Source organism: Podarcis tiliguerta (genome assembly GCF_965153285.1).
Source record: "Podarcis tiliguerta genome assembly, chromosome: 6".
In the NCBI taxonomy this organism is placed as follows: Eukaryota; Metazoa; Chordata; class Lepidosauria; order Squamata; family Lacertidae; genus Podarcis; species Podarcis tiliguerta.
Window position 1 is genome coordinate 73,464,705 of NC_139539.1, and position 1,046,839 is coordinate 74,511,543.

Below are 1,046,839 nucleotides of genomic sequence, written 5' to 3' on the forward strand. Positions count from 1 at the left end.
AGGCGACAATGCACAACATTTTGTTTTAGGTGCCCCTTGATTGAGAGTTCTATAATTCAGGTCAACATTATGTGAAGCGCCATTTCATCAATTTTAACTTAAACCCAGAGCCTTCCCATTTCACTGGATGGCAGACAGTTCCTATAATTTCCATTAATAAATTAATTTCCCTTCATTTACTGCCACCCTATTTCTAAAGCAGGCATGGTGGGTGAGTGCTGCATCCTTCCAGGGTTTCCCAAACTTGGGTCGCTCCAGCTGCTTTTGGACTGAACACTGGTCCTGATAGCTAGGAATGATGGGAGTTGTAGTCCAAAAACAGCTGGAGGCCCAAGTTTGGGAAACCCTGCTATAGACGATGTTGGACTATAACTCCCATTGTCCATGGCCATACTGGCTGAAGTTGATGGAAGTTGGAGTACACCAACATATGGACAGCTGAAAGTTACCCACCTCTGTTCTAAACTCTCACAGTAATACACACACACCCTTAAACTAAAAAGTTCTTCACAGCACCAAACGATCATCAAGCATGTGAGAATGAGGCAGTCCTATCAGACTGCAAAAGCGGGAGAGAAGCGGAAGGGGGCAATTCCACTGGCTGTGCTGAGAAACCAGCGACATTTGGCCCTTCCTCAGTTGTCACCTAGCAGCAGCCGGTCCACTAGGCTATCTCATCAGTATGGAACTGTAACTTTAAGAACTGGTCCTTGGGTTTGCTTCCTTCCTCCTGCCTCCCCATCCCTTTCCCCTTCAGTGCCACATCTTTTAGATTGTCAACCTGAGTAACTGATACGTAAGTCGCCCTGGGAGTTTCTGCACTGAAGGGGAAATGCTTTAAATAAACGAACAAACATGTACCTGCAAGCATCGCTGCAGCCAAAGTCTTACAACAAGGTATTGTTTTTAATACCCATGTGCAAAGGCAGAGCTAAGAGAGATGCAGTGGAATCTCGTATGCGTCTTTTCAGAAGTAAGCCCCACTAATTTCAGTACAACTCACTCCCTAGTAAGCAAATTTAGGATTGCAGCCTTGTAATACAAGCTCTTTCCACCGGAATAAAAGGAGACACATCAGAGAAGAGGGAAAGCGTTAGGTGAGATCACTGTCTCTTTTTCAAGTTCATCCCCTGAATGAGCGAATTTTTTTAAACACTGTATCGCAAGAAAAAATAAATACAATGCTTTGGGGTAGGGATCAAAAGTGGTGGGCTTTTTCCTTAACTAAATACATACAAGTATTTTTAAAATTAAAAAAAATGAACATATTTCTGTCTGGGGATTTTTGGACTATGAATCCATTCAACTGCCTCGCAGCCCTCCTGCTAAAATAGAACACGACGTGCTGTTATCAAATATATATAATTACAGGGAGAGATATGAGGGCAAGGAGACGGAAGCTTATTAACCAAGTCTCTTTCTTTGTTAAACTACCTTAGTACCATGCTTTTATTAGCTATCTCCATTATTTAAGTAGCAAGAACACCTTGAAATGTGAATTTCTTCAGTAATTGCTGTTCTGCTCCTTCCTGAATCTGTACTATTAAAGTCAGCATTTGCAGCCAGAGGTTTAGATTTACATTCCTTACTCATGTGAGCTACCCCTGTATTCATGATACACACACACACACACACACACACACACACATATCTTAACCTGATGTTCCTTGCCTTGCAATAGGGTAATACCTTGACCTACCAACTTTTATGAGTATGTTCTATTATTTTTAATGTTTTGCCAATCTCTGCTTATTTCTCTGTAATTCATGCACTTTCCAGCATGGAGTTTTCATGAAGTTAAAATTCTTTTCTGCCTGTGGGGGCGGATTACTCAATCAGGGTTTGTGCAATATATTAAAAAAAGCTGTAATACAGCAACATTCACCCCCCTGTTTCTCTGAGCACAGTGCACCAAAGTAGAACATATTTAGGCAGAGCAACCATAGCAGCCTTTTCTACAGAGAGGATAACTGTTCTGGGAAAGGGGGGGAGAGAGAGAGAGAAGAAAAGTTTTATTTATCTATGGAGTCATCAATGAACAGAGCAGTCCAGAGATATAGACACATTTGTGGTGTACATGATCATTTCTTTTGTTCCACTGCCACTAACGCCTCTAGTTAAATGGGCTTTGCCGGTTTTGAGCTATTACCAAATGCTGCAAAACCTGTTAGGATCAAGATCTGAGAGAGAGAGGAAAAAGAGCATACCATGAATAACTTGAACTGTCTGGGAAATAAAAGCTATTGTCTGCCTCTGCCCACAACACTCAAACGTTTCTTATATATACCAAGTTCATACAAGCACAAATGCAAATAAGGCACACACACAAATCTCGTGGATTACAAATCGCCCAAGGAATCATTTACTACCGTAGTGTTAATGTGCCATCCTTGGAAACCAGCTGCTGAATTTTCTTTCTTGCTGTCCTTTCGAACAACAAATATGTTGGAGAGGCAAGATTGCCATGTTATTGCCAATCCTGTAAGACATAGCCTTGTACACTGGAAATCAGTATGGAACACTGCACTCCTGTAACTTTTTACAGCCTTTAAATTGCCAGCCTTCTGACTACATTTCTTCAAACAATATTGCCATCTGAGTGATATCAATCAAACCGTACTGCCCTTTGATGTCAGGACTCACTGAGTCAGCCCACTTGACTGAATTCTGATTACCTCTGTATTCAGAGGAAAATAAATGTGATTTAAAAGAGAGATCCTAGCCAGGAGTTGTGAGTATTTAATAAAAGCAGTACTGATTGGGAGGAGAATAATGCCTAAAATATTACATTGGGAAGCTCAGGCATTTCTATAGGGAAGTTTCTTTGTCAGGTGATGTATTATGAGGCTCTTCCTGAATTTCTGCAGCTTCTAGCCATAGAGCATCAAGACGATAATAAAAATGAAGCAATTTAGCTTCTGGTTTCAGTTTTGATCTGATAGGAATTGAACCACCTTATAAATCTTCAACATGCTACTGGTTCTCCTGGGGAAGAGCTTGACTCACTATCCAGCCTTTACAATACTTTCGTCCTATACTCTGATAGCTTAGATTCAATCACCCGTATATATTTTTTCCTTCAGCTGAGCATTTGTTGGAGCATGGCTCAAAGATAGGCAGCCCAGTCCCATGATAAAACTTGAAGCCTCGAACATGTGCTTCGCAACTTAGAGTGCTGTGATAGTTTTGCAAAGTCATGTTCAGAGTTAGCATCATAAATGATCATATGAACTGCAAATATGATAGATGATAGATAGATATTAATTAATATTTATATTTATATGCCACTCTCCCTACAAAATATTAAAAACTCAGTAAAAGAACATCAACCATTAAAAACTTCCCTGAACAGGGCTGCCTTCAGATGTCTTCTAAAACTCAAATAGTTGCTTGTCTCCTTAACTTTTGATGGGAGGGCATTCCACTGGACAGGTGACACTACCACGAAGGCCCTCTGCCTGGTTCCCTGTAGCTTCACATCTTACAGTGAGGGAACCGCCAGAAGGCCCTCAAAGCTGGACACCTCAATGTTCGGGCAATGGAAGTAGAGATGCTCCTTCAGGTATACAGGGTCTCAGCCGTTTAGGGCTTTAAAGGTCAACACCAACACTTTGAAGTGGGCTCAGAAACATACTGGGAGACAATGTAGATCTTTTAAGACTGGTGTTATATGGTTCCGGGTGGCTGCTCCCAGTCTGCAGTCTGGCAGCCGCATTCTGGATTAGCTACAGTTTCCAGGTCACCTTCAAAGGTGACATACAGTGCATTGCAGTAGTCCAAGTGGGAGATAACCAGAGCATGCACCACTCTGGCGAGACAGTGCCCAGGCAGGTAGGATTTCAGCCGGCATACCAGAAGAGCTGGTAGACAGCCAACCTGGACATAGAATTAATCTTCACCTCCATGGATCTAGACAAATCTCATTTGGTCTAGTCCAGGAACTTCACCTCTCTTTAAAACCAGCCTCATATAGGAATAATTTCACCTGAAAATAATTAGGGGATAACTGGGGGCAGGTTTGTATCGTGATGATCATCTTCATCATCTTTAGTGCTATCTATATATGTGTCTCAAGGTGATGGACACAACGTAATAAAAACAGCTAAAAACATTTATTTTTTGTTTATTAAAATTATATACCACCCTTCATCCGAGAATCACGAGATGGTTTACAGTATAAAAATGCAATCGTGCATAGCATAATTAAAAATGGCACAGCAAATTAATTGAAAAACAATAAAAGGAGCCACCCATGTTTTTGGAAAGTGCAGATAGAGAGCACCTGTCATAACTCAACAGGGCAGCCACACTAAAAGGCCTTCTCTGAGCGACTGTGGATATTTCTGGAACTTTTAACATTAAATTCTCCCACAAACCACAGTGGCCTATTGGGTATATAATGGATAGGCAGCCTTTCAAGCCTTTCAAGTCTTCAGAAAAAGTTGGAGCCAGCCCAAAGTGGTGAAAGGCCCTCTTTTTCATCACCACTACCTGAGTATCCAATCAAGCATTCAAATGGGGCCTGCACTGCCAAAGGGAGGGGGGGCGAACTAATTTTAAAAATTTGTTGTGTTGCTCAGTCAACAGCAAATATGCTTAAAGTTCTTTCCTACTGATGGACTAGAGAAGAGAATAAGAAACATTTCAGCAAAGAGCTCTGAACTTATGCACAAGGCAACTTAAATCCAGCTGACTTTGGGAAGTAATCCGTTTAACAGTGTGCTGGGTTGCAGCCAAAGCCATTTTGGAAGCCAGAAGTAATATCAAGTTAAATTCATTATGCAATAGGAACGGCGAATATTTACCATCTTTGCTCAAGAGAATCAATACCTGAGCTTTTTAAAGAAAATACTGATGGTTTCATAGACTCGCCAGCAGCTGGCTATATTGAGCTTCCTCTTCAATGTATATCTGGGCTATATCATGGGGGCCATAGACACCCCCTTTGTTGGTGTGTGCAAATTCTCATTCTGAAAGTATGGCCCAGAGGAAAAAAGTTTGAGAACCACAGTCTTAGAAGATCAGTTCTTGGTTTATTTATGTACTTCCTAGTGATAAGGAAACTATTTCTAAATCTAGCTCTTTCTGCTGTATGGGCATGGAAACTCAAGCAAATACTCAACCCCCAGGACCCACAGCTAGAGAAAATGTACTATACTGGCATTCCAATGTTATGTACAGGGATGTGGTGCATAGGGGGTGGGGTGTATGATATGACCATTCAGCCATGTGGGAGTCTGAAGAGTTACAGGGTTGTCCCCTCGCCTTCTGTCGGTGAGAACTAGTCCTAAAGTGTGGTTATACTGGTTTGATTGTAAATCAAGCAACAAATGTCAAACCCTAATTGCAAGTAATCGCAAGCGAGTGGGATGTCAAAAGGGAGGACAGTCTGGCATCTATTTGACAAGACAGGAGACGAGGCAGTTGACAAAGGTTGTGCACTAGTCATTGGCTCCTTCTGGTGTTGTGGGCAGCGTGGGCGGGTGGAGAGCTGAATAAAAAGAGCAGGGAAAAGACAGTACAAAGTACAGGAGAAGGTACAAAATAGACTGCAAAGTGAGGTGGAAGGGAATTATCTGGTCCTGTTTATTCGCAATGGTTGATAGCCACCCTGCGCACAAAGGAAGAGGCAGAAATAAAATGTTCAAAATTAAGAAAATAAACCACTCGCTTGTTACTATTGATCCTGACCTGGCCGCTGAATGTTCATTTAGCTACTGTCATACAGCCAGTCTTCGAATTCTCCTTTCGTTGTGTAATTAACTTTTCTTTAAGCCAGCCCGGGTCACACAGGCTGATTAAAATGTAGCTGTCATCTCAGTACTTTTCTGATGAGTTTTCAAAAAGTTTTTTTTCTCTCGTTGCATTCTCCCTTCACCAGGGCTGGTAATAACAGGACATTTTCTGATACACCACTGCAGATTAACTCCACCCTTAGATGGCTCATTTTTCTAGGACTGACATATGTCAAAAGGTATCTTGAAATCCCCCCCAAACTCTTTTTTCTTTTTGGCAGTCAGCAAATGTATCTCTGTCCCCTTCTGAGCTACCTCCCATGCCTCCCAGCATACAGAATTAATTTCAATCGAATCCATCTTCACCATTGGTGTAACTGTGCTTCCCCCCCCCCCCCTTAAAGGACATTCCTCCCAAAACAATCAACTCATCCCTGATATGAGTTAGGAGAATGACGACTAGAATGGCATAAAGCGGGGGTGGACGGGACGACCACCAACCTGTTTTTAATTTCAGGCTTCTAAAGGTATCACTGTATCTTCAAGAACCACTTTCTCTTTTCTATCTAAATTAATCATTTGTCTGTCGCTCTTCCAGAAGGAGACAAAATTTTATGAACTTTCTGAGCTTCAGCTTCTGCCTTCGCATCTATTAATTTCCTGTCGACGCATCACCTGGCAAGTAGAGTTGCACGTAGTGGTGCCATGCTACTAATGGAAGCAAACACATGTTGTTTGTTTTTTAGCTCGGGCGTTGGCATGTGCAACCGTTGGTTTTCTGTTCCAATCTACACTTCCACATTGTGTCGTGAAAACCAGGTAATTATTAATATAGGTCATGCATACCTTTATTTTCTCGTCCCATTGTTGACCGCGGTGATGGGGAACCTGTGGCCCTGCAGATTACAGGTCTCCTCATCTCTGACTGTTGGCCATGCTGGCTGGGACTGATGGGAGATGGAGCCAAACAACACCTGGGGGGTGTCCCCAGCTTCCCCTCCCTGGTTGACCAGCTCCTTTCTGTCATCTATTAAATAAAAAATAAGGCACATGGAAGAGAAAACAGTGCAGAGGCTGTTGCAAAAATGAATTGTAGGGATGTAGAAGAGATTCCACCTATTGAATCAAGTATCCAAGGACTTGTGAAGGGCTCTGGCCACTGCATAGATAGTCATGAAGCTAACACCAATGATCCAGAGACATTCTGATACAGATTAGAAAATCTATTCATTATGTCTGTTCCTGAACTCTAGTTCTTTATGTATCTGTATTCAGATTCCCATGTGGCAAAGCCCCCAGTTCTTCCCATTTTAGCGGTAATACAGTTTATGAATAGCACCTGTTGTTATTTTAATTCACTCCTGTGATAGTGAGCTCTGAGAGAGACTTGGAAGGGGCTTCCATTTTTCACTTGTAATGGAGATTCTCTTTCATGTATTTACTTGGTTGGGCTAGTGTGTGAGAGGGAGGGGGGATGTGGATGATCTTTTTCATTATCTAGGGTGTATTTTCCCACTATATGAGATCCCAACTCTATCAAATAATAAGATCTTGGATAAAGTTCAATAAGCCCTGAAGCTCCAGGGTGAGAAACTAAAGCTGCTTTAACAAACCCCACCTAGAGAAAATTAGACTAGTGCTACCATCATATGCGCACACTCGAGGCAGTAGGTCCCAGTGAACTCATTCAGAATGAAACAGGAGTGAGACTTCATTGGATCAGACTGCATGGAGAACCTCAGATGTGGCTTACTGAGCATGTACTCAATCCCGCATTTCAACAGGGGCGTGTCACACACCTGAAAGAGGAAATTGTGTGGGCTGTATGTACAGTTAAAAACAAAACCAAACACAGAGAAGAGTTTCAGAACTATTGACAGCATTGTCTGCCTTCATATTAATTATTCCGTCCTCTCCGTAAATAGGTTTGGGGAAATTCAAGGGCTCTGTGAGAATGCTTCTGAGCAGAGATGGCAAACGAGTCTTCCTCTAGACAGACTGTGCTAAACTATAGTTCTCTTCATTGATTTCAGAGACTGGACTGAGGAGGAATGGTGGGGACTGCCTCCCTCCTCATGAACCCTCCCAAGAACAGGAGGACAGTATAGAGGCCGTAGTTTGGAGGCTGTAGAGGGGAGAAGCTGGGGAATATTGGAAGCGGAACAGCAGGAAGAAGAAACACCAGGGGAGAGACAGCTGACAGACTCAGTGTCTTTGGAAAACATACCAGACCCCCTCCTCCCAGGTCCCAGCAAGCATTGAGAGTAGTAGAAGGGAAAAGTCAGAGGCAGAAAGCACAGTTCAGCCAGTGTAGTGATGGCATATGATAGGAGAGATGGAGGGGGTGGGACCATTATCTGAGAGGCGGCATCATCCATCTATCTCTGTGAATATTGAATAAAATACCATGGCAAGAACTTCTTGTTTTCCCATTTCTGGCTGCCAGCCATGAGGGAGGGGGATCACTCCCAGGACACTGAGATCCAGCACCGAGGGCCTTCTGATGGTTCCCTCATTACGAGAAGTGAGGTTACAGGGAACCAGGCAGAGGGCCTTCTCGGTAGTGGCGCCCGCCCTGTGGAACGCCCTCCCACCAGATGTGAAGGAAATAAGCAGCTATCCTATCTTTAAAAGACGTCTAAAGGCAGCCCTGTTTAGGGAAGTTTTCAATATTTAGTGCTGTATTGTTTTTAACACTCGGTTGGGAGCCGCCCAGAGTGGCTGGGGAAACTTAGTCAGATGGGTGGGGTATAAATAAATTATTATTAGTAGTAGTAGTAGTAGTAGTAGTATCAGATTCCCTGAAGCCTGACAATTTCTGACCTAGGCCCATGCTGAATGGGACTGATAGGACTTGGCATCCAACATGTTCTGGAGGGCCATAGGTTCCCCCACCCCTGCTCTGAAGCACAAAGGAGGAAGGAGGAAGAATCAGGAACAACCTAGCATTGTTGGACCCAATACCACATCCCAGCAGGCAACCCCCTACCCTGGGCTTTCTGACCATCAGTTTCACTGTTCTGCTCTTTTTCCTTCCACACTCTTGGTCATTTTCATATGTAAAAACAGTCTCAGCTCCAGTACAGGCTACAATAACTTTCCGTTTTCATGTAGGTCAGAGCTTCCTTCTTGTCAAAGCACACTTTCTAGACCATATTTCTGTGTAGGACATGGTAGAGCCCCATGCCCCGGCCCTAGTTATACATTGGTAAACATGTCATTAAGGAAGGCTATTTAGGAGATTCTTCACGCCTCCCCAGGAGCTTCTGAAAAGCACTATATGGGAGTGGGGAGGGGCACCATTTTGAAATAACCTTGCAAAATGCCATCTGTAGCCCAGTGAAACGCTACAGTTACTCAACACTGATATGGCAGCTATCTCTTTTGCTGTCTCTTTGGAATTAGTTTGTGTTTTGTAGCTGGACATTTTAAAGATGATAAATGAATGAAGGGCATTTTTCTGTCACTGCTCAAAATGGGTTTGGGATATTTCCTGTCTACCCTTAAGTCTCTTTGATGGTCAGTCTCCAAACAGCTTATCTGTCTGGTTTTCAAACTAAACACAGGACTACTCTAGCACTCTGAGATTCTAACCTTGGTTATTACTTTTTTCCAGCCCCCTGACAGGTTTTGACTTCTGTTGCCCCCCTTGATATTTCCTTTCACCATTCCCCCCCCCCCCTCATGTTGAGTCATTTTTAAGCTTCTGAGCATTTGCTAAAGGTGAGGGGGGGAATTATTGCTGTCAATAACTGGCACCTAAAATCTGCTAAACACCAAAACTACACTTTCAAATAATATGGAATGCATATGCCATGCCACTTGGGTAAATTTTCATAAACAAAAACTTAATGTACATCCCATATTCCCAGTGTACGAACAGTGCTGGTTCCAGTGGAGTTGTGATCGCAGCAGACTTTGGCAATAAGGTTGAAATGTGCATTCAAAAACCAATTGAATCGCCAACAAAAGTTATGAATTCAAATTCTTATATGCCAGTCTAGTACAATGATATCTGCATACTAACAATACCATTAATTCATTGCAGTGTATTTCTATACATATCTATACAGCTATGGAAAATCAGATTAATTGGGTAAAACCTTTGTTACAGTCGTTGTCATGGATATTTAAACATCTAGCCAATTTTTACAAAATCCACATGCCACACGTTATCCAGTATCTTTTAAAAACATGCCAATTTTCAGTAATTTCAGGTATCACAATACGTTCTCAGAAAGTTGCAAGACCAGCAGTGTAGGTGATCATTTATTTCCTGTACACACTCTTACATTGCGTATTTCAAATATGTCATTTATCCTGAGAACAAATTGCTTCTCCTGTGGCCTCTGTTCCACAAAGTACTCCAGCGTTTTTCAGATTTTGCACCTTCAAGGAACCCATTCCACATCAAACTAGCCTACAGTGAACCCCTCTGCATGTCTGCAGCTCTGGCCAAGTCTATTGGAAAGGCTTCGTCACATACCTGATGAACTGAGTGTGCAATCAACACTCTCCTGGGCCACTAAACACAAGGTATGATTGGTACTGATGGGCAAGCTGTCTTTCAGAAAAGCTTTCTCCCATTATTGATCTTTTCATTAAGGAACTCCTGATAAGCCTCTTTGCTCCCCAGAATACAGTTTGAAAACCATTGCAGAGCAGTACTCGACACCAGTGGCTCGTAAACCTCTCCCCAACACACCCCGCCCACTACTGAAGACCATTATTCCGGTTAGTTTTTCTTTGAAAACCTCCACATTTTCTTATTTTCTAGTCACCATGTGGAAGGACACTAGGGCTTCCAGATTACCTGTTTACTGACCTGATTTGTTTGCACAAAGCAGGTTAGAACATGTCAACTATTTATTGAGCGTTCATTATGAATGGTTTGCCAGGAGGTTGTGTGATGTTCTGCCAAGCATGTGACATTCCACACTTTGCAGGAATGTTGTGTCAAGCAGGTGCTGTCCCATACTTTTCGTTTTCCTGTCACTTTCTTTACTGCAAAAAGTCTGGTTTGGGGGGAGAAACATATGTGTTGCTGAGGTTCACCACATCAACTTTAATTCCTGGGATGCTGGAACATGTCACGCCAATACTAGATTAGTTAAACTGGAGTACAGGGTTCAAATCAAAGTGCTTCTAATGATCTTCAAAGCCCTAAATAATTTAGGTGCAAGTTATCTTAAGGATGGCCTTCATCCATATCAATCTGCCCCACATCTTAAGATCTACTTTGGAGGCTCTATTGAGATACCTACCTTTAAAAACAGATTGGTAGATACACAGAACAGGGCCTTTTCAGTGGTGCCCCCTCCCCAACTGGCATTCAGTTCCAAATAAGATCAGGCACACCCCACCCCTTGTTAATTTTAAACAGCTCTTAAAACTTTAGTTTTCATCATAGCCCTTGGGGGCCAATTAAGCTCTATAAATATCAGGAGGGGTTTTCAGCCAGCTGAACTCTTCTTCTTTTTGAATGATATTCTTGTTAGATTTTATGGGTTTATATTCTACATCACCTGAGGGGTTTTTTTGCCCAAAGAGCAGTCTAAACATCTATTGAAGAAATCAAATAAGTCAAATAAATAAAATCATGGTAAAAACCAGTTCCCTGAAGCGATCAGGGGGAAATACTGTGCTTAGAAACAGAAGGTGTCTTAGACAGCTTTTGTAATGAAAGGAAGGAAGACTGCCAAGCAGAAGCAAGGCGGCTTTTAACCTTTTCCTGGCAAGGAGAGAATATGTGAAAGCTCCAAAGTTAACCATTCCCTCTCCAGCTGCAACCCTCCCAAATGTGCCTCCAAATATATATAAATGAAAGCTGAGTTGCTATGCAGCAGGAGGGGGGGGTTAGGGGAGCTCACAGTGCACAGGAAGGGAAGGGTTAATCATTCTCTCCCTTACTGTGACTCTCCCCTAAAAAATGTCATACAGCAATTAGGTTTTAAATAAAACCTAGCTTTTAAAAAGCCAGGCTCTTGCCTCGGGGAGTGGGTCAGAGATGGAAACCCACAAAGTGAAAATTCCCCGTGTCTGCTCTGAACCACACCAAGGCTCTAGCTTGCTAATCCAAAGGTTGAATTGGGATACAATCAAGAATCTATATTTGAGAAGAGAAAGTTTTCTATATGCAGAAAAGCATGCCGTTTTGAAGCAACGGGTTGCATCCAATGAAGTTGTCCCATTAACATAAGGACTTCTTTTCCTTCTCCTCTCCGCAGGTCCCCCTAAAATTTTGGGGGGTTCCTCAATCCTTCAGTGTGGATTTGGGGAAAGTGTAGGGGACACAGAGAGAGCTGAGGGAGAAGAAGTTCTATTGTGCAGGAGAAGGCCCTTGCACCAATAGGGTGACTTTGCTGGATGCAACCCTCATTGTGTCAGAAGAACACATCCTAATAGCTTATAGAATCCCAAATATTTCCCTACCCATAGCATACACCCATAGCAAGCCACCTTCCTTTCATCACATTGCATCTTTGACTAGGTTAGAGACTATTATAAAAAAAAAAACACAGTTAGAAATTCATTTAAATAAATGATGAAACTGTTGTCATTCCCCCTTGTGCAAACAGTGCTGGTTTTAAAGGGAAAGAGGGGCTGCAATTTCTTTAAAATAAAAATGAAATCACTAGTAGGCCGAATCACATCAGTAAGGCTTTGCAAATTCTTCTCCACCATGTTATTTCCATTATGACAAAAACTGATGAGTCGCTGGAAAAGACTCATCATCACAAATGTGTGCTGGTGATAGTCCCGTCAATAACACAATGTCAGGGCTTGTGTTTTCTCCCTCATGCAAGGAAAACTCTACATACCCATCACTGAGAAGTCTATGAAGAAGGAGGAGAAGAAGAAGAAGAAGAAGAAGAAGAAGAAGAAGAAGAAGAAGAAGAGGAACAACAACAACAACAACAACAACACCACACCACCTGGGGAACAAAGAGGAGGAGCTTTTGACTGGTCCATTTTCCACATTACATAACTTGCCATTTTTAAGCCAGGCTTTGTACACAAGTGGACCCTTCCAGGGACAGTCCCAGATTTACAGAAGCCATCCTGGTTTCTGATTTGATTCCAGAATGTCCTGCTGTTCCTTAGGACATCCCTATTTTCATCTGAGAAATGTTGGAGGGTATGCACATGCCACTAAAATAGTCAGAAGAATTAATAATAAGAGACCTGCAGATTCAGGAGGATGTGAAAATAATCAAGCTCTCACTGAGCAGCAGCAACGGAGAAACCTTAAAGGTTTTAGGCCTGAATCCTATATATGTATTGCAATACAATTGATGGCCTTCCTTATTCATCACGCTGTTGAGAGGATGAAAGAGTGTGCACTTTCAAATTGTTCATTTAATTGGCATAGGAGCCTTGATCTATTTAAATGTTAACGGTATGAAGGAAGGGTTTATTATTAGCTAGCATGTTGTTCCAGTTACTTTTTCAGCTTTGGGTGCTTTTAGAAAGCCTTTTGAAAACCAAGGAAATGTTTCTCATGGTAGAACAGAGACCAGCTAAGTACAAAACCTGCATGTCTCTTTCATCGTAATCATGTGTACCCTTCTGAACACTCCATTTTATTATAATTATTTGTCAGCTCCTGATTATAAGTTATTTTATTTCTTACAAGATGCTGAGCCTATGCACAAAATATTGTATAACCGTTTGGATATATCTTTGATGTTTCTGTTGTGTTTTGAAGAAAGTTCTGCAAGTAAAGTTTGGAATAATATCTAATAGGTCTGGACAATGCTTTATTCCAAAAGGAATCAGTTTTTATGCATCCAGTTGCTTCAAGCTACACAATATTAGTATCTGCACTACGTGTGTGTGTGTGTGTGTGTGTGTGTGTGTGTGTTGAACTGCCCTTAAATCTCTCTGACCATTTTGAAACCCAATGGAGCAACACCAAATATCTCATGTCACTTCCAGTGAGGGACATTTAAAGGGGCATATAGTTTCACCATACACAAGCACACAGTTTTCCCTCAGTGCAAAGCTTTGTCTTTTGTTTTCTTTTTAGTCCTGCAAAAAAAAATGGATGAAATCTTCATCCCCACCAGAGTCTATTCAAAAATATCCATTTGACTTCTGAATTCCAACCTTTGTTCCTGGCTTCCCTCATTATCCAGCTTGTCCTCACCAAATACTGTGACGAAGTTGTTCTGTGGTATAATAGGGTGCTTATTTTAAAAACAAAACATTGCATGTGGAATCTTTACAAGCTCTGTTAATAATGTTATGTTTCAGAAACTATTAATCATCCTACTTGACCCTATTTGTTCTGTACCTACGGGAAGTGATAGCCGATTACCACCACTTTGTTTTCCATCTGTGCTCTTTGATTACTTCACTAAAAGAAGAAAAAGATTAAAGTAATATAGTTTGTGCAGAACAAATATGCTGGATAAAAGCAGGCATTTAGCAGCAGGGATGGAAATGCTGCCTGATAATCACCCAATACGAGTGCAGTGTAATGAAAACGCACAAGAGAGGTACCTTATTTTGGCTTCTTTCAGATTCCAGTGTGCATAGGGCATGCTAGTCTCTGTTAGTATAGTATCAGTTATTCTAATGTATATTAGATACCTGAATATAAATGAATCATAGAATGGTAGAATTGGAAGGGACTTTTGAGGGTCATCTATCTAATCCAACCCCCTGCAATGCAAGAATCTTGCTCACATTCATCTCTGGCTGGGCTCGAACCACCAACCTTGTAGTTAACAGCCACATGCACTGACCCATTGTGCCACCAGAGTATGGTCTTAACAGAAGGCAAAGCAGTCTTAAGGCTTAAAGCATTGTGTTTGCCACAGCAGCTGGGCTCTGAAGGCCTGCTTGGGCCAAGTAAAAGCCTTGTGCTAGCATCATTTTTTTTAATCTGCTCTTTGGACAGCTGACCCCATGTGATGCAGGGGTAAGGGTAAGCAGTTGCAACATATTTCATTGAATTATTATTATTATTATTATTATTATTATTATTATTATTATTCCCCAATCCCATTGGCTGGGTTTCCCCAACCATTCTGGGCAGCTACTAACAGAATATTAAAAACACGATAAAACATCAACCATTAAAAACTTCCCTAAACAGGGCTGCCTTCAGATGTCTTCTAAAAGTCAAATAGTTGTTTATTTCCTTGACATCTGATGGGAGGGCATTCCACAGGGTGGGCACCACTGTCTGGTTACCTGAAACCTCACTTCTCGCAGTGAGGGAACTGCCAGAAGGCCCTCGGCGCTGGACCTCAGTGTCCGGGGTGAACGATGGGGGTGGAGACGCTCCTTCATGTATACTGGGCCGAGGCCGTTTAGGGCTTTAAAGCTCAGCACCAACACTTTGAATTGTGCTCAGAAATGTCCTGGGAGCCAATGTAGGTCTTTAAGGCCAGCCCAAGATATTTTGGCACCTGAGGCAAACCCCAAAATGTCCTCCCAGAAGGAGAGAAGGGATAGGTGAAGATCTACAGCAGGAACAAAGGGTTCTGCTGTTAGCAGGACTTAGCTGAATACTGTGAAAGAGCCTTTGATTTAGCAAAGCCATATTTTTTGTTTCATTGTTTCTGAGTATTTAAAAAAAGATGATACAAGTAAGGTAATGCTGTCTGAATCCATTTTCAAGGTTTCGGACACAATGTGTTACATACACATGGTATTCAAATAGATTTATGGTCATTAAAGTGTAATATCTCTATGGATAATGAAGATAATCCTGAGTTGCAACCAAGAATGCCACATTTGCAACTTAACATGTTATCTGATAACCTGTTAATTAGTAGTTGCAGCATATTGCTGATAGGTTGGGTTGTTGTTTTTTCCTTATTCTATGTGTATCAATGTATATATTAAGCATTGCATCATAAATTGGCTTTTTTCAAGATATCACAACAGACAAAAAAGTATCACAGGAGCAATCCTATGAATAGGGAAAGAAGAAACCAAGAAAACTGCCTGACTCAGTGGAAATGAAGTAAAAGGGGGGAAAGAACCAGTCAGCACTATAATAGTTTTTGTCCATTCCACAATACAGCTGAGGGGAAGAAATACTCCCTGCAAACACAAAGGGATGGCATACAAAAGAGATCCTTGCACACTAAGATGTTATCAATAGCACCATGGGGGAAAGAGGGGAAGGCAAATTAAATATATTCAGATTAATGTGAACAAGATGCTGCCTTTAAGAAAAGCTGGGTCTGTTGGAAACACTTTTCGACAGCTATCCTTGGCTCTCAAAACTCTTCCCTTCAGGAGATCCTTGGCTCCCAAAAGCATCTCAGTCTGCTCTTCACAACAGCTTACCTTCTCATTTGATATTATCTAATGTAACCTAATTAAAGTTGCTCACCAATAAGCTGAAGAACTTCTGCACATTGAATTTTAGATGGTGCATTTTCTTTGAACTGATAACTTACTGCAACACTCCACCTTTGCAGCATCTGTGCTACTGACTCTCAAACTTTGGGATTGTTGAAGTATATACTACAACAACAACATTAATCAATTTGAGCCGTGTGACTCAAATTGGGTCTACTAGACCCCAAGTTTTTAAGATAATTAGACGAAAGTCGCTTCTGGAGCCCCTCCGGGATTAGGGGCCCTCAAGCTTAAGCCTCATTAGTTTCATAGTCGATTTGCCCAGGGCTTTCTTTCAGCTGGAACTCTCCGGAATGGCATTCTGGAACTCTCCGGAACTCACAGGATCTTTCCCTCTCCAGTAAAGGTCTCTCTTGACAGGCAAACCCAACTGGTTCCTAAACAAAAGCCAAACCCTTGCAAAGCTTGCTTTAAAGGAGATCATAATGACTCTATCACACCATCTTCAAGTGTCTGAAATGTTTATTGTCAGAAGGCAGCCTCAGCAAGACAGCAGCTTGAATTGCTGCAGATGCCAGGACTCATTCCAGAGAACAAACAAACAAACAAACAGCCGCTCTTTCAGCACTGTGTTTGGGGATAGCAAGAAGACTTGAGAAGTAACATCTCAGCATTCAGACACAAACCACTGAGAAATCCATTGCAAGCCTAACGCAGGCAGGTTGCGCTGGAGGTACAACAAAGAGGCACAATGGAAATATGATATAGGAGACCATCCAGCTCCATTTAAGTGGGTTTTGTCATTGGACTTCAGTGGGCATCGAAGGCAGAGGTGGGTCTAAGGCAGCGCAACCATTTCTGTCCACACTGAGCGCTGAGCCAAAGGAGGGGTGCAACTATGACGTAGCGAATTGAGCAGAACGGAAGGCGGGAGGTGCCAAATTTTGGCCTCGCACAGGGTGCCGCTGAAATCTGAAAGGCCAAAGTCCGCCCCCTAGGCAGCCATAGTTGCTGATTTAAAAGCAAAGTCCAATGCAGTGCATTGTTGGATGGGAGCCACCAGCCTGCAGGAATGTATCCAGAGATTTAGCAGCTGATGTAATTTTCTGAGCCTCAGCATTCATCCCTGGAAGCTCATCGCTTGAAATGAGATCACACACACACACCAGACCCACCCACGCCCCCCCCAAAAAAAACCCCTTCATATAGCATTAAGGAGCTACAGTGAAAGGCAATGTTTGTTTTGAAATAAAGATTACAACCTATACAGTGCTTCATAAATATTTGCATTGTATAATTGTTTCAGCAAATGAATTGGCAAGCCAAACCACACAAGGATGTTACTCTCTTTCCCCTATCCCTGCACCACCCCCATTACAAAGCAGAGACGCTGCAGAATTTTAATTAGTTTCTTTCTAAGCATCTGCGAGGTCTGGTCACTTTTTCCTTTCTTTCTTTTTTAACCACTGTATTGCAAAGATTAACTTTTCTTTCAAGGCTGCCTCTCTGTTGAATGTGATTACCCGTTTTTATAAATCTTCCCAACCCAATGAATACCTGTTAGTTAGCCAAAAAAGGGGGGGGGATGAGGAGAAAGAAGGAAAGGGGGGGGCCTCGGTGACAGTTTTATGGCGTGAGTTGCAATTTTGTTTGTATTTATGTAATGCATTGTGCAGCCTATAATGTGCTGTAATGTGTTATTGTTTGAAAGAGGCTGAGTTCGGTGAGAGTTCTTGAGCGAGAGGGCAATAAAATTGGATCCCTTGTATCAAACTATCTGAGCTTCATTAAAGTTGTGCTTTCAATGGCCAGAGGCTGCCAGAAAGAGGGCAGGCTTCCTTTACTGTGCTATAGCTTGGCTTAGCGATACTAACATTAAAAAGAAAGAGCACACTCTAAACCAGCATTCCTCAAAGGTTATGAAATTACATTAACCATGTAGCCTTTCTAAAATTTACTAAGGGTTGAATTCCACCTAGCACTGATGAGACCATTCTTTCAACTCAAGGATCTCTCTGCGCACAATGGAATGCTCTCCCCTTCTACCCCCTCTTCTATGAGGCCCCTAAATCTGTTCTGGGATTCCCCTGACCCTCCAGAGCAGGCTCAGGGGCAGCACAGAACATGGGAGGGGGGAGATGAGAAGGGGGGTCTTGGAAGAAAGGATCGGTGATCTGGGGGAGCCTGCAACAGCCAGGAGACAAGAGTCACAAGCAGGAGAAGCTGCAAGATTGGAGAGTGAAGAACAGGTGAAGGAAAGGGTAGGTCAGGCTAGTGTAGAGTCAACGGCTTCCACAACACTACCACCTGTCCCCATCTCTCCTGCTCCACTGTCTCCCAGGTCCAGGAGAGGATTGAAGAGAGAGGAGCAGAAACAGCTACACGTAGGTGGAGTCTTCACCTGCTTCCACACAGCTCGGGTGGGGGAGATACATAAGATAAAGTTGGGGGCGGGGCCTCACTGATGCTGCAACCACCTCATTGTCAAGGAGCTGCCAACAAACCAGGTCATCCACAGGGCAGGCACACGCACGGAAGGCACAGAAAAACAACAATACAGCAATGTCCCTGGTTCATCCTAACTCAACGAAGGTGTTGCTGAAACTAAGCTCTATGCATGTCCTTCCCCTATAGCCTCTCATTCTGGAAGGCTGCATCGAGAAGTGAGCTCCTCCTCTGGGCCTGTCTGGCAAATTGCTCAGCAACATGCAGGAACCTCCTGGGGTGGGGGGTCAGAGGCGGAGCAGAGTCAGTAGGACTGGGACTGTGAATATGCTGTGACTCTCGGTTTCCAAGGCCCTCCTTCTCCTGACCCCCCTTGATCGCCCAAGTCTTCTGCTTCTATCAGCGCCCAGCTCATCCCTTCTGCTGACTGCTCCTCAGTGTCCCAACGCCAGGCTCCAGGCTCTAAGATGTCACCTTTAGAGCCTTTCCCGGGGGGCTCTTGAGAGGCAGGCTCCCACCACTCCTCTTCATCCAACTGGTCCCTGACACTCATCCGGTGCACACCTAGGAGTAGTTGAGAGACGCAGAACTGATGGATAGGTGTACTTTTAACAATAGATAATTAATTCCTCACTATGAACATTCCTTGCCTGACAACGCTATCCCCTCCAAAGGCTATCCAACACCTCCCCAAAAACTAAAGTCACCACTGGGAGCAATCATTGCTGGCCAGAATCAAGAGCTTCCTCATGGATGACTATAAATTTTGTAAACACAGCAATGTGATAACCATTCTACACAGCCCAAAAGGTACCGTAATCTGATATAAACATGGTGTTACTATGTACCAATGCCTGAAGTAGTTGCAGAATTTCATTGCCAGGCCAATGTGAAATGAACACAGTAGGAAAGGAAGAAACTGAGAGAGGGAAATCACAAAAGAAGCAAGTCTTTTGGGCTCAGCTCTTCTCTGATTTGCATAAGGAAAAGTGTGCGGAATGATGCAAGCTGAGTATTAACCCAAAAAAATGAAATAAGGACTGTCCAGCCTGGTGGAAACTATTGCCTTTTCCCCAGATTTCAGTCAGACAGCAGAAGCCAAGGAGGATAGGAACCTGTGGAGATGGACCTTCCTAGGTGCACCAGATGAGGGTGGAGATGGCATGCAAAAGGAAGCCTGGCCTTATGGTCCTCTTGACATTTCTTCCCAAGAAACAACACTGTTGTGTACGAGGGTCATTCCCCCTAGCCAATTACACTTGTACTATTCTGTTCTGGGTTCTGTTCTTGATAAGCACCAGGCTATTCTGCAGGAAATGCCTAAAAAAGAGGGGGGGGAATGCCCAACCAATTAAGGATTGGATTATTTTCTCCACATCTTTGATCAAGCACAGGCGGTGACCATTGCTGGAAAGAGCAACGAGGCTTAAATGAAGTTGAAAATTACTCGAAGTCACAACGTAGCTTGGGCACAAAGGCCTAACCTTCATGTTTTCTCCGTGACATTTCATATCACAGATAACATTTCATATTGTGTTTCTGATGTATTGTTCCCCAGGCTCCCTGCTGCTGTTCTTCAACTATGGGGATGACAGCGTGGAATGACATGCTTTGGACTCCTTCAGTAACAGTGTGCACGTATGAGTGTCCAAACAGGTTGCTTAGTGGTTAAGAAACCCCAGAAAATCCCATCTATAAATGTATTTGTACACATTAGCCAATTTTAAGCAAGAGTTTGCTACTCCAACAATGCCCACAACATTCCCAGAAGCTTCTGAGGGAAGGCATAAGATCCTTGATAGTTCACTGAGTAAAAAAAGAAATCACTATATACTTTGTAAAATTTAATGTAACATTAAATCAGCTACTTTTATTATGAAACTAATTACTTTCTCTCTTTTACACACAGAACTTCCCCCTTTCTCCTATACAATTAATCATACTCATATACTTCCTAAAATAAAAAATAAACCACCTACAATTTGGTAGTTATAATTTTCCTTTGTCCGTGTTCCGTGGTGTTTTTTTTCTGGGGAAGGCTCCCTAAAAGGTAGTACTATTTTAGGGAAGAAAGTTTAACAAAGGAGCAGGTTTTGAGATTTCCACCATCCCAGTCGATGATCATCCCTGAAATAGGGTTGCCATATTGGCAAATGTTATGTACTGAAGTTCTCACCCTGGGCCAGCAAGGGGATACTGTAGATAGTTTTCACTCAGGTCCACATATGCAAATAGGGGATTGAAAGTGACGTTCAGTGATTGGATAGTTACAGAAAATGGTTACAGTTGCGTTGTAGTGGAACTCTATATACGCAGGCTGGCTGAACCCTTCAGTTCAGTTCTGTTCTGGCCTGTGAATAAACAAGAGCTGTTTGAAGAATCACTGTGTCGTCTGATATATTCACCCACAACTTAACAGCAAAGTTGTTTAGTTTTGTCCAAAGCTTTTTTTGTGTGCAAAATCCCATTACAAAATGACGTTTTTGAGCTATTTTAATGAAAAATCGGCAAAACCATTCATCCGGATTTCCCTAGACATTTGGGCCAATTTCTGCCCAGACACTGCTGCAAACCCCAATATTCCAGCTATGTCTGGGAAATATGGCAACCCTACCTGAAACTTCAGATAAGAGCTACACTTGTTTAAACGTTCCATCCTTGCTAGTTGTTGCTGAGTAACGCTTCAATTTCGCCACAGAGCTATTGCACTTTGAAGGAAATTCAGCGTACACACTTTGCTACAGAAATTCTCCAGATTTCTTTGTAAAGAACAAAAAGGACACCGTCCATTCTGCGTAACACCTTCACTTCAAGAAAAACAACCCTTGAGCCGTGCTGAATTTACACATCGAACCTGATATTTAAATCAAGCCTGGATCAAATACCACATGAACTGCCTCTGGCTCATCTGAACTATTCCGCTTTTTGCAAATGCCCCATTTCGATGAACTGCAATCCTTTCCTCCTCCCCAACTTTTATATATATAGAGAGAGAGACAAGTTCCTCAAGATGGCCCCCAAATTCTGACTGAGATACCAACTTGAATGAGGCTGTTGCTTAGCAACACTTCTCTTTTTTTTGTTCAAATTACATTTTAAAAATCCAGTATGTTCTGGATGTGAATAGAAGCTGAAAATGAGGAGCTCTTAAAATTTTTGCTAATGCTATCAAAGCGCCCCAACAACAACAAAAAAAAAGGTTGAGAAGTACAATTGTTAAGGGTGGTTTTCCTACCCGCCACCCACCCACTTCTACGATACCTCAGATGAGAATCTCATTTGTATGGGCAATAATCTCCCTGCAATTTCAGGTCCTATATATTCCTCAGGAGTTTTGAAAAGAAAATAAATGATCGCCCAGTTTCTATGCTACTGAGACCATCCAACACAGCAATGGGCTTCCTTACTATTCATCTCCTGCCAATTCCATATTCTCTTCTACACATACTTCTCTTCGTAGTCTCCTTTTTCCCTCTCTGATTTTCTTATAGCACTGTCAAAACCAGTATATAAGGAAGAGTCTGATTCAAAGCCCCAAAGGCCACTCATACTCTTGATTCCAGTGGTCTCTGAAAAAGAATCTGTTATGTTGGATGAGTTTCAGTTAGTAAGGCTCGAGGCCAAAGAGGTGATTAATGCCTCCTTTGCCAGAGCAGGGGTCCCTGTCTGCTTGAAGGAGGCAATGGTTAAAATAAAATAAAAAACCTGCTCAAGAAATTCCCTGGATTTGGAAAACCTAAGTGATGACCGGCCAGTTGCTAATTGCAGCTTCTTGGGAAAGGTTCTTGAGCTGGTGGTTGCAGACCAGAACCAGGCACTCTTGGAAAAAACTGATTTTCTAGATCTACAGTAGAACCTCTACTTACGACCGCCCCTACTTGGGCCCGATCCAAGTTGCAACCGCGGCAAACCCAGAAGTAAATACCAGGTTTGCCATGATTTGCGCGCACACAGAAGCGGTTTCTGCCATTTGTCCATGCGCAGAAACGGCTGACGCCGTCTGCACATGCGCATAAGTGTGCAGCCGCCAAATGCGCCTGCGCACAATGGCGCTTCTACCAGCAAACCCGTATCGACTTACAGGCGGACCTCCGAAACTGATTCCGTCCATAAGGAGAGGTTCCACTATATTGGTTTGGGAGCCAGGAAATGCTCAGCATGCACATGGGTGGTATTCAACTAAGCTTTACTCAGGCGCATTGAAATTAATGGACCTGACTTCTTTATATTTCCTTGAACACGGTTCTGATTGTTTTGTGGAAGGACAGCAAAATTATTTTTTCGGATTTCGGGAAGTTGCCAATCTTTCTGAAATTTTCTACATTTAAATTTATTCACAGACAACATGCTTTTGAGTCACTGTCTCTTTTGCCACATCTGGAAACAGTTGGCAATCTCAAAGTTTTGTTTAGTTGGTTATTTGAAATACTGATTATTGTTTTTTTAAGGGCTGCGTGTTTTGAGAGAAAAGATGTGTAAAATACATGCTGAAATGTGAATTTTAATGCTGATTTTTAAAAAAAATTAAAATGCAGATTAATTTGGGAAAGGGGGAGGATAGACTTGTGGAACAACACTGTGAAAGCAACACAGATCAGAGAATTCTGTCAGAAATGGAAATGGGAGCAGAAATTGCCACAATTTGCATTTGTTTTCAGGGCCAGGAATAGAAATTACGTAAGTGAATATAAGCAGTAGTTGAAATCATGCTTCTTCTTCTTTTTTAATCCACAAACGTTACCGAAATAGTTGTTACCGAATTTTCTGCATGGCTTTAGATGCTTCCCTTTTATTGAAATGCATTGAAGTTAATGGTATTGATTTCATCCTCCATGGATAGTGAGACAAATAATATAGGTTTTATTGGAAGCAGAATGAAAATCCCACCCCACTCCCATTCCTAAATGGAGTACAAGGTTTGGTCAGAGACCCATCTAAGCTATATTGTCCCATTCTACCCACTGACATAAAATCCAAAGTTGTTGAGGTTTGGGGGCAAAATTGCAAAAAAAGCGCTATTTATATGCACTGCCGGCAACTGGAGACAGATGACATTTTCAGATAGACTTGGGGATTACCATCTGCTCTCCATTTCTAGAAATTATGCCTTTGAACTCAAAGATTTTCCCTACAGCTCTCTGAGGCACAACAATATAGGCCCCTCTCAGCATTGAAGTCTGTACTGCAGACCCTCCAAGTGTCCATAATTTCAAGGACAGTCCTGGATTTATAGAAGCCATTCTGGTTTCTGATTTGATCCCAGAATGTCCCGCTTTTCCTTAGGATATCCCCATTTTCATGGGAGGACTATTGGAGGGTATGGAGTCATGAAACCTCTGAGCCAAGGAGATAAGTAACTATACAACCTATTGATGACATCTGAAGGCAGCCCCTATAGGGAAGGTTTTTCAATGTTTTGTTGTGTTTTTATATATGTTGGGAGCCACCACGGGTGGCTGGGGAACCCAGTCAGATGGGTGGGATATAAAAAATAAAATTACTATTATTATTGTTGCTATTATTATTATTATTATTATTATTGAATAGGACGTCCCTATTTTCATCAGAAAAATGTTGTAGGGTATGGTATTGTCACACAAAATCTGGCCTTGGCTTTTAAGTTCATCATGGGGCAGGGAGATTGGTTTAGCAAAATACAAAACGAGAGAAAGCCATATGAGAGGATCAGTCTATTGTGGCAGATATTAATTTAGAGGTGAGAAGAGCTATGAAAAAAGATGATGTTACAGGTCAGAGGGAACAGAAGAGTCTTTTCTGTAGGCCAATTACAAGCATTTCCTGCTTTCTTTGTCACCCTGCTGCATGTAAAACTAGGAGACTCCATGTAAACACTTCATTATTTTCTAGAACTCCTTCTTTGACCTTTTTAATCTCTGACAAGCTCCGAGTGCCTTTTAGGACTAATCTTTAGAGTTAACACCTCAACTTCAGGCGGTAGGAATCTTTAGACGGAGAATATTAACTTTACTAGCAAACAATGGCAGAGACTCAGCCAGCATGGATTCCATGGCAAACAGAACCTGCTGGAAATTCCCTCTTTTATAAAATGGTTAAATATATGGGACACTTGTGCTCCTTTCCCTCAAGGCTAGTGGCATAACCTGATCTGGGAGGAAATTAACTAGAACCAATGAACAATAACACTGGTCAACAACAAATTTGTTGTCTGCATTTTTTCAGCTGATTTAGGATGAATCTGATGCGCTGAATCCAAAAATCACATTGGTTTTGCTCAATGAGGTCAAGTTTTTGAGCTATGGCCACATGTCTTTTTTTACGTTTTTGTTCACATGTACGCTTGTGTGGAGCATTTTAGAAGAAGTTGGTGGGGGTAAAATGCCTTGTCAAATAATTGTTTTGATTGGAAATGATTATTTTAATGACAAGAAGTATTCAGGTCCAATAGTTCTGGGTGATTATGTCGAAAAGGGATCAGTTTGAAGTCATAAAACCTCGAAATCTTCCATAAATTGGTGTGGCAAAGCATAAAGTTGGGGGATCAAAACTAAGTCTCAGCTTCAGGATCAGTCCTTCCAGTGAGCACTCAGGGCTCATTCTTTCCTTAAGAATGGATAGGTTTGCTCTTCTTGCAGTCCATGGGACTCTCAAGAGTCTCCTCCAGCACCATAATTCAAAAGCATCAATTCTTCTGTGATCAGCCTTCTTTATGGTCCAGCTCTCACTTCCATACATCACTACTGGGAAAACCATAGCTTTAACTATACGGACCTTTGTTGGCAAGGTGATGTCTCTGCTTTTTAAGATGCTGTCTAGATATGATAGCCATCTTCAAATATCTTAAGGGCTGTCACATGGAGAAGGGGGCATGCTTGTTTTCTCCTGCTCTGGAGGGTAGGACTCGAACCGATGGCTCCAAGTTGCAAGAAAGGAGATTCTGACTAAAGATTCGGAAGAACTTTCTGACAGTAAGAGCTGTTCAGCAGTGGAACAGACTCCCATGAGAGATGGTGGACTCTCCTTCCTTGGAGGTTTTTAAACAGAGGCCATTGCCATGGATGCTTTAGCTGAGATTCCTGTATTGCAGGGGCTGGACTAGATGCCCCTTGGGGTCCTTTCCAACTTCTATTCTATTATCATCATTATGCAGCAAATGCCACAAGTATTAACGAGAAAGGAACAATGATCGGTTCTCAGTCCTTTATGCAATGGCATCTGTTCCCCCAAGAGATGTGCATTTGCTGAGAACGGCCAAGCTGTTTATCCCGCCGCTTCTCCTGCCCCTTTTCAACAAGAAGTACAGGGCAGGACAGGAAGCCAGGACATAGCTGGGAATGAAAGCTTTCAATCAGATGAGAGGAGCAGAGAGGAACGGATGCTTTTCACAGGGGGAGCTCAGTCAGATTCTAGTTGCAAGAGTGCAAGGTCTTTCCAGGGCTGTCTGCATTCTTTCATCATCATTAAAGCTCTGTGATTATATGCTTTTGATTTTAAAATTACACAATACAAAATCCAAGCGATAAGAGTGTAATTTGGAACAAAGGAAGGCAGAGGAAAAGCTATAATTAAAGATACACACAAATGCTAAAAACACTGCATAGAAAAACACTGTAGCAAGGCACAAATTCATGTAATGTGAGCAGGATAGGGCATGTAACAGACGGGTGCCCTTAATATGAAGCTCTGAATTTCACAAGCATGTTCCATGTGGTCGTTGCTATGGTAACTACCTTTATTTTCTGAATCTGTACAGATGTGTACAATTCATGAACTTACGGCCTGTGAATTATTGCTTTCTGGGGGGGAGGGGAGTATCAATAACTTATGAAGCTTTTCTTTTTTTTTTTAAGGGAAATCACTTCACGATTCCTCTGAGGGGTGTGGGGAAATTGTACCTGTTTAAAGACAACAGAGATCAGAAATCTGCATGCAGGCTGCAGAGGAGAAAGTGAAATGAAGATAGTTAAGTAAAATTACCGCAGCTGCAATTCTACACACACCTGGAGTAAGTGCCAGCGAATTCAGTGCGAATTACTTCCGAGTAGACATGTATAGGATTGGGCTGCCTGCATTCTATTACATTTCATAGGACTGTTGGTCATCCTACTGGGGAAAGTAGAAAAACAAACATGAAAGAACTATACTTTAAACACGAACAAATGCATTTGTTGCAAGAAAGCTAACCATCAGAGTCATGTCACATGAAATGCTATTTGCAGCAGAAACATTAACTAGTGATTTTTGTTTTTAAAATGTGCAAAACCTGTTAGGAAAAAATATTGTTTTTTTAAATGCACACACACACACACAATTACGCAGTGATTGAGGGCAGAACTCAGCCAGGTTAAGCCTATTAAAATTCCCACAGGGAGATCTTTAAGTGTGTGCTTAACTCTTTCATTTAAAGTGTTTATATATGGCTGGATCAGGTCCTTGGTGCGTTTTGTGACATTGTTTGCAAAAAAAAAAAAAAGTAAAGCATTTTAAAGGAAATCCCTTGGTATTTCAACTACATGTTCTACCTGCGCTTAAGGGGAGGGGAGTGTAGAATTTGTTTTGGTGTGTGTGAGAGAGTGTGAGTGTGTGTGTGTGTGAGTGCGAGAGAGAGAGAGAGAGAGAGAGAGAGAGAGAGAGAGAGAGAGAGAGTCTAAAATCCACATGTGAATATTTGAATGCTCATTTCATCAAATATCCCATTAGGTTTAATGGAAATCTAGGCTTAGGAAAAGAAATTATTACAGTGTATAAATAGATGGAAATCACAGATATGCAGTAAAAATCTGTACCAAAATTAAGTTGGTGGGGGAAATGTCAAAACGTATAATTTGCTTTTGTAGGGCTTTAAAAAAAAAATCCCACGCATACAGCTTCCAAACACAATCCTGCCAAAGTTAAAAACTTTTTTTAAAGTCCCATTGGTTTTTATAGCAAATTAAACCACATGCTTTGTTCTTTCCTGTGGGAACTCATGGGATTCTAAAGTGCATAACTTGGTGGAAGTGTGCCCAAAATGTGTGTGTTTTTTAGAGAAAAGTAGCAAAATATTTTGTAGCAGAATGCATTTAAACAAAAAACCCAAAATACTCTGGGCACATTCCATCAAACATTAGTGTGCAATCTTCACTTCACTGTGTTTATGTTGGCTGTCTATGCAACTCAAAAGAAATTTGACACCAGCAGTAACTTCCCCATCATATAATGTTTTGAGGGTCAGTTCAGAGCATCAATTTCCCCTTATTCACGCAATACATTTGAGTTGCTGCAGGGTCAAATCAATATAACAACTTCTACTTGTACATGCAAGTATTCAAGGAGAAGCCTCTCACCCTGAAACGCCACAACTCTGGGTCAGGACTTCTAGAGTGGTACCCCATGAGCCACTGGATGGAAATGTTGTCCTTGCATTGTGTGGACATGGAAGTGCTTTCATGAATTGGGATAGAGACTGCTGCCAATGTACTCTCAAAGGCTAGATTTTTGGTAGCTTCCCAATCCATCATAGACTGGAGTCAAGCAGACAACCTTAATTCAAGCACCTAGATTGGGAGCTAAAGATCTTGGAAATTAGGTCCATACCCCAAAATGGTTCTGGGCTTGGTTTCTTCCCTTGCTGTGCTCAGATATGGCAGCCCTCTTTTGAAGCTGACGGGCTTTAAAAAGCAGTGTCGGCGCTCCAGACTTTTAGTATTTTGCAGAAGGGATCTAAGCACATCCCAGAATTTTAGGTTTGTGCAACTGGAGCAGATTCTAGTGGTCTGATGCCCTAGTGCAAAAAAGGAAGCCAAATGTGGAGTCTTCACCCACGCTATCCCAAAGCAAATATGAGCTTCAAAAGAGGCTTTTCCCTCCCCCCTTGAGGAGTGCAGAAGGGGAGAAAAGGGTTAAAATTCCACTCTGTGTCCACTGCAATTTTAATCGTTTTCAGCCACCCCACCCCAGATGCTATTTGCATTTTAAAAAAAGCAACTGCCCATTAAGTGCAACAACATATTGTGGTTTGGCCCTAATTTTGTCATGGATTTAGGCCCTCGTATTCGAGGGATTAAATACACACTGGCACTGTCAGGAGGTAACAGCTGGGAAAATGAGAGAGAGAGTAAGTTTTAATGGTGAAATAAGGAGACGTGGTGAAGATGGGGGGGGGGGTTCTGTCATAGTTTGACGAAGACTGTTACATTCGTCACTGATATTATTACAAATCATAACTGTGTGTTATTTATTCAAGTCATTATTAGAAAGATATAAGTTATCGCTTACTGCCAATTCCATCAAGGGCAAAGAATGCTGTTAGTAAGAAGATTTCTTCCTTTCTGCCTTGCTTTTTCTGCAAGAATTACATAAATTACATTTAAGTCATTGGATAATTATGAACTTTCTTCTCCTTTATATTTATATGGAATATTGATTGAATTGCACACTGTGCTTTTACAATAAAGTGCTCTCTCCCTTTTTTTAACGTTGGTTCCTTTGTTCCTCCAAAAGGAAACTGACAGTTATCCTTTTATAAGCTATTCTAAGAACATTTTCCCTTCTTTGAAACTGATTGATGCACTCTTTTAAATGTTCCTGCAAATATCTTTTGAATTTAAGTTTCTGCATAATGTAATAAGATAAAAAGAATTCTATACTTCAACAAGAGACATTACAAAGCAACCGGAGACATTATCAAGAGCATTAACAACCTCCTAATAGCAATAAAACCTTTTAACTGTCTGATGTTGAACATGCTCCCACCAAACCACCACATATTATGGTAATTGGCTCCAATTTCTGAATCTTTCATTGCAAAGTTACAAGTGAGGTAGGAACTGAGAAGTAAACCTAAATCCACAGCCTTGCCAGTTTATTCCCTACCCACCTAACTCATTCCTTCCCTACAAACCACACACCATTATAATGTTTATGATGTGTGGGATCAGCATACCTCTGTCTTCAGGCAGCAGCACTCCTGCCCTGTTACAGAAGCTGTTATACAACATTTCGTTCTCCGAATGAGTTCTAAAAATAATTCACGTTTTTTTCCTCGTCAAAATCTATCATAACAGTTCCAGTTGTTGCCTGCTGATCATCATTGGAAAAGGAAACTTTTACGCTATTTTTGTTATCAATTTTCTGTATTTAACCTTCCTTCTAAGCGAGCCAAAGTTTAGTTTCTAGTTTGAGGCTGTGCTAATTGCATGAAGAGAAGTAGCAAAAGAGCAGAATGGTTTTTTAAAAAATAAAATAAAAAATCTGCAAAGTTTGTTCAACCCTATGAAAGCACATGAAAAAGCAGAGATTTCTTGTTTGAAGGCAAAATGAGGTTTAATGGCAATGTCAGCACAAACACTTAACCTGGGGTTTACTTCCCATTTAATGTTGCGAATTCAGATAAATTGTCTATTGTGCAGCAAAGTTCTTTAGAGCCTGACAACTGCACACTGGTTACTTGACTCTCCTCTCAGTGTTGCTGATCTAGCAGCATCTAGCTTTCTAGATGTCTTCATTGCTTTACTATAATGGTCAGTTTCATGTGTGATACATGGTTTGATTACTGAACAGCTGCAAACTGACTCCGCTTGAAAAGCACTGAGGTTTGAGGTGCCACGAGAAGATCTGAACGTTCTCCCTGCAATGCAAAGTCTGCTTTAGGATTATAAAATTTATGTTTCACTTCTCACTTTTAAAATCCCAAAGTCATTTATTACAAAGAAGAGAAAATATTGTGATAAAATCACGGAAGCGTATGCAGAACACATTTAACAATATAATATCATATCACTTGTAGCACCCAAATGTCCAGGAAAACCAAAATGTGTTTTCCTGGCACCAAAATGATAACCTCAGTTTAGTTTCTAGTTTGAGGCTGTCCTGGGTCAGGCTGTCCTCCCTTGGGAGTGCATTCCATAATGGGGGAAGCTGCTACAGAGAAGGCCCTTTCTCTCATCGCCACCTCCAGATTTTCCTCAGAGGTGCCATGTTGGGAAAGGCTAGCCCATTTGGGGTGACTCATCCACATATGAGGAGCACAAGTTGATAAGCATGCATGTGCAAACCAGCCCTCCATCAGATTTGGGCTAAAGCATTTGAGGTGCTAAGAAAGAAAGCACAAAGGAAGACTAAGTGGAGTAATTATTTCAAAGCAAAGAATATGCATACAGTGGTACCTCAGGTTAAGAACTTAATTCGTTCTGGAGGTCCATTCTTAACCTGAAACTGTTCTTAACCTGAGGTACCACTTTAGCTAATGGTACCTCCTGCTGCCACCATGCTGCCGTCGTGCGATTTCTGTTCTCATCCTGAAGCAAAGTTCTTAACCTGAGGTACTATTTCTGAGTTAGCAGAGTCTGTAACCTGAAGCATCTGTAACCTGAAGCATCTGTAACCCGAGGTACCAGTGAACTGTTGATACAGTTTTCCTGCTTGGCAGGGGGTTGGACTCGATGACCCTTGTGGTCTCTTCCAACTCTATGATTCTATGATTCTACATCATCACTCAGATACAAATTAAAAATGGGATGCGGGTGGCACTGTGGTGTAAACCACTGAGCTTCTTGGGCTTGCCAATCGGAAGGTCAGCGGTTCAAATCCCCGCAACGGGGTGAGCTCCTGTTGTTCAGTCCCTGCTCTTGCCAACCTGGCAGTTCAAAAGAACGTCAAAGTGCAAGTAGATAAATAGGGACCACTCCGGCAGGAAGGTAAATGTTGTTTCTGTGCACTGCTCTGGTTCGCCAGAAGCGGCTTAGTCATGCTGGCCACATGACCCGGAAAAACTGTCTGCAGACAAATGTCAGCTCCCTCAGCCAGTAAAGCGAGATGAGCGCCACAACCCCAGAATCGTTCGCGACTGGACTTAACTGTCAGGGGTCCTTTACCTTTACCTTTTTAGGGCTGCACAAACAGTCCTCTTCATTCCTGCTTCTGGATTCCAGAACTGTTTCTGGGTTCCCAGATCCCATCACCCCTGACTTTTGGCCCTTCTGGTTGGGGCTGGTGGAGTCCACCAATATCCGGGGAGCCGCAGGTCCCCCCACATCTGAGGAAGTGCTGAACATATCCATATTTTACATCCACAGAGACCCCTACCCAGGGAGCAAGGCTCTTCTAGCAACAAACTGGACAAGACAATGTTCTGGGGGTTTTAAAATTGGCCACAACTTCATTGATTCCAGAGGTAGGTAGGATTTGGCTTGGCATTGCATGTAAATTCCTCTCAGCCTCCCTGGAATGAACAGGGTTGAGCCTAGGATAATTAGTCATCTGCATCACACTCGGATCGCACTCCCAAGCCACTGAAGGCAGCTATACACCTTGGCTTTTGGACAGACTTCCATCTAGACCCCTCTACTGGGGTTCCCTGTGAACACACAATCTTCTGAGGTACCATATGTTTCCTTAACTTCTTATGAGGGGATCAGGGGTGCCCTCAGCAAGGACAAAATTTGGCACCACCCTAAATCCAGCACTGAGGGGAGAACTTCTGTATTCTGAGAAGCCACAGATATGAAAAATGACAGGCAGCAGCATCTAAGTGGGTTTCTTCTTCACACCTAGATCATGCCACCATCGATGCTGCCTGAGTGGGGCCTGCTCTGCAGCGTCCTAAGCAAAACGACGAATCCCATGTGGCTACAAAGGAATTATACACATACTTCTTCCTCAAAGGGAATTCCGTATTTTGAGAGTGAAATTCCCAGATCACAACATATTTAGCAGATTTGAGGGGATTCCCACCCGGCAGATGCAATCAATAAATCAGTGGGGTGGGGAGAAAGGACCATATTATTCCGTACGTTTCCAAAATTGAGAAGGTAAACAATCCCTTCACTACAAATGGCTCCTGTAAAAATTTACATCAGGTGAATGTGGTTCACCCCCCCCCCCCAAAAAAAAAGCCACCCTTGGGAGTCTTCCGAGTCTAATGAGGCCCAGGGCCCAGAGGTTCCCCGCCAGTACTGTAAATTAAATGCTGCAGCCCATTAACACTCTCATTATTAAGATTCTTTAAAGAGAGCCTTTGCAGTGCTCCAGCAGCTTGGTATACAATTAAGAGATAGCTCTTGTCATGAGCCCAAACATTGTCAGAGCTTACAATTAACTGACCTCTTTGCAACCGCTCCTGAGGAAATAACAAAGCTTAAGAAAAGGGAAAGTCGCACAGATTGTAGAGTGCCATTACTCAGACATTCTGTGTGCATGTGTGTTGCTTGCTAGTAGCAGCTGTGGCAACAATATTAACTATTACGTGTTTGTTGTTCTTTTAAAAAAACACCTCTGTATTAAACATATCCAAGTCACACTTGGTAATGAGCGCGGCTTTATTTTCAATAAAATGAAACGTTATTTTGAGTTGCTACAGATTGATTTTCTAAAGTCATTCGAATGAAATACGCACCATGTTTTTTCCTTGCTGGCAGTTAGCCTTATCCAATGGGCTCAGATTTGTAAAATACTCTTCATACGTTATAAAGCCCAGGATGCCGAGCTGAAGGGAGAAGAAGAGGAGGAAGAAGAGGAGGAGCAGGAGGAAGAAGACGAAGAAGAAGCAGTCAAAAATAATTGGTGTCAAGTTATCTTTAATATTACTGTATTACATTGTTCACCAGTGTACAGGCACTTTCTATTCACTTCCAGTTACAAAGTGCAAGCTGTCTTCAGTAGTTTCATTATAATTAATTTCACGGTGGCGTTTTGAAAGCCCAAACTTTAAAACGCACACACACACACACACACCAGAGTCAAAGCCATTGCATGCCTTTTATAAGTAAGCAGCAGTAAAGTCACACACAAAAAAACACCTTCACAAGCCAAGTAGCAATCTTTAATATATACCCAAGATTAAATCATATTGAGGGAGGCTTTTAAAGAAATAAATAAAGAAGGGGGGAAGAATAAGGACTGGCGTTATTTTTTCTCCTGTAAACACAATAAGGTGCAGATTATAGATAAGACTGAACATGGGCTAAGCCTTTAAAAACAGCTTGTCGGCTTTATCATGCAAGTTTAAGTCACGGTATTAGTGCCTTAGACTTTTTAAAAAGACGCCATGGGAGGCACTTTGAAATTAATTAAAAGCCTGCATTCATTTGTTTGGGAAAGATAAACTTTATTCATGGGGAAATAACCCTGACACACTTCCCTGCCCGCCATAGTTTTCAAGCAAAAATTAGACACTGCCGGTAATATCTTAGTATTCCTTTTCCTTGGGGTATGACATACAGCTATACAGGGTATGAAGATTTCTGAAAGAAGTATTTATTACTGGTACATCCAAAAGATTTCATGTATTGCATCAGAAAGGCTTGATCGACACCAGAATGATCTGTCAGTTTGTTCTTCTAATTTTTTTTTTAAATATATATTATTATTATTTTTAAAGGTGCTTGCTTCGGAAGTTCAACAGCAGCCCCTAGTGGAAGCCAGGAGTACGGCTGGTCTGGTCCTTTTCAATACAAACCCACCCCACAGACCCTGGCAGCTTGCAAAAACCAATGGCAATTGTGAAACCAAGTACCCTAGAGAGACTGCATTAAAAAGGCAAATTCTGCTTGTGCGCTCGCTGTGGCCTGCATGAACCACTGCTGCTGGCATGTCACAGTCAGAATGCGACCTCCAGGACATTGAAAACGCTGGCCTTTGTCATGGTAATCATTGCAAATTTCAGCCGCTGTCACTCCGAGGGGGGAGTAGGAGAGAGACACAGCCAACAATATACATCTGTCTGGACTGTCACATTCATTTTATGCATGAAGTCTAATAATTACCCACTGAATAATACCAGGGGGTGGAGGTGGGGGGGGGGCAGGGAGGGAAGCACTTTGGAATAATGTTCAGCGTGGCTTAAGTCAAAGCAAGAAACAGCACAAGCATGAGCCTATTATGAACCTTTGCTGCACACCTATTATTAGGATGAGTTCTGCCTTACATTCCCGCAAACGGAAGACACAAAACAACCCTTGTGTGGAGGGGGAAAGTTTGTTTGAGCCTCTCACACCCCTGAACGGCAGGTCACAGCAGCGTTCAAAAGGTATGAGAGTTGTGGCAGCAGAGGTTACCCTATCTCCTTCACTACTTACATTGCAGCCATTTATTTATTTTTAAAGGTCCCGTAGATGGAGAAAAAATATCCTCGCCAGCTCTGGTTAACTGACTGGAATTCCATATTGTTCATTAAGACACCGGAGTAGCTATAGATGCTCCACAGGCAAAAACAGAGTTCTACCTTTTTGGAAGGCTAATTAGGGATGCCATGTGTCCTCTTTTCCCAGGACCCGTCCTCTTTTGCATTGGTATGTAAAATGAGAGTCGTCATAGCGATCCATAGTTAAAAGCAGAAGTCGGCAAATGTGTCCTCTTTTTTGCTCTTCAAAATATGGCAAGCCTAGAGTCCATTTTAGAGGGGGGTGAGGGGGAATTGACTTCTTTGGCAGTTACTGCTTTTTGTCTTCACAAGTCCACTTGGTTTTTCAACGTAAAAGCTGGTGGGTGGCAACAAAATAATGTCTCTATCCAGAGTTATGAAATGTGCCTATTTTCTTATGTGAATAAAGTTACACCTATTGCTTTTAGTCAAAGGTCTTTTAAAAATAAATGATAAACAGAAAGACAGAAAGACAGACAGACAGACAGACAGACAGACAGACAGACAGACAGATATACAGTGGTATCTCTAGTTACGAACTTAATTTGTTCCGGAGGTCCGTTCTTAACCTGAAACTGTTCTTAACCTGAGGTACCACTTTAGCTAATGGGGCCTCCCACTGCTGCCACCGCCGCCCGATTTCTGTTCTCATCTTGAGGTATAGTTCTTAACCTGAGGTATTACTTCCAGGTTAGCGGAGTCTGTAACCCGAAGTGTTTGTAACCCGAGGTACCACTGTAGATGATAAAGTAGTAACCGTAAACCTTGTTTAATGGCATCTGGTAGATGCAAGTCTTTGAATTTCTGCCTGCATTCTGCTTGGTTTTGAGTGCTCTCTGAACTCTTCCCGATGGAGGAAAAGGAAAGATGGTGCCACCGGTGAAGATACAAGCCTACCGCTCTTTGACAAGAACACTTATGCCTTTATTCCCACCCCCAATAAACACTTTGGCATGGAACTAAAGAATAGGAACCAATCCAGTCAGTCAAGTAATCCCTCAGCTTAAGACTGAAGTGACAAAGCCTGCAAAGGTTTAACACCTCAGTGAGAACTACTCCAGGCTGGCCCTACCATTAAGCAGAATGTGGTGACTGTCTCAGGTGGCAAATTCAGGGCTGCATCCTCCAGAGCCCTCTGTTGGATGACAGAGGTGTGAGTGCAAGCACTGAAGTAAGAATTAGTTTACAGTCCAGTCGGTTTCTGTAGATGGAACGGGGGGCGGCCATCTTGTTTGTCCTTCACTTCAGGCTGCAAAATGTATTTGTCCTGTCCTGGAACTACCTCAGTCTTCTCTGCCAAATACAATCTGTGAGTTGTCTGAGAAGCACTGCCACATTACATGTATGTTCTGTGTAGGGATGGGTGTCTATTTCGGTTTCTCTCAGTTTCTCATTTTTCCAATCTTAGGTTCAGTTCTCCACATTTCCACATCTGCTTGGATTTTTAAAAAATTATTTGTGAAAACTCATCCACATTTCTCTGTATATACACATTTCTCTGATGTACATATTTTAACAAAGCAATTTTGCCTAATGCAACAAATTTTTGTACGTTGCTTTCATAAATATATGGATTTTATGCAAACTTTACCCTAGTATATCCATTTCTGCACATATCGATTGTCCAGAGAAGCGCATTGCAAATCTCAGAGAAAATGTGGATTTCAAAGGATGGGTGTATTTCGGTTCACACATTGTTTCGGAAATTGTGAATTATGTAGGTTCGCCTTTAAATGTGAAATGAACTGAATGTTTTCCTCACCCCTGGTTCTGTGTGTAATGCTTAGGACATCACCAGTGCTCAGCTGGAGCTAAATAGTAATAGCGATGTTACAAAAGCTATGTTATTTGGGGGGGAAATGAACATTAAACATTTCCCTATATAGCTACAGCTGAAGAAGGAGGGAAACAATCTAATTTTCATATGCATTCAATATAAAAGAAATGCACAGGGGGTGAAAGCAAAGAGATATGAAAGAGAACTCAATGGGATTCAATATCTGAAGTTATAAATGTCTGGATAGTTCTGCTACATCAACACTGGGGGGAGAAAAAGTAGCTGGATTGTAGTGTTCCTAATAACACCATCTAAAGCTTGTGTTACCTGGGGATTAGATGAATGAGGGTGGAGGGGAATGGAGTTGCTGAATGTAAGCTAAACAGACAACTAAAAAGGCTAAGTTCCATAGTCAGAATTTCAAACATCATTTTTCTTCAACTGGCTAAAGTATCAAAACTGTTAAAAGTCTCACTTAGTAGCATAGCATCCATCACGGACAATTTGAAGCAAAGCAATTATTTGTGATCTCTTCGTTCATTCATGTTATTCTTCAGCCCTTCCACTATTTGAATACTTTCTTGCTCCAGCACTGATAACAGCGAAAAAGTCCCAGCAGGGAACTCCAAACCTCCAAATCTGTCTATCAATTACTGAAATTTGCCCGTTTGAGCCCAAACATAATTTCTTTTCAGGCAGGGGAAATGCTGCAGTGGTGCAGGGAGGTAGGCAAAAATGAATGAAATTTTAGCATTAAAATAGAAGTTTGGTTCACATACAAAATAATTAATGTTAATTTAACAAACTTGCCATGCACCTGTGGATTAAGGCAAGAATCTAAAGAATCTCACAACTTAGCTCTGCATGCCTGAGTCAGGTTTGGATTTGGGTTTCTTTGAATGGCAGCCCACTATGCCTAACCCTGAAGGCCAACCTAAGGAGAGTTTTGCAAGAAGTTTGTGATGTAACACTGTGTGTATGAGAGAGAGAGATGGGCATTCACAGGGAGGCATATTCCCTGGATTCCCAGCTTTCTATCTTTTCTTCTGTTTATGTAAATCTCTAGCCCTTGTGGAACCTGAATTGTGTGGCAAGAAGTGCCCACATTCTTCTCGTTATTTATTTTGTCGGCAACCAGCCTGCTCTACCTTCCTGTGGTTTTAGCCAATGAATATGTCATAGAAATGATTTGACATTTAGAGAAGCAGATCTAGCTAGGCAGACAAGGAGACAACTAGAGTGGCACACCCACAATCTAGGGAAGGCACTTCCTGATTCCTTTTCAAGCCTTATATAATAGGTCCTCTTTTTCCAGGACACATCCTCTTTTTCATGGGTAGAGTCATCATAGCGATCCATAGTTAAAAGTAGAAGTCGGCAAATATGTCCTCTTTTTTGCTCTTCAAAATATGGCAACCCTATTTGCACCCCAAAACAAAAAGAAGCAGAAATGATGTGTAGTTCATTATATTTTTTCTGGATACCCATAATGTGCATATTGGTTTGTGCATGTTGCTCAATGAAGCCAAAAATCTCATTGGCCTACCTAAAGTAACTTTGGGGTCCCAGCCTGATTGGTCCCAGACCAGAGAGATTATCACATAGCACTTCTCTTTTTCCCTGGCAAATGCCCAGAACTGTCAACTCTGACATGCTCAGGGGCATGAGGGTATCTGGATCTTCCTTGCCCACCCCTACACATCCAGAGTTATACAGAATTAGTGGGTGGCGCTGTGGTCTAAACTACTGAGCGTCTTGGGCTTGCCAATCAGAAGGTCAGCGGTTTGAATCCCTGCAACAGAGTGAGTTCCAGTTCCTCTGCCCCAGCTCCTGCCAACCTAGCAGTTCGAAAGTACGCCAATGCAAGTATATTAATAGGTACTGCTGTGGCAGTAAGGTAAATGGTGTTTCCGTGCACTTTGGTTTCTATCACAGTGCTCCATTGTGCCAGAAGTGGTTTAGTCACATGAACCAGAAAGCTGTCTGTGGACAAACACCGGCTCCCTTGGCCTGAAAGCGAGATGAGTGCCGCAACTCCATAGTCACTTTTGACTGGACTTAACCGTCCAGGGATTCTTTACCTTTACCTTTTTATACAGAATTGGTAGGAGTTTCCCCAAATACATGGTTCAGGTTTCCTTCCCCCACACAGTGGCTCATTGCTGCATGCAGAAACAAAACCAACAGAACAAAGTGTACAGACAAAGAGAGGCAGATTTTTGTGCATGGGCAAAGACTGAGCAGATCTGTACGTTACAAGGATTGCCCACTTTCTTGTATTTTCCATGGTAAAAGTGCATCATCTGAATGAATTTGATAGGTATGCTCATTTATGACATCACACTGTGACTCGTATCAGTTTTAGAAAATGTTATTGTTAAAGTCTTAATCCAAGAAATTTTCAATAGCCCAGTTATTCTCCGCTAGATAAAAATTTAGTACAGGAAAAAGCATAAAGGGATTTCAAAGAACTGCAAGTTTGGAAGTATTTCTTTAAAAATGTCACCACTAATCTCTACAAATCGACAACAGAATTTAATAAAAGTTCATCAACATTAATTGCCACACTCTTGAATAACTTTTGCATGTAATTACTACAAATCTAAAAAGACATTGCCTCGGGTTCAATATCTTTTGGGATCATCTGCTCTGTATGTTATCAAAGCTAACGGAAGATACAGCAGCATAAATTAATCTTGCTCCAAAAGTAAAGGAAATTGATGTTGTATAGTGCAATTGGAGTGGAATTTCACTCATCCTAAATCACAATGGAGATCATGGTACTCCGAAGATTTGTAAATTGCACTTGGGAAACCCTGAGGTTCCTTGGAAGCTTATTTCTCAATTAGGATGATAATAATGAACAAGACAGTTTGCCCATCACTACGGATTTTCCCATGCAATATGCAGGCATTAGAGCATCATTGTTTTTTTAAAAAAGATAAACCAGATCAACTTATGTATATGCATGTGTGAATCAATCCAAAGTGAAGGGCATGGGAACCAGGTAGCAATAAAGGGTGTGGTGAGGTGGATGCGGAGAGACAGGAAGCCCTGGACAGCAATCTAAGACTGCAGGCAATGTTGAACTTGAGGCTCAGTTGTTCAGACAGACAAGGGCATGCGTGTGGGAAGGTCATAAAATCACAGTAGCTTGTTCCAGGTCACCTGACTCCACATCAGCACTTCCTCTCAAGGTACCTATCTTTCTTTGAAGCATAGTGGCAGCACACCAGGTAATGGTGCTGACTTAAGAAACATATGAACAGCTTGGCTGGATCAGACCAATGGCCTCTCGAGTCCAGCATTCCATTTCCGACAGTGACCAACCAGATGCCTATTTGAGCCCAAAAGCATAATGTGAGGGCAATAGCCCTCTCCTACAGTTATTCCCTGGCAACTAACATTCATGCACTGGTAATCCTTGTTGTTGGCCAATGGTCAGCTCCAGTGACATTTGACACCACAGAAAATTGTGGAGAGCACTGAACATACAATAGAGCAGCTTCATGGCTGATGGATGGAATATATTTTGCTTCACAGTTTAGCTTTACAGTTCCATTGATACTTCAGGCCTATGTGTCACATGCAAGTGTGTACAGGAAGTGGACATTTCGTGTGTGTTCAACTGGCGTGTGGCCGCTGACCCACACACTATTTTGGGGCCCCAGGAGGGGTGTGTGGCATGGCGGGCTTATGTGTGCACTGCTGATGTGCACAATGACCCAGAAAGAGACCTCCATGCAAACAGAGTTGCCTGTATAATGGTAGCCCAATGGCCCATTTAAAACAGGAAGTGACACTTCCAAACAAAGACATGTTGCTGCCTGAGACAAAGGACAAGATGGCGGCCCCGTTGCCTCATTCCGTGTGCAGAAACTGGTTGGACTGGCAGCTGAACACTGTTCACTGCACTTGTGGGCAGACAAGTAGCCGAAAGAGCAAAAGGAAGGCCACATGACGCACACACAGGAGGAACAGCCAGGGACATGCTGGTGTTGCCCCCAACATCTTCTCTCTATGGTGATTACCTCACATCATCTAACGGTAGAACCGGCTCTGCTTCCAGTGGAGCAGAGAAGCCATGAGGTGATGGTAAGCATAGAACCTTCCCTACCCACTATTTTCACATTCCAAATTGGCCATCCCCAAGGCTGCTCTCTGTATCATAGGGCTTTAAATACATATACATTAGGCAGAGAGCCGATCAAGTATCTCTTCCTCCGGGTGATTCTCTGCTTCCAGTGATCTAAATGAGCCTTGGGGCTACTGTTACATGCATTTTTCTGTAACATGTACTTTGGACCTTATTCTACATGAAAGACTGACGTTCATTTGCAGATTCAGCCAGGGTGTCTGGGTTGTAGCTCAGCCCTTTGGCTCCAAGGAAGGCAAATGTGTCTGTCTGTATGTTCCCTCAGCCCTCTTGCTCACAGTGCTTTCTCCCCGGAGTTTATTTGCATGAATAACGGCAAGCACTGATATAGGCTTTCAGGGTATTAGACCAAACCTGTAAATGAATGCATTGGTTCATCACAATTCATTAATCAAGACTGTGCTGGATTTAACAGACAGCAGATTATTAGACACCAAATTATACAGACTGGGAGTGGCGGGGGGAGAGTTCCCAGAAGGTCATATGTAATGTGAATGGTTTTGCATAAAACTATAAACCCCTATTAAATTAAAGACACACAAAAATTATGTTCACTGCTTATCTAAAGTAATTTTTTTTAAAGGGATGTTACACTAATTTACTTCTTAACTGGTCCTGGTTACACTGCAAAGGGCTAAAGGTTAAATGCAATGTTTCCTTTGATGCTTGGCTAAGCAACTCATACTAACATACCCTTATAGAGGTGAAAAAATTAATGAAATTACTACTGTAATTCATTGCTAATGGAAAATCGTCAATGCATTAAGCCAAGAGTTCAAACAAATTCTCTGTAGACCCCAAGACCTAACCCTATGACTCAGACTATTAGACTCACAACTCTTGTTTCGAGTTCTCTCAACTGGGGATCATGAGAGGAAATTGTCACGTAATTCCACAAAGTTTGCAAATTGTTGACCTTGGTAGCTGAGGTCTCCCCGCGAGCAAGCACAGGGGAGGGGATCGAACTTTTAATTTCCACCTCCATTCAGAATCCTCCCCCAAATTACCAGACGGGAAGAAGAAAGCAGTCAACCCAGAAAGTAGTCAACACTCTGAATATTGCAATTGGTGGGTTAATATCATGACAACCAAGTAGAGATAAACTACTGGGCAAAAACTACATATTCGTATCAAATTGTAGAACACGAAGCATACTGACCTTTCAACATTTTTTCTAAGTACCTTGCAACCATGCTTGGGGACCGAAAGAGCTATGTGTTTGGCACTTATAAACGCCAAGGAAAGTGAAGCAAGTCTGCAAGCTATTTGCCGAGGTTCTCAGTGCATCCATTGGGTAGACGTTCTAAATATTAATGGGTGTGAATGCATTTCGGATGACTTGAAGGAGGACATATGCCCAATCCAGGAGTCTTAGACCCACCAAACAGAAATGCGGGATGGGGAACTCCTGTGGTCTATTTTAATGGGGGACAGCCAGGAAAGTATGGTTGCTGCTTTCTTCCCATTGGAGACAAAGCCTCACGTCAGTGTACCCTTCCCAAGCAGAATGGAGATTTTGGAGCCAAGATGCTTAGAGAAAAATTAAAATTGTGGCAGCACCAAGTTGTGGGGAAGCATTTTCCCCTCCTCCTCCTCCTCCTCCTGCCTGGTTCTTTCAGGGAAGCACCCAGAGTCTGCAATCATTATAATTCTCAAAGACTGGAGAATTGGTTCTGATTGAAGTGAGGACCACTTTAACATCAAAACCCAGCTCCCTTGCACCATTAAAAATTATTAATGTTAAGGCTTATCGTGTCCCTTAATTATATAAAACTCTACAAGGAATAACAACCTGTAAATTTACTATGCAAATGCTCTTAATTTATGACAGATTGCTACTTCAAATACAAGTATTAAGTCACTATTAGATTTGTTTAGGTAATGCACTAATATGCATCACTGAGGTCTTAGATTTCTAAGTAGCAATAGTGTTTGTTAGATGCAAATAAGGATTACTTTAATTAAAACACCATCCCCAGCATCTCAGAAGATTTATTCCAAATCTTTATATAGGGCAGATTCATTATCTTTCTGCAGTTAATAAAAAATACAGCCTTCTTTGGTTACATTTTAGAATTTAGCATTGATTACTATTTTGTTACTAGAAATAAGATACTAATGTCTTTTAATGCAAGCCAAAAGCAATTTTGTCAGCCCAATTAAAATACTATTGAACAGTGGCTAAAGAAACTTTAATTTCTGCATAATTATATAGTGGGTAAATGTTTTTGATATATATATATATACACACACACACACACACACACATATATATATATATATATATATATGAAGCACATTAAGCAGCAGAAAGCATACACACCTATTATATTTAGCTAGATCGGCCACTTCCAAAAGAGATAACTAAAGGACTGGAGAGAACAGGTTGATGAGGTGAGATAGAGAGAGACACAGACAGACAGACAGACAGACACAAACAGACAGAGAGATGGATTGGTTAGACGCAGAGAAATGGTGGGAGGAACCAGCTGGGGAACCACAACCAAGGAACATAGGCTCAGAGCCCAGGGAGTAGTGGTGGGACAATGATGAGTGGTCAGGGAGAAGAGGGAGAAGCAGGAGAAGACTAGGAGGAGGAGGTGTCAGAAGCTGAAGAGGAAACAGGGCTTAGTGAGCTGGGAGAGTTGGTGGCAGAGAGAAGTTCAAAATCAGAGGCCGGAGCAGAAGAGTGGGAGGAGGGAGGCCAAGAGGCAGAGATGAGTCAGGCTAGTGAAGAATCACAGGTGTTTCCCCTTCTGCTGAGACAAGCTCCCCTCCCCTCCTTGTCACTCAGAACCGGGAGAGGCATGAAGGAGAGGTTGACGGATGCAAGCGCAGTCTCCAATCGCTTGGGAAAGTTCACCATTCGTCTTTGAACATCTATGTTCCCATCCTGCTTTTCTGAACACATTCACACGAATATACAAGAATTATTGCTATCTCCGCTATTAATTATCTTTGGGATATTTTCCCAGACCTCTTGCTCACAGCCAGATATCCCCTTCTAAAACTCAGTGATGTTTGCAGCCACACTCATCTGTATTGTGATATCTTGTAAGCATCGGCAGAGAATCAGAATAGCAATATAACTTCATATAATGAATAGTAGTGGGTCCCACTCTCTCACAATGACTGAGCCAGGGCTGATGAGAGTTGCAATCCAACATCTAGTGGGACACAGGCTCCCTACCCATGATCTATAGAATCTGAATTTTCCCAGCAAGCCAAAAGACTTAACAAAGGTAAAATACAAGATAGTAAGGCTACAGAAGTCCAGCCTGATCATAATGATTGTTTTCTGCATTATGAAATGCTTAGCGTTGAGTTGGCTCTGTAGGAACTGTTGTCATTTGTGATTAGGGACACACACAAGCAGATACTTAAAACGCGCCCGACAGATAAAAACCATGTTAGAATGCACCCCTTGGTAATGTTGGCAAATAGATTTGTGCTCCTTAAGTACACAGTAGACATTTCAATTAATAATTCACCTTGCCAATAGTTTTGTAATATTCTGTAAACAAGCTAATGAAACCAAAGCATCACATTTTGTGTGCACTAATAATGCTTGTTTAGAAAATGATCATTAGTGGATTTAATTCAGATCTGCCAACTCTAGTTAAAAATTATTGCTGTTTTCATTCCTCTGAAAGGAGGCAGGGAAAGGGAGCATCCCGCTGTTTTGAAACACACTGTTTATGGCAACCCACTAAAAGTTATTTATCCATTTCTCTGTTGTAAATTTGAAAGCGTTGAGGGGAAATAATGCCACAAATATATATATCACCAGAGTACTCGCAGCAAGCGGAAATTCCCAGTTTAATTAAAGACAATGAATATCATCTTCCTATAGATCTTTTTGTACCATAAAAGATGTCTTCCCAAACAGCGGGGGATTCGGGCCTTATCAGAGCAACAGCAAAATTAATGAAGGTTCACTTGGGAGGCTGGGAACAGGTCCTAGCAACAGATAAAAGAGAAGAAAGGAACAGGAGAGAACAAGGCTTGTCATCCCGAGGCTATCTGATACCGCGGTTGTCTCACGTGCATTGCTTTCGTACATCACAAAACTGTCCCCGGCATTCTCCATGCCGGTTTTGTGATGTGTGAATGTTCGTTTCTCCTTGATCTCCTTTGCTCCTTTCAGGGTGCAAGCTTCCAATCTGTCCATTCCGCCGCTTTTGTCAAGACAAACGTCTACCCTCCTGTGTCCCTCGTCACCCATCAGTTTTCAGTGTTTGCACACCACTTGCGGACAATATAAAAGAAGCAAACAGGGTAACCGCTGTGAGTCACTTCAGCTCCAGAAAGCCCTGAAAACCGTGTCTCAGACCCGACGGTTTTGTCAATGTAGATCAAGAGTAGGGAACCTCAGGCTTTCAGTGCTCCCCCCTCTCCAAGTCACACCCCACACTGTTGAGGCCACACCACCCCTGCACCAGCTCTGCTTTGCATCCTCCTTGGGTGTTTTCCCCTGGCTGCAATGTGTCCTTGATCTCAGATAATGCCCCTTTGCTTGGAGAATAAAGAAGTATGAAGACACACCTCCTACAAAAAGTTAAAACTTCATTACTTTGCCCAATTTTGCTTTTGCTTCTGCCCACTACTGGAATACGGCCCCTGAAAGGTTGCCTAGTTGTGAATGTGGCTATCAGGTTCCTTCCCACAAGATGTAGACATATGCACATTACATCAGATGGCTTTAGAGTGGTCCTTAGTTGAGTCATCTTCAGCCTAGATCCATCTAATTTCACCCATTGCCATACAAAGTACCTACACTGGCACATCTGTCCAATTGGTGCATCTAACCCAGTGTCTCCCAAACTTGGGTCTCCAGCTGCTTTTGGACTACAAATCCCATCATCCCTGATTACTGGTCCTGCTAGCTAGGGATGATGGGAGTTGTAGTCCAAAAACAGCTGGAGTCCCAAGTTTGGGAAACTCTTAACATTTTCTCCAGCAGTCGTGAACCAGGTGGCCCTGAACAGCTCACAAGCTTGCCTGAGCTTCTGGTAACTATATATTTGAGCAATGGCATAACACTGCCAAAACTAGTGATGGAGACTTCCCCATGCCTAAGCATTTATCTGCTGATACCACTGGCATGCGGTCTTCCTGAATCTGAATGGCATGTTTCTTATTACTTTATCCTCCCCAATACATCCTTCCTGGATGCACAGCTTTGCACCACCAAGGGATTCTTCTACCTTGAAGAAGGCCTTGCAAATCGCCTCGGTTTTGCCTCTACAAAGGCTGCTCCTGTCTTCACACCCCTTAAGCCGCCGCCACCACTGAAATGTGTCAGCTCACTCGCAGAAAAGGCAGACTCACTAGCCAAAAAGGGGAATTGAGAGCCGCAATTACTTGCAGGCATGATATGCACAACTCTGGGTCGATCAGTTGTCCCTAGGATCCTGAGAACTAAGGAGGATTTTTAGTTTTTTTTTAATTTTACTATGTCAGAATTACAGAAAGCAGGAGACTTCTGAAATTCTCTTCTCCATATAGTTTATGGAGAGGCTGTGGCCCTCCAGCTGTTGTCGGACTACGACTCTCATCCTTGACCATCGGCCATACTGGCTAATGGGAGTTGCAATCCAAAAACATCTAGTACCCTACTCCTGACTCGGCCAGTGGTTGTTTGTATTATCACCACGGCAATTTTGAAATACGCTGCCCTTTTAACAACAAAAAGGGATACCAAATACGTGTCAAGTGAGTGTTATTAAAATATTGAGAAATTCTGTTTTTTAATAAAAACCTCAAAAGAATGAAAATGTTGACATTATTAAGCATGTTGTGAATTTTACATTACAAGGGGTGGGTGGTGAAAGAGAGAAAGAGAAAGAAAGAGAGAGAGAAATTGCAATATACATAAATATCACCCACTGAAAGACTGCTGGCACTGATGTCTCTTATAGGTGCTGGATCTGTCTGTAACGGAGAACATGAGATGCTTGTTCCTAGCCAACGTGCACTTTCCAATAATGACTCATCCTTCAAACATTTATTGAAAATAGGCTTTTATAGCTGTGATGTCAACCTTTCTGAAAGACTGCAGATGTACAGATCACAAGCGCTAAAGCAAGCTAAATTCACACTAGGTTTCCCTGGCAACTGAAGTTAAACACAACTAATGGAGAGATCCTGTCCTCATGTTTTGCTTATTGGGCAGGGCAGGATCGCTCCTAGACACAAACACACACCTATATGCCGATGGAACACAAGGTATATTTCGACTTGAATTGGGGATACAGCTGTTGCACATTAGCAGAGAAGGTGCCATTTCCCACTCTAAATCAACCAGATTTTGCCAGATAATTCAATTGCCAGAACAGAAGAGCGTCACGCTATTAAAAAGATATTTGTCTTTGTAGGATCAAACTTAGCTATTCTAAAATTCTAGACCTTCCTGAGGCTTGGGCTGTTTTAATGGTATCACATCTTTCTAACAGCACCCAGTAAGTGCCCTTGTGCAGTTATACTAATATCACCCATTTATTTGCCTTAAATCTGCAAGTAATAGCATAAGTATCTGTCATTAGTGGTGATATGCTTTTAGATCTATTATTACCCCTTTTAAGGTTTTTTAATGTTTTATAAAGCAGACAGAAGACTAATGTTGGCTGGGTGATGTATTAATAAAAATACATTCTGATTTTTCAAAAAAAAAATGCACATCCCACGCCCCAAGGTCTGTTTCATTTAAAACCACTGCTTTCTATCCTGTCCTGATAGCACAGGACACAATGGACACTTCTGACATTCTTCTGTCTTTCTCCTGATGCTTGTAAAGATATTTGAAAGGTGTCTCCATATTAACCCAGGATGAACATATTTAACACCTTCAAGCCTTTCATCACAAAACTTGCCTTCCAACTTTTATCATCTTGGTTGATAAGGATATTTTAACCATCCTTTCAGCTTTTTCTTTCTCTTTTGCCACTGATGGTGTTCTCATCTGAATGCTGATCTAAGGAAAGCCATCATACTTACAATGGTATAGTCTATAGCGCTATTATTTCCTGCCTCAGAACAATGGCACAAATTTCCATAAACAGGGCTTCTCATAGCAAGATTTTCTCCACCTCCGTTTCCTCTAAAAATCTGCTCCTGTGGAAAGTGGATGAGGAGAGGTGAGGCTAGATGGCTCATAATACCCACTCCAAGACTACAGTATATCTGTAACAGGGATTAAATGAGATGCCTCGGGCTTTTAGCCTAACCCTTCAGTCTTGCAAACAAAATTCATGTACAGAAACAAAATTCTTCAGTGGATCAACAGATCTGATACAGAAATGTCTCCTCTATCAGAGAGAGAGAGAAAGAGAAAACAACTGCATTCACCAGCAGTACAAGCCTAACTCCTTGCCTAGTCCCATATGTTTTTAATTTTTGGATTTGAAGAAGAAGAGTTTGGATTTGATATCCCGCTTTATCACTGCCCTAAGGAGTCTCAAAGAGGCTAACACTCTCCTTTCCCTTCCTCCCCCACAACACTCTGTGAGGGCAGTGGGGCTGAGAGACTTCAGAGAAGTGTGACTAGCCCAAGGTCACCCAGCAGCTGCATGTGGAGGAGTGGGGAATCGAACCCGGTTCACCCGATTACGAGTCTACCACTCTTAACCACTACACCACACTGGCTCTCTTTTGAATATTTAACTCCTATGCTGCTTAATATATTAAAGATATCTCTAAGCAGTGAACAGAAATCTGAAGCAACAGACGACTTAAATTATTGCAGAAATACACACTTATTAATTAATGTTACTAATATAAACAAATCAATATCAATTCATTTTCCTCCTGGTTCTCACCCAGGGTCCAAACAAATGTTCAGCTCACCCACAGAAGTCTTACAATGAGAAGAGTTGCTGGAAACAGCAGACATCACCCTTGTCTCTCACTCTAGACTTCTTTTCGATGGGCAGGCCCAAGGAAGATGGCACTTCCTCAAGGTGCCCACAGCTGTGTCCCATTCACTCTCCACACCCAGTTCAAGGTGCAGCAGGTTTGTTGAGTTTCCCAGGGGGTCCAGAGGATGGGGAAAGCCTCCCCCCTCTACTCACAGCTCTTTCTCATCCTTGGTCCTCCTCTTCCAGCTGCTCAGATGAACTCTCCATACTGTTTTGTTTCCATGAAATAACAGACTGCTATAATCGTTGTGGATTTTTCCCATGCTCCTGGCAGGTGCCAACTTCTCAAATGGCATCTGCAGCTATGTTTTAAGCACCAGATTGATCTGAATACATTAGCAGGTGAGAACGTTTATCCAAAAGGTTTACCTTCTGACTTCTTCCCTTGTGACCTCAGAAGAGTTGTGATATTTGCCTCTTCTGGTTCAGACTAAATTCACTTTAATAAGAACCCCAATTTCTTCAGCGTGCTTCCAAGTTTTCTGCTTTGCTCTGTTCGGCAAATGAATTGACAAGCATACTTTCTTTACTGCACTTTCAGAAAAGCAGATAAACATGTTGGATAATGGGTAGATACAAGTTTTATGCAAAGGAAACGCAGAAAGCCACCCTATATGAGGTCACACTATTCATCCATCTAGTCTTGTCTACCCTAACAGACATAGGTCATCTGCCCCCTGAACCTTTTTTTTAACTGGAGATGCGAGGGGTCTTCTGCATGTGCTCTACTGCTGAGCTATAGCCTGGCACAAGAATAGCACAGTTTACAGGGCAATCCTAAGCAACTTCATTCAGAAGTGAGTTAAATGGGACCTAACTACCTATGAAATGTGCTTCAGATTCCAAACTTGGCCACCTTAATGAAGGGCAAAAAAGCCAACGTCTCACTACGGCTCCATCTGAAATTCTTTTTTTTTCATCACAAAGGCTGGATGCTGAAGAAACCTAGCAAATTACCGTAGGTACCTGCTACCACAGATGACTTTCTGCCTCTAGCCTGTAAAATAAACTACAGTGGTACCTTGGTTCTCAAACGCCTTGGTACTCAAACAACTTGGAACCCAAACACTGCAAACTGAAAATAATTGTCCTGGTTTGCTAACATTTTTCAGAAGCCGAACGCGCTCCGTTTTGAGTGTTATGCTTCCAATTTGAGTGCCACACTTCCGTTGTGTAACGCTGAAGTCTGTCTGTTTTTGCTATTTATTTTGCGTTTTTGCTGCTCTTTTTTTTTATTTTTTGTGACTGTGTGGAACCCAGTTCAGTTCCTGATTGATTGATTGATTGAATGTGTGACTGCAGCACATTGTTTATTGCTTTCATTTTATGGATCAATGGTCCCGTTAGATAGTAAAATTCATGTTAAATTGCTGTTTATGGGGTTGTTTTTAAAAGTCTGAAACGGATTAATCCATTTTGCATTACTTTCTATGGGAAAGCATGCCTTTGGTTTTGGAACGGACTTCCAGAACGGATTAAGTTTGAGAACCAAGGTACCACTGTACCTTTGCTATCCTCCCCGCCAAACCTGTAATGCATTATTTCCTATGCACGGTAGGAAACACTTTGATTTCCCATTCAGCTGAATGGACAATTAGCACACATTCAAATGAATGGAAAGGTCTACAAATCAAATTCTGGATTTGTGCAAACCGTGGTTTTCCCACCATAAACACAGTATCTATTAAGAGGGGGAAGTGGGCAAAGAAGGAGCCATTCACACACCTTCAAGGTATGTTTAATCAGGTCCCACAATTCATTTTCGTCCTCTGAATTATAAACCATAGATAATCAAGGTTTGCAACAGAAATGCTTACAAACCATGATCAGTGGAACTGATCACCAGAACACTAATGCCATGTATGAACTGATTGTTTGCATTAAATTATGCACAAGAAATACAAATAAGAAAAAGGAAAGAAATTAAAGCTTTGTTCCCTTATTAGCATAAGGTTAAAGCCAATGAATACATAATTGTTCCACACCCAAAGTATTAAAGGATTTTATTCTTAAAGTACAAAGAAATTAATATGCAATGCTGCCTTATTTTACAGGCAAATTGTTTAGTTCCCCCCTCCCTCTCCTTTCCTTCTCTCTCTGAAAAAAAACACCACATTTTCTTGCTGGAGGATATTGCCATGAACGAGGCTAGACAGCCAAACTAATATTGATTCAAGAGCACATATCTGAGAACAGCTCAGAACAATAACTCTAAAATGCTATTAGCATATTTTCATTTCAAGTTCCATTTACATCTATAAATCCCATAATTAAGTTGCACAATACATATTTCCCGAATAAGATAACACAAAATTAAGCATAAATATACGGACTGCAAATTGGCAACAATGCAACTAATGTGAAACATTAAAAAGATATAAAATACATCCCAATACTACAAAATGTATGAGATTATTCCAATAATTACAGTTTATTGTCATAAAGACAATTACCGGCTTAAGTTCAAAGACAAACATAGAACTTACAACGATCTATCAATCTCACGAACATCAGCATTGTTGTGTTATTTTATTTACCCAACAGTCCCAAGAAACGGCTTCTTATAAATAACATTCCTCACCACAACGGTAGTGATTTTTTGCTTTTATGTCGTTTTGAGTTTTCTGCTCTTCAGAAAACTTTACTCTTCAAATTTACAAACGATTAGTTTCAAAATCTGACTTATCTCAGTATTAGGGCGCCCTGTAGCCTCTTTTATAATATTGACCAGTTCAAATATAGAGAATAATGTTAAAGCAGCAATGTTTCTCCATTATTTAGCTTATTGGGGGTATAATCTATGACCAAGCACATCACTGGCATATTCTCTATCAGCATATCCATTTTAAAAAAACAACACAAAGCTTCCATTGCACTTTCACCATCCCACTGAATCCTAGCCCTACAAACTGATGACACTGTTACCCAAGCACCATTCAGGACTAAATTGGGGAGCCCTTTAAACACTCATGTGCAGTTTACCTCATACATCTGGAATCCACACAACTTTTTCCTGTCTTCCAAACCATCACCTTGTTTTCTCCCACACAGGTTTCACTGGGGCATTGATAATAAGCTGCACCTCACACCAACTGCTTCCTCCTACCTTTCGAAACGAAAAGTAGCCTACAGCAGCCTTCCTGGAATTGGTGCCCTCCAAACGTTTTGGACTATAACTCTCATAACCTCAGGCAACTTGGCTAATGGTGACGGAAGATGGGAAACTGACCCTTTCCATCTGCTCAATTTGGGTAAGAAATGCTTGATACCTTGGTACATTGTTTCTCAGTTCTTCTGCCCCATGATGTCAATGGACCTTACCCATTTCTCCAGTGTGGTGTAGTGGTTAAGAGCAGTGGACTCGTAATCTGGTGAACCGGGTTCGCGTCCCCGCTCCTCCACATGCAGCTGCTGGGTGACCTTGGGCTAGTCACACAGAGTGTATGTTGTGGGGGAGGAAGGGAAAAGGAGATTGCTAGACCCTTTGAGACTCCTTAGGGTAGTGATAAAGCGGGATAACAAATCCAAACTCTTCTTTTAGGAAGATGCCTGTATCACATGCAAATTAGCCTTCAACAGGGGACCACCACCCCCTTAAAGATGCCAGTTACTTGCCCGAACGCAAGATACCTGCATGCTCTTTACTGTCAATGGCTGATAGATGAGGAAGCAAGAGTATTTGCTTTGATGGAATCAGGTTGACGTCTACTTTGATGTTCTCCAGGTGCCTGAGCAGCAGCATGTTCTTTTAAAGTATGTCAAATTAAGCAGAAAAACTCAAGTCATTTCTTATGCTGAATTGATATGTCGATTTAGACAATTTAAGAACAGTGAGTAACAAATTAAGCAGGTGATAGAAGATCGATGCACAAAGCATCTGTTATTATCTCTGGACCTGACAGATAATCAAGCTCTGTTGAACAGGTAATCAACCCTTCTTGCCTGGTGAACGAGGAGATGTTTTAAGGTGGCTGCAACAGGATCCCAGGATCATTGCGTTGTGGCTCATTTCTGAATGTACAAATGCTGCGCCAAATGTGCTGAAGAGTTTAAGCTGCATTTCCATCTCCAGCCTTAATAATAGAGCAAGTCAGCAAGGATCACCATCAAGAACACCATTTATAGTGATAGAGTTTGAATATGAATGAGGCTTCAGAGCTGCCTGGGTAACTTACCATACCATCAGCTTTGGCAACAGAGTTTATATTTTTCTGTTAACTACCATATGCAATTGCTGCTTTTAATGCAAAGCATTTGAATGACCGGACTTGGGTCATTGTCAGCTTTTCGCAGAGGCTAAAGCTTTCCTGAAATGTCACAGCAAAGTTTTCGGAGCAAGGATCTGAGCAATCCATTCTGCCATGGGATATTTCCCGACAGGAGTGGCCATGGACGTCACTCAATGCTAGCTTCTTTGGGTTCTTTTCGTAATCCCACAAACTTTGCAATAACATCCGCACGTATGGAACAAACATAAGTGAGAGGTGAGAACCTCTGTCTGGTAAGGAGCAAACTGTGCAGCGTCTGTGGACCCACATGCATGTATGCGCAAAAGCTTTATGACCATAAGGATGCTTATTAAAATAGGCAGAATGTGGACACTGCAAAGCTAAATAGGTTTAATCATCATGACTTCCACTCAATAAGCCTGAAATAACAATGCAGGAACCTGCCACTTAGTCAAGAGCTTCGTCAAAGAATTGCAAGGACACATTTCCTTAGATACACCAAATGGTTGCATGTGTTGTCCCTGCATTTGTAGCATGTGCATAACTGTGTGAGAGAGAATGAACTCACATGCACACCGTGTTTGTAGCAAAACAGGGCGGGGAGGAACGGCTTGTGATGATAAGTGATTAAAGCATTGACTATGTTCCCTAGCCACCACCAAGTGCTGAATTCACTAGGTTGGAGAGATGGCGCTGACAGATATTGCTTCTTCCTACTAGCGATGTAGTGGAACAAATGATAACAGTGTTTAGGCATCACCCATGTTAAAGCTCACTATCACCATGGAGCAAACAAATTGTACGCTGGTTAAACAGTATGGTTAGAAGAGTTTGCCATGAAAAGTGGTAGATCACATAGGTGTACGTATATAAAAGGGCTTGATTCACGTGGAGCACAGAAGCAGCTCGTTTGGCAACATTTAATTTCATTTCACTTTGAATTTGCATACCGCCTTTCTATATTACTATACGCAAGGCAGGTGACAAGCTGAAGGAACAACCAAATTGGCAGGAAATATTGCACACCTAATAACAATCTAATCCCATACAAAAAAAGTCGTAACGAAAAGATCTTTAGAATAATCAACTTATATAAAATAAAGCAATATTCAATAATCCATTAGAATAGTAAACAGTATAATAAAATATCAGCAAATAATTATTAAACAGTTTACATTTAGCCATTTACAATAAAGAATTCCTAAACTGTAGTCAATAAAAATAACAGCAAGTCACAACCAAAAAAAACATACGAAACCATGTAAAAGGGTCAAGTTGAGAAACAAGGATGCACAATTTATATATTTTTAAAAATTGAATATCCCTGAACTCCTTTCCTCTCTTCCCAGCTGCTTCTGCTGATCTCAAAGTCATGGTCTGGGAAGGGTTCCTAGGGCTAGAGGGTGGGGCAAGGTGGGTGGAAAAAGCCATTGCCCGATGGCCAGCACAAAGTCTCTCTCCCCTCACAGTTCTTCATCTGGAAACATTGGGGAAGAAAAGTAGTTCCTTGGACCAGGTATGGGGAACCCGCAGCCCTCCAATGTTGCCGAACCTCAAATCCTATCAGCCCCATCATGCCTGGCCAAGGATGATGCAAGTTGTCATTCAACAATACCTGGAGGGTCAAAGATTCCATCGCACATCTTCAACTGGTGTCATGTACCAGACATCTCACCTGCAATTACAGTGGCACCTTCATGGTATCTCTTGAAAGGGCATCTTTAACTTGTACTGGCTGATAATGGGTTTTAGATGAGACCAGAGAGATGGAGGGATGAAAGTATTAGGATAGCATCTGAAGTGTGAAGGCGAAGCATACCACATAGTCATCAAAGGTTTTAGAAACACTGCCTTAGTCTGATCCAGCCAAGGTTGTGCTATGTTCAACCCCTCCTTTCTTTTAAACATCCATGTTTTATGGTTCTTTCCTAAATGTCACAAAGGCAGGTGCTGCCATCTGAAACACACGAGCTATAAATCTGATGTCGAAGAGCCATTTCAAACCCATTTCATCTGTAGATGAAATGCTTAAGTATCTGCCACAGAAAACTGAAAGATGTTCCCCCCTCCCACTCTTTTCCCCCCTCTCTTTTTTACTATTGTCGCAGTAAATAAGCAAGTGTGGATTGAAATGACATCAACCATATGCTTTGAAATGAAGAAAAAAATCACAAAGCTCATTACAGCTTGATGAACTCCAAAGAAGGTCAACCACCTTCTGTATGTGTTTGAGCACCGTTCTGTATCACGAATGCAGAGGGTGGGGGAGAGATGCACCACAATTTGTTAAGAGCTACCCACAACCAGATGCAGGTTTCTAGAGAAAGGAAGTCAATGTGTAGCTTTCCAGATGTTGTGGGAGGTGGTGATACAACTGACATAGGAATGCTACAGTCATCTATAAGGAAGTGACTAGCTATAAAATGGCCCTCCAGAGAATGCAAGACTACAACTCCCAGCATCCATGTCTGCTGTCAGAGGGCTCATGGGAGTTGGAGACCAACAACATTCAGAGGGCTACATGTTCCCCACCTCTGAGCTAATAAGTTGTTGGGGAAATACAGGCTTTTTTAAAAAAATAAATAATCATAATTAGAATGGTGGTAAATGAAAACCTGAGCGTGAAAGGGTTTGACCAAGAAGTCATCTCTGCGAAGTTATTTCCCCTCATTTCCCCAAATCTAAACAAGAGCAAATAAAACTTAAAATGGCTGCAGTCTTGGATATGTAACATCTTGTTCACAAATTAACAGTGCCATCCTACACATGTCTATTCGGAAAAATCGTCCTGTTGAGTTCGGTCGGACTTATTTCCAGGAGTTGGTGCACGGGGCTGCAGCCTAAGCTGCTTTGGGAACTCCTAGAGCAGAAAAGCAGGCTAGAGATGAGGTATAAGCAATTGCCATTTTTCTTTATTCCCAACAGAGTTCATTTAAAATATGGTGCAAAGAAGGGGGGGAGGGTTCTTGTACGGCTTTCCAAGTAACATAGACATACCCAAAAAATATCACACTGGAAACAAATTATTCTAAAAGATCATTTAATTATAGGAGAAAGGAGGAACAATCCACCCTGATCCCAAAGAATAGGGTGATTTCTGTGCTGCCCATGCTTCCCATCTGACCTACGGTTCTTAAATATCTTTAATACGCAAAGTGTTCCAGCAAAGAGTTGTCACAATCAAAAACATCACCCGTTCTGAGCGTGAGGAGAACTTACCAAGGAGACAGCTTTTTCCTGACATTTTGCAAAAGACACTTCAGAGCTGTCCTCCACCAAAACCTTTCATTTTACCTTCTCTCGGCATCCATTTGATACGTTCAGTGACAGTTTTAGTCTCAGCCACATGTGCCTGCTTCAGAATTACTTCAAGCGAGCCAGCACAAACTCGCTGAACAGTTCTGCCAGGCCCGCAGCCTTGAATTCATTTTGCAGCTCATCCAGCGTTGAATACTCTTTGACTTCAAATGCCTGAAACCTATGTTGTACAAGAAAGACTTCATGAATATGCCTGCTTCCGTGTCAGAATGTAATTATCAATTCAAAGCTGCTTTTCTAGCCGAAACAGTGCTAAATTATACCTTCTGTGTGCTGCCTGGGCTTTTGTTTCTGAAAGAACGCTAATCATTTTCTCTTTACACTTCTTTCCGCTTGAATCCACATCCACCTTGCTGGTTTTCTGAAGAAGAAGATATTCCTAAATCACACACACACACAAAAACCCACACAACATCAGAACATGAAACATCAACTGTAAGAGCCTGTTGAATAAACTTTATTGCTAAAAAATAAAAAGGGGAAGGAGGCCTGTCCTTAGCATTGCGCTGGTCAAAATCTCAAGGTTCTTAAGACTAAAGGTGAAAGACCAGGTGAAGCCTGAAGTCGCAAGACCAGCGTTACACTTGTGTTTCCATGTAAAGCATGGAAAATATGCACCCATGATGGGATACATTAGGGAACGCTGGTGACATGCTTCAGTTGTGCTGGCCTATTATTATTATTATTATTATTATTATTATTATTATTTGATGCACCAAGTCTTCCGGTGTTCTTAACTAGAGCTACCCACAAACTTCTTAAAACCATCAGGGATGTAATTAGCGCTACTTTGGATAACAACCCGTTGTTGCTATTATTTTAGTTTGCTGTTTTAGTGTTCTGCACTTACGAACTTCATAACTTACAAACCAACCTGTGACCATTTGGTAAACGGTGGTATAGAAATCCCTAAATGAGTAAGACATATAGGAAGTTACATTTTGTAAGAACAAACATTTATGAGTAGTCTACAGGGTCATTCGACCTTCCTACCTCTATGGTTATGTTACATGTACTTATCCCTTTTTTAATATTGCTGGCTCTTCTTCAATTCAGAAATAAGCTCCCTGTTGAAGTTAGCGGCTGACCAGACCCTCTTAACCCAATGCTAAATTTTGTTATAAATCAGGATTCCCCAAACTTGGGTTTCCAGATAGTTGTGGACTACAATCCCCATTATCCCTGACCACTGGTCCTGCTAGCTAAGGATGATGGTAATTGTAGTCCAAAAACAGCGGGAGACACAAGTTCGGGAAACCCTGCTCTAAATACAAAGGGCACGTGGGGCGGCGGGGGGGGGGCGGACGGGACACAGAGCTTAAACTTTAAAAAGACATTGCTGTTAATAAAACAACCAGTTTCACAAAACGCCTAACAAACATACAAAAAAACACCTGAATGTATTTGAACTGACATAGTTCTCTGAGCTATCAGCAACCGAACCGGCAAATCAGAGCAATGTCTGCACCTTAATGCTCCTTCTGTCTCCTTGAAGAAGAATCAGAATCATCTTGCCCATGAACATCAGTCTTCCAGTCAGCTTTAGATCTGCACACCATTTTTCTACTGTTTTGACATATTTTCCCTTCGCTCTCATATGATCTAAACGCAGAAGGGCAATCCAGACACCATCCTCTTCAGGTCCGTCTGTTGATAGAGTACTTTCTCCGCTGCAGACTGAAGCTTCAGCTCGCTCGACAGCATGCTTAAGATTCTGCTGTATCCAGAGAATCAGCTCGTGTACCATGGGCTGTGAAAAATGCCTCTCTGCTTCCTCAAGTAATCTCCCTTTCACGGCCGCACACTGCGTCCTTGTAAGCTGCTCAGAGCTAACAGAGATATTCGGCAGGCTTGACGGGTAACCAATCGGCAAATGAAACAACAGCTTCAACAATATATCTGCGCCCAAAGGTCCTTTTGCGCTGGTCTGAATCCTAAACGAGATTCCTTCTGTCTCTGAAAAAGCATCCAAAAGCAATGATCAACTGAGACATATTTGCAACAGTTGTTTGTTTGTTTGTTCTTACCCTCAGAAAAAAGCTTTACTCACTCTCGGGGGGGGGGACGACACGTGAATGATCTATTAATATTTCATTTAACTATAAAATGTTATTTTTGTACTGCAGAGGGATAAAGGTAAAGGGACCCCTGACCATTAGGTCCAGTCGTGACCGACTCTGGGGTTGCAGCGCTCATCTCGCTTTATTGGCCGAGGGAGCCGGCATACAGCTTCCGGGTCATGTGGCCGACATGACTAAGCCGCTTCTAGCGAACCAGAGCAGCACACGGAAACGCCGTTTACCTTCCCGCCAGAGCGGTACCTATTTATCTACTTGCACTTTGACGTGCTTTCGAACTGCTAGGTTAGTAGGAGCAGGGACCGAACAACGGGAGCTCACCCCATAGCGGTGATTCAAACCGCTGAGCTTCTGATCGGCAAGTCCTAGGCTCTGTGGTTTAACCCACAGCGCCACCAAGTACAAAACACACATCAAATGTGAAGTGTACCATGCAGCGCAGAGGTGGATAACCTGCTTCTGCCTGAGGGTCACATTTATTTGTGGGCAACCTTGTACAGCTAAAGTAGATGTGGTCAGATACCACTCAAATAATCCCAGTTCATGAACATATCATCCCAGTTCATGAACATAGGCCAACCAGGAAATATCACCAGCGGAAATATCAGGGCCAGTTAATGGTGCAGCCTGAGAGGATTTGGGTAGAAGCCTGAGGGCCAGGTAAAATGGCCTGGAGGGCCACATTTAGATCCTGGGCCTGAGGTTTACCACCCTTGATGCAGTGGCTAAAATACTAAGATTGTAATCCAGTATCTACTTACCTGGGAGCAATCCATTTTAAATCAATAGGATTTACTTCTTCGTTTCCATTACTTATTTTATTTATTAGACTGACAATACTGCCCTTCATCATAAGATCTTAGGGTTCACAGGATAAAAATACAAGGTAAAGGCACAAATAGATAGTTAAAACAAAAACAACAAAACAAGTATGAGATTGCACACTGTTTTTGAGAAACTAAGATATTGCTTCCACCATGAATTTGTTGGGTGGTGTAACCTGGGAGAGCCGGGTTCAAACCCCCACTTGCTATAAAGTTCACTGAGTGACCTTGGGCCAATCACTGTCTCCAAAATGAGGAAGGGAGAACCATGAGTACAGTGGTGCTTCGGGTTAAGTACTTAATTCATTCCGGAGGTCCGTTCTTAACCTGAAACTGATCTTAACCTGAAGCACCACTTTAGTTAATGGGGCCTCCCGCTGCTGCTGCCGCGCCGCCGGAGCATGATTTCTCTTCCCATCCTGAAACAAAGTTCTTTATCCGAGGTCGTATTTCTGGGTTAGCGGAGTCTGTAACCTGAAGCGTATGTAACCTGAAGCGTTTGTAGCCCGAGGTACCACTGTATCGCCTTCAGCTCCTTGCAGGAAAAGATGATATATAAATGTAACAAATAAAACAAATATTTCTTAGCATGGTTTCCCAACCTGAAATATGCTGAAGGTACAAGTTATAAGTTATGTAAATAAAACATTAAGTGAAGCATTTTGGACATTCAAAAACCAATATATAAATGGCAAAGTATTGTGGCACGTTGTTATGTAAATTATATGAACTGGATAAGCTACTTCCCAAAAGAGGCGAAGGAAAATCAGTAATCACGCCAAGCATATCATTTTCAAGTCACACTGGAGAGTGCTCAAAACAACTTTAAGAAAGGAAAGGAAAAATAGTGTCTAAATGATATTACGCTTACTAAGGTTCCTGAGTTCTGCCTTTGGTACTTCTCTGTCCTTTGTGCCTAACAGGGAAGTCATACAGCCAATTGTTACCCTAAGCATTTTAGTTTAGGGATTAAAGAAGAGATTAGTGCTTTAACACACGTGTAAGAATTTAATCCAGGACCTGAATTCATAGCAATAGATCTTGAATGGAAAGCAACGTGGAAGGGCCTGTTTAAGTGTTGGTGAAATTCAATATAAGTCTTGGGAATACAAATATGGATTCCATCTAATCAAGAACTATTAGTTAAGATCAACCAGGACTCTTTGAGGGTGAATTAGCAATACTTTGATTTTTTTTTCCTCATGCGAGGAAAGTCATGTTGCTTAAGTGTCAAACTACCGTATTTTTTGCTCTATAAGACTCACTTTTTTCCTCCTAAAAAGTAAGGGGAAATGTGCGTGCGTCTTATGGAGTGAATGCAGGCTGCGCAGCTATCCCAGAACCCAGAACAGCAAGAGGGATTGCTGCTTTCACTGCGCAGCGATCCCTCTTGCTGTTCTGGCTTCTGAGATTCAGAATATTTTTTTTCTTGTTTTCCTCCTCCAAAAACTAGGTGCGTCTTGTGGTCTGGTGTGTCTTATAGAGCGAAAAATACGGTATTTACAGCAAATAGACCCTCAGACACAGATAGGGCAGGACGATTATTCAAGAGAAAACAGTGCAAAGAAAGAAGGATTAATATCCCTAACTTCCTATGTTGGGGGTATTAATCCCCCTATATCTAGATCACAGTTGCCTGAAGCTGCTTTCTGCAAAACAAAAAAAGAATGGTAAGAGGGCAATTTGAAGGGCATGCTTAACATTAACTTGCAGTTTGAGCAAAAAATGATGGCTTTACAGTAACGTTTAATTTTTGCTTTAAACGTTGTCAAATGCTGCACAATTCTTGTTAATGCTTCAGAAAGGGGGAAAGTTCACAAGTCTTTGGCAAGATAAAACCCAGTCCCACAGAAGAAGAAAAACTTACAGCTAATGTTCAGACAGTACAAGAAGACAGATTTTCAGGAGACAATGAAAAATCAATTAAGATGACTCTCACTTAGAAGATTGTAAGGTTTGGTTTGATGGAGAATTATCTGATATTATATTTATATAAGAGCCAGTTTCCAGCCATTGAAACAGAACCAAGGGAAGGCAAATGGCAAAAACTGGCTGACTGTTTATGGAACTGGCTACTACCAAATGGGAATGGCTTAGATGGTTTTAAGCCTAGCCCCACAAATTTGTCTTTCAATGGCTATTAGAAGATTGTGAGGGGTTTTAAAAAAATATGATAATGATATTGATGGTGTAAATTATTTTGCATTGGTGGTTTTTATTATATTGTGCATCACTCTGGTTTCCCAACTGGGAAGTAGAGCAGCATATTTTTTACAAATAAAATAAAATAAATGAATAATACTGTTGAGAGAAAGGGTACCCCTAATTGAATACCAGTTGCTATGGGTACAAATATACTACAAGGAAGCACCGTTGACTTCATGACTTATTTGTGGACCTTTCTGAACCATCTGACTGGCCTAGATGGACTCTGGATATGGTCTAGCACAGTTCTTCTTAGAGAATCATAGAATCATAGAGTTGGAGGGGACCGCAAGGGTCATCTAGTCCAACCCCTGCAATGCAGGAATCTTTTGCCCAACGGGGGACTCGAACCCCATGACTCTGAGATTCAGAGTCTCATGCTCCACTGACTGAGCTATCCCAGCTAAGTTATGTCTTTAGAGTTCACAGTACCCTTTATAGGAGACCCCGGCAATTTATGAACCTTTGCTTTACACATACCATACTTGTCATAACAACAGGCATTTTGGCAGTACACAATAAAGTCGGAGAGATCCCAGACCACAAGATCCCAGACTATCCACTGAAACCCTAGTTATGCACAAAACTTGCTCGAAAATACGTAACTTCCAAGCCAACAGAAACGACCGACCTGCAAGCGGTTCTTCAAAGTACCATAATTTTTTCTTCTATTTTAAGTGTATATGGTACTGTATGACTAAAACTGCGAACCAGGAAGCTCCCGGTTGAAATCTTCCCTCAGTCATAGCCACTAAACTGGCAACGCTGCCATTACAGCCCTATTTTCTAGACAGCTGCTGAAAGAATTACTGCAACACGAAAGGCTTTGAACACTTGGAACGTGCTATAAAAATGCTGAGTTTCATTATTGTCATCAGACTAATCGCCTGAATCAAAGGCAATGGGAAAAAGGAGTAGAACGGCACGTGGTTTTTTTGTACTGTGCTGTTTTCCAACAGCAATGCAGCCAGCGTGAAACAATAGCGGCGCTTTTGCTAAATTAAGAGGGGACAAGGATCTCATCTGCTTCTACTAAAACAGAAAAAAGTTAGGGTGTAAGATGAAAGGTGCTCTTTTTTCAGATCTTCACTACATCGTTTCTTTGATGTGTTCCAACCACTTCACCCCATTCCTTCAAAAAGTTGCTAAAATGTCAACTTGATTCATTTTGAAGGGGTTGGGAGAGACAGATCTGAAAGACTCAGCGAAGCAGTCCCAAGTTTCAGATCAGTTCTTTTGAAGTGGCTTGTCTCTTCCCTACCTCCCAAGATCTACCTCGGCTTCATGGGATGGGCAATGGAGCTATGTCTGATTCCTGCCTCCCGCCCCTTCCTCACAGCTGACACGGCTTCGCAAGCTTCAGTGCCCTCTGCCAAACAACAGACGAAGACGGTTTAGTGAGTGACATGAGCTGAAATGGTTCCGACAACCCTGGGCACTATGAACAGCGTGCCGAGAAATTGAGTCTCCTTCTCAGTAGAGTGTGTTGCCCTAAGAGGAAGTCATTGCACCTCTCTTCCATGGGCACTTTCAAGGAAACAAGAGGGGCACAGAGGCACTGACTGATAGGCAAATACAGAAAAGCCAACCACAGAGCAGCATCAGGAAGGGGAAACAGCTTGGAGAGACTTTTGTTGTTGTTGTTTAGTCGTGTCCGACTCTTCGTGACCCCATGGACCAGAGCACGCCAGGCACTCCTGTCTTCCACTGCCTCCTGCAGTTTGGTCAAACTCATGCTGGTAGCTTCGAGAACACTGTCCAACCATCTCGTCCTCTGTCGTCCTCTTCTCCTTGTGCCCTCCATCTTTCCCAGCATCAGGGTCTTTTCCAGGGAGTCTTCTCTTCTCATGAGGTGGCCAAAGTATTGGAGCCTCAGCTTCAGGATCTGTCCTTCCAGTGAGCACTCAGGGCTGATTTCCTTCAGAATGGATCGGTTTGATCTTGGAGAGACTACCATTGTCTAAATCATGAGGCCTCAAGGTCTCATGATCTGGACTGCTGTCAAGAGATTTCCCAACCCTGGCCTACAGCATATCAAACTGCAACCCTAGTCTCCTGTTTCACTTGCTGACACCATTTTCCCACCCCATGCAGCCACTGAGAGATGTCAGCGCCTCCTCCCATGGCCGCACAGAGTGCCAGGCACATCATGTGAGGAGGAAAAAACTTAAACACATTGCAGAGTTCCCAAAAAATAGCCCAGAGGCAATTGTACTTCACCTAGCAGAGCTTTACTGCTACTGAAGGCAAATGAGCATAGTGGTCACAAATCCAATACATTCCGGATAGGCACAGTCCATAAGAAATCTAGTTGCAGCAGACTTGACTTAAACTTACTTATAACTTATAATAAGACTGAACCTTAACTCTATAGCATACAGAACAGAACACCACACCAGAACAAAGTGACAGAAAGAGAAAGTGTGAAACCCAGGCTCCTCCTGGCCTGACTATTATAGTCAGCGTGACCTTGACAGAAAGGATAGCAGAACCAGTTTAAACCAGCTGTACTCAGCTTTCCAGAAGGAATAACCCAAACATCAGAAACCTTCTGCCTGTTTCTTTCACCTAGAAAGAAACCTTCCAGAACACTCTTGAACTAAGTAGAATAGGAAAGATCTCCACACATCAGATCAATACTTTCTGTACTAAGAAATGCAAACTGACAGGGCATCCCCCATTTGAACAGACCACTTTCAAGTAGGCTGGGGGAAGGCATGGCAGCAGCAGCAGCAGACCTGACTGACCCAGGTTCCAGGTAAGGTCCACCTATTTCTTATATAAAGAGGCCACGCCTGAGCCATCCATTTGGGTTTGGCACTGGATCCTTCACCCTGAGCATCATATTTGGTCCTGCCCAAAGGTGAGTGGGTCGGTCCACGTGGAATACTCAATGACGCACAGAATTGTAGAGCTGCTGTATTGGAATCCAGGGAAGGATATTTTTTCCTGCAGACAAATTGGGCCAGTTGGGAAGTTTTTGCCAGCAATCATAACTTGATGGTGGATAAGGCATTGGGCTGGATTCTTAGCCTTTTGGGTACCCCGCTAAAGGGGTCCGCGAGGGGGTGTCTCTGTCCAGGAGCCCACACAGGGGCTGTTAGGCTACAGCAACCTTCTAATATGACACTCCTGGTAGGACTGATTCAATGTACGCCGAAATCCAGGGTCAACCCGGCCAATTAATCCATTAGGAGGAGATGACTTTGTTTTTGTTTTTTCTCTTTGTTCTTTTTTTTCTTCATTTTCTTTCTAGGTATATAAAATTTGCATATAATTTTTGTATACATGTTAGAAATTATAGTAAGTCCTGTAATGTAATATGACAACATTTACTGATGTAATATAAGAATGTTAACAAATAAATAAAATGCAAATTTAAAAAAAAGGAAGGAGATACATACCCAATGCCTTCGCCAAAGCCTACTTACACCTGCAATCAATAAAGCGGAGGCCTATTTTAACCCAAAACCAATGTCCTTTATCTTATTATCTTCCTTGTCCGGCCTCGTGCGCCCCGGCCTGCAATGCAAAACCGGCCGGCCACCTTTGTACCTCGAGTTTGCTTTCGGGTTATTTTTCTTGCACATTTCAAAATAATACTGACATATCAGGCTGAACATGATAACAGCCCTGACTCAGAAGGGCCGCTGGCAGCTGAAGTTGGCGGATTACAAGAAATCTCCCTACCTACCTGTAATAGCACCTTCTATTTGCCTGACTCTTTCACAAGAGGTGCTATCTGAAATAGAGAGCAGTAAATTACCATTCTGTTGACATTTATTGTGCTAATAAGTTGGAAACCCAGCACATTCTCACTCATTTCCCCCAGCTGCATGCTTATCATCAGTAAATTTAGTGCTGGCATACTTCAAATTGTTTTCTGTGTTTGGTGTCAGCTAGAAAGGGCTCCCTCTCTACCCCTCCTTTTTTTTTCTTTTTGCCGGCTTTCTGTGTCACCCACTCATTGTGCATTTCTGAGCGTTACCTGCAGAAATCCAAATTTTGATGAACAAATATATGTTTTATGGCAAGATAGCTGAGCAAACCGTAGAGGAGGGCGAGAGAGTGGATTAACAAGTAAATTATGTCGGTCTATCGGCAACACTAATCTTTGAGGCCAGACAAGAAAAAGTAAAGCAGACCTTTGTTAATTAGCTGATTTAAATTCATTCACACATCATTTTCAATAAAACGCCTGGTGCATGTTGAGCGGGTCACTCCTAAGCTTCAGAAAACTCAGACTGAGTGGAGGGAGAACATCCCATACCCAGCAAACCTCCAGAAATCTCTACTCTGACCCATTCACGTCCCTTTATTTTAACACAACCCTCTCTAATAACGGGCATAATTTGTTGATTAGCATTTCCAAACTGCTGAATATATTTGAAACATCTAGGCAGTGTGCAAAATAAAAAATGGAGATAAAAGCAACAATCGAGCAATAGCAGGGTCCAGTCTTAAGAGTCAGAGAAAAGATATGCCTGTTAGCAAACAATTATTAGACGCTCGTGCAGCACTCACTATAGAAAGTCACTAGCAGCAGGACTCAGGAGCGGTGGCGGGTTCACCAGCAATATACTGCTGAGTGAAGCCGACATCGCGGTCCGCTCCTCATACTGGTCCTGGGAGATATATTGATATATCGCCCAGTCCTAGTGCCTCGGTGATCAGGCGTATGGGATTTTTTCCAACCCTAAACATGGGTAAGCAACATTTCAGCCGATTTGTATTTTAACAGCAAGCATTTTCATAAATTATTCAATCTAATTTGGATGCTACAAAGACACTCCTGGGATCCACAGCAGCAAAACTAGTTATGTTTTGCAAAACTGATACATATCTCATACTGGAACATTTGCAGGAATAGGAGGCACAAAAAAATTCTAGCTTGATGCTAGAAATAAAAGGTCTTGCCTGCATTCCCAAAGCATATTCTCGTCTAATTTTTATAATCCTCTTCTGACAGTTATTTATAGAGTTTTTAAAATATATATTCGAAACCAGACCAAAGATAGGGTTTGACACCTGATTAACAAAACCTTCGCTGATTAATGCGTTAATAAATCAAATGTGCATTTGTTTGCAGCCTATGACAATCGGTTTGAGAAAGACAGCAAGCTTCTCCTGTTCATTGAGCAGAGATGGCTACACTGGGACCCAGATCACCTGTCAAAATGGCTGACAATGAGAGATAAGGAGATAAGGAGAGATAAGGATCTAGCCCACCAGACAAAGCAGCTCCCCATCCCCTCTTTAAACCTGGAGAACTTACTCTTGGAAAACAGAACACAAATCTCCAGTTTCTTCTATTGCCTTTAGCAAGTCAAGCAAATTCTACCTAGTGTCATTCATTTACTCATCACAATTTGTTATATATATACGGTATATATAAAAAATTGTGACAGAAAATTGACACCCATTAGACTCTCTGCTATGTCAAAAGTTAGAAACAGTAAAGATGTGTAACTTTTTTATAGCAAAAATCTGACAAAGGGGAAAAAAGAAGCCAAGCTGGATTTGCTACCATTAATTATAAGAGAGTCTGGGATTAATTATTTAGGGTAACTTTTAGGTATGCATGTAATGCAGAAGCAAGGAAAAATAAACTGTCACAATGGGCCACATTCAGATGGTGATATAGTGGCTTATTAAGTCAAAATATGAACAAGTTCTTTAGAGGGCATGTGCAGCCACTTCTTGGTGTAAGTAAACAAACCAGGAAGTCTCTAGTTAACCATAGTTTCTCAAACTGGATGTAATGGGAAACTATGGTTAATTAGGAGATTGCTGGCTTAACCACAGTTTGAGTGAAGGGAGAGGTGAAAGTGTTCTGTGTGGATCGATCCAATGGCCGTTTGAGGCATGATCATCCAATCTGGCTAAGTATCTGAGAGCAATGGTTTTCAAATTTTCGATCTCCGGGGATCCCTTCCTTCACATGCGCTTTTCTCCCAAGGAACACTCTGTCTGTTGCAGAGGTTTCTAAGCTCAGTTCATGCAAAGCACAGACCAGCACAGAATGCACCCACCACGCTATGGCTGCACACTGGAGACAGAGGTGGCAAAGATGTGCCAGCTCTTTTTTAAAGGAAAAGTCTGCCTACCATTACTGATCTCATTCAAAAATGCCTCGTAGGTTTCAGAAGAAATCAACGTCCCCCCGGAAGGCTGTTTGAAAAGCTTACAATTCTGGGGGGGGTCGGGCGGGGGATGCTGAGTTTTAGCAGAGAAATTGCCACACATTTGTAGCACACCGCAGTGGGGGAAACAGCTGAACTGTTTTTGGAACATACTCAGATGCATATTTAATGTGCATTTGTGATGTTTAGCAGTCCGACAGTAAACTCGTGCAAAGCAGCCTTGGGGTCTTCGGAGGCGACTGGCAGCAGCGGAGAACGTTGGTTCAGCTTGCCAGCAGGTGTTGACAGAAAAGCAGGGTACAAGGGCAATGCTTACAAGAGAGATGGGAACAGAATGGGAACACTTTGCATGTTTACAGACATTTGAGCTGGGAGGAGAAAAATAAAATAAATAAAACTTACATCATTTTATTTTTTTCCCCCCGTGCTAAGATTCAAAAAACGCATATCCAGTAGGAAATTGGGATTTCCTTCCCCCGCTTGACATAAAAGGAAGAAGGTATCAGTTGATGGAGAGCGGGGAAAAGATGACAGAGAGGGAAGGGACTCTCAAATAGCATCAACAGAGCTGTGTATCCACCATACATATAAAGCACATTCCCCGCCTCCTGGCAAAAAAACCAACAACAATCCTGGGAGTTGTAGTTTAAAGGTGCTGGGAACTACAGCTCTCAGGATTTTGGGGGGAGGTGTTTTAAATGTATGGTGTGTACACAGCTCAGGTTAGTTAGCTGCTCAGGGCCATTTTTTAATGGGCTCACTCAGAAAGCGCTTGATCTTTCCTGAACACCTGACTGATCCCGGACAATCGCCCTTTTGTACAAGAAAGTACAGATAAAGGAATGCAAGAGAAGTCTCAGGGGTATTTTATTTTGGATGTGGGCATCAGCTTACATCTCACTGCACACATCTAAGCCAAAATATATCGCCATCAAGCCACTCTCTCGTCAATAAAACGCACAGGAAGGCAACATCCGCTTGGCTCTGAAAACTGGAGTTCTGGGATCATGAATGTTGCCTACGTGAGCAGTCAGACCACTTGCTGCTCCTCTGCAGCTGCTGTCTGTTATTTAAAGGGGTATCTCTGGGAAGGAATAGGAACTTATATGGAGGGAGAGATAGGCAAGGGAATGTCTCAGCACGTTGCTTAAAATGTTTTTAGAAACACTGCATAACTTGAAGAAAAAGGACAGCGCCTGCACACACATAACACACACAACAAACAACAAACTTAGTTTTTGAACCTCTGTTTCGCACTACATCTTGTTTGTGGGCCTATTCAGGAAAGTAGCAGTGAATCAGGAAAAAAAAGTTCTTGTAATAATAATAATTTTTATTTATACCCCGCCCTTCCCAGCCAAGGCTAACAAGCAATAATAAAAACAAGTTGAATGAATACAACTTAAAAACAAGATTAAAATACAACATTAAAATGTTGAAACATTAAAATGCAGCCTCATCACAGGAGGAGAAAGGAAAAAGAAAGGGGGGGGGAATCAAATTGGCTCCAAGCCAAAGGCCAGGTGGAACAACTCTGTCTTACAGGCCCTGCGGAAAGAAATCAGATCCTGCAGGGCCCTGGTCTCATGAGGCAGAGCGTTCCACCAGGCTGGAGCCAGTGTTGAAAAGGCCCTGGCTCTGGTTGAAGCCAATCTAACTTCCTTAGGGCCCGGGACCACTAGGGTGTTGTTATTTATGGACCTTAAGGTCCTCCGTGGGGCATACCAGGACAGGCGGTCCCGTAGGTATGAGGGTCCTAGGCCGTGAATGTCTCAGGTGCCCTAGCTGAAATCAAACCACTGATTTTATTCTTTCTTTAAAAAAGAAGAACGGTAAGCAAGCAGGAACAAGAGTTACCTAGTGTATCTACCCCTGGATTTATTTATTTTTTGCATTGGTGCTTATTTATGCCATTAAAAACCACCATGCACTCAAGAACTTAGGCCCCATAATGCAGTAGCTTGACTTATCGAATTTGGACCTGGGAGATTAGGGCTCAAACCCCAACTCAGCCATGAAACTCACAGGATGACCATGGGCCAGAAAGTCTCAAGCTAGCCTGCGTCTCCAGCTTGTTGGAACATAGGAAGCTACAATATACTAAGTACCACCAATGGATCTATTAAGCTCGGTACTGTCTACACTGTCAGGCAGTGCTCTCCAGGGCTTCAGCCAGGGTTTTCTCTGAATTATGCTCACACCCTTCTCAAATGCAACCCGTTCCCCCTTGATCCATGGCTGCGTACAAAACAGCAGGAAAAATCAGCAACCAGACAATGGCACTCTGCACATGCTTAAGGATACAGTGGTACCTCGGGTTACATATGCTTCAGTTTACATACGCTTCAGGTTACAGACTCTGCTAACCCAGCCATAGTGCTTCAGGTTAAGCACTTTGCTTCAGGATGAGAACAGAAATCGTGCTCTGGTGGCGCGGCAGCAGCAGGAGGCCCCATTAGCTAAAGTGGTGCTTCAGGTTAAGAACACTTTCAGGTTAAGAACGGACCTCCGGAACGAATTAAGTACGTAACCAGGGGTACCACTGTACTCTTAAAGGGAAAGAGTAGGGATAAAAACTGATGCAGCAGCCACCACGGGCACCTGGACAACAGATTAAGCATTCCTATTATTATTATTTTTAAACTGTGCAACGATTTCAAAGGGGAGGGGAAACTAGGGGGTTGGTGAAAGGGGGAAGTTCATCTTCGCTAACGAGAATCAAAAGTAATTCTGATTTTGATGGGCTGATAAGGCTGCATTCATCTACCGCTTGCTGCTTTTGTGGCCTTCATAGCTTCTTCTCTGCCCTCCAGGAGCCGCACAGAATTTCCCCCTCCTCATTTTTATGGGAACCCCTGCTTTTCAAACGGGTCTTTTTCCCTCCCCGAGTTGTTGTTGTTGAAAGCAGGTGTGCTAAAAGCTGCTCCCATCTGTCGTGATTAGGAGGTTCTCAGCAAAAACTCGCGGTTATGGGTCACTAAGCCAGCGGTACTAGGATTGAGAAACAGTCACCTGACACCTCCAGCACTTCGCATTCATTTTCCCCGCAGTAAATCGCGGCAATCGCAGAGAGCTCCTCTAAAGCCAGGTCCGACATGGCAGAGAGACGCGCCGCCCCTTCCGCCCGGATTGAAAACGGGGACGGGCTTGAAAAGGAGTCCCGTGTCCACAAGGGGGCGCTCCGCCTCCTTCGCTCATTAAGGCAAAGGCAAAGGATGCGGCTTCTGCCGCTGACAGCTGATTCCTGGTTACCTCCGGTTGTCTCAATAACTAAGGTTGTGTACTTTGTGATGAAAAGAAGCCCGTTCCTTCGGGACAAAGCACTGTAAATTTAACAATAAGAACAGCCAGAGGCTCTGCATTCCTAAAGTGTGAAGCTTTCAGAATTATTATTTTTAACAAAGGACCTTTAAACAAAACTTGTGCATAGGAAACAACATAAACTGAAAGTGCGCAAATTGGAAAATTATGGTTATATGGTACTTTGTCATTCTTCTCAGGTATCTGAAACCTTCCTGGCCCACTGTCGGCACTGAATTCTGTTGGATAGGCAATCTTTAATTCACAGATAAATAATCTTGAACAATTCCAAGAAGTGCTAAAAGTAGTTCAGTCCTAAACATGGCATCGTGGTTAGAGCACTGCACGTAAAACAGGGTGAGACCCGAGTTCGAATCTTGCCCCCACCTCCATCACAGAGTTCAAATGGTGTGGTGTTTGGGCCCGGTCATCTTGTATCAGCCTACGCTACCTCACAAGGTTGTTGTGAAAAGAGCTGTTTGAGCTCCTTTGACAAAAGGCTGGATAAAAAGAGAAATAAAAGGTGGCAACTATATATAAAAAAAAGCAATCCATGGCAAAAATAGACAGGGCAACCCAACCCAAGTAGTAACATCATGTGAGGTGGCTTGAAACCATTACCTACAAAAGAAAAGGCCTTATATGGAACGTATCTCGAAAGTCTCCACCAAAAGCCTCTGTCAGCTAAATAGAGACAAGGCTTCCTGTGAAGTTATTCATAGCTAGGAGAGTTCATGGGGAATTAGGTGCTCCAAGATATGCTGCGCCCATGATTTATATGTGGGCAGGGCAGGGCCCAGGATTGTGCCTTATTGGCAAGAGTGTGGGCAGCGGGAAATCAAGGACACACTTTCTGTTCGTATGGCAGTCCGGTTGAAGGCAGCGCAAAATCCTCACAACCACCGCTGCTTTCAGCTAGTGTCATCCTGGAGCATTGTGGGAAAATAAATGGGTGGTTATACACAGCCACCTGCCAGAAATAGCTCACGGCCAGGGTCCACTGGCAGAGGAGGGAACCATCAGCAGCACCTTCTCCCAAGGCTCCCTCAAATCGTATTTGTATTTTATTGTGGGTGCTTAAAAGTACACAGGCCCACATGCTGCCTTCATAGTTGCTGTGGTGGGCCATGTGGCCTTAGGGTCAGGTGGGAACAAGCATTTTCCAAGGTACCATGGTCGCAGCTGCCCAAGTGAAAGGGTGCTTAACAAAACCACAGCTTCCTTGCTGCTGCAGCTGTGCAAAGATAATTGCACGTAAAGCAGCAGGCCCACAAAAAATTCACTTACAAATACTAAGGCAAAAAAACACAAACTATTAAAAACAGCAGTGTGGCCATGTTTCAGCAGTCTACATATTTCATACCTGTAAGTATGAAATATTTACAAACTAATAGGGGAATGAGCGGCAGGTGCCAGAAACAGTTGAAGAGAGGCTGTCAAAAGTGCAGCAAAGTATTGCTTGCTCCTGTCAGAAAGGCCTCTATGAAAATTAGCTGAAACTTACCACCTTCTTCTTTTATGACAATCCTTTCCTCCCGTCGCACTCCCCCAGCAACCATCTTCCTTTCTTAACAATGCTTTGTTTAATACATTTTATACATTTAAATAATTTTTAAAAAATAATAAGTCAATGTAAATGTCTTTTAAACTGACACTATCTAAAGTCACTGAGGTCCCCACACACAAGTTCTTGCACTCTGACATTTGGAAGTCATCAAATGAGACAGCATAATGTCAGTTTGATATTTGTCACACTATGCAAATATCCGCTTCATGTCAAAGATCTAAATCCCATCTAAACGTAATACATTCTCTTGTAGTCACAGGCTTGTGAAAATGCTAAATATTTAAATTCAAGATGAATGTCTATTCTTGGCCTTCTGTTGCATTATTACTGTGTAGGAACTATTTTCTATTTAAAAAAAAAAATCCAGTTGTGTGGCTCACCAAAAACTAATATTATTAGCTGTTCTTATTATTAGCATACCAGCTAATTAGTGTGGCCTACCAATTCCTGGTATGCGAACACTTGTAACTTAGCCCTTTGCAGATTTAATTCACATATAAAAGATATGTGTGGATAAATGGAGCTTGTTGTAGCCATACGGTTGGGATGTACTGATGCTTAATTGAAAGAGTGCAGTAAACACGCATGTCCCACAGCTAGGGAGGAGAGTATATTTGCACATCCACAGTTGCACTATTCAAGCATAGATTTATATTATATTATATTATATTATATTATCTTTTCCGCTTTCTTCTACAGAAATTTTATCACTTTAAAACTCACCAATGTTGGCAAGGTCTCAGGACCCAAACAGAAACAATATTAATCCCCAGTAGTCAGAATGACTGATTAAAGACGTATTAGTGAATAATACAAGGTTAAGAAATTAATATTACAGCAATGGGGGGGGGGGAGGAAAAGGTCTTCGCTACTGAAGTATGCAGCGTGTGCTTTTACACCTCATTTATAATAATTGTAACCATTTCATTCACTCCTGATTTTTTATACTTTATTACAAAGCTCATTGTGTTGAACCTATATTATTATGTTGTATGATAATTGTTCTCTTTATGTACATTGTCTGCTTTGGTTGTTCAATCATTATATATATGTGATGGAGAAAAATCCATCCTTTTCAAAGTATTTAACTGGTATCCAATTCAGCTGAAGATGCCATACTTCTGAGAGGATTGAACAAAGTCATTTAATACACTGCACTCATAGCGTATAAAAATGCAGCCAAAAAATGCATCTGCAGACTGAGAGAATAACACTTTCTGCCAAACATGGCTGTGTTTTAGAACAGGGCTTCCTAAACTGGTCTGCGAACCGAGCTTCATTCAGGTGGTCTGTGGTGTGTGTATAGATTTGTGGATGAAGACGGGCAACGGCCCATCCATCACATTAAATGTTCTTAATTTTTAATTGCATTTGAATTGCTTCTTTTATTTCTTATATTGTATTTTGTTGTCTTGCAATTTGAATTCTACGGATTATTTGAATTCTTACCATAAAATACAATATAATTTGAGTTCTATACAATAAATTCAGTAAGAAGTAAAAGAAGCAATAACAGCACAATTAAAAAGCAGAGAGTGCATCTAGCACCAGTGCATCACATTTGCTACAGCAGGCAGGGGGGAAAATTAAGTAGTCTGGTAAGACCCTCAAGTTGTCTTGCAGTTGGGTGGAATTGGGGAACCACTGTTTTATAATACTGTTTATAGCTGTATCATAGGCAGCAATTTTAGCAGAAGGGTACTTAATACATTCACTTTTTACCACCATGTAATGTAAAATGCTAATGTGGGTCTGCAGGGGCAATGTCAGGGGCCATATGGTAAAGATATAATGTGTTCGTAACTTTAGCTGCAAGGATAACACACTTGTTACTTAATCCTTCCCACCTGGGGAATGTATCACTGACTTTCCACACGCAGAAACTTTCACACCTCCAGAATTTCAGTTCGTTTCGAACAGTTTGAGTGACTTTTTTTCTTTTTAAATGACCTTTATCTAACTGCTCAAACAATCCAAACTGCTTGTGAAATCAAAAGGATCAGAGGGGTAGGTTTATTTGCAACAAGAACAGATGAGCAGTAGTGCTGAGATGATAGTAAGAGCTCAATATTGTATGCCCAGAAGTCATGACCTACATGGTGTTTTTGAAATATGTATACCCTAACCTGCATGCTGTACAATAAATGAGACAGGCATTTTTAAAACCACAAAATTCTGCATTTCACAGAAACTTGAAACTGTGAGGGTTTTGTCTGAGGAATTTAAAAACTATGCAAAAATATGTTAGATAAACCGTTAAAGAAAAAGTTTTGTTTGAATGTTTAATTGCTATTATACAGACAGGCAGCATATTTCTTTGGAAAGTAAACTGTACTTTATAAAGGTCAGAGCAGATTTAAATGTTGTAAACAGAGTTTTAATCTTTTTCTTATGACTCCTCAACTTTGCAAGTATCTGATGGCCTACCATGACATTTGTGGTGTTAATGCAGTCACAATAGCATCATCCTGTGCAATTAATTCATACCTACAATTTGAGAAAGGTCAGATTAAGTGGAGACCATCTGCATCTTCATTAATTCTTAACTACAGGTTTTATTTCATCACAAAAGGAAACATAGCTGTCATTTTCAGAGGGGGGAAATCAAGTCCCTTATTTTTGCAAGGTAGAGTTAATCATTTAGATCTGAGCAAATGGCTCACAGGTGCTAACATATTCATGAATGAACTTAAAAGTGTTAAAAAAAAACCTGACTAGAGGCCCAAAACAAGAACACTGCATTTTTTTTGTTCCAATACAAGCAAGCAAAATATGATCCATGTGTCTCCTTTTAAAGGAACAGAAAAGGCACAGAAAATTCTGAGTAAAATGATGAATTAAAAACAAAACAAAATGCAATTTAAGAAACTTATTTTCATTTGAAAGAATGTCTTTCCTGGTAATATTCATGCCATGAAACAGCTTCTCCTCACAAAATGCAAAGGAGGCAAATACAAAAGTTTGGCATAATGCATTTTTTATGAACTCTGCCAAATGGGTACTCAGTAAATACATATTCTGTATAGAGCAAGCATTCCTGGAAATTTTGATGTTACATTTCTGTGCTTAAATGGCCCATACTGATGAATTCAGATGCATGTATTTTCAGTTTCAAAGTGTCTGTGCATTTGGCGCAATATATTTCATACTGGAACCTATATAGGTTGTTGTCCTCAAAGACATCCACGCCTACCATACAGATGATGGGGGAAGCCACATAACCTTGAGGGCAGTTTGGTTTTGTACCCTGGCAATCCTGGAGGGGACTTTTCAGGCTGCACAAAATCTCCCCAACCCAGCAAGAGCAATGTGCAATTAAAGCAGGCTTCTGCACACATGTATCATGCTTTGTTCCAGCCTTACTGACTTAGTAAAAAAGCCCACAGGGATGGAAACATTTAAGGAACTCCAAGGCTTTGAATGCTTTGTGCATTGCTAAGGTATCACCAAATCACTGAAGTGTTTACCCCAAGAAAATAAAATCTGACAAGCAATAAAGTAAAAAATAGTTTATTAAAACCAAAGACACACCTATGAAGCAGTTGACATGTAACTGAATTCATCTATATACAACGAAGATAAATGTACACACACTAGAACAATGGATAATTGGACAGCAAGTGCATCTTGTAGACATGCCAAGATTCCTTGAACAACATCAATTAAGATGCAACATTCAGCATGTCAAGAGGTAGAATTATTGCATCTACATATCTATATAGATACTCCTTGCTGTTTTATACCTACCCTGTATGCATTTTCAAACACAATTCCAAGATGATTTAATTTAGCAAATCAATTATGAATAATGTTGAGTATATAGATCCTTCAACAAAAACATTATTTGATATCCTAATAATATTTCTTTTGTGTGTGTGTGTGTGTTTGTGTGTTTTGTGGTTTTATATCTTTATTTTATTCTGTGAACCACCCTGAGACCCCCATGTATAGGGCAGTATATAAATTCAAATAATAATAATAATAATAATAATCTATCAATGGTTTTCTCCCTAGCAGCATCCCCCCAAAAAATCCTCTTTGCAAATGTTCTTATTATTATATCTTTATTTTTTGTGCGAATAATTCCTTCTTTATTCAAAGGCTCTTGAAGAATATTCTTCCAAGGGATGTGTACAACAGCCTTGCAAACAATTATACAAGAGTGAATTACCCACTCTGTCTTCACTCACCTTGCTTGTCCTTGTGCTCTGTCCTTTTAAAGCCAAAAGGAGTGGGGGTGAGAAGGACAAACTGAGTGTGCAATCCTCATAACTTTTATTGTGTTTTCCTAGATACAACCAGCAGCACTGGTATAGAACGGTTATCAACTCAACTGCACCTACGATTGGCCAAGTGACTTGTCTGCATCCATCTGAACAGGGAAATGGTACACTCAGGTTTTAACTTGGGAGCAGTTGTTACATTTCCAACACAAGCTGAAAGTCTTATTTATGTGTAAGTTTGGATTTAGTGGCAAATGCTGTCATCTCTGGAGAGCAATATTTTTGCCTACATTCATCAAGCTAAATGAAATGTTTTAAAGGCGGTTCCATTAACAATACATTTTTGCACTGCATAACTAACTTTGGCATTGATATGTTTTAAGACACCTTTCTTCTTAAAAGGGCAAATACAGGACCACACTCTGACGTAAGTGCATATTTTTTTTCAGAAGAGCAACTTAATTAGCCAAGCATCACCTTAATTTCAGCTTAACATAAAAGGCAGGATATAAATGCTGTTGATTCAGATGACTTCTGACTGCTTTTAAACTAAGTCAGTTACACATATGGTTGTGCATGAATCATGGTTACCTTGAGAACATATACACTCAGTGTAATATAAAATCTATGGACATTTTAGTATGTAAGTCACTCAAAAAGGATTTTGTGGATTTTTAAAGACTAAATGTCATTTTATTTTTTACAGCAGAAGGTGTAATTTCAAAACAGTTTATGCACTCATCTTTCAGGTTTTATGGTATCACTGTTAAAAGGTTGTAACTGCTCGTCCACTAAGATTACAGCTACTCCCATTGCATAGTACTGATATACTACATTCACTAGTTGAGTGCCTTCCGTATTCCTTATTGAGCATGTTTCCATAGAGTTTTTCTGAAAGGTCAACACTGTTGGGCAACACACACACTGTATTATTTAATGAGAGGCTTGTGTTGACTTAAGTCACCATAAACTTTTATTAAAGTCCAAAGTTAGGGCACCACTCTGCCCAAATAGTGTTCATACCGTGCAAATTTAGTTATGAAGTCCAGCGCCACCAAGCCACTTTCATCCTGTCCCATACTGCAGTTAGGGAATCAAAAGCCGGACGGACATCCAAAATGGTGAACTGATAGTTCTTATCTACTTCTCCTCCATCATAATAGTCAATTACATATCGAACTTCCTTTCCACAGCGATCAACAATCCAATCGTGTCTATCGAAAGGTAGTTCATAGCTAGAAAGAAATAGAAAGTCTTAATGTTGTTGAATTTTAAAAAGTAGTCCAACTGTATATCAATCATTACATATGTCACATGTAGCAAACATGTTAAGGTATCTTAACAAAGACCTGCCTCGTTCAAGTCCCATTCTGTTAAACACAAAGATTCCAAATTTTAAGACTTTTTGTTTTTAAAATAGACAGCAATCTGCTCTATACAGCTTACCCCATCCAAGACCTTATTCTGGCTCTTGGCGAGTACTCCTTCGCTTTACCACCAAACCGAATAAGTGCTGGTCCACATGGACACTCCCTAAAGGCAATTTAGAAACACATAATCAGCAATCAAGGCTAAACAATTACAGTCAAAAGGACTAAGAAGTATTTGTTTGTGACTTAAATATGTCCACTATACAACTATAGATATATTTCTTAACTTCAATTTCACAACAGCAAAATAAAATATCATAAAATGATATTTATTCTGTGGAGATCACACCTTCCTGTGTCAGAGGCAGCAGATCCCCCCCCTTTTTTTTACTTCATATATATACACACACACACACACACACACACCTCTCCCTTTAATTGTAAACAGCTTCAGAGAAGCAATTTTTGTCAGGGCTGTGGCAGGCTTTGCATGGCTACTATTTATGTAACAAACAAAATTGTCACGTTAATTGAACTCACAAAACTACCTCATCTAGTGTGACCTTTAGATGCTAACTGCAGAACCCCAAAGCATCTTTCAACAGTCTCTGTGAGTTATTTGACCTCTATGGTTCAGAAAGTTAAAGAGGAACAAATTAGTTCTGAAAGTAAAAAAAAGCCTAATCATGTTAGTGAAAGACCTGCAACAACTTCTCATTTCCATATGTATTTCCTTTCAACACGAAAATGCATAAAACCTAGAATTACTATGAGAAAACAAAAACTCACCTGTATATCTTTTATTACAAGATACTGTATCAAAATGTGAATATAAATTGTAGCTGTACTTGCCTTGCATGAAGTGCTTCCCATTTTAAAATTTCCTTCCACGCCTGTTCATTATTCTGATTATGAATCTTGATTATATTATTCATATCTTCAGGTTTTATGTCATCATCTTTCCATCTCCATCTACAGAAAGAATATTGAAAAATGAGGTATCAGAGGGGAACTGTGGAGTTCCAAGTCTTTATTTTATCGTGCGAGGGGGAACTACTTGACTGAAATCAAGTTCCCCATCTCTCCGCCCTTCCTCCACTGAACAAAGAAATAACTAAGTAGAGATGTTATTTACCAAGCTGGCACAAAACTCAAATATGCCAACAGCGCTAAGTTTCAGTAATATACTACTTGCCTGTTTTTTGCTGTGATGGTAAATCTTTGTAGGCTTCTGCATTTTTCAGCTAAACTGGGTGTTTGCATAACAGATTGTGGGCCTTTTCTTCAAAGCACAGTCAAAAAGCGTAAGTTTAATGGGTTGGTTCCATCAACTCCTTCTGTTTGCAGACTCTAATCCAGAGGAACCTCCTGCTCTGCTAAATGGACATCATCCCCACAGGCAGAAGGTGTGATTTCCCCTACAGCCCCAACTCACACTGCTCCCAAGGGTACCCAAAACCCTCCAGAGCAGATTTTCAGGGGGCTAAAAGATACATGCCATACCACCTGCACATTTTAGTCTTTTACCATAGTTGCCTAACTTCTAAAAAGCTTGAAGACATTTTTGCTCAATCACGCAACTGCCAGTATTTTAGAAAGTCTGCATTATAGTCATGTCTAGAATCAAATGCTCATACACTATGGTTAAAAAAAGGAAAGTTGAGAGCTTAAGCATAGCTTCCAAGCAGACTGATTGAGAGCATAATCCTATGTATATTTACTCAGACTTATGTCCCTGTGTTCAACAGGGTTACTCACAGATAAGTGTACACAGGACTTTGTAAACTTAACTAGGCCCTGTTCACACCTGTATGTTAATATTTAATGAAAACAACATCAAGTGGTTACTCAAATAAATAAATGAGCCAGCATAGGCACAGCCTCAAATATATTTCAGGGGGTGGGGGGTGAATAAAATGAAGAGAGCAATGGGAGAGGCAATGGATGAACACCTGGATGTTTATAAATCCACCTTGAATCCCAGGTGTGCTGAGACAGGTTACAGTTAATCTGAGAGGATGAGAAGCATGAGCAGGGTGATTTCAATGCACTTTTTGTTGTACCTGCATCAGCAGGCTAGTCAGCAAACTGATGCTGTACTTAATTTATAATTCACTTACCCTTTTCTAAGCATTGCATTCCAAAACATCTGCTCTGAGGGATAAACCCATTTTTGTTCAGAAGACGCTCTAGGAATAGTAGACTCTTCTCTCACTGTAGACAATGGAAATGGTTGATCGGGGGCTGGTAGCTGATTAGGTGCTGGCATCTAAATAAGGAGCAGGAAATAAGAACAGTGGATATTCTGCGATAAAGAACCGTATCTTCAGTGATAACTTCCCTCACTCCAGGTATGCTTCTCACCTACTCTACTTAAGACACCCTTTAACAAGAGCAAGTTTCATTTAGTCAAACATTTCAAAGAAGAGTGTTTTGTCCAGTGTACTCTGAATGACCCAACACATTGGTTACTTGCTGTTCAACTCAGGAGTTACTTAACATTTGGAAGCAAGAATTCTGCACTGTTTAAAAATAGACTTCATGGGAAAGATTCGGTAAACCAGCCATGGCAGCAGAAGCCCTGTGCAAGGACTTCCATTGCACAACAGGCTTCCTTCCTCTTCCCAACCTGCTATCCAAAAAGGAGAGAAGGGGAAGGAGCAGGTTGTGCTGTCTGGAACAGTTGTGCAGACAGAGCAATTGGAAGAGAGGATTGTTGAATTCCACCCTATACATTTATTTATAAATAAATTATTTTATTCATGCTTTATACGTCTGAGGTTGGCTTTTCACACTACCTTCTTTTTTGAGCCTTAGGATGCAGAGATTCAAAGGCTCTGAAACCAGGAGGGTGGATGCCATTTACTAATTAAAAAAAATTCTTTTAAGAAGAAGAAGAAGAAGAGTTTGGATTTGATATCCCGCCTTTCACTCCCCTTCAGGAGTCTCAAAGCGGCTAACATTCTCCTTTCCTTTTCTCCCCCACAACAAACACTCTGTGAGGTGAGCGGGGCTGAGAGACTTCAGAGAAGTGTGACTGCCCCAAGGTCACCCAGCAGCTGCATGTGGAGGAGCAGAGACGCGAACCCGGTTCCCCAGATTAAACATTTCTATACCACCCTGCATTCAATTCTTATGTTTCAAGTTAAAAAGGAACTAAGTTAATGCAAGTAAGTAAACTGAGCAGATGATTAGCATTTTAAAAACAACTCATCAAATCTCCCAGGATATTGACAGACATGTCCCTGGTAGGAAAGGAAAGGGTGTCCAAAGGTGAATGATAACAGAAGAGATGATATTAGTTTTAATAAATATTACTGGAAGAAGAACAAAGGAAGGCAGGATCTGAAAGGCTGAAGCGTTCACTTTCTACAGGTGTTAGTCAAGATTACTATATTTACAGTCAGAATGGCCTTAAATTAATACAGAGACAATACTATGCCTGTCACAAATGTTCTAACTTGCTTGCAAAAATGATAAACTGAACAGAAGTAACGATATCAGCCTGACAATTTCAGAAACAACAGATATAGAGAAAATTATATTTTGATGGCTACTGTCTATTGTTGAAAGCAGCCAAATGCAATACTGCAATATTAAAAAGCAATATTCAGGGTGACTGCCTTTTCAATCTGAAGACAGGGTGATACTCTGCACTATAGAATAAACAGCTCAAAGTAATCTCAGTTCAGTTACGTTAACAGATGTCTGCAACATGAAATACCAAGTTTTTAGGCATTACTCTTAAAGGTTGCAGCAGAAACATATCAGAATTCTTGTTGGCCTCATAATAATGTTAAAATATCACTTTTATATTTGATAGCAGCACACTAGGGGGAAAAAACTTTGAGGCTACCATATTGCTAGGATCAATCTTCTCATGCATTTGAGATTTCACAGGGCACTCCACATATTCATATGCTCTTTCTTGATGCGCAGGAACAGGATAGCTCTGGTTCTCACTAAGACTGCCAGCTGACTGCATATTCATTGGACAACCTGAAACAAAACAAACCATAATTTTGTGCAGCAGAATATGAACTTAATGGCAAATGATCTCGTTCACTGTGCCCTTAATTTGAACTTTATTCATGCTTCTATTTATACAGTTTGATGTAGTGTGACTGGAAATGTATTTTGTGAGTCAATATTTATACTGCAGCACAATATACCCTGAGGCACAGGGACAGGTGAATGAAGCAAGCATGTCTCTCTGCACAGCTTTGCCTTGCTATGCCAGGCTTCACTGGCAGGAAGGCTGTTCTGCTAGAGATCCCAACCTACTGAAAGCATGAATAGGTGGAAGTTGCCACTGGCAGCAGCCAATGTAATGTCCTGTAACAGGGTGTTCCAGAGCTAGGGAACCCATGGAAGACAATCTTACTCGGCTACGAGTGATCACCAAAGAAGAAGAAGAAGGATCAAAATAGATCCTAAGCGAGTTCAACAAGCTGTAAGATCCAGCCCTCGTTTCTGCACATCCCCTGCCACTGATATACCAAAACAACCTTCTTTTCCTATCAAGCACAAGTGGTAGGGTTGTGTTGGTTGTTTCACTATTCTGTTAAGCCCTGCTGAAGCCCAGCCAGTGTTAGGATTGGGACCTTGGTTCACATTTTGATTTATGAAAATAAATGTCCTGTATTTCTCTTCTGTAGCTGCAATGGAAAAGTCATTCATGAAGATTGTTTTTTCTTATTAGATTACTAGCTAGGGTTCCATTTAAAATTCATATAACTTCTGTTTTACAACAGCTGCACTAGTTGCCAGGAAACGTTTAATGTCCTAATGATTGGGCCCAAAATATCTGAAGGATCATCTCCATCACTATTATTCTTGGGTGTTAGGAGTGGGCTCTCTTGGTAATTGCCTCACCCTCCAAATTGTGAGGAATGGCAGTCCAAGAGAGAACTTTCTCCCCTAAATTGTGGAACTCCCTCCCCACAAAGTGTGTCTAGCATCTTCATTATGCAGCTTTCAAGGCATGCTGAAGAGGATTCTCTTTACTTTGGATATTAGGACCTTTGTTTTATGGGACCCGCCTCTTTTGTTGAATTTATATCATTCTCTTCATCTGAAACGGTATTACATGTTTTATAATTGCATATTGTAATGCTGTAAACTTAAGATGAAGAGAGGGTAGGCAACCTTATAAATAAATAAGTTATCATAATGAGAAGATCGAATAAGAATTCTAATGCTGGCTAATAAGAGTGTCTAGCCTGAATTCAGAAGCTTCTTAATGAGGAAAAAAAATCCCAACGGCAAAAAACTCTCTTGCTTTAACATCCACACATTTAGGGCTTAAAGAACCAGCCATATTTGCTCTGGGTCCACAAATACTGGCTGGCCTTGGAAGCCAAGCCAAACGGTTGTGATTGCCGGGACCCCATTTCCCTTTGTCGCAAACCTCATACAAGGTAAGAGATACCCCACTGCTTCCCTTTCCAGCTCCAAGCTTGTTGGTTTCGTCCTACACTTCTAGCATGGTCCAGACACCTTGACTCCAAAGACACTACCCTTGTCCACCCCACCTTTTCTTACTCAAGCTGAAAAGACTGGCAGAGCCTTGCTGATTTGGCCTGGTATAGCTGAGGCATTTCAGCCACCTCAGAGGCTGAACAATCACCACCCTTCACTCTATGAACCTTTGTGTAGGAGAAAGGGAGAACTACATAGAAACTTTACGAACTTCACCCACCTCTGTAGCAGCAAGGCTGCTGGGAGTTCTCATATTTACCAGGCCAACAAAAATGTGGAAACCTATGCTTATTGTTAAATAAGCCTCTTTGAAGCGATTTTAGAATCATTTTTCACATGCTTAGCTTGTTTAGTTGAGTGAGCAATTACCTTCCATGTTCTTCTGGTGCATTGGACATTGTGAAGGCACAGCCTGAGGCTGTTCTGATACATTTGCTTGGAGTGCAATTGATGGAGAAGATGCAGATGAACCCATGACAACCTCGTCCTTAAAACCAGATCTGACAGGGCATCTGAAATGCAAAGTCAAGCATATTAATACAGTGTATTATTTACTAGAAAAATGAAAAAATAAAACCAGAAAGGTGACTTGCTAAGAAAAATTATTTCAGAGACTGAAAGTGAATAGTTATGGTCAGATATGAAGCATGGCCATAACGGTTATTAAATACTGGAGGGAAGGCTCGGGACAGTGGCCCCAAGTGAGAGAATGCTCAGAATAGGACAGACAGAGACCCTGAGTGACTTCCAGGCAGTAGCTCCGAGCAAGGGAAGGTGCATTGGGCAGCAGCCTTGGCAGCACACTTAAATCTCTCTCCTCCACACCACAGGCCCCCCTATTAAAGTGGGGTGCTCCCCATTTTACGTGATTTCAGTTATGCACATGGGGGGCTGGAACATAACCCCTGCATAAATGTGGGGATGCTTGTAAATATAAACCAGGAACTATAAACTGCACTTCTACCTACTTTCCACATGCATCTTTGAAATTTACCGGGGGGGGGGGATGTCTGGGGTACTTCAAGTCTTATTCCTACTCGGAGCGAGGCTTCGCCAAAGGATTCAATGGCAAGACACTCTCAGAGCATTTCATGCAGTGACTACACAGATTTGATTTTCCACATCAGAAAGGAATTTGGTAACATGCACACCTGTCCATGTCCAAGCGCTTTCAGGTAGTCACAGCCACCATTCACCTGGATGGTGAGAATTTTCTGTGCGTCAAACGTACAGAAACAGAGAAAGTTACCTGAAGTACATGAACAGTTCTTGAAGCAGTGGAGACTGGTCGATTAGGGGGAAAGGGGCACTGTTCCACCAGCCTCAGCCTGCCCCCACCTGCCTGCCTTCTTACAACCAGTCTTATGGGTGACAGCGGCTGTCAGTTTCCTCCGCCTTAGTCTGTATTGCCCTTGAACTTATCAAGGAGGATGGGAACAAAACTAGAACTGGTTGGTTCCGCTTGTCATTGGCTCTAGCTCCACTTACCATTGTTCTCCCTGCCTTTCAAGCTTCTATCTCCCGTGGGCGCTAGCCACCACACAGACCTGAAGGCCTCAAAAAGGAGGGGAGAAACAGGACAACTCTTAGGGGATTCTTTTTCTCACCCTAAATAGAGAACGGGAGCTAAAAAGGTAACAAGTTTCTTTATCCAGTCCAGCACCTAGCAGTTTAAAAGGTCAAAACCAGAATACAACTACTGCACACCTGGGATACCTGAGTCAGTGGAGCATGAGACTCTGAATCTCAGGGCCATGGGTTCGAGCCCCACGTTCGGCAAAAGATCCCTGAACTGCAGGGGGTTGGACTAGATGGTCCTCGTGGTCCCTTCCGACTCTACAATTGTGTGATTCTGTGACTTTTTTTCCATCCTGCTGCTTCCAAGATGAGGCAGCCCGACAGCATTTGGAGATGCCATGTGAAGGCAGGCAAAGGATCAATGATTTAGCTAATTTTAGTACAGTGGTACCTCAGGTTAAGTACTTAATTCGTTCTGTTCTTAACCTGAAACTGTTCTTAACCTGAAGCACCACTTTAGCTGATGGGGCCTCCTGCTTACATAAACCTGAAGTTTATGTAACCGGAGGTGCCACTGTATTTTAGTAGGAAAGGAGATGGGAGGGGGGAAAGCGCAGAATGAGAACCTGGATTTCCGGCTTTTAGGAGGATCTGCCCAGGGTCACCTTGCAGGGGTCCTTGACGGTTATAAGACCAATGCAATGCATTAGGGGGAGCTGTATGCGCAGGCACGTGGGGCACCACACACATCACCAGCCACATCCGAGCCTTCACACAACAACACGGGCAGATCAGGGCGGCCTGAGCAGGCCGAGGCCATGAGATGGGGAGCTGGACTTGTGTAAGGTGGGGGGGGGGGGGGGAGGTGTCTTCTTGGTCACCAAAACCAGCTCATGCGTTCAGTGGGGAAAGCCTGAAGGGCGCTTCTCCCTCAGAGGGAAGGCCTCGCCGCCCACAACGCGAAGCGGAGCCCGGAGGCCTGTCACGCAAGGCGCGTGACACGCCACTACACACCCACCCACCCGAATTTCACCGATGGCGGGGGGAGGACAACCGCCGCTTACCTCTGTTTCCTCGACCACTTCGGGGGCCCTAGTCACGAGATGCGTCCCACTTCTCGCGAGAGCCGACGCTGCGAGATCAGGGCGGAGCTCAAAGGGCCAACGGGACTGAACTAAGAAGCGGGTGGGGAGAATGGTTTGTGCGCGCGTGCGGGAGGTGGGGGGCGGGGCCTGGAACCCAGCGCTCCGCGAATTCAAAAAGGAGAGGGCGCGAGGTAAAAAAAAAAGCGAGAGACGTTAGGTTCCTCGTTTCCACGGTAACCGCAGAGGCCGCTTCTCTCCCGTCGCGAGCTCCGGGCGTGAGGAGAAGAGTTTCTCTCTTCCCGCCTTTCCTCCCCCCGAACCTTCAGGCTTCGTTTTGAAAGGGGGGGGAGGGAGTGTAAATAATAGCACTGAGCATGCTACGAGTGCCTTTCCTTCTCCATGGAGTGACTATAAACCTCACAGCTTAGCCAATGGCGCTTAGTTTCCCATGTCAGAGGTTTCAAGGCGAGTAAGCTCGATCATTGTCCCTTTTCACGTGAGGAAATTAAGCCTTGGTGGTGACCAATGGGGCAAAATGTGCTTTATCGTGTCAGTCATTTAATCCATAGGGTCCTCTTCATTTACTAGTCGATGCTGACTGTGGATAGATAACCACGCCGTCCCCTATTTGCGTGTGTGTAAAGACCAGAGTCGGCCACGACTGGACCTAATGGTCAGGGGTCCCTTTACCTTTAAAGATCACACATCTTGGATTTATTGGATCCCCACACACGACCCCCCCCCCTTCTTTCTTCAGATTTCCCCAGACCTGGCTGAAATCTAAACACCGCCCCCAAACAGCAGCTCGTCCCTGGTGCGACAAATTGCGCCTTAGCTCTGCTGAATCCTAAGAAATGCAAAACCGAAAAGAGTGGTTATTTTATTTGTTCCAGTGTGACACCTGTTGGTGCTGAAGCGGCCAGGATTTGAAAACTTTCGACCACAGCGTTCCCCGTGATGGCTAAGGACAGAACAGAGAGTAGGTAAGGTCACCCTTCTCCCTCTAAAACCTCCTTTCTTCCTTTTGCTCTCTTTCTGTTGCCACCCCCTTTCTTTCTCGCTCCCTGCCCAGCGGAAGGCAGGAAGAACAGATCCCCCTTGCAACAACTGGTCGTTTGCAGGTGCCCACAGGTTGCCCACCTATGAGGTTTTTCCACCAGTAATGGAAAGGCTGTGAAATTCTAAAGCAGGCTTCCTCAACCTCCACCCTCCAGATGTTTTTGAGACTACAATTCCCATCATCCCTGAATACTGGTCCTGCTAGCTAGGGATCATGGGAGTTGTAGGCTAGAAACATCTGGAGAGAGGAGGTTGAGGAAGCCTTTCCTAAAGTATGCAAAACCTTGCACCAAAGTAATTAACTTTTTTTTTAAAAAAAAAGGAAAGCAAAACTGGACAAAAATACATATTGATGTCAAATATTATTCCACTAGCAGTTCAGCACCAGTGCTGTGGACAGATCAATTAAAACTATGATCCGTTCTGGAAGAACCACCATTCTGGCAGGTAAAGAAAAAAACACCACCTCAGGTCTTTAATCGGAACTTAGCTTTACAAGTGGCACTGAATGAATTGGGGAACAGATAGGGTACACAACACATTATTTTTCCAACTGTTAAAAAATGAAACTATCTGACAACCCTGAAAAATTCAGCTACTTAATTCAGAGTATTACTAGCATTTTATTTATTATTGTGTGTGTGTCCTTTATTCATTGTAAAATAGTGCTCTGTTAGTTTGCAGCAGCAACAAGTTTAATACTATGGCAGGTAATAAAACTGCCATTAGCTTGTGTAGACTGCAGTGAATTTCATTAAGCGCACAGAATTAGTCTGTATATGTATAATCAATAATATTGTTTACAAAAGCACTTACAATGTTGCTTTCTACAGTAAAGCAATATTTAATTGTATCACATCTCTTATTGCTTTGGCATGTTAAGTTCTCGAATTCACAAAATAATTAAGCTTTATAGTCCAGTAGCTTTAAACATCTGTAGAAATCGTTTATCCATTACTCCTAATGTTTCTACAATTGGAGACTATGAAAAAGAATTATAAGTTTATTCAATGCTGCTATACAGATCTAAATTCTAGAATAGCAAGTGAGAACAGAAAAAGAATGAACTAAGTGGCTCATAGAAAAACAAACGCCAGTAGTTACACAGTCATATTATTGTATTGCTTTATTATGTCCACATGGAACTATAGTGCTGCTATTAAGACTGTTCAAATGAGTAGACAAAATGACAAGATTGCCTACCACTACTAACTTTGCAAGTAGAAGCAGCTGCAGAGGGAATAATGGCTCTGCCTACTGAATTACATCCTCAGTTCATGCAAGGTATGTTAATGATACTCAACAAGCTTGACTAGCATCCCACATGAACAATGTATGTGGCTCAAACATTCCCAGGAACTGATTGCAAGAGGCGCAGGGGTTGTGTGGAAGTCACACAACAATTCATCAACAAACAAGTAAATGTGGAAGAAGGTTCTGCAAATATTTGAAATCTACAGATGTAGAATAATGGAGTGGCACAACAACCAGAAATGATATAAAAATTATGAACACTGCACACTGAGGGAACAACCACTTAGGTAAGGCCTGCACAAGGTGTCCGCAGATACAAGTTTCTTAGTTGTGAAATTAGTTCCTAAAGGACACTTGGATGACTCTGCTTCGTTTTTTGCAAGCACTTTTAATGAATGAAGTTTTAACCTGGATTTCTGCTTATAACTTCAAAGCCCTTACTGAAGTTCTCTGCTTTCAGTGTTGCTGTTTTGTTGTAATTATTTTAGTTCCATGAATGGATTTTAATTTGTTGTTGCTGTTATATTCTTTATTGTTAGATAAAGAATTCACATACAATAATATATATATATATATATATATATGCTTTCGTAGATTTTCACGGGTACAGGAATGCAGGTTTTGGTGTCCTCGGGTGTCTTCCCGTGTAAAAGTTGGGGTGTCTAGGCGACGTTTCGACGAGGTCTCACTCGTCATCTTCAGGCTGGTGCTTTCGGCTTCTTGTTACTGGAACAGAGCAGGATCTCAGTGTTTGAGTTCCTATAAATACTGTTGAGGAGGTGTGGTGTATAGCCTCCAATGTTCTGGGCAGAGAGGAGGTTCCCAGGCTAGTGTGCCTTTTCTTCTTTTGTTCCTTAATTACTTGAGGGATATCTTGAGTGATTTCTTGAGTGATTTCCTGAATCCCACTTAGGTGGGTCATTAGGTGTGGATTAGTTGCTAAAGCCTTCGTGTCTTGAACTCTTGAACTTTGTGAAGAGTTTTTCTGAGAAGATGGTTGTACTGCACTTGGCTGTGCTCTGGCTTGGCTTCGTGTATAGGGGCGAGCTGTGGTTTTGTGGCCTGTGCCAGCCAGATCTGTGTAGGGATTGCAGGGGGGTGCAGCATCCGGAGGTGCCACCCTGGTTTGGCTACTGGATGGTGTCTGTAATTTATCTGTGGAGAGGGTCTGGGTTTGGGTCTGGTGTGGTTGATTGGTGATGGCGTTCTGTGTGCCTCTGGATCTGGTGTCAGATTTTGTGGGGAGGGCTAATTTCCAGATGTCTGGCAAGCGGGATGTGTCGTCACGCTTGTTCATGTTGTGAGGGTGTTTCTCTATCTCGATGGCTTCCATGATTATTCTCTTGTGGTGATGTTCCATGTTAAAGAGCAATTTGGAATCTGCAAAATTAATTTCGTGTCCTGTTTCTTTCATGTGTTGGAAAAGAGAGGAAGTTTTTTCTTCTTTTTTGACGGCATTCTTGTGTTCTGCGATCCGTGCATTTATTCGTCTGTTTGTTTGTCCAATGTACGTGGCTGGGCAGACTTTGCAGGGTATTTCATAGACCCCTTGGTTTTCCAACTGAATTTTATCCTTGGGGTTTCTGAGGATATTGGCTATTTTTTGGTTGGTGCAAAAGGCTGTTTTGATATTGTGTTTATGGAGGATTTTGCTAATTTTATCTGTAGTGCCCTTGATATAAGGAAGGAGGGCTATGCCATTGTTTTCTTCTGTGTCTTGGTTTTTGGGGGGTGTTTCTTTTTGGATTAGCTTCGTAACCCTGTTTTGCTGGTATCCATTGGCAATTAACACATTTGAGAGATTCTGTAACTCAGTTGTCAAGTGGTCTTCGTCAGCCAGGCGTTTGGTTCTGGAGATGAGAGTCTTGGCTACGGAGTTTATTTGTGCAGGGTGGTGGTGTGATTGTGCATGTAAGTAGCGGTTGGTGTGTGTTTTTTTCCGGTAGATAGTGTGTCCTAGGGAGCCATCAGGTTTTTTGTAGATTAGGACGTCAAGGAAGGGAAGTTGGTTGTTGGCTTCTATTTCCATAGTGAATTGTATTTTGGGGTGTAGGCTGTTGAGATGTGTGAGGAAGCTATCCAGTTTTTCCTTCCCGTGTGGCCAAATTACAAAGGTGTCGTCAACATATCTGAGCCAAAGTTTGGGTTTGTGTTCTGACTTGTCTAAAGCATTGGTTTCAAAGTGTTCCATGTACAGGTTAGCGATGACCGGTGAGAGGGGTGATCCCATAGGTGCTCCTTCTATCTGTTTGTATCTTTGTCCATTGTGGATGAAGTACGTGTTGGTTAGGCAGTGGTTGGTCAGGTCCAAGATGTATTCGGGGGGATTGTATTTGTTTTGGACAAAGATACAAACAGATAGAAGGAGCACCTATGGGATCACCCCTCTCACCGGTCATCGCTAACCTGTACATGGAACACTTTGAAACCAATGCTTTAGACAAGTCAGAACACAAACCCAAACTTTGGCTCAGATATGTTGACGACACCTTTGTAATTTGGCCACACGGGAAGGAAAAACTGGATAGCTTCCTCACACATCTCAACAGCCTACACCCCAAAATACAATTCACTATGGAAATAGAAGCCAACAACCAACTTCCCTTCCTTGACGTCCTAATCTACAAAAAACCTGATGGCTCCCTAGGACACACTATCTACCGGAAAAAAACACACACCAACCGCTACTTACATGCACAATCACACCACCACCCTGCACAAATAAACTCCGTAGCCAAGACTCTCATCTCCAGAACCAAACGCCTGGCTGACGAAGACCACTTGACAACTGAGTTACAGAATCTCTCAAATGTGTTAATTGCCAATGGATACCAGCAAAACAGGGTTACGAAGCTAATCCAAAAAGAAACACCCCCCAAAAACCAAGACACAGAAGAAAACAATGGCATAGCCCTCCTTCCTTATATCAAGGGCACTACAGATAAAATTAGCAAAATCCTCCATAAACACAATATCAAAACAGCCTTTTGCACCAACCAAAAAATAGCCAATATCCTCAGAAACCCCAAGGATAAAATTCAGTTGGAAAACCAAGGGGTCTATGAAATACCCTGCAAAGTCTGCCCAGCCACGTACATTGGACAAACAAACAGACGAATAAATGCACGGATCGCAGAACACAAGAATGCCGTCAAAAAAGAAGAAAAAACTTCCTCTCTTTTCCAACACATGAAAGAAACAGGACACGAAATTAATTTTGCAGATTCCAAATTGCTCTTTAACATGGAACATCACCACAAGAGAATAATCATGGAAGCCATCGAGATAGAGAAACACCCTCACAACATGAACAAGCGTGACGACACATCCCGCTTGCCAGACATCTGGAAATTAGCCCTCCCCACAAAATCTGACACCAGATCCAGAGGCACACAGAACGCCATCACCAATCAACCACACCAGACCCAAACCCAGACCCTCTCCACAGATAAATTACAGACACCATCCAGTAGCCAAACCAGGGTGGCACCTCCGGATGCTGCACCCCCCTGCAATCCCTACACAGATCTGGCTGGCACAGGCCACAAAACCACAGCTCGCCCCTATACACGAAGCCAAGCCAGAGCACAGCCAAGTGCAGTACAACCATCTTCTCAGAAAAACTCTTCACAAAGTTCAAGAGTTCAAGACACGAAGGCTTTAGCAACTAATCCACACCTAATGACCCACCTAAGTGGGATTCAGGAAATCACTCAAGAAATCACTCAAGATATCCCTCAAGTAATTAAGGAACAAAAGAAGAAAAGGCACACTAGCCTGGGAACCTCCTCTCTGCCCAGAACATTGGAGGCTATACACCACACCTCCTCAACAGTATTTATAGGAACTCAAACACTGAGATCCTGCTCTGTTCCAGTAACAAGAAGCCGAAAGCACCAGCCTGAAGATGACGAGTGAGACCTCGTCGAAACGTCGCCTAGACACCCCAACTTTTACACGGGAAGACACCCGAGGACACCAAAACCTGCATATATATATATATATATATATATATGCCCATCTTAATAGATGGATGGAAACAACTGTTGAGTAATCAGTGTATTATGACTTTGAACTCAAAATGGCACACACACAAAATCAAATTGGCAGACTAATTAAGACAAAAAAGTACCATACATGTGCAATTCTGAGGTTGTGTACACTATGGGCATAACATCACATTAACAAACAAGCAAACCCCAAAACAACTTGTTTGATATTAAAGATCTTCTTTCCAGAGCCTTTGGACACACATCCCAGACCTCTCATTTTTCACAAAATCAGCAAGAAGAAAGGATATCTGATGACACACTTAATCACTGCTATAAGGAAAAAGGTCTCACACAGTATAGTGAGGTCTCACAGGAGAGGAATGGGAACGGAAATCATTTTCACTTTTCAGAAATCTTCTCATTACCACTATACAGCAAACCCGACCACTTTAGTGCTATAGCACAGCAGAAAAACATTTCAGAAGAAATATACAGAAAATGACCCATTTCACCCTTTCCTCACCCCTCACCCCACCCTATGTTCCAAGCAGCACTACAAGATTCCTGTTCCAGATTTGTTGGAGGGGTATTGATACACAGCAACTCCTGTTGTGGGTCCACAATGATCATGTTTATGTAACCAAATGTATTATATTTGGTTGTAAGAGCTTATCACAATATAGAAGATAACTTTTCACACTTCACTATAAAAAATCTACTTAGCTGGTCGCTATTACTTTTTTATAGTGTCTTAATTCTGCCACACGAGGCAGCCATCTCATTCTACCTCACAGTGTGTTAGGCTTGTATATACAATAATTGAAAAAGTTGTTCGCAGAAGAAAATTCTGGCTACTCCTTTCCCACAGGAAATAAGCCTTTTTATAAAGTAGCCATATTCAGAAGCTGGCAATGAGTGCCAAGTCATTCCTGTTCGTCATAACAGGAGTAGAGTGTTTTACTTAACATAGTACACACAATTTGAATGAAGAAATTCCAAGAAATACTGCATTCTCTTCCTTTATTCTTATTTACCAGTGCCTTGAATACACATGCAACTTATTGCTTAGACATTATTGCATATACCTCAAACATGAGCAGCCTACACAAATTTACACAAACAGCAAGGCTTTCAAATACCACTGAAGAGCAAACCCATTTATACGCCTATCACAAGCAACATTTAAAAATATTCAAGCAAATGTTAAAGTTCACAAATTGTTTGACCATCCTATAAAGTCAATAGTGCTATCTCACTCTTTTGTGCCATTATCATTATGGGGCTATCAAATCAAGAATATTGCAGGCTTTCAATGTAGTGCAATAGGATTCATAGCCCATCATCTTTATTCCATCCCTGTAAGAGACTTTTCAGTGCTGCCTTTATCAAACATTGTGCTATGATTTAATAAGGCCCCATATCATAGATTCTATTGCACCCCTTTTCCAGCATGGATTTACAACTCAGCAATGCATCTCATTATACTTATTTCAGTAGTGTGATTGGGAAAAACATCTGTGAAAACTAATACAGAAATTTGGTTCTTGTAATGTGACCTATTTATTTGAACCAGATTTCTGAACACTTTCCTTAAGAATTTGGGCACCAGTAGCAACTGCTTTAAAAAATATATATTCTGCAGTACACACTACATTAACTATACATCTGCTTCAGTTTGTAGTAAATATTTACAGATTGTATCAGATTGTGTCCCTCCGCTGCAAGAAGGCTCTTTGATGCAGAGGATGCTTCTAGGATCAGAAAAGGGGTTGGGCAATTTCCCCATTTCCTCTTGGAGTTCCCTGTTGCAGTCCCTAAAGCTGAGCCGCAGGAGAATGTCGTAATTTGCAAAAATCACCTCTCCTCCACCACTTTTTGTTCTCAAAGAAACTTTGCTGGATCAAAGTGTTCCAAGACACAATTTGATACAACTCTTAAGATTTCATAACTGACAGACATAATCCCACAAACATGTTCCTGTCAGGAAGAGGGTCAAACTAGGTGAGATGCTGGAGTTCTATGGCTAGAACTTCAAAAATCTGTTTCTTTAAAAAATCAGCTGTGGCCGGGGGGGCGATCCGAAATAGACAGTGGTGGTGGTGGTGTTATAACCTGCCTTCATGGTATTTCCCTGCTGGAAATCACTGGCTTTGAACATATTTGCTGCAACTTAAAAATAAAGAACTTTCAGAAACATCACCCCATGTGTTTTTTCCCATATGCTGGAGCAAACAGTTGTGGGCCGTGTGTGAGATCATATTCAGCAGAAATTTGGACAGGAAAAACAGGTTAACTCCCCTGCCTTGCTCAATCCTGATCAGTGTTTCTGCTTCTGCCTTTTTTAAAAAAAGAAAATGTCAGGAATTAAAGTCATGGAGCTTTCATATTATGCCTAATTTGACCCAGTTTGATTACTCAGAGATATGTCTAATGAAAGGGGGGACCACAATATTAGGCAGTCAAAAGCATAGGTACACATTACATATATTCTCACTTTCTGTATTTTGGAATTCACTAGCATAAGGGTCTACTTCATAATGCCAGTGTTACCCCAGGCATGATTTGTAGGCTATTACTGGATTAGTAGTATGAATATAAAATGATCTCTGTTTTCCCATCAGGCTCATTTGCCTTGCAGGGTTAAAGAAGATGGTGCTGCTAGCATACATGATTTTAATTATAGTACAAAATAACAAAACTCACCTTCAACCAGGTATGAGAGAATATATTTATTATTCCATCTTGGGGTTTAAAATTGTTCAAGCAGGACATCAAAAGGGCATATTTTAAGTAAGTATTTCAAAGGATTTTCAAAGCAGTTAGCAGCACAACCCTATAAATGCCTGCTCAAAGGCAAGTCCCATTGATTTCAATGGAACTTATGGCAAAGTAAGTGAGTATAGGATTGCAGCCTAATTCACCAAGATCCAAACAATTTACTTTAGGATTTGCACACATGTATGAAGTTTCATTTTTCTTTTTTCAAAATGGCAAGCAAAATGTTCACAAATAACTTTTTAAAAACTCATCTGAGTTTTAAAAGCAGCAATGTGGCATGGGGTCCCCAGTCCCAGAAACAAATGCAAAGCCCCTACCCCACATGCTCTTCAGATGTTTAATCAACTGGCCTTGATTAACAGTTTCTGCTGTGTAGCAAAAAAATCTTCCCTTGCTTCTAGAACATTACCTTTCATTATTTCTGCATACTGAACTACTATTTTCATTACACAGTGCATTAACTCTCACAGTATTATTTCTCCAAATATTTTGGGGGACAGTATCAGAACGCATTAATAGTAAAGCTCAAAAGAATCTGTAGTAGATAAAAAGGGCTTGAATCCAAAGCTTATTTAATAGGAGGACCCTCACATAAGAGGGTGCTGTGATCTTGGCTTCCTGCTAGTAATTCTTCTCTCAGAGCAGCTATAGGGTGTATAAATGCCCTTTTCTACTCATATGTCTCCCAAGATAAATGGAGATGATAACCTTAAAGAAATTGTGTTTAACTTCTAACCCATATTTTAAACAAGGAAATAATGACTTAAAAAAACAACAACCTTTAAGTTACAACACATTAGGCCACATCAATGTTTGAGTAAGTTACTTGCTAGACTTTAAAATGTGATTTATAAATGCTAGCATATTTTAAAAGAGGCAATAGGGTATTTTTTACCTTTACCCACAGCAGGGAAAGTCAGCTTTCTAAGTTTGGAAAGCCGTACCCCCACTCTCACCATCCATCAAGCAACACATACGGAGTTGCTGGAATATTCCTGGCTGTTATCTCAGAGGATAAAGGAATGTCCTAAGTACACAGATGCAAGCCACCAGGCTTAGAGTAGATGGAAAAGTAATAAAGGAGGCACTTGCTTCCACTGAACCTGGCTTCACCATCCTCTTTTGTCCTCATGCCATCTTTCTCTTTTGCAGACATCAAATATATGTGCAGTTAGGAAAACCAACTTTCTCCATAAGAATTATCATAATGTTGGAGAAAAATAAATAATGTTGAAGGACAAATACAACTCAATAATCATTATTTGGCCCTGATGTACGGTATTACTCCCCCACTGCTCCCCACTCCTTTTCTGAGAGTGTAAAAGTTTCCCAGCTGTACATGACAGTGTTGTAAAACACAATCGAGTTGAATCCAGGTTAAGTGAGTTAAACTTCAGTCTCAATTAAATCAGTAGCAACTGATTTATTCTGGATCCAACCCATTTGATCCAAGATACATATTGTAGCATTAGGAAAGGAAGATGGCATTATAGAGTGATCTATATACAATAATGGATAATGACAGAAGCTGCTCAATGCCTCAGTTTTCCAACTCCTTCATATTATAGCATATACTTTATAAGGAAACTTAAATCCAAACAAAGAAATAAGACTACACAATGACTGCATATCTGGATCAAAAAACAGCTTAAAAGATTTATGTATAACTGCAATAAATAAGTAGTGAAATTAAGAGGACTCTCCAATTATGCATCTTGTACTTTCTGATAAGATACCACAATACCACATCTGCCCAGAAAAATTAAGTTATTTTAAATTCCAAAATATGTAAAGCACAACACAGCCAAAATATATTAAAGTGCAATTCTATGTATGTCTACTTAGAAGCAAGGGCCACTTAGTTCAGTGGAACCTACTGTATATGTAAATACAGGGTTGCAACTTTAATGGAAAAGAAACTATGCATAAGCACAATTGTGATTCACTATTACAGAGTAATTGCAAACAATATTGATAAAATATTTTGAAGGGTACTTTTCCAGCCCAAAGCAAGTGTTCTTTGAAGTGATTTGCAACATATATAAATAGTGGTCTTCTGCAAGCACAATCTGCTACATGACACTGTTTGGGCAACTATTGAAGTTCCTTCCCCTACCCCCAGAAAAATCTGAAGAAGTGTGCATGCACATGAAAGCTCATACCAATAACAAACTTAGTTGGTCTCTAAGGTGCTACTTGAAGGATTTTTTAAAATTTTGTTTCGACTACGGCAGACCAACACGACTACCTACCTGTATCTATAACCCAGAAAAATCAACAGCAAATTAGGGCTGGCCTACTCATTGGGCAAGAATAGATATATTTAAAAATCCTGAGTCTGGTTAAGGGACAGTGGTCAGCCAGCTGCCAAGTTCACGGACATGGATCTTTGCAGTTCAGTAGGATCCTGCTACTTCCCTATAAGCAACTGTGCTTCAATTTGTAACTGGGCTATTTTCGCAATCCCAGAGAAATGTGGGATAAGGACATGAAGACGAGCACCTTCACTATTTCCAGGTGATTGTAGCACTGTGGAGATACCACTCTGCTATGGCTGCTGGGTGGGGGATGGAAAGCATACCAAACTGGCTTAAGAAGTTGCTGGGTCCTGCTTAATAGCTACATTTGAAATGAGTAAGAAGAGTATGTGTAGTTCCTTGAAAAGCTTAGTGGGTAACACTTCATTGAACCAGCAATCTGAGGATAAGTTTGTCTACAAGCAAGAAGCGCTTTCAAAGCTACTTCCATTATTCTGCATAAGTGGATGATTTCTTCTAACACATAATATTGGATTGCTATTTCAAAAGTTTTTAATTTAGAAAGTTAAAATGTGTTCAATTTTGTTTCAGGGATAACCCAAAGTAGCTAAGTAATGGTTAACAAATGTGTTAAAAGAAGGCAGTTTACAATCAAAAGAGGCAAATCAAATTAGAAGGATTAAACAGCACGCAATATTGTTACTGCTTGCACCTAACAGCTGTCTTTTCATAAAAGATGAGTCTAAACTATAAAAATATGTTTGTTAGCAACTTTCTGTTTCTACCAGGAAAAATTGAATATATTTATGATTTGAATTTCTAGGCTTCTTATCCAGACACTCAAAAAAGCCTCCAGGAAAGAGAATGACACATGCATGGATATCACTTGATCTCTCAAAATTTGGAGCCTAGGCTGAATGTGTAAAGTGCCACCATGGACAAACATTACATTTGAGGTGACAGGAAATTTCTATCCCTCTTATTTATGGGGTCTACAATGATCTTTCACAAATGCAAGTCAACACTTAAGTTACAGTTATCAAGGGATGAACATGAGTATCTGATCAGGGCCTCTGTGTTTATATTAAATATACAAAAGATTATAACACTAATATGAAGAACAGATCCAAATTGTCTTGATTGTCATGACACTTAAAATGCAATTTAAAAGACCTTTGAGAGCAGTCATAATCTTATGAATCCAACAACATTTAGCAAGCTATAAGGAGTTAGAAGCACTCTAAGAAAAGGGGGATTTGCATGTTGTAATAACTCACTTTTAAAAACCTATACTAACTAGTAACCACAGGCTATTATTTGTTATGTAAGACAAATAACCTTTTGCACCAGGCTTTGTTAACAAATAAATATTGGAACTAACACTTTAGGGACCATGAAAGGGACAAACAAAGGTACAGGAAAACAGCTTGTTCTCTACAATACTCCTGCATATTTGCATCACAAACATGAAAACATGAACACAACCTTATTAGCAAATTATGACACATGGTATTCATAACAATCAGACAAAGACCTGTCAACTGACTAGTTGATCAACACAAGAATAGAATACACCATAAAAGTGGAGGCCACTATAGCAGAGAACATTTGTAAAATTAATGCAAACAAGTAGATTACCATTATCTGTTCTTGTGTTTCCTTTTTACATAGTATTCATCAGCAACATGCTCTTGCAAATATGTTGAGAGCTAAGCCACTTGAAGAAAGAAGTTTCTATCATTAGAGAGAAACTATCAACCTATCAGTTTTGTAGAGCTGCTCCGAAGTTGAAAATAATAAAATGCATTTACTGTATATATATTTTTAAATAGGGTTTTCCAACTTAGTAAAGCAATGTTTTTTTAACTTGCTTTAAAGAAAAAAGAGAGCGATAAGAATGTCAGTGAAAATGAATGCATTAGCTACAATTTAAACTTAACAAGCACAGTAGTTCTTGTGACAGATTCACATGTTCTAGACTCGTTAGTTTTTTCCTGCTTCAGTGCTGTAGTTCACACCCCACAAAAATCCTTTTGTTATATGACACTACACTAAAAACATAGATAGGTTCAAATAGCCATGATAGATAAGGAACACTGGTGCAAGAATTTGCTTATGTCCATACTGTTTACCATGCAAGCATGTGCTAGAATTCACATATATTTTAAAAAAACAAAAACCGGGGGGGGGGGGGACACCTGCAGTTTTCCTTTATGTACAGAAAGAATCAATACAAGTAATTGATTTAAAAGAAAAAGAACCCCTAAACTCTATGGTATGTGTTTATGTAAAACTGTTCTATAAATTAGAAAAGATCATGTGCATGCATACAAGGCAGCAGAAAACGTAGTAAAAGATTATAGATTCAAAGCAAAATTCTCGCAAAAATGTAAAAAAGTTGTCAAAAGATGAAACCTCAGTTATGAACACCATACATTAAGAAAGCAGAGAAACATGCCAGGAAAGTTGCCATATTAGCAGAATGTAAACCAAAGATCCTGACATTCACAGGCATTAAAAACACATTAGTCTAAGAAACCTGAGTGAGAATTCATAGGAACATACTGCTAAAAACGTTTGTTCCTTTACAGGTTCGTTTGTCTATTAAGTGCTTAGAACACACTACCAAGGTTGTATATGCAGCATGTTACTGTTTCCCATTCCATGTAATACAAGTCTTCAAATGAAGTGGCCCTGGGTGCCCAGGCAGTGCGCCAAGAGGAAGGCTACATTGAACAGAGGTAATACCTTTTTTCCCTTAACAGGAGTTTTTTATGGCAAAAGTGTGCATTGTTCTTTCGAAGAACCCAAAGTTCCTGTTATAGATGGTTGTTGCATTAAAAATCTTCTAGTTATATTTGCCATTCTTATTAGCTTTGGCTTCTCCATGTCCAATAAGACAAATAACTTTGTAACATCCCTTTGTGATTTTGACCATCCACTTTAAGTTCATGATGTCCAAGATAATGCTGGAGATAAACCAGGCGCTTTGAGCTGCAAGTCCTAATCTGTCGAAAGCTTCTGTTCCTACCTCAGCAGCAACCTTGGCATAATAAATTGGGATGACTATGATCCTCCCCAGGAAAAATGTGATTGTCATTAGTAGTCCATTGATGATGTTAGATTTTGATGCCTTGGAATACCCCAGTACTTCATAGAACCATCTGCAAGAGAAAAAATATTAACAGAAATTAAATACAATTTTGTGAGTTCAACCTCTGAATACAGACTCAGATTTGGATATAAAGATTCCATCAGCTCTACAAGCATTCTGAATTTCTGACTTTTATCATAGTTTCATTTCTCATCACTTTCATGCAGCTAGAAAGCTGCAAAGATATCTGTAAAGATATTCAGAATTGCTAATATTATGAATTTTTTTTATATATCTATATATACCAAATTGTAAATGTTAGTGTACTTTGATATTTTTTCCCACAGTGCTGCATTTTGTGAAATACTCTGTTCCAGATCTAAGTGGTTCCTTCATTATTGTAACATAATGTCCTTTATCTTCCTGGCAGATCCAAATGAATGGAACCTTGGTACTGAAATGAAATCCATGAAAACTCTAGAAGCAGGGTACAAAGAGTTCAGCACTACTCCATTTTGGCCTGCAAGAAAGGGCATGTGCTGGAAAAGTGAAAGTCACATCTTGCCAAATCCTAGACAATATCAAAGCTTTGCCTCTCCCTCTCCACATGTGAGCAGACAAAACATATTTAGGGCAGATGCTTATGTTACAGCAGTTAGCATTGTTACTATACTCCACTGGCTGATTTCCACATCACTCTGTTAAAGTAGGATTATATTTCTCTGCCAATAAAAGGTAAAGGTAAAGGTACCCCTGCCCGTACGGGCCAGTCTTGACAGACTCTAGGGTTGTGCGCTCATCTCACTCTATAGGCCGGGAGCCAGCGCTGTCCGGGTCACGTGGCCAGCGTGACAAGCTGCATCTGGCGAGCCAGCGCAGCACACGGAACGCCGTTTACCTTCCCGCTGGTAAGCGGTCCCTATTTATCTACTTGCACCCAGGGGTGCTTTCGAACTGCTAGGTTGGCAGGCGCTGGGACCGAACAACGGGAGCGCACCCCACCACGGGGATTCGAACCGCCGACCTTTCGATTGGCAAGTCCTAGGTGCTGAGGCTTTAACCCACAGCGCCATACCTCTCCCCAATTTAGTTTTCTTACAATGGCATACTTTTCCCTACACTATCCCATGCTCCCAAATAGTTTTTGCATTTTTCCTTAACGAGAGCTACATGACATGGGAGTACAAGAGATGCGACTCCACAGTGTACACAGAATCATAGAATTGTTGAGTTGGAAGGGACCACGAGGGTCATCAACTCCAACCCCCTGCAATGCAGGAATCTTTGGCTCAACATGGGGCTTGAACCCACAACCCTGAAATTAAGAGTCTCATGCTCTATTGACTGAGCTATCCCACAGGGTTACATATTGGCCCAAACATAAGCAGGATGGTACCAGGGTTTCTAGCAGGCTCTTGATCTTTGCCACAAGTTTATTTAAACAAAGCCTGACTTCCAGATGGTCAGGGTTCGCAAAGTGCAAGTGGAAAAGACCTATGATTCTATTTTTTATGCACATAAGCATGTCATTTGTTCAAACCACAAAGGCTCCTGCAAAATGATCCACAAGCTAGAACTACCAAATAGAAAGGAAGGAAGGAAGCTTGGATTTGGTTTGGCTGAGAAATATTCTCCAACACATTAATCAAATATGTTGCTTCCAATTTCAGAACAGTATCTGGTTAATACTGTGCACACTAGCTTGACATATCAGGCTTTTAAAACTTTTTGTTGACAATTTTAGAAGGATACTTGGGTTGTTTGCAAAGGTCACTGAGTTCAAAAGTTAAAAATATGACAGAGTAGCATTACTTGACTGCTTCATTTTTGTTAATGATACAAACATGTATATCTGAGCTAGTGTCAACAGTTTACATTATTTACCATCTGGTTCTTCTCAAATTTAATAAATCTATTTATGAATGCCGATGGGATAGCAAATGCTTCACTCTCTCTCGCCACCTTCTGCAAACATTTATCAAATAAAGTAGCAAGTTAGTTTTATTTTTAGAACACTGCTTCAAAAAGAGGAATATGTCCTTTTTCACTGATAAGGTTTCACAATCTCCAAAGTCTCAGTATGAATCTCTCAGGCAGATAGGCATTTTGTATTCAGTACATTAGCAAGATCACAGCTGAACTTTCCTTTCAAGATCTTTTCGCACAAAAGGCTGTGCATTCGTTGACTGTTCTTGTACTTAAGTGGAAGTCCTGGAGGTTCTTTTATTTTGATAAATATAGCAATTCCTCATTTCAAAGAAGCAACTGCCAACAGGGTGCAGTATTTATCCGGTTAGCTGTTGCATTAAATTTTAAGTTTAGCCTATAATAAGGCCCCCTTCTGACATTAAGTTCTCTGCATGGGAGCTTTCACTTCTTCAAGCACTGTATTAGTTACAAAACGCCACCATCAGCACCACATGAGAAATGTCAGCTCCACAGCTTCTTCCCACACCAGTGTTGCCCCCACATCTGGGAGCAGCATGGGAAGTAGCCATGGTGATAGTTCATCAAGTACAGTTTGAGGATTCAGACGTTACATTGTGGCATGGGAGTAACTGTCACATGATTCCTCCTTACAGTGCAATGGTAATGACAGAAGGGGCCCTCAATTGTCTGCAGAGAGCCTCAGCAGCCTTCTAATAGAAACAATTAAATTATTTGAGCCCATTATCTCTTAAGGACATGGCAGAGAAAGCCAGAAAAAATGTGTTGGCACAGTTCTAACATAGCAGAAAGGGGAAGCCTATTTGCCCTTCATTCCAGAGGATGAAAAGACACTGCACAGTTTGCTGCCTAAGCCACAGACTGTGGGAAGACAATAACATCAGGGAATACTACAAGAACCAGGTTTTAAAAGACTTAGAAAGAAACACAAGGGCTGCTGTACTGTATCTAAAAATACCCAGAGAAGCAAATGAGGGTGACGGTATGACCAATACAATATAATGAATTGGCACCCACAAATTCTAAGCAGTAAGGCTGAACCTTGATTTTTTTTTTTTTAATGTATAAAGCTGCCTGTTTAAGTACAGGAACAGTATTAAACAGAACACTAGTTAGTTAATTAATGCTGTGACAGCAAAGTATGGTAGTGTGGAATACACTCTTTACATCGACACAGTAAGCCAAACTACAGCTGACCAGGAATGAGTCAATGCAGCCATGTTAATGCTCAGGCTGCTCATGTTTTGTGATAGATTTTGACTGAAACCTTTGATGTATGCCAAAATTTATCAAAGTGACAGTTTAACAAAAAGCACCACCAGGAGAGAAAAAATTAGGCTATACCTTGCAAAAGATTAGGATGCACATACACAATACCTGACAATGAATACAAGTGCCAAAATTGCATCAGTTTACTGAGTAGATTTCAAGTATCCTTGTATAAGGGAATTCCAATCTTGTATGTAACGATTCCTCGGTTTATGTGACTAAAAGTAGTCTTGCTTAGAAATGAAGACTGGCTGAAAATTGGTAATTGCTAACATTATTTTGTGTTGCAGCTTTGAGAGGATTTATGCCAGTTACAAAAAGGAGAAAATATAATGATACAAAGCAAAATTTTATTAAGAAAGTTAATACTCCAGTATTTAAAAATGTTCCTCATTGCTCTGATAGGCTAACAAAAATAATTTATCTGTATGGAAAAGAGTGTCTCTCCCACTATCAACCCTACAAACAGCTGCAGAGGCCCTGTTGGTGGTGCCATGACAGGGCCTTATTGGAAGTAGTTCCCATTTATGAAATGCTCGTCCTTGTGGCTGGCTCTCTTTATTATCAACATTCAGGAAGAATTTAAAAACATACCTGTTCAGCCCAGCATTTGATGGCTGAAATATACTATACCTTGAAATTATTAACTGTGAGGATATGGGACTGTTTTAAAATGTTTTCACATGTTTTTAAAACATTGTGGGTGTAGTTTTGCTGTTTTGTTGTTTTCCTCCCTGTGCAACTTTGGGAGGAAAGGTGGAATAAATATAAAATAAACTTAGGAATGCTAGAATTATATAAAATGGCTCCTACCATTAACATTTGTGTTTGGAAACTAGTAAGACAAGATTGAATAAAACCAATAGCCTAAATAATTATATTTATTTCAATGGACATACTCTGAGTATAACTTACTTGGATACCTTCCCCAAAGTTTGTTTTCTTTTACAGTCTTTAACATGCCTGCCTTCACAACAACCCTTTGAAGTGGACTACTGCCATTTCTAATATACTTTGATATGGACTGGAATACTACCTACTGAATGAACCGCATCGGAGCAAAGACCTGACAACAGGTCTTGCTGTATAGTCCCTGAAATACATACTCTTGGCAACAGGCAAGTTAAGAACAGCTTATTAATGTAAGAAAATGTCACCTACCGCTGATTCACAAAAGGGGTAGATATTTCTGCAAGCAGACGAAAATTAGCAAAGTATGCCAACAGTCCTCTTTCCTAGATAAAATAAGCATTATCACAATCAGATATATATATAGAGAGAGAGAGAGAAAGAAAGTCTCAGAAAAGCAGTAAAAAGATTTATTATACAAGATGAAATATACAAATTGAAATATACGGTATATATTTCTACAAAATGCCAAATTAAATGTACATAATTAAACAGAATACACTTCAGAAAAATGCTTAAACTCCCTCAGTTTGGTTCCCACACCACCTATGTACATCAAGTACTTAATGCACCTTACATTCTGTTGTTAAAATTGTATAATGTTCAAAACTGAATTATATCTTCTAGCAAGGTCAAACCCAGGTTGGTGACCTTTTAGGGTACTTGAAATGGTTCAAGAAAGATCAGATGAGATATGAAATTAAGATCTGCTGACAAAATTTTAGTTTTACCTATTAACCCACAAAACCACATACTCAACAGAAACAAGTTGCATTATCAGAGACCTCTGTAGCCTTGTTTGCAAGAGCTCTGGCTTCAGCTAATGGAGATGAGCCTTCCTTTGCCATTGGCTCTGCTGCTAAGCTCTTATGTAATGCTTACAAACATTCCGGTTGCTCATAATTTTTTTTAAACTGTCAGCACATCGTCCCAAATAAGACTGTGCTCTGTAGAAGATAAGTTTTGAATCCTGAGGGAAATTAGTTAAGTTAGTTACAAACAAGTCAAAAAAACAAAAAAAAGTACACAAGTGACAGAGTAGAACTACCAAATCTGAACCTCATCAATGCCTCTTCTAAAGGCTCTCTGGACTGGCATTTGAACCAAAGAGGAGCCAATCCAAGTAAGTGGGTCCCTGGTGCCACCTGAAAAATAGGAAGCTGCAACACAACTGCTGACAGGAGTGAGGTTCCATCAGCATATTACAACTCTGCTCAAATATTTGCACTGGCTGCTGGAACAGTCATACGCTATGTAATGTGCAAGTTTTAAATTAGTTTAAAATTATGTTTCTGTGAAGACATTGCTATGATCCCCTAGACCCCAAACTTTCCTATAACTAAGTATGTGAAGCCCAAATATCTTAATATCCCTCACCTTTTTACTCCACCCCCATTGCCATCCCTTTCTTCTGTCATTAGGGCAAGGACCTCTCCTTTCATTCTTTAGAAAGCACTATGCACATGGATGGCACTCTGTAAATGACTAATAACGTTCAAATTATGAATCCCACATGGCTCTTTGCTCTGCTATTACAAAAACAATACAGCACTCACCAGTACAAAGTAGTAAGCATACAGGGCTACTAAATGGTGAATTACAAAATATATATCCCCAATCGCATTCCAGTAGAAAATAATAAGCAACAAATCTAAAAGAGAGAGAGAAAAATGAAAGGCTCAGTAATTTTCTGCAATCATTGTATTTCATCTTAAAGCATTTAATAGACAATCATTTGGGGGCAAGGAAGAAGAATTAAAATAGGTATCAAATCATGCAAATACTCAGCAAGTGGCAATGCTTCTCCTAATCTATGCTGCAAACAATCTGTAATAATTCCTGAAGTGAAAGCTGAGAGCAGAAATATAAATACAGTGTTTGGTGTATCTGTCTGCAATACACACCAGCCAGTGCCAGGCTATAGCATGGTGACACAGCAATGCGGCACCTCATCCTAAGCAACTACACACTGGCACAGCAACGCTATATAAAACCCTTTCTGCATGAGTAGCCATTATACAATACTTAGCATGTCAAAGCTTTCCCATGACTCCCTTGTTGCTGCTATGTGTTGACTTGAATGCAGGTGTCCACTGTTTCAGGTAGATTTTGTGTATGTGTGGATAGGACCAGCCTTGGAAGGCATTAATGTTGGTCACCATTTTGTCTCAAAACACACACATGCCAATTATCGGGTAGGCTGTTCAAGTTTAGCTCTTCTGCACCAGAGAGTTGAATAATTTTGTTGCAGAAATTGAATACAATAGTAGTTTCCATTAAGAAATCTTAGGAGGTCATAGCACCGAAACTGAGGACTTGCAATATAAAGTGTACAGGGGATTTCAATCTTATGCTGAGGGAAATGCTTCATGTACTGCTGACATTTTTAGCGAACGTGCTAAGCTTTCCTCCTTTCACAGAATAAAACTGAAAGCACCCATGAACAGAGCCACTAGATGGATACTGGTATAAATCAATTAAAATGATAAAATAATAATAGTCTACTTACCAGTTCCATTGGGGATATCTTTAATACAATCTATTAAAAAAAAAACCAAGTCCAAACATCCCACTGCAGTGGCACCTCCAGAGAGAGGGCACACCAGTCAAACTACTGACAATGAGAAAAGTGAAGGATTGGCAAAGGGCAACTATAAAATAGACAGAAACCCTTTTTCATGGTATCAGGGTTATAGTTTCCAGCATACCATCAGGAAATAGAGCCCCAAGCCTGGATTGTGGCGCCTAATCATATGACAGTGCTGCTTCCCACTAATATGAACCTCAGGTATAAATAATCAAGCCAATTTTAAAGTTGTTTCAAATTCCACATGGTTGTTTGGATGTTGCTATCCATTACCCCTGCACAGCATCCACAGTTAGTAATAAATTCCACCCCACAATGCCAAAAGCACTTTTGAAAATTATTTTTGGTTTTGCCATATGTTTTAGGGCCCAAAAGAAAAGATGCATATTCACGTATGCATTTTTTGTGGCCCTTTAAGATGGGGGGGGGAGAGGTTCAACTTTCACAGGAACAAAACTGAACCGACCAGAAGATGCTTGCCATCTGGTTTAGTTAGCTTCTCTTCCCCTTGGTTGCATTGCTACAGTTATCAAATTACTGGTGCCAGATCAGGGTTACTGCAGTAGGGCAGGGGGGAGGGGAGGGTAATTCCTGTTGCTTCAGAGGAATGACTGGCTGTATTCAACCTTGGAGTATTAGAAGCTGGCAGAGGAACTATAAGCTTACAACATTACAATATTGTCGGTAAGCATATAATCATATTTCCCACCAGCATGTTCCCCCCACTCCCAACACAAAAGGCAAGGAAGGTAAATTCTGCTTTCTAAGAAACAGGGTTTCCTAAAGGCTAATACCTTGGTAAATATTATTATTGTAAAAAGTTAAGTTGTGCATGGTGCAAATTACAACAAACTTTACAAATAACATTGTATACTTTACCAGAAATGAGGTAGCCTGAAGTAATAGCAAGGTTTAGTTGCACAGTAGAAGGCTCACCCCTATAAACAGTGACACAAAGGATGCAAAAGTTATAACACGTGCATGACAACTACATATATGTATATTGGTTAACACATATGGAAATATTTGCCTCCTTGCCCCAGAAAAACACCCTGCCTGCCCTCATGCCTCCTTTTCTACCCTCCCACACAATTTGGGATGGTGTAGGGAATAAGAAATGTTTAACTAACCGTGACATATGACAAAAAGGTAAAGTAGCAGCTCTTCAACAAATAGATTATTAAGAGTATGGACTATGGAAGATGGAGAAACTCCTCACTCTTCACTGAAAAAGTAAAACTACTTTGGCCTCTCTAGTCTTGTTCATTATACCAATGGTTTTCAGAGCCATTCTGTGACATTTTTTCTCTTCCTTTCTGCTGCTTTGCTAGTTTTTATGGGGCTGACAAGCAACATGCTAATCTATTACTAACTGATGGCCAAACCAGTTTGTTAATCTTTCTGCCATCACCTTCACCCTTTATGCGGGTGGGATGGGTTGTGACTCTGTGCGCAGGAAATGGTAGATTGTCCTCTGTCTTCTGCTTCCTAACCTTCACTGATTAGGCTAGATGTATACATGAAAATGGAGATGGAGAAGCTTTTTCAGCCCAAGAGTCATTTATCTGCACGGGCAAACATTTGGATTTTGTTGTTGTTTTTTCAAATTTTGAAACATTTTTTATTACGTTTGATAGTACAAAACAATCCCCTGCTTGTCTCATAGAAGAGACACAGGGAGTCAAAAGCTATTTTATCCTGTCTTTGTAGTTCATCTTTAGTTGCATAAACAATAAAACACAAATCTGCAACAAATGGGCTACCATTCTAGGGGCTACATGCCAGGAATAGGTGGGGCCAGAGGTAAAAGTGGGTGGAGCAACAGATGTAGAAAGAGTCACATTCCAGCCGCACAAAAGTCTGAGGCTGGACATACCTCTCCATCCTCCATCCTGGCAAGCAAAAGGCATTATCACACTTCAAGGACACATTCTAGTCAGGCAAAAGCAATTGAGAATGATGAGGAGTTTATGAGGAGAGACACACTGCAGATATATCTCACATGTACACAATGATCCCCAATGAAGCAGCATATGAACTTGATAGACAAGACAGAGGATTAGGCTTCAAATTAATGTAAGACCTATATTTGAGCCTTAAATAAATCTAAGTTTTGTGAATCTTCATTGCAACCTTTTACCTGAAGAATGTAGCCAACATAAAAGGAAGAAAAGTGGCTGTGGCATGCTTGTCATTCCCCTATAATTTTCACCTACATTTAAATTGCAATTTCCCAGACTTAATTATATTTGCCTCTAATTGTTCCAATTCTCAAATGGCAAGAAAGAGTTCCTAATTAAAAAAGAAAATCTTTCATAAACTGACTTTGGAGCTTAAGTCTGCCTTCTCTAGGGACAAGGCAAATTTTAAACCATGATCATACAATATCGTTTCAATTTCATCAGTGTTTCTTTCAGTGTTTATCATCAGTCATAAAGTCAACTAAAATCAAACCATGGCAGACTAATCAAAAAATGGAAAGCAAACTCTTGCTGTACTAAACATCAACAGGAGTGTGCAAAGGGAATTCCAATCGTAGAAAGACCACGTGTCCAGGTTCTATACAGTGTATAAACGTTGCATTAATGTAAATTGTATAAAACTATTTAGGCCTAATAAGTAGAAGCAAGTTTGTTTCCACTTAAAACAATGTGCTCATTTAAAATAAAGTGATCCTAGGTTTCAGTTGCAATCCAATACCCACAGCAGGGATGTACAGAGCTGTGCACAACCGAGAGCAATGAATAGGCCTGGATTGGGAACCAAAATATACAGGATGGTTCATTCCCTCATCACTTTCACAACACCTCATTTTCTACAGGCTGCTGCCAGCATAGATCCTACAGGCAGTTTTCCCCAACACACACACACATTGTGGAGAAGGGGGAAGTGAGCACAAAGTGACGCTAGTGTTACTCCAGCAGTAACCAGCTTACCTGGGAAAGCTGGATAGAGGGATACCTCCATTCATTTCAACTCTCTCCCCCAAGCCCGGTATAAGGAGGGAGGGCTTAGATTGCTCTGCCCATCATGAATTACATTTCACCTTGATTCTCATGATAGCGAGCCAACAGCAAGTTGTAGCTGAATTTTCTCGTGAAGATGTTTGCACAGATTTCTGGCAATTGTTGCTTGATTATTTTTTTAAAAAAGGAAAGTATGAGAACAAATTGAAACCCAGCAGACATATGCAGATAAGGCATACAAACTGCAGTGCCAAGAACTACTGTCCCACTCCACAAATTAGCTGAAAATATGTACGCCTCAAAACCAGCAACAAAAACTTGAAACTTCAAAATTAATGAGAATCTCCAATTTGATCTTCAGCAACTGAAGTGGAATCCTACATTTTATTTGCTATTAAAAACTTAGTAGCGGTGGTAGGAAAGAATCAGGCACTTTTTACTGCATTAGACAAGTAGATGCTGCTGAAAGAAGAACTTAATATAGCCTTTAAACATTCTTCTTATTCCCTAACATGCTAGCTAAATCACAGCCAACTGAAGATTGAAACTATTTCAAAGCTCATCCAAAGAACTCCTAGTCTAACAAAGGAAACTAGTTCTCTCCCTGAATAATCAGGCATTTTAAAAAGTTTATGTCAGTAGATTTATGTCAGTTTCTTACTCAATAGATTTAAAATCTGGTAAGTCCTCCCCCCATCCCCTGTACAGAAATCTAACCCATCATTATTGTAATGCTCCCCAGGTGGAATTAAGAGCAGGTAAAGGGAACACAAAGCACACAATCCAATGAGTTGCTTCCAATAGCAAGTAACCACATTTCTCTTGTGCTGCTTTTCAGTGAAAATGCAAGATCAATACCAACATTAATTTTCTAGAAAGACCACCCTGGTTTTGCAATGCTTTGTGTCATCTTTACAAAACGTTTTAGGAAGCAAAGTGACCTCAAACAGAGATTCTGAAAAAGGGATCTATAATTTCATGGGAGTTTATACCAGCAAACCATGCTGAACCTCAGCTACCTGCATCAGCACCTTATTAAGAAAAAGTATGCACAGTATAGGCTGTCTAATTCTTAATGCTGCCACAGAGTTCTCATCCACACGTTTTATTTGTAGTATCTCATATTATTATTATTTACTTATTAAATTTATATCCCGTTCTTCCTCTCGAAGGATAGCAAACACATCCACAAGCAAAACACACAAAAAAGGCATTGTAACATTCTCTTATCCAGTGGTCTCATGGTTGCCAGGAGGAGCAGCATCCTTCAGCCATGAAATACCTGGGTAAACAATGGTCATAGCGGTAAACAGTATTTATTCGTTCAGAAGGTGGTGATGATGGTATCAGTGAGGAAGCTTACAGGAATTTCATCACTGTAAAGGCAACTTCAATAAGCAACTCTGATAATCCAGAGCCTCAGAATTCTTCTCCACATTATAGCCAACACAAATAAGAAACAACACTTTAGAACTTTTGTACAATTGGTAGAGGTAAATGTCTTATGCTTTAAATTAGGCTTGGAAATAATTTGACTAGCAGAGTGAAGAGCAATGGAACAGTCGAGTGGGGCAAGGAAAAGGGGAGAGGAGATTTACAAGCAAGAATGTGCCTTACCAAACATGGTCAGCATTTACAGCTTCATCGTACAATAAAATATACAAACAAAATACTCCAACCAACAAGGCATGGAATGATGATACCGTCCTAAAAAGAAAAGAAAAAACACAACCCAATTAGGAATGAACTGGATTTAAAATTGGGGGAGCTGGGTGCAACAATTATATGCTTCTAGAAATTCTCAAAATATTTAAACCTCAGTCAGAAAAGCCTGCCATTAATACAGATTGCAAAATAGTATCAAAGGAAAATAGTTTTGAGTTGGGAGTCACCTACACTAGAATGTTTCAAAGTGCTTGTTCTGCATGTAGGAAACTGTATTATTATTATACGGCAATGCCATCCAAAAGCTGGGCAGATACGAGTTTCAAAGAACTCATCCATTGGAGGCCATTATCTAATTTACTTCATAGTGAGAGAGGGAGACCTCAGCTACCAGGCTCCCTACAAACAAAGTAGGATAACACCAAAAAGGGGGTTCCCCGTTTATTATATACAGTGGTACCTCAGGTTAAGAACTTAATTCGGGTTAAGAACTTAATTCCGTTCTGTTCTTAATCTGAAACTGTTCTAAACCTGAAGCACCACTTTAGCTAATGGGGCCTCCCGCTGCTGCTGTGCCGCCGCTGCACGATTTCTGTTCTCGTCCTGAAGCAAAGTTCTTAACCCGAGGTAATATTTCTGGGTTAGCGGAGTCTGTAACCTGAAGCGTCTGTAACCTGAAGCATCTGTAACCCGAGGTGCCACTGTACTATTCATTTTCAAAAGGCCATTGCAGAAGCAGATTTAGGGCAGAGCTATAGTTCTACCATACTGGGCACCAAGTCTAGGGAGTACCACAGGGCGTCACAACTATGACCGTAGACAATTGAGCAGAACGGAAGACCCGAGGTGGGAAGCACAAAATTTTGGCCTCACAGGGTGCTGCTGAAATTTGAAAGACTGAAGTCCATCTCTGGCCATTGTCATTTGTGTCCCAAGGTTCAAAGTGCTTCATACACTCTGCAGATAACTGTGCCAGCTTAACTCATCAGGTATATGAAACCTGAATTGATGTTGTTTAAGCTTCACTTAAGAATGACAGCTAGCACATTCAGGAACTCCAACACCATGACACATAACTCTAATACATAAACTATGTGTGCTTTTTCATTCAGGCCATTGGTGGCACCGACAGCAGCTCTGTGACCACATCCCCAAAACTAAAGCGAAGGAGAAGCCTTGAAAATACAGAGGTTCATCAAATCTTTGGAATGGAGTCATAGATTTCAGTGCATTGAACCGTCATCTCTAAGAACTCTGGTCAGAGAGAGAAATTTACAGAAAGAAAATTAAACTTTTGTTGGTTCACCACATATCTGTTTGCTAGTGTTTTCAGAGATAAAACACTGAACAAACATTATCTTCCACTCACTTTGGGGCTTCTGTTAAGAAATGCCTAACACAAACTTTGCCTGTCATAATGCCACTCCTTTAATGGCAACTGGTAAACAGTCTTCCAATATCCATTCATTTGGCACCACTCCAACAGAGAAAGATGCGCACCACTAAGTATATTCTCTGAGAAATATGGAGTAGTATTTTTCCTTACACCACAAGTAGATCTCACATTCAACTGCAATACTTTCAATGTGAAAGATGCATTTAGAGCACTAACTATTTTATAAATTGCTAAGTAGTTCGTTTTCCCCGTGTCAAATTTTAAAACGGAAATTCCTCAGAGCAGGGACCTGTCCTCTTGAACTCTGTAAAGTGCCGTGCGAATATTTTTGTATGAGATTAATGGTTTCTCCCACAAGAGTACTGCAAAATATCACTTAGGCAACAAAATGCAAAGGATATCTGCGGGGGGGGGGGCAGGAGGTTCGCAGGCAAGATGTGCATATCACAAATCAGTTGGTGTGTATATTTTCATAATTAAGAACAAAAGTATACTGCATCTCAGTGGTCAATTCATGGAAGGCAAGAAATCAGCAAACAGGATACCATCCAATATTTCCTTATAAGTCTCCTACTAAATTCCATAAAAAGTGCTCTTATCAGTTTATTTAGGACAAGACAACACTGCTTCAGCTTTGCCCATTTTTGCACATTTAACAGTAAACACTCAGTAGATGAAGTTTTCTAGTACGGAACTGAAGTAACAGAGAAAGCTTACATTAGTTTATATGCAACCTGACTGCTCTTAAAAGCATAGAAGCAGGGCCAGTAAATAAGATGGCACCCCTAAGTAACCACATATATCTTTCTGCAACTTAGTAATATGCACACTATTTAACAAAGTTAAAGACACCGTCAAAATAGCAACCAAGGTTCATTAATATTTTTAAATTTTAACTCAAGTCACTTTAATTTCAAATTTATTCATCAGTGCTTATTTATTATTTCAATTTATATCTCACTTTTCAACATATAACATCTAAAGCAGCTTTTGTGTAAAGAAAACAAATATTTTTACGGTACCAAAAAAATGGAACTAAGATCAATTGAGTTTTGGAAGTATGTTCTTTTGGTAAGTGTGCTAGGAAGCACAACTGAATTGTTACAAGTTTTTGAAAATCTATTGTTGTATCCCATTGTTTATAAACATTACCTTGAATTCCATTCGATCTTCTTCTTTTGGTCAAGACTGCTAAAACCAGAAGTTACACGTGCAGAAATCCAAGAACTTAGCACGTGGAAGAGAAGTTGAGATATAGCAAAACTGCTAACAGTAACACCCAAATTGAGTTTACTGAAGGCAGACATCATTCTTCAGCCTGTTAAGGGAAGAGGGGGGGGGGAGTTCCTTAATTCAGGTATGGATTGTCAATGGAGTATAAGCAAAGCAACAATCATGTCAATTTAAATAACAAGAAACACAGAAGCTACAACTCTCTCAATAGCCATGGGTAGAAGAGAAGCAAGCATGCATAAACCTGGAGGTGTCCAGCAGGGTGATTGGGTTCTAGCTAAAGAAAAACACCTTTTGCTGCATACACATTTGTCCCCTGCTCACAGTCCAGCTTTCTTGAATTGCAACTATAGTTTTAAAACTTTTGTAATACCAACATACACACTAAATAGATTGGCCCTGACCTCTCAAGTTATGCCAGCTGAGCAAGGGATATCATTTTCACTACATCCTCTACACCAGGATAACTCAAAAGTAATAGTTATGACAGTGCAGTGTCATCATTGTGCCATCATAACTTCAAGTCAGCCAGCTACACGGTTGTAACTGTGACAACATAAGGGAGGGAAAGGAAGGGAGTTGAAGAGGAGTGCCCAGGTAAGTCTGAACTAGGGTTGCCATGCGTCCTCTTTTTCCCAGAACACACCCTCTTTTCCGGGGGTAAAATTTGGGACAAATTGCATTTATTTGCTTTGAATGGCCGCCATAGCATCCTCTCTTTTGCTTTTCAAAATATGGCAACCCTAGTTGGAAACTTATCCTTCTCCAGGGCTAAGTCCAGTTTCCCCACAACACCAATGTGAATTAACGGCAGCAAAATACTCACACAAATAGAAGAATTCAAGGCAGTGATGGCCAAACCTGGCCCTCCAGCTGTTTGGGAACTACAACTCCCATCATTCCTAGCTAACAGGACCAGTGGTCAGGGATGATGGGAATTGTAGTCCCAAAACAGCCGGAGGGCCAAGTTTGGCCATCACTGATTCAAGGCAACAAACCCCAAAGCCACAGAAGACAAAATTCTAGCTTAGTAGCCAATCACAAGACTTTCCCAGGAACATAAACTAGGAGAGAAGCAGAGCTCACAAACCAAGACCTACAGCCTACAGTCCCCATGTAGTTTGAACAAGGAAAATACAAGTGGAGTTCCCCAAATGCCGTTGGTGACCACCTCACACTCGTAACTCATTTTTCCTTGCAGAATATGAAACAAGGCACACTGAGTAAAACAAAGAGAAGTGAGACACATTGTTCAACTCAGTGTTCGAAATTCCCCAAGTGCCAGGCACGTTTTACTACTGGCACAGGTCCAATTGCGACTACGTGGCGATTACTGGATACCAGGTTGGCGACCATGGTTTAAAAAACCTCTGCCTTAGTCCATTGTTAATACCATTTTCCATTTCCACTGTGTGTTTTTCCTCCTCCTTGCATGCTAGGACAAGTGAATTGCTGTAAGAGCAAGCGATGTTGTTGAGATCATAGAATCATAGAACTGTAGTGTTGGAAGGGACCCCAAGGGTCAGCGAGTCAAACTCCCTGGTGAGTACATTCCGTTGTGGCGACCGTAACCTAGGTTTAAGGTGCCATTTGGTGTCTAACTTATATATCCGAGTTTCTAAGCCTATTTGTTCTAGAGGTACAGAGTGTTAACTGCATTTCATGAAGCTAAATGTTGTCCTGCATGAACCGAAAGTTCATCCTAGGATACACCCAACACTCTCAAGTGGTTGTAAATTACAGGGTAGGATCAATAGTGATGTGAAGGAACCTCCATTACTGATCTTATTGGTGAAGCTTAATAAACCTCCAGAAAAGCCCAAGGTTCCCTATAATACTCTGAAAATCACTGGTGCAGATTAAAAGCACTTCATAAGAACTAGGCTTAGACCTATAAAAAACAGAGTCTATAACTTGGAAGAGTATCTATGCTTTACATTAAATATGTTTAACAGACGTGATTTGTGCAGCCTACCAAAACAGTGTTGTATCAATTAGCCATAACCCCGAGAGACTAGATCACAACCCTGTAAGACAATTTCTAATTTCAGCAGGAAATCAAATGAGGTTCTTTGGGGGGCAATTTACAAGACCTTATTAAGAAACAATTTCCAAAGAGTGTTGACAAATGAGATAATGTTTTTTCAAGGTGCACTGATTTAATCTGCTAGGCAAAGCAAACAAAATCTGGAACACACATGATTGTGTTTAGCTTGTGTTCAAAGTATATGATTCAAAACCATAAAACAAAGTTTGGAGCACAGATCCTTATATGGGACGTATGCTTATCAATTCTGTGCTAAGAGCACCACTTTTTAGCTAACTCTGTTTTTACCATTTTGCCAATTCCCCATGCAATCCTGATGTCAAGATTGAACTGAAAATAATTAATAGATCTAGCATGAATTGTCACTGAGGGGATCCAGTCTGCTTTTTAAAACTAAGGGCTGATTTAGTAACTATAAAGTCATGGTCTATCCAACTATAATCAACAAAATTCTTAATGCCACCAATATTCTCCCTAAGCTAATGGCTTCCTGTTGATCCATAAAACCCAAAGCTGAAATATATGTGCAGAAGCAGCCTTCTGTACAATTTTTCCCTTCTGAATTGTTTCTCCCAAATGCAAAATGATGCTGTACAGGCAGTTTATTTTGTTAGTGCCCTGTGCACCTTTACTGTGCACCAGTTCTGTTTGTTTGAACAAATGCTTATTTCCAATCCTATCGAGCAACACTACACCAATAACATTAGACATGTACCATTTTTAAACTATAGAATTCAGTAATACATTTAAACATTATTAACACTTAGAATCTCTAGTAAGCACAGATTTTTAACTAGCTACCAAAAGCAGCCTTTTTTTTTTTTTTTGTTCCAGAGTGCTTATGAATGAACTGTTACACTGTAACCCTATGAATAATTAGGCTGCAGTCCTGTACAGTATATACATACTTACCTGAGTGCATGTCCTATTGAATTTACTGAGGCTTACTTCTGAGTAGATATGTATAGGATTGCACTTAAGTTTCAAAAAGAGTCTAGTAGCGGTGGACAAATTTACTTCCAAATAAATATGAGTAGGATTAGGCTGTAAAAGTTACACAAAAATCAAAGGCAATGTTAAACCTTTACCTAATATTCCAACTCCATATCATCAGACAATTATTTTGAGCTACTTTCATGCAACCCAAACAGCTAACAATTGGCAAAGCCTTGCTAATAAGTTTTTACAAAACAACCATCTAGCTGAACATTTGTGCATGCATTTCAACACCATAATGTAACTCAAGAAATGGGTCTTGGCAACAATGAACCACATCACATATCTTCTAAGACTGAAACAGCTCAATACAGAGATACAAATCTGATTCTGGACAGTACATTTTCACAAACTGGCAAGGCCTCATAATTGTCATTAAGTATTAGGTGGGTAAAGGTTGTCACTCCTGACTTATGTACTGAAATAGTCCATGGCCATTCTCCTCTAAATGACTTCTGGACCTCTCAACATGCACTTCCTCTGGGGCAACAAAACACAAAGATAATAGGAAATTGTCAAACTCAGCCATTTCAAGTTTTGCCACTGCTTTTTGTAGTTATAGATATAACATCTCTCATACACACATCTTCTATACTGACCCTAATTCAGTGATAATCAATAATCAGGTGTTTCCATCCCAAGGTCCTTGCATAGATTATATATACCGTATTTTTCGCCCTATAGGACGCACCGTCCCATAAGGCGCACCTAGTTTTTTGGGGGGGAAATAAAGGAAAAAAATTATTTCCCCCCCAGGCGCAGGGTTGGGGAAGCCCGAGCTTCCCCCGACCCCAGCCCCCAAACAGGCAGCTCTCTGCAAGCCGTGGGAGCCCAGTGCTGGCTCCCGCTGCTAGCGGAGAGGTCCGCGAAGCCTGGGCGCGCTGAGCTCAGCGCGCGCAGGCTTCCGCATGCAGGCACCTCTCCGCCAGCAGCGGGAGCGCTCCTGCTGTTTGCGGAGAGGTCCGCGAAGCCTGCATTCGCCCCATAGGACGCACCCAGATTTCCCCTTCATTTTTGGAGGGGAAAAAGTGCGTCCTATAGGGCGAAAAATACGGTACATAAACTGTTAAGTGTATACATAAACTGAGAATGAATCTTGGTAAGGCAGAACTATGCTATGAGTAGGTGGTAAACAACCTGTTTTAGGCAGGGCTGCACTACCTGTGAAAGAGCAGGTTCATAGTCTGGGATACTCCTAGAAACAGGATTGCCACTTGATGCCCAGAAAGCATGAGTGGCATTAAGTTATTTCCTGCCCAGCTACTGCTGGTTCACCAGCTGTGGCCATTTCTTGACTGACACAGCTTCACCAAAGTAACTTACCCTCTGATCATCTCCAGTTTCGTTTATTATCCTGTGATCTACATGGGGCTACTCTTGAAGACTGTTCAGAAGCTACAACTAGTACAGAATGTGGCAGCCCAAGAGCCAAGTGGGGAGGCTTATTGTAACCATACAACAGTAGTTTTATGAGAGTAGCACTGGTTGCTGCTGCTGCTATGCCCAACTCAAGGTGTTGCTGTTGACATATCAAAACCCTGAACAAAATACCGTATTTTTCACTCTATAAGACGCACCAGACCACAAGACGCGCCTAGTTTTTGGAGGAGGAAAACAAGAAAAAAAATGTTCTGAATCTCAGAAGCCAGAACTGCAAGAGGGATCGCAGCACAGTGAAAGCAGCAATCCCTCTTGCTGTTCTGGCTTCTGGGATAGCTGCGCAGCCTGCATTCTCTCCATAAGACGCACACACATTTCCCCTTACTTTTTAGGAGGGAAAAAGTGAGTCTTATAGAGCAAAAAATATGGTACTTGAAGGAACACCTGTCCCAGCATCAACCTGCCTGGGCCCAGAGATCTGTAGGAACGATAATTCCGGGTGCCCATCATAGTTGATATATCATGACTCCTTCCCTGTGGTGGCACCCCAGTGATGGAACTCCCCTCCAATTCAAAATGCTACTATACACTTTTTAATGGCAATTAAAAAAAGCTGTATCACTTCATCAAAGTTTCTGGTGCAGTCAATCAGTGTTGCCCTTTAATAAGGGGAGGCGGGGGGGCTGCTTTCTACTATTTTTTGTGGAAATCGCCCTGAAGTACTGCCCAGCTACTGCAATATAGAAATTTGTTGAAATAAAAAAAAAATTAACAAGTCTTACTCATGGACCTTAGAACTTGAATTCCAAATCTCCCTTAGAACGCAACTGGCTGGTCCAAAACTGCTAAGGCCCTCCGAGATACCACAGTTTTAAAGAAAAAGGCAACCAAATAAGCTATGACCAAACTAAAGACATCAATACAGACTGATAATGTGATCAAGAGAAGCAATGTCCTGTGGATAAAATTACAAGAGCGAAAAGTTCAAAGGACAAGAAAAAATTCCATGACACGCTGCCCAGTCAAATGGAAGTACCCTACCAAACAGGTTTCAAAGAAAATAGGAAACTACCCAAATATCATTTCTTTGCACCATCATATCCTCTCCAAACATAATTATGCCTCATGCAAAGGAATTTTAATTTTAAAGGCATTCATCCCAACAGCTCCAATCCAAAACTGTCCATATTCAAAAGACATTTTACCTTACAACCATTGCATCCATTTTGCTTACATGATCTCCTAGCACCTGCTTATTGCCAGCATTTCAGGTTCCCAAAGATGCCTTCATTATGGGGAACTACATATGCACTGCGGATTAGAAGCAATATAATTCCTGAAGAAATTCACATATATTTTAAACCTTAAAGCAGCCTATGCGCATACTTACCTGAGAGTAAGCACCAGTAGGAATTATTCCTAAATAACCATATATAGACATAGATAGCTGTACTGGACTTTTACATATGAAGAGCAAAGGAGAATGATATTAACAAAGAAACAGAAATAGAAGGGTCCCCCCCCACGCGCATTGATTCAAACAAATATAAAACTTGTAAGAGATTAGCATCAAAAGACCCATGTGGAATTAGTATATAGAAAGCAGCAAGGCAATACTCAGTTATGGCAGCAGTGATAGAAAGTATTTTCTCACTTGGAAAACTGAAACTTGAAGGCAGCACTTAAGTAACAGGCTTGACACAGAAAAGTAAATAGGCTACAATAATACTAGTGTGGCTTGACTGACCAGACACTAAGTATTCTACAGCGCCACTAAATTATACCACATAATAGATAAAGATTTAAATACTGCCTTTGAGAACTATGGCATTCTCTCGAGGCAGTTCAAAATAACACTCATAAAACAGATTCAAAAATAAAATGCATAGTAATAACCACATGAAAACCAGAAATCAAATGACAGCAAAGATTAAAATTACAATGGCATTATGAATCAGTAAAAAGTTGGTGTAAACAACCAGATTATTAAAGTGTACAGTGGTACCTCGGGTTAAGAACGTAATTCGTTCTGGAGGTTCGTTCTTAACCTGAAACTGTTCTTAACCTGAGGTACCACTTTAGCTAATGGGGCATCCCGCTGCTGCCAGGCCACCACCTCATGATTTCTGTTCTCACCCTGAAGCAAAGTTCTTAACCTGGGGTACTATTTCTGGGTTAGCGGAGTCTGTAACCTGAAGCGTCTGTAACCCAAGGTACCACTGTACTTAAAAGCAGGTAATGAGGGAAACAGAAACAGTTCCTGTGGAGCCACACGGCTTGACAGCCTGACAAACCTTACGGGTAAATCCAAGAGCAGGGCCTCCACAGCCAATCTTAAAGGCTGCTGCAGATAGTCCTTTAAATAACCTGACCCCAAGCTGTTTAGGCTTTTAAAAAGGTAACATCTAGCATTCGAAATTGAGCTTGGAAGAGCATTAGGAGCCAGTGCAGCTGGTGCAGAATTGGTGTTGCAGGCTCTTATCACATGGCCTTCACACCTCTTGTCACACTCTCAAGGTATGCACCTGGCCCTTCAAAAGAAGTGCAACCCAATACAGCACCAGTGACACACACCTTCACCCAGATCACATTTCTCCACCCACATTACACCTGTCTTATCTGATCTAAATGCCAGCTTGTTTGCCCTCAGCCATCTCATGCTACCTCCAGACACTGTTCAAGACTTCCGCAGCTTCCCTGGGACAAGCAGGTGATGACACAGCAGCCTTTGGCACAAACTTGGGAAGCAGTAAATAGTACTTTGAGCAACTCCAGCAGGAAGTGGGAGGATGTGCCTTCTCTCATTTTTAATGTGTAGCGTAGTAGTCTTAGTGCTGGATGAATACTAGTGAGGGCTGAGGTTCAAATCCCCATTCAGTGAGGAACAGGTGAATGACCTCAGGCCAACCATCAACTCTCAGCCCAAACTACTTTACACTGTAAGTACAAAATGTGAATGGGGAGAACCATGAGCTCCTCAGAGGAAAGGCATGATATAAACAAGTTCAAACCTCTGGGTCAGTTCAGTCAACAGCTTCATTTAGACGCTGAAAAGCATGGGAAATAAGATGGAATCCTGAAGCACCCAAAAGGCCACAGGGTGGAGCAGGTGTCTCTCAGCCCTACTTTCTGGGCTTGCCCCTCTAGAAATGGCTCCCAATTCCAGAAGGAAACCATAGACAATGGAATCCAAGGCTACTGAGCAATCCAGGAGAACTAACAGCATTGAGTGCAAACCTGGTCGGTTCCTAGCATCATCCACCAGTGTGACGAGGCTGTTTCTGTCCCCGTATCAGGTCAGAAATCCGGCTGGAATGGATCCAAGTAATCAGCATTATCCACTACTACTTGGAATGCCCAGGAAGCGGTCTCCCCCTGCTGTAAATAAATTTGTGCGGTACTTAAAAGCATTGAAGTCCAAAAGTGTAAGAAGTCCGGGCCGAATCTTTGGTGCATTGTTTCAAAGCGGACAGGCCACTTTCAAAGCAGGGAAACAGCAGCACAGCCTAAGCTACAGTTAACACTCAATTTTTGGTTGCTACCTGGGCCCTCTCTCCTTGTTTACAGGGGTGCCAACTTAAAATATGGGGGAGGGGCAAGTAAGCCCCACCACACACAATTGATCACATGACATGGCACCCACCCACCATTTGAATGGCAATGTTCATCACCTTTTTTGAGGGGGGCAGCCCCCTCAAATATTTTATTGGGGCTGCAGAAGGGGCCTTGTCCCCTAAGCGCTGGATCCTATGCGTCAGTTATCTTTGTCCTTAGTAATTCAACCAGACTCCTGGTCCTGCCCTTTTCTCGTTTCTTCTCCAGCAGCGCCCCATTTTCAGTCCCCAGAAGAGAGGGAGGAAACCAAAGTCAGGCATGGTGCTGGGAATAGGAAAGAAAAGAGAGGCCTGAAGAAGAGGGATCTCCTTGCAAAAACAGTTCCTCCCACCCACCCCGAGACTCCCTCACCTTTTCACCCGCGCGCGCCCGATCCAGCAATTGCAGGTGCTGCTCCTTCCCTTAGCCACACAACGCATTGGGGAGCGAGGCGGTGTGTGTGTGTGTGTCGTGCGCGGAAAGGTTGCTACGGCATTTCGCCTCCCTCTCCGGCGGCGCTGCGCGCATCCTCACCTGCGCCCCGCTGGCTCCCCTTTGCCTTTAATAAGCCCTATAGCACTCGCCCAGAAGCGCGCGCCGCGCACCAGTGTCTGCAGCCGCGCCGAGAGAAAGGCGGCATCCCCGGACACGCCGCGCAAGGGGCCTACGCGCCCGACACACGACCCGGTGCCCAGACACGTCTTCTCCCCTTTGTAGATGGGAGAAGCATTCCCCCTCCCCCGCTGCTCACCTGAAGTCTCACCGCGGCCGGCCGGGCGGCCCTGCCATCCCTCCTGGCGGGTCCCTGCGGCGGGGGAAAAGCCCCTCACACGCCCACGCGGCGCGGCTTCTCCGGCGGAAACGGCCTCCTCCACTGCTGCTGCTGCTACTGCGGCAGCCGCGACAGGCGCCCACTGCGGGATCGCGTTACGCCGGCCTCAGCCTTAAAGGGGCCGCCGAACCGCCGCCGCCGCCTCGACGTTCCCAGTTGCCGCAGGGCGGGAAGGGGGAAGCCGGCCAGCCAGCCGCTCTCACCGCCGCCTCCTGGCCGCCCGCCGAGCGCCCGCGGCGAGAAGCAAGAAGCAAGCCCGCCTCGCCGGCCGGCCGGCCGGCTCCAAGATGCAAGCAGGCAGGCGGCAGAGGCGGCCACCTGCCTCCCACCGAAGGGCACTTGCTTGCGGGTTGTTGATGTGGGAAGCGCCCCCCCCCCTTTGGAGACGGGGCAGGAGGCGGGAGTTGGAGACGGACCCAGAAAAATCCACACACACCCCCGTCGCCGCCCAAATATTTCACCTTATGGATTGACCCGGAGGGCCTGGAGATTTCTCACATGTATTATGAAGAAGGTGACACTTTTGCTTCCCTCTCCTCATACTGTCGAGGATGCGTGCGCCCCAACCCCAAATTTCACTGCTTGTTTCCCACCCTTACAAAAAACCTTATCGCCCCTGTTGTTTGAGAGCCAGCTGGGATTCATAGGCGGGGTTTTATGCCCATTTGGCAAAGCCAATTTGTCACCACATTTTAGATTCCCATATTTCCTCCACAAGGCTGTGTGCATCAGGGGTGGCTAATGTGGTGCCCTTCAGATTTTGCTGGACTACAACTCCCATCATCCCGACCATCTGGAGCTGATGGGAGTTGTATTCCAGCACTGGCGAAAGGGCATCACATCACCCACCCCTGAAGTATATGGTATTCCCTTCAACCACCTGCCATTTTATCTTCACAACAATCTGGTGAGGTAGTTTAGGCTGAGAACTCTCAGCCTCACCAGTCCTAGTCTGATAGAATTAATAATAATAATAATAATAATAATAATTAATGTTTGTACCCTGCCCATCTAACTGGTTTGACTCAGCCACTCTGGGCGGCTTCCAACATATAATAAAACATTACACATTAAAAGGCTTCCCCATACAGAGCTGCCTTCAGATGTCATCTAAAGGTTATATACCGTATTGGCCAGAATATAAGCCTCACTTTTTTTCCAAATTCCGACCGTGAAAAGTTAAAGTGTGGCTTAAATTCGCATCCTTACAAAAATTGGCTTTTATGATATCGCTGCTGAAACAATACATTCGGTAAAATGGACGGGGATGGTGATAGTTGTAGTCAAACAACATCTGGAAGGCCACAAGTTCCCATACCTAAACTAAAGTCACTTCCACACCACACATTTAAAGCACACTTATTCCATTTTTAAGAGTCATGGCTTCCCTACCATCACCAAGAATCCTGGGAATTATAGACTGTTAAGGGAACTAAGTTGTTCGGAGACCCTGAAGCTACATTTCCCAGGATGCTTTAGTGAGGAGGGGAGTCATGAATAAGAGTGGTTTTAATGTATGGTGTGGATTTGGCCAAAAGAACTGGTTGCCAACTGGTAGGTTGGAAGCCTTACCTGCAGTACATCTCATACAAATATATGGTCAAAATTAATTGGCTCCGGAATCGGGCACATTTAGAAATCTGAGAAACTGTCATAGGCACCACCAATAAATGGCTGTTGGGGGGGGGTTGCCTAGTCACAAAATGGCTGCCAAGGAAACCTGCCTTGTCACAAATAACTTCCCAAGAAACTAAGTGCAAGACAAAATTATGAATTGAATCCCAATCCCAAGCCACATATTTGCTACGCAAAAGACAACAAAACAAAAGGAAAAGTGATGATGCTCAGAGAAAGAGATCCAGTCCAAAAACCATACAAACTCCATCACAAAAGAAATGTACAGGAATAACTGAACCACACACTCCCTCAAAACCACACCAGAAACACAAAATCCAGCCACCAACAATGCCCCCCTTGCAAAAGAGAGGCAAATTCCACCACAGAAAATTACAAATAACAGGCAAAATCCACCCCAGAATGCTAGCCACACAGAAAGAAAGAAGCAAAACACCCCCAAGGCATTACACAAACAAGTATGTGTGTGCATGCACATATCAAAAAGCAAGCAGACACCTCCCACCAAAGAGACAAAACACTCCTTCCATTGCTTACCAAGCAGCAATAGAGTCTCCTTTCCTTTTAAATAAATAAATTGGCAAGCAGGTGGATAGTTAGGCATTAGCATCCACCTACCCTGCTCTCTTTGCCTTTGCTGAGAAAAGGCACTCTGAAGAAAGGAAGTGGGTGAGGTGGCTGGAGGCCCGTACTTAGTTTTCCAGCCAATGCAGCAGCACCACCAAGAAGAAAAACTTGTAAAATTCCAAAACGAATTAAACATTGGGAGAAGAAGGAACTTCAACAGGAACCAAGTAGGGTGTCTGGAATGCCACTGTGCCTGTGGGCACCATGTTGGGAACTCCAGATCTGTGAAATATGTAAAGAATGTTGCTTAGGGCAACAATTTTGGCAATTTTAAAGCTCACTATCTGCTATTTTGTAAGTTTGCTGAGAGGGGAAGATCTGTCTCTTTTATTAACATTGATTTGTAGCACAACCCTAGGCATCCCTTGCTTGGAATAAATTTCCATTAAGTTCATTTATCTGGATGTGTCTACAGGATTACAGCCTTAATGGCTAGATTCACACACTGAGCTTAACTGCAACTTCTGGTTTAGGGGCTGAAGTGTGTGCTGCGTGTAGCAAATAGCGGAGAAACCAAGATTTTAGCAGAACTGTAATTTGGAGGGTGTATTTGTCTATATTGGCAGGAGCAGGGACCAAGCAAAGGGAGTTCACCCCGTAGCTGGGATTTGAACCGCCGACCTTCTGATTGGCAAGCCCTAGGCTCTGTGGTTTAGACCACAGTGCACATCAAAGTGCAAGTAGATAAATAGGTGGTACCGCTCCGGCAGGAAGTTAAACGGCATTTCCGTGCACTACTCTGGTTCGCCAGAAGCAGCTTACTCATGCTGGCCACGACCCAGAAACTGTATGCTGGCTCCCTCGGCCAGTAAAGCGAGATGAGCGCCGCAACCCCAGAGTCGTCCGCGACTGGACCTAACAGTCAGGCATCCCTTTACCTTTTGTCTATATTATTGCCCAAATACAAACAATAGTAACGAAGATCTGAGATCTTGCAGTTTAGGTCTTTTTTTTGTTTTATTAAGTAATTTTAATTCAAAATAAATGCAACATGTCTGCATGAAAATAAATGGAGCATAATACCTGTTTATACATCTCTGTCTGTCTATCTATCTACATATATAGGTGTATGTCCATTCCTATCTATCTACATATATAGGTGTATGTCCATTCCTATCTATCTACATATATAGGTGTATGTCCATTCCTGTAACATATGGAAAATGAACTGTATTGGAATTAGCAGGGCAAGTTTTAAATGTTTATACACTCAAATAACTTAATTCCAAATGAAAACATGGCCTGATCTAGATTTGCTGCTTCCTGCCCTGCCCTGCCCCCGGGAGATACACTACTTTGCACAATCATAGTTGAATACTGTACTGTTAACTATGAGTTACCTTTGTTGACCTGGAGTGACTTTTCATTCCATGCACAACTGCTCTCTACCCATTCTCTTTTAGAAATAATGCAGCATACAAGATGTTTGCCTTTTGATTCAGACAGGGGCATCTGCCTGCCTTGAATATTCTCAGATTCGAAATGTGTCACTATAGTGAATGAATTTTAATTTGCTTCTAGGTGCTTACACATGCACACACACAGGCACACATCACAAATCAAATTAATTTTTAAAGAAACAAATAACCTATACTGCCAGCATTACTTTTTCGGTAATGAAAATTGTATAAAATTATTAAATGGAAAGGGTAACCTTGCACAAGAAACTTTGGTAAAACTTCACTGAAACTATGTTTATTCAAGCCTACATCCCGTAGCCTTAAGGAGAGTTCAACTCCCTCCCAGGTTTCTGGACACCATGCTAAGATGGCCATCTTCTGGAGAGCTTTTGAGTTGCCCTTAATATCTAATTTTTATGTTTCTGATTAATGTAGCAATGTTTCTACTGATTAGTTCTTAGGAGGTATTTTGGGTTTTTTAAATGTAACTTTTATATGATTTTATGTTTAATACATCTTATCATCTACCTTGAAGAGTTTGTCGGAATAAAAAAATGGTAGAAGGAAGACAATGCAAACCAAAGCTTTATTAATCTGGACTCAATACACCAATTATCTGTATTCTGGCACTCTACACATTCATGAGGTTTGGAATTACATCAATTAGAAAATACTTGTGTTGGTAAACACAAAAAACACCCAACATACCAATAAAGAAAACATTTTATCAAGTTAACCTGCTTACATCATCATATACGGTAATTCTTATCAATAACACAGCTCATGGTCTGTACCTATATATATTATATTTACAGTGGAACCTCGGTTGTCGAATGCAATCCATTCCGAAAGACTGTTTAACTTCCGACAACCGAGGTGCAATGGGCTGTCAGCAAGTTCTATGGGGGAAATTGAGAAACACACCTCAAAAGCTGTTCAACTTCAGAGGCGCATTTGAAAACGGAAGCAATTTTGGGTTTTTGGCATTTGGCTTCCGAATTGTTCAGTTTCCGAGATGCTCGAAAACCGAGGTTCCACTGTGTGTGTGTGTATAAAATAAAATTTATACACCATGATGTACACCACGATTTACAAAAAGATGGAGAATAAAGTCAAGAAAAATTAAAAACTTAAAACATACAAAAGTATAAATAAGTATTTTTGTACATTTATAAGCACTGTTGTATCTTTATATTTGCTGGTTACTTTGGGGAACCTGGGGTGTATCATACACATATAGTATTATATGTATATTAATGCTGATAATATGCTAGAATTGTTTGCATTTTTACTGGAAGCAGGGTGGCTGGGTTTCTGCTTGTTCTTTTGTAAACCATTTTTGGTATAGACTAGCCTAGATAAATAAATTATTCTTGAAGGCTATGGTCAGGAAGGGGATTGATGAGTGAAGCCTTTGTGCATTTTTTATAAGCCTCAGCACCCTCTGCATATTCAAGTGGCATCAGATACAAATAGGTTAGAGAAATAGGTTAGGGAAATTGAGATATATTTGCAATGGTTTAAAACAAACAAACAAAAAAAGCAGGGAAGAAACACAATAAGGCACTAAACTGAAAAGAAATCTCAACATTTTCCTCATTTCCCTCATTCCCACGCTCCTGGGTAATTCCACAACCGATACATTTATAAACAGCTTTGTACAAGAGCATGCAATAATGGGCAGGTGCTCAGACACACACCCCAGCAGACAGAGAAGTGGATAAATATCAAGGCAGCCAATGATATAAAGAGATGTCAAAGAATTCCAGCAGGAATGGCAGTGGAAATTGCCAATGCCCACATATTCATCTTATGTCTGGAAAGAAAATCAATCCAGTGAATTCAACTGGTATTCACTGTGTTGTTTTCAGTCTGCAAATAATAGGGATAGGTAATTGATGACATTTGCATTGTCTTTTCTTTTGCATTATGTTTCTCCATAAAGGCTCAGAGAAGTCAGAAAATCCTACAGATACTATAGATACCAAAAGCGATCTCTGCCCAAGCATTTTATGGTCTAGCTTTACATTGCGCTTCCCAAGTACACAGGTTTTTGCAGACTTCAGCTTAAAACCATGTAATTGAACATCAAGAGCCCAAGTTATGACTACTCACCTCAATCATGGGCTGATTTTCCAGTCTGAAGAGTATCCAAAATCTCCCAGAAGCCTTGCTGTGAATATGTGGTTATTCTGTACTTCTCAGAATGCAACACTGCCACTTCTGCTTGCTTCCCAATAAAAATAAGGTCAGGTTGCTTTTCTCAAGAGAGAACGTGCCAGGCCCAGAAACCTAGCAATTACATCACACTGTAATATATAATCACATAGCCATAATCTGAGGATTTAACAAACCCTTACATGTTTTGTTTGTATTTTGTTCAACTGCCACACCCAACCTGCTTCCAGGCTATCATAACATCCTGTGCTTTACTCTCACCGTCCCAGACACGGTGCAAGAAATCCATACCACTTTTTAAACTCCGCAAGCAAACAGATATTAAAATTCATGCCACATCAAATAGCAATTTATAATTGCTTCTCAGCCTTCTGGCTAATATCAAAGTATCTGTTCTTATCAGTTGAATATGTAATACAGTATGTTGTCTATGTAAGGACACAGTGTGAATCCAATTTTGGAACCAGGAGTTGGATATGAGGCTTGGTCCACCCACGACATGCATTGACCTGATATTGCAGGGCCCAGTGCAATTTCTTTTTTGGTTTAGGAACAGGTGAGTGAGTTCTTTAACTGTTTTCCATTCTCGTCAATGACCGAAATAAATCGATTCATTCATTAACTTGTTTTCACAAGTATGTTACGAAAAGTTGGTGTTTTTTTAAAAAAAAAAAGTTGGTGTAAACATAGAGATTAGATTGGCAACTGACACGTTTTCCTTTTTCTCCCATGTTGGAGTTTTGTAGTAATTGTTCCTCCATTTCTTTGTTCTTTATGACAGCCATCTTCAAAGGGCCGCCACATGCAAGATGGATCAAGCTTGTTTTCTCCTGTTTTGGGGGCTGGGACCGGACCCATGAAGGTAAATGGCATTTCCGTGCCCTCTGGCGCTCATCACGGTGTCCTGTTGTGACAGAAGCAGTTTAGTCATGCCAACGACATGACCTAGAAAGCTGTCTGTGTACAAACACCGGCTCCCTCGGCCTGGAAGCGAGATGAGTGCCACACCCCATAGTCACCCTTGACTGGATTTAACTGTCCAGGGTTCCTTTACCTTTACCTATTTTACCTAAGGGCTTATTCACATCTCCATTTCCCCTGCTGATTTCCCTCCGGGAAACCCAATCTGTAGAGCTGAATTGGATCAAACAGCAATTGGGCTTTCTGTGGATTGCCATTTGTTCTGATTTAGCATTAAAGAGCAGATTTTCAAGGGGAAAGTAGTGGGGTAAATGCAAAACTGCTCAGACTTGTGCCTAGAATGCACTGGACCAGTGGAAAATTGCTTGGACCCATGCTTTCTAGACACTGGACAAGCAGAAGTGTGATCAAGCCCTAAATTGTTGTTCTTCACATGGTTATAATGAAGATTCATTAGAAATGGCCTAGCGTTGATGTAACTTTGACTTCTTAATTCTGAGGCTGTACAGTGCTCAATATTAGCAGCAGGGTAAGAGCTCTGGGACTTTCTTGTGATAAGCTATCCTGTCTGGCCTGCACATGGAGTCTTCACTTAACTACCATGGCTAAAAGATGTTAATTAGCTATCCATCAATTTATCAAATTTTCCATCAAAAGTCATTTAAGCTAGTAGTCCCCCACATATTGTGCTACAGAATTCCCACCTTGAGAAGATGCACTTCCTTTTCTCTACTCTGAACCTACTACTAACTAACTTAAAGCAGTGTTACCAAATAGTATTATAAGATAGAGAAAAATATTGTCTCTATCCATTGGCCCAGTTTGCACATAAAGTTAAAAAAATGATTTAATGTAATGAGGACAAGCTGTGCCTCTCCTCCTGGGAGAGTTTCTGCATTAACCACAGTTTAACATTACATTAACCCTAAACTATGATTAACCTTAACTACAGTATGTTGAAACAAGCCAGCTTCTTAAACTATACCTTGAAGTAAGTGTCTTTCTGCTAGAGTTTGTTCTGATACAGATGACACAGCAAGCTGCAGTTAATGAACAAAAGCAAAAGCTTCCAACCTCCTAATGGCTGAACCAGAGGAGGAGCGAGGCACAAGCCCAAGGCTTATCTAGGATCATCCTCATCCTATTAAATCAGGAGTGAGAAACATGTGGCCCACCAAATGCTGTTGAACTCCTAACCCCCTGCAACCCCAGCCTGAATGGCTGATGGTCAGTGAGGATCAATGTCACCTGGGGACCACAGAATACACACACTCCATCATGTCTACACAAACTGCTTACTAAATTAAAATACCATTACATTTTAAAATAGTTAACTGTTATCTGCAATTAATTTTGTATATTAAATCAATTGGCCTTTGCTTTCTAGTAGGTGAGGTAAGGGAAACAAAAGTATTCCCTTCTCAGGTCACTACCCAATGCATGCTGCACAGGTAGCAACATAATGAACTCCGAGCCAAGTCAGACACTCAGCGGTAGTTTTCTAGACCCTGTTTTTCAGGAATATCCAGTGGAGAAAAGAACAGGACCCCTCCCATCACTTCAGGCAAGGTTAAAACAAATGCAAATATTTTGAACTAGGTAGCATGGATTATGGGACGCGGGTGGCGCTGTGGGTAAAAGCCTCAGCGCCTAGGGCTTGCTGATTGAAAGGTCGGCGGTTCGAATCCCCGCGGCAGGGTGCGCTCCCGTTGTTCGGTCCCAGCGCCTGCCAACCTAGCAGTTCGAAAGCACTCCCGGGTGCAAGTAGATAAATAGGGACCGCTTACTAGCGGGAAGGTAAACGGCGTTTCCGTGTGCGGCTCTGGCTCGCCAGAGCAGCGATGTCACGCTGGCCACGTGACCCGGAAGTGTCTCCGGACAGCGCTGGCCCCCGGCCTCTTGAGTGAGATGGGCGCACAACCCTAGAGTCTGTCAAGACTGGCCCGTACAGGCAGCATGGATTATAGATTTAGCTCTATTGAAGTAAATCAGTACCCCCACCTTCTCCGATGTGGTGCTTTTCATGTTTTCAACAACTCCCGTAATATCTGACCACTGGCCATAATGGCTGGGGTGGATGGTAATCGGAATCTAACAACATATGGAGGGCACTAAGTTGGTTCCCATTTATTGCAAGCTTTCTCTCCCCCCCCCCCCCGCCCCATAAAGATTATTATCTATTATATTGCAAGCTTTCAAAATTGTGAGTTAAGACAGAAACTTTCCGTATTTTATTTATGAAAAGGTGCTTTTTAAAAAAAAAACTGGGGGCTTTTTGTTGTTGTTGTTAAGAAATGGCATTTGTAAAATTTGTGAGGGAAGTCCTTAGAAAAGAACTTTCAATTAAAAAAATTAAGGTACTACTAGATTCTCCCCTTCTCTTGGCTGCTTTAAAAAGCAACTGAGAATTGTTTTTCCATGGAATTTTGCAAACTCTACAGATTGCTAACAAAAGAATTTTTTCATGAGCAAATCCTCTCAATTACTACATATGCAGCATTTTCTTCTATAGACAGTGCCACTCAGCTTGTCTGTTATGGAAAGCTCTTTCAGCACATTCTATTTCTAGTTTTTCTCAGTCAGATCCATAGGCATTTGGCAATGAAACAGCTGAACTGATCTCACTTGATGCCAGCTTCCAAAAGGCTATTAGTAAGTGCGTACTAGAATCATTATCCCAAGGAGTTTCTTCCATTTCCCCCACTCCAAAACCATGGCCTCCAAAGGGTATTAATTTAATCCTGAGTTGGGAAACATGCGGCCTTCTACCTTGTTTCATAAGATCCTCTGGATGCTATGATTCCATCCCTGGTCTTTGGACCACCCCAATGGGCACTTCCATGTGGGTGGCACTGTGGTCTAAACCACAGAGCCTAGGGCTTGCCGATCAGAAGGTTGGCGTCCCCGTGATGGGGTGAGCTCCCATTGCTCGGTCCCTGCTCCTGCCAACCTAGCAGTTCAAAAGCATGTCAAAGTGCAAGTAAATAAATAGGTACTGCTCCGGTGGGAAGGTAAACGGCGTTTCCGTGTGCTGCTCTGGTTCGCCAGAAGCGGCTTAGTCATGCTGACCACATGACTGAAAGCTGTACACCGGCTCCCTTGGCCAGTAAAGCAAGATGAGTGCCGAACCCCAGAGTCGTCAGCGACTGGACCTAATGCTCAGGGGTCCCTTTACCTTTACCATTCTTCTAAGTACTGCAAGGTGGCATACATAGCTCAACATCTTTTTATCCTGCGACATAGGTTAGAGTGAAATAATGACAGGCCCAAGGTCATTCAGCAAGCTTCACGGCTGAATCAGGATTTGAATTCTGGATTCCAAAGTCTTAGTTGAGGGGTAGGGAATCTTTTTCAGTCATTCCCTTTTGGGTAAGGCTTCTGAGCAGCACATGGCAGGCAGGCAGGGCCAGAAGCAAAAGCAGGCTGAGCAATAGATGCGAAAGGTATCTTTGTATGTTGGGCTAGTTTCCAAACACATTCAGACACTTTTCTTTGTTCTCCATCCAGGAAGCAGGAGGCATTTTCAGACTTCAATGGTATGTTCCTGGAATACAAAAACACTCAAAGAGTACTAGGAAAAAGCAGTACTAGGACAGGGTATGGCCTGAGGAGAGTCTCCAGAGCCAGATAGAAAGACCGCATCCCTATCCTAGTTATGCAATATAACCACTTTACCCAACAGTAGTGAGCCAGCTATAAATCACACTGAGCAAGTTGGATTCTTTATGAGAAAAAACAGGATCTGCAACTCATCTCCAAAAGGTCTTGTCCCCATGAAGTGGTTGCTGAGACTGAAGGTCCCTGTCTCCCCACAGCTACCTAAGTCCCCTCTTCTCCAGGGTTTCCCCCAAGCACTCTGAGACTGTGTCTATGTAAAGCTAACTTATCCTCCGCACTCTCCATGCCTCTTGTGGTTCTGGAAGACCAGCGGGCAGGGGAGCTTGTCGCAGCTGGAGGGGGAGACACCCATGACTCTTCACCAGCCTGACTCATCTCTGCCTCTTGGCCCCCCTCCTCCTACTCTCCTGCTCCAGCCTCTGCCTCTGATTCTGAACTTCTCTCTGCCACCGACTCTCCCAGCTCACTAATCCCTGTTTCCTCTTCAGTGGTCCTTCGTAGGAAAAAGGTTCTCCACCTGATTTAATGCACTCTAGGCAGGGCTAGACTTAGGTTTGATGAGGCCCTAATCTACTGAAGGTAATGGGGCCCTTTATATGTCCAGCTGTCCTTTGTCAACAACAAATTGTCACTTGAATTGAATATATCCTATATGGTAATTTGTGGACCTAATAGATATCTAAAGTCAGTTGCCACTGTTGCTGTATGTAGATTTTATTTTATTTGTTTTTTATCTTATATTTTAGAAATGTACATCCAGGTTTTTTCCTTTAAATTTTTTGGGGGGCCCCAAGAGAGTGGGGCCCTAAGCTATAGCTTGTTTAGCTTATACGTAAATCCAGCACTGACTCTAGGAGAGCTTTTCCTCCAATCTTGGTGCTACAGCTAAAATGAACTTAATATATAAAGTTTTGCTTTCTTTTGAAAAGTTCCATAATGCAAAAATGTGGTTTCTTTTGCCATGAAAAAGTACTTCAAAGGCAACTTCCTGCTGCTGCTTTGGCAGTGTATGATTTTTGTCAGGTGGTGACAAGGGAGAGTTTCAGGTTCAAACCAAATTGTTAGGGCCCTTGCCCAAAACAAATTAATATACAAAAAATAGTCTTGAGAGTCCACATTAAGGTGAAAAGGTAATTTCTGGAGTCATGACCAGACTAACTATATGCTTTGGTTTCATCAAGGTACAGCACACTGACATAATTATTAATAAGTACAGCTTGCATTCTGCAACATGATACCTCCTGGCTTTTGTAATACCATGACTGTGAAAATCACATCACATGTCACCTGGCCGGTTTTCAGACTTGCATTCCTGGCAGGCAATAGAGCTTCTTCTCCCACAATCTGAAGGCCTAGACTCACTACTTAGAAAGGTGAGCAATATGGAAACATAAATTCCTGAAAACAGCTGTGATCACCTGATATCACAAAAACAGTGAATTTTGTGGCATCTTAAGAGACTGTGCAGCCCAATGTTTACATTTACATGGAGTAAGATCCCCTGTACTGTAGTACTTTGTTCCCTTTACTCCCTTCCTGCATAGTATGTTTAGGACTGAAGCTTTATTGTGGCATGAAATTTGGGAGACAGGAGCTTATTAATTCACCAGATGCATGAAACCAACTCTAGGGAAGGAAACTCCTAGGGCAGAAGATCATGTTGCAATAAGGCTGTTGTCTTTGGACAGAAGCAGGGTGGGAAATTATTGTTATTCAAGGTGAACAAGGCTATAGCAAAAAAACACATTAGGGATGTAGGACAGCAAAGGGGCACAGGTTAAACTTTAACCAGTAAAGACGTGTATTGATAGGCAGCAGTGTTTGTCAATTGTGGGGAACCTATGATGAACCACACTCCCATCATTCCCAATAATTTGCCATGTTAGCTGGGGCTGATGGGAGTTGGAGTCCAACAGTGGTTAGAGTGTCAGACTAGGACTGGAGGACCACAGTTCAAATCCCCACTTGGCCATGAAGCTCACTGGGTGGCCTTGGGCCAGTCATTGCCTCTCAGCCTCACAGGATTTTTTGTGAGGATTACCGTAAATGAGGAGGAAGAGAACCATGCACAGCATCTTGAGAGCCTTGGAGGGAAAAAAGTAGGACAAAAAGTGAGAAAGAGGTGAGACAGAAAATAAAATAAATAAACAGCTGGAGGGCCACAGGTTCTCTAGTCCTCCTTACTGAATTTCCTTCCAAAAAGGTAAGGATATCTTTTGCTGAACTCAGAACTTCCTCTCCAGATTTAAGGATTTAGGAAGTTTTAAAACCAGTGCTTTTTTCCTTTAAAAATGTTTAGGGGTACTCTCATTTTGACTCAAGAAAACCACCATTTTATAGTTACAGGTAGGTAGCCGTGTTGGTCTGCCGTAGTCCAAACGAAATAAAATAAAATAAAATAAATTCTTAAAAATTCCTTCCAGTAGCACCTTAGAGACCAACTAAGTTAGTTATTGATATGAGCTTTCGTGTGCATGAAGAAGTGTGCATGCACACGAAAGCTCATACCAATAACTAACTTAGATGGTCTCTAAGGTGCTACTGGAAGGAATTTTTAAATTTAATTTAATTTATTTTATTTTGTTTCCACCATTTTATAGTTCAAATCGGGACAAAAGAACAAAGATTCACAAAAAGTTTAGGTGTATGCGTCCCCCTAGGAAAAAAAGCAGTGATTAAAACACATACTATCAGCATAACTATGGACAGTACAATTCTCACCCTACACATTCCTAAACATTCCTGTTTCGAAAATGGAAAAGTTTGCTAGTTTCAGGAAACGTTCCCCTTTTGAAATAAACACCACCTGCATCTACCTACAGGCGCTGCCTGGGGAAAAAAACCAAAAGAAAACAGGCGATGGGTGGCAAGGCGACGATTAAATATTTTTGAGCTGCTTCGGCTCCCGTAGTCCGCCGCCCTAGCTACTGTCTTCCTCATGGAATCCTCCTGGGCGACTCTGGGCATCGCAGCTTTCCTTTTGCTCTTGCCGTTTCTCTTCGCCGCGCGGTTCTTCCGAACGAGGCGAGCGCACGTCCCGCGTAATGCTGCCGTCAGCCTCCTGGTGGTGGCCGGTTCTGGTAAGAAAAAGACGGCGGAGTTTTCCCGCTCCGCGCTTTGTATAGCAAAGCGTGGCCTAGTCCACCCGGACTACAATACCCAGCAAGCACAGCGGCAAGCTTTCCCCCTCACAGCGTCCTTTGGCGCGAGGCATCCTGGGATCTGTAGTTCATACAGCGGGCAGAGGTTTGCATGGATCTGAGGTTCATTTGGTTTCGGGGAACCACCGTGTGGAGCCTCGAATCAATTTATAAGTCGCCCAGCTAAAATGACTAGTTTTAGCTGAGGGGGATGCAAAGCCGGAAAGCATCTTACAGAACCGTTCTCGCTGCTGTTGAGAACAAATGCTGGCGCCACGTGCATTGGCGCTATATTATTATTATTATTATTATTATTATTATTATTATTATTATTATTATTATTATTATTATTATTATTATTATTATTTCTTCATTAATTTATTCAGCATTTTCCCCAGACAGAGACTCAGGGCAGCTTACAGCGGAAATAAACATTAAAAACAACAACCAAGCATTATAATATAATATAATTTACTAAGAACATACAGATAATTACCGTGAAAACAGCAAGGCCCCAGCCCTTTAATTCGAAACACACTATCCCCAAAAATCTGTTGGGATAAAGAAAGTCTTCAGCTGCTGGAGGAAGGATAGAGGGAGCTAGACTAGTTTCTCTAGGCAAGAAGTTCCAAAGTTGTCCTGGAGCAGGCACAAAGAAGGCCTTATACCACACCGCTACCAAGCATGCCTGTGAGAGTGGCAGGACTGAGAGAAAGGCCTCCCCGGAATATCTCAGAACTCAGGCAGGTTTGTAGGAGGGGATGCAATCTCAGTTAAGTAGGACCTAAGCCATATAGGAGGGACCCGGGTGGCGCTGTGAGTAAAAGCCTCAGCGCCTAGGACTTGCCGATCGAAAGGTCGGCGGTTCGAATCCCTGCGGCGGGGTGCGCTCCTGTTGCTCGGTCCCAGCGCCTGCCAACCTAGCAGTTTGAAAGCACCCCCGGGTGCAAGTAGATAAATAGGGACCCGTTACTAGCGGGAAGGTAAACGGCGTTCCGTGTGCTGCGCTGGCTCGCCAGATGCAGCTTGTCACGCTGGCCACGTGACCCGGAAGTGTCTGCGGACAGCGCTGGCTCCCGGCCTATAGAGTGAGATGAGCGCACAGCCCTAGAGTCTGTCAAGACTGGCCCGTACGGGCAGGGGTACCTTTACCTTTTTAAGCCATATAGGACTTTGTAAGTCATAACCAGCACATTGAACAGTGCACAGAAACAGACCATTAGCCAGCTTAGCTGTTGTAACACGGGAATTGTATGCGGCATTTGTAATGTGCAGCATTCGTGACAGCTGCATGTTTATGAATGCAGATGTCCCACCACCTTGAAGTCCTTTGCCCTGTAGCGTAAGCCTCGTGGCGGATGGCTGACACCAAGCTGCATTTGATGCACGGGTGAACACTTGCAGGGGAAGCGCAGGCTCACCTCAGTCAATACGATAATAATATCTGCTCTGAAATAGGGATGTTTCTTTATGTCCCGTGGAGCTGTCATAATATGCTTTTAAAGTATGTGCTGTTCCTTATATAAAGAGTAGGTGCTACAGAGATGGTCCAAAGCACATAGTTGCCCATGACAGAAAATTAAAATGCTAATTAATTTACAAATCAAAATGTCATGTGAGATGACCACATCAGGAAGCAGCTTTTTATTTTAAAAAATCACTTTCAGGTTTGTTTGTGGGTTTTGAAAACGAAAAACAAGCAGTGTATATATTTTATGAAATAAATGAATGAATTGTGCGTGTGCAGCAGCAAGGTGTGAGAGGATAGCTTTTGGGAAGGGCCACAGCTTGATGGTAGAGCATCTGCTTTACATGAAGAAGGTCCTAGATCAGGGGCCAGCAAACTTTTTCAGCAGTCCACTGTTCCTCAGACCTTGTGGGGGGCCGGACTATATTTTTTAAAAAATAAATGAGCAAATTCCTATGCCCCACAAATAACCCAGAGATGCATTTTAAATAAAAGCACACATTCTACTCATGTAAAAACACTAGGCAGGCCCCACAAATAACCCAGAGATGCATTTTAAATAAAAGGACACATTCTACTCATGTAAAAACATGCTGATTCCTGGACCGTCCGCAGGCTGGCTTTAGAAGGCGATTGGGCTGGATCCGGCCCCCGGGCCTTAGTTTGCCTACCCATGTCCTAGGTTCTATCCCTGGAATCTCCCCCTGTAGGGCTGGTAGAGACCCAGTCTAAAATCCTGGAGTCTGGCTGCCAGTAAGTGTATGAGGCAGCTTCTTATTTGTGTATTCCATAGAGTTTGCCCTGTGCTCCCCAAATTAGCCTGGTGTGGAGGATACTGTGGAACAGCCAACTGAATGGCTTCTGTGGGGGTGGGGAGGTGTCACCTTGTCCATCATCTCAGGCAGCAAAATCTCATGGGCCAAGCCTACACCAAGGTGGGTGAACTCATGGCATGGCTTACTCTGTGCCAGAGGATGAAGGGGCCGTGTGACTACAGAGTCTTGAGTTTAAAGGATGTAAATTGGGTAGCCAGACCCATGCACAGCGGTTCATCTAATTGCTATATAGGTGAATATTTTTCCGCTTGCGTCTCCTGCTGTCGTAGGGCTTTGATGGGAAAGCTGCACCTTGCTGAAGTTCTCCCTTCAAGATAACTACGAATAGCATGAGAATCCTGCTTCATTTATCTATTCACAGAATATTTATTCATTTATTGCTTTTACACCCACCTTTTTCTCATAAAGAGCTCAAGACAGCACACAAGGGTTCTCCTCAGTTAATCCCCACAAGAACCCTGTGAGGTAGGTTAGGCTGAGAAGCATTGACTGGCCCTAGGTCACCCAGGCTGAGGGAGGATTTGAACCCTGGTCTTCCAGGTCCTAGTCTGACACCTAACCACCACCACCCAGCGCTGGCTCTGTGGAGGGAGTCAGCGTAGCAGCAGGGTAAGCTACTGGTTAGTCTCAATAGTGTCGCACAGTATGACTATACTGTTAAATGCAGCAGCCTCTGGGTAAAGGGTATTTCTCAATGTTCTACAGAAGGTCCCACATTTAATCCTCAGTGTCCTCCAGACACAACCGGGAGACACCTTTCTGAAACCCTCCAAGAGCAGCTGTCAATCAGCATAGAGAATACTGAGTGGGATCGATCATAAGAGCATAAGGAAAGCCCTGCTGGATCACACGAAAGGCTCATTTAGTACCGAATCCTGTACTCACAGTGGCCATAACCACATGGCTATGAAAGCCCAGATGTTGGACATGAGTGCAAGAGGACTCTCCCCACTCTGAACTAATGTTCAGAGGCAAAACACCTCTGATACTGGAGAAAGTACACAGCCATCATAACTAGTAGGCATGGACAGCCTCTTCCTTCATTAATTTGTCCAACCCCCTTTAAAGGCGTCCAAGTTTCTCTGACTTGGTATGAAGGAGTTTCTTAGGTTCCTAATACAGTGGTACCTCGCAAGACGAATGCCTCGCAAGACGAAAAACTCGCAAGACGAAAGAGTTTTTCGTTTTTTGAGTTGCTTCGCAAGACGAATTTCCCTATGGGCTTGCTTCTCAAGACGAAAACGTCTTGCGCCTTTTTCTTAAAACCGTCAATGCATTCCTATGGGAAACCGTCAATGCATTTCCTATGGGAAACCGTGCTTCACATGATGAAAAATTCACAAGACGAAAAAACGCACAGAACGAATTAATTTCGTCTTGCGAGGCACCACTGTATATTCCCAATAATTGGTTCCCTTCTAAAACAAACAACAGCATCACATTAGTAGAATGCTTCTTGCAAATATAGACAAAGAATGTAAATTTGCCACAGGAAACCCAGTCAGTTGGGTGGGGTACAAATAATAAAATTATTATTATTAGTAGTAGTAGTAGTAGTAGGAAAACGAAGTTCGCAAACCTCAAAACGAAGTCTCGTACCTACGGGACCGCCTCTCCTGGTATGCCCCACAGAGAAACCTACAGTCTGCAAATAAAAACATCCTGAAGGTCCCAGGCCTCAGAGAGGTTAGGCTGGCCTCAACTAGAGCCAGGGCTTTCTCGGCTGTGGCACCAATCTGGTGGAACGCTCTGTCACAAGAGACTAGGGCCCTGCGGGACTTGACATCTTTCCGCAGGGCCTGTAAGACAGAGCTGTTCCACCAGGCCTTTGGTCAGGGCGCAGCCTGACCCCCTCCTCTAGCAATCTGCACAGGGTTTTGCTTGCTGGTTGCCATCAATTTGTTTTTGATTGATTTTATGGTGAAAAGTTTTTAGAATGTTGGATTGTTTTGACTGTTGTTAGCCGCCCTGAGCCCAGCTTTGGCTGGGGAGGGCGGGGTATAAATAAAATTTATTATTATTATTATTATTTCCCACGGCTTGCGTATAGCTGCGCAAAGCCCGAAGCCTGGGGCATGCTGAGCTCAGCGTGCCCCAAGCTTCTGGGTGCCGGCAAGCTCTCCGCTAGCCGTGGGAGAGCTGTGTGACTTCGCGCAGCTCTCCCACAGCTAGCAGAGGGCTGCGCGAAGCCCAAAGCTCAGGGTGTGCGACTTCACGCAGCTCTCCCACGGCTAGTGGATAGCTTCCTGAAGCCTGGAGAGCGAGAGGGGTCAGTGCGCACCGACCCCCCTCGCTCTCCAGGCTTCAGCGAAAGCCTGCATTCGCCCCATAGGACGCGCACACATTTCCTCTTCATTTTTGGAGGGGAAAAAGTGCGTCCTATAGGGCGAAAAATACAGTATATGATTTTTCTTTTAGGAAGGCCCAAGCCCACTGGCCATGTAAGTGTAACTTTTAACAAAACAGAAATGAACTAGAGTTGGAGTACATACATATGGAAAACATTTGGCAGTTCAGACATTAGTTGACTGAGAGGGGGAAATGTGAAATGTCTGAAATGAAAAGCATGGTGCTTTGATATGACATGAAAGTTATCTCTATGGGGTTTGATCTATACTGGCTCAGTCATCAACACACATCAGTCTCCAGTTGATGCTGCAGTCATCAGAGTCTTGCAGTTCGCTGATCTCTCACAAGCCACCTTCGCTTTTGTGTTTTTCAGGCGGGCACACTACAGAAATCTTGAGGTTACTTAGTAGCCTGTCCCAGACATACTCTCCTAGACATTATGTTTTGGCTGATTCAGACAAAATGAGTGAAGAAAAAATCCGTTCTTTTGAACAACAAAGAGCTGAAACCGCCTCCAATTCCTTGGTAAGTTGTGGCATCTTTATTGATAACTGTTTGTTTATATTTCACGTGCCGAAATGGTGACTTAAATCGCTTATCAGCATGATTTTCATTGGGCTCCATATCTGTAGCTCTGAGCACTTTGCTTCTCAATTTATCCTGCTGAATTGCCTCTTTATGCTTTTATCTTTATTGAATCTTACCTTTTACTCACAAACCCAAAAGTTAGCCAAGGGTGAATGTGGCTTTCACTCAGGCCAAAAAAGATTAGCCACCCCTGCTTTTAAGATAAGCCCTCGCTGAAACCAGCAAGGCATTTCCAAATAACCATGTATAGTATTGGGGATTATAATCAATGACTGTTTGTTCTCATTAATAATAATAATAATTCTGTACACAAGGGAGAAATGTGCACACAGTCAGAGGTTTCGTTTTAAAATGTCTGCTTGAAAAGACAAGTTGCTTTTCATTTTTCACTTTGTACGTTTCCCAGAAAAAAGGGCTTGCCTATCTTCAGGATGTGGCAGAAAGAGACCTCCAGCCTTTCTTTCTCTTTCCATTGACAGTTTAGGAGCCGCCTGAAAATGCATGAGGGATCATTGGTCATCAGTGGACTGCAGGTTTAAGAACCAGTGGCAAAAGTGATCTAAACGTATGAGCTCTGTTTCCCTGTACCTGAGAAGGATTTCATATCAATAAGGGTCTTCTGTCCATTGAGTAGAGTGAAAAATGTGGCACATCTGCCAATGCCATTTGCACAAGCACATCTGCCTGCAGTTCCACTACAATGCAGCTGCAGCACCAGACAAGGCCATGCTTTGTGCTGGCATAGCTGCTGGTAGCCGCATCCTAAACCCTTGGTGTGCTTGCCTAACAAGCCCTAGTAGGCTCGGGATGTTTGTTGTTGTTTAGTCGTGTCCAACTCTTTGTGACCCATGGACCAGAGCACGCCAGTCACTACTGTCTTCCACTGCCTCCTGCAGCATGGTCAAACTCATGCTGGTAGCTTCGAGAACACTGTCCAACCATCTCGTCCTCTGTCGTCCCCTTCTCCTTGTGCCCTCCATCTTTCCCAACATCAGGGTCTTTTCCAGGGAGTCATCTCTTCTCATGAGGTGGCCAAAGTATTGGAGCCTCAGCTTCAGGATCTGTCCTTCCAGTGAGCACTCAGGGCTGATTTCCTTAAGAATGGAGAGGTTTGATCTTCTTGCAGTCCATGGGACTCTCAAGAGTCTCCTCCAGCACTATAATTCAAAAGCATCAATTCTTCGGCGACCAGCCTTTTTCATGGTCCAGCTCTCACTTCCATACATCACTACTGGGAAAACCATAGCTTTAACTATACGGACCTTTGTTGGCAAGGCGATGTCTCTGCTTTTTAAGATGCTCGGGATGTTACATGCCCTTTCCTAGCTCTGTATGTGACTTCAGCACATGTATGAAACATGGTCAAGCTTTTCCTCACTACAGCTTAGCCAGCAACTCTGTTATAATCAGTTCAGCATGGGAAATAGCCAATTCCAAGCACATCTTGCACAATGAAGACAAACTGTGAGCGGGGGAGGGGCAGGGAAAACAACACAAAGAAATATTTCTCTTTAATCTCTTGCTACATGCAATTATTAACAAAAGTACCAGAAAGAAAGGTGGCATCTGATAGGATCTTTTATAAATGCATGTCAACATACATCTGTTTCCTTTTAAGTATCTTAACAAGTTCTGTGTAACCCAAACTCAGGAAAACGAAAACTTTGTTTCAGTTGGACCTGCTTCTGAAGCTTTTAAATTTTGTTATTGTTAACATGCTTCTATGCCGTGTTTTATTTTGTTTTGGGTTGAGGTTTCAGGGTTGGGCTTATCCCCACTAAAGTGTCTTTTACTTTGTAACATTTATTACAATATGAGATTGCTTTTTTTGCAGGGGGGGTGTGTTGTCGTCTGATCTAGTACCTATCAAGTTCTAAGGATTACGACTCCGCTGAGAACTCAAGTCGTTGAACCACATCACTGTTCTGCCTCAGATCTCCTAGGCGGAATTTTTGTTCCTACTCGGAGGGCATACATTTCTTTCTTTCTTTCTTTCTTTCTTTCTTTTTCGTTTGAGTGCTTGTACTCTCCTCCGTGAAACTGGAAGAAGGAATTTAGCCCCCATCCCTGTAGAACAAGCAATATTATCAGGAGAAAAGATGAAATGGAATAAAAAGTAGATTTCAAAATGTTGTTCATCTGAATTTATATAAGGTCTGCCACTTGATTAAAGAAATCATAGTGGTTATACATATCTGCCCTGGTAGCTCAGTTGGTAGAGCAGAAGACTCTCGATCTCAGGGCCGTGGGATTAAGTTCCACATTGGGCAAAAGATTCTTGCATTGCAGGGGGTTGGGCTAGATGACCCTTGTGGTCCCTTCTGTGAGGTTTATGGTGCACTTCTGTGCACATCTACACTGAAGTTAAGTCCCATTGAGTTCAGTGGGTTTTGTTCCCAGGGAAGCAGGTACAGGACTGCACCACCAACCAGTTAAGGATGCAATCCTATTACACTCATGTGGGAGTAAGTCTTATTGAACTCAATAGGACTTTCATCTGAGTAGACATATATAGGCTTGCCCTGTAAGACTGCAACCCTACACATGTGTGGTGTAGTGGTTAAGAGCACTGGACTCGTAATCTGGTGAACCGGATTCGCCTCTCTGCTCCTCCACATGCAGCTGCTGGGTGACCTTGGGCTAGTCACACTTCTCTGAAGTCTCTCAGCCCCACTCACCTCACAGTGTGTTTGTTGTGGGGGAGGAAGGGAAAGGAGGTTGTTAGCCGCTTTGAAACTCCTTAGGGTAATGATAAAGTAGGATATCAAATCCAAACTCTTCTTCTTCTTCTTCTTCTTCATCTTATTATTATTATTAAGAATGAACTCCACGGAATACAGTGGGACTTCCTCAGTTTAGTTTCTTCAGCTTGATTTACACATTGCTTCACACAACCAAAAAGAAGTTCCAAACAAACAGCCAGACCATTAGTTCTGTCCATAGCCTGGGAGAATAGAAACATTCAGCCTGGTGCTGAAAAGCTGACAAAGTCTACTTAGAGGTTTTTAAGATTAAGCTGCATAAAAATTCAGTTCAAATAAAGTTATTTATTTAAGTCGGCACCAGGAGAGGTTCTCTGAGGAATCCAAGAATACAGGAAGGCATTGGAGCCTAGGCAAGCCTTGTTGCTTGAACAAGGCTTAAGTGGAACAAGATGCCTACCTATACCCTTTCCAGGGGAATCCTGTAGTCAGCAGGAGTGGCAGGATCCCCCAGGCTGAGAAGCTGCCTCCTGGAGAGGTTCACAACGAGGGGGAGCTACACACAAATCCAGCCATTGCTGGCACAAAGCTATAGAGCTGGTAATTCGTTCAGGGCAGGAAGTGGATCCTTGCATGTGGTCTGCTGCTTCTCTTAAGGAACTGTTGTGGGCAACAGATTAAAAAATTATATTTTAAAAAATGAGCTAAAATAAACCCACTGGGGTAAATCGCACCACCACATCTCACCCACATAAAACAGGTTGGGATGGCCTCCTTATGGCTGTGGGCTTCACAGCATTTTTCTCACCAACGTCACTAAAAATTCCTGCTCGTGTTTTCTGTTTGGACAAGACAGTCCAAAGACGAAGGATTCAACATTCTTAGCACATGCAGGAGGAAAACAACAAAACAGCTTTGGGTGCGAATGAGCACTAGCAGCCAAGGCATCTTTCATTTTTTGATGACTTTAAAAAAAAGGCAGTTTCTTTGAAGATGGAACCTACCTGTGAGGTAGCTTAGGCCACGAGGCAGTGACCGGCCCAAGGTCACCCTGAGAACTTCATGGCCAAGTGGGGATTTGAACCCTGGCCTCCCAGGTCCTAGTTCAGCACCCTAACCAGTGTGCCACACTACCTTCTGCCAGATCAACTGGTGTGACAGCTGCAGCCATTCCTGGATCAAAATACCTTAGCTATAGTAGTCTAGGCCAGCATTTTTCAACCTTGGGCCTCCAGCTGCTTTTGGACTACAACTCCCATAATCCTCAGCTAGCAAGACCAGTGGTCAGGGATGATGGGAATTGTAGTTCGAAAACAGCTGGAGGCCCAAGGTTGGGAAACACTGGTCTAGGCATTAGTAACCCCCTGATTGGATTACGGCAGTGCGCTCTATGTAGGACTCCCCTTAAGGTTGGTCCGGGAAGCTACAGGTAGTGCAGAATGCTACAGCCTGGCTGTTGGAGGATGCGCCCTATCAACAGCACATAAATCCTGTGCTGAAATAGTTGCCCTGGGTGCCAGTATGCTACAAGACTTAATTCTAAAGTTTTGCTATTCGCATGTCAAGCCCTGAATGACTTGGGACCTTTGGGAACACCTGCTTGTTACAGTCCTGCTTGGTCACTTTGAAGCTCAAGAGAGATACCCCCAAGTAGTGCCATATGTTTCCAGGGTTGGTCTTACGTCCGCTAAGACCACAGCCTTTAGTGTGGCAGGACCTGCCCTTTGCAGGCTTCCTCCGGTGAACATCAGGCCAGCACCTACAGTATTGGCATTTAAGAGGCAGCTGAAATCTCACCTGTTTGTCCAGGCCTTCCTTGACAGGGTCACACAGCTACATGCCTGTATTAATTTAATCTATCCATTTGCGATGTATTTTTTTATGGTTGCAGTTTTGTTATTACTTTTTTCTGTGCCCTATGTTTTTCTTCATTTGGTATAGAAATTTTTAAGCCTGGACAAACTGGTTAATCTTAGCTGTGGTTAGCTGAAGCAAGCCAGCTCAGACCATAGTTTAGGCTGGCTTTTTTCAACCAACCGTAGAAAAGAGTAACTATAGGTTAGAGTTTGATAGACACACTAAGCAAAAGCAAAAGCTTCTAAAGACTTCCTTCTTGGGTGTAAGAAGGAGTGTGCAAGCATGAGGGTTCCTGAGGCTCATTTCTGCAACACTAAATTATGGTTAGCATAACGTCTGAGCTGCAACTTCCGTTGCTGTTTCACCTTAGTAATCATTGTGAAGTCAAGCATAGCTTGGGGATTAGTTTTGTACTAACTTTGCCAAAAAGGTGTATGAACCAGTGTCCTAACTTATGACACAAAGTGATGTGGAAATTGGGAGGATGCTTTGCAAGGTAAGATTAGAGCAGAACACTTTTAATAGGAAGCTCAGAAGATTTCAGTTCAACAGCATCTGTTGCTAGCAATTCATCTTACTGTCCACTAGGTGGAGCAATAAGCCAATTGTTGTGCTGCCTAAGCTGCACATTTTGAGCACTGTTTGAAAAGTAAGGAGAGAGACATTTGCTTGCATTTTCCAAGTGATTTTATGCATCTGTGCTGCCATGTCCGGGTCTTGCACTCATATTCATCATGTGTTTAAAAGCATGTGCCGGATGCTGCTTGCAGGGGAGGGGTGAAAATCCTGTGAAAGGTCAGGGCATCTTTTGCAAATGGAGAACTCGCTCCTTTGGAACAGGGAAATAGGTTGCAATCTAGAGGCCACAGCCACAAGCCCAACCCAAGAGCCCCATCACTGGTATCTGTTCCTTTTTTTGTGAATGGGAGGTGTGCAGCAAGCAAAGATAGCAGCCGCCTTATGGAACTATGTGCAAACGGTCACGAGTCATCTGGTGTAAATCTGTCCATTTATTCCCTTGTTTTCCAAGTTCACCCTCCACCGCATTCCCAGAAGCCGGGAGGTCCGTCAGTTGTGGAGCTCCTCTGTGCTGACGACTCTGCGTTCCATGTTTTACTCTCTCCCTTTGACCTTCAGACTCAAGCCGGATTTGGTATGTAAAACAACTGTTGCAGACAAATAGTGAAGAAATGCCTTGTCTGTTCCAAAAGGAAATAACTATCTGGAGATAACAAACCTCTAAATATGCATACAAATTTAGGACTGGTTCCTTCAGGGTTTACTTCCCTCGATTGAGTCCTCCAACCTTTAAGCAGCTCTCTTGTGCAATGCAGCATTTTCAGGCAAATTTCAATGTGGCAGTGGGTACTCATAAAACAGGGTATTATCGGTCTGTCTAGCTGATTTATATCAAAGGTGGCTGAAGTTAGATCAGGATCTAGTGGAAGATATTGCAATGATTTGCGGCCAGATAACAAGGATTTCCGGCTCCAAATTGTTTAACAACAGCAACAACAAAGTGACTTTTTATTAGGCTGCTGCAATAAGAAGGCTAACCAGGAGTGAAGTTTTTGAAAGGACTGTGAACTCACCTCAGTTTTTCTACTAAAAACAAATTCCTTCGGCCCATGTGCTCAGAGGTACCCCTTCTTTCATTCTAAATAGGTGTCTTTTGTGCCTTGCTTGGTAGGATCACGGGGTTCCAGTGAACAACAAAGTAGACTCAACATTCCTGTTTATACAGTATGAAAACTCTTATTGTCTTCTATTCATCTGTAATAAAGAGAAAGAAGTGTTTCTGATGGTACCTTGAGACTAAAAGGGAAATCCAACAATGCCCACCTGCCAGCAGAGCAGGCACCCTATTTAGAATGGATTATCTCTCTTCAAGGTACCCCACAAATCCGCTCTGGGCAGCTGGGGGACCAGGCAGCGCAGATTTGGAGGGCCACAGGACCTGTAAGGGAAAGAAGATGAAGGGAAACTCCTCTCACACAAGCAGAAGTCTGCTTCCTTGGCGTTGGGATTGTTGCCCTAAATCTTTAGAAGCTTTTTTTTGGGGGGGGGGCACATGGCAAAGCTTCCTTATAGGTAAAAGGACACCTGACCATTAGGTCCAGTCGTGACCGACTCTGGGGTTGCGGCGCTCATCTCACTTTATTGGCCGAGGGAGCCGGCGTACATCTTCCGGGTCATGTGGCCAGCATGACTAAGTCGCTTCTGGCGAACCAGAGCAGCGCACGGAAACGCCATTTACCTTCCCGCCAGAGCGGTACCTATTTATCTACTTGCACTTTGATGTGCTTTCGAACTGCTAGGTTGGCAGGAGCAGGGACCGAGCAACGGGAGCTCACCCCAGGTTGGGGATTCGAACTGCCGACCTTCTGATCGGTTTAACCCACAGCGCTACACGTGTCCCACGCTTCCTTATAGACACTGCTAAATTGGACCTCTGATGAGGTTCAATAGTCTGCTAGGAGAAGCTTGTACCATGTTGTAATAACAAGGTTCTAAAAAGTTAGTTTCAAGGTAACTTTTCTTTCTGTCTAACTTTTCTTTCTATCTGGCGCCACCCCCACCCCCAGAAGAGCAATGCGGGAACAGAGTGGGGCTTGTTGACTGTCGATTGCAAAGTCATAGGGGGTGGAACACTCTCCTGACTTCAAAGTGATTCTCCCGTAAAGCTAGTTGCTAACCAGAGTATGAAAGAAAACAAAGGAGAGACCTTAGTGAGCCCATCCCTGTTCCCCGTTTCTTCCCCATACATTGATTTTTTGCTTTTCATTAAAGAGGAAGCAAAATGCCTTAATTCAAATGAAACAGACCGTCTTTATGCGACGAGTACATTAGGACATTGCCTTGTTACAGCGATGGCTCCGTTTAATTAGCATCAATTGTATTGAGTTTCCATCATAAGGGAAATTGTCTGGAAAATCAAACAGACCATTACATTGCTGGAGGAGATGATGTGGAAAAAGTCAAAGGAGAAAGGGTATCGGCGGGTAACTTAGCGATAGTTTAACTTCTGTAGAGCTTTTTCGCTTGAAATAGCAGTGCCAAAAAATACAGAGCTGGTGCCAGAGGGCCTCCTGGACTTTGCACTGAAATCTCCTCTGAGGGTGTGTGTGTGTTTAAAAAAAAGGGACTCTCGCTGCAAGAGAATGGAGTTTTGCCAGTGCATAGTGAAACTGAATACACTCTGTACTCAGCCACAGCAGCATCACTCAGGTGCTTTGATTTAGAGCGACTTGTAGACTGGCTTGTGAAGTGCTGTGCATTGTGGCTAAGGGTGTGGCCACAAGTCCCCAGTTCAAATCTCTCCTCATCCGTGATTTTCTATAGGTGGCTGTAAGCAATCGGCTCTTTCTCTCCTCCCACTCCTGTCTTAATGCCTGTGGTATAGGGCTTGCAAGACTGTTTTGGTTAGGATTGCTGAAATAATGTATACGAGATGCTTTTGAGTGCTCATCTGAACACATGCAGCTGCCTTATGCAGAGTCAAATCATCTCGTTTAGTGGTGGGGAATCTGCAGTTGTAGCTGCTGAACTACAAACCCCATTGTCCCTGACCATTGGTCCTACTGAGTGATGGGAACTGGTGTTCAACAACACTCCGAGGGTCACGGGTTCACTACCACTACCACCACTGTAGTTCAGCTAGAAGGGGTACCAATAGAAAAGCACCAAAGGATGCATCGTCCACCCAAAACAAATACATATTCAAAGTGCTTCTGAAGGTCTGGAGTATGGTAGCTTTCCAGAGGTCAGCTGGCAACAAATTTCAGAGTCGTGAGGCTACCACAGAGAAGGCCCTGTGTCGTATTTCACCGACTGCAGTGGTAGGCAAACCAAGAGGACCTCCATTCTTAACCTTTACGTGTGGGCAGGTGGATACAGGTGTAAGTTGTCCTTCAGATAACTCTGACTCTGATCACCCAAGGCTTTGAAGGTGAAAACCAGCTAATGTAAATAGCTGGAGAAAAATTAATCCATTCGTCAGGGAGGCGGTGCCAACGGCTTTCTTTCGTAAAACCGACGTTAGAGGTGTTAACTGCCGCCTCTTTTAAAGTGTCTTGGGAAAGAGGATCTGATAACAATTGAAAGGGAGAGCTGTGTATTGTTTGATAAGGTTCTCCCTGAACACTTTGAGATATTGCATCTTTTTTTAAGAGCAACAGCGCACAATCCCTTTATCGTACAGCGTGGCTTAATATATTATTACACGGACATTTATCAGGCAGAGTATCTAGCTTTGAGCTTGAAAGCCGCCTCAACAGCAACATATATTTAACTCTGCTTGGGTGAGACTGCGTTTACTGAGCCGCAGAGCACCACATCCTTGGCAGACTACCAGGTCCCAAAGGTTAAAAAAGTCTTCGGAGGGGGTGGAACAAAAAGTTGGCGTTCCGAGTTGACAGCATCTGTCAAAGGCATCTGCCACGGAGCTCAACTTCAAAAGTGTTAAAAATAGGAAACACCAAGAAAAGCACCAAATGAGGCCCAAATGACACGGTTGCCGTGCTGGAATCTGTGGACACACTAGGCGTTAATCAGCGTAGGCAGGTTGTTGTTGCTGTCGTTCTTCTGTTTCTACTGTACTTCTAATGGGGAAGCAGTGGGATTTCGGAATGCTTTCAAAAAGTCACTTGCGCCTAGCAAGACCTGATTGTGCAGATTCTTGTGCCCTCCCAAACTCCTCTCGACCGGCAAGAAGAAATCCGAGGAGCTCAAGGAATGCGAGATTAAGCAAATACAGCAAGCGCTGCCCTCAACATTACTTTGTGGGAATAAGTGGCAGTCAAGCCGCCTTGCCCGCAAGTAGGGCTTTGGCACAAGGTGCTATGGCACAAGGTTGTAGGCACAGCACAGCACAGCAGGCTCTGGAAGACAGCATTCCGAATAGATCACACGCAGAGGTTTGTTTATTACATTTAAAGCTTGTTTTTTCCTCCAAGGAGGTCAAAGTAGTATACATGCCTCTTGCGTTCTTTCCCCTTCACAACAATCCTGTGAGGTAGGTTAGGCACAGAGATAGTAACTGGCCCAAGGTTATCCAGTGAGCTTCAGGGTTGAGTGGGGATCAGTCTGACATGACTCTACCATTCTGTTGTTTGCCTGTGCATAGCAGTTTGTTGTTGGGCCGGCAAAGCACCTGGCCAAATAAGTCTACCCAAGTTTCTAGTCCACAGGAAGATTTTTACCAACCTGCGCTCTTCCAGTATAACCACATTTAGCCATGAGGGTGTAAAAGAGAGAGGTGCTACCTCAGTGCTTCATTTATTTCCTTTTTAATGGGCCCCTCCATCCAATCACTGCTTTTGTGTATTCTCCCAGTGACAAACTTCCAATCCCTTTTCAGAGCAAGGTATTTTCCTCAGGTGTTATCCTCCCCTCTCTTTTAAAGGGTTTTCGTCACATTTTCTAACCTAGGCGTCGGGTGGCATATTGGGAAAGTGAATTTATCCCCACTCAGCACACATTCAATACAACATTCGGGGTGGACAAGGAGGGGGTGGAGTTGGGCCAGAGAGAAGGGGCGGGGCCTGGGGAGGAGGTGTGGCTTAGGCCGAGTCCCAAGGGGTCAGGTAGAAATGTCTGGAGCATCATATTGTGCTCCTGGGTCTAAAGTCCTTCATCTCCATCCCTCCCCCCCAGAAAGGTTATGTGCTTAAAAGTTTTGTTCTGCAGCAATCCCATGGTAACCTCTCGTGTTTATGTTAAATTTATAAGCAAAGCGTCCTGTTATTCCCTTCCCTTCTCTCCAGTACTTCCCAACTCCATGCCTCACACAAGGAGGAGGTAGACATAAACGTCTGGGAAAACTGCACAACGGTGATATTTATATCCGGCACTTAGCACCATTTGAGTTTCATATATATTGACTAAATTACCTGGATGGGAGCCCTGAAACCTACCTAGGGTTGTAATCCCTAAATTGCAGTAGGGAGGTGTAAAGGGAGTGTTAATGCCTCAGGTAAGATACCTTGCTTAAGGCTGCTTGGCATAGTTGAGATCTGAAGAAGGGGGGACACTCTTCCTATGCTTAAATGTTTATAAATTCAAAGAAAAAAAGCAATATTCCAGGGCTTTTTTTTATTTTTAGGCGGAACTCACTTCCGGCACCTCTCAGGTGGGTGCCATTGCCATTATAAGAGAACAAGGGAGGTGTTCATAGTGAGTTCCGGCACCTCTTTTTCTATAAAAAAATAGCACTGCAAGAATCTATCCATTTAGATAAAGCCTTCTCTATGACAGGTTGTTTTTCTGTATGCACAGAGTGCTTTCTCCACGAAAACAGCATTCTTGTACTTTCACAAACCCTGCATCCTATTGCCTGAAGTGACAAAGCCCGGGAAAAAGCTTTGACTCTTGATTCTGCCAACTGACTTAAGGCACTCCAATGTTTTCCTTCCTGCTCTGTGTGAGAGAGTGACGAAGCAAGGATTCCGTCTGGCTTCCTTAACCTTAATGGATTCCATGCTTCTTTACAGCTGGATAGGCTGGAGGCAGCTGTCTCGCTTAAGGCTGACTACAACACCACTTGGTTACCGTATCTCCCAAAGGTGCCAAGCTAGGCACCCTAAGGTGGGATTGGGTAGGGAGTACCCTCAGTCCATACATATAGCATTATGGAAATGAGGAAGCAGGGTAAGGTGCCGGATTCACAGTCTCGCTAAGTTCCACCATAGCAAACAGATACTATTGTTATAGAAACGCTCACACAGTGATGAAAGGCGATCTTTATTTCACTTAGCTAAGACTTTCCATTCTCTCCGCAGCTCTCAAAATGTCTTAAGTTCATTGCGCTTCTGTAGCATTCTAGAATGGATAATAAGGTATTGTTCCTTTGTAGCATGATTTGCATTAGGGCTTTCCCCCCACTTTTTATTAGAGGAGACAGTACAAACCTAGATTACTTTCCAGTATATTATTGGTTTCTTCTATCCTGATCTCTGGAGTTTACAGAGCACATAGAAAAATGGGTTGTTGTTGTTGTTGTTGTTGTTGTTGTTGTTGTTATTAAAAAGTGGATTTCTTATGTTAGAGAGAATTTGCTAAGTTGCCTTGTGGGGGTTTTCCATCCATAACTTGTCTGACAAAATACTGTTCTGTGTGTGTGTGCGGGTGTGTATTGTCTCATGTCCTTTTTTTAAATTGGAGAACAAACATAAACATAAAGTAGTGCTAGGTGAATGTTGCAAAAGGATTTCTGCTTGCACAACGGAATGTTCTTTCCCTGCTGTTCCCTCCATGCACCTCCTAAATTTGTAGGGTTTTCCCCAACCCTCTGGAACAGATGTGGGGTGTGCAAGGGAGGGGGGAAAGGATACCATAAATCCATGTGCTAACACAACAAGGGCATTGGATACCACCATTGATGTGTAAAGTTCTACTGTGGGCAGGTCAGTATTTTTCATAGAGTTGGCCACTGTGGGAACAGAATGCTGGGCTAGATGTCTTGCTCCTCTTGTGTTCTCAACCTCTGTTCCTTGAAGACCTACCTAAAGATGGGTATAGCTGGATACGGTGTGCTCAGCAGGCAAGAAGGCCAACTTGGAGCTCGTATCCATGACCCTGAAATTAAGAGCCTCGTCCTGTACTGACTGAGCTATCCCAGACAGGCCTGCCAGAAAGACAATAACGACGACACTTTGTCCGATTTGTAAAGATAGGTTCTTTACAAGACATTGTAAAGACACTGTCTTTACAAGACAGTGATTCTGACATTGGATGGATTAGACCTCCTGAGAAGACCATACCTGCCATTCTCAAGGGCAGCCCCACATAGAGCACAATGCAGCAATCCAATCTGGAAGTTACAACGCATGGGCAACAGCAGTCAGGCTGTCTCGGTTAAGAAACAGCTGCTGCTCTCATATCAACCAAAGCCGGAGCACCCCGCAGACTATGAACCAGCTTTTTCAGGGAGAGTGCAACCCCGTCCAAAACAGGCAATGATGAATTATCCAGACTTGGGAACCACTCACCCAGAGTGCCTCCGGCTTACCAGGATTCAGAGTCAGTTTGTTGGTCCTCATCCAGCCCACCAGCAAGTTCAGGCACTGCTCCAGGGCTTGCATAGCCTCTCCAATTCGGATATTACAGAGAAATAGAGTTGGTCATCCATCAGTTTGCCCCAGATCTCTTAATGACTAGGAGCTCTCCTTGGTCCTGCAACAACTGACCTTCCCTTGCCACGTCACCCCAGGGCTCCTTTGCAAGGCCAGAGCAGAACACCCAGTGTGAAAAGTTTGGTCTCTTGCCCTTCACATATAATTTCAAGGGGGAGAAATGCCTTCAAGTCGACTAGAAATATATTTGTGCCAATAATAAGAATTGCAAATTGCTAACATGAGACATTCCTATAAGCTGCAGTGGATGCATCTGTGTAATGTTCATTTTGTTAATATTGAGCATGACAGAACTTAAGCTGAGCGCACTTTTAATCCCATTGGTTTCCGTATGAGAGAGTTAAGAACATGTTCAATTCGCCTGCTGAAATCAATTAAACTTAAACATATCTAAAGTTGGCAGGATCATAACAATTGTTCTGAAAAACAACCAAAAAGCAACAGTTTGAATTCTTTATACAGCCCATATTAATTTCAGTCAATATCAGGGCTGGCTAAGATGTGACCCTCCAGATGTTTCTGAACTATAGTCCTCATCCTCCCTGACCACTGGCCATAGTTGGAGTTGGTGGAAAGTGCCATTCAATAACATCTGGAAGGCCACAGGTTAGCAACCCGCGGCCTAGATATACAATCCAGCGCTGCAAAGCAACCAGGTCAGAAACTTAATTGGAAAATATAATGGCCAACTAAGATCCTGGCCACTGGTCCCATCACCTCCTGGCAAATAGAAGGGGAAGAAATGGAGGCAGTGAGAGATTTTACTTTCTTGGGCTCCGTGATCACTGCAGATGGTGACAGCAGCCACAAAATTAAAAGACACCTGCTTCTTGGGAGAAAAGCAATGGCAAACCTAGACAGCATCTTAAAAAGCAGAGACATCACCTTGCCGACAAAGGTCCGTATAGTTAAAGCTATGGTTTTCCCAGTAGTGATGTATGGAAGTGAAAGCTGGACCATAAAGAAGGCTGGTCGCTGAAGAATTGATGTTTTTGATTTATGGTGCTGGAGGAGACTCTTGAGAGTCCCATGGACTGCAAGAAGATCAAACCTCTCCATTCTGAAGGAAATCAGCCCTGAGTGCTCACTGGAAGGACAGATCCTGAAGCTGAGACCCCAATACTTTGGCCACCTCATGAGAAGAGAAGACTCCCTGGAAAAGACCCTGATGTTGGGAAAGATGGAGGGCACAAGGAGAAGGGGACGACAGAGGACAAGATGGTTGGACAGTGTTCTCGAAGCTAAAAACATGAGTCTGACCAAACTGCGGGAGGCAGTGGAAGACAGGAGTGCCTGGCGTGCTCTGGTCCATGGGGTACCGAAGAGTCGGACACGACTAAATGACTAAACAACAACAACAATGGCCAATGTAGGAAAATATAAACAGAATTCATCCATACCTACAAGGCAAAGCTCCTACATTAGAGGCAAAAAAAGGAAACCCCAATTCAGAGGCGGTCATGCTTAAATCCCATCCATTTCAAGGGAACTTAAAAGTTCAGCACAACTTTAGTTGTCCCGCTGATTTAAATGGGACTTGGACTAACTTGCTTGGGACCACCATTCCCTATTATTTTTTGTGCAGCTTTAGTATTTTAGGAAGGAGGCCTGCAGCCAGGGTTGCTTTTGTTACTGTTAACGGGGAAGCTCTCCTGAAACCAGTTAACACACCTCCAGCACTAAGGACATCAGAAATAAATGTGGCGTACAGCAGTTCTGTGTATGGTTTCAGACCATTACCTTCTAATAGCGTTGAATATGCAGTTTCAACTGGTTCTATTCAGTGCCCTCCTGAGTACCGGAGGGGGAGAGGAGAGGAAGCTGCGATACGATCTCCAGTATTTAGAAAGAACACAGTGTGGCTGATAATTACCTAAGCAATAATATCTGATAGCATGAGAGAGGTCTGAGTGTTCTTTGTTTCATCAATAACGGAGGTTGCATTCCTTTGGATATCTGCTTTGGAAATATCCAAGCTGTCAGGCCTCCTTTTTGGCTACAGAAATTGGAGGTGGGGGCGGGGAGAGAGAGAGTTGAGTTTAAACTGCCTAAGCATGGCGTTAAGTGCACACATTAGTCACAGTCCTGCAATCTGCCTCCCCACCCGCAATGCACATGGAGGGCAGGATGCAGAGCAGCTGTAGATAATAGGATGGGGACCCTCTCAGCCAGCCCCTAACTCCCTGCCCTCTTAACTTGCATCCAGTCTAGGAGGTGGCCCTGTCTGTCAATTTCCTCCACCTTAGTTGAAGGAGGAGCCTTTGCAGAATTCGGCAGGGAGGGAGATGGGGGGCTGACTCCTGCCTGTCATTGGTTCTGGCTCCACCTGCCATTCTCATCTCTGCCTTCCACCCTGTCAGTCCCAATGGACATCACCAAGCCAAAGTACATGTGGGACTCCATGATGTGATGCGCAGGGGGACCTTGGCTTCAAAAAGCTGCATTGCCACATGCATGACCAAGAAGGAACAGTCTGGCTACTCACTTGCAGTATTTCTATACCACCCAGTAGCAAAGGTTCTCTAGGTGGTTTAGAAGTAAATAATAATAATAATTAAAACCATAAGATACAAAAAAATTTAACATGTAAACATGAAATCTAAAACAGAATTAAACCAGTCACAGAATTAAAAACAAACAAACAGAGAATGACATCAGTACAAAGCAATTGAAAAACACTGAAAGGTTGTTGTTTTTTTACGATGGAAAGGTCTGGGGAAATGAAATGTTCTTCACCTCGTGCTGGAAAAAAAGTACTGGAGGAGCAACCACAGACAGCTTATTTGCTAGGAGTTCTCAGAGGCAAAAATCCTCTGAGGAGACACTCTGGATCCCTCTTTCCATATGTGTAATGTGAATTCTGACCTCAGAGTTAAGTGACCCTTGCTGCATATTTGCCTGGATTGCAAATGGGCATTCAGATGCCCCCATTTTAAAGTTCTTAAACCCCATGAATTCCTGTATCTCTCTGGTTCCTCTCTACTACCCATGCCCTTGTTCCTTCGTTCTCCTGACAATGGGGATGACATGAATGGCTAAACGTAGCATTCTGAGTGTGGTTTTGCTGGTGCCAGACCAATGTTCTTTGGCCTGTATTCAATATCTGTATTTATGCAATGGGGAAGTCCAATTATTTGCAACCTACTTCTGCTAAAAAGTTCACAGTTGGGGCATGAACACTCCGGAAGAAAAATTAACACTGGTTTCTGTTAGCACTGCATATTGTAGCTTTAGCAATGGATGTGCCCACCCTGCCCCTTCTTTTATGTGTATAAGCATTCATGTGAAGTTCCTAGTGGCATAGGGTTAGGGCATTGTTTTTTTGAGCAATAGTGAAAACAAGCAATACAATCCACTTAGGAAAGGCAACACCCCCCCCCCATAGCTGTCAACTTTCCCCTTTTTAAAGGGAAATTCCCTTATTCCGAATAGGATTCCTCGCAAGAAAAGGGGAAAGTTGACAGCTATGACACTGACACACACACACACACACACACACACACACACACAATATTATTTGCCTCTTCTCCTGCCCTTTAAAACATTGTTCCAGAATTTGGTACCTAGATAAGCCTTCTTTGAAGACTGAAGGATTCCAGATTGCAATTTCAGATATGTGCTTGAGGAACCTGAAGACTGTTCCTGGGAAAGTGTGTGTTTAATTGAGCTCCTTCAGTCTTTCCATCATTGTGTTTTGATTTTTGGATCTGGCATCCTCCAGTTATTTATTTTCCACACCATCTTTTAACAAACAAACAAACAAACTTTGTTTTGCAGGGCTATAACTCAGTGGTTCAGCTGATAAGGCCCTAGGTTCAATCAGTCACCAGTCAGAAAAGCCCATGTTGGGTTTGATGGACCAGTGGTCTTACTCACTATAAAGCAGCTGCTTGCATTCATATTTATGCTTGGAAAATATTTAATAGGGTCAGTTCTGGAGTTGCTTCTAATACATGTTTGGTTATGTGCATTTTTCAGACAGAAGCTCCCCTTTCTGTTGGCGAATTATCATATTTTAGAATTAACTTTTTTACAGAGCTCTTTTCATGGCTTAGGACCCTCGTACCTACGGGGCTGCCTCTCCCGGTATGCCCCATGGAGGACCTTAAGGTCCATAAATAGCAACACCCTAGTGGTCCTGGGCCCTAAGGAAGTTAGATTAGCCTCAACCAGAGCCAGGGCCTTTTCAACACTGGCGCCGGCCTGGTGGAACGCTCTGTCTCATGAGACCAGGGCCCTGCGGGATCTGATTTCTTTCCGCGGGGCCTGTAAGACAGAGTTGTTCCGCCTGGCCTTTGGCTTGGAGCCAATTTGATTTCCTCCCCCTCTTTCTTTTTCCTTTCTCCTCCTGTGATGAGGCTGCATTTTAATGTTTCAATATTTTAATGTTGTATTTTAATCTTGTTTTTAAGTTGTATTCACTCGATTTGTTTTTATTATTTCTTGTTAGCCGCCCTGAGCCTGGCCTTGGCTGGGGAGGGCGAGGTATAAATAAAAATTATTATTATTATTATTATTATTTTGTCTTATCGTTAAGACATGCTGTTCTTTCCCAAAGGCAGGTCTCCTTGGCTTTTCTTGCATCTTAACATAAAGAAAATATAGGGTCTTGTGGCACAGCCTCCCACCATGCTGGTGCAAATATTTGGGGCAACCACCCTACCGAAACAGCACAGTCAAAGAGGGCCAGTACCAAACACTTGAATCAACTGTTGATCTGAACAGTCTACTTGCACATAATTTATGTGATTCTGACAACTCTCACCCACCTGAGGTTTCTAGCAAACAGGAGGTACCAGGCCTAAAATGGGAAACCACAAGCCTCAGGAAGTGCTTAAAACAGACCTGCAAATAGGCACTTACCTGTGCCAGGTATGAATTTCTCCTTAGGCAACCAAATGTTAATCCAGAGTCTTTTCTTTAAAACATCCATGCAGCTTTTCTACAGCATAAACCTTTTAAAAATACAAGAAATCCATTTCACATTTTCAGTTCTCCAGTTCTCTTATGATCATTTAGTATTTCACCATGAATCAGTCTGTTAATACTTTTACCTTCATACTTGCAGAAGCTGCCATTGAATTATTTTCCACAGCTGAAATACTTCCCCCATAATCACGAAAAGCAGCTTTCTGGTTTTAACTCCTCTTCTTGGAATTTGGAAGGTTGAAGGAGCTATAGGAGGAAGCAGACTGAAAAATGCTGGAGGGAGAAGTTTATTCCCAGGCTCCCTGTTCCAAGACGTGTTGTGGTTACTCTGGTTTGGCCCCATTAATTGAAAGTGGCTTCCGGATCTGAGCTTAGCAAGCATTGCCAAATTAAGAAGGCATGGAGAACAGAGAAGACCACCTTCCACCGCAAAGCCCAGCTGCGAACAGTCCTTTGGAGTAGAATGTGAATTGCCGCCCAAACCTAAGCATGTTTACATGGAAGTAAGTCTCACTGAGTTCGGTGGAGCCCATTTCTGAGTAAGCGTGATTAGAATTGCAGTGTTATCTCTATGCATGTTTATTCTGAAATAAGCCCCGCTGTGTTGAACAGGGCTTATTCCACTGTAAACCAAAGGCCTGGGACAAGCCTCGCTGAGCACAGCTGGACCTGTCTTTCAAGTCAGCATATTTAGGATTGAGCCGCCTATGTCAGTTTGGGTAAAAAGGGGTGTGTGCTTCACATTCAGGCTGTAAAGGAAAGAAGGGAGAGAATTTCTTATTTGAAGTTACCTCAAAGCAGAGGTGCTAGACGTCTCTTTCCTCACCAGTCCCAGAGCAACTGTTCTTTTGCCAACAACTTGTAAGGGTATGAAATTAAAGGATTTGTTTTAATTTGTAAGGGGCTGTATTTAATTTTAAAAACCTATATGAGCAGGCAGACAGGCTGTTTGAAATTGTGGGTTGGTAACTGTCGCGGGCTTGCTTGCAAGGCTGGACCAGAAATAATTGCTGTGCAATCTTCTTGGGAAGCCAGATGGATGTAACAGCCAGCCGTTCCACCTGAGGCTGCGGAAGAAAACGCAGCTGATCCTGGAATCTGTAGCTTGTTAAGGGTGCTTACGTCACAGAGTTACAGTTCCCGGCACCCTTTACAAGCTATATTTCTTAAGATTCTCCGTGAATGTTAAAATGGTGTAGCAACACTTTAATGGTATGCTGTACATGTGACCTAAGTCACATTGGGAGCTGCCTTAGCTGAAAAGTAACTTGCAAATGCAAAGAATGCATTATTGTGGCTAGACCCCAAAACCTTGTGACTGTTTTGACAGTGAAGGCACAGCTCCAGGAGGTCAAATTGTCTCTGTGCATTTCAGGTATAAGTGGAAAGCTGAAACAAAAGAGTAAGCAAAAGAAAACAGAACAGTGAAAGTTGAGGAAATTAAGAAAACACTGAGCAGAGTAGAGGGAAGAAAGGGGGAGTCACTGTCATATGGTGAGTCAAGGACAGGAAAGTTTGGTTCACAGAACAGGAAGCACCTATGATCAGAAGGGTCCCTAACTCCGTAGAGACTTAGGGACCCATAACATGGGCCATGAAGCTAGTAAGGGAATGTGCTTCAGTCCTGATAGGATAATTTCGGCACCCCTTGTAAATGCCTCTGAGGAGGAAAAGTGGCAGCTCAAACAAAAGGAGTCTGATCCGTCTGACAGCTTCCCAATGCTCTCTTCTGTCCTCAAAGTTCCCTGCCTAAGAAGAAAAGTAAAATAACAGTTCAGAGTCATCCAGTGGTGAACCCACAGTTCCAAGGCAGAACATTTCTTCTTTAAATCCTTTCTTGCTTGTTCAGTAACTAAATCAGGCAGCTCCATTTATCCTGCCAGGCTGTTTTGTCCATGCATGCCCACGTGCCCTACACCTGATGTCAGATGAGGGGCAGGTAAAGGTGGGGCTTGGTTGAAAGGGGCTTTGCAGGCACAATCGGCTGGCTGAAGTGCTGTGCTCAGCAAACCCAAAACCTCTGGGGCAGTGCTTCCCAAGCACCCAACAATCAGCTGGTTGTCAGGAACTTGGGAAGCACAGCACAAGGGGCTCTGCAAGCTTCATTTGGAAAGAAAAAAAAGTTCTGTGTTTTATGTGGCGCACTCCTCTCTCAGAAGGAAGCAGGTTGTATTCAGAGTGCTTCCCCAAGCACTTTGAATACAAGCTGCTTTCTCTGCAGAGGGACAAATGCTCCAGTTTTAGAAACATCTTCAGCTGATGGTCCATTAAAAGGGAGCCTCTTTGAAGGCACACTAAATCCTTATCTTTTCAGTTTGGTTGCTCTAGCAGACAAATCAGCATCTGCAGCAACCTCCTTTGAACTTTGCCTCTTGTCAGTCACCTGATGTCATGACACCCTGTGACCAACAAGTGGTTGGCTCTTCCCAATCGTCACTTGGTCTGCAGTGGGTGAGGGAGATAAGAATCCAGCTGCCCATTCCTAGTGTAGTTGGTCCTGAGCTAGATGGACCAATGATCTGACTCAGTGTAAGACAGCTTCTTAGGTTCTTGTGCTCCACCTTGGTTAGGGGAATACATCTACTAATGGTCCATTCCTTAATTGTAACCGGCTCAGGGAGACGCTGCACTGGTGTTTGCATGGCCCGTCAAGTAGCTTAAGAGGAGAACAAAAGTTGGGAAGCAGGCACACGGAATTGTGAACCGTCAAAAAGCATGAAAGACTCCATGTAGCACTAAGCAGTGGTCCTGTGGTGGTCTCCTGGTCTCCAGCGTGCAAATACTCTTTCAAATCGTTAGGATTTCATGTAGCAGTGGATCGCTTCCTCAGTTTTGCCACATCTATCCCCACAACACAACACCTGCCCCAAAACTTCGGAGTAATATGGGGCCATTGGATATCCGCGAGGCTATAAAGGACCCCACAGAAGAGCACAAAATGGGTGGCTGTGTAACATAGGGCAGCTCTCCTGTGATTCTGGCAAAACCAGTAAGTAAGGCTCTGCCTGCCTGCCTGCCTGCACCATTTCCTTGTAAGTGTAAAGGTAGAATGTTGTGTATCAAGAAGTAATTGCTCATGCAATCACTTTATATAGCCCAGGTTAATAGTAGTAGTAGTAATAGTAGTAAAACAACACTTTTATTATTTATATGCTGCCCATCTGACTGGGTTGCCCCAGCCACTCTGGGTGGCTTCCAGCAATTCTAAAACCACAGTAAAACATCAAACAATAAAAACTTGCCTTCACTTCTTTATTTGTCTCCAGTGTAAGGATGTCACAGTATAAGCCTTTTTATCAGTCTGGGCAGTCAATCATTTTGCCTTCATGAATCTTAAAAGTGTGTGTGGGGGGGTGTCCCTCTATTTTTGTGATTCCAAAGCATCCTTGCATCACGCATCTGGAAAAACCAGTTAATTCTGCAGTCTAAACCTACTCCACCTCCATGCCCCACCTAGCAAAGGGTGTATGGAGAATAGAAGTGGCGAATGAGGTGAGACTTCCTTATCTCTACAGTCACCCCTTGTCATTATAAATCAATTGCAACCACCTCTGTGCTGCTTGCATTCCAACTAGGCAGTGGAAGCAACATATCTTCTCTCTCACCCTGTTCTACAAAGCTGCCAAAGCTCTCAAAAGCTTCTCCGTGGCTGCAGCAGAGGCAGTTTAGGCAGAGGTCTGGCTAGCTGGAGCTAACCCTCTTTTACTTGGTCACATCAAAAGTTCAGTATAAGCAAGTTGCAGGAATTGAGTGCAAGAGCACTCTTCCCCTGCTGTTAATTAATTAAACAGGCGCACACACATGTATAGTGGGTTGCCTAAGGCTTCCTAGAAACACTTGGCTGGAACTCTGTAAAGGGGCCACTCATGTATAAGCCCCATTAAAACTGTGTGTGAATAACATGGCAGGATTACACCTTAAGTGTCCAAGCAGGGATTTCAAGCACATACTAATTTAACATCATAGCTGTTCTGCCATGCCAACTGTTCCATGTGGGAAAGGCCCTTATAATTGCTCTTTGTTTTGCAAGGCACTGGCAAATAAGGGAGGACAAAGATGTTGTTAGGTGCCTTCGCGAATCACTGCCAAAGTTCAGGCGGTTATTTGGCCACAAAGCGGGCTTTGGCAAGGAACATGGAAATACAGTGTGTGACACTACCACTGCTGGACTTACAAAGGCCAGTGTCTACAGCAGCTTTCCGCTCTGATAAGGTCCTTAAGCCTTTCTTCAGCAGAACGGCTGCATGCTCAAAATGTGTGGGTTTGCACCAAGAGTCTGGAATCACTGTCCTATTTCGTTTCTTTTAGCTTGGGAACATCCCGAGATCTCCAAAGTGGAATTAAAATACACAGAGGAGTTCATTTGTTTCAACAAGTGGCCCAAAAGTGGCTTTCTCCCTTCTATGGCTGACATTTAATCCATGCAAGGCTGGGAGCTTGGTTTCTGCATTGGAAACTAGTAAATGTCATTCGCACAGATTTACACATTCAGTAGACTGAGGCAGCTTTCATCTGCAAAGTGTCAAAGTTCAATGGATGCCAAGTCTGGGGGGGAGGGGGACGAGGAATGGTTTCTGCTGTCTTCATACATTTTGCCTACATCAACTGGATCTGTTTTTTCCTTTGCTCACAGGAAAGGGGTGCGCGTGTTTATGTGTTGCTATATACAGTTGTACATTTCGGTCCTGTTTGTGGGTTGCTACTTGCAGTTAATCTGGGAGTGTTTATACAGTGCAGTCCCTATGCATATTAATTCTGAAGGAAATCCCACTCTGTTGCATAGTGCATGCTCTTAGGTATTTAGGACTTTCAGTGTTATGTTCTGTGGTTAGCTCTGCAGATTGCAAAGAACATAAGTATCGCAGAAAACAGGAGTCCTGTGTCAGGCTCTTTCCATTGGTAGGGTCTAGTTCAACTTGCTCTGTACCCTGATGCTATTTCAATCATTTCACCAGCAGCAGCCAATTAAAAGCACATTGAAATGATGGAAGCGCTCAGGGTAGGTTAAGCTAGTTGTGGGAGTGAGGGAGGGTAGAAAAGCTCAATGCAGACCTGCAGATTTTGTTACAACAGCCTGTTACTCTTTGTAATGTGAAGGGGAAGGCAAGTGAAATCCCTGCAATGGAACAGAGAAAGAAAATAATATAGACGAAGCCCAGAGGAAATGTCTTCAGCACAGGGAAACCTTCTGCTACGCGAACACTGGATCGTAACGGTTCTATGAAAGTACAATTAATGCCCAATTAAAGAAAACTTAATCAATTGATTCGACAAATTGAATAATGTATAAATTTGCTCAGGCAATTTGTTTTAAAGATTTAAACTTTTTTATCACCTTGTTTTATGGGGGGGATACATGCTTGGTTTTGGAGGCACCATCTTAGGCTATATTCCCTTCTCTGTGAAAGTGAAGGGAGAGTACCTCTTCCAATGTGGACCTAGCCAATTTTAGGGAAGTAGACTCAGGTTTCGCTATCTGAACACAATGCGTTATCAGGAAATCGTTTGTTAGGTCAGCGTTCGCAGAATGAGTCAATGATTTCCATTAATTTCTATGGTAAAAATTCTACTGTGTTCCCGGCCATGGAATTTTGACCCCAAAGTGATGAAGAAACTCAATAAAACCCTCTGAAACCTTGCAGAAGGGAAACAAGGAATGTCCAGTGTCTCACTCCCTCTCCCCCCAATGATTTCTGGTGAAACGGCTGCACACACTGGCAAAACACAAAAAAGTGAGACTTGTTTAAGGTTGCTTATTTGTTTACAGTACTACAGGCAGGTCTGGCTATTTGGATATCTGAATCTGCAGCGTGTATAGCGAGGTTTGGGTACTAACTGCTCTTGTTTGGATAAGTGAATTTTCATATAATGAACATTTGGATAGTGGGGCCTGTGTGTACAGTGGTACCTTGGGTTAAGTACTTAATTCGTTCCGGAGGTCCGTTCTTAACCTGAAACTGTTCTTAACCTGAAGCATCACTTTAGCCAATGGAGCCTCCTGGTGCCGCCGCGCCGCCAGAGCCCGATTTCTGTTCTTATCCTGAAGCAACGTTCTTAACCTGAAGCACTATTTCTGGGTTAGTGGAGTGTGTAACCTGAAGCATGCTGTAATGGTTCTAGGGGTTGCTCGTGCGTAAGTTGCCTTTACTCCTGGCTAGGATGCATGATTGAACCCTTTCTGTCAGGACAGCCTCCAGATCCGTGGCTGCCTCAGTCACTGGCAGAATCCGTCAGTGGGCGTTTCTTAAACTGCTTCCAACATAGAAGCTGTTTGATGCCCAGTCTCCTCCCCCGTTGCCTGCGCGAAAGTTTCCTGCGCAAGGTGGGTGTGGGCAATGGAGCACTTGTACCCTCTCCGCTGGTCTACTGCGAAGAGTCCTGGAGCCACCTCTCCAATTCCTCTATCTCCTCCCCTTTCCCACTGGTGTTGCGCTGATTGCCTTCCCCAGCGGATGGGCTATCCCTCCTTCTGCTAGGACCCTCTCCACCATCGTCCGGGAGCCTCCTCTCCGCCTCCCGCTCCGATGGCAGTTCCCCGACATGTATGTAACCTGAAGCGTATGTAACCCGAGGTACCACTGTATATTAAAATGTGTTGGGGAGGTCTTTTCAGTTGATTTAAAACTGGGGCAGGGAACTTGTAGCCCCCCAGATGTTGCTGACCTATAATTTCTAGCATCCCTGTCTGTTCACCATGCTAGCTCAGTCTCATGGGAGTTAGATACCAACAATATCTAGAAGGCCATGTGTTCTCCGCAATGAGTCAAAAGTTTTTTTGAACCAGCTGATTAATTAATTAAAGGTTACAGTCCTGATTAAAAGAACAGAGCTCTGGTCAACACATTCTCTTATTGGAGGCGAAAAAGGGGAGCAGGCCGGTCCCACACACCATAGTGGATTTCTGGCAAAACAATTGGCTACGGCCTCTGCTTCTTCCATATTTTCTTTCCCTTGTGAGCTGGCAGTTGGAAGTGTGTGGATAATTAGTACTCGGGGGGGGGGCTGGATGTGGACAATGGTTGACACCTCAAGAATACCTCAAACAGAGGTGGTCAAAATGCTGTGAACTAATCTCATGGAAAGTTGTATCTGGGTGAAAATGGAACATGGTAAGGGACACATTACAGTTCCGTCAACACAGAATTTGTGAGGTGATTCTCTCTTGAATTAAAACTGTTGAACAGTTAATAAGAACTGTAGAACAACTATGCCCAAATTGCTATTGCAGATTTTAAGATGCCTTTCTACCCTAATGGGGGAACCAGTTACTATTTATTTCAATGGGAGAATAAGCCAAGGGGGAGGGGAGGAAATTCTTAAAGCAGACTCCTGCAGTTTATTTTTTCTCTTATTAGCTGTTCATCTCCACAATAGCCTACGAAAAGAGTTCTCCGAAGCCTAATTATAATAAATTCGTGGATGACTCATGCTGACCACATTTGCAATTCTTCTTCTCCCCACAGAAATCTTGGATAGTCCCACAGCACATTATTATTTTCCCTGATAATTTTCTCAGAACTGCAAGCTTCCTTGGCGCACGTTAAGGCACACATTTTGATTTAATATTTCTGTAGAACCCCATCTGATTTAGAAGTTTTAGGCAGCTAGCAGTAAAAGCAGGACGAAAAAACCAAAACCCATCAAATATCCAACATGTCGAACAGGACTACATGTGAGGGGAGACAGGGTACTAGCAGAAACGGCATTCCCATGTTTAGCTCTTTCTCCTCAATCTAGTATGTGGTAGCACACTTGCCATTTGTAATTATGCCATGGTGCTGTTAACAGATTGTAGGCCTCAAGGCAGGGGGGCCCCAGTTGCTCTTAGCACTTTTGAAGTAGTTGATTCTTATGTACCTTCCCACAGACATGCTCACATCATTCCTGTCCCCTCCAACAATTCCCTCCCCCTAAGCTACTTTTCCATTGTAGGGGAATTTTTCAGCACTTTCCCACCCAGATCTGTAGCCAAGCTGGGGCAAATGGGTACCCAGCCACCCGTAAGCTGTGCTTTACCTCTGCTGTCTCCACCACCCCTTTTTTTGGGGGGGGGGGAATTGTCTTTTTAATTTGTGACATGACAGACAATGACAGCCTCCATCTAAAGCAGTGTTTCCCAAGTTTGGGTTCTCCAGCTGTTTTGGGACTACAACTCCCATCATCTCTACCTAGAAAGACCAGTGGTTACGGATGATGGGAATTGTAGTCTTGAAACAGCTGGAGGCCCAAGTTTGGAAAAACCCTGATCCAAAGCATGACAGCTTGTTTTAAAAACAGGAGCAATTTAAGAACCGGGCCGTCTGAAAAAAATCAGTGAACAAGGCAGGGTATATGTATAACAGAACCTCAGCTGGAAGAGCGCCCCCAAAGTCAGCCCAGCAGCCATGAAGGGGGGAAAAATCAAATTAATTTCCACAGTTGGATTCCAATCACCTAGCTCTAGAAAGGACAGTAGGACAACAAGAATGGGTGCCCCCCCCCTGAGCATTTCAGCGCCAGATTGGTTTGCCCCTTTGTTACTGAAAGGATCATCACAAGGATAGGAGTGGAATTGGGATTGTTGCCTGAGTGAAGTAAGAGCAGGGTAGTAACAAAGGAAGGAATGGTCCAGTGACACCCGTGCCCTGGGAATTTATTTGAGAATTTCTACATACCTGTGTGCAACATGCATTCTTTCAGGCTGCATCTACACCATATTTTTACAGCGCTGTTGAATCCCTTTAGCAATCATGACTCCCCCCCCCCCCAAAGAATCCTGGGAATTCTTTAGTTAGTTAAGGGTGTGGAGAGTTTTTAGGAGACCCCTATTCCCCTCACATAACTACAATTCCCAAGTTCCGTGGGAGGAGAGATGGATTGTTAAACTACTCTGGAAATTGTGAGACTCGGGGTCTCCCAACAACTCTTGGGCCCCTTAACAAACTACAGTTCCCCAGGATTTTTTTGGGGGGGGGAACCACAACAGTTAAAAGAGGTTTAGTAGTGCTTTAATTGTATGGTGCAGATGTGGACTCACTCTCAAAGGCCATAAGTGTGGAGTTACACTTTGGGGTGAAGATTCGGTCCTCAGTATCTGTAGAAAAGTTTTGTGTTCATTTGTTCAATTTGTATCCTGCCCCTTTCCCTCTGAAGGGTACCCAGGGCAGTCAGCAGCACAAAACCCGAAATAAAACAACATCCAGTTTGCAATAATTAAAATGCCCTAAAACTCCTAAACGCACCTATCCGCTGCCGAAAGCCTGGACAAATAGCAAAACATAACCATTTCCAGAAGGGTAGCTGTGTTAGCCTGTTGCAGCAAAAACAACATCAGCTGCATCTGATGAAGCAGGACTCTGGTTCATGAAAACTAAGCCATAATAAATGTGTTAGCCTTTAAGGTGCCACAAGGCATTTTGTTGTTATATAAAAATGGATGTCAGATGGCTGGGATCAGAAAGCCCTCTTCCCAGAGAACTGCTGCGAATTGATATCTAAGCCCTGTTTTGACTCAGTGGAAGCCATCTTCATTTATTCGTCACCATAGATTGCAGTTTACAGAATAATACAAGCAAATAATAGATTCTCTGCACTTTAAAACCCCAAATTTTGACAGTGGAGAAGGCAATGATTTTGTTTTTTCCAATAATCATTTTTTATTTTGTCTTGAACTGAAATTACATTAGCCTTTCACTTTTGTTTTTATTGTCCTGTATGACTGATGAGATTTATCCTTGCACTCTCCATTAATGGTGGGGTTTTGAAATTTAACTTTCTGTCTGACATTTCTTCTTCTTCTTCTTCTTAGGTTTTGTGCAATGGCCCAGGAACTTGCGTTCCCATATGCGCATCTGCCCTCCTGCTCAGGATGCTGGGGATAAAAAGCGTAACCATTGTATACGTCGAGAGCATCTGCCGCGTGGAAAACCTGTCATTGTCCGGGAAGATCCTTTACCACTTTTCAGATTATTTCATCGTCCAGTGGCCTGGGCTGAAAGAAAAGTATCCCAAGTCTCTCTATCTTGGGCGAATTGTGTGACAAGAAAGGACAAGCTCAATGTGTTTTAGTACCAACACTGATTTTTTTTTTTCCAACCGGTCCTTCATAAGTTTACACAAGTCGAGCAAGACTCATTAGTGTATTTCTAAAAACCAAAGTGGACCATATGTGCGTACCACCCAGTATCGCATAGCTGGAAGCCACAAGATTATGCTTCTCTTTCCAGTTGCCGTCAGGAACTCAACTCTACCTCTATTGCGTCACTTTGGCTTCCAGGACTGCCGCCCTTCATCCTCATCTCTTAAAAAAGCCCCTTTCTGATGAGTCAGGGAATAAGGTAAATGGAGTAATATGGCAGGGGGGAAAGAATATTAGTTTGTGATGAAATTGCACAGTGGAGTGGATTATTTATGCAGTGTCCATCAAGGTGCATGGCACTGTAAAGAAACAGTAAGAAACAAAAGCCTCCCCCCATCCCAGCTTTCATTGGATATAAGTATTTATTTCAATTTTCTTTGTGTTGATTTTCCTTTTTTCCTTTATGTTTTGTATGCATGCACACACACGCTTCATATACGTATAAAACATGAAACTGACGTTTGATGTTGACTTATCCCTAAGGTACCACCTAGGAATCGTGGAAGTAGGGCTGGTCCCCTGCCATCATCTCATTCCCGATCACAAAATAATGTTTTATTCACCTACTGTGACAAGTTTTTCCCCAGTCACTAAAGGCGAGGATGTTGGCTGGCGCTCTAGTCTATTGCAATGAGATCCTGTTGAGATTTTATATGGAGAATTCCAACTGATAAAATACTGGCCTTGGTCAGATGTTGACATTCCACATTTCCTTCTGCCCTCTTTTCCATGTAAAACAAGTCAGAACTGGAATGGGCTGTATTTATTTGCACGCAGTTTCTCCCTGACCTGTTCACTCTACCCATTACTTGCCTTCTGGTGTAAGACTATGTGGTGTGTTGGGATCCTGCGGTCTCTCCTCAAAGGCCATTCAGGGGCAGTGGCTTTAGAGCCATAGCTGCACTGAGCGGTTGCTTAAACATGCCCCTTAAATTATAAGAAACAGAATCTTGTTCTGGTACCACAGCCCTTGTTTCCTGTATGCAAGCAGCAAAATCCCTAGTGAATATTTTGAGCATAAAGGAAACGGTCGTATTAACTTGGCCTGAGGACAGTTTTCGTTCTGCAGCCTTTCCAAAAAAGAAACCCCATAGCATTAAATCCAGTATCATTTTTCCTTTTGGCCTCTCAAAAGTTGGCCCTGTGTTCTAAAGTAAGCTTTCTAAAGCATTGTGTTTAATTGTTAAGATAAATAAAGAGGTAGCGGATGTCACAAGCAGATGAACCGCATGTGCACGAGGGAGACAGATTTTTTCCAAGCCGAGCTTTAAATCTTTTAACAGTGTTGAATTACAGGGAGGAAACTGTCATTAGGAAGCAGTGAGACTCTTTAGCCCACTTTGCAGCCCCATGTGTGGATAATGAGCGTTAATGATGCCAAAAAAAAGGTAAAATGTCACTTTCTCAGTGAACTTAAGTATATGTAGGCTTTGTATGTTTAAAAGTTCAAGACATGTTTAGTTAGCGCATGAAGCCATTCCCTCCCTTAAATGGGAAATGGCATTTGATATCAAACACTGTTAGAAAATAGATATTGTGGGAGACTAGATTTTGCTTTCTGTTGCAGCCTTTTTCACCCATCTGGCAAATCATAACTATATATGTTGTTCTGTATATAGAGCAATGTAAACACATCTGTCATCTGCATATACTGAGTCACATCGATGAACAAATTTTGGCTGGAGAAACATATACATTGAATAGAGTAACAGAAAAGTGGGAAAGGTCCACATGATGCACAAACGAAACACGAGGAGGCCAAACAATAATCCTATACATCACTGCAAGAGAGTGATAGTTTTTACTTTCTATAGTAACTGTGACTTTTGATCATTTTTTCTAGAGGGATGTTAAAATATGGAGAGGGGTAGCTTTGATACGAAGAAGTGAAGGTGCCTGTGGTTTGCAAGCTGTTCAGATGAGTAGGGTTTTTTTTAAAAAAAATTAAAAGCCTGCTTCTCTATTCATCTTGATGCTGCCATGTTGATACATGGGTTGATAAGGGAAATAACCTTTATCAGAAAGTGGTCTTCAGTTTGGCCAAAAGCTATGCTTCAGTTAATATCCCATGAAGCCTGGTTCACATTTTGGGAACACTCTGTTTGCATTCCGGTAGAGGAACTGGCATCCACATTGGAAGACATCATCTGGTGATTTGGAGCATGGCACCACCAATATGCTGCTTCCACCCAGCTCCTTATCTCCATTCCATCGGAAAGGCTGTGCAGGTGCTGGACCTGTGTCTGGAGTCTGATGGACTAGATGAGGACCAGTAAACTGATGTTGAATTCTGAGAAGATTGAGATGTTATGGGTCAGCCATTCCCAAGTTCAGGAGTTAGGAATATGGCCTGCCCTGGGTTGGGTAAAACTCCCACTGAAAGAGTAGCTATGTAACTTGGCAATTATCATCAATTCCAAGCTGTCACTGGGGCCCAAAGTGACTACGGTGATAAGGAGTGCTGATGCCCAGCTCTGGATGTTTCACCAGCTACCACTGTTCCTGGACCAAGATAGTCTAGCCTTGATTATCTATGTTCCAATAACCTGTATAGGCTACTACAGGTATCCTTGAAAATAGTCCAGAAGCTGCAGCTGATGCAAAATCCCACTGAAAGAGCAGTGAGAAGGAATCTTATTGCCTGATCTTCACTGCATTGGCTGCCAGTGAACTACCACACACAGTTCAAAGTGCTAGTGTACGAAACCATGAACAACTTGCCACCCAAGTAATCGAAGGAGCGCCTTCCTCAGTACAGTGGTACCTTGGGTTACAGACGCTTCAGGTTACAGACGCTTCAGGTTACAGACTCTGCTAACCCAGAAATAGTACCTCGGGTTAAGAACTTTGCTTCAGGATGAGAACAGAAATTGTGCAGTGGCAGCAGGAGGCCCCATTAACTAAAGTGGTACCTCAGGTTAAGAACAGTTTCAGGTTAAGAACGGACCTCCAGAATGAATTAAGTTCTGAAACCGAGGTACCACTGTACTTTCTAACCTGGACTTTATGATTAATGGGAGACGCCCTGCTCATGGTTCCATCACTGTTGGCAGCAAGGAAGATGGTCACACAAGACAGCATTCTCAGGGGCAGCACCTTGCCTATGGAACAAGCTGGTTTTCTCCTGCTCTGGAGGGTAGGACTCCAACCAATGGCTTCAAGTTACAAGAAAGGAGATTCTCAGTAAACATAAAGAAGAACTTTCTGACAGTAAGAGCCGTTTGACAGTGGAGCGGTCTCCCTTGGAAGGTTGTGGACTTTCCTTCCTTGGAGGAGGTTTTTAAACAGAGGTTGGATGGCCATCAGTCATGGATGCTTTAGCTGAGATTCCTGCATTGCAGGGGGTTGGACTAGATGACCCTTGGGATCCCTCCCAACTCTACAATTCCATGATTCGATGAACCTCATCTTGGGTGAAATCAGGTTGTCCTCCACTCTAGGCAGAATTTGGAAGCTCACCTATTTGTCTAGGCCTTGGAGGTTTAACTGGTGTTATGGAGCTCTTAGCTGCTGCTGTTTTTATTTATGAGAACCTGTTAGTTCATTTAATGGTTTTGTGAAGAATGCGTTGTTTTATGCTGTTAGCCACTCTGTGCTCCACTGTAGGATGAAAGGCAGGATATAAAAATGTGAAATATATTTTTTAAAAGAAATTAACAAATATTCCCATCAAGTGTGAATACATAGACCTCAGCTTTCCTTACTGTGGAAAACAGTGTTTGGTTTTTAGTTCATTTTTATCCTTTGGCTTAGGTGAAATAAATAAAATACCCAAAAGTAACCTTGTGTACCGGTTTAGCTGCTGCAGAGCCATTAATGTGTTTAATGGCTTCTACATGGAACCTAAAGGGATAAAATGCTTTCTTGGGAAGAATTCTGTGCAAAATGTATGGCTCAGCACTTAATATCCTTGGGAATGACCTGACCCTGGCTTCGACTTATGTGTGCTAGCTTTTGGCCTAGTAACTCAAATGGGGGTTATATTATCAGGACTTCCTGCAGCCTTGCAAATTGTTTCGGTAAATAAAGGAAGATGTACTTACTGCCTGTTATGGCTAAAACTCTTTTCGTTCCCTGGGAATATTTATTGCACGGTCCTTATAGATTTTTGTGTCACTCAATTTGTTCTGTAGCCTAAAAGATGCTGCTGCACTGCATTTGCTTACATGTGGAACAACTCCCATAGCTCAGTGTTAATAGAAAACATAGGTGGTTGGAGGACTCTGGTTTGGTCGCCCACATTTCCAGTTGAAGCAAGGATGGGGAAGCTGTGGTCCTCCAGATGTTGTTGGACTCTTAATTCCCATCAGCCCCAACCAGCTGATGATGAGAGTTGTAGGCTGACAACATCTGGAGGGCCAAAGATTCTCTATCCCTGAGTTGAAGGATTTCAGCAAGACAGTGGCGAGACACCCTTGCTCTAACAGTAAAGACCTATATACTAAACCAGACCATTAGGTCCATTAATGCTAGATACAACTAAAGCAGATTATCATCATCATCATATAATCTATATGCTCACCTTTTAAGGGGAAAAATCAGTTAACTGATTTTCAAAAATCCTAGCTAACTAACTAACTAACTAACTAACTTGATTTTAAAAAATCCATCATTTAAGAACAATCTCAGCTGCTAAACAGGATAAGCCTTTTAAACATCAGTAAAGGCCTAAATAAGCAAGCCTAGGTTTTTAACAAGCATCTAAAACATCCAAGCAATGAAGTTTCCTGAATCTCTTGAGGGTTTCCAGAGGGTTGGTGCAAAAACTAAAAAAGCCCATTTCCACAATGTTTCCAGAGGACAATTCATGGGGCTATAGTATGGCCAGCGGGGATCTTCTCTTAAAAATGCAAGAAATGGCTGTGGTACAGAAGCATTTGTGGGCAAGAAAATAGGAGCTGGGTAGTTAACCCTTTCCTTGCCTGCTGCTTTTCCTCTTCAACTCCACCCTTCTCCAGCCCTCTATTTTCTCTCTATTTGCAGGGCAGGAAAGGGAGGCAGCCAGGTGGAGAGGTTGCAGAGGAGAAGCTGGGACCGATGAAAGCTTTCCCCCTGCAAATGCCACTACCCTGCTTCCCACCCTGCTTTGCACATTGGTGCCTCATTGTCAGCAAACAATCAGCTGGGAATCCCTATCAGTTTTCAATGCATAACATAGTTGTTGTTTTTCCAAAGTGGGGAGGGACATGACATTAAAAACTCACGTAGGCCATCCTTAGCAACTTTGAGGCAGGGTGGTAGAGAGATAAAGCTGATATAGGTGTCAGATGCCTTAGTTAGGGTAGGGCAGCAACAAAGAATGCTGCAGCATCATGTTTTGCAATTTCTTTAATGGTGTTCTGACAGTCTGGGTATATTAAAAGGCAACCCTAGTAGGGCTGCCCAGGGCAAGATGCATGTTTCTGTTGAGTTTTTTAATTTGCAAAGTCAAAGTCTTTACTTTGATCTGTACTGCAGTTTCATAGGCAGGTGTCATCCCTGCTGCCCTGCCTGCAACCTTTTTGCAGGGTTTTTTGGAAGCCACTCCTGGCTTGTTTAGACTTGTTTAGCTTGTTTTCAAAAGTTATCTGGTGTCAACACATTAACAGACTCTGGAACAGATGGATCTCGCCTAAAGTTGGGAAAACATCTCATCACCAGTGGAACAAGGAAGATCCATTAGTGGAACAGGCTGTTTCGTACAGCAACCAAAAGCCAAGGCCAAAGCACATTTTGAAGGCAAATCTGGTTCAAATGCCTCGATCGACCATAACCTTGAGTGAGGAAAGATCTTAACCTAATACTAAATTGTTAACAATGGACGAGACAGCCCAGTTACTGCCTGCATAACAAAGCACAGGTCGGCTTCAGGCCTTGGCACAATAGAAGAAATATATTGATTTTAAATTTCTTTTATTGCTTCTTTCATCTCTTGCATTGCGTTTCACTGTATTACAATGAGTGCAAATGGAATGCAAATTGTAATACAATAAAATGCAATCTAAGTGCGGGGGGAGCAATGAAAATGCAATTTTAAAAAAACATACAGTGTCTATCACAGCGCAAGACAATTGCTACAAAAAAATGGGAGCCATAGGTCTACCAAACAGACCAGCTGGGTGTTACAGTGCTTTGTCCTTCTGCCAGGACGTTTGGAATGTAAATGTGCAGCGTTTTCCCACCTAGTTCTCTGTATGGCTCTCACTTTGTCTCCCACAACAGTCAACACACCTTGGGAGTACAGATCAAGTCAGGAAATGCCACCTGGCCTGACTGTGGAGTTTTCTTCTCTGCCATGCTCATCAAAGAGGATATGTAGCGTCAGCAACAACTTGCAAGAGAAAAAAGCATTCCCAGCAGGATGCTCACTCCCGTGAACCTGCTGCTCAGTTCTTCTCTTGTTTGCAGCTGCACTCAGGAAGTGATACCGCCAGGAGACCTCACTTTCAGGCATTGAAAGAAGCTTTGATAATGCAGCAGACATAGGTTGCCTATTCTGGGCCTCTTCTTCTTTTCCTTAATGGAAACTTCACATGTGCAAAGATCTCTCATCTTCCATAATAGCTCCTTCAGAGCCCCATAGAGAAAAGATGCTTCAAAGTAACGGATCATGAAATGTCATCTCAAACCAATTCTTCTGTCTTCAGGATATTCCTGTTGTGTTTGTAGCTAAGTAATAGAGCAGGCAGTGGCGTAGCGTGGGGGGTGCAGGGGGGGCCGGCCGCACCGGGCTCAACATCGGGGGGGGGGCACGCTCGCACTCGCAGCTCTCTGCCCCTACCTGGCTCACTCACTCTCACTGCAGTGCTGGCTGTGCGAATCCGATCCGAGCCACCGGGTCGCCGCCCACTGTGGAGGGGAGGGTGCCAGGCGTGTGGTGCGGTGCAGAGAGAGAGCGAGGGACTATCTGGGGGAGGGACAGTGCAGCGGGGGGGGGCGCAAATTACTTGCCTTGCCCCGGGTTAGGGGGCGCAAATTACTTGCCTTGCCCCGGGTGCTGACAACCCACGCTACGCCATTGAGAGCAGGTTCCAGCAAAAAGTGCCAACAAGATTGGATTCCCCCAACCCAATCCTCTGCTAACTTGAAAAGTTGTTTCAGAGAGTATGGTTTGGTAAAGGCATCTTAACACAACAAATGCCAGAAATTTTGGATATTGTGTTTTAGTCTGTTCATTCAGGACTAGCCACGAGTCTTTGCACATTCTTTCTTTTACATTTCTCCTTTATTCAAGATTAATTCTTCCATATCCCCGCTTTGAAGCTTCCAAAAAATATGAAGAAACAAATTAGCTGCTGGATTTAATGAAATAAAAAACTGAAGACATGTCAATGAGGAATATAAATGCAAAGAATATTTGCATCCAAGGACTGAATTTAGTTCTTCACAAATATGACTCTTACTTGCAAGTATCTGAAGAAGTGTGCATACACACAAAAGCTTATATTCAGAACAAACTTAGTTGGTCTCTAAGGTGCTATTGGACAATTTTTAAATTTTTTTATTTCGACTGCGTCAGACCAACACGGCTACCTACCTGAATTGCAAGTATCTGTGTAACATGCCAAGACTCTTCGCATTATGAAAACAATGTACACAATTATGAGTTTACAGATCTGACAATGCCTGAAATTTCTGTTAAAACTAACAATTTACACTGGCTGAAACCTGATTTCAGAAGGTGTTTTAAAAAAAGTATTGAAATGGTAATCTGGAGGCTATTAGGTGGAGAAATAGCTTATTGAACAAAGCAAAGAATTACAGAAAGTGAGTCAAGCAAAACTATTTTCATCAACAGGTGAAAGCAGAATCGAAGATGCTGCTTGACCCCTATAAAAACCTATAGGTTAGACTGGTTCATTGATCATAACCATTAGAAAGATCTACCGTTCTTAAATACAGACCATCTTGGTCAGCACAGAAGAAGCTGGCCTGAAAAGTTTAAGGCAGTGAATATAGAATTTTCGCATTTTACTCTGCAATGACCCCACGGGGTAGGTTAGGCTGAGAAATAGTGACTGCCCCAAGATAACCCAGTGATCTTAAAGTAAGAATTTGAACCCAGGTCTCTTTATCTAACTTCTTCATGCCAGCTGCTGCATCTACATGGCATAAAATGGAGTCTTAAATGATGGGCGTGTGATAAACAAGCGCCTGGAGTCATTCTGTAGACAGTGGGACTGCAAGTGAAGCAAAACTAGGGCTAGGGCAGGAAAAGCTTGAGAATTGTAGCATATTGGACCCACTTGCCTCTCACACTGCCTTTGACACATTCTGAGTGAACTCCCACCCCTCCCTGCTCTGCTCTAAATGTCCTAATAAAATTGTGAAGGGAGTGCATGCCTTTTAGGTGATAGATGCATTCCTGTGGCAGTATCATAGGCACCCATTGCTAGCTTTGTGCTTCTGACACTTAAGAGAATCAATTGATTAAATGACGGCTGGAAGGGGCATTTTTAAAGAAACATTTCAGCAGCTTGATTTAGTTCAATCATTAACCCATTTAATCAATTTCAGGCGCTTATTCCTTTCCCCAGCAGAGCCATTTCTCTATACCCATAAGCTGCAACCTAATTTAATTTATCCCCCATGGGGGATAGTGGGGGAAAAGACTCCGCTTTGACAGTTCTTTAATTGGAATAGAGTTCACATTCTACTTTGTACATAACCATATTTTGTTTCTATATGCATTAAAGAATAAGCAAAGATGTGTGGTTAAAAGCTCATAGGCCAGAGCAATAGCCTGAAGTTGTTCCAAAACCAATGTTGTTCCATATAAGTTGCCAGTGGTGTGAAAAAAATAATCTTAGCTGTTACCATTTGAGACAGATGCTTTCCGTATTTTGTCGAGTCTAAAGCAGCTGTTCATCATAAGCAGGTATGGCAAGTCTGAGAAGAGATTGTGCTCCTTTTGGGGTTTTTAAGGGGAAACCAAAGTCCCTTCTGTAGTGCCTCTTTTGTTGTCGCCTACCCACAAACATTCTGTTCAGGAGTCGTCCTTGTCAACCATCTTCCCTTTCATCCTAGAGAACTGGTAACGATAAATTGCCGGATTCTATTTTAGTTAATGGATTTTTTTTTAGAGAAGCCAACACAGCAGAATTTGCATTCTGCTATAAATTAAGAGGGAATGATGATATACACTTAGTGGCTGACGCTGGTATGTGAGATAAATCAAAGTTAATCACTGGATTATCCGGTTTTGGCAAGGACCAACCTTTAAAATGAAAACAACAGAAACAAACACGATAGCTGAACTATAGCAACATACATTCTACCAACTTGTGAAACACCGTCAGTCTCTAATTAAACTGTCAAGTAAACTGAAGGACAGGAATTTCAGCAAAGATGCTTTGTGTATTGTTCGGGTGGTGTGTATATATAGATAGATATTTCTCATACTAAATTAAAGTTCATAAACATTATGATGGGGGGAAATAGACCAAGGACTGAGAGTGGAAGCTTCATACATAACACTTGAAATTTTAGCTAAAGGGGTATATGGGGGGGGGGGAATCCAAAGGAATCCAGCTTTGCCATTATTATTTTTGTTTGTTTGTTTGTTTGTTGCCTTATACCACAAAGGTCTCAAAGCAAATTTAGAAGTGCATGCAAGATAAAGCCAAAAGTGGTCCTCTACTAATTTGAATCCCACAATTGAAACTCCCTTTTTTCCAGCTGCATTAATCTGATCACCATTAAAACAGTGAATTTACAAAAGCCAAACAGAAGAAGAAAAGGTTAACTATCAAATGCCTGCAAATGACAGAAAGTTTTGGCCTAGCATCAAAAAGATGGCAATGTTGGTGCCCGGTGGGCTTCCCAGAGGGTGTGAAGCATCATAGGTGTCCTCAGGTGTTTTTCTAGGCGAAGCAAAGTAAATACTACAAACAAACATGACCATCATCTCTGGTAGATTTTATAACTAAGCACTGCCAAGGCCTCTGAGAAACTTGTCTTCCTGGTCTACCCTTCAGTTGTTTCACAGTTCGTAGATCTGCTCTCTTATCTAAAGGCAAACCTAGAATCCAGACATTGTCTTCCCACTGGAACCCAAATCCTTTCCCTAGCTTCCTTCGTCCCTTCTCACCTTTAACTAATTGCACAGTTGCTACAGTCAACTTCACAATATGCCTAGCCCAACATAACAACCTAACAGCAGTGGGCTGTATTTCATGGTTGTAATGTGCTACTCTTAACTCCTCAGTTCCACATCCAAAATGGGGATAACAACACTGGCTTCCTTTGCAGAGTTGATGTAACCCAAGCTGTCTCAGCCACAGCCACAGCCCCACCCCTGCAATGTGGGTATAATAATGATGGCCTTTAGCTGAATTAGCATTAGCCCAGTAATTTTCTTAAATGTTTATGGACATTTTTTGTATGGAATAAGGCTTGAATAAGAAGAATCCTGAGGTCCTCCCTTCTTGGCTCCTACCTTCTGTTTTTGAATTGACACAATACTCCCCAATCACAGGTACTCTATAATTCTGGATCCTTGAGTTGTTTTATTTCTTTTTCAAAAACTGTTTTAAATTAACCTTTATTAAATTTTAAGAAACATAAAAGGAAAAAATATTATAGCTGTCAAAACAATATCCTACACTCTGAAGCCATAAAGCTCACTGAATGTCATTGGACCAACCTTCTCTCGCAGCCTAACTGACCCCTCATAAGGTTGTTGTGAAAGTTAAAAGAGGAATTGGGTACTGACATTATGAGCTCCTTGGAAGAAGTATAGGTTAAAAATTGAATTAAAAATTGTGATGCTTTGCTGCATGGAACACGGTAATATTTTACCTTATTCTGGGTTTTACCCATGAACACCAAATGTGTTGTAGATTTAGATTAAAATTAAACTAGGAAGATAAAAGATTAGTGTAGGGATAAGTGATTGCAGTTGTGATCATTTGCACATTTACTTGGGGGCAAACGCCACTGAATTCAGTAGGACTTAGTTCAGAATAACCATGCTTAGTACTGTGCTGATTACATAATTCGACTGCAGTCACCGATATTCCCAATGGTGACCAGAGGAGTTGCTTCCTTCTCCCGGGGAACTGAGGATAGATGCCAAGGCAAAGGGGAAGAAGCAAAAGTGATCTGCTGACAGCAAGAGCAGGTCTCCTGGCAGTTTCCTTCTTTGGCCCAGATTGTGTGCTGGCACAAAGGCTGACTCCATGCAGGACTCCCTTGTCCTGAGCCATGGAAGTGACCACCTTGACAGTTGGTTGATGGCCCAAGCAAGGGAAAGGTCAGTTGTCCCAGGGTTTCAGGCAGAGAAGAAAGTGAGGCAGGGCACCTCAGTAAAGGGTATGAGTTTCAGGACCACGGTCAGTGATCCAGCAGCTGGGGTACGAGATGCAAGTTGTCTCAGCAGCGTCCTGGCTCAGCTGTCAGATCTTTCTAGCCTGGACTTAGCTGCTCATTGACTAGAGGCTCCACCCCCTGAACTCTGAATGTAGCCAGGGGCAGTGCCTTCATCTGCAGCTGCTAGCTTATTCTAGACCTTAGCATTTGAAACTGCAGGGATAGCTCCTCCACAGATCTATAGTGTCTCCTTGGAGCTTAGGAGATAAGATGCTGGTTCCAGTGACAGCATTTCCACATGGGATGGGTGAGGGGATGGATGCATCTCCCCACCACCACCCAGGGCTGCTGTCATCAGAGGGCTCAATCTCTGATGATTCTTGGTGTCATGACAATCCTTGGGCCACCAGCTCAAACAAGACGCACAATGGGCTCAAACCTGATAGTGGGATTCAGAATAGGAAGCTACTGCTTCTCGTGGCCCATTAGATTGCAACCAAAATTTTGTGCAGATATTCCCCAACTCCTCATTCTCTTCCAGAGGTGCAGGGGAAAGAACTGGAACAGGGTTGCAGTTCTGTTGTCCTAAGAGATCTGTCTCTGACTTTCTTCTTCCCTTAGCAATGCACAAAGAAGGTATGTTAAATGTTAAGAAAAGCCACCACACCGTTTTGGTTTTCACAGCCAATCAGCTGCTGCGACAAGGGGAACAAAGGACATAGGTGATTTTTACTGTAGGGGGTGGTGGTGGAGGGCATCAGTATAGTGAGGTTATTGTGGTGTACCACAAAGAGTTTCACATTTCCTCTTGTAGCAAACCAGTTGCATGCTGAAGGAAAGCGGATGAAAACAAAATAATTTAATTAAGGATGTAATCCTTCCGTGTCAGTCACTAATGTCTGCTGTCTGCGGCCACCTCCTAGCTATGCCTCACCTGACAGTACAGCTGAATATACCTTTTCTTTAAACAAAAAAAATAAGGAAAGGGGCAATCCCTGCAAACAGGATTAATGAGTATTGCTTTAAACTGTAATTTTCTGCTGGCTACGGTGATTAATGTTTCCTGCTCTGTCATAACACTGTCCAACTAAAGTCTGGCACTGTGAATTGTGACCTTGCTTGCAAATCGAGCTGGCAATTAAACTGGGCGAATGTCCTAATCTTGCCTGCATTCTGTGCTGCAGAATTAAATTATCTGTTGGGATATGGGAAAAGGAAATGATTCACTACAGCTGGAGTGTAAAAGAGGGTGTGTGGCAGCTATTCAGGTGTTTTGGATCACATTCATCACTAGCTGTTGAAGCCCCTGACTTCAAGAGAATCTCATTTGAAGACAAATCAGTCTCTCCTTTTGGAATGCGTTAGCTATAGTGGTTGATGATCAGAACTTCACTGTGACACACGGTGAGGACACAGAGGTTAGAACAAGCCATATAATAAAAAGTGGCCATTTTTCACGTTTAATATACTTGGGGTTTATATAGTGCCTTTTAGAGTTTTCAGAGCATTTCATGTATGCATTATCTCATTACAACCCTGCAAGGTATGTCAGAATTATTGCAAATGGGGGGAAGCTAAGAGAGAGGCCCAGTTGAAACCGTACCGCCCTTTTGTTACCTTACTGTCATTAAGGTAACAAAGGAAGTGACTCTGTGCCAGAGGACAAATGGGTGGACCCCCTCCCTCAACTGTCTGTTAGATAGAAAGACAAAGGTGAGAGTTGAGGTGCGTGAGCCAGAAGCTGGAAGCTGCCTGCAGACTGAGCAGTTGAGAGACAGAGCCATGCCTGATTTCTGCTTGAACCAAAGGCTGTGACTATGAGAGAAGCAAGACTCAGGTTGTATATAGGTATAAATAAACCATACATCGTAAAGACACCACAGTCTCTGCCGTTCCTCATTCTGAGGAAACCAAACCCTGGATAAGAGCATGGTAACCCCGGAGTCTCACACTGCTTGGAGATTTGGGTGACGTGGTTTCCAGCTGCCTGGGCTAAATGTGAATTGGCAAAGGAGAGGTGAGCATCCATTATATTTTGTTATAAATCCTCCCTAAAATGAAATGCCCCAAATCTGTTCCATTACCAGGTAATTTAATATCAGGGATACAATGTTCACAATAGATGTCCCCCCCACCCCAATGAACCGTAAGTAAATAAATTCAGCTGGTATCAATGTTGTTGTGTCATGAGGGATGGATTTCTAAGGTCTTTGTACAAGCTGAATATCAAATGTTGACTAATTCTCTGGAGAAACACAATTCCCCAAGGCTTGAAATTTCTTTATGGAGCCCTACATGGTTGAAAGATTCCCCAAGAACCTGGCTATCGCAGGTTCACAAACAAAAAAAAACCACATAACCATTATATATTTAAAATGATTAGTTTGATTACACAGGACTCTAGATTGCATAGAATAACAGGAAACAGAGCTATTTACAGTTTAGGATCCAAATTTGCAGAGCTCAGAAAGCAACAAAACTGATTTAAGGGTTGGATCCAGACGTCATCATGCTTAGAGTAGACCCACTGAACTCGGTCCATGAGATTTCAGTTAGAATCATAGAACTGCAGAGTTGGAAGGGACCCTGAGTCATCTAGTCCAACCCTCTGCAATGCAGGAATCTAGTTATAGTTTACTTAAGTTCCATAGATTTCAAAGTGTGACTCGCAGAGCAATCCAAAATACAGTAAGCTAGTGTCATTATGCCAGGGTAAATCATACCCTTCCATTCTGGAGGAAGTTTTTTGGTTCCTGGTCAGTGGTGCAGCCAGGAATGGGCCTTAAGGCTACAGTGCGGGACCCTCAACCCAGCCCCCATCCCATGACCACCCAAAGAGTGGCAGCTATGGAAAGCAGTCCCCGCATCATCACCTGGGCCAGTATGGGCAAGCCAGGGCCCCTGAAGGAAGCATGCTTCTTCCTTAAAAACATTATAGACCTGGGGTGGCCAGACAGGCATGTATGTTGTTACAGAGGCTTATCATATTGTTTTGTTTTAAATATATGATTACATGCCATCCCAATCTCTGAGCGTTGAGCGATTCCAGGGGTGCCAGATGCGTTTTCCAGAGTCTGTGGTTTCTTTTGGACAATGGGGCACAGCGGAGACTGTGGTGTCTTTAGGATATATGGTTTATTTACACATATATACAACCAGAGCCTAGATGGAGAGAGTGCAGACAATTCACATCCCAAGAGGGTCCTGTTCCTTCCATTGCTGCAGCCTCAGATTCCAAGAGACCCCAAACATTGTGTCTGGCCCTCTCCACAACATAAAACAGACAGCGCACTTTGTGCTGTACCCCCTTCCACCTTGCAAAACTGACACTTTCCTGTTTATTTACCTCATTGCCCACTGCAGTTCTGTCCCTCCCTCCTAAAACTCTGGCCTTTTGTCTCTGCTAACTATCTCTCTCCTTAGAGAAGGGCTTTTGCCATTTGCTGTCCATTTGCTGTCTCTGTTACTGGCCTTTTTAATGGGACATCACCCATTTCTTTGTGCTCTATTAATCCATCTCTCCAGAAAATGGTCCCCCCCCCATAAGCCAAAGTCTGTTTTATTCTCAAAGTTATGATGGTGCTAAGATTTAAGTGAGTTTAAAATCTGAAAGTGCACATTCTCAAAGTATTGATTTTGGTTATACCGTAATCGGGTTTTTAACTTTATCCACCTCACCACACCCCCATGCTTCAGTAATGCAGACACACAGTTGTAGAGCATGGAATCACAGCTCTGGGTGGGTGGGTGCATAATGTCAACCGGGTGCATCGTAACTAAAGCAATACACATGGATTTTCTTAAGGGGATCCCCATAAGGCCATTAAGTTCTGTGTCCAAAATCACCTAGCTGCATCACATTTCCCGGCCACAAATAATTTCTGCAAACGGCTCCCCTGCCTTGTGACTTTTAGATAGGAAACTATCTCTTCTGTCTAGGTTGTAGAAAATGTCATACAGCTCACATTTGACCTTCATTCTCTTAACGTATTGTTTCATTCATTAGTAAAAACCAGCAGGAGCAGATTAGATCTAATGAAGAAAATGTGTTCCGTTCGCATTTATTACCAGTGACAAAACATCACCAGTGGGATGCCTGCTTTTCTTACTGGTGCCAATTCTCTTGATATTATCACTAGCTTTGTAACATTCAGTACTTTTTTTCTTTTTGGTCAGGGCCTCAGCACAGAAAATATACTAATCTCAGATTTCATTGCCTATAAAAGGAAATGTCTTGGTCTCATGGTTAATGGGGGAAAGCATTGAAATATGACTTGAACCTTAAACATACAAAGCTTTTTTTAAAAAATGCATTTTTCTCCACATATCCTGTTACAGAGTATAGTAAGAAAAACCACTGGATTAGAAAGGAGGAAATATTGTAATTTTGGGGGTTAGATATGGGAAGGTTAATGGGGAAATAGAACTGCTTAAAGTTTTTTACGATATACGATATCTTTATTGTCATTGTCCCATGCAGAACAATGAAATTTTTTGGAACACTCTGGCCAGGCACATCCTTTTGGTGGATGCAAACTGAAGGTGATACACAGAGCTATGGGAACGAAATAGTTACACGTTTGCTTTTTGATGCAGGACGATTCTGGGAATGTTCTGAGTATGGAAAACTGATTATAGAAGGGGACAAACCTCCCCCCCCCCACCAGCTAAGGATGAGGTAATCCAAATCTTTGTGTGTAAAGGACAGAATGTAGTTTTAAGTCATAGACAGGCGGGGCGGGGGACACACACAGAAAGCTGAATTTGGGCTCCATATGCATCATGGGGCTCTGGCTATCTCCCTGGAGATATGATATGGGAGCAGTGGGCTTTGGTATCAGTTTTAATGTTTAAGCTGCGTCTCCCTCTATGTTCAAGCTGAGGGAGGGAGGGAGAATTTAAAACCAGGTATTAAAAAAATAATAATCAAATCAACATCACCTCCTTTCAAAAGGAGCCAACCCCAAGTGAGTGTTGTGTCCTTGAAATTCTCATCGCTCAGAGAAGTGGGATGAGCATCGACTATGTATGTGTCACTATGTATGTGCCATGAAGTATGTGCCACTAAAACGGATTATTCAGTGATGGCAGCTCTTCAGTAGTCGGTGGCAGATAGGAGCATTGCTAGGTGATTAAAGAACCCATGACACAGATTTGCAGACAATTTGTGTATGCCTCAGTTTAAAATTAAAATGGTGGGTGGCTGGGACCTCATCAGCACTTGTGTTTTTCAGTGTGCCCAATCATCCTAAAAGCAAAGTAAAATAAATAAATTTAAGTTTGGGGAAAAGGGAGGAAAGTCAAGGTATCACTGGCATTCCACCATAGCCCCAGGTTAAAAGAAAAGCTTCTGGCTTTTTAACAAAAGTTGTTTCCAATGTTTTTTTCCAGTTCATTACAAATCATTTCCCAGAACACTTTTGCTATCTTACATGTCCACCACATATGAAAAAAGGTACCAGACCTTCCTTTTCAGGTCATTTTCTCCGAGGCATGCCGACCTGCCCAGGTGTGGAGCAGTTAAGTCTGAGGCCACAGTTGGGGCCCTAAAAGTCCACTGCTGACTGTCCCTTGGCAAGTGGAACTTGAATTTCTCACCTTTAAAATTTGGCAAGCCCTGCTGAGACTGGCATTAGTCATAAGTGTTTGTTCAGCTTCCCAGCAAGGCACAAAGCCACACGAAACTTTGGTACAGGTCTGGAAGATAGCAGACAATGTTATTTTGCGGAGGGGGGCGTTAACTACAAACCCTGATGAGCTGTAAATAAACACTTACGGGTTGTATCACAAAACCCATACTTTGTGGCACAAAATGAGTACAACACTTAAGTACAGTATATTTTCGAGCTGGACTAGATTTGGAAGTTTTCAGTTACTGGATCTCAGTACAGATACAGTATTTGGGTGGGGCGATGTTCGATTAAGTTTTTCAGTATAATGTTGAAGAGAGCTTCCTGAAAGTGAAATGAGAATGACCAGAGCAAAGAAGAAGTGAGAGAAAAGGAGTATTCTGGAGGAAGGGGAAGAAAGTGAAGGGTAAATGACCTTTTAGCAGCTTGCATGTGCAAAAGAATACTGCTCTTGTAGCAGCAATGATATCCAAAACCTACCTGGCTGTAATAGAATAAAGCGGAATAGGAAACATATGTTTGGCAATTATGTGATTGGTGCTTGATATTTTACAAAGCGTTTCAGTGTTAAAGAAGATACAAAAATGCAAAGCACATGCATTTGAATTTTGTACCGTCCATTGCACTCATGGTGACCTTCCCACTCTAATGGAACACTGTAATTGTAAAAAGAGTCCAGTATTTTACCAAATTAAAAGATGGTACTCATCTGTGTGCAGAAGGCACACAGGGAGGAGACATCCTTTAGTGCTGGAACGTTTTGTTTTAAATGAAGACTAGTGTTCATAATTATAGAGAACCACTACTAGACTGTGCTAATTTCTAGTTCTTTTCTGTAAGTCACCCACAGCCCGAATTCATTTTAAACATTGGGAATTTGTGATCAGATGCTATCAATACAGAAAGCAACTGATCCTTAATATGAAATTTCATTTTAGCCATTATCAGCCACTATAATTCTTATCTATATTAAAACCTATATTTTTTGTTTTGCTTCTTTCCAGCTTCACATTTATATTCTGGGGTTTGTGAGCATAGCTTTTTTAGAAGAAGAAGAAGAAGAAGAAGAAGAAGAAGAAGAAGAAGAAGAAGAAGAAGAAGTCTGTCCAGACATTGATTTTGAAATATCTATAAGCGTAATTTAGGATCCAATGATGACTGCCAAGAAAATCTGTCATCATCTATTATTTGCTACAAAGCAAGCATGAGAGAAACACAGGTGCCTCGCAGCATCCAGAGTCATTCAAAAAGCAGATGAAACCCTTTGGGGACAAAATGATGAAAAGAGAAATCTGTCAACATAGTTTGCAGAATGAGAGCTGGGAAAGTCTGTACCTAGTAGAACAAATGTAACAAAAACCAAAAAGGAAAGAAATAAGAGAGTAGCTATTGCTAGACACTGTGTCCAGTACAGTACTTAAAGTGAAATTACATGAGTATAGAAACATTTATCTCCAAGGATTTGTACCAGCATGCTGCCATTAAGTATATGAAAGACAGGGCTGTGGTTCTCTATTTTAAAAAGAAAAGAAAGTCTTAGCCATACAATGACATGGCTGTTCTCTCAATTCTGGGAATATGTGTCTTTCCAGTGAGATTAATAATAATTGACACCTCAGTACAACAGCCCTCCATGTGTGGTAGAGACGTGGTAACTCCTCACCAGATTTTTAACTCTCTTCCAGATTTCAGATTTCGGGTGGGGGTGGGTGGGCAGGGGGAAACACCCGTTGCTCTGCTTTCTGCATGTATAACATCCAGCAGTGTGTTAATCACAAATGAAGGAAATCCAGTTCAGATTGAAAGAATAGATCTGCAGATCCTCTTCTGCAGGTACAAAGCTTTGTGCATGCCAGAGGAGTTACAGTGGCAATCCAGTGTTGATAACTGGTCTCTGTTATTGAGTAGCTCTTAGGGGGCTGCCTGTGATCTAAAATGATGCTGATGGATATGCACATCTGAGCCTTCATCAGCTGAGCAGCCTTCACATAGCACCTTTTATTTTGTTGCTGTTATTGATCACTTTGGCATCTCGTCTTTCCTCCTTCCAGGGGGTTCAAGGTGGTGTACATGACTCCACCCCCATCCCATTTTATTGTGAAGTTGAGACTATGATGCAGTTAGGAAATTTTAGGCCATGGTGGGGAACATGATGCCCTCCAGATGTTGTTGGACTGCAATACCCATCAGCCTCAGCCGGCATGGGCAATGGCCAGAGATGATGTGAGATGTAGGCCAGCAACATCTGGAGAGTCACAGGTTTCCTGCAGTTGTTTTAGAATTTGGAGTGATGGTTTTATGGGACTCCTTCTTTAGATGCTAACAGTATTAATGTGGTAATTCAGCCCTGCTGTGTTTGGAGCTCCTCTTGCTTTTTCTGTTCAATTCTACCCCAAATATTGCCCATTTGGAACCAGTGGGTTGAAATTACCTATGTTGCCATGCACAGGAGGTTCTTCAAACCATTTTCTTGCAGGAATACATCTAGATTAGGGCCAGGGCATTATGAGTTCTATGCCAATTTGTTTTTGTTTTTTTAATGAATTCTAATATCTATATCCACAGAACCAAAAAACCTGTTAAAATTAAAACTTTTTGGTGCATGCTCTTGTTGTCAGTTACTCTTCTACCACAAATTTACAGTGCTGTTCCCATGTTTTAAACAAGTAAATAGTTCTTTTTTCCCTCTTTTCATGTTTAACTGAAAAATACAGCTAAAAGCAACTCAATTAGCAAGCCGGAGCCTAATGTCTTTTGTAGTGTTATGGCACTATTTGTTGCACCTACATAAGGAGGAAAGAGCAGACTTTAGACTGTACATATTACCAATTGCACCCATTTTCAGTGCCCTCCCACCTCTGGTATTTGAAGCTGAGTACACATGACATTAGCCACAACTCATATGCATCCTACACTTTCTTTAAAAGTGCAGCTTTTAAAGAAATACCACTGTTTGATGCATTTCTCCTCAAACCAACATCCATCCGATTTGAAAACATATTGTTGTTAAGCCGAAGTATGTACATTTCAGACAGAAGACAATGCATGTGCAAATGACAGTTTCATTGAATTGGAGTTTGAGGGGTGGGTTGCAGGCATGGGAAAAGGAACCTGGTAATGCACATTGGGTGAAAACATCTCCATCCTCTGGTGTGTACAGCAATGTAAAAACGCAAAAATGCAACAGCCACAAACCCCTTACAGTCTCTCATCTCTTCCCCCCTCCCCCAAATGTTCTAAAATACAGTGCTTTCTTGTGACCAGTCTCTGTTTCAGGGTGTCCTTTCAATATTCATACAATGTGTTTCGCACTGTCCATAGTGGCTGTTGCACCGGCCAGAGGTGGGAGGAGACACTCTAGCAATGGAGCACATTTGTCCTAGTAATTGGATAGGCTAATGTTTCAGTCCGCTGCCTCTAAGTTCCACTCATCTACAAAACATTTGGAGGAGTTGTCATATGTTATGTGTGCACATGCGCATTCTGCCTCTTCTGCCTATGACAGGCAGCAGTTCAGCAGGTAATGTATTTATTGTATCAAAGATATGCAATAATAGGCAATGACATTGTGAATCTCTCTCACTCTCGCTCTCTCTTTCTCAAAAGCACATAAACCCTGCCAGGGCAAATGTAACTACTCCTCTTATGAAGTCATCCCACATATCCACAATTCCCTGTGATGGAGCCAAGGGATAAAATAATTGAAGACTAAATTACAGGAAGTGTGTGTGTGTGTGTGTGTGTGTGTGTGTGTGTAGTTAGATTCAAGTGATGTTTAGACAGGGAGAGAATCAGCACAGCCACTGATCTAGTCCAGCAATGGCTTCTTTTCTTTTTTAACAAGCATCTGTATCTCTCGTGCACCATGTGTTAGAAATTAGTGGCTATTTCAGATTCCTAAGGCAAAGTTTCCTGCATGTTATTTTTCCATAACGTTGCTACAAAGCTCTGAATGGCAAGGGATTCTTTACTGATCTTGATGTTTCTCCACTTTTTGGCAAAAAATGATGAGCAGTTTACGCTCCAGTAGTTAATAACTGCCAATTCTCCCTTTGGCTATCCCCTGGTTCCGTGATCTTAGTACACAGTTCCCAATATGTTTTCATAATAACTTTTTCCACATATTCTCCTTCACTTGAGCCTTCCTTCTCATAGCACCTTCCCTAAATCCCAGAACTTCCAATAGCCTCTTATCCACCAGATGCCCTCTGCTAAATGTATATTGGTTAAGAGTGTTTATTAAATTATATGAAGAAAAAGAAAGAATGCTGCTTTTGTAGGAATTTATTGGTGGGTGCACTGTTGTTATTCAATAGGGGGGAGAAGCACCCTGCACACGCTCAGATGCTCATAAAGCTATTTTACCAACTGATGTGTAGTAAAATTCTTTTTACCTGGCAGGATGATGCACACAGACAACCATTTTATCACATGTGCCTACTATGTGGTAAAATCCTCATTACCACCTGAAAGGAATTATAAGCATGGTCTCACTGCAGGTAGCTGAAATGACTATATTACCTTGAGAAGAGTTTATCCCAGAGTAGTTGTCATTTTGAGTGGACTCAGATGTGATCAACTATCACCATGATTAGGCCAGAGTTTTACCCTGGGGTATTTATTTATTTATTTAAAATGTTTATATCCCACTCTTTTGATGCAAAAGCACCACTCAGGGTGGCTTACATCATTTCAAATGACGATTTCATAAAAAACAACAACCAAGTGAGGAGAGAACACCTTATCCTCTCTCAATCTGGGGGTTCCCTATGCAACTGATGTAGCTCTCCTGTCCTAGGGAGGTCCCCCAGCAGGTGCTTCCCACCCCCTGCATCCAGCCAGTTCATGACACGGGTGCGGCTGCTGCGGGATCCTGGGCCCACCAACATCCTCACAGCTGCATTCTGGGCCAGCTGAAGCATCCCAGTTAACTTTTCAAAGATAGCTGCCCAAAGTGGAGGGCGTCGCAGCAATCAAGTGTTTCCCAAATTTAGAGGTCTCCAGCTGTTTGAGGACTACAACTCCCATCATCCCTCGCTAGTGGGACCAGCAGTCAGGGATGGTGGGAATTGTAGTCCTCCAAAGAACAGCTTTAAGGACCAAAGTTTGGGGGAAACAATCCATTTTGGTTGTATCTAAGGTCGTGTGCCTGTGTTTTTTATTTTATTTTATGGGTTTAGCTGCATGGAGTTTATTCCGTGTATAAACCAGAGTAGTTTATATTGGAGTCTGATCTACCAGGGGATAAGAGTTTGCCCTCATCTGTGGTACGAGGGGAGTTATAATTCCCCCCCCCCCAGGCCGTTTCGCCGCCTCAGCTCCTGTGAAGGGAAATGGATGTTTCGGCGGAGGCCGCCCTTTCGGACAAGGGAGGGACTAGAACTTTCTGCAGCCGGCAGCTCCGCGTCGGGGCTCCCCTGTCAGGCAGCCTGGCCCACGTCCCTCCCTTCCTCCTTCCCTCTCCCCCTACGAGCCCGGCCCGCCCTCGCTCTCTCGGAGCTCAGGCAGCACCCAGAAAGCCGCCCAGTCGAGCGCAGGAAGGCAGGCAGCAGCAGCAGCAGCGGCGGCAGCAGCATAGGCAAGCCAGAGCGCTACCACCTCTGGCGCCACAAGGCGTAAGGCACACGGACACCGACCCGCCGCCATGACCCACTTCAACAAGGGCCCCTCGTACGGGCTCTCGGCCGAGGTCAAGAACAAGGTAGGGCTCGCGGGGAAGAAGATGGTGGTTATCCCAGCGCCTCCTTCGGCTTTTGTTCGTGGACCGGGAGGGACGCGCGGGCGGCAAGCCCCCTTTTTTCCCTGAGGGGAGAGAATGGTTTCGCTCTCCTCAGGGTCAGGGGAACAGACGCCCCCCCCCAAACGCACAACTTTTCGGGCGAAGGCGGGGGGGAGGGAGAAAAACCAAACTCCCAACTGCCTATTTCGGACGTTTTTCGTTTCCCTTGCCTGCTCCATCATCACCTCACGGGATTAGGTGGGATGGGGGGGGGGCGTGAAAGGCGAAGGTTACCTCAGCCTTGTGGTTTTAAAACCGTGTGTGTAATAGGGGGGAGTTCGTTTACTGTGGGGCACGAGCGAAACGAAGCCCCCACCTCACCCCAAACTCCGGCTGTGTAGGACGAGTGAGCCCCCTCCCCCTTGCTTCTCGGACGGGAAGGAGCCCCCACTTTCCCCCTCACGGAGTCCACACCCCCCCTCCCCTCAGAAGACGACGTGTGACCCCCTTGTCCTCGGATGTACGTGTGAGGTAAATCACAGGCTGGCACTCCGGGCACCGCACCCCATTTACCCCATTTTATTTTATTTATTTTTAATGGGTTAGAAACAAAGCCCTTCGCTTCCAACCGCGCATTTATCGCGAAAAAAATCGCCAGAGAGACAAAAGCGGCGGGGGGGGGGCGGGGAAGCCGAAGCCCCCGTGGACCCTGAGCTCCCTTCCTTGACGGGAGAGTCCCACACGCCCCGTCCCCATTTTATTTTCCTGAGACGAGAGGGAGGCTTCGCACTCCCCTCCTGCCTGCGGAGACACCTACTGTGAGGCGCCGCCGCTTCCCTTCATCCCTCGCTCCTTTCGGTCGCGGGGAGAAGTGTCTGGCTTCGCCTCCCTGTTGGACGGGGAATGACGATGGCCCGCTCTCCCTCCCTTTAACTTCGCGCGCAGGCGGGGAGGGTATATATTTCTTTTCGCGTGTGGGAAAGCTTCGGGTATAATTTTTATTTCTTTCTTCCTCGCGCTTAAGAGGGAAGAAGGCCCAAGGGGTGTGTGCGCGGGAGAGAGACTTGAGAGGGAGAGAGAGACTTTGTTTCTTTCTCTCCCAGCTGCAGAGGCTGAGGCGAAAGCCAGCCAGCCCAGCCGCTCCTCCTTGGCAAATCACTGCGGCGGGACAAGCTCGGGTCTAATGAAGAGAAAAGCGGAGGGAGGCGGAGGGGTTGAGGGAGCGGGGGGGGGGCGCTGGATGGCGAAACAAACAAAGAAGAACGCTGGTTTGTGGCTTCGGGACGCGCAGTTCTGCGCTCGTGACTGCGCCTTCTGACGTGCGGTGGGGGGGGGGGACGGGACACACGAGTGTGCAACTGCTGCTGCTGCTGCTGCTGCCTTAAAAGATTTCTACCTCCTCGTTTCCCTAGGAGCCCGCACGCCCCGGCTTGCGGGACCCACCCAGGCTCGGGAGATGGCGGCAGCAGCAGCAGGGGGAGCGCGAGGTGATTCCAGCCTACGTGGCTCCAGTCTAGAGCTAGCGAGCGCCAGGCAGGATGGTGTGCTAAGGGGATGGCTGGTGCACGCACTCTCCCGGTCTCCCTGCCTCCCTCCCTGGGTTACTTCTTCTGATTGCCCCTTAACAAGTGTGTGGACGCAGAGCTCTCCTCTCAAAACAGGACTGGGCGGCGAGGGCGAGGAAGTTTGTACTTTTAGGTTGTTGTTTTTGTTAACCAATCCCTATAACAGCATTTAAAAGACCAGTACCAAAGACAGAGGGCAGATTGATTTCTGAAATGGAGGTCCCTTTTAAAACACTGGCAGTTGTCAGATTAAAATGCCACCAAGGATGACGTTTGCTGTGAAGGTATGGACTTGTTGTTTGTGGAGAAAGGATGATTAAAACAAATTGGGAATGGGAAACAGTTGCAGCTTTCTCTGAATTCTGCCTTTTTTGCCCCCCGAAATATAGTGTTCCCATCCACACCTCTGTTAGGCTAGTCTTTTAGCACCCCTCAGCACTTATATTTGATACTATCTCCTCACCTACACATTTCCTGTACACTCTTGTATGCAGTCATATTTTCCCAAACACAGTGATGTACTGAGATGGGAATGGCGTTGGTTCTCAGGCTTAAAAAAAATTCCATTCCATGCTAAACAGAAGTATGAGAAAGGTAGTGAGATTCGGCAAATGCACACCATGTCCATCATGTTAATTTACTGAACCCATTTGGTCTGGGAAACAGATGAGAAATGCCACCCCTGTCCCCCACCCCTTCCAGCTCAAAGTCCCGGCACATTCCAAACACATTACATCATGGGGTATTGGGGGGAGCCCAGCCAATCCGTGTGGGCGTTGTGCACAGAATGCTCATTGTCTCCACACTGCTGCACTCAAGTCCAAAGTGGTGGGGAGGAATGGGGGAAGATACACACAAAGGAAGCTACTGCAGCTTGGGGTTTAGTTTCCATTAACTCCCCTGGGAAATAAAATATTCCAAGACTCCTCTTCATCTTGAAAATGTGTTAGTGGCACCTCATCTGTACATTAAAACAGCACTGTAATAAGGGAACATTTCATACATGGAAATAATTGAATGTAGCAGTAGCTGAATATTTCAGCTTTGAATGACTCCTATGCACTTATTTTTGTGCTCTAAGACGGTTTCACATACTTTAGCTGAATGTTTGCTCTGGTATGCATCCCAGTCCCATGTATCTTAATCTGATGCATGTTTTTTTGTAAGTAACAGCCAAGTTCTATATTTTTTTTCTCATAAGTAAGTCCTATTGAGTTCAGTAACTATTACTCCTAGGTAAGTGGGTATAGGACTACAGCCTAAGTCACATTTATTTAATAGGGTTTATTAAATAGGGTTTAGAATGCAGTTTAGGATTGCATTCTAAATGTGGTGCTACAGGTTTGTGCTGAATTTTGTGATGTCATTTGGAACAGACATCAAACTTTGCAATATTGATAGATGTGAGCAGGATATATTTGAGCAATAATTTCTTGCACACTGCACTCCTTGACAGCATAAGTGGAGAAAGCAGTTCATTTTTAATATAGCCATTCAAATGCCTGATTTATGCAGCCATAACCAGAATAGTTGTACTAAACAATTAGTGCAACTATTTCAGATTTTATTACAGTCTGAGTTACTGACTTACTGTTGTGGAATAATTTGGCTGTGTTTTATTTATTTACTTATTGGCAACCACTGGAAAGAAAACCAGGAGTTTTGTAGGGCATTTGTTACCAATGAAAGACACCTGATTCCTGATATCCAAGAAGGTGTGCTATTTTAGGTTTTTGTTAGAGTTTTAAAGGTTTTGAACTACAGAAATATAGCAAGTATTAGTCTATTATAAGTAAACTTATAGAAGTGTTTTCTAGAGAGGCACATAATTATTTTTCAACAGAAAAAGGCAGGGTAACTTAACAAAATAAATATAAAACTTTTATGGCATACGTCTCTCCCTCATCTCTTCCAGAGTGACTGGCTAAGGTGATGAAGGTTAAGAGGGCATGGACTAGGCAGGCCAGAGTCCCTTTCCTTTTCATTCTGCATATTCTGTGCTATTCTGTTACTAACTTAGTTTCTTCAGCAGGCTATTTAATTAAAACAATTCTATACAATTTCAACTACAATGCTGTTATAATTAATATCTTTTAGAATCCTGGAGCACAAGCTAGGCTCAGTAGAATTTTGGACTTCTCCCCCCTTTGTACACCTCACCTCCAAACCTCTTCATATTAAAAAGCAGTTTGCTATATGCTATGAGGAACTGCTGTTGAAGAAACATGTCCAAAGCCCCTTTGTACACACCAAACTAGTTATGGCACTCTATAAATCTATCACTAAAGTAACTTGTCAGATGCTTTGTAAAAAGAAGCTATTCCTCTTGATAGGTGGCTTTTAATAGGGATCTTAATGGGCAGTGTGAGTACAACATTTCTATATATTCTTTTACAAGAAAGTAACTCATGACTTAGATTTAGGAAGTCCTGACAGTATGAGCTGTTCTAAACTGGAGCAGCCTGCTTAGGAAGGTGGTGAACTTTCTACAGTATTGGAATTTTTAAGGCAGATGATCATCTAACAGGGATATTGTAGCAGTTAATTTCCTGCATTAGAAGGGGTTGGACTAGATGAACTTTGAGTGCCTTTCCAACTTTGTAGTTCTTATTTTAAAATGGAACTTATTTTTATGAAGGAGTCTTATAGTCTATGTGACATTTGCCTTTCTTTTAACTCAAACCTTCCAATGTCCAGTCTACATTTATAGTTAGTTATAACAAAGTTGCAATGACTTAACACAAACTGTTCCTAAAAGAGCTTGTAGCTACTGGTATTTGCACAGCATTTTTAAGCTACTGCAGAACTTGATCCTGTTTCACAACTTCATGGATCCCATTTTTACAGATAAGAGACTGAGGCTGTAATCCTGTGCACACTTAACCTGGAAAGCTGTTAAAACGAAGATATTGGGATTTACTTTGGACTAAACAAACACAGCTGAGAGGCAACACATGCTTCAATTTATTTCTTATTTCTGTTTTATTTACTTCTATTTTTGGGACCTTGCAGAGCTGATGTTGGTTAAGTAATATGTCTGATCACATCACAAAGTTGTGATTCATTTAAAATATTTTTCTAATATCAAGAAACATTGATGTAGTCAAGATTAATGTGGGGTAGGGGGAGAACCAAGCTATCTGTGATGCAGTTGGTCAGTTAAGTATTTTTATTTATTTACTTGATTGGGAGGGACAGTGCCCCCACCCCCTCTGGCTATGACTATGCCAATAAACTTGTTTCTTCTCCCAAATGAGGAATAAGGAAAAAGACAGAAAACAGTAAGACAGAAGAGAAGATGACAAAGTATTAAACAAGTTTTCTTGCTTACTAGCTATAGTGGATGTGGGTGCATTTAAAGTTATAAAAGTTCTGTTTCTTTCTACTGATCATTTATTACTCCCAGAGTAAGAATTAGCTTCCTTTTTTCCATCTTACTTCAATGAGGCAAGTATTCACACTTCCTTTTTTAGGCAATGTTTAATAAAAATAAGAATAATTTATACACAGCCCTATTCCTGCAGGTCTCAGGGTGGTGCATGGGATAAAATCAGAATATAAAACCACAAAATGAAAAGAACAATGCCACACTGTTTCTTCCCTAGGGGTTGTCGCATTTGGTTATTCTTTATTATTTAAATATGCCTAAATTTCCCACCACCTAGCTCCAAAATTTGTCTTAAAATCTGGTAGTAATCCTGTTCCTGAGAAATAAGGGCAATGAAGGTTTGTAGTTCGTATGATAATACTAATCTGGGATAAGAAGAAGGTGAGAAAAGTCAAAATAAGTTCCCCTTCCCCATCCCTTGAAACAGTACAAGATTAGAATATTCTTTGCTGCTGCCTCCCTGGGTGACAGAACCAATCATACCGACACATGCTATTTAAAAATAGACAAAAGGATTTCCTCCATAGTAGGGTTCTTGAGAAAACAGGAAAATACAGTGAAGATAAGTGGGAGTAAGGAAGGTTTTCCTTTCCAATTCTCCTTAGTAGAGAATGAAGTTCAGATATAATCAATCCCAGCCCTTCTTCAATGATTGTTGAGCAAGCCTGTATCAGAATACTAACTTTTCCTAGCCCTTGTCTTAAACTGGTGGGTTGAGACCCACTAGTGGGTCACAGCCTGATCCAAGTTTTGTTGTAACAGGAGCACTACCATCATACAAATATATGGTAAAAGATTCAGAAATGCTTCCCCAAATGCATATTTGAGTTAAACATGGGCCCTGGGTCTGAAAAGGTTGATGATAACTGGCCCTAGCATTCACACAGATTGAGTAGGGCCACAGCATATATAGGATTTACTCATCTGAACTAGCTGACACAAAAGAAAAGCTCAACAGATATTGGTAATTTATGGCATAGCAACAATTTAGATAATATTAGGCAATTTACATGTTAAAGTATAGTCAGGGCAGTGTGTAGAACTCAAAGCCAAAAATTATTTTGAAAGACCCTTGTTAACAATACAATCCTGTGTTGTTTTAGGCTTGCCTAAAGCAGACCCTCCCAAGTGTCACTATTTTCCAGGGATGTCCCTGATTTAGAGAAGATGTCCCGGTTTCTGATTTGATCCCAGAATGTCCCGCTTTTCCTTAGGATGTCCCTATTTTCATTGGAGAAATGTTGGAGGATATGCTAAAGCCATTAATTTCAGTGAGATTAGGCACCCCTAGTTCTGCATAGAGTCAGGCTGTTAAGCTACTGCAAATGTTTTGTTAAAGAAACTGGGAGCACAAGTTAGGATTACCAGGTGTTTGACTGGCATCGGCCATTCTAGTACTGAGTAGGTTATTTACTACCTGGGATAACTGCTCCTTCTATATTATGGCTATATTTGGAGAACCATAATATATGCTCTCTAAGCCCAGCAAAGGTTGGAGGTGCTCGATTTACAAAACCACACTACTACATGGCAAACTGCTCTTAAAATTAAGGGAATATTGTAAGAACAATTCAGCAAAAAGGTATGTACTAAAACAAAAACAAAATGAGAATCTCCTTTGGGCAGTGCCCAGCGCATTGTATCTGACAAGCTTTAGGCACTGGCTAGTTTTTTCTCTCTCCCACTGTTAGAGTTAAAACCTAGTCAAAAGTGTTTTGGTGTGGCCCAAAGAATAATGACCCATCACTAATCAGGAACCTTCTTGGACAATAAACATCTGGGTTGCAGTCTCTTAAATTCTGTGTGATATTAATACAATGCTGTTATTAGTTCATTGAGATAGTCCTGATATTTTATTTGGTCTTTTCCACTCTGCCTAGTCTTCTAAGATCTGTTTAGTCATCTGCATTTATCATCATAATTTCCTCTATTTCCGATCTTCAAGCTCTGTGTCAGGTCTTCTGTAGCTAAAATTACATCACCCATATATAAGAAGGAGGAATCCACAGGCTCAGCTGAGCCCCAAAGTTTGCTGAAATACAAAATATCTGATAAACCAAACAATAAATGATAAATAGGTTTAAAGAAGTTAAAAATAAAAAAATTGAAAACAAACATCAATAGACCATTGTCGGCGATGTACTCTTCATTGCCTGCTTAGGCCTGGCGGAATAGGAAAGTGTTCAACTGATGTTTAAAACTTGTCAAAGAAGGTGCCTGCTGATGATAGGGGTGACAGATAAAAGCAGTTAAACATTTGCTAACTGCCTGCTGAAGTTTCTACCTCTGTTTTCTTCAATTACTTTTTATCCCAAGAGAGTGCAAAATTCCACTGGACACATATGTTTAAGTACCCTGGAAGTCAACGATGAGTAATAGAGAATCAGCTCAAATTGTTATGTAGATACTTTCACAGATCTGTCTGCTAATAACTAAAGTTTTCTGCTTTGTTATAAATGGGACCAAATGCCAAATGTCAGTAAGTCAATTTATTTGTATACTACTTTTCTGTGTACACTACTCTGAAAAGCAGTTCACAACAAAAAGTGTTCTTATGAAAACAAACAAAAATGCAAATACATTATTACTCATACAACACATAAATATGTAATTATCCATCATTTTCCTTATAAAAGATTGCAGAACAATTTCACAATTAATACTGAATAAAAATCCCTAAAAAAACCTTGTATTTCCTTACTAACATGAAGAGAGTAAAGAAACCAGACATCAAAATGCACAAAACATGAGATGTAAAGCCACTTCTTAGTTAAAATGCTACTTACAAAGTCATAGTCTTGCTTGTCTACAAGAACTGAAATAAACATTGCTATTAGTGATAGTAATAGCAATTAAGTGGAGGTGTTACAATGATTAACAAATAAATGATATCCTACCTTTTCCCTAGCAGTTCATTTCCTCTCTTTTATCACAGAAACATATTAATGAACAATTCCTGTCTTTGTCTCGTGTCTGTGCATCATGCTCTGTCCAAGAGGCTGTCCTGTTTTATTTATTTGTAAAATGTTTATCCTGCCCTTCATTATGGGCCACAGCATAATTAAACCAACATCAGCAGTTTACAATATAAAATTCAATGTACACATCACCCCAGCTATAGGCAGATACAGTGAAAGGCATAGTGAAAATAAAATGTTTTCAACTAGCACCAAAAACTAGTTTATGCTAGTCTCAGTCTAACCTCAGGAGGAAGATTGTTCCACCACCAAGGGGGCTTTAGTACGTGCTTCAGAAGCTTGGTCCTTATTTGATGATGGTGTGGACAGGACAGTGGGAGGTGCTCCTTCAGATAGCTGGGTTCTAAGCTATTTAGGGCTTTGTACATCAAAACTTAGGATGCAAGTGGCGCTGTGGGTTAAACCACAGAGCCTAGGGCTTGCCGCTCAGAAGGTCAGCGGTTCAAATCCCCGTGACAGGGTGAGCTCCCATTGCTCGGTCCCTGCTCCTGCCAACCTAGCAGTTTGAAAGCACGAAGTGCAAGTAGATAAATAGGTACCACTCTGGTGGGAAGGTAAATGGTGTTTTCATGTGCTGCTCTAGTTCGCCAGAAGTGGCTTAGTCATGCTGGCCACATGACCCGGAAGCTGTACGCCGGCTCCCTTGGCCAATAAAGTGAGATGAGCGCCGCAACCCCAGAGTCCACGACTGGACCTAATGGTCAGGGGTCCCTTTACCTTTACCTTTACATCAAAACTATCACCTTGAATTGCACTCAGTAGCAAACAGGCCCCAGTGCAGTTCTTCAAGGACTGGTGTTACATAGTATCTCAAAGGTACACTAGCCAACACCCTCATGGCTGTATTTTTTCCTAGCTGTGGTGTACAATCCACCTGCAAGGGCAATCCCATATAGAGTACATTAAAGTAGTCTAAGGTTCTCGAAGCTACCAGCATGAGTTTGACCAAACTGCAGGAGGCAGTGGAAGACAGGAGTTCCTGGCATGCTCTGCTCCATGGGGTCACGAAGAGTCGGACACGACTAAATGACTAAACAACAACAAGGTTCGAGAGTATGAATTACTGTAGTCAAGCTATGTCTCTTCCCTGCCCCTGCCCTGTGACTGTACCTGATCCTTCAAGGAGAGTCCAACCTCATCCAGAAGACACTGTTCATTCCCAGACCCAGGAAGCACTAATCTGTGGCACTTCCATTTAAGGTAATCCAACCCCTTACTGCCTCCAAACACTGATTAAGCACTTGCACAGCTCCAATTGATTCCAGTGCAGAGGAGAAATAGAGCTGGGTGTGATCAGAGTACTTGTGGCACCTTGCACCAAATCCCCCAATGACCACTTCTAAAGGTCTAATATATGCATTAAATGATGAATTAATAATGGGGTCCCTTTGAGGGCCGGTGGTATCACAAGTCTTGAAGGCAACTTGCAACAGTTTTCCTTCTCTCATTATTCAGACAGGTAGAATTAAGAGGTCAATCAGAGGAATGTTGCTAAATTGGAGAAGTATCACGCCAGTTTTTATTTAATTTGTTCAAGGTTTCAGAATGTGTAGATGATTTCTGATTAAGTGTAATGAACATCACCAGTCGTCTTTGCTATAAAATAACGTTACTTTTCATTAATAACATTACTCTATAATAGACACTGAGATTTATCTTGAGTGGGTGGTTTCAAGAATGTAGCCAAAATTACACTGCACATTTAAAAACATCAGTAAATTGCAAGTATGAAGCTATTATCTGCTGGGACTTTTCATGTTTGCTACAAAAAATTACGTATTGTTTATGTGTTACTTCACCTGAATATTACTGAAACATTTGTTATTAAAGAGAGTATACAAAGCTTGCTCAAGTGGAACTTTGATTGTGCTACTATCAATTTGTTGTACTTGGTTTTGTCCATCATCTCATTGTTTTTGAACTGCTCTTTGTCTATGTGCAATACATATATGTCACGGCAGCAAAAAACAGAAACAATTGACAATAACATCAAAGCACAGTACAATGTTACTTCTGAATAAATTTATGGAAAGAGCAGGAACCCAACATTGCATGAATGTTTTCCCCTCTCGGGTATCAGCCTCATGACGTCTGTTAAACAATTTATGTGTTCTGTTGTTTGATGTATGTGGGGGTAATTGCACATAGATATAGAGGCCTATATAGATTTTGCAGGATACTTGCTACCTTTGTAACAAGACTTTCATTTTCCCTGGAGCAAAACTTGGCACAGAGACAAAGACTTGACCAGGGTATGGTGCAGACCCTCCCTACTATTCATGATGTGATCTGGGATATATTACTAATTCAGATGGTATAGATATTTGGGTTTAGTGTACAGGCATTTAAATAGGGACTATAAAGTATGGAAAAGAAAAACATGAGTATAATCACTTCTTAGCATTTGTTATTTATATAAGGGCAGACCAACTTCTTAAGAATAAGCAGCTAGAGTAGAATGTAGAATACAGCAATTAATGAGTAATGAGATCTGAAACAGATCAGGTAATTTATGATACCTGTTAATACACTAATTACCTATCACTAGACACTTAATTGCAACTGTGTGTACAACACAGTAGTTAATCTGACCTGTTTCTCCATTTTTTCGGCTTTTGGTCTAGCAGAAACAGGGTTTAATTACAGCACTATGTTCCAACAATTTTTTGAGAAGGTCCCTGTGTACCTTACTGGGGAATAGTTTTAAGTAATGTAGTATGATGGCTAAGAAATTGAAAGGTAGATGACAAAACCAGTACAGTAATTTACACTTATTTACCTGAAAAACGAACGCCGCAAACCCGAAAGTGAGTCTTCCAGTTTGCGAATGTTTTTTGGAAGCCGAACATCCAACGCTGCTTCCGCAGCTTCCGATTGAGCACAGGAAGCTCCTGCAGCCAATTGGAAGCCACAGCTTGGTTTTCAAACAGTTTCAGGAGTTGAGCAGACTCCCAGAATGGATCAAGTTCAAGAACCAAGGTTCCACTGTACTGCCAGAATGTTCACATAGCACTTATTTGGATACAGCCCAATGTCTGACTTGGTATAAGGCAGCTTCCTATATTCCTGTGTTGCTGGCACAGTACATGGTACATGTCCTACTTGCTACATGTTAATTTTCAAATAGTACTTCACTGTTACTTCATTTAAGACATTTATAGACAGTGGTACCTCGGTTTACGAACTTAATCCGTTCCAGAAGTCCGTTCTTAAACCGAAAATGTTCTTAAACCGAGGCGCACTTTCCCTAATGAGGCCTCCCACTGTCAGTGCCCTTCCAGCATTCGTATTCCGTTCTTAGACCGAGGCAAAGTTCGCAAACCAGAACACTACTTCTGGCTTTGTTGAGTTCATAAACAGAATAGTTTGTAAACAGGGCTGTTCTTAAACTGAGGTACCCATGTACTGCTTAATTATTTGTGTTTCTAACTGATGCTCTTTGCAGACTAGTAAGGTTAGTTTATGTGCAGTGTGCAAGATCATAACATTGTACCACAGCATATTTCTACAAAAAGCAATGATCCCTCTCTGTCTTTGAAAATATAAGATTCAGTAGCTTTTTAAAGAATCTGTAGCACTAATCAGAATAAATGTGGCTCCTATAAGGCTGAGAGCAGAAAAGGGAAAGGATTATGATCAATTCATTGCCAAAGCAGAGATTAATTTTACATGATGTACTAGGTAATGAATTACTAGAAGCCTGAGGAATATTACCTGTCTATTTTATTTATTCAGTTGAAAATTTCTATTTGTCCTTCTATCTGGTTGGTCCCAGCATAAAACAATTAAAAAGAAAAAAATCAAATAATAATAGTCTGGTGCAGAAGCACCTCACCTGTGAGTGTGAAGCCTTTAATCTAACTTCCTGGCAGGCTGGTTGCTTGCTGCTTATGAATGGGGGGAGAGGGGTGAGGAGGTCAGTGTGGTGCAGACCACCAGCAGGAGCACCAGCTTGGCTCCACCATTAAGTTTGCACCATGCCAACCTAATTGTTGGCTTACAAACTGTGGCTTATCTTAACTGGTTTGGCATTTTGTCTGAACCAAACATCCTTTCCTAACCAAGGTCTGGGATGTACTGCTGGCTGAAAAACCTATGAAGTCAAAACAGAGTGGATCAGGGAGCCAGATATTAACATTCATGTGTAAATACATGGCATTCCCTTATCTATGTTTCTAGATCATGTGAAACCTTCAGAGACAAAAAAATAACTTTGGTATTATTTGTATTTTCAAAACATTTGTGGTCTTAACCTTATTCCTAATGAACACTGGACATTGTAATAACTGCTTCTGTACATCCTCTTCATGAGTCAGTTTGAGTTTCCTCTGGATATGTAGCAGGATACAGTTAATATTGTTTTTTGTTTTGTTGTTTTGTCTTACTATAGTGATTCTGTACAATACCTCATAGCTGTCCCTGAATTTATTAAGTCTGTACCTATACTTCTTGAAAACTTTATAAAAAGTGAATGGTTAATAAACAGCAACACCCCTTAAAATAAATTTAAATATTAATATATATAAATGTAATTATAACTGTTTTAATTGTTATGTCAGTTATTACCCTTATCACCTACCTATTTTTCCTATTAATTTAAGAGCTGGCAAGTTTAGAAAAACAAAAGGCTTGTCTTTATATGTATAACATTAATAGGAAGTGACTTCAATTACATTTCAGCTGTAGTTATATGTCCCATGTGCCATAGGATATATTTTATTCCCCCTCCCTGACACTGCAAACTTATGAGACCCTGGCCCAATTGGCATAGGAGGTCCAACTTTAGTTGGGCCAAAAAAGGAGAATATTTGGTGCATGCTGGGGAGGTCTGGGAAATTTCTTTGATCTAAATTGCCCAAATTGGGCATTTAAAAAAAAAAACCCCAATGGGAAAACATTTTTCCAAATGGGAGGGAAATAATGTTTAAAAGAAAGAAAAAAGAAATGCAGAATGCATGGAAACATACCAGAGCATTTCTCCCATGCTAGCAAGAAACCCACAGGACCTTGGCTAAATAGTAGTTCATCTGACTTCAGTTCCCTACCACCACTTTAGGATTACAGCTTCGGGCACTTTTAATTATTCTTTATTCTTGTTTATTAAATCTCATTTTCCCACATATGATTAGTTCCTATGCCCAGTGCTTTTTTTCTGGGGGGACGCAGGGGTACGCATACTCCTAAACATTTTGTGAATCTAAGTTTGGCCTCATTGAGGGACAGTATTTTAATATAAGTAGGAAAATGAGAGTACCCCTAAACATTTTTTTAGAAAAAATAAAAGCACTGTCTATGACAGTTCCAGCTCTGCAACTTGCAGACCTGTTTTGTGGCTCCATTTCCAGTCTTGCAACTTCTAAGCTTCTATACCTGAGCCATAGCTGTCAACTTTTCCCTTTTCTTGCGAGGAATACTATTCGGAATAAGGGAATTTTCCTTTAAAAAAGGGAAAAGTTAACAGCTATGACCTGAGCACCTGCTCATTTTTAGAGTGAATGAATGTGAGTGCAAAGTACAATGGTACCTCGGGTTACAGACGCTTCAGGTTACAGACTCTGCTAACCCAGAAACAGTACCTTGGGTTAAGAACTTTGCTCCAGGATGAAAACAGAAGAGAGTCCTCCAACTCTGCTTTCTCTTGAAGCCCAGTCCTATAAACAGGGCTGCATGTAATAATAATTTTTATTTATATCCCGCCCTCCCCAGCCAATGCTAACAAGCGATAATAAAAACGAATGAATACAACTGAAAAACAAAATTAAAATACAACATTAAAATATTGAAACCTCATAGCAGGAGGAGAAAGGAAAAGAAAAAAAGAAAAAGGAAGCCTGAGCTTTGTAGCCTGAGCTAAAAATAAATTCTGCACAATTTCCATGTGAAGAATAGCTAGACTGTACAGATTGAACAAATATTGTACTTCTTATATGCATAACTTATTTTGCCCTTTTTACTTATTTTTTCTGGCTTTAGTGGTAATGGAGATCTATGCAGGTCATTGAATTCTTGCTCCCAGTTACTGGCAGGCCAGTGGATTCTTGAGATTCCAGTAGAATTGCCTATATTCTTTAGTCCTATTCAGACTCTCCCAGCGTACAGTGAATACATGGAAGAGGAGTGAGTGGGACTGTTCCTTCTGGCCTCGCCTGCAGTGTTGGTCACCCTACTGGCCCAGCCACTGAATTTAACCCATAAAGGGGAAGACATCCTCCAGTGATACAGTGGGTCAGTGTGTCTGGCTGTTAACTAGATGGTTCGAGTCCACCCTGGAGGTTCGAGTCCACCCAGGAATGGCTGTGGGCAGAATTCTTGCATTGAAGGGTGTTGGATTAGATGACCCTTGGGGTCCCTTATAGTGCTACAATCTATGATTCTAAGATCTGAAAAGCAATATCTGGGCACATACAGCTGAATGTCCTTTGGTGATCCATGTTATGGGAAACTTAAACTGTGCAGGAGTAGAAACTGCTTTTAGCTCCTACATGTGTCTAGCTTTATGTACATAGTTGTTCCTTTTCAGACCTTTGGTCCAAAGTACAAAGGTCATAGATTGGTGTATGTAGAATGTGGCAATGACAGGCCAAGGAAAGTGACTCTCAATCCCTACTTCTTTAGGTCTTAATGTGTGAAGAAAGTCTGAAACTGGCTTGTCAATCACATCTGTGCAGCCATGAGGTTTAGAAACTGTAATATTATGAGTGGAAGATTATTTTATTTTATTTTTAGGATAGGTACATAGTTTGTGAACACTTTCTATATTTTTAATAATGTAATATGCTGTAATCTTTCAGAGAATAGCAATTATGTGTTCTTTCAGAATCATACAAGTAGCTTTTGTCATGTGAACAACACAGCTTATAGCACAGAAGCAATTACTACACAAGTACTGGACATGATAGAATATTAAAATCTGATGAAATTATTATTAGAGCTACAAATGACTTACTTGCCTTTACAGATGAGTACTGCAGGTCTGCCCAAAAACTACCTAGTTCAGTGATATTGTGAAGGAAATGGTGGGGCGGGGGAATACAAATACAGCATTGTCTGCATGTGTGTAGTAAACTTTTTTGGAGTTCTTGGTAACGTGTCATGTGGCTAGTCCAGGGCTATTGGAGCATAGTGAGGAAAGAAGCATTTCAAGGTACTGAGTATTTTACTCCTTGTCTCACTATGGAAATATCATGTTTCAAATGTTCAGGAAGGTTGAGAAATGAAGATTGAAAAATGATGACTTGGCAGAAACAACAAAATTGATGACATTCCTTGGTAATAAATGGTCTGGATAGAAACATTACTCACCCTTTGTGCTCTCCAGCTCAACAGCTGAATGCCTTTCTCTGAAAGCCTCTTGTGATAACATGCTCTTTTAACAATCTCTAAATTATTAAAAAGGGTCTCAACTCAAACACAGAAGCAACAAACTGTATATTATACACACATATTGTATTATTTATTGATTGGGCAGACGAGGCTCATCAACCTGGGAAGGTAGCCCATGTAGGAAGGAAAGCTCTGATCCTAAACCTCCACTACTTTGTGAGATATCTTTGGAAGAAGAAAAGGCTAAGGAGTAAACCCTATACAAATCCAGAGTGGAGTCCCTAAGATGGTTGGATGGCGTCTTGTATGCCTCCTTCCAGCAACTCCTGCAGGCAGGCTGGTGCCAAACATATTGCTCTGCTTTCCTTTGGACCACATCAGCAAGTCCAAGGGTTGGGCTGGGGTCTTGTCATCTGAGCAGCCCAGGACCGCCATACACACTGCCCAGGCTTGCACCCCAGGGGAGGTCACTTTGGTGCTGCTAACACAGCAGTTTGGCTTCACCCCTGGAGGCTCACCCCATTGTCTCTTGAGACAAATGGATGATTAACAACATTGATTTAAACCATTAGAATTAAAATTAAAGAACAATATGTGTCCTTCTGATTGTATGCTGTGTCAATTGTGAATATTACTGCATTTGATGATGGGCATTACTGTGTCTGGGATTTAATTAAAGATGCCATAGATAGAACAGTGGTGTCCCCCATATCTGTGCATGTGTAGAGAGCAGGTTGTGGAAAGTTCCTAATAGGTGCCAAACGGATATTGAGTTCTGTATGTGCAGGTTGTTCTCGGCAGAAGCAGTGAATCTATGCTTCCATGTAGAAGAACCACCACATCCATAGCTCTGTTGGTTTGCTCCACCTAAGACATGAACCCTCCATTAATAAATAAATAAGTAAATAAATCATTAATTAAAATATTTATTGGCCCTCTTTCTCAGCAAAGCTCCCCCAAGATTGTTTTTCCTGCCCATGGACCTCAGTGAGGGGAAATTACTATACCAGTCTTAGTGCTGTTGTAGCTTCAGACCTTTGTAGGAGGTACGTCAGGGGAAGGAGGCTTAGCATCCTGTGAATCCATAGCTGCTCCCAGAATGCCCCATTTTGACCCTCTGCACCAGTGGAACATTGCTGGTGGGGCATCCACACCCAGATTTTTTTCCCCTGGCGCTCCAAGGTGTTTCCAATAGTGTAAGTGTCATCGTGCTAGTAGAGTGATGCTTCAGTGGCCTTTGGAAGACTGTAGGGATTGTACTGTAATATTGTTACTTTATTAAGGTGATATTGAAACAAGAGCCACATCTGTTTTTATTGATGTCTCAAAACTGAATGCAAAAAGTAAACACGTTTCTTACATGCTGTACCCATCATTTCACACGTTGCTGTGTTTCGTAGCAACACCATACAAGCAGAGAGTACACTGTGTATTACTGTGAAACATTGGCTCGGCACACGGCCTACAGATTCTGAGAGACTTGGAGAACATACATATCTTACTCCTTGTTAAGCAGGAATATCAGTAAAAGAGTAAAATATTACCTCTCCTAATCCAATTTAGAATAATCAGTGAGAGGACTAGACAGGGCAATTTTCTTTTACTATTCATCAGCAAGCAACTCTGCTTATTAACTGCCCAAAAGTATGTTAAAGAGTAACAAATCTGTGATTTGAGTTTGGTATGTTAGGTTTTTCTTTAATTTGAGGTGTATCTACATATACAACTAGAAGTGGAAAGAACAGTGGTTTTTTTACCCTTATGCTGCAATCCTGTGCACACATAATTGGGAGCAAGCCCTGCTGAACTTAATGGAATTTATTTCCAAATATACATACATTGGATTGCATTGCTAACTGCTTTCTCTGACTCAGATTTACTCCAGATTTTCTTTCCTTGTGTCCAACATTGTACTTTTCCAAATGATAAATGAATGGGAATGGGGTAATATAATGCAAAATTTGGTATTGGAATGTATTTTTTTCTTTTTACTGTTTACTGTTGCTATAGTGCTGAACTGTTAATTTATATGTTATGAATCAGCTGTGATGCAAGTGGTCTACTAAGAGAACAGAATGACATACAAGGAAGGTTATGTAGAATTTCAGTGAATACTTGCATCAGCAGAGTTTGCTTATGAACAGAATAGACATTAGACAAGAGATTTCCAAATAAAAAACCCTTTGGTTTATTTGAATTTGAACAGCTGAAAATTATCATGAGGATTTAGAATGATTTAGAATGATAAATACTGTAATACTTTATGCTAATTAGTGACGCTGATTTCTGGGATAGCACTGGATCCATTTTGAGATGCTTTTATAAAATATCCTTGTCTAATCAAATATGAATTTTGCATTATTAAAATCAGAGAAAGTGTTGAATTGATCATTATTTTGTATTGCAGATTGCTTTGAAATATGATCCACAGGTAGAGGAAGATCTCCGCAACTGGATTGAAGAAGTTACTGGCATGAGCATTGGAGCCAATTTTCAATTGGGTTTAAAGGATGGCATCATACTGTGCGAGTAAGTCACATCATGTTTTATTTCAGGCAGAGCTCTTTAGTTTCTAGGCCAGTAGCCAACTTTTTCAGAAATAAGATCCACATTTAATTCTAGGACACAGTGTGATTTCCCCCCATTATTATTTTACCAGATATACCCAAAGACATACTAGGGTCCCTTGCACCCTTTGTAGAGAACTGTATCAGCACCACCCACCCCCATCACTTTACTTCAGTAGCCACCAGCTGAGCTCTCCATCTCAACTGGCAAACTGGGAGGCAGGCAGGTAGGGTCTAGATGGGTCCCCTGGGGAGAGGGGGCTTTGAGGGCTCCACGCAAAAGTTGGGAGAAGTTGAAAAAATATTTTCTACATGACTTTTAAAAATAAAAGAACACTGTTGTCCATTATATCTGGAAACTCTTTCTCTCTGCCTTTTCTCTTCCTCTTAAAAAACAAAACACAAACAATAAATAGTACTGGTATCACTAGTGTGTCTTCTAAGCAACACTGAAAAGGGAATAGGATAATACACCAGAACCTTCCCTGCCAAAGAGCAATTAAAATCAGCATAAGAGCCTGCTAGATCAGGCCAACTGTCCATTTAGTGGAGCATTCTGTTCTTATGGTGGCCAACCAGAGATGTCTGTGGAAACCTGCAAGTAGGATCCAAGCAGAATAACGCTCCCATCCTGTGGTTTCCAGTAAAATTACTAAGTGTTGCTAGGGTTGCCATATTTCAAAAAGTAAAATTCTTGACACCCACAAACTTGTTGATACTTTTTATGGAAACCAAAGTTGTTGAGCCTATGTAATCGTGTTTCTAAGGGCCTGTTCACATGTTAAGAAAGAGATCTGCCCTTGATACAAAAAGCAGCACATGAAGCGAGAAACAACATTCTTTGTCTTCTTCCCTTACTTCATTGTGCTCAGCTGCTTCAAGCAATTTTCCACCAGCCTAGCTCAAACTCCAGAAGTGAGCCAAGGGAAAAGCTGCTTAAAGCAACAGATTGCAATGAGATAGGGCAGAAAGGGTGAATGGGTTTGCTCATTCACACTCCCCCCCCCCCATGAATCACTCATTTCCATTTATGAGTGTATTTAAAATTTATAGGTATTTAAAATGTAACAAATTCATCACACAGGATGGCATGTTTTTCCTGACATTCTCATTTTCTTCCTCCCCACCCCCCAAGGAGGACATTCAGATATGTGGCTCAAGTCCCTTCTAAAGTGGCTTTACCAACATGCCTATTATGCAAACTGCCTTCCAAATAAGCTGTATGTGCAAATAAAATATGCAGTCGTATCTTGGATCTCAAATGCCCTGGAACTCGTATGTTTTGGCTCCCAAACCCAGAAGTGAATGTTCCTGTATATGAATGCTCTTTTGGAAGCCCAATGTCTGACGGGGCTTCCGCGGCTTCTAATTGGCTGCAGGAGCTTCGTGCAGCCAATCAGAAGCCGCAATTTGGTTTTTGAACGTTTTGGAAGTCGAACAGACTTCCGGAATGGATTCCGTTCAACTTCCAAGGTACAACTATATATTGGTTTTTATCTCTGCATTAGTAGTGCTGTAATATGGAGATTAAAATTGGTGGTGGCTCTGCGAAAAAAAGGCAGTTTATTTACTTTATTGGTTTTTACAGGCTTATCAACAAACTTCACCCGGGATCAGTAAAGAAAATCAATCAATCCAAACTAAACTGGCATCAGGTAAAGAAACTAATTTAAATACTGTATTCAAATAATAGTGTCTCTCTCTGAAGGAGAGAGAAAATACATGAATGAAAGCTTAATGACAGTTATTGTCACAGTGAGGCTAACTAGGAAAACTAGAATAAAACTAGACCTGCCAGTTTGGCAGATCTGAACAAAGTAAAACAAAATTAAGGAGTTAAGAATGTGTGTGCTAACCATCAGATCTTTATCGGCCTATATTCTTTGCTGATTTCATTTATAGCTCAAAGGCAGGAAGCTTCTTCTTCAAGTGCTTAAAACAATCTTGAACCTATGAGTCCATCTCCGCATTGTGTGCATAATGGCACTTGGTACCTGGGCACCTTAGGAACCGCCTCCTTCCACGTTTCTCTCTGCACACTCCCTATCATCATCTGGGCTCTGCTCCAAATCCTTCAGCCTCAGGAAGCAGGGCTGGTGACTGTCACCTAGGGACAGGGTATTTTATGTTGTGGCACCTACTATATTGAATGCCTTGCTGAATGATGAATGTAAGGCCCTATCACTATACTGCTTCTGGTAGCTGTTGAAGCTCTGACTCTTTAAAAAAACTTTTGGTTAATTTTGTAATTTATGCTGGCCGAGTTCCATTTCACTTTCGTGCTGCTGAAATTTGTTAAAACAGACTGGGTATTATTAATGTTTGAATGTGCAATGGCATTTTTAAAAGAGATTGTTTTATTCAGTTGCTATTATTGTTTAAGCCATCTTGAGTCTCCTTTGAGAAACAGGGGGAATAGAATTAAAACAAAAAACAAAAACATGCAAGCAGATAAAGGTTTAAGCAACCCCAGTGCCCCCCCCCAAATTGCTTGAAACCAATTACAAAGTGGCTTTCTTTATTTTAAAAAATCTTCCAAGTTTATTACATACTTTCCCATACAGTATTTAGTTCTGCCTTATGCAATGATATCATCAAGCACTAAGACCATCATGCATTTATTTAATTTCAGCTGGAGAACATTGGGAATTTTATAAAGGCCATACAACAATATGGCATGAAACCACATGATATATTTGAAGCAAATGATCTCTTTGAAAACGGAAATATGACCCAGGTTCAGACATCACTGGTGGCACTAGCAGGTCTGGTATGTACATAATGACATATGCAGTCCAGTGAGTTCCATGCATTTTCATAGCTTAACTGTAATTAACCATTTTATAGCACGGTACCTTCTCATAAAGCATAGAAAGTGTTTTAGGATTCTTACAACATTTACTATCTAAAAGGATCAATACTTCAACTATGGGATGTATGTAATAGGTATGCCATGAAATTCCATGGATTGAGGCTTTACTTGTCTAGCAGCTATATTGTATTACTCTTGGTAATATGAAGCTTGGCCTGCAGAAGTTGTGGGATGTTATCCATGCCTTCACCTCTGTTGCCAAGTAGCTCTTGAAACTGTACAATCAATGATCCATTAATTCATGGATAGGCAAACTAAGGCCCGGGGGCTGGATCCGGCTCAGTTGCCTTCTAAATCCAGCCCACGGAAGGTCCGGGAATCAGCGTGTTTTTACATGAGTAGAATGTGTCCTTTTTAAAAAAATGCATCTCTGGGTTATTTGTGGGGCACAGGAAATTGTTCATATTTTTTTTCAAAATATAGTCTGGCTCACCACAAGGCTTGAGGGACAGTAAACTGGCCCCCTGCTGAAAAAGTTTACTGACCCCTGCATTAATTGGTTTAAAATTGAACGCAGAATTATTAAATCAAGGACAACCAAAAGCAAGTGATATGAATGGTATTCCTGTATAAAATGTATATTAGAAATGCTGTTATTCTATTCTCCTCCTAGGCAAAAACCAAAGGCTTTCATACTACAATCGATATTGGTGTCAAATATGCAGAAAAGCAAGCAAGAAGTTTTGATGCAGGAAAACTGAAGGCTGGACAAAGTGTGATTGGTTTGCAGGTAAGCAGAAAAGTTGAAAGTTCACTAAGGCCGCAATCCTGTACACATACCTGGGAGCAAGCCCCACTGAACTCAATGGGGCTGCTTTCTGAATCCATGGGATTGTGCTGTAAATCAGTATACACAGGAAAACCTTTTAAGGTGTAATGGACAATTATTTATGCTTGGTAAACAGCAGGAGTGGCTTTGAGCCACAGCAATAGCCTGCTGGAAGAGGCACTTGCTGCTGCTTACTTGGAGGGGCAAAGCCCTGGCAGAGCCAATCTGGCATTTCCTCTGGTGCATCTGCATAGCTCCAACCTCGCCATCACTTTGTCCCTCCAGGTAAGCAGCAACAACATGAGGAAGCATACATGAGGAAGAATAAGGTAGGCCACAGTAGAATCACTCTATTCTGGTCCATCATAGATCTGGTTTACCTGTTAACATGAAAAGCGTTATTAACACTGCCTCTGTTATTCCTGTGCTACTCAGTAACATGTGAATCTTCTGTTCATGTAATCAGGTGGATTGCCACTGTAATTACACAGCTGAAGTTACACATGTTACTGGTATGGTGTAGGCATGGACATGGAGGCAATTTGTACCACACCACTCAATGTAATTTGTAGAGTAGAAGACAGCCGTGAAGATTTCAGGTTGGCTCTCTGTAACTAATCTTTGAATAACCCTCTCTGCAGTCACACATCATCTTAGTACTTTTTGTATTAGATATTTCTTTTTAGTTGAAATCTTAAGAACATAAGATGAGGGTAACAAAGTTTTATATAATGCAACATTCTGCTTCCCACAGGGACCAAATAGATACACCTCCAAGGAGCCCAAACCAGGGCATAAAGGCACCCATTCTGTTGTTCCTTTGAAGTTAATGTAGTTGAGTTGACTCTATGTCTGCTTTGACACATAGATTAACACTACTCTAATAAACCCTTTGTTTTCCTTTCCTCAGAGATCTTGGATTACAACATGCCTAACAAACATTTCCCAAGGTTGTTGGTGTCAATGTGTACCATGACTGCTCTCCCATACTATTTAGACAATATGTGATGTCTGCAACCTTCAGACAAGTTAGGGAAGTCACTAAGTAACATGTCCCCTCTTAAAGGATCATTTCCCACGCCCTGCCCTAAGAACTTCATTCTGCAGAAGAGCTGTTAGCTCTAGGAGCAGGATGCTCCTACTGTGTATTTGAAGGTCTCCTCTCTGTTTCTCTCACCTTCTAAGGTCTGCTATCTGAAGGAAACGGACATTTCCTGGGAACCAGGAACTCCCTGCACTGAACACACCACCACAACTTATATATGTTACATTCTTCAATACACTGGCCTAGTATAGTACATTTACTTATGGTAGTTCTCAATCAGAACTCCTTTTTTCAAGTGATCCTCATTCTCTTTATAGATGGGAACCAATAAATGTGCCAGCCAGGCAGGCATGACTGCCTATGGGACAAGGAGACATCTCTATGATCCAAAGATGCAAACTGATAAACCATTTGACCAGACAACAATAAGCCTGCAGATGGGTACTAACAAAGGGGCTAGTCAGGTAAGCAAAAGTTACTTTCATATTTAAGATATTTGTTTCTGCAGTCCTAAACTTTATCTTTCATTGTTTGGTATTTTATTTATTTTAAAATATTTCTAGACCAGCATTTTGCACTAGCTGCAGCTTCCACACCATTTTTGTGTGTATTAGAATAATGTAATCTGTAGCATTGGGCGGGGGGGGGGGGGGAGAATAACCTTTTTTGATCCGTGGGCCAGATTCTTAGCAGGATCTTCCTAAAGGGCCAATTATGATTGGTGGGTATAACTTTGAAAGTTGAGACTTCAGAGCATCTATGGCAGCAAGGTGCTGCTAAAAGGAAGCTTTTCTTCATTGTGGCAGCTGGTCCAATGTAATCCTCTCTGAAGCTTGGCAGGTTCAGGTACATGAGTTTCTTCTAGTGAGCTCTCTCACACCTAGATCAAACTGGATGGACCCCACATATCAGCTGATGTACAAGGTCAGCCCTGTTTAGCGCTGGGTTCCAGTGCATGAGAGTTCCCTGAAACCAGCTTTCTTACACAGAGGTAAATCCTGGTTTGTCAAGATGTGCATCAGCTAATGTGTGGGAGCACAGTCTGCTTTACACATAGCACAGAAGCTGTGCAAGGGGACTTTGCAGTTGCTGACAAACACAATTCAATGAGTACCGTATTTTTCGCCCCATAGGACGCTCCGTCCCATAGGATGCACCTAGTTTTTTGGGGGGGAAATAAAGGAATTCCCCCCCCCTTTATTTCCCCCCCAAAAGCAGGTCGGGGAAACCGAACCAGGTCGAGGAACAGCGGGATGGCGGCACTGCGCCTCCCTGCTGTCCCCCGAGCTTGTGGGGCTGGCCGATGTCTGCCCGGCGCGAGGGGCGCTCTGCTTCAGGGCGCCCCGCCTGCCAGGCGGCAGGCTGCTATCCGCAGCATGGGGAGCCCTGCGGGGAACTCCTGCAGGACTGCCTAGGCTGCGGATGTGTTCCCGAAGCGCCGGGCGCTCTGCTTTCAGGGCGCCCAACGCTCCGGGAAGCAGGCTGCTATCCGCAGCCTAGACATCCCTGCGGGACCTCCTGCAGGGCTGCTTAGGCTGCGGATGTGTTCCCGAAGCCTGGAGAGCGAGAGGGGTCGGTGCGCACCGACCCCTCTCGCTCTCCAAGCTTCAGCGAAAGCCTGCATTCGCCCCATGGGACGCACCCAGATTTCCCCTTCATTTTTGGAGGGGGAAAATTGCGTCCTATAGGGCGAAAAATACGGTACTTCCTAACTACAAACTTGCTCCTTCAAGGGGAGTACAACCCTATTCAGAAAAGGCAATATGACCCAGTTTCTGAACTTGAGACCTGCTAACCCACAATAGATATCAACATACTGGTGACATTGTGCTTCAAATTCCTAATGATTGCTCCTAACAGCTTCATATAGACGTTAAATAGCTTTGGGGTAAGATGTAGCCTGCAGCTCAGAATAATCAAAGAGGCTGTGAAATTCCTTACCCAGTTTAAAAATCACTTAGGATGCTCTTCATCCTTGCAATACACATACAAAATTGTGAAGATCCTCAGCATGCACCCATAGCTTCTTCCTCGTAGTATAATGTGCTTTATTCTGATTTCTGTGATGGGATGAGAAGTCTGTTGCTTGCTGAATCTCACTTAGGAGACTTCCATGCTGAGTAGCTTAGTATCTGGAAAATGTTATGCACATGTGCATTCCTTGTCAGCACTCATTATTATTTTAAAAGTCCCAATGCTGTTCAAACTGCTTTAAACCCTTTGTTTTTAGGCAGGGATGCTTGCACCAGGTACAAGACGAGACATTTATGACCAGAAGCTCACATTACAACCCATGGACAACACCACTATTTCACTACAAATGGGCACCAACAAAGTGGCTTCCCAGAAAGGGATGAGCGTTTATGGGCTTGGACGGCAAGTATATGATCCAAAGTATTGTGCTGCACCAACAGAACCTGTCATTCATAATGGAAGTCAAGGAACAGGAACTAATGGGTCAGAAATCAGCGATAGCGATTATCAGGCAGAATATCCAGATGACTATCACGGCGAATACCAAGATGAATATCAGAGAGATTACCACGGTCAGTACAGTGACCAGGGCATTGATTATTAGATTTGCCTCAAAAGCTCAGTATTAGTTTATTATTTTATTCAGTAAAGAACGAAACTAGCCTTGTGGAATTGTTACCCGTCTTCTTTACACATTATGCTTCATGTACCTAAGGAAATAATTGCCTTACATAACATTCCTTTTTCCTTTCTCTGCCCTTTCCTTCTCTAGTTGCCTTTAGTGCTGTAACAGTTGCAGTCTACAGCATAACAATAACTGCATATGAAGTAAAAAGGAATACTGTGAAAGGGGGAGTTCTCTTATACAGCCAAGTCTTTTAATAATAAAAACTATGCATTTTTTTACAACCTTGTTCTGAAATGAGCATTTTACATACTATATCAGCCCTTTCCTTTTTTAAAAATGTTTTTATTTACAGTTCCATTATGTGGAAAACTGTAAGACTTAATTGTGGACCATGCCACAAAAACTGAGGTTGTGGCTTATTACCTGCAAGATTTCTGTCTGTTCATAAGTACTTGCTTGCTAACCTCTAAACTCACAGTAGACATAATAAATGTGCATTTGTGATTGTGTGTGTCCCATTCCAATATCTAAATTGACCAAGCTTATAGAAAAAGAGCTGTCTTGCTTAAAAAGGGAGCTTGTATAAATTCTGAGCCCACAGAAGTCTCCATGTTTTGATGGTGCGTTGACTTTTATTTCCTGTGCCATAATGTATCCATGTAGAATTGCCTTTTCTTTGAATTGTATTTATTGCCACATTTCTCATCATAAACCGATCTTGTTGTATTTTTTATAAATAAATGTTGTTTTCTTGGAGGCATGTGATAACTTGTGTTATTAAATACAAAATTCAAATTACAGAAAACATTTACAACTGTCCCTTTGTTTATAACTTATCTAAAACATATTCTTTCCTTTTCAACAAAACAATTCACTGGAGATTGGAAATAATGCACTCATGTTGATTCTACCTTGCTGCTTATAATTTTTACTTGTAAAAGAGAGTTCATTGCCAAAAGTTTAGAATCCAGAGAGATTCAAGGCAAAATTTACTTGCAGCCAGCAGTATGCTTTTGAGACTTTAAAGAGGTGGTTTTGCTCAGAAAGGGGGAAAAGGCCTGTTATGCAGATGTTCTTTGGGAAATAAGGGCTTGTCTGAGTTGTGTGCCACATAACTTAATATGCAAACCAGTAGAGGGTCAGGCTGCATCTTGCCCTCTGCACACAAAGAAAATGACTACTCTTTTAGCAAACAGACTACTAGTAGTTGGGGATCATCATTTGATGTAATGGAACACAAGTTTATCATAAAATACTCTTGTATGTAAAAAGGAACAGTATAGAAGTAGTACAGTATAGAAATAGTACAATTACTTACCCAGATAGCGCCTATAGATATGCCTAATTTAATGAGGCTTTGTCCCTTGAAGGATGCCAAAATAAAAGGAAGGCACACAGCACATATTCCCAACCTCTTGGTCTTTGTTGTTAAGGACTTGCCTTCTTGACTGATCACCGATTCTCCTTTGCAGGATACAATTGTTCTTCAGGACATCAATGGTTTTGTTAATTTAGGACATGCACAATGTTCTCCATAAAGGACTGCAATGGAAGCAACCTAATCATATGAACATTACCAAAAAATCCTAGATAACATGATTCCACAACGTACTCCTTACCATAGGGGACCCTCTAACTAGCACTGCTTCTTAATCTATGACATGATTATTCACAGTTTAGATGTTATCCAGGCTGCATTGTATACAGGTGACTCCCAACTTACGCTGTGCCTACATTCCAGGGATAGGATGCAAAGCCAAAATCAAGTGCAATAAAAACACATTGGGTTCAATGGCAGGTGGGATTGCCAAAGTCTTTTCCTCAGACACCAACCCCATTTTATTTTTTTCTACAGTTTTTTTGCCAAGTGCATAAGACTGAATGCACACAAATTAAATGCATGTAAATTGTGAGTTACTTTTGTATAAAAGTTGCTGAATCAATTTCATTTAGCTTTCTTAAGGGGCTTTATGCCAAAAAGACGGTTTTATCATGTCGAAGTGCAAAAAACTTACAGCAGATTTGATAATTAGTATAAAACATCTTTAAATACTATTTAAATAAAACCATACATAATGATTTTTTTTAGTTCTTCACAGAGTTAGAGCGAGTTGATCATCTCTTCCAGTGCAAGAGGTACAAACTGATTTAGGAGATAATTTATCTCAAAATATTGGTAACCTTCACTTTTATCTGAATTTTGCTGTTTTTGCTGTGTACTTTTAGAACCATCTCAAGTTCTGGCCTATAGTTAGGAAAAATGAAAAATGCATTGGATTAGTCATAATGGTAAGACAAAGTCTGTAAAGCAACACAAAGCATATGAACAGATAAAAAGAGAAAGATTGGCGTAGAAATAATACTTCAGATTATTCTGCTGGCGTACATGTGTCTTTTGTTTTGGCAAAAATACTCAAAGACCCACATACAATGAGAAAGCCAAGTACAGCCATTCATAAACACAATAAACTTAAAACCACACTTCCAGACTGCCTGACTGGCTTATTTCCATGCACCAGAAAGTTCTGAAAAGAAAAAATATGCAGAGCCTAAGCTCTGTCAGGGCTTACAACATGAGCACTACGTGCAGTTTTTCTTTCCTGGCAAAAACTATTTTGGCAGAAAAAAGATGGCTGCTACTGTAAAAACCATGCACAGAAAAAACCCCAATTTTTAAAAAACTTAAGTCAATTATGCTACAGATACACTAGTTTGTTTCAAAATTCTATTTTTTTAAGTGGACACTAGAGTGAAATTATGTCAGAAACATTTTAAAGATGCTACTGTTTTTAGGAGAAAATACATATTATATACTTTATCTGTGCACTACCTTAAAGATGCCCATGTAAAAGAGGGGGCACAGGGAAAACAGCAATTGGTTAGTGCTGTTTTTGTTGCTGATTTTAAAACTTGATCTCATTAACACACAAGCAGACAGTATCCCTCCTTTTTTATGGTAAATATGTAGAATACAGCTTAAGGAAAATTACATTATTCAATGGAAGAATGTAGTGACATTGAAGAAACAGGTCATGGCAACCTAATCCTCCGGTATATACCTAATATGGTCTGGGAAGATTACATATCAGAACGTAGCGCTATGCTCATGTACCCACTATGCTTGGCTTTCAAACAGAAAGATGATGCTAAAGCATGTTCTGCTTACACAAGCAAAATATCCCATCCTGAAATTAGGAATAATTCTTCCAAAAGTATCCTCCTCCCCTCTCTAGAAGTACTGTACTGGAAACACAAAGTATAAAATACATTTGTACTGCAAAGAAAATACACCTTGTTATTTGATGTCCATATATTATGGCATTTACTTGTTTCTTACCATAGGCTGAAGTTCTGTGCCATATTCCTTGTTATGAAGGATATTTTTATTTCCGTGTGTGTTCTCTGCAAACTTGCTGCTCTGATCCAAAAAGTTCTACAAAGAACAAAACAACCAGTTGATTGACAGCCTACTTCTGATTCTTTTTTGCCAAAGCTGATGTTTTCTGCGGTAATACAGATATTTGCAAAAGGAAAATATCTGCCCTTAAGAACATAAGAATCACCTGCTGGATGAGGCTAACGGCCCAACTATTTTAGAATCCTGTTGTCACAGTGGCCAACCAGATGCCTATGGGAAGTCTGAAAGTAGGACTTCAGCACAATAGCACTTTCCTCACTAGTGATTCCCAGCAACTGGCATTCAGAGGCATGCTATCTCCAACAGTGGAGGCAGACTATAGCTTTACTGTCCATGCATTTGTCTAATCTTTTAAAGCCACCCAGGGGGCCTTTCACATTCTCAAAGTGAATTCCATGGTTTAAATATGCAGTGTGTGTAGTAGTACTTTTCCCCCCACCCTAAATTTTCCAATATTCAACTTCATTGGATATTTCTGAGTTTTAATGTTATGAGGGAGGAAAGATGTTTTTTCATTCACTTTCTACATAAATTTATATACCTCGATTGCGTCTCCTCTTAACTCACCTTTTTTCTACACTAGAAAGCCCCAAATGTTACGATCAAGGAGTTTCTCCACCTCCTTGATCAATTTGGTTGTCCTTTTCTAGACCTCTTGATCGAAGAACAGTTGAGGAAAATATCAGTGCTGTTCTGTTGGCCTTGCATTTCATGTTCTACTGGACCCATTTTATACTCAAACACTTGCATACTCTCACACCAAGAAATGTTGGTATATATTTAAAATATATAATTAAAACTATACTCCTAAGCACAATTATCAGGAACTCCTATTAAAATGAGTGTGATTTTATCTGTATAAACATATAGAATTGGTACTTAAGGCTGAAATGCTAAGGATATTAGCAGGAGGACCCACTGAAAATAAGTGGGACTGGTTTCCTGTTAAATCTGTTTAGGATTATGTTGTTAGCTTTTATACCTTAAGATGTGTTGTAGAAAAACGGGGGGGGGGGGGGGAATTGACTTGTTGCTGCCCAACTCCCCAAGGGACTGAGTCCCCCAGGTCCATGTTCGGTCATAGATGAATGGGTGGAGGCAGGATGAAGTGAAAGCAAGGCAGATCTTTATTTTTCTGTTGCAACAGAGTTCTCTCCTCCCCTTGCACAGAGGTTAGAGAGACCAAGAACCAAGTATGCAGGAACCTTTAAAGACTTTTGAAACTGCCCAACCCCTTAGCCAAAGACCACCCTAAAAGAATCATACATACATCACAGGATGCGGTCAACAATAGAAGGAATTGTTTAAGGCTTTAATCCTACAAACACCTGGGAGTAAAACCCACTGAGCATAATAGGGATTATCTGAGTAAACGTGCACCAGATTGTACTGCACATCATATTAAGACAGTAATCCTACACACACTTATCTGGATGTAAACCCAATCTGATTCTGTCATAAGCCCTGTAGAGACTTCTTGGCAGGGCTGCTCTCACTCCAAAGGACTGGAGTGAGAATGTGTGGAGTTGAACCCTGTCTAGAAGGAGCTGATCTGGATGCTGGGGAGGGACCTAATGGGTTGCCTGAAGAGAGTCCCACCTCACTGTTATTGCATAGCCTTAAGGCAGAGGCAGAACCACTGATGCAACTTCAATTCCATCTCCTCTAAGTGAAGCTCTCCCCAACCCCAGGAAGGTGACTGAGACCAGGCTCATCTTCACCTCTGTGGCCAAAGACATGGCAAAGATTATCCCGGTGTGAACAGACCTACAGAAGTGCCTGCTTACTTGCCCAAGCTAAAGTTTTGTCTAACTGCTTACCATTAATTCTTGGTCCATGAAGTAAGGCTTCTCTGCAGATCCATCATTTGTTTCTCTGTCAACAGCAAAGCAAAGCAATAGGGCATCCACTATTGTCTGAAATACTGATAAGAAGTTGTGGGCGATGAGATAAGCCAAAAAAGCAACCAGCAGCAGTGGAACTACCCAAACGTGTAATTCACGGTTGTAGTTAAATGCCATCAAACCTCCAAAAACTGTGAAACATATCACAAACACCTGTATGAAAATAAATGTAGAGACTATATTTCAGAAGAAGCTATTGAAGACTTCACTCACCAAAGATGACCAAAACATTTAAGTGTATTTAGCATTTAGAGATTATTGCATTCAAAAGATTACAGGGAATGTCTTATTTCAAACCTTCCCTCTGCTTGCAAAATGGTTTGCTTTGTTCTTTTTAATTCTTATCTGTATATTATATTAAATTAAGACTATTAACTGCTTGAGGAAAGCAGCACCATTTTCCAATGCTTGCTTCAGATGTAATGGCAAATTATGGTTTGGCATTACATGAACAAGCCTCATGCTTGTGCGATTATCTCCTTCCTCGTGCAGCCTGGTTCCCTCTGAGTTATAACATCACAACAATTCGCCAGCTTGCTACTACAACAGGACTGGAGAAACTACAGTGTGCACAAAGGGACCACTGGTCTTATCTGTAAGGTATTCTCAAGATGTCCTCAGGTGGGGTATTAGTTTTCTCCTAGTGCTTGCCCTTCTGACTCGCACAAAATAGGAAGTCAGGGAGGGCGCAAAGGAAAGGCACTGCAACTCAAACTCATATAATGCCAAGTCACAATATTGCAGAATGCCCAACCCAACTCAAACAGGACTTCCCTGTTTACTTAAAAATTTCAAACTTTGTTATTTCTCTATAAACATCACTCATGAATCCTAATTAATTTCTATATATTATACTGTACTGATTAGGGGAGATTTCAAGTAAGGAGCAATATTAATTGCCATGAGAGGAGAACTGAGCTTTGAGATTTTTGAATTCCATTGTTACACAAAATATTAACAAGACAGTATTTTCAGTTAATAATCAATGGCACAGTGATAATAAGGTTTTACCTTTCCTAGAAATATAACAAAGTCACTGAAGCAGCTGATTGCTGTGGCATTAGCTGAACTTTTTGATAAAATATCAGCAGCATCTTCTGCTGAGGTCCAAAAGTATGTCCCATTTATGGCTGTTGCTGTGTATGCATTCTGTAATTAGAATGTAAATTGGTTTAGTTTTTTTTTAAAAAAGGAAGGAAGGAGAATGAAAAGTAGAAGGTAGAAATCTTAACCCAGCCAAAGTTACTTCAAAATCAGATTTGACAAAAGTATTCCATAATTCTATGAAAAATATCTTGAATAATCTTTGAACCTAATTTTCAAAAACCATAGAACTTCTTCTTAACTGAAATGGTTAACAAAGTTAAAAAAAATACAGCTAAACCTCTTACAACAAATTAAACAGTTTTCTTTAAATCTCCGAAGATCAATGCCCAGCATTCCTCAAGGATTTAGTTACTGAAGTACAAAGTGGGTATATAAATGAAAAAGGAATGTGTGAAACTGTGTACAATTATTCTTTTCAGCCGTCTGAAAGCAGTCGTATTTTGTTTAGAAAGAAAAAGAATTACATCATTCTTGAACTATTTTTTAAAAAGCCATCTCATATTGGCATTCTTAACAGAGATTAGCAGAAAGCAAAGTGATTCTGCCAAAAGAATTTATAGTTTTCCATATTTATTTGGGATTTGAATACATTACAGTTAGTTTGATTTTTTGAAACTAAAAAATTCCTCAGCATCTGCTGAAAAGTGTCGCTCAGACTAAGATTTATGCCCCAAATTTGAATTTTCTTTTCATAATTAGGAAAGTTTTGGGCTTTGATTTAATGAATGTACATCATTGCACTTAATATAGCAGTGGAGGTGGAAGAAAAATCAAACGAAACGTAACTTGCAAGCATGAATTCTATTGGTAGCTGACTACTTTAGCAATTTCTAAAGGGGTGACAGAGTTCATTGGTTGCAGCAAAAAAAACCTAAGATCCTTGTGGCACTTTAAAGATCGACCATTTATTTTGAAATATGTTTCTGTGGACTTATATCAGGTGAAATGAAATCCATGAAAACTCATGCCTTTACACTTGCAGCCCCCATCTGCGGAACATTCTCCCTATTGAGATCTGCCTGGTACCTTCACTGACATCTTTGTGGTGCCTGGTAAAAACATAACTCACTCCTCCCCCACCAAGCTGTTGATGGACTATTATGATGACGTATTTGCTTTTACTGTGCTGCCACAGCTTCCTGCAGCTGATATGGAGGGATGTTGTTGTAGGTTTTCTATAAGTTGCATGCATTTTAGTACGAATGTGTCAATATTACAATGTTTTTAAACATGTTTTAAGTCTCTTGGACACCTCTGTGTAACAAGCAACTAACAAGCATAGCAAATAAAACAATTTGTTAGTCCTTAACATAACACAAGATTCTTTACAGGTAGGTAGCCGTGTTGGGCTGCCGTAGTCGAAACAAACTAACAAGATTCTTTGACGTTTTGACAATTTCAACATGTTTTGTTAAAGACTTAAATCCTTTGCTAGTTCATATGTTCACCGCAAGTCCATAGACTAAGATATCCAAAATTGCAACGGCAGTACAAACTAGCAAGTCTGGAACACAGACAATTCAGTTACACTTACACCCAAAGCATTTGAGAGACTACTTAATCCTTTATATACCCAGTAAGCCACTGTGGTCTACAATATAGCTTTTCCTTCATGTTCTAAAGATACCAGAAACCCACTCCACCGAGACTCAGAGCAGGGCCTTGTTCTGCAGAGCAGCACTCCTGTCGAGACACAACAGGCGCCCACTATCTGAACTTTCTGGAAACAACTGAAGACAGTTTTGTTCTAAGAAGCTTTCCTAGCTGGATGAATAGGTCTCTGATATATCTGCTGTTATTTCCTGTGTTGGGGTGTTATTGGTGTGTGTGTGTGTGTGTGTGTGTGTGTGTGTGTGTGTGTTATTCAGCTGTTTTTATTGCATTTTGCACAACACATTGAGATCTGTGTGGAAGGTGATCAATAAATAAGTTACTATCCTACAACTCCCTTTTAGAAGAAATTCAGCCCCTATGTTCTAGTGCCTGGGAACCAAAGACTATATTTCTCACAGATAAATAAGGAATGGGATTGTTTACATATTTTGAAATAGCACAGTAGACAAAAAAAAAAGTACTTAGGGGGAAAAAACATCCCTCTGTACTTCACAACACAGAATGAATGTCAAGGGTCTTGGAAAAACTGACCTGTTAGCTTCATGAGAAAAGCCCTGTGGCACAGGTCCAAGCCCTAAAGTTTCCTGCTTCTGAAGAATAATTGCAACTTTGTGTAACAGCTGAATTCAGTCTTCCATTCTAGGACTCTATTAAAAATGAGCTCAGTGAAAAGAGGAGAGCCATAGCAACAAAATCTTCTTTTAAAAGAAGCCAAAAACAAGCTGGTGAGACGTGATTGTATTTAGCTTCTTTGGTTTGCTCATACAAGCTGGTTGGTCTCAATCCATGCCGCATACAGAATTGTCCCAACCCAGGTACAGAATAGTTCAGCTCATTCAGACACCCTTTTGTACCTATTCGTAGTCTGCCTACCTGTTGTAAGTAGTCTACCTATATCCAGGGAGAATACACCACAGCTCCAGCATGGTACATCATTTATAATCTGTGTGCCATCTTACTGAACTTTAATCAATAGCACAGTGAGGATTAGGAAGACCTAGGCTGAAAACTCCAGAGCTCAAAGGGTGGCATTTAGCTAGCCACTCTCTCTTAGCCTAACTAACCTATCTCACAGAGTTGTGTGTAGCTACCATGAGACCAGTTTTGCTGAAGGCGAGAGAGAATAAAAATTGCTTAATTGCTTAATTAATTATTCAATGAGACACATAACCACGTGCAGCTTTCACCAGCATGCTGCCTCCAGATCCTCCAGACTACAATTCCCAACAACCTCAATTTATCACTACTGCAAAATAAATAAATAAATAAATAAAATCCACAACAGTAAGGTATGAAAAAATGAGATGGTAATTAGAGGAAAACTAGGAGACTGACTATAAGGGAAAATGCATCTTCCTACAGAAGTTTCTGATTAGACTTAATTGTTCTTTCTTAAAACCATCAAAAATAGGATGATACTAAATATTTTGTATGACTAGCAGACTGAATTCATGAAATTAAAATTTTGCATTTACACAGATTATTTATTACACAATATTTCACATTTCTTTTTTTTAAAAAAAGCCCAAAATAGATAAGAGAAGTTATGTAACTCCATAAAATAATTGTGTAAAGGAAACATTAAGAAAACATTCTATATAATAATTTCAAGCATAATTTTAAGTAGCAAAACCACCCAGCTATCCTATAAACACCCATTTAAAAATGCATTTTCATAACTTATATCATCAAAGTTGTAACATAGTAAAAAACAAGAAGGATATATGAAGATAGAGATTGCTGATAAGTATAAACTAATTGTCATCTCTCTAACTTGGGACTAATCTGTCTTGAAGCTGCTTTGAGAGCCAACAGACTCTAAGGATAGCGAAGCAAGCACAAAAATCTCATGTGGTAGCATCAACCAAGCACACAATTGTTTACTCCTCAAAGACCATAGTACTAGATAATGCTTATTTTTGTGACAAACATGCCAGTCACAGTATACAGCTGTGATAGTGACCAACAGAATTAGCATTTCTGAACCAATGCTAAACTGAGCAAGTAAAAATTAAATAACTTTTGAAGTATTTTCCTTAAAAACCTCCATTTTCATTCTGATTTTTTGCAGTAAAAAAATCAAGTATCTATACAAAACTTCACCTGATATAACATACCTGGTTTAAGCATCTTAGGCCTCTTTCTAGGCACCAGAAACAGCAACAGCAGCATTTGAATATGCATCTTGCACATGTATTCTTCTGTGGTGGGAAACAGCACTAATTAGTTGTCAAAGCAAGAAACATATTTGCAAATTAAGTTTTCCTTTTTCCAGGACACCCATTGTCAGAAAGCAGTGTGAAGTACTTCTGCATCAGCTATGCAGTTACCACCTCTGCTGTGTTATGTTCTTGATTTAGTCTTGGTGTATTTCTTGTGTTTTGTCTGAAACAGACATACCATGGTTTGGGTTCAGACAACATGACAAGTTATATTATGGCTTCCTCGAGACAATGCAGGCACCATGTATGAGGGGGAGGCACATTCACAATTAAACTATGGTTTAAGACAAACTGTCCCTTAACAAGACATGTAGATCAGGCCTGTGGATAATTTGGGTTAAGCTTCCATCTGCTTAGAAAATAGAGAAACAGAAAGGCTTAATGCTGTATGTTTAGCAAATATAGTTTGCAGCTTGACACCCAGACAGCTGCATATTGTCTTATTTCTTGGGGGGGGGGGGTAGAAGGGGAATTCCTTCCAACAGAAAGCTGTTGCAACTGCAAAACCTGTAGGACAGTTGTACAATACATGGAGCTCTATGGACCATAAGAAACATAATTTTGGATGTGATCTTCAAACAGGCAGTAAATAAATATTTATACTGGCAGCAGCAGCGTATTAGATAGCCTGTTATGTTCTTGGGATTGATACCCGAAAACAGGGTCTCAGTGCAAAGTAGGACATTCTGTATAGGAAAGATCACTAGAACTTTTACTGAAACATTGGTATGATCCAGACGTTTTAGCAGCATCCTGTCTCTTTCATTTGTAGATCAAATTCCCATAACACAGACTTTCTGGGAAACTTAGTCTTACAATTATGCAGTGATCTCCAATGTTTTGCTATACATTATTACAACATTCTGCACAGATCACAAAAGCCACTGCCATTCAATACTATTTATTCTCCTTTAGAAGAGGAAAATAAAAGCTAGAAAAGCTCTTTTAATAACTACATTATGTGACAGAGATGAGCAGAACACAAAATATTTTTTATTACTTTAATGTAAATAAAATGTTTAAAGGATTCAGGATATTTTAAAAATAAAAATGCTGGGAATTAGAAATTAGATCCAAAATTAATTCCTGTAATAAGCATTGCATTTTCTTGATTTGTGCCATCAGCCTTTTCCTGAACAGTCCCCAACATTCAAAATGGTCTTGTGCTTGTAAACTATTCAGAAGCTTTAGCTTCTTCAGAATGTGGCAGCTTAGTGCCTAAGGAGGGTGTGTGAGGAAAATGAATTACTTTAGTGTTCATAATTCCACTAGCTCCATACTATATTCACAGTCATAATTTAAAGTTCCAGTTCTAATCCATGAAACCCTAAATACTTCTTTTGTCAAAATCTGTCTGTTTAGGTTGGTTTCCAGAGGTGAAGGCAGGGGTGGGGAACTAATTAGGCACACAAGTCAGAGGTTCCTCACCCCTAGGTTATAGGTAAGCCATCAAGGGGTGGAGACTTTTAAGACTGCACAATGGAAATGTTGTCTCTTGAACTTTGTAACCTGCCGTGAACATTTGGAATAGGGATGATATTGAGCTATAAAGCTCAATAAATAAGTAAGTAAAAAATAAATACAACAGTGGGAAATGATGCTCAGATATCATTACTTTCTGCTCCTTGATGCATTAACTGCTATATGATGGCATTACAAAACTAAAGTACAAGCCTACCTTTTTTTCCAGGATGCTATAAATTGACAATAGAATAATCCTTGGGACTCTCACTATTGTGATTAAAAAGGACCCTTTCACAACTGTTCCCAGATGATAACAAAAAAGAATTGATATGGAAGACAGGACTGGATGACTTGGTGGTTTACTTTTATTTCTAGAACAAAAAACAAACATGTAAAACTACACAGGTGATAAAATGAAACACAATATAGCTATTAGGATCGGCATCTCATAGTTTGTTAACCGATTATGACGGAAGTCCTGTATCTACTGACCTTTGAAAAACTGAATTGAGCCCACGTGCCATCAAATTGGATGCATATATATTTAAGGCCATTATAATTTACATGCTCTCAACCCTGCCATTCCAGAAGCTCCACTATGTATGTGACAGTGCTGGGTGCTACAAACCACTCAAAACAACTGTGCTATCCAATCCTATTCTCTGAATAATACACTGTGGAATACTCTATGGAAATTAATCTTCACAAGCATTTAGGAAATTCCCTGAATGAAAATGCAGTTTTACATGCTTAGTAGAGCCCTGGGGAAATTTGCATGGTCACCACTTTCCCTGATCTGATGGGCACAGGAGAACCCATCTTTTGAGTAAACAGATCTGCTGCAAAAAGAGTGGTGTGGCCCCCAGTGAGACCAAAAACCCACATATGTACAGTGGTACCTCAGGTTAAGTACTTAATTCGTTCGGGAGGTCCCATTGTGCTACAATAATGTAGCATAATTTGTTCTGAGCTTAAAATCTGTCAAAGTACAGTGGTACCTCGGGTTAACAACTTAATTCGTTCTGGTGATCTGTTCTTAACCTGACGCACCACTTTAGCTAATGGGGCCTCCTGCTGCTGCCATGCCGCCGGAGCACGATTTCTGTTCTCATCCTGAAGCAAAGTTCTTAACCCAAGGTACTATTTCTGGGTTGGTGGAGTCTGTAACCTGAAGTGTATGTATCCTGAAGTGTATGTAACTCGAGGTACCACTGTATAGATAAGGACACATGCTTTCCAAGGTTTGTTTGAAAAATATTCAGAAGAGGGCATCCAGTGTTATGGCACACACTATCTCCTGATATGCTACAACTGCCTATGGCATATTAAAAACGCTTTTACTCAGGCAAACATTCAGGGAATAGTGCTTCTGCTTTTGATTCTGTTCTATAGGACCTTAAGATTAGTGAATTTTATCCTGTTTTTAATATGCTGTGTCCCACTTGGAAACATTTTTTATTAGGAGTCTAATTATTGTAAGTAAACAAATAATTAAAAACTGGAGAAGATTTTAATAGAGCTCTAAACAGGGAAAGCCAATATGAAATTTGTAGTATACAGTTTTTAGCTAATCTCTCCCCCCCCCCCCCACTAATCTGATTAGTCCCTATTTGCCATTTCATTATAAACTCTAATTCTTCTTCTCTTCAGTTATTAAATATAAGATTAGGCCTCCTTTCCAAAAAACTATAAAACTGGTATGCAGTACTGCTGATGGTGAAATGAGGACTTTACTGCTTAGGATTGACTATAGCATTATAATGGATGGGGGGGGGGAGGGAGAAAGATCAAACCATATATTTCTGTGAGCTGGCTTTTGAAGGTGAGCTTAATGGGAATCGCAGGACACAATTGTAACAGAACTTCTCAAGTATTATTTGATTTCAAGCTTGCATTAATATGAATCCAAAACAAGCCTCAAGAATGAATGAAATGAGAATCACACTTTAAAATGTTCACTCTTTCAAGTGTTTTCTGCCATGACCTTTACAAAATAGGAGCAGTGTTCGCAAAAGAACAAGAGCCAATGGGTGAAGTATGAAACTGAAGTTCTGTAAATATATTTTTATTAAATCTTCACCTAAGCAGGAATTTAAATAGACATAGCCACGTCAGCCTAGGTAGGTATCATAGTAATACAATCCCTACAGCCTTTCCACAGTAATAGCTACACTACAGCTATAAGGCTATATTTATATATGCATGCACCACATTATTTTCAATAGGAAATACCAGGAAAATGGTATGCATTCATTTCAGTTATTCAGGCCAGGGGAACAGTTTGGGGGTAAGTGCTGGATTTCTATGTAAAATAAGTACATTGACATACTTTCTAAAAGTCATCATTCTTATGTTTCTGAAATAGATCTTTATCTCGGTTTGAATTTAGCTTAATCAAATGTCTCTTCATAAATGCTTACATGTGAAACACCTAGAGAAAATATAACTGCAGAATATATTAAAAAATATATTAACCAAGCATATTACATGCAAAAAAGGCAAGGATTATGCATTTATTAATAATTAATTTTCTTACTGAAAGCACAAGAAGGAATTGTATTCGTATGATTACCTTTTACTTGTAAGATTACCTAAAGTGTGTTCATTAATGTAGTCAAATGGTAAATTTTGAAGTGTGTTTGGATAAGTCTATAACAAATTCTTCAACTGCCTGGTTCCAGCCAAGGAAAACTGAAGAGAACAGGCTCTGATAATGTTTCGCGGCTTTATGGGCTCTAAGCAGGTCAAAAAACAGAACAAAGACTTTCCTTTTATCTAAGATCGAACCAAAAATGCAAAAGATGCAAGATAAGAGACAGCTGGTAGAGCTAATATAGCTCAGGAAATGTCATCAACTGGTATATCAACCCAAACAACGTCACTCAACTGCAGAGAAAAAATCAAAGTCATCTAATAAGAATACTGAGTTAGTACTGGGCAGTGGAGATACATGGTTACTGCATTGGGCTAAGTTCAACTGGGCAGTACCACACGGCTGTTAAGAGGACTCTTAAGAGAAGAAGATACCCCTGATGCTGTTGCAGACACTTTTACAACATGAATTTTCTGAGCTGAATTCCTGCTTGCTGAGATTGTTTCATGGTGGCATGTGTGTTGTTATAAAGTAAATAAAATAATCTACACTCACAAAATTGACTGTGGATTTGTCTACATAATAAAAATATATTAAAACATTTGTGAAATGAAGCTCCCTTTCCTCTGTGAAATACAAGTATGAGGTATCTCATTCCATAGCATCAGAGAACTTTACAATCTTATGATATGGTCAAGCACTTTTCAGGCACTGTATTTTTTTTAGTGGAAAGAGAAGCAAGCAATGCATCTCTTCCCCACTACTATCACTCCAACAATCCTTTGCTGCCTTCTATATATTTCTGATTTGAAATAAAGGTGAAATAACAGTAAGAGTATTATTACCATTTTTACAGACTTCCCCAGTGTCAACCACTGAAATTAGGCCTGAGTTGGGATTTCAGCTCATACCCACTTATTAGTCACTCAGCTGCGCTGCCACTCATTTAAAGGTACCAAATTTGCATCCTTACTCACCATAAACTGAAAGCTTAAAATGCAACCTCACAATATGAAGTTCTTTTTAAAGGCAGATTTCAAAATACTGAATTCTGCTTTCACAAATCATGAAAGAGTAGATGGTAGAGGAAGTTATTAAATTATGAACAGCTCTAAAGAATGCATCTTCTATCTAAAATAAAAGAAAGCAAAGTACAGTACAGTTTCAGGTCAAACAGACGACCCCTGTGAAGCTAATCCAGCTGAAACAACTCTCCACCCTCCCCACTTTTAATTCCGCTTATGGAGAGACTGCAAAGTGCCTAATAGATTGCTTTGTGTAGTGAGGAAGCAGGTTTGCTGAGGTAAAGGCTGCTCTATTTCCTGTAAATGCTTACTAGCTAAAGGGAAAGGCTCTGCGTGCAATGTGATAAACAAAGCTCTTGTGACATACCGTACTACTGCCCAAAAGCGTGTGATAGCATTCTTGCTTCATCTTTCTACACGCATTAGTCAGCTGCATTGGTTTAAATACCTCTATGTGCTGGCAAAGCAAATCATAGGAAGAGGGACCGACACTGTAGGGTGGCTCGTTCTCCTTGGCAAATACACGAATTTCAATGCTAACATACATCATCTAGCATTATAAAAGAGAAAACAGTGTAGAGCAGACAAACACCCACTCTCATCTGATGGCTCTTGCTTTGAGAGATGTGCCAAAGGAACAAAGCCATTCTGAAGGTCACAGTGGTGCACTTTATCAGAAGGGGAGAGTGCGAGGAGAGAAGGCATGCTTGTTACCCTTGGGAAAGGACTGGTGAGATCAATATCTCTAGCTTGCATGAATTAAGTCAACCCTGACCTGTACTATTAACTGGGGTCAAATTGGATGGATGGATGAATGGAATAATATAACAACAGTGTTAGAAATGACTATTTTTATAGTAATTTCTATATGACCTAGTTTGCTAAATCATGGTTTACAAGTGAAAGTGCCGTGTGCTGGTGCACATGGACTACAAAATCTTCCCTCTCACTGGCTCAGTTTCTCTCCCAAAATACCACAGTGTGTTCTTTCTTCCTTGGCTTCTAAAACCCTCAAAAGGATCATAATAATTCACACTCTGTCCTTTTGGAAAAACCATGGGTAGGAGAATTTTATTTGTTTATTTTCTCTCTCTTCCTCTGTCTCAACTGCAATAAAAATCTTCCCTTAGTCCTAGGGAGGGAGGGAGAGTCCTCCTGGCAAGTCCCCGGAGGCAGTGTTTCTCAAACTTGGATCACCAGCTGCTGTTAGACTACAACTCCTATCATCCCTAGCTAGGAGGACCAGTGGTCAGGGATGATGGGAGTTGTAGTCCAAGAACAGCCAGAGACCAAAGTTTGAGAAATATTGTGAAGTGACCCATATGGGCTCTGAGGTGGATTCAGAGCCTTGGCTCAGTCTATGTGCCTCTTGTGCCCCCTAGTGGCCCAGTCTGCCATCAACAGGATGATGTAAGACCAGTACATATGTTGTAGAGAAACAAATGTGATATTTTGAAACAAATTCTTACTGAAATCAGCACACAGTGATTTTCCTAAGGAGAAAAACGTGCTGGAAGAACTACTATGAATACGAATACCTCCAAGAACATTCTAAAAACACCTACCATTCTCAACCTTACTTCACAACTGACAATGCCAGTAGCATTCTTTCTTCCCAAAGGCAACATTCCTCAAATAACCACTCATTCCATTATATGAGTGGGCATTTAAAAAAGCAGCAATTACATCACTAACATTTGGGAACATTCAAAATTTAAACAATGAATCATATGTAAAGTGAAACTGACAATGGGCATAACCCAACAAATCAGCCTCACACATAGAGACAAGCTTGCACAAGCCAGACAGGTTTTTCAAGTATGAAAAATTGCTTGCACAAGCTACCCTCATATGGGATCTAAATTACTTCAGACAGCTGAGAACATATCACTTTGCAAGAAGAACAGTATTATGTATGGCATGTAGAAAATGAAAGTTTATGAATGTAATAGAGGATGAGTTGCTAATTTCATGAAAATGAAAAAGGGTTTAAATAAACTATTTGTCAAAATGTAGGAGAGTTCTTGTTAAGAGGTCATTAAAGATAATATTTGTATAGAATGACACAAATTGCAAAAATTTTGAAGGTTTTGAAGGTTGATTAACACCTTCACAAAAGGAGAGAGAAGTGGAAAATCAGCTTACAAATGATTGCCAATACATGAATTATTCTGGAATGACTGAATTTCGGCTATTAGACAGTCCATTCTGAGATAAAACAGAACAAATACTGCTTGAATTGCAGCTTTATTGGTGCCAGAGGCATGGGGTATCCAGTTATGGCAGCCTGCTCACACAGCAGCTAATAGAAGCTTCGTTCAGCTGATTCCAATAGGTGTCTTGCACTTATGAAATATATATAATAATAATAAGGGTTGTGCAACATGACAGCTAAGCTTGTGAGCTTCTGCTTGCACAACATCAGCTTTCTGACTCCTTGTGTGAATGTTATGTTAGATCTCATCCACTGGCTAAAGCTGCCTTGGTACTTCTAGAATGTACAGCAATGGCCCTATCCCTCAGTTACTCTCATACATACGCGATTAAGAGACCCGTGGTGCACAGTTCGCTTACAAAGCATTTATGTATCACTTTAGAGAGTTCAACATGTTTCACACACATTATGTCAGTAATCATTACAACAAGCCAGCAAAGTAGTTCAGTTTCATTATTCCACACCAAGGCTGAGAGATAGTAGCCTGCCTAAAATAAAATACTACTCTGGTTTGGACAGAACACTAAACAGTAGCTTAAACAATCTGCTTCAGTTTCCCACTAACTGTTATTTGTCAAGCCACCCAAATCAGGAACTAAAGTTAGTTTGAATTATGATTTTACCTAATCAATTCAAGATCATGAACAATAGCTTGAAGCTGGTTTGTTAAGACAAATAACAGATAAAACTAACCATACAGTGAAAGATTACAATTAAATGAAAACTGAAGCAAATACTTATGATTTCCTCCACAGACACACTGGAGAAGATGAGTGGAGAGTGCATGAGCCCGAATATCACTCACATAGCACTAAGCTATGGTTGTGTATTATGTTCAAATGCAGCCACTAAGTTCATACCGTAGTGACATTCGAAGTAAGAACTGCTTAGTTCACAGTTCTTTCTAGTTCACATTTGAAATAAAAAGTGCGTAGTTTACAGTCTGTTAACTAAGCTACAGTGGCTCTTGTTGCAGTTCATCTCTAACAATGTCAGAATAACCAACTTTGCATTCCAATACATATCTACTCAAAGTAATTTCTGAGTTTACTACCAGGCAAATAAATGAGTGCAGGACTGTAGCCTTAGCTTTCAAAGTCCAACCATCCGTGGCTTTTTAAGAAAACAATTTCTTTCACAACAGATTGAAAATAAAGACTAAGAAATAAAACTCCTGGCAAAAAGATAAATGCCGCACATACCGGTTGAAGAAGTAAGAAACCACTGCCCCAGCCACAGTCATCTGCTGACATGCTAGAATGAATTCACTTGTCCAGATAAGCCCAACTAAGTGGTACCACCACATGTATCGAATGCCAAACCGAATATTGTATTCCACTTGACCTCTTGAAACAACTTGGGCATTGCCTGCAAATTCAAGACACACACAAAAATGAAATGACTCGACAAACAATTTTTTTGAAATGGTGACATTAATCTAATGTACTTTTCCTTAGTTCAATTATTCTAACAATGATTGATTTTTTAAAAATATATACTATTCAGCCGATTTGTTGTTAAATGGGTTTTTAAGAATTATAAATATATAAACCCCGTTGGACTGACCCAACTGAGGGCAGTGGGAAGATGGATGACTTCGGGCTGTTGTTGCCACATTGGAGCACCTGAAGATGGCTAATGAATCAGTTATGCATTATTCTCCAGAACGTTTTCTTATTAGCACATATTTGCAAACAATAGTTACAAACCACAATGTGCAGAGGGTGGGATTCACCCAGCAACCCCCATCAGAAGAAACCCTGTACAAAGACTTTTGCTTATGCAACAGGGCTCCCCTCTTCCTCCCCACATCCCGTTTGTTCCCTGAAATTGGCTTGGGAGAGTGGTCAGGAGAATCCCCAGAACAGTATGCAGGAGAGAACTGTGGGATCATTCCTTCTGGCAAGGTGAAATGCTTGCGCAGATGGAATGTTTGTCACAGCACGACTTGCATTCCACTTAGAATGTTGTACTTTTGATAGCCTTCTGTAAATATTTGCTAATGGTTTAGTTTATTGCATGGAAATGATAGGCCTGGAATTCAACGTTACAATGCTGTTCAAACCTGTCAGGACTCTTTATAAGTAGAAGGTTGTGCCAACATTTATTTTATTTAAGGCCTTCCACTCTTCAAGGAAGCCTGAAAGTGGTCATCTGGACTAGAAAAGCAGGGTGAAGAAATCTTCTGGTAAAGGGCAGACAGTACTAGGCAGGAAGGTGGACTCATTTTGGAATGTGACACAATTGCAACACTTAACATTAATGGGCAGGGATATACCAGCAATTTAACACTATCTCATGCCAACGCATGTTTGCAGATGGAGTAGGGGAATTTATTGACACATGATACAGCACAATGAGTACTTAATGGAAATATTTGCTGAGTGAGGAGCAATTCTGAGACTTGACTCTGTGACCTTGTCCAGGAATGCTGTTCTATGTGCAGACTTTTAAAATACATAGATGTCAACTGAATTAGTTTTGCAGCAATTACATCAAGCTAATGTTTTGCACTGCAACAGCTTGAACAGGGCCGGATTAAATCTGATAACTGCTCGCTTGTCACTTAAAGGTGAAGGAAAACAAAAGTTGATCTTTTGGCAACAACTTGTACATACTTTCCAGAGTGGCAGCCATGTTAGTCTTTTGCAGCAGACACAATAAGGTGGCATAATAAATTGGTCAGTCTTGAAGGTGCCACAAGACTCTTTCTTGTTTTTACTTCTACAAAGCAGATTGTAGCTTGCGTGTTAAAACTGTACAGATATTAACAGATACAAACTGACAGCTAGAACAGCGGGCACCCTTTTCGACGCTCCACAGAAAGGGAAATGATGCCTCTAGCATCTTGCCTATCTGATTTGACGCTTATATTGGCCTCATTTGCAGGTCCCAGTAAGTCAACCTTACTCCCACAACTGTGGGCAGACCTCAGGGATAGCGAGGAGAGAACTGACACAGAAGCCCAGGTTCGGATGACATGCTAAACCAAACCTCGAGTTTAGCTCAGCATGGCCAGCGAACAATAAATATATGGAAGGAATGAAGTGGCTGCAAGCTCCCCTTCTAGAAGCCTTCATGTTTGTGTGGTCCCAGTAAGCCATAGCTTGACTTGCTGCAAGACGCAAATCAGGCTACTGTGTTGTAATCTTCCTCATTACTTTACGTGCCATCTGCACACATTTTATTCTCTCCACATTTTTTCTACAGCAGAAGCAAAATATTTCTTTAGCAGGTGTGGTGCATTTAAATCAAACCACTGCACATTTATTGGACTGTGCTGCTTCAACAATAAGCTACAACATGGATTTATCAACTTTGCCTTTCTAACTCAAGGTCACAACCAGCCAAGCCTCCTTAAAATGTGTCTAAGAGAAACTAAAGACAGTTTTGCCAGGAAATGCTGACCTTTATAATGGTGCCAAGAGCAGCAAATCAAAACAGGAAATAAAACCACATGGCCCAGAACATGCTTTAAGAAGAGTTGGATAAATTCTAGTTGATACCTAAAATGGTTGTATGATACACATCAGCACCTTTGTGGCAACTATATCCAACATACATTCTTAAAACAGAGCCAAGCAGGTACAGCATTTGTGGCAGAAAACAAGGCTGTTTTACAAAGTCAACACAAACCAAATATTATTTTTAGGATCTAACGTGATTGGATTCTATATCCTCAGTAATGTGCCAGACGACTTACCTTTTACTTATCAGGAACTATGATTAAAATACAAAAAAATTAAAAACACACTTATACATTCACATTCATGTGTATATTTCACCATCAAAAAGTGTATATTTAACAGAAAACACTTGATATAGCCTAGTATCACAGGAAAAGAAAGTCTACTAACCTGCAGTTCCTAAGCTAAGTAACACAGCCACCCAGTACACCCAGAAGAAAAGAAGTATTGTAAACGTCCAAAGAGGCTGGCAGAACAAAGAAGGGACGTTGCCAATAATTTTATTGGCAACATGAAAGAGCTGTATAGTTTGGTGAATTCTCTTCCTTAATATCAGTATCAGGAGAATGAGAATAACCTACAAAAAAGGAAAAATAATACGTTAAAATTCTCCAGTTAACAAATTAACAACATTTGGGATGGAGAAATATTAAGATTTTAAGGTCATTCAATCTTGGTTCAGGAACTTTTTTCTAGTTCCTACAGAACAACCCTAGCAGAAGCAGAGATATAAAAGAGGCCTGTCAGATCTATGGGTAAAAAATTAATACTACTGGAACACAAAATTGCACCTTGTTGCAGAACCGTTTCTTGTGCAGCAAAAGGTTCAGCTTTTAACAGTGTACCGCAAAAAAAAAAAAAAAAAGTTTTGCAAAGGTACACTCAAAACTACAGTACAAGCTTCTTCTCCTAGCATGCCACCTTGTGCCAGCAACAGGGTATGCCAGCGTGTGAGATTCTCACATGTTTTTAGAGGCTCTTGAGACCCCCAAATCCACACTGATCTAATTTGAATATGTCTCACAGATGCCTAATACACAGTGCTACAATTCATCTATGCAGCAGCTCTATACTTTTTCCTCTCTACTACAACAAAACATGAATATTAGAATAGCAAATGGTGATCTTTAATTCTACTGTAACACTATCAACAATATATAAACATACCAAACTACTGAATTCTGAAAATCATAAACTAGAATTTGCAAATGGCTCCATTAATTGTGGCATGGGTCATTTCACATTCAACACTAGGCCATATAATATGGCTGAGTTGAGGCTCGAACAAGTTGCGTGCAGGTCCCATTGAAATAATTACCTATTTCTGCCAAGCATTTTTTTCTGGCCCCATTGACTGACCAGCAGCAAAAAGTGGAAAAAAATAAAGTAGTCCTAGCACTGGGGTAGGCAGCCAAGCACCCTCATGGGGATCCTCATGGGGATGCAAATCACACCTTCTCCAGTCATCAGATGGATCATTTGGTGTGTGGAGAGAAAGTGATAACCACAATCCTTGCCTGATCTGCACAGATCAGCTGGGGCAGGGGGCTGTGTGCCTCCATATGTCTGCAGGTGTGAAATGCAAGAATGCGTACATAAGCATGTGCGGCCCACTACTCCCAGCCTTCACTGTTTGAGTGGCAGTTGGAGAAGAAAGTTTTTCAGGGGTCTCTAGTGCACACATAGGCAAACTCAGCCCTCCAGCTCCCATCATCCCTAGCTAACAGGACCAGTGGTCAGGGATGATGGGAGTTGTAGTCCCAAAACATCTGGAGGGCCGGGTTTGCCTATGCCTGGTCTAGTGGCTTGTGCAGGCCAATGAAGTTGTTGATTTCTGCCTACTAGAGACCCGCAACAGTGCAGATGGAGACATGAGGTGCTTTTTGCAAACAAAAATGTCAAATTATCTGTAGCGTTCCAGTTTATCATATACATCTGAGGTAGCCTCACCTTACCCCATGCTAACAAATTTCCCACAAAATGCTAATGACTATGTGATAAGTGTCTTACCGTAATGATTGCAGATAAAATAGCAAATCCAAACAATAATTTCATGTTTTCCTTTTCTGTTTCCAATTCTATGCTGGGCTCATTGGTGTAATTATAATACAGCCACCACATGATTCCTGAAACAACTGGAACAAATACAGCAATACGGGCATTATTTATTTCATCTGAAAGACACGAACTACCTAGGTATACTTGCCTTATCTGCAGCGCCCATGAAACTGAAAAATCAAACTGGCATCAAATGGTGGGCTTAAAAATATATAATTATACTCGCAAGCTTGAAATAAAGTAGTGTTGATGTATGGGCCTTTGATTTTAAACTCTTGCTGATTCAAAGTTATGTAACAGAATGTCCTGGATAGTTAACGAGTATGTACCATGGAAGCACGTCAAAGTGCAAGTAGATAAATAGATACCGCTCTGGCGGGAAGGTAAACGGCATTTCCGTGTGCTGCTCTGGTTTCGCCAGAAGCGGCTTAGTCATGCTGGCCACATGACCCGGAAGCTGTACGATGGCTCCCTCGGCCAATAAAGCGAGATGAGCGCCGCAACCCCAGAGTCATTCGTGACTGGATTTAACTGTCAGGGGTCCTTTACCTTTTACCACAGACAACCAATTGGGAAACACTGTTCTCGAGGGTCCCTGAAATTTGAGGGCACTTTTGAAGAGGAGGCATTTAAGGAGGGAAATTAAGAGCCCTCCCCATACATGTGAAACTGCACACAGTAATTTGAATCCTAGCAGATAGATATAGATGCACACAAAAATATGAAAATATATACTCAAAGGATCAAATACTCACATAATAATCCAAATATAAGTAGTGTAAGAAAAATATGGATCACAAGCACGCTGATGAATCTGAAGGCTAACATGATTATTATAGAGAATGCTGCAAGTGGGGGAAAAAAGGTAATATAGTTGACTTGTTAATAATCAAGCTGACTACTAACGCAATCCTATGCATTTATACTCAGAAGTAAGCCCCACTGGGTTTAACCAGCCTTAATCCAGTTAAGTATGTATAGGCAGTGACCATTTTGCGCATGCCCAAATTGACGCATGACCGCCAGCACGCATGCTGTTTTGGGCCCTGGAATGGGGCAGGAAGGGGAAGTGGAACAGGCGTACACACGGAATGACCAAGAACACAACCCAAGTGCAAACGGGGAGTTGCTTATACAGGATTGCTGCCTAAATGGTTTACATGGGAATTTTAGATGTGACTAGAGATTTTCACAGTGCTCCTGCCGATATCACTGCCAAACTACCAATAAACCCATATGAATTTAAGCAGCCTTACTGTGTGCATGATTGCAGCCTTTGATTTTAATAATTTTGACAGCTCTTGTAACTCTGCTTTCTATGTTTGTTGATGCCATACAGAACTGGCATTCTGGCTGCTTCAATGCCCCATCCAAATCAGTGCCACATTACTATGTGCAACATTCATTCTTGGTTGATCGTGCTAGAAATCCACAATCAACCTTCTGTTCTTCACAAGCTGCTCATTCATATTGAGGCAGTCTGCTTAATGCTTTTTAGATATTAAGCAAAATACTGTCCTATATAATTCCCACATCTTCTTTATTAATCGCTCTCAATAGTACTAAGGGGTTATAAGCATGAAGGATTAATAATGTATATTGAATTTATTGACATTAGCAAAATAGCAACTGCCAAATTCTTAAAGAGCAATAAAGAGTAAATTCTGAAAGGACTGCTTTAGGAGAGCAACTCTATGTCTTTTCTGTATTTCAATAATCATTTAAAATAAAAACTCAAATGCCTCCTGTAATCCACTGAGTCATAGTAATTCAACACAAGACAGAGGGTAGAATCCATGTTGTTCACGCAGATTTCTAGGTGTGCAAGGGCACAACTCCTTCCTTCTACATCCCCAACATCTGCTCCAGAAGGTTGGGGAACAGCTAGATTAGATTTGGTGGACATGCAAGAGCCTAGTGTGTAGGATAGGAAGGGGAAGTCCTAGTGCACAAGTGGAGATCTGTTGCTTAATCAGGCAAACATCACTGGATTCTATAACTAAACCCAATATTAGAGAATATTCTTCCACAGAGGTCTTCAAGAAATTGCACCTCTTATTGCAATTAACTTTTACCTGAACAACAATGGCATACAACATAGTGCAATATACTAAATAAGACTCAGTAACTTCAACTACAATTATAATAAATGCAGTTCACTTCTTTAATGAAAAGCTGCAGTGTTGTTATATATATATATATAATAAATCTATTAGCTTACCTAGTGCAAGGAAGCACAATCCTATGACTGTATCTCTTCCTGCCATAATCCCACCCAGAATCCGATGAAAAATATCCACTTCATTAACCACATTTATCAGTACAGAAGCAAACTGGGAATAGCACTTAGCATTTCGTGGAACACATCGATTAAACAATGGGAAAGACACACTAGAAGGTTAAAACAGACAGACAAGACATTGGGCTTAGCATTTCAAACACAGTGTTAAATTTAGGGAGGAAAGGGAACCATGCTCTCACTGAACCTACAATATACCCTGTGGCAATGCATTGCCAAAGATAAGTCTTTTAACTTCTGCCATTATAGAGGTTTCTGCATGCATGGATTGGACTACTTGGGGACATTTAGATCTGGTGTATCTTCTAAATTTCATATTTCTTTATTAAATTGATTAATGAGATATAATTATCTATATGGGGAGAGAATAGGAAAAACCCTTCCCCACGAAAGACTAAGGTGACTGGGGCTGGAGGCCTATGCTGTCTCTGAGTGCACCTCTTTACTTTGAGTGAATTACTGAGTAAAGAAGCAGGCAGAAATTAGAAACAATATTCAAATTGCAGTATCTTCCCCCCAAGATTTGAAACTCAAAAATTAATAAACAAGTAGTTGATTGCTTTGAATGAAAAACTAGCATTTAGGCAAAATATTATTCATGTTATTCCTTACCTTGGCGGAACTGGTAAGGCAGGACAAAGCTCAGCAGTTTTGAAACTATATGTACAACTGGTAACATTCAAATTGTAAACACAGAGGCAAGAACCTACAGAGAACAAACCCAAATAAAAAGACATTCTGGTTATCATTTAAAGAAACTAGAAAGGATGTGAATGCAACTTAGCTTTATTTATTTAGAAAATTTATAGCCCACCTTCCACTCCAACACACAGTATAACAAAGCAAGAACTTTACAATGAAACTAAGATACAATAAAAAGTAAAGAAACAATTAGTAGAAGAAGACAACAGCAACCACTAAAGCAAAATAGGCATGTTACTAAAAGTTTGTCCAATTAAATAGGTCTTTAAAGCCTACTTACAAAAGCAGAGGATCTGAATATCATAAATTTCAGTAAGCAATTGGTTGTATAATGCAGGGCCACTACCAAAAAAACTTTCTCCACTAACCTAAATGTGTTGGATTGTTAATCACAATCAAATAAATATGGTAGGGGATGCTATGTTAAGCATCTTGGACCCAAACTCTAAAGGATTTTAAAGGTGGGCTGTAGTACTTTGAATTTAGCCTTGAAACAAGCTGTGAACTGATGGATCTCACAGGCAATTAGTGTTATATGCTTCTTATGGCTAACACCCAAAATCAATTTAGCAGCTGAGTTTTGCATCAGCTGCAGCTTTTGAGCAATCTTCAACAGTAGTCCCAGATAGAGCACACAACGGCAGTCTGATCAGGAGATTCTTGGGCTAAACACCAGTTAAATACGTATTTGCTATATGTAAGTCACCTCTGGAATGTTTTGTGGGACCTAACAGACAATCTAAATCTCATTATTTCATCATTCTAAATGTATTCTGTTAATATAATGGATTTATTTCTAAGAGTTACTTCTACTATCACATTCTAAAACATGTATCTAGTCAACCACACATTTAAAGGTTGCAGGATGGATATGCTCAGATCCATGAAAGTAATCAGGACATTATGAAGCCATATAGGCACCTTTCCCCTCTCAATTTCTTATTCAAAACTTTAAGATCCATACTAAGGTACTTTGAGAATCATGCTGGGTTGTATTCAGCATAGCGCTTAGGTGAACATTCCATCAGTGCAATGATTTCTCCTTGCACAATGAAACATTTACCCCACTCCTCCCTCCACGCACCCCTAAATCTATTCTGGGAGTTTCCCCAACCCTCTGGAGCAGAGGAGAGGTGATTCCATTGTGCTAAAATAATGTAGCATAATTTGTTTTGAGCTTAAAATCTGTCAAAGTACTGATAGACACAGACAATGTAAACATGAGAATTTAAATATGGGAAATGCTTTGCAGCCAGGTTTTAAAAATCATTAATGTCCTGTATATGATCACACCATTACCACTTCTATCTGTCCATCGGATATGAACCTCAGCAGGGAATGCTGCAGCATGTCTTAGGTAAATTGGAACATTTTAAAATTGGAACTGCTGTAAATTGCTACTAATGCAATATATTCATCACAAAAATGTGAGTGCTAACATTATTTTAGCTTACTAAGACACTGTTTTTTTAAAGAAATGGACTAAAATTATTAGGAGACCAAAAACACTAGTTGTTTAACTTCATAACCCCCCCCCCAAAAAAAAAACAAAAAAGGGGGAAGAATTGAGTTATCTTCAATCCCTTTGCTGGCAAAAATGCTGCGTTATAACAAAACTGTCATGCCTGGATTCTATCTTATCAGTATTCAGAATTGTCAAAATACTAAAATCAGGCTTCCTGACAATTTGAACCAATGTAGGATGGCAGAAAAAGTGCAGAAGGGAAAATATTGAAAATGGTTTTGCACCCCTTCTTTCTTTGCATTTGCTTTAATATAAACTAATCAGGCATACTAAGATCAATTTAGCCAACTACACTGGATGTTGGTCAAATTCTGGGCAAAATTCAAAGTGCTGGTGCTTATCTTTAAATTCCTAAGTAACCTGGGACTCGGGTGTCTAAAGAACCACCTACTCCAATCACACAATGACCTTCCCAAACAAGAGTAGCATCTTCAAAGTCTCTCCTTCAAATCCCTCTACCTTTCGAAGTTACGGGTGCAATGGTTAAGAGGGGTCCTTTTCAGTTGTGGCACCCTCAAAGTGAAGAGTTTTCCTCATAGAGATGGCGCGTTCTGCCCATCACCTGACAAGAAACCTGATGCATTTTCAGCACCAGGTGAAGTCCTTTGTACTTGCCCAGGATTTCTAGCATATTATTTCAGTAGTTTTAGCTGATGGTTTCAATGGCTGTTAACGCTTCTGGTGCTTTGACTGTTTTTGTTTAATGTTTATGTATTATATTTTGTATCTGGTTAACTTTTTTTTTTTTGTTAGCAGCCCTCGGAGTATTTTTAAACTGTTTATATAAGTCTATAAATAAATATCACTATATAGTTCTTAAGGTACATACAAAACATGGGAGGAATATGATCTAAAAACTGAAGGTTTCCACTGCTGTTGGTGCTACTACTATTACAACAAGTGCTATTATTCAACATTTATTCAGGGAAATAGTGTAGGGGCTGGGGAATATCATAGGCACAAAGATACAAGTCATATAAGTGGGATAAAGTAGTACAAACAAACGGGGAATTGCTGCTCTTTAAAGAGGACAAAGGAGAAATAACCACAGCACAACCAAAGGACATTTGGAGAGGGATGCATTAGAGATAAAGGGCAGACTATAGTTCAGTGCTGGAGCAAATGCTTTGCATGCAGAAGGTTCCCTGTTCAAATTCCTGGTATTTCTAGTTAACAGAATAACGATGCAATTAAAAAAACAACCCTTCAGCCAGGTTCAGGGGCCTTCCTGATAGTTCCACCACCCTCATAAGTGTGATGAGGGGGTGGCCTGGGAGAGAGCATTCTCTGTGACAGCTCTGCACTGTGGAATTTCCTCCCCAAAGAGGTGTGTCCAACATCTTTATTGCATTGTTTTCATCAAATGCTAAAGATTCACCTCTTTCCCTTGGCCTCTGGAAGTTGATATATATATATATTTAAGACCTACCCTATTCTTGTGCCTGTAATTTGTTTTTAAATGTTTTTAATGCACCTTTTTTAATTGCTGTGACTAGTCTTGAGACCTTATGGTAAAGGGTGCGTAATAATAATAATAATAATAATAATAATAATGGTGTGACAAAATACAACCCCCCCCCCAAAACCTAAGCATGTAGTTCTGCATGCCAAAGAGACCTTTGCACATGTTTCTTCTCCAAATTGCTTTTGAAACTAAGAGGAGTTTTGAAAGCAGACAGTGCAATTGCATACAGGGGGCTGTTGTTCCAGGGAAATGAGTAAGAAAATTCCATTTGACAACCTTAAGCCTTTGGTGCGTCTAAAGTAGCTTCTTGGAGCTTGGCCATTGTACTTTTTATGTTATTTTAAATATGTGTTTGCCTTTTTGAATCTGTAGTGTACTATTGTTTTTAGCATTTATATAGAAGTGGAATGCTCTTTTTTCCAGTGGTATATACATTGGGAAAGGGGAGAAGTTAGTTAGCAAAAAATAAGTGTGCACTAGTCTAAAGTGGTTGAACAAATTAACAGTGCAATTCTACACATATCTACTTTAAAGTAAACCCCATTCAGTTAAATAGGACTTTCTCCTATGTAAGCATGTATATGATTGCAACTTTAAAACATGACTACACAACTATAATCAAACTGATGGCAAACATGCATTTCAACCACATGTCTATTTAATATTGTCCCTTTCATATGTATGTCAAGTCAAGTCAAATCTTTATTTTTTAACTGATTAGGTTATTACGAAAGAAAGAAAGACTATAAAGAACTTTACCACATACCGTTATTCTTTGCAAAAAATTGAATTTCTTCCAAGGAAGAAAGCTGCTCCTGCGGACAACTCGATACACACAATGCAGTTGAATTAATTTTGAGATTTTTTATTTCCAAATCACATGAATTCAAAAAGAAAACAAATCTAGGAGAGAACAAGAAAACTTCGCATTAACAAACAACTAAATTTTCACCTTGCCTCTCCAACAACCTGTTTTTACTATACAAAACAATTCTTAAATTTAGAAACACATAAAAGTGATTTTTTTGTAAACTATTTTGAGGGGTTTTTAAAACAATCAAACGGCATATAAATTTTACGAAATATAAATAAATATTTTTTCCCTGATTACAATACAGTTTTATTGCAGTAAAAATATAAGGTCAAGTCTACTGCTGATCCAGTAGGGAGTAATATTTACACCCTAGAACAGCCTTTTTGAGCCCAAGGAACATGTTCGCTCTCATCTGGGAGCGACATGTCAGTCATGGGCATGGCCAGAGGCAACTGTGGGCACAGCCACACAAAAGCCAAAAACATCCCTCCATCCAGGCAAGCAATAGGTGTTATCATAGTTCAATGACATATTTCAACAAGACAAAAGCACTCTGGTAACTCTGGAGCAGTGTGGATGAGTGTTGTGTCCTGCTGAGGGCGGATGTGGCTTGAATAAGGGCATGTCTTACTTAGAGAGGCCAAAGGCCAAGACAGAAGTACTTGGAAGGCCACATTCAGTCTCTAGGCTTCAGGTTCCCAATATTTGTCCTAGGGGATTTCAGTGATTTGGGAGCGAGGAATCCTTTTTAAAAAATATAATTTGAGATTTTAAAATTATTGAGGTTCTACATTTCGGAGGTTTCATTTTTGTTTTAAATGTCATATATTGCATCTTTTATTGCTGTAAGCCATTCTTGAGACCTACATGGCGAAAAGCAGGATGTAAATAATTAATAAATTTGTAAACAGCTAAAATATATAGGATATCTCAACCTTATTGAAGTCATAATATTGGCATTTACAATTATTACTTTAGGCATCGTTTATGTATTCCTGACTGAGTACATTTTACTATTATCATTATTACTACTACTATTTATTCAGTTTTTATACTGCCCTTCATCCAAAGATCACAAGGCATAAGATCACAACATAAAAATACGAAACCAGAACACAAAATACATAATAAAAAACAAGAACGAAAACAAACACATTTAAAAGGAAATAGAATGTTAATCAGCTAAACGCCTGATTTTATTTGCTATAGCTTTTGATAACACTGCAGCCTTTTGAAATAAGAACATGCTCACTTTTTATCTGTCATATCTTGTCCAGACAATGGTGCACCGACCACAGGAGTGTTCTTCCGACCACATATGTTTCCATAGCTGTCATATCCAAACACAAGTCTTTCTGCAGCTCCAGCTGTTATAGCGTAGCCAGTTATAAACATCTATGAGAATACATATGAAATCTGTCACTGTTATGGAATCCAAAGCAGGCCTCTTTTCTCCATAAGAGTTGCTGTTATCTGCCAAGAACTCCTTCTTTCCACAACAGCAAGGAGGTTAACTCACACAGAACTGAGCCTGAGCTTTGCATAAACAATAACAGTGGTTCCCTGGGGAAATGCTCTAGGACACATCTTAGCACTTATTCCCATGAGCTCAACAACACTCAATATCTATGCATATGTGTGAAAACTGAAAAGCACAGGATACTATCTGATTGGTTTCCCATTGTCTTTCAACAACCCACTCCCTGCCTCCTCACAACAGAAAAACAAGTTGTTTGGATAGGTCTTTTTCTTTCATAGAATCAGAATCATACAACTGTAGTTGGAAGGGACCCTGAGGATCATCTAGTCCAACACCCTGCAATGGCAGAATATGCAGCTGACCCATTTTTGTTCTGCCTTTGCTGGCATATTCAAGTTACTGAATATGGGGGTGAACAGGGAGAGGAGAGGGAGGGGAAGTTCCATTGTGTAGCCAAAAGTTGTGCTAGCAGAACTGTTTCACTGGATACCACCCATTTCATCAGGAATACTATGGTACTTACCAAACCTGACCAAAAGAGAAAGAATATCATCAACCAAATGGGGTCTGTGCATTTCCTATACATCAAAGGTCTCCACTTTCTTGGTTCAGGTAACCCATCTTCAGAAACCTGGTATTTTAAATATATATAATGATGCAATTATATAATGGATATACAGTATGACTGTGTCTTACATGGGGGGTCAGGTTCCGGGGATGGCACATATATGCAAAAATGTATATATTTGACCCACCCCTTTGGAAAATGGCCCCTGTGTGAGTGTTCTTACCTTTTTGGAGCCATATGCCAAGTTGGCATTGCCCAAGCAAGGCAGAGCGCTTTTAAGCGAGATCTTGTGAGAGCATTCCATGCTGGGAAAGCCCTGCACAAAAAGAGCTTTTAAGCTCTCCACCTTCTGTACATTTAGTGAAACCACACAATGCATGTTATGATGTGATTATGCTGCATTAAAAATTAGAGAACATAAGAAGAGCCTGCTGGATCAGTCCAACGGCCCAACTAGTTCAGCATCCTGTTCTCACAGTGGCCAGCCAAATGCCCATGGGAAACCGGCAATCTGGATTCAAACACAAGAGTACTCTCCCGTCCTGTAGTTTCAAGTAACTGGCATTCCACCAGCTGTGGAGGCAGAGCACAGAGACGTTTATGTAGCCAACATGTCTTCTTGTGTGGTAATCTCTGCCACTGACTTTAATTTAGTCTCTGTATAATGTGCCAATCACCACTCTATTAAAAGCATGCATTGTCTCTAAGTAATGAAATACCTGGGGAAATTCTGATAGGTGTAGTAGTTAGCTGGTATAAATACCCAGAGACAAAAGGTGTGTCTATAAGGGCCCTTCACTTCACAAATCCACAATTCTCACAATTCATCCAGTGCCTGCCTTCAATCCATGGTAGTATCCTACCTTTCTGAAGATGTGGGGAAATATTACAGGTCACAAGGCCTGACAGGAGTAATGGCAGCACAAATTTTCTCTTTCAGTTTTCTCACTCTTGTATACTGTATAAAGGTAAAGGTAAAGGGACCCCTGACCATTAGGTCCAGTCATGGCCGACTCTGGGGTTGTGGTGCTCATCTTGCTTTATTGGCCAAGGGAGCTGGCGTACAGCTTCCGGTCATGTGTATACTGTATAGACATACCTAAATGGGAAACTGAACTTGTGTTGGTGCAACAACTATTTCCACACTCTGGTTCTGAGCTCCTGTTCACTGGGCAATACCCAACAATGTAAACTACTATATGGATATCATCTTTCTCTGAAACTTTATCTCACAGTACAGTTTAATGAACTTTATTTTCCCATTCTAGGCAAATACAAACACATTTACATTCACTTTAGTATGAAAACCCATCGTATTTCTCAGATGGGTGTGTTTACACTATGATCTGATTACATGTCATGAAAACTTCGCTACCTGCATCAACATCATTTGCAGGCGGCACCTATCTTCCCCCCATGTTTCCCGAATATATGATGCCGAACAAAAAAACAAAACAAACCACTCCAAAGATAGCTTCCTCTGGGACAGATAAAACTGGGCTGACTTTGCTGGCACAGTATTAAAAAACACAGCCAGCAGCTACATGACATTTATTTATTTTGATTTACTTCCTTTCATTAGAGAATGCTTTCAGGGCAGATTTGCCATTTTTCTGCACTGCCAGATTCCAGAGAGGAATTACTATTGTGGAACCATCCCTGAGGGAGAACCGTCACAGAAGTTTGCCCAGATCAGAAATGCTCTGAACCTTTACCCCCTCGCGCTTTATTTCCTGCGGCGGCCCCTTAATATGTGCCGTTTGTGGTGACAAAAAGATAAGCGTGGAAGGAGGCCTCTTCACTCCGGGAGAGATAAAAGCAATGCACCTGTCGGCCTAGGAGGCGGCAGAGCCCACGAGAAACGCGCCGCCATGGGAGTCTTGAGGAAGAAAAGTGAATTTCAAGTGGAAAGTTTTGGCGGGGTATCTCGACCGCCTCGTCGGGGGCCGTTCGGAGCAGGCGGAGGTCGCCTGTGGAAACAGCAAGAGGAGGAGCAGCGGCAGCCGAAAGCGCCTTTTTCTCCCCTCAGGAGACTTCCCGCCACTGAGGTTGTCAGCGCCGCCGCCTTCCCGCCCCCCCGACTCCCCTCAGGCTGAGCGCCCTGCCGGCTGCGAGTGGTGGCCCCCTTACCACGTATTCCCCGCTGTAGCACGCCATGCTGCTCTCCTTCCCGCCTCCGCCTTTTCCCCTCTAGGGCAGCAGCCGCGCTGGGCGGCTCCTCCGTCCTGCTCTGCCAGCCCCGGGAAGCCAGGCTCGCGAAGGCAGGGCCGCGACGAAGCTGGGCGCGGATTGCTCGCTCTTAGCGACGACGAATCAGCCACCCACCTTCTTACCTTCCCCGCCGTCGCCTCACCACCCGCCCTCCCGCAGCCCAGAGGGCAAGCGCCGCCTTGTTTTAACTCCCCGACCCTCTTTTTTTTTTTTTTAATTTGGCCGTGCCCAAGGCAGCTGGCGCTCCTTCGCCGTCCCCTAACCCTGCAGCCAACTCTCTTTTGAGGAGCTCCAGGTGGACTTAAAAGGCAATGTGAAACCGCCCGCGCGGGCGCACGGATGACCAGAACCACCCCAAGTTTCTAGGATTCTAAAGTTAAGGCGCTAAAAGACTTCACTTTAGAATACATTTTGGAGTCCATTTCTTCATGGGAACACGAAACGAAGCTGCCACCTTGCATCTTCAGAAAATGTTTTCTTTTTACAAGAACCGCCAGGGCGCAGCCTCCGACTCTCCGTAGCACTTTTTTATTTTCCCATTCACACACCCCTTTTGGCTCCCGTCCCCAACAACTCTCAGAAGGCTCCGTTGCCTTCTAATTGTTACAGCATCAACTTGGCAAGCAGTTGCACAGGTTGGTAACCATCGTTCCCGTAGGGTTGCCGCCTTTGAACCTGGTCATTTATGGATGCTCAAAGCACTCACGGGCAGAGTGTGTTGAGGAGTGTCTTGTAGCTGTTATTATTATTATTATTATTATTATTATTATTATTATTCCTCAGGTGGGCACAGACCCTTCATGCAATCAATTTCTGGGTTTAGACCAGGAGAAAACAATGCACAAGAGTTCCGAATAAACTTTAATTGTGCAACCTGAACCTGGCAGTATGTGATTGAATCCCAGCCGATAGGGACATTCTGAAAGAATATGAGGAACAATGTCCAAAACAGCATGCTGGGTAGCAGTTGCATTGAACAGAACACCACTGGCTGCTTTGTAATATATGCAATGTGTGCAAATTGTTACTTAACTACACGGAGAATTGTAGTGTAGTGCTATAAAGAGAACAAGATAAGCAGAACAAATAAAATGCCAGTGAACAAAGGAGGGGGGGGGCGTTCCTACTTCCACAAGTTCACCAGGAACCTTTAGTCGAATATGTCAGCTGCTGCTGTCACTGAAGGTAATGATGGTGGCACTGGGGACCCTTTTCTTGCTAGCAGCACCTGGTGAACTCACATCTCTGGACCAAGGTGATGAATAAGGAAATGGAGGCTCTAGCCACCTGTGACTGTACAAGCTGCTTCTTACAGAAGCTAAAAAGCAGAGGAGCCACAGAATGGTAGCCAAATATTGTAGTTGCTTTAATTGTGTGCAGTACTTTATTCAGTTTGGCCTCCCTACACTGCCAAGTAATTGGATTCTATTCCAGTTTAAGTATCTACAAGTTGTAAATATCTTGCAGTCTGGGCTACATTAGAATAAAAATATTTACGTAGATCCGTCTCCTAGAAATTACCTCAGTTAGCCAAACATTAAGAATTATCCCCCCCCCCCCGATTTCTCTCCACATTTGTACTAATATACCAAAATTAGTCACTGCCACTGAGCTAGCATGAGCCACCATTTCCAGATGTGGCATAGCATCACAACATAATGCAGTTCCACAGAAGGGAGCAGAGCAGAGGCAGTACTCAAAAGTCCAGCTAGTATTTCACTTAAGGAGCAGCACAAACTTGTACATCTCGTTGATAGCAGTAACTTTCCATAACCAGATTGCAAATAACAGGCATCATAGCAAAACAGACTTCATACATTTGCCTCACACAAGTTGCTTCTGCACATACAATTGCACAAACCAGTCTACAGACTTTAACACCCAAGTGATAATCTGTAAAATTTAAGCTGAAACTAAAAGTTTGAAAATACAAAAGATTGTAAGATAAAATATGTAAGACACTTAGCCACAAACTGCTTTATTTGGTATGAATTACATTTTAGCAGCTGGGCATATCATGTAACATAAGATGCTAATCTGTGCAATTTAAGCAGAAACCAAACCTTTGTAAATTAATACACTTTGCAAAGAAATATTTGGGGGAGCATTAAAATTAACCTTAGATTTCATGACTGAGGGTACATCCAGAAAAACATGCCTAAATTCTGTTGAAATGAACTTTCACCCACAGTTAAGCATTCTAAGCATTCAAGTCACATTTATTTCAGCCTTCTCTAGTTTGAGCCTAGAGAATATTTTCTGTGGCTGCAGATTTTGAATTAATAATAAACCAAGTGAAATGAAGATGCAAAGGAACAGATCTTTCAAGCCAGGACATGGTCATATTATGATTTAACTCTCCTAAAAGATTGAAGGTTTCTAGATTATTTACTTTTCTGTATTCACAACCACAAAGTTGTGATTCATGATAGTATGTCAAGGACTTTTATTTGTAGCTCCCAATTAAGCAAAATATTGCCTGATACTGTATTTTAAAAGAAATGTTTTAATATTTTAGCATGTTTTAGTAACACACATATGATACCTTCTTCCACCTGGTGGTGGTGCTCTAAGATGTTAAAGATAGACTACGGTGGTTTCATTATCTGGACAAAGAAAGATACAAGCTTTTTTATGTTGATGCTTTATGTTGATGCTTAATACAGTGCCGAAGCTCCAGCACAAAGATGGACATCCTTAATCTCATTGATTTTGATTTTTCTTGGATTGTGGCCATTTCCTTGAAACTGGATGCAATCCTATACACACTTACCTAAAGTTAAAATTTAATGTTAGGTGGCAGGAGAATCATTATTCAATGTGTTTCACATTAGGAGATGTTTTATGCTGTAATATAGTACTTGTGTGCTATAATAAAATTAGCTTCAAAGGTAGCACTTGACTGTAAATAAATGCCAGGGGAAAGAGAAATTTAACAACAACAACAATGTATGAAACACTGATTTAGTCCAACAGGAGACTTAACTTGTTCTGTGAGATATGATAAGCTCCAGGAAAACACTTCTGAAGACTCTCTGATTCCAAACAATGCTTGTGTTAATTTTGTTTGTTTGTGGCTGTAAAAATGTATACATCACACCATCAACCAAAAGTGAATTTCAAAGCAATAACCATAAGGACTGAAATTCCATAATGCAACATTAGAGTAACATACATCAATAGAACAGAAATACAACAAAATTGAAAGGAATAAACTATTCAACCAGCTAAAAATACAGGATGTTAATATTAATGTAGTTTAGAGTTTAATTTATTGGAACAGGGTTAGACATGTCAGACATACATGGAGGCTGTGACAAATGGTAACTTCAGATCCTGTACTTGGTTTGTTGTTTTGTTTTTCCTTACAATTATTTATAATTGTATTGGTTGTATTTCATTTATGATTTTGTGTTCAGCCTGGAGTTTTAATATATCAAGATGATGATGATGATGATGATGATGATGATAAGAAGAAGAAGAAGAAGAAGAAGAAGAAGAAGAAGAAAGAAGAAGAAGAAGAAGAACAACAACAACAACAACAACAACCTATTGTCTGTGAAGCTTGGAAGACTTGTGTTTTGCAGCACCTTCACATTTATGACCATGCATACGCTTCATCAAGTTATATGTAGATTCCTCACATTATTGAGGGGAAAGTTGACAGAAACTGAAGGGGAAGTCCCAGAAGCTGGGAAAGTGAATATCCACTGACAGATTTTATGATTGAAAAAGAATGAACAACTCTGCAGGAGCTGCCTGTACAAACACGGAATGTCAGTGTTAAAAGATTTGTCCATTGTCTCAAGCTGTATGTCTAGGTGTGGCTAATACTAACTCAAAAGGTTTATGTAGAAGATTTGTGTTTGAACAAGTAAGCAATCATACCTGTTAACATCAGTTATCAGGTGGCTTATTGAAAGATGCAGGAGATAAAGTAGGCGGCTACTTTAAAAAAAAAAATCACTTTATTAGCATGTCCATTTTTCAAAAAGACCTTACAGCAGCATATCTGGGGCTGACCCTGTTTTAGCCTGCAAAGTAAATTAGTCTGACCATGGTGAGCCCTGCCATGCTGCAGGATGAGACAAGCTGCTCCGGGCATCACTATGAGTCTGTGTAAATAAATGAAAGGATGAAGAGGTGTCTGAATGGTATAGTAAAACCAAGCATCAGCCTAAGGCAGCAGAACATATTGCTAACTTACACTTATGCATTGCCAGAAATTAGGAAACGTATGGCCAAAAAAGGAAGCAAAAGAAGATATGATTTTGCATAATATTTGCATATGCTAATTTGTATGTAGAGATGCAAATTTAGAAGTAATTACTAAAATTTAAATAGAAATACATCTCCCTATGGTGGGGACAACTGTCACTAGGTGACCTACTGTATGTGCTGCTCAGTCTACTGTCTAAATGCTAATAGTTGGTGGGCTCTCCTTTCTTAGGGTTCTTTATCTCTACATCAGACTTGGACTGCACAGTCTTGGATTCCTTCAAACAGAGGGTTGTTCTCTGAAAGTGCTGCAAATAGAGAACTGTCTTCTGTAGAGTAGGGCACATCAGCACCCTTGTCCAAGATCACCCAGTAAGTTTTCTAGCTGAGTAAGAACTAGAATTCAAGTCTTTCTGATCCCAGGACAACTCTAGAACTACTGCAAAACACTGGCTGTCAAATTAACAACAGAATGATAAACAGGAATATCAGTAGGAACAGATTTACCCATTACTGCATCTCTGTGGTGGGCTAAGCAGGGATTTGAACACAGTTCTTCTGGATACAAGACTATACAGGACAATGCAGTAATAAAGATTGCGTTCACATTAGCGACTTAGAGTGCACTGAAGTCCCCCACCCTTGTGACTTTCACAATTCTTTTCTCCTGAGCTGTTCACATCAGCACAGTTTCATCAGTGTCATATTTGTTTCTCTATGTGTACACACGGGAACCTTGAAAGGCCGGGGATGTCTTTACCCTATGCCAACGTTTTCACACCTTAGTTAGAGAACAGTTTCAGGACTCCAGTCAGCATGAAGCTGGTTTGAGAAATGATACATCAAACATCAGTATCTTACTACAAAATACAGGATACATATACATTTTGGATAATGTCATGTGAACACAGATTAAAAACCAGCACTGGAAATGCAGCGAGTGCCCAGTAAACAGGAGTGTGAACACAGCCTCAGTGAAGCCTCAAAAAATGTCCAGGATCTGAGTTTTAGTAGAGCACCTGTAAACAGTGGTAGCACCAGAAACAAATATTGAGAGGACAAGAAGGCACAACGGTCTTTCTGAGGGTGAGAGTAGATGTGAAAAGTGCCTTTCTTTCCAAGGGTCCAACAGTGGTGCGGAGCATGTAGGGAGAAAGCTGCTTGGTGGGCAGATGTGACCCTCTTGCTTCCTTCTACTGCCATATACCGTAAGCAGATACAAACCCCCTTCACGTGTCACTGATATGAAGGGGGCTGTATGTGTTGAAGAGGTAGCAGGGCTGTGCTGTCCAACACCAATGCCATGTGGCTCCCTTGCTCTATCCCCAGAGTCTATACATTCAGCAAAGACCCTGTGTGATCAGCTGAATGGAAATCTATGTGCGTAGATGCCTAAACCTGGTGCAGTTGCTCATCACCTGTATGTTGAGGGATGGGGCCAGTGGTGTCACCATCACTGCCCCTTTAACACGTGGAGACCATTATTGTGTGAGTAACACATGAAGGAGGCTTCATTGTTTTGCAGGGTGATTTGTTATTGTTGTTTAGTCATTTAGTCGTGTCTGACTCTTCATGACCCCATGGACCAGAGCACGCCAGGCACTCCTGTCTTCCACTGCCTCCTGCAGTTTGGTCAAGTCACAGGCAAACAACATATGCAGTGTATGTTAACCTTGATGCTGTTTTGCTTCTACACATAGGGTTACCAGGATCACAGCACAGGTGGCACAGCACAAAGCCCTGTCTTATTTGAGGTATTTATTCTGTTAGTAGATTCTGTAGACCCTTGGCTAGTGGATACCACTGTTTGACATGATGATGAAGTAGGCTTCATGAAAGCTTATGCCAGAATAAATCTATTAGGGTGATATCCAATTAAATCATAGAGGAGGCACACTGAAATTAATGGACTTTGAATGCAAGGGATTTGATGTTTTAAACTGAGGAGTTTGAGTGGGAAAACAAAAGTAATCAGCACATATAATGATGATGTTTTTTTAAAAAAAATCCTACTGCTTTAAAAAAGTTTTAACTGCTACTGTTTTAAAGATGTTTTAAGTGAATGTTTTGACTGTTTTTGAATATTTTGGTTTGTTTTAATTTGTGAGGAAGAGTGGGGTAGAAATTCAACAAATTAAAAAAATAGAAGATTGCTGTCAAGTTTACCTTCTGTGCCTCGGATGCTAAGAGAAGAGGAGTGTGCCTTGTTTCATGGCTTGTAAAAACTGGCCAACAAACTCCCCTGGGGCTGCAAATTTCAGCATTGGCATTGAAGGCTGCTTTGTCTTTTAATAAGCCTGGAAGGCAGGAAAAGAGAGCAATCCTTAATACGCAAAAGGTGCCATGAGAAAGTGACCAGGGAAAGAAGCCAAAACTGCAGCTAGCCACCCAGCAAGAACCAAGCACCAGCGGGCTCTCTGACCACAGCTAAAATATATTTGGACATAAACTTATCCCTGTTCAGTTGTGAATAGAAAGGGGACAAAGTGTTCTTGCCTGATAATGGAACAGAAATTCCAACAGCCAGCACCTATACTTGTCATGTGTTCATTTCAAAGGAATGCAGCTGAACTGGACAAGCTTCAGCTACTGGTGGCTATTTATTAAGTAAGAAAGCAAACATAGTTAAGAAGCAGAGAGCATAGCCCTTTATGTAAACATTGTTTCCCCTTCTTTCAGAAGCAACTGTTTTTTCTTCCAAACGCATTTAGCAAATATGAGTTCATGGATGAAATTAAACTATGTGCTATTTAAAGCGATTGCTTTTACTTATAAACGGGTGTTAACAGACACCCCAAATGTTATATCGGTCCTGAATTAAAGAAACAGCTGCTGTGGTGAAAGACTCTCCCCAGCAGGTGACAGCAAAAGACAGTATTTTCTATACTTCCCCATGCCATAGTTTGAAGCCCAGTCCTGGTGAGTGGGAGGTATTGCTTAAGATTGGTAGTTAAGAAAGTTTACTCATGTCTGAGGGTGGAAAAATAGGCTAAGTCACAACAATCTCACATTTGCTGGAAGAACAGGGAATGAAGGGGCACTGAGGGAAATGTTCCCACTTCAGAGATAACTGGCCTGTTTCCAAATACATGACAAGGCAGGTCCAAAATCATCAAAGGTGAAGCAGGCTGGTCTCAAGGCTTCAGGCCTACCTTAGTGGGGTGTTTTAAAATTTTTGTTTTGGCCAAGTTTGATAAATTTCTGAAGCTCTGTCAAGCTCTCCATGAAAAGAAAACACTAGCCTAGGGGGAAGGGGAAAGAGATGAGTGGGTTTCATCTTGTGACCAACAGCTGTGTAGTTCGCAATCAGGGAGTGACTTTACCAGGGACCTCTGATCACAGTGTGGAAGGAATGTTAAAGAAAATAATCAGGAACTGTTCCAGTGAATTTTCTTCTCTGTGGAAGTTGTCTCACTCTTTCTCTTAGGAGCAGTGTCAGGTGGCTTCTGTTCCAAAGAGTTTATTGGGTTGGTGGTTGTGTTGAGTGATCTTTCCTTTTTCTACTCCAGACCAAGCCTTTCCTAAAATCCCATCCCTTCATCCTTTAAAAAAAAAATTATTTGCTGCTGTGTTAGAGTTTAGACAAGTCACTTCCATGGGAATCTTGAAAGCACCCAGAATATGATGCAAAAGGATTTTTGTACTTTAAGTCAGTTCTAGATTACTCATTCCAAATAGATTGTTTTCAGCATGAAAACTATTATTGCATTTTGATACATCTTTGTGGTATTTTGAACTAACTGAGCTTTATGTTTTACCTATATAAAGGCTATGTACACACCTTATCACATATGCACATTCTTTCCCTCAAAGGATATTAGGCACTGTAACTCATAGAGTTACAATTCCCAGCAACTCTTAATGAACTACAGTGTCCAGAATTATTTGAGGGAAATAATGCACTTTGAATGTGCTTTGAAAGTACAGCAGCTGTGCAAGCAGCCAAGGATGTAAAAAGGCAGAAAATGAGATTTCTGCTTACGAGAAATAGTTACCAATTATTTAATGTTGCATAGCCAAGAAGAACACACGGGTGATATGCAGAGAAGAGCTGTATCAGTTCTCAATGACTTCCATGGAGTTCGATGGGATAAAGTAAATAGGCAGCAGTAGCAACATGGGCCAGAGTTAGGAGTTTGTCAAAGCAAAACAACATGCTCCAGACACTGGGATCACCAGGGGCAAGTTTAACACTCACAATAACAAAGGGTTAATTACCCAGTATAGAAAAGAGACACCAAACACTGAGACAGCAGTGCAGGTTGGTATGATCCGCTACATGTTTCTAAGAAGTCTTTATGAAAGGGAACATTTCTGTATTGCTTAAGAAGAGAAACTACTTTGGTTTGCTGCAGCACGAAAGCTCAAGCTTCCCATAGAATGTGTTCCCCTTTGCAAGAATTGCAAAACAAATCTAACCCTATTTCTGCTTCTTCTTAGAGCTGTGGTGTATGCAACCACGGAATGACACTTTTGCACAATCCCTGTCACAGGAAGTCTATCCGGAGGCTAAGAACCTCGGAAGGGGAAGCTCTTATTTTCAGCAGTCAGGGTAGCATGCTTTTATATAGAAAAAAATGTATTTTTGGTAACAGGATGTTGTGCTTCTTCATAATGAGCAAACCCCCAATCACTGACCTATAGCAGGGCCCTATGGCGATTATTACAGCACAAGCGAGCTGCTCACATCATGGGAAAATTACATCATCCATAAACTGCTGGGGAAAACTCAGGAAAACAACACCACAGACAACTCATGAACTCACTGAACTCTATATTCACTTACTCACATTAATATGTATTTTAGTGGAATACCCTCAATTGCTTCTGGAGTTCATAGGAAAGGGATGGCTGGTACCCATAAACTGATTCAACCCCTTAAGACATTAATCGTGTGATTTCCACCACTGAACACAACACACGCGAAAGGTTAAGCTACTGCAACATCCTGTTTCCTGTGGTCCGCAGCGAGATACTTTGGGGCAGCCCATTAGCAGGTGATTAATGTGATGGTGTTTGACATGTACTCTATCCCTTGTGTTTATTATTAATATTATATGAACACACTCAGCAAAAACAGTTTTGATTTGGGATACCTGTTTTGATTCTGCTGTCCTTCCACTAGCAATTGGTACTGAAGTTCAATCCAGGTGAAACTGATGTGCTATTCGTGGGTGGTTCCTCTAAGTTCACCTTGTCCCAAAATGAGATCGTACTCCCACTGAAGGAAGAGGTTTGGGGGTTGTGCTGGAACTCTTCGGTCACTTGAGACACAGGTGGCCTTGGTGGCAGCAAAGTACCTTCGACCAGCTTTGGCTGGAAGCCCAGCTACACCCTTATCTGGACAGGGACAGACTGCTGCAGTGATTTATGCTCTGGTAGCCTATATATTGGATCACTGTAGTGTGCTACGTATTGGACTGCCCTTGAAGATAGTTCAGAAACTGCTGCTGGTGCAGAATGCAGTGGCCAGACTGCTGCTGGGGACTAGGTGAGCTAACCTAATAATACCAGTATTAGCACATCTACGCTGGTTGCCTATATGTTTCTGGGACCAATTCAAGGTGCTGGTTTTAAACCATGAAGGAGATGTGAGCAACCTTTGGCCCTTTAGATGTTGCTGAACTACAACTCCCATCATCCCTCACTATTGGTCCTGCTTGCTGAACCGCCCTGAGATCTTTTGATGAAGGGCAGTATATAAATAAAATAAAGAAAAATAAAGAAACGTTTGGAGGGCTAAAAGTTCCCCACACCTGCTATATGCCTTATTGACCACATCTCCTGACAAGAATAATCCCAGACCTCAACATGTGTCATCTGAGGCCCTTCTTAATTGCCACCCGCCTGCCCGAGAATTGTTCGGAAGGTGGCAACATGCCAGAAAACCATTTTGGCTCCTTATGTATGGAATGCTCTCCTAAGTAAGGCCTGCCTGGTACCAACACTGACCTCTTTTCAGCACCAGGTTAAGACTTTCCTCTTCACCCAGGTATTGGATGGAATTTTATAAATTATAAAATTTGACTGTAACCTCTGTGTTAGGCAATTAATGATACAATAATATACAGTGGAACACTGTCCCATAATGCAGAAAGTTTCCTTAGATATCCTGGCCTCCTGTTTAGTCCTTAAAATAATAATTTTAAAAATCCCTTACGGCAAACCAGAGGTGACACTAAACGTAGTATATGAACTGCTGAAGATAGTGGGAGAGATTTTCATTTGCAACATAGTGCATAGGGAACAACAGTTTCTTCCATCAGCTGGGTCCTAATAAAAATCCATCACCAATATGTAGTAGCTATCAGCCCCAAAATTCAATATTTTATGGGAGCTTACCCTGTGAGGCTAATAGCTGCTGTGGGAGATGATTTTAATTGGAACTTGGGTGTGGGAGGAAAGGATCAGTCGCCCATTCCCCACATACCATAGTCCTGATGAAAATCAGGTTCGCCTACAGCAGCTATAACACTAAAAGCCACGACACTTGGAAGAGATGCTTTTGTAGCTTCCTTGGAGTTTCCTACTGAGTGGGGCAGTGAGCAGCCACACATGCAGAATACTGTATGCTCTCATTCCTGTTCCTGTCATTCCTCGTGTTGTCCTTCATGTAATTACTCCAGACTCTGGCAGCAGGCAGGACTCAAGCAACATGGAGGGGGAGAGACTCAGCATCATTCATTCAATTTGTGCAGGAAATGCATACACTGGCGTCAGCAGGTATGCGTCACTATGAATCAAGTGTTTATACTGAATAATGACCAGGGAAAATAATGTACACTTAAATTCTGCTGGCCTCTCTAAGAGATGAATGAGCTGGATGTCTGGTACAATGTGACCATCATCTAAGACAGACACAACGAAAGACCCAGTGGTTCTCACTGGTGACAAGAGAAGCAGAAAGCAGCGTTACAGAATAAAAATCAGAATTAGATCCCTTCTTCTAAGGTTTGGACTAAGGGCATGTCCAGAGGCTGAAAAGGTGAAAGGGTACAGATTCAGATGAATCTGGAGGTGTCATGAGTGATGAGATATGATGAGTATTCTTTCCTCCATTTCCTTTCCTCTAAAAGCACAGAGAAACCCAGTCTGCTTTGCCCCAAAGTTTCCCCCTCTACTGTGATCATGCCTTAGCGGAATACATTTGGTGTGCTCTGTAGTTTACACAGCTGCAATCCCCAAAGGAGCACTAGACCCAAACACTTTCAGTCAACACTGCTTATCACAATCATTATTCAATAATTGTGCATGAGCAACAACAAAGACACCGTCCAAGCTAAATATTACTTTAGCATCTCTTCAGCAACATATATTCAGCATGTAGAAAGTTAGCTGGCAGCAATTCAGGCTTGTGGTATGTGGTTACAATCCTTTAATTTGACATTGAATTATACTGTACTTTTATGGCAACCTCCGCTTGAAATGACCAAATGCCGAACTCTCAAGTGTTATTCCCCCAAAAGAACTCAAGCTATAGTTTATACAAAGGTTTAGTTACCATAATGTTCACTCCAACAAACTGTAGCTTGTTTAATTCATTTTATATGCTTTCTGAAAAGCCCAGATGCATTTGATTCAATATTTCAATAAGTTTTATCAGATTGCTTTGGTGGAAGCATTCATTCTGCCATCCCTTGGCAGCAGCAATAGTGATATTTGGCACAGGGGTTTGCACGGAAGGGGTTTGTGTTGTTAACTTAACAAATTATAATGTAAGCAGAGCAATATATGTCAGACTCTTGTTACCCCCAATGCAGCCTAAATATGTGTAAAAATGTGTAAAACACCACTTTATGATAATAACCAAGTCCTTAGGTTCCAGGAAAAGGCACAAATGTTTTTCAGAATTGTTTTCTTTATAATTTGATTAAGATAAATAATAAAATATGATACAAAACAAAACAAAAAAACAGTCATGCCATACATGGTGTCTGTGAACAAAGCAAAGGAATTATGTTCAGAAACCAAGTGACAGAATGGCAGAAGTACATTTTCTTTTGAAAAAAGAGAAGTGTAATATATACTGCTACCCAAAAAGTGACCTGGAAGTGAACTGATTTGTTTCCAGAATAAATCAGAAACAAACTGGTTAATCTCTTGAGCTAGTCCAAAGGCCATTCCCTTACTTATTTTCCAGTGGTGACAGCAGGAACAAGATTAGCAGCAAAGAGCAAGTTGAAGAAAAGGGTTTTCCTTATTTTCTCATCTTACTCTGTCATCCCAACATGCTCCATAATATATTAGAGCTGCAGACTAGAAACTCTTGGCAACTGAAGTCTTTTCAAGAACTACTGCCATTGTAGGGGTGTCATGTGAAAATGGTCTAAGACATAAGAATCAAGGAGCAAATATGAAATGGATGAGAGCAATTGCCTGGTATTCTGAACCAGTCAGTTTAATTTTAAGTGATGCAAGAAAAAGTTCAGGTTCTCTTTCAAATAATAGGGTGTCTTGTTGCACACTCCTGTTCTCTTTATCTCAGATGCTAACCACAAACCATGTCTCTACATGTGCACTATCAAAACTTCCAGATTAATTGCAGAAAGCTCTGGAACTGTAATCTCTGCTTTCATGTCTTTCACCTCACATTCCGAGGTACTTCTCAGTGAACTCTTTGAAATCTCAATTGTACTAAAATGAACAGAGTTCTGTCAAGGCAATCTACATAATATAAAGCAAGGCAAAGCAGCATTGCAGAAATGAATTCTCTCAAATCTTCTCTTTCCCAACTTATTCTTACCATCCTTGCTTAAAACAATTTCTTCAGCAAAATATATTTAAACCTCCCTACACTGCCATAATTGCTCATTTCCCCCCAGCAACCTTTGACTTGGTCAACCCTTTTCCGAGAATCCAGGTTTGAAACTTTGTCACTGTTACATCCCATAAAGGAATGTTACACAGCTGTAGTCGCAGATAAGAATGTAGTTTCTCTCTTAAACTCTATGGAGCAGGGCTGTGCACTGGATTCCGCTGAATCCCAGACCCACAACTGGATTGGGCTGAAGTAGTAACAAATCACTACAGGGCAGCCCAGTTTGTCCTAAATCAATTTGGAGATATTTGTGCAGATTTGTAGCTCCAAACAGTCTCTCTGAAAGTCAGATAGTGTCTCTGAAATGTTGCAATTTTGAAACACCATGTAATGAGCATGCCAAGATGGGAAGAGTGGGAGGAAGGGATCTGGAGGAAGACTAGAGTGATTTCACTCCACCCAGCACTCTCTATTTGCTTAATAAGCTCTGCAGGGCTAACCTAGAATGCTCTCACTTCATCTAACATTCTCCAGTCTTCAGTGGTGTGTGTGTGTGTGTGTGTGTGTGTGTGTGAAGTCTTAAAAGGCAGAACTATCTTATAAGCTCTTAGAAAGTAAAATGCTTTGTGTGGTTGTTCAGCTTCAGCTTCTTTTCTAACCAATCAATTCTTTTCCTAATCAACCCCTGTCCTGTCCTTGCTGTTAGGAACACCACGGAGCTACCTTATACTGAGTCAGACCTTTGATTCATCTAGCTTGGTGACTAGCAGGGTTTCAGTGACTCTCCAGGGTTTCAAAGAGGAGTCTCTCCCAGCCCTACTTGGAGAAGCCAGGGATTAAACCCTACCATTGAGCCCCAGTCTGTGCTTGTTTTTCTCCATAGAATAATGAGGTAGAGAAACTTACTTTAAAAAAACCACAAATATCCACTTTACCTACAAGATCGTCTTATCCAATATGGTCCCACTCAACTGCTCTGATCTGTGGAAACTGGCACTTTTACAGGTGTCACATACTTACCTGCAATGCATTTGTAAGAAATTGATCCTTTAGTGTGACAGCACCGACATTCTGGAACTCCTTGACTATAGATATCAGGCAGGCACATTCACTGTATTCTTTTCAGCTCCTGCTGAAGTCATTCTTATTTAGACAAGGTACCCAGATGCTTAGAAAGGTAGTGCAAGTTTTCATTTGTTTTTTGTCTACTTTCTGTATGTTTAAAATTATGGTTGTAAAATTTTTAGTGATGGTTTTCTTGTTTCATCTTTTTGTAAACTACTTCTACAATCAAGTGGTATAGAAATTTTATGCAATAAATGAATAAATACTGAATTTTAATCTTCCAAGTTCTGAAGTTTTACTATCTCAAGCTTGATGGTGAAGCTATGCACATTCCTACCCCCTTCCCCCACTGTTAGGACCTAGCTTAGAAATTATTTAATGCATGTCATCACAAAGAAGCAAGATCTGGAGACAAATCTAGAGACTGAGCACAGAGTTGCCGACAATTATACGAATGCGCAAAGAGAGATTCCCCCGTTGCCACCCTTTGAGTCACGCAGTTCATTCTCCTGAGGGACAACAGCATAATAAGGAGAGAGAATAGAGTAGACGAGCGAGGGGGCCCTCAATTTCCTCTAACCTTTCAGTTACATTCTTCCTCTGCTTTGCCTTTTGGATCTTTCTACCCAAAGAGAAGAGGATAGTTCAAACGGAAACATAAGAGGACAATTGAGGTGGAGAGGTGAATGTGTGGAAGGATTTGAGTCATCTCCACTTTCATCAAATCGAGGCTCGTCCTTACCCGCTAGTATTTTCCAAAGGACCTTTTAAAAATAAATCCCTAAAACATTAAAATATTTCAAACAATGCTGGTGCCGTGAACCCCCCCCCCCACTCTCACGGAATATTCAGTTTTCTAAAAATTAGCTATGTCTCTAGTTTTTTGTTTTTTTTTACTTTACTTTGCTTTGCTTTGCTTTGCTTTTGGAGATATAAAGAGAAGCAAACAGCATTCATTTAGCCTAACTGTTAAATTAAGGGCCAAAACAGACAGTATGTAAATATGCACAATTATATTCAACTTATCTGGGTTCCCCCCTTTTATGGTGGTGAACAGGACTGGGACCATGATGCACTGTTTGTGTGCATGTGCGCATGCGCCACAGTCCAAAAAATCCTCTTCCCTAAAGCTCTTAATATCTGTTTCTCTCTTGTCACTGGCTATTCTCTAAAAGGGAAGCTGCTAATAGCATCAATGACATTTTTCAGTGGGTACACAGAGCAGGCAGTAGGGTAGCCCACCCTTCAGGATTCTCTTGAGGCTAACCATGGAGTTCTGACAAACCATCACTGCTATTTCACACCAGCAAGCGTCAGTGAGGTCCATGAGAAAGGTGCTCCTGCTCAGCCATCACTAGTTAGCTGAGCCCTTAAGAAAATGATAGCACCACAGGGGCTTGTTAATTGCCTTAGCTCTGGGCCAGGGCAGTGGAGAAACAAAGTGGCAGTCAAGTGGTCTGAGCAGGAAGGTGTAGGAGATACAAGGGGAATGATGGAAATCAGTTGTGGGAAAATGCTGCCAAATGCAATTAGGAAACTGGAAGAGGTGCTGAGGCTACCTAAAGAGGGACAAAGATGAGGAGCTGGGCCTTCATTCAAACTCCTAGCTTTTGAGATTTGTTCATTCCACCAATAAATCGGTTTTTCTAGTAATTCCCTTACAAACTAAGGGGATTACTCTAAACTGGTGGAAGGAGGAATGATGGAGAAGTCTAATAGAATGATCTCAAGCCCAAAGCCCTCTCTCTGTGGCAAAGTGTAGCAGCTGCTGAACCAGAAGAAAGCCCCTCTCTACACTATACTGGACACATGATTTCTCTTTTTTAAAAAAAATAAACAAAAATAATTCAATTAGTGCAGACAGTGGTGATGATGGTAGTGAAAGACATTCAGTGCCACAGTAATAATAATAATAAAGATTAGGCATTTGTGTGGTTTTAGCGATGGATGGTTCAAGGAAGATGTATTCAAAACTTGATTTCACAAAGTCAACACAGTTACAGCTGAATAATAATAATAATAATAATAATAATAAATTTTATTTATATCCCGCCCTCCCCAGCCGAAGCCGGGCTCAGGGCGGCTAACAACAATTAAATAATCAAACAATCAAATAATCAAACATTCTAAAAACATTCCATTATAAAAATTAATTAAAGTCAAATTAATGGCAACCGTTGAGCAAAATTCTGTGCAGGTTGCCAGAGGAGGGAGTCAGGCTGGGACCTGACCAAAGGCCTGGTGGAACAACTCTGTCTTGCAGGCTCTGCGGAAAGATGTCAGGTCCCGCAGGGCCCTAGTCTCTTGTGACAGAGCGTTCCACCAGATTGGAGCCGCAGCCGAGAAAGCCCTTGCTCTAGTTGAGGCCAGCCTAACCTCTCTGAGGCCTGGGACCTTCAGGATGTTTTTATTTGACGAGCGTAGGTTTCTCTGTGGGGCATACCAGGAGAGGCGGTCCCGTAGGTACGAGGGTCCTAGGCCGTATAGGGCTTTAAAGGTTAAAACCAGCACCTTAAACCTGATCCTGTACTCCACCGGGAGCCAGTGCAGCTGGTATAGCACCGGATGAATGTGATCTCGCAGTGAAGACCCTGTAAGGAGTCTCGCTGCGGCATTCTGCACCCTCTGGAGTTTCTGGGTCAGTCTCAAGGGCAGCCCCACGTAGAGCGAGTTACAATAATCCAGTCTGGAGGTGACCGTCGCATGGATCACAGTGGCTAGGTCAGGGCGAGAGAGGTAAGGAGCCAACTGCTTAGCTTGGCGGAGATGAAAAAATGCCGCCTTTGTTATAGCTGCAATCTGCGCCTCCATGGAGAGGGAGGTGTCGAAGATTACACCCAAACTCTTAACGGACGGTGCTGGCACTAATTGCACCCCCGCTAGAGATGGGAGTTGCCCCCTCAATCCCATATCGTCCCGTCCCAGCCAGAGGACCTCTGTCTTCGAAGGATTTAACTTCAACCGGCTCCCACGTAACCATCCAGCCACAGCTTCCAAGCATCTGGTCAGTGTGTCTGGGGCCGAGTCAGGGTGGCCATCCATCAACAGATAGAGTTGGGTGTCATCAGCATACTGATGGCAGCCCAGCCCAAAACTCCGGACAAGCTGGGCGAGGGGGCGCATAAAGAATACACTCTATGCTGCAAAAGGCAATTCAACATGAAAGAAGAAAAGTGGTGAGAAAGCCACGCAGAAAACATAAAGCAAAATGAATCAGAGAAGCATAAGAAAATAATGCCACACATCTCATATTTTTTTAAAAATACCCAAAGGAGACTCATCCCAGGAAAATCTGGTGACAATAACCACAGCAGGGCATGTTTACCACAGTATTTCCCATGATTTAATTCTGTAAGGCAAGATCATGCAAAGAAAATGCTCCCAAGAATATTGCCTGATTTGGAAATTGCAAATGATGATGGTGATAAACAAATTATGGTGGATGGATAAAAGCAATCAAGTATAACGAAATATATTGATAGCAAAATCTAGAACTTCTGCTTAAGGACTTGGATGGTGCACAGTCCCCCACCCCACATACCACAAAGAGCAGAATAAATTCCTCCCAGTAATGGGTAGACTCTCCTCCTGCAAGAGAGGGGGGTGGTTGTGGTCGGGAGCCGGGCTCCACCTCAAGCAGGGGGCGTTAGCCCCCTGCCTCCCACTCACCTGGCTGGCGCCCATGCCCATGAGCAGGCACCCAACCAGATGCCTGCGAGGGGGTGTGTTTAGCAGCCTAAATTGATGCAGCGCCAGCCTTCCCGGCCTCACTTTTCGTTGTCCCGTCGCGAGTAATGGGTGTTACGGTTCTGCGACAGAGGGAATTAACTATGGCTTGCTTGATTTTTACAATGACAATGACAAGACAAGTTTAAACTAACCTCAGCTGGTCATTTTTGAGGTGAGTCTCACCTGATGATCTCAATACACAGCTAGGGTGATGGGCGGGGGGGACGGGACGACAGCTGTATTTGGAAATAGACTAACAATAAGTGACATTCTTTAAGCACTGGTATAATATGAACTCAACACCAAGCTTCATTTGTAGTCTGGTCTTATACATGAAAACTCCCCCTGATGTAACAAACTGTCATTTCCCTCCTTCTGGTGTACTCCACTACACAGAATCTGGTCCGAGCAACCTGTGCAAGTTTATCTGCAGTGGTATTATTTGCACCATGGAATAATTTAATTAGCAGTAAGAATTAGCAGTCTTTCTCAATAGCTTCAAAACAGCTCCAAAACTATGACAGCAATTTACTGTTGAGGTCATCTGGGAGTGACACTCCTGCAAATCACACACATAGCCAAGAAGTCTTAGCTGAATGCAACTGAAAATAATCTTAGTTAAACAGATATGAGCATACTCCCTACTCTGTACTTGCAATGAAAACAACAGTTGCATAACATTTGGGCCTTGCATTCCGCCATTTGAGAAGTGCCTGGCGTGCTCTGGTCCATGGGGTCACGAAGAGTCGGACACTAAACGACTAAACAACAACAACAATACAGTGAGAAGAAATTGGATGAAAGCAGACAACTGAGAATCATATAGAGTTGCACTCACTTGCAGCTGAAACTTCATGGGGAGTTGATCCTCTTACTGGTGGAGGAAGAGGGGTGCGGGGTGGGGGTGACACCGCCACCACCCCCCTGGGACGCTTGCCGTGGGTGGTGCCCCCTGGGACGCTCGCTGCTCATGGCGGGTGCACTAGCTCCACCTCTGGACCCTCTGCCTGTAGCTTTCACCCACAGAGTAAGATTGATATTCTCATGCATCCTGTTTATGAGGTTGCTATGCAACTACCTGGTGGTGGTAGTGGTAATCCTGGAATTTGCCAATGCTGGCTGAATTCCTACCAATTTTAAGAGTTTATCAAAAACAGAGTTGATCAGGAAAGCAGAAGATAAAAGTGCATCAACACTCCTATCATAGAATGAGGCCTATTTTATGCCCAGTCTCAAATTAGGTTAGTACATTTCCATCAAAGTTGAAGTTGATATTCATTGGTAGAAGTTTCCTGTCACATTATATCATCTCACATAGTGAAAGTCAAGTTTGCAAACTCTGCATAAAGTGTTAAGTAATCACCAGATAAAAAAAATCAATATAGGAACATATGATATGTTCAATATAATATAAGTCCAGCATCCAATTTGCTACAGTGGTCTCTGGGAAGCCTGAAAGCAGGGCATGAACGCAATAGTCCCCTCTGACTGTGGTTCCAGCAATCGGTATTCAAAGGTATGCTGCCTCTGATCCTGGAGACAACAGCACAGAGCCATAGAATCATAGATTTGTAGAGTCGGGAGGGACTCTGAGGGTCATCTGGAAATTTTCTCCAGACTGTGGCCAGTGTGAAGTTTTTTCATGGCCACAAGAGCTCCAGTGGGCACAGAGAGCTCCCATGCCCCACAAGGGTCAACAGCAGAAAGAGGTTGGGTTCACATCACTCTCTTAGAGTGACAGCATGGGCATAGCAGGGGGAGGCAGGGGGCAGCTGCCTCCCCATCAGTAAATATCAACAAAACTCAATACAAATATGAGGTTCTGGCTCCCCACAACCAAAATCCTGGCTATACCCATGAGTGGCATGAGTTGTGTTTCTCTCTCTCCCTCCCCAGCACATTATACAGTGGACGCTTGGGTTGCGAACGTGAGCCATGCGGGAAGTATGTTCGCAACCCGCAGTGTCCGCAACCCGCAGCACCGCGTCTGCGCATGTGCAGGTCGCGATTTGGCGCTTCTGCGCATGCGCCGAAACCCGGAATTAACCCGTTCCTGTACTTCTGGGTTCGGCGCAGTGCGCAACCTGAAATCAAGCAGCCCGAAGCGTCTGTAACCCAAGGTATGACAGTATAGGACTTCTCCCCTAACTGTTAACCCCTTGGTTAGAGGAGAAATAGAAAAGGCGCAAGAACTCTAATCAGTGTGAAGCTGGTTTGAGAAACAATGCATCAAACCGTAGGATCTTATAACAAAATACAGGACACATGGGCGCTTTGGATTATGTCATGTGAAGACGAATTAAAAACCCAGCCCTGGAAACAGGAGCGTGAACCCAGCCAGAGAAACCTGATCTCCCAGCCCATCAACCCCAGTTACAAAGCAGAAGTGAGCCAGGGGAAAAGTGCCTGGGGTGATGAACGGTAGTTGGGTAAGGCAGTGGGAGGGGGAGAATTCAGATCCCCTCACTCAGGCACCCCCCTTTGACATTAAAAATCGCCCCATCCCCCACTTCACATATGATTGAGATAAACACATAATTAAACAAAATGTGGCTTCCCCTGTCTTCTCTAGTTTTACTAGAAAGGTTGCTTACTGAGCATGGTTCCCAAGAAGATTATGCAAGATGATTATGCAGCGTAAAGGATGTGGGCTGAATTACGAAAAAGCAGAACCCAAAGATAATGTGGTATTGCTGCATGTTACTTGGGAGCAATACAGTTCTGCAAAATCTGTTCTTAATCCCACAGTTTGGTTTTCTGATTCATTTTCCCTTCTTTTAGAAGCAATTGTCTTGGGAGCAATCAAGAACCACAAAGAAGAAAACCCATATCTTCCAAGATTAATTTCAGCAGAGAGCTACATTACTTTCAAGACTGTCTATGCCTACATAATATTCAGAATGATGTATACATCCAATAGCTGGGGAACAATTCTTCCCCCTAATTAAAACTGGTGACACCTATTCAATGGCTCACTTTTAGAATTATCTACCCAATACAGAGCCTGATTGGAAGGAGGCTAGCTCAGAGAATAACTCATGTAGAGATGCAGTGGGCAGCCTCCTCTGAGGGTAATTCTGGTGCAGACCTCTATAGGAGATGACTGAGTGATTCAACTGCATCCACTTGGCTTAGTAGATGGGCATTCTATCCTGGAATGGTACACTGAGCAAACAGGGGCCTTAAATCAATCAACCAGTTTCTCATGGGACACCAACAGTTCCTTTGCAGCACATTAGTGTGCTCTGGCAAACCATTTAGGAATTACTGACTTAGATGATTATATAAATCTGGTTTGATCACAACAAATTAATTGTCCAGTTGATAACAACAAATTAAGTGTCCACTGCAATGCAGTGACATTAAATCTGTGGGGCATATACCAACCCAGCTGGAGAAAGAGGAGAGAACAGAAGATGGAATTGTAAGTGGAGGGGGGCCCTTTCCCCATCCTTTGAACCCCCTGGGAAACTTACCAAATCTGTTGTAACTGGAACTGGGAAGGTGTGTCAGAAGCAAAATGAATTGATATGGATTTCTATATATTCATAAATTTGTACCAATGGAACACTTTATATGTAGTTATTTATTTTTGCAACATTTTATTTAAGTTGTCTACTGTAGCTTCAGTTTTTTGGTCACTGCTTAGAGATCTTTTAAATATATTAAGCAGGATAGAAATTAAATAATCAAATCAAATCTTTATTTTGAGGAAACCAAACCCAATGGACTGGGTCCCCTGATATCTCTCACTACTTGGAGATTAGGGTGTACATAACAATATTTTAGCCTTACTGCACTGGTGCTGATATACAAAATGTTCTTTCACAATGCAATCCTAAGCATGTTTATTTGGAAGTAAGTTCCACAGAGGTAGGTGTGCATATACAGTGGTATCTCGGGTTACAGACGCTTCAGGTTACAGACTCAGCTAACCCAGAAATAGTAACTCGGGTTAAGAACTTTGCTTCAGGATGAGAACAGAAATCGCGTGGCTGCAGTGCGGCGGCAGCAGGAGGCCCCGTTAGTTAAAGCGGTCTTCAGGTTAAGAACAGTTTCAGGTTAAGAACGGACCTCCGGAACGAATTAAGTTCTTAACCAGAGGTACCACAGTACAGTATTTGAAGCCTTAGCATGCAGCTAAGAAACTTCTACACTTTCCACTTTATTAGCTGCATCATGCTCAGAAAACTTATGGATGTGTTTGAACAACAGGGTTTTTTTGAAAAAAAAAAACACCTGTTAAGTCCATGAAGTTTCTCATGCTGCAAAATCTGGAAAAGATTACACAACTGGGGAAATTCTGAAGAAAAAATGGGATTCCTGAGTCAGTTAATGGACATTGTGGACTACAAGCAACTATTGAAATGATTCTGTGGAACTACAGTAATAATTATAGTAAATTGCTAGGGTGAAAAGGTCAGATGAAGATTTGACATATACTGGGTGGGACGATTTATGCTGCCTTTGCTTCCACAGTAGACCTTTTGTTCCAGAATATGCCTTTGTTAGTGGAAGAAAAGAGAAGGTGTTTTTTGCCAATTCCTCCTCACCGCTGCAGCTCAGTGTCCCCACACCCTTAAAACTAGTCCCAGGGAGTTGACGGAGAGGCTCCGCCACAGAGTGGAAAGTGGTGTGGGAGGTTGAGCACCAATTGGATGCCACCCAATGTCAGTCTCATTCATTCTCATGGGCATACAGATTTCCCACAACTTGCAAGTTGTATCTGCTACAGCTCCGAAATGTGTTGCCGGTGCTCCTGGCACCATGTTCCCTTCTCAGCATTCTTGGGTTGGTTCTGCTGCAATGTGCTTTAAATGTATGGGGTGCATGCTGCCCAGGTTGTTTGCTTTGTGGCACTGCAACACTTTACTTTTGTGCTCTGTAGGCACATCCAAAAGACCAGAATAGAACAATTGCAAAAAGTCACTGCTTGGTGTTATCAGTGGTAAAAAGGATTGGGTGTTCATTCATCCACCATAGATTAAATTGCTGCTATTTAATGCAACATAAAATTATTTTTATTATTATGTTCCATTGTTTTTTATATATTCTGTAAGCTGCCCAGATTGGCTGTGGAAACCCAGTCAGATGGGTGGGGTATAAATAATAAAATTTAAATTTTTATTATTATAACATAGCCATCTCCATAAAATTCAGTATATTCACTTTACAAGATGACAGGCTAAACTTAGTAAGAAAAGATTTGCTGTAGTCTGTATCCTGGTGGTTTGCGGGAAACCCCAGTGCTGGAAAGAATTTGAGTGAATAGCTTCCAGTCTGTGACTGACTTGCTCATATACTATTTCTCCTGTAGTGTGGTCACTCCAAAAGATGTATGATCTTTTGGGGTAGTTTCTTGACATCTCATCAATGGAATTAGAACATGCAGTGGGATCCTCATTGCCTGTGGGCAATAAGGATGGCGCGGGAAGCAAGCACAGCACCTGGAGACTAAGAGAACCACAGATAAGTCAGACTTAGTAAAAGTGAAAGCTGAGTCATAAGGAATTTGTGTTTGAAGATCAAGGAAAAGTCCAAACTCATGTGTACAACCACATCATTCACTTGATTAGTTCGCCGTCTCTGAACTCTGGGATAAAGAACTAATGGCCACCAAAAGTTCAAATAGGGTCTTTTGTCCCACCAACCCTCCCAACCATTGCTGTACATTCCCATGTGCCAACTTTGATTCCCACTGTAGTCCTGTAATTTCTTTTTCCAGGATGGCAGTTTTCTCAATGCTGCTGCAATTTGCAAGGCAGGGCAGGGCAGGGCAGGACAGGGGATGAGCACAGACAAGAGTGCTGGACTAGACACAAACCCTATTGCTACACCTCCAAAGTGAAACTTTATGCTTCTACCCAAGGTGTGGTCTCGTTCTTATTCTTGTGCAATGGAACTTCTTCTCTGACTTTGCCTTCTATTCTTACACACAGCCAGACAAGATAAACCACCCTCATTCTCCTCAAAGATCTTCAGTTCTTAAAGGGGTTTAACAATCGATGTCTCTTCACAGGGAACTCCAGGGATTGTAGCTCTGTGAGGGGAATTGGGTCTCCTAACAACTCTCAGTTCCGTTAGCAAATTACAGTTTCCAGGATTCTTTGGGGAAAAGCCATAAGTGTTTAAAGTGGTATGATACTGCTTTAAACATATAGTATAGATGCAGCCATACTGAAATAGGATGAGATTGCACTTCAAATAAGTGATTGCCATTTTGTATTAATGAGGAAGTACATTGGCACTATAGAGTTGTATCAATACATTTTGAATTGTATGCTAGGACAACTTCTCAAGAGGATAGCAAATTCCTTCTTATACATAAACCCACTTAAAAATATATCATACCTATTATACACTGACAAAATCAAAATGTGGGTAGTATTCAGCTACCAGGCTGATGACATTACTTGTTTCTTTTTAGGTTGTGGAAGGAGGTTCTAGACAATTCATTATGTAGCAGAGGACTATGTTTTATGAAATAACTTGGTTACGGAAAACCTTGCATGCTAAATTGAGTGAGTAAGCAAACAAACACAGACATGGTTCCTGATGTTTAGAAGTGGGAAGGCTGCAGCACTGCCAGAGGCTTAAGAACAACTTTTTCCCACCAGTTCAGGCAAAATCTTAAAACTACAAACTTTTAGTATGAGCTTCGCTCTAAACAGTGAAATACTTACCACCCACTCATTTTCTGAATGGAAACGTTCCTCTAGTATCACTTCCCTGATTGATTTTCTGTGGAAGCATGTCACTGGGAGCTATTGGCATTTGTAATATTTGAGCTTATTTACAAACGTACAGCTTGAACATAGTTGGATCACAGTTTAAGCAAAGATTGTATTTTTTTCTGTTAAGGTGATGCAACGGTGGGATAACACTTGCTTTGATGCAATGCCATCTAGCCTCCCCACAAATAAATCAGGATGAATGCTCATTAAATAGCCAACATAATCTCTCTGCAAACAAATGAGGCTGAAATCTCATTAAACAAGTAGTCCAGAAGTGACCTCCTGTCTTAATCGCACTTGAAAACTGCAGCTTTTGACTTCTGTTTCCTTAATAACACCTATTACAACATCTTTTGGGAAATGGGGTTGTATCTGTTTTTGACCCATTCGTAGGAGTTAAGAAAGATCATCCCACATTTAGTTTCCATGGAAATGGAATAGCCTGATGACTAACATTCATTTTTTCAAGCCCATGAGTCTGGCCAACTTATTGTCTCACAGCAAATCAGAGAATGCAGATATTCAAAGAAATCTGACAGAACAGATGACTGTTGTGGTTTCTTGGTGTGATAAAATAAAAATGGATAGGGCTGAGTTTTGTCAAGGTGGGCTGTGTAGAAATTGTTGATAGCAACAAATAGTAAAATGGCAGTTATGTGATGTTTCACAAGCCCTTATTAGTTAAAAAAGAATTTGGTCACTACCATGTGCAAGTGATCTGAGGATGCCCTTAAAAGCTGACAAAAATAAAGAGCATAATCATCAGTTCCAGCAATTGCAACATGTCAACACGTAGCATGCTCAGCCAAGTAGTCATGGAGATGCCACAAGTCTAAAGCAAGCAGCAACCAAAGCATAAAGCAACCTTTAGTTCTGTGTACATTCCTAAAGAATCAAGCTGACAGCATAATCCAATCATCCATCGTGCGCATGAGCGAGTTATACTGCCCATAAGTCTGTTTGTATTAGCACAACACAGCTAGGACTGGCTTATAGAACTTGCAGAATCAAGTGTTGAAGCTTTTCCTGGATCTGATTCCTCAATAAACGATCATGGCAGGCGTACCTTCAGACTCATAACTGTTTCCTTACACATTAAACAGATGATGCACATCTCCATCTATTTTGTGGCCACTTCCCAAGAAACATGGAACAGTAATATGGGAAGCAGCTCTCATGATTGCAACTTCAGCTTGGAACCAAACGTTCAATGATTTTGAACTTGCAGCCAAACCTTAAAAGGAGCCAAACCTCTAATGACAGATTCCACAGTTGCCAGTGACTGCTTTTAAACCATTCCAAAATGACTGTCTAACACTCAGTCACTCACTCTCACTCACACACTCTGAGTTATTAAGGAAGGAAGCCAGCCAGCCTACCCCAATTATCAAACAAGCACACAAATTAGATTTGTACTTTTAGGCACTCCAGAACACACAGAATCTAGGAAGCAGAACACAGATTATATCCTTTCACCTCACTAACACATGCAATAGCAAAGGAACATTAAAGCAGCCACAGTAAGGTAAAGGTAAAGGTACCCCTGCCCTTATGGGCCAGTCTTGACAGACTCTAGGGTTGTGCGCCCATCTCACTCAAAGAGGCCGGGGGCCAGCGCTGTCCGAAGACACTTCTGGGTCACGTGGCCAGCGTGACATCGCTGCTCTGGCGAGCCAGAGCTGCACACGGAAACGCCGTTTACCTTCCCGCTAGTAAGCAGTCCCTATTTATCTACTTGCACCCGAGAGTGCTTTCGAACTGCTAGGTTGGCCGGCGCTGGGACCGAACAACGGGAGCGCACCCCGCCGCGGGGATTTGAACTGCCAACCTTTTGATCGGCAAGCCCTAGGCGCTGAGGCTTTAACCCACAGCGCCACCCGCGTCCCAAAAGCAGCCACAGAAGAATGTCCAAAATTTTGATGGGATCATATACAGGACAAACGTGCCATGGAGTAGGTACATACATGTCTCACTGTAGGCATCACCTTGGTGAACAAAGTCAGGCCCTGTTCATGTGAACTGACACCTCTCACAAGTCTGTATTCATGTCTCTGCCACAGGGCTGGGGAATCTGTGACCCTATAGTTGTTGTGGACTCTGGCTCCCAACATCCCTGACTATTGGCCATTATGGCTGGGGTGGATGGAAGTTGGAATCCAACAACATTTAGAAGGCAACAGATTTTCCTGCCCTGCTCTAGTGGCGGACCTAGAAGCAATGAAAGGAGGTAGGTTATTCCAGGTCCACATATATCATTACTTATTGGTGCTATCTGTCACTATTACGTAGGCTAGCAGGTAGCAATTAAGGTAGTAGCACAAGCCAAGAAGCTGAGTGGGGAAGACAGGACAGGAGCAGTCTTGCTCTGTTGGAATGAAGGGGCCTGGTGTGCATCCAATTTAATAACTTCCCCTAGCCTCACCCAGCTTCTACCAGTGCAGAGGTGAGCATGAGGGCAAACACTATTACTTCTGAAAGATTCGTTCTGTGGCAGCCAATGGTCCACCCTGTCACTGTCTCCTGCAACATATTTCTGCTGTCCATAGGGCTGCCGACTCTTAACACACCATGGAAGACACAGGCATTTTGTGAAGATGACTGCAGTCTTGCAAAGCATGAAATCACACCTGCTGACCTCGTCCCTGACTTCTGCATGCTGATCAGGTCCTTTGAACAGAGCATATGTGCATACAAGCCAGCTTGTGGGGGGCAAGAACCAAGGGCCATCTTACATCATACAGTATTATAATGTAAAGTTATCATTGTGGAACAAATCAGCATCTGTGTATTGTTTTACAAATGAATTACATAAAAACATGTCAAATGATATCAAAATGTCATTTTCTTTGCTGAAACCTTTTATTAAGAATTAATAAATTAAATATTGGATTTTCTGTGAAAAAAATACAAAGTGAAGTGCGTGAGGAATTGAATGGGTGGAGGGGAGAGTTGGAGGAGAGGCAGAAAGAAGAGTTAATTTGTCCATGGCTAGGGGGCGCAATCTGGACGGTTCTGCGAGGGGCACAAGATCTCCCACCTCCTTCCCATGGCCCAGCGCCTCGCTTACTGGGCTTTGAGATGGTGCCCCCTAAACTCAGTGCATGTGCACTGCTCACACAGGCCTAAATCTGCCCCTGTACAAGTGGTCTAAATAACTAAAGAATAAAATTAAACAGAATTAAAGCTTGTGAGATCTGCTTGTTTGTTGGTTTGTTTCTCCTTCTTATCAATTTGTTATATTGCCCTTCAATATAAAATCACCAGGGTGATTTACAGACAAGAATTACCTCATGGATAACTCTGGAATAAAAGGTTCATGGATAGTGTTTTAGTAAGCCAGCCTGGTCTGGTTACTTTTGCATTGCAAGGGAGTGATTCACAAGCTTCCTACTCCACTGCAGTCCTGCTGTTGTGAGTGAATCGCCCCCTCAGACTTCTATCCAGCAGTGACAGAGAGGACTATCCTCTGTAGAGAAAAATTCTCAGGACAATGTGTTCCATTCAGCATGTGGTTTGAGGAGGTGTGGTTTGGATAGCATAGAGTATGATGACCTCCAGATGTGCAAATTTCCATCAGCCAGCTTTCCCCCTTTAATACAAGGTAGACTCATACTCCAAGACACTATCATTCTCCGCTCAGCCAGAGTTATAAATAAACTCTTTAGTTCTAAAAATATTTCTGATTAAAAACTATTAAGGTGTTTTTTTTAACCTCCCAAGAATATTGCTGCCTCATACAGAAATCTTTAAACACACCATCGAAAGATTCTGGAGTCAATAGTGTGATGGGTTTCAACTGCAGACTGCAAGTTTCAGGTCTCTGCTCAGCAGGGAGAGTGACTTGGACAAGTCAATATCTCTCAGGCTAATCCGAATGATTAAGAGGATTAACATGAAATAATGCATATCGATAAATCAACATGTGAGGTACTGGTCATGTGTTGTACAGTCAAACCTCGGTTGTCGAACATAATCTGTTCCGGAAGCCCGTTCAGCTTCTGAAATGCTCAGCTTCCAAGGCATGGCTTCTGATTGGTTGCAAAAGCTTCTTGCACTCAAGTGGAAGCCGCGTGGGACATTCGGCTTCTGAAAAATGTTTGAAAACCAGAGCATTTACTTCTGGGTTTTCGGCGTTCGGGAACCAAAACGTTTGAAAACGGAGCAGTTCGACAACCGAGGTTTGACTGTAGTACATTTTTGCACAAGAGAAAAGTCTGGAAGACAGTATGTTTTGAGTGTTCTACAAGTACTCATGATATTGTGGGTTTGTGACCATTTCCAGCAATAATAATAATAATAATAATAATAATAATAATAATAATAATAATAATAATTTATTTGTATCCCGCCCATCTGACTGTGTTGCCCATCTGGAGTTAAAACTCATTGCTGAGTTAAAACGCAACAAGCTGAGTTAAAACTGCTGCATTTTAAAACACATTTGTATGCCTTTGTACATATCAGTACAGCTGAATACATATCCAAGTTCCCTGCTGTCTGTCCACACCAGTCGGTGAGGGGGAGGGTGGGTGTGGTATGTCTTCATGTAGTTTACTTTTGTTTGTTTTTTAATCAGATGGAGCTGTTATGAAGCAAATGCATCAAAATGCAGTATTTCTCAAGAAACTATTTGATAAATATGGACAAACCAGCAGCAGGAGTGCTCTGGATGGAGAGTAAACAGGAGTGTGTACACAGCTAGCCCTTTGCTGTCAGTCTCTGGGGTGAAGAGTGGGAAGAAAGAGTTAGAAGGAAGTAACAAGCAGAGCCTAGAAATTTTCTGGCAGTCATTGCTATCATCTCCTTATGGCTCTCTCAGGAGACAAGCAGTCTTATTTTGCAATGACTGTAATTTTTAAACTGTCTTCATGCAAACCACATTGCTTTAGTCAGTCCAAGAGCTTAGAAAAGTACAGATGACAGTCTGTTGGTCCCTCTGTCCAGGAAGGGGAATAGCAAGCAGAAAATTAGATGTATATGTTAAACTCTGGCTATTGCTGACCCCTGGGCATCCCATCCAAAAACACTCCCATGCTATGATCCTAAAACAAAGTCCAACCAAATACAGCAAGCAATCTCATTTTCTCTCAGCTGATGGATCATCTGTCTTTTATGGACTCCAGGACTGAAACTGCTGGTCCTTTCTAGATTTGACTAAAAAGGATTACAGAGAGAATAACGAAGGGGGAAGAAATTAACATTCCTAATGCCATGTTTTTTGTGTAGAACAGTGATGGCCAAACTTGGCCCTCCCATCATCCCTAGCTAACAGGACCAGTGGGAACTGTAGTCCAAGTCTGGCCATCACTGGTGTAGAACATGTACTACACCGTGTCTTCAGTAACCTGCCTATTAGTCCTGTTCCATAGCTGAGCCAGGAAAGGAATCACAGTCCTGGGATATGAAACAGTTTGAAATGGACCCCAAGCTATCTAAACATAGTTGCACCAAGTCTGATGCCCTACAGGTCTACTCAAAAGTAATCTCCATTGAGTTTCATGTGACTTACTGTCAGAAAAATAATGTATAAAATTGCAGCCTTACAGAGCAATCCTAAACTGGTGAAATTTACACTGGCTTAAGTTACCCCTGTTCCAAACTCTGTTCAGGAGTGGGGCTACTCCTGGCTGAGCCTGCCTGAGCCTGGCGGACAAAACAAGCCTTTAAAAAAGAGTTTGAGTTATACTACCTTTCTTGCTGGCTTAAGTTCCACCAGGCCACCAGGTCATGTGACTGAGCAGGAAGAGGTTTAGAATAATTCTATCTTTGCCCCACCACACACCTAGAACATCCCTTTTCTGGTGTAAATCCCCTTGGCTTAAGTTCCACTGACTAAAACAGCATAGCCCAGGCTCAGATGGGTTAAAGGAGTTGAATTAGTGTATCTCTGGCTGAGTCATGATAGAGTTATGCTAGCGCAGCCCTCGTAGAGCCCCAGATCATCTTGGATAGCCCAACATCCACCTATTCCAAACTTGCTCATCATGGCAGATATTGGGTCCAGATTGCTATGACAGCTAATGTTTGTTAGATTTAGTGGGATTAAACTAATCAAAAGCCAAGTATTTCATCTTTACTAGGTTCAAGAATAGTTTGCATGCATATTTAAACGTTTCTTTCTTCAGATTATGTTTGGCATCTTTTTCACCGGAAAAAAGAGCTGTTACTTAAATCAACACTAGCAGCACTGGAAGACACCCAGGACAATGCCTTCTAATAACAAACTTCCAGTTTATGATAAATCAACATATTGTACTACTTTAAGAATGGAAAATTCATGTGGGTGATCCTGTGGAGAACAAACATAGCAATTATGTAATTTTCATGAGCTTTCTGCTGGGAAAATTTATGGCAACCAAATGTATCTTGTTATTAAATTTCTTACCTCTTGTGACTTCATTGTAATGGCATGTCATTTCCATATAAGCGTATATATTATAATATTTGGGGTTTTCCTTTTGCTTTCCGGCAAAGCCCAAAATCTTTGGCAATTTTTGCTTTGATTACCTAATCTGGATTTGTATTGGAGGGAATGGACTGAGTGGGGTGGGCTTTGGATCAGAAATAGAGGAAATTACGTCAGGGTTTTTTTTCCAACTGAAATTTATTATATGCTTGCCTAAAAAAAAGTTCAAGGGAGATAATGATGCCCAAACCCCCATTTGCTCTGACAGACTGTGTTGCTTCATCCAACATTTAATACAAATAAGCAACAGTACTTATTTCCCTAGATGTTTGACTCATGCACCACTTCAGTTCCAAAGGTGATTTGGTTTTAGTTCCAGACACATATTATGAAATTCCTTAAAAGGCAATAATAGAAATATCACTTTGAATGAATTAACTAAAGCGAAACTGGTGTTACATTGCAAAAAAATTAAAACCTGAGCATTGTTGGGAAGGTGGGAAAACCCTTCCAGAATTATTGGCAGTCAAGGGATTTTGATTGATAAAAGGAAGGTTGACTAAGATTGTTTGCTTTTCATTGCTGAAAATATTGAAATGAGACACTGATCCTTTGTACTGATTCTAAGGTTTTATTATTATTGTCATAAATTTGATGGTTCCAGCTGCTTTGGTGTAGTGACTCATAATATTCAGTTATGATTAACAATCAAATAAAAGATTTAAAGACTGGCGTGAAAATAGGGCTTTGTGGATGATGATTATTTAACTGCTGTGATGTGTTATTTGGACACCCGTTGAACCATTTCACAAGATAACGGTGCACAATAATATCTCTGACACAAGACAGCTGTGGAAGTCCTTGAGTCCTTGTTGCTAGTTATCTGTCTTCAGGGCCAAATAAGACAATAAAGGTAAGGCAAAAGAAAAGAAGCCCTGGACGGTTAAGTCCAGTCAAAAGTGACTGTGGGATGCGGCACTCATCTCGCTTTAGGCTGAGGGAGCTGGTGTTTGTCTGCAGACAGCTTTCCGGGTCATGTGGCCAACATGACTAAACCACTTCTGGTGCAACGGAACACTGTGACGGAAGCAAGAGCGCACAGAAATGCCGTTTGCCTTCCTACCACAGCGGTACCTGATTGACTACTTGCACTGGTATGCTTTTGAACTGCTAGGTTGGCCAAAGCTGGGACAGAGCAATGGGAGCTCACCCCGTCATGCAGATTCAAACTGCCAACCTTCTGATCGGCAAGCCCAAGAAGCTTGGCAGTTTAGACCACAGTGCCGCCTGCATCCCTAAGACAATACATAGCATGCAGCTATGTATCTTGCTATTCCTTAACTAATTACAGGCATGGGGAACCTAATAGTTACAGGGAAGGCAGCATATAGGCAGTGGAGACTTGTCTTTTCACTCCTTCACCATGACCAGAATAGAGATCGCTGTCACCGCCAAGTGTGGCAAAGAGCCGAAAGACCCCCTTTGGCACCATTGGAAACTCCCCCCCACCCTGCCCGATTCCCAGCTGTGTGGGCGTTGCTCTTGGACCTGGGGAATTTTTAATTACACTTGGATGAAGTTGCTCACTTTCTGACACCTGGGTATGCCCATTTATGACATAATTCTCAAACGGCCTCATCACCCCTTGTTGGCAATAGACGTCAATATGAGAAATTGAACTTGAACAGGAAACAGACAAGTACAAAATAAACTTGGCTGGAGACATAATTTCATGAAATGTGATTAAGCTTTCCTGTAGCTGGGATTAATACTTCTGTACCTGCAAAGTTAGTAACATGGAACATAATAAGAGAGGGAGAGAGGGAGAGAGAATAAACCTAGAGTCCAAATATGACACATTTCTCTGCAGATGAGATATATGAACTCTCAAAACTAAGTATGAGCTTGGGGATTCACATGTATTTACTGAGATTTTTTATAGCAATTATAAAGACAAATAATGATTGAGAAAAAGAAAGGGAACTAAAAGAAACACTTATAAAATGTCCCTATCTATGGAGCCAGAAGGATTTAAGTCAACAAGATATTATAAAATAGTCCGAGTTTACAGTCAGTCATCACTGATTTAAAGCTTTGAATAATGCGTCTTTATCTATGTTTCTCTTGGCTTTATCAACAAGCCTTCCCGTGATGTTGCTACATCTTTCCAGTGAAAGGATGCAAAGAAATGGACACTTGGTTTTATCCATGGTGGGTTTGGCCCAAAGTTCAGATTTTTTGTTGAATGGTCTTCATTTCATACATCATATCCAGCACTGACTCTTCTTTCCACCACATTTATGAAAAAGGGGTCAGTGCTGCAAGAAGAGCTGGTTACTTACCTCTTGCTGTGTAGCTAGAATGGAGGTTGCATGAGACTGGAACACACAACCCCCTAAAGATGGGTGGCAAGGAGAGTTCAGCAATTAGCTGTAGACTCAGTAAAGGACTGACAGCACATAGATACTTGGATGCCACTCAAATGGATGTCAGTAAGGGGTCCCTCAAAAATGTTCTATCAACCACTCACAAGACATTTTGAGTAGGGATATGTAGTCTGATTCTTGGTACCAGTTCTAATAATGTTATTACAAAAATATATATGCATCAGACTCACATGTTAACACTCACAAAATACAAGCCCATTTTTGTTACATTAATAAATATCATAGATCCGCATTAAGACATAAGACAATGACTGCGCTTCTGTGTGCATTTGGCTAAGTCACAGGGGCAAAAAAAGTGAGAGAAAGATTAACAATAAAACAATGAATGTTAACCAGGGCGGTTTTTTCAGCCAGAGCTCAGCTCCAGCACCTCTCAAGTGGGTGCCATTGCTATTCTAATAGGACAAGGGAGAAGTTCACGGTGGCCTCCAGCACCTCTTTTTCTAGAAAAATAGCACTGATGTTAACAATGTTTAATAGCTAAGATAATCACCACAACAGTGAATCAATAAGACAGGAGTTAAAGTAAGTACACATTTCAGGAGTATCCAGTTAGCAGACAATTAAGATCAAACGTTGATGATGACAGTGGTTGACTAAATTGTCATTGCATTAAAAAATAAAACAAAAATAGCATTGGGGAAATCTGCGGAAAGTTACTGAAAGTGAGACCACTTCACGAAGAGAGGGAACACCAGGGCAATGTGTTTGTGCAGTGTATGTTTAATTAATTAAGCATGAATCCTTTTTCAAACGGGACCCAATGGGTCTAATAAACTACTGCTGCTAATAAAAAAAAAAAAATGTCCTGACTGAAAATAGCATGAGTCTCACTTCCCAGAAAAGCAATGACAATGGCATGCGTATGAAGGCGGGCTGGACTCATTCTTTTGGTCCACTGGTTACAGGATATTGTTTAAGGCTAAGCTTTATTCTGGAAATACAGATACACTGTGGTTTTTACACGTACAGCGGCTTACACATAGTATTACAGTTATTTATGATGTCACTCTGCAAGTTAGCAATTCTGATTCTACTATTTTCCAGGACACATGCTCAACTGGTTTTCAGAAACCAGCAAAATGTCGTATTTCTGGGGAAGTCTCTGTAAATTTCTTCCTGCACAACTCCTTGGATGAGGTTGCATGTGGCTTATTTATGATTATGATGATGATGATTATAAGTTGTTAGTTGCTTTATCTTGCCCAGGGCAACCCAAAGTGATTGATAACCAATCAAATAAACAGACAATAAACTCAACATAGATACATTACAACCAAGAGGAAAGAGAACAACATTAAAAACATTCTACCCATTTTTTAAAGGCCACAGATAGTTAAAACCAAAGGCCTAGTTATAGGAAAAAGTTTTTGCCTGGTGCCTAAAGATATTTAACAATTGCACCAGGCAAGCCTCTCAGGAGAGAGCATTCCACAAATAGGGAGCCACTGCAGAAACGGCCCATTCTTGTGTTGCCACCCTCCAGACCTCTTATTGAGGGGCACACAAAGAGGGGCCTCATGTGTCATCAAGAAAAGGGTAGCAAAGACTAGAGAGCATTTCTGAACATTTGTCACACTTTTTCATGGGTGTTTTGTATCATGGGTGCTGTGGTGACATTAGCACTACCGAGCTTCGCCCTCCACCAGTAGAGCAGCACTTAAATCGTTCCCTATAGTCCCATAGCTGGCCCAATGCCTAATGCAGCATTGCACCCTCAGTCCAAGCTGCAGTCCTATACACATTTCTTTAGAAGATTGCCCTGTTGAACTCAATAGAACTTACTTCTGTGTGGACGTTCATAAGATTGTATTCTAAGTGAAGAAGCTGCCAATAGAGAATCAGTTGTTGTTGTTGTTTTAAAAAAACACACACTATAAAAACAAAAGAGAGTTAGAAATTATGCCCTTTTCCTTTCTGTATTGAACTAGTATCAACAAACTTATTTACATAGACTGTTGGCTTGATCTGATAAGCCTGCCAACAAAAACCACCATGGTATACAAAAATCTCAAGCAGAATTTTTGGCTTTGGAATACAAGCTTCTGTTTATTCAAAACCACGCAATGCTTGCTTTAAATTGTATTAAAGAAACTGGAGATGCAGAATCAAAGCAGCCTTGCTAGCAAATCCACAAAAACATGTTAAACCATGTTGGTCATTTATGGGCCCATCAACAACCTGAAAATAAGAAACAAAACTTCCTATTTTGTGCTTGTAAAAGTTTTCCCATGTGGTTGCTTGGAGGCAATTCTTGCTGACCACAGCTTGAGTGGCTATTATAAGCCTGGGCTTAAATATTTCTTAAGGCAGGCATCCCCAAACTCGGCGCTCCAGATGTTTTTTGCACTACAACTCCCATCATCCCTAGCTAACAGGATCAGTGGTCAGGGATGGTGGGAATTGTAGTCCCAAAACATCTGGAGGGCTGAGTTTGGGGATGCCTGTCTTAAGGCATATTTGTGTATGCACTGCATGTAGGTTTGCCTTTTCACAAATCCTACTGAAAAAAAGAGGCGACATTTTATCAGATACTGTAACCACCACAGGAAGGTCAGGGCTGTCATTTAGTTTGGAAATTTGCATAGTAAGAAACGGAAAGAGGAAATGCTTTCAGCACCCATGGTGTCATCACTGCTTCAGCTTTTTTTTCTTTTTGTTTTTTTTTGCGATAAGTCAGGTTTACCAGATGTGTTTAATGTACCAGGAAGAGACAAGGCAAGGCAATCCCATTGTACACAATTCCACAACTATGCAGAAATGGTATCTAGTCAAACCTTGGCTCCTGAATGCCTCCGTTTTGGAACATTTCGGCTCCCGAACAATGAAAACCCGGAAGCAAATGCTCTAGTCCTTGAACCTTTTGGAAGCCGAACTGGCTTCTGGAATGGATTATGTTTGACAACCAAGGTTTGACTGTGAATGAATTTAACATCATGATGAAAATATATATTGGATTATCATAATGTGGAAAAAACCTGCAAAGATAAGGCTGCTTCTAAATTTCACTGCTAATTGTGAGGGGAGTGGGAATCTAACCTTACAAACAACAATTGTCTCATATAGGCACATGCTTTCAGCTAACAACCAACAGTTGGTGTCTGAATGGAATCTTTCCCCTTCTTGGGATATCTGGAAGCTTTTAGGACAAAACTAATTTATACTAATTTTGGAAAGCAAATGTGTGGAGCCCCACAACAAAATGTTGCAGGAAATTAATTTAGTGACTGCAAATATGTGGAAATATAAGCATGTCAAAAATGGAACCATTGATAAATCAATAAAATGCCACATTAGCACCAGCAGTCCTAAATGCATTGACTATTGGATGCTGCTATTTACCAAGGCAGACACGTGATACCTCTAACTCAGCACTATGTACACTGCACTGATTAACAGTAATTATCCAGGGTTTCATTTCCCCCCAATACATTTTATTAAAGCGTGAAATAAAATATACAAAGGTTAATATCAAATTTTTAAAATTAAAAAATAAAATAAACTAATCAAAATAAAAACACAAACCTAGAGGAGGCATAGAAAAAGGGGATGTGAGAAAGAAGAAAGAGGGAAGAAGGAAAGGAAGAGAAAAAAAGATTCTTGGTTTGTCAGCTTTTTGTTGTTTAGTCGTTCAGTCGTGTCCGACTCTTCGTGACCCCATGGACCAGAGCACGCCAGGCACTCCTGTCTTCCACTGCCACCCGCAGTTTGGTCAGGTTCATGTTCGTAGCTTCGAGAACACTGTCTAACCATCTCATCCTCTGTCGTCCCCTTCTCCTTGTGCCCTCCATCTTTCCCAACATCAGGGTCTTTTCCAGTGAGTCTTCTCTTCTCATGAGATGGCCAAAGTATTGGAGCCTCAGCTTCACGATCTGTCCTTCCAGTGAGTACTCAGGGCTGATTTCCTGAAGAATGGAGAGGTTTGATCTTCTTGCAGTCCATGGGACTCTCAAGAGTCTTCTCCAGCACCATAATTCAAAAGCATCAATTCTTCGGCGATCAGCCTTCTTTATGGTCCAGCTCTCACTTCCATACATCACTACTGGGAAAACCATAGCTTTTACTATACGGACCTTTGTTGGCAAGGTGATGTCTCTACTTTTTAAAATGTTGTCTAGGTTTGTCATTGCTTTCCTCCCAAGAAGCAGGCGTCTCTTAATTTCGTGGCTGCTGTCACCATCTGCAGTGATCATGGAGCCCAAGAAAGTAAAATCTCTCACTGCCTCCATTTCCTCCCCTTCTATTTGCCAGGAGGTGATGGGACCAGTGGCCATGATCTTCGTTTTTTTGATGTTGAGCTTCAGACCATATTTTGCGCTCTCCTCTTTCACCCTCAATAAAAGGTTCTTTAATTCCTCCTCACTTTCTGCCATCAAGGTTGTGTCATCTGCATATCTGAGGTTGTTGATATTTCTTCCAGCAATCTTAATTCCGGCTAGGGATTCATCCAGCCCAGCCTTTCGCATGATGAATTCTGCATATAAGTTAAATATGCAGGGAGGCAAAATACAGCTTTGTCGTACTCCTTTCCCAATTTTGAACCAATCAGTTGTTCCATATCCAGTTCTAACTGTAGCTTCTTGTCCCACATAGAGATTTCTCAGGAGACAGATGAGGTGATCAGGCACTCCCATTTCTTTAAGAACTTGCCATAGTTTGCTGTGGTCGACACAGTCAAAGGCTTTTGCATAGTCAATGAAGCAGTTTGTCAGCTATATATAGCAAATTATTCAAAACATCCACTCCAAGAAAGCACTGAACAATTCCACTTTCTATAAACCAATACCTTCTTCAGTCCTCAAACCCAGATATCGTAAGTTCATACAGATGCATAGGTGCATACAGATGCAAGAGTCTCTCCCATATCAGCACTTGTGGAAGCAGATTGTTACTATTTAACTCAGTGTTTTAGCTAGAAGTCCTGCTACTGTGGAGATTAGTTGTTCAGGCTAGTTTTTTAATATGAGACAAGGTAGGACAGCAGCACCTCAGCTAATGAATATTCACCACAACAGCTCTTTGCCAGAAAGAAGAGTGTGCTGGTGAACCAGGTGCTTTCTTACCTTTGCTGTCTCTCAGGTGCACAGGCATGTGTAGGAGGAATGCTGGGTGTGCCAAGGCACACCCTAATCTCTTTTTTTAAAAAAGACTTTGCAAGTCCCTGAACTTGCTCAGCTGTAGAAGGACACTTGCTCCACCATGGCATTCCCTGCCTGATCAGGTGCGCCAATATTTCTAACATGCTCCTCTCAACTACTAGAGAAGATTAGCTTCATCCACAGATAAGAAAAGATTTCATCACTTATTAAAAAATAGCACATGAACTGGGTCTGGCAATATGAGTCTATTAAACCTAAATATTATCTGAAGAGCTTCTTTTGAACTATTGAACAAGAACTATATCTGAAACTGAAGCCTGTTACAATCTTTGGCTAATGGCAGAGCCATTTTTCCAGTGAAACTGTGGGCACGTGTTTAATGTGTCATTAAGCAACAATCATTTTCCTGGTAGTGTTTGATGTTACTAACGCCAAAAGCTTGCAGACTTTTTCTAGTGACGTGCGTACTCCTCAAAGAGTCTCAGAGTTCATGTATCATTGTGATACAAGCAAATAAAATCTCTCTTATCTAGCACATAATTGAGGTGCTATCTGATTCATCAATCTGAGATTAGTTTTGATACAGCTGGTTTCAGCATTGTTCTGTCACTGATACTTCCCACACTACAAATGCCATTACTAAGCAACAGTAAACACTAATATTTGTACAGTGGTGCCCCGCAAGACGAATGCCTCGCAAGACGGAAAACCCGCTAGACGAAAGGGTTTTCCGTTTTGGAGGTGCTTCGCAAAACGAATTTGCTATGGGCTTGCTTCGCAAGACGAAAATGTCATGCGAGTTCCTGCAATTTTTTTCCGCTCCCCACCCCCTTTTTCTAAGGCACTAAGCTGCTAATAGCCCTTTAGCAGCTAATCCGCTAATCCCTTAAGCCTTTAATAGCCGCTAATAGCCGCTAATAGCCGCTAATAGCGCTAATCCGCTAATGGGGTTGCTTCGCAAGACGAAAAAACCACTAGACGAAGAGACTCGCAGAACGGATTCTTTTCGTCTTGCGAGGCACCACTGTATTTTATGAAAATCTCCATTAACTGCAGAGTGCTTTAATATCAGGTATAGATATATAATTCCTAGAGAAGACTCAGGATGCCACTTGAAATATAGTGTGCTTTCAGACGATTCCTTAATATTATAAATGGGCTGTTCAGATATTGCAAATGGGACACTGGCAACATTTTTTATTTATTTATTGGATTTCCTCCAGAAAGACTAAATCAGAATTAAATAAAGGAGAAATTAAAATACAAGTTGGCATCTTCTATACATGAAGAACACTCATCCTACAATGAATACCTGCCTGACTCTGGAAGCATCTCTGTAAGGAAAACATCCTCTGCTAAATACGTTATCTTGTTAATGCCCAAGGAAGTAACAGGTATATAATAAATATGTATTTCTAGACCAACCTCTGTTTAAGAGGAAACTTCCAGGCTTTCATGTTACAGAGAACCTTTTCTGAGACTAGCTTGTTTTAACTCTTAGAAAAGATGGCACAACTAAATTTCTGTTGGGCTACATCAAGAGCTCTGTGTAGCTTACGCCTTGCACTTGCTACTTGCTACTCGGTGACAGATTTTCTATGCTTAAAAATTGTAGCAATTGCTACAGAACTTAAAAACAGAAAGTAGTGCTGTATATTTTACACACACACCCACACACACACCACCACCACCACCAAGTACCTAACGGACATACACTCATTTATGGGCAGGAAAGACATGAACAACAGTAGTGTCAAAATAGGTGTGGAAATTGAATTATACCAATCCACAGTTAGCATGTAGTGGGAGCAGAAGTACAGGTGTGGACAGATTACTATGACTATAAATCAATGCATATACTGTACAGTTCAGCTGAACTGCTGCATTTTTTGTTCAAGGTCATTGCTTATTTTACTATAACTTTTTAAAACTCTAATTACATATATACACTATTTATTCATTATGCTCAGGAAGAGTAATTTAGAACATATGAGAGCCACAGTGATGTAGTGAATGGAGTGGTTTAAAGTCACATCCCTTTCCCTTTTCTAAGTCAAAATAGGATGTCTACTGTTACAGGAAAAAAGAGGTCTCATTCATAAAAACTACGACAGCTACCACTGCAGAATTGCTATCAGATTGGTAAATATTTCTACAGAGGAATTCTACTCATCATGACTTTTATGCCCCATGTTTCTTGGAAGAAGACATGTTTTGCTGACTTCTTTGAAATAATCCAGTGGTCCAGCAAAACAGGGTTTGTTTCTTTACTGTTTTGTGATTCCATGCATCATTTTTTAATGCATGCATACTCTATGATATAGATTTTTTAATTGTTCCTCTGAACCAATACACATTCTAACACCTTCAAAAATCCATAAAACAGCACCCTAATTAGCTTCTTTGGTTGCCTAGAACTATACAGGTTCTCTGAACACAGCATAATTATACTGGAAAACTGCAAAAAAATTGACGTTCCAGCTGTACTACAGAAAGAAACATGGGCTAATACCCTTAAGTATGACTAGTATTTCTAACAAGTACTGTAGTAAACACTGTAAGGTAAAGCTTGAGAGGCTGCCGGGTGTGAGGCAGTGATCTAGGAAAGAGCTATAACACCAGTTTGTTAAAGCATTAAACTGTCATGCTGAATGGAATAGGGTAAGGAGGTATAAGCTACTTATCTCAATATCAGAAATGGTATAATCTACCTATCTCAATACCCGAAAAGAAAGGGGGGCTCACAGTAGCCTCTTTCTCTCTTTGTACACTTGATTGGATCCATTCTTTGAAAGCCGTATGCGCAAAAAGTTATATGCAAAGAAGTGCATAGTACACCTGTGCGCGCTCTGTGTGTGTGTGCGTGTGAGAGAGAGTGTGTGTGTACAGGGAGCCATTGCTCAGTGCTGGAGCAAAAGGTCAAAAGTCCTTGAGAGCCCTATGCCCAAGACTTTGTGCAGGAAATGCAGCAGATCATACGACTGGACTTTAAAGGGAGTTTTAAAATTGTGCAGGGGAAATGTTTTTCTCACTGGCCGCCATTTGTTTTCATTTTCTTGCTCACATCAAACAGAGCTACCTCTGCAAAGAAGCCCCCCCACCCCAAATGTGAAAGGACTCCAGACTTCCAAAAGAACATTTGATCACGTTGAAACTAGTGAAGAGGACAAATTCTGTTTGCTTTTCATCTGTGAAAAATGAAGGTTTGAAGTGCATCTGCAGGGAGCAGCAGGAACAAACAAACTTGACATTTTTACTCTGTTTATCTTTCAAATGGAGAGCTCTTGAAGATACATTCTCACTTGCATGATTCATTATGTTGACACAACTGTGCAATCGTAAGCACACTGATTCAAAATTAAGTGTCCCAATGGAACTTATTTTTCTAATAAGTGTTATGGTCACTGGGGCTAATCCTAAACACTATGGCAATCCTAGGCTTTTTTACTATGCTGTAAGTATGTCCCATTGAACTCCATGCAATTTACTTCTGAGTAGTGACGTGAGAAAATTGTTCTCACTTTAAGGCAAACCTACCTAATTTTCTAAGCTTGTGAACTGAAGCACAGCTGTTATTTAAAATCTGCACTTTTCCAAATTTTGTGGCAGTTTACCAGTCAAAAATACAATTTTGATTTTATATTGGTTTTATGTATTATATTGAAAGATGCTTTGAGTGAAAGTACTAAGTGCAATAAATAATAATAATAATTGATGATACAGTCTTAAATCATATTCATTCACCCAATAGTTCATAAAACAAAACCAAAGGCTAAACCCTTTACAATAGCAGTGAATTTGTTGTTTGGTCATCTTATTATTATGTGATTGTATCCTACAGTTTGTGAGTCCCCTTATCTAAGGACGCTGGCCCAAGAATTATCCTGCAAGGTTTCTGCTGCAATTTGGTTTGCTGTGAGTGTGCATTGCAGTGAGATGCAAAGGCGCACCCATTGAGCTTCCATGTATGCACCAAAGCACCTCAAACTGAAGCTCCCTGGCCTCCCTGAAAATCTGGAGCACTGCAATAACATTGCTGTACAGTAATTGCATGGCAATCACTTATTTGATGGATGAGCAAAACTACAGTCTCCATGTTGTTCAATAGCTGCTGAACTACACCAGCTCACGCACCATGCCAAATTCCTAAGAAGGACACAGCTCTGTTTTATGTCAAGGCAACTTCAACAGGGTGCCTCAAGGCACATCAGCACTACTGATGACTGACCGATAAGACTGTCCTTTCTGGAATTCTCCCCTCCCTTTTTCTCCAGCAGCTTTCCGTCCAGCTGCATTCAACTTCTTATATTTGCTCAAGAAGAGTAATTTCTGCTTACAAGACTGCAAAAGAACAAACTAAACTTTTAACCTAACAAAACAGGACACAACAAAACCAGTATGTGTTCTAAGCACAGGCCAAACATACAGACTGTTTTGTTTTTCTTCCCAATTTGGGGAGGGAGGGTTGTCTTCCAAAGCAGAGACCTGCCTTGTCCTCATAAGACAGAATCTCTATTAAAAAAAAAAGTTTATCACGTTACTTAAGGCTAGATTGGGGATGTGGGGAACCTCAACCCTATGCCACACCCTCTTTCCCCAGGCCACGCCCTCTTTGAAGTGTTTTTGCCGGACAAGAATGTGTCCTTGAGCTCTAATATTGCAGATTGTGCAATCACATTATGTGCTGTAATGAAGGCATTATATGAAGATGGAAACACCGAGTTCCTGAAGATATAAACCATAGCATGACTGTGGAAAACATATTGAGTATATGCAACATATGGGAAGTGACAATGCATTTATCACACTAAAGATGGATGGCCTTATTTCTGACTCACTGGAATAAGCACCCCATTTGGTACACGAGAAGGTAATAAGTTAAGTTCCATAAAAAAGGCAAATATGTCCCAATTTATATCAGAACCTTAAGTTAAAGACAAAGAACCCAAAGAGGAGCACAGTATGAATCAACAATGTAACTGAAAACTAATGTAGACATTGCAGAACTCAATGCAATTATTATGTAGCTAGGTGAGAACAGATGTGTTTATTGCATCTGGAATAATTGTGGATTGTACTTTATCACCAGAAGGCAAAAGGGAATGAAGTTGTAATGGCTTAGTCATTTAATATCTGGTCATCATGACTCCCAGCTCCACCATCCTCAGCCTTGGTAAGTGGCTAAAAAAACCATCTCAGGATTCATGTTATGTGCAACCCTAAAAACTATGTGTGCACCAACACGTTTAGTTAACCATATTACAGAACATTCTGATAAAATAAAACTCATTATACCACATGCTGTAGCACAATGTACGCAAGATAAATGCTAATAGCTTTCAAAAGAAGCAGTAAAATACATAAAGGCTACCCCATAATTCTCCATCTCCTGTTGTAAATTCTTTTGGAAGAGTAGCTGATAAGTGGTGATAACGGCCATTCTCATGTAATAGTTAGAGCAGAGCCTGGAAATCTCCCTGCCATGGGTCTAATTACTGGTCAGCACCAATCACAATACTGGTGCTAGAGTGCATCTTCAAAGGAGGTCCTCTTAGAGCCTATCAGCTGAGAGGTGCTGAGAGGTAGCCTCATTGAAGTCCATTTTGTAGGAAGGCATGTTGTGTTTTGAACTAGGATGCCAAGAGAACCAGCTTCAGATTTCCAGCTCATCCATGAAACGTTCTGGCTGACTTGGGCCAGTTGCTTTCTCACAGGGTGTCTCTAATGATAAAATGGGAGAAGAGTGCCATACTGCACTGAGTTTCTTAAATGTAAATAAGTACATACATTTTTTAAAATGCAGATTGACCCATGGTTTCTTGCCACACAAGATTTATCCTTTTCTCTTTCTCTTTTTTTAAAGGATCCAATATTATGTGCTGGGAAAGACCTTTGTATGATGAGACCCTGGAGAATTGCCAGATACAACAGACAACACTGGAGGGTAAGGAATTTTCTTTCTTTCCCCAGGTCATGTTTGCTTCTAGGCCACTTTCCAGTGGTGGGCAGGGTCAGAGAAAAAAGTTGGTGGATTAATGAACGCAATGTTCTATTTGGCAACCCAAATGAAATTGTGCAGGCATAATAGCATAATGTTGAATTCCAGTTATTAAATGGGGCTTGAGCTAGGAGAGACTGGCCGGGTAGTTACATTTTAAAATAGATATGTTAATTAATATTTTAAACTTGGAAAACTGGGATAGAAGAAGAATTAGGAATTTCCTTAGACTAATGGATGGGAGAGAAATTTGATTCCGTTTACATTTAAAGGTGGACCTATCTAACTTGTACTTTCTGAAACAAGATGTTAACTGAAATGCAGCCATTCTTTGACATTTGTACATTTCTGAATTTTGCTGTACAGAACTCTCCAGCCAAGCAATGTGTAAGAATAATATATATTAGTGAAAATAACAAACAAAAATGCATTATATTAGTGAAATCCCAACCTTAGACCAAGAGAAGTAGTGTGTGTTCTGCAACATTTTTACTCAATGTTTTCCCATTAAAGTCAACAGAAATGATCCTGAATAACTAGGCTTCAGGGTTACAACTGAAAGGATTAGGTCATAAAGGGTAAGCTATTACAAGATTTAGAGCTGCAATTAGCATTAACCCAGGTGCAGCCATGGTTCAGGCCATGGGAAAAAAGGCAACTCTAATTTATCATAGAAGTGCTCATCACTCACATATTCAGTTTCCATTCATCAACTCCTGGGCTGAATGATATTCCATGTGTGGGTGACAACATATTTGGAATTACCCCAGCCATATGTTTTTTAGATATACTGAGTTCAATTCTGCTTTTGGATATAGTCAGAGAATTTGAAATACAACCATCAGTTTAAAGGAAGGGGACATGTATTATTATTCAGATTTTTTTTTTTTTTTTACAGGTAAACCTCTGAAAAAGAGGACTGTTTATCTATAATCCATTATTTCACTAGTTATTGGAATACAGCTGCAACCAGGGAAACAAAGTCAAGGCAAGATTTCTATATTGTATCTTAGACACAAGGAGTCTTATGACATGTAATCCTAGACATATCTACTCAGAAGTAAGTCCACTGAGTTCAGTGTAGCTCACTCCCAGGATAGACTAGAATGGCATAAGCTTTCATTGTCTAGCATCTACTTAATCAGATGAAATAAGTTATTTTCAGCTGGCAAGTTTATATAGCTCATGAAAAGATTAAAACAAATTTAGTTGTTTATTTATAAAGTTTTCATCCCACCTATTGTCCTAAGTCCCCATGGCCCAACAGGACACAACAATGAAAGACATGAAAACATTCAACAAGACATGAAAACATAATAGGAGCTTTTCTTATACTGTGAGTCACCATCCAAGCCTGCATTGTCTACACTGGCTGGCAGCAGCTCTCCAGGATTTCAGACAGCAACCTCTCCTAGCCTTAACTGGAGATGTCAGGGATCTGACTCATCTGACCTCCCTCTGGCTCAGATCCTGAGGTCTACCAGGACAGAGAACAGGAGGGGCAAGATAGTGGTGAGTTCGGCACAGTGCAAACACACCAGTGGAGCCAATCTGGTGCCCCTGCCTGTGTATTTGCACTGCACTGACCTACCCCACTTCTATCCCAGAATGCAGCAGCAACTCAGCCAAAGGGAGAACGTATTCCCAGGTAAGTATGTCTATGATTGAAGTCGTACTGCATCTTACACAGAGATGGACCAATTTCTCCTTTCACTCAAAAACATTTTTGCATCAAAATTCTGCTCTGGCTGTCTGTAGGTAACTTTATATTTAAAGATGCAGCAATGCATGGAATTCATTAAATATCCTGTTTAAACAAATGTGAAACTTGAGAATGTCAGTGTCAGCAAAAGACGCCCTGAAATCCGGTTAGAGAAACACTCCCAAGAGAAACAAAGAATGGCTCAACAAATATGTTGTTATGAAATACAGCAAGGGTGGCAGGGACACAAGCACAATGCAAAGGGGTTAGCAAGTATATAGACAAATACAGTGGTATCTTGGTTTAAGAACAGCTTAGTTTATGAACAACTTGGATTAAGAATGCTGCAAACCCAGAAGTAGGTGTTTTGGTTTGTGAACTTTGCCGTGGAAGCAGAACATGTTCCGCTTCCTGTTGAATGTGTTCCATTTGTAAAATGAGTCCCCCACTGCTATGGGAAAGCATGCCTTGGTTTAATAATGCTTTGGTTTAAGAACGGACTTCTGGAACGGATTAAGTTCGTAAACCAAGGTGCCACTGTATATCTGTTTCCAAAATGGGAACAAACAACACATCATTCCTTAAGTCTCTAGTCCTTGATTTAAACTGAATGGTTTTTAATAGGAGTGATTAAAAGGTAGAATAGACATTTTTAGAATTTGATCAGCTCCTTATGCAGACAAAGTTCATTCTTTTCAAAATACCTTGCTAGTGCAAAACCCATTCAATGAAGCAGCACATGTCCAAGAATGTCCAGAAATGTTTCATATCCTTCAGAATGAAGGCGCAGAATTTTTCCTCAAATGAAACTAACATACGACATGATAAATAAGTATTAAAGCTAGGACCTTGACTCTCATTTCTTCTACAGTGATTCCTTTTTAGCTCCCCCCCCCCAATCTTTATTCATTCCTGCTACTTAGACAAATTTGCTTTCTTTAGATGGGGAGGTGGGGAATCTCAGGGCTGGGGGCTGAATGTGGCCTTCCAGGGCTGTCAGAACTCCCTGAATCACAAGTGTTTTTGCTTGGCTATAATGTATTTGGAATGCCTGGCCAGAATTCTGATAATGCCTCTTGCTTTTCTGGTTGGAGAACAAATAGGTGTGTGCAGACACTAGATAAGGGTAAAATTTACATTTGTTGTTTCACTCACTCTTGCCTTTCCCTCCACTGGCATGTAACCCTCAAAAGGCTTCCGAGACATTAACGTGGCCTTTAGGTTGAAAAAGATTTCCCCTCCTTTGCTTTAGATCATGCATTTCTCCAGATTTTGTAACCTAATCGTTGACAACGGCCATACAGTCCTTCCCCCAAACACTTTGAATTTTAACAAGTTTTCCTATCTTATTTTTACATGTCTTAATTTGTAAGAGTGCTTTTCCACAGAAAACAGGAAAACGAAACAGAACCTCTATATTCTGAAGAATTTGGAACAGTTTAGCAGAAAGATGCAGACTCTAAGTAGGAGGCTAAACTATTGAAACTTCAGACCAAACCCAGAGACCTTGCAGTTGTAACAGTAAGATTAATAGGCGTATTAAGCAATGTTTCTTAAAATGATATTCCCTTTGTGGGGTACTAATGCCACTTGCTTCTGAAGCCACTGCAAGACAGACTATAATGAGTTGAAAGAATGCAGTGGATAGCAGGCAAAGAGAGGTCTTCAGCCAACAGTGATGAGGGATGCAGCTACCATGTGAATGTTGTAACCATGTGGTGGTTACAAAAAGACACAAATGCCCCTATTTTCATCTGTGAAATGTTGGAGGATATATTGAAATTAAGGATCAGTATCTAGGAAGGCAGATTTTGCAGCTAGCAAATGGGGATGAAAAAGCTAAGCAAGTCTGAACTAGTAGCAATGGTATCAGCAGCAGAACATCACATGGCACATGACCTCTTTGTTGAGCATTGTTTTAATTTGTTTGCAGATGGATTAGTAAACACTGGCTATTTAAGAAGCATTCTGATCTGTTTGCGGGGAGGTTAGATGATCCCACACTTTCCAGTGTACTGTCCTCTCACTTTCCTGATAACAAAAAGTCCAATCTTTAGGGAGGAATGAATTTGCTATACAAGACCTCCTAATCAACTATAACTGCAATTTGCTGCTCTCCAACTGAGTCCCAGACTCAGAATAGTAACAATCTGAAAGAGCACCAGGACAAGGGCTGTTCATACAGCCCAAGACGTTTATACAGGATTTTCTTTGCATATAGTGCCAAACTAGAAGTAGATACTACAGTTGCATAACATGAGAGTCTTTGAGTTGCAAAACTATAATCATAAATCTAAATACAATAGCGATTATGCTAACAGAGAAACTTCTAAATCAGCAACAGAGAAACTGAGATCAATATGAGATCAAGTCCTGAGAAACAAGAATATTAATGCATGCATTCAGTACACACCGAAATCATGTTCGGCTCCTGCAAAAGATCAAATGAATTATTATAACACACCTAGGTTGCTTCACTGATAATCTGCAATAGGTTGCACAACTATACTTTCATTTTATGACTGCTCACAGCATCTGTTTTTAACAACGCCATAGCACACAGCAATAAACTGTGTCATTTCCTTAATAAACCCTAGGTGTTTACACAGTCTGCAAGTTCACCAAGTAAACAGACAGCATAAGGAGGAACTTTAAACATAATTATTTTAGCTTTCAAGGAAACATGAGCTTCAAAATGCATTATTTAAAAATAAAATTAAATACCTAAAATTGCATTTAACATTCTACATACAAGTGATTTGTCGAAGACATATGTATAAAAAGGAAAACCCCACATTTTGCACTCCAGGTTTCATTAGATACTGGATTAAGAAACAGAAGGCAATATAGCTTCACCCCCCATCCCTTAAGTTTGATTGGCCTTCATCAGAGACAAGCCTTTTGTGTGGCAGGCCCTATGCTGTAGAACTCCCAATCTGTACAGGTTCAGCAGTATCTATCCCTGCCTTATTTTAGACATCTTCTGAAAACTACATTGTTGAAACAGGTCTTTTCTTTAAACAAACCAGTACATAAGAACACAATAATCACCTGCTGGATGAGGCCAATGGCCCATCTAGTCCAGCATTCTGTTCTCACAGTGGCCAACCAGATGCCTGTGGGAAACCAGGGAGCAGAACATGAGCATGAAAGATTCCTCTCCAGCCATTGGTATTTGGGAGCATGGCTGCCTCCAGCTGTGGCAGCAGAGAGAAGCTATTATGGCTAGTAGCCATTAAGAGTTCTCTCTGTGAATTTGTCTAATCCTCTTTTAAAGGCATCCAAGGTGGAATCTACACACATATTAAAAACGTTCTGAAAATGCTTTTTTCAAAGCATTTTTTTTTTAATATATTGAATTTTCCATCGTCATCCAGTGTCACATTGTATATTGAACTTAAAACACACTGAAAACATTTTATTTGCTGCTGTATAGCTGAGTCTCAAGTTGATGGCCATCACTGCATCCTGGAGGACCGAGCTCCATAGTTTGATCCTGTGTTTGGAGGCTGGGAAGAAGGTAAATTCCATGCTATGGATCATTAGGAAATAAAACTGCCAATATCATAATGCCATTATGCAAATCTATAGTGCAACCACATAGGGACAAGTATCATTGCCCTTCCATAGGTTCTCAAAACCTATTGCTGTATTAAGCTTGCTTTGTTGCCAGCTCAATTTTTCATTTATTTAAGCCTGAGCTGTTTTGCCTAAGGCTGCAAACCAATTCACACTTCAAGTACTTCCCTAAGCAGCTGTTAATTGCAGACCCAAAGCTGCTCAAGTGCACATTTAATCCAGATTTCCCATTTAATCCAGATTTACAATTTCTGCAGAAAATCCAGCAATTAAACAAAACCCATGGAAAGAGTGGATCTGAATTTAAATGGGGAGGGATATGGGAAAGCATTTTGATGATGATGATGATGATGATGACAATGATGTTGTGTAGAATATGCAGAAAACTTGCAGGCACAAGCAGCACTGAGTGCACAGTAAACTGTACTGTGGAAGTGTTCTTACTTGCAAAGGAATGTGCATAAGACTGGGTTCTACGGGGACAAATTTAATTCAGTTCACATTTAAAGGTGAGCCTACATAATTCACACTTTCTGAAACAGTATGCGAACTGAAATGCAGCTGTCCCTTTGAAATTCATACTTCTTTAAATTTTGAATAGCAGTTCTCCAGTTCTCTTGTGGGCAAGAATGATATACTGGGGTGAAGTGCCCATAAAAACTCATATAAATGAAAATAACACAGAAAAATGCATTATTTTAGGTGAAACTGCTTTGCAAAAGTGTGTGCATTTGGTAAAATTGCATATCAAAATGTGTATGCTAGGAGACTAAACTGCTGGTAAATGTTCATGAAGACTTGAAAAAAACGCATGTTGATGATGTAATGCAGAAAAATTAGAAACAGTGATAAATGAAATAGACAAATCTGCCCATCCCTAGCTGTAAGTGGTTTCATTTCTTTAAAACATTGTCCCTCTGCCCTCTGCCCAGTGTACAGCTAAACAATTTCCCGGAATAGTACCCTGAAAAGAGGAAAATCAGACAAGAGGAGCCTAGGCATACTGACTCCACAGTGGGAGTGCGTATTAATCAAAAGGAACAATGTAATAAGGAGAGAGAGGAGAAACAAGAAAAACACAGCAGCCACTGTTTTATTCTTGGCATTGAGCCCACATGGACACAATTTCACAAGACAACATTTTTACTAATGCTGGGCTCCAGCTATTGCCGTGTCCACAAAAAAGTGATGCCAATTCACATCTGAAAAGCAAATTACCTAGGATGTCACAGGTTTTCAAGCATTTAAGAATCCTGTAACTGGATTAAAACAAGCAATGTTCTATCTATGTATGTTATATCTATGTTCTATCTATGTATCATTCACAAGACCACATTCCGCCTCTTGGGCACCATAGTCAAACCAAACAACAAGCAGCATTATAAAATGGTGACTATAAAGCCTTTGCAGCTAAATAAATTAAATTTTCACTCCTGTACTGGAAAAGGTTGATAATTCTAGAAGGAGGGTTATTGTTTTTGTTGTTACTATGTTATGTAACAACCAAATTACTCAAACAAGGCAAAGTGCTCCTTGCATGAATATTTTCAATACACTGTAATTTACAGGAAGTCTTTTCAAAAAGGGTAGCTAAGCAAAGAAGAAATGAACTTGTATGCAGAATACATTGTGAAAAGAAAAAGAAAAAAAGCTTCAAACCACAAAGTATTCAGTGACATGAAAAAATGCTGAGGAAAAGGGCCAAGGGATTAGAATAAAGAGAAGTGGCTTTCAAGCACTAGGACATAGTTTTGCACATATTAGAGATAACTAGTCTAGACAGGAGTAGGGTGGTGTGGATTCCAAGTGCTCCTTCAAAACCAGACCCTGAGTGGTAGTGACATTTTCTGGTCAATATTAAAGGGGAAATGCATATTTCCAAGTTTGTTCGTGTTTAAGGGAATTCCTTCTTTTTTTTTTTCTTTTTAGTATTTTAAAGATCCAAAGGAACAGCAATCTGAACTGAAAGACACATTAGAGTATGCATTCCCTATTGTCAAGCACCTTCTTTCAGTTTATCAGTGACCAAGCCTGAGGAGCTGTATTCTGTTAGCATTCAGATGTTCAGATGCTACTCAAACACTACAAATGGGAAGGCTTTTCTCAGAGCAGCTTGGTAACTAACTGTAGGTCTGTGAAAGGTGGCAACAATTTTTCAACATCTACAGCAAAACAATTTTTCAACATCTACAGCAAATGTCAGTTCCCATAATTATTTGGGGGAACCCATGACAGTTACTCTAGTATGATTAAAAAAACCCAAAAGTGTGTATTTATTTTGTTTTAAATGTTTATAAACTGGACCAGCAGTATAACAATGAAACATAAATCACATTGCATATCATTATGCTACTAATAAGAAAGCCCCTGCAAAATCCTATAATACATTACATAATACTATGAGAAAAAATGCAATTAGTAGTTTCTAATTAAAAACAAAGGTGGTTGTGTTGGTCCATAAGAAAAAGCTGCAGTCCATAGTTGGGTAATGCCATTATTATAGGTAGGGATGGAGGAGGAAGTTGTACTTTTTAAATGACAGGCAAAACACAATCATCCTTCAAAATTCACATTCCTCTGAATTTTGTGATGGAGTCCTCCAACCAAACAATATTTTTTTAAAAATGCATATATTAGGGGAAAGTGTGGACAAAAATCTATTTATGAAAATAACATAGAAGATGCATTATATCAGTGAACATTAGTTGTAAAAATATGTAAATTAGTCAAATTGCATATGAAAGTGCTGATGTATTTTTGTGATGATTTTTTAAAAGCGAATTGCTGCAGAAATGTGATTTAGAACTGAATTTCAGATTGGAAAAATGAGAAACTGAGAGAAACAAAATTGGCAAACCATTCAACTCTTATTATGACCAACCAAAAAGTCACAAAAATAGGACTTGAAAATAGAAAACTTGAGTTTTCTAGAACACTTCATCGGTCAGGATGTTACTCAAAGCAAGGAGTGACAGAATGAGAAAAGACAACAAAATTACAAAGGTACAAAAATAAAGCTAGATGTTGTAGCAATGAGATTGGTTTGTTCTCAGGCCTATGATATCTAGCCTAACTGTTGTATTTCCTTTCTTCTTCTTTTCTCATTCCATCACCTCCTGCTTCACATAACATCTTGCCCGATTAGGACTTCTGTCACATTTTTGTGACTTTTGGTTGGTCCTAATAAATGTATCTTCATCTAACTGTGGACTTCATAGTAGATTCTACCCAGAAACCACATGAAATCTTGTTCTGAATGTCTCTTTATATTCCTGTCCTTTTATTGCTGAGGCTAGATAGGAAACAATATTGGAACATAGTGCCAGGAGAAACTTGATCAAATAGCTGCTATTCTCTTTCAGTAGGTACCTAAGTAGCTAGGAAAGAGTTAGAAGAATGGCTAACTGTATACAGATTAATGTGGATGTGTTTGGGTAATTTATGGGCTATCACATCTATTTTTATTTTTGTAAAACTGAAAGAGCAATTAGAAATAATCACAAGTAAGATTACAGCTGTTGGAGAAACCACAATGTGGGCTGATTATTTCCTTCATGACTGCATATCTTTAAACTCCCATTCTGTGTGTAAACCTTTGAAATGGTCTTCATGAAAGCAGCATTTTACAGGATTCTTTTAGAAGAAAGAAAATGCTTCTTTCATCAATTTATTTTCCTGAATCTTTATTTGTGTGCACCAGATTATTTTGTATTAGTCATAAGGTTGAAGAGAGAAAACTACAGGTTGTAACAGTGGAATAAATATTTTGTTTGGTGCCATGAGCATTTGGGTAGCATGTTACTTTGGGAAGCACACTATGAGTGAAATATTTTTAAAACAGTGATAAGGCTATCACTTTAGGTAGCTGTCCTATTTTCTCTCTGCATCATTCCTTCAACATTTCCAGTTTATCTACACCTATAAACATTTCGGAAAAACCTAAAAGCACAAACTTTCCACATCCCAGCCTGGTTTATAGGTGAAGGACAATATATGAACTAGAATAATAGAAAAGGCATTGCTCCATTTCTTCCAGTGTCCCTACTATCACTGTTGCTCTCCAACTTTGAATACAGACACATTGCCATCAATAGCCCTACTTTGCACATTTAGCATAATGGAACAGGTACGGTATGTTGGACTGGATGAAGGGGACGAATTCAATTTTGTTCCATTTTAGTGAGAAAATCCCTAATCCACACTTTCAGAACCAATGTGTGAACCAAAACACAATAATTATTCAGAACTTGCACTTCTCTGAATGCATGATGCAGTGCCCATCTACATAATGACTACAAAATGCATATATTAGGGAAAAGTGTACAGAAAAATGCATGTATTAGTGAAAATTACATACAAACCACATTGGATTAAGGGGATTTGCTTGCAAAAATGAGATAACATTCAAAACGGCAAAAGTACAAAAATGCGATTTTTAGTAGAAATTTACACTTAAATGCTGGTGAATTTTCATGAGGATTTTTTTAAAAAAAACAACAACACACGGATTATTGCAGAAATATGAAGAACTGGATTCAAGATTGGAAATATTAGAAACTGAGAGAAGCCAAAATGGACAGATTCATCCACCCCTAGCAAGTTTACAGTACCACAATTCCTTCTTGGTATCACATATACAAGTGTGCAGTCACACAGAGAAAGGCTAGCATGTACTAAGCCATATCATTTCTGGCATTTTATGTACACATTCTCCATGAAGCCTGATGAATGTGCACAATGGCTGGTTATGCACAGAGACCACTCAACTCACATTACCCCTAACATATGCACACATTTTGCTGGACATGTTCACACTTGTCACTTTTCCAGAATGGCTGTAAAAAGCAGGTTATAAAGAACAACATTCAGAGAGAGAGAGAGAGAGAGAGAAAGAAAGAGAGAGACGGACGATTTCCTCTTTCATATCTGTGAGTTACGTCAGCAATTTCCGAGTCACAACAAAAGAATGCTTTACTATTACGGTATATGGTCAAACCTGGAATGTTTATGAGAATGTAGTTTATCATGCCAGCAATCCATACTCATGATTACTATATCATTAGAGAAACAAGTGCAAGTCTAGGCCTGAACAGTTTCTACCTGTGGGGCTGCCTGGATTTCGATAGCTAACTATTACAGTATAACTTGTATGTGGAAAGAATCAGAAATCAACATAGTAGTAGGAATTTGGCTAAGGGTGACTGCATCACATGTTCATAACATTGCATTTAAAAATAATTAACACAGAATATTTGCCACATTATCCTAACTCAATCACCAATCGTTTTGTGTTAATCAGTATGTATTTTCTGCTGGTGCACACACAGCACTCAAAGACTATGATATAGGTAAGGGATCAGACAATAGGAATAAGCTGTCCCTCCACTGTTGTTCAGAAAGGCCCCCCCTTAAAACTGCTTTATCCTCTGTGTTTTTAGCCACATTTTGACATTAAGTCTAAAGGTAAAGGTAAAGGTAAAGGTACCCCTGCCCGTACGGGCCAGTCTTGCCAGACTCTAGGGTTGTGCGCTCATCTCACTCTAGAGGCCGGGAGCCAGCGCTGTCCGCAGACACTTCCAGGTCACGTGGCCAGCATGACAAGCTGCATCTGGCGAGCCAGCGCAGCACACGGAACACCGTTTACCTTCCCGCTGGTAAGCGGTCCCTATTTATCTACTTGCACCCAGGGGTGCTTTCAAACTACTAGGTTGGCAGGCGCTGGGACCGAACGACGGGAGCGCAGCCCGCCGCGGGGATTCGAACTGCCGACCATGCAATTGGCAAGTCCTAGGCGCTGAGGTTTTACCCACAGTGCCACCCGCGTCCCAACATTAAGTCTACACTGACATTAAAACTGGTAAATCCTAGCTCAGTTGGGCTTCAGGCATAGTTGCTGACTCGGATCTGTACTGGTACATGATAGGCTATGGACTGCAGCCTTAACTACATTATCTAAAATAAAAGAGTAGTCCAGACCCTTGATCCACTGTACTGGACTGCTGGAGGGAGTCTGGATGCTATAATAATAAGAAACAGAACTCATCAATCATTAACAGCACATAGAAGTCACCATCCCTGTTAAAGGTAGACTTGCTCTCATAAGACTACTGTGGGCAGGGGCAGAAGTCTCAGCTTTAAAAAAACAAAACCATTCCTAGTTAGCTATGAGTGTAGGAAAGAGGGGGATGAGCATCAGGTTTTAAAATTCAAACTAAGTGTCAAGGTCTGCTCCAGACAGTGGGTAAAGAATGCTCCAGATCTTATTTTTTGTACTACAGTAACATGGGTCTGGTAGTGCAGTAGTACCAACACTCCCATACACAGCTAAAGTGGCACAGGCATGTGAAAGAGGACATTACTGGCAATGTCAAAGACTACCCTGTAGGAGTCCATAAAACCTGATACAACTATATTACATTAAGTAATGTGGGTGCACTAGCTGGAGGGTTCTCAAGGTGGGGCTGGTGGACTTTCTCACTGTTTGGATTCTGAGAACTACTTTGAATCAAGATGGCAGATCAAAACATGGTTATGTTGTGACTTCACATTTTTTGGGCATATATTTTGCCGCCTTTCAGAACATTGGTACCAAACTGGGCACAAGGTTATTGAAGTGAGGTGGCAAAGTTTGTTGATGTTTGGTCAACAGCCACTATTCTGAATTAAGATTGTGCACTGAAAAATCACTTTGGCGTGGCTTTGCCCATTTTTCATTATAGGTTCAATTTGCCTCATTGCCAAACTCAACACAAAGGTCACTAAGGCAGGGGCAGTGAATTCTGATACAATTTAGATTCCACATGCCATTTTGAATCAAGATGGCAGACTGAAGTGGAGACTTTGCCTGGTTTTTTGCCATAGGTTCAGATGCCTCTCAAGATACTAGGCATGAGTTGGGGTGTGCGTGCTGGACTTCACGGACATTTGGATGCCAATTTGATTCAAGATGGTAAACTGAAATGTGACTTTGGCATGACTTTGCCCATTTTTAGGCATATGTTTGATCACCTCTCAATATATTGTTGCCAAACCCAACACAGGTTTTCCTGCCTGTAGCAGGAGTAAACATAGTAAGCTACCTTATAAAGAGTTGGGCCATTGGGTCATCTAACTCAATATTGTCTACACTGATTGGCAGCAGCTCCCCAGGGTTTCAGTCAAGAGTCTTTACCAGCCCTACCTAGTTATGCTAGGAATTAAACATGAGACTGTTTGCATGGAAAGCAGATGCTCTACCACTGACTTACAGCCTAAAGTAAACTAAAGTAAAGACTGACATCTCACAACAACTGACAATTTTGCATTCATAGTGTATTAAAAATATTTCTCTGAATAAGCAATGCAGTGCAAAGTACAGACAGTGTTTAGCTAGCATACTGAAATTTAATCTCAAATTTACATTAATTGGGATTTTTTAGAATTTTATGCACAACTGAATTTATAAAGCAGTAAAATAAGAGCACATACCAAGACTGACTGGGCATGATCCATTAATGTTTTCTTTCCCATAAAATGATGCTGAAGTGACTATAAATAATTTTACATTAAAGAATGTGCTGAGCCTTCAAAGGAATGTACCAAACACTTGGAAGAATATATACCAAGAATGCAGATCTTTTCCCTACCTCTGTCTCCCTTTCTTCTCCCACACATACCAATACTGTAATTAAACTTTACTTAACAATACTTAACTCACTTTTTATTAGATTGGAATCTAAAGAAGCTTCCTATAATTACCGTATTTTGATTTTCCCTTTCCTTCAGCATAGATTCTATGGTAAAGTGTTGCATTTATTTTAACTTTAACTTTTAACGAACATATAAAGCTGCCTTATGGTGGCACTTTATCTTCCACGCATGTACATCTTTAAACACCCATATATCTTTTTAGCAGCACCTGAGCTAAAATGATTATCCCATTATTTTAAAGGCATTATTTTAATGAGGCAATATATAAGTATTCTATATAAATAAATAAATCCACAGACCTAATTCTTTGAATGAACATTCACCTGGAAATCTTCACATTCTCTCTACTTCTTTCTCAGAGGTCTTTTATTTCTGGAATGGCACCATATGAAATGAATTCAGCGAAGTTCAATAGGATTTCAGAAGCCACCTGTGTACTGGACTGAAACAGAAAATATTTGCATCATAATTAGCCTGTTTAACGGATACTTATCTTCTATTACATCTCATAGTTTTGTGCAGCTAAAAAAAATTGCAGTTTTTCTATATTCACAGACATTGATATTTAAAGATAACACCTTACATGTTTGCATTTTTTATTTTATTCAAATCAAATTTAGCACAAAATCACAAACAAATGTATGTCCCTTCCAACAATACTGCCAGATTTTCCTCCCCCAAATCCATGAAATAAATGCTCTCTTTACAAAGCCCTATAGGGAAGTCATGCCCTTACTGGCATGAAGTTTCAAGGGTTTGCCCAACAGGTACTGCAGCCCATGGCCTGACCATTAGGTCCAGTCGCGGATGACTCTGGGGTTGCGGCGCTCATCTTGCTTTATTGGCCGAGGGAGCCGGCGTACAACTTCCGGGTCATGTGGCCAGCATGACTAAGCCGCTTCTGGCGAACCAGAGCAGCGCAGGGAACGCCGTTTACCTTCCCGCCGGAGCGGTACCTATTTATCTATTTGCACTTTGATGTGCTTTCAAACTGCTGGAGCAGGGACCGAGCAATGGGAGCTCACCCCATCGTGGGGATTCAAGCTGCCAACCTTCTGATCAGCAAGCCCTAGGCTCTGTGGTTATTTAACCCACAGCACCACCCGCGTCCCAACTGGCTGCATAGTAGCGAGAAATTCCTCAGTTACTGCTTTTTGCAGCTTGGAGATACTGCAAGAAATGAAAAAGCACCTATGTACATACAGCCAAATTACCATTTGAGCAAGTCCTGAGAAAGTACAGGTACTTCCAGTTGACTGTTATTGTGGGGTTGGTGCTCTTCATGCGTACAAGCTTGTCGCAGTGTCCACATGACATCATGGGTCTCAAAATGCCAAACTCTTTCCCCTTTCCTTGTACCACTTTTGATACTTTTTGTGATATAGCAGTACAGTGGTACCTCAGGTTAAGAACTTAATTCGTTCTGGAGGTCTGTTCTTAACCTGAAACTGTTATTAACCTGAAGCACTGTAGCCTTATGAGGCTTTGCCCTCGGGTGGGAAAAAGTATTGCACCCGGAAGAGGGAGTGGGAGTCAACAGACACTCAAGGAATAGTTTCGGAGAAAAAGCTTTATTTCTACCATCCATGAACTGGTAGAAGGAGCAAGTGTGATAGATTCACAAAACAAGCACGGGTTCACAGTCATTTGCACAGAGCATATATTCCCCTTCCAGTTCCCTCCCCTTTCTCCTCCTCTTCAGGAGTCCTGCCCCATGAGTTCCTCTGAGCATGAACAGAAAGCTCCTGTTTTGGACTCTTCCCAGGAAAGAGGGTGAGAAGCCAAAGGGGGGGGGGGTCGAGGAGCCTTGTGGTTCAGCATGTCCAAGATGTTGCAACTGAATGAGATAAGACTCAGTTCTCAGGCTTGCTTTGAACAGAGCCTATTCGTTAGCCTTTTCGAAGCTCTCTTGTACTGATAAAAGTAACGGTTTGCCCTTGCACAGCATCTTGTGAGAAAACAGAGGAAAACTTTAGCTGTGGATTTTTAGAAGAGAGAAAAGGAATTTTGGACAGTTTTGAGGCCTGTTTGGGGGGGGTGTGACTTTGGGCCTAGGTGGGGTCACCTGTCCTCACCTCCTTCAGCACCACTTTAGCTAATGGGGGCCTCCTGCTGCTGCCCCGCCGCTGCACGATTTCTGTTCTTATCCTGAAGCAAAGTTCTTAACCCGAGATAATATTTCTGGGTTAGTGGTGTCTGTAACCTGAAGCGTCTGTAACCTGAAGCGTATGTAACCCGAGGTACCACTGTATATAAATACTTTTATGTTTTCCCCCTCCCTTCTGTATTCTCATTTTATTATTCCATTTGGGGTTTTTCCCTATTCATTAGTATTTCTGTATTTTGTATGTGCTTATGTCAATAATCTTTCTGTATGAAAAATGACCATAATAATACAATTTCTTATTGAATTTAAAAAGAAATAAAAAGTAATAAAATAATCGAATCCAGATTTGCCCACCATAGAAAAATCCACATATCCACAGAATTGTAGAGCTGGAAGAAACTCCCAAAAGTCATCTAGCACAACCTCATCATCTCAACACACCGTCCCCGCTCCGATTTGAAACCATTTTGGGCCCCTGCTTAGCTTGCAAGTTGCACTAGTAAGTTTTATCGCTGCGCCCCTGGATGAACAAAATACCTGCTGCCAACGACTCAGTTGCGCTTTATCTGGTCAACAGGTTTCATTCATAATTCTCTCTAGGGAGGAAAAAAATATCATATGGAAACGAAATGCTCCCTGGGTGCTGGACCCACGCGAGGGGAAGAAATCAGCGAGGGGAGGGTTGGACTAGATGTCTCCTCCCCGGTTGCAGTTAATTTTAGGACTGCCTAAACCGAAGATGTCGAGTGGCCGCGCCCGTTTCTATAGCGCCGCCGAGGTCGTGTCCTTCGCAGCTTGTTCAAGGGGAACTACAGGGGGCGGGTTGCTCCAGGCTAGGCAAAGCGCCCGGCCTCAGTCGGAAGTTCTCCTTCTCTTCCCTCAAAAAAAAAGGCGCCGCTTTGCTTCGCTCATCCCCACCCCCCATCTCCCTCAGCGCTTTCTTTCCCTTTTCGCCCGTCCTTGCCAAGGCACCTGGGCAGGGGAAAAAGGCGGGAAGCCTCGCTCGCGGCCTCTCCCTCACCTGGCCTACGCGCGGGGCAGGGAAGGAAGGAGCGGCCCTCTCGTCTGCGCCGCGGGGGTGTGGGAGCTGAATCACAGCCAGCCAGCCACCGGGTGACTCACGGAGAACGCACTCCAGCCAACCCTCGCCGTCTAACCCCGGACTTTCCCGGGGGGGGGGGCGGTACTATAAGAGAGTGAGGAGAAACTCGCTTCCGCGCCTGATTGTGTTTTGCTCGCGCGCGACACCGACACCACGCGCGTTTCGGTCGCGCAACGGTTTTTTGTTTTTTCCCTCCCCTCTCGCCGGACGTTCGAAGGGATGGCGGGCGCCGCCAATAGCAGCCGGGCGCTGCTGCTTCTCCTCTGCGCGCTGCTCTACCTGGCGCGCCTCAGCTCAGGTGAGTCGAGGAAGGCGCGAGACCGTCGCAGCCTTCTCGCTCTTGCTCTCTCGCTCGCTCGCTCTCCTTTTTCTGGAACGCTTCGCCTCACCGGGTTGCGCGGGCGCGCAGTCTTGCGCCGCCGAGGGAGCCAGCCAGGACGCCGCTGGATTTTTGCGTGCGTGGACTTGCATAAGCATGGGGAATAATTTTTTTCGCCGTTTTTCCAGCCGAGCTTTTCCCCGCTTTGTTTATAGTACCTCGGACAGAGGGGGTTGTGCATTAAAGGGGTGCGCACTGTTGTTCTGGTTTGGGCAGACTGAAGCCACAATCCTATATACAGATCGTAGAATTGGAAGGGTCCGCCAGGGTCATCTAGTCCACCCCCCCTGCAATGGAGGAATTCAGGGGTGCCAACTTGAATAAAATAGTTGGGGGCCCAGGTAAGCTGTGCCCCGCATAATCGATCACATGATGGGGCACACACACACACACACACCTATTTGAATGGCAGTGCCCATCAACTTGAAGGGGGGTCTCTAATATTTTATAGGAGCAGAAGGCACCTCAGCCCCTAGGAGATGGACCCTGTGCACAAATTTCAACCGAAGCATCCGTGACATGATGGCCGCCCAATCTCTTGCTTAAAAATCTCCAAGGAAGGAGAGTCTGTTCTTGTGGGAGTGCATTCCACCCTCAAACAGATCTTACTGTCAAAAAGTTGTTCTTGGTGTTTAGTCCAAATCTCCTTTCTTGCAACTTGAATCCATTGGTTTGGGTCCTAGCCTCCCAAGCTGGAGTTACCTGGGTACTAAGCTTAGGTTTCGGCTAAAAGATTACTCTTCCCAAAGTGGGAGGATAAAATAGTGTGAAAGGTATGGAGTGTGTTGGCTGTGTTTGGAAATATAGTCGCTTTAAGTTATTACGAGGGATGTTCATGATGCTCAAGGACAACGTTTGTAGATATGCAAGCCTTTCAGTATTAATGTTTCCCCGGTAGAACCTTTAAAAGGAAAATAACAAAGAGGCACAGGTTTTCAGGCATTACTGATGGAGGCTCAAAACAGATATTCATAAATTGTAAATGGGTCGCTGGCAACAGGTGTTTTTTATGTCATTAGATTTTGTGGAAAAGGTAAATCCAGTTGGAGTGGGGGAATAAGGGCTAGCATTTTGATGCTAATGTCACGTATAAAATATGTTAGCATTAGTAGCACTGATCCCACAATAAGCACCTGTGCTAGACATCTTCCTCCACCCCGTTTCCCAACTTTTTTCTACAAGACCATTTTCTACCTGAAATCATTTGGCGATTCTGTGGCTTAATGGCACTGTATTTGTCTAGTTCTATGTGATGTGTGAATTTGGTTCTTGTGGATATCACGGGAGCGGATATACTGGGGTACTGTCCTATAAAATAAATGTATTGTTCAGAACAGACAATGGAATGTGGAATTTTTGGAAATTTCATGGAATTATTAATTGTATACATCGTACATCACAGACTGGAATTATGAACTGGTTGTTGGATGCCTCAGAAGTGGACATTTTGAGCTGTTTTTGTTATAATGGGTTTGTCTGGAAATGATTAGTGAAATCTTAATATTGTAAGTCTTGAAATAAATATTCAAGATCAATATTTTAAACAATTTGCACTGTTAGTTGCAACAATTTTATTGACAAAATATCTGTGCTGTCTTGCCTCACTTTCTAAAGCTAATTAGGTCACAGTGTTGTCGTCTTTAGCTGGATCTAATAAGGGTATTAGGAAACCATTCCTGCCAGTTCTCTAAACCTGAGGTTTTTTGTTCTTAATTACATAGCAATTTACTACATTAAAAAACCCCAGTACAAAACACTTAAACTTGATCATTACCTCCTAATACCTTCCTCTTCATTTTCTGAATAGTGTATATGTTTGTTTGTTTTTATTTAATTTTCTAATTTGGGTATTGATACATCTATTCTATAAAGAATTATTGTTAAGTGGATATACTAAGGAGTACATGCTCATTGTAAACAGAATTCAGTTTATGTATAGTTTTAGTTTGTAGAATTACTTTTCTTACAATTTGTTTTTCAACAAGAATAGAAGCATGCATAACAAAAAAAGATTGATGGCCCATATAGCTGAATGTAATCTGCCAGTTTTTAATGACCAAAATCTAAATTATTGCTTCTGAAGCTTGGGAACCCTCTTAATAAAACATTTTTGTCGAGCATTAGAATGGGTTTAAAGCTTGAGGAAAATTACAGACTGTTCCCAGAATAATAAACAATGTTGTGAAGCTGAGGCTGTGAGGAGCATATAAATGTCCCTGAATAGAAAAGAAATCTGTCTGGAAGTGGAGCATAAGTAAATGAACCTTCTCTGCATATTCAGCATTGAAACGGGGTTATTTTGCTAAGGTCCTTTGAGACTACCATCCTGTTCCCCATAGTGGCCAATCCGATACTACAGAGAAGCTCACAAGCTGGGCATGAAGTCAGTACCCCTCTCCCATTGTTTCTCCCCAACAGCTGGAGGCTCCATACATCCAGCCACTTATAAGACTAACTCTCCATGAATAAATACAATGAAAGTGTGAGTCCACATTTTCCTCTGCCAAAATCTCAGGTCAGAAATGAGAAACCTGTGGCCTTCCTGGTGTTGACTCCCAGTTCCCATCAGCCCAGCTAGAATGGCCAGTGGCGGGCGACTATGGGTTCTTCTGGCACAACATCGCACCCTTTTTCTCTTCTTCTCCCACACACTCTCCAAAATCTTCTCCAGAGCTGATTTTGAGGGGATGCCAGGGTTGGGGCTTGGAGAGGAGGGGAGGTTCTCTTCTGCCAGTACAAATCTCTGTGCCCTGTGGAAGTTGTCGTCCAGCAAAAGGACTACGGCAATACTTATATATTTTGGGCATATTGACCATGCAGATTTGGACTGACTTAACAGTCACTCCTGTCCAACCCTGGAAACTAGTTTTGTGATAGGAATTGGGGGTCTTGGTACCATCTATAAGCTTTGTGAATGGCCATAAAACTGATAAACTGATACATTTTGTAGTTAAACCCTTAGCCATTTGTTGCACACAAAGAACTGTGGGCCATGGAGTAAGCCATATATTGCCTGACTAATCCTTGTTCTATTTCTACTTTTAAAGGCAACTCTGAAGTAATGAAAGCAGTCAACATTACCTGGTCATCCATCAATTTTAAGACAATACTACAATGGGAGCCCAAGCCAGTCAACTATTTTTATACAGTTGAAATAGATGGGTAAGTTGAACATAAACATGGAGATTGCTACCACACGTCTTGCCTGGTCTTAGTGTAGTTATTTGAAAGTAAGAACAATTGGTTTCACTGATTTTGCATGAGGCTGCAGTTTAATGCATACTCTTACCATCCTTCACCCCTCCAACAGCAAAGCCACAGTTGAATGCAGATTTGAGGATGAAGACTTGAGATCTGAAGCTTTCTACTCCCTCATTTAAAAAATATATATTCAGCTACATAGGCTTGAATTGTGTCCCTCTTCTTCTGATTACCACGAGGCCTAATTAGTCTGTTTGCATATTAAGTAGAATTTGTTCCTAAGTAGACTGTTAATTTCTTTTTCTCTCCACATCCTTCTGTTGCCTACAAGGCAAAAAAAGCAGTTTACATGGGATTAGCTTTAACAAGAGTGCTTCCACATGGAGGAAAGTCTACCATTTGGTAATTGTAGTATCTTTGTGCCAGTCTATCGCTGATCTGTGTAATATGCACTGTGCTGTGAGTAAGTTGTGCATGCTCTAACGTAACTGAACTATGGAATCCCAGCAGCAGAACTGGGTACAACTGCTAATATTAGACCAGGAGTGGGAAACCTGTGGCCTGCCAGATGTTGCTGGACTACAGTTGCCATCATCCCTGACTATTGGCCATGCTGGCTGCGGCTGATGGGGAGTTGGAGTCAAGCACCACCTGGAAGGCCACAGGTTGCCCAACCTTGTTCTAGACTCTGCATGAGTTTCAAAGTGCCTTGGGGGACACTGTTTTTCTTCTCCACTAGATCAGCTAAGCAAAGGGAGATGATGAAGATCGATAAGTTTTAAAATGATTACTTGGTTGCTGCTTTTGTTTTGTTTTTAAGCAAAGAGAGCTGGTCAGACAATACTGATGTAAATAGCATTGTACTTTGCATCTGACAAGGACTGTATGGTGGTGCTTTCTGCTAACTTTTGGCAGTGATGAGGTGTACATTCTGATATTACTGCAGTTAGCCAGGTATCGCCACTTAACACACTGGTATATTCCCCACTGAAATAAAAAAAAAGGTTGCCCAGAATTGTGCCTTATGTAAAATAACTGTTTCATGATCAACATGGTATTTCTGGGGGGAAATGATCTAATTTTGATAAATACTGTGCTGCACTTACTTCAGACCTTTGTAGTTAGCTACCTGTCACTGCTAATATGAAATTTCATACTTAGTTATGTGTAATAGCTAGGAATTACACTAAGGTTGTTAATGATTAACAATTCAGGAAGGGATGATAGCTCAGTGGAGAGTACACGGTTTGCATTTGAAAGTCAGATCCTGGTATTTCCAGGTAGAACTGAGAATATCACCTCTGCCACCCTGGAAAGCTGCTACCCATCATTGTCAACAAATACTGAGCTAGATGGACTGTTAGCCGGACTTGGTATAAGGCAGCTCCCTATGTTCCAGTATCAACAAAGATATCAAAGCTATGCATTTTCCTGCTACCTACTGTGTTTTAATTAACAAAGTTGCCTTATAAGTAAAGTTATTGGAAGTGGCTATTTCCTATTAATTCACAGGCATGAAACTTTTATCTCCCTAATTATACTCTTCATTGCATATTAACATACACAGACAAGCTCACAGCTGGTTTTGTTAATTTGATTGGACCTGTTTACAAAACAGACAAACTTCATTATAGTGAAATACATTCATTCTATGAAATATTAGCTAATGCAGCATGCTCTTGATCTTTACAGGGACCGATTAGTTCGGAAGAAAATATGCATTCACACTTCAGCAACTGAATGCGACGTTACAAATGCACTGAAGGATGTAAAAGATGTCTACGTTGCTCGCATATATTCCGAAGTGCCAAGCAGGGACCCTGATGATTTTGATATCCCACCTTATGAAGTGTCTTCAGAGTTCATACCTTACGCCCAAAGTAAGTAAAAATATATTAGCTCTTCTTTGTTTTTTCCCCACAGCATGGGGCTCTGTACACAGATTCTAAGTCTTACAAAGTGTTGATATACTTGTCCGTGCACCAGACCTGTATAAAAGTTTATATAGAGAAGGCATCCTATCTGTCTGCTATGCAGCCCTGAAATTCACGGTTAAGGAACAAAACATTAGTTGTGCAGGAAATCCATGCATTAAATGCAGCTGTAGGAAGGCAAGGCTAATTTGACTGGGAGCAGCAATGGTGAGAATATTTCCTCTGCACCATTGCCCCAGTCAAAATTGCCTTTTCCTTTGCTGCGGTTGCTGCTTGCACCATGGTGAGAAAAACTGAGGACAACCCTGTACCTCTTTCCTCCGTGTGTAGCACTATTGGTAGGGAAAATGGCGCAGCAAAGATTAAACATCTTCCCCCTCCTCTGCTTCAATTAAACTGGCAATGCCCTCACAGCACACACATATTGTTTAAATAATGCTGAGATACTAACTCACGCAAGTGGCTGTATAACGTCTGCTTTCTCACTAGACCATCCTACCTGGGATACCATTTTGGTCCTGCGTTTTGTACCATAGCTTGCAGAGTTTGTATCGTAGGATTCTTGTTGATGTACATTGGTTCTTACGCAGACAGGCATGCCAACCAACATGCTGGGCCCATGGAGCAAGGAGCCATAGCCAAGATCTCCCTCCCATACAAAAGACGCAAAACAGTGTCGCCTTTCATTTCTCTCTTTCTGTTGTTACTAGTAACATTATGATTTATGGCACACTGTGGTGCACCACATTGTAAGTGCTTGTACGGCAAGCAAATCAGTCTTCAAGTCAAGTTTTGTGACAGGAGTGGGGAACCTCAGGCCCAGCGACCAAATGTCACCCTTTAGACCTAACTGCAGATTCTCCCAGGCCCCACACCAGCTCTGCTATGTACCCTCAAGTGCTTTTGCCTGGTGAAAATGTGTCCTTCAATTGTGATAATGAATGGGAGAGGTGGACATGTAGAAACCTTTTATTTTTGTGTAGCTGAAATGTGGCCTACTGTGAAAAGTGAACACTGTTTAAATTGCTCTGCCTGCTCCACTGGCATGCGGCCCCTGGAAGGCTGCCTATGATAAAGGGTGGCCCTCAAGCTGAAAAAAGTTTTCCGACTTGCCCTTCTCTATAATGCCCTAAGTCAGGGCTGTCTAACTACCAAGAGACTGCGATCTACTCCCACTATAAAAAAACTGGCAGTGATCTACCCATTGGATGACCAGAGTTGTTGAACTTTTTTTAGGAAGCAAAAGTTGAGATTTTTTTGGGAAGCCAGAGTTGTTGAGCTTAGGCCTCCCCTAAGACATTTCCTTAATTATGCCATGAGAATATAGCACAGCAAAGCTTTACAGCACAGTCCTGAAAGCTTACTGTGGATCTTTGGTAATAAAATCCGCTAGGATAAGGTTACCAGATTTTTTTCAATGAATCTGGGGACACTTTTCAACTTCCTACTAAATAGATGGATTTTGTCAGGGGACTGATTTGCAAATCCGGGGACTGTCCCTGGGAAATGGGGACGTCTGGTAACTTTACGCTAGGAAGTCCTTTCTGCTGGGGATAACCCGGACTGAAATTCCCAGGTGCCAGAAAAGGTTATTTATGTATGTAACAATTGAGGCCCATGTTTTCTTAGCCCCAAAATGGAAAGTGAGCGAGGTAACTAAAGAGGACTGGCAACTTAAGTTGACAGAAAATGCACAACTTGCAGATCTAACATACATAAAAAGAGAGCAAGAAGAATACATGTTTAAAGAAGATTGAAAAACATTTTTTGAGTATATGGAAAGTAACTGTGTACAGTTGAAAACGCTGGCAGCATTAAAATAAATTCAACAGAGTAAATAATCCTTGATGGATGTAAAAGTGGAAAATTGATTTGAATGGTTGCAGTAAAATATGCAGGGATGTATAATATGTAAAATGAACCATGGAAAGAGAAGAAGGGAAGCCATTGGATACTTTAAAGTTTGTAAAATGTTTATTTGAAATTGTAAAACAGAAAAATTAATTTAAAAAATTAATTTTTTTTAAAAAGAACCCTGCTCGGAGTTTTTAATCAGTACAAAAACCACTTCTCTTCTAGCCGAGATTGGCGTGCCAACAATCAAAAGTTTTGAACAAAAAGAGAATACTTTGAAAGTGGAGATAGCAGATTCTCTAACGCCTTACAGATTTGAAGGAAATGGAAGCTTTCGAAGTATTAGGGACATATTCAAAGATGATCTAGAATACACACTGTACTATTGGAAAGATCAAAGTACAGGAAAGGTGAGCATCTGTTTTCAATCTCCCACGTCTTTAATTTCCTTAATGTTTATAATAAGTACAAAGGACAAGCTGGCAATCTAAACTAAATTTCTACTTAAAAGAAATGAACTATAGCCTTAAAAAGAGTTCAGTACTTTAATATTTTGGTCGGAGGCTGTTCTCCAGGTCCCCCAGCTATCTGAAGTGTGGTGCTATTGAAGAAAGGGGCTTTCAACGGCAAAACCCTAATTTTTGGAATGCTGTCCCAAAAGAAGTTTTCCCGGTGCCTCTTCTGGTGGAATTTGCTCCCACAAGTGGTAGTGATGACCCTTGACTTGGATGGCTTTAAAATATGGCCAGATAAATTCCTGGAGGATAAGGCTATGTTCTTCCTCTGCAGTTGGAGGCAGTATGCCTTTGAATGCCTTTTGCTGGAAATCTCAAAGTGGGGGAGAGGTTCTGCTTTTGCGTTTCTCATAGATATAAGCTTAGAAAAGAATGCAGGACTAAATGGGTGCCAGCAGGAATCTTTTTAGGTTCTTATTATGCCTTTCTAGCCCTAAGTAAATATCTTCTTATCTTTACAGACTTTCAGATTCGTATTGGTCTGTTTTTATTTGGACGCTACTTTTGCAGAGCTGCTGCTTTTAGCTTATTTCATATTTTATCGTGCCCTGATATTGTATTTGAATGGCATAACCCTGCAAACTCTATTATTTAATCCATAAAGTTTATGCCTCTGCATAAAAAGTTAAAGGAGACCAAAGTTAACATATATTTATCTTCTTTTGTTTTTGATGTTAAAATTTTAATCCGTATTAAGTATTAACCTTTTTCATATTGCAAAAAGGTTAATGTTAGGTACTTAAAAGTAGAGACTGATGCTAATACTCTTCCTTAAATTTGTTATACATTTACAAACAGATCTATCTTTATCTTAACCTAGTTTATTTAAGTATTTGAAATATGTCGAAAGCTTATTTCAAGAAAATTGTGTTTTCTTCCTTAGTAACAAATGCACAATTTTATGAACGTTAAATATTAAACATACAGTTCAATTTGCAATGAAACAATCAGTTTAAACAAACCCAGTACAACAAAATTCAACAGTCACCAACCACCACCAGCATGCAACTATTAACTTCCTGTTCCTACAACCACTTTTTTAAATTTAATGATATGACTATTAAGATGAAAGTACCTTTTCTCCTTTGAGCCTACTATGTACTTTGGACTTGCTTAATCTGTATTCAGAGTGAAGAACTACATTACTTGCAAATACATCTTCAAATGCTTTTTTCTGATTGTAGAAACAGGAAAACACAAAAAGCAACCTCTTTGAAATCCGTATCGACAAAGAGAAGAACTACTGCTTCTATGTTCAAGCTACTGTTCCATCACGCTCAACAGACCGTAGCAGTCAGAAAAGCAGTGTAAAATGTACTAGTGTTAGAAGAGACGAGCTGGATGGTATGTATCATGACACCACAAACTTAGCCTTTGGTATATAAATCATTCCTATCAAATAACTTTAAGCCCTTGCTGATGGATTTCAGTTTAGACTGCTTTCTGTGAAAGCTGTTGCCCAGTGATCTCTAGGTGCATTCAGTGTTTTACCTATTTCTTGCTGCTGCAAAGTTGGCACTGCAGATAGTCAGAAGTAGTTTCCTTTCCCAAAATTGTGTTTTCATCTGGTCACTTTCTTTCTTTCACAAGGACTGTCCACTTTTCCCCTAAGAGCCAAATTCATATCCGGAAGTATCGCCATCCCAGTATGGAATTTTGTGGCATATATATTTCCCAATGCGAAACATCTAAGGCATACATATGTTAACTATGTAGCACGATTCTTTGTAAGCTTTAATCAGAAGCAAATCACAATCAAACTTGGCTGCCATGTCAATGTGCATATGGTTGAAGCCTTAAATGTGGAGGACCTGAAAGTCCTAGAAGGGCTGTATCACATCATTGTTCTGAATGCGTAGGTGGGTTCTAACCAACTTTTGAGTCCTGCATTGGAGCAAATCTGTGTTGTTTGTTTGTTTAAGTATGAAGTGGTTTCATAAAAAATACATCATGCTTGGCAGAAGGACTGATTCCACATTAAAGGGATGTGGGCTTTTTTTGAGGACTACAGACCAATTAGATGTCACAAGAATGATGCGGGCTGCTTGGTTTAAGCAACAAACATAGGGAGCTATGTTAGAGAAGGGTTCAGACCACATTGTGTGTCCCATGTTTAAACACCAGCCCTGCTTTATATACGATTGTTACAGACACATAATTAAACTAATGTGATGCCCTGCTTAGGACTCTAAGATTTTAGCCTTCAAGAGAAACAGCTCAACATATTTCAGGTTTGGAATCCAGATTAGTTTTATTCTGAAAACATATCCAATAGCTGTTGGGTGAAAAGCATGTCCTTGAACTGACTTTGTGTCTTTTTTCCCTTCTTCTTCAGGTCTTGAATTAGAAGTAATTCTTATAATAGCAGCTGTTGCAGTTGGAATCATCGCTCTAATTATTATTTTATCTGTGGTTGCATATAAATGCACAAGATCAAAGCCTGCAGCAACAAAAAAAGAGAGTGTGCCCCTAAATGCATAAGGGGGAGAAACACTAAAGACAAATCGGCGTTATTGCTGGAAAGGTGACAGCTCAGTCAGTAGAGCATAAGACTCTTAATCTCAGGATTGTGGGTTCAAGCCCCATGTTGGGCAAAAGATTTCTGCATTGCAAGGGGTTGGACTAGATAACCCTTGTGGTTCCTTCCAATTCTACAATTCTACGATTTTATAACTCCATAAGAAATTCTCCTACCTGTGGAAGCAATGACCACAGACCCTTCAATCAAGGGGCGTTTGTTGTTTCTGTGAAACATTTATAGTTAAAACACTATTTTAAAAACCTGTTTTATTCGGCAGCAACTGTGATAACTTGTTTTAAAATGTGTTAACTGACAGATATGGTGAAAATACTACTGTTTCTTTTGCACTTTGGGTGTATATTTAGATCTGTGGTTCTGGGTACATTAGCTGGTACGGGTTATAAGATGCTGTAAGTGTAAGGAAAGGGTTTTACACTCTTGCCAGACTTTATATAATGCGTTATGGTGTGAATCAGTATAAAACATTAGAATGTGCCAGATCCAGGTACGTGCTGTAAAGTTTGAAAGTTCTGAAACTGACTTTGAAGTTCCCCAAAGTTGATGGCCAACATTATCAGCATCCACCTTGAAATACCTGAATACGTACAGGATATCATACCTGTTATGTATCAGGATTTAGCACTTTAAATTTATACTGCTTATTAACTGCTGGACAGAGACAAAATTAACTATTTAAAGTGGCGTATGTTTATAAACAAAGTTGATGTAATTTGACATTCTTTGTGTTACTACATACAATCAATGTTATATTTATGATTTTTATGAATGGGTGTTTATTTTTGTATATATTGCACTAACTTATTATATCTAATTTTTACAGAAATAAAGGTAAATGGGAATAATGGAAAATTCTTGTTTCTTGAATGGAGGGAGGGTTTGTCATCGCTAGATGCTAAATGATTATGGCTTAGCGGCATGCCAATAAACTACCGTACTCATTACTGTCAATTAATCTCAACAATGGCTCCACTTGCAGGCTTACTGTGGAAATGCATGGGTTGTATACAAGTCTATTTCTACTCTGGGTAGACCTACTGAAATTAATGATTTGAAGTTAATCATGTCCATTAACTTCCAAGAGTAGGACTAGCATTGGATAGAAGCACATATAATTAAAATAGAAAATAGAACAGAACCAGAATAACAAACTTGGCTGTGATATGATTAACAGATGGATTTTAGGTACATGCTCCCTTTCTTAGTGGTGCAACAATAAAACTGCTGGCACATTTGTAAAGCTAAGCAGGGTCCAGTAAGGTTTCCTGTGTTGAGATTCCTACATTGCAGGTGGTTGGACTAGAGAACCCTTGTGATCCTTTCCAGCTCTAGGATTCTATATCCTTGCACTATGAAGCAGCACCAACCTGAGGTGCAGCAGGGGACGCCACAGAGATCGGGATAAATCATGCACAGGCAAACAGATGTGTATATTTACAAATTATTTCTAGAGCAAAAAAAGAGAGTGCAAAGTGGAACAGCTCTTCCCCAGTTCCTCCCACTGACAATCCCTCCCCTTTTAAGCCTAGTACATCTGACCCAAAGGAGCAGTTCCCCAAACCTTAACTACCCTGCAATAAAAATTTATAGAGCACCAACAATAAAATGCCAAAGGAAGCTGCCTTAAACAAGATCAGGCCAAAGTCAAAGTTCATCCAGCCGCAGATCTCTCCTTGACAAGGGACACATCCAGTCCTACCCAGATTTTTTAAAAGCAGATTTTCCAGCTGCACAAATAACCTGGCAGTCACCCCACACTAAAAACAAGTGGACACAAGCTTTGCTCCCTGCTTACACCCTGCATCAGTAGTGGTTTCTCCGTAGGAGACAGTAGTTTTTCTCTACTGACTATACTGTCACCAACAGGACAATCCAATGGCCACTGCAGTTCACAGCACTGCTGTAAATATTGGGCATTGAGTGTGTGTGCTCCGTGGCCTTGAGGAACAATGTCAAATTCTTTGCAGGGTTGCCAAATTACAAGAACACTGCTATGATTCTTGCTACCATAGTGCCACTGACTGAATGGGACATCAGACCAACTGAGGCTTTGCACTAGTTGTAGAAGGAACACAGGGTGCAAGATGGGCCTAAGTTGCAAAACCAGGAGTAGTTTAAGATGTGACAAAGCATTATGTGCCTGAAGATGAAGTAGAGCATATTCTTGCACCTGTTGATACAAAACACCCTAAACAAGCTATTTTATACCTATGTTTTACAATGCTGAACTTTCTGTTTCCTTGGGTATGTTAAATAACTAATTGTTGCTGCCATGTTGGCATTCATATAAATCTAAAACCTTGTTTAGGGGCAGCAGAGTTTAATTAGTGTGTCACTAGCACAGTAGATGACAAACAGGCTGCTGCCAAAATGCATATAATGAAAAGAATGTGATTATGAGCTTAAGTTGGAACATGGCTCATGTGACCATTTAGGACAAAGAGCTTATAGCGTTGCACAAACCTCTCTCACACAGAAACATTTCAAGATTACCAAGCTATTGCATTTCTGTTGCTTAAATCCCTCACCTACCTCATAATCCTGATGCTGAAGTGATGACCAGTTCAGCCGGCGCATGGTACAAAAAGTGCTATTAGACCAAATAGTTTTGATTTGGTTGGGGGGATTCAAATTTCACAGATCCCTCATGACTTGGTACAACTGAACTGTTCCCTTGCATCAGTTGAATTGGCTTTGCAGACAGCTCTTTGCTAAGTTGAAGCTCTCAAGCTGCACACATAGTCTTCCTAATAAAATGAAAAAATCAAGGCACTCTCACCCACCTGGAGATTCAAGCTCTCTTCCTGCCACCTGAAGGGGGTCAGCCAAAACTGGAGACTTCAGGTCAGACCTGGAGGTATAGCAACCCTGTTTCTTGTACTGTAACTTTTATAGGCATATTGGATCCCATTTTATTTCCTCAGTACTTTCTCTATATTTGCGGTACTCAGATGAATGTTACGCCTCATTTTTAAGGGCAGATTCCAACTCTAGGATGACAGAAAATATAGCTAGGGTCCTTGTTGCAGCCATCAGAATAGGTCACAATTATTAAAGGGAAGATTTCTAAATTTCAAAGTCCATCTAAAAACAGAGAGTGTTCGACAGATTTTCCAATGAGAGTTAAGTCATGGCACCACCACTAAGAAGACATTTTTTGGAGTGGGAAGTAGTTGAGGGATTGGGAGGCTACCTTCTTCTGTTCCCTCCCTCTCCCAATTAAGCTGTCTCCAGGGCTGAGAGGTGAGGAGCACAGAATGGGGAAATTACCAGGACCAGCCCTGTGACCTCACTAGGGGTTGTCCCTAGGTCTTCTTAGGTGCAAGGCAACACAGTCAACTGACCTTCCGTAACTGCTCATGTTGAAGCATTGAACATTAATATTTGTGGTTCCCCCCCTTTAAAAAAAGTCATCAAGCTACTTTACAATAATGTGTAGCTGTAGCCATATTATGGGTATATATCAGTTGAAAAACATTTGGTCCTCGGATACTGTTGGGACTATAGCTCATACTCTTCCTCACCATTGTCCATGCTGTCTGCGGTGGGTGGGAGTTGGCTTCTCACAACACCTAGGAAGAGCTGGGTTGGTAAGGAGAAGATGCCATGAGTTTCAGCCGCTTCTATTCCAATATGGCAACATACTGAGGTCTACCCATTGCTCTAAGACCAGGCATTCTCACAGCAATGGTAGAGGGCAGATGCCGTGGTTGTGTTTTGTGACTGGGCAGGAACCCTTTGGGAGCCTCATGGAAGCTACTCTGAATGCTCTAAAGGGTGAGATACACGTGGTAACAAAGAAAGAAAAAAAGAAAGAAAGGGAAAGAGAAAGAAAGAAAATAGCAGTATCTGAAGCAACATCTCCTTGCTGCAAGAAGTGGAATAGATGTTTAGGTGCCATCTCTGCTGCTGCTTCCAGGAAAAATTATTTGCTGAGTGGGAAGTCTTGTATGCAGTTGTGTCAGAGCAAGATCCAGATCCAGAATTCTCCAGTGTTGAGATGGATGGTGTGTGCTCACTGCAGTTACCCTTTGCTATCTTTTATCTGTAGCTAGATGTGTGTTCAGCAATCATATTATCCTTTGACTGCAGCCATTGCATGCCTGAATCCTTGCTCCAGTAAAGTTTGAGTATACAAAGCATTGCCCCCTTTCCCTTCCTGGCCCCCTCTCTAGAATTTAGATTCTGGGAATGTAGGCTTCACTTTACAAGCCGGATGAACTTTGGCGGGAGACAACAAAGAGTATATTAACATTCCTGTGGTCATTAGCAAAGATAATCTTGCCTTCATTTGCATGCCGAGGCTGATATCTGGAGAGAGAAAAGCCTTATTAAATTCCCTTTATAAACAAGGTATCTGGTTCCCGTCAATGCTTTAAACAAGGCAACCTTGTTGAAAAGGCAAATAATTGTGTCATGACGCTGGTAGTTCTTAAACAGAACTTGTTGGCCTACGACTCCACAGCACATCAAAGCACACTCCACCTTGGGGGTTTTAAAATATCAGGCTATTTTATCACTAGCTCTTGGAAATCAAAATAGCAACTGCAATTGAAAAAAGTACTACTAAGCTGTGCTTTTGTGCAAGTATGATTGAACTGAACCAATAACATCATCATCATCATTATTATTAACCTGCCCATCTGGCTGGGTTTCCCCAGCCACCCTAGCACACGTCCAGCAACAGGACAGGACAGGATGAGATGAGATGGCAATGGGAGAGGTCCAATTTGGAGACAGCACCTGTGAAAAAATGATGCTGGCTGCTGCCTCACCCCACCACATCCCTGTCCTGGTGAGTGGGGATGCAGCTGTCATTCTGCCCATATCTAAACCAAACCATGGTTAAGTGAGAAAGACTGGGTGTGTGGATAACTCACTATAAAAATCACATCACTCTGCTCCTCATCCCCCTCCCCATATCCTGCTGCTGCACTACTTGGAAGCAAGCTATGGTTTGGCTTAGCGCTACATCTGAACCAAGGTTCCTGGTTTGCCCTGTTCCAAACAAACCATAAGCTGTTGCCAGTGTTTGTTCCTGGCTTGCAGCTCACTGTTCATCAGGAGTGAGACAAGCAACAAGCCCTGGTTTGTGCATAATGCTAAACCAAACCATGGTTTGGCTCCAGAGAGCACAGTAGCAGGACGATCATGTGAACAGAAAAGCAGTTGCAATTTTTACTGCAAGGACTTGCATGTTCAGTTAGCTGCTAAGCCAACCATAGCTAACTGGGCCATTGTCTGATGCATTGGTGGCATTCTTTTAAAAAAATGCTTGCATGAGTATATTGGTTTGGAAGAAATTAGTATATCCTTATAATGACCATTTGAAAAAATGTACTCTAAGGAAGTTAGAACCTCTGCTGGAGATGGAAAGGGTACCAAGTTGGGAGAGCAGGCCAAACTTGTGCGCAGCCTGTAGCACCACAGAGCTGGCCTACAAATTGATGAGGTAGCAAGGAGAACATTACTAGAATACTCTTCATCATCCAGCACCAATAGGGTCTATCTTAAAAGAGGTATCTCTCCCCTTTCTTCTCGCTCACACTAATGAATAAATGTCATCATGCTTAATCAGATTTTTGAAAATCTGCTGCTCATAAATCACTTAAACATTGCAATCTCTCTTCAAAGCAGGAGAAACCAAATTTGTCCTTGAAAAACCATGACTTTACAAACCAACTGGTTAGCCTTTGAGCCAACTTGTGAAATGGGAGCTACCATCTTAATCACTGCCACAGTAAAATGGCTGCACATTTCATCTGGTGGAACAACAACTCTCAGAGATGACAAAAGGCAGCAAACATTTCTGTATAACACTTTCGTTATAGGATGTCTGTCGTTTACAAATTACCTATTAAATGGAGATCCTTTGTCCAATCTGTCTAAAATTTGGCAGATTCAATGCCTTGGAGCAGAATACTTGGATCAGACATTTCAATGACAGCCAGACAACCCTACCTCCATTAAATTACCAGCATCTGAAAACTGAAATCAACTGAAAAACTAGAAAATATAACTGAAAAGACAAACATAAAAATGATTTGTTTAATTATTTATTTGCTCTAGTCTAGTACATCCCTACACAAGATGTTGAGGATCAACCATGGCTTTACCAAATTTACGCTAGACTTCAACAAATCTACTAGGATGTTTCCCAGCACAAGCCCCCTTTGAATGAACGGGGAACCCATTTGATGAGAAAACTACCATGTCATCCAATGTATTATGAGGATCTTTGAACAGCTGCAGCCCAAAGGAGGTGACATGACTGGGAGAGTGTTCTACAAAGCTCAATTTTTACATACATTGTGGCTTCTGGAAAGAACACCTCCTGGGCTAACAGCTGACACGTGCAGGGAAGAAGCCCCCCTGCCTTAGTTCTGCAAGCTGCCATTTCTCCGGCTTGTGCAAGCAAGCAGAAAGCACGGGTCAGCTTGCAGAGCTGACACGCAAGGAATAAGTTTCTCTGCGGGTTGGATCTACCCTGTCCCTCCTGCTTGTGCAACAGAAGCAGGAAGGACAGGGCAGCGATCCTGCACTGTTTTTTCTAGAAAAAAAGCACTGATTCTCAGTACTCTGATGGCTTCATTGGGTGTAGATAAGATACACAAGCACCCCTTTCATGTATAAAATTTCTTTACACACACACACACACAAACAAACGGGGGGGGGGGGTGTTTAACTCTGTGGTAGATGGAAGACATGCTTGCCATAGTAACATGGTAGCAATTCAGACTTACGAGTAATAGTTTGATTTAAAAGTATGATTGTTTGTCATTGTACCGGGCACCAGCCTCTTAAAATATGAGCTACTGATCCCAAATTTGTTGGGATATGGACACATATCTGTAAAGCTTGGGTAGAGGAAATGGTGTCCTCTAGAAGCTGTAGATTACAACTCCCAACAGTCCCAGCCAGCATGGCCAACGGTAAGGAATAATGTTGCAGTTCGTGACATCTGAAGAGCGGCACCGCTGGCTGGCCTTGCTATGAGCTTTAAAAATGTTCAGAATGAGACCAGTTTTTTCAAAAAGCCAAGGATCTTTGTCTCAGATTTATTATTCCAGAGGCACTTATATAGAAAAATCTTACATTTAGATAGTGTCTTTCCTCTCAAAGGGCTTTACAAGCTACAATATATTAAAGTACAGCAATTATGTCCCATTAAAATGGGAGCCATCTATGATCACCAGAGTACCAAATACCACCAGAATGAAGACATGGACCTGCTTCATTTGTGCTGACCTTCCCATCACCCCAAGAATTCCAGTTCAAGCAATCATAAAAGCAGCGATCAACATACAAGACTATAGCACAAATTCATAGCTGAACCATGTTTCTGAATGATTACTCACCACATCTCCAAAAAATTCTTCAACTAAAAAGCAAAATCTCAAACACTGCTTCCTTTGAGCACTGCTCTGGTTCATTTTGCATTCATATACTTACTATCTCATGAGGTCAGACTATTTTTGATGACTTGATAAAAGTAGGGATATTGCAACTTGAGATGTCGCAAAAGCCAAGACCATTTCTGAATACGGAGTTCCCCTGGACTTTGCATCTGGTGTTTAATTCAAAGAATCAGTTTTATTGGTTAATGGTTACTGAAGTTAATTTTGTCTATCAAATAGAGCAGATAAACAACGGTTGTGCTCAGTGTTAAGTCTCAAACTGCAACGCCTTTTGGCTATCTGCAAAAGATGTTCTATAAATAATGGGTACTTTCTGCTAGTTAGTGACAAAAAAATACAACATTCTTTAAAAAACCTCATCTACTACTACTCAATTTTAGTGCAGATGTCTCTGAAAAAAGAATACAAATATTGAAAAAGCTGCATTTTCCATTCTAAAAAAATTATAGCAGTTCTTTAAAAAACAGATGCATTCAAGAAAACCACTCCCTCAAGAACAGCCACTACATAATATCAACTTGAAAGGCAGGTGTTATTTAGGAAAAGGAAGTTTCATTAGCAGCAGAGCTACCTGATTCTCATAGATTATATGTACCTCTGAATCAGATCACCACTAAGCTGAAACTGCTGGGCTAGACGATCAATCTGTGGAATCAGTTTAACATCAGCCTTTGCAATATGATCACCCTGCAGTAACCACATGTTGGCTATCACAACGAGTATCAGAAGCAGTCTGCCCAAGTTGTTCAAACAAACAAAAGTGGGAGTACAGAAGGGCAACTCCTTGCCATACAAAATAGTCGTACCTCGGTTTTCAAACAGCTTAGTTCTTGAATGTTTGGGCTCCCGAATGCCGCAAACCTGGAAGTGACTGTTCCAGTTTGCAAACTATTTTTGGAAACCAAACATCCGATGGGGCTTCCACGGCTTCTGATTGGCTGCAGGAGCTTCCTGCAGCCAATAAGAAGCTGCGCTTTGGTTTCCGAACATTTTGGAAGTCAAAAGGACTTCTGGAACAGATTCCATTCGACTTCCAAGGTACGACTGTATGGAGAAAAAAATTGAAATGATGACAGATAAAGTTAGATCAGTTTTTAAGCTGCTTCCAAGCTCGATCCTTCTGTAGCTCTCCACCGATTATACATATAAAATACATGAAGAAAAATGGCATTTATAAACAGTGGACTCAAGCACCGTATTGGGAGCAGGACGAGGAGAACAAAAATTTGGCAGGTGATATCTTACTGTGAAAGGGGGATATTCAAGACTGATGTGTGGTCACTAACAATATATGTTGATTTTACAGCAAAGGGGGTGGGGAGAAAGACAGCGATCACATTTATTTGCATATGTAGTGCATGCCTTCATGTAGTGCATTTCTATGTTACATCACATGAACAAAGACACATACCTAGACCTGTGTCATACTCCATGGGTTTTCAGAAATTCCTATGGGCTAAATGGCATATTATTGATCAGCCTGACTAGTTAGGCACTGTCTTCCCAGCCCCATATACGGGGCCACCTCTAAGGAATGATCCCATAACATCATATAGTAACAATAATCGCTTCACTTGGAAAACTGATACTCCTTAAAGCCTCAGTCATATGTGGTCTTGCCAGCATCTATAAGTTTGCAATTGGCTTATTATCCGTTTGGGAACTGCTCATGTAACATTAAGCATTAGGTAGTTGGCATGGAAGTTATTCCTAAGAGGCAAACACACACAAAAATGATCACATAACAGGACACAGTTCTGAAAGGCTTTGAACTGCTGTGTCTCAGGCAATGAATGCGGAAAATACATACACACACGCCCCAGAAAGAAAAGCATGTCACCCTGTAAAAGAAAATAAATCTGAATTCATGGGGCAGGTGCCCTTGGCGTTTTATTAAGAACCTGTGCACAGCTTCCCAAAGCTATCAAATGGATCAGACCCACTTCTAAATGTGAACATCGGTGATCTCTGTTTTGAAATACAGAATGTGAGTTCCTATGTTTAACTTTTTATTTCTCTTTGTTCTCCAACTTTCCCAGCTTCCTCATTCCTCTTCATTTCCCCCCACTTCCCTTCCCAGAAGTGCATGAAGCACAGGCAACAGCAGAATAGAATTTTATTTTATTTTTTGAGCCGGATAGAAGACTGGGACCAAAAGAGCAGTGGGAAGCTGTGGACAGTGTCTGAGAATGAGATCTTCACTGGAATAAGCTCAGATCTAGAGCAGTTAGAAATGTAGGTCCAAGGTTCACTTCTCTCCCAATGTTCCTGCAAAGCAGAGCCTCACCCACCCTTGGCCAAAGGAAAAGCTTGCTGCCCTGTGTAATGATGCAATAGAACAGGCTAGTACTGCCCTGAAAAAAGGTATGATATTCAGTACAATGAAATGATGCATCTGGATATGACACAGAAATTCACGTCTCTTTGCACTGGGAGCAGAGGAGGTAGCGACCCTAACTTTAATAAGGGTTCTTCCCCAGAGGAAGCAAAGGTCAAACAGAAGTCGAATTAGTTGACTTCAGAATGTTTACATCCCAGGATGAATCAAAGTTACAGTGATTTAAGCCCAATTTAATTTAGGCAGGTTTTAAAAACCACAAGAATAAGGACATTCTTAGTACATAGTAATATTTAAACCAACATATACACAAATTAGTAATATCCTACATTATAATAAATGCCTCGACAGCTTGTTTTGGACACTTTGTTATCCTACACTTAGTAATTGGTTTAAAGAATGAGCCATCTGTTAAATTACATTGTACTTTGTGCCTTTCTATGCCCCGTGCTGTTTTCAGTCACTGAAGTAGGTTGTAGATTTATGCATTATTGTTGTTTTTAAGAACCAAATTCAATTGTATCTTCAGTAATCCTCTTGAACTCATAGTTTCCTCTTCCATCCATGTGAAGGTAGAACTGAGGAGAAGGAAAAATACATATTAGCTAACTTGATTTTAATATATACTCTCTGTTTAAATAAGGGTTGTCTACAGAAACTCCTATCACCACATTGCTGCTTGGAAAGAACACTGTAAAATGTTGCATGTCTTATACCTCCACCTGGTGGCATTGACAGGAGCTCCAACTATTTATTTTGTGATGATAAAGTCATCCGGTTGCTGAAGTTTGGTCTCATAACTACGTGTTCAACTCTTTACTACTGAAATATGCAGAAAAATGGCTAAAAAGAATGCTGAATTCTTTGCATATTTAAAATTGGTTATGAAATCCTGGAGGAATCTGCTTTGGGAAATTAGGTACGGGATGGCTGCGCTTATTGCCTTTTAAACTATGGTTTCATTTTAGCTATGTGCAACCGCCAACTATCACAGGAAAGTCATATAACAGTTCCTCAGAGCAGCTGCTTACCTGATCACCCTCACTGTGTCTCAGCTTCCTGATCTGTGAGTGGGTTTATATAGCATACATGTATGTAGTGAAGGCGAAAAAATTATCTGAAACACTTCAAGCACTTAGGAGACCCAGCATTTTATCAGCCTTGTAACTAAGCCAGGGAAATTACTAGCCTGATTTGCCTTTTGAACTACCCTGCTGAAAGTTATCTTTTACCAGGCAGATTTGCACAACCTCTCTGTTCAGCTTGGTTTTACCAGCTGAGTGCCGTCTTTTGCTGTCAGCATGGAAATGCAGCAGGCTTGCAAAGGATAAACAGAACCATTTTCCCCTCATCCACCTGTCTACACATGCACCTGCATAGAATTTCAAGTAAGTTATAGTGAGCGAGACAAGTAGCTGGAGATAAGGGCTGTGTTATATAAAGATTACTGTCAGGTGTGATTTTTTTTTATCTTAATCATCAGGGTAGCCACAATGGAATGGGGACTCACTTTTCATTTGCAAGAAAGCTCTCTGATTGGGATAGCGACAGCTCATCATTTGTTATGGCTGTTTTATGGTGTTTTTAAAAAATTCTCTCTTTCCTCTTTTCATTTTTTAATGGCTTCCTTCATGTTTTTAAAATGGCTAATTACTATTTTTATTTACACTATTAACCACCTTGTGCTCACTGAGGAAAAGTGAGCTATAAATGTTTTAAACAATATTACACTTCAGCAGGCACAATTATTCTGTAATTTTGCAAAAGTGCAGTGAAACTGTTTGTTTTATTATCGAAAACACTTGAGCTGGTAGGAACTCGAGGTATATCTTAATGAGCGAGGTATGAATTTCAGACATCAAAACACATAACTTATGTTTAAACAAGATAAATCTTACCTCATGGTGTTTCCAAAGTGATTTTCTGTGAGATACGGTGAAGAGGGTGATACCAACCTAGAGTGACAGAATATAAGATAAAGTAAGCTTTAAGCTTCATACAAAGAAGCCAAACTCTCAAAAGCTCCACATTACATGGTACAGGGAAGCTGTGATTTGATACCCCAAAGTCTATTTCTGAAAGCAACTGCTGGGGCAGAGGGAGCGCAATTTGGAAGAGGGTTACGGTGTTGGAGGTTGGGGTGTGGACCCTTTTGGTTCCATACCAGCTCCCCACTGCAGAGTGTCCCAGCCTAGGTTATAACACATTTATTTATGTAAATTTTCAGATCCACAGCTAGTAGCTGCTCTAGGAAGGGGTTTGGGGTGCCAAATGGTTAAGCTCCCCTTCCTGTGACCCTAATGCAAAATGCATCCCCCTCCCCAGCTGCTTTCAGAAAATGACTCTCTGTTCTAATCATGGCTCTCATGCGGTTTGGTATCACTATTAGACATATCACATCTCATATATGGACTCAATTTTTAAGTACCATTCATTACAACTTGGGCGGGGGGGGGGGGAGAGAATTAAAAATGCACACTATCTTTCTCACTGACAATCAGCAGAATTTGATTTTAAGAGAGTTAAACTTTGACCTGCCTTCTAAGGAATTGTTTGCAACTCTACGTTGGCAAACTGACTTTTACTTATCACAAAGTAGAATGTATACCATCGTGAATTTTGGTGCATCCAATGCACCAAAAATGTGCAGAAAATTCCAAGTAATAAACTTGCTAATTTGGATTCCCTCTTGCTCCGGGCATGTTTTGAGTATCCTGTGCTTTAGTCTAGGAGATGGTTGACCCAATCTAGGTATATGAACATAGGGCCACTATAGCAATAAAATTTTATTGATACTTCTTGTTAGAACAGTTCAAAGTTAGAGTTTAACTGACAATGCAAACAGCCAATGGAATCTGAACAACAGAAAGTATGAATGCATACATACTTTCCGACAATGGCTGTAGATGTAGCCTTCCACGTCGACGCTAACAGCGCTGGTACATTCGTCCAGAATTGCAAACTGGGGCTTATGGTAAAACAATCTGGCCATCTGCAATGCAAAACCAAATGCAAAAGATCTAACACACGATATTGTGATATATTTCTCATTTACGTTTTTATAAAGCATAGTATACCCAAACTAACTTTTTGCATACAAGAGAACTTTTTAACTAGCCAAATAAATATGTCATGTTATATGGAAGAGATACCGTATATACTCAAGTACAAGCCGACTTTTTCAGCACATTTTTAATGCTGAAAAAGCCCCCCTCCGCTTATACTCGAGTGAGGGTCCCACCCGAGCGCATTTCCAGCGGCAGAGGCTGTTGTCGGAGGAGGAGGAGGAATGAGCAGCCCAAAAGCAGCCCTTTTGGGCTGCTCCTTCTCCTCCTCCGCCACTGCTGTCGGTGGTGGAGAAGGAGGAATGAGCAGCCCGAAAGCAGCCCTTTTGGGCTGCTTGTTCTTCCTCCACCTTTGCCACCACCAGCCTCTGCCTCTCAGCAGCACCCTAGGTAGGCAGGAGGACAGGAGGGGCTGGGGGGGAAGAGAGAAGCCCCCTTTGCCGTGTGTGTGCATGCACACACACACACACACACACACTCCGGCCCACCAGGAGGTTTGTGGTGTGCTGAATCGGCTTATACTCGAGGCAATAAATTTTCCCAGTTTTTTGTGGTAAAATTAGGTGCCTCGGCTTATATTCGGGTCGGCTTATATATCGAGTATATACTGTAATTCAAACTATAGCACTGACATAGAATTACAAATTCATCCCACAATCCTCAAGACGGCATCAGCATCCTTATGATCTTTGCATGTGGCACTCCAGTAAACACATTTTGCATGTAGAGCCACGGTGGGCAACATATGACCCTCAATATGTCGCTGGACTACAGCTCCCATAATCCCTGACTACTGTGGCTGACGGGTACTGGAGTCCAACACCCTCTGGAGAGCCGCAGGTTTTAGGTTTCTCCTGCCGTTAAAAAGGTGAGAAAACAGGTGATGGAGAGAACCTTGGTTGAGATCCTGGAGAGCCACTATCAGTCAGAGTAAATATTGGGCAAGATGCTCAATGAGTCTCAGCTGGAGAAACAAACCTTCCTAAGCCACCGTTCTTTCAGATATGCCAAAAGAACATGAGCACAAGAACACTCTCCTTTCCTGTGGTTTCCAGCAACTGGTATTCAGAAGCACCGCTGCCTCCAACTGTACTCATATTTAATACTGGACAATTTTGCTCATGTTTAATATCGGATAACAGCTTTGCTGCTGCCAGGCCTGATGAATTCCCCCGCTCCCCTCCCGATGATTTCAAGGAGCCAGGAGGAAACAAGATAGCTTTAATTATTATTTATTCAGTCTCTATGATAACAGACAAGAATTCACGTCTTGCCACCATAATGACGTTGCTCACTCTGACTCCTCCTCCTTCCCTCTTTCCCAGCAACACGTGCGCTCATAGCTTGGCTGTAAATCAACACTCTCTCCCTCTTCCCTGTCAGTGGCCGGAGAAGGGGGAGGTGATCTCACCCACTTTTCAGTCTCTGCATTCCAGTCCCTGACAGCTGTTCTTAAAACAATAAATGCCTAGTCCTCAGTGTGGTGCTGGAAAATATAAACATTTTATAAAACGACAGTGTAAAGACCACATACGGCCATCCTCTGTTTCTCTCCTCCACTGAGAACATCCATCCAGTCCTGAACACTATCCCAGCCTCCTTCACGGTCCAGGATCTGACCCAACTGGACGTTGTCCAAGTATTCCTTTAACACCTGGAAGCAAAACAGCATAGGTCAACAGGCTTGAAAATGTACTTGTTGTATGACTTATTTCAGTTTTCTTCACCATCTCCACCTCCAAAGGAGGCTGAGATGGTCAGGATCACATGTTTGATCACATACTCAACAACACCAAGCCCTGCCAGCAAACTGGAGTGACTACTTTTCACTGCTGTCCATCCCATGCACTGAAGCTGAATGGAAGTTCATGCTGCTCATTATGTCAAAAAACAGAAACCAACCTCATAGTAGTTCTAAAAAATTTTCGGCCTTTAACACTACTGCCAAGAGGAAGGCTGGCCACCACTTTCTCCCGAACCTCCCCCCCCCCCCCCGAGATGGGCAAAGCCATTCGCACTGTGAATCGCTCACCTTTTGGCCTTGAGATAGGACAGGAAGCAATCAGAACTTCTGCTTCACATGCATTTGGGCTCCCCAATTAGGGACGAAGCAGTGGGGAATCGGCCCTTTTGTGCACCTTGACTCCCATCTCGAGTGGAAAGCAGAGCACAGGGACCACAAGAATAAAGGATGTAGCCATTATGCCGCTACTAGGTTGGTCCGCATGTGGAGCTATCTTGCTTCATCTGCCTTAAAGGCCCAATAGCACTAAAGGAGATGTATTACACACACCAACTACTATAATGGAACTTGCCTATCCAACTTTCCCCCTTTCTCATGTACCCTGTGTTTAACGCCAGTGTTGCACAAGCCAGATGCTATAATATTCACCACACTGCAACTACAACAAAATTGGTTGCATGAACTGGCCATGGCTTCAATCAAATGAAGTTTACTTACGAAAAAGAAGCAGCATAGCTATACTGTCAAACACTGTATGAAAGTTATGGTTTTGCTGCTGTTTTTAATGTTTACCTAAGTTTACAGTGAACTTCAGCTTTTACAGCAGAATAATAATAATAACTGGGACATTGTTTTACCTGGTCAGAGATTCCTTTCCTTCTCTGGTCATCTACGGTATCTGGGTAGATGACTTGGTCTCTGAGTGTTCCAAGAGTCATATATGGTCTCTGAAAGTAAATTGCCAGGAATCAGGACAACTGGATACACATTTTTAAAAACAACAAGAAATGCCAAAGGCTATGGCAGTTTGCTTTACCTGAGGAACATAAAACAGCTTTCCTCTCTCAGGCTTAGTCAGACAGCCACCAAACAGGGGCCACAACTGCAAAGATAAAACAAATAATAAAATTCAATGAATTGTGATTTTGCACCTTTTGATGTTAAAGGTATACTTACTCGTGCATTTACTTACCTCACCAAGGACACGGAAGAGAGAACTCTTTCCACACCCATTTGGCCCACAAATCAGAACATTTGCACCGGATCGGACCTGGAATGAAAATCATGTATTTAAATATTTTGGGGGGAAAAGACTATGAGCAATATGGGTAACTGCTTAGGTTTTATTTGTATGTCAGCTCAACCTACTTTATTAACCAGGTCTCCTTATACTGTATTAACCACTGAACAAAATGGTTGCTCCACGATGTTCTTTCAAGCATGAGCACTCAAAATGGAAAATTTCAAATGAGTTGCCAAAAAAAATAAATAAATTAATTAAACAAATTCCAAACCCACTGTGTTCCTTTAAGCTAAAAAGTCAAATTCCTCAGTGTAACCTTTGCTCGGTTTCAACAATTGGAAGTCTTTAGTTAAACTTTAAAAGCTAGCAACTACTTAACTAGGAATCTGAGGATGCAGGAAATTACAATCAAACGAAGACCGCTTCCCTAAGTGAACTTACTAAAAAGAAAATACCACTAAATTCAGAGGACTACTGAGTAAACACGTTTTGGGTTGATTTGTAAGAAGAGGAAGCATATATGAAATAATAAATTTGCTTACTTTCCCATTTTATAATTAGTACAGCATCTCCTTATATCCAGGACTATTCTAGATGTTTAAGAAAATGCTTGAACTCCCATGTGATTATAATAAGGTTTCACTTTAGAGTCGCCCAACAGTGACACCTAGTGGTTTATTATTTGTTAAAATGCAATATAATGCACATATAATCCCTGTGATTTGGCTGGTGCAGCAGATTTGCGCACGGAGCTGCCAATAATACTTACAGTCAACAACAAAAAACTTGTTAACTGTACAGAAACACTGTTAAAAACCATATGGATTGGACTATAAGGCTAAAACTAAGGAAACCATGAGTTGACCACATGGGTTCCTGATCAATATTGTTCTATTCTCACATGTTCTGATGAGAAAGTTTAGATTTTTCTACCCACCTACTGAATGCTTGGAGTTAAAACCAAACTCTATGTGAACAGATGGCTGATAGTATATGGATCATTACCATTCCTTCGTGGCCTTGCACAGCCCCGGAAAAGCTTCTCTGGTGGGACGGGGAGGAGTCACCCCAAATCAGGCAGAGCTCAGCTAGTGCAAAGTGCCTCCACCCAATTTTGGGTAACACAGGCCCTCTGACACTGTTTTATTAGGGTCCCCTGACCTTCCAGAGAAGTTTTTCAGGAATAGGGGATGGGAAAGAAATTTGCTTCCCTTATGCAGACAAGGGATGTATCCCATTCTTTCAAGATGAAATCGCTCACGTCATGACATACCTCGAAGTTGAGGTCTCTAATCAACATATCGCCATTGGGTGTTGCCAATGGAACATGATCAAACCTGCAAGGGAAAAAATATATACTTTGCTGTTAATACTAAGAGACCATACTTCCTGAAGATGAACAGACACAGCCCTACCATGAAACAAACAAAGTAGCAGGTGATGTAAAGTCGAACTACTATGCTTTCAATCAGATGATCAATGTGGGCAAGCATGAACCTAGTCCAAAACAGCCTTACACAAATAATAATAAATTATTATTATTATTATTATTATTATTATTATTATTATTAATTTATTGAATTTATTGAATTTATATACCGACCTATACCCGGGGGTCTCAGGGCAGTTCACAGAATAAAATCAAGATATAAAACCACTAAATACATAATAAAAATAAAAACAACCCAATAGCACCCCCCCAAAAAACCCCCACATTTTAAAAGGACATAGGATGTCAAAAAGATCAAACGAATGCCTAGTTAAAAAGGATATAATGAAGGCACCAGGTGAACCTCCCTGGGGAGAGCACAGATGGGGAGCCACCGCAGTAAAGGCCCATTCTCATGTTGCCACCCTCTGGATCTCTTGAGGAAGAGGCACACAAAGGAGGGCCTCAGACGATGTTCCCAGGTAGGTACATATGGAAAGAGGCAGTCCTTGAGGTATTGCGGTCCAGAGCCATTTAAGGCTTTATAGGTCAAAACCAGCACTCTGAATTAGGCCCGGAAACTAATTGGTAGCCAGTGCAGTCAGACCTTGAGGTTACCAGAGCCTAGACAGCAGTAGTTGGGCTATTCCTGTCCATAGGGGCATAGCTGAGCCACCAGCAAAAGCTGATGGAAGGCACTCTGGGCCACTGAGGCCACCTGAGCCTCAAGAGACAGCAAAGGATCCAGGAGAACCCCCAAGCTATGAACCTGCTCCTTCAGAGGAAGTGTAATCCCATAAAGAGCAGGTGACTTCCCACTCATCTGGTCTAGGGAACCACCCACTAACAGTGCCTCAGTCTTATCTGGATTGAGCTTCAGTTTGTGGGCTCTCATTCAGTCCAAGGCACGGGTCCAGAACTTCCATTGACTCACTTGCAGATCATTGACTGGTAATTGCCTGTGCCAACTGGCTGCAGCTCTCCCAAGATCTCAGGCTATACAAATTATGTAAGTTATCTGCAAGCATGTACAATTTGCATTCAAGTTCTCCTTTGGTATAATCTTACATGGTTAACGTTTCTTTCTCTCTCTCTCTCTTTTTTGCCACAGCATGCCTGGTAATGACTGCCGAAATCTCTCCTTGCGGTTCTTTTTGCTCCCATGCCACACTGAAGTAGGACAAGGTTAGCTCAGCACAAACCTCGGCTGCACAGGGAGTGCTCAACCCCATGTCTGGGATTAGATAACGCTCTAAATCAAATATTGGTTTAGGTAACCATGGTCCGGAAATAAAAAAAGATAAAAAACAAGGGAAGAGCAAAGTGGTTGGTGGAGCTGCACATTCGCAGAGTCCTGCATAGTGGAAACAGACTGGTGAGCACTGAATTAAAAACAAAATTGTAAAAGTGTGGCGTGTGTAGTGGAGTGGAGTGGAGTGGAGTGGAAGTGTGTAGAACTAAAGAAGCCCAATGAGAGAAAATCTAACAAGAGAATAGATACTTTACATACTTGATAATATTATCTGCGATGACTATTCGTCCGGAGCCAGGTATCAGTGGCACAGCTTTTTCCAATTCTGAATCTTAAGTGAAAAAGAAAAGCATGCATTAGAATCATAGAATCATAGAATTGGAAGAGACCACAAGGGCCATCGAGTCCAACCCCCTGCCAAGCATTAGAAAGTGCACAAGTCTGACTATGAGTTTAAAGACACATCAAATCCGCCATTTACCCTTTTCTTGGGCTAACATAGTCCGCTGATATTTGCCACTGTTCAGCTCCTTCAGAACTTGCATTAATTCTGTAATTCGAGCGGTGAACCTAGAAGTTAAAAAAAGGACACCTTATTAAACTGAAAAGGCATTACTAAATATTATTCAAAAAACAAAGTGTTTCCGAAAGCTAATTAAATAACCAAAACAGCTTAAAATGAAGGTGCAATAATGCAAGCAAGTCATAATTACAAATTAGACTAGTTCACAAATTACATTAAACTATTTTTTTCCATTAACTATGATTTACACGCTGAACAAGGAATATGCTAATGCATGCTGTTAAAAAGTTCTCTCTCCACTCCTCCCCAGATCCTGGCTTCTCACGATGTCTGAACCTCGGTTCATGATTTGTTTCCTCCAAATAAACCACAAGTGCTAAGCCAAAAAGAAACCTTGGTTACCATTCATGGCTTGCATAGAAACAAACCACGAGTCCAGGTTCATATGTCACAACAAGCCATACCCTGACAGCTATACATTATTGGGAAGATAATGGCAATAGTACATATTAATGGTCTTACCCAGCCAACCGTGTCATTTCACGTCCTGCGAGAACTATCCTGCCAAGCGCTTGAGACATTCTCAGTAACATTCTTCCACTTTGGTAGTAATCCTTAAAGTGACAAAATGCGGGGTTGATCATAAGTAAGTGAGCAAATTGCACGCTGTCCACTATAACTCAGCTCAGAAGCTTATTGCTTACCTCCAAAAGTTCCGCATGGGTACTATTCTGATGGCGAGGATGAGACAGGTTCAAAAACGGACGGCTAACAACCAGATAGCCAACGACAGTCGCAAGGTCTGAAATATTTTTTAGAAGTTTATTTCAAAGACAGCTATGAATACAAGGTTACAATGATTCTGAGGAAGATACATGAACCCAACACTAAGCAACAGCATGCAACTCTATTTTTTACTTCTCGTCAAACCCACCTGTTACACTCATTTCAGTTGGGTTTGCAGTTGTTTGGATCCAAGAAAGTGTGAGAGGAACTATGCTTGTGCAAGGCTACTTTTCCACACACCCACTCCTGACTAAAGAACCCTGAACGTTTGTTCTGAGGGTTGGAGAGGACCGCCTTTGATGTGACGTGATAGAAGTGCTACAAAGGAGTGGGTTATCTGCGGAAATGGGGTAGCAGAGAAGTGCCCTTTGGCTTCTACAAGGCGCTTTTGGATCTAAGCTAACCAGTAGTGTTGTCAGGGCAGGACTTTGGGGCAGAAGTTAAGGGGATCTACCCCACAAAATGAGGAGGGTGCCCAAACACAGCAGAGTTGGCTGATGAAGAAAGTGAATTAATACATTACCATCTAATTGAGTACAGAGTCTAAAATTACCTAAGTGCGCCACTGAAGTCAACAAATTGAGAGTGAGGTTATTATACATCATATTATAATTATTAATATTTAATAAATTCTTTAGTCGCTCTATCTTGCCCAGGACAACCTAAAATGACTTCCAGCCAACTCCCCCCACCCCAACCACCAATGCAATTTATTTTTACTCCGATGCGATTATCACACAAAAGAGCCGGGGGTGTTATGCACACTTACATTTGGCAACAATGGTATCTATGAAGCCCATAGTAAACCGGAACAAGATAAAATTGTGCAAGTGCTCTACCTATTGAAATGGGAAAAAGGGGGAGAATTATTTCAAGAGATTCTATATATTTAAAGCACTGAATCAATAGCTTCTAAAACAGTCTAGTTCTCTGCCAAGCCAGCATTAAAATATATGTACATTTGTAGGAGCAATAAGAAAACAAATGTTGAAACACACTACAGTGCACAAGAGGGAATTGTTCCACCAAGGTTGGGCACTCCATATCCAATATCCCCCTTTTGGCAAGCTTGAAAATCCCAACTTCCATTTAAAAAGGATGACTAGTCTTCTCACAAGTAATGCTAAGAAAAGACATGGGAAAGGGAAATATGTATTTGCACGCACAATATTACAATAGGATTGTGCAGTGGATTAAAAACAAACAAACCCAAATCCTTGGCCAAAGATAGGGTGCTTCAGAGGGATGTGTGAGCTGTATGAGGTGCCTTAAAGTGAATGGGTAAACACCTCCTGAAGCACTTTCTGGTGCCTCAGCAACTTGGATGCAAAAAACAAAAAACTGCTGCAGGCAACTTGTCTGCTAAAAAGTAAAACTAATGAATCTAAGCATACCATCTCAGAAAAAGGTCAGGGTGGAGTAGGCAGTGCAGACACCGAGGTGGGGAGAGAGCACTGAATAGCAGTGCGGCAGTGGGATGGCTGTGAGGAGCATAATTTCCCATGGAGTTATGGTGGGTGGGTGCTCAGCACTTCCTTAGCCTGCTTTCTTTCCAGCTAGGCTCACTTCCACTCTTAAAGCCCAGCTGGGAGAAAAGCAGCTGGGGGAGAGGGAAGCAGCAAGCAGAAGGGCACAGCACCTTCACTGGAAATCACACCTTCATTGGAAATCTCACCCCTATCACTTACTGCTGTTGGGTGGTAATACATGTTTGAAAGCACAGGTCTGCCACTGTCTTCTTCAGTTCTGCCCATATTCCAATATAACCCCCAAATTCCTGCAGCTTTTCTTTAAATCAAACATGTTTACAGCAAGTCGAAGGCCATACCATCCAAATGACAAAGCTACGCTATTCCTTCCCCCCCCCCCCATTTATTCTTTTGTGGAAAACTTAATCCTCTTTCAAACCTTGCTAAATCCTTTGGGTGCAAAGTCACTAAGCAACTTCTGCTTCACAACATTCATTCAATTATGTAAGCAACCTTGGGGTGGGTCACTAAATCGAACAGGATGATACAAAATGAATGCTTGGGAGATTGCATCCTTTTTAATGGTTACAGTCTTGGGTTAGGGATTGAGGTATCAGGAATCAACCCCTCACTTAACCATGAAGATCAGACACTGGGTAACCTTGGGCAGGTCACCATCTCTCAACCTAGCCTATCTCACAAGGCTGTTGCAAGGACAGAATGGGCAGGGGGACAACCATATATGCCAAAGTGAATTCTATGGAAGAAAGGTGGGCAATACAATATATAATAATATAGCCTGCGGAAACATATGCCACAAAGTAATTTATGCACTGTGTCTGGGGAAAATATATATTTTTAAATGACATAATTTCATTAGATGATCATCTCATTAAGATATCCCTCTAGCTCTTCTGCAAAGAGCCATACACACACCGTTCTGCTTCATGCTAACTTACCAGTTTGTGGAAAGCTTTGTGAATGGTTTGCTTTTCTCTTTGATTCCCATTATAGAAAGCAATTTCTTCACTGCAAAAGGGGAAATGAAAAGAAGAATGATGATAAAATGCAAGGACTACATGCAACAAGAGCGACTAGAAATCAAACGTGGGCTACCTGTCCAGCGGAATGAGGCAGAACTCTGGTGAAAGAGTCAAGGGGCGACAGAAGGGACCACCCCCACCACTTCTGTCTGCAGGTAGGTGGTCACAATTTTGAATCCCCCCCCCACATACACCAGTAAAAACACACACAAAAACACTCACAAAAAACCTTCTTGCAAGTCAAACATTAGAATAGAAAAGGGTGAACCTCACTTCTTGCTAGGCTAAGTTTCTATGTGCAAGATTTACAAAAAACAAATGGCACATGGGAGAATTCAAAAACATAATCCCCGCCATTTGCAGAGTAAAGCACTACTCTACCCTAACACACACACTCTACTCTACTCTATGTGGACTATGCCATCTGTAAGTCACATTTCAGAGCTGCTACAATATCAATCCAGGAAAACTGTCTCTTCTTTGAAATGGCCCAATAATAAGCGTTAAATAGTTCAGAATTTTTTAGTTGTTTTAACTACAAGGAATTCAGGAGAACAGCTGATCTTGGGATTGTGATAAGTGCAAGTTAACAAATTTTTGAAAATAAAGAAACACAGAAAGGATCTTATTTCTTAGTTGGTCTTTATGACCCCCCAGTTTGCCTTGAAACAAATGCATACCTATTGGTAATGAGCCGGGAATTGACAAATCTGTACTCTCCTTCATATTTTTGTTCCGTGATAGTCATTTTACCAATGGGCCTTCTTAAACGTGTAAGGAAAAAGCCTGAAATAATCAAGTAGGCCATCATGGAAGCAGGGCCCTATAAATATGTAGGAAATACGACAAGAATTCCAGAACAAACTGGTTAGCGACCACAATTTTTTTAATTAAAATTTGCACATGTATGTGTGATAAAGACATGTATAAGCCCCCCCCCATGGGCAACTATCTATAGAAGGATAAAACACACACTGTTCAAATTTAAGACATATTTACATAGAAATTACTTAAGAATATTGCCTGCAATTGAAATCTCCAATGACACACAAGTTTCATGCAAGCAGACCTGCCCCATTCAATACTGGTGAATTAGCTGCATGCAAAGAGCAGTTTGCAACCTTAACTGATGAAGTAACATTTATTTACATAGAACCTCTCGATGAACTGCTGGAAAATCATAATAAAGGATTAAATGTGACATTTAGTACAATTTCCTAAGGAACATAAAGAACTCAGGTGTGCACACCTCATATTATGATTTATTAGATTAGAATCAATTAATAGCATAAAATAGTTTATTTACTTTATTTACTTCAATTATTATAATTAATGTCTAACAAATGAGTGCACCCAAAGAGATCCAGTTCTATTTTTATGATTTACTAATGCCTGTAAGAGATTTATTTCATGTCATCTTGTAAACTTTTACTTTGTAAAAATCACATTGCCCTGGTTTGAGCATCGTGCTAAATCAGTTTAAAACAAGCTATGGTTTAATGTGAACAAATAGTATGCACTAGCATGCTGCTCATTTTCACCAAACAGTAGGTCATTTTAATCTACGGTTTAATGTGATGAGCAAACTGGGCTACTACTGATCTCCAAACAGAGTTTTCCAAAGCTAAGCTATGCATAAGTCTTCCCTTTGAAGTCAATAACTAGGAAAGTAGGTTTTTAAATCCTTATTCAAAGCTCAGCCAGACTAGTGTTCTCATTCAATTTATTGAGTTCTCCCCTACTTAAAATACTTAGAGGGAGCCATATGCACAGATTCTTTCAAAACCCTCATTCAATTTTATTGAGTGCTCCCCTACTTAAGATACTTGATTTTCCCTCAAGTATCTTAAGTAGGGGAGAACACAAGAAAACTGAATAAGAGTTCTGAAAGTTTCAAAAGTATCTGTATGTATGGCTCCCTACAATAAAGAAGACTTTAGGAATGTGTGTACAGTGTTATTTTATATTGACAACAATATATTCAAATCCTTTCTAACCTAAAGCTGGAATCCTATCCATGCTTAACTGGGAATAAGTCCCACAGAACAATGTGAGATTTACTTCTGAGTAAACACAAATGGGATTGCTCAACACAGTTATTCAAGGAAAAAGTTACCTTTTGGGGGGTAAATGAACACTGCAGAAAACATTTCTCAAAGAAATATACTGATGAGACCAATAGATACAGGACGGGCTGCAGGAGGCACTGGGAAAATTGGTAATATAATCCTATACAAATCTCTTCAGAAGTTCCACTGAGCCCAGTGGGAGTTACCTCAAGGTAAATCTGCATAAAATCGCAGCCTTAGTGAAATTTTACTGAGGGATTCACTGCAGTTGAGCATCCAGGTATACAACCAAGAAAGACTGTTACAATCCTCAGCTGCATGTATCGGGGGGAAACATTAGTATGGACAGCCCTGGCTTCTCTTTTACGGTACCAATGAATCCATTAAGATGCAGAACCTTAGCCTGAGCCAATGGTATTTCTGTTGTGCTGAATTATGGGAAAGATGCAGTGGAGTTTTATTACCAGAAAGGGATAACAATAGGTTATTTAAATCTACCAGCTGAAATGTGGAAAAATACACTCTTAGCATACAGCAAGCTGAACTGGAAAGAATGCAGACATGTGATAATTTCTTTTTTCACATGTTTGAATCTACCTCAGCCGGGATAAGGGGTTTTCAGGACAAACGCTTCCACAAAAAGTGACGTCGAACTATTGGCAAACCATTAGATCTTCTCAGAAATGGAAGCCAATGAAAATTCAACAGCTTGGCTATGATGCAATCACCTTCCAAGAGAGCATGGACTGTATACGCTGGTAACTTGTTTGTCTGTATGTTATGAAATTAGCCTATAAAGTTTCAACTGCGGCTTCCCCTCATCTTTCAACATATTTCCAGTGACATCAGCATTGACTTGAGAAATTTTCAAGAGCAGTTGCATAATAAAATGGCCTGGAGTGTTTGTGTATTTTTTTAAATGCTTTGGTTCCAAATGCTTCTGAATACTAGATCTAGAGAAAGTTCCCTGATAATACATTGCTTGTGCTGTAGAACAAATGGGTCATTTGCAGAACAATTACTGTACATGATGAAAAATGTGATCTTACCTGAGCTCCTATTGCACTTGTTAGCTTGAAGATATACAAAACGATATCCAAAAATGGCTGTTAAGAGAAGGTTTAATAATAGTTGTCATGAGGCCAAAAAAAAGACACACAACTTTCAAAAAGGCCAAAAAGTACACAACTTCTAAACAAACTATCACGTTCTGAAACAAACACAGCCAAATTAGCCCACACAACACTGAAATATAAGATTTATATTCATTCTCCAAGAAATCAGACATTCCATTTATTAAGCAGTGGTTGGACATAGTTCAGTACATAACACCATTCGATTTACCATAGATTCCGGTGTATTAGGCGACTGGGCGTATTAGACGACCCCCCAAATTGGCAGCTGCAATTTGGGGGTTCGTCTTCTAAGCCCAGTCGCCTAATACGCTGGGCAGCTCTGCACCAGGAGAAAGCCGCCCAGCGCAGAGCAGAGCCCACCACCCCTGCTGCTGCTTCTGAAGCAGTGCGGGGGGCGGGCTCTGGACTGGGCGGCTTTCTCCTGGCGCAGAGCTGAGCCAGCCTCCCGCTGCTTCCGAAGCAGCAGCAGGGAGGGGCGGACTCCGTGCCGGGAGAAAGCCACCTGGAGTGCAGTGGAGCCCGCCGCCACTGCTTTGCAGCCGCCACAGCAGCAGGGGGGTGGGCTCAGCTCCGCGCCGCCCATACCCGGCGTATAAGGCGACCCCTGACTTTTTAACCTCTTTTCTGGGGTTAAAAAGTCGTCTTATATGCCGGAATCTATGGTAAAAAACAAAGAGTTCAAAACTTAAGACAATAATATGCATCATCCTATCTATTCAGCCTATCTATTCAGTTTGTGTTGTCTGCTCTGCTCAACAGCTGTCTATAAACTGTCTCCGAGAAAGTCTTTCAAGTTTATGAGAGGACTGAAACAAGAGAGACAACCTTCTGGGCCTTGATGTGGCTTGGCAGAAAAGAAGCTATAGATTGCAAACATGGTGTTGTAAGCTGCTTAACAGAATGTGTGGAAAGAAGCAGCAGCTCAACTGAAACTACTTCAGTTGCATGTGACATGCCCTAAATGAAAGACATTGAAGACATTTGCAGTGTAGTACCTAATAATTTGTGGACTATATCTTTGATGTGGCTGACTCAATCAAGTAATGCGCTGGACTTAATGCAAATGATATGCTGGACTTAATACAAATGATTATGCTAAACAGTTACACACTGATACTGTATTAATATACTTCTATCCAACAAATATTAAAATGATGTTTAATTATGCAGATTATGGAATTACAAAAGAATGGCTCCTCTTTAATCTTACCTTGCTAAGGTTTGAATACAGGTCTACTACACTGTTACAAAACTTTTCTACATCTTGTGTCAGCAGCTGATCTGGATTGGCTATTCTGTTGTCCAGATTCCCCATTTTGTAATAGGTATAAGTCCTAAAATGTGTGGAAAACAGCGAGTTAGATTAATGTGGCATTTTCTACTGAATTATGCGTTTTATAAATAACTGATAGCATTTTTAACAATTAAGCACATGATTTAAGACTGGTTTAAATTTAAATTTATATTAAATCATTAAAAATATTGGAGGGAGGGAAATTAGTCACTTACTGAAGATATTGCTCATATAGGTACTTGGTGAGTCGAACACGGAAACACAACTTAAGCTCATTTAGCCCATACTTCAAGAAGTTGTTCACCAGGGAGATCTATGAACAGCAGCAGTACAATGTTACACAAACTCAAATAAGTTAAATAAGGATTGCTTCTTCGCATCAGTAAGAGGGCAAAGTCTAAGCTGCATGAAACCCTCCACCTTAGGTTAGCTCAGATGGCATATTAAAAACCAGGATCATCGCCCAATTGAATAAATCTTGGGCTGCAATCCCATATAAGATTACTCAGAAGTATGCTTCAATAAACTCAGTAGGAATTACTTCTGAGCATCATGCATGGGATCGTGTTGTCAACCTATATAAATTTGTATTCAAAATAGTTATAAACAACAACACCGGCTTGGATCCAGAGAACTGAGTGGAAGGTGTATTAGTGCCATTTCCACGAAATATCATGTAAGGAAATAGAAAACTTTCCACTGACTATGTCTACTAGGGCTGATAGGAGTTGCAGTTCAGCAAAATCTGGAGGGCCAAAGATTATCCACTCCTGGATTCAAATGGTGTTGTTTTGTTACCAGTGTGCTGCCAAAGCTTCCTGTGTCTGTTATGGGGTTTGTTTTGTTTTTATGATTGATTTATTTATGGTTGGTTGTGCAAGAGTTTCCAGAAATGGAAGAGGTTATATTGGATTTGGGGCTACATTTCTCATACAGCACTTTCCCTTAAGGTCAGAAACAGCTCTTTGGTGAGCAGTGAAGCTTTCCACTAGTAGAACACAACCTTGGTATACAAGCCATGTTCTTTTCTTTTAGATGATGCACACAAGTGCCATTGAATCATGCCCTCTTCTCTCACATATCGGAGAGAACGGCTGTTTTAAGATGGCACTTGTCATCTGCAAATGGCGAATCTGCTCATCTGTGAATTAGGGACACCATTTCAAGTCCAAGTACTCTTAAATATATTATTAAATTGATTAGTAATCTGATCCATCAACTACATGTGGCATCCCTAGTCTAAATCCTGCAGCCGAAAAGTGATATCACTGTTCAAAGGCTGAAAAGTGCATGTACTTCATCAGAAGGAAGGACTATTCAGTTATTTTTATGTTGGAACATATTACTTTAATGTTTTATCACAATATTCATATTATAATAATGTAGACGTCTTAAACAAGTAGATCAAACAATAGAAAAGGTATATGGGTATTATCTTGGTTTACAAATAAACTCAATTTCTTGATAAGGGCTTATTGGATGTCATTCAGCTGTTTAATGGGGGGAGCTACACACAGTATGCTATTTATGAATTTTAGAAGGGTGGAAAGGTTGTTGAGGCTTTCCACCAAGTTTGAGTTATTAATCTAACTGCTCTGTATCCACTAATGCCTGTCTATAATTTTCCCAGTCACAACACTCTAGAACAAGAATGCATTTTTCTACAAAACGTTCTAACACTTGTAAAAAGCACTTTCTCATCTGACCTTGAGGCCAAAAATGCCAACAGAGTCGTATGTTAGGAAAAAGATGAAAGACACTTAAGAAGGTTTCTACTTCTATTTCTTAAAAAAGAAAATTTATAAAGTTGTTTTTCTTTCCTCCCCGCCCTCCTTGGATCTCTAATGACTACTTCTCACCAGTTGCCAATACCATATTTATGTACATTTTTCTTCAACTAAAAATCTTGCAGAGGGATGAATATAAGCTAACATGAATAGCTAACATTTCTCATCTTAGCTGCCTTCTGCATTTAAAAAAAAATTACTTATACCCCTAAATACTCTGTATGTGGAGTATTTCACACACACCCTCAAACTTTAAACTGGAGTCAAATTTATCTCACTGCCTTTAAGTTAAAGCATTATATATTTCTTACAGCCCTTTGGGATTAATTATGACCCTAGATGCATGTGCAAGTTTTTTTTTAGTTTTTTTTAAAAAGAAAATAACATGCCATTTCAATTTTTAAAACACAACAGCTAACTTTGGAGCTCATCTGAGAAGTTGGAATTGGTCACGTTTACAAAAGCGATGTCAACACTTACAGCAGGCATAGCAGCGATGAAGTTGAACAAGTACCTCTTGAAATCTTTTCTGCTGCGGCCAATGATAGCACTGCAAACCACCACATGCAAAATGTTAGGCGTAAGGGAAGCAAAGCCCATCCCACAATGGTTCCATGAAGGCAAAGTAGAAAGCCATTTAAGGTGAACACAGGACAAGAAGTTCAACAAAGAAAGCAGCAGGACTCTAGTTCCACCATACAGGCATACAGATGCGTTTCCACATCTGCCAACAAAGCAACAGCTGGTCTACCAAAACCCTTCTCCGCGTTTCCACTGCAGCTCTAAAACAACTAACTATAGAGGCTGTTAACATGGGGAGGGCTGCGGGTCTTCCAGGAAGCTTTCTCTCTCCATGGAAGGAAACAATAGGGCTGTCACCAAACAAGCTCAGTGTTGAATTCCACCCCTCCACGATGTACAGTTGCCCAACTTATCACTATGTCCTCATGTCCTCTCCTCATTCTCTATCGTTCAGCTTCTGTTCACAAAGAAATATGCATCCCAATGACCTCAGGACACTGGGATGGGGGGAGGAAGGAGCTATAATGGGCTACCACTTGAAGAGGCAGTTTCGTTTCCTTTGGAAATAAATAAATAGCTTTTGGCCCACTGAGCCCAAATGTTTTGATTAGCAGGATTAGAAATGAAGAAAGGTATGTTCCCCTCCCCCCCCAAAAAAATGTGAGGAGAAACCAAAAACAGTGGAGGGTGGGGAGAGGGCAAAGTCAGGAATGGGTAGGTGAATGGTGACAAGGGTTTAAAAATCTAGTGAGGACAGAGAAGTTCTGACCATTTGGTAATGCCTTGATCTAGAATGAGAACTGAAGAGAGCCTGGGGAATTGTTTACTTTGTTCTCTCTTCTACCTAGGCAAAGGGGTTTACTTTGGAAGAGGTAGAAAGCAACAGTGAAGATAACCAACACCATTCAGTACAACTTGTAAGACCATACATTCTGAAGCAATTAAAATAAAAAAAATGGAAAAGCCACAGGAGCACCATAAACTGTACAATTTAGTTGACGTTATTCAAACTAAATTTCGGAAGACATAAACTGGAAGGAAAAAGCTAATTGCTTCAGTTATGCGTCAGTTATCACAGCATAAATGTATAGGTGCATGCTAATATTAACAATATCTGTTTACCAGTGGAATGGAAACTACAAATTTAAAAAAGGATTTCTTGAATAGCGACAGATCCCTGCTTACGATTGCACTGCAAGAAAAAATGTACATAATTTAACAGCTCTTCTAATGACTGAAGAGTTACCACCATTATATATTTTTACAGTGTACAGTGGTACCTTGGTTTTCGAACGTAATCTGTTCTAGAAGACAGTTCGAGTTCTGAAACATTCAAAAACTGAAAACTCAATACAGAAGCCTCAATATGGAAGTTGCGTGGCATGACTTCCAAGGCGCATTCAAAAATGGAAGCATTTACTTCTGGGTTACGGCGTTCAAAAACTGAAACATTCATCAACGGAGGCGTTCGAAAATCGAGGTACCACTATATCAACAATCATTACTGCTGACATGACAGACATACAACCGATTTAGCAGAGAACTAAATGTGCAAGATAAAAATAATAAAGTCAAATGGTATTTTGTGTACAATTGGTTCATTTTTTGTATTATGAAACCCAAACAAGAAACCAAAACTCAAGCACATTCCTCTTCTTTTAAAACACAGAAAGTCTCTGAATATCACTTCTGCCTACAAGACTGCATTTTATTTGCAGATTATACCCCACAGAAATAAATTACCCTGGATTATATTTTGTACAACAAATAGGAAATTTGCCACAAATTGATCTCTCCCTGCTACCAGTATCCTATCAACTGTCAGAGAAAACTAATTGTTTGCTTGGATTGAGCTTTCACTCGTGACAATTATAACTACATTGGCCTGGTTCACACATCACATTAAATCAGTAGCTAACATTCCACCCCACCCCCCTTGAGATGTCATGAACCAGAACTTCCATCGACTCCAACCAGGCATAGTTAATAGCCAAGGGTGATGGGAGTTGTAGTCCTACATATCTGGGGAGGATGGACCATATTGGATATTGTTACATTAAACTATAGTTAAACTATGCTGTAATGCGAATGTGCAGCATGATGCTGAACAGTCTCTTGCTCATGCCATGTTTATGGGAAACAAGATGGTCTGGCTTGTCATGACGTCCAAACTCAGTGTCATCGTTTGTTCATGCTTTATTGCTCACACTTTGTATTTGGAGAAAGACAATCTAAGAAACCAGATTCGGACATCACAACAACCCTGACTCTCTTCGCAGTGATGTGGTGGCAGCACAAGTCGATGAACGAAGATGAACGAGGATGAACTGTTCAGCAGACACACACAGCATGCTACTCATTCCCATTAAGCATACTTAAGTTTTTAACTATGGTTTAATGAGACGTATGAGCTAAGCCACTGACTGCATAATGGATGTATCGGTCCCCTTTGCGCAACACACTAAACCATGGTTTAGTGAGAGATGCATAATCTAGAACAAGCCTGAGCAAAGACTTGTGCTCGCCCAGCATCTGAAACAAGTACTTCTGCAGCGTTTAATTTCCCTGTCATGTAATCTCAGCTTGTGGTGTAGGAACTGGCTGTTGTGGTTTAAAACAAACTCTGTTTTGTATTCTTCAAAACAAGCCAGCTTCAAGTCACAGGGGATAAATCTGGAATGTTTAAGTAACATGTTTTAAACCACAGTCTCTGATTCATATGCAAAACCAGGTGTCTGAAAAAGTGAAACAAAACACACGAGAGCAGGGGATTATGCAAGCGAAAGTTTCATTCAGGTTCACGTGGGAGGGTGATGAAGCTGTGCTTAGTCTTGTTCCAGCTTGGATAAATAGCACCAAACAACGATAAGCTATTATATGCAAACAGGGCCAGAGGGAAGGCATGGTTTCCTGCTACCAGAATGAGCTGTGACAAGCCTCGAGCCCAGGCATTCCCATCCTCAATGTGAGAAGAACCTGAAAACATCTGCATTTGAATTTAAACTAGTCACAGTTCCCCATGACCTCTGAACTCTGTAAATTGAGATTTCTTTTAACTATCGATAGTACGAACAAGTCATGATCAAACTGTGGTTAATTTAGAATTCACAGCTTCTCTCCCACACAGCTACAAGAGAGAATGAGAAGAGAAATAAGAGCCAGACACTCTTTTTGGTTCATTCTCACAGCAGGAACAATAATTTACCTCCCCATCCCATTATCTTTTTAAATCTAAGTCAACTGCCAATCCATTTTATGCAACCTCTGTCCCTAGTTATTGCAATCTTATACGTCACATGAGTATATCATGCAGGGATCAAATATGGAATGCTTACCTCTCAATAACAGTTCCGTTCTGAATCATCCAAATATCACAGTATGTGCGAAGTATTAGCATCATGGCAATGAGTACCAAATAACCTGTCTAGTAAAAGTAAAGTGAGTTGTCAGTGTTCACAGATGATCATTCCTTAATGAGTTTTCTACAAACAGCCTAGAGTCTTTCTTCACTTACAAAGGGCAGGGCACAAATTTTAGTCATTTAGTTCAAGGTACTTGTGTTAAATCCACAAAGCCCTAAATAACTTTCATCCAAAATACCTTAAGGACTGCCTGGTTCCTTATGCTCCACCTTGATCACTAAGATCCTCTGATTGGACACTTCTGGTGGTTCCTATGCCCCTGAGTTTCAGTTGGCCTTCACCGGAGACTCAGGAAAAGTTTCTTTTAAGAAAAAGGCCAGTAAATGTCTATGTGTTGGATCCAGACTGCCTCTAGGTAAATCTCTACCCATGAGATGCTATGTGAAACAATATTAGCGGACTCCCTTTCTCCCTGTGCGCTGGAAAAAGCTGTTCCGCCCCCTACCTGAACTATGCTGCTCTAAAGGGTTGGGAGACCCTTCAGAAAAGTCTTAGAGGCAGTGTTGGGGGCTGCAGATAGAAGGGGTATTGGCACAAATTGTCTCCCCCTCCCCTCACTGGATTTCCCCACTGGAATAGAAGGACCCTCTCATTCTTGGAAGGGCAAATCTGGACGCAATGATGTGAAATTAAATAAAAAGCCGAAAAACATTTTAACCTGGATTAAACAGAAGGCCAGGCTAAAGAAAAATCGTAGAAACCATCTTATGCAAATCTCATCTATAGCCACTGATGTGTCCCATATTTATGAGGCTCAGTGCTCACAGCAGGTCTGTAATTCCCAATTTTCTTGATGTTCTCAATAGATATTCAATGACATATGAATAAGGTGTCATAAACATTATGCAGTTGGGGGGAAAGAGAAAGGAAAGAGAAAATGGGGAGAGAGATTGTGGGGAGGGGATAATGATATTTAGTTCTATTGCACAGTGTTCGTGCAGGGTTTTTGTGTCAGCATCACGTCAGTAGGTTGTTTACATATATATATTTATTTTTGTTGGCATTGTGGGAGATTGGAGGTCCAGAGCTTCGTTGGTTATATTCAGTTGGTTGCAGTCAGGTTTGTTTGTATGTGTGCGGGTCGGGGGGGGGGGGCGGATTGTATAGCCATATCAATTCATATGGTGTTGAGTGGGATAAGTCATTGTCTTGTTGTGCTGAATGCAAACAAACTGTGAAAAAGACTATGATTTGAAAGTGGAGACACTATATGTACTTTTTCTTTTTTCTTTTTGTTTATTTGCTAGTAACACAAAAAAATCTTCAATAAAAACTATTTTTAAAAAGTTTTTTAAAAAGTTTTTGTGTCCTCAATTTTTAAGTCATCAGATACATGAGAAATAATGTATATTGAAACCCATCAATTTGAGGCTAAAATGCATATTGTAAGCTATTACTCTGAGCCCAACTTAATTCTGGTAACTGAAAAGGCTGAATGGAAAATAGTTTGATATAAATGATATCAGAAAGTGATCAGATTATTAGAATCATGGTGACAGGTAAAAGCAACATAATTAGACAGGCTGATTGTTTTTCATTTGCAGCTTACCTCTTTACAAAATGTTCTAGGGACCATAACTCTCAGGATTTGTCGTATTCTCGCAAAAAATACTCTGTCTACTACAGCTCGTTCTTTCTTGACTTCTTTCTGCACATGAAAAGATAACACAATACAATTATCTTGCTGTTTTCTTTTTGCATTCCATATTGGTGACAGCACAGTATTAGATGCCATGCACACAACTGTATTTTAATCACTCTGAAACAGTCAACCCATTCTACATGAATTGCTGTTGGAACACTAAATCTGCCAAATGCTTCATAAGCTTCCATTTTTCAAAGAGGAAAATGTTTGCCTGCAGTCACCAGTGCTTACTCATGAATGGATCCAATAGGTTGGACGCTCCAGTTTGCCGCATAAGATTCTTGCTGGCCAATGCACACCCAATAAAATGCTGAAGAGGACGTAGCTGGAGAAGGTTCTACTTCAAGAAGCAGGCCTGCAGCACTTCCAATCAGATCAACTCATGAGTAAGCAAGCAGTCTATCCCAGGCATCCCCAAACTCAGCCTGCCAACTGTTTTGGGACTACAACTCCCAACATCCCTAGTTAACAGGACCAGTGGTCAGGGATGATGGGAATTGTAGTCCCAAAATAGCTAGAGGGCCGAGTTTGGGGATGCCTGGTCTATCCTGATATCTCACACAGGAAGTCTGGGTGCTTTCTTCCAAACAATTATTCTGCTGCTCATTACAGGTGTAAACTGCATGGAGAGGAGGAAGGATTAATGACCTCTCCTTATCCTGGCATCGAAACCCACAGGTGCATGGCCCTTCTATACATCAGAAGCAGAATTGAACAACACACATAAGCATCACATTTTGCAATATTTCCAAACTAAAGCTAGATGGGGAAAAGTCACCCAGTGGTAAACAAACTAAGCAAAAAAGCATCAATAATGTTTGCTTTATGAAACATGGACAAGAAAGAAAAACCAGTATTATTTAATATATTTCAGAGTGCTAGGAAAAGACAGGTATGGTGCTCAAGCATTAGCACCATTTAAACATACTTTCTTTTGTCCGTACAAAATGCTCTAGAATGCCTTCTTGATTTTATTAATGTTAACTGATACAAATTTATCCAAAGTATTTTCATTTGCAAACACTACAGAAAAGCCACATTGATATTTTAGATGATTTACTCCAATTGTGCTGAGATCTTATATTCACATACCTGATAAGAAGCCCCATTGAACTTAATGAAGCTTACTTCCAAGCAGACATGTATAGAATTGCACTGTCACTCTACTGTCACCACTCAAAGACAACAGGGAAATCTAGATAAATAACCCCTTTTCTAATCTACTGTTTTCTGAACTGAACAAAGACTATACTTCAAAGCAATTTATTGAGCTGTTCAGTGGAATTACTAGATTTTATCAACCACCTAATCTGCATTAACATTGCTAAATTTAGTCAGACTCACCTCATTGCCAGGTAATGTTTTTCCACTTTTCTTTCTGCAAACAGAAGAGTTATTTTAGTTATTTTCTTGGTTCAGAGGAAGAGTTATTCAAAAGACATCATATAAAAATATCAAAAACCTTAAATTGTTTCTTTACTAGGTAGAGCAAGAGTAGTAATATACAGCAGTTTTTTGGAAATGAAAGCAGTTTAGCACAAGGCATACAGAAGCTGATTTTCAACCACAGGAGAAATGCATCTTTTATGCATTCCCCCTTGCCACCCTGGTTTTGTTGTTGTTTTGTCATGGTATGTAATTCTAGTAAAAGGTAAAGGTAAAGGTACCCCTGCCCGTACGGGCCAGTCTTGCCAGACTCTAGGGTTGTGCGCTCATCTCACTCTATAGGCCGGGAGCCAGCGCTGTCTGCAGACACTTCCGGGTCACGTGGCCAGCGTGACAAGCTGCATCTGGCGAGCCAGAGCCGCACACGGAACGCCGTTTACCTTCCCGCTAGTAAGCGGTCCCTATTTATCTACTTGCCCCCGGGGGTGCTTTCGAACCGCTAGGTTGGCAGGCGCTGGGACCGAACGACGGGAGCGCACCCCGCCGCGGGGATTCGAACCGCGACCTTTCGATCGGCAAGTCCTAGGTGCTGAGGCTTTAACCCACAGCGCCACCTGCGTCCCTTTGTAATTCTAGAATAAAATTCAATTATTCAGCATAAAAGCTAGCAACATTAAAGCGGCCAAATATTCTACTGGAAACCTTTTCATACCAATGACATTATTTCTACTGTCATCATGTACTGCAGACACCCTGCTCTAATTTGCTCCTGGGCTGGACTGGGGGAAAAAAGGTATAAATCCTTACAACTCCCATTACTACCAGGAAAGAGTCTATTCTTACAAAAGGTATTGAAACCTGAAAACTGAACCCATACTTTCAGGTGGACAGTTATCAGAAGGGAACACAGGGTTCAAATGGGCTTCAGTGTCTAATTTTACAAAATTGGCATAAATAGCTGCAAGAATATTTCAGGATTTTAATGGTTTTACATTGTAAGTCTTGAGATAAGCACTATCAGCCTAAATAGGTGAGATTTGAGGGCAAAAAAGGACACAAAATACATTGTGGCTGGTAAGTTGGTCTCCTGATTGTGCTCAAGGTAGTGGCGGCAGAAAGCATAAATTAGCACTGTCGGGTTGTGGTTTCTTTGTTTGCCGAAAGGTAATTTTCATTGACATATTCTCCCCTGCCCTGGATATATATTATCCAAGAGCTATGATCCAAAAGAAACCGTTACCATAGAATGCTCAAAGATTTTGATGAATACCTAAGGGAAGTTTATAAATTACTTAAGAAAATCAACGTTATTAATGAGAAAAATAATTTGGACAACTGAGCATTGAAAGTTCCTTTGATGTCTCAGCCCTTGCTCACATGTTATAATCATTTATGTGTTCCATATAAACATTATAGAGTTGGGGTGGGACATTTACTATCTCTGTAAATTACACCCTGCTGGTATTGCCCCCATCCCAGCATCCACACATGTGTGTATGAGCATGATGCGCAGGAACAGACAGGTTAGGCTAGAACAGCACAAGTTGTAACTTAAAATTCCTGCCTGGGGGAATTATGGCAGTACTCTTCTAAAGGATTAAAAGTACAAGACGCACAGTTAATCATTCTAGTACAACCTGATTCACTAGGTGTGGCACCAGTTCACAGGTTATTTCTGACAAAGTCGCCTACAATGTGCAACTCAGTTACGAACACAATGAGATCCGTTACTCCCGTTTAGGCAGCAATCCTATACTCCCTTAAGTGGGAGAAATCCCCATTGGACTTGGTAGTACAGTACTGCACATATAAGGTTACACTGCTAATCAAGATATAGCTGTTGAAAGGCCTTTTTCCATTAAAGGGTCTTTAGTCTAAGTTTCCAAAGAGAGTCAGAAGTTATAATTCTACCAAAGGCCACAATACTTGGAAGTTTGGTACCAATTTTAAAAAACGCGAGGAGAGCCTGTTGAATCAGACCAATTTCCCATCTAGTCGAGCAAGAGTCTCGCAGCGGCCAACCAGATGCCTGTGGGAAGCCCCCCAAGTGCAACAACACACTGTCTTCCTGGGATTTCCATCATTACTGCCTCTAACCATGGAGGCAGAGAATAACCATCATGGCTAGTAGCCTTGAGCATTGTTTTAACTATGGAAAGGCGGCATACAAATAAAATGATGATGATGGACAGCCTTATTGTCCGTGAATTAGCCTAATCCTCTTTTAAAGCCATCCAATCTTTGAAAGCCATCCTATCACTGCTTCCCATGGGAGTGAATGCCATTGGTTTCGTGAAGTTTTGATCAGTGGTTCAAATTATTCAGGTTTTCCAGCCCCATTAAAATATATGAAAAAAGTTCTGGAAAAATGTGTTGCACATGGCTGAAAGCAAAAGTAAAGCTAAAACCCTGCAAGGACTGGAGTGTTTGCAGAGAGAGTAACCTAGTAGATGCTATGTCCAATGACTATGTACATACAGTGGTACCTCGGTTTACAAACTTAATCTGTTCCGGAAGTCCATTCTTAAACTGAAACCGTTCTTAAACCGAGGCGTGCTTTCCCTAATGAGGCCTCTCGCCGCCGGTGCCCTTCCACCATTCAGATTCCGTTCTTAGACCGAGGTAAAGTTCGCAAACTGGGACACTACTTCTGGTTTTGCAGAATTCATAAACCGAATCGTTCGTAAACAGGACTGTTCTTAAATCAAGGTACCACTGTATCATGAAAAACTTTATCACAGCGTAGTACACTGGTTACAAAAGGGTTCAACCACCTTTCTGAGTCCATGGAAACATTTAGAAACTTAACAAATTGTCATGGGAGAACCACATCTACAATACACATGCATGCAACCCACTCATACTGCAACTATATACATACGCCCACATCCCATAGTGAACACCACACTCAGAAGTTCCCCTCCCCAAGGAAAGTCTGCCAAGAGAAAATTGCCATTCTCTTCCAGTATTTAATTTCACAACATGTGGGGAGAGAGAATGACTGCGGCAATGCATACATGTGAGATAGAATCATAGACCTAGAAGGGACACAGAGGGGATCTCTGTGCAATGGAGGAATCTCAACTAAAGCATACATGACAGATGGCCATCCATCCTCTTTTTGGATGCCATGTGTTTAGTTGCTCAAGAAATCAAATCACTAAAGGTGCCCACACCCCACAACTAGTGCCGGATTTATGTATAAACTAAACAAGCTATAGTGGGGCCCCCCAAAAATTTAAAGAGGGGAAAAACTGGATGTACATTTCCAAAATATAAGATAAAAAACAAATAAAATAAAACCTACATACAGTAACAGTGTTATGCATTGTGTATGGACCTATTAGGTCCATAAATTACCATATAGCATATATTCAACACAGAAAACAGTGACAATTTGTTGTTGACAAAGGACAGCTTGATATATAAAGGGCCCTATTACCTTCAGTACTTTAGGGCCTCATCAAAGCTAAATCTGGCCCTGCCCACAATCTACGCTCCCAAACTCTGACCTACATTAAACACCAACTCAGCCCTACACTGAGATCCCCAACAGCACCCCTAAAACACTGCTCCACACTGAAACTCATATACATCCTGCAACACACTGAAGCCCACCACATACCACCCTAGCAACACAGGGCTCAGTTGCTTCATAAAGTAATACAGGACCAGTACTATGTAGGACCATCTCTGCTGGTCCCAGGCACTCCATCCTCTCCATCTAAATTTGGGCATGGGTGCATGCAGCGCAAGCTATAAGCATTTGTGACACTGCGCAACATCACTGCTGATCAGCGGCTATGTCTGTTAAGACAGGTGACCCAAAGTGGTGAGGGTTCCCAAAGTCCCAAGGGTCTCCTTCAACTAATCCTTCCCAGAGATTGGAAGCAAAGTGGCAAGATGTTCCCAAAGCCCTTTCCCAGGACTGTTTGTGCAGGTGGTATCGGGTCACTCTCTCTGTTACCATAGTTCTCCCCTCCCTTCTCTTCTTAGAAAGTTCCTGGGAGAGGAAGAAGGATTAAAAAAGTGGAGGCATTTCCTCTCCTTTTCCTACAAATTCCACCCTAGTTGCTATAGCCAGGTAGAAAGTAGAACCCTGAGTGCCAGTGGCTGGACGTAGGGGGACAAGGAGACACTGCATTTGATACCAGTGTTGATACAGGAAGCTGCCTATGTATGATTCCAGGTTTCCACAAAATGAAGCATGTTCATTTTTTAAAAAAACAAGAACCCCAAAACATTTCATTTCTGTTTCTGGCACTGGCCGTTGCAATTTGTTATACAGTTCTTTTTAGCAATTTTTTATATTAAGGAAACACAATTTTCGTTCTAAAATAGCCAATGTACACCTTTGGCTGCTCCACCACATTTCCTTTTCCATCTGTGTAGCATGCCAAGTACAGGAATCAAAGTGCAAAGGTAATGTAATAAGGTAATACATTACCTTTTACCTAGAAGAGCTTTCTTCTGCCAGCAGGCAAATGAGTGTACAGATTTATGCATCAGAACAGTACACACAAGACACTTGCCCACAACTGCAAATTCCTTCAACACTTTCTTCTGGGAATATTTTGTCCTTGTTGGGTACTTACTACTCTCCAAAAACCTCTTTTGTGATGCTTCTAAAACACTTTAAAAAGCTAGGAAAACAATGTGCTAAAATACACAAACCACTGTAACAAGGACTATGAGCCAGCTAAAGAAAAACCTTAAGTCAATTGACTGAATTTAGTCAAAGGATAAAATCTCAATAAATTTACGTACAACAAAAATAGTTCTAAATAAAAGCAAAGCTTTCTTTTTCAGTGATCTGCGCATGTCCACAACAAACTCATTTTTTCTCATACATGAAGGAATGGCTCTTTCAAGACAGCACTTGGCACCTGCAGTTCTTATAAGTACTTGAATTAAGAATTGACTGGGAGAGCATTTTTAGTTGATCAAACTGTTCTGAATCATTGATTCTAACTGATTAATGAAAAAGCTGCAGTCTTGACTATAATAACTTGACTCTCACCCCAATTGTATTATCTTCCCCTTTTTCCTGTTCTCTCTTTGTATTCCACAGCACAATACAACCTTTGGGCTACAGAGCCGCACATTTATGCAACATTAAGCCACAGGAGCAAACAGTAGGCCTTTGTGCAAGTTATGTTCTAAGACCTCTGTGCTAGTCAAGTCTCATGATATTCTTTTGGGAGAGACTGAAAGGAAGAAAATGCAGGAGTGCTTTTCAGCACTACAAAGAATCTAGCTACTAGCCCAGAAAAAATGGTGACAGAGAGTGGATGCTGAGGCCAAACAGGGGAGACCACAGTCGCCTTCATGGCCTGCAGGTATACTTCCCCAAAGAACCTGAGTGCAAGAAAGAGAATGCTGGACTAGATGGACCTTGGGACTGCGTCCGCACACAACACTAAGCCAAACCATAACTAGTGCAAATGTACGGGGTTTGTAGGGAGGCGATTGCAGCCACTTTGCTTCTCTCCAGTCCTCTTAGCTTACATTGACTGAGTGCATCATATAAAATAAATAAATCCCTGGATCATGGTTAAGCTCTCTCCTCCTTAACCATGAGCAGTAGTTGAGGTTTGCTTTTAGTAGTAGGTAGTGATGGAGGAGAGAGCTTAACCACAGTCCCAGGTTTGCACAACATGCAAAGCCAAACCTTGGCTTAGCAATCAAGGTGTTGCTATTAGTTTATAAAGTTTACCTTTTTTACTATTAGTTTATAAAGCCCTTAACAACTTGGGACCATTTTACCTACGAGATTGCCCCACCCTACATCTGATCACACAACCGCTTTGATTGGCGGAAAGGGCACTGTTGCAGGTGCTACACAGCACGTTCTGCATTTGTAAGAACCCAATTGTTTAGTGCAGTGCTGTGGCACCCTGGGGTGCCTTGAATGATGGTCAGGGGTGCCACAGGCAACCCTAGCCTCTGTCTCTCTTTCCTTCCCTCCCTTCCTCAGATGCCCTCTCACGTCTCTGCCTCCAAAAGGCTTGCACAGCTGTTTGTTGCAGCAGCCCTGGCTACAAGCTCCCCAGGCGAATGGTGCCGCTGGGCTGGCCAGGGGGTGCTGGTTGCCAGGAGCTGAAGCAGCCTTGGAGTAAGCAAGCAAACGGGCAAGGGACCCCAGCCAGCCAGTCCACCAGCCCTTGCTGTTGGGAATGGACAGACAAGCCCCAGGCCCTATGGGGCAGTGTGAGGAGGCACCTGTCTTTAGGGCAGGGGGGGCAGCTCAGAGACTAGGGGCGGCAGCAGAAGCTGCCCAGAAGACTTCCAAGGAGAGGTGAGGGGAGAGGAGGCTGAGGGAGCACTCCACAAAGAATGGTATTCAATAAAGGGTGAGAGGCTGCCAGTTGTGCAATAAAGGGGTGACATAACTGGGCTCCCGAGCCCCAAAGGGGTGTCACAGAAAGAATTTAGTTGTCAAGGGAGCCGTGGACTCAGAAAGGTTGAAAACCTCTGATTTAGTGTGACAGCACCTGCACTTTGTAACTCCCTGCCTATTGACACCAATAAATGACAATCACTGCACTCTTTTCAGTGTCTGCCTACCCAGATGCTGAGAACATTGATGTCATTTTAATATATTTTAGTATTTAACTTTTGTATGTTTTAAAGTAGGGTTGCAATTTCCCCCCAATTTTCCTGTTTTACCTTTCATAAAGCACTTTAAGGGTTTTCTTACAATCAAACGGTACGTAAATTTTATGAAATAAATAAAATGAACTGAGCTGAACTAAAAGGACTAGGATGCAAGTTCTGCTCCAGAAGCCAGCACACACATGCAGTCCCAGTCAGCCATGGTTTGTATTACCACATTGTGCAAGCCATGCCATAGTCTGGCCTAGTTGGACACTTTTTATGTTCTTATGAGAGAAGTGGAATGCGACCGTCACCTAAAAAAAGAAAAAAGTCAGATTCTTCAAAGTGTCAGCTAAGGCCTAAGCTTACTGATAGCAGACAAGAAGTGAACTCTCCCTTTCACTGGCTCAGTTTTCATACGCCTTAAGGAAGAAGAAAGTCTCACGCCATTCCACAAATCATCTGAAGTATTTGCCAAATTCCTTTGTCACAGGTACCCAGTTAGAACGGTTCTAGGGTTACCATACAGCTGGTAAGCTCAACAACTCCCCCCCCCCCAGCCGCCAACTTTTGTGTCTGGATTATTTTCACTTTTTGAAATATGACAACCCTAAACAGTTCAATCTTTACATGGAACATCTAGCACTAATGGAGGCATGGGAAAACTTTTTCAGCTGAAGGGCCAAATTCCCTCATAAAACCCTTCCTGGGGGAATGGCTTTGACTCTTAGCTTTGTACGATAGGTTACATTCCAAACACACAAAAGTCAGGTTTACACGCACAGACACGCTCCATTCAGGCAAGCAATGGATAGTATGGATAGTTCAAGGACATATTCCAGTTCAAGGACCATCACTCAAGGAGGGTGTGAAGGCAGTGAGGGGGTTATGGCCATAGAAAAGGGTGAATGTCCCAGGGAGAGATCATGGCCTAGGGAGGGTCCTGAGGGCCAGACACAAAACCCTGAGACTCCCCACCCCTTTTCTAGTGAAATGAAATACCCAATGGCTTCAGAAACATGTAACCTGCAAACATTCAAGGACATATACAATGCAATGCTACTATTTACAGGCCGGTCACAACAGTATTTCTCAGGTTGTCTGTCCTCAACTTTCACCTTGTTCCCCCAACGTCACTAGGGCAAAGTGTAAAGTTTATTGAATGACTCATGTTCACCAATATCAAACTTCCTACACTGTAATAACCAAGCAAAATTCCTTTCAGTAGGGGAAAGGTCAATATGCTTGCTTGAGTTTGCATCACCATTTTAACACCCACGGAACTCGGTAATCATGATCAAACTCTTGTCAGGAGAGTTGGTAATAAAGACTATAAAGCCCTTAACAATAAATTGCACAACATTCTAATCAAAGTCAACATCAAATCGGGATGAAACATTGTAAACAAATGTATAAATTAGAACAGGTGTCCTAATGTAGGCACCTACAAATCTTTTCACCAGTAACAAGTGCCTCTTTCCTCCAGCCAGAAGGACAACAAAAAAACACACATCCTTTCCTCCCAAGCTGTTTCTTATCTTCTTCAAGGGAGAGAAGATCCCACATGTCTCTTTAAACCTTTGTGTCAAGTAAACAAAAGTTTAGTGTTATGGGCAGCCATTGTATGATAACCCTTCTGCTGCAGAAAAGGTGTTTGCTTTCTAACCCTGAATCCAGATCAATAATTTCTAGGTAGTGTGGTAGGGGTACTAAAGGCTATGGTAGAGATCCCTAGCCTTAGATTTGACAACTTGGGTCCATTATTACTTTGACTGGAAATAGCCATTTTCTATATAAGAACTGCCACTCAGCAGTTCGTTTTCACTATTTATGGCTCACAATATGCTGGTTCTTATTTCTTTAAGATGGACACACGCACAAACACACTCGACTTGGGCTGCCTCCTTTAATTCTAAATTATATACTACACAATCCACAAATAAAAATTGATATCCATAATTTCTTACAAAACTTACCCATTATCTTCACTAACTCATGTTAAGAAAACCTTTTTAGTTAGTCCCTTATCCCTTGAAGAAATTGACTGTTATTAAAAAATTAAAACCATATAAAGGCTCAGGACCTTATGGCTTCACTTCCAAGTTTTATAAGCAATTCAAAGAAACATTATTACATTATGGGCTGCCTATTTAACAACCTAATGAGAAGGGAACCCCTCCCTAAAACATGGTACCACTCCAAGATTGCAGCTATCCTAAAACCATCAGGTAGAATCTTTTTGGCCAATCTCTGATTAACCAGGATTACAAAATCTTTACATCAGTGCTAGTCAACAGGATTAATATATTTTTGCACCAATAGCCCCAGACCAAGCTGGTTTTGTCCCCCATTGAAACATCAGTGAACCAATCAGAAAACTTTTAAACATAATAAAATGTGGTATGGACAACTTCCCCACTGGTAGTCATGGCCTTGGACATTCTCAAGGCCTTTGACTGCCTAGAATGGGACTACTTGCTGGCAGTTCTATCTAAATTGCAATTGACCCGAAATTTATACACATTTTGAAACAAATACACTCTGCATCTTCTGCCACAGTAAGAATAAACACACACACAGCTTTACTGCAGTCCATAGACACAAAACACACAGTACAACAATAGTATATATCAATAGTATAAACAATATAAATTCATCCCTGGTAAGGATTTGACAGGTAACAAAGAAAGGCTGTTTATCCTCTACCTTTTTGTTCATCCTAGCTTTAGAACCATTAGCTATATGCCTCTGAATACCACCAGACATTAAGAGAGTCCAAACTGAAAAACTAAACTGCATGATCGGGCTATTTGCTGATTATTTAATTATTATGACCCACCTGACCTCTTGAACACGGGAGCAGCCATACTTCAAGATCTTAACAACTTTGCAACACTAACAGGCCTGCAGGTTAACTTCTCAAAATTGGAAGCTTTATGCTTCAATGTATCACCTAAGATGCAAAAAGCATTCACAGAACACACAGGCATTAGACCAGGGGTAGGCAACCTAAGGCCCATGGGCCGGATGCGGCCAAATCGTCTTCTCAATCAGGCCCACGGACAGTCCGGGAATCAGCATGTTTTTACACGAATAGAATGTGTCCTTTTATTTAAAATGCATCTCTGGGTTATTTGTGGGGCATAGGAATTTGTTCATTTCCCCCCCCAAAATATAGTCCAGCCCACCACATGATCTGAGGGACAGTGGACCGGCCCACGGCTGAAAAAGGTTGCTGACCCCTGCATTAGACTCTGTCACACAACGCTTAGCTATTTAGGAAAAATTGCAACAAGAAACCTTAGTAGACTGTATTAACAAAACAACCCCGCGTATGGCAGACAATTCTTCAAAATTTGAAAAAAATAGAGAAACACCCATTTTACCCTCAGAAACAGTTTAACAATGGTAAAAATGATGATCCTACCAAAACTGTGATTTCTATTCCAATGACTCCCACTTTGGATCCCACTCAACCAGATATGAAGGTGGCAGAAAAAAAATTAATTCATTTATTTTTTCCTGCAAAGGACTCAAAATAAATGCCAAACTCCTGTACCACCCCACAGTGGAAGAAGGCTGTGGTATCCCAAACCTGAAACTATATTTTATTGCTAACCAAGACATGCCATCCACTTTATTTTAGATGATACCTCAAACCAATGGGTCCAACTGGAAACTGAACTAATCGAGGGAATTCCAACCTCCACTTTCCCCTCCTTTGTTTTTGTTTAAACCAATTCACAAACCAAGAACTTATACACTGACCACTAATAATGAACCATATGTTGCAGATATTACTGCAAATTTATTATGCTATTTTTGTGATATAAATGGCATGAGAATATTTGGTCTATTTATTCTTCCTGTGTTTATTATTATTGCTCCTATGTTCCTTGTTTATGAAACCCAATTAAATGCTATTTAATAATAATAGTAATAATAGTTTCTTAGCTTCTAAAAGCAGAAGAGTCTCAGTTACCGAAGAGAGGATGTAAACAAGTATATGACAACCTACTTTGGACTTTGTATTACAACATCTGATTGCATGTTATTTCAGTTTGGCACTTAAATCAGCTTGGCAAACTAGCTCTAGTGTAGAAATAAGGTTATTTTATTCAAGCAAATGTTCATATAAGTAAACACTACTTGCAAATGGGAGGTAATGGGACTATTTTTATACTATACCAGGACATACAAGGTTACCATATGGCATTTACAAAGAATATAGATATGTTTCTGCTTCTACAGGTGAGACAAGAAAGTTTAAACGTATGAGTTCAAAAGTTAACTTTTTCATGGACTTGCAGAGTGCTTCATCAAGCTTACTACATCTGCCACAGTTTTCAATATTCTTATTTATTTCATAAAATCTATACGCTGCTTGATTATGAAAAAAACCCCTCAAAGATAAATAAATAAAATACCGTACTTAAAAACATATGGAAGTTAAAATACTAAAACAGATTAAAATCACCACAACTTCCTAGGCATCTAGGTAGGCTTATCTAAACAAGAATGTTTTTAGCAGGTGCTGACAGTGGCGTAGCGTGGGTTGTCAGCACCCGGGGCAAGGCAAGTAATTTGTACCCCCTAACCCGTGGATTTGCGCCCCCTAACCCTAACCCCCAGATGTTGCGCCCGGTGCGGCCGGCCCCCCCTGCACCCCCCACGCTACGCCACTGGGTGCTGAAAAGAGTACAGTGAAGACACCTGCTTGATCTAAATAGGCAGGGAGTTCCAAAGTGTTAAGTGCTGCGTTCTTACAAATGTGGAACAGGTAGTATGTGGCACCTGTAGTTGTGCCAATTCTGCCAATCAAAGCAGTTGATTGGGCCCATGTTGGGTAAGACAATCTCATAAGCTGCTCCCAAGTTTCAAAGGGCTTTACATGCTAATAGGAACACAATGAAATTGGCCCAGTAGCAAATTGGCCACCAGTGCAGATCTCTGAGTACAGATGTTATATGCTGATAAGGCCTCACTCCTGTCAGCAGTTGTGCAGCAGCATTCTGCACTAACTGCAGCCTTCTGATCAAGTGCAAGGGGAGCCCCACACAGAACACATTGCAGTAATCCAGTCTTGAAGTAACCAACTACAGTGGTACCTTGGGTTAAGTACTTAATTCATTCCAGAGGTCCGTTCTTAACCTGAAACTGTTCTTAACCTGAAGCACCACTTTAGCTAATGGGGCCTCCTGCTGTTGCCGCACCGCTGGAGCACGATTTCTGTTCTCATCCTGAAGCAAAGTTCTTAACCCGAGGTACTATTTCTGGGTTAGTGGAGTCTGTAACCTGAAGCGTATGTAACCCGAGGTACCATTGTACTGTGTAAATTTCTGGGCAGAAATTATGTCACTTCATTGATATATATTAACACTTATTACGTTCCAGGCACTCAAATATTAAATAGTAATACTATCTTCATAACAAGTCCACAATTCATTGTTTTGCATCCCACACTTGTCTGTTTAATCATACATGCACATACACAGTAAGGCATCTTACATTAATCATTCCCAGAGTAGACCCATTAAAGTCAATGGACAAGTCAATAATAATGATAATATTAATTTTATTAATAATTATTTATACCCCACCCATTCATTTCAGTGGGTCTACTCTGAGTATGATGAACATTGGATATCACTCATAAGTTTATTTTTTATCATTTGAAATACTTATAATCAATAATGAAGCAAACATGATAAGCATTGGGCAGTGAGCAAAACACATCCCTGCTGCAACACTGTGCCAGTAATTTTGCCACTCCTGGCATATGTTGTATCTCAGTTGTAACAATGCACACCAGCATCCAAAAAGGCGTTATCATCTTCTAAAATAATTTACTGTGACAATGCTATCCTCTTCTTAGGAGCACTGTCTACAGGAAATTTGTTCCTAAAGGAACAAGACACATGGACATCAGTTTTTTTGCACATCACGGTGATACACCAGGGGCCAGGGATGGGGATTGCTTAAGGTCTTAAGTGTTTCACTTTCAAAAGATGGCTACAATTGTATTTTAACATTGGATAAAATATTGTTCATAGCATATCAATATATAATACTTCTCTTCAAACATTGCCTTATAGACTGTACCTCAAGGCAACATAGTATTATGCAGAATATAAAATGTATAATGACATAAAAGCATTTCGAAATATAATAAAACTGATCATTGCCCAATAGTTATGAAACTTTTGCATCAATTGCATCCAACCTTTGACAGTCTACAATAACGTTTGTTATTATTTTGTTGTCAAAACTTTCTGTGTCTATAGGGGCTGTCTTCTGTTTTGTTTTGTGGTATAATATATTTATTTGTGTCTTTAACAATGTTGTAGGTTACTTGGAGATCGTTGGATAACAAGTGACAAGAAAGAAAGAAAGGAGTGACACATACATGATCTAGATACGAGTGAGTCTATCTTTTAGATCTCTCACTCTGATTATACACACGTGCAACTTTGAAACCAAATGAAAAGTATTTTATAAATATCACTGCCCAAACTATTATCTTATTATCCCTGCTATGACAGCTGCCAACCTGCATACCATATATAAATATTAGTCTTTCTTTATCCTAAGCTGCATTTTTTTCAAGCATTTAGGATATCTCCTAAGCTGAATACATCTGCCAAGTCATTCTTCAGAATATTCATAAGGGAATTAAAATCCAGAATCACAGGTCCCTGTCCCCTTTTGAACTCATGCATGCTTACACATGGTCTTTACATTCTGCACACACACTCCTTGTGCTTCTGCAACTTTCTCTTTGGGAAATCTTGCCCTGGGCAATTTAGATAAATGAAATTACAGGGAATAATCCAGAGCTATCTGTGCTTTATGAAGGCTAAGTAACAAGTGCCCATAAGGCAATGCACATGCCTCTTTAAAGAACCCAGGTGACAGTGCTTCCCATATCCAAAGAAAAGTATAGTTGTCTTTGTTTTCTGAATAAAAGGGAGTCTTTGGAGCAAACTTCAGTAGCATCCAGGGGGGAGAAATGGGGTGTCCATCTGAACGCTAACAGCACTGCAAAGTTTAATTCCTTTCTCAGCTGAACCTTAGTGTTTCCATCTCTTTAAGTATGACTTATTTAAATACTGTGTGACAGGCAGAAGTTCAGCAATTAGTACTATCTTACTGTCACATTTTGTGCAGTGCAATTCAAAGCTTCAACCCCCAGATTGACCCAGCTTGCCAGTTGCTGTCACAGTAACCAAAGCAGTGCATGTGAAGATATTCTGGCACTCTAAAATGCTATGTAAACACCAATTATTAATATTACGTTCTCCTATAAGCTAATCTCTCAGATGTTTGAACGCAGCCAAGGGTCTGGTGTGCCACTAGATATCATGAGCTACAACTTTCAGCACCCACGACCCTTGTCTGCGCCGGCTGGGACTGATGGGTGTCGGAAGCCCAACATAATATAGTACCTATCCCAGATAAGAGACACAGCATCGTTAAGATAACACAAGCTGGGGGGGGGGGGCTGTTGCACAGCACCTATTTTGCAGGTCTACCTGCCGCAACAGGTGTGCCACCGGACCCTCGATACCTGTGCAACAGGTGCAATGTGCGTAAGGTGTGCCATTTCTAACCATCCCCGGGAAAGGAAGAGCCACATGCTTTCCCGGGTTGAAACCCTCCAGGTAAAAGGATGTCCAGGTAACAAAGAGGGCATAGAAAGACTTCGGAGCCCCTGGGCAAAGCAACAGGGATCAAGGCACAATGCGGCTTTGACTCGGTCGATACGGAATAGTTTCTGAATGTTCCCTTAAATGCCACGCCTACGGAGTCCCTGCAAGGCTCCCTCTGGAGTCTCCCTTTGTTTCCCACCCCCCTCGACCTTAAATCACCCCCTCGACTACCGGGGGCCACTTTATTCACCCCAACCCCTTCTTTTATCCTGTCGGCGGAGGAGGCAGCCGGGAACTTACTCTCTCGGCTGCCCCCTACACACACCCCACACCCAAAGCCCCCGGCCCCCCATGACTCGCCCCCGACTGACCCGTGCAGGGCGGCCGCCTTCCTCCGCTTGCTGAGCAGGCAGAGCACCGCGCAAGCGGCGGCGGTGGCGCCGGCCATGGTGGAGTAGCGCGCGGTGAGGAACTTGCTGTAAGCGGCCATGGCGGCGGCGGAGGCGACGGCGAGCGCAGCCCGAGAAGCAGCAGCGGCAGCGGCCGACCGGGGAAGAGGCTCGCCGCAGCGCGGAGGATGCCGGGGGGAAAGAAAGAGGCGGCGCCTGTCAGCTGAGGGGTAAGGCCGCGGCGGCTGAGGCCCTGCCCTCGCTCTCACTCCTCTCCAGGCCCGCCTCAGGACCGACTCCTCCTCACACCACCTTGGTTGGTTGGAGGCGAGCGAGAGGCGCCCGGCCTGGTTAAGCGCAATAACGGCAAGCGGCCTCTGAGGGAATAAGAGCGCTTGCGCTCGGTCGCCTCTCCTCAGGCCGTTATAGACGCGTCGTGTGTTGTACGAAGGGTGTTAGTTCTTTATCCCCCCCAAATATTTTAGTGAAGTGGGTTCTTTTTTTTTTAGTGAAGCGGATTCTCCGCAACGGCGGAGAACCCCATTGTTTTGTGTGTGTGTGTGTGTGTGTGTGTGTGTGTTTTTACTACAACTCCCGGCAGCCCCAGCGAGAATGGCCAGTGGTGGGGCATGACGGGAGTTGTAGTCGCAACAGCTGGAAGACTTGCAAGTTTCCACCTTCCCAGGGTTTATGGTGCGAGGTTCGAACTTCAGAGCGGGCGCCCGCCGTTATGGGCGAGCAAAATGCCAATTGTTGTGTGACAGGTGGGTTTGTGTGTATGGATGTCTTTTATATTGCGCAGGCACATACATCTTTACCATGTGTCTTTACGCTTGCACCTTCCTGTGGCATCCCTATGAACACAAATACTGAACAGTACTGTAGTTGTTATCTCCCATTTGGAAAGCTGTATATGTATCCTGTTTCCCCCCTCCCACCCGAGACACATTATACCTACAGCTTACAGTTGCACAACAAGACAGGCTCATTTAAGGTTAAATAAGAGATTCAACTTGTTCTACAGGTTTCTCCTCTTTCTTCATGTTTGCAGTCTTGCAAAATGAATAACTGGGCTAGTTAGTCTTTCTTGTTTAGCAGGAAAGGCAGTTCCAAGGCTCCCAAGAATTTGAAGGGTAACTGTAGTTGCTTAAGCCCCCACTCATTTCATTTTATTTCACTTTTAATTTGTACACCACCTTTCTATATTGCGATAAACAAGGCAGTTGAGAAGCTGAAAAAACAACAAAATATACAACAAAGATCACACATCTTATAACAGTCTGATCCAATACAAATAGGTCAAAATTGAAAATGCGACTTTAAAATAAGCAATTTATATCAAATTAGGTAATATGCAATAATCCATTAGAATATAATAGCACACAATAATATTAACTCTAAGAATATCAGCGAATAATAATTAAACAGAAAATCACTCCCAACAGTTTCAATGAATCATTACTAAACTCTGAGCAATAAAAATAACAGCAAAGTCACAATACGTAAAATATCACAATACATTTAAAAATCATGTTAAAATACCATACTGAGTAACAAGATAACTTACAAAATAATTTTAATTTTTTATAAAATCTGAACTCCCCAGCCACTTCTGCTGCTCTTAAACATGGCTTGGGAGAGGCTGTTGCTCAGTTAGTCTCAGTTAAGGGTGTGGGATGCTCTTTTTCCCTTCTTCACACTAACTGAGGGAGCTGGCAAGATGCTAGGACGGTTGTAACCGTTAAAGTGAGACAGTAGCAAGCTGTTATGACTAGTCACATCTCCCAGCCTCTCTTGGATTGTTGTGCTTTTTGGTTTTTGTTGTTGGTTTTAATGCAAGTCGCTATGAGTTGTCATGTAAGAAAAGGAACTAACAAATGCAATAAAATAATGCCTCCTTTTTTAGAACTGTAGTCCTCAAAGGGCCAGCTCTCTAGCTGCAGACAGGGCCTTCTGCCTGTGTGGTGTAGTGGTTAAGAGCGGTAGTCTTGTAATCTGGTGAACTGGGTTCGGGGCCCGCTCCTCCACATGCAGCTGCTGGGTGACCTTGGGCTAGTCACACTTCTCTGAAGTCTTTCAGCCTCACTCACCTCACAGAGTGCTTGTTGTAGGGGAGGAAGGGAAAGGAGATTGTTAGAGGTAGGCCTGGAGGCACTCAGTTCCTTGGGTCAAGGGGAAAGTGGACTCAATGAAATCTGATTCAGGGGGCTAATGCCTGCTAGCTTCCCTAAACAGATGTCTTCTAAAAGTCTGGTAGTTGTTTTTCTCTTTGACATCCGGTGGGAGGGCGTTCCACAGGGCGGGTACCACTACCGAGAAGGCCCTCTGCCTGGTTCCCTGTAACTTGGCTTCTCGCAGCAGGGGAACCGCCAGAAGGCCCTTAGCACTGGACCTCAGTGTCCGGGCGGAACAATAAGGGTGGAGACGCTCCTTCAGGTATACTGGACCGAGGCTGTTTAGGGCTTTAAAGGTCATGAGTTCATGAGCAAAAAAGACGGCTGAGTTTTTCAACTACCTAAAACAGCTCTTCAGGATGATAACATGGATGCAGTGCTGGAAGAGAAGCAAATGTATTCAGTGCCAGCAATGCCAATGAAAGGAATTAACTATTTAGTCCCAGCTCCTGCCAACCTAGCAGTTTGGAAGCATGTCAAAGTGCAAGTAGATAAATAGGGACTGCTCCGGCGGGAAGGTAAACCGCATTTCCATGTGCTGCTCTGGTTTCGCCAGAAACCTCTTCGTCATTCTGGCCACATGACCTGGAAAAACTGTCTGTGGAAGCGGACAAACACTTGGCCTGTAAAGCGAGATGAGTGCCGCAACCCCAGAGTTGTCTGCGACTGGACTTAATTGTCAGGAGTGTTTTATCTTTACCTATCATTAGTTTTCGATCACAACCTCTTCATCAATAAAAGTCCCTCCCCTTAAAAACCAGAGATCTGCCTTTATTTTAGTCAGTGAAAGATGGAAAAGTAATTAAGTATTGTACACCCAAGAATCCAAGACTTGGTAGTGTGAAAGTTGATTAACATTTCCTGTATGAATCAAACATTTCTGTTTACAGCGTATTTTCTTCATACGTAGGTTGCTCAAGACTTTCTTCCATAGACATAATTGTTAGGAGTTGTCCATCTTTCGTGTTTTGACTTGCCGCTTAAATATTCTTTTTATTACAGAAACTTCAGAGTGCTAATTGAACTATAGATTTGTGTCTATTGTTTAGAGTGTATTCAAGCCCCAAGGCAAGATTTAAGCACCATTTTTGCAATGTCACCATTTTAGAAAACAGGTATTGTCGCATTCACTATTCTAGCTACTGCAAGTTGAGTAAAGTTATGGGAAATGTCCTTGGTGGCAAAAAAAATGAAGTTACACACTCCTGCTTTTCAGGGCCACACACAACCAACTTCACATTTCCTCACCCTGTGTTTTTTTTTAATAGAAAAATAAGATGAAACTATGGCTTGAGACCTTCCGAACTAGGAAGGGAAGCTTCTTAATCACATTCCCTTGCAAGTGATAAGGAAGCATGATTTGCCATTGCATCTGAATGAAACTGTGCTTTTGCAATACTGTCTATGATTTAATCACACACATGCTATCAGATTATAGCCGAGGTTGGGCGTTCCATTTACCTGTGTGTAAAGAAATGTGCAAATGAGTGTGAGCGCATGCTGCCAAGTTTTGCTCCCTCTGGGGCATTGCCCTTCATCTTGTAATATTGAGGATGTAGTTATGAAGAAGGGCAAGTTCTCTACTCATGGAGGCTTCTCACATCATTTAGAGCTTTGCACAGGATTTGCCCTGAAACGGGTAGAGGGCTGTAAACATAACCAAAGCCAATGTGCCAGAGGAGGCAGGATATTATTATTATATTACTTTATACTGTGTTTTTTCTATATTTATGTGATAAATAAATAAAAGAGATGCAGGACTAGTAAAGGAATCATAGCAGAATCATAGCACTGTAGAGTTGGAAGGGATCCTGAGGATCATCTAGTCCAACCCCCTGCAATCGAACCTGCAACCTTGGCATTATCAGCACCATGGTCTAACCAACTGAGCTATCCAGGCTCATCAGTAAAGGAGTAAAGGAGACTGAAGCAGAAAAGGTGGCGGGGGGGGGGCAATCAAGGAAAGTGAGAACCAGGATTATCATAACTACTAGAGAAGTGTTGACTTCCTGCAAGGGTCCCTAAGCTCTGTGGGCCTGGGGGTGCATTTTGAAATCTGTCATGGGCACCACAAAATACCCATTTAGCAGAAGAAAAACTGAACACCCCCTGAACAACAAAGCAATGGAAAAATTCAAGCAAATTCCCAAAATAAATGAGCTTTAAAAAAACCACATTTACAAATAAAAATTGGGTGGGATAGGAGGTCTTGGTGGGTATCATGAGAAAGTCTTTGTGCCATGCTTGGGATCCCAGGATTTCCACATGAAGCCTCCAGAAAGGGTAGGTAATGCTCATTTGGAACCCAGTAATGCTAGAGTGAGCCATAACCTGCTGAGGAAGGAGACACTCCCAGCAAATTAAGGTCAAGCCATCTGTAGGCGGTCTGCTATTGCAAAAAAGAAAATGCCTTTGTGTGGGCAGAGCTTGAGACAGAAAATGTGCAGCACATCATGTGGGGACTTGTAGTACAACTTTATAACATCTAAGTTGAAATGCTGCTGATACCGTATTGGGGGACATGGTAATAAATGAATGTTGTTGTTGTTTTAAAAAAAATATTTTTTATTGAATGATTTTATGTTACAAAAAACAATACAACCATACTACCACTAAATATAATTAAGAAATAAAAATTACATACATCAATATTTAGTTTGTTATTTGCTATTTACCGTCTTATTTCCTCCCAAAGATATCATACAAAAACACACATATATGCAGACACCCACACCCCCACGCACAAAATGATAATAATGAAAGTAATTTCCCCCCTTTTATCTTCCAAAATCTTTTCTTCAACTTTGACTTCCTGTCAAGTCCCTTAGCATATATTTTATCTTACAATCGAATGTACACAAAACAATAAACCTTTCTATATAAATTTTCCCATACATTTTGAAAATATAATAAATCCTTAATTGTTGTCCACCTCCTTTTAGTTCCTTTATCACTCGAATGCTAGCATGGAGTCAAAACTATTATTGTATTTTTGAACATATCTTCTATAACCATCCCATTTTCCCACAAATTTTTGCTTTGAGTTTCCTCTGAGTTCGCTAGTCAATTGAGCCATCTCCACCAATTCCTGTAATTTGATTTGCCAATGTTATTTTTGGAGCCTAGTGAACTTTCCATCCCTTGGCCACAAGTATATGAGCTGCTGCGGTTGCCTACAAGAATACCTCTCTTAGTTTTTTGGGGATCTCTTTATCTAAAATACTTAATAGAAATGCCTCCGTTTTTTTAGTAAAAGTTATCCCCATCATCTTTTTTAATTCATCGTATATTTACCCCCCCCAAAAAAAAATCTTAATCTTTTCACACGTCCACCACATGTGGATCATGTCACCGTTATTTCCTCCACATCTCCAACAAGCATTCGCCAAATTTTTATACATTCTTGATAATCTGGAAGGAGTGAGGTACCACCTATGAGCCATTTTCATCATGTTCTCTCTTATTTTATAGCTGGCTGTAAATTTCAAATTTACATTCCATAGGTTTTCCCAATCTCTTAGCCTAATTGGACGGCCCACATCTTGGGCCTGCAACAAATTAATGTTAATGATCTTAAATTTACTTCCCTTTTCTGATAATTGCCATTCCCATTTACATATGCATGTTTAACCTGGTCTGTGCAGTATTGCTGCCTCCCAGTGAAACTTGCATTTCTGCTAAACTGACATGGCATTCTGCAGTTAGCCTGAGGTCCTGCTCCTCTTTCATGTGAACAAGCCTTCTGACAGGTTTCCCACATGAGCGTATTAATTTTGTCTTCTGATTCATCCCTGGAGCCGGTTCAAGATGTTGGTAGTGCTTTGTAAGAGTTACATCTTAATTGCTGTATCTCTTGGTCTTTGAGTAATAACACTCGTGGGAGAATCTGTATATAATTTTTAGTGAGTAGAAAGGGTTTAAAAGCCAGGCAAATAGAAGTGGAGTAGAGAACATTAGAATCATCCATGAAGTACAATAAGAAAATATAGAAAATTCAAGAGGAGGGGCATGCTATGAGCATCAGGGAAGGCACAAAGTTTTAGCTGCCAGCTTCATTCTGGAAGTTGAGGCAAGGGTGAGTCAAGCTCCATAAGATAATTATGGCAGGCAAGTATTTTGCTGCAGGAGGCACCTCTTCATTCCTAATTCTTAAGCACATGGAGAAAATGACCTTCATGCACACAATTTTCAGAAGCCTTCTATATCTTCCCCTTGTAGGGCATCCTTTAGGAAAGGAAGATGAGCACTATGCAAACCCATGTTTTACATCACATAATTTTTTTCCTATTACCAACCAGCTCAATGGGTTGTTGTTTTTTACACACTGACCTGGTGTGCACTGAGAGATTGGTGTAAATAAATAATCCATTTTAACCATGCTAAACAATTTGGATTCCCTTCTCTCTCCTATTCCAACACGCCCATCTGGAAATGACTGTTTAATTGCACCAAGGCAACATGGAAGGGATAGAAACAGGTCACATTGCAGAAGGCTGACATTCAGCAAGGGTCGAAATGAGGAAGACAAGATAAGAGCGACTGTGGTCCTTGGACCAACAGTGGTCCACGGGTGTCATTCAGGTGGTCCACAGTATGCTTGTAAAAAGACAATTAAAAACCATACAGCATCTAGCACAGTGCATTACAATTGCTACAATGGGCAGAAAAAATCCACCAAGACCCTTAGCATTTTTCAAGTGGTCCATGGAGTAACAAGTTTGGGAACCACTGTGTTAGTACTTCATAATGTATTATGAAGTTTAAATGTTGGGTGTAAGGGGTTTTAGAAGAGCGGTAGTACCTCTGATGTGGGACACGTTGTGCTTCTTTGGGGTAGTTTGTCCACCTTTGGTACCCGTGCTGTAATCACCTCTCACCTGTGCATCTTAGAAGCTGTCAGCATGAGACAGTGGCCATAACTTGGGAAATGGCTTTGACTGGCTGACTAAACCAGTTGAGGGTAGCAGATGGGTCTCAAATCCTCGGTGAGCCATGAATTTCCCCTGCAGACAAAGATTGGCTCTGGCGGATTGAGCGAATGAGACCAATAGTGGGTCCAACAGTCAAGAAGGCGGTTAGTGCAAGTGCTATAGAGGGAAGTGAGGGGCAGATGGGACTCATCAACCTGGAGAAGGAAAACTCTGATCCTAAACCTCTGTTGCCTTGTGGGATATCTTTGGGAAAGGGCTAAGGAGTAAACCCTACACAAATCTGGAGTAGATTCCCTAAGATGGTTGGATGGCACCTTGTATGCCTCCTTCTGGCAACTCCTGCAGCCAAGCTGGTGCCAAACGTATTGCTCTGCTTTGGGACCACTTTAGTGAGGCCGAAGGGGGAGGGTCTTGTCATCTGGGCAGCCCAGGACCACCATACACACTGCATAGCAGTGGTGTGCAGTCAGTGGGCTAGGGGGACTGGACTAGTCTCTTAAATGTTTCCAGTAAATTAGAGTATTAAAGACTCGTGCCTCCTTCCCAAAGCCTGGGAAGCTTCTGCCCAGCTTAAGGAGGGAGGCGCGATGCTCCGACAGGATCCAAGAGCCCTTCCGCCACATTCCCAAAGCCAATCCAACTTTGGGAAGAAAGTAGCAAGGCTCCAGCATCCTGTCAGAAGTCCTGTGCCTCCTTCCCAAAGCCCAGGATGCTTCTGCCCAGATTAGGGAGGGAGGCACAATGCTCACACGTGGGACGCTGGGCCCCTCCCAAGCTGGCGCCTCTGGCCCTAACTGTTTCCCTACAAAAGAATTCACCACACACCACTGCTGCACAGGCTTGTGCCCCAGGGAGGTCACTATGGTGCTGCGAACACAGCAGTTCAACTTCACCCCCCAAAGAGCACTCCATTGTCTTTCAAGACAGACAGAAGCCAACAGCCAAATATTGGACAGCCAGATTCAATGAAAGTATTTCATCTCTTCTTGTTGATACTACATTCCCTCCTTAAACAGAGAAAGGAAGGGATAATGGGTTGTATTTAGTCTCACACCACACGGTATGTATGTAATAGCAAAATAAAGCAATTAAAGAAACCTAGCATTCAAATACATACTGTTCACTAGGGGAAAGTGCTATCTTCATGCCTTTGCTTCAAGGCATACGGTATTGTGTCATTCCAGTCAGCGTAGGAGGAATTTTTCCAGCTTTTTTCCCACAGCATAATGAGTCCCAAAGGCACGCCGTTCACACCCCCACATCTGCACCTAATTTAGTTTCCTTCTATGCCTAAAAGCCGGTGTGGAATTTGGAGCAGGGCAGAATTTCTTCATGTATGCAAAGGTGTTTTGAACCCAGTAGCTGCTTGGTTTGAACATTGCTAACATGCCTTACAAGAATTGAGAGTGGTATTGGGAGAGGTTTCACTTTCCATGGTGTGCTGTGGGCTATGTCTTTCATCCCACTGTTACCTCTGATCAAAATTGTGACTATTTTAAACAACCCAAATCCTCTTTATAAGAGGCAGCATTGGACTGTGTACACACAATGAGCAGGGTTTTCAAAGTGCCTCTGGCACTGAAAAACTTGTCTTCTCTCCAGCCCATGTTATCTTGATTCACTGAAGGATACCACAGTATTAGCAGATTTTTCTCACCTATTAATACATTAGCAAAGTCTATCTATAAAGCCTGAGTTCTTTTGCCTACTTTTCCCCCTAAATGCATCTCTTACCCTTTATTTACCCGTCCTCTTGTATTTGGGGAATGATGCTGGCGGTTCAGATAAGAACAGTAGAAACAGTGGCCCATGCTTCCTATTCCTATAAATGTCAGACTTTTTATTACTGTATATCAATTAGACAGCACCAGCATGGTGTTTTACAGAATTTCACAAACCAAAACACAGACAGCTCCCAAGGAGCTTAACTTCTAAAACATGACATTTATTTTTTAAAAGGATGCCCCAAACAGGGAGGATTCCAAGCCTATAGAGGAGGTGGGAAGACAAGCTGGCAGAAAAAACATTATGCTAAAAGAAAAGTGAGGAATTAATAAAATCCCACAGCAGGGGCGGCGGGGGCGGGGGGAGAGAGAATAAAATACTATGTTGTGCTGGTGGAGACTCGTTTCACAACATATTTTTCTAATTTTGTATCTGAGATAGCTGCGCTGCTGGCACACTTGCAAAGACATTCCATTGAACTTAGCAGGCCTGGTATCAAGGCAAATTTATTTGTGATTAATGCCCTAAGAAGGGACACTCATACACTGTTCCGGTCTTGTACACTTCCTGTAGACTTCAGTTAAGACAAGGTAGTCCCTCAGAGAAGATGGGATTTACAGTGGTACCTTGGGTTACATACGCTTCAGGTTACAAACTCCGCTAATGCTGAAATAGTGCTTCAGGTTCAGAACTTTGCTTCAGGATGAGAACAGAAATCGTGCTCCAGCGGCGCGGCAGCAGCAGGAGGCACCATTAGCTAAAGTGGTTCGCAGGTTAATAACAGTTTCAGGTTAAGTACGGACCTCCAGAACGAATTAAGTACTTAACCTGAGGTACCACTATATAGTCCTGGAGGGCAAGACTACAAATCCCATCTTCCCTGACCATTGACCATTAATGGCTGGGCCTGATTGGGGTTAGTGTCATGGGCTGGCCAAGTCAGGGCAGTGCAGATGGAGGACTGGCCGAGCACCCAGGGCAAATCTCCAGTGGGATGTGGGGCAGTCTGTTAGTGAGGGTCCTGCAGGGCGGGTAGCTCCTGCAGCCTGCTGTCTTGCCTTAGCCACCCCTATGAAGAAAGCTGCAAGCCCCACCTCGCTTTCCATCCCCACCTACCTCTCCAGGGCTGTTGGAGCATCTTTCGGACACTCCTGAGATGCAATCAGATACTGGGAGTAGCTCTGCTTACCCAGGATGGATGTTTCGCCAGTCTCAACCACCCCTCAGGAAGCAGAAGCACTAGGAGAAGCCAAAAGGGAAGGGAACAGAGGGTTCTACCTACTGTTAGTTATGTACTGAAGTTCTCACCCTGGGCCAGCAGGGGGATACTGTAGATAGTTATGCAAATAAGGGATCAAAAGTGATGTTCAGTGATTGGATAGTTTTAGAAAATTGTTACAGTTACGTTGTACTGGAGCTCTATATAAGCAGGCTGACAGAACCCTTCAGTTCAGTTCTTTTCTGGCCTGTGAATAAACAAGAGCTGTTTGAAGAATCGCTGTGTCACAACTTAACACCTACTAAGCATGCTGAGAGGTTGTGGAGACGCTTGCTGAACCACGATGAGCCTGTCTAATTCCTATAAAGAGGATAGCAAAGGGGTGTGAAGGTCTCAAGCTTTGGCAGTTACAACACCTGCCTTTTTGATAGCTGTATTTAGGACTGAGCTAAGGATCTTCAGCAAGTGGGAGCCAGGACAGTCAGAGCCTGACAACATCTAGTTGGCTATCCATGCCAGTTATGCCATCTAATCTTAAAAAGCTATTGTGAAATTGTTTTGATAGAGAGGCAGGCCAAGGCTAGTGCTTAAAATGCAGATTTGGAGAAGAAAAATACAAGGGACCAGCAGATCCAAGCGTGAAAGACTTGCAAAGTGGTACACTGCAAAATGTGTGCTGCACTTTAAGAACGGAAAAGCTTATATTTGCATCAGCAGAAAATGATCCGTGGAGGAAACTTCACCCACCCACCGCCAAAAACAACAAATGTCTGGTTTAGAAGTGGCCCCATTTTCCAGGGAAGTCCCTGATTTAGAGAAGCCATCCCAGTTTCTGATTTGATCCCAGAATGTCCCGCTTTCCCTTAAGATGTCCCTATTTTCATTGGAGAAATGTTGAAGGGTATGGAGTTGTCCAATCGCTGAGCCGCCTGAAGGGAAGGTTTTTAAAAAATGTTTTCTTGTGTTTTTATATATGTTGGAAGCTGCCCAGAGTAGCTGGGGCAACCCTGTAAGATGTGTGGGGTATAAATAGTAAAATTATCATTATGGAATGGGCATCATCCCTATTTTCATTGGAGAAATGCTGGAGTGTATGGAAGAGAGATAGATATTCCTTAGCACTGCAGCAGGGAAACAACAATGCAACTACTGGACTACTGCAACACGCTCTACGTGGGGCTACCTTTGAAGGTGACCCGGAAACTGCAATTAATCCAGAATGCGACAGCTAGACTGGTGACTGGGAGTGGCCGCCGGGACCACATAACACTGGTTCTGAGAGATCTGCATTGGCTCCCAGTACATTTCCGAGCACAATTCAAAGTGTTGGTGCTGACCTTTAAAGCCCTAAACGGCCTCGGTCCTGTATACCTGAAGGAGTGTCTCCACCCCCATCGTTCAGCCCGGACACTGAGATCCAGCGCTGAGGGCCTTCTGGCAGTTCCCTCATTGAGAGAAGTGAGGTTACAGGGAACCAGACAGAGGGCCTTCTCGGTAGTGGCGCCCACCCTGTGGAACACCCTCCCTTCAGATGTGAAGGAAATAAGTAGCTATCCTATCTTCAAAAGACATCTGAAGGCAGGCCTGTTCAGGGAAGCTTTTAACATTTAACGCTGTATTGTTTTTAATACTTGATTGGGAGCCGCCCAGAGTGGCTGGGGAAACTCAGCCAGATAGGCGGGGTATAAATAATAAATTATTATTATAATTTATATTCCCCATCTGCTACAATCCAAATGGTCAGCCTCCCTGACTGATGCTACTTGTATTAACTGTGGTTTGGCCCTCATTCATCCGGTGCTGAGTATACAACAGTCTGCCATGTGTCCTGGCTCACAGCCTATGTGGAAGTGTTTCCCCAGAAGTGGCAATGGGTGGCACGTGCCAGTTTACTAACAAATGGTGACAGGGCTCCTCCCAGCCATTCACACTGCATGTCTGAAGCAGCACAGTGCTACTTGAGGCTACACTGTGCTTTCTTAACCTATGTCCCTCCAAACTGTTGAGTAAATGGGAAACATTTCTCGCCACATTTCATTCTCACCATCCTTCCTGGGGTCATGGGCCAGTGGTGGGTGGGGCCAGGGGCAAAAGTGGGTGGAGCAACAAGTGTTGATATTATTATTTATTTAATATATCACGCCTTTCTCAAGGGGGCTTGCAACATTTAAAACTTCTCCCCATAGGAACTTAGGTGGACCCAGTGATCATCATCTGCGGCCCTTCTTTATATGTCTCCCCAATGAGAGGTCCATAGGGTGACAACACGAGAATGGGTCTTTTCTGTGGTGGCTCCCCATTTGCGAGAATGCTCTCCACAGAGATGCTTGCTGATGCCTTCATTGCATATATTTAGACATTAATCTTCAACCAGGCCATTGACTGATTAACATTCTACGTCCTCTTAAATGTCTTTGTGGGAGAATGCTTTTTCTTTTTAATGTATTTTGTGTTCTCATTTTGTATTTTTATATTGGGAACTACCCTGTAATCTTCAGATGAAGGGCAGTACAGTGGTACATCGGGTTACATATGCGTCAGGTTACATACGCTTCAGGATGAGAACAAAAATTGTACTCTGGCAGCGCAGCGGCAGCAGGAGGCCCCATTAGTTAAAGTGGTGCTTCAGGTTAAGAACAGTTTCAGGTTAAGAACGGACCTCCAGAACGAATTAAGTACTTAACCCGAGGTACCACTGAATAATAATGATGATGATGATGATGCAAGGCTGTAAGGAGAAATAGCCACCATCTATTACCCAATGATCTCACTGCCCTTTCTACATTTGAGTGCATGGCTTAGAACTGTCTGTTTTGTTTAGGTACCTGTTTAGACTGCTTAAGGGACGCAGGTGGTGCTGTGGTCTAAACCACTGAGCCTTGGGCTTGCTGATCAAAAGGTCGGCAGTTCAAATCCGCGATGGGGTGAGCTCCCTTTGCTCGGTCCCAGCTCCTGCCAACCTAGCAGTTCAAAAGCACTCCAAAAAGTGCAAATAGATTAATAGGTACCACTCTGGTGGGAAGGTAAACTGTGTTTCCGTGCGCTGCTCTGGTGTTGGTGTTCTGTTGCACCAGAAGCGGCTTAGTCATGCTGGCCACATGACCCGGAAAAACTGTCTGCGGAGCGGACAAACGCTGGCTCCCTAGGCCTGTAAAGCCAGATGAGAGCCACAACACCAGCGTCGTTCGCGACTGGACTTAACTGCCAGGGGTCCTTTACTTTTACCTTTAGACTGCTTATATTAATTGATACCTTCACTTCAGGATTGATGGAACATTCTTCCTGTTAACATCAGCTAGTACTGTGGAAGTTGGAAGAGGAGGAGCAGACAGAGGGTGAAGAAAAAGCTGTGAGTGTAGGAGGACCTTTCCCCCATCCTCTGGACCCCCTGGGAAACTCAGCTGCACTTTGAAATGGGTATGGAGAATGCAGCTGAATGGAATGCAGCTGAGGGCAGTACCATCCATCCTGGGCCTGCCAGGACACTGGGTAAGAACCCAGAGGCTGAGAGGATGTGTCAGAAGGAAAATGAATTGATATTGGTTTATAGATGTTAGTAACTTTGTAACTTTGACGCGGGTGGTGCTGTGGGTAAAAGCCTCAGCGCCTAGGACTTGCCGATCGAAAGGTCGGCGGTTCGAATCCCCGCAGCGGGGTGCGCTCCCGTTGTTCGGTCCCAGCGCCTGCCAACCTAGCAGTTCGAAAGCACTCCCGGGTGCAAGTAGATAAATAGGGACCGCTTACCAGCGGGAAGGTAAATGGCGTTTCCGTCTGCGGCTCTGGCTCGCCAGAGCAGCGATGTCACGCTGGCCACGTGACCCGGAAGTGTCTCCGGACAGCGCTGGCCCCTGGCCTCTTGAGTGAGATGGGCGCACAACCCTAGAGTCTGTCAAGACTGGCCCGTACGGGCAGGGGTACCTTTGCCTTTACTTTAACTTTGTATTATTGTAACATTTTTATATGCAGATGTGTATTTTTGTAATATTTTGTTTAAGTTGTCTGTTGTTGCTTCTGTTTTTTGTACACCACTTAGAAATGTTTTTAATAAAGTAGGTAGCATAGAAATTAATGGTACTTTGTTTTACTTTCTTTTTGTTATATTTGCAAATATAAAATGCAGGTGGTATGCAATGAATTTTTACTCATATTAAGTTCATTGAATTTAATTAACATGACAAAGTTGGATCCAGAAATTTAAATGGGTCTACTCTGAATATCTGGGAGTAAGTCTACTGACTTCAATGGGTCATGTATATATAGTCAACTAAATTTTGTTCGGCGTATAAATGTAACAGCAATGACCTATGCATGTCTACTCAGAAGTAAGACCCATTAAGTAAGTTCCTAACAGCAATCTTTTAGCTGGGAGCAAACAGCAAACATTCCTAATAGCAAACATTTAGCTGGGAGTATGCCCTATTAGTTAAATTTTCAGTACTTATTTGCTGTCTCTCAGAACTAACCCTCCTAAATAGCTCAAAACATATTGAAAACACATCCATTAAAATTAGTGGGGTACATCTCCAAATAAATATGCATAGGATGCTCAGCAACAACCATCATAGAGCTACAGGAAATCATGGCTGATGGCAATTATTTCAAAAACCATTTAATTCCCACTTAGTGTCACTAGATGGCACCAGAAGACTTGATATTTAAATAGTTCACCAGAGCTGTTTTTTAGAATGGGAACGTATAAGAAGGCCTTACCCTCTGTGTTTCGTGTGCGTGTTGAGCATGTCTCCTGCCTGAAGGAGAAGCATTCAGAGAGGCAACAGACAGCCTCTTCTGTGCCAAGCCAAATCTCATTATTTTGCTAGAGAGCAGGGCTGGCCCAAAACATTTTGCTGTCTGAGTAAGAGGACAAGATGGTGCCCCCTTCCACAGTACGCACAGAAGCTGATTAAACCTTCAGCACCAGCGAAGGGACAGCATCTTCCACAGCACCTGGGGGCAGCAGGCTAGCTATAAGGGAGCACCTGCAGCTCTGTCCATCAGCAAAATGCTATGGTCATCATCTGCCTCACTGTCTAATGGTAGGGCCAGCCCTGCTAGAGATGACCTGGGCTTTCAGAATGCAAACTTTCAGGGTTTCCATTCACATCCAAACAAGACATTACAGCTATAGGCATATGTCTTAGACGCAGAGCGTGGGTTGTGCCAAACAGTGGCACATAGTGGGGGCTTGGATTTCATGGGGAAACGCAGTGGATTTTAGGGCAAGGAAGGAACCTCCCTCCTCAAGCTGCCTAGAGGGGATATGTGGGCTGTGTAGAAACCAGACAATGAAAGCCCAATACTTCTTCCAAAGGAATTATGGGAACTGTAGTTTACCCATCACAGGCCTACAATTCCCAGCATTCTCTGGGGGAAGTGATGTGTTTTAAATGTATGCTGTGCACGCAGCCTTAAATAAATGGATACAAAAGTAGGCCGCTGCTCCCCTTTCCCATAGGCCTTTACCCAGCACTGCCCTACCAAGCTGGGCTTGCTTTTGGTCTTGGAGCCCTGCTAGGAAAAACGTGACTATGTGAGAGAGCTGCCTGGGAAAAGCAGTGAGCAAGGCTCCCTCCTCCCTCCTCCACTTCAACTTTTAAAACTACATACATTGGTTTGGCTTCTACGTGACAACAACCCAGAGCTCAAGGCCGTTTACTCTGCATCCAGCCCACTCCCACCGCTGATTGGGAAAGCGATGTACACACTTTAGCCACAATCCATATCTGTCCTGTATCTGTCCAGCCATTTCTTATGAAATTCTGCGTTTGGATGGGTTTTCCTGAATTGAGGGGGGCGGGGGGACAACCTAGCTGCCTGTAATGTTTACAGAGCCATATCATGCGTACGCCACCCTAAGGTTTGGACTTTTATTCGAGGCTGAACTTTAGCACCTATATTTCTCATTTAAATACCTTTGTGTGAAATACTTTTTCTTATTTGCGTGGCTTTACATAGCTTAACAGGAACCTTACATTTCAGCACAATGTCGTCATGCTATCCATTCAGTGTGTTTTCCTTCCTGTCCGTCCCAGAAGTGTTTACCAGAACAATCTGTTGTTAGCTAAGTGCAAAACCATTTCCTTTTTGTAGTAATGTGTGCACTGGTTTGGAGGTGCTGTGCCTTTCTTTGAATTCCATCTCTCTCTCTCTCTCTCTCTCTCTCTCTCTCTGTTGGGGGGGGGGTTCTTTTCCTATATGCCTTTTATAATCCTTAATACCTTTTTGTAATCCTTTAGAGTATTTTTCTTTTTACTCTTTTGCCCATTTGTATTATATGTAAATGACTATAAGTTAGAGGAGACATTTCTATGATGGGTTTGCTTTGACCATTTTATTCTGCATTACCCAGATTTGTTTCTGGGTATTCCAAGAAACCTATGCATTACTGTGTCAGTGTTTTAGGAACCTTATTTCCTGGTCCCACCCTACTGAAGTTCCTTCCTAAGGGAATGGCATGTATATTTTGCCTTTTACCCCTCTCCGCCTCCCCACTAAGTAGCCATCAAAAGGTTTCATTAGGGCACTGCTAATCTCTGTAACCATCTCTTTCAGGATTTAGTGGGTGTAACTCATTTAGTCTGGAGTTTGAGGCTATCAAGCTGTGTTCAAATGGAATTGCAAATATCCTTAATTTCTTTCTACACACCCTAGAAATGTGATTCGGTGTTGGACTAACTCTGTTCTTTTTGTATGGAACTGACGTATTACACTTGGTTTAATTTTTCTGCCCCAGTTAGGAACTGGCCATTTCTCTAGAGTCGACTCAAGGCAATAATCTCATCCACTTCTCTTTTAGGTAAATGTATTATAGAGCAATGCAGCAGTTCTCTGCCTTCACATTTACGGTACAACCCCTGTTTGCTCAAAAGTGAGACCCACCAACTTCCTTTCCTGCAGGTGCACTTAGGACTTCAGCCTCTGTTATCTAAACCTTAGTGGTGAATACAAAACAAAAACCTTACCAGAATTTATATTTCTCTTAAGGTAAAAGTACCCCTGACCATTAAGTCCAGTTGTGGCCGACTCTGGGGTTGCGGCGCTCATCTCGCTTTATTGGCCAAGGGAGCCAGCGTACAGCTTCCAGGTCATGTGGCCAGCATGACTAAGCCACTTCTGGCGAACCAGAGCAGCTCACGGAAACACCGTTTACCTTCCCGCCAGAGCGGTACCTATTTATCTACTTGCACTTTGGCGTGCTTTCGAACTGCTAGGTTGGCAGGAGCAGGGACCAAGCAATGGGAGCTCACCCTGTCACGGGGATTCGAACCGCCGACCTTCTGATCGGCAAGCCCTAGGCTCTGTGGTTTAACCCACAGCGCCACCCACGTCCCATATTTCTCTTAGATGGGGTGAAATATGAACCCAGAGTTCTTTCCCCCTCCCATCCTGTCAGTAACTTTGGGCTGTTTTGCTTTGCATCATGTTATTTAAAGATGCCCTGCAGGGCTGCTCTCATAACACCGTTGTGTAATGCTTGTGGGCATCTCTATTCTTTCGCTCTCTTAGAAAAGCTAGTAGACTAGAACATTTCTTACAGTGTAGGGGGAGGGAGGCAGATTTTCTATTTCTAGTACAAAAAAGTGGCATATCTGGCCTCCTAAAGAGGGGTCTCACACTTCCTGCTAGGGCTGTGCACAGGTTCCAGCTGAATCCCAGGTTTCGAATCAAATTGGGCCAATTTGGGCCAACTGCAGATTTGGTTGAGGCAGCTCTGGATCACCCAAGGTTGGACTGGGCCCACCCAGAACAATTTGGGGTTGTCAAAATGGTTGGTGGTGGTCTGGCAGCAAGGGATGGAAGGAAATGTGCAGGTAGCTCCCCCATCCTGACCATGAGGCTCAGGTCTCCTTTCACCACTCCTGACTGCATGCTTAGTTAGGGTTTAAAACCCTAATTAAACATATGGGAAGGAAGGGGAAAAGAAGGGGACACATGTCTCAATCTCCTCACTCTCTACTTTATAACTGAGCAAAGCTCTGAATCAGTTTAGGTTCTGGATCTGGGTCAGGTTTGCCGCAGACCATCCTGGATTGGATCAGGGCCACTCACAAGTGTTGGCTTGAGCCCTAAACCTTACATTGTGGGTTAGTATGCACAGCCTGCTGTTCCTGCACCCACACCCCAGGCTGCCAAACAAAAGTTCAATGGCATAGTTTAACAGCAAACTTGCATTTCTGCACAATATTGTCATGCTAGACTTGGTAGTCTTGTCTATGGTGACAAATGATGTGTACAGATGTACACATTCTGAGTAGTGAAGCTGCTCTGGAAGTGCACTTACTGCATTCTTGTCAAATGGTTTTTCTGTCCAGGACTGAGAACAATTAACCAGATCTGGAACTTTGTTGCAGAAGCCAATAATGCACAGCACTGATTGGCTCACCTCTGTAACGTCCCAAAAGACGTCCTCATCTCCTAAGAAGTTCAAAAACCATTTTTAAATGTGTATGCTACTCATGTGGATGAAGTTAATGAGCTTGAGACTGTAGACTGTAGATAATCTTCTATTGAAATCTTTATCTGCCTTCAAATGGGAGGTCTTTGGCCCCGTAGGTAGGCCCACCTATCTTCTCAATTCAGGGCCAGCAAATAATATTTAAAATATTATTTTCCACATTCTCAAGGCTCAAACGCATTCTGAGTCTTTCTTTCTTTCTTTCTTTCTTTCTTTCTTTCTTTCTTTCTTTCTTTCCAGCGGCTGTGTTTGGGTTTCCAGTTCTTCACAAGACTCAAATTTATGCTGCTGGTCTTGGTTTTCTTGAATTTCTGTTCCCTTCACTTATGCTAGCTGACAAAGTATTTTTGACCTAATTAGCCAAGTGCTCATGTAATAGGCATTACATTCATCGGTGTTGTCTCACTGTGCACCACGAAGCTACACATTATCAAAAATATGTGTCATTTTACAGCTGCTTATTCTAATGTTTAATTACTCCTTACAATAAGGTCACCAGTAGTTACATAATTTTAAAGAACAAGAAGTATTTTAAGAAAGTGACCTAGAAATATGGCAAAATAATTATGTTGGCAATCAGATATTATTGCCCGTCTGAAAGATAGTTTGTTTGACAGTGTCTGGGAACCCCGAGCTAAATTTTGCTAGTTGCCGTGTTCAATCCACCAGGCCCAAGCGCTGTGGCACCTTTCATTGAGGAATGTCCTCCACCTGGAATGTCCTCCCCAGGGAGGTTCACCTGAATGAATCATTGCTTGCCTTTCATTGGTCGGTGAAAACCTAATGCATAAATGTCTTAGGAGAACCTTGGTATTAAATGGCAAGCATGTGTCCTATTTACAGAAGACAGCCCTATATCTGCAGGCCTGTGAATTCAAGGACAGCCCTCTTATTTGAAGGCAGCTTCTATTCAAAGTCTACATTGAAAATAAAGACCCAAAAGAAGTAACAGCAGGGCAAGGCCAACCTTTAACACCTGAACAGCAGACAGATTGCCTGGTCACTTGGATGAAATGTATTATAGTTCTATTTAAATCACAGTAATTATTTGTATCTATACATAAAAATCAGCATGTGCAAATGTGATGCAAATCCGAGTCCTCTTTAGTCCCCTTTTTTGACAATCCATAAATGGCCACACTATGTTATAGAATCGTAGAGTTGGAAGGGACCATGAGGGTCATCTAGTCCAACCCCTGCAATGCGGGAACCTTTTGCTCAACTTGGGGCATGAAGCCCTGAGATTAAGAGTCTCATGCTCTACGGACGGAGCTATCCCAGCATAATACGCTGCTGGAGGGTTGTTTTCAGTGTCATGTTTTCATTCTTCTTTTCTCTGGTGGTTTTACCATTTGTGTTTTGATACTGCTGTTTTAATTGTTTAAATGTTAAATTGTCTTAAGATTTCTGTTGTTGTTGTTGTCCAGGGGTCCTAAGGGCAGGAAGATGGCACATGAAATGGCACAGATAAATAAAATTGATTCATTGTAATCTATGGAGGGCTCGCAAGGGCAGCAGTTGGTGGACAGTCTTCCACTCATTGTTGAAGAGGGCACATGACTGTCATAGGAACTGCCTTTATATTCATTGTGTCACTTTCTCCTCTTAGGCTGCAATCCTATGCAGCCACCTGAAGGTAATTCTCTGTTGCACCATGTGAACATTCCACCAGCACGAGGATTTCTGCTTCTGCAACAAAACATTCTTCCCACTGTGCACCCTATAAATTGGTTCTAGGAGCTCTCCCTTTCTTCTAGAGCAGATTTGGGAGAGTTGTAGAACACACACGGGGGAAGGGGGGGAGTCCCATTGCAAAAACGGAAATCCTTGGGCTGATGGGATGTGCTAGTTAATCATCATCATCATCATCATCATCATCTGACCATTGAACTCAGTGGGACTTAGTTCTGAGTCGACATTAATGAAAAAATGTTATAAAAGCTGTTGCAATCTCTAAAAAGAGAACACTGCTTGAATATATATCAGCATTTTTTCCTTAATGATTTCAAAACATCTATAAATGCATTCCTGCCTGTGCCTACTCAGAGGTAAGCCTCACTGAGTTCAATGGACCTTATTCCCCATTAAGCATGTAAAAGACACGAGTGTTTCCTGTTTGTGACCCAGCTGTTCTATTTATAAGTGTGGTTATTCTGTGTGGTTTTTCATGATCATATTCTGAAAAATGAACTTGAGACTGTCTATGGAACTATGGTTTGGAACAGATTCTCCTTTCCCAGGAGCTATGGTAGTGTGACCTCTGGAGAGGTTTCTAACTCTGCTTTCTTTGTCTTCTTCACTGGTGCCTTCTGCCTTTGGTTATCATAATTACACAATCAAACTCAGTGGTGGGGAAATTGTTCCAGGCATTCCAACATAATTTGTGTTGGGGAAGAAAGCCCTGAAAAAACGGCATAGCCTTCCCCAAAAAAGTTGCCCAACCTTTTCCCCAAGGTTAGGGTCCTTTAAATCGCTTCGTTCATTTTTCCACACTAATTTGAATTAAATGTTTTGAAGACTGAAGCCACGGAAATTAAAAACTGTCATTGATTCTTGTTCTGGACAAACCTGTGTGGAATAGCTATAATTAATTACCAAAAAAACCACTGCTAAAAACAATACACAATACCTAGCGTCGTATTGCAACAAGTCGCATATTTCACCTCTTTCCCTGTTATCAGTTCTGATCTCTCATTATGGGTTGTCCTGAAACTATTACTGTGAGCATTCACTAAAGGGAGCGCTTTCACGAAGGCACCTTGTACATCATTAGCAGATAAGGGAATTAGCAAAATTGTACGTAAACGTAGGCGTGTATCACTCCCACTGAGACTTGGCAGTAGAAGATTTGGAAAAACAAGGAAAGCATGCTCCACTCCATAGGAGTTGTAATAGCTCACAGGAATGTTGGCAAGCTCATCCAGGTGAAGACAATTAAGGTATCCTAGCAGATCTGGAATGTGCTTGGAGCAACCACTGGCTGGCTATAAGGGAAGGAAGGAATGTGTCCTGGTTTGTCTTTACTGGAGCTTGCATAGAGTCAATGCAAGCCATCTATTTTCCAGTGCAAAAAAAAAAAGGGGGGGGGAGGATTTTGTGTTCTGTCCCACCTGAACAGTAACCATTTCACCTTCTTCCGACAGAGCTGATAATAGCCACAAACCCCCCTCTTAATCCTAGCTTAGTTACATTGTTTTCTGTGGCTATGAAGTGAGAAAATTATCTCCACCAAAATGCCTGCCTGCAAATTCTGTAATTGTTTTTCATTAAACCCAGCAGAGGCCCCCAGGCATCCATATTTCCTCATGGAAAACACTCTTTGAGTGTTACCTGCTCTGCACGCCTCGCTGCCTAATCACAATCCAGGCCCTTGATTTCTAAGCGGTTAGCAACTCAGCCACAGCGCATTTCCTGTTATTGGTTACTCTACAAGACTTTACCACCTAGGAACTGTGTTTTTCACCTCTTTTCACTGTAACTATCTCTCTCTATATAAGATAATCAACCAAGTGTTATTAAGGGCAGAGTTTTCCCATCCTGTCACAATGCAACACCCACCCACCCTGGGGATTTGCTAGTGGGTGGGTAGGAAACAGGTGCTTAACCCTTCCCCTGACCTCTGATTGTCCCTTGCAAAATTGGTGGGCTGAAACTGAGATGTAGTACTTCACCACAAAGGTGAGATTTAAACTGTGTGCTGTCTGACCCATATCTGTTTCCCTTGCTCACTACATTATCTGTATTTTTGGTTTCAGATCCCAGCTGGGGGAATAGGTTTAAAAACAACCTGTGGGTACTTTCTGAAGGAAATAATGGATGGATGGACAAAAGGGTTAAGCACCACTTCACCCTATGTTAGCACTTGATTGGAAATGTTGGGGACAGTATTCCATGCTTGCTTCACAATGAGTTGCTCAGCCTTTAGTCCCCTAATGAATAAAATGGTAATAAATCATCTAGATAATAACCAGCCTCGATTCTGAAGTGCTTTATAAGAATCTATTCAAAAATAATACTTTGATTCCCTCAGGTGGTGGTCAAGATTCCTGTATAAGAGATGCTGCAAGGCTCAAGATCAGCTCAGCACGTGTCTTGAAAGTGACAAATTGGAATGCCATGCTTTCTAGTCATGGCCAGTTTTTAGAAGAATCTATTTATCACAGGATAATGAACAGGAGGGAGAGAGACAGGGAAATGGAGTTGTGGTTAAGATGGTGTGAGAAAGGATGCGGACGTTTGCTGAAAGAGACTGCATGGAGGCAGGGGATTCTCCCCCGGCCTGCTGCGTGTGTGTGTGCAGATGGACACTAGGCATATTTCCCAGCTGAAACTTGGGTTGCAGGCCTCTAGTCAAAGTGTGAGCTCCACCACACACCTACCAGCTGTAGCTGAACAACAACATAAATTAAATGCAATTTGTTAATTATTTGTAAGTATCATATGCACATTGCTGTGTCTTTCTGGCTCATTAAATGTTTTCCATTTTGTTGTTAGGTGTTGAACTTAGTTGTTCTGCCTTGGGCTGTGGAAGTCCCCGTATCTGTCTCTCTTTCTCTCTCTTTCAGTGAACTTTACCATTGGCTAGACTTCCTAAATTATATACAGGGCTTGACATACTTAACTTCCTAAATTATATGCAGGGCTCAGCAACAATCATATTTCGTTACCAACACATTTTCCCCCTCATCCAAATCAGCTTCATAGATACTGGGACAGCCATATTTAAGTTGATCTCCTTATTAAGGGAAACACATGGGATGAGCAACAAAATGTTTCAGGGCGGAGTGCTTCTCTTCAGGGTGTCCCCCAGCCTGCCATGTCCTCTTCCAGGATATTCAATATCACTCTTCTTGCTCTCAAATTTCCATTCCCCTCACCCCAACTGCTGTCAGTGTTCCAAGTCCATTGGTTTCATCTTTTCAGTTGATTATTAGCCATAATGCACTTATCCAGTTGGAGTGAATCAAGCTGAAACCTCCATGAGATAGCCCGACTTCTGTAACAGAAAGAGGAAAAAATGTTTTAGAATAATGAAAGTGCACCTACAGGTTTTTCTGTCTCTCCGGAAGCCAGAAATAAAAGCTGAGGTTTGCAGTGCCTAGTGCATATAGGAATAATGGCTTTCCTGTCTTTTTCTTGAGGACCTCTCTCTTAAGGCAGATGTGTCCTCTGTTATTTGCTTTGACAGGTTCTAGTTCTGTAGCAGAAAGTTTGGGACATAGAAAATTTATAGCTTTCCATGGTTCCTCTACACTGGAATGTTGTTCACACTAAAACAATAACTACAACTCATATAATACTAAGTCATATAGTCAAACCAGTAACTGAAGTTAGAGCAACTCTCCTCTGAGGAAAGATTTGGGACCTTTTAATTTAGAAAAAAGGTGGGGAGAAGATATAAAAAATCATGTATGGTATGGAGAAAATAGATATGAAGAAGTTTTCCCCCTCACAATAATACTAGAACTTGGGTTCTAGCATTGGACAAGCAATGGACCCATCACCCAAATATGAGCCATGCACCTATAAGCTCTCCATCTTTCCAGGATTCAATCTCAGTTTATGCAGCCTACTGCTGCATCAAGGTACCAGTTCAGGATTTTCCCCCTGACTCAGATGTAATGGAGAAGTAGTGTTGGCTATCATCTCTGCTCTAAAACTCCCAACGACCACTCCTAATGGCTTAGTATGGCTTCATAGCACTGGGGAGAAAGTAGTCATCTTCTTCTTTGGCGATCACTCATAGCCAAGTAAGATTGTCTTCCATGAACACGGTCTTAACAGTGAGTCCGTAAGTGACTGTGGAAGCCAATTCTGGATCCACATGTCCTTCCACAGGGGGGACATAGGATTCCAGACAGGAGTTGATCATGATGAGGGTTTGCCAAACGTGCCTTCCTCTTAACATGTTTCTCCCTTTCATCCTGAGTTTGAGTGTCTTCAAAGTCCAAGACACCTTTGGTAAAGGCTGTTCTTCAATTGGAACGCTCACATGCCAGTGTTTCCCAATTGTTGGTGTTTATACTACATTTTATTAGATTTGCCTTGAGAGAGTCTTTAAACCTCTTTTGTTAACCACTTTCCATTTTTAAGTTTGGAATAGAGTAGTTGCTTTGGGGAGAAAGTAGTGCCCTGTGGCAGCCCACAGCATAAACACTAGGGGGCTGAAGAGCACTCTCCCAATATTACTTTATTTACCTGACCCTGCAGGTAGGACATTGGTCCAGAAAGATACCATAGTCAATGGTACCAAAAGCTGCTGAGATATAGAGAAGAAAGAGCAGCCTGAACCTACACTGACATGGATCCAGATAATCAGTCTTATCCAGGAATGTCTGCAGCTGTTCCTCCAATCACCTTCTTCAGAAAATAATTCTTTATTACCAGACGAGAGTTCTTACAATCCATTGTTACTACCATCACCAGGTTACAGAACTGGGGACTGCTAGGTAAGGAGGGCAAAGAGGGAGTGGGAAAGATATTGAACTTTTTTTTCCTAAGCAGCCTGCTCTTTGGCTTCAGGCTTCTAGTACACTTGCAATGGTGATAGCCTACGTCATCCATAGTCAAACATAATTAAAAAGATGCTAAGAAATAAAGATAATTGACTGATAGATGTAGGAATGGCTGTGATGAAATGGGAGCTCCCAAACCTTCAGCGATGACTGATTAATAGACCTATCATAAACCTGAGGTGGAAACTGTTGTATTAGAAGGAATTATATACATTTCCAAAGTTTTCATGATAAGATGTTGAAAGACTGGGGAACTTTGCACAATCAAATGCTTGGAGTTTTGCAAAGCAATTTTAGAGCAGCTGTACCAATAGCTAAATTGGAATCATTAGAACGATGCACTCAAGTCTTTAGTGGGTAGGTTTTGCTAGAGGAAAGGTAAGGATCACAAAAAAGGTTTGTTTGGATGACTGAGCTTTGTGGTGAATTGTGGATTAGGGGCCTCACATTCTTGAAATCGTGCAACATCCACTACCATCCGAGGAAATGTTGTTGATAAAAAGGAATGCAGATTTGGGGAATTAGTTTATGCCTCTAAAATGTAAGCAGAAAATCTAATGAAAATAGTTGACGTGTTCTGGAATCAGTAGAGCCATCCTTGAGATTTTAGTGGAGGGGGTGGGGAAAATGATTCCTGCCTTCATTAGCAACAAAGCACACTTAACAAAAGGGAGTGTAGTGCCATTGAACACCACTCCACTCCACCCTAAACAAAAAAACAAGCAGCCCATTGCTAGGGGGCCTCCAAGAGAAAGGGGATAACAGCCAGCTATATTCATCTCTCGATACTCTAGCCAATGTTAATAGGCCTGGCACTAGGTTTGAGAACGGGCACTGGGCATGGTGCCTCTGATGGCTCTTTGGTGCCCCTCTGCCTTCCCCAAGCTCACCAAGGAGCGATAGGGGTAGCAGTGGAAGGCAACAGTGGAAGTCCAGCAGTGGTGCTGAAAGCATCACAACTCCTTCTGCCAACACTCTTTCAGCCCAGTGCTATGAAGAACAAGGCAGCTGCTGCCAGCACCTTCATTATGCCCAACGCCTCTCTGCCTCCCATCCTTGATATAGCGTATTCCAAGGTTTGGGGACCAGAGGCATTGGGGATAATCAGAGCATTTTTTCAGCTGGAACTCATCAGAACTCAGTTCCAGCCCATCTCAGGTGGGCGCCATTGTCATTACAAGAGAACAAGGTGAGTTCTGGCACCTCTTTTTCTAGAAAAAAGCACTGAGGATAATGAAGCTGGTAACAGCGGCAACCACATGCTCCAGCACTTCTCTTTACAGTGCTGTACTTCCTGGGTCATGATGTCACCAGCACTCCATGTATCAGCACACGCTTGAAGTGGTAGACATTTTTGCCTACCTGGGTTCCACCATAACCAAGAACCTCTTGTCGACACTGAGCTGGACAAGCTTATTAGCAAGGCAGCTATGGCAGTGGCTCACTTCTTCAAAAGGGTATGGGAAAATGTGGTGCTAACGTTTGGACCAATACCAAAATGAAGGTCTACCAAGTTTGCGTGTTGAGCATGGGGCTTCATGGAAGTGAGTTGTGGGCAGCTTACAACCACCAGGAGCGACGCCTCAACGCCTTCCACCTGCGCTACATCAGGAAGATTTGGGGCATCACATGGCAGGACAGTGTCTCAAACAAAGATACGCTCTTCTCCTAAGCCCCCATTCCCAGCATGTTTGCACTCCTGTCTCAGCGACATCTACACTGGCTTGGTCATGTACACAGAATGGAAGATGTCAGGATCCCCAGGGACGTGCTCTACTGTGATAGCCTGGGAATCTGATTCAGAGGCTGAACCGGAGGAATCCCAGCCTGCACAGGAGTCCCCGCCTCCAGGGCCGGCTGAACTGGGGCAGGGCCTTGATTCTGAAGCGCCTGCACCTGTGCCGGATCCTCAGGAGCAGGCACCAGGTGAATCCACTCTGGCTCCGGAAGTGGTTGAGGACTCCGTGCCTACAGGTGAGTCTCCCCCTGGGTCCAGTAACCCTTCAGCCTCTCCTGAACTGCAGAGGCTCAGGGCAGAGAGGCAAAGGGAACTGGTTTCTCCCAGGAGGAGTGCTCGCCTTAAGGCCAGGAGAGGCGGGTCTCCTGGGGGCCGGGACCGCCCCTGGCCTCAGAGAAGATAAAGGCCAGTCAGCCCAGTCCCAGGTTGCGGGAGCAACGTCGTTGATGAGCTGTTTCGGCCAGCATCCAGTCCTGTTCCCCCAGAGTTCCTGTCCTTGCCCGGCTTCTCACTGTGGACCCCGCTTTGCCCGAGGAGGACTGTCTGCCGACCCCCAACTCAGGTCCTGGACCTCACCCCACAGTAACCTCCCCCCTAGACCAGCACATCTACAGGGAGCTGGCTTCAGTCACAGGCAAACCAACTCTGTGTTACAAAGATGTCTGCAAAAGTGACATGAAGGCTGGCAACATCAACCCCCACCGTCTGGGAATCACTTGCTGACAACTGCAGTGCCTGGAGACAGACAGACAGACAGACAGGTTGTGCATTCATACCATGACTGCTGGGAGGAATGCAAAGAGAAGGAACAGCATGGTGCAGCTGCAGCTGCACAACCAGCCGCCTTCATCTGTCCTAGCTTCAACAAAACATGTCTCTCCTGCATCAGTCCCTACAGCCACAGCAGGTGCTGTAACCTTCCAACAGTTTGACTTCACCCCCAAAGGCACACTCCTCCATTGTCAACTGAGACAGATAGATGCCCAACAACAACAACAACATGGTTAAAAATAAAGGAGGCTGGTGTTAGCCAGAGTGGAGCATTTGCCCACCAAGCTTACAATGGGCCTATTAGCCCCAGTCATGGCTACATGTGCTGATTTATGCACAGTGCTGATTATGCATATTTGCATACCAAGCAAGGTTTTTCAAAAAGAAAGGAAGCAGTGAGACAGTCAGGGGGCAGAAGGGACAAAGCAATGCTGCCTTTTGAGATACTCCCAGTATCACTTCCAGGACATTACAAGAGAGAAAGAAGATTAAAAATAAAATTGCTCATGCGTTAGTGAACAGAAGGGTGCTGCTTTTCCCCATTGGCAAAACATCACAGAAAGCAAAACATCCCAATAGCTACTTCAAGGTAGCTGGATCCAACTCAACAAGTGTTGCAATTTTTGTGCTATAAAATTATCACCTGGAAAGGCTTGTACATTAGAAGATCTCAGAAAGCTCCACACATAGTCTGTGTCTCTTATCCCAAGAAAATATATGTTGTGTGATTACATCCTCAGTGCCACTAATGCAGGGGTGGAGCACCCTTGGCCCTCTAGATGTTACTGAACTACAAATCTTATCAGTCCCAGCAAGCATGGCTAACGGCCAGGGAGGATGGAAATTGTAGTTCAGCAGCACCTGGAGGGACAAATGTTCCCCACCCCGCACGAAGATCTTGTGCCAACTTCACATGCTGTTGGTTATATATGGGCTCACTCACTTCATCTCTTTTCTTGCCTTACTATTACTATTTCAATCTTATGTCTGCGCCAACTGTGGTTCCTTCTCCCTTTTAGCTAATACATTTTGCTTATCCTGGTTTGTGTTCCTCAGGATTGTTGCAGCTGAATGCACATGCACACAGTGGCTTATCATTGCATATTTATTTATATAATTTATATACAAATCTGTGCTCTCTCCGCAAACTGCTCAAAGGAACATAGGATGTTCCCTTATACTAAATCAGACCATTGGTCCATCTAGTTCAGGATTAACTGGTAGAAGCTCTCCAGGTTTCCAGTAGCCCCCATTTTTTTGTTGGAACCTCCATCACAAATATTGTGCGCATAAGACCATTCAGCAGTCACAGAAAACGTATAATTATTGTGGAGATAAACCAAGTTAAGTAACTGAGGGTCAGAAGTCCCACAGGCTGGGTAGAAGGACTATTGCAGAGAGAGAAGAATGAGCATTTTGCAAAACAGCTACAATTTCTGCTGAGAGCTTTCGGTAAAAAAAAAAAAAGCGATTTCTCTTCTTTTGACCACAACAAGCCTTCACAATCAATGCTGCTGCAATGATACCCTTTCAACTCTACTTGGCTGAACATTCTCTCCAAGTAAAAAAAAAATTATTAAAAAGCTGATTGGTGCCCTGATGTGCGGGTGCGACACAAATTAATGATAGCATTGTAATGCCTCCTGGCAAAAGTAATCTAGATTCCTGTTTGCTAATGGAAACTCGCAGGAAGCAAATTGAGTCATTGATGTCTCAACAAAATTGTTAGCCCATTGTTTGACAGCAGAAGCAAATGCACATTTTTGTTGTGTACGGCTTTCTGTTGTTGTTGTTACTGCTGCTGCTGTTAATTTTAAAACTCATTCTGTTCATCTTGATGTAGGATATACATAGAAGGTGAACACTGCAGTCAAATATAAAGCAAATACCCATAAAACCAGCGGCAGATAGAAAAATGTTTTGGGGGAACACTGGACAAATCCTGAAATGCAGCATATTCTGCCACTTGCTTGAAGGATAAAGAATACCACCAGGGTGGAATGGAAGCAATGAAGCCTTGGCATTTTAGAAGTTGTCAAGTACTTAAGCACCAGAGAACAGAAGCATCACATTATGTCAGCTGTTACTCTTTCCCTAATCAGTGAATATTAATGCAATGTTATCTTGAAGAAAACGGATCACCGAGAAACAGAGTGTATTAAAAGCAGGATGTGTTTTCTGGCATTATATAATTTTCCCTGGGATTTTTATTTTTACCCTGTTGACAGACAGTGTAACAACTTTTTGAATCAAGTAAAAAAATAAAAGACAATCAGCCCACAGCTTCTACAGTGCAAAGAGTGGTGATGCAAGCTGTGGGGATATAATGACTCCTTGTGATAACATTCCACAATAATCTTAAGACCAACACAAATATTTCTCAGTTACGCTGTGCTCTGCTGAATTCCTGCCCTCTGTTCAACAGGAAGAGGAGCGAGGATACACAGCGAAGGGTTCCCAAACCCCACTACTTTTGGGAGGATCTGCTGCCAAAGACGATTTTCTGTAGAACTACTGTATAATAAATCTCAAATCCTACCCAGAAGCTAAGATTTCTATATGTCTGAGGCTGCAATCCATGTATTTATTCTTAAAATGTCTTAAGCAGAAGTTTCCAGGGTGGTGTATGAAACTATTCACATATGAATACTACATGCCGACAACAAGCAGCACGATAAAAACATAACTCTAAGTAGCAGAGGAGGCAGTTTTAATTAAGATACCATCTCAAATGCCTGAACAAGTAGGAAGATATTTGCCTGGTGATGTTAAAAAGCACCAGACAGGTCGTCTTCGGGAGGGCATTCCGAAGTTGGGACACAGAAAAGGCTCTCTCTCTTTTGTGCAAAATGTATCTCTGTTAAGAGCCTTTGGTGCATGGCGGTTAGAGTGTTGGACTAGGACATGGGAGACCAGAGTTCAAATCAGCCTTGAAGCGCAGTATGTGGCTGCAGATCATTCACTGTATCTCAGCCCAGTTCACAGGACTGTTGTGAAGAGGGGGTGGGGAGAGCCATATACATTACCTTCAACTACTTGGAAGAAAGGTGGGATATAAACGGAAGAAGAAGAAAATTGGAGAAGGGCCTCTGCAGAAGACCTTAAGACACGGTGATATAAGGAGAGGCATTTCTTCAGGTACCCGAGTCCCAAGCACCTAAAATTGGGCTCAGAAGCAAATGGAATTCAAACAGGTATAATATGAGCAATGCTGGATATACCAGTCAAGATTCTGACAGCTAAGCAAGCGCTGTACGAACTGAAGCTTCCAGGGCATCTTACAGGCAGTCCCAGGTATATAACACATCGCAGAAATCCAGCTGGGAATTTACCAGAGTATGAATCACCATAGCAAGGCTATCTCTGTCCAGGAATAATTGCAGCTGGCAAACCAGCTGAAGCTCCTTCAAAGGCACTCTGAGCCACCCAAGACATTTGGCGCTTGAGTGACAATGCTGGATCTTCCAAAACTATGTACCTGTGCTCTTTTGGGGGAAGTACAACCCCATGGGGAACTGGTTGAACACCCGTTTCAGTCCCACATGAGAACTACCAGCTCACGGTGCCTCTGACTTGTCAGGATTTCACTTCAGTGCCCTGGCAGTCATCCAAGCGGGCAGTTGTTCTGCGAAGAAAAATTATGAGGGTTTTTGTTTGGTTTCAGAGATCAAAATGTAGGCAGGCTGACATGGAAGCTAATCACTCATTTAGTTTACATTCCTTAGTGGGGCAAGTGTTAGGGAGGGGGACATGGAATGAAATGCTTTATCAAGGGAAATACTTCGCCCAGCATGCCATCCATTTTATGGAATTCAGTACATCAAGGGGAATAATAAAAAACTCTGGACATTTTGGGTTATAAGCTGAAGTCGGGTGACTTTATGACTAATTACCACATTTTTAGATATATAAAAATCGGGGTTCCTTTACTTACTTTAGGGCATGTACAGAACACCTTGTAATAAGGAAGGTTTGAATGTTGCACTAAGTGAACCAGGCATAGGCAAACTTGGCCCTCCAGATGTTTTCAGACTACAACTCCCATCATCCCTAGCTAACAGGACCAGTGTTCAGGGATGATGGGAGTTGTAGTCCCAAAACATATGAAGGGCCGAGTTTGCCTGTGCCTGAAGTGAACCAAGTCCTTCCTTGTAGCCCTCCTTTCCAATTTATTCCTAAAGGGAAATCGATTTCTTCCCCACTCAAAGGCAGTGCATTTCCCCTCTACTGGGTTTTCCGGAGTCTTTAATAGTGGCAACACGGGTAGAAATTCAACTGGTAAAGATTTTGGTCACAACACCTCTTTATTCATGGGAAAGCATCATGCGCTGAAATTCTGCCTGTCATGCAACTGCTAAAGGACAAGTGTTCTGTCAGAAAATTAAGTGAAAGTTTCAAGCTACTGTGGTCTATTGTCAGCTTTCAGCTTTGAAGCCATAAGACATCATTTTAGAATCTCTGTATGTCACCAGTTTCCTCAAAGGTGCAACCATTTGGTTCGAAGTGATGTCCATGCTCCTTCTTTGAATCTAGGACAGCAGCTGTCATGAGTCTCCAGTTTTTGCACCCCCTATGGACCTGGGATAGCTCAGCCGGTAGAGCATGGGGTGCTTAATCTCAGGGTCCTGGGTTCAAGCCCCACATTGGGCAAAAGATTCCTGCATTGCAGGGGGTTGGACCAGATGACCCTTGCGGTCCCTTCCAACTCTATGAAATGCTGGACTCCAGTTCCCATAAGCCTCAGCACATGGGGCCAATAGTCAGGGGTGAAAGAAACTAGTCCAGCAACATCTGGAGGGATGCTGGTTCCCCAACCCTGCCCTAAGTCCCTGCAAGAGGCCTGTGTGATATTTCAATCGTGGCTGCAGTCCTGTACTCAGGCACCCTAAATGTCACTGAAGGTTAATGGTTAAATGGTCTTTCTGTGTGTAGAATTCTATTCTTATTGTTATTATATTATTTACACTGATATCTCACAATTTTCTCCAAGGAACTCAATATGGTGTGCATTGTTCTCCCCCTCTTCATTTCATCTCCACAAAAAACACTGTGTTAGGTTAGGCTGAGAGGCAGTGGCTTCACCAAAGATCACCCAGTGAGCTTCATGGCTGAGTGGCAATTTGAACTCTAGTCTCCCAGGTCCAACACTCTAACCACTACACAGCACTGGCGTGTAGACCAGATCTCTACTGAAACATTCGATTAAAAAAAAAACAACTATTGGTACATATGCTTATGTGTGACTGGACCTAAAAGCTCTTCTGCCTTCATAGCAATGCTTGGATGGATATCAGGTTCCCCTCCCCCCAAGGAACTAATGTCCCTTCTGAAACTTAGGTAACTAACTTTCTGCGTGACAAAAGTGCTATACTGTATAGGAGACCCACAAGTACATAGACATACTCTTGAGTACATCACAGAGCTTCCTACATTTGATCAAAGATGGGCTTTCCCCCCTGATGTCTGAAATATTAACATGCTAGTCTGCTCCTTAGTTACTGTTCTATTTGTGCCTGTTGCAGCATAATATTGAGCGCTGGCAAAGAATGTGCAGCTGAACGCCAAACAAAATAGTTGAGATTGGCATAAAAAACAAGACTTCTTACTGCATGTTTTGTCCTGACCTCCCCCACCCTTCTCCTGAGAACCAGTTTTTTTCCTTTTGTGTAAAAGTGGGGGGGGGGGGCAACAGAGTGAGCAGAGAGGGGAGGATTTGCCTTTCGGCTTGTCCCATGTTTGTAGATTGATGTTCACTCCAGCATAGTGCAGGTGCAGGGAAAGTACACAGCCTCCAAACAATTTTGTTTTGTTTTTAATGTGCAAAATAGAGGGGCAGTGTTGTGGCTTGCTTTCTGTATTTTGTTTTTGCTTAAATGGGACAGGCTGGTTGCTTCGGTGATAATTACGTGGAAAAATAAAAGAACATCCTTTTAAAAGCGGCATAATTCACTGGGAGGTTCTCCTGCACATGCCCCATTGAAATCAATAACAGCTGTGCAGGAACCTTCTCCTGCCCATGTCAGTAGGGAAGCCGTTTCTCTCTGGTTAGAATTTTGCTTGCACTAATGCTACAAGAGCAGATGAAGCTCCCGTTCAATGCCCTGTGCTAATATGCATCGTTAACATTTTCTACTAACAGAGCTCCATTGCTTAGATGGACTTGGAATCCCTTATCTGCTTTTGTGGAATGCAAAAACATATGAAAACCTAAGCACACACAACAGAGCACGATGCCTGTTCGGATCCGTTCCTGCGCAGAGATTTATGGACCTCTCATTTTTTTAAAAAAAGCTTTTTGGAACAAACTGGCTGGATGTGTTGAAAACACATGTGGATGGGGGCAAATTCAACTGGATGCAATTTCATTATCCAGAAATAAATATTAAGAATGTAAGAGGAGGCCTGCTGAATGAATCAGACCGCAAGACTATCTAGTCCAGCTTGCTGCCTCCACAATAGCCAAGTAGAAGGCTTTGTGGAGGCCACAAGCAGGACATGAGTGTAACAACAGTACTCTCTTCACCTGTGATTATCAGTATGCTGCCTCTGAATCTGGAGAGTCCGTATAACTGTAGGAGGTGTCTGGACTAGGTACCATAAGTTATGAAATAAAGGTGATTTTCCTTGAACTTTATTTGTCTGTTGTTTATCAGAATACCCCTGCTTGCTTCATAGCTAGTGCCTGATTCTATGCATCTACAATTCTACATAGTGGGAGTGGTTAAGTTAAGAAGAAAGAAGGGTTGGTTTAGTTAGTTGGTTTGCTTGCCTCTCTCCCTTCTCATGGGGCTGGCTGCATGCCTTCAGGCCATGCCATCACAGAGAGCATTGACTTATTTTACACAGTTTGTGGATGAACTGTTATTAGCAGAACCAGTAGAGTGGGCTGCAGGATAGCTGAATATGAAAAAGGACTAGATAAATTCAAATAGAAGGATGAATAGCTATTAGAAAGTTATAAAGATCCATCCTAGTGCATGAACGTTATGAGATATTCATAGCTGCTGCTGCTGCACTCTTTTCTATCTCTTCTTCTAAACCTCTGTTATAGGCATGGCCAAACTTGGCCCTCCCGCTGGTTTGGGACTACAATTCCCATCATCCCTGAGCACTGGTCCTGTTAGCTAGGGATGATGGGAGTTGTAGTCTCAAAACAGCTGTGGGCCAGGTTTGGCCAGGCCTGCTCTATTACAACATACCTGCACTGTACAGCTCCCATCCTTCCACCTCATATCATTGGCTGGGAGGGCAGGCACAGGGTGATGATGTCATATCACGAATTGTATAGTTGTTAGCTTTGCAGACTGAGAACCTGCCTTTAGCTCAGATATGCATCTGGGGACCCACTTCCTATTTTCTTGCTGTGTATTTGTATGGTTGTCGTGCTGCTGCCGTCACCCACCTTAGGTCATTCTGTCATCCAGTAGCAGATCCCAACCCACCTGCTGTTATAGTGGACTTATAAGGGCAGAGGACAAATAAAGGCAGAAAATCAGGAAGCATTTCTGTAGTGATTTGGTGAATTCCTTTTAGCTCCACCTTGAAATTTCTCAAATACCATGTGCAGCTTTTAGCTACATTTCTGCTTCCCTTCTTAGCCTCTTGTTTACTTAAGTGCCCCAACTGAAAGCTTTGCATAAAGTTCCTCATGTATCCAGATACATTCGTGGTCAAAAAGTCAGATCCAAATGGAATATTTATGAAATCCAGTAGGGCTGTTAGCACATGTCTGAAAAACTGGCAGAAATTCATAGTATTGTATGATGAAAGTTTTGCTGGATAAAGGGCGACGAGGAATGTTTTTCTGTCATTCATGTGGTGGACAGATGAGCAGTGGATTCACTAGGGCAATTATACTAACCAAAACACAGTTGGTAAGGGCTTAGCTCTTGTTTCATGCCATTCCCTTACTGCTGAAACATTGATCTTAAAAAGTAAACTTTGCAACAGGGACAAAACATCCTGGAACATGGAGGAATCTGGAGATCAGATACTGCAATTGCTGCTGAAGCCATTAGTTGTGCAAGCTCAGTTTCACAAGGATAGGGAATCAGAGGATCCCAAAGCAGTACATAGCAACATAGGAAGCTGCCTTATATTGAGTCAGACCAGGGTTTCCCAAACTTGGGCCTTGAGCTGTTGTTGGACTACAATTCCCATCAGTCCTTAGCTAGAAGGACCAGTGGTCAGGAATGATGGGAATTGTAGTCCAAAAACAGCTGGAGACCCAAGTTTGGGAAACTCTGAATCAGACCATCTACCTCAGTATTGTCTATATCACTGGCAGATGCTCTCCAAGGTTACAGGCAGGAGACTATTCTTTCTCTGCCTGGAGATGGCAGATATTGAACCTGGGACCCTCTGCAATGCAAACCATGTGCTCTACCACTAACCATGGACCACACATGGAATTATTTCACATTTGTTTACTCTCACTTCATTTTGGCATTTATAGCACCAATCCATCAAAGGAACCAATTTCTTTTTAATCTTTCTGCATTCGGTGCCTTTATTTGTTCTTCCTCTAGATTTACTATTGGCAGAACTGATAGCTTGCAACTCTGTAATGGATTTATATATTTACAAAAGCTTTATTTTTAATTTAATGTTGTTGTTGTTTTTTGAGAATACAAATACCAAACAACATTTGGTTTAAGAAATAACGCACAACGAAGTGGTGCACAAAGAGCATTCTCAATACAAACACAGTGTCACATACCAAAACTCAAATGTAACACGGTTGCAGGTACCGGCATCCCTGGGAAGCCAGCCGAGCTGTTGGGAAAGGGGCAGGCTTTTATAATGAAAAGAAACAAAGTCAAAGCGAAGTTACTACCTTTTGATATGCCTCCCACAACCCTTCAATGTTGAGTCAGTCGTTCTGACAGTCCCAATTTTATTCATCCAACTATTTCAACAGGGCAGGACTGGGACTTTCCAATGGTTTGCTATTTCTGTGCATAGAGCTGCTAACAACAAGCCAATCACTTTTTTTATGTATTACCCCCCAAATTCCTTTGGGGAAAGAAAAAATGATGGATTAACTACTAAATGTTAACCTGTTGACCCTAGACCTTATTCTAGGGTCAAATATGGTTAAAATCAGCTTATACTCATTGGTTACTATGGGTTGTGAAATACAGTAAATTTTTTGTATTTTTTTTTGCTGCTAGTAAGACAGTAACCATATTACTAAGTCAAACTCAAGGAAGACCCATTGAAACCAATGATCATTACTACGGTAATTTAAGTCCATTGGTTTTAATGAGTATGATTTAATGAGTATGATTATAGAAATACAGTAATCCACATTCTAACCTGCATTAGTTTTGTTCATTAACTACTAATAAATGTGCAAGGCCCATACAGGAGTGTGGCGCTAGGTTTCAAGACCAATGAGCATAGCCTTACGGAATAACGGCACATTTTGAAACTTGTGCTTTGCCTTGATTCTGAAGGCTGCAAAAGACTGCATTTTTTTCTGGAAGCTGTATGCAGCCCTCTTTGCAACAGTACTCCACTGTTGTTTGTTAAGGAGGACAAAGTCTAGGGATGTTCTTGGCCTTATGGGTTAAATGAGTAACAGTTCAATGCCTTGTTTTTGCAATGTTCTACTTTACCCAGCAACTATACATATTTCTTGAAATTATGAGTAAAGCAGATCATTGCAGAAGGAGGGGGGAGAGGGGGCTTATAATGTCCGGCATATACTCAAGGGTAGCAAACACAAGTATCTTACTGCCTTTTAGGCAGTCAGCCCCACTGGCTTTAGTGCTGCTTATTCCCAGGGTAGGTGTGTGCTTCGGATTGCAAACCAAAGCAACTTGCTTGAAAGCATTTCCCACTAAAATCCATTGGAGGTTACTTCCACTTAATTGGCTGGGCCCAGACTTAGTCATGTTTAGAGTAAAACCATTGAAATCAGTAGAAATTCAGGTAGTTGTGGCTAACCCAATTCCCATGGATTTCAGTGGGTCTGCTCAAAGCATGATATGTCTAAAACTTTAAAATTTCAGAATTCCGGAAGATGCACGGGGAGTTGCTGACCAAATACAAACCCACCCACAATCTCACGCTCACTATGGCTCCAATAGCAGAAACACTTACTGCTATTTTAAGTATTTTAAAGCATCATGTATAATAATTAATAGTAATATATGATATTTCATAGGTCCACAAATGTTTTAGACTTTAGAGTACCTTAACCCTGATGCTCAGCTCCTTAATGCATTTCCTGTTTTTTTTTTTTTTTAAGGTACCGTTGCTCAGTCCCTGCTCCTGCCAACCTAGCAGTTTGAAAGCATGTCAAAGTGCAAGTAGATAAATAGGTACCATTACCTCTCCGGCGGGAAGGTAAACGGCGTTTCCGTGCTCTGCTCTGGTTCGCCAGAAGCGGCTTAGTCATGCTGGCCACATGAACTGGAAGCTGTATGCCAGCTCCCTCGACCAATAAAGCGAGATGAGCGCCGCAACCCGAGTCGGCCACAACTGGACCTAATGATCAGGGGTCCCTTTACCTTTACTGTATTTTAAAGCACATGCCATTTGATAGATCCTGCAGTGCCATAGAATGTCTTTACTTTTTCAGCTGGAAAGAACCTACTGTTCAGCCCTCAGATGCCTTTCTGACTCTTCTAAAGCTTATGAGAGCATGTGTTTCCAGTAGCTCTTGGCTAAAGAGAAGCAAGTTTTCAAAAAGGCTTGTTTCAAGCAAGACTAACTGTGGAGCAATCCTCACCCATCCATCCTCCAGCGATGCGTGACCAGCATAGCCAACAAATGCTGATGTAATAGCCCCCAAAGTACAAACACTCTCTTTTATTGTTGTTAAACAGGCCCACTATTCACTGCTTAGGTGGTCAGCTTGTTCCAACCTTTGACCTTTTACCAAAGACCCATTCCATTCAACTCACACTTTCCCCCTGCATGCCTTTGCCCTCTGTCACTGACTTCTGCATTTTGGATTGCTGTATGGGGCTAGTATTTCATGGGCATCTCAGATAAACTGGGCTTACAGATGAACTACTGTGTGCTTAAGATATGGCTGGATGCAAGCAATCATCTGGCTGACAAGAGGGCCCAGCTGCAGCTGAACTCTTGAGAAGGGAAACGAGTGCCTTTAATTAAAGCTCACCTAGTGGAGCATATTGCTTAGCCACAGCATGAAAAGAAAATGAACGAGTGAGAAATACGTTAGAAGCAGACTGAAAGCAATAGGAAAAAGGTTTGAGCAAATGGTGGGTTTTGTCTTCGTCCGCAAGTTGGTTTTAAATTCTGCTGAGAAGTTAAACCAAATTGTTGTCTGATGCAGCAAAGCTGAAGGGTGTAAAGATTCCCCTCATGTCTCTAGCAATGCTCAGGGTGAAGAATTGCAGATTGTTGAGAAAAGACCAGGATCTTAAAAGGTATGGGTTGGTCATGGTTCAGCTTTAAGTGGAGGGAGCAAAGGCCAAAGAAGACCCACCAAAGCAACCTTACACGCTTTAAAATTAGGTGTTACGTACCATAGTCATTGGTGCACCCACAGCAGGGTTAGCCAATCATACCCTAAGTAATCCATATGTTATTGAACCCCAACTCCCACTTTCCCATATTTTTACTGGCTGCCAGTTGCTACCTTTGGTCAGGCAAAATAGGGGACTGGCGGGGGGGGGGCCTAAAAATTACTTTACCTAGTGCAAAAATGACTTCAGAGCAACCCATTGCAATGGCACACGGGGTTTACAGTGGTTTCTTCAATAAAAAAGAACAAAAGCACTATGATTTACAACTGTAAGAAAAATATTGCACATTGCATATATAGCTGGGACTCGCTCTCCAAGTCCGACCAACCCCTACCCCCTCTGCCCACGCAAAAGCTCTCTCTACCACACCGCACCCTGACAAGAGGCCCCTGCAAGCCACCTCTTGCTCTCCGACCTATCGGCCAACCCCCTGCCTGCGGAAAACCTGAGACCCCACTATAGCAGGCCCATGCACTGCAAACTCTCTCACTCTCCATGACCCACCCTCTGCCTGCACAGTTTTGAGGAGGAAAAGGAGCTTGAATATGTGAAAAAAGGCATCCCATTTGAAGTCCAAACAGGGCATGGGACAGTTTTCTCCAAAAAAGGACGTTCACGTTTTTCTAGGGACGGGTAGCAACCCTAGCTGGGACTGATGAGAGTTGGAGTCGAACATATCTGGAGAATACCCAGTCCTAGGGAAACATTATAGATGCTTTGCTGGTCTGTCAGCTGTGAATCAAAATATGGCACAATGGGTTGTTCAAAGTGTGTCATGTCATAAGGAATAGACATACCATACTTTAATGCTATATAATGTGGTGGTGCTTTGTTTCTGTAGATAACATACATTCAAATGCACATACAGTATTGTACTGTATTTGCTGTTTTGCTTGAACAGATGTCCAGGCTAGCTAGCTTCCCATGTGCCAGCATTACTATGAAGCCTGGCAACCCATGAAGGGTTCAGCTACTGTGTCGAAGTACATTTCTGGCAGCACCCATATCATTTCCTGGATTATCTTCCTACCCCAACCCATGCCACCCCTGCAAATACACATGTTGAGTCACCTCTGGCATGGCAGCAGTAGGAAAACAGAAGCCATCAGACTTGAGGGGAGGGCTATAGCTCTGTGGCAGAGCATCTACCTTGCATGCAGAACGCCCCACATTCAATCTCTGGCATCTCCGAGTAGGGCTGGTTGGGACTTGCTGCCTGAAACACCCAGAGAGCTGCTGCCAATCAATGTAAGGTAAAGGACGGTTAAGTCCAGTCAAAGGCGACTATGGGATTGTGGCACTCATCTCGCTTCCAGGCCGAGGGAGCCGGTGTTTGTCCGCAGACAGCTTTCTGGGTCATGTGGCTATGACTAAACTGCTTCTGGCGCAACGGGACACCATGATGAGTGCCAGGAAACGCTGTTTACAGTAGACAATACAGAACTAAGGTAAAGGTAAAGGGACCCCTGACCTTTAGGTCCAGTTGTGACAGACTCTGGGGTTGCGGCGCTCATCTCGCTTTATTGGCCGAGGGAGCCGGCGTACAGCTTCCGGGTCATGTGGCCAGCATGACTAGGCCGCTTCTGGCAAACCAGAGCAGCGCATGAAAACACCGTTTACCTTCCTGTCGGAGAGGTACCTATTTATCTACTTGCACTTTGACATGCTTTCGAACTGCTAGGTTGGCAGGAGCAGGGACCGAGCAACAGGAGCTCACCCCGTCACGGGGAATTCGAACCGCCGACCTTCTGATCGGCAAGTCCTAGGCTCTGTGGTTTAATCCACAGCGCCACCCACGTCCCATAATACTGAACTAGGCAGTCCTAATGGTGAGACTCAGTACAGTATAGGGCAGGCAGCTTCATTCTTACGTACATCAGGCCCTCCTATTAGGCAGTGAAGCAAGCCACCTCAGGCAGCCAATTTTGTGTGTCCTGTCCTGCAGAGGCAGGAAAGTCAACCCTTATCAACCCTTCCAGGATAGTTATCGACATGTATGTATGTATGTGCCAGAAAATGGGGACCCTCCCTGGTCAAATGGAGCGCGGGGTGGCTTTTTTTCCTTTTCTTCCTCCCTCCACCTCCTAACAAGAAGGGGAAATTTGAACACAGGACCAGCCGGGCGTTCGCGCTCACACGTGGCTGGGGCCGAGCGAGGCCCCCTCTCCCTCCCCTCCCGAAAAAGCCCCTCACGCCTTCTTCGCCGGTACCTGCTGCCTGATTAGCATAAGCCACGCCCCCGGGCGCGCTTAGCCGCCCAATGGGAGGCGGCGCTTGGAGAGCGGGGCGGAGGAGGAGGGCACATGCGAGAGCTACGGCGTGGGGCGGGGCCTTGGGAGCTGTTGTGTTGTGCGGGTGGCGGCGTTGGCCAGTCTAGCAGCGAGCAGCGTGTGTGAGCGAGCGAGCAGAAGAGACAGAGCTCAGCAGGCGGAGGGGATGCGGCGGCCGCTGCTGATGCCGCCGCTCCTCCTCCTCCTCCTCGCGCCCGGGGATTCGGAGCCGCCGGCAGCGACCAGGCGACGCCTCTGAGAGCTGCCTTCGCGTCTCCCCCCGCCCGACAACCCCCCCCACCTCAGCTTTTCCTCTCAAGTTTGCCGGGTAAGGAGGACGGGCGGTTTCGGCTGAGGGGGAGCGCGCGACGGGGATTGGGTCGGCTGCCAGCGTCTGTCAGTTCTCCCTCCCTCCCCTTCCCCTGAGGGGTGTGTGTGTGTGTTTTATTTTTCTCCTCAGGGCGCTCCGTCCCCACATGCAGTGAGGCAGGAGAGAGAGAGAGAGGGAGACTCGTATGAGGGGGTGAGGAGAGGAGGTTTCTCACGCCGCCGCTTCTTTTCTCCCCCTTCCCAAACTCTCCAGTCAGGTTCCGAGTTCGCTTTTCTGGGGGTTTGTGTTACACACACACACAGACACCCCGCCACACCACACCCCGCTCTTGACAATTTCCTTTTTCTCTCCCCGCCCTCGTTTCGGGTGCGTGTTTCCACACCAGCCAGTACCTCACCCCTCAAATCTCTGCCCTTCCCCTCTCCCCCAATCCGCCCTATTTTACACCACGTAGTTTTCTCAGTTACTATTTAATTACAGCCAGCCCCGCTCACTCTCTTTTTCACTCTCCACCCACCCCCCTCGCGCCCCGTGTGTGTTTTGTAGCCGGAGCGTCTCCTCCTTTCGATTGTATTTAAATCCTGGGCATGGACAGCAGGAGGAGGAGGTGGACGTGCGATTTGGCAGCTGTGGCTGCTCAGGCATGGGCCGGTGAAAGGGGGCCCTGGACTGCCTTTTGCAGCTGGGAGGAGCGGTGCGCAAGGGGGGGGGAGTGAGAGTGAGAGGTTGCGGTCGCGCGCGCGCGCGCGCACCCCCGTCCGCGCCTGGCCAGGAATGCCAGATATTCCTTTGAAAGGGGTGGGGGAGCTCGGGCGCCTCCCTTGCTAAAAACGGGTGGGTTTATATATATGCTAATACAATATGCTTGTCAACAATTATTCAGTTTAGTTTTCCTCCCCCTTTCTATTGGCTGTAACTTGCCTTGCCCTGATGAGGGAAACTTTTGCTGCTGCTTCCCGTCCTCTTCCCACTCACCCCCCCCCCATCTGTCCACTAGTAACTCTGGGCATGGTTATGGGAACTGGGCAGCCGTATTGTATGCATTTGGTTTGGAGTCAGACCACTGTAGCCTGCAGGGCTGATTTATGCATGAACATGCATAGAGGGTTGACCCCAATAATAATTTAGGGACGTTATAGGTTGTTGGGGGAATGTAGGGACTTGCTTTCCTTCTTTCGGTGCAATTAAATATATATTGTCAAGAGTGAAGCTGTGCTCTTCTCTGATAAAGTATAAGGGAGTAATTCAAGAGTATATGTATTTAATCTTAAAACATCTAGATGAAAGTTTTACGGAAAATCCATATCTCAAAATAATATATGATGTAATAGTTGCAAGTAAGTCCTGAAAGCCTAGCTGTTCATGGAAATGTTATTTAATATGCAGTGTGCAGTTGACACCATAAGATTCTAAAACAAGTGCATATATTCAAAACTAAATAGTTGAATAGTTTTCATCTTTTTAAGTGTTTGGGGTGAGAGTGAGCTCCAGATAACGAGCCTGTGATGAAGCATTTTAAACGCTTTAAGATGAGAATGATCCTTAATGCAGCTTGTCAGGGCTCCAAAATACAAAACCACAAGAGTTCTCTGTGTATAGCAAGTTCTGCTTGTCACACTACTAGTCATTATGTTTTAAGAGAAGGAAATGGTTAAGTGGAAGGGTAAGATTGCAGAACAACTCTGCATATGGCAACTTTGGAAGGTTGCACAAAGCTTTTGCATAACAGTTTAAAGGGAACTTCTCCTAGTATGATCTTCTTTCCATAGGGTTCAGTGAACCAGGTTACATTGTTGACATGGTTGGTTTTCATAATTTGTGACCGCTTCTCAGTGTGTATTATCATGTAGTATCATGCATGTTGCTTTAAAACGAAGACTAAGGAGTTGCAGGTATGTTTATATGAAATGCTTAGTGGAAGTGGTCAGTTATCTGGCTTGGTCCTGCTTAAAACTATTGACTGTAAAAGGTCTGGAATTCAGATTTAATCCTAATTTCTTGTTTAATTATTTATCCAGTAAATTAATGAAAGTCATTTGTGAACCCAAACTGATAGGTGTTTTTCAGCCAAATCACAGTTTCAAGTATTGCTTGCTTTGTAAAGCTGTGGGAGAGGCATAGATTACAGCAAAAGAGTTTGATCAAGTTAATGTGTTTTATAATCGGCTATTGACAAACCAAATCATCTCTTCAAAAAGCAACTACGATTTATAAATCACTTTATATTTCAAAAATAGAAAGTTGCTTTTAAAAGCAGTAGTATTTTATCTTGCATTTTAAAAAGTATCTATTTAGGTGTTCTGGGGAGAAAATTGGACTTAATTGATTGTCACATAGAAATTGATTAATTGAAACTTGTGTAAATGAAGTCCTCAGAGGTTTGGTTTAAAGATTCAAATATTACAATTTTCTATGTGAAATACACAATTTCTTATTACTATAACTCCTTCACATTATTACCATTTTAATATTGACATTGTAATGAGAATACGTTCCCCATATCGTGTACCTGCTAAAACTTCCACTTTGGCCAGTGCTCATGCTTCCATGAAACATGCAATCATTGCTCTCTGCAGTTTTTCTATAGCATATATAGGGTGTGGAAACAGAGGATTTGCCTTATATATGAACTTTTTTCACAGATGCAAAATGTGAATCTGTAGTGCATACATCTTAGAATTGTAGCAGGTGAAGTAACCTAACTTGTTTTGGTGGTGAAATGCATTGAAATGTGTATTTCAGTACTAAAGATGCAGGATTAAAAAAATAATAATACACACACACCTTTAATTCTAGTGATACTGTGCTCCCTATATCTTTGAAAAGTTTTGAAATCAAGTTCCTTTGTGCTTTGGTATACAGCTTCTGGAAATGGCTTGATAAGAGTAGCACATTTTAAGATAATGCAGTGTGGAATATATTTTCAAATACATACTACTGCTACTACTAATATACTTTAGTAATTTTAAGAGTTTGCATGTGGGCTGTGTATGTTGAGTATGTGGGATTGTCTTAATAGAATAACATTTTTAATATGAAAAAGGTATATTCAACAACTTAGCATTTAAATAATGTTGTATTCCTGTTCTCTTTTCAACTGACTCATATTTGTTTCTGTTTTTTCTTCCCTCAGGACACTATTTTGCTTGGCAGATGGACCATAAGCAACACTGAATGTTAACTCTGGAAATTTCATAAGCATTGCAGTGGCTGGGATGTTGCGACAGAACGGTGGTGGCAACAAGCGTGGTTTAGGATTAACCAAACTGCCTACCTCCAATTTCTTCACCATCTCTAATTCAGGAACCTGGGGGATGGGGCGCAGCACCAAGAGCAGTTCTTTGAGCAGCATTAGCTCCAACTCGGACTGCTATGACAGCACTGTTGTGGACCCAGAGTACATCATGCAACTGGTGAATGATGTCAGGAAATTTGCAGATGTTCTACTTTATTTGAAAGAAGCCATTCTTTCAGAAGGTGTGTCAGCTGCTTCTCAATAACTCCCAATAGTTTGAAATGTATTTTTGTAGCTAATTTCTTACTTGCTAGCATATGAGCAAAGAAATGTTTAGAAGGAACAGTGGCTGTCTTCTCTTGAGTATATTTTGCGGTATACAGGAAGTTGTGGTTTTTACTTTGCTAACTTCCTCTGTGAAACATTGAGCAAGTTGTTTTGTAAATGGGCACGTCATAAACAAAATTAAACTTCCCTTTTTGTTAAAAAAACCTTTAAAAATTGGCATCTGGTAAAAATGGAAAAATGTTTAGACTCACTGACTTCTTTTGAGATAGATTTTTTTTTTCTTGAGGGGGTAGTGGCACCACGTTAAGCAGTGGCGAAAAGACTGGTGGCAGTGTTGTAGCTTTGGATTTCCTGATTAAGCAGCAGAGGTTTGGACTAGATGGCTTGCAAAGCCCCATTGAATTCTTAGGATTCTGTTTCATACCTCTGAGCTAAATTATGCCAATCTTCCCATTGTTTTGGTGGATAGAGAAAGATACTTCCATTCTTCTTTGAATTCTGATGTAAATGGGTAAGAAGCAAGCTGATTATACTTGCTCTACTGGTGATGTACAGTAGTATAATTAAGACTAGGGAAGGGGAAACCTTTTCATCCTTAGATTCACATTTCCTTTTGGTCAGCTTTCTTGGGCCCATTTCTATTGATAGGTGGAGCAAGAGGCAAAAATGAGTGAAGCAATACCGTTGAACAATTTGCTAGTTTCTTCGCACCCACACATCCCCCTCCATCTAGGCAAGCAAGAAACATTATTGGAGTTCCATGAACACATTCCAGCTCTGTAAAAACACCAAATGAGGGTGCAAAACAGGGCTGGGGAGGGGTGTGTGACCTGGTGAAAGTTCTGAGGGCTCGACAGAGGGGCCTGGAAGGCTGTGTTTGGTTGCTGGGCCTGAAGTTTCCCATCCCTGATTTAGAAGGTCTGATTTTATACTGATTTAGCTTGTGGGTAACTAGCTAAACATCTCTTACGTTCCTGTTTGAGCTGAAATTGAATATCAGTTTTTCTTACAAAAGACATTTAAAATAAATTCATAGCCTATTTCAGGAGAATGCTTAAACAGTTGCTCTGTAAAATGAGTGAAGTAGGTCAGAGTAGCGCTTACTTGAAATAAGGAAAAAAATCCAACAGAAATAAATGTAACTTATAATATTGCAGATGTTGAAACTTTCAAGTGGGGATACTGTTTCTTCATTGTATCCTCTGCGGAGTAAGAACTGAATCCTTCAGACAAGTAGTTTTCAGTACTTAATGGAACATAATATTCATAATATAGGTAAATAAGAAGCTGGTACCAGCTAACCTGGCATGAATTCCTTTCTAGGAATATTTTCTTTCTTTCTTTGTAGTAGATTCAAAGCGAGCATTGTGCTTTATAGACCTGTACCTTAGCAGAATAAATTTCTGAGAAGATCTGCCAAATGCCCAGTGAGATTGCTTTTGAGCAACAATGATACATTTTCCTGACTTCTTATGCTGCTGTCAACAAATCAACAAGAAGTGTGCCCTTATTCTTTTGTTTGAATTCAAAAGTCCCACTTTCTTGCCAATGTATTATAGCAGCTTTGCCTCGTCCAACTGAATTAAGTGTATTTATCCTTCTGCTTTTAAAATCAGAACTTTTCTAAGCTTTACATCTTAAAGGAACACAAGGCCATCATACCTATACATGTGCTTTGTTGCAGAATCAGCAAACAACACTATCCCATTGTGTCGAGAGCAAGATCTAGATTGTTAGGCATCAGTGAGATCTAAACAATACACTATGAGTATGAAACTTGTTTCTGTGCATTAAGACTTATTTCCTAACAGTTTCCCCCCGCTTTTTTAGGATGTCTGAGATTCTGTTAATCAGCATACAGTTCTCCATTTAGGAGACTTCTGTGCTTTAGGGGAAATAGTGCTGTCAAAAGGAATTCTCTGTGTTGTATCCTAAAGCAGCATTAGTCCCCTAACCAAGTCATGACATACGAGTCATGGTACTAAAATGTAAACACAGAAGATTTGTAGCCTCCTAGAAAATTTAAGTGAGAAAATGCATGCTCCTGTGCTTGTAGGTTTTTAACTGCAAGTTTGTGTCTCTTTGCCTTTATTTATGTGAAGGGCAGCTTTGGTTGTGAGCCCTACTTGTACATGTCTGTGCAGTGCCAACGGATAAATATTCCAAAACAGATTGAATTTCCTGCTTGGTTCAGTAATGGTGTGAATTTGGTTGTAGAATAAGGTGTGAAATTATTTGGATTGGAGATACTGAAATGGGGGGGGGGGGCTGCAAGAATTCAAAGTGAGCGTTGCTGAATGTCTTGCTTACTTCATCTTTTTGCCCCACTCCTTTGCATAACTTCCATAGACAGAAGAAGAAGGTGATGTGGAAGTAGTGTTAAATTCTGCTGGCCATTGCCTCTGAACTCATAATGTTGATGTTTGGCCTCAAATAAAGAATGCAGCCTGCGCATGCCCTCTTGAGTTTGGCTCTGGCAGATCAGTAGAAATGATAGCAAGGCATTACTTAGTGAACATGGACCAAATTTTCCTAGTCGCCCAAACCTTTTAGCTGTATGCCTTTTGATTTTGATGAAGTTTGAGGATTTGGTGGGAGTTCCATTCTTTCAGTAAGTGCAAGTTGTCACTACTACTGCCTGATTGCCATCCTTGGTTGTATATGTTCACACAGGCTATAGATAGGCAGAATAGGATTCCGACTCAGTTGCTTTGATACGGGCGTGTTGTGGATCATGTTGTGGATAGTGAAAGTGAAGAATACTTTGGAAGGTGGTATGTGTTGCCATAGACTTTACAGCCTTGCTGTTTTGTGATGTAAAATTGAGCATATGTGGTGGTCATATTTAACACATACTCCATAAGATAGGATTTTGAATAATGTTGTTTGGCTTGGTGATCTATATTGTAGAGGCATGGAATTGTTTGAAACCCCAATCACTGCTTTTTCCACCATACTGATTAATATCCAAATAGCTCAAAACCAGTTACTAATGTTGAAGTTGAAAAATTAATAGGTGGGCTTAATAATACAAACAAGGAAACAATTTATGAATGGAAATGCCACTTTATGAATGTGGATTCATAAATGACAGTATTCCCTGAAACTTGGAATAAAATACTCCTAAATTTGTTTTAGTTACATTTGTATCCCACCCTTCTGCCAGGAAGCTCAGAACAAGTTGTAGTTGGGTCAGGTAAATTTGGAGCAGGATATAGTTACTCTACTTGATTAAAACCACCTTATGAACTTTATAGCTAAGCAGAGCTTTGTCCATATCCATGGCTAATATTCTAGTCAATTCATGTCACTGCTGCTAAATGTGAGGGCTCTTGAATAGATTGAGCCGTTTGAGAAAGGAAAGAATTGAGTAGTAGTGCAAGAACAGGGAGTTATTGTGCTTTTAACCATTAACCTTTAAAGATTTAATGGTTTTTAATTAAGCTTTTAATCTAGTGACATTTTCAGCTAAAACTTATATGCTGTTAGCATTTTAGTATGGAGCAGGTTAAAACTCTTAAAGTAATTACATTGAAAGTTCCTAAAATTTTAGCATCATCTTCAGAGCATGGGGTATGCAAGTAGATTCAATTAATTTATATGCTAATCAATATGTTTCTATCATGGTCATTTTGGCAGCATTGTGCATTTATTTGGTTAACTTAATATGCATCACTAAAAAAGATAAAATCACTGATCACTCTGCTTCAATGTGAACTGGTACACAGCACTAAACCAGGGTTTATTAAACTATGGTTTATCAAACCCTTATTTGTTTCTTAGTAAACAAACCAGAGTTAAGCTATCAAAAAAGCACAAACTGAAACAGTAGTTTGTTGGCTTATGAATCTTGGTTTGTTTTAATTATGGTTTTGCATAACATGAACATATAACCCTTCCTTAATAACCATGGTTTGTTTCACCACCTGACACCCAGACACTCACCAAGGCTACAAAGGCACGTGGTAAGAGCTGCTTGGAAATAATTCAAATTTAAGAGAAACAAGCCATGGGGTTTTTTTCATTTGCTGGAAATCTTATTGGATAAACTTGTGGTTTGTTCATGAAACCTTGGTTTGTGTTATGTGTGAATCAGGCCATTTCCGTTTAAAAAAGTACTCCTATTCTCCAGTGACTCTGTAGCCATGGCATTGGTGATATGAGCTGAAACAACCGTGGCTCAGTGACAGAGCATCTGCTTTGCATGCAGAAGGACCTAGGTTCAATCTGCTGCATCACTAGGTAAAGCTTGGAATGTCCCTAGTCTGAAACTATGGAGATCTGCTGGCAGTCAGCATAAACAAATCTGAACTCAGTGGATCAATAGCCTGATTCAGTATAAGACAGCTTCTAAGGATGAGGGGAAACCCCAGATTATCAAAATCTTTGAAGCTGTGTGGAACCTGACCTCAGGTTTTTTTTGGGGGGGGGGTTGGCATAATTGGGCCACAATGAAGAATTAAAGCAAGGGAAAAGAAAGTCCTGATCTGTAGGTCTATATGATCATTGTTGGAGGATTCCTGTTCCCATCCCTTCTCACTATGTGCTTTTAAACTATGTGCTTTTTAAGAGTTGTTTCCTCTAGGGTGTAGTGTATGCCTGTGAATTTCCTCCACAGAAGTACCAAGCATAGTATTGCCTCTCCAAGAGAATGTAATTACAAATAAATCAGCAAATTAACACTTTTCTCACAACCAATAATTATAAAACAATGAGGTAAAACTACGGCTTATCAAATCATATTTTATGTAATAGTCACAGACGTCTAGGTTATCAGTAAACCAGACACCCTCCAGTATCATCAGGACTTTTACATGGTATGGATTGGCTGCATATCATTATAGGTGCTTCAGATATTATAATATCTGGAAAGCTCTCTTTAGGGTTTGATTATGCTGAGTAGGACACAGACACCGAATGACAGCTACTTAAAATTCCAATTTGAAAAACAGAGTGTTGTGCAATCTAGAGTTTAGTGAACATATAAAGCTCTGAACGATAGAATTGTAGAGTTGGAAAGGACCCTGAGAGTCATTTAGTCCAGCCCCCTGCAATTCAGAAATCTAATCAAATCATTGCTGGGTATGAAATTAATTCTGTGGCTCTTCTGATACATTGGGTGATTTTTATTGAGTAAGGACATGGTACCACTCCAAGATTAAAATGCACCTGACCATTGGACTGCTTGGTATTGTTGCATGTGCTTTCTGTATGTGTGGCTGGCTCTGTACAGCTACCATTATGTGCTTTATTAAATTTATTGAATGCTGCTAGGAGTGGATAAACCACAGAGCCTAGGACTTGCCGATCAGAAGGTTGGCGGTTCGAATCCCCGGGACGGGGTGAGCTCCTGTTGTTCGGTCCCTGCTCCTGCCCACCTAGCAGTTCGAAAGCATGTCAAAGTGCAAGTAGATAAATAGGTACCGCTCTGGCGGGAAGGTAAACGGCGTTTCTGTGCGCTGCTCTGGTTCGCCAGAAGCAGCTTAGTCGTGCCGGCCACATGACCCGGAAGCTGTATGCCGGCTCCCTCGACCAATAAAGCGAGAAGAGCGTGCAACCCCAGAGTCGGTCACGACTGGACCTAATGGTCAGGGGTCCCTTTACCTTTACTAGGAGTGGATAAAGTCATTTCTGCATGTGACTGAATTGCAAGAGGCAACCACAAGTTCCAATGACTCAGTGAAAATTGCTCCATTATGTATCCCATGAGTTCTGTTCTTCAGACCTTTTGATAACTAGTAAGTGAAGACTTCTGAATTTTTCTTCAATTCCTGTAGCTCTCTTATGGTGCTTGAAGCTTTATTTCTGCCTGTCTGTGTCTTTAAGGTAACATGGGGCATCCCACACATGCTTCCTTGACAGAGGGAAACTCCAGGCCAAAGGAATTTGATTGATATATCCAGCACCTGCAAATATGGTTACAGTGGTAACCATAAACCTACGTTTGGTGACCAGTGGAGAGAACATCTAAATATACTTTCTTATTGGATTAACATGTTGGAAAATAACTGTGAACAGTTCTGAGAGATTGATTATGCCTCTTTCCAAAAATACTATCAGGCTAGACTGAGATTCTGCAATAGTGTGGTGCGTACAAGGCTTGGCACAAATACCTGCACATCCTTCCCAGCAAGCCTTTGTAAAAACCCAGGCAAAATTACCTGGCAAAAGAACCTCACTGCAAGTGGAAAAAGAAACATGAGTGTCAAGCCATTGTGGCTACTAGAAAAAATGTTTGCCAGTAAACGTTTGGGGATCTCTGGTAGGGGATTATTTGGGAATACATTTTAAGTTGATGTAGATTTAGGTAAAAATATCAGTGTTAGCCTCAAGTGTTGAAGGCCCACATTCTCCGTATTCAGATAATTTCAAGAGTATATTGAATAATATAGCTATGTTTAAATGGTTCAGATTAAATCTATGTACTATCAAAATTACCTGTGAAATCCATGCAATAAATGATAGCTTAGAGTTCCAATTAACTTTTAAGTCTAACGATCTAGCTGACTTAAATTGTGACCACCTCCCCTTCCCCCAATCGCATACTCTGCATTCCTTCTGAACAAATGTTCACTTGTTGCTATAGTGTCAAAGATCAACAGTTGGTAGGGGTATGTTTCATGAGCAAGTGTAGTTAAGCATTTAAACTCAACTCCTGTGGAACTTTTAATACATTTTTAACTTAAAATGTATTCTAGAATAGTATTATTAATGCAAGAAACTTTGTTAGCAGTGTTTTGACTCATTCCTATTTTCAGTTTTAAAATACAGTAAATTTTACACCATTCCCTTTACTTTTTTCAAAAGATGCATGCAAAAGCATTGAAAATTACTCTTATTCAAAATGCCATATTTTTAGCTTTCAGAATTTGTCAGAATTTTTTAAAAAATCTGAAACTGGTACACTCTGAGGCTTTTTAACAAAATGTGGCACTTGGGAGACTTCTGTAATTTAGTAAAACAATTTCCTTAGGAATATTACATTCCTGTATGTATAATATATTAAAGCCTGTATTAATTTTAAAATGGTGTTCACCACCATTCATGCAAACAGATCCCAGGGACCTGTGTAGAACTTAGCAGGTGGGCAAATACAATGGCACCCCACCGGGATCGCACTGCTGGGGGCAGTGCGCTCCCCCCGCACTCTTCTTCCTCTGCCAGTGTATAGGAACATCCACTTAGCTTGGGTAAACCCCCATTAAACTCAGTGAGAGGTACTTGAGTAGACTCACAGGATTTTGCTATTAGGGAAGAAGAAGGGTGAAGCAAAATGCTTTCAGGAAGAACTTTTAAGTACATGCTTATCTTGCCCATTGAAACCGGTTTGATTTGGAAGTGCTTCATTTTACTTAGATTATACCTACGAGTTTTGAATACTGGAAATTGGGTGAAATCTTCTTTGACTCTCACTCATTTTTATTACTGTCTAACATTAATTCAAAGGACGTGTAATAACTTGGAACACTTCCATCTTGGTGCTCCTTCATTAAAACTATAAGTAGGTAGATCTAGTATGTGGTGTTACTGTGTACTCAACCTGACACTCACCATGCAGCTGTTTCCTCAAATTAGGAAACATTACTTGGATAAATATTTGGGCTGGCATTTCATGTCAACAGTAAGCTTAGTAGGAGATAATTTACTATATATATTTTTTGTGGCATTACATGCCTTCAAAATAGGATAAGATACAACTCATCTAGAGCACCAGTGATGACTATTCCATGCCACTAGTTAACTGTCCCTGGGAAGACTTGCAGTGGTATGCAAAACTTAAATATATGCCGTCAGTAAGAGACCAGCCATATGTAGATACTATAAAACACTTCTTGAGTTTACTGAGTATCACAATGTAAAACTGCATTTTGTTCAGGAAGATTAATTATACCAAATATAGCAGCTAAATGTTTTTTTAGTAACCTGTAGTTGCACCTGTTTATGTTTTATATGAGAAATATTATCATATAATATTGTGTTAACTTTACACCAGCCTAGGTGTGTGATACCGAAAGCAGTTTCTAAATAAATGAGTAAAGAATTAAATGGTGGTTTTCAGCCATATGCTGTACTATTACTGAAAGTCCACCTGAATGTTCTACATTTAGACACTTTCATCCAAGAGGTTCTTTACATTAGAACCTCCATTATGGATGTTATTTAGCTGTTAAATATTACAATGAATCTGGAAAACTCTTTGCAGATGGAAAGCTGTTATGAAGAGGATTCATTTAAAAAAATTAAGTGCTAAAGGAGGCACTTTCCTGTGGGTTTATCCCATGGTGCATCTGTAAAGCCTGTAGCCACCCGGTCAGGACCAATCAAGCGAGTCTTTCCCACAGAACTGGCATCCTGCCACAGCTTTGTTTTTAAATATTGCAGGAGTGCTGTGTGATAAGCCTAGAGAAAAACTTGTCTTGCAGGACTCCACAGTTTTTTTTTAAACGGTGCTTTGTGAGTGTAAAGTTCGGGAAAGAACTGGACCTCATCTCTTGCCTTTCAATAAAATTTGATGGTTCTTTACATAGCATTTTGAGATGCCTCTCACCACTTGGTCTAACACTTAGCTTACTTAAAAGCATACTGTGTGTTATCTTGCTGCTGGAAAGATTGTTACAATTTGGGGGAACTGGTACACTATCAAACAGGAGCAGTGTTATGTTTTTGCAATTAAAATTGTAAAATAAAGACTCTTACAAGTTCTTGGGATTTGGTGGGATACACGTTTTTTAAGACAGCCTTAAATTTGAGTCCTCAAAGTTGAGATACTTCAAGTTAGCATACAGCTATCAAGTTAGAATAGTGTTATTTTAGAATTTTGCTGCTTGAAGTCTCAAGAAGTTCTTCCCTACTTGTCCTTCCGCTGGCAGATGAAGGATCTTCTTATTTCTGAAGGCTTTTAGGAACTATCTATTTCCAAGGAAAGGGCTAGTGCTGTGATTTTATTATAGTTGCTATTATCTGTATTTTAGTAGATCTTTTTATATATATTGTTTAATTTTATTAGTGTTTAATTAGTTTTAAATGATTTTTTAAATGTTTTTAGCTGTTTGTTTTATCTGTAAGCTGCCTTGAGTTCCAGTCTGGAGAAAAAGGTGAGAGATAGATAAGATAGATACCTCACAATGTGATTTGCTTAGTGATATCTTTGGAGCAAACTACATGTTACAAATGTGGGTGACTAGCCCGAGGCTGCTGCTTCAAAAAAGAGAAACAAACCAGGAAGGCACAGTTCACCATTGTTTCCTGTTTTGTGAAAATTGTAGATTATAATTAATTGATTCCAGACAAGCTGAGATCTGGAGGCCACCTTTAAGCCATGTTTTCCCACTTGTGTGAAAGAAAGTTCAAAGTGGTTGTGCACAAATGTGTGAAGCTCTGGTTTATAAAGCCACAAAATGTACAGAGCAGGTCAAGAACACAGCATTGTTTTACCTGAAATGGGATTGTTAGCCAATTGTCAGCCAATCCAATCATGCTTTGAATATGAAAATAGTAATAGGTCAATTAGTTTGAAACTTCTTAATGAAACTTCAGATACCATAGTTATTATGCCTTTGGACCATTTGCTGCATATAAAAAGTCAGAAGTGTTGTTAAAAATAAAGCATTATGCATAGACCCTGAAAGTTTTTGCTGCAAAGTAGTAAATAGAAAAAGCCTTTTAGGCAGGTTAAGGCAACCCCCTCAGGTAGCAAATGTTGGCATATTCACAAGTGGCCTCAAATTTTTATTTATTTGGTTTGTTCTTATCAGCGTTATATTTTCTGCTGCAGGCAGCAAAATATATTGGGCTACCTCTGTAGTAAGATACTACTTAAGGTTGACAAAGCAAAGTCCACCTCTTTATTAACACTCTGTAATCCCATAATCCTTGCTTTGTGTGGTCTTTGCTTAGGTAGACTGGAAGAGAATAGCCTTTTCATTTATTCAGTTGCTTAGAAAATGGGAAAGTACAGGACAAATGACAGGTTAGAATGCTAAAAAATTCAAATATTAATTTCAAACATTAATTTTGACACACACACACACACACACACACACACGTGTGTGTGTTGTGACTTGATTCTTTTTCTACTTTACCTTGTATTTTACTTTTGAATACTATGTTGAGTTTGAAAGTAGATTTTTTTTAAAAAAATATTTAATAACAATTATAGCTCCTCATTAACAATTTATGTAGTAATGTTGTTGGGCATATACATACGTTTTTGTTGAGGGTGTGTGTGTGTGTGTCAAAATTAATGTTTGAAATTAATATTTAATATTAATACACACACACACACACACAATAACTTTGGCCATGATCCAGATTATAATGCAGTACTGTATATACAATGTCCTGCCTTTCCCATGGGAGCCCTTAAAAAGGTATTTCTGAAGACTGAATTTACTCCAGATGGCTTCCCAATGTGGCACAAAGGGCTGTGTTTGGGGAGGAAAATCAACAACCTCCTCTCCAGCAAGAAGAAGTTTTTTTCTGCTGGCATCTACTGTTCTTTAGATCCCATTCTCAATTTTTTAAAGGATTCAATCTAGCTGAAGACCCGAATTTCTGGCAATAAGTTCTGTGGGTGAAAAGTGAACATATGGTTAGCTGTACCATTTTGAAAGCAATGGAGCTTTGTACTTACTTTTAAAAAGAGCACCACCTATCTAAATCTGGCACTGGGAGTCAGATTTTTGTGACTCTGAAGTTTAATGTTGGCCATGAGACCAACTAGTGTTTCTGGATTTTGGCAGCCTTTTGATAAAACAGGTTAATACTTGAAAACCTTAACTTCAGTAGAGCTTTTTTTTTTTTTTTTTTTACTTGAAAGCAAGTAGCAGTTCAAAGTCTAAATAAGCTGTTCAAAAATAGTAAGAGTACAAGCCTGCCCACAGAGGACACCCTACAGCAGTTGGGGCTATTGTGGTCAGTGGGAGGGAGATCTGTAAACTTCTGTGTCCCCATACAGCCCTTCTCTGCTTGCTGCATGGTCTGGTGGATCAATTACTTATATCAAGGTGAGAGAGAGAGGATTGGATGAAGATACTGAAGACATGCACAGACCTCTCATTCACCCTGATGGATTGCTGTGCTTCATGTGCTTCCTTAGGGAGAGAAAAACAGGACTCTGAAATCTTGGAAATGCTGTATGCATAACTGACTGAATTGTTCTATAAGTTGTTGGCTAAAAAATATATATAAAATGGAATGGTGTTATACTATATGACAGTTGATGACTGACTACCGTTGTGTGGTGCCGATAATACTATAAAAATGTGAGTGAAGAACTGTGAGGAAATGCAAACTGCTTACAGTTTGAACGTAGATAGCTACTTAAATAAGCTTTGTTCCTTCATGAAGCTTCAAAATGGCTTTCTGTTTCTTTTGCATAAGAATTTCTGAACACTCCACATCAGGTAAACAAAATTCCAGAAATCACTCCTTGGTAATAGCACTCATTTTTAAAGGCCTAATTTTAGAGAGAAGTTGCTAAATCGGATATTATATTGCTTAGCTTGCCTAAATGCATCTGGGTTGGATGAGACTGGAATATTAAGGCATATAAAATTCAAGAAGTTAAAGGAATGAGGCATAGAACATTTTGAAATAGATTGTGATGGCCTGGGATTCCGATTCGGAGGATGAAACAGAGGAATCCCGGCCTGCACAGGAGTCCCCGCCTCCAGGGCCGGCTGAACTGGGGCCAGGCCTAGATGCTGAAGAGCCTGCACCTGTGGCAGTGCATCAGGAGCTGGCCCCAGGTGAAGCCCTTCTGGCCCCAGAGAGGCTTGACGACTCAGTGGCCACAGGTGAGCCTCCTCCAGGGCCCAGTAACCCTTCGGCCTCTCCTGATCTGCAGAGGTTTAGAGCAGAGAGGCGAAGGGAACTGGTTGCCCCCAGGAGGAGTGCTCGCCTTAAGGCCAGAGGAGGCGGGGCTCCTGGGGGCCGGGACCGCCCCTGGCCTTAGAAGAGGATAAAAGCCCAGTCAGCCCGGCCCCAGGTTGCGGGAGCAACGTCGTTGCTGGCTTCGGACCTTCCTGCGTTCTTGATCCCTGCTCGGCCTCCTGTTCCTGACTATCCGGTACTCCTGTTCCCTGCTCGGCCTCCTGTTCCCGACCATCCGGTGTTCCTGTTCCCTGCACAGCCTCCTGTTCCAGCGTTCCTGTTCACCGCCCGGCACTCTGCCTCGGACCTTGCCCCTCTTCGTGTGGACTTTGCTACACCCAAGGTACCTTACCCCCGGGACCAGCACAGTTTGCTCCCGCCCCCTCCCGCACTCCCCCTTCGTCGGGGTGCGTTCGGGAAGAGCCAGAGGCCATGGCTGAACAGGCGGCTGCACTGGTGGCTTTGGCCCAGGAGAACCAGGCCTTGTCTCACACCGTGCAGCAGCTCAGTGACGCGGTTGAGGCACTTCAGCAACGCTTGGAAGCCCTACCGGCTTCTGGGGCCGACGCCCCGGCTCCGGGCAAGTACCCAGTGGCTTTGCCTGAGAAATTTGATGGAGCCCCGGCCAGCTTTCCCATGTTCCTGGCCCAGGCCAAACTGTATATTCAGGGGCGAGCCCGGAACTTTCCTGACGACCGTACCAAGGTGCACTTTTTGATTAGCTTGTTAAAGGACCAGGCGGCCAAGTGGGCGTTGCCGCTACTCAGGCAAGACTCCCCCTTGCTGGCAGACTATACGGGGTTTTGCAATCGTTTGGAGGCCGCGTTCGGCAACCCCCAGAAAGAGAGTCAAGCCAACCGGGCGATTCGGCATTTGAAACAGGGCAAGTCCACGGTGGCCACATATACCACGGAGTTCCGGCTGTTGGCACAGGACTTGACCTGGAATGACTCGGCACTGCGGGACCAGTATCTCGAAGGGCTTTCGGACGAGGTACTGGACCAGTTGGCCACAATGGAACGCCCCACCACGCTGGACACTCTCATTCAACGGAGTCTACAAATAGGCGACCGGTTGGAGGATCGTCGTCAGGCCCGGGGTCGCCGACACTTCCAGTTCACGGCACCAGCTTTTTCCGGCAGCCCCACGGTCACAACTGATTTAACGGAGGAGCCTATGCAGCTCGGGGCAGTGCGGCCACGCCTTTCCCCCGCAGAGAAGGCGCGGCGTCGGGATGGAAATCTCTGTCTTTACTGTGGCGGAAGTGGACACTTCGCTCGGTCCTGCCCTGAGAAACGCCAGCCGCAGGGAAACCGCCAACCCCAGTAGCTGATGGCCCTAGCTACCGGGGGTCCCAAACCGTACAGAATGGGCCCGCACCAATGGACTTGCAACATCTTATGGTTTCGGTACGTTTATACCCTCCAGGTGGGCCCTGGATCCTCACCCATGCTTTGGTAGATTCAGGGGCAACCCGCTCCTATATGGACGCTGCTTTTGCCGCCCATCATCAGGTGCCACTTCGGAACAAGCCAGTACCGGTCCAGGTGGAAGCGATTGACGGACGACTTCTGCGTTCAGGTGCCGTTACTCAGGAGACCCAGCCTCTGGTCCTGTGTCTCCAGCAGCACCGGGAGTTGCGAACTTTGGACATTGCCTCTATGCCCCGCTTCCCCCTGGTGCTCGGGATGGACTGGCTGGAGGCCCACAACGTTCAGATTGACTGGGTCAAACGGACCGTGCACTTCCCAGACCCATGTTCCCATGCTCAATCCGGAACGCTGGCGGCCGCGCCCTCAGAGGAGGCAGCACCCACGCTCCCAGCCGTGTACCAGGACTACCAGGACGTGTTCGAGGAACGGGGGGCAGACCAGCTGCCGCCGCATCGGCCTTTTGACTGCGGCATAGACCTCCAACCCGGAGCGCCTTTACCAGTGAGTCGCTTATATTCCCTAACAGAGCCAGAGCGCGAGGCTTTGCAGGACTTCTTGCGCAAGAACCTGGAGCGTGGGTTCATTAGGCCTTCCACCTCGCCCACCGCGGCGCCGGTGCTTTTTGTTAAGAAGAAATGTGGGGAACTCCGCCCTTGCCATGATTACCGAGCCCTGAACAAAATTACCGTCCCAGACCGGTACCCCTTGCCCCTTATCTCGGAGCTGCTGGAGCGGGTGCAAGGGGCACAGGTGTTCACCAAGCTGGACCTCCGGGGGGCCTACAACTTGATTCGGATCCGAGCCGGGGATGAGTGGAAGACAGCGTTTGGGACCCGGTACGGGCAGTTCGAATATTTGGTTATGCCTTTCGGTTTGTGCAACGCGCCTGCTGTGTTTCAACGCTACATCAACCACGTGTTTCAGGACCTGTTAGACAAGTACGTGGTGGTGTATTTGGATGACATACTGATTTACTCCCGTGACCCGGCTCGCCATGAGGGACATGTCCGGACCGTGCTGCAGCGCTTGCGTGAGCACCGTTTGTACGCAAAGCTCAGCAAGTGCGAGTTCCATCAGCGGACTGTGGACTTCCTTGGTCACCGGCTCTCTCCAGATGGGGTGCAAATGGACCCGGGGAAGGTGACAGCGGTTCAAGAATGGGCGGCACCCCGGAACCGCAAGGACCTACAGCGTTTCCTGGGGTTCGCCAATTACTACCGGACCTTCATCGCTGATTATGCTCATCGCACCACCCCGTTGACCCGGCTACTGCGCCCAAAGACGCCGTTTTCCTGGGACAAGGAGGCAGAGGAGGCGTTTCAGGGGTTGAAGGCCTGTTTCCAGAGGGCACCAATCTTACAACATCCTGACCCCTCTCGACCCTTTGTGGTGGAGACCGACGCTTCCAGTACGGCTCTCGGTGCCGTCTTGTCTCAACAGATTGGTCCTGAAGCGCCACTCTTACCCTGTGCCTTCTATTCCCGCCAGCTCCTACCAGCGGAGCGTAACTATACTGTGTGGGAGCGGGAACTACTGGCCATCAAGGTAGCCTTTGAGGTCTGGCGCCACCATCTTGAGGGGGCACGACATCCGGTGGAGGTGAGAACCGACCACCGGAACCTGGAGTACCTCCAGACCACCCGCAAGCTGAACCAAAGACAGATCCGGTGGGCGTTGTTCTTTTCCCGGTTCCAGTTCCGGATCCGCTACATCCCTAGCTCTCAGAATCAGAAGGCGGATGCCCTGTCCCGGAAACCTGACGACAACGCAGACACGGTACAGCAAGCAGAACCCACCACGATCCTACCTCCGGCTGCATTCCTGGCCACCCAGGAGGCGCAGCCACTGCAGGTTCGGGTGCGGGAACAGCAGCGGGTCGACGCTTGGGCCCAGGAACGACTCCGGGAGCTGGCTGAAGGGTCCAGCCCACAGTATCCGGGGCTGGTCCTGCATCAGGGCCTTCTGCTGCACCACGGTCGTTTGTACATCCCGCCAGGGCCACTACGGCTGGAGGTTCTCCGGATGGCCCATGATGCCCCAGCAGCGGGGCACTTTGGACGGTATCGGACCACCCATCTGGTCAGTCGAGAGTTTTGGTGGCCCCGCCTGAAGGCTGACGTGGCTCGCTACGTTGCTGGTTGTGATGTCTGCCGGCGCGCCAAGGGACCTACCGGGCGACCCCCCGGCCTACTTCAGCCATTGCCAGTTCCACCGCACCCTTGGCACACAGTTTCGTTGGACTTTGTAGTGGACTTACCCTCGTCTCGTGGCTGTACCTGCCTTCTGGTTTTCTCCGACCATTTCACCAAGATGGTGCACTGCGCTCCCTGTCCATCTGTACCCACAGCCAAGGAAACTGCTCAGCTGTACCTTCAGCATGTCTTCCGCCTGCATGGCCTACCTGAGCGCGTGGTGTCCGACCGGGGCGTTCAGTTCACATCCCGGTTCTGGCAAGCACTACACCGGACCCTCGGGACGGAGGTCTGCCTCTCGTCAGCCTACCACCCACAGACCGATGGCCAGACGGAACGGGCGAACGCGGTGCTGGAGCAGTACCTCCGGTGTTACTGCAGCTACCAGCAGGATGACTGGGTCGACCACCTGGCATTGGCGGAGTTCGCCTACAATAACGCGGTGAATGCGTCCACCCAGCAGACCCCGTTCCAGGCCAGTTATGGTTATCATCCACGGCTGTTTCCAGAGGTGCTGCCGACATCCGCAGTCCCGGCGGTGACGGAGTGGCTTCAAGAGCTCCAGTCCCAGCAACAGCTTTTGGTGGAGCAACTGCACCAGGCCAAGGAAGCGTACAAGGCCCAGGCCGACCGCCACCGCCAGGTGGGGCCGGAACTTCGCGTCGGTGACCTGGTTTGGCTCTCCACTCGCCACCTCCACCCCTCTCGACCTTCGCGGAAGTTGGACGCCCGCTTCACCGGCCCGTTCCCTATCGTAGACCAAGTCTCTCCTGTGGCATTTCGTCTCCGGTTACCCGCAACCCTGAAGGTTCACCCGGTCTTCCACAGGTCCCTTTTGAGTCCGGTGGCCCCACCCGACGAGTTCCACCCGAACCGTCCCCGACCGCAGCCAGTGTTGGTTCGGGGAGAGCCTGAGTACGAGGTGGAACGCATCCTGGACTCCCGATACCGCAGGGGGAAGCTGCAGTATCTCATTGACTGGAAGGGGTACGGACCGGAGGACCGTTCCTGGGAACCAGCGGCCAACGTCCACGCACCTGCCTGCCTCCGAGAGTTCCATGCGACGTACCCCGGCAAGCCGGGTCCGGACCCTCGGTTGAGGGGGGGGCCTGGGAGGGGGGATGGTGTGATGGCCTGGGATTCCGATTCGGAGGATGAAACAGAGGAATCCCGGCCTGCACAGGAGTCCCCGCCTCCAGGGCCGGCTGAACTGGGGCCAGGCCTAGATGCTGAAGAGCCTGCACCTGTGGCAGTGCATCAGGAGCTGGCCCCAGGTGAAGCCCTTCTGGCCCCAGAGAGGCTTGACGACTCAGTGGCCACAGGTGAGCCTCCTCCAGGGCCCAGTAACCCTTCGGCCTCTCCTGATCTGCAGAGGTTTAGAGCAGAGAGGCGAAGGGAACTGGTTGCCCCCAGGAGGAGTGCTCGCCTTAAGGCCAGAGGAGGCGGGGCTCCTGGGGGCCGGGACCGCCCCTGGCCTTAGAAGAGGATAAAAGCCCAGTCAGCCCGGCCCCAGGTTGCGGGAGCAACGTCGTTGCTGGCTTCGGACCTTCCTGCGTTCTTGATCCCTGCTCGGCCTCCTGTTCCTGACTATCCGGTACTCCTGTTCCCTGCTCGGCCTCCTGTTCCCGACCATCCGGTGTTCCTGTTCCCTGCACAGCCTCCTGTTCCAGCGTTCCTGTTCACCGCCCGGCACTCTGCCTCGGACCTTGCCCCTCTTCGTGTGGACTTTGCTACACCCAAGGTACCTTACCCCCGGGACCAGCACATAGATTGATGAAAAGCAGCATTGTGGCAGTGCTTCCTCCCCAGTGGAGAGTTGCTCTTTAAATGTGAATGTGGAAGAACTGGCTTGCTAGTGTTTGACAAGTTGCCTTACTGAAATATTGAATGGCTTGAGGAAAACTAAGAATAAGGCATTTTTCAAGGATGAACCATAGTTGACAGCACATTTAACTGTAAAAGGTTATCTCTTGCTGTATCTTAAAAAACCTTAATTATTGCTGTTACATTTTGGTTGAAGTAATGGTCGCATAGTACTCAAGACTGAATTCCACACTGTGAGAAAAGGAGACACCTGTTGATCCAATGTACTCAAATCATTGCAAATTTCCATATTCGGAAGATGCTTGCAACAATAAGTTCCTAAACCTGCAGCTACAAATCTGCAGTATCTGCTGTGGTGTTTATAAACCTGTAGCTGTCCCACATAAATATTGTAATGAGTTTTTCACTCAGTGAGAGAAGTAAGCATGACAGGTCTGAACAGCTTCAGGTACATTTTAAGAGATGGAATGGCAGACCTTCCTAGGATCACATTTATGCCACCTTGGGTTCCATGTAGGAAGAAAGGTGGAATTTATATGTAAGAAATAAATTGTATTGCATAAAAAAATAAATTCCCAGAGATAATTGGTCAGTTACAGATTGCTTTTTTATAAGGTCTTCTTTTGATATGTGAGTCAAGATAATATAATGGGATCTTATTTTGCAGTAATCAGTGTTACATGTTAATCATCTCCTCTATGCATTGACAACACATAACTTTGGTTCTCAAAAGGTTGCACAGGCTGCCCATACACTTTTGGGCCAGATTCGGAGTTCTTGCATTAATTTACAAGGCCCTAACAACTTGGGTCCAGGATACCTCAAGGACTGTCTAAACCAGGCTTCCTCAAACTTGGCCCTCCAGATGTTTTGAGACTACAGTTCCCATCATCCCTGACCACTAGCTAGGGATCATGGGAGTTGCAGGCCAAAAACATCTGGAGGGCCAAGTTTGAGGAAACCTGGCCTAAACCCTTACATCCCTGCCCAATCACTAAGGTCGAAGAGCAGGCTGGTCCAACTTTTCATACCAAGTAGACTGTAAGTGTACTTTGACACTGTTGTGCTGCACACCAGGGGCGGAGAGGCCAAAATTTGACACCCTGTCCACATGCTGACTTTTCAAAGCCAGGAAAGTGAGGCACCGAGATTGGAAGGATAACTAGGCCTGACTTACTGAAAGGCAGCACAAGTGTTGCTGGGGCCTGGGGGAATACCAAATGTTGTGAAGGGCTGCCCTCAGGCCACGTGTTGTACCAGCCAAACTTCAAGGGAGCCACTATTAGTGGTCTCCCGGGGCTCAGAAACATTGTACTCATGAGAATCTCTGTGTTCAGCATTGTGGCCCAGTTTTGTGGAACTCCCTTCCAATTGAGTTCAGTTGAATTTCCAGTCCCTACCAATACTTTTCAAAAAAATTCAATAGGAGTTTCAATTAAAGTTTGGTTTTAATATTTTAACTGTTTAAAAATCTTTTTTTCCTATTTTATGTGCATCCCTTTTAAATGTTTGTAGTTAAACAGTATATAAATTGTGTAAATAGGGACGCGGGTGGCGCTGTGGGTAAAAGCCTCAGCGCCTAGGACTTGCTGATCGAAAGGTCGGCGGTTCGAATCCCCGCGGCGGGGTGCGCTCCCGTCGCTCGGTCCCAGCGCCTGCCAACCTAGCAGTTCGAAAGCACCTCCGGGTGCAAGTAGATAAATAGGGACCGCTTACTAGCGGGAAGGTAAACGGCGTTCCGTGTGCTGCGCTGGCTCGCCAGATGCAGCTTGTCACGCTGGCCACGAGACCCGGAAGTGTCTGCAGACAGCGCTGGCTCCCGGCCTCTAGAGTGAGATGAGCGCACAACCCTAGAGTCTGTCAAGACTGGCCCGTACGGGCAGGGGTACCTTTACCTTTACCTTAAATTGTGTAAAGAAATAATTCATAAATGTTCAGAAGCAGCTTTTGAGCACCAGCTGTGTGGAAAAGGCAGTTACAATGCCTGTGAATATTTAGAGGCATCTATCTGGCTGCTGTAGAAGCATATTGCTGGACTAAATGGTCCTTTTATCTGATCCATCAATGCATTGGTCTTTGATTGAGTGGATATTTTCCCTCTTATTGCATTGCAGTTATCTGTACTGCTGTTTTGCTAGTTTCGTTATTGATGGATTTTGTAGTTTTACTTTATGATTTTAATATACTGGTAATTTGTACTTGTTATAATTGGGATAGTTTTGTAGTGTGCCTTTGGACCATTTGCTGGACAAATAAACATTAAATTTTTTCATGATCAGCAGACTTTCTTGCACTTAGGCTGAACTTCATTGGCTAATTATAATCTTGTACAGAACTCCCTGATGTCTACTAATAAGTGGGCAACTGAGTAACTCCAAGTTACCCAAACTTAAAACTGCTTAGGCTTCTAAATAAATTTTGGGTAGGTGTATACAGCTTTGTGTTTTCCCTTGTGAAATAAACTCACTTGTGTGTTGGCTGGAAATAAAAATTTGAAAATGTGTATTAAAAGTTTGTTAACCTCATTTATACAAACAAATCTTCCACTTGTTAATGCAATTAAATGTGTTGGAAGTGATTCTCATTTCATATAATACTTGAAAGCTTCCTATCATTTGTTACGCAATTGATTGTTAGGTATATTTAATTCATGTGGAAAGGTAGGCTATTTCCAAAATGATCCACTCAGTACTCAAGTAAAATATGTTCCAGTAACTGAAAGTTCAAGTAAATAAAAGGATTAGAGCTTCCTGAAGTTTTCTTCCTGACAATAGGGCGCTTATTGTTTGAGACTTAGGATGTTTTGATCTGGTAATGTTATTACAAGGCAGCTTTTGACTTAGTGATAGTATGCTAGAGCTAAAGGGAAGAATGTATTTAGTACAGAAGACTTAAGTTTTCATTACTTTAGGAAGCCCTTGCCCCTCATGTCTTCTGTCATATGTGTCTGATATTGCCCATCTTTTGCCCTTGAGGGAATCATCCTAGGGCTAACCCACACTTACCTTTCCTCTCCTCTTTCCAGGCATGGTCTGTGCTTTAAAGCTCTGTTTCCAAATGCCCCCTTTTTTCTGCTCTGTGGCTTTCCCTGTGAAAACCTATTCTTTATAGCTCAGTCAGAGCCTTTGCAAACCTTACTATCTTAGGCAATTTAAACATTTATCAGAATTGGGTGGTAAAACTTTTCGTGGATAGTTATTTTGCAGTTGACGGCAACACATGTTTGAATGCCTTCCATATAAAGTACATACATCCACTCACCCATCCACAAAAAACCTAGCATTCTAAGGAAAGGTGTTCAACCCCAGCTATCTCTATGCTAACTTGCTTTGTGCAGGTAGGAGAACATTAAAATATGCAGCCTGAAGTAATAAAGTATTAAGAAAAGCAGTGCCTCCAAGTTTTGATCCCAGCTGGTCCTGGGGTCTCTTAGCTACAGATGCCAGTGATATAACCTGGGATATTGCTTATACATGCAAAGCATTAACTGTGTACTATAAACTGCTAAGTTGTGGCTGTGCTACTTCAACCAAATAGGTGACTCTATAGAAGCTCCATACATTACTAGTACTATAAGTTTCCAAATTATTGCTCAAATTTAATTGTTTCAGTGTTTGCAACAAAAAGACAAATCTTTTGGTATTGCCAAGATTATTTTGTGTTATAACAGCAAAACTTCAAAGTCAGTCAATACCTTCGAAGCAAGGCAGAAGTACATCAAAGAGGCAACCTACAACACAGCTATGTCCTCCTTTTGCAAAAGAGAGCAACAGATCCCTGGCTGGTTTGAGCCCACCATTTAAAGGACATTGAGCCTGTTATTGCTGCAAAGCACCAGGCTCTTGTGAGCTACAAGGGTGTGTCCTGCAAAAAGAGGCAAGGAGCGATGTCCAGCAGATTGCCAGACAATATGCCAGCAACTGTTGGCCAAAGCCCCTGGATAGGACAGGATCCCAACAGAAGTGCTGAAAGCCGGCTTCACTTGCTTCCTCATGATACACCTCCACAGCCACCTCTTGCAGTGTTGAGAACAAGGATCCGTGCCACAAGACATGTGCGACTCCAGCATTGTGACCCTCTAAAAGAACAAATGTTACTTCCATGACTATAAGGACTACCATGGAATCTCCCTGTTGAGTACTGTGGGGAAAGCCTTTGCTTGTGTAGATCTCAACATATTACAGTCAGTCATTGGCAGGGTCTTTCCCAAGTCAATGTGTCTTTAGAGCTCAGAGGTCAACATGATTTTCTCATTGCATCAGCTACAGCAGAAATGCTAAGAGTAGAGATGTCCCTTGTATGTTGCCTTCATAGACCTGATGACCTCTTCAGCCACTGCTCAGCAAGACATTCCTAGTATGTTTACACTCCTGTCTCAGCGACATCTAGGCTGGCTTGGTCATGTCAACAGAATAAAAGATGGTAGGATCCCCAGGGATGTGCTCTACAGGCTTCAGGCAACAAGGCCTGTTACAAAAATATCTGCACATAAGACATGAAGGCACATGGCAACATCAACCCTGCCATGTGGGAATCCCTTGCAGATGACTACAGTGCCTGGAGACAATCAGATTGTGTATCCACAGCAGTGACTAGAGGAGGAATGACCATTGGGAGGAGCATAGGAAGAATAAACACCATAGTGAATCTGCAGCAGCACAACTGGACACCTTCATCTGCCCCCGCTGCAACAAAACATGTCTCTCCCATATCAGTCTCTGCAGCCACAGCAGATGCTGTAACTCTCAAATGGTTTTACTTCACCCTCAAAGGTGCACTCCTCCATTGTCTCTGAGAAACAATGGTGAGAAGCGTGAAAGGGTTACTGAAAGGAAATTTGCACATTTCATACACATTGCATTTTGCACACGTAATCGTGCAGGTACATACTTCAACTTAATATTCCTCATGGCTTCTACCTCATGTACACATGATGTGAGACTTCCAGTTTGAAACTTCTCAAAGTTATTTCGAAGCATTTTTTGAAATAGAACATCTTGATGCCAGCAACTATTTGGGGGTTTTCAGTCACTTTTATTCCAAAATCTAGATACAACTAGTATTTATACATAACACATTAGTCAAAATAGTCAGCTATTCAGTTTGATATTGTGGTATTACAAAATAATTAAATGTTTTTAACTATAAGTAGATTTTTATACAGAAGGCCAGTTATAATAAAGCACCAATTTCCAGATCCAGGTAGACTTTCTAAAACAAATTCATTATTAATTGATGGTTTTCTGCGTAGTGTAGCTTTTATGCATGTGAGACAGAAATATGTACGTACATCTTCAGATTTGTTTCTCCCCCTCCAGTGAGGAATAAAATAAACACTCTTTTCCTTGCTTAGGATTCCTTTCCATTTTAGTTCCATCAGTATTCAGTTATGTGCAGCTGATAGTGTTTTCATGACTCTCCATTAATCTAAAAGTATTTATAGCATTATTTGTATCATTTGTACAGGAAAGGAATGCAGGTGGCTTTCTGGTCAATTTTGTTGTGAGTGTATGTTCCCTAATTTTCTAGAGAACATTCAGTATAGTGTAGTGTGTTCTTTCCCTTGGGGAAATTGTGTGATGAGTTAAACTTGGATTTTTTCCAATAGTTGCAGATCTGTGTGTCAGACAGCAGCAACACAATTCATTGTTTGATCATTTTTGCTAAGTCTGCAATGTTCATTGGGGAGTTTCAAATGCAGAATCAACCTGGATCGTTTTATGTATTTTGTACTTTAAAGGATCTGCTAATTACTTTATTTGTCCCAGTGCTATTTTAGTTATTAGAAAAATTATATTTCATTGTATTAATATTTTCAAGGCTCTAGTTTCAGTGTTTGTTCTTCCTTTTAAATATTGATTTATAATGTCAAACTTTATCTCCACCCCCCCATATCTAGGTTGGGGTTGGGGAGAGAAAATTGAGGTGCTGTGACTTGGACTATATTGAACATTTCAACTTTGTAATAAGCAAATTAGAATTAAATTTTGAAGGTTTACATTAAAAATCTCAAATGTTCAGAGAGGATGTGCATTTATGGTAGAGATTTTCATCTATACATATGCCTATCTCTTCCTATACCTGGCTCCCTGTGATACAAGTTTGTCAATGTGCTCTTAAATTTGAAAATAGGTTGCAATGCAGCATGGCTGACTGATCAGGTGCAGAGAGTAAGAAAGGTTCTCTGAATCAGGACATACCATATTTTCCCATGTATAACCCCTACCCCCGTGTATAAGACTCCCCCCTATCTCTGTCCCTCTGGGGGGAGATTGCTCATCCCCGCCTGACCAATGCTGCTAAACGAACATGGTGCAGAAGCCGCCAATCGTCTGCCCAATCGCCGCTACAGCAACCAATCGACAGCAACACTTGCCGCAGCCACCAATCAGCTACCCTATCATCGCTGACAATCTCCTGCTCATGGCACAAACCAGTCCCCTGTCCCCACTCTGCACTATCCATGTATAAGACGAGTCCCAATTTTAAGAGGTATATTATCATAAAAAAACCCTTGTCTTATATACAGAAAAGTATGGTAGATCTGAAAGTAACAGACGTGGCTGTGAAGTAAGTAGCTTTGAGTTCAATTTCACCCACACATCCAACACTGGCTTAGAGGGGATAACTCTATAATCTTGCTTATGTATACTTGCTATTCCCACAATATGACAAGGGAGAGAGATTTTGGGTTTACAGATAAAAATCAATTCAATGTGAACCAATAGTTTTGGGCTGGGGGTCAAAAATCCTATTTATTTTTAGATTACATTAATGAGAACATGATTTCTGACACCCGAAAAGTGTTATTGCACCCTAGTCTGGTAAGATCATATTGAGAGTAGAGCTCTTACGTAGGCACCAGAAATGAGAAAAGTTTGAGAAAAGTCAGAGATGCAACAGCAGTGGCTATTTGTTTTCCGGTCAGGGGACACATTGACCCATGGCCAACCCTGGGGTGTGTGTGTGTGTGTGTGTGTGTGTGTGCTGAAGTGCAAAATTAGGTGAGGCAAAAGTGTAAAAGTGGGTATGGTGAAAACTGCAGTTCTCAAGTCTACCTTCTCAGAGGCTTTTCCAGCAACGATTCTACATTATATTTGAATCATTTTTATTATTCATTATTAATTTGGTAAAAATATTTTTAAAGAACTCATTTACAGGGGGTCTTGGACTCACACCCTTTTGACATCATCCATGGGTGATAGATTGTTGGATTGTTTGAGTCTCATAAACTGTGTCTAGCAAAAGAAGACCTGGCTTATACAACAGTGCTTTTCTCAACTGCATGTAATGTAATTGAAACTGACTTGGCAGGAAGTTGTGTTGAAGCTGACAAGCTTGATTATGGAACTTTATTTTGTGTTTAGATGGGTGGAATCTATTAACTGTGAGGCCATTATTGTAAGTTAATATTTGTTAGACAAAGGTATTCCAATTGGAAAGCAGGTAAATTGTGTGTTTAACACCAACTTGGGGCTTCTGTGTCTGAAACTGGAAAATAATTGCAGCATCTCAACAAGTTTTTAAGATTATCAACTGACATTTGATTCTTGCTGTCTGATGTGTAAAACCTTACTAAAATTTCATGATATTTTAACTGAAAAGGTCAAAGCCTTTCTAGTACACTACTTGTGTGGTAAAGCATTTATTGTTTTCTACATGATAATATTTCCATAAAGGCAGTATTTGTGGGAAATGTTTTATATCGTAATGTTTCAGCTTCAAACATTGGAAGGCTGAATTGTTGTTCTAGGACCTGAATATGCGGAAATTTATTCAGAGTTGGAATTTTCATCATCCTGTTCCTCCCTGGCTTACTCTAATAAAGTAGTTTTGTCTTTTTTGCTTGTGATTTTTCTGTTGAAGTTTCATTCAGGAAGGCCATCGTTTTGCCTTGCTAAATCTAGACTTGTGAATAAAAGAAAGGGTTATGGTGGCAAAGCAAATTGGAATGCAGGTAAAGTTTCAAAACTAGAATTTCTGTATTGCAGATATTTCCTCAAATTCCCATTTGTTTTAGCTATGCCCATAATTTGTTTCATTCAGGAAGATATTTTATCTTGCTGTGTTTAAGTTTTGTCTGGCTGAACAGGTTAAAGTTGTTGGTTGTAATGCAGGTCTAGTTTTTTCCATACTAGTTATTACATATAAATTATTATTTACACTGTTCTTCAATGCATGGTATTATAAGCCAATAACAATAAAACAGTCTGATTCTAAAACAGTAAGTTCCTCAATATGCATAATTATATTTCTTATCCCATGTCAAGACATGGCAGGAGTCAGTATGGTTGCACCTGCAGAGACACATGGCCTCAGAGAAGCCCTACCGCTGACCAAAGACAGTAGGTCAATATCACAATTCTTGATGAGTAAAATGACAGGTGAAAGCAGAGCTAATAATAATAATGATAAATGATTTATTATTATTATTATTACCCCATCCCAGCCACTCTGGGTGGCTTCCAACCAAATATTAATACAGCATCAAACATTAAAAACTTCTCTAAACAGGGCCGCCTTCAGTTGTCTTTTAAAAGTAAAATAGTTGCTTATTGCAACTATTTTGCAATATACTATTGCAATAGTTGCTTATTATCCAGAGATTCATGATTTGATACTAATACTAGGCCTCTTTCCAATGAGAAATGGAGGCAAAGCAACTATGGAATTATGAGTGGCAGAGCTTTAGGAAAACTGGGAGTTGGGTCAAATGTCTACCCTCCCTGGAAGTGACCTTTGGGGAAAGAGGTTCTCCTGTTGGATATGGGGTACCCCCAATCCAGGTTTGCCAAGGGCATCCCTTCCAAACAAATAGGCCAAACAATTAGAGAATCACTATCTTACCTAAATTGAGTATGTCAATTTTTGCCTGCCCCCTCAGTTTGACCTGTGGCATCCTTTGAAAGCAGCCCGAAGCATTGCAATAGGTGTTTCAAGAACACAGTAAGATTCTTCAGTATCAAACCAGTGGCCCATTTAGTCCAATATCCTCTTCTCATAGTGGACAACCAGATGCCCATGGGAAGCTCAAAACCAGGACCTGAGTGCAACGGCATCCTCCCAACTTGCAATTTCTATAGGGGGCTGGTTTGAGGAAGTCTGCTTGACTGGGAATTCTCCCTTCCTCCAAATACAAGCAGGGTACTCTAGGGCAAAAGGGTACTTGCAGGGGTTGGGCTGAAGTGGTTGTTCAAAGCAGGGCTTAGCCAGGGTTCTTGCTCTGGTTTTAATCAGAACTGCAGAGAATTATTGAGCTTCTGATACTTGCATTTCCCTTTGAGGTGAGCAAAATGAGCTCAAGAAGCTCATTTTTGGGCCTTAGCCCGGTGGACCTTGCCAGTATCTGTTTACAAAAACTTGTATGTGGATAGGCAGTTTTCAACATTATTTTTTCCATTCAGCCGACACTGAGTAACTCTTGTTCTCTGTGTGATGTACAGAAACTGTTGAAAACAATTTAAAGTTAGGAAATCCATATAAAACAAACATAATTCAGTAAAGCATTCATGTTCTTTTTAACGATAACACTTTGGCTGGTACTGCTTTTTAAGTCCCCTTTAGTAGGGCAACATGACTATCTGTGCCTTCCAAAATCCCTACTTCTACATATCTGCTGTACAAGAACCCTATTATTGAATATATCCCCTTGAATATATAAATATATATATATAGAGAGAGAGAGAGAGTGTTACACCTTTGATTTTACTTTTTCAGTGTCTTTGTGTAGTGAGGAGTTGATCCATTGTTCTGGCTAACAGCTTAAGCAATTAATAAAATACTGCTACCTCTTTAAATGACCTCAAGCCTGATTGATGCAAAGTTTTATGCTGGAATAGTGCCAGACCCACAAGTACATGCTTCTGGTTCCATTGCTTTCACTGGAGGCCCAAGTGTCCTCAGTGGTGAGGACTGCTCATCACAAGCTTCAACTAGTACACCAGTGATGCCTGTTTCTGGATAGGATTAGCTTAGCCAACTAGAACCAATACATTAGTAACCTCAAGACTGCGCCAGTTTGTGTCGCTACCCTTAAGGCTGGTTTGGAAGTTGCAGCTGACCCAGAATGAAGTGGCTTGGTTGCTGAGTGAGGGGCCTTTCCCAGCATGTATAACACATGTGCTGAAAGAGCTGCACTGCTTGCTGGTTTGTTAGCAAGCTGGGTTAAAGGTTATTTTATTAACATATAAGGCCCCAAATAGCTCAATATAAGATTACCTGAAAGAGCATCTCTCCCCGCTTCCGCCACCCTATAGACTCATTATATCACTACTGTGGCTGAAGGAGACCCTGTTGGTTGTGTTGCAACCTGCAGAGTTCTGTTTTGAGGCAACATGGATATGGGCCTTTATCTGTGGTTGCACCTGTGCTGTGGAATGAACTTCTCTCTGCAGTATGGCAGGCAGAAACAATGATCTATGTCCATTGCTTATTTTTCCTCTTCGCCCAATGCTTTCGCTCACCATTGATGCCAGTTTTACTGTAATGATAGTCTTCTATTTTTTTATGGATATGTTTTTTTTCTTTGTTGCATTCTTTTACTGTTGAATGCTGTTCTGGGATTCTTAAAAATGATAGAAATGTTTTTATTAAATAATACATCTGATATCTCCAATTACTCCTGCGCTGCCTTTCCAAAGAACTGTTGAATTGTACCCCAAATGATTCTTTACGCTCTGTTTGAAATGCAACACTTGTTCTTACACATTTCAAGCAGGAACTAGTTTATGAAGGCAAAATAGATCTGGTCCACATGACTAAACTTTCATGATATCAGAGGTAAAACATATTTGCAGTGCTTCATGTAGATTTTTATAGTTAAATACTTTTTTCTTTCCTTTTCAGAAAAACAAGATTGTCTGCATCATGTTGTTCATGAACGTTTGGGCGAACTCCTGCGTGTGCTAAAGGCAATCATTAGCAAGCACCAATGTCTTAATTCAGTTGATATTCTAAGTGCTGCAGGAACAGTCATCGCAAAAGTGAAAGGTAAGGAAAAGGAGAACTTTTGCAACTTGATATAGTAAGTAAAGTTGCCTTGTGATGTAATACAGATGTTGCTGTTAGCACTTCTCCTGTATTTACTTCCAGAGACACTCAACCATATAATTTGCCAGAGGAGGGAAATCCCAAACCAATCCCTCAGACATGTGGGGGACTGCTAAATGAGGAACAGAGCTATTCCTCTCTTGCTAGCACACAGCAGGTGCATGCTAGACTGCAAACTTTGTAGGCTTACAAAGTTAAATTAACACTGTTTTAAACAGCTCTGTACTACAACAGAACTGCGGGACTTAGCTTGTTCATAGTGATTCTGGAGGGATCTTTGTTTAATGTTTCAGCTTATCCAAGTCTTTACTCAGACCAATACACTCAAATTGCCCAGTGAGAAAAAGGTCATTTACTGCTATAAATTAAAAGTACCAGTCTATTTGTGTTGCATGTTTTCATTTAAGGCAGTGAGATTTATGTCTGTACAGGTAGCGACCATTGAAGACGCGTCCAGTTGGCACGTGATTGCTAACATGTGGGTTATTTTGTACTCAGAAGAGGGCAGAATGGGGGCAGGGCAAGGTGTAATGGGCTGGGGAACACTCCGCTGAAGCATGCAGTAGCTGGGAACAGAATGCCTGTGCAGAATGGTCGCCACCTGTATTTGAAATATGTGATATGCTGGTAACTTGTATGTATATTGTTGTGTAGGATTGAAGCTAGATGTACAGGGAGCCAGTGTGGTGTAGTGGTTAAGAGTGGTAGATTCATAATCTGGGGATCCGGGTTCGCGTCTCCGCTCCTCCACATGCAGCTGCTGGGTGACCTTGGGCCAGTCACACTTCTGTGAAGTCTCTCAGCCCCACTCACCTTACAGAGTGTTTGTTGTGGGGGAGGAAGGGAAAGGAGAATGTTAGCCGCTTTGAGACTCCTGAAGGGGAGTGAAAGGCGGGATATCAAATCCAAACTCCTCCTCCTCCTCCTCCTCCTCTTCTTCTTCTTCTTCTTCTTCTTCTTCTTCTTCTTCTTATCAACTTATTTGGAGGAACAGTTGTTGCATAACTTTGGGTTCAAGACGGGAAAGAGAAACCACAAGTGTAAGAACAAGTATGTTGTGAAACTGTTGTGAAACTGTGAGACTACTATTATTAACAAATAGCAGTTCTCAGGAGCTTTGCTGATCATCAGCCAGTTCTCGAGAGTGCCATTTAATAAGCATGTTCAACCTAGCGTCTGCAAGATACTCAGACTTGGTTTTCCCCTTTAGCTGATCCTGGAGAAATTGAGACAGCTCTTTCCTTTTCTTGGGTCTAGACCAGGGTTTCCCAAACTTCGATCTCCAGCTGTTGTTGGACTACAACTCTGATCAAGCCTAGTTAGCAGGGCCACTGGTCAGGGAAGATAGGAATTGTTGTCCAAAAATAGCTGGGGACCCAACCCAACCCTAGACTAAGAGTAGGGAACCTTACAGTTTCAAAGCCACATATCTAATGGCTAATCTTCAAGCTAGAGGCACATGCCAACAGTGGGTACGGCAAAACAAAAGTGGTAGAACCTATGTAGACAGGGCAGACTTGACAGAGTACATATGTCGTCATATGTACATGGGGCACATAGAATCACAGTTGAAAAGGACCCCAAGGGTCATCCTGTCCAATCCCCTGCAATGCACATCCATGCACATGCATGCAATATGTTGCTTCCCCTCCCATAGCAATTAGATTTCATTTTTTAAACACATTATTCAAATCCAGTTGTCAGTGGGGGATTTTTTAAAAATGAAGATTGCAGCTGGGAAGGGTTCTGTTGTTGGGTTCTGTTGGCTTTTTTCAAGCCAAATTGCTTGGGAGCAAGGGAATACTATGGGCCATATCGGGAGCCTTCATGGGCTCCATCTACCCCATGGGCCACTGGCTCTTAGCTCCTGGTCTAGAGGCTTACTATCATTGCAGCCAAAATAGCATGCCTGCCTCAGAATATCCAGGGAGCTCCATCAGTATTGGGTCTCCATCATGCCATCAGAACTACGAAACAACACAAGATTCGTGTAGATCAGCAGTGGTCAGTCTGTGGTCCTTGGACCCACATATAGCACTGTGCCAAAATCATGTCATTGGAGGAAGCCCAACAGGAGGAGAAAAATAGGAATGGAAGCTGGAATGGAGTGATAGAATGAGGATGGGGGAAGCTTTCTTCAAGTTCAGTTGAAGACCACTGGCAAGAGCAATCTTCCCTTCCTCCAGCTGTATCAGATGGAGAGGAAGAAGGTGGAGAGAAGAGATGACATCATCTGCCACTGACTTAACATAAGTAGAACTTACATACATTTTGAAGTCATGAAAGTACTTTTTTTGGGGGGGGGATGGAAACTTAGGGGAAAATTTAAATATATGCAATAGGTAAAGGTAAAGGGACCCCTGACCATTAGGTCCAGTTGTGGGCGACTCTGGGGTTGCGGCGCTCATCTTGCTTTATTGGCCAAGGGAGCCAACGTACAGCTTCCGGGTTACGTGGCCAGCATGACTAAGCCGCTTCTGGTGAACCAGAGCAGCGCACGGAAACGCCATTTACCTTCCCGCCGGAGCGGTAGCTATTTATCTACATGCACTTTGACGTGCTTTTGAACTGCTAGGTTGGCAGGAGCAGGATCCGAGCAACAGGAGCTCACCCCGTCAGGGGGATTCGAACCGCTGAACTTCTGAGTCCTAGGCTCTGTGCTTGAACCCACAGTGCCACCCGCGTCCCTCAATATATGCAATAGTGACTTCTTCTTTTTTACAAGCCAAAACTTATTTTACTGCTTTAAAACATAAAATTTATAACTTAACATAAAATCATACTTTCTGGCATAGCAGTTTTATTGCTGCGCCATCTAAATCACTCAGCCAAATAATTTACTCAGAAATAAGAGGTAAGTACACAAAGGATTGCAACCTCAATATTGTAAATGCCTGAGTTGCCAACATTGAACCCAATGGGATTTCCTTTTGAGTAGACAGGCATATAGGATTGTGATATTTTGTAGCAGGCTGTCCATGTCACAGATATTGGGAGAGAGGTGGAAAGATTGATCACAAGAGAGGGGCCAGCCAAAGGGACAGGAGATGTTAAAGGTCACCAGAACAAAGCAAGCAGCAATTCATAAGCAAAAAAGGTCCTGCATTCTCCTCTCGTGAACATAGTATCACCCCATAAGTCATGGGCAGCCAATATGGTGCCCTTCGGATATTGTTAGATTGCAATTTTCATCAGCTCCATACAACAGAACCAATGATTGTAGGTGATAAAAGTTGCAATCCAACCATGTCTTTGAGGGCACCATGTGTTCTAGGTTCAGAAATGCATCTTGCATTTTAATATTTGAGACTCAAAGCATAGGTCTATAACACAAAGAAATAATTGTTTTCTAATGCTGTTTTTTACATAAAAATAGTATTTTTGGGGTGAGTAAAAAGTGTCTTAAAGCATTTCACACATTCCAAAAGATAAATTATTTAATAGCTTTTTTTTTACTGTTCCTCCAGATTTTTGAGTGTGTCTGTCAGGCTTTCACATCTTATCTTTGGGTCCCTCAAAAGTTTCCTCATCTCTGCTTAAAAAATAGTCTTAATTCATTAGCCCTAGCACTGTGAATCTTATTTTCATCAGGGATGGAAATGCTTGTCATGATGCTACCACTGAAGCATATCTCCTTTTTCAGGGTAGAGAGAGCCTTGCTGGCACTACCCAGTGACAATAATGGTTTTGAAACCACCTCACGCCATACTATCCACCACAGCCAAGAAAGCAGCTCCTACCACCATTATAGCCTTGTTGCTGCAAGGTGCAATCCCTTTTGACCTCAAACCGTGACTACCTCATTGCTGTCTTCTGCACCATCTTCAGTACAGTCTACATCAATGCCAAGGCTACTATTGTGCCATATGTAGTCCTGCACAGAGAATTTAAAAAAAGCAGTTCATCTGTACAGTGACATAACATGCCCTCCTTTCCTGCTGCAGATGTCATTTGACCAGCTCTCAAGCTTGTGTTTCGTTGTGTAGGTGCTGAGCAACAGAGTAAGATGTCAGGAGTTACATATCTTTAAGCATAAAGATCTTTAATCTTTATGAGGGTTGGGGGTGGACTTTCTGCCAAAACTTTTGCCTCGCTCTAGAAAGTTCAGATGTTACTCTATTTAGGAATAGAACCATAGAAGGGTTAGCTGGTAGAGCACCTGCTTTGCATGTAGAAAGGTCCATGTTCAATCCCTGATATCTCCAGGTAAGTCTGGAGACATCCCTTGTTTGAAACTACAGAGAGCTGCTGCCAGTCAGTGTGGACAGTATTGAGTTAGTTAGGGTGGCTGCATGTCCTCTTTTTCCAGGACACGTCCTTTTTTTCAGGATTAAAATTTCTGTCTGGGCAGATTTTTAAAATTTGGCAAAATGTCCAGGTTTTGGGGGGGGGGTTGTTGTTTATTTTTGTTTATAGTAACCTGATTTTAAAAAATAAAAATAAAAACAATTTTAAAAGCCCCACGTCTCATGCTCCCACTCTGCCGTTTTTCATGAATGGAATGGGGGCACTCTGCAGCGTGCCTGTGTCCTCTTCCCCGGGGCAATGAAGAGCGGCGGCTGTAGGCCAGTGTTATGGTCACATGGGTATTTGTAGTTGTGGTGCCTGCTTCTCTAGTCCGGTGGGCTATTTAGAGTTAAAAACATTGCTACTAGCAGTATATCACAGCTTCTATAGCCTACATATAGTAGGGGTATTTAAAATGAGAGTTGTCTTAGAGATCCATAGTTAAAAGTAGAAGTCAGCAAATGTCTCCTCTTTTTTGCTCTTCAAAAAATGGCAACCCTAGTTAGGTTGACCAATGGTCTGATTCAGTAAAAGGCAGCATCCTTTGTTGTTTAGCTGACCAAATGAAGAGCCATAACAGTTGTTATTTATTAAATTTTTATACCACCCTTCATCTGAGGATCATAGAGCTGTTTACAATATAAAAACACAAAGTTACACATAATCAACCGGTTCTGTTCATTTGTAGCAGATTTGTTGAAGGATACAGTCTACATTCTGGATCTATATTCCTAAAGGATGCAAGGTAGACTTCTTTTGTGTTAGCTACGTGTGATAAAACTCGTATTGCTACTACTTAAATTATCCATATAAAATTTATCTTTTGTTGGGGCCCAGCATTAACACTTTTGAAATGCCATTTGCATTTATAAATTGTTCTCGTAAAATAATAAGCATAATGTAACTATAAAAAACTGATACATCTCCTGTAAGTGTGTTTGTACTTTCATTTGGTTACCTAAGTGAGTGTTGTGGTTACTGTGTTAAAACAGAGAGGCCTGGGAGAGTTAGGATAGTGATTGTTAACTAAATTGCAATTCCCGAGAGCATTTATTTTGCAATACCATGAGGAGATAAATTTTTCAGGAGACTGGCATGAGATCCAAAGCTTAAAATCACAAGGCAAAACTTAAGTGAAAAGTCCTGTACGAGGCCTTGGAGACATGATATGAAGCTTGTGGTTTGTTCCAAAATTAGCAATTCCACTGCCCTGCCACACCCTTTCATTACTCTCCACTTGTATCTGTTTTTTCTTCGAACATCCTGTTACTTTTAAAAAAACAAAAACCCCCAATCATATGTAATTAGGGGAAATGTAAAGACTTTTAACATCTTGGATTCCAAAATTTTGAAGCTTTTAAGAAACTTCAAACATGTCAGCTAAAGAAATGTGAATTTGCTTTACTAACAAACACTTGTTAAATAACAATTGCAAAGTGCAGTAATCTCAAGTTTCTGGTGTCTTTGCCCTGGAAAAAAAGGGCAACCTGGTAGTATTCTATAGCGCATACATTTAAATCAGTGAATATTTAGAAAAATATACAGTTAGAAAATTTATTACGTAGTTGACAAGTATCCCTTTAGATTGATATGCCAAGTTGCTATATAAGTCTTTGAATAGTGGTTTTGTTTTCTTTAAATGGTGGTTGGTGCCATATGTTTACATTAATCCTTCCCATTTCTGTAAAGTTGTGTGCTCACTTGAAAATGTAGAGGCAAAGATAGTTGCCATTTCCAGACATAGAAACAGTACTACTACTCATTGTTGTCCGTGCTATTGTGTGCAGCCAGGATGTCCTGGGGAAAGACTCTGTTCAAAGCTGATGTTAAGTAATATCAGTGTGCCAGTAATGGCCGAAAGGAAGGCTATAGGAATCTTTGGAGGGAAGTGTTTCAGGAAGAAGGTAGGAATCTTGCACTTTATATCTTACATTTGTCTGCTTGCCTGTTTGTAGAAAACATAAATGTACAATCTTTATCTTGTTTGGAATTTCAGATTATGAACATAGGGCTGCAATCCTAAATAAACATAATGGAACTAAGTTACTACTGAATTCACTGCTACTGACTTCCAAAAATGTTTTGTGTCGTAAATGGAGCAATGAAGAATTGCTTCCAGAACAGGAAAGTGTGTGCATTTCTTCTGGCAACATATATTTGGAGAAAAATAGTTAAACAACTTGCATTGTATATTATACTTTGCATTTTCTTGCTTTATTTCCTGGCCTTCTAATTTTCATAGTTAACCATTTGTCTGGAAGTTTGGAAATTGATTTCCTGACAGAATTTTTCTCCGATTGCCTAATGTAAATTTAAATCTTGATTTATTTTTGTGTTAGGAGTATTGTAATGTGCAGTTATATATACGTTTTTCTCAAGGAGAAGGCTTATTGCTTGAATATTAGCATGCGATTTTAACAAAACTGAAAGTAGTTGATGATACCTGGCATGTTGAAAGTTTTACATTTTTCTTACTGAAAATAATGATCAGTGCAATAGAGGATTGCTTAGTTTAAGACTCATTTGTTAAAATGCTTATGATGAATTCAAACATACATTCTAAAGTTTAGCGGAAGTGATTTTGGCGCATATTCAATGAATGCCGAGGCATTGTTTTCAGGACTTAGAATGTATGATGAAACCTCTTCCACCACACCTAAAATATCTGTCTGTCTAACTGTTAAAATCCATGTAGTCTAAGTAGCTCATTAGCTTATCATAGTATTGTATAATTACTAGAGAGTTAATTTGTATCAATTTACTGGAAAAACTCTTCCTTTCACAGAGGAAGTCTAATGGAATATCCGGCTTAGTATATTTGTTATCTTTTTGTGTTTACACACCTGGCAGGAAACTTTAGGTTTTTTGCACAATTCATGATGTAAGCTACATGATCTTGTTCCAAATAAATTTCTTTCTAACAAGTTTACTATTTCTAACTTCTAATTATACTTCCAATGATTTTTCTTCTATACTTCATGTTTAAAATTCAACTGAAGATTAGGATTTGATTCCAATTGGTTCATTTTACTGTGATCGGTAAGAGCTTCTGCAAAGCAGAAGTGGGAGAAAGTACATGGAGATCGGCTGGTAGATCACTCAATGGTTTGAGATAGATCAGTAAGGATTCCAATTCCCATTCAGCACTAGCATAAAAATAACATTCTGCCTTCTAAATTAGGCTTCTGAAATGAAGAAATATTGCTGGGGGAGAATCAGGAGCGAATTCTTGTGTAAAAGGATTGTGAACTTTGTTATGGTATTGAAATAAAATTCCTGAGCAGAGCATGTCCTTAGAGCAACCCTGTTCCTTAATTCTAAGTGTATGCTGCCCACCCCCAGCCCCCACTGTTTTGCAAACAAACTGTTTTCAAGCAACTATTTGTGAAAAATGGAAACTGTTTTGAGGAGTGCCATATGTGCCAATCTTCCTAGGTATCAACATTTTAGTAGTAATGAATCTCAGGGCTAAACTAGATGAGGTGATGGGACTGGGACTGCATCTCTAGTATCCTTAAAATTTTGGTCAATAGCAAATGATTGGGATGTAAACTGAACACACCAAAGCTGCTGTTTACCCTGCTTTGAGTGACACTGACTGTGCCTCTACATTTTCCACAATAGAGCAAATAGCAGCTTGAGAAAGAGATTACAGATGGAAAAAATGAATTTGGTCCACATTTTTAATGAGCCACCCTAATTGCCAGTCCCAGACTTTTTTTTGTAGATCAGAATGTGGTTATCAGTCAGATTATGCACCTCTCCGAATTTTCCCATGCAGTTTTGCTTCAAAACATATGCACAAAAGCATATTTTTGGGGAAATGTGTACAAAAAATGTGTATTTTAGGGGTATGTGAATTGAAAACATGCAAAACTACGTATTTTAGGGAAATAATGTAGACAAAATGCATAGTTTAGGGGAAATGATACAGTTTAAATGCATTTAATGCATTAAAGATCTGCAAGAATTGATTAAGTGCATAGGAAAGAAGGAATAGAAGGAATAGGATGAATAGAAATTTATGCCTAGGAGAGAGGTTGTATGATTTCTATTGGGTAAATAGCACAAGGGGAAGGGATTGATCCTGCTCCCTCTGTGATGCAGTACCAATCCAAATGAGCCATTCTTCCCATCCTACTCTGTAATTCCTGCAAAGAAAAATATTTCCATAATCTTGTCTGGTGTAGCCCTAACTAGTCTGATCTATTATGGGGTATTATTCCTTTACGGAGATTATATTTTGTTTTCCTATCTCTGAAAAACAGTTACCACATCTAAGTCTTTTGCTAAGGGAACTTGTTATACTTCCCTTCTTGTCATGAGATGTAGAGAATTCTCGGGTCCTTAAGCAGCTTTTGTAAGCACAGAAACTTAACATTGTTTTACATTGTCAGTTTTCACACATAGTCATTTTAACATGGCATTCCTGAAGAGGGTCTCATGGTAGGTAAATGTAGTTTAAAATTGTAGAAAACAGGCTTCAGAGATACTGAGATAGAATTTATAAGATCAGTATACTGCATTTAATGAATATTTGGGTACCTAGATGCTACTGTCAAATTTATAGATGTTCTATGTTCCCCATAATTATTACTTCAACAGGTTATATAGATAGCCCTGTGGTTTGACTTGGAAGCAGTTTCATGGCCTGTGAAAGTACAATCTGATTAATGTACTCTTCTTTGTTTTCTTCCTTAGCTGTAAACTTCAAGGAAGTTAATGAAGAAAACAAGCGAGAAGTCCTAAGTGAGATATTCTCTTCTATTGACACACTGGCATTCACATTTGGAAACATGTGAGTAAAAAATAATTAACTTTCGGTTTGTTTCCTGAAGCACCTTAGTCTCACCTTCTTTGAACTCTGCTGCAATGTGACACTTTTGTCTATTTGTTGGTCTATACTTTATTTGTCCCCCTGCCAATACTGTTTTGGACTACGTAGATGCTGCTCTTACAATACGAGAAAGAATGGGTATTTGTAAAGTACTCTAGCTGAGAAACTTAATTTCATTGTGTTCTGGTCCATTCCTTTCTTGTGACTGCTTCTTCATAATCATTTCCCACAGTAGCTCTGCCTATTTGCTCCAGTAATTACGAAGGTACCTTAAGGGGAAATTAAGAAACTATGGTTGTGTTTGGACATCTTACTGAACAATGATTTAAAATGAATTTGTTGTTGTTGTAGAAACATGCTAATGCAAGATATTGAAGAGCATAGTCTCCCACGCACACTTGCGTGCTTCTTCTGCCCTCCTCTTGTTCAAGAGGTTTACTTGGAAGAGGTTTACTTGGATTACTTTCAAGCAGACCAATTTCAAACTGTGACCTCTGAACCTGGTTTATTCAACCATAGTTAATCACAGTTCTGGGTTCTGATTGCGCTAGACAGTGTCATAAAGCAGATGCTTCCAGACTCCTCCCAGCTGCCCAGCATGAGGAGAGGGGGAAGCATATGAGCCTGGGAGGTAGCCAGGCTCGCTCATATCTCACTGAGCCATAGTTTAACATGACAGCTGAATGCTTTCCATGTCTACCCAATGGCTGGAAAATATACTCTTGCCTTCTCAGTTTGGTTGACTCTAATTTCAGTGAACCAAATCTTGAACTACCAGTGTTCAAAATAATTTGTAGTAAAATAGTTCCACATCTAGGTTTTGTATCTATTTTTTACTTACCTTTTACAGGCAGAGGACGCCTTAAATAAACACTGAACATTCCCATGTGGTTGTCTGTTCTGAGTATTAGGTAGACATTTTGTTCTTATATAGCAGGGCAAAGCATGAGTGAATTTTCTTCTGGTTCTCATGGCAGAGTTTCAGATTTCCTTATGGGAGATGTGGATAATAGCTCAACGTTGGGTCTTCCCGTATCTCGACAAAGTCAGGTAGGGTGAATTTTTTTTTAAGTTGTTAAAATACATTTTGCCTTTAGTAATATTATAGAAGAGAGCATTATTTTTTTTACTATCAAGCAGGATCAGTTTAAAATGGTTTTGTTGTTGTTGTTGTAGAAATACGCTAATGAACATCTAAAACTGATGTTTTCTAAGAACTAATAAGTAGTTCCTAGATGTAAATATATATATAAGGCCTAATTTATAGTAGCTTCTCTTTGGAGTTTCTTTACACAAAAGTACAGTAGTTAAGGTGCTTGGGCCAAGCTGCAAATTAATTACTGTGTCAAATTGTATTAGATGAAAAAGTAACTTTCAAGCCCTGCTTGTGCTTCAGCTGCTTTAATGATACTTGGTAAATTAAGTCAATGCTTAATCCAGGTAAGATGAAGATATTGTGGTTGGGGAAACAGATTCCTCCAGATAGAGATATGCAACTAGTCCTAAGTGGGGTTGAGGACCCCTGAAGAGCTGGCAGTTTGGTAGTGAACATGGATGATGCTAACTGGGGATGCTCAGGTGCTAGCAGTGGCCAGGAGTGCTTTTTACCAGCTTTGCCTGGCTCGCTAGCTGAGGCCCTGTCTGGAGAGAATGGATCTTACTTCAGTTATCCATGCACACTAGTGACATCCAGGCTAGACTATTATAATGGACTCTATGTGGGACTGCCTTTAACAATAGTTCTGAAGCTTTGACTGGTACAAAATATGGCTACCCAACTGATGGGTGGCCAGGTAGCTAAAGCATATTACACCTGTGTTGTACCACTTGCACTAGTTACCAGAGTTAACTAGGCTTAATTTAAAATGTTGCTCATTTATTGCATTGTCCTATTGATATCGCTTGAAAACCTTGGTTGCAGCAAGCCAACTGACTTTTTTTTGGGGGGGGGGGGGACAAAACAAAACTGGAAGTCTCAAGGAACATTAGAGGAATGGTATAAGCAATGTGGTCTCTGTCATTGGCAGAAAATCTTACTAAACAAGTGCTAATAGGGTGGTGCAGGCAGTTCTGCCACACAGGGTGCTGAGCCGAGGGAGTGCAAAATTGAGAAGATCCATTTGGGGGTTCTAATTTTTGGCCTTGCACAGGGCACCATATTACGAAAGATTACTGAAGTCTACCCTTGATGGCTACCCTTATGTGCTTATGAGGCAGCCATCTTTTTTCTTTATCATGTTCCTAATAGGCTACTTTTTTAAGAGTTGAAGGTAATATTGGAGGCATTGCCTCTCATTCATTTCTTTTGTCCCACTGCAATCTTGCATCAAACAAATTTTGCAATTTTATGTTGCCTCTTTTTGAAGCACCCCAAAAAGAATGTGCTAAAAATACAGCGTGCAGCGATGCTTCCATCATATCACCTTCAGCTCTCTGAAAATATCACCTGTCGCCAGCCAGTTTTCCAGTGTGTTGGTAGAGGAGAAGCTAATCTTTTTACCTTCTGTCACATTGAGAGCTTCCTTGATTGACTGAAAGGGGTGTGTAATTGAAGTTAAGCATTTCTAATATGCTTAACTTGCAAGCAATTGGCACATTGTATGTAAACCGGATTTTGTTTCCACTGAGGCATGTTCATGCTTCATTTGTTGCACCCAGTCCACATACCATTTTGCCAAAATTGGTATCTGTTGTGCAAGCATAGAAATTGCAGTATATTTTTTCCTGGGAAAATAGAATACTTTTACTTGTACCTATATTTATTGCTCTTGGGATGCTTTGTAAAATGTGTTTGTACATGTGCAACAAACACGTGTTGATTTTTTGTGACAATGACGCTGTTAACACCATTCCCAGTGCCCGCCTTATATTCTGAACATTTTTAAAGCTTTTTCTTATGCCTAATAGACTTTGCCTGTTATCATTGTCCAGATTCATATGAGCTAGAAAGTCTAATTTTAAATTGTAGTGCATGTTGCTAAGGTTACCTATGGGCATTTTATAACCTTTTTTGTCCAATTTTGTATTTTCCTTTCCAATTTTTTTTATTTATTATTTTTGGATGGGGGGGGGGTTCTGTTCGCTTTTACACCATAATGGACATTTGGGCATTTTTCTTTCTGATGGAGAAAAATGGCAACAATGCTTCCTTTCCATCCACTTTGAATGGACAGGGTACTGTGATATTGAAAATATCATATGAAAATATGTTTTCAGGAATATTGTGCAAAGTTTAAAATACACTTGGGGTCATGCTTTGACTATGCATCAAGTTCATTCATAAATTAGCCATTTTTTTCAGGGGCAATAGTTTAGGGGGAATAGTTAACTTAATTTGGTTAAGTAACCAGCTCCATCAAAGCTTTAAAAGGCAAATGTTTGACACATTGAAAGGCTTTCTATACTACAGTACCTAAATTGCCTTGCCTTTTTCAACCATTGTAGATTTAAAAGGGAACGGAGTTACTGGGCAGGAGTGCATTCTACTCCATTCTCTTGCTATGTTAGTATTGAAAAACGCCACATAGTTAGTATATGTTGAGTGTTTAATCGTCTGTTTGCTTAGCTGATGCTAACAGGCTGCATTTTATTGAATGCTAGTCTTTTGAAAATCTTTCTGTGGATTCCGGGGGATCACTGCACGAAAAAGATGACGTACAAGGTACAGGTAAGCATTACATACAGTGTTTTTGGTCTCTGTTATGTTTTTAGACATGTAGAAATAATGTAGAAATAATCAAATTTTAAAATTTTCTTTCTTTTCTTTTTTTACTATGGGGGAAACTATTGGTATTTAACAGAAGTATGTTTAGAACTGAAGTTAGCCCCATTGAAATCACAAAACCTCTGTGTTATTGGAAGTTGTAGCATGAACTTCAGCTATTTGTACATTTTTTTTCCTGTTTAGTTCATTACAGAAGAAAGTTTTATGTTGGCCATATGATTTGTTAAGATTTAATTCTGTGACCCTTTAATTTGTTCTAAAAGCCCTGTCAGTTCAATTTAGTGTCAACTAGCATTTAAAGAGAATCTCAAGATCAGAGCTGCTTTAGTCTCCACAGTTGGCTGATACAAGCTGTGCTGTTGCTGTGTGGTCATGTCTAAAATTCACTTTTTTGCATTTGACATTTTATTTTCAGGGCACCTTAGAGCTGAAGAGATTGATAGTGTTCTCCTAAGGAACGATAATGGAATTGAATCAGCTCTGTCCTATGCTAAGGCATGGTCAAAATACACGAAGGATATAGTTGCATGGGTAGAGAAAAAGCTTAACTTGGGTGAGTGGTTCTTTCTGGCACCTAATGAGCTTTGTCATGATGGAATTAAATCTGTTGTCAGGATTGTGCTACAGACTGTCAGTAATGTGATTTCTAAATTAGTAGCTGTTCACTGAAATGAATGGAACTGTTGCCTGTTTCCTGTGACTGAAATATTTGTAGCAAAATAGTGTCTGTGTACTGTTAAATGAAGACTACAGGGAAGTTTATGCTTGCTCTTACTGCTCTCACTCACTACGTGAAACTGGTCTTCCTTCCCTACAGAAATGGAATGTGCTAAAAGCCTGGCAAAAATGGCAGAAACAACTAAAGCTATTGTTGGCCCTCAGGTGAGTGTTCACTTAATAAAAATGCACTGTTAATAACACATACTTCTGTTGATTATGGAAGTTCCACTGAATTCTTCTTTGCTGTTTCCTTTATTTGTAGTTTTTTTCTATTTAAATTCTGATGAATATTCTTTTGGCTTACTTTTTGCTACTTGAAAGTAAGAAAAATTAAGCAAACTTTTTTCTTTTGTTTTACAATATTTTATGCATTGTTACAAGTGCAACTCTGGAACTAGGTTTTTTTTAACTGAACATTTTGTCTTAATAGACGTAAAGGTATTGATGTAATATAACAACTTAATTTTGTCACGGATCTGTATAAAGCACTTTTTCCACTTAAATCAGTGGGAGAATTTGACCTAGAAGGATAGTCTACTAATTTACATGTTTTGGCTTACAGGATTACATGCCATTCCAATCAATATTCATAAATGCATTCCAAAATGATGTAGAGAACAGTCAGCTCTGGCAACAAACGGCATCAGCTCTCCAAACTAATAAATTTGTTCAGGTAAAACCAATTCTATTTAAAAGCGTTTTTACATGCATAGCTCACAGGCATATATATTTTAGTCACTGAAATTTCCTTACACAGTCATTGGATTTCTCTCATGTAGCCACTCCTTGGAAGGAAAAGCGAACTGGATAAACAAAGGAAGGAGATCAAGGAGCTTTGGCAACGAGAACAAAAGAAAATGGTTGGTATATTTGAACATAATATATTGCGGGGGGGAGGCATTCAGGGATGTCCATCTGCTTGCACAATGGAAATCTTCTTCCCCCAACATCCCCCTGTGTTCCCCCAAATCTGCTTTGTAGGTTTGGGGAACTTGTGGAGCTGATTTAGGGAGGTGCAGGAGGAGAAGTCCCATTGCATGAGAAGACTTCACTCATACTATGTGGGGCATCACCCTTTGTTTCAGATAGAAATTCTAAACTTCCAAACCTGCCTGCAGAGCATACAATATAGGCATTCAGCATACATTACTTACTGTAATTCATTGAAAAAGTTTACATATTTTTTAAAAAGAAAGAAAAACCCACTAGTTACAATTTTCTTCACATTTATGGCATAAAGGCCACCAGTTCCTATGCTTTCCCATACTACCATTCCCACAGCTCAATGTCTGGAAGGTGATGATGATGATGATGATTAACAAGCTTTGAGTTAGAATATAATGTGTCGCATTTCACTATTCTACAACATGGAAACTGCTAATATTGAGATTCTTTCTTTTGGAATGAGCAGCAGGAACTGGAATCCACCGTTAAAAAAGCAAAGCTATTATATCTCCAGCGGCAAGATGAATATGAAAAGGCAAAATCATCAGCTGTTCGTGCTGAAGAGGAGCATCTGACCTCCAATGGGGGTATTATTAAAGATGTTAGTAAACTTGAGAAAAAACGAAAACTTGAAGAGGAGGCTCTCCTAAAGGTAAGAAAACTTCTTTAGATATGTTAGCAATGAAATGCAGTGTTACACTAGTTCTTGGAAATATGTGATTCATAGGACATGTTGGCTGGTACTTATGAAATTATAAAGTGCTTTTATTGTGGACTGCTAAAGGTAGGGTTTCTTCAGGTATTTTAATAGGAAGTTTCTTCACCATCACTCATTCTTTACATGTTTAATTTATTGTAGGCTGAAGAAGCCAATGAACATTTCAAAGCCAGCATGGCTGAAGTTGAAGAAAAACGAAATGATCTAGAAAATTTCAAAAGTGATGTCTTAACCCAGCTACGGGAACTTGTTTATCAGTGTGACCTCACACTTAAAGCTGTAAGAATGTGCTCCTTGTCTTCTAGACTAGAAGAAAATCATTACTGTTGGAATATCATGTGTGAAAATGATTTGATATATATCTCTGAAGCATTATGGCCAACACTGCTGGTATATTGACTAAAGCAATCATATTGGTTTTATTTGGGCCAGCCTATAAGCTGTGGTGTAATCATGAACAACCCATGCTTCTTCTACATTTATTGTTTTAGCACAAACCATAGTTTGCCAAGCTGCTTGAATTAGAACGCTGTGCTTACTGTTCAGTCTCCAACCCAAGATTGGAAACCCACTTCAAACCATGGTTTCATATTCTGGTTTGGAAGACTCGGCAATTATAGCATGCCAGTTCAGATGCCCTGACAAAATCATGGTTAATGCTAAACAGGAAACTGATAGGAAAGCCATGCAGAGGGGGGAAACAGGCAAGTCCATGACTCATTGCTCATCCTCCATACCCGTGGTTTGCAGAACTGTCTTAATGGTGTCTCTATGATTGTTTCATTCAGTATATTAGTAATTTTTAAAAGTAGTCTGGAGAACTATCTAAACAGAGCCACTTGCCTAGTTCAGAGGTAATGGGGAACAATGGTTTTCCACAGTGCTGAAAGAGCTGCAGCAACCCTTTGTCCTGTGCACCCCCTGCTCTCTGCTTTTCCCACTGTGAGTCGGAGATCAGAAATGCCAGATTCATTGGTTTTTCTTTATGTGCATTGGTACTAAGTAGAGAATCTCTTCATGTTCCTTTATCTTGAAACAACAGTGAGCCAACATTCAGAGCCTTACCTCATAAAGTGGCAAGTGGGGGGGAATACAGCTGCAGCTTTGGCCTGCCTTACCTTTGACTTAAAGCTTCTGTGAATTGATTGAAAATAGTTTGTAGTAGATTAAATAGAATGCTATTGTTCCTAGCACCCCATTTTTGAAGTCTATCCAGAACTGAGTGGTTTCCTGGTACTATGATGTCAAGCACTCTGAATTGCTAAATAGTGCTGCAAAACATCTCATGAAACTAGACAAGCTTCACACAACATGTGGCAAAAGATGTTTGTGAATGGTTTGTCCATGAAGTTATTTATTTCATAAATTGAGATATCTATCTAGATAACATAAGTTTCCACAGCTTAATTATAGCAAGCCATTCATGGAAGGCAGACAAAAGGAAGACAAGCAGAAGAGTTCATGAGGTTGTGTATTAGTATAAAGTGTCCATTTGTCTTTGGGAAGAAAGGCCTAGAATCTTAGATGATAAATCTGTTTTGTATACATACTTGCTATTTAACTTTAGTGGATGAACTGTACTATGGTGCATTCTGTCTGTTAAGACATGCACCAACTTATGTTGAATTGAAGGACACAACTTTTTTGTAAATGTGGATGATACCGAAATGGAAGGGCATTAAATTTTAGCATTAAATTTGTTCTGCAGCTATGCCTTGCATATTTATCCTTAACTTTATAATAAATGGGGGGGCAACCTAAGCAGCATCTTGGATGAGAGGCTGGTCCATATCACATTTCTAAATATGGAAGCTTGAGGCTTCTAGTCAGGCTGCTGTGTACCAACTACAAACACTGCAATTTGTTTATATTCTCTCTTCAGATTTCTGAATACCGAGAGACTTAGTTTTTCAACATTTTATAGTTTTCTTTCTTTTTTTGGTCTTGCTGATTAAGTAAAGTTTCCAAAAAACATTGGTTTCTATCTAAACCAATTCTTTCATGAGTGAAATGCCATTTCACTTGTGCAAAATGGCTTCTATGAGTTCTACCAGTTCTTCTTCGCATTACAGCTCCCTGTGCCTACATCCCATGCTATGCTAGAGGGTCTCCCAAACCCTAGGAAGGGTTTTTTCAGGCATTTAGGGGGCTTAAGCAAGCTTTGGTGGGAACAACCTGTTGTGTAAGCAGAATTACACTCATGCTTCTTTGGATCCAAACCCAGTACCACTACAGGCAAGCAAAATTCACACTTTCACTGACTTCTATCCATCAGTCTCACAAAACAGAGATTGGTTTAACTATAAATACATCTTGCATCCTTGCTTTCTTGAAACCTAAGTATACTGACAGAAAGGAAATGGAGAAGTTTAAGAAAAGTTGAGCAAACTATGACAGAAAGCTGTAATTGTGATAGGTGACATACAGACTAGTTGTAGTTTTTTAATACCTGAAAAAAAATCATTTGTGACCTATTTTTGTAAGTTTTAAGAGATGCGGGGAATATTTCAAACCTTTGTTTCTTGAAATAACTCTATTTCAAATATCTTTTTGTTCCACCCAGGCAACAGTTAACCTGTTCCAGATGCAGCATGCCCAGGTTGTGTCTCTACCAGTTAACTGTCAGTCCCTCTGTGAGAGTGCCAAGCTTTATGACCCAGGACAGAAGTTCTCAGAGTTTGTGAAGAATTTGCCAAAAGATGATGTTCCCATTGAATCGGGTTCCTTTGAAACTCAGAGCTCCCAGGTTGGAGGGTGAGAGCTCAGATACCATCTTCGCTTACTTGGCAGCAAATGTGAACAAAATGCTAGAGGAATGTAGATAGAAAATAAAAGAGAGAAAGAACTTGTTACTTTAATAAGTCAGGCATTGTTGAAAAATGAATGGAAATGGGTCCTAAAAGACAGGTGACTTTTCATAGTGTAGAGCAGAGTTTAGTATTTGTTGTTGTTGTTTTTTGCTGAGGATTTTTTTTTTCCATTTAGCCAAAAAAAGAAAGATATGGAGAAGGTACCTCAGCTTGCACAAGTTCTTGGCTCTCACTTAAGTTCGTTGTCCAGCCATTTGTGGCAACAGTTGATGCTTATCACTATGTCTATTCTTGTTGCTGAGCACGAGAATTTGGGACAAGTGGGACTTGCAACAAAAAATACTGCAGCATGAAAAATTCCTGGTCAGGATACTGCATTCTGTTACATCCTCTCTCCCCATTTTCCAGTCGTCCTCCTCCCACCAGAAAGTCAGCATTCTATGGCTGTTGAAGATGCTCAGTCCTCATTGAGATGTTTTGGTGATTCGCCCCTAAAGGCTACTTTGTCTTAAAAAATATTGTACATTAAACCTCGGGGTTTCCAGAAGTCTGCTGATAACCTCCTCTTTTGAGCATGGGTGGTGCCATTTAGATTACATAAGCAACGTTCCCTGTCTGAGTATTGGAAATAAGAGGGTAGAATGATGGAAGCAGTATTCAAAGTTAGGCCTCTGGGCTCTTATACTGCTTAACCTCTGCAAGACATTCATTAAAAGCCTGGAAATGTTTTATTTATAAAAACTTTTTTTTGCAACATTTAATATCAGTATTAAGTCAGCTTTGGAACTTGATTTAATTCTCATTTTATGTTTTCCGTTTCAAAAAAGCTGAATATAAGAAAATGTAACTCTTTCAAAAGTTCTTAACTTAAAGCTCGAGGTAATAATAGCCAAGAAATTAAGTCTTGGGATACTTGTCTGTAGACTTCCTGCCTGTCATTAATTTGTTTTAAATCTATGCTCCAACATTTCCAGAGATAAAAGGGGCTTTCACATGCACTTCAACTAAGTCATCCAAAGAGAGCACCTATTTTAGTCTTTTGTTTTGAGCTCTCTCGTGATAAATTACTATTATGATAGATAACTAAGTTGTTAAGGCTATTACTTAGGGAGACATGGGCAGCTTCTGTTGTGCTGAGAGGAGAAAAGCTGATTAAGCATAGACTTCCTGCTGCTGAACATGACTAATAAGCTCTTTCTGTATTTGGATGTTGTGGATTTTTTTATTATTATCTAAAATTAGGGTGCAAATATAAGAAGGCAGTGGAAGTTGCATTTGACAACTTAATTACAAAAGTCCCGTGCAGTATTGGTTTGCCTTACACCTCAACTGCAAACTGAATCAATCTACTCTGCTGATGGATAAATGCTGTAAGCACCAAAAGCTTACATTTGAAAATAAAATACTGGATGAAACAAATTTCATCCTACCACAGAGAGTCCCACAACTAACTAATAAATATTATATGCCCTTGTTCTTTGTTTAAATACATACAAACACTCACTTCATTTCAAAACAAGGCAAAAAAGCACAAAATCCAACTCAGGACCTGCTCTAGTTGGACTAACCTGTCCCCTCCATCTACTATCTACTGTCCTGTGGGAACGATTCAGGAGATGGGGGCAGGCAAAGAGCCTTGGAGCCTGCTAGGGGGTGGATATTTCAAAAAATAAAAATGTGTTTTCCTCTCCCCAGGGTTTTCGGTAAACGATCAAACAATGTCCATGCATCACAAGGAAATTTATCCCAGTGCTCAGGAGATTTCTCCGCTCAGTTACTAGAAGACATCACAAGTCCAAGCTGTCATCGATCTCAAAAGATTGGAGAAAAAAGATCATCAAGCACCACAGATGTCTCTGGTAATATTTTAGTAGGTTTCTAAATCTTCATGGTAAAGTAGTCTTCCTTTAAAGGTCACTACAGTAACCCATTGCCAGTACTCAGATGGTTATTGTAATAAACAAAAGATCATAATTAAATTAAAACTTTTTAGGTTATTGGGGTTTTGCTTTCTGTTTTGTTTTATTTTTCACTGGTTTTTTTATTTTAACAGTACTTATTTTGGCAAACCGGATAAAATATGACTAGAAGCTGAATAAGTTTGTTCTGCTTCCAGCACAAACCAATCAGCAAAAGTAGAAAATTGTTGAAATGCTTGTAATTTAATAGTACAAGGTTGACTTAAATATTTTATTTTACCATTTGAGTTCATTCTTTTTCTTTTCTTACAGCTGTGCGTGGTCCCCCACCATTCAGATCCTGGTCAGTTGGTAACCAGAGTGGAGGAATGTGCAGTGATTCTGAAAGTGCGGGAGGAAGCAGTGAATCACGGTCTGTAGACTCTCCATCTGCAAGCCCAGGTACAGAGAATACTAATTTTCAAACACTAATAAATAGTATCTATTAGATGAAATTTCCAGTTTCAGCGGCAGTGGGCAGGGGAAGGCGTAACTGGAGTGGACTGACAGACTACCATCTGGGGCAGAGGCTAGATGTTTGGCCCCTGTCCTCCATTTTAGTTGCCCCACTCTCTGATCTAGTAGTGCTGTTGTTGAAGGCCAGGCCAGTCCACGCTGATCATGTGTAGCCACAATTTTATCATGAATGAAGGGGCTGACCTAGTGTGCATGACCAAAACTGGGATGGGTAAGCTGGGTGGCCCTGACCTGACTTAGCTGTGCCTATCTTGGTAGTCAATACAGCACCAGGCTTGACTGTGGGGGTCAATTGGGGGTCTATTATCCATAGAAGCACCATCTCTTTTCCCAGAAAGCTTCATTTTCTTGGGATGGACTTAGAGAGTCTGCATTGGTTTGGGGTTAGAGAAATGGACTGGGGGTGCTTCTAATTTATTAATTACCCTGTTACCCAGCAGCATCTCTGAGTTGTCTGTGATGGTCCCTGGTGTGGCGTTGGAGGACCCAAGGACAATAGACTTGGGTGACATCAATATCCACAGAGACTGCAGTTGGGCCAGCTTGGGACTTCATGGTCTTGGTGACAGCCATGGGGCTGTGTCAACTGGTCATCAGTCCAGCACATTACGCAGGGCACAACCTTGAAGTTGTTTTTACCGCCAAGTGATATAAGGGTGGTATGTGTGTGTGTAACCTTGTCATAGTTGAACCATTATCTGGTAAAGTTCGAACTAGTGGTGACAGTTTCCCTCCCTGTAAGGGTGGTGGGCTCGTTCGGATGGCCCACCCTCAGAGGCTGATGTAATCTGAGGAGTTCCTGAATGCTCTGGAAGAATCTTTGGTATTCTGGGGAGCTTTGGGCTATGGAAAATCACGTGAAGACTAAAGTGCAAGTGGGGCAAGTCTCATTCTGAATCCAACTGAACACTGGCTAGTGCTCATAATCATGCCTACTATGTGGCAATGCAGATTGCAAAGAATGCTAATTTTGTAGCTTGCGTTACCTCCTCTAGTAGCTGGTTGACAGTTTTATTGTGAACTGTCTGAAAGTTACTGACTCCCATTGTGGGTCTGCTGTGACCAACTGACTACACCCTTTGAGGATAAAGTCACATGACTTTCGAGTGAACTTGACTCTTCATTTGTCGCAGTTCCGGATGAAGTACCCAATGCCAAGATCAGTGATATGTTGTGGGATAAGTTTCAGGTTATGCAGGCAGCTGATGTGGACAAGGTGCTGATGGTCACACACCCAACCACATGCCCTCTTGACCCCTGTCCCGCCTGGCTTATTAAATATAGGAGATGGAGTTGCAGGAGGTCATACTTTCTGCCTTGAATGAATTGCAGATGTGCACTCTCCTATAGAAACCAGCCCTGGACCTCTTGGACTAGAATAACTATCAACCAGCTGCAAATACCCCCTTTGGGGATGGGGAATAGTGGAGAGAGTTGTGGTAGGGTATCACCTAGCATTGTTGGATGACAGATAGTTTAGATTTGTTTCAATCTGGGTTCAGACCTGGTCATAGGACTGAATTTCCCTAACAGATGACCTTACAGAGAGCTGGACAAGGAGAGTTTGCCCTTTCTCTTGCTTCTTGATATTTCTGTGGCTTTTGATACCACTTACCATAGGAATAGGGGGCACTGTGATACAGTGGTTTCTGTCCTGCCTATGAGACAGAGTCCAGAGAGCAGCACTGAGATAGTGGGATTTTTTAGCCCCCTGGCATTTATGGCCTAGTAGAATTATAATAATCTTTTGAATGCCTTTATATACTTGTTTTTAACTGCTTTTGTAAAGAATTTCAATGTTTTATTTCATATATTTTGTAAACTACTTAGAGGTTTTCTGACATTCAAGCAGTACATAGTTTTAAAATAAATAGATAGAATTAAATAGGTGGCTTCTTTTAAAGTCTGAAAAAAGCCTTGCCTCTTTCATAGGGGATTTTAAAAGAAGGCTTCCCCGGACACCATCTACTGGTACCATGTCATCTGCGGATGATCTCGATGAACGAGAACCACCTTCACCTTCAGACTCTGGTAATGTATCTTCATAATTGAATTAATAATTTGCTGCAAGTAGGCTTCATGGTATTAATCATATTTGGATGCCCTTCCCTGAGTTTTGTTAGAAGAGAGTAGGGAACCAGAGATAATTCGAATGTTTGCCTCGTCGGATCAAAGAAGTAGATTAGCGAATCCTCTCAGCTTAACATACACTAAGAACTGGAACTCTTTTCTCCAGTTTAGAAAAATTTAGGCTTAACTGCTTAGTTTTAATGCCAATGTTTCTGCTAAATGCCTGCTTGATAGCAGAGTGGAAAGTAGTAAGCAGCTTCTCTTCTGGCTTGCATGATGCATTGGCAGGAAACTTCAAAGCCCACCATATGTTTGAGCTTGTAGAAATGCATGACTGGACAAAGGTTATTTTTTTCTCAAAAACAGAAGTACAAGATTGGGAGCTATTCCATATAATTATTAAATGATTCAAATTGTTCCTCAGCCCTTCTAAGGCTGCAATCTTCTACATGCTTGCTCAGGATTATGGTCTCATGTTAAGGCCTCATTTCAGAGTATCTGAATGGAAACATGCAAATATATTAGGAGGTAGAAAAGTGTGTGTGTGTGTGTGTGTACCCACACAAAGATGTCTTTTTTATTTCCCTTGGTACAATTTTTTAAATATACAATTCAGAGCTAGTGCTGTACAGTCAATGACCATTACACTTGCAAAGGAGTGACAGATGGAGGCCCCACTCACCTGTCAAAATGGCTCACAGGCAAGCCATTACAGTATTGTATATTCTTACAGTAGTGACCCCTGGGTGTCGTTTTATGTAACCAATAAACATATTTCAGTGTATAAAGAACTTGTTTTTCTATTACGCCATCCCCCACCCCTTTAGTACATTAAAGAGCTAATAACAGAATTTGTGTTCTAAGGTTTGAATGATCTAGCATCTGAAATGACCAGTTCACCTGGACCTTTTCGAAACACGATTCTATCTAAGGCAGCACAAACCCACAAACTGCGGAAGCTGAGGGCTCCATCTAAATGCAGAGAATGTGATAGTCTGGTGGTATTTCATGGAGCAGAGTGTGAAGAGGTAAGAAGTTCAAGCATTGTTCGGCTTCCTTGGGGGAGGCTGTTTTGCTGCAGTCAGATCATGTGAAAATTTTGCTCTCTATAGGTTAAAGGGCTTCTTTCACTATGAGGTGCTCTGGAGATGTGAGGTAACTGATTTGAAGCAGCCAGTGCTGGTGTCAGGGCATTTTGCGCCTTATATGAACTCCCAAGTTGCTGCTCCCCTCTTCACTCATGACCAATTGAATGGCTCAAAGCCCACCCACCCACCCCAAAAAAACTCTGCTAGGTTATCCAGCTTCAACCTGGAGCTCATTGAGACTAAGACCCAAACTACATGTTAAATGGGAAGTCCATTATAGGTTCTTGTGATTTTTAAAAAATGCAGCTTTGGGGGTTGCCAAGTGGATTGAAGTAGTGACATGTTTTCCTGTGTAGAGATAAGCACTATGTGGAGAAAAAATGTCAAATACAACACAAATGCCTGTTAAGTTTATACATAAGTCAACTGGAAACTTGTTCACCATTTGGCCCTTGCCCATCTTGGCTGATTAAGGCTGCATGAGCAAAACTGAGCCCTCTCCTTATTGTCGTGATTAACAATGCTTTGGCAGAGAGGTCAATGCTTGTATTTTGGATCTGCCCCTTTTAAGAGCCTATTGGACTCAGCCGATCTAAAAATTATCTGCCCTTTTAAGTTTTATGACAAGATGCTGTTGCTCTGCTATCATTTTGAACTGGGTTTGAAAGGACCTTCATTTCTGTTACATTTCCTCTAGTGTTCACTTGCCTGTCACAAGAAGTGCTTGGAGACTTTAGCTATACAGTGTGGACACAAGAAACTCCATGGAAGACTTCATCTATTTGGAGTTGAGTTTACGCAAGCTGCTAAAAATTCCCCAGATGGCATCCCCTTCATCATAAAAAAGTGCACCTCTGAAATTGAAAGCCGAGCCCTAAATGTAAAGGTAAATATTCAGTGAATAGATGAATCAACACCCCTGTCTTTAAAATAGCTTACATTTTGGTTTTGCAAGTACTTACATCTTTTCCTTATATAAAAGGGTATATATCGTGTGAATGGAGCCAAATCAAGAGTTGAAAAGCTTTGTCAAGCTTTTGAAAATGGAAAGGACTTGGTGGAATTATCTGAACTCTATGCACATGATATAAGTAATGTTCTTAAATTATATCTACGCCAGGTAAATATGCATAATTCTCTTGTTTCATCTGACTAGCAAATTAAGTATAAATGGGAGGCTTGCTGTTTTTTAGTCTTTCATATGTCTGAATTTTGAAACGCTTGGTGGGAGGATTCATCTTTGAAGCTGCTGCTTACTTGTTACTTACACCCAGTGGATAGGGAAAAGGGGCAAGTAATACTCCTAAAATGGTTAAACTTTTTTTGTCTCTGAGCCAATGAAATTGCTCCCTACTAGCTTATGGGGAGACATAGTGCTGGGTCCTGATTCCGATGTATTAACCATATAAATGTTAGATTTTTAATACTTTGTATTAATGCTAGGTTGCAAATTAGCTTCAGTTTTTTAAAAAACTAAGCTGTATTTTAGTAGCTTCTTTTTAAGTAAAACCTGAAAGTTCCACTGATGATGTCAGGTGCTGCACACCATTTGTTTTAATGGGAGACTTCCAGAACTCCCACCTAGAAGCAGAATACAAATAATATTTGAAAACAAAATAAATGAGAACCTTGAACGCCAGAATAAATGTGGATACTTCCTCTTTTTCCTGTATTACTAAAAATATAGTGGAAATTTGTTGAGGTCTGCTTGCGAAGCTGATTTTTGTGTGACTTGATCCTAGACATCTGTTGGAAACTTGTAATTAAGGTATTTTGGGCCACTATGAGAAAACACTTGTGTTAAATTGAATTTGTTGTGCCACTAAAGCCAACATCACTAAAATCAGGCAACAAATTTGACTGGCTGTGGATTTGGGGGAGATTATTTAACAAGCTGAGATGTTGAAGCAGGTTGATTCCGCCACCCAAGAAGCATTCTAATCCTTCAGAAAATGTTCCTTCAGAAGCAAGTTGTAATAGGCTGAAAGCACTTGCCTTTTTGCCAGTGAAGCTGTTTTGACATTTTGCATGGGCCACAGGCGATACCTAACTTTGCTGAAGGTCAAGTGAGAATGCTGTTTGCCCATACTCAATATGAAAAGGGTATTTTATATTCTTGAATCAATTACAAGGGTTTGGTTTGATGGGGTAGTTTAAATTTAGCAGCAAGTGTACTGAAAAAGACTGGTTTCTCTCTGTTCTCTATACCCTATCTGTGGATGTCTGGTAGGTATACAGAAGAGGAGACTTGCCAGTCTCTTTGATGTTGTAAAAGGACAGACTAGTGTCACTACCTATGGGACTCTTGTTGCTGTATTCGTCTTTTTAAAATATATACTATTAGTGAACAATTTAAAAAACTAACATTTCTGTTAATAATTTGGATTTCTTAATCAATAAATACCACCTCATTTGCTTGCAGTATCTTACTTACACAGAGACTAAGTGACATCAGTAAAACTAAAGCTCAGAAGCCTCTCAAAAAAGAAAAGGAACTAGACTAGACATCAGGAAGTAATAGGAAGGAAACAGTTGACTTGAGCTAAAATTGAAGTCTGAAATTTCTGACGTTCTTTCCCTCAGCTCCCTGAACCTTTGATTTTGTTTCGGCTTTATAATGAATTCATTGGCCTTGCAAAGGAGAGCCAAAGTATTAATGAAGAACTGGATATGAAACGGATGAGCCCCAGGTCCCAAAAAAGGCAGTCAGTGTGTATTGAACTGAATAGGATAATTCTTAAAATCAAAGATCTACTGAAACAGCTGCCTGCACCAAACTATAACACACTCCAGTTTCTTTTAGGTCATCTGTACAGGTAAGGGAACTTCAACTCAGCCTGTACATATACATTCAGAAATATGCGTTAAGCATGGGTTTATTTGTTAACAATAAAGATCTGTGTATTTCTTGTAGCAAGCAGTATTTTTGTTGTGTTCCTAGCTGCTGGTATGAACATATTAATATTAATGAGGCTTAATATTTCCTTCTCTCTTTTTCAACTTGTTAACACTAATTGGATGATGATTATAGTGAAATTAATGTGGAGATTTGGGTAGTGTTGGTTTTGTGGTGAATGTACCATGTTGGGTTCGTACCAATGTTCAAAAAGCCTCTCTGGATTTTGTTCTTTTATGCAGGGTTACTGAGCAATCCGATGAAAACAAAATGTCTGCCAGCAACCTTGGTATTATATTTGGCCCAACTCTGATCAGGCCACGTCAGACAGATGCTACCCTTTCTCTCTCTTCACTTGTGGACTATCCATATCAGGCCCGGGTAGTTGAGCTCCTCATTACCTATTATGAGAAGATCTTTGACATTTCACCGCAGCCTTTATCACCTGCACCTCGGTTAGAAGACAGTGCTGCTTGCGCTAAAAGTATTTTAACAGATAGAGATCCATATCAGCAACGAAAAACGTCGCCCTGTGCTGCTGTGAAAGAAGTGAGTGTCTGTTGTGAAACAATAACTTTCATTTACTGCATTGAACTTGTGCTAGTGTATTCAGCCAATTTTTAATATTGCTGTTATTGACAGAGCATCCAGTTGGTCCAAAATGAGAGGAAGGATTCAGAGGCTAGTATATCATTTGAAGAACCAGATGGCAGCAAAGACGCCCACCAGAATTCTGATGCATTAGTGACAGGTTAGTGTTTTGCATTTCTACAGTACAATAGACGGATAGAAAAATGAAGCAGAACTTTTATTCATGTGTTCACTGCATGTCATTCTTCATTAAAGGGACAAGTACAGTGGTACCTCAGGTTACATATGCTTCAGGTTACAGACTCCGCTAACCCAGAAATATTACCTCGGGTTAAGAATTTTGCTTCAGGATGAGAACAGAAATCATGCTCTGGCAGCGCAGCGGCAGTGGGAGGCCCCATTAGCTAAAGTGGTGCTTCAGGTTAAGAACAGTTTCAGGTTAAGAACAGACCCCCGGAACGAATTAAGTATTTAACTCGAGGTACCACTGTATTGACATTTGCTATGGAATCCATAGAGCAGATTGAAAATGCATCGGGCTTATCACATTAGGCTTTCCTGTTGAGATTTAACTGTTTATGTTGCTGGCTGTGTTCATATTTCCTAGAATGGAACTCCAAACTTGGAACTAAACAGAGTCTTGGCAGAAGGAATTCTCCTTCAGAACCCTCTCCTGTCTCAGTTTTAGAAAACCACATTGCACCAGCAAAAGATCCAGGTCAGTTTCCTGAATTGCAAGTATTCATACAGCTATCTTGCTATCCTTCAGGTTCCTGTATGTTCAGGTACAAAATAAACCTTTCGTTATTATGACTTCTGTTGGTGCAATGAAAAGAAGCCTATTCTTAGTTGACAGCTTACTGTCTCAGCACATCGCGTGTGTTTAAAAAGCACATTGTTATGAAGCCTTTTCAAAGGGTGGTTATGCTCTTTTGAGTTATTGGCCATGTTTGGACAGTCAGGTCTCAGTTCAATAAGTGGAGATGTGAACGAGTTTCATCTGGCTACATGCAGCTGTTTTACTCAACCCTTTACAAGAAAAGGGAAACAAGACAGGAAACTGCTGTTAGCCATAGCTTCCCATTACATCCTAACAGCAAGCAAGCCTGAAAATGAAGCCATGGGTTAAAGTTGGCTTCCATATCCTGATTCGTTTATACAACATTAATCATAATTGACAGTTCAAACATAACAGGAAACTGTTTTTCAGTGAAAAAATGCCTTGAGTTCCCTCAAGTAACAGAAACCTAAAGCTAATTTGCTTTGTTTAAGTAGATAAAATGTATGTAATTAAGAACTGTGCAAGACAAAGGCATATATAGGCCTATGAATAAGAGCATGGGTAGGCAAACTAAGGCCCGGGGGCCAGATGTGGCCCAACTGCCTTCTAAATCCGGCCCGCGGATGGTCCGGGAATCAGCGTGTTTTTACATGAGTAGAATGTGTGCTTTTATTTAAAACACATCTCTGGGTTATTTGTGGGGCATAGGAATTCGTTCATATTTCCCCCCGAAATATAGTCCGCCCGCCCCAGGTCTGAGGGACAGTGGACCGGCCCCCCGCTGAAAACGTTTGCTAATCCCTGAGTAAGAGTATAGTAAGAGACCTGTTGGTTCAGACCAGAGACCCATCTAATCTAGCATTCTTTTCTCAAAGTGGTTGACCAGATGTTGATGGGAAGCCTGCAAGCAGGCCATGAGTGCAATAGCACTCCTTCTTCTTGTGATTCCCAGCAACTGGTGTTCATAAGCATACCACAAATGGTGTTTAGAAACACACTGGTGGTCGCGGTTAGCTATGACATACATGCCTAGTAGCCATTGTCAGACTTACCCCCCCCCCCCATGAATTTGTCTAAAGCCCTTTTTGAAACAATTCAAGTTCGTAGCCTACTTGTGGTAGAAAATTCCATTCTTTAAGTATGCACTGTGTGAAGAAGTACTTCCTTTTTTGTCTCATTAATCTTCTAACATTCAGCTTCATTGGATGTCCCTGGGTTCTAATATCGGGAGAGAAGGAGGAAAACTCCCCACCCACTTCATAACTTTACATAAATAGACGTTTATCAAATCCTAATTTTCTTTCATTATACTAATGATACCCCTAATGTAAATAATCTTGTCAGTGAGGGATAACAACCATTTTTTCACTCTGTTTGAAAGAGAATAATATGGAGAGGGATAAAAATCCAAAGCAGCTGTTTAAAGCAGTATATTTATACTTGTTGGCCCGATATATTAGCTTTTTCCTGAGGTCTGTAAAAAGGCTTCCTTCCTTCCTTTCCCAGAAGAGACCTTTCATTCCTCCCAGGCTGATTTATCCTAACTATTGGGTTGTTCTTGTGAAAAAGTTGATAGAAATAGGACTAAGGTCTCTCTTTGATTCATATCCAGAACTCTTTAAATGGAAGCTTCCTCCATGGCTTATATAGTACTATAATCCTAAATTGTAGGTATGGATACAGGTACAAATCAGGGTGATTGGGTGCTGCAGTCTTTAATGCAAACTGTTCTACTTAAACTGACTCTGCAAGTCCTTAGTCTGCCTTATGGAGTAGGAAGATGAAAAGTCTCTTTGTGGCTTGCAGGTGTCAAATCCTTTGAAACAGTATGTCTGGCACTTTTTATTTTATTTATAAAAATATTTAAATACCGCTGTATCATAAAAATATATAACAGCCATTTGCAACAATATTAAAACATAAAATCAAACAATAAAATCATAAAAAGTTAAAAACAAAAAAAAAATAAAGGAAACTTTAAAAATAGCCTGGAATTAATATGGTCTTGAATATAATGGCAATATTGGTGTTCTCTGCTTGTTCTCTGAGAGGTGTGATCTTCTAAAATATACTTAGTTGTATTTAGAGACCAGTTTGATTTCTGGCTAATGTTATTCAAAGTTAATGCTGATGGCAAACTGACAGTCAAAATAAATGTTTTTCTTCCTTAGGCAATGCTGTGGCTGCAGTTTCAGATCCAGATAATGAGCAATCTCACCCTCAAGTTGAAGATGGTGTTAAAGCCAGTCACCTTTTAAGACCGAATCGTCAAATAACCAAAGTTCAGTTACGCACTCATAGGACAAAGCCAGTTGTTCGTCCTGTGAGTTTACCTCTAGGTCAAATGCTTCCTCCCTGTGTTTTGAATGAGAGAAACTCACGAAATGCAGGTCTAAGTACAGAAAATATTGGCAGAAGTCCTGTAATTGAAGAAGTTTCCGAGACACAGCCACTTCCAGCTGTAAATGCCGGCTGTAGGTTTTCTTGCTTTGACCCACAGACTCTGAAGAAAACTTGGGACAAGCAATATAAGCAGTATGATATGACTGCAAGGACAGCAATGATTGTGACTAATATACCCCAGGAGAACCGAACACATGACTCTGTAAACTCAAGTGCCTTAACTACACATAGCAACCTTGCTAGCAACTCAGTAAATGCCATACTTCCCAATAAGCCATATACGGTACCTGTCAGGGCTGCAAGGGCAACAGCAGAAGGGCATTCCTCAGACTCTAATACGCTTGCTGCTTTCAGAGCACCGAGAACTTTGCAACCACCACCAGGGACATTCTATAAGCCACCACCCATCAGTAAGGCCAAACAGAGCGATGAGAGCTTGGCACCCAAACCATGTGCAGCAGTCGTCAGAGATGAGACTCCACAGCTAGTTGTGAACCCTGGGCTTGTCCAAGGCTCCTTGGGCTCCTCTGGCCAACATGCAAAGCAACAAAAATCCACTTCTGAAGCTCTTTCCCCTACAGACTTGAAGCCCACCTACCAGAGATTAAGGCCAAAGAGGATGCAAGAACTAGAACACAGGGAAGCTCACTTTGTATAGGGTAACAACTGCTATACAACCTTTCAGTGGGGAACTTTTTTTTTTTTACTTTTTTTTTTTTTTGGTAGAGGATTTCATCTTCGTGCCATATATTGGAATTATTTTTATATATGCCTGTATAGATTTTTAAAAATATGGGATGTGTTTAAAAAAGAAAAGAAAAAAAGCTGTGAAGAACCATGAAGTTATTTTTTTCATTCATTAGATTTTTCTCGGAGAGTATTTAAATGCATTCCAAATACAGAAAAAGTTAATAAGGAGGCACATCAAAAGCCCTATAATCAAATTTCATGTGTGGAATTGTACTATTGCTTGTGAAAGGCAATTTATTATGCATGGGTGCAGCAATGAAAGTAGCCACTTTCTCAGAGTAAATGATTTGTCAAGACTGCAGGGTATATGAAATACAGCTACTTTAATTTAAGAATAAACCAAAGCTTGAAGCAGTGCTCTAAGTGTCTGTAATCAGTTCCCTCCCCCTGACTCTGTGCAATGAAATGCGCCTGAATAGATTATGTACTGGCCAGCATGGCCTTTGTATATTGTGTGTGAATATACATATATAGTTTTATATACCAATTGATTTTCTTTTTTTTACTATCTATGTTGTTGCTTAAAAGTTGTTTGTACAGGAAAGATGCATTATTAAGCTTTACTATAAAGATATTTAAAAAGTGTTCTCATCCAGTTACCAAGTGGTTTAAATGCACAAAACCTAGCTGGCTTATTGCCTTTCAGTTGAAAATAATGTGGAAGTTCCTTGTTACTAATAAGCTATCATTTCCCCCTTACTGTAGAAAGCTCCTTTTATTGCTTGGTATAGATGAAGAATATAGGTCTGAGATTTAGTGAAATAGATAAAAATAACCAAAAAGCCAGCATTTAGTAAGTGCATTGAATGGTTTTTCACTCTGTATTAAAAATTGTTTTTATATGTACACTGTTGCTTTAAAAAATATACATTAACATGTTAATGTTTCACTGACTCCATGTATTCTATTATGCTTCATCTTACTGTATATAGAGCCATTTACATGTTAATATAATATACCATGTATCAATATATACACTCAAGTTTCTTTAAAGTTATTCTGTACAGATGGGTTTGTATTTCTGTTGCACATTAAAATGCTGGTAATGTTATGAGTAAATCTTAAAAGACAACAGTAAATGGTGGGGGTAACTTTCTTTTAACAAATCTGCTTTTAGACAGATATTTCAAAATGAAAAGGGGTGGATGTCAGTACTAAATTAATGGTGTATAAAACCTTTATTTCAGGGGCGGGGAACCCCCAACCCATAGGCTGGACAGAATCTCAGCGAGATTTTATCCAGCCTCTGGGGGCCCTCCCAACCATCAAGTCTTCAGTACGGCCAGAGGGAGAGCATCATTTATGATGCTGGTAAACAGCCTGTCTGTGGTAGGCTGCAGGTTTTCCTGACATACTGATGAAAAACAGTATTCTTCTGGAGGAAAGGGGTTATTGATATGATTATGCTTGTGGAGGTTGCTGCAGTAGTTCATTGTAGCATGTATGTTGTTTCCTTCTGTGCTGATACATTTGGTATAATTTGTTTCTGCATACCTGCGTGTAAGAAGTCGGTACTCTCAAGACAGATGTGGCCATACATATTGTCCCGCTTTAGTCCTAAACTGCTTATCACTTCTGAAGTAGGCAGAAGGTAGTGGCCAAGCAGGATGTGGCTTCCATGAGTTATTTTATTGGAGTTATTTTTGTTCCGCCATTTGCAAAATAGTTCCAACGTGGCTTGGAACATAAAAATACAAAACAATAAAAAGCAGGAGATAAAATGCAAATGCCTTCTAGAAGCCATCTGAAAACAGAAGGACTGCCTGAATGATAAGGATATTGGGTGGTAATGTCTGTGAAGTGTCAATAATTTGGGTGTTGCTGTTGAAAAACTCTTTCTTTGGTAGCCACCTACTACCATTTACTATGTGCCACTTTTCACATGGGTTGAAGCTTGTGGATCCTTTACAAATAAATAATCACGCATCTCAACATAGTCTAGCCTAGACTATGTTAAGAATACGCATAACTAGCCAGACCATATTGGTCAAGGAAGGGGTATAGGTGGAACACCAAGGTAAGTTGATGAAATGCATCCTGAACTACTGATACCACCTGAACACATCCAAAATTAATTATAGATGTAAAAGCATTCTCAAGCTGTGCATTTGCAACTTAATTTACCCTGTGGTAATAGCCCTCTCCCAGGAGCTTTTTTAGTAAAAGGGTGGCACCACGGCTTCGCAGAGGAATTACACTGAATATTTGCCATCTGTTTTCACAAACTAAGATTTAAAAAGGCCCTCTGAATATGCAAAACACTTGAAACAGCAGAGAATGTGAATACCATAAGGCACACAGGACCTGATAGAGATTGAGGCAATTCTTTAAGCATCAGTTCAATTGAAGCAATATGACAACCACTCAATCACACACATCAAGTCAGCTTTCTGATGCTATTGCGTATCTGCAGTAGTTCAATCAGATAATGCATGTCAATGTGATTGTCGTGAGTTCCTTTATTTGCAAAGCAATATAGATTTCTTCATGAACCATGCAGCCTGCGGTATCTATCCCCAACCAAAAGGCCTTGTTGAAAATGGAGTATGACTAGTTAAGAAACTACTCCCCACTCCGGAAAAAAAAAATAGTGACTGACTCAAATTTATTTGGCCTTTCTTAATTACAGGGTTAGTTCCATGCAACATTGCATTTCCTCAACAAGCAGCTTTGAACAGAAAGCTCAAAGCACTACTGATTGGACACCAATCACAATCGGGACTGACATTCTGTGACTTGCCAGTTGTTGCAAACTCTTCTGCACTAAGATTAAGTTATTAAAATGTGTGTGGTTGGTTAATGTGCAAGATTCATACAAACCAACTGTTACTTTTAGTGAGTTTGGTGTACTTTTTCACAGCTGGAAAACATTACCTTTATTATGACTTGAAATCATCTTGCTGTGCAGTGTACTATATAATATCCATATAGTGTGAATGTATGGGCTGCACTTTCAGATAATTGTAGTTACAGCTAAGTTACACCCTTCACTGAAATTTATTTCAAAAATACTATTTCCCATATAAAGATTGATCTCTGTGTAGGGAAAAACATGAACTAACTGCAGGGAACTGAAATAAAGTATGTTGCATCAGTGTAAATATCAGCACTAGACAGGGCTTGTGTGTTAATAAACGGGCTGTGTCACAAAAGAGCCAGCAGTTTTGCCAAAATTTATTGAAAAACAATATTCTACAGTGTAACCTTTATTAAGCACGGTAGCTAGAAGAGGAAAACGCTGAAACCCTTGGTACATTCAGAGTAATCTGCCCTGTAACTATATTTAAATCAAAATCACATAAAGTAACAGAATTTAGACTAAAATTTAAAAGCTATATTGTAGGAAACACACATTGAAGCATGTATTCTCCTAGATATGCACCCATTAGGTGGCAAAACACATATCTCTCCTGCATCTGATGGGAAAAGCAAATTCTAGCAACCAACTGTAAACTTCAGACTGTCCTTGCCCCTTGCTTGGCGAATATGCTGGTATAAAAAGCTGTCTGTGTACATGATAAGAAGGTAAATACTGTATAAGCTTCCGGAAAGGTCTGAGACAAGGCTAGAATCCTATTCTCCTGCACCCATAGTCCAATTTTCCAGCCAGTAACCTATAGTCTAGCCACATTAATGTCAGAAGGAAGTCTGCAAATAATATTAAAGAAAATACATGAAAAAGGGGGCCTTGTCCAAAAGGAAGAGCTCTGATTTTCAGTCCAGTCCATTGGGAGAAAGGGTCACTGGTGAAGTTTCTGAAACCTGTTGTTTGCCATCTACTTAGTTCTTGAGTTTTCTGCCTTGTTACTGAACATAATATTCCCTTTTCCTTTGCTCAATTTTTTCCATCCCATCTTTCCAACTTTGGTGTGTTCTAGGATTGACTCCCCAGCCTCAGAGCTCCTCTTTGTTTATTTGATGTATTCATATCTCGTATTTTCCTCCAAGGACCTCAAGGTGCTCCTCATTAAATCCCACAACAACCCTGTGAGGTAGGTTAGGCTGAGAAGCAAATGACTGGCAGAAGGTCAAGTCTTAACACTGTTGTAATAGGGTCTCAGGCTCCTTTAGCTCTGCTAAATCTGGACAACTCTCAACACAGAGATGTTATCATAGTTCGCTTGCCATTTTAACATTGCCATTACGTCAGCTGTGCAGGAACATGAGTGCCAATGTGTGTTTAGAACTTGTGTGCTGTAGAGCTGGCACAACAAGCCACCGCTGTCAGATTTGCATGGTAATTACATTCTATATACTTAACACTGAACTCACCAAGTGCCTCTGAGACTTTGACAGGGTACTGGCTTCTATAACTTCCTGACCTAATTAGTCATGACAAATGTGTGTGCGTGCTTGGTTTCGGGTTTTTCTTTTCTTTCCCTCCAGGGTTTAGAGAGCTCCTGAAGCCATAGCCTCAAATAATATTTGTTAAAACACAACATTAGTTTAGATCTACAAATAAATATTATGAGAAGTCCGAACTTTTTCCAACATATGCGCTATGCAGTGTTTGTGTCTAATGCAATGGTGCTTAAACTCTGAAAACAGAGCTGCCCCACATGAAGCTGAGGATTAAAGCAATCTCCTTACAACTGAGCTGTATTATTTTGTAAGTGCTCACTGTTCCTGAGATGCATTCCTCTGCAGTCATGCTGGACTTCCTTTCAAAACCTCTTTCAGTTCTCACAGCAATGCAATGCCTTTGATGGAGATCTCATCACAAATGAGGTAAGCTTGAAGACAGCTTCTTGTCGTATTCCTAATTAGTGCTCTCTTGTTTTTTTAAGACCCCCTCATTTCTATAATACGATGAGTGTCAAAACTGGATATGTTTGGATTTTAACATATAAGGTACCATAAGCTGCTCTTAAATCTGATAACGAATAAAAATATATTTATAAAAGCAAAATCGCAGTATAAAACAAAGATAAGAGCACTGTAGGCTTTTAAATCAGCCATCATGCAAATGGTAAACATTAAAAACAAATCTGTACGCTTCGTTTTGATGTGACCAGGAAAAGTCATATTTATGTATTTATATCTATAGGCCACCTTTCTTTCTTACCCCTCTGAGTAAGTTGTTAAATAGACAAAACAGCTAACAAGTTTGATCTGAAATACAAAGAATGGATTCTGATTACCTACATATTTATTAGATGCTATTTATGGTGACGTCATCTAACAGCAGCAATTCCTCTATAACAGATTTGGTGAAAGAAATTTTCTTGGTCCTGGGAATGTAATTTGGGCATAGGACTAAAATACCTTGGTGATTGCTCTACCATAATTTGACTTTTGTATACGTCCTCCAAAAAAGAGCCTTACCTAGCTAGATGGAACGCTCAGAAATCCATAGATGAATGCTTTTCAATACTGTACCAATGTTATTCAATACCAAGAGCACATCCAGAGAGTGCACCCGCTAGGACTTTTCTCTCTCTTTTCAGTCCTTGGAACAATAGATCTACAAGCTGTATCACAAACATCTTTTGGATGGGGCCAATTGTATAGTTCCCTGGGATGAATCCTAAAAGTGCTGTAGCACTTTTTGTTATATGAGTTCCACATTGAGAAAGACACAATTCTCTCTAAACTTCAAATGGTCTTCACCTATGATTTATTAATAGCATTTAATGAATTTAATTTAGCATCTGAGTGTACAGCATACCTGAGAAGGTAAGGTTAGCGGCTGCCAAAAGCTGCCCAGTGCATCCTGGACCCAAGTCATGGCATGAATCCAGGTAGTTTTGGCAACCTTTCCACACTAGTTTCTGAACCTTTAGAATAAAAGATGTTAGTAGTTACAGGTCACCATGTCACTGTGTTACAGTTGTTTGAAAAGTTTCCTATGCCAGTATTCCTTCATCTGAAAAGGATGCATGAAGTTGGAAGATGGTCTGTTCTTGCCTCTGGTACTGGAGAAGTTCACCCCATTGTTCCTAAAACCATGTGTGACCTAGAGCACTACAGATTACCTGCTGAACCACATTTAGCCTTATATGTCAATCATTTAAAAATGTGTGATAGTTTCCCTATGCCAAAATGGGATGCAGACATGGCTGAATGAAGACATGCCCTCAGGCCCATTTGGCTATCTACGGTAGCTACATGTCAGTGATAACATTAACCTAGCAAAATGCTACCCATAGGTCAAGGTGAGGAAAGTTGTGGGTGTTGTTGGACTGCAACTCCCATCATCCTTGTCCATTGGCCATTCTGGCTGGGACTGATGGGAACTGGAGTCCAACAACATCTGGAGGGCCACAAGTGTCCCACCCCTGCCTTCAGTTGTGAAAACAAGAGGCATCTTTGTTCCAATTCATGAATGTCACAAACCTTTCAGGTGCTGCTTCTGCTGCCCAAATCTGATATAACAAAAAACTCTCCTCAGTTCTAGCCATTAAAGACAAGCTCTCAATGGTTACTCTCCTTTTACATGCATACATATAGATAAATAATTTTATTTGTGTGGCGCCTTTCCACACCATACTCACGGTGGCCTACAACATGAAAAAATACATAACTACAGCATAACAAAAGTAGTCATAAAATAAAACATAAAAAATGCACAACCAAATCAAACAATTTACATCAGCGCAATGTTGCATTTGACCCCATGTTTCCGCACCTCCAAACTATGTTTAGATATTGGGAGCTGGAGAAGGTAGGTAAATAAATGAATGTAGAAGCCCCCATACTCTGCTTCCTCACAATTTTAGCCGAATCATGCCTACATAGACTTCCAAAAACAAACTAAGGGGTCGTCACAAAGTTGGGAAGAAAGGCCACATCTATCCCGCCCCTAATTAAGGCACAGGTTCAGATGATTATTTACTGATTTCTCACCCTTTGCCTTAAGGTCCCACAATGGGTTCCAACATCAAAGCAATGTTAAAAATGGTCTAAAGCAACTTACAATAATTAAAAAAATAAGGTGGGATCTAAAAATATATACACCTGAAGTGTCAAAAGGCAGGATAAAGAGGTGCATCTTTGGAATCTTCCGGAAGCTGTATTATGAAGAAGCCACCACAAAGAATGCCCTCTCCCAGGCCACCCCTACCCTGAGCCTCTGAGGGCAGAGGAACTAGCAAGAGGTCCCAAGAGGATCTGTGAGGAAGGGGGGACTTTAGCATGCAGCCCACTAGCTGGAATTGATCCCTTTACAGAAGACAGCCTTCTATTTGAAAGCAGTGGTTTTTTTTCTGGGGGGCAATGCATACCCCTAAACAGTTAGTGAATCTATGTACTTTTGTCCATTAACTGTATTTATTTCCCCCTATCTGAACTATAAAATGGTGAGTCAAAATGAGAGTACCTCTAAACATTTTTTTAGGAGGGGAGGAAAGCACTGAAAAGGAGTGTTCTGTTTGAAGGGCTATCAGGCCCAAGTGAGGAGTAAAGATAAAAAGAACCCTAAGGAGGGATAAGCTGCGGTCTTGAAGCCACCATTTTGGCAGTGAAGTGAGGCTCACAGGTGACTTGGTTACAATATTATGGCCTCCATTGTTGAAGGAGCTATGCCTTTAAATATCACTCGCTTGAGAGTCACAGGTGAGAGAATTAGTACTGTACTTAGTTTCCACACAAGCTCTGCTTGCAGGTTTCCCCAAAGGCGTCTGGTTGGCCACTGTGATAAAAGGCTGCTAGGCTTGCTAGGCCTTTGGCCTGGTTCAGCAGAGCTCTTTTTCTGTTCTTCCACAGTATGGTGAGCTATCTTGTATTTATCTTTAAATTTTGGCAATTGTTTCAGAATGTTCATCTTTACAGATAAATGAGCAGTTGTACATTTTATGAAAACCTGTGTGGGCTTTTGTTTTTTGTTTTTTTGGGTGGTCTAACTCGCCCTCCAAACAGGAAATGTGTAAATGGCCACTCTGCCTCACACAAAGCTTTTGAGCCAAGAATGACTTGGCTCAAATCTCATTTCTAAAAAATGGCTTTCTAAATGCTTAATTGCTACTATATACTAGTAAAATGCCACTTGTGCTCTGGAGGAGGGTCTTCAAATATTGCAGGAACTCTATGGCATGCAGTTTGTGCAAAATGTCAACGCTGAGTGTCTAGCCCAGGGATATCCCTATTTTTCAGTGACAGTTCCGGATTTACAGAAGCCGTCTATTTTCATCTGAGAAATGTTGGAGGATATGGAGTTACCTGACCCCTGAAGGCAGCCCTTTAAATGTTTTATTATGTTTGATATTGGAAGGTGCCTAGAGTGGCTGGGGGCAAAATAATAATAATAATAATAATAATAATAATAATAATAATAATAGGACATCCCTATTTTCATTGGGAAAATGTTGGAGGGTATGGAGGACCTATTCTTGGACTTCAGCTCTCTCAGTTGTCATTGGTCATGCTGGCTGGGGCTGATGGAAGTTGAAGTCCAGTGACATCTGGAGGGCTGCAAAGTCCCCACCCCGGACCTGGAATTATTTTGCCCCATGAAACTCGGTCAGAAATATCCTAGGTTTAGCAGTTAGTCACAGCAAATTATGACACATACTTACAGTAGACATCTTGGGAAGTGGGATATAATATATATCTGTGTATGAGGGAGAGACACCTCCAAAGACAAAGTAGATATAAAAACTATCTACTGAAGTGAAATCAGCATCTTGTGTAAGTTGCTGGGCTACCTGCCCAGTATAATTAGGAAGTAGTGAATTCAAATACTTGGTGCCTCGTTGGATGTTTTTATTTACATCTTCATTTAAAAACAAACAAACCCAGGCACTGCTGAGCTCAGAAATCCCACTTGTTTTATCCAAAGCAGAAATAGGTCACAGACACCGCCTAGGTGTGTGGTAACACCAACAAGCCAGCCCCCACTTCTCCAAATCAGATTTACAATTTAATTAAGGAAGATCTTTGTCCCGTCTAATCCCATATGTCAGATGCGGCCACAGTCTGTTGAAGGAGGAGACACACTTTCTAAACTTACCTTTACATTTGATTTACTGAAGACACAGTTACCGCATTTAGATTGCCATGCCTCAAATCTGAACGCTGTTCTCTCAGGAGCCCAGCAGTTTCACAAGAGCAGACAGGAGGAAAATATGTTTTCCCATGGCCCAATTTAAGATTTGTCGTCTAGGATGTCCAGAAAAGGTGTCTGTGGTGATAAAGATGACATATAGATGGATGGAGACCACCCAGCCCTTGCGACTTGAATGGCACTATAATGGTGAAAAAGTGAGGGGGTTGTGAGCTAGCAGTTTAAGGGTTGTGAACAGGGATTTACTCTGCAAATCTAGAACAAGCAATTGGAGGAATGATTATTGATCAACATAAATCATTGATCAACATATGATGAGCATAAAAAAGTTAAGCAGGTTTTCTGTAGTCATTAATAGAGAGAAGAAATGTCTGGTGGGTATTATAGCACTTTTAAGAGCCAGCACAGAGTCCTATACCCAGCTGAAAGACTATTCTAAGTCATAGGAGCCAATTTTTGGTCAGCCAGATGCCTGGGACTTTCCTAGATCAGCAGTTTAGCAAATTCCTTCCTGACCAGCCACAAAAACAAGTACTCTCAATAGATTTCTGTAGCTATTTTAGGTCAACTGTGTATTGCAGCTTTAGGCCGGAGGGACGGGACCTTTAGCCCTCCAGATATTGCTGGACTACAACTCCCATCATCCCTTCAGAGGTATCCATGGGACACCATTCCTTTTCATTGAAAAATATTCGCCTAGATTTATGGTCAGACTAGACTCTGAGAGCACGCTGCTTGTGAGCATCCACAGGCATTTGGTTGGCTTCAGAAGAGGGAACAGTATGTAGGATTAGATAGACTTCAGCTGATCCAACAAGGCAATTCTTATAGTCTCTAACCCTAGAAGCGGTATGGCATACAGTAATTCTGAAACTTGGGTCTCAAGTTGTTGCTGGGCCACAACTCCCGTCATGGCTGACCATTGATCCTGCTAGCTAGGGATGATGGAAGTTGTAGTCCAACAACAGCTGGAGACCCAAGTTTGAGAGCAATTTGGTAGTAATCCTACTCCTGACACCACACAGATACAAGCTCAGAGTTGGCCATTCCAGATCGCACATTTTCGCTGCATTGTGATCTTCAGCTAAAGCACTATCAGCTTCCAACTTCTGGCTCAGCTGGAGTTTGGTTCATAGCTGAGTTTGACAAAACAAAATGAAATCCAGCCTGCAGTTCTGCAGCCATTCAGGAACATCTGCTTATAAGCTCACTTCTTTTTCAGGATTCAGCTGTCTGCAAGAAGATAACAGCAAAGGATTTCTATTCTCCAAGTCTGGGATGCTGCCAATGCATAAGAAGAATGAGTTTCCTCAGACAGGTCAGGCTTTTGCTGTGGAAAAACTGGATACTGAGAAAAAGGCAGAAGGTAAGCCAGAGGGAAGGAGAGAGAGACTGCGTTTAGTTTGAGAAAATGCAGTTAATTTGCTCAAGAGAAATTAAAATCACTTTGGGAAAATCAGTTCATTTGCTCAGGGCTTTTGCTGAGATGTGCTGAGTTAGTTAATCCATTCTGTTCCTAGAATATTTTTACAAAGTACATTTTAGAATCAGGTTCATGGTGTTGAGTTTTCTGACAACAACAAACTCGACATACTGGGCTGTTTTGTCACTAAAAGTTTCAGTGAGGAAGAATACCAGCCCCCACCAAAACAGGAAGTGGTGACTAGGATTCACTTCCCCTTGAGGTCCAGCTATGCTTACCCGAGAATCTAGTGACACACAGTACCGTGAAGACAAAAATAAATGGACTTTTGCTACAGGAAGCAAATGTCCAAAATACTTGAAATCTTTTCTTGTGCTTTGGTTCTTCAAAGATCAGGAACTTGCTACAAAAGCACCTCAACTCGAAAGCAGGCATCCCATGAGACTGTGGGCTAAATTACAGAACCCTCAACTGCAAATGTAGACAAATGTGCCCTGTTCCAGAAAGGGAAATTCACACACAGAGGGACAGCATGTGCATGCACCATCTCTGTCCACATCACAATGTTCACCTGAGCCTCATGAAGCTAGCTAGATCAGGGGTTCCCAGACTGGTGTATGTGGACCACCAGTGGTCCACGATTTTAATTTAGAGGGCCTGCAGTGTGTTTGTGATTTGTAACTGAAGACAGGGTGTGGATATTCAATCCCTCACATTGAAGATCCATATTGATTTTAATTGCGTGGGATTCAAATGGTAATACAATAAAGCACAACACATAAGAAAAGAAGCAATTGAAAAGCATGGAGCATCTAGCAATAGCACATTACAATGGCTACAACAGGCAGCAAAATCATCCCAAGGTCTGCCAAGACTCTCAGCAACTTCCAAGCGGTCCACCGGGAGAAATGTTTGGGAGTCACTGAGCTATAGGCATTCTTTTATGTGCATCAGGTCCCCACTGAGAGCAATCAGTTACTAATGAGCTTCCCACAGCTGGTGTTGTCAGGAAACTAGGAAGGCCAGGGTTAAAAGGAGGGTCGCTTTATAGCAAACACATGCCCTACGTCAGAGATGGGGGACCTGTGCCACCCCTCTCTCAGATGCTGTTAGATTTCAGCTCCCATTACTTTTGCCTTTTGGCCATGTTGGTTGGGGCTGATGGGAGCTGGGAGTCCAACAACATCCCTAGGGCCATAGGTTTCCCATCTCTCATATATATATATATATATATATATATATATATATATATATATATGAATGATTCCGGATTGAGTCATTCCTTGGCACCACCAATTTCAACAGCTCTTAAACAGCAGGGCTTGGAAAGACCTCTGTTTGAGACCTTGGAGCAGCAATCAGTGCCAGAGCAGAGCAGTCCTGGACTAGGCGATGCAGGTTCTGGCTCAGTATGTCAGCTCCACGTGTCCAATAAACTTGGCTATTTTGAAGAAGGCCTGCAATTAAGTTAGCAGAACAGATGTTCAGGAATTTGATTTCAGTACCAGAACTGATCCTTTCCTAGTCACCCCCTGCCCCCCAAAACAGTCCTTCGTTTCAGAAGCCTAATTGGAAAGATAGAAAGAAAAGGATGTTGCTGTCATTTAAAAAAACAGCACATTGGAAATCCTTGGTGCTTCAGCTGAGATGGCTCAGCCAGTAGAGCATGAAACTGTTAATCTTAGGGTCCTGAGTTTGAGCCCCACATTGGACAAGAGATTCCTGCATTGCTGGGGGTTGGACTCATGGCCCCTTCCAACTCTTACGATTCTGGGATCTCTTACAAATCACGCAGGGAGCTGATCTTGCCTACTTTCTGCCCATCTCTGCAATAATGGATCTGCCATGCAAAATTTCATTTAGCCTCAACACACATTTAATAGTGGTGTCCAATGGCAGCTTAGAATACTGCAAAATGATTGTTTCTAGTACTGTTTAGTCTCAAGCTCAGTAAGATCTTAAACCAAAGATTTCTCATTTTGTGGAGTGGCATTTTGCGGGCTGGGGTGTGGGCTTGGAAGGCATGGACAAACATATCTATATATATAAAACAAAGTTGAAACTTTAAAAGTGGAGAAGGAAGGGAGCCATCTTTCTTTTCTTTTCTTTTTTGTAAAGTCTGCTCAGTATTTCTGATCATGCTTCCTGGTGATACAGTGTGGAAAGCATTGACAAGCAGCATTTCTAAGAAGCCTCAAGCTGTTAACCTCCCTCCTTTCCCCTCTTCCAAAAGAACATTTCAAATTCCTGGCCTTGACCTTATTTTTTCATCAAGATGACCTTTTTTGTGTGTCTTGAGATGTTTTAAGATACTGGATCTGATCCAGAAAAGTCACTGGGTTCTGGCATTTTGCTGAATCAGGCGGGAAAGCTCAGAGCACCTTTCACAGCGCCAGAGCCTCCAAGGTTTATATTATATGAGGGCATTCCAATTACTGTACGTGAGAAACACAGCGAAGAGGAAGTGATTCTGAATGGGGCAATTTGAAACACTGCTCTTTTGTTTTTTTCATCCTGAGGCATCGGGAAGAAGGATTTCTGTCTCCAGTTAGAACATCTGGGTCCTTTCATTCAAAGCCCCCAAACTCAAAACACTTGCTGAGGCATTTCCAGGGGGTGGAGTGGAGGAGATTAGAAAGCCTCGGGCAAACATTGCTGCAATTAAAAAAAAAAAAATCTGATTTATGTGTGAGACTTGATGGGCCCATCTCATCATAGTTTGAAGTGAAGTGATGATAATAATAATAATGATAATGATAATAATGATAATAATAATAATAATAAGGCGGGAGGGATTGTTGAGCATGACAGCAGGCATTGACTAGTTCTTAAAACAGTGGCTAACAGCACAATCTTTTGCCATGATAGCTAATGAGTAAGTCCCACATTCTTAAATGGGACCTACTCCTTAATAAGTGTGTTTTGAATTAAAGAGAACCCTAATGCATACTTATGCTATTGATATGATGGACACTTGGAAATAATTGCTACTAAATTCTATTGGGCTGAACATGTAAGTATGCATAGGATTTAAACCTACGTAGGAGATACTTTTGTGTAAGAATGCCTTGGATGAGGCTGCATCTTAGACCTTAGGTCAACCCACCAGATTTCCACCCACAGCAAAAGGGCCATAGCTCAGTGGTGGAGTTTACTTTGCATCCAGAAGATCCCAGATTTGCTCTCTAGTAATGTGGACAGGTGGCCATGATTCTAGGACATCTCACCTCACCACCCACCACCCATGTATGGCAGCATATCAGTGGCATTGTAACCTTATTGTACACTGGTTTGTTTGCCAAGGCCTGGTCTACCTTTTCAGTGTTGTGGTTAAGGAATTCATAGGATGGTAATTAGTGGGTATTCAGTGTAGCAAGATAACGTCAGCATGAGTAATTAACATTTATGTGTCGGTGGGGAGGCAAAGATCTGAATATGGTTTGCCAAATGTTGCTGCAGCTTTGTGTATTAATTCCCTCAAACTACTTTGTGGCTTCTTTTAATTTAAGAAATAATGTGAACTGCTTAAAATAATAGAATACATAATGATGTATGAAATATACTCGGAGTCGAGAGTGGATTTCATGTTCTTTATTCAGCTCATAGTGGTGAGGAGGAATTGAAGTTCCCCCAGACTGTCTGCTTTATATACATTATTTACACAATGGGCCCCACGTGATTGGCTAATTCTGGGATTCTCTTGTAGGCCAATCAGGTTGCGGATTCCCTTCCACCTGGAGCTGGATTGGGTGGCTCCTGTAGACCAAACAGACTGCTGCATTCCGGATCCTATTGTTCTAGGACCAGTCAGGCTGCTGCATTCTGAATCTTATTGTTATAGGACCAATCAGACTGCTGCATTCTGGATCCTATTGTTCTAGGACCAATCAGACTGCTGCATTTTGGATCCTATTCAACTCAGTACATAACAATGTATAAAGCAAAAGCACACCAATATCGCATTGGAGAAGTCTTAATGAAACAGCACTTGACCCAACAGCCTCAATAAGACAAAATAAATAGTCAGCTAAAAGCTTTCTTTTAGAAAGAGATCTTAAACAGACACTTAAAATCATTCAGCGTCAGGGCTTGGTGACTCTCTCCTGGAATGCCATTTGACAAGATGGAAGCCACCAGAGAAGGCCCTGATCCTTGCGACTGCTTTCCACATAGGTTAGATGCATAGCTGTCAACGTTTCCCTTTTTCTAAGGGAAATTCCCTTATTCTGAACAGGATTCCTTGCAAGAAAAGGGAAAAGTTGACCGCTATGGTCAGATGGTAGACAGATCTGGAGCAAGGCTGGATGTGGGGACGAACATAAGGTGCTCCGTAAGATATCCAAGTCAGTTAGGGTTTGAAAGGTTAAAGCCAGCACTAGAAACAAACCATGTTGGCAATCAACATAGATCAGACAAAAAATGGGCATACTGTGTTCTGAATTCCTTATTCCAGTTAAGAACCTTGTGGCAGCATTTTGCAGTTTCTGGATACTTCAAGGGCAATCCCATGTAGAGCAGATTTCAGTAGTCTAACCAGGAGTTGACTGGAGCAAAAATAACTGTAGTGAGATCCAGTTGCATCCACACAGCCAGTGTCATGTCTAGTATTATTCAAAGACAGACACTGAACTATTTTTCTTTTTGTGGAATATTCATTTGTTTTCTAACCCTTAACGGACTAGTGTTAATATAATAACCTTTTTAATATTCAAGAATGAGGAGGTGAAATGATTATGTAAGGCCAGCATAGCTCTAAAAGCTTATATACCTGCATCCTTATCAACTTTTGAGCAAAGATAATATTTGTATACAGAAGTGAACTTGCTTAACTCAACATATATAAAGCTGGTGAGAAAGATATCTGTACTTTTGACAAGCTAGTGCTTGGAATGCAGAGCACTTCCTTTTCCGGTGTGTCATAAGGCTTGCTCTGTTCATTTAATATACATGGGGAAGAGAATCACTTCCTTAAGATCATGTCTTCCAGTAATTTAATAGTGGTGTGAAGTCATTGCACACACCCTCCACAGGCAGTAACCAGTGATGTAGAGATGGTCTGGGAAAACCATAACCATGAGGATGACAAATCGTTCATCTGTTTTAACTATCTATTACCTAGTGACTTGGAGCAGAAGGGTAGGGTGGCAGTAGCTACACATTTTAAGTAATGTGCAGTTTGCATATGAGCAATTGAAAATAGTAAATTCCATACTAAGTTTTCAAATGCAGGCACAATTCTCATATTTATATTACAGTTGGAAGCTAGGAAACGTATACCAATAATACCTATAGTCAAATCACTGTCAGTAGCTTTCCAATGTTTCAAACTACGAGTTTGTTTAGTTTACCTAAAGATGACAGGGATTGAACCCGAAACCTTCATGCAAAGCGGATGCTCTAAGCTAAAGTCCTTTTCAAAGCCATTTCTGCTTTTTTGTGATGATGTATTGAGGGCCATCTTGTGCATTATACAGTGACAAACACAGGTTTAGTGCTAGGCATGCTCTAAACAAGGAGTGCACCCAAGTATGGCTTTCTGATAATGATGATGATGATGATGATGATAATAAATATTAATATTTATACCCCGCCCATCTGGCTGAGTTTCCCCAGCCACTCTGGACGGCTTCCAACTGAATATTAAAAACAATACAGCATTAGGCATTAAAAACTTCCCTAAAGAGGGCTGCCTTCAGTTGTCTTTTAAAAGTAAAATAGTTGTTTATTGCCTTGACATCTTCTGGGAGGGCGTTCCACCATGCAGGCGCCACTACCGAGAAGGCCCTCTGCCTGGTTCCCTGTAACCTTCTCGCAATGAGGGAACCGCCAGAAGGCCCTCGGCACTGGATCTCAGTGTCCGGGCTGAACGATGGGGGTGGAGACGCTCCTTCAGGTATACAGGACCGAGGCTGTTTAGGACTTTAAAGGTCAGCACCAACACTTTGAATTGTGCTCGGAAACATACTGGGAGCCAATGCAGATCTCTCAGAACCCATGTTATGTGGTCCTGGTGGCCACTCCCAGTTACCAGTCTAGCTGCCGCATTCTGGATTAATTGCAGTTTCCAGGTCACCTTCAAAGGTAGCCCCACGTAGAGCGCATTGCAGTAGTCCAAGTGGGAGATAACCAGAGCATGCACCACTCTGATGAGACAGTCCGCGGGCAGGTAGGGTCTTAGTCTGCATACCAGGTGGAGCTGGTAGACAGCTGCCCTGGACACAGAATTAACCTGTGCCTCCATGGACAACTGTGAGTCCAAAATGACTCCCAGGCTGCGCACCTGGTCCTTCAGTGACCCTGTAGAGATATACATGTTTTCAGCAGCCAGTTTCTCCCTTTCATGTTTTATATTTTAGGTGTACACTTAAAATTTATTATGAAGTTTGTGAAGAGCCATCATAATGAAGCTACCTGCATTTTTCACAATGGTTTTATAATTCCATGGGTTAATGTTGCTAATTGATGGAGCAGAAGGCAGTCCAACAGTAGGTTGAGCCAGAGCCAGTGAGAAGTGGAGCCGGAACCCGTGACAGGCATGGCCAAGCCATTCTACCTTTTGTCCCCATCCTCCTTTCTTTTGACATCTACAATGGCAAAACCAAGACAAAGGAGAGGCACTGGTTATATGTAAGAAGGCAGATGGGCTTGAAGGAATCAAGACTGAGTTTCATGGAGCATTGTCCCATCTGTCCTAATGGAGCAGCCTCCAGTGTCATGGGTTGGTCTGTCACTCAAGACTGAGCTATTGAACAGCCTTTCCAACTGTCTCATAGACTTTGTTCTCCCATCAAGCTAAGCCAAACCATCACTTAGTGCAAGTGTACAGTCTTCCAGTGTGGATCTTGCAGCTGCTTTGTTCTTTCCCAGACCTTTTTGCTGTTGCACCATTCTGATCTGAGCCAAGTTTAGCATGTCATCTAAACCCTGGTTTGTGGTTAAGCTCTCTCCACAATAAATATAAGCTATAACCAAAAACAAACCTTGGTTACAGCTTATGGTTAGTCTGCAGAGTCTGGGTTCAAACAACATGCTAAGCCCAAACCTTGGCTTAACCTAGCTCAGTGTACCAGCAAAAAGACCCAGGGAGGAGCCAAGGAGCTGCAAGCAGCCACATATTAATACTTTATTGTATACTGGGATGGCTGAGTCATGTTTTATCAGACTCTTCTGTGATTGGTGAAAGTCACAATGTCTTCAGATTGCATCATTAACTTATCCATCTTTTTTCCAGCTTCGTCTTCTGGTTGAACTTGTGTGGCCTATGTCCTTGTTTCTTATCCTTGTCTGGCTGAGGAGCGCCAACCCACTCTATCGCCAACATGAATGTAAGAGCATCATCAGTAATGGAAACAACTTTTGGCATGCAAGGCTCCTTGCTTAGGCTTTGAGTACAATGGTACCTCTGGTTAAGTACTTAATTCGTTCTGGAGGTCCGTTCTTAACCTGAAACTGTACTTAACCTGAAGCACCACTTTAGCTAATGGGGCCTCCTGCTGCCGCCGCATCGCCAAAGCACGATTTCTGTTCTCATCCTGAAGCAAAGTTCTTAACCTGAAGCACTATTTCTGGGTTAGCGGAGTCTGTAACCTGAAGCGTATGTAACCTGAAGTGTATGTAACCCTAGGTATCGCTGTAAATCAAAGCGGCCTAGGTTTCTGTTACATGCTTACAAGTTAGGTCTTGTTTTACCTGCTGGTAAGCAAGGAAGCAGATACAGCAACGTTTATCTTGAGCCAGTCCTGCATGTTGTGGGGACAGGGTTGAGTGCCACCAACCTATAGCTCCCCAGAACTGTGCATGTTGAAAGAACATGTTAGGTGGCACCATTAGGATGGCATTTGATTTGCCCCGTGTCTGCTCTGATTCCCTACCATCGCCTATCTGTTACTGGGGAAACAGAGGTTGATGGAACCTATCAGTCTTCCCATGGCCTGTAGCTTGGGCCTTGATAGCAAATGTTTACTAGAAAGGTACAATGGGCATGATATAATGTTTTTGAGCTTTGCTGATGGAAGTAATTACATACTTTGCTAGAGCTCCTATAATATTGCACCAGTACACTAGGTCTAGGGGATTAATGTGGATGAATCATCTTGCCCTTGACTCCTAGGCTTGTCCCTTTCTGCCCATTTAATCTACTGTTGTGGTTTTACCCTCGTCACTGCATCTCTTTGCGCCTGAAAGAGTTCCCTTCCACATAATTGGCGCAAAGTACATGCCAGCTGAGCTCACTAACCAGCCTATTGTCTTTGACCATGGTCAGAATGCAGTCTGGTTTGTTATCAAAGGGAAGGAGATGTCAATCTGATTTTTTTAACCATGTACTATTCGTGGACGTGAACCATAATAATAATAATTTATTATTTATACCCCGCCCATCTGGCTGGGTTTCCCCAGCCACTCTGGGCGGCTTCCAACAAAATATTAAAAATACAATAAAACATTAGACATTAAAAACCTCCCTATTCTAGAGAAAGCACTCTTCCCCCTAAGTATTGTATTCTTCTTATTTGTCTTGCCTGTATCTTTAGTCACTTCAAAAGCTAAGATTTTCCAAACCACTGGAGCTGAAACAAAGTTTTGCACACATTTCTAGCTTGCACCTACAGTATGTGTTTGAAATGTTTTCAAATTTCACTTTGCAGAATACTTTTTAGTAACTTAAATCTTGCCTTGCTGTTAAGGTAGCAATGTTAAATGCCAACTTACCAAATTTTATGCCTCCCCCCACCCCAAAGTTCCTAAATCAAACAGAATTCATATGGTAAGCAAAAACATTCAGACTTAAGAGAATATAAATCTGAACTTTTGCAATCAAATACAATGTAGAAAAACACTGGAATATTTCCCCTTCCACCAAAATCCATTTTGGCTCTAAGAACCATACAGCATTGACTTTACTATGCTCCTGCTGAAATGAAAGGGGCACTCACTATAATTTTATTGAAGTCGGAGTTAAAATAAATTCATATGTGTAGGGAAAGCATGCCACAGAATGGTGCCTGATCTGTCCTGCTTCAGAGTGCAAGTGTGGAGCTCCATATTTTGAGAAATCCCCTCCTTCAGAAATAAATTGACACCAAGCTTATAGAGACAGCACCTATCAGCTCTGGCATGCTAGCTTAACATGTGCAGGAATTAAGTGGTGGTGTTGATCACAGAATGAGCTCCTTTGAGAGGAGGGGCAGGGTATATATTAAATAAAAAAATGCTAGGTCAGCCTTCCCCAACTTGGTGCCTTCCAGATGTGTTGGACTACAATTCCCATCAGCCCCAGCAAACACAGCTGAGTCAATGGGAATTGTCCAAAACAGGCATAGGCAAACTCGGCCCTCCAGATGTTTTGGGACTACAACTCCCATCATCCCTAGTTAACAGGACCAGTGGTCAGGGATGATGGGAGTTGTAGTCCCAAAACATCTGGAGGGCTGAGTTTGCCTATGCCTGGTCCGAAACATCTGGAGGGGCCATGTTGGGGAAGGTTGTGCTCTTCCAATTAACCTTTTAATAAAACTGATATGCCTTAATCTAATATGCCACCGGATAGCTCAGTTGGTTAGTATCTATGTAAGCAGTTTTAGCTATGTTTATTTCCTCCTTTTTTGTTTCTCATATCAAGGTCACTTCCCAAACAAGGCGATGCCCTCTGCAGGAACTCTGCCATGGCTACAGGGCATCTTCTGTAACATGAACAATCCTTGCTTCAAAAGCCCGACCCGTGGAGAGTCTCCAGGTGTCGTATCAAACTACAATAATTCTATGTAAGCTGACAGCGTCTCTTGCATCTTGGGGAGGGGGAGAAATCTGCCCATGTTATAGGCTTCCATGTGCTACTGTGAAATTGTAGCTGAGAGCCGTAACTCCGTGGTAGGGCGTTTGCAGAAAGTCCCTGGTGCTTCTGTCTTCAGCATCTCCAGGGGAATGGACCAATTAACTATGAACCTCAAAATTAGACAGAGAATGTCCCCTGTATAAAACCCTGGAGAACCCACAGTCAGTCAGTGTGGACAGTACTTAGCTAGATGAGCCAATGCTCTGATTCTGTATAAGGCACCTACCTGTGTTTCTGTGCTCCCTAACGTTGCCTCTGATATATGACTGCATGAAAAACAGCCCCCTGATGAGCTCACAAAGTGTGACCCAATTTTGTGTTGTGGAAAAACTGGTAAATAGGAGGCTAGGTAGAACTCATGTGACACAGGCTTATTTCTCTTATTGTTTTTTTATCAGTGACTTTAAATATTGTTGCTGCCCACTGTGATTTAGACGAAGGGCAGGTTATAAATATATGTACAACTGCATACACAGCACACATTTAAATCGCGTGGTCTCCCCCAAAGGATCCTGGGAACTGTAGTTTGTTAAGGGTGTTGGGACTGTACTCTGTCCCCAGGATTCTTTGGGGCTGGTGGAGAATGTGGTTTTAATCTCTTTTGATTTATGGTGCTGATGGGACCATCCTGGTAATGGGGTCAGGTGAAGGACACAGCCCCATCACCAGGATTGAAGTTAAGAGTCAACTGCTTGTCCAGTCACTCTGCTTGTAAATGTAAGGAGGGGGTACTATCTTGTCTTCAGCGTTATATGTCATATTTTTTTCCATAGCCCTGTTGGTGGGCATAAGTAGAAAGGTGTAGCACAGCCCACCCGCAGGTTGGAGGGCTCCAGTCTGGTGGGAAAGGCAACTGGCTGCTGTGTTTACTTTCTCCACACATGTTCCCAGCAATGCTGCCTGCCGCCATGATATGGGGACCTCCTTTGGGAAATGTAGCAATCCATGCTAAGCAGCCTTTCTCCTCCTCCTGCTCCCCCACCAGTTTAGCAAGAGTTTACAAAGATGCTCAAGAACTTTTGCTGAATGCACACGCAACAGAACTGGGCCAGCTCTGGGAAGAACTACGCTCCATGACCCAGTTTATGGAAACCATGAGGACAAATCCTGAAAGGATTGCAGGTAATAATAGTTCCCTGTCATTTGGAGAAAAGCTGTTAATTATTTCCTTGCTCAGAAGATAAGCAGCGGTCACACATTTTCAACTTGATTAACCTGCAGTTTTTGCCAGTGACACAGCAATGAGACTCCCAGTCCCTCACTCCATGTGCCTCTGGTCTCTGCTGCTTCCCTTCCCATCTGCTATCATATCCACCTGCCTGTCTCAGCTCCCAGCTTCCACAATTCACATGGGCTCAGATTCTCACTTGGGCTTGACTTTGCCTCTCGGTCAGTGGTGAAAGTCTGGTCCCCCCGGTGTTTTTGAGGCACACTTCCTACACTTCCTGGCCCTTTGTGCTCTTAACCTGAGACCCTTCCACTCCGCTTCATCTGTGCCAACAGCTTGTGCAAATACAGCAGTAATCCATTCACTCATTTGGTCAATAGACACAGTAATTTCTTTTCGGTTCAGTTCTATTGGGCTTAGGTTGGTGTGTGTGTATGTAGCAGGGATGGGGAAATCGAGGCTCTCCAGCTGTGGTAGAACTACAACTCCCATGATATCTGACTTTGACTATGCTGGCTGGGGTTGAGTCTGGAGGGCTGCAGGCTTCCCATTCCCGTTGCCCATGATTGCAGCCTTCATCCACAAGTTAGATTTTTTGGGTCAGTGACACATCAAATCCAGACAACTCTACAGTGCGCTGTCACAATGCAGGTTACAGGAGACCCCATTGTAACTCATCAAGCCAAAGAGCACTTGGCAAGCCTCACCTTTATGCTGCCTGCAGGGACTGCAAAAAAAGGGTAGGTGGTTCAGTGTCGTAGCTACCGGAGGGTGGGGAGCTAGCTGGGTGAAGCCTCCAGAGGGGAGCCACTGAGGCTCCCAGCCCCTCTCTCTCTCTCTCTCTCTCTCTCTCTGTGTGTGTGTGTGTGCGCGCGCGCTTGTGTGTGTAAGCAAATGTGCATGCAGAGAGTGCCAAACTGGGTCTTTGACCCAGGTGAAATAAAGTCTAGTTTCGCCCCCGGGTAGATAAAACTGGTGAGTTGCATTCTGCTTGGTGGGTCACAAATTGCATAGGCCTTCATGAGTTGGTTGAGCACCAGCACAAAGTCCATGTCTGGTCAACCGTTCCCTAAGGACATGCTTTTCTTGTTAAAGAGGTTGTTGGCCCGCTTGCAGGCTTATGATCAATGGTGAAAATGAATGTGCAAATGGATTCTTACTAATCTTTCAGTTCTGTCAGAGATTGTGGCTGCTTACCTCTGTCCACTCTGATGAGAGAGCAGATGCAGATATTCCGAGCATTATTATTTTTTTGCAGGTTTTTGAAGAATTGCAAGGAATAGGCTCCTAGGAAAGGTCCTAGAAAATTAAGCCACAGCAGGTTCTCCTGCTTGATTGGGAGAAGTCTACTCTGTAGTTTACTTAGCATAATGATTAATCCAGCCCTGGTCATGAGAAACTAATTGGAGGAATTTGGGACTCCCTACAAGGAAGCAGGTCTTTGGGAGGTGAACTGAAGAAAGAGATTACAAAACCATTTCTCCTTGAGTAAGTGACTGAAAACACACACACACAGAGACAGAGACACACACACCAAACTACAAAACACTCAAGAGCTTTGAAGCTCACAGTTCCAGGGCCACACTCCAGGCCTTTTTTTGGAACTTTCTTCCATTCTTTGAAATCCCAGGTCTGCATTTTATGAGCACGCCAACCCCATTCAACATTCAGAAAAATAAACAAGCGTGGTCCAAATGCCAAGTCTCTTGTGTAATGTGCAATACAACTGTCATTTCACATTCAGGCACCTTTTTAAAAATAAAATAAAGAGTCTTAAACGCTGTTTGTTTTTAAATGAATGCATTTCTTTTAGGCCAGTATTTCCCAAACTTCTAAAGTTCACCCCCTGCCCTCCATTTCAAACTTATTCTACCTCCTGCCTCTCTCCCAATCCAGCACTGCCTAGTACGAGTGTGGAGCAATTCTCACATGGTTCCTGCTGTGCAGTGATTTCGATGTGGATAGGGCCTGCCTTGGCATTAGGCAGCGGAATAGAGCAAAATGTTTCTGGCGCTTCCTAAAACGGCGTATCAGGAAGCACCGTTGGAACAAAGCGGACGTTTCTTCCAAATTTGGCTGAGAATGATGGGGCAATTGAGGGAGCTGTCAGCCCCACAAGCCCCACATGATTCAGTGTTGATTCTCTGCTAGAGGGCATGTGTCACCCATGCCTTGGCTGATGGGGAGAAGAAAGCCTGTCTCAGCATCTTATCTCCCTTTTCAGGTGTCCCACTTTCTCCCAAGGGGACCCAACCCCACTAGTTCGAGTACTAGTGTTTTTAGACAAAGCTGATGTTTAATGCAGGCAAATGAATAGTTGTTTGTTTGTTTGTTTACTGTAGGCCCAATTGCAGTGCCACACACACACACACACACACACACACACAGGCAGTGGCTAAATGTAAGATGTGATTAATAATCTCAATCAGACAATGATTTGGATTAGAAACGGCCACAACTTTATTGATTACAGATTTTTTTGGCTCAGACATTGGGTGTATATCAGGCACAGGCAAATTTGGCCCTCCAGATGTTTTAGGACTACAACTCCCATCATCCCTGACCACTGGTCCTGTTAGCTAAGGATGATGGGAGTTGTAGTCCCCAAACATCTGGAGGGCCGAATTTGCCTATGCCTGGTGTATATCTATTCCAGCCCCCGCCCCAAACATAAAATTAATTAATTTTTAAAGGGTAAGGGAACTCAGTGCCTTCTGAGTTCCTTGCCTTTAAAGCACATTTCCCCCTCAAAGAATTCTGGGCACTGTAGTTTTACCCTTTCCAGAGTTACAATTCCCAGCAACCCTTAACAAACTACTGTTCCCAGAATTCTTTGAGGGTGTGCTTTGATTGTGCTTTAAAGGTATAGTGTCTACGCAGCCTTCAAAGCCCTTGGCATGCATTATCTCACAATTTTTTACCACAGTCTTGTGAGGTAGGCCAGTGGAGTTGGGTGCGCACCCAAGAGTCAGAAACAGTGGTTTCCTTAAAGCCATGAAATGGATTTGTGGTCCTAGCTCAAGCACAACCACTGTACTGGCTTTCTTAAAGCCACCATGGTGCACCAACTCTTAATAGGCCTCTTGTCCTTTTTGTCTTCTTCACCCAGGAAGAGGAATACGAATCCAGGACATCCTGAAAAATGGGGAGAACCTAACTAAGTTTCTGCATGAAGATGTGCGTCTTCCTGACATGGTGGTTCACCACCTGATGAATGCTCAAGTGAGACCTGAACAGGTGAGTCTTGTAAATATTGCAGCAACACACTCATGTAAATATTCTTACAGTCTTTTTCTGCTGTCAGTACCCATAGGTTCTTAAGGCAATGCATAGGCAATAAAATAACACAATTTTAAAAGCAATTAAAATTGATTAAAAACTAGCCACCTTGAATGAAAAAACTAGAAACAAAAGCTCTGAAGGGAAAGGCTGTAGCTCTGTGGTTGAGCATCTTCCTTGCATGCAGAAATTTCCAGGTTCAATCCTCGGCATCTCCGGGCAGGGCTGCAAAGGACGCCCACTTGAAACCCATTTAGCACTGCTGCTAGTCAGGATAGAAAATACTGCGCTAGATGGACCAGTGGTCTGACTGTATAAGGCACCTTCCTATGCTCCCATGATCCTGACAGCCAGCAACGGTTTCTGCAGCTATACTGTGGAATAAGTTATAAATTTAAAAGAACAGCTACCGATCATTAATGAATTGCCTTCTGGAGTAAGAACACCTTCACCAGTCCTCAAAAATGGAGGAACAGGGACCCTGGGTGGGCCTTCGTTGGAAGTGAATTATACAGAGCAGATGCCATAATGGAAAAGACTCGGCTCCTGACCATCACTCCTGTCATCTGGGGAAAAGGTGGTACATGGAGCAGCATCTCTCCTATAGGCTTCAGGCAGCCTCCCCCCCAAAAGGCATGCAGGATAATGTTTTTAATAAGATATGTAGGACTGTGTAGCCTCAAGAATAAAAGAGCCCATATCTGACAACCCAATAAATCAGTTGACTCTAAGGTTTGACCATGGTTAGTGCTAACCAATTGCTGTTCTCTTAACCCTGGTTAAGATCCCAGGTGTATAGTAGAAGCCCATAAAGTTTAGCTTATCTTGCCTATTTTTGTTCTCCGCCCCCCAAAAGGTGTGTGTAGGAGACCTGCTTTTCACTATGCAAGCTGAGTGGATGGGAAAAAAATGTTTTAGCCATGCCTCAGTCATGTGTCTGGTCAGAGCAGATGTTTACACAGCCACAGGGAACGCAAGCTATGGTTTGCAAACACTGTTTAAACAATAGTTTCTAGGCGATCACTTAAGAGGAAATGCATTGCCACAAAAGAGGAACTGTGTCCCCCCACAAGAGAGGGTAAAAGCTTGTATAAAATTTGCACATGCTAATTTATATGCGTGGATGCAAATGCAGAAATAATTGCTGTAATTTAAACAAAGTAAAATACATCTTAGCAGTGGGAAAGACTTTGACCAGCAGGTGACATGTATGCCTGCTCAGTCTACAGTTCAAATGGCAGCTGCTGCTGAGCAACTGAAAAGCTATAGACTTAGCTTGAATATAGTCATGGCCACCTTAAACTACCCTATTGGTTTCACATCCTGGTTTGCAGCAAATCTTTAACCATTGGTTTGGTAATGAGACATAATACTTGGCCATTCTTAAAAGCAATCCATGACTAAGGCACAAGTATTACCAGAAGTTGCCTTTATTGCTTTTGAGGCCTGCAGAGGCTGATGCTCAGTCATGGATACATGCCCAGTAAGGAAATTTTCATCCATGACTAGACCTGGCTTGGGCTCCCTCTGTGGTTGTCTATGCATCACTTTATCTCAATAGAAGTGTGAATGGGACCCCAATGCCCATGTTGGAGGAATGCTGAAAATCCACCACTCCTGATGTCAGCGAGGGCAGAGGTGGAAGGGCATTGTCAGGGCATTGTTCCAGGTGAATAGACTGGACCCTGGGATGACAGATCTCTTGTCTTGAATGCTCACCAAAATAATAGCACTTCGGCCAAAAAAATCCTTTGGTGGAAAATTGCAATCCCAGGTTATCTCCCAGCATTTCCTCCTCACAGATAGTTTGTATGTGATTCAGTCCAGGCTGTCATTGCCCCCTTCTGTCCTTGTGGCTTGGGAGCTGTGAGAAGAATGTTGCGCTTTTGAATGAGGCCGGCTGAATCAGATCTCTGGAACGAAAGCCTTTCTGACCGTGTGAGAGTGCAGGGAGAAGGAGGGAAGGACTCCAGCTGTCTGGGCACAATCCCTTTTTCTTTATTTCCCCCCTTTTTCCATTTTTGCTGTACAATGCCCAAATCTGGGAAATGTGTGTGGCTGTTTGTGGCCAGCAGGAGATAGAATTAATGAGCTTGCTTTTCACTTTTCACTCCTTTGGGGTTTTGAAAATTGTAGGTGGCTTGCATGATCATTCGCTGGATTGTTCAGCTGATTGGGTTCTGACCAGAGCTGTAGGAAGCTCCCTGGCAGCTCTCTGAATTGCACAGAAGAAAGCATTTTTATTTATTTTTACCCCTGACAGCCTGCAAAAAAAAAAGTTAGGTTCTATGTGATGTGAAAGCCAGCAGTCTTTACCAGCACAAGTGGTTTCAGTGAAATAAAATCCTATCTCTCCCGCTCTTTTATTTTAACAAATAACAAATCCTGCAGGGCCCAGTGTTGGTGACTTTGGGCACTCACCTGTCTTCTTTTGATGGGTGTTGAAAATCACCAAGACACCAGTGTGTTCAATGGCAAGACAGTCTTAACACCCCACTAAAGAAACCACAGTTGAGTTCTAAGAATAGCATGTTGGCCATCTCATCATGTATTCTTGTAAGGGTGCTTACTTGGCTAAAAATCAAACGGATTTCAGCACCTGAATAGTGAAGCAGAGTTCTTGATCGTAATTTATCAGAGTGTGAACCCTCATTAATACAGAGTATACATTAACCTACATCTCATTCCCTTGTCAAAGTGGCCCTTGGGTTGCTGACCCAGGTCTGCAGATCTCCATTGTGATTCTTAGGGCTCATCTACATGCAGTCAGCCATCCGAGTAATAAACATTTTCACGGACTGCAGCATAGTCTAAAGATGGGGTGAGGAGGTGGCATGTTTTAAAAGTCTCACATGAAAATCCCCAAAGATAGAAAATTAGTATGCCAGGGGTGCGGGTAGGCTAGAACCCTTCTCCCTGATGCCTAGCTTTCTTTGTGCAGTGTTTTTCACATAAGAGGGAGCATGCCGTCATTCAGTCCTGTATTCCCGCCCCCACCCCCATTCTGTAGCAGCAAAGCCATGCCATCTGCAATTCAATTTTTAAGACTGTCCGGTGTTCAACTGGAAATGCATCTGAACGTACAGTGCATATTTCTAGTTGCAAAGCAACTTCCTGTTTCCAGTTGACCAGAAGCTGCTCTTGGAGCTACGCTTTGTGAACGGATGTCATTACCATGGGATGCTTTGATGCTGCTTTGCCCACTGTTAATCATATATCCTGTTCACCTCCTCCTGTTTAAATGCCATTCTGGAGAATGAAAAGAGGATAGTGGTCAAACTAAGGCCTGTTTACGAGCATCTGAACCTCTTTTTTCTGCAAAGGGTTGAGCACAGCTGAAGCGCTGACCTCACAGCACCCTGGGAGTGCAGGAAATGACACACACTTGCTCATGAAAGCTAAACCTAATCTAGAGGCCACCTAACTGAGAAAATATTTTGTTCCTCATCTCGAAAGTGCTCAGTGAACAATGGCACGCTGATAAAATTACTGGAATGTATTTCTCAACTGCTGCTTTGAGGCTGCAGGGCAGATAACAGGCAGCTTTTGACTCCCAGAAGAAAAATGGGGGGGGGGCGGCGGGGCGGGGAAGGTTGGCTGTAGTCAGAACTACCAGGAAAACTGTATGGAGAGGTGTAATATTTTTCTAACTCTGCTCTTCTGGGACATTTTCTGAATTGGGCCTCTGTTTGATGAAGCTTCTGCACATAAAGGACATCTTATGGGCTTGTGGTTAATTTCAGTAAGCCGATGTATAATCTTATTTTCATTTCTGTGTCCTAACACAGGGTTGTTTTCTGATGTCCTTGGCCCATCCATCATGGGGAACACAGATGTTATTTATTATTGATCTCAGTGCTTTTTATCCTGCTGTTCTACACCAAAGTGTATTTGTGACAATCACAGCAGCTGCACATTATTTCAGAAAACAAAAACATCATAGCGAAAAACCAACAGTAAAACAATAATTGTTAGTGCCATTCCGCCCGCCCCCCCAGCAATCTAAAAGATAGCTGCTCGGGTTTCATCCAAATTACGCATTAAAAATAATAATAAATCTTAGCCAAAAATAATACAAATTCTGCAGCAATAGTCTATGACCTGCACAGACACTGAAAATTATGCATGCTTGCATCATTTATTTCATTATGCACCATTTATCCTGCAGTGTTTGCTATTCTACATAATTTATACTGGCTGCAGTAATCATTTGGGCGGGGGACCAGGTGCCAGACCCTTTTATTTTCCCAAGCTTCTTAATCTGAAATATATTTTTAGTACCTTTAAGTTCCATTGTACAGACTTTAACAACAGATAGGTCATTCTCAGACTGCGTGCTCGTTATTGGCTTAAATAGTAGCTACATTGTTTTTTTCTCTTTTTGGTTTAAAAGCTTTTTTGGGAGGGGTAAACGTATCAAAACATTGCATTTCCTAAAAAACTACAGGATAGATATGGATTGCAGCTAATGTGTGTGTACACAGCCCTCTGCTGCTTTTTTAATTCTGTTTTAGGCTTATTTTCATATTGTACTTATGGTTTTGTTTTATTTTTACTTGTAAACTTACATAAGAAGAGCCTGCCGCATAAAGCCAGTGGCCCATCTACTCCAGCCTCCTGTTACCACAGTGGCCAACCAGATATCTGTGGGAAACCCACAAGCAGAATTCAAGCACAAGAATGTTCTCCCCTCTGTGGTTCCTAGCAATTGGTATTAAGAAGCATTCCTGACTCCAACTGTGGAGGCAGAGCACAGCCATCATGGCTAGTAGCTTTCGACAGTCCTCTTCTCCATGAATTTGCCTAATTCTCTTTTAAAGCTATCTAGGTTGATGGCCATTACTGACTCCCGTGTGAGTGAGTTCCATAGTTTAACTAGGCACTGCATTAAGAACATTGTTTTATCTGTCTTGAATATTCAAACATTCAGTTTCATGAAAAGTTACCCATGCACTTCGCATGTCGAGACCCCGAGGCCACCCCCTCGTTGATGAATGAGACACAAGGACACAGATATTAGGTTAATGTTATTGGGCAAATTTAGGCCACAGCTTTATTGGTTACAGAATGTGGAATTGACTTGACTATATCTGACTCCTGCCTGTCATTCAGGGAGTCCTGTAAGGGTCAACCAACAGTAGGGAGAGCCCCATCAGTGCAAATCAACTCGAGCTCCCCCTGGGTCCAAAGCCCAGGACGGGGTCATGGCATGGCCCTAGCCCCACCCTGGCCTTCGGACAAGATCCACACACCCGGATTCCTTTAACGGAATACCCTTAAGCTTGGAGGGGCAGGGGATGGCCACACCTCCCCTCCCCATCATAAGATCAAAGTTGTGACGATTGCTACGAGGTAGGCGAAAACCAAATGGCCCAAGCCAATTTGCCAAGTGGAAAAATTCCTACCAGGCCCCTCAATGGCGACCAACCAAGGTCCATAGCAAGGCCAGTTTCGAGAACCTGAAAATAGGGAGGGTGGGCGGGAGATCAAGGAAGCACACCAGAAGGAATTTATCTGGATCAAGCCTTGGTTTAAATGGGTCCCGGCCATGCCCCCTCACCAGCTGATTGGCTTGGTGGTTCTATGACGAGGCTGGGACCTCTGGGTGATAAGGGACTCTGCCCCCGCCCCCAGAGGGGAGTGGGTGGCCACGTGGTCCACCGCAAGTCCTCCCCACTGGGAAGTGGACCAGATGTCTCAACGCCATGAATTTTATAAATTCTATCACATTGACTCCTACCTGCCTTTTGTCTATAAACTACAAAGTTCCAACCTTTCTTTATAGGGGAGTTGCTGCATCCCCTCAATCATTTTGTTCAAAGGGCTGTTCTGAGCCCTTTCCAACACTGCAATATCCTTTTTGAGGTGAGGGGTGGCCAGAACTGCACACAGTATTCCAAATAAGGTCACACCACAGATTTGTATAATGCCGTTATGAGATGGGCAGTTTTATTTTCAGTTCTTCTCCTAATGATTCCAGGCATGGAATTTGCCTTTTTCACTACTGCCACACACTGGGTCCTCATCAAGCTATCCACTACAACCCCAAGGCCTCATTCCTGGTCTGTCAATGCCAGTTCAAACCCCATGAGCTTATATGTGAAATTTTATTTTATTTTTGCCTCAACTTGCAACACATGCTTACATTGAATTGCATCTGCCATTTCCCCACCCATTTGCTCAGTTTGAAGAGGTTCTTTCGGAGCTCTTCACAATCTCATTTTGTTTTGATGGCCCTGAACAATTTAGTACAGTCAGCAAACCTGGCCACTTCACCGTTCACTTCTAAATCCATAAGAGCAGGGCTTCCCCCCCCCCCAGCCGGAACTCTCTGGAACTCAGTTCTGGCACCTCTCAGGTGGGCGCCATTGCCATTCTAAGAGAATGAGGGAGGTGTTCATGCTGAGTTCCGGCAACTTTTTATCTAGAAAAATGGCACTAGTTTAAAGACAAGTTTAAAAAAACAACACCACAGGTCCCAATACAGAACCTCCTGGAGAACTTTTGTTGTTGGGCAGTATATAAGTATTGAAAACAAACACAAATAAATAAAGGTCTGAGCTGGGCACCGAAGCGAAATGACAGCGATTCTCCACATTGATAAAGAATACGTATGGTTTGTCTTTTTTTAAAAATAATAATATTTATTGTTTTCTGTTTTAACAATCCAATAAGACCACATTAAACATTCCAAATTATACAAATTATATGATGATCAAGCAGTCCAAATATTGTGCCAGATTATAAATTTTTGGCGGACTTCTCATGCTCCAAGGTCGGGGGGTTCTAATCTTGTATGGTTTGTCTTTTGCCTACAGTTTGCCTTTGGCGTCCCAGAGTTGACTCTGAAAGATATTGCCTGCAGCCGGGCCCTGCTGAATCGCTTCATTATCTTCAGCAGTCCAGGGGGCTTCCAAGCTGTGCACCAGGCAATGTGTGCCCTTTCCCAGGAGGACCTGCAGAAGGTCGAGGACTCTTTGTACGCCAACACAGACCTCTTCAAGCTTTTCCATTTGGTGAGTACTGGCTGCCAAAGGCTGATCTTTTTAGATATGGTTATGTTTGTCTTGTTTTTCAAAATTCTTGTTGCTTGGATAGTAGTGCTGCTGCTGTATTTGTCCCAGAGGAAGAGGTAAAATGATTGTTATGTTGCTGGTCTCTGAGAAAAAGGAACCTTAGGTATGCTATACCTGTGGCCCAGCGCCATGGCGGGGGTCCTGTGGAATCCTGGTTAAGGGTTCCTGTGGAAAGGAATGGCTATCTTGGAAGCGGGCATGGCTGATTGGCTGGAGTCCTGAACAGGTGCATGCCATCCTGCAGCATTTCCCTGCAGGGCAGGCAATCAATAGCTCAGCTGGTTTGAACCCCACATTGGGGAAAGGAGTCCTGCATTGCAGGGGGTTGGACTTGAAGACCCTTGTGGTCCCTTCCAACTCTACCATTCTGGGATTCCATAAGAACTGCTTGGTTTGCTATCATTTCATTTTAATTGCTCAAACTTTTGCATAACTCTAGACTACTTAATTGTAGGTTGTTGCCATTTTGAATTCATTTATGACATCTCTTACACTTAGTCCCTTTCCGTGACACATCTTTGTTTGTTTGGCCTTCATTTCACACTTGAGATTCTGCCAGAATTTTATCTTCGGTGTCCTTCAGCATGCCTTGCCCTCATGAGCTGTCAAGGTGCGGTTTAGCAGCGGTGGGACAATAAATAAATAAATAAATCTGCTTGGACATGGACCTAGAAATCCCAGAGCTGTACCTAGAACATGTGACACAAAATGAAGTATGGATGAGCCTTGGGGTTGTGCAGGCACCCACACCATACTGTTAATGCACATGGCTGCCTCCAAAGGATCCTGGGAGCTGTGATTTGTTCAGATTGCTGGGAACTGAGTGCCACACATGTAACAAACTGCTCACTAAATATGCACTAACAAACTTCCAAACCTGCAGTGTCTGTGGGTTATTTTTACTCATTAGACTGTGGGGAGGTAAAGAACGGAAGGGGGAAGGGTTCAGTGCCTCCCTTCCTATTACAGTTAACATAAGACACTCTGCTTCCCCCTTCTTCATATGTGAATGGGATGGCCTGCTGAAAAATACACATGCGCACACTGCCATTATATCTTAATTGCCCCTTCATGCATATCTGCCGATGTAATGTGGTTGGTGTGGGTTGTCGTCTCCACCCACCCACCGCAGCCTGCTGCCAGCCTTTCCTTCATACCCTGAATTCAAGGAGGTTTGGTGTGCGACGTATCTGAAAGATGATATGTGATTAAACCCTTAAGGGTTTTCTTAAGGAGGGGAAATTAAACATTAAAAGAGAGAGAGAGAGCGCGAGCAGGGTAGGGCAAGAGCTGCAAAACTACAGGTGGGAGAAGGAATGAGAGTTGGGCTGATGGAATGAATAGTTGGGGTGGGTTTGCGGATTGAGGAAGAGCCAGGGTGTGTCCAGATGGGACTATTGTGGAACTGGTGTTGCTTACACACACAAGTTTTGTTGTTGTTGTTTTTTTGAGTTTTTGTGTGATGTTGTTGTAATCATCAATACAATACCTCATACCTTCAGAAAACTTTTAATCTGGATTTCCTCTTTCTGTGGAAAATCCAATGAGTAAAAATAACCTGTTATATTTTGGCAGCCACTTCTGGCATGGAAGCTTGTTAGAGCTTTTTCTTTTTAAGCAAGTGGTTTGTCATGTATGTGATGAATGATGTTTTAGTCGGTGGCCTCTAATGATAACAGCCCCTACTTCTGTTTTCTCCTCACCTGTGTGCAACCTAGTCTTCCCATGTTCAACACTCTAACCATTTTGCAGAGGGACAAAACAATGACAATGCAGCAGAGGCATTCTGTTAACTTTCGCCCACTTGGGCATGGGCTTTTGTGGACAGCAAATAGCAGACAGCAGTGAATATCCATGACTGTAAAAACAGAAATGAATGGAAGTGAATGCATGAAATGCACACACAGAAAAATTGGCCCCAGATTGTGATATGAAGCCCCTGTCAGTAAGGAGTCAGAAGGGGGATGGAGGGGGATTTCTACTAGATCTTTTTCCTTGGGAAAAGTTTGCAAGATCTTGTCGGCAGATTGATGTGGGGGTGAAGGGGAAGATTTGGGGAGAAGGTTATATGACTGGAGTGTTCACTACACATTCACACAGAGAGAATAGTACAGTTGTGTGTGTGTGTTTTCTTTCTGGCAAAGCAAAGGGTAGAGCTGAAGGAGGAAAGGCTGTGTTTACAATTGTCAGAGTCAGCACATTCTTCAGATTTCCTCCAGAAGTGTTCAGCAGACTAGTACCAGGGACGGAAAATGTGGGCAGTGGGAATCAGCCAAGGCTGCTATGTGGAGGCCCAGGGAGAATGTGAGGAGGGCAGAGCAAAACATATCCACAGGACCGCTTTCATGTTTATGTTGGATGTCATTGTGAGTTGCAAAACTTTTCAGGTGAGCAAAAGGCATAGCAGAGTCTTAATGATCTCTCCATCGTTCTGCCTTCAGAGGCTACAGAGAAAACATCAACAGTGGCTCGGGGCTGTTTGGGTTACAGGCGTTCCTGTTCACTGTACACGACAGGTTATAAATACCAGCATGTGTGCACCGTAAAACTGTCAATTTGTCAGGTCCCTGACAGCCTGAGAGTGATCTGTGCTTTTCTCCCATTCTGTGTTAGTCTGCTGCCTGGAAGGAATGATGCCTTCAGCAGAATAGCTAGTCCCCGCACAAACCTTTTCAACTTTCAATCTGATTTAGGGCTTTTTACAACTGTGCCCCAAGGATATGAAATCTGAACTTTGCCTGCAAAGCAAATACTCTGGTGTCAGAGTTTACCTCAGCCTACACTCGGGTGAACAATTGTTGCCCCCTGGAAGGGAATTCATTGTTATGGTTTGAAGGTAATTCTGGCATTGATTTCCTATCTTTAACCTCTGAGGTAAGATAGGCAGGGCATCGACAGAGAAACTGTGAAGAAATTGACCACAGATACTGGTGGGCCTCAGAATAAGCTCACAATTTGGTCATCTCCTCAACTCTTCAGTCATTTTGGAAGCTGCCTTATACCAAGCCTTAACCATATACCTCATTATATGAACATAAAAAGAGTCTGCTGGATCAGACCAATGGCCCAACTAATCCTGCATCCTGTTTTCACAGTGTCCAGTAAGCAGAATACGAGCACAAGAGAACTCTCCCCTCCTGTGTTTTCCAGTAACTGACATTCAGGAGTGTTGCTGCCTCTAGCTGTGGTCACATGAAAAATCAAATTCTTCCGAGACGTTCTAAAGGATGGTTGAATATTTTAACTAATCCAAGTCACTGGTGGGAGTGTGGGAGTGTGTGACAGAGCAAGGAAATGAACAGAGAGCAATATGGATTAGGCAAATTCTTAAAATTCCTTGTTCGCCCTGCAAAATCACTCACCGCAAAATTTCCTGGTCTGACTGGACTTTCTCATTAGGTGACAGGCCATGAATACTAGAGAGGCCTCCCTTGTAATCTATGGTATGCGTGATGCCACAGAATGATGCATTCTGAAATAATTTCAGCAAGCCAGAAAGACGATACCCGCAGGGTAAAAAGGGAGTGGATCATGTTTGGAATATGTGATTCCCCACAGCCTGCAGGGTGGGAACAAAAGCAACACCGCTCATTCTTTCTTCTTGCACATCCAGGAAAAGAAGTGGAAGTCTTTCAGATGTCGCAAGATCTTGGCCAGCACCACAGGGTCCAATCCACTTTGCCACATCTAGAAATGCTTGTCCCATAATAGGATAGCTATGTCGTTGGGTGGCAAGCATGGCATCGGGTCTGTTTCCATTGCTTTCCATAACAAACTCAATCATCTGATCATGGTCCTGCTGCTGTTATCCTGGGTTCATCACATATTGCTTGCTGGCTTAATGGTCAGTAAACAGAAGCAGTAGTGGTGCATGTTTTGGGACAGTGGCAAAATCAGGGCTATGCTGAAAGCAGCCCTTGTAGAAATCAGTAACCTGCTTGTAAACCATGAGATTTGATGAATATGCATGTGCTACAAAGTACAAACTTTAGATACTCTGCAGAATGTTGTCCATTCGTGGATGGTATTACATAATGTACTGAACGAAGTCAAATGAAAACTGATCAGTCTAGGCATTGTATGCAAATCCTAGGAATTCTATAGATTTCCAAGTAAAATCTAAAATGTTTCCAAGTTACGAAACATGAGGACACATGGAAAGGCATTGTGCTTTCCATAGGCATTGCGTCGTTCATAGAATCATAGAACTGTGGAGTTGGAAGGGACCCTGAGGATAATCTCTGTCAGTTCAGAAATCACAACTAAAGTATTCCTGACAGATGGACATACCAACTTCTGCTTTAAAACCTCCAGCGAAGGAGAGTCCACCACCTTCCCAGGCAGTCTGTTCCACTGTTGAACAGCTCTTATAGTCAGAAAGTTCTTCCTGATGATGATCCTAGGAATTCTGTGGTTGAGATTAAAAAACAAGAAGTCATGATTATTTGAGCCTGTATGAATTTTGTGTTCAGGGTGTGTTAGGGTGTTCATGACTAACCCAAACCATTTTGCTGCCTGAGATGAAGGACAAGGTGGAGCCACCCCCCATTCCATGTACACAACCTGACGGGACGGACAATTGCCTCTTACCTTGAAACTCCTCCACTCGGGCCAAGTATAGCAGGTTAGCTTAGGAAGTATAGGGCAGGCCATACAGATCTGTCTGTTTCTTGCTCTTCATCATTTTTTGCCTGAGGATGTTTCCTTGTAGTAGGTCTGGCCCTAAGGGGGTCTTTTCCCTGATTAGAGAAATGGCATTGTCTTCTTGTAGAGAGTTGGAAAAGGGCAACTTGGATGACCGAGGCATTGAAGGTTTGGAAACACAGCCTAGGAGGCTAGCACAAGCTAGCTCCTGACTCTGAAAGCATTTAGGTAGATACTGGTCATGTCTCACCAGCATTCACTTTTCTTCTTTTACAGCTTCCCACCGTGTTAGACGGCAATGCTCAAGGTGCTGATCTACAAATGTGGGGACGAGTGCTTTCTAATGTGTCCCAAGCTGTGCAAGAGGTAACACTTTAGCATTGTGGGGTAGGGAAATGAGTGCAACTGGCATAAATATTGAGTAAGGAACTTGTAAGGAATTTGTGTTGGACACAGGCGGGCATCCTTATGCAGTGAATTTAAACATGCCAACTGCTTGGGCAGTTTAATAATTTCACCCACTGGTTTTCCTTAATGATTGTTCCTACTGCCTGTGATTTATTAAGAAGCCATGCATTATACAGATCTGCACCTTCAGTGCCCTGGTAACTGATTGCATATTCCTCTATGTTAAACAAACCTGCAACTAAAAAGCTAAATCAGCAGGAAGAAGGCGAGGCTAGAATCTTACCCCTGATGTGCACTAGCTTTTCATTTGAGCACATTATTTTCACATGAGGTAGAATTCCAAAATGGGTTTCACCATCTGAAGTTTGAAGTGGTGTACAACCTACATTTCTGAATTCAGCTTCAGACTGACTAACAGTGATTTCTAATCCGATATATCCAGAACCTATATAGAGCATCTGATAATATGCTGCTCTTTGTCTTCCATGTATAAGGATGCTGTTGCAGCTCATTCTCTGCTGTTATATACCTTGCCTGACTTCCAAACCTCCTTTTGGGTTTGGTCTACAGATTCCTTTGCTTATCTCTGCATGCCCACTTGATGATGATTAACAATCAGCCCTTAGTAATGCACTCAGATGTGACTATCTTTAGTCTTCACGTTCCTGATCAAACCTGCATCTTGCTTCAGTGCAGCTTGATACTTCTTTCAAACACCATAATACCAGTTCAACACCTTTTTTTTTGTATTTAAGAGGGGCATAGCCAAAGATGTCCTTAATTAGAGTAGAAGAGAGCAGGAGCAGTGTTTGTTACTTTTAAAAAAGCAAAATCCTAGAAGAGGGCAAGTTTGCTGTAGTGGGCATATTGTTCAGCTTTATTATTCCTTTCTGTTCTTAGTATAACCATTCATTTAAAAAATGCTTTGTTTCACTGCAGCTGGCACGTAGGCCGAGTGTTCAGGACCTTTTATCAACCCTACAGCCGCTTCTGCGAGATGGGGAGCCTGTGTCCTTATGGCAGCTGATGAGTTCTTTATCCGATCTTCTCTGTGGCTACCCAGAGGGAGGTGGTTCCAGAATAATCTCTCTCAACTGGTACGAAGACAATAATTACAAGGCCTTCCTTGGGGTTGACTCCACCAAGAAGGAATCCATTTATGTTTATGACAACACAACCAGTAAGTCCTCCACCCCCACCCCATTGGCTGTGCTTCATGTGGGCTTGTATTATAAGATTAAGATTGATAATGCCACTGTTACACCATTAGTTGTTTCAGGAATTTCGCCTAACAACTTAATCCATGCAAAGGCATAAAGCAGCTGGAATCATTAGGGCAGGAACCTGTGTGTGTATTTGCTAGCAATGCAAGGTTGCTGTCATTTTAAGATTTGCCTACATTACCTGAAAGAGACAGGCGCTTCAGTGAGAGAGACTCCAAAATTGGCATTACGGCCAGGGGTGGGGAACACCAATTCGGCCTTCCCGATCTATCTAGCCCCATTTCCCCCCAAACTTGGGTCTCCAGCTGCTTTTGTACTACAGTTCCCTTCATCCCTGAACACTGGTATTGCTAGCTAGGGATGATGAGAGTTGTAGTCCAAAAACTGACCTGGTTCTTAGGAATCTTCTGAGGCCATAGCCACAGTCTCCTCATTAGCCTTGCATCAGGCTGGAATGTGTCCTTGACCTCTGATTATGCCTCTTGCTTGTCTGAATGGACAATACAGAGGTCCTCGTGGTTTGGAAGAAAGGAGGCGTGTGTGTGTGTAGAAACTCAGCTACTATAAAATTGACCTTTCTTGCTCCGTCCACTTTCACCTTGTTGTGAGGCTCTCAGAACGCTGACCAGAAAGGAGTGCTTCCCTAAGGTGGAAGAAGGTTCTCCACCCCTGCTATGTTAGACAAGGGTGGGAAACCTTTTCCAACATACCACATTCCCTTGTGAATAGCCCTCATCATCTGGAGTAGCTTTTCTCAACTGTTGGGTTCACAGATGTTGTTGGGCTACAACTCCCATCATCCATAGCCAGCAAGGACAGCAGCCAGGGATGATGGGAGTGGTACTCCAATAAAATCTGGGAACCCACGGTTGATAAAGGCTGACCTGGAGGCCACCACCACCGCCTGGATGGCACCAGTTTTGGAAAAGGCTGCTTAGTTCTGCTGCTGCCGTTGTACTGCTGCTGTAAAATGAGCTCAATAAACCCTGGAATTTCCGTCCTTTAGATTTCAGTCAAGCAGTATTACACTGCTCTTTTAACTAAAGGCATGGCGGTTGCATAGATGCAACCTGAACCTTTTTTGCTCTGTTTGCTGAGTTCCTAGAAACTGGTGTAGCTGCAATTTTCTGTTGGTAAGATGGAAAGGCTAGCCTGCAGAATGTCGTGAACAATTAAAAACTGGGCCAGTGTTATATAACGTATCTCCTTTCCCCTCCCTCTCCTCCAACAGCTCCCTTTTGTAACACATTGATCCAGACTATGGAATCAAATCCTTTAACCAAAATAGCCTGGAGGGCTATGAAACCATTATTGATGGGGAAAATCCTCTTTGCTCCAGATTCACCTGCTGTTCACGAGATACTGAAGAATGTAAGTTATTTTCTCTCTGCTACACCTATGCACCTGCAGTGTTTATAACTTGAGCACTTTGCAAGAGAGGTCCAACAAGTGGCAACCAAGCTGTTGCTGCAGGCAACAACAGACCTTTTCCCCCCTCAAGAAAATGTAATGTGGCCTTAAAACTCAGGACTGGGGAGGAAAGTGGGAAGTCCAGCCTCTTTTTAGTTCTCTAATACTTATCATTCGGGGTTTTTTTAAAAAAGAAATATGTAGCTACTATAGCAGATCTTTTTCTGTTTGCTGATGCAAACCCAGGACTGCAAAAATTGGAATGAAGCAGAATTGGTATAAATAATACACAATGCCACTTTCTAATTTATTCTACTGCACTGATATCCCATGTTTTTTGGCCCACCCAGAAACCATTTGCAGTAATTAAATAACAAAGTACCAATCTATATCACAATAACTGTTCAGGTTCTTAAGTTTCACATGAATTCACTATCCCTGTTCAGGCATTCTTCAAAAGTATGGGGGTGGGGAAAATAATGTGCAGAATGTGGGTGCAGAATGCATGCCTCTCCCTCTGTCCCAAAAACTTGTCCTCACCACCACCAGCCCCAACTCTTGCAGATTGGGCAGGGCGGTCTGAAAGGGGGGTTATTTGTGCATTCCCCTGAATGTGCTTAGGCTCCTCCCTGCTGTCTGAGTTCCTGGCTGCAGAAGGGCTTCAAGTGCCTTCAGCCAAACACATGAAAAAGATCTCCCTTCAGATATTCCCACTCAATATGTGAATGTTCAAGTGAAGCCACTGGTGATATTAGGGGCCAGGGTCTCATTCCCAAGGCACATTACTGCCACATGAACATTGCCACGTTATCAATAGGCATTTGTATTCTGAAGGCAGCAGAAATACGGATTTAGTGTTCGACTGTTCAGTAATTGCTTAGGGATGCTGTAGCTCTGGGATGAGGGGTTTGGAGTAGCTGGCATCTAAGACTATCCCCAAATCTTCTGTTTTTCCTATGATTCTTTCTTCCTCTCCCTTCTGCAACTTCGTAACAGGCAAATTCCACATTTGAGGAACTTGTGCGCCTCAGACTCTTGACTAAAGCCTGGAAGGAAGTGGGACCCCAAGTGTGGAACTTCTTTCAAGACAGTGTGCAAATGAACATGATCCGGGTATGTGCAGGATGCCTTACTTGGTATGGGAAGGGAACTGGAATGAGCTTGTTGCACATGGGAAGTCAGTAGTTAAAAGTATGGTTAAAAATGGAATATGTGAATGAGTGTGAATTATAGCGAACACAAGGATTGCCTGCCCAGCTCAGTCCTGCAATCTGTTTCCAATAGCAGCTGATCTCATACCTCTGGCAACTCACAGGAGGGCATTATTAGTCCCCAGGCTCAGGTACTCTACAGGTAGTCTGATAAATAGGCAGATGTTTAGTCACCGGCAGGATCAGCCCTACCATTAGGCAGAGTGATGTGATTGCTTCAGACAGCAGATGCTGGGATGGCAGCAATCTCGCCTATCCCCCATTCCTAATGGGACGCCCAAGCTATCCTGCTGCTCTCAGGTACAGTGGAGGATGCTGTCTTACCTGAAGGGTCAACTGTTAGTCCAGTCAGAGTCTGTACTTCAAATGGGAGGAAGTATTTTGTCCCTTTGCCTCAGACAGCACAATGTCTTGAGCTAACCCCAGCTACAAGGGCTAATATAGTGTTGCCAAAGTTGTTGAGCTTCTCTGGGGGCCAAAGTTGTTGAGCTCAAAAATATATATGAAGTTTTTGAGCTAATTCGCCAAAACCTAAACTTCCAACATGGGTTGCCATACACTCATTTTTCCCTTGGGCATTTCAGTGATTTCTACCTGGACACGGTTTCCGACTGCTGTATTCCGGATATGTCCAGGAAATTCCAGATATATGGCAGCCCATGTTGGGTATCTTTGGTTATGACTGGTCTGGAGAAGGGGCTATGCTGCCACACCCATGTGTTCTATCTACCTCAAAGCCAGTGAACACAAGGGCAATTAAGGTTTAGCCTCTAAGTAGCTGGTTAGGGCAAAGGGGTCAGACCTAGGCAGGGTTACGGTTTGGGTTCCTCTACACCTGTGTGGATGGTTGGTGTCTGATTCTGACCTTTCCCCAGATTGAATTATCCCTGTAGGCTTAGTGGCAGGTAATTCTTCCCTTGGAGTTACCAAGGTTGCAGTTTCCCAGGTGATAGAATACAAATGCATGTACAAATATAATATGTTAAATTAGACCTAATGTTTCTTCCCTAGGACACTTTGCAAAACCCTACGGTGAAAGGCTTCTTAAATGAGCAGCTGGGTTCTGAAGGATTCACTGCAGAAGATGTGATCAATTTTCTCTACAATGGGCCACCAGAGAGAAGAAGGGAAGGCATGATGAACTTTGATTGGAGGAATGTCTTCAGTGTTGCCAACCAGGCTCTGCATATGGTCCATGAGTACCTGCAGGTAAAACTGGTATCTTTTTCAATATGAGGATGGATGGTCATGACAGTATTAGAACATCAATGCTCAAACATTTAGAAAATAAGAATTCATAGAAAGCATATAGGAAAGACTGCCTATGTTTGGAAGATCTCTTTCCTATAGTAAAGCAGCAACTTTCAATCCTTCCAGCCAGATGGATGATCTGCAGAGTTTTTAGGCTGTGTGTGTGCTGTTTAGGGTCATAACTTTCACAATCTAGGGAGCTGGCATTGGGGCTGATTTGGGCAAACAATGTATTTGCAGTTTCACTTGAAGTTTACAGTCCACAATGCAAATTCTAAAAGACAAAGAAGGAATAAGCATGCAGCCATAAGTAAAAAAAACAAACAAACCCTGGAATACCAGTGTGGTGATTTTCGATCAAGAGACATGGGGGAATGATAAATAAATTAATTCAGTAATTAAGGGCTTCTGTGAAGCCAAGGAAAGGAGGCTGCCCAATCCCTCTTGGCATGATTCACTGCTCTGGTCTTGCTTCCTTGCAATCAGGGTTTGTAGTTCTGCCACAGATCCATATTGAGTGTGATTGGATCATTTCTGACACAATGCCGCTGCAAAATTACCTGACCTCAGAGGGAAATAACTATTGTGTCTGCATGAATTACCTGCCTAGGCTTGCTCCTTCGAGCCCAGAGGTGCACCCAACAGTGATGCACACAGAAGCATGGGGGGTTGACTCCACTGCAGTGGGAAGGGTAATTCTTACGGGTGGCGCTGTGGTCTAAACCATCTCTGTGACAGGGTGAGCTCTCGTTGCTTTGTTCCAGCTCCTGCCAACCTAGCAGTTCGAAAGCACACCAGTACAAGTAGATGAATAGGTACCGCTGCAGTGGGAAGGTAAAGGCTGTTTCTGTGCACTCTGGCACTCGTCACAGTGTCCCGTTGTGCCAGAAGTGGTTTAGTCATGCTGGCCACATGACCCAGAAAGCTGTCTGCGGACAAACGCCGGTTACCTCGGCCTGAAGCGAGATGAGTGCCGCAACCCCATAGTCACCTTTGACTGGACTTAACCATCCAGGGTTCCTTTACCTTTTACTTTTTCTTACTGTAATACACTTGAGACCAAACATTGGGTATAAGCATATAATATGCCTCCATTTTTAATTCAGATGAGGACTTACTTGATGGAAACCTCCCCCATGAGAAGAGCTCACAAACAAACAAAACCAAGCATGTCTAAGGGAAGGCTAGACAGAATTTGTCTCACTGGGTCTAGTTTTCTGTGTCTTCCAACTTCCAGGTCCTATTACTCCCTGGCCAATTCCATCTCCTTGGTTCCATTGGGAAAAAGAAACAGAAACATACATTTTCTCCCATGGGGTCCAAAGAAGCAATTTGGAGGTTGAAAACCAACTAAGAGGGAAGAGTTAAGACTTGGATCCCAGTTTTACTGCTTGGGAGGCTGGTTTAGATTTGAAAAGGAAAGGGGGTGGCAAGGAGAATTGCATGTGATGTATGAAGGAAAAGTTGGCTTAAAAGCAAGTACAGTGGTACCTTGGTTCTCAGACTTAATCTGTTCTGGAAGTCGGTTCCAAAACCAAAGCGTTCCAAAACCAAGGTGTGTTTTCCCATAGAAAGTAATGCAAAACGGATTAATCCTTTCCAGACTTTTAAAAACTACCCTAAAACAGCAATTTAACATGAATTTTTCTATCTCACGATACCATTGATCCATAAAATGAAAGCAGTAATCAATGTAATGTAGTATAAAATGAATAAAACAGTATGGAAGATGAGAAAAATTAAGATTAACTTTTTTTCTTACCTGCACTGATGGTAGTCATTGTTTGGATGGGGGACTTTTATCCATTTCCGCAGTCACACAATCAATCAGTAGCTGAACTGGGTTCCACATGGTCACAAAAACAAATTAACCGAGAAAGCCTCAAAAACAAAAACACAAAATAAATAGCAAAAAAAAAAGTGCCAAACAATCTGTTCCGGAAGTCCTTTTGACTTCTGAAATGTTCAAAAACCAAGGTGCAGCTTCTGATTGGTGCAGGTGCCCTGGGAACAATAGCTGACAGCCACATTGGATGTTCGACTTCCGAAAAACATTCAAAAACCGGAAAACTTACTTCCGGGTTTTCGGCATTTGAGAACCAAGGCGTTTGAGAACCAAGGTACCACTGTATATGAATAGTCTGCTGATAGTGTCCTCTTATTTTGGAATTGTGTAGCTTCTCACTTCTTATGTGTAAAATTGTGGTACTCTTTTTTGTGGGGGAAGGTCCGCAGTTATTGGGCATTGATCTTGCTTGGGTTTGGGAGGAGGGAGGTCTTGCTAACGAAGCAAAAAGTATGCTACAAAGGTGAACTTTTGGCATGGAGCAGGATGAGAGTTGAGTAGAACAATGGCTTGATTGCTTCCCCAGGGGTTTTAAAGAGAGGTCTTGGCAGGCATTAATTATGGGCCCCATATCTTTCTGACTTATGACTTTGGGCGAGGCAGACTTCACTTGGATAATGGGGGAAAGCAACTTGATGCAAACAATCATTTGTAAGCATTTGTTGCTAGCTCTTACGTTTAGTTTAAAAAACTGATTTTATTGGATTTCTGTGTTGCCACTCTGAATAGCTCAGGGCAGCATACAAAAAAATGATCCAGAGCCTTGAAGCTTATAATAGAAAGAGATTTAGAAAACACCCTGTATGTGTCTATGTTGTTGAAGAAGGTAGAACCTAAGCTGTTTAACTAAGCAGTTTTAAATCAATCTCTGTTTGGTCATTCATTTATTTGCATTCCAAAACTGAGCATGCAATGGTATCCTGCTAGGGTCCAGAGCCTACTGACCGTCTAATTTGATGGCTTTTCCTTACCAAATTATAAACGCTAAGTGCTATAAAAAACACTAAGTATTTTTGTGGGTGTTTTAGTTAACTTCTAATTAAAACTGAAAAATATACAGTGGTACCTCAGGTTAAGTACTTAATTCGTTCCGGAGGTCCCTTCTTAACCTGAAGCACCACTTTAGCTAACGGGGCCTCCTGCTTCCGCGCCGTCGGAGCACGATTTCTGTTCTTATGCTGAAGCAAAGTTCTTAACCCGAGGTACTATTTCTGGGTTAGCGGAGTCTGTAACCTGAAGCGTATGTAACCTGAATCGTATGTAACCCGAGGTACCACTGTACAGGGAAGAGTTCATCCATAAGTTTCCTTTACGTTCAGTAAAGAAAACCCTGTAGTGTAGTAGTGTTGTACAATTTTATTTGCGAAGAAGGATGCTTTTGTGAAATAATAAGTTGCCTACAGTTACTTCACATTGTTGCTGCTGTTATCCTTGAACTAAACCACCAATACTGTATGCTCAAGGGGATTTTGGGCTTCTGGTTTTTGAGCAGCAGCCTCTCCACACAATGAAGCAAGCTATTTTTTGAATCTGAGAATACTTAAAAAAAAAAAAAAAACCCAGCCTGCGGCTTAGTAAGGGTTTTTGTTGTTGTTGTTTAAAGTCAAAAATTTACTGGGCATGCCAGCCCTAATGGTGTGCCTATAGCAGGGGGGTCTGATCTGAGGCCTTCTGGATGTCGTTGGACTCCAACTCCCATCAGCCCTAGCCATCATGGCCCATTGTCAGGAATTATGGGTATTATAGTCCTCTGGAGGGCCACAGGTTCCCCAACTCTGGCCTAAAGCAGCCTTCCCCTCCATCATCCCTGACCATGGCACATGTTGACTGGGGCTGATGTGAGTTGGAGTCTAAAACATTTGGAAGCACCAGGATGGGGAAGGCTGGCTTTAAATAACTCTTTGGATCCTGGTTGTTGCTACTATTGCACCCTATATCCAAGTTTGACTCCAATATCCAACCATCTAGTGTCCTTTATCTTTACCTTTTTACTACTGTTATGCATGGGGTCTTCTGTTCAGGACAGTGTTGTTTCCTTCTGGGCCAGAAAGCCGGTTTTCCTCCCTCAGGGCCAAAGATAAGCAACCTTTCCCCTAAACGTTGTGGCCTAGATTGCATCTTCTCTCATCCATTTTGGATTTTAATAAAGGCTTTAGGAAAACATAGTTGCATTTGGTAAGACTGCATAGAAGACTGTCCTTTATTTGAAAGGCTGTGTCCTGCCCAAGTCTAGTGTAAAGATAACAATATAAAAGAAAGGGATATGAATTTGCTCATCAACAGTTAGCAGCCGGACAGTATACTGAGCAGGACCACAGGTGTCTATGACCAGTACCTACTGATGCAGCTGGAGCAAAAACTGCAGCCAGGGAGCAAGTGGGCTGGACCCTAAGAAGCAAAACAAGGAGCTATTAACCCATCAAGCATCCAGAGGAGGATATATAAGGCATATATCTTTACTGCCAGCTACTCCGCTTCTTGGTGATGTGCTGTATTATTGTTTACAGCGAAGTCTTCTCCATCCTTCATAGTGGAACCCTCTACTTGAAAAGACCTCTGGTGGCATAACTTTCTGGAGGCTCTGGGCTCCCACTGAATCTGCTGCTGCCTTTCCTCTTGAAGTGCAGGTGACAAAGGTTGAGCATTTAGGGCCAGGCCAGGCCTAGGCCTTGCTCAGATGGGTTATCAGTGGGGCTCAGGTGAGACATCCGTGAACCAAAGCACTTTGGTCAGCCTTAGGACTTTTAATGGGTCCTTCCATGTCCTCATGAGGTCCTGTGCCTCTTCCTCAAAGGAGCCCTTCTGACTGTGCAGGATCCTGACAACTGTCACTTGGTCAGTCTTCCCCACTATGGTGAGACGTGTTTCTGTTTATATTATAATTATTACTTTCTTGATTTGCATCAGTACAGATCAATTTTGGGCAATTTTTTTGTTATCTTTTTTGTTATCAGTGTCCACTTTTCAGTGATAGAACTGTACAATGTTCCTTTTTACATACGAGCACAATTATAATACAGGTGGTTTAAATACATTGCTTTTTCTTGATCATCCACTAAAAAGCCTTGACATATACTTTAAGTAAGGCGTATTTTGGAACATCATCAGTTTAGTTAAAACAGGATCCTTTCTATTCAGTGGTGCTTCCCCCACCCTCCCCCACCATTTAAAACAACATAAGAAAAGTTTCTTTAGATGACAAGGCCAAACAAAGGAGACTTTACATTTCAGAGAAGTCTGCCTGTTAAATCACAAGTTTTCTGCAAGCACTTTGATGTACAGTAATTGTTGGTTGTTGGCTTGCCGAAAAGACCATCTAGATAGAAGATAAGATCAAACAAGTTGGCTTTGTGTGGCATTCTATGAGGTGAGGTAATTAAACACATTTCTTCCTAGTCCGTTTAGGAACTGAATGCTGCCTACTTACTTGCCAAGATGAGACAATGATAATAACTCGCTGGTTTCGGAGTTAGGAAGCTCAATAAAAATACAAATATATGGTTATGTGTGTTTTTTTAATTACTTGCCATGCCACGTTTGCAGTTCCCAATTGCTTTTTCTGTAACAGTGCACAGGAGTGTGGTCAAATGTCAATATATTAGCAGATATAAAGATACATTTAAAGCACACCCCCCCAAAGGAATCCTGGGAACTGTACAGGCAATGACCAATCAATGTGTCTCTGAATGATGTGTGCTTGTGCATGTGCGCATGGCACTGAACCCAGAAGCAGTGGTGTAGCGTGGGGGGTGCAGGGGGGGCCGGCCGCACCGGGCGCAACATCTGGGGGTTAGGGTTAGGGGGCGCAAATCCACGGGTTAGGGGGCGCAAATTACTTGCCTTGCCCCGGGTGCTGACAACCCACGCTACGCCACTGCCCAGAAGTGACAGAAAGCATCACTAAACATGTCCCTTAAAAGGTATTTCGGGGCAGGGCACATTTATGTGTGCTCTGCCTACATGCGTTGCATCTAGGAATGGAAGCTCCAGGCGAAATGGTTGTTGACTGTAGTTGAAGGGTGTTTGGAATTATAGCTCTGTTGGGGTGGTGGACTACAGTTCCCAGAATTCTTTTAGCAGGGGAAATGTGTTTTATGTATATCCCATGTACACATAGTGTCTTCTGCAGGGATGGACTATATAGGAAGTGTGGAATGGGACCCCTTCATCACCCCTAACACTTTTAAATAGACTCTGCTGGTCGTTACATAATAATAAAAGTTTGTGACAATTTTCCAGTCCAATAACTGTGTCTACCTCTGGATTGCTGCCATGGTTACATTCATATTCATTATTTCTATGTATTCATTGTGAAACACACATATTCAGATGCATCCTCAGCCCTCCTGCTCATTCTTATATGCTAAGAATGCCTCCTGTTTTCACCCACAGCCGGCATGATTTCAACCCCTACACTTTTCCAAGCATGCAGAGTAAAGTGGAGGCTGAGTAAAGTGTTTACCCATAGAGAATTGTGTCTTGGTGCCTCCTCAGTGCAGTGTGTTCTTTCTGCTGGATGTGCTGATGAGACACTTTCCTCTTGTCTCTACCTGGTGATTTTGTTTGCTCTCCCAGTCTTATTTTCCAGGTGGTGGGCTGACATTATCTTTTCCCTCTGTTTGTTTGCTGAGATGAAGGTTTCGCTTTGGTGTTCTTCCTGGCTAGACATTTCTTTAATGACCAGGCTCCCAACTCTCACCCTACAATTACTCCATTCAGGCTGCAATCCTACACCCATTGTAATCCACATTGAACTTGGGGGGGGGGGAACTCTCTTTTGAATAAACGTATGTAGGATTGCATTGTCAGTCTCCACACGTTACAGGATGGTAGGACAAAAGTTAGATGTGGAATATTCTTAAGTTGGCCTTTTTGGTCTTTCCTTTTATCTTTTAATCACCAGTTTTTACATATCACTTTAGCATGAGAATAGGCATAGAAGTCTTAAGGTGTGTCTACATTAAAAATTTAAATTGGTTTCAAGTCCCATGCATTTCCCAACTAAGAAACTACGAGCAATCCAATTTCAAACTGGCTTCGATGTGTTGTGTTGATGTTGTTTTAGAGCAGGGATAACCAATATGGTGACTTTGAGATACTGGTTTTATTCAATTATTTCAATTATTAGTCACTTTTCAGGACCCAAACCCACAGAAAAATAAAAACAAAAAACCATCAGGCAGAATACAAATCCCATGGTCAGGGGTGATGGGGAGTCCAGCAACACCTAGAGGGCGCCATGTTGGCTATCCCTGCCTTGGAGTAAGAAGCAAAAAAGTTATAGTGAACCCATTTGTGCTTATGTAATGTGTATGTTCTTCTGTCCTACTTCAATGTGTCTTCTACCTTTTTACTCTCTGCAGTGCTTGGCTCTTGATAAATTTGAAGGCCATGCGGATGAAACCCACGTGACTGACCGTGCTCTTTCTCTTCTGGAGGAGAATAAATTCTGGGCTGCTCTCATCTTTCCTGATCTGGACCCAAAAACCAGACTGCTGCCGCCTCATGTCAAATTCAAGATTCGCATGGATATAGATTCAGTGGAGAAAACGAACAAAATCAAAGACAGGTGATGGCAGTCTCGCATCTCACAATGTGCTGAAGGCTTGGCCCAAGCTTTGCCTAGGCTATGGCTCTAGGCCCAGGTTGGCTGGAGTCGGAATATAAATCAGAGCAGCCAAGACATTTCAGTGACTAGGACAGAATATCCCAGTGGTGAAAATATTATAATAAAAAGCTAGATAAATGATATTTTGCTACTCTTTGGGGGTTTGCCACCCCAAATTCTGCCTAATGGTAATCCCTAAATCAGAGGGTGTTATGAAGCAGATGAGCAGATGCTTGATAATATACAGCCATCCTTTATATGATGGTACAGTGTGGAATGCACATCCAGAATTGGACCCCACATTGTGTAGGCTGGTAACAGAAGAGAAGCCTTGAAAGCCTGATTTACTCGGTGTAACGTAATTTATGGTAACATAAAAAGCAAAGATAGCTGTGTTAGTTCATAGGAAGAGCTGGAAAAAAACAAGATATTGGGAAATAACTTGAACAGGACCAACTTAAAAAGTTACAAAATAGTGAGCAAGCTTTCTCCAGAATTCTTCGTCAGGTTGGATGCTGTACAAAGCTGGGGGGAGGAGATAGGAGAAGAAAACACAAAGAGTACATTAAAAATTGACTGGGTATTGTAGCCATAAGGTTTGCATTTAGGCTCAGTCTCAAAATGGAGGCTGCAGACTGGCTGAATTCATCTCTGCTAGGTGTTGCGGGTTTCAGGTTACACTTAGGATTCTGAGACAAAGAAGCAATGGCTGAAACCCAATTTGGAAAGTATAAAACACCAACAGTGACCTAGATCTATCTCCAGCCTTAAGCTAAACACACAAGTTCCTAGCTGGGCGGGGTCTGTAGTTCTCATCAAGGTAGAGCTGCCTCTTTTTCAACCTTGAATAGTGTAAGTCCGAGGCTCTGGCAATTGTAATGTCAACCCTAGTCAGCTTTCCACCACCCTCAGCTTTCTAGGTTGAGTATAATGTTTTTATGTCTTCACAGGTACTGGGATCCTGGCCCAAGAGCTGACCCAGTGGATGATCTGCGTTACATCTGGGGAGGGTTTGCCTATCTGCAAGACATGGTTGAGCATGGAATTATCAAGACGCAGACTGGAGTTGAAGTGCCTTCGGGGATCTACCTGCAACAAATGCCCTATCCATGCTTTGTAGATGATGTGTGAGTAAGAGCAGCCACAGTGATCTGTTTCTGATAACTAATTGGGTGGCTGGGTGGGTGGCAGATTGGATTTTACAGGGGGCTTGGCTGCTTTTTGCCTTTGATCTTGCTGAAAAGCTGGAGAAATCCAGGATGAAGGTATTAGGCAAATCTCCTCCCCACCCCCAAGGAGTCCGGGATGGGCTGCTGCCCTGGTTAAGTCTGAGATAAGGAGGCTGGAACAAAAAGCAACAACACCAAAGCACTGGAGCGTTTTAAAACTTTAAAATAGAGAACAGCAAGGAGACCTTAGGTCTGGGATAACTTCCATTGGGAAAACAACAATCCATGGATTCATTAGCAGGAATGTACAGGAGAAGTTAGAGTTTATAGCTGTCTGAATCTTCCCATCAAACAAAAGGAGAGGGGAAAGAGCTTTTGTTTTTTTAAAAACTCCTCTGGTTTTTAACAAGAACTTGAAGGAAGGTTTGGTGAAATGGTACAGTGTTCCAAAACAATCAGTGGCTTTCCCTATCTCTGGAAAACATTTTACACTGACTGACCTAGCAGGATTTTGTTCTCTTTTTCTCTCATGGCACAGATATTGTGTGGGCAGTTGTGCCCCAGAAATGCCCTTGCAAATCAGGGAGCCAGAGACTCTCCTAGCTCTGGAGATTCCAGTGCGGTGAAATCGACAGTGTGTCTGACTAGAATCAGGGAGACCCATGTTAGGAACACAAGAAGAGCTTGCTAGATCAGGTCGATGGCGCATCTGGTCTGTCGTCCTGCTCCCACGGTGGCCAACCAGATGCCTGCGGGAAGCCCAAAAGCAGGGCCTGAGTGTACTCTCCTCACCTGTGATTCCCAGCAACTGGCACTCAGAGCCACACTATCAGAAGCATAACCATTGTGGTTGATAGCCTCGCCTTCCATGCGTTTGTCTAATCCTCTTTTAAGACCTCCCAAGTTGGATGCTATAACTGTTCCTTATGGGACCGAACTGCAGCATTTATCTGGGCTGTGTGAAGAAGTACAGTCATACCTCGGGTTACAGCCGCTTCAGGTTGCATTTTTTCGTGTTGCAGACCACCGAAACCCGGAAGTACCGGAACAGGTTACTTCCGGCTTTCGGCGGTCGCGCTTTGCGCATGCGCAGAAGCACCAAATCGCAACTCGCATGTGCGCAGACGCGGGTTGCGAACATGCATCCCGCATGGATCACATTTGCAACCCGAGCGTCCACTGTACTTTCTTTTGTCTGCCCCAAATATTCCAACATTCAGCTTCACAGGATCCCCAAGTTTTAGTGGTATGAGAGAGAGAGAGGGTCAAAAACTTCCTTGTCCGAATCACGTTCAAACACCTGATCAGCTATTAAGCTCGCAGTCTTTTCCTTTCAGACTTACATACCCCACAGGCCTGTTTTGAAGTTTTGTGTGCAAGTGGGGAGTGATAATGTGCCATCCTGAGCTCCTTCGTAAAAGTAAAAAAATATAATAAATGATAAACGAACTTTGAATAACTTATCAGCACCCTGCCCCTGTAACAAACAGTCTATGAGCAGATAAACATAAAGATAATAATGTTGCAGTAAAAATACAATACAAGCAACAAATCAAGCACAAGAATAAAACTGAAACAGGCAATTTAAAATAGGAAGCAAAGAAAACCCCATACCAGAAAGATATAAGAGTAGGCACCATGCCAGGCCTCTTTAGGCAGGACATTCCACAATGGGTGGGTCTGCAGTTGGGGCTTGTCAACCTGGGAAGGTAGCCCATTGAGGAGAAGGAAAACTGATCCTAAACCTCTGCTGCCTTGCAGCATATTTTGAGAGAAGAAAAGGCTAAGGAGTAAACCCTACACAAATTTGGAGCGGAGTCCCTAAGATGGTTGGATGGTGCCTCGCATGCCTCCTTCTGGCAACTCTTACAGCCAAGCTGTTACCAAACGTGTTGCTCTGCTTCCTTTGGATCGCATCAGTGAGGCCAAGAGGGGGGTCCTGTTGTCTGGGCAGCCCAGACCCTCCATGCACACTGTCCAGGCTTGTGCCCTGGGGTGGTCACTTAGGTGCAGTTAACACAGTGGTTTGACTTCACCCTTGGAGGCCCACTCCATTGACAGACAGATGCCAACAAAAAACAAGGCCTCTAAAAAGGCCTTTTCTCTCATAGCCACCCACGGTCCCTCGCTAGGCAGGGACACTTGGAGAAGGGCCTCAGATGATGGCTTGGGTAGGGACATGTGGGAAGAGGTCATTCCTCAGATACCAAAGCCTCCAAACAATGAAGAGCTTTAAATGTCACACCTCTGAAAGATCAGCATTGTGAATAGTTCTGCAGCTACAGTATCTGAGCATCTTCCTTTGTAGGGTTTTGTGGCGGTTCAGCTGCCTGTGCTGCTATGCGCAGGAACGGGGTAGGGGGTGGTAGGGTCATAGTCATGCATACAGCATTGGAGTTTTGTGTATCGCCCCCTAACAAAAACCTAACAATATCAAATTCTTCACCCTCTTACTTCAACTTCAGCTATCCATTAAGTTCAGCAATCCTGAGGTTAGAAGCTGAATGAACTTTCTTTTTCAGATTACAGAGGGTAAGAGACCAGGCCCAGGGTCTAGCTTTTTCTAAAGGTTTCGCATTCCTTTGATTTATCATCAATCATCATTAACCCCCAGGTCTCTTCTTTACATACAGGGAAGGGCTCTTAATGCCGTTTTTAAACTGGTTTCACAATGGGGAAATGCTCGTGTAAAACGAGAGCTAGATTAATAGCATAGGCCCAACACATAATGAGACGAGATCCCACTTACGTCGTCTTTTATAATTCCGCTTTCAAAGTTGCTTCAAGGCTGTCTCTTCTTCTAAATCATACTATGCTGGGTATGTGCTGCCATAGCTGCTTGTCTGTGAATGAAGTGCCTGCCTCTGATGAAAGACAGCCCTCTGGTGGTTAGACCCAATAGCATAATTCTTGAATGTAAACACTATTCTTTTAGATTCATGAATTTTTTTAAAATTAAATTAATTAATTTAATTAAGCGTTGATAATACTGCACTGAACATACAACCTTCCACCAGGTAAGAGATATATTTAATATGTGGCATTTTTCCTACCTAGAAGGCACCTCAGTTTGGGGAAAATACCACATAGGCTCATTTTACATCATGTGTGAAAAATCACTCTCGTGTATCTGTTGTCCTGACGGATTATGGAAATACAGTCTCACATGGCTCCGTCCCCAGTGAATATACTGGCTCCATGTAGGAAAAACATGGCACTTCCTTAGGTTGCGGTCCTAACTTGGGAGTTGAACTCAGTGGGAGTTACTTATGAGCAGACATGTGTAGGATTGCATTGTCAGGATAGCAATGGGTTGAAGCTAACTAAATTCTACTCAGAGTAGACCCACTGAAATTAATGGACCTAAGTTAGTCATATTTATTGATTTCAGTGGGTTTACTCAGAGTATACTAATGCTGAGTACAACTCGGTGTGTGCACTGTATAGAAGCATCTCCCTGCAAATATAACAATATTTCTTACTTTCCTTCTAAGGTTGAAGTATGTGAAAGTAAAGTCACAAGTATTGTTCTAGTTGGGTGCCATTTGTATGTTGTTTATATACTTCTCATATTGATATCCCATGTTTTATCCCCGGAACTCATGATCCACCCTCATTTTCTCTCTCTCTAGACAACATAGGCTGAAAGTCAGTGAATAGCACAAGACGGGCTTCATGGCTAAATGAGAATTTGAACCCACCTCTCCCCATTCCTTGCCCAAAACACTAGCTGCAACATGCTGGCTCTTTGACAAGATATTGGTAGGGGGACAGGGGAAATACACAGCGGTTTGGCACTTTGAAAATGAAGTTTGGCAGGGAAGCCTTATCATGCAACAATAACAGCAGAATCCTCGAGGGCATCATTTTGTGGTCTCTAGTTTCTATTTCTGTTTCCTTTTTAAACACAAGGGTCTGTCTGGGAGGCACCAGCTTGCAAAATATATCCCTTCTCTGCCACAAATAGCATGGCCTAGATTAATTCTCAAAAACACTCTTTTTCTCCATTTGTCCAGTAGCGACCTCACTTAGCAGCCAAGGTGAGAAATAGTCTGCCTCTGCATTCCTTTTGTTTCTGACTTGATCTGTCTTGCCATGATCTTATCTTTGGCTCCAGATGCTACCCCCTCTCCTAGCAGCACAGACAAAACAGACGCAGATAATCCCATAAACATATGATACAGGTTTATTCCCCCCCCCTTTAATTGCTACATATCCATGTGCTGACTTGATCATATCCTCAAGGAGGAGGCATGGCTGTGCAAAAGGGCAGGATCTACCTCTAGATCAGGTATTTGAGAAGGATAATTGATCGCGGGGCTTTGGAGCAGTCAGTGTGGGTTCAGCCACAGCACAAGATTGCTACCTATGCATGGCAGGGAAAGAATATTCCAGCAGAAGTTGATACACCTGTGAACAATTTAGACCTGCTTCCCCCTCCCATTTTTAATTTGATTTGTTCCATTGAATTGAGATTGCCATTAACACAGGGCTCACACAATCAGAAGGTGTTTTCTGTTCCCATAATGAAAAACCTTAGACAAAGATAAATCAACCACCAAGTGGAAATAGCAGTGAGCAGACTGGGGAAAGGCGCTGTTGCCAGCTCTACCAAATCTTAAATATATTGGGGGTTTATATGGGTTATTAATTGTCTGCAATAACAGAGGAGGGCGATTTTCAAAAAGGCAGAACCCATAAATCCTTATGGGGCAACATTTCCTGTTCAAGCAAAATCCATTTTTTAAATCCACTTTCCTAATAATGAAACTGTGCTGTCTTAGGGATGCCATGACGCTGTGCACCCACACCAGTTTTATGCCAACCTACGGTAACTTTCACGACTTCCCCTGAAGAAAACTGGGAAGCATAGTTTGAGCATGTTCTGAATTCTCATGGAAAACATCGGGAGTTTCCCTAGAGAGAAGGAACGGCTGTTAGACCAGTTTCAATCCATGCGTCCCTTTCGCACTGCCTCTTGGAGACTGTTTGATTTTAACCTTTGTTTTATTTCTTTCCTGGGCAGCTTCATGGTTACTCTGAACCGTGCCTTCCCCATCTTCATGGTGCTTGCTTGGATCTACTCTGTCTCCATGATGGTAAAGAGTATTGTGCTGGAAAAAGAAATGAGGCTGAAAGAGACCATGAAGAACAGGGGGGTCACTAACGGGGCTGTCTGGTTCACCTGGTTCCTAGACAGCTTCATTATGATGGCTGTGAGCACGTTTCTCCTGACGACTCTCATTACGGTAAGAGCATCACCTCCAGGCGAGGAGCATTTTTCTTTTTCAAGGCCCAGACGTGCCATTTTGCACTCATGCTGCCGGTACTATCAAGGAATAATGGGAGCTATACGAAAAAGAGACAGACAGACAGACAGACTTATGCTGGAAGGATCAGCCTCCCGAGCACGTAGCAGCAGGCACATTCCTTTAGGTAGCCCCCAAAGGCAGCATCAGCACTTGACAGAGATAGATATGTTTACTCCTGAGAGACTCGCAAGATTGCCTTCATGACAGTGCCTCAGGTTGGATTAGGTTTGACAGGTCACGTTCTAAACATTGCTGCTCACTTCAAGGAGGCCTCAGAAAGCAGGAATTTCTCTCTCTCTCTTTCTCTCACTAAGTCTCTCTCTCACTTCTTTTTAAACCTTACTGTCAGGCATCTACCCTCTAACTCATTTGTCACAACCACCAGCTGTTCGCTTGGTTCAAAAAAATCCGTTGCTTCTGGGAGGGGGCACACAGAGTCATACCACTCAAGTGTGTCCCTCGGCGTTTGCTTTGATCTTTTCAATAAGCTTCTCCTCATTCCTCTATTTGGTCTGCAAAGTCTTACATAGGAAGCTGCCAGGTCAGACCACTGGCGCATCTCACTCAGTGTCGTCTACAGTGACCGGTGGTGGTTTCAGACAGGGGTTTTGCTCAGGAAAATTAACCACAACCCCCCCAAATTTTGGATAACCCTCAAAGCTGTGCCAAACTTTTGCAGTTGTTTTGCCAGACCTATTTAGAGCTGCTCTGGTTTTAATCTGGGGGACCTGTTGCATGCTCCACCGCTGAGCTGCAGCCCATCCCTTAACCTCTCTCTTTCCTTGTCTCTGGCTTACTCGGCCTTCTAACGTCCGCCAGACATGATAACTGGGCATTGCTTTGCAAAATGTAGAATGGCCCTCTTAGTGACTGCAAATATGCGCAACGCAGAGGGTGACATAAAAGGCCAGAATCCACCTTTCAGCTTAATTGCTCACACAAAATTATCCAGACTGTTGATTCTCTCAGGAAATAATAATATTGATCTGCCTTGTTGAGTTGCACAACAAGAAAATTTTTGAATTCTCCAAAAGCTTTATATAAATGCTGAATGTTATCTAATGAGCATTCTAGGATAGTTCCCAATGGATTCTCCCTTGCTCAAAACACTCATGGAAGTGAAGTGGAATGTTGGAAGATTCAGGACAGAAAAAGGACATCCCATAATTAAACAATGGAACTCACTCCTGCAGGCCACCAACTTGGGGGGCTTTAAAAGAGGATTAGACAAATTCATGGAGGATAAAGTTATCAGTGGTTACAAGCCATGATGGCTGCATCCCGCCTTCATGCTTGGAGGCAGCACACAAGAAGGGAGAGTGCTGTTGTGCTCAGGTTCTCTTTGTGGGTTTCCCATAGGCATCAGGTTGGCCACAGTGAGAACAGGATACTGGACTAGATGGGCCAATGCCTGATCCAACAGAGCTATTCTTAAGTTCATTAGAAGATGGAACTCTTGCTTTTAAGTCACGGGTCATCTTGGCAGCTGGTGGGTGGAGTGCACCTTTCATGCCTCTGAGTAAATAGTGCCTGGGAAATTTCTCCTGACAAAGGCGAAGCTGAAAATGCAGTGGGAACTATTCTGTCATATTGGGAACTACTTAACAGCATGAAAACATACCTCTGTATACCCATTGGCTTGGCTTTTTTGTTCTGTTTCTTCTTGTTGGGTGTGGCGCTCTTGTTTTTTCCTGGTGACCCTAAGGATTTCTTTCTTTATTTAATTTTCTGCTTCCTCTTGCTGTTTGTTTATTATAAGGGTTCTATGTTATTTTGATTGCTTTGTGATCTGCTGCATTCTAAAACAAAAGACAAAGCCTTCCTGATAAAGATAACTCTGGATGCCAGAATCTTAGCGCTTACTAAAGAACAAATATTTGTAAATAACTACTGCTAAAGCAGTTTACTTTTATGAGAAAAGCCTGCTCCTGTTCAATTATTCCTTTGCCAGGCCTACCTGAACTGATATGGTGTGTCAGCTTTGACATTGTAGCTTGGCTTAGGTATGCAGTCCTATACTGTAGTTAGCACTTAACTTTGAACCACATTAATTTGGTGCTTATTGTTTGTTTGAGTTCACCAGCAGGGCTGATGTTATTTATATCTGGTGTTTCCCCCCTGGACTGAGGTTGTTTCCCACTTCAAGTTCAGATCAGTGTATCCAATATATCTTTTTCTTTTTCTCTAGAATAGTTAATGCCTTACGTGACACATGTACGTTGCCAAATACTGCTGTTAAGAGAATGGCTTTGGCAGTATCTTTTGAAGAGTACATTAGGGGATCTGACATCTGACATATTGGCAAACTATGAGCTGGTTGTTGGCAATAGACCCCTGGTGATATAATCAGATACGCTAAAGGCCGACGCATTCCTCTATAGGAGTTTATGCCAGCAGTGATATCATACTAGTAGTAATTCATACTCTATATTGTGCTATTCCATTACTGCCACTTTTCGTGTGTCATTCTTCCTTGCACAAGCATAATTATACCTAATGCTAATAATTACTGCTGCACATGAACAAGCACACTTCCTGTGTGGGATAAAACAACAATGATGGTCAACTGCCATTTGTAACTTTTGTCAAAAAATAGCTGTAGATATGCGACACCTAAACGTACAGAACAATTGTCTGTCCCACTTGATTAGATAAGGTTAACTTCCAGTTGAGGTCCAACTGTTCACTGTAATGGGGTCCTTAAAGATTCATAAAGGTCATCCTTGGTTTACTTGGCAGTGCAAAGGATCCTGGTAGATCTTAGCCACCCTCATGAGATCTCCCTGGTTCTGGGTATTTGAATGTCATTTAGCAGAAAAATACTATTTCAGCTTTTTAAAAGGCAGCAACTTTTAAAAAGACAGTTGATTCCCCTCTTCATGGACCCTATTTTTCAGAGGACTGTAATCTGGGGAGAAGAGATGACATGCATAATCAGAATATGCTCTGAAAATTCAGTATTTTGGCTTTTTGGTTTACTTATTTTTAAGCATCTGCTTTCAGGCAAAGGTGCAGTGTGTGAATTTGTATAAAAAACACTTCAAGCAAACTAGGGAGGTGGAGGAACATGTTTTTAGCCCCATTCCAAATCTCTTACTTTTCACGTTTTGTAAAATTTTAGTCTGGTTGAACTATCTGTTTGACTGCTATAGGATGCAATGCTGTACATGCTTATCTGAGAAACAGTCGTATTGAACTCAATAGGATGTCTGAGTAGACATGCATAGAGTTGCAGTCATAGCAAAGTGATTGTCCCTTGACCAACAGAGGGCAGCTGCACAATTTATGCTGGGAGGAGCAATGATAACCTGATATTTTTTCAATAGCAACAATCCATGCAATGGCCTAATGATTACTGAAAGGCAGCTGCTTTTGTAATTCATGATTCAGTCCACAAGACACCCACATGCTAGACTAGACCTGTGCCTTTGAACTGCACTTAGAACAAGTGAGGGTGCTGCCTTAATGATGAGCCAGAAATCTGGACAAGAAGTCTTCTGAACTGCTGTGTTTGAACTCTGTGGTGGTGGTGGTGGTCCTCCTGCCTTGTTATCACCCAGTGCTTGGTACAGGGATGAGGAACCTGTGGTGCTTTTAATGATGTTGAACTACAACTCCCATCATCCCTGAGCATTGGTCCTGCTGGCTGGGGCTGATGGGAGTTGGAATCCAAAAACATCTGGAGAGAAATTCACCCAGTGCCTCTCTAGGAGTGTACAGGGTCATCCTGTCGTCTTTTAATCCATGGCAGGCTACCTTCCCTGCAAGATAGCTCCTGGTAACCATGCCTTGATCTTAAAGGAGGCTGCATTACCCAAAATGCCTGATCTTGAAGCTAAGGTTTTACTAGCAACTCTATGACATTGAGCAACCTGCTGCAGCAATATTGCAACACCTTGCATGAAAGGAGAAGTATGATGAAGCCACACTGATGACATGCACAGCACAGAACAAACAGCACAGCTTAAGCTGCCTGTCGCTATGATGTGGCATTTTACAAGGATTGGATATGTTGCATGACCACATAAGATACTTAAAGAAATTCTCATACAGGTTCATCCTTCCACAAAACACACACACAGTTGTTGAACAGAGCTAGGTACATCCTTCATGTATCTTATTGTCTGGAAGAAGGTAGAATATCAGACCTACTGACTTGAGTTTCACCCCAGCCCTTCTTTTTCCAATAGACTCTGACATAAATGCCTAGGCAGAGAGGGTGGATAGCAATGAATGAGCAGCGATGAGTTCTAGTCTAAGCCATGCCGTCAATGGAGACTGTGATTAACTGGATCTTTCACTTTCTTTCTCTTTCTTTCTTTTTCTTTTTCTTTCTTTCAATACAGTATGGCAGAGTGCTTCATTACAGCAACCCCCACCTCCTGTTCCTGTTCCTGTTGACCTTCACCACGGCCAGCATCATGCAGTGCTTCTTGCTCAGCACCTTCTTCTCCAAGGCTAATCTGGCAGCTGCCTGCAGTGGCGTCATCTACTTCACCCTATACTTGCCTCACATTGTTTGCTTTGCCTGGCAGGACAGGCTGACTTTTAAGCTAAAGATTATGGCGGTAAGAAATCCTTTTCACCCACTACCTGCACCCAACTCAATAGAAACCACAGTGCCCTCTAAACTGTGTCATTTATAACTTTTATAATTTCATCTTGTTTTTTCAACATCTTGGAAGCCTCATAGGTGGGAGATCAGTGGAAACCCATTGGAAGAGATTGAAAACTTTAAATACTTAGGCATCCACTTCCAGTATAATGCTTCCTGTAAATACCATTGTAAGCTTGCACTTAATGGAGTGGATACTCTAACTCTAGCTCTGGCTATCACCTGTATCTTCTTTAACAGAGGGAACCAGTTCGTCCCAGCTGCACTAAAGGTTTTCAATGCCAAAGTAGCCCCAAAACTCCTGTATGGCATTCCATTATGGACTGGTGCAGTTAAGCAATTGTTGGAATGCTTCCAATCCAAATTTATGTGCAAAATCCTGGCGCTGCCAAATTGTGTGCCATATACAGCCATTTGTCTGAAAACTGGACAAAGGCTGCTGGAAACCAAAGTGTGGCTCACCACTATAAAATTCTGGTTCAACCTACATTTCATATCCGATCTATCTTCTTTAACTTTCCACATGCTGGCAGAAGCCCATCACTCCAAATTGCTAGGTTGCATTGAGAGCAAAATCAGAACCTGTGGCCTATCACTCGAGTCACAGCTTACGCTGCTACAATTGGAAGCATACCAGACAATCAAGTGCAGAATACTAGAGTTTGAATTCCAAACCCTTTGCAGTGCAGCCAACAAAACCTGTTCCCCACTGGGGTTGGGAATTACACCCTCGTTTGGCCAGGACACTCCATATTTACACCAGCTTTACGATCCCCACCTACGCAGAGCTCTTTCCCTCACAAGATTTAATGTCACCGTCTGCAGTTTTGCAAGGTAAAGTAAAGGTAAATGGAGAGGAGGGATTTCACCAAATAATCTTTGTAGGGGGTTGAGAGGCAAAATTCTCCAACAATTTAGGGGTGCTTGAAAATGTCTTGGAAAATTGCTGTGATTTCCATTAGCTTAAAAACAACAACAGTGTTTTAATGTACACAGTTGTTAATGTTTATCTGTAAAGGGGGGAGGGGATAATGCAAATACAGACACTCTGAAATTTAAAAAATTGGAAGATGAGTGGAGTGGAACATTCAGGAAAAACTAATCAAGGAAATCTACCCATCCCCTTTTCATTCCTTTGTCTGCCATATGTTCATTGCTAAGAGTTTCCCCCAACCCCATCAAGGTAACTTGACACACCCCCTTCCTCTTCCTCTTCCAGAGCTTCCTTTCACCTGTGGCATTTGGGTTTGGTACAGAATACTTGTCACGCTATGAAGAGCAAGGCCTTGGGCTACAGTGGGATAACATCCGAACCAGCCCACTAGAAGGAGATCAATACAGTTTCTTGTTCTCTATGGAGATGATGGTTTTGGATGGTTTTATCTATGGATTGCTTGCTTGGTACTTGGATAATGTCTTCCCAGGTATGGCCATGTCTCTTCCCTACCCATTTTAAATAGAGGTAGCCTTATGGACTCTGTTGCTGCTAAAGAGTGATTTTAATAGAACTGGATTTTAAAGTTAGAGCTTGCCTAACTAAACATTAAAAAAAAATCAAGTAAATAGCATCTCAGAATGTTCAACGCCAACCAGTTGAAACCTAGTGCAAACACTAGGTCCTGTGGCTCTGTGTAGCTACCACTGCAAAAAGGCAGTTAATAAACATGATTATAGCCTTGAATATAAAATTTTGGCCCCTGTTCCTTACATTATGGTGTCTTGTCCCTGCTGTCAGCATTTTGGCAAATTATGCACAAGGACAAAGGGGCAAAGTAAGTCTCAGGCCACTATTTGCAACTTGCCAGGAAAACATATCATATGATCTTATATTCTTTTGCTTTTGTTCAGAAGTGTACAGTATATGGCATTTTAAGAAACTTGTCCTGCCGCATATTATATGTGTTCAAAAGCTAAAACAAAGCACCACAAAAGATCTTATCTGAACAAGGTAATCTCACACCTTACCATTGATTTCCCTCTTATACGGGTTTCTGAAAATGATGCTGGTTACCACCGGATTGTTTCAGAGCCTTTCCCCTTCTGTAAAAGACTTGTAATCTACTCCATTTTAAGGAACTTAAAAATAGCATTTTCATATCTTATCCATGGTGGAAGCAGATATAAGCTGCTCATTTCCTCATTTACCAAACACTCCCTATTTGTCCCACAAGGTAAATTTTTTTTTTGGGGGGGGAAACACCCACAGACAAATCTGTAAGTTGACAGCTATGCCTTAGTACAGACGCAGATCCAGCTTGCTATGTCTTGGTTTGGGTATGAGCTTCAGGAGCTTTAAGAGCTTCAGGAGCTCTTAAAGATAGACCGAAAGAAGAGGCGAGTTTTATGAGCCTAGGGATTAAAATCTGAGCTGGAGAAGAATTCCCACCTGATCCACAAAACATCATCCCTCCCTTCCCGTTAAAAATGTACTGACTGGAAGCAGGAGCAGCACAAAAGGGAAGGAGGTCTGTTCCTCCTTCTCTGGTGCCCTGCTACACAGCACACCAGGAGGATAGTTCTCTTAAGAGCCACCAACACTGCAGAAAGAGAGATAGAATGAAATCTTTTAAGGCAGCTGGACAGTTTCATCTGCAGTGGCCCCTTAATCTTTGGAATTTGGAAATTAACTTTGAGGGTAGGATTTGCCCACAGGAATCAAGTCACTTCATAGTGTAATGGAATGCAGAGTAATAGTTAGTGTAACTGATGATGTAGTGGCTAAGAAAGTGAGCTAGGAAATCCCTGTTTCAAACCTTGCCTTAGGCAGAACACATACTGTACAGGCTTTCACTGCCTGCTTATTAAAGATTCAACCAATCCCTGGTCTGGGGAATAGCTTAATTCCTTAATTAAATTGAGTTTCAGTTTTGAAAACAAAAGCAATCGGGAATGTGGTTATTCTCCCTCTGTCTCTTTCCCTCTGTAAAAAAACTTTATAGCCAAGACGGTGGTGGGTGGCTGTGCTTTGTTTGAACTTCTAGTGCACAGCAATGTTTGCTGCTAATGAAACACCAAGTAATTATTGCAGCATAAGATTTGCATAGATGGGTTCTTCCCCATGGCAAAACACAAAGAGGTTTATGCACCCTACCAACTTGTTTTTGTTTCAGGAGACTATGGGATACCACGGCCTTGGTATTTCCCTTTCCAGCAGTCTTACTGGCTAGGGTCAGGGCACCCAAAGGCTGAGAAAACAACAACTGTGGATGGTGAGTTATGTGGAAAAACTGGTGTTCAGAAATAACTTGAGAACCGCTGATCCGTTTAGAGGCGAATGCTCTCTTGCATTCATTATGGGAGCCATTGTAAAGATTAGACACAGGCTTACAGTGGGAATCTTAGCAGGTGGCTTTGAACTCTGAGTGGCCCACTGTTATTAAAAGTGTTGCCGGAGAGCGAGTCGGGGTTCTGTCTGAAATCTTTCTAAATTATGCTGAGATTAACTGGCGGCCTGCAAATCATGTCTCTCTTACTGATCTGTCTGGAGATAGTTGACAAGGACTATTATGACAACTGCTGAAGGAAGTAGCATGATTCTGATGTTAACTGAGCTGGCACTGGAGTGACTCTGAACATCAGGTATAGCATTTCACTGTTCCTGGAAATATTCTATAATCTCCCTTCCCTCTTGCCCACCACCCCAAGTGAAACCATACTTCTGACATGTCCCCAAATAAGGGCTAAAACTGGTCCAACACACGGATGTGACCAACGCTTTTGCAAGTGGTCTGAACTAAGCCTGATACTCAAAGACGACCCATGTTCCCTTTAGTCTTACGATATCTGTTTTCTCAATGCAAATATGTTGGAAGATCCAGGTCCTCTCTTTCTGATGCTGCCTTTTTTCATCAGCAACCTGAGACTGGAGCAGACTTCTACAGACATGGAGAAGGATGCTCTCGCTTCTACCAAGAGATGCATAATAGAAAGGCAATATGCTTCAGCCCATTTGAGATAGGCGTGTTCTTGCATCCTGACCATTTGGGAACTGGTCCACACATCCAAGATACATAGAGGCAGACTTGTTCCCTGCATTTTTAGCAAAAGCCTTCAAGAGACTTAACAGCATCTTAAAAGCAAACCATTTGTTATGACATAAGCTTTCATGGACTACAGCTCAACTTCGTCAGATGTATGAAGTGTGAACCTGAGTATTTGTACATGTAGTTTCAAATGTATCATTGGTGATCTACGTAGCGCCCATGCTGGAGAACTGCACTTCCTTCAATTGGAGGTGGGCATGTACTTGGTTAAAGAGAACCTCCCTCCTTAAAACAGCAACAACAGGTCACAAAATGGAGCTGCAGACACAGGGATCAGACCCAACTCTGCCCAGTGTCTACTCTGGCAACAATACTGAGATCATTCACATGATCATCTTCCATTGTGATATATGCCATCATCTGCCAGAAAGCTCTTCTGCAACAGGCCAGCCTCTTTGCAAAAGAATAAATGGGCAGAAGTCTGACATTAGAAATTGTGATATTCAAAGCCAGTGTGAAAATTTCAAGCCTTAGCATGACCAGCAATGGAGTGAAGAAACTTCAAATGAAGACAGCAATGTGAAACCACTGAATTACAACACACCAAGAGGTTCAATGCTATCACTTATGGACTGAACCGAGACAAAGGATTTTGAGCACATTATATGTGTTAATTGACATATCAATGCCAGGATGTCTTTGTCCCCCCCTCCCGCCCCAGAATTACCACTGTTAATAACATAATTATAATCGCTTGTGCTTTTCTATATTTCATTTCTCTTTGACCTCATGGTTTACAATTCCCCCCCCCCCAAAAAAGAGAAATGATGCTTATATATATACCTATAACTCTGGATGATACTGCATTCCATTTAGCAAAGTCCACAAAGAATATGCCATGCTAAATTTGATAACCTTTAAGGTGCTGATGCATCTGCATTCCTGGCTTGGGTTTAACTTCCTAGCAACATCTCATTGACACAGCACCTCTTCAGATTTCTGATACATCCAAGGAAGAACCTGGTCAGATGTTATGTCCTCTGTTGGGTCCCTGGGAATGGTCATATGAAGGATACTCTGGATTGTATGAACTGTCTCGATCTGCGTGCATGTTAAGGATGCTAAACTAGTTTCCATTAAGAAAAACCTCCAATCATCCAGCTCCATTGAATTATCAATGATGTTGAAATCACTACTGTGAGTCCAAGTGCCTGAAATAGGTGCATAAACAACTCATTCCAGAATCCACAAAACCACAGTGACAAACAGTTGCTATACTACAGAGAAGGGAGGAGAAAATCTGTTATTTGCATGGCTGTTCTGTTTCTCGCTGCCATAGTACTTCACAGGCTATGAGAGGCTGTTTGAATCTGGTTCTCAGCAGAGGAAGGTACTTCTGGGCCAGCAGGAGGCTACTCCCCTCTGCAAACAACCTGAAACCTCTCCCACCAGCACCATCCCAGTCATGGCACATGTCAGGTTCAGAGTGGGGGGAAAGGGCAGCAGCATTGCCCCCCTTGGAAGTGGATTTGCTTTTGTTGCATTCTCAGCTGAAAGTACAGCTTTCCCACTGGATGTCCTGTGAGAGGAATTCAGAAGAACAGAGGATGCATCTGTTTGTTACTATTGACATTGCTTCTGTTTTCCAGCTTCCAGGATGCCACATATCAAAGCAGCCTTGCAAAGCTATATACTACGAGGAAGATTTAGGCAAAGCTTTTTAAGGCATTGATAGGTTGCAAGGGTAAGGTGGGCAGAACAATTAATGCAAATGCTACCTTTGTGCTGTAGGCTACATGCAGTCACACAACAAACTCTCCTCCATCCAGGCAACGAAGAGCCATTATCAGAGTTAAAGGACATAATCCAGTAAAGCAAAAACACTCCAGGAGGGTGCGAGACAGGCCTAATAAGGAGTGAGGCTTGGGGAGAGTTCCAAGGGCCAGGTAGAGAGGCCTGGAGGGCCACATCCAGCCCACAGTCCTGACTTAGAAATTAGCGCACAACCGTTTGATCCTTCTCTTTTGTCCTTTCAGCATTTCTCTTGTTTGTTTTTCCATATATGTCATTGCTTTTATATATGCAATTGCTCATATGTTTTTCCTGTAAATTGCTCTGGGATTTCTTTTAGGAAGCAGTTCCTAAATGAAATAAGTAATCAGCAATAGCAGCATGGATCTTCATGTTGAGAGCATCAGCAAAGCCCACTGAAAGACATTATTTTAAAAATGTTGCCAGCTTCAGTTCAGCCTTTCTCCACCTTCAGTCCCCGAATAATGATGGACTACAACTCCCTTCATGCTTGACCACTGCTCCTGCTAGCTGGGGGTGATGAGAGTTGTAGTGCAACGACATTGGGGGACCCGAGGCAGAGAAAGGCTGCTTTAAATCTTTTAACAACAGAGTAGTGCATCCAGGTCATGTCCTTAGAATCAGCATCTGCCTGGTGTTTTATGGCCTCACCTGGTTATTCGACACATGTGCTGGCAGCCAATAAAACACCTGGGTTAAACCTGTATCAGTGCAGGTGCCCCCTCCTACCATGGGACAGTGGCCACAAATACACTGATAGGGAAAATGCAATAAGTGCTGTGACACTGGCTCAGACACTGGGAGATGAGGCAAGGGATTAGCTCACCTTGCCACTTGCGTGTAACAAGCTAACAGAGCAAGGACTTGAACATCACAGGAATGCAAAGCATACCCTGATCACTGAGGCAGTAAGTACTCTGTGAACACAACACATAGTGAAATAGGAAACACTCACTCTATAGTAGTAAGAATCACATCTAGTTTAATATTGTTTTCTGAGTCTCACTTGCAGTCATTGTGATTTAGGAACAAAACTTCCTATTGGGAAATTTTAAAATTTAAGGTCCTAGTCCTCTAGAAGAGCTGTAAAAAAAGAGATTTAAATCACATAGAATGCTTCTCCTTAAGCTTTGTTGGACAAGGGGCAAGAAGTTCCTGGCGTTTTGTAGTTTAATTAACAATTCTATGTATTTTAAAAGACCTATACCCAACCAGATGTGGCCTTCACTATTTAGGCATGTGCCTTCTGGTGGTCGTGATACACACACACACACACACACACACACAGAGAGAGAGAGAGAGAGAGAGAGAGAGTCTTCTGTTAAATGTTGCTGTTTAAATGAAACTTACAATCACATCCACACCATGCATTGAAAGCACATCTAAATCACAGTACTTTCACCAAAGAATCCTGGGAACTGTAGTTTATCCCTCACAAAGCTACCTTTCCACCCCCTCTCAAAGAATTATGGGTATGGTAGTTTACCCCTCAAAAAGTTACACTGCCCAGCAACCCTTAACAAAGTACAATGCCCAGAATTCTTTGAGGGGGGGAATATGTTTACAATGTGCTATAAAGGTGTAGCGTGTACTCGAGACTGACAGCAATGGTTGCCTTTTAAAAATTACTTGATTTCTGATTAACCTAGACAAAGGTTCAGAGAAGGAAGGCAGCGTCAACATGAAGGCTGAAGAAGAAGAGATGAGAAAGAGCATGGCTGATGAACCCGACAGGGGGAAAACCCAGACAGACAGCCCGTTGAAGAAGGATGGTAAAGAAAACAAATGTAAACACAAAAGGAAACCAGAGTACATCAAGCAGGGGAAGCCTGAGGCAGAGGCAAAAGGCAAAGATGAAATGACTAGTAAGGAGAGAGAGAAGCGGAGTAATCGCAACTCTTTTTGTGTTATACATTTGAACTTTGATGTGCTCCTTTGTCGCCAGTTCGTTTGTCTGCCTATGTGGTGGTGTGTGAATAGCTCCAGGTGGGTGTAGCAGAGTAGCGGCATCTCACTTTATTGTCCCACGAGGGCCAATTCCAACAAAACAGTCTGAAGAACTCTTCGTTGGAGGTTGGCATACAAAGCTAGCATAATCAGGGTGAACAGTTTGGTCTAGCTTCCTCTCAGACATCTATAAACCTTTTTAAATGGGTCAGCATTCAAACATGGTATGCACACTGATGTGATACAGGCCAGGGGAAAAAACACTTCTGCCTGATTCTCTTTGCTGTGCAAACTGACCCTCTGAAGTAATATTTGGGCACAGGGAGTCACCTTCTGCAGAACTGGAGTTTTTGCACTTGGTGAAAAGTTGGTGATTCAAGCACTGAGCATGAGCACACATTCTTTCAAACTTATTGAATGAAACCCCAGGCCATTTGGGTTCATCCTGTGTGATGATGGGTGAATGAAAGCAGGGATCTTCCTTCAAAAAGATCTAGCCTGTCAAGAAGCAAAGATCTCTTCACCATATCTCTTCCTAGCACCTTGTTGGCTTATTCCCCAGATTGCTGCAAGTCCCAAAACTCTGCAGATGTTGGCCTGCCTTAGAATAAATAACTGACATTCCCTTTTCTAGCCTGTGACCTTTAGGTAGCTTGTGTGATGAATGTGTTTTTGAAAAAAACACAGATTTGAAAAGAACATAATTCAGGATCCATTGAATTGAATTTCTTCTCAGCTTCCTTTATTGTATTTGGGATGGGGAAAGCTAAATCCATGTCCTAGAAACTTTCATATATCTTTGTAGTATTAAATCCAAGGACTTTATGCATCAGTAGTATCAGGAAACTTAAAAAATATCCTGGACAGATGACTGATGACTAAAACTAGCTATCCATGTTGCAGTGCTCCATGTTTTCTTGCTAAAAAAAAGTAATTAATTTTAAATTAAAAATATACTTCTGTCCCACCAACACAAATACCTGCATTGAAAATGTACACACAAAACACATCTTGTGTTCTCATGTCTCCAGCCCATCATACGTGATTGAAAAGGCACTCTGGTGCCTTGCTGTCAGCCTGAGTCTGGAAGCATAGGATGGATCCAAGCCTCTCTTCTTCCAAGTTTTGCCCACCAAACCTGAATGCTGAATATGCCATCAGAAGCCATCATGAAGGCATGGTTGTAAACCTGTGCCCTGTTAGGTCACTTCAGACTGCAAGTGGAAGGAAGGTGTTTTTTTTAAAAAAAAAAAAATAGGGTAGGAGAGTCACATACATTTCTCGACAATACCTTATTAGTAGAAAGGGACATGCCTGGACTGAGTTGACTGCACCCTAACATAACTCTTCTGATCCTGAAAAGTTAAGTAAGCAAACCCTTATGGAAACTCCCCTTGCAAATCTTAAGGTAACTTGGATAAACACAAGTCAAAAGGCTCTTGATTTACATCATCTCAAATGCCCAAGGGGGTCGTTTACTTCAAAGGCTGTTTCTTTGGCCCAGAATTAAGCAAAATAAAACAGTCCCCATGGTGGCATTTAAAATGGCAGTCTTATGAACTCAGTCTTCTGGATGGTCTGTATTCAGTGGGAAACCCAGGCCTTGATCTTTCCTCCTGCACAAGGGTGAGTTTCTCCCACCAAGACAAAAAGAAAACAATGTTATTCTAAACTCTGGTGATCTCATTCTGTTCCCTTTTTTGTGTGTGGGGGGAGGAGTGGAATAAGAAAAAAATAAAGTTGTTCAAGTGGACAGATGGATTGTTTACATGCCAGATTTTGTTGTCACTGCTGATAAAGGCATCCTGCTGCTTTCTCCTGTGCACCATAAGAGGCCACTTTAAATTGCTCTGTGCCATGGCTGTGACTCTGTAGTGAACTGTTGTTCACAGTTGCTGGTCAGTTTGCAGATTGGGCTTCCCCGCACCCTCTGGGAGGTTGGGGGTTCAATTGTTGGCTGGAAAAAAATGCCCTTTGTATGTTTGGGAGGGGAAATTCTCAGAAATTACCTTCTCATAAGTCTCTTATCAGAAATTTTGACTTGGTTCTCCACATAGTTGGCTATACCGGCAAGTGGAGCAATTTAAAGTAGTCCTAATATGAATATTCGTAATGGCCAAGGGCGATCCTCAGTGTGGTAGAAGGTCCACGAAAGCTTTGTCAGCAACAAATGTCCATGACCATTATTGTTAGCTCTGACCTGACAGTTTCTACAAAAATCACTGCAGGTCCGATTCTTTGTGGGCTAACCATGATGCAACCCGGGGGGGGGAAATGTGTACTGTTAAGGGGACGGTGAACCAGAATGTGTTGCAATGCAACTGCTTCTTCTAATAATTATAATATGCTGTGTTTCTTAGAGCTGTAGTCACACACCTCTACAGCTCACCTCTGCAGTTGTTTCATTATTATTTTTTTAATATAAAAAAAATCTTTGTTTCAAGCAAACTTGCACTTTGAAGAGGAGCCTTCTGGTCTGGTCCCAGGCGTGTGTATTCAGAACCTGGTGAAGATCTTCCCCGGTTGCTCTAAGCCAGCTGTTGACGGAATGACTATTACGTTCTATGAGGGTCAGATCACTGCTTTTCTTGGCCACAATGGAGCTGGGAAGACAACCACTATGTGAGTCAGCCTGAGATAAGATTATCATGCTGCTAATTCCATTTTTTTTTCTTGCACTTGATATTCTGCCTTCCTTCCATCATGTAACCCAAGGTAGCAGACATGGTTTCCAGGTGGCTACCCATCCAGGCACTTAGCAGATCCAGACCTGCTTAGTTTCATCAAGATGCTAGCCTCTTATGCTATATACTAACATTACACGCATACACACACTATACTTGCACAGGTACAGGTTTTATACATAGCCACCTTTGTTATTGTTCCTAAGTTATATTCATAATTTTAGTTCACTGACAATAAGACAAAACTGGGTGTAATGCCCTTTTTTAAAAGGGAGGGAGGGAAAAGAAGGTGTGGCTTGAAAAACTCCAGTTACGGATAAGATTTGAAGAGTGAAGATACCGTATTTTTCGCTCCATAGGGCGCACCGGCCCATAGGACGCACCAAGTTTTTTGGGGGGGAAATAAAGAAAAAAAAATTTATTTCCCCCCCAGGCGCTTGTGGGGCCAGCAGCGGGGAGAAGCGTTCTTCTCCCCACCGCCTGCCTTCAGACCAGGTCCGGGGACAGCAGGAAGACGCGCTGCGCCTCCCCGCTGTCCCCGGAGCTTGTGGGGCAGGCAGCAGGGAGAAGCGCTTTTCTCCCCGCCGCCAGCCTTCACATCAGGTCCGGGGACAGGGGGAAGACGCGCTGCACTTCCCCGCTGTCCCCGGAGCTTGCGGGGCAGGCAGCGGGGAGAAGCGCTCTTCTCCCCGCCGCCAGCCTTCAGATCAGGTCCGGGGACAGCGGGAAGACGCGCTGCGCCTCCCCGCTGTCCCTGGTGCTTAAGGGGCTGGCACCGGGGAGAAGCACGCGTCTCCCCGCCGTCAGCCTCCAAACCACATCGGGAGACAGCGGGATGGCGGCGTTCCGCCTCCCCGCTGTACCCCGACCTTGTGGGGCTGGCGCTGGGGTTCTCCTGAAGTCTGGAGAACGAGAGGGGTCGGTGCGCACCAACCCCTCTCACTCTCCAGGCTTCAGCGAAAGCCTGCATTCGCTCCATAGGACGCACACACATTTCCCCTTCATTTTTGGAGGGGAAAAAGTGTGTCCTATGGAGCGAAAAATACGGTTCATTTCACACCTGTAACCTCAGCAAACACTTTCTGAAATGAAGTGCTGTAGGTAGTATGTGTGGGATGAAGGGGGGGGGGGTAAACCTGCTGATAAGTGAGCTCCCAGCGGTTCAGAGTGGTCTCTGTATTCAGAAAATATTTGTGTATTTTTTTTAGCGTTCTCTCCAGAGTTGTCATGTTGGCATTGGTGTGGATGCAGGTGCGATCATTTTGGCCTTGAGACTGTAATTTAGTTTCCTGTGCCCCAGTGGAGAATCAGCCATGATGGAAAGTTCAACCACTGCCACTCTCATCACCAACAAACACGCCTGAGAACAAGAGAGGGGTTTCAATCTAGATATGGGACACTAACCACAACCAAATGCATGTAAAGAACAATCAAGGGAAGTGATTGACCCTCATAGAGTCTCACTAAACAAACTGCTCTTTGTTTATCAGATGATCTGGTAGTTTGCAGTGATCATCACATGATTAGTGAAGAGTAAGCAATGAACATAAATATTTTTTTTAATGTGCAGTAGGTTTGGGGTGCTTCGTCAGCAGAATCTCATTTAACGTTCTGAGCCAGAGAAGAACTTCTCAGGAAAATGGTATTCAATTCATAATAAAGCTGAGCATTCTAAAATGGACAAGCTCATGTGCTGAGCCAAGTAGTTACAAAATTCACTAACATCGCTAGAGATGACAGGAGGCTGAGCTTGCATTTATCTCTCTGCTCTGATGCTAGTTCCTGTTAATTTCACTGAATGGTTCTTCATTTCACAAACAAAACTGAAATTCTCTAATCTGTGTGGCTCAAAAGATAGGCACAACAACCTTAAATGCTTATTGCTGCTGACAATTATACTTGGGTATGCATAGCTAAGAACAATATGGAGGGTGTGCATATGTGCGTGTGTTCCCCTCTAAATTGCATGCCAATTGTTGTTGTCATAGTGATTTGGTCCATTTAATCAACTCTCCTAATAACCTGTTCTGCTTTGCAGCCCAGGCACATAGTTAGGTATTGGGGTTTATTTTAATTTCTGCATGTATTGTAAATTTACATAGCCATATATTTTGTTTCCTGGGGCAGTTCTGGTTTTAGATACAGCACTAAATATTGTTTAAAATGAAGGTAATCGTCTTGTTTCCTACAGAGGATTGCTCTTACTCTCTCGTCTTAACTAGTGTGAATTATAAACATGGATCACCCTTATCAGTGATCACATTGGCTTGTGCGGGGGTGGGGGGATAATTCCAAGACCTCGGGAGAAGGAAATGCCTATCTTATAAAAGTGGAAGTAATAGGAGAAACAAAAGCAGATGTCTCTCTGGAAGAGCAGCATTTTTTTCCTGGGGTCAGGTCTTCTTAAATATGCTCAGAGAGACGGGGAGTCTTTAGTCTGAAAGAATTGAAAAAGCAATGAAGTCAGCAAAGTTGATATGCCCCTCAGGCCTAGGAGAGTTCCAGGTGCATTGTTTCTCAGGGGTCTGGACAAACATTTCCTTGGCTTTCGGTTTCTACTGCCCCCAGGTTTCTTCCTGAGTAGCTATTATATGCTGTGGCTAGGTCAGTTTTTCAAAAACTGTGGACACTGCAGATCTGCTCCATCTTTCCTTTCTTGTCACTTGGCTTGTACTTTGGGGGTTTTCTGCAATATGAGCTGCACATTATGTTCTCTGGGGTTCTGTTCTTGAGCTAGAACAGACATTATCTTTGCAAATGTGTGTGCCCCATCCCATGTTTGACAAGATCAATGGGGAATTCAGGGGTGGGAAGCGCTGAAAGGGGGGAGGATCAGCAAGAAAAAGCCTACTTCCCCTATCCTGTGCCTGCTTGTTGTCCCCCCACCCCCGGGTGCCGCCACTCCAAGGGTAGAGATGGGGGAGAAATTAGATGTGGTTCACATTTTAAGGTGAAACAACCCGATTTGCCCTTTCCAAAACAATGCAGGAACTGAAACACAGCCATCCTTCAAAATTCACACTTCTCTGAATTTTGCAATGTAGTTATTCATCCAAGCAATGTGTGCCAAATATATATATAATACTTATTCTAGATCAAAGAGCGCATAAAATGTGCATGTTGGCAACATGTTAACATTCAGTTTTATGTGTGTGGCAAAAAATAATAATAATTCAAAAGGGGACAGGGTTCCAGGAAAAGTGACTTTGGAAATCCAATGTGTTTTGACTATATGCGATTTTGGCTTTAGGTGCAATACCCAAAAATATAACAACCGTGTAAATTGTGGGTTTCTGTAGTAGGCAAAATTGCACACAAATGTGTGTATATTAGAAGATATTCACTGATGACTTTTCATTAAAAAAATGCAGACTGGTGCAAAAAACTGAAAGATGAGTGCCGCAACCCCAGAGTCATTCACGACTGGACTTAACTGTCAGGGGTCCTTTACTTTTTTTATTCCTTTCCTAGGCCCAGTCAGTCTTACTTCCAGTTGCAGAGCCAGGATGAAATGTTTTTGTTTTAATGTTCCAAGGGTTGCATTTGCAAGGAACAGATAAACTTCCATTTGAAAATGCAAGTTATTTAATTTTTGACTAAAACTGTCTCAGTATTACAAGTGTTTCAGGTTCTGCCTACAGCCTCCTCAGATCTCATGTAAAGTCTTCTGTGAAAGAAAAAACAGAGAGGTCTGTTCTGATAGTTTTCATCAAAAATAAAACTTAAACCGTTTTTCTTTCAGTATCCCTTTAATGATATAGCTCAGCAGAACTAATAATAATGACTTAATGCTGTTCTCCCCCTATAAATGTGTGCATGTGCGTATGACTTGTTCTTGTTCATTCTTAAGTTTAGATCCAGCAAGCAGATCTGTAAAGCTGCCTTTAGATTTGCATTTTTTCCAAAACGTGTCTATAGACAAAAGCGCCACCTAGTGGTGCCCCAGGACATTATCTCAACTTATCTGATACTGCTTTGTTTTTTTTATTTTGTAAATAACAGCTGTATAATTATTGATAAACATTACCTGTTTCTCATGTTGTTTGGCCAGGTCTATCCTCACAGGTCTGTTTCCACCTACATCTGGAACAATACTGGTTGGTGGGAAAGACATCCAGACAGACTTGGACTCCATACAGCAGAGTCTAGGCATGTGCCCGCAGTACAACATCTTGTTCAATCAGTAAGTGCTGCCAGGGATTTGCTTCAAACTTGCTTCCAAGTAATGTGTTTCCCAACTGAAAGGCTGCAATTGTTCTGACTACCTGATGCAAGTCTTCTGTTCGCCTAGCAGACACACATTGATACAAGCAACCCCAACATGAAAGCGTGCTTGTGTTAGTTTTACTCTGTGATGATTATTTACGCTTTAGTTAGGACCATAATTCACACTCGTGGGAATGAACTTAGGCAAAATGTCGACACTGACACTCAAAAGGATTATATCATTCTGCAACTCAGAGGCGAGTTTGTGGGTGTTTGTTACCATTTTGAGAGAAGAAGACAGCCAATCCCTTTTGAACCTGCAAAACTTTTTCTATGATGATGTTGCATTTCCAGCAGACTGTTACTTCTCCCCTTCACAAAATCTTCTAGGTTGTAGACAGAAGTGGTTAGAGAAAAGCTTAGCTCTGACATTGTAGTACTGTATTCCATTTTCCCTGATGTCACCTCTGGATAAACAAGGTTTGCAGGCTTCTGAAGCGTTTCAGAAACCTTGCACCAGATGAGCTTACAGCAGAGGCCTCTCTGTCAAACTGGCTTCAGCTCTCTGTGGGTGGAAGCTTTTGCGTCTTGTTTCTACAGTATAATAGTGCAACATGCTTTGTCTCTTTTGGCCAACTTAAAACAGCACTGTTTCTTTTCTATAGCCTTACTGTTGCAGAACACATCCTGTTTTATGCCCAGCTAAAAGGGAGAACCAGAGAGGAGGCAGAATTGGAAATGGAAATGATGCTGGAAGACATAGGCCTTCCACATAAAAGGAATGAAGAGGCTCAAAACTTATCAGGTATCCAAAGGTTTGAACCCTCAAAGTCCTGTGTGCCTTTTTAGCTCTTGAATATTAACCATTCACTGCTGCCCCTGAGGGTAGAGTTAGATGCTCTGTTTAACCTCACCCATGTTCATCCCAGCACATATTGGCAAAATTGTAGTAAAAGTACAGTAAAAAGTAGAGTGCATGATTAAATAGCTGATATTTTTTCACCTCTTAGTGGCATGAGAAGCCCACTACCTGATGAAGCTACATCACTTTATTTTATAACAGGGTCTTCCCCACATGTGGTTTTGTTCACTGATACGTAATAGAAGAGTATTCTCCCTCTGTGACTGCATGTTGTTTGCTTATCCTAAGGCTGAAAAGGATGTGATGTTCAGACAGTCCGAGCCATTCCTGAGACTGGGATATTCTATACTCGGATATCTAATTTCTCTGAAGGATTGAAGAAATGTGCTTTTGCTTTTAACCTATTTTGCATGTTGATGTTCTTTGTCGTTTTCTTTGTGAGCTGCTTTGAGTTATTTTATATGGTAAAGCAGAATATAGCTTTTTAATAAATCCCAAAGCAACAGCAGTGTTTTGCCAGTTGTATCAGAATCAGGCGTCTTGTGGCGCCTTGCAGTCTTAACGCATTTATTGCGGCATAAGCTTTTAAGTGGTCTCTGGTCTACAAAAAGCTTATCCTACATTTAACATGTTAGCCTTTAAGTGCTAAATCGTCTGTTACATTAAATATTTGATTATTGCTTGTTGAGGAGCAGTCTCTTTTTTCTAGCTGACTCTAGCTGCGCTCTCTTGTTTTCCTTAGGTGGCATGCAGCGAAAGCTGTCCGTCGCCATTGCGTTTGTAGGCGAAGCAAAGGTGGTTGTCCTAGATGAACCCACTTCAGGAGTTGATCCGTATTCCAGACGATCCATTTGGGACCTCCTGCTGAAGTATCGTTCAGGTAATCTGTCCTCAGAATGAAAACTTGGTTTGTTTGTTTTCTTTAAAATCTTTTAATAGCATTCCCTTGTTTCAAAGCTTCTTGATGATGTAAAGATAGCAGTCTCTCTGTGTGTGTATACACAGAAAAGGACCATGGATTTCAGACAAAGCAGACTGTGCTTGATCTCTCACTGTCTAAGGCTGCAATTTGTGCTCCATCTACCCGTTAATAATTATACATTCTTTCTGAAGAACTATGAAGGAATCTTCCTATTCAAATGAAAAGGCAGCAAAGATTGACAGATTATAGGCTCTGCATATGGGGTGCACTGAGTATCTGTTTTGGCTAAATTCAGCAAATTACGTAGTTGTTGATTGTTAGTAGCTGTGACAATGCTTAGATATTTTTTCCCCCTTGGGTGGGTGGAATATCTGCCCCAGCCTCTCAGCTTTACATAATTGTCCCATGTTATTGACTGTCAAGCTTTTGTATGCTAAACTCCCTAAGGTTATTAAGTAATGTCTGATTATATAATAGACAAGAGGCCTGCAGCCAGTGTTTTCACAGGTGATTTACTATTATTTGATCCCACTTAGGGAGAACCATCATTCTGTCTACTCACCACATGGATGAGGCAGACATCCTTGGCGACCGGGTTGCTATCATTTCCCAGGGAAGGCTGCACTGCTCAGGATCCCCTGTTTTCCTTAAGAATTCCTTTGGCACAGGCTTCTATCTCACCTTAGTCCGCAAGATGAAAAACATCCAAGACAGTGGAGGAAAGGAGGCTGTAAGTGTTTGGCACCATTTTGCACAAGTAACCTGTAAGCATTATTCATCCCCCAATATTCAAACACAAATAACAATACACTGCGAGTGACATTTTATTTGTATACATTCTGCTTTAGGGTGGGAAGGAACAAGCAGCACCTTGATTAATTAGGGACAGGCAACTGACCTTTCCTGTCCGCAATTGTTCATAATTCTCTCCAGCTCCGCACCCTTGAAGGTTTGCCAGTGAGGTTCTATAATTCCTACTCCATTGACACCATGGAACGCAGGGCAGTTGAGTGGAAGGGTTTCTAATGTTGGGACAGAAAAAGTGGGTGACAATTGGGTGGAGAGGGGAAGCTGAAAATAAGGAGATAGTATGCTGAAAAAAGACCATGCAGCTCTAACTCAGTGTTTTCAAAACCTAAAAGTCTAAAATAAAGAACAAGAAATGTTATGATGAAACAAGTCCACGGTCTGAAAGTTCCTATGTGTAAACCAGAAGCTGTTTCTGAGCAATAAAACAACTTACCTTTCTTTGCAATGTATTGGTTGTTAACAGTGATTAATTAATCGGCTGTGTTAGCTGGTTTAATATATCATCATATAAAGAAAGCTCATTCACGTTAGTTAGACCAGTGAATTCTAGTCTGCATCTCCTCAAATCATTTTAATGCCCAAAATGATAGGGAGGGTCGTCTATGAGGAAAAGTTGCAGCATTTGAGATTTTTTTAGTTTATAGAAGGGCAAGTACAGTGGTACCTCGATTTATGAACAGCCCTGTTTATGAACTATTCGGTTTACGGACTCTGCAAAACCGGAAGTAGTGTTTCGGTTTGTGAACCTTACCTTGGTCTACGAACGGAAGCCGAATGGTGGAAGGGCACCAGCGGTGGGAGGCCTCATTATGGAAAGCACGCTTTGGTTTAAGAACGGATTTGGTTTAAGAATGGACTTCAGGAACGGATTAAGTTTGTAAACCGAGGTACCACTGTAAGAGATATTTATAAAATTATGTATGGTGTTGATGAATTGGATAGAGAAAAGTTTTTCTCCGTCACTTATGGCACTAGAAGTCGTGGACATACAGTGTAGAGGAAGGGTGGAAGATTCAGGATAGAAATAAGGAGAGCTTAGTTAAAGAGTGGAACTTGCTGCCACAGGGGTGGCCACAAATTTGGATGGCTTAAAAAAAATGATAAGATGAATTCATGGAGGATAAAGCTATCAATGGCTGGACAACATGGGCCATTGGCCTGATTCAGCCGGCTTGTCTTATGTTCTCATGTCCTCACTCATAATCAAGAACAGTGTACATTGCAGTACCACTTGAATGCAAAGGTTACACAAGCCCTTATTCTCCGTATTTATTTGTTTTTCCCTCTTAAGGTTTACAGCTCACCTTTCCACCATTGTCCGCAAGGTAATTTTAACGATTGCATGTGACTTACGATAGGACAGCCTTGAACTGCAAAATACAAGGAACACTATAAAAGGCATGCCTACAAAATTGCCAACTCCCAACCGAAGTATCAAGCAGTTCCCAAGAATAGTTGGTTCAACAAAGGTTGAAAACAATTATTTGGAAAGCCTGATCAGCAATCATTCCTGATAAACACTATACTTAGCGCGTATTATGATCACATTGAAGCTGATAATGTGACTTGTTCCTCGTTCACCTTCCTCTTGCTTATCTGATTTTAGACCTCTTGCAGCCTGGGATCAAAATGCTCGTGTTCCTGCTCCAGCTGTGTGCCCACAAACAAAGCCGAAACTGTGGAACAGGAACTGGATGGTGAGAACAGGGTTTGGCCGACTTGTTCATTGCACAACATTATGAAAATGTTTATTGAGTTACTTATACCTTCATGGGCCGTAACTATGATAACTAAATGGAGTGTCCATGTTCAGAGGCAGCTGGGACAAACAAACTGGGAAGGGCATTCATGCCTTGCTTGTGCCCCTCTTAAAAGGCCTCTTTGAGTGTCATCCTCGGAAACAGGATGCTAGGTGGATCCACCTACTTCTGACCCAGGGGAGATCTTCCTGTTTTGTTTTGTTTTATACTCTGCAGGGGTGCCAACGAATAAAATATTGGGGGGCAGGTAAGTCCTGCCCCACATAATAGATCACAAGAAGCAGCACACACACACCATTCAAATGGCAATGCCCATCAACTTAGGGGGCCCCTGGCTCCCTCAAATATTTTATTGAGGGGGGCAAAGGGACCTTGGCTCCAAGGAGTTGGCACCTATGGTGATTACAGTCTCTAGTAAGCCTCTACATGTACTGTGTATCTTGGGAGGACAGCTCTTCCTAACTGGCTTGTTGAAATTCAAACAACTGTCGATTCAGTATGGCATAGTGATCAGTGTCAGACTAGGATGTGGGAGACCAGGGCTCAAATCTTCACTCATTTATGAAGCTTACTGGATGACCTTATTCCAGTCATAACCTTCAAGGCCTAGCCTGTATCACATGGTTGTTACAAGGATAAAATGGGGAGGGGGAGAAGAACAATGGAAGGCACCTTCAACTCCTTTGGGGAAACATGGGATATAAACGTCGGAAGCAAGTAAATACTTAAACAAACAAGCAAGTTGCCATTCATTTTTTCCAAACTCTGTTCTGCCTCTTTGCAGGTGATGTGAATGAACTAAATGAACTGATCCACCACCATGTTCCAGAAGCCAAGTTAATAGAAAGTATTGGTCAGGAACTTATCTATCTTCTACCCAGTAAGAATTTCAAACAGCGAGCATATGCAAGTCTCTTCAGGGAATTGGAGGAAACCCTGGCAGATGTGGGACTCAGCAGTTTTGGGATCTCCGACACGCCCCTTGAAGAGGTTGTTAACTTTGTGGAGTGTTCTCGCTCTCTGTCCCGCCCGTCTTTTCTTTCATAATTTTGGGTGGACGTTTATACCCCATCAGTAATAAGATTTTTGTAAATATTAAGTGTGTGTCTGAGTTCTTAAAAGAACAATAATCCTATCTGGATTTATGGGGAGCTAATGGTACAGTAGGTTCTACTGTTTTCCAGTAAATTCAGGCTCTTCGCCTACATTACTGTGGGGCAGAGGGAAGAGGATGCTCCAAGACCCTCATGTCCCCACAGAACATATTTATGCATCTCTCTTGCAGGTTTTCTTGAAGGTTACAGCAGAGGCTGACCCTGGAATACAGAATGCAGGTAAACTCTCTTGTCATCTAGTACCATGCTAAAAAGTTGATTTAAATATCTGCCATATCTTAATAGACTACTGATTTGAAAACAAGAGCCACTAGTGTGTGGGAAGGGCTGTAGCTCAGTGGCAGAACTGTAGAAAGTCCCAGCTCAATTCCCTGGAAGGGTGCCTTCTTACATCCCTAGCCATTGGTAGGGTGGGGATAGGGAACTCCAGACCATTATGATCTTAAGCTATGGGTGTTTTTCTAGAGGTTCCCAGGTGAGGGCATTCTTCAACAATGAAAGGGTTAGGGAACCTATTTGAGAATCGGTTCTAGGTTCATTGGGGCCATGCTTTTATGTTAGCCATAGCGATGCAAATCCAGAATGAAATAGATGTAGCTCATCAGCTCACAAACTGATGGAAAATGGGGAAGACCTGGACCAGTACAGTAGGCATTTGCTGAGTTTATTTTCTGTTAGATCTGTAAACGTTTCCTGCTGTAAGTGTAGCTGCGCTATTATCGTGCCACTTTGGAAGTGGTGTTTTCTAAAAGATCAAACCCTGGAGAAACTCAACAGTTTCATGAATGGCAAGGCAAAAAATGTAAATGTAAATGAAGTAATTGGCATGGCAACTTTGATCTGCAAACTTTAGGAGCTGCGCAGGAGAACGGTGCTGCTGGACAAGAAGAGGGAGCCCACCGGACTGCTCCAGCAGCCAATGGCACTTCTCGGATGCCTGTGGCACAGGAAGGGGATGGGAGCGGTGGGAAAGGATCAAGGCAAAACAAAGGTTGCCAACTTACCTTTCAGCAGATCAAAGCACTTTTCATCAAACGATTCCACCACAGTACACGTAGCTTTAAAGACTTCCTTGCTCAGGTATGTGCTCCTCCATTACAGTCACAAGGGCTTCTTCCAGCCCATGTGGGGTGGGGGGCAGCCCGGTATACTGCCCCCAATTTTCAGAGGGCTAAGCTGGCCATGGGCCCCACCCCCCGATTTTTTGTTTTGTTCTAACAAGACTCCACCTCCAGGCCTCAGACAAGCTCTGTGCATGCCTGGTTTCTTCCATATGGCATTCACAATGATACACACCTGCATTTATAACAGGCTTAAGGGGAGAAAGAAGTACAATCTTATTGTAAAAGCATCTCACTACATTATAAGCCTATCACTGGGCTGTACTTAAAAATGAAGCCCAATAAACCAGATCCTAAAACGTTCTATCCAGATACAAATCAAGCTAAGGCCGGTTCCTGTCAATTAATTTTATTGGGTGTATACAGTCTACAACAAATTATACCAGGTCTTCAGAATTACCCAGAGAAGCATACATACGTACTTTCAATAATTTGCTATTGACATCAGGGTGATGATATAAATTCTGCTTTCAACTTGCTGCACATTTTAATAACAGTAGCCAAGAATGTAGTTGTTTTTGTTTTTTTAAATGATGAGATCTTAGAACAAAGCCATCCCCCTGAGTAGGTGGCCTATTGTCCTTTCTTGTCAATGATGCATCCCATACACTGAAGAAAACAATACGCTTCTGTAAGAGAAACCCAATTCTGCAAGTTCGATTTGGGTGGAGAACAAGGTATCCAAATACAGAGAACAAAAAAGTCCTATTCTATAGATACTGAAAACTCCACATAATTCATATATGTGGAGAGGCCGTAGCTCTGATTTGTAGAGCATTGATTTGTGTGCAGAAGGTCCCATTGTAAACCGTACTGAGCTTAATGGAGCAATGGTCTGACTCGTGAAGAGGGGTCTTCCTATGTTCCTACATTCTTATAATCTATGTTCCTACATTCTTCTAATCTTCCTGTGTTCCTACATTCTTATAATCTCTAGTTATATGCTAATATGCTATTAGCATAATATGCTATAGCATAATACAGTGGTACCTCGGGTTAAGAACTTAATTCGTTCCAGAGGTCCGTTCTTAACCTGAGGCGCACTTTCACTAATGGGGCCTCCTGCTGCTGCTGGCACGTGATTTTCGTTCTTATTCTGGGCCAAAGTTCTTAACCTGAAGCAACCACTTTCTGGTTAGCGGAGTTTGTAACCCGAAGCGTCTGTAACCTGAGGTATCGCTGTGTGCTATTAGTATATGCTGCCATTCTCTTTAAATTTGGAAGGATTAAAGAAAAACCTGAGTTATAAAATGCAGCAAATTTGACTCTTATTCTTTGATGTATGACATGGAGTGTTATCAGACCTATGTGGACTTCCAGCACAAGTGTCCACTGTCAGTGCGCTTGTGTGTTATCTGAGTGGTACTTAGATACCAGTGGTGTGCTGTAAACCCTGCCGGTGGCTGACATTTTCCATATTGCCTGCAGATTGTTCTACCTGCCAGCTTTGTGCTGCTGGCTCTGATACTTACAGTAATCATTCCTCCATTTGGTGAATACCCCAGTTTAACTCTCCACCCTTGGATCTATGGGCACCAGTTCACTTTCTTCAGGTCAGAGAAGACCTTCCTCACTCGTTCCTAGATAGCACTTGTGGTGCCTTGTTGCTGAGTGGATTCTAGTTCCCTGCTGCTTCATTCCGGTTTAAATCATGCAAATGTAGTCCGTAGTTAGTTGCTGAAGTCATTCTCAGACTTCTTCAGATCACGACTGATCTTTTCTCCCAGCCTAGATTTTGCATCTTCCTCCTGGCTAGCTAGTGTCATGTTTATGGCGTAACAACAGCACTGCACTACCTTCTAGGATTGTTGCTAGCTAATTCAGTAGACCCATTAAAATGCCGTGTGTACAATTTCTGCTTTGTTTGAGATACTTTGGCTTCTGTGTAATGAAAACAAGACACTGGGTTTGCTGTTCAATATTTTTCTTTTTCTGTCCATCCACACTGCTCTAAATAGCTAAGTGGTACAGTGTCAAAAATATGCAGTTAGGTGCTGTCTGGGTGAATGTGAACACTTGTCACTTATGGCCAGTTTGTTTAACCTCAAACATGGAGAAACCTGTGGGCACACACACCATATTGATGTCACTTGTATACATGTGGTGTGCTCCATTTCCATAATTTTTCCACCTAGAAAGCAGGATGGAAAGATTGTATGAAACCAGTACAAAATACATACAGACTCTGTGAACCAGCCCAAAGCATTAGACTATATGGAAAATGTGTGGATAACCAGGAGATATGGATGGACAAGGTACAGCATAGGGAATTATCTCTCTGACACAAAAACTATTGTCGTCTTGTTAGCAAGGAATGTGTGTGTGTGGTTTTCACCTTACATTTAGAAATCAGTGCCTTGGTCATGGGTCGAAAATACCCTTGTCCTTCCTATAATCCTTTTACACTTAGTATGCCTTATCCTACAATGGGCAGTTGATCATTAACATATCCTGTGGCTTGACCCTACCTGTGTGATCAGCCGATTTTTATTCGCCACTGTCTTGCTTCTGCAGTCAGCATCTTTTTATAACCTTAAATCTCATCCAATCTCATTAGCAATGAGCGGCCTGGCAGTGAGCAGATGGTTTCTCTTATTGACGCCTTCTTAAATAAACCGGGATTTGGAAATCGCTGCTTGAAGAAAGAGACCCTTCAGTAAGTCACTTTGTTCTCTCTACTAATCTAATCTATTCAATTGCAGGGTGGCATCAGTAGTGCTTGAAACAGTAGGGAGCTGGCCTCGGAGGTTTCCCAGCCAGTGAAAATCTCGGAGAATGTTGTTGTCACCAGTGACAAAACTGGGGATTTTATCTGTTGGTTTAATTATTTTATTTCTGAATTTGTAAACTGCTTTTCACCGTAGAAGGTCAGAGTGGTTTACTGAACAATGATGAAATAAATTCATCAATCAAATGACATGGTGAGGTTACAGGGAACCAGGCAGAGGGCCTTCTTGGTAGTGGTGCCTGCCCTGTGGAAAACCCTCCCATCAAATGTCAAAGATACAACCTTCCATAGACATCTGAAGGCAGCCCTGTTTTGGGAAGCTTTTTGTGTGTGATGTTCTGCTGTGTTTTTGTATATTCTGTTGGAAGCAGCCCAGAGTGGCAGGGGAAACCGAGTAAGATGGGCAGTGTGTATATATATAATAGTGCAAACCTAAAATAAGCATAATGCAATTTACTTAAAATACCTCCTGTAATAAAAAGTGCCTTAAGTTCAGCAGGGCAAGGGGCCTTTCTGATCTCAGCTGTGAGGGAGTTCCACAAAGTCAGACCCACAATTGAATTCAAGTCCCCTGTGCTGTGTAGAGAAACACAGCAAAGCACCCCAAATTTAAGAGAATAAAAATATGAAATACAAAGAAAGGAATGGTTCTGTGTAAGGACCTTAGGGGTTACTCCACACATGGGTTGCCTCCACAATATCTATTGGCGTCCACAATAGCTCCATCAATGTTAAAATGTGCCCCTTGGCTCAAAAAGCTTGAGAATCCCTGGCCTAGATGTGCCCCAAACAGGTTTACTGGTGACAAGTATGGGCTTGTAGTATAAATAGCCCTTTAGTTACAGGATAGGTGATTAGGACTGGGCGATGTATTGATACACCGTCCAAAATTGGTGTGAAGTCCACATTGTGGTAACGGTTTTGTAACATTGGACATGACGATATATCACAAATCACAATGTGTCCCTGTGCTATGTAAAAAATCATGATATGGGAAAAATCATGAAACCAGTCATCACTTCTCTCATGATTCTTGTTGTGCCCTCTGTACTATACAATACCAATTGCAACAATATTTTAAAAATAAAAATGGATCCATTTTAGACTCCTAAGTAGTAGCAGTTGCCAGAACATCACCCCCATTCACCTCTACATAATTCCATCCTTGTTTCAGACATTGTGATATATTGCAATGTTTAGTTGGTAATACTGTATATCATGAAGTTGAAAACCTGACATCGCTCAGCCCTATACCTGATACATGGGATTTGTAATGGTGTTTAAGGAAACTGCTCCTTCTTAATGGTTGGTACTGTAAAGGCGAGATATATAATTGCAAATTTTCTGAGATCTAGCATGGCCCGTTTGATATTAACATTGCTAATGAGATCATCTGTGCTCTTGTCTCCTTGTGTAGGAACTACCCTTGCATTAATGCATCAACTGCCTGGAGGACACCGGCTGTCCCTTATAACATAGCTGCTCTTTTCCAAACTAATACATGGCATCCCCAGAACCCCTCACCATCCTGCAAATGCAGTACTCGGAAGAAACTCACCATGCTACCTGAGTGCCCTTTGGGAGCTGGAGGACTTCCTCCCCCACAGGTAAGAAAGACTGCTTGGTTGCCATTTGCCTGTTTGAAGCACTGTGGTTGCCACTGAATTGGTTTCAGGTGGATTGAAAGTGTGCTAAAACACACCCACCCACACCCCAAATTTGGCCATCTTGGAAGGATTGCTATAGTGGAAATAAGCATGTGGGGATATGGGGAGCCACAGTAGAAGGGCAGCAGCTATGATATTTTTTAAAGTTTGAGACACTCCTTTGGAAACATGCAGGTTTCTTTCGGCCACTTTTCTATAACCAAACGCTCCCAAAAGAACCCAGTTTTGCACCAAATTCTACATAGCATATATTGAAAACATATAGAGAAAATCCTTTTAATGGATTTGCAAAGGAGCAATTCACAAGAAAAATGTAAATGGATGTTAAGGGAGTCCTGTTGAGTATCCTTATATACCGTATTTTTTGCTCTATAAGACTCACTTTTTCCCTCCTAAAAAGTAAGGGGAAATGTGTGTGCGTCTTATGGAGCGAATGCAGGCTGTGCAGGTATCCCAGAAGCCAGAACAGCAAGAGGGATTGCTGTTTTCACTGCACAGCGATCCCTCTTGCTGTTCTGGCTTCTGAGATTCAGAATATATTTTTTTTCTTGTTTTCCTCCTCCAAAAACTAGGTGCGTCTTGTGGTCTGGTGCGTCTTATAGAGTGAAAAATACGGTAATTCTGGTTCAAATGTAACATTAAACCATGGTTATGACAACAAGCCATTGTGAGCATCAGGTCTGTATCCAGCTGGCTCTTCTTATTCACTTACACCTTGTGTAACAAGCTTATTGTGGATTTGCTTTTTGTGGAGTTGATCCAATGTGCTTGTGAAATGCAGCTTGGATCTGGGAGACCCGAGTTCAAATCCTATTCAGCTTTTGTGGGCTCACTTTTGGAGTATGTCCCAAGCTTTCTACCTCAATGCCCTGATCTGTTAAAATAGAATAGAGATTTGCCTCTCACGATGGTTGTAAAGATAATTTAGAAAAGTAATATCACTTTTAATAGTTAAGCTGCAAGAGAGAGATTCATTTGTTAATAATCTTGTTGGGCAACTGCCAAACTGAACATTGAGGTTTCATTATCTGCTTTTTTCCCAGAAAACAGGGCTGTGCAGAAAAACAATTTCACAACGCTCTTCCTGAAATAGCTTGTTGGTCATATTTTGTTAACTTTGAAAAAACCCTCATGCAGTCTCATTTGTCTTCTAATGAGGGGTAGTGCTGCCACTCTGTGGTTAAATTCATATACTACTTGAATGGGTGGTTGTTTTTGCTAGCTGCCAAGTTGTTTCTTGTCTTTTAATTCCCAAAGCTGTAATGAGACTAGTTTGTGATCAAGAAGATTCATTGCTAGGGTTTTGAGTGTCATTTGCATACATTTTTAGGGTGAGGTTTATCAAAGCTTACAAATATTTTGGCAGTCTTCAGTGAAACCTGCCTGGCTTTTGATTGCAAATCACTGGTATTTTATGTGATCTGAATTCAAAATAGAGAAAAAGACCAGAAGTTCCTCTTGAAATTTCAAGTAGAGTCAGGGCAGTTCTATGGTTTCAGCAGAGGAGCCATTTCTTACTGTAAATCAAAATTAGCAATCACTGCTGTGTGACCTCTTTCTGTGCCTGCCTCTCTGAACTGCCAAATTCGAACCATGAGGGGTTTAACAGTTGTTTTCTTAATCCATTTGTCCTTTTCTTTGCCTTTTAGAGAGCTCAGCGTAGCACAGAAATTCTTCAGGATCTCACTCATCGAAATATTTCTGATTTCCTGGTGAAAACCTATCCCACCCTCATAAGAAGCAGGTTGGAAACTTCTTTATTTACAAAACTACGGCAGCTTGTATAGCCTGAGGCTCTGAACAATTACCTTGAAATGGTTTGAAGAGTTTTGAATACCCAGCCCACTGTTCAGTTCTCCATTCGTTAGGACACTGAATAAAATAACTGTGGTTTATAATATCAGCCCCAACTATCAATCAGTGGTCAGGGTTGATGGGAGTTGTAGTCCGACAATATTTGGAATGCCACAGCTTAACCACCCCTGGTTTTGTGCAGAGCCAGGTGTGCAAGCAGCAAACCCATTGCTTCCAATTAACTTTGCTGTTCCAAACTCTGCACAAGATTGGGTTGTGAGGGCAAACTATGTTATACACAAATATGTTTAATGAAGCCTCAACAGCTTTGTTTTTGCTTTTTATTAAAAGCAGCTTTAGTGTTGCGATGCTCTTGCCACTGTTCCTGTTCAGCATCACAGCTTTTCAAGCTTTGTTATGCACAGTTAGGAGTTGGAAGGGATCTGAGGGTCATCTAGTCCAACCCCCTGCAATGCAGGAATCTCAGCTAAGTCATACTTGACAGATGGCCATCCAACATCTGCACAGAAAAAGCATAGAACAGGTGTACATGCATAGGCTATCTCTGGGCAATCCATCTGTACCTGTACAAGAAGGTCAGATTAATGAGTGGTAGTCAGGAACAATGATAGAGGGTAAGATCACTCGCCATCCGAGTAAGGATTAGACATTCTTGTGAAGTCACACTCAGCAGCACCCAATGAAGTACTTCCACTCGCGCAATGGAACTTTCCCTCCCTCTCCTCCCTGCCCGTGTCCTCCCCAAATCTGTGGGGAGATGAGGAGGGGAAATTCCATTTCAAAGCCAAATGTCCTTGCGCTTTGAAAATAATCTTATTGAAAACACTCTTATACAGCCCATTGTCCCCAGATATTTTATTCAGCAGTTCCCTGAATCTGAAAGAACCCGACTTTGTGTGGAATATAATATTTTCATTTTCTTTTGCAGCTTGAAGAGCAAATACTGGGTCAATGAGAAAAGGTAGGAAGGCACTGTAGGTTTTCTGTTGAATTTTGAAGCCTAAAGACTTTGCTAAAGCATAACAGATAGCATGATATGACTAACCTAGTCGTTATCTGGTTTATAATTATATTCCACGCTCAACATGGAGTAATGTACTTCTTTTCTGTAAGAAAGACACATTTATTCTTAAGGGAATGTTCAGTATATCAGTCTATTCATAGAAAGATGGGGTTCTCCATGACCAATTGCACGTCATGTCCTCTTGGTGTTTTAGATATGGAGGAATCTCCATTGGCGGAAAACTCCCAATACTGCATGTCACTGGAGAGCAGATTGTTGGTTTCCTGAGAGACCTTGGTCAGATGATGAACATAACAGGGGTAAGCAAGGATTGTTCTGATTTTATGTAATTGTAAGCTCCCCCCACCCCATGTCTGTAGGCATTAAAGTATGTTTACACTGCAGAAAAATTTAGCCCTTGCTTTCTGCTATTTAGGGTGAAGCAACAATGGCTGCCTCGAAAGAAATGGCAAATTTTCTTAAGTACATGGAAACTGAATACAATATTAAGGTATTTATTATATTTAAGACTAAACCTTTCAATGTTTAGAAGCACTATATCAGGGATAGGGAACCTGTGTCCCTACCAATGATGTTGCATTTCAACTCCCATCTTCCTTGACCACCAGCCCTGTTGCCTGTGGCCGATGTATCTGGAGGGCCACAGGTTTCCCATCCATGCACTATGGGATCCTGCAAAACCTACGGCTTATCAACACTTCCTCTTCTCCCACTGCTTTCCCCCAGGGGGAAACCGCTCTTTAATGCTCAGACGGAGCAAATGGCAATTCGGGCTTCCTCCAGGTAGACATTTGCTCCAGTTGAGCACTAAAGAGTGAGGTTTCCATGGGAAAGGAGTGGGGCAAGTGGAAAACCACTCGAATCCATTGCTTTCTAGGCATGGGACAAGAGGAACCCCTAGTCAAAAATAGACAAGTTTTCCCTTTCCTGGCATTTAACATTCACACCTAAGGTATTACATTAACTGAAAAGGAAGGAAGGAAGGAAGGAAGGAAGGAGGGAACCCTATTTAAGATATGAAAAGGGGTTTTTATTTGCTTTTTCGAGGGAAAGGCAAGCATTAAATTTTGGGACGAATGCCACCTGTTTCAAGACATATGAAGTACCACCCCAGCAAAGTTACGAGATCTTGACCCATTTCCACTTATATAGCCAGGTGGTGAAATAAAGAAGAGGCAGAACATGCCTTGCTCAAGTTGCTAATGAGCTAACTTCCTCTGCCAGGTGTGGTTTAACAACAAAGGCTGGCATGCCATGGTCAGTTTTCTCAACATAGCCAACAATGCAATCCTGAGAGCCAATCTGCAGACTGGCAAAGACCCCGAGGAATATGGCATAACTGCTATCAATCATCCACTGAACCTCACGAAGGAGCAGCTCTCTGAAGTCACTGTGTAAGCAAGAAAAGTTTGCTGTTATGTTTCCCTCCCTTCTTGCTAGCATGGACACTGTGACTTGGAATATGCCTGTATGAAAGATAAAAATATTTATGATACTTTTACTAAGTATAGTGCAGAAATCAAGCTACTCTTTAATTTAGTTAGAACCTGTCCTTTCATTTAGCAACAGGTTTAGGGTGAACAGAAGACAGAGGGTGCTTTCAGGTAGTAGTTTATTGTGGAATTGGTGCTGCTCATGTATGCAGGGGGGTTCCCCCGGTGTCATCAAATGCCAGTCCATACTTTCTTTCTTTTTTTACATTTAATCTATATTTCCTCTTATTTAAAAATAATATGTTTTTCACCTAGATTCACTGCTGGTGTGGCAACCCAATGGCACATTTTTCAAGTTATTTCTGGGTTTGTCACATATGTAGTGACATTTGATAGGTGCTTGTGAACGCTACACCACTACTTCTGTTTTTTCAATGGCGTGCATCCTAGCCATGTTGTTTCTGGCTGCTCAGATGATGTGAAAGGGGCTTATATTCACCAATTGCCACATACTTGGAGATGTAATCTTGTGAGATCTTGAGAGAACCTCAGTTCTGTGGTGACAGTACACATACATCGAGGTGTTGTTGTTGGTTTTTTAAATAATAATAATACAACTCTTGATCATTAGCTGTCCCCGCCTACTTTTCTCCCTGCAGGCTGACCACTTCGGTAGATGCTGTTGTTGCCATCTGTGTGATCTTTGCCATGTCTTTCATCCCAGCAAGCTTTGTCTTATACCTTATCCAAGAACGGATGACCAAAGCCAAGCACCTCCAATTCGTCAGCGGTGTGAGGCCTTTTGTTTACTGGTTTACCAATTTCCTTTGGGACATTGTAAGTAGCCGATGGACATGATGTAAGAAAGTACAGAGGAGGCCCACAGCTCAGTAGTAGTGCATGCAAAAAGTTGTAGGTTCAATCCCTGGCATCTCTAGGTAGGACTAAGATACACCTCTACTTGAAATCCTGGAGAGCTGCTGCCAACCAGTGTAGACAGTACTAAGCTAGAGACTTGTTATAAGGCAACTCCTTATATATATATGTCACATATGTTGTTGAATGGGCTTCAATGAGCCCAGTAAAATACTATCATGCAGCCTTTCCACAAAACCTTGTTGCAGCAGACACCCAGCTCTTTCTAATCAGATAAAATGAGCCCAATCCATGTCATATTATTTACCTTGAAGTGATGAATTTAAATTTTCATCGTGATTTATGCAGTTTTCTGATGTTGAATCGTATCACTGATTGCCCCAGCAATGCCACAAGATCCTTTACTGTAGGTGCCAGAGCCCATTCTAGCACTTATCCATATAAAAATGTTTTGCCCATTATGGACAGTGCAGCTAACCCCCGGCCTGAGAGCCTTAAGCAATTTTTTTTCTTGGTCCCTAAGATGCTGCCAAGTTTGGTGGTGGTAGCAAAAAGGAGAAGAAATAAAAGCAGGCACAGTGATGAAACAAATCGCCCTCTTCCTCATTCCTAAAGTCAGACATTTGATAAGGAGGTGATAGCTCAGTTAGCTGATCTGCACTGATCAGCTGGGAAGGGGGCCTGTGTGCATGTGAGAAGGGGTGTGGGGTTGCCACACCTCAAGGTTGGTCAAGGGTGAATGCAGCCCATCAGAGCAACAATGGTTAGCCAACCCTGATATGCACATACGTCTCTTCCTTCCACCTTCTTTTTAAAGAAGACCCAACAAAAATATTCCAAACTCAAGTATATAATATAATATAATATAATATAATATAATATAATATAATATAATATAATATAATACGCTGATTGATGATGATTTTCCAGCTAAGGTCTATATTTCTGGGCAGCTTTCCTGTTTCACCAGGAGAATCATATACACAGTAGAAAGCATCCTGGAAAATATTGGAAAAGCTGGTGCAAAATTTGGGGATATGGCTCCAAACAATTTCCAGGTGTTTTGTTTGTTTGTAATGAGTTTTCATTTTCTTCCCCCCGTGCCAGGTTAATTATGCAGTGAGTGCTGGCTTGGTAGTGGGAATATTCATTGGTTTCAAAAAGAAAGCATACACGTCCCCAAGCAACCTTCCTGCACTTATCGCATTGCTGCTTCTATATGGGTAAGTAATTTCATTAATTCTTAACAAAGCCACACACGTTCAAAATATGGGTGTCTGTTTTATTGAGGGGGTGCTTGTTTCATTTATTTAAATACCAGTTTATACTTTTCAAAAACAAAGTCTCAAAGCGGTTTACAACCTATATTAAAAGCAAGGTCAAATATAAAATACAGATTCAAAGTGGCATAATTTTTAAAAAAGTATTCTCTTAAAGTTGACATTAAGGATAAAAATCACCTGAAAAAATGCAATAAATTTCCACAAAACAGCATTGCTGGTAACTAGAAATAACCATGATAATAACACAATATGTTATGTGGAAATTCTTTATTAGGCGAGTGTCTGCATAAAAAGTCCATGATTTCCAATGGGATAAGGAGTATTTTCCTATGTGTGAATAAGTGAATTTTTGCATATCAAGTGGGCAGATAGTGGGGCATCTGCATGTATATCCTTAGCTATCTTACACATCCAAGCCTCACTCTCAACCATACAGATAACTAATGCCAAGCCAACAAGTTATTAAACGAGCAAATGTTGGATCTACAAAAATGCATAGCAGCATCTAGCATAATTTATAACTCTTTCGCCCGCTCTTGGACGTGACAACACAGACTCTCACTCAGGCAACCAAAACACAATTCCGATTACCACCCAATAATACATCACTCACCAGGTGTGCAGTACAGAATTAAAGGGGAAGTGCCTTCATAGGGATCCCAAAAGGTCTACACTGCACCAGCCTTCTTCTCTGAAGGCAAATCAGTTAGCTATTGGTGTTAACACACTTGTTCTCTGCAATCAACTGCCTGGCAGGGCACCCAGGAAGAGGGTGGCCAAGAAATGACCTCTTCCCTATCCCAGGACCTCTCACCACCAGCAAAATAAAAAAGCAGAGAAGGTCAGACATAGTTTGTTCACCAAGCAGATAATTTATTACCCCACTTTTTGCTGTTTTTGCATGCAGATGGGCCATAATTCCTATGATGTACCCATTGTCCTGCTTCTTCAGCATCCCAAGCACTGCCTACGTTGCCTTGTCTTGCATTAACCTCTTCATTGGTATCAACAGTAGTGCCATAACATTTGTCCTGGAGCTCTTTGAGAACAACCCAGTGAGTGACTTTTCGTCATAGACATTATTGTGACAAGAGTACTGTACTTTTTAACCTATGATCCAGCAAGGGTATTTATGTGCGGATGTGTGCCAAGTCAGATATTGTTAGAAACAGTTGCTGAAATTGCCATGAACTTTTGCTATCTATGAGCCTCTCTGCTGTGGCCAGCGTAAGACGATTAGAAATTCTAAAGGGGGGTTGGCCAAAAACAGCATCCACTTTTATAGGTCCACTTTTCCTTTAATCCAGTAGCACTAGATAAAGGGGTGGGGGCATTCATCTGCCACCTAAATTTCCTGTTTGGTACATCCCAATTGCACATCCTCATTTACACGGCAATTACTGCATCCTATTTCACTTGCCAATAAAAGCTGGTAAGGTAAAGAATTGTGTAGCCTTTCATCCTAAGTCCCAACGTTTTCTTAAATTATAAAGGAACTCTTGAGTAAATCAGGATAGCACTAGCTTATTGTGTATTTCTGTTTCTTGCAGGTTCTGCTGCAGTTCAATAAAACATTGAAAAATATCCTGTTAGTATTTCCTCATTTCTGCCTGGGTCGTGGACTCATTGACTTAGCCATGAACCAAGCTGTGACTGATGTATATGCTCGGTTTGGTAAGTACAGATGGAATGTGGAATTGTTCTGTTTTGCCCCATGCCCAAGTAAGCTTTTGAACACGGAGCTGGCCCTTTCAAAACTTAATATTCTGAAGGGGTAGGGAGGGTGCAGAACTTTGATCCAGTTCACATTTAAAGGGCATATCTAATTTTCACTTTCCGGAAGAAAATGCCAATTAAAACACAGCCATACTTTGAAATTCCGAATTTAGTGAAAATAAAACAATATATTAGCAAACTGCATAAAAAATTGTGTGCATTTGGCCCTTCTAAAAATGATAGATTATTTTATTTCTCTATTTGAGGCAGCATAACTGAGGTGGGTTGGGGTTTTTTGGAAGGTACCAGCATAGCATATTCATGAGGAGGAAACACCTAGAGAAATTGCAAAATAGTTCATTGATAATGGTAAAATAAAGTCCGTCTTTGTATTTGAAAACAATTACTTCAGTGGCTGCCGATGAAGCACATTGTCTATTTTGGTAGTAATTCAGGTTGGTTTTGGTTGGTTTCATCTCTAAGGGGAAGAACATGTCTTGAACCCGTTTCACTGGGATTTTGCTGGAAAAAACATGGTTGCCCTGGCGGTGCAGGGCGTCGTCTATTTTGTTCTGAATCTTCTGTCGCAACATAGTTTCTTCTCTACAGGATGGTATGTTGGAAAACTCTTGGCCTGTAAAGGTCTCGTATGTATGAAATTAGTTAGTTTTAATGCATCTGCCTTCTAAAGTACTGTTCTGAGTGTGGGATGTGTGTTTCAATATGTATATGAAGGCTGCTCTTCACACCTGGAACTTGTTCTGTCTGGCGTCTTCAGGTTTGCCCAAAACACGATGGTGCCCGTTATGGATGAAGATGAGGATGTTGCAGAGGAAAGGCAACGAATCTTGAATGGAGGCAGCAGAATGGATATTTTGAAATTACAAGAACTGACCAAGGTAATCTTCTTCCAGGCAGCGTTTCAAAAAGTGTGTTTGCTTTACTTTTATCTTGGAAATGGAAGACAGTATGCCCAGCATGAAACCTCTGTTTGGGGCTGGGGCATCCTGGACCCTTATTTCCTTGACTTTTGATCATCAGTCTGAAGCTGCTTGCATCCCTTGGAGCATCTGGAATGTATTATTTTCCTTCCTGTTACTCCATTGTTGAAGATCTAACACATAACTGTAAAGCATCATTTTACTGGCTTTCTGTTGACACTACCTCTGAATCACTCCTTGCAACTTCCATTTACTGTACTTCATTATGAAATATATGAAGAATATTCTAAATGTGCAAACAAAAAGTCGATGTTTGCATAAAAAAAAATTCTTGATAACTTACCTTGACATACTCATCTATAAGATTGTTAAATTGTTAGAGACCATACGTATGCTTTTAGCAGTTTTTACCTAGACCTCTCTTATTTAACTTTGCTGATGGTATGCTAATTTCCATTATGTTGTACCCTCTTGTCCCGTAAACAGTAGATGCCAAGTTCCAATATATTCCTTCAGCTGTAGATTTCATAGAAGAGATTATTATTTTAAAAAGTTCCTCCTCTTATTCTAGATTTATGCAGGTAGACACACACCGGCAGTGGACAGACTCTGTGTTGGCATTCGTCCCGGAGAGGTGGGTTGTGAATCAACTTTGTAAAGCTTTGAAGTGATTCACTTTTACAACTTTCTGGAATTAACAAAGTGTGTGATTACTTTAAAATTCAGTGCTTTGGTCTCTTGGGTGTGAATGGAGCTGGCAAGACGACAACATTCAAAATGCTGACTGGAGACACTCAAGTAACATCTGGAGATGCTGTAGTTGCCGGTCACAGGTATGTCGTGAAAAATGCCAGAAGGCGTCAGCCCAGTCCAGTGAACAATGAAATTATTTATTTAGGAAAATTTAATGCCGCTTGATTGTAGAAATAAAAACACCCTGTAACTTGAGTAACTGTCACTGCACTGCCAGTTAACAATATTTCCCCGTTTTGTTGCTGAGGGCAGGAGAAAAAGTCATACACACACACACACACACACACATATTATGTTTTTGGTGGCTGGAGAGGGAAGTAGGCTCACCCAATACCTCCGGCTCCTGCAACTTGCATGTGGCCTGAGGTGAGCTTGTTTTGGTTTCTTTCCCCTATCCTACATGGCAGGAATGGAATAAAATTGGAGATATTGTGAATAGCTCACTGTATGTTAGCATGCATTTCTTCTTAACTACATGGTAACTCCTGTTCTGTGCAATTTATCTTATAACGGTGGGGTTTTTTCCTTCAGCATATTGACTCACATATTTGATGTTCATCAAAACATGGGCTACTGCCCCCAGTTTGATGCGATTGATGACCTGCTCACGGGGAGAGAGCACTTGCGTCTTTATGCCAATCTGCGTGGTGTCCCAGCAGCAGAAGTTGAGAGGGTAAGGACAAATTCTTCCTCAACGTTTATTATTTTTAAAAAGTATGATGCTTTAAAAAACAACAACCATGATTTCTGATCAGTCAAGAGTTGTTTATATATTCTTTGAACTTCATCCCAAGATATCCAGGCCCAAAAGCCAGTTACGTTATGTTGTTAGATCCCTGGGCGGCTCTTTGATTTCCATGCATATTCTTATCTATGTTGCGGTACAGATATGCATTCACCCCTGTGAAAATTGCAGTTAGCCAGTCTGGCTAGTCACGCCACCTTGCTGCTGTTGTTTCCACGTGCCAACCTTGCACCTGGTAAAATAATTCTGCAAATCTATCCTGCCAATCTGCAGAGTTTTCTTGCGTTACCAATGCATAATAAGAGTTCTGTGTGGATTCTGGAGAATTTACACAATAACTGCATTCCTTAATAGACTCTGCTCCCATCATGGACTGGATTGAGCCCATTGTGTTTTAAGTAACTACCAGTCCTTTGACCTCCTTTATCCCTTCTTCATAGGTTGCAGAGTGGGGAATTCAGAAGCTTGGTCTCCTGATGTATGCAGATCAGTTGGCAGGCACATACAGCGGTGGGAACAAGCGCAAGCTCTCCACTGCCATTGCGCTGATAGGCTGCCCTCCTTTAGTCCTGCTGGTAAGTCATTTTGCGGCAAGTGGGCCAGGTAAAAAGTAGCCTCTTTAGGTGAACGCAATTCTGTACGGTTGTGGAAAACTCCAGTTGGACACCGTGTGGTGTGCAAATTATTTTACTCCTAAAAGTAATTTCTATGTCACCATGACGTAAAGTATCAGGACGGTACACAACACACTATTAAAAACACCAATTTCTCTGAGAAACGCCCCAAACAGTGCCAAACTCCAGTTGTGTCTTCTTGCCTGGGGTGGTACTTTGCAAAAGTTAGTGCCCTGCTTTTCTTGCTGTCCTCTGCTGAACCACCGGTAGTATACCCTCTTCAAATGGTGTTTCTGATATTTTTGGAAGGTTAAGTCGCACTTTCCCCCCAAATTAAATTTGGCGGCATGTTTCATCGTAACACCTGAAAAAGTGTATTTTTTAGAATGTGTGAAAGTAAGAATACTAAAATGCAAACCTGAGCCTTGCAGGAGTATGAAAAATAAAATAAAAAGGTGTATCTGTCCTTCCCTCACTGAGCTCCAAATAGCACTAACAAAGCTCCTGTTCCAGGCTGGCTGGAGCCCTTAGCAGGAAATGCTGTTGGGTTACGTATAGGGCATACGCTGCAATATTTTGCTGAGGGTACCCACATCATTATTATCATCCACATCTCACAGGATGAGCCAACTACAGGAATGGACCCTCAGTCCCGACGCTTCTTATGGAACTCAATTGTCAGTGTGATCAGAGACGGAAGAGCTGTGGTCCTTACGTCACACAGGTAATACAAACCCCCCCATGTAAAATCAGTATGGGAATCTAACACCCTTTTTAAAAAAATACTTTCCACTGTTGTAAACCTTCAGAGAAAGCATGTGATACAGTACTCCTAGCAATGTACTACTTCAGTTTGCAGGTGGCAATCTACCATTTCCCCTATCATAGAAAAAGACCACACATTTGAAAAGTTAAAAATGGTTTACTTACAAACTTTCTGAAGGTCAGATTCATGTGCTTTTCCATACAGCAGTCAGAAAATGCAGGTAGCAAAACTTAGGTTAGTTCCAAAGTGGCGAAAGTTCCTAAATTGTATAGGAAATTGTATACATTCCTTGTATAGGAATACAAGGATGGCTTTTTTTAAAAAAAAAAGGCCATGTGGTCTAAGCTTGGAGCAACCTCTTTTCAGACCTCTTTACATACTGGAGTTCATGTGGCAGACTGAGGGAAGCAAGACTTTCCTCCCAAGTGGACAGAGCAACTTAGCTAAGACTGGCAGGACAGCTTACTATGGCATTAACCTCTTCGTGCATTAATTAGACTTAATCGTGTTGGTTATACAGGCACTCCCCATTAGCATGGGGGTTGCATTCCAAGGCACCGTGCATGTCAGTCGGCCCCCTTGCGGTGCTGAACAGCACATGTGCCATGAACGCGCACAAATGGGGAGTTGCCTGTATGAGGCTGGTTATCCCACAAATGTTAGGGGCTCTCTCTAGACCCCTATCGGAAGCAAGCCTGCAATAACGTCTGAGCATCCTGACAAAGTTACAATGCAATGGAGCATTTACTGGCTGGGGTCAATATGAGTAAGTGGGACTACAGACCTTTTTTACATCAAGCTTTCTCTCTTTACAAGCATGGAAGAATGTGAAGCGCTCTGCACACGTCTAGCCATCATGGTTAAGGGAACCTTCAAATGCTTGGGCACCATCCAGCATCTCAAGTACAAGTAAGCTGATGATTCATTTCTCATGTTCATTGATTGATTTAGTGTAATTTAGTGTAGTTGATGGATGAATCTTATTTATTGGGGTAGTAAATCCGTCACTTCATATACCATGGGTATTTCACAGATACGGAGATGGCTACATTATCAGCATGAAAATAAAGGCCTCTAAACCCGGACTGCCTCCAGACCTGAGCCTAGCTGAACACTTCGTAGAAGTGAACTTCCCTGGCAGCATACAAAGGGAAAAGCACCATAACATGCTCCAGTACCAGATATGCGCCTACTCACTGGCCAAGATCTTCCGGCTGATTCTCTCTAACAAGGACAACCTGAATATTGAAGAATACTCTGTCACACAAACCACCCTAGATCAGGTAAAAAAATATATGCTAAAAATGGGGAGGGGGACCTAACTCAACCAATGCAAGCCCTCCGCCACTTAGGAAGCCCCCCCCCCCAATGCCTAGTATGTTTTAGTAACAGGCAATTCTTTTTAAAAGGCTGTGTGCTTCCAGATTCCATTCATCTGAAAACAGAGAGTGGCAATAAGTGAGGAAAGTGTTGATTTAAAGAGGAGATAATGGCGGTCAGTCATTTTCAGTAGAACCAAGCTTTGCAGACCAATTATACTAATTAAGGTGATGCACTTGTCATAAGAATGGCCTTCGCTTCACAAGAAATGGCTCTTCCTTTGCAGAACAAAAAGATCCATTTCTTTCTCACAAAAAAAACCTTACATGTGTGCTTTTTGAAAATTCTTGTTAGTAAGAAGCAGGCTTATTTCTGCACACATTGTATGAGAATTGCCTTGTCAATCACACCACATCTCATGACTTCTGCCAGGTCAACCTGTGCATGTGTCTAATCGGAGGAGGAGAGCTTATTTCCCCTATGTTTCACTCCAGCTCTAAAGCAACATCTGGTTGGCCACAGGTTATTTGTTTTCCAATGGAAAGGCCAATTCTTGTGTTGCCATCTTCCTAACTTTGTTTGGGGATGCGCCCAAAGAAGGGCCTCAGATGGAGATTGCAGTTCATGTGGGATAGACAGGTCCTTGGGTCCTGACCTTAGAGGTACTGGGCTTAGCCACCAGTCCTGATCTAGAAAACTGCGTGCATGAGATTAACATTGGGGGGGGGGGGCGGGACGTGGAGAGATCTTTCCAAGGTCAACACTGGAGTCATGAATCACCTCTGTTCCTGATATTGTCATGGACATTCTGGATTTCCCTCCTTCCTTCTAGCAAATGCAGTTCTGATTATGCATTTCCCGGTTTCTTTCCACAGGTTTTTGTCAACTTTGCTAAACAACAGATGGAGGATGAGGAAATTCATCTCCACCCTCGTGCAGCGGGAGCTAGTAGAGAGGTGAAGGTGACCCCCGCTTTCTATCGGAAGACAACTGCATAGAGAAGTTCTGCAACAGGTGAAGCAAACTCCCCAAGAGCTGAGCCCCAGGCCAGAGCAGAGTGCTACAAATCTTTAAAATAAGCTTCTCACCAGCACAGGTTTTAGCCCCCTTTCAGTGGTTTCCCTGCATCTTTGGAACTCGCCCACAAAGGAAGTATGTATGAATGGATCCATCTTCGTTAAGCTTTTACAGAACCAAAAAACCCAGCTTTGCTTTTCAGTCTTTTTTTACTAAAATTGTTTCGCTGGGCTTTTAAAGCAGTTTTTAGTATTATAAATGGGTTGTTTGGAATGTATTTTAAGCATTTTTTAAATATTGCGTTAACATTTGACAGCTGCCTGTGGAGGGCTCTACCCTGTGAAGCTGCAGGTGCATTTCTTAAATATATTTTTTTAGCAAAGTAGAATGTAATATTAGGAACTTTAGCTTGGCACAGTGATGGGATCAAATGAGTAGATACTAAGTTTAGTCAAAATCACTTGTGTGTTCGTAAATTTTTTTTTTAAGGATGCATGTGCTTTGCTTCCTAGTTTCATTCTGAACCAAAAAGCGAAACAAGCACACATGTTTATTTAAAGTCTCTATTGTTCTGTGGCATTAATGCTCTGGGTCAAATCTAGACTTGACAGCAGTCAAGCACAAGATGGGCTGTCACTGCCAGCAACAGAATCAAAAATTTTTACAGATGAACAGGAAATATTTGTTTTCTCACAGCCTTCTTTACATTAGTGGCTCACTTTTACTAGATTCGTTTTAAGTTGGAATATTCCCCTCAGCTGTTGACAGTTCATTTTCAACTCTTGATACTGCTTAACTCCCACTTAAAACCTAATTAAAAGGTACAATGGGGGAGTTCACAGTTGTGCCATTTTTCCCACCATGAAAATCTTAACAGGTGGTGATTTGGATTTAGCCCAACCATAGCTTGTAGTTGTATGCAGCTCTTAGTGAAGTCAACAGGAAACCACCTAGAAGAGATTCCCCCAAGGTGCTATTGATTTTGACATCTTTTTTTAAAAGGATTTATGTCGTACGAGTATTGCATTAGCTGAGTTTTGATTCAAGCTGCTCTAATCTCAAGATCAATAACCTTTTAGTATTGTTTTGTATGTTTCAGTGCTATAACCACTGTGGGGCTCTGTTGAAGGTAAAACTTTTTTAAAAAAAAAATAGCTTTCTTTTTAATTCAGTTATGGTATTAGAGAGTAGCTGCCAGAAAGTGGCTCCTTGTGTGGATTTTGGGTGGTTTTTGGTGGTGGAGCTCCTTCAACCACACAGGCATCACTCTTTTTTGAGTGACTACACTGGGTGTTTAAAAACCTAACCATCCACACACACCCAATGAGAAGTAACTTACACAACTAGGGCTGGGCGATTTTAGATTTTCAGCATCACAATGTATCACCACCCAAACATCATGATTGGCGATGCACTGCGATGCTGAAACAAGCTGCATTGGCCCCAGTCCATGAGGTGCCGGGTAAACTTTCACACCGGTGCCTTGCCGAGATGGGGCCAATGCAACTAACTGGCTGCTGCCTGCTGCTTAGCTGGGGGTGTGTGGAAAGGCTCCCTCCCCCCAGCTGAGAAAGCTCAATGTATCTGTTGTGGGACAGGCAGCTGTGTGCCCCTGAACAGAGAAGTTTTAAAGGAGTTCCCCTTCCCACCTCTGGCTCATGCAAGCCAGAGGCAAGGACTCCAATACACTTGAGGGAGCTGCCTTTGCAGGCAAGGGTGAGCTACTTCTTCCTCCTGTAAAGGAGGCAGCTCGCCCACCCCCCATAGATGGAGCAAGCACTGCCAACCTGACAGGCTCAGTTTGTAGCGTTTCCTCCATCTTTGAAGATCTCTCAGCTGGGGAAGTGGGAGCACTTTAAAAGAGAGCGCCCAAACCATCGCCGGCTCCGTAAAACTGCTTGGCTGAGGCAAGGGCAACTGCATGCTCCTCAGCCGAGGAGTTTCAAGAAGTGGAGGGAGGAACAAGCTGTATTGGTGCCTTGCTGACGGCGCTTGTTTCTCCCTCTGCAGCAGTATCACTGGTGAAACCACCGCTGCTCCAGAGTCCCTCGGCCTCCATCATGTTTCTCCCTTGGCACACTGGGTGTTGGTAGCAGAGGGACTCTGGAGCGGAGGCAATTTCACCAGTGATACACCGCTGAGTGAAACCGCCATCCCACTCTGCCCCTCATACCAGTCCTGGGCGATATATTTATATATACATGACTGCCACTCCCAGCAATAACTACACCACAGATGGGTGTCTCAAGAGGCAAAGACCTAAAAGCGCTCTCCAAATACTGGAAGGGCTAGCATGAAGAGGAGACTGAAGAGCTGCTCTGATGGCAGGACTAGGGAATATGTTTCAGTTGAATATTAGGCAATACATAAAATTAAGTGCAGTTCAACCATGGAATTAGTTGCAGAGGATCAGGACGGACAATGCTATAATTCCAACATAGCTTTGAATAAAGAAACTTGAAGCAGATCCTGAAAGTCATTAAATGTGATTTGCATTTCTCGGATGTAATTTGCTGTATAACAAACATTTACATATTGTCTGTGTGAAAAGAAACAAGGTTTTTTTATCTTATCATGGATGCATTTTTTAAACTTGATTGGGTATTAAATAAATATTAAAACTTCACTCACCAGTCGCAATGTGTCTTCTATTGCTATAATTAATTGGACAGAATTCAAAATATAAGTTTGAATTTATTGCATATTCTCTTTACAAATTGTTGCAAAAATTTATGTACATTTCTAGAGGAATAAACTTCATCAAGAAACAGTCAGAGTCCCTATGCTGAAAGTCTTAAAATTAAGTTCTTAAAACTTTGTAACATAGTGTCTTATTCATTTACTGATTTAATTTGCACAGAGCCTTCTTAAAATGCATTGAACACAAAATAAGGAAAATTATTTTCCACATTTCCTTGTATTTTGGTATATATGAAGAGTAACTCGAGGACCACACCTCCATATTTCCTTTTGGCAATATGGGACCACTGGTTAGGCTATGACCCTTTGACAAAGGCAGGGATGGAGATTTAGCAAGTTTTCGTTCCTACCTTTGATGAAGATAGTCACAGTTTCCTTGGGCTGCCGTGATTTTACTCCTTTTTTCCCCTCTTGACACTTTATTCCTTTTCTCTTCTGATATACTTTATTCTTCATCTGCTTACCTTCATTTTCAAATTAAAAACAACTTTTTAAAAATAGCTTTTCCCTTTCCTGCTACCTTTTGTACCCCCACTGACTTTCTCTGGAGCCACCAGTAAAGAGCTACCACTCTGCACGCTATCATTCAAGGTCTTATTCCTTGTGGCCGTCACATCTGCCTGCAGAGTATCTGAACTTAACACCCTATTGGTGGTCCAACGCCCCTGCATATTCCACAAAGACAAAGACATCCTCCATACTGATCCTGCCTAATGTCCTTTCCAAACTCCACCTACAGCAGGAACTGATACTATGTAGATTTCCCCCCAATCCATACCACCCTCTTGAAAAGGCCTGGCATTCCTTAGACCAGAGCTTTCCAAACTTTTCACGTTGGTGACACACTTTTTAGACATGCATCATTTTGACACAGTAATTCAGTTTTACTAGCAACACACAGTTTGGAAAGCTCTGCCTTAAGATGTAGGCAGGGTACTTAAGGTCTATATAGCCCATACCAAAGTGCTTTGGCAATCATTCCACCATTCTATGTTAGGTAGAAAAGTCACCCCAAACACACGATCCTGATGGATTTGCACCTGTATTACCACAGCATATGAGGCACAAAGGCGACCTGTCCCTGCCAAACCGACAGCACATTCTACTGGGGCAGTAGACGTCTCAGTGGCGTCCTTCACAAATGCCTCCCTACTGGAAATCTGCAGTGCAGCCACCTGAGCATCTCCCAGTACCTTTACCATACACTAAAACAAGACACCTGGGTGTCAGCTGACACCGCCATTGGCCAGAGGGTCCTCCAACAGGCCTCCTCACAGTGTTTTCTTTGCAGTGGTACCCACCCTAGTTGGGAGAGCTTTGGTATGTCCCAACCAGTGGTGTCATGCTGGCAAAAGAAAATAGTACGATTGGTACATACCTGAATAGTAGATTTGTGTTGCCAGCGTGAGACCACTGGGGGCCCACCTTATAATGGCCTGCAACACTGTTGAATAGTTCAGACAGTTAGGAAAAGTTCTTGTTCCATAGGAATTTGGCTTTATTACTGTATGTTAATTGCTTATTAACTGATGAGACTCCATGGACTACTTGTGCTTAGTGAGTCTGCAATGCTGAGGACAAAGGAGCCATCTATTTCCTAAATTTTCACTCCTTCCTTCATCAAAGGGGCAAAGCCATAGCCCAACCAGTGGTCCTGTGCTGGCAACACAAATCTACTGTTCAGGTTAAGTACCAATTGTTCTACTTACATTTGCAAGTACATGGGCAACCCACTCCTCCTATGCATGTCTACTTGAAAGGAAGCATCCCGGAGCCTACTCTGATGTAACGATGGGGGCAAATTCAATTCACTTTGCATTTGAAGCCAAATTTACGCTTTCCAAAACTATGAGAACCAGAACATAGCCACCCTTAGAAATTCACACTTATCCAAATTTTGTGATGCAATTCTCCAACCAACCAATGTTTACAAAAATGCATATAGTAGTTAAAAGTGTACATAAAAATGAATATTAGTGAAAATAACATTAAAAATGCATTATATTAAGGAGACATTGCTTGCAAAAATGTGTGCATTAGTCAAAACGGCATACAAAAATGTGTTTTCTAGCAGAAATTCATATTAAAATGCTGAAGAACTTTCAGGAGGATATTTTCTAACAGAAAATTCACAAAATGCTGCATAAATGTGGAGGACCAAATTTAAGACTACAATCATGAGAAACAGAGAACCAAGACTAATTGATTTGCTATCCCTACTCTCAAGTAAGCATGCACCAGGGTATAGCATGAAGTGTTTCCCAAGAATGAGAAATGCAAGTAGAATAATCACGATAGCCTTGTTGGTATTGCATCACTTCAGACTGCAGGGTGGTGAATGTTTGAATGCTTCTTCCATTTAACAGAACACCCTGAATGTAATAATTTAAAATATTTCTGGACCACTTTTAAGGTTAAAACCCTGTCAAGTCAACTTACTAAATAAAAACCAATACAAAAATAACCACAATTAATAAATAAAAAACAGCTGATCCAAAACATAGCATCAAGTCCCAAAATATTAAAATCTATTACAAAATACAACTATCAGCCATCCATTAAGACAACAAGAGCATGCTAAATAGGGCAAGAGACACACAAGAACCCTTTTTCCTTCATGTTCAAGTTTTATATAAATCTGGGAGTTTCTTGCAATGGAAACATTCAAATAGTTAACTCTCACCTTGCAGTCTGAAATGGTTCATTCCCAACAGGTCTGTTTCAAATGATTATTCTGAACATTTAAACAATGTTGTTCTCATTCCCGGTGCTCTCTCTCTCTGTGTGTGTACCACTTTCATTCACAATGTAAAAGTATTTCCCACAGCAAATGCTTGATTTGAAGCCGCCCACAGCGTTTTCTATGCCTCAGCTTTGAAGCACAATTCGTCCAGAGATTGGGCAGTTCCAGGCTGTTGCTATTTCAGGTTGGATTCAATCACATACTGGGGAAATCAGGTTGCACAATTAGAGCCGATTTGGAGCTCTTTCACAACAACCCCACTTTCTCCCAAAGTCAGACTTTTTTTGCAATAAGGAAAATGAAGGGAAACACACCAGAAAGAGTGGGAAAACAATAAGAATTGCTTTGATGCAACGTCATCTAACCTCCCTGGAAACAAATCAGGATGAACGCTCAATAAACATATCATCCACAACTGCCCTCCCTCAAAACATATCTGTTTGTGGAATTCCAGACTGTTTCACACCCAATTCTCATGCTTCCTTTTTGCCACAGGGCATAGCCCAGACTTTTACAGAAAGTGTATTCTTTCAGCAACAGTGGATAATACCTTTGCCAAACAGTTAGCTCTGAACACCCTTCATGGCTAAAGATAACAACATGAGGATTGGGGGAGAAGATAAAACCAATACTGAATCCCACAAATTTTAAAAATACATGAAGATGTTAGCGGCGTAGGAATGCTGAAAATAATGCCAATGTATTTCACATTTGGCAACCAATGTGCCCCTTTGGTTCCATATAGTACATGAGTAGACGAATCAAAAAAGCCCGGAACACAATGAGCTATGGTGGCTCATTTACCAGAAGTAATTTATTTAGTACGGTGAACGATGAAGCCACTGGATTGGGTAATTGCCTCACCACGTTACCAAGGAGCTAAGAATTGTGGGAGGTAGGTGAAACATCTCTGCATCTTCCATAAGTAGTGCTGGGCACAGATTGTACCTTCATGCCGAAAGTACTTTCAAGATTCCATGTCCAACAGGAATCGATTCTTCCAACTTTCTGTCCTAATCCAAAGCACCCTAGAGGAAAGGCCTGGCATTCCTTAGGCGTTCATCAGGCACTAAAGCTGTACATTCATTGAACACAAGAAATTAGAACAACAGACTCCTTGTTTGTGTCCTTCCACCCTTCATCTCTGTGGAGGAGGGTTTCAAGTTCCACCCTTGCCAGATGGATACGGGCTTGCATTTCCCTAGCTTACGAATCCCTCAAGCTGCTCCAGCCAACACGTCTATTTGCTCATTCAACCAGGTCAGCATCCACTTCGCCGCTAATGCTCCGCTGCTTGATATTTGTAAGGAAGCTACTTGGTCTTCCTCACGTAACTTTGCCAGGTATTACAAGCTGGACCAATTATCGTCAGCTGATGCAGCATTTGGTTGCATAGTTCTTCATCGGGTACTTTGATCAGCTCAACTGCAGTTGGGGATAGCTGTGGTACATCCCAATCCAGCAACTTTATTGTCCACCGTAGTAAATAGTGACTGGTCTTACCTGAAGAGCAGATGTACTATCTGAAACCAAAGGGCACATTGGTTGCCAGATGTGAAATCCCCCCCCCCCAAGCTCTCCAACCCCACTATGTAGATTTTGAGCCCATGGAATTCCACACTAGCTAGTAATGCTCCTGGGAAACCTTGCCTAAATTATCTTCATACCCTAACTTATTTTCTTTGCCTGTGGTTGTGTCTATACAGCCTCATCCACTTTGTTTCTGATAATTTAATTTTAAAAAACCCAACAACCCTGTTCTTACAGTAAGAAAGGAATGATAGACATTCTAAGACTAGGATAATCCTTAAACTCTCGTATATAGGTGGAGTGTTTATCTTTTGCCCAGACTGACATCTGAATGAAACAAAGAAAGGTGAAGAGTCCCACTGCAAGAGAGAGAAAGAGAAAGAGAGAAAGAGAAAAGAGAGAGAGAGGTCAACGTTTATGAAATATTGTAGCTGGAATATTAGCCCAAAATTTTCAAACCAAGAATCTTATTCACCTGGAACGCATTGAGTCATGATAGTAAAACCAATCCATGTCCCCAGCTGTAATGGTGAAGAAAATGCAAAACTATTTCACACAATAAAAACTGCTAAAACAACCTAGTCCCCTTTTTAAAAAATACATACAAAACACATTTCTTTTTAATATCAGCTTGTAAAAACCTTAGTAATAAAACAACTGAAATACAATCAGGCACACAACCAGAGAAGTAACTGGAGCCATTTGGATATATGGACCAGAATCCACAAAAGCACAGCCCCCTTGTAGAGTTGTTTTTGCAACCCACACACATACACACTTCAATTTTGAGAAAAATTAAAATTATGAGTCTAGAATTCTAGAACACTGCATTTAGTTTCTGTTGAGACAGAATGGAGGCAGTGAGTGCAAGTGTCAGTCTCACACACCTGTAAACCTGGTCAGTCAAAATTTATGCAACCAGTTAGCTAGTCACTCACCTCCAAGACCTATGGCCTATACAGCTGTACTCCTATCCTAACCAAGTCTTTGTGTTCATATTTTTCTTCCTAAGAATTTTCCCAGTTTGGGGCATTTTCCAGGGAGTCACTATTTTGCGGGTGGGATTCAATCGCACACGGGTAAATTCAGGTTGTACATTTTAAGTTGATTTGACACTCATGTACAAAAAAGAGTTTTTTTTAAAAAAAATAAGACTTTGTGTTAAGGAAGCTGAGGGATAACAGTGGTTTGATATGATGTCATACACTCTCCCCACAAACAATGAGAATGAATGCTTAATAATTTGGAAGTGGCCTCAGAAGCTGCCCCCAACACTTCTTTACACTCTTCTCAAGTTTAAAAAAAAAAAAAGGTTTGGGAATTTGGTATGAGAGCTTTTACACAAACGTCCTCCCGACATCCTTTAAAAATCTCTCTCTCTAAATTTTAGGTGGTTGCTTCTGAAAGGAGTTCTCCATGGAAAACTCATATATGTGCACACATGCATTCGCTATCTGCATAGTAACTGCATCTGTTTTCGTGGTACATACTACATTTCCCCACTCTTGCTCGCTCCATAAAGTCTATATTCCTACGAAAGTGACACTCTGCTGCAACATCTCTTTGCAGCAAATGACACTGAAAGTCTCAAGTAAGACAATGAAGGCGAACAATAAATTCCTATGCTCCAAACGCAAAAGTCATTATGATGTAGAGACAGAGCTCAGAATATTTTGATGTCCAACACAAAATCCAAAGAACACGGACACACAAAAATGCAAGCAGCTAAATAACTGGTACACTTTTTCTACCCTTTGCTAGTACTGCAAAGGTGGGCTGTGTCACACGGCCTAATTCAGGCATAGGCAAACTCAGCCCTCCAGCTGTTTTGGGACTACAACTCCCATCATCCCTAGTTAACAGGACCAGTGGTCAGGAATGATGGGAGTTGTAGTCCCAAAAACATCTGGAGGGCCGAGTTTGCCTACGCTTGGCCTAATTCATGGTAGAGTCAGCTCTGCCATAATGTGAAAATGTAATAGGGCCTGGATAGTTGCATAATCCTCCAAACCACCTCCTACAATACTCCTGTTTACACACTCCAATTCATTATCTGACTAATTTAGCTCTTTCACTGGGCAATTTTTAAAAATCAATCTTTATCTTACCCCTTCTTCGTCAGTTTCACTGAGAGGTGCAGCTTAAACACTGTCTCAAAGTAAAGGATGTGTTTGAGATGCAACTCAGTTGTGCTTTTGTACCCAAGGTGGGGTAATAAAATACATGCATTTTACTGTTTCTCATCCCAGAAGGTGCCCCCATGGAATCCTGAACATTTCTTTACACTCCCCTACGAAAGCAAAATCTTACACCAAGCTTTAAGCGTAAGCTAAGCATTACCGGTCCGTTCAGTTGTCAAACATACATACCTCATAAGTATAGTTAGGGCAGGACACAAAATAAAACAGCCATGTGAAAGGATTCTTCGTTGGATAAGGGATCTTACTGGTCTTGGATCCTATTGATTTAAAAGGTCCACAGAAATGTAAAACTAGTGGTACTTTCTGTATACAGACACATTTTGCCTATAGTATATGGTTTGACAGCATGGCTCTAGTTGGTAAATATAGGGGTTCTGGTAAAACTCAAAGTAGCTCCCGCAAGTCTGAAGTCTGCTCTTCTCTGGCTTATAGAATGATCAGCTGTGGGATGGGATGAAAAGGACCATTCTATCATGAGCTAAGCTAGGAATCATTTTTCGCTCTCCATAAGACTAGACAGTTTAGAGTAGAAGTCCTGTTTCCTCCTCCCTTGCCTTGCGTATTTGAAAACCTTTTTTAAAAATGGCAATGTCATTAGCCAATAACCTATGCTGACTGACTACCTTCAGGCCGTTCCTGCAGTGGACTATCTGCCTAAAATAATTGTAGCTTTAATCCGGTATACTAATATGAACTAATTCTCTGATGCAAATCCTTTTGTAACCAAAATAGCACCGACTAGTAGGTATCAGCAGGCTTGGAGGAACCTCAAGGATTGCAGAAGTATTAATGATCTTTACCAAAATAAATAAATGCTGAGGGGGAGGTCAGTTTACACCTTTGAAAGCCCACCCTAACTCAAGCCAATTAATGATGATGATGATGATGATAATGATGATAATAATAATAATAATAATAATAATAGAAACTAAGCACTCAACTTTTACCATCTCTTCTCAAATTACTAAGTGCAACATGGATAGAAAAGTTTCCAGCTTCACATGTCTGCAATGAGACAGAAATAAAGACAATTAAAACAAAGACTGCTTTAAATAAAGAGCCCTCTGAACAAATACAATTATGAGGATTAGTAGAACAACAATGTTCTCATTAGCCCACTCTACACTAAGCACCAGGATCAGAGCTGGGGAGGGAAGGGATAAAGCTCCCCTCCCCGCACAACGTGTCCCTTATAAAAATCCCCCTTAAAGTGGCATCAGTGGTTTAATTCATTGGAAGATTTCAGCACCATTTCAATCAGTTTATTTAATTTTGCATTTATAACCTATTATTTATTATACGAAAAGGGGGGGGGGGGAAATGCAACATTTCTTTTAAAAATCATTTTTCAAACCAAAAGAAATTGTGCACATGGTATTATTTAAATTACCAAATCAAAATTATAATTATTAAATTGTTTAAATTTGTCAATCCAAAAAGAAGCAAGTCACCCATATCTCTATAAATCTATTTTCCTACAATCCTTTGCCCCTTGCTTGCACATATTAAATGAGTTTATATGTAATTGCCACATCCCAGATTCCCTTCCTCTCTACTGAAACTGGCATTTTAAGCTGCAGTCAGGAATATAATCGCCATTTGTACATCTGCATTTGCCCATTCCATATACTATCTAAAGTACAGCAAAGGACATTTCTTACAATATAGTATTTATATTTGCAACTTACTCACCAGGAACATGATCAAAGCGAGATTGACCTGCTTTTGTCCATAAGCTGCAAGACAAAAACAAGGGAAGGTTCCATTTAGCTCTCGGTTAGCACCGTTAATGAAATGCTAAAACAAAATAAAAAGTAAAATGTTTGTTATGCTGCTACTTACAGGGCGGTGTGTAAAGAGGATGGTTGATATAATAAGCAAGCCAGGCAGCAAATCCCCAGTAATAGAAACAATTCTGTAAAAACAAAAACAAAAAAAGGAAAAGGGGGGAAGCCATTTATATTTGTGTTAATGCTTTACATTATGTGGGGCTATCGCTACGATTCAATCCATGTACGTTTGTGATGCATATCCATACCAATTCCCAGGTTTCATTTCTTTGTGACACCTTTATGTGGCTAAGAAGCAAATCCTAGGTAGGGGCTATGCAAGAAATGTCTCTGTTCTCAATGGTTGTTATTAAATTCTATGGAACAAGCCAACAGAGCATTCCTAAAGTGATTGCGTGGTTTGCGCCATCCAGAAATGGAGGAGGGGAGCACTTTCAATTCTCTCCTGTTGATGTTAATAGGTGAGGAACTGGTATATCAGTTCCAGGGCTGGGCTTTTTTTTTTTACCCTTTCTGGGAAACAGCAGCTTTGGCAAATCCAAGGCCTTTCCCTGACCTGTCTCTGGAAGAATTCAGTTTCTGGCTCTACCATTTAACTTTCCACCATTGGTCCAGGTGGATCTCCCACAGAGAGGGAGGTCATCATAATCCTACAGCCCCTCAGTCCAGGGGACACAAAATTGCTCCCTAAATTAGCAAGACAGTTGAGAGGAGAGACAAAGCTTTCTCTCTGCTCTTACCCTGAGGGAAAGACACCCACAAAAATGTATGCCTAAGAACAGAGCCTACGGAAACGCCTCATGTTTCTCCTGCCTTTACTGAGACAAGCCCACTTTCTGCCAGCTATTTCACTACTAAACAGAAGACCAATTCCAATTATTATTGCCCAGTGCTATTTTTCAAGAAAAATTGTTCTCTTAGAACGGCAATGGCGCCCACTTGAGAGGTGCCAGAACTCAGTTCTGGCGAGTTCTGACTGAAAAAAAGATCTGGACCTGCCTATTATTTGACAACATTGAGCCAAAAACCCCAACGTTTATAAATTTCAGAACAGAAATAGCTCTTAAAATGAAAACATTTTCCTCACAGTTATTTGTTAAGCCTGGATTTGATTTTCATTTGCTTGTAGCACAGAGGAAAGTTCATAACTGTTAAACATTTCTGACCCCAGAGTTAAGCTCTCTACTAGCGTTTATAATGCACTTAACGAGAGAACACGAGCCCCAATTTGTTATGTCTTTTACTCTAGAACTTTCTCTGTGCAAAAGGCACCCATGGGCTTTCCCAGCTAATGCTGAGAATTGTGGAAATCCCATTAAATGTGAATGAGCCACTGTTCTTAAGTGTCTTCAACAGAACAGACAGTTGCTCAAACGTTAATTTAACTTAGACCAAGGTAGGCTTCTTGTGATAATGTTCAACTACACATAGCAGAAAGAAACTTGGTGCCCAAATACACCAAATACACTTTTTTCTTTTCTTTTCCAATGCTAACATAGCCTAATGCACTGAGGCAGCAGCTAATAAAAGTGAATGGTCCCCAATACTGGTGTGAAACTTGGCAATGCAGGGCCTTGATCCCAGGCCAACTTCTTAAATGCAGCCACAGCCAAAAGCCTCTTATTCCTATCCAACAAAGCTCCACAGAGTATCATTGCTATCACTTATGTTTTCATTAATTTTTTTCAATAGTTAATGCAGCTGCGGCAGGTGATTTTTGTATTAATGTGTTTTTGTATCATTGGGAGAAGAATGCTCATTCACTTCAGAGACCTCCAAATGCTGCTGGAACGCAACTTGCATCAGCCACATGGCCAACGTTCAGTGATGGTGGGAGTTGTCCAACAATGGCGCCTGCAATGCACGGGGTTGGACTAGATGACCCTCAGGTTCCCTTCCAGCTCTATGATTCTAACATCTGAAAGGCCAGGTCAAGAAGGCCTGAGGCCCTATCTGCACTTTATAGGTAAATCAGCATCAAACCACTTTAAACACCCAAAGAATCCTGGGAAGTGTAATTTGTTAAGGGTGCCGAGACTGGTTAACAATACCCCCTCACAGAACTACAGTTGTACCTTAGATCCCAAACACCTTGGTACTCGGACGATTTGGCTCCCGAACGCCGCAAACCTGGAAGTGAGCGTTCCGGTTTGCGAATGTTCTTTGGAACCCAAACGTCCAACGGGGCCTCTGTGGCTTCCCATTGGCTGCAGGAGCTTCCTGCAGCCAATCAGAAGCAGCGCTTTGGTTTCCAAACATTTTGGAAGTCAAACAGACTTCCAGAACGGATTCCGTTTGACTTCCAAGGTACAGCTGTATAATTACCAGAGTAGTTTAACAATCAATCCCTTTTCCTAGGGACCTCTACTGGTTTAAAAATATTATGCGTGTCCTAATTTTGCATTGTGTAACTGTAGACAGTTCCACACTGTGGAATCTCTCAGGTGAGTATGCTAGAAGAAGATACAGAGAGATTTTTTTGACTAGGTCCTGACGATAACCAAAGCAACTACTGTATAGGAAAGCCATCAGTGGCTATGATTGTTCTCACCCAATCTTGATGTTCTTCCAAGACAGAATAAAAATACTTTTTAAGGATAAGTATCTGCATTGGACCAGATCGAACGGTAAATGCTGTAATTAATGTGAACTACACAATAACATAAACCAGTCTGAATAACAGACTGTAGAATAAGTGATCTCCACTTCACCCAAAATTGATAGCAGTAATAAAATAACTGGCCAGTTGCCACTAGCCAACTTATTCTTCAGATGCATTGTCATTCAGCATAGGGCTTACTAGAAGCACTTAAAGCACAACCAAAAGGACCTCTACAACCATCCCAGAGAGCTGTACTCTTAAGAGTTGTATCCTAACCAAGGAGGTCTACAGCCTTAAGCGGAAACTAAGAAAAAGTGCATGGAAAGATCACAGAAATCTTGGGTACCATATAGGTGAACATTTTCATGTGCAACATGAATAATCCTTGCTACTTTTTGTCTTTAAAATATTAAGTGGGGTTACAGGCAGGATGCAGCAGATCTAAGAAGAAAGAAACCAAAAATATTCATTTCATCACTGCCGTAGCAAGCACATTTGGGTCCATTTCATTAGTTAAAAATCACTAACTTTTCTCTTCATATAGCCATATTAACAGGAACTGCTAATGGTTCTATGCGATTCCATCAGCCATTCTACACAAAATATATCATAGCATTTCCTAAATAGAATTTTTACATGCCCAGGCCAAATAAAGTATTTTATTCAAGCTGTTTAATACAAGCTGTCATAAAACTTAATTATAAGCACGGGTAGATTTGCTGGAACAAGGCACTATGCGTTGCTGATTCTATGGCCGAGTTCAGATGTTGACACCAGTCTACAACAAAAGTGCCTTGGGAATTGGGCTGCCACCAGAGACACATCAACGTCCATGCAATATGCACTCTGGGAATACCAGCATCTCCAAACATGGCCTTCCTACATGACCCACACCATCAAACAAAACGTAGTGACAAGACAAAAAACTCCCAAGTGTAGGCACTGTTTGTCAACCAACAGCGCTCCCATGTGAGTGGTTTCAGATCGTGAGCCCAGAGGTGGTCCCACATTTCCTGAAATCACCAAGGTCCTGTGGGTGCTATAAGCTGGCTCTCTACAAGTTATTTCCGAAACAGGAGCACTGCAAGAAAGAGTAGTCAAACTGAATTCATGCGAAGGATACAGGCCTAGAAACACCAACAAGGCAGGCATTCACGCAAAGCAAGTTTTTTCCAATTGCCACCTGACAGAACAACTTAACCAACTGTATTTCAAATGCACAGTCTAACCATTCTTATTTGCTATCTAGGTGGAATTATTTAATAATACTCTGCTTCCAGCGTATGTTTAAGATAGCTAAAGGCAGATTTTCTGTGAAGCGCTCTGCACCTACCATTCAAAGATTTCAGCCAAGGAGGGTCTTTAAGACTCATAAAGACACAAGGAACATCCGTTTTGATATAGTGTCACTTCACACTGTAGGTGAAATATAATATATATTCTCCACTAAATAATAATTTAAAAAGCACCACACTAGATGAGGAAAGGTAGTACACTTTCTCCAAGGTGTATTTTATTTCCACCTTGAATAAGTTTTTGGCATGGGAGAGCATTCAAATAATTCAATCCCCCATAAGCACTCTGAATGGTTCAGTTCCCCAAGGGCTACACCACATGATTTTATTTTATTTTTAATGCGAGGACTGGCCCTAGCATGCTATATGGATCAGAGCTTAAACCCAGAGTGTGTTCACAGAGAAAAGCAGAAAATGCAGAACATGTCTATGGGCTGGAAAACACCAGATGTTTCCTTCACAGGGTGGTACCTCAGAGCACATCAGTGGAAGCCACAGATCATGTCATGATGACATCACAATTCCTACTAACGTTATCAGGATTGAAGGGACCAATTGGGGAATGGGAACTGTAAGATGGTAATAGCTTCTATCCCTGTTGCTTCTCGCTTGTCAGTCTGGGCAAGGACCACATACATGGGTCATGTCTCAGGAGGAAAGTGTGTGGGAGATAACCAACATAAAAAGAAAATAAAACAACTTTCCAAACTGTACAGCGTTCACCGACAATTATTGCTGCAGTTCAAATTTCTCATTCTCAAAAACAGTCCTGTCTCCTCTTTCAGGTGGAGAAGACCAACAAGGAAGCAACTGAGAAGACAAGACTATTGGGGAAACAAGTTGTGAAGGAAAACAGCAGCCCTAGAGAGTGGGGTGTAGGGAGCCTGAACACGGGCAAGGGAAAGGCACAAGGACTCAGGCCATGTGGCAACACTGAGGGTGTAGGGACAGAGAGGAGTGAAAGCTGGAAGGAATGTGGCAGAGTGGCTGAGAGAGGCTGCTTTATGTGTGGCAATCGCTATGGGTTATTGAAGGTGACCTGGAAGTAAGTGGGGCTGAACTAGGAGACGCAACAGGACAGCGCAGGAGTCCCATGGCAATTTTTCAAATAGGTTTTACTGTGCAATGACATCAGCATGCAGTGTGTTTTTCTGCTCTCATCAATGGCTGCAGAGACGCCAACTTGCAAGGGAGATGGAGGACCTTGATTTGCACGCATGCGCACGTCAGAACGGAGGACCCAGAGGGCGGAGCTGAACTTGGCAGTAGCGCAGCTTCAATGGCTGGTGGCTCCTCCTCTCTAACTCCTCTCCTCCTGCCACTGGCCTGGGGCTGCTTCCCGTCTTTCCCTTACACAACAGGAAGAGGAGCCACTGGCCATTGTGCACTGGGCTCCACGATTGGCCTCCTCTTCCCCTCATGGCGGGTGGCAGTGGCAGGAGGAGGAGTCAACTACTGTTGCCACGCTCAGCTCCATGTTTGCCCTCATTTTTTTAACATTGGGGGTCCCAGTTCCCCCCCCCCAAAAAAATTATTGGCCCCCCACAAAGAGCTGGGCCCCTAGGAATCCAACAGGGGGGCTGTCATTTTCAACAACAGGCCTACATCAAGTGTCAAGCCCAGTTCCAGCTTGTTTGCTGCAATAAGCCCACTAGCTCCCTAGATGGAGCCGAAAGTACGTTCCAGAGCATAGGAAGCTGCCTTATATGGCACCAGGCCACTGGTCCATCTAATTCAGAACTGTAAACAAGGACTGGCAGAGGCTTCCCCTGATTTCCCAGCCCTAGCTGGAGACGCTGGGGATTGAACCCGGGACCTCTGCTATGCAAAGCACTGAGCTGAGGAAACTCACACTGTCAAGGAGGACCTTTGCGCTTGGCTAGAAGGGATTAAGTGGTTATAGAGCAACAGTCGGAGAAAAAACTATGGAAGAAATAAAAATGGTAATGTGGAAAAAACAAGCTTCAGTAGTGAGGTGTTAATGTTAACAGGTCACATCGATGTTAACATTGTGAGTGGCAGGAGGCAGCACCGTACCCCGAAAGCCGTGCCAGGGATTTGGTGACTGCCGTGCTGGAGGTGGCGGCCAGATCTGAATTTTACAGAAGGGCTGTGAGTAGATTGTGTGGCAAATTTACCTTAACAATATTCCTCAGTGGCATAGTCCCATGGGAGAACCGATGAACAAATATTGTTTCAATCAACCTTTTGATGTAGTGGAAAGAATGGCAGATACATGCCAAGCTAGAAACAGCAAGATAAAAGCGTTTCAGAAAGCTAGAGAGACAAATACGGCAAGACATTTCGGAATAAAGTTGCGGCAAACCCAAGAATTAAATCCTCCAGCCTTAGAAGTGCGACTTACTTAACTACGGGGTGCCGGCTCAAGGGAAACCTGTCATCCAGGCCATAGATAAAAGGCATACGGAAATAAAACGCAAAATAGATGAACAATGGGCCCGTATATTCTATCAAGAATACCTGCAAAAAAGAGAGAGGTGGTTAGGTGGTTACCATGGCAATTCTCAGCAGCACTGGATGCCAGGGAAGGGGAAACTGAGGTCCCCAATATGGCAGACACGGCACCTGTCAAGGCCCCTTTAGGTGTGTATCGGTGGGCAGGTTGCTTGTTTTGAGGGAGTTTGTTGTCTTGCTTTCTTGTGTGTTGTTTTTCATGGGTGGGCATAAAGCTGGTCTTGTCTGTTTTGGGGGGAGGCAGGCATTTTGTCTGGGTTTATTGGGGGGGGAAGGGTCCTGAGCATCAAAAGATTTTCAAGTGGGCCCCTGGGGCAAACAATTAAAAAATGGGGAGGGGGCTGCTTTAGTCAAGACGTTGGCCATGGTTTGGTTCCTTATGCCAACACTGTATGCTGTTATTCCAATCAGTACGGATGTCAATGAAGCATTTGCTATTTCGTACACACAGTTTGTGCCAGCATTTTATCCATGCAAAGCCACATTGAAATGGGCATATAGCATGGATTGGATGAATGCCCCCAAAGGTCAGGCAGCTTTTCAAGGTCCTGCATGATTTTTTGTGGGGTGGGGTGGGGTGGGGACTGAGGACACAATTTGGCATGTCAGTATTCTAAGCTGCTGCTTAAGGAATTCTGCAGCCTTTGTGTCTCTGAAGACGTGAATTGCAAGTTCTGGTGAAAACTCAGAAACCAACCAGAGCAGAATATTTGGTTCTGAATATCAGGCCTTTGGGTGCCTTATCCTTCCTCTAAAAAGTGCAAGTAGAATAAGACAACTAACGATGCAAAAATGTTCAAACTGCACAATTCACAGAGACTGTATAACTTGGGTTATCCTGGCAGGATGAAAGGCAGAAGACACCTAGTCCTAAATTTGGCTCCGCATGAGCCACTTACTTCCTCTTAATGCCACGGATTCCAACACATTGCTAGTTCCTTCGCTTCCCCTCCTTCCCCTCTCCCCATGTCCCCTTTCACAGCATGTGCTTATGTTGGAACTCAGCCAAGGACGCCTCCATCTGTGCAGGAATGTCCAAATGAGAAGAAGCTTGGAGGATGAAAAACAGTTATGCCCAGCAGTAGAGAACTTAGGTGTGAATTATACTATTTATATATGTATATATAATATTCACATTTCAAACTACTGCTTTCAGCTTTGTAGGTTACTAGCAATATAACAGGGTATATTAAAGGGGAAACAGGAAGGAATTGGGGCAGGGGCAGGGGGGGAGCTTTGAATAGCAAATTCCTTATCTCCTGTTCCCACAGATTCCGGCTTTGCCTTTGTAAAAGCTCCCATGCTATCTTTTCCAATCAGGCAAATGTGTGTCTTGAACAGGTGTGACAGACAGAAGTCAACTGGGGAAATATCTATGTCCTTACGTCTCGGAAACACTTCACCTGTTGAATTTTTGCAGGCACCGGGGCTCAGTCAGGAAAAAAGGAAGAAGGGACCAGGGTCACTATTCTGTCGCTGACGGTCCTGTTCAATAGCACTGGGACAGGCAGCTGGCCTGCCTCTGGGTCTCTTGCCCTAATTTAGGAAAACCTGATCCCTGTGTTGTTGTTTCTTGCAACACCCCCTAATTGCCATTGCCTTCCACAAGCTGTGTTTTGTCGTGTTGCCAAGCAACTGCTACTGCTTTGCGATGTGTTTGCCTGCCAAGTATTTGTGGCAATTCTATTTCCCCCCACCCCCGCCGCCGCCCTTGGATTCTTCACCCCACCATCTTATAAATCAGACACACACAAAAAGGAGGGGAGAGCAAACGAGAGAGAAGGACAAAGATGGCAGGGGTGAGGAGAGACTCCTACCAATTGTGCTAGTTGGCAAACCAAAGCACAATTGGGGACCTGACCACCAGCACAAGGAGAAAGTGATGCAAGGATTAATTAAGGCAAACATTAAAACATTCGAGGCTTTGAAGCTCACCATTGTCCATCCTATTTGGGGCCCTAGATCTTTAAAATAGAGCGTAGCGGTTGTGCCAACAGGGAGCAGCTGAAGGGCTTCTTCATCCCTCAGTGATTTTCCTTCTGAGAAGAAGAGAGGAAAAATTTAAGGTGCTTGACAGCTGAAGAGGAACGCTGAAGCATATGACTCCTCATCAAAAAGCCTGCATTTCCCGTTGACCTAGTAACACTTTTGCATTTACGGCAATCAGCCTTGGCTGAAAAGCAGCTTATTGCTCCAATTAAGTTCCATGTTCACTCGGGGGCCAGGGAGTGTGAGAACTATATACAGCCTTACTGACTAGGGTTAGGTGATATCCGGTTTTCAACATTGTGGTTTATCCCCAGCTAAACATTGTGATACATCTGAAATAAGGATGGAGCTATGTAGAGGCATAGGCTGGCTCCATGGTTTGTCCCATATTGTGATTTTTGCATAGCACACAGACACACACATCATGATTTGTGATATATTGCCAGGTCAAAAATTATGGAACCAGTATCATGATTTGGACTTCAAACCGGTTTGGGAAGATACAAGGATATACTGATCAGCCCTACCACTGACCTGTCTAGTGTAGAACTGACTACTCCCCAATGTAGCAGCTCTCCACTGGCTCAGGCAAGGGTATTTCCCAGTCCCAATACCCAAAAAAACCTTAAACACAAGATGTCAAGAGTTGACTAATGATCCTGAGAAAGGCAAAGCTATAGAAGTATGGCCTCTCCCATAAGCACATTGTCTGGAGTAGCTTGAATAGCCAAAGAGATAAAAAGTGTAGCAGTAAGTGTTGAATGACTGCTGTTTTATATATGCACGCATGGTTTTGTCCTGCCCAAGACCAGCTGCAGATGGTAGTAAAGTTGGGCGTCGCCCAAGACCAGAAAAGGACCCGCTGGCCTGACAGCATCGCCATTCTCATTTTGCACAGAGGACCGAACAAGGACATAAGACAGCAAGAGACATTCTCAGCTTGCATGGCCTGCCTCTTCCAGGTTAAGTCCTCGGTCCATCCCTTGGGCTCTGTTTTACCCAAGCATACATGTGATAAACATGGAGGCAGCCATTGGTCTATCTACAACTGCAGGATTATAGACTTGTTGTTGTTGTTGTTGTTTAGTCATGTCCGACTCTTCATGATCCCACGGACAAGAGTACGCCAGGCACTCCTGTCTCCCACTGCCTCCCACAGTTTGGTCAAACTCATGCTGGTAGCTTCGAGAACACTGTCCAACTATCTCGTCCTCTGTCGTCCCCTTCTCCTTGTGCCCTCCTTCTTTCCCAACATCAGGGTCTTTTCCAGGGAGTCTTCTCTTCTCATGAGGTGGCCAAAGTATTGGAGCCTCAGCTTCACGATCTGTCCTTCTAGTGAGCACTCAGGGCTGATTTCCTTAAGAATGGATAGGTTTGATCTTCTTGCAGTCCATGGGACTCTCAAGAGTCTCCAGCACCATAATTCAAAAGCATCAATTCTTCGGTGATCAGCCTTCTTTACAGTCCAGCTCTCACTTCCATACATCACCAGTACAGCTTTCGCCACTCTTTTGTTGACTATGAGGGCCACTCCATTTCTTTTACAGTATTCTTGCCCACAGTAGTAGATATGAAGGTCATCTGAACTGAATTCGCCCATTCCCATCTATTTTAGTTCACTGATGCCCAAGATGTCAATATTTTTTCTTGCCATCTCATTTTTGACCACATCCAACTTACCTAGGTTCATGGTTCTTACATTCCAGGTTCCTATGCAATATTTTTCTTTACAGCATTGGACTTTCCTTTTGTTTCCAGGCATATCCGCAACTGAGCGACCTTTTGGTTTTGGCCCAGCCACTTCATCAGCTCTGAATCTACTTGTACTTGTCCTCCACTCTTCCTCAGTAGCATGTTGGACGCCTTCTGACCTGAGGGGCTCATCTTCCAGCGTCATAACTTTTATATGCCTGTTGTCTTTGTCCATGGAGTTTTCTTGGCAGGGATATTGGAGTGGCTTGCCAGTTCCTGCTCCAGGTGGATCACGTTTGGTCAAAACTCTCCACTATGACCTGTCCATCTTGGGTGGCCTTGCACGGCATAGCTCATAGCTTCTCTGAGTTATTCAAGCCCCTTCGCTACGGCAAGGCAGTGATCCATGAAGGGGTCTCTTGATTGACAGATCCTTTAATGTTATTGGAGTTTCATAGTTTCTGTGGCTACCAATTAACATTAATACATCTTTTGGATAATACAGCAATATTGTAATGGGGTTTTACATTTCACTATAAACTGTTCCAAGATAAGAAAAGTGGTATTTAAATGAAATAATAAGAATAATACTTCACTATATAATACTTACTGGGATCAAGCCTTATAGACTGCCTTGAGGGATACCACTGAGGATCTGTAGGGACAAAAAAAATTGCACAACTTAATAATAATAATAATAATAATAATAAAGTCCACTCAGTTTCCTAGCACTGGGGCAGGGATGTCTGTGCCACAAACAGAGAACTTTTGAATTTACAAATATGAGCAAATTACCAAATTGGTGGAAGGGCAACCAAGGAAGGGGGATATAACTACTTTTTTGTACAGGTTTACTAGAATTGTTTCAAAGTACATAGAAGAAGTTACATGGCTTGTATGGCATCAGTGGCGCTCAGGCTCCATGCAATGACATATAATTCAAGCATTTCTGGAAAGCTTCCCTCACTTTTTAAACAGATTCTTTTGAAAAATACACATACTTACATAATTTATGGAACATTAGCCTGATATCACTTATTGTAGCATTTGGCTCAACCTAGGTAACAAAAAATATATATCTATAAGCATGCAGGCATTCAAAAAAAGGCTTTTCAAGCTAATCGGTTCCTTTTTACATTTTAGGAAACAGGAAATTAAGGGTGAGCTTCCCTATTTGTGATATGGAGGGAGATGATACTGATCCATCTCAAACAGGATGCTTTAAACAATTACTAAGAAAATATAACTAAAGCACACGGATCACTCAAAATTCAGTTAAATTGCAGTAATAACATTAATGATTACTTACCTTTTCCAAAAAGCATAATTGTTGCTTTGTCTTCCAATCAAGGATTTCAACCTAAGAGAAAATACCAAGTGAATAAATCAGCTGGAACAATCTCGCCGTGACGGCTTCTTGTATCTGTGTGAACAGGAAACAGTGATCAGACCAACAGTTGTTAAGCTGGTTGCTAAGCCATATTCTGCAAACAGGGGGTGTACATAAGCTTTTTAGCTTCACAGAATGTTAACTGTGATCCACAGAGTCACTGTAGGATAACAACAGAGTGGCACCTAACTGGCAAGTGGAAATTATTAGGTCTTAGAGAAACCAGGTTTTCAACACCATGATGTATCACCAGACAAAAAATCCGAAATGCTGATATATCACAGTGTCTGAAATAAGGATGGAGCTATGTAGAGGCATTGGCTGTCTTTGTGCCCCCCCCCCATTGTGATTTTTGAATAGCGCACACACCATGATTTGTGATATATTGCCAGGTCAAAAATTATGAAACCAGTGTCATGACATGGACTTGAAACCAGTTTTGGGCAATTTATCGCCCTGCTCTAACACACATTATGATTTGCAGTACAGTGGTGCCTCGCAAGACGAAATTAATTCGTTCTGCGAGTCTCTTCATCTAGCGGTTTTTTCGTCTTGCGAAGCAACCCTATTAGCGGTTTAGCGGATTAGCGCTATTAGAGGTTTAGCGGCTATTAGCAGCTATTAAAGGCTTAAGGGATTAGCGGATTAGCTGCTAAAGGGCTATTAGCAGTTTAGCGGCTTAGAAAAAGGGGGTGGGGAGTAGAAAAAAATCTCAAGACTCGCAAGACATTTATGTCTTGCGAAGCAAGCCCACAGGGAAATTCGTCCTGCGAAGCGCATTGAAAAACGGAAAACCCTTTCGTCTAGCGGGTTTTCCGTCTTGCGAGGCATTCGTCTTGCGGGGCACCACTGTATATTGCCAGGCCAAAAACTATGAAACTGGTATCACAATATGGACTTGAAACCGGTTTCTCATGATATATGAAAATTATCCATGAAATTATCCATGCTGTGCTAAGGATCCTGCAGCGCTGAAGAAGTAAGCACATGCTGTTGTGTCAATGTAGTGTCTGGAATGGTGTAAGAAAGTTCATCCATCCATTCTATGCACTGTTTCCAGCCGTATTTGCATTGTATATGGACTTGGTGTAACAGTGCCCTTGCTAGTGCTAAGTATTATAGAATCATAGAATTGTAGAGTTGGAAGGGACTCTGTAGTCCAGGCATGTCTAAAGTCAGCTTCGAGGGTTTAATCCGGCCCCTGTGGCAGTTTATTTCCTGGGGTAAAATCCTTCAATCTTTTTTTAAAAAAAAAAAAGCTCAACAACTCTGGGGTAAAATCCTAAAAAAAAGGTTAACTTCAATCCTTAAAAAAGGTTAACTTTGACTTCATCAAATCTGGCCCTCTTTGAAAAAAGTTTGTACACCACTGCATCTAGTCCAACCCCCTGCAATGCCAGCACAGAGGTGCTATCGTGCCCTATCTTGTCACCACCATGTTCCAGGTGGTTCCTTGACTTGACAGTGAACTTTTACATCAGCTTGATATGTCATTGCATCCCACCCTGATATTTTATTTGCTGAGGAAGCAAATTCAACGGAGCTTATTTCTGGGAAGACATGTATATGTCTTCTGGGAAGACATAGGATTGCACTGCATATATAATATACTATTGTTACAGAGTGATATTCCACCCCCCATGAATTAGACCACATTTCTTTAGTACAGTGGTACCTTGGGTACATATGCTTCAGGTTACATACACTTCAGGTTACAGACTCCGCTAACCCAGAAATAGTACCTCGGGTTAAGAACTCTGCTTCAGGATAAGAACAGAAATTGTGCTCCAGCGGCGCGGCAGCAGCAGGAGGCCCCATTAGCTAAAGTGGTGCTTCAGGTTAAGAACAGTTTCAGGTTAAGAACAGACCTCCGGAATGATTTAAGTTCTTAACTTAATTCGACTTCCGAAACCATTCAAAAACCAAGACACTTACTTCTGAGTTTGCAGCATTCAGGAGCCGATCTGTTCAACAACTAAGCCTTTCGAGAATCAAGGTACCACTGTACAACGTATTTTCCCAATGAACTGCTAAGTCAAATTATGCTTCTTTGAGTATGCAATGTTGTAAGTGGGACATAAACCTTGAAATAATTAAATTTATCAAATGCTCATAGACAGGCCTTTCTTTCTTTTTTTTATGTCAGAACTTGCCAGAACTCAGGCACCTCTCAGGTTGACGCTATTGCCATTCTAAGAGAACAAGGGAGGTTTTCATGGTGAGTTCTGGAACTTCTTTTTTCTAGAAAATGACATTTGTTTAAAAGTTGTAAGAGCAATTGCAGGATTAGGTAAAGGTAAAGGTAAAGGGACCCCTGACCATTAGGTCCAGTCGTGACCGACTCTGGGGCTGCAGCGCTCATCTCGCTTTATTGGCCGAGGGAGCCAGCGTATAGCTTCCGGGTCATGTGGCCAGCATGACTAAGCTGCTTCTGGCGAACCGGAGCAGCGCACGGAAACACAGTTTACCTTCCCGCCGGAGCAGTACCTATTTATCTACTTGCACTTTGACGTGCTTTCGAAGTGCTAGGTTGGCAGGAGCAGGGACCGAGCAATGGGAGCTCACCCCGTCGCGGGGATTTGAACCGCCGACCTTCTGATCGGCAAGTCCTAGGCTCTGTGGTGTAACCCACAGCGCCACCCACGTGTGGGCCTAATTACCACCTCTTCCCATTTATGGTTAGCCACTTAGATCCCAGCCCTTTCCTGTTGCTAGATTGTCCTACTTGGTACTTACAAACAAATACCATATTGATTCCCCACCCCCCCAATCACTCATGAGAAAAATGCTTACTTTGCAATATATGAACAAGCAGGCTGGGATAAGAGCAGTGCAAAATGAATTAATCCTTCCTGTGCTGTTATAAAGTGCTTGTGTAAGTGAGCCTCCTTTTGATTTAATTAGAGCAAGAGCATTAATTTCTCCTTATACCCCAAGCACCTGATTACTTCTTAGTAGTCAAATTAATCTTTCCAAGCATTTCTCCATGTAAGTCTATTTTCAGATCAAAATTCCTCTGCCAGAGTTGGCAATAAACCATGCCAGGGAACTATTTCTTTGCAATTGCCTGTTGCCAAGCAGCAGCACTGGAGGAAATACAAACAGATGCTTGACTGGAACAGTTAGATGAGCATCCACTCAAGAAAAGTTTATCGAGTAGAACAACATCTGCAAAAGACCATCTGACTGTGCAGGGACCACTACTCACACAATGCACATGCACGCACACAACTGTATATGCAAAGATGCAGCTTTGTAGACTGTCTAGATCACACAATTGGCGCTGTGGGTTAAACCACAGAGCCTAGGACTTGCCGATCAGAAGGTCGGCGGTTCGAATCCCCGCAACGGGGTGAGCTCCCATTGCTCGGTCCCTGCTCCTGCCAACCTAGCAGTTCGAAAGCACGTCAAAGTGCAAGTAGATAAATAGGTACCACTCCGGCGGAAAGGCAAACGGCATTTCTGTGTGCTGCTCTGGTTCACCAGAAGTGGCTTAGTCCTGCTGGCCACATGACCCGGAAGCTGTACGCCGGCTTCCTCGGCCAGTAAAGCAAGATGAGCGCTGCAACCCCAGAGTCGGCCACGACTGGACCTAATGGTCAGGGGTCCCTTTACCTTTACTTTACAGTAGTGGGTTTTTCCTGTTCTATACTACACTGCAATATCTGCTGCTTGCAAACTTTATAAAACAATGCCACAGTGTGGAACAAGCATCTTAACATTCACCCACACACCCAGACTCTTTGCCTTGGGTTCCCAAGTGCCCTCTCTGCATTGTGCCATGTGTAGCAATGGAACCAAAACCCGAGAAAGCATACGATTCCAACCAACCCTTACATGCTCCCAGATCTGCCTATAAATTCCCGCCTCATGCGCCAGCAATGTCCTGATGGAATACGGGTTACCTGGTACCAGCATCCCGCCAGCCTAGTTTTTTACCTCATTGGCACAGGGGGAAACCAGTTAGAAGCCATTCGCGTTGGCACAGTTCAGGGGAACAGCCCTTTCTTACACAGGACAGGAGTGTAAGAAATTTGGCTGTGTCTTCATTTTTTAAAACTGCTGTTTTGGAAAACACAATTTAAGCCACCTATCTCTAAAAAAAAAAATCCAAGTTGCTATTGGTCCCAGAAGCTACGTGACTCAGCATAGCTGTCACCGCTTAAAACTGCTATTTCTCCAATAACTCGAGCCCACCAATAATAGCAAACAGCTTTCCAAATAACTCAGCAAAACAACAACAACAACCCACTAATATCAGTTAGGGTGGCAGGGGGGATAAATTATTGAGGAAGAGCTTGCTTTTTATTCGTCAAGTACAAATGCTTTTCTTTCGGAAAGAAATGCATGCACTGGAATGACCTATTTCCAAGCCTAGGGTGGATGCAAAAGCCCTCTAAGGAAGCCAACACAGTGAATTCCTGCTCATTTAATATTAGTACTTCTCATAATTTGCCTTTGGACTCTGTAAAGCAGACCTACCCATGCCAAAATGCAGCCCGAATATGGCAAGTCACCAGGCCTCTAGAAGACTCCTATTTTTCCTGGTTGTCTGGACTCCAGGGCAGTTGTCAAGGGCCTGGCAACTCACAATACATGACTGATGGGTTGTGTTCAACTGGGTTGGTTGGAGGTTATGCCAGGTCTCCTGCAGAGAGGCTTTCTTTGCAAGATACATGCTTATTAATTTTTATATTGTGCTATCCAGAATACAGTGGTACCTCTGGTTGCGAACGGGATCCGTTCCGGAGGCCCGTTCGCAACATGAAAAGAGCGCAACCCGCAACAGCGCGTCTCCACACGCATGAGTCGTGATTTGCTGCTTCTGTGCGTGCGCGTGACGTCATTTTGCGCGTCTGTGCATGCGCGAGCGGCGAAACCCAGAAGTAACCCTTTCTGGTACTTCTGGGTCACCGTGGGACATAACCTGAAAGAACGTAACATGAAGCGGACGTAACCAGAGGTATGACTGTATAAGATTTCAGAGTCCTGATCTAGACAGCTCCAAACACTACAGATGACTCAAGTTAAGTGCTGCTGCTCATGATGTTTTTGACAAAAAACTATTCAATGTATTATTGATGGGTTTGATTCCACACATTATGGGATTGGTCTGCATTATTTAGTTGAGAGGAAAGGCTCATCCCTTTTATGGGTAATTCAGGACTGTGTATCTTATTTGCAGATCACAGGGGCTTGTTAAATATCCTGGTAACTTATCTTTCTCTAGTAAAAGAATCTAAACTTTCTGAGCTGCAGAAAGGTAAACAAACAAACAAACAAACCCGAAGCAAGGAACATGCCCAAATGTTGGTCATAAAGGGTGCTTACAGACTGTCACTATTTTGTAGGTGGGATTCAGTGGTGTGCAAACAACCTTTGGTTGTGCAATTAATCTGGTGCTCTTGCACAACAAACCCACTCCCAAGAAAAAATAAGGAGCAAAGGGTTGGGGAAATTGTAATGGAAAGTGTGGGATTAACAATTGTTTGAGACAGGAGTGCCTGGCGTACTCTGGTCCATGGGGTCACGAAGAGTCGGACACGACTAAACGACTAAACAACAACAACAACATTCATCACCATCTAAACAACTGTCTCAAGGCAATTTACTAAAGGTAATTAAAAATCATAACACATTTGAAACAAAACTAAAATCATACAAAGCATGGTTCATTGTTGATTCATTATTGTGCATTCTCGTGTCTAGTTTTTTCTTCACAGGTACTGACTATGCCTATCTGTAGAACACCTATGGACACAGCGTTGGTCCAAAATATGAAATATCTCATGTGCAAGTGCACACTGAAATGAACCACTGCCCTGTGAATTTTTCTTGTTCTCCAGTGTTTTTGCCAACTGTTATTATTTCTGAGTACAAATGTGTAGTATGCACTTCTCTTTGGATCAAGGCCTGAAATAGATTGTTTTTATAAGTGGGGTAAAGGTAAAGGCAAAGGCAAAGGGACCCCTGACGATTAGGTCCAGTCGTGGCCGACTCTGGGGTTGTGGCGCTCATCTCGCTTTACTGGCCAAGGGAGCCGGCGTACAGCTTCCAGGTCATGTGGCCAGCATAACTAAGCTGCTTCTGGCAAACCAGAGCAGCACACGGAAACGCCGTTTACCTTCCCGCCTGAGTGGTACCTATTTATCTACTTGCACTTTGACGTGCTTTCGAACTGCTAGGTTGGCAGGGGTAGGGCAGGCAATTAATTTCCAATATTGTTTAGGTGCTTTGAAAAATATTCTATACAAGTATTTCAAGATTAGAAGATGAGAACAAACTCACTGTTTTAAGATTGGCCACAGGATGTTATTGCTGTTTTTCTGAAACACCTTAAGTTGTTAAATCACCATGTTCAATTAAGATTACATATGTTCAAATGCAGCTCAGATTGCACAACACAAAACCTGACAAGGCAGGTGGCGGTTTAGTCTTCCAGGAAGTTGCTATTGTTGTGACCAGTGCAATTTCACCTTCACCTATTAGTCTGAAACAAAATCTATGTTCTATTTTCAGTCATAATATACCCAACCCTTTTATAAGCACAAAAGACACCATTGTAGCACACTTAGCATGCTAATGAAGGCATGTATAAGATGACAAAGCACAAAATTGGGAGATTTGCTGAAAAGCAGTAGTTTCGCCAATTTCCAAAACAAGCAACCAGAGATTGCTTCAGCACCGCATTAAACAAAACCATGTTTGGGATTAGTGTGTGGTTTGAACCCAGACAAAACACAAGCCATAAACCATAGGAGAAACTTTAGTAACCGACAGCCTGAGAGTTCTCCCTACCTCCTGGCAAAGGAGCTGGGATGCCAAGGAATGTTAACAAAAATCCCAATTTGTCAAACGTAAAACAGTTGGCACGAACCAACTTCCTTTTGGAGTGCTCCGCACGGGCACAGCTTCTCCTTCGATAGCGGAAGACAGGGCTAAGTGGAGAGACTCCTCTGAGACACCCATATTCTCTCCAGAATAGTTGATCAGTTGAATTGTTTTGCCTGGCTGCAGCAGCAAAGGAGAGCGTCTGATTGGGTCCAATTGGATCTACCCCTTTCAGCCTGCGAGGCCCTTTCTGCCAAGCTACACCTACCCGCCCCTACATCTGATGTCAGGCAAGCAAAGAGGCATGCTCACAGCACAAGGAAACCTGTCAGGCAGAGGCACTCAATGGGTTTGGGTTAGGCAAGGAGCATGGCCTGCAGAGAGTCTGAAAGGCCAGTTAGAGGGGTGTGTTTGGCCTCCAAACCCAAGGTTCCCATCTCTTGTCAATAAAAGCCCTTTGTTGTTCTTAGAAAACTAGGTTGTCAAAGGTGGCAACCATCTCTTCTTCAATCACAGGCAAAAGTTAGTGCAGCAGCTATTACTAGTAGGAAGATGTGACAGCCATGTAGGTAGGTAATCAAGAAAGGGATGCCTGGAGATAGTTATTACACAAATCTGGATAGACAAAGAAGGCTCCCTAATATCAAGTCAGGTCCATCTAGCTCAGTATTGTCAACACTGGCTGGCAGCAGCTCTCCAGCGTTCTGAGAAGTCTTTCACAGCCCTACCTAGAGATGCTGGGAGTTGAACCAGGACTTTCTGAAAGCAAAGCAGTTCCTTTACCACTGTGCTATGGCCCTTCCCTGGAATCTGTAGTCCATGAATACAGTCGCATGCCTGCCAACATGCATGTGTTGGCTCACTCTTTTAGTGTAAAGGGTTTTTAAGCCTTTTGCAGAGCAGAAAAAGGTATGTTTCCTGTGGCATGCAAAGTGTATACTCCTTTGTGCCATGGCAGTGACTGCCCATGACCCAGGAGGTACCGGAATGCCAAGAAAAGTCATTCTCTTCCCAAAGAGACATAGAACTCTTGGGCTTCCCTATAGCTATGGGAGGCACCAGCACCTACAAAACCCCAAAACATCAGACAAGGTTCCTGCTCAGGAAAATCTGCTGGTAAGACACAACCCACCCACCCTGTACCTCCCCCATCCAAAGCCTGATGGGTCAGGAGGACACAGGACCAACCAAAGGCAAACACTAGATATCAGGTGGGTCTAAAAGTGGGTCCTCCTAGGTCTTCAGACTTTAGGAGGGGTTTAAAGGCCATGCCTCCCTAAGCAAGCTGGAGAGGAAACAAGCCCTAGTGGTTGCAGCAAGACAACGTGTTTAAGGATCCAGCGGCAAGTGCCGGGTTCCCGCTGGCTCCAATGCAGAGGGAGCAGTTGCTGCGCCTTCCCCCCGCCCATCATCATCATTAAGGCACCCGCCGGCGAGGGACCCTTTGCGAGCCAGCCCAAGGATGGAGGGCGCAGGCGCAGCCTTTTTCCATGCATCTCCGGAACCCTGGGTTCCCTTGGGGGTTTCTCCCCAGCCCCACTGGCGCGTCGTCCTCCTCCTCCTCCCTAGCGCAGGCTCGCGGGGGACACCTACCTCGAAGAAAGTAATCCTGCTGCCCATTTTGCAGGCGGCCGCCCGGCCCCGACTCCAGCTGCCGGCGTAGGGGATGCAATCGGCACCGCCGCCGGCGGCGCCACCTCCTCCTCCACCACCTCCTCCTCCCGTCTGCGCCGCGGATGCACTTTAATTGGGGGGCCCCCGGCCGGTCTTCCGGCCGGTCAGGTGATTCCTTAGCCCCAGGAGGAGGAAGCCCTGCAGGGAAGAAGGTGGAGGGCGCGTCCAGACCGGGGCGGGCAGAGGTGCTCGGCCAGCTTACGCCTTCATCCATCACTCCCGCCCCATCCCCTAGAGGGGGAAGGATGGAGGAGGAGGTGGTGCCGCCGCCGCCGCCGCTGCTGCATGCAGCCAGGGTGCGCTCAGCTCCTCAGCAGCTCCGCAGCAAAAAGGGGGGAAAGCAGAGACCCGGAGGGGCGGCGAGGGTTTGCTGCTGCTGGGCGCGGCTTTGCGCCACGCCAAGGCGCACAGAAAAGCGCGGGAACGTCCACCTGGCCTCTCCATGTGCCTTAGGTTTCCTCACGTGACTACTCACGTCTGGTCGAGTGTTTGCTGGCTTAATACGTATTAATACTTCGCTTTTCCTCAGAAAAGTTCGAAGCAGCTCACAAACAAGAACTAGAAAATAAAATAAACACAACAACACTTTTTTATCCTCCCTTAGTCCTCCTGGGTTGCTTGCCACCTGGGTAATAAATTCGGGGGCGGAGGCGAATTTTACACAACAACCCAATGAAGGAAATGGATATATTGGCTGACCCCAGATCACCCAATGAGCCTCCTAGCCGAGAAGAATAAAAGGCCTCCCCTCTACAAATTTACCCCCAACTCTGCTTCTCTCGTATTGAGAATCAGTCCTCAGTTCAAACATTTACCGAGGTAGCTGTGGTGGTGAATACGAATTCCTGTGACCCGCGTGTGGGGGCTAAATAACAAAAGAAGTGGCAGGCCATCTGGATTCAAAATGTGGGACCTTGCACACTCTCCAGCAGGAGAGAGCCCCCAATAGCCCAGTTTAAACACGCAAAAATCAAGCAGTGGTATAGTTAGGAATACAGGTTTTTCGACCCTTTTATCCTGCCAGCTTGCAAATACAGCACTCCACCCTTTTGCAACCAACAGACCACACCCTATTAAGTAAATTTAAAACGCTTTCCTTACAAAATGTTCCAAAGGTCAGATTCACGCATTTATCCAAGAAGCAGCAGGATACTGGCAGAATACTCTTGGGTAGAAAATACAGAAAGATGGCTTCAAACACACGCTTTAAGCTTACAACAAAGCTTCCTTGGTCAATTAAAATGCCACAGAGAGAAGAAACAGGAATTCCTCCTCATGGAAAAGAGGGGGAGTGACTTAGCTGAGACTAGGAATCCAGCTCTGTCGTTTTAACCCCTTCATTAGCATTCATGCATAGTTATGTACTATTTGACTGCAGTTTCCCATACAGTACACTGGTACCTCTGGTTACGTACTTAATTCGTTCCGGAAGTCCGTTCTTAACCTGAAACTGTTCTTAACCTGAAGCACCACTTTAGCGAATGAGGCCTCCCACTGCTGCCGCGCAATTTCTGTTCTCATCCTGAAGCAAAGTTCTTAACCCGAGGTATTATTTCTGGGTTAGTGGAGTCTATAACCTGCAGCGTATGTAACCTGAGGTACCACTGTTGTGGTAAGCAACATGCCTTTGGGTACTAGTGGAGATGCTGTAACTACTCATAGCCCAAGAGTGGGGATCCTGTGTCCCTCCAGATGTTATTGAACTACAGCTCACATCAGCTCTAGCAACTATGGCCAGTGGCCAGGGATGAGGGGAGTTGTAGTTCAGCAACATCTGGAGCGTGAAAGTTTCCCCACACAACTGACATAGATTCTATGTTGTCTATGTCATATCATCATCACATGTATTTTGTCCCTGATAGGACTCAAGGCAGCCAAGGTGGCTGGCTGTAGCTCTCTGGAGTTTCCGACAGAGCTCTTTCCCAGCCTTACCTAGAGAAGCTGAGGACTGAACCTTCTTCTGCAGGCAATCCTGTATGCAATAGTACTGAGCTGTCTGCTTTTGCCCCAAATGCAGACTCAGCACCTGCATGATTGGAATCCATGTCAGGTGCTCTTGACTGAGGCCTGTCTGCTCCTCCATCCCATTAAGACCACTGCAGACTAGGTAAGTGTCCAAATTGGGCCTTGAATACTTGCAGCTGAATATGCAACTCCATGCCCAGATGCAAATCATCACTCGATGTAACAGGCATAACAATGAACATGCATGGGTGCAGAAGCCTAGAAACAACTGTCATCAGTCTAACCAGATATTTATCTCCTTTTTTATTTTATGAATATTTTACAGAGTTTTATCAGTTACAAAAACATTAAACAAGGCACAGTAAACATATGGTACAGGTTGGGATGTTAAGTAGTTCCAGTTAGTGGAGAGCAATTTAAATAAATAGGCCTAAGTTTGTCATGTTCATGAATTTCAATAGGTTTACTCTGAGTAGGCCTAGCATTAGATACAGCCCAGTATTTTGCAGGTGGAATTTGAATGTCTACAGTACTAGGAAATTCAGATTTGTGCAATTAAGGTGGATTTAAATGCTCTGTTGCCCTTGCACAATAAATCCTTTTTTAAAAAAGAAGCCATCTTTTTGCAGTTAGGTGAAATGCATTGACACGTGTGTAATTAACAAAAGATTAATGGGAAGACATATAAAAAGTCCCTCAAAGAAATCAGAACAAATGCTTGATAAAGACCAAATAAAATATAACCCCTGCTTCTGACCAGTTCTGCCAGCATACATTTTGTGCCAGCAGCATATTTCCAGTTCTGCCAACATGAAGCTGCCAGCACATCCTATAGCCCCCTCAAGTCAAGGGAAATCAAGTACAGAATTGGGTCCCTAATTGTGCCTCATGCCTACCAGAAAACAACTATCTAGTACTGATGTAACCAGATTTGGTGTATGATCAGAATAGTGTTTGAGCTCTGCTTTTTAACATCCCTTCCATGCAGCCTTCTGGGATGTTGCCAAGGTTTAGTTAAGCATTATTGGAGTCCAATGGACAGCGATAAATAGAAGCTTGCAGCAGCAAATTCCAAATACTGGAAGGCATTATTTGCCTAGAATACAAACAAAAGGGGGATTACTTATTCCAAAAGGGGAATATAAATAAATTAGGCATGATTTACAAGTCAGTTTTTGGATTTCATACAAAATGTTATAGAACTCCTCGCATTCATAAGTTATGCCTTCTCTATTACAGTATTCATATGCTACTGTTCAGCATCTAAAAGCATGCAATTTTGTAAGGATCAGCTACAAAGGAAAAGGGAAATTTAAATAATATTTCAAATCTTGATATTGGAACTTAGTCATTTTCATGGAGGATACAACTGAGTGCCAGTGATTAGGCACTTTGGACTGATTCGCGCTAAGTTATGGAATGAACACAGAACTGATCGGGACGTTTGAGATTTTATTTTTGCATGGGAAAGGGATAGATGTTTCTGTGCTGTTTTAATTGCTTATCCCATAATATGTAGACCTTTGTTCATGTAAAGTGGGGCACCTATAGACTTGAACACATTAAAACAGTATTGTCCCTGAAGCGTTTTTTTAAATGAACAGGATACAATTCTGTGACAGTTGGAAGGAAGTTGATCAATGCTACTTGGGAGTGATCCAAATGGTAATCATACACCCGCTTATCTGGAGTAAGACCCACTAGGTTCAGTGGGACTTATGTCCAAGCAGATATGTAGATTGCAACTTGAAAGTTCCAGTCCCACCACCACTCTGGGAAAGAAGCAAATCCAGGGCATCGACTCACACAATGATACATTAGCAAACCTGCTCCTCAGACAGGTGCTTTGGATTCATGGAATACTTTCATAATTCAGTAATTTTATTTCTTGTTGAATGCAGTTAATTTCGCAGCACATAATTTAAAGAATCACAGCCTTCAAAACCAGCCACGCTGATGAGTTCCAAGTTAACACAATGCTACACTTCTACCCTCCCTGACAAAGCAGTCTGTGGAAATCAAATTGTGCTCAGCTTGCGACACCCTTTCGAAAATAAACACATAGCTGTCAACCGTCCCTTATTTGGCGGGAAACTCCCTTATCCCAATGCCGTGTCCTGCTACTGTCCCTTAGTGATGATGTCCCTTAAATTTCCCGGGTTTCATGCTCGCCTGGCTCGGGAGGGAAGCAGCGGCTCGGGGTCCTCCGCCGTGAGAGCGCACGCACGAGCTGCCGTGTCTCCGTCTCTCCCTTTTCCCCCTCAGGGGCACGTCGTGAGGAGACGGGTGGCAGTGGGTGGGCAGGCAGCCTCTCTCTTGCGAGACTTCCCCCGCGCTGCCAGGGGAAGCTAGAGGCGGTGGCAGCTGAGGAGGCAGCCTGAGGGAGGAGGGGATGGGTAGGGATGCAGAAGGGCGGCGCTTCAGCGGCCGCCGCAGCGCCGCAACCACCTCATGCCGGGCTCGTGGGCGGCATGGGTGAGAGTCTCTCTCCCTCCTCCTCCCCAGGCGGAGAAGGGCCAATGGAACTCCTTGCGCCAGGACGACGGCAGCCCCGACGTGCTGCTTAGCATACCCTCCAACCAGTGCAGCATCTTAATGTACTGATTTCCCCCTCTGCATCCCCTTCATAACTCTATTTTTATAAATCATTTGTCCATCCATAGTTCAAATTTTTACTACAAGTTTTCTGTCAATCCTACCAATGTATGTAACTCTTTACAATAGCTTTTCAACTAAATTATAAACTTTCCCCATTCTTTATTAAAGAGGTCCTCTTCCTGGTTTCTAATTCTGCCTGTTAGCTTTGCCATCTCGACGTCGTTCGTCAGTTTTGTCTGCCCCTCTTCTTTGGTCGGAGTTGTAGACCCTTAGGATCGTCTAGTCCAACCCCCTGCAAAACATAGTCAGTGGCAGCAAAAGCAGCATGGCTCCATCAGTGGCGGATTTCTGTATAAACTAAGTAAAATCCCTTATTTTGGCTGCTGATCCCTTATTTTCGAGGCTGCTGGTCCCTTATTTTCAAATCTGTAAATTGACAGCTATGTAAACGGGTCTGTCCAGGATCGTGTCGTGAGCATCCTTCTGGCGCCAAGGCGCACGAGTTTCCGTAGCCAAGCAGCCCCCCTACCTCACTCAACACAAGTTGCCGTTACACGGGCGGTGGGGGTGGAGAGAGAGATTAGAGAGGAGAGAGAGAGAGAGAGAGAGAGAAAGCGACTTCGTTATACACGGCTGCCGTAGGGCGTATGTTGGCGCGAAAGGAGTGTCTGAGACGGGCTGAGATCCTAAGTTAACCGGCAGGGGGCGCTGTTCCAAAACACGCTCCCGGCGGAGAGACCGGGCGAGAGCAGAACGCATCGCAGCTGTCACGGCACATGCTCCTGACTGCTGGGCATGCGCACTGGCAGCAAGAACTCCCCTCTATATGTGTGTGTGTAGCTTGGGGTTCAGCTGGGATCAAAGCAGTTGGCGGCCGCCGCCGTTGGGAGGGCCCTTTGCGCGCGCTCCCCGCTCCCTTGTGGCTCTGTGTGTGTGTCGGTACTGAGCCACGTGACCGGGGACGGTGACAAGGCACTTTTCCCCTCCTGCTGAGTCACCGTCCCTTGTCTGAAGGGAAAGGAAGGAGAGCGGCGCCGCAGACTCTGCCCGGCTCGAGTCCCTTCCTCTTCTCCTTCCTCAGGACCCGGCGGTCAGTGGCTTCCAGCGGGCGGAGAGAGCAGGCGACCAGCGCACATGGGGACGGAGAGCGGCAGCGCCGGGGTGCTGCTGGGGCAAGCGGGCACCCTCAACCTGCAGACGGGCAACCTGCTCAACTGGGGGCGCCTGAGGAAGAAGTGCCCGGCCACCCCCAGCGAGGAGGTGAGCCTGCGGGAAGCGGGGAGGAGGAGACGACGCGTGGACGGGCCATTCTGACGACCCGCTCATGTTGGTCGTGAGAACGCGGGCGCGCGGATCCCGATTCTTGCTCTCCGCGCGGGATTAGCAACACCCCCCCCCCAAAAAAAAAATACCCCACCAAAGCCAGGCCGCTGCGATCGACCGCTCCCTCATAAATAATACATACGGGGGCTGGCAGGGGTTTTTTTGTTCCTCGTCGCGGTGCCTTGAAAGGGGTTATTTATTGTCTCCTTTCTGTGGCAAAAGCAGCGGGAGGCAGCGCTGGGTGTGTGTGTTCCCAAAGCACGTTGGTTTTATTGACTGGGGTTTTAGTTGTTGTTATACGTCTCTCGCGCGTTGAAAATAAGAAGAGGAAGAGCCCAAACAGCACGATGATTTGAAAACAATGAATTGGTATTAAAATCCAGATCTCTGTCTGAATCGGGGTGGAGGGGAATTAAAGCTTTATTGATTTCCTGGTTCTCTGTTCCGCTTTAGCTGGGGAGTTTGTGGGTTCAGAGCAATGTTGGAATCCCACCACGGAGAGTTATCTTTTTTAGAAGCGTCATTGTTAAGTAGATATTTGTTTATGTTGCTGTGTATTTTCCTCAGTGCAAAAAAAAATTGCTTCTTCCACTGTATTGTGTTTTTGTCCAGTGCCTTACAGGTTGCTTCCAGGCAAACAACTTGTTTGTAGACCATTCACCTGATTTGTTTGCACAAAGTTTGTAGGCTGGCTATATGACGTTGCACCAAGCAATTGTTATCACTTTCCTTGCTGCAAAAAGTCTGATTTTGTTTGGAAAGCGGTTTGTTGCCCAGTAATGTGCGCTGCCGTAACTTCCTGGTTTGTCACTGATTCCCCATCTGAAAAATTGTGATAGCCTCAAAGCACCCTTAGTCTCTCTTAATAGCCTTAAGAGTAGGGGTTTTTTTGAAAACATTTAAGCCCATCACAATTTGTTAACAAGTGCTTTTCTGCTAAATTTTGGACATGATTTTAAAAAACCCTCTTAACAAGCACTTAGGCGAAAAGACTCCCCAAACATTTCTACATAATGTTTGGTATACTGTCAGGGCATACACTTCCACTTTCATTTATTCTGCTATGTTTCCCCTAAACGTTTCTGAATCATAAGCAAGCAACTTTTTCCAAATCTCTTGCTAGCATTTTAGCAGTTTGATGAGCTGTTGCACGTTTGATCAGGCAACTTACTGGAAATTTGATAGGCAGTTATGCCTTTGACGTCAGCCTAACTTAACTACTCAACACCTTGTAGTGCTAAAGGTTTTTACATTAAATCTGTTTAGGCTTTTTACGGCCCCAAACTTGCTAGCTAAATATATGTCTAGCTTAGCAGTTAAATGTGAGCACCTTGAACTGTGTTGCAGCATGTAGCTGCAAAAACTTCCTTGCCTCACCCTGGTTGTAATTGACGTATGGAATCCTGTTGTAATTAGTTTGGCATCATATTGCCTCTTCAGGGTATACTGACAGGCAGCGCTGTATTGGTCTTATGCCTGGGGGGTCAGTCCTTTTTAAACAGCCTAAAAATGGTCCTGTGAAACTGCATTTCATTCTAATCATTTTCTTTTTGTTTTATTACTTATTTATTAAATTTGTATACCGCCCTTCATCCGAAGATCACAGGGCGGTTCACAACACAAAAATACAAAATGAGGACACAAAATCCATAATAAAAGCAAGAACAAAAACAAACCAATAACGCCCCCTCCCACAAATACATTTAAAAGGACATAGAATTTTAATCAGCCTGATTAAAGAGAAACATCCACCCCCGGCACCTAAATATTTGTAATAAATATAAATAAATTTTATTATGGCTAATGCAATCTATTCAAAGACAAGATATCTTCTGGACTAAAGTGTTCATGTATCATATTGACCTAGTTATTTTCTTATAATTGTCAATTTCCTTCACCCCCAGTGTGCCATAAGGTGATATATTATAGTATTTTGTAACCCAAAGTAGTCATCCTCAGCTTGAGGAAAGTTTTCCCCAAGCTTACTTTTATTCTCAGCTATCCCACAATAACAATTTATACTCAAAACGATATTTAGAGGACTTTTGCTTTCAGATCATATTTCCACCTTGATATGAGAAGAAAAGTTTATCACAGCCACAGATCACAATAACCTTGTTTCACCCTTTCAAATGTACGCATAGTGAGTGTGTAGCAATAATTAAAATTTGCTTTGTGGCTTCTTGGGAAAGTACATTGCTAATCTATTGGATAACTGGCTTGCCGAACTGTTGTTTTTAATTATTATTCTAAAGATGAGGTTCAGTTCTTAGCACTGAGCATCTATAAAGCCAGCAGCTTAGTTTCAGAACATGGATTACGAGGCTTGGGAGTCATTGTTCTGCAAACTATAGGCCCCCATACCATTCTGAGGTAGTAATGAAGTTATGTTTGGCAGCTATCCCGTAGCCTGCTTGAATATAATGAAAGCCTCAGTTCAAATCAAAATAGAAGTGAGTACTACTTTTACAATAGGCAGGGTGGGAGCAATACTAGTAATAATAGTAAACTACAACACAGCTTGTGTAGTTTATTGTTCTTCTTTGTATGCTGCTATTAGGGAAGTTGTGCAATTTTTATGAATTTCATGTGCTCTTGTGTGAATGTGCTGATATTATAATGTATTTGTATTATGCTTATGTTTTTAAATATGTTGCATGTTGCTTGGGAAACCCTTTTGCAACAAGCTACTAACAAGTCTAATTAATAATAATACAGTACTTCCCTGAAGGGAACTGCTCTGACACGTGTAAAACATATGTACCAGAAGCATGGGTTCCTATTTTATTATCTTTTTTCCTCTGCATACAACTACAGTATTGTTTCTAACCCAGTGGCTTTCAAACTGAAAGCCAGAAAACGGGAGTTCCTCAGTGAGAATATCAGTAGCGATGGACAGGTTTTCTGAAAAGACTGTTTGTGCACTACAACTCGTCTGGCCCTGTAATGTGTAGCTGCAGGGAAGGGTTGGGTGTGTTACAGGGCGTAGTCTCAGTTCATGTTAGGTGATGGTAAATGGCATTCACTGGTTGCCAAAAGATTTGGCCGGCAGCCTACAAAAGCCGAGTGTGGCTCATAGAATACACCCCAGAATCCTTTGGAAGATGTAGACCACTCAGAGATTCCTCAGCACAGACCACTCAGTGGGGAAGGGGTTCCCCAAAGCTAGAAACTTTGAAAACCACTGTTTTGGTTTTACACCTGGGGAATCGAGTCAGATAATAAATTTTACACTTTACAAACTGTCCAAAGCCATCACAGCAGGGAACGCTAAATATGAGGGCTGTTAACTGGTTAAAGAATTATTAGTTGATGATTGGCCTCTTAACCAATGAGTTAATTGACGAGTTATGTTTAAATACTGTAACATGGTATCAGAATCTCAGTTAATAAGGTGCCTTTCTGAAATTCTAAAGAGTGTGAGGTAGCTTCCAATTCAATAGACAAATGCTACTCTATTCTAATAGAAAAAGTCACATTTAGTTTTCTCATTCCGAAAGTTTGGCAAAATTAAACATGCCCACAACATGCTTAATATTTGCTTTTCATTGAATTGTTTCACAACAATTAAATCAGTCAAACCATTTTAAAGCTTTACTTAGGATGAATTTGTAGCTTTTGCAAATGATCTTTGCATGAGAAATACACTACTACAAGACCAGGTGCTAGATTTTGCTTCTCTTCCCTTTTTAAAAATAAAAATGGAAGTTGTTGTTCATTCAGACCTGGACTCAAACTTCCCTATGCCTTGTTAACTGAAAAAGTTAATTGATCATTCCATTCAGTATCAGCAACCCTCAATTCAGATCACAGTGATGTTGAACAGGAAGTTGAAACTTGTCCAAAGAGGCAGAAAGAAGACAGTGGTCTATTGGTGAACCACGGGCCAATTTTTAGATGAAGGCTTATTGCCGACTGTTGGGTTTGCTGGATTCTGGTACAGAGGAAGACACTTAGTTTCTTAAGCAAGAGTTCATATCTCTGGTTCTAGCTTAAATGTTTTTTTGTGACAGGAACAAGCCACAGCAAGCCTTACATTTTTGTACCCCTCCCCTGCCCTCCTCTAGCACAATTTTCCAGTTCTTTAGGTTTTGGTGACTTGTTCCTCCTTTCCTTTGCCCCCAAAAGTCATGAATCTGCTGCATTATTTGAGGGTTCCTCTCATTTCCCATCTAGGCCCCTAAAGTGACCTTATGCAGGCCACCCGCTTTGCCTAATGGGAGAAGGGAGCAATACTTTAAAACCAGCATGGTGAATTGCAGAAAAAAATAGGATTCCTTTCCTTTTTACTGTTTCCTGTTTACATCTGCCCTCACATTTTTGTTCTATCACAGTACCCAGATATAACTTGCTTAGTTTGTGTGCATAAGAGAGAAAATATAGGGATCAGCAGAGGCAAGTTTAATTTCCTTTTCTCACTGTATTGCAAAATTGAAACAAAGCAGTGCTGAATAGTGAATATGTTGCTTTGCAGCTGCGGGATTGCATTCAGAAAACCTTAAATGAGTGGAGTTCAAAGATCAGCCCAGATCTATTGCAGGTAAGTGACCTTTCCTGTTTTGTGTTTCCTTGCTAGTATGCTTGTCAAATAATTAGAATTTTCTCTGGCCCAATCTCAGTCTGTCCTTGTTAAATGAAATTTATTGCTGGGGAGAGAAACAATATAATGAAAGTTATCATAGAAGAATTAAAGTGTCTTTACCTGGAACCAAAATGATAATAAAGTCAGAGGCAGGCATTCCTTCCCATTCCAAAGAGTAGGGATGGGCAGGTGGAGAGCTTCCACATGTCTGGTCACTGCCCTCCATATGCTTCTTTGTGACACAGAGAAGGATCTTGAAGGCAAATGGAGTGTCCAGACAGGTTCCTGTTGGAAGAGGTGATCCTTTAGGTAATTGGAATCCCAAGCCATTTAGGGCTTTAAATGTCCAAAGCAGCACTTTATCATGGACTGAATGGACACAGAGGAATGGTGGGACGCAGCAGCTAAGGAACCCCCAAGGAAGAAGGCTCAGAGCCCAGGGATTGGTGGTGGGACGACAACAAGTCGCCAAAGGGAAAAGAGGAAGAAGATTGGGAAGAGGTGTTGGAAGCTGAAGAGGTAACAGGGTTTAGTGAGCAGGGAGAGTGAAGTTCCCCTCCCTTCTGGTCTCCCAGAACCAGAAGAGACATGAAGAGGGAAGAGCAGAAACAGGCATGCTGGGTGTCTCAGATTGCTTAGGAAGGACCTGGGAGAGGAGGAGACTTAGGCAGCTGATAAGGTGCTTGTCAGACTTGCCCTCTGTGGCCTCCAGCTGTGCAGTGTGGACCAGGCCTTTTGCAACTGGGTGCCTCGGACAGGGGGATTCCAGGACTTCTGTCTCAAGCATCTGTTGCAGAGTTGTTTGCTCTCCCTCCCCATATGAAAACAGAATTCTGGTGAAGCTCAAGGCTGCTTTTTATATGTCTTCTCTAATGGCACAATATGTGCTTAGCTGCCAATACTGGTAAGCTACTTCTGACTGTCAACATATTTATTTGCAGGAGCTGCCCGAAACCCTTGAATGTACTCTAGCCCAAGCAATAGAAAAGATCAATCCTGAAGAAAGGGAAGAACTGAAAGTTTCAGGTATAATTTGGTTGTTGACTTCATCGGGAGAGATGGGATGGAGCAGGGCCCAGTGTTAGCCAACCAGCTTCTTAGCTACAGAGAGTCACTTTCCTCTGGGGACCTATGGGATATTAAATTGAATAGGTTGGGGAATTGAGTAAGAGGTCCAGCATAGCACAGCTTAACATTGTTATGAATGAATGGGGCAACAGAGCTGAAAGGCAGCAGAGTCTGCCATTGGCCAGGAGACCAAAGCTTGTTTCTCTGCATATTATATGCTGCTTTTGTTCAGTTACCTTCAGTAAAGTATCATCACTTACTTTCTCTTGGGACTCTTATCTGCATTATTCTAGTCACTCTGCTGACAAGGATTGCAGTCAAGGATCTGCTAACTAAACAACCTGATGACTAATTCATAGGAGGATCTGCTAACTAAACAACCTGATGACTAATTCATAGGAGGATCTGCTAACTAAACAACCTGATGACTAATTCATAGGACAAAGCAATATTATTTATTCCCTTTTAATATTTTTATCCTGCTTTTCAGACAATTGTCCTCTCCCAAAGGAGATCACAGAAATAAAAAAGGATCGTTAAACCCTGCTTACCTGGGTGTATTTGCATTTAATATGCTTACTTCTGAGAAAACATGGTTAGCATTGCACAGTTAATAGTTCATCTACATTTAGGCTGTGTTTGCATCATGATTTAGCATTATGAGGCCAAGCCTTTGCAAGTCTCTGGCTTGCACACACGCGCACACCGCAGGTTTATTTATCTGGCTTGCTCTGGAGAACTATAGTTAAGAGTGACCCCAGTTAAGGATACTGTGGTTAATAAAAAATAGAAGCATAAATGCTTGATCGCCTCACAGCCACACCAGCGGGAGGGGAGAGTGTATGAGCCCTGGGCTTGCAAATGTATCCAAAGTGCGCACCACCAGAACTTTGGTACTGCTTTGCTTATATATCATTGCATCCATATTGCTCTTTCCAAAGTCTGTACTCAACAAAAATCTTCAGGATCATCTCATGGCCTCAGGCAATGCATATCTGTCAGGGGTTCAGGAGCAGAGTCACAGGAGAGGGAGGAAACGGAGAGCGAGGGGGAGGAGTCTGAAGGAAATGTCAGCGACGACAGTAGTCCGAGGTCTCTGAGTCTCTCCAGTGACTCGGAGGATTCACAGAAAGGGGCCCCCATGGTCAGGGCAAGGGGGACACCTCGGGAAGAAGGGGCCAGAGGGGACTCAGAGAGTAGCAGCTGGAAATCCGGACCAGCGTCCCCCCCAGAGTGCAGTAGGGGGGAGGAGTCCAAGGCATCGGGATCAGGGAGCGCGCAGGCAGAGGGAGAACGTGAGGCAGGAGTGACCACACCCTCGTCAGGGAGCGAGGAAACGGTCATCCGGAAAGTTAAACGCGCGCGCGCGCCAAGTTCAAATGTACAGGAGGGCGGCAAAGTGGGCAGCCCGGGTAGGGAGCCAGGTCCTAAAGCCCGCCGAAGAGAGGGGGAGGAGTCAGAGGGGTCAAGCTCTGCGTCAGAAGAGTCCAGGAGGAATGAGACCCCGGGGGGTAGTAAGACCCAGAGGAAGAGAGAGAGAAGGAAGAGGTGGAGTAAGATCAGAGTCTTAACCTGGTGCACAGGGGGCGGGGACCCAGACAGAGCTTCGCCGGTCTAAAGTCCAGACGTAGAGCTGGGACGCTGAGACTTGTAAATGGAGACTATTCTTCAATAAAGACTTTGATACTGTACTACCGGCTAGCGTTGGTCCTTGGTGAGCTGGGACCCGGAGCCAGCTCTGACAGTAAGCTCTGTCTCCTTTTTAAAGTTTTGGCACCAAGAACCTCGCCACGTGAGTCGACGCAGCGAGGGCAGAGGAGGGGTGCTTACAGAGCTCACAAAACTCAGGCAAGATGACGACGGAAGAGCAGATAAAAGCCCTGCAAGAAGCGGTGACACAACTCAGCACGGAGGTAATTGCATCCAGGAAGAGAGAGGAGGAAATGGTTACCTCCTGCCGGGATCTCCAGGTCAGGTTGGACGTGCTTTCTAAACAGGGGCAAACGGGATCCAAGGCAGAAGGCATTGGCTTGGGGAGAAGGGGAGGCAGCCTTGTATCGCATTTCGATGGGAGTTTGCAGCAGTACCCCAACTTCAGAGCAGACCTGCTGTTTGCGCTGGATCTACTTGACAAAGACTTTAGAGATGAGAGAGAGAAAGTGGGGTTTATCTTGTCCCATTTGCATGGGGAAGCCAAAACGTGGCTGAGGAATCTATGGAGGGACGATGATCCAGCGCTCCAAGATGCGAATGCTTTTATTAAAGCAATGGACTCATGTTTTTTATCAAAGGTAGACGTCGATATTGCCAGGAGGGACATACATGGACTTAAACAAGGCAAAGCCAGCGTGAGGCAGTACCATACACGCTTTTTCGGATTGGTTCATGCCCTGGGGTGGGAAAAAGATTCTGCGCCAGTCAGAGACCTCTTTTGGGAGGGGTTGAATGCAGATGTAAAAGCAGAGATCGGAAGGGGGGAGAGACCAAGGAGCACCCAGCAAGTAGTCCAGAGGGCTCTGGAAATCGGGGTGCATCTGGAGGAACGTCCTTGGAACAGGGAAGAAGGGCGTTGGGGAAGGGCACCAGCCAGAGCACCTCCCTTCTTTCCCAGAGAAGCAGCGCGTGCGCACTCCACACCCTCGCAGGGAGGGGGAGAAGAGCCGATGGAGATCGGAGGTGCCAGGGCTCAGTCAGCTAACAGAGCCCTAACACCGGGAGCAGCCAAAACGAAGCCTCCTAGAGGGAACAGGAAGTGCTACATCTGCGACAGTGCTCAACACATGGCGAAAGAGTGTCCCCAGAGGCTCCACAAGCACACTGCAGCCTCGGCAACAGTCGCAGAAGCAGCTCAATTGAAAACGCAGCAACAGTTAAACGACGGAGTCTGGCTGGAGGAAGAGGCACTGGGGTCCAGCCAGACAAGTCAATGAAACAATCCCCGGCACTTTTGCAACCCGCAGACCCCCTCCCACCCAAACCAGTGGTGCAGCTTACAGCGTCTCTCCAACTGCCCAATGGACGCACTCTGGAGGTGCCGATCACCATTGACTCCGGCAGTAACGCTGACTTTATAGGACTGGAATTCATTCAGCAGCACAATATACCACTGCTACCAGCCACACTGCCACTGAACGTTGTCACGGTGGATGGCAGAGACTTGTTAGGGGGGCAGGTGGTGCAACAAACGCAACCAATGGTGATGCGGATTGGAAATCACCGAGAAGTCATCAGCTTTAATGTCACCCACCTGTCGGACACGCCTGTAGTCCTGGGCATGAGTTGGCTGCACAGGCACAGCCCAGCATTGGCGTGGTACCAGCGCCAACTGACCTTCGGCTCCTCCTATTGCGCGGAACATTGCATCCTTCCTAGCCCGGAAGAAGGAGGGGACGACCCGCAGCTACAATTAGGCACGCTGCAAGCAGTGCCGCGCAAGTACGCAGCGTTTTTGGAGGTTTTCTGCGAGAAGGAAGCGGACAAGCTGCCTCCCCACAGGCCCTATGACTGCAAGATTGACCTCCTGCCAGGAGCGACGCTGCCAGCCGGGAAACTGTATTCCATGTCTGAGGACGAGCTGCAGGAGCTCAAGGAGTTCATAGACCTCAACTTGAAGCGCGGTTTCATCCGGGAGTCGAAGGCAGCGGGGGGCAGTCCTGTATTCTTTGTGAAGAAAAGGGACACGCCCCAAAAGAGGCTTGTAGTTGATTTCAGGCTCTTAAATGCCAAGACCAAGCCCACGGCCTTTCCCATGCCCAAGATAGATGACCTGCTGGCAACGGTGAGGAAAGGACGCGTTTTTACAAAATTGGATCTGCGAGGGGCGTACAACCTGATTCGCATACGGGAAGGAGACGAGTGGAAGACTGCCATGTTCACGCCCCTGGGCACATATGAATACAGAGTTATGCCCTTCGGTTTACAAAATGGCGCCCACTGTTTTCAAGCCTTCATGCATCACGTCCTGGCGGGTCTCCTCTACAAGACATGCGTCTGCTTCTTGGACGACATCCTGATATTCTCAGAATCTGAGGAGACCCACGAAGGTGACGTCAAGGAAGTTCTGCAGAGACTGCAGGAGCATCGGCTGTATGCCAAGCTGGAGAAGTGCCAGTTCGACAGGAAGGAGGTGGATTTCCTGGGCTACAAGCTGTCGGACAAGGGGCTTGCCATGGACAGCGCCAAGGTTCGCGCAGTGTTGGACTGGAAGAGCCCGCGCAATCGGAAGGAGGTCCAGCGGTTTGTGGGGTTCGCCAACTTTTACCGCAAGTTCATCAAGGGGTTCGCGATGCAGACGGCGGCCATTACCGACACGCTCAGCTCTAAGAAGAAGAAGTTCATCTGGACGGAGCAAGCGGAGCAGTCCTTTCAGAACCTTAAGCGTCTCTTCTCGTCCGAAGGGCAGCTACTGCATGTGAATCCCAGCAAACCGATGAGGGTTGAAACAGACGCCTCAGACAGAGCCGTGGGCGCCGTACTGTTGCAGGAGGACCCGCATGGGGACTGGAGACCGTGTGCCTTCTACTCTAGGAAGCTCAGCAAGTCGGAGCAGAACTACACCATCTGGGACAGGGAGTTGCTGGCCATTCATGCAGCATTCAAGGCGTGGCGGCACTTCCTCGTCGGGGCCAAACACACAGTGCAGGTTCGCACGGATCATAAGAACCTGGAGTACTGGCGCACGGCAAGGTTCCTGAACCAGCGGCACATCAGATGGGCGGAATTTTTCGCGGATTTCGACTTCAGGATAGAATACATCCCAGGCGACAACAACATCATGGCGGATGCACTGTCCAGAAAGCCGCAATACCTCGAAGAGGCGGCACCAGCAGCGGCCAAGCACATTTTCGCTCCGAAAGCGTGGGCGTGCGCTTCAGCAACCGTGGACTTGGAGGCGGTCCGTCGAGCACTGCAGGAGGACCCCTTCGCACAAGCCAAGATGGAGGAGGTGCACAAGGGCACGGTGAAGGACGACGAGTTCCAAGTACGAGACGGATTGCTCATCCGCAGAGGAGCACTCTATGTACCGGGAGACGACCTCCGGGCGAAAGTACTGCAGCAGTTACACGACGCACCCACCGCCGGGCACTTTGGCAAGGAGAAGACGGCAGAACTAGTTGCCAGAGATTTTTGGTGGCCCAAGATGCGGGGGGAAGTCGCGGAGTACGTCTCGAGGTGCGACACCTGCCAAAGGGCCAAGTCAGTGCACAAACCTCCGGCGGGACTGCTCGAACCGCTGCAGACCCCGAGCGAGCCGTGGGAGAGGGTGGCCCTGGACTTTGTCACGGATTTACCCAGCTCAAGGGGTAAAACGGCAGTGCTAGTGGTGGTGGACATGTTCACTAAAATGGCCCACTTCATTCCGTGCGCGAAGGTGGCCACGGCAGAACAGACCGCCAAACTGTTCATAGACCACGTCTTCAGGGTACACGGACTGCCACGGTCTATCTTGTCCGACAGGGGGCGCCAGTTCATTTCGAGCTTCTGGCAGAAGCTGATGGGTTTCCTGAACGTCAAGATCAACCTAGCGTCGGCGAGACACCCGCAGACCAACGGACAAGCGGAGCGCGTCAACGCCATCATGCAGCAGTACCTGAGATGCTATGCAAATCAACAGCCGACGACATGGGTGGACTACCTGCCGCTCGCTGAGTTCGCTTACAACAACACGAAGCACGTGTCCACAGGGGTGACGCCGTTCTTCGCCAACAACGGGAGGCATCCCAGAACCTTCCCGGGATTAGAGAGACTGGGGGAGGGGGAGCCACAGGCAGCGGAAGTCTTGGCGGCGGAATTGCAGGAAGTCCACGAGCAGCTTAGGAGGCAGTTAGAGCTTGCAAAGCACGCATACAAACTGCAGGCTGACAAGCACAGGAGGGTTGGTGAAGACATACAGGTGGGAGACTGGGTGTGGTTAGCGGCCCACGCAGTGCCGACCAGATCCTTAGCTAAGAAGAAACTCGGACATAAGCAGCTAGGACCTTACCTAGTGGAGGCACAGATCAATCCGGTGGCCTTCCGGTTGACACTTCCGGAAGGATCCAGAATGCACCCAGTATTCCATAGGTCGGTGCTCACGCCCTACAAAGCACCTCACCGATTTCAGGCGCAGGGCACGGCACCAGACCAGTATAGGGAGATCCCCCCAAGGAGGGAGTCGCCAAGAAGGGAACCCATCAACCAGGTCACAGAGATTTTGGACTCGAGATGGGGGGAAGAGGGAGTAGAATATTTTCTCGCAAGGGAAGGTACCCCGGCCAGCGCCAACAGTTGGGTGCCGGACTATGCCCTGGACGAGCCTCTCCTCAAAGAGGAGTTTCATGCCTTGTTCCCACACAGGCCCATGCCAGCCGAGTATTTCGACGACTGGCTTTTCACACCCACGCTTTCTACCAGCACGTTCCAGGGATTCACCTCGGACGAAGAACCAGCATTAGAAACACGTTCACCGGAGGGCTCGCCCTCGGGGTTTGCCTCAGACCGCTCGTTTTGGTGGGACAATCGAGGAGAGGAGAGGTGGCTGAGGGGCCCTTGGCAGGCAACGGACCCAGAGGGGAACGAGGGTGAGAGGGACATGGACGTGATGGGGGAGGACGTTGGGTTCGAGCATGGCGGCACGGAGATGGAAGCAGAGGAGAACGAGGTCGGCGAAGACACGGAGGACGAGCCGGATTTCTCTAACTGGCTGCACGCCACGGGGGACGAACTGTATCCACCATTCACCCCCACAACGACGGAGCACCCAGCACCCCCGCCGGAGGAAGGGGAGGGGGGAAGGGGGGGCTTCGAGGGGGGGATGGATGTCAGGGGTTCAGGAGCAGAGTCACAGGAGAGGGAGGAAACGGAGAGCGAGGGGGAGGAGTCTGAAGGAAATGTCAGCGACGACAGTAGTCCGAGGTCTCTGAGTCTCTCCAGTGACTCGGAGGATTCACAGAAAGGGGCCCCCATGGTCAGGGCAAGGGGGACACCTCGGGAAGAAGGGGCCAGAGGGGACTCAGAGAGTAGCAGCTGGAAATCCGGACCAGCGTCCCCCCCAGAGTGCAGTAGGGGGGAGGAGTCCAAGGCATCGGGATCAGGGAGCGCGCAGGCAGAGGGAGAACGTGAGGCAGGAGTGACCACACCCTCGTCAGGGAGCGAGGAAACGGTCATCCGGAAATTTAAACGCGCGCGCGCGCCAAGTTCAAATGTACAGGAGGGCGGCAAAGTGGGCAGCCCGGGTAGGGAGCCAGGTCCTAAAGCCCGCCGAAGAGAGGGGGAGGAGTCAGAGGGGTCAAGCTCTGCGTCAGAAGAGTCCAGGAGGAATGAGACCCCGGGGGGTAGTAAGACCCAGAGGAAGAGAGAGAGAAGGAAGAGGTGGAGTAAGATCAGAGTCTTAACCTGGTGCACAGGGGGCGGGGACCCAGACAGAGCTTCGCCGGTCTAAAGTCCAGACGTAGAGCTGGGACGCTGAGACTTGTAAATGGAGACTATTCTTCAATAAAGACTTTGATACTGTACTACCGGCTAGCGTTGGTCCTTGGTGAGCTGGGACCCGGAGCCAGCTCTGACAATATCTTTTTCTTTCTTTTCTTCCTTAAAGTAGCTGATGCCACTGTTGCAATGCTGGAAGTAAAATGAAAACAGAACTGGGACAAATGTGAGGGAATAGCCAATTGCATAATGCATCAGCCTGTGAGCTTCCAGAGGCCTCCGGCTGTTGGATACAGAATGGTGTGTTAGGTGGTCTCCTTCAGTAAGGGGCAATTCTGAAGTTTCTCAAAGAGAGGGCAGACATTTCTAGGTTAAAGCACCGTTGCAGAAGGGTTGTGGAACCATCCTAGTGCTCTGTATAGATCGCGGCTATCCTTGCACCCTGAAAATGAAAACAGTTGTTAGTTCAAAAATAGCTACATAAATATTAGTAAATCTTGCTGAGAGGTGTGTGCCAACCTGGGTCTCTCTTGGGCCTGGTATTGAAAGCGCAGCCAATAATCTTTCATATATGCTTCCTGAACAACAAGTTAATGAACTACTTTGAACCAAGGTTTTTATCTGAGTTGATAAGGCAATCTCAGTTCCATCAATGATTCTGAGAGTACCTACCATAAAAAGCAACAACCGGGCATCTATTGTAAGTGAAATCAAGAAGCAGGTTTTTCATCACCACGTTCTAGGCTAAGGCGAAGTGTGAGGAACCTTTGTCCCTCCAGATGTTGTCCCTCCAGAACTACGACTCCCATCATCCCTGGCCATCAGCGATGCTTGCTGGGGCTGATGGGATTTGGCTGAAGGACCAAAGGTTCTCCAACCCCTGGACCAACAACAGAAAACAACATTTCTGCCATTCTTTAACTCATCCAGTGCGTCAGGAGCTCATTGGCAAAAATTCCTTGTCTTCACATGTAGAGAAATAATCTGTGGGCCACTGTTCACCAAAAGGACCTGAGCAAACATGTCTTAAGTCAAATTGCTTTGAAATCTAACCTTTCTGTAAGCTTGTTTTGAATTTCATCTTAGTAGGAGACTTGCCTAGAAATCTGTAAACCCAGAAATAACCTAGAGCAGCAAATAACCCTTAACTCAGTCTCTGAAAGGCGGACATTGTGTAATATATGTCAGACTTTTTAACTGGAACAATTGGTGTTCTTGGGAATTAATTGCTTTTGGGAGGGGAACTTCTTGCATTTGTTGTTCTTGTTGCTTTATAGCTAAGTTGTATTTGTGCAAGACATCAACATAAAGAAAGGAGGAGGCTGCATAATTCTTCCAAGCCTTTCTAGGAGACTCTAGAATTTGAACCCAGGACCTTCTGCATTCAAATTATGTCCTCTGCCGCAGTGTTTTGGTCATTAATCTGTGCAGATTTGATGTGCTATTAAATGGTCAGAAACACACGGTTGGGAATTTGCATTATTTGCTGATGTTGCTTTCCCTTATTAACTCGTCTTTTATTTTCAGCAAAATTGTTTATCGCGGGATCAAACACTTCATCAATCAGAGAAGCAGTCAGTATGAGTAAGTTGGCAACTTACATTTGAACACATCCAAAGTTTGCAGAGTCTTTTCTTTTTCTTTATAAAGCCTGTTCTGGCTCTGAAACAGAAAAGCTTTCCCTAGTCATGAATGTTTTAAAAATCTATTGGCCTTTGTACCTTTTCCCTACTGTCTTTGAACTAAGTTGGCAGACAGTGAAATGGAGGCGGGTTTGGGAATCACTTTCAGTCGAGTGGCTGCATTTCTCGTGGTTTCCTTTTCAGGGTCCATCTTTCAAACAATAGATGCAGCTAAATGGAAGGTGAGCAGGGCTGACCAGCGCATGCATACATACCTGAACATATCATATGTAAGCTTACATATACAGCACACAACACACACATAATTAGGTTTGGGGGGAAAGTTTGCATTGGAGACCGTAAGACTTCTAACCTAAGTCCAGTTGGGCGAGGGTGCATTTCCAGCAAGGGGGTATGGCGGCTGTGACCCTCCTCACAATTGACCATGCCACATTTCGGCTTTGGAGGAGTGGGGCTACTATTGGCTTTCATATTATGCTTTTTTCAAACCTAATTTTAGTAGGCCAGAAGTGCACACCGACTTACTAAGAACTGGAAGAAATCCAGATTTTGCATTGCAGAGCTAGCCTCAATTCAAGCAAAAATTAGTCTTTTGTTTTTCTGATAGCTGAACTCTCAAAATAACCCTTTTGTGTGGTTTCCTTGGTGTACTATTGTTTGTTCAGAACTATTAAGAACTCTGCTTTCCTTCCTCTCTTTTCAGCATATTTTGCTGCAAAGTAATACCTATTGTATAGGTTCTTCCTTGTAATTCAAAAATTTTGTGGATTCAGGGAATTGAACATTTATACAAGGAGATAGAATAAGTGATCAGAAGACAAGTAGATTTGTGTTTCTTAAAGCCTCCTCTAATTCATTTTTATTCTATTTAAGCATGAAAGTTTTTTTCTCTCTTTTTTAGCATGTTCTGCCCTTGGTGTCGACCAGTTAGATTCCGTGATAATTGCTCCTCCTCCAACCGAAGACGGAAATAATCTTTCCTTAGAATATTTACAACCTTACTGGGCAGAGCTTGAAAACTTAGTTCAAAACAAAAAGATTGTTGCCATAGGGACTTCTGATCTAGATAAAGTACTGTTGGAGCAACTGTTCTTGTGGGCGCAGGTAAGAGGCAGTCTGTTCAACTGAAATAACCTGGGTCTGCTGCTTTTTCTGTTAATATGTTCTGCTGAATATATTATGGAATCAGATCCAGTTTTAAACCTGAGTACAGTATAGACACTGTATAGCCAGCTGGGCAAGTGAGTAGTTGCACAGCAACTTTCCATTGTCATAAAGAATGTGCAGTCACTTAATTAATTATAATGTAAGGCAAACACCATAGCACTATCTTATATCTGAAGGAAAGCTGAAATTTTAAACTTTTTTCTAGGTGAAACCAAGCAGTAACCAGGTGAATCTTGCATCCTGTTGTGTGATGCCACCAGATCTGACTGCATTTGCTAAAGAGTTTGATATCCAGCTTTTGACTCATAATGATCCAAAAGGTAAGGTCCTGTTAATTGCCTTGATAGAGTAGACCAAAGGTCCATTTATGTTTTGCCATCTTATGATCATTAAGAATTAGCTTTATTATCACTGAGTTAGTTCCATATTCTGTGTAGGGCACAATGTATAGAAAAAGAACCTTTTCTGGATGCCAGCTTAAATCAAAGCCAGAATAGCTCAGCCCAATGTTTGAGGACAACATGTGCATAGGGTGCACTGCTTGTTACCATTTGAGCAAAGATTTCATTATTCCCACCTTTTTAACAATGAATTTCTGGCTTATATCACTTGTATGTTTGGGGATTTTAAAAACTGGTATTGATTTGGACTTAATGCAGTCAAGGAACTCATTCAGCAGGCAAAACATAAAGTCATTTGTAGAGATAACACCGCAGCAAAGATGGATAAATCCTGCAGTGCTGGTTTAGTTTGAACAAACCTGGACTTTTAAAATAATGTCCAAAATAATGTATTATAAAAAGTCAAGTAATGAACAACTGTAGAAGGTTCTGGAGTGTTGGTCTTGGTGATGTTCTGGCATGTCAAATATCAGGACTGTGTTCAACCATATAGTGTGTTTGCTTTATTGTAATTGCATATGTACATATTTCAAATATGATTGGCATTCAGAATGCTGGTAGCTCAATTTCCTAAAAGCTTTGCTAATCACCACCTTCTCCTGTCCCTGTTCTAACCTTAGAACTCCTTTCCGAAGCAAGCTTCCAAGAAACACTTCAGGAAAGTATCCCAGATTGCCAAGTGCATGAATGGACTCCACTGTGGCTTCTGCGATATTCAGTCATTGTTAAGAGTAGAGGAGTCATCAAATCCAAAGGCTACATCTTGCAAGCTAAAAGAATCCCAGCATCTTAAGATGGACCTTTGGATTATCCTGTATCTGAAAGGCCCTGTCTTCTAGATAATTGCACCAAGATGCAAACTGGAATTTGTAAAGACCAAAATGTTTTATTATCAAGTAGTCAGTGAAGCCCAAATTACATATTGGAGTAAGAGTCTGATACCATATTGCTCTATCGATTGCCTTTTATTTCATACATTTTTCATACATGTGTGTTTTGTGTTGAGTTCAGCTTGCTCACTTGTGAAATATTATTTTTCATTAACTGTTCGGGTGATTTAGAGATGATATATAAATAAAAATATTTGAAATATTTTAATGACTAATATAAACAGAATTTGACTAGGTATATTTTGATTGAAATATTTCTGTTTGCAAGGAGTAATGTAACTTGTTAAACCTTATTGCTGCTAAGCGGACAGCAGAGTAAATTTGGGAACACTGGTGGAATGAGCACTCTGATTTTAAACCAGAGATGTAAAATTCAGGGTATGCAAGTAAATGGTTTAATATATTCATGAATGTACTTCCCCACTACTCCTGTCATAATACAGTGTAATACTTGTATTATGTAACTTTTTTCTTCTATCATGTCTATACTACATTTCTCTTCATATATGCCCAAGGAGATGGTGTTTCTGTATTGGAGAGCACTGGTCAAAAATATAATTAACTTTGTCAAAGTTTACCTAGTTTCATTTTACCAGTGCTAAAGCATGATTTACATTTTGAGACCCATAGAAAGATGATTGGCTTTATATATAACCTTGACATCACATACAGTATAGCGCAGGGGTTCCCAAATTTGAGCCTCTAGCTTCTTTTTGGACTACAATTCCCATCATCTCTGACCACTGGTCCTGCTAGCTAGGGATGATGGGAGTTGTAGTCCCCAAAAAAGCAGGAGACCCAATTCTGTCTGAAAATCAGAGCTGTCATAGTTAAACGAAAATTAGTTTGGGTTGGTTCCAGACTGAATAAGCGTATAGCCACTGAAATAATTGGAATTTGTTACTCATGACTGACTTAAATCCTGATGATTTACAGCAGGTCCACTCAAAGCATAACTAAGGGCTCATCCACACTTTTGCTTTTCCCACCACTTTATCCTGGGAAGACCTATTCACTGCTGAATCAGAGCAGACATCATTTGGGTTTTCAATGGATTGAAGTTTCCTCCGATTCAGTGGTAAAGAGGTTTTCCTGGGGAAAGTGGCTTGGCAAATGGAAAACTACTTGGACCCGTGCAAAGCATAGGCAAGCCCTTAGTGTAGCATCAACCCTTTGTTTTTGTCAACTAGTTTGGTGCATTCAGTGTTCTGGACTGCTTTTAACCTATGGAAACTTCTATAACTGAAGCAGCTTTCTAGTTTTTCATTTAGTGTATAGCCAAATACATTTTGGGGGTTTTACGCCATTTGAGGAAGGTTAACTTTTGTATTTGTATATGCATACCTGTTTAATGCACTAATGACAGGTTTCATGAGGGGTGGTGAACTTTTATCTGAAGTCCAGAGTTTTACATTCTAATTAAAAATAGCATCATAATGGGTAGCTAGAAAGAGCAAATGCTTTTGTACTGTCTATCATATCCTGGTTACGTACTTTAATCCATTCCAGTGGGCAAACTTCGCAAGTTTTTATAAAGTTTTTGAATAAGGGGGTTTAAGCATGTGGTGATGTTTGGGTCCTAAAATGTTTTAAGTAAAGCTGCTCAGACAGGATTCTGGCGTAAACTTTGATTTGCAGCATAAATATCCAAATAATTCTGGTGATGTTGCTAAAAATAGTATGTACTGAATTTGCAGGAAGTCTGTTTATGGAAATTTGGGGTTGCAAAACAAAAGATGTAGACAGCTGCAGTTGTATGTAGAATTAACTGGTTTTATTTAAACTTCTGTACCTAATGAGCTTTTACTAGTTTGAAAATCATTGTTGATTAAAAAAAACCTTGCTTTACAGAAATTCGCTGGTAACTGTTTCTCCTCTTTGTGTGTATCTCTATGCAAATTTTCAAATAATATTTCAGGTTATGTTGTCCTTTTTTAGAGTTAGGGAGTGAGGAACTGCAGATTTTGGTTTGGATTTTCTCCAGCCAGCATGAAGAACACTAGATGGAATGCTTCCTATAAAATGATACGATGAAATAAAACTTTAAAACAGATTTTAAACTATGCATGTTATCTGGAAAACACACATATCCCAAATATGGAAGCAGAACACATTTTTTGGTGATACTATGCCAAGAGAAAGATTTCCTTTCAGCCAGGCCTCACTTTGAGTCAAGGCTCTACCCCATCCAGCGCTTCTTTTTAGTACTTCTTTCTAGTTCATTGTAATACTGTATTTCAGATTCAGTGCGGGAATAGGTGAAATAACCAAATCCTTCCCCAACACAACTTGTACTCTAATCTTAAGCTGACATATTTCAAAAAGTAAAAACCAAGACACTCTGGGGTTTTTTTATTGATTTGGCTAAGATCCAGGACAAAGCACCGCCTTTCAGAAATCCCCCCCGGACGTCAATGCCACCTTTGAAATCCCAGGAAAAGCCGGGTGTATGGCAGCCCTGTCTTAAGTGTTTGCAGATATACTTGAGTCTAGTCAAAACGAATAAGTTATCTGAAACTAGACCAACCTTAGTTTCTGCGTGTAACTACCAATCCACACTAAGAGTAGCAACACTAGCAATGTTGCTAAATTTCCTTCATGCAAATTCCTTCTAAGTGCAGAAAAGACTTTTCCTTTCTGGAACATTATTTTTCTCTGTTCTTCTGCTTCCATAAACCATAAACTATGAACAGCTGTTCATCCTTGTCTAAAAGAAGCACCTCTGTAATGCAAGTCTACCACCTTAATGAGAACTACAAAGGAGTAAAATCCTAGCTAGGTCTTTTATGGCAGTGGTTCACAATTGGTGTCCACGGATCCCAGGGTGTCCACATAACCCACCCAGAGGATCTGTGGGAGCAGTGCTTTTTTCTTTTAAAAATATGTTTAGGGGTACTCTCATTTTCCTACTCCTATTGAAATACTGCCCCTCAATGAGGCAAAACTCAGATTCACCAAATGCTGCATCCCCCTAGAAAAAAGCACAGTGTGGGAGCATTCACATAACAAAAACTACCATAGAGATGTCAAAATTTCCAAAAGTAGAAGCTCCATGGCTTAGCTTTTGAAAAACAGAGTCCTCAATAATTAGCTAATTGGAAACCACTGTTATATGGCATTGTTGGTTTAATGTTGAACTCTTAACTTGTGTGTGTGTGTGTGTCTGTGTGTGTCACACACCAGAGGCTTCCCAACAAAAATACACAAGACAAGAAAACGTATCAAAAAAGCAAATACATTAAAAAGTTACCAGGGATGAGAATCTGTAGCTCTCCAGATATTATTTATGCTACAGCTGCCATCCCTGGCAATAGTTGTGCTGGCTGGAGGAGATGGGGGTCCAGCAGCAGCTGTAGGGTCAGTAGGACATAGGTTATGGGGAAGAGAGTTGTGCCCCTCTTTGTATCCAGTTATCTCAAAAATTACCAGTCCCAGATTTTATTGTGCTTAGGCAGGTGGGATAGGCAGAGCACTATATAATTGATCCCAGGAGCAATCCCAGAGCTGCTTATAGGATTTGCAGCCCCTCCTACGTCATGGAATTAAGTGCTGTGATCTTCCATGTGTCAGATCCATTTGGTAATGTGCTTGCACAGTACAATTTTTTAAAGCAGTGACTGCACTGGCTGAGAGGGAGCAGGTGTTTTCTTAATCTTCTCTGTAGGCTGTTCCATAACAATGTTCTTTTTATAGCTTGGAATACGTCAAACATTGCAATTATAAAATATTTAAAACCCATAAAGTCAAAAAGTACATAAATATAGCAAACAAAATTCACTAAACCTCCAAAGATGAACACAGGTTTTGGGTTTAAAAGAGGTCCATGCTACAACAGTCTGGGTCTTTACCTATCAATAGAAAGGTGTAAATTGGTGCAAACTAAGCTTCCCTGCAGGGATGCGGGTGGTGCTGTGGGTTAAACCAGAGCCTAGGGCTTGCCGATCGGAAGGTCGGCGGTTCGAATCTCCGCGACGGGGACCCGTCGCTCGGTCCCTGCTCCTGCCAGCCTAGCAGTTCAAAAGCACACCAGTGCAAGTAGATAAATAGGTACCGCTCCGGCGGGAAGGTAAACAGCGTTTCTGTGCGCTGCTCTGGTTCACCAGAAGCGGCTTAGTCATGCTGGCCACATGACCCGGAAGCTGTACGCCAATAAAGCGAGATGAGCGCTGCAACCCCAGAGTCGGCCACAACTGGACCTAATGGTCAGGGGTCCCTTTACCTTTTAAGCTTCCCTGCAAGGGCTGCTCCCTTAGTGGGGTGCCACTAAAAGTTCCAGGGGGTGGGGGTTACCTTCCTCTCTTCATGTGACAGAGGCAAGGCTTCTGAAATGAATCTTATGGTTAAGATAGGCACTTACAGTCCTACAGGTATCCCAGTCCCAAGCCATTTGGGCTTTAAAGGCCAAAAGCAGCGCGTCTGGAAACGCATAAAGGTGTGGCGGTGATTAATCAGCAGCCCTCGCTCAGAAAACATTTTGAAGTTGTGCTACAGATAAAAAACAGAAAACTGTCAGTCCCGCTCTCAGGAAACGGACAAACCAGGGCGCCTGTTCCTAAAAGCTGTTCCCCTTCCTTTATCAGAATTTCCCTTTCCCTGATGAAGGAAATTTGCTCTAATTCCCCCCCCCCACACACCTTCAACAGGCCTCCTGCCTGCAGACTAAGAGAGCATTATTGTCATAATCGATTGTTTTATTTATTTTTATTTGATTCCTGTATTGCAGGGGGTGAGACTAGATGACCCTCGGGGGTCCCTTACACTCTACAATTCTATGATTCTATATACAGCCCAATGCCAAAGAAGGCTTCTGAGCAGAATATAAAGACCATCAAGATACACAAAAGCGTTGAGACATAAATATCCCATAGCTAAAATGTACGCTAAAACAAGAACACACAAGACAGCAACTAAGAAAACGGAAGAGTCGGGCAGGGGAAGCCCACGTGTGCGGCGATCTAGGCGAGCCGTTCCGGTCCGGTGCCGCTGACGGGAACTGTTCGGGAGTAGAAAGTTTTCACCCGGAGAACTTAGGAGAGCACACCAACCCGGAAGCGAGCTGAAAGTGGCTTCCTTCCCATGCGTATTAAAGAAGAGAGAAGATGGTGGCCACGCGGCGGGGAGCGCGGCGGAGTGAGCCGGAGAGCAGGGACCACCCTGGAGAAGCGAAGGTGAGAAGGGAGCGGAGCGATATCTAGGGAGGGGGGGGGGGGGACAAAGGGGCAGCCGGCCCGAGCGATTCTGTTTCCGGCCCGCGCATCTCCCGCGCTGGAGTTTGAATGCGCAGACCCCTCAGTCCGCCCGGGAGCGCGCGTAGCCTCCGTGCGCGTGACCGGAGACCGTTGCGCCGCGAGCACTGCCGTGGATCCACTGCGGAGGATCACTGCAGCTCTGATGGCGGCGGCCGCGGGGCTCCTGCTAAAGTGCCCTTCCCAGAGGTGCGTGCCTTGAAGCGCCCCCCCCACTCTTCTTCACTGGGGGGGGGGAGCAGGGCGGCGCATATGTGTTTTGCATGATGGATATTAAGATGGGCTCGGGGTTGGAGAGATGCGGTGCAATCTGAGGCACCGTTCTGGCTGCTGCCTTTCTGAAGGAGAACATTGCAGAGAAGATACGGATATCTCAGCTGCACGCCTATGGCTTATTCTTAGTGGGGCTCATTCACCCCATAGGGAAAGCCCTCGAGGCAGGACCACCCTCTGCCTTTAGGAGGGGCAGGTTACAGAGGTGAGAGATTGAGCGGCAGAGCTACCACCTCAAGATACGCCCGCTGTGGTACTGGCTGCCCTCACATACAGCGGAGGATGCTGCCCCATTGCTAGCGCTGAGGTAAGATTCAATTGCTGGCATGGTTTCCATACATAGAAGTAGGGATTGTCATTTTGTTGTTTCCCTCAAGCAGCAAAATGTCTTGGGCTGGCAGTGCTTGCTAGCAGATTGTACCTTGTTGGTTTTATGGGTACGTTTGTGAGGTAAGTGTAGCAGTATTTTTTAGAATTGCCTATAGCTAGATAGTTGCCATACAGTGTGGATGTGTTGATGATCTAGTTTCTGCAAACTGCATGGTGCATGATGCTCCCATAACATTTACAGCCATGGGGACTTAAATAGCACAGCCATTGTCAAAATGGGACCACAGGAGTCCTTCAAACATAATGATGCTTTCTGGTGTTTTAGTAAAACCCTAAACTGCTGCTGAATTATGCTCCTAAGCAGATGCGTAAGTGTCCTCTTCTCCAAGTGAGAGTTACGGTACATTAAAGCAAACAGTTTGGGGGTCTTATCTTTTGAATTGTCTATCAAAAAACTTATAAATGGTTTTTGTTGGCAAGGTAAAACTAAGAAGATGACTTGCTGTGACAATTCGTGTAATATTGTTTCATTCTAACAATAGCTAATGGATTAAAAAGCCACAATGCACTGGAATCTGAGAGTGGAGTTTCTCATGTGGCTTTTGCCTGTGGAAATAGCTTTTACATATTATTTAACATTATTCTCTTTCTTACAGCTGGACTCAACGGAAGGCAGCACATCTGTCAGGACAACTAGGAGAAGTAAAGTGAATTTCCCTGCAGAAGTTGTTCCTGAGCCTCCTCTTGAGAAAACAAAGGAGTCTGAAACAAAAATGGATGCGGAGGAGCCTCCGCAAGCGCAGGCATCTCTGAATAGGAGAAAGGCTGTAAATTTGGCAGACTCAGTTGCTGAACTGCAGGCTGATGGGGATATTTCTGAAGCAGAATCAAATTGCTCCTCTGTGTCTGGTCTTCAGACACCTTTATTTATAAGAGTAACAAGAAGGCGGAAAATTGTAGTTCCTTGTCCACCAGAGACGCCCACTAAAAGCAGGCAGAGCAAGAAAGCTCCTCTTAGTGAAGGAAGCAGATGTCAAGAAGATGATGACATATCTGAAGCAGAATCATGTTCTTCCACTGTTTCAGGAGTACGGACTCCAAGTGTTGCAAGAATGACTAGAATTCGGCAAGTCAAGACTACTGTTTCACCAGTGTGTGAGGCCCAAGCTGAAGAGGTTTCTGATACAGAATCATGGTGCTCCGGTATTTCTGCAGAGCAATCTGCCCAGTCTAAACGAATAACCAGGAGCATGGGGCTGAGATTGTCCAAAGAAGCAATGTCTCAGCCTGAAAGAAAAAGTGAAGCTGTGGTGGAAGAAGCAAAACTGACTGACTGTGTAACAAAATCTGAGACTATTGTAATCTCTGATTCAGAGCAACCTACAAATTCTGATTTAGATGTAGACCAAGCCTCATCCCTCTCAACTCTTTTGATAAACGAGAAACCTAGCCCCTGTAAAACAAAGGGCCATTCTGAATCTGTTCTCAACAATGATCCAAAACAGATTGTGTCAAGCAGCCCCCCACGAAAGGCAAGAGAATGCACAAAAAAATCACCTAAAAAAGGCAAGACAAATGAGAGGAACTGTGAATCTGTGGGCAGTGTGGAGGTAAAGATAAGACAGGAGAAAGATATCAAGGAATTGGTCACAAAACAAATGTTAGCTGATGTATATGAAATTGCGGAGAGCACAGAGGAAGTGTGTGATCTAACTTTAGAAAAATCCATAAAGGTAACTAAGAACCAGTCACCTATAAAAAATAATTCGGACATTTCTCCATATGATGACATAAAACTTGATCAGTCTAGTATGCTCCTGAAACAGACAGCTGCTAATAAAAACAAAAGCAATGTGGAACCTCAAAAAATGGATACTGGAAATGTTACACAGTATCAAGTAGAAGAGGCAATAGAAGTAGGCAAGCCATCAAAAATAGATAGCCCACAAAAAAATATTATCCAATCACGAAATATAGAAAGCAACAGTGATGACTGCAGAATTTCTGTTGCAAGTTCAGACAGTGATGGAAGGCAAGATGAACCAGTTGCTGAATCATCTTCACATACAACCAAAACAGGCCATGAATCACATTTGACTGTGTCACTTCTTACAAGTGATGAGGGTGAAGAATCTGAAAACAGTGATTTAGAAGAAATTAATGAAGTAGAAACAATTGCCAGTTCGGCAGATACTAGTAAAAAAACCACTACCACCTTACATGAATCACATAGTGAAGAACTATTTGTAATTGATAAAACTCCTGGCTTGGACTCCACCAGATCATGGTATTTAGAAGAGAAGGACACAGAAGGTAATAAACAAAGTGAGGAATCCTCTGAATTGGAAGAGAGTGAAGAAGAATTTATAGATGAGGAGGAAGATTTAATAAATGAAAATAATAAAATGTAAGTTATCTCAATGAACTTAGTTATAGTTTATGTTAAGCAGTATTATTAGATGCATGTATCTGGGGCAGAATTGTTTATTGTTTTACAAGGTCTGAGAAAATGGAAGCAGTGGCAGACATGAATTGTCTGATACATGATTTCTAGTTTTCCAGGGAATAGTCACCATGGAGTAGGGGCAAAAAAGCTGCTTTAAAGTTACTGTAAACTAGGCTGTTGACAGTCTGTGGATTTGCCATATGCATTTCAGCTGCTTTTTAAGAGCTTTCTGATGGGAGTGTACAACCTTGGTACTCTGTTGAAAGCCTCTGTTGCAGCTCACATGCCTTAGGGAAAAGTTAAAACTTCAGTTAAAGGGTTGTCTGCATGTCTTGGTTCCTATGGGAAGGAGTTAATAGGTGTGTGTCAGTGCTTTCGAGACTGATTTGGTTTGCTCATTTAAATATTTTTCTGTAATAAGCTTTAGAAGGTGGTGTCAAAATGCATGTAAATTTAACATTTCTTTCTCTTCTAGTTTATCATTTTCAAGCAGCATTGATCCTGGTCTAAATGTTAAAAACCTTGGAGGCTCATATATTAGTTTTGATGCAGGAAAGCAGAAATCTGGCTTTCAGGGAGTTGTGCCACTAAAGGAGAAAAAGAAAGATGAGGTAAAGTACCCAATGTTCACTGTTGTGCTAAAAGGTGGGTTAGAAGGAAGCCCTCAGTAAAACATTGAAGGAATCTACTCCTTGTTTTTGCCAGAAAAACTGCATTTTCCAGATTTTCTTTTCTTTGATACTCCTTTCTCAGCTTAACTTCTCAACTGTTCTGTGATTTCTACAAGTCCTATTGAGCCACTCGTCAGTAACCTTCCTGTGACTCAGGTTTTTTGTCCTGACCTAGTCCTTAGGGAGCTTAACTTTTATTGTAACGGCAGTTTTCAAGTTTCCTAAAAATTCTTTTGTGTTCTGTCTGCTTAGCACTGTGTAGTAATTATGCTACTTTAATATACCTTTATAGCTTTTGAAAAAGAGTATTATAACTCCAGATTTTGAAAAAAAGGAATCTGTTCCACCTTTGAAAGAATCGGTCCACCAGTTGAAGAAACAACGTAGGGTAAGTAGAGCGTTACTGAGAAATGCTCAATGCTACAAGAATTGGGCTGACTTTATAGCTCTCTGAGGGCATGTAAGCACCCGTCACTTCACTTCTCAGCTTAGTCTGCTTTACAATGATTAGATAATGGGATTATTATTATTATTTAATTTGTAAAGCGCCCTTCATCCGAAGATCACAGGGCGGTTCACAACATAAAAATACGAAACAGGAACACAAAAAGCAAAGCAATAACCCCTCTTCCACAGTCATATTTAAAAGATCATAGAATGTTTAATCAGCCAAAGGGTGGTGACATATAAGCTGTTCTGAACTTCTTGGAAGAAGAACAGAAAATATGACAAATGAAAGATGAAGAAGGTTGACAATAACAGGCTCTTCCTTTTTAAAAGCACTCTTCAGCCCTTGAGCAAAATGCCAGAGAAATCAGATTCAGTCAAGTGCTCCTTAATGTTCATGTGGTTGCATGTGACAGCTGCAACACTGACTCAGTAGGTCTTTTTTACAGCTTAGCCTGTGAAGTCAGACAGCAGCATGTGAAGAAGACTTAAGAGCACATGGGTGCCAGAAGAAAGGGGCTTGCCAAGAGATTATGATTCCTGAAGAGACAAGAGGACTTGGAGGCTTTAGGATGGGTGTGGGAAACCATGCAAGAGTGAGAGGCAATAGCTTAGAGGAGGACAAAAAGGTGAAAGCTTAAGATTGGATGTTTGTGGATATTTGGGGGAACAGAGGAGGAAGTAAGCTTCATGTGGAAGATATGGCTACAATGAATGAGGAAAGAGTGATACTGTGCATATGGTGATGTCAGCTTGTAAGTGTGGGTTACTTAATATTACAGGAGCTTCTTGGGTATTTGAGTTTAATTTGGCACTAAAGTGTCATATTGAAACTGAGATGTATTCACTTGAAACATTAGTTAAAATTTAAAGGCTAATAACAGAGTCTGACTTCAGCCCATAGATGCTGTATTTCCATGCCCACTGCTGGATGGTGGTGGGAAGCTGTATTATCAAAACATTGTCAGAGGAAATCCAAAGCTTTATCTATAGGGATAACACACATGCACACTCATTCACATTCACACACTACTTAAACACCTTACCCACTTCTTACCTGTATAATTTCTAAAGTACTTCTTTACTTTAAAAATAACACATAAAGACCTTGGTAAACTAATAATGTTGGTTTTGATAGTTACAGTTGCATTTTTAAAAATTCATTGAAGCCTGTTTAAATACAAGGAAAATGATTGAATATTGTGAAAACTGCCTTAATGTAAAGCTCTAAACGTTAGAATAACCTTTTGTTATATGTCCAGCTTCTAACACTTTTAATCATAAAGCTTGCTTGCAGTTCTTAACTAGCTGATTTAATTGCATGAAAATGCAGTTGTTTATTAGCAAGTGGACAAATACTGAACTGCTGTTTCTTGGTGTGTTGAATACAGGCAGAGCGAGAGAAAACAACAGGCAATGGTTGGTTTGGTATGAAAGCCCCAGAAATGACTGATGAATTGAAAAATGACCTTAAGGCTCTGAAGATGAGGGCAGCCATAGATCCTAAGAGATTTTATAAAAAGAATGACAGAGAAGGTCTCCCCAAATACTTTCAGGTAAGAAAATGAAGATATTTTCAACTGGTTTTGGGTTTCTGCTACACCACACTGAAGTTAAGCATACTTTGGAACATACTGACCATTATCTACTTTCCTTAGGTGACAAATTTTGTATGTGCATGTCACCTTAAGAATTAAACACTGCATTAAAATATGCTCCAAAATCTGGGCTTATTGTATTCCAGCATATATCTTCCTTCCGTCATTCAGTTGCATTTCATTTGCTCAGCATAATGCTTTTTGCCTCCTGACTTTCAAATGCAGTATGCACAAAACATTTCTGTGTTCATTTTTTTTCATTGCTACTGCTTGAAAAAGAAAGTGCATGGCTCCCTGCTACATCCAAAGCTTCACTCCTTGTATATATTTTTATTGTAGCCAGTTACTAGAGTCCAGAGCACATATAAGCAGTAGTAAATAGATGGTATGGTGGGGCTGCATTGCTCACCAGACCTCCTGATGGCTGAGTCCCTGCAGCACATGAGGGGAATTGGTGGCTCTCTATTGCGCTGACATCACCCCCTCCACTCCACTATGCAGCAGCAACTTGACCACTGGGATATTACAGCTCCACAATGCTGACCATCACAACAGATAAGCATACTGAAGAGTCAAATGGATTCAGCTGAACTTGCACCATTATTTGAACTTAAATTCAGTAAACATGTTTAACTGTGTGCTAGATTTATGAATCTCCCCCTAAGATGAGCTCAATAAAAGTGTCTTAGCATGCTGCTTTTCTTTCTTTTATATCAAAACCTTTTCTGGATATTGCAAGTTCTTCACTGTATTTAGCAATTGTGTTTGAGATTGTAGTATGTACTGGGCATCACTGCTCTTTGTTTGTCCAGTGACACCTCTTTTGTAAAAATAGCCCTTCAAGTGTATGTAGCAATAAAATATCTTCTATTTTCTTTTCTCAGGTTGGAACTGTTGTGGATTCTCCAATAGACTTCTATCATGCCCGAATTCCCAAGAAAGAGAGGAAGAAGAACATAGTGGAAGAACTTCTGGCAGATTCTGAGTTTAGAAGGTATTTGGAATGAATTTCAATTGAAAACTTTATACAAGCAATGTGGTGATGTCAAAGATTCTGTGCCTGATTGGGACATGCATGATGGTTCAGTGCTGCCCGTTCAATCTCTTGTTAGGGTGTATGAAAAACAGTACTTCTGTTTAATTTAAATCAACTAATGAGTGTAATTTCAGTTGTGACTAGTAGAATTGGCATCATAGCATAGCTGTTTTTATACTAATATAAAACAAAGCTGTTAGCTATAAAAATGTTCCTTTTTTAAGTTTCTTGGAACTAGTTTTATTCTAAAAAACCATCTAAAATCTTTTCTGAGTTTTATTGTAGCTAGTAGGATCATACCAGGGGTCCTTCTAGTCCTGAATTCTGTTTGTAACAGTGGTTAGTCACATGTCTTCAGGACGTTCACAAGGAGGGTATGAGGCAACAGCTCTCTTCTGGTGTTTGTTCTGGTACTCAAATGCACCAGCATTGTATACCATGGTTCATTTTCTCTATCATGGCCAACAATAATTGCTATTATTAAATTAAATCTATTTTTTGGTTTGGTCTATGACTGATGAGAGTCACTACACTGCTTAAAGTTACTTTGCACCTGCATATTTTTAATGTACGTTATTCATACTTTATAACATCATTTCTCTTGTTCAGATATAATAAAAGGAAGTATCAAGACATCCTTGCTGAAAAATCAGCCCTTGCAGCAGGCAAGAAGTATCGGAAGAAGAAAAAATTCCGCACATAGCTTAAAAAAAAAAGGGAGGGGGGCTGAACTTAAATTCCCCATTAAAGATTATATATATAAGATTTTGCAACTACTGGACTCAATTATCTTCTCAGGAAGAAGAGGACAAGGCCGGTCCTGGTTTTCCAACAATATCTTGGAAGTGGAATTGAAATATGTAAACCGCTTTGTGGTTTTCTTTACAAACAAGCAGTGCATAAATTTTGTGAAATAAAAGATAAGATGATGGAACTAACCTTCAGAAATAAAAAAAAAAATTATGCAAGATTAAGCATTCTGAATATATATGGGTCAATTAAATTAAAAAATGACAATTCTAATATAAACTTAAGAACCTTAAAATGAAAATTTGTGATGTTGGCATAGAAAAGTGTAAAACCTGTGTGTGCTTCCCCATTAAAATATTTCTAGGAATTCACGATCAGGTGACGTTAATGCATTATATTCACCAATGAATTTAAGAAAATTTATTTTGTTATGGAAATATTGTAAAGGTATGCTCTGGAAAAGGTAGGAATTCAATATCACAGTCTTCTGATCATTCTGGCAGCACATTTCAGCTTGCCAGACAAAATGATCTGCCCTTTCCTTCCTGCTCCCGAAGTGCTGTTTTGGGTGTTCTCCAAACCCACCCAGCCCAACCAATTGGGGAGAGGGCATGGGGTAGAAGAAGGGGAAGACCTCATTGCGGAAGCTGTTGCACAGGGCTTCAGTTGAAGGGACTCAGATGAATCCTGACCTGAGTTCTATAACAGGTAGGTCTCGTACCTACGGGACCGCCTCTCCTGGTATGCCCCACGGAGAGCCTCAAGGTCCATAAATAACAACACCCTAGTGGTCCCAGGCCCTAAGGAAGTTAGATTGGCTTCAACCAGAGCCAGGGCCTTTTCAACTCTGGCTCCGGCCTGGTGGAACGCTCTGCCTCATGAGACCAGGGCCCTGCAGGGTCTGATTTCTTTCCGCAGGGCCTGTAAGACAGAGTTGTTCCGCCTGGCCTTTGGCTTGGAGCCAACTTGATTCCCTCCCTCCCTCTCTTTCTTTTTTCTTTTCCTCCTCCTGCGATGAGGCTACATTTTAATGTTTCATTATTTTAATGTTGTATTTTACTTTTGTTTTTAAGTTGTAATCATTCATCTTGTTTTTATTATTGCTTGTAAGCCGCTCTGAGCCCGGCCTTGGCTGGGGAGGGCGGGGTATAAATAAAAAAATATTATTATTATTATAAATGAATGTGAATATGAAGGTCAAAGATAGTACCCTCTTTCAAGGTAAGACTTCATATTTAAAAGGGATAATGATCGAAACATTTTAAATGGGCTGTTCACATAACTCATTTCAGCTCAAGACAAAATGACATTACACTAGGAATTATTATGGTGTTAACAGAAATTTTAAAGATTTTTCATGTCACCAGTAAGAGTGGTATCTAGCACTTTGGGCCCCCCTAATCCACTGCACCACACTGACTCTGTGCTAGTCTTTCACATCAAAAGCAGTAAGCAATGTGATCCCGGTACCTTCTTGGCAGCCTTCAACTTGCTGCAAAACTTTTTGAGTCATTTGTTTTTCCATTGTTTTCGGTGGGTAAATGATTTTCGTAGGGTCAAATCCTGTTGATGAAACAACAAGAAAGGTCAGAAGGAAAGCAAAATAATTACCATTTCTCTTCCAAAGAAATACCTGCCTCCTCCTTACCCAATTAGTGAGATTCTCACTGGCCACATAATAATTTCCACTCAGAAGAAATTTCCTCACCTGAAGTATCTGGATCAGTCATGTCCGTCCCCTGGTCATTGGGCCTGATAGATTACTCTTATTTCTGGTTCCTTCTTGGAGATCATGGGATGGACTTTGCACCACCTGCAGCACATCTTGAAGAGGCTGTGTAGCCGTTTCAACCTAAGACAGAAGGGACAGAATGTGATAAACTGGTTTGTAGCACCTGCACTGAAACTACTGTGGAAGGAGTGCAATCCATCTGCGAATGTTAGCTTCTGCTTACCGTTGTATTCTATTTGTATTTAGTTCAACTGTAAGCCTGATTGTTTTGTGACTTACAGGGCTTCGCTCGTGCACTATTCCCAGCTCCTGAACTCTAGTGGTCAGACTTCACAAGTATTTTTAACGCATTTGCAGTAACCCTTCTAGAGAAAACTGCAAAACGACTTGTTTTATTATCTTACAATCATTCTCCCAGATGGGTTGAGAATGTACTTCTCAGTGATGACTCCATTTTGCTCTAAAATGCTTAACATCGCCAAATTATCCCTCCACAGAGGCAGTGATGCAACACTGTTCATTGAACCTCATGAATATTTGGGACATTACATAAGCTGTCTGATCAGCAGAAAGTTGTTCATACAAAGAGATTCTTTTAAAAGATCTATAAATAAAAAGTGTGCCAGCTTCAGTTCTCCTTTCCCATTGAAAATATCCACAGCTTTGGCTTGTCTGCCCAAATAGCCTGCTGAAAGAGCTTTTATTCTCTCCCTTGGGTCTGGGAAGGTCAATTGGTTGCTGCTAAATAAGGATTTCAATCCGTTTCTCATAATTTCCGTGGCCCCTAGCAAGGCAAGCTAACCTTGATGTCCTCAGCACTAATTCGGCACTCTAGCACTGATGATGTTGGCATCTGTCTGGAAGAATATGGAAGAGTGCGCCTTCAGGAGAAGTCAAACCGTTGGAGTTACAGCGCCTGCTGTAGCTGCAGATACCGACACGTGTTTTGTCGCAGCCAAGGCAGATGAAGGCATCCAGTTGTGCTGCTGCAGGTGCGCCATGGCGTTTCTTCTTTCTGCACTCCTCCCAGCAGTCATCCCTCGCCTGGTCACTGCTGTGGATATATGACCTGACATAGCCGTCTCCATGCAATGGGCTTATTCCCACACCGGTGGGGTTGATGTTGCTAGCCTTCGTGTCCTGCCAGTGCCTGAAGCCAGACACCCTTGGGGATCTTGCCATCTTCCGTTCTGTGCACAAGACCAAGCCAGCGTAGACATCGCTGAGACAGAAATGGGAATGTGCACACAGGCCTTGCCAAAAAGTTTTAGCTGAGAGAAATGAACAAAAGCAGTCGTTAAATAGGATAAAAAAAACACACCAGCATCTTGCTGCCCTATTTCTGTAACCCGTCTTTGTTCACATGCATGCTTTCGTTCCATTGCTTAGGCTGTGCCCATTTTACCTGAGAGCAAGCCTTGGCAGGTCTTACTTCTGAGATGGCATGAGGGCCACTTGCTCACATACAAAAAAAAAAGATCCCAGGTGGGAGGCCAGGGTTCATATCCCCCCACTCAGCCCACCTTGAGTCAATCACGTCCGTCCCGCCACGCTTTCTCTGCCTAACCTACCTCACAGGGTCGTTGTGAGGTACTAGGAAGAGGAATGCACTTTTAAAAAATGTGTGTCTCTTTTGGGGGGGCTGTAATTGGGTTGTTATTTTTAGTTTGAGTTTTGGTTTTTATGTTGATCCTTTTATGTGAACCGCCCTGTGAGACCTCCGGGTATAAGGGCGGTATATACAGTAAATTCAATAAATAATAAAGAACCACCTGCTGCGCCACTTCACTCCTTGGAGCTGCGGGGGCGAATATTTTTATTTTTCTTAAATAATGTAAGCAAAAGAAATGAATAGCTGCTTCTAGCCTTTTGGGGGAGATGCTGTCGAAACAGTAAACTCCTGCTTCACTTTGCCCTGGCCGCGCGGGTAAAGCAGTGGCAGTTGCCTCAGGCCAGCCTTGCTGAGGCGGCCATGAGGCGGCTCTTCCTTCCCCCTTCAGCCTTGCAATGGCGGAGCAGGCAGGCGAGGAAGCGGACAGCCAGGGGCGAGTTCTGCGAGGACTCGTAAGGGTTTCCCTCCTCATGCCGGCAGTCGGAGAAACCGAGTGTAGCCGGGCGCAGCGAGGCATCCGCCCCATTTTGGCTCTGGGGAAGGCGGGCTTTTGGCGCTCTGAGGTAACTCGGCCTCCCTCGCCCCTCTGGCCGCGGCCTTTTCTCCCCTCAGACTCGGCCGGCTCGCTAAGGCAACGCCTCCCTCCTGAGGGGAAGTCCGGAGTCGGCGCTGTGTAAGCTAAAGGAAAGGGTTGGCGCTGCTGGCCTTCACGGCAAGCTTTCGCCGCCTCAGCAAATATTTATCCGATTTTAAGACGCGGAACTGCTTTCTGTAAAAAAAAAAAAAAGTAGGCGAGAAAAGCGGAGCAAAACGAAACAAAAATTCTCCCTGCGACTCCGCCGGGACTCGAACCCGGAACCTTTGAATCCCTTCAACCCTCTAGAAGTCCAATGCGCTATCCATTGCGCCACGGAGCCACCTGTTGGATTCTTTGTACATTCGCTATACAACCCACAGAAAGACTTCGTCCCGTCCTTCACAGCAGGAAAGGGTGTGTTCCGTTGCTCTTTTAAAACTGAATTATGCCGTGGCGCCACAAAGAAAAGTTGCTATTATTTTTTCCTTGCGAGTTTTAAACAGCTCATGGAACTAATTTCCATATTAAGTGTGAACTTCAGTTGAAATCAATACTGCTCATTATTTCAGGGCAGAGCTGCCAAGGATACCCTTAAAACAAATATTTATTGTATACCAGAGCAGCATGTGGCTATACTTTACTTTTTTAAACTATGTTACTAGAGTTGACTAAATTCATTGTGGATTAAATAAAAAGAGGGTTATATCTACTCATTGTGGGAATTGAACCATGTAGTGCTTCTAGTAAATAATTTTGCTGATCGGATCATTTCAAGCCTATTGAATCTTATAATATCCCTTTTTCATTATGGTTGTGTCTTTAAATATCATTTGAAAATATGTAGCAATTGTTCGCCTGTATTTTCCAGCTTTTATAAAAATGTTGAAATGGTGAGAGAGAATAATAAAGTAGTGCCTTTCACTGGACTAATTTATTGCAGCATAAGAATATGCAAGCTCTTTGATTACAGTACACAGAACTCTTCACCAATGGAAAGATGAATAATTCTCAATAAATTTTATATCAGAAGTCTTTGGCTTTTTAAGATTAAATGCAGATTATTTTTAAACACTTCCTAAAACTGTCGGTCATTTAAGGAAGCAATTCAATCATTTCATGCTTCAATTCCATGTAAAATTATGTACTAATTTAGGAGTTATTTTTCTGTGTGTGTCAGATCCTTTCTTAAAAGGCCACTATTTTCCAAAGTGCACGAAATAACTTTCACTCATCACCAGTAACTTTCATCTCTTTACAGTGAATCATTGGCAGTGCATTTTGCCCACACCTTTTGCCAAGAGACATCAATTCAGTAAGTCATAATTTTATCTACCTTTTCTGTGGGGGTGGGGGTGGGGTGGAATTGATTGATCAGTTTTCTTGAAACAAACATATGAACCTGCTTGGGTTTTGAGATTATATTTCTACCAAGTTTCCATGCAGCCTCGAGAGATGCTTCACTGAAGATGAACATCCTTGATCTAGCCCAAGATACCTATACCTTACTTCCAGAATAATTTTTACAGGCACCCTCTGCATCAGTTACCAGCCTCTGAGGACTCTTTAAGTGTAACACTGCCAGTAAAGTTGGGGATTTTTATTTGATTACCTTTAAACAAAAAACAAAAAAACATTAATGTGAATTCAGATTTTCGTGCTAAAGCATACCTCTTATTTCTCACTCACCAGTAGATGGCACTGCTGGAAGTAAAATAAAATGGAATGCACAATAAACATTATTTCCCAAAAATCATTTCTCCCCACCCCTTTGCATGACTGTCATGGTCAGTACCAGCTATATGAATGAAACAATTTCTCTTCTGCACCCCTAGATAAAAGGAGAGAAGGAAGTTCTGGCAAAGGGCTAAAGATGAGCATGAAAGTGTGCCCATATTAAGTCAATTAAAGGGTCTCTGCTAACAACGATAGGCAATATCAGTGCCTGAAACTTTGGAGAGCAGCTCCTACTCAGCCCCTAGCTTCACTGAAAACATGAGTCAATTTTATCTACTTTAATTATCATAGAGTCTTCCCAACACGATGGAAAAAGCAGCGGAAACAGCTCAAAAAAACTTAAAATCACTATGGGGGGGTAAGTTTGCCCCCCAAAGCTCAACAATTTGTGTTTGTTCCCCAAAAAAGGCTCATTGATTTCTTTTAAAAATGCTCAACAATTTTGCAGGTGTCAGGAATTTTACTTTTGGAAATATGGCAACCCTAGACAGATCAGGTATGGGGAATCTTGGGTCTGCCATATGTTTGCTGAACTACAACTCCCATCATCCCTGGCCATTGACCACAATTGCTGGAGCTGATGGGAGTTGTAGTTCAGCAATATCAGGAGAGCCGAAGTTTCCCCACATTTTGATAGAGCAAAGTGTATTCAGGTGCTCAAGAGGAGAATAGCCTTGCTTTGGTTGGACAGCCATGCAGCTCTGTGCTTCCTATCTACTTGTTAAAAGGGATATATCATAGATAGGAAACCTGTGGCCCTCAAAGATCTTAGATTGCAACTCCCATCAGCCTCAGTCAGATGACAGGAGTTGTAGTATGTTCTTATTGAACTCCCAAGTTTTTCTAGAACAGGGTTTGAAAATGTGTAGAGCAGGGATGGGAAACCTATGGCTTTTGCCATTGTTGTTGGACCAATTCCCATCTTTCTTGACCATTGACCATACTAGCTGGGGCTGATGGGAAGCAGAGTCCAACACTGTCTTCAGAGCCTTCTTCAGAAGTTCCTTGATCAAGAGGTTAAATGGAGCAAGGTCATTAATCTCTGTTATCACCTTACCCTCACTTGTGCTGTGTGGCATGCACAGACATAAATAAACTTTAAACTATTTGTGGGTTGGGAGCAGAAAAGTAAACATTGCAAGACAATCTGTCTGTGTGCTTAGAAGAATAAAGACTCCTGGTTGTTGTTTTTTTATAAAGGCAAACAGAATTTTCATTTCTACTGTGAAGTGTGAGGCTTCCCACCTTTTTCCAGTCAGTCAGTCCCAAGCCCATTTCCATCCATGTGAGAAATATGTATCTCTTTTGGAGACACTAACAAGACTCTTCACAGGGATTTTTAAGAGCTAGCTCTGGGAATTGCTGAGGGTGTGTGAGAATAGGCATCATATTATCTCTGACTTATCACCTCATCCTTAGAGGCAGCTGCTACATGGAAAAATCTAGCCTACAGGGATGGGTACCTTGGTTTTTAAAGATTTCCTAATAAAACTGGCAAAAAACAACACAAAAAACAACAACAGCCTAGCAAGATGCCACAGAACAGAGACAGAATTTTATAATTAGTGAATAGGAGATTGTGTCATCTGTGTATAACAGTGTGTCGGTGAACATGTGAGCCCACTGTAATTTTGGCTAAATACTTTGGATGTATTTTGGATTGTAGGGACGCGGGTGGCGCTGTGGGTAAAACCTCAGCGCCTAGGGCTTGCCGATCGCATGGTCGGCGGTTCGAATCCCCGCGGTGGGGTGAGCTCCTGTCTTCGGTCCCAGGTCCTGCCCACCTAGCAGTTCGAAAGCACCCCTAAGTGCAAGTAGATAAATAGGTACTGCTTTATAGCGGGAAGGTAAACGGCGTTTCCGTGTGCTGCGCTGGTGCTGGCTTGCCAGAACAGCTTTGTCATGCTGGCCACGTGACCCGGAAGTGTCTCCGGACACGCTGGCCCCCGGCCTCTTAAGTGAGATGGGCGCACAACCCTAGAGTCGGACACGACTGGCCCGTATGGGCAGGGATCCCTTTACCTTTTTACTTTGGATGTTTACTATGTCTAGCCAGACATACTATATGTGGAAAGGAGAGGTCTGTGGAGTGGGGGAGACAGGAGAAGACAGGATCAAGCCTTTGCATGAAAATGAGTGGATAGTAGCAACCTCTGCTTCTAATAAACTATTTGTGCCTAAGACTATGACCCTACAATTTCTTACAGAAGTGAATAAGGCCCATTTAATAAAGTGGTGCTTATTTCCCAGTGAACATGCAGGATCAGTTTGCTTTAGGAGTTAATGCTGAAGATCAGGTGGTAGAATCTTATTCTAGGAGCTTGTATCCCTCTCTTTTGCCACAAAGGGGCAAACCCCCAGATGCTACACAGAAGACCAGTTGTTTAAAAATTAACAGCTGTTGTCAGGGTGTGTGTGCACTGGGACCATGGTGTATGTAGGAGCGAGGCATGACTTTTCCCATGTACCCTAGACCAGGCATCCCCAACCTTCGACCCTCCAGATGTTTTGGACTACAACTCCCATCATCCCTGGCCACTGGTTCTGTTAGCTAGGGATCATGGGAGTTGTAGGCCAAAACATCTGGAAGGCCACAGGTTGGGGATGCCTGCCCTAGACAGCCCAACTAAAATCTTTCCCTGAAGCTGTTATTTGCTCCTTTGTATGCTCCCTGTAGAGGAAAACTAACTGATATCTTACTGGTAGCTATCAATTTCTTCTACCGGTCAAGAAGCAGATTCAGGGATTAGTTTTTAATCAGGGGGAATGGCATGAGGCAAGTGATTAAATCATTCCATGGTTGCAGTTGGACAGGTCAGATAGCTTTTTAAAAGATTCTTGCAGGCCTTAATTAATTGTTTCTTCTGTTTAATTTTGTTTGCTTGTTTTTATTTTATTGATTTATGCTTTCAACATAGATTACACTACGTTAGTATAATACAAATCAAGAAAGAAAAAAATAGAACCTCAAAATCTGAACAAGCTGATAAGCTAATTGAGACAGTAGCGGAATCCCAATGGAATCAAGATTCTTAAAAGGCCCACTTAAATAATATTTTCACTGTCCACCACATTTGAGAATCCTCCTTCTCGGTCACTTACCTCAGATAGCAGTGGGATCTTTAGGAGACCTAAACGTAAATGAAAGTAGCAGGCAGGCGCCTACGGAATGGGGGAATGGAGGCATCTGAGATATTTTGCTCCCAAACTTTCCAGGGGAAAAGGTGGGAAATGATAGATGATAGATAGATAGATAGATAGATAGATAGATAGATAGACAGTCAAAGCCAGCATCTTAAATTCAGATTGGAAGCACAATGAGAGCCAGTGAATTAGATTCTTCTTTTTAAAAAAAAAAGTGAATGAAATTGTTTCCAGTAAATCCTACCATCCCCATGGGGTTTCCTCCTTCTCTTATTGTGAAAGATTTGCCCCAAACTATAAAACTGCACAAGCAAAACACATTTTTAAAAATCTACAACAGCAATCTGAAAAGTGAGTGATTATCTCATTCATATATCCAGAAAACTGCAAATGTGTGCTGAACCTTTATGACTGCCTGACTGTGTGCTTTTGTGTACCTCCTTTGCAGGAATTTTTTTTTTTTAAGGTATGCACACAGTTGTCTTCATTCAGCTACCTAATTGGCATAATAAAATCAACAACTTAAAAGGTAGGGGCGAACAGCAACAGTAACACTGTCTGTGGTGTGAACAGGAAAGATTGCGGTTGCTCCTTATATAGAAATTCAAATACATATTGGTGTGGACTATTTCAATCTTATTCAATTGCGGAAAAAGTGGATTAACACCCAAATGATGCTCAAATGTGGTCAAGCCCATAATGCATAGTGTGGGCCTCAGAATATTAGTCCACCTAGCCCAGATCTGGCCAGGGTGAGTGTTCCCCAAGGTCACAGCAAGCATCCTGTTCCTTGAGATCCTTTTAAATTGCAGAACCTTTTAAATTGCATTGAAGCCTGGGACCTTTGGCATGCAATGCAAGTGGTCTTTGCCATTAAACTTCAGTACATTCGTGGCTGGTGTCCATTGGGATGCAAGGCAGGAGCCCAACAGTAGGGGGAGCATGAGCCAATAAGAAGCAGAGCCCAACCAATTCTGGCCTTGTCTCAATCTTCCTCCTGGCCAGTTTTCACAAATGTAGCACTGAGACTAGGGAGGAGGTAGCTCATTGCCAATGTCACCCTCTGCATGGGACGGAAGTAAGAAAGTAAGCAGGTGGGGGCTAGCTGAAGGCAGACAGAGGTTGGTGGGGCAGTTCCCTATTAATCCTAATGGACTATCCTCCACTACAAAAGGAGGTGTCAAAAAAGACCAGTGCCTGTTCCCCGGGTCTGGGGGAAGTCTGCTGTGCATTCTACACCCACACAAGGGCTATACAGACATCCTTGTTGGGGCTGAGGACCAGTCTGAAAACCCCTGATATTTGTAGAATGTAGGGATCTGGTAGGAACACACCTGATTCCTGCATTCCTCTATATTGCCTTGTAGCTGAGCCTCATATCATAATTCAGTCACTGGGTTCAGATCCCCTGCAAGCCTTTCTGCGAATTGTACCGTCTATCTGCTTTGTCACACCTTTCCCTTTAACCTGCTGCTTTTGATCAGTATTTTACATCTTGTCCCGGAAAGATGGGCAGAAACAAAAGTGAAGATGATAAGACCACCGCTGAAGGGCAAGGGGGAGAGGAAGTAGAAAATAGTTTCTGGTGTCCTTTAAAATGCACCCGCACAAAATGTGCTAGACTAAAGTTCACCCTGCCGTTACATTAAAAAAAAAAAACTTCGCACAAAAAGGTACGAGAACCAAGCTCCAAAAATAGCAGCAAAGGCTACTGCAGCTGAAAGCAAATTGGGAAAACTCTTACCTTTTTTTCTCCAGTGCCTTCCTAATGCGGCGTTCTCCCTTCCCCTCCTTCATCCATGCACTCTGTGAACGGTTTGCACATACTAAACAAGGACTGTGGTGGAGACAGTGGTGCACTGCGGCGAGCATAAGGAAGTCATTTGGATCAGCGATGTGAAAAAGGGAACAAGGGAACAATCTGTGATCAAACAATCTGGGCGACTTTCTCCAGTCGATTGCATCTTCGCAGGGCACAGCATAAATCTGACAGGGAATCCAGCCCAGTATTTATTTCAGGAGAGCAAATGGAGTTGGCAAGACATGTCTACATTGTGTGTGTGTGTGTGTGTGTAAGGCATCGATTTGATACTTTATTTTGCATTTATTTGTTTGTTCATGGATCTATTTCTCTATATAAGTGCTTCCAATGTCAGCGTCCGTGGGGCATTACAGCATAACATAAACAAAAAGAAAAACGGCCCCTCTCCTGATGAGCATGCAATCTAAATTTAGACACGAGGGGAGATAGCAGAGGAAGGAGGGAGAGCCATACCATAGGAAATGAGCAGGTACTGTTCACAGACTGAGGCTGTGTACATGTTATCACTTAACCTGGCTCCAGCAGGCTCCCACCACCCATGTCTGAAGCTGAGAAGGCATGACCTTAGCGACAGACCATTTGGGTCCTGCATCGTCTTGGGAAATGCTGCTTTGTGATGTGCTTTCCCTTAAGCTTCCACCCAGTTCAAAAACGTAAGCCATGGTCCAGCTGGGTTGTTTACCTGTTAGACGTCCGTTGCACATGTGCAAATTACGCATGCGCAGATGACAGTTTAGCCAAATAGGGGTTGGCCGGGCTGCGAGCATGGGGAAATAGATCAGGTCATGGTACGCACAACAGCCTAAAACACAACTTGAAACATGGCAGGGGAGATGGAAACAGCCTTGTTGTATTTCAAAGCCACTTATCTGTACATGCCCTAAGGCATTAATGGAGAAGGAGGCTTTGGAAAAGGGATTTTAGGGAAGAGATGGCAAGGAGCATTGCATGTTGTTCTGAAAGGGAGTTCTAGATGTTAGGGGCAGCAGCCAGAGACAATGGCTGAAATCTTTGGGGGCTTGAAGGAAATGCTACAACAGGAAATCAACCACCCAAAATGTTAGGGTTGGGCATTGCCAAAATTCTTAACCTGCAGTGACGGTTTGACAATACAGTGGTACCTCCAGTTACATACGCTTCAGGTTACATACGCTTCAGGTTACAGACTCCGCTAACCCAGAAATATTACCTCTGGTTAAGAACTTTGCTTCAGGATGAGAATAGAAATTATGCAGCGGTGGTGCAGTGGCAGCAGGAGGCCCCATTAGCTAAAGTGGTACCTCAGGTTAAGAAATTTCAGGTTAAGAACAGACCTCCAGAACGAATTAAGTTCTTAACCCGAGGTACCACTGTACATAAAAGGCTGCCATTCTTTACACACCTACTTAGTAATAAGCCCCACCAAATTCAGGGAGCTTTCTTTGGAGTTTCCCCCCTGTAGCATTGTGCTGCAAAGAACAATGTGATTATTGTGGTAAATATTAAAAAGCTAGGGGCTAGGAAGAACTGCCTCAGGAATTCTGAGAAAGAAGCTTTCCCCTGCCAGCTTAAAAGGTGGCCAGAAAGCAAAGACATGGGCAGCAAGGGGGGATTCTAGAAAATAGCCACAAGTCAGGTTGTCACAAACTTGGAGGTAAATGGGAAAGTCTGTCCCGTGTTCTTTGTGCAAGGCTCATGAGGAGTTGCCCATGAAAAGCCATCCCTTAGGGTCCTCCCAGCCCTCAGGAGTGACCTGGGGGTAGGCGGTTTGAGGGGTTGCAGCTAATGAGAGATTCCCCACGGGGCATGGGGTGGAAGTGGCTTCTGCTCATACACTGATGTGATTGCTCATACGGCACACCACCTCAGTCTCTGAGCAGTGCCAGATTCCAGGGTTTCCAGGCGCTAACTCAGAGTTCCTGTTTCCTTTTGGAAAGACTGTGGTGCCTTTAGGGTATGTGATTTGTTTACGCATATATACAACATGAGCCTACTATGGAGGGGTTCACAGCATTAGCACGCCAAGAGGGTCTTGTTTCTCCCATAGCCATGGCTTTGGATTCAAACATTGTGCTCTGCCTCTCTGGTTTTCCAGCCTGCAGCTTTACTTCTAGATCACACACACAACACTTTCAAAAGTCTGGCTTTTGTCCTTTTTGCTGTCTGTGAGCAGAGGCTGCACCCATTTGCCGTCTCACACAGAGCCCCCTCGCTTTGCTTTCTTAAGGGCTCATCACCTTGTCTTTCCTTAATGGCCCATCACCCAAGTGATTGTTGTTGTTTAGTCATTTAGTTGTGTCCGACTCTTCGTGACCCCATGGACCAGAGTGCGCCAGGCACTCCTGTCTTCCACTGCCTCCTGCAGTTCGGTCAAACCCAAACGATTACCTGAACACAATAAGCTAGCCTGCCTTGATTAGCTTCTAACACTTGCTGACTCCAGGGATTAGGTGTCGGGCACCCAGTTTAACACCCCAAGCCTTGATTAGATTCCAACACTTTACTGGGTGCAGGAATTTATATTGGTTTGGCACCCGCAAACTCATAACAACACAGCATTTAAATTGCACTTTTTATGTGAACTTGTCACCAAATGTATTCCTCTTTGCTGTCTTTGTTTGCCAACATGTATTTCAATGCCTCCTTTGTGTGGCTCTCCCACTCTGTCCTTGTGATTTCTTCCAGCCCGCCCACCTCACATGAAATGAATTCTAAGCTTTGCTCTTCCTGCCTCCACCTCCCTGAAAAACACCACTTGTATAAGACTCAGTGCCATAGCGCAGTCTTTTTTGTTGACGAGGGATTATTAGTGACAGAGCATCAGCTTTGCATGCAGAAGGTCCCAGGCTAAAAACCCTGGGGAGTAATTGCCACCTCCAGGGGTGTAGCATGGGTTGCCAGTGCCCAGGGCAGGGCAAGTGTGGTGCCTCTCTGGTGGACTGGGCAGCGTTCAGTCCCTTTGCCAGCTAGTGTCTAATCAAGGGAGTCTATCCTTGCAAACTTGCCCTGACGTGGGAGTAGAGATAAGGCAGAGAAACGTGAAGCTTAGAGCACCGCTGTGTTGCCTCGCCCTCCTGTCCTTGCAGCGAGGTGCTCTAGACTATGCACATGGCTCCGGCAGTGCTTTCCTGCCTTCCTCTTCCTCTTTCCCTCTTGACTGGCCCACTGGTGGGATGCACACAGATGTTCCTTCGCAGGCCAATAGGAGGAGGCACTTTTGCCCCAGCCCCGAATGGCCCTGTGCAATTCACCACTGCCTTGCAGAAATTCAACAGATGTCACCATTTCTTGCCACATGCATATAGCAATGCGAATGGGTTCACATTTGAATTCTGTCTATCATACAGCCTAGCACTTCTGTTTTCACTTTCCCTTGAACCCGCTCAGTCCCTGCTTTGTGTAACATCATCCATACATCCTAGGCAGCTTCAATTGCAATCATCCCTGTGATCGTAAAAGCCAGACGTAACCCCATAGGCTGTTGATGCAAATACAACTTGGTATGAATAAAAACAAATATTCAAGCCGCATTCAGTTCTGCTAGAAGGTTAAGTGTGATGAAATTGATTTCCCAGCTGACAACAACACAATGCCTCTCTTTGCAAAATGAGCATATGAAACACACACACAGCACCTGGAATTACCCAGTAGGGATTTCTGTTATTAGAACTGCCTAGTTGCTAATGTAAACAGGATGCTCAGGCCAGGCAGATGTCTGAGCAATGTGACCAAACCTAAGAAAACACAGCCATAACAATGAGATAAGAATTGTGTTGTTTTCTATAAATTAAAGTATCAGTTGCTTGCATTCCCTCTTCTCAAAACAAAAGTTTGTAGATGGGTGCTTTACTACAAGTAGCAAGATAGCAGCAGCAGCAAAAGCAATCATTTGAAACAATAACAGATCCAAGGCATTCATTGCTCAAAGTGTGCTGGGCCTGTGATTGCTGGAAAAAAGAGGTGCCAGCCAGTTGCCCATTGCCAGGGCAGTGCACTTGTTGCTTCCTCATTGTTGGATCCCACAGCAATGTTTGCATAATGCAGAGGTTTTCAACCTTTTTGGGTCCACAGCTCCCTTGACCAACTACATTATTTCTGCGGCACTCCTGTGGGGCTCAGGAGTTATGCCACCCCTTGGCTGCAGAGCTGGCAGCCAAGTGTGGTGTAGTGGTTAAGAATGGTAGATTCATAATCTGGGGAACTGGGTTCGAGTCTCCGCTCCTCTACATGCAGCTGCTGGGTGACATTGGGCTAGTCACACTTCTCTGAAGTCTCTCAGCCCCACTCACCTCACAGAGTGTTTGCTGTGGGGGAGGAAGGGAAAGGAGAATGTTAGCCGCTTTGAGACTCCTTTGGGTAGTGATAAAGCGGGATATCAAATCCAAACTCCTCTTCTTCTTCTTCTTCTTCTTCTTCTTCTTCTTCTTCTTCTTCTTCTTCTTCTCTCAACCCTTTTCAAATACCCTTCCTTGTGGAGTGTTTCCCCAGCCTCCTCTCCTTGGGAGTTCTCTGGGCAGCCACAGTTGCTACCCCCGGTCTCTGAGCTGCCCCCCCCCCCGCTCCAAAGAGAGGTGCCTCCTCCCACTGCCCCACAGGGGCCTGGGAAGCACCCCCTGGCCAGCCTCAGAGGCACCATTCGCCTGGGGAGCTTGTAGCCAGGGCAACTGCAACAAACAGCTGTGCAAGCCTTTGGGAGGCAGAGACATGAGAGGGCATCAGAGGAGGGAGGGAAGGAAAGAGGGAAGAGGCAAGTCTTGCCCACGGCACTCCTGGCCATCATTCAAGGCATCCTCAGGGGCCATGGCACACTGGTTGAAACCCACTGGCATAATGGAATCACGTGGAAGAGGTGTGAAGTTCAGGGTGGTGCGGTGATGGTGTGGAATGTGCACACCATCGGTGCATCCCTTGTCAATCTGTTCAGTCAGGGTCATACAAATCATCCCAGAGATCTCTCTGCACCTATTCTACTGCCTGTTTCTACTTCCTCCGGTTAACACTACTACTGTATTAGAATAACTGTGGTTTGGATGCTTGCCAATGTTTACGTTTCCAAATAATCCAGGTCCCAAGAAGGATTGCTTTTAAAATGAGCAACTTTTATGCAAGAATGTTTCCTCCAATTAAGAAGAAATGTCTTTTCTATGCTTAAACTGGCACAATTGATCAAAGACCAAGAAGGACAGGTGAGACTCTATAAATGCAGAAGATAGTATGAAAAGTTAAAACTTTTTTTTTAAAGGAATGTATAGTATGTTGCAGTTAAAACATTCTCTTGATGGTAGTGCTGAATCATTAATACAATTTAGGATGCAATACTATTCCTATAGTCTCTAGTGCAGGCTTCCTCAAACTCGGCCCTCCAGGTGTTTTTAGACTACAATTCCCATCATCCCTGACTACTGGTCCTGCTAGCTAGGGATCATGGGAGTTGTAGGCCAAAAACATCTGGAGGGCCGAGTTTGAGGAAGCCTGCTCTAGTGTAATACATAGAATTTGGTATTTGTAAGAAGTGCAGTTACAGTTAATTTCACTAGTTGGTGCTAGTGATAATAGAGTTGTATATGAAGAACCAAATAGTTGCTCAAATAATGTGGTAGGAGAGCTGGGGGTGGGAGGTGGGAATCACAACTAGCAACCAATGCATCCCTTTTGGTTTCAGATAGTACAGGGGTAAACAAGTCCAAAAAGCCAGGGACACAAATTTTTACAGCCCTCTAGCGGCTATGGTGGCTCCCACTAAAAAAGGTAAAGGGACCCCTGACAGTTAAGTCCAGTCGCGAATGACTCTGGGGTTGCGGCACTCATCTCACTTTACTGGCCGAGGGAGCTGGCGTTTGTCCGCAGACAGCTTCCACTACACACACCCAGAATCTGCTCTGGAGTATCTCTACCTTCCAAAGCTGATTTTGAGAGGGAGCAGGGGGCCTGGAGGCAACAGGAGAGGGAGAGGAAGTTCTGTTGTTCACAAGAAGTCCTTTGTAGCAGCAGAACTGCACTGTTGCATATGGACCTTAGTTTAGAATATACAGTGGTACCTCAGGTTACAGACGCTTCAGGTTACAGACTCCGCTAACCCAGAAATAGTACCTAGGGTTAAGAACTTTGCTTCAGGATGAGAACAGAAATTGTGTGGCGGTAGTGCAGCAGCAGCGGGAGGCCCCATTAGCTAAAGTAGTACCTCAGGTTAAGAGCAGTTTCAGGTTAAGAACGGACCTCCAGAATGAATTAAGTTCTTAACCTGAGGTACCACTGTAAATGTCCCTTTTACAGTCTGCTTTCAGATTAAGAAAAAGCTACGTCTCTCACCTACTGGGGCATTCATTCCAACCTCCATTACACAACAATTGTGTTTGTGACTGATTACCCTTGAGCAGTATAAACCTCTCGGTTACATTCTCCCTAATAGGATGACATATATCAGAATTTGCCTCAAACTCATCACTCTGAGGAAGCAACAATGTGGGGAAGCTCAAAAACAGAACTTCAAAGGCTCTCTCTGCAGATGGCACCCAAACAAAGGCCTCTTTCTGTGAAGTGAATTGGCCACTTTCGTTCTTATGCTCTAAAAGCATGGCATAGTCCTACATTCTAACATTACACTGAAATAATGTCTCACATTGTTCCTTTGGACTTTTTAGAAAAAGAAATATTAGCGAGCAATGGATGTTGATTAAATAACCAAAAGTATTTTGTGAAGGGCAGAGTTCGTTGCAGAATATATCAGTGCCTAAAATTTGGTGAATGTCAGCAGTCCCAGACATTGTTGTGAATGTCCCAAAACTCAGAGACATATTGGTGATCCTAAATGGGAAGAATAGAGTCTTGCACTACCTGAAGATCAAACTTTGTTCTCCTTAGGGAGCAATCCCTCAAACTGCTAAGTAAAGCTACCCAATTTCATTCTAATTACTTAAAAAATAAAATAAAACACACTATCTAAAATCAATCTCCATACCTTCTAATATAAAGCTTCTGTTTAATTTTGTTTTTCACCCAATGAGGTACCAGTGTGTTTCACCTAAGTATGGAAATGGACTGTGTAAGAGTTAGGTTTTGTATTTCCGGAGATGGGGGAACTGCCATTGTTAGTTTGTTTTTCTTCCCACAATTGTTGCTTCCAGATTATCAGCAATTCTAAATTTGCTTGAGGGGTGATTAGATGACTGTTGCATCAAGCAAATGTTATCCCACACTTTGCAATGCATTTTCCTATCAATTCCTGCATCACAAAAAGTTTGTTGCTAAAAAGCAGGAAATCAGCTTTAATTGTGGGATCTTCATTTGCCAGTATAGTGACAGTCTGAAAGCATCTCCAGGCTTCGTGCATTCTGAAACCTGTGTAGTGTCTAACAAAACCTTATTTGAAGGTCCCCTATCTCCTCCAGCGGGTGGCGGGACGCGGGTGGCGCTGTGGGTTAAACCACAGAGCCTAGGACTTGCTGATCAGAAGGTCAGCGGTTTGAATCCCTGCGACGGGGTGAGCTCCCGTTGCTTGGTCCCTGCTCCTGCCAACCTAGCAGTTTGAAAGCATGTCAAAGTGCAAGTAGATAAATAGGTACCGCTCTGGCGGGAAGGTAAATGGCGTTTCCGTGCGCTGCTCTGGTTCGCCAGAAGCAGCTTAGTCATGCTGGCCACATGACCCGGAAGCTGTCCGCTGGCTCCCTCGGCCAATAAAGCGAGATGAGCGCCGCAACCCCAGAGTCGGTCACAACTGGACCTAATGGTCCCTTTACCTTTATCTCCTCCAGCACTCTGTCATAAGATGAATGCAGGCAAATATGGTTACACTACTGGTGATTTTTTCTGTCTCTCCACCCCCTGCTTTGTTTACATCTAGCCAGATGAAGAACTAAGGAGAACTTGTACAGTACAATAATTTGTGACATTTTGGTTGTGCTAATAAAGGTATAGCCCTAATATGAATGTTGATCCTAGCCTGAAGGTGATTGTCACTATTCACTGGAGTATGTCCAACAGATGAGAAAAATGTGAATTTCAAAACATTAACCAATTTTGACTTGGAATGTCAACATGAATGATTGAAGGACTTTTCAGTATATGTCTTTCAACAAGAGGATATTTCAGTTTCAAGGGTATAGGAACAGGAATGTGAGTGGCAGGAATTACTTGCTTATCTGCTGTTGACATTCATTGTTGTAACATATTAATTAACCATATTATGAAAGCATGTCTGCAAATATAGACTACTTCATCAGGTCCATCCATTTATTTTTGAGGAGGTTTTAGCTATCTAGGATTCTCCAGTGGTTATAAAATGTCTTCTGAGAAGACATGCATAGGAGAGAGGTTGCATATGTTCCTTGACTTTCTGATTTGTTAAAAGTTACAGATGAATCTGTAAACCAAGAGGAGACATTTGGCCATGGAGACAGTTCTTTAATTTTTTTAAAGACCTTCCCACTGAAGCGGGACAAGCTTTTCTCTCTTAAATCTCCCACTGCAGTGAAGTTTCTTGCACCAGGGTCTGTGTCTAGAAGAATGTTCTGCAATGTAGATGTAGCATGAAAGGAGTATAGGAATATGCTCCTCCCCTGTGTTGCCCTATCTGAACCCCCATCTCTGCCTTATTTTGGCTGCTGCAGAGGCAGAATGGTTCTGTCAGCATAACAGGCAGGAGAGTTCTGCCGGCACATCTGTCAGCATCATATCTGGCGTTGAACCAGGGAGCACAGCAGCAGCAGAAGAAGAAGAGTTTGGATTTGATATCCCGCCTTTCACTCCCCTTCAGGAGTCTCAAAGCGACTAACAATCTCCTTTCCCTTCCTCCCCCACAACAAACACTCTGTGAGGTGAGTAGGGCTGAGAGACTTCAGAGAAGTGTGACTGGCCCAAGGTCACCCAGCAGCTGCATGTGGAGGAGCGGAGACGCGAACCCGGTTCCCCAGATAATGAGACTACCGCTCTTAACCACTACACCACACTGGCTCTCAGCAGGGCTTCTGACATTTGGTAATAAGTTACATTGGGACTTAGAGTCATAGAATTGTTGGAAGGGACCCTGTGGATCATCTAGTCCTGCAATGCAGGAATATGCAGCTATCCCATATGGGGATTGAACCTGTGACCTTGGCATGATTAGCACTATGCTCTAACCAACTGAGCTATCCAGAAGACCTTATTTCCAAGTATACAATAAGATAAGGACACATCGCTGTCAGCCTATGCACATTTACTTGGGAGTAAGTCCCAATGAATTCAGTGGGACTTATTTCTAAGTAAACATGTATAGCAGATTGCGGAAGCTGTGGCCCTACAGATATTGTGGGAGTCCAACCCATGATCTTTGGCTGTGTAGCTAGGGCTGATGCGAGTTGTAGTTCAGCAATATCTGGAGGCCTACAGGTTCCCCATCACCGGCATATAGGATCAGGCTCTTATTGGCACTTACTCATGTCTGCATTAAATATTATATGAATTTTTATGCATTTAGGTTTCTCCCTCCACTGCTGGCAGGAATTATTAGTTCAACATGACCCAACTGATACACAATCAAGGCTGTATTAGATGTACTACGGCATAACAAAAAGACAGCAATGGTGTTTTAAATTATGCATTGAAGTATTTCTTAAGATGTAAATAAATCTCTAAATTTGCTTGGAATGGGGAATATTTTTCAGAATTCAGCCCTCACAGTATGATTCACAAGTTGTTGGCATCTGAGTAGGTCTGATCTTTTATTGGTTGGGAAGGACTTTTCAAGGTATGTCTTTCAACAAGAGGACATTTCGGTTACAAGGATATATCAGTGGGAAATGAGAGCCGATTGAGCAGGAAGAACGGTTGTGTGTTCTTTTCTGTTGATACTTAATGCAATAGTCTCTGGGTTATAAAATTTAATGAATGGGCTAATTATTGTTTGGTGCATATTAAGAGGATCTTTTGTTCAGCTACATTGTCCGTGAGAGATTTAAAATGCAAGAGACAGATTTAAAATGCTGCTTTAAGGAGTCTCAGCTAAGACATTTATTCTGCATTTGAAAATAGAATAAGCTATTTCACGCCTGTTAAAATAGCAAGTCCTAAATTTGTGCTTTATTGTCTTATGAGCCTGGCCTTGGCTGGGGAGGGCAGGGTATAAATAAAAAATTATTATTATTATTATTATTATTTACACTATGTTCTTTGGGAGGTTCTCTAGACGTGCTGCTTTTGGCCTTTAGAGCCCAAATGGCTTGGGACTGGGTTACCTGTAGGACTGTAAGTGCCTATCTTAACCATAAGATCCACTTCAGAAGCCTTGCCTCTGTCACATGAAGAGAGGCAGGTAACCCCCACCCCCTGGAACTTTTACTGGCACCCCACTAAGGGAGCAGCCCTTGCAGGGAAGCTTAAAAGGTAAAGGAACCCTGACCGTTAAGTCCAGTCGTGGATGACTCTGGGGTTGCGGTGCTCATCTCACTTTTGTCCGCAGACAGCTTCCGGGTCATGTGGCCAGCATGACTAAGCTGCTTCTGGCGAACCAGAGCAGCACACGGAAACGCCGTTTACCTTCCCACCTATTTATCTACTTGCACTTTGACATGCTTTCGAACTGCTAATTGGGCAGCAGCAGGGACCGAGCAACGGGAGCTCACCCTGTCGCGGGGATTCGAACCGCCGACCTTCTGATCAGCAAGCCCTAGAAATGTATGGATTAGTTGACTTCATTTACTTACATTTGGATGTATATATTTAAACTTTCTCACAATAGAGTTGCAATGAAAAGAGTACAGAATGGGAGAACTGTACATACTAAAGTCCATAATTTGATATGGTTGGAAGATGATAGGAACTGTTAATATGGACACTGGCATTATGACGTGGTGCAGTGTCTTTCCCCCCACTATTTTGACAGCATTATGGCTTAGATAAGTACCTCACATGATTCTGCTAACTAGAATCCCTTCTTGCCTTCGGCATCAGAAAGGAAGAAAACGTTGACGCAACATATAAATTATTGCATTCATGAATTACTTCCTTGTCATCTGGATTACTGTGTAGGCAAAATTGAGATACGGTTAGTAAATATGTATTACTAAAGGAAACAAAGTACAGGAACAGGAATGTGCATGTAAGTTATATCTTGCTGGTGTTGCATGATAAATGTAAGACCCAAAGAGCAGCTGAAACTGCTCTCCAAAGTCTTAAGCAAAGCTCTTTCCCGTCATCTACTGAATTCGGTGCAACTCTTGCACATACTTGCTTTCTTCCATGGAGTTAGGTCTGTTCCCCAGTGAAGAGGGATGATGATGATTATCACCAGTGGAAAGATTTTAATATTGAATCTGTGAGCTTGGATGATCTCTCTTAAAGGTATTTCTCTGCCCTTGCGCACATCATTGTTCTCTGAAAAATCAGTCCTTCACCACAGCACTAACCTTACTCCTCAAAGCACAGAGAATGGCAATGAATGCTAGGTGCCACAAGAGGGGGCTGAAGTGCAGCATAGGCTTGAAGGAAGTGGATTTATTAAGCGTATTCCCAGCAGAAACCTCACCTTTTGTCCTAGGTCTAGGATTGGCAAATATGGTCAGTGCTGGAGTACAGTTTAGAAAGAGAAGCTGCTTCTAAATTGCATGGTTGTCTTATATTCAGAAAACATCGTTTGCATTCCATTTTTCTGAAGCTGGTAGATCATCTGGTGGCTATTTTGCACATTAATATACAACAAATCATATGTAAACAGACCTACACCTTCTGTGGTAAGCGGTTCATGGGAAGTAAGGAAGTGGCTGAGTCAGAGTTAGTCTGCCATGCTCACTTTCCTGGGAAAAAGACCAAACAATAGTTTAGGTTAGCTGTGGGGAACTTTGAAAGGTAGGGTTTAAAATGTGTGTGGGGAAAACAGTAGTAAGCTTTTTATATATATAAAAAAATGATCATTAGTTTCCAAGCTATTTTTATTACTAGAAGACTAATCTCGGCACTGGCAAACCACCAGCTTTCAAAATCACCTTATTGTTCATAACAAGATTTTGCTGATTGCACTTCAGCTGTGTCACTCAGTTTCTGTTAAGCTAGGAAAATCCTCATCAGCTCCAATCATCTGGTGAGGGAAAGTCTGAACAAAGAGGTATCTAAAATGGTCAAGGGCATGAAGTGATCTTGTCCTATACATCCACCTTCTTTGCACCATATTTTAGTTATTTTTTAAAAATGAAAATGCTTGGATCACTTTTCTGTAGAAAGCATTTTAAAGCGGGGGTTTAAACAAGAGGTGTGAAAGACATTGAGTTGTGTCCAATGTTAGTTTTACTCAGAGTAGGTACATTAAAATTAATGGATCAAAATTAGTTGGCAGTTTTTAAGCAGAGGTTAAGAAGAACTAACATTGGACACAGCCCCTTAATTATTGTTATAGTGTAACGCTGAAGTCTAATGCAAGAACGAAAGCAAAAAATCCAACTATTTTTCCTTAAAATAGTTATTATTGTTGTTATTATTTGTTTATTATTTATTATTTGTTGTTGTTGTTATTTGTTATATTATTATTATTATTATTATTAGTTTCATTTCTATACAGCTTTATGTTTTTAAGGGAAAAAATAGTTGGATCTTTACAGAAGCAGATTTTAAATTTGTTTGTGTGTTTCCTGCCTGGGGTTCATTTGGTAACACGGGTGTAATATAAATTAAACAAACAAACAAACATTTTGTTTCCTACAAATTGGGGCCTTCAGGGCAGCATTGCCTTACTGTTAATTTTAACCTACAAAGGTTTACTTGTTATTGTGAACACAAAATTATAGACACCAGAAGAAGTTGGAATGTAAACAATGTATGATTTGACCCTCTATAAGAAGTCCTTAAAAAGAAGTTGTGAGCAGACAAGATAACTATGTTATTGGGTGGCCAATATAAATACTGCAAATGAATAAATTTTTAAAGGAAATAAAATTGTACAGCAAATTGTACAACACCCTAACCATCTGCTTTTGCTGAAGGCTGGTTGCTCTTTATGCCGAAATAGTTATCAGATTAGTGCTGCTTTCCTAAATATGTCTAATCTCATTTGATTCAAGCAACCAGGAGTGAAAGACCAATCTAGCAAATGTACATTTCCTGGACAAAGCTGATTTAGCAATTTATCATGATAGCTTCACCATTTAATTAGCTAAGAGGAGTGAGTGGGAACTGTGAAGAATGGGTCTGAACTGGGTGACAGAATCAGAAGTTCTTAAGTTTTGATCTGAAAAGCACCCACTATGTTTCTATCCGCAATACTGTCTATCTGCACAAACAGTAGGGATAGTTTGTGCACAGGGCTGATGTAAGACAGTTTGGCACCTGAGACGAACCACAAAATGCCCCCTGCCAGGGAAGAAGGAGTGAGTGAAGATCTACATCTGGAACAAGGGTGGGAGGAGACGAGCAGTGTCTTCTATTATCCGAGAGACGGTTTTAGAGGTAGCATTGGGAGGGCAGCTGCTGAGGCAGCGTCAGATCTGGAGATTTGCATTCCTTGGCAGATCTGCATTTCTTGGACGCCAGATCTGCTGCTCCTGTGGATCCTGCCACCTGAGGTGGTCACCTTGCCTTGCCTCATGGGTGGGCTGGCCCTGTTTGTGCATAACTATGCATGTCAACCATGGAAGAACAAGGGAATTTAGGGGCATTGCAAACATTATACAGAGACAAGTGTGAGTTTGCCACCAAGTTACCCAGTGCTCCTTGACAAGTGCACTTGTACGACACATGTATTTGCAAACACATGTTGTCACATTACCACTTAACAACTTTGTTGTTGTTGTTTAGTCATTTAGTCGTTTAGTCGTGTCCGACTCTTCATGACCCCATGGACCAGAGCACGCCAAGCACTCCTGTCTTCCACTGCCTCACGCAGTTTGGTCAGACTCATGTTTTTAGCTTCGAGAACACTGTCCAACCATCTCGTCCTCTGTCGTCCCCTTCTCCTTGTGCCCTCCATCTTTCCCAACATCAGGGTCTTTTCCAGGGAGTCTTCTCTTCTCATGAGGTGGCCAAAGTATTGGAGCCTCAGCTTCCCGATCTGTCCTTCCAGTGAGCACTCAGGGCTGATTTCCTTAAGAATGGATGCGTTTGATCTTCTTGCATCCATGGGACTCTCAAGAGTCCCCTCCAGCACCATAATTCAAAAGCATCAATTCTTCGGCGATCAGCCTTTATGGTTCAGCTCTCACTTCCATACATCACTACTGGGAAAACCATGGCTTTTACTATACGGACCTTTGTTTTTAACAACTTTAGGTGTATCTTTAAGACGCTTTCCCAGTATGTGCCTAAGAAATCTACAATGCAATCTGATACATGCTTCCTCAGAAGCAAGCCCCGTTGAGTTCAATGGGACTCACTGCCAGGGATAGAAAAGCTGTGGTATTCTAGATGTTATAGGACTACAGCTCCTATAACCCCTGCCCATTTTCCATTCTGGCTGGGTCTGATGGGAGTCAGGGTCCAACAACATCTGGTGAGCCACTGGTTCCCCATCCTGACTGCGCACGATTGCAACCTTCATGCTCGAACTATGTGTACTTCTTACAGTGTTGCTTCATCAAGAGATGGGCATTCCTTTTGTTCGGTCTTTCTCCTTGCTATGAAGTTACAAGAGCCACTGTGTACTTTTTTATGTATTTAGGAAAATTCCAGGAAGCATGAGATCATGGGTAGCTTCTGAGATCTTTTCATAGTTCAGAGAAAACTAGCACTAGCAAGAACACTCCATGGAAAACATACTACCAGCTTGTAAGATGCAAGCCATTTGAAACAAAGCAGTTAGTTTGTCAAGATGACACCTTGCTTAGATTCAAGAGACAAGGTTAGTCCCTAGGCTCCTGGAATTTTGCATGGACCTTTCATACTGTATGGTGGTATTCAGGTTCTCTGACATATTTATATTTTGGGGGAATTTGATCTTTACTGAACATGGTGAGGCAGAGTTATATTGTACCATAACAGTAATTTGTAACTTTACAAATACAGCAGTACCTTAGGTTAAGAACTTTATTCATTCTGGAGGTACGTTCTTAACCTGAAACTCTTCTTAACCTGAGATACCACTTTAGCTAATGGGGCCTCTCGCTGCTGCTGCGCCGCTGCTCGATTTCTGTTCTCATCCTGAAGCAAAGTTCTTAACCCGAGGTACTACTTCTGGAATAGTGGAGTCTGTAACCTGAAGCGTCTGTAACCCGAGGTACCACTGTACTCAAAGCGATGTAGCAGCTGAGACTTCGAGACATCTGCTTTGCTGACTCAGTGTGGGGATCCTTGAAGGCTTTGCTTTTATTATGGCATCTTCAAGGATAATACAAATGCAAAATTCTAAGACCTTATGCATAGAGAGGTGGTATCACCACCCCAGTTCTTTCCTTAACAATAGCAATTCATCTTAGGACAAGAAAAGTTTTACAGCCTGCCTCCTAATTTGGAAATATTTTAGTCAGTATTTTATGAGGACCTATCCTTGGTACCAGGGGACACGGGCGGTGCTGTGGGTTAAACCACAGAGCCTAGGACTTGCCAGTCAGAAGGTCGGTGGTTCGAATCCCTGCGACGGAGTGAGCTCCCGTTGCTTGGTCCCTGCTCCTGCCAACCTAGCAGTTTGAAAGCACGTCAAAGTGCAAGTAGATAAATAGGTACTGCTCCTCCGGGAAGGTAAACGGCGTTTCCGTACGCTGCTCTGGTTCACCAGAAGCGGCTTAGTCATGCTGGCCACATGACCCGGAAGCTGTCTGCGGACAAATGCCGGCTCCCTCGGCCAGTAAAGCGAGATGAGCGTCGCAACCCCAGAGTCGGTCACGACTGGACCTAATGGTCAGGGGTCCCTTTACCCTTTACCTTTATCCTTGGTACCATCTTCTTATGCTTTGGAAACTTCATTTCTTTCTGCTTTTGCACTGGTCCTGGGCAGCTAAGTCCAGTTTCTGCTCAGTTGTTTCATTTCTAAGGAGGGAGAAAATGGAGCCTTTTCTGGTTTGAGCCTCTGAAGACGGCATGACAATAGACAACACTTCACTGCTATCGTGAGTTAATAAAAACATTTTTGCTAGTTCTTTCTGCATTTTGTATATTACAAAACAACATGCTTTTTCCTTCATTGCTTTGGAAGCTGAATGTGCAAAGGATATGAGCTCAGATTTGACTCTAAGGCAACAGAGGACAGCACAGTCTTGGCAATTATACCAGAAGGGTCTGAAAAGCAGTAGGTCTCATACATGGCATTTGTATGTTCTGGCATATAAGTGGGTTGCATCCTGTCATGGAAGGCTTGGAGGACATTTCCTCAAGATGACAACCAAGGACTCTTTTATCACATAATAGAAACAGGAAGGCATACCTTCGCCAGTAAGTTAGTGGATTTTCAACGCTGTGCTCCTGGGGCTCCTCAAGAGCATATTGCGGTTCGTCTAGGAGCAGATACATAACAGCAGACAACTCTTCCAGAAAGACAACTTGCACACCACTTCTGATCATCCACAAAAGAGTGGAACCACAAGGGAGTGTTGGTTGTTCTTGGGTAGACTCCCATGAAGGGGTGTAACGAAGCTCCGATGCCCCCTCCAAACTGAGTGGACCCTTTAGGACATTCTACAGGATTCTCTGTGCTGTGTGGGTGGTTCCACGGCAAGGTGCACGGGGGGGGGGGAAGTCTCAGGAGAAATAACCTAGTTCGGTGGTAGAGCGGATGCTTGCTTGTATGCAGAAGATGCCAGTTTCAATCCCTGCTGTCTCCAGTTAGAGGCAGCAGGTAACGTTGAATATTTTTCTCTGCTCGCGATTCTGGGAGAGCCAGTAACAAAGAAGACCCTTTGGGAGAAGCGGTCTCAGCAGGTGGAAGTCTGTTTCCTCAGCAGACAAACTGGTGTGGCATGTGGAAAGGGGGTGATTTTGTTGCGCATGTAATGTTACTTGAATGTCCTGTACCTGCCTTGCTTTCCTGCCTTCTGGCTACCGCACTTGGTTCATCTGAAATGAGGAGACAATTGTTTGCAGTGCTTTAGTCATCTATAATCCTCTCCAAAGCTCCCTAAAGGCAAAGGGAGGTTTTCCTCTTAAGCTTCAGTAGCCTTTGAAATACATTCCTGGGTGTTAAAATAATTTATTCTAAGGGAACTTTAGACTGCAGATGTTGCTGAATGGTTTTGTGGTGTGCAAAGAACGGATGAGGGAGGGATGCGGTCATTTGTGAATCTACCCTGTATGATTGGTATGGGAAGAGGAGGAGGAGGAGGAGGAGGAGGTGGAGGAGGAGAAGAAGAAGAAGAAGAAGAAGGGGGGGGGAGAGTTTGATTTGATATCCCGTTTTATCACTAGCCTAAGGAGTCTCAAAGCAGCTAACATTCTCCTTTCCCTTCCTCCCCCACAACAAACACTCTGTGAGGTGAGTGGGGCTGAGAGACTTCAAAGAAGTGTGACTAGCCCAAGGTCACCCAGCAGCTGCATGTGGACACCAGATTACGAGTTTACCGCTCTTAACCACTACACCACACTGGCTGGGAGACCCCCAAAGGTTACCCAAGAAATCTTCTAAGCTCTTTGACCTTTGTCCTGATCTTTTCTTTAGATACTGATTTTTAAAATGTAAGGGCTTAGGTTGTCCTCTTCTTGAGAACAGACGGAGGGCAAAAATATGAATCATTACACCAGCTTTCAGGCTCCTTCACAAAGGTAGTCGCTGAGCTAAAAACCATCAGTTAGCACAGGGACGTGTCCAGGCAAAGTTCTTGCCAAACCGATTCCTGCACTCTTCCTAACCCTGAACCTCTTATGCTCAAAATCTCTGGCTTACAAGACATCCTGAAAGGCCACTCAGACCCACCCTCATACCCAGAGCAATAGTTTGAATCCAAACCAGAATTGCAAATTCACTTCAAACAGCAGCTTGGATGTAAGCTGTAGCATGTGGAAACTATAGTTTGCCCAATCTGGGTGTCACAGCAAACTATGGTTAGCACAAACTAGGCAGTGAGAGGGGGAATTGGAGCAGGGAAGAGAAAGGGGGTGGAAGGAAGAAGCAGGCAAGTCCAAAGCAGATTCATAACAGCAGGTTGAAATCCCCCTCCACCATGCATAATATAACCTATGGCTTTTATTCCATAAGTGGAACTGAATTACACAATATTTCCATTTTTTTGGGGGGGGGCATAATTTGAGTCTTGAAGTGTGATGAAAGGATGCACACAATTAGGCAGAGTGAGGTGGCCACTTCAGACAGATTTTTGGTATCATGAAAAGGTAGCTAATAAGAATATTTATTCATTTCAAAAAATTCACACTACTTGATTGTTAAAAGAAAACCTCAACGTGGTTTACAAAAATGATACCAACAACAACTGTCAGTAAGGAGGAAAGGTGCTTGTGGCAATATCTGCCTCAGATGTGAAAACAACTTGATTAGTCTTGAGTGCTGTGCATATTGGTTCATTTTCAACTAAGTTTTCCTCAGAGTAGATCCATTAAAATGAATGGACCCAACTTAGGCTTTGTACACATTACCATTTACATACTACTGATGTCTGAAGTACACATGATGTTAGCCAGAATTCATCTGTATCCTTTGGCTTCTTGAGTAGCACTCCTGCTGGATGCACTTTCCCTCAAACCAGCTTCAATCCATCTGATTAGAAAACAGAAGCTGCAGTATTCAGCACAAGGATAAAACAGTGCGCATCAGGCGAAGACAGCCCTGCACCCTGGTTTGCATAGGAACATAAGAAAGCAACTTGAAATGCAGTTGGGGGAAACGACCTCACTGTATTTCAAGCCACTGACGTGTACATAGTCTTAGTTTTCTTTCACATAACTCTCCGTTCCAGTTCAGAGAAGGTTCCACAACGAACCCAAAGAGGCAACATATCTGCAGCATCTCCTTCTCTCAGCACCTCACCTTTCTCCTATTTTTGCTTGCCACAAGGATCCCCAGCCAGGCTCCTGAGTCTGAGTATTACCTCATCCCTAGTATATGTCTGCTTAGTCTGCTTAGGTAGGATAACTCTTTCTCTACAAATTCCAATTTCCCTTTTTCAAGGGTAGTTTTCCATTAGGGAGAGGAAGCCCTAGCTGTGCAAAACTGGTTAGGAAACAGAGCTTTTGAACCTCTATTTTGCTTGATTATTTGTCCTTACACCCCCTTTTCAAAGGAAAATCCCGGGCTATGTGTGTTTTAGGCCTGGTTACCTTGACACACACAGCAAGGTTGTTGTTTTAAAGTTAACAATCCCAGTTCCAATCCAGCAGCACAACTGATTTCCAAAACAGGAAAATGGCTCGGGTTTTGGGATGGGGGGGCTTTCACCACCAGCATCTGCCACTTGAAGCAGTTGCCTCACTCTGCCTGACAGGCCCTGACACAAACCGCTAGCAGGCCATTTCCAGCATGCTACAAATACTCATCTGAGCATGAAGAACAATGGTGAGTCTTCTAGCAGATTTCCTGCCCAACAGGAGACACCAGAGTTCCAGCTGGGGGTGAGATGAGATGACTTAACTGTGTTGTTTTAATGATAGAGCTTTGAGAATATCACCAGGAAACCAAAATGTGGAGCAGCGAAGAGTCATGTTCGTACATGACTGAGGGGGGAGTTCGCCCGGTGGAGGGGCGAACAGGCAACTTCTAACACAATACCTTCGCAAGAAGCACCTCTTTATAATAATTGCAGCCTTAATTTTAATTCTGAAGCGGACTTGCTGATCCAAAGGGTGTTTGAAATGCTGAGGCAGTTGCTTGTGAGAGGGTATCATTACCAAAACATGGTCCTGAGTTGTGTTTCACCCTTAAGCTTCTCCGCAGTATATGATCTAGCGAAACCGTGGGCATGAGCTGCATATTCAAGTCTGAGAGCAGAGTCTGCTCACCACAGACCATGTGAATAGTATCTTTTCAAGTGGCCAGAGTTTTTGTGTGGCAAACAATTTGTCAGGATCGTGGCTAATGGCCCCTGGTTATGGCAGCTCCGCACAATGATTTGAACAAAGTAAGTTTGGGGATTATAAAGTATGAATGGGGTTATTGATGGGCTGTTCGGTGAGTTATTTGATATGGCCTCTGCCTACTTGTAAGCAGAAGCTAAAGTACTCGTTCAGGCTGATCTGGGCTATTGTTGAGGAGGAGCGGGGAACCTCTTGTCTCATTTCAGACTGAAGAGTATGCGTAATGTCTGTGACAGTTTGAGCCCTCAGAGAAGCAACTGGTTAAACAGAGTAGTCTATTCAGATAAAGCGGAGAGATTCATTCAGATGGAAATAGCTTCTGCAAGCTGAATGGTTATGAAGTATAAGTGGAAAGAGCAAACAAAAGGGGAAGCTGCCTCAGATGGATGCAAATTTTCAGCGCCTCAGCTAATGCAGACAGGCAAGTCTCTTTCGCTTTGAGCAGCACTTTGCTGGTTTGTACCTGCCGAGATCTGACCCAGAGGTGTGTTTTTTCCCTTCCTCATGACACTACAATTCCACTGGGGGAAGGCTCCAGGAAGGCATTTTTAAAGGAGGCAATTAAACAATTGCAGGCCCTGTTGTGGAGAAAATGAAACTGCCTGCAGTTGAAATTAAGGTGTGCTACTGCTACGAAGTTTGCTCGCCACCCCCAATCTCTGTTGAGTTGTAGCAAAATTCCAGGGAGTTCCAGGCCGTGTATCCGTTGGGAATCAAAACGCAGGGGGGACTTTAAGTAATGTGGTTTATTTTACACTGGAAGCTTTCAATGGAGGGAGTGCAGAGTTGATAGCATTCACATCCCAAGAGGGGTTTGTTCCTTACAGCAGGGCAGCATCTAATTCCAAGGCATCTCTGTGTCTCTGTCCCAGCCTGCCTTCAGCCAGCCTGTGAAGATGGTTCGGACCTTCAGCTGTTGCATGAAATTCTCTCTGCTTCCTTCTTCTTGTTCCCAGAACACCTTGCCTTTCTGACTGTTTGCCTCCCTTTCTGTCTGCTTGCCCTGCCCCTTTGCTATTCCAAGTCTAGATTTAAAAGGTGACCATTTCCCTCTAACCGTATGTTATCACTCTGCATAACCTTGGCAACCTCCATTGCCACAGACTCAAGGATTTTCCTGTGATGGGATATCAACACTGTTTGTTATGTTTAACAGCTACTATCCCCAAGCGAGACCTTGGACTGAAAAGGGAGTTTAGCCTGTATTTTTCCACTGGCCTGCATCTTCCTTTCAATACACCAAATATTATCTAAATTCTACCATTTTAATAAGTTTTAACACTCACTAACTTTAGCAATTATGGGTGCCCTTGCATCCCCAAACTCTGTTACCCCAAATCTGTCACAATATTGTTAAACTCCACCCCCAGTCTCCACAGCAGTGCAAGATTCCAGACAGTTTCAGGTGCTTACCAAGTGCCTGTGTTTCCTTTTGGAAAATAATGAGGCGCAAAGGAGACTCTGATGTCTTTATAATATATGGTTTATTTACACATATATACAATCTGAGCCTACAATGGAGGGGTTCAGAGCATCAGCCTTCCAAGAGGATCTCGAAAGTATGAGATCTTCAGACTTTCTACTGCCAGGGTCCACCTGAGATAGCTGAAGATTACCAACTCCCACCAGTTACAAAATGGTGGTGCTGGGGCAAATCTGTCACAAAATGGTGGCACATGGAGGTAGAGTTTGGTATAATCAGCAGGCAATTACTGACATCACTTTCTGCTGATGTCTAATTCATCTTTGAAAACTTTGAAATTATTTGCCATGGCATGTTCCTTGTGGCAAGGAGTTCCATACCTCGGCTTTACTCAAGCCAAATACAGATATTTGCATTCCAAGTATTATGATTCAGCCTCCTAGTTTTAGGCAGAATTTGCTGATCCAAAGGTTCTTAGTAGAGAAGACTTTTTCATTTATATATTTCCCCCCTTCCTTCCCCCACATGCTTCTTAAACTATTTTCACCCATCCCCTGTAATTTCTTCTCCCATTCTCCTTTCACATTCAGTTTCTACCTTAATCTCAGTTTGACTGTGATTGCGGATGGCCCTGCACTCTCCTCTGAGGGAGGCCAAGAAGTGTCTAAACTGGTCTTAGGGTAGGATAGTGAATGTACCAAATAGGGCACAATCTGCACCTACACGTTGCACTGGAACTTGAAATACAGATCCAGATTCAGTGCAGTTATTGCATCCAGCACATCTGCAGTATGGACAAAGGCATTTTCACAGTTCACCAGACACAAGGAAAGGTCTCGATAATGAACCAAACCCTCCGAGTGCCTTTCACTTCTCTTTGTGGATATAACAACCTGAATGACTAACTCTGCTCCAGGGGCCTTGATTATTCCATTGAAGTTCAAGTTTCAGAAGCCAATTTTTCTCCTTCCATTTTTGGAAGTGCTTCTAATTTAGGGATTTGGCTTTATTACAGCTCTTTCCCCCATTTATAATTATTGTTCCTGCCTAATCAAATCTCCTGTGGGGGGAAGCGGTGCTTTATTTAGAATCTAAAACGTTTCTCACACTGCAGCCTAAAATCTGCTGTCTTTTGCCAAATGTTTCCAAGGCAATTTCTGTAGTGCATTTCGAACAAATTTATAGTCTGGTGTGACGTGTAGGAAGAAAATGCATTGCATGCCTTTGGGTTTATCCATTTGGCAGCAAATGCTGAGCTCTGATGAGTATGATGCTGTCTCAGCTTCAGGGCGTACAGAAACACTTGAAAAATGTCTGTCTAAATCCACTTTGCATGGTTTGCTACATTATGACCAGCTTTTTTTAAAAAAAAACTTTTTGGTATGCATGTCCAGCACTAGGGGCATGAAGATATTTTATCCATTTTTCAAATACTTTTCGTATAGAAGAGATATTGAATCTTATTGAATTACGGTATATCATGGGCAATATTCTACTCCAGTGATTCTGAAATGTTTTATATTCAGGCACGATTTTATTTTTTTTACACTAAAAATGTGTACATTCTTTCAAGCAGGGTTGTGTCACCACATTTTGAAGAAGTACATTTTGGAAAGCACATTGCCATCTAAATAATCCCCCCTATTACCTAACTGCATCACTGATCTCAGTCAGCTCTTAGAACTACCATTGCAACTGTGTGATAAACAAGTTATAATTGGGCCAGTTCAGATACAGGGATACTGGTTGCATATGGAGCTGGGAATGACTATTAGCCTTTCGAGTTCATTTCTCATGCCTTCCCTCTCTCCTTCCTCATATGCTAGTTTTAGCACTTTGATCTCAGTTAAAGCAAATCCATTTCCTAATAAATCCAACACTGGAAACTCTGTCCAGTGGTGGATCTTGGGGTCTCAAATTTCAGCGGTGTCCTGTACAACGCTAAAACCCGGCGCCCCTCCACCTCTTGCAAAACTATTGTAAATCATATTTGTGGGGTCCCTGGCGTTGCCCCCAAGACTCAGTGCCCAGTGTGACTGCACCAGTCGTGCTCCCCCAAATCCTCTTCTGCTGTGACTAACCAGGATCTGAAACCAGGATTAAAATGTGGTTAGTAAACTGACAGTAGAGCTACAGTTTCTCATTTCAGGCATAACAGGGAAACTGTGGTTTGTTTTAACCAGCGTTGAAGCCCTGGAGCCAGTGCATGATGGGTAAAAGTGCATCGGCTCAGTGTCTCTTAGTGTTCCACCTTCCCCTTTGCCCAGTGACTTAAAGCACAGGTATTGGTATTGTGCTTTCTCCCCAAGGCTGAGGCTTCTGCAGCTCCTCTTATGTGAGCCTGCTGTTGTACAGGTAGCACTAGGGAGTCTGGTGCATTCCTATTCGCTTTCCTTGGATAATATCACTGTCCATACTGGCAGGGGGAGTAGGGGCATCCATGGTACCAAGGGCTTAATGGCATGCTTCAGTCCCTCTTCTGGAATGCTGGAGTCTACTGACTGCCAGCAGCTCTTCATGGTCTCCATTAGCAGATCCATCCCTGCATGGCAGGGACTGAGCCTCAGGCCATGAATGGCAACATATTATTCTGTTAGTTAACTGCCTCCCTGCTGGTTATTGGTGCTTAAATGATGCTCATCAATTATAGTGAAAATAACAATCCTTGTGGCAGTTTCTCCCATGAGTTCCCATTAAAAAATTGCCTTATCCTATCAGCTGTTGCTCTAAGGCAGAAGCTACAGTATAGCACAGAGGTCAGCAAACTTTTTCAGCAGGGGGCCAGTCCACTGTCTCTCAGACCCTGTGGGGGGCCAGACTATATTGGGGGGGGGGAATGAACAAATTTCTATGCCCCACAAATATCCCAGAGATGCATTTTAAATAAAAGCACACATTCTACTCATGTAAAAACAACAGGCAGGCCCCACAAATAACCCAGAGTTGCATTTTAAATAAAAGGACACATTCTACTTATGTAAAAACAGGCTGATTCCCAGACCATCCATGGGCCAGATTTAGAAGGCGACTGGGCTGGATCCGGCCCCTGGGCCTTAGTTTGCCTACCCATGGTATAGCACAACCAGTTGCTGCTGGAGGTTATCAGTGGAAGAAGGAAAGAGGAATAGGATTGGCTGGATGCTGTAAAAACAAAGGAATAAAGTGATCTGTTGTTTATAGTTCACTTAACCAGTATCTTCTCTGCCTTTGGTCCTGAAGATTTTCGGCAATTTGCGTTCTGTCCACACAACAAATTTAGTGTGACTTAATTGTCACACATGTCAAAGCCTAATGTGGACAGTGTGAATTCTTTTTGGGTGTTTGGGAGAATCAACTGCATAACCTACTTCGTGTTTCTTTTCTTTTAAAGAAATGCCCATGCCGTCTTCACAGCTGAAGCGTACGTATGCAAAACTGCATATACTGAACTGTGGGCCAAAACGGATGTGATGCGGGTGCTCATGTGAACAGGGTCTACCACATTAAAACATACAAACAAACAAACAAACAAACAAACATAGCAGCAGTGGGCATGGCTGATTCAGACTGAGAGTGTGGCAGTGTGAAAGAGGTTGACCCTATTGGGGTGTCATGAACCCCTCCACATCATAGCAACAGCAACGACACCCTAATAGGGTATTGTTTCTCCCATAGCCACAGCTTAGGATTCAACCAGACATCAGACATCATGTTCTGACCCTCTCTCCAGCTTATTGCCTTTACCAGACTGCAACCTTTTACCCCTCCAACTCAAACTCTAAACCCTGGCTTTTGTTCTTCTAACCATCTCTCTCACCTGAAGGAGGGGCCCTACCCAACTGCCTTCTGGCACAAAGCCCCCACTCATTCTGCCTTCCTAATGGCTCATTGCCTTCTTTTTGTCTTCCTAATGGCCTCTCACCCAAGGCAAGTTCCTGGTCAGGAAACTGGCCTGGCTTATATTTAAACATTTGTTTTGATTAGATTCTAACACCTACTGGAGCCAGGGAATTTAGGGTGTATAGCACCCACAAACTCATAACAGTTAAATGTGGTTACCCATGTGCTTTGCTTAGCTGAGCTAATAGCAACTCAGAAAATAGTGTGCAGGTGAAGGGGTTAACACATTACCCCATGCTGGTGGGGTCGCATGGTTGCTATTATTTATTTATTCCCCAGGCCACACGTCCTTCTAAGCCACACCCACTCTCTCTAGGCCACATGTGTCCCCAACCTTGAAGTATGATGACATCCTTGAAAATCTGGTAACGCCTCTTGCTTGACTGCATGGAGGATAGAGAGGAGTACATGAAAGAGTGTGTAGAAACTATCCTACTGTACAAATATAAAATTTATATTCATTTCTCTATCCACAGTTGTCTCTGGTTCACCTCAGAATGAAAAACATTTCCCATTCCCAAAACAGAGGATGCCTTCAATTAGAGGTTTGTTCTCTTACTGCTCTTGAAGTGGAGGATTGTTGTCTGTGATGTACAACAAACATGGCCATCCAAATGCATGGAACAGACTGCAAAATGTGAACAGCTAGATCCGCTTGTTTAGTTATAGATAGAAAGAGCCTTTATCTGCTCTGGATATGGAAAGCTGCAAGTGTGGGAAGAAATGCTCCACAGAGCATTGACACGAAACAGTTAAGTATACATAGAAAGCAGAGTTTTGAGGGGCCTAGCCATAGAGCTCTTGTATTTATTAGATTTGCCTTTGGGTTTTCTTTAGCACATTAATAGCAGAGCAAATGCAGCTGGCCCTGGGAGATTAGATAGCTATTGTTTATTATTTCATTCATTGTTCAGTATGTGCTCTTTTCTGTAAATCCTCCAATTCCTTTGGCATTTCTCTTTGTCCCGAGGTTAAAAGTGCAGCAAATCTTTATACAAACTGCAGCAGATCTGCATTGCAAGTGTTGGTCAAGCATGAGGGTTGCAATCCTCAACACACTAAGAAGGGCAGGTCTCATACTGAATGCCACATACTTAAAAAAAAAAAAGCTTTACATTAATAAACCTAAAATACAGTAAAATTCGTTGAATCCAATTGATCTGTACAGGACATTAACATCTTTGGATAAAACAGGAGTGTGTGGGTGGCGGGTAAAATAGTCAGGAGAGGAGGCACAAAACATGTTAATAATTAGGAGCTTTGCAAAACCAAGGTTTTTGGATCAGACACCCACATAAGCATTGCAACTGCCTTGCTGGAAGAAGCCAAAGTCCACCTAGCCTGGCTTTGCAATTCCAACCAGCAAAATGCTTCTGGAACCTCACAAAGCTTCAAGGCATGAGGTCAGGAGAGGGAGGGAGAGGGAGAGGGGGAGAGAGAGAGAGAGAGAGAGAGAGAAAGCGCTGTGGGATATACAGTGCTCAAACAAAATTCATCTGGGCCTGGAGCAACTTTGTAAATACAAGACCCCGTCCCAAAATCCTTTGTCTGCCCTTGAGCTTCTTTGGGTCCTTATTTTTTGTTAAAGCTTCTTACATCTTTGGCAAATAAGGTCAAATGACATTTAGCTGCTCTTCCCTTGCCCCTGGATCAAGGGTCGATTCTCCTATAAACTCAGGAAACTACAGGCCCCAACTCACACATATTCTGGGGAGCTGTAAATGTTATCTCAGTGCCCCTAAATTACTGATGGTGCTGCCTACTGCTGTGTTCTGATGTGGCCTCTACCTGCCCATGCACAGAAAAGACCAGCAGGAACCAAGGAAGTCTGGGACTTGTAGTTCTTGGAGAGCATGTTGCACATAGAGAGGCACAATAACTCTGTGTAGAGCTTCATGAGTTAATTGCTCACTCTTCAGAATATTGCTTTATTTTGTTCTGAGAATGGGCAAAATGTGATGGGGGTGCTGAGGATCATTTGGATGGACTTGAACTGCGAATTGAACTTGGACTGAACTAGTTTGTTTTGTAAAGGGACAGATCTGAACTGGAATTAGTTCATTTTTGGACACCTTGAACTTGAACTAGAGCTTGTTCCTTTTTGAAATGAGCTCTGCAAGCTCTGGTGATGCCTATCTGTTGGTGCTACCCTTAGATTCATGCATCTACTACCTTCTTCATTTCATTTTACTTGCCTCTTTGCGAACAACTGAGTCAGCAGTACCCCATATATGCACTTGATGAACTTCAAGCATGTCTATAAATGTCTCGCTGGATCAAGGCCCAAATGCTTTAATGATTGAGGTAAAGGTAGACTTTGCAACATGCCTGGAAGGTTTAACTTTTCTGAACTTGGATGAAGCAAAAGGGTAAGAGAATTGCAGGGCTTAGTGTGGGGTTTCACTGCATAGTAATTTATTTTCAAAATTTGTTTTAATTAAGAGGCTTAAGGGAAGTGATATTTAAAGGCTGTGATTTTGACATCATCGTACACCCCTGGCGGGGCAGGCGAGATATATAGATTTGGTTAGGAAGCGTTGGTTAGGAGTTCCTTAAGTCCTCCCAGTGAGAAAGATGAATGTGAACTGCTAGAAATTGTTAAATGCAAATGGAAGGGGAGATGAGAAAACAGGGGGAATCAATTGTGCTTGCTTCCTAGGACTTCCCAGCTCAATTTTCTTTATGTTATAGGTATATCAGAAGTTGCCTTATTTCAAGTCAGACCAGTGGTCTATTGTAGGTCTAGTTGTAATCCTTGATGGCTTCCAAAATATTGCTAACAGAGCGGTCATTTTTCTTGCTTGAATGCTTGTTCAACATTTCCAGTAATAAAGGAACCATGTACTTGGAGTAATCTTGAAACTACTTTATGTCATGCCTTCCTTGAGCTTCCTCCAGCCCTCAAGTCTGTTTAAAAATTGTGATCTCAGCAGTGTGGGCTGTAACGATGTTTTTGACACGTTGCTGACCATATGACATCAGCCTGTGGGCAAATGTGTGTGTAACATATTTAGCATGTAAGCAGGCTAGAACAAGTGGTTTTGATGCCAAGAAGCCATAATTTCCTTAGTTTTCTCTTTTTGCATAACAGGCAGAAAGATTTTTGCTTGGGTAATGGACAAAAGAGGCAAATCTCGAGGCATGCAGCAGAGCAGAATACATTTTCTGTAAGTGGAAGCATGTTTCTTAAAGCCCAGCAGCTCAAGCAACCAGGTTGTGTAAGGAAAATCAAACATTATTCACATGTAAATAGTGGTCAATTCCAGGGTAGGCATTTAAATCAGGATCAGTACATACTGTTATTTCCCCCCAACGCCAGATATAATGTAATTCAAATCCTGTAACCTTCCCGTTTGTTTCCCATAAGAAAATCTCTAAACTTTATTAGTGAGTAAACCCAGCCACTGTAGTGTGATGTCTGCCAATGTGGTTGTCCTAGCCATGACACTATTTTTGTGTTTTAGGGCTTGATGTTTTTGGTGTTTGCAGGGAGGGTGTGCTCTCATGCCGCTTTCCCTGAGTTCTGGTGGCCCTGCAGCTGATTCAGATGCAATTTGCCGTCTTTAAAATCACAGGAAAGAAGGATTGATTTGAGCAAGAGAGATTTTATCTGCTTTAATCTGTTAAATGGAGTTGATTTATTAACAGCGCTATCTGGCCTGCCCTGTAGAACAGGGTCAAGGAGCTTCTGGTTCTCCAGATGTTGCTGAACTCAGCTAGCATAGTCAGTGGTCAGGAATGATGAGACAACATCTGTAGGGACACAGGTTCCCCACCCCAGCTGTAGAACCTTCCCAGACAGAGAGACAATGGACAGTGCCCATCTGGTGCTGTACATAAACTGGGGCTATTTTTATTTGCTTATTTATATAGCATCATGTATGTACATGAACCTTAGAAAATAATGAGAGGAAGAAGACAGATCCTAACCCCAAGGAGTTTACAATCTAAGAATAGACACAAGGGAAGCAACAGTTGGAGGGGAATGGAAGTAGGTGTAAACAGACGAAGAATATGTGATTGCAAAGAAAATAATCACACATTCTTCCCCTGTTTACACCTACTTCCATTCCCCTCTGACTGCTGCTTCCCTTGTGTCGCTGTTCAGATTGCCAACAACTTCTTGGGGAAATGTAGTGTGATAATCTAGACTGATGATTAAAAACAAAATGATTTCAGAGGTAGCCTTGAGTCAGTGCTAGCTTCTGAAGGGTGGGACACACACACACTTCTTCTTCTTCTTCTTCTTCTTCTTCTTCTTCTTCTTCTTCTTCTTCTTCTTCTGCGATTACTCGTAGGCGAGTAAGATTGTCTTCCATAAACATGGTTTTAACAATGACTCCATAAGTGACTGTGGAGGCCAATTCTGGAACCACATGTCCTTCCGTGTGCCTTCCTCTTAGCACATTTCTCCCTTGCGTCCTGGGTGTCTTCAAAGCCCATGACACCTTTGGTAAAGGCTGTTCTCCAGTTGGAGCGCTCGCAGGCCAGTGTTTCTCAGTTGTTGGTGTTTATACTACATTTTTAAATATTTATCTTGAGACAGTCTTTAAACCTCTTTTGTTGACCACCAGCATTACGCTTTCCATTTTTAAGTTCGGAATAGAGTAGTTGCTTTGGAAGACGGTAATCAGGCATCCGCACAACATGACCAGTCCAAAGAAGTTTATGTTGAAGAATCATTGCTTCGACACTGGTGATCTTTGCTTCTTCCAGTACACTGATATTAGTTTGCCTGTCTTCCCAAGTGATCCCTCCTCACCAGAGAGTTCAATTCTTCAATAGGTAGGCAGTCAACATTGTGCAGCATTGGACTGGAGAATGTTTCTTTCTTTGAGATGCATACAAAAGGCTGCACTATACAACTGAAGAAGAGAAAGATTGAGTTCACACAGACAGCAAACTGGAAGATAATACAGTATGCACAACAGAAGTGCTTTCATAGTTAAATAGACCAGAACCTTTGCCTGAGGGGGTAGGAAGGTAGGAATTAACTGTTCCTCCTTGGTTGACTAGTGTGGCATCCTGGATACAATGGATTTGTTCAGTGCTTGAGGTCATTCTTCTATCTATGAACTATCTTACAGTTTTAGAAGCTGTTTCCTTACTGAGATTGCTCCCAACCCTGTGCCACACGAAGGTTTTATGGTAAAATATAATACTAAATGATTAGACATTTTCAAATGTGCAAGTCTACCATCATGTTCCAGCTTTTTACAGGTCATCGAGGTTAAGAAAATTAAGTGGAGGATGTTTCCTAAATGAATTGGCAGCTCCTTTGTCTAGTCCACCAACTTCTGGGTGGCTGGGTGGGAACAATTAGGTTTTTCAGATCATGGCACAATTTAAAATAGAAATTGCTTGCAGGTGGTTCTTTGCCATACACTGACAGTAATTAAATGGTGTGGTCTGTGTTTTATGGCCCTAGAGCTTAGATGCCAGTTCTTGTAAACAAACAAACAAAAATTCCCCCCAATAGACCTGGACGTTAAGAACTCCTTCCTCAAAGTAAATTCCAAAGAATGTGTCTTTTAATGATCCTCAGAGACAAGGCACAGAGAGAGAGAGAAAAGTGAAAAGTGATGATGAATTAAAAGAATTTCTCACAGTGATTTCAAATGGCTAGGAGGGTGGTACAAATAAGTAACAAGAATTAGCTATTGAAAAACAACCTTTTGATAGCATTGTATTTTGGCAATACATTCATTTGTTAGGTGTTAATTCTTAGCAGTAACTATGGAAAAATGAGCAGTGTTTGTTATGTTCTGGGATTATGTTCTGGATGCTTTTAATTTATTGTCATAAAATGTTGGATCATTTTTTAAAAAGAATATCATTTCTTAAAAAATGAACAAAGTCAATATTTTCTCATCCATCTTCTTTTTTGTTGGGCTGGTTCCAGGATTTGCTCCACCTGACAAAAGCTGAACTGAAGAAAATGGGAGCTGAGGATCAAATCCTTTCTAACATCTTGCTCCTTAAGGAAACAGAAAGAAAAGATGGTAAGAAGTAGGGTCTATCTAAAATTAATTTGTCAGTCTTATTGGTGAATTTAAAATGAACAGTTCGTTACTGTCTGCCAGTTCATTTCCGTGATCAGTTTAAGGTGCTCACATTTGAACACTAAATGACTCAGGCCCCAAATGTCTGAAAGATCATCTCTTTCCTTACAGCCACTCTGGAAAGTTAAGATTGGCAGATTGGGGCCTTCTTGGTAGTTCGTCCACCTTCAGAGGTTCAGAGAGTCGTGTTGGTCTGACGCAGTTGAAATAAAAAAAAATTAAAAAATTATCTAATAGCACCTTAGAGACCAACAAAGTATCTGAAAAGTGTGCATGCACACAAAAGCTTATATCCAGAACAAATTTAGTTGGTCTCTAAGGTGCTACTGGACAATTTTTAAATTTATTTCACCTTCAGAGATGTGTTTTAATGTTGCAACCTTCCCTGAAGAAGAACCAGGATAGATTCCGCAAGGGTAAATCCAGTTTCTCAGATAATCCAGTCATTTTATGGTATATTAACTGTACAATTGTTTATCTTTATTGCTTGTAGTTTACTTAGTCCACAATCTGAAATTCCAACGATCAGCCCATCAGGGAGCATTTCAGAAGTGCTGCACACCTGCCTTCTGAAGCGCCAATGATCAGCTGATCGTTGGGAGTTTAAAGCACAGAACAATGCTCTTATGTTCTTAAGGTAAACAGTTAGGATTAAATCACTTTTAATCCTCTCTTGTGCTTTTAAAGTAAGTGTCTGACAGCCGATAGTGGGGAAGAGAAGCATTTGTAATGCACATGAACATTCTGATGCATAGGTTTCATATACGAGTTACACAGTTTATTTTGCATCCTTTTTGGAAAGATGATTGTGATTCTGAAAGACACAGCAAATTCATCTCCTAATAGCGTTTTGATTGTGCAAACTGTGGATTAACAGTCCCTACCAGCAAATCAGCCTTCTTTTTGCATTACTTCGTCCCTGCCTCTATTTTACTGAAAGGGGCGATTGAAGCTGAGCAGAGGAAAGCACAGAAAAGAGACTTATCATGCAAGAACTGTCCTGAACAAATGTGAATGTTGACATCCTCTGCAGATTCAGTGCCAGCTTAGGATCAACAAACTCAAGAGCTTTCCTCAGGAATGCAGAGGAGAACTTTTAAAAAACAAAACACATAATCATAGAGGAGTCCTGGGCGATAAGAGAAATATGAGAAAATGAATGCCTCTCTGCAATTAAAGCCATTATCAAAAGGGATAGTTTGTGCTTTGTAGGCACTATTTATCCATTAAATTCTTTTTCCATCGATCTGTGGTTTCTTATAATTTTTTTTCTTGAAAACTTTGCATATATATATATATATATATATATATATATATGCAGGTTTTGGTGTCTTCGGGTGTCTTCCCGTGTAAAAGTTGGGGTGTCTAGGCGACGTTTCGACGAGGTCTCACTCGTCATCTTCAGGCTGGTGCTTTCGGCTTCTTGTTACTGGAACAGAGCAGGATCTCAGTGTTTGAGTTCCTATAAATACTGTTGAGGAGGTGTGGTGTATAGCCTCCAATGTTCTGGGCAGAGAGGAGGTTCCCAGGCTAGTGTGCCTTTTCTTCTTTTGTTCCTTAATTACTTGAGGGATATCTTGAGTGATTTCTTGAGTGATTTCCTGAATCCCACTTAGGTGGGTCATTAGGTGTGGATTAGTTGCTAAAGCCTTCGTGTCTTGAACTCTTGAACTTTGTGAAGAGTTTTTCTGAGAAGATGGCTGTACTGCACTTGGTTGTGCTCTGGCTTGGCTTCGTGTATAGGGGCGAGCTGTGGTTTTGTGGCCTGTGCCAGCCAGATCTGTGTAGGGATTGCAGGGGGGTGCAGCATCCGGAGGTGCCACCCTGGTTTGGCTACTGGATGGTGTCTGTAATTTATCTGTGGAGAGGGTCTGGGTTTGGGTCTGGTGTGGTTGATTGGTGATGGCGTTCTGTGTGCCTCTGGATCTGGTGTCAGATTTTGTGGGGAGGGCTAATTTCCAGATGTCTGGCAAGCGGGATGTGTCGTCACGCTTGTTCATGTTGTGAGGGTGTTTCTCTATCTCGATGGCTTCCATGATTATTCTCTTGTGGTGATGTTCCATGTTAAAGAGCAATTTGGAATCTGCAAAATTAATTTCGTGTCCTGTTTCTTTCATGTGTTGGAAAAGAGAGGAAGTTTTTTCTTCTTTTTTGACGGCATTCTTGTGTTCTGCGATCCGTGCATTTATTCGTCTGTTTGTTTGTCCAATGTACGTGGCTGGGCAGACTTTGCAGGGTATTTCATAGACCCCTTGGTTTTCCAACTGAATTTTATCCTTGGGGTTTCTGAGGATATTGGCTATTTTTTGGTTGGTGCAAAAGGCTGTTTTGATATTGTGTTTATGGAGGATTTTGCTAATTTTATCTGTAGTGCCCTTGATATAAGGAAGGAGGGCTATGCCATTGTTTTCTTCTGTGTCTTGGTTTTTGGGGGGTGTTTCTTTTTGGATTAGCTTCGTAACCCTGTTTTGCTGGTATCCATTGGCAATTAACACATTTGAGAGATTCTGTAACTCAGTTGTCAAGTGGTCTTCGTCAGCCAGGCGTTTGGTTCTGGAGATGAGAGTCTTGGCTACGGAGTTTATTTGTGCAGGGTGGTGGTGTGATTGTGCATGTAAGTAGCGGTTGGTGTGTGTTTTTTTCCGGTAGATAGTGTGTCCTAGGGAGCCATCAGGTTTTTTGTAGATTAGGACGTCAAGGAAGGGAAGTTGGTTGTTGGCTTCTATTTCCATAGTGAATTGTATTTTGGGGTGTAGGCTGTTGAGATGTGTGAGGAAGCTATCCAGTTTTTCCTTCCCGTGTGGCCAAATTACAAAGGTGTCGTCAACATATCTGAGCCAAAGTTTGGGTTTGTGTTCTGACTTGTCTAAAGCATTGGTTTCAAAGTGTTCCATGTACAGGTTAGCGATGACCGGTGAGAGGGGTGATCCCATAGGTGCTCCTTCTATCTGTTTGTATCTTTGTCCATTGTGGATGAAGTACGTGTTGGTTAGGCAGTGGTTGGTCAGGTCCAAGATGTATTCGGGGGGATTGTATTTGTTTTGAATGGCTGTCAAGGCTTCATTAATGGGCACTTGTGTGAAGAGAGATACAACATCGAAGCTCACAAGTAGGTCATTGGGTTGTAGGTTTTGCTTCTTTATTGTTTCTATGAACTGGAAGGAGTTTGGAACGTGTGAAGAGATGGATTCTGCATAGGGCTGAAGTTGCTTGGCGAGAAATTTAGCGAGATTTTGTAGAGGTGAGCCTATGGAGCTGACTATTGGTCTGAGTGGTGTTCCTTCTTTGTGTATCTTGGGGAGGCCGTAGAGTTTGGGGCATCTGGATGATTTTTCTCTGGGGATGATTCTTAGCTGGATTTCTTCACTGATAGGAGAGGCTTTTATTTTGGATTTGGTGGTTTTTTCCAGATAGGTGGTGGGATCTGTTTTTATAGGTTGGTAGGTAGGGTCTTGGAGTAGATTTGATAGTTTTGCTTGGTAGTCCGATGTGTTCATCACAACAGTGGCATTACCTTTGTCTGCTGGGAGAATGATTATGTTGTTGTCTTTCCTCAGGTTGGTGAGTGCTTTCTGTTCTTCTTTGTGTAAATTGCTTCTGGGTGGTTTGCTGGAGCAGAGGATGTTGGTGACTTCAAGTCTGATTTTATATATATATTTTCAAGTCTGATATATATATATATATATATGAATGGGCCTCCCTGGTGAATTTTTTAATCCCCCTCCAACTTTCAGTAATGTGCTGCCATGCTGCTTTTGAAACCCTTCTTCAGAAGCAATTTGCCTTGTATTTTAGTCTTACTAAAACTTTGCTTTGATCGAGTGGTGAGGGTTGGCAGTGTGTGTGGCCTAGATGGCACTAGTGGGCAGTTGCAGGAAGTGTGGCAGTGTGAATTATGTTGGCTTGTGACAGGATAAGGGGGTTAGACATCTGAGAGCTCTACCTCCTTCCAATCAGCTTTGGCCTTGTATACCTGAAGGAGTGTCTCCACCCCCATCATCCAGCCCGGACATTGAGATCCAGCTCTGAGGGCCTTCTGGTGGTTTCCTCATTGCGAGAAGTGAGGTTACAGGGAACCAGGCAGAGGGCCTTTTCAGTAGTCATGCCCACCCTGTGGAAGGCACTTTAGCTGATGTCAAACAGATAAACAGCCATGTGATTTTTTAAAAGACACCTGAAGACAGCCCTGTTCAACCTGAAGGCACCCCTGTTTAGAGGAGTTTTTAGTGTGTGGTATTTTATTTTTTTAAAGGGATGCGGGTGGTGCTGTGGGTTAAACCACAAAGCCTAAGACTTGCCAATCAGAAGGTCGGCAGTTCGAATCCCCGCAATGGGGTGAGCTCCTCTTGTTTGATCCCTGCTCCTGCCAACCTAGCAGTTCAAAAGCACGTCAAAGTGCAAGTAGATAAATAGGTACCACTCCGGCGGGAAGGTAAACGGCGTTTCCGTGCGCTGCTCTGGTTCGCTAGAAGCGGCTTAGTCATGCTGGCCACATGACCCAGAAGCTGTCTGCGGACAAACGCCGGCTCCCTTGGCCAATAAAGCGAGATGAGCGCTGCAACCCCAGAGTTGGTCACGACTGGACCTAATGGTCAGGGGTCCCTTTACCTTTACTATTGTGTTTTTACTATTTTTTGTTGCGAGCTGCCCAGAGTGGCTGGGGCAACCCAGTCAGATGGGCATATAAATTAGTTATCATCATCGTCATCATCATCATTTTCCCAACAACTTGTCAGTGGGTGCCAAGTGGGCTCCTTTGCAGGACCAGAATGGGAACAGCAACTTCAAGTATCCTTGCTGAGGCCCTCTCGTCTGTTGCAGATCAGGATTTCATGGTCTCCATGACAACAATATCTGTTTCGATTGATATCCAGCCTCTTTCATTTGGCTGGTCATACACTTGATTTGGTGTTATATTCTGAACAGGATGGTGATCATGGGTGGAGAAGTTTGACATGGTTCCCTTGGCATGGATAGAGCTCTGCCTGGCAGGGTTTAGGCTTACTGAGTGGAGGGCTTATTAGAACAGTCTGCCCCTAGAGAAAAATAGATCCAGTCCAGATTAAGTCCTGCTGGCTCTGGGGCAATGTAATGCTGGCAGTCCCATCAAAGCACTTGCTAACGTCTGGAATGGGGAAACTACATGAGTAGTTCCTATGTTCACTCCAGAGTGATCTCGCTGTTTGGTGAGCCCATGTGGCTCCCTAGTTTTCTGAGCAATGAAACTTTTCCCTTCCAGCAAAGGAAAATGCATGATGAATTTGACTGAAGTTGGGCTAAAGCTCATTTCAGAGCTCATCTCATGGCAGCGATGGTGGAAAATAAATCTTGGTTTTCTGGCACCATTTTGTCCGTACAGAGTCGTCTGGCAGAATTGTTCCAAGTGGCTCCTGAGAGGAGATGGTTACCTGGTGTGCCCTATTTGCGAAGCACTTTGTAGTCAACATCTCTGATAGACATTTCTGCATTGACTCTAAATTGAGGGCAGCACCAGATGCAGCTGCTTCTCCTGTTTCTATGGATACTTCTTAGTTTGCATAGCCTGTGGATGTAGACAGAATTCTTGAAGTTGGGAGCTTCATCACTTGGCATGCTCAATCCTTGCCCTTCCTGGTTGATTAAGGAAGCCAGCGCTGGGTAGGCTGATTTGGTTGGGGACCAAAGGACATCATTCCAACAGTATTGAAGGAAGTGGTGGTAAAACCAGTATGGAAAAAGATCTTCCTGCCCTTTATAATGTTCATCCAGCAGCATCAAACATCTCGGGCAAGGCACTCAAGAATATGGTGAGAAATATGTGTGTGAAAACGGAGGGGCTGGGGAGTTCACAATTCCACATCCTACTCCTCATCTCTTGATCACAGCTAGAGAATAGGATATTATGTCGTTGCTGTGCATGCTGAGTCCCTTGTTTGTTGATAAATGTGTGGGAGTTTCCTTAATTGAACATCCTATGTAGCGAGAGTGCCTAGTGTTGACTGAGGAGGGAACACAGAAGCTGGAAGGGTTTCCACCTTGACGAAAAGCAGTAGAATCAATGGCAGGAACAATTTCTGCTCCTGTTTTTTAGACACAAACTGAACTACAAGTTGTAGAACTAAGATCCTGAACTACATCTTTGCCTTGTTTCACAGCATTGCTGGTGATAGAATAGGTTCATCCTATTCAAAGGGCCTGGGAATCTTGCTTTTAAATAGATCTGTTGTGTCAGTTAGCTGTGACTACAGACTATTGTTTTCATAGTGGGGACGAGAAGCTGTTATCTGGTCTCCAGCCCATTGTGAAGAGTTTTTGTTTTGTGTCTGCTTTGGATAAAGTGCTGTGTCTAGGAGCAAGAGTGCATGATCAGTTACTCTGGGAATGCTTGCTTTTAGCACTTGAACTACACTTGAGCATCAAATTATTGTTGCTTTTTATCCTACTGTTTGCAAAATATATACCGTATTTTTCGCTCTATAACATACACCCGACCATAACACGCACATAGTTTTTAGAGGAGGAAAATCCGTAGGCATGCCACCCGTAGGCATTCCCTCCATAACACGCACAGACATTTCCCCTTACTTTTTAGGAGGAAAAAAGTGAATGTTATGGTGCAAAAAATACGGTATAGATATTTTTCTACGTAAAGTTTTCCCAACACTGCAGGATAAAATGAATAGATTTTTTAAAATCATACTGATTCTGAACCCAGTTATTTCAGCAAATCTGTACTGAACTGGAATGTAAAATCTCTCAAAAAAATTCAGGTAGCTACAAGAGCAACAGCAACATGCTGCTACAACTTCAGCATTTCAAAAACAATCAAGTAAACATTCGTAGCAAAGTAGTGATCATTGCCTGTTCTTCTGATAATGTTTAAAATCCTCACTATCACAGCAAGAGTCTGATTGGCTCTGATTTGCAGATTGCAGACTGGAGCCAAGCCCTCTAGTAGCTTTGCCAGCCGACAGAACATTCCACTTCAAACTCTTCCATATTATTATTCATCCAAATATTCTATCAGTACCTGTGTGGTCTTCTGGCTACCCTTCATAGCTATCAGAACTGGAGGCTACTAGACCATCTTGTTACCTTTTTTAAAGAAGAGCTGAATGCGTAGACCTAGTTGCCAATAATGTAAACAAACAGCTCTGGCTTTTGTATGTCGTTAAGGAAGTTCTATTTGGGGTGGGGTGAGGAGACAAATGACTCTATTACCCTATCCTTTGAAGATTCCAGCTGTATCCTTATTTTTTTCTGTTTAGAACCCTACTGAGCCACATCTTTGTGGACATCACAAACTGAGTCAAAAATATCACTGACATCTTCACACACAAAGAAAAGCTATTGCTCATTTTGTATTACAGTGGTACCTCGGGTTACATACGCTTCAGGTTACAGACTCTGCTAACCCAGAAATAGTACCTTGGGTTAAGAACTTTGCTTCAGGATGAGAACAGAAATTGTGCAGCGGCAGCGCAGCGGCAGCAGGGGGCCCCATTAGCTAAAGTGGTGCTTCAGGTTAAGAACAGTTTCAGGTTAAGAAGGGACCTCCAGAAGGAATTAAGTACGTAACCAGAGGTACCACTATTGCTGGAAGAAACTGAAGCAGTTTCTATCCTTACAATATATCATGTTTCTCATTTGAAGTTCCATACAGTGAGTGAGTGAGTGAGAGAGAGAGAGAGAGAGAGAGAGATCCAGCCATCCTTCAAATAGTGGAAATATCTATAAGGTTGCTATTATGATACTCAGAGCTTCAATCCTGAGTTGCCCTTTTGTGAATTGAAAGGAACCGTGGCCCAGAGTCCAATTCCTTTTTTGGGGGACGGTAGCCCTGAGTTGAAAGCAATAGTTCCATTCTTAACTCTGGAAATGGTGCAAAGTCCTCCTGCATTTCATTATTTTCATTTGCAAGTACTAATCTGAAGAAATGGAAAACTAATAGGAAGTAATGCTGCATGATTTGAAGAATGATATGAGTGATACATGATCACATGACCCGAGTAATTGTCATCATTATGTTGCACTTGGTTGTTTCATGAGGAAGTGTGGTGTTTCTTTTGCTGTACTCATAGTAATGTGACCGCTGAAAAATCATATGATATACCAATGTGTGCATTCAATGAACTGGTGTTTTGTACCATTTATTAACTGCTTTTAACTAGTGTAGTTTTAGACTGTGTTGATGTATTACATTTTCTGAGCCACAGTTTTATGATCCCCAGACCACAATTCAGAAACACAGGAAGGTGCCTTATATCAGGTCAGATTGTTTGTCCAACTAGCACAGTATTGTCTATTGTGGCTGGGAGTGGCTCCTGGAGTCTCAGGTGAGATCTTTTGGGCAAAAGATTCCTGCACTGCAGGGGGTTGGACTAGATGACCCTCGGGATACCTTCTAACTCTACAATTCTCTGTTTCTTTCTTGAGAAAGTTTGTTTTGCTCAGTAAGTAAGTTAACCATGACTAATTTGTTAACTAATGTTAATGGATTGTGGCCTCTGTCTTTTTATCATGTTTGCACTGCATATTAATATAGTTTATTGAATTAATAGAAATTTTCTGCTTAATGTATGTGTTCCACTACAGTTCTGAATTATACCAGCAACTTTCAAAAATGAACTTCTGTATAACAGCTACTGAGTGCCAGATGTCAGAATCTTACTCTTCTATAAGTGTGCCAAAAACTGTTTTGAATTGAGACATAGGCTCCTGAATTCTTACACAACTCCAAATGTTATTTAAAGCAATTTATCCTAAATAATCTCCTTTTGCTATGTTGGAACTTTGGAAAGGAGCCATTTTGCTGAGACAACATGAGATCTTTCATTATATTAACTTGAATTAACTTCCAGAGTGAGTTTATAAATTGAGCCAGGCACAATTTATGCAAGAGAGGTTTTGTTTTGTTTTTTAATAAATGGTTGTTTTTCAGACATTTAAAAAATGAGAACCATTCCATCTTCTTTCTGGGTATCTTCAGATATGCTTCTAATGAACTCTACCCTGCATGAAATCCACCCACTAGGCATTTCCTTTATATTTGGGGGCTTCTTTTAAGTGCAAATAGGAAAAATCTAGAGCAGTAGTTCTCAAACATTTTTCCTTTGGGTCACCCTTTCAGAATAAAAATTTGCTCACGCCCCTCCGGATTTCTTATTGATGAGAAATACATTGCAAAACAAAAAGAAAGAATTCCTAGCATAGAACACAACTACTTTATAATATGATCATGGGACATGCAGAAACTATAAAACCATGCAGCTACATAAGAACATGAATCATTCCTCAAATATAATGTTGATTGTCCTCAAATCTTCTTGCCACCCTCTCCTGCCACACCAGTGTGGCACACCACACCCCTTGAGACCACCGTGCTAGAGACAGCATGCTGACTACTGCTTGATGGAGATTTGGAGGTTGGGGCGGGGATCTCTTTTTTGTGATGTGTGGAAGAGACAGATCCTCCCCTTGAGATGTCTGGCATATGCAGCAGACTTTGGGATTGGTAGGAATGCAGTCTCACAAATGGCTCCAGGATTTGCAGAACTAGGGATTATTGCTTTTGTTGAGCGCCTCCAAATCCAGGCATGAGGTGAGTGGTTATTCCGTCGCCCTTCCTCTGGAACTTGGAAAAAGGGGCAATTAAAAAAAAATCATTTTTAAAAAACAAAAAGCAAACAAACACCCTACTATATGTCATCCTTTTAAGGTGATTCAAAGCAACAAGATGTGGGTTTTTTTGCTACTTCCGAACACTTGTAAATATCACTACAAAATTAATAGCTGGCCCTTCCATTCCCTTGAATACTCTCAGTATGCAAGAGGACTCAGGTAGGGTAGGGTTGGGAGAACCACAAATAATGGCTAGCTACCAAGGCCAGCTAAGATTTGGAGAATCCCCAAAAAACATAACAGAAATGTGTTGCATGGTGGGTTCAAAAGCTCAGCTTACACACTGACATAACTAGGGACTGGCATTCTGCAGTGGAAGGAGCAGGTACAGTCACTTCTCCCCATGGTGCATATAAGACATTACATAAACCGGGCACAGCAGCCATCGTCTTGTACTTATGGAGGTCCAATGCATATGGTTCTTCCTGCTCCCTAAGGGTGGGAGGAAATTGTGCCATTCAAGTCTATGTATGCTTGGGCCTGTGTATGGCACACCTGTGGGAATTACACTCTAGTTCCCATTTAGACTCTAGTTCCCCGGGTCTTTTGACCCTTTAATTAGTTCCTTTTTCCTTGTACAAAAACTATGCAAGGCGCTCTCTTTTAAAGTTTAAAGAACAAATACATTTTACTTAGCATACTTCCACTTGCAGAGTAAAATATACAACGCAGATAGGCGTTGCTTATGTTGCCAAGACATCTTACATAGATGTGCATCCAAGATAAATACAGACTAACTCTGAGGCAGGCAGCAGCACAACAGAACATACCTGCTGCTCAAACTGTTAAAAGACTTTCCGTAACTGCCGTTAACTGTACCAACTGAAATAACTGCCTCAGGCATATGACATCACACAGTTCTATAGCCCTTGTGAGCATTGGCCCTTTTTAACTCGGCATTTGGGATGCTTTCATCCCACAGCACCCAGTTTGCAAAGTGCCTTATTTATGCCTACACTATCGACCATGGTAATCCTCAAGCCAGTTGAATCTGTGAAGTGGCCCAGTATAGTTCCCATAAAAAAATTTAAAAAAGTGTTGAGTTAACTTCCTAGTTGAACCTGAACACTGGAAGATTCAGGACAGGCAAAAGAATGACCTTCTTCATGCACAGCTAAACTTTGGATTGTGACCCCACTAGTGGTGGGATGACTGTGTTCTGTCTCTGCTGCCGGAGGCACCAGGTTTCCGAAGAGCAGTTGCTAGAGATGGCAGGGTTTGGCAGATTGCTGGTGTGGTCTTGCTTGCGTGCTTCCCATAGGCATTGGGTTGGCCACTGAGAACAGGATGGTGGGCCTTTGGTCTGATCCAGCAGGCTCTTCTTATGTTCTTAGTTTTATTTGCCCTCCTTTCATCCCTTTGTTTCCAAATCCACTGGAGCTTCCTCTTTCCTTTGCAGATGAATGTTTTGAAGGTAATTTCTGTCTACGTTCCATATTTAGTTCAATACTTCTTCTTTAAAATTTACAGTTTATAATCTTCAGATACTTTGATTTTTTTTTTAGACATTGTCTGATGGAAATATTAAAACAGAGTGTTTGATCTAATTCTAGATCATTCGGGTAAAAAAAAAAAAAGACTTAAGGAAAGACAATAAATATTTTAGGCTAAGGTGCAAAGAAGATGAAAGAATAGTGGAAAGGTGACACCTGAGGTGAATTAAATCTACTCTCCAGTGGTTTCATCTGTTTTACTGCCCTTGTGAGTGACTGTATTTATAACATTCTTACAGCAGGAATCAGCTGTCAGGATCTTGTTATCTTGAAATAATTGTCCTTGCCTCTCAGCTGCTCTCACTTCTGTGACAAGTTTGATGATGAGGCAGGAGCCTGTTAAAGTGAAAACAATCTACTGTTCAATGACCCTGATAGTCTGAAAGAAAAGACAGCAAAAAGAGGAGTTATAAAATAAGCAAAAAATGCTTTCTTCCTCAGCACACTGATATTAACCCAGGAAGTCTTCCATTAGCCATGGGTTTCCTGTTATGTCCAAACTGGGAAATCATGGCTACTAGTTTCAGAACAAAGCAGGATCTTAAGTCAAGTTCAAACTGTAGCTTCAGATTCTGACTGCTTGTGAACCTGGTAACCATGGCTTTCTGGTTCAGATGTAACAGGAAACTGCAGTTAATAGAAGCCATCTGCATTCTGGATGAGTGTGTCTATGAAGAAAACAACCTTTTCAGTTGTGCCCTGGTTGTGGAATTTTCTTCCCAAAGAAGCTTGCTTTGTGTCAATATTGTGCTACTTTCAGCACCAGGTGAAGAGCGGTGCAGCGATGAAACTGCTAGCACATTTGCAAAGCTAAGCAGGGTCTGGTGTGGTTTCAAATTGGATGGGGAACCACATGTCGAGATTCCTGCATTGCAGGGGGTTGGATTAGATCAGGCATGGCCAAACTTGGCCTTCCAGCTGTTTTGGGACTACAACTCCCATCATCCCTAGCTAACAAGATCACTGGTCAGGGATGATGGGAATTGTAGTCTTAAAACAGCTGGAGGGCCAAGTTTGGCCATGCCTGAGATTAGATAGATGACCCTTGGGCTTCCTTCCAACTCTACAACTATGAGATTTCCAGGCTTTACAGCTGTTGTTGTTTTTTAAGCATTTCAGTGCTTTGCATATCTTTGGTACTACTCCTTTCCCTTTGCTGGTTTGGTTTTGGTGTTATTTTGATGCTATTTAAAAATGTTTCTGATTTTATGTCTATGCTGTATCCTATATTTTACGGTTTAAATAAATATAATCTGAGCAGGCTGAGGAGGGAAGAGGCAACATGAGGATAGAGCACACAGGCACAAAGCCAAGATTTGTATGTCTCAGCCAGTTTCATGTGTGCCTTTCACATACCCTTGACTCTTAAGATTTCTGGTTGACACAATTATTATGTTCACCCACAGTTTGTTTTAAAATAATCATTGTGATCATGGTACCCTTAAGATAGAGTCAACAGATCTACACAGTTTGAATTTGATTGTAGTCATTTAGCTATAGCCTGAGAAGAAAACATTTGTTGGAATAGCTTTCTGTGATGAAGAGAAAAATGAAAACACAACAGGTTCTGGAATAGAAGTTGTTAAAAAATATTGTTATCTAAAAAGCAGTCAAGACTCCTGACAAAAGTTATGGAACAGTATTTGTTTTAAAACCATTGTTTTATTTAGAAATATAAATTGCTGGCTAAGGCATAATTATTACCAATGTAGTAGCAGGAAAGCCTTTGAGCTGCTGGCTTATGAACTCAGACAAAGGAAAGAAAGTAATAGAACAATGTTAAGAAAAACTTTTGGGGATTACAGAAGACAACACAGCTGCAGAATGTCAACATTCAAGGAAAGAGAGAGGCAACTCTCAGGCAGTGCGGGAGTTTTGAGGAACTGGTAGCAAGAGGACATAACCTTGAATAAGATGAAGCAAATCTGAAAATACAAACTCTTTTAGATTATGAGGTGTATAGAAATGTCCAAAACATATAAAAGAATGGATTATTGATAGGCATTTAGCTTAATCCCAGAAACCAAACACAGAGATTATATCATAGGACTGATTCATATACTCAACACGGTGAAAGGAACTGATTCATATATTCACATGGTGAACTCCAGTCCATGGATCTAATTCATGCAGTGTTTTCCTCCCTTTAATGAGGAGGAAGGATCATGCAAATTGGACTTCTGTGCTTAGGGCTAGGCTAGAATAAGGTGCACATGCCTGCCTGCTCCCTCCACCACAGAACAATGATAATTAGCTGGGTAAGTGTGTGAATCATTAGAAATAAAGTCTACAGCTATTTGAATGGAAAATAAGGTCCATGCGGTTGCGGGCTGTACCTAAGTAAGAAGGTGAAGTCCTGTGGGCTAGGTGATGGCAAACCTTTGGTTACTGCAATACATTCATCAAGTAACCTTCCAGTTCATTGGGAGAAGCCATGTTGACTCACAGGACAATATGAACTGGAGTTCCTTGTAATTCTGGGCTGTAGAAGACTGATAGGACACTGCCAAAGCCTCTAGTGAACAACTCAGACACTTTTATTTTGCTTTCTTTCATTCTTTTGTTCCCCTTCCCCGTAATACTTTATTGATTGTCCTCACAATACCCTGCGAGGTAGGTGATAGTCACTATTATGCTCTTTTCAAACAAAGCTGAAAGATACTTACGGTAATTTGCCCAAAGCCACATACTTGAGGTCATGGCAGATGTGTAATTTCAACCCAGAACCAAATTCAGTTCTTTTCCTGAAAGACCACATAGATGAGTGCTATTCCAGGAACTATTTGCAAAAAAGAGTAACACATGAGAAGACAGTAGAACTTTTCTTATCAGAAAGGGCTATTAAAATTTTTAATTTTATCTTATTTTGCATTATATATTACTAGTACATTCCCCATGTAATGTATACTTTACCCTCTGCTTTATCAGAAAGCATGACTATCTGAAAGACTCTTATATCTCTTCTATGCCTTATGAATAAACAAGGCTGTACAGTAATTCCTAGAATTAAAAAGAAAGAAAGTCCTTTTTCTATTTCTGGGTGAGGCTGCCTGTGGCTGTCTTATCTCAAAATTAATGGTTTCTTCTTAGGAAGGTTTTTTAAAAAAGTGTACTCACATAGTTTTGCAAAATAACAAAATATACATATATGGAAAATTATATACTGTATTTAGATACAACACTAAGCCATAGTTTAGTGTTACATACACAAACCTCAGGCCTATATACCCCCTCCTTCTCCAGTATGGCTTAGAGGAAATTGGAAGCATTTTCTGCTGTTTTTAGCTAACTACAACTTCTCATGCCTAACAAATGATCTGGTTAAGACAAAACACTAAACTACCTCAGTTTCAGGTACTCTCCCTCCACCAGCACATGTATGACAGGGAGTGTGGAAGCAGTTGCTTCCATTGTAAATTAACCATGATTTATCCAAACCACAAACAATGGTTTAGGGAAAGAAGATTGTGAACTGTCGTTTGAAGTTGGCATGTTTCCCTAAATCAAAGTTAAGACTAGCCACAGTTTACCTGGGTTTCAACATAGTGAGTAACTATGGTTAGGTAAACAGACAAGCCAAAGATTCAGATTTCCTCCTCACGTCCATGTGAGGGAAGCTTCTAAGCCTAAAGCCCGCTTACTAAGCACTAAAACATTATTTAGCATTCTGTCCAAACAAGCTCAGACTGTGGCTAGTGTTAACTGTGACTTATTGAACTAAGCCAATTTCGAACCGTGGCTAAGTATTATGGTTTGTTCTTCAGGTGGCAGACACTGGACATTGTGTATGGATGGTGCTGTCTGGCAGTTGCCGCCCTCCTGACCTGGTGCTGGTTAGATGCTTGTTTGTTGCTTGTTTGTTTGTCTTGCCCCAGCTGTATTCTCCCAACAAGTCACAGTTGGTGCTATTGGAAAAGGCACCTGACCAAGCAATCAGGCAGAGGGGCAGCCCGCCCAAGCCCCCAGAGAGCAATGGCCATTGACTTAAGTGGGGCTTATTTCTGGCATCTAGTCAGAAGTGAGAAGGCAAGTGAGGTATTGTCTGAAGTTCCTACCTCTGGCTTGCTAGATTTAGACTGCAGTCCTACGCACCTAGCTTCTTGGGAGTAAACCCCAATGAACTTGATGAATAGACATTTATAGGATTGCGTTGTTAAATGCTCAGCTTAAGGGTCATTTGTGATTGTGAATTACGCCATGTTTTTAAATGGAGGTGGGTTTGCACTCGTGCCGATACATCGCCTTGCTAAAGGTGCAAGCAAGCCCAGGTATGACTCTAGTCCCAGCTCAGTCCGAATGGCAACTAATGATGAGAGTCCCTCTTGGCTAAGCCATATAATCACATTTTCCCCATGATTACCAAAACATGCCTTGGGCCTGGATCCAAGCAACTAGATTTATAAGCAATTGAATTTCGGAACAGGCAGTTTTTCATGCTGCAAGGCAAACCCCTATTGAAAATGAGGAGACTTTCAAAAGCAGTTTGTGATATGATAGGGGCTCGGGAAGGGATGAGCTGACCAGCTTCTCTACGTAAAAAATCCTCCTGGGTGTGCCAAAGTCCTTGTGCGCTCATAAAGTAGTTATTTAGATCAGAGTCATGAAGAAAATTCAAACGGTGTTTCCGCCATGTTGATACACCTGGGACTCTAAAGGGGGGAGAGGGGACCACAGCCCCCCCCAAATGGACTAGGGGGATTGAGGCCCCCACAACAATGCCTGCTTTTGTGGTCAGGAGGCTAGTTGGTAAAGGAGAGGGAGAGATTTAACTCTAGGACTCAGAAACAGACTGTGATGCCTTGCTTGCTGTGCCGTGGAGCAGAAGTTAGTTGTGAAGGGAATGCATTGAGAGGGAGGGAGAACTGATGTTGACAGTAAAGAGGACAAGCTCCAAACAGCGATCTTCTAGTTCTTCTACAGATCTCTAGTATTCCTAAACTGTATTTTCAGTATAGTTGGGATCTCTTTTCAATTAACCTTGGGCCTCCTTGAACCACCTACACCTTGCCTTAAATATATTTCTGTGGTTCCTGTGATAAATATTTTAATTAATGATGATGATGATGAATAAATATATAATAATAATAAATACTGCCCTAAATCTAATAATAATAATTTATTATTTATACCCCACCCATCTGGCTGTGTTTCCCCAGCCACTCTGGGCGGCTTCCAACAAAAGATTAAAAATACATTAAAACATCAGTTATTAAAAACTTCCCTAAACAGCACTGCCTTCAGATGCCTTCTAAAAGTCAGATAGTTGTTTATTTCCTTGACATCTGATGGGAGGGTGTTCCACAGGGCGGGCACCACTACCAAGAAGACCCTCTGTCTGGTTCCCTGTAACTTCGCTTCTCGCAGTGAGGGAACCGCCAGAAGACCCTCGGAGCTGGACCTCAGTGTCCGGGCTGAACAATGGGGGTGGAGATGCTCCTTCAGGTATACTGGGTTGAAGCCATTGAGGGCTTTAAAGGTCAGCACCAACACTTTGAATTGTGCTTGGAAATGTACTGGGAGAAATGGAAACAAGAGGAAATACCGAGGATAGAAGAATGGAGACTGAAGCTGACAGACTATGCAGAACTGGACAGACTAACTGGGAAAATCAGATATCTTCGAGACCAAAAGTTCATTGAGGACTGGGGGAAAATTTGTTGAATATCTGAAAAGAATCTGTGATATGCGAACAACGCTAGTGGGGTTTCAGGTATATGTGCTGTTATAGATGGACCACTTGAATTCTGCCCAATGTTAGGGCCGGCTTTGCTTTGAACCGTGGCAATAATATGACCGTTCGGAGGCAGCCAGTATTGCGGCTCAGTTTGACCCGTTGGATATCCACATTTGGTGGGCGGTGGTATAAATTTCTCTTCTCCTTAAGCCTGGCAAAGGATGAAATCGCACAGGGGCGAGAGGGCTGTCTTGTTTATTGCTTTCCTCACCTGCTGTTTTAATTAAGCGTGCTTATTTGCTGGTATGCGGGCCCCTTTGGCTGACACGGTGAATAGTTTTTGACAAGAAGACCAAAAAGAAGAAAGAAAAAAAACCACCCACCACAAACCATGGCTGGGAAGATTGGATGCCAGTCAAGGGAGGGGCTCAAGCTAATGAAATCAGCTGCGCTTAACAGCCTGGCCTGACCTAGCGGCAAAAAAAAATAAAAAAAGGTTGCCTTTAGGAAGTAGTAAATCATGACTTTTTCAGGGAGCTGATTTTAAAGGGAAGAATTATGGGGAGGACTAAAGGAAAAGTTCTCGGCGCGGCAAAGGGCAACGGGAGGTCACCGTATGTAAATAGCTCCTCTGGAGGGGGCTCCGGCGGCGCAGGGGTGTGGCTGCGGAGCGGCTCTCAATCACTCCCGGAGCGCCGGCGCTGCCTCGTGTGGGGCTTGGCCGCCGTGCCTGCAGCTGCCTGAGTTTGCGGCGCGCGCCGCCCGGGGTTGGTTGGCGGCTTGCTTGCTTGCCTGCCCGAGCTGCGAAACTCTCGCCTCGCAGCAGCACTACCGCCGGCTCAGCGGTCGGGGAACCATGCAGCGCTTCTGTCCCGGCCAAGCCGCTTGAAGGTGAACGACGGAGCCCGAAGAGACCCTGCGGAGGATCCGCGCCCGATGAGCGGGGCGGCGTTCTAAGTCTCCCCGGCTGCCCAAATTGGGGCGAGGAGTGCGCGGCTGCCGAGTTTTCCCCTTCCAGCGCCGCGAACCAGCATCCCCTGAGGTAAGAGTGGCGCCTTTTTGGTTTTGTAGAGCGACGAAAGAAAACTTGAGCAGGGTGGTTGGTTTCCAAAATAATAATTAAAAAAAACACACACCCCGGTGTATTTTTTTGAGGAAACTTCTGTTCGATGCAACAGCAAAAAGAACGCCGGGTTGATTTAAGGTTTGCGGAGCTCGACCGTGCTGCTGGAGTTTTTATTACATTATTATTATTATATTTACCGTATTTTTGACGGTAGTAAATTGTGGTGGGAGGGGAAAGAGGACTGTGTAGTCCGGGCCCATCTTGCATGTTTACTCAGAAGTAAGCCCTACCGGATCCGACAGACTTGCCTATTCGCCATGAAGTGCTCACAAGATTTCTGGCTACTACAGGGGTCAGCAACCTTTTTCAGCCGTGGGCCGGTCCATTGTCCCTCAGACCAAGTGGGGGGGGGCAGACTATATTTTTTTTGGGGGGTGAACGAATTCCTGTGCCCCACAAATAACCCAGAGATGCATTTTAAATAAAAGCACACAATCTACTCATGTAAAAACACACTGATTCCCGGACCGTCCGCGGGCCAGATTGAGAAGGTGATTGGGCCGCATTTGGCCGCCGGGCCTTAGGTTGCCTACCTCTGGGCTACTACATCAAGAGGAACGCTGGTTGGTTTGTAGTTAGGAGGAATAGCTTCCATTCTGAAATTGCCTACCTAGGATTTAGAAGAGAATGCTTTTGGGGAACGAAATTGATTTCTATGGAAAGGCTACACAAAATTGTTGAATGCAGATTACTTAACAGTTCCCTTCATAACCTCAGTAGGGAGAGCGAAAGGGTGGGTTTTTCATCACATGTTAGAGTCATGTTGATGGGGCATTAAAGTGGAGAGCATAATCAGTAGTTTAGTTCTTGTGAAAACAGGCTGATACATGTATATAGATATGGCATGTTTATTTCTCCCCCCCCCAAAAAAAAATATAAAGACCCTTGAATGGAGCTAACTTAAATGTACAAAGTCAAATAACTGGTAAATCCTAAAACGTCTAAGATTATTGACTTACATTTGGCAAATAGCACACATGATGTGGTTTACAAAGTGTGTTAGAGTTAGAGTCTGAAGATGTAAAAAAGGTGTGTGTGTGTCTGGAATGATTGTATAATATGTCTTTAAAAAATCAGTTGTCAAAGATTATCCTGGATAATATGGTAAAATATTCATAACTGTTTCCCCCTTTCCTTAATCCACTTGTCTTATTATTGTAACATTCTGCATTGTTGGAACTACCAGTGAGAGTCAAAGTTGGTGGGTTATCTTCCCTTAGCATAGGAGGTTGGAGATGGTCTTTTAAGAGCTTTTAAATTTCTTTCTGTGATTCATCAGTGTATAGGTATATAATACTGTACTTCCTGTGTCTTATGGGACTGCCTATGTACAGTTCCTATGTCCCAAAGAATCCTGGAAACTGTAGTTTAGCCCCACACAGAGCTACAATGCTGATCACGCATAACAAACTACAGTTCCCAAGCTGTGTTTTGTTCTAGGGGTGTGTGAATGTGCTTTAAAAGTATGGTGTGTTTGCAGCCTAAGCCTATATATGTGTAACAGCAGCAAGCACATCTCCCTCACCTCCACTTCACTCTCCTTTCTCTGTCTTCATGTGTTGAAGTTTTGATTGTAAACTCATTGTGGGCGAGGAGGACCTGCCCTTCTGTATTTTGCAAAGTACCGTGAACTGCTTCAGAAAACAATAATCATAATTATCACCAGCTTTGTTGTAGTTTTCAGTGCCAACCTGTCTCACTTATCTCTCCAGTATACAAGATTCTAGTGTTTCCAGTGTATACGGTATTCTGCAAGGGTTAAGCTGCTTATTCAGATGCCTTTAAGATGTTTACTAACGCTTGTGCTCTCCACTATGTTGGCTTTGCTTAATTTGAGCAGGGATTCCTTTGGACTAGAAAGATGTTAATAATAGAGAGCTTTTATTAAAGAGTTGCCAGCAATTGCGTATTTTGAGTTGTGAAAGGCAAGTGTGTCTGTTTAAAAAACAGGTTACTATGGTAGTAAGAATGTGATGGAATTTGCCCATTATACATCCCAGCTGATTTTCTCTCAGCAGACACAACTGGCATTGATGTACAAAACATTCCTCTTAAAGTAAGTTTATAAAATGTGCTGGCCTTTTAAAAAAAATTTACCTCTTTAGTTAGGAGTCCTATCAAATAGAATTTTATTCTTATAGTTGGGAATTAACTAAATTTATGTTGCTTTTCTCCCCCTAACCTAACCCCTTTCACTCGTTTTACTGATTTGCACCAAAATTACCTTACTGTTGAAGGGCTCAGGAAGCCTTGACGGTGTTATATGGGCAAGGCTTAAGAGAAGGCAGGACTTTAGGATGGGGCTGGCTTCCTAACTAATTTGTTTTGGAAAGTTAGTAAAGAGTGAGAAGTGGGCTGCCTGTGTAACTCTGCTGACAACATTGTTCTCCTGCTTTGTTTGGCCAAAGAATGAATAGCTGGTTGTGTTTGTCCCTGAGAGGAGGAAGGGAGACAAGAAAAGCCCACTTCTCTGGATATGACTCACCCTGAACTCTCTCTTTGTGAAGAACTGATGTGAATCTTAAGCTACTAAGAGACAGAGAGGCTGTGGAGGTGTGAGCTGTTGGGTTAGATAGGCAAGGAAATGGCTTGAGATTGGTAAAGAGGGAGAGAGAGAAAAGATTCCACCCAATTTTAAATATTTTTTCAAAGCAAAAACTGAAACTGCATTTGATGCAGTAATCAAGAGGATCTCTTGATCTCGCAGCCTAGCCTACATTGCAAGAATGGTGTGAGAAGGTATAATAGAGGATTAGGGGATGGGGCAGGGAATGAGAAAAATGACAACCGTGTGTCCAATCTAGTCAGAATTAAGTGTTTTAAAGTTCTTGTATTCCATTGGGAGACATTTAAGGATGTCCATAACTCTGGATTGTACCTGAAATACATTCCACTTTTGCTAACTACATAGTTAGGCTGTTTTAATTGGATGAGCAAATAAAAACATACTTTGATTACATCAATAAACCACTTTGGGCTGGATTCATTCTCTCTCATTTTCTTTATTTCCCTAGAAGTCCATTATTTTAAAAGGTGTTTAGGTTTACTCTTAGGAAAGTTATTTGTCTGGGAAAGTTCACATGCATATCCATGACAACTCTCAGAAATCATGGTAACGGAATGGTGGGAGGACAATGGATGGACTCGACATGCAGAAGAAAAGAAAAAAGTCTGCTTAGTTGCAAAAGAGAGGCAGAGGACTTTTTTTCCCTTTTTTTAGTTGGTCACTAGGTTTAATTTTTTTTAGGTCCAATTTGAGTCCTTACTAAGGTTGCAATCTTAACTATGCATACTTGGATGTAAAAACGGCAAAGTCTTGTGGGACCTTAAAGACTTAGCACATTTTGCCATAGTCTTTAATGGACTAGAGCAGTGTTTCTCATATTTGTGTCCCCAGCTGTTGTTGGACTACAACTACCATCACCCCTATCTGTCAGGACCAGTGGTCAGGGATGATGGGAGTTGTAGTCCAACAACAGCTGGGGACCCAAGTTTGAGAAACATTGGGGTAGAAGGTCACTAACACGTGCCCCTCCAGACAGCTGATGTTCAGGGATGGTGGGAACTGTATTCCAATAACATCCTGATGCCTATAAATTAGCCACCTCTGGACTAGAGCTTGCTTGTCCTCATGGAGGTGGTTAGACTGTGTCTGGGCAGCATCTTGCCATATTTCCTGCTGGGGACTCACATGGCAGATTTTTCCCTTTGACCACCTTAGTGAGAATGAAGCTAGTGAAGATTGTTGATGTATGACTGATTGGCCTGGTTAGCACATAACTGTAAACTTTGTTTTTTCAGCTATACATTATTAAATTATGGGTTAGTGTTACGTGAGAATCCTGCCCAGAAGCTTACCACAATTGCCACCAGCAAACCACAGTGTGAAGCCATGGTTTGTTTGCTTATGAAACTGTGTTTGCCTTATTGCTTGGCATCATGCAGGAACCCAGCACCGTTAACTATGGTTTGTTGGCCACTCAACACCAGAGGCTCAACAAGTAATAAAAGGCAAAATGTGAGAACGGCTGGAAAACAAAAGAAACCTTGGAGAAACAAGCTAGAATATAATCATGTGAGGAAATTTGTGGTTTGTTAAACAAGCCACGACTTAAATCAAGAGTGAGGAACCTGTGGCCCTCCATATTTTGTTGAGTGCCAGCTCCCATCAGCCCTAGTCAACTTGGTGAATGGTCAAGGGTTATGGGAACTGCAGTCCAGCAACATCTAGAAAACTACACTTAAGCAATCTCTGGCTTAAACAAACCATGACGTAGTGTTATGTGCAAACCAGGCCTCTGTTTTGTCTGCTTAGTATTTTCATGATCTCTCTCATGCATCTGACAAGGCAGATAATAGCTTATGTCACAGTAAATTAGTTAAGTCTTTCAAGGTGCCACTGGGCTGTTCTGTCTGATTTTATTGCAAGAGACTAACATAGCGGTCCTTTTAGAATCTGCCCTTACCTTTAAGTAAATCTGATAATAAACAGCTGAGTAAGCATGCACTGGACTGGGGAGTTTGCTGCTTGTTAACTGGTAAGAATTACAGAGCTCTCACTGTAAACCAGAGATGGCCAACCTTTCAGCAATAGGGATCCTGTACTTTCATAGTTGTATAAAAGAGGATATTTTGGAAGGTGCAGCTTTTTAAGCTGTTCAGCCCTGTGGCGTGACTGAAGTTCATCTGTCCAAAATTCATTTTTCTCTACATGGGAATTAAGGGTTTTGGAGCTCTGATGTTGAAAGGTTGATCATCCCTTCTGTAAAATATCTTGACATGTTACTGAGTGACATGCTATTTGAGAAGGTTAAATGTAGTTCCCTTCCTTCAATATGGAGGGAACCTTTCACAAAGAGTCATATAATATGATCAAAAGAGGTAAATCATGAATTGCATTCCTCTCTGAAATCTGCTTATTAGCTCTTATTTGAGCTGTCAGCAGAACGTATTAAGTTAAGGGCCTGTTTTTAAGCAATCAATGGATTAAAAATAAATGATAGTATTTCAGTAAAAGTGGCAGGAAGCTTCTTAAGTAGTATTAGTTGCTTTTTGACTGTATAATGTTGTTTGGAAGTGTATTTTAAATTCACTCTCAAAAGAGATGCATATGGTTTAATGTGACAGTCATATAGAACCCAATTGACAGGAATAATTCATATTAAGAATATGTAGGTCCAGTAATTTGCCTAGGAGCTCCAATTGCTCCAGTGTTGATGGACCACGTAATTTGATCAGCAACCTGCATGGTAGCCTCACATCAAAGTAGTATAATAGTAAAAACAGTTATATAAAACAGTTAAGATATGGCAGTAAATAGATTTAGGGATCTTAACACTCATATGAATGAGCAAAAGGTGCTTAGGCTTGTAGGGAGAGGGGTTGCTGATTTTGTGTTCTGACAGAAGCTTCTGCATGTTGAATCCCACTCTGGATGGTCTCCTGACTTTAGAAGCAACTGCAGGAGGCATATGGAGATACCAGTGGAAAAGGCCTTTGCGCCATGCTGTGTTAAGAACTGTGATTCTAAAACTTGATCTTATCAAGTTCTCTCCAAGGCAAGAAAAGGTTTCACTTCAGGGTGCAGAATTGGTCAAAGCAGTTTTTGGCATACCCTCATTACCTGGGAGGGCTGTGGTGTGATTTCATCAGGTATTTTGTTCTGCCTCACTTAAGGTCTGTTCTTCAAGAGGAATATTTCCCCAGGATGCTTTAATCGGTGGATGGGAAAAGCTGAAATGCCAATTGAGCAATTGTAGCCAATAACAGCACAAAACAGGAGAACCTGTCATTGATCTATTAGAGGTTCCCCAGAGATCTATTGTATAGTTTCCAATAAAAGAGCTACCCCAAAATAAAAGTGGGATTAAAAGTGTATTCTTTGTTGATTCTCAGTACTGTTGGTCAGTGCAACACCAGAGAAGATACACAAATTTATTAGCGCCAGAGCTCAATGACAAGGTGTCCTGGAGATACTGGCGTTGGAGGAGAATGAGGGGTAGAGGTAGCACAGACAAAAATGTGACTGCGTACGAATGGGAGAGAAGTCTGCTCCTGCCCTAACCTGCCTAGGAAGCCTCACCAAATACATTCATAACCATTACAATAAAAGTGTTCACACAGGGTGACTCAATTATTTGTATCGTGCTGCTGCTCTGGCTTTTCCTTTTGTAAGATAGATTGCTTTGGGGCTATGCATTGGCTCTAAAATTACTTGGAAAATAAATCATTAATTCTTACGATTTTGGCTGGCTCGGCATGAGTAATGAGTAAAAAAGGACAGAAAGAAAAAGAGTTTGCTCAGGCAACTTGAGAGCTACCCCCACAAATGTGTTCACTTTTGGCTTGGGGTAGAAATGAAGCTGCCATGCTCACCCCGCTGATTCAGCACAATGCTGTCGTCATGGGAAGCTGCTCCAATGCGCATTCAGATGTTCATAATGTATGTTAAAGATGAGTCAGCGTTTTTAATTATAAAAATGGTGTAGTGCCATAGACTAGTTCTGGGGGGAACTATTGTACTCATGTTATTCTTGTGGGCTTCCCATAGGCATCTGTTGGTCACAGTAATAACAGAATGCTGGACTAGATCTGGGCTGGAAGGGTCCAGGGTTCTTCTTGTGTTCTTTACACAAAGGTGGAACCCTTTGATATCTGAAGTTTTGACAATTAGCAGACACACTTGTTGGTGATGGAATTAAGCAGACTTTTTGCTTTTGGTGTGTTTATTCCCTCCAGATAATCTTTTATCTTTATCAGGCTGTGTGTTCCACGGTCCCTTTGTATTCTTTTTCAAAGGTTCATTTGTCAAAAAAAGGAAAAAGCAAGCCCTGGATTTCTTCATTGCAGTGCCTATGTATATTGGAAGACTCTGCCTGTGAAAACAGAAATGCAAACCAACTTAGGTTGGATCAGGCTGTTCAGCCTTTTTTGTTGATAGAAATATTAACTGATATTCTTGCACAGGCACCTTCATTAGACCAAAATATGGAAGAGAAGTTGATCTCTAGAGACTGGGTGTATATAGACCAGAATATGGTTAGTAAAGTTTAGACCGTTAATTTGTCCTCACAGATTATCCAAAAGAGTAATGGCTCAAAAATTTAATGTCATTTATCTGTAGGGAGCTCATGATTTTCAGAATCTATATTTTCATTAAAATTCTGTGATCCTAAACTTTTCACTTGGAGGCTCAGTTGAAATAAATACGTTTAGGATCAGTATAGAAAGCCATTTGGCTTTACCCTAATAATGGCACAACTGAAGCAGGTCATAGTAGGGAATAGGAGCCAGAGACACCTTAGGCATCATAGAACAGCTAGATCATGGGTAGGCAGACTAAGGCCTGTGGGCCGGATTAGGCCCAATTGCCTTCTAGACCCGGCCCGTGGATGGTCTTGGAATTGCCGTGTGGATCGTCAGCATGCGTGCGTTCTTTCCCTCTCCCTCACACGGCGCCAGCGCTCCTCCCTCCCTCCTGGGTTCTTCCCGCCCTGCCTAGAGGAGGAAGGGGGCTGGGCTTTGTTGGTGCCAGCAGCAGCAGTGCTTGAGTGGCTGCCATTTTAAGCAGCCCTTCTCCAGAGCCCTTTCGTGTGCTGTTCATTGTCCCGTTGCCAGCCCCTGCCGCTGGCAAAACACAGGTAAGCAGCCACCAGGGCTCATGGTGCTCTTGCATCACCCCTCCCAAATATAGTCTCCCCCCCCCCAAGGTCTGAGGGACAGTGGACTGGCCCCTAGTTGAAAAAGTTTGCTGACCCCTGAGTTAGATTGTGTAAACTTGGCTGATCTTAGCTTAGTCCATATATGGATGGAAAACTACCTGTGAATTTCATGTAAGCTGCTCTGAACTTTCCAAAGGATGGATGAGGCATATGTTGTAAGTGGTATCCCTAGACTCAAACTGTGTGTGAAAGGAGTTCATCTGGTACCTGAATGTCTTTTAAAATAATTTTAGTCATTCTTCCTCCTATTGATGACAAATTTAATTGCAAATGAGTTACTTTTATTGTGTTTGGCTCCACAACATCATTTCCTTTAATATAGTTATTCCCATATTGCAGGCAGTGGCTCCTCCAATCTACATCTTCAGAAATATCAAGTAGCCCTTAGCATTGTGCCATTTCACAATTCAGGTGTGTGGGATTTGATGTTTTTGGTGATTCCATGTATAAAAACTCTCGGCACAGATTAAAAACAAGCACATCTGGGAGAAGGTTAGGCCAAAACCATGCTCCCTGATGTGGTAGCTTTGTGGGCAAGAAGTTTTAGATGTTTGGAGACAGTGATAATGTGATGTCTACCACAACCCCCAATCTGCATTCTCAAGTTGCAGGGTCCCAGCAGTGCCAGACTATGTTTAGTTTGAATAAGTGGATTGGCTGGCAAATGTATCTGTGGTGGAGATAGATTTCAACCCATGTCTTCCAGATCTAAGTGTAACTTTCTACCCACAGACTGTAAACTTAACTGCTGGTGTAACAACCTGTTTCTCTGTGAGTTTTGAGGTTTTAACTTCTTTTATCTCTTCCTTGTAGCTTTCTGTCAACAAAACTAGCCTTAGGGTTAATGACCATGCTGCAGATATAATTCTACTGTGACATGTTGAAAAGAAAAGATACAAAAGAAGCAAACTAAAATAATACTTTGTTGTTTTTGGAATCTGTTTTTGTTATGGTTTTAGGCATTCCCCCAGCTAATAAGAGAACATGTTTCTAGAGATGCAATTTAAGTCGTTTCAAGGTTTTGTTTATTTGTTTGTCCCAGAGCCCAATCCCATTTTTATTTGATCTGGATCCCAGTATTATCCAATTTCATGACCCAGCAGTGTCTGCAAGATGCAAGGCTGAAATAATAAAGATTCACTCTTCCAAACTTTGATCAGGTCAGCTCTGTGTACACTTGTTCAATGATCCTGCACCATTGGACTAGCTACTTGGTTCACACATGTTCTCGGTGGTGCAATTAAGTAATTTTAGATTCTTTACTTCCCTGATGTTGGGAAAGATGGAGGGCACAAGGAGAAGGGGACAACAGAGGACGAGATGGTTGGATAGTGTTCTCGAGGCTACCAGCATGAATTTGACCAAACTGCGGGAGGCAGTGGAAGACAGAAGTGCCTGGCGTGCTCTGGTCCATGGGGTCACGAAGAGTCGGACACGACTAAACGACTAAACAATAACAACAACAAGATTCTTTACTTAATGTTCTTTCTGCGGGGGCGCTCTTTTGATGGTAAGGTAAAGGTACCCCTGCCCGTACGGGCCAGTCTTGACAGACTCTAGGGTTGTGCGCCCATCTCACTCAAAGAGGCCGGGGGCCAGCGCTGTCCGAAGACACTTCCGGGTCACGTGGCCAGCGTGACAAGCTGCATCTGGCGAGCCAGAGCCGCACACGGAAACGCCGTTTACCTTCCCGCTAGTAAGCGGTCCCTATTTATCTACGTGCACCCGAGAGTGCTTTCGAACTGCTAGGTTGGCAGGCGCTGGGACCGAACAACGGGAGCGCACCCCGCCACGGGGATTCGAACTGCCGACCTTTCGATCGGCAAGTCCTAGGCGCTGAGGCTTTAACCCACAGCGCCATCCACGTCCCTTTCTTTTGATGGTAGCATGTATTAATTTGCTTCAAAATGTGATAAACTAGCTCTTGTACATTTTGGGAGCACCTCTTTCTTCTGTTTGGTGAGGCACTGGCCTTCTGCCCCAAAGTCCTGCCCTGATCACTGTGTGATCAGTAAGTGGGAAGCTCTCATTGGAAGTCTTGCTGTTCATGAGGAAGTAGCACCCCACCCCCAAGATGTTGGCCATCCCTGCCTTGGAATGTTTGAATGTGGAACAGGAAATAAGGTGTATGTAGAATTATTATTTTTTTGCTCCTGAACTGAGGACAAGAGTGAACAAAAAGATAGCCCTAGATACTGGTGTAAAACTTTCAAAAGAGTGTGATGGCATGTTTAACTTCATTTCAAACAACCTTGCCAAGAAGCAGTCAAATCAAAGAAGATAAGTAGGGCAAGGACACTAATGATCTCACTTGAATGTTTGGGACTGTGCTTTGCAAACTTTTAATGAGCGTAGATTGAACCACAGTACTGGCATTCAAGAAGATTTAACAGTCTGCTTCATAACTTTTCTTGTGGTTTGTAGTACCTAAGGAGTGATGTCACTCCAGTCTATCCCTGTGGGTGTGCCCAACAACCAGAGTTTTGATGATTGACATGAGTCTGTAGTACTTCATACCTGCTGGTTTCCTGAATGGACTCGAAACTGATTAACAATGACACACATTAATCATTATCCAACAGGCTCCTTACATTGCATTTATTCTGTTTAACATTCTAAGGAAAACAGAAAAAAAAAACGGTTTCCTAGGGTTATTTTTGTAGTCATTTTCTTGATGAAAATAATAATGTGAAAAGAATGTATAAGCATGTCTACTCAACCAACATTGGTGGGTTTCCCAGTCCACACCTTGATTCATCACCAGGTTGCCAACTCATCAGGAAAAAACCCCTGTGATATCACTTGTGCCTTTTAAATAGCAGCTTAACATGGAGAAATCAGTGTGAACAGTTGTAAAGCTTGGAGATAAATGGTCTTATTTTGGAGGCTGGCTCAAAAGTTGGTAGCTTTAACTGGAGACATCATGGAACTCCTAGATAAAAATTGTACCAAGTGACCTTAGTTCTCAGAGTTTGAAGCTTTGTAGTTGATCGCACTTCAGCAAAGACATGCAAAACTTGTTTCCATATCTTTTTGTAATAAACCCCTCCAGCATCTTGATCCAACCTTTGAAGCTGGTTGACTGAGCTGACACTGGCAGAGAAAGAAGAAAAGAATATTTCGTAGCAAATCTGCTTTTTCAGCAATACTCAGCTCTGAATTTAATACTATATCCTTTAAGGCATTTTGAGATCTCCCAGCTGTGTAGTGAACAACTTCTACAACTGCTTAGGCTCAGCAAAAAGCCATATCTCTGAACATTTTATGCTGGTTGCCTGTATTAGTAAGCATGTCTTGGATGTTTTCGTGCTGGGATATTGGTTTGCATGGGGAATTCCCTCCGGGGGAGGAAGATTCCTTCTTGAGCCTCCTGTAAGGGTTACATAAAACCATAGGGCAGGATTCACCTAACAAACCCTGTTGGTAGAAGCCCCATGCAAGGGTTTGGGCTTGCTCAAAGGGGCTCCACTCCACACACCCCTGAAATTGGCTTGTTGGGAGGGGGACTCAGGAAAACCCCCAGAAAACCAGGGGAAGGGGCATAATTTCACCTGGCAAACTAATATGCTTCCACAGGTGGGGTGTTCAACATAGTGTGACATTGAATTCCACCCATGGTGTTTTTAGGATAAAGTGTTGCAGGAGTGTGTACCTTAAGGGGAGTAGCACAGAATATGAATAACCCTCTTACAATGTAATTCTGTACATGTGTACTCAGCAGTATGTTCCATTTAGTTCAATGGGGTTTACTCCTAGGTAAGTGCAAATAGAGCGCAGCAGCTACAAATAGTAGAGATAAGGAGACATGTATGAGAAAAGTATACGAGAAGGTAATTTTGTGGCCTATTTGTACAATTTACACTGAGAACACTTAACTTTACCGTGGGATAAATGCTACAGGTTTTCCCACCAGCCCAAAACTCAGATTTTAACAGTTTCATAAAGTGGATATTATTTCTTTAGGTGTGGTCCACAACTATCCCTGCCCTCCATTCATTTCACTCAGATGTTTTGATTTGTGTTGGGATTTGGATGCTTGCAACTGACACCTCTGTTATGTCCTTGCTTACTTGTGGACCCTATTTATATCTATTGTAAGACTGCAATTCCTTGGCTGCAGGTTTTTGAGAAAGTCTCATTCCATTTGTCAAAGGTCTTTTGATCCAGCATAGACTCCTACAGGTAGACGACAGGGACACTCTTTTTGCCAGTTCCTCCTTTCCTTGCATTCCCACTTCATTGTTCTGGAAGGGCCCCTACAGATTTTCAAGGGGATAGAGAATCTGAAAATTGCCTCCCCCGCTTACGCTGGAGGGAACGTCCCATGAGCAGAGTTTTGCTCACAGGAACTCACGATCCAAGCATGTGTGTGCATTTTTTGTTGGCAGGCATTTAGATACATGAGCATACCTTTGCTTCTCAAGCCGCTAAAGATATTTTTTTCAAATGGCACCCCTTGCTGAGCTTAGATTTGTAATCTCTTAAATTGAGGATAGTCTGTACAATATCAGTCTTTTCTGACAGCTTAGCTGTAGTTAATGATTCTTGGCTGATGTTTGACCTGCTTAAAAACTTGGGGGTTAAAAAACAATTAGAAAGATAAATGTTGTCGGTAATAACAGCCTAACCTCCAGAAATCCTTCCGAACAATCACGTGTATGTTTTGAGTCTCCAGCCGTGGGTCTTGCCATGCATATTGAGCCAACCCTATGAACCACTGTACTGGCAAAGCAGTGTGTGAGATATTGTGCCAGTGGATGAGACCAGTATACAATTGCAATTTGGTGAGCTGAGCTGCTCTTGCATTGGATATCAGAGCAATAGTAGCCATTGATACTACTATTGCAGATTTTCCTCTTGTTTTACAGAATTTTCAGTTACCTTTATAAATAGCTATCAGGGATGACTGAGCAGTTATCAGCAGCTACCCATGCTGTTCCTATTCCAACTACACTCTTCCATCTAAATTTTTTCAAAGCCTTGCCAGTGCAATGTTGACTTGGAAGTCACAGTAGCTACTGTGGTGAAAGCCAGGACACTAGAATCTAAAACTGGGTATATTTGTGGCAGCCTTTCTTGCTTTCAGAGCTCTCAGTTGCCAACCCTTAATTGTAGGGATATACGCTTTCTTTTTCCCTTTATGCATCTAATATACATGAGCAACTTGAATAGAAACAAGTGATCCATGATTTAGCCTACCCTTGATCCAAGAAGTTAGCTTTGGTGTTTCTTTAACTTCCATCATGCACAACTTTTGTTTTCTAGAATTAAGAATGATAGCAGCTGGGAAATTTGCAAGTCTCCCAAGAAATATGCAGATGAGCCATGAGTTCTCGCTGGCATCTTCTATGGACCTTTTGAGCAGCAAACCATCTCTGGCAGACCATCGCTCCCATACCTGTCAAGATGTTTCCATTCATGGCACCCTTCCGAGGAAGAAAAAAGGGACCATTCCTGTTGGACCCTGTGATGTTTTTAGCCACATGGGGACTTCGCCTTACTCCAAAGCACATCGACCCCAAGAACCTTTGATGCAAGGTGTTATAGGGGAGTATTTCCAGAAAAACCACAAGAGTGAGAACTTCCACCACAGGTAAATCATGTTACATTTTAAACCTGCTGTGGGTGCTACCTAAGTTTATTGGTATTTCTAATGATGCTTAAAATATTGCAATGCATAAGGTAAAGGTAAAGGTACCCCTGCCTGTACGGGCCAGTCTTGACAGACTCTAGGGTTGTGCGCCCATCTCACTCAAGAGGCCGGGGGCCAGCGCTGTCCGGAGACACTTCCGGGTCACGTGGCCAGCGTGACATCGCTGCTCTGGCGAGCCAGAGCCGCACACGGAAACGCCGTTTACCTTCCCGCTAGTAAGCGGTCCCTATTTATCTACTTGCACCCGGGAGTGCTTTCGAACTGCTAGGTTGGCAGGCGCTGGGACCGAACAACGGGAGCGCACCCCGCCGCGGGGATTCGAACCGCCGACCTTTCGATCGGCAAGCCCTAGGTGCTGAGGCTTTTACCCACAGCGCCACCCACGTCCCTATTGCAATGCATAGGTGAACACATATTTGTTTATGCTCATCATAAGTAAATATGCTGTGCTTTTACAGATGTTGCTTTATTTGCTTGCTTATAGCAGCCATTCATATGTAAATAACTTGAACTTTTTTTTTTTTTAAGTGAGTAGCAGGCACAGTGGAGGAATAAAAGTAAACCATCTTGCTTATCCTGCCCATGCCTAAAACGACCATATCTATTGGCTCTCTTTTTTCCCTCTATGCATAGCCCTGAGAGGAACCGATATTACATTTGATGCTCATCCTTTTTAGCAGTAACTGTAGCAATGTGCTCCTTTTGCAGTGCCCAGTTGTTCTTTCTTATGCATTGCGGTTAACAAGGGAAATGATTTTTAGCCTTAAAAAAAAAAAGACTAGCAGATGTGTCCGTCTTTCATCTCTCAAACAAAAGCAGCAGGCATCTGTCACATAAATTGCTTCTTTGTCTGTTTTGGCCTCCGTTTGCAACAGCATGTCTTGTTTGGTTAAACATCTTTAGTTTTGATTTGACACATTGGGAGCTCTGTCTCATTAGAGATACTGCTAGGTCTCTGCGTTGGGGGACAGGAAAGTGAAGTTGGCATAAAAAGACTGGGTTGTGTGCAATGTTAGTTATACTCTGAGTAAAAAAAGGAAAGGTAAAGGACCTCTGACAGTTAAGTCCAGTCATGAACGACTCTGGGGTTGTGGCGTTCATCTTGCTTTACTGGCCGAGGGAGCCGATGTTTGCCCACAGTTTTTCCAGGTCATGTGGCCAGCATGACTAAGCTGCTTCTGGCAAAACCAGAGCAGCGCATGGAAAGTCTGTTTACCTTCCCGTCAGAGCGGTACCTATTAATCTACTTGCACTTGACGTTCTTTCGAACTGCTAGGTTTGCAGGAGCTGGGACCGAACAACGGGAGCTCACCCCATCACAGGGATTCGAACCACCAACCTTCCGATTGGCAAGCCCTAAGCTCAGTGGTTTAGACCACAGCGCCACCTGCGCCCTGAGTAGACCTATTGAGTAGACCCATACTCTGAGTAGACCCATTGAAATGAATGGATGCGGCCAGTTTTGACCCATTAATTTCTGTGGATCTATTCTGACTAAAGCATAGTTAGACGAATTCATTGACATCACCATGTTGCAAATATTTATTCCAAAACTTAGCAGCAAAAGGCACAATCCACAAAACTTTCTCCCTTGCCATGCACCAATGGAGGCAGTTGAGTCCTGGCAAACCGCTGGCGTACCTGGCATTGGAAGCACATGGGGTGCAGCTGCTGTGCAGCAGCTGCTCCTATTGCTGTGACTGGCTACAGCAGCTGCTCTTGGACTGTCCAGGAGCTAAGATGCTACAGGCTGAAGACTGCCGCCTGAGAGCTTTTGTAACTGAGTTGTACAGTCTCTGAATACCTGAAGTCTGACTAGGTTGGGTGTGTCATCACTTCACCCTACAGCAAGGTCTAGGCAAGGTCGGAAAAGATGGGTACATTCCACAAGGGTTTGGGCCCAGCCCAGGCTGCAACCCGTCACTGTGAGGAAAAACTCTAAGGCTGTGCTTTATCATGCTTGAGGATATTTATGCAGATGTGTGTATCATTGTGGGATAATGTATAGAGCATAATCTTGTGGGGTTTGCAGAAAGCAGCATTCAGACAGAACAAACAACTTTATGAATGGTTTGCTGCTCATCTAGGCCCTTCTCTAGAACAGAGAGTGAACCATGGAAACTCTAGGGGTAGTAATCTGATATACAGAGGGATGTGTGCCTCCCTACGTTATACTTTGAACTCTACTGGACAGGAAACAGGCTGATGACCAATCTTTTTTAAAAAAAAAGAAAAGGGAGAATTCAGCAGATTACAGGCTGGTCAATCTGACTTCATTACCAAGGAAGATGCTAGAACAGTGGTGCCCAATTAGGGGTTCAGGGAGCCCTGGGGATCTGCGGAACGCACCCACGGGGTCCGGGGCCCCATCCCTTGCCTCTCCCCCAACTAATTTTTTCTCATTTTTGCATGGTAATATCATGAATTTTATGGTCTGGTTTTTTTTTTTTTAGTATACCTAAAATCCTTTGCTACCCCACATTTTGTTTAAAAAAATGCTTTGCAGAGCTGACTACTACCATAGAGTTATCAAAATTTTCAAAAGTAGGGGGGCTGTGGCTTGGCTTTTGAAAAATAGGGGGTCCTCAGCAATTATCTAATTGGGAACCACTGTGCTAGAACATGAAGTCCCAATAAGCATTTTGTTGTAAGCATCTTCATAACAATGCAGTGATTAGCAGAAAGCCTAGCATGGATTTGTTGAGTGTAACTTCTGCCTGATACCCCTGCCTCTCTTTGGGTTAGTAGTGTAGTTGATTATGGAAATGTGGTGGATGTAATTTACCTTGATTTCAGCAAAGTTGGTTGGAAAACTATACTTGGGGATCACCAATGGTTCCCCATCAAACTGAAGGGTGGTTTCAAACTGAGTACTGCAGAGCTCTGTTCTAGACCTGGTTCCCTTCGACATTTTTACCAGCTACTCAGATGAAAGCGATGGAGGGGATCTTTATTCAATTTTGCAAATGACGCAAAACTTCGAGGTATCTTTTCTTAGTCTAAAATGTTTTAGTTTGCTCAACTTGGTTTGTTAATGCCAAGTATCTGTTCACCATGGAACTCATTATTCAACTTTTCCTTAAAAGCCACAAAGTACTATAATGTGGGACAGTGGTGGGTGATGTGTTCCTCAGTAATATTGCTTACCACAGTCCAACAGCTATTGAGTCACCAAGGGAAGGTCGTGGAATCCTTAGCTCTGGAAGCTTTTATAAAGTAGCTGTGTATAATCATCTCTTGAGTGGTTTGTGTTAATCCTATTTTCCATGCAGGTGGATAGACTTCAGATGATGAATGTTGGAGAGAGAGAAGGGTGTGGGAATTGGATGACTTCTAGAGACCTATTTGGACAATAGTTCTATAGATCTGTGATAATACATCTTTTAAAATATGGTGTTACATTTAAAGAAGAAAGAATGGCTTGCTATTATAAGTGAGGTACTATTTCTCCCTGAACTTTATAATTTGGCTTTGAAAAGGGCTTGAAGAACAGGCAGTCCAGATACTAGAATTCACAATGTTAACAGTAAATATAAGGAAGTTTTTTGTTGTTGAATGTCAACTTACGTACATGAACTTTGATTGAGTTCAGACACATTTTGTAAACATCCAAGTGTGACTAAAATTGGGTCTACCAGACCCCAAATTTTTAAGCAATGTAGACTAAAGTCGCTTCTGGGGCTCCTCCTGGATTAGGGCCCCTGAAGCTTAAGCTTCATTATTTCATAGTAGACCCGCCCCTGTGTTTCCCTCCATGTGATCTCAGTTGCGTAGGGACAGCAGATTAGCACATGCTCACCCTGTGTGTGCTATTGTCTGTGCCCCCACCCTCACACTTGTCAACCTGTCAGGGGAAGATCTGAAAGGGGGAAATCCAGCTGAATGGATTGTAAGCTGTCTCCATGAGCTGTATGTGTAAGATAGAGCCTACACATGTCATTAGATATATTCTCTTCAGACCGTCCTCTACCATGTCAATGGTTTTTGGGAGGAGCTGTCATGAAGTACAGTTGTGTGGTGCAGGGTGCATGGCCCTGCTGCGCGAGTCTTCTTGATTGAGATCACATGGAAAGAAATGCCCTAAGGAGGGGGTTTATTGTTGTTGTAGAGCAACCTTATCAGAAGGTTGCTGCTTGTTTGAGCTGGTTTATGAACTTATTGCCTTGTCTAACTTTTGCTATTTTACTGGATGGTACAAATAGGCAGAGATACTATCAGAAGAAGAATGCTCTGCTGCTGGATTTCACAGGCCTTCTTTCACGTAAGCAATCTAGTGTGTTGATATGGTGGGGTAAAGATTGCACTTATGTCCCCAAGCAAGCAAGAATATAGCTGTTTAAGCATATTATTTATTTTAAATGCAGGTGACTGTTTAGCTTGTACATAAACAGTGGTGTTTTATGCAGCCTTGGCAGTTGGAAATTGGGAAGAGCGCAGGCATAGGTTTTGCTTAACCCAGTATAATAATTCGAAACTCTTCCTGGGCACAATAGTGTGCCCTAAGTTTAGTGTGTCTTAAAATTTAATTCACAAACGCCTAGGATGCCCCCCCCCCAAAAAAAAACCTTGCCTGCCAACACAAAAGACTGTTTGAGTCACTGTTTTAGCCATGTCTCCTCTTTAAAGAAAGAAATATATGAAGTAATAAAGAACAGTCCCAAGTATCTGGCATTTGCAAGCTTATATGGTGAACATTATGCTGGTGCTACATGCTTTTCCACTTTCACCCATCAGCATAAGCAAAGCAATCTTGTAGTTTTAGAAAGTTTGAGATGCAGAGAAACAAAAAAAATCCTTCCGGTAGCACCTTAGAGACCAAGGTGCTACTGGAAGGAATTTGTTTGTTTGTTTGTTTAGACTACGGCAGACCAACACGGCTTCCTACCTGTAATGAGATGTAGAGGTTTGCCTTGAGTTCTCTTTATTGACACATTGGGCCAAATCTCCCTTTTGCTGCCAGTGCTCAGATACATGCCTTTTATATATTTTTGTATTACCAGTCTGAGGCCTTTATGGAAAAGGGTGGTATATAAAATTATTTTACATAGTAAATGTAAAATGCCTTATCGGTAGTAGCACCCTCCCTGTGGAACACCCTCCCTTCAGATGTCAAGGAGATAAAGAACTATACAACTTTTAGAAGACACCTGAAGGCAGCCCTGTATTGGGAAGTTTTTAATGTTTGATGCTTTATTAAGTTTTATATATTCTGTAAGCCGCCTGGAGTGAATGGGGAAACCCAGCCAAATGGGCAGGGTATAAACAATAAAATTATAAATAAATAAATAAATAAATAAGACACACACAAAAGAAATAATACATGAATCATCAAAATGCATCAACAGTTTAGTATGACGTTTATATTTTGACACTTGTCCGTTCCAAAATATATTTGAAATGGGGACATGATAGCTTCCTCATTGTTGCTCTCATATGTTTTCCTTTTTGATGCTCTGTAAAATACATATCCAAGCACATGAAGCAGACATGCACGTTCTGTTCAGGGATGTGTCCCGGGCTGCAGAATGTAAAATCAGTCCTGAGAGAAGCTTTTGTTACTGGCATATCTGAGAGCACATATGGTTTGTGAGCTATGGCAGAGTATTATAACTTGTGTACATTACAGTTTTATTGAAATCTACCTCTGAGCACGTTCCTGAGGAGGCTTGACCAAACCAAGTGTCCTGATTTCAACTGTTGTTGTTTGGCTCTGTAACTCTCACAGGAAACCTGTAGAGTTGATTGTGTAGTGCAAAAATTCAATTTGGCTATAATGCAGGAATGCTCTGGTTGCAAAATCATGATACATATTTTTAAATGCAAATATACACTGGCACTCTAGAGCGAAAGTAATGCATAACAGAACTTAACTCGCATTACAAAGACATTAAAAATGAGAGAGAAGCAGGGAAGAAAAATGCAAGTAGGTCTCTGGAATGCGCAGTGCTCTTCAGGCAACTTATGCATACGGATTTCAATTTTTTTTTTTTACCTTATTTAAAAATTCCTTTCTTATCTCATGATGCTCAGTCAAGTCATCATTCAGTATCAGCTACTCAAGTATTTAAAAGTATTTCAAAAGTGCATAGCGAAGAACGGCTGCTGTGAGAATGCAGAAACATAAACTTGTTGATAATTTTGTCCTGGAAAGATTTATGGCTATTTAAAAGGAGCAGGCATGCTTGTTAAAGGAGGGGGTATAAGCATTTGAAACACACAGGGCTTGTTTAATTCTGAGAGCACTGATGTGCACATTGCTTGGCAAATGTCCATCAGCTACATGGATAATTGAAGCACCAGCTATATTGCTGTTAATGGCTTAGGAAGCTCTGTCGCAGCTGCAAGTGAATGGTAGAAATTATTTTGAGATCAGCTGGGAGTTCTACTGCTTTGGACCTCAACAAAATAGAAGGCAGGCTCATTAGGTGACTCAAGACTGCTTGGTAGGCTTTGTCTCCTGGCTCTTTGACTTCATGCCAAGCTTCCCTAAGCCTCATCTGACTTGGAATCTTGGAGTTGGAAGGTAACTCAAAGGTCATTTATTCCCACTTCCTGCCAATACAGGAAATTACTGTTGCAGCACCATTTGGTAATGCTACGTCCATTGCTGATGTAAAAGAGGAGCAAAATGGGGAGCGGTTGAGAGAGAGCATGACTTGGATCCTGCAGGCACGAATAACTTCCATTCTGACCTCTTGGCATTTGAGATCACTTCTTTGCATTTGAGCTAAAAAGAAAAGAAAAGTGAATTTTCAGAGAACTGGAAGCCACAAACAGTTTCCTATGAGCACAGTGTGGTCTGTTGCAATGTTGGTATATAGAGTTCACATACCAGCATTCTTCTTTGGTAGATGGATAAGATACCCTGTTGACCTTGTTGGGATTTGCTTTGGCGTTTGAATCCTAATGTATTCCTGAAGTCTTGGTTGCACATACAGGTATAGTTTGGCAAATGCTCAAGTTGGGCCATGTACCGGTAAGTCCAGTCAAGGTCCTTCTGCACCTTAACTGCAAACATCCTAACACCGGCTGTTCCCCACACCACCCCTGACATGCAGATTGTGTACAGGGGGAGTAGAGCTGCATGCTGGGAGCTTGGGAAAAATAAGCACAGTGACACCAAGGAACGATTTGTAATGGCCTGCCCCAGAACTGCAGTAAGCTCAGAAGCTGCTGGCAGCGAGTGCTGTACTGAAGCTCTATAGGAGTTCTGTTTGCACAGTTCAGGTTTGAATGGTATTTTAAGGAACTTAATGAACAATATAGTTGTCCCCCAACCACTTGGTTCTTCTGTTTTAAAAAGGCTTCCGAGATCCAGCTTCACTGCAATGCTCTGTGTCTTAGCTTTCACATTTTGCTCTGGTGATTCTAAGTTTGGGTAGGGGAAGCCTTTCAAATTTGTTTTACACTTACATGCTTACTCAGTTTCAAATCTCCTGAACTAGTGACTGACACACACACACGGACAACTCTTATTTGTGAAATGAGCACATGCCATGTACTCGAGGAGTGGTACGTGTTGGTTAACTTAATTGACAAATACCAAAATGCCAAAGAATGCATTCTCATCTCAAGAGATTTATGCATCATAAGAGCCATCAGAATGAGCATTGATAATGAATTGGAGTCCAGCTGTGAAGTGCTTGGTAGATGACAGAAGTGGAGCTATTTGAAACTGCTTTTTAGCTTTTATTTTTGGTGTGAAAATGCTGTTCAAAGACTGTATTCAAATATCATGTGCAAAATGCAGTGCTAAAATGCTATTGATTATTGTAACCAGTAGAAATGTGAACTCAATTTACTTGATGCAAAGTTTTAGAGGACAATTTTTTTTTCTTAGATCAGTCTTGTGATGAGCCACTTGCACATGTAATGTTATGTAACTCTTTATGCATGATACTGATGAAGTTAAGGAGTTCTGAAATTCCACTGACACATGGTGGTTATGTGCCCTAGTTGTTTACAGTTCTCTGTTTGAATGGTTGTGTGGTTCAAGTTGATAAAGAACCGTAAGAAGGGAGAGCAGGGTTCTTGGAGCTGTGCATTGACATTCTGCACCTTGACAGCAGACCGAACAGTTGTACAGGTCACCAGTCATCTCCAATTGGTCCTGAGAAGGACGTAAAAATAATACATTTAACCAGTACTTTTTTCTGGGGGGACGTGCAGGGGGACGCATACCCCTAAACATTTTGTGAATCTAAGTTTGACCTCATTGAGGAGCAGTATTTCAATATGAGTAGGAAAACGAGAGTACACTTAAACATTTTTTTAAAGAAAAAAGCACTGCATTTAACCAAGATCAGTTTTCCATAGGTTACCATGCATTTAAGGTGGTGCAAAATGGTTTTCCCTTTTAACATGCAAATTCAATAAAAGGATATTGTAGTTTTCCAAATTTGTTTCATTAATTTCATTTTATTAATGCACAATATAAATTATGAACACAAATAAACTGGGCTGCCATCTATGGGACATATGTCTCAAGAAAGGCTCATTTTAGTGTGTGTGTATTTTTCATTTTTGCAGTCGCATCAAAACTTTGTCAACTCAGATGGGGACATGGAGTGAAAATTGTTAATCATTTTTTGTATGTATGGAAGGCGAATATCTCTTCTTCCAGCACTGAAGCACCACACCAAGACTTCACCCTAAAAAGGGCTTAAAACTGAGTTGTTCTCTGGATCCAGCACAACTGCAGTATGCTATCATACTAACAGTAATGTCTTTGCTGCTTTAAATAGAAATATCTCATTTAGTAGCAGGATTTGCAAGTCAGAGGTATGTGTGTGTGAGAGAGATGCTTAAAACTGGAGGGAAATGTTGATGCCTCCAAAAGGTTAGCACTCTAAAGCATGGGTAGGCAAACTAAGGGGTCTATATCCGACCCGCGGACAGTCCTGGAATCAGTGTGTTTTTACATGAGTCCGTTTATTTAAAATGCATCTCTGGGTTATTTGTGGGGCATAGGAATTCAGTCCCCCCCCCCCAAAAAAAATATAGTCCAGCCCACCCCCCACAAGATCTGAGGGACAGTGGACTGGCCCCCTGCTGAAAGTTTGCTGACCCCTGCTCTAAAGGCAAGCAGCATTGGGTTGTTTTGTCTCTAGTGTGCAGTTTCTGAGTGTCTGTGATGTCACCCCAAATAGTTCCTAAATTGATGCTATTCTTCAATTGAGAAGCTGCTTTTTGTTATAATTGTTCTCTTATCTTCTAAAGAACAAAACATCTTTTCCTTTCCAATGCTAATGAGCTACTCTCTACATCAAATGCTCTTTTGTTGACATGGAAATAAGACTTATCTGATGACTGGGAAGCCAAACATACAGTGCAAACTCTACACTTGTGTGAGCCCCACGGCTTACTTGATTTCATCATATATGCAAGTAGAAAGCAGCCTGTAAGCAAACAGCTAAAGAAACCCCAGGGAGGTAGTGATGTAGGTGGGTTCTTACAGAAAGTTAAGATCCCTTTTAACTAGGAACTTTTTATAATGGCAGATGAAAGATGGCTTATTAAGGCAGCGAAACAAGCTTTCAACTGCAACTGATACTCAAGGTCTCAATGAGCAGCTGTGTTTGAGCACAGTTGTAATCCTGTTGATTTATCTCCGGTGACCCCATAAACATGGCTAATTAGAATTGGTGGTAAGAGACTGTAACAGTGGCGGTTTGTTTTCTTTATTGGTCTCTTTAATATGTTGCTTGCAGAGAAATAAATTGGGGGGGATTGTAGCTGATAACCTTAAGAGGCACTGCTCTGGGAATGTTTTCACATACATATGCAAGCCTGTAGCCAGCTGTGTTTGGTTTGTGGGGTGGGGAGATAGATGGCAAGTCAATATGAAAAAGCTTATTATCAGGCTTCCTAAACTTGGCCTTCCAGATGTTTGGAGACTACAATTCCCATCATCCCTGACCACTGGTCCTGCTACCTAGGGATAATGGGAGTTGTCGGCCAAAAACATCTGGAGGGTCGAGTTTGAGGAAGCCTGGCTTATATAGGTAGGCATCTATCTGTCCTCTGTCTGTCCTGAGAGACAGTGGAGGAGTGTGCCTTTGTGAGGTCAAACCGTTGGAAGATTACAGCGTCTTCTGAGGCTGTAGAGACCGATATGGGAGAGACATGTTTCTTTGCAGCTGGGGCTGATGAAGGCATTCAGTTGTGCAGATGCAGATGCACCATGGCATTTCTTCTCTCTGCGCTCCTCCCAGTGGTCATTCCTCCTCTGGTCACTGCTGTGGATACGCAACCTGACCGATCATCTCCAGGCACTGTGGTCATCTTCAAGGGCTTCCTGCATGGCAGGGTTGACGTTGCCAGCCCTCATGTCACATTCGCAGACATCTTTGTAACGCAGAGTTGGTCTGCCAAAGGGTCTGGTGCCTGAAGCCATCCCCCCGTAGAGCACGTCCTTGTGGATTCGGCCATCTTCAATTCTGATACACACACACATGCATGAATTCCTCTCAATGGGAAAAATGTCAGGGGACAGCTCAAAATAGAGCTTCGTTACAAGAAATCATTTCATTAAAACATTGCAACAATAAATGGTACTGTAAATTAGTAACTTAAAGGAGTTTATTGGAGGATAGCCTTATCCTCCATGAAACCATCAATGGCTACTCATCATGATGGTCATGCTCTGCCTCCAAAGTTTGAGGTAGCAATGCTTCAGAATACAGTGGTACCTCGGTTTAAGAACAGTCTGGTTTAAGAACAATTTGGTTTACAAACTCCGCAAAACCGGAAATAGTGTCCCGGTTTGAGAACTGTACCTCGGTCTAAGAACGGAATTCGAACTGTGGAAGGGCACCGGCTGTGGGAGGTCTCATTAGGGAAAATGCGCCTCGCTTTAAGAACAGTTTCGGTTTAAGAACGGACTTCCGGAACGGATTAAGTTCGTAAACTGAGATACCACTGTACCAGTTCTGCAGGAGGAGAGAACTCTCCGGTGCTCAAGTTTTGCTTGTGGGTTTCCCACAGGTATCCAGCTGGCCATTGCGAGGGCAGGATGCTGGACAAGATGGGCAATTGGGCTGATCCAGTAGGTTCTCTTTATTTTCTTGAATAAGACTTTCATACAATCCAGTGACATCCAGGAACAACAAAGATGGGTCAGGTGCACTGGGTGGACAGCAGTGGTGGAGGAACCCTCTCCGGCTCCCGGGGCGGTGCAGCCTGTATGCACTGCGCATGTTTGGCATCCCTTACGGTTGCCGTGCGAGAGGCACTCCTACGGACTGTGGGCGTCCTTGGTCGCTCTACAGCTGGGGGGAGGCAGGCACCATCTTGTCACCCCTCCCAGAGTGGCACCTGGGGCGGATCGCCCCCTCCACCCCCCCTACGTCACTGGTGGACAGGGAGCTAAAACATGCTCTTGCTCCCCAGTATGGGCCCACACATGGGGCAAATGGGAGACATCTGTATTTAATCTGGTCCAGTCTTCGATTCTGCTCTGAACTGGTACCTTACTCTACTCTGCTGCTACCTTAGTTTGTATCCTAGCCAGGACAGAAGCTGTGCACATGTCATTTAACTCAGATGAGCATGAATATTGGACCTCAGTTTATAGACTTCTGGATTTTGGAGAGCTTAAAATAATCTTTTCTGAAACAATGCAGAGACTTGAAAACAGAATTCCTTATCAAATTGGCTCCAGAGAAAGTAAATTGCAGCCCATTAAATTTTTTTGAACTTGGATATCAAGTTACAAGCAGAAGATCAACTTAACAGACGCCTTCTAAGAAGATGCTTGTCATACAGCACAATCTGTCCTAAATGTGTTTACCACAAAGTAAGGCCCTCAGATTTCAGTGGGATTTACTTTCATTGCCGCCTTAGACAAACAAACACATTCACAGCTGGCCCTCTTCGTTTTTACTCCAGAATAGATTAATTTGAACATCCAAATGAAACTTTCACAACACAAGATGTTGTGGTGTGGCGCACTGAGTTGCCATTGGAAGGGTACTTTTGTTACTGTTTGGCAGGATGACTGTAGTAAGCCAAGCTTCCTTTGGACAACCTATCCTTGAAGTAGCTTGATCATCTGTATCTCAATGCCAAGAGTTAAGAATGATTTTATTGCTCTTCCAAGTGCAGATATGTGATAAAATGTGTGGTAGAAAATGCAGTAAAATGATAGCCTGTGTATACAATTAATTTCTAGTTCTTGTGGTTCTGAAGAATTAAGACCATGGGTACAGTCCACATCTCATTTGTAACTTTTGGCATAGCTCACTGTTTGTTTGAATAGAACTAATACCATCCCATGCTTTGTATAAAACCCATAGTCAACACAGTAAGTTGAAAGCAAATATAGAATTCGTTCTATATTTCTGAAGAAGTGTGCATGCACATGAAAGCTCATATGAATAACAAACTTAGTTGGTCTCTAAGGTGCTTCTGGAAGGAATTTTTTTTTATTTTGTTTCGACTACAGCAGACCAACATGGCTACCAACCTGTAAATAGAATTCGTTATTGCATCGTTTCCAGGCCTACCTCATGTGTATCTCAGGAGTTTCTTATTTCGAGTTAAGAAATCCATAGAAAGGGCTTCAGTTACTTTTGTGTGTTTATTTTCAATATGTGTTGACATTTTGACAATACAAACTGAATGTGTGCCAAAACTGTGATCTCTATTTCACTTGGGGAAGAGCTTGATCATCAGACACATTTAAAGGCCCTCTTGGATATATTCAACTTAAATGGCCCTTTCCCCAAAGTGAGAGAGACTACTTCTGTGATGGTTTCCCTTTATTATTACAACACACTACAGTCCTGTATTTTTCTGATGTGTGCCTTTGATACATATGCGTTCATTTACTTGAGTAGTTTCACACCTCCTTGCATCTGGTTTTTAAAGAGATATAAATGAGAGACATGCAGTCTTCAGTATTTTTTTTTTCTATTTGGCCATGGCATGCTCATATAATCATCTCTCTAAAAGGTGAGCATGAATTGTAAACAATCATATAAAGTGGTTGTGCAAACTGGTTCTAATTCTGCCTTTGAATACGATAAGATGAACATGATCATGATGTATGTGAATTATAACAATGGCAGATAAATAAACAGATGCTCTACGGTTCCTAAGCTTTCAACTTGTGGGTGTAGTGTGTTGCATTATTCATGCCACTTGATCCAAAAAGCAAATAAAATGTTGATTTTGTTCTAAATCAGACAAAACTTTTGTACTCATTGCTGTACTTCTTCTTTGCAGAGATCAGAATGCTATGGACCCAGCTATGGAGTATGTAAAGGTATGAAATATTACTTAATTACTTCCAAGTCCCTGTAAAAAAAAAGAAAGGCTAAAATTCATTATCTTATTAGTAAATGCCAATAATTGCAAGTGTATCTCTTCTCTGGTTCATTGTTCCACAGTATTATGGTGATTTGATTCCTAAAGAAAAAAGGGGTAGCTAATTAGAGCGCTTGTATCAAACAAGTAGAAAGTAGGTAAGGTCACTTTGTGACCTTGGTAATTAATCAGCGCTGTCACTAAGGGCTTTTTCATTTTCTTTTGATTATATTCCAGTATTCATGGCCTTGCATCTGCAATTTGATCCCTGGTGCCACAAACTGCATTGGGAACAGGGCACTTTGAGTAGAGTCGAATACGGACCTATGTAGGAAAAGGGAACATTTTATTTCTATGTTTATACTTTTTTAAAATACATTTTGTTTATATGTTTATATAAACAAGCTTTATGTGCCATTTGATGGCTTTACAAAAATTTAAAATACAACATTAAAATTATTGATAAAAACAGTTTATTTGAAAGCAGTCAAAAGATGATTAAAAACAACAGTAGCTAAAAACACACCTAAGCTTCTACATGTCTGGGATGGCTTGCTTGAAACAAAACATTTTAAGCAGGCACCAAAAAGAATACAGGAAGGACACCTGCCTGATGTCAGTAGGCAAGGGGTTCTAAAGTTGCAGATGCTGCCACACTAAAAGATTGACTTACAGGTGTGGAACAGGTGTTATGAGGCATCTGTAATAGTGCCAGTTCCACAGATAGATAGCACTGGGGATTGAATAGTTCACAGCCACACCACATAACATTTCAACCGGGGGTCAAAAAGCACTCTCCTGTTAACTCTTTCTGGACTTGGTCCTGTAGACAGGACTGGAGCCACTGTAACACAGCGCTCTAATTCCCTTCCTGCAGAGCCAGTCCAGGAAGATACCATGGTCAATGGCAGCAGTTTTCAACCAGTGAGCCGTAGCACCCTGGGGTGCCTTGAATGACGGTCAGGGGTGCCACAGGCAACACTGACCTGTCCCTCTTTCCTTCTCCGATGCCCTATTGCGTCTCTGCCTCCCAAAGGCGTGCACAGCTGTTCGTTGCAGCAGCCCTGGCTACAAGCTCCCCAGGCAAATGAAGCCTCTGGTGCTAGCCAGGGAGGAGGCACCTCTCTTTGGGGTGGGGGCAGCTCAGAGACTGGGTTGGTAGCCGCCCGGGGGATTCCAAAGGAGAGAGGAGAGGAGGCGAAGGGAACACTCCGCAAGGGAGGGTGTTCAAAAAGGGGTGAGGGGCTGCTGGCTCTACAGGCAAGGGCTTCTGGGGCTCAGAGCATGTTTCCGCACAGAAAGAATGTAGTTGGTCAAGGGAGCCATGGACTCAAAAAGGTTGAAAACCTCTGCTCAATGATATTGAAAGCTGCAGAAAGATTGAGAAGCAGGAGCAAGATTGCACTCATTCCCCTTGGCCCCTACTCTCTGTAAAGGTCATCCATCAGAGTGACCATGGCCAGAACTGAACTCATATTGAAATTGATATAAATACTGATTTAATTCTGCTGAACATTAATAGTGTATAGTTTTGATATTTTATAGGGTTTCAAATTGCTTGTCTATGTTTTAAGCCACTGTGGGATATATTTTATTTCTATAAATAAAATTCTAGAAGGTGCAATTCTAGAAGGGAGTCATTTTTCGTATGTTGTGAGGCCATCATGTAAAAGGCCTTTAAAAAATGTCCTAGGCCTTACAGGCTGATAAGTTACTGCATCACACTTGGAACCTGCTGCAACAACATTATTACCGTATTTTTCGTCCCATAGGACACTCTATCCCATAGGACGCACCTAATTTTTTTTGGGGGGGGGAAATAAAGGAAATTTCCCCCCCTTTATTTCCCCCTGAAAAACCAGGTCGGGGAACAGCGGGATGGCGGCGCTGTGCCTCCCCGCTGTCCCCCGAGCTTGTGGGGCTGGCCGATGTCTGCCCGGCGCGCGCGGCGCTCTGCTTCAGGGCACTCTGCGCGCCAGGCGGCAGGCTGCTATCCGCAGCGTGGGGAGCCCCGCGGGAACTCCCGCAGGGCTCCCCACACTGCGGATGTCTGCATGGCGCGCGGGGCGCTCTGCTTCAGGGCACCCTGCGCGCCAGGCGGCAGGCTGCTATCTGCAGCGTGGGGAGCCCCGCGGGCTCCCAGGCTTGCTGATAGCTTCCTAAAGCCTGGAGAGCGAGAGGGGTCGGTGCGCACCGACCCCTCTCGCTCTCCAAGCTTCAGCGAAAGCCTGTATTCACCCCATAGGACGCACACAGATTTCCCCTTCATTTTTGGAGGGGAAAAAGTGCGTCCTATAGGGCGAAAAATACGGTAAATGTTTCTCCAATTGAAACATCTGGCATGGGGTATGTGTTTAAATGACTGCAGATAGCTGCTTTTTTCCACTCATAGCAAACATCTCCATTATGTGCTAGTTTTCTAACTGCAGGGAGAGTTTGCATATTTTCATATAATGGAAAGTATTCAAATGTTCAACATTCCCAGTTTGGAGGCAGCGACGGACAGTCCAGGCAGTGGAGCGTGAAGCACTCTGTCATTCTCGTGATTTGTGTATTTGAGATACAGAGCATCAACTTACTTCAACTCTGAATTAGTTTTGCATACACTCAGTCATAGGCTTGTGTGCGCGCGCGCTCTCATATATATATATATATATATATATATATATATATATATATGCTTTCGTAGATTTTCACGGGTACAGGAATGCAGGTTTTGGTGTCCTCGGGTGTCTTCCCGTGTAAAAGTTGGGGTGTCTAGGCGACGTTTCGACGAGGTCTCACTCGTCATCTTCAGGCTGGTGCTTTCGGCTTCTTGTTACTGGAACAGAGCAGGATCTCAGTGTTTGAGTTCCTATAAATACTGTTGAGGAGGTGTGGTGTATAGCCTCCAATGTTCTGGGCAGAGAGGAGGTTCCCAGGCTAGTGTGCCTTTTCTTCTGAAAATCTACGAAAGCAAATATCTCACCTCTACGGGGAGGAAACCTTCCAGCTGACAAGAACCTACGAGAAACTAGAAATCCGAAGAGCCACCATCTTATGTGATCTCTTGTTCCTACGCAACTGCCGAGACAACAACTTAATTCCCACATGCTTCCAACTTAAATTCCACTCTAAAACCCCAGCTACCGAAAGGATCCTGAAACGAACTGAACTATCTCTAATCAGAAACGAACTACACAAGAAAAGATACCTACTAAACCAAACCAACAAAGATCTACTCACTCTTCACCTCAAACTCTGTAACAAAATCCACCCTGCACTCTGGGACAAATGCAAACAACTAGCCGTCTGGAGAGCTGAAACGGAGACCTCACACAAGACAGACACACACACCAACAAACTCCACAAACTAGAGAAACGCCAGAAGCCCAGCCACCCTCCACAACAACCCATGAAACAAACAGTACATAACATATCAGACAGGATCCTCACCTCAACTGAAACCAAAGTACTCTCCAAAGGTTTCAACTTTGCAGTCGCCCCGAGACGCATCCCCACGGAAAACATCATATGCGGAGTCGAAGCTAGCCTAACCAAAATCAATCCAGATGAAGCCAATAAAATCAGACTTGAAGTCACCAACATCCTCTGCTCCAGCAAACCACCCAGAAGCAATTTACACAAAGAAGAACAGAAAGCACTCACCAACCTGAGGAAAGACAACAACATAATCATTCTCCCAGCAGACAAAGGTAATGCCACTGTTGTGATGAACACATCGGACTACCAAGCAAAACTATCAAATCTACTCCAAGACCCTACCTACCAACCTATAAAAACAGATCCCACCACCTATCTGGAAAAAACCACCAAATCCAAAATAAAAGCCTCTCCTATCAGTGAAGAAATCCAGCTAAGAATCATCCCCAGAGAAAAATCATCCAGATGCCCCAAACTCTACGGCCTCCCCAAGATACACAAAGAAGGAACACCACTCAGACCAATAGTCAGCTCCATAGGCTCACCTCTACAAAATCTCGCTAAATTTCTCGCCAAGCAACTTCAGCCCTATGCAGAATCCATCTCTTCACACGTTCCAAACTCCTTCCAGTTCATAGAAACAATAAAGAAGCAAAACCTACAACCCAATGACCTACTTGTGAGCTTCGATGTTGTATCTCTCTTCACACAAGTGCCCATTAATGAAGCCTTGACAGCCATTCAAAACAAATACAATCCCCCCGAATACATCTTGGACCTGACCAACCACTGCCTAACCAACACGTACTTCATCCACAATGGACAAAGATACAAACAGATAGAAGGAGCACCTATGGGATCACCCCTCTCACCGGTCATCGCTAACCTGTACATGGAACACTTTGAAACCAATGCTTTAGACAAGTCAGAACACAAACCCAAACTTTGGCTCAGATATGTTGACGACACCTTTGTAATTTGGCCACACGGGAAGGAAAAACTGGATAGCTTCCTCACACATCTCAACAGCCTACACCCCAAAATACAATTCACTATGGAAATAGAAGCCAACAACCAACTTCCCTTCCTTGACGTCCTAATCTACAAAAAACCTGATGGCTCCCTAGGACACACTATCTACCGGAAAAAAACACACACCAACCGCTACTTACATGCACAATCACACCACCACCCTGCACAAATAAACTCCGTAGCCAAAACTCTCATCTCCAGAACCAAACGCCTGGCTGACGAAGACCACTTGACAACTGAGTTACAGAATCTCTCAAATGTGTTAATTGCCAATGGATACCAGCAAAACAGGGTTACGAAGCTAATCCAAAAAGAAACAACCCCCAAAAACCAAGACACAGAAGAAAACAATGGCATAGCCCTCCTTCCTTATATCAAGGGCACTACAGATAAAATTAGCAAAATCCTCCATAAACACAATATCAAAACAGCCTTTTGCACCAACCAAAAAATAGCCAATATCCTCAGAAACCCCAAGGATAAAATTCAGTTGGAAAACCAAGGGGTCTATGAAATACCCTGCAAAGTCTGCCCAGCCACGTACATTGGACAAACAAACAGACGAATAAATGCACGAATCGCAGAACACAAGAATGCCGTCAAAAAAGAAGAAAAAACTTCCTCTCTTTTCCAACACATGAAAGAAACAGGACACGAAATTAATTTTGCAGATTCCAAATTGCTCTTTAACATGGAACATCACCACAAGAGAATAATCATGGAAGCCATCGAGATAGAGAAACACCCTCACAACATGAACAAGCGTGACGACACATCCCGCTTGCCAGACATCTGGAAATTAGCCCTCCCCACAAAATCTGACACCAGATCCAGAGACACACAGAACGCCATCACCAATCAACCACACCAGACCCAAACCCAGACCCTCTCCACAGATAAATTACAGACACCATCCAGTAGCCAAACCAGGGTGGCACCTCCGGATGCTGCACCCCCCTGCAATCCCTACACAGATCTGGCTGGCACAGGCCACAAAACCACAGCTCGCCCCTATACACGAAGCCAAGCCAGAGCACAACCAAGTGCAGTACAGCCATCTTCTCAGAAAAACTCTTCACAAAGTTCAAGAGTTCAAGACACGAAGGCTTTAGCAACTAATCCACACCTAATGACCCACCTAAGTGGGATTCAGGAAATCACTCAAGAAATCACTCAAGATATCCCTCAAGTAATTAAGGAACAAAAGAAGAAAAGGCACACTAGCCTGGGAACCTCCTCTCTGCCCAGAACATTGGAGGCTATACACCACACCTCCTCAACAGTATTTATAGGAACTCAAACACTGAGATCCTGCTCTGTTCCAGTAACAAGAAGCCGAAAGCACCAGCCTGAAGATGACGAGTGAGACCTCGTCGAAACGTCGCCTAGACACCCCAACTTTTACACGGGAAGACACCCGAGGACACCAAAACCTGCATATATATATATATATATACACACACACATACTATATCTATCTATCTATCTATCTATCTATATATATATATATGTTGTCATTAACAGAGTTCTGAAAGCAGACAAACATTGGCTTAGGGAATGTTGCTGAAACATGGGATGGAGAAAATTATTTCAGTCAGTATTTTAAATTATTCAGTTCCACTTTTATATGTACATAGCTATTAAGCCAGAGCACAAACTTCTTCAGATTTTGCAATGCACTTTCGATTACCCCAAAAAAGTGTGTGAGAATGAATATTCTCCAGGAAAAAAGATTAAAAACCATGCATTTTAGGGGAATGTTCACCATTTACATATAAATTTCATAGTAGTGTGTGTGTGTGTGTGTGTGTGTGTGTGTGTAATTCATAGATAGATAGATAGATAGATAGCCCAATAATGATAAAAAGGTTCCATATGTTATTTGAACTCCCTTTCTGAATTAGTGTTGACAGTCAAACAATAGCACGGTCAGATCCTGAGGGTGCTCAGGTTTTTTTTAAAGTAACTTTAATTCTCCCTTCGTTTTGTGTTAAAGTTGCACAAGAAGTGCAGTTGCAACTGAAGCACAAAGTCTGCTTGTTTTCCATGAGCTCAGAGTTAAATCGCATTCTGGGCTGTCTGTTGGTTATCTCACCTCTTCCTTTCCGGTAATCTTTTTATAGAAATAAACAACTTCGATAAGAAGCTAGTCATAAAAATAGGCCTTCAGCTGTAGCTCTGTGTACTTACTTGGGAGTAAGCACCACTCATTCCAAGTAATCATGAACAGATCAGACTGTTAGACAACAGTCCTGCTTGGTTGCAGAAAAGTATCACTGCAGCAATTTGTGTCTTTTACACAAGGCAGATTACGTTCATGGGTGTTGAAGGATGTGGTTTGGACCGATTCCAAATACATTAAGATGGGATGGGTTCCCTTCCAGCCCGCTGGTGTCCCAAAAATGTTCTGTAGAGCTTCCCTCGGCAGGAACCATAGCATGGATGAATGATGTCTTCATGACACATCAAGGGCGTGAGAGGATGTGCACGGGCTTATAGTCGCATATGTGCAATCAATGGATTTCACAGACGTCTGGGTAAATTATTCATTTGCTTAAAGCTATAGGTCAGAGGGTCTCAGACTTTGACCCACCAGGCCAAACCCAAGTTTGGAAGTTAGCTATTGAAGCCTTCTCAAGTGTAACTAATGGGATATCTATGCAATAGTTCCTCCTAGTTTGACCCACTTTGGGACTAATTCTCTGCATGTGACGGGAAGAGTAAAAGCTCTTGCAGTGATAAACCTTGGGACAGGCACTTGGCAAGCTTTGCAGCATCTGCTATGGTGTGGATCCTATAGCTGTATCATACGTGTGCAAAAATTAGGAGTAGGTACAGCGCTGTCACTTGTATCTCAACTTACTTTTTAATTTATTTTTTTTAAATTAAAAGCAAGGTTTCCCTGCTCTTAGATCTGTTCAGAAGTTTGAAGGCAATAGCTAGAGGAATGGGGAGAACTTCCCTGAGTAGGATTCCTAGTGTTTGTAAGTGCTTTCCTCTTTCCCATAACTAGCAGAGTGAGAATAAAGAATGCAAAGCAAAGGAATATTTGCAAATTTCTACTGCAAGCTTAAGAACCCAACTTCGTCATTTTCAATGTTTTTTACTTATAAAAATTAAATTTCTCATCAGTTCAACTCTTGCATTGGCCAGTCTCAGTCTTCTTTATATTTCAAAACATAGGAAGATGTCTTGTAGTGCCGATTCTCTAGGTCTCAGCTCATTGCAACCCAGTCAGATGAGTGGGGTATAAACAATAATATTCTGTGTCTCAGTTTTCTCTGACTATGGTTCCTGTTTCCATAAATGAGGAAATTCAGTATTTTTTGTTAGTGGTGGAACAATGGCAGAAGAGTCGAAACAACTAGTACCAAGCAACTTTTTCACCACCGATCTGATATAGGATCACATAGTAGCATTTAATAGGATTAAGCCGCTTTAGAAGCTAGTGTTGTCCTGCCAAATTCCTAGGAATTTTGCCACCACTACTGGCCCACTTCCAGGTTGCTTATCGGCAGCAGAAATATGGGTAAGATTCACTTCCACATCTTGGCGGGACAATGCAACGACTTGCTGGTCCGATGTTACTACTAAGCAAATGGTCATGGCATCTGCCCTCAGTGGATAAAGTGTGATCTTGCCAGACTTATTTGAGTGAAGATAAAAGTTTCTCCAGTTTTTAAGAAAATAATTACAGCCTGCATGTGTCTATGCAATAAACAGTACTGAGCTATGATGGCCATTTAAACTCTATTTATAGTCTCTATTTATAGTCTCATTTTGAACAATACCTTTCATCATCTGTGCTTTCCTCTAGTTTGACAAACGCTTCTCTGTGTCTCTGAAGCAAATTATTAGTCTTGCTTTTTGGATGTAAATTAAGAGCTCTGCCTTGGATACAGCAGTGGAGAGTGAAAGCAGAAGGAATTAATGTTGCTCAGGGACATGTGGGGAGGGATATTTTTAGCCTACTCATTTTTTCCTGTTGTTGCATAGATTCTTAGGGAGGAGGCATTCTTAATGGTTCTTTAGGTCGTATGTGTTAGCGTTAATAGCTGAATGCAAATGAATGCATTTTATAACCTCTAAAGTATTGATGCATTAGGTCATTCTGTGGATTAAAAAAGGAGGCTGCTAATTATACAAAAACCAGTCTCGGGAACAAGCGAATGTACTGATCTGCTGGAGTCTCAGTACTGAGAAGTGGCCATATGACGGGGGCTTTTCCTTTGTTCTGTGAGCTCTGATGAAACTGGTCACAGTTAAATGGCTCTTTTAGAGTTGGGCTTTTATTCCCCAAGTGAAAACAGGCCAATCTTCTTTGGGATGGCTGCTTGCAAGGAGCTGTGAAAGGAATTCTGTATTTCCTCATGAAAGAGAAATGCTTTTTAATAAGGCAGAATAATAGCAATAGTCAGATGCACCTTAGAGGTTTTGTTTTTTATAATATGGAAAGACAAACTGGCTTCTAGAGGATTTCCTCACCCGTCTGCCCTTGCCTGAGACTGCACATGAGCAGCTTAAATGCCTTCTCTCTGTGGGGGAGAGTAGCTAAGACAGTGCCAGCTGTGAGTGCAGAAGAGAACAGTACTGGAGCATTTGCAATAAAATTTGCAGAAGCGCTCTGGCATGGCCTTCCTCCTCGCCCACTGTCAGCACTGAAAATCTGTTTTGCATAGAAGAAGGTTTGTTTCTGCTGTGCATGGATCTGGAGAAAGGAAGGTGGAAGAATGAATCCCATCACTGCCTTAAAAGGAAATATTGCTGTTGAATACTGATGTTGGGCGCAAGCTTTGAAGAATAGTTCTTTATAGATGACTTGGCGGAGGATTGTCTGATGGGATAGAACTGTGGAATTTATTACAGTTTCCCCAGTGATTACAGTCAGAAGGCATGTTCTTAGTTTTCCCACTGGCATCGCTGAGAGCACCTGTAGGGATGTAACTCTTCGAATTGCCAGTTGTTGTGGAATCACAAGCAGGGGAATGCTGTTGCCCTTGTTTCCTGTGTGCAGGATTCCCAGAAGCACCTGGTTAACCACTCTGGGAAACAGAAGATCATGGACTAGATAGGCCTTTGGCTTTGTCTAGCATCTGCTCCCAGTAAAGTGATCATAACAGGTTTCTTTTTCTGAAATCTAAAGATCTCTAGTGCACATGCAAGGAACATTTTAAAAAGTCACTCCCACAAAATGTCCCCCCAACAGCAAAACAGGGACAATGATACTACTAAGGAAAGACTTAAGTGAGGACTGCAAATTTACTGTCCACAGCTTGGAAAAGTTGTGTTAAGCCCTTGCAACATGATACAGTTCTGAATTCACTTTCAACTGTATGCAGAGAGGAACCAATCATGAAGTTCATATGGTCCCTTGTGATAATACCCAAGACACCCACTGGTAGAATTCTGTATCTTGTTGAAGAAGAACCGCATACTAGTCTTGCCCTCTTTCTCAGATGGAACCTTCCGTTCTAAGCTTTTCTTTTACACATTGATTCTGGACAGAGATAGCTGGGCCCCTGTGATTTTGGTATTGGTGCTCTCAAGACTGGATTATGCAGTTGCTCTGTGTGGGACTTCTCTGCAGTTTAACTTGGAAGCTGCAGCTGGTTCAGAATGCAGCAAGCTAGGTTGTGTTGACTGTGGTGCTCCATTGACACCATATTTACTCATTCCTCTGCTAAAGGAGCTGCACTGGCTGCAAACATGCTACGGGGAACAGTTCAAGTTTCTGCTTTTAGCATTTGAAACCCTAAACAACTTGGGACCATGATATGTAAGGGGCCACCTTGCCTACTCTGTCTCTGGCCAGCGACTGCACTCCTCATATGGACCGCTGCTGAGAGTACCGTATTCTCCATAGGTGCACTTGGCCTATACTAGAAACTGAGCTTTTAGGTTTGCAGCTCCAGCTCTCTGGAATCGGTTACCAGCTGTAATCAGACAGTGATGTTTAGGTGCCTGCTGAAGTCAAACCCATTCATTATGGAAGATCAGTTTAATATCTAATGAAATTGTTCAGCTGGGCAGCATTCACCTAAGGAGCCCCACCATGGAGGCCTTCTACAAGACCTTCTGCTTGAACAGGGGGCTTCCTTTCTCCACCCTGTGCCCCCAAACCCAAAATGGCTTGGAGGGGGGAGTTCACAAGACAAAACAGCATATGTGTATGTGTGGGGATTGTTCAGTATGTCACATTCTGTTTCGCTGAAACACTTGGGCAGATGGAATAATCACAGTAGCGTGACATTGTATTCCACCCATTATTATTTTTTTGAGTTTGTATGGAAAGTTTTATTGTTTCGAAGTTTGCTGAACTGATTTTATTGTTCTTAGAGCTTGTGTACTCTTGTTTTTACCGTGGACATCACTTTGATGGCTTTATGCTGTGAAGCGGTCTCTAAATTTGTATAAGAATAATAAAAATAAGAATTGTCCCTGATGCCCATTGACCACCCACCCTCAGCCTCGTAACCCACCCACCCAGTCCCCGCCACTCATTGTTGGTTCTGCCCTTGCATTTCCTTTGGGAAACATTGATCCGCATGGCTTTGCAGCCCAGGCTGGTGTTTTATAGAGCCGACCTCCCCTGTAGGAAACATTGGTACTCATCTAGTGACATTTATTGGGTGGTAAATCAAGAGAGAACTGAGAGCAATTGCTTTTATTACTTTTGCCAAATTAAAGCTAAGCACATTTTTGCAACTCATTGGTTCTTTGGACAAAGATTGCACTCGTGACCGGTTACCGGCACTAATCTTCTTGCCATTGTGGGTCACACACCCACATGTCAGATTAATGTTTGTGCCAAAAAAGATAAACTGAAACAGTTTCTCTGTTGGACACAGAAGGTTGGCTTTTTCTGAAGCTCGTCTCTTTGGCATTACTAGATTTTAAAAGAGGGTCATATGAAATCTATTAAGAATGGTACTTCGTGTGAATCACGAATAGCTTTGAAAACTAAGTAGAGAACATCTTGTTTACTGTTTCAAATTATTTGTAGTTTATATTTTGCTCTTCTAGAGTAAGTACTCAGAGCAGTTTGGGAATTGTACCTCTGTAAAGGTTCTCACACCCTTTACAAACTTCAGTTCCCATGAATTTTTGGAGAAAGCCATGGCTGTTAAAGTGTTATAAGAGTGCTTTGAATGTGTGATATGGATGTGACCTTAGAAAATAAAGAAATAACCAATTCCATAAATACATGAACATGACCAAGCACTGTTTTATTTTTAAAACCAAATATAGGAACATCACATTCTTGTAATAAGGATAGCCTATCCAAATTTCATTTTATCAAACTTTAGAGTAATGCATGCCTGTTCTGGAATCTGCACATCATCCACAGTTGCACCATTTAGATTCCCTACACATATTTAAAGTGCATGAAGGTAACCGATGATGGAAACTAGGAGGCAACAACTTTAAACAAGCATGGGTATATAAAATGAGAGTTGTCATGGTGATCCATAGTTAAAACTAGAAGTCTACAAATGTGCCCTCTTTTTTTGGTCTTCAGGCTGGCATGACAATGCTTCTGCTTCTGTCTGCCCTTTCCTTGTGATGCTGGTAGTCTTAAGCACTGCTATGGTTGTCCATCCCACTTGTCCAGGGTGCAAGCCTGGACAGTGTGTATGAAGGTCCTGGGCTGCCCAGATGACAAGACCCCCTGTCTGTCTCGGTGTGGTCCAAAGAAAAACAGAGCAAAATGTTTGGCACCAGCTTGGCTGCAGAAGTTGCTAGGAGGCAGCATACAAGGCACCATCCAACTGCCTTAGGGACATCACTCCAGGTTTGTGTAGGGTTTACTCCTTAGCCTTTTCTTCTCCCAAAGATGTCCCACAAGGCAGTGGGTTCAGGTTTTTCCTCGGCCTTTACTCCCGAAGCCTTTCTCACAAATAAGTATAGCCACAAGGCAGTACAGGTTTAGAACCAGAATTTTCCTTCTCCTAGATGGGGCTACCTTCCCAAGTTGATGAGCTCCATCTGCCCCTCAGTCCCTCGTTAATCTGACAAGGGATATGTATATGCCCACAAACGTTCAAGTGTGTGTGTGTGTGTTTTAATTTTCAGTTTAACTGCTCAGTCTTATTTAAACTTCTGAAAATGGCAGACCAAGGCAGTAATTGACAGGTGACTTATATTGAAATGGTTGAACATAAATCACTGTGGTTTAGCTGTTGCTAGATCCACTTATGCAATGTTCCTTGTGGTAATACACTGCCCTCTAGTGTGATAAGTAGAATGATGTTCCCCACACCATCACCGTTGATACAAAAGAGAAAACAGTTATCTGGTGTTAAAATGTGAGATACTCTGTTTGAACTTCACTTTGACTTGGACAGATTCTCTGGAAAAGGATAATTATAAAATAACTGCTTTAACAATAATTGTTATCCAGCCCATAATGGTAATACTAATACTGAAATGTTTAAATATTTCTTTGATGGTCATTGAATCCTCCCGTTTCACTTTCTATCTTCTCCTACCACACCCTTGAGAAACGCAACTCTTGGGCCTCAGTAATTGATTGCCCTTACTAGTTCACAGGGTTATTTAAACTGTACATCTGATATGGGTTAGAACTCCAAAATTTAGTATGTGTACGGTTCATTGGTTCAAGACTGTCACATTATATTTAGTCAGTTCTCTCTCAATACAGGTTGATTGGTTGGTTGGTTTTTAAATAGACACAGGTTCACAGATCTGCATATCTTTCTGTTAGGGCAGATGCCCAAGAAGTAGTGGATAAGAAACCTAGGAAAGGAACAGGGATAAGAACTGCACTCCTAAGTGGCAAAGGTATTTCTAGGCAATTCGGAAAGCTAACATTTGGGGCACCGTGGTTACTAAAAAGTTCTGAAAATAGAATGGGACATTTTTGCACCTCACTCAAAACCATTTTGCTGGAGATTCAACCTTGGCAAGTTTCTGAGCTGCTGCTCAAAAGAAGGAAAATAAAGGAGCTGCGCTGCAGTGTTTCGTTTTTAAAACAAACTCTCCCAACATATTATTGTTATCCATAGGGGGGTGCCAGAGTGTAATTTCTTGCCATGTGGATACTAGATTCAGACTCTTAACACAAAAGAGGTGCATTGTGTTCCTCCATGCAGCAGGGCCATTTAGTTAGCAGTAGCATGCATAAAATAAGCTTTGTCAATACATTTTTACATGTATTGTCCAGATTATATGCACCCTATTTCGTAGAAGAACAATTGCTTCCTAGAGCATGGGCAACACACATTTGTTTCTTGTCCTTTAATAGAAAACAATAGCTGTAGTTGCAGTTGCCTTTGGGGAGGACAATATTGCTTCTTGGGAATGAAAACTTCCTTTGCGACCTTATGACACAAAGATATATATAGCTTAGAATTTTGGGATTGTCCTTGTACCATTTATTCATCTAGCCCAGTGTTGCTTATTGGAGATGGAAATGGTTCTGCAGCAATTGTGGGGAACCTGCAGCCCATGTGCCTAACCATGCCTTCCAGGTCTCTCAATTTGATCCATATGGCCATTTGGGGCAGAGACAAATCTGTGCTGCTGCCTTTTACTCTCAAAGAGCATGAAGAGGCTGATCTCCATCTTAGCAGAGATAAGGCTTTGCCTGCACCCAGGGTATGACTCCGCTGGTGTCATACAATGTCAGGTAAGCGGCCCTGCCCACCTGTCAGAATGGCCTGTGAAGGGTCAGCCAGTTCTAGATTTGGCCTCCTGGCCCTGTTTCTGAAGGTATTTCCCACAACGTACTACCGTATCCTTTTAACTGGAGATGCCATTGATTTAATTTAGGACCTTCTGCATGCAAAGGATGTTTCTTACAGCTGAGCTGTGGTCTCTAACTAAAAATATTTTTCTGGGCTGTCACTATTTTGGAAATGGCTGAGGCACAGAGATGAAACTCATGCTTTGCATCTTCAAGGTTCCTAGTTAAATCCTTGGCATCTCTATTTAAATGATCCAATGAACACAGGTGGGAGATACTGCTAGTCAGAGCAAACAGGATTGAGCTAGAGAAAATGATGATTTGACCCTGTGAAAGGCTGCAGATAGACATCAGTTGATCAATTTGTGATGCAAGTCCTTACAAAGTCAGAGGACACTGATTGAGCAGTATGTTGCAGAGTGTGTGTGGTGTTGTGTTGTTCCACAAGGTGGGGAGAGTTGGGAGGGCAACCAGTGGCAACCCGACATGTCGCGAGCTGGAAGCGGCATCCATTTGCACCAGGAACCTTCTATTTGGTAGCAGTGGGACAAAAGAATATTCATGTACAGTGCACCATGAGCAGAAAAGCTTCTCATACCAGCAATAAGTCACTTAAAAACTGCTGTCTGTGTTGAGCTTCACTGTGGAAAGCTTTGTTTTCTGCTGACCTATAAACAGTGGCAGCAGTTCTTTAGAGGAGGGGTGCAAGACTTCAGTGGTGAAGTCATATCTTTTATGTAATGTGCAGAAATGCCATGTGAATGCTACAAAAACAGGGCACATGCAAAAGACTATATGTTAGTGCATGCATACATTGCTGCCTTCCAACCTGCCAAGATGCAATTTAGATTTTGCTGAAGTAGATCTCAGTGGAAGCATGTTTGTAAATTTGAAAGCAGTGGGATTTAGAAGTCCTTTGTGTTCATCTTCTGACTTACTTTACACATGCCAGTCACTTGGCTTTGACTGTACAGTCATACCTCGGGTTACAGCCGCTTCAGGTTGCGTTTTTTTGGGTTACGGACCGCCGAAACCTGGAAGTACCGGAATGGGTTACTTCCGGGTTTCGTCGGCCGCGCATGTGCAGAAGCACTAAATCGTGCTTTGTGCGTGCGCAGAAGCGCTGAATTGCAACCCACGCGTGCGCAGACGCGCATTGCGAAAACTGCGGGTTGCGAACGTGCATCCTGCACGGATCACGTTCGCAACCCGAGTGTCCACTGTATTTAAAATAACAGTAGCTTGATTTTTGCAGATATGTAAGTGCTGTTTTAATTCTGAATGGTCACATTAATATGAGGTGTGTCATTAGAATAGTTTCTAGTGTTCACCCACTTTGAGCTTGAATCTACGAACAGATGCTTTCCTCTGACTGTTACATCTGTATTCTGGCAGATTATAACTGAGTGCTAACTAGAGCTTTTCTGTTGGTTAGATCTGATGCTGTACTTTCATGCAATACAGTTTCAGTTTATTTTTATGTGAAGAGACAACAAACCTCCTACACCAACTGCTTGCCAGACGAATCTCAGTAACCAGCTATATCATCGCAATTAGTAGGCTTAGGGAATATATGACAACTGCTGCTTTGTTATTTTGCTCATGACCTTAAAATTGACCTTTGAACCTCCCTGGCAGTTTGTTCCCATCTGTGTATATCGTTCCCATGGGATAAAAAGCAGGAGAGCTACTTTTAAATCGAATACAAAGTGACTTATCCTAGGTTGGTTCTACATTCACATTAAAGGGACAGGAAATGCAGAGATACACTTTCAGTGTTGTGCGCAAAATGCCCTCAGTGGATTTCGTCTGATGCAGAAGCCCAATCCATTTTGTGTGAAATTGGATCAATAAAGTAGGCACCAAGTGGAAACAGTTGACATGTAGGATGGTCATGTGTTCAGCTTTGCAGAGGACAGTCCTATTTGAAAGGCTGTCCTGGTCCAAGTCAGTTTTAAAGATGAAAAACCATAAAAATGGGCCCGTATTTGGAGAGCAAACTGAGTAGAATAGAATTGATCGATTTTATTTGCGTTTGTCACAATGACAATTACAAAACAGAGGAATAGTACAGATACCAACCATGACAAATTAGTAGCAGATTAGGACTCCAGCTAAGAGAGACACCAGAGAAACAGGGACAGAAAATAGCACTCATAACATATGACACTAATAATTATCAATACAAACTGAGATTAACAAGAACATCAAGCATACTATTGTGAGTGGTCCTGTTTGCTGTTCACAGCAGAAGTCTTTAGGAAATTATAGTGATTTTTTTTGAGCTGCTATTGAAAAAAATGGCCACCTTGTTTGTAATGGCTTTATTGTGGCCTGCCAAAAGATCACAATTGGGATGAGTGAGGGTCCAACCAGCTCTTGCTCACAAAAGGTTTCCCAAAAAACAAGCTCTGAGATCTCTATATAAGGTCATAGTCTTTTCCACATGGTCTTTTCCACAATGGTGAGATGCATTGTATTTCTGTTTAAATTAAAACAGTTATTTTTTAATTTTGCATCTGTCCATATAACTTAAGAGGTGTACATTTATGCAAATCTGTGACCTCTTTCTTTTTTTTACAATGCATAAGTGACCATCCTATTGAATTATTGTCATTTTTAGCAGTTCTGAAAAACACTTTTTGTTTTGTAAGCTATTGCAGGACTCTTTTGAGCTGAGCGTTGATGGAATATGAAAATACCAAAAAAATGTGTGATTCCTATACTTGCAAAGAAATGTCCCTGCAAGCATCAGCAAAACATTTATCACATCACCAGTAGGCCTATAATCAAAATCTGCTTTCCTGAGCATCTGTTTGCTGACACAGCAGGTTTAAGGATTATAATAAATCACTATCCAGCTAGATCGTCTCAGTTTTGTTGCAGTGTTTCTTATTTTGGATTAGTTCAGGCTTCCCCAAACTCTGCCCTCCAGATGTTTTGAGACTACAGTTCCCATCATCCCTGACCACTGGTCCTGCTAGCTAGGGATCATGGGAGTTGTAGGCAAAAACATCTGGAGGGCTGAGTTTGAGGAAGCCTGGATTAGTTAATCCAGCATAGCTCTTCTACCCTGTCTGCACTTAGAATTTCCATCAGATACAGTCAGAACAACAGGAAAAAAATATTCTTTACCGAAACTGTAGAACAAGGCTGTTAGGAAGAGAGCTGTTCCCATAAACCATCCCCTGTCTGCCTGCTCTGTGAACACATTACGGTCAAGTTATGCATCTGTTTGGCAAGGGATTTCTGGTTCCATCTAAAATTAAACACCTAAAATTAAACATTTGGATGTTTTCAAAACTATATATGGCTGGTCATGTACTTGAAACTATTTAAATGCTTGCCTCATAATAAACATATTGTGGTGGAGAATTCCAGTAACTTTTTATAATGTCAAGTGGGAGGGGGAGATGACTTCTTTCATATTGCATGCATTGTGGAACTTTCATGTTCAAAAAAATATTTTCTGGCCCGTACTCTGTTTCAGATGTTTGGTTAGAAATCACAAGTTGGAATGTTCCCACCACATTTAAAAACAACCCTGTCACATGTATCTAAGCACAGAAAACTGGAATTGATACAGGACGCTATGCAAGAACTCTTTTATTTACAGCATGCTAACTTTTTACAGGCAAAGGTTTTTGACATGGGAGTGTATTCAAACATGCAAATCCTTGCTCCACTCTGAAATGGTAAGAGTCCAGAAAGGACTGAACCACATGTTGTTTTTTTAATGCATAGATAGCTCCGTTACCTTTTAGGCTGCAGTCTTGTAGCCACTTAACCTGAGGGCGGGATTTGCTTCTGAATAGAAATGTATGAGGTTACGATGTTAATGTTTCTTAGTTATATTGGAGGATTCCTATCTACTACAGTGGTACCTCGGGTTAAGAACTTAATTCGTTCTGGAGGTCCCTTCTTAACCTGAAACTATTCTTACCCTGAAGCACCACTTTAGCTAATGGGGCCTCCTGCTGCCGCTGCGCCGCTGCTGCATGATTTTTGTTCTCATCCTGAAGCAAAGTTCTTAACCCGAGGTACTATTTCTGGGTTAGCAGAGTCTGTAACCTGAAGCATCTGTAACCTGAAGCGTCTGTAACCTGAGGTACACTGTAGTTCTATATTAACTGCCTCAGCATTGGGACAGGATTTTAGATTGTGTGAAATTGCACCAAAATGTCATTTGACATGACTTGGTAGGTGAGTTCTGCTTAGAGGTCTGACCATTGTATTGCAGATTTGGATTGGCTTTTCTTCCAGCTGAGAATCCACCGTGTGCTTGTTTTTATATGTACCGGTATGTTGTTTGTTCTTTGCAGTATATGGCTTGGATCACTAACTTGACACATTTGGAACCCTTTACTCTGCAAGTTCCTTTCTATAGGCCTTCCACTTCCTGCTCACGGCGCATTGTGGTCTGGATTCTGCAATGCAACCTATAATTAAAGGAAAGCATTGAAAGGGATATGTTTTAAAAGTGCATAGTGCCTTGCATAATCCTTATTTGTGCTGAGCTTTTTATGTCCAGAACCATAGGGTATAGACTGACCTTTATTTCTGGTCTGCCAGCGACAAAGTTTGGCTTAACTTGTCTTTTCAAAGGAACTTGCCCCCACCCACCCCAGAAGCTGAAATCTCCTGTTTCAATTGAAATCAATGGCAACAATCCCATGGTTTTTCAGTTGCCTCCTACCCAAAGGCTGCCCAGAGAGCTGTAGTAAGTCCTGCTTTCCAGAAGGCTGCATAATTGTGTTCACCAGCTCTGGCAATTGACCGACTTATCTTCTAATTAAATAGAGGAAGGCTGCGTTTGCTTCTATGACGCTAGCAGCGGCTGTGATGATGCTACTGGCTGCGCTCTGTTGTTGCTGCATGACAGGTTGTCAGCAGCTTCCTATTTCAAGACAAACAGTCTTGACTTTTTTCCCTTGGTTACCTGTGCGCTAGGATGAAACAGTGTAGATGATGAGTAACAGAGACATGCAACCCCCTAGGCAACCAACTGTTCTCCCCCCACCCCTGAACCCTGCTTATCAGCCGTGTACGTAGCAATGTTACTGATGCAAGCATGGGCATTGCTTTTTGTGTGTGTGTGTGGCTGCAGAGGTATAACTGGACTTGGAAACCTTTCTGGGCCCATTGACTCAATATATTACGTGCTGAAGAACAAGGTGATGATTTTTTTGCTGGATTGGGGATTTGTGGTTTGTAATCTGGGGGATTCCCAAACAGAGATTCGCTCCCTCCTCTCCCTCTCTTTGAGGGTTAGGATTTCATTGGCAAGCTGAATGAAGTCCCATGATGATTCTGATCCATTGCTGGAAGCAAGCGGGAGATGACCTTCTTAGATGACAGGATCAGCTTTCACTGAGGAAACGGCCTGGGATTAAAATATGAGGTTGGGGAGGGCGGGGGGGGGGGAGTGTAGAAGACCCAGCAAAGCAGGAGCTAAACTCAGTGGGAGCTCTTGGAAGTAGCTGGGAGGGACCATTCCTCTTGTGTGCCAAGGGAGGTTGCTGGTCTACGGGACAAAAGATCTGAAAATGCCGAAAGATTCCAATGTTCTTCAAACGCTCATAGCATCTCTCTGCTGTTTTTATCACCGCAAGGCCATTATTGGTGTCAAGGTAGGTGGTCTGTAACGTTAAGGAAGTGTGTGTGACTGATATCACTATTGTACTTACACGGATAGTCTATCTACAGATCAAGAAAAGGTCACATTTTTATGTTGTTACACACTGTTGTCCAGGCATAGTTGTGGTGTAGTGGATAAAATGTTGGAGTCTGCCACAGAGACCTGTGTTCAAAATCCTGCTCAGCCGCATAGCTCGCTGAGTGATCTTAGCCAAGTCTCTCCCTCCTTACCTCACAAGATTTTGTGCAGATAAAATGTGGAAAATCCCCAGGTATGCCACTTTGAACTGCTTGTGGATAGAAATGGTATAAGGACTACTAGTAGCTGAAAAGATAAATAAGAAAAAATAGTCTTATTTTCAGTCTGGGTAATTTTTGCATTCTTTTACCCACAAGTCATTTCCATGCCATTTCCACAATTAATCTGCAATTTTGTTTTAAAATCTGCATGAAAACTCATGCGTATAACATTTATATGCATCCTTTTTTTCCTGATATACTCTTCTAAACATACTTCCTTTTAAAAGATGCCTTTAAAAACATATTTTGATATGTGGTCTTGATCTTTGAAACATTTGGGAAGGGTGAATAAATATTTTCTGATCCATGCTTTTTTCTTTGTGCTGCTTTTATTGTAATTATTGGTATGTTTTCAACTAATTTTCTGTACCTACATAGTTTTAATTCTATTAATGTTTAATTGTATTTTAATGATTTTTTTGTTTTTATCTGTAATCCACCTTGAGTTCCATCAGGGAAAAAGATGAGGTATGAATGAATGAATGAATAAGTAGTATTAATAATAATAATACCAATAGTCTAGATTAGAAGATGCATGCAGATCAGGTCACCTTGCATTGAAATTTACTAAGACTGAATTATTCAATAATCCCTGTTTTAAACTTTAGGCTGCCTGCTAACCTGAAGTTGTAAACAGACAGAGGGTTGCATCATAAAGAAAATGTGAAGTCAGTAGTTGCAAGAAGGATTTATTTACAAATTGGATATCAGATTACATAAAGCATTCAAAACATCTCTGCTTTTCTTTACGGGAAACTGAAAGTGATATGCTATATGACTAAAAATAATACACAGGCACTTAATATAGAAATTGATAACACAATGTACTTTCTTTTATCAGATACCTTTTACTGAGTTTCATGAAAAGGGTCTAGCAAAATATATTTATATACGTTTTTTTAAAAGCACTGTATTACCAAAATCTCAGATCTTGTTAAGTGTGCAGCTCTAAGGATAATTTTATTATTAATAATAATCACTGTCAAAAGATGACGCTCATAAGCAACAGTGACTCCATCCCTCAGTTAGAAGGTCAGAAACATGCCATAGATTCATATATTCCCTTTGTGAATTTTGCCCTCCTATTGTGGTTTTAATTGTTTGTGATCTATTCATTATGTGATTGATTCATTATGACCAGGGTTTACATAACTATCTTCAAATCCTGGTTTCAAACTCTGGTTATGAGGGAAATCCTGGTTATGATTCAGCATCGTTTAGTCTGGGTACAGACTTGCATTGGGGGATATAGGAGCCAACTCCTAGGGAATCAAGGGCCCTTTGCCCGTGCCCCATAAAATATTTTGAGGGAGCCAAGCCTCCACAAAGTTGATGGCCATTGCCATTCAAATGGTGTGTGTACACTGCGTTTTGTGATATGGGTCGGGGTTTACCTGGGCCCCTGACTGGGGAATGGTGATAGGGCAAGCAGGGTGGCAGGGAGTATTTCATGACCCAATACATTTTGCTGCCTGAGGCAAAAGGCAAGATAGTGTCCCTCTTCTGTTCCAAGGTACAGAAGGTGACCAGAGCGGAAACAGAATTTTACTTCAACACTGGTAATGGGGCAGAATCTTAGACCACACCTCAGTGCAGCTGGCTAGTTTAGGGGGTGCGGGGCAAACCACCCAGCATATTATTATCTCACCACTGTTTGCTGCCCCTGCTATCAGCTGCCCCCCCCAAATCAATCATAATCAATCCAAATACATAGCTAACTGAGGTTCTGCCCCCCGAAAGGCCTGCCCTTCCCAACAAAAATCCTGGCTATGCCCATGCAAGCTACTATATTTTGATGTTGAGTTTTTGCTGTGCATGCAGCTGTTAAAGCCAGTATGTCAACATGTCTTGGAAGGCATGTTACTCACAAGGAGTCCCCTATGCTTCTCTTTGTGGAGTAGGCTGCAATTCGCAGAAGAGCAACTTAGGAATTTACTGCGGGGTGATGTAAGAACAAATGGAAAGAAAGCTGCTGGTTCAAACACGCCGCTTAAGAAGGGGTTTTAAGGTCATGATTAAGGTTGTAAAAGCCATTATTTTAGTCTGGCTGGTATGAAAACTTCCATGTGAATTTTGAGGCTTAGTGTTCATTATCAAAGTAGAATTAGAGCTACAGTTCTTGACTACGTTGTTTATCTTGGCACAATGGCCTAATACCTAAAATCATGCAGCGTGTTGTCATGGTAACATTCCATTGACCCAATCCACATGTCCTCTGGGGAAACAGGATGGGGGGGGGGATTATTTTTATATAGAAATCCATCTGGCCCTGTTCAGAAATAAGATTCTATTTGAGAGGCTCCCAGCTCTTCAAAATAGGCTGGTTATGCACTGCAGAACTTTTGAGATCTCTGCTGCTTCATGTTCAGTAAAGTTCTATTTTAAAGCATTTGTAAGCATAGAAAAAGAGGGCCAGAGATGACAACTTAACTTTTGCTCTCTGGGCTACTGTTAATGAGGATATAAGTTGAAATGGATAATAGAATCATAGAGTTGGAAGGGACCCAAGGGTCATCTAGTCCAACCCCCTGCAATGCAGGAATCTCAGCTAGATCTGTGCTGACAAGATTGTAAGGCAGGATCTTAGCTCTGACCAGAGCCAGTACATTAGTTTAAATAGAATATAGTTGTGAAGCTTGATGGATGCTATGGAGCTTAAATAGTTTTGTATATTGTTATTGGTTGTGAGCCCTAGAAGACCCGATCCCTGCCCTGCAGGCCTTTTCTGCCTTGGAAGTATAAACTTTGATGCTAAGGAAATAAGATTGCAAGGGATAGCTTTTTATTTTTTACAGGCCCAATCAATATTGCTAGGCCCTATTGCATGGTAGCAGGAGATTTTGAAAGCATATGGAATAGCCATGCACCTCAGATGAGTGATACCCAACATGCCTTTCAGGTGTTGTGGCCTACAACTCTCATCAGCCCACCCCTGTTCGCTAGTGGTCAGGGATGTTTGGAGCTATAATCCCGTAACTCCTAGAAGGTGCCACATTGGCTGCCCTCTGCTTTAGATGAGCATCATGTTTGTACCGTGAGCTCCACCCCTTTACCCTCCCAAAGCTTTGTCTTTAATCCTCTAAGGTCTTGCACTTGATCTCATGAGCCTCTACCACAAATTCTTTCCCATCTCTCTTAGAAATTGGCAGCACAACAGTCAGGGTGGAGCCAAATGAATATTCATAATTGTGTGACATCATTTTATATTCTTGTCTGTGCAGAGACAGTGCAGCAGTTATGGTACAAAGGGGAATGACCTGTAGTAAGCAGGTTGCTGTTTTTGTCTCTTGTGGGCATAAGCTCTCATTTGGGGTTGGTTGGGTTTTTTTGCTGCTTATTTATGAAAACATTTCTGTACCGCCTCACACATTAATCATGAGATAGTGTACATCAATTGTAAAATACATATCTAACACTAAAATAACAACAGCTAAAAAACCCTTGGAACTCAGGGAAGAGTTTAAAAGTGTGGTGACTTGCTAGAGTGAAGCAACAACAAATGCTTGGGAGGACAGGTGTGTGTTTCGAAGGTGCATAAACATCATCATTGTGGGCAGTTGCTTAAGCTCTAAGGGGAGATGTTTCCTCAACAAGGGAAACACCACAGAAAAGGCCCTTCTGCTTGGTTGATGTCAATCACACTTCCACAGACAGCAGTACAGGAGAGCCTTATCAGCTGATTATAGCAATCATGGGAGGCAGTAAGGGAGAAGATACTCTTTCAGATATTCTGGTCTCAGGTTGTTTAGGACTTTATAGGACAAGACTGAAACCATGTGTGTTAGTTTACTAACAGCCAATACAACTGCTTTAAGAGCACGATAAGATGAGCACAATAGGCTCATGCTTCAGCTTCTGGAGCAGCTTTTAGGGCAGCCCCCACAACCTTATAGTATGCTCAGTTTCTTCTTGTATTTTGCTATTTAAACTATAATAGGCTCCTTGGCCTACTTGCCTTGTGCATTTTGCTACTTTTTACTGCAAGCCGTTCCTAACTGGGCATCTGTAGGATCTGTAGTTTAGGAAGATTCAGAGTATTCTAAATATGCTGCATTCTGTCTCATCATAAATGTGAAATCTGCTCACGGAGGTCTTTCCTGTCATAAGTGAGAAGCCCTTGACTGGCAGCTCCTGGGGTTAATTTCAGTGTATCCTGGCAGGGCTCTATGCATAGCAGCAGGAAAGGCTGACAGCCTACTAGGAAGGCAGAGGACATCAAAATGTTGCACAAACAGCTTACTCAAAATCTCATCAGGGTTTCAAGTTTCCTTTTTTTTTTTTAATTATAGAGAGCAGGAAGCCACACTAATTTTTTAGGTACGCTAGATGTAAATAATACTTTACGAAAGAGATGGAGAAGATTGCTAATGCATTCCCCTAATGAGGAGAGAGAGACTAGAGATTATGTACAAAAAAATTGAAGTCACTGTCTTGTTTTCTTTTATTTCACCAGGGGCTTTGTTGTTGTTGTTGTGAGAAAAAACAAACCCAAAATAAAATGAGATTATTTTCAATGAAGGGTTCCTCCAGATGACCTGTTTATTCCTAATTTGCTTGCACAAAGCTTACACACTGGTTGTACAATGGCTGGTCTTTATTGAGCATTTGTTCTGTTTTGTTTACAGAGTGATCATACATCCGTGGCAGTTCATTCTGCATTTGTCCTGATTTGCTTACAGGGCATTTACACAGGTTCTGATTACTCATCCACCCACCCTACAGTGCATTTCCTTGTCACTTTCATAACACTTTCACCACCACCATCATTTATACCCTGCACATCTGGTTGGGTTGCTTGTTTTGTTGTTGTTTTAAGTGGATTTGTTGGGGTAGGCTACTGGAGTGCTTTAATGCACTTAAATTGTGCAACCTTTTGTTCATGTTTTGGTATCTGTGTGAATCCCTCCTGAAAAATAATGGCAATCTGGAGACTTTCTAAATCTGGGAGGCGCAATTCATAATTTGGGGGTGGGGTGAAGAAACTTGTTGTGAGATTGGAGTATTTGTTATGTGATTGGAGTGTTATGAGATTGGAGTGTTTAATTTAAAAAGCGAGAGGTGCCTGGGTTTAAGCTGCCTTGGGGGCTACAGCCTCTGGCATGGGAACCTGCCATACTTGACACATGTACAGGAGCACTTTCCCATCATTTCAGATGTTCCAAGGCTGAGCTCTGACATTTAGAGCAGGTTCAGTTGCTGGTTCAAGGCTGATTCAATTGCTTACCTGGCTGCTTCCTTTCTTGAGGGTAAAACTTGTACACACAATGTAATGTGAATGCATGTAATGTACAGTAATGTGTAATATGGGCATGATTTACACAAGACTGAAAAGGGAGGGGAGAGAGGAAAAGAAGGGAAACTGTTGAGAAATGTACCTTCAGCTTTATTGTCTCTGCACCACAGATTATAATGTGAATGTTGGAGAGGAAACAACATTATCAGCTCGATATGATGTGAACTTTCAGCTTTACTCAACCTCTGCTGTTTTTTACAGCTGCCACTTTCCTCTCAGTGCCTCTCCACCCCTGCTTTACTCAAACTTCTGCCTTGTTCAAAACAGCCACTTTTCTCCCTTTCAGTGTCTTTCCCTTCTCACTTTACCCAAGCTTCTCCTTCTTCCGTTCCTTAGCTGCCTTATGTGTGAGAGAAGGATGCAAAGCACTCAAATATTCCATAGCACTTATCCACCATTTTCCTCTGTCCTTTTTTTTTTTACTGATAATTTTTATTTGGTTTTACAAGTATAAAATTATAATAATACAAAATGCATATCCATATTTAGAGATTCATCCAAATCTCTGGATTTCCCACATTCCCCTCCATGGGTCCTATTGTCAACCCTTTCAACTGCATATTATTCAGTAATCCATATTTTATGTCACTCCATTTTGTCCATAATATTTGCAACATTACAAGTGTTGTTGTAATCCTGCTAATGTTTTCATCTGCTTACAGTGGTCTTCCAGATAATTTTTCCCATTCTTTATAAAAGTTTTGGTATTTTTGGTTCCTGAGCTTTCCAGTCAGTTTTGCCATTTTGGCATAGTATAATAACAATAACAATAACAATTATTATTATTATTATTATTATTATTATTATTATTTACTTATACACCACCCATCGGGCCAGGCCTCCCCAGTTTGCCATTCTTCTCTGGTAAGGACTTTGTTTTCTTTCTATTTCTGGGCTAGTAACATCCGTGTGGCCGTTGTCTCCATTTTCCTCTCAGTTCTTTCCATCTCTGCTTTACTCAAACTTCTGCTGTTGTTTTAACCATCACTTCCCCCATTTCAGTGTCCCTTCCCTCTTGTTCCTATACCATGGCAACTGCTCTTGTGGAACCAGCCTTCTCTTGTGCTCCTTTTTACTGTCCTGACTTCATGCAAATTATTACTATGTAGAGAGAAATACTAATCCTTTTTTTACAACAAAATGGTGCAAATAAATGTGTTTACCATCAGGTCAGTAAAAGGAAGACCCATTTTATTCCTGCAGCCATGATGGCACTATGACTTAAGTCAGGGACGGCCAACTTCCAAGAGACTGCAATCTACTCACACAATTAAAAACTGGCAGTGATCTACCCCTTTTGAGGGAGTTCAGGTCAAAGTTAACTTGGTAGAAATAAATATCCAGTGATGTGAAATAGTATTTCTAAATTCTGGTGGGCTCCTAACCTGCATCATACATGTATATAAACTGCTATCATTTGGTGATGCTCTCCCTGACTTTAAAGCATTGCTCTTTGAAAGTGAAACAAAAGAGGAAAATCAACAATAGAGCCAGCCTTGACTCCCATCGCATTAAAAAGGTCAGCTAAGAACAACAGTCTTTCTTCTTGGCAATGTTCCACTTAGAACAATGCTCTCTTAACGGTATGGCCAATTACCAGTAGTTTAATAGACTAGCTGCACAAGGGAGCAGCACAACAAGGAAGTCTGTAGCAAATGCCTCCTACAGTGCATACAATGGAGGATGAGCTCTCAAGATCAGAGCATTCATAGTAAAACCTAGATTGAAGGATGAGCACTTGCATCCTTTGGTCTTTCTCAAGTACTGCAGAGATGCAGTCACATCACTTTGAGGCCTTGGGGCTCATCCAAGTTACTAAGAAATGCACAGCCATTTGTGAGGGGAATGTTTCTGCTGTTGTTGTTGCATGGTAACGCTCTACAGTCAATGGGGTCTCCAACTCTGCATCGCTTTATTTGTGCTGCTGTTTTCGGAAGGAGCAAGCAAGGATTTATTTAGCAACCAGCAAGCTGCTGCAGATACCCAGATTTATAGATACAGATATAGGTGTGTGTGTATAGACAAGTGATAGACACTGTGAAAGTACCTTTTAAGGCTAGAGACAGGCAATATTTTCTTTTTAGAAAAGAGGACCAGGCTGGGGGAGGGGAGTGAGTGCACATGGCCTTTTTGTTAAATTGATGGCCATTAAAAAAATTATTTTTAAATGTTGCTTGTGCAAATGGCTTTAGGGATCAGACCATGTGATAATAATGCTGTAGCGTGCCCAGGAATTTACTATTATTTACTGTGTGTGACTAGCAGAGTCTTGGGAAACACAGGACCAGTTTCTTGCATCAGTCACTGATTTGATGAGAGAGTTTCTTCAGTTTTTGGCTGTGTTGTGGGACCAGGTCACAGCATACAAAGCAAAATGTAAACAGTCCAGATTGAAAAGAAAGCAAATATGTCTGGGTAGGGGACGAATCATTGTAACGGATACCTTATTTTTGAAACAAAATCTGCAATAATAGCAGCAAGAGAGCCAGCTGGGCTTAATTAAAATGCCGCTTGAAGCCTTGTGAGCTGTCTGTTTGAACTAAGGGAGCCGGCATAGACTGGAGGGGAGAGAACAAAGATGAGGGATTAAGCTCAGCTCCCACATCTTTTAATTTAACCCTGCATCTCCTAATTCAGTGTTCGTGAAGAACAAAGCAGCTGATCCTTAATCAGAGTGCCAGAGATGAGAATCTCTCATTGGACAGGTCACTGACATCATGCCAAGAAGAATTGTGGGGATATTTCAGCCAGAGCCCTGTCAAAAGGGAAGATGATGACGAGAGAGAGAGAGAGAGAGAGAGAGAGAGAGAGAGAAAGTGTTCGCTACTTGACACAGTGAGGGTGGTGTGTTGAGAATGTGAATGAGAACAGTCTCATCTAAGTTGTGTACTGAATGAACTGGCATTGTGTGATTGCTCCACTTTCAGCACATCTCCCAGTGTTGTTCCAACAACTGTGGCTCAGGGACATATTTTCTTTGTGGCAACAAATTTTGTGAGTGAATTATGGGTTGTCTGTGTGTTCTTGACTCCATTCTGAATATTCTGCCAATCATTTTCATTGGATGACCCACCCAGAGAGGGGGAGAAACATCTTTGTGCCCACACCACAAATAGTTTTATATATCTGTACAGACGTACCTCCGTTTACGTAACCCTCTGGTTACATAAACTTCAGGATGTGTGCGCGGCAAACCCGGAAGTATTTTACCGGGTTTTGCTGCGCATGCATGCACAGAAGCAGTCCTCAGGTTGCGGAAACCTTGGGATCCGACCAGACCTCTGGAATGGATCCTGTTCACAACTGGAGGTACCACTGTATCTTGTATCTCTGTAGTGTTTTTTTTTATATATATATATTAAAAATAAAATAAAATCCCTAAACATGGTAGCATTTGGTTGCCATTTGCTCTGCACTGTTTTTATAAAAAAATATGTTGTGACTAGAAACGTATACAATAAGCGAAATGTGTTTTCTTTCCTAATAATCCCTAATATTGAACACTGCTACACTTAGGACAGAATATAGGTGATAGGAGGCTGCATTATTGTGGAGGGGAGAGAGAGAGAACGGTAACCCCCTCTGGCTTTTATTTGTTCCCCCCTTTCTTTTAAAAAGGGGGCACTTTGGAGTGAGTTCTAGGGATGGACCATAGCTCAGTAGTGTAGGTAAAGGACAAGGTAAAGGACCACTGGACAGTTAAGTCCAGTCAAAGTTGGCTATGGGGTGTGGCACTCATCTTGCTTTTCAGGTTGAGGGTGCCAGCATTTGTCCACAGACAGCTTTCTGGGTCGTATGGCCAGCATGACTAAACCTCTTCTAGCGCAATGGAACACCGTGAAGGAAGCCAGAGCACATGGAAACACTTTTACCTTCCCGCCTCAGTGGTACCTATTTAGCTTCAGTAATGTAGAGTGTGTTATTTGTACAATTCCCAGATTCAGTCTCTGGAATTGCCAGATAAAGAAGCCCAAGACTCTAGAGTCAAGGTAGACAGTTCTGGGGTAGACACACACGTAGTATGACTGGGTATAAGGCAGTTTCCTTTGCTGGAAAATTGAGCTTTATCCGTTTGGCTTCTGCAATCCAAAGTGGGAAAGTAAAATTGACAAGGCTCAGTTTCACAGGAAGAAGTAAAACTGATAAGGATCATCCACAAATAAGCCAAAACACAAATACCTTGTGCTATACATGACTTTAAGCTTTGTAACAGAAATATACCCAAGCCCATTTATTATTTTATATGCAGATGGGGTCCAAACCAGCCCTATGTGATTAGGAGAGATAGCTAAATGGTTGCTGAAGGAATTGTAGGAAGTGTCACAAAGGAAAACAATGGTGTACTTTGCAGGGTCATATGAATCAATTTTTGATGTACCTTATTCTACTTTTTTGGCAATAATCAAGGTGTAATGTGTAACTTGTGTAAAACATGGAATTTTGTGCTGGAGCTGCCTTTTACTGTTCAGTGACAGACATCAGCTCTCCAGTGGTTTCAGACAAGAACTCTTTTCCAGCCCTCCTGTAGAGATGCCAGGGATTGAACCTGGGGGACCTCTTGCATGCAAAGCACATAGCTGATGACTGAGCAATTATGGCTCTCCCAAATTGGGATCTTCTTTTTATTCCTTTCTCCATAAAGCGTTATTATTGCAAAGGTACAGAAATGACTCAGCAGGCACGCCAGTTATTATCACAAGCATCCAGGTGGGACATTTTACAATATCACCTTGCAGCATGTAATCATTACCTAGCTTCTCACCTGGCAGGAGCTTCCACAAATACTGCTTAGGGATCAAAGGCTCGTAAAAGGTGGCGTGCAGATTTCATTGGCTTGTTGCGAGTCTCATGGCACATGGGGCAGAATGAAAGTTTTGAGCAAGATAAGGCGTTCTGTCAGGCCTGGGGTGATCAAGTCTCCTTTCTCTTTCCCTCTTGCAGTTTTCCAAGGAAAAGCATGTTATGGACAGGCTGGGTATGGAGAGTTCCCCAGAAAAACTCAAGAAAGAGCTGGAAGAGGAGCTCCAGTTGAGCAGTGAAGATCTGCGCAGCCATGCCTGGTATCATGGACGTATTCCACGACAGGTGTGTCCCTTTTTGGTCTCTCCGTTGGGCAATTCTGCCAGCTTGTTTTCTTTTCCTGTTCTTTCTTCCTTGCTTGCTAAATCCAGGTACTTCACAATTCTATCTCAAGTCTTTCACCACCACCACTGGTTTTCTTCTTCTCCTGCAAATCGGTTCAAATTTATAATGAACGCGCTTGTGCTCAATAGTTCAAATCCAGTATTTATGGAGCATGGAAAAGAAAAGCGAAAACCTGAGGATGTTATTATGGGAGGAGGAACTGCATATATAGAGGGAAGTGCAGAAATCTATCCCTGTCCTGACTCTGAGCCTAGACCCAGTTCAGTCACGCCTGCTACCCACTTAGAGCGGTCGCAAATGATACGGAGGAAACCTGCAAGGCCCCAATTTGACTCTCCCTGTAATTATCCCTCAGCTTGTTTATTTAATATAAAGATTATCTTAAAGAGACTCGCAGGAACTGTCATTTAGTTAGTTTTTGAACCCAATTATATCACCAGAGGTTCAGTGCTAAAATACACTCCCAGGTGACGCCTTAAGCATAGCTGGGAATATAGCTATGAGAGTTGGTCACACAACCGCTAAATCTCCTTTCTGGCACAGGAATTGACACTCCAATCTGTTCTGAGAATCTTTACTATAAAAAACAACAAGCAAGGTGATAGCTTTCACAGCTTTGATAATTTTGCTGTTCTTTTCTTGCTCCCTGTCAGTCCTATCCTGGAGAAAAGGGATCCATGTTACTGGAAAATGTGACTAAATTTATGTAAAAATCAGCTAGATATATCTAATCTATTTCATTTATCCCTGATTGCAGGAATCGGGTTTTCTGGTTAGCAAGATTTTGAGCACATAATATATGCTCTAGCTACAGAAATCGCTTGATCCTTACTGGAAACTGAATAATGTTATAATGATGATAATTTGGGAATCAGGACATGTGAGGCCATTTTAAAGCATTAAGCAACACGTTGCTTTTTCTTGCTTTAAACCATATTTACATGCATCTCCACATCTGTCTGAAAGCAGACATTATTATTTTAATCTAATGCAACTGAAACAGCATGAGCTAGTCATCAAAGTGCAGACCTCTGGAGTTATGAGCCTCCCTGTGGATATCAGCCCTGGAAACCATTCAGAGGTAGCAGAATCTGGTGGCCACGTGAAGTACATGCTTATTGGCTAAAGCTTGTCTGATGAAAAAGACGAGAGCCCTAAAAAAATTAGAGTTATGAGTAATTGTGCCAGATAATGGTAAAGAAAGCCAGTATATTGAACCCACTGAAGAAAGGCATTGATGAGGTCACTTTTAGGGCCAATTTAAATAAAAAGTTCTATCTTGATGGTAGCTGAGCCCAGCTACGGTTTTGGTTGTGTGGAGGATACTTTATGACAATGGGCACAATCTAGAGAAAACAGAGTGAATCGGATTGTATTTGCGAGTTTTCTAAAGTTGTGCTTACCAGAAAAATTTCCCACCATAGTAAAATACATACAAAATGCCATCATTTGCACATTTTTTCATGGGGTGAAAACCTGGTCATTACTGTAGTTGCCATTCTAACTATCTCTTACTTTTTATTTTTCATTTTTGTATTTGGAAAAAGAGGGAGTGTCAGAATTAATTTGTGGGTGCGGAGGAAGCTGCATTTATGTGATTGTAAGATTAGGAATAATTAATAATTTTATTATTTGTATACCACACATCTGACTGGACAGCTTCCAACAAAATACAGAAACACAGTGAGACATCAAACATTTAAAAACTTCTTCAGATGTCTTCTAAAAGTTGTATATCTCCTTGACATCTGATGAGAGGATGTTCCACAGGGCGGGCACCACTACCGAGAAGGCCCTGTTCCAGCAAGCCATTTTGAGAAGGTGGTGAAATGCAGCCTGCCACAGTTGGTGCTTTTGGCCATTATGTCTAGTTTCGCCCTCTGCTGGGGACAAGCAACAGCCGGACTCACTCAGCTTCAGAATGCATTTATTCTAACACAGCCACTTGCTGTTGCTCTGGTTTGGCTATACCAGGGCTAGTCAACCTTTTTATATCTACCGCCCACTAATGCATCTTTTTTGATGGTAGAATTTCCTTACCGCCCACCAGTGCTCGAGGGAAGGAGGATTCAGCTTGTGCTGTAGAACCCCCTACCACCCACCTAGAATCCTGAAACGGCCACTAGTGGGCGGTAGGGACCATGTTGACAACCCCTGGGCTATACAGTCATACCCTGGTTATCGAACGCCCTGTAACTTGTACGTTTTGGGTCACGAACGCCACAAACCCGGAAGTGATTGTTCTGGTTTGCAAATGTTCTTTTGGAAACCGAACGTCCAACGTGGCTTCTGCGGCTTCCTGCAGCCAATCAGAAGCCGTGATTTGGTTTTTGAGCATTTTGGAAGTCAAACGGACTTCCGGAACGGATTCCGTTTGACTTCCAAGTTATGACTGTATAGCAAAGAAACAAATCTTGCACGTACAATTAAGATTTCAGAAATTGTTTCAAGGGGGGAAAACATTTCAAATATCAAATATTGATGCCACAAGGAAGTCAAGCATCTCTGTTGTAATCAATAGCATTTCCATTAATATTTTAGTATTAATGCACTTAAGCAGTATGCAAGCAGGAAACCTCACTGTCCTGGATGCAGAATACTTATCCATGTCTTTTAGTAGGAACAGGAATTTATCCCAGAAAGATAATCCCATCTTTGAAGCTAGGAACAGATAGATGTATTTAGTGCAAAGTTCTTCACACACCAGTAGCAGTTTTGGAGTGGACACCACCGCAAAGGGGAAAAGGATTAAACTTTCCTTCACTATACCAGTGTTCCTTCTGCTGCTTGAGTTCTTTTAAATAATTGTATATTAATTTATATTCACACAATTAACGTCACACCTATTTTGTCCCTGACATGCAGTATGTTGGGAATATAGGAGACTAGCTGGAAAGAGAGAGCCACTGTAAGCTCTATTGGCCTTGACTGCATTGTGTAGTCACACAGCTCTGCATCTTTTTAGCTTTGGGATACTGAAAGTTCTTTGTGTTCTGATCACGTCATGATTTTTATTATTATTTTGCCTTTGCAAATTACAGTTTGGTGTGCCCGTAAAAATCCCAGAAGCGTATTTTATGTTTGTTTTGCAGCAGCTTTAAAAAAGGCTTTGTTTTGTTGTGTGGAATCTTAAACTCCTTTTGGTTTATTGTGGTTTGGGCTCCTGGCAAGCTACGGCCTTCATAATTAGCTGTGTTAGGTGGATTGAAAACACAGCAGGTATCCTCATCTGAGCTGAAAACAAAGTGAATCAGTGGGATGCTAAGGCTAATGAGACACTCTCTGACTACTTAAGCAGTACACAGTTGAGTACAGTACATGACCACATGGCACTCAACTGTTCTTGTTGAGAGAGCCATGCACAGTCCTTATTCAGGCTGCATGCACACTTATGTTTACTCTGCGTCCAGTGTGCTCCCACCACTGGTATAGGAAGCAGTGTGCACATGATGCTACCCACAACCCACGTCTATCCTGTCTTTCCTTATGGAATACCGCAGTTTTATGCATTTCTCCATTTCTTCCATCCTAATTGAGAAAAGGAAAAACCTAGCTGTGTTTTAAGCCTGTAATGTGTCCATAGCCTCAGTGTTAGCAAGAAGGAATGGAGGTGTCTTGGCTTGCAGTCCAGATCTCAGCCTGCCCAGTAATTCAGAGTTGTGAATGAGGAACCCCTTTCCTAATGTTGGGGTGCCAGGTGCCTACCAGAGCTTCCTTTTGCTACAAAGGATTCCATGGCCTTGTTTCCAGATGTAAACAAGAGTAGGAATTTAACTTCACTGTGACAAGGTATCCTATGGATTCTACTTATATTCCTAGGCTAATCAGAATTTGGGCTGCGAAGCTGATCTTAGTCTTTTGCAAGGTCCAAATTTAAAAGTAGCAGTTTGAACTATCTTTGTCAGGTGCTGGAGCCTAAGCACAATACCAGAAGACAAGAGTGCTAGGTTGAAGTCTTCCGTATCACTGAGATGGAAAACCTGTATGGGAAGCTCAGAAAAGGGGAAGGGCCTGTGGCTTAGCTGACTATGTTGAATAGTGGTATAGTCCTATTCCAGAACTATAGCTGGACTACAACTCACACCAGCCTCAGAGTGAATTGTCAGGGATGATGAACATCTGGAAACACCTGGATGACACCAGGTTGTGGAAATGGTTTCTCTAGGACAGTGTTTCCCAAGCTTGGGTATCCAGATGTTTTTGGACTACAACTCCCATTATCCCTAGCTGGCAAGAACATTGGTCAGGGATGATGGGAATTGTAGTCCAAAAACAGCTGGAGACCCACGTTTGGGAAACACTGCTCCAGGATATATCTTTAATGTTTTGCCATTTTATTTAAATGCAACAACTTTTGTGATAGATTACAACGAAGCATTGTAACTTTTTTTTTAAAAAATGAAAAGACGCCGAGGCTTTCAGTAAAAGAAAGGAAGGGTACACTTGTCCAATAGTGGCTAATCTCATTCTGATTTTCTCTTAAAGGTGTCTGAAAGCCTTGTTCAGAGAGATGGAGATTTCTTGATCAGGGACTCTCTCTCTAGCCCTGGGAATTTTGTCCTTACCTGTCAATGGAAAAACACCTCTCAGCACTTCAAGATCAACAAAACCATCTTGAGGCTCAACGAAGCCTACTGCCGTGTTCAGTACCAATTTGAGGACGAAAGTTTCGACAGCATCCCTGGACTGGTCCGGTGCTATGTGGGGAACCGCCGGCCAATCTCAAAGCAGAGTGGAGCAATTATATTTCAGCCCATCAACAGGACTGTCCCATTGAGGTGTCTGGAAGAAAAATATGGCACTTCCCCAGCCCTGCAAAGGGAGGGCAGCATTCCGGAAGGAAAAGTGGAAACTCCAAAGAGATTGAGCCTTAATATGTGCACTCGCCAGACCAGAGAGCAGAATTCAGTCCGAGGAAACCTTCTAAGGTACGACTATCATGCACCATCTGTGATAGTTTTGAGATGGACACCCCACACAGGAGATCAGAATGTGGCTCTAATTATACAAGGGAGGAGAGGAGAGTATACATGATCAAGGAAGCTCTATCCCTTCCCATCACACTCCATGTTGAAGAGCAACTGTCTGCCAAGGGAAACCCATCTGCACTCATGGATCTGTGTGGAAGATCCATGATTGGGTTTCTTGACTTTTTTTTAAAAAAAAAAGCCTAAAAAACAGCTTTGGTTTGTCTGAAATGGCTGGGGGAAGCCATACTTTTTAATACTGTAATTTTATGTTGTGAACTGCCCTGAGATCTACAGGTATAGGCCGGTATGCAAATTTAATAAATGCTACTACTACTTGGGAAAGGCTCTTTAGCCTTTTCTCCCTGCCTGGTTCTCTTTTAAAAACTATCAACCCTTTGCTCTTAAAACATCTATTAGCCCTGCTTTGGGGAAAAGGCTGGTGCCTGTGTTTTTATCTCTTCCCCCCCACCCGAATGAGCCTATTAGTAGCTTTGTGGCAGTGATTTCTGTTGCTGGGAGAAAGGTTAGGCACCCCCACGCCCAGTGCTGCTGCTACAAGTCCATCTCCCTGTTTCCCCCCATCCTCCAGCTGTTTAAGGTTCTAGAGATCCGGACATCCTTGTTCCTAGCACTGCTTTAAGTAGCATTTCAAATCAACTAAATCCACATTCATTAATATCACTCCTTTTGCTCACAAAGGTCACCCCATTTTATCCTCATAACAATCCTGTGAGGGTGGCTTGGGTTCAGAGTGAGAATGTCTATAGACATATACCATGTCCATAGACATGGCGGTGGGGACAAAATTTGTCATGGTTTTGTGCTTTGGGATCATCAGTCAAGAGAGTCAGATGCCTGGCGGCCTGGCAATGAACAGATCAAGCAGGGATGTGCAGCCTACGGCTCAAAGAGTATGGTCTGTGTGCAGAAGCATAAAGGAGAACTTAAAAAATAATAATTAACATTAATTAACATTGTGACGTTCCTCCCCTTTACAGAAACAAGGAAAAAAGCGGTAGCCATCCAGCCTGCTTGGACCATGTTCAGGAGAAGAGATTCCCTCTGAAGGCTCACCAGTCAGAAAGTTACCTGCCCATCAGTATGTGTCACCTGAGCTATGCGTTTGGAGCAAAACGGAGGGTGTTGCGGCGGTGGGCTGCTGTTCATTGAGCTTCTGTTTTAAACATATCCTTGGGGGTACACTTTTTATTGTCTGGGCGCAAGAAAACAACAAACACATTGTGTGTGCGTAAAGTACATGCCGCCCATTCATTGCACAATCCCTGCCTTTCTCTTCTATCCCCCAATTTTGAAGAACCAAACAAGAGGTGGAAGTGTTGGCTGGACTTGCCTCACAAGACTCTGGAGAGTGTGGGACATTGCCCCCCTCTTGCCCCCCTGCTTTTTCCATCTAGCAAAAGTTGCCCTCAGCAAAATCTCACATGCCACTTGGAGCTTTGTATCTACAATGACGGGATTTGCATGTGCCTTAAAGGTCTTTGTAGGTATTTTCCTGCATTCTGGAAACAATTAGCTTTACATGAGCTATGCTCTGAAATCCATTCCTGTCATAACTCCTTGTGCACTCAGGTTCCCTTTTCGGAAAATGTTCTTTCCGTGCAAAATGTGGGGCTATTTCTTGTGAGTCACAAGCTCTCATTTCTGCTCTTACCCATCAGATTCAGTTACAAATCAGTTCCTATTCCAAGCCCTGGAGATTTTCCACTTCTGACTGTACAGCCCGGAACATTATCATACTCACTGCAGAATAATGTGACAGTGCAGCTGCTCTGTATATCTCTGATTTTTTGGGGGGAGGAGGACCTGTATATTGGTGGAGCTTTACGCTTCACTGTCTCTAAACTATGCATCTTAAGTATGTGGCATTCGGAAGAATGCAAGGCATCCAAAATATATTGTTTGGTTTGTAACTATGGTATGTGTATTTGTGTTAACTGCCCTGAAATCCTCAGATGAAGGGTAGGATAGAAAAACAAACAAATACCAAGGAAATAATGAGTTGACAAAATTAGCTCCAGGGGTGACATATTCATTATGTTCAGATATGAAAAGTCCAGCATGGAAATGATGCCTCTGTGCAAGAGTGCAACACTTGCCTGAAGAGCAAGGCCTGCTTGGCTTGACAGAACCCTGTTTCTTTCTCTCTGAACCCTCCTGCCTCTCCAGACAAGGGTGTACTTAGGGGTTGGCCAGGTTGCCAAGGGCACAGGCCCAGAGGGGTGCAAAAATCATGCCTCTCCACTCTGGCGCAGCTCCTCTAGCAAGGGCACAAGGGAGCCTAGTATGCCTCTCTGGACATTACAGAGCTCCAGGGCATTACAGAGAATGACTGGTTTGTGCATCCCTCCCTCCTCTGTGCTCTTCAGGGGACTCCAGATCTTGAATGTGAGTACGTTGCAGAGCACAGAAGAGGAGGCAGTATGGGCCTGGAGGCTGCATGTAGCCTGCATGCCCCACCCTTCAAAACCAGCCAGTAATTTGTTGAGTGAACACTTTCACAAGGCCACTTCAGTATGAGAAAGCCTGATAGGGGTAGATTGCTTTGTGATACCCTTTTGTGTGAGTGAATCCTGAGGTCAGCCACACTTGTGGCCTTTTAACACCTCGCTCACCCATTGCCTGTGCAATGACTGGAATGGGAAGGAAAGCCTGCCATTTCTTGCCAGGGCATGTGACTCTAGATTTTGGAAGTCTTCTTCCTTCTCTGTCTCCCTGACAAGCGCTGCTCCCTTGCCGTTTGATACCTCCTAACCTGCCTCCTCCTTTTAACTTGCAGGTTCAAGGTACCCATCTCAGGGAACTGAAGTTGAAACCAGCCCTTGTCCAAAGTCGCCAGCGTTCAGGACAGGCAGTGAGCCCGCACTGAGCCCTCAGTTGTTCCGGAGAGCTGCCTCTGAGTTGCAGCTCATCGATGCTCTCAGGGGTTCTGACAGCCAGCTGTACCCCAGGCCTCCGCCCAAGCCCAGCAAAGTCCCCTTTCTGAGGCCACCGCACGGTTCGGAGGCCCTGTATTGTGAATTGAACGCAGCGTTTCCCACAGACTGCGGGGTGACAAAGCAACCTTTATGCCAGAAGGACAGCTTTGTAGAGCATCTGGCAACGAGGGAGAATGGGACACATTCATCCAGGCATTCCAAAAGGAGCTACTTGATCCTGGGCGACAATGATTCTTTGCTGAGCGCTGCGGACCCACTCGTGGCCCAGACGGAGATGTGCAAAGAGAGCAGCGTCTTTGTCGCGCCTGTTCTTGAGATGTTCTCCAGTTTCAGGCCTAACGATTTCGAGTCCAAGCTCCTTCCCTTGGAAAACAAACCCTTGGAGACAGCCATGCTGAAAAGGGTGAAGGAGCTGTTCACAAACAACAGTGCAAAGAGAATCGCTCTGCATATGCTTAAAATGGACTGCAAGGTAAACTGTCTGTTTCTTTTTAAAAAAGTAGTAGTAGTGTATTGGCCCAAATATAAGCCACCACCCCCCCCCCCAATTTGGGCTGTAAAAAGTTGAAGTTCAGCTTTTATTTGTGACCTTAATGCACAGCTCCCCCCCCCCCCCAGGAAGCAGCACACCACCTGCCCGCTGCTCCCAAGCCTCCCCCGCCACCTAAAGAAGGGGGAAGGCCACTGGCAAAGCTGCACGGCTACCCCCCCCCCCAGAGCAGCCCAGGAGTGCAGGGCAGTGGCTTGCAGCCTACCCACCACTCCCAAGCCTCCCCCCAGCACCGACTTGGGAAGGTAGTGCCAGGAGGTGGGCTGCACCCACAAATAAGTCTTGAATTTTAAATGTGCGGCTTATTTGCGGGTGCGTCTTATATTCGGGCCAATACGGTAAATAAGGCTAAAGGGAAGTGTCCTTTCAAGAGTAATAGCCATTTTAGATCAGACCAGGAGTTTGTCTAAACTAGTAACCTAGGAAAAGGGCATTTCATTGTGGTGGATCCTTCTTAAAGACAAGGAGCCAATCCGCACCATACATCCAGTGCACATGACCCCCCCCCCCAAAAAAAAAGAATCATGGGAACTGTAGTTTGTTAAGGGTGCTAGGAAGTAATAGCTCTATGAGGGGAAACTACAGTTCCCAGGGTTCTCTTGTGCTTTACATGTGTACAGTATGTTCTTTAAAATTATTATGTTGGTGGTTCCACCGCTTGCTGATGCATTTTGGAGCAGTGGCAAGTTTTCAAATGCTGTTCAAAAGCAGCCTTGCATAACCCGTGCATTGCAGTAATCCAACGCGGACCCTAACACAAGCAGGACAGGGTTCATGCAGCCTGTGCACCAACTCATCTCTGGTGAAAGGCATTTTTTGAGCCACAAAAGACATGGTGCTTGATTTCTGCTTCTGCACGCTCAATGCAGAACAGCATAATGCAGCACATTTGACTCCAGGTCCGACTTAGCAGCCAGAACAGCATAGCCTCAATCAAATCATAGCAATTAGAGAGGCAGAAGGGAGCTGAATTTAGACCTGCCTCCTCTGAGCTCAGCTGGTTGGTGCCGTTGATGATTTGACTGTGGCTGCATTCATATATGGACAGATCAAGGCTAGTGCTTTCTGGCACGTTACTTGCCCAGAAGGAATTGTGACTGTCGGGAAATGGATGCACTATATAAAAACTCTTCCTTCTGGGCAAGTAACTGACTGCAAGTCTGCACAAGAGGAGCGCTACCATATTGTTTGCTTGGGGTGAGGTGGTGGGAATCTCAATATTGTCTGATGAAACTTAAAGGATTTCTGGTCTTGAGAGAAGGAGCTGGGCTAGGTGGCTGTGTTTCTGTGAAAGACATAATGGCTCAGGAGACAGCAGTCGTGCTAATCAGCAGAGCTCCAGGAAATAGTTTTGTGCATTGTATCGGCAGAAGAGGCTGCAAGAGCTAGAGAGGAATGCTCATTTATTGTAGGAGTATTGATCTCACCTGAATTTTGGTAAAAGCCCAAATCACTTTCAATTCCCCATTTGGCTGTCCCAGGATGCAGTCAGCCAGCAAGGTAGCTAATAACTACATAGACTACACAGCAGCTGGATCCAAGATTCATGGCATGCCAACTCTGCCCTCTAGCGGAGCTGTCTTTGAAATAAGTGAAGCTATCTGTGTTTGTAGCAACAAAGAATTTAGACCCTCCTGGCAGTTGTTGGGGTATACTTGGGAGTAGGCTCTCTCGTTTGCCAATTTAAGCAGCAGGTTTTTGCAAAGGACAGGATTCCTTGTGATAGATACCACTAGGAATGCCACAGGGAGTCTAGAAGATTTTTTTAAAAAATGAGATGATATGATAGCCATCTTCAAATATCTAAAGGGCTGTTACATGGAGGATGGACCAGGCTTGCTTTCTCCTGCTCTGGAGGGTACGGCCTGAGCCAATGGATTCAAGTTACAAGAAAGGAGATTCTAACAGGAGATGGTGGACTTCCCTTCCTTGGAGGAGGTTTTTAGGCAGAGGTTGGATGGCCATCTGTCATGGGTGCTTTAGTTGATATCCCTGCATTGCAGGGGGTTGGACTAGATGATCCTTGGGATCTCTCTCAACTCTACAATTCTGTGATTCTGTGGGCTGGTCACGTTACATACTGCAAGAGCCATGCTGACGTGCTTATCCAAATGTACTGGCAGGGTGGGAAGACATGGCAACAGCTGTATACAAACCCGCAGTGGTCACTTCAAGCTATTGTGATCACAAGTACCTCTTCTAGGTTTTGTTTCATGTTTTGAGGCAACAGTTGGCTAGTGAGCTTGCTATATGGAAACACCCTAAGTTAATGGGATAAGCTTTGTTTTTATTTGGGAGATGGAGATTAAAAGCAGTCTTTTGTGCTGCAGCACATCTTCTCCACTCACTTTCTGTGAGAATGACCCAGTACTTCCAGTCCCTGCTTGATACCACCCAGGTGCCAAATGGCATTATCTACACACAGCTTCACAGCATTGTCTCCCCTCTTTCTGTCATCGGTTCAGTGACACTCCTTTGAATGCTTCCCCCTAAAGCTATTACAGGCTTGTTAGAATCAACAGCTTCTTTGAGGATTCTGTAAATCAAGTTGGCATCAGCTGCAGTCCATTGCACCAAGAGGGACGGTGAGGACCTTTCCGGCACTCTCCTCATTACTTAGAGCACTCCACTCTGAGAGCTTAATCTATATTTATGTTCAGTTTAAACCGGGCACTAGAGGAATTGCCTGTCTCCTGACATTGCATTTGCCCCGGTCACAGGAGGGTCTCCAGATGAGATTGGTTAAAGCAAGTAGCATTTGGGGCCCGTTATTAGAGTGAGGATAATATTACTAATGACACTTAGTGCCACCTGCCTGCAGCCCAGAGGGGCTTAGAGGTCCCTAATGATGATGCTGCTGGATACTTCGATGATGCTGTAAAATATGACGGCCATTATGACTCATCAGAGATTTCTGGCGGATGTTGTAAAATGTGCCAGATGCTTCTCTTGTCTGTTGGTGATAAAGCTGGGAATGCTGTCACAGGCCTGCTGCTGTAACACATCTCCTAGTGATGATCTTGGGAAGGGGGTGAACGGCTAACCCAGATGATCTCACACAGGGCCTCCCGTATGCACAAGGGACTTAAGTGTTTGGGCAAATCACAGCAACATGGTGGTCACCAAGGAAGAGACAATTGTGCATACACCTCTTTACAGCCGTACCTTGGGTTAAGAACTTCATTCGTTCTGGTCCTTTCTTAACCTGAAACTGTTCTTAACCTGAGGCACCACTTTAGCTAATGGGGCCTCCTGCTGCCACTGCCGCGCGATTTCTGTTCTCATCCTGAAGCAAAGTTCTTATTTCTGGGTTAGCGGAGTCTGTAACCTGAAGCATCTTTTGTAACCCAAGGTACCACTGTATTTCACCCGCATGCCCCTTTTGTTAGCAGCGAGGGTCATGTCACATCCAACTGATGCGGGTTGAATGGGTGGGGTTGCATTTGTGTATAATATGGCTACTATTAGCAGAAACCCTCTGCCTTGCAGGACATCTTTGTGAGAAGAAAAGGCTAAGGAGTAAACCCTAAACAAATCCAGAGTGGAGTCCCTCAAGTGGTTGGGTGGCACCTTGTACACCTCCTTCTGGCAACTCCTGCAGTCAAGCTGGTGCCAAACATATTGCTCTGCTTTCCTTTGGACCACATCAGCGAGGCTGAGAGGGAGGACTTGTTTGGGAAGCCCAGGACTTCCATATGCATTGCCCAGGGTCAGGCCCTGGAGAGGTCATTTTGATGCTGGTAACGCAGCAGTTATGAGTTAGAGGTCTCTGCAGCCACAACAGGCACTGTGATTCTCTAGTGGTTTGACTTTACCCTTGGAGGTGCACTCCATTGTCTCATGGGACCAGTGGATGGCAACAATTAGCAGAAGGGTTACAAAAATGCAGGAAGAGGTGAATTTGAAGCAGTTTGTTGAAAGGCTCAAGTGCTTTTCCAAAGCGGTTGACTTGTGGGCAACAGTTTAATCAAGACAGCTGCCAGCAGCCAAACCCAATTCCTTAGTGGTTTGTTTAGCCCTGAAGAAGAGCTGTCTGACTTAAAACACGTCAGGCCTTAATAAACTGCTTTAAATTCACCTTTTGAGGTGCATTTGCTTTGCTTCATGTCATTTAGTGCAACAAATGTGCTGTGTTCCTTTGCGGGAGGTTAAACAAATCCTAACAAACGTAGATTGATCTCTTGATTGGTTCACCTTTCCACTGGCAAGTCTAGAGGTTGCTGCCTTTATGTTTTGGCTCTTTCTCTGCCTCCCTCTCCACCTGCAGTTAGGGTAAATGAGAAGGCCATGCCACTGTTTCTTATGCTTGTAACCTACCTTCCATGATGAAACTTAGGATCTCACACAGAGGGCTCTGTGGTAGTACCTCTGTAGCTTCAACAAGGCCAGCCCTTGGGATGTTTGACAACACCCCATTTTGTGTGCCTTTTCTATACCATGTCCTGGGACTGCCTGCTAGGATTAAGCTGTGCTCAAATGGACAATTTTTGTTGATTCCTTTTTCCCAACACAGCTGAAACAAACCTATAGCTTAAACTGTATGCAGCAGAAATCTAAAAACTTGATTATATTTGCTTGGCTTTTTAAAAAGTTTCTAATTCAACTAGAGAAACCATCTATTGACCTTTGTAAAAAATTCATTGCAAAAAGAATTAAGTGTTAAGATGTGAAAGGAACCATGAGCTCGGTAACCGTTCCACCCAAGCGAGGACCATGGAAGGAAACCTCAGTGGAATTTTGTCTATGGGGAACAACTCTTGAGGTTCATGGTGGGTATGAGGAACAGCAAGGAAAGGGGAGCTTGGGGGTTTGCCAGCTGACTGGGGGTGGGGAGGTTTTGCCGCTTTAAAAGTACCCATGTGTAGAAATCAACAGGTGAACCCTTTTACAGTGTGGAGGCAAGCGCCACCATCTGATAAAAGCAGCTATTAAAAGCACAGCTGCAGTTGCAGGCTGAAAAGTTGGCAACCCTAGCAGGAGCTCTGTATAACCAACACTGGATCCCCATGAAGCGTTTGAACGGAACAACCGTGTGTCCCTTGGAGAGAGAAGCTGCTTTACGTTTTATGAATTGCTTGAGCAAGCTGGCAGCCTTTTTATGGTAGCTGCTCTGGCATGTAAAGCAGCAAGGAGCAATTGGGGCTGCTGAGGGTTTTCAGCATAAATGTTGGTTAATGCTCAGGCTGCCTTGTCTCTACCCTGACTCATTCCGTACGCACTCTTGCTGCACTTGACAGGTTGCTAGGATACTGGAGGTCTCCGAAGAGATGAGGAGAATCATGGGAGTGAATTCAGGCCTGGAACTTATTACGTTGCCGTATGGACACCAACTGCGCCTCGACATAATTGAAAGGTAAACGCTGTTATTGCTACCTTACAAGTTTCCTTCCCCGTGTAGGCTCTGCGGAAAATATCAGGCTGCCGAGGAAAATTGTCAGGGGTTCATTGTTGTTCTCTGTAAAAAAGTATTTGTCAGTTCTTCCTTCCTAACGGATGACATACTAATTGATTCCCAGTGATAGGGTGTGATTTTGGTGGGCTACTGAGAGGCTAAGCACCTTTTACAAAATGACTATTCAAGGAAAAATTTGAACCTATTATTATTATTATTATTATTAGCTTCTGAGCATGTTTACATGGACACCAACATTGCAGGGGTGGGTTGGGAAGCATTTAATCATGAACTGTGAGCAGGTTTTTGTAAATAAACTATGATATCGAGGGAAGTATTATTATTTTTTTAATGGAAGATATTCTTAAGCAGGAAATAAGTCCAAAAAGATCTGTAGCACGACCTGAAAAACTAAATGCCTTATGTTCCCACATGTCGCCAGCACAGATAATCCCAGGAATCTTAAGTGCAAAGCATCTCTGAAAGCCTCCTTTGAGGCCTACAAAATAATACCTTGTCTGCATTCAAAGCCACCAGGCCGCCCCCCTCTTCAAAAAGTTGCATGCAGTGGTTTAGAGCTTTTAGCCAACCATGTGGTTGCCATGGTTTCCTGCTGCAGATCAGAGAGAGACCCATTGCACGGAATGGTCTGACTGGCAAATAGCTGCTCCTGCTCCTCTTGCCAAGCAACGAGATGACCCACTCCTGTGCTTTTGTCACAGACATCTTCAAATTGCTTTGCCAGTCTTGGCACCTCTGCTGCCAGCATGGGGGCTGGCAAGTTCTTTCCTCCCAGGCCCTTCCAACTGGGCTGGCATTCTTTTGTTGGCCTGTCATGCCTGGTCACAGGCATTACTGTCTCTCCATCCCCTTTCTTCTTCCTTGAAAGGGTGGGTAGCTACGATGAGAGTATTGTCAAAATGATCGTTAGGCGTTGAGAGAATTCACTCTGAATGTTCTCAAACTCACTGCTGGAGCTTGCTTAAATAGCCCCAAAGATTTTGAAAAGCTGCCAATTAGGTTGATGATTGGCTAGTTTTCATACTGAAACAATGGCCATGTTCCCACATCATGGTTAACCATAGATAATGGCTTATTGTAAACATGGAAAGGGCTCCCACTGCACTCCTTTCCTAGTGCAAGCAAGAGTTAACAAACCATGAGTCCTGGATTGGCATGCTTCAAACAAACCATAGAGTAAAGCCAATCTTGCTTTGATTGAGCGGAACAGATGACAATTCCGATTTTGGAAGTAAATCTAAGCCCAGGGATCATGGTTTGCTGCATGCACAAAGAAATGAGCTAAGAGGGAGCCATCTCCATATTGATAATAAACCATTAATTAAGCCAATGAAAGCTGGCAGATTGATTATTCTTGTGTGATCCTTCTAAATGAATATTTTCCTCTTACATAGAGATTTGTCACACTGCGGCAGATTGATAGAAATGTATTGTAACAATACTTGCAATTTTTATTCACTTAATTGACTTAAATATTTTGATCGGCTAAATGATTAATTGGACAATTTATTTTGGGGACCAGTAAGAAGAAAAGCATTTTTAAAGCCATAAAAACAATTTTAAAAATTCATCCTATATCCATACACACACTTTCAGAAACGTTCCTCCAGGAAGGAAGGAAGTGCCTGCTTGCGAGTGTGCTGTGCAACCTCTAAGGACAGATAGCACTTGTTTTCTTCAGATCTCCTGCTTTATTATAAATAAATGCATGCTACATGATGTCACCACAGTACTTTAAGGCCATATTCGTGCTTGGATTCAGTTCTACGGGCAGCTTGAAATCTCATGGCTCTCCTGATATCTTAAGACTGTTTCTGATTTCTTTCCCCCTTTAGACACAACACCATGGCAATAGGGATAGCGGTTGATATTCTCGGCTGCACAGGAAACTTGGAAGAACGAGTTGCAACGTTAAACAGGATCATCCAGGTCGCTGTGGAACTCAAAGACTCCATGGGGGATCTCTATGCATTTTCAGCTATAATGAAAGCTCTGGAAATGCCTCAGGTAAAAGGAATTCCCCACGTTAAACTATTTAACATGCAATCTTAAGGTGTGGGGAAAGAGGAACTGCCTTTTGTGCTGAGCAAGGCATTGGATAGGCTCTGGCATTCTTCTGTTCATTTCCTGTTCTGGAATACCCAACTCTCCTCCTCCCAACACCCTGGCTTGACCAAAGAGGTGTCTCCGACATTGGCTCTCCCTCTCTGATATTGGATGGGTGGATCCAATCTATCCTATGACTCCTGGGACACCTTGCAGATAGTAAGATTGCACCCACGTGAGGGGTTCACACACAAAACTAAGCCATTGTTTATTAAATCACAGCTTAGCGTTATGTCTGAACCCATCGCAGCAACTTAACTATCGTCTACTAACTGTGGTTTAAGTTCACCCATTAACCAAGGTTAACCAAGGTTCATAGTTGGCTTACTAACTTTAATAAATAGCATGCAAGCCTGGATTTCCTATAATTAAGAAGCCTTCTGTAGTATAAGGAATTAACTGTAGGCAAAGAGCTACAGACCTGTGAGTGAAGAGCAGCCAAGAATCCAAACTGATTTCAATGCTACTCTCACTGGTAGGTAAAAATGATCCACAGGGCTAGTAAAAAAACACACCACCTTACTGTCAGGAATGGTTCTCCAGATTTAGTCCCATCTTCCCTGATCATTGAGTGGGGTTGGCCAGTGTTTGCAGTCCTGCGGCATTACTGTATTTGTGGTTGTCCTCCTTACCGCTCACGTTTGTATCTTTACTAAAATATGGTGAGTAAACCTAGTGCTAGAGATTGAGCCAGTGTCGAGTAGATGTCTTTCCCATCCTTGTGCACAGTGCTTCTTATTCCGGCACCGCAGAATAGCATTTACAATTGTAGTTCAAGATGCACACGGATTCCTAACAGGCACTAAGAAATATGCAGGGTGATCAGCGATCTGCTTCCAGGTTTTCAAATTCATCATTTATACAGGAATTAGCTTTAGTGTAGCCAAGCTCATTAGATCTTATGGGTAATGCCCATCCACAAGTAAAATGGCAGGCTGGAGGGTTTGTTGAGTTGAACTGCTGACTTGGGAGGGCACAAGCCTACTGCTAAGAAACGAGTCCTTCCAAAGTGTGGCAGATTTGCTACACCCCTTTGTTGGGATCAGATTGGATACTTTGGGAAGAACTGTTTTTACATGGTTTTCCAAACTTGGCTCCCCAGCTGTTTTTGGACTACAATTCCCATCATCCCTGACCATTGGCCCTGCTGACTAGGGAAGATGGGAGTTACAGTTCAAAAACAGACGGAGACCAAAATTTGGGAAACCCTGATGATCTGGTGAGTAGAACAGGTTGGAGGGCCCAACCAAGCTTACTGCTAAAAGGGAGTCCTTTCAAGGAAGCAGATTTGCTGCAGCCCTTTGCTGGGATGAGCTGTTTATAAACACCTAGCAGGGCTGGTGGTTGGGACGGCTTCAGCTAACAAGCAAATGTTCTAGTCTGCCATTTCATACAGCATGTTAGCGCAGTTTCGCACAGGCAGCTTCTGCTCTCTGTGGATGCAAACTGCACACTTGATGGAACAGCAGCAAAATGTTGCTGATTTGTATGAAATACCCCTTCTTTTAAGTTGCACCGTGTTCATTTTGTGTTGTTCAGGGACTGCTTGACAGTTTAGCTATTCTTCCTCTACAGGTCACAAGGTTAGAGCAAACGTGGACTGCTCTGAGGCACTGCTACACACAAACAGCCATTATATATGAGAAGCAGCTAAAGCCGTTCAGCAAAGCCTTGCATGAAGGAAGAGGTAAGTTAGGGCAGCTGCATCACATTTATCATTGTCATCATCAATGGAGTCTAATGAAGTCCATAGGCCACATCTGTTATTGCATTAATGGAGAGTGCGGGAGAAAGCCCAAGTCCTAAAAGTGATGGTAACGGACAAAATGCATTAGATGTAACCACATCCTGCCTTACTCATGGTTCATTCCTGTTGTGTGGGAAAAATAACTCAGGAAGGAGGGGTATTCTATCATTCCCTGTCACTGAAATGCTTTGAACAAAATAATCCATGTGACATGCATGAATTAGATCTTCAGGAACAGTGAATAATTTCCACTGAACATCTAATTTGCTTTTCTGGTGATGCAGCAAGAAGAAACCTATAGCCAGGTCAACTTTTTTATCCACTTGCCAAACAAAGAGCACAAGTCATGGTTAGGGAGAGAAGGAGGAATTTTGCTTGGGGTGAATTGGTGGTCATTACAGTACTGCATAGCCAGCACTTTAATGAAATCCTGCTTGTGTATGACATGAGATAGGCTGGTTCCTCTAGCTAGCAAGGGGGCAAAATGTAAATGTTTGTTTTTTACCTCCTTTTCAGAGGCAACCTGCGTTCCACAAAATGTGGTCACTGTCCCCCTGCTGATGCCTCTTGTGATGCTTCTGGAGCGCCAGGCTGTCGTGTTTGATGGAATGGACGTGTGGGAGAACACGGACCAAAGCTGCGAAATAATGCTGAAACACTTGGCGACTGCTCGCTTGATAGCGCAGAATGCTGACCTGTACAGCGCAAATGCGGAAAGGATGTTAGCAGGTAGGAGGGGAATGTACTGCTGCACACTGTTTAATTCCACAGAAACGAGGGGGGAGGGAATCACATCGGTCTTGTTTCTTAGATCTTCCCTTGCAGAATGATGTTGCGGGATCAGTGGCGTAGCGTGGGGGGTGCAGGGGGGGTCGGCCGCACCGGGCGCAACATCTGGGGGTTAGGAGGCGCAAATTGCTTGCCTTGCCCCGGGTGCTGACAACCCACGCTACGCCACTGTGCAGGATGGATGTGCATCAAATGCACCTCCTGGTATTTGCAGTCTGCATAAAGTAGCAGCTTTGGTGTCTGTGATTGTTGCCCACGTCTGTACAGTGTTTGTAAGCTGGAACCAGCTACGTCTTGCAAGTAGATTCAACTGAGGAACAAAGTATCTGCCCTTTTTAGGCACTTGCCATGGCTATGCACAACAGCTTCCAATTGGGCCTAAGAAGCTGATGTTTTAGGCTTTGTTGTAGGTGATACATCTATGAGAAACATTTCTCCTTACCAGGTTTAAAGTATGGTTGGATGAATAGGTTTTTAAGATGGCAAAAGCATTATGGGATGAGATTGGCAGGTCCAGAACTAGTTTCCTTGTTTATCCAGTTTGGTCACTGGCGGGTGGGGGATGGGAGGCAGCCGTCCACTTTGAGTACCCTCCCCAAAGTGGCTAGTTTTTTATATGAAGAGCATCCCCTAGGGATGCAGTCATGTGGAAGAATGATAATCTGACCCAGTGGCGTAGCAGTGGCGGCTCCTTTGCCTTATGGGAAGACTGCAACAGCAGCTTCACTCAGGTGGTATATCGTGGGTGAAACTGCCACTGCTCCTGAGTCCAGGTCCACCCGTGATATACCACTGAGTGAAACTGCCCTCACACCAGTAAAGACAGAGGAACAAGCTGCTTTGGCTAGGCGTCAATACCGCTTGTTCTTCCACCTCTTTAAACTGCTCTGCTGAGGAGCATGGCTGTCCTTGCCTTAGCCAAGCAGTTTTACGGAGCCACCAGCTTGCACAAGGTGGCAGCTCCGTGAAACTGCTCTGCTGAAAGGTGTGTGGTTGCTGCTTCCCTTAGCTAAGCAGTTAACGGAGCCCTGTGCAAGCCAGTGGAGAAGCAGGAGAAGGATTGGGTTGCGAAGCTGCTTCCTCACTGGGGCGAAACTGCCTCAGCGATGTCACTCTGACACCTTGCAGCGCTGTGGGTGGAAAGCAGGGTAAACAATGTAGTTTATCACCAGATCACGAAGTTTGCTTCTACAGATGCTCCTGCATAGCAGAAGCATTGACAGACTTCTGAGCTGGCCTTTTCAGTCTGTTGCAGTAAAAGGTGCTTGTCTTGGATGCCTTCATGGTGAGAAGGCTATTTTACAGTAATTTATTTTCCATTTCCTCCCATCAGGTTTTCAGCCAGATGACGAGATGAATGAGATCTTCAAAACAGAATTTCAGATGAGATTGCTCTGGGGCAGCAAAGGAGCACAAGTTAACCAAAGTGAAAGATACGAGAAATTCAACCAGATCTTAACTGCACTCTCCCGAAAATTAGAACCCCCTTTAGCAAAGCAGATTGAGCAGTGAAATGCTCAATGGACACTCAACTATGTAGTTGGTTCAGTTACTTAACTTAAAGAAAATACACTGTAAAACAGGCCTGCATCAAATGTTTGCCTTTCCCTATACCCTCAGAGTAAGAAGAGGGTGCCTTTTTGGGGTGGGGGGGAGGAAGTACTTCCTGAAAAGTATTTTCCAGGAATATTTGCATTCCCTGACCGACTTTTTGTTTGGCAAAACTGTTTCTCCTTACTGGCAGTAGTGATTCCAGCCAAAACAGGGATCACAATGTGAATTCACATGCATGGCCCATTGAGAAAAAGGGTAGCGCTTTCTGGGTCATAATCGAAGAATTGCTGAAGGGGGTGTGAGAGTACTTGTTGCCACTGCCAATCCTTTTTGCATACTTTTGCTGTATGCAGCTTCATTTGCAGCACCTTCGGGATTTGTAAATTGCACCATGTGCATTTTTTTTTATTTCGTTGCCTAATAAGATTTGACTACTGATTTACAAAGGAATCATTATTTATTTATTATGGATATCTTTAATTATCTCTCGCTCAACAAAGACACTGTCCTGTTACGTGAAGTATTGCTGACACAGTGGTTTTATTAGAGTCTTTTTAGTCTTGCATCAAATAATGTTATTAATAAACTGTAATGTAAGTAAGACTAGAAGTTACAGGAATGGCTTTGCAGAAGGTATCAGTTGTATGATATCCCTTAAAATGGATAGGGAAACTTGTATATGCGCTTGTGAATTAAAGCATCTCATTGTGGAAGTATTTTGTGGTTTTTTTGCCTCAGTGAAATGGGAGTGGATAAACCGAGGGGCCCAAGCTGTCCAGAACTGACCTGCTCATCTTTCCTCCTGAACTTTCTTTTCTTTCCAACTTCCAATCAGCCCCACGCAGCAAGGGTAGTGATAAAGGATGATGGAATTGCTCTCAGCAGCCAGAAACATAACTAGACACTGCAAGGACCTATCAGGAATGAACATAGACCACTGGTACCAAAATGTATGGCAAACTGCCCTATTAGAAAAGTTGAGCAACAAACTTAAAACTAGCACAGGGGAGGATGCCTTCACCCCAGTATGGTTCCCCTTAATCACATACACAGAACAATGACCTATCCCCCCCCCAATCATACAAAGCAATATGGCTAACCTGACCCCCCACATATACACTAGCAACACTGCAACCAAGCAAGCTCAGGACTCCCCTAATCTCTCACAATATCAATGAAAAATTAATACGTAAACAAAGGACCTACCCATGTGATGCTGACACAAAACCCTACACTAGGCAACAGAACAAATGAACAGTACCCCCCACACTTTTTTTTTTCCTCCCAGCCACAAGATGTCTACAACAAAATTATTACTAAATGTAAATGAAGTGGTAATGATAAATGTACTCCTGTCTGTTTTGTAACACAAAATCCGTCAAAACTAATTCCAAAATAAAGGATGCTGGAAGTTGCATCCAGCAGCATCTGGAAGTTCACCACGTCATACAACATTGTAATTCTGGCTCCCTTCCTTGGCTAAAACTGCTTTTATGTTCTGCTCTCCTGCCTTGAGAGCCCTCAGTGCCCTTTGTCCACAATCGTTACCACAAATGTATTTCATTACTTATATCATGTAACATTTCTCAGATCCCCTGATGCCTGAATCAAGCCGTCTGCAGAGTATATGGAGAAAGAGCAGACAAAGGCTTGGGAGGGAAGGTGACTACTTTGGATTGTGGTACTTCATAAAGCACCAGCCACACTATTGTTTATTTAAAGTATATACGTTTCCCCCTTGTAAAGTATCAGGGAAACTATACAGGCAAAAACATTCTCTCCCTGCAACCAGTTTCTCCAACAATGGCTCAAAGAAAAAACATCCATCTATCTTTCTGCCTGTATGCTGGAAGGCATGGTGGTGACCATGACAGGAATCCCAAGACAGACCAAACAACCAGGCTTAATTAAAAAAGGCACTCGCTTCTACCATGGCCTGCTGCCCACAGCTTTTTATCAAACTAGCGAAGCTGGGAAATGTGACACTTAAAAAAGAAAGAAGTAAAGCAAAATAATGGCAAGGGTTTTTTTTGGCTAGCTTTCACACTCTGGTGCATTCCTCATTGCTTTCAAGCACATGCCCTGCAATAATCACAAGGCATGTCTTAATCTGCAGCTTCCCAGTCAAGAGTCACAAAATTCTGACACAAGTTTCCACTTCTTTGGCATTAGAAAGCTAAGGAGTGAGCACACAAAAGGCCCGCTCTGGATTTTGAAGCCAGCAGAGGACGAAGGAGGCAGCTGCCCAAAGGTCTACCAAGGAAAGCAGGGCTCAAATGGAGAATGTAACTGATCTGCAAGCATGCTGGCTGCTACTCCTTGGCATACATACAGACAGCACTGGTTAAGGGAGAGGGGACTGGGTAGAGACTTGCTCCAAAAAACTTAGGAAAGCTCCAAAGCTCTTGTCTGCATATGTGGAACTGCACAGAAGCTACAATGACAATGTCCCAGGCTATTCAATCCTCCCGAATTCCCCAACCACTAGCTGCTCCCCCCCCCCCGAATTCTGTACTCCACCCACCTCTGCATACCAGATAAAACAATGCTGCTTATTTGTTATATGGTCACTTACCCAGGCATGCTGAAAGGCTCTGATGTTACTAGAGGTTCTTTGCCCCTCAGCTTGCTCCATCCTCTAACTCCTTCCTAAAGCATGTGAAGAAATTCAAGTGGAACTAAGTTAAGGGTTATAGAACTGCAAGCTAACCGATCATGTAAAGGAATTGTTCAGGTAACTTGGGGGCTTAGTTTTTGCACCAGGGATTAAACCTGCTTGTCTGAACTGGGCCCGCTAACAGGAAAACGGGGGGCTTTGTCCTTCTAACCAAATGAATGCTCTTGCCTTCTTCCAAGAACGAGCATGTTAACATTGAAAAGGGGAGGCACCTAAAGCCACCTATTCCTTCGCCTGCAACAGAAGACAAGGAAATTGTCAGGGCCATGAAAAGGTTGCTTTTAATTCCATGAAAATATTTTCAAGAGAACCACTATTTTTTAACAAAGCATTTAAACATTTAAAAATCAACACGTGCACAAAAGATTAAAAATTACTGGAAAGTTGTAAGACTCAAGACAATTCATCATGTTCAAAATTTCAGCATGATTTTAGCTAACTGTGCAAGTACAAATATTCCCCCCCTCCCTTTAAATGTAATAACCCTCATAAATTCACTGTGCCTTATACCACAGAAAGAATATCTCCTGAGGAAACAAATCCTGTTCCTAGAAAAAACAGTAGCATGAAAGAACGGTTATTAGTCCTTTGCTATGAGTTATTTAGTAGAAGCCCATGAGTTCATTAGGCAAAATCTACAGGGCTCTTGGCTGCAAGTTATATTGAGAACATTTTCTCATTATATTTAACTTTGAAATAATAATATTCTTTTTTTAAAAAACAAACAAACCACTAGGTTGGTCTTTTAAAAACCCAAAAGCTGAATGACTAATACAATGTAGTTTTGTCAGTAATGAGTAAAGAGGTCACATCATATAAATAACCCTGTTTACAATATCCGAAAAAATCTAACCTTTAGTGTTTAATTCCCCCCCCCCCCGCCGCCGCCCCTGCAAATACACTATGTCATTTGCGTAATAGTGGCACACTTAATAATAAAAAGAAGAGACCACAATAGTCACACAGATTTAGTTTTACTGGTAGTACAATTCCTAATAACACTGAAAAAAGTTCTAAAGGAATCCAGCACTGCTGTGTCCAAATATTGCTTCACACCCCCCACCCCACCCCTAGAAAACCGGTTGGTTTGTTTTTAACATTACCACAAACAGCAAAAAAAGCTGGATCAATGAAGCTTTTAACTTAAATGGTTCCTCCCTCCCTCCCAACTCCCCATATTCTAAGATTCCCCTATTTATTTTATATGTAGGGATGATTTCATTAACAGAACTCACAAATGGCAGACAAAACAACGTGGGCAATATGGGGTGTGTGCTGCAGACAACTATATTTACATGTATAAACATTTCTCAAATCTCAAATGTTTACAAGTAAAAGTGCACATAGATCATTACAAAGTATCACTCCAATTTTTCAAATGGTCCTTACAATGAAGCGTCACTTGGAAACAGACTAGCACTGCAGTTAATTAGAAACTGGAGTCTTTCCCCAACCCAACCCTGCCCCGCCAACTCAAGAAATAAGAGACAATCAAGGAAAGAAAAAGAAAAAAGGCTCCATAAAAATCCTATTAAAAACATTCATTAGACATAAAATGAAAACGATACATGTGTTTTGCTTCCAATGCATAAAGTTTACAATGCACCATGTATCATGTTGAGGCAGAGGCCCAGAAAGCATCTGCCAAGGCTACCAGCAGCTGTAGTACTGTAGAAAGATGCAGGAGGTCATTCGGAGCAGAGGCTCAGAGCCCTTTGTGGGATACTGAAGTGGTAAGCGTTGGCAATCAACAGATTTAGGCACTCGAGAGTTTTAAGGCAGCATCTGAATGGCAAGCACTTCTGAAAACAGTCGTTTTGTCTTGTGGTGGAAAAAAAATCTGTGCTGTTAAATCTCAGGCTTTTCAGTGCTCACAGGTTATTGAGGTGCTGAGGATGGGCTTCTGGGACACGTTCCTTTCCCCCCAAATCAAAATGAATGTTAGGTTTTTGCACATCAGTCGCAACACAAAAGAAGAACTGGAATGTAATGATGATGGTCATAATGAGAAAAAAAAGGTAACAATAGCAGCATTAAGTGGAAACTGAAATGAAAAGGAAAACAAACTTTAGTGCTGGAGATAACAGAACTACAGTAAAGTGGGGTTTTGCTACGAATGCAGAAGAAGAGGAAGAGCTATGGAAATACAAAACATTAGGCAGGCAGTCCTGATACGTATCTAGACATGCAGGAGGAGGTTAGGGCGAGAATGGAGGTGGCACAGGCAGAGACTGTGAAGGATGACATGGCTTCAATTCAATGCCAGCTCAACATGGGCATGGAAAATGAGGCAGCCGAAACAGCCAATAGGCAGTGCAATGGGCAGACAGCAAAAGGAGGGCTTTTTCAGAACCACGAAAGGAATGCGTTTTCAGGTGGTTTGGTTCTGCTGAAATGGAGCTGTGGCTTTACTGTAACGATTTTGAATACACAGAGGGATGCTAACATGGTTAGTGAGTCATGTTTGCCTGCATGCCTTCATGCAACTGGCTTTTGCCCATCTTGCTGGGCCTAACTCCCTACCCCCTTCCTTCCCTCGCCCACCCCCCTAAAAATAAAAAAAAGCAGCTGCATGTAACCTCCTTCAACATCTCGCCCATTTTCTCAGAAACCCGCTTCAGGAACCTGCAGTCCAAGAGGGAAAAAGAGAAGAACAGAATTACCAGAGGCCTTCAGAGAGAGAAGTGTGCTCATAGAATGAAGTAAAAAATAAAATAAAATAACCCCTCTAAACGGTTAGAAAATAAATCCTATGCACAGGTAATGGCACCAAGCCTTTTCAAGCATTCCTAGCTTCCAGACAGCAGTTCATCCAGTAGCAAATTAGTGCAACTTTGCTACCAGAATAACTCCCCAGCCCAAGTGAAAATGTACAGGTTATCTAGGAGCACTTAGAAAATTCTACTTATAGAGGTGCATCAGCAACTATCATCAGAGTCCAGCGATCTGTTCCAGGCCTGGGCGCTCCAATGTGCACACAGGGATTTTCATTTGAGCAAAGGGGAGCTCATCAGCATCCACCTTCCTTCACATATGAGATATGCTCCTTCTGGTGGACTGAATGGGGTGGTCCACACCGAATTTGTGCACATGAAATTGAGATGCAGCGTTGCCTGGACTCCTGGAACAGATATTTCCCAGGAGAGATGTTTTTTCAGTGTCAGTGCAAGAGAAGAGGAAGTTGCCTTTTACCGACAGAATAACCTTGTCAGGAATCCCAAGGAGAAGGAAGTCATTTCAGCAACCCACGTTACATTCAAAGTTCTTAACAGGTGGGAACGAAGTAAAGAGGGGCACATCAGAATGCTGTCCCCAGTTACTAGCAATGCACTTCCCCAGCTACCTTCCACATTCATCCTTCGTAGGATGGGAAAGTGCCGCTCGTTGATTTTTGCAAAGTAAAAACTGCAATAATGCGTACGCGACAGGCATGTTTGTAAACGTTGGCAGCAACCTCTTACACCTAAGCAACGGCTTGTACATTCGCAGCAGAAACGGTTTCTTTGTTTTATGAACTGCACCTCATTGCACCGGATTGTCAGCTGTTTTCCATGCACAATGCAGAACAGGGCAAGAGAACAAGGAAGAAAGGCTTGCATTCAGAAAAGCAAAAGCAGATCTGCTTGCCCACTTTATTTGCAGCAGGGCCATTTTCACTGCACTGGGCTTATAGTTATTTTTTTGGGGTGGGGGTGGATTTGGGAAGGGGGCAGGGGTTGGCTAATGGACTGTATACACTGATGCGATGGAAATAATAGTAATAGCGATCAATTTTTTTAAAAAAACATATTTAAGCCAGTAAAAAGTTTTCCTCCCCCAAAAATAAAAATAAAGAAAACCATCAAAATCATAACAGATTAACCATTGATTGTAGGATAACGCTTAGAAGCCCTGAAGCAGACAGAGGCAGAGAAAGAAGACTTATGGACATGGCACTGGCCAAAGCTGTGTCAAGAGACTCATTGAAAGGCAGACGTTCTTCCAGCTTCAGTACAGACATCCCCGGACGAGCTCACATGGTGAACAACAGATTGAAAGGCTTCCCGAATGCTCTTAACACTTTCCATCCATCTGTGTGCTTCAGGATTCTTTAAGGAATGTTCATTGTTAAGCCGACGGGCTGGAGGTTAGATATAGGTTACTGCACCTTTACTGTTCTTCTCTAGAGTTACATCGATGTAGGATGTTGGCACGTATCCTTCTTCTCCGTTCTGCCTCCGGGCTCTAGTCCACCCATCCCCTTTATCTTCCTCTATGATGTACAGAATCTCTCCTTCTTTCATCGCCAGAGTGCCTTCATTGTGACCTGGAAGGAAACGGGGATACACACATACGCACACAATAAGAAAACCTTCGCCACAGCTCTCGCAGGGTTTAAACGCAAGCTCCCTCGGCTCTCGTTTTCCACCCATGGGAGGATACATCAAATCTGTGAAGCGGAGCATATGTTCCCATTGTAGGCCAGGAGACAAACATGGTCTCTTGTTGCAAAGCTGAACGCGCGCCAATGGCTGTTTTTCTAATCTAACATATTTGTTTTGTTACCACGCTGCCGCATTTTTCTGCCGTTAAACAAAAATGATTTATGGCATGATTTCCCAGAACCAAAACCAGCTGCTAGAATCGTTTATATGCAGACAATTATTATCTAGGTAAGGCAAAAGGTAATTGCCATATATAGGATTCACACACATTTTTGAGTGCGTGTAAATACATTTCCCTTAAGCTCATCTTACCATCGAAAGGATAGATAGCTTTGCAGTGTCCTATGGCTGGTAAGGGATCGTCATCTTCAAACTCGTCGTCAAATTCGTTATGGGGGCCGTGCTGCTGGGGTGGGCTTCGAACTTCTTGGTTGGCATCATCGGTGTAGCTCCCTTCAGGGCTGCAATGCAATGGTTGAGACAAGGGAACCTTCACACTTTGCAAACCAAGAACACCAACATTTCCCATACGCTTATCATAACATTTGCTGACTCTTGTTTCAGCTCACAGTAACTATGCATGGCAAACCCTGACATAAATACTTATTGCTACGGATGAATACAGGCATAGGCAGGGAGTATAGATAAGAATCCAAGGACAGTCCTTAGATGAAGAAGGAGCTCTGATTTCAGAACAGAGCCTATTAGATCAAAATAGGCAGAATACAGAAACACTCTTTTAAAGCTCTGTCTATGGGAACAGAATTATGCAACTGCTATCATTTTCTCCTCAGAACCATGCATGGTTGTGAGAGTAGAGAAGACAACTGCATGCATGCTAATACAGTGGTACCTCGGTTCATGAACTTAATCTGTTCCGGAAGTCCGTTCTTAAACCAAAATCGTTCTTAAACCAAGGCGCGCTTTCCCCAATGAGGCCTCCTGCTGCCGGGGCCCTTCCACTGTTTGGATTCCGTTCTTAGACCAGGGTAAAAGTTCTCAAACCGGGACACTATTTCCGGTTTTGCAGAGTTTGTAAACCAAATGATTCTTAAACAGGACTGTTCTTAGACCGAGGTACCACTGTACTCATGAAGCAAGAACATTCACAGTCCTTGAAGTTTGCTTTGTTGGCAAAAGATAAGGTACGGGCTCTGTTCCTCATCGGCTACCCAAAATACAAATTGTACGTGTGTGGTTTTCATCTTTTTGATACAGCTTTCTAAATCAGAGGCCACATTCCTTGGGTCATTGCTGGGACTGTCTAAGCCTCAGTTTCACCTTGCTAGTTACAAAAAGGTGAAGAGAGTTGTTCCTTACTTGCAGCTAAGGAGAGCTAAATACCTCACTGGCCCTTTTAAGGAGAAGGGGGGAATAGGAAACTATCTGAAGTTGGGTGCAATTCTTTAAGCAAATAATTCATTTTAAAAATGGATACTGCTCATCTTAAAGTGTTGCAATCAATGAAAAGATACAATAATTAAAAAAGCATTCCAAGGGAAAGCCTATAAATTTAAACACTCATCACTCAAATTTCAAGCATTCAAACGGTCATAATTCAAAAGGTGTACAAGACGAACACTAAAATGTGCTGGACACACACACATCTGTGCTGGACACACAGAGAGAGAGAGAGAGAGAGAAAGAGAAAGAGAAAGAGAGAGAGAGAGTTACATGAGAGGTGAAGACAAGATTTGAAGAGGAAGTCGTAATTTATCTGCAATTCCACCTTCTCTTTTCAGCTCCAGCAACAAAAACATTGTTTTTGTGTAACACAGCAATTACAACTGCAGTGCCTAGATGAGAGGTGGGCAACCCATCAACCTCTAGCTATTGCTGGACTCTTATTCACTCGCCGTGCTGTCTGGGACTGATGTGAGCCCAGCAATACGCAGCAGGCCACAGGTTCCCCACCCCTGGGCTAGATCTCTGGGAAGTAAGGAAAGAGAGGGAAGAGGGCAGAAAACCAAGTGGAAAAGGGTTTGGGGAGGTTCTGGGGGCAAAGGCAATACTTTTTGTTTAATCAAATTCTAGATGGATGCAGTGACTGCTGTTTTAGAAAACGACAGCAGCAAAGACAGTGGACTTAGTTTAAAAGATAAATATAGTGACCTCTCTCGTCCTTGGGTTACGAGGTGGTTGATATCACTGCTGTGTCTACGGTCTCCTCTTGCTGCTACTTTACCTTCAACTTCAGTAAGCCAGGCCTTGAGACAGAGACAGACAGACATCATTTGGCATCAGTAGCAAAAGAAATGCTTAAGAGACCAAACACACATCTTAACTGTTCTCAAAACAGATTTGTATTCTAAAGCAATATTCTGGAACTGTGAGTTACCAAATTCACCACAAGCAATATGAAGGGGCACAAAAACTGGGATACCATCTTCCTGGGCTGCACTCCTGCACAAGTCACATGACCCATACAAGTTCGTGGCTCCTCCCAAAAGGGCTTTTTGGGGCACAGCACCCAAAAAATGTGCGTTTTGCGGTGCCCTGCCCGAAAAAAGTGCAGCCGGAGATTGTGGCGGCCATTTTGGTTGCTGTCCTCTTGCAAGAAAAAAATGGGATGTCCCTTGGGGGGGGGGGGGAGTTGATGGGTATATACAAGTGCCACACGCCGCCAGTACTATATTAAAAATTCTTCAGTTTCTCTTAACTCACTCATCTGTTCAGGGAGTCTCCCAATCCATACCCATAAGTGCACGATTTGTCAGCTCTGGTACCACAGATACAGAAAAACTGAATCTGCAAAAATATTTTCAAACCAGTGCTCTTCCGGCTATTTGGTTCTGTAGAGAATAGCTACAAGCTTCTTGTGTCAGGGCTCGAACATCTCTAAAGGTACAGGCAAGGACTGCCATAGGATTTTTACAAATCTCTCCTTGTTAACTAAATTGGAAACATTAAAGCCAGGTGGCTTTAAAGTGGCAGTTGTTGTAAATGGGTGGAGTGCAAAAGCAAACAGGATTTCCCCCACATTATGAATACCCTTTCAGAATTTTTGGGAGGATTCCTTATCTAGAGGCATCTGAAATCTTATACCAGCCTTCTTTCGAAATGTCTTAATAGATTTTAACCTCATTCTTGTGAATTTCCATTCGAAGGCGGTCCATGTTGCTCATAGTTTCGGCCAGCTTTGGCTGAAGACTGCTCGGATCACCCATTTGCGGGTTTTTCTCGTATACATCTTTCATTTTGATGAGCGCATCTCTGTAGAAAGAAAAAAAAAAGTATATCGAATTAGAAATTTTTTTTCCTTGCAACAATGAAACTGAGGAGGGAGGAAGAGAAAGCAGTACAATTTCTTAACACTCAGGACACCCCCAAAACTATGGGGTTTGGGAGGACTCATGAACAACACAGAGAAAATTAAAGACAAATTGATGTTTGCAGAAGAGACATCTTGATGCCTAGGAAAAGAGCAGTAAAGATAAGGTCAAGATACAATAGCAGAAAAGCAAAATTACTTCTGATCTGTCTCTTTTTGTAGTTCTCTGTTAAGTTCATCAATTCGCTGCTGCAGTTTTTTCCGCCTTTGTTCTGGAGGCAGGTGGCTGAAATCTTCTTGAGCAGGGCCCTGAAACCAAGTGAAAATACAACCCTCAGAAAGTGCAGCTACTTACATTTCTGCTGGTACCTCACACATAACCAACAGGACTTCCTCACTGGAGAATGAACTGTTTTTTAAAACACCACAATGCTGCAAAGCATAGCTCCAGGGCGGGGGGGGGGGGGGGGGAGGAATGCACACATCAGGCTGAATTATTTTCTTGATGGCCTGTGATTCCTCCCCCCCCCCCCATCAATCTGAGATTTTCAAGATGTTACAGATTATAAACAGTTCTTCCATGCGTTAAATAATCTTGAAGGGAAAGCAAATCCATTTCAGAGGCAATAGACTCAGGAGGGGGGTGTGTGGAAATATACTAGTGAACCAGAATGAAAAAAGGATCTTTAATTTTTTTTTGGGGGGGGGGGAACCCTGCAAAATATTTCAAATGCCTGAATGAGGGGAGTGTAGGCTCAATCAGTGACACTGCTGGAAAACCTCTGGTCGTTATGGAACAAGCAGTTGCAAGACTAGGCAGGTTTAGGGTAAATTATGATAAAAGTAGCCATGTTTAGCCTCTTGTAACAAACATTACTGCTTCTGATAAGACATCTACCCCTCAAAATCACAAGCCACAATGAATCTGAAGTGCGGCAAGACTCTCAGTCTTGACATGATTTTTGACAGACACATTTCCAAATTATTAAGATTTTAACAGAGCAACATTTTCATTGCCAAGTTCCATAGATCGCCTTGGGATTTTCTATTGTTAATAAAAAGGGCAGTCAGAACCAAACTGGGAATTACAGGGAATTTGGGCAGTTTTTAAAAAACCAAATCATGAAGAAGCTGCATTAGGAGATGTAAAACGTGGCTGATAACCACGTAAAAAGTAACTTAAATCGGCCCAGGCTCCCCTAGAACCTCAAACCCTGATAAAGCTTACTCACACTGCTCCTCCCCACCACTGAAGACGATCCCCACAGATTATTCACCAATTTTTCCAATAGGAAGGGAGGAACTTCTGGAACACGGAAACCCCTTTCCCAACAAGTAATGTGACGTAATCAATGTCATAAGGAGCAGCGATGCCAGAAATATCCAACATGGTATTCTCAACAGGGAGCTTACTGGGACAACATGAAACTATTTGTGCCCGAAAGTACTAGCAGAGCACAAAATTATTGGATCTGAACATTATTAGAGCTGCCAAATTCCCAGTTCAGGAGATTTTCTACTGATCTATATGGGCTTCTAAATGTCAAACCAGCCTCATCACAGAGAGAAGGCAAAATTTCATTAAGAGAACCCGTAAGGAACTTGGGGGTGGAAAACAATGGGTGGGGGTGGGGAGGAAACAGGCTGTGAATATCCAAAGAGGTATTAAAAGCTGGCATAATAATGTTCTTCCGTCTCATCACCTCCTGGCAAATAGAAGGGGAAGAAATGGAGGCAGTGAGAGATTTTACTCTCTTGGGCTCCATGATCACTGCAGATGGTGACAGCAGTCATGAAATTAAATGATGCCTGCTTCTTGGGAGAAAAGCGATGACAAACGTAGACAGCATCTTAAAAAGCAGAGACATCAACCTGCCGACAAAGGTCTGTATAGTTGAAGCTATGGTTTCCCCAGTACAGTGGTACCTCGGGTTAAGAACTTAATTTATTCTGGAGGTCCGTTCTTAAGCTGAAACTGTTCTTAACCTGAGGTACCACTTTAGCTAATGGGGTCTCCCGCCGCCCCGTTGTTGTTGTGTGATTTCTGTTCTCATCCTGAAGCAAAGTTCTTAACCTGAGGTACCACTGTATTGATGTATGGAAGTGAGAGCTGGACCCTAAAGAAGGCTGATCGCTGAAGAATTGATGCTTTTGAATTATGGTGCTGGAGGAGACTCTTGAGAGTCCCATGGATGCAAGAAGATCAAACCTATCCATTCTTAAGGAAATCAGCCCTGAGTGCTCACTGGAAGGACAGATCCTGAAGCTGAGGCTCCAATACTTTGGCCACCTCATGAGAAGAGAAGACTCCCTGGAAAAGACCCTGATGTTGGGAAAGATGGAGGGCACAAGGAGAAGGGGACGACAGAGGACGAGATGGTTGGACAGTGTTCTCAAAGCTACTAACATGAGTTTGACCAAACTGCGGGAGGCAGTGGAAGACAGGAGTGCCTGGCATGCTCTGGTCCATGGGGTCACGAAGAGTCGGACACAACTAAACGACTAAACAACAACAACAACAAAGCACTAGCAACAGGGATGTTATTAAGTGGCTTAATTGCATACCCGCAGGTTTAAGCACAATCTTATTAAACACATCTGAAAACATCCCTGACCTGTGCACATTAAGTGCAGGGATGGCTGTCTCAGGGTAGTTATCCCATAGATCTATTCAAATTCTGAAAATTCTTTGGGAGGAGACATCATTCCTAGAAGTGGCTTGGATTCATTAAACCTTTTGCCACAACATACATTTTTTAAAAAATGCATTTCCTTTGCACAGATGGAAGTGCTGGCTCCCTGCTAACTGAAAGCCATCCTGAGGCAAGTTCCCTTTCACCTGAATAGCGGCTAAAAAGTTAACTGGCACCCAAGTTAAAACTTTTCAGCACTGCTTAACCCAGGGATCTGAAATGTCAGTTTTAAAATGGGCACCTGATTTAAGGGAAATCCTGGTTAGGAGTAATGATTGTTAATCTCTTTGCCAGGGAATTGTGATGATAAGGGAGGGGAAATCAGCACCGGGGAGAGGCTGCAAGGAGGGAAGCAGGCCTTGTAGCAGAACCAAACCTATAATACTCCATTTCTTAAGTCCGTTTTGCCAAACTGTGGTTTTAACTCATTTTCAATGGCGTTGAAATAGGCAAACATGGTGACAACAAAGTGCTCTGCAATTTAGAAACAGCAGAATACATTATTAGGTTTCCCAGTTGCGCGCAACTCTTTATCCTGTTGAGAACGCTCCACAATTCCATTTTCCAAGCTTGCTGTGGCGAGAGGCCAACCTCCCAGAGTTCTCTTCCATCACGCTGAAATCTGGAGGAGAGAGAAGCTGCTTTGCCACTTTGAGCTTCCTTTGAAGACTCTCCCCAATAACTGGCATCCCATCTCCAAGATGAGAGGCAGTGCTCAGCCATCCACTGTCAGTTTGCCATCCACAGATTTCTCTAATCCTTTTAAAGCCATCTAAGTTGGTACCCATTGCTGCATCTTGTGGTAGCCATCACAGCATCTTCATACTATATCTAAGTTTATTCCCTCTATCCTCTAACCACAGGATATATCAAAAGCAGCATGAAGTCTACATGAAAGTCTGATGGATCAGAAGTTAACTTATTCCCTTTACCACTTGGTTCAGAATACAGCTAAGAATTATTACTGATATTCACTAGAAATAGGTCCATTGTGTTTGTTTTTTCCAGGATTCGCAGTACTGGCACCTCTTTTTGTTGTTAAAAAGTGTGGAACTTACTGTAACAATTTCAGAGTGCGTACCAGCACCTATTTTTCTAGAAGAAGAAGAAGAAGAAGAAGAAAGCACTGAATAGGCCAACTAAGATTTCTCTTGCCAAAATCTGCCAAATATCAATACAGACATGCTCAGAAGCAAATGTGACGATTTACCTCCAATTTACCGAAGTCTTGTAAAGTTGCTTCCACCAAAGTCAATGCAAAAAGTTCCTACTACATCCAACATTAGTTGGCTTGGACTATAATTAACAAGTTCTGAGCTACAAACAGGGTGTTTCAATGAAAAGGCTCACAAATCCACCTACTTGAGCACATTTAATAAGTTAACTATAGCACCAACCAGTAATTACAAGCTAAACAAGAATTCAAAAGTCTGTTTGTGTTTACGGTTTGCCATCTGCTCAGAGAATCTGTTTCAAAGGGCTGTAAAACAATAAGGCCCATTAAGTTAATTTCCCTCCAAAATCTCATACTAATCTCCTTTTTAGCAGAGTTGTAAGCCTTCCTTTTAAAAGCATTGCTCTGTGTGTTGAACTTGTGCTAAACAGCTCCTACATAAATCATGATTTTAAATGCAAAACTATAAAATTATCATGCATTGTGTATTATATTAAGTTGTTCTAATTAAGAACAATGAGCTGCATTAGGGATTTTAGGTTTGTGTCATTCAAGGTAGTTTACAAGAGGTAACTTTTGCTCACACATAATTGTCTTTTATTTTTAAGCATAATAAAGGCCTCACTCAATATACACAAAGGAGAAACTATGGAAACAATCTCGCAAAAAATAGGCATTTCTAATTTCCATGAGAATCAATGGAACTGAACCCCTTAACTGTTCATTTCCATTGTACTTTTGCCATAATTCTACCTTCAAACCTTATTTGAAATAAAATGGAACTGTCTGCAATAAAGGAGCAAAATTTGCCACCAGCTTCCTGCCACAGAAATTATTTTGTACTGAACACAATTAAAAATATGAATCTATATGTAAATATTAAGTACTGGGATAAATATAGGCATCTTATTTATGTTTCATGCCTCCTTTACCAAAGGAAACAGATTATCTCGAATCCTCCTCTCCAGATTCTGTCTGCCACACCTATTGTGAACACTTAACTAAGTTGTAGAATTGCTGATTTTACAAATAAGCATACAGAAGTTATGTAAAAGTATGATCAATGAACAATGCTATACGCATCAGAGAAACTAGGAAAGCTTTGAGGCATATTTCTCCTGTGATCAATACAACTTAAGCTCAGATGAAAAGTTTGCCTTTTTACGCTAATCAGAATAATTTTAATCTATTGAATTACTTTATTTTCATTTATTGTTAAATAGCAGTGATTGTTGTAAACAGCCAGGCGACTTCATTTTAAACAAACCACCATCATTGGCTAAAAGTTTTCAACAGCAGTTTTGACCAAGTCCTAATAATAGTGAGTGATATCTGGCTAAGCCACAATAAAGTATGGCTGTTGAAATCCATGGATTTAAGTTAAGTCAGTGGGTCTACTCAGAAGATGACCGCCTAGTACATTCATTTGTTATTACCTGGCCATGAAAATCCATCTACTTTGCATGTGTAAGAGAATGTGTTAAGTTGGGGGGGGTGTCATGTTCAGCTGTCTTCAACAAAGACTTTCAGAAACAGTATCATGGTTATCAGTTATGGACTAAATGAAATGTTTTTAAAATATAAGACTCAGATAGTATAGCTCCAGGCATGCACAGGACTGACTCCCTTGTAGGCCTCGTTCACAAGCACCTTGTAGGAAAAGGAAGCTCTGGATTGAGTAGGTATCGCTCTCATTTTATGGAGGCAAAACAGGAGCACATCCTTGCCTATTGGTTGAATTCCTTTCCTCTGTGCAATGTCAGGAGTCTATTTTGTTCACACCAAGCACAAATGGATAATGAGACAAAGAGTGACTAAGAATACGCATCTGAATACCAATTCACTCAAAGCAACTATGAGATGGACACGATTTCAATAAGCTACTTTCATGCTGTTGTTACGAAGTTTACAGCACACAGGCCTTACCGTCTTCACAGACCACTGACCGGTACAGTTGAAAACAGAAAGAAACAGGGTATTATTTTCATGCTACCAAGCATTATTTAGGAAGATTTATATATATATATCTGCATCTTTTACAGCCCAATCCTTTGCATATTTATTTGGGAATAATCCCCAGTGGGGCTTGATGCCAAGTAAGATTTTGTGTGTGATATTTTAACCTTAATTAATAGAACCCCATAAAGTTCCCAACATTTTAACTTTTGTCTAAGGCACTGCAGAATGGAAAGGCAGCCACAATTCAAGTCATGGGATGGCAGCCTATGGCTTGAAAAGGTGCAATACAGTATAATCTTGTTGAACTATTATTTCTTTAACGTATTTCTACATTGAAGGAAACGACAACAAAGCACACAGGAACACTACACAAAGCAGAAGCGTTTGACAATGGCAATGACCTGGTTTACTGTAAACAGAGTCTTGTTCAGCGAAGCTCCGGGAGCAAAACAGCAAAGCTTTATGATGTTCTGAAACCCGGTTTTTCCTAGTTTCCACAGTTAGGTTTCATCTTTTTGGGCAAGTAGCTGGCTGGCCAACACAACTGTCACTAAGGTGGATATGGCTGATGTAAAGAAATGTCGTGGCCAAAGAAGTCCATCCTCTTAGGCAATCAGAGGACTTCCATCATCCTTGCTCAAAAACAGATTCAAGTTACCGGTAAGGCTCAAATGAATAGTTAGAGGAAACAACACTTTTGCAACTGAATAACTGGAAGACTATTTCCCAAAAGCCCATGTGAAAAATCTTCAACACTTTCTAATCAATGTGATTCTAGATCAAAATATTTATTACTGGAGGCTATTATAGAGTAATACAGTGGTACCTCGGGTTAAGTACTTAATTCCTTCCGGAGGTCCATTCTTAACCTGAAACTGTTCTTAACCTGAAGCACCACTTTAGCTAATGGGTCCTCCTGCTGCCGCCGCACCGCCGGAGCCCGATTTCTGTTCTTATCCTGAAGCAAAGTTCTTAATCTGAAGCACTATTTCTGGGTTAGCGGAGTGTGTAACCTGAAGCGTATGTAACCCGAGGTACCACTGTAGTCTATAATTCTACATATGACTGTGTATACTTTATTATATACTCAAGCGTTACGAAACATATCATTTCTAAATCACCAATAAAAATGGGGAAAGGGTAAAAAGACATACACAGATTGATTCTGGGGCACGATATCTTTTTAAAAAAAGACACAGATGGCTTCTTATCTTATTCTGGCAGTATCCTATTTTTGCTGAAAAGCACTGGGAAAAGCCTTCCTATTAAGGTTCTTAATTAGCAACCTTGTATTATGATGTGATAACAGAAAATGCCAATGATTTGTTTTATAAATGACTCCATTTAAGGAAGCTTGAAATATGGGTTAGAACAAGGAACTGTGAAACAATCAATTGTGAAAACTGCTTTGGACCATACCGAGCGATGAAAAGCCAAGGCTCAAAATTCTGGGCAATATGTTCTATCTATCCAAGCAGCATTTGGAGGTTTCCCCCCAAAACAGCACCCTTTTGTGCCGCGATGAAAGAAAGCCACAACCGAGGCATAAGCTTTTGGGCACACCCAAAATATACATTGGAACCCAGAATTTGGAGCAACAACATGCTTGTGACTAAGAGGGTGTACGACATAATATGACCATATGGCAGAGCTGTAGAGCCACTGCACTAAACATTGTAGGGCAATCTTTGCCAATCTAGTGCCTCCCAGATGTTTCAGACTATAACTATAATCAGCCCCAGACAGCATGGCCTTAGTGGCTGGTGCTGATGAGAAGTGCACTCCAAAACATCTGGAGGTTATCAGTTTTGCAAATGCTGCTGTAGGTGACAGACCAGTACAAATCCTTAGACTTGGGATCCCAGGACTCAGTAGAAAACATGGCTGAGATTGCTCTCTATCCTAGCAATTATCATTGGAGGTTATTGCTTGGCAAAACTGGATGAAATGTTAAGTCACTGTGATTAGGAAATCACACCATGATTACAATTGAGTCTTGTGGTATAGGTTGGCTGTGTGGTATACAGGATTGCTCATTTAAAAAGTCATCATGTCTGCACACTTAAACTGGTTTTCTAAATCTGGTGATTATCTTATGAGGATGAGGGAAGAAAAAGAGTAGCTTTGTGCATAGAAACGTGTGATCTGCCCAATTTCTAGTCCCCCCCCCTCCCCCAAAGGGTAGAAAGATAACAGAAATCAAGCACACTATTTGTTCATTTGGCTACAACTTGGGTCAGTTATGGGATCCTGTGTGTGTGTGTGAGAGAGAGAGAGAGAGAGAGGGAAGGAGGGAGAGAGAGAATTATTAAGTTCCAAACAAAAGTAGCTCACAACTGGGGCCAATATCCAAACCAACACTTGCAGTATTTTTTTGTCTCACTGGCAAACTGAAGCACTAAAAGTTCCCATGTGTAAACATTTGGAAATTTTCTTTTAAAAAAAGAAGTAATAAACAAACAATAAAAATATTTATCCATCATATCTAGCTTTGTGTGTCATGTCGTGATTTCTACCAAATGACATCTGCTACATTTCCCTCTGCTCTTTTGTATTAAATAAAAAACAAGGCCTACAGCTGTATTTATTATTACATTTGCGTGGACAATGTCAACAATTCAGACTTAAATGCCCATGAAGATTTCATTAGTTTTCATTTCTTTTCTGTATGCCCAGCTGCTGCTGGATGGGACTCCTGATGGATGAAGCAGAGAGCAGTTTAAGAGTTTATGATGTTCCAGTGTCTAGAGTAATATTTTATGCAGGCAGAAGAAGTTGAAATACTTTGCTTCTCAGGTTATCCATAAACCATCTCACTTGCGACTTCTACTAATATTTTCCTTTTTCCTTTTAAAAGCCTTTTAAAAAGCCCGTTAAAACACTAATGTACTAGAAAGTGGGGAGGCTCTGCTGTCTGGTCTCTGACCGTAATAAAGATTGATTGATTGATTGATTGATTGATTGATTGGGAGGCTTTGACAAATTTAGCCCCTACCAGCAAAACTATGGATTGGATCCTAAGATAACTTAAGAAAGGTCCTAGAACGAAAGTATCCCACCCTCTTCTTCCTCCAGCAGTAAGGTCTCACTGGAAGTTTGGAAGACCATCCATCTTAAATATTGTAGGCAAGGCATGGAGTTGGGGGGCGAGGAAGAAGTGACAGGAAAGCAAGACCAAATTGCAGCAATTATCCTCCCCACTTCCCCTTGTAGAAGCCTGATGCCTGATCCCCTAAGAGAGGCTCTTTGGAGGGCACATATGGTACCAAGAGCAAGGAATGAACAGAAGCTTTCCATCCATTATTTTGCTTATATAGCATGAATAGTAAATTACACCAAGAGAAATAGCTGGAACACAGTACACACCTTGCATGATAGTAACACCTTCTGTTTAACATGCAGTGCCTATTTATGCTCTTCTGTATCAAGGAACCTCTTTTATACCTGCTCAGATATTACAAGTCACCGGAAGGTAGCAGAGCTCCAGCCCTCACAAACTGGTGCTCTACGTGTGAGGTGGGGACATTGGTTGAAGACAATAGCCCGACTGCTTACATGAAGAACTAATCTAATCCCATTTTAATTATCGCCAAACAGCAGGCTTGTTTATGGGAATTTTAAAGACTAGTGAGCATGACGTAGCAGGCACCTATCGAGAATAGAAGCAATCCCCTGAAATGCAGGACTCTCATCTGTGATAGATGGCTACTGAACCTCTGCTTAAAAACCTCAAAGGAAGGAGAGTCCACCACTTTCTGATGGGAGTCCATTCGACTGTCAAGCAGCTCTCATTGTCAGAAAATCCTTCCTAATGTTTAGTTGGAATCTCCTTTCTTTTAATTCGAATCCACTGGAGCTGTAGAAAAAAAGTTCTTAGCTAGAAATCCCTAAGGATTGAACCTTGGGTTTTATATATGTGCTCAGTCACACCCCTAAATTCCAGGGATTTTGCAAGAGGGTAGCTAAATTACAAATGGTCTCCAGGTCTACTTGTTTTTCCCTATAAGATTTTCCAGCCAATAGCATTCACACCAAAATCTCTATTTGCAGATTCTGGCAGGGAACTAGTGAGAGATAATACATGTGCACTTCACAAGGCACCTCTGGCCTGAACTTGTTCCTTTAAACCAAAGGGAAAAAAGATTTGGTTGCGTATTTCAAGGGATGCAACGTGACAGGCTAGCAACTGCTGATAGTAATTTGATCAAATTTACAACGCGATGAGAAAATGTTGAAATAAAATTTACCGTATTTTTCGCTCTATAAGACGCACCAGACCACAAGACACGGAAAACAAGAAAAAAAAAATATTCTGAATCCCAGAAGCCAGAACAGCAAGAGGGATCGCTGCACAACGAAAGCAGCAATCCCTCTTGCTGTTCTGGCTTCTGGGATAGCTGCACAGCCTGCATTCGTTCCATAAGACGCACACACATTTCTCCTTACTTTTTAGGAGGGAAAAAGTGAGTCTTATCCAGCAAAAAAAATACGGTAATTTCAATCCCATCACCTTTTGATTTTCCATGACTATGCTAAAAAGAATTGGTAGCCACTTCCTCGTCTATAATGAAGAAATAGTAACACATAATTGCAAATATATCCAGCAGGATCAATCGATAGGAGAAAGGAAGAACAAGTGTAAAAGGAGCATTTTCAGCCAACTTCCAAAGCAGCTCATTGAGGATCAGATTCTGCTGCTGTGCTAACAAGTTATTATGCTAAGAACGGTCCTGATCATGAACACATGTTCTGTGTCCTGAGCATGGCTTGGCCTGTGTGCATCTGCATGTCTATGGATGTGCAATTTGAGCATAAGATCTAATATTACTGCAGAATCTGGCTAAATATCCATTTCCATGCATTGTGAGGACACCCTGAAAACATATTAACTCCAGCTGTCTCCACTTCTTCCTTACCAACAAAAATAACCCTTGCCAAAATTACTTTCTCCCTTACCAAAAACGTATCCAAAACTCTGAATTTTGAGCACATAACAAGGTATGGAAATGTAATAAAATATAAGCAACTCTCAATTTTTGCAATAATAATAATATTGTAATATTAATTTTTTAATACCCCGTCCATCTGGCTGGGTTTCCCCAGCCACTCTGGCCGGCTTGCAGAATACAGTGGTGCCTCGCAAGACGAAAAGAATCCGTTCCGCAAGTCTTTTCGTCTTGCGGTTTTTTCGTCTTGCGAAGCAAGCCCATTAGTGGAGTAGCGCTATTAGCGCTATTAGCGATTTAAGGGCTAAAAACGGCTATTTAAGGCTTAAGGGATTAGCGGTTTTGCTGCTAAAATGCTTTTAGCAGCTTAGCGATTCAGAAAAAGGGGTTTTGGAGCGGGGAAAAACCCCCGAAAATTTTCGTCAATTTTCGTCTGGCAAAGCAAGCCCATAGGGAAATTTGTCTTGCGAAGCGCCTCTGCAAACGGAAAACCCTTTCGTCTTGCGGGTTTTCCGTCTTGCGAGGCATTCGTCTTGCGGGGCACCACTGTATATAAAACATCATAAAGCATCAAACGGTTAAAACTTCCTGATAAAGGGAATATATTGCAAATGCAGAATTAAGAATTCTGGGGTGTAGAGTTAAAATCTTTAGGAGCACAGATCAAACTGCTGAAAAGAGAAGTTACCATGCTGTGGTGCTCCAACTTAAAATCCACAAGTTAAGGAACTGCCTTCCCATAACAGAGAGAACTCCTCTAATCATTAACCGGCATTGCTTAGGATATCTATGGACTATGATCTGCTTCTCTAGAACAACATGCCCCAGCTAAGACTGGTATAAAGTATTAAACTGCAATCAAATTGGTGTGATTTTTCCTAATTATAATTTATATTGGCATATTTGTATATTGGCAAATGCATTCAGCTTCTGGTTATCAACAGCCAAAAAAAACCCCCCAATTTCTCATATACAAAAGACTGTATTTTATAGACCTAAGGAGTTACTGCTGGTTCATTTATCATGACATAATCATCAATGTTTGGCAGTCACTTGATCCCTAGAACAAATGCTACTTTGCAGAATATGCCAGTATAAATTAGTTAAGTATACTTCCTTGATTCTTCTCAAAAAGTGGCATTTAGCAGTTATCCAGGAATGGAATGCAGTTTAACCAAAAACAAAACCAACGAAAACCACCCAAAGCCCCCAAGAAAACAAATCTAAATTAAATGTTTTGAGTCAAAGTACATTGCATGAAAAATCATACTACATTGAAATAATTTTTTTTAAAAAACATTTTAGGTATATGTTAAACTGGCTTACTTTTCTGAAATACTTTCCCCAATAAACTGTGTTTTAAGTCGGCCGATGCAATCTGTCATCTACGAGACGAAACGGCCTGCAGAGACTCGCAGAAGATGCCTTAACATACTGGTTAAATTAACAACTTGAGCCATTTACTAACATCCTTTTTTAAAAAAAACCCAACCCATATGCTCTGATAATGGGGCATTGTCAGTGGGTGCATGTGCACAATGTCGACTAGGAAAGAACTGAACTCAAATGCCCACTAGGGGGCCAGTTCATAAAAGATAAGGAAAAATAACCCTGTGGTTCTGCCTTGCGCCTGAGCTCTGCTGCACGCACTACAAGAAAGAACAAATATTCTAGAAATTTCAAAAGGTCCGAGCTACCTTTTAGTGGATTTAGCAGTTAATGGCTGTGGCATTTAGGAACAGAATGAAACTTTTCAAAGTTCATCTGGCCCCTTACTGGTTTTGCTGAGAGAGGAATAACGCTGTTACATTTGTGGTCTGTATATGCTTTTTGTTATTTTTTTTTTTATTATTATTATTTCTGGTTTAAAAAAAGATTAAAACTGACACCGATATATTTGCTAGGTAGTGTTAATTATCACTATCATTATGAAACTGTGACAGCGAATGCTGATTTTGTGATACGCTGTTGCTCTTCATTCCAATTGTAAGCTGCTCTTACAGTGTGTGCTTTTTCTGGAATTGGCAGCTTGCAAATAAATTGACAATGTGTTGATGAAATCCACGTACCGATGTTAGAAGGCAGCCCTATATCAGGAGGCTTTTAACACTTGATGTTTTTAGACAAGCTGTAAGCCACCCAGAGTGGCTGGGGAAACCCTGACAGATGGGAGGGGTGTAAATAATAAAATTATTATTATTATCATTAGAAAAAAGAGCAAACTAATTATTGTTCTGTTCTTTAAAATGGCCTGGCTTCTCCTTCCCCCGAACATATTATGCATTAAACCCACTCATGGCTGCGAATGAGAAAATTGTGAGAACACAGACCCAGCACCCTTCGAAGAGCCAGCTATTCTGAACAAGGAGCTACAAAGCACAATGACCTCTGATAGGATCTTCAGCCTTATGATGAGGGTGGAGAAGACTGGGAAAAGCCACACACCACAAGCACACTGCTCATAGCACTATCATGCACCTAAAACCCGTCATAAAACTTACCCCTCTTTTGAGGCTTCTGAAAGAAGAAATTCTGGGCTTCCCTGTTTTTATCTCACTCATGCAATAATGGACTTGTTCAATCGAGCATAAGGGATACTGGGAACCATTAGAAGTACTGGACGTGTATAAACTAGTAGGGGTAAGGGGAGGGGACTGCGGCTGATGCGGAAATAAAGAAAGGAACAGATAAGGCAAACATTGAACTGAAAATTCTGTCTCCCCCCCACCCTTTTCAATACAGAAGCAGACCATCGGTCCCAGCCACCCTCCCCCCACCCCATAACAACCACCATCAGATATTATAATCAGAAAGCTGATGACATAACAAATGTGTTGGGTCTTTAAGGTGTCACAAGGCTCTCTGCTGTTTTCACCATCAGAAACATACAACACAGTAAGAAAATTAAAAAGTAAGAGAGGGAGAATATTTAGTTACGATGTTAAAATGGTTTAAAATGTCCTTTTACATGCGAGTTTCGAAACAACACCAAGAACCACCCTTCAGATAACACACATTGCTGAAAGAGAACAGGCTTTAGATTTATTTGTTTTACATCTAGGAACTTTTTGAAAGAATAAAAACATATCCCCTACAAAAAAAAAAAAAAGCACCCTAGTAAAATTTATTCTAAGTGTTCTAATGTTAAAATTCTTATATCCTCAAATCGTATGGGCAGAAAGGAAGACTTAAGGAATGTCATTCATAAGGTAATGGAGATGTACTGCACAGCTGGAAAAGGAAGGTTATTCCGTTCTCATGTGTTCTACACAATTTTTTCACACACTGCATGAAATTTTAATTAGTGTTGTTTTTAAAAAAGAATATTGCTTATGTTATTTGTTGCTCTCTATACTAAAAATTTCTGCAAAGGTAAGGTGCAATTTGCCTTCACATCATTATTCTTTCATTATGTCCAAAGCAATATATCACCTGCTTTGCTTTAACCTTCAAGTGCCTTTGAATATCTTTAAACTGACCTGCCAAAGCCATGCACTTTGAACGGAAACATCAGTTTCTAAAATTGCACATTACAGGCAGGATGCAAGTTCCTCCAGTACCTAAAACAATTAAATGGACCACAGCCAGAAGGCGGCTGAATCTCTGATATTAAAGAGATGATTGACACACCCATCAGAATCAACTGATCTGATCTCCCTCCAGTTTCAACACAATAGCAAAACTCCAACATATACAGAGGATACACAAGCCACAGAGGATGCTATTACTGGTCAAAATAGTTGCAGCAGGCTCCTTCGCAAGACCTGCGCTTGAGTATTGGTGGAACATGTTACCAGGAGTTTGCAGTTCCTGCAAACTCCTGGTAACAAACTACTGCTGTAATTGCTCCAGCAAAGCCAGCAGCTAAGTTACTGTGCGGCATTTTGCTACCCCAGTTGTACTGGTTTCCTGTGCTGCTAGAATACTATAGCTGAGGTGGAGCAAAACAGACATATAATACCAAAACCAAGTTCCTAAATGGACAGTTGGGGCAATGCAAACTGTCTTTCAAAATTATATAAAGGTCAAAACGACATTATTTTGATCCAAAGGTCTACATTTGATCCCTTAACCACAAATCCTGAGTGCGTTCTCATGTGAAATATATTTTTAAAGTTGTACCTTTGGTTTCTTTCCAAAAAGCCACAGCTTGCCCTTCGCCTTGCCCACGGTGGTTTTTGCATCGATTTTCACCACTTCTTGCTTTGGTGTACTGATTGTTCCGTCAGAAACAGTCCTGTAAATGTGCTGACTGTAATCTTCAAATGGAAAGTCTCCAGGAGGTTCAAAACCAGACTTGAAGGAGTCTATTACTATTTGAGAGTCCTTGATGGGAGAGAAGCAATGTTTATTTTAAAAAAATGATTACTCAAGAGAGCGGATGGCTTAACTGAAATGATATTATTACCAATGCAGCAAATGAAAAGTGAGTAACTTAAAACAGCAGGAGAAATTACTGATCTTCCAGAAAGAATTAAGTCCGTTTACAGAGGGGAAATTGCAGACTACCATCTACAGGGCATTTACAGGGCATTTGCAGAGAGAACAAACAAGGCTTGTGCCCTGAGCATCCCGCTCCTCCACATCCCATCAGTGGTACCCCTGGTTACGAACTTAATTCATTCCGGAGGTCCATTCTTAACCTGAGGTACCACTTTAGCTAACGGGGCCTCCCGCTGCCGCCGTGCTGCCAGCATGTGATTTCTGTTCTCATCCTGAGGTAAAGTTCTTAACCCGAGGTACTATTTCTGGGTTAGCGGAGTCTGTAAACCGAAGTGTTTGTAACCTGAGGTGTTTGAAACCCGAGGCACCACTGTACCTCCATCCAGGAAATGCATAAGCTGCCAAAGTGAAGTCCCAAACCCTGGGATTACTCAGACCGCTGAAGAAATTTCATCTCAAGATTAACAACAAAGTCTGCAAGAACAGACTTGTATAATCAACAGTAATCTATAATCTATAATCAATAAAGTAATCTATTATTCGGGCATCATAAATTAATAAGAGGAAGAGGGAGAGAGGTTAAAGAGAGAATGGGTAAAAAAAAAAAAAAAGTCTGAATAAAACACAGACTCCTTTCCACAATTACTTGCACTAGGTCTCATGACCCAACAAAGCTGTCTGCCAGAGAGTTATGGCACGCAAGAGACTTGATAAACCCTCTGTTGGTTTGGCTTCATGGAACACAAGTTCCATAGGCTTGATCAGCCTAATTCCTTGCCTAGTTGTGGTAGGACATGAGCAGACCCACAATTAGTTAGATTTACTTCCAAAGCAATGAGTTCTACACTGATAATCTGAATCCTACAAAATAAAGTCAACTTACCCTGCGTTCATCAACCGATTTTGCCGCAGCAGTCATTCCTTCTAAACATTTCGAGACTATTGGGATAACTCTGCGCTCAGAATCTGCAAACCCCTTATAACATTCGCTAAGTTTGATGGTTCTTCGTTCATCCATTTCCTGAAGATGCTACAATTATAAAGAAAAAGCCTGAGTATTCTTATGACAACACAGTACTATACAGATACTTGTATATTTGGGCTACATTTCCTCCCAATTTTGTTTAAAGCATCACCAATTTGCTGAGTTTGCTTTCCTGTACCAGATCATTTAATAAAGAACCTTTACCTAGGCTTGGTGTGACATAGGAGTGTACCAAAGTTCATTTTAACTGAACCCATGGTTAGGTTAACCTAACCACGGTTTCCTGTTAGGAAAATAAGACCAGGGCTCCCTTCCCTCTTTAGCATCTGCAAGGCAATGAAAAGATTCCACTTTCAGTTTCATAGTGAGTTAGTAATAGATTCATTCATTTACTTATTTCGTTTTATGCTTGAGAAAAACTATTGTTTATAAATGTTTTATGTTGTTTTAACTACCTGTCATCTATAGAAGATTCATTTTACATCATAAATAAAAGACTCGTTTTTACATGTACGGAATGCAGACTTTACTGCTGCAGCTTCTATATTATCTTGTAACAAATATTTTGTTGAAAATTTGCTCATGTTTATGAAGCAAACATGATTTTCCTTCAGAGTATTTCCTTGTAAATGTTACGATAGCCTTCCAGTGGAATTTTGTTCATTTGCAATGGCTTGTCGGTATTGTATTAAACAAGATGAAGAAAAAACCCAAAATAATTGGGGGATGTGGTTAAGAACCTCAGAAAGAAACCAGAGGCTGCAATCCTATGCACACTTTCCCCTGACAGCTACCTCATCTGCTCCATTGCAAAAACCAGACTGAGGGGATGACTTATATGTGTTGGCCCCACAATATATTGAGACAGCTCCATGTTTGTCACGGTGACCATGAAGTGCTGAGCTAGAGCAGTTGAGGCGGACCAAGTATGGTCCCTGAAGTCTTGCAAGACCACCACAAGCAGTCCTGTCTCTCTTGCCCAACATGAGGAGTTGTAGCTCACATCTGGCTGCCAGACAAATAGGTTTCTTGGCAAGGAATATCGTTCTCTAACCTGGCATTTAACAACAGAACCACCAGGTGTGAGAGCACATTGACGTAGCTACTCAGAGCTGTTGTTTTTTTTTTTGGGGGGGGGGGAGCTCAGAAGAGGTAACTTCTTTCAGCCACTTGATGCCCCATCTTGATGCCCTTGTGCAAATTAATTGAAACAAAGGATGTTTTCTATCTTACTTGTAATCCTGTACTTATACTTAAAACAAACACGAAAAATCAGTTGATCATTATGGTGTCGGAAGCCTGCAGCCAATAGAAGGAATGACGCGCTCGCCACAATATATTGAGGTTCTACGAAAGAGAGTTATTCCAGAGCTGGAGAAGAGGTATCCTGACGATACTGGGATACTGCAGCAGGACCTAGCCCCCTGTCACACATCGAAAGTGGTGAAGAAATTCATGACAGAGCAGCAAATACAGGTATTTGATTGGCCAGGGAATTCCCCAGATGTAAATCCAATTGAGAAATTTGTGGGCTATATGCAAAAGTCGCCTCCGTGCTGCAGACTGTATGACTATGGAGAAGCTCATTCAGGCTCTGATTCAAGTGTGGTACAGAGATCTGAAAATCAACAGTGACTGTTCGAAACTAGTAGACTCCATGCCAAACCTGTTAGGATATTTCCGTTCCACCTTAAAAGGGAGCAGGACGTTTGTGTCACAGCCTGCGTATTTCCTGTTTCACAGGATGTTTATGTTGTGTCTTTGCTTTCATTTCTCACCCTCTCTGCCGGAACACTGAAGCAGGCAGTCATGTTTTTGTTTGTTCTGATCAACGCAAAAATAAACTTGTAAATAATGCTCTCCTGAGTGCATCTTTCGCTGTGCATTATCTGCTGATAGAGCGTGCATGGCTCTGGAATGTGGCAAGCTATTTCTGGAGCTCGTGTCGCTAATTGCTGATACTGTGTGTCTACGGGAGATCGATGGACGTCCGGAGACGACGTGGAGTCATGATGGACTTTGTCTCCCTGGCAGTATCCCAACAAAACCATGTTCAAATGCTGCTTAAAAATAGCGGAGGTCATATCCGTTACTAATGTATGTATATGTGAGTTTTGTACAGTAAACTACATTGTTTGTTTCAATTAATTTGCACAAGGGTGTAGGTGCCCCTCAGCAAACATTATACTTCCCTTGCCAATAACCCAATGCTAAAGAAAACATCTAGAGGATCTGTGTGAACTTAATTACATAATGCTAATGAAACAGATATGAAGATGGGGAAAACCTGAAACTGTCTTTATTGGGGAGAACCAACACAATAAAAGTCTGCGCACTGCCAAAATTTCCTGCTCCAAAATCTCAGGCCAAATTATTCAAGAATGGCAGAAACAATGTATTTATATGGAATGTTAAAAAGAGCTAAGGAACCTAAAAATGTAAGCTGTAAGGCATAGAAAGAGGGGGATTTAATGGAGCTATTGTAGAGCTGGAGTCCTTTTGTTTAGGAACAAAAACTCTTATTATATAGACCAATGGAAGAAACAGCAATGAATACCACAGTAAAGAATTTATTATGAATGGAAGTACTAGGAAAAAACCCAGATACAATTATGTTATTGGCACATGTTTAAAAACCTGGGATAGATTTAAAAAGAAGTGCTAGCATCAGAAATTTCCCCTTTAGCATAATATTAGTGAAGGAATGTATAATATGGGACACAACTAGGGGAGTTCAATGTTTGGGTAAGTGGCATATATCAGGCTGGGTGCAGATTAATACAAACAGTTTTTCTATTGGTTCATCAAATGAGAACAACCTCGAACAGATTGCAACGTAAGCGAAGGATAAACAGAGGGAAACCGAGTTAAAAAATTAATATAAGGAATGAGAAACTTTGGCTTGCAAAAAGGTAGCTGTGAAGGCTTTTTTGCTTTTAAAAGGAACACAAGTTCCACAAAACATACGAGCTCATTTTAAAAAACAATGATACATGCTTAGAGATGTATGGGCCAGATGATGTATGCATTGTTTTTTGTTTGCTTACTTGTTTTGGGTAACATTCTCCATAGCTGCAATCTATGCCACTATTATTTACTCAACTTATACACCACCGTATGGATGTGAGAGCTGGACCATAAAGAAGGCTGATCGCCGAAGAATTGATGCTTTTGAATTATGGTGCTGGAGGAGACTCTTGAGAGTCCCATGGACTGCAAGAAGATCAAACCTATCCATTCTTAAGGAAATCAGCCCTGAGTGCTCACTGGAAGGACAGATCCAGAAGCTGAGGCTCCAATACTTTGGTCACCTCATGAGAAGAGAAGACCCCCTGGAAAAGACCCTGATGTTGGGAAAGATGGAGGGCACAAGGAGAAGGGGACGACAGAGGACGAGATGGTTGGTTAGTGTTCTCAAAGCTACCAGCATGAGTTTGACTAAACTGTGGGAGGCAGTGGAAGACAGGAGTGCCTGGTTTGCTCTGGTCCATGGGGTCACGAAGAGTCGGACACAATTAAACGACTAAACAACAACAACATACCCAGAGGTTTCAGGGCAGTTCACCACAAGACCACAACATATAAAATCAAACCAAAAGCAATAACCCAATAACCCCCACCTCCAAAAGCCACATTCTAAAAGGGTGTTGGATGTCAATAAGATCAACCAAAGGCCGGGTTAAAAAGGAACGTTTTTGCCTGGCGTCTAAAGGTGTATAATGATAATATGGCCACAGTCACCATGGAAGTGCAAAATGATGAAGAAAACCAGAGAAAGTAATTGCTAGTTTTATGTAGAAAGAAAAGGCGATATTCATCATTTGCAGTGGAAGTACCAGAAGGTGAATGATTTTGGGACTATAGTAACTTAAAGGATTTATTTTCTTTTTTCTTTCCCCTCACCATCTCAACCCTTATCTGCATGGTTGCTTTGTTCCACAAATATACTGAACAAAAGTACTACGTATTTTAGCAATGGCAAGAATTTTAAGTGCCAAGGAAATTAGAACCAGGGAGTTGTGGGAGCAACTGAATACTGCAAAGTTAAAAATAAGTATACAGGAGCAGAAAATGAATGGAAATCAATAATCTACTTCATTTTAAAACAACAGGGAATGTCAGGAAGCAAGACAGATGATATGCTACTGTAAATATCTTTTCAAATATTGTATAACCATAGTTTAATGTAAATTAACAGTGGAGGATTAAAGCAGAACTATGTAAGGTGCTGATAAAACATTTATAATTTTTATGTTTACAGAAGTGTTCTCAAACCATCTCAAATCTAAGCATGGGTCCAAAAGGTTTTTCCTGCCACTTTCCCCAGGAAAAGTGGCTGTTTAGCACTGAATGGGAACAAACGTCAATTGAGTTTTCTTCAGACTGATGTTTGTTTTGATTCAGCACTAAACAGTGGGTTTTCCTGGGGAAAGCGAAGGAACAAAAGGAAAACATTTCTGACCTGCGCCTAGAAATCATGTGATGAGCAGCAGTGGGAATGAGCTTAGAAGTCACTGTCACACTTTTAGCAGTTTAAATAATGTTTTCCCCTCCATATATTTAAAATTGTAAAGTACTTTGGGCACCCAGTAGAATGCAATAAATAAAGATTGAAACAAAATTTAGATCTAAAGCTCACCTTATAGATTTGAGGAATGACAATGTAGAAATGCTTGTGCTGTTCACCATTGAAATTTTGCAGCTGGGCAGCATATTCATTTTTGTTCTCATCAGCCATGTGTGTACGGAGATTTAATTGCTGCTTTGCCTAATAAGAGACAGTTCAATGACAGCGTTTTCTAGAAGTCTTCTGCTTAAACAAAATCTTACTTAGCAACATGGTCATTGTAAGTGAAATGCCATCACCTTTCATGAGCCCTGGAGATGCCCTTGTGTCCTTTACCTTACATTAGCATTTGCAGGGTCAGTAGACAGTATTCAACTAAATAAATGCATGAGCGGAATGACTTTTCCACCTTTTGTTCCCCTGTGTATGCCCCGTGTTGTACCCAAATCTGCTTCAGTGGATTGGAAGAACCACAGGACTTTGAATACAACCTAAGGTGTATAAACTTCTCTTTATAAACATTCATAACCACTCCAAAACATTTGTAGTAGCTTGTTCTTATTTAGAGAAAAGCATCTGAATTTTTAAGCTAGGCATGTACATGTCTCCATGCTATTCTCAAACAAAACATTTTAAAATGACCAAAAATAAGGAGCTGCCATTTACACATATAGAAAGAGAGACAATATGTGACTGTCTCACCAACATTACCTTGTACAATTCCATTCATTTCAAGTGACAACAAACATAGCACACAACCCCATATTGCTGAAAGTTCCTATTTCAGCCACTAAAGTTTTCTTTTCACCAGTGGTAACCAAGATGATACCATCCAGAAAACTGCAACTTCCACTGGACAAAACGTCCTGGTCGATCAAGCCACAGTTCTCTGCTACTTCTGAATCGGCAAACTATGGCTTTGGCAAACCCTCCGAAACAGAACGGCAACCAAGAGCAAACTGTGGCTTGCGATTCTGGTTTGAAGAGATTGCACAAACCACACTCTGGCAATTCAGATGTAACAGCAAACCGTGACTTGATCAAATGAGAAACCGTTCTAATAAACTAGGCCCTATGAAGGTGGTGGTGTTGGGACACGTACACACAGAATTTGTTCCTGATCCTCCGAACCTTTGGAGAATAACAAAACATGATATCTGAATGCAGCCATTGATTCACTGTCCCCTTGGGTTGGCACATTAAGTTTTAAAAATATAGTATTATTTGAAAAAATGCAAATACTGTTATAGGAATAATAATAAATAATAATAATAATAATAATAATATTTACCTTTTCAACATCTGCTTTAGTGGCATTAGTATCATTGTCCAGTCTCTCAAAACATTGCTGTGCTTTTTCTGCTTCTCTGCACTCTCTCTCAAACTTCTTTTTACTCTGCAATGGTAACATCATCATGTTATTATTATTTTTTACAAAATACTATAAAAAGACATGCTAAAGTTCACATGTGTATACCCACATAAACACTCATATACTTGCTCTTACTCAACTATTTAATATGGTGCAATCCCACTAATTTGTATTAGTATACTATGACTGACAACTTTTAAACGAAAGCGAGGTTTTGTCTTGCGTAGTTCATTTTGATTTTTATGCAAAGCCAAACAAAAAAAGTAAACAAAAACTGAAGCTATAATTCAAGCCTAATAAAAGGCGCTTGCAAAATCCTCACTTGTTTTTAAAAGATCCCGATAGCAACATATATTTAGATCTGCCATTCTACTGTGCTGGGGGCTGAGTTCAGCAACCGTGTTAAGAATCATAGAGCTGGGAGGCATTTTCAACAAATTCTGACATAGCTGAAGTCTGTAAATCCTTCAAGGCAGAATTCCTGTTGAACTGCACACTGAATTGCGCAATAGGTTGCACACTGAGAAGTTATGAGCTGTTATGATCCCTGCAAACACAGCAATCTATCTGGTCTATTTAACAAAGATAACAAAGCTAATCTTCAGTTAATTTCTTTAACAATTGCCCACCAAACTTTGTAATCCTAAAAGTAATCAGGAAAAGATAGGGGCGAGAAGAGAGAAGAAAACTTACATTATCCATCTGCTTCCAACACATGTCCAGATACTGCTGAGCCTTTCTACCCTCTTGAAGGTGCTGCGAAATTACGAACAAGAGGGTTTTAATTTCTTTTTCTTTCAAAAACTGATATGGCATTTACAGTCTTTTACTTGCGTGTACTAAAGAAACCCGAACAACAACAGTGGCCTAGTTTGCACCTCAAAGTAAAGCTACTTGGGTCTGTTCATTTCCTCCTCACTACTGCATGGAGGAAACAAATCTGTTTCAGCAAATGCACATTGCTTCCTCCAACAGAAAAACGTTCCACACTTTCCACAGCTCTCCAATCTACTTAAATACAGCAGAAGGAACTGGATTTCCACCCATTTTGTTAAAGTGAAACAATTGGACAGACATCAGTTCTACTTGAAAATATTACCCTATTTCTATGGTGACATCATAAATGTGCACAAGGAAACTGCACCATGAGTGCAGTCGGGGTTTTGTCTTTTAGTTTTTGATACCGCATCTCCTGTGCCTGATGGAGTCAAGCTATTAAAACTCAACAGCACCTTCATAACAGTATCATTAGTTAGCGTTTTATTCTAAAAGCACCTAAAATTTTCTAAGCACCAGACAGCAACATTCAAATCTACAAGGGCCCAGGCTCATGACTTTATAATCTGAATAAAAATAACTTGGTGTACAGTGGCAAAGACCAGCGAATGCGTGCGGCTCCCTTAAATGCATGGCTCTGGGCTGTGACACGCATGTTTTAATGCTCAGACCAATGTGTGAGAATTAAAAGATACAGTCGTAGCTTGGTTCTCAACCGGAATCCGTTCTGGAAGTCCGTTCAACTTCCAGAAAGGTTCAAAAACCAAGGCGCAGCTTCTGATTGGCTGCAGGAGCTTCCTGCACTCAATCGGAAGCCGCGGAAGCTGCGTCGGATGTTCGGCTTCCAAAAAAGGTTTGCAAACCGCAATATTCACTTCCGGGTTTGCGGCATTCGGGAGCCAAAACGTTCAAGTCGCAAGGCGTTCCAGAACCAAGGTACGACTGTACTTTAAATGCCTTTACAACAGACAACAAATGTCCACAGAATCAAAACCACAAAGTTATTTATTTCAGTCGTTTGTATTCCGACTCTCCATAACACCTGAGGAGGCATACAATCGAAGTATAAAAAAAGGCTGCAATCCTAAAACACACCCGAGTAAGAGACAAGCCATTATTCCTTAATGCGCTGCAGTGTGACTGGCTTCTAAGCAGGCACCTGGAGGAATGCACTGCACAAACACTAACATTCTAAAAGATAACATAGCAAGCAATGCTTTATTAAATTGGGGGGCCTTTCATTCTGTTCAGAAGCATGCGTGCTTTTGTGGTACACTCTTCTCTTGTCACAGAAGTATGGAAAAAACCATGCAACTCAAATTTGTGCGCCACTACTACACCGAAGAAGAGCTGGTCCAACAGACGAGACCTTGATAACAGTGAAAAGAATAATCGCATAAATTCTACAATCGCGAACCCCTCGTGATTTACCATTTTCCTTTCTGTTTTGAGTTCATGGGAATATCTCATCAGTTCTCCATATACCCTATGTCCCAGTTCTTCTGCTACCACTTCTCTCTGTCCCGCGTAGTCGTTTAACTCGTTAAGGATATTATAAAAGGCTATACATGAGGTAAACCTGGCAATACACAGTGAAGAAGAAGGAGGGAAACAAATGTCACGTTTCTATTTATCCGGAAGTTACAGCTTTTGTTCCATAAATGGACCATAAAACATGTCACAGTTAGCATGGGGTACAACCTTGATAAAACGAGTTGCAGAAAGATGTACAGTGGAGATGCCCCAAATAAACTTCTCTTCACGCACATTGGTTGTTTTTTTAAATGAAAACAGATTTCAAAAGGTAGAAAAGAATAAAGAACACTACCTGGAAAGCCCTGCAGTATAGTGGTATCTCCTAAGATGCGAAATGGAAGGAGGACTGAGCCTAGGAAAGGACTTAACTTCCTAGGCTTGGGAAGCTGAACTTGTTGCAGAGATGATTTTGCTTGATCTTGAGGGTGGAACATGCCAACCATGCCACTCCTATGCACCCCGATGGATGGATCTACTGAACAAGTTTGCTACCAGCTCTGAAGACAGCTGCCTGTTTGCCTGCTCACCTCTTTGGTTGGAGGGGAAGGGTGCCACACTATTGCTGGCACTAAAACAAAGGGGGGAGCAGGGTGGGAAGGAGGAGGAAAAAATAAGGGGAGAAAATGTGTATGGAAGGGAGAAACAAACAAACATGTCACTGTATTTTTTTTAATTTTTGTATAAGACCTCATAAGCCTGTGGAATGTTTGCCATCTCTTTTAAACGTTCAGGTCTTGAGCTCCATATCAGCTTCTGGAAGTCCTGTCATCTAGGTTTGTGTTTTGTTTTGTTCTTCTAAAAAAAGGATAAAATGAAGCAGAGGGGCTCAAAATGATCTTCCATGAGAAATAGTGTTTGGCTGATGAAACTTAAATCTCATCAATAATTGGATTTTGGGCTAGATGACCAAATTTGGTCTCTTGTAAGCCAGTGAATACCATATTCCTTCAATGATGGACTTCAATTGTAAAATCAGCCTTGAACAATCTCTGACCAGGGCATCTGAAAAAAAATTGATGCATCCTGTGCTGTCCACACTGGTAATAATGGAATAGCCTAAATTTCACCCCCCCCCCCCCGTGTTAAGGATGGCCAAGCAATCAATGTTAGTAGGTTGGTGGTGGTGAGTGTTTGCTATTTTCTCCCTTATACTATGCTGAAAGACGGTTAACTATATAAAGTACAGAATAGAGAGAAAGTTACCCCACCCAACAAGCCAAGACTGACAAGGACATACAGCTTTGCAGCGTTCCTCTATAGAAGTTTTCAATGTACAGCTTCACAAAGGAACCTTTTCCAAAAATAAAACAACACTTTGTAGCACTCAACTCACCGCCTTTTAATCAGGGAGCGCTGACACTGCAAAGTGTCACCATACTTAAGTTTGGCTTTGAGCTAAAGAAAATTAATGTGCCATGGCTGGTGTCTAGAAATGCAACAAAAAGAACATTGCTAAAATAATGAATTCAGGTCTAGTTGGCAAAACAGCAAAAATGAGGAGATAAAACGACTTCTGGGCTTTACCTATTTCAGATACCGGATGGGAGATTGTGTGGTGTGGCGATTCTCCCTATGAAACACTTGGTGATATTGAACTAAGTCCTACTTAGACCAGATCCGCTGAAATTTCTCAACCTAAGTTAGCCATGTCCATTAACTTCAATGGGGCTACTCATGAAGAATAGTAATGCGGAATACTACTGATTAACTCCATAAAGAAAACTAGATGCCAAGGGAGAAGAATTCTAGCATTCTTCCCAATATGCCAGTTTTCTGCACATGTAATTTCTTTTGTATGGTAGAGCATTCAACCATTACTTCCTACCTAAAATATGTGGTACAGCCCAGAGTCTAATTTACTTCCTCATCTGCTGGTGTGTGAGAACCAAGTCTTAGAATTCACAGCAAAGCTACATGGGTATAATGTTAGGGATTCTCAGAAGAGTTAAACACAATCTCAAAACTTAAATATTCAACATCCTTTGGAAAGCAGTGCAGAAAGTATTAATAATGCCTTCGCTTTCTGATTTCTGAATACAGAGACAACCCTTATATTTGGTCATTAAAAACCAAACTCTAATGTAAGCTGGTATGAAATTAATGGAACAATCCTAACTAGGTCTACTTCCAAGCAAGTCCTATTGAATTAAATTGAGCTTACTACCACACAAGTGGAGGTAAAAAAAACACACCAGCCTATCACAAAGGTACACAGATGTGTAAAAATATTTAGGGCGGAGGCCCTCGTTCAAAGTATTTCCAGAGAATAAGAGTCATTGAACACTGTGATATTTCTTTTCCTGACAGATAATAGAAAACTAATGTTCATTTTACCTGGGTTCTTCATCTTTGGATGAACGTTTAGGACAGTACTTCTTCACCAGATTTCTGTTAAGGGAAGAAAACATAGTGTTCTACTAAATAAGGACATTAATAAATTTCTGTTAGTATTTGTCTAAGGATCAGTCTCAAACTAGGTGAATAAGAAAACAGCCCTTTGTCCTCAGTTTACAGTTCACATATCTCCTGTGAAGAGGATCTACTTCAATAAACACCTTGTGATGTAATCATTTCTGAATGCCAGCACCTCCGTCAGAATATACCTCGATTCCTCACAACATTAAGATGTTTTTCTTGACAATAAATAATTTATCAGAAACAAGGATCCAGGAGCACACGCTAAAGATGTAGTTTATGATAATGAAACAGTCACAATTTGTTCTTCTCAGAAACCAAAACAGAAAAGAAGCTTATTTTCCTGCTTACAATATTATAAGTTGAGGAGCTGTCGTACAAGAGAATGAAGTGACTGACGAAAAGCATCAAAGTGAGGTGCATGTTTTAATATCTATCTGTTTCTGGACAAAATAAATGTACAATGCCCTTGGTACTAATAAACATGGGTGCCTGAATTCTCGCAAATGTTGCAAGCAGGAAGGAGTGAAAATTGTTCCACCGCTGAACAACTAGGAACAAAGCCAACCTATTGTTTTTATCTTATGCTTATCCAGAGTAGAACGACTAAAACAAAGACGGGGGGCCAAAAACTGGGGGGGGGGGGGAGAGAGGAGAGAGAGAGAGAGAGAAAGAGAATGAGAATTGTCCTATAGACACTGCAAATTAATTTCTAATGAATAATTATAATATACTTCTTAGCAGCCTCTTTCCAGTATGGTAAAAAGATGCCTTGTTTCAGCCAGACAGAATAGGCTATTCTCCAGATGATGTTAAAGAGCAGCAGCAGTAACAGAATGCCTAGTTTAATACATTTTAAAGAGTTCAGCAGGAATTCCAAGGATTCCAGAGGCCTCAAGTTACTTCACTGCCCACAAATATTCCCACAAAGGAATAATGTATATATTTCATGTTCTTCAGCAGGAAATCTATTTTCTTTCCCCAAGCGATGCATTAAAGAAATGGAACTAAACTTCTGTACAACTTTCCCCTTGGGCTATTAGTCCCACTACGGATCCTGGTTTTATTATCAAACCTTAAAGTCAAACTCTCTTGCTATACTCATTGGGTATATAAAAGTTATATTGCGTCTAAACACTACAACATTCACATAATCCCAGGGAAAGAAAAGTCACAGAAGTTAGCAATGAAGAAATAAAGAGGTTTTTGAGTTATTTAAAAATAGAAAGAGCTGATGACAATAGGAAACTTTCCCCACAAAGGGAAACTATGGAAGATGGTTTGATTTAAACGTTAACATATGGTTAACACATTCAGTTTAAGAGGCCATGATAGAATGTTGATGAACATGTATTCTGTTATGTCAGAGATCTGGGTTCTCAACCCATCTCTTCAAAAAGCACTTGGGTCTACTAGTAATAATAGTACAGTTGGAAGTTGAACAGAATCCGTTCCGGAAGTCCGTTCAACTTCCAATACTTTCACAAACCAATGCATGGCTTCTGCAGCCAATTGGAAGCTCCTGCAGCCAATTGGAAGCCGCGGAAGCCCTGCTGGATGTTCAGCTTCCAAAAGAACGTTTGAAAACTGGAACACTCACTTCCGGGTTTGTAGGGTTCAGGAGCCAAAATGTTCGAGAACTAAGCTGTTTGAAAACCAAGGTATGACTGTATATGAAATGTAAAGCTCACAGCTTTGTTTAGGTTATACTAAAGAAAGAACTGTATACATCACAGCAAACAGTAATGTTTAGTTCCCCTTTTCCTTATGGGAGTAAATTAGTTTTCTTTCCAAAGGGGAAGTCAGTTGGCTATGACAAATTTAGGAAACCCTACTATTGCAGTATGGAAGGCCCACTCCAAAGCTAAGACTCCCACAAATCACACTTTTGTTTAGTGGCATTACGTAAGTGCCAAATAGTTTCTAGGGCAATATAGATCATGGAAACACAACCACGTAATGCAAAGAAGGTGCAGCTACACAAGCAAGACTTTCTGGAATTTATCAGAATGGAATGGATGTCAAGAACGGATGCAAGCAGAATTATAAGATCCGGAAACACAACAACACACACAAACATGCCAAAGTAAATTTCATCCTCGGGGAAAATAGCTGCAAACTTGACAGTACTTTCCCAGGAAAATTCTGAATTTCTGACAAATCGCTTTGTTTGTGCAGCTGCTTTTTTCCCGTGACCAAGAAGTAGCACAGCCAAGCCAGAAGCATGAGAACCTAGTTGGTCCACAGTCAATGTAAGGTGCCACAAACCCAATCCTACTGGGCTCAGGAGGAATGTCAAATATAAGATAAGGGCAGGGGTTCCAAATATATTACACAAGGAACAGACAATAAGGTTATCTGGATGCTCACACTTACATACTAAGGGGAAGGTAGGGCAATGCTCCAATTTAATGCTATTTGGGGGGAAACAGGCACCAACCCTGCTGTAACAACAACAATAATGGCTTGGAAATAATAGGCTAGTTTTAACGTTCAACAAACCAAGTACGTGCTTGCCAGGGATAGAAGGTAAACTATATTGTTTTGTTCACTTGAAGAAAGAACTGAGTGAATGAAACACTCCATCTTCCACATGTGTGGAAGAAAACCATGCACTTGTAACATATCAAATTAAACGTCTTATGCATAAGCGCTAGGGATGCAGGACACCCGGGCCCCAGGCTCTCAGGGGCGCCAGGCCAAGAGTCCGGGGCCGGAGAGCTGAGTCTGGAGAAGGGCCCACCCGTTGGTCGGAGCGCCGCTTTGCACCGGGAGTTCAGGGGCGACCGAGCCAGTGAGATGCTGAGGCGGACGGGCGGCTCCGCCCTCCTGCGCGCCTAGGACTGGGCAACCTGGGGGGGGCGACGGCGCTGTGCCGCATATGTGTAAGACAGCCCTGTTAAACAGGACCAATGTAACCTAACAACACTGAATGTGCACCACTGAATAAAATGTAAACGATTCTCAGCTGGTATTCCAAATTCTCAGCTGGTATTCCAGCATCCCAAAGGTTTGAGTCATCGCTGAATGCACATAGTAGAGTTCACTATTATGCAGCAATTTGAGTGGGCTATAGTTTTGTGCATTTAAAAATTCAGATTATACTCTCATGCTTCAGTAATATACAACAGGGAAGTTACCTTACACAAATAATGCACTGAGCCGTAACAGCCTGTGCATTTTGCAGCCGTGATTTTACTTGCAAAAACAAGTTATTTTTAGAAGGAGCTTGTTAGGTTTTTTCACCTTCCTTAATGGTGTAACTCGGAATGCAAGTTTTAATCAGCTTAGTCTGTTGATAAATCAAGGTTGGAGGGGGTGAGACAATTTTAATCAGCAAGTCTGAATGCTAAGGACACTTATGTTATTCTTCAAGGCTCCTTGGGTTCTGATATGTTACTGTAAGGGGAACAATTTTTCAGCTATTAAAAGACCTTTCTTAAGTAGTATCTCTTGTTCATTAGGTCATACATTATATTAACACGTCCTTTAGTATCTCAAAAGGCACCTTTGTGGAGGCTTTGTTGATAGAAAGCAACCGGCAACAAAATGTTGCAGTGTAGCCTTATCTCTGAACAGGAGTGCTCCTGTTCAGCTAGGCAGCCACCCTCCTTTGGGATACTCTATTCCATTTCCCCACCCCATGCCACCTTCCCATCCCACCTGCCAAATTTCTAGGTACCATATTTTTCGCCCTATAGGACGCACTTTTTCCCCTCCAAAAATGAAGGGGAAATGTGTGTGCGTCCTATGGGGCGAATGCAGGCTTTCGCGGAAGCCTGGAGAGCGAGAGGCGTCGGTGTGCACCGACACCTCTTGCTCTCCAGGCTCCAGGAAGCTATCCGCAAGCCTTGAGCACCCGGGGGGAGTTCCCCTGGGCGCGCAAGGCTTGTGGGCGGCAGCCTGCAGCGCGGAACACGGGGCGCCCTTCGGAGGATGCCCTGTGCTTTGCGCAAGTGTTGGCAAGCCTTGCGCACCGGGGGAGAACTCCCCCCCGGCGCGCAAGGCTTGCGGGCGGCAGCCTGCAGCGCGGAACACGGGGCGCCCTTCGGAGGACGCCCCGTGCTTCACGCAAGTGTTGGCAAGCCTTGCGCACCGGGGGGGAACTCCCCCCGGCGTGCAAGGCTTGCGGGCAGCAGCCTGCAGCGCGGAACACAGGGCGCCCTTCGGAGGACGCCCTGTGCTTCACGCAAGTGTCGGCAAGCCTTGCGCACCGGGGGATAACTCCCCCCGGCGCGCAAGGCTTGCGGGCAGCAGCCTGCAGCGCGGAACACGGGGCGCCCTTCGGAGAACGCCCCGTGCTTTGCGCAGGTGTCCGCAGCCTGCCGCCCGGCGCATGTGGCGCCCTGAAGCAGAGCGCCCCTCGCGCCCGGCAGACATCGGCCAGCCCCACAAGCTCGGGGGACAGCGGGGAGGCGCAGCGCCGCCATCCCACTGTTCCCTGACCTGGTTTTGGGGGGGAAATAAAGGAAAAATTTTTTTCCCTTTATTTCCCCCCCAAAAAAGTAGGTGCGTCCTATGGGGCGGAGCGTCCTATGGGACGAAAAATACGGTAATTGACAAACTGGCAAAGATGAAAATGATAAATCAGTTTTAACAAACCTTCAGGTGGCTGACAACCCCAGCTGAAAGCATTCCCATGGTGAAAAAGGTTTTGGGGAGGTAGGCACAACCCTTTACAGCAGAGTTTGGTGACCTTATCCGAGGATGGGTGGGTAGACACTCTGGCCGTTGGAGGATGGGCCGGAGCGTGTGTGCATGCGCACTCTTCCGGGTCAGAGGAGCGCCTGTGCACATAAGCTATTTCTGGCACTCCTCCAATCCGGAAATTCACTGGGAAATAGTGTGTGCACATGCGCACGGGCGCTTCTCCGTCCCGCAAATGTGCGCACGCTATTTCTGGTGTACATCCGGGTCGGAGGAGCACCCGTGCGCATGCGCACAGGAGCCATCAACCCAGAAGACTGTTGCCACGCTGCGCCAGTAAAAGCAGGCAACGAAGGTCGCCATGGGCTGGTTAGACAAGCCTCGTGGGCTGCTACCGGCCCATGGGCCTTAGGTTGCCAACCCCTGCTTTACAGCCTGCTATGAAATGTGTCCCTGTAGAATTTGTTGGGTATTTATTATCTCACCAGTTTCCCCACCTACTAGATACACTGTTATGACAAAGCACATGATTCTGATGCTTCCCTCCATATTTCAGGAAGCCTCAGTATTGAGATTTTGATAATAAAAATCATATTGCCAAATATAAATATTAGATTTATTATGACATGGTGCAGCACTCTGAATATATTAATAATAATAATAATAATAATAATAATAATAATAATAATAATAATAATAAATTTTATTTATATCCCGCCCTCCCCAGCCGAAGCCGGGCTCAGGGCGGCTAACAACAATTAAATAATCAAACAATCAAATAATCAAACATTCTAAAACATTCCATTATAAAAATTAATTAAAATCAAATTAATGGCAACCGTTAAGCAAAATTCTGTGCAGGTTGCCAGAGGAGGGAGTCAGGCTGGGCCCTGACCAAAGGCCTGGTGGAACAACTCTGTCTTGCGGGCCCTGAGGAAAGATGTCAAGTCCTGCAGGGCCCTAGTCTCTTGTGACAGAGAGTTCCACCAGATTGGAGCCGCAGCCGAGAAAGCCCTGGCTCTAGTTGAGGCCAGCCTAACCTCTCTGAGGCCTGGGACCTTCAGGATGTTTTTATTTGCAGACCGTAGGTTTCTCTGTGCAGCATACCAGGAGAGGCAGTCCCGTAGGTACGAGGGTCCTAAAAATTAAAGAATTTTTAGATACTGGACTACATTGCTTGTTTTGGGAAAACATACTAAAGGTAGACAATGATAGATCTGGCCAAAAAGAGGAAAATGTCATTCTTAAGCTACCTAAAGCCATACCTTTCTACGTTACGTTATCCATCTTTAATCTCTATGTCTGCTGCACAGAGCTGAGCAAAGTGGGAAGGCTTAAAATCTAACTCATTATTATTCAGGAGACGAAACAATAATGCTGTAACCAGGCAACTGCACAAGAGAGCCTTTTGAAGAGATTTTCTGGTGTGTTGCAGATAAGAATGGAAAATACTTACCAGGAAAGCACACGCATGCATACTCCCTGACAGACTGGACTGACAGTGGGGGAGGGTCACAACTGCAGATTACTAATTGCCATGCAGACAGCTAATCCAGGTTCTGCCATTTGCAATACGGTAGTATTGGCACTAAATCCCTAAAAAGGCTGCAATGCATAAAAATGCACCAGGGCAACTAGCAATCCAGGCCCGGCTGCACTGGCCGCCAATTAGTTTCAATGTGCTGGTGTTGACCTATAAAGGTAAAGGGGGCAAAGGCGAAAAGGACCCCTGGATGGTTAAGTCCAGTCAACTATGGGGTGTGGCGCTCATCTCACTTCAGGCCGAGGGAGCTGGCGTTTGTCCACAGACAGCTTTCTGGGTCATGTAACCAGTAGGACTAAACCACTTCTGGTGCAATGGGGCACCGTGAGGAGTGCCACAGCGCACAGAAACACTGTTTACCTTCCCGCCACAACGGTACCTATTTATCTACTTGCACTGGTGTGCTTTTGAGTTGCTAGGTTGGCAGGAGCTGGGACAGAGCAACAGGAACTCACCTCGCCACGTGGATTTGAACCGCCAACCTTCCGGTCGGCAAGCCCAAGAGGCTCAGTAGTTTAGACCACAATGCCACCCACTCCCCTATAAAGCCTTACACAGCTCAGGACCTCAGTACTTTATAAAGACTGCCTCTCCCCATATGAGCCGACCTGGACCCTGGGTTTGTCACCCAAGGCCCTTCTCTAAGTCCTCAGGAGATTCAGAGGGTGGCAGCATTATAATGGGCCTTTTCTGTGGTGGCTCCCTGTCTGCGGAATGCTTTCCCTAGAGAGGCTCACCTGACACCATCATTACATATCTTTAAGTGCCAGGCAAAACATTCCTCTTTACCCAGGATGTTGGCCATTAAATAATCTATGGCCTGTTAAAGCTGGGGGGGCGGGGGCAGGGGGCAGAGACTGTTATGGTTATTTTATTATTATTGTTGTATTATGCTTTAGTATTATGCTCTGTAAAACGTCTTCTTAATGTTGTACATTGCCCTGGAATCTTTGGATTTAAACACTTAAAACAAAAAAATTCGGATAGAAGCTGTACTATTTTTGCTTGTTCAGATTCAACTTCATATGGAACTCTCACCCGAGATTTCTAGTTTGTGATGGTCACAAATCTAATTTAAATGGTTATGGTCAGAGTTCTAGTACTATTGTTATCTACTGCATTCACGAAAGAAAAGGAACGCTAACTAGTGGGTTTCACTTTGTACTGTTACATAGTAATGAATCAGACGCACCATTTCATAGCTGAATGGTGACTAAAAATAGGGCCTTTTTCACAGTGGTGTCCTGCCTTATCTCCAGAATCCTCCATGGAAAAAAGAATTTGCCACCGCCACTGTATTTAATTAGGTTTCACTGGAAGAAATTTAAACACTTGCTTAACTTTCTCAGTGAAATCAATAGGTCTTCAGAACCAGCTTTGGCTGGATTGCGCACTGCATGTAATAATGATGATAATAATAGTAATAATTTTATTATTTATACCCGGCCCATTTCTGAAGGAAATCAGCCCTGAGTGCTCACTGGATCCTGAACCTGAGGCTCCAATACTTTGGCCACCTCATGAGAAGAGAAGACTCCCTGGAAAAGACCCTGATGTTGGGAAAGATGGAGGGCACAAGGAGAAGGGGACGACAGAGGACGAGATGGTTGGAGAATGTTCTCGAAGCCACCAGCATGAGTTTGACCAAACTGCGGGAGGCAGTGGGAGACAGGAGTGCCTGGCGTGCTCTGGTCCATGGGGTCACGAAGAGTCAATCACGACTAAACAACAACACCCGGCCCATCTGGCTGGGTTTCCCCAGCCCTCTGGGTGACTTACAGAACATATAAAAGCATAGTAAAACGTCAAACATTAAGAACTTCCTGATACAGGGCTGCCTTCAGACGTCTTCTAAGAGTTGTGTAGTTCTTTATCTCCTTGACACCTGAAAGGAGGGTGTTCTGCAGGGAGGGCGCCACTTGCCGAGAAGGCCCTCTGCCTGGTTCCCTGTAACTTCACCTCTTGCAGTGAGGAAACCACCAGAAGACCCTTGGAAGAGGACTTCACCTCAGTGAACGATGAGGATGGAGACACTCCTTCAGGTACACTTGGCCAAGGCCCTTTGGGCTTTAAAGGTCAGCACCAGCAGTTTGAATTGTGCTTGGAAATGTACTGGGAGCCAGTGAAGAGCCTTTAGGACCAGTTATATGGTCCTGGGAGCTGCTTCCAGTCACCAGGCTAGCTGCAGCATTCTGTTCATGAAACAAAGGCATTCTACCTCCGATAAAAACTTTTGTAAATAATAATGGGGAGGAATAACTTTCAGCACAGAAACTCCTTTGAATAAGAGTCCATTTGCACAGTTGTTCAAGGAAAGTCTGCCACATCTACATTTGGATAATAATCAACATCTTATGTTTTCAATTTCAATTAAAGAAGAACAGCCTTCAGAAACAAGGGCCCACATCGTGACCATTTGTTTCCAATTTAGAATTCAAACTAGTAGAGCATCCAGACAGCTTGCCAAGTTTCTAAATATAGTCATTTAGGTAACTAAATCTTCATTTGGCTGTGCACAATTACATAGTTTCCCACTGCAGAAGATAATCAAGCCATTTAAGCAACTTTTTTCAGCTTCCAAATCAAGGAATTCCCTCTAGATACCTTGCTGTATCGTGTTACAACGGAATTGCCCTTGACTGGAAATCTAGAATATGGAATACACATTACTCATTTCTTCAGAGAAAAGAAGTCAGGCAAATTCGCAAAACTTTTGTCTTCTAGCCACTCGGTTATTATGAAGATGAGCATTTATATATACAGCTCAACGAAGCTGCACTCAGGACATGAGTATTAATGTGAAAAGAACAACAACAGTTGCTTATAAGAAGAAAGTAAGTTAGCCTTTAGAACACTTAGCTGTAGTCAAGAGAGGAAGTAAACAGAACAAACTGTTTCCCCTTTTAAATCAACATTGGCTACTTTAATCATAAACAACAGCTGATAACTTGATGCATCCTTATGTATCTAGGATTAGAATGGATAATTGCAAAACAAAAACAAAACCCCCACGATGGAGTCAGGTCCTGATTGCAGACAGAGAAGGTAAGAGCAACTGAGGCTCAGATCCAGAACTTTCTGAGATTCAAGACTGTTCCCCATTATTTATCTTGGAATTCCCGATTTTTCTTTACAGTACTAGCTTCTCAGACAAGATTGAAGTAAAAATAGAGCACATCGGCCTACATCCCAAATTACTACCATTTCAGAAGAAACTACAAGCCCAGGTTACTTGAAAGCTGACAGGTGAAGTCTTTTAAAAAATGCATATATTGTAGACCAGTTAACACTGAAGATTAAGATACGCATGCACTTAAAACAGTTGTCGCTTTTTACCTATGGACCCCAGCACAGAAAATAATACATGTAAGCGGATTACTTGTTTACACTGTTCATGGAAAAGAGGCTTAAAATATATTGGTTAAGTTCCATGTGGAAAAGTTCACAGCCAAAAGGCTGCTCAATAAACTGGTAGAGAAAAGCAGTTTGTGCAGCCCTACATTTATTTTTCCTGCAATTCTGATAATACAGAGATACAGACTCTGCGTGTGTCAAAACAAGAAAAAAATATTGAAGCTTTGCTTAGAGATGATAGGTGGTAGTCAGCTCATTCTTTTCCGTGGAGACCAGCTGAAATTAATCAATATTACTATGTTGTTCATTCATTTCAATGGGTCAAATAATTCGATTCTATGCCAGGGGTCGGCAACCTAAGGCCCATGGGCCACAAGCAGCCCACAGGGGTCGTTTAACCAGCCCACGAGCCACCCCTGAACCGAGCCATCCGCTTGGCGAGTCCCTGCACACTGCGCTAAACTGGAGCAGCGCATTGCAGGGACTCGCTTTCGCGGTGCAGGAAATCACAGCTGCGCAGACGCCGGAAATCACGTCTACGCAGACAATCGCAGGCGCACGCACAGAGGGATCTCCGCTGGAGTGAACCGGCCCAGGCAAGGTAAACCCTGCCGAACCCTGTTCTATGCTTTGCTGTGCATATTAAAGGACTGGGTCTCCAGAATCTATCACAAGATTCCCTGCCGATCTTCTATGCTTCTACATAAAACTAACAGAAGTCTTCAGCACTACTGTTTTGACTCAGGGGGAGGCTGTCTCCATGCAGTACTGGAGAAGGGTTTCTTCCAGGGTAGGGTCGCTGCTCAGTGCCTCTTACAACTCACCCAAAACCCCCAGGAGAAACATGTCTACAGTTCCCAGTACATGCAAGGGGAACTGGCTAGAAAAACTACAGCAACAGGATTTCCCCTTGCTTTCCAAAGGTGGCCAGTGGTGCCTACCCACAAATGAAAATGAAGATAGTAGAGGAAAATGCTGAGGTTTCTTTGATGTTTGCACCACATGCTGACGGAAGGACAAAAGACAACACAGCTTGCCTCTTCAGCAATACAAAGCAGCTGCAGTGGATGCAGCAAAGCAATTCTGGATGCGAGTATATTTACGCCTTTACACACAGATAAGCTTTACAGCCTTAAAAGAAAATAAGGGAGCACTCGAATTTTAATTCAGAGGTTTTTCGAGCACCCTTCCCCATAGCAACCATAATGGAAGAAACGTGAGCCACAGCACCAGTCCTCAGTGTAACACAGTTAAGGGGCTCCTCCATTCAATGCATATTGATCAAGACAGTCCATCTCTGCCTTGCTTGCTTTGCAAAGCATGCTATGCTACTTGCAAGCTTGTGCTGAATGACAAACATGTCTCTACTTTTGTCGCAACAGGGGGATAAAAAATCATGTTGCCCGTGAATCTGTAGTAAGGAGTAACCAATTCAGATGGAAAAGAAAAAGTGATTTTAGCTACATGGAACAAGTATGGCTATTCTTCCAGGACAACAATATTTGCATATTCGATTTCTCCTACAGTACGGGAACTACTTTTAACTAAAAATATAATTAGGAAATGAAAAACAAAAAACACCAAAACAGCTTAAAAGGTAATAGAAGTTTGAAGGGTAATGGAACTTGTAAAATAAAGCTTACCTCAATTGCTTTGCATAATTCTGTTCAATCTCTATCCTTTCTTTAACGAATTTTGCATATTTTTCCAGGAAGTCAATGCCCCACTGTGTGTGCTTGTCTAAATTGTCGAACTGATCCTGTAAAACACAAGCCAGGGAAAAAATCAAAACTGAACAAGATGACACCCACCCACATTGTTTTCAGATGCTACGTTCTGTCTTCTACACATTTAGTGAATTGAAAATATAAACATAATCACACAAAGAAAACAGATACTAGGATACGGTACTTCAATACAGAAGGTGCTTTTTTGTTTTTAGAAAGACACAATCATAAGAGCAGTCCTGCTGAATGAAATTGACAGTCTATCTAGATCAGCATCTTTTGAAAACGAGGTCCAGCTGGGGGTCAGGGGTCAAGATTGAAGGAGCTGAACTGTGGAGCTTGCAGTATATATTTTAATACCAGGCTCTGTTACTCTTTTGCTGCTGACTTAGCTCCCCTGTTCCCTGGAAGAGCCATATTCTTCCCACCCCCTTGCTAGGGACCAAATTCTCATCTCTAGTTCAGCAACCCAATGTCCATCCTACATAGTGAATCACTGGAGGTTTCTGTACCAAGTGTATCTATTTATTTTATTCTATTTATTGATCAATTTTCTATACTGCCCTTCATCCAAGGATCATAGGGCAGTTTACAAAATAAAAGCACAAAAATATGTAACATACTTAGAAACAAAAACATGCCCCCCAACACAGTTTGAAAGGCCATAGATTGTTTAATTAGCCAAAGGGCTGGGAGAAGAGGAGTGTTTTTGCCTAGCACCTAAAGATACATAACAAAGGCACCAGGCGGGCCTCTCTGGGGTGAGCATTCCACAGGTGAGGAGCCACCACAGAAAAGGCCTCTTCTCATGTTGCTACCCTCTGGGCCTCTCATGAAGGAGGCACATGAAGAAGGGCCTCAGATGATGATTGCAGGGTCCAGCTCTGTTTATATGGGGAGAGGTGGTTCTTGAGGTATTGTGGTCCCGAGCCGTTGTGGCTTTATAGGGGAGCAGGTGGCATTTTAACCAGGCCTGGAAACTAATTGGCAGCCAGGCCAGGATGGGCATTATATGCTCAAACCTTCTCACCCAAGTGAGCAACCTGGTTGCTGGATTCTCTCACACAGCACTTACATATACAGTGTAATATACAGTGGTACCTCAGGTTACATACGCTTCAGGTTACATACGCTTCAGGTTACAGACTCCGCTAACCCAGAAATATTACCTCAGGTTAAGTACTTTGCTTCAGGATGAGAACAGAAATCGTGCTCCAGTGGCGCAGCAACAGCAGGAGGCCCCATTAGCTAAAGTGGTGCTTCAGGTTAAGAACAGTTTCAGGTTAAGTAAGGACCTCCGGAACGAATTAAGTACTTAACCTGAGGTACCACTGTATATTACATAGAATTACTACAGATTATAGTACATATTTGAAATATGCTCTAGGATTCAGATAGCTGAGCATGAAGGAACCTTCTACTGTGGTGTTCCCCAAACCTGGGTTTCCAGCTGTTTTTGGACTACAATTCCCATCACCCCTAACCACTGGTCTTGCTAGCTAGGGATGATGGGAGTTGTAGTCCAAAAAACAGCTGGAGACCCAAGTTTGGGAAACACCGTTGTAGTGCTTTCTGAGCTCAGACGAAGTCCCTACTGGATTCTCTCCTTAGTAATGGTGGTGGAGTTCACTTTGGCAGATAGCTCCTTCTTACCCATGTCCCCCCACTTTAGAAAAAACACCCAGGCCCTACAGTTGTGGCAGAGTTGTGGCTGTCGCCTCCCTCAAACTCTACTTATCCTTATCTCCTGGCTTCAACGTGCCCCAATATATACGCCACAGTGTGGTGAAGCTGAGTGGGCTCAACAGAGAGGAGCAAACGTTACACATGAAGTAAATAAACCAAAGCTCTGCAGCTACTGTTTAGGCCACAGAGAAGAGGAAGATGAGACAAAGGGAAACCTCAACGCTTCAGTGCACAAAGACTACACTTGAACTGTTCATGATCGCCAAGAGGATTAGTTCTAAAAGCATGCCCATAATTGAAACTTGCGCTTCAGGCTGATTTCATTTTTATTAGTTTGCCTTGTTTAAGACGATTGCTTCAACTGCAACTTTAGCTTTAATGTTCAGCAAACCTAGTAATTAACTGTTTGATATTCAAAACATGTGCATGGTCTCAGACTGCCATTAAAGCCATTTTACATTACATGCAATATATATAACACCTGAAGATTAGACGATACATAAAAATTAATGGCAATGGTAGATGGTAAAGCGATATGAGGCAGCAAATGGAAGCCAAAACTCAGCCTTAAAAAGAATGAAGGCTATCAGGTTTCTATTATTATCCTCTCAGTCATATCCAGCATACTGGGTAAATATGGCCATATATTGCATCCCAACCACATTATAATTCATCTACTTCTTCATTGCAACCCAATTATGTAGACAGACACTGCATCAATGAGAAGGAATGTGAAGATGTGCTGCTGACAAACTCAAAACACTGGATCCTTAAAGACCAGCTTGGCCACTGGAGTGCTCTACTCTTCATTAATATTAAGCATTTCTAGTTTGAAGAGGTTAATAATCCAGGAACCTTGTTCTTTGCAAACGATTAAGCATTTGGGGGGGGGGGGGGGAGAAGAAGAACAGAGCATCTCCGTAAATCCATGGCCTCAACCACACAGAGATGTGATACATCTGCATCACACAATGTAAGTGAAAACCTAGCTTGAAATATGGCCATATTTTTGCTAGAGCACCATCCATTCTTGGACAACAGCCTTGTCTGTGCTGTGTGATACGGTACTAGCACATCACTCTGGATCTTAAATAATGAGTCCAAGTATGCGCAGGGAAGTAGGCAAGGCAACGTTTGGGTGGGGGAAGGTGTAACGTCGCATGTACAGCTTTGAAATAACTATCTCATCCATTCATTATAATGCATTTCATTAAGTGAATAATTAATAGAATCTGGCTATTCTGCATTTTGCTCTGCTTTATCCATTTGCTTTGACTATTTCACCCTTGCACTGAAACTCCAATAAGGTGCTCTGGAACTGAACCAACAGTCAGAGACAGTAGAACAAGCTTCCTGCCGTGAACACAAGAACAATGCTTTTGCTGTCCTAGTTTGGACTTCTTAGTTCACTGTTCTGAAAAGCTGCCAGGTCTGTGGAAAACTAGTCAAGTGCCATTTTTAAAAACATTGCTAGATCTCCTCACAAACAGAACTCAAGCAAATTGGGGGAAGGCAATGTAAGCAATTACCGTATTTTTCGCTCTATAAGACGCACCAGATCACAAGACGCACCTAGTTTTTGGAGGAGGAAAACAAGAAAAAAAAAATTCTGAATCTCAGAAGCCAGAACAGCAAGAGGGATCGCTGCGCAGTGAAAGCAGCAATCCCTCTTGCTGTTCTGGCTTCTGGGATAGCTGCGCAGCCTGCATTCACTCCATAAGACACACACACGTTTCCCCATACTTTTTAGGAGGGAAAAGGTGAGTCTTATAGAGCAAAAAATACGGTAATTTCCTGCCACTGGATCCCAAAGCACAACTTGATGAAGACAAATTTGATTAACGGAGTAAAATCTCATATCTTGTCACTCTCAGAATCCAGGAGAATTCTCAACTCATGACTTTGCCTCTGAATACCAGTTGTTGGGGGACAACAGGAGAGGGCTATTGCCCTCAAGTCCTGTTTTGGGGGTCTCCAGAGGCAACTTGTTAGCCACTGTGAGAAAGAGGATGCTGGCCCAGATAGCTGTTTGGTCTGATCCAGCACTGCTCCTCTTACATTCTTTTTGTTAGAAGCTGAAGTCACCAGGCTCACATGGCAGCAAAAGCAAAGATCAATCTACACCGCACCATGCCCAAGGTAACTATTGAGATAATATCACAAGATGAAATATGTGTACAGTAGTGGCTTTGTCATTTGTTAGGGTTCACTTCCTACTCTCTGAACTGGTGTTCAGTTTTATCCTCAAACAGATTCCATGTTCCCCTGTGATTAGAAATATTAGACCAGGAGCATCTCACCTGTGGTCTTCTAGATGCTGCCTCACTACAGCTCCCATTAACCTTGACCGTTGGCCATGCAGCTGGGGCTGATGGGAGTTGAAGTCCAGCAGCAGCTTGAGGACCACAGGTTGGCCACCCCCAGATTAGATTGAAGGAGGACTGGGTATACACATGTTAGAGTTGAGACACTGGCAATAGAAAACATGTCTCAGAATTCCTACAGCTAAACACGGCATTCATTACCATTGAGCAGAAGAAGGTGGTATCTTATCACACAAGTTTTCTACTGTGTAGGAAATAAGCATGGCAAAGTAGAAGTAGAATATACCCATTATCAATATTACAACCACAAACTGAAATAGAATATAAAAGCAAAGTCAACAGGGATTGGCATATTTTGCAACTGCAAGTGCAGAGTATTGCTTTAATGCATGTAGGAAGACTAGAGGTTCTCAAACTATCAGAAGGAACCACAGGGCCATCCTATATGAAAATTGAATATTAAGAGCTTCCCTGTAGGTTTCAAAAGGAAGTACTATAAGTGCAAGGCTTTTTGTTTTTGTTTTTCTTAACCAGGACGTAGGAGTTCAGCCTGTGCTGAACAATGCTGCATTTTCCCTTTATGGTGGGTGGTGATCAATCTTTGTCTGTAGCTACGCAAGTGGTATCTGCGGTACAAAGCAGCTTCCACCAACATCATCTGGTGCACCAACTGCACCCTATTATGGATAAGGATGATCTTGCTGCAACGATTCATGTTCTTGTCAATGTAAGGTTGCTATGATGTATAATATGTAGTGCTGCCTTCAAAAAGGATCTCAACCTTCACTTGATACCAAAAAAATAATAATGCAGCAAGGTAATGAACAGGGACCAAGTATAACCATCGAATAATAATAATAATAATAATAATAATAATAATAATAATAATTTATTATTTATACCCCACCCATCTGGCTGGGTTTCCCCAGCCACTCTGGGCGGCTTCCAACAAAACGCTAAAATACAATAACCCATTAAACATTAAAAGCTTCCCTGTTATTACAATAATATAAAAATATAAGCAGTGGTAACCTGTTTGTACACATCCCTAAGATGGCAGTTAGGCCAAAGTGCACACAATATATGTATTTACCACTCTCCATAGAACCTAATAATGAAGCTGAACCCAAGACAGTTAGGAACTCAAGCTTGGATATTTTATTTCTGGAAGAATTTCTCACTGGGTTTATCTAACTCTAACTCTTATCCAGCTAGGTTTATCTAACCCACTAGGCCTGATCCTTTTAATCTTTTCCATTATGTACCTCAGTTGTCACAGGTAAAAGAAAGGACTTCTAAAGAATGACAGGGATATGTACACCTGCAGAGTATTTATGATCCTGGATGGCTGATAACCTTTGCAGGTGTGGCTTTGGGCCCCCTTTTTTAGGTAGTCCCCAACATTAATCCTCAAGGAATTTAAGACTTAAAAGACAATCATGTTCCTTTGGGAACTAAGTTAAATAAGCACAGAAGAAGTGGTCTATTCACCTGCAATACATTCTGAGTGCTGGAGCAAACAGCAATGGGCAATTCACTAACTGATAACACATAGTGACTGAAGTATCTGTTTTCCAAGAATCTTAAATCAGCATGAGGCATGTGAAGGGTGCCTTCGATGAGCACCAAAGACAGGATTTGCGGGGGGGAGGGGGGAATTGTGGAAAATATTGCTATGGTTAATTATTATTGTCTGCTATTGTCAGAGTTAGAGCATAGCACCTCCCCAGCTAATACAACACTTATTCTTAACAATAAAACTATAAATTGTATGACTTGTTAATTAATGTTGCATTTGTTATTATTAAGTCTCTTGGGCTATGATGATGAGCCCTAGCAGATATTTAACTTCAGCTTTCAAGCAGAATGAAGCTCAACGCTTCCATACCAGAAGAGACAGTCATAGTCTACTAAGACCTATAATGAATCGCAGAGGAGAATTCAAAAGGAAGTACTTTAACTGAGAATTTACATTTCTGCAGCTGTTTAATGGTTTTTGGAAAGGACACGCTTAAGAGTCACTGTTCCACAATTTAGACTATTTGAAAATGTACACATGGAAATAATATGCACAGTCCCTTTATGGCTCACTTGTTGTCATAGGAAGTAACTATGTTGAAAGCGTTCCAAAATACCAACATCTGCCCATCCAAAAAGACTCTCCTTTCAGGAGAGACTAAGAACAGAATACAGTGTCACCACCAAAAATGGTATTCCTATTATCTTAAGTTAGTACACGTGGTTATGTGTCCCACTACATGTCATTGGCAGAAAGATGTCCACCTTAATGACACCAAATATAACCAGTAAGTTATATCAGCACTCCACACAGGGCTGCCACTCTTGCCTTATATAGCTCCATCTTCATTCAAAAACATCTATACGAAATACCCCATGCTTAAGTTTTCCAGAAAAGAAAAACATTTTAGTTTTGCAAATCACTTTTTGATAAATGTGTTTTTCTTGAAGCTTGGATCTGCGTAGGTCACATGGATACTTCAGAAAACGTTTTATGGGTGCTCCTGTTCAAGATGACCAATCCAGAAACAGTGTGCAGTAGCCCAAGTACTGACTTCTTAAATATCTAAGATAGGTTTCTAGATCTATCATGTTCCTTGACTTCAATAAAACATTCAAAGTGTGGCAATTAAAAGCCCTGGCACCTTCTTCCCTAGTGGCCTTTAAATTCGCATCTAACTAAATATAATGTATGTTGGGAAATGGTTTGTCTGTTTGTGCTCTATGTGTTTGGGTGACTGTCAGGTTATCATAACCAAACTCAGCATAGGGATTTCCGAGGCATGGGTGGTGGACTTCAATGTCATATGGACGCCAGGCACCATGCTGAATCAATATTTTGGAGTGAAATGTCACTTTGGCGTGACTTCACCTGTTTTCTGGCATAGGTTCAGCTGCCGAATTTGGCATGAACTGATATGGGGAGTGCCAGGTGCCATTCTGAATCAAGATGGTAGACCAAACATTACCTGTGTGTAACTTGACCTGATTTTTGACATTATCGCTACTATTATTATTTATTGAATTTATACTCTGCCCTTCATCACGAAATCTCAGGGTGGTTCACAGAATAAAATACAAGATAATAACACATTACCTGACAGGTCAAAATCCACAAATTATATTATCCCTTTAAAAATCACAACTCTGAGGCTTCTAAGAATACCCTGGCAGCACTGGGCACTAAGTCCCTGCTAGCATTCAATACAGTGGTACCTCGGGTTACATACGCTTCAGGTTACAGACTCCGCTAACCCAGAAATAGTGCTTCAGATTAAGAACTTTGCTTCAGGATGAGAACAGAAATTGTGCTCTGGCGGTGCGGCGGCAGCAGGAGGCCCCATTGGCTAAAGTGGTGCTTCAGGTTAAGAACAGTTTCAGGTTAAGAACGGACCTCCGGAATGAATTAAGTACTTAACCCAAGGTACCACTGTATTTGTCAAAACTTTTCTAATTGTACAATCGTTCTGTACCGTACCAGCTCTCATGAGTCAAATCCTACTTTTCTAGATCTAAGACACAACAAATGAAACCTCGCTGCCAGATTCTCTCTCTTTCCTTGTACACTAAGTGCTTGAAATATCCAGAAGTCACTAGTGTAAACAACTGTATTATGTAGGCTTCTCAAAGGTCAGATAGTTATATGTTTAAGAGGACTCCCTCCAGGTCTGCCTGTTTAAACTTGCACTCTCTAAAAAGCCCAATGGTAAGTCATTGTCAAGCACTTATGTAAAACCTTCTATTATGGAAAGCCAGCTGAATTCACATTTTGTTTTCTTCTGAAATCTGCTGACTGACCCCCAATGACACCACCTCTGTTACAGAATATCTGAACCACACCCTTGCCAGCTGAAAACCAGGTCAGCTACACAGAGTTCTGGTCCTAAAGTTGTCTGGTAGGAAAAAAATATTTTTTCTGAGAGACTGTGATGATCATTGTGTTGTAATTTTACACATTACGTTGAAGTGAGTAAGATCTGTAAACTCCTTCCAAAATGTCATCTTTGGAAAGAAGTCCTAAACCAGGAATGGCTTCTTATGCTGTTTGCTCATAGTTTCTCAGTTCATTATTCACAATTTTCCTTCACGTTGTTCAGAGGATAGCTATCGCTACGGAAAATTACGCAAGTTATATTGTTTAGTGGTAAAACTCCTGGAGTCAGCTTTCCCCCCCTGCCACGCTGAACAATATAACTTACTCTGAGAAATCATATCTCAATAAAAAAGGTGCCACAATACAACAATTACTCGGTCAGAAACTTGTTAAATGATCCATATCAGCGCTGCAACTGCTGACAACTGAGGTCTACATCTCGCATAACAGAGTTTGTTTTGAGACAAAGTTAATGCTGGCTTGGATTTATTCTCAAAAGTGATTAGTTCTTAGCGCTTGTTCAGATATTACCTGGCTCTCCAAGATGAGAAGTGTGCAATCTTGTTTTATGCTTCCTCCATGGGGGTGGGTGAGAAGAAAGTAACACATTCAAACAAACACAGGATGCCTGTATTTAAACAAAACACAGAACCTTCCAGCTGACCTGTAACTTTCTTTCCAGAATGAGTCAGAGAAGGGATTATAAAGGACCACTGAACTCCACTCTCAATTTTACCTCCAGGCAGAATATTGGGGGTCGGTATTTTGAACATGCCTTTAACATCTTAGCCACAATATGGTGAAAACTGAAAATCATCATTGCCCTTAATGCTGACTGAGAAATTCATAACCTATTTACACATGCTAATCTTCTTAATACCAATGTCAAGAGTGAAGAGAAAACACCCTTTGAATCACCTGTGGGAATTACAGCGCTTACAATAGAGTTTAAGAATCTGTTATGTCAATTTTAATGTTGTTTTTCCTCCCTAAGCGGCAAAGAAGCTTTACTAGCTGGGAATAAGAGCAAATGCACCAATTCCTGAGCGGTCTGAAAGTTAAAATAAAAAGTGAGCAACAAAATCATTTTTAAAAAATAAACTGCAAAAATGTTGATGTAAACTCTGCTAAAAGGGGCTGCAAATGGTCAAAATATCACATTCATCAACCCATTGTACTAATAAAAGCTGGTATGTTTGTAAATCCCAGTCAAGCATTTAATACAATCTTTGGTTCAAGGAATTAGAAGTGCCGCTTTCACACTTGCAGAGCTCCACTTCTTCTCTTTCCTCCAGCAAAAAATAAAAATAAAAAATTGGCAGAGTTATTTCAGTGTTTCTTTTCTCCTCCCGAAGTAGCCTTGAGTTCTGCTTTACTGGGCTGAGGTGTTGTTCTCTGTGCCACAGTTAGCACTGCTGCACTTACAGCATATAAAAGAGAAAGAAGAAAATTGGCAGAGGCATATTGGATAATCTTTCGTAATATAGTGACCTATGCAAGGACAAAATTTGGCGCCCCCCAAATGCATCTTCTTAATTACAGTGGTACCTTGGGTTACATACGCTTCAGGTTACATACGCTTCAGGTTACAGACTCCGCTAACCCAGAAATAGTGCTTCAGGTTAAGAACTTTGCTTCAGGATGAGAACAGAAATCATGCTCCGGCGGCACGGCAGCAGCAGGAGGCCCCATTAGCTAAAGTGGTGCTTCAGGTTAAGAACAGTTTCAGGTTAAGAACGGATCTCCAGAACGAATTAAGTTCTTAACCTGAGGTACCACTGTATGGATCTTCTCAATTTTGCACCCCCCTCGGCTCAGCACCCTGAGTGGGAGAACTACTACCCTCCTGGCCCTAAATCAGCTGTTTCTGTACCAGCTGCTAAGCAGTTTGAGGTGGGGAGATTTAACCCCTGCAGCTCAGTTAGTTGGGAAGAAGCTGAGCAATGGCGAAGTGGGAATGCACACACACAGCCTGACCAAGGAGTGAGTTTCAGTGGGTGTGGAAGGCCTTTGCCAAGCTTGCATGCTTTTCTGTTCCTCCCTCTCTCTCACCCCACTGCTTGGTTGGGGAAGCTAGAAGAGATTCTGATTTGCATTTCCAGCAAGCTAAGGGGAATCTGTCAGAGCAGTTCTGGACATGTTAATTCTTCTGTCTGCACCACTAGCCCTAGTAATGCAAAGGTATTTCCCCAAGTATGACTCTGCTTATGCTGAGTCATTTGAAATGCTGCAGTCCTTCTCACCTCCCCTGCCCACACACCCCAACGACATCCCTCCATCTCACCCACAAAATTTTGCACAGCCCTAACCAGCATTCCTATGTTTAGCAGTTTCCTTTCCAACAGCTGGTGCCTTCCCTCGTTGCTCGGCTTTGCTTGCAAACTTACTAGGGATATTTCTGGCATTTCTACTTTTTGAACAATTACGTTTCCAAAATATCTTGCAGACTTCCTTGTCTGCAGCAACAGAAGTTGCAGGAAACTAGCAAGGAAAATAGAAGTTGAAGCACCCAAGTTTAGCAACAGGGGCAAGGAAGCCAGGGCAGTAATCGCACCACCTCTTACAAACCCCAGCTTTCCAACAGGAACAAGCTCAGCAACATACCGTACTTTTCGCTCTATAAGACGCACCAGACCACAAGACGCACCTAGTTTTCGGAGGAGGAAAACAAGAAAAAAAATATATTCTGAATCTCAGAAGCCAGAACAGCAAGAGGGATCGCTGCACAGTGAAAGCAGCAATCCCTCTTGCTGTTCTGGCTTCTGGGATAGCTGCGCAGCCTGCATTCGCTCCATAAGACGCACACACATTTTCCCTTACTTTTTAGGAGGGAAAAAGTGAGTCTTATAGAGCAAAAAATACGGTAAATTAAAACCAAAAGCAGAAAGCAAATTGTGACCAAAATGATTGGGGAAGTTGACGCAACCAAGGAAAATAAAAATGTTTGGGGGCTTTTTTGCCGAGAGAAAAAAAAGGATGAGTAAGGAAAGGCGTAACAGATTTATTTATAACATTATGCATGTTGTGAAGAAAGCTGATAAAAAATACCACTCATTGTAACTGAATGGTAGGATATTCAAGACAGATTAAAAAGAAGCGCTTTCTTTACACACAGCACGTAGTTAAAGTGTAGAATTTGTTTCCGATAAGATGAAGAGACGGCTGCAAGTTTAGATGGCTTTAAAAGGGAACCAATATAAATTCATGGAGAATAAGGCTATTGAAGTGCTACATTCAGGATCAGAGGTAATATTTCACTGAACACAAGTTGCTGGGAGACCACAAAGGGACAGGGCCATGGCTCTAATGTGCTGCTTGAGGTCTTCCCATAGCCAACTGATTGTGAGCTCTGAGAGCAGGATGAGGAACTACGGGAGTCCATGAGTAGGCAAACTAAGGCCCGGGGGCCGGGGCCGGCCCAATCGCCTTCTAAATCCAGCCTGCGGATGGTCTCGGAATCAGCGTGTTTTTACATGAGTAGAATGTGCCCTTTTATTTAAAATGCATCTCTGGGCTATTTGTGGAGCCTGCCTGGTGTTTTTACATAAGTAGAATGTGTGCTTTTATTTAAAATGCATCTCTGGGTTATTTGTGGGGCATAGGAATTTGTTCATTCCCCCCCCCCCATATAGTCCGGCCCCCCACAAGGTCTGAAGGACAGTGGACTGGCCCCCTGCTGAAAAAGTCTGCTGACCCCTGATAGTCCAATACAGCAGCTTTTCTTACATCCTCTTTTTTTTAAAAGAACCCTATCTGCACTTTTATTCCCAACATCAAAGTAGCTGACAGCAGCATTTCTTAATTAGAACTGCATCACTGAGGGTGAAGCCCCGTTAAGCAAAGAAAAGTAAATAACAACTGAAAGAAAAGTAAATGACAATCTATACTGTATGATGTAACATTCTCTTCAGCTACTGTCATACTACTCAGAAGCAAAGTTCTGTACTTTATACAGCCTTGTATGATCACCTTGTATTGTTTTCATAACACTAGTTGTTATGAAAAAGGCTTTATATGCTTTATATGCATCTAAAGACATGCCCAGATAGGGCAGTCAAGCAAGCGTACTGATTTACTAACTTTTTCACAGCAAGGACAGTCTGTTGTAGAAATCGGAACAATATGTTAAGCATATTTAGTAGACAATGAAAAGACTAACCCACGTTGGCAGCTGTCAAATTCTGAATTGTTTGTTGAACAAGATTTTCCAGGGTTTAGCTGAAACTGAAATAAATTACTAAAGCTAGTCATCTATTTGTCAGCTATATTTCATATAGCTTCCGTTCATGAAACTATCCATTAGTAGGTATCACGGAGCACAGAATTATATAAGACAGTCTGGAAGATGTGTCCAAAACTTTACCAGCCTACTGGTCTATTATATATCTGGACAGAAAAGGGATGTTTGAGGGGTGGATCTTAGCAAGTGGCTCACTTGAAGGAACTATTATTTGGTCCATCTGGGTTCCATTCAGATTACAGTGGTACCTCAGGTTAAGTAATTAATTCGTTCTGGAGGTCCGTTCTTAACCTGAAACTCTTCTTAACCTGAAGCACCACTTTAGCTAATGGGGCCTCCCGCTGCCGCCACACAATATCTGTCCTCATCCTTAGGCAAAGTTCTTAACCCGAGGTACTATTTCTGGGTTAGCAGAGTATGTAACCTGAAGCGTCTGTAACCTGAGGTACCACTGTATATACAATCCTACTTTGGAGCAAACATAACTGAAAAATTTAGCGTCACTCACTATTCCATGACACTTTCCAAGAGAGATAAACTCACAGCACCATCTTAGGTATGTCTACTCAGACGTCAGTTCCACTGAGTTAAGCAGGACTTACAGTGTAAGCCGAACCATGTCTACTCAGAAGTAAGACCTACAGAATTCAATGGGGCCTACTCATGAGTAAATGGATTAGTATTGCAGCCTTAAAAGTACCCCTGACCATTAGGTCTAGTCACGGACAACTCTGGCGTTGTGGCGCTCATCTCGCTCTATAGGCCAAGGGAGCCGGCGTTTGTCCACAGACAGCTTCTGGGTCATGTGACCAGCAAGACTAAGCCGCTTCTGGCGAACCAGAGCAGCGCACGGAAACACCGTTTACTTTCCCGCCAGAGCGGTACCTGTTTATCTACTTGCACTTTGACGTGCTTTCGAAATGCTAGGTGGGCAGGAGCAATGGGAGCTCACCCCGTCGTGGGGATTCGAACCGCCGACCTTCTGATCAATTTGACATCATGACTGCAAGTGCCTACATAAATATTAGAGGCGTCCCCACGTTATTGTAAATTAATGACCCCCCTCAAAAAAGAGACTTACAAAGCAATCCAGAAGTGTTAAACTCATTTTTATCCCAGTGGTTAGGGACAGGGTGGGTCACTTTAACAGCTGCAATGGTATTAGTCACGTTAATGGTGTTCTATCCTCCCTGGGCCACAAAGTTAAGTAAGTGCCTTGTATTTCTTTGTCTCTGGGACTAAATACAGCAATACATCTTCCACATTCCTTAGACTGCTGATTTTAAAGCATTTAGTAAGCCTTAAGAAAAGAAAAATTCAGTAAGTTTGCTCTCCCAACTCCACTTGAGCATGGTCTCTTAACTTGAAAAAATAAAACTCTTTAGAATGGATTTGGGTGGGAACCTCATTTTTCCATCCTAAAAAAGCAATGGCTTTATATGCAATGCATATAACAGTGTGGTGTGTTGTGAGTTGTGTGTGTGAGAGTTTGAATTCACTTAGTTTCACATCCCACTGGGTGGCCTTATCTGAGCCTTACCCAGATAGATGTTGCAAACCATTTCATGCCTGAAGTTCTAGGCACACAAGCAGAATATTACTACATTATACTGGCCTGCCTGGAGATACTCCCATCATAATCTATAGGTGGAGTGAGGAGTACAATAGGCAGGACGTGTGTGTGTGTGTGTGTGTGTGTGTGTGTGTACACACACTAACGAAGCTACCATGTGGTGCAACCAGGCAATACCATTTCTCCATATTGGCCTAAATGACTCCAGCTGCTGCTATTTTCACCCCAGAGCTGCAGTGCTGTTGAAGTTGCTTAATATATCAAGAGTAGAGCAGAGCAGACATGTAGCCCAACTCCTCCTGTGTCTTACATCAGGCTTTGAAACTTGTAACCCACCAAGCTAGTGAATCACTGCAGTCAATGTAAGCCAGCCTCCTAAGGTCACAAAAGCATTATTATTATTATTATGGCTGCTCATGTAATATTGCAAAAAGTTATACCAATCAAGCATGTATTTTATAGCCAGATGTCTTAGCTGGCTTCTTTAACTGTAGTCCTACCCATCTCTTTCCCAACCAGTCTCACCCACAAGCACATGGTAGGCTAGCAGGCTTCTGACCCACCGGGCCAAATGATTACCCATCTTAGATCCCCCACTCCACCCCAGTTTGGACATCAATAGCTATGTCTAACATGGGTGACATGTGGTTTCGTTAATAGTCCCAAGGATCTCTTTCTTTCTTCATTCTTCAAAAAAGCAAAGTGGGGAAATACTGTTACCAAAATCAACATCCACCCAGAGACTATAAACAGCTCCTTAAAATATAAGTTAAGATTATGCTTTGGACTAGAAACAGAAACATGACATTAACTTCCTTACCTGTCCCGTATCCAACTGGAGTGCTAAAGTGTAATCATTCACTCCTATCCATAATTTAAGGAGATTCAAGCACCTTTCCTTAAACTACAACAAATTAATAATAATCACATTAATATATAAAGTGATGTGATTAAAACGGATACCAGGTACAGAACTAAAAACTGGCCAACTGTTGAACAGGGTACCTGACCAGGAGTACGTGGAGACCAGGGCTATGCTTCCTCAAATTTAACTTGGTGCTATATCTTGAAACCTGGTGGACACAATTGATACAGGGTTAATTTCCCATCCAACAGATTTCAGTAATATGTGGGAGACTTCTAATGCTCAGGGTTAACTATCAGTTTTTCCATTTTATCTAAATGTGTTAAGACTTTCCTGGTTCACAGTGGGAGCTCTCATCTGCCTCTCTTTGGCAGCCCATCTTAACATTGTTTTGGAAGATGTCTGCAAGTTTGACAGAGAAGGAAGTGGTACGTTAATCCACGCTGAGCAAATTTGTATCGATCATGTATTTTGAACAGTAGATCTATTTCTTAATGGGGAGCTAAGTCAGCATACATAACGCTTGAACCAGAAGTTCCGTTTAATATTTAATCAACTGCTGTGATATTAACTATGCTGCCACCAATTAAACCCAACAACAACAACTGTAGGATGAGTTGCTTACATTTAACGTATTTGTACAATTGATTAAAACAGGCTTAAGCTTGTTGAACACAGACGGTGTTCTAGTCAAAGATTTATTAATAGCACAACGTAAAACTCTGTAGACTCAAACAGACGAGCTACATACACACACACACAAATACAAATACATGTGTGCTTCCCATTTTCATACATTTGTCCCCAAGGCACAGAGAGGATTTCCCTGGCTCATAGAACAGACTAAAGGAGCCTACAAGCACAGAGGCTGTGTGTGCTCATGCAGCCAATATGTCCATTTTTGAATGTGGTCTTTAAGCGCACAGTGACAAATAAACTCAAACCCAGGAAATGCATGCCCTGAAATTACCGGTGCCGGCAGGACCATCTCAGGATAGGCTTTGCTTTGCCGGAGACACATTTACACCTCCATTAAAAGGACTCCCAAGACCAATATTCTCTTCCTCTTACATTGCCCTCTCCCACTGAGCAGCAGACAGCTGTATATTGTAGCTGTAGCTGCTGATCTCTTTGCCTTTTCTGCTCAGTAATGTGGGCGCAATCAGCATGCAGCACTGTGCTCAACTACTGGTGATAGAACTTCCCAGGATTGTGGACCTAGCTGTCAGTGTAAATTGCGGTTTCTGCAGCTATTGCAATGATGTAGACTCCGCTGCTGGCTGAACAGCCCTGTTACTACATTATGCCAGCATCAAAACAGGGTAGCAGCTGCCAAGAGTACAAAGACCGTAGAGTTAGTCTTATTACTTATGTAATAGTTAATGCTATAAATATGTTCGAGAGTGCTTTATATATCTATAATTTAGTTATCAATGGCCTCCTCTATTAGCAGTTGGCAATTTGCCTCACAATGGTGGAAACATGCAAATCCATTAGAGTTTGAATGGCGCATTCACGAAGCATTATTTGTTGCGCCCAAACCTCTGCCACATTCCCTCTCTCTTCAGCAAATATCAGATAAGCATAAGTGTTAAAGAGCAAATACTATGTACCAGAAAATAAACCAGTTTATTGAAACAGACAATATTTTCAATGGCTGATGTTTTACAATGTGTCTTTTACGAGAGTATCATACAAAGGAAGTGTTTGATTCATGGAACAATAATACCCAGTGTGATTTCACAGCATACAAAACAAGAGCAATGTTTGAGAACAGAGATCCAAGGGTCTGAAGAAGAAGAAGAGTTTGGATTTGATATCCCGCCTTTCACTCCCCTTCAGGAGTCTCAAAGCAGCTAACATTCTCCTTTCCCTTCCTCCCCCACAACAAACACTCTGTGAGGTGAGTGGGGCTGAGAGACTTCAGAGAAGTGTGACTGGCCCAAGGTCACCCAGCAGCTGCATGTGGAGGAGCGGGGAATCGAACCCAGTTCCCCAGATTACGAGACTACCGCTCTTAACCACTACACCACACTGGCTTTCATATGTCTTTCATATGTTGGACTCGAACTCCCATCAGTCCCAATCAGCATAGCCAACAGTCAGAGAGATGGATTTGCAATCCAATAGCATCTGGAGGACTGCAGATTCCACACCCGTTTCAGAGTTATGGAAAATCTATGCATTTGACAAAACGTCTTTCATTTACCAAACTTATTTTTATTGAGGTACCATTTTGGTGATTGGAAATGTGAGGAGCCCTGTGCCTAATACTGCTGTTTGACAGCCTTCATTTCATCAAGGATCACCCAGCTGCTGCTGAGCAACACTTATTATAGACGGAACTACAGCCAAGATCAGCCAAGATTCTGTACTTTGGGGAACCAATTGCACTGGGCAACAAAAGTCAGTACGGAGGGTGCGCATTTAATTATACCCTTCTGTTTCCCCCACCCCCCCACCCCTCCTTTTCAAGATTTTATAGAGCTGGAAAAAATGACAATTGCCCGAAAGGATGAGTACACAAACTTTCTGCCAAGGCACCAAACAGAGCTCACTAATAAACAGCATGTGACGCTGTAAAAATCTGGTGCCATTCAAATGTTTTGGACTATAATTCCCATTAGCCCCAGCCAGTGTGAACAGCATGGGCTATATATGCCTGCAGCTTACTGCAGAGCTCAGAAGGCGGAAACTTTGGTGACTGAAACTGGATAAAGGGTAGGTAAAGGTAAAGGGACCCCTGACCATTAGGTCCAGTCATGGCCGACTCTGGGGTTGCGGCGCTCATCTCGCTTTATTGGCCGAGGGAGCCAGCGTACAGCTTCCGAGTCATGTGGCCAACATGACTAAGCCGCTTCTGGCGAACCAGAGCAGCACATGGAAATGGCGTTTACCTTCCCGCCGGAGCGGTACCTATTTATCTACTTGCACTTTGACGTGCTTTCGAACTGCTAGGTTGGCAGGAGCAGGGACCGAGCAACGGGAGCTCACCCCATCGCGGGGATTCGAACGGCTGACCTTCTGATAGGCAAGCCCTAGGCTCTGTGGTTTAACCCACAGCGCCACCCGCGTCCCTATGCACTAAAAGACAGCATTCTGTACAAACATTAAGAGAACACTGCAAACTCAAGTAACCAGGGTATCTCCCATGTCTCACTCTCTCTGAAGTGTATGCCGTCTTCACTAAACTGCAGTGGCGGAACAATCCTTTCTCACTGGGATGGATAGCTCTGCTGAGATTGAGACTCAGAGAGTCATGGGTTCGAGCCCCACACTGGGCAAAAGATTCCTCTGTTGCAGGGGGTTGGACTTGATGATCCTTGTGGTCCCTTCCACCTCTATAATTCTATGATTCTAACAGCTAGTACCAATGTCTCCCACAGAGATGGTGCAAGGGTAAACATGCACGGTGCAGAAGAAGGGGAGGGGAGGGGAAGGGAAGGGAAGCTGATGGACACGGAACCTTATAAGCAGGTAATGTGCACACACTCTATTCCCAGCACTGCTACTGCTGGCCACATACTCACAACTGCAGAATCAAAGCCTGGAATAATAATAATAATAATAATAATAATAATAATAATTTATTTATATCCCGCCCTCCCCAGCCGGAGCTGGGCTCAGAGCGGCTAACAACAATAAAATAATACAGCATTCTAAAATCAATTCATTATAAAATCAGTTCAAATCAAATTAATGGCAACCATTGGGCTAGAGTTCTGTGAGGATTACCAAAGGAGGGGGTCAGGCTGTGCCTTGGCCAAAGGCCTGGTAGAACAGCTGTCTTGCAGGCCCTGCGGAAAGATGTCCGCAGGGCTCTAGTCTCTTGTGGCAGAGCCAGATCGGAGCCACAGCCGAAAAAGCCCTGGGTCTGGTTGAGGCCAGCCTAACCTCCATGTGGCCCGGGACCTCCAAGGTGTTTTTGTTTGAAGACCGTAAGGTCCTCCATGGGACATTCTAGGAGAGGCGGTCCCATAGGTACGAGGGTCCTAAGCCATAGAGGGCTTTAAAGGTTAAAACCAGCACCTTAAACCTGATCCTGTACTCCACCTGGAGCCAGTGCAGCTGGTATAGCACTGGGTGAATGCAATATCGCAGCGAAGACCCTGTAAGAAGTCTTGCCGTGGCATTCTGCACCCGTTGGAGTTTCTGGGTCTGTCTCAAGGGCAGCCCCACATAGAGTGAGTTACAATAATCCAGTCTGGAGGTGACTGTCGCATGGATCACAGTGGCTAGGTCAGGGCGAGAGAGGTAAGGAGCCAACTGATTAGCTTGAAGGAGATGAAAAAAATGCCGCCTTTGTTATAGCTGCAATCTGCGCCTCCATGGAAAGGGAGGTGTCGAATATTACACCCAAACTTCACGGACAGTGCTGGCACTAATTGCACCCCCGCAAGAGATGAGAGTTGCCCCCCCAATCCCATATCCTCCCGACCCAGCCAAAAGACCTCTGTCTTCAAAGGATTTAACTTCAACCGGCACCCACGTCTCTCCCATCCAGCCACAGCTTCCAAACATCTGATCAGTGTGTCTGGGGCCGAGTCAGGATGGCCATCCATCAACAGATAGAGTTCGGTGTCATCAGCATACTGATGGCAGCCCAACCCAAAACTCCGGACAAGCCGGGCGAGGGGGCGCATAAAGATGTTGAAAAGCATTGGGGAGAGAATCATACCCTGCGGCACTCCACACACCAAGGAGTGGCGCGACGACAGTCCCCGCCCCCAAGCACCACCCTCTGTCCCCAACCAGAGAGAAACGAGCGCAGCCATTGAAGGACTGTGCCCTGGATCCCCATGTCGGCGAGGTGGTGGTCCAGGAGTTCGTGATCGACCATGTCGAAGGCTGCTGACAGGTCTAAAAGAATCAGCAGCCCCGGCCCACCTCGATCCAGCTGCCTACGGAGATCATCTGTTAGGGCAACCAGAGCCATCTCGGTCCCATGACCAGAACGGAAGCCGGATTGGAATGGATCCAGGGCCGATGTTTCATCCAGAAACCCACCAAGCTGTTCAGCAACTGCTCTCTCAATCACCTTACCCAGGAATGGAAGATTCGAAACTGGGCGGTAATTGGATAGATCTAAAGGATCTAATGATGTTTTCTTTAAGAGCGGGCGCACAACTGGCTCCTTCATTTCCCCTGGGAATGTCCTGGTGCCAAGGGACAAATTGATGATATCCCCTAGGAGGGGCCACACCTCGTCTGGACACACTCTAATCAGCCACGACAGGCACGTGTCAAGAGGACAGGGGGTGGGCTTTCCAGCTCGGAGGAGTCTGTCCACATCGGCTGGGGATATCCGGTCAAAGTGGTCCAATACTGGCCCTGAGGACAGTCGAGGGGCCTCCAGTTCCGTTATTGTATCCAAATTGGCAAGGAACTGAACAGACATGGTGTTTCACTGCACACTAAAACAGGAGGGATAAAGTCTCTCCACAGCCACCAATGGCCCCATTCTCCCAGGGGAAAGTGGTTGGAGGCTGCTTACCTCAAAGTGGGTGAAGCTGAAGCTCGCATCCCATTCTCACACACAGAAACCTGGTTCGCCTTTAGTTGACACAAAGCTCAGAAATACTAAGCAGACCGTGGAGGAAGAGAACCGTGTCCTTGTCCCCAGTCAAGGGCTAGTGCTGCGCAGCATGGAAATGCAACAAGGTCCCTCTGTCTAACCCACTGTTTTCATCTCCAGTTAGCTGATCCATGCCAGGACAAAGTTCTAAAAGGGATCTGCATAACCTGCATAGCTCAGCTGGCTAGAGCATGGTGCTGATGACACCAAGGTTGCAGGTTCAACCCCAGTATGGGACAACTGCATATTCCCACATTGCAGGGGACAGAGGGGGACGGGACTAGATGATCCTCAGGGTCTTTTTCCAACATTACAATTCTATGATCCCATGGACCAGAACAGCCACCTGGGTGCTCAACCTCCATCAAGCTGCTTTATGCTCTAAGAAATACTCTGTTGCTGTTGCCAGTTTAATCATTTATTATTTTACTTGATGAACTAGCTTTAATCCCGTAAACCATTCTGCGATTTTAATGGTGCATAAATAAACTGAGTAGTAAGCCATTACAACCACCACCTAGGCTCCTCCTTAGACATGAAGCGATTGCTAATTTCCTTCCGGATGCAACTTCTTGCAATGCAATGAAAACCGCTCAGGTGAGTTGCCTGGCATTCAGAACTGGCTCTTCAGAGCATACAAAGAGCTTGGGTGATCATGGTGGGGGAAGAGTTTGAAAAGCTTCAGTGCACATCCAGAACACTTTGTGTGGCCCTTTGGATCCCAGCCAACACTCACAAATCCCGCTGTCAGAATGTATTATTTGTGTTTCCGCTATGCCATGGTTTCAAGCTTAATTTGATATTAGCCTCCCTCATTCTTTCACCTCCAGCTGTGATGGAATAATTGCACTTCAGTGGTCTCAAATATGCCTGATATTTTGACAGGTAGCTTCTTATCAGAAATCTTTTTAATTCTTAAGAAGCAGGGGGTTGTTAAGTGTAGACAATCTAACTTTAAAAAAAGAAGCAAAAAATGAAGCTACGTGGTTTTAGTAAAGTAAAAATGGGGACAGATGGTATTATTTTGAAAAATAATACCATGTCCACTTTGCAAATAGTTCTGGGAACTACTGAGCTAGATAAACTATAATTGAAGAGAAGAGTTTTTACTTCAGCAGATAAGTTAGAACAATTTGGTTGAAAACCACTGGAATATCCCTGTCAATCTGGAAGATTTAACTAACGGAGAAAAACAAAAACCCTCAGGATCAGTGATTCACGTTCCCTGGAAACACATGTCCATGGACTCAGACAACTGCTGGAAAAATATTGACTAACAGGGTGAAGTAAAACAAAATTCAGTTGGAACAGCAATTGGCCTAGTAAGTTGCTTCCCCCCCCCCATTACATTTTCATGCCTCAACAAACTTTGCCATTCTAGAGTAAGGTAGCATTACAGTTAGCCAACTCACCTGTGGGCAATAACAATTCCTTCCAGGCAAGTAACTCACCTAACCTGTCACTCAAGCTGCCTCTACGGTATGAGCAGGAAAACTGGTAACATTTCTGTGGGCTTTCTGTTATCTACCCACAGCACTGAAGCTAAGGGAGTCGGTTCCATTACGGAACTTGCAGAGGAAAAAGGCTCTTATCTAAGAATCAGCTCAAGTCTGAAAGCATCCACATGAAATAAATAAACAAGAAACACGGTTGAAAAGGTAAAGGCACTCACTCAGGAGCACACACACACACATACACACACACACACACAAACTTGCATCATAGTCCAGAGTCATAACGTTTTGCAATACGTGGCTGAGAAATCTATCTGCCACAACCACATTCCATTACAGCTTCCTACTCTTAAGCGCAAGAGAGCATTCCAAAAGAAATTAATAGATAGAGTTACAGTTGCTGCATTTTTCTTTTCCAAATACACTGTCACGGGGGGGCGGGGGGCGGGGAGGGGGGGCGACGACTAGTAAAATGTAAGTTAAGCTACAAGTCAAAGATGGATTCCTTAGGGTCTCTTCAGGACCCTTTCAGATGCCCCAACATGGAGGCAATTTACAAAGGATTTACAAAGGATGCTGTGTCACCTTAAGCATAGGTTAAGGTCCCTGTCTAGGTGCCTTTTTTGCAATGGCATTAATTATTATTTTTCATTTCATTCATACACCGCTTTATATTCTAAAGGAAAAAAATCTCAAAGCGGTTTGCAACACATTGGAACATCAAATAGAACAATACATAATAAAACCAATTCAGGCTTCAAGGAAAATATTTCAGATCCTTCTTTAAGTGGCATTTTGCTTTCACCCTATTTATTTACCTGCTTGATTTATACAGTGGTACCTCGGGTTAAGTACTTAATTCATTCTGAAGGTCCGTTCTTAACCTGAAACTGTTATTAACTTTGGCTAATGGGGCCTCCCGCTGCCGCCACAGCACGATTTCTGTTCTCATCCTGAAACAAAGTTCTTAACCTGAGGTACTATTTCTGGGTTAGCAGAGTCTGTAACCTGAAGCGTATGTAACCTGAAGCGTATGTAACCCGAGGTACCACTGTATAGCTGCCTCATAGCAGAATAACTCTAGGAAGGCAGTGCGGTGCAATGGTTAGTGTTGGACGAGGTCAGGGTTCAAATCCCCACTCAGTCGTGAAGCTTACAGGTTGACCCTGGTCCAGTCACAGCTTCTGAACCTACCTCACAGGGGTGTTGTAGGGATTAACTGGGGGGTGGGGTGGGGTTGAACCATGTACTCCTTGGAGAAAAAGGTAGGAATCTACATGCAGTAAATAAGCTGTTCAGCAGATCTGCTTAAGAAAGATGGAGGAACCAGCCAGATGAAGATGTCAGTCTCCAACCTCGCATCCAGAGATCTCCATCTCTCATCACAATTGGACCCGTGCCAGTTGCAAAACGCACCTGGCGCCTGGCTAATTTCTAACACTGCTTGAGAAATCAGTGGGGTTTACTTTTGAGCAGGCGTGCATTTTAATACACTGTAAATGTGTTAAGCCCCTGAGCTAATTCTCAATCATTTGTTTAATTACAAAGCACAGGATCCATGTAACAAGTCCGGTTACCAGGAGCCCTGTGCAAGAAATTTTGCCCCCTCTCCTCCCCACACTTGCCCCCCCTCATTGGTTGGGGGAGCCAGGAGAGGAGGTGGGATCATTGTGTCTAGCAAGCTGAAATGCTTGCACTGGTGGAAAGTTGAATTCCTCCCAAAATAAGGTAGTCAAATCGAGGTAATGAATATACATCATTTGTTGGTACATAAAAAGCAAAAATAAAAACATGGTCATGGGGGGGAGGGGAAGCAAGTGTGTACAACACACCAGAGATTAAGCCATTTCAGGGAGTGCCTATAATCTGTGGGGACACACATCTCAAAAGAAGCCTTGAAGCCATTTTCTTGAACTATAAAGCAAAAAAACCCAGATTTATAGCTTTCTAAAGGTCAGCTCATAAGTGTGTTATTATCAGTTTTGGAACTTGCCAGACTCCAATTCTGTAGCAAAAGATACAAAAATATCCAAGTATTATGAGCACACAGTGTAAATCCTTACACATGAAGCACTTGTTTTATAAGTAATGTTATGAGGCACAAAGTCTAGCCAGAAGAACAAATTCATAAAGTGCTTTTAAATCAAAAAACCCACACTAATCTACAACAGATATACAATAGCATATACTATTAGAAATACAGGTACAAATTGAAATTTGTCAGTTCTCATTGCAATCACACCCTAGACAGTTATTTAAAGACAAGCCAGGTTGAAAGCTTGTCTGCCACCACAATTCATGACATGTCTTCCTTTGCCATCAATGTTATCAAAATCTGCAATCCTTCAAATGTCTAATTCATCATTATTTGTGCAAACAGGAGCTGATCCTAATTCTCAGGTGCACAGTGGATTTTTTCTTGTTCATCTCCCACAGAGTGTTGGAGCCGCGGAAGAGCCCCACGTTGGGCAAAAGAGAGCCCCATGTTTCAGGGGGTTGGACCAGATGACACCCTGTGGTCCCTCCCAACTCCACAATTCTACGATTTTCATAGCAGGACTTGAGAAAAGCTATTACTTGTACATACTGGTTCTCTTCTTTACTCTGCTTTAGAGCTCCAATGCTGTCCCAGATACACATGCTGATCCCCATCATAAATTAATGAGACACACCTGCTAATGCAACTGTCTTCAGGGCTAAAGACTAAATATTACCATGATATACCGTATTTTTCGCCCTATAGGACGCACCGTCCCATAGGACGCACCTAGATTGGGGGGGGGGAAATAATGGGGGGGGATTTTGTCCCCCCCCCCGGCAGGGGGCTGGGGCGGGGGAAGCCCGAGCCCGCCGCCAGCCTCCAAACCAGGTTGGGAGACAACGGGATGGCGCGCTGCGCCTCCCCGCTGTCCCCCGAGCTTGCAGGGCTGGGGGTGGGGATCTCCTGAAGCCTGGAGAGCGAGAGGGGTCAGTGCGCACCGACCCCTCTCGCTCTCTAGGCTTCAGAGAAAGCCTGCATTCGCCCCTTAGGACGCACACACATTTCCCCTTCATTTTTGAAGGGGAAAAGGTGCGTCCTACAGGGCGAAAAATACGGTAAATTAGATCAAAGATGACATGTTTTGCCAGAAACCTCAATCTTTGGCCAGCACACAAGGGTTCAGTGGTTAATATGGGTGGAAAGTTTTTACTATAACTCCATTGTGCTGGAACGTGGAAGAAGCAGGCTAGTAACCCAGGTGGTTCAAAAACTGTCACATGAGGCACAAGTATTTCCAGCTATGGTTGCTTCCAGCTAAGGCCAGTACTCCATATTCTAGTACGCTCGGGTTGCAAACGTGATCCATGCAGGAAGCACATTCGCAACCCGCAGCGTTCGCAACTTCCTGCGGCCAATCGGAAGCCATGCCTTGGTTTCCGAACGTTTGGAAGTCGAACGGACTTCCAGAATGGATTCCGTTCGACTTCCAAGGTACCACTGTACACAAAAGCAGCAGTGGCACTGGCAGCAGGAGAAATCTGCATTCGGCAGGTGATATGACAGATGGTAAACTCACCTAGCAGATTCGATACTGCTTTCTATTATAAAGGCTTCATTTACCCTGGCCTCTGGTACTTGAGGTATATATTTTCAGGACCCACCCTATTTTTTGTGATTGCTTAAGTTTTAAAACTGTTTCTAATGATGCGTTTTAAATTGTTGTGACCTAGCCTGGGACCATAACAGGTGAAGAATAGGTGATAAATAAAAATAATACAAGTGTAAATAAACGCCCATTTCTACTGGCTGTGCAGAAGAATGCTTTGTTGCATTTGCATAAATATTTTTTATCTGGTTCCAATTAATACTGCTAATAGTAGTGCTACTTATGATCGTCTTTCAAAGCAACTACAGTGGTACCTCGGGTTAAGTACTTCATTCATTCCAGAGGTCTGTACTTAACCTGAAACTGTTCTTAACCTGAAGCACCACTTTAGCCAATGGGGCCTCCTGCTGCTGCCGCGCTGCTGGAGCACAATTTCTGTTCTCATCCTGAAGCAAAGTTCTTAACCTGAAGCAATATTTCTGGGTTAACAGAGTCTGTAACCTGAAGTGTATGTAACCTGAAGTGTATGTAACCCGAGGTACCACTGTACTCTATTCCGAACTTAAAAATGGAAAGCGTAATGCTGGTGGTCAGCAAAAGAGGTTTAAAGACTGTCTCAAGGCAAATCTTTAAAAAATGTAGTATAAACACTGGCAACTGGGAAACACTGGCCTGCGAGCGCTCCAGTTGGAGAACAGCCTTTATCAAAGGTGTCATGGGCTTTGAAGACACTCGAACTCAGGACACAAGGGAGAAACGTACTAAGAGGAAGGCACACTTGGCAAACCCTCACCGTGATCAACTCCTGCCCGGAAATCAATGTCCCCACTGTGGAAGAACGTGCGGATCCAGAACTGGCCTCCACAGTCACTCACAGACTCATTGTTAAATCCGTGTTTATGGAAGACAATCTTACACGGCTACGAATGATTGCCAAAGAAGAAGCAGCTGCTGCTACTTGCACTACTACCCAATAGCAATATATATTGACAGAGAAATGGCACACTTTTCCCTTCAGAAACTGTTACGACCCAGGAGGCATAGAACAAGACAGGACAGGGTTTTAGAAAGGAACATATCAGCGGATCATCTACACAGGTCAAAAGGGTCTGACAACCTGAAACAAATGGCACCAAGTCAACAGGAGGAACGGTAAGCATGGTTTTTTTTGGCAATTTAAAAGACATAGGCTTAGGTTTATTTCATACAGAAAGAAAGAGAAGGAATAAATGTAGGCCCAACTTTAAGACTAAACCAAGTGTTTTAGAATGCACTGAAAGTTCAGGTTTTTTATTTGTGTCTTCAAAGGGTTTTCCAGGTCAGCTTTAAATCCAGAAAAACAAGAAAATGAGAAAACAATAAGAAAACCTGAAAAATCTGGTAAATGGCCTATTAAAGAACAAAAGTGTACATGTTTTGCACTGTTTCTTCTGAATAAAGCCTGCCACTATGTACTATACTGCAGTCAGGTACACACAAAGACACACATACGCATATTATGGCAGAATCCAATCAATCAGACTAATCAACCAGAAGCAACTCCTATTGAGTTCATTGCAGATTTGCTTGCCATATTCTAAATGCTTAAAGGTAAAGGGACCCCTGACCATTAGGTCCAGTCGTGACCGACTCTGGGGTTGCGGCGCTCATCTTGCTTTATTGGCAGAGAGAGCCGGCATACAGCTTCCGGGTCATGTGGCCAGCATGACTAAGCCGCTTCTGGCGAAGCAGCGCACAAAAACGGCGTTTACCTTCCTGCCAGAGCGGTACCTATTTATCTACTTGCACTTTGGCATGCTTTCAAACTGCTAGGTTGGCAGGAGCAGGGACCAAGCAACGGGAGCTCACCCTATTGCGGGGATTCGAACCGCCGACCTTCTGATTGGCAAGTCCTAGGCTCTGTGGTTTAACCCACAGCGCCACACACGTCCCTCTAAATGCTTAGCCTGATTCCTTTACCTATCCCTCAAAAAGAGGGGTTATGAACAGACACATTTAAAGCTTTATTGATGCTGCTCGCATACACATAAAATATGTATTTTATTTTCAAACCAACAGGTTCGAAAACACTATAACCTGACATGACACCAACAGGCTATAAAATGTTAAGAAGCTTACTCTTCGGAAACATGAATTCCTTCTGTAGCTAATGTAGTTTCGTGAACAAATCCATGTACAGTCATCTCTTGGATCCCAAACGCCTTGCGACTCGAATGTTTTCGCTCCCGAACGCCGCAAACCCGGAAGTGAGTGTTCTGGTTTGTGAACGTTCTTTGGAACCCAAACATCTGACGTGGCTTCCGATTGGCTGCAGGAGTTTCCTGGAGCCAATCGGAAGCCGCACTTTGGTTTCTGAACATTTTGGAAGTCAAATGGACTTCTGGAACGGATTCTGTTCAACTTCCAAGGTACAACTATACAGTATTTCTGTGTTCTTATTTTGCTAATGGTGTGTATAAACACTTGATATAATACTAAATTTTGTAAAAATGCTTATTGGAATATAATGCAGATGGTGACGGGAAAATCTCTGTAGTCTACTGAAGCCAACATCAAAGTACCCCTTAAGCTAGAGCCAAGCATAACCACTGAATGACAGGGCTTGCTGATAGCCCATACACACAACAAAAACCTATTTTTAATAGTCCTACGTCATTTTTATTAGTCAAAGACTGTCATGCACCAGCCACTATATGGTTCAGAATTGGGCTTCAAAGTTATTTCCCCAACCTCAAATGTTCACCATGAGCCTCCCTCCATTTATTGAACCAACAGAGGGAGTGCTCATCTGTACAACGGACCAGTGGCAGCTGGTGCCTTAGGCACTATGTCATGTTGTTGGCTCCATCGAGCTATTTTTACCTTGGCTTTCCTACCCTTGTCACAAACAGCAAGCTCTAAGTAACGAGATCTTCAAGAAAGGAAACTGCGTGCTCCTGAACAGCAAAACGAACCGCTTGCCTGCTTCTCGACCCACCCAAGGATTTGTCAGAAAGCACTGTAGTACTATGCACAAAATTTTCTGCACCAAGGAGCAGCGTCTTAGAATGTTAATATATGGGTTTCCCAGTGACTCAGACCTGCCTGCCTGACCTGCATCAACAATAAGACTGCAATTCCTCTGACTTTAGCCCTAGAGTTCGAATGAACGCAAATAAAGACTAGATCTGCAACTTGTCTTCCAAACGGAGCTTGCAGCGCCCTCAGCAAAAGCCCCTCGCCTCGTCTTTTTTCGACTCCCCTCCCCCCCAGCACATCGCTTTCTCGTCCTAACCCTTCCCTAGTGGCCCAGTATTGTCTGAAACTCTTCAAGCAGGATCCAAGGCGCAGCTGACTCACACCAAAGGGAAGCAATCAAACCTGAAAGTCATTTTCACCTTTATTTTCTTAAGCGGTGGGGGGGGGGGAGAGAAGGGAGGGGAGGGGTTCGCTACATACACAAACTGCGCGCAGAGCCACCGGCTTATCTCACCAAGCCGTGCATTCAATGTGCCACTGCTGGCTTGTGTCCGAACACCTTTCCTTTGTTTAAGAAAGAAGACAGAGAAAGGGAGGGGGGGGGGGGGAGACCCTGCATGGCAAGTAAACCAGAGCAACCCACGCACCGCCCATAGAGGAGGAGGAGGAGGGGGGCGCCGATGCGGGGGTCTCACCCGCCTTTCACCGCTCCCAGGGTCCTGAAATGAGCGGCACCCCGCTTTACACGCCAGCAGGGGAGATTGGGGTGGAAGAGGAATAAGGGGGTCGCCTCCACCAAGAAAATCACAAATGAGGATTTCTGTGGTGTGTGTCCCCCTTGCCCAGCCCTCTGCTCGCCTATCCGGGGGAAATTCCCCGACCCCCCCCCCAAAAAAACCCCACTCGCCTCCCCTCAGACACATTACCCCCCTCGGGCGCTTCCCCACACCACTTGCTCCAACAAAGGCGCCCCGACCACCCGCGCGCATCCCCGGGCACGGCGCCTCCCCAAAGGAGCGGTCCCCCCCCCCCCAACGAAGCCGTCCTCCCTCTTTTTTCTTCCCTCCGAGCGTGGACCCGACCCCCCCCCCACCAGACACAATGAAAGGGCGGACTACTCACCCACAGCTCCGTGCCCCAGCTCATGGCGACTCCGCAGGCGGCGCAAAGCTCCGCCGCCGCTGGCGCTCCTTTGTGGCGCTTTTCGTCAGGGCGCTGCTGCGGCTTCGGCTGCTGCTGCTGCTGCCGCCGGAGAAGGCGCGACCCCCGCCGCCCCTCGTTTGTTGCCCCCGCGTCGCCCCCTCGAAAGAAGCACCGGGAGGGAAGGGGGTGGCAGTCTCGCTTCGGGCGCCTGGGAGACGGGCGGAGAGGTGGCGGCGGTAGCGGCAGCCGAAGGTTCAATCTCCAGCTCCGCCTTGCTTGGGGATGGGAATTGGGAGAGGAGGAGGAAGGAGGAGGAGGAAGGCGGGCAGCCGCGATGGAGGCTGGGAGAGGGGCGGGCTCGGCCACCGCCACCGCCGCTCCTCAGGGAGGCCCTGGGACAAGACGCGAGCCGAGGCTGCGGCTCCGTCGGGGGTGGCGAGGGCGGCACGCTTCCTGTTCCCGCCCGAGGGACGCGCCCTCCGCGCGCAAAGCAGCGCCGGGAGGAGGCGCGGCAGTCGGAGGTAAGAGGAGGCGGCTGCTGGGTCGCTTCAGGTGGCAGGTGAGCGCAGGCGAGGCGCGGATTGCGCTCCTCCTGCGAGCAAACCGCTCTTTGCGCCTAGGAACTTCGCGCGCCAAGCAGCGCAGGTGGCAGGCTCTTCTGCAGCGAGGCCGACTGCTTGCACCCCTCCAAAATAATAAAAAAGATCAGCTTCGATTTTCAAAAGGAACGTCTTTGTATGAATTCCTTTAAAAGTGATAAAAGTATTCGAAATATAAAATGGACTATTGTCAGAAATTTGTAAGAGGCAACAAAAAATAATCCGTATAATGCACACTCTCCAACATTGCTCCGTTGAAAATAGGGAGGTTCTATCCCGTAATAATAATATTTATACCCCGCCCATCCGACTGGGTTGCCCCAACCACTCTGGGCGGCTTCCAACATACTAATAAAACATTTAACATTAAGAAAATTTCATTATAAAGGGCTGCCTCCAGATGTCTTCTAAAGGTTGTATAGTTACTTATCTCCTTGGCTCAGGAGTTGCATAACACTATACCGGCCAACATTTCTCCAATGAAAATAGGGGTGTCCTACCATACCCTCCAACATTTATCCAATAAAAATAGGGACGTCCTAAGGAAAAGCAGGACATTCCAGGATCAAATTAGAAACTGGGACGGCTTCTGTAAATCCAGGACTGTCCCTGGAAAATAGGGCCACTTGGAGGATCTGCATAACTGTGCCCCTCAAAAGTTAGTACTGAGCCCTTCTGAGGTCTGTGCCCAAGGCTGATGCCTAGTTAGCCTTAATGATGGTACTGGCTGTGACATCCAGGTTATAGCACACAGACTGTTCCCTGCCCTGCTGCTTCCCTAGTTAGGTGCTTTGGGGTTCTTGTTTTTAATTAGAGGGGGCATTCCAAACGTTGAGTGGTAAAATCCACGCTACGACCACCTTAAACTCGGCCGCCTCGTTTTATCTGAGCACAGTCAGGGACTGCGATAATGCCTCAAGGTGAAGGCAGGCAGCCTTTTTCAACCAAGCCCTTGGCCAAATTTCAGAACAGGAAGTACAGGTTCTAGCCATTTTTGAAGGGTAATGCATCCGTTGGTCTTTTTTTAAAGACAGAAGCTAGTAATCTTCCATTTCAGAAAGAAAGGTCACTCTACACATGCTTAGAAACACTCGGTCTGGAATAGGTTCCAGTAAAAGTTGCGAAGCTCAAGGAGGAAGGAGATGGCCAGGAATTTTTTGTAGCTGCTGGAGCAAAGTGAAGAAACAAAAATGTTGGCTGCTAATTGTTGTTTTGAGTGTGGAAGTCACACTACCTTAAGTGAAATCTAAAATTCAGTGCACTGAGTGCATTGCTTAAGATAAGCAGGGTCCCTGTTCAAAGTGGCTTCTCATCTAATAGCCTTAATAACAGGGATGAAGTCCCACTTTGAAAAAAGCTCCATCATTGTATACCTTATAAAAGTAAAAGTAAAGGGGACCCCTGACTTTTAGGTCCAGCCGTGGACGACTCTGGGGTTGCGGCGCTCATCTCGCTTTACTGGCCAAGGGAGCCGGCGTACAGCTTCAGGGTCATGTGGCCAGAATGACTAAGCTGCATCTGGCAAACCAGAGCAGCGCACAGAGCAACACCATTTACCTTCCTACCTGTTTATCTACTTGCACTTTGACGTGCTTTCGAACTGCTAGGTTGGCAGGAGCAGGGACTGAGCAACAGCAGCTCACCCCGTTGCTGGGATTCGAACCGCCGACCTTCTGATCAGCAAGCCCTAGGCTCTGTGGTTTAGACCACAGCGCCACCCACGTCCCACCCATACCTTATAAACCACCACCCAAATTACTATAGTTTGCTTTTGATTGCAGTGAAACATTGTTATTCCAGGAATAACTGTTTGAGAGAAAGTAGACCCTCCTGCCTTCCCCTGTTTAACATTTGTACTTGTGAATGAGGATTGTAGGAGTGCACACTTTTTGGTTTGCACTCATTATACTTCCAGGTCTGGCCAGTTCTTCTGTTCAAGGAATGAACAGAATAGGAAGTGGTTTCTTTATGCTACTCCCTACACATCTGCACCATTTTAGTAATGTCGAATGCAGCCCATCTTCCTTTTGTCCAGTGGGGGGAACATGAGTAGGACCACTGATTGAATGCATGGAATGACTTGGTGGCTCATGAGAACAGCATAACTGTTCGTGTGAATGTAACCTCATTCTGTAAACCTCAAAACATTCAGTTCCACAGAAGTCAGATTCAAGGTGCTCCAGGGCGAGATACTGTATAGTAATGAGTGAATAAAAGGCCTCTCCAGATGTGATGCGTTCTTGATACAATAATAGCACATTAGTGGTGGGTTTATTCTGCTTTATTAGTTGTTCTGTGATGCTTCCCCAATTTTATGTTTTCACTGTCTGAAAAGACTGTTGTGCAATGAAAGCGGGACAACACACCCACAGCACATTTGTAGTATGAAAAATTACAGGATTTCAGCATTAAAAGTTACAGGATATCAACTGATTGGAAGTGAAGCAGTTTGATAACTTGAAAACTTTGCATTTGCACAACCATCCTGTGCAATGGTTAGTCTAAGAAATAGCAACTGATGCTAGGTCTCTAATGAACTTCATGGTTGCATGGGGATTTGAATCTTTTGTCTGCACACGCCCAGTTTTAAAGATTGGTCTTGAGGGTGGTATTGGTCATTCATTTTTATGGCCTGTGTTCTCAATTTTATTTCTGGTTTAGGCAACTTATCTGAAATAATTTATTGTGGATTTATAAGGATTTTTATACCCTTCATGGACACTCTTAAATCTTGTCACAAACCCTTATCCCCAAATGCTCAGTTTATCTACATGTGGTACACGCTAGGGGAACTGTAACATCTAATACAAAAGTAAGTAAAAACAAATCAAAACTGGCATTGTATGAGCTACACAGGCACAGTTAGCACCCCTATGGTTTTTTTGCTTTTAACCACAGGAAACACAAAGCGTGAAGATCAGAAATAATGCTTTTAACTGTTAGTGGGAATTCTTTGCATTACACTTCTTCGGGGGAGGGGGGCGTGTTATCAAAATACTAAGTAGTATGGATTGTCTCATACAGGTGAGTTGATGGGCACTTCCATTTTCTTAAAACAAAAAAGGAACAGTGTAGTAGTGAGATTCTTTAATGAGCAAATTAGAAAATACCGTAATTAGGAGCCATGTGAACAGACTGGTAATTAAGTAGAACGTGCTTAGGTGCTGTATCTTAAAACAGCCATATTAAAACAGCCCATTAGGAATGACCATGCCTTGAATTAACCTCGTTTGTTACGATACTGCCCTGGCATTGACTTAAATGTAGAGGAATGTATCCTGGGCCTATTGTGACCTTCTGAAGAGAAGTGGGACACTTGTAGCTCCAGAAATCTGAGATACCAGAGGGCAATATGAACACTGGAAAGGGTTGGCAAACCATAGGACAAATCATTCATATATATATATATATATATATATATATATATATATATATATATATAACGAAACTTTGGGTTGTGCCCAATGTTGGTCCTACTTAGAGTAGACCCATTGAAAATAGCAGACATGACTACCTTAGGTCCATTAAATTCTAAACTGCAGAGGTAGCACCAGAAATATATATTGGAGGGGGTGGGGCTGCGGAAAAGGTAAAGCGCATTTATGGGGAAGCAAGTTTTGTTTCCCTTGTTGGATTTCTGAAAGAAAAATAGCGAGATTTGTCTGAAGAAAGTTCTGTTGGCTTTTGTGCAGTTGACTTTCAAGCAGCAGCGTAGAGGTAAATCCTGGAACACCGACTCTTCTTGAGAACCCCTGTAGCTATTCAAAAGGGAAGGGAAGGGAAGGGAAGGTGTAGCCAATGTAGACTGCAGTTGGCAAGGGGAAAGCAAAAGCAACTTGTCTGCCCAGCACCACCTCTGGCAAACTGGTAGAAAATAAAGTGGTGCCTTGCAAGACGAAATTAATTCGTTCTGCGACTTTTTTCGTTCTGCGAGTTTTTTCGTCTTGCGAAGCACGGTTTCCCATAGGAAATGCATTGACGGTTTCCCATAGGAATGCATTGACAGTTTTAAGAAAAAGGCACAAGACGTTTTCGTCTTGCAAAGCAAGCCCATAGGGAAATTCGTCTTGCGAAGCAACTCAAAAAACAAAAAACTCTTTCGTCTTGCGAGTTTTTCGTCTTGCGAGGCATTCGTCTTGCAAGGTACCACTGTCTATTGAAAGGGAAATCCTCTCAAACGACATTTTTACAAGAAAAACATCTTCAGCCTTATCAGTGACATCTTTTCATTGCTAGACGTCCATAAGTGAAAACATAGTTCTCAGATAATTTTCTCCAAACTGTTGCTAGTCTGAGGAAAGATGCCACCTCGCTTACTTTGTGCAGTTAAACGAGGGGTAGATTGCAACATAGGAAAACAAATGATAGGTAGGTTGAGTCATAACAGAAACTTATGAACTACTCAAGCATGAGTAGATAATTAGATGATGATGAGTCAATAGCTAAAATTAAGTTGTGTGATTTGCTCCAGTGGGGCATATCTGGGTCATTTGGCTTAATGGTTCAAGTAAATATGCCCATCCCCCATCCTGAACTCTTATGACTGGCTGTCCTCTCTTCAAGGCAACTCACATATTTCCAACAAGCTCAATGTGTGCCACAATTTGGCCTAGTTGTAGCTGTGCCGCAAAATTCAAACCAATCCATCACCCAACCACTTTCCAAGTCCCTTGTTTTGCCTTGCTGGATATCTTAGGACAGGGGTCAGCAAACTTTTTCAGCAGGGCTGGTCCACTGTCCCTCAGACCTTGTGGGGGCCCGGACTATATTTTGGAGGGGGGGGGGATGAATGAATTCTTATGCCCTACAAATAACCCAGAGATGCATTTTAAATAAAAGGACACATTCTACTCAGAATTCATTCTACACATATTCCTGGACCGTCCACGGGCCAGATTTAGAAGGCGATTGGGCCGGATCAGGCCCCCGGGCTTGAGTTTGCCTACCCGTCTCTTAGGAGAAGAAAAGGCTAAGAAGCAAACCCTACACAAATCCAGAGTGGAGTCCCCAAGACAGCTGGATGGCGCCCTGTTCACCTCCTTCTAGCAAATGCTGCAACCCAGGACCCTCTGATATCCTTTGAATGACATTAGCGAGGCCAAGATGTGGGTATTGTTTTCTGGGCAGCCCAGGACCTCATACACACTGCCCAGGCTTGTGCCTAGGAGAGATCACGATGTGCTGCTAACACAGCAGTTTGACTTCACTCCCGGAAGAGCACTCCATTGTATCTTGAGGCAAACGGATGCCAACAAATGTTCTTATAGGCTTTCTTCTTGAAACCAAACCCACTTCTTCTGTGGTCATTGGTTCATTCCCTTAATCCACATTCTGAAGAGCTACTATATTTGCTTATTTCCATTCATCCTTACCAGTGTCATTACTTTTCTTCCTTTCCCCCCTCCCAATCATCTATTAGATGTTAAGCTCCTTGGGGGACAGGAACCAGGGGCATTGTTGGGGGTTGCCCAATGGGGCCCAAGCCCAAAGTCTTTTGTTCTGGACCCCAGATCTTAAGTCTTTTCCTCCCCCTTTTCAGCCACTGCTTACAAGGTGGCTGGGCACACTACAAAGCACCATGCCAAAGAGATGCCAGCCACCTGAATCTTCCCAGAGGCAAAACTTTGTCCCGTGCCATCCCAGATCTTTTAAATACCTAGCAGCACCCCGGTAGAAACCCATGTAACTGTACGGTGCCACTATATAGGCTTGTACGGATAAACCATAATCATAAAACAAAGCAAGACAAATCATGTTTTTAAAGAGAATAAATAAAAGATGCAGCGAGAGAGAGAGAGAGAGAAGTGAATGGTAAAAAAGAATCATGAGTCTTGTGTGTAATTTACCACCCTTTAAAAAAGAAAGTTGCATTTTTGTACAGCATCTCCATGGAGGACTGGATCAAATCTCATAAAGTAAGGAATGTGAAAACAAGGACGTTGTTAACTTGGGAGGAAGACCTCTAAGAAAAACAACACATTGTGCAGACTAATTAAAGGAAATATGCATGGGGAAGCTAATCCCTTGGAAACATGCCACAGATACAAGCACACCTACACTGGAAGAATATTTTGTTAAAATAAGAAAAGATCAGAAAAATCAGTACCACAACAATACTTCTGTAAAATAGGAAAAAAGGAGAATAACTGAAGCCCCTGATGTGACATTGTAGAAGTGCATTAAAAAAAAATGTGTTAGCTGTGTCAATTCTAAAGAGGGGCGGTCTCCCTTTGGTCTTCAAAGGGTTCTTAAACAAGGGGTCTTTGCTCACACAACCTCTCTCTTGCTACTAGACGGAGGGAGCAAGAGTGTTTTCCTCCTCCCTGCTGCTGAGGCTGGCGGGTTGTGCTCCATCTTCATTTCTTGTCCCTCACCTTTCTGCTTGAACCGTTTTCTTCTGGGACCGAACAAACTGGCTGCTCTAGCCCCTTGCAAACGAAAACTCTGGAAAGTTCTGGCACATCTGAACGTTGGCAGCTTTTCAGGGGCAAGTTATCACCAGGATACACGCTGATTATTCATTCTGTGAGGCTGCCATTATTTGGCAACCTTTTGTTTACAGTGGAACATTGCTCAGGAGCGCAGGCGATGCGGACAGCGCCTGTTGTTTGCAGAGAAAAGGAAGCAGGCCACCTCAAGCCTTCCCCATGCTAGGAGGAAAAATGAGGGGTGTGGGGTCCCATGCTTCTTTTCAGTCCTTCTTCACAACCCATATAGCACACCATTAAAACAGATAAAAGTGGCATACAGTAGAAAGGTACCATTTTACGCGGAGAGGGGAGCTGAAAATGAACCTCATCTACCCATAACAATCGGATGATTCATAACAAGGGAATCTCAAAATCCTGATGATACAATTTAAGTATGCTTCCTGCTGATAAGATATAATTCTCTGAGAATCAAGGAACTGGAAGTACCTTGTTTATGTGCCTGGATATTGCTGTCATTACTGGATTAGAAGCCTGCTCTGATGAAATTATACTGTTTTTGCTGCTTTATTTCTTTGTTTCATGTTGGCGTTTGAAGGATTTAATAGTGTAACCCGCTCTGCAATGCCATTTTGGTCGTGAATAATGGCCTGCAAATATTTTAAATAAATAAAATGTACAGAACAACCGCTGAAAGTGGAAAAAATATATAGCTTCTTCCTCCTTTCCTTAGATCTAGCAGTACTCCCAGGTTTCTCAAGCAAAAGCGCACACACAACACTCGCTTTGAAATGCACAATCCCTTTTTAAACTGTTCTTTTAACAGTGGTTCGCATATGGAGCATGACATCAGCTGTCATGCTTTGTAATTGCCATGTTTGATGTAGATGTATGGATGAGGAGTTCAGAGGCCAAAATGTCAATCGCAACATTGGATTAGCATAATCGGCGCACATTTCTTGCTATGATTTGCTTATAGCTTTGTGCCAGAAAGCAGGGATTTGCATGTGGTATGGTTAGAAGAAATCTCCCCAGGAGATGATGGAAATCCCCAGTTGCCGAGGCAAAGTTCAGGAAAATGCATTAATGAGGAGCAGGCAATTATAGATCAGTAAGTAAATAGATCACAGTGGTTTGGCTGGCAAACGACGTCCAGTATAAGCCATGCATGTTTTTGCAGTGCTGCCAAAGACACAGAATGTGTCCAGTGCTGTTGACACCCTTAGAATCTGTTCTGGGGGTTTGGTGGACCCTCCAGAAAAGATTTTGGGAGTGCATGGGGGGGTGCAGGGGAGAGGAGAGGAAGGTGAAGTTCTATTGTGCTAAGCGGAAGCGTACTCTTGCAATACTGTATCCTGTCCCATAAGCTATGGTACCCATATATCTGATTCTTCATTATTAGGAAATTTTTATCTGATAATCAAAATGTATATAAAATACATAGGCTAGGGGCCAAAGATGTCTGTGCATAAGTGCAAAGATATTATGCAAATGTATGGGGAGACAGCTAATCTAACTGACTGTCAGTAACCACTAATCCTTTGTTGAATTTTTGATTTAATTTTTATACCCCGTCCTGTATTGTAGATCTCAGATCAAGAAACCAAATAAAGTGAGTGCCACTCTGGGGTAAGAATAGCCAGATCAGTCAAATTATAGTCTGCGTCACTTTCATATGGACTCACCCATAAGTCTGTTCCACTGCACTTTCATATTAATTTGCAAAATAATAATAGAATCATAGAATTGTAGAGTTGGAAGGGGTCCTTCAGGGGTCATCTAGTCCAACCCCCTGCAATGCAGGAAAAGGAGTAGTGTGCCTGAAGATTCATATGTAGATGCATATTTGTAAACATGTTTCCTCTACCAAATATATATACAGTGGTGCCTCGCAAGACGAAAAGAATCCGTTCCGTGAGTCTCTTCGTCTAGCGGTTTTTTCGTCTTGCGAAGCAAGCCCATTAGCGGATTAGCGCTATTAGCGGTTTAGCGGCTATTAAAGGCTTAAGGGATTAGCGGATTAGCTGCTAAAAGGCTATTAGCAGCTTAGTGCCTTAGAAAAAGGGGGTGAGGAGCGAAAAAAAACCCACAGGAATCGCAAGACATTTTCGTCTTGCGAAGCAAGCCCATAGATAAATTTGTCCTGCGAAGCGCATTGAAAAACGGAAAACCCTTTCGTCTAGCGGGTTTTCCATCTTGCGAGGCATTCGTCTTGCGGGGCACCACTGTATTTCATTTATGTTTCCTCTGTGACTGTTCTTCCTTTTTACCCTCTCTGCCTAAACTAAGGGGCACAGGATTGGCAAGCCATTCCACCAACATAGCAGTGCTATCTCTCTGAACTGGTGAACGCTAAGTATAAGATTGCTCAACCCACAATCCCCTGGACTTTGTTCAGTGTTTCTGATGCAGATTTCAGCTTTAAAGAAGTATCAAAATGCATTCAGAAACGTTGGGTGGCAGTGACGTAGTTCCAAACCTCTAATGAACAATAAATATAGAATTGCTTGTTTCATTATTGCATAGAATGTGGACGTGTGTTTCAACCTGGACATCAGCTTATCACTGATCTTAATTATTGTTCAGTTGTTTTTAGCTTTTTTTATTACTGCCTTGACATTTTATTACCATCAAGCTGTATATAAATCTTGTGAAATACAGATAAATTTCAATTTCTTACCCATCATTCAATGTGCAAAAAAGCTCATAATGAAGGGGACAGACTCACTTCTGTGGGGAACAAATTTAATAACTATAGGGCTTCCACCTCCATTCACAACTAATTTAGTGGTGGAACTACCAATTGGGCCCACTCACCCAAGAAGGCTTGTAGCAAATGAGTTGATCTTTCGGATATCTGGGCCCTACATTGTTAAAATCAATGCTGAGATTAACGCACATAACATTTTAAAATACTCATGATGAAAAAATATCCCTGTTTTTCTTTAAAGTTAATAATCAAACCTTTGTAATAATTAAAGGAAAGTTTCCTTAAGATAGAAAGTTTCACTATAAAATGTCATTTCTCAGGCAGCCGCAATAAATTATTGTGTTAAGCATGAGCGCCACCTAGTGGTACCTAGTGGGGCAACATTCTTACAGCTGTCCACCCACCCACACTCCCAAACATAACTAATTTTTCTTGCATGAGTAGATGACAGTAGTTATGAGTTAGTCTCTGGGGAGATTGGAGGCTCAGTTGTAACAACCAGTCACCATTGCTGTGCAGCAGATCCTGTAACTTAAACCTTTGCAGCAACAACACTGGGCCACTAGCTTTCCAGTGTTCGGCGGGAACTAATTGCACCCAAGACATCCACAAAACGACCCCAAACAATTTCGTCCTCCAGGAAGCTTGCGTGAGTCAAGATACTTCATGAAAGCATTTGCTCTTTTCAACAGACATACTTGAGCATTTCCCTCCAGAAAACTGCTAATCAAGTACTTGCAGCTCACTGAGTAGCACAGTGTTATTTGTACATTAATTATAGCAATGAACCTACAGCATGACGTTGTGGAATTAAATTTATGTATAGCAGTTGTTGCAGGCAATTGCTCAAAGCAGGAAAGAAACGTACGGCCCTAGTTTTACACTTACTTTCTAGTTCATTGCTTTTGAAAACACAGGCTGATCACTAGGTGGAGCTTCTTCGCTGATTACTTTTAAAAGAAACAAGACGGGGGAGGAGACACAGAAGAAGTCAGTTAATAACATGTACCATATATCGAAGAACTACCGGTAAATAAATTTAAATTTTATTTATGTTTAAATGCATGGATTTGAGTGTGATTTTCCTTGAGCCACTCTTGAGAAGCTGAAAGCAGGGCAGGGGCTGCTTAACTCTTCCCCACCCCTCTTGCTGTTTCTGTGCTGAAAATTATATACCCACCCTTACGCATAAAACAGCTGCTTTCTGCAAAGGAGATAAAGGAAGTCCACAACATGTCTCTCTTGGTTCTTTGTGGTGAAATTTGCGCTGCAGAACACACAGCATTCCTTTGGTACAAATTTCTGGTCTTGCTAAGATTACTACAGTGGTACCTCGGGTTACATACGCTTCAGGTTACATACGCTTCAGGTTACACACTCTGCTAACCCAGAAATAGTGCTTCAAGATAAGAACAGAAATTGGGCTCCGGCGGCACGGCAGCAGCGGGAGGCCCCATTAGCTAAAGTGGTGCTTCAGGTTAAGAACAGTTTCAGGTTAAGAACAGACCTCTGGAACGAATTAAGTACTTAACTCGAGGTATCACTGTATTCTACTTCAGGAGAAATGGGGTCCACCACTGCAGGAGACAGAAAGCTAGATTGACCCAGCAAGGAATTTTTTATATTAAGTAAAAAAAATTCTGATCCTTGCTTCTGCCTGTCTGTCTCTCTACAAACTACCCCTGGCTCAAGGCTTGGGGAGGGAACAGAAGGAAAACAAAGCAAATTAAATTGAGAAGTCATCTCATCTGATTTGGGGATAAAGCTTTTTGTGGTTGTTAAAAGGCTGCTTGCTTGGTAATGCACATATTCCTACATTAAGCAGAGAAAATGCCCTCCTGTGTGAAAACAGGACAAGGGCTGGAATCCAAAGAGCGACTTCAGGCACACCCAAGGATTTCGGCACACCCAGTGGGATTGTTGCTGAGTTGTTTTTATTGCTTTCTTTGAACAGGAGCCTCCCATTGAAGACAAAAAGGAAACCGCTTCTGAAAGTCCTGAGTTTGCCATGTGGCAGGGAGAGGTTCTGTTTGCGGATGGTGAGTCCAAAGGCCTCTCTGAGCACAGAGGAAGTACTTGCGCAGCATTTTGGAACCCAGCCAAGGTCTTCTCCTATGCAAGGCAGCATCATGCTTCCACACCTTCCCAGGCCCCAAGTTCTCATTTCAAAGCATGCTTGGGAACATTTAATTATGCCATCACCACCCTGGGACTGATCTTGCATTAACCTTTGCCTAGTGCACTGCAGCCAGAAAAGCTGTTATACATGCCAAGCAGCAAATATTAAATGCACACCCAACTCAATTTATTAATAAACTGCTTTGGAGATGGATGTGGAAACAGCTACTAACCTGAGCCCAAACCACACAATAGCATTACTGCAATTATCACTAACATTACTTAAGATGAAGGTTGGGAGTACTGTAGGAAAATAACTTCAGGATATTTTATAATTTCTTACTTTGCGATTTCTGGGCCGTGCAGGTCTTTCTGTGCTCTTAGCATACTTCTAGTTCTTTTTCCAGTCGCAAGCATTGGAATTTCGCAACCAAAAATGCCCGTTTCCATACGTTCAACTCCAGAAGCTGAGAAATTTTTTAAAGCAGCGCAAATTAATACCAGAAAGGAAATTTTAAATAGGGGATCCAAAGAGAACATTTGCACACAAAACTTAAGGAGCTGATTACTTTGGCGGAAACTGGAGATTTTCCAACTCTTGACATTGTCTTGCTTCTATTGAAATTTTCTTTTAATGCAAGACTATACAAAAGCTGATATACTTGTTGAATTATTCACAAATCCGGTATTTATTTGACATAATGTTGTATTTAAGAGAAAACCATTGAAACTGACATGAAAAAAGTGATCTATCTTGCATTCTATACGCAATGAATTTAATCCTGCTTGAGATGAAAATACAGCACGTACATATTTCTGCATACCAGAAATTTATTGTGGAGAAAACTGGAAGCTCCCATCGGGGAAGTCTCCATATATGTACTGGATTTTTGGATCATAGCCAGTAAGTCACATCAATAACACTTTCTCAAAATATCTAAATAGTCATCTCAAAATATAGAAGTAAATTAATGTGGTTCCTTAAACAAATTAAAAAGTACTTACTTGGACAGATTTGTTTTGGAAAAAACAGCACTCTCCTAACCATGTCTTCTTGGAAGTCCTGTTGGGGCTGACACCCAGGTAAGTGGTAGTCCAAAACATGCTGAAATGGTACAGGATCTACGAGCAAACTGTACGTGATGCGACTAGACAGAATACGTTCTGTCCCTGGAAGAAAATCATGCAAATTGAAAAGAACCAGCCCTAACACGAAGGACGATTATAGGCATCTCTTTGGTGAGAACATCTTGATCCCGTGAAGTTTGCAAAGTTGGTTCATGGCAGAAGAAAATTAAGTTTCTCTATTATATGACAAACCGTGAAAGTTTGATATTGAAACATGGAATATAAAAACACATTTGAATTTTATTGCTTGAGGAATACAGCATATGAAAAAGCACAAGAATGTCCAAAGGAAAGGTCACAGGGATTCAAACATATTATGATACATACCAGATGCAGTAAAATATTAACCTGAATTCTGCATCAGAAAAGAAGTGTGAAAATGTATATCTTTCTTTAAAAAAAGAAGACGACTTATTTCAAATAGGAAGGACAAGGGTGTTACAGTACAAATTAGGAAAGCCAACACTGCACATTAACATGGTTTTACTAGCCTAGTGTTTCTACCTTTGGTACTTCAACCTTAATGAAGACAATCTTTCACCAGATTTTGCCCCAATACTTCTCCTGCTGAACCCACAAATGTGTTTCAGCTTAACATTCAAACTAATTTATCTCTCAGCTACCAGTGTATAAATAAGGGTGCAAGTTATTTCAGGTGAAGCTCCATAAAACTCAACTAACTGCAATTCAAGATCGTAATTTGACTCTCAGTTTGGCTCCCTGCTTCAGAGACAAGACTTTCTCCATTCATTCTCAGCTCTTGCATAATTTTCTATAGCCATCAAGGCTGTGCTAGAAAGTTTTTTTAAAAATGCAGTCTTGGTAATGTTGCATGATGCATTAATATGCAATGCATGAGATTCTACCTCCCTGCAAGCAAGGACCAGAAAAATATGCTGATGTATCTTCAAGTATATTTTCAGATTCTAAAAAGGACTCTATTGTTCCTTATTATCAACACAAATAACAATCTAAGCATTGTTATATATATAAAATCCACACCTATAATGCCCCAGAATAATTAGGTCTTGTTGGTCAGTCTTGGGGCTCAGTCACCAAACTGAACTTGGAATTGCAACACTTAGAACTAGTACCCTACTAGTTTCTAATGTAGAAGCAGCCAGTTTCACAGATAAAACTTCTCTATTGGTACACTAGTCTTGAAAACGTCGTGTTAATATTGTGCTGACAAAAAAAGGTAATTTTGAGTTAAATGAAGATTCCTCTCATTGCAAGCATGCTTATTAGTTCCAATATTTGCTTTCATAGACCTGACTATTTCAGCATTCTGAGTCAAAACAGAATTAAAACAACTCTGTTCCACCAAACTCCATTTGAATACTTGGAACATGCACGATGCATGTTAATACCACCTAAAGTTAAAATTAAATGGCTGTGAAACAGGAACAGATTTAATTCTTCAAAGCGGACAATATTTGAAATGAAATATTAATGTTGCTCATGACACTGAATTGATGACATAATAAAGTATTGGGTTTGTTTTCACCTCTATACAAAAGAAATTCAATCTGTACAACTATTAAACATACATTTTCCTAGTTTGGCAAAAACGTATCATTTCTCAAGATTGGTGGTATATGAGCACAGAGTATATATTGCCATATATATATCGTTTTTGAAGATAAAGAATTCAATTATGCTGAACCCTTTGCTTGGCTGCTCCGTTCCAATAAACCAAAACAAAACCCAAATTAAAAATTTCTACATAAGATTCTATGGTTAAAAGGGAAGAGAAATGCAAATGTGAATTTAGAGCCTCTGTATAAATTTTGCTATATTTTATAAACTTTATTGTAACACTGTTTGTTGATCAAATAAGTGACACACTGCTATCTAAAATTTCCATAAACACCATTAAAAATCCAAAGTTGATATGATACTGAACCTTAAGTCTTCAAGAGTTCAAAGAGACAGTTTCGACATGTACAGCACACAACAGCAGACATCCCTAAAATACCAACGGCCGGTCCAAGATGCAGACAAAAGTTACGGGTAAGCATTCATGTCCTGCACAGCAAAACCAGCGAAAACTATTTCCTTGCGGGGACTGAAACTCAGCCCAAAAGATATCAGATGTCGTCCTCATCATCTTCATCTTGAGAAGAGCCTGCCTGGTTGGATGCACTGGCCGAGGCAGCAGCAAGCTGTGCTTGTTGGGCCGCTTGCTGCATTTGTAGCCATTCCTGCTGGGCTAGCTCTGCCTGCTGCTGTCTAGCCTAGGGACACAAAACCGTAAGTTCAGTGTCTATAGCATGACCTAACACAGTTGCGCACAGACACACACATGCACACGGGGAGATCAGTGCAAGAGGTAAGCCAAGAACATTATGGCATCCTCTCGTGATCTGTTTCGAGAGAAGAAATTAAGAGCACTACTTTACAAGTGAAACAACAACAGCCTCCGTGGGTCCACAGGTTGCCTAACCTTGCTGCACACTTGAGAACTTCCCGTCGTGTTTGAAAAAAGATATTGCTGGGTTTGACACAAACTCCAAATGAAGGATGCTCATGAGAAAAAGTCTTTCCAAAGGTACAGAACTTTAGGAAGAATTCCCTAGAGCAGAGTTTCCCACACTTGGGTCCCCAGCTGTTGTTGGACTACAATTCCCATCATCCCTGACCACTGGTCCTGCTAGCTAGGGATGATGGGAGCTGTAGTACAAAAATAGCTGGAGACCAAAGTTTGGGAAGCCCTGCCCTAGAGGGAAGAGTGACTTTCTCAGGCAGTGCAGGGAGAATGGGAAAGAGATCATTTCCCCTGTCCCACTGCACTTTTCAGGTTGGTTGGAGGAAGGGGTTTGTACTAGTCAGATGTGGTTTCCAACTTCTCTTTTGCTGTGGGGAGAAGAGGGAATGCGTTCCTCTCCCTCTCGACTCCTGCATCTTTCCCATTTCAACTTCCTTTCTCAGTACAAGAAGGGCTTAAAAGCAGGAACAGTTCTGTCAACTAAGGCTTCAGGCAGGCTCAACAAATGGACTTGGAATGGACCTGATGCCATCACATGACACACAGTGTCTTGGAATCCAGTGGATTTTCAGCCGACTCAGCCCCTCCCTCAGAACACTCAATTTTAGAGATTTCCACTGGCAGGGATACAACTAGCAGGGGCCATACCTGCCCACTCGTGCAGCCAGCAAGAGGCCAGCTGAGAAAGGAGAGCAGGACATAGGGACACCTTCACCTAATCCAACCTTTACTCCCAGCCATTTGGATTGCTGTCAGGTATGCTTAATGTATAACTCCAGATAGATTCTGCAATCTGTAATTAATCAGAGAGAACCCAAAACCTACACCATTTCAATTACATTAACCCTTGTCAGAAATGGATTTTGGGAGACAGGCTTTTAGTGATATCCTGATTTTGAAGCGGAAATGACACCAAGGAAGTCTGACTGAATCAAATGGTGTTTACTCCAAAATAAGTGTGCACAAGATTACAGCCCAAATTACTTCCCAAAAATTATATCTGTACTTAGAAGAGACCCAATGAAATCAATGAGAATTAAGTTAGTCATAACTAACTGAAGTCCCATTGATTTAACCTGAGTATACTCTAAATGACTAAGTCCAGATGCAACCCTATATTTTTGCATTGACACATTATTTGATGTAGCTATTTCAAGCAAGTACTAATACATACTGAAACAGTCGCATCCATTTATACCCAAGCTGAATGAATCAAGTTTTGCATATTCAAAGAATGAAAACTTAAGTCATTTCCAAAATTTAGATTTGTATGCAATCTCCAAGTCTAGGATGCTTAGCTGATCCCATCTTCACAAACTGTGTATATTTCCACAATTAAATGTGGAAAGATAAGCAATGCATATATTGTTTCCTCACTTACTTTTGCAAATAACTCTTGTTGCTGCCTTAGGAGCTCTTCTTCAGGAATGCCAAGATTTTCCAAACGATTATTAGCCCTTCTTCGCTTTAGTGCTACGGTTTTGCATTCTTGTAAAACTTCCTTTACCTCACTGATGTAGGAGCCAAAACCTAAGCTTTCAAGTGCTAGGGTAAAAAAAGGTTTCTAGTTAATAAAATTCAAGCATTTTAGGCAACAAGACACCAAATTAACCTATCAGACACAATTGCCACTACCACAAAAAAACATACAATGATTGCTATATAGTGTTACCTTCTGAGGGAGGGAGTAATTTTGGACTACAGAAATCCACAGGTTGACATATCTAAGTCAGGCCACTTCTTTTAAAAGGACAAAGAACATATGATCTGAAGTTACAGGTAGGTAGTCATGTTGGCTATCTGAAGAAGATATCAGGTATCTGAAGAAGTGTGCATGCACACAAAAGCTCATACCAACAACAAACTTAGTTGGTCTCTAAGGTGCTACTGGAACGAATATGTTTATATGATCTGAAGCTTCACTTAAGCAAGCTTTACCTTTTATCAAAAACAATTCCTTATACTGGGCAGCACTCGCAAGTAAGTGACATATTATTGACTTCTATCCCTCTACTAGCTGAGTAACAATCTGTTATAGACTATGTATGGTGTGGATATATGCAAGCTGACAGGGAAGCCTTTTCTACTTTACCAGCAATTTGGTACATGAGATGGCACTGTTTAGCGGCGGCTGCTGCACAAAGGCCGGCAAATCAGACTACCCAGCCTGCGGTGTTTTTCAAGATGGGGAGAGAGAAGGTGGGCATTCTGCAGGCAGTAGGCTGTCCAATGACAGGCTGTTGCTAGTGGGGACCACCCTGAGGGGGAAAGTCCACAGGAAATTACCCCTCTGGTGCCTCCCCTTCATGGGGCGCAACAGGAGGCAAGTACCCAATGAAAATGGCAGACTGATGGTGGAACAGTTCTGAGTGAGAAGCAAGGAAGTGAAGATTTCCCAAAGTGAGAAACTGAGAGCTGCGTTTCTCATTTTCTGAGATTGGGCAAAGGGATTAACAGCTAGTTTTGTGCAGATAAGTATACGTACTTGTATACTGTTTCTGCACTTTAGATATTCTGCTGCTGATTTCTCCGTGTTTTTTCAGAAGGCTGTTGTTACTAGATATGCATTATGTTTCATAATTGCACCCGAGAAAAGTAGATAATAACTTATGCCATGAAACACTGCATTTTACAGGCGTTGTGGAGTTCAGTGCTGGGATGAGTAATAATAACTAATAATTATGTATTATTTATTAGTATGAACTGTTTTTATATAACTGTTCTGGTTTTCTTGTATTGTACAGATATTAGGTTATGTACTGACATATATTGCTTATCATGTTGTATGTTATAAACTGCCCTTTGGTCTTTTCATGAAGGGACTATCAATATTAAAAAATAAAATAAATGCTGACAAATGGGGGGCTGATATTCACCAGATCTCCCTTCCCTATGCAGCCCCCTAAAAATCTGCTCTGGAGGATTGCGGAAACCCTCCAAAACAGTGGGATACGAGGCTGAGGGTTTGCAAGGGAAGTGGAAATGAGTGACAGCAGCGAATTGTCTTCCTCCAGTTGCAGCATCCACTGGATCTAAGTCCCTTCCATGAAAGTCTGGATTCAACTTACACACAAGATGTTTAACACTGGGAAACATGAAAATGGCCTGAGAATGCCTGATGTGTTGAAGCTAAGCATGTGTGGATCCAAGAGAATTATTGGGAACTGCAGGATATAATAAATATTTATTTCTAAACCATGTAGTAGCAAACCTAAAGGAATGCACTGCTGAATGAGTGGATCACTCCATAGAAACACATTCACAAAACTGTAGAGCTGGAAGGGATCACAGGCTCATCTAGTCAAATGCAGAAATCTTTCATCCAGCGTGGGGCTCGAACCCACAAACCTGATATTAAGAGACTGTTAAAAGTCTCAAACTCTACCAACTGAGGCTTTCCCTCCTTATTTTCATGGTGTGCAAATTATATCCAACATATAAAGAGTTAAAAAATCTAATTTAAAGAGAAGAAAAATTAACAGCAGTGACTACATTGAGCATTGTCAGACTTAAGTTTACCAAAGATGTGTTGATAAATGCAAACAAAAATGACTAAGCTAGATACAAAGAACTTTCCCCAAAGATAGTATAGAATTCGACATGTGGTAGCAAGCAGTTGAAAGGGAGGAAACATAAGCTCCAAACCTGCAGAGAGATAGTGCACAGCTTGTCTTGGTGTTTTAAGCCAGGCACAGTGAATATAAAAAGTCAAAACCAAAACTGAAAGTGCAGTGGCCCAATTTGCCCAAGTTTGTGGTTTAGTGGTAACACCATTGGAAAGAGTGAAAAACAGTTTACGGGACAGACATGTGCAGACACCCTAGTGCCAGCCGTTCTCAGTTGATTGTCTGGGATTTGGCTGTGAATGGTTCTCATCAAGCCCCAACAAGCTCAGTGGCTGCAGAAAGCCCTGCACTGCACTTTGAGGCCCAACCAGCTGTTAATCAGGATTTCAAATAACCCTGCAAAGGGCTTTGCAGATGCCTCCAATCAGCTGCACCCATAAATCCTTTTCTTGGTCCAGACACTTTACCTCTCCCACACCTGATGTCAGGTGTGCAGCTGATGGGCATGGCTTGGTCGAAAAGCCCTGGTGGGCTAAATGGGGAGGCCTGGGATGGCTAATTAGGCTTCCTTGCTGAAAGTTCCCCAACCCCTGTAGCTCAGTCAGTAGAGCGTGAGAATCTTAATCTCAGCGTCATGGGTTTGAGCCCAATGTTGAGCAAAATATTCCAGCAGTGCAGGGGGTTAGACTAGATGACCTTCGTGGTCCCTTCCAACTCTACAATTCTATGATTATTAGTTCTGTAAGTGGTCAAATACCAATGCTTCTGTGGTCAGAAGTTAGAAAGAACCCTATGTTCTTTCTAATGGCATCAGTTATCCACTGGGGTGCTCTCTTAGGAGGTAGTGATTGTTATTTGCAAGATGATGGAAGATCTTAAAGGTGAATTAAATAAGTCAGCAATTTTTAACCTTTTCAGACCTGGGAGTCTCCTTTAACCGAACCATCAATTTGGAAGCCCTTAATATTTTTACCATGTATCTGTATGATGGCAGTGCTGTTGTTGCAACCCATTTTAGATCAGGCAATGATCCAGTAGCGGGTGCTGAAACCTATAGTGTATATTGCACCTATATATGGAAACCTTGATTCTACTCATCGATCATCCAACCCAGCACAAAATGATGAGTTGGAGACTTTACTTACTGAATGTGTGTGGGCCCTGTGTAGTTTTCTACAAGCCCGTTAACTTTGTACTCAGAAGAATCCAGAGCTTTCTGTGTGTTCTACCAGAAAAAAAATGCAGAATTTGATATCGGGTTCATATTTCAACATCCTGACTTTAGTTTTCATTTTTGGATATGTGTTTTCAGTTGCAAAGATAAGCATTCAAAAACAGATGGAACTCTATAGAGCAGCTTTCCCCAGCTGGCTGCCCTTCATCCCTCGCCACAGACCTTGCTGGCTGGGGGTGATGTTGGAATCCAACAACATCTGGTACAGCATCAGTTGGGAAAGGTTGCTCTAGAACAGCCAGATGAAACTAAGCAGCCTAACCAGTCGTCATTGTTTCAGTGCCCATAATTTCTCATTGTTTCTCCTATAACAACAGTTTGCAATTATGCAAAAGAACCTTAGAAATCAGCATAATTTACATATGTCAGGGACACAAGTGGCACACAACTCTCAATACAGGGTGATATCCAAATATTTCTAAGCCCACTATTTCAGTGGGTCTGCTTAGAATGACTTAACATTGTATATCATCCAAAGTATCTTCCTGTACTGTATTAGGGTCTTCCTATTACAATAAAAAAAGTTTAAGAGCTATTTCCTGTGCTACAGCTCTGTGCATGCAACAGACTTCTGTTCATGTAGCAGAACTTCCTCTCTCTCTCCTGTCCCCTTCAACCCTCCCTGTGATCTCAAAATCAGTTCCAGCGAATTGAGGGGAGCTCCAGAGCCGATTTTGTGGGGGCACAGCTGATACGAATGTGCCATTATGAAAGCAGAACTTCTCTGGTGCAGCATTGCACAAAAGTCAAGATGAAGCAGTAATACCCTGAAAGGCTATAGCTATCAACAGCTACTAGCCTTGGCAACCATACATTACTTCCAGGCCCAGAGGCAGTATATCACTGAATACCAGTTGCTGGGAAATGATGATTATCTTCATATTCTGCTTCCCAAAGACACTGGGAAACAGGATACTGAACTTGACAGGCCCTTGATCAAATCCAGCTGTACTGCTCTTACACTCTAAAAACAGGGTTTTCATTTCAGGCATCTTACATTTCTTAATGCTGAAAGTAGTATCATTAAGCAACAGCTGAATGAAACCAAGACTCTGGTTACTTTCACTTTTGCTGTTCTGAATGCTGAACTGAACATGAGTAACATGAATTTTAAAGGGAAAGTAACATAAAACAAAGTAATAGCCTAATGAAATTTGCCCTCCTTTTTTGTAGGAAAGAGCAACTATATATATTTGACTAAAATCCTCTTGTTTTATAAAATGGAAACAATTAGATAAGGAAATAAAGAGAGGAAAAAGTTGTTTCTAACAAACTGCAAGGAATCTATAGTAATGTTGGCTATAATAGATGTCATTGACATCCTATGCCTTTTAAAATGTGTTTTAAGGGGGTTATTGGGTTGTAGTTGTTTTTATTTTGATTATGTATTTTGCGGTTTTGTATTCTGATTTTATCCTGTGAACTGCCCTGAGACCTGCGGGTATAGGGCAGTAAATAAATTCAATAATTAATTTTTTTTTAAATTTAATATTGTCTGGAATTTTAACGTATTGTATTTTATTGTTTTGATGTAATTGTTGTAAACTACCCTGGGATCTTACAGGTCAATCCTAACCACATCTACAAAGAATTAAGTCCTATTGATGTAAGTGGAGTTAAGATTGCAGCCTTAATTGATGAACAGTGGTTTAGAAATCTAGCTAAATGAAAAGTAGTGGGGAAAATGAACACGTGTGAGAACAATTGCATAATGGTGAACTCTCCTCTCATAATACTCTTTAAAGTCTTACATCCTGTTTCTAAAAAAAACCCAAAAAAACAAGAGGCTTTTACTTCAACTATGTAGCTAAACACAAAATGCTCACTTTACTAAACCTATAGTTATAATTTGCAAGGAGTTTTAAATAACTTGGAAGTTCAACTGACATCAGCAAGTTTCTCAGATGTGCCTGGGAGTTTATGACACAAACAAAGAGCTTCTGCGTTTCTAGCCCTTAATGAAGCTGTAGCTCTCAGCAAATGCTAGGCAGTTGCCTGAAGGGGTGAAATGTTTATCTAGTCTACAGCTCACCAGAGTCCTCCAGGCAATCCACCCTCTTGTAATTCTCTGCTACACAGCACACAGTAAGCGGTGGTTGGATGCACCGCTTAACCAATTCTGAAGTTGTAGGAACAGGCGGCCTACGGAGAATCACAGAATCGTGGAGTCGGAAGGGACCCAAAGGTCACCCAGCACAACCCCCTGCAATGCAGGAACCTTTTGCCCAAATGCGGGGCTCGAACCCACAACCCTGAGATCGAGATGCTCTACCGATTGAGCTACCCCACAGTAGGAGACCAGAGGGTGGCAAGTGAAGGGCTTTCCTCCGGTTGGGCACTAAAGGGGTAAGAGCACCGGGAATAGGGCTGCCCCTTGCCTTGGATGACGTGCTCCGGGGAGATGGTTTTCTTCTCCGACTTGTTGCAGATCTCGTTGGCCTCGGAGGAGATGAGGTGGATGAACTCGGTGCAGCAGTTGACCACCAGCTCCCGGGCGTCGTTGGCCACCCGCACGTTGGGCAGCGTCTCCTTGATCATCTTGTTGATGGCGGCGCGGGGGATGGTCAGGTCGTCGTCGTTCCCGGAGGAAGAAGCCATCGCGGGGAAGCCCCGTCAAAGGCCGCCCAGGCAGCGCCTCCTCGAAGGGGAACGGCTCCGGGCCGGAGACGGCAGGGGCGGCCCAACTGCCGCCCCGCGCCGAGGTTGCCAGGAACGGGACCGAGAGCGACGCGGGAGCCTCGGCGGGAAGCGGCCACCCCTTCGTCGTCCCGCCCCGGGCGGCTCCTCCACAGCCGCCGGCGTCACTACAGCAACGGCGACCACCGGCGCCGCCTCCGCCACAACATCCCTTCAGGCGCCCGGAGGCGTCCCGTCAGCGCTGCCGCCTCAGAGAGAAATGGTCGGGGGGGGGGAGGGGAGCCGGGGTGACAGACAACCCGCCGCCGGCGAAGAAGGAGGCGCGAGCTTCTCCGCGTAGCGCCGGCAGCGGTTCCCTCCCTCCCTCCTCCTCACGCGCCGCGCGACGGTTGCGGCAGGGAACGAGGCTGCCGAAAGGCTCGCGAGGGGCAGCCGACACACAAGGCTGCGGCGCGCGGCACTTCCGCCGGAAGCGCTTTCCTTGCGCTTTCCTCACCCACTCTTCTCCTCACTCACGCCGCCAGTTCCGCTTCCGGTCTGGCCCGGAAGCGGCTTTGTGGTACTCGAACGGGGTGGGGGTCTGGGCGCGGTCTGTCCCCTCAGTGGCGCTTTAGGCTGCTCCCACCCCCCCCACATCACAACTTGGGTCCCCAGGCCTTTTTTTTTTTTTTTGGACTACAACTCCTATCAGGCCTAGCTAGAGGACCAAGTGGTCAGAGCTGATGGGAATTGTAGTCCAGTAACGGCCCTGGGGAAACACTGGCAGAGACAGCAGGAGTTGTAGCCGAAGCCCTTCCGGATCGCCGCCTCGGCGGTGCTGGAAGTCACGGACGACGGTTTGTTGTCGGAATTTCGCAGGCGCAGAAGCTTAGATCCGGGACTACCTTGGAAAGAACCGTTAAGGCCACAATGCTGCTGTCTGCGATTACGTCGCCTGGGAGTAAACTCCATTAAAACTATAATATTGCGCTGTATAGTGTATCCTTTTAGTTGTGTGATTTATTTTGAAGTCAGTATTTCTACTCAGTCGGCGGAACGTGAGACTCTTAATCCTCAGGGTCCTAGTTTCGAGCCCCAAGTTGGGCGAAAGAGTAAAGCTTTGCACAGGTTTGGACCAGATGACCCTCCTGGTCGCTTCCACCTCTAGAGTTCTATGATTTCTCTTGTCTTCTGTTGTGGAAATCTAAATGGGAAAAGAAGGTGGACCTAGACTAGTGAAGCCTAAAACAACCCTGCATGTGCCCATGAAGAATTACGTATGGCTGTTACCAAGATTTAAAGCCATGAACTTTTTACTAAGATAACTATGGGCTGGGCATCTTCTCAGCCTAATCTACCCCACAATGTTGTTGTTAGGAGAAAATGAGCAGGCAGAAAACTACCTTGCATTTGTTGGAGAAAGTAGCATTTAGTGGTGGGTTAAAGTGGCATTTAATAATGGTACAATAGAATATGTCATATTCTCTGTTGGCTGTGTGTGTTTGTTCCTTACCCAAGTATGCATTTAGGCACACACATCTGATATAATAATAATAAGGGTATAAAAGGTGTACCAGGAAATCTGGTATCTTTTATAGAAGCAATGCATGTGAATATTATCACCATTAAAAGTAGAGTCAAGTCATTAGGCAAACTGTAGTTTTTAATTTTTTAGAGCTAGCAGTGCCAACAGTTCTCGTCCTTGAATGATAACCCCATTCACTGCACCGTGCAACACAGTTTACTTATTTGGTACATACACTGCCAGCTCATCAGCTGTTTTTCCTTCTGAATGCTGATTTATTCAGGATTAATAATCTAATAACTATTAACAATTAGAAATATTTGAAAAGCATAAAATGTCTTCAGTACAAGAATGATTACATTTGACATTTACTAACTTGGTGGATAAGATTATTCTAAATCCAGTTTAAGGAAAGCCATATGAAAAAACACTGCATCAAGAACCACAGGTGAAACCTAGACATTCAAGAGTGCACTACATCACTTTCAACTGAATGTACATTTCTAGCCACATTCTGAACCCACATGTAACATGTAAAAGTTTTTAAAATGTGTGAATACAGCTGGATTAGGTTACAAACCACAACATTTCTTGCAATCCCTGCTAAAGCACTTTGTCTTCTACCCATTTTCTGTACACACAGTAAATTATATACAGTTAGCTATTTTGGAATTGGTATGTACCCAGGATCCTAAGAAGTTTGTTATGTGAACTGACCTTTATTGTAAGTGCCACCAGCAAACAGTTGTACTTTCTGTAGAGGCAGCATCTAGAAATCCTCACAAAGATATGAGAATATGGTATGTTGTGTGGAAGGTATATTCATAGCTGTCAACTTTTCCCTTTTTTTAAGGGAAATTCCCTTATTCCGAATAGGATTCCTTGCAAGAAAAGGGGAAAGTTGACAGCTATGGGTATATTTAAGATAGAGTAGGAGAGAAGCTTGAACAAAGAAACTGAAAATCGGTTGGAGCAAAGCATATGAGACATAGAGCAGCATAGTTTGCTGTGCATGAGAGGGTTATATGCAGTAAGCAGGTAAAAGATATGTTAGGATCCAAAAGGCTTCATTTAAAGACACTATGTGTGCTTGGGGGCTTTTAACCTTTTTATTTTTTATTTTTGTAGCTTTATTCTTCCTCTGGATAAGCTGCCCTGACAGCTCTGGAACAGCATGTTGAAACTTGGTCTGATCCAGCTGGGCTCTTCTTATGCATAAAGTGTAAAGCTTTTAGGCTGCTGGTGAGAAGAATTGCATCTTTGAATACTTCTCTAATTAAAAACAGAAACCATTTCACATAGAAACATAGTCTGTTAGGGAGACTGAGGCATGATAAACCCTTTCCCCTGACATGCTACATTTCCATGTAAACGATTCCCCCCACATGGGGAAACATTAAAAGTGCAACATGTACACACCCATTGATAGCCTAAAGTGGTATATGTTGCCCTTAAGCAGATAATTTACACAAAAGCGCTATTTGATCTTTCAATAGATTTCACATTACGCCTACCCAATTTTGCAGGTAAATGAAAGTATGTGTTGGAAAAATATTGAGGTGGTCAGAATAGTATATGGACAGACTTAAAACGAAGAGATTTGGACACACGCCTGGTAAAATTGGCAGAAAGCCAGATTTCCTCCATTTTGGGACATGTAGCTTATAATTTCAGTCATGAAGAAATGAAAGCGAAAGATATGGAAGAAGATAAACACCCACACAGGAACATATTGTTTGATTTAACTTGCTTGCTAGATGAACTCGGAGGCTGTGAAAAATGAACGAAGGATTAACATCGGATTGATTTATGGGAATCACCTGGACTAACTTAGAAGCAGAACAAATGTGATATGATCGCCACCCCCCGACCTCAGAGCATGGGAAGTCAAACAAAGATTTATAATTTGGCATAATGTTTGGACTGTTTGGTTATTTTATAATTTGGAATGTTTTTAATGTGGCTTTTATTGGATTGTTAAATTGGAAAACTTAATAAATATTATTTTAAAAAAGAAGTAAGCCCCACCAACTTCAGTTGGACTTGCCCCCAAGTAAGGATTGTGTATAGGACTGTAGCTTCAGTCAGGGCTATTTCATATGTCTCCCATCCCACACAAGCACACATAAGGAAACATGGAAGTGTGTGAAATAGCCCACATGGCAGCTGAAATCACCCATTTGCTCATTGGGAGGATCTTCCTCCTCCCAAGTCAAAGCTTTTTCTGCTTTTCCAACGCAGCATTTTAATGAAGTTAAGACTCGCACTGAAAACCTTATCATGCTGAAAAACCATTTTGTAGAAGGTATCGATAGGCAGGTCTCCATTTGGATCAGCATATTTCAGTGTTGTAATTGGAGTGTATAATGTGTTAGTCTGGTGGCGAAAAGGAGGATTTTCAGCCAGAATTATCTTCACTGTATGCTGTAAGGATGAGAAAAGAAGGCATGATAACATTCTGGAATTGCACCAGACAGAGAGTGTGTGTATGTGTGTGCAAATATATTTGGAAGTGAGGGTGGAGAACGCAAAGAGAAAAAAACTCTGGGGAATAAAATCAGCACTTTAACTCAATATTGCTGTTTGGGTTGCTTACATTGTTCTAGCAATGATGTTTTGAAAGTGAAAGAACAGGAACAGTTTAAACACACACACACACACTTCTGACTATTTTTAATCTGAAACTGCTATATCAATGACACTCTCAGAACATTCCTTCAAGATAAGTGTCCCCTTCCAGTAATAGAGTACTCCTAGTTTCAAACGTGTTATTTGTTTCTGGAAAAATTGAGACTGAAGAAATTGAATGAAGCGTCCACTATCACCCGCTCACTCACCACCAGTCGTGTGCTTGCCACAGCCGTTGCTGACAATCGCCTAAGTTATTGGCCACTACCAATTTCGCGTCCGCTCACCACAACCACCAACCCCCCACATGCTCACTTGCCGCCAATCGTGCTTTCGCCGCAGCCATCGTCAACAATCGCTAAAGTTATTGAGCTTTTTTGGGAGGTCACAACTGATCCCCTGCCCGCCCACTTGCTGCAGAAAATCGCCACCATGCCCCACTCTGCGTTCAGTATCCATGTATAAGACGACCTCCAATTTTTGCCTAACATTTTAAGGCAAAAAACATCATCTTAGACACAGAAAAATATGGTACATAGTAACACACACACACACCACTGTTTAAAAAAGCCATAGACTGTTAATTAGTCAAAAACCTGGGAGAAGAGGAATGTTTTTGCCTGGCGCCTCAAGATATGCAATGAAGGTATTATCCACTTGAGCTCATCCTGAACATGCAAGTGATTTCGGAAAGATGCTCAGACAAAGGTTGGCCCATTGCCTAGTTACATTTGGGCGTTGGCTAGACTCTTCCTGCCTAAAATGTTATTACTCACATTAACAGAGCCTTGTGAGTACAGATATTTTTAGACTTGGCTGTCACTTCCCCCCACATTCATTGGATTGTAATTTCGTCAGAAGCTGATGTCTGAGCAATTGCCAGTCGCATAATATCTCAAGGCTGGCGAACCATAATTATGTAACCCAGTCTTAAATTCCACAAAAATCTTCTAATGCATTACCTCTGCTATGTCTTCAGCAGTTTGTCCCAGGGTCTGGAAAATTTGCTTGTAATTTTTCAGGTAAATATTTACAAACATGTCTGCTGTTTCTTTATCTGCAGCTGAAAGATCCATGTTCATCCCATCTTCAAACACTTTTCTTTCAAACTCTGTAACCACGGGCCCTGGTTCTATTAAACTTAGACTGTTTGGGAAAATAAAGAAACAGGATATATTGTGTAAGTCATCTACCATATGCATAGTACCTACAGGACCGCCTCTCCCGGTATGCCCCACGGAGAGCCTCAAGGTCCATAAATAGCAATACCCTAGTGGTCCCGGGCCCTAAGGAAGTTAGATTAGCTTCAACCAGAGCCAGGGCCTTTTCAACACTGGCTCTGGCCTGGTGGAACGCTCTGTCTCATGAGACCAGGGCCCTGCAGGGTCTGATTTCTTTCCGCAGGGCCTGTAAGACAGAGTTGTTCTGCCTGGCCTTTGGCTTAAAGCCAATTTGATTCCCTCCCCCTCTTTCTTTTTTCTTTTTCCTTTCTCCTGTGATGAGGCTGCATTTTAATATTTTAATGTTTCAATATTTTAATTGTTGTATTTTAATCCTGTTTTTAAGCTGTATTCATTCAGCTTGTTTTTATTATTGCTTGTTAGCCGCCCTGAGCCCGGCCTTGGCTGGGAAGGGCGGGGTATAAATTATTATTATTTATTATTATTATTATTAGATGGTAGATGCAAACCCTTAGTTACTGGGCATAAATTAGCAAAGAGTAAAGCCATGCAACACGGTGCTTGATTTTAGCATTAATTTTAATCCATATCCAGAAGTGAACATTCAAAACGGCGAGTTTGTTTTCTTGCATTTGCATCTTGCATTTCACCCTCGGATATCCTTAGTAAAAGGAGATAGATTTATACGACCTAAAGATTGTATAAGAGTGGCATAACATGTGGTTTCCAGACCAGGGGTCAGCAACCTAAGGGGTTCATTTAACTGGCCCATGAGCCACCCCGAAACTGAGCCGCCTGCTCGGTAAGTCCCCACGTGCTGCGCTAAACCGACGCAGCGTGGCACGGGGACTCGCTTCCGTGGCACCAGAAATCGCGTCTGCACAAACGCCAGAAATCTCGCGCACGATCCAGCCCACAGAGGAATCTCCATTGGAGTGAACCGGCCCAGGTGGGGTAAACCTTGCTGACCCTGTCCTAGACACTCTGCCAGTCAACATCCGTCTGTCTCAAGAGACAATGGAGTGAACCTCCTGGGGTGACGTTAAACAGCTGCTGTAGCAGCACTGAAGTAAATTTAAGTTAAAGTACCGTATTTTTCGCTCTATAAGACACACTTTTCCCCTTCCAAAAGGTAAGGGGAAATGTTTGTGCGTCTTATGGAGCGAATGCAGGCTGCGCAGCTATCGCTGAAGCCAGGAGAGCAAGAGGGATCGGTGTGCACCGATCTCTCTTGCTCTCCTGGCTTCAGCGATAGCCACACAAAGCCTCTTGAGCGCAGCGGTAGTGTTCCTCCAGTGAAGCGGGAGGAGAAACAGAGCCCCTTTCATTTCTCCTCCCGCTTTGCTGGAAAGGTGCTGCGCAGAGAGGGAGAGAATTTTTTCCCCTTGTTCTCCTCCTCTAAAACTAGGTGCGTCTTATGGTCGGGTGAGTCTTATAGAGCAAAAAACACAGTAATAATTGAGCCAGGCTGATACTTACTTAAGTTTAAACTTGAGCGCTTGTATGGCTAAACTTTCACAGAATCCTTCCACCGCAAATTTAGATGCAGCATAAACATCATTGAACAAAATCCCTATAGATTCAAAAATTAAAAAAAATAGTGAGTTGCTAATCTTAATATACCCTGGGCTGATGATGAAACCATCGTGTAAGAGTCTCCTGTGTACCATACACAACAGCAGATCAACATCAATTTAGGCTGTCAGCATTACAAATGCTTTTTTATTTAAGGAAAATTAGAGTGAATCACTGTCAAGGCCAAGAAGAAGGAACAACAGACGTATATTTATTTTGCCCCTCTTTCACCTCTTGCCCGAAAGATTTTGCAACAAAGCTCATTTACTAAATGGGATGAATGCACATGCCATCCTTCTTTCAAATCACCTCCAGTTTTCAGGAAAGGGGATGGAAAGGACACCAGATGGTTCCCATCCCTTAGGTTAGGCAAATGTTTCTAAGTCCATGCAAACCGGAAGCGTTTCAGATAACATTTTGGATAACACGCAGGCAAGTAAACTTCAGTTTTGCCGTTGCTTCACCATAAATCTCCAGCCCAGTCCTTTCCCCCAGAAGGGCTTGACACAACACTTCTGTACAGTCTTTGCTGTTGCTACACACTGTGGCACAACTCCATTGACACAATGTTCTGGGTTACAATGCCACAAATAAGGGCATTGTGTTGCAAGAGCAGACTTTGCTCTTTAGCTGCAGATTGCAGCGCAGTTGCCTATAGGACGAAAATCATTGTCGTCATTGATCTTGTTTCTTGCCCCAAAACCACAAGCCAGCTATCTGGCATTCCTTTACTTGAATGAGGGAGGGAGGAAAAGCCACAAAAATCACTTTCTGCTGAATCAGGAGCAGAAGTAACCAGGGCTGAGATGTTTCAGCGTTAGCAAAACTTCAGCTGATGCCAGTGTTAAAAACTGAGGTATGAAAGCTAGGAGCTAAATGACATCTTAAATCTAGGTTATGGGCGCAACAATGGAATGTCTAGGCACATTTTTGTAACAAGAACATAAAGCTGAAAATGAATGAAGTGCAGCTAAAGCATTATGTTCATTTTTCACATGATCTAGTCTTCCGTGAGTAGCTGGAAGTGGGGAGACAGAAAAAGGTCCTCCTTCACTTCCACTCTGCAATTTTAATCTGAAATCTTAGGTGCAGTACTGCGCCCAGAGCTCAGAAACTGCTCGTGCTAATGAAATTCCCTGATGCAAAATGCGAAACAATGGGAGTTTCGAACACCGGCTGGTGCAGAATTAATTCTGGGGAAGCACAAAGGGCAAATCTAAAGGTAGTGTTGCCACTTAAAATGGGATAAAAATGTAGGATGAGATGGCTCTTGAATATGGGAACATAAGAGCCTTCTGGATCATTGAGTCCAGCATCCTGTTCTCACTGTGGCTAACCAGATGCCTATGTTAGATGCCCATAACCAGGAGCCTAGTCCTCTCCTGCAGTTTCCAACAACTGACATTCAGAAGCATAACTACCTCCAGCTGTGGGATCAGAGCATAGCCATCATTAAACTGCAATATACGCTGCAGTAACTAATTTGATGCAATATTACTTTGCCTTGTACTCCCATGACACTGCTAATAATCACGATATGGCCGCTTTTTCTCTTCTTCATGTCAGGTAAAATCTCCTTCAGCAGGCGGACCAACCCAAAGAAGTTTGTATCCATCACGTTTTGCATCTCTTTGATGGTCTGGCATTCAATAGGTCCAATGAGTCCCATGCCGGCATTGCTCACTGTATAAATGCAAAACAACAACAACAAGAACCAGCCATCACTTGCCACTCAAGTTGCTCTTATTTTTTTTCATGTGCAACAAACATTTGGGACCACCCATTAACTCAGGTCTCTGGCCAGTTTACAACACTAAAACACAACCTACAATAAAAAATGTAAAACAATAAGCACCATTGCAAATCAGCATCTAAAAGCTAGTATGAACCCAGCAGCATAAAATCAATTTAAAACAAGCAAGGGGTGGAAATTAAAAGCACAAAATGTGTAACTTGAAAGGGGAATAAAAATCTTTTCCTTGGCTGCCTAAAAGACTATAATGTAGGTACCATTAAGCCTTTATGGGGAGGGGATTCCATAAACTAGGCACCACCACCAAAGAGGCCTTCCTCCTTGTCACCACCCACCTCAGTCCATTAAGCAGAGGAACCATGACAAAGGCTCTTCTGGTGACCATTTCAAGGACTAGGCAGGTGACTATGGGAGACCAGATCCCAACATACCAGTGCTTTGCCATTTGCACTGGCTTTCAGCCTGTTCCCAGGCCTGATTCAAAATACTTGTTCTAAAGTTTGAAGCCTTAAATGCCCGGGGACCAGATGACCTGAAGGGTCTCCAGCCCCCATCCATCACCTGGTGGCCCTGTTTTGGACCAACTGAAATTTCCAGATCATTTGCATCAACCTAGGGCAGTAATACAATGAGGAGTTACCAGAACAGGGCAGTTATTGTGAGGATGGAATGAATAGGAGGACTACCTTGAGCTCCTTGGAGGATTGGTGGGATATACCGTAAATGTAACAAATAAATAAATATAATTTTTTACATTAAAATACATACATAAAATGAATGTTCCATTGGTATTTATTACTTGCCTAGGACATCAATACGCCTTCCTGGGATGCTACTGACACACATTTTAATAGATTCATCACTGCACACATCCAGCTGTTTAATCTCTAAGATGTTTCCAACAGTATTGCCTGCAGCTTCTATCAGTTTATCCTGTTTGGCCAGATCCCGCATTGTAGCATAAACTGCAAAAAAAAAAAAAAAAAAAAAAAAAGGAAAATAAATATCACAAACACCAGTATTTAGCCTTTCCTTTCAGAAGGGTTATGAAAATTAGAACACCGATTACATAAACCTTCAGCTCCAGACTCTAAGGTCAGAGAAACCCGAATATACTTCCATTTGATAAGAGGCTCCAGATTAGAAGAAAATCAAACAGAATGGTCAGAACCCAAGACATAATTAACCCATTGAAACCAACTGGTTGCAGCGTTCAGGGCTTCTTTTTGAACAGACATGTATAGAATTCCACTTCCTGAACACGGTAACCAGTTGGTTTTTCTCTCTTTTTAACAAATGGCATACTTCCAAAGAAGTGGATAGAGGATTGTTGCTTTTTTTTTAAAAAAAAAAAAGAAAAATAATCAGCTGACATTAAAAATAGAAATATTCCATCAATTCTAATTTAAACATCTAGATCAAAATAAACAGCTCCTGTGCAGCTTTGTTTTAAGAGCAAAGAACTGAGTGGGACTTACTTCTTAATAAGCATAGGACCAGGCTGTAAAATAATAGAGGCTAGTGATATTTGCTTCTCCAAAAAAGAAAAAAACCCCTTACACTTTTGTTTCTAAAATTAAATTGCAGAGACTGCAAGGATGCAAAGTTGCATCAAGTCATGCTATGTAAAGCTTTTCTACTCAACATAGCTCACACTAGGTAATGTTCAGCAACACAGGTGAGCAAAATTAAAGAGAGGTGTTACCTTTGAATCTTTTCTGTTCATCAGTGGCCATTTTTACAGCCAACGCCAACCCAATTCCTGAGGAACAACCTGTGATGAGCACAGTTTTCTGAGCCATTGTGGATGGTAGCAGAAGCGCTGGAAGGTTTCCCTTAGACAGTCTGTGGATAGTCTGGTAGCTTTGCAGGACAAAAGCTTAATACTCCCCTGGATGCTTTTATCCACAGGACTTTAGGTGTCAGCAAATCTAAAGGTGCATACCTATGCATTACAGAGCTAAGAAGATAATCTCTGTATGGACAGCAATAAACAAAAATAGATGTTTGGGCATGGTTATATATAAAGGTTGCATAATCTGGCTTGATAATGCATTGTAGGGAAGTTAGGCTTCAAGGTTTCAGCAGTTTTTAAACTGAAAATCTGAACAACAAAATATGAAGGGTGAGTTATCATAATTTAAACAGGTAACAGGACTGGAGATCAATTATACCAAAACCTAGAGGACAATACTTTGCCCAAGTTGTATTTGCAAATGCCATGCATCCTTCAAATAGGTGCTTTAATTTCAAAAGATCTGAGGCAACTCAAAGTCAGTTGCCTCCTTAAAAGAAAGTCAATTGGAGCCTTCAGTTTTGGCAATCCCCATTGTAGGGCACAAGTATTGTGGCCGAATTACATTCTTGCTGAAGCTATCCTTTGTTTCAGGCAGTACTGGTGTTGATGGCTGCTTGGACACTGAAGGTCTAGCAGAAACATATCAAGGGGTTCCACAGCAGGGAGACACCGTCAAGGCTATCAAAGAATGTATGGTGGAGGCAGGCCGGGCTGGGGGTTTCTTGGTCTTCCCAATTTAAACATGCACTATGTAACACTTCACATTCAGCATCTAGAAGAGGGAACAACTTGCCTTCTGTTATGTGCTGCAATATCTGTTTTCTGTTAGATATTCCTGTTGACATTTTTTTAAATGCCGTGTACTTAAAAAAGAGATTCATCATGAGTAAAGGGGGCTTGTTAGGAGCAAAAGGACATATGTAATAGCTCTTGATCTGAATGTTATTGCTAATGGAGAGGCAGACATGAGAGGCTTATAGAATTATGAATAGCATGGCTTGCCCAGGGACACAGTACATTCCTCTGATCTCTTTCTCATAACTGTGGGTCACCCAATAATATTAATTTGCATTGGGTTCAGAAAAACAAAAGGAAGGACTTGTTCACACAACACAATCCCAAAATTCAATACCACAAGTTAAGCTGGTGCCTTTCAGTTTAAAAAATAAATAAAAATTGGACAAATTTATGGATTCCCCCCCTCACATGGTAACTACAGTAGTGGATATGTAACAGAAAAAACAAGTAACACAATGTGTATTGTTTGTTTATTAATTCAATAATAATACATTTAGATTAAATATTCAAGTATCAGGAAAATAGTTTTAAAAAAACCAGATCCTTCAGATTTCTCTTTAAGAGAAAAAACAACACCACACCTTTATTACTGTACAAATTACTTCAAAGCAGTAATAAAAAAATAGAATTGGGATAAATAGGAAGGGATTATGAGTCACTATGTTTCTCAAATATATACAGGGTTTGTATAAAATGGCACATCATTATACTCATGAAGACAACAAATCCATCTGTGGTTGACTGCTTGCCAGCACACTGTTACTTCACAATCTTTGTTCCTGAAACAGATATAAACATAGGCATTTACAAATGTGAAATTCATGCAGACCTCAAGTTCTAGTTAAAATGAATTACTGGTCTCACACTAAGGACTTGAACAAGCATAATAATCACCCAACTGCCCTCCCCTTACTTGATACATAGAAAGCCTTTGATAGGATCCTATGGTCTTCCTGGTTAATTTACAAATAGGATATTTCTCCCTGCCCCCCTCATTCCTGGTAAGGAATGGAATAAGCCTTAATTTTTTATTTGTTTTTGGAACCTCTGACCTGTGCAACCCATGGATATACAGTAGTGAGATCGGCAGTATCCATGCAGCTGTTAGGGAACAAGAGATTGTCTTATTTGTGGATGACAGACAAAGTGTACTGTGTCCTATTTGCCTAAGAAATACTATGGTACAGAAATACATACTTGAATTGTCCTTTACATCAGGTGAAAATTATGGTGAATTTTCAGAACTCATCTCTTTGTTGATATATTTTAGCATGCCACTAAGAGTTTGGAAGTCACTGCTATCACAAGTCTCATCCTCTTCCACAATGTGTGTCAAAGGATCAAAGGACGATTCATCTGGACTTTTTGGTGAGCCGTGAATTGTGTCTTTTGGCTTCCTACAAATGACCAAAGAATTGGATGTAAAAATGTTTTTCGGTTTTAATAAATTTCCATCATCTTTAAAACTTGGATCATTAGCGCTTGCAGATTTTCTCTGAGAATGCCTCTCAAAGTCTGGCTCTTGATCTAACCATTGATGAGCGGATATGCTTTGTGGGGCTGATAGTTGCTTGATGCTTTCTGTTCTTTCATGACCTGCAATTCTAGCTTGTAGTCTTGTTACTTCAGATTCCTAAAAATGTAATAAAAACAAATAACTCAACACTTTTATTAAGAAAATATTATGCCTTTCACATTAGCTTAGCACTGCATTCGGTGACAATGTTTTCAGCATTTCCCTTCATTGGCTGCCATCTACAGAGGGCAGGAAGACACTGAACATGATTGGGCTTCCTATTTCTTATTCTAGACATTATCCAGGAAATGGGAAGACATAGGTCAACAACAGCCACCCCCTAAAAATGTCTAGTCAGGCTCCAAACCAGGGGTGGGGAATTTTTTAAGTCCCATAGTTGCATTCCCTGGGGTTGAACACCCATCACGAGTGCAGCTAGAGGCAAAAGTGGGTGTGGTCCAAGATAGAACTAAGCACAGCAATGGATGGGACTCTTAGCTTTGGATTCCATCATGCAAAAGCCAGAGGTTTCCACACACCCCTACCTATCCATCTAGCCAAGCAAGAGGCATCATCGACAGATTCCAGCCAAGCAAAGGCACTCTAGGATGATACAGAGTACAGCCAGTGAGAGGCAGGTTCTGGGGAGACGGGATGTGGTCTGGGGAGAGTCTCAGTAGTCAAATAGGCTTGGAGGACCATCTTTGCCCCCCAAGTCTCACAAAAGCCTAATTGCTAATAATCTTAATAAGTATCAGTGAAGTTGGATTATTTTATTAATTTCTCCTTGTACAGGAGATTTTTGCCATGCTGTCAAGAAAACACATTCTTGTGCTTACTCACTTTGAGAAGAAGAGCTTCGTTTGCTGCGTCAATCATGTCATTTCTGGACTGAAGCTGTTCTTGTAGATTACAGACAGTGCCTTGTGCATCTTCCAGGTCTAGTTTCAGCTGCTGCAACTGCCCATAAAGGTGATGAGATTTAGATATCGACTCCTTCCGTTTTGTTTCCTCTGTTTCATGTAAGAGTTTCTGAAGGGATAAAGACAACAAAATATATTCAAAACTTTATGATCCGTTTATTTAAACTTATAATAGAAGCATGGAACAAATAGCCTTATTAAGCTAATGTCCCAATTGATACATAATTACGGAATTCCTTGTTCAAATGACAGTCCCCAAAATCAAATATTCTGCTGTTAAAGTCACGTCTATCAGTGTTGATTTAGTAATTTGATGAAGGTAGCTGAACTTACGTTTGGGAAGGGATGAGAAAGATGAATGGTCCTGAAGCATTTGGGGAAGGCCTATTGCTGAGTAGTACAGCATCTGCTTTGCATGCAAAAGGTTACAGGTTTAACCCCCAGCATCTCTAGGTAGGGCTGGGAGAGAACGCTGCCTAAAACCTTGGAAAGCCACTGCCAATCACTGTAGGTTGGCCAATGGACCTTCCTACGTTCTCCCTTATTTGCAATGCCAGAATCAAAAGTTTTCCCTTTAAACCAAGGTGCCAAGCAAAACCTATGGCCAGTCTCTAAAATTCCAATATAAAAAATTAACTGTTCTAATACATCTAAAAATACAACACATGTTGGTAAGAGCAATTTTGTTTTTACCTCTGACGTATAAGACTGCTTTAGTGAGTGTATTTCTGCTGAGAGCCTCCTAATCTCCGTTTGCATTCTTGCTTCTAACTGGGCTTCCCGTGCCTGAGCTGCCCCTAGTTGTTCTGCCAAATGATTTGTACGACTTTCCTAAAAGGAAATTATGAAATGAATAAAACCAGCATATTTTTATGCATATAAAACCAGCATATTTTTATGCATTTTGTATATAGTCCTCCTTCCTCCTTTCCCTTTCTGCTTGAAGGAAAGAATGAACCCCCATTAAAGCGAGGGAGCCATTGTTGCCCAATACACATTAAATTGGGTACAGGAACACTCCTGTATTGGGCCAATTCTGTTGACAGGAAGAACTATGAAAGACGGTTACTTTTTCACGCGAGAGGTGGTTCACTTCTTCCAGTTCAAGAGAGAGCCTATCCACATCTCTCTGAGCTTGAGCCTGTTGACGGCGACTTTCCAGCAGCTCCAAATGGACCTTTTTCATCTGTTCACGTTCTAGCCTCAGCTGCTGACCCAAATCAAGTATTTCTTTGTGCTGTTCTGCCATGAACCTTTCCTGTTCCTCCACCTTCTAAAAGGGGTAAACAATGTGCATTAACAAAACTTAAGCATTTTTACATCCTTTTTTTTTTTTCATTTTTAACATACCATTCTGCTGCCATGCCTTATCAGATCCATTATCTGTGTAGCCTTCTGTCCTCGCTATGATAAATAATCAGTAGCATATTATGAGACTCAAAAGACCACCATGAGATGAAGGGAAACAAACAATGAGGCCACAATCCTATATAGACACTTACTGTCAAATTGATGGATTAAGAGTACAAAAAGCTGCTTGCAAGGGAAGTAATATTTGCTAATTACTTCTTCCCCACCCCATCACAGCCCTTGCACTTATAAAAGTCTGCTGTGAAGAGGTGTGAGTGTGTGTATATTCAGCAATAATTAAATAAATGAAAATTCAGACACCCCTTGCTTCCTCCAGCAGGATCCTTCTGTTTACAGAAGAGCAAATCTGGATTCAACCCCTTATGAACAGGATGCATTTCTCTCTATCCTTTATGGTTTAGGCTGATGAAAAATCAGATAGTGACTATAGTCACAGACAAAAACCATTATGCAAATAAAAAACTTACTTTCTCAATATCTGTTACTTTTTCCTGTTTTCTTCCAGTTTCCTTTTTAAGACGATTTATCTCTTGATCTTGTTGGAGGATGTTCAACTCTTTCTCCTGAAGTTCACCTTTGGAATGCTGTAGCTTGCTCTCTAAATTCTCAATCTGGCAACAGGGTGTAGGACGGAATTACTTATTAAGAGAATTATCTATTTTAGGAATTGTAACAAAAGCCCCACAGCACATCTTATATACACTATGGGAATTAAACTCTACAACTTCTGTTTAAAATCTACAGTTGGTCAGTTGCGCAGAGTCTGTGACACTATTTAACTCTTCCACTTTAGTTAATGCAATGGTATATTTCATTAATTGTGGTTCAAGTTGGCTCCTTCCCTTCCATTTTAATCCTCATACATATGTAGTTTCAGAAAAGGCATCCTCAGAATGAGCAGGGCCTGCAACTGCTGACACCAATAAAAGGAGAAGGGGGTCACCTATGTGGTTGGTACAAAAGAATGTTGCAGCACCAATGTGTTTCAGGTAACTGTTTTGTCTGTCCCACTAATGCAGTGGTAAAATGTACTGATTGTATATAGGCTGCCCAGGTAACATGTGTTGTGAGACTTCTTGTAATTCACTTGTGATTATGGCACTGCTCTACTTGTGCAACTGTTATAATTTTATGTACATTAATGGCACAACATGTATTGCTATATTTAAAAAACTATATTGTTAGTTAAGATACACACAGCCCATATACTGTTTCATGCTTCAAAACTTCCACAAGCTATTGTATTAGTAAGGGTTACATTTGACTTCAATACAATAATTTTTTTCCAATAACAGATAATCAAAGCACCTGTCTGTTGCATTCCTTGATCTGCAACTCTGCTTTTTCCAAATTTCCTTCTAATTTAATTATTTTTTGTTCCAATTCTCCCCTGTGCTCACGAATTGACATATCCAACTGTGTAACCTAAAAAGGGAGAGAGAGAGAAGGCAGAAACATGAAACAAGAATTAGAAGTTGCTTACCATGTATGAAATTATGCACCACAGAGTTGTGGTTATCACTTAGGCACCCAAAACATGTATGAGGCTTCTCCAAATTCATAAATTATACTGATAAAGTTCTAACCTGAGCTGCTCTTTGTTTCAAATCCCAATTCCTTTCTTTTAGTATCTTTTCCATCTCAAGGAGTTCTTGCCTTTTGTTCTCAAGTTCATCCTTGCAGTCTCTGCAATTTCAATTTAAAAATAAAGCATAAGGTTTCCAAAGTACTAGTTCGCAATGGTGATGCAGCTCAGTAACAAGGGTTCAGCCTACCTTAGTTCTTCTGTTAAATTCTCGATAGCAGCATACTTCTCCTCCAGAGCCAACTGTGTTTCCTGTAGCATATTCCGTAGTTCTTGCAGTTGTCTCAAACTAGTTTTTAGCTTCCCAGTGGCATTCTGCAGGTCAGTCTCCAGCGTTCCTATTTTCTGCTCAGAATCCTTTTGCTGTGTCTCAGCTTGAAGCAGTTTATCTTCTAACTGTTTCACTGTAGTGCATATGGAAAGCAGAAAAGGATGTTAAGTGTGTGTGTGTGTGTGTGTGTGTAGACTGAGGACTACATACTGAATTCACGGCTGTGTTCTAGCAGTGAAGAAGCTAGCAGCTGTGCTAGTCATACATATTAGACAGCTCTGCAAAGATTCTACAGCCCTGTTCCCTGTCAGTTTCGTTCATGTAGGCTTATACCATTCCAATGTATATTATCCATGAGAAACACATCACATTCATTTCAAAGTGACCTTTGTATTGAAAAAGCACAGTAAAGAGCCTACCTTGCTGCGTCTTTTTCTGCAGTTCTTCATGTTTCTCCTCCAAAGTCATTTCCAAGTGGCCCAGCTCCGATGCTTTAGCGTGACCATCTCGTCTTAAGTGAACTAACTCTTTCTCCATGTCTATTAGCTCATCTTTACATTGATCCATCTCTATCTTAATTTGCCTAAACAAGCAGAATTAGAAAATCTCAATCAGTAACTGAAATAAGCGTGTTCTTAATGCTATTCTGAGCAAAATATATATCTACGGCACACTGAGTTTGAACTTGAGTATTTAAGAAGTTGGAACTATGTATCCGTCTCCAAATAAGATAGGTATGTAACAGCACAATAGCTTATACCAGCCTTCCCCAAACTGTTGCCCTCTATATGTTTTGGACCATAACTCCCATCAGCCCCAGCCTGCACAACTAATGGGAGTTGTAGTCCTTGATGTCTGGAGGGCAGCAAGTTGAGGAAGGTGGGCTTAAGCTAGGTAAAGGTAAAGGGACCCCTGACCATTAGGTCCAGTCGTGGCCGACTCTGGGGTTGCGGCGCTCATCTCGCTTTATTGGCTGAGGGAGCCAGCGTACAGCTTCTGGGTCATGTGGCCAGCATGACTAAGCCACTTCTGGCGAACCAGAGCAGCGCACGGAAACGCCGTTTAGCTTCCCGGCGGAGCCGTACCTATTTATCTACTTGCACTTTGGCCTACTTTTGAACTGCTAGGTTGGCAGGAGCAGGGACCGAGCAATGGGAGCTCACCCCGTCGCAGGGATTCAAACCACCAACCTTCTGATCGGCAAGTCCTAGGCTCTGTGGTTTAACCCACAGCGCCACTCGCGTCCCTTGGGCTTAAGCTACCAGGCCCTTAATGCTTGAACTAACTTGCTTAAAAAGTTCTGTTCTGGAAACCTCTTCTTTCAAAAGATGATACATTCAGAAAAAGAATTTAAAAGTAATGATATATGCAGTATAGAGATTTAAAAGGACAGAGCCACGGAAGAGTATTCTGAACCTACCTGATTGTGCCCGTGAGTTCTGCTATTTTTTGTCTTTTCAAATCAGCTTCTTCAGAGACTAAATGGAGATTCTCGGTAGTTTTTCTCAACTCTTCCTCCATAATTTCCTTCTGTTTTTGAAGTTCTTGCTCTAATTTTAATACCTATTTTTAAAAGGATTTAATAGAGGTAAGTGTGTGGACATACACAGAACAGCACTGTTAGGCTATTCAATATTTATTTACTTATCCAAAGTTTAGAGAGAAAGCCAAGAAAGAGCATTTGCAGGTATATACCGTATTTTTCGCCCCATAGGACGCACCGGCCCATAGGACGCACCCTGTTTTTTGGGGGGGAAATAAAGAAAAAAAAAATTATTTCCCCCTCAGGCGCTTGTGGGGCCAGGAGCGGGGAGAAGCGCTTTTCTCCCCACCGCCAGCCTTCACATCAGGTCCAGGGACAGGGGGAAGACTCGCTGCGCCTCCCCACTGTCCCGGGAGCTTGTGGGGCAGGCAGCGGGGAGAAGCGCTTTTCTCCCCGCCGCCAGCCTTCACGTCAGGTCCGGGGACAGGGGGAAGATGCGCCGCGCCTCCCAGCTGTCCCCGGAGCTTGTGGGGCAGGCAGCGGGGAGAAGCGCTCTTCTCCCCACCGCCTGCATGCAGAACAGGTCCGGGGACAGCGGGAAGACGCGCTGCGCCTCCCAGCTGTCCCCGGAGCTTGCGGGCAGGCAGCGGGGAGAAGCGCTCTTCTCCCCACCGCCTGCATGCAGAACAGGTCCGGGGACAGCGGGAAGACGCGCCGCGCCTCCCAGCTGTCCCCGGAGCTTGCGGCCAGGCAGCGGGGAGAAGCGCTCTTCTCCCCACCGCCTGCATGCAGAACAGGTCCGGGGACAGCGGGAAGCCGCGCCGCGCCTCCCAGCTGTCCCCGGAGCTTGCGGGCAGGCAGCGGGGAGAAGCGCTCTTCTCCCCACCGCCTGCATGCAGAACAGGTCCGGGGACAGCGGGAAGACGCGCCGCGCCTCCCAGCTGTCCCCGGAGCTTGCGGGCAGGCAGCGGGGAGAAGCGCTCTTCTCCCCACCGCCTGCATGCAGAACAGGTCCGGGGACAGCGGGAGGACGCGCTGCGCCTCCCAGCTGTCCCCGGAGCTTGCGGGCAGGCAGCGGGGAGAAGCGCTCTTCTCCCCGCCGCCAGCCTTCACGTCAGGTCCGGGGACAGGGGGAAGACGCGCCGCGCCTCCCCACTGTCCTCGGAGCTTGCGGGGCAGGCAGCGGGGAGAAGCGCTCTTCTCCCCGCCGCCAGCCTTCACATCAGGTCCGGGGACAGGGGGAAGACGCGCCGCGCCTCCTCGCTGTCCCCGGAGCTTGCGGGGCTGGCGGCGGGGAGAAGCACGCATCTCCCCGCCGTCAGCCTCTAAACCACATAGGGAGACAGCGGGATGGCGGCGTTCCGCCTCCCTGCTGTCCCCCGACCTTGTGGGGCTGGCGCTGCGGCTCTCCTGAAGCCTGGAGAGCGAGAGGGGTTGGTGCGCACCGACCCCTCTCGCTCTCCAGGCTTCAGCGAAAGCCTGCATTCGCCCCATAGGACGCACACACATTTCCCCTTCATTTTTGGAGGGGAAAAAGTGCGTCCTATAGGGCGAAAAATACGGTATGCCCTGAAACCACAAACAAATATACACGTGTGCAAGTTTGTGTATCTAGCTTTATCTTAAAGGCCTTTGATTACTGTTTGCCCAATGGATATAGTTCCTCTCCTTTGGAAACAATTGTTTTCAAGATACGTGTCCAATAACAAAAAATAAATGTCCGTTCACCTTCTGATTCACAGGTATAGAGCATAATTCTCCAGTAAAAAGGCAACTAAGGCATAAAACTAATGAATAATAATAATATAATTTTTTTTCATATCCCGCCCTCCCCAACCAAAGCCGGGCTCAGAGCGGCTAACAACAGTAAAATATTACAGAATTTAAAAATCAATTCATTATAAAATCAGTTCAAATCAAATTGATGGCAACCATTGGGCTAGAATTCTTTGAAGAATTACCAAAGGCTGAGCCTCGGCCAAAGGCCTGGTGGAACAGCTCTGTCTTGCAGGCCCTGTGGAAAGATGTCAAGTCCCGCAGGGCCCTAGTCTCTTGTGATAGGGCGTTCCACCAGACTGGAGCCACCAGAAACCACTTGCAACAGAGAAGTTAATTTTAATGTAACAAGACTGCTGTGGAACTGATGGCTTGGAGACTGCTCAAGTGGTAAAGGTAAAGGGACCCCTGACCATGAGGTCCAGTCGTGGCCGACTCTGGGGTTGTGGCACTCATCCCACTTTATTGGCCGAGGGAACCAGCGTACAGCTTCTGGGTCATGTGGCCAGCATGACTAAGCCACTTCTGGCGAACCAGAGCAGCGCACGGAAACACGGTTTACCTTCCCGCCAGAGCGGTACCTATTTATCTACTTGCACTTTGACGTGCTTTTGAACTGCTAGGTTGGCAGGAGCAGGAACCAAGCAACGGGAGCTCACCCCGTCGCGGGGATTCGAACCGCTGACCTTCTGATCGGCAAGTCCTAGGCTCTGTGGTTTAACCCACAGTGCCACCCGCATCCCTGCTCAAGTGGTACCACTACCCTAAAGTCAATTTTTATTGGTATGAATGAAAAGTATAAAGCTTCCATATAATGGACACAATGCATTATATGGATTATAAAACATCACTCAAACAAAATGAAAGTAAAGCAGGGAAGTGCATATTTGCACATTCCTAAAAACCCTTAACCAAGGAATAAGCTCTAACGAACACAGTGGGAGTTCTAAATAATCATGCGTAAGATTGTACTGTAACTATAGCAACAGGCTATTAGTATGCAAATAAGCTCTTACAAACTTCAGAAATAAAAAGTTGTGCCATTTGCCTAATCCTGTATACGTGAATTTTGCAAATCTGACTGCAGGATATAATGCGTACAGACCTATGCTGCACTTGTGCCTTTATAGACCACATCCAGTGGCAAATATCCAAATAAACAAACTAATTCTATATGGCCAACAGGGCTTTAGGCACGTGTTCCTCAAACAGTAGCCCCTCACACTTCATAGGAAACTATTTTGATAGAGAAAGCACTTTCAAGAGCAGCATATGTCATAACATAATTTTGTTTCCCAAATATACATGATACATGAAAGTGTTTCAAATAGTAACATGGACAATATAAATCCTTTACTGATCATGATGTACCTGCTGCTGGAGCTTAATTTGGCTGTCTTCTAATTCACAATTCCTAATGGTTTCCTGGTTTAACATTTGCTGCTGCTGCTGCAGTGTTTGCTGCAGAATGAAGTTTTGTTCACTAGTTGACTGAAGATTGTTATTTTTCAACTTTATTTCTTTGTGCAACCGCTGTATCTGGAAACAAATAAAAACGATGAAGTATTAACTTTGGGATACATTCTCAGCTTGCTCCCATTTCATCATTCATAGGAGAGCAGCCTGACAACATACATAAGTTACTACTAAAACACGTATCATCACATAATTTCATTATAATATAAAATCAAATTCACATAGTATAGTCTATATTTAAAAATATGCTTCTATCTAAAAAAAAAGGAGTAACTTTGGGGAAAACCTACTTATATTTTAAAATAAACCATCCTAAATTATTATATCTGCATACTGCTGGCACATTTTCTATCCTAAGCCACACTGAAGATTTTAATGCTTCTGTATTTCCTTACATGTCCTACGAGTAAAATATTTACCGCAATTAAGGCAATTCTCAAGTTAAGCTTTTTTCTGAACAAAGATTCAAATGCCACCACATGGAGCTACCATGATTATGGCCAACTACATGTCTGCCACCTTTAGGCGGGATATAAATATAATGTGTGTGTGTGTGTGTGTGTGTGTGTGTGTAAATTTATTATACACTTACAACTAAAATAGTTTTGAGAGGACTTACGATATATAAAAACACAATATATAAAACACAACAATTAAAACTAAACAAATTGTAATGTACAATTCTAAGAAGCAAAGCACCCCCACCTCCTCTGCAAAACATTAACATAATCAGAACCATCTGAAAGGGGAGTCGCAGTTAAAATGTCCAGAAGAACACTAAGTTGTTAACAATCTAAGAGCAATGTCTTTGTCTTGTGCATAAACAAATACCCATGTGCACACTCATAATGGACCTCTGGTTTCCTGAACTCGCAGAGGGTGGGAAAGTACTGAGCGAGGGGAAGAAACAGCAGATAGCATGAATACAACCCAGCAAGCACCTCTCACTAATTTGAATGAGAAACATTATGACAGATTTTGGAAACCTAAAATTGAAAGCACCCACAGGTGGATAAACCTGCACAAATGTGCTCACATAAAAATGGCCCATGCACACATTAATGCTCTAATGTAGGCATTAATGACGTAGGCATCAAAAAAGTTTACCTCGTCATTTTTCTTCGCCAGCTGTTTTTCAAATAACACTTTACTTTCTTCAAGATTACTTAAATATACCGCGAGATCTTCCTTGCAGTCATCTAGCGCTGCTTGTAGCTGTCTGACCTAATGAGAATCAAAGGGAGATAAAATTTGGGAAAGAACACCCTCAGAACCTAAAATTGCAATAAAATATGCTACTTTTTGTTATGGGTACAAAGCCAATGTAGTTTTAGTTAATAAACTGGCAGAAATGTAAACCAGTTTACAATATCTGAGCATATCTTTGAACAGCACAACATTTTAAAATGAAGCCGTAAGAGAGTATTTGCCACAAATGTTTTTCACCAAATTAAAGTTGAATGTGGTGCAGTACTTATTAATTTATTATACCTCGGAGATAGAGAAACATTTCAGCTGTAGCTCACCTGCACCTCTAATAGCTTTGCAGCAGAAGGAATTCATCAGGAGTAGCTTTTCACAGTGCAGTATTCCAGGGACTCAAAAATAACCCTGGCATAATCTCATCAATGCAATAAATTAAAATTACAAGAACCCTAATGTTGTGATTCTTGTCTGTAGGTTATACAGACAGAATGTTATAGGATGTCTCATTCTCTCCTTCAAACATACTTTTCTCTTGGTTGTGGGGAATGGGGCAAACTTCATTTTAAAGTATCATGTGATTATGTTTGGAACTCTCTCCCTGATCGACATGGTGCTACCTCTGTCTCTTCTTTCAAATTCATCCTTAAATCCATCTTTCCTCAAGAACCCTATTGGCTATTTAGCCCTCACCAATAAAGAAAATAAGTGTATGTGTAGATTTGTTCATATTGATTCTTAATCACCCTTGCCTTTCTTCCCTCCCCATTTTTTGTTGCCAGCTCCATGACTCAAAATCTAGATTGTAAGCTCTTCGGGGCAGAGGCCTGTCTGTGATGATTGTTAGCATGTAAAGTGTTTTGTACTGTGATCATGCTATATAAATAATAAAATTAAGGATTAGTTTAATAAACCATAACAGATATAAGTATAAACATAGAATCACAAAGGGTTTTTCTTTACAAATTTAAATAGCTCAAACGTTACTTTGGTGCCTAAGAAAAAATCATTTTAAGGTACTCACTCTTAAATTCTTCGCTTTCATAATGAAATAAGGAGAATAAATGATGGGAAAGAGAGCCTTCAGTATAAATATTCTAATGTTTTGATCAAAGAAAGGAACAGAAAGCCTACCAAGATGCTTAAGAAGCTAATTAAATTAATAAGTCAATTTTAATCTGTTTGTATGTTAACTTTTGCTGGTTTCAAAATGCAGTAGCAAACTTTTCTTGATTTTATTGCTTAAACTTCTTGTAAATCATTTTGAGGGTTTTTTTAGGATCAGAGGTGTATAAATTTTATGAAATAAAATATTGCAAGACATGAGAAGTCACAAGAAGTCAAAAAAGAAAAGGAAGTGTACATACCTTGATTGTTTCCTCAGTAAATTGGCTCTGTAATATCCTTATTGCTTCCTCTTTCTTGCTTTTCTGATTTTCCATTTCCTGTTTGAATACAGCATCAAAAGAAGAAAACATACCACCTTAAAACATGATTTTACCGTTCACTTTTAAAAAATACTAGTCCACTAAGAAAAATAAACTCAACAGGAGTGATGGAACTAATAAATCCTGACAGAAGCAGCCCTGTGCAAGGACTGTGTAAACTTATCTCCCCTCCCTGAGGAAATGTTAAGATTTTGCTGCTGTCACAGAGCATGCCAGCAGCACTTTCTGAAGCAACAACACACAGCACCGGGAATGACCATATGAAAAAAAAAAAACCCCGGGTATTTTGCAAGCAACCTGCACAATAAAAATAAAAAATACCTCTTTGCTTTCTATTAGCAGTAGATCTAGTGATTCAATCTGACGTTGTTTACATAAGATATCTTGCTGTAAAAGTGACATTGTGTTCTCCTGCTCATGGAATTGCTGGCATCTCGTTTCTAGTCGAGACTCAAGCTATTAAAAAGAAGAATTAGTTACTGACCCATAAAGTATTTGTTAAAGGTAAAGGGACCCCTGACCATTAGGTCCAGTCGTGGCCGACTCTGGGGTTGCGGAGCTCATCTCACTTTATTGGCCGAGGAAGCCGGCGTACAGCTTCCGGGTCATGTGGCCAGCATGACTAAGCCAATTCTGGTGAACCAGAGCAGCGCACGGAAACGCCGTTTACCCTCCCGCCGGAGCGGTACCTATTTATCTACTTGAACTTTGACATGCTTTCGAACTGCTAGGTTGGCAGGAGCTGGGACCGAGCAACGGGAGCTCACCCCGTCACGGGGATTCGAACCGCTGACCTTCTGATCAGCAAGTCCTAGGCTCTGTGGTTTAACCCACAGTTCCACCCGCGTCCCTATAAAGTATTTGTTAGAGAATGACAAATAATATAGCTGCAACAACTGGTTACATTTATTGGCTACATTGACATGATACTCATTATAACAGGGTCGCCAACAATATATTTATGGGTGGCATTCAAGTAAGTTTTATTTTGAGTAGACCTGTTGAAACTAATGGGCCTAACCAAGCCATGTTCATTAATTTCAATAAGTCTACTCTGAGTAAAACTATATGTCTGGAGGTACTTACTAAAGAATGTTCTGCAGCTATAAGTTCTGTGGTATGCTGAATTTAGGGAGAGAGCTGAAAGTCCTCCCTGACATTTTCATTTTTTGATGGAGTTGCTTCTTGAAAGTGCAGGGGAGATAACAAATTATCCATCAATGGAAGTAGGTTTGTGACTTTATGAACATTTTTGGGAAGGCTTTCCCTTCACCCAGCTCAATGTCCGCAGCCTATTGCTGCTTCAGAATTATTTTTGTAGCTGGAAAGAACACCAGGGCAAAATCTGAGCTAACTCTCAGAAGCAACTTGCCACCTGAAGCAACTTCCTTACACTTAAATTTCAAGTGGCCTCTTACATGTGACTGATCTTATATTTATGCATCGAGCACAAAGGCAGCATGGGAGAGACACTGAATCTTTTATTAAGAGATCACCAAAATATTTAGGAACTGGGGGGGGAAATACTATATAAATTAGAAGCTTACCAATTCAATCTGCTTTTCCAATTCTTTCTGATGCTCGTGATGAATCATCTTTGTTTTTTTAAGCACTGTGGCTAAGTGCCCATGTTCCTCATTGAAGTTTCTTTCTAAGCTGTGAAGCTGAGCATTCACTTCCTAGGAAAAACAACCTCATTATTGAGCTGCATAAATTAATGCTTCAGTGGAAAATTATATGGATCTTTCAGTGCCACGTTATGTCATATTACAAACCAAAGTGCAGCTAAAAAACAGTATAAACAGAAATCGCATTGTACTGAACTGTTTGAAAGCATTTAAGGAAAAACAATTTGCTTGTTAAAAATCACATTAGAGGTAAACTCTGAAAACACTAATGCCTGTTGGCGTATTTAATATAACATTACATATGTAAATACATCTCCTTCCATCCCAAGAAGCTGTGAATAGGTAATAGGAGTTTTACCACTAATTCCCGTTCCAGCTCAGTATTTTTTTCAGCAGCCGTTGTGTAAGCAAGAGTCTTTTCTTCCAACTGTTTTTCAAGGGCTGAGAGCCTAGATGATTTCCTTGCTGCCTACAAAGAAATATATAAACTGAGAATACACAGTCTAAAAAAAAGATTTTCAGCATAAACAATGGTGAAATTATTGAAAGTGTTTCCATGAATGTCACATGCGCTTCATAAAATGTCAATGATAATACAACTTTTTCTGCCCACACCTTAAAGAAAAAACTTTGTGCAACGCACATTCACAAGTCACCTCATCACCCAGTAATGCTCTATTGTTTCACGGGACATTTTCCATTTCCCACAATCAAGTAACCATGGATGAAATGATTGCACCCCGCTCCCTGGCATGACATGCGAACCAAATATATTGCTACTGTACTGCATTGGGTCTTGTGGGACTATGCCACAAACACTACAATGTACTTTGGGCATTCTTTGTCTAATCATCTAGTTAGCTGCTAAGCTGGATTGCAGGTGCCAACCTCAGCAATCCAATTCCAAGAGGAACTATCACTGTGAAAGAAGGAATGTTCCAAGGATAGGATCTCTAGATGAATTACTGATGAAAAAGATATTTATAGAAGGCATGTTTCTGTAACAATGGAGCCTTTGGGGTGTTGCAGAGGTGCTTTTCCTGTAACAATCAGAGAGGTGCCACAATATGATTAGGGCCTTAAAAAATGTTTTTATTAAAAGATTTTCATGGATAACAAAGGTACGTATATCATATCTGTTTCAATTCAGAGTCCTTTCTACGGGTCGTTTACATTGGGTGTGGAACACTGCTATCATAGGCATTGTGAGGTTGGGGAGGGAAGTGGGGAGAGAGAGGTGGGAGAAAGAAGGGAGCTAGTGATTTTTCATTCCATTGCATAGTGTATGTGCAGAGGTTTTGTCTCAGCATCACATAAATAGGTTGATTGGTTGGTTGTTTTTGTTGGCGGTGCAAGAGATTGGAGAGCCCAGATCATGGCTGGTTGCATACAGTTGATTGCAGTGACTTGGGGGGGGGGATGTTGGGTCAAATTAGCCATATTGATTTGTATGCTGTCATTTCCTGCAAAAACAGCATAGCCTTTCACAGTAGGAACTATATGAAATTAAAAACGGTGGGTTGTACCTAAGGCTTTGTACGTGTACATGCAGAGGGCCTTTTCGATAGTGGCACCCACCCTGTGGAACCCCCTTCCATCAGTTGCCAAGGAAAAGAGTAACTTTCTAACCATTAGAAGACATCCCTGTATAGGGAAGCTTTTTAATGTGTCATGTTTTATTTTTTTATATATGTTGGAAGCCACCCAAAGCAGCTGGGACAACCCAGTCAGATGGGTGGAGTACAAATAAAAAAAATGTTATTACAGTATTATAGTTCCAGTAGCAAAATCGTTGTTGTTGTCATAATCATCATCATCATCTATTAAATTTGTATACTGCCCTCCATCTGTAGATCTCAGGGCAGTTCACAACATAAAAAGAACTTGTTTTCCAACATGCACCTCCAGAATCTCTAGAAGGTCTCCGCACCCTCCAAAGCTGATTTTAAGGGTGTATAGTGGGCTGGAGGGGACAGGAGAGGAAGAGGAAACACATGGCTGCAGCACTGGATAAGGCTCTAGGGAGCTCCTAAGAATACAGACTTCTTCATTTCTACTTACTTCTCGTTCCAAGCTACTAGATTTTGCAGCTTTCTCCAACAGTTCATCCTGTATTGTTTGAAACTGACTAGTTCGCTGGGCCATGGTCTCCTTTAAAAATGAATTTTCAGCTTCACATTTTTCCAGTTTAGTACGTAGTTCTTCTAACTGTCCATGTAATCTTTGCTTGACCTTTTCAAACTGCTTAGCGACAAGTTCCAGTTGTTGGTGTTTTCTCTCTTCACAAAAGAAACACAAGTGTCTAAGGGTACTGATTTATAAAATCTTTAAATTACAGGAGCAGGTTTGCATGCTCTTATTGCTCAGCGGATTGTTATGAAGCAACAATCCATACCAGAAGAAACTGTACAGTTTCAACTATTGTATATTATAGTATGCATACCTGTTTGGTTTCCTGTCAATTTTACTGGTTCAGTTTCTAAGCCATTCAATTCTTGTCTCTCACTTTCATCAAAGAGATCTTGACATGGATTACTGGTCATAGTTTCTGCCTGAAATTGCTGAATCAATGCTTCTTTCATTGTCAGCTTTAATCTAGGAAAAAGAAAGGAGATCAGTTGTATTCTTCCTTTCTTTTTTGCCGCTCATTACGAATGCACGCAATTACTTCAGCTTAAAATATAATACCTTAGCTCTTCTATCAGGGATCTACTTAAATCACAGCAATTGGGACATGATGCTTCTTTAGAATGATGCATGGAATGACTAGCCTGCAAGTTTAGGGGGGAAAGACACACAAAAAGGTTGTTTATGGCACAATTGGTCATTATTTGAGGAACTTTAATCTCTACCACCCAACCCAAACTAAAAATGTTTAAATTCTCCTTATCTCAACAGAGTTAGGGTTAAGCACGTGCTCTTTCATGGAACCTGGCAGTAATTAAAAGTGCTTAACTCTAGTGAAGACCCAAGGTTACGCAACAGGCCATCAAATTGCAAGCCACTTTTCAGTACTAAAAACTTGGGCGATGTTTAAAAATTAACATAAAATGTGACATAGATGGGAAAAGAAAATTGCTTAGCTTTCTCCACCATTGTCATTTCTTATCTACTTCCCCCATTATTAGCTTTCGCACTTATGCCAAGATTATAAATCAATATCTGTGTGACCAAGGGACTGGGATTGTGGTTGATATTCCATCATCTCTGCCTCTTGATTAGCAGATTGGCTTTTCAGACAGTTGCATCGGTTGCAACCACTGATGTAATGCATCCTAAGAACTTGTTCAGGGTGCACTGCTCTATTTGAGAGTTATAGAAGCCTTATTCAAATAAGGGAAGGATGTGTAGCACACAAAGCTAGGTAAAAATGAGAAACGTGGGGATTTTTCCTTTGAGGCAAACCTTTCAGGGGACAATGAGAAGAGTTACTCAACATGAGTATGGGAAGTATCAGCAGCAGCCCTCCCTCAAGGAAGAAATTGTGGTCTATTCTGGAGATAAGTCATTGCTTAATTATCGCTTCCTATATAACCAAAATCCAAACTAACAAACCAATTCTGACATCAATGTGTTTACTATGTGGATAGATTGCAGTGCTTGAAACAACCTTTAATAAGAGTAGAATTCAATGAACACTGTTCCAGTGCAAGATCCAATAAAACAGGTTACTCTATATTCTTTTAACACAGCAATAGTCAGTTCAGTGCTTGGAATTTAGATGAATGTTCTGTTCAAGCAGTGGTCCCTTTAAAATGTATTCTTCTTCTTCAATAATGAACTGTAAAAACTTTAACAAACACTGGACTGCTGATGTTCTTGTATGCAGAGGTGCTTATAAAGCTTCCCCTTTAAGAAGCTGCCCTCTGCATCCTCCCACAGTTCACTTCCAAGTTTGAGGTCCCTGTGAAATGTCTTGCATAAATTACAGGCAGGTTACCATTAGGATACATTTTTGCCCCTTCCTCTGCGCATAAACAGAAGTGCTCCTCCCTTGCACACACAGGCTTTGCATTTCATCCAGTGTATATTTAGTCTGCTGACAGTAACAAGAAACAAAAAGGTTACTGTACCTCTCTTGGTGAACTTTGAGACAACTGGGAAATAATATTTTCTAAGGTTTTCAGTTCAGTTCTTGAATTCTCAATTTCTTGATGATACAACTTGAGGTGATCATTTTGCTGTGCGACAAGAGCTTTTAAGCTAGCAATTTCATGCAACAGGGTATTCTTTTCTTCAAGCACTGTGTCTTGGACCTGAAGTTTGTTTTCGAGCTTCAGGATGTTCTGCTGAGAGTGCTTCAGTTGCACTTCCAATTCAGCACATTTGGCTTCCACACCTCTGAGATTTTCTTTTCCAATACTATTCTCTTCAGTTAATTGTCTAAACAAATACAAAAGGAGAAAGGTTCACGGGGGGAGAAAAACCAAGAAAATCTACTGCACCAGAAATACTTTACTTTTTTAAAAAAGCTAGCATGTTTCTGGATTTAATTCTGCATATTTTCTAACTGCAAACACCATGGATTTAAATACTAAAATTTAAAACAAAAATATAGGGTGATGAAAATCACAGGGAAAATTTGAGTATAAATAAAAAAGTGAAGTGGATAACGAGCTGGAGCATTTCAGCAGTATTGAGTTCAGCTTCCACAAGCCATTTTAAGCTAGAAAAACTGTGTCTCAGTTTCTTGTTTCAAATGTTGACATCTATGGGGTTTCAATTATTTTTGCATTTGTTGTCTTACAGAATGGATTAAAAAAAAAGCTTTTGAGAAATAGGCCAGACTTTTGCATTCTTTAGGACAATATGAAGATGGGGTGCCTTGTGCTGCACTGGTGGAAGCATCAAGCCGCCATTGGATACAATCCGTGATTTCTTATTAAAATTCCGAAACCTATAATTTCTATCGGAAGATAAAGGAAGCATCAAGCTGGGGGGGGGGGAGGTGTCACTGTAGGGAAGGGTCAATCAGAGGTTCCATGGCTTGATTATGTTTCCTGCCTCAAGCAACAGGACAAACTTATTATGCACTTGAGAGTGGCCTCGTGGCTGCTGCCTAGCGGCAGAACAGACAAGAACTGAGAAAACAAATCACTTCTATAAAAATACATGCCGACTGTTGGACTAAACAGTCATCCAGTTGTTCCACTGTGCAGTCAAACTGATCCCTCCCAATGTGAGATGGGTTGAGAAAACTTTGTTTGGAAAAATCAATCACATTACAGCTTTGCTGCTTTGTCATCTGTCACATGGATTGAGCTGGTCACATAGTGTTGTGCCATTAGCTCAAGGTCAGAGTACTTCATGATCCAAATACCCATTAAAAAAATGATCATGTATCAATGTTTTCCATGTGGAGGTGTCAAAGGTGAAACGTTTTACCTCACTTGTTCCTTTGTGCTTTCAAGCTCACTTCTATAGCTATTGCATTTTGCGTGCAATTTTTCTTTCTCTTTCACACAATTCATTAAATTTCTTTCTAAAGTTTCCTCTTCTTCCTGAACCTGAGTAAAAAGAAGACAGCTATCAGCAATACTTAATCTGTTACTAGAGGGGGAAAGTTAAGGCTACAGTCCTGTTTTCAGAATCTTCTTCAGTGAAAATCTGCACCGGTGTGGGAGGGAATAGAAATGTTCTGTCCCAATGTTCCCACTACCCAAATTATATAACTACAACTGGAACCTAAGATGTGCAAAGATCAGATAATTGGTCTCTGTGTTTGTCCAGGTCAGGAAACAGCAACCAGATAATTTACCTTTTGCCACTTTGCTATTGATTGCATCAGAATGGCATCTTGGCAACGCATTTGAATTAGTATAATCCAAAGCCTGGACAAAAAGGTTTTCAGGTGCTGCATGATGCTATTTTGCTATTTGATGTAAATGAAGGGTTTGCCCCACCCCCAACCTCCAAGATATCACTGGAGCAGGCACAGGATTGCCTTTGCCTATAAATATAATTTTGCATTTGTAGCTATGACATAGTATTGATTCAAATTTTATTGGTACTAAGACTCAAAAAGTTGTGTCAGCACTGAATTTGCTCAGCAATAATTAAAGTTACAAGCTATCTAAAACTACAACTTCATAATATGTGTAAAGAAAACCATTTCTTCCTATGCAACTGAATGGGCTGTTTTAGCTAGAGTTGCTTCCCTCCAGGACTAGGTTGTGCTCCTGTGCCCTTAACAGTGAACCTGGTGGTTAAATTAAGGGAATTATGCTCTTCTTGGCACAAAGATGATTTCTGCTGGTCAGGCTATAGTTAAAGACATAGGAGCATGCTAGAAGAACATGAATAATCATAGCACTGAGATATGATCTTGACACTGAGACAAATACACATAAAACACTATTAAAATGATTGACATTTTCTAGTCAAATCTTACCTTTTCCAGTTTCTCACTTATTTTCTCTTTGTATTTTTTAAAAGTTTTTGTCAGCTCCTCAGCATTAAACAAAGCTTCATTTCTTTGACATTCAGTTCTTTAAATGAAAAAGGTATGTCAGTTTTAAACAAACCAAGTGAAGTAATGGTATAATATTATACTCACGATATCAAAGCTTTGGAACATAAAACATTGTAAACAAACAACACACGGTAACAGACATTTGCTTTTAGCCTTTAGTTTTATTCAACTGCACCTTAATAAATGGCATTATAGTTTTTTTACACGACAAGGTTTACAGATGTAAATATTTCATCGGAGCATTAACAGTCAAAATTAGTATTTGCTGAACATTTCCTTCATAGGAACAGTTAAGCATTTGGATGTCATGAAGCACAACAGCGTTCTCCAGTTTGAACGCTGAGAAAAACATGTATGCCTTTCACTGAATGACAGCAATGCATTAAGCAGACTGGGTGCATTTTATTTCTTCACCATTTTCCAAGCAATAAATGATTCAACCACTAAAGTTAAAGGTGAAATACATCACATCTAAAATATGAGAATACTCCCTGTAATACAGTGGTGCCCCGCAAGACGAATGCCTCGCAAGACGGAAAACCCGCAAGACGAAAGGGTTTTCCGTTTGCAGAGACGCTTCGCAGGACGAATTTCCCTATGGGCTTGCTTTGCAAGACGAAAAATGACGAAAAAATTTGAATTTTTTTTTTGCTCCAAAACCCCTTATTTTGAATCGCTAAGCTGCTAAAAGCATTTTAGCAGCAAAACCGCTAATCCCCCACCCCTTAAAAAGCCGTTTTTAGCCCTTAAATCGCCAATAGCGCTAATAGCGCTACTCCGTCAATGGGCTTGCTTCGCAAGACGAAAAACCCGCAAGACGAAAAGACCCACGGAACGGATTCTTTTCGTCTTGCGAGGCACCATTGTACTGAAAAAATAAAACTCTAATTATGATAATTATGCACTGCTAATTTATTTCCACAGCACTGACAGATATATAGAGGTAATGGGGATATGCAAACATAGTTAAAGCTAACAAGGAGCGCTGCAAGAACCCTGATCTACTCTGTCTAAGGCTGGGGAACTCACAGCCTATGGGTCACATTCACCCTGCTGATCAATTTCATCCAGCATGATTTTTCCTTCATTAAAAGGGACACTCTGGCTACAACAACATCTGATCCACTCTGGGTTCTGCATGTGGTAAACATTGGGCCACAGCCGGACACTCATCTCCGTAACTCCTTCAGGGCTCCTCCACTCAGCCTGTCCATTGGCACAACTTGTCCCTCAGCCTATAGCATCTGGGAAGCCAAGAGTGGGCTGAAAGCCAAGCAACAATTTGGCTGGCATGCTTCACTTGGCACACAGGAGGGCACAAAAGGCAAAGCAGCAAGCGGAACTCAAATTGCACCTTGACTGCCATCTCCTGTGCACACACAGAGCACGAATTAAGTATTCTTGTAAACCACCCACTTTTGGCTCTGTCTCTGTCTACCACTGGCTCCAACCCAACTGACTTTTCCCATGGCTCAATGGCCATTCACATAAAAAAGGCTCCCCACCTCTGTTCTAAGGTTTTGTTCTGACATGATTTATTTCCTGGAAATTGGGACTGGGCTTCATGAACATGCTTTTATGCAGTCCCTTCCTTGCTCCTGACACAAGAAGAAACCAGGAGAAGAGCGCTTTAACTTGATATCTCCCTGATCCATTCATGTTGCACTGTAAGGGAGACTCAATGGTCAAATTAATATGGAATCTATTGGTTCAGTCATTCCCTTCTCCCCATAGGGAGCAGAATAGGGCAGAGGTAGAAACACACAGGGGTGTGCTCAAAAGTAGTGCTAAGTAACTTCTTGCACCAGTGAAATGACCTCGGCTTGTGCAAGGAGTCTTTCCCCCTCTCCCCCCCTACCTCTTAAATTTGTTCTGGGGAGGGGTCTACCAAGCCTCCAGAATAGGTTTTGGGATAGCATGCAGTGCCTGTGAGAGGAAGGGGGGAGAGTCCCATTGTGCAAGTGAAGTAGTTCCAGTTGTGCAATTATTTATTTGAATACCACTCATCTACCACAGACAACTTCCGGTATCTCTCCAGGAGGAAATGACCTCTTAACAGCCTTGATGTATCTATGCATAGGCAACTATATTTCAGTTCATGCCTTTTTTGGATCAAGGTTTGAAATGCTTAAACTAGGATTTACTAAATGTAATATAAATGAGAAAGAATTCTTGCAAATACTTATTTCTATTCAATTTGAGAAGTTGTTTTAATCTGTTCCAAAAGCAAGGTAAAGGTAAAGGTACCCCTGCCCGTACGGGCCAGTCTTGACAGGCTCTAGGGTTGTGCGCTCATCTCACTCTAGAGGCCGGGAGCCAGCGCTGTCCGCAGATACTTCCAGGTCACGTGGCCAGCGTGACGAAGCTGCTCTGGCAAGCCAGAGCCGCACACGGAAACGCCGTTTACCTTCCCGCTAGTAAGCGGTCCCTATTTATCTACTTGCACCCGGGGGTGCTTTCGAACTGCTAGGTTGGCAGGCACTGGGACCGAAAGACAGGAGCTCACCCCGCCGCGGGGATTCGAACCGCCGACCATGCTATCGGCAAGTCCTAGGCGCTGAGGTTTTACCCAAAGCGCCACCCGCGTCCCTCCAAAAGCAAACAACCTGAAAATTTGTTTAACGGTAAAAAAAAGTCATATACATCTACATGACATGGTACCAGTACAGTGGTACCTCGGGTTAAGTACTTAATTCGTTCTGGAGGTCTGTACTTAACCTGAAACTGTTCTTAACCTGAAGCACCACTTTAGCTAATGGGGCCTCCTGCTGCCGCCACGCCGCTGGAGCACGATTTCTGTTCTCATCCTGAAGCAAAGTTCTTAACCTGAAGCACTATTTCTGGGTTAGCGGAGTCTGTAACCTGAAGCGTATGTAACCTGAAGCGTATGTAACCCGAGGTACCACTGTACTGCCAGTCATTCCATTTTTTTCTTATTTAATTAGAATTAATTCTGAAAGAATGTTGTGGGTTTTGTTCAACATCAGACAAAGCATCTTAAAACAAAAAATTTGGAGCAAGGAGATATGTCATCAAGCTATCAGAATAAAAATCAAGCTCTTGTGTAATTTGTCACCTCTTTCCTTGTTTGCATTGTTCAATTAAATCAAATCTAATTTCTTTATATTCCTCCTTCAGCTTCTGGAAAGAATATTCTTTTTCCATTAGCCTTTTCTGGCTTTCCTCTAATTTATCTTCTGCTTCTCTAAAAACAAATCAGAAAACAGCATTTTAAACAACACATAATACTCATAGATGCGAATGCGTAATTGTGTGCATGTGTACACACACACAAATAACATGAACGTATCTGGTTAAGATAATCAGGTAATGGAGAGCATTTCCCCCTTCCTCTAGCACACAAATTTGAAAGAAGTGGCCAATCAGGTATCCTACAGATCAGGTTTTTTAAATTCAAACCAGTATTTTGGTGGGTATATATGGAGATAGATGGTTTGGATCTTGTTAGCTATACCAAGTGCTTGCCTGAATGAACAAACAAGTTTTACTAAGCATTTTGCCCAAAGCAAGCAAGCCAAGATCTTTCTCCTTTATTCCTCCTAACAAGAGATTTTAAAAATTGAAAAACCTGATCAAAACTAATAAATATAGAACTTAACTTCTATTGGAACAACAGTAAGTTCAAGATGCAATCAATCTGCATAAGTTATTGGGGGAAATAAAAATACAACAAATATCAATTTAGTTGTTTGGTGGGATAGAGTAGAATGATAGAATAGTTAAATTCAATGGGTTTAAGGAAATATCATTGTATTATTTATTAAATATCAAGGAGCTTTGTGAGTAGTTATTACAATTTAGACTTTTGTTATGTTAATTTAACCAACTAGCCAACTAAAATTATCATGCTATGTCAAATGCTTTTAAGCCATTATGGTGTTTTATGTCCTACTATGGAAAGTATGGGGGGAAACCTTTTCGAATAACAACAACAAGAAAAAAGTATGATCAGAGCAACACAGATGTTTCTGATCTCCTCCTCTGGACTGTGAAAGAGGTGAAGAATAGAGTACACAAGCCTGCAGCTCATCATGGCTTTGGTGAGCTGCAAACCATGTGTAGCCAAAAACCATGGTTTACTATTGTGTCTTAACTGGACCTATTTGTCTGCCTAACACTATGACCCTGTTTGCAATGAGTTAATTTCACTGAGGTCAATAGAATTATAAGTCAGAGGTAGGAGATAAGTGTACAAGTAATTCTGATTTTGCTGTGAGTTTTCCGAATTTGAAAAAATAATAGCATAAACACTCCTGTTTTTAGGAGATAAATCAAATGAAATCCAAGACTCTTTACTCACCCTCACTATGAGGTGCAATAAGTGAGCCAAGCTATCTATTTGAGGATGAGGGTACCACATTCAAACAAGCATTATATAGCCCTATTCTCTCATTACTTCCCGTGGCAAGGAAAAGGATCATGTGTACATCTGAGACCCATGCCAAAAAAATGGATGAACCAAACCTGAAGATTTGAAAAAAACAAATAAAAAACAAAGGGTTCACTACTTTAGAGCTTTGTCTTGTGCTTGAACTTCTGCTTCCAAACTTGCTATCTGTTCTTCTAACATTGGAATGCTGACAGAGTGTGTACTCAAAGTAGATTCAAGGAAAGATATCTAAAATATAAATACAATAAGGAGAATCCATTAATGAGTTGCCTCTTGACTTCTGAACATCATCGTCACACACACAGCCACTTGAATAGGAGTTTCTTTTGAAGAAGGCTATTCCTTCATTAGTTCCCAAAAAGCTCTCTTTGCTATACTGTGGGGGTTTTTTAATTAAAGAAAACTACAAATAGTCCAATCATTTAAATTAATACTGTTCAATTATATGTAATTGACCAGAATGCAAATATTTTCTGTATTTTATTCTCACTTCATTGTATCTACCCAGTATTGTTAGTAATTAGTAATCACTCACTAACATTCATTATCAAAACCATGAGCCAGAGATCTGAAATTTGTTTATCTACATAGTCCAAGGCACACATAACTACTAGGAAGGGGTTGGGAAGTAATTTGAGAACAGGATATTTATGCATTTCTTCCCCAAAACTGAGGATTCCAACTGTCCCCCAAAATGATAGTGTTACTCTAATGTTAGCTAGAAATCTGGTATTTGATAAGCCTGAGGGAAGGGGGGTTATCTAAGAATTTGGATATCTGAAGCTCTTTCCCTCAAACAGTAGGGCTCAAAGTATGCCTTCACATGCTTAAAATATTTCTAGGGTGGTGGATGATGCTTGAGCAACATTATTTATCATTTCTTAACATATGCAGTCCTTTCTGCTATGCAGGGAAAGCAACACTTAACTGCCATACTATAAAACAAACTGTAAAAATTCACAAGTTATTATTGCTTCACAGATTTCTTAGGCACATACCTAAGATTTAAATGTAAGCCTAAAATAAAAGCTGTGAATGAGATGAACATGTAACATACAATTCCCAATCATGTATACATAATGCTGCAAATCCACATACGCATAATTGCCTTCTAACTTTGTGCAATACAACTTTTGGGTAACACCCCTGAAGTAATAATTTCATGATCTCAGCATATGGCTCACAGGTTTACTTTCATAACATGTTTTAATGATTGTCACCCCATACCCCTGACCCTGTAAGCAAGTGTACAAATATAGAACTAGCTCCTTAACTCAAGTTAAATTAGAACAGTATCTTTAGCAAATCAGAATGCCTCAAAATTTTATCTTATTCAAATACCTACCCGTGCTCTTGACTGATTCAGTTCATAGTTTATTGTTTCAATTTTATTCATTAGATGATGGTTCTGAGAAGTCAAGGATGCATTTTTTTCGCGGACTATATTCAATTTATCCCTTAGTATTTCATTTTCTTCTTCCAGGGATTTATCCAAAGACAGCGAGTAACACTAGAAGGCAGAGAACAATATTTGCAACAAATACCAACCAAAGTGATTCATTCATCTTATTTTGTTTATGATTAACATTATGAACTGACCTATAAAACTAACTCCATAAGAATATTATATACAAACTGTCAGAAAGAACAAACAAACGTCCATCAAATTCTGAATAATTACTTTGTTCCTGTGTTTCCTTGAAGAATCCCTGTTATGCCAAGGCATTCTGCTCAGAGAAGATTGAGTTGAACAATTATGTAATTCACAAGGATCAGTGAGATCTTCCATTGTTAAAATCTCAAGCGTGTCATCAGAATTATATGAATTCGTACTAGAGGAAAACAAAACAAATATCAACACCTTCCCTTGATTTTTGCAGCAATTTTTCCAACAGACTATCAAAATTAGGACAATTTGCAGCAAATATATTTGTAAACAAACACAGTAAGTTTTACCTTTGGACAGATACATAAAGCTCTTCTCCTAAGTCTTGTAAATTTCTTTCCGTTTTCTTTAGCTGACTCCTTAATGACACAACATTTGCAAACAAGTCTTCCTCATCCGTATCGTGATCATGAGAAGTCCATAAGTTACGTTCCATTGATATTATACATTTGTCTAATGTAAAAGATAACTACGAAAAACATATCAATAAAAGCACCTTCCACCTTTTGAAGAAGAAACCCTTTAAAATGACAGAGAAAATAGCCCTCTGTTTCAGATTTTGGCTTTATAGTATGACAGAATCGTGATATAATGCTTCCTGCAACCAGTTTGCAAATTTGGAGTTGGCCTCTTGAACATGTACTTCCCTAACACTCTTCCCTTCTTGGCATTCACAATGGCCAGAGCAAATTAGGCTTCCTCCAATACTGCTTTGTCTACTGTCATTTTGGCTATTTTACTTTCACGTAATTACCACTGCCCTTTTTACATTTCATTTCAGACCTCAGACCTCTCCGTTTGCACCACAGTGTGTCTATATACACCAATTTAAGATTACACTTTTGACATCTGATGAAGAGGGCGGTCTGCAAACACTTTTCCCACAATAAAAATTGTCAGTCTTGCAGGTGCCACAAGTCACTGTTGTATTGTCACAACAGACAAACACAGCTAACCCTCAGGGGAGAAAATCCCCCTCATAAACACTATTTGGAAACAAGCTTCAGACAAGATTATAATGTTTCATTTGTAAAGGAACTGTAGTTTGTGCCTCTGCATTCCAAACACAAACATTGGAAATTGAACTGTTCTGGGAGAAGGCAAAGGGTGAGAATTAAATTCACCAAGCAAATTTGCAAACTGTATTTTGCAGAAAGCCACAGCAGCACTCAAGTAAGATTTTGTTTGTTTGTTTTTTGCTTGCTGATCTGTATGCCAATGCAGCATGGCTTAGCTGCTCCTTGCTCCTCTGAAAAAAGCATTTTAAATCCAAATTTTAAAATGACATTTTTGAGGGTGCATTTCCATAAACAAAGGTGTTGGGAGACCAAGAACACCAGGGTGACAACAGGCTCCCCGCAACCCTACTACCCAACGGCGACCCAATCTTTTGTCGACTGCAATGCTGCCTTTTGCAGCAATCCAGCTCTTCCCATCTGGAACAGCTCATTTCTTATACCCAGCTCTTCTGCGGTCTGCTGTGACCCTTACAAAGTATTTTCCGGCATCTCCAAGGCAAAGCATTGCCATGTGTGATGTGCTATTCCAGTACTCCCCTTTGCCTAGGTTTAGGCTGACCCGTTACTAGCAGCGTTTTCTCAAGCATGGATCCCCAGCTGCTGTTAGGACTACAATAATAATAATAATAATAATAATAATAATAATTTATTATTTATATCCCGCCCATCTGGCTGGGCTTCCCCAGCCACCCTAGGCGGCTTCCAACCAAATATTAAAATACAATAATACATCAACATTAAAAGCTTCCCTAAACAGGGCTGCGTTCAGATGACTTCTAATCCCAAATCCCATCATCGCTAGCGAGCAGGGACAAGGGACCAGGCATGATAGGAGCTGTAGTCCAACAGCAGCTGGGGGACCCAAGTTTGAGACGCACTAAAGCTGTGCCTCTCCCTCCTGATGTTTTACTGGACTGCAACTCCCATCACCCCTGACTCAACGTTGGTCGGAGCTCATGGGAGCTGGAGTCCAGAATCACTACCAACCAGCCTCAGGCTGCCCTCACCTACTTATTACAGTCATTCAATCTGGTTCCCCGGCCCCCACCTGCTGCTGCTGCTGCTCTCCACCCTGCCAGTCCCAGAGAGCAACAACCCCGCACAGCTTCTGCCCCGGGAGGCAGGCTGACTTTCTCGCCTCAGGGGCCACCCTTCTCTCTAGCAGGCGGCGGCATTTTTCCAAGGAACCGCCTCAGCCGCGCGGGTTCCAGGCCAGAGCGCTTCGCGTTGCTTAGCAACGCTGCCTCCACGCCTCTCCCCCTCAAGCATAGAGGCCTCACGCCGTCCCACAAAGCGAAGGCGCGTCCCCTTGGTTTCCCCATTTTAACCAGCCCTAACCGTTTCGCTACTGCACTCCGCTCCGGACTCAATCCCTTCAGCCAGAGCGGCAGCCCTTGCTTACCAGGCCCTCTCTGAGGAAACGCCTCTTTCAATCAGTGCGGCCCTGTTGCTTCGCGCGTTCCGAATCGCGGCCCTCAGGGCGACCCGTCTCTCCTGCGTTCGAACTGCGCGGGCCGCAACCTGACAGGTGGGGGGGAGGAGACGGTTGCCGGCGAAGCGGCTGCTTAAATCCTTCCGCGCTAAAGCTCTCGGGAGCCGTAGTCTCTCCTCCCCGCCCTCCCCGCTTCGCCCCTTCCGCTTCCTTCCCTGCCCTCAACTACATTTCCCGCAGTGCCTTGCAGTGTCGAGGAGCCTCCTGTCGGCGGCAGCGGGCACGCGTTTTTTTTCAAAACGAGGGGAAGTCGCTCCCCTCGCGCTCTTTCCTCTCCTAGGCGGAGCTGCGGCGCGCCGTGCATTGTGGGTACCCAGCCTCGTTCTTCGCCTCAGAAGACCTGAGTCGAGCGAGGGAGCGAGAGTGGACGGCGGGGAGGTATCGTCTCCTCCGGAATTTCTCGCTCCCTGGGTGTCGAGGGCTCGGCGGCGATGGAGGCGGAGATGCGGCGGTGCCTGCTGGCCTCCCTCCTGCCGCTGCTCTTGCTGCTGCTTCCGCCGGGCGCCTCGGCTTTCGCCACCGCTTTGGACAGCGACTTCACTTTCACCCTGCCCGCCGGCCGCAAGGAGTGCTTCTTTCAGAGCATGCAGAAGGAGGCCTCTCTGGAGATCGAGTATCAGGTGAGGGAGGGAACCGTCGCCCTTCCGAGTTTCCTCAACTGCTTGGGGTAGGAGCGCACGTGTGAACGCGGGCACCCGCGCCCAGCGTGCAATCTCGTGTCCGGGCGAGGACCAGCTCGCGTGTTCGAGTCGTAGGGAAATCCATTCCCTCGGCTGCAGTCGGGGTTGCCTCCTGCAAAGCGAGGGGAAACGCACACAAACGCCCTGCATGTCAGAAAAGTGTGTGTGCCTTTTCTGAACCTCCCTTACTTGCTGCACAGCCACATAGAATCATAGAGTTGGAAAGGGTACCCCAAGGGTCATCAAGTCCACCCCCACCCCGGAAGGCGAGAATCTCATACGTGACAGATGGCGAGCCAACCACTGCTTTAAAACCACCGAGGCAGGATACCCGTCCACCATCATTCCTGGGAGGTATTGTTTGGGGCTCCAATATGCAGACCTGTGTTTGTTAACACTATGCAAAGAGGCTTATGTCCAGGGAAGCGTGCTTCGGATTGTAATTTGCATTTTGTTTTTCGATAGCCGGGTAGAGGTAGTAATGCTGGGTCCGTAAGAGGAAAGCCATATGCTGTGTTTTCTGTTGTCATGAAGTAAAACGGGACCTTAACTATAAAAGATGGGGTGGGATGGCATGAAAGTCACTTTTAGCCTCAAAGTACCAACCTGAATATTTGGATATACCTGCAGGATCAGAACATTAGGGTATAGTTCTGAAGTGCTAGAAAGCAAGCCATGTGAGTATTACTTCCCTCTAGCTTCAGAATGACAGTTCTCTTTTTTCTTTTCTTTTTTTACATGGAGGAAACAGGCTAGATAAATGTCATGAAAGGCTGGGTCAAACTGGTTTGGGAGCTTGATCTGATGACCTTAGCCAAACAGAGGATTTCTGAAATTTATTTAGAGCCACGTAAGCCAAATATGTTGAAATAGTGCTGAATGAAGGTTTGAGACAAGGTGGAAATGAGCAGCATTTCTGCTCTAGTTGCATGGAATGCAACTGGTAAATGTTCCTGTGGTGGTATTTAAAGGCGCATGATGTATGGATGTAGAAATTAGGGGTGTGAGGATGGGGCATGCCATGGAGAGAGGCCCAAGGATCAGATAGAAAAGGATGGAGGGCTGCATTCAGAACGGGTTACTTCCAGGTTTCAGTGGTCGCGCATGCGCTAAATCGCGCTTTGCACATGCCCAGAAGCGCCAAATCGTAACCCGCGCGTGCGCAGACGCTGGTTGCGAACGTGCATCCCGCACAGATCACGTTTGCAACCCGAGCGTCCACTGTAATAATAATGAGTGCATTTATTTTTACTTGCTTTTCATCCTTTTTGTCAGCATATCTTCCAAAGGCAAGTTATGTTTATTAAAAAAAATTAAGAGGTCTTCAAACCATAATCTAGAAACTGTGTTAAATGTTCCTGGAGATCACAGTTGCTACTCAAAGGTGTAAGGTCTTATGTACACTGACACTCTTTCTTAAAACATCTTGTCTATGAATGCAGCCATTTGTTCTTTAGTGGTGTGGTTGAAAGTGAGTACTGAAGTACCAAGCACTATCTGAATGCATTGAATAAAATTACAATATAGAGAAATGGGAAGCAGCTCTCAGTCAGCTCTGCTGAAAGATCACCCACCTCCTTTTGACTTATGTTCCCAAAATGTTTCTATTCCAGCTGGTTTGCTATTTTGTTCCTCCCCATCCTTTTTCCTTTTGTGTCACAGCTTTTTAAATTGTAAGCTTGAGGGCAGGGATAGTCCTGATTTTTATTGATCTCTAAGCTGCTGTGGGATACTTTTCGGCCAAAGAGCAGGGTAAAAAAATCTTTAAACAAACTGCTTTTGCCAACTGTATCTATAGTTTCCTAAAAAGTTAAAATACATAGTAGTAATCTTAGATAACATCTCAGTGTTCATATAGATTCATGTGGATTTGTCTTCAAGTAAGATTTGAATATTAAACATGATTCATTTTAGGTTTGCCTTTTTCAACAGATACTACACTTTGCTCATATATGCTGTTGACTTTACAGGTTCTCGATGGGGCAGGTTTAGATATTGATTTCCATCTATTATCACCAAAAGGTGAAGCACTGGTTTTTGAACAGAGGAAATCGGATGGAGTCCATACGTAAGTTTTTAAATGATTTCATTAAACGTTAGTTAAACCATTTTTAGTGGCATTCTAAGAGCTTAGTAATTAAGACTTCATTCCTGAAATGTACGAATGGGACTTCACCGGAGGGGATTTTTCTGTTCCCTCTTCCCTTCCTGCACTCATTAAAGTGTAATGTCTTTTGTGTTTACAGTGTGGAGACAGAGGATGGTGACTATATGTTCTGCTTTGACAACACATTCAGCACTCTGTCAGATAAGGTGATTTTCTTTGAACTGATATTGGATAACATGGGAGATGAAGAGGAAGATTGGAAGAAGTATATCACTGGCACAGATCTTCTGGATATGAAGCTAGAAGATATTCTGGTATGTATCTACAATCCTTTTTAAAAAAGCTATGGAATGGCTCTGTACGCTTGGAATTTACTTGCTCTCCCTTCTGCTACTACTATCTGGTAATGATCACCCTATTGAAAGCTGCACAACCATCTCTAGTGGCCTTAAATTGTGATAAGTGTATTATTGATTAAATATATAGCCTAAATTCTGTAGCGTGTGAAAAGAAAGGGAAGTGTACATACCTCAGCTTTGGAAGTAACAGATGCAAGTTCTCATTTTGAGGCTTTGGAACTAAGCACGGTGTCAAGGAGTTGGGGCTCACAAGGTCATTGCTATATTTTGTAGATGAGTCTGCTGTGTTGAATTGTGTGCTTCTTTTATTTTTCTAAAACTAGTGTTTTGATCTTTATTAGGAATCGGTCAACAGTGTGAAGTCCAGGCTAAGCAAAAGTATCCATATTCAGACCCTGCTCAAAGCATTTGAAGCTCGTGATAGAAACATACAAGAAAGCAACTTTGACAGGGTAAACTTCTGGTCCATGGTCAACCTTGCAATAATGGTGGTGGTGTCAGCTGTTCAAGTTTACATGCTGAAGAGTCTTTTTGAAGATAAAAGGAAAACTAGAACGTAACACCAGTGTCTTAACAGCATTAAACAGGGGGAACTGCAATACACTGCTAAAGAAAAAAGGAGATTGATGTTTCTTCCCAGCTTGTTTTGAATGAACAGTTTTTAACATTTGTATGTGACTTTTTAATATGAGCAGAATGCTTTTCTTTGCTCCAATAAATTGCAATAACTTGGTTTATTAAGATGGTGGATAACTTAAAACTTGCCTGAATCTCCTCAGCCATCTATACTGCGCAATTTTTTTTCTGCAACAAATTCAGATTTTATATTTACCAATACTTGATACTATGTCTTAATGACTGCTAGCCTAAAGGTAATATTTTAAAAAGAAAAAAGATTCATGAAGTTATGAATTGAATTGTGTATTTAGTATTTGAGTCCTGCCTTGGATATGTCAGTTAAATGGAATATTTGCTACGGCAAACTATGCTGTTATTTAGACAATATTTTAAAATGAGTGTAAGTGAAGACTCATGTGCCTTATTTGTACTAATTAACAAATTTATTCAACAAAAATTAACTGGCATCTAAAATGTATATTGCATCCAAATTCTTTAATTTTCCTCACTTTGTGAATTAATTTTAAGTTCAGATCAGGGTTTGTTTGTTTGTTGTAGCTAACCTTCATAATTCAAAACTGCAAAAACACAAACTCAAGAGTGCTGAAAGGCACCAGCTTTCCCCTCTGGATTATTTACATAACACGAACCCTGCAAGTGCCTAGGCATATTAGCAACCAGTTTTGAGGCCATGTAGCCACTTACATGCATGTATGTTTGTAAAAGGACTCATTATATCCAATTTGGGGGACTTTGCGAATCGCTTTTATTCTACCACACAAATTAATAACATTTGAGTTTTTTATACACAGGCACATCTAATGTGTTTCAAACCAGGTTTACTATAATAGCACATTCCCCTCATACACCCGAGGGGTGGTCAACCTGTTGCTTTGCCAATGTCTCGCTCCCATTAGCTACAGCCGGTATACTCCATTGTTAGAGCTAACAGGAGTTGTCATACAGCAACATTTAGAAGGCTAGAATTCATAGCTGTCAACATTTCCCTTTTTTTTAAAGGGAAATTCCCTTATTCCGAATAGGATTCCTCGGAGGAAAAGGGAAAAGTTGACAGCTATGCCCTAGATACTGTAGTTCTGAATATGTGAGAGAGGATGGAGATAGAATGCTCCAGTTTTCATGGTTACTGGATAGGGTAGCTGAAATTGATTTACAGCTAAAAGCCCAGTTTCCCTTATTGTGATTTTTAAAAAACAGCAAGTTTTCACTTTTAAATTTTAACTTGAAAATTTAAATTTACAACTTAAAAATAGCTGGAAAACTTGCACTGTGATTTATGAATACATACTCAGAAGCAAATCCTATTATGCAGTGGAACTTGGTTCCTAGTTAATGGGCTAAGGGTTACAGTGTGAGTTTCCAAACTTTGATTAAAGCAGTTAACAGTTGCTCATCAAAATGCCATGCATGTTTGCATGCTGAGATGGCTCCTATGGCTGTAATCCAGCAAACCTGGATGCCCCAAACTGATTTCTGAACATGCATATGTGTATATATTCCATACTTAGCATGGTTAACGTGTTTTGGGTTTGTTTTTTTTTTTTTGCTTGAAACTACACAAACAACATGTCAGCTGCTGAAGTTGATATGCAGATATTAATTCAATTCCCATTATGCTAAGCAGCTTATGTGGGGATAAGTGTAGAAATGCACCTCAAACATAGTGCAAGGTTTTGAACCACCAGGTAATAATTCTTGTGAACTTGAACCTATTTTTCAACAGTATTAGATGTCACATACGGTACTTTTGCCATAAAGTTAATACTGGTGTGGCTAATGATACATGAATTGTTACCAGTTTATAAATGTAAAAATTATTATGTGAACATATAAGCATATTAAGTTACAGGTAGCAGACCAAGTAGTTATTTACAGCTGCTACAGTGGTAGCATCTATGCTTATCCTCTTCTGCCCATATTCATATTTTTTACATACCAATGGGTCAAATAATTGGGCTGATTTAAATGAGTCTTAGTATTAGTGACCCATTGCTATACATTTTGAGGCTGCAGCAATGGGATCTCTAGCTGGCTGTAGTTATCTACTAAATATCAGCAGAAACAAAGTCTTAAAGCCAATTAGATGAGAATTATTCCCAATTTGAGGCAACATAGTATTAAATATGTCATGCAAATGTGGATGCCAAGGTTTCAAAATCTTTTAGCACTGTAATGTTAAAAAGTATCTTCACCAAAAAGCTGTGACGAAGCCTTCTACCTCTCAGTTTATGCTAATGCCAATTGATCTGTCCTTTGCAGTTCTGGTTTCCAACAAAACTTTACATGTATATAAAATAGGGTGATAGCCAACTGCATCATACCCATTCTCAGTCATCCTCAGTAGACCCAGTGAACTTAAGTTAGTTGGATACCATCCACATTGCTGGGGACTTAACAAAGTTGCCTACTATGGCACTCATGGTTGTGCTGTACATTTTCATAATGCTACAGAATAGTGTGTGCAATTCCACAGGTAAGAATGAACAGAGCAGTAAAAATGAACACAACGGTAAATGGATAAATTTCTGGCTGTGAAATGGATTTAATAAAGGAATTCTAAACTTAATGTGTATTCACTGTTTATTATTTGATTTCTTACCCATTTCACCTAAAGTCCCAGGGCAGGTCATAACAACTTGGTGGTAAGACATGCAACATTCAAATGCAAATGCCTACAGGACAGTGATATCTCTGCCACTGCCGCAGACACTAAAGCAAGCACTCCATTCATTTGTATGCGTTGGGCATGGTGTATAGAAGTGGGAAACCTTCCTTATCAGAATCTGCCTCAAGGGCAAATTTATCTCCCTCACCAAATAAGACTACAGCAAGATTGCTCATCTCCTTTTAAATCCTGCTGCCTGGGGTGCACAATCCTGTTTCTGCAGGATTAAGCCATGTCCTGCCACCCCATTTACTGTTGTAAGCAGGTGGGCATGGTTTAGTTGAAATTGCCTGGCAAGCCAAATTGGGGACACAATATTGGCTCTTGGGCCATAGATTCCACATCCCTGTTGTGTATATTATCAATTCATCCCAGTTACTCAGACTGCAAAATTTAGAAAATTCAAATATGCACAATCATTATATACTCATGAAGCAACCAGACTTATTTTAACTACTGACAAGTAAGCAAGCATAGCAGTACTTGGCAACAGAATCTGATTAATAATCCCCCCCTTTTTTTTACAAGTGGAATAACTGATTTATAGCAAGAAGGTAAGCAGCAAGCAGAAATGCTATATAGATAAATAATTTTTCCATTTAGTCTTTGAAGTTAGGGCAAATAATACAAAACAGGCTGCTACAAAATCAAGTATTATACAAGCATGGCTTAGTTTTCAAACAGTGATTGTGGGCTGTGCCATCTCCAATTTCAGGTTGGGACTCATGACAATATTTTCTACCCTCAAAAATCTGCAGTAAATGGGATATTCTCTTAATTCTGAAGCACTATAGTCCAGCAACTGCATGGTGTAGTAAGCTAAAAACAGCACAGTTTAATTTGTTAGTAGACAAAACAAACTGGGAGCAATGACTATCTCATATGAGGAGTTCCATCTGAAATAGGAGAAATGTTGAACAGCCATAACAGCCAGGCAAGATTAGTACTAACTAATGTCTGCATTATTAACAAAGCTGTTCTTGTGATCCCTGGCAATATAAAATTCCTGTGCCATTTTCCCTCTCACCTCAATTTGTTCATATGGCCTCTGCCGGTGGAGCGGGCAAACACTGGTTACATTTATTTCACGGAAAGACGGGCAATTCCCTTGCTCCAATGCTATGACCTCAAAACAAAGTATAGCAGCTGCCTCCATAAAAACTGATACTGGGTGATTTAGTTCCGTCTGCTTGCTAAATGCGGGGTCACTATTTTTAGCACTGCAACTTATGCAGACCATTGAAAATTACAGTAGTTATCTGGAAGCTACTGAGAATACCTAATTAATGAAGCAAAACTATGCAAGGATAACATCTTTAAGAATACAACTCTATAAAAACGCAAACAAGCATTCAAATTTTGTACAGCAGAATATAATTCACTAGTTTGTTTTAAAAGCGTCTCACTAGAGATTCTGAACTAATAACAGAAATGGATCAAATTAATGTGGTCTCAACTATGGCATACAGGTGCTAAAACCAATACTGAATTGTGGACTACTCAATCTAAAGATTAAATAATAACAACAATCATCATCATTATCCACCTATCTGACTCGGTGGCTTAGAATGGGTTATTATTTAGCGGTCTAAATAGTTTTCTCACATTTGTCACCTACACTGCCAAATTTTATGTCCTGCAGTTTATAAAAGCTGAAGGAGGTTATATAGTAGTCAACATGCTCTTTCAGGCACTAGAAAGGGAGGAGCAATTTTAATATAATTAGCCTCGTTCCCATATTTATGCCAAAATCAATCCCACTGAGTTAAAGGAGACTGCATTGCCAAGCTGCTGTGTTCTTGCATTTGCACTTGTCTGAACATGCCTAGGATTGTGCTGTTGCCTAAATCACTTGGAAGAAAGCTGCACTGAAGAATGGAGTAGGAAACCTTGGGACTGGGCTACAATCCACATTGCTTAAATCCAGAACATATTTATCAAGTCCCATTGAATTTACTTAAGGAAACATACTTAAATCAGGCTTTAAGATATAACTACAGTTCACACCTGTATAACAAAAATAGGGACAACTTCTTAAAAATACACACATTTAATGTTGATTTTAAAAACGTGAAAACAGTTTCAGAAATACAAACATGTCAACCACTGTGACAAAATGAGAACAAAAACAGCTAAAAATATGTTGATAGTTTGTCAATTTCTCTCCCCAACTAAATTCCAACTGCTGTCTTTGTATGGAAGCCCTACTGCAAATACTGCTGGTGTTTGATGTGAATTACAAAGATTGTGAAAAAGAAAATGAATTAAAATCTGGTTGTTAACATCACAACTACAATTTGCATTGTCCCAAGTGATCAACATTCAAAAAGTAACCTGGGTCTTATCAAAATATTGCAGCTATAGGCAAGGCAACTTTAACTTAATAGCCAAGACTGTGTGAGGGGAAAAGAGATTCATGTTTCTAGTGAAGGCAAAGAAAAGTATACTTTGTAAAGCTTGTAAGTTTACTGGCCAGCCACAAGCACAGAACAACATATTTTGTCTATGCTTCCTATGGCTATATAAGGTGGTGACAAAAGATTTATTTCCCTTAACAATCATAACAGCATTTTGTTTTTAAGTCAATTTTAGTACAATTAGGTTTAGCCATATAGCCTCTCACTATTTAAAGTCATATTTTTTGTTTTGTTGGCAAGCTCGTGTCTGACAGTAAACCATTAGGCAGTAAAATGAGAAACCATCAGAAAAAGTAGTTGTTTACACTCTTTGGCAAAACAAAAAACAAAGAACAACTCAAAACCAATAAAGAAAATACATCTAGCCCCGACAAAAACACTTGTTATTTTACAAGTAAAATAAAGTTACTCATTTAAAACTTGATTCATATTTATAAGAACAAAAGAGGTAATATTGTAATAAAAGCAGTATTGTTACTTCAAGTGGCAACATACTGTTTGTTGACCCTGTGCAATTAAACACTTTGCTCCAACTATGTTTATCAAACATGACTACAAAACATTACATACAAAAGGAATATTGTGATTCCTGCAGACTTTTTAATTAACTGGGAGACAAAATTTACAATCAATGTGTCACAAATCCTTTTTTCTCCTAGCCAGAGTTTATGTTCAAATTTTCAAGTTCAGATTTGTGTCAGACAGCTAACTTTCTCCAACATTAACTGAGGCTGCAATACTGTGCAGCCAGGCTGCTTAGATCAAGAAGATTTACACCACAATCTTCAACGTGTCTGCTCAGCAGTATGTCCCATGGAGCTCACTAGGGCTTACTCCCCGGTAAGTGAGTATAGGATTGCAGCCTCAAAGCAACCTGGTCCACAATAGATGAAATTATTCCCATATTTCTCAACCTTAGCTAAGATATAGCAAAAGTACTCCCTCCTGCTAATCCCTTCTCTTTCTAGTGGTGTACATTACATCTGCATCAAGATAAACACTAACCACTGTTCGCTGTAACTAGTTTGCCAACTCTGGTTTGAGGCAACTATACATAGATCTCTAGCACTATATAGATGTAGTGCTGAAACATATCTTAATGCTAAAAGGAAGGGGAATCTGCACAGGAGAGACAGAGAGGGAGCATGTGAACCTGAAAGGTATACCAAATCTTTTCATCGCTGGGCCTCTATGTGGAGGATTGCAGCCTGAATTATTTTCTGAAGGCATATGACATTAACGACTGCACTCACTGCCAAAACACACAGCACTCATTTGACACATATTCTGTAGTATGTGGCAAACAACAGCACCCATTAAAGCCTGAGAAGAAATGCTGCTGTGTAAATACTGCAACTATTCCTGATAAAAGAATTATGGGATATATAGTCAAAAGCTGCCCAATCCCATAATTTATATTGCATAGGTCACAATCACACACATATATACACATGCACACGTATGTGTATATATACACACATGCAAAGAATATATTAAAAAGACAACAAAGTCTAGTCACAGAGCAATTTACAAGCTCAATATATTTTTTTTACACTTTGCTTGAAAGATTTCAATATTTTACAGTCCTCAGTAGGAATTATATACACTGCACCTTATGAAAATCTAGGGTTGTCAAAGTAGAAATACACTTTTGCAAACATTTGGGTAAGAAAAGATTACGAAATCTTACTAAAAATTTGCTCTAGCTACAGAAAATATTCTCTACCCACATGGAATGTTCTCTAGACAAGTCTCTTCTGAAGTCGTGCACATTTAAAAGCAAATGAAATCCCAGATTCCCGCCCTAAACAATCTAAATCCATATCTTAAAAAAATCCAGCCTCATTTAAAAAATGGTAGAATTTTCAGCACAATGTTTTGTACTGTTAAGAAAGAAATGTTAAGGCTAACTTGGTTTCTATTTTTAGAAATGTCAAAAGAAGTTTCCTTCTGCACTCCTGATTTATATAAACAGTGCCTATAAATAAACAGTGCAGCAAACATGCTCAGTACTACAGTCAGGAGGCAGTTGCTCCTTCCCACTCCACAAGATACTGCACTTTTCCATCGAGTGTCACTCGACGTGCCAAAACACGGTATTTTTCACCACAAGCTATCCTACCTGCTGCACCAAAGTAACTGGTAATGGAGTTTTTAAGATGGTTAAGTTGTAACTCCTGATCTGCCAAGTTATTAAGTATTTCTGTATTAAGTTCATCATACTGGTAGTCATCTTTGCCTTCGTCATCTTTCACAATTTCGGAATTCTGAATCTGGAGTGCTTTACGTGGAAGGCGCCCTCTTCTCCTTAAGTGTGGGATTGCAGCTGGCCAAGTTCTTCCTGTTCGTGTCCTTTTCCTGGATTCAGACAAACTACGGAAGATAAGAAACAATAATTGAAGGTTGAGGGTTGTATTCAACATAGCGTTTAAGTGAACTTTCCGTCAGAGCAACTATTTCTCCTTATAATGTTCTTCCCCTGTGCGCCCCAAAAATCTGTTCCAGGGGTTTCCCCAAACCTATGACAGGGTGGAATTGTGGGGAAATGTCCTGTTGCACCAGTGGAAATCCTTGGAGAATCGCAATAGTTGAGGTCCACCCTCAATTTGCATCCATGGCCTAGTAATTTTCAAGTCGGATTACAGCAATACATCTGTTGTATTACTACCCTCCAAGGGGCAATCCTTTAAAGTGATCAAAGCTTCAGTTTGTGCAAAATAAAGCGTTGATTTACACATATCGCTGTTTGCTTGTTTGCTTCCAGGCCCAATGCAAGATGCTGGTAATTACCAATAAAACCCTGAACAATGGGAGTCTACCCTTTGTATATCCCTTTCTTTCTTCTTGTTTGTATTTTTCTACTTTCTCTTGTTTTCTGTATATGTGTGGGTATATATCTATATCCTGCACAACTTGAGACCCAAATACAAAGCAATCTGTATGTGTTTTAAGATCTTTTCCCCTCCATGTGCCTGCCTTATCAGAGATACGATACTCAAAAAACAACACAGGACTTGCACTGCTGACACCCCCAAACTTTGAGACAGTCCCTAGAACACTCCACCTGATGGCAACGGTTGCAATTCTTCTAGTATCAGATAGTTTGCTACTCTGTTTCAAGCCAATTTGATTGACTACATTGGTTGTTCTATTACTGTATTTGTATTACGACTGTATACTACCTTGAAACCCTGAAAAGAATGAAGGGTGGTAAAAGAATTTTAACAAAATGACAAATGGTGGGTGTGGAACAGGAGACTGCTGAAAGGAAGGGATGGTGAACTTTTCTGTGACCTTTCTAATTTGTCAGGGCCCTATTTTGTGCAATTACCTCCTCTTCCTCCAGCAGCGCCCCATGTTTGGGACTTGCCAACATTCCAGAGAGAAGTTATATTAGAATCCGAGCCAAGGTGTTTCATATAGTTGGGTCACCTTTCCAGTAACAGCTGCAACCCATCATTTCATTCACACATATACGGCATAAAGCAAATGGCAGTGTACCTGTAATGCTTGGAAATACTGTTTGAGGTAGTTTCTTTTGTACTGGCAGCACCTGTGGATTCCACATCTGAGGTATTGGATGAATGTGCAGTTCCATCAGATCTGAGCCATTTCATGTTGCCATGTGATAAAAGTAATCAAATATTAAAATCTGATCTGATCAAACATTAGCCAAGCAAGAACACTACAAATTTAAGAGTACATTTCCCCTACTCACCCAGTAGTGCTAGGTAAATCCAAAGGAGGAGATTCTTGCACTACAACAGGTTCCTTTTCCCAAGGGGAAGAGAAAAAAAAAGAACAGAACTTTTCAGGCTGTGCAAATACTTGCCTTTTCAAGGAGATATAGCTTTTTATTTTTGTTTTTAAATACAGTTTAACAAAGTGGCCATTTTTAAGTCAATAAAGTAATCAGCGAGTAAATGAAAATGCCACTTACTAAAAGAGATGGCTCAGACATCTTCTGGATCATTTTTCTGGTATATGGGCCCGGTGGACGGCCTACAGATTTTTTCTTCCCCTTTCGTTCTACGCCATTAGTAACTTCCCTAGAAGGAAGCCCACAGTCGTTTTTAAAAGATACCCCAAAAGAATGTATGTTTGAGTATTATTTATGATTTCATTTTTTTACCATCATCATTTATTAAACATGATTACTACCCTGAATATATATTCACTGAACCTATACAGTTCTTTCTCTATAAGAAACTCACGTTGTGACTTTTTCTTACACACTAATAGGACCCAGAAGATAACCACTGCAGGAATGCATGCATGTCTTTGAATAATAGGAGAACTGGGAGTGTATTAGTCTTGAGGCTTTGCTTGGCTGCCCAGAGACTTGTTCATGTAGTCTTAAACTATGTTCTTTCTTTATGTATGAATATGGCTATTGCCAAAGAGAAGCATCCCCATTAGCAGTGCTACCACTTATCCAAGCAAAGGAAGAAGAGCCTTTCTTCATGGTCTTGCCTATGTAAGCAGCAGAAATGCAGAGACTGCTGTTCTTGTTAGTTGTGAACTATGGGGAAAGAATTTTAGCGTGGGGACCAGGAGGATGTTGTTGGAGCCCTTCATCCTCATCATACTGATATACTTTTAGGCTAGCACAATGCGATAAAGGCCATAACTCACATGGGGAAACATTCTAGAAATATATGATGTAGTACCCAATCTGGGTCAGACTTTAAGCTTTATTTATATGGTACTTTTATATCCTGCCCTTCTTCCAATCTGAAGTTCAGAGTGGCTGAGAAAGAATAAAATTACACATCAATAAATCATCATTAAAACCACAAAGTCATAGTAAAACAGAAAAATAGCAGCAGTGGCACCATAATTTACCCAATGATTAATAAGCCTGGACAAATAAAATTGTCTTTCACCTTCTAGAGTGGAGGAAGACGGAATCTCACTTGGGAAGGAGGTTCATAGGCAGGTTGCCACCACTAAAAATGCTATGTCACTTTGCTCAAGAAACAGAAATTTAAGACTGGGCAACTGTTGTGTAATACTACAGATTCCACGGAGGACATCTTCAGGAGGGACATTTTGTTCTCTGAACAGATATGAACCCAACCAATTGATTTAATTTGCTTATTATATAAGGATTATTACTAGAAAGCACCATTTTACAGTATTAGCTTATGCACAACAGTAATATTCTAGGCCTAAACTAATTCTATTAAGCAAAACTTCAATTTCAAAGAGAAAGCATTACATATTAACCAGTGCCATTTGAAGATATCCTACAGAAACAACCCTCCCCCCTCCCACATAATTCCTGCAAACTGCCACTGAAATCAGTGGTAATTAATCTGGCATTAATAAATTCGTATATCTAGATACTTAAAGTATCAGGAAATGCATTTACCAGTTATTTGTCAAATAATTTATTTACTCCAAGAGAGAACAAATCATGATTTACCTCTGATCAGGCACAGGTTTAGATGACTTTCTGCCTTTAATTTTGAACTCGTGTGAAGTTCCCTCAGGCTCTTTCTCAGCCTTAAAAGCAGCATTTGGTGGGCAAGGGGGAACACGAATTCTCAAACCAAACAAATGTTTTTTCTTCTTTATTTCCTTTCCAGACATAAACCTAAATTGTTAAACACAGAACATGAAGCTACAAAAGTGGATAAACACATAAACCCCAATTTAACTTACTAGTACCAAAATTATGTCCCTTCTTTAATTCCCTTTAAATGCAGGGAAAGGACAGCTACACACCTAACTTGTATCTCAATAACTACAAGTTTGACTTTAAACAATTTTGCAGTGCCTCTTCCTGCTGCTACCATGGACATGTTTTTAGGGAATCATTCAAAGAAACCTCAGGACAAAATCAAAAAGAGAAAAGTGTATAAAAACCCCTATCAACTTACATAGTCTTGTAATCATTTAATGCCTCCAGAACATGCTCATATCTTTCAGATTTTGGTGTGTCTGCCAGCTGCAAAGTATTAAGAAGTGATTTAACCTACTAAAAGTTACAGTAAAACTTCTAATCACAATTATTACCTTCAACCATTCGAAGAGACAAAGTGTATTTGTATTCTAGAATTCCTACATGCATTAGAAATTCTAGAGTAATATTCTAGAATACCTACTGCATTTGACTATTAAGACAATGAAATTCGAAAAAGTAGTATGCTGAATAACTTCAACATCCTAACAAGATAGTACGGAAATTGTAGCGGGGGGGTTTCCTAACTTCCACATCTGTTCAAACAGCTAAGCATAGCATTCATGTTTAAGAGTGTTTTATTAATAAAATAAAGCAATAAACGTTAATAAAATAACATGCTTTATTTTATTTACATATTACCAACAGGCTACTTCTGTATCAGGTACAATGAATAGCTTTGACAGAACTAGACTTAGAATTCCTTGCATTTTAATGAAATGCTGGAACTGAACATGACAGGCGTATGAAAGGAATACATTTAGAATATGATTGCTTTTTAAAAATCAGCTATAAACTTTTGTTGACTATCAAACAAAGCAGCTAAATAATAGAATAGTTATATTGGAGTGTGATGGGCTACAGAGGGAGGAGAGGAGAATGAAATTGTATGCACAGTGCATTATTCCATCTCAGTGTTTTTTTAATGGTGCATTTGTGAATTTTTAAAACATTGTTATTAAAAATAATTTTGAAATCCTCAATCTTTTCTAGATTAGGTGCAATCAGAGAAAAGTAATCACCTACCAGCCTATTATTTTTGGTACTGAATTTACTTCAACTATCATTATAATGACAGGAAAACAAGCATTTTACAAATAGAGTTAACAATTAATAATAATAATAATAATAATAATAAATTATTTATATCCCGCCCTCCCCAGCCGAAGCCGGGCTCAGAGCGGCTAACAACAGTAAAATAATACAACATTCTAAAATCATTGCATTATAAAATTAATTCAAATCAGATTAATGGCAACCATTGGGCTAGAGTTCTGTGAGGATTGCCAAAGGAGGGAGTCAGGCTGTGCCCTGGCCAAAGGCTTGGTGGAACAGCTCTGTCTTGCAGGCCCTGCGGAAAGATGTCAAGTCCCACAGGGCCCTAGTCTCTTGTGACAGAGCGTTCCACCAGATCGGAGCCACAGCCGAAAAAGCCCTGGCTCTGGTTGAGGCCAGCCTATTAGAGGTAAGTGCACAGAAAATGATGCCAGATTTGTGTGGCGCACTTTTTACACAAATAAATGCAATAAAGGGGTTTGGGTTTTTTCTAATAGTGCAGTGGGATTTCTATCATCTTGTACAATAGAGCTAACCACTTTGCATGGGGGGGTTTTCCCAGCCCCCACACATGTTGGCAAAGTGGAGGGGGGCCCTTTTAATGGTAAGTTTAGGAAATTTTCAGGTCACTTCTGTGTTTGGTGCTGTCAATCAGGTGCACATTTATCGGTCGTTGCCTGTACATAAAATTATGTTTCAGGCCACTGTCATGGTTTCCATTCAATTTTGTGCATAAAACCCTATGATTCTATGGGGCTGCCACCAACTCATGCACTGACTTTCTTGAATTCTCTTCACTCTTTTCTGTAACCGGTATTACAACTTTTTCCATGACTTGATCACGTTCATAAACCTCCCTCTCCCTATTATACCCCACCCTTCCTTTCATGAGAGCTAACAGAAATGTAACATTAAAAACAAAACTAGAACCACAATGCAAAAAAAAAATCAACATTACACAATACATCAAGAGCAGCCAGTGATGTGGCGCAATGATAGAAAAACACATTGGGCAACAATGCTTGATCAACTGGTAAATTACAGTAGAGGGAAAGGTGGGGGTGGAATTAGGCCACGATGCAGTCCACAAGTTGCACTAAGAGCTTCTTACTGGCCTGGATCACAGTTTAAACCAACTGTTTAAAACTGTGGCTTACTATGAATGAGCAGTGCAAAGTTCCTGCAGTGTTTGGCTTGTAATGTTGTCTAAACACACTTGTTTCTTTCCAAACAAACAATGAATGGTAAGCCAAGGACAATCCGTGGTCACCATTCTTGATTTGTTGAAGAGAAACAAATCACACACTGTGGTTTGCTTTGTCTGTGGTGCAGCAACCACAATGGAGGAGCACCACAGGAACTCTCAGGCAGTGTGCACCAACACAGTGCTCATTTACATGAAACCATTGTTTGTTTTAAACTATGGCTTAATGTGCTAAATGACAGCCTTTTGTAGCTACTGGTGTGCATGTTCAAGTCCCTCGCTTACAACCCTAACGTAATCCTCTGAAAACCAGCTATCATTTCATCAGGACAGGAATTTTATACACTTGATATATTCTGTAAATGGACTAACCCATTTTTAAAAAGTCTACTGACCACAATAGTTTGACCTGATGACCATTAGCATTTCAACAACTTACCTCACCAGGGTGGAGTCGATCCCAGTTTTCATTAATGTACGTCATGAGTTCAAGCTCCGAATCAAAGTATTTCTTTTTGTGAATAACACTTAGGTTGTAAAGGCATAGGTGTGCTATATCTACCCTAGAATTCAAAAGGTTTTAATAAAAACAATTAGGAAATTTAAAAATTTCATAGGTATGAACCCCACCTGGCTAAAGTAGTGATGTGGCTCTTCATAAATCAGCCAGCTTACTGTGCTACATTAAGGAACTTTACAACTTTATGAACTACTGGGGCCGTGCCCCAGCTTGCTTTGCCTGCCAGCCAGGCCTACCCCCCGCTCCCTTGACAACCCCCCTTCTCCAATCCCTGCTCTCCCCTCCCCTGCTCATACTGCCTGCTTCACACCAATGACACTGTTTGAGATTCAGCAGAAGAGGTGGGAAGTGAGGCCAAGAGAAGAACAGGACTACAGCTGGAGAGCCTTCCTCTCACTCCACCACATCCCTTCTCCTCACCCTCCCACACTGATATGATGGCCTAGCAGCTTGCAGAAGTCTGTTGTCATGCCATATTTCACAGAACAGCACTACCTGTTAGTGACCAAGAAAACTGACAACAGCCTTACCTTTTTATTATATGTTAAGAATGACCACTAGACATTTTATTTCTGTTTCTCAATATCAAGCCAGAGAGGAAGAATATACTAATAACAGTAATTGTTCACAAACTTACTAGAGGACTACTTGCGCTTTGTTTACAGCAAGGGTAGCTAATCTGTGCCCTGCTGTGATACCCAGTTTTTTGTCATTCTTCAATGTGACCTCCCTTAACCCATTTTTAAAAAAAGTATTTTAACTGACCACTCTCATGTGCCCCCTACTGCAATTTTGTGCTGCCAAAACGTTTTTGTGACCTTACAAAATCCCCAAATATGTCCCTTAGAAAAACCTTTAAAACTGTTGCACCTTCCCCGGCCATGCCAACTTTGACATGTGACCCCTAGAAGCCTGATCTTGAGTCAATGGAGCCCTTGCCCCAGAAACATTAGCAAAAGGCACGTTATGAGAACCAACTAAAAACAACTTACTGAATTATTAGGTTACTGAATGATTTCCTCCAGTGCAACATTGTACTTACCATTGCAAGGGTAAACGTTTGAGGTATTCTGGTCCAGAACTACAAACTGAACAAATGAATGTATAAAACCTAAAAATAAAAATAAATAACCAAAAAAGTAACTGCTGGGAAGGTACTTACTTGTAGCAACATATTCACTTTGCACGATGTCTATGACTTCAAAGCCCAAAGGAGCCAATACATGCTACTTAGTAGCATATCAAATAATTAATAGTTATCTAGATTTGTGAACTTAAAATGCTTCCTTTGTTTTATATACATGCAAGTCCCAGTTACCAAACACAATGCATTCCCTGAAAATTGTTCGTTAAGTGAGCGTTCACAAAACAAGTCCATGATTCATATTGATTCTTATGGGAACATTTCCAATCTGGATTTGTCTGACCTCTTCACCTACCCTCTATGGTTTCTTCCCGAAATGCCTGTAGCCAACCAGCAAAAGAGAGACAAAGGAAAAACTGATTTGTCTGATCTCTCCTGCTCTCTCATTTGTCTCATTCCCCACTCCCTCCATAGTTTCTGCCCAAAAATGGCTGCAGTCAACCAACAAAGCACGGAAAAGGTTGTTCGGATATCTGAATCTGTGGCGTTTATAGTGAGGGCATAATTCTTTATGTTTGGATAACTGAATTTTTGCATAACAAGCGGTTATTATAAATATAATTGTTAAGATAACTGAATCTTTATCTAGGTAACTTTATTTATACAAGCTAACTAAATACATAGCTAGGTAAATGGGGACAGTTATATTCTGTCTTTCTGTAACAAATTACAAATAAAAATATAGACTAATACAATCGTAATAAAGAACAGCAATAAGAACGTCACCACATGTCATAACTGCAAGTGTGCAGAAAATAATAGTATTATGATGCTATAGGTATAAATGCATTCTTTCCTTGTGTCTCCCCCTGCCCCCCAGAATAAAACCCTGACAAACACAAGTAGGATCAAGAAAATACACCTTACCTGTCACCAAACAGCATTGGCTTTTGGAGGCACTGCACACAAGCCTCATGAAACCACTGTTTGCATTTGCAGCACTGTAGCATCTTTAAATACCAGCTTCATTAACAGAAAGGGAGAAAGGAAAGAATTGAATTGGAATGTGTTGCGTGTTCCCTACTGAAGTGCAAACACATGGGGCAGAATCCAAATTTGTGCAAACAGACTTCTGTTCATGGGACATGATTTCACCTTTCTCTCCTTCTCACTGCAGCCGTTCCCCCAAAAAACTTGCTCTGGAGAATCCCCCAACCTCCCGTAGGAGATTTTGAGGGCCCAGAGGAGGCTGTAGGTGAGAAGAAAGAAAGGTGATGAGTGGAAGCCTGTTCTGCACGGCAGATCTAAATGCAATCCATTCCATTCCAGTAAATGGAAAAGTGACACTTAGCGGGGGGAAAGCTGAAGGAAATTTTATCATAATTTTACTCCAACTGAAAATGTGTGGCTTAATATTATGCATGTTTACTTGAAAGTAACTCTCACTGGGTGCTATTCAATGCTAGTCCTATTCAGAGTAGACTCACTTAAGGTAATGAACATAACCCTAGGTTCATTAATTTCTGTGGGTCTGCTCTACTCTCCAAGTAGGACTTAGTTGACTACAACCCAATGTGTTTAATGAAGCTTGCTCCCAAGTTAAACGTGTAGAAATGTGAGCTTAACAATCCTATTTTTATGAATGCAGACTTTAAAACTGAACAGAAAGTGTAATGAAAGCCTAGGGTCGCTGATACAATGGCCATTACTGTACTAAAATTGCCTTATAAATATATACATAATATTTCTGGAAAAGAACATAGCATCTCATACAGATTACTGGTATTTAACAGAATATACAGCAATAAATCTGAGAGAAAATCTTTTCATAAGAGTTTCAACATGCTTACTCTCCAGGACCTCCACAGTAGCAATAACACTGTTGGGCATTTGTTTTATGGCCTGCATCCCATTCAAGGTCGGATACATTGTAAGGCAATGTCTGCTTCATGACTTGCAGTGCTTTGGCATTTGGTCCTTTCTTAAGTGCGCCACCTCTCTGGAATAAAACAGATTGAAGCAGCGACCACTACTATACAAAATCAAGTTCAAATTTAAACTGTAGTCACTTCACAAAGTGAATAACTTACCTTTGTTGTTGTTGCAAAGACACACTGCCGGCAAAGCCATTTATCATCTGAATCTATCACGCTGGAATCAATATTTGGTGTGTGACACAGCTGGTGATAACCTGAATTTAAAAATATTTTTTTATTTTTTATTACTCTAAGGTTACTAGACACCCTTGCCATCTTAACCTTTACTAAAGAAAACCCAACCCATCTTCTGATTTACATTATAATTCAAATGTATTTTATGTCAAGAGGTACAATACATATCCCATATGTACACAACCGTATCAACGGGACAATATGTAACAGTGCCAGCCTGCTTATGTAACAGACCTACAAGAGAACTTCCAATTCCTCTCCTACACACCACACACACACCTCTGCCATCCAAATCTGCTCTGAAGGGCTAGAGGACCTTCTAGCTGGAGAAGGGAAGGACGAGGAAGACCTGTCAGGTCCGCTGGCACAACACTCGATCTCACCCCGTGTACATACAGTGGACGCAGCACTAACTTAACTGTGTCACTCGGCTGATGGTAAGGTTTCCATCAGCAAAATAGGAAGGGGAGCAATTTTCTGCAAGCCCCTGCCTCCAGCAATCTGCTCCAGAATTTTAAGGGAACCTGTGGAGTAGCTTCAAGAGCATATGAAAGGCTGTAGAGGGAATAGTGACTTGGCTAAATAAATAAACAGATACATAGATAAATAGATAAAATCCCCTTCCTCTTTTGCTGATGGAACCCTTGCCATCAGCTGAGTGACACTGTGTAATACAATCCTGAATTTTGAAAAAATTCTGCACATTAAGAAGTTCACTTTACCTTGACCACACTTATCACAAATAACCATTTCATTGGGTGCTTCTGAATATTCTTCCTGGCATATTGTACAGACCATTTCCCCACTTTCAGTAGCTCCTAAAAAGATAAAATGTTATGGTTTACATTAAATAAATAAAATACATAGACTAAATGGATACCAGTTGTATTACCGTATTTTTCCGTGTATTGGACGAGGTTTTTTGACTCAAAAATCACATCAAAAAACTGGGGTCATCCAATACACCGATAATGGCACGGGGGGGGGGGGGGGAGAGCAGGGCGACGCCAGTCATCCGGTTGGCGAAAGTGTGGTTTCCCTCAATGCTGTAGCAAGTGGGGAGCTATCTGGGAGGTGTTTCCTGCCCGCAGCTGGGGTGGGGGAGAGAGAGGCTACGCACCGCCAGCCAGCTCGCGGAATAAAACTACATGTTATTATTAAATTCATTTTTATATCACCCTCTTCACCTCTTTCCTATAAAAGCTCAGGATGATGACCAGTGTAAAAATGATTGCAATAGCTAATCATGTTTTGGGGGCCAGCTGTTTACATCTAAACAGCAACAGATGCACTTCCCTGGGGAAGTTCCTCAAACAGGACACTGCCATACAGATGGCTCAGCCAGGTCTTGCTTCCAGCATAGACATAAGAAATTGAAGGAGATAAGACTTTAAGGCAGGCATTGGCAAATTCTGGCCCTCCAGGTGTTTGGGACTACAATTCCCATCATCCCTAGCTAACAGGACCAGTGGTCAGGGATCATGGGAATTGTAGTCCCAAACATCTGGAGGGCCGGAGTTTGCCTATGCCTGCTTTAAGGACCATGCTGATAAATGTTGCCCATCCAAGATCAATGCAGAGTTGTCAAAAAGGGACCTAAAGTGTCTATTAACGCAAACTCCCTGACCAAGCCTTTAACTTTATTCTGTTCCCTCCCATGGGGTCTCTCACTGGGACAAGACTGGAAATAGATGAGGTCTGAAATTTCATAGTGTCAATAAAAATAAAGTAAGGTTCTTGCCTGTTTGTATGTCCTTCCAGAGAACCCAGGATTTGGAACTGTCTTCAAATATAATGAAGCAGCTCTGCTTAAGTTTGTTTATCTGAAAAGGAGAATAAATGTTACTGTTTAGGTGGCACAGCCTCAGAGGTATGATCATTTTACAAGGCTGATGGACACAAATTACCTTTTTGATAGTTCCAAGATAAAACAAGCCATCTGACCATCTAGCTAGGACATCTTGACCTTCTTCGAATTTGCACACTGGCTTTTTGGTTTTCTGTCCATCCCGCGAGGACAGTTTGGTCAAGGACGTTGGTGGTTTTTGGTTTCGGCGTAAAGGAGACCGCTTGTGGACCACTGAATTACCCACCCCCGTAGAGTCTCTAAAGAACAAAAATAAATGTAGAATTAATATGAATAATTTGTCACTTGCACTTTTTCTTGTAGTAAAAATATAAAGCCCTCTTTGCATCTTGGAACCCTCCAGCTAAAAGCCATCAGAAAACTACAAGCCATGTGACACCAAAATGCAAATAAATACAATCTAATTAAGTTAATATACTGAAAAAAGAGAGTACAGTGGTGCCCCGCAAGACGAATGCCTCGCAAGACGGAAAACCCGCTAGACAAAAGGGTTTTCCGTTTTGGAGGTGCTTCGCAAAACGAATTTGCTATGGGCTTGCTTCGCAAGACGAAAATGTCTTGCGATTCCTGGGGGTTTTTCCCCCCTCCCAGCCTTTTTCCCAAGCCCCTAAGCCGCTTAACAGCTGTTTGCTAAGCCGCTTAACAGCTGATCTAAGCCGCTTATCAGCTGATCTAAGGCGCTAATAGCCTTTTAGCAGCTAATCCGCTAATCCCATAAGCCTTTAATAGCCGCTAATAGCCGCTAAACCGCTAATAGCGCTAGTCCGCTAATGGGCTTGCTTCGCAAGACGAAAAAAAACACAAGATGAAGAGACTCGCGGAACGGATTCTTTTCGTCTTGCGAGGCACCACTGTACTCAAAATAGGAGTGGGACTGAAAGCAGAACTTATTTGAAGAAAAATCTGAGATATGAATATGAAAGGTGAAGTTAGCCTTCCTCCTGGGGAATTGTAGCTACTGCAATATCAAAATACAGGGCTGGGGAAGTAGGTCATATTCCTGGATGTCAAGATTGAGTGGTAAACATCAGAGTTCTGCCATTTCTACTGTCAATATAATCCTCTGAATTACTTGCACAACTAACAAGTAAAATGGTCATTTGGTGCCATTTGTAATGATAAAAATCAGTGTCATTTTAAATTTTCTATTTACAGTACAGCAACAAATGCAAAATGCTTCCTTTCACTCTGCAAGTGCAATGTTGTACTTGTTCAGTGAGTATTTGCATAACACATCGGAACACAAAACCATAACCAAGGCACTTACAAAAAGTTGTAAGGAAATAGAGCAAACACTGCTCTTGGCTTCTAAATCTTGGGATGGATGCAGTGCCAGGTAAATCATGAATTCCAACTTTCAGCACACAGTGAAAAGGAGAATGTGGTATTAATGAAAGAGTGTTCCCCTGCACCCAATAATTTATCTACCAAATTTTAACAAGTGAATTAGGCTAGCCTCATCTTCCCTTTAACCACTGGGGAACCCTGGGATAGAGGGATGGAACTCATCCATTGAAAATGTCTACTGATACAAGAGCCCCCAAAACCAGCTGTACACAACACAACAACTTAATTTTGACAAGTACATAATTGTGTTAAAAGAGAACATAATGTTCTGTTATGTTCTTATATATGCTGGAAGCCACCCATAGTGCCTGGGGCAACCCAGTCAGGTGGGTATGCTACAAATAATAAAATTAGCATTATTATAATCCTACTCATGTTCACTAGTGGTACCTCGGGATGCGAATGGGATCAGTTCCGGAGGCCAGTTTGCATCCTGAATAGAACGTAAGATGCAACTGCGCATCGCGTTTCACCGCTTCCGCGCATGTCATTTTGATCGTCTGCGCATGCGCGAGCGGCGAAACCTGGAAGTAGCGCACTCTGTTATTTCCAGGTCACTGCAGAGCGCAACCCGAAAATACTTATCCTGAAGCATATTTATCCCAAGGTATGACTGTACGAAGTCCCACTGTGTTCAATGGGGCTTGCTCCACAGTAAATAAGCTTATGTTTGCAGTCTTACAGATAACCCATTTCCCAGAAACACTGATTTGGAATCCCACTGATTCCAATGAGACTTACTCCAAAGCACAAACAAGATGACAACCTTAAAATCTGTTGCAACATTAGCAGTAGACTGGTAAAGTAGAAGGCAACGTACTTCTGTTTTGGTTGGTTACAGTTACTTCGAAGAACTATTAGATCTGGGTTATGATAGTCTACTCAACACTTATAATTTCAACATTTAAAACAAAAATATGCTGATCAATGAACCTGGTGATACCCAACATTAGTCAAACTCTGAGCAGACACACTGAAATAAGTCTGTATCATGACTAACATTGGAAACAATTCTTAGGCCACTTAATGTAGAAAAAATATTTTAAGCAGTCCACATAAAAACACAAAATTCAATTTAAAAAATCCTAAAAACTAGATAAAAAAGCAAAACATGTATCACAAATAAAACTGAGCAGTGTAGAAAACCCCTTTAAAAAAGAGGTGGTATTCAGCTAAGTTTTATTCAGAACACTGAAATTAATGGGTCTACTTTTGAGTAAAGGTTTGCTGAATATGTTTTAGAGATCATTGCTGCTTCCATCCCAATTACCTGGGAGACAGCGTTCTGAAGAGTGGGTGCCATCACCAAGAAGGTCCATTTTACGTTTTCTACCAAGTGACAATCCACTGGTCATGGCTACTTAGGATATTCAAACTGCAATTCTAAATTTATGCTAATACTACAAACTTGCATTTGGTTGCCAATACCCAAATATACCCCAATAATTCAAAAAGGCAATGTCATCATTAAGAAAAGTAATCATAACACTAACACTTGTATAACCATTTTCTAAAATAAGCAAATTATGATGTTTTTGTGTTTGTCAAGTGTGACAACACTTATGAAAACAGTAGTAAAAAAGGTAATCTTCCGTCATACCATCGATGACATGAGAGAATAATATTTTCCTTTTAATACGCAATTACTTTCTTAGTGATGGAAGGAGAAACTATAGGAAATCCACATAAGGAAGTGGGCTTCTGCTCCCACAGTTGATATATATCTGCATTCATCTAGACCTCAAATAATTGGCTGAATTACAAAAAAATTATATATATACCCAACTTTCTCCAAACAAAAACACAAAGCTGGTTACATTGGTTTCTAAATACATACAATTTCTAAATGTACATGGAACTAGAAGTGCACCAGGATGAGGTTGGTAGCTTGGAAGAACTGCATAAGGAGTAGATGTTCACAGCTGATCAGTGGCACTGCTATCTAGCTCTCAGCTCAGGGCAAACAAAACAGGAGAGCAATAGTGCAACACTGAAGCGAAATGGTAAAATACTGCAGAGGTAGATGGACAAGACTAAACTGGGGGCAGAAACAGAGCTGGCAAAGTCTAGAGCAGATCATGGCAATAGAAGCTGTCCCCCCCCCCCCCCCCAGCCCCCATTTCCTCCTAACTCTGCCACCAACTGATGCTGGTAATCCAGAAGGTAGTACTTCCCCTTTCTGTACACCACAACTATCAGAAAACACGACACACAGACGCAGCAGACTGAGACTTACACATGTTCACACCGTGCACACAAGATGAAGAAGCGCCACTGCACAAAGCAAGTTGAGCTTGCTCCCACACGTATTCTTCTGCTAGAGCAAGTTGGTAAGCAGGAAAAGGTTAGAATTCTGTGAACTGCCGCTGCTCTGAGAAGGGCTTGCTGCAACTGACTCTAATGGACTCCAAGTAGACCTACAGGATGCCACAGCCCTGCTTCCAGAGTAGGGCTAGCTCAGAGTCCCATTTCAACTGCTTAAAAATGAGGACCCAGCAATGAAGCCGCTCTACATGCTGTATGATATAGAAGTGATAAGGACTCAACTTGTCTGCCATGCAAATGGTCGCTGGCTACTGAAGGTAGATGAGATGTTAACTGGCCACCAATGACCACTTCACATGCTCCAGGGAATGTGAACAGCAGCCAGGAAGCAGCTGTGAGGTAATGAGGAATGGAACATGGCAATCACCTATCCTTCTGTTCTGCAGAAGGAAGTCAATGCCTCAATGAAGAGGTAAGGCTTAGGTAAGAGCTGGAGACCCTTCTCTTGTTTCAATAAGAAGCATAAGGGATTTTGAGGATTGGAACAACCTGCCCACTAGTCTTCAAGTTAAAATAAAGAAAACATACAGATAACAGAGTATAGTTTTTCTTTTTTCCTTTTCCAAAGTTTGGACTGAAAAGTGAGGTGCATTCATATGTCATTGTGCTTGTTAGCAGAAGAAGAAGAAGAAGAAGAAGAAGAAGAAGAAAAGGAGGAGGAGGAGTTTGGATTTGATATCCCGTTTTATCACTACCCGAAGGAGTCTCAAAGCGGCTAACATTCTCCTTTCCCTTCCTCCCCCACAACAAACACTCTGTGAGGTGAGTGGGGCTGAGAGACTCCAGAGAAGTGTGACTAGCCCAAGGTCACCCAGCAGCTGCATGTGGAGGAGCGGAGACACGAACCCGGTTCCCCAGATTACGAATCTACCACTCTTAACCACTACACCACCACTACACTCACCACAGTGAGCATAAGCCTGCCGTGCCTGTTTTGCCCTCTTCTGGGTCTGAAAGTGGCCCACATTCTTTGAATGTGCACAAAAAGGCTGTATTACATTTCATGTTTTTGGATGTAAGATAACATGTTCAGTCCCAGGCAGTTCTAGTTCTAACAATTGTGTGTATTCTAGCTAGGAAGACCCCCACCTAGAACCCTTCAGTGGAAAACAAGGACAGTGTGGGTGTAAACTACTTAGAGGTTACTGTAGTTAAAGTGATATAATAAGTGTGTAAATAAACAACTAAATAGAGTGGGTAAGGAACTGTGCGCTGTGCAATGAACTTTGTAGGAAGTGACTACCTTACTTTTTTACACAGAAGTCTGAAGCTGCTATGCTACCCCTGGTTTGTGGACTTCACAAGCAACCAAGCTCCCATGTGTTGATTTTATTAATATCACTGAATCCACAATTTCTTTCATTTGTTGTAGACAATGCAGGGGTGCACTTACCTTGACTATACCAATTAATATATCAGAAAAAAATATGCTTCCCCAATACCCAGTCCCATGCTAATGTGCCCTCAGTAAGACTGCAGTCCCCACAACCTCTTGTTAAATCAAGTGAGATTACCAAAATATTCCAGTAGATAAATAACACCTATCTGGAATATATTTTTAAATCAATTAATTATATACTATATTTCTTGAAAGGAGCTCAAGGCACCCTACATGGCTGGTTCGATTCCCCGCTCCTCCACATGCAGCTGCTGGGTGACCTTGGGCTAGTCACATTTCTCTGAAGTCTCTCAGCCCCACTCATCTCACAGTGTGTTTGTTGTGGGGGAGGATGGGAAAGGAGATTGTTAGCCGCTTTGAGGCTCCTTAGGGTAGTGAGAAAGCAGGATATCAAATCCAAACTCTTCTTCTTCTCAACAATCTTGTGAAGAAATTAGGCGAAGACTAAGTGACTAGCTAGTCCAGGGGTAGGAAACCTAAGGCCCATGGGCCACAAGCGGTCCATGGGGGTTGTTTAACTGGCCCATGAGCTGCCCTCGAACCGAGCCACCCGCTTGGCGAGCCCCCACGCTGTGCTAAACCAGTGCAACACGGTGTGGGGACTCATTTTCGCGGTGCCGGAAATCGCATGCACGCTCACACACGTGCACAATCCGGCCCACGGTGGGATCTCCACTGGAGTGAACTGGCCCAGGCAAGGTAAACCTTGCTGACCCTGAGCTAGCTCATGGGAACCCAGTAATCTTCACAGCTGAAGAAGCACTTGAACCCAACTCTCCAAAGTCCTCCTACTCTTAACCTCTAACCAGTCTTTCTCAACCTTAGGTCCCCAGATGTTGTTGGGACTACAACTCCCATCATCCCTGACCACTGGTCCTGCTAGCTAGGGATGATGGGAGTTGTCGTCCAACATCTGGGGCCCCAAGGTTGAGATATGTTGCTCTTTCACAATACTGGCTCTTTTTTTCTTCACCAAAGAATAACTGACATTTTTCATTGTATAGTGTTAGTGGAGGCTTGGTTATTGGGCTGTCACAATGACTGCCTGTACAGGTAACCTGCAACTTACACACATTTAACACATGCAATTTCAGCTTTATGCAGTTGAAGGCCAGCTGGTTGAAATAACACAATTTAAATGCATGGAAGCTGAAGAGCTTAAAAGCTCTTCTTGCACAGGGTTTTCCTAGGGTGGGAAGTTTTTAAGCTCTTGGTCTTGCTTATCAGGCTATGGGTGCCTCTCATGAGATCTTCTGAGAGCCTCCCAGAGTCTGGTAAGCAAGACTGACAACTTAAAAGCTCTCTGCCTTGCTTGTTGGACCGATTTGGTGCATCAGGTCCAGAAGGTAAGATTGCTTGCATCGAAGCGGTTCAAAGTACAGTGGTACCTTGGGTTACATACGCTTCAGGTTACAGACTCCGCTAACCCAGAAATAGTGCTTCAGGTTAAGAACTTTGCTTCAGGATGAGAACAGAAATCGTGCTCCAGCAGCAGGAGGCCCCATTAGCTAAAGTGGTGCTTCAGGTTAAGAACAGTTTCAGTTTAAGAACGGACCTCCAGAACGAATTAAGTACTTAACCCGAGGTACCACTGTATATGTATTTTTGTGTATGCGCACCATCCCCAAAACGTACCCACTGTGCAAGATGCGATTGCACTGTACTTACTCAGTCTAACCATCTTCAGGGTTACTGCAAGGATAAAAGGGTGTGGAGAGACCTATGTATGCTGCCTTGAGCTCCTCAGAGAAAGGGTGGGATATATATACACCTATTACCTTTGTTCACCAGGAGGGTTGCCATGCCCCACTAATCTGGACTTTCTCAAGATAGTTTTCTTACATACTGCTGCTCCAATTCCACCATACTGCCACAGAGCACCTGGAGTTCAGGAATTCTAAAGAGAGGCTGGCAGTCATAGTGGAGAATTTAGCATCCCAGAAATGAGTTAAAAGCTTGTGAAACTGATTTTCCCCCAAAGGACACCCTCAATTTAATTCATGAACTGAACCTGCTTTTCACATAAGGAACAAACCACCAAAACACTGAGATGAGTGGCACAGTAACATTTGAAAATCAGAATAGTGTAATCTGTGCTATCCACATCAAAGGAAAAAATAACATAAAATGCATTGCAATAGCGGTTAAGTGACAGCGGAAGGACATCAACCAAGACCACTAAGCAAACAGCAGCTGGACAGAAATTGCAATTAATCACAAGTAGGAAGGGACCACAAGGAATTATCTAGTCCTACCCCCTGCAATGCAGGAATCTTTTGCCCATCATGAGGACCGAGCCTATGACCCTGAGATTAAAAGTCTCATGCTCTACCAACCTACATAGCTATCAACCTATATGGCCACAGTTAATTATTTAAGGCATGGAATTCTGTGCATGATCAGAAGCATGTGTGTATGTGTACACACAAACACACACACACAGGGTGAGTCCTTTAAAAGAGGCCCCACGGATACAGAGTACACATATTCCACGGGACCTCTTTAGAAGACTCACTGTGTGTGTGGCCATTTATCTATCTCAGGGCTGCTAAACTTCTTTTGCTCTAACATACCAGGAATGTGTTAAAACTATAAAGATGAGATAAAGAGAAGGAGGAGAATAACGAGCACCCTTTGAAATAATACGCAATACCATCTTTATTGGGGGTTGTTGGGTTTTGGTTTTTTGCAAATCCAGAGTCTAAAATTACCGGACCCCCTCATTTTCTAAACACCACATAAACATCTATACAGGCAAAGAGCGACGATCATAACAAAAAACAACAACAAAACGCCGCGGCTCGTTGATAGGTACGGATCAACAAAGCCAGGAAACTTCTCCGTTCCCTGGGAGTCGAGGTCGCCACGAGCTATCAAAGTGCCACCCTCTTCCCCACCCCCACCCGGGAGGCCCTCGCCTTTGTTTTGGTCTCCAGGTTGGGAGGTGGGGAGGGAGAATACAACCAGAAGCCTCTTCAAACCCACAAATGCAGCTTTTCTGTCGCCAGTAATATTACCCAAACATACCCCTCCCCGCCTTCTTTTAACAAAGCACAATTAAAAATAAGGTCGGAGTGGAGGGTGGGGGTGGAAGAGAGAGAGAGAGGCCTTCGTGATGTCGGTTCCCTCCACCCAACAAAACCGGATTTGGGGAGAACAGAGAAAGGAAATCCAGCCAGCGGAGGAAACGGAGGGCGCGGAGGGGAGGGGAGACGGAGCCGAGCTCTTCTCCCCCTCCCTGCGCCAGCCGGGGGGGTGGCTTCCCTTCCCCTTCCCGGGACCCCCCCTCCCCCTCCCCGGCTACCCTCCCCGCTCCCTTCACCCACCTCATTCGGTCTCTCCGGTGGGGCCACCCGCTTCATACAGGGAAATCAAGTGAGCTCAACGCGCTCCTCCCGAGAGAAGCCTCCCGCCGGCCGGGCTCCTCGCGAACCAACTGCCTCACGGGGGTGCTCTATAAGGCCGTTGGACCGGGGAGGGGGGCTAGGCTGGACGAGGACGAAGCTCAAGGCAGCCTCACGGGCAGCCCTTCGCCTCCACCGCAGCCCTTCGCCATTTTGCTTTCCCGCGGAGGCGGAGGAGGCGCTGGTGCATTGTGGGGGAAAACACAAAAGGAGCCGCTTTCCAACGGCAACAACGGCGGCGGCGGCGGCCCCTCCCACGCGCCGGCCCCGGCCTCGCGCCGAATCACCTTCGGCGAGGGGCGGGGCGAGGGAGCGCGAGAGCAGGAGGCAGCCAGGCAGCCAACCAACCCGCCCGCTTCTAGCTGCGTGCGGAAGGACACGGGGCCGCGAGAGTGCCTTGTCTGCGGGTGAACAAAGAGGGATTATTTTAAGAGAGAGAGACGGCTCCCTCCTCATCCGCGTCTTTTTTAGCGAACTCTTCAGCGCGGGTAGAGAGTGTTGGAAGGAAATCGAGAATGTGTTTTTAGGAAACAAGGCGTAGGCAGAGCGTTTAGCTTCAAGACCGAAGTGGACAGCTTCTGCTCTTGCCTAACAGCGATAATACTCGGTGCTCTTTTTTTCCTTTTTAAAAAAAGTTTAGACTCAAGAAAATCACCATTTTATAGTTCGAATCAGGAAAAATAAATACAGTAAATGGGCAAAAGTACAAAAAAATCACAAAATGATTAAGGGTATGCGTACCCCCAGAAAAAAACACTGGATATACTCTATACTGGATATTTCTCTGAAATATAAAAATGCCTTCCTAGCGAAGGTGCTTTTGCAGTCGCCTCCCTGCTTCTCTTCCATGTCCCTGCCTCAGCTCAGAGAGGCATAATAATAATAATAATAATAATAATACCCTGCCCATCTGGCTGGGTTTCCCCAGCCACTCTGGGCAGCTTTCACACAGGCTTCCTCAACCTCCGCCCTCCAGATGTTTTGAGACTACAATTCCCATCATCCCTGACCACCGGTCTTGCTAGCTAGGAATCATGGGAGTTGTAGGCCAAAAACATCTGAAGGGCCAAGGTTGAGGAAGCCTGTTCCAGCACATATAAGAAAACCATATGTTTCTGCTCCCCTGCCCTAGTGGATCAGGCCCAACAAGGCACATTTGGTGGTTCCTGACACTGGCTGACTAGATGCCTCTGGGAAGCCTACAAAAGGAGGCACAGGGCAACAGCCCTCTCTCCACTTCTACTACCAATAGGCCAAATTCAGCTATTATGGAAACCCAAATAAAGATGGGGCAAGGAGGGCTGGGTGAGTGTCAGTGTGTTACCATGAACCAGACTCAGTCTGCATTAGGGGGAGCTTTTGAGTGTGTCGCTTTCTATCTAGGGAAGGTTGCAATGTTGTTATCTTCCTTCATTGATGGAAGGAGATGAGAGAGTCCGATAGGGAGATTATGTTTGTGTGATGATTCTGCAATGTATTCAAATAAGGAAGAGACGAGTGGAAATGCTACCACGCTACCTCCAGCAGGGTGGTCCAGTCAGGGAGCGTCTTCATTTCAGCTTGACAACAAAGCCAATTTTCCTGTGGGGAGAATCTGGTCACAAAGGAGTAGAATTGAGCTCCTAGACCAGTTCTGGCAAGGAGACACAAACAGTCAGAGCTCAGGTGGTCCAATATATGCCCACGTTATTATTGGTAAAATCTCGTCAAAGAACACAGTGGCTTCAGTCCACTGATGATATATAAGCAGTGTTTGTTCTATGCACTTAGAATATGGTTTGGTCTCATATCCAACTGTGCCACTATCTCAGTGCAATAAATCACTCAAAAGTGAGATTAGCCAGTTACACCTTCAGCACTGCAGGAGAATATGCTGATTTGCCTGATTAAAAATATGATGTGTTTGTACTGCAGATCTGATTGGCTATTTTTACTTTGGAGCCATACTATAGCTAGCACAAAGGTTAATTATTTCAGCAGTGTTGCTAATGCTTATCTGCAGAGCAAAATCATATTGTGTGGAGTTTAGCTGAGGTTATACTGGCCACAGTTCAATACAGCGGTAGATGCATTTAAGCCAGTTGAAGTAAATGCACGTATCCCTGCACCTAACCTTGAGTAGGACTGTGGCCATTGGCTATAGCAGAGCTTTCCAAACCGTGCGTTGTGACATGTTTAGTGTGTTGGCTGCAGTATGTAGGTGTGTCACCTGAATGCTCCCTGCGATCTGCCCGGGGTGGGAAAAGGATTAGTTTAACCTCCGGTTTGCTAGGAAAACTGAATTACATTGTCGCAAAATGATGCGTGTCTAAAAAGTTGGTCACCAACTTCAAAAGTTTGGAAAGTTCTGGGTTATAGAAGCATGCAGGCAGGTCAGGAATAAATTCCATTACATCTGTATTAAGGGATATTTAATCTTTCACGAGTTGATTATTTCATTTGTTCATGTTGGTGCTTTGATAAGATGAAAACTCTAGGTGACCATAATAGCTGAAATGTTATCTCACCATGTGCAAGCACACTTGAATACTGTGTACAGTTCTAATTGCCACATCTCAAACAAGGTTGTGCAATATACAGTTCTGAATAAGGGAACCACAGTGATCATGAGGCTTGAACAACTGCCCTATGAAGAAAGATCCTAACATTTCCTGGCTTTTGGGGGGGGGGTGAGTAATGGGGGGTGGACATGATAGATGTGTCTGAAACCAAGCATGTTGTGGATAAACTGAATAGGAAGGCCTTTTTCTCTCTTTCTCAAAATACTAGAAGAAGCTGGGGTCATCCAGCGAAGCTGAACACTGGAAGATGCAGAACAGACGAAAGGAAGTACCACTTCACACAGCACATAGTCACAACTATGGAATTTGCAACCACAAGCCAACTTGGATGGCTTTAAAAAGGGGATTAGACAAATGTTGTTTATCCTTGATGATTATGATCTCCCGCACTGGAGGCACCATGCATCTGAATACCGCTTGCCATGGAGTCCAGGTTGCGGAGAGAGCTAATGCATTCATGTTCTGCTTGCAGGTGTCGCATGGACATGTGGTGCCCACAATGGGAACAGAATGCTGGACTGGACAGGCTGTTCTTATACTCTTCCCTAATCCCTGTTGTTGCTCTATTGTTATTCATTTAAAAACAACAACAACCACCAAGTATATTGCAGCACTTTGTCAAAAGTTGTCTGTTTTTGAGATTCCTAATTATGGGTAGTATCCAGTGACGTCTCCCCACTTGTGAAATGGAATTCCACTTGTGTAATACAACATCTGGTTTCTCTTCCCCACACACCTTTACCCCACCCCCACAGGCCCAAAAGCCAATCTAGCAGGTTTCTCAATCCTCTGGAGCAGATTGTGGGGGTTGCAGGAGGAAGGGGAAGCCTGCTCATGCTAGCCTGGATCTCACTCACTCATGTATCAGATTTTCTTTAGGTTGAGCAATATACAGTTCTTTTTTATAAAAAACAAAAACTTATCATTTATAGCTGGGGGGAAAAGAATCTGTTGATTCCCCCCCCCCAAATCCTACACTCATAACATATATAGAAATATTTTCATAACTAAATAAATACATTTATATACATGTATTTATATACATCTCTATACATCTACACACACACACACACACACACACACATTTACAGTAATACCTCAGGTTACAGACACTTCTGGTTACAGCTGCTTCAGGTTACAGACTCTGCTAACCAAGAAATAGTACTTTGGGTTAAGAACTTTGCTTCAGGATGAGACCAGAAATTGTGTGGCGGCGGCAGCGGGAGGCCCCATTAGCTAAAGTGGTACCTCAGGTTAAGAACAGTTTCAGGTTAGGAACGGACCTCCAGAACAAATTAAGTACTTAACCCGAGGTACCACTGTACTTGAATGTTAGGGCCAATTTGCAAGAGCAAACTTCTTCCTGACCAGGGCTTGCCTACTTTGGGGGGCCCATTGGAAACATCTGCAAACTGTGATGCTCCACAACTGTGCACACATTGTAACCATAAGCACATGCAAGCATGCACAACCGAAGGCTTCTTTGGGCACATGGGAAGGCATCTGGGTTGCTCACAGGAGCTGTGGTGGCCATCCATGCTTGTATTGAACCTCTTCAGGGAGCTATCATGGGAGAAGCAAACTAGCTGAGCAAATAAGCATGCAGCTGATTCTGCGCCTCCCGAACGGACATCTCCCACACCAGAGAACAATTGAGAATGCTCACCTCGGAGCATGTGTTCTCAGAGACTATGTTTGCAGTCCTATTTTACTATGCACTCATTGCGTTTCCAGTGCTAGGTTTTTACTCCACGTTCATGTGACGTTATCCATGTGTCCTTCAAAGCCCCATCCTTTAAACTGCAGAAAGAAATCTCATCCCACATTTAGAAGGACTGAGAGGAGCTTCCAAACGCACAGCTGAGTGTAATTGTGGGCTATTTGTACTGCATTCATGGGCGTCCACAGGAATTTTTGGTGGGTGGATGAGGGTGGGGAGCAAAGTGAAACACTGCAAAGGGGGCTAGCTTCTGAAACAAAACAAAACAAACATGAGACTTGTAGTGCCTGTGCATTGCGCCTCACCTTGAATTCTACAGATGCTGAAAACTTACTTTTTCAAAAGAAATGAAAGCCGTGAACCTGGGGCTATGGTTCCGGGGCGGGGAGCAACCCCCCCCCCTTGCCCACCACCCATGCCCATTCTAGTAGGATTTAGACAAACATCCTGATCTTGGAAGTAATTAGGCATATGGAAGGCTATATTACCTCACGTTGGGTCAGGCAAGGAAGCCTGAGGGTTGGGTAGAGAGCATAAAAGGAATGGAATATTTCCCAACCCCACAGCAGTGGGACGAAACAAGCATATTAAAAGGGTAGGAGCAAATTGCACGAACCACAAAAGTCTTTGTGGAACTATTTGCCATTCACATATCGGTGGAGCGTGTACAACACAAGCCTAACAAACGTCCCCCCCCACCCTCGTTTATATTTTTCATAACTTGGACAAGGTAACAGTGAACTTCATTGGGAATAGCAGTGGAAGTGCCCTACCCTGAAAATCTCTGTTTTGAGGCTCCCCACTGGCTACCACTAAAGGGGGAACTGCTGTGGCATTGGGACCTTCCTTCACCGTGGTGAAGCCCCCTCCCCAACTGGTAGCATTCTTTGGTGGAGATTGGCGTGGGGAGAAACCATGCTGAGACACCTCAAGGACCATCTCTTTCCATATGAACCTACCTGGACCCTGAGATCATCTTCTGAGGCTTTTCCTCATGTGCCGCCTCCTCCTCGAGAGGTGTGGAGAGTGGTAACATGAGAACGGGCCTTCTCTGCAGTGGCTCCCCATCTGTGGAATGCTCTCCCCAGGGAAGTCCGCCTGGTGCCTTCATTATACACCTTTAGGCGCCAGGCAAAAATGTTCCTTTTTAACCAGGCCTTTGGTTGATCTGGGACGCGGGTGGCACTGTGGGTTAAACCACAGAGCTTAGGACTTGCTGATCAGAAGGTTGGCGGTTTGAATCCCCGCAACGGGGTGAGCTCCCGTTGTTCAGTCCCAGCTCCTGCCAACCTAGCAGTTCGAAAGCACATCAAAGTGCAAGTAGATGAATAGGTACTGCTCCAGCGGGAAGGTAAATGGCGTTTCCATGTGCTGCTCTGGTTTGGCAGAAGCGGCTTAGTCATGCTGGCCACATGACCCAGAAGCTGTACGCTGGCTCCCTGGCCAATAAAGCAAGATGAGCGCCACAACCTCAGAACCGGTCACGACTGGACCAAATGGTCAGGGGTCCCTTTACCCTTTACCTTTTTGGTTGATCTGTTTACATCCTATGCCCTTTTAAAATGTGGGTTGGGGGGGGCTATTGGGTTGTTGTTTTTATTTTATTTTTATAGTATATATTTTGTGGTTTTATATCTTGATTTTATTCTGTGAACCCCCCTGAGACCCCTGCATATAGGGCAGTTTATACATCCAATAAACAACAACAACAACAACAACAACAACAACAACACACACACACACACACACACACACACACACACGATATGGGGGCTTAGGATTGCACCGTTAGCCTAGATGCGACTTGATGTCTCCGGGACCATTCAATGTGGGTCTAAGCAACATCTCGATTCCTTCCCTTTCTCTTCGCGACTAACTTGACCCACTGAACTCAAGGGGACCCAAGTTCAGCTGACGTCTGGATCCAACCCTTTATGTCTAGTTAAAGTTTCCCGCGTGGCCGTGAAGATAAAGGCACCCCCGCCCCGCGCGTCTCATTGATAAGCGCGTGTTGCCGAGTCACAGCAATAAACAAAGCTCGGGGGGAAAGGCAGTGGCCCACCTTGGCCAGCAGAGGGCCCAGGCGCGGTCTTGAAGGCAGGGAGGGGCGAGCGCAAAGGCTCCACTTTGCATCCAGCAGTCAGACAGGCGGCTCGTGCGCAGGATCCCAAGGCTGCGCTGCAAAGAAAGGTGAAGCGAAGGCGAGGAGGAGTGGCCGCAGCAGGAATATTCGGAATGCGCCTAAGTCTGCTACGCTTTCTGTCTTGAAAGGCTCCTGTGCCTTCAAGAAGCTGACTTCGAGGAAGAGGCATTGCTCGGCTGCATCTTTCACGTAGGAGGAGGTCCCGGGTTCATTCCTTGACCTAGCCAGGTAGGGCTGGAGACTGAAATGTTGGAAAGCTTTGCATGCAGAACATCCCAGGTTCAGTCCAGGTTGGGCTGAGAGAGAGATTCTGGCATGGGTGTAGCCAAGGGAGGCGGGTAGAGAGGGGCAGCTGCCCCCCCCCCACGTAAATCAATAAAAATACATAGCAAACTGAGGTTCTCCCCCCCCCCAAAAAAAAGGTCTGCTCCCCTAACAAAAGACCTGCCCCCTCCCAAACAAAAATCCTGGCTATGCCCATGGACTCTGGTCTGAAATTCTGGACAGCTGCTGCCGGTCAGTGTAGACCAGGGGTAGTCAACATTTTTATATGTGAGCAAGTGTGGTGTAGTGGTTAAGAGTGTAATCTGGTGAACCGGGTTCGCGTCCCCGCTCCTCCACATGCAGCTGCTGGGTGACCCTGGGCTAGTCACACTTCTCTGAAGTCTCTCAGCCCCACTCACCTCACAGAGTGTTTGTTGTGGGGGAGGAAGGGAAAGGAGAATGTTAGCCCCTTTGAGACTCCTTCGGGTAGTGATAAAGTGGGATATCAAATCCAAACTCTTCTTCTCTTCTTATACCTACCGGCCATTAATGCATCTTTCTCGATGGTAAAATTTCCTTACCACCCACCAGAGCTCATGGAAGGAGGATTCAGCTTGTGCCGTAGAACCCCCTACCGCCCACCTAGAATCCTGAAACTAGTGGGCGGTAGGGACCAGGTTGACAATCGCTGGTGTAGACAATACTGAACGAGATGAACCAATGATCTTTATAGGAAGAGAACATAGTTTCCTATATTCCTTATATTCACTAGGTGAAGCTTTTCCAGTCAGTGCATTTTGGGGTTGATGAAAACTGCACCTGTTGAATGGGCTGCCTGCCTCGCAACTCTTAGCTGTGCAGTTAATGGGATGTAGGAAGTGGGGAGCGAGACAGAGAATGAGAGGTGTGTGTTGCACCCCTGGATGCAGTTTTACTGGCATCTTCACTATATACCTATAGATTGCTGGCATGCGGAATTTGTTAGCTTTGCTCCTTTGAGCTCATGTGTTTGAAAATGCTGTGTGAACGAGGTTGAGCTGGGGCCTGTGGCTTTATTCGTGCAAAAAGCATGGGAGATGTCATTCTGGGAAATGACCTCTCACTTTTTCAGTTTGCCCATTGTACAGAATGGAAAACTCAAGAGCACAGTGGCTCGCTGCTTTGATCCTGGCAAGTGTGCTAGGTCTGTGCCTGCCCACTCATACAAAGCACCCTTCACCGATTTTAGTGTTGCATTCCTTTCAAGGTGGAGGAAATTGTACCAGGCTGACGAAAGAAAGCAGTGGTTTATGCAATGCAAAGTCTAGAATTTGCTTCCACAGGAAATGGTAGTGATAGGCACTTTGGATGACTTTAAAAGGGTAAGGCTATTGATGGCTACTAGCCACAATGACTTTGTTATGCCTCCACTGTTGAAGTACAAGGAATCACAACTTGGGAGACTGCGTAGGCTCTTTTTATACAGTGGTACCTCGGGTTACATACGCTTCAGGTGACATACGCTTCAGGTTACAGACTCCGCTAACCCAGAAATAGTACCTTGGGTTAAGAACTTTGCTTCAGGATGAGAACAAAAATTGTGCTCCGGCAGCGTGGCCGCAGTGGGAGGCCCCATTAGCTAAAGTGGTGCTTCAGGTCAAGAACAGTTTCAGGTTAAGAACGGACCTCCGGAACGAATTAAGTACATAACCAGAGGTATCACTGTATACTTAAAGGTGAATCCAGAACCCCTTACAGACTCTAGTTCAGCCACATCTATATTACGCTGCTCACCTCCCAGTTCCCTAATCTTAATTTTGCTAATTTCATTACAGGTCAGATTTGTGTGTTCTATTGTATTTGCATAGCACCAAGCATTAAAGAACACAGCACTCTTTTAGGGGGAATAAATGGATGCTACCAGCACTCAAAGTAACTAAGGTTGCAATCCTATACACCAGGCACTTAGCCCTCGAGGTGCTGTGGGACAACAGCTTTCATCAGCCCAGCAAGCATGACCAATGGTCAGGAATACAGTGGTACCTTCGGTTAAGTACTTAATTCGTTCTGGAGGTCCGTTCTTAACCTGAAACTGTTCTTAACCTGAAGACCACTTTAGGTAAAGGGGCCTCCCGCTGCTGCCACGCTGCCGGAGCACGATTTCTGTTCTTATCCTGAAGCAAAGTTCTTAACCTGAAGCACTATTTCTGGGTTAGCAGAGTGTGTAACCTGAAGCGTATGTAACCTGAAGCGTATGTAACCCGAGGTACCACTGTAATGAGAATTGCAGTCCAACAAAAACTGCAGAGCACAGTGTTGGCTATGCCTGCTGTACTCATTGTGGCCTACTTCAGAGTAGACACGTATAGGGTAGAGCTACTTATTTTATCACTTCATGTGTATCTTACATTTGTGCCTCTACCTTTCTCCAAGAACGAAGGGCAGCTTTAGTTATATCTTTAAGTGCCCCTACTGAGAGTGGAAGAACAGTGAGCAAAACGCTAGGCTTTGTTGAAGGAGCACTTTGGTATCACTTAAAGTTTAAATCTTGAAGTGTTAGGCGGAGAGCTGCTCCTTAGGAATAGGTGAAAGGTAGGTGATGGATAGCTGCCTTTATAATGCATCGACTTGCAGGTGAGTGCCTCAGGTATTACTAACACTTAACAAGGTCCAGCAATTTCATAACGGGTGGTTTAAATGAGAAGGTATTTGGTCATAGTAGATCTTAAACCAGAACTGACTCGTCTGTGGAAATCACTGAGAGACATAGCTCCCAGCATCTTGTAGGTATCTCTGAACTGCCTCTGTGGAGAAGTATCTGATCTGAGAGGGAACATCAATGATCTAAAAGCTCTGTGGTGAGTTATCTGCGAAGGGAAGAACTGAGATTCAGCAGTAGAGCTAACGTTTGGCATGTGGAAGGTCCCAGGATCGATCTCTGGCATGTCCTGGTAGGGCTGAGAGAGAGACCCCTGTCTGAAACCCTGGAGTTTTTGTCAGTAGCTGCCAGTGTAGCAGAGCAGAGCTCCTTACCCAGCTTCCCAGCACAGAAATCACTGCTGGTAAGGGAGAGCAGGGGATGCGGGTGGCGCTGTGGGTTAAACCACAGAGCCTAGGACTTGGCAATCAGGAGGTCGGCAGTTCGAATCCCCACGACGGGGTGAGCTCCCGTTGCTCAGTCCCTTCTCTTGCCAACCTAGCAGTTTGAAAGCACAAAATGCAAGTAGATAAATAGGTACCGCTCTGGCGGGAAGGTAACCGGCGTTTCCGTGCACTGCTCTGGTTCGCCAGAAGCGGCTTAGTCATGCTGGCCCCATGACCCGGAAGCTGTACACCGGCTCCCTTGGCCAATAAAGCGAGATGAGCGCCACAACCCCAGAGTCGGTCACGACTGGACCTAATGGTCGGGGTCCCTTTACCTTTAGAGCAGAGAGGTGGGGGGGGGGGTCAGTGCGGTGTGGACACAGGGAATTGCAGATTGATTCCGCCGTTGTGCCTGCACCGCACTGACCTCGCCATTTCCTTTACTGGCAGCAGCAATCTCCACATTGGGAAGCCAAGTAAGTGACTTTGCCCTGCTCCTCCTGGCTGCCCACTCCTGGCCTCTGATGGTCAGTGTTGACAGTATTGAGCAGGACAGACCAGGATACTATGGATAGTTGTGAATAGTCATCCTTAGTTTAAAAATGCCAAACTTGAAAATTATTATTATTTCCCCTATTTCTCTCTTTGTCCCACCCTAACCTCCAGGTCCTTAATTTGCTCTCATATTTGTCTGAAGTTTCACTTTCATGTGTCAGAAATCAATAGGCAACAGAACCCTGTGACAAAGTTCATTTTTAATTGGAAGAAGAATGGCTATTTATTTATTTTTAAAAGCTGGATGGGTTACGTGAGATACGTGCAGCCGGGAGACTTTAGTGGTTTGGCTCTATTCCTGAAGTCTTAATCTCAGAAACAATGAAAAATGCTGAATGAATTGAAAGCTGATAAGTTTAAAAAGAGACCCGCCCACACGTACTTAAGAGCTGCGTGTGAGCTGCGGGTCAGTGCCTCTTATTGGTATGGGGCAGCGCGGTGATGATATGTTAATGAGCCACTCTACTTGTGCACCCATGCAAGCCCCGACATCACCACCTTTGCACCACTCCTGGAATTCTGTGTAATGTGGAAATTTGCTAACATCTATGGCAGGCCTGGTGAGGAGTACCCAGAGACTATACAGGCTTCCAGACAGCAGACCTAACATGGTCAAGTGTCATTTACATTTTTCCAAACGGGTAGCTGGCAACAAGCTTTTAAGAAAAACAGATTTTTTTCCTGGAAAGGGTAATAAATCCAGATTAAACAGGGGTGGAGTAGGGAAATACGGACTGACGTTTTGCGGCCAATGGCATCCTATGAATGCTGGGGGGGGGGGACACCCCCAAAACAAATTACATGAGGACACCCATCGCACAGTGCAGAACTGGCCCTGTTGCAGCTGCCATATTATACTCCTTCTTTAGTGTAAACCCAGGAACTCCCTGCCCATTGACCTCAACCATGTGTGCCTTCACTGTATCTCCCTTTAGGTAAAAGGTAAAGGGACCCTTGACCATTAGGTCCAGTTGTGGCCGACTCTGGAGTTCCGGCACTCATCTCTCTTTATTGGCCGAGGAAGCCGGCGTACAGCTTCCGGGTCATGTGGCCAGCATGACTAAGCCGCTTCTGGCGAACCAGAGCAGCACATAGAAACGCCGTTTACCTTCCCGCCGGAGTGGTACCTATTTATCTACTTTCACTTTGACGTGCTTTCGAACTGCTAGGTTGGCAGGAGCAGGGACCAAGCAACGGGAGCTCACCCCGTCGCGGGGATTCGAACTGCTGACCTTCTGATCGGCAAGTCCTAGGCTCTGTGGTTTAACCCACAGTGCCACCCTTTGGCACTTGCTAAAACCATTTTTATTCAAGCAAGGCTATTCAGACATGTAGAAGCCGTCATGTGTTTTTAATTTAATTCTAGCTTAATGCGGTTTTGAATTATTTTTAGTTTTAAATGCTTGATTTTCACTGTTTCTCACTCTTACTTTTATTGTTTTATTACCATCAAGTAGTATATAAATGTTGTGAAATAAAACAACCTCCCTGTGACCTCACCTACTCTGCTTTGGTGACCCAGCTGCTGGTGTCTCCCCACGCAATGAGCAGTGTCTGCTTCCAGGAATCAGGGAAATGGATTGGGGGCTCCTGCCAACCCTGGCATCTGCCACCTGAGGCAGCTTCATCACTCCAAAAGCAGGACTGACCCTGGTGGTCTTAATGACAATGCATAGGACGTTCTCCCAGGTACAACAACTTTGTTGTTGGAGTAAGCAAATCAGTTAGTGCATAGTGTATTATTACCACCTCGTTGCCTGTTCAGCCCCACCCAGTGCATGTCAGCACAATAGCCAAAACAATTCATTGGCATGGTGGAAGGTTTGGATTTTTGGGCTCACTGTGTATTTCTTCTTGCACCCAGAGGCTTGTAAGTGTGCTGCTCTATGAATGCATGTGCTTGTTCCAGCTTGCTGAACAACTGCTCTGGTTTACAGTTGCTGCTGCTGTAATTCACCTTGTCTCTGGTATCAGCGGAACACCACATAAATAGCATTATTGTGCCCCTGGTCTCTTGACTGGTGACTAGGGGCGGCCACCAAGACCATATAACACCGGTCCTGAAAGACCTACATTGGCTCCCAGTATGTTTCCAAGCACAATTCAAAGTGTTGACCTCGGCCCAGTATACCTGAAGGAGTGTATACCCATCGTTCGGTCCGGACACTGAGGTCCAGCTCTGAGGGTCTTCTGGCGGTTCCCTCACTGCGAGAAGCTAAGCTACAGGGAACCAGGCAGAGGGCACCTGCCCTGTGGAACGCCTTCCCATCAGATGTCAAAGAAATAAACAACTACAGTGGTACCTCTGGTTACATACTTAATTCATTCCGGAGGTCCGTACTTAACCTGAACCTGTTCTTAACCTGAAGCACCACTTTAGCTAATGGGGCCTCCCGCTGCTGCCGTGCCACCGCCGTGTGATTTCTGTTTTCATCCTGAAGCAAAGTTCTTAACCTGAGGTATTATTTCTGGGTTAGCGGAGTCTGTAACCTGAAGCGTATGTAAACTGAAGCGTATGTAACCCGAGGTACCACTGTACCTGACATTTAAAAGACATCTGAAGGCAGCCCTGTTCAGGGAAGTTTTTAATGTGTGACATTTTAATGTATTTTTAATCTTTGTTGGAAGCCGCCCAGAGTGGCTGGGGAAACCCAGCCAGATGGGCAGGGTACAAATAATAAATTATTATTACTATTACTTAACTTCACCTGCCAGGAATTTCCTTGGGTATTTGAGAAAACTGCAAGTCATCTTGAGTCATCCAAAGCTAATCAGTTTAAAAATATTAGGGGCAGAGGTTTAAGTACATGCCTAACTCCCCCACTGGAAACAACAATATAATTTTAGTACACTAACTTTTTGATTTTTTTTATTAAACGTATCTATGTCTCCATCTAATTTAAAAATGCCAGAGCAGTTTATAACAGAGTAAAAATGCCTAACTTTGACTGAATACATAGGTATTTGCTGTCTGCATCTTCTGTCAGCATCGCTCTTGAGCCAGTGCCACCAACTGGACTCATACACTTCAGCCCGACTGGGCTAGGCAAGCTGGGTAGCACTTCCAGAGACCACCTTCTGCACAGGAACAGGTCAAAGTGCTGTGGACTCACAGCTTAGAGTTGTGAGCACCGGATTCACTCCAACAAGAAGACAGTCGTCGCACAGCAGAGTATAGCAGAGCATAAACGACTCGGAGAGCAGCTCTGTAGAATATCTTCTTTATTCTATCTACAACTATAATACACAACTATGTACAGAGCTAAATGAGGTCTAAGCAAAAATTCTGAACTGCACTGAGTGTCTGCAGCTGCTCTTAGCAGCAACCTTATCTATACATACGATCTCTCTCTAACAGTCTCTCTCTCTCTCTTTGATGTGAGGCTGGAGCGGAATATGTAGGGAGCAGAAACTGCCCCCTCCTCTCTGGAGAATCAGCAGATCACATCAGCAGATTCTTGGATATGGGAGGAGTGAAATCTCCTCATCTTCATGGATGCAAAATATACGCTGTCTGAAGTAATGTGTTATTCTGTGGCTTATCATCTGAAAGTGTCTTTCTTTAAGCTTAATTTTTAGCAAAAGTCTAAGCAATTGAGCAGGGCTGGGGAGCCTGTGGCCTTCAAGGTGCGGCCGGACTGCAAATCCCATCATCACTGGCCATTGACCATGATGCTTGCAGGTTCTCCACCCCCGTAACAGAGGATATTGAGATATCCTTCCCCCATTTGCCTTTAAGCCTGCTTGTGCAATCGTCTGTTATCCTCACTTAAATGTTTCAAATGTTTTGCTTTCTTCACAGATGGAAAAGTTGGCTAGCTTCTTTCTTTTATGGGGAGCGTTTTCTTCAGGAGTCCTCGGCTATTCAAATGGAAAAATCAGTGCGGCTTGTAGCTCTATGGTTCCTAGACACGGACTCACTGCACAGAACTCTGCACCGCCATATGCCATCTCCACCTCCCAAACTTCATTTGCCCCAGGAGATGAAATTATAGGTGAATTCTGAACCATTTGTTGACTGCGATGTAAACCAAAAGTGATGTCAAAGGTCCACTCTAGGAAGTGCTTCCTTCCCACGCTCCCTGCCCCCCCTATGTCTCTACTTAACATCAAACCTTTGTTAAATAACTTTTGATCTCTAAGCCAAGGACGGGCAATCTGTTGCACTCCATAAATAGCCTTGACCGTCATTCCTGACCATTGGCCATCTGGCTGGGGCTGATGGGAATTGAAGTCTAGCAATATCTGGAGGGCAGAAAGTTCTCTATCCCTGGTTTAAGCCCAAATGTGAAATGAACAGGATCCAAATTGCTCTGTGGGTGTGCATGTACAGTGGTACCTTGGGTTAGGAACTTAATTCGTTCTGGAGGTCCGTTCTTAACCTGAAACTGTTCTTAACCTGAGGTACCACTTCAGCTAATGGGGCCTCCTGCTGCCGCTGCGCCACTGCTGCACGATTTCTGTTCTCATCCTGAAGCAAAGTTCTTAACCCGAGGTAATATTTCTGGGTTAGCAGAGTCTATAACCTGAAGCGTATGTAACCTGAAGCGTATGTAACCCATGCCTCCCTGCCCTCTGCCCCACTTTTTGTTGTAGCCCTTCACATTAGATTCTCTTTTTTTGACAATCTCAGTCTGTTGGGGATGATTGTCGGAGTGGTGGGGAACAGGGAGTCCTGAATGCCATGCTAGATCCTTTTGGATCAGGCATAGGCAAACTCCGGCCCTCCATATGTTTGGGACTACAATTCCCATCATCCCTGACCACTGGTCCTGTTAGCTAGGGATGATGAGAATTGTAGTCCCAAATTATCTGGAGGGCTGGAGTTTGCCTATGCCTGTTTTGGATCATTGCTCAGAGCTGCAATAAGTGTGTCATCTTTTGCCAACAAGATCACATGGATTAGTCGTCACTGGAGAGACAAAAGGATTCTTTGTCCTCTGGAAAGAGTTTCCTATTTCAATCACATTACAGTTTGCTATAAAGGAAGTAGACATGTTTTTGTAACTTATTATCTTTCCTCTTTAGCACAGGAGTTTAGAAAGCAAATGGGTGAAAAACCGAAACCAAACATACTTATTCCCTTTCAGCAAGGGAAAGGATCGGTACCTTTTATCCCTCCAGCTGCTTTGAACTTGGCTCTTTTCCCTAAGACACTTGGTTATCCATCTACGAATAAAGCTAAGCTGAATCACAATGGACCTGATCCAGCCATTAAAAAAAATACTTTGCCATGTGTGCTTGTCTGTGAAATGTACAGTTTGTTTTTCTCTGAGTCACACTGTAGTGGGAGGGAGGGTCTGGAGATCAGAGGTACTCATATCTCTGCATGCCCAGCCTAGAGAGGCAGTACTTAGTAGGCTGGGTGCTGTTTTGTGGTAGATAAAAAAATAAGGTGTGGTTTTTTAAAGAGACAATTTTGCCCACTTTCAAATGTGTTCAAAATTTTGGCTTTGGTTATAGTTTGTTACTGTGATATTCCATGGGAGGGATAATAGTAGTAGTGGTGGTGGAGATGATGATGATGATGATGATGATGATTTCCCCAGCCACGATAAACATCCAACATTAAAAACTTCCCTAAACAGGGCTGCCTTCAGATGTCTTGTAAAAATCTGATAGTTGTTCTTCTCTTTGACATCTGGTGGGAGGGTGTTCCACAGGGCGGGTGCCACTACCGAGAAGGCCCTCTGTCTGGTTCCCTGTAACCTCACTTCTCACAGTGAGGGAACCACCAGAAGGCCCTTGGTGCTGGACCTCAGTGTCCGGGCAGGACGATGGGGGTGGAAACGCTCCTTCAGGTATACTGGGCCGTGGCCATTTAGGACTTTAAAGGTCAGCACCAACACTTTGAATTGTGCTTGGAAACGTACTGGGAGCCAAAGTAGGTGTTTCAGGACCGATGTTATATGGTCTTGGATGGATGGATGGATGAATAGATAGATAGATAGTCATTTTTTTCTTTAAAAAAATGTTTAGGTGTACTCTCATTTTGACTGAAGAAAATCACCATTTTACAGTACAAATTGGGAAAAATACAGTAAATGGACTAAAGTACAAAGATTCACAAAATGTTTAGGGGTATGCATACCCCTGCATTCCTCCAGAAAAATGCACTGGATAGATAGATAGATGATAGATAGATAGATAGATGATAGATAGATGATAGAGTTGAGTGAGTACAGATCCCTAGTCTGGAATTTTGGGGGCTTGAGGAAAGGTCATTAAAGGCAGGGGAGAACAACACAGAACACAAATACATTTCATCAATCAGCCCCTACTAGTGTGGACAGGAAACATCAAGATAGATTTGAATTGAAAGCATTCGGGTGTATACAAAAGTGTACAAATTAAAATCAGATCTGTGGGACACACCCTGGTGTGTGTACACAGTCCTTGTAGGTTGTCACACTGAAGTGATGGTAGTAATAAATGCAACTTTCATTTGTTGTTGTTTTTTGCCCTTAATATTTGTTGTGGCAAAACATTTAAACTGACACTTTTTACAACATCCTTCCTACTCAGTATCTCTTACGGCAAGCGGCGATTCCAGTTTTGAGGGATTTTTACTCCAGGCCCGAGCAGTTGGAGGCGATGTTGCTGTGGGACATTTTCGAATCCTAGACCCTAACTCGCAAGGCCTTGCATGTAACGACATTCAGGTATGTGTAACTTGTGTGGCTTGGGCTTGTGTAATTCTTTTGTTAGTAGCTTTTGCGATGCAAAAACAAGCTTTGGTTGCAGAGCAGAGACTCATATACACTGAGGGAACTATCCTATGGCCTTGAAGATGATCGGGGGATAGTCTGTCTTTTTGTCTGAAGAGCTAATCCCACGCTATATCCTACCACATATGCTTTTAAAACAGTGATGGGAAACTTTAGGCCTCCCAAGGCCTCTTTATCTGGCTCTCAGGACTCTCCTCAGGCTACCCACTCCTTGAGTATTTCTGTCTGGCTGAAATGTGTCCTTGAAATCTGATAATGCCTGTGGCTTGTCTGGACAAAGAGGCGTGAATGCAGAGCCTAGCCTACTCTACAATGGTAGACATTCATCGCTCTGCCCACCTTTGTCTCCTGCTCTGCCCACGACTGGCATGGGGCTTCTAGAAGGTCAAAAAAGATTCCCCACACATGTTTTAAAGGTATATTTTGTTTTCACATGCAGTTGGCTGTGAAAAGGTGTGGAGAGGGGAATGCTGCTTGGCAAACAGCAGCTCTGCAGGTGTCTTGGGTGCACAGAACTATTTTCATGGTTCTTTTTGTCCCTCGCCACGATGCATGTTGTTGGAAGGAAGGAGTCGGGCTGCAATCACAGCAATGGGCTTCAGTTGGTAGAAAGAGATGGATATTTTCTCCTCCCCCCCCCCCAACCACCAATGCTCTTTCCTGGGCTCAAAATGCTCTACAGTGGTAAAAGGTAAAGGTACCCCTGCCCATACGGGCCAGTCTTCGACAGACCCTAGGGTTGTGCGCCCATCTCACTCAAAGAGGCCGGGGGCCAGCGCTGTCCGAAGACACTTCCGGATCACGTGGCCAGCGTGACATCGCTGCTCTGGCGAGCCAGAGCTGCACACGGAAACACTGTTTACCTTCCCACTAGTAAGCGGTCCCTATTTATCTACTTGCACCCGAGAGTGCTTTCGAACTGCTAGGTTGGCAGGCGCTGGGACCGAACAGCGGGAGCGCACCCCGCCACGGGGATTCGAACCGCCGACCTTGCGATCGGCAAGCCCTAGGCGCTGAGGCTTTAACCCACAGCGCCACCCGCGTCCCTTCTACAGTGGTACATCTGGATACTAATAATAATATAGTAATAATTTATTATTTGTACCCTGCCAATCTGGCTGGGTTTCCCCAGCCACTCTGGGCAGCTTCCACAAAGACCAAAAATACACTAATATGTCATACATTAAAAACTTCCCTGAACAGGGCTGCCTTAAGATGTCTTCTGAATGTCAGGTAGTTGTTTATCTCTTTGACAATTGATGGAAGGGCGTTCCACAGGGCGGGTGCCACTACCGAGAAGGCCCTCTGCCTGGTTCCCTGTATCTTTGCTTCTCGCAATGAGGGAACCGCCAGAAGGCCCTCGGCGCTGGACCTCAATGTCTGGGCAGAACGATGGGGGTGAAGATGCTTCTTCAGGTATACTGGGCCGAGGCCCTTTAGGGCTTTAAAGGTCAACACCAACACTTTGAATTGTGCTCGGAAACATACTGGGAGCCAATGTAGGTCTTTCAAGACCGGTGTTATGTGGTCTCAGCGGCTGCCCCCAGTCACCAGTCTAGCTGCCGCATTCTGGATTAGTTGTAGTTCAAAGGAAGCCCCACGTAGAGTGCATTGCAGTAGTCCAAGCGGGAGATAACTTGAGCATGCACCACTCTGGCGAGACAGTCTGCGGGCAGGTAGGGTCTCAGCCTGCACACCAGGTGGAGCTGGTAGACAGCTGCCCTGGACACAGAATTGACCTGCTCCTCCATGGACAGCTGTGAATCCAAAATGACTCCCAGGCTGCGCACCTGGTCCTTCAGGTGTGCAGCCTGGAACGGGATCTGTTTTGGAGCCCCATTCGCATCCAGAAGCGAACACAACCCATGTCCGCGTGTCTGCGGGTCGCAACTCGCTGCTTCTGCACATGCGCGTGACATCATTTTGACCGTCTGCGCATGCGCGAGCAGCGAGACCCGGAATTAATGCGCTCCTTCTGGGTTGCCACAGCGTGCAACCCGAAAGTACTTATCCCGAAGCTACTTCAACCCGAGGTATGACAGTAGTCCTCAACCCAGCAGCTCTGAGGCTCTGTATGTCTTATACTCCCCTTCCAGTTCCGCAGGAGAGCAAGCCCATGGGAAGAAGGAGAGTGTATCTTTGTTGTCTATAAGGGAAAAGGGGCCTCTGGCTCTCTGAGCGCTGCTGAACTTCATTTCTCATCAACCTCAGCCAGCACATGGCCAGTGGTTGGGATGGTGCGTGTTGTAGCCCGACAATATCTGGAGGGCCACAAGATCCCCATCTTGGCAGGGGTGTAAAATTGTGTTCCTAGAGGAGTGGGAGACACTTTCCCATCTCCTCCAGCGTGACTAATCATACCATCGGCCAGACTGCTCCACTTCCCCATCATCCCAATATCAGCATTACAGTGGTACCTCAGGTTAAGTACTTAATTCGTTCCGGAGGTCCGTTCTTAACCTCAAACTGTTCTTAACCTGAAGCACCACTTTAGCTAATGGGGCCTCCTGCTGCTGCCGTGCCGCCGGAGCACGATTTCTGTTCTCATCCTGAAGCAAAGTTCTTAACCTGAGGTACTATTTCTGGATTAGCGGAGTCTGTAACCTGAAGCGTATGTAACCCGAGGTACCACTGTATTTTGTTTACAAGGCCAGCATGGTTCTTGTTTGTCCAACATCCTGCTAATCAAAATTGGGACACTCCTTTTTTAAAAAAATATCGATCTCTCACAGGAGTTAGTTGACTCACACCAGAGATCGAGATAAAAAAACAAGCATCTTTTGGTCCGGTGCTCGGCTGACTCACACCAGAAAGCTGAACCAAAAAACAGGACATTCTGGGATCCAATCAGAAGCCTAGGGTGTCCTGCTCAAATTGGGACAGTTGAAGGGTATGCAATGAAAGTTGGTGGGGAATGCTTCTCTGTAATCACCCAGCTTATCAAGGGACTCCATGGGCCCACAGTTCTGAGTTGTTCTGAAATGTGCCTGATTTCCTTCTGCATCAGGTTTTCTTTCTTTTTCTCCCCCACTGTAGAATTCTTCCCTGAGTCACACAAACAAGGCAAAGAAGCAAAACATAACAGCAATTTGGATTGCTGCTCCTGGTATAGGGCATGTTGAGTTCAGGTACAGGCTTGTTTTCTCTGTATAAGGGAGCAGCACTTCTTAATGCCTTAATTCCCCCCAAAGTCTTAAATTACTTTATGGTTGTAAATGTATACTAGACTAGGAAGCCTACATCCTGCTGGCTACAAGAATCCATGTCTCTGCTGCAGAAGGGCCAAGCATTTTTCTAAATTTCACTGTGGCTTGGCTCTTTGACACTGGGAACTGCTGCAGTGAAAACAATAAGCAGCATGCATAATTCCCATGACTTCAATCTGTTTTAACTATTTTTGTTTCTGAGTTTTAAGTTGTTAAAGCTCACCCTGGGTAAAGGGTGGGTGGTGGTGGTATTAACAGTGTAGACTGAAGCTGTTAAATCCACAAATTCCAGGCTATATAATCAATCAAATTTTATATTTGAAAAATAGAATAGTGCAATCTAGAAGAATTGGTTGGCTGTATCTGGTCAATGCTTTCTAAAATTATTTACATGCTGTGTATTCCACCATTTTCAGAGCAACAGCGGTGTATAATTTTTCGGTATTCTGGACTCAAGTTCGAAGTCAAGTTCTCATGTCTTCCAGTTCACCACTTGTTCCAGTAAGTTTTAATCTGGTTTACTGGCCATCTTGTTTTACAAGTATGTAATAATAATACCGTGCATTTAATTTAAACTATTCTTAGAGAACTTTATTTTTTGGTGTAAGGACTACCAGGTCATGTCAATAGTTTAAACATTCTATTGCTGAAAACTGTAGGGGGGGAAAAACACACTCCTAAGCACAAAGGAGACCAACCTTTTTTTGGCCTGAAAACTACATTGACTGTAACCCACATCTCTGAAGACCAAATACCAGCAACGTATATGTACGATACAGACATATAGAGTAACAAGTGCCATATGTTATGTACTGAAGTTCTCACCCTGGGCCAGCAGGGGGATACTGTAGATAGTTTTCACTCAGGTCCACATATGCAAATAAGGGATTAAAAGTGACGTTCAGTGATTGGATAGTTACAGAAAGTGTTACAGTTGCGTTGCAGTGGAGCTCTATATAAGCAGGCTAGCTGAACCCTTCAGTTCAGTTCTGTTCTGGCCTGTGAATAAACAAGAGCTGTTCGAAGAATCACTGTGTCATCTGATATGTTCACCCACAACTTAACACCATACACACTCCCCTGACATTTATTTCCTGGCAGGGCAGGTTACAACAATTAAAACAATATAGGTAGCTCACAATCTCCTCCTCAATCCCAGGATTTTTGACGGAAAAGCTGAGAAGTAAATTCCTTTTCCTTAACCATTTTTTTAATGTAACCAATGTTCTTTTCTTTCACAGACCGTCTCCTCCACAACAGTAAGTGTTTGATCTTTGCATTTTGTTTTAACACGACTTGTTTCCCCCTTCATCCAAGCCCATTTCTTCCATGTCAGTAGTAACCTGAATATGTTTCTTTTGGAGAGGACAGTCGTTGTGTCCGAAACCCAGGCTTGCTTCAAGGTAACGTATGGAATTGTGCTGTAAAGGGTGCTGTAAGTTTGGCAAACTCCGAGAATCCCTCCAGTGGATATGACACAAGGATTGTGTATCGAAATCATGCTAAAAACAAATGCAAGAAGGCCTGGCATCATTTATACACTCCAGGTGTGTGTCTCTGTGTGTAGTGTGTTCATTACAGTTGCAATGAATCTATCGACTTACCTGGGACTTACATGTACCCCTGACCAGACATGCAAACAGGATTCCATTTATTTATCATGTACTTTTAAACAGGTGAACATAGTCTTATCTTAGAGGTGGAATTAATATTTTAGAAAAATAACTAACAGCCATGTTTATTGCTGATGGTTGATGGGATCTACTCTTCCTTGCAGATCTCCACAGAGGAAGGGTGCGGCAAACACAAGTTCTGTTTCAGTAACCCTGCAGGCTGCAGCCCAAGCAACCCAAACTGTTACTTCATGTCATCCGCAGCATTAGGGAGCGATGCTTTCCAATTCGAAATGAGTGGACTTTCAGACGGATATGTAGCCATTGCCTTTTCTGATGACATGATAATGGTGAGATACTGAATGATTTTTTTTATAAAAAAATGTTTAGGGTCTAACTACATTACTTTAATGTACAGAGCTTGCAGCCATGTCACAATTATTTTTTAAAAAATGTATCCCTTGGTGCCCCAAACATGACAAAGGTGTTGTTGAGCTAAAGGTAATAAGAGAGGAACAAGTTAAAATTGTGTCAATAGAATTTCACTGGTGTTCACATTGCATTGATTCTGCATACAAATCTGCAAGATTTTAGTTCTTGCAGAAATTGAAAGCCCTTTGTTTGAAAACCCTAAACATTAAGCAACCCTTAAAAAAACACAAGTAAGAAAAACTATTTGTATTGCGTTATATGTCGCTGAAAGTCAGCAGTGTTATGTACTGAAGTTCTCACCCTGGGCCAGCAGGGGGATACTGTAGATAGTTTTCATTCAGGTCCACGTATGCAAATAAGGGAGTGAAAGTGACGTTCAGTGATTGGATAGTTACAGAAAGTGTTACAGTTGCGTTGCAGTGGAGCTCTATATAAGCAGGCTGGCTGAACCCTTCAATTCAGTTCTGTTCTGGCCTGTGAATAAACAAGAGCTGTTGAAGAATCGCTGTGTCATCTGATATGTTCACCACCAACTTAACAAGCAGTCCCTGTGGTGGAAAGCATAGAGCATTTATGGACCCCAGAGCAAGCATGAATGTAGGAACATCGTAAGATGCCACATACCATCATACCATTGGTCCATCTTGCTTAGTTTTCTCTAGGCTGAATAGCAGTGGCTTTCCAGGGTACCAGACCACATACCTGCCTTTCCCTTCACCACCTCCATTCATTGTCAAGGCTTCTTCTTTTCTTCTCCAATATGCATCCCATACTCAAACCAGGTACACCTGGATGTAAGGTACCCTTAGCTAAACTGGCAGATTTCCCGTGGGCTAGTAATATTAGAATAAACAAATATAGTGTGCACTCATTCTGAATAACAGGAGACTGTTGTGTATCTTTTCCCAGGGAGATGATGATGTTTATATTTGTGGTAAGAATGGAACAGATCGCATAGAGGTTCAACACGCCTTCTCAACTGGACGTAGTCTTCCCAGCCCAAGGCCTCTGGTACTGGAAATGTCTTCTGCTACCTTCGTTTTTTAAAAGTATGATGTGTGAAACTATCAGGAGTGTGGGAAACCTGTACTCCATGATTTCTTATTGGACGACAGCTCTCCTCCTTAAAAGTTGTATTTATTTATTTAAGGCATTTGTACACCACTTACTCACCATATTTTTCACCCCATAAGACGCACCTGACCATAAGACGCACCAAGTTTTTAGAAGGGGGAATGCAAGAAAAAAATACTCTTTAAAGGGAGAAGAAGAGAAGAAGAGTTTGAATTTGATATCCCGCCTTTCACTCCCTTTAAGGAGTCTCAAAGCGGCTAACATTCTCCTTTCCCTTCCTCCCCCACAACAAACACTCTGTGAGGTGAGTGGGGCTGAGAGACTTCAAAGAAGTGTGACTGGCCCAAGGTCACCCAGCAGCTGCATGTGGAGGAGCGGAGACGCGAACCCGGTTCCCCAGGTTACGAGACTACCGCTCTTAACCACTACACCACACTGGAGTGCTGAGCAGAGCCTGCCCTTCTCCCTCCTCGGGGAAAAGCCCCCAAGAGCCACACACACGCTCCGTGCGGCTCTTTAAAAGGAGCGCGGCTCTTGGGGGCTTTTGCAGGAGGTGAGGGAAGGGACTGAGGGCAACCCATCGGTCCCTTCCCCCACCTCGCGGAAAAGCCAACTGACGGGCTGCCCTTCTCCCTCCTTGGGGAAAGGCCCCCAAGAGCCACACACATGCTCCACGCAGCTATTTAAAGGGAGCGCTGAGCAGAGCCTCCCACCTGCATTCGCACACACAGTTCCCCTTACTTTTTAGGATGGAAAAAGTGCGTCTTATGGAGCGAAAAATACGGAATTCATGTTTTTATGTGGTGTACATAAAAAAAAAAAAAAAAAATCCACAGACAATAAAACAATACAAATTCATCATAATGCCAGACTGGGAGCACTGGCCGCAGGCAGTGGGATTTGCAGTCAGAAGGCCCATTGGCTGAAATGATTTGATCTCTGCTTAATAGGGCAAAGATTAGATGACGAGCATCCCTTTCAGTGAAGTCAGTAAGCTTGAAGCCTATGCCGGAAACACCCAGGGATCGATCCTTTTGTCTGATGCTGGAAATGCTAGTCAAACTAGTCAAACTGGAAAAACACGAGGGAATAGTGCCTTTTCTTCCTGAGTTGCAGTGGTGGGTTTTTCAGAGAATGGGAAAGAATATAGGTTTTCTTTTCAGGGTGGTTGAGGTGCAATAATGATGAATCTTCAGGATTTGTATAAACTCGTCCCTTTTTAGCTCTTTATTATAGGAAGAAGGCAGATACACACAGTTGTGGATTGTATTTCCACAATTAGGTGAAAAGGCAGAGATATTATAATAGCATCACATTATTTTACTTGATTATTATCAGTTTATTGATTACTACTGTGTCTGTTTCTATAAGTTTATGTATAATGGTCAAAATGACTGTGACAGATAACTTTGCTGTGTGTGTGTTTAGGGTAATGTGGACGTTCTGACAACATCCTTCAGCGAGGGAATTATCAGGTGTTCTTTCATTTCGAGAAACCCCATATCAACCCAGCCAAGAAGCACTGACAGTTTGTACTACGTATTTCTGGCTTTTGGGCCATCTCACGCTGATGGTGAGTTCCACATAGAAACTGGAAATGGGGACAGTGTTTACAAGAGCAACTGCATACAGAATTCTGGAGCTCAAGGCTTAAAGAGCCTAATTGTAGCAAATGCCTTAACTTATGATAGCTGGAAGGCTTTTATCGCTCCAATATGTGGAGGGAGGGGGAGGGAGGAAAAATTGGGGGGGGGGGGAATAAGAATGGTATTATTTCTGGATAATATGTTTTGTTTTAATTTTGAATAAAAAGGAAGACCCAGTCATCTTCCTTAACGTTGCCTGTACAGAACCTTCTTGCATACTTGAGACCTGTTGACTACAGAGACCTGTTGATTTTTAAATACTGTTAGCTTTGTTCATGCAGGAATTCATTTTATAGCAAGAGGCCCTCAATAACTAGTTCTTCTTCTTCTTCTTTAAAAACAAAACATAAACACTTGGAGGGACGATACGGAAGCATCCCAGGACACCCTTTATTACTGATCAGAAGGTGAACATTTCAAGCTTTGCAGCAGTAGGTGGCACCAGTTCTAGACCCTTGATCATCAAAGCTCATGGTAAGTAACTTTTTTGAGAGTGGCATCCCAAAGTCTCTTCTTTCCATTCCACCTCTTGCAGTACCTCCTGTGAGAGATGCTCCTGGTGGGTCTTGGTCTTGTGGATAGATTCCGTACATGTTTAAGTGAGCCTAGTTTAGTAGGGATGGATTAGTTGCTTTGTGTCTTTGTTTGTCCCTCCTCTCAAGCTCTGATAGCGATAAATAAATTACATTGCATGTTCAGACCCAGAAACCTCCCCCCTAAATAAATTCACACATGACTCAAATTTTGGTTTTGGTTTTTGGCAGAATTGAGCCACAACTTTATTGATTACAGAAAGTGACTGGTTGCATAGGCTCTGGTTCGACTAGCTCCCTGCCATGCAGGTAGCGCTGACCCAGGGTTCCAGCATAGGTCAGCCAAGGGTGAACACCTGGATGAGCGGAAAGCCGGGAACGGGCTAACTCCGCAACCCAAATGTCCCCCTGGACTCAGGCATGGTCACAACTCCCTCTCATGGGTTGACTATACCATTGAGTCTTTGGATTCCTTTAATGGAGTACCCTTCATCATAAGGATGGCAAGAGCATTCTCCCATCCCTATCACCTGAACCAGAGCCTATCCGCAACCTTACAAGTTGTGATGATTTGCTACGCGGCAGGCGAAACCCAAATGGCAACAGCCAATCAGCCAAGTAGGGAAATTCCTACCGTGCCCCTGTCCCAACGATAGACGACACACGAGGTGTCAAGCACAAAGCCCCCAAAATAGTGAGAGGTGGGTGGGTGTTCCCAATGCACATGCCAAAAGAGGAAGCTCTGGGTCACGTGCATGGGTATATTTAGGTCCCTTGATCCATATAGCTTGTGTCCCATTGGCCTGATTAAACCCAGCATCAAGGGACCTACCAATTGGGTGTTGTGGCTATTCAATTAAACCCACCCACAACACAGGGTTTGGTTGCCAGGTCTCACCGCTACACGTGCCCTCTTTAAGGGAGGACCTGATTTATCATTATCCTGCATGTCCATTTTAATTTAAAAAAATAATTAAAATTACTTATTGTCCATTCATATTTCCTTACAAATATTTCTAGAATCCTGCTAATGTATTAATCTGTGTACATTGCTTCTGTATATATGCAACAAAGTCCTTCCAGTCGTCTTTAAACTCATTGTCATCTCTTCCTCTTAATTTCAATGTCAATCTTGCCATTTCAGCATGCCAATCTTCTTTAGCTGCGACACCTTCTTCTTTCCATTTCCTACTAAAGATCAAGCTGCTTGCTGAGTAATTTGAGAGCTGCTTTACCTTATAAACATGGGTGGTGCAGTACCCTACATCGCCTGTAAAAACAAAATAAAGTACATGTCAGTTTACTAGAGAAATGGTACATCTTCCAGAATAGCTCCTAGAGTTTTGCCAAACATATATTTATTTTTATTAGTAAATATACGTTCTATTTTTCTTGTGTTCCTTTGGCGTAGAAGAATGATGGGCATACCAATGTGTTTGTGAGACACAACACACTGTACACTTATTTATCTGAGGTACTTACAACTCCTCTTCAATGGAAAAGAGATCTCAGAGTGACTTACAACAATAACATAACAAGATGGCCCCTGCCTTCATGCTTAAAATCTAAAAGATAGAACACAAAAGGATAGGAGATTGGGATGGAGGAGGGAAAACTCCCCCCCCCCCCCACTCTTGAACACTTAATGAAAACCTTGTAATTTTCAGGCGGGGAGCGGCTGAAGCAAGTTCCATGGAGCTGCTCCTTCTCAGGCCACTGATAATTTGGTTTTTCTTTGTCTCCGTGTGTTTTCTTTGCTTCTGTTCTAAGGAGCCCTCATGTTGATCGCTTGGATGACCACAGGCAGTGTGGGAATGATATTTGCCAGGTACTTGAAGAAATCCATCAAGAAACCTCTCTTGGGTAAAGATATTTGGTTTCAGGTATGCACATTAATAGATCCATGGTTGGGTAGAGAGGACTGTTAGGTTGGCCCCTACGAACAGGGGACTAGAGTAGTTTCAGCTGGCGAAATCGCATTCAAGTTTTGGTATTGCACAGATCGTAATAGAAGTGTGTGCACATCTTCAGGGGTTTTTTTCTGAGTTCAATGCAGCAGCAGCAGTAACCACAATCCAACCACCGCCATTTGTTCTGATTTTGCGCTAAAGTTACTGTTTCTCCAGAGAAAAGAGGCAGAGCAAATGGAGGTGTGGATAAACCCTCAGATTTTTATTTATTTATTGAATTTTATAACAATTAATGATACAAATCTCATTCATCATGTTATTTACAATTATTCTTCCTCCCCTCAGCTGGACTTCCCTCAACTCCCCCTCTGCTGAGTTATTTGGTTTTAATTATCATATCCTGCTTTTCCTACACAAAAATAAAATCCCTTATCATTTCTCCAAAATATCTGTTACTCAAATGAAGTTGTGAAAGTTTATTCAAATCCTGCCAGTGAATCCAGTCCATTCTGTTGTTTCTGCAAATAAACTGTAAATGGTTCCCAGACTCTTTTGAAGTCCTTTTTGTCCTTCTCTCATAGTTTGTCTGTTAGCTTAGCCAATTCTGCATAGTTCATCAGCTTTTCTTGCCATTGTTCCTTTGATGGTATTTCTTCCGTCTTCCAATATTGTGCAATCAAGATTTTTGCCGCTGTTGTAGCATACATAATGTCCATTTTTCTTTCGGTAGCTCTTGATTTGAGATACCTAACAAAAAGGCTTCAGGGTGTTTGACAAAATTCATTTTAAACATTTTTTTCAATTCATTGTATATCATTTCCCAATATTTTTTAATGCATTTGCATTCCCACCACATATGATAAAATGCTCCTTCCTTTTCCTTACATCTCCAACATCTGTTATTTTCTTTCCTAAACATCTTTGCCATTTTCACTGGTGTGATATACCATCTATACATCATTTTCATGTAATTCTCTCTTAATAGTATGCAATCTGTGAATTTTATATCAACTTTCCATATTTTTTCCCAACTTTCAAATTGGATGTTGTGTCCCACATCCTGAGCCCATTTAATCATAACTGATCTAACATCTTCATCTTTGGTTTCCCACTCTAATGAAATACTATATGCTTTTTAAAAACAATTTAACATTCTCTTCCACTATTTCTTTTTGAAATCTGGAGATTGTATAACTAAACCCCTTTTTATTGTCTTCCTTAAAAATTTCATTTAAATGCCTATGGTGTAACCAACTTTGTAAATAGTCTTTCAGCTCATCATACTCTTTTAGTTTGAGTTTACCTTTTTCTGTTGACAACTCTCTATGTGTCAACCAGCTTACTTTTTTGGTGAAAATGCTTCAGTAGGTGACAGCCATCATGGTGTTTTCTACTCTAACAGATCTTTATATTTTCCCCACACTCTTATTAATGACTTTCTTATTATATGGTTTGAAAAAGCTTTATGTATTTTCCCTTTCCCATACCATAAATATGAGTCCCAGCCAAATCTAGTGTCGTGTTCTAGAAGTTCTAACTTCTAACTCTTCTTCTTTTTCCAATTTTATCCAATCCCTTATCCATACAAGACATGCTGCTTCAAAATACAATTTCAAATCTGGGAGAGAAAAGCCTCTATCTCTTAAGTCTGTTAGTATTTTATGTTTTATCCTTGGTCTTTTCCCATTCCAGATACATTTTGAAATATCTTTTTGCCATTTTTTGAAGGATATATTGTTATTTCTGAAATAGAAATAGTATCTTTGGCAAAGCACTCATCATTATTGCTGCAATTTTCCTTAACGGGAAGATTCATCCTTCCCCAGATTTCTAGAAGCCCTCAGACTTTTGAGTCTTACCCTGTTCTGCCTGTAGATGGTGAAAGTGAATTGGCTATTTTAAAGAATGAACCAAGGCCATTGAGAGACTGTTGCCTCATCTGTACTATATATTTAAGGCAGTAACATTCAACTTTCAACTGTCATGGCTTCTCCCAAGGAATCCTGGGTGTACCACATTGAGAACTGCTGTTCTGTGAGGGGGAGTGAGGGTTAAAAATAAAAAATAAAAATGGCTTTATACATATCTATTCTATATAATGGCAATAGACCAGTTAATCCTTCACTTTTCGCTGGTTTGCAATCTAATTTAAGCACATTTTTTCCCTTTCAGATCCACTTTTTGATGATGTTGCTAACTGTTGTGGCAACGGCAATCGCTTTCATATTAAGCTTTGTGGCAGCAAATGGGTGGAGTGAAGTAAGTTTAGCTTTCCTTGATTTCTACAGCGCCTAGATCCCTGCTGAACAATTTACTTTGATGAAGGGTGATGAAGGAGGCTGATGATAGAGCAGGGTCCAATTTGCTACCCCTTTCCAAAGCAGATTGCCAGCAGCCTATAGCCAAAGCCAACAAGACGTGCAACCAGTGGTGTAGTGTGGGGGGTGCAGGTTTACTTGCCTTGCCCCGGGTGCTGACAACCCACGCTACGCCACTGCGTGCAACACACATATACTGTAAGACCCCTCTGAGTTAGCGGCAGGGACCCACATGGTATCTTGAGGGTGCAGAAAGTGTTGGATTTTTTCCAGCACAATCCTCTGCATATTTACTCATAAGCAAGCATGCTTCTGAACTGTTCATTGGGACTTACTCGTAATTGTGTGTTTTGTGATTGCAGTTTAAATTTTAAGTAATAGTGGTTGGGGTTTTTTTTAAAGGAAATGTCATCTAAAAATGCCCCGGAAATGGTGGCATGTTAAGAGATGTCAAACCTTCCTGAGTGACTGTACAGAGAAATAGCCGACTGACCACTTCTACCTATGGGTGGCAGCTTCCTTTTTCGTTATACAATGTTCTTTGCTGCCCCATGGTCCCTTTGCAAGGACATTGAATGCGAACAAGGATTTCCTACAAGAAGAATTAAGATGCAGCCTTTTCTAAAGGAGAGGTGGCTTTTGCAAAGCGTAAATAGGACTCATACCCTTTTCTCTATGACAGAGTGCAGGAGCCCATGCTGTTATTGGATGCATTGTCATGATTCTGTCTTTGATTCAACCAGCCATAGCTTTCTTCCGACCATCTCTTCAAGATAACCGGTCAGTACATCAAATTTAATTAATGAGGTAAAAAATAAATAAATACTTCCCTGAATTGCAGAAGCATTATACACTAAATGGGCAGAACAGCCTTCCTCAAAAAGCTGCTTTGGCTCTGAGCTGCAATACCACAATGTGTTGGTCATCAGTAACTCAGCACAGTGGCAGCTGGATGCTAGCTACTTCAGAACTGCCTGTGGCAGAGTAAAAATATATTCATCGTAAGATCTCAGGGAGTTCGCAGGAGCTACCCTTTCCCATGAAATTAGTGCCATGAAGCATTTAAATTATAGGGTTTTCTTGATTTTTAATTGTGCTGAGCAAAATTGTAAATACAGACAAGTGTTATTTTTAGCCATTTATTTCTCATAGTCAGAGCTTTTTTTCAATCAGAGCTCACTGGACGGAGTTCTGGCGCCTTTTAGGGGTGTTCTGGCACCTGTTTTGTGAGCTACCTGCATAGCCACTGAGCAACCAAAACCATCAAATGTCAACAGTGCCCTTCAGCTCTCTATATTGGACAAACAGGACAATCTTTACGCCAAAGGATAAATGGACATAAATTTGACATCAGGAATCATAAAACAGAGAAACCAATAGGAGAATACTTCAGTCTCCCAAGACATTCTATATAAGATCTTAAAGTAACTATCTTATTGCAAAAGAATTTTAGAAATACACTTGAAAGAGAAGTTGCTGAGTTACAACTCATTACCAAACTAAAAACTATGGAGAGACCTGGTTTGAATAGAGATATTGGATTCATGTCCCGTTATACACGCTAAAGCTAATTTTGGTCATCTATCCCTTCAAAAATCCCTTGCCCTTCCCTGTGGAACCAACTGCCATCATTAACAGTCATCAACAGTTATAAGGTTGTAGCGACCTCTGTTTCAGAGTATCTGAAGAAATGTGTATACACACGAAAGCTCATACCTTGAAAGCTTAAACTTAGTTGGTCTTTAAGGTGCTACTGGAATTATTTTTTATAATTTTGGGGGGGAAATATTCTTTTAAAAACTGTCTTAAGACAAAAAGACTTGATTCTCTTAAGGGAGTTCTTTTTGGACCATCTTTTAATAATTTTCTTCTTCTTTCATCTTGTTATTTATTACAACCAAAACCAGTTCACAACCATATCTGGGATTAGGCAAAGCTAATGGGGCTGAAGGCAAGGCCTTGGCCCTTCTAGAACTAGATAACAATGAGATCCTGATTCCATAGCTCTGTATTTTGCCAACTGTGCAGTGTGCCAGGAGTAGCAATGGAATTCCTAGCACAGGGCATGGATGGTGACCAGCTTGCAAGATCTTTTTGGCATCCAATGTGGAAGGTGAATCTGAGTTGGGGAATCTGTTTGACCCTTCAGAAGTTCTTGGGCTCCAATTGCCATCAGCCCCAGTCAGCATGGCCAGTGGTTAGGGATGATGGCAGTTGGGTGTCCAACCATGTCTACAGGGCCACAGGTTCTTCAGCTGTGTGATAGCTCTTTGTGTCTATGCATATGTATGTTGGGGAAGAGGGACTAGTAGGTGTCTTGCATGCTCTCTCCCTTACGCTCTCCCTGTGAGATGTACTGTAAGTGGCTTTAATTCTGCCCCCCTCTGACAGCATTGTCAGAATCACTCAAGCCTTTTAGCTAGGCCGGCTGTTGTTGACGACATCCAGTGCCTTGTTGTTTTCTGGCTCACGGTAAAAACAAACCAACCCCTATTGCATTTGGGAAAGATAATGTTTTGCCTTCCCTTTAGGACTTACAGAAAACAAATCTGGAATGTGAATTGAATACACTGGTGTGCCTGCTGGAGCAGAATAAAGAGCCATCTCATTCATCATTGTATTTCATGCAGAGACCAGCCAGATACTTTATAGGAAGTCCTCAAGCAGAACTTGAAGGCACCAGCATTCGCTGCTGTTGCACCCCACCAATTTGTAGTCAGTGGCACATGCCCTCTGAACATGTTTCAATAGGCTAACAGCAGCATGGCTGGGCTCCATTTCCCCCAGTGGCAGCCATAGGTGTGCTAGATGAGTTATCCACCTCTGTTTAGTGGAACTGAACCTTACTGCCCTCTCAAAGTCTGCTCCACCACGAGGAGAATGCAATGGACAGAGTAGGCATGATGTAACCAGCTGATGTTTACTCCTTGGGAGAGCAAAGATATCTAACAGTGTTTTGCATTGCACCAACAGGAGGTTTATTTTTAATTGGTTTCACATGCTAAACGCATTAGTCATCAAAGTTTTGGCAGGTAAGTGGATGGGTGCTTCTGTTGCAACTTACAAGTAGGATGCTCGATTCCCACTGTGGAAGGCAGTCTAGAAAGGCACAAGGCTAAGATGATGCTGCACAGAATGAGATGCCACCCACCTCAGTAAAATTAGGTCGGCAGCTGGAGTGGAATGTTAACACCCTAGTCCTAAGGACACATACTGAGAAACTCCAGCAATAGGTAGATACCTGGAACACAATAGCAGGTAATATACATAAGCAAAACTTGGCATGACTTAGCTCCAAACACTGTCTGTTCAAAATCAGGCTGCAGGGAATCTCTGTTTTTGTTTTGAACAAGAAAGAATCTAGCTTTGCATTGTCCAGAGAAACCTAAGTACAAGTGGGCCATTTCTGTTGCAAGGGCTCCAAGTTAACGTTTGCAAAGTCAGACAGGACATACTGTATACCCATATTACAGAGATAATGGCATAACTGTATTTTTACTTCTTATTTTCTGGGAGTCCTGCAAATTCTGTAGACTGGGGAGGAATCTTCAGACTATGGAAAGGCCTGATAGTTTTAAGTGGTAAAAAAACCCAGTGTATGTTTATAGGGCAGTATTCAACTCACTCTTTGCCTTTGTAGAAGACCTTTTGCTTGTACCCTTGTGCCCTTTCCTGTAGAATGGGCCTCTTAATTTTGTTCTGGAGTTTTCTCACAATGCCCCCCCCCCCCCAGAGCAGATTTGGGGAGGGTGCAGGGCATGCACAGAGAGAGGTGGAAACATTCTCATTGTGCAAGCGGAAGTCATTCCACGTGCGCAAGGTGTTAGCTGAACATGACCCAAAATATAAAAATTCAAGGAGGCAGGATTTCAGGGACACTTTATTAACCCCGTTGGGGTGGTGATAAAACTTCTCCTGTACCATTTGCGTCCTGTAGCTGGGGGACGAAATGTATTGAATATTACGCCTAGATTTTTTTATTAAAAATAACCAGCCAGTGTGTCTCCAACAGGCTATTTTTCCACATGCGTTTGTAGGTATCAGATGCTGTGGTATCAGTGTTCCTCATTCATGCAACAATGTTCACACAATGTCATGGATGCCAATATGCTGCCCCTAAATCTCCCCCCCCCCCCATTTGATTCAGATTTTATCTTTGCGAGGAAAATTTGATGTTAAAAACAACAACGGCCCAACCCTGTTCCTAATGACTCTTTCGTGATAGGATAGCAACCTGTTTGTGGTGTTAAGTTTCCATTTGGATCATGGAAAGGTCAGTCATCTAATGCCTCGCCTCTTCCTTCTTTAGTTGCCGCCATATTTCTAGGACTGCAGATGCTCAGCAGCTCTCCTAGCCAATGGATGGTTAAAACAATGGGAGGCTTTGTGGCCTGGGAATTCTTAGCTGCTATCCTGATGGATGTAACTCTGTGGTTGAAAAAGAAAGGTGAAGCTTGATTCGGATCTATGTATAAAAAGCTTTTCTTAACAAAGCACGCAAGTAGGAATTAATAACATTCCTGTTTTTTGTTTTGCTTTGTGTTTTACAGAAATGTATGAAGATTCAAACACCAAGGTAATCTTTTTGTTCTTGCAGTCATTGTCAGTGTTTTGTTTTCTTAGATTTCTACTTGAGTGGAAGCTCTAAACCAGAAGGTTATTGGGAAAACCAAACAATATTGAAAATGTTGCTAGCTAACTATATGAATGGGGTTCCGGTCCTCCTCCGCCTCACTTTAAGGAACCCTCCAGACATTATTTTTATTATGCATGCATTATGATTTGTGCTCAAGAGAGCATTGGAGTGCTTATATGTGCACCTGCAAAAGTTTGGGGGCAGTTATACTACTTTGTTTCCAGTCGGTGTGCATCTTGTAACTTCCTGTTGAAACCTTGCAATCACAAATATTCTGGCATTTATTTATTTATTTGGCCTGCTTTTGTTGCGCTGTGGCACAGGAGTGCCCTTCCGGACAGCAATAATCCAACAACATTGGGGCAGCATCACAGAAAAACTAATAATGTGGAATGGCATGTAGACAATCCAGTATAAACCCACCACTAGTGCAGTATTATTGCATCAATGGCATTTTTCAGAATAATACCCCCCCCCCCAAAAAAAAAAGTCTGGAGGAAGCCTTAAAAAGCTAAGTTGCTTCAGGAAGGGAGCAAACCAGCCGGATGGTGTCAACAAACTTGCCAGGCCACAGTTATTAGGTCTTCTCTCTTTTTTATGAACACCAATGAGCTGTTCAAAAGGAATATAGTGAATAGATCTTTCTCATGGAAGATCTCAGACTGTATATCATGTAGAGAAGACTGTGATTAAGCTGTGTACAAACTGCGGAAATAAAATTCAAAAACGTATAACTGTTAAGAAAAACAGCTTCTGAGCAAAGCAGAATTTGCATTGTTTTAATTTTGTTTCCTTTCTAGGTGAAAAGTGAAGTGATACTGCTGCTGCTGTACCTTTGTGGCAACCTGGCATTTTTAATAGCTCTGCTTATAGGTATTGGAAGTTCTTAAAATCGGTTTCCCATTTGGAGGAAGAATGAAAATGGCTTCTGCTTTTTTTCTACCTAGACAGAAATTTCCAACCTCCTCTGTCCAATTGTCTACCTGGATGTACCGACTGCTTGTTAAAAGGCATCAACACTGATCATGAAAGTTTTCTGATAATGATTCTAAGGGAAACTAATTTACAAATGAAGCCAAATATGGCAGATCCCAAGTGCGTGAGTGTGTTGACATGAAATGCATCTTTAGTCCTGACCATTTTTGACGTACCTGAACAACATTTGGATATTGGTAGGGTTTCTTTTTCAAGCCATGGCAAGAGAAACTCTCCCCCTTCTTTTGTGATGCCATCTTAATCAGTTATTCTGTTACTTTAAATTTAAGGCTGGATTTACAATTTAACTCCCAGACAAATTCTAAGTACTGCAGAGGCTTCATTAGTACTCCCCTTAACTTGACAAATGCAAGTACAATCAACACGCTCTTTCTGCCACGCTGAGGCTGCAACCCTGCAAACATTTATTTGCAAGTAAACCCTACTGGCTGATTTGGAATGCATGTCTGATTAAGACTGCAGTGCTTGTGTGGTCAGCTGCATGGAGATAAACACAGATTTCTCGCCTCTGCAGACTGCTCCATTCATTTCAGAGGAAGAACACAATCTGTGGTCACATTTCTTGACATGAGTTGTGCTAGGGAGCTCTTTCCTCAGTGAACAATTACTGGAGCACAGCATATATTTAATTATGACAATCCCCAAATTAATCACATTACTCTCTTAATGTTTTCCCCCATGGTTTTGCTGTCCTTAAATTACTGATCTAGTCCAGCAACTATTAGCAAGACCTTGGATGGTCCCAAGCTGCAAATGTTTTGTCACATTTTACAACTCGGGGCCAGTGTTCAAAAACCGTTAGCAATAGAAAGATGTTTCACATGTAACACTAATCATGATAGCTGTCGAAGCACAGATTTATGAATTTAGAATCCATTTGGCTCTGCAATCTAAATGCAATACTGGCTGGCTGCCCCTTACCTGAGCCTCGTTCTCTGTTCTTCATCCTCTTCCTTGCTGCTTGCTCATTCCAGCCATCCAGCACAGAAGAGATGACTACAGTGGTGCCCCGCAAGACGAATGCCTCGCAAGATGGAAAACCCGCTAGACGAAAGGGTTTTCCATTTTGGAGGTGCTTCGCAGGACGAATTTCTCTATGGGCTTGCTTCGCAAGACGAAAATGTCTTGCGATTCCTGGGGTTTTTTTTCCGCTCCCCACCCCCTTTTTCTAAGGCACTAAGCTGCTAATAGCCTTTTAGCAGCTAATCCGCTAATCCCTTAAGCCTTTAATAGCCGCTAATAGCGCTAATCCGCTAATGGGCTTGCTTCTCAAGACGAAAAAACCGCTAGACGAAGAGACTCACGGAACGGATTCTTTTCGTCTTGCGAGGCACCACTGTACTTCTTTTTGCCTCCCACATGCCTGCATTGTGTTATTTGCCTTCAATCTGCAATCCTCAACAATGTCCAAGGGGAATTTTGTGGTCTTCCTCCACAAGACAGCACTTGCTGTTTAGCCTCACCCCCCCCTCACCTGTCTCTGAATACATAGAACCATAAAATTGTGGAGATGGAAGGGACCCTGAAGATCATCCAGTCCAACCCCCTGCAATGCAGGAATGTGCAACTGTCCCATACGGGGATCAAACATGCGACCTTGGAGTTATCAGCACCACACTCTAACTGATTGAGCTACCCATCCTATTCTCTTCTTGGCAACAGTGGCCAGAAAGAGGGGAGGAGAGCTCCATTTTCCCCCTGGGTTGTTGACAGCCCCAGTGGGAACAGTCCATTTGGCTATGTAGACCTTGGCCTGGTACAGCATGTTAATTCTTACGTCTGTAATAATCCAAAGCAAAACACCAGCATCAATGTTATGATCAACTTTTGTATTATTATTCATATGCTGATTTTAAAATATTCCTTTTGTACTGTTCAGATTTTATATGATTAAATGCAATTCTTTTTGCATCTGTTGAAATAAAAGTCTCGTTGAGCGACAAGTGGCATTCTCTCTTGCAAATGCAAGCAGGTCTTCTGTTTTCCTACAACTTCCCTACACAAACAACTCAGAGAAGCTCGGGAAGCTTGGTTATAACTCTTCAGGATTTGGAGAGTTGCCGCCCAAGATGTTTGATGTCTTATGCAAAGAATAAGAAGGAGCCCCTTCCTGGTCCACATACAGATTGCAACCCAACCAGCCATTGAATCTTAACTTCAGCACTGAGATCAACACTTGAGGCCAGCAGCCTAGTTTAAGGGGCACAGGGCTTGCGAGTTCAAGGTGCTTGGGGGCAATGGTTGAAGCTATTATTGTTACCCAGTTCTCCCACCAAGCACATCAGTCACTGCACTCTGCCTAATAGTAGGGCCAGCCCAGTCAAGGCTGTAAGGGCAGGTGGGACAACTGGAGTCCTTCCTCTTGTTCTCACCCAAGTTGCTATGGAGGAGAGAAGGGAAAATAGCAGGAACTTTCCATCTCTTCTTTCCATAGCAGTAGTTCACTATTACAGTGGTACCTCTGGATGCAAACGGGATCCGTTCCGGAGCCCTGTTCGCATCCTGAAGCGAATGCAACCTGTGTGTGCTCAGGTCGCGATTCGCCACTTCTGTGCATGCGTGTGACGTCATTTTGAGCATTTGCACGAGCGGCGAAACCTGGAAGTAATGCATTCGGTTACTTCCGGGTCACCGCGGAGTGCAACCCGAAAATGCTTAACCTGAAGCAACTTTAACCTTCAGGTATGACTGTATTTATTTGTTTATTTTATAAATATTTATTATTAAAATCCAATAATAAACCACATTTTACCAATGTCAAATTACAATTCAAATTCAAATATATATAAATTATATAGCCAATTATACACTTTGTATGACTTCCTGCGCGCTAGATTTCAAGGTGAGATGATTTTATTTCATCCTGCTTCTGAGTCTTACGGTAATTAATCCAATTACATTCAGTCTTGATCTTAATCCCTTATTGACAGCTACAGAGTTTTTGACTTCCATTCAAATTAACACATTCAATAATTGAATATATAGAGGAGTTCTATATCCCAAATATTTCCTGTTGATCTTATCCATATTGTTTCTTCATTCTTCACTATTTTTTAAACCTGTTTTCCCAGGTGAAATATATAAAGCCGTGAGAAGTGGGAGCCAGTATTGACTATGAAGGGACAAGCCTGGAAACGAAAGTGATTTTTTATTATTCTCTTCTGTTTTGTAGCCTTTGTTGTATAGGACTGGGAAAGAATCGCCGGCCGTCCCCCCATTCCTTGGAGGACTACTAAAAGTCAGTGCAGCAACACTGGGCCTTGGTGGACCAGTGATCTGATAATATAGAATTGTAAGGGACCATGAGCGTCATTTATTCCAACCCCTGCAACGCAGGAATCGTTTTGCCCAATGTGGGGCTCGAACCCAGGACTCTGAGATTCAGAGTCTTATGCTCTGCTGTCTGAGCTATCCCACAGGATATAAGGCAACTTGATCTGCTAATCTCTAGAGAACCACAGCACATCCTTGATGAGGGGGGAAATGGACAAACCCTGAAATAGGATGAAGATTCCTACCTTGTGCATCACTTCTCTTCCTCTGTTGGTAAGACAGGAGACCCCTTTCATAATTTGCCTTCTATCCATGGCCATTAAAACGCTAACACAATAATGATTATAGGTATTCGCTATTGTTTGTACCAATCATTGTTGCCTCATTGCATAGCTTGCTGGCAACCTCACATCCTCCAGGCCAAGGAAGTAGTAATTGCTGGCATTCATGTGTTAAATACAGATAATTAGCAATCTGTTATAATCCGCTGACAGAAGGAGCTCTCCTCTTAAAGCAGTGTTTCCCAAACTTGGGTGACTGGCTGTTTTTGGACTACAACTTCCATCATCCCTAGCTAGCAAGACCAGTGGTCAGGGATGATGGGAGTTGTAGTCCAAAAACAGCTGGAGACCCAAGTTTGGGAAACACTTTCTTAAAGTATCTAGATTTTGGGCTTCAGATTATGTTAAATCTGGTCAACAATATCATGAGCACAGAACAAACTGTTGATGTGTTATGTGCTCTTTTCTGCAGCTAGAGAGAACTTTATACGAGCTCACAGTGTTATTATTTCTCCCTCCGCTGTCCCTGCGAACCCCCCCCCCTCTCGTATGGAGTTGCTCTTAGTCAGTACCATATTTTCTTGCCATTTCTTTCATTTCCTCAGATGTACTGGGACTTTTGATATCTGGAAAACAGAAAATCAGTACTATTCAGGGGGATGAGAACAGCAATATTCAAATGAAGGTAGTGGAGAGAATCAAAGAATTGTAGAGATGGAAAGGATTCTGAGAGTCATCTGGCCCAACCAACTGCAATGCAGGAAAATGCCTCTGACAACCTGAGACAGGTTGAGAGTGTAGGGATCTTGGAGTTACTGGTTCTAGGACCAGCAGGATAATGTATAGGGAAGTTTTCAATCTTTGATGTTTTATTATATTTGTTGGAAACTGGGCAGAGTGGCTGCAGCAATCCAATCAGATGGCCTGGTTAGGTAAAGGTAAAGGGACCATTAGGTCCAGTTGCGGCGCTCATCTTGTTTTATTGGCCGAGGGAGCAGGCGTACAGCTTCCGGGTCATGTGGCCAGCATGACTAAGCCACTTCTGGCGAACCAGAGCAGCGCACAGAAACACCATTTACCTTCCTGCCAGAGCGGTACCTATTTATCTACTTGCACTTTGACGTGCTTTCGAACTGCTAGGTGGGCGGCAGCAGGGACCGAGCCACAGGAGCTCACCCTGTCGCGGGGATTCGAACCGCCAACCTTCTGATCGGCAAGTCCTAGGCTCTGTGGTTTAACCCACAGCGCCACCCGCGGCCTGGTTACAAAGAATAAAAATACAACCATAATCATTAACCCATCCTTCTTGATACAGGAAATGTAGGGCAGCCCACAGGACAGAGGGTTGCTGCTGTCGCAGGAACGTTAGGGATTCACATGCCAGTCTCTGAATCTGTCACCTCTGCAGCAGGAAAACTTTTGTTGGGGAAAAAAATCCAAAATATTATCTGTCAGGGGTTCAGGAGCAGAGTCACAGGAGAGGGAAGAAACGGAGAGCGAGGGGGAGGAGTCGGAAGGAAATGTCAGCGGCGACAGTAGTCCGAGGTCTCTGAGCCTCTCCAGTGACTCGGAGGATTCACAGAAAGGGGCCCCCATGGTCAGGGCAAGGGGAGTGCCCAGGGGGACACCTCGGGAAGGAGGGGACTCAGAGAGTAGCAGCTGGAAATCCGGGCCAGCGTCCCCCCCAGAGTGCAGTAGGGGGGAGGAGTCCAAGGCATCGGGATCAGGGAGCGCGCAGGCAGAGGGAGAACGTGAGGCAGGACTGACCACACCCTCGTCAGGGAGCGAGGAAACGGTCATCCGGAAAGTAAAACGCGCGCGCGCGCCAAGTTCAAATGTACAGGAGGGCGGCAAGGTGGGCAGCCCGGGTAGGGAGCCAGGTCCTAAAGCCCGCCGAAGAGAGGGGGAGGAGTCAGAGGGGTCAAGCTCTGCGTCGGAAGAGTCCAGGAGGAATGAGACCCCGGGGGGTAGTAAGACCCAGAGGAAGAGAGAGAGAAGGAAGAGGTGGAGTAAGATTAGAGTATTAAACTGGTGCACAGGGGGTGGAGATCCAGACAGAGCTTCGCCGGTCTAAAGTCCAGACGTAGGGCTGGGACGCTGAGACTTGTAAATGGAGACTATTCTTCAATAAAGACTTTGATACTGTACGATCGGCTAGCGTTGGTCCTTGGTGAGCTGGGACCCGGAGCCAGCTCTGACAGTAAGCTCTGTCTCCTTTTTTAAAGTTTTGGCACCAAGAACCTCGCCACGTGAGTCGACGCAGCGAGGACAGAGGAGGGGTGCTTACAGAGCTCACAAAACTCAGGCAAGATGACGACGGAAGAGCAGATAAAAGCCCTGCAAGAAGCGGTGACGCACCTCAGCACGGAGGTAATTGCATCCAGGAAGAGAGAGGAGGAAATGGTTACCTCCTGCCGGGAGCTCCAAGCCAGGTTGGACGTGCTTTCTAAACAGGGGCAAACGGGATACAAGGCAGAAGGCATTGGCTTGGGGAGGAGGGGAGGCAGCCTGGTATCGCATTTCGACGGGAGTTTGCAGCAGTACCCCAACTTCAGAGCAGACCTGCTGTTTGCGCTGGATCTCCTGGACAAAGACTTTAGAGATGAGAGAGAGAGAGTGGGGTTTATCCTGTCCCATTTGCATGGGGAAGCCAAAACGTGGCTGCGGAATCTATGGAGGGACAATGATCCAGCGCTCCAAGATGCGAAGGCTTTTATTAAAGCAATGGACTCATGCTTTTTATCAAAGGTAGACGTCGATATTGCCAGGAGGGACATACACGGACTTAAACAAGGCAAAGCCAGCGTGCGGCAGTACCATACTCGATTTTTCGGACTGGTTCATGCCCTGGGGTGGGAAAAAGATTCTGCGCCAGTCAGAGACCTCTTTTGGGAGGGGTTGAATGCAGATGTAAAAGCGGAGATTGGAAGAGGGGAGAGACCAAGGAGCACCCAGCAGGTAGTCCAGAGGGCTCTGGAGATCGGGGTGCATCTGGAAGAACGTCCTTGCAACAGGGAAGAAGGGCGTTGGGGAAGGGCACCAGCCAGAGCACCTCCCTTCTTTCCCAGAGAAGCAGCGCGTGCGCACTCCACACCCTCGCAGGGAGGGGGAGAAGAGCCGATGGAGATAGGAGGTGCCAGGGCTCAGTCAGCTAACAGAGCCCTGACACCGGGAGCAGCCAAAACGAAGCCTCCTAGAGGGAACAGGAAGTGCTACATCTGCGACAGTGCTCAACACATGGCGAAAGAGTGTCCCCAGAGGCTCCACAAGCACACTGCAGCCTCGGCAACAGTCGCAGAAGCAGCTCAATTGAAAACGCAGCAACAGTTAAACGACGGAGTCTGGCTGGAGGAAGAGGTACTGGGGTCCAGCCAGACAAGTCAATGAAACAATCCCCAGCACTTTTGCAACCCACAGACCCCCTCCCACCCAAACCAGTGGTGCAGCTTACAGCGTCTCTCCAACTGCCCAATGGACGCACTCTGGAGGTGCCGATCACCATTGACTCCGGCAGCAACGCTGACTTTATAGGACTGGAATTCATTCAGCAGCACAATATACCACTGCTACCAGCCACACTGCCCCTGAACGTTGTCACGGTGGATGGCAGAGACTTGTTAGGGGGGCAGGTGGTGCAACAAACGCAACCAATGGTGATGCGGATCGGAAATCACCGAGAAGTCATCAGCTTTAACGTCACCCACCTGTCGGACACGCCTGTAGTCCTGGGCATGAGTTGGCTGCACAGGCACAGCCCAGCATTGGCGTGGTACCAGCGCCAACTGACCTTCGGCTCCTCCTATTGCGCGGAACATTGCATCCTTCCTAGCCCGGAAGAAGGAGGGGACGACCCGCAGCTACAATTAGGCACGCTGCAAGCAGTGCCGCGCAAGTACGCAGCGTTTTTGGAGGTTTTCTGCGAGAAGGAAGCGGACAAGCTGCCTCCCCACAGGCCCTATGACTGCAAGATTGACCTCCTGCCAGGAGCGACGCTGCCAGCCGGGAAACTGTATTCCATGTCTGAGGACGAGCTGCAGGAGCTCAAGGAGTTCATAGACCTCAACTTGAAGCGCGGTTTCATCCGGGAGTCGAAGGCAGCGGGGGGCAGTCCTGTATTCTTTGTGAAGAAAAGGGACACGCCCCAAAAAAGACTTGTGGTAGACTTCAGGCTCTTAAATTCAAAGACCAAGCCCGCGGCCTTTCCCATGCCCAAGATAGATGACCTGCTGGCGACGGCGAGGAAAGGACGCGTTTTTACAAAGTTGGATCTGCGAGGGGCGTACAACCTGATTCGCATACGGGAAGGAGACGAGTGGAAGACTGCCATGTTCACGCCCCTGGGCACATATGAATACAGAGTTATGCCCTTCGGTTTACAAAATGGCGCCCACTGTTTTCAAGCTTTCATGCATCATGTCCTGGCGGGTCTCCTCTACAAGACATGCGTCTGCTTCTTGGACGACATCCTGATATTCTCAGAATCTGAGGAGACCCACGAGAGAGACGTCAAGGAAGTTCTGCAGAGACTGCAGGAGCATCGACTGTATGCCAAGCTGGAGAAGTGCCAGTTCGACAGGAAGGAGGTGGATTTCCTGGGCTACAAGCTGTCGGACAAGGGGCTTGCCATGGACAGCGCCAAGGTTCGCGCAGTGTTGGACTGGAAGAGCCCGCGCAATCGGAAGGAGGTCCAGCGGTTTGTGGGGTTCGCCAACTTTTACCGCAAGTTCATCAAGGGGTTCGCGATGCAGACGGCGGCCATTACGGACACGCTCAGCTCTAAGAAGAAGAAGTTCATCTGGACGGAGCAAGCGGAGCAGTCCTTTCAGAACCTTAAGCGTCTCTTCTCGTCCGAAGGGCAGCTACTGCATGTGAATCCCAGCAAACCGCTGAGGGTTGAAACAGACGCCTCAGACAGAGCCGTGGGCGCCGTACTGTTGCAAGAGGACCCGCATGGGGACTGGAGACCGTGTGCCTTCTACTCTAGGAAGCTCAGCAAGTCGGAGCAAAACTACACCATCTGGGACAGGGAGTTGCTGGCCATTCATGCAGCATTCAAGGCGTGGCGGCACTTCCTCGTCGGGGCCAAGCACACCGTGCAGGTTCGCACGGATCATAAGAACCTGGAGTACTGGCGCACGGCAAGATTCCTAAACCAGCGGCACATCAGATGGGCGGAATTTTTCGCGGATTTCGACTTCAGGATAGAATACATCCCAGGCGACAACAACATCATGGCGGATGCACTGTCCAGGAAGCCGCAATACCTTGAAGAGGCGGCACCAGCAGCGGCCAAGCACATTTTCGCTCCGAAAGCGTGGGCGTGCGCTGCAGCAACCGTGGACTTGGAGGCGGTCCGTCGAGCACTGCAGGGGGACCCCTTTGCACAAGCCAAGATGGAGGAGGTGCGCAAGGGCACGGTGAAGGACGACGAGTTCCAAGTACGAGACGGATTGCTCATCCGCAGAGGAGCTCTCTATGTACCGGGAGACGACCTCCGGGCGAAGGTACTGCAGCAGTTACACGACGCACCCACCGCCGGGCACTTTGGCAAGGAGAAGACGGCAGACCTCGTTGCCAGGGATTTTTGGTGGCCCAAGATGCGGGGGGAAGTCGCGGAGTACGTCTCGAGGTGCGACACCTGCCAAAGGGCCAAGTCAGTGCACAAACCTCCGGCGGGACTGCTCGAACCGCTGCAGACTCCGAGCGAACCGTGGGAGAGGGTGGCCCTGGACTTTGTCACGGATTTACCCAGCTCAAGGGGTAAAACGGCAGTGCTAGTGGTGGTGGACATGTTCACTAAAATGGCCCACTTCATTCCGTGCGCGAAGGTGGCCACGGCAGAACAGACCGCCAAGCTGTTCATAGACCACGTCTTCAGAGTGCATGGACTGCCACGGTCTATTTTGTCCGACAGGGGGCGCCAGTTCATTTCGAGCTTCTGGCAGAAGCTGATGGGTTTCCTGAATGTCAAGATCAACCTAGCGTCGGCGAGACACCCGCAGACCAACGGACAAGCGGAGCGCGTCAACGCCGTCATGCAGCAGTACCTGAGATGCTATGCAAATCAACAGCCGACGACATGGGTGGACTACCTGCCGCTCGCTGAGTTCGCTTACAACAACACGAAGCACGTGTCCACAGGGGTGACGCCGTTCTTCGCCAACAACGGGAGGCATCCCAGAACCTTCCCGGGATTAGAGAGACTGGGGGAGGGGGAGCCACAGGCAGCGGAAGTCTTGGCGGCGGAATTGCAGGAAGTCCACGAGCAGCTTAGGAGGCAGTTAGAGCTAGCAAAGCACGCATACAAACTGCAGGCTGACAAGCACAGGAGGGTTGGTGAAGACATACAGGTGGGAGACTGGGTGTGGTTAGCGGCCCACGCAGTGCCGACAAGATCCTTAGCTAAGAAGAAACTCGGACATAAGCAGCTAGGACCTTACCTAGTTGAGGCACAGATCAATCCGGTGGCCTTCCGGTTGACACTTCCGGAAGGATCCAGAATGCACCCAGTATTCCATAGGTCGGTGCTCACGCCCTACAAAGCACCTCACCGATTTCAGGCGCAGGGCACGGCATCAGACCAGTATAAGGAGATCCCCCCAAGGAGGGAGTCGCCAAGAAGGGAACCCATCAACCAGGTCACAGAGATTTTGGACTCGAGATGGGGGGAAGAGGGAGTAGAATATTTTCTCGCAAGGGAAGGTACCCCGGCCAGCGCCAACAGTTGGGTGCCGGACTATGCCCTGGACGAGCCTCTCCTCAAAGAGGAGTTTCATGCCTTGTTCCCACACAGGCCCATGCCAGCCGAGTATTTCGACGACTGGCTTTTCACACCCACGCTTTCTACCAGCACGTTCCAGGGATTCACCTCGGACGAAGAACCAGCTTTAGAAACACGTTCACCGGAGGGCTCGCCCTCGGGGTTTGCCTCAGACCGCTCCTTTTGGTGGGACAATCGAGGAGAGGAGAGGTGGCTGAGGGGCCCTTGGCAGGCAACGGACCCAGAGGGGAACGAGGGTGAGAGGGACATGGACGTGATGGGGGAGGACGTTGGGTTCGAGCATGGCGGCACGGAGATGGAAGCAGAGGAGAACGAGGTCGGCGAAGACATGGAGGACGAGCCGGATTTCTCTCACTGGATGCACGCCACGGGGGACGAACTGTATCCACCATTCACCCCCACAACGACGGAGCACCCAGCACCCCCGCCGGAGGAAGGGGAGGGGGGAAGGGGGGGCTTCGAGGGGGGGATGGATGTCAGGGGTTCAGGAGCAGAGTCACAGGAGAGGGAAGAAACGGAGAGCGAGGGGGAGGAGTCGGAAGGAAATGTCAGCGGCGACAGTAGTCCGAGGTCTCTGAGCCTCTCCAGTGACTCGGAGGATTCACAGAAAGGGGCCCCCATGGTCAGGGCAAGGGGAGTGCCCAGGGGGACACCTCGGGAAGGAGGGGACTCAGAGAGTAGCAGCTGGAAATCCGGGCCAGCGTCCCCCCCAGAGTGCAGTAGGGGGGAGGAGTCCAAGGCATCGGGATCAGGGAGCGCGCAGGCAGAGGGAGAACGTGAGGCAGGACTGACCACACCCTCATCAGGGAGCGAGGAAACGGTCATCCGGAAAGTAAAACGCGCGCGCGCGCCAAGTTCAAATGTACAGGAGGGCGGCAAGGTGGGCAGCCCGGGTAGGGAGCCAGGTCCTAAAGCCCGCCGAAGAGAGGGGGAGGAGTCAGAGGGGTCAAGCTCTGCGTCGGAAGAGTCCAGGAGGAATGAGACCCCGGGGGGTAGTAAGACCCAGAGGAAGAGAGAGAGAAGGAAGAGGTGGAGTAAGATTAGAGTATTAAACTGGTGCACAGGGGGTGGAGATCCAGACAGAGCTTCGCCGGTCTAAAGTCCAGACGTAGGGCTGGGACGCTGAGACTTGTAAATGGAGACTATTCTTCAATAAAGACTTTGATACTGTACGATCGGCTAGCGTTGGTCCTTGGTGAGCTGGGACCCGGAGCCAGCTCTGACATTATCAAAGACCAAATCACCGTAATAGTGTCTCATCGTATCCCGCTTGGTGGAACGGAGGACTGCATTCATCTATTTTTGCAGCTGCCCCATGCTAAAGATGGCCAGCAGGACCCCAGAGAACATTTTCTGCAGGGTCGGGGTGTCTGAGGGAGCCCAGCACCCCAATAAAAGAAATGGCAAATAATGTTATACTGAGGAGGAGAAGAAGGCTATGCGCCTTGGATGGTATCCAACATTACACGACTGGACTTCCTCTTCTTTTCCTCCTGAGGAAATAAAGAATGCCTTGGGAGTGAACATTGAGCCATGCTGCTGAAATTATCTACATCCACAGGTTAATCCTGTTCAAAATTTGAATGAGCATTTTTGCTGATGTAGGTCTCACATTCCCACTGAAAACTATTCAAAACAAGAAGCAGGAGCAGCGCTGTGTTAAAAATTGATTTAATGGCAGGGTCAGTTACAATTGGCCAGTTCTGACTAGGAAGTCAAACTGGGTTCTTTCAGTCAGCTTTGTAATCTTACCAATGCATTCATAACCCTATATTAAAAATCCACATCTTTATAAGAAGCAACTGGATGACTCTATTGAAAGAACAGCTGTTGATCCGTGCTGTAACTTAACATAAACTTGTGTAATACAGCACAATTTGCTTGGGCTTCCTTGTGTTTCCAAGCCGCACCTCTTGGCAGTCATGTCTTGAAATTAAGACATAGTGACACTTGGCTGGACATGCCTCAAAGCACTTTCAATGAAACTGATTTTGGAGCCAGCAGAGCACGGGCTGAATATCAGGATAAAAATGACAGAAAGGCAAGTTGCCCTGTGTTGTTCCTTTGGAAACAATGATCTGGTATCACCTGAGCGATTGCAGCACAGGATGGCAAGTGATGGAGAGATAATAGGTTTTGTACACAGTGTCCACACACCCAGCTCTTCTCATTCTGCAGGGTTGGCAAGTAAGTCATCTTGCCTCCAAGAGTCCTGCTTGCGCAGCACAGAGGCAACCTCCCCACTTAACAGGGAGGAGGACATCTACTCTACTTATGTGTCAGGCTGTCAGGCAAGGCTTACCTTCCGCCTCTCTGTAGATAACAGCACAAAGCGAAAGCAGCCTTTTGCAGCAACAGAGAGCTTTATTGAACACCGCACAAACATTCAGCATCCATTTTCTCCGTGCAGGTGCTCCCAATTGAGTTCCTCCCATTTCCTTCTAGTTACTTCCGTCTTCCCGTCTCCTCACCACGTGATCCGTCCACCACTGAGCCTTCTGAGAGGCTGCCCTATCCAGACACCTGGCTCTCAGGCTCATGGGATGCATACTTTCTAGTGAGGGAGAATCAACCATCTCTCTCTCTTCCTGTTCCTCTTCCCTTGCTTGCTCTTCTCCCAGCTCAGCCCAACTGTCAGCTCCCAAACTGTGCCCTTCCACGAACCATTGCTCTAGGTCGATACTATCCTCCTGCTCCAGAGGAGCTTCAGGATTAGGCCCTTGAGCAGAGGGAGAGGGGGGCTCCCACCATTCTTCCTCAGAGCAATACCCTTTAGTCTGGTTCCTGACATCATGGGATGAGGCATCCAGCTTACTTAGTTATGATGATGTCACATGAAGGTCATACTCTTGACTTGGCTTTTTTCAGTTCCAGCACCTCTCAGCTGGGCGCCATTGGCATTCTAAAAGAATAAGGGAGGTGGTCATGGTGAGTTCCGGCACCCCTTTTTCTAGAAAAATAGCGCTGCTCATAAGGTCCAACTTGCAAAAGCCCAAGTACATGGAATAATAATAATAATAATAATAATAATAATAATAATAATTTTATTTATGCCCCGCCCTCCCTGGCCAGAGCTGGGCTCAGGGCAGCTAACACCAGTAAAATTACAGTAAAAACATAATGTGGGGGGAAAACAATTTAAAATACAGGTTAAAAATACAATTTAAAATGCAGCCTCATTTTAATAATAGCCCATAGATCAAAACCATAAGGGGAGGGAAACATAAGGGTCAGTCTGAGTCCAAACCAAAGGCCAGGCGGAATAGTTCTGTCTTGCAGGCCCTGCGGAAAGATGTCAAGTCCAGCAGGGCCCTAGTCTCTTCTGACAAAGTGTTCCACCAAGTCAGGGCCAGTACAGAAAAGGCCCTGGCCCTAGTTTAGGCCAATCTAACCACCTTGCGACTTGGGACCTCCAAAATGTTGTCATTTGTGGGCCTTAAGGTCCTCTGCGGGGCATACCAGGAGAGGCGGTCCCGTAGGTACGTGGGTCCATGGGCTTCTGCAAGTTTGTTATATATATATTTTGCACAGGGTTTACAGGGTGTTAGGGGAGGGGTAGTAACTCTAGTAGAGGGCACGTCATACTCTACTCTGGGGTAGTTTGTTCACCTATGGTCCCCACTCATCTTTCACTTGTGGCTCCTAGAAGCTGTCAAAATGGGACAGTGGCCACACCCTGGGAAACAGCTTTGACTCCAGCTAAATCAGATGAGGTAGCCAATGGGTTAAGGACTTGGTGAGTTAGGGACTTTCCTTGCATGCGTAAACAGGATCTGGCAGATTGAGCAACCACTAGCAGGCCCAACAGTCAAGAAAGCAGTTTCTGCATGTGCTGTAGGGGGAAGTGATGTGGCTCATCAACCTGGGAAGATAGCCCATCTAGGAGAAGGAAAACTGACCCTAAACCTCCACTGCCTTTTGGCATATCTTCGGGAGAGGAATAACCCACAGGGTACATCGCTTATGTGTTTGGGGAAGGTGTTGACTGCTCTGGCTAACAGCTGCTATAGCAACTTACGAACTGATGTCAGCAACAATTGTCTTCTGTAAGTGCTAAGTAAGTCATCCCTGTTAAAATTATGATGCATCCTTGAAGCTCACAGGCACCCATCAAAGAGGAAATACTTATGACTTTATGTGCACCTGATTGCAGCCGGTAGAGCTCTTGCAACATTTCCTAGAAAAGGCGATCCTGGTTCCTTCATCTCAGCAGAACTGTCCCTTATGTTTCAAAAAGGTTTCTTTGTACTTGAAGAAACAAAGCTTATCCAATAGAGTTCATTCAGCTAGGAACATTACACAGACTCACTCTTCTCCCAACCTGGTGTCTTCCAGATGTTTTGGACCACAACTCCCATTTTCCCTGGCTGGGGCTGATGGGAGTTGGATTCCGACAACAGCTGAAGGGCATCAGGTTGGGGACACGGTCATTTTGGGAGCATGGGAAAGCTGACATTTAAAGGAAAGTGAGAAGTAACATGGTCTCCGCTTCATCACAAGAAACCTGTAGGCTTTGATCCAGAAACACACAAATCCTCACACACTGCAGCTAGGGTTGCTGTTCCAATTCAAGCCAGGTCAGGAGGAAGGCACCAACCTGCTCTTTTGAGGAACGAAAGACTACAGAGACTAAATCCAATTGCGTGCTGAGGTCCCCAAAACACCCCTACCCCAATAACTCACACATCACACATAATTTTTGTTTAAGGTTTTTGGCATAATTTTGGCCACAACTTTATTAACATACAAATTGTGAGTGGTTGCTTAGGCATTGGTTATGACTAGCTGTCCCCCCCCACCTTGGGGGACAGCACTGACTCCCGGATTCCAGCGGGAGCCAGTGTGGAGGAACAAGATCAGGGATAACTGGAGCTGCGACACAGACCCTCAGCTTCTCCCCGCATGCTCCCAGGAGCTTACGCGGCCCGCACCCTGCTCCAATTCCCATGCAGCAGCAGCATTGGAGGGGCAGGCACAGCCAATCCATACCCCTCCACCAACCAATTTAACCAATGCCTAACCGCCAACCTTACACAGTAAGGCAAAAACCAATTGGCACACACTAATCAGCCAAATGGAAAAATTCCTACCAGGCCCCCGCACCAATGCGGACGACCCCATGACAGGCATAGCAAGGTCAAAGCACAAGCCCAATCAAGGGAGGGAGGGCGGGTGATCCGGTGCCCACAGCGAAAGAGAAAGGAACATGCTGTGAGCCTTGTTTAAATAACCTCTGTTCCCACCCTTAAATTGGCAACATCAAATTTACCCCAGTAACACCAGCCACCAATCCAATCCCAGCCCCTTGAATCTATCCTGCCTGGTAACCGTGGGGTGCTTTGTTCGGCCCCATCCGCAACACGTGCTCTCCTTTAATGAGAACACGCTTTCCCAAACAGCTGAATGGCATTGCTGCCAATATTCTCTTACCAGGATTATGTAGGCTGAGCTGCAAAAAACAGTGTCCCCTCCCACAGCCATTCCTGGGTGGGCTCACTGTTTTTAGGAAGCTCACTTCACACATCAAACTCCATTTTGTAGCTACACACCCCTAAGGTATTTACCACAAGCTCAAAATAACCATATGCTGCAAAGCTGTTTTGTAACGGCCACATGATTTACACCTGTGCACAACCCCAAAAGTATGAGTGGATTGTGGATACAAAACCCCCAACAACAACAACACTTGAGTAAAATGTGAGAATTAGGGTCAAACCAGACATTGGAAGAGATGTAGATTAGTTCCTGTGATGTCTCTTCCTTGTAACACCTGACACAAAATGGCACAGATTAGTAGTAAATGTTGTATTTATTCGCATCCTGCCTTTTTCCCTGTCAGGGACTCAAGGTGGCTTACAGCTAAAATAGAAACAGCTTTAAAGTTGTCAGTTTTGGGGTACAGGTTTGCTCTATTTCCCCACTGTGAGGAGAAAGACTTTGGGAAGTTGAAAACAACATAACAAAGCTGAAGCTTTGATTTGGCAAACTGTTACAACTTTAAGCAGCAAATGCAGTTCAATCAATTTTAAATATAAACCTTTGCAGATCACAGAAGGAAAGAAAGTGTCTTCAAGGTCAGGGAAAGAATGACTACTGCCATAGATGATTTCATTTGCCATGTGGTAATTTCTGAGGTGGAGGCTAAGGTGTCATTAATGGGCTGTTCTCCATCCTCTGCCTTCTGACAGGTTGAGCCACCCAGTTCTTCCCTGCTATTTGTTACATTGCTCTCAGAGTACTACACTACAAGGTTGCAGGACAGAGCCACAAGTACCAAGGCTGACCAGAAACAGGATTGTTAAGGTAGGTTGCTGGAATTCTAAACAGTTTCCCCTTGTACCATTGATTTTCATAGACAGTGAATTGTACTTAATGGAATGTCTCGACTGAAATGTTTTCAACTGGAGAATAAAGCCAGGCTTTGATACTGAACCCCGATAGGTGGACCCAAACTGGCTTGTTCGGATTGTATTTTAGTCAGAAAGTAAAGTTTGGGATGGAAAAGTGACATAACTGAGTGCATGTTTAAGGTATTTGTTGTTACTATTAACTGAGGGGTTAAACCAAGATGTTGAGGATCAAATACACTTACCTATGAACTTGGTAGCTGAGAAAAGTTAATGCAGATAATGCAGGTTTATGGTGTATACAGTCCTATGAAGTCATGCCAAGTTAAATGTGAAGATTGATGGGCAATTGGGCATACATTCTGTTAACAGCAAGAGAAAGAATATGGAAACATACAGTTCATTGAAGGAAGAGAAATCTTAATGCCTCCACTTCCTACATAAAATTCAATGGCCTTAAGCAGGAATTATCTCCACGTATCTGAAGAATGCAGGCAATTACTTTACTTCAACGAAATTGCTCTTTATTTTCACTCCGAATTGCACAAGTTCTCGGGTGGTAAATATACACATTTCTTTCTCAATCTGAATTTGCATTTGGATTTCCTTGCACAACATTGCTAGCCTAGTCCAACCAGCTGAAAAAAGAGTGGGTTGTTGCTGTGACCGAGAAACAGGCCCACAGACCTGTTCGGGTGCATTCATTGTGGGCCCCTCCTGGTAATCTTCGTGCATCTGGAAGAAAGTGGGATGGTCCAAAGTATACGTTTCATATTGGGCCTGGAAACGCCTGTTGAGAGTTCTACCGAGGCAATTCAGGCCAGAAGACATGTAAGATCCCCTGCAAGATGAAGGATCCTACTGAACACCGAAGAAAGATGTGCAAGTTTGCCAATCGTTTGAGCCCAAAGCAAGGGTTGAAGGGAGCTGCTGTCCAAAGCATAACCTCTGATTTGACCGCTCCCTGTCCCACAGGAGAAGGACTGTGAATAAGATGGGTAGATGTTTAGAGTGATTCTGCAACGGTTAGTCTATACACTGGGCCTCTCTTCCTGGCTGCCAAGACTCCCTTGACTCCACTTCCTCCAAAGAACTATTACACTACCCTCACTGAATATTCGTGCCTACACTTTACTGAAGGTATTTCCTCATGGGGAGGGTCTAAGCAGTAAGTCATGGAGTGTGAGGTCAACCCAAACTCTATCTCTGCACTAGTCTTGGTGTTGTTGGGTGGATGCACATTGCCTCTCCTCTGGAGACATTGGGAGCATAGCAATGGTAGTGGGGTTGTTGTCAGAGATCAAGATCTCCTACCTGAGTGATAGTCTTCCATATCTTAGGGAAAAGGCTGCCTTGATCTCCAACAGAGTCATTGGAATTGGACTCCACACTGTGATAGAGAATAACTTCTCCTCCATCTGCAATATAACTGGCCCTATGTCAAAGGTCCCAGTGCCTTTCCAGCATTGGCTGGCTTGCGTCAAAGTCAGCAGAAGGTCTCATGATAAGCAATATTTCCCATCCCTTCTTCTGGCTTTCCACCTTTGCCTGTGCTGATAGGCTGAGATGGCAGGAATTGGAGCCACATATCTGGCCTATACAGTGGTACCTCGGTTCTTGAATGTAATCCAAGTTCCGAAATGTTCGAAAACCGAGGTGCAAAGGGCCACCTGCAAATTCAACTGAGAAAATTGAAAAACACACAGTGGAAGCTGTTCGACTTTTGAGGCGTGTTTGAAAACGGAAGCATTTGCTTCCGGGTTTCGGCCGTTCGGGTTCTGAAACGTTTGTCAACAGAAATGTTCGAGAACCGAGGTACCACTGTACTTGAGATGTAAGAATGAGTTTCCACTGCTTGGGGTCCATTTCGTGTATGTGTTCAATATACAGTGGTACCTCGGGTTACATACGCTTCAGGTTACATACGCTTCAGGTTACACACTCCGCTAACCCAGAAATAGTGCTTCAGCTTAAGAACTTTGCTTCAGGATAAGAACAGAAATCGGGCTCCGGCGGCACGGCGGCAGCAGGAAGCCCCATTAACTAAAGTGGTGCTTCAGATTAAGAACAGTTTCAGGGTAAGAACAGACCTCTGGAACGAATTACGTACTTAACCCGAGGTACCACTGTATTTTGCATTTGTTGACTCTTTAATGCAAGGATTTTGGGAACATGTCCTGCTGTTGTGTGGGATGTGGTTGTGCGAGTGTGATTCAAGGTGCCCATTTGAGAACTGTTGTGACATGTCTGGAAAGACCACAGTTCAGTGGCTGAACACACAGGGTGGTACCCAGCTAACTTGTTCCTTCAGCTCAGGGAATTCTGCTTGTGCAACAGGACGTTATGCCACTCCGCCCCTGCACACACCCCTAAAACAGTTCTGGAGGTTCCCTCAGCCCTCTAGAGCAGATATGGGGATGATGTGGAGCATGAGCAGGAAGTGAACAGGGCAAGTTCCTTGTGGTGATAGCACATTAGTTGGATGCCACCCATGCTCTCCACACAGAAGGTTCCAGGATCAATTCCTGACATCTCCAGTTTAAAAAAGAAATGTTGGAGGGTATAACAGAGTGTTTTGTAAAACTTCACCATTTTTGCCCAACTTAATTCCTGCTTCCAAGCAGCCACATAACTTACAGCCAGTCTGCTCCCAGTCAGAAATGAAGGTTCAAGAAGACTTTCCCCAGAGTCTGTCATTTATTTGGTGACAAGCCAGAGCATGTAAATCTATTGAGTATCTTAAGCAGCATTCCTGTTTACCAGTTTTTCCAGACCAACTAATTTGAATGCAATGGAGTCAGAGTATCGATGGGTGCACACAGACTAATTTGAGCAGCAAAACACTTTGGAAGAACTTTCGGCTTCATGTTGGACCAACAATTTTGTGCCTGGGACTGAACTTAATTGGAACTGGTTCTGTTAGTTCGCTGCCGAAGCTGTCAGTGAACAGCACAGATTTGACAGGTCTCTGTGTCGTTACAAAATACCTCCCCCTGTCCATTCGCCAGAGCAGCATTTGCAATAATAAAAAGGAGTTGCTGGGCACTTTTAATAATTATAATAAGTTAATGGATGAATGTTCGTCCAACTGAATAAATGTAAATAAACAAAATGCCCATCTGAAACCTGAGGAGAGTCTCAAGTCTTGGGACTGAATCAGCCATGCAACTACACATATATTGTGTGTGTGTGTGTGTGTCATTAGTAGTGTGACAATTAGTGTGGGGAGACAGACTCACTACCTAAGAGAAACAGAAGCACTTACTCCTGTTTTTAAAGTGCATTTGGGTGCACTATAATTAGAACAGAATCAAGTATATCAGCTTTATGAGTCAGATGAAAATGGTTTCAAAAGAGCTCTAACTCAGGGTTTAAACTGGGAATACTGATTACTTACTCACTATATTGCCATGACAGCTCACAGAAGTTGGAATTGCAGGTGTTAGTAGAACTCTTTTACCTAGGAAGTCAGGTGACTCGTGGATATCCAATTAACTTCCTCCTGCCTTTTCTTATATGACCTCTGAGAATTCCTGAGCAATTTTTGATACACTTTTAGGAAACACGACACATGGCTGGCCCTCCTTTGCAGCAAGAATGAAACTAAATATGTATTATTCTTATTTATAATTTTCATTTATGAGAAACATTTCAAACAGAATCATCTTTGCATATCATATTTTGAGTTCCCTCTCCCTTTTTCTCTGGTTCCTTATATTTACTCTATTTTCCTACATATCTCAATTCAAATCTATTTTATATTTTATTTCCATCCATTTCTCTCTTTTTTTAAAAAAATATGCATGTTTTTACATTAATCCTGCTAATGTCTTAATTTGTTTACGATGAATTTTAAAATATTCAATAAATGATTTCCATTCCCCCTTAAAGACTTCAATATCTTATTCTTCCAGTATGTTTGGCCATTTCTGCATATTCCGTTAGTTTCTGTAGCCATTCTTCTTTCGACAGGACGTCTTCCTCTTTCCATCTTTGGGCAAATACCATTCTTGCAGCAGTGTTTGCATACATAAAGAAATTTTATGGTGCTTAGGTAACTCCAATCCCATAATGCTTAAAAGAAAAGCTTCTGGGGTGTTTTTTTTGTGTGTGTGTTTTTTACAAGAGCTATCTTAAAACTCTTTTTCAATTCATTATGTATCATTTCCCAGTAAGCCTTTATCTTACTACAGGTCCACCACATATGGGGAAAAGTACCTTTATTCTCTTTATATTTCCAACACTTACTCAATTTTGATTTGTACATTTTGGCTAATCTACTAGGTGTTGGATACCATCTATATAACGTTTTCATATATATTATTTCTTAAACCATAACATGCTGTAAACTAAATAAACCCAGCCAACAATATACGACTGAAGATGAAAATGTGAATGAACAGTTTGCTACCTAAGTAGCTAAATGAAGAACAAACACAAACATGTTTCATTCCACCAGCTACACCCACAACCTACATTTAAAGAGCATTGCTCTCCCCGCACCAAAGGATCCTGGGAAATCATGGGTGTAGCCAAGGGTGAGGCAAGGAGGGGCAGCTGCCCCCCAATCAATAAAAATACATAGCAAATTGAGGTTCTGCCCCCCCCCAACAAAAGGCCTGCCCCCTAACAAAAATCCTTGCTACTCCCATGTGCGAAATGTTAAGAATGCTGGGAATTGTAGTGCTCTGAGGGGTAAACCACACTTCCCATGATTCTCAGGGGGAAGCAATGTGCTTTAAATTCCTGGTGGGGTTGTGACTTTCCATCATTCTTTCTACTGCTTCCGCCTACCCTCTTTGGTCGGCTCCAGTTCCAAAGTTTTCTTTCCAGACAGAGAACTATTTCCTCAACTCTTTCCTTAAGGCATTAGAGGGTTAATTCCCAAGAGGGTTTCTCCCCACCTGCTTCCCTTCAGAACAGCACCCCATAATTTGGTAATTACAGACAGGAGTGCCCTTCAGCAATTCAGCCAAGCAGTCTAAAGTTTCTTTCGGATTGCCTCATGGATTTTGCCAGCTAACATGACTGTCTCAAGCAGCTGTTTATTTTTAAAAAAGAGTTTCAAAGACGATGTCTGCATATTTCTTACAGACACTAGGTTAATTCCCTAATATTTCAAAGATTCCCCACCTCCCTGTATTAAGGGAGCACGTGTGACACCCTTATTCTGTGGTAACTACAAGATATAATGCCCTCTGGCATTTAAACCAGAACTATAAACCACCTCTGTGGTTATAGGTTGCCTTAATAAACTATTGTGTTGATTAGTTCTGTCAGGCAGGCAAGTTCAGAAAAAGTCAACTGTTTCTTAATTCATTGAATATGGGCTTCATATGACTGCGCGGGGGGGAGATTAGCAACATGGGATTAAATAATAACAATGCATAGCTTTAACAATATATACTATTATTGCTGAAACTTAACCAAGATCCATAGAGCTGAACTTATGCACACAGTATGCCATTCTTGGTCTGCTATGCTACTCCATTTGGAACATGAGGCCATTTTGGGCAAGCCTGCCTCTTGGGATTTTCAGGTCTTTAAAAGTGGGAGATGTATACTAGAGCTCACACATTATCTGGTAAAACTTAGTTTGGATTGATAAAGTTGGTGAGGTCCAGTGGAAGCCGAAACAGCACTGTACTTTGGGTTTTTGAGGGTTTGAGCAACTGACGACAAAAGATACTGACTCGTTCCTCTTGTCCTTGGGTCTCCCTCTTGTAACACAGAAATACTATTGAGCTTTTTCACATACTAAATACACAAGCAAGGTCCGGTTTGAATAGGTAAGGTTTGCTTGTCAAAAGTGCTACGTCCATAATAAAATTACTTTTACTAATATAATCATAATCAAGCAAATAACTGAATATAACAAAGTTGCATACTCTTATTTCCATTAACATTTAACTGAATTAAATGTTCTTTGTACATTGGTGTCAGCCATGGTTCCTCCACCTTCTTATAAATAGCTTTATTCTCTTTCTTCAGATGGAGAAGTATTATTCTTTCGTGGTCATTTTTTGTGCTGTCTTCCTGCCCAAGGCCCTTGGATTTCCATACAAAGATGTTTCAATAGATTGTTTCTCCATGTTACCGAATTGTGGAGGAGGACCACAGACATCTACTCCACCTTATGTCGTCTCTGTATCATTTGATAGATACGATCCAGGAAATGAAATACAAGGTACATTATATAACATGCTAACATTATGCATCAGAGTAGGGATGGTGGAGAAATGTGATTCAGTTCATTTAAAAAAAGCAAAACTACCAAATTTGTACTTCCAGAACTGCTCTTTCATGTATATGTGCTTTTCTATTATTTCTGCTCTGCAAAAATGAAAGACCCAAGTGATCAAATGGGAAAATTCTGATGCATAGTTTAACTCTGTTAAAAGTCATTATATTAAATTTATCTGTTGGTTTCCCCCAGTGACTCTAGAAGGAACGTCGTCTGCTGGATTCACAGCATTTATGGTACAGGCTCGGGAAATTGATGGCAACGTTCCCGTTGGCATGTTTCGCATCAGGGATCCAAATACACAAGGCTACCCATGTGCCAACATGACGGTATGTGTTCATTTAACATGAGAAATTGCTTTCTTGATGGTGCCAGAGTGGTATTCATTAGCCTCAAAACAGAATGTATCATCGCTCTGTTTCTTCCTTTTCTTTAAAAATACAGAAGATGTACCGTATTTTTCTGTGTATTGGATGAGGTTTTTTTGACTCAAAAAACATGTAAAAAAAATGAAGTCATCCAATACACGGATAGTGGCATGGGGGGCGGGGAGATGTGGGGCGCCACCAGCCATTTGGTTGGCTGGAGCGCGGCTTCTCCCGATGCCACAGCGAGCGGGGAGCAATCTGGGGGGTGTTTCCTGCCCACAGCTGACTGGGAGGACAGGCTGAACAACTTTGGGCCATCTCCCCTTATTTTCTTAAAACTGAGTCCCCCCAAATGGGGGGGGGTCTTATACATGGGGGCGTCCTATAGATGGAAAAATACGGTATCTGTCTTCCTCCATTTTCATAACCAAACTATTTGTGATAGGCAAGGCAGTTTTCCACCAGGGCATCTGCCAAGGACACAAGTGTTTATAGAGCTGGGATAAATTTCCTTCTCAAAATTTTCCTGTGTGGATTTTAATGGCAAATATTCTTGAAAACTGAATATCCAGCACATATTTGATGTTTAATGGTGGCATTGTGCATACATTGGTTTTGATGGTATCTGGTAACTGAAATGCGATAGCTGGCACCTGACATTTAGTGGTCAGAACCTGGTGCTATCCTACAGGTGGCTTGCAATTAGGGAATATTTTGGAAACACCTTCTTAAATAGATAAAAACTCACGGCCAAAATTTTATGAACTTTGAGTTAATATCAACACTAGAAGCCGAATTGCAAAGTATGAAAATAAATTTCATGTTTTCAGATTTAAATGCTGCCGAAAGGTCATTCAGCTGTAAGAGTAGCCTAGGCTGTAATCCTGTACCAGTGTTTTCCTGGGAGTAAGCCCCACTGAACTTAATGGGACCTACTTTTGAATAGACATGGATAGGATTGCACTTTTAGAACACAATTCTACACACATCGGCTCAGAAATAAGTGCTGTTGAGTTCAGTGGGGTTACTCCCAATCTCAGGTAAGTAGCTATATGACTGCAGCCTTAATTAGTGATCTCGTTTCAACTATAGCACGAGGAACAATTTACCTCAAATATTGTTTTTGAGCTGTGTGTTGTTTTTTTAACTTGTGTGTCTGTTTCTTTTGCCTTCTCCTTTCAGAATTCAGCAGTAAGTCACACAAGTCCCAGCGTAAAACGCAAAGTCACAACTACCTGGGTTGCTCCTCAGGGTACGAATAAGATTCGCCTTATGTAAGTTGTGGATTTCTTGCTATGTAATATTTATCGAGGGACTTTAGTTCTTCTTTATAAAAGGAACAAAATATATCAAGGTTGCATGTGTGGCCATATATTTGGAAATTATAAATGTACTGTTTTTAACACTCGATTGGGAGCCGCCCAGAGTGGCTGGGGAAACTCAGCCAGATGGGCGGGGTATAAATAATAAATGATGATGATGATGCAGGCAGGTACACTACCTTTGTGGTAGTGGCACCTTCCCTGTGGAACGCCCTCCCTTTAGATGTCAAGGAGATAAAGAACTACATAACTTTTAGAAGACATCTGAAAGCAGCCCTGTATCAGGAAGTTTTGAATGTTTGCTGGTGCTGCTAATAATAATAATAATAATAATAATAAAAAAAAAAAAAAATTTATTATTTATACCCCTCCCATCTGGTTGGGTTTCCCCAGCCACTCTGGGCGGCTCCCAACAAAATATTTAAAATAGAATCAAACATTAAAAACTTCCCTAAAGAGGGCTGCCTTCAGATGTCTTCTAAAAGTCAGATAGTTGTTTATTTCCTTGTCCTCTGATGGGAGGGTGTTCCACATGGCGGGTGCCACTACAGAGAAGGCCCTCTGCCTGGTTCCCTGTAACCTCACATCTCGCAGTGAGGGAACCGCCAGAAGCCCTCAGTGCTGGACCTCAGTCTAATACATAGTGATGTATTACTATGTTTTTATATATGCTGTAACCTGCCCAGAGTAGCTGGGGAAATAGAAAATTCTGGACTGAAAAGTATAATGCAAATTCCCCCGAGAGAAAAATCTTATGTATAATATATATGATATTATATCTCATTAGAGAAAAGCCTCAACACTAGAAATAGTGATGATTTCTTGGTGTGTTTTTTCTCCCCTCTCAGGGCTACTTTTCTTCAAGATTATGATACCTATTGGGTTGGCGTTCATAGCAAAACTCTCTCGCCCAGATTTTCAGAAGTGGCTAATATTTCCAAACCCATCAATGATTCCAAACCCATCAATGCTTCCGAACCCATCAGTGATTCCAAACCCATCAATGTTTCAATGGCAGTCAATAGCTCAGACCTAGCCAATGATTCTGCGGCATCAACGGTTTCTGATATTACCGATGATTCTGAGGAGTACGATGATGATTTTGATTTCAACACCCTCCTTGGTGACACTGAGGCAGTTTATGACAATGAGATACCTGTTGATTCTGAGGCGACGCCGGACTCCAGAACAGAAAATGCCACAGAAAAGAGCAGGAGGAAGGTATTTGTGAAATACTTATTACAAACCAAAGGAGGGGCGTAATTCAACTGAACAGAACAAGTGCATGTTTTTCAAACACTTGATCATGAATGTTGTGAATATGACCCACCATTATGTTCCTTTAGCAGCGTGGTTGTATCTTCTGCATGGCTGCTTCTTGCCACATCACTCCAGTAACTTAAGAAATGGAGGAGACCCTTTAGAAGGGACTCATTTATTCAGAATCAGATGCCAGTTTGTCAGAATTTCTGCTGAGGCTGCAACACTGGAACAGGCAGGAACAAAAGTCAAATTTTATTATTTTTCTAGCACATATTTTATTGGAACAGTATATGACTACATCCTGGGAACTGGGAACATTATTTATAGGATCTTAAGAACCTTTATTTTGAGTGATTTCAAGCATCCAGTTTGCCCCTGCTCTCAGGTGGCGGGTATTACATATACCATGGAGCACAGATGCGGGGGGTGGGGCACAAAATTAAATCAGTTCACACTTAAATGTAAGCCTACGAAAGTTGCACTTGCCAAACCAATATGCAAACTAAAACACAGTACTCTTCTAAAGTTTTCATTTCTCTGATGCAATCCTCCAACCAAAGAATGCAAGCAGAAATTTGTACGTAATTGAAAAGTGCACACAAGAATGTTTATCAGTAGAAATCATGTTCAAAATTGCATTGTGCTGGGGAGGGAGCAGGAATTGCTTGCAGAAATCAAAACTGTATATGTTAGGAGAAAAACACAGGGAAATGCAAACAAATGTGCAGACAACCTTTTTTTCCTTAATTGCAAATTTACGTGGGATGGTGGCAAACCAAACTTAAGATTGAGAAAAAGATAAACTGAAAATGATGGGATTTGTGCATCCTCACCACCGAGGTGCCACGATAAACAGTACCCCCATGAATGAGTGTGTGGATTTATGAGCGGGATAAAAAACACCTCGGATCGATTGATCAATCAATCAATCAATCAATCATGGAACATATAACAGGAATACTATCTTCGCTAGCATCCCTGTGGTGATGGTATTCCTACTCCAGTAGCCGGCAGTTAGCTAGTAATTGCAGTATTAGTTAGTTTCCCATTGGTGGGCGATTGTCCGGGTTGGCAAGTGGCTAGTGATGCATGAAGAATCGTCAGTTGATGCTGCAGATTTCAAATGCTGCTAAAATGAAGGGCTAATAACATGGTGGAATTGTTGTAAGCAGATGCACCCTTACAGAACCACCAGGTATTCCTTCACAGCTTTGCAACATTTTATTAGGTATAGTCCCTACTTTACAAAGCAGTGTCTCTGTTTTTTCCAGTCCGTTCTGACTGTGAATGTCAACTGTGGCGAGGTAAGAACCATTTTTTAAAAAGATTCCTCAGCGTTTCCCTCACTTACTGTCAAGATCTTTTTAATTGCGTGCTTATATATTTACTAACTGTGTCTGTCAGCTCACCCATAATATAAAGTTCGCTGGGTGGTTTACCCTAAATAAGTATAAACACAATGGGAATACAAGGTAAAATAAAATCTGACCATTTAATGAAAAGCAACAAGGAAACAAAACTCTCCACAACCCCAAAGTTGAAGCACAAATTTAAAAACTGAGAGAACCAGCTACGTACGTTATTTAAAACATTTGGATAAACAGAAAGGGCTAAAAGGGGTGACACAAGGCAAAACTCTCTGGGAAGACTGTTCCATAACTGGGGTACGCCCAACAGGTGTGCAGTAGCACAACCGGACACCTTCATCTGCCCCAGCTGCAACAAAACATGTCTCTCCTGCATTGGTCTCTATAGCCACACCAGGAGCTGCAACCATCTAACAGCTTGACCTCACCCCCAAAGGCACACTCCTCTATCCTTCTTTGTCTCCTGAGACAGACGGATGCCAACCAGTACCATTTCATAAAACAGAACAGCACGCACCTGGGTTGCACTCCTGAAATGTTTAGAACGGCCCACTCTGCTTGAGTTAATCAACTCTTTTCTTTAACTGGTGTGAACAAGTCCACCCAGTTATACTGGGAAAGAGACATATTTGTACTTGGCAGAAGGCTATAATGCAGTTTGACTGGTTAAGTAAAATGAGTGGGCTGAGAACCCTGCTTCATTGCACTGCCGTGAGCGCTATAGTACTTGAAATGTGTAAGGAAGGCACAGAGTCCCTTTTAATGTTATCCCTGGGCCGGCCCTACCATTAGGCAAAATGAGGCAAATGCCTCAGGCAACAGATACTGAAGTGGGGAGTAGCACTCCCCTAGACTAGCCTGCGGGAGGCTACAAGGAGAGAAGCGGGGTGTTTCATTGCGTAAACAAGAGTCTGCTGCATAACTGGAAGAGCAGATGTGGTGTTTGCCCGTTCGTTTAGAAAATGTCTGTACAGGGGGGAGAAAAGGGGTTAAAATGTAGACCAATAGGAAAGCCGGAGGTGGAGCCTACCTGTTTATAAAAGGGCTTAGCCCTATGTTTGAGTGATTAGTTGATTGGTTTTAGTGGGTGGGTTGGTTGGGAAAGGCAGTTGGAAAAGCAGTTGGCAGGCAGTTGGCAATAGAGAGACAGTTAGTGCAGTGGGTTCTTGTGTGAGGGGAGGTAGAAGAGATAAAGACAGGATAAAATAAGACTAAGAAGGTAAAGAGTAACAACGTTTGGAATGCAGTTAAAGATTGTTTGTGTCTGCAATAAACTACACTCTTCTTTGTTAACTTGAGAACCTGACTGAGATTTACCGGGGAGGACCTGGTTGGTGGCAGCGGATTAGTGGTGTATGGGTCAATAGTCTGTGAGAAGACCGAGGGCTCCTTACGAACACCACAGCAGCGTTGTATAGAACCCAAAGTTCTTTAAAAAAACAAAACAAAACTTGAACAATCTTATTTTTTCTCAGGCTGGAGCAGTACAGTCAAGCAGTGGTGGTTGTGTCAAGGTAAGCATTATTTCCTTAAAATGTCCTTATTCCCCTACAGGACACGGCAATTATATACACATTTGTCTTAAATTTTTAAAGAATCCTTCTGCACATAAACACTGCAGACAGGTTTTTTATTCGGGTAAGTTTGAAGTGTCAGGCTCATTCTTCTGCATAAAATTATCCAGTCCTTATTAGTGTGTCTTCCGTCTGCGCTCCTGGTATATCTGCATCATTACAGCTGGACTCCTTCATCTGCCGTAGATGCAATGAAACATGTCTCTCCCGTATTGTTCTCTACAGCTGTAACCCTCCAACAGTTTGACTTTACCCCCAAAAGCACACTCCTCCATTTTCTCCCATTTTCTCTCTTCCTGTTTTTACCCAAATAACAGAGAGAGGAATTTTCACTTCTTTCATTTTTTGTTCTTGGTGCCAGCCCAAACAGATCACTTGCCGAAGATTCCACAGAGGCTTTTTAACTCTTCTCCCATGTCTTAAAAATTAAACCAACCTGTGCTGCATTCAAGCGCAGTCAAAGGGTCCACTGAAATGAATTTCAGAGCAGCTCTGTTTATAATGAAATAATTCTTTTTTCCTTTTTTATCTTTAAATATTAAAGGCATGGTTGCATTTATTCCCTCGTCATAATCCCTCATTTATTCCCTCATCATAATCTTAAATTCCTGATTAATTTTCAGAGTACACAAGGATCATCGCAGAGCAGTGGCAGTGAAGCCAAGGTAATTGCTGTTTTTTCCTTGCCATTAATTTTTTGTTTCTTCTCAGGACTTCATAGAGCCAAACTACATGTTAAACCTCACTACAAACTACACAGTAGCCACAAGTAATGTTAGTCCCATCACAGCTGTTCCAATCCAAGCAGTCCTTGGGAGGGGACAATTTTACGAAGGAAAAGTGCTGTGTTGCTTCTCCTAACATCCTTGGTGCTGCTCGTGCATGGAGGTTTTTTGCACAATCCACATGAAATAAATTCTCATCAAAATTCCTTCCCCATAGTATTTCCCCATTTAAACCAGATTTGCCGTTTCTGCAGGGAATCTGATAAGTTAACAGAAAAAAGTACAGTGGAAACAGCAAATCAAAATTAAACGCTGGGCGTAGGGGTGGGGAATAGTGGAATTGCACCTTGATGAGGTCGACGCCATGTGGACACTGGGAGAAACTTGCATACATGAGCAACAGTAAGTCTACAAAAAGTGCATCTGTTGGGAGCTTCCACACAGCAGTTAAGCCAGTGAATGCTTCAAAGTTTTGTATACAGTGGTACCTCTAGTTACGAACTTACCATATTTTTTGCTCTATAAGATGCACCAGACCATAAGACGCACCTATTTTTTTGGAGGAGGAAAACAAGAAAAAAAATATTCTGAATCCCAGAAGTCAGAACAGCAAGAGGGATCGCTGCGTCTTATGGAGCGAATGCAGGCTGCACAGCAATCCCTCTTGCTGTTCTGGTTTCTGGATAGCTGCACAGCCTGCATTCGTTCCATAAGACGCACACACATTTCCCCTTACTTTTTAGGAGGGAAAAAGTGGGTCTTATACAGCAAAAAATATGGTAATTTGTTCCATTCTTAACCTGAAACTGTTCTTAACCTGAGGTACCACTTTAGCAAATGGTGCCTCCCGCTACCGCCATGCCGCTGCCGCATAATTTCTGTTCTCATCCTGAGGTAAAGTTCTCAACTCGAGGTAACTCTTCCAGGTTAGCGGAGTTTGTAACCTGAAGCGTTTGTAACCTGAGGCTTTTGTAACTCGAGGTACCACTGCAGTAGGCTGCAGTCCCTCCCCCCACAAATTCAGGCTCAGAAATGACAGGCATCATTTTTTCTTTCCAGGTCATAGTGGTCAAAGAAGGAAGCAGCAGTGGAAGTGGCTGTGGTGGGGTAAGTATACACTCTGTCCTCTTGATTCTAGAATTTTGTCCTAGTGTAAATGTTGCATAACACAAGCTGTACTTGAGGATTCAGTGAACTGTGTTACTGCAAAATAAGAGATTACCCCATTTTATAGCTGCCCCTCTCCAGTACTGGATTTATGTATAAGCTAAACAAGCTATAGCTTAGGGCCCCACTCTCTTGAGGACCCCCCAAAAAAAATTAAAGGAAAAAAGCTTGGATGTACATTTCCAAAATATAAGATAAAAAACAAATAAAATAAAACCTACATACAGCAAGAGTGTTTTGTGTTGTGTATGGACCTATTAGGTCCATAAATTACGACATAGCATATATTCAACACAGAAAACAGTGACAATTTGTTGTTGACAAAGGACAGCTGGACATATAAAGGGTCCCATTGCCTTCAGTAGCTGAGGGCCTCATCAAGCCTAAATCTGGCCCTGCCCCTCTCTGTGTGATTTGATCTATCCAGTTTGATCTATCCATCTGAATGATATAGTCACAATTGTACCATATCCATGTGCACTGACGTGCCTGTTGACCAGCAAAAAAATAGACAACTGGCTTTTCTTTTGCTCACAGGGAGGAACTGCAAGCGTGTACAACAAGTTTGGCTGCAGAGATGTAAGTACTGTTATGCCTCTTTCTTTTGTGTTGTTGGTTTTTTAAACTTTTATTTTGCTTTAAACAGGTACATATCAATATAGACAACCAAAATTACAAAGGAAAATTCCTTAATAGTAATGAAAAAAAAACTTTAAAAGCTACAAAAAATATCAAAGTACATAACACAGAACATAAGCAACTATGGAAAAGATAAAAGAAAAGAAAATAGAAAAATAGAAAAAAATAAATAAAAGGAAGATGAGCCAAAGCAGGAAGGCTCATCTATTGTACACTTCCGTCAAGCTCACAACAGATCATTATTCTTATCAATTATCTCTTTTTGTGTTTTATTCCTGTTCCCTGCTCAACAACGCAGGGGAAGCTGCCATATACTATGTCAGCCTATTGGTCAATTTCACTCAATATTGTCTATATATCAAGGATAATGGTAAAGGTAAAGATTAAAGGGTTGGTTTAACCCACAGTGCCACACATGACCCCATATCAAGGGTAGGCTCCCCCTTTTAGCTGAAACGCTGCTTGAAGAGCTTCTCATTTCTTACCAGTCCAACAGGGTGGTCTGCTATTTAGAATTCCTAGGATTTACACTGAATTGTAGCCTTATTACTACATTTTCTTGAACTCTAAAGGCTGCCCTAACAAATTTAGTTCCTGGACCAGCCTTCCTCCACTAAGCATCCAGTTACAGAGCTAATCATTTTCTTTCCCAAAGTTTGCCTCTGGTTAAATCATACCATTCAGGAAATTAAGGGAGTTTTGGTTTGTTTATAGAATGCAGCTGATTCCGGCAGTCAGTCTTCATATGGCCAGGTAAGAACACTTTCCACATTATTATTTATTTTACAAGTATAAATTTTCTCCAAAGTTTAACAACTCAATTTATATCTTCAAAAGATTGCACCACGATGTGTGCTGAGTTGCGATCTTGACACGGAGCAAACCATGCTCAAGATCTAGGTGCAAAACTGCTTTGTTGATGAGTTGATGTACGGTATTTCAAGCGATTTTAACTAACATTTATATTCTATATCTTACAGTCGGTTTCCACCAGCAAAGTGAAGGTATGTAGGTGGTTTTTTTTTTTTCTTTCTTCCTTTCCAATAAAATTTTAAAGGCTGGCAAACACTGATTGATCCTTGCTTCAGCAAGCCAAAGTTTTATACATGTTTTGCTATGAGGAAATCGGTTACAGTAGTCTTTTCTTTAAGAGATCGTGTGTCCATCCGTTTTAGCCTCTTGGAATCTACAAAAGGACCTCTTGGTGCTCTTAACATTGGTAATAGCAAAGTGCTTTCATTACCCACAAAATACCATCTTTTGGGGGAAATGCCAGATCTTCTTGCAAGAAAATTAAAACTGGGAAATAGGAGATTATTTCCTGAACTTCCTCGCTGTATGCCATTAGTATATAGAACGTGAATCTGCTGTGCTACATCTCATCTCTTTCTGAGTATTTTGAAGACCTTTTTTGTTTCTTTGTTCAAAAAGCAGGGTAAACCACCAACACTTAATAAAAAAAATCACTGCTTTTTTCTCATTAACAGGTTGTGACCTACCCAGACAGCAAACCTTTCCCACCTGAGGTAAACACTATTCTGTGCTGCATTTGTTTGTTTGATTGATTGATTTAAATTGTACCATTTAATGTAATTAAAATCTCTAAGCAAGTTACAATAAAAATGCAAATAATGTTCAGTTAAGGTAACCTTTAAAAAACTGGATTGAAAACGATCTCAAAACAGAACTGTGCATCACAGATCAAACTGAGCCCTGACCTAATAGAAGTTAGGGTCCATCAAGCTAATGATGGGGACACCTGGGGCTCCCCAGATGTTATAGGACTACAACTCCCAGCATCCCTGACCATTAGTCATATTAGCTCATGGCAGTTTGAGGCTCGTGACACCTGGTTGGCTACACCTTTCCTAGTTTATACTCAGCTGTGCTGAGCAAAACGGGTGTGTGGAGAAAGAGAATTGAACACTTTCCCCATCTGCTGTTTGACTCTCCTGACTCACTCCTACCCCGAACGTTTTTCTCCAAGCTAGCTTACTTTTGGGATCAGATCTACGGATGAATGAATCTGCCCATTTCCATTTCTCTCAGTTTCTCATATTTCAATTCAGTTCTTTGCATTTCCACACCAGTTTGTCATTTTTCAAATAAAGAAATCCCCATCAAAATTGATCAGAATTTTCATGTGAATTATTAAAAACAAACACTTTTTTTTTTGCATGCAGTTTCCCCTAATACACACATTTTTGAAGCTGTTTTCCCTAAAACAATGCATTCTGTATGCTACTTTCACATCCATTTTTATGTACTCTTCTGCCCTAATATTTGCATTGTTGTACACTTTGGCTGAACTGCATTGCAAAATTCAGACTTGCACATTTCAAAGGATAGCTGTGTCTCAGTTTGCATATTGGTTCCAGAAGTACAGATTAGGTACTCCTTCAATAAAATTAAAACTGTATCTAATTTCTCCCCCATTCCTACTTAAAACTGATGGGGGGAAAACAGCTTAAGGACAGATAGTAGGGACACTGGTCACAGGCAGCAGGAGGGTTAAGTGCTTAGGATCAAATTGTTTCTACAGAGTTGGCACAATAAAAGGAACCTATATTGAGGTTGCATGTTATGCTTTCGTTTAATTTTTCATCCTTGATCTTTTCTGTAAAGAACCCTTTTGCAAGTGAGTAACACCATTGTGTCTCTTTGCTTTTCCATTTCCTAATAGCGTGATTCTACTTATCCAGCGGTAAGCAAAACATCTCATTTGAATAGATATTTGTATGAGAGCAAATCTTATGCTGCCTACCTCCCAATCCAATCTAACTGCATAACCCTCAGCTTCCTTTTCATCAGCTGAGATGAGCTCTATAAGTATCCGGCTTCTCTAGAAAAGTCCCCTACCTCTGTAGTCATTTTCTGTGTTGTGAGTGGTTTCTGTGGACAGGGGCTTACAATCTTTTCTAGCTTCAAGGAATTGTTTCCGTAAAGACTTGCCTGCTGAGGGACCGCTGCATGAATGCAGAAGTTTTAGGGAAGTGTTTTAGATTCCTGGACAAGTCTATGAGGCATCGCCATTGCTCTGAATGGACTGTAAGTGCCATCTGGAACACACCCAACACACCCTTGTGGCTGTGGTGCAAAATAGTGTCTGTCAGGCTTTAGGCAAACGGCTTCCTCCCCCCGTGGCAGTAGATAAGCAGAACAGAAGAAAAGGAGTCTTCTTACCAGTTAGAAACTATAATAACCACAGCGAGAGAACAAAGAACATTATCTCCTAGAAATGGTGGCGCTCATAATTAAGGATCACCTCCCTTCCATCCCTATTCATCTACATCACTCCTACATCTTGTAATCTGAGCTTGTACCTTCTGTGCTTTCTGTTCTGCCACTTTCTGAGCTCTTCTTGACCTTAGACTGAGAGGAGGAATGCTGTCCAGAGACCGTGAATCTGTTAACCCTCTCCCTTCCAGTGTTTCTTCTCCTAGCTGTTTCCCATCCAGTATTTCCCAGCTTCTGGCTTCTGAACTAGGCCCCTCCTCAAACCACTGTTCCAAATCTATAATGTCCTCCTGCTCCAGGGAAGATTCAGGATCCGGATCCGAAGCAGGGGCAGGGGAGGCTTTGGATCATAGACTTGTTGAACTGTAGAGTTGGAAGGGACCCCAAGTGTCATCTAGGATGACCCCCTGCAATGCAGGAATCTTTTGCCCAACATGGGGCTCGAACCTGCAATCATACTGAAGGTCCCGGTTTCACTCCCAAACAACTCCAGCTAAGGCTGGAAATCCTGGAAAGCTGCTGCCAGTCTGGGCTAGATGGACCAATGGATTGGCTCAGCATAAGGCAGCTTCCTATGCTTGGCCTCTGATCACGTGCCCAGAAGTTTGTTTTTAATAGCAGAACGATACTCATGATCCTGTCACAGAAAAATCCAGCTCCTAGTCCCCCCCACCCCCAGCTTTCCACCATCCTTCATATTGGCAGCCTAATGAAGAAGAATAAAAAGCATTTTCACGATTACGTTTTAAAAACAATCGGGAGTGGGGATCCTTGCCGATCCACTGCAAGGAACTTGGAGCTCTCTTAGCAGATTCTCATCTAGCGTCCTTCTCTAAGGTTCTCTGGAGCACAGTTTAAAAACCACGGCTATAGAAGACCAGGAGTAGACAAGGGTTCAGATGACTTGCTCATATGCTTTACTGCCTTTTCCACCAGCTGCAACATGGCCAAATTAAATGGTTCCTATTTTCTTTCAGAAAATTGCTAACGCTGGTGGAATAATCTATTCCCAGGTAAGAAGTCTTTCTGCATCCCGTCCCAATGCTGCTGCGTTTGTGTTATCGACAGCGCTGTTTTATGAAATGTATATTTCCCCTTTTGATCTTATCAACTCCTTTCTGTGATGATGGGCAAACAGTTTTTTTTTTTTTTTGGTGAAGCTCTTTTACAGCGCCACAGTCGCTGCATGATTTCTTTTAAGTTTTCATATTTGACTGTATTTTGGATGACTTTACTACTTGGAAGTCACTCTGTGTATGATTTTATTTTTAAAAATACAACAACACCTTTCTAACTTGTCCCACCCTCATCATTCTTTCTCTACAGGGTCCCAGACCACAAGGTGGTTCATCGGAAACTGTTCGTATTACCGTACAGGAGGTAACTATTGTTCAGTGACAAAGCAAATTTGGCATAGGAGAAATGAAGTTTCCCAGTTATGGGCACTGTAGTAAGCCAGTCCTGGTTTTAAACCTATTTCTGTTTTACTTCTGTGTCTTAGAACAGAAGCTTCACCAAAATGCAGTGGGGGTGGCTGGGTTGAAAAGGGGGCCACAGTTCTTGGCTACATCTACTAGCCAATGTGTTGAAGAGGAGAAATAGGAATATACTATAAATGTGAAGTATGTTACATTGAAACAGGCACATAAGCAGCCAGCTCCCTGATTTCTTGATTTTGTTTTCACAGGGCGGGAAAGGTAGTCCGGCTTGTGATAAGGTGAGTGATTCGTCTCCACCATAACTTGTTTATATTTATATTTTATTATAATATTACTATTTCCCCCCTACGTGGTGTGCTTATGCAATGGCATGGGAATTAAAAAAACAAAAGAAAACCTGATAAAAGACTGTCATCCAAAGAAGCTCAGTTGTGGTAGGTTCAGAACAGGCAAAAGGAAATGCTCCTTCATAGAGCACATATTCAAACTATGGAATTTGCCACAGATGGTGCAATGGTTACCAAAATGGGGTTTAATGGTGGGAAATGGAGGGAAAGGTTATTACTGGCTACTAGTCATGATGGCAATATATGTACCAACCCTCTATCCTCCCCTGGGACAATCCAAGACCATTTTACAGGGAAGGAGGATTGTGGCAAATTAACTCCCCACCTCCAGAGTAGCAGCAGCATATTTGTGATGGCAAACCTACCACCTCCAGAGCCCACAAATTGGAGCTTTCGAATCCGCACAGAGTCGAGAAACATTTATTGTTTTGATGTCTTAAAGGGTTGTGTTCAGATAACCTGTTTCTCAATGAAGTAATTCCTTTACTCTTTTACAGACTTCACCCGCCTATAACGTCAAGATTTGTAATCAGGTAAGCACCTCCATTCCACATTACCTTGGATTTGACTGGATGGTGTTCATAGTTTTAAATATGTTAATAAATATTGTATCCTTGTTCCCCCCCCCCCATTTCTTAAATAAACTCTGAAGTAGGGATGGAAAGAGCTTTCAATTTCGATCCTCTTATTTGCTCATTCCCCCCACCTTAAATTTAGTTCTCCACATTTCTGCAGCAAATTGCAATTTATCTTTTTTAAAATTCCTCTTAAAAATTCAGCAGAATTTTAGAGCCAATTTCTCCTCAGAAACACATTTTCATATGCACTTTTGACTAATGTACATGTTTTAACAAATACATTTCCCCAATACATTTTTATATATTATATCTTTTGTAAAATATTTTCATAGTTATGCATACTCTCATCATATATGCATTTTTGTAAACAGTGTTGGGTTAGAGAACTGCATTTCAAAATTTGGTTAATTGCAGATTTTGAAACACAGCTGTGTTTTGGTTCTCCTCCTGTTCAGGAAAACGTGAATTTGATAAATTTGCCTTTAAATGTGAACTTTTTTGAATTTCTCTCCCATCCCTACTCTAAAGTAAACGTTTCCATTTTGGATTGCCTTTTTTAATCAAGGACATCTGTTTTCATTATATAGTAGTAAGGTTTATAATAAATGTTGCTTGCTTTTCCGAAATAAAATTCTAACTGCCAAAAATTTTGGTCAAGAATAGCCTTGTTTGATGTCTGTTTTTCTTTGAAACAGAACCAGCTTTCAAACTCGCAGAGTACCAGCTCCTTCGGCGGCACACAGGTATATAGATATACGCATTCACCGTTCTATTTAAACGTTGGCTACTTTCCTGATAATGCTGCTCTTAGATTGGTTGGCAATAGTCTGGCCAAGAGGGACAAGCAAGCAGAAGGCTGCTAATGCCCCCAAATGAATTGGGTCTTCCCTTCTATGGCAGGTGCCAACAGTAGTTCTTTGTGTACCCAATAATAAAGTCCTTCCACAGTGCAATTCTGTAGAGCAGCGCCCCATTTAATTTGGTGGGATTAACTCTCAGGTAAAGCAACCTGCTTTCCAGGGAACAAGCCTCATCGAATTCAGAGGCGTTTACTTCTGAGTAGGCATGGTTAGGACTGCAGTGGAAGTGTAGACAATCCCTAAGTGACATTGATCTCAGTTGTATCTGGGTGAAGTCTGGAATTTCCTGTTGCTTTTCTGTTCTTGCTGGGGAGACACTAAGATCCTAGCTTCCTGGCTGGTATGTCCTCTAAGACAGGATAGAGTTGTGTGACCTGAACTGGAATAATACTTTTGTGTGTGATTTTTATAGGAAAGCAGCTTAAATAACCCTCATCATTCTTTCTCTACAGGGTTTGAAACCTCAGGGTGGCTCATCAGAAACTGTCCGTGTTACCATCCAGGTAACTATTAGGGTTATGCAAAGAAAATACACACACACAACCCTTGGCACCAGCTTTGTTGACCTGGGTAGTGTTAGCTCGGTGGCATGTACTGAAAACTGAAATTGTACTTCCTCACGGATCCTTGGAGGAGGGTTGCCTTACCTTGTTTTCTGAACCTTGGTTGACTGATCCATCACCTATGAGGAGGAAAATAAATGCTTCAGTTTTCATCAGACTTGTATGAACCTTTTAAGCTGAGTAGCTCCTTCTGAAGATATCAGTGCTGCCGGATTTCAGACACATAGGGACAGGGTTTTTGTGTGTGCTAGGTACCTCTTTAAAGCAAGGATCTTTCAGCCTGAGGGCTGGATTTTAATGTAGCCCAACCTTCTGAGGGCCACATTTGAAGGGAAGGCAAAAAGAACGACTGACAATAGCATGGCTGATGTCTTGTTTTTCTTCACAGGAGGGCCGGCCTTCAGGATCACAGGGCGGTAGCTCTGTTAGCATACAGGTATATACATATATATTATACACTTTATAGCAAATGTCGACTTTATCTCAAAAATGTTAACTCACAGCAGCAAGGTTGATGTCTTGTTTTTCTTCACAGGGCGGTCGGCCTTCAGGATCACAGGGCGGTAGCTCTGTTAGCATACAGGTATATACTTATATATTATACACTTTATAGCAAATGTTGACTGTTATGTACTGAAGTTCTCACCCTGGGCCAACAGGGGGATACTGTAGATAGTTATGCAAATGAAGGATCGAAAGTGACGTTCAGTGATTGGATAGTTTTAGAAAGTTGTTACAGTAACGTGGTACTGTAGCTCTATATAAGCAGGCTGACTGAGCCCTTCAGTTCCGTTCTGTCCTGGCCTGTGAATAAACAAGAGCTGTTTGAAGAATCGCTGTATTGTCTGATATGTTCACCCACAACTTAACATTATCTCAAAAATATTAACTCACAGCAGTAAGGTTGATGTCTTGTTTTTCTTCACAGGGGGGTCAGCCTTCAGGATCACAGGGCGGTAGCTCTGTTGGCATACAGGTACATAAAAACACATATATACTTCATATCAAATGTGAGGAGCAGATGGGGCTCATTAACCTGGGAAGGTAGCCCATCTGGGAGAAAGAAAACTCTGATCCTAAGCCTCTGCTGCCTTGTAGGATATCTTTGGGAGAAGAAAAAGCTAAGGAGAAAACCCCTTACAGATCTGGAATGGAGTCCTTAAGATTGTTGGATGACCTTGTAGGCCTCCTTCTAGAGAAGAAGTGGAGGTGGTGGTTCCTTGGTAGAGAGTAGAGTCTATTGGGGAGGGGGCAAAGGACACAAGCTGTACAACACAGCAAATGTAGCTCAGCAGCAATGATATCGGAAGGAAGGAAAAGTTAACAGCATGGAGATACTCTATGTCTCCTGAAATTTATGGGGAAAGTGTCTTCCAAGGAGCCACCAGGATTGTCCATCCTGGGCTCTTGGTAAATTTTTCTCCCTGGACATAAGAATGAGCTGCTGCTGGTGGCTATATAACAAGGACAGGCGAACTGCTCGATGTAAGCTGCTTTGCCAACCCCGGCTTTGTAGGGATTGGGCAAAGAAATTGGCCTGTGCTAGCCCTCCTCCACAAGATCCTTAATGGTCATTGCCTGCTTTTCTTCACAGGGCCAGTCTTCAAGCTCACAGGGCAGCAGCTCCTCTGGCAAACAGGTATATATGCATGTGAAATCATACAATTCTACAGTTGGAAGGAACCCTGAGGATTATCTAGTCCAACTCCCTGCAGTGCAGGAAGACGTAGCTGTCCCACACAGGGATCGAACTTGCAACCTTGGCATTATCAGCACCGTGCTCTAACCAACTGAGCTATCCAGGTTGTGTAGTGGTTTAAACAGTTTTGGACTCAGAGCTGTGAAATCTGATTTAATACCCTTGCTTAGCCCAAGATGCTGGCTGTGTGACTCCAGACCAGTCGCTTTATCTCAGGCCTAACATGTGAATGGTGGCAGCATTTTATTGTTTTGAAGTGATCTTTTTTTTAATAAAAAAAATTCTGGGAAGGAGTGTTAAAACAATTATAGACCGCAAGAAAACAACAGCAAACAAAACACAAATGGAGGGAATGTGTGTAGAAAATATATTACTCTGAAGGCAATAGTACATTTTTTTATTTCTTTGTTTTTAAAGCAGGCTGGATCTTATTCAACCGGTGGCAGTCCCTGTGGCAAGGTATATTCTTTTATTTGACAATATTTTGGAAGCAGTCTCAGTGTCGGTTGTCTTACAATAGAACAGTTTGTTGGGAAGGAGAAGATGTGAGCAAAATGTAAAGTATACAATAGGGAAGCTCTGCAATTCCTCGTTACTTCTGATAGCAAACAGTACTAGAATTGGTAATATACAAATATTTGCACACAGCAGATCTTTAGATGTAAATTATTCTTGGACCAATGCTGGTGTAGAATTGCTTTTCCATGGAAGGAAGTGCTATTATCTTAACCTTCATCCTGGCATGGCAACCAGTGGCGTAGCGTGGGTTGTCAGCACCCGGGGCAAGGCAAGTAATTTGCGCCCCCTAACCCGGGGCAAGGCAAGTAATTTGTGCCCCCCCCCCGCTGCACTGTCCCTCCCCCAGATAGTCCCTCGCTCTCTCTCCGCACCGCACCGCACGCCTGGCACCCTCCCCTCCACAGTGGGCGGCGACCCGGCGGCTCGGATCAGATTCGCACAGCCAGCACTGCAGTGAGAGAGAGTGAGTGAGCCAGGTAGGGGCAGAGAGCTGCAAGTGCGAGCGCGCCCCCCCCCCAGATGTTGCGCCCGGTGCGGCCGGCCCCCCCTGCACCCCCTACGCTACGCCACTGATGGCAACATCCCCTTTGAGGCTTCGTCTACGTGTCACCAATATGAGAATGAGTGCAATTCTTGCCATATGTTTCATATACAGTGGTACCTCGGTTTTCAGACATAATCCATTCCAGAGGACTGTTCAAGTTCCGAAACATTTGAAAACCGAGGTGCAAAGGGCGGTCTGCAAACTTAATAGAGAAAATGGAAAAAAACCCTCAGTGGAAGTGTTCGACTTCCGAGGTGCTTTCGAAAATGGAAGCATTTGCTTCTGGGTTTTCAGTGTTTGAAAACCAAAGCGTTAGACTTCTGAGATGTTCAAAAACCAAAGTACCACTGTATATTGAATGTATCACTGAAATACTTTCTCTCTCTGCTTTCTAAGGCAAGAGAGAGAGAAGGGGGAAAGGGTGGGTGCTTGTGTTTTTGCATCTCTCTCTCTCTCTCTCTCTCTCTCTCTCTCTGTGTGTGTGTGTGTGTGTGTGAGAGAGAGAGAGAGAGAGAGAGAGAGAGAGAGAGAGAGAGAGAAGGGCAGTCTAGCCATGTGTCTGCATACATAGTGGTCCTAGTTTTAAGTACAGATGTGCTCAGATCCATGATCCAGGACTTTAAGGAACTAAAAAAAATGATAAATGCTTTAAATGATAAATGCTAACAATAACAAGAATAAACATTCATTTTAAACAGGGGATTACATATGACAGCAATCCCTGCAACCAGGTAAGATTTCCATTCCATTCACGTAAAAGACATATGTCAATAGAACATCTAGTTTGAGGGTCTAACTAAATGCAAATATAATGGGTAAAAGCTCCTGAAGATGACCTTGTTCCAGTGCATTCATGATGCTTTGTGCAACTGATGGTATCGGGTTAGCTTTAAATGATTCTGCTTTGAATACTGTTCGCACTTGCCAATGTTTTGGGGCAGACATGCTGATTTGTTTCCAATTGGTGCATGTCCTGCTGAAATCCCACAACTTTTCATGGAATAAATGTTCTGGGTTCCCTCTTTCCCCACTGTTCTTGCTATGCTGTTGCACAATAGTCTCCCTCTAGACAGCAATAAACATTGGGGAAGCAAGTTGAAGGCTGCTCAAGTGATCGGAATCTAAGAAGAGAAGAAGCCCGAACACATTTTGGTGTGGCAAATTCCCCAGAGTTTTGGGGAAAGGCCACGAAATAGAATATGCAGAAACAGCGTGGTGCATTATTTAGAATTTCAAACAAGCAATCTCTTGAGCAGCCAACAGCATTTGCAACTCTACCTCCGTCATAGAAATTACTGTGCATTTTCCACTCAAACAAGAGAAGATGGTAGCATTTGTGTGTGATTATTGATTTTGTGCTGCTTTACAGGGCCAAGCGTCGTCGTCATCATCATCATCATCTTATTCATCGTCGTCTTCTTCACAAAGCACCTATGGCCAGGTAGGGGTTGCTGTTTCTTCCCAGTGTATGACGAATGGATGATGCCCTGATTTTCAGGCACTTTAACTGGGAGAAAGGATCTGAAAATGCCCATAAGGAAGTACACAAATGCAAAACATGGCAGCAAATATGCTGGCAGAATACTGGAAGGGCACAGGGGACCTATGCCAGAAACAGATGGCCTGCAGACCTTTAGACATTTTCATTGGGATCAGAATATAACGCATGATCAGAAAATGCCCATTGGTGCTGAGACAACACAGGACATCAACTCACTAGAAAGTTCTCCTTCACAAACTCCATTGCAATGTTTCACATCTCCTATTCCTTTCAAGGGAGTTTGCTCGTGCAAGAAAGCATTTCGGCCATTTCCACACATTTCTAAATTTTCTTTTAAATTCCTGTGAGCCAAAATAATTTCTCCCCTTATTTTGAGTGCCCCCAAAAGGATTCTGAACACTAGATTTCTGAAATTCAACTGACAAGAACTATTTTAATGTGTTTTCCTCCCCTCCTCACTCCGTTTGTCTTCTTTAGGGTGGCTCACAATATCAAGGCAACCCCAATGCTTGTCCTCCGGTATGTTCTCTTTTTCTTAAGTTTTATTCTGACAAAGTTATATATATATGATTCTGTCCATCTAATGCCCTTGTCAGCAACCAAGTTTTCCTTAAAGGCCAATTTCAGAAGCAAGTGGTGAGAGTCAGTTAGTGCCTCGGTCCTGTTACTTCTTCAACGCAATCCAAGAGTGTTGTTTTCTTATATCTTTATCCTGCTTTTCCAACAAACATTGTCTGCCAAAGTGGCCCACTTCAGTAGCAAACAAACAAACGCAAGGCTTGTTCTCAGGCTTGCTAACCGAATACAAATTTAAATAATAATAATAATAATAAATACAAAACACAGAGAAGGGAAGGGGATTAGAGGAAACAAGCAGAGAAGGGAGATCAGTTTGACAATGCAAGGGATGAGTTGTATATATGCTTGTAGTCTTGTATGGACAAAGGCGTAAGAACTACGTATATGAGAGAAATTCAATTTCATTCACATTTAAGGGTGAACTTACATAATTCACACTTGACAAAGTAATTTCTGATTTTGTATTTCTCTCTCCCAGGGGATAGGTACTTCTTCCAACAACAGAAACAGATGCTGAGTGGTAAATATCAGCTTTTATTATACAAAGATGAATCTCAAAGTATGATAGTCTTTGATATCTTTTCTTTGAATATTGCAGAGACATTTGTATTATGGGTTGCATTTGATGGATTTTCTGTGCAATCCCAGGGAAGCTTTCCCAAACCCAAGGGAACCATATAAAGGAAGGGGCACCAGAAGATTATGGGCATGGGACTTAAATTTGGTACATGGCACAAGAGGCTCCAGAAAGTGAACAAACTTTCACTTAACCTCAGAATATGCCTCATAGTAAATGGAGTCCCGAATGTGATTGTAGGCGGCAACGTTTTCATTTTACCTTGACAATTCCAATAAACAATAACCACATTGTGCTCGTGATAAACAAATTGACACTGTTCAGCTCCTCAAGCAATTGATGTATAATGTCAAATTTAAATGAATTGGCAGGTAGGTAGGCAACTTGTCTTTTGCCCATCGCTCTTAATATGAGATGGAAGTATTTAGCATTGTCTCCCGAGACAGACAGATGCCAACAATAGCTAGAACTGAGGACTTGGTTCGCATAAATGATCTCAAGATTAGATCATTAGCTGTGTCATTCCATACAAAGGAAGTTGTATTGTTAGTGAAATGTTACCAGGAAAGAATTTAAGCAGTAGGGGATATGTAGGTTGTCTTTATTATCTTTTTCTTTTTAAGAATCCTGCTATAGGTTAAATAATAATAACTATAACAACAACAACAACAACAACTTTAAATGAAATACCTACAGAATGACATGGTTGTATTTATGTGTTTCAGCAATAAAGTATTGAAACAGAAAATCGGTCTGGAGAGGAAGAATATAATTCAATAGTCACGAGAGCAACTGGAATTTCTCAAAGTTCAAATACATTGCAAAATTACCCGTCTGCAAGACACCTCCCTGACACCTCACGCTGCAGAACAGAAACGTTCGTGTTTTCACAAGTCAAAATCAGGAGTCGTGAAGTGAAATAAAAACAACTTTTTCCTTAAAACGCTCAAGTCTTTATTTTTATTGATTACATTTCTATCCACGCCTCCTCTCAAAGGAGCTCCGGGGAGTGTCTTCCCCTCATTTTCCACAGAAGCCTTGCAGAATCTGCACATCCTGATAAGCTAGTCCACCCCTCCCCGGTTTCTCTGCTTGTCCTCCTTCACCCCAGTGAGAATATTTTACCCACAGAGCTGGCAACCTTAACTGCAAACCAAACCTGAGGGTTGCAGGGAACAGCCGTTCAACGTGTCCAAACAGAACTGCCCCAATTGCATTGGAAGAAGGAGCAGGTTTCCTCCTTCAAAGCAAAAGGGGTGTGGGGTTGATTATGAAGACATCTCTTCTCTTCCTTCCCTGAGCTGTGTGCCTGCAGTTGCAGATCAAGGACACTAGAGGACACTGCTCCCCATTGGCGGTGCCAATAGTCCCTGACCAGCGTCACCGCAGCAAGCTGGGCTTTGCAGCTGCAAGTATACTATAACCCCATTGCACTATAAAGCTCATACCCTTTCCAAACATGGTGTTGATGGTTGTGGCAAGAGAATTCTTAGGAGGAGAGACCAGTAGAATTGCATTGACAACCGAAGTGACTACATGTGCCAAGAAAGTATGGCTGAGTTAGCATTTTGGAACATGGCATTTTCTGGGTACCAGCCATAGAAATTTAAAGGCTATTGGCTAAGTGCTAGAGTAATGCTTGATGTCCTGGTGTGTAGGAACTGTCTTGGCCTACCTACGTATGTTGGGGGAATCCTACTAATCGCAGAACAGAAAAGGCAAAGAGAAGAACCAAGAACTAATGGTTAAGAATTCTCTCCATGAACAGAAGCAAAGGGCCGGTGCCAGACTTGGCATAGTCTGGCAGATAGGCCCCCCACTGCCAAGCCTTCACTTTGTGGAAGGGAAATATGAGTCCCTGTGACACACATGTATGGGGTAAATAACACGAGAATCATCTGGGTGCCTGGGTTCAAAACACAAGATAAACATGCCCTCCAGCAGGAGAGAGCCCCCAGTCAAACAGCAGTATAGCTTTAGGAATATAGGTTGTTAGACCCTTTTGTCCTGTTTAGTTGCATCCAGTGCTCCCTCTTTTAACGCCCCCCTCAATGAACAGACCACACACTGCTAAGCAGTGCTTTTTTTCTAAAAAAATCTTAAGGGGTACTCTCATTTTCCTACTCAAATTGAAATACTGCCCCTCAATGAGGCCAAACTTAGATTCACAAAATGTTTATGGGTATGCATACCCCTGTGTCCCCCCTAGAAAAAAAGCACTGCTGCTAAGTAAGCTTAAAATACTTTACTCACAAAATGCCCCAAAGGTCTGATTTGTGCATTTATCAAAGCAGCAGCAAAGAGCACACAGGCAGAATACTCTTTGGTAGAAAATACAGAGAAATCGCTTCAAAAACGTGCTCTGAGCTTGGAGCTTGCTTATACATGTCCTTCCTGGTGCGGTACGTGGCATGGGGAGAGAGGGAACAGGAAGAGAAGGCTTCACTCCCTCATCAGAAAAGAGGGGGCGTGACCTAGTTGAGTCTAGGAATCTAGCTCTGTGGTCTTAACCCCTTCATGCATAGCTACATTTGACTGCAATTTCCCAGACACTTTGCTGCAGCAGCACAGCCACCTTCACCACCACCTCTCTAAGCCTGTGCCACTGCTGTGGTCAGCCAGGGCAGCTAAGAAGACTTTTTAAAAACTTAAGTTTGTTTGTTTTTAAGCTGCTATTGCTCAGTGGCAGCTTTCCTCCTACTAGTGGTCAACAGGGCGGTGGCACCTCCGTGACTTACCTGGAGGGAGAGGCGGCAGAGAAGTCTGTGCCGTGCAAACACACTCTTGGGTGTGTCGGGTTGGTTCTGCTGGTGCCTTTGCACCAAATCAACCTCGCCCTTCTCCCTCCCAGGAAGCTTTAAGCCCCACCCCTACGGTGCTTTTATCCTCTGCAGGTATGGCAGCTCAGCCGCAATGATTGATGAACGTCATTTGAAATGGCCCATTGGTCCATACATTGGCTTTTTCCTTGCAGGCATCTATGTTAGCCTAAATATGTCCAGGAAGAAGGGCCTGATGCTAAGACTGGCACCTCTTCCCAGACATCGTTGAGCCTTCTTCCCACAATGAATGCAGTCTCCAATACATTCTTTGGAAACGAGAGCAGACATGAATTGATTCTGAATAATATACAGTGGTACCTCGGTTACAGGTTCAGGTTACAGACTCCGCTAACCCAGAAATAGTAGCTTGGGTTAAGAACTTTGCTTCAGGATGAGAACAGAAATTGTGCGGCGGCGGCGTGGCAGCATTGGGAGGCCCCATTAGCTAAAGTGGTACCTCAGGTTAAGAACAGTTTCAGTTTAAGAACGGACCTCCTGAATGAATTAAGTTCTTAACCCGAAGTACCACTGTACTTAGGACTTGGATATATACCGTAACCTGCAGAATTTAAGTGCATGCAGTTGTCACGAGTCTTAAAACTTTAGGACAGTGGTTGGGCCCTTGGGACCAACTAGGACTTCCAGGGGTGGGACAGGTAAAAACATGACTAAGCCAAAAAGGGGCACCTGGAAAGGCCTGCCCATAGTGCCCTGTGCAGCTCTTTCATGCCCCAACAACCAGTCCTTGCAGACCACCAGCTGCTTGCTGTGGTTTCAAAGTGCTGCACACTCCAGAAGACTAAAACAAGTCACCTAGCATCAGTGTGCCGTCAAGTGATTGGCAGGTGGGTTAACTTGGCCCATGAGGCATGGGGGAAATTCGGATCCGGGCCTGCTGACTGGATCCAGTTTCCCACCCCTGCTCTGGGGCCTTATTTATATTATCACTGGAAGCGCACCTCAGTCACATCCTGTCAGTCACATAACTGTATGCCCTGCAGTCCACAAGCAAGTAACATCCTAAAGAGAATAACTTCCTGGATGGAGGCACATAAATGACCGCAATAATGGGCAACAGAACAAGGAGCTGGAGTTATTTGAAAGTGGATGTTAACCCCTCAAAGTTCAAGCATTGCATTAAACCACAGATAGAAATAATCTATCTGCACGGGTGGCGCTGTGGGTAAAACCTCAGTGCCTAGGACTTGCTGATCGTAAGGTCAGCGGTTCAAATCCCCGCGGCAGGGTGGGCTCCCGTCGTTCGGTCCCAGCTCCTGCCCACCTAGCAGTTCGAAAGCACCCCTAAGTGCAAGTAGATAAATAGGTACCGCTTTATAGCGGGAAGGTAAACGGCGTTTCCGTGTGCGGCACTGGTGCTGGCTCGCCAGTGCAGCTTCGTCACGCTGGCCACGTGACCCGGAAGTGTCTTCGGACAGCGCCGGCTCTCGGCCTCTTGAGCGAGATGAGTGTGCAACCCTGGAGTCGGTCACGACTGGCCCGTACAGGCAGGGGTACCTTTACTTTACCTTTAGAAATAATTATGTGTATCAGCACTATGCTCGTGTGTATTAAAGCACTGTCTGTTTTTAATGTTGTGTGTGAACCTGGCCTATAGAAGCACAACGAAGCTATTCTGAGATGATGGGGTGCTTAAATTGCAACCTTAAAAAAAAAAAGCACACCACTACCTGAGATGGAGAGCAGCCCAGGAATGAGGCTTCTCTGGAGGCATGTCTCTCTCTTTCCATTGTATACAATCACACACGATGCCCACAAAGTAACAATTAAGCTGATGCATCCACTACAATTACAACTTGAGATAGTAAACCAACTGGCATCGTCAAGAGTTGGTTAAAGTTGCCATGGTACCAGGATGAAGGCTTGGGGCTTTACAAGAAGAGGAATAAAATATAGGCATTAGAGATTTGGAAGGCACGCTTAAGCGAAGCTAGTCCTTGCTTTTAAGCAGAGGTGTACCGCCACCCTGCCTACAGAGTGACCTAATTTGATCGTCTATTCCTCCCTGTCTCTGCACTCCACCCAGGCCTCTGTATCTAGCAATATCTCTCTTCCTTCTCCACCCACTTCTGATTCCCTTCTAGTTTGCCTTCATGATTGCTCTGCACGTGGCAGAACCCCAAGGTCAGGAATGATTTGTCATTCCTTTTCTGCCTTCATTGGTTTCACCACTAAGAACATATGGATCAGGCCAATGGCTCTTCTAGCCCAGAATCCTGTTCTCACAGTGGCCAACCAGATGCCTATGGGAAGCTTGCAAGCAGTGCCAGAAGTGCACAGCGGAGATCATTATCTTTGCAACTCAAGGGTTAATTCTGTTAGTGCTGAAGGAAAGGGGTGGGTGGAGGTGCTCCTTAGCAATCAGACAGAATGGCATGATGTTGACAGACATTGCATGTGCCCTGACTGGCTGTGTAAGTCTGAGAGAGTTTTTATTCATATGTTTCGTTGAATGCCCACCTTCCCCGTACAAGGGCGGAAGTAAAGAAAGGCAAAGATTTTCTCTCCCTTTCTCCTCAGGATTGCACTGCTTATATCTATTTTCCTCTGTTAAGCATTTTCAAGGCTATTCTTTCTGGACTCCGCACAGGGCCGTCTTAAGCAAATCCGGCGCCGTGGTGCAAAGCTCCCTCCGACGCCAAACACCCCCCCCCCCATTTCCCAGAGTTGTCCACCTTTTTTTAGGGAGGATGGCATTGCCGGCAGGGCTGGAGGAGGCGGGCAGCAGCTGGAGGGCAGCTTCTTCGGCGGGGAAGAGGTGGCCATGGCAGACGGAGGCTCCGGGCGCGGCTCTGCTTCGGTGCAGCATGGCGGAGGTGGGCGAGGGCGGCAAGCTGTTGCTGGGAGACCTCCCTCTCTTCCTTGGTGCCCTCCAGAACATGGCACCCTGGCGCCCCGTGCCACTAGCCTCTATGGGTAAGACGCCCCTGACTCTGCATTATTTAAGTCACGTTACTAACAAGCGGGAACTTATAGCCTGGATAGCTCAGTTTGTTAGAGCATGATGCTGATAATGCCAAGGTTGCAGGTTCGATCCCCGTATGGGACAGCTGCACATTCCTGCATTGTAGGGGGTTGGACTAGATGATCCTCAGGGACCCATCCAACTCTATGATTCTATGGTATCTATGAATGCAGCAGCAGTCTCCCCTGTTTGATGCCTAAAATGAGGTGTCAATTATAACAAGACGTATTATCCAAAAACATAGCATCCTTGTCCCCCCCCCATTTTTCCTCCCTCCCCCCTCCCACATAACCCCCACCCCACCCCGACTTCCCTCAGTTCCAGTCTTTGGTTTCTCTAAGAATGCTGTTTTGCGTGGACAGGCGGAGTCCCCAGATCCCGAGCGGTCCCCCCGTCATGTGGAATAATGACTCAAGACAACGTGCTGTGGGATTAAATTGGCCACAACTTTATTAAATTTCAAATGTGGGTAGACCTTGGCTCAGGCATTGGGCGTTCTCCCTCCCCAGTCCCCAGCCGGGGACCTAGGGAGCATCAGGGTTATCCAATGTTTGTGTGGGGGATGGGCCAGCTCTGGAGAACATATGTTCAAGCAGAGATAGCCGCCCCCGTTATGCCGCCGCCGCAGGGGAGAGCAATGACGACCTTTCGGCGTACGGTCAAAGCCTCCCTTCAGAAACCCCTTTAACGGGGAACCCTGGTACCGCCGTTGCAAAGAGGAAGATGGACAAAAGGATTCCGCCCAAGGCCTGATACTGCCAAAATTGTGACGTTTTGCTACGGGATAGGCGAAACCTGCCAATGCAGGGAAATTCCTTTCCGGCCCTTTGACAGCGACCTTAATGTAGCAGCGCCCGCATACCTGTGAAGGAAAGGTTAACCTGCAAAACCTGTGAGGAAAAGTTAACCTGCAAAATAAGGCATTAACTGAGGGTGGGTAGGGTGGAGCCAAGTGAGGATTCCCAGGTAAGATCCTCCCTCTATTGTGTAGGCAGGTAATCCCTCCCCTACCTGGCCTGGTCTCCTTGGCAACGCTTCCCCCAGGTGGGATTGGACAGCTGACTGAGGTAGGCGGAGACCTCCAGGTATCCCACCTGAGGGAAGGCAAAGCCAAGCCTATGCTGATGGGGGCCGCTCCAGATCTAAGGCTGCGCGCATCCACGCAAAGGGCGCCCCCCGTTTTAAGCGGGGAGCGGTCATTCTGCATGTTACAAAGTTGTATAGATCCTCAAACTATTTAGCTGATTATTATCAATAAAAAGTTTGTGAATGTTTATTCAAAACCTGCCAAGGAGTCCATAAAATGAGGTTTCTAGGCACGTAGTTCCAAATTTCAAAATCCAAACCAGTTCTCCTTCAAACTGAATTCCTAACACCCGAAGGCCTTTTCCACTGGCATTTTGCGTGGTTGTGGCAGACAGCATCTAAGGCATATTTTGGGAGATGAGCATAACCTTCACATGGCTTTCTCCACTTGTGGGTTCCCTAGCTTTCTCAGCCTCGTGGCAATAAATCTTTATAGCAGAGCTTGCCAACACACATTCTATATTTGGCAGCAAATTGCGATGTCGTGCCAGAGTCCTCCAAGCCCTTGAGTCCTCCCTGGGACACAGCTATAAGCTATAATCACCTGCATGCCAAGGCAGTAAATAATGTCTGAAAATGCTCGTGAACAAATCCTGCCAGTCTGGATGAAAGCAAATGGTAAAGCCTTATGGCACTTGCAACCAACTGCATTCTCGTTATACATGACAAGCAGCCACTTTTGTCCAGCCAGCCTGAGGAAAAGTTCTGTTTAACTCTCATGCTTGCATATCACAACCAAATTTGATACCTGCCTCTAGGGTTAGGGGACAAATTCCACCCAGTTCCCATTTAATGCTGAAATTACCTAAGTCATGCTTTCTGCAACAATACAGTGGTACCTCGGGTTACATACGCTTCAGGTTACAGACTCCACTAACCCAGAAATAGTGCTTCAGGTTAAGAACTTTGCTTCAGGATGAGAACAAAAACCGTGCTCCGGTGGCGCAGCAGCAGCAGGAGGCCCCATTAGCTAAAGTGGTGCTTCAGGTTAAGAACAGTTTCAGGTTAAGTACGGACCTCCGGAACGAATTAAGTACTTAACCCGAGGTACCACTGTATGCCCCCTGAGACACAGCCATCCTTTCAAATTTGCGCTTCTCCGAATTTTGCAAGGGGCTTCTCCAGCCAAGTAATTGTCCCAAAACGCAGAGGATATAAATGTACATATTTCTGAAAATGACACATAAAAGCATTATATTAGTGAATACGGCTTTGCAACAATAGGTATGTTTGGCAAAATTACACACAGAATTGCATATATAAGGAAGAAACACCGATTAATTTTCTTGAGGATTTTTTTTTAATGTAAAAAACAAATCACTGACTGATGTAGAATTGTGGAGAACTGAACTCAAGACTGGGAAAATGAGAAACCGAATTTGACATATTAGCCCAGCCCTACCTGTGTCATAGGTATCTCATTCGCTGAAACCACCTCCCTGGGACAGATTTTTCAACACTCATTGTTCTTTCTCAATCATGGTTTCTTCTGAAGACGTGAAAGAGAGCTTCCCTAAAAAGCAGAACAGAGTGGTGCAGCCAGACCATTTTTAGACCCCGGACTTAATAGTCCTACAGCTTGGGAGGGGGTGTCCTCCTTTGTGGAGCTCAGTCCCAACATTTATCTTCTGTCCAGCAGCACTCCATGAATGACAGCTGCTGTTACACTGCTGATACGTTAGAGCAACAAACAAACATCATCCAGTTTGACAGCCCTGAATTTTTTTTCTTCTTTAAAAACGCAGAAATAGCCTGAGCGCATGCTGCTTCGCACTGTAAGCTCACGTAAATCATAGCACCACTATTATGCCTAAAAGAAAAAAAATGTGGCTTGCTTCTGTTGCTGCGATTCTCAACACATTTTCTTGGGAATAAGCCAGTGTGGTGTAGTGGTTAAGAGCGATGGATTCGTAATCTGGTGAACCGGGTTGACTTCCCCGCTCCTCCACATGCAGCTGCTGTGTGACATTGGGCTAGTCACACTTCTCTGAAGTCTCTCAGCCTCACTCACCTCACAGAGTGTTTGTTGTGGGAGAGGAAGGGAAAAGAAGATTGTTAGCCGCTTTGAGACTCCTTAGGGTAGTGATAAAGCAGGATATCAAATCCAAACCCTTCTTCTTCTTCTTCTTCTTCTTCTTCTTCTACATCTTGTTGTAGAAAATGGTTTTCGGTAGAAAGTCCACAGTAGCTGAAGAGTCTTTGTTAGCACGTGAAATTAATGGGTACCAACTTCTGTGAAGGAATCTCCCTGTGCAAAGCCATTGGCTACATGTATTAGTTGAATTAACTTGTCTGTCAAAGCCAATTTACATAATGATTGGGTACTGATTAAGTGTAGGCAGCTGAGTTGCTTTCCAGCTACTGGTTATTTCCATTCTAGCGGGCTGAAGACAACTATGGGTGGTATCCAAGTCATACTCAAAGTAGACTCATTGCAAACAATGGGCTTAATGGGTCAACTTTAAGTAAGCCTTTCCAGCTACCCTGTATAATTATTTCTAGTTTAGAGTGAGCATCTATATTTGGAGATAGGAAGCCTTCTACTGAGTCAGAACCCTGATCCGTCTAATTACCTACTGTGACTGTCATCAGGTCTCCAGGCTAGCAGGCAGGGGCTGTTTCCATCACCCAAGAATAATAGAATCATAGAGTTGGAAGGGACCCTGAGGGTCATCTAGTCCAATGCCCTGCAATTCAGGAATCTTTTGCACAACGCAGGGCGCAAACCCACAACCCTGGGATTATAAATCTGCAGAAGCCAATCTGCTACTGGCTTAAAAGGCTCAGGATTCAACACTTTGAACATAGCAAGAGAACCTGTGTAACGCAGGCACAGGCTTTTGTGGAATAATTTATGGATTCCAGTGGGAAAAATCATTGGCATGCATCACCAAGTTTTTGGTATAATAATTATGGGAGTTTCAGAGAACCAGGTAATCCGCTTTTCTCACGCCATGTAAAACTATTAAAGTTCCTAGGTGGCTCAGAGCAAATTGTTACTTTCCTAGTCTACTTTCCTAGTCAGAGGGGCATTTGGAGAACGAAACTTGATCAACTTGGTTGCATCCTGCCCTCAGGATAAGACAGGAAAACTCAACAAACAAACAAACATAGATCACCAAATATCTTTCCCAAACGAAGGATAAAACTGGTTTGACAAGCTGCTTGCTCTTTGTCTTTGCAGAATAAGGCCCAGTCCACATAGGTAGCAGAATGAAATAATTGAATGGACTGTACTACTTCAGGTGACTGCTGTTTGCGTAGGATGGATTTCCACCTGTTTAATGTCACACACAAACAAATACTGACTGGAAATAAAAACTAACACATCCGATGGAAAGGCTCTAACCCTGCTCACTCCGGGATGTATTGCTTTTTATGTGTGATGACCTTGTTTATGCATGGGATCATTAAAAAACATGACCCTACCTGCAGTCTAAAGGGCTACAGCACATTCTCCAATCTTGGAGTACTACCACTTCTTTCTACTATATTAGGTGTTAAAGAGGACTTCAGACTTCAGCATTTCCCCCCGCTCCCTCCAGGCAAATGGATATTTCCAATGGTGTCATTCCATTGCAGACCTGCTGCTGCAGATTGGAAGTAAATATTAGATGGGCTAAACTTTGTGTTTCATGTTGTCACCAGCACCACCTCCTGTGCTGATTCCAGTTAGAATCACAGAATCATAGAGTTGGAAGAGACCACAAGGGTCATCGAGTCCAACCCCCTGCCAAGCAGGAAACACCATCAGAGCACTCCTGACATATGGTTGTCAAGCCTCTGCTTAAAGACCTCCAAAGAAGGAGACTCCACCACACTCCTTGGCAGCAAATTCCACTGTCGAACAGCTCTTACTGTCAGGAAGTTCTTCCTAATGTTTAGGTGGAATCTTCTTTCTTGTAGTTTGGATCCATTGCTCCGTGTCCGCTTCTCTGGAGCAGCAGAAAACAACAACAAGTTTTACCATGGTACTATTATGTCGGGATGGGAACTGGTGATGGGAAAGGAGGGAGGAAGAGAGCAGAGGGGAGTATTAACTACAGTACAGTGGTACCTCGGGTTAAGTACTTAATTCGTTCTGGAGGTCCGTTCTTAAGCTGAAACTGTTCTTAACCTGAAGCACCACTTTAGCTAATGGGGCCTCCCGCTGCTGCTGCGCCGCCAGAGCACAATTTCTGTTCTCATCCTGAAGCAAAGTTCTTAACCTGAAGCACTATTTCAGGGTTAGCAGAGTCTGTAACCTGAAGCGTATGTAACCTGAAGCGTCTGTAACCCGAGGTACCACTGTACAGATTGCTGAGGCCATTCCTGACTCTTAACAAAATATACTATACATTTTAAGCCCTTGATTCCCCCCACCCCAAAGGCAGAGGCGGAGCAAAATGGGGGCAGTAAAAAAACGTGGCTTGCTTCTGTTGCTGCGATTCTCAACACATTTTCTTGAGAATAAGCCAGTGTGCTGTAGTGGTTAAGAGCAGTGGATTCGTAATCTGGTGAACCGGGTTGACTTCCCCATTCCTCCACATGCAGCTGCTGGGTGACCTTGGGCTAGTCACACTTCTCTGAAGTCTCTCAGCCTCACTCACCTCACAGAGTGTTTGTTGTGGGGGAGGAAGGGAAAAGAAGATTGTTAGCCGCTTTGAGACTCCTTAGGGTAGTGATGGTACACCTCGGGTGTCATCCCTGAGGGGGCTGACTTCACCATGGGCGGCATCCCCCCCTGGGACACTCTCTGCCGCTGGCACACACCCCTGGGACGTGCGCTGCCGCTGCTAGCTCCACCTCTGCCCGTCCCTATGGGCGCGCTGTGCCCTGTCCCTAGCCCCTATGGGCGCTGCACTGTGCACCCAGCCACTATGGGCGGTTTGCCCCGCCCCTGGGCGCACCACCCCAGGTGCCTGACAGGCTTCCTCCGCCACTGCCCAAAGGATTCTGGGAACTGTAGTTTGATAAAGGTGCTAGGGATTGTAGCTCTGTGAAGAGTAAACTGCAGTTCCTAGGATTCTTGGGGGCAAGACATGTGCTTTAGATGTGCTTTAATTGTATGGTGTGTTTGTTTCCTTACAAATTGGCCTTTCACATAACAGGAGCAAGGTTCCTGTAATACATGTGGGGAAACGACAACTGTGTCCCATCCTAGGCTCTTAAATCTTATTTTCCTCTATAACTCATTTTACCCTACAACTCTCTCACATTTGTACCCCGCACTCCAGTCACCAATCACTTTCGCACAACTGCCGCATGTACCTGCCACTCTTTCCTAGCTGTCTGTAATCTCTCATGCAGGCTTCCCTCTTTATACCTTCGTATCAACTTGCTCCCAGTTTTCCAGAGCTGCTATCACCCTGGAAACCGATCACAAGGACTGAAAGAGCAATCATTTGGGAATGCATAACAGGAGATCAGATGAAAGAAGGCAATTATTCAGATTCTGCATTCCAAAATTGCAAATGAATATGCCTAACTATTTTGTCTGCCGCACCCCTTATTGGCATAGGCATCGCTTATGCATCAGGTTTGGAGTTATTTTTAATTAAAACGTGTGCATAAATGGCACAGGTTCGTGTTGCTTACTGGTCTCCACATGCATATCTATCCAATCTCCTCACCTTTATCACCTGTGTGGCATTTTGTTAGGACAGAGGTAGTCAAGGTGTGCACCTTCAAGATGTTCTTTGATGCCACCTCCCATCAGGCCCAGCTGGCTTGTCCAATGTCTACGGATTATGGGAGTTGAGTACAACAACATCTCAAGGGCACCATGTTGACTACCCTTATGCTAGAAGTTTCTCTTGACAACTTCTTTCTGAAAACCAGATGGATGGTCTAAAGCAGAGCTTCCCAAACTTGGGTCTTCAGCTGTTTTCTTTGGACTACAATTCCCATCATCCCTGGCCACTGGTCCTGCTAGCTATGGATAATGGGAGTTGTAGTCCAAAAAAACCAGCTGAAGACCCAAGGCTGGGAAACCCTGGTCTAAACTAAACCTAATTCAAGTTTTCTGATACTATTCCACCGACCCATAAAATAGAAAAATGGATAGCACTATACTTTTAAAGCACATTTTTCTGGGCACTGTAGTTTGCTGAGGATTGTAACTCTGTGTGGGATAAGCTGCCATGTCCATAATTCCTTTGGAGGAAGGATGTACTTGGAAATAATACTGTGTGTATGCAGCCTTTGAAGCAATTGATTCTACTTGATGTGTGATTATGGTACGAGTGTCAGTAAAAGGGACATAATTGGTAGGCTATGTGTTTATTTCCTCGCCTTTGTGAGTGCGGATACAGATGCCTCAGCAATATTGCTCGCTCTGTCATTGGGTGTCTCACATGCATCTCACGATGCGTCAGTTGAAAAATACTTATACATTCAGAGCAATCATCTAATTGTTGGCTTAGCTGGGTTAAAGCTGTTGACATTTTGGGCTCCCCGGTTCCATTTTTAGCCATGCGGTTATAACACAGACATTGTTTGCAACTGGGCTAAAGTTGGCAATGATGTTTTTCTCCATCAGGGGGACCCACTGTGCTTTCCTCCATGGCTGCAATTCATCCCTCACCATT

General features: G+C 42.4%; 25 protein-coding genes and 11 long non-coding RNA genes across 146 annotated transcripts; 16 read left to right on the forward strand and 20 right to left on the reverse strand.

Annotated features, from left to right (window-relative positions):
• Window positions 1-4,266: 4,266 nt before the first annotated feature.
• LOC310679594 (uncharacterized protein) lies at window positions 4,267-38,163 on the reverse strand. The gene is made up of 5 exons (XM_083445131.1): window positions 35,367-38,163; window positions 32,857-32,946; window positions 28,740-28,806; window positions 6,582-6,762; window positions 4,267-6,410 (listed from the first exon to the last, which is right to left on the reverse strand). The coding sequence occupies exons 1-4, from the start codon at window positions 35,379-35,381 to the stop codon at window positions 6,584-6,586; spliced, it is 351 nt and encodes a 116-aa protein (XP_083301257.1). The 5' UTR covers window positions 35,382-38,163; the 3' UTR covers window positions 4,267-6,410; window positions 6,582-6,583.
• A 15,423-nt stretch (window positions 38,164-53,586) lies between these two features.
• On the reverse strand, window positions 53,587-70,541 carry RWDD3 (RWD domain containing 3). 6 transcript variants are annotated; one of them, XM_083445069.1, is made up of 5 exons: window positions 70,261-70,541; window positions 64,800-64,847; window positions 57,467-57,954; window positions 56,262-56,359; window positions 53,587-56,158 (listed from the first exon to the last, which is right to left on the reverse strand). In XM_083445069.1, exons 1-5 carry the CDS (start codon window positions 70,343-70,345, stop codon window positions 56,044-56,046), a joined length of 834 nt encoding a protein of 277 aa, XP_083301195.1. In that variant the 5' UTR covers window positions 70,346-70,541; the 3' UTR covers window positions 53,587-56,043. The 6 variants fall into 6 exon arrangements, with proteins under 6 accessions (XP_083301195.1, XP_083301194.1, XP_083301197.1 ...); XM_083445068.1 differs by having other exon boundaries at window positions 56,262-56,377; window positions 70,261-70,534; XM_083445071.1 differs by lacking the exon at window positions 64,800-64,847 and having other exon boundaries at window positions 70,261-70,534.
• Window positions 70,542-75,609: 5,068 nt separating this feature from the next.
• HCCS (holocytochrome c synthase) lies at window positions 75,610-85,883 on the reverse strand. 4 transcript variants are annotated; one of them, XM_083445076.1, is made up of 7 exons: window positions 85,772-85,883; window positions 83,559-83,701; window positions 81,565-81,707; window positions 79,829-79,977; window positions 78,561-78,680; window positions 77,785-77,871; window positions 75,610-77,573 (listed from the first exon to the last, which is right to left on the reverse strand). In XM_083445076.1, exons 2-7 carry the CDS (start codon window positions 83,662-83,664, stop codon window positions 77,375-77,377), a joined length of 804 nt encoding a protein of 267 aa, XP_083301202.1. In that variant the 5' UTR covers window positions 83,665-83,701; window positions 85,772-85,883; the 3' UTR covers window positions 75,610-77,374. The 4 variants fall into 4 exon arrangements, with proteins under 4 accessions (XP_083301202.1, XP_083301205.1, XP_083301204.1 ...); XM_083445079.1 differs by having other exon boundaries at window positions 77,785-77,867; window positions 78,557-78,680; XM_083445078.1 differs by lacking the exon at window positions 85,772-85,883 and adding an exon at window positions 85,730-85,764.
• Window positions 85,884-85,893: 10 nt separating this feature from the next.
• On the forward strand, window positions 85,894-114,129 carry LOC310679592 (uncharacterized protein). Of its 38 annotated transcripts, XR_014512362.1 has the most exons (8): window positions 86,270-86,775; window positions 87,226-88,135; window positions 94,736-94,810; window positions 97,957-98,089; window positions 99,725-99,874; window positions 100,658-100,836; window positions 104,395-104,561; window positions 112,683-114,129. XR_014512362.1 is itself a non-coding variant. In XM_083445128.1 (5 exons), the coding sequence occupies exons 2-5, from the start codon at window positions 86,750-86,752 to the stop codon at window positions 112,788-112,790; spliced, it is 378 nt and encodes a 125-aa protein (XP_083301254.1). In that variant the 5' UTR covers window positions 85,929-85,983; window positions 86,686-86,749; the 3' UTR covers window positions 112,791-114,129. The 38 variants fall into 38 exon arrangements, 5 of the variants coding, with proteins under 5 accessions (XP_083301254.1, XP_083301253.1, XP_083301252.1 ...); XR_014512339.1 differs by adding an exon at window positions 85,927-85,983 and having other exon boundaries at window positions 86,686-86,775; window positions 94,736-99,874; XR_014512342.1 differs by lacking the exons at window positions 87,226-88,135; window positions 94,736-94,810 and adding an exon at window positions 86,017-86,261 and having other exon boundaries at window positions 86,686-86,775.
• Window positions 96,508-129,329, reverse strand: LOC310679581 (TLC domain-containing protein 4-B-like). 6 transcript variants are annotated; one of them, XM_083445083.1, is made up of 8 exons: window positions 122,968-123,421; window positions 122,294-122,501; window positions 114,119-114,284; window positions 111,523-111,612; window positions 107,819-107,877; window positions 105,909-106,003; window positions 104,605-104,678; window positions 96,508-100,297 (listed from the first exon to the last, which is right to left on the reverse strand). In XM_083445083.1, the coding sequence occupies exons 3-8, from the start codon at window positions 114,274-114,276 to the stop codon at window positions 99,982-99,984; spliced, it is 792 nt and encodes a 263-aa protein (XP_083301209.1). In that variant the 5' UTR covers window positions 114,277-114,284; window positions 122,294-122,501; window positions 122,968-123,421; the 3' UTR covers window positions 96,508-99,981. The 6 variants fall into 6 exon arrangements, with proteins under 6 accessions (XP_083301209.1, XP_083301210.1, XP_083301206.1 ...); XM_083445084.1 differs by lacking the exons at window positions 122,294-122,501; window positions 122,968-123,421 and adding an exon at window positions 128,826-129,329; XM_083445080.1 differs by lacking the exon at window positions 122,294-122,501 and having other exon boundaries at window positions 122,968-123,424.
• On the forward strand, window positions 123,525-131,953 carry LOC310679629. 2 transcript variants are annotated; one of them, XR_014512419.1, is made up of 3 exons: window positions 123,525-123,562; window positions 129,326-131,408; window positions 131,761-131,953. It is a non-coding gene; the product is annotated as an uncharacterized lncRNA (long non-coding RNA). The 2 variants fall into 2 exon arrangements; XR_014512420.1 differs by lacking the exon at window positions 123,525-123,562 and having other exon boundaries at window positions 129,325-129,444; window positions 129,670-131,408.
• A 4,054-nt stretch (window positions 131,954-136,007) lies between these two features.
• Window positions 136,008-189,134, forward strand: ALG14 (ALG14 UDP-N-acetylglucosaminyltransferase subunit). 5 transcript variants are annotated; one of them, XM_083445101.1, is made up of 5 exons: window positions 136,025-136,507; window positions 141,594-141,745; window positions 147,398-147,520; window positions 169,216-169,744; window positions 187,503-189,134. In XM_083445101.1, the coding sequence occupies exons 1-4, from the start codon at window positions 136,366-136,368 to the stop codon at window positions 169,444-169,446; spliced, it is 648 nt and encodes a 215-aa protein (XP_083301227.1). In that variant the 5' UTR covers window positions 136,025-136,365; the 3' UTR covers window positions 169,447-169,744; window positions 187,503-189,134. The 5 variants fall into 5 exon arrangements, with proteins under 5 accessions (XP_083301230.1, XP_083301227.1, XP_083301228.1 ...); XM_083445102.1 differs by lacking the exon at window positions 187,503-189,134 and adding an exon at window positions 181,376-181,994; XM_083445100.1 differs by lacking the exon at window positions 187,503-189,134 and adding an exon at window positions 171,165-173,606.
• A 2,723-nt stretch (window positions 189,135-191,857) lies between these two features.
• CNN3 (calponin 3) lies at window positions 191,858-218,048 on the forward strand. The gene is made up of 7 exons (XM_083445057.1): window positions 191,858-192,165; window positions 209,845-209,966; window positions 211,593-211,659; window positions 212,637-212,774; window positions 213,490-213,606; window positions 215,008-215,154; window positions 216,921-218,048. Exons 1-7 carry the CDS (start codon window positions 192,109-192,111, stop codon window positions 217,266-217,268), a joined length of 996 nt encoding a protein of 331 aa, XP_083301183.1. The 5' UTR covers window positions 191,858-192,108; the 3' UTR covers window positions 217,269-218,048.
• On the forward strand, window positions 198,105-201,733 carry LOC310679646. Its single transcript, XR_014512437.1, has 2 exons — window positions 198,105-198,210; window positions 198,830-201,733. It is a non-coding gene; the product is annotated as an uncharacterized lncRNA (long non-coding RNA).
• SLC44A3 (solute carrier family 44 member 3) lies at window positions 217,905-312,127 on the reverse strand. Of its 8 annotated transcripts, none has more exons than XM_083444898.1 (17): window positions 311,996-312,127; window positions 309,167-309,309; window positions 249,188-249,295; window positions 248,437-248,579; window positions 247,137-247,273; window positions 243,291-243,384; window positions 242,601-242,770; window positions 241,135-241,224; window positions 240,332-240,456; window positions 238,712-238,898; window positions 236,057-236,222; window positions 229,236-229,392; window positions 227,453-227,536; window positions 223,626-223,763; window positions 222,531-222,767; window positions 220,630-220,725; window positions 217,905-219,537 (listed from the first exon to the last, which is right to left on the reverse strand). In XM_083444898.1, exons 3-17 carry the CDS (start codon window positions 249,248-249,250, stop codon window positions 219,526-219,528), a joined length of 1,899 nt encoding a protein of 632 aa, XP_083301024.1. In that variant the 5' UTR covers window positions 249,251-249,295; window positions 309,167-309,309; window positions 311,996-312,127; the 3' UTR covers window positions 217,905-219,525. The 8 variants fall into 8 exon arrangements, with proteins under 8 accessions (XP_083301024.1, XP_083301026.1, XP_083301023.1 ...); XM_083444900.1 differs by having other exon boundaries at window positions 309,167-309,239; window positions 311,996-312,103; XM_083444897.1 differs by lacking the exon at window positions 311,996-312,127 and adding an exon at window positions 286,586-286,674.
• On the reverse strand, window positions 231,594-236,044 carry LOC310679647. The gene is made up of 2 exons (XR_014512438.1): window positions 232,592-236,044; window positions 231,594-231,756 (listed from the first exon to the last, which is right to left on the reverse strand). It is a non-coding gene; the product is annotated as an uncharacterized lncRNA (long non-coding RNA).
• LOC310679627 lies at window positions 273,445-277,455 on the reverse strand. Its single transcript, XR_014512417.1, has 2 exons — window positions 275,897-277,455; window positions 273,445-274,660 (listed from the first exon to the last, which is right to left on the reverse strand). It is a non-coding gene; the product is annotated as an uncharacterized lncRNA (long non-coding RNA).
• A 113-nt stretch (window positions 312,128-312,240) lies between the features above and the next one.
• F3 (coagulation factor III, tissue factor) lies at window positions 312,241-323,350 on the forward strand. Its single transcript, XM_083445062.1, has 6 exons — window positions 312,241-312,374; window positions 315,503-315,617; window positions 317,349-317,536; window positions 319,670-319,854; window positions 321,144-321,303; window positions 322,295-323,350. The coding sequence occupies exons 1-6, from the start codon at window positions 312,296-312,298 to the stop codon at window positions 322,438-322,440; spliced, it is 873 nt and encodes a 290-aa protein (XP_083301188.1). The 5' UTR covers window positions 312,241-312,295; the 3' UTR covers window positions 322,441-323,350.
• Window positions 323,351-328,541: 5,191 nt separating this feature from the next.
• On the reverse strand, window positions 328,542-372,820 carry ABCD3 (ATP binding cassette subfamily D member 3). Of its 7 annotated transcripts, none has more exons than XR_014512320.1 (24): window positions 372,687-372,820; window positions 358,028-358,061; window positions 356,588-356,686; window positions 354,952-355,040; window positions 351,575-351,644; window positions 349,523-349,620; window positions 349,224-349,347; window positions 347,927-347,983; window positions 345,489-345,631; window positions 344,725-344,794; window positions 343,066-343,135; window positions 342,215-342,312; window positions 342,033-342,124; window positions 341,469-341,557; window positions 341,246-341,318; window positions 339,580-339,643; window positions 338,256-338,333; window positions 338,100-338,165; window positions 337,921-338,010; window positions 336,854-336,973; window positions 335,142-335,246; window positions 334,153-334,209; window positions 330,891-332,832; window positions 328,542-330,846 (listed from the first exon to the last, which is right to left on the reverse strand). XR_014512320.1 is itself a non-coding variant. In XM_083444906.1 (23 exons), exons 1-23 carry the CDS (start codon window positions 372,803-372,805, stop codon window positions 332,755-332,757), a joined length of 1,983 nt encoding a protein of 660 aa, XP_083301032.1. In that variant the 5' UTR covers window positions 372,806-372,820; the 3' UTR covers window positions 328,542-332,754. The 7 variants fall into 7 exon arrangements, 2 of the variants coding, with proteins under 2 accessions (XP_083301032.1, XP_083301033.1); XR_014512321.1 differs by having other exon boundaries at window positions 328,542-329,062; window positions 329,109-332,832; XR_014512322.1 differs by having other exon boundaries at window positions 328,542-328,744; window positions 328,852-332,832.
• Window positions 372,821-372,829: 9 nt separating this feature from the next.
• On the forward strand, window positions 372,830-478,361 carry ARHGAP29 (Rho GTPase activating protein 29). Of its 4 annotated transcripts, none has more exons than XM_083444811.1 (24): window positions 372,830-372,934; window positions 417,471-417,814; window positions 446,029-446,172; window positions 455,221-455,317; window positions 456,334-456,406; window positions 458,957-459,023; window positions 459,496-459,633; window positions 459,898-459,962; window positions 460,363-460,473; window positions 460,580-460,660; window positions 461,212-461,397; window positions 461,605-461,742; window positions 464,027-464,217; window positions 465,969-466,132; window positions 466,505-466,633; window positions 468,641-468,739; window positions 469,643-469,806; window positions 470,564-470,752; window positions 470,849-470,986; window positions 472,450-472,682; window positions 473,005-473,311; window positions 473,405-473,513; window positions 473,961-474,071; window positions 476,306-478,361. In XM_083444811.1, exons 2-24 carry the CDS (start codon window positions 417,553-417,555, stop codon window positions 477,193-477,195), a joined length of 4,086 nt encoding a protein of 1,361 aa, XP_083300937.1. In that variant the 5' UTR covers window positions 372,830-372,934; window positions 417,471-417,552; the 3' UTR covers window positions 477,196-478,361. The 4 variants fall into 4 exon arrangements, with proteins under 4 accessions (XP_083300937.1, XP_083300936.1, XP_083300938.1 ...); XM_083444810.1 differs by lacking the exon at window positions 372,830-372,934 and adding an exon at window positions 414,049-414,334; XM_083444812.1 differs by lacking the exons at window positions 372,830-372,934; window positions 473,961-474,071 and adding an exon at window positions 414,049-414,334.
• Window positions 394,709-414,079, reverse strand: LOC310679610. Of its 2 annotated transcripts, none has more exons than XR_014512392.1 (4): window positions 413,947-414,079; window positions 409,069-409,198; window positions 403,794-403,857; window positions 394,709-396,204 (listed from the first exon to the last, which is right to left on the reverse strand). It is a non-coding gene; the product is annotated as an uncharacterized lncRNA (long non-coding RNA). The 2 variants fall into 2 exon arrangements; XR_014512393.1 differs by lacking the exon at window positions 413,947-414,079 and adding an exon at window positions 413,612-413,885.
• A 3,359-nt stretch (window positions 478,362-481,720) lies between the features above and the next one.
• On the forward strand, window positions 481,721-580,318 carry ABCA4 (ATP binding cassette subfamily A member 4). The gene is made up of 50 exons (XM_083444739.1): window positions 481,721-482,015; window positions 487,511-487,654; window positions 494,943-495,036; window positions 497,331-497,472; window positions 498,529-498,665; window positions 501,821-501,948; window positions 508,809-509,006; window positions 513,987-514,076; window positions 515,058-515,298; window positions 516,573-516,712; window positions 517,748-517,864; window positions 518,974-519,171; window positions 526,423-526,628; window positions 527,618-527,794; window positions 532,863-533,085; window positions 537,495-537,716; window positions 538,983-539,187; window positions 540,874-540,972; window positions 545,208-545,423; window positions 547,950-548,127; window positions 552,241-552,372; window positions 553,061-553,200; window positions 554,000-554,137; window positions 554,716-554,909; window positions 556,596-556,686; window positions 557,534-557,739; window positions 558,035-558,083; window positions 558,718-558,944; window positions 560,414-560,538; window positions 561,543-561,641; window positions 563,131-563,320; window positions 565,030-565,124; window positions 566,124-566,156; window positions 566,413-566,518; window positions 566,635-566,709; window positions 567,444-567,613; window positions 568,312-568,489; window positions 569,636-569,751; window positions 570,719-570,866; window positions 571,362-571,485; window positions 572,011-572,140; window positions 572,306-572,426; window positions 573,040-573,102; window positions 573,195-573,301; window positions 573,753-573,894; window positions 574,407-574,541; window positions 575,201-575,304; window positions 576,163-576,255; window positions 576,380-576,629; window positions 577,542-580,318. Exons 2-50 carry the CDS (start codon window positions 487,589-487,591, stop codon window positions 577,662-577,664), a joined length of 6,981 nt encoding a protein of 2,326 aa, XP_083300865.1. The 5' UTR covers window positions 481,721-482,015; window positions 487,511-487,588; the 3' UTR covers window positions 577,665-580,318.
• LOC310679563 (very-long-chain enoyl-CoA reductase-like) lies at window positions 567,552-609,843 on the reverse strand. 10 transcript variants are annotated; one of them, XM_083445034.1, is made up of 15 exons: window positions 608,515-608,997; window positions 600,010-600,060; window positions 599,706-599,757; window positions 599,311-599,355; window positions 596,955-597,058; window positions 594,910-595,025; window positions 594,683-594,788; window positions 588,700-588,772; window positions 588,550-588,593; window positions 587,799-587,862; window positions 587,026-587,114; window positions 585,132-585,177; window positions 580,734-580,847; window positions 580,315-580,337; window positions 567,552-567,685 (listed from the first exon to the last, which is right to left on the reverse strand). In XM_083445034.1, the coding sequence occupies exons 1-15, from the start codon at window positions 608,539-608,541 to the stop codon at window positions 567,656-567,658; spliced, it is 984 nt and encodes a 327-aa protein (XP_083301160.1). In that variant the 5' UTR covers window positions 608,542-608,997; the 3' UTR covers window positions 567,552-567,655. The 10 variants fall into 10 exon arrangements, with proteins under 10 accessions (XP_083301160.1, XP_083301167.1, XP_083301161.1 ...); XM_083445035.1 differs by lacking the exon at window positions 567,552-567,685 and adding an exon at window positions 575,684-575,759; XM_083445032.1 differs by lacking the exon at window positions 567,552-567,685 and adding an exon at window positions 576,647-576,781.
• A 4,036-nt stretch (window positions 609,844-613,879) lies between these two features.
• On the forward strand, window positions 613,880-633,692 carry GCLM (glutamate-cysteine ligase modifier subunit). The gene is made up of 7 exons (XM_083445075.1): window positions 613,880-614,418; window positions 618,956-619,021; window positions 620,005-620,089; window positions 629,066-629,122; window positions 630,083-630,285; window positions 630,554-630,668; window positions 631,370-633,692. Exons 1-7 carry the CDS (start codon window positions 614,293-614,295, stop codon window positions 631,540-631,542), a joined length of 825 nt encoding a protein of 274 aa, XP_083301201.1. The 5' UTR covers window positions 613,880-614,292; the 3' UTR covers window positions 631,543-633,692.
• Window positions 633,693-636,651: 2,959 nt separating this feature from the next.
• DNTTIP2 (deoxynucleotidyltransferase terminal interacting protein 2) lies at window positions 636,652-644,807 on the forward strand. 2 transcript variants are annotated; one of them, XM_083444876.1, is made up of 7 exons: window positions 636,652-636,807; window positions 638,145-639,895; window positions 640,410-640,545; window positions 640,898-640,993; window positions 642,444-642,608; window positions 643,535-643,644; window positions 644,296-644,807. In XM_083444876.1, the coding sequence occupies exons 1-7, from the start codon at window positions 636,739-636,741 to the stop codon at window positions 644,387-644,389; spliced, it is 2,421 nt and encodes an 806-aa protein (XP_083301002.1). In that variant the 5' UTR covers window positions 636,652-636,738; the 3' UTR covers window positions 644,390-644,807. The 2 variants fall into 2 exon arrangements, with proteins under 2 accessions (XP_083301002.1, XP_083301003.1); XM_083444877.1 differs by lacking the exon at window positions 636,652-636,807 and adding an exon at window positions 637,173-637,465.
• A 665-nt stretch (window positions 644,808-645,472) lies between these two features.
• LOC310679600 lies at window positions 645,473-655,235 on the reverse strand. Of its 9 annotated transcripts, none has more exons than XR_014512372.1 (4): window positions 647,740-648,645; window positions 647,104-647,439; window positions 646,145-646,270; window positions 645,473-645,999 (listed from the first exon to the last, which is right to left on the reverse strand). It is a non-coding gene; the product is annotated as an uncharacterized lncRNA (long non-coding RNA). The 9 variants fall into 9 exon arrangements; XR_014512373.1 differs by having other exon boundaries at window positions 645,474-645,999; window positions 646,145-646,288; window positions 646,971-647,439; window positions 647,941-648,645; XR_014512374.1 differs by having other exon boundaries at window positions 645,474-645,999; window positions 646,971-647,439.
• LOC310679636 lies at window positions 648,718-671,016 on the forward strand. Its single transcript, XR_014512427.1, has 3 exons — window positions 648,718-648,771; window positions 649,616-649,669; window positions 670,926-671,016. It is a non-coding gene; the product is annotated as an uncharacterized lncRNA (long non-coding RNA).
• LOC310679641 lies at window positions 670,906-674,292 on the reverse strand. Its single transcript, XR_014512432.1, has 3 exons — window positions 674,192-674,292; window positions 671,943-671,980; window positions 670,906-670,997 (listed from the first exon to the last, which is right to left on the reverse strand). It is a non-coding gene; the product is annotated as an uncharacterized lncRNA (long non-coding RNA).
• LOC310679593 (uncharacterized protein) lies at window positions 674,228-686,510 on the forward strand. Its single transcript, XM_083445130.1, has 4 exons — window positions 674,228-674,482; window positions 680,723-680,791; window positions 686,149-686,248; window positions 686,420-686,510. The coding sequence occupies exons 1-4, from the start codon at window positions 674,414-674,416 to the stop codon at window positions 686,434-686,436; spliced, it is 255 nt and encodes an 84-aa protein (XP_083301256.1). The 5' UTR covers window positions 674,228-674,413; the 3' UTR covers window positions 686,437-686,510.
• On the reverse strand, window positions 684,067-693,974 carry LOC310679619. Of its 2 annotated transcripts, XR_014512409.1 has the most exons (3): window positions 693,318-693,974; window positions 691,717-691,850; window positions 686,200-686,223 (listed from the first exon to the last, which is right to left on the reverse strand). It is a non-coding gene; the product is annotated as an uncharacterized lncRNA (long non-coding RNA). The 2 variants fall into 2 exon arrangements; XR_014512408.1 differs by lacking the exon at window positions 691,717-691,850 and having other exon boundaries at window positions 684,067-686,223.
• Window positions 693,975-696,846: 2,872 nt separating this feature from the next.
• BCAR3 (BCAR3 adaptor protein, NSP family member) lies at window positions 696,847-782,278 on the forward strand. Of its 6 annotated transcripts, none has more exons than XM_083444859.1 (12): window positions 696,847-697,382; window positions 717,248-717,575; window positions 730,863-730,902; window positions 761,276-761,419; window positions 765,965-766,407; window positions 767,448-767,548; window positions 769,247-769,878; window positions 775,194-775,309; window positions 777,205-777,376; window positions 779,051-779,162; window positions 779,739-779,951; window positions 781,345-782,278. In XM_083444859.1, the coding sequence occupies exons 1-12, from the start codon at window positions 697,256-697,258 to the stop codon at window positions 781,521-781,523; spliced, it is 2,607 nt and encodes an 868-aa protein (XP_083300985.1). In that variant the 5' UTR covers window positions 696,847-697,255; the 3' UTR covers window positions 781,524-782,278. The 6 variants fall into 6 exon arrangements, with proteins under 6 accessions (XP_083300985.1, XP_083300986.1, XP_083300987.1 ...); XM_083444860.1 differs by having other exon boundaries at window positions 696,920-696,937; XM_083444861.1 differs by lacking the exon at window positions 696,847-697,382 and adding an exon at window positions 703,343-704,177.
• On the reverse strand, window positions 699,104-700,561 carry LOC310679639. The gene is made up of 3 exons (XR_014512430.1): window positions 700,375-700,561; window positions 700,128-700,240; window positions 699,104-699,386 (listed from the first exon to the last, which is right to left on the reverse strand). It is a non-coding gene; the product is annotated as an uncharacterized lncRNA (long non-coding RNA).
• A 2,228-nt stretch (window positions 782,279-784,506) lies between the features above and the next one.
• On the reverse strand, window positions 784,507-859,773 carry FNBP1L (formin binding protein 1 like). Of its 5 annotated transcripts, XM_083444946.1 has the most exons (16): window positions 859,352-859,773; window positions 829,992-830,107; window positions 818,724-818,777; window positions 816,285-816,432; window positions 814,770-814,832; window positions 813,996-814,100; window positions 812,777-812,905; window positions 808,036-808,182; window positions 806,832-807,035; window positions 805,211-805,369; window positions 797,731-797,745; window positions 792,137-792,246; window positions 791,747-791,879; window positions 790,779-790,873; window positions 788,979-789,127; window positions 784,507-788,548 (listed from the first exon to the last, which is right to left on the reverse strand). In XM_083444946.1, the coding sequence occupies exons 1-16, from the start codon at window positions 859,373-859,375 to the stop codon at window positions 788,370-788,372; spliced, it is 1,830 nt and encodes a 609-aa protein (XP_083301072.1). In that variant the 5' UTR covers window positions 859,376-859,773; the 3' UTR covers window positions 784,507-788,369. The 5 variants fall into 5 exon arrangements, with proteins under 5 accessions (XP_083301072.1, XP_083301069.1, XP_083301068.1 ...); XM_083444943.1 differs by lacking the exons at window positions 797,731-797,745; window positions 805,211-805,369 and having other exon boundaries at window positions 784,507-786,867; window positions 788,390-788,548; XM_083444942.1 differs by lacking the exons at window positions 797,731-797,745; window positions 805,211-805,369.
• Window positions 859,774-869,911: 10,138 nt separating this feature from the next.
• On the reverse strand, window positions 869,912-870,651 carry LOC310679620. The gene is made up of 2 exons (XR_014512410.1): window positions 870,290-870,651; window positions 869,912-870,059 (listed from the first exon to the last, which is right to left on the reverse strand). It is a non-coding gene; the product is annotated as an uncharacterized lncRNA (long non-coding RNA).
• Window positions 870,652-872,577: 1,926 nt separating this feature from the next.
• DR1 (down-regulator of transcription 1) lies at window positions 872,578-882,954 on the reverse strand. The gene is made up of 3 exons (XM_083445115.1): window positions 882,022-882,954; window positions 876,225-876,388; window positions 872,578-874,592 (listed from the first exon to the last, which is right to left on the reverse strand). The coding sequence occupies exons 1-3, from the start codon at window positions 882,239-882,241 to the stop codon at window positions 874,446-874,448; spliced, it is 531 nt and encodes a 176-aa protein (XP_083301241.1). The 5' UTR covers window positions 882,242-882,954; the 3' UTR covers window positions 872,578-874,445.
• A 3,014-nt stretch (window positions 882,955-885,968) lies between these two features.
• LOC310679572 (retinol dehydrogenase 8-like) lies at window positions 885,969-893,037 on the reverse strand (the record flags this gene model as incomplete). The annotated part of the gene is made up of 6 exons (XM_083445059.1): window positions 892,627-893,037; window positions 891,721-891,886; window positions 890,672-890,847; window positions 889,073-889,166; window positions 887,375-887,558; window positions 885,969-886,208 (listed from the first exon to the last, which is right to left on the reverse strand). Exons 1-6 carry the CDS (start codon window positions 892,721-892,723, stop codon window positions 885,969-885,971), a joined length of 957 nt encoding a protein of 318 aa, XP_083301185.1. The 5' UTR covers window positions 892,724-893,037.
• Window positions 893,038-893,970: 933 nt separating this feature from the next.
• Window positions 893,971-923,301, reverse strand: CCDC18 (coiled-coil domain containing 18). The gene is made up of 29 exons (XM_083444804.1): window positions 923,168-923,301; window positions 921,037-921,215; window positions 920,762-920,912; window positions 920,426-920,590; window positions 919,199-919,308; window positions 917,746-917,874; window positions 914,589-914,685; window positions 913,583-913,704; window positions 912,271-912,580; window positions 910,886-910,968; window positions 910,641-910,792; window positions 910,259-910,476; window positions 908,556-908,666; window positions 908,117-908,248; window positions 906,891-907,025; window positions 906,489-906,566; window positions 905,026-905,142; window positions 903,814-903,981; window positions 900,604-900,746; window positions 899,603-899,766; window positions 899,103-899,316; window positions 898,914-899,013; window positions 898,636-898,752; window positions 897,795-897,938; window positions 897,026-897,229; window positions 896,650-896,787; window positions 895,877-896,065; window positions 894,715-895,150; window positions 893,971-894,296 (listed from the first exon to the last, which is right to left on the reverse strand). The coding sequence occupies exons 2-28, from the start codon at window positions 921,180-921,182 to the stop codon at window positions 894,743-894,745; spliced, it is 4,245 nt and encodes a 1,414-aa protein (XP_083300930.1). The 5' UTR covers window positions 921,183-921,215; window positions 923,168-923,301; the 3' UTR covers window positions 893,971-894,296; window positions 894,715-894,742.
• A 387-nt stretch (window positions 923,302-923,688) lies between these two features.
• TMED5 (transmembrane p24 trafficking protein 5) lies at window positions 923,689-929,608 on the forward strand (the record flags this gene model as incomplete). The annotated part of the gene is made up of 4 exons (XM_083445099.1): window positions 923,689-923,877; window positions 925,908-926,005; window positions 926,184-926,358; window positions 926,745-929,608. The coding sequence occupies 4 exons, from the start codon at window positions 923,689-923,691 to the stop codon at window positions 926,961-926,963; spliced, it is 681 nt and encodes a 226-aa protein (XP_083301225.1). The 3' UTR covers window positions 926,964-929,608.
• Window positions 929,609-931,738: 2,130 nt separating this feature from the next.
• On the reverse strand, window positions 931,739-954,488 carry MTF2 (metal response element binding transcription factor 2). The gene is made up of 15 exons (XM_083444920.1): window positions 954,110-954,488; window positions 945,753-945,951; window positions 945,587-945,668; window positions 944,568-944,663; window positions 943,765-943,865; window positions 943,525-943,673; window positions 942,602-942,697; window positions 941,633-941,701; window positions 940,510-940,633; window positions 938,010-938,077; window positions 937,553-937,723; window positions 936,065-936,173; window positions 935,843-935,895; window positions 935,626-935,727; window positions 931,739-934,497 (listed from the first exon to the last, which is right to left on the reverse strand). The coding sequence occupies exons 1-15, from the start codon at window positions 954,112-954,114 to the stop codon at window positions 934,143-934,145; spliced, it is 1,779 nt and encodes a 592-aa protein (XP_083301046.1). The 5' UTR covers window positions 954,115-954,488; the 3' UTR covers window positions 931,739-934,142.
• A 6,093-nt stretch (window positions 954,489-960,581) lies between these two features.
• Window positions 960,582-990,579, forward strand: LOC310679540 (putative ferric-chelate reductase 1). 2 transcript variants are annotated; one of them, XM_083444935.1, is made up of 17 exons: window positions 960,583-960,839; window positions 968,296-968,488; window positions 971,019-971,155; window positions 974,258-974,349; window positions 974,844-974,928; window positions 975,669-975,686; window positions 976,205-976,390; window positions 977,382-977,483; window positions 978,975-979,119; window positions 979,553-979,666; window positions 981,496-981,608; window positions 983,808-983,894; window positions 984,636-984,733; window positions 986,927-986,985; window positions 988,263-988,400; window positions 988,504-988,529; window positions 989,390-990,579. In XM_083444935.1, the coding sequence occupies exons 2-17, from the start codon at window positions 968,296-968,298 to the stop codon at window positions 989,477-989,479; spliced, it is 1,683 nt and encodes a 560-aa protein (XP_083301061.1). In that variant the 5' UTR covers window positions 960,583-960,839; the 3' UTR covers window positions 989,480-990,579. The 2 variants fall into 2 exon arrangements, 1 of the variants encoding a protein (XP_083301061.1); XR_014512326.1 differs by lacking the exon at window positions 986,927-986,985 and having other exon boundaries at window positions 960,582-960,839.
• A 15,487-nt stretch (window positions 990,580-1,006,066) lies between these two features.
• LOC310680040 (uncharacterized protein) lies at window positions 1,006,067-1,034,322 on the forward strand. Of its 10 annotated transcripts, none has more exons than XM_083446155.1 (30): window positions 1,006,067-1,006,223; window positions 1,012,259-1,012,454; window positions 1,012,704-1,012,840; window positions 1,014,062-1,014,153; window positions 1,015,050-1,015,422; window positions 1,016,736-1,016,768; window positions 1,018,307-1,018,345; window positions 1,019,029-1,019,070; window positions 1,020,190-1,020,237; window positions 1,020,835-1,020,876; window positions 1,021,651-1,021,689; window positions 1,021,917-1,021,940; window positions 1,022,424-1,022,462; window positions 1,023,620-1,023,640; window positions 1,025,151-1,025,186; window positions 1,025,500-1,025,553; window positions 1,025,861-1,025,890; window positions 1,026,457-1,026,492; window positions 1,027,233-1,027,280; window positions 1,027,850-1,027,900; window positions 1,028,349-1,028,396; window positions 1,028,496-1,028,543; window positions 1,028,889-1,028,936; window positions 1,029,555-1,029,599; window positions 1,030,077-1,030,118; window positions 1,031,421-1,031,475; window positions 1,032,099-1,032,163; window positions 1,032,701-1,032,742; window positions 1,033,281-1,033,361; window positions 1,034,105-1,034,322. In XM_083446155.1, exons 2-29 carry the CDS (start codon window positions 1,012,259-1,012,261, stop codon window positions 1,033,317-1,033,319), a joined length of 1,812 nt encoding a protein of 603 aa, XP_083302281.1. In that variant the 5' UTR covers window positions 1,006,067-1,006,223; the 3' UTR covers window positions 1,033,320-1,033,361; window positions 1,034,105-1,034,322. The 10 variants fall into 10 exon arrangements, with proteins under 10 accessions (XP_083302281.1, XP_083302279.1, XP_083302283.1 ...); XM_083446153.1 differs by having other exon boundaries at window positions 1,033,281-1,033,322; XM_083446157.1 differs by having other exon boundaries at window positions 1,031,421-1,031,453; window positions 1,032,092-1,032,163; window positions 1,033,281-1,033,322.
• Window positions 1,034,323-1,046,839: the final 12,517 nt, after the last annotated feature.

Bases quoted from the DNA above. Each gene is read 5' to 3' on its own strand.
- LOC310679594 (XM_083445131.1), bottom strand. The intron at 28,807-32,856 runs GTGCGTATTTCA...TAATTCTTGCAG, and splicing joins GCCAGCAAGGAAAAAACATG to AAAAAGCAAGGCAGAAAGGA. The intron at 6,763-28,739 runs GTAAGCGATAAC...TTTATTTAATAG, and splicing joins TGCCCTTGATGGAATTGGCA to ATGACAGAAAGGAGCTGGTC.
- RWDD3 (XM_083445068.1), bottom strand. From the start codon at position 70,345: ATGTCGGACCTGGCTTTAGAGGAGCTCTCTGCGATTGCCGCGATTTAC. The intron at 57,955-64,799 runs GTAGGTAGGGAG...ATGCTTTTTCAG, and splicing joins AATAGAAGGTGCTATTACAG to AGACAGAAGGAATCTCGTTT. The intron at 56,159-56,261 runs GTATAATTTAGC...TGTACAACATAG, and splicing joins GCCCAGGCAGCACACAGAAG to GTTTCAGGCATTTGAAGTCA.
- HCCS (XM_083445076.1), bottom strand. From the start codon at position 83,664: ATGGGTTCATCTGCATCTTCTCCATCAATTGCACTCCAAGCAAATGTA. The intron at 81,708-83,558 runs GTAATTGCTCAC...GTTTTGTTTCAG, and splicing joins GCACCAGAAGAACATGGAAG to GTTGTCCAATGAATATGCAG. The intron at 77,574-77,784 runs GTAAGCTGTATA...ATTTCTTTCTAG, and splicing joins AGAATAAGGTCTTGGATGGG to CTATGAACTACCTTTCGATA.
- LOC310679592 (XM_083445128.1), top strand. From the start codon at position 86,750: ATGGCTAAGGACAGAACAGAGAGTAG. The intron at 99,875-100,657 runs GTAATACCTTTT...TCTTCCTGGCAG, and splicing joins GAAGGCTACATTGAACAGAG to ATCCAAATGAATGGAACCTT. The intron at 100,837-112,682 runs GTGAGCAGACAA...TTTTTCATTCAG, and splicing joins TTGCCTCTCCCTCTCCACAT to GCCATTGGTGGCACCGACAG.
- LOC310679581 (XM_083445084.1), bottom strand. From the start codon at position 114,276: ATGATGTCTGCCTTCAGTAAACTCAATTTGGGTGTTACTGTTAGCAGT. The intron at 106,004-107,818 runs GTAAAGTATACA...TCTCTCTTTTAG, and splicing joins TTCAGGCTACCTCATTTCTG to ATTTGTTGCTTATTATTTTC. The intron at 100,298-104,604 runs GTAGGTGACATT...TTTCTCTTGCAG, and splicing joins ACCCCTTTTGTGAATCAGCG to ATGGTTCTATGAAGTACTGG.
- ALG14 (XM_083445101.1), top strand. From the start codon at position 136,366: ATGGAATCCTCCTGGGCGACTCTGGGCATCGCAGCTTTCCTTTTGCTC. The intron at 141,746-147,397 runs GTAAGTTGTGGC...TTGTTTTCCAAG, and splicing joins AAACCGCCTCCAATTCCTTG to TTCACCCTCCACCGCATTCC. The intron at 147,521-169,215 runs GTATGTAAAACA...TCTTCTTCTTAG, and splicing joins TCAGACTCAAGCCGGATTTG to GTTTTGTGCAATGGCCCAGG.
- CNN3 (XM_083445057.1), top strand. From the start codon at position 192,109: ATGACCCACTTCAACAAGGGCCCCTCGTACGGGCTCTCGGCCGAGGTC. The intron at 211,660-212,636 runs GTAAAGAAACTA...ATTTAATTTCAG, and splicing joins CCAAACTAAACTGGCATCAG to CTGGAGAACATTGGGAATTT. The intron at 215,155-216,920 runs GTAAGCAAAAGT...CTTTGTTTTTAG, and splicing joins CTAACAAAGGGGCTAGTCAG to GCAGGGATGCTTGCACCAGG.
- SLC44A3 (XM_083444894.1), bottom strand. From the start codon at position 289,641: ATGCACCTATGCATCTGTATGAACTTACGATATCTGGGTTTGAGGACT. The intron at 243,385-247,136 runs GTATGTGGTAAA...TGTTCTCTGTAG, and splicing joins ATTTTTTGCAAAGAATAACG to GTTCTTGCCTCTGTGTTTAC. The intron at 238,899-240,331 runs GTAAGACACTTA...CCTTTTTTGTAG, and splicing joins TTTTATCTGCAATCATTACG to GTTATTCTCATTCTCCTGAT.
- F3 (XM_083445062.1), top strand. From the start codon at position 312,296: ATGGCGGGCGCCGCCAATAGCAGCCGGGCGCTGCTGCTTCTCCTCTGC. The intron at 312,375-315,502 runs GTGAGTCGAGGA...CTACTTTTAAAG, and splicing joins CCTGGCGCGCCTCAGCTCAG to GCAACTCTGAAGTAATGAAA. The intron at 315,618-317,348 runs GTAAGTTGAACA...TGATCTTTACAG, and splicing joins TATACAGTTGAAATAGATGG to GGACCGATTAGTTCGGAAGA.
- ABCD3 (XM_083444906.1), bottom strand. From the start codon at position 372,805: ATGGCCGCTTACAGCAAGTTCCTCACCGCGCGCTACTCCACCATGGCC. The intron at 338,334-339,579 runs GTATGTCATGAC...TTTTCATTCCAG, and splicing joins TTAGAGACCTCAACTTCGAG to GTCCGATCCGGTGCAAATGT. The intron at 336,974-337,920 runs GTAAAACAATGT...TTTTGCTTCCAG, and splicing joins GGAAAGGAATCTCTGACCAG to GTGTTAAAGGAATACTTGGA.
- ARHGAP29 (XM_083444811.1), top strand. From the start codon at position 417,553: ATGTTGCGACAGAACGGTGGTGGCAACAAGCGTGGTTTAGGATTAACC. The intron at 461,398-461,604 runs GTAAGAAAACTT...AATTTATTGTAG, and splicing joins AAGAGGAGGCTCTCCTAAAG to GCTGAAGAAGCCAATGAACA. The intron at 466,133-466,504 runs GTAATATTTTAG...CTTTTCTTACAG, and splicing joins AAGCACCACAGATGTCTCTG to CTGTGCGTGGTCCCCCACCA.
- ABCA4 (XM_083444739.1), top strand. From the start codon at position 487,589: ATGAGTTTCCTCAGACAGGTCAGGCTTTTGCTGTGGAAAAACTGGATA. The intron at 560,539-561,542 runs GTCAGAGAAGAC...CAATCTCATTAG, and splicing joins CACCAGTTCACTTTCTTCAG to CAATGAGCGGCCTGGCAGTG. The intron at 570,867-571,361 runs GTGAGTGACTTT...TGTTTCTTGCAG, and splicing joins AGCTCTTTGAGAACAACCCA to GTTCTGCTGCAGTTCAATAA.
- LOC310679563 (XM_083445032.1), bottom strand. From the start codon at position 608,541: ATGGGCAGCAGGATTACTTTCTTCGAG. The intron at 594,789-594,909 runs GTAAGTCGCACT...TGCTGTTTCTAG, and splicing joins AGCCGGCACCCCGTAGTTAA to CTTGGCATGTATCTGCCATT. The intron at 585,178-587,025 runs GTATGTATGTTT...TCACCATTACAG, and splicing joins GCCCTAACTATACTTATGAG to CTGGGGACATGGATTGGTTT.
- GCLM (XM_083445075.1), top strand. From the start codon at position 614,293: ATGGGGACGGAGAGCGGCAGCGCCGGGGTGCTGCTGGGGCAAGCGGGC. The intron at 620,090-629,065 runs GTATAATTTGGT...TTTTATTTTCAG, and splicing joins GGAAGAACTGAAAGTTTCAG to CAAAATTGTTTATCGCGGGA. The intron at 629,123-630,082 runs GTAAGTTGGCAA...TCTCTTTTTTAG, and splicing joins CAGAGAAGCAGTCAGTATGA to CATGTTCTGCCCTTGGTGTC.
- DNTTIP2 (XM_083444876.1), top strand. From the start codon at position 636,739: ATGGTGGCCACGCGGCGGGGAGCGCGGCGGAGTGAGCCGGAGAGCAGG. The intron at 636,808-638,144 runs GTGAGAAGGGAG...TCTTTCTTACAG, and splicing joins ACCACCCTGGAGAAGCGAAG to CTGGACTCAACGGAAGGCAG. The intron at 640,546-640,897 runs GTAAAGTACCCA...ATACCTTTATAG, and splicing joins AGGAGAAAAAGAAAGATGAG to CTTTTGAAAAAGAGTATTAT.
- LOC310679593 (XM_083445130.1), top strand. From the start codon at position 674,414: ATGAAGAACAATGGTGAGTCTTCTAGCAGATTTCCTGCCCAACAGGAG. The intron at 674,483-680,722 runs GTGAGATGAGAT...CTCTATCCACAG, and splicing joins CACCAGAGTTCCAGCTGGGG to TTGTCTCTGGTTCACCTCAG. The intron at 680,792-686,148 runs GTTTGTTCTCTT...GGCTGGTTCCAG, and splicing joins GAGGATGCCTTCAATTAGAG to GATTTGCTCCACCTGACAAA.
- BCAR3 (XM_083444859.1), top strand. From the start codon at position 697,256: ATGGTGGGCCTTTGGTCTGATCCAGCAGGCTCTTCTTATGTTCTTAGT. The intron at 697,383-717,247 runs GTAATTTCTGTC...TTTGTTTTCTAG, and splicing joins TGCAGATGAATGTTTTGAAG to AATTAAGAATGATAGCAGCT. The intron at 769,879-775,193 runs GTAAACTGTCTG...TGCACTTGACAG, and splicing joins TGCTTAAAATGGACTGCAAG to GTTGCTAGGATACTGGAGGT.
- FNBP1L (XM_083444946.1), bottom strand. From the start codon at position 859,375: ATGAGCTGGGGCACGGAGCTGTGG. The intron at 808,183-812,776 runs GTGAGCTTTAGA...TTATAATTGTAG, and splicing joins TCATTCCTCAAATCTATAAG to CATCTTCAGGAAATGGATGA. The intron at 789,128-790,778 runs GTCACTATATTT...ATTGCATTGCAG, and splicing joins GTAACCCAAGGACGAGAGAG to CCCTGAAGGGAGCTACACCG.
- DR1 (XM_083445115.1), bottom strand. From the start codon at position 882,241: ATGGCTTCTTCCTCCGGGAACGACGACGACCTGACCATCCCCCGCGCC. The intron at 876,389-882,021 runs GCAAGGGGCAGC...TTTTTACCCTAG, and splicing joins CCCGGAGCACGTCATCCAAG to CACTTGAAAGCTTAGGTTTT. The intron at 874,593-876,224 runs GTAAGTGAGGAA...TTGTGTCCCTAG, and splicing joins AACAAGAGTTATTTGCAAAA to GCTAGACAGCAGCAGGCAGA.
- CCDC18 (XM_083444804.1), bottom strand. From the start codon at position 921,182: ATGGAACGTAACTTATGGACTTCTCATGATCACGATACGGATGAGGAA. The intron at 907,026-908,116 runs GTAAGCTTCTAA...TCTTTTTAATAG, and splicing joins TGGAAAAGCAGATTGAATTG to CTTGAGTCTCGACTAGAAAC. The intron at 906,567-906,890 runs GTATTTTTTATT...GTATTCAAACAG, and splicing joins TGCTAATAGAAAGCAAAGAG to GAAATGGAAAATCAGAAAAG.
- MTF2 (XM_083444920.1), bottom strand. The intron at 938,078-940,509 runs GTAAGTTGTTGA...AATACTTTGCAG, and splicing joins ATCGACTCCACCCTGGTGAG to CTGGCAGACACACCAAAATC. The intron at 937,724-938,009 runs GTAAGTTGATAG...TTAACAATTTAG, and splicing joins TTAAATGATTACAAGACTAT to GTTTATGTCTGGAAAGGAAA.
- LOC310679540 (XM_083444935.1), top strand. From the start codon at position 968,296: ATGGAAAAGTTGGCTAGCTTCTTTCTTTTATGGGGAGCGTTTTCTTCA. The intron at 983,895-984,635 runs GTAAGTTTAGCT...TCTCTATGACAG, and splicing joins CAGCAAATGGGTGGAGTGAA to AGTGCAGGAGCCCATGCTGT. The intron at 986,986-988,262 runs GTAAGTGGATGG...TTCCTTCTTTAG, and splicing joins AGTCATCAAAGTTTTGGCAG to TTGCCGCCATATTTCTAGGA.
- LOC310680040 (XM_083446155.1), top strand. From the start codon at position 1,012,259: ATGGAGAAGTATTATTCTTTCGTGGTCATTTTTTGTGCTGTCTTCCTG. The intron at 1,012,841-1,014,061 runs GTATGTGTTCAT...TTCTCCTTTCAG, and splicing joins ACCCATGTGCCAACATGACG to AATTCAGCAGTAAGTCACAC. The intron at 1,028,937-1,029,554 runs GTACATAAAAAC...TTTTCTTCACAG, and splicing joins GTAGCTCTGTTGGCATACAG to GGCCAGTCTTCAAGCTCACA.